Source organism: Drosophila albomicans, chromosome 3 (assembly GCF_009650485.2).
Source record: "Drosophila albomicans strain 15112-1751.03 chromosome 3, ASM965048v2, whole genome shotgun sequence".
NCBI classification, from domain to species: Eukaryota; Metazoa; Arthropoda; class Insecta; order Diptera; family Drosophilidae; genus Drosophila; species Drosophila albomicans.
In genome coordinates, this window is record NC_047629.2 from 19,843,000 (window position 1) to 20,698,474 (window position 855,475).

The 855,475-nt window shown below is 39.1% G+C and overlaps 91 protein-coding genes and 1 long non-coding RNA gene across 158 annotated transcripts; 47 read left to right on the forward strand and 45 right to left on the reverse strand.

Moving 5' to 3' along the window:
* Positions 1-1,114: 1,114 nt before the first annotated feature.
* Positions 1,115-3,601, forward strand: LOC117566609 (odorant receptor 67d-like). Its single transcript, XM_034246149.1, has 4 exons — positions 1,115-1,869; positions 3,070-3,259; positions 3,317-3,472; positions 3,542-3,601. The coding sequence occupies exons 1-4, from the start codon at positions 1,115-1,117 to the stop codon at positions 3,599-3,601; spliced, it is 1,161 nt and encodes a 386-aa protein (XP_034102040.1).
* Positions 3,602-16,471: 12,870 nt separating this feature from the next.
* On the forward strand, positions 16,472-79,996 carry LOC117568194 (protocadherin-like wing polarity protein stan). 3 transcript variants are annotated; one of them, XM_052003968.1, is made up of 10 exons: positions 16,472-16,682; positions 20,064-20,119; positions 43,737-43,782; positions 55,495-55,558; positions 63,793-65,501; positions 65,569-72,958; positions 73,396-75,300; positions 76,385-76,391; positions 76,963-77,027; positions 78,324-79,996. In XM_052003968.1, the coding sequence occupies exons 5-10, from the start codon at positions 63,977-63,979 to the stop codon at positions 78,355-78,357; spliced, it is 10,926 nt and encodes a 3,641-aa protein (XP_051859928.1). In that variant the 5' UTR covers positions 16,472-16,682; positions 20,064-20,119; positions 43,737-43,782; positions 55,495-55,558; positions 63,793-63,976; the 3' UTR covers positions 78,358-79,996. The 3 variants fall into 3 exon arrangements, 2 of the variants coding, with proteins under 2 accessions (XP_051859928.1, XP_034104544.1); XR_007954765.1 differs by lacking the exon at positions 76,963-77,027 and having other exon boundaries at positions 76,082-76,391; XM_034248653.2 differs by lacking the exons at positions 76,385-76,391; positions 76,963-77,027.
* Positions 79,997-81,734: 1,738 nt separating this feature from the next.
* On the reverse strand, positions 81,735-89,039 carry LOC117568856 (ras-related protein Rab-3). 2 transcript variants are annotated; one of them, XM_034249736.2, is made up of 5 exons: positions 88,696-89,039; positions 83,806-84,037; positions 83,106-83,224; positions 82,855-83,026; positions 81,735-82,794 (listed from the first exon to the last, which is right to left on the reverse strand). In XM_034249736.2, the coding sequence occupies exons 2-5, from the start codon at positions 84,028-84,030 to the stop codon at positions 82,648-82,650; spliced, it is 663 nt and encodes a 220-aa protein (XP_034105627.1). In that variant the 5' UTR covers positions 84,031-84,037; positions 88,696-89,039; the 3' UTR covers positions 81,735-82,647. The 2 variants fall into 2 exon arrangements, with proteins under 2 accessions (XP_034105627.1, XP_034105626.1); XM_034249735.2 differs by having other exon boundaries at positions 88,010-89,038.
* LOC117566607 (carbonic anhydrase 5A, mitochondrial) lies at positions 84,128-86,067 on the forward strand. The gene has a single exon (XM_034246148.2). The coding sequence runs from the start codon at positions 84,253-84,255 to the stop codon at positions 85,771-85,773; it is 1,521 nt and encodes a 506-aa protein (XP_034102039.1). The 5' UTR covers positions 84,128-84,252; the 3' UTR covers positions 85,774-86,067.
* Positions 89,040-89,341: 302 nt separating the features above from the next.
* Positions 89,342-90,779, reverse strand: LOC117568035 (D-aspartate oxidase). Its single transcript, XM_034248377.2, has 4 exons — positions 90,404-90,779; positions 90,220-90,343; positions 90,011-90,156; positions 89,342-89,956 (listed from the first exon to the last, which is right to left on the reverse strand). Exons 1-4 carry the CDS (start codon positions 90,589-90,591, stop codon positions 89,407-89,409), a joined length of 1,008 nt encoding a protein of 335 aa, XP_034104268.1. The 5' UTR covers positions 90,592-90,779; the 3' UTR covers positions 89,342-89,406.
* Positions 90,780-91,093: 314 nt separating this feature from the next.
* LOC117568036 (ubiquitin-conjugating enzyme E2 W) lies at positions 91,094-100,645 on the forward strand. 4 transcript variants are annotated; one of them, XM_052005631.1, is made up of 6 exons: positions 91,094-91,395; positions 97,188-97,413; positions 98,518-98,609; positions 98,802-98,904; positions 98,976-99,207; positions 99,310-100,645. In XM_052005631.1, exons 2-6 carry the CDS (start codon positions 97,282-97,284, stop codon positions 99,321-99,323), a joined length of 573 nt encoding a protein of 190 aa, XP_051861591.1. In that variant the 5' UTR covers positions 91,094-91,395; positions 97,188-97,281; the 3' UTR covers positions 99,324-100,645. The 4 variants fall into 4 exon arrangements, with proteins under 4 accessions (XP_051861591.1, XP_034104271.1, XP_034104270.1 ...); XM_034248379.2 differs by lacking the exon at positions 91,094-91,395 and adding an exon at positions 92,093-92,257; XM_034248380.2 differs by lacking the exon at positions 97,188-97,413 and having other exon boundaries at positions 91,097-91,395.
* A 1,224-nt stretch (positions 100,646-101,869) lies between these two features.
* Positions 101,870-103,084, reverse strand: LOC117570944 (CDK-activating kinase assembly factor MAT1). Its single transcript, XM_034252878.2, has one exon. It carries the CDS (start codon positions 102,971-102,973, stop codon positions 102,011-102,013), a length of 963 nt encoding a protein of 320 aa, XP_034108769.1. The 5' UTR covers positions 102,974-103,084; the 3' UTR covers positions 101,870-102,010.
* Positions 103,085-103,508: 424 nt separating this feature from the next.
* LOC117572229 (uncharacterized) lies at positions 103,509-185,575 on the reverse strand. Of its 2 annotated transcripts, none has more exons than XM_034254907.2 (8): positions 184,981-185,575; positions 137,516-137,571; positions 131,353-132,508; positions 128,423-130,084; positions 105,274-105,436; positions 104,874-105,187; positions 104,601-104,804; positions 103,509-104,533 (listed from the first exon to the last, which is right to left on the reverse strand). In XM_034254907.2, the coding sequence occupies exons 3-8, from the start codon at positions 132,400-132,402 to the stop codon at positions 104,276-104,278; spliced, it is 3,651 nt and encodes a 1,216-aa protein (XP_034110798.1). In that variant the 5' UTR covers positions 132,403-132,508; positions 137,516-137,571; positions 184,981-185,575; the 3' UTR covers positions 103,509-104,275. The 2 variants fall into 2 exon arrangements, with proteins under 2 accessions (XP_034110798.1, XP_034110799.1); XM_034254908.2 differs by lacking the exon at positions 184,981-185,575 and adding an exon at positions 163,205-163,906.
* Positions 185,576-197,368: 11,793 nt separating this feature from the next.
* Positions 197,369-207,400, reverse strand: LOC117571885 (activating transcription factor 7-interacting protein 1). 2 transcript variants are annotated; one of them, XM_034254344.2, is made up of 5 exons: positions 207,237-207,400; positions 203,500-203,658; positions 200,399-203,438; positions 199,945-200,336; positions 197,369-198,220 (listed from the first exon to the last, which is right to left on the reverse strand). In XM_034254344.2, the coding sequence occupies exons 2-5, from the start codon at positions 203,609-203,611 to the stop codon at positions 197,775-197,777; spliced, it is 3,990 nt and encodes a 1,329-aa protein (XP_034110235.1). In that variant the 5' UTR covers positions 203,612-203,658; positions 207,237-207,400; the 3' UTR covers positions 197,369-197,774. The 2 variants fall into 2 exon arrangements, with proteins under 2 accessions (XP_034110235.1, XP_034110237.1); XM_034254346.2 differs by lacking the exon at positions 207,237-207,400 and adding an exon at positions 204,577-204,653.
* A 380-nt stretch (positions 207,401-207,780) lies between these two features.
* Positions 207,781-209,001, forward strand: LOC117571889 (transmembrane protein 223). Its single transcript, XM_034254353.2, has 2 exons — positions 207,781-208,292; positions 208,348-209,001. The coding sequence occupies exons 1-2, from the start codon at positions 207,890-207,892 to the stop codon at positions 208,638-208,640; spliced, it is 696 nt and encodes a 231-aa protein (XP_034110244.1). The 5' UTR covers positions 207,781-207,889; the 3' UTR covers positions 208,641-209,001.
* LOC117571891 (H/ACA ribonucleoprotein complex subunit 3) lies at positions 208,623-209,055 on the reverse strand. Its single transcript, XM_034254356.1, has 2 exons — positions 208,915-209,055; positions 208,623-208,849 (listed from the first exon to the last, which is right to left on the reverse strand). The coding sequence occupies exons 1-2, from the start codon at positions 208,966-208,968 to the stop codon at positions 208,709-208,711; spliced, it is 195 nt and encodes a 64-aa protein (XP_034110247.1). The 5' UTR covers positions 208,969-209,055; the 3' UTR covers positions 208,623-208,708.
* A 150-nt stretch (positions 209,056-209,205) lies between these two features.
* On the forward strand, positions 209,206-210,366 carry LOC117571887 (crossover junction endonuclease EME1). Of its 2 annotated transcripts, none has more exons than XM_052005630.1 (2): positions 209,206-210,145; positions 210,268-210,366. In XM_052005630.1, the coding sequence occupies exon 1, from the start codon at positions 209,225-209,227 to the stop codon at positions 210,125-210,127; it is 903 nt and encodes a 300-aa protein (XP_051861590.1). In that variant the 5' UTR covers positions 209,206-209,224; the 3' UTR covers positions 210,128-210,145; positions 210,268-210,366. The 2 variants fall into 2 exon arrangements, with proteins under 2 accessions (XP_051861590.1, XP_034110241.1); XM_034254350.2 differs by having other exon boundaries at positions 210,205-210,301.
* Positions 210,367-210,398: 32 nt separating this feature from the next.
* Positions 210,399-216,215, reverse strand: LOC117566605 (fibrinogen C domain-containing protein 1-like). 6 transcript variants are annotated; one of them, XM_052005626.1, is made up of 3 exons: positions 216,088-216,215; positions 214,996-216,014; positions 210,399-210,611 (listed from the first exon to the last, which is right to left on the reverse strand). In XM_052005626.1, exons 1-3 carry the CDS (start codon positions 216,181-216,183, stop codon positions 210,503-210,505), a joined length of 1,224 nt encoding a protein of 407 aa, XP_051861586.1. In that variant the 5' UTR covers positions 216,184-216,215; the 3' UTR covers positions 210,399-210,502. The 6 variants fall into 6 exon arrangements, with proteins under 6 accessions (XP_051861586.1, XP_051861585.1, XP_034102037.2 ...); XM_052005625.1 differs by lacking the exons at positions 214,996-216,014; positions 216,088-216,215 and adding exons at positions 210,678-211,867; positions 211,936-212,108 and having other exon boundaries at positions 210,439-210,611; XM_052005628.1 differs by lacking the exon at positions 210,399-210,611 and adding an exon at positions 213,232-213,438.
* Positions 216,216-218,405: 2,190 nt separating this feature from the next.
* LOC117571890 (transmembrane protein 170A) lies at positions 218,406-372,352 on the reverse strand. Of its 2 annotated transcripts, none has more exons than XM_052005633.1 (2): positions 372,342-372,352; positions 218,406-219,301 (listed from the first exon to the last, which is right to left on the reverse strand). In XM_052005633.1, exon 2 carries the CDS (start codon positions 219,201-219,203, stop codon positions 218,811-218,813), a length of 393 nt encoding a protein of 130 aa, XP_051861593.1. In that variant the 5' UTR covers positions 219,204-219,301; positions 372,342-372,352; the 3' UTR covers positions 218,406-218,810. The 2 variants fall into 2 exon arrangements, with proteins under 2 accessions (XP_051861593.1, XP_034110246.1); XM_034254355.2 differs by lacking the exon at positions 372,342-372,352 and adding an exon at positions 219,439-219,817 and having other exon boundaries at positions 218,406-219,385.
* LOC117571888 (craniofacial development protein 1) lies at positions 220,162-221,411 on the forward strand. Its single transcript, XM_034254352.2, has 2 exons — positions 220,162-221,028; positions 221,091-221,411. The coding sequence occupies exons 1-2, from the start codon at positions 220,280-220,282 to the stop codon at positions 221,179-221,181; spliced, it is 840 nt and encodes a 279-aa protein (XP_034110243.1). The 5' UTR covers positions 220,162-220,279; the 3' UTR covers positions 221,182-221,411.
* On the reverse strand, positions 221,452-223,273 carry LOC117566604 (sensory neuron membrane protein 1-like). The gene is made up of 7 exons (XM_034246145.1): positions 223,172-223,273; positions 222,957-223,114; positions 222,762-222,903; positions 222,444-222,698; positions 222,077-222,385; positions 221,641-222,023; positions 221,452-221,584 (listed from the first exon to the last, which is right to left on the reverse strand). The coding sequence occupies exons 1-7, from the start codon at positions 223,271-223,273 to the stop codon at positions 221,452-221,454; spliced, it is 1,482 nt and encodes a 493-aa protein (XP_034102036.1).
* LOC117571886 (uncharacterized) lies at positions 224,178-234,722 on the reverse strand. 3 transcript variants are annotated; one of them, XM_034254347.2, is made up of 3 exons: positions 233,684-234,722; positions 224,851-225,477; positions 224,178-224,777 (listed from the first exon to the last, which is right to left on the reverse strand). In XM_034254347.2, exons 1-3 carry the CDS (start codon positions 234,445-234,447, stop codon positions 224,567-224,569), a joined length of 1,602 nt encoding a protein of 533 aa, XP_034110238.1. In that variant the 5' UTR covers positions 234,448-234,722; the 3' UTR covers positions 224,178-224,566. The 3 variants fall into 3 exon arrangements, with proteins under 3 accessions (XP_034110238.1, XP_034110239.1, XP_034110240.1); XM_034254348.2 differs by lacking the exon at positions 233,684-234,722 and adding an exon at positions 232,109-232,484; XM_034254349.2 differs by lacking the exon at positions 233,684-234,722 and adding an exon at positions 228,679-228,781 and having other exon boundaries at positions 224,179-224,777.
* LOC117567226 (inactive serine protease scarface) lies at positions 286,052-306,094 on the forward strand. Its single transcript, XM_034247057.2, has 7 exons — positions 286,052-286,141; positions 289,691-290,052; positions 295,066-295,254; positions 303,424-304,259; positions 304,324-304,476; positions 304,532-304,800; positions 304,867-306,094. Exons 2-7 carry the CDS (start codon positions 289,723-289,725, stop codon positions 305,157-305,159), a joined length of 2,070 nt encoding a protein of 689 aa, XP_034102948.1. The 5' UTR covers positions 286,052-286,141; positions 289,691-289,722; the 3' UTR covers positions 305,160-306,094.
* Positions 306,081-307,369, reverse strand: LOC117567229 (probable GDP-L-fucose synthase). The gene is made up of 4 exons (XM_034247059.2): positions 307,155-307,369; positions 306,981-307,095; positions 306,369-306,926; positions 306,081-306,309 (listed from the first exon to the last, which is right to left on the reverse strand). The coding sequence occupies exons 1-4, from the start codon at positions 307,277-307,279 to the stop codon at positions 306,142-306,144; spliced, it is 966 nt and encodes a 321-aa protein (XP_034102950.1). The 5' UTR covers positions 307,280-307,369; the 3' UTR covers positions 306,081-306,141.
* Positions 307,492-312,789, forward strand: LOC117567225 (mediator of RNA polymerase II transcription subunit 23). The gene is made up of 15 exons (XM_034247056.2): positions 307,492-307,623; positions 307,682-307,769; positions 307,825-307,966; positions 308,021-308,837; positions 308,898-308,984; positions 309,039-309,241; positions 309,299-309,675; positions 309,732-309,906; positions 309,959-310,447; positions 310,510-310,836; positions 310,898-311,121; positions 311,180-311,410; positions 311,468-312,125; positions 312,191-312,331; positions 312,404-312,789. The coding sequence occupies exons 1-15, from the start codon at positions 307,585-307,587 to the stop codon at positions 312,693-312,695; spliced, it is 4,290 nt and encodes a 1,429-aa protein (XP_034102947.1). The 5' UTR covers positions 307,492-307,584; the 3' UTR covers positions 312,696-312,789.
* LOC117567227 (serine protease snake) lies at positions 312,824-314,131 on the forward strand. The gene is made up of 2 exons (XM_034247058.2): positions 312,824-313,167; positions 313,217-314,131. Exons 1-2 carry the CDS (start codon positions 312,915-312,917, stop codon positions 314,038-314,040), a joined length of 1,077 nt encoding a protein of 358 aa, XP_034102949.1. The 5' UTR covers positions 312,824-312,914; the 3' UTR covers positions 314,041-314,131.
* LOC127565748 (uncharacterized) lies at positions 314,471-315,208 on the forward strand. Its single transcript, XM_052005894.1, has 4 exons — positions 314,471-314,542; positions 314,600-314,755; positions 314,829-314,999; positions 315,053-315,208. Exons 1-4 carry the CDS (start codon positions 314,471-314,473, stop codon positions 315,206-315,208), a joined length of 555 nt encoding a protein of 184 aa, XP_051861854.1.
* On the forward strand, positions 315,399-316,542 carry LOC117567230 (uncharacterized). The gene is made up of 4 exons (XM_034247060.2): positions 315,399-315,717; positions 315,776-315,931; positions 315,995-316,165; positions 316,223-316,542. The coding sequence occupies exons 1-4, from the start codon at positions 315,646-315,648 to the stop codon at positions 316,376-316,378; spliced, it is 555 nt and encodes a 184-aa protein (XP_034102951.1). The 5' UTR covers positions 315,399-315,645; the 3' UTR covers positions 316,379-316,542.
* Positions 317,861-318,582, forward strand: LOC117566603 (uncharacterized). Its single transcript, XM_052005897.1, has 4 exons — positions 317,861-317,929; positions 317,986-318,135; positions 318,202-318,369; positions 318,427-318,582. Exons 1-4 carry the CDS (start codon positions 317,861-317,863, stop codon positions 318,580-318,582), a joined length of 543 nt encoding a protein of 180 aa, XP_051861857.1.
* On the forward strand, positions 318,754-347,243 carry LOC117571005 (uncharacterized). 7 transcript variants are annotated; one of them, XM_052005624.1, is made up of 13 exons: positions 318,754-319,389; positions 329,641-330,102; positions 340,230-340,300; positions 340,769-340,866; positions 340,910-341,934; positions 342,173-342,502; positions 342,539-342,730; positions 342,881-343,321; positions 343,382-343,954; positions 344,009-344,225; positions 344,415-344,635; positions 344,695-344,864; positions 345,988-347,243. In XM_052005624.1, exons 2-13 carry the CDS (start codon positions 329,889-329,891, stop codon positions 346,636-346,638), a joined length of 4,203 nt encoding a protein of 1,400 aa, XP_051861584.1. In that variant the 5' UTR covers positions 318,754-319,389; positions 329,641-329,888; the 3' UTR covers positions 346,639-347,243. The 7 variants fall into 7 exon arrangements, with proteins under 7 accessions (XP_051861584.1, XP_034108846.1, XP_034108847.1 ...); XM_034252955.2 differs by having other exon boundaries at positions 342,173-342,730; XM_034252956.2 differs by having other exon boundaries at positions 340,928-341,934; positions 342,173-342,730.
* LOC117571004 (telomere-associated protein RIF1) lies at positions 347,479-353,424 on the forward strand. Its single transcript, XM_034252954.2, has 4 exons — positions 347,479-347,719; positions 347,818-350,341; positions 350,409-350,683; positions 351,819-353,424. Exons 1-4 carry the CDS (start codon positions 347,624-347,626, stop codon positions 353,208-353,210), a joined length of 4,287 nt encoding a protein of 1,428 aa, XP_034108845.1. The 5' UTR covers positions 347,479-347,623; the 3' UTR covers positions 353,211-353,424.
* LOC117571007 (glycerol-3-phosphate dehydrogenase, mitochondrial) lies at positions 355,893-359,836 on the forward strand. 3 transcript variants are annotated; one of them, XM_034252964.2, is made up of 8 exons: positions 355,893-356,112; positions 356,839-356,986; positions 357,055-357,211; positions 357,452-357,561; positions 357,642-357,754; positions 357,832-358,691; positions 358,756-359,459; positions 359,529-359,836. In XM_034252964.2, the coding sequence occupies exons 2-8, from the start codon at positions 356,885-356,887 to the stop codon at positions 359,661-359,663; spliced, it is 2,181 nt and encodes a 726-aa protein (XP_034108855.1). In that variant the 5' UTR covers positions 355,893-356,112; positions 356,839-356,884; the 3' UTR covers positions 359,664-359,836. The 3 variants fall into 3 exon arrangements, with proteins under 3 accessions (XP_034108855.1, XP_034108853.1, XP_034108854.1); XM_034252962.2 differs by having other exon boundaries at positions 355,895-356,112; positions 356,833-356,986; XM_034252963.2 differs by lacking the exon at positions 355,893-356,112 and adding an exon at positions 356,219-356,356 and having other exon boundaries at positions 356,833-356,986.
* LOC117571008 (cyclic GMP-AMP synthase-like receptor 1) lies at positions 359,785-362,155 on the reverse strand. The gene is made up of 4 exons (XM_034252966.2): positions 361,924-362,155; positions 360,319-361,052; positions 360,044-360,254; positions 359,785-359,981 (listed from the first exon to the last, which is right to left on the reverse strand). Exons 1-4 carry the CDS (start codon positions 362,090-362,092, stop codon positions 359,860-359,862), a joined length of 1,236 nt encoding a protein of 411 aa, XP_034108857.1. The 5' UTR covers positions 362,093-362,155; the 3' UTR covers positions 359,785-359,859.
* LOC117568641 (methyltransferase-like protein 25B) lies at positions 363,798-365,641 on the reverse strand. Of its 2 annotated transcripts, XM_034249432.2 has the most exons (6): positions 365,458-365,641; positions 365,193-365,402; positions 364,296-365,128; positions 364,095-364,237; positions 363,987-364,034; positions 363,798-363,931 (listed from the first exon to the last, which is right to left on the reverse strand). In XM_034249432.2, exons 1-6 carry the CDS (start codon positions 365,536-365,538, stop codon positions 363,852-363,854), a joined length of 1,395 nt encoding a protein of 464 aa, XP_034105323.1. In that variant the 5' UTR covers positions 365,539-365,641; the 3' UTR covers positions 363,798-363,851. The 2 variants fall into 2 exon arrangements, with proteins under 2 accessions (XP_034105323.1, XP_034105324.1); XM_034249433.2 differs by lacking the exon at positions 365,458-365,641 and having other exon boundaries at positions 365,189-365,335.
* LOC117568640 (PX domain-containing protein kinase-like protein) lies at positions 366,052-370,015 on the forward strand. 2 transcript variants are annotated; one of them, XM_034249429.2, is made up of 10 exons: positions 366,052-366,161; positions 366,257-366,459; positions 366,630-366,906; positions 366,968-367,376; positions 367,436-367,614; positions 367,682-367,921; positions 367,986-368,131; positions 368,191-368,340; positions 368,477-368,690; positions 368,795-370,015. In XM_034249429.2, exons 2-10 carry the CDS (start codon positions 366,358-366,360, stop codon positions 369,010-369,012), a joined length of 1,935 nt encoding a protein of 644 aa, XP_034105320.1. In that variant the 5' UTR covers positions 366,052-366,161; positions 366,257-366,357; the 3' UTR covers positions 369,013-370,015. The 2 variants fall into 2 exon arrangements, with proteins under 2 accessions (XP_034105320.1, XP_034105321.1); XM_034249430.2 differs by lacking the exon at positions 366,052-366,161 and adding an exon at positions 366,172-366,187.
* Positions 370,109-371,974, forward strand: LOC117568642 (dynein light chain Tctex-type 5-B). The gene is made up of 3 exons (XM_052005632.1): positions 370,109-371,288; positions 371,342-371,541; positions 371,608-371,974. The coding sequence occupies exons 1-3, from the start codon at positions 371,211-371,213 to the stop codon at positions 371,771-371,773; spliced, it is 444 nt and encodes a 147-aa protein (XP_051861592.1). The 5' UTR covers positions 370,109-371,210; the 3' UTR covers positions 371,774-371,974.
* An 88-nt stretch (positions 372,353-372,440) lies between the features above and the next one.
* On the reverse strand, positions 372,441-377,095 carry LOC117572385 (RNA-binding protein spenito). The gene is made up of 3 exons (XM_034255158.2): positions 376,931-377,095; positions 376,087-376,701; positions 372,441-376,024 (listed from the first exon to the last, which is right to left on the reverse strand). Exons 2-3 carry the CDS (start codon positions 376,635-376,637, stop codon positions 374,188-374,190), a joined length of 2,388 nt encoding a protein of 795 aa, XP_034111049.1. The 5' UTR covers positions 376,638-376,701; positions 376,931-377,095; the 3' UTR covers positions 372,441-374,187.
* A 776-nt stretch (positions 377,096-377,871) lies between these two features.
* Positions 377,872-379,395, forward strand: LOC117572386 (zinc carboxypeptidase). Its single transcript, XM_034255159.2, has 2 exons — positions 377,872-378,178; positions 378,239-379,395. Exons 1-2 carry the CDS (start codon positions 377,900-377,902, stop codon positions 379,229-379,231), a joined length of 1,272 nt encoding a protein of 423 aa, XP_034111050.1. The 5' UTR covers positions 377,872-377,899; the 3' UTR covers positions 379,232-379,395.
* Positions 379,396-380,361: 966 nt separating this feature from the next.
* LOC117572388 (polyadenylate-binding protein) lies at positions 380,362-384,208 on the forward strand. Its single transcript, XM_034255160.2, has 3 exons — positions 380,362-380,809; positions 380,949-381,961; positions 382,345-384,208. Exons 2-3 carry the CDS (start codon positions 381,251-381,253, stop codon positions 382,567-382,569), a joined length of 936 nt encoding a protein of 311 aa, XP_034111051.1. The 5' UTR covers positions 380,362-380,809; positions 380,949-381,250; the 3' UTR covers positions 382,570-384,208.
* A 1,102-nt stretch (positions 384,209-385,310) lies between these two features.
* Positions 385,311-387,603, reverse strand: LOC117569329 (kinesin-like protein subito). Its single transcript, XM_034250459.2, has 4 exons — positions 386,961-387,603; positions 385,877-386,894; positions 385,633-385,813; positions 385,311-385,569 (listed from the first exon to the last, which is right to left on the reverse strand). The coding sequence occupies exons 1-4, from the start codon at positions 387,490-387,492 to the stop codon at positions 385,444-385,446; spliced, it is 1,857 nt and encodes a 618-aa protein (XP_034106350.1). The 5' UTR covers positions 387,493-387,603; the 3' UTR covers positions 385,311-385,443.
* Positions 387,604-387,717: 114 nt separating this feature from the next.
* On the forward strand, positions 387,718-389,320 carry LOC117569332 (ribonuclease H2 subunit B). The gene has a single exon (XM_034250461.2). The coding sequence runs from the start codon at positions 387,813-387,815 to the stop codon at positions 388,833-388,835; it is 1,023 nt and encodes a 340-aa protein (XP_034106352.1). The 5' UTR covers positions 387,718-387,812; the 3' UTR covers positions 388,836-389,320.
* A 220-nt stretch (positions 389,321-389,540) lies between these two features.
* Positions 389,541-390,605, forward strand: LOC117569331 (WD repeat-containing protein 5). Its single transcript, XM_034250460.2, has one exon. It carries the CDS (start codon positions 389,541-389,543, stop codon positions 390,603-390,605), a length of 1,065 nt encoding a protein of 354 aa, XP_034106351.1.
* A 277-nt stretch (positions 390,606-390,882) lies between these two features.
* LOC117570793 (sodium-independent sulfate anion transporter) lies at positions 390,883-395,320 on the forward strand. Its single transcript, XM_034252648.2, has 9 exons — positions 390,883-391,085; positions 392,558-392,857; positions 392,923-393,147; positions 393,554-393,669; positions 393,731-394,034; positions 394,093-394,395; positions 394,450-394,595; positions 394,650-394,820; positions 394,878-395,320. Exons 1-9 carry the CDS (start codon positions 391,064-391,066, stop codon positions 395,109-395,111), a joined length of 1,821 nt encoding a protein of 606 aa, XP_034108539.1. The 5' UTR covers positions 390,883-391,063; the 3' UTR covers positions 395,112-395,320.
* Positions 395,321-395,904: 584 nt separating this feature from the next.
* On the forward strand, positions 395,905-399,746 carry LOC117569438 (uncharacterized). 2 transcript variants are annotated; one of them, XM_034250601.2, is made up of 3 exons: positions 395,905-396,888; positions 396,953-397,299; positions 399,235-399,746. In XM_034250601.2, the coding sequence occupies exons 1-3, from the start codon at positions 396,813-396,815 to the stop codon at positions 399,556-399,558; spliced, it is 747 nt and encodes a 248-aa protein (XP_034106492.1). In that variant the 5' UTR covers positions 395,905-396,812; the 3' UTR covers positions 399,559-399,746. The 2 variants fall into 2 exon arrangements, 1 of the variants encoding a protein (XP_034106492.1); XR_004572255.2 differs by lacking the exons at positions 395,905-396,888; positions 396,953-397,299 and adding an exon at positions 398,069-398,149 and having other exon boundaries at positions 399,235-399,333.
* A 128-nt stretch (positions 399,747-399,874) lies between these two features.
* LOC117567006 (probable peroxisomal acyl-coenzyme A oxidase 1) lies at positions 399,875-403,594 on the forward strand. The gene is made up of 7 exons (XM_034246691.2): positions 399,875-400,357; positions 401,212-401,371; positions 401,435-401,727; positions 401,867-402,779; positions 402,835-402,940; positions 402,999-403,151; positions 403,221-403,594. Exons 1-7 carry the CDS (start codon positions 400,234-400,236, stop codon positions 403,479-403,481), a joined length of 2,010 nt encoding a protein of 669 aa, XP_034102582.1. The 5' UTR covers positions 399,875-400,233; the 3' UTR covers positions 403,482-403,594.
* Positions 403,595-403,631: 37 nt separating this feature from the next.
* On the reverse strand, positions 403,632-406,311 carry LOC117567008 (dolichyl-diphosphooligosaccharide--protein glycosyltransferase subunit 2). The gene is made up of 4 exons (XM_034246693.2): positions 406,146-406,311; positions 405,677-405,915; positions 404,321-405,605; positions 403,632-404,259 (listed from the first exon to the last, which is right to left on the reverse strand). Exons 1-4 carry the CDS (start codon positions 406,156-406,158, stop codon positions 403,877-403,879), a joined length of 1,920 nt encoding a protein of 639 aa, XP_034102584.1. The 5' UTR covers positions 406,159-406,311; the 3' UTR covers positions 403,632-403,876.
* Positions 406,312-406,501: 190 nt separating this feature from the next.
* On the forward strand, positions 406,502-408,672 carry LOC117567009 (uncharacterized). 2 transcript variants are annotated; one of them, XM_034246695.2, is made up of 6 exons: positions 406,502-406,881; positions 406,937-407,100; positions 407,157-407,339; positions 407,400-407,605; positions 407,667-407,828; positions 407,884-408,672. In XM_034246695.2, exons 4-6 carry the CDS (start codon positions 407,465-407,467, stop codon positions 408,589-408,591), a joined length of 1,011 nt encoding a protein of 336 aa, XP_034102586.1. In that variant the 5' UTR covers positions 406,502-406,881; positions 406,937-407,100; positions 407,157-407,339; positions 407,400-407,464; the 3' UTR covers positions 408,592-408,672. The 2 variants fall into 2 exon arrangements, with proteins under 2 accessions (XP_034102586.1, XP_034102585.1); XM_034246694.2 differs by having other exon boundaries at positions 406,505-406,881; positions 407,396-407,605.
* A 132-nt stretch (positions 408,673-408,804) lies between these two features.
* On the reverse strand, positions 408,805-409,446 carry LOC117567010 (uncharacterized). Its single transcript, XM_034246696.2, has 2 exons — positions 409,306-409,446; positions 408,805-409,251 (listed from the first exon to the last, which is right to left on the reverse strand). The coding sequence occupies exons 1-2, from the start codon at positions 409,409-409,411 to the stop codon at positions 408,953-408,955; spliced, it is 405 nt and encodes a 134-aa protein (XP_034102587.1). The 5' UTR covers positions 409,412-409,446; the 3' UTR covers positions 408,805-408,952.
* Positions 409,447-409,517: 71 nt separating this feature from the next.
* On the reverse strand, positions 409,518-412,123 carry LOC117567007 (uncharacterized). The gene is made up of 3 exons (XM_034246692.2): positions 411,492-412,123; positions 410,999-411,204; positions 409,518-410,939 (listed from the first exon to the last, which is right to left on the reverse strand). Exons 1-3 carry the CDS (start codon positions 411,848-411,850, stop codon positions 409,531-409,533), a joined length of 1,974 nt encoding a protein of 657 aa, XP_034102583.1. The 5' UTR covers positions 411,851-412,123; the 3' UTR covers positions 409,518-409,530.
* A 605-nt stretch (positions 412,124-412,728) lies between these two features.
* LOC117566602 (uncharacterized) lies at positions 412,729-417,889 on the reverse strand. Its single transcript, XM_052003570.1, has 3 exons — positions 417,593-417,889; positions 414,262-414,648; positions 412,729-414,200 (listed from the first exon to the last, which is right to left on the reverse strand). Exons 1-3 carry the CDS (start codon positions 417,622-417,624, stop codon positions 412,772-412,774), a joined length of 1,848 nt encoding a protein of 615 aa, XP_051859530.1. The 5' UTR covers positions 417,625-417,889; the 3' UTR covers positions 412,729-412,771.
* A 419-nt stretch (positions 417,890-418,308) lies between these two features.
* LOC117567531 (putative 1-phosphatidylinositol 3-phosphate 5-kinase) lies at positions 418,309-426,063 on the reverse strand. The gene is made up of 7 exons (XM_034247577.2): positions 425,542-426,063; positions 423,245-425,483; positions 421,229-423,178; positions 420,990-421,155; positions 418,845-419,002; positions 418,617-418,778; positions 418,309-418,560 (listed from the first exon to the last, which is right to left on the reverse strand). The coding sequence occupies exons 1-7, from the start codon at positions 426,061-426,063 to the stop codon at positions 418,370-418,372; spliced, it is 5,388 nt and encodes a 1,795-aa protein (XP_034103468.1). The 3' UTR covers positions 418,309-418,369.
* A 38-nt stretch (positions 426,064-426,101) lies between these two features.
* LOC117567532 (anaphase-promoting complex subunit 13) lies at positions 426,102-426,886 on the reverse strand. Its single transcript, XM_034247578.2, has 3 exons — positions 426,771-426,886; positions 426,308-426,454; positions 426,102-426,226 (listed from the first exon to the last, which is right to left on the reverse strand). Exons 1-3 carry the CDS (start codon positions 426,780-426,782, stop codon positions 426,143-426,145), a joined length of 243 nt encoding a protein of 80 aa, XP_034103469.1. The 5' UTR covers positions 426,783-426,886; the 3' UTR covers positions 426,102-426,142.
* Positions 426,887-430,587: 3,701 nt separating this feature from the next.
* Positions 430,588-432,884, forward strand: LOC117566936 (cap-specific mRNA (nucleoside-2'-O-)-methyltransferase 2). Its single transcript, XM_034246564.2, has 3 exons — positions 430,588-430,970; positions 431,029-431,175; positions 431,232-432,884. The coding sequence occupies exons 1-3, from the start codon at positions 430,677-430,679 to the stop codon at positions 432,882-432,884; spliced, it is 2,094 nt and encodes a 697-aa protein (XP_034102455.1). The 5' UTR covers positions 430,588-430,676.
* LOC117566942 (ubiquitin-conjugating enzyme E2-18 kDa) lies at positions 432,870-433,960 on the reverse strand. Its single transcript, XM_034246574.2, has one exon. The coding sequence runs from the start codon at positions 433,681-433,683 to the stop codon at positions 433,219-433,221; it is 465 nt and encodes a 154-aa protein (XP_034102465.1). The 5' UTR covers positions 433,684-433,960; the 3' UTR covers positions 432,870-433,218.
* A 329-nt stretch (positions 433,961-434,289) lies between these two features.
* Positions 434,290-437,029, forward strand: LOC117566935 (ribosome biogenesis protein BOP1 homolog). Its single transcript, XM_034246563.2, has 5 exons — positions 434,290-434,464; positions 434,535-435,837; positions 435,894-436,381; positions 436,442-436,737; positions 436,801-437,029. The coding sequence occupies exons 1-5, from the start codon at positions 434,366-434,368 to the stop codon at positions 436,952-436,954; spliced, it is 2,340 nt and encodes a 779-aa protein (XP_034102454.1). The 5' UTR covers positions 434,290-434,365; the 3' UTR covers positions 436,955-437,029.
* A 442-nt stretch (positions 437,030-437,471) lies between these two features.
* Positions 437,472-442,889, forward strand: LOC117566939 (regulator of G-protein signaling 17). Its single transcript, XM_034246569.2, has 8 exons — positions 437,472-437,859; positions 439,165-439,678; positions 439,737-440,048; positions 440,185-440,193; positions 441,318-441,395; positions 441,461-441,522; positions 441,590-441,878; positions 441,950-442,889. Exons 3-8 carry the CDS (start codon positions 439,738-439,740, stop codon positions 442,032-442,034), a joined length of 834 nt encoding a protein of 277 aa, XP_034102460.1. The 5' UTR covers positions 437,472-437,859; positions 439,165-439,678; position 439,737; the 3' UTR covers positions 442,035-442,889.
* Positions 442,890-447,091: 4,202 nt separating this feature from the next.
* LOC117566934 (protein grainyhead) lies at positions 447,092-496,700 on the forward strand. Of its 7 annotated transcripts, XM_034246557.2 has the most exons (16): positions 447,093-448,586; positions 454,489-456,337; positions 472,506-472,950; positions 478,653-478,838; positions 478,899-479,459; positions 479,697-479,920; positions 480,025-480,187; positions 484,502-484,613; positions 485,122-485,216; positions 488,418-488,474; positions 489,764-489,862; positions 492,935-493,114; positions 493,205-493,329; positions 493,452-493,647; positions 494,934-494,998; positions 495,390-496,700. In XM_034246557.2, exons 2-16 carry the CDS (start codon positions 455,004-455,006, stop codon positions 495,514-495,516), a joined length of 3,969 nt encoding a protein of 1,322 aa, XP_034102448.1. In that variant the 5' UTR covers positions 447,093-448,586; positions 454,489-455,003; the 3' UTR covers positions 495,517-496,700. The 7 variants fall into 7 exon arrangements, with proteins under 7 accessions (XP_034102447.1, XP_034102448.1, XP_034102449.1 ...); XM_034246556.2 differs by having other exon boundaries at positions 447,092-448,586; positions 492,935-493,329; XM_034246558.2 differs by lacking the exon at positions 494,934-494,998.
* A 1,982-nt stretch (positions 496,701-498,682) lies between these two features.
* Positions 498,683-515,696, forward strand: LOC117566937 (calcium release-activated calcium channel protein 1). Of its 4 annotated transcripts, XM_034246566.2 has the most exons (4): positions 498,683-498,935; positions 507,772-508,317; positions 513,308-513,454; positions 514,899-515,696. In XM_034246566.2, exons 2-4 carry the CDS (start codon positions 507,826-507,828, stop codon positions 515,433-515,435), a joined length of 1,176 nt encoding a protein of 391 aa, XP_034102457.1. In that variant the 5' UTR covers positions 498,683-498,935; positions 507,772-507,825; the 3' UTR covers positions 515,436-515,696. The 4 variants fall into 4 exon arrangements, with proteins under 4 accessions (XP_034102457.1, XP_051861354.1, XP_051861353.1 ...); XM_052005393.1 differs by lacking the exon at positions 498,683-498,935 and having other exon boundaries at positions 507,476-508,317; XM_034246565.2 differs by lacking the exons at positions 498,683-498,935; positions 507,772-508,317 and adding an exon at positions 510,861-513,232.
* On the reverse strand, positions 501,308-501,539 carry LOC127565683 (uncharacterized). The gene is made up of 2 exons (XR_007955013.1): positions 501,414-501,539; positions 501,308-501,356 (listed from the first exon to the last, which is right to left on the reverse strand). It is a non-coding gene; the product is annotated as an uncharacterized LOC127565683 (long non-coding RNA).
* LOC117566940 (uncharacterized) lies at positions 502,902-504,928 on the forward strand. Its single transcript, XM_034246571.2, has one exon. The coding sequence runs from the start codon at positions 503,744-503,746 to the stop codon at positions 504,566-504,568; it is 825 nt and encodes a 274-aa protein (XP_034102462.1). The 5' UTR covers positions 502,902-503,743; the 3' UTR covers positions 504,569-504,928.
* Positions 515,697-516,511: 815 nt separating the features above from the next.
* Positions 516,512-517,238, forward strand: LOC117566941 (MORN repeat-containing protein 3). The gene is made up of 2 exons (XM_034246573.2): positions 516,512-517,017; positions 517,071-517,238. The coding sequence occupies exons 1-2, from the start codon at positions 516,615-516,617 to the stop codon at positions 517,229-517,231; spliced, it is 564 nt and encodes a 187-aa protein (XP_034102464.1). The 5' UTR covers positions 516,512-516,614; the 3' UTR covers positions 517,232-517,238.
* LOC117566601 (protein three rows) lies at positions 517,222-522,172 on the reverse strand. Its single transcript, XM_034246143.2, has 5 exons — positions 521,764-522,172; positions 520,695-521,705; positions 519,779-520,636; positions 518,265-519,275; positions 517,222-518,205 (listed from the first exon to the last, which is right to left on the reverse strand). Exons 1-5 carry the CDS (start codon positions 522,079-522,081, stop codon positions 517,333-517,335), a joined length of 4,071 nt encoding a protein of 1,356 aa, XP_034102034.1. The 5' UTR covers positions 522,082-522,172; the 3' UTR covers positions 517,222-517,332.
* A 7,783-nt stretch (positions 522,173-529,955) lies between these two features.
* LOC117570368 (neogenin) lies at positions 529,956-571,976 on the forward strand. 4 transcript variants are annotated; one of them, XM_034251958.2, is made up of 10 exons: positions 529,956-530,907; positions 564,721-565,908; positions 566,655-567,288; positions 567,353-567,635; positions 567,695-567,904; positions 567,963-569,293; positions 569,353-569,600; positions 569,663-569,846; positions 570,487-570,644; positions 570,713-571,976. In XM_034251958.2, exons 1-10 carry the CDS (start codon positions 530,802-530,804, stop codon positions 570,940-570,942), a joined length of 4,572 nt encoding a protein of 1,523 aa, XP_034107849.1. In that variant the 5' UTR covers positions 529,956-530,801; the 3' UTR covers positions 570,943-571,976. The 4 variants fall into 4 exon arrangements, with proteins under 4 accessions (XP_034107849.1, XP_034107851.1, XP_034107852.1 ...); XM_034251960.2 differs by having other exon boundaries at positions 569,666-569,846; XM_034251961.2 differs by having other exon boundaries at positions 567,087-567,288.
* LOC117570378 (uncharacterized) lies at positions 569,887-570,471 on the forward strand. Its single transcript, XM_034251973.2, has one exon. It carries the CDS (start codon positions 570,007-570,009, stop codon positions 570,379-570,381), a length of 375 nt encoding a protein of 124 aa, XP_034107864.1. The 5' UTR covers positions 569,887-570,006; the 3' UTR covers positions 570,382-570,471.
* Positions 571,977-573,948: 1,972 nt separating the features above from the next.
* On the reverse strand, positions 573,949-575,283 carry LOC117570376 (retinol dehydrogenase 14-like). Of its 2 annotated transcripts, XM_052005099.1 has the most exons (5): positions 575,170-575,283; positions 574,846-575,105; positions 574,624-574,780; positions 574,306-574,565; positions 573,949-574,248 (listed from the first exon to the last, which is right to left on the reverse strand). In XM_052005099.1, the coding sequence occupies exons 1-5, from the start codon at positions 575,248-575,250 to the stop codon at positions 574,035-574,037; spliced, it is 972 nt and encodes a 323-aa protein (XP_051861059.1). In that variant the 5' UTR covers positions 575,251-575,283; the 3' UTR covers positions 573,949-574,034. The 2 variants fall into 2 exon arrangements, with proteins under 2 accessions (XP_051861059.1, XP_034107861.2); XM_034251970.2 differs by lacking the exon at positions 575,170-575,283 and having other exon boundaries at positions 574,846-575,120.
* A 2,821-nt stretch (positions 575,284-578,104) lies between these two features.
* LOC117566600 (uncharacterized) lies at positions 578,105-578,711 on the reverse strand. The gene is made up of 3 exons (XM_034246141.1): positions 578,559-578,711; positions 578,328-578,495; positions 578,105-578,254 (listed from the first exon to the last, which is right to left on the reverse strand). The coding sequence occupies exons 1-3, from the start codon at positions 578,709-578,711 to the stop codon at positions 578,105-578,107; spliced, it is 471 nt and encodes a 156-aa protein (XP_034102032.1).
* A 1,214-nt stretch (positions 578,712-579,925) lies between these two features.
* Positions 579,926-585,928, reverse strand: LOC117570375 (retinol dehydrogenase 13-like). Of its 4 annotated transcripts, none has more exons than XM_052005095.1 (5): positions 585,814-585,928; positions 580,836-581,095; positions 580,614-580,770; positions 580,295-580,554; positions 579,926-580,237 (listed from the first exon to the last, which is right to left on the reverse strand). In XM_052005095.1, exons 1-5 carry the CDS (start codon positions 585,892-585,894, stop codon positions 580,024-580,026), a joined length of 972 nt encoding a protein of 323 aa, XP_051861055.1. In that variant the 5' UTR covers positions 585,895-585,928; the 3' UTR covers positions 579,926-580,023. The 4 variants fall into 4 exon arrangements, with proteins under 4 accessions (XP_051861055.1, XP_051861058.1, XP_034107859.2 ...); XM_052005098.1 differs by lacking the exon at positions 585,814-585,928 and adding an exon at positions 581,160-581,297; XM_052005096.1 differs by lacking the exons at positions 579,926-580,237; positions 580,295-580,554; positions 580,614-580,770; positions 580,836-581,095 and adding exons at positions 584,638-584,892; positions 584,949-585,208; positions 585,269-585,425; positions 585,490-585,749.
* Positions 581,761-583,343, reverse strand: LOC117566599 (retinol dehydrogenase 14-like; the record flags this gene model as incomplete). The annotated part of the gene is made up of 4 exons (XM_052005246.1): positions 581,761-582,612; positions 582,668-582,929; positions 583,029-583,155; positions 583,252-583,343. Coding segments are annotated over 4 exons (714 nt in total), but the record flags the coding sequence as incomplete, so codon positions are not given.
* On the reverse strand, positions 583,441-583,790 carry LOC117570380 (uncharacterized; the record flags this gene model as incomplete). Its single annotated transcript, XM_052005247.1, has 2 exons — positions 583,441-583,606; positions 583,680-583,790. Coding segments are annotated over 2 exons (261 nt in total), but the record flags the coding sequence as incomplete, so codon positions are not given.
* Positions 585,929-587,314: 1,386 nt separating the features above from the next.
* Positions 587,315-595,290, reverse strand: LOC117566598 (uncharacterized). The gene is made up of 10 exons (XM_052005905.1): positions 595,144-595,290; positions 589,684-589,947; positions 589,442-589,598; positions 589,110-589,369; positions 588,835-589,046; positions 588,490-588,622; positions 588,171-588,434; positions 587,949-588,105; positions 587,620-587,879; positions 587,315-587,552 (listed from the first exon to the last, which is right to left on the reverse strand). Exons 1-10 carry the CDS (start codon positions 595,221-595,223, stop codon positions 587,330-587,332), a joined length of 2,010 nt encoding a protein of 669 aa, XP_051861865.1. The 5' UTR covers positions 595,224-595,290; the 3' UTR covers positions 587,315-587,329.
* LOC117570372 (retinol dehydrogenase 13-like) lies at positions 591,428-593,636 on the reverse strand. Of its 2 annotated transcripts, none has more exons than XM_034251967.2 (5): positions 593,498-593,636; positions 592,380-592,643; positions 592,141-592,297; positions 591,816-592,075; positions 591,428-591,752 (listed from the first exon to the last, which is right to left on the reverse strand). In XM_034251967.2, exons 2-5 carry the CDS (start codon positions 592,634-592,636, stop codon positions 591,536-591,538), a joined length of 891 nt encoding a protein of 296 aa, XP_034107858.1. In that variant the 5' UTR covers positions 592,637-592,643; positions 593,498-593,636; the 3' UTR covers positions 591,428-591,535. The 2 variants fall into 2 exon arrangements, with proteins under 2 accessions (XP_034107858.1, XP_034107856.1); XM_034251965.2 differs by lacking the exon at positions 593,498-593,636 and adding an exon at positions 592,709-593,036.
* A 127-nt stretch (positions 595,291-595,417) lies between the features above and the next one.
* On the forward strand, positions 595,418-598,951 carry LOC117570377 (lysM and putative peptidoglycan-binding domain-containing protein 4). The gene is made up of 3 exons (XM_034251971.2): positions 595,418-595,520; positions 595,596-596,104; positions 598,315-598,951. The coding sequence occupies exons 1-3, from the start codon at positions 595,507-595,509 to the stop codon at positions 598,557-598,559; spliced, it is 768 nt and encodes a 255-aa protein (XP_034107862.1). The 5' UTR covers positions 595,418-595,506; the 3' UTR covers positions 598,560-598,951.
* On the forward strand, positions 596,282-597,855 carry LOC117570370 (26S proteasome regulatory subunit 7). Its single transcript, XM_034251964.2, has one exon. It carries the CDS (start codon positions 596,404-596,406, stop codon positions 597,706-597,708), a length of 1,305 nt encoding a protein of 434 aa, XP_034107855.1. The 5' UTR covers positions 596,282-596,403; the 3' UTR covers positions 597,709-597,855.
* Positions 598,952-598,967: 16 nt separating the features above from the next.
* LOC117570364 (titin homolog) lies at positions 598,968-636,688 on the reverse strand. Its single transcript, XM_052005094.1, has 37 exons — positions 636,596-636,688; positions 632,076-633,053; positions 620,205-620,303; positions 619,913-620,142; positions 619,694-619,852; positions 619,100-619,189; positions 615,652-615,974; positions 614,780-614,947; positions 614,579-614,708; positions 614,015-614,518; positions 612,135-613,771; positions 611,550-611,978; positions 611,277-611,315; positions 610,926-610,964; positions 610,029-610,301; positions 609,678-609,989; positions 608,976-609,131; positions 607,887-607,922; positions 607,575-607,850; positions 607,380-607,535; positions 607,107-607,262; positions 606,873-607,067; positions 606,600-606,755; positions 606,366-606,521; positions 606,210-606,326; positions 606,093-606,131; positions 605,862-605,978; positions 605,472-605,783; positions 605,238-605,393; positions 604,926-605,003; positions 603,926-604,847; positions 602,584-602,797; positions 602,376-602,514; positions 599,973-600,449; positions 599,782-599,916; positions 599,581-599,723; positions 598,968-599,523 (listed from the first exon to the last, which is right to left on the reverse strand). The coding sequence occupies exons 2-37, from the start codon at positions 632,366-632,368 to the stop codon at positions 599,394-599,396; spliced, it is 8,991 nt and encodes a 2,996-aa protein (XP_051861054.1). The 5' UTR covers positions 632,369-633,053; positions 636,596-636,688; the 3' UTR covers positions 598,968-599,393.
* On the reverse strand, positions 620,920-622,019 carry LOC117570379 (uncharacterized). Its single transcript, XM_034251974.2, has one exon. The coding sequence runs from the start codon at positions 621,727-621,729 to the stop codon at positions 621,418-621,420; it is 312 nt and encodes a 103-aa protein (XP_034107865.1). The 5' UTR covers positions 621,730-622,019; the 3' UTR covers positions 620,920-621,417.
* A 2,638-nt stretch (positions 636,689-639,326) lies between the features above and the next one.
* LOC117566875 (feline leukemia virus subgroup C receptor-related protein 2) lies at positions 639,327-665,355 on the forward strand. 2 transcript variants are annotated; one of them, XM_034246481.2, is made up of 11 exons: positions 639,327-639,738; positions 653,413-653,715; positions 654,862-654,973; positions 656,622-656,724; positions 656,868-656,996; positions 657,084-657,179; positions 662,705-662,846; positions 662,908-663,104; positions 663,177-663,301; positions 663,974-664,084; positions 664,153-665,355. In XM_034246481.2, the coding sequence occupies exons 2-11, from the start codon at positions 653,580-653,582 to the stop codon at positions 664,493-664,495; spliced, it is 1,494 nt and encodes a 497-aa protein (XP_034102372.1). In that variant the 5' UTR covers positions 639,327-639,738; positions 653,413-653,579; the 3' UTR covers positions 664,496-665,355. The 2 variants fall into 2 exon arrangements, with proteins under 2 accessions (XP_034102372.1, XP_034102373.1); XM_034246482.2 differs by lacking the exon at positions 639,327-639,738 and adding an exon at positions 651,279-651,437.
* Positions 665,356-666,791: 1,436 nt separating this feature from the next.
* Positions 666,792-671,862, reverse strand: LOC117566874 (anillin). Of its 2 annotated transcripts, XM_034246480.2 has the most exons (12): positions 671,607-671,862; positions 671,194-671,517; positions 670,529-671,035; positions 670,069-670,447; positions 669,628-669,999; positions 669,414-669,567; positions 669,000-669,141; positions 668,749-668,928; positions 668,457-668,687; positions 668,044-668,398; positions 667,684-667,982; positions 666,792-667,610 (listed from the first exon to the last, which is right to left on the reverse strand). In XM_034246480.2, exons 1-12 carry the CDS (start codon positions 671,622-671,624, stop codon positions 666,891-666,893), a joined length of 3,681 nt encoding a protein of 1,226 aa, XP_034102371.1. In that variant the 5' UTR covers positions 671,625-671,862; the 3' UTR covers positions 666,792-666,890. The 2 variants fall into 2 exon arrangements, with proteins under 2 accessions (XP_034102371.1, XP_034102370.1); XM_034246479.2 differs by having other exon boundaries at positions 670,069-671,035.
* A 361-nt stretch (positions 671,863-672,223) lies between these two features.
* Positions 672,224-673,857, forward strand: LOC117571296 (uncharacterized). Its single transcript, XM_034253367.2, has 4 exons — positions 672,224-672,336; positions 672,504-672,600; positions 672,663-672,936; positions 672,995-673,857. Exons 1-4 carry the CDS (start codon positions 672,228-672,230, stop codon positions 673,469-673,471), a joined length of 957 nt encoding a protein of 318 aa, XP_034109258.2. The 5' UTR covers positions 672,224-672,227; the 3' UTR covers positions 673,472-673,857.
* Positions 673,858-674,512: 655 nt separating this feature from the next.
* Positions 674,513-682,007, forward strand: LOC117570284 (uncharacterized). 3 transcript variants are annotated; one of them, XM_052003994.1, is made up of 4 exons: positions 674,513-674,778; positions 677,045-677,399; positions 679,820-680,152; positions 680,220-682,007. In XM_052003994.1, exons 2-4 carry the CDS (start codon positions 677,345-677,347, stop codon positions 681,851-681,853), a joined length of 2,022 nt encoding a protein of 673 aa, XP_051859954.1. In that variant the 5' UTR covers positions 674,513-674,778; positions 677,045-677,344; the 3' UTR covers positions 681,854-682,007. The 3 variants fall into 3 exon arrangements, with proteins under 3 accessions (XP_051859954.1, XP_034107695.1, XP_034107696.1); XM_034251804.2 differs by having other exon boundaries at positions 674,513-674,772; XM_034251805.2 differs by lacking the exons at positions 674,513-674,778; positions 677,045-677,399 and adding an exon at positions 678,873-678,982.
* Positions 682,008-682,102: 95 nt separating this feature from the next.
* Positions 682,103-696,954, reverse strand: LOC117570283 (intermembrane lipid transfer protein Vps13). 2 transcript variants are annotated; one of them, XM_034251803.2, is made up of 29 exons: positions 696,875-696,954; positions 696,154-696,477; positions 694,130-694,216; positions 693,868-694,065; positions 693,441-693,800; positions 693,160-693,381; positions 692,955-693,091; positions 692,667-692,895; positions 691,077-692,601; positions 690,381-691,014; positions 690,165-690,320; positions 689,755-690,106; positions 689,555-689,700; positions 688,978-689,491; positions 688,732-688,911; positions 688,564-688,670; positions 687,914-688,507; positions 687,296-687,856; positions 687,081-687,236; positions 686,408-687,016; positions 686,215-686,342; positions 685,314-686,153; positions 684,883-685,255; positions 684,005-684,826; positions 683,843-683,943; positions 683,636-683,774; positions 683,288-683,571; positions 682,429-682,567; positions 682,103-682,362 (listed from the first exon to the last, which is right to left on the reverse strand). In XM_034251803.2, exons 2-29 carry the CDS (start codon positions 696,251-696,253, stop codon positions 682,117-682,119), a joined length of 9,939 nt encoding a protein of 3,312 aa, XP_034107694.1. In that variant the 5' UTR covers positions 696,254-696,477; positions 696,875-696,954; the 3' UTR covers positions 682,103-682,116. The 2 variants fall into 2 exon arrangements, with proteins under 2 accessions (XP_034107694.1, XP_051859942.1); XM_052003982.1 differs by lacking the exons at positions 682,103-682,362; positions 682,429-682,567; positions 696,875-696,954 and adding an exon at positions 682,683-683,083 and having other exon boundaries at positions 696,154-696,612.
* Positions 696,955-697,315: 361 nt separating this feature from the next.
* Positions 697,316-698,120, forward strand: LOC117570287 (LDLR chaperone boca). The gene is made up of 2 exons (XM_034251807.2): positions 697,316-697,555; positions 697,613-698,120. The coding sequence occupies exons 1-2, from the start codon at positions 697,406-697,408 to the stop codon at positions 698,000-698,002; spliced, it is 540 nt and encodes a 179-aa protein (XP_034107698.1). The 5' UTR covers positions 697,316-697,405; the 3' UTR covers positions 698,003-698,120.
* Positions 698,116-699,224, forward strand: LOC117570286 (ribulose-phosphate 3-epimerase). Its single transcript, XM_034251806.2, has 3 exons — positions 698,116-698,499; positions 698,556-698,738; positions 698,793-699,224. The coding sequence occupies exons 1-3, from the start codon at positions 698,116-698,118 to the stop codon at positions 699,087-699,089; spliced, it is 864 nt and encodes a 287-aa protein (XP_034107697.1). The 3' UTR covers positions 699,090-699,224.
* A 3,445-nt stretch (positions 699,225-702,669) lies between these two features.
* On the reverse strand, positions 702,670-729,900 carry LOC117568813 (uncharacterized). Its single transcript, XM_034249677.2, has 14 exons — positions 728,578-729,900; positions 712,497-712,616; positions 712,213-712,420; positions 708,809-710,450; positions 707,729-707,901; positions 707,337-707,669; positions 707,187-707,284; positions 706,094-706,494; positions 705,705-706,031; positions 705,460-705,643; positions 704,961-705,120; positions 704,779-704,905; positions 704,573-704,718; positions 702,670-704,017 (listed from the first exon to the last, which is right to left on the reverse strand). The coding sequence occupies exons 2-14, from the start codon at positions 712,583-712,585 to the stop codon at positions 703,682-703,684; spliced, it is 4,224 nt and encodes a 1,407-aa protein (XP_034105568.1). The 5' UTR covers positions 712,586-712,616; positions 728,578-729,900; the 3' UTR covers positions 702,670-703,681.
* Positions 729,901-735,194: 5,294 nt separating this feature from the next.
* LOC117567701 (mitotic spindle assembly checkpoint protein MAD1) lies at positions 735,195-738,064 on the forward strand. Its single transcript, XM_034247832.2, has 3 exons — positions 735,195-735,421; positions 735,476-737,354; positions 737,433-738,064. Exons 1-3 carry the CDS (start codon positions 735,295-735,297, stop codon positions 737,638-737,640), a joined length of 2,214 nt encoding a protein of 737 aa, XP_034103723.1. The 5' UTR covers positions 735,195-735,294; the 3' UTR covers positions 737,641-738,064.
* Positions 738,065-739,465: 1,401 nt separating this feature from the next.
* Positions 739,466-741,738, reverse strand: LOC117566596 (conserved oligomeric Golgi complex subunit 6). The gene is made up of 2 exons (XM_052003995.1): positions 740,593-741,738; positions 739,466-740,540 (listed from the first exon to the last, which is right to left on the reverse strand). The coding sequence occupies exons 1-2, from the start codon at positions 741,554-741,556 to the stop codon at positions 739,597-739,599; spliced, it is 1,908 nt and encodes a 635-aa protein (XP_051859955.1). The 5' UTR covers positions 741,557-741,738; the 3' UTR covers positions 739,466-739,596.
* A 68-nt stretch (positions 741,739-741,806) lies between these two features.
* On the forward strand, positions 741,807-743,158 carry LOC117567702 (SAP30-binding protein). Its single transcript, XM_034247833.2, has 3 exons — positions 741,807-742,123; positions 742,183-742,922; positions 742,982-743,158. The coding sequence occupies exons 1-3, from the start codon at positions 742,025-742,027 to the stop codon at positions 743,103-743,105; spliced, it is 963 nt and encodes a 320-aa protein (XP_034103724.1). The 5' UTR covers positions 741,807-742,024; the 3' UTR covers positions 743,106-743,158.
* Positions 743,159-743,417: 259 nt separating this feature from the next.
* Positions 743,418-786,465, forward strand: LOC117572337 (serine/threonine-protein kinase N). Of its 15 annotated transcripts, none has more exons than XM_052003988.1 (12): positions 743,418-743,590; positions 744,813-745,254; positions 767,173-767,494; positions 770,388-770,932; positions 777,954-779,258; positions 780,765-781,400; positions 783,029-783,175; positions 783,319-783,930; positions 784,923-785,294; positions 785,367-785,474; positions 785,540-785,680; positions 785,743-786,465. In XM_052003988.1, the coding sequence occupies exons 2-12, from the start codon at positions 745,234-745,236 to the stop codon at positions 785,884-785,886; spliced, it is 4,353 nt and encodes a 1,450-aa protein (XP_051859948.1). In that variant the 5' UTR covers positions 743,418-743,590; positions 744,813-745,233; the 3' UTR covers positions 785,887-786,465. The 15 variants fall into 15 exon arrangements, with proteins under 15 accessions (XP_051859948.1, XP_051859949.1, XP_051859947.1 ...); XM_052003989.1 differs by having other exon boundaries at positions 744,826-745,254; XM_052003987.1 differs by lacking the exons at positions 743,418-743,590; positions 744,813-745,254 and adding exons at positions 756,734-757,068; positions 760,802-761,071.
* On the forward strand, positions 772,904-777,872 carry LOC117572339 (uncharacterized). Its single transcript, XM_034255086.2, has 4 exons — positions 772,904-773,117; positions 774,287-774,644; positions 774,702-775,133; positions 775,200-777,872. Exons 2-4 carry the CDS (start codon positions 774,459-774,461, stop codon positions 776,811-776,813), a joined length of 2,232 nt encoding a protein of 743 aa, XP_034110977.1. The 5' UTR covers positions 772,904-773,117; positions 774,287-774,458; the 3' UTR covers positions 776,814-777,872.
* Positions 786,466-787,578: 1,113 nt separating the features above from the next.
* Positions 787,579-788,152, reverse strand: LOC117572340 (uncharacterized). Its single transcript, XM_034255088.2, has 3 exons — positions 788,045-788,152; positions 787,915-787,993; positions 787,579-787,849 (listed from the first exon to the last, which is right to left on the reverse strand). Exons 1-3 carry the CDS (start codon positions 788,045-788,047, stop codon positions 787,602-787,604), a joined length of 330 nt encoding a protein of 109 aa, XP_034110979.1. The 5' UTR covers positions 788,048-788,152; the 3' UTR covers positions 787,579-787,601.
* A 10,064-nt stretch (positions 788,153-798,216) lies between these two features.
* On the forward strand, positions 798,217-831,847 carry LOC117572329 (locomotion-related protein Hikaru genki). Of its 2 annotated transcripts, XM_034255065.2 has the most exons (9): positions 798,217-799,005; positions 821,321-822,412; positions 824,011-824,235; positions 825,770-825,867; positions 826,506-826,580; positions 828,012-828,348; positions 828,411-828,899; positions 829,919-830,101; positions 830,453-831,847. In XM_034255065.2, exons 1-9 carry the CDS (start codon positions 798,870-798,872, stop codon positions 830,677-830,679), a joined length of 2,862 nt encoding a protein of 953 aa, XP_034110956.1. In that variant the 5' UTR covers positions 798,217-798,869; the 3' UTR covers positions 830,680-831,847. The 2 variants fall into 2 exon arrangements, with proteins under 2 accessions (XP_034110956.1, XP_034110957.1); XM_034255066.2 differs by lacking the exon at positions 826,506-826,580 and having other exon boundaries at positions 798,218-799,005.
* Positions 803,739-806,216, reverse strand: LOC117571299 (cytochrome P450 4p1-like). Its single transcript, XM_034253369.2, has 7 exons — positions 805,532-806,216; positions 805,272-805,472; positions 805,124-805,205; positions 804,945-805,045; positions 804,608-804,881; positions 804,330-804,550; positions 803,739-804,275 (listed from the first exon to the last, which is right to left on the reverse strand). The coding sequence occupies exons 1-7, from the start codon at positions 805,731-805,733 to the stop codon at positions 803,803-803,805; spliced, it is 1,554 nt and encodes a 517-aa protein (XP_034109260.1). The 5' UTR covers positions 805,734-806,216; the 3' UTR covers positions 803,739-803,802.
* LOC127565461 (cytochrome P450 4p1-like) lies at positions 806,908-808,968 on the reverse strand. The gene is made up of 7 exons (XM_052003999.1): positions 808,688-808,968; positions 808,418-808,618; positions 808,278-808,359; positions 808,106-808,206; positions 807,774-808,044; positions 807,496-807,716; positions 806,908-807,439 (listed from the first exon to the last, which is right to left on the reverse strand). Exons 1-7 carry the CDS (start codon positions 808,887-808,889, stop codon positions 806,964-806,966), a joined length of 1,554 nt encoding a protein of 517 aa, XP_051859959.1. The 5' UTR covers positions 808,890-808,968; the 3' UTR covers positions 806,908-806,963.
* LOC117571295 (cytochrome P450 4p1-like) lies at positions 809,707-811,645 on the reverse strand. Its single transcript, XM_034253366.2, has 7 exons — positions 811,444-811,645; positions 811,183-811,383; positions 811,044-811,125; positions 810,860-810,960; positions 810,527-810,797; positions 810,247-810,467; positions 809,707-810,188 (listed from the first exon to the last, which is right to left on the reverse strand). Exons 1-7 carry the CDS (start codon positions 811,643-811,645, stop codon positions 809,713-809,715), a joined length of 1,554 nt encoding a protein of 517 aa, XP_034109257.2. The 3' UTR covers positions 809,707-809,712.
* LOC117572330 (cytochrome P450 4p1-like) lies at positions 813,034-815,058 on the reverse strand. Its single transcript, XM_034255067.2, has 7 exons — positions 814,782-815,058; positions 814,520-814,720; positions 814,374-814,455; positions 814,215-814,315; positions 813,875-814,145; positions 813,596-813,816; positions 813,034-813,537 (listed from the first exon to the last, which is right to left on the reverse strand). Exons 1-7 carry the CDS (start codon positions 814,981-814,983, stop codon positions 813,062-813,064), a joined length of 1,554 nt encoding a protein of 517 aa, XP_034110958.1. The 5' UTR covers positions 814,984-815,058; the 3' UTR covers positions 813,034-813,061.
* LOC117571290 (cytochrome P450 4p1-like) lies at positions 815,685-820,224 on the reverse strand. The gene is made up of 10 exons (XM_052005250.1): positions 819,989-820,224; positions 819,725-819,925; positions 819,416-819,661; positions 819,080-819,350; positions 818,805-819,025; positions 818,272-818,749; positions 816,927-817,054; positions 816,590-816,863; positions 816,311-816,531; positions 815,685-816,248 (listed from the first exon to the last, which is right to left on the reverse strand). Exons 1-10 carry the CDS (start codon positions 820,188-820,190, stop codon positions 815,770-815,772), a joined length of 2,721 nt encoding a protein of 906 aa, XP_051861210.1. The 5' UTR covers positions 820,191-820,224; the 3' UTR covers positions 815,685-815,769.
* On the reverse strand, positions 817,120-817,766 carry LOC127565460 (cytochrome P450 4p1-like). The gene is made up of 3 exons (XM_052003997.1): positions 817,483-817,766; positions 817,222-817,422; positions 817,120-817,151 (listed from the first exon to the last, which is right to left on the reverse strand). The coding sequence occupies exons 1-3, from the start codon at positions 817,682-817,684 to the stop codon at positions 817,135-817,137; spliced, it is 420 nt and encodes a 139-aa protein (XP_051859957.1). The 5' UTR covers positions 817,685-817,766; the 3' UTR covers positions 817,120-817,134.
* Positions 831,848-846,752: 14,905 nt separating the features above from the next.
* Positions 846,753-847,392, reverse strand: LOC117566595 (uncharacterized). Its single transcript, XM_034246137.1, has 2 exons — positions 847,342-847,392; positions 846,753-847,259 (listed from the first exon to the last, which is right to left on the reverse strand). Exons 1-2 carry the CDS (start codon positions 847,390-847,392, stop codon positions 846,753-846,755), a joined length of 558 nt encoding a protein of 185 aa, XP_034102028.1.
* Between the last annotated feature and the right edge of the window lie 8,083 nt (positions 847,393-855,475).

The window sequence follows — 855,475 nt, forward strand, 5'->3', positions numbered from 1 at the left end:
ATAACTTTTCCCTCATGTGGCCCACACTCACTCATAATATCAATTATTCAATTAGAATTCCAAGGGCTGGGGTGAACTAGAGAGAGGTTGACTGGAGTGGGGCATGATGAGGAGACGGAGATGGAGAAGTAACCATGACAATAAACATAATTTTCATGTACTTAATTTTTAATTCGAAAAGCAGCTTTTTGTTGAGTTGCTTAACAAATACACTCGCTGAGTTCATTATCGAGAGCGATAGAGAGACGGAGAGAGAGAGAGAGAGAGAGAGAGAGAGAGAGAGAGAGAGAGAGAGAAGGATAGAGAAAGAAGGTGCTGTAGTGGAGAAGTTCATTTGAAGCCATTAAAAGTTAAAAGTTATTGCAAGTTATAACCAATTAAAGACCAAAAATAAACATCAATTATGTGGTAGTCATAAAGAAGGAAGCCTTGTGCATGTGGCACGTTACTTTGTGTTGGCAACTTTTTGTGGTAAGCATCAACTTGCAGTATATGAAAGTGCAAGCTGTAAGTAATATTGATGTATGCGCTTCCAACTTACTTGTATTGTTCTCGATACATAAGAGAAAATTGTAAGAAATGTTGAATCTTAGATGCTTGAAGTGTGTGACGATCTAATGAGATTAAAAATAATAACAACTAACATAATTGAAAAATGAAGCGAGGAACTTCTTCTGAGTCGTCTGCCCCTTGAAAGGCTTAGACATTTTTGAAAGATTACGAAAAACTTCAAAGACTCAATAATTACCAAACTAGAGCATATTGAATATCAAGTATACGTTGTATTACGTATTATAAAGTATACGTAGCTGGTATTAGGTACACATCTTGTAATTATTTAAGAGTAGTTATATGTATGTCATCTTGTAGCCTTCGCTAAAAAATTTATGCCAAGTGCCTCTTTTGAGGGTTATTATCAAGAACCAGGTGTCAGTTCAGTTCCTGCTTAAGCCAAGCAATTAGAATAAAGGTGACACAACGTAGAAAAAGAAGGCGACTAATTAAGTAATTTCAAGACTATCAAAGAAGCTGTCCAAAGCATATGTCATATATCCCATGTAGACCTCTATAAAACCCATTGTTCATATTACGACGCAAGTTATTAATTTGCAGAATGTCGATAAGACCAAGTGAAAACTTTTCGCGAATTATTCGCGTTGTGCGCAATGTTGCAGTATGTTTGGGCATGGACACCTATGATCCGAATTATCGCGTGAATAAAAAGACTGCAATGACTTTGTCTGCGATTATAATATATTCTGGGTTCACAATCACGACTGTGATCCGTCTGAAAAATTGGAAGTTCGCATTGCAAGCTTTGGTATTGGCCGGCTTTGTGATACAGAGCTTAAATAAGTTTTATGTTGGAGTCCGCCATTCACAAAAGATTTACCAAATCTATCATAGTGTAATTAAAATCTATAAGGAGTTTGAAAACTACCCGGATCCCAGATATGCAAGTGATTTACATCAGAGTTGTCGCAGATTACGAACTGCTTTGATTGTGGCCAGCATCATGTATGCGGTTGGAGTTGTGGGCATGATCATGTTGCCCATTTTCGTCTCTTTGTTTACGGACAAATTCACTTTCATGCACTTTCATATCCCGGGCATCGATGTGACAACTGAGATGGGAGCTTGGATCACCCAAGCAGTACATGCCGTCAGCATGGCTATCGCAGGACTTGGATTATTGGCTGGCGACTCGACTATCATTGTATTTCTGATGCAGCCGTTTGTATTCGTTGATATTTTGCGACTTAAAATTTACGTATTCAATCAGTTTGTGGACATACCTGGAACTCGATCCGAATCGGAGATTCAGCGAATGCTTGTCGATATTATGAAATTTCACCAGGAGTATTTGAGGTGAGAGTCTATACCAGAGAATGCTTTCCAATAACATACTCAATCACAATCAATAATCAAATGTACTCTATTATAAGATACCCGCAACTCATTTTCAACAAACGCAAAAAGCAGTGCTGTATGATTGTAAAACAAGTAAGAAAGTACAGTCGAGTGTGCTCGACTGTGAGATACCCGCTACCCACTTTTAATAAAGGCAAAATATTGCGGTATCATTTTCAAAATATACCGAAAATACTAAAAATATACCAAATGGTATGTTTGGTATATCGATATAGTACACCATTCAAAATATACCATAGACAGCACAATGTGCCAGATTGTCGGCCAAAGCAACTCAGACCCCTAGTACGTAAGCGTTTTTGCCCATACAAAAGTATTTCTTTAATACCTTCCACAATTTGTATCTGATTGCAAACAAATTTTCAGGAATCATAACTACTATAGTTATTATTATATATACCAAAATTCGCAGCTTTAAAATTACGCTTGTTATTTGATTTTTTTGATTTGAGGGGGCGGAAGTGAGCGTGGCAAATATTTGAAACAAACTTGATCTGCGTGCAAACATAACAAATGCTGTCGAAAAAAAATTATAGCTCTATCTCTCGAAGTCTCTGAGATCTAGGTGTTCATTCGGACAGACGGACAGACACACAGACGGACAAACGGACATGGCTATATCGTCTCGGCTGTTGACGTTGATCAAGAATATATATACTTTATAGGGTCGGAGATGCCTCCTTCTACCTGTTACATACATTTCCTGTCGGCACAAAGTTATAATACCCTTCTACCCGCTACCGGGTATAACAATACCATAGAGCACAAAATATACCGGATCGTCAATCAAAGCCTATTGGCTTTGCATTTAAAATAGTATTTTAATTATATTAGTAGTATTGAGCAGATTACAGTTGATAAAATCCGGATGCATTATATTCAAGGACAAATATTTCTGCTTGTAATCAAAGCTTAAGTTTTATCAATTGAATTATTTATATCCGTAAATTTAATATATTTTTATTTGTATTTGTATTAAATAGGTTTATCTTTCGGTGCAACGATTTATTGTCTTCGATTGTATCCACCCAAGTTTTTAGCGCAGGAGTTTGCTTGTCATCAAAGCTTAAGTTTTATCAATTGAATAATTTATATCCGTAAATTTAATATATTTTTATTTGTATTTGTATTAAATAGGTTTATCTTTCGGTGCAACGATTTGTTGTCTTCGATTGTATCCACCCAAGTTTCTAGCGCAGGAGTTTGCATTATAATGACTATATTCGTTCTGATGACCAGTGATTGGCTCGGTGGATATTGCTTTGCCATTGTTCTCATTCCAAACTTGTATATTTATTGCATCCTCGGCACATTTGTAGAGAATTGTGTAAGTAGCATGCTTCAAGCACATTTACTGGTATTTAAATTAAATGAATTTCTTCAGAGTGCTACCATCATGTATGAGGTCTACAATATCTCGTTTTACAATCTGAAAGCTCGCCACCAACGTCAAGTTTTATTTATGTTGAGCAAAACACAACGGACTGAAATGATGCAAGTACTTGGCGTAATGCCTTTGGATGTGAGCACAGCTCTGCAGGTGACTTATTCTTAATGTAGAGAAATAATTAATTAATAATTAATAAATTATTTTTCTCTAAAAACACAGGTTACAAAAAGTATTTATAGCGTTACTATGGTGATGATCAACTTCTTGATTATTAAATAAATTAATGTGCAAAACAAACATAATTTTTATAATTAATAAATATTCAACGTCAAGGATTTACGCTAAGGCTATATGCAGAATTGAATTAATTTCAAATTTATTGAAAACAATGACTGTAATACATCTTTGTAAGTATTGTTTATTAAATTTGAAATAAACACCAATTATGTGACAGCCATAAAGGAGGATGTTTGGAGTTGGTGGCAGGTTACTTTGAATTGGCAACTTTTTGTGGCAGGCATCTACTTGCAGTATATAAAAGTGCAAGTTACATGCCATATCGATATACTATATGCGCTTACAGTTTATTTAAATTGTTGTCGATATACAACCGAAAATTCTGAGAAATTTTGAATCACAGATGCATGAAATGCTTGACGATCAAATAAGGTTCAGGTTATAGAAAATAATAACTCTGAGCTAGTGAAAGTTATAAAATGAAGCAAGGAACTTTAGCTAAATTGTCTGCCCAATAAAAGGCTTATAAACTGAATGATAAACCTTGCTAAGACTTCGAAATATTACACATATTTTAATTATTTAAGAGTAGTTATAGGTATGCCTTGTTCAGTTTATTTTCGGTTCATACTGAGTTTCCTGAAGTCTTCTACTCCGCAATAGAATTAATGCCAAGTGCTTCTTTTGAGAGTTATTATCAACAAGTTCAAGGTATCAGTTCAGTTCCTGCTTAAGCCAAACAGGTGACACAACCTTGAGAAAGAAGGCGATTAATTAAGTCATGTCTGCAGTCTCAATGACACTGTCTAATGCAGATGTCGTATATCCCATAATGGTATCTATAAAACCCATTGTTCAGATTACTACTAGTCAGTCATTAATTTGCAGTATGTTGTTACGGCCAAGCGAAAACTTTACGGGAATTATCCGCGTTGTGCGCAATCTTACTTTAATGTTAGGCGTCGACGCCTATGATCCAAATTATCGAATCAACATGAAAACGGCAATGACTTTGGGTGCTATTGTTACTTATTCGGGGTTTACAATTACGACTGTGATCCGTCTGAGGCTTCGTTCTACAGAGTTTGAACAAGTTTTATGTTGGAGTCCGGCATTCACGAAGAATTTACCAGGTCTATTACAGTGAAGTTGAGATCTATGTAAGATTTGAAATCCATATCCCAGATATGCAAATAATTTGCATCAGAATTGTCGCAGATTACGAACTGCTTTGATTGTGGCCAGCATCATGTATGCGGTTGGAATTGTTGGCATGATCTTGTTGCCCATTTTCGTCTCGTTGTTTACGGACAAATTCATCCCGATCCTGCACTTTCATATCCCGGGCATCGATGTGACAACTGAGATGGGAACACTCGATCTCTCAAAAATACTGGTAGTGGAATCTTCGAAACTATTTGTGGAATGAATTAAATGCGGTCATTTCTAATTAGAAGTTTAAATTGAAGAGCGATTTGAGATATTGGTGAACTCAAGTGTTGTAGCTTGGCAGCAGCAATGTGATGCAATGTGTGGCTTAAAGACGGTCAACTTTTCTCAATGAATTTTCGTAGAAGAAGAACGTGCAGCATTTGCTGTGTGGCAGTTGCATAAGTAATCAGGCCGGCGGCCACAAAAAGTGGCAACTACAAACTGGCCATTCAGTGTGCAAGTGCCAATGTGCAACTGCCAAGTAAATGCAGGCAAATACATGCAAAATTGTTGCATAAATTGCTGCTGAATGTGTCTGTGTGTGTGTGTGTGTGGCACTGTGGCTTAAGTTGCAACAAGAAAGATGGCAGGATATGAACATGTGTTGGCTGTAAGTGCACTTTGTCTCTGCATGAATAGAAGCAGAACCAGCAGCTTGCCCCAATGTCTGTCCCTTTTGTCTCTGTGTGTGTATGTGTGTGTGTATTTTGTGGCACACACATTTTGCATAAGGCGCACCTTTGGGGGCAACTGCAACTAACAGCACTTTAATAAACAGGTATCTAATAGATGCTCGACAGTCTGAGACCGCCTTCGAGTGGATTGCTTCAAGTGCAGCAAGTGTTTAGTTCCATCTGCAACTTGGTGTTGCTTTAATTGTTCAACACAATGAGCATTGCTAGCACTTAACACACACATTCTCTCTTTCTCTCTCACTATTCATCTCTCTTTCTCTGTCTGTCTGTGAGTGACAAACTTTGTGCTGTGAAGCATTTGCAGTCCGGTTGATTCCTCATTGAATGGGACAAACAAACTTTTCCAGCAAGTTAAACACTTTCGGTGAGTGCAACAGACACATTTAATAAGTGAGCGAGCGTAAGGACACTGCTCAAAATTGTCAAGGTGCACACTGAAGTTGACTATCTTAACATCAACACAAGTGCTTGAGACATTTAACATTCATTGCAGCATATCTATTTTGAGAGCCTACGCAAACTTTGCAAGTTGCGCATACGCCGCATTGGCGCTAAGATTACAAGCAGTTATCCGCTTTGGCAGCCCAAACACGAAACTATCAGGGAGTGCTAATAATAATCTGCATTTTAATTAACTCTAAAGATTATCAAAAACTAGATACAAAGTAAAGTGAAGAGAGAGCGAAAAAGGTAAAAGCGTCGCTAGAGTCAATAGAAATTCAGAAGAAAGTATATTCAACTCTTTGTAAACCGGCTGTTAAGTAGTTGCGATATTTATTATATGAATTAATTATTGCGAGGAGCTAGCTCATAGTTTTCAAGAACATTTCTTAAGTCGAAATAATGAATTATGTTTATCTCTAACTACTAACTACTAAAGTTTAACTTTCAAGTATAGCAAAAACATACAGCCGTGAAAAACATCTTCGAACGACTTGTTTACAAAATTTGTTTAAAAATTACGAACAAAATCACAGTTATATCTGTTTGACTGGAATTCCTTTTCCTCTTTAAAAATACAAGAACGAGAAAATAAAATTTTTAATTCGTGAATTTCAACAAATGCCTTAATCACTAAGTAAATAGAAAATTGAAATAAATACATATTATTTTGAGTCACTTTTGTTTGTATTCTTTAATTAAAATTTTTTCATTGTTTGAAATAGCTTTATTATAAAAGCTTGAAATTGTTTAATTAAAGAATAAGAGGAATAAGAGAACAAATAAGAGGTTTTTGTAAATACTTTTTCCTTTGCATTATATTCAAAAATTTTTTATCAATGCTTGTTTTTATATATTTTCAAATGTTTAAATAGGAAACGACAAAATGACAGGGAATGCTTGTAAATAATAAAAAAGGCATCTTCGACCGATATAATTTGTATTTATATCAGCGTCTATAGTCGATACTTTATGGAAATGACCCTCCACTTGTCTGTCTTAAATTAGACAAAGGGCTAGAAGCTCATCTTCGATTTTTTAAAGTCCATTTTAAAGCTTGGGAATCGAATCTTAAATTTTATTACAATAAATAACTAAATAACAACAGTCTTTATGATTCATGAAGATTTTTTGTTGGGATCAAATAAAAAAGTTGGAAGTTATCCATATCAGTTAAAACCACAATAAAAACTCTTGTACTGACTATATGAAATGAAAATTTTCAATCACAAAATTGTAAAATTTTTTAGAGCTATATATAAATCAAATAAAAAACAACAATGTAGAAGAAAACGACCTGGTAAACTTAAAAGGGGTGAATATAACGACTATAATATGCCACATATGAACCTAAAATATGTTCGTAGGTAGATGTAAAAACTTTAGCAATTTAATGATAGGGAAAACTGTTGAGTTTTCCAATTTTATGCAAATCAGAAAAAAGATGAATATTTCAAGTCTTGTGACATTGAAGAGAGTTGTAAAAAGTGGAGCGTATTTTTTTTGGCATTTGAAATGTGAATTTATGAATAAATCTGACACGATAAATGTGCTTAATTTCGAACTTGTTAAAGTGGAAATTTAAGCGCAGAAACTGTCAGCTCAGCAGCTGGGCAAATAGAGGAAAAAACGGGTTGAAGTTCACATGTCAGAGCCAAGTCAAAATGAAAATGCAAATGTTGCCGCTGTGCGTGGGTGTGCGTCAGCATGTGTGTGTGTGTGCGTGGGTGTGTTGTATCTGTGTGTGTGTGGGGAATACTGGAAAATGTAGAAGCTGAAAACCTGAAAAGTCCAGCTACACAAAAAAAAAAATCTCCGAATGTAGAGGGAAAAATGTATATGCAGACAAGAGCTGGACGAATCCTGAACGTATCCTGATTTCTGTGGAGATTCAGGTGTCAGCATAATTGACGTCAAGCTGTCACTGCTTTTGTGGTTAATTAGTTGCAACACACCGAGTCCCAGATAGCAAGAGCTGAAATTGGTCAGCCAACCAAGCAAACGAGGCAATCAGCATGGTGCCACATCTTGGTGCATCCTTATCATTTGCCTTTTACACCCGCGCACACACACACACAATAAAAACCAAAAATTCAATTAATTTGTGAATAAACGCAAAATTGAATTGCGTTCACTGTTGACGGGGGCCATCGTCATCTGTGTGCCTCTTTAGGCTTCTTTTGTGTGTCCCCCGCCCCCCCGCTCTCTGCTGCTTGCCGCATAATTGCCAGTGACATGGCCGCACTTGTACTTGGGGGTTTTGCGGCACGCTGAAGCTGATGCTGAAGCTGAAGCTGAAGAGCATGCCGACGCCATGACGGCTTCTTAATTAAAAGACTGTCAATCTGTGTGTATGCATTGCATTGCCCGGCACAACAACAACAAGGGAACAGCGGCAACAACCAGAAGCTGCAACAACCAACGCAGCAACAGCAGCAACAGAATGCAGTCAGGCAAGCAGCAGCGACGAGGCAACGAGGCAACGAGCCTGTCATAGCCGTACTTGCACCAGCATCCGGGAGTGCTATTGTTAGCATCAAGTCATGCGCGTGGCAAGCAAAAATGGTTAAAAAAACACAAACACACAAACACACACATATACATTCAGGCACACAGTGCAGCTGCAGCGGTGGCAGCAACGGGAACTGTGTTGCAATGCAATCGCACTTCACTTATAAGCAGGAAAATGCTGAGAAAAACCGGGAAGCGAAGCATAAGCATGTAGCAAACTTTAACCATAACAGGACTTCAAAATACCCTAGAATCAGTTGGTTTGAAGATGGCTTAAAAAGTATACAAAGTGAATATAATGAACTCAGTTTCAGACTATGCAGAATAACTTTTCAAACGCTGCAGAAAATAGCTTTATGAAGTTTATGAACTCTTATATTTTATTATAATCCATACATATTGTTCTTTAAATTAATATGTTTAAGTAGCAAAGCTACAATTTGTGTGTAATTCAGACTCTATTAGGTTTCAAAATTAAAACACATTCTATTGTAAAATTTATTTTGCGATTGTAATTAAACAAATTATATATAAAATGCAGAATTTTGAATAAATTAGTTTGAATAAATAATTTAAAATTCAAAAAATGCAAATATTCAGATAAGTTTTTAACAAAAAAATTAAATAAATAACAAAATTTATAGAACGAAGTATTCAAATTTTGGTGTTAATTAAAGAATCTAAAAATTCGAAAGAAAATAATAACTATTTTGTTCTTTTATTGAAAAGTTGTTATATTTTAAAGTTAATTATGTTAGAGTTCTGCTACAAAATATGACAACTTAAGTGATTTACCATTTTAAGCTATTTACAAGATTTGTAGTAAAGACCGAAATTACCGAAAGCGATATTTGAATAATGAAATAAATAATAATACAGAAGTAATATTTGGAACAGGATTGTGAAACATATATTCTAGGTATAACGTATTAAATTACTATGAAATTGAGTTGAACTGAGTAAGCCAACTTCCGCAGTGAATTATTCAACTTTAGGTGCTATAATCTGTGAGATAATCGCACTTTAAGAGCAGCTTCTAGGTATCTGCCTGCTGCTTGGCTGTTGCAAAGCTGCTTTTAAGTCTGGCAAGCTCTGCTTAATTATTTTTATTTGTCGTGCAGGGCATGAAAATGCTGAAAAAATGACTTATAAAACATGTGAGCCAGAGGGTGGAGAGGGAGGCGCTGACGATACACATACACAATACAAGTGCCGCTCATTGACAGCGCGCTGACGTGATGCATTTTGCACCTCTCAATTTTTTCTTCTCTCCTGCGATGTTGTTCACTCAGTCTCAGTCTCAGTCTGAGTCAGGGGATGTTTGATGCTGCATGCTTTTAGGCGCTATGTGGCAGCCTCGCAGCCGTGACTGCAACGTCAACTTCAACTTCAACGTGCCACAAATATCAATATAAGCAGCGCCAAGCATCAGCCAAGGCAGCATCCGCAAACTGAAGCATGCCACAGCATTGCCGGCATCCGTCGCTGAGTTGGAAGCTGAAGTTGGAGTTTCGGCGTCTTGAACACGTTTCGCACGTATCTCAAGTGCTGTAGTTTCCCTCCCAGCAAACTCCTTTACCCCTCTCTGTCTCTCTGGCTCTCTTCGTGCACAACGAAATGCGAGCTGTCGTCAGCAACTTTGTTTTTTGCATGATTTACCGCACGGATACTCGTATATTTGTCGTTTTCAACGTAATTTGCATATTATTTACAACGGGCAAACTTTTAAAGCATATTTCACACCTGCTGGCCAAAACACACACACACACTCATACACACACAACCACAGAGAAACCTTTTAACGCTCTGCTGATGATGACTAGCGGCAACTTGGCTGCTTCTTTTGCCTCAGACTTGAGACTTCTTTTTCTCCTTCTTCTTCTTCTTCTTCTTCTGCCGCCGCGTGTTGCAAATATTTTTAAAGTTTTTGACATAGTTCTGTTCGCTTCGCTGTGCTGCGGCCATGTTTGTGTTTGTTGCCACGCCCACTTAAGCACGCCCCAACGCACAAACAGTTCGAAGTGCAGCGCTCGCAACGGTGGCTAATGAGCTGAATTTTAGCTGTAACTTGCAACTTGCAGCTGCTGCACACCACGACTTCTTCTTCTTCTACACCTTCGCCTTCTACTTCATCTTGTTATTGCCGTGTAACGGAAGTAGCGCGTAATGCACCCGCCCATGCATTTTTTATCAACTCAGCGCCACTTAAAGTGGCCAAAGCACAAAAAAAAAACCAACTAAAAAAGTGTTTGAAAACTTGGCCAAAGTTGCAATGAGCAGTAGCAGAGGGGCGGGGCAATATTTGAGTTAGAGTGGTTATGCTGCAATATGCATAATGAGGTGGCAAATAATTAATTTTAATTAATTACGTGTCGTGGCACAGATGAGCAGTGGGCGAAATGCGAAACGTATGGAAATGCCGTGCAATTGGAATACTGTAAGTGCATAAGCATAGAAATTAATTGCAGAGGAGAGTATAACAACTGGAACGAATGGAATTGAATCATATAATTCATGCAGTTGAGAAACTTACAACTGGATCGAATGGAAATGAATCAGCGAATTCATACAGTTGAGAAACTCACAACTGGAACGAGTGGAAGAAAAACAACAGAATGATGTGAAGTTGAAATACTGTGATAAGAAAATGTCAAATGGAATAGATGGAAGTGGAGCACTGGTATTTTATGGAACTGAAACACGATTCGAGCAAACAACAAATGAAGGGACATCTGTATGCATTTCAAAAACCGTGAATGAAAAAAGGAAGTGATATGTAGTTGAAAACTATGAATGAAAGTGAAACAGCGGAAAACCACTGCAGTGGAAATGGCATGCAATTGGAATACTGTAAGTGTACACAAACAAATTAATTGCAGAGGAGAGTATAACAACTGGAACGAATGGAAATGAATCAGCGAATTCATGCAGTTGCAAAACTTACAACTGAACGAATGGAAATGAATCAGCGAATTCATGCAATTAAGAAACTTACAACTGGAACGAATGGAAATGAATCATATAATTCATGCAGTTGTGAAACTTACAACTGGAACTAGTGGAAGTGAAACAACAGTATGATGTGCAGTTGAAATACTGTGAATACAAATAAGAAAATGTCAAATGGATAGAAGTAGAGCACTGAAATTTTATGGAAATGAAACACGATTCGACTAAACAATAAATGAAGGGACAGCTGTATGCATTGGAAAAACTGTGAATGAAAAAAAGAACTCATATGTCGCTAAAAATTACAAATGGAATGAATGAAAGTGAAACAGCGGAATTCAAAACATGTTGTGGGGATCTCGAAGTTAAGTGGAAGTGTGTGGTAATGGCACTAAATCAAATATCTGACTTAAAATATATCTTAACTTATTTGTCATTTAAATAATATGAAATGTAACTGTGAAAATTTAATCAGTTATGCGAGGAATAAGTAGAATTGAATCAAAGTGTGTTGGGATGTTAAAATAACTGAAACGAAACAGAGAAAATGGTCTGACAATTAAAATGTTAGACTTAAAATTGTTAAATTGTCTCTGGCAAACATGAAAGGGAACTGTGAAAATATCATGGAAAGTGTTGCGCGGGGAACTCATGGAATTGAAATATCGAATGTAGTGGAGGCAACAATAATTTAAAGGAGAAACAGTGAAAATGACACAGCGGAGTTTGGCAATAAAAATGTCTGACAGAAAAGTGTCTGCCTTGTTGGAAATTTAAATAAGATGAAAGAATTGTGCAAATAGAATATCTTGCATGCGGAACAAGTGGAAGTGAACCAACGAGTGTCGGGAGGATAAAGTAACTCAAAAGCGAAACAGTGGCAAAGGCACAGAAAAGTCTGGCAATAAAAATGTCTGACTTGCTGGCAATTTAAATAATAATTGTAATAATATTTAAGCTTCTTTCTGGATGCAATTCAAAGCATACTTTTAAGCGCTTCATTCATTTGACCAAACGCCTGAAATGAAAATTCGTTTTTTTTTTGCCGCGCAGTGAATATATTAGTTGATTTTACGACATTTTTTACTTTGACCAGGACAGCCAGTCATTTCCATATCAATAACAGCAGGAGGCTAAGGTCCAAAAATATAAGGGAGGAGAAGCTCGAGACGAGGAGCGCGAACAGAAGCTCCACTAAAATCGCATTTTGGCTCCAGGATTATTTGCTATAATTCATGCTGTCAATGCAAATTGAAATTGTGTCACGCAGTCAAGTCGGGCAACTGAGGCAGCTGGGCTAACTCCCCGCCACTCCTCTTTTCCCCCACCCCCCTCGTACTCAACTCCTCTTTTCGCCACATTTAGTCAACGTTCGCGCTCGCGCCAATTTCCATTTCTCGTTAGTTTTATTTTCCGTTCTATTTTTATTTTCATTTTTATTTTTTTTTTGGCTTCCTCTTTTTATTTATTTCATTTTTTTGTTTTTTTGGTGTCACCGCAATTGTTGCCCAGCGCCCAGACGTGGGACAATGGGACGGCGGCAACCTTCGTTGGCAAAATCTCAAAACACAAATGGATTTTTAAATTACCCTCGTGGCAGTTCACAAAAAAAAAAAGCAGCAACGAGAAATGGAGCAGCAGCTCCTACTCTTGTTCTCTTCTCATCTTGCTTTGTTTTAAGGATAGGTGCATTGCATTATCTGTCGTCGTTTCGGGCTGCAAGTTGAAGTTGGTTTAATTCGAGTTCCTCGATTGCTGTGTACAACTATTTATGCATATCCTGCGTATCCTTTGGAAACACTATTTGCATAGAAAGCAGAAGTTGCCTCCGTCGCTGTTGCTTTCCGCCTCTCTGCCTGCTTGCTTGCCTGCAACTATTCGTTTTGCCCCATCTCGTATTGAGTTATGTGTGCCAGGCCATTGAGCTGCACTCAAGCGGTTGCCAAGCTACTTTCCTCTTTCCTTTCTTCACCCTCCATCTCCTCTCCATCACACTCTCGTTTGCTCTCTGTGTCTTTCCCTATCTCTTTGTGTCTCAGTGTAGTCTCATGGAATTTATTTCGCCGCCAGTCACCGCTTGCATAAACCAAATGCAATGACAACCAATTCGGCTAGAGCTTTTGGCCAGAGCATTGATGTTTCATCTGCAATGACACTGGCTGAAAGCGTCGCCTTAGCTATAGGATTATTGGCAGCGAAAAGCTTTTAGTATATTGCTTCAAATATGCGCAGTCAAGTTTCTGTTTTGCCGGATTTTATTTAAATTGTAGTTGACTACAAAGCTTCAGGTGGCAAGCCTTTGAGTAAAGTCTTAATTCTTTTTAAAATACAATTTATAGAAAGATTCTGTGTTAGTTCTTACACTTCTTAAAAGAAACACATGTTCATTCATATTTATATAGCTTAAAGAAGCTTATAAAATGTAATTACCATTAACAGTTTTTATTGACTTAGCTTTTAGGTGCTTTTATTATGCACATTCAGTTTATGTAAACTTGAATTAAGCTTTAATATTGTTAAGTAATTCTAATATTCGTTTATTTAATTTATTAAATATTATTATTATAAAATATTTAATGAAAATATTAAAATTCACTTGAAAATATTATAATAATCATATTTAATATTTGAAATAAAAAGAATATTACAATTACTAAAAATACAAGAACATTTTAAGACTTACAATATTTAAATTTAAAAATATTAAAGTTTATAAAAATATTTGAATTTTAAATAAAACCTAAGAAATATATGGTTTTTAAAATGTTACTTAAGCTCTGGATAGTCTTAAGAATTATTATACATTGCTTGTAAAGTTTCTTGATGGTTGCAGCCGAAAGGTACTATATTAATTTAGTTTGCAGCTTTCATAAGCTTATGAAGTTTATTGTGCGACACTAAAAACTTTTGCTGCATATACACTTTATACTTAGACTCTTTCTCTTTCTTTATTTTAGAAGGTGACGATAGTTTGTAATTTGCAGTTGGACTTGGGGTGCAGTGTTGATATGTTACGTGGCTAAGCAGCTGATTTGTTGCATTTGTTTAATGTCAACGCTAAGTAATTGGAAAGCCATTTGGCATTTGATAAACAACATGACAAGGGGAAAGTCAATACACGAATTTATTAGCACAAAAAGACAAATGGCCGAAGCCGCCAAGTGAGAGGGGAGCTAAGGGCAAAGGGGAGGGGAGGGGAATGAGTGAAAAGAGGTAAAACACAAGAAGCTGTTAAATTATTCTAAATCAATGAGTTGGAAGCCGAAACTGAATGCAATTAATCAAACGTAAGAGGCCAATGTCAATTGCAAGCAGGCAGCGCAACCACACACAAACACACACACATACACTCTCTCACACACACACACATACACAATCGAGCACAACAAGGAACATAGATAAACCGCAAGGACAACAACTGAGCTAGCAACAACAACAACTGTTACCTATTTGGCTGCTACCTAAGCCAGCTTCATTCCCCCTTCTTGTTTCCTTCCCGCTTGTTGGCCAAACACTTTCTTGACCCGCACAACACAGCAGAGTAATCTATAAATTTAACACACGTGAGCGCATACATGTGTGTGTCTAAGTGTGTGTGTGTGTGTGTTTGTAATCCTTTAGGCCCTTGTGTTGTCCGTACGTGTTTACAGTAACACATGCAATTTGTTGGCCCTGTTTGCTGCCAAAATGTTGTATTTCTGGTCAGCAGGCAACTTGTGAGTGTGTGTATGTGTGTGTGTGTGTGTGTGTGCCACGTGCTGCACAATCATTGAGCTAGTTTGCATAGCCAACTAGGCTCAAACTAAAATAGCATTAGTTAATTTGAATAATTAGGCAAATTGAAATTTAATCAAACATCAATTCTCGTTTTGTGGGTTGACAGATGAGTCCCCAAATAGCTTCGCAATACATATTTCCCCAAAAGTAAATGCCTAATGTGGTTTTATAACTGTAATCAATACGAGTGATTATTATTAAATAATGCAACAATTGTTTGGGGACAAAATATTTTAAGTTTGATGAAACCCCAAAAATGTTGATAAGCCAGAATGTTGCTAGCAACAATGTTGCTAGACTTTGTTCAATTGTGTGATGTAGTGATGATTATTAAATAAATCAACAATTGTAAAAATTTGTTAAAAATTTATTAGATGAATTAATTAACTTAACTTAATTATACGAAATGTTGCTAAGCAATAATATTGCGCAACATAGCATCGTTAGCTTTTTTTTTGTTTAACTACATTAGCGAGTAACTTAGGCAGTTAACTTATATATATAACTATTAAGTATATTTTATGTTTGTACACAATTTAAACAGCCATTCAAAAACAATTGTAAACAATAAACACAGCCTGCTGAGCTGTGAGAGCGGTGCTGCTTAAGAGTACTTCGCTTACGTTGCTGCAACATTTAACGTTACGTTTTCACCATACGCCATACTCACCATGGTGCGTAATTTGTGGTGGTTGTCTTCAGCAGCTGTCTTACGTTTCGTTAGTTTACGTTGTGACTTCGAGCCGTTCGGATGTGCGAGCGCATAACAAAAGGCGCCACCTAACGACTGCATACGGTACGCGTGCGCGCGCTCTTAGCAAAGGCAGAAAACGAAAACAAAAGCAAAAACCAATTGCAAATGCAAAGCAAACACAACAACAACAGCAGACGCAGCAGCAGGCAGTAGCATTTCTTGGTCAGTGGCAGAGCGACAGGAGAGAAAAAAGAGCAGCGACGCCGACGTTCAAATTACCGGTTTCAGTGTCGGCGACGCTGTGAATTTTAGCGCGCTGCTGCGTCGCGTCGCAGCCTGCAAATAATTGCACGTTTTTGCCTTTGTCTTTGTGTTTGTCTTTTTTTGCTTTTGCATTTGGCTTTTACGACTTTGCTTTGTGTGGCGAACGTTAAAAATCAAGTTGGAAAAGTGCGTTGGCTTTTCGGCTTGGCAAAAACGCAACAAAAAAGAAATGATTGGAAAATGTAAAATAATTGCAGCGGCTTAAATGCAAAATATTTGTTGTGTGTTTATTTACAGCAAGAAATTAATAGTGCAAAGTGAAACGAATAAGAGAAAAGAGAGAAATATTACAAAATTATAATCATACATACAAATACGTAAATATTTGTGCTGTGTTCGCCGCAATTTAAATGCCATAAAAATCATAAATTTAATATGAAAAATGTTCGCAGTTTGCACAGTTTTAATGGCAGCAACCTATCGTTATTGTAGTTCTTCTTCTTATTGTCGTTGTTGATCTCTAAAGCGGATTATTCACAGCGGCGCGCGTTAAAATACAAACAAAAGCAAACAAAAGCTCGTAAGTTTCCACCATTAACCTGTCTGTGTATGTTTGTGTGTGTCTCTCTCCCTGTACGTGTTTGTGTTGGTGTGGGTGTATGTGTGTGTCTGAGTTTGTGGTTGTGGGCGCCATGTTGTTGCAGGCTCGACGCCGGCACATGACATTTTGTTGCTCAACGACAACAACAACAACAACAACAACAACGATTATTGTTAATAATTTCGGATGCTGCACATTTTGGCCTAGAAAAACAAACAGAGTTCAGACTCAAATTGGGAACGCATATTGTATGTGGAGCACAAACTAGAAATTCTGACAGTTTTATTATGCCACAGAATTGCAACAGTTTCAGTTGACGGCTGAAAGTGTGGCTGACAAAGGAAGCGGTGCAGCACTCTCTACTTTTGGGGGTTGATAGAGAAACCGCACAACTTTTCTACTAGATTGTAATTTAAAATGTCAAAAATTCATTCCAGCTGACTTTTGACATTATTCTGTTATGTATTGGTTCAAGTTTTTGTAGTTTACCCTTTCCTTAGCTTCTTATAAGGAATAAAATCATAATTATAACTATTTCTAGAATATTTAAAAAAGTTAAATAAGATTTAAAAGATAATTTCTTAGTTTTTATAGCTCTCATTTCTTTTGCTGCTTTGATTGTTATTAGTAAACTTTTAAATACTTTAAAGATTCATATATACATATGTCATATATACATATGTTAGCAGTGATAATCTCACCTTACAATCAGATTGCGCATCTTAATGTCAGGTAATGATTCAACAGTTTGGCGAATATTATCAATAATTCGTCATCAGATTCAATTCTGAGTATTATTAGAATACTTATGAAACGTTTTTGTAAAAATAAATAAGTAGATTAGCTAATGACAGAGACAATTTCTACCAGAGCAGATTAAGTTCTCAGTATTTCCGTCTTTCAAATCACCTTTAACAGTATTTCTTAGCTAAATCGTGCAAGTTTTGTGTCTTTCTTCAGTGTAAACACTTGGTGCTTTGGTCTAGATTTGGTCGGTTAAGCTAACTGTTGCTTCGATAGGGCTTCGAGAGGCTCTAATTAAATTTGACAACTAATCCTAAACACATAAAAGCCGAAGCCGAAGCTAAAGCTAAAGCCAAAAGACGCAGAGGCCAATTAGTTGTGGCCTAAACTTAAGAAACATTTAAGAGAGAAAAAAAAGAAATGAACATAAGAAAAAAAGTCGAGGGAAAAAAACTGAGAACTGAGAATTGTATCTTTGCTGGTTGTATTTACACTTTGGGTTAGCTAAAGTTCAGTTCGCCAGGTTCAAAGCGAAGGCAAACAGACAAACTTGAATACGAAATGAGACAACAAAGCAAGCAACACAATAAAAGTCACATTAAAACGTGTGGAAAACAACAACAGACACAGACAACAGCACATGTGTGTGAGAGAGTGTAAAGAGGAAGACAGAAGACGAAACAAAAAGACTCGAAATGAAAAGACAAAGCAAAATAAGTCCAATGTATCCCTACAAGATACAAATGTATCTCACAGTAAGCGCCATAGCTTATTGTGTGTGTGTGTGTGTTTTTGGCTGCGTTTTTGGCGTTTAGTGGCAAGTGTTGAGCGCATTTGCGGCATTTACACGCTATCTGCATAAATATTTCAGCGCCGCTTGTAGCTTGTATCTGTCAGATACATTATTCACAGAGCGTTTTAGTTAGTTGAAGCTGAGCTGCAGAAGCTGCTCATTTCATTTCATTTTATTTCACTTCATTTCATGTTTTATTTTTTTGGGGCCACATGCAATCATAAAACATAATTGCTTCAAACTGCCAGATACCAACTCCTGCTCTTCCTCTTCTTCGACAGTTTCTTCTGCGTCTTCTTCTTTCTTGTTTCTCTGCTTCTTGTTCTTCAGTCTGTGTATTTTTCTTCTAGTTGGAATGTCGCGCCAATCAGAAGGCAAGTCCAGTTTCTGGCTTTGTGAGAGTCTCCGACTGGAGTTGCTGTTGCTGCGGCTTGGAGTTTTGTGGCAAGTTGCCTGAGTTGATGTTGCTGCTGGCTTGGACTGCAAGTAGCAGCAGCAAATTTGTTGTAAAACGGGTTTTTTTTTGTTTCTTTTGTAGCTTCCCTAATGTTGTTTGCTACTTGTTGTGGCCTGCACTCTCTCTCTCTCTCTCTCTCTGAATCTCTTTCTCTTGTGCTCTCTCTCTCTCTCTCTCTTTCCACAACATGTTGGCCGGGAGCAACGTTTCTGTGCGTAGTTGGCCACCAAAATGAGTTGCTGCCGTTGCTGCTGCTCAAGTTGCAGCTGTCGCCTTGCCAGCTATCCTGGTCATAACCTGCCCCTGCAACAACAACGGCAACTGCTTGGACGCAGTGTTATGTGGCAAATACTTATTGTAAATTGCAGCGGCAACCTGTCGCCTAAGCCGGTTTTCACCTGGCACCAGCCACAATTTGGCAGACGAACTTTAAGATTTCCTGTGCTCTCAGCTCTCTTTTTTATTGTTCGACCCTGTACAAGTGGGAGTAAGCAGTTGAAAAGCAAGCAAACTATGCTAAAAAGTTTAAAATGCAACAGCAAACCAAAAATATAACAAGCATGATTCATAATCCAACTACCTTTAGTTGCTTTCTTTGCAAGCGAAATATATATATTTGCAGATAATAAGTATGCATCTGAAAGATACATATTTGCAGATAATAAGTATGCATCTCAAAGAGACATATTTGCAGATTATAAGTACAAATAATAATAAATAATAGGTGCAGGAAATCCTTGCTTAAAGGTTATTTTTTTCACAGAAATATTTCTGCTTAGATCATCTCTTGTTTTAAGTGCTGCTGCAGCATTTTCCGGTTTCTCAGGTTGCCTGTCAAAATGTTGTTTGATCGGCTGTTAGCATTTTTTTTGTTGTTTGATGCTGTTGTTACATTTTACAGCCAAGCAGGGTTGCCACATGACTTGCCGCATTGTGTGTATGTGTGTGGCAGAGAAATGGCAACTCACCTTAACTAACCTCAGTCAAGAAAAACGCAAGCCGGCCGGTTTCATTTTTTCATTCGCATTTTAATAACTTGTTTCTGTGCTCACACACACACGCACACTCACTGCTCATTAATTAACATTAAAATGCGACAAAGTTTGCTTTGTTGTTGTTTTTGTTCTCGTTCTGGTTGTCGTTGTCGTTGGCTCTCTGATTAGGCTCGTTGCGTGCCAGACACGCGCTGATTTATGCACAATTCTGTGAGCCCATAATATCAGCAACGGTCTTTGTTAAGTTAAATTTATTAAATTAGATATTGTATACTCTATATTGTATATGTATAGGCTAGATACAAGATACATTTGTTTAAGCCGGTTTCCCTATTGTTCTCACATCTCTTCTCTCCATTCTATTTACACAGCTGTTGGCCAATAGGACAACGTTTCGCCCATTCACATGGCAGCCTCTGCATAAATGGTAAGTCTGATATTTATGTTTACATACCTATAAATACAATATATACAGATATCGTATACAATAAAGTTTGATATTTGCTCGGCCCACATCGATGTCAATTGACCCAAGCAAACACTTCAGAGTGAGCCCTGTTTGTCTGTGAGTACGAGTACGAATACGAGTACGAGTGTATCTTTGAGATACTTCGTCGTAATTTGTGTAGGCTGCCGTTGGCTCTGAATGTCTTTCATAACATGCGACCCAAAACCGGTTCTCATTTTGGGCCAAACTCCAAATTGTTATGTTAGAATGAAAGCTTAATTGATGCATACCAACTTATACACTACTCAATCTTTGATTTTTTTGTTATTTTTTTGGTTATTTGATTGTTTGTGGCAGCAGCTCAGCAGCAGCTCTTGGCAGCCCGATTCGCAGCTGGATCAGTTATGTCATGCGGCGACTAGCATATGATTGATGAACTCTGCTTGTAGCTCTCTCTCCCTCCAAAAAATAAAACGAATTTCCAATAAGAAATTCGAGATTGCCTTCAATTTGTTTGTGAGAACCATCAAATTCTGATTTGTACCCGCTTTTTGCTTTTTGGCTGACGTAGAGTAACAGGTGCGGGATTTTGGGTGCGGACAAAGATTGCTAATCAATGACTACATCTGTTATTAGTTGGTTCTCTGATGGGATAAAATAGTAGAACTAATTGACAAACTTTATGCGGCACTATAAAGTTGATTATGGGAAAAGTTTGAAAGGTATTTATTTTCATATATCGAGTCTAAAATAGTTAGATTTATGTAGAACAGTTTAGTTAACTTTAAGTGAAGATTAAGCACATCTTTTACAATAACTAAGAGCTAAGAGTATTCCTTTAAAATTGTTAGATTTATGTGTGTTATATATAGCACAGTAAATTAAACTTTAATAAAGTCAAAAAGTACATATTTCAAAGCTAAATTTCAAATTATTCAGTTCACATAATTCGATTTGCATATTCTGTTTTATAGCTAATATAGCACAATAAAATTAACAATAAATAAGGTATAACAAAGTGTATCTTTCAATAACTGAAGTGTGTGTGAATTATTCGGCTGAAAAAGCTAGCTTTATATATTCTGTTTTATAGCTAATATTTCATAATAAAGTTAACTTTAAATGAAATATAAAAAAAAAGTGTATCTTTCAATAACTGAAGTGTGTGTTATTCGACTAATATAGCTGGATTTATGTATTCTGTTTTATAGCTAATCAATGTGCACTTAATTTGCAATGAGCTGCAATTCAGTTGTCAATAGCGGCAACATTGTATTTATTGTTATATATTATTAATTGTGTTCATAATATATAATAATTAAGCGGCTTTTTCTTGTATTGCATAGCAAAGTAGAACGGAAACTGGGAATGATTTCAGGCTACTATACTAAAGCATAAAATATGTATTTTTTTCTTTGTTAGTTTAATAAAATTATTAACAAAAGACTGAGCTATTGTTGACATAATTATGTTGTTAGTTATTGTATTTCTCGTTAATTAATTATGGAAATCTTGCAATATCCAATTATAGAATGTAATACATTTGAAAATATTGAAAATATGCACAAACAAGCGTGTGTATGTCATTTCAAAAAATATATTTGGGAAAAGTAGTTTAATGAATTTTTGAATTTATTTAGCTTTTCATTTGATATCCTTGTGAATTTCATGGTAAATTTCATCGTCATAAACCATTCTAAGCGGTATCATTTTAAACTATTTCAGCTAAATTTCAACTACAAGCTCTTTAGCAAACAGCACTGATTGCTATTTGTTAATGCTGGGATAACAGTGCACGTATTTCATTTTTGTGCTGATTATAGTTTAGCTCAATTAAATGTTGATTTAGAGTCGAGCTGCAGCATTTTTGGGTACTTGTAATTGTAAAGTTTAATTGGCTCGCTAATTGAAAGAGTCGCCGCAATCAAGAGAACGAATTGAACGAATGAAATTTGGCAGCTCTCTCTCTCTATCGAATAAATCATTGGACTGATTAGTATGCCATACGCATAGAGTAAGCGCTAATAACTGTATCGGTGGCAAGTGTGGCAACTGCAACGAACCAATGCAGCACGAATGTGATGGTCACTCAGTCAGTTAGCTATGTTATGGAGTAGGAGCTATAGAGCATGTATCTGTCAGTGTGAAATTGGTTAATTGGCGAGCACTTTGGGATATGTGAAACTGTTCGCTAATTCAACACCTGAACATGTAGCTCTAGCATTTATATCTGTATCTGTATCTGTCGCTATATATATAGATTTCTATATCTAAATGTATTCGTGTGCGAGTGCAAATTCTAAATGTTTTTGGCTTTTAGAGCTGCCTCTATCTGGGTCACAGCTTCGTTTTCATTTTTACTTCTCTCTCTCTACTGTTTTTTTTTTTCTTTTATTTTCCGGAAATTTATTGAGCTGTCAGTGCACGAACAGGATGTGTGGCAGACCAGATCAGGCCAGCCTAGCTATGGCAATGGGCTTTAACCTGAGAGCGTGTGTGTGTGTGTGTGTCTAGAACTGTGTCAGCAGTCAAGTGTTAACAATTTCAATGCAATAAAGATGCAATCCGAGATGCGGCACAAACTATGGCAGTAACTGTTTGCCCCATAGTTTAAGCTGCTGCTCATTAATCTTAATTCAATTAGGCAGCTGGCAGCTTGCGGCACTTCTGGCTAATGAGGCAGTCAACCAGTCAGATAGTCAGACAGTCAGACAACCCAGTGATTCGATTGCTCTCCTCGCTATTCGCTCAACGCAAACACAATTTGCATCAATTGCATTAATTAGACAGACACAACATACAACGTATACTACATTTGTGTGTGTGTGTGTGTCTGGCAGCTATACAATTTGCATATGGCTTTACTTTTTGTATTAAATTCTTTAATTTATTATTAACTTGGCAGCGGGAATGTGTTCGTATTGAACATATTAAATTTTTATCAAACAAATTATGTCAGCTGCATTTCTGAAGGGGATTAGAAGAAGTAATATTTTTTTATGACAATTTTTAAATGGAATTGAAAGTGAAACGAAAGCATTGATTGCATTAAAAACATAAATATTACTAATATAAAAAGCGACAGTTTGAATTTAACTACACTTATTATACGAGTATATTTAAAATAAGATACAGATTAAAAGAGTAAAAGGAATTTCCAAAATGAAATTGAATTTAAAAAGCATCAATTTTAATTAAAAATATACTTATGGCATTTTTTCAGTAATCTACTATATTATATACTCAAATTAAAAAGAAGAAAATTGAAAATAACGAGCTATAGCTTTTATACCGGCTACATAATCTGACAATATGATATATTTTGCACTCTATGGTATGTTTTCAATGTAGTACTATACCAAATAAGACAATATACCAAATATAGCCAATGGTATATTTTAGTATTTATGCGGTATATTAATTTAATCTATTTTAAAATACCACATTGTTTTGCTCTCATTAAATTTCATGCGAATTAAGCTTTTTTACTTTTTTCTATCTGAACTATTCTGCTAAAGAAAGTATTTTGAAATGTAATAACACCTTTAATAACACTAAAGGTATTTCCAAGACTAAATTGAAACAGTCAACTATAAAAACAATTATAAAAAGCTTAAATTTGAATCTTAACCATTTTTTTTAAATTAAAATTTTTAAAGTAAGATCTTAATTTGAAAAGTCAAATAGGTATTTCCGAAATTTAATAAAGAGCAACCAGTTGCATTTCACGTTTATGCAAATTGTAGAATAACTGCTAGTTGAGCAATAGCAGCTGTTTGACTTGCTGGCACTTGTTTAATTTCGTAGCTGCAACAAACGACACTTGCAACAGATTGCATAATTGAACGCACAACATGCTCGCCTCGCATTCATTTGATTAAAACTACAATTCCAGACAAATAAAACAGACAGAAACAGAAAGAGATAGACAAGGCAAGAGACGAGAGGCAGGAGGAGGTGGGGAGAAAGAGAGCTGCAATTATACTTAATTAGAGTATAAATTTAATAATTAAAGTGCACAGCTTGTTGTTGCGACTATTTATTGGCCTAATGAAGTTGACCGACCCAATGCCAGGCAATTTGCCATCTTAATGAGTCAATCGAGTGCACTGCCACGCCCACTTCACACACTGAGAGAGAGCAAGAGCTGAGCTCGACAGGTTATCAGACATGACAGGCGTCAAGTTGGCTGCCACTGCTTCAGCTGCTTATCAGACTTGGACGTCAGTTCGAGTTGCAACCCTTCGCTGCTAACATACTTGTATTGTATTTTACTATTTTGTAGTTTACAACCCTCGCTTTATTATTAAAAGTCCACCCCCAACGCATGGGCTAATTTATCACAATTTTGCATGTCAGTCACGCTTCTTTTGGCATATGAATTGCATGCAATTTATCAGCATTTGCATTTATCTAACTGCCACGCTTATCAGTTGACCCAATTCGTATCAAAGGTTTTTTTCTTCCTGTTTTGTGGCTTTTGCTTTCTGCGCTCGAAAGTATGCTATGATTTTTGTATGTGCCTCGCTTTCGTATTTGGGATTGGTATTCCTATTTCTTTTGTCGCCAACTGTGCTGACTCTCTGCCCTCTCAGCTTCCCCCTCTCCTTCCTCTACTCGTCTGCTGCCCCCTGAAGTCATTATCATAATGATGCCGATTGTTTGGCTGCCAGTCAGCGTTATCGCATGAAATGCACATCAAAGTGCTGCCGCTGCCTAGCTATGAAGGTGTGACTCACACACACACCAACACACATACATAGACACGCATTTGTAGAACTGTTTACATAGATTTCGCATTAATACGGCGAAAGGAATAAGGCAACGTAAGGGTTTCAGTTACAACAGGCAAAACTGGAATATCACAAGCTATAAAAGTCTCTGCGTTCGCTTTATTGCCAAACTATTTGTATGCTGCAGACACAACACAAGTGAGGAGGGGAAGAGGACATATAGTGGCTGTAAGTTGGCTGCTCATGTTACTTGGCCATTTATCCTGAGTGTGTAAGTGTGTGTGCGTGTGTGTGTTTCTCTATTTTTGTCTGCTGTTGCTTTGGGCGCTGGGCTTTTGCCATTGTTTTGTGTAGCGCGCTTTTTGGTTGCGTCTTTCAGTTTTGTCTCAGTGTATGTGTGTGGTTGTGTGTTGTGCAAAATAGTTTCATATTGCAATTTATTTTTATTAGATAACAGCGCGCTTTTCGCTTTTTATGCGCATTCCACAAAATGTTGCTCGATGAAACGATGCTCCACGATTTATATAGCAGACACTTTTGTGTATATATATAGAAAATGGTGTATGTAGTATACACATATATCTAAAATATCAAAGCAACAACTTGACGTCCGCTTCATTATAAATTCATTTGAGCTGCCCTAGAATATGATAAAGCCATAGATCCACACAACTTGAACAAACTGAACTCAACTCAACTCAACGCAACGCAACTCAGCGCGACTGAAATTGCGGCAAGAGCAGCGTTCTCGCTTGAAAAGCGGAATTAAATTTAAATGATATTTGACGAGCGCGCACAATGTGGCTGGGAAAAATCAACAAAAATTGCCGAACGTAAGAATCAACACTCAACCACCATCAGCAACAGCAGCAGCAGCAGAAATAACAAGAGCACCACCTTCAATTCAACCACCAGCAGCTGCCTCTGCCTCTGCTCCTGCCCCATCCTTCAACCTTTAGCCCTCAGCCTCCTACTCAGTGCTGAATCCGCAGGCAGACAACGCCGTGTCGCGGCCAAATGTAAGGTCGTCGTGTGCAAACAAGTAGGGACGCGTCAACAGAGATTTGTATGCGACTAGCAGATACCCTGCGCAAAAAGAAAGAAACCCAAGATGTACATACAAATTTATGAGCTTAAAGGGATTAAGAATAATAGTATTTTTCAGTATTTTTAAAAGTGAATGATCTGAAGACGTAAATTAATAAATTTCTGACTTACAAAATGGATAATATATAATTTTTCCCCCTTTTTTAGGGATCTAAAAGCGTTAATTAACAATAAATGTAGTAATATAGCAAGACGTTAAAAAGTAACACATATTTTTTCATGTTTTTTAATGGATTATAAAAAAAATTAATATATTGTCTTTAAAAATCGTATATTATATTCCTTAAGTTGGCTTTTTTTTTAATTTTATCAGGAAAAGCGAAATTTTCAATTTTGAAATACAAATTTAATTGTTGATCATTTTGTAATATAAATCAATCAATAAGTTATGCTGTGAACTAAATTTACTTTAAATCTTAAATACGATCTTAATCGTTGTATTTTTTCATTAATTTGGTCTAATTGTGTAGAAAGAAACAAATTTATCTTTACTTGCTTTTTCCCTTTTTTACTTTGATTTACAAAGCCAGTTTATATTATATATTATTCTGATAGTGTTCTAGTTATCAACAAATTTAAATATCGTTAAAAAAAACTTCATGCTAAGTTTGTTATAACCGCTTTTTCTTTCTAGAGGGTAAAAAAGGCAATAGCGACATCAGCAATGGCGTTGGGTAGCATAGCTAAGCATAAATAAGTTGTTAAGCCGTCAGCGAACGTGCTTTTCGCGCAGTTGGCAACACTGACAATTATGTGACTGTGTGTGTGTGTGTAGGAGTATGTGTGTGTGTGTGTGCGCGCAGCTGTGTATTGCGGCTGCTATCAATACGGAAGTTCGGCCGATGCAGTCGACTCCACATTTTCAATTTGGGTAAATTGAATTGAATTCTGAGCGAGTGTTGCCAAGCATGCAGCATCACGCACACATACATACATAAAAACACCCACACACACACACACACCCACATGCACACTAGTCGAATGTTTATTGCTTTCATGCGATTAGCCAAAGTTTAACTCGTTGATAAAAGTTGAGCATGTAAGCTCATCTAAATATTCAACTCGCATTTTATTGTCTGTTTCTTGCGATAAGCAGCAAAAAGTAAGCAGGCCTGCGGCATGTGGCATGTGGCAAGTGGCAAGTGGCACGCGGCAGTTGACAGACAGACAGATAGAGAGAGATAAATAGAGTTTAGTCCCTTTTGCGCCTGGAATTTATTGCCATTAACAATTATGAGCGATTTAGTGGGACATTTTGTGGCCTTTGCCGACGACACAAAATGTTTTTGTCTTTTTTTTTGGTATTTGGCTATGCGATTTGTCAGGCTTAAAGTTGATGATGATTTTTGATGGGCAGATTAAAATCGAATCGGCTGGGAATGCGAGGTACGAAAACTTTTGATGAGATTGCAGCTATAAACAGACAAACAAGTTAAACAGTTGGGTATGCAAAACGAGCAGATATGCTGTAAAAACTTGTCAGATATTTCATGAAAAAAGTAATGAATAAAGATCCGGGAATACCTTAAAAACGAAGATTAAAACTAACTCGATTGCAATTGAAAATTGCACCTTTAAACAGGCAAACAAGTTAGGCAGTTGGGTATGCAAGACGAGCAGATATGCTGTAGAAACTTGCCTGATATTTTTATAATGAATGAATGCAAAATGAAATCAAGAACAAAATCAACTCAACTCAATTTAAAACTGACTGTTTACAGGGTATTTTGAGGCGCCTTCAACTCTGTTCTTCAGTTGGCAAAAGAGACACGCAAAGTTTTGTCAGTTTTATGCTGAAACTTATAATTTAACAGATTACTTGAAAATTGTAGTGTCTTGTTGCTTGCTGCTGCCTTGGCACAACTTTTGCCCTTTCATTCACGTTCTTTTTGCTGCTGCTGCCTTGGCATCCTTTTAATGACAATCTCCTGACAATTGTCAGCTCCATTTCGTTTTTTGCCTTTGAACTGTTTGTTTTTCAGTTTTGTTTTTCCACTTTTTTTCAGTTTTTTTTTTGTTTGTCATCTCATATCTCGTGTCAACTGTATTTCCCTTTCAAATTGTGCTCTCTCTCTCTGGCAATTATGCTTTCCTTTCTGTCCGACAATTTCCTTTGCTGCTTTTCATGTAAATTTGTGCTGAAAATTCAGCAAAAGCTGCAAAAACTCATTGCAGTCAAATGCAGACAACGACTGACCAACGAACGGCAAAAGGATATGTCCATAAAGCAGACAAGCGACGGCGCCACATGGACTAGACATAATCAGACGAACTAGACGAACGGAGCACAATAATTATAACCCATTTGAACTCTGTCGGAAATATATGCGATTGCCGTTTTGGATAAGTAAAGAGGAATGTGCTTTATGAAAAAATTATAGAGTGTGTGTTGCATACTCAAGCAACTGCTTGTTTGCTGAAATATTTACTAAAGTTAAACCACTTGATTAGAGGAGACGACTCGATTCGATTCGAAATAGAGAAGCCATGACAACTGAGCCGACGACTTTCTGCAATTTAATGAATGGGAATGAGATTTTGCAATTCGTTTTGTGCTTGGCTAATGAGTTAAAACAGAACGTAACATATGTACATAGCATACGTACTGAGCACTCAAATATTGATTAAAGTTCGGACAAATTGAGAGAGTCTTATGCAGTTTTTGTTGCCTGTCGAATGAAAGGACAGACAGACAGAAAGACAGTCTGACAGACAGGCTGCTCTAGGCGTTTGTTGTTGGTTGTGTTTGGTGGTTGTTTTCCTAGTGCAACCCCACAGGGGTTGGTTTTTCTCAGTTAGGCTGACTCACGTGCTGCTTGCCACAGACTACAGCCTGCTGCTGGCTGCTGCCTTCTGACTGCCACTGGCTGCAAGGCTCTGCCGCACTGTTCATTATATTAAACAAGTTTGCGCCATAAACGACGCTGCCACAGGCACCAGACGTACAGACATCGAGACGGACGACAGAAGCCGGCTTGCGTGCAGCAAACACCAATACAAATACATACACACACACATACACATATGCTAAGAGGGTTGCTTCTGCTTGTCCTTCCTGCCAGGCTGCTTTTGGGCCATAATAAAGTCGAGCGAGCGCATGGAACTGAAAATGCGACAGGCAGCAGCAGCAGCAACAACAACAACAACAGCAGCAGCCTAGCCCGACTGACGCATGACTCATGCAAGGTGTGTTTAATGTGCATTTTAAGGGGGCGTGGCTTCCATTTGGCTTCCCCTTTTGGGGCTTAGTCGCTGCGACCGTCGAGACTGCAGCCTTTAAATGCTGCAGCCCAATGCTTTCTAATATCCTGTAAAAAAAACCATATAGAATGTGGGCAATTTTGACTGTACAGCTGTTGAATTAAAATAAGGAATAAATTTTTGACATAAGTATTTCAAAAATGTATTTTTTTTTTAAATTTAGTAGTGCCTTAATGTAATACAAGTTAAATTATCATGAGACGGAATAACTTTTGGGAGTTGTGTTCACTTTCACAGTTTAATTGTGGTTTTTGGCATATAGAGATAAATAGTAAATATAATATAATGCCGGTAATATAGTCTATAAGTCAGTGCGGTATTAAGTATACGTATAAGCAGTAAATTGGGATAGTTGATAGAGTAAATTTAAATGCTTTTAATATTCCATGAGCTTATTAAGTATACGCATCGCAAGCAAAGCAGTTTGTTAGTAAACTCAGTCTAAATGCTTGTACCATAAACTAAATCATAATTAATGCGAGGTATCTCTTATTCGTTCATTAAAAAGTCTTTTTTTTTGCAATTTTTGCTTGTTTTGTTTGTTCATTCATGTATGTGTAATGCAGGCAAGGCAAAGGCAAGGCAAGCAAAGCCAGCCAGAAAGCCTGGTTTGTGTTTTTTGTTCCCGTGTTGTTTGTAGTAATTTGCCGAGTTTCCTTTTTGACGTATACACACGCACACATAGAAACACACACAAGTACACACAGAAGTGTACAACAGAAGCAGACAGTCGCCTGTCTGCGGCAAAACACTTGTAGCCCCATTTGCCAAACGCTGTCGATGTCGATGGTTTGCTTTTTGTTGTTGTTGTTGTTGTTTCATTTGGCATGCGTACACTCTATGATTATGTGTGTGTGTTTTGCGGGGGGTGTGTGTGTGTGCCTCATTTGGAGTGACCAAATATTTGCATATCATAAGCAACCTCAATCGGATGGCAAAGGCGATCGTTGGTTTGCAATCCACAAGCGGTCCACATGCAATCCACAAAAACTCACATAAAGCGAAAAACAGCTGGTCACGGGTTGTGATTGTGTTTGTGCCACACGCAGATTGCATTTGCCGTTATGCTGTGTTGGAAAAACAACCCTCCCACCCCCCATAGAGTCAGGCACTGAGGGGCGCAACGGTGGTTGATGCGACCCTGACAAAAATCAATATGCGGCATGCGGCAAGCTCGACGGCAGCTCGTCCTTTTTTCGGGTGGCAAATGCCGGCAAATACACGATGTTCTTGCTGTTGACGCGCTTATGCTGCGCTTAGCACACACAAAAACAGAACGAGAGAGAGCTAACGAAAAAAAGACCGAGAGAGAGAGAAGGGAGAGCGAAGTTTGTGTTGGGCTTTGCTTGCCGCAAGAGTTGCATTTAAATTCTATTATAAAATAGGCAAAAGGGGTGCTGTGCCTTTTTGGTCTGCGAGGGTGTATAGCACTCTCTCTCTCTCGCTCTCTTCCTCTTCTTCACTCTCTATGTATGTGAATGGAAGCGTGTGTGTGTGTGTGTGTGTGTGTGTTAGTCCTTTGACAAACTGCATCAAAGGCAGGCAGGCTACAAACAAATGTTTACGTTGTGTGCACTCAGCTTAGCTTTACATTTTTTCTCAATTTCAGCTTTCGCTTTTTTTCTGTGTTTGGCGTTTTTATGTTTTGGAACTTCTTCCCCCTAAAAAAACAAAGTCAAATGAATCATTCGCCACCCCACAGATAGAGAGAAACTAATGCCAATAAATAAAAATGAACTGTGACATTTTCTTTATGAAGAAACCCCCAAAAAATAAAAGAAACACGCAACCCAACAACGACTAAGAGCTCAACCCCAAACCCGAAAGTCTCCATTATAATATGAAATTGTTTGCGTGCTAATGAAAAAATAATCAGCAGCTCATTTCGTATGTATTTTGATTGTGTGCTAAAATGCGCTTAGAACTTGGACTTCATTCATTTCCACTCTCCTTCTCTCTTGGGGCAAGAGTTATAAGTTGACGTTGGACGTCGGGGTTGGGGGCTGTTTTAATGATGATTCTATCAGGGGATGATTCATCGCTTTGCACGCGGCAAGCTGTCAGTCATTTGTCAGTTTGGCTGCTTCAAGAGTTTCCGGCACTTTCGCTGATTGGATCTAAGAGATTTTAGCGTCGGATTTGAATTCCTCTTAAAAAAAAAAAAACAAAGAAAGGAAAGAGAACAAATACTAAAAATTAAATAAATGTGTATAACTTTGTTGCAAAAAGTTGGCAACAATAATGCAATTGGAAATGTTTTATGCTTTACTACGCCGCAAAGTTTAACTGAAACTCTTTGGCACACACACATACATAGTGTTTTCCCCTTAACCCCTCGACTACCCCCGGTCGGTGTCTGTTATTGTTGCTGCTTAGACAGGCATGCAGAATTTATGGTATTGAAACACGCAAAAGTTCAGTTGGAGTCAAATCGAGAACTTGGGCGCATTCACAGAGTGCTTAGCACACACACACATGAGTGTGCATATATCTGTGTGTGTGTGTGTGTGCGCCATTTTGCAAAAAGCTTTGAGGGTTGGGCAAACCTGCACTCTTGGCTTCAGCCTTAGTCAGGGAGCTAGAACCAATGTTCTACACCGTCTGACAATTCTCCTCCTCTTAGGAGTGTGTGTGTGTGTTGGGGGTGATTAACCTTTGACTTGCAACCACTTGCTGCCAGTCGATTGCTATCGCGCTGACTGATCCCAACAACATATGCGACTCCCAACAACTCCCAACTCCCATTTCGCACTCGAACTTGGGGCCTCGTCGTTAGCTGCTTTTTCACTTTGGTTTCAACCTTTTTGCTGCTCTTTGCCTACGCTTTTTTTTCCATATACTCCTCGATATGTTATGTATAAATCTTTGCTGATTGCCCAGATTGTTGTTGTTCTCGGCTAGATAATGGCCCTGATTGATTTCCATTTAAGTGGATTTGACTAACGGTAATGCGATTATTGCCATTTTGTTGGTTCCCTCCACATAACATTCATACATATGTACATATGTATGTACATATATTCCCATACTCTGGCACTCGCATGATTATTCGCATTGTTTATCCGACAAATACTTTCGTCCATCTCATTGCACGTACTTATGTGGTCATGGATACCATGAGATGTAGCTCGATGTATCTCGATATTTCATCAGCTTAGTGATTGCGAATTGTGGCAGGAAAACCACACGAAAGAACGAGACAAACCCAGAGGTGGGGAATTAGTGTGAGTCGAAATCATGTGACGAACAAATAAGAGAAACAGCTGCAAGAGAGATCAGAAGATACGGCAGGTATAATGCGAGATTCGACGATAACAAAGTGTAAATACTAAGCAATAAAAATGAGAAAACATTTTCCAAACTCCAAAGAAATTGGCATTAAATGCAGGATAATAATTGATGAATTTTATAAATTCTTGAGCTGAAATAAAGTGATAAGAAAGTTAAAATTATAAAACAATAAAATAAGAAAAGATTTTATCAGATTAATGTCTACCAAAACTAAGTAAATTGGTATCAAATATATGATAACAAACGATTCATTTCATAGCACAAACAATTCAATAAAACGTTAAGAAAGTTGAAATATTAAAATAAGTTAAGAAAGTTGAAATATTAAAATAAGTTTATGACTAGAAATAAGAAAACACATATGTATAACAAATCACAAGATGATAGTCTCACAAACTTAGAGAAATTCGTATAAAATTTAAGAATACATAAGATAAAATAAAGTGTTAAGAAAGGAAACAAAAATTAAATTTATTAGCAATGCAAATATATCATAAATTTGATATTAAATGTATGATACTAAAATTCCCATATTAAAAGAAATTATTGTATAAAAGTAAAATTAATTTGACAGGCAAATCAAAGAAATAAATAAATTGGTATTAAATGCAGGATAAGACATTTGAAATTTCATAAAAAGCTAAGAATGTTTGAATATTAAAAAAGCTTATGACAATAAGTAAAACTACATTTATATAAAAAATTAAATACATTGCAATATAAATAAATTGGTATTAATTTTGAGATAATAAATTTAATAATTTATTAAATTCAGATTGAAATGTAAACTTTAAGAGTTTGTAACAATTTGTATAACTATAATTAAATTCATAAGCTAAGCATTCAATTATTAATCATTGATTTAAAGATAAACTGCAACGCGAAGTCAAATGAGCATGAAGGCAATTTAAATATAGCAAATGTAGGACGTCAGCATGACATTTGATTCGATGCCAATAAGTCAACATTTAACAGAAACTAAATATAAACACAAGTAATGTGGCAATCGATGAATGCAATAAACGCCAATTAAAGATGGAAAACAAATAATTTTGCAGAAAATTATAAACATTTCCCTTATGGCAATTGAAGCGTATTAAAATTGTGGAATAAATCATTTTAATGAACTTCCATTGAAGTGATGATTTACATCATAAGCATTAATTAATTGAAAAACAAAAGCAAAAGCAAAACCCAAAGCCAAATAGTAATGTGTGATAATAATTATGCACAAGCTGAGCTGATTTACATTTTGATATCGATATATAGTGCAGATATATAACTACAGACATCGATGCAATGTGATTTAATGGAAAACTGCTTACGATGTCAAAAGAGAGATCGAAAATATAAAAGAGAGAAATTTTGTGCTTGCCTTTTAATTGCAAATTAATTTGCATTTTAATTAATTTCATTGGAAAATATTTCAAAATTTTTGCATTGAGCATTTTCATTATGGAATCAATTGCTGAATAGATTGAACGCAATTATCAAACAATGAATCACTTCGAACGATAAAGACAGAGAGACAGAGAGAGAGAGGGAAGGGAAGCGACCCTCTCGATTGGGGGAGGCAGCTGTTGCTGGAAAATAAACAAGGAAGAGCCTTGGAAAATTGAAAAATTTACAATTGAATTCATTTCGAAGTGCTTGGGGAGAACGGAAGAGGGAGAGAGAGAGAGTTGAGGGACAAAGAAACTGGCCAAACAAATGAATATGTTAAAAATAAGAAAGAAAATAAGAAAGAGCAGCATAATGAGGGATGGCAGTCATCAGAGGCATAAGAAGGATATGCGTAGCACAAAAGATGGCTCAAGGGGGATGGAGTGAGGGGGGGAATTGAGGGGGGTTGCTTTCTGGATTGCGCTTGTAAGCAATTAATGTAATTTGTTTTTCTCTCCTGCTCCTTTTTGTTCTCCATCTCCATCTCCATTTGCTTCGCTTCGCTTTGTTGTTACTGCCTCAATGCGCTCGCTCTAATGGCATACAAATTGCGTATACGCAACGTGTGCGAGCACTCCTCCACTCAAGTAGGAGTATGTGTGGAGGGGGAGGGGGTGGAGTGTTACTTTCCGCACCATTTAATTTACGTTAAATATGCCAATAAAATTTGAAACATGATGCTGCCTAAACAAATTCCAAATGAATGTTTGCTTTTAGGCGCACAGTCAAAAAAACACAACAAGAGGCAAAAGATGAAAAAGTAAAGCAACTAAAAATAGCAAATGCCAAAGCTGTGGCAGATCAAGATACCCTAGAAGCAGGCAGCTACAATCTAGATAAAGTGTATTTACCACTTGTAGATAAGACAATCAGCTGACCCTTTTTGCGTTTAAGTGTGGTTACAGGGTATAGATACTCCAAAAAAAGGTCCTTTGGCATTTAAAATTGCTTCGGGCCCGAGGCTGATAACTGTCCCGGGCAAATGGCCGGACTGCACATTATGTTTAATTAAACCAACTTGAGGGCCCATCAGGTGTCCAGAATATTTGCTCAACAATTGTCCGCTAGCTGTGTGTGCGTTGGTGTGTGTGTGTGTGGAACACACACATTAACTATACAGGATGCTTGGTCGCATTAAAGTCAATTTTAATGTGATTCTCGTGTTGGCAAAAATCAAATAAATTTTCATTTCCATTTTTAGTCAGTCTCATTCATTTCAAACATTTGCGAGACGAGTAGCAACTTTATGCTGAAAAATATATAGTTTGACTGGACACATACATATAATTCTATATAGGGCTGCTCCTTTATTATAAATCCATTACACAAAGCATTTTGAGGCACTTTTTTTTGCTGTTGTTTAGTTTCAGTTTTGTGGCAGAGTTTTCTGCGGTTGCACTAAATTATTAACGCACTGGCAGGTAAAGTAACCCCAACCGTGTGTGGGAGCAAAAGAGAGGGAGAAAGAGTAAGAGGGAAAGCGAAAGCGAGAGAGAGAGATAATGAAAACCCCCATTCGGCTTAGGCATCATAATTAACTGCGACATTTTTGGCTGCTGCTTTTGCGGCACTTTTTTTCTTGCTTCTGCTGTCGTTTTGTGGGCTAAACCAATTTGCCAGGTCTTAGATTTTAAGCATTATTAATGGCCTTGTTGTTGCCAGTTACGAGTTGCGAGCTCCGAGTTCCGAGATGGCAGTTCTTTAGGCTTTTACTTTTTATTACATTTCATTACCTTGCATATTTAAATTTCATTTTTGGTCTGTGTGCGACGCAGCTGCAAAAAAAAACCAAAAAATAAAAGTAAGGTAAAGCCCGGCATGGCAGCTGTCACAACATAAATGTCTGACAGGATATTCAGTGAGGCGTGCAAAGCCAATGAGCTAAATATGCATACATTATAAGCTGCAGGATATAGACGAGGGTGGCACTATAAGAGTGCCATAAACCTATTAAATGTTTGCCCAGAATTGATTACATTATCTGCAAACTATTTGAAGAGTACTTAGCTACATATTAAGACTTACTTAAAAGTTGTTTTTATTCAACTTTGTTTTTTTATTGTTGGCTAGACATATTTAAGAAACTTTGTTTGCTATTCCACATGCTGAATTATAAACAACTTCCTCTTGAACCGAACGCAAAGCATCTCAATTAGCTGTTGAATTATGATGCTGAACCAATTTGAAGCCATTGACTTAACGACTTGAAAGTCATCTTGCATGAAACTTTATTGACAAGTTGCTTTTCCCTCTCCGCTGGCTGTTTCGATAAGTCATTGAACAACCCTCTGAACTATGACTTTGCACAGATTTGTTAAAACCCAAAGGGGAAACTACATACTCGTATTATATAGCTGTATGTGTATTGAGGTCTTTGAGCTCTTTGTGCTCACGCATTAGCATTTGTTGAGCTGGTGCCATTTATGGTGCTTTTGTATTTGTAGTAACTAAGTGCGAGTCTAAGTAATTGCCCTCGCAACCGAATCGAGTTGAGTTGGAGTCGCGTTATAAACGCAAACGCAAACCCCGAACTAAAACCGAGGGGCCTACAAACTTTGTTATTACATTTTTTCTATGTTTCGCTTTTACGAGGAGTTCAGCTGCCAGCCAGCTGGTAACTGCTTTTTCTCCCTCCTCTTCTCTGTAGCGTTGAATTTTGCAGTTGCCATTATCCTTTTTGCTTTTTTCGCGCGCTGCCCTTCCCGTTCTTTCCTTTTTTCGGGCAACATTTTATGGACGCCGTCACGTTTATAAATGCAAACATTTAACATTTGCGCTAGATGGCAATGGATGGAATGAGAATTTTTGGGCGGCGCTCTTAACTATTTAACAGTCGAGCAGCGTTTTTAGTTTCATTTTCATTTCGCAGTTTCCCATTTTGTGCTGCGACTGCAGCAAGTGAAAGCTATTTACACGCATTTGGAGCGAATGCGAAACGTGCCTTGGTCCTTAAATCTTTATGTGCGCGAATTGTGCCGCAGGACTAAGTATTGGGTTGGCTGCCAAATGAAATAGCGCAAAAGCACATAAACAGGCAACACAACAAAATCGCAAACCTAAACCCAAACATAGAGCACTAGAATGAATTCGTTTTGTTGTTGGTCAGCTGCAATTCGGTCAAGGGACCGCAGTGAGAGTGAGAGCGAGTGAGAGAGATCGAGAGTGTAAGCCGCAGTCCGAAAACGTTTCGGCTCTCGAAACTTGTATCATTCAGTTGCACTTTCACGCCTTCACACACACCAACACACAATAGTTCAGGCCACATCCAAGCTCAGCCCTTTGGGACTCAAGTCGTTGGATTAGTTTGTAGTCTGCTTAGATAATGTTGCAGTTGTTGCTGCTGTAGCTGCAGCTGCATTTGTGCAACATTTCTCAAGTGTTTTCATTGTTTGTGTTGCTGTTGGCCACTTAGTTGTTATGTTCATTGGGCTTTGCACTTAAATTGTTGCCTACTTATGCGGGCCGTGAGCTTGGACACAACTGAGCATTCTTCCCACTTACATAACTCTCAATGACACTGACTGCTGCCTCTTTCCACTTTCCACTTGCTGCTTGGCACTTCAATGCGCTTTGCTTGAGCTGCTAAATATGCAAGTGGTTTCGAATTCTGATTAAATGAGATGTGTAGAGCTTTGAAAGTTGCTGAAATAAATTTCATTTTAAATTACGACTATTTGAGAGGAGCTTACTACGATTATTGGGGAAGGTATAAAAGGCGAATTAAGTATTATATCAACTTTAAGCATTGATTTATATAATGCAACTTTCTGTAAAATATCTGCAATGTTCCAAAGTTTTAAATTTTAACAATATGAGATAAACTTACAGACATTATTAGAAAAGTTTAAAAGGGAACCTTATTTTATTAACATTTATCTCTCTTAATATTCTAAGTAAAAATCTGCAATATTCCATACATGTTTTTGAAATGACAGCTTCGAGAGCTGCTCAAATAGATTTCACAATAATAAATAAGGTTGAAAATAAGACTGAAATATTAACCGATATTGAGTATTGATCTTTGTTAATATTCTGTAAAAACATCTTCTGTTTCTTCTACATGTTTTTATGACAGCTTTGAAAGCTGCTTCACAATAAATTGGTATTTTTTGGGAAGAACTTACTAGCGATTAAAAAAGCGAAATAAATATTTTATTTACATCATTCACTCATATCTTTTAACATTTAAAGTAAAAGCTTAAGACAGCAGTAAAATAAAAACCCATTTTAAATTATATTCCTTTTATTATTAGAAAATGTTCTTTGGGGCGAATTAAATATTTTATTAACATTGATCTCCCCTAAGTAACAGTCCGTAAAAAAAGTAACTGCATTAGTTTATACATTTTTTAAGGTGCAACTCCAAGCTGGCACTTTCCGCTTGTGTTGTTGCTAGTTTCGGTAAAAATGCAGAGTAAATGGTTTTATGATTTTTTTATGATTCTGCCAATTGTTGAGCTGAAATCATTCATGCAAAATATGTAAATATGTGCACTGCAAATTGGGCAAGCTTCACGGCGGAGTGGAGTGTCAAAACACAGATACACGGACACTCATGGACTTCCAACATTCAGATTCATGAATGACTGCACATCGATATCATCGAGTAGAGGAAAAAGAGAGCGTGAAAAAAATGAGTACAACATATGTGCGAAATACAAGAAGAGAATACTCTGCATACTGTGAACAAATTGCAATTGCAAAAATGCTACATAAATTATATATTTAAATTGTATTTCAGTTGTTTTTTTGCTGTCGCAAAACTGTTGGGAGTATCACTTTTTTAATGCATTGGACGAGATAACAGCAGTTGGCAGCAGTCGAATGATACTTGAAATTGAATTACTTTTAAGAAGGCAAGTTTCTGGGAAACTTTAACGTTTGGCATTGACTTGAATGGATTGAAGTTTAGTTTCTCTCGCTCGCAACTGAAATCTTATTTACAATGTTTTCATCTTGGCCTTACAAATTGAAATACTTTTTCAATTGTTTGGCCCTCGCTTAACTTGCAGCTTTTGCAGATGTTTTCTTCGCGCAACTTTTGTGTCATGCAATGGATAAAGTTTTGGCACCGATGACATTAGTGACGTCATCTATTAAGTAACAAGTAACGAGAGATACAATTTTGCTTGTATCTTCTGCCACCCCGCTGTGTTGCAATTAATGGCAAGAATTTAATTTATGTCACGTCGCAGACATTGAAAAGCTGCCATTTTCCAGGCGCCGCACATTCTACACAGCCGTTAAAATGTTTGTCATTTCGCATTTCTCGGACCCGAGAGCGAGAACAGTTTTCAAAAGTGTTTGATGTGCCGTACGTGATGTTCGTCTTAAACTGCTGCATCCCGACGCGGTCACGTGGCTCCTTTTTTTTCGGCGAAACGGCTGCGGAGGAGGCCAAGGATAAAAACCACGCCAAGTGGCGGCAGTTAATCAAAGTTGATTTTTATACCCTTTTGACAGAATACGAGCATGCGAGACTTTATGCCTTTTGCCATATTAAAAAGTGCCTCCCAGAATCGCATGACTGACAGAGACAGAGACGGATATCTAGGGTTTCTATTGATATTGCGACAGCCGTAATAGAACTTCAATGTTTGATTAATTTTTATTGGCCCTTTCAAGTTATTGAATAAAAATACTATTTATGCAACTTATTGAGGATAATTCCACAAATACATATCACATATTTGAACTGGGACTTGAGAGTTATAATGGAAATAGTTCAGAAATAAACTATAATTCTAAGATAAGAAAACATGTAATAAAGGAAATAACTTTATAAAAATGTACAATTAAGAAGATCATAAGAGATCAGGAAACAACTATATAAATTAGATGACTTACAAAAAAGATTGAGTGTTGTCTACTGCATCAAAATATAAATAAATAAGGAAATTTACTAATAATTATGTTCACAAATAACTTCTAAATTCTAAAAGATTAAAGATTATATAAATAATGATTCTTGATACTAAAACAAGCTATGAAGATTGAGTCAATAACTATATCAAAAAGGTTATTGTTGTAAAATATTCATCTTCCATCTAGTGTTTGTGTATTTCTATCTGATTTGCGAGTTCAAAACTTTAGTATAATAAAATACCAAATATGAAATAACGAAAAAACAATAAAATGAAAAATTACCAAAAATATATGATGAATTGTTTTTAATGACAATATTAATATAATAATATATAACTTTTAGTTTATACTTCAGAATAATTTCTGTTCCTTTTATAATTCGTTGTTTTCACAAATATTGTAGCACAAAGAATTTAAACGTTTTTGCCGTAAATTTAATACTGCAGTAAATATATGTGTGTATATAGAATGTTTTCTATAAAAAAATCATTTTTTTTTTGTTGTTGAAATACTGTATGAGAATAGCTTGTATAGAAGCGAATGCTGTGCTGCGGCGATAAGTATCTTTGAGGGTATTAATGCCTTCAACTTTTCGCATTTCATGTGCTGTTTGCTTTGGGTTTCGCACATAATGAAGTGTCTCGTGTGTCCGTCTCCAGTGTCCAGTGTCCGATGTCTGTTGGCTGGCACTGTGTGTACAGATGCTCGCAGTTTGCTTGTTTTGCAGCAATTGAAACGAATTAAATTCGGAAGGTATTTAATTGCAAGTCATTATACACGAATGTGAAATGAAATATGCAGCTTAAATATAAATATTTATTTCAAGATTAAAATATTGTGCGAGTGTTCGGGTGTGTGTGTGGCGCATTTTAAACGTTTATTATCGCAGGCGGCAAATGTAAATAATATAAATAACATAAATAACTGGCTCAACATTGAAATTGTCTGTAAATATAATACGTTAAATCGAAATTGTAAATTGTGAATTTCCATTTATAGTGTATCCCATACCGCGGGCCAGTTTTTGGGGGCATGCAATCTATTAATACAAACACACGCACGCACACATACATCCAAATCATACACACACGCAGACAGCAGTCGCCTTGCAGCCAAAAAGGATTTCTAGGAAAAAAAAAGAAGAGAAGAGCGAAATTGTATTTCATGGAAAATTAAATTTTCGGTACACAAATTCAATGGTCAAGGCATAAACATTTTCCCGTTTTTACCCCCTTTCTTCTCCACACCCCTTTCTGCATCCCTCTTTGCATGTGTAATAAATGCCCCATAGGGTTTTTTTGCTTGGGTTTCAATGCTCGTTTTGATGGGTTTTGTGTGGCAGTCAGTAAATGTGTGTGGGAGTCTGTGTGTGTGTGTGTGTCAGACAGAGCTTCGACATGACCATAGCTACATGTTTTGCTGTTATTATTGTTGTTGTTGTAGTTGTAGCTGTAGCTACATGTTGTTCCCATTGATGGAAAATCAATTGAATTTTGTACTTGGTTCGCTTTTTGGGCTCTCTTCTGTCCAATCAATTCATGCTGCCGCAGCTTCATTTCAATCTTGCTGCTGCAGTTATAACTTTTGCCAACAATTACTTTACTTTACTTACTTTACTTCAGAGCGGAGCCAGAAGAGAGGAAATCTGCTCAGCAGTTGCAGTGAAGCTATTGTTGTTGATTCAACTGTGGCAACAACTGAGAGATTGCAACTTGCATTATGTGTGTGTGGCAAGCACGTCCTTCTTCGTTATGTCTGTTCCACTTATGGCAATAAAAATTCCAATATGTCTGCTACATCTCAGCTCAGATAATTGTCAGCAAGCTCTTGCCACGCTTGCCGGTAAAATTTGCTGAAACTATTTTTTTTGGGGTCCGTTTCAATCACTTTCTTAGAAGACTTTTGGCCAACCTTGACACATGTGTCAGGCCTACGCAACCTGTGTGTGTAAAATGTGTGCCTGTCTGCCTGTCTTTAATGCTGAACGCTTCGTTGCCTCTCAGCACAGCCCACAAAATTTTCTTATTACTTTACGCTTGAGGTGATATTCCCACACTTGCGTTTAATTTAATTTTGCTACCCACTTTTAGTTCTTTTCGCTTTTCAGTTGCAACTTTTCTCTGCTGCACACAGTTTGACGTGGCCACAAACGTTCGCTTCAACTAAAACTTTTACCTCAGCTGCTGCTGTTGCTGCAGTCGCTCGTAGTTTTAGTCATAGACTTGCTTTCGACTCTTTCCCATGCTTCCCCCACCAGTTTGTCAGACGCTGCGGCGGGTGCTTAATTAGCGCTTGATATATGGAGGTCTCGAGATACAAGCAAATTGTTGCCAGCATGCTTCTGCTGAAGATGCTGCTGCTGATCCACATGCAAAACCAAAGTTTGAATCAGCATTTTGTTTAAACAATTGCCGCTGCAAACTTTATACTTCATAGTAGATGCAGCACAGATATGTCGGCATTATAAAAGAACTACTGATTTCATTTCCCAAGACGCAGAGTGAGAGTTAAACTTTTAGAGAGAGTGTGCAGATTTTGCAGTTGATATGATGAAGATACAAATGTAAGCCACTGTTAGAGTAAAATTTAATCAACGTCATGCAAATGAGATCAATAGAAGGAGACGCATAAAAAGCAAAAGCATTAAAAACTAAAATATGAAGAATACAAACAAGTTCAGTTCGGAATGATCAATTATAGCTAAGAGACGAGACACTAAAAACTAATATATTCAGAGAATAACAAGTTTAGTTGAATGTGATTATGTTTTAGAAAAGAAGAACTAAAAGAAAACAGTAGCTAAAGAAATTCTTTTTAGAAAGATAATTATTTATACAAATATATCTAGAATAAAAGGCAATAAAAACTAAAATATACAGAGGATAAACAAGTTCAGTTCAAATTGATTATATATAGATATTTTAGAAAAAGCGAATAAAAATACAACGAACGACATTAAAATATGAAAGAAAACAGTAGATAAGGAAATTATTTTAAGAATGATAATTTTTTATGCAAAACAAATCAAAAGGCAATAAAACATAAAAGTTCAGTTCAAATTGATTAATTTTATAGAAGAATCAAATAAAAATACAATCATAAAATGGACAATGGTTTTAAATATAGTACTTGAAATATTTAGAAGTCTGTTCAGTCAAGAATGATAATTTTTTAGATTAAGTATAATGATAAAGCAAATAATTAAAACAAATTCCTTCAAAAATAAAATTTTTGGAGGATTAAATTAAGAACGATTAATTTTTAGTTTGCAATCTGAAATTGTATGAAGCTTAAATGTTAAAGACCCTTTAAGTGAAATTCATTCAGTTTTGTTATAAATAGCTTAAGCACCCTGCAAATATGAAGTAAAAGTGGACAATGCTGCTTCTTTTAATTTACGGCGGCTTGTAGAGTATCTGTTAGCTGTGCATCGATAGTTGAGTACTGAGCAGATTAACTATAAATCTTTCACAGCTGCCGAGGCACAAACATTTTCACATACTCGCATTTCTTTTTGGAATGCTCCTCTTTAGAACTTTTTCGACGCAACTCCCAAAACTTGTTTGGACTGATTGAGTTGAGTGCGTCTTTTCATTTCACTATTTTAAATTGAAGACATGAGACTCCTTCTCTACGTACGTGACTTGAGCAAAACATGTGCATATTTTTATTTCTGAGTATTTTCTCATTTTTCTTTTTTGTTAGTAACTGGAACAAGACTGTTAATGGATTGCTATTAAGATTGTGCTGCTGGCATTTTGGCTTATGAGCAATCATTAAATTCTCTTTTTTCTTTTAGTTGTACTCACAGTTTAATGGATTCTCACTGCGTATTTGTGTTAATTTCTTCATACTTTACACTCATTTCTGTTCTTTCGACTTTTTTCTCATTGCAGGCGGTTGGCTGGCATTAACATTGAGTGATTCTTTCGCTGCGGAAATGTGAGTACTTAATTAAATAATTTAGCCAAATGTGAGACAAGTTCCCTTTAAGTTTCACACGCATGCAAATCAAGAAACGGACATTCTAGTAGAGGTTGAATTAATTTCGATGTGAACGCACCTTCATTATGTAGTTTACTTACGCTCCGGTAGCATCCATTTGTGTCTTGTAATGAGGGACAGATTTCTCCAAACGAAACGAAACGAAAGACTGAAACAACGAACTTGCCGATCGCGTTTGTCTTGGCCGAACTTAATTACGCCCAATGGATGAAAATTATATGTAAGCGTATTTACCTGGTGCGTTCTATAAGTTCACCTCTTGTGCTTGTTCTTGTTCTGGTTATCCATCTTTGTGATGGCATTTAACACGCAAACTCGACACCGCTCTCTCTATCTCACTCACTCTCTGTTAACGAGCATTCATATTCATACGGTTAATGTCTTTTTGCTGGCACAGCTACCCCAACCTCTCATCTCGCAGTCGCAGCCCCAGCCCGAAGGCATTAAATTGTAGCAGGCCACATAGTTTAATAGCTTCTTCTCTTCTATGTTTCTCTCTCGTCTTGCGACGGGCTTTAAAACATGTTTGTTTTTTGTTTTCTATGTTTTTTTTTTCGCTTCATCTTAGAGTTCCGGAGGAATGGGGAATCGGTACTCTCTAGCCATTTGCCTGGGTCACTGACCACAGACAAATCCAAAACGGTTAAACAGCTGCCAACTAGCTGTATTAGCCATGGCTGAACACTTGAGATTCTCAAACTCAATGCTGATCAGTTGGCACTTTAAATTCCAGAAAAACTGCTGAAATTGAAGCTTTGACTAGTTGCAAAACTTGGCTCATTAATGTAGCTCATTCTAAAGCAGCTTATGGCTACAGCAAGGTGTAAACATAATGACTTTAAATTGAGCTTAAATCTAATAGAACTTAACTTAAGCGATCGCTGTAATAGGAGCTGAGCTCCGAGGATTACTTTTATTAGGAACATATCAATTAAGTTTTCACTTGTAAGCATTTTTTCGATGGGAAGCAAGTAATGCATGGCATTTTCTTTATACCCGCTACCCATAGGGTAGAAAGGTGTTATATCTTTGTGCATCCAGGAAATGTATGTAACAGGCAGAATGAGGCATCTTTGACCCTATAAAGTATATATTCTTGATCAGGGTCAAGAGCCTAATCGATAAATCCATCTGTCGAATGAACACATGGTTAAATAAGAGTTAGATATATAATTTGGTATATTTTCCACTCTATGGTATATTTAGCATGTAGTACTATACCAATATATAGTATATTTTGTATGCATCACAGTACCAATATACCAAGTATATTAGCATTTTTAAAATTGCCGCATAATTCACAATGCGTATCGGGTATCTTACAGTCGAGCACACTCGGCTGTAGTTTTCTTACTTGTTTTACCATATATTACATTTATATTCCATTTAAACAGCTGACCATTCTTTGTGGCTAGTGAGCTTATTATTTATTCGTTTCGCTGCAAATTGAATTAATTTAGATTTATTCTTTTACACCGAAATAGCGTGAATGAATATTAATTAGGATTTGAAAATTTACATTTTTCTATTTTTTTGTCATCGCTTTCAATATGATTAATTAGCATATGAAAATGCAGCCGATAATCAGCTTTAATGCTGCATAAGCTCTTTTCGTAATTTCTGATGCTATTTTTCGTTGATTGTTTTCTAAGCCCAACGCACAATTTGGTTAGCGATGGAAGAGAAATGGGAAAATGGGCAATCAGCAATTGATTAATTAAATGTGATTAATTTGAGACCATAAACAACGACGTCAGCAATACGCATTACAACAATAACTTTGGCAATTAATTGAGCCATCAGGAGTTGAGTGGAAACCCGAAATGGGCTGAATGTTTTCTTTTTTTGTGGCAAGCTGTTTTTGCTCGTTGCAAGTGGCATTAACTGCATTGCAAGAGCCGCAAACAGCACAATTCAGCTATGCATTTAATAACATTATTAGTGCGAAATGTTTTAATTTGTTTTGCGGACACAAAACCAACAACTGCAATAAGAATGCTCTTTAAAATTCGACGCTTGAGTCTCGGGTTTTGCGGTCGACATGAAGCAAAAAGCTGTGGAAAAGCATAGGGAAAATTGTGAGGAAAATGCACATAAAACAGCAAGATTTTGCTGCAGCTTTGCTGGCAATGAATAAGTAATTATGCCCAAAGAGTTTACGACTAGCAGATGGTCTATGGATATTTATAGTATAAAGTTAACGAAGGCCAGTAGAAGTTTTGTATATATCAAAAGCGACTTGCCTTTCTCCGTCTGCTGTATTTACAGGGTATGCACAATATGTGCTGGCAATTTAATAGAAATATTTGCAAGTCTGTTTTATCTATGGCGACCATCTGAGAGGCAATTGCAATTATAACATATATGGAAGAATGTGTGTGTGTTGAAAAAATGCTGAAACATTTAAATAAAGTTTACATGCTTCAGTAGCTGCGGCTTCTTTTTGTTGCTTTTCCCTCTTTCACTTTAGTTCTTAGTTTGTTTGCCACTCAATTTGCGGCACGTTTATGATGTTGCATGCAGCACATGTTAGGTACACATTTACATTTATACTTTTCTCTGCAGACATTCAAAATGTTTGTACAAAACTTTTTGCATTAAAATGTTTGACAACAAAACGCTTTGACAAAAATTGTGCAAAATCATTTCAGCGAACACGAGTCTAAACTAAAATATTCAAATGAATACATGAATGAATAGCAAAGCAAACTTTTCTCCACAACATTTACAACAATTTAATGAACAGCTGACAAACAATTTTAGTTCTATGACAAATCAAATTCCATTAAATTTGTTTTTTAGAAAGCGAAAAACTATATTTTTTGGCTGCTTCAGCTGGTCGTTATGATTGTGTTTTGTTTGGGTGTTGTGTCGTTTTTGTCGGCTCTTATATAAGAGTTTCATGTGTTCCATTCAATTACCTAATAACTGCTCTTTTGGGTGTGAACGTCACGAACACGCTGCTGCTGCTGTTGCTGTGGCTGCATGTAGATTGCATTTGGGGGGCCAGAAACTCGTATCTTTCCGATCGGGCAACATTCACGCCATGCAAAGCGAACAACGAGAAACGGCAACAAAACGCATAAAAGTCGCCATTCAACAAGAGCCAAACAACAACTGGACACTCCATAACAAAAAGGCGCACAGTTTTCGATGTTTTGGTCTTGCTTTTCAGCTGGTTTCGTTTTTGTGGCCAACGCTCTTGTTGGTCGATTAAACAAATAAGCATCGCTGGCAATTGGCAGCTCGACGCGCAGATACCAACCTCAAAAACAACAAATAGAACATTCTCTTCGGACAGCAGAAACATTTGCACACAGCTCACATAAAAACTTGTTGGTACTATGTGACTTTTCAAAGTCGGAAATTGGTAGCTTTAACTATAAATGCAATTAGTTGTTAGCTATGGCATTAAGTATATTATTTTAAATAGCCATATTCTTATACTTCTGAGTTATCCTGAAATTTAAATTATATTTTTAATATTGACTCCAATACTGGAAATCTAATTCGTTTGACTTAATATGTTTATCGTTCGAGCGTTCTTTTACAGTTTGCTTTCATTGATGACTTAATTTATCACATGTTAAGGGTTTTTCTTATTTAACTATTTTAGTTCATGTTGAGAAATATTCCATGTTCTTCTATTGAATCGATTGCGATTAATTTGAACACTTACATATATTATTTATATAAAATTTTTCTAAAAGTTAGACTCTTTTTTTTGATCTGATATTTGTCTAATATCTTTAATATTTGTTCTACTATTTAGAGAAGTTTCATTTGAGCAATCATCAGCTGTAAGTTGAGCTGCTTTTAATGATTTAATATTGCGTTTTAAATCTTGATTATATTACCGGAAATGCAATATGAGTTTATATATTTTTTCTACTATTTAGAAAAACTCTTTTAAAGATTGCTTTCGTCTTAAGTGTTAATAACATCAGTTATCAGTTGAGTTATCTTAAATGATTTGATATTAAATATTGTTTCTATAACTGGAAAACTAACTAATTTGTCTTATTACCTCCTCATTCTATTCAACTCTATAATTATTTACGAATTGTTGCTATTAAGAATTAATCCAATATTATAGCTGGCCATAGAATAAATCTATACTAAAGAGTTTTCTATCGCACACAATTTCAATACATTTAAAATTTATATCAATCATATAATATTTGCTATTCACCAAAATATTATACCCAACGTTTGGCAACAATGTTTTGGCTGGCTTTTGTATAACAATTGCTCCGTTCGCTGCACATTCAACACACAGTCTCCCATTCCCTGGGCACTGTCAGTAGTTGCAACTGTCCACGAGGCGAAGGCCTTCAAAAGTGCACATTATAAATTGGGCGCAGTTCACAAGGGGCGCATTTTTCTTCACTCAGCTGCAGTTGCTCTGGCTTTTGCTGTTGCTGTTGCTGTTGCTCTCTTTCAGTTGCAGTTGCAGTTTGCTGTTTGCTGTTGTAGCAAAACACAAATCGAAAACCAAAAGCCGACAAATGTTATAAATAGCATTGAGACTTGGATGCAGAGCAGCAGCAAAGCTGAGCTGAGTTTGAGCAGGAAAACTGGGCTCGGTTCGTGGCATGAATTGCAAAATTTTGTAACTGAAACGCGAAAACGGTAAAGTCCAAATAAAAGTTGACTGTCAAAAAGCGAGAGAGAGAGAGAGAAAGAGATAGAGAGAGACAAATAGCCCAAGAGAGGGAGAACGGAAGAGGTGGCGTGGGGAATAACAACTATTCCAATCAATTGAAGCCAGAGTCCAAGTCGAGGCTACTGAGGAGCAATCAACGTTTCGCCACAAAGGAGGCGACTCTGCAGCTCAGTCAACTGGTCCAACTGGTTGACACAGTTGGCCAAAGGCAAACAGTCGCGAGAGGAAAGAAAGAGAGAGGGGAAGCGCAAGAGAGAGAGAGAGAGAGACTAAAAGTAGTTTATAGACAACGACGATAGCGAGTTCTCTCCGTTTCTAGCAGCTCATAATGCAAAGGTGAGCATCAGCATGACAGAAAGAGTATAGAGAGGGAACGAAGAGGGGACTGAGTTAAAGAGAGAGGGGAGGGGTACTGACAGTGATGGGTAGCTAATGTGCAAAAAAGACAAAAGAAAAGTCACTGCCACGACGATGCAAATTGTCTTCAAAGCGAGCAGCAAACTAAGAAATGACAAACTGCAAAACGAAGAAACTAGAGATTGTCAGTGAACACTTCACCTTGCTAACGTTGTTGTTGTTGTTGTTGTTGTTGTTGTTGTCATTGTCACTTCATGTTGTTCCTGTTGTTGTTGTTCTTGACAACTGAGAGTGACCTGCGACATTTGAACTGTCGCTTTTCACTCTTTGGCATAGTTGCCTATTCATTTGAATCATCATCGTCAAAGCTGGCATTTGCCACCAAAGTTGAAAGACTAGACAACGCTTGCTGCTAAAAAACTTTTCCGTTTTTTGCAGCTGCCTTGTGGCATCATTTGCAATGCAATGCATTTTAAGTGACCGGTCATGGACACCACGCCCATTACGCCCATCGCCTAGTTTTCATCCACCTCCGCTATGCTCCTCCTTTTTGCAGCTTGTGTTTAATTTGTCCACCTTAATTATGTACATTTTCTTCCATGGGCTAATTGACAACTTGTTAATGCGACAAGCTCAAAAAACGTTAGTGGCAATAAGACGAAGCTCAAATACTCTACTAAACTTAAATTTCAGCAGATTGAGATTACAGATTTGAAGGAATAATAAATATTATATTATGTCTTCTTTCCTTAATTCAAGTTCATCATGAAATGATAACTTAAAAGACCAAAATTATGTTAAAATTCAATATATATGTTGGACGAAACTCAAATACTCTACCATAGGTAGATTAAAATCTTTTTAATAACTTTTTTAATTTCAGAAAATGTGAAGTCACATAATATGTTCGCTTTGACTTCCTTCGTCTTTAATTTAGGTTTTCATAAAAAAAAGAAAATCTTTTTGTTCGTTCTTCTTTCGGTTACCTATTTTAGAACTTAATTTTCTTACCCTCCCTCTCCCAGTTCCAAAAAATGAGTGGCAATTAGGCGAAACTCAAATACTCTACATATACATATATAGTCAAATTATCTCTAATTTAAGTTTGAGGAAATTGAGGTGACAGAATATGTTTTTGCTATAAATTTTAATCTTGCTTTTCCTTCCTCTTTTTAATTTCATTGTGATGAGAAAGGGAACTTAAAAAGCCAAAAACTTCGTACTCATGAGTTACCTACTTCAGAACTTCATTATCATACCCTCCCACAAAAGAAGAACGTTAATTTCATCAAAATTTTGCAGCTCCGAAAAATCTGTGCTAATTTTGGCCAACTTGTGATTTTCCATTTTCCATCGCTCTCTGTTTTAGTGTCCCACTTTAACATGGTCTGCTGCATTTTTAGTTTTCAGTTTGCTCATTTTTATTTTGACTGCTTCGTCAGCCAGCAGTTTTTCCAGCTGTGACGCGTCTAATTGGGCAGTAAAGTGTTTTGGCCACTAATAAATATAATAATAAATTTCGCTCGCTTTAAGCAGCAAGTTGCGAGTTGTGAGTTGCGAGTTGGAAGTGTATTAAGTTAAATTTTATTATCATTATTATTATTAATATTATTATATGGAATTATGTTGCAATTTGGCTCTCAACTTGGTAAATCCACTTGGACAACAGCACTTTGTGCCATAAATTGGCTGGGTTTTTGCAGTTTTTAACTGTTTTTCAACTCCATAAAGGACACTTGAAACGTTTTCCATTCGCAGTGGCAGCGAGGGTTGCTAAAGTGATGTATGCTTACTTTTTGAGGCAACCAAAATTGAGAAAACCAGCAAGAGATAATTGTAGAAATATTGCGAAAAATCAAGAGAAACGATGCTGACAACAAGAATTAGTTTCGGCTCTGAGTTTTCAGGCTTGTCGAATTTTGAAAAGATTTTTACTTCATGGTCAAATATTTTTGCTGAGCTGCACTTAATAATTCGTTAGCTCTTTGACAGTCTGAATTGATGAGGCATGTATAACAAGTTGCTTTATAGAGTATGCCATACTGAAGTTGATATCTATAATGCCACGCTTCGATTTGCACTAAGCCATCCATCATGTTGGCTATTGCATTTAATAGAAAAACAGTTTCAAGCATGGAGTCGAGTCGAGTTGAGTACAATCTGTATAAGGACTTGACTCTGTCAGAGTTATGGCTCATTGCGAATTGTGAATTGCAACTAAGAGAGAGAGAGAGAGTGCAGAAGAAAAAAACTCGTTTTGTCTGATTTTAGCTGGTTGGGTGCGCAGTTTATTGATCTACCCACGTATGAGTATCATGTTTATGCACGAGTTGAGTAATTGCAAAATAAATGCAATGCATGATGCACTCGCAATTCACAGATTCAGTTTATTCAGTTGTCGAGTGGAGTAAAGCGGAGGATGGGGAAGGGGAAGCGGAGCAACGGGGAGTCTTTTGCGGCTCTCTGAATGAGTTGGTTCTCAAAAGCATTCGCATGTGAATTGCGATGCACTTCAAATGCCAAAAGAGGCTGCAGCCAAATACCAGAGCAGCAGCAACAGCAGCAGCAGCAAACGTAGACTCGACTCCTGCCACCTGACCGTGCCACACACAGAGTCTCGTTTGGGTTGCCATTAATACAAATGCGTCACTTTTGCTTCCAGCGCTTTGACAGCTTCACATCAGGCAGAAGCTGAAGCAGAAGTAGAATCAAAAGCATAAACATAAGCATGAGCATAAGCATAAGCCAAGCAAGCAGAGGCAGCTCTTAAAGCCTCTCTGGTGATTATGTCTGAAGTGGCATGCGCCGCGGCATGTGGCAAATGAAAAGGCGCACAAAGAGTTCAACTTGAGGATATGAGGACAAAATGCTCAGTGCATTAATTAAATGCAATATACCCGGGATATTGTTGATGTTATTAATGCAGTCATAAAACTCTCACTGAACTTGAGAGTAATGCAATTTCCTGCTCAGTGTTTATTTTATGCAATGAAAATTACGAGCTCTTCTCCCTAGAAAATGCGTCGAATATGTTTCTAGCTTTCCATTTGCCATTTCGTGCTTGCATCTTACAGCAATTGCAACATTTGTGTTGGTGTTTGTGTTTGTATTTGCGTAAAATAACAGCACGCATCTTCTGGACTTTTGTTTTGCAGCAAAGCAGCTTATGGCTTTCATATTGTATGAATATGCTAAGCAGACTGAAATACTCGAAATGAATACGTCTACAAATTTGCATGAGCCTTCAATTTCTGCTTGATGGACTACGCAAAATTCGGTTAGCCTAATATTTGTATACCGCTCTCCAAAATTGAAATAGCTTAGAAAGTGAGCGGAGTAAGTGGAATGAGGAGTGTGGAAGGTGAAGGATTATGTGCATAGAAAATCTCTAAATCGAACATCATCATATTTTGCTTTCAATTTTCTAGCTGTTTGTTGGCAAAAGGCAGTTTCTGTTGGGGAGGGGGTGGATTGGTTTTAGTAGAAGGTGGCGCCATCTATCGACAACTGGCTGACAACTTTGCGAAGTGCAAGCAAATTGCAGAAACTGGGGAAAATTTTCATATTCATGGTTTTGCTCACTGCAAAGGCGAAATTCGCATACAAATTGTTTATTTCCACATGAAGCTCAAGGAAACCCTCAGAGAGAAAGAGAGAGAGAGAGAGAGAGGACGACAGGATGAGGTTGGGTGGGTGTAAGGGAGGATAACTGGGAGCTGGAGTTGGCGGTTGCAGCATCTGCATAAGCTGTGACGACTCAATTTACCCAAAAACCAGGCAGCCAAGTGTGGAGCCAGCGCCAAATTGAGACAATATTTGCACACACGTTACACATACGCCATGTTGCACATGTTGCAAGCCAGCTCCCAGCTTTCGCTCTATGTGTGGCGTCTATAAACGAACTTTTTGCATGTTATTGGATTACGAGGTGCAGCAGGGGGTGAGATACGAGACGGGGGGAGGAAGCGGGTTGGCAGCATGAAATGAAACCACGTAACAAAATGATTGCATTTGCCAACAACACAAAACGCGAATAAATTTCGGGCGTTGACATAGCCTGTCGACTTGCCATCTCACTCGCACTCGCTCTTTCTCTTTCTTGCTTTTAGTGTGGCGCTGTGTATGTGATTGTTTGCTGTGTGTATTTGCTCAATGATGACTCATTTGCTGCAACAGCGCGTAACGCTTTAATGAGTTTTTCGGGCAGCCTTTGGTGGCGACCCTGCCGCCTCTTTGGCCTACAGGATAAATGAAATTCATATTGATTTAAGACACATTTGCGCTCCTCCAGCTTGCCACATGCCGCGTGCCATATTGAGAGTCGTATTGACACTTTAATGCGACTCATTTACATTAATGGCAAACACACACAATTACAGTCACACACACACACACACTCACAGATGGAGAGCTGCTTTATATTCCATGGCATATCTATGGCTATGTGGCTTGCCTTTTGTCTTTGCTCCTTGTTGTTGTTGTCAGCGTCATTATTCGCGCCATTATTCCTTCTTGGAAAAGTTATCTCTCAGCGTGACTTAAAAGTTAAGCGTATTCATTATGTCCTTTGTGGCCGCTTTGCCACGTACAAACATCCTTTTGCTTGCTGGCTTGCTGCGCCTGTTGCCGCGCCTTTTGTTTTTATTTACTTTCGCAATTTGTTTCGACTCGCGAGTTGCGAATCGAGAAACGCGAGTGGAAACAGCCGCGACAAACAATAAAAATCCATTTGGCCTGCCTACGGCGAGGCGTGGTTAACTTACACTCCGTATACTCCTGTATTATACTGTATTCTGTATTCTTTATCCTTCATCCTTTATTTTTAACGTCTGTCGTCGACGTCGTCGTTGTCGCTGTTGCTGGCTCTTTGCACTTAATGCTGATTAAGTTGCTGTCAACGCGTTGCTTAATGCTGATTGCTTGAGCTCCGTGCTCTGGACTAGCTGAGGCATTCAGTTTGACAAATTTAAGCAGCACTTGCCACACCTCAAACGCTGTTGCAACGTTTCGCAATGCTCGTCGCATCGATTCGAGTTTGAAGTTGCAACTTCAACTCGCTGTCATAAACAGCTCGGCATTAGCTTGACAAACTTTCAACAACTGTCAATGCTGATTACCAGCAGCAAGAGCAGCAGCAACAGTGGCAGCTGTAACTATCCTCCACACACACCACACCACACCACACACATTCGCTCACACATTATACACGCACACACACTCTTGCCTTCAAGTGGCTGCCACTCGCATTAATAATGCCTGAAAGAGTTTGTTGCCTTTTGCCGGCGCACTAAAGTATGCACTCGAAAGCTGTAACTTATAACTGTCGCACACACACACACACACACTCGCACACACACACTTGCATAAAGTTGCCTAATGTGGTTGCTATCTTTACTGTTTTAGCAATTCATATGCCAGCTGTGCGCTTGTTTATGCTTGCAAGTTTTTCTGTATGCAATCAAGTAATACCTCATAACGAGCTGACAAGCAAAGCATATTACCTGCTACTGAATTTTAAAGCGTTTTTATTATTTGGTTGACAGAAATAAAAATAAATAAAAAGTTAAAGATGTCAGGTCGAAAAAAAGCTTAAAGTTTTAAAAAATATATTTCCTAGCGTTAAAACTTTATTAATTCAAATCCAAAATTCACAGCAAACAACGTACTTCGAAATTTATTAACTTATAGTATCAAAAATGATTGTCTGAACCAAATTACGACTTCTAAAGCAGTATTATTTTATTGAAAGAAGCAAAAATATATAAAAGAGTTAAAGCTATACCACACCAAAATCAATCAAATTTGACGATTTGATAGCCAACGAATTCGAAACAAATTCTTATAAAAAATATGTATAATTCAAATTACAATTTATTTTAGGATCTTCGTTAATTCAAATCAAAAACTCGATTCAAACAATATTACCTACTATAGTTCAGAATTTATAAACTTATTTGCACCAAAAGTGATCGTCTAGATCTAAGTGCAATTTCTGGAATAAATTACTACCATACATTCAATTGAGTAAAGAAATAAGTAAGCTTAACTCAGCTTTTACCTTCCATTCAGCTTTTCGTTTCAACCGAATAATTTCATTAAACTCATTTAATTTACTCCTCACTGTTTGTAGTGACAATATTTGAAAGAACAAGTTAAAAATCAAAGAGTATCTGTCGCACATCAGCAGCATCCTCTTTCTGCTGCTTGAAATGTGCTTATATTGTAGTTGATCTGGCAAAAGTTAATTTTCGAGGCAAGTCTTTGACATAGTAGTACCAAAAACAACTCCGCATGCTAGTCGTAAAAGTTGAAACCTTTTGTAGGTTTTTGTGTGCCTTTGACTTAGGACTACGACGACGACAGCAGTTGCCAAATATTACGAAAAAGTTGTGTAATTTGCGTTTGTTTAACCTGAGTTTTGGCTGACAAACATGTGTGCGGGTGTGTGTGTAGATAAACCAAGACAAACTGTGGCTGGAAAAAGAGGAAATAAATGAAATTGCTGCTAATTAGTGGCCATTAAATGTTGTTGGACTGCAGTCAATCATTCTCTCTCGGGAGACTCAATTAAATGATATGTGTACACTTGGTTTCTTACTAATTTCTTTTTTTGCTTTGTTTTGCAGCTTGCAACATGTGTGCTTTAAATAATAAACGCCAGTCTCTTAATTGCTGTAATTCTGCTAAAAGGTAAGCGAAACTTGTCATTCTTATGCAAGCAAACTAAGAACAACAACACAAGCAAACATTGCGCATACGCCCCGTTGCCGGACAAGACTTGTTGGCAGTTAGGATAACACACAATTCCAACTCTCTGATAATGGTTGCCATTGTTTTAGCTGTCATTGGAGCTGCTGCTGTTGTTCCACTTTTCGTTGATAGACACTCAACTGAGTTAGCTCTCTTTCTCTCTCTCTGGGAGTTCTTCTATTTCCAGCAGCAACAGCTTAAATCACATTTGTTGCTGTCGGTGCTGTCTGCAGTTGCTAATACCCTGTAATTAGTGGTGTGCGACAGCCAAAGGCTGCACTTATCTCTGCAGGGTAGCAAGCAGTTGTTTGTGCTCTCGCTTTCGGCTTGTTTGCTGGGCGTCATTAGCTAAACCGATGGCAGCTATTGCGATTGCTATGTATTCTCATTGCCATTGCCAGCCAGCAAAATAGCATTGCATGTGCCGAGAATGCTTTCGATTAATTGACAGCTCAACACGCCTCGACTTTGGCTTTCCTCTGTCTACATATATACCATGCTAACAAATATATACTATATACCATACTATATACTGACTGTATGCTTGGCTTTGCAGTCGATTTATTTAAATCACTTTTCAGTTTCGAACTAAATGCCGCACTTAAAGCCACAATATTTCATAGTGCTTCGTGCATAAATTTGCCATAAAACTGTGTTGAATGGTATTAAGAACGACGATGCATTAACATAAATGCGAGTAGACAAACTACATGCGTATAAATTTTCGATGCTTCGTCCGCCGTAAATAAATTCAATGGGATTTGCGCTTCACTGAGCTTCTACATCCCAAAAGATATTCCTACTAGCTGCCATACTCGTCGCTGGTTACAGTTACTTAGAGGAGTGCTTTTGTCAGGGCAACGCATGATGAGTGGCACGCACTTTGTGCCACAAGTTGCAGGCGCTGAGAAGGACGAGAGAGTGTCTGCATATATATTTCCGTCAGCCATTGTTTTCCTGATTAAGCGTTGGCATATGTTCTGAGTGCCTTTGCTGTCATGGAACTTAATTGCAGACAATGCCGCACAGCAGCAACAGCACCAACATAAAGCGTGGCGACTCCCACTGTCTGATGCTGTTGCTGCTACTGCTGCTGCTGGCAACATTTATCATTTGAGATTTAACAAAGCGCACGGCTGCATTTCCATTAACTTGAGGGCTCAGGCAAAAGTTAAACAGATATAGAAAGACACAGTTTCTGTTGCAGTTGCCATTGCAGATACAAAGATAAAAAAAGATACAAAGGACATAGAAATAGATGCGAATACAAAGCACTCATAGTTGACCTCATTTATTCAAGTACTCGTTCATTTCATTTACTTTTACGCAGTTTACTGGTCAGAAAAAGCAACAGAAGCAAAAACAGCAACAGAAGGCAGGGGACAGAGCAGCAGGAAACAAGAAGCGTGCTTACCTCGAGGCTTTTTGCTTTTTCATAGCACACTTTTCAGTGCTGCGTTTGTGTGACATTCTTCCAGTTGCGTTTGCAAGTCGCTTTAATTCAGGCATGGCAGCCTTGTAAAATGGAACGTATCGTCGGCAATTGAAAAGTTGCAAGTCTTTTAATTATGTTCTCATTGTGGCACATTAATTGCAACCGCTTATTGATTTTGTGTCACTGCGTTAAAACTTTCGGTATTTTATTCGCTCGCTCTCTTGATGTTTCTCCATCTCTTTTCCACTCTCTCTCTCTCGCTGTCTGTGTCGCTGGTTCGCCACTTTTCCCACGTAAAGGCACGCAATTAAATGAAAATGTCAGTCAGCTGACAGTGGCAAATAAATTCAACGATACGCGCCAATTGCCACAAGCCACTAATGAAGTGTTTTGTCGTTGTACCAACTTTATTTTAAAGCTATTTTCAAACCTCACTCTCTCTATCTCTCCTTGAACTGAGACATTTCTTCGTAAGTGCTGCCATCCTGATTTGCATTTAAATTTATATACATACACATACACACACACACATCTACACTCTGTGTGGATGTTCTCTTATAATATATGACTGCTTTGGGGCAACAACTTGCTGCTGTTGCGTCTTGTCTATTGCTTGGCACTTAAAGCCATAAATTTTGCATGCTGCTTGAAAATTATAGAATATACTTTTATAGATGCTCATGCGTCCACATAAATATCTACTTATTTTTCTTTAGTTTGCTTTTTTTGCTGCACATTTTAATCTCTGTAGTGCTTAAAACTGTAATCAAGACGATGCACTATATGCTAAGCTGATGCCAAAATTTATTGCAAACGTTTGAGCTTACATAAATGGCCTTGAGCCTTAAAGTCAGTTCAATGTTTAGCTACACGTAAAGTTGTTGTTTAATTGTGAGTTTGTAAATTTTATTTGCTCCATTTGCATTAGGCAAACATTAAAGTATCACATGCACTTTGCTTGTCTTTCTTTTATTTTATTTTACAACAAAGTATGTTCAAGTTTTAAAATCTCCGTTTTCTTTAATTTATGCTCAGATAAATTACAATATATCGATAACAAAAAGGTTATACTATAACCATGAATGTGGAGCATTGCTTTAATGTGCTTTTAGTGCAAAGAACTTACATAAATACTACATAAATTGTAAATCAAAGTAGGTTAAAGTTGTAGTATCCTCTGCATTTACAATTTATTCTCAGATTAACTATATCGATATTGCTTGAATGTGCTTTCGAAGCTAATCTTAGTACTTAATCTAGACTGCTCGCAAAAGTCAATCAAGTGATAGTTGACTTAATTCCTCGCTGGCAACTTTTGCAAGCTTTAAACTGAGCTTTTGCTCTTCTCCTTCGCTCAAATACAAATGAAGAGCCTTGTGCAACTGACATGTCTTTGATGTGCAATCGCAATCGCGCAATGAAAATGGATTCCCCCGTTTGCAGTTTAATAGCTTTCGGCTCTCGGTTGTTGGCTCTGTGTTTTGCAATATTGCTGCTTCATCGTTAGTGCGAGGATGAAGAACATCATGAGAACGAGAAGATCCTGTTACAAGTTTGCGTTTTTTGTCACGCCTCTGGCGCATTTTTAATTTGTACAGCATGTTGCAAGTCAACTTGGTTTGAGTTTGCGTTTGAGTTTGGTCTGGTAGCAATGCCAGTGCACAGACACTGACTGCAGTATCATATAATCGTATTCGTTGAATACTTTCGACTAGATTCTTCTATGCGAATTCTATGCAAACAAGCAGCTCGACTCGACAGAATTGTTGCCGTTTAAACTCAATTGCATTGCTGCGTGTGTGGCACGACGTGGGAGGCAGGCCACAAGCAGCAAGAGAGAAGGGAAGACTGAGGAAAAATGGACGCAAATAGCTCGAGACATGGTTGCTACTATTACTTTGCTCTCGTCTCAGCTCGGTTTAGCTTGGCTTGGCTTGTTTGGTTGGTTGGCTGCCTTTGCAGGGCTTTTCTTGTTGCATGTCCAACGAAAGTAGAGTAAAATTCTTCTCCGTTTCTCTGCACGTTCTCTTCGCCCAACAACCATTGTTGTTTGCTCGTGTACAGTTCATGTTTCGCAGCCTCTTCCGGCATGCTCTTGTCTGCTCCTTCATCTTTATCTTCGCCCTCTACGTGGGTTCCCATTGTGTGCTCTTGCTTTTGCTGTGGCTTTCGCTGTTGCTGCAGCTTCCGCTGCCTTGTCCCCGCTTCCTGTTGCCTTAATCAATTGTATTTATTTATTCAGCCTGCGCGTATACGTAATAATCCAGATTTAATACCGAATTAATTGTTATTTGAGCTCCGCTGTTGGCTCTGTCATTTCAGCCACAGCTCAAAATAACTTGCTGTCTGCGTCAAGTGTTTGCGAGGTCCCTCGACACACAGCACCTCCCACACACACACACACACCTTGGCATTTAATAGAGTGTGTGGCAGCGAGCACTCACTTTGCCACAGCTAAAAATCAGCTGGAGTGTGTGTGAGTGCCCCTAGAGTGAGCAACTGCTGCCGCATATTACGTATACGAAATGTTGGCGCTCAACTATTAAGTAAACGCAATGTGGTGGCACACAACTAATGCGCTTTTAATGCAGTTAAATGTCTGTCTGCAGTTTTCGTGTTTGCTATTATCATCGTCGTCGTCGTCATCATCATCATCATCATCGTTTTCATGGGGCTGCATGTAATATTATTTAGCAAGTAGTTATCCTTATTGTGTCTAGACCGGAATCGCATTTCCTGCACGCAAACCTGTCGAGTAAAACCGAATATTTTATTGCACAACATGTTTGTGTCATGTTCTGCTCGGAAGCGTAGAGGGGGCGTGGCACATAGCACGCGAAGCCATAATGTTTGCCGAAATTTATGGTAATTAAGTTTTATATGAGTCACGCCCCAGAAAAGTATGCTACAAATAAATATTTGACACCTTGTTGAGCCTCGCATTATTTATGATTATTATTATCATTAATATGGCTTCTGCTTCGCATTGTTGCTTTGGCACGCGATGGCATCCTTTGTTTAATTGATTTGCTTGCATCCTGAAAATTACCTTAAAGGGCCGAACAACAAAAGCAACAATTGAGGCGTCGCTCAAAGCTAATTAAAAAACAACAGCAAAGTCATCAAAGCAATTTGGCCAAGTGACAATAATGTCTCAGCCCACCATGTTGATCAATTTTCATTAGTGTGTCCGCCAATTTAACTACCCCTATCTCTACGCCCACTCTAAGGCAATTTTCATCAAAAAAATTCCAACTCCTGCCGAGAGAAGCTTTTGAGTTCAGATTACATAAAACAATGTTGAGGGCCAAGAACAACAACAAGAACTGAAAAAAATGATAGAAAAAGTTGTGTGCGCTCATTAGCTGCGCTAAGCGACAAAGCCAGCTGTCAGCCACGCCCACTTAGCGGGCTGTATTAAATTTATATCAAGCTTAACTTTGACTTTTCCGGCAATCTCCAGACTCTCTTTACCCAAATCTGTTTTGTTTGGTTTCCTTTCGCTCCGTTTCGTTTCGTTTCGTTTCCCTTTGCATCATTTCATTCTTTTTCTTCACTTTTTGCTGCTGCTGAAATGTTATCAGTTGCCTTGCTCAAACAACAGAAGGAGCAGCAGCTGAAAAAAAAGTTGCCAACAGCAGCGGGTGGTGCTTGGCCAAATTTGGGCGGTAGCGGTATTATATTTCAGGTAGCGTTAAGATGGCGCTACTTAAAAAAGTTTAGCGCCGCCAGGCGGTTGTCCCGTAAAATTCGCATGTTTATGTCAGTGAGGGAGAGTGGGAAACGAAACTGAAGCAACCCTTTCGCATGTCGAATAACCAAAGCAACAAACCACCCAAAGAAATTCCCACACCACACTCACACACACAGAGACAACCTCGTAGCTGGCTGGTTTGTGTTACATGTGGCAAATTTTGGCTGGCTTCCTGAATTTGACAGCCCATTTCAGCTGTTGTTGTGTGGCGTTTCACTGTATTGTGGGGTAGTATGTGTTAGTGTGTGTGCATATGTGTGTGGCACACACGTTGATAGGTTTTAGTAGGCTGCCAAGTGACGCCATTTTGTGGGGCGAGGACGCGGCAGAAGCCATATTTCAACTGCGGCGCATAACTTGAATTACAAACTGTCTTCAGGCAGCTTGTCATTGCCTGCCACACCTGCCACAATACTTACTCTACTCCGCGTCCCCCTCCCGCTTCTAATTGCAAAATTTGCAACTTGTAATTGCAGAGGAAGTCTTCTTACCTATTGTTAATTATCGCGTCTTAAGTTTCTACGCATTAATTATGCAGACTTCGCTTTCCGATTGTAACTTATCAGGAACGTTAGACAACTACTTTGCTATGTCATAAAACATTAATTAGTTGTGCAACTGTTGCGGTAAATTCACTCAAAATAGTGCAACAAAAAGTTGCTAAACCAAAAAGAGAATTTCAACTAAATGCAGTCGACACTGAAGGCAGCTTAACAAAATTTTAACATGTTCACACCTGGACGCATCAGACACATGTCTGCTGAGAGCATAGAGTATGCACAGCAGGGTAGCTCCAGAAAGTCATGCGATATGACATCAAGAGGGAGATTAAGTGCAACATTGTTGCAAGATATTTGTTTAAGAGGGAGCGAGGCAGCAGAGCGTGGACAAGTTTAAGGTCTTTTAATTTATTTAAAGCGTATGCCAACGTCGTCGTCAGCAACAGCTTTCAGCTCTACATTTTTTTTAATTGTTGCCGTCAGCGTGTGAAAATTTAATAATTTCATGTTGCTGACTTTAGCGTCGCATTGCGTTGCGTTGCCTCAACTCGGGTCGGTTTGGGTTGTGCTGTGCTGTGCTGGTTTATGTTTTGTTTTTCGTTTCAGGCTTGGCGTAGCATGAAAAGAGCTTGCATTTAGTTGAGCACATGCTTGTTGACTCCCAATCGCAGTTGCAGCCGCATGCCACACACAGCAACAACAGCAGCAGCAGCGCCAGAAACATCAACAACAGAAAGTCTCAGTCGACGTTGTTGTTGTTGTTGTCTGGCAGCCGTCTCGACTTTTGCATTTTTCATAGCGCCGCGTTTGGGCGCGTTCAAGCAGCAATTTTAATTAAACATGTTAACACTGCAATTAAAAGAGAACTTACAGGCTCTCGTTGCCCTCCCCTCGCCAGCTTTGCCTGGCTTAGCATACTCAACGCAGCGTTGCGTATGCGCAATGAGAATGTGTGGGAAAAGCCAACGTTGTGTGCATTGTAATTGAACACGTTGAGCCAAAATTCGCATGTGAATTAGTTGGTTGGCCCAAATGTCCTTTGGCCCTTTCTGTTAGCTCTTCTGCCTGCCTGCTACTGCCCACTTCAGCTCGAATTCTGCTAATTAGCTGCTAAACGAAACTATACTGAATCGAATTTCATTAAATTTGCAATAATGGCCTGACGGGGCATGCAACTCTGGCCCCGTCATGTGAGACAGGAGTTCTCTACGTGCGAATTTGTGGCATTTTGTTGGCTGCCTGCTACGCTCGTTATCAGATTAAGCTGTATTTCATTTTCGGACAATGTCAGCGAATGGCAAAAGGGGTGCACACAAATAGAAAACGAAAAAGAACAACAACAGTCCAAAAACAGCCAAAAATAAAAGCAAGTCGTTTGTTAGCAAAGTGATGCGATGAATGAAAAGTTTTGTGTTTCATCGTGCACGTTTTCACATGCACAACAAAAATTAAATTAAAAAACCGTCTCTCCGTTGTCTGCCGTCTGTGTTATCCGCTGCGCATTGCTGTCGACATAAATTTGCGAGAGCAAACAGCAGGACAGGACGCGTTTTTAATACTCTATAAACATGGAATGAATCGCAAGGGTCGCACATAGATTAAGATATTAAAGCGAAGCCGAAAGCCAAACACAGCTTCGAATTTTTTAGATTATGTTTACCAACCAGCCTTGTATTAAGCCATGTGTGAAGATCAACAATTAAACGGAAAATAGTAGTAATAAGGTGAAACATTATTAACAGATAAACAACAAAGTGAAAGTTTGATAAAAAAAATTAAAGTCTGCAATAACAGAATAATTATTACACATAAAACCTGCAGAGTCAGGCATTAAATGGTTGATTATGATGTGCTCATCAGTGTATAATTTTATATACGTAGAGTCTGCAAGTCGAGCATCTTTTGACGACTTGTGCAGCATGCAATGAAACCATAATTATTACTGACATAAAGTCAGGCACTGTTGCCTTTAAAGAGAACTTCTGGCATAATTTCGTTTTGTTTATCAGTGTAACTAATGAAATAGGCCAGACGAGCTACAGATTTAATACGAAAAGAAAATATAATTATTGGCAACGTAAACTACGGCCTAATTGAATTAACAAAGTCAAACAGAGCAGAGCAGAGGGAATAAGACAATTTTTTGTCAAGCTTCGACTTGCATAGAGTGTAAAGTAAAGAATTTATTTTGTTTGCGAGGTATCTGCACGTCGATCACATCAAGTGTTCATCTCAGTCTGGTTTAATTAAGCCAAAATGGCAGCAATGCCACTGTTGGCAGCTGTGACAGATTTGGTTCAGCACGAACAGCGGGGCGTATGCGTGATATGTGATGCGATGTTCAAGTAAAAAGTATTGCCTACTTTTCAGCGTACATTTAATATATACGATAAACAAGCATGACTCGCAAACACACGAGTGTGCAAGTCTGTGTGTATGTGTAAATCAATTGCTAACTTGTGTACACGTTAACTCTATTCCGCAGGCAATGCAGCGCACGAATGATAATTGAATAGAGGCATTAATTGCACTGTGGTTTGTTTGCCATCGCACACACACACAGAGCAAAATAGACAGCAACAAGCATAAAGAGAGATACACACACAACGGTGGAAGCAGTGGAGGAGATTTACTGCGTAACACAAGAAGCATAATCAAGTGCATTTGCAATGCAAACAAAGTCCAGTCTGCGGTCGCCGTTGCTGCTGCTGCTTCTGCTGCAGCTGGCAATCCAAATTGCACAGATCTCGGGCTATCTAATTATTGTGCACGAACAAACACCGCCGGGCGCTGTCATCTTTAATGCTTCCGTTTACAAATTGGGCTCGGAGCGTCATTACAAAATCAATGCGCATAAATCGGCCAACTTTGTGCATCATCTAGTCGCGGTCAGCCACAAGGATGGCCAGATACAGCTAAAGAAATCGCTTAAATGCGATGGCATCTACTATCCCAATCTGTTCACCTTCTACGTGGACTCAACATCAAATCGCCTGCGATCGATTGACTACTACAGTCTGCCCGTGCGCATCTTTATCTCGGGCCATAGTTGCAATGAGGACCGACGTATTGAGCAGGAGCTGCATCATCTGCATCACTTCGAGGAGGAGGACAACACGGGCTACTCGAAACGGAGACGACGACGTCGAGATTTGCGACAAGAATTCCTGCAACTCGATGGCAACCAGCTGGAGCAAGCGTACAGTGAGAACAGTACAGACTTTCGGGCGGGGGATCTTATTTTCGGCAACACTTTTGACAACGAGATGCGACATCGCATCCTTAGTCGTAAGCGTCGTGGCGTCTCCACGGATCCATTGCAGTTGCAGCCAGCATTACACAGACGCATCACAGATGCCAAGCAATGGATATCGGAGACCTATGCCTCGTATGCCATCCACACAACAGACAAATGGAATCAGATCTGTTTGCGGAAATCGCAGTTGATCAACAATCTAAGCGCCTTTCTGCCCAAGTCTGTGTGTCAACACTGCAAAGTGAATTTCCTCGACGTGAACGATGAGCGATTTGCCATTGAACACCAGAATCGTGATCTGGTGGCAAGTCGTGATGTCTGCATACACGAATCAATGTGGAAAGTGAGCATCACGTTCAACATACGGTGCAATCGCAACGATATTGTGGACTCAGATCATCGCCTAAAGATCGTTTACCATCATCAGGAGTTCAATGACACCGACATTGCGAAGCGAGTGCGTCGCGAGCTGCGCAATCAATCTCCTTACTTTGAACAGGCTTTGTATGTGGCCTCGGTGCTCGAGGAGCAGCCAGCTGGCGCTGCTGTGACCACAGTGCGTGCTCGTGATCCTGAGGATTCACCTGTGGTGTACTCCATGGTCTCGCTGTTGGATTCACGCTCGCAGTCGCTGTTCAAGGTAGATTCTCGCACTGGTGTGGTTACCACTTCGGCCAGTCTGGATCGCGAACTAATGGATGTGCATTACTTTCGAGTGGTGGCCACAGATGATAGCTTTCCGCCACGCAGTGGCACCACAACGCTGCAGGTGAATGTTCTTGACTGCAACGATCATAGTCCCACCTTCGAAGCCGAGCAGTTTGAGGCGAGTATACGCGAGGGCGCCACGGTGGGCTCGACGGTGATAACGCTGCGTGCCACGGATCAGGACATTGGCAAGAACTCAGAAATTGAGTACGGCATCGAAGGCGTGACAGGTAAGTGATAAGAAGACTCGTCTTTAAATTTTTATTGATTATTATTTCTGTGCTCTCTGTCTCCTAGATGGTGTTGGCAATGCGCAGGACCAGGAGATGCCCATCTTTCGCATCGATTCACGCTCTGGTGTCATCTCGACGAGAAGCAGCCTGGACCGCGAGACCTCGGACAGCTATCATCTGCTAGTAACCGCTTCAGACATGGCGGCAGCTCAAAGCGAACGCAAGACAGCCACAGCGAGCGTGCTCGTCAAGATTCTCGACGACAACGACAACTATCCGCAGTTCAGTGAACGCACCTACACGGTTCAGGTGCCGGAGGATCAGTGGGGTGACGATAACAATGTGGCACATATACGCGCCACAGATGCGGATCAGGGCAACAATGCGGCCATTCGGTATGCAATCATTGGTGGCAACACACAGTCGCAGTTCTCCATTGATTCCATGAGTGGAGATGTCAGTCTGGTTAAGCCTTTGGACTACGAGAGTGTTAGAAGCTATCGTCTCGTTATACGCGCGCAAGATGGCGGTAGTCCATCGAGAAGTAACACCACACAGCTACTGGTGAACGTGATCGATGCCAATGACAATGCGCCTCGTTTCTATACTTCGCAGTTCCAGGAAAGCGTGCTTGAGAATGTCCCGGTGGGCTACAACATCATTCGGGTGCAGGCCTACGACTCGGATGAGGGCGCCAATGCGGAGATTAGTTACAGCATCTCGGAGAGGGACGACAACTTTCCGCTTGCTGTTGATCCGCGCACTGGCTGGGTGCAGACCATCAAGCAACTGGATCGCGAGGAACAAAGTCGTTTTGCCTTTCAAGTTGTAGCAAAAGATGGTGGAGTGCCACCCAAGTCAGCCAGCTCCTCGGTAGTAATTACGGTGCAGGATGTGAATGACAACGATCCTACCTTTAATCCCAAATACTACGAGGCCAATGTGGGCGAGGATCAGCCGCCTGGCACGCCAGTAACTACAGTGACAGCCACCGATCCCGATGAGGACTCGCGACTGCACTACGAAATTAGCACCGGGAATACGCGAGGACGCTTTGCTATCACCTCGCAGAATGGCAGGGGTCTCATCACCATTGCTCAGCCATTGGACTACAAGCAAGAGAAAAGATTCCTGCTCACGGTGACGGCCACAGATTCAGGTGGACGTTCCGACACGGCTACTGTGCACATCAACATCACGGATGCGAATAACTTTGCGCCCATCTTTGAGAATGCTCCGTATAGCGCCTCGGTGTTTGAGGACGCTCCTGTAGGCACCACAGTGCTTGTAGTTTCGGCAACAGACAGTGATGTGGGCATCAATGCACAGATCACCTACTCGCTGAACGAGGAAAGCATCAATGGCTTGAGCAGTCCAGATCCATTTACAATTAATCCACAGACGGGTGCGATTATTACGAGTGCAGCGCTAGACAGAGAGACCACAAGTGGTTATCTTTTAACTGTGACAGCCAAGGATGGCGGCAATCCTTCTCTCAGTGACACCACCGATGTAGAGATCAGCGTAACGGACGTGAATGACAACGCTCCGGCTTTTAAAAATCCTCTCTATCAATCCTCTATACTGGAGGACGCACTGGTGGGCACCTCGGTGATACAGGTGTCTGCCAGTGATCCGGATATCGGTCTCAATGGACGCATCAAGTATCTGCTCAGCGATCGCGATGTCGAGGATGGTTCTTTTGTAATTGATCCAACTTCGGGCACCATCAGGACTAATAAGGGTTTGGATCGCGAGAGTGTTGCCGTCTATCATCTGACGGCCATTGCTGTAGATAAGGGATCCCCACCGCTTTCAAGCACTGTGGAGGTGCAGATACGCTTGGAAGATGTCAACGATTCCCCGCCCACATTCGCTTCTGACAAGATTACACTCTACGTGCCGGAGAACTCGCCAGTTGGATCTGTGGTGGGTGAGATACATGCTCATGATCCCGACGAGGGTGTCAATGCGGTGGTGCATTATTCCATCATCGGTGGCGATGATTCCAATTCATTCTCACTGGTCACACGTCCCGGTTCCGAGCGTGCCCAGCTGCTGACCATGACGGAATTGGACTATGAATCCTCCCGCAAACGCTTCGAGCTTGTGGTACGAGCAGCGAGTCCTCCGTTACGTAATGATGCGCACATCGAAATCCTTGTCACTGATGTTAATGACAATGCGCCCGAGTTGCGCGACTTTCAAGTGATCTTCAACAATTTCCGCGATCACTTTCCAAGTGGAGAAATCGGACGCATTCCTGCATTTGATGCTGACGTCAGCGATAAGCTCAACTATCGCATACTCTCGGGTAACAATGCGAATCTATTGCGCTTGAACAGCAGCTCGGGTGGCCTGATACTGAGTCCACAGCTGAATACGAATGTGCCCAAATTTGCCACCATGGAGGTGTCTGTATCCGATGGCATTAACGAGGCCAAGGCTATCATGCAGCTCTCCGTGCGTTTGATCACCGAAGACATGTTATTCAACTCGGTAACAGTGCGACTCAACGAGATGACCGAGGAGGCATTTCTCTCTCCGCTGCTGAACTTCTTCCTCGATGGTTTAGCTGCTATTATTCCCTGTCCCAAGGAGAACATCTTCATCTTTAGCATACAAGATGACACAGACGTCACGTCACGTATACTTAACGTCAGTTTCTCCGCCAAGCGACCAGATGTCTCTCATGAGGAATATTATACGCCACAGTATCTGCAGGAGCGAGTCTATCTCAATCGTGCAATCCTCGCTAGGTTGGCAACAGTCGAAGTGCTGCCATTTGATGACAATCTCTGCGTGCGTGAGCCTTGCTTGAACTTTGAGGAGTGCCTGACAGTGCTGAAATTCGGCAATGCCTCGGAGTTTATACACAGCGACACGGTGCTCTTCCGACCAATTTATCCAGTCAACACCTTTGCCTGCTCATGTCCCGAAGGCTTTACGGGAAGCAAAGAGCATTACCTGTGCGACACTGAAGTGGATCTCTGCTACTCCGATCCCTGCCAGAATGGCGGTAGTTGCGTCCGGCGGGAAGGTGGTTACACCTGCGTTTGTCCCGACACCCACACGGGACCAAATTGCGAGACGAGCATTAGCAAGCTGCGACCCTGCATGTCCGATGCCTGCGAGGGTGGATTGTCCTGCATGCAGAACTATCTGAGTTCTCAGCCGCCGCCTTATACTTCGACCTGTGAGCTCCGTTCTCGCTCCTTCTCGCGCAACTCTTTCCTTACTTTCGAGAGTCTCAAGCAGCGGCACCGCTTTAATCTCAAGCTGCGCTTTGCCACCGTTCAAGACAATGGACTTCTGCTCTACAACGGGCGCTACAATGAGCTGCATGACTACATAGCTCTGGAGTTGCTCGACGGACACATTGGCTTTTCCTTTTCCCTAGGCGACAGCAGCGAACGTGTGTCTCTGGTTCAACCCAGCAAGGTATCAGACGGCAAGTGGCATGAAGTGGAGATCATTTACTTCAATCGTACTGTCACCTTGGTTCTGGACAAGTGTGACACGGCAATCGCCCTGTCCGGACAGCTAAGCGCGCCTTGGAACTGTGCCAATCAGACCACACTGAAGCTGGACAAGCGTTGTGCGTTACTTACCGAAACCTGTCATCGTTTCCTTGATCTCACTGGACCACTGCAAGTGGGAGGTTTGCCTCGCATTCCTGCCCACTTTCCGGTGGCCAATCGTGACTTTGTGGGCTGCATTTCGGATCTGCGCATTGATGAGCGCTATGTTGATCTCAATTCGTATGTGGCGGATAATGGCACCATTTCGGGTTGTCCGCAAAAGTCTCCGCTTTGCTCCTCTGAGCCCTGCTTTAATGGAGGAACCTGTCACGAGGGCTGGAGCACCTACAGCTGCGAGTGTCCCGAAGGTTATGCGGGCAACAACTGCCAGGACAATATACCTGCCCCCTGGCGCTTCTCTGGCGATGGCAGCTTGAGCTTCAATCCGCTGCTGCGTCCCATTCAATTGCCCTGGCTTACATCGTTCTCGATACGCACGCGTCAGGAAGATGCATTCATCATGCAGATCCAGATAGGACAAAACAGCTCAACGGTCATATGCCTGAAGCACGGCATACTCTACTATATCTACGACAATGAACCCATGTATCTGGCGGGCGCTTATCTTTCCGATGGCGACTGGCATCGGGTAGAGATCAAATGGCAGCAGGGCTCGGAAATACAATTCTCCGTGGACTACGGCCAACGCACTGGCTCTGTACCCATGTCTCAGAAGGTGCAAGGACTCTACGTAGGCAAGATTGTGATGGGCAGCGTGGATGGTACCATTGGCACTGTACAAGATGCAGTGCCTTTTGAGGGTTGTCTTCAGGATGTGCGCATTGGCGCCAGTCAATCAGTGTTATCGCGTCCCACTATTCGCGAGAATGTTGAGGATGGCTGCGAGTCAAGGGCACAGTGTCCAAACAGTTGTCCTGCCCACTCGAGCTGTGTCAGCAGCTGGGATGAAGCGAAATGCGAATGCAGCTCTGGATATGTAGGAACAGACTGTGCGCCCATTTGCACTGTGAAACCTTGTGCTGCAGGTGTTTGTCGAGCTAATGTCAGCCTATCAAGAGGTTACAGCTGTGAATGCAACAGCAGCTATCAGCACGGAGATTACTGCGAACGCACCTTGCAACAACCTTGCCCAGGAGGATGGTGGGGCGAAAGGGTTTGCGGTCCCTGCAAATGCAACATCAAACAGGGTTATCATCCGGACTGCAACAAGACGACGGGGCAATGCTACTGCAAGACGAATCACTACCAGCCTCCCAATGAAACGGCTTGTTTGGCCTGTGATTGCTACTCCATTGGCAGCTTTAACAGTGCCTGCAATCGACTGACGGGACAATGTGAGTGCCGCGAGGGCGTCATTGGCAGGCGCTGTGATTCTTGCTCTAATCCCTATGCAGAGGTCACGCTCAATGGCTGCGAGGTAGTGTACGATGCCTGTCCGCGCTCCTTTGCCGCAGGCATTTGGTGGCCACGCACTCCGCTGGGCAGTGTAACTGTGGAAAATTGTCCGCTTCCTGCCCGTGGCAAAGGACAACGCAGCTGCGACAGTCAGACGGGCAGCTGGAGCACGCCAGACATGTACAACTGCACATCGGAGCCATTTGTAGAGCTGCGTCGACAACTTTCACAGCTGGAGAAACTGGAGCTGGAGCTGAATTCGTTTGTAGCCATCAAAATGGCCGAGCAACTGCAGCATGCCTGCGAGACTGTTGATCGTAGTGCAGTGAGTAAACCACCAGCCCCGAAACACAACCGAAGATACAAAATGGAGTCGTCGTTCCTGCAGAATGCTGGTGGCGCAGGCGGTGCCGTCTGGTCACATGAGCTGGAAATGGACTATCTGTCCGATGAACTGAAATTCTCACACGATCGACTCTACGGCGCTGATCTCCTCGTGACCGAGGGTATACTGCAGGAACTTATTAACTATGAGCTCATGCAGAGTGGTCTCAATCTGACGCATAGTCAAGACAAGTACTTCATCAAGAATCTGGTAGATGCTGCTAGCGTGATACTCGATCGTAAGTACGATGCAGAATGGAAGCGTGCCACAGAGTTGATACAGCGTGGGCCCGACGACCTCGTGGATGCTTTCAACAAGTACATGGTTGTCCTGGCACGTTCCCAGCACGACACCTACACCAATCCCTTTGAGATCGTACAGCGGAACATGGTCCTCGGGTTGGATATTGTCACCACCGAATCGCTGTTTGGCTATGAGCCAGAACAGCTCAGCGAGTACCACAAAGCCAAGTACCTGAAACCGAATGCCTTTACCACGGAGAGCGTCATACTGCCCGATACGAGCGGCTTTCTGCAGCACTCGGCGAAGCAGAAGCCTGTGATTAGCTTCCCCAAGTACAACAATTACATTCTCGATAAGCACAAGTTCGATAAATACACCAAAGTGCTTGTACCCCTCGAGATGCTGGGCATAACTCCACCCGAAAGCGATGAGGTGACTCAGGGCAGTCGAGGCAATGATTATCGCGCCATTGTAGCCTATGCTCAGTACAAGGATGTGGGACAATTGCTGCCGGATCTATATGATGAGACGATCACTAGGCGTTGGGGCGTAGACGTGGAGCTGGCCACGCCCATTCTTTCACTGCAAATACTCGTGCCATCGGCAGAGAGGGAACAGCAGCGACTGGAGATTCCCTCACGCAAAATATCCTCAGCGGGAGGCAGCTACTCTTCCGGAACTGGTTCCTCTTCCTCTTCTTCAACTTCATCCGCTACGGCTGGTTCCTCTTCCACTACAACTGGCAGCAGTCGGAACCCTTCCAGCACTTTTAACTCTGGCAGCTCGGAGCAACAGTTTGTGGAAGTCTTTGATGTGCCTAAGGCACCAACTAGCAGCAGCGAGCAACAAATCGAGGACATACGCATCACAGCACACGAGATTCCTCCGCCTGCCTCAGCAGAGCAGCAGGAAGCCAACAGCAATGAAGCCATCGAGGTGGGGGAACAACCGCATATACGTCTTAACCTGGAAGATATTGAGTTCCATGGCAACTCTGGAGAAGAGCTGAGTGGCGACAATTCCCCCGAGCAGCTAAATCCTAACTATGAAGGCAATACGGATAGCAGCGAGCAACCTAAGGGCGAGAACGATGCCATCTACAGGGATCGACGTCTGGTCAAGCGGCAAGTGGAAGTTATCTATCCCTCGGAGCAGCTGCTGAAGCCAGAGCACATGGTCTATCGCTCTCTTGGTTCTCCGCACCTTTCGCAACCGATCAAACTGCAAATGTGGCTAGACATGGATGCTGCCCGCTTTGGACCACGTTCGAATCCGCAGTGTGTTCGCTGGAATTCGTTCACCAATCAATGGACCCGCCTTGGGTGCCAGACGGAGATACCTGACTTTGATGGCGACTTTGCCACAGTCTCACAATTGCCTATTTTGATCAACTGCAGCTGCACACACATCTCCAACTATGCGGTCATTGTCGACATCATCGATCCCGAGGATATTCCCGAGCCATCGTTGTTGGTGCAGATTACCTCGTACTCGGCCTTCATGGTATCGCTGCCTCTGCTGCTGGGCGTGCTCTTGGCCTTGGCTTTGTTGCGTGGTCAGCAGACAAATTCGAATACGATTCACCAGAATATTGTTCTCTGCGTGTTTTGTGCCGAGCTGCTCTTCTTTGTGGGCATGCAGTCAAGGCGTCACCTGCTTGAGAATGAGTTTCCCTGCAAGCTGATTGCCATCTGTCTGCACTACTTCTGGTTGGCCGCATTCGCCTGGACTACCGTGGACTGTGTGCATCTCTATCGCATGCTTACGGAGATGCGGGACATCAACCACGGCCCCATGGGCTTCTACTTTGCCATGGGCTATGGCGCACCTGCCGTCGTCGTTGGACTTTCGGTTGGTGTTCGGGCCCACGAGTACGGCAACAGTTTGTTGTAAGTATAACGACGATTTTATTAGTCCCATTATTTTAGTTCTCAATGGTTAAACCAAAACACTTTTATTGAAAGTTAAAGCCTCAAGCAGATGGAGGCATCCTTCAGCATGCTAAGCTATAATTGAAGATAGAGCCGTTCTGTCTGCATTTATATTTCTGTCTGTCCGCGTTTTTTAATACCTCAAGCTCATCAATTAATATAATATTCAGGAATATTACCAACTTAATTGAAAACGTCAAATTCAGCTAGAAATCGGGTAATTTCTTATTTTATAATGTCGACAAGTGTAATTTACAATATTACCAAATTACTTTTTAAAGTTCAATAATACTTTTTCGTGCACTATAGTTAAACTTGGGTAATTATAAAACTCACTCCTTTTTCTGTCAATCAATCAGACTTAAATATAACTTCCTTACTTCTATCCTTTCTAGCTGTTGGCTGTCAGTCTACGAGCCCGTGGTTTGGTGGCTGGTCGGACCCATAGCCGGCATGTCTGTAGTCAATCTGCTGATACTCTTTGTCTCAGTGAAAGCCGCCTTTACGCTCAAGGACCACGTGCTGGGCTTTGGTAATCTGCGCACGCTGCTCTGGCTTTCGGTGGTTTCCTTGCCCCTCATGGGTGTAATGTGGGTGCTGGCCGTGTTAGCTGCCTCGGAGCACTCGCAGTTGTTGAGTCTGCTGCTCTCTGGTGTGGTGCTGTTGCATGCACTCTTTTGTCTCATTGGTTACTGCATCATCAACAAGCGAGTGCGCGAAAATCTGCAGAGAACATGCTTGCGTTGCATGGGCCGCAAGGTGCCGCTGCTGGACTCCTCCATGGTAGTCAGCAACAGTTCGCACAATGTGAACGGCGCAGCCAGACCAAACAACTTCCTGGCCGGCAACTACGACACAACACGGCGCAATATTGGAATCAGTGCTTCTAGCACCACTTCAAGAAGCACTGCCAAAACAAGCTCTAGTCCCTATAGCGATGGCCAGCTGCGTCAAACTTCCACCTCCACCTCGAACTACAATTCTGCTAGCGATGCGCCCAGTTTTCTGCGTGGCTTTGAATCCTCCACAACAGGTCGCAGTCGCGGCGAACGCGAGGAGAAGTCTCGGAGACAGCGCAAGGATTCCGATTCAGGTTCAGAGACCGATGGACGCTCGTTGGAATTAGCCTCGAGTCACTCCAGCGACGATGACGAGTCGAGAACCGCACGCTCCTCGGGCACACATCGCAGCACAGCAGCGAGTGCCACGCCCGCCTATTTGCCCAACATTACAGAGCATGTACAGGCCACAACGCCACCAGAATTGAATGTGGTGCAAAGTCCGCAGCTCTTCCCGAGCGTCAACAAGCCCGTCTATGCCCCTCGCTGGTCCAGTCAGCTGCCCGATGCCTATTTGCAGTCCCCACCAAATATTGGCCGCTGGTCACAGGACACGGGCTCTGACAATGAGCATGTGCACGGGCAGAAGATGACCATCTCACCGAATCCGTTGCCCAATCCCGATCTCACCGATACCAGCTACATGCAGCAGCATCACAACAAGATCAACATGACGCCCTCGATCCTGGAGAATATACGCGATGCACGCGATGGCTACGAGGACAGCTTGTACGGACGGCGCAATGATTATCCCGATAAATATGGCTCCTATAAGCCGCCCAGTCACTATGGCAGCGAGAAGGATTACCCAGGTGGCAATGGTGGTGCCAGTGGCTCGCAGACCATTGGACATCTACGTAGCTTCCACCCGGATGCAGCATACCTCAGCGACAACATCTACGACAAGCAACGCACTTTGGGTAGCGGCTATCTGGGGGCGAAGTCGGAGTCACCCTATCTGTCAAAGGATCGTATTACGCCCGACATCTATGGCTCACGCGATGGTCACTACAGCCTGAAACGGCAGCCAGCCTATGCCACAGATTCACTGCACTCGGTGCACTCGCTGCTGAAGAACGACTATCAACAGCAGCAGCAACAACAACAGCAGCAGGCACAGCATGCGGATCGCTTGTCGGAGGGATCGGACAAGAACGGGTATCACTTTCCCTACACCGCCGAGGAGGATCATCTTCAGCAACAGGCACGCAAACTGAGCGCCAGCCACCTGATGCCAATGCATCCGCATGCGGCACTTGTGAACGACATGAATAATCCTGGACTGCTTGCGAGGCACACACTCAATGGCCATGGCCTCGTCACGCCCAATGGTTTGGGAGTCAACGGAGTAGGAGGAGGAGGCGGCAGTTCAAGGCACAGTTCGCGTGCCTCGTCGCCACCCTCGAATATGGTGGCACCCATGCAACCGCTGGGTCCTTTGGCCAGCATCACGGACACAGAGTGAGTAATCCTGTCTTGCTTTTGCTTTCCACGGCATTTCATTTGGTTTGGTTTCCTTTACGGGTTTTTGTGTTTCGGTCTTTTTCTTTTTTTTTGGGTTCTCGTTTCCTTTGGTTTTCCTTTCAACTCTTTAACTTTTGACTCGATGTGTGTGTGTAGTATGGTCCTTGTATGAAGTGAGCTGCTCCTCATTCATTGTGGCTTCTGTTAGTCCACATTCGTAATTAGCCGGCAAATCGTATGCTGCTTTTGTACTTCCCAATTGTACAATGCAATCTTCAGTTCAAATTCCTACATGAATTCAATTTGATTTGCTCTCGTACTCATACCCATAACTATCCCCACATACCAAACACTCATACTCATACGCATTCTCATACTCATACATTCATTCTCATATTCGGTTCGTTTCATTTCGTTTAATTTAAACGTTGAGATTTCATTTCAGTCTTTTGCTTTGATTCCATTTTAATCTCGACTCTTTTGTTTCTAATTCTCTTTGCTTTATGGCATACTAACCACACACACATAGACACTTCCATACACACACATGACATTCTCACATAAAACATAAAACAAAATTGTCTAAAAAATTCTTCCTTGTTCTTTTATCCCGTCGCTCTCCTTTTTGGCCCCATACACCCGATGCGATATCCAAACAACAATGAAAACTACAAACAATGCAAATGAATATGATATGAACACACACACACACACACACACTCACACATCTTACACTCAAACACACACACATACACGCACATATGATTGAAACTTTCAGCTGGAACTGGGAACGTTTGAAGCAAATCTAATTTGACTATCTTTCACTTCTATTCTCCTCCCTCTCTCTTTGCTTTGCGCTTTGCTAACAACAACAACAACAATTGAATCAACAACAACATTCACAAAAACACTCATACACACACTCACACACTCATGTGCACGCAATGCAAAAACAATGGCGGGGCCAATTGCGTTTTCTTAACCCAAATACCCGACTCAAAACAACAAATACAAATAACACGAACAACAACAACACTGACAAACTCCCAACAACAACAACAAATCAATTGAACAACAACAGCTCTGAGGTAAACCACAACGAAAAGCATTTTCCATATTTTTCAACTTTATCATCGTATTGCATCATCACAAGATTTTCCTTTCCTTTGATTGTTGCTCTTCCGTTTTTCCAATCTTTCATTTTCATTTAGTTTTTTGTCCTCTAGCTTAAGTGTAAATACAATTGAAATTCTTTAACTAAACAAACGCACATTAAATTTTATTTACTTACCGAAAATGAAAACAAAAAAAAGGGCAAACGAGATTTTCGCTCAATTAAATGTAAATGAAATAATTGATTTCATTTGTTTGAGTTTTTGCATAAATAAATGTAAATGGTTTGCATTCGTTTTTATCGCAATTCGATTCAATTTGTTTAAATCAATATATAAATAGTTCTCTCATTTTAATTAAAACATTTGTTTATTTGATTTGTTGATTTGTCGCAAATTCGAATGCAATTTTCATGTTTTCTCTTGTTTTTTTTTGCTTATTTGCCCATTTGTTTGATTGTCTCACGCATTTTATCATTGTCATTGCAACGAGAAACAAGAACATTACACAACAAGAAAAAAACAACTATGCAAACATTTTCCACAGTTCGACATTATTTGGCTGCATCGCAGGCAACAGAGGCAACATTATCCCTGGTCGCTTACAATATGGTATCAGGATATGTACATACAACCAAATCAAATCCCCTCAAACCATAGAACTAGCAATTCAATCAATTCCTCCCCATAAATATTAGATCAACTTTGCACCAGATTCAAAATTGTCAAATAATTAATTCAACTTAAACTAAATTAAACCAATGGCTAGAGTTATGTATTTATTAACTAGGCGTATACGCAATAAACTTAATTAAATAATTTCGGCGCTGATAAATTGATTAAAGAGTTTGATGATTTTAAAATTTGTATTCTTTCTGTGTAATAAATTATGTAAAGAAATTTCTGTTTACTGGCAAATTTACAACGATTTCGCTCTACTTGACTCGTCATTTGTCATCAACTAAATTTACAACTTTACTTATTCAAATGTCACATTTGAAGCAGTCGAATTTTAGTGCCAGCTAAGATAGTATAATTCAACGGCTTTCATGGCAAATCAATAAATTTCATTATACCATCAATCTACAATGTCCTAAAAGCAGTGACTTAACTCCCTCCCTAAAATACATTTACTTAGACCCTCTTTGCTGAGTCATAATATTTCTCAAATTAATTTAAAATTCATATACTTTAAAAATAATTGAGTCATAAAATTGTTCAAATAAAGACAAAAAATGCTGCCCCAAGATTTAATAACAATTATATCAAACTATTTAATATTATATAAATAAGGCGAAGTGTAAAATTAACAAAACTCACATAATGCGGCCACTTAAATTTAAACAGATTTCACCATTGGGTGAATTAATGAAATTTGATTTATGTTAACCAAAATACATGCAAAATGCGCCTTAAGCCTAACAATTTACAAGCAAACTGACATAATAGGGTCACGAGATTCGCATTCTAAATTTATTTACGAGTATATGAAATTAACGAACATTTATCAGTAATTAATCTAATGCAGATTGAAGGCCGTCGATAAGCCTAGACACACACATTAACACGCCTAAACCCCACACAAATAATTTACACACATAATATCAAACATACACACAATCTCACTCACACACTTTGCATCCTTGCACATCGTACTTTTTTGCATATTATTGTATAAACAGATATTTTTCGCAATTTTTCACTACCATCATCAAAACGCATTTCAACTAAAAATAAAATAGATTAAATTGTATCAAAATTAGTTTGATTGGCATGCTTCTGATAACCGTATTGAATAAATGTAAATACTATAATAATCTAGTTATAAATCGCATGCATAAGTTGTGATCAACGCAGTAGTTAAATAATTAAAAGCAAATAATAAATATTGATGTGCAATTTTCGCAGGCGGAATATTGATGACGATGAGACCACAGTGTGACGACTGACGACTGCAAAGCGACAAGTGCAACATAAACTGCAGCTGCAGCAGCAACTGAGGCAACAACAGCTGGCAACAAATCAGTTTGCAACCATCAGACGCAAGCCGCAATACAAAAGGCAGCCAAATGTTTAAAATTATTATTTAGTGCTTAACACGCGCATTGAAATACTCACACAAAAAAAACGACACACGCACACACACACTCAACGTGTGTGGCATCATGTACATAAGAAAAGAGGAGGAGAGAAGAATAGAGAAGAGGAGTTAAAAACTTGGACCGTAATACGAAGCAGTATACATCAGAAACATACGAACTAATAAGTCTATAATATTTAACACATATACATACAAATATGAATATATATATATTTTTGAATAAGTATATTTAATTAATTTAAATGGCATTTAAATTAAAATAATAATTTTATTGAGAATACTACATAACGAAATCTTGCATTTACTTAGAGCTCTATGTACGATCATTTCTATGTATAATATGTATGTGCTACAATAAGTACATCAATCTAAACTAACTTCAAATTGTATTTGTATTAAATAAAACTCAGACTGATTTTATGCATTTTTTCGATTAAATTACAAATTACCATAAAAGTTAATTAAGCTCAAGACACAACATACTCACCCACACATCTCTATAGATATTGTATTTAAGTCTAGTTTAAATTCCCAGTGGATGGCGACGTTAAAACAAAAAAAAAATACATCCCCAAAATAACAAAAATTTAATGTTTTCCTTTGCAAATTTTAAACTATTAAACTTGCTACCCTCATTACGTATACGCAATGTATGTGCTGGGTAACAGTTCGTCTAACACATATATATTTTCGAGCTTATTCAATTTGCGTTGATTGAAATAACATAACATAACAAAAGTCATGTGTGCCTCATTATGACTCGTATCGCACGAGTAGAGCTTATTATTATGCCAAATTAGTTAAAGTTCAGTTGAGCCCGAAATGGAAATCGCCAAAAACTGCACAAAATGCTAAATGAAATGAAATGAAATTATAATTAATTTGCAAACGTTGCCATTTAATTAGATATACACACACAACGCAGTTGATGCCTGTCGAAAGTTGTACAATTGAAATATATGTGTGTGCAACTCGCATAAATACCGAACGAATGAATCAAAATCAATGCAAAAATTATAAATACAAATATTGCTATGAAACAACACGACACAACACATCACACAAATACACACACAGAACATATCCAAGCAGTAAATGTCTATGAAAATAATCGGATAACATATTTAATAGTTGTAGCTAGAACAGTTTTTGTGTTCGCAATGTGCAACAATTATAAATAATTTATTACTGGCCACAATGGATAACTTGGCCAACTTGTATTCGAAATAAACAAAATTTAAGCTGCTTACAATAAAGAAATAAATAAATCAAGTACATTCCAAAGGATTTGTGGCACTCTGCTCATGAGCTGGCAAACTAAAAGTAAAATTATTAATATTTAACTGTATGTGAATTGATAAATTTAAATGTAAATTACGCAAAATGCAAATGCAACAAATTTAAGCAAATATTTCGTTAGACAAATACAAAAAACGTATATGAATAAAATGTGTATATTATTAAATTAAACAAATGCAAAAAATAATCAAAACTTGTTTCATTTCCTAGCGATCGTTTCTCTTTCAGAGCAACTAAATGGAAAATCTTCGGTTATGGTTTTTTTATATTTAGAATTGTTACGTTTATTCATGTTAATAATTTCATATTATTGTTGTTGCTATTATAATTATTATTATTATTATATCTTTGCTATATTTTCTTTCTTCTTTTTTTGTTTTTGGTTTGGATTAAACTCAATACATTTGTATGTATGCGTGTGTGTCTGTTTAAATATAATAGAAGTAAGTATGTGTGTGTTCGTGTGTGTTAGTGTGTGTATATGCACTAAATATTGTTTTTACTTAATTACTTTAAAACGATTCATCCATAAATAATGCAATTTCTAATTGGGTTATTGTAATCTCCTGAATTATATTTCTATATATCTTCGCTCTATTATAATTTTTATTGAATTATTTTTTATTGAAATTGAATTTAGCTTGATTACACCACGGCTAAGTATAAATGATGCTTTTGAGTTTTTCATTTGCTTTCATAATAAGTATTTATTCAAATGACAACAATGTAGCGCAAATTCAGTTTTATTTATGAGATTCATTTTGTGTTTTAACAATGTTTGAAGCAAATCCATATACAATAATCGTATAAGAGATACACAGATATATATAAATATATATTCGATTTATATATATATATAAATCGTATAATGCAATTGTTATGCTTACATTACAAACAGTACGAAATGCCAAGCCGAGTTCTCTCTAAGGCATATTCCCTTTCTCTATATGTACTATATGTTATATATGTTATAATACTCCCAATTCGGAACAAACTTAATACACTCCAATCTTTAAATTCAATTTGTATCTTGTATCTCAAAACGTTGTATCTGTCAGATACGTTTGCTATGCTTCTGCTCGTTGTGCATAGGGGATTGCGGGGGTAGCGGGAATGGGAGGTATTTATAATACAGCGATATGCCTTTTAATTAATATTTTCAAGTGAAACTCTGCAAATCTTTCAAGTATATTTTTTCTTCAGCATTTTTGTTTAGCTATACAAAAAATACATGCTCATATAAGAGCATGTATCAATGTATGTATGTATGTTTGTGTATATATAATTATTATTAATAATTATCTCAAAGTCAGCTGGCATTTAGTTTATTATTTTGTAAATAAAATCGAAGTTGAACGAAACATTCATTTCTTGGTTGTGCATATCAAAAGATCGAGAAAGTTTAGTCAAATTAAATGCACCGATTTGTCATTGATTTTGTTGCACTGTGCAGTTAAGTATCGCACGGTGGGTTAAGTGTCAATTGTTTAGTAGCAAAAACAGCAAAACAAAAAGGAACATTGTGCGTTAAGTAAAGATGATCCAATTGCTCGATAGGAAACTAATGGAAATAATTTGTTAAATTTGATGCCATCTTTATACAAGGATTTCGAAAAAGGAATTTTGCTTAGCTGTGGATACGGTAATTGCCTTTATATATGTATGTATGTGGTATATGGTATTGGTATAATTTGTAATTTTAATATATGTATGTGTATATATATATATAATAGGTATATTTTATTCAATTATAATACGCAACACATTCAAATGTTCATTTTACTACATAAATACATACATACATGATAATCATAATCATAATTATAATAATAATGACTTTCTTTTTTCTTGACTATAACTCGCTGATGCATATACAACGCCTATGTATGTGTATGTGTGTCTCTTTGTTTAGATGTGTGTGTGTGTGTGTGTGCAGTTGATGGATAATCATAAATAGATCATTCATTAAAGTTATGTTTAAGTTAATTTCACCAATTCGCTAGCCTTTTGTGCGTTTTTGCCTTTTTTTGCAAATTTTCTTTTTCTTTTCATTTGAACGGGAAAAGGAAACTTTTCATTTCAATTTGTATCTTTCTGACTAGTAACTGTAAAAATTGCTGCCAGCATATGTACAATAAAAATAGCTAAAATCGCCAAGAGAGTCGCAACTCTCATGAATACTGTTCAGCGGAGCGAAGAAGAAGGAGTTAAGTTGAGTTGAGTTGGGAAATTGAGGAAAATAGCACAAAATATGTGCAGATTTAATAAGTGCCAAACTCAATTCAGCACATGTACATGAGTTATTGTTATCGTTTATCGTTTTTACTTTTATCGTAATCGTAATCGTTTATCAATATACACACAACACATTGACAAAATTAGCAATTGCCCAAAAGCACATTGAACAAACAAACAGCTTTGCGTTATCTCGTTATGTTTTGTTCATTATCATTTTTCATTTTTCATTTTGGTTTTTCGTTTTCTGAATATAAATCTCAACAAATGGAAACATTGATAATATTCATGCACATTAACATTGACATTTACACGGAGCGACCGACTAACGGAAATTAGTTGTATAAATACAATGTATACATGTATTCATATATAATAATAATAATAATACATATGTAAGTTCTATATACGGGTATTACTTATGTCTTTTCTCGAGCATCTTCTATCTTCATCTGTCGATGCCTTTCTCTAAACTTTGCTAACTTCAAAATTGTAACTGTGTGTGGAATGCGTGTATGCTTGTGTATACGTGTGTGTGTGTGTCTGGGTGTGGGTGTGTATGTTAGGCTAGTTAGTTGTCTACAACAACAGCTCTGTTTAACAATTACAATTGGCATTGGGCGTGCCCTGCGGCTGATCCGTCAAGCGTTGTCCCTTCTGTGAGCCACCAACTAACGTTGGATCCGCATCGAGACTCTCGGACATCTTGTCGCATATAATATCCACCAAGCGCTCAAAGACAGCCTGCAAAAATGAATCGAATTGAATCGCATTCTAATTACTGAGATTTCACTGTGAACTTACCTTAACATTCACATTCTCCTTGGCCGATGTCTCAAAGAATTCAACGCCCAGTTGATCGGCCAATTGGCGTCCACGCTCGAAGCTAATCACACGCTGATCCTCCATGTCGCATTTGTTGCCCACCAGTATGACTTGAGCGTTGTCCCACGAATACGTTTTAATCTGTGTCACCCTGTTCGAAAAATCAAATGACATAATTGGAAGTTAATCGGGCACGTAGACGAGACAGCAAGCACATCGATTACACTCACCAGTCTTGCACAGAGTTGAAGCTGTCCTCGTTGGTGACATCATACATCAGAATGAAACCCATGGCGCCGCGGTAGTAGGCTGTGGTAATGGTGCGGTAACGCTCTTGGCCAGCTGTATCCTGTTATTGGCAGACGGACAAACAGAGTGACAAGAAACGTTTGGTCAGTGACATGTCTAGTAGTGGCTTTTGTAGATGAGTGTGGGTGTGCTTGAGATATGTGCATAAAACGCAAACGCAATTAGTGCTGCCCACACACGCCGACCGACAGACGGACAGACATACAAACCCTTGCCTGCATAGCTGCGGCTGTTGTGTGGATGTGGGATGTGAGAACACTTCGGCGTGCGCTCACCTGTGAAACTTGTTGCCCCAGCATACATTCAAAATAGACACAGCTCACAGCTCAGCAATCAATATGCCTAAGCATGTGTGTGAGTCTGTGTATGTGTATGTGTGTGTGTGTATGTTAACTGGGCAAACTTGTCACATTGCCAAATTGCATGCAAATTCTGTTGGCACACAAAAGTATGCTACATATTTTTGCACTGCGGACAAACTGTGCTGCGCTTAAAAGTATGCTGCATTTTTTCACATGACTCAACTCTTTTATTAAGTAAACGACGCGTGGTGCAGTCACTTAATGAAATTTATGTGTTCACATTACAAATGAACTCAGCTTATGCAGTCATTGCACTTACCCAAATTTGCAGCTTCACACGCTTGTCGTGGCGAAATACAGTCTTGACCTTGAAGTCAATGCCCACGGTGGACACAAAGGCCGATGTGAAGCTATCGTCTGCGTAGCGAAAGAGGAAGCTAGTCTTGCCCACGCTCGAGTTGCCAATGATGAGCAGCTTGAACATGTAATCGAAATTCTGATCGGCCGCATCCTTTTGCCATTTGGGATCACCACCGCCAGCCATTGTTTTGCTGTAAAACGAGAGGGAGAGAGAAAAATATATTTTATAATCAGCGTAGTCATTGCTTCATACATTATTGAATTCAGTGTGAAAATAGATTGTCATTCACTACAATAGTTAGACACTGCTCGAATTCAGTTCTCAAAAAAAAAATAACCGTTCCAAATCAATTGAAATTTTTCGCATTTTTTTAAAAACTCAACCAACTTGCTGCTAACTGTTACGATGTTCGATACCACATTGGCTCTACTGGTCAGCTGGCTGGCCCAAGGCATTTGTCTCGTGCTGGGCCACGCTTGGCAGCATCCGCTGCTCACCACGGGATGCTGTCTGCTGCTCGGCTTCTTCACGCACGCCGACGAACAGCTGCGCGATGAGATTGGCCAACAAGTCGCCACACGCTGGCAGCGCATGAAAGAGCATTACTCGTTCTCGTTCCTTAAACGCAAATACAAACCCAATCCCATGCCCAACTACGACTACAGCTGGTCGCAGGGGCCACACACTTGGACACAGACCGGCAGCAATCAGAGCCCGGTGAACATCGATGAGCAGCTGGTCCAACGCCTGGCCATCCATGAGCTGCTCAACTGGAATCACTACGATGAGCTGCCCGCAAGCATTACGCTCGAGAATACCGGACAGACGCTGCTGCTTCGCGCCCAGTTTCGCAGCAATGTGCCGACCATCAGTGGCGCCGATCTGCTCACCAGCTATACATTTGTGGAGCTCTGCTTTCACTGGGGCTGGTCGAACAGCGAGGGCTCCGAGCACACGCTCAACAATCGCAAGTATCCACTGGAGATGCAGGTACTACATCGCACTGGAGCCTCGGTGCCGCGTCGCTGCACCAGCAGCTATGATCTACTGATGGTGGCCTACATCTTTGAGCTGTCCGCACACAACCCGCTGCTGGATCCGCTCATGCAAAACCTCAAGCTCGTACAGATGCCCGGCAAGCGTGTTCAGATTGCACCCTTTCCACTCTCCTATTTGGTCTATCCATTCCGTACGGGATTCTACAGCTATGGCGGTTCACTGACCCAACCACCTTGCTACCAGGGCACCGAATGGTTCATCTTTCCCGAATCGCTGGCCATCAGCGATTTTCAACTGCGTCACTTTCGCCAGCTGCTGAGCGGAGATTGCTTTACGCCCATTTCACGCAACTCGCGACCCGTGCAGCCTCTGGGCAACCGCATCGTCAACCTGAACTACTTCTGTCCCTATGACACGGCTCAGTTGGATCGTATGCGTCTCGAGCTGTTGCAGCAGCATCAGCAGGAGATCGAGGAGGAACCAGAACAGACACATGTCGAGGAGGAACAGGAGCGTCAGCAGATGAAACTGAAGACCATGAATAGCTCCGATGACGAGGGACAATTGATTGAATCGCTGGACACCACAACCACCATCACCACGAACTCTTGCACCAGCGTCTGTGCCACGGTGCTCAATCGTGAGGGCAACAATCTGGCACAGCAGCAGCAACATCAGCAGCAGCAGCTCAACTCTTGCTGTCCCAATTCTATCATCTTCTTTAGTTCGAACAACAATTACAGAAACAACAGCAACAGCCTGGGGAGCACGGCCAGCGACACCAGCCTGATGGACAAATGCAATGGCCATGGCCACTTTCAGCTGGATCAGACCGGTGAAATGATGATGAACCTGTCCAACGATGTGGGCATCTGTGGCATGGGCGATGGACTGGGCGTGGGCGCCCGCATTCAACTAATTGAATAGTCTATGAATGGGATCATTTAACTACCTAATTTTTTGATGACAATTGCTACATAAGTTTTTTTAAATTCCGCAATCGATGATGCCATAAAACAGAAACACAGAACACTCGCAATGGATGAAGGGCTGAGCTGGACAAAGGACAAGATTACGTTGCTATCTTAGGCAGAGAACATAGGAAGGGGGAAGATTGCAAGGCTTGCACTACAGATACCACGTATTAAATTGTTAAGTTTTAAACTGTATTTTACAACGCTTTAAAGTATCCTATGAATTATTGCATTTGCTTTAACAAGACTTCTGACGTCTTTCAAATAACGGCTCAACTGACAGCAAACGCAGCAAAATAAGTTGGCCTTGAAAACTTGTGTAAAGCGAAGGGAAAGAGTAGAGAGAGAGAGTAGATTACGTTGTAGCAACAATGTTCTTCTCTTTAGTTATTCCAACTTTGCGAGTTTGAAGAGTGACATTTTTTATGCACGCAGCGTACACAACATTGTGTCGATAATTTGTATGTATAGGCAACTAGGCAACATCCCATCTGAGTCCCACTCCCTTCTCTCCATTTCTCTTTGGCCATCAAGTCAAAAGTTACGCAGAGATTCGCGCGTCATCCTCGAGGCGCTCAAGGCAAAAAGACATGGCTTCGACTTAGGCTCAGGCTCTGGTTGAGGCTGCTGCTGCTGCTGCTTGTGAGAGGCACTTGAGGCAGAGACTGGCATAGACATGAACAGACATGCCATGCTTCAGTTGAACTGAATAAGGCACAGGCTGTGTTATCAAAGCATTGCTTTTATCTCTCTGCCCCCGACAAGCTGTAATTATCGATTTTTTTGCCTGTCGAGGGTTGACTGCTGTCATGCTGTTATTATTCCTGTTCTCATTGTCGTTGTTGTTGTTGTTTTGGATGTTGTTTCATGTTTCAAATTTGGAGCGAAGCAAACGCTGCGCTCATTAAGCAGCTGCTTGCCCCATTTGCCATTTGGTCGACAGGGTCGCTCAACCTGTGGGTTTACTTAATTATTGATAACCAAAACTTTGCATCAAATATCACAAAGCACAGTTACAGTTATTAGCTATATATACATACATCGAGAGTGTGTGTGTGTGTGTATTTGCTCGATTGCTTATGCACAGAACTTGTCAATTTCTCAATCAAAATTTTAGCTATTGAAAAGTTTCTGACATTTAGACAACAATTCAATATGCTGCCAGCTTTTGTGGGCTTAACAACTTTGACGGTTGCCCCCAAATGTGTGTGTGTGTGTGTGTGTGTGTGTCTGTGTGTGTATTTGTCGAGGCTTGAACTTTTCCGAATGGAAATGGAAATGCACTTAGTGCTAACAGCAAATATTTGCTCAACTTTTCCTAGGTACATATTTCCAAATCGGGGCCAACTGCGATAGCTGGACATCAATTATTTATCGATAGTCAAGCGATAGATTGCGCTCTGCGTTCAAGTGGAATTTAAAGAAGTTTTAAAGCGATGACAGCAACACCTAAGGGCAAATGAAAAGGTAACTTTGAGTACTTAATTTCTTGCTTCTTCTTTGGCAGTAAGGTTGTTACAATCATTTAAAGTATTACAAGTGCGATAGCTGGACATAAATTATTTATCGGTAGTCAAGTGATAGTTAAGCGATATTTTCCACTCCGAATGCAAGTGGAATTTAATGAAGTTTTAAGGCGAAAGGGATACTTTAAATGCTTCTCCTTTTGCAGTTGAAATCATTTAAGGTATTACATATAAAATTATCTGCTAGAATAATGCAGTCAAACAGCCGTTTTGCCGTCAACACCGTTCACCTTCAGCTGGTTGCACTCGCTATGGTTTGTGCTTCCTGCTGTTTGTTGTTGCAGCAATGCAACCAGGTGTGAAGCCACAACAATGAAATATTCATTTACTGCGTGTGCATTTGACATTGCCAACTTTCACTGTCGTCCAGCTTTCAGCAACAAGAAAAACACAAAAAAAAAACGATTCATCAAAAAAAAGCAAAACACGACGACAACAAACGAATGTGGTTGCTGTTGTTGTTGTTGTTGTTGTTGTTGTTGCTGCTGTTGTTGACATGCCCGGGGGCAGCTAATGAAGCTGAAAATGTAGCTGGACACGTCGAGCACGCACACATATGCATTCCCCCTCTCTCACACACACACACTTAACAGTACTGTGTGCATAAGTGATGAGGACCATGCGGCGTATACTTATTGTTATGGGTAATGCAAATGCACTTACTGTGACTTAGTCTTGAGGTTGCGTCGGTTCTTGCGTCTGTATTGTTGCTGCAACTACAGCACTGTATGTGTGTGTGTGTATGTGTGTAGGTATTTGTTGTTGTCTTCAAGCTTGAATTGCGCCGGAAGCTAGTAGAAGATCCTGGGGTAATTCCTTAAGTGCTGCTGCTGCTTCTCCTTGTGACCAACTGTCGTTGCTGCGGCTGCTGCTGCTGTTGTTTTTGTTGACGTATGCGGGCTCTGACTGTGTGTAGTTGTGTTCGAGTGTTTTGTTGGTGTGCGTGGGTGTAAGCGCTTTTCTGTTATTTTTCACACATATACACAAATCGATAATGTGACGCTGAGTTAGTTTTTTCTCGCTCGTTTCGCTCTTTTAACTGTTTTTCTTGTTTTTTTTTTTTTGCACTGACTTTTCGTTTTTATACTCGTTGTTTTTTTTGGACTGGTGGCGTGCAGAGCTCAGGGGAAGTTTTAGCCTTGGCACTGGGTTAGAGTCTCTGCTGACTGATTGAGTGAATGACTGACTGACTGACTGGCTGGCTGGCTGCTTCGCTCTGCTCTGCTCGTTGCCTGCTGTTTGCAAATTTGCGCTTCTTGTTTACGATTATTCAATCAATTATTCAGTTTAACGCGCGTTTCGTCTCGCCCGGAGTCGCAATTTATTCAATTATTCATTCAGCTACTCACGAGGAATGGGGGGACAATGTGTGTTTTACTCAGTTGTTGTTTTTTTTAGTTCCGTTCACCGTTTTCTTTTCGCAGTAAGAATTTTCTTTCGCTCTTGTGTGTTGTACACGTCGTCGTCGTCTTTCGCAGGACCACAAATGAGGCAAAAATTTTCCTGTCTCTGCCCCGTTAACTGGACTGTATGCGTATGTGTGTGTGTTGTTACTTGCGGCGAATTTAGTGGCGCGGCGAATATAAGCAAATGTATTCGTATTTTGTATACGTTTTCATCATTGAAAACTGTTTCAAAACGCGCAGCTGCTGTTACTTCTTTTGCTTCCTCTTCTGCTTCTTCTTACTCCTCTGCTGCTTCTTCCATGTCTAGTGGTGAAAATCGATGGGCCCATCCGTCAAGTGGGTTGTTTGTGTGGGCGCAGACGAAGCTTTGCGGCGACAAGCGTGCGAGCTTTCCATTCATGCCGCGCAGCTGCGCAGTGAGCATCAGTTTAAATGTTTAACAGCACTGCGGTTGAGTTATCGATAGGCAGACAGAGAGCGCGCAGTTTCGAAATGCAAGATAAATCTTATCTTTATGCTTGAATTGCACACCCGAATTGAATTGATTTATAGTGTATTGTGGGTCAAAGATTGCAAATAAAAGAACAGATTGCACATTATAAAACAGTTTAATTAACAACAGATTAACAATTGATGAAATACAATGGAATCACTCTACAACTTGCTGTTACCAGCAAGCATATCACGCACCACTTTCACCGCATACTTGGCGGTGCCTGGCGCCGTGGTAACGCCGTAGCCACCATGTCCATAGTTGTGCACCAACTTGAGGCGACGTCCCTGAGCATTCGTAATCAACTCCGGCTCCACACGCACCACAGAACGATGTGGACGCAGTCCAACGCATTCGCGTACAATTTCCGCCTTCTTTAAACTGGGCAGCAAGTCATAACAACGTTCCTTGATGGCCATGCTGTCATACTTGCACCATTCGGTGTTGTAGCTATCGTACTGCCTGCAACCTCCCAGTGTGACAGTCTCGAAGCCAGGCAGCACATAGGTATCGAGATCGCCATAGAAGGCAGTCTTAATCCAAGGTGCACGCACCTTCAGCACTTGGCCACGAATGGGCACGAGATGCTGATCATTGCACAGCTCCTTGGCACCCATGCCTGTGCAGTTGAGCAGCACATCAAAGTTCTGAGGCACATCGAAGAAATTGCTCACATGCTGTCGCAGCACCTGGCCACCATTCTCAAGGAATCTGCAAAGCAATCGAATTACTAGTAATACAATAAATCATCAGAGAGCGACATACTTCTTGGTGGCGTAGGGCAGGAAGAGGCGACTCTCAGTCAGACAAGTGGTGAAGAAGGAGCCGTACTTCCAGCCGCCATGGCACAGCTTCAGCTCATCCTCTGTAGCACGGCGATAAACGGGCAGCAACTGCTCTATGAAGTGATTCTATCCGAATCACAAAAGAACGAGATAAGCAACGCTGATTAGCTGATAATGTTGTCACCTTACCCGCACTATGGAGGGCGTGGTGCGTGAGAATATGTAGCCAGATAACTGACACACGCCAGCCAGAGCCGATTCTTTGGAGCGCCGCAGTTCATCCCAATAATTAAATGCATCTGTCATCCATTGTCTGCAATTGCAATTTCACATTAGAATGTGTTACGTCTTTTCAACTAATCCCATTACATACTGCGTAATTTCCTGTGTGGGGCCCATGAAGCTGGTGCCCGGCCGGAAGATACCAGCGGCCACATAGCTCACAGTATCCTCATTGAAACGATCGGCAATAATAGAAACCTGAGCAGTTGGAAACTGCTGCTGCAGCTCCAGAGCTGTGGTTAGTCCAATAATACCGCTTCCCAAGACGCCGAACTGCATGTTTGCATCGATGAACAGTAAACTTTTCACTGAACTGTCTTTCGCTGCAGCGTGTGTATTTAAGGCTCTCCGTTGGATGCTTATCAGTGTCCAATATCAATTAACAGCAACAAACTCCGATTACAGCCAATTAATTGCGCTGTGCCTACATTTTTGGACACCACTGTACAACAGTTTCATCGTAATTAACGAAAAACTTTAAATATTTCAACTAGCCTACAAATAACAAAGATTACACCAAGTGTCAATTATTTGCATTTCTTATCGCTTTAATTCATCTTTTAAACAATTATTATTTGTTTATGTTTATATTAAATATTTTGTGTTTGGACTCGTAACAGCTGATAGATCACCAAAGGGGCAGTTTGTAGTTTCACAACACCATTGATGGTCACACTGCACTACAGTCGATTTGAACTCTTTTCTGCAGTGTGGCCATTTATACTAAACGACATGGAAATTAACCATTTCAGTATATTTTAAAGTACGGCTTGCGGTCACGCTGTTATCTGCTAGTATGAAATAAAGCTTTTGACGAAACCAAATAAAAATTTTATGTGAAATATATATTATTCGTTGACAATGTAACTTAAAGCATATCTATCAACATTTGTAAATCCAAATTCTGCTCTTTATCATCGCAAAGATTGTAAAGCTCCAAGCTAGATTAAGCCAAACGGCAAGTGCACAGAAGTGAGTGCCACAGAGCAAACACTGCCAAGAAGTGGAAGCGGATCAACAAACGCAGAGCTACAGCGGACACCAAACAACATCGGGAATATGTCCTCAATGTCGCCCAGTGAGGTAAGTTATTACTCTCAATCTCTTCAAGACCTTGACTGCCGTCCACACTCAACCACAACAATTAAATTAAGCGTGAACGTACATCGAAAAAAACAGTTGTGTAAATGTTTGCAGTCAGCTGCTGCTGCCTCCGCCTTCGTAGCGTCGCCGTTGCGTCGCTGTCTCAGCTGCTGCCGGCAGCGTTTGTGTTGAGTTTTTGTGCGCATTGCAAAGGTTCAACGTCATCTTATCGATGCTGCACACTTATCACCTCCATAAGGAACAATTGTGTTATATAACAGTTTAAAATGTCGCTTCTTTGTCTCAACTGCTTTCAGTCACTTTCACCTTTTGCACCTGAAGGTCTTTAGCGGTTTCACTGGCTTTTTTAAGCCTGCAGTGACGCCCTCTCACATGTTAGTTATCGACCCATGCAACTTTTGTTTATGCAACCAATTGCAATGCCGCTGCCGCCGCCTCTAACTGTTTATTTGTCTGTTTGTTATTGTATTTTGCAGCAGCAATGCTTCTTGCTTGTCTCTGTTTTTGTTTACGCGGCATAAACAAGCCTTGGCACGCCAGCGCCATCTATCGATCCTGGGCTGCCAACCCATCTTGCCAATCTTCACTCCCCATATAACTGCCCGCTCTGCATACAGAGCGCTTCACTCAAGCCCAAAAGCTCAACGCGTACGCGCGGTTCGCTCTCGTTTTTTCGTGTGTTCTGTTTCGCCGTTGATTTCATTCAGTTCTCGTTGACACGCGGATTCGCACGCGCCGATTTTGCAATCGCTTCGTTCCGGCAAACGAGTGGCTAAAAACAGAGAATCCAAAATAAACAAACAATCCAATAACAACACAAAACCGTATTTACATAAAGAAGGTTTATACAATTCGCAGGCACTGTGCCGAAAGCTAAGCTTTAATTATCGATTTAATTATCGGTTTGTCTGTGAGCGATTCTTCTCAGACTAACCTAATTGGATAGACCGTTAATTGCCCGGGCGCACGCTCTGCCAATCAATGTCCAGTTTTTGAAAATTGCTTTTTATTTTTTTTTTTTTTATATAAATATTTGCTGACCGCACACATCGTTTTCGCACATCTTTTTCAATAAATAAATAGCTTTTGTGTATATGTATTCTGGATTTTGATGCTGGCGTGAACTGATTTTGGCACGCGTTCAAGTTACAATTTATGTGCTCGAAATGGAACAAGAGTCTGATTTCGACACTTGTTCTTATAGTCGAATATTAATTAATAAACTTTTTATAGCATGTCAAAAGCTGTTTTGCGTATATATACACAATACCACATTACGATATACACAATGTATATATAATTCTCCACTTGATTATGTGCATATCTTTAGATCCGAGTCCGAAAAGAACCAGTTTCTATATTTGGTATGCATACACTGTCGTTATTCTCGCGTATATAGGCAATTTTGGCATCAGTTTTACGTCGCGGTTCACGAAGTTTTGCATTCAAAATCAACTGATAGCGAGCCTCCCTCCGATCGTTGCCTATAACAACGAAGTATTATTCAGATTCACCCTTTTGTCTGATCTCTGTCATGAAATATGCATGTGATACGCTGCACACCCTCAACACAAAGCGTAGTATATCATAGAAGTCAGAACTTCCTTATGGGTAAATTGAAATAAACAATGGAGTGACGAGAGTTAATTAATACTTTTCCCTTGCTACAGATGCCATTCAATCCATTTGGGTAACTCATAAATTATTTATGAGGGCAATTCCACCTGATCTTCTCTTATCGACACTGCTAATAATCCCCCACCTGGTGTACAAATATATTATTTAACAGATAAGCCGATTTATTTGCCTGCGCAATTAAATTATTATTGAGAAAGCATTTTAATCTACTCATCAACTTATAGTGCTTGCCTCTGGCTTTAATCGTAAGCCGCTGTAGCGCTTGTTTACTGTACTTTTATCAAGAAAATGCAAATTAATCATTATAATTAAAATGCATTGTCGCCAATTGGCTGTGATTTCGCAACGGTGCATTTTAAAAGGTTGTCATTTTTAATAATATCAACATTTAATCTCAATTAAATTGTTGTCGCCAGTCTCGCATTTCACTCATGAATGTAACTGGAGCTGGAGAAGTGATTTGTCAACTAACTGAGCTACTTAAATTTGCTATTTACTACGACGCCTCGTCGGCAAATCATGCGCAGCCAACTTAATAAGCTTATTGCCATTTGCAGGGTTGCCAGATCGATCTGTTTTTATTGTAATTGCTGTATCAGCTACTGTCGTTTTCATTGCCAATTTCCATGCACAATTCACGTGCTGTTACTGAGGACACGTTCGATTAGTTTGCCAATTGAAAGCATTTGTCATTTACAATATTACGCATTGATTGATCATAAAGAATCAAAATTGAATTGAAAGATGAGCTGTGTATCACTTGGCGAGTACGTGATACAGGCCTACCTACCTGCTTCTCACTCTTTCTTTCAACTTGTGTGCTGAGTTTATTTGGAGTGGCTTAAAAAAAAAACAGAAAAAGAAACAGGCGCATCAGGTTTTTCGTTTATTTATACAAAGCCACAGTCAGCGGACAAAAATAAAAGAATAAAACCAAAATAAAGCGATTAACTATCAATCTCTGACGTCAGAGTGCTGCGCCACAATGACGTCGCAAAGGCGGCTCGTTTACATCCATTTAAACGAACACGAGTTTGCTGTGGGTATTAAGTGTAAGTGCATTCTTATCGATTGCACGAAAAGAGCGCGAGAGAGGAAGCGGCAGCCCTTGTATGAAGGTCGAAATTGTTGATTTAGCAACTGCAAGTTTAAGGTTATGCTGCACGCTTCCTCAATGCCATCGTCGCAACATGTAGTGGTGTCCACCACCCCGGGGGTACAGCTCGTTGCTATTTTTGTCGGCTCTCTCTTTTGCTCTGGTCTTGTAATGAGCTTAAGGTTCTCGGTAAACGGCAGCAGCAGCAACAGCAACCGAGGGGCAGAGAGTTGGGCAATCAGGAAATCATTTTGTATGGCTTTTGGCTTGTCGCGAGCAGCGCATCGCATGTGAAAGTTGCATAATTGGGCCCAGTGGGTCGGGTCGTGAATCAGTTGTGAAGGCTGGGCCCCTAAATTGGCCAAGTAAACAAGAAAAAGTATGGCAAAAACAAACAACATACAAATGCTGACCATGACTCAGAGCTGCTCCCCAGACACTCGGCAACACACTCACAGCTTTCGTCACACACCTGCCGCTATCTCTATCTCCCTTTCTACACCTATGTACGTCTCTATCTCTATCTCTATTGCTGTTGATGTTTCTCTGTGAATATGACTACTAAGGGGGCTTTTTGATGCGTTGTTGTTGTTGCTGCTATGGTCCACAGCGACCTTCATACCAGCAGCGGCAGACGACTCATTTTGGCCAGTGCCCACTGCCCACAGGCCACTTAGACCGCCCACTCTCTTGGTCGCAATTTTATCAGCTGTTGTCAAGTTTATCGGCCTTTTGATTTAATCTATTTCTTTCTTTTTGTTTACCCCGAAACGCAGGAAATTCTCTAGAAAAACAATCAGAAAAACAAAACGCGCAACAACAAGAAACTGCGAGTCAGATTGTTTATATCTTTGTTTTTTATTTATTTATGTTCGATGGTTCAACATTTTAAATACCATCTAAAAATGTGTTTTTATTTACTTTGGAAAATTTTGAAACGATTTTAAAACATTTTGTTGGAAAAAAAGGTGTTAACCACTGAGATGTTTCACATTAAATGGAATTAATTTTGAGCCTATTTTAATTATTTGTTATTGTTTAGTCTTGTTATAGGATAATTCTCAGTCACCCAACAATTTTCATATAGTTTTATATAGATTTCCCAGCAGGGGATATTCTCTTAGTGCTTGACAACAAGCGGGCAGACATTTGAAAATTAGAAAATACGTCGCATCTATCTTTAGACTGGCAATGCGTCTTCCCACATCAAATAAATTTGGGGCAGGCCTTATGAGGATGGCAACAGGAATTGTACAGAATTGTGTGCAAACTTATACAGCTGATTTAAGAGAAGTAGAAACTATACTATAAATCAATATTGTGCAGCTAACTGATGCAATTCGCTTGTTAACGAAAAGCAGATCCCACAACGGTTCCAATTACCCCTTATAACATATATATCATCGATTGCTGATTGATTTTTATTATTCTCGCACGTTTTCAATTCACAATTGCGAAAGTTTACTGCAGTTTCATCAAATGCTGCGGCCCATTGTACGCAATTGTAAATTGTAATTCGAAATGCATTTTTCCAATTGACGTCGTCTGTTGCAATCGTTTGGCGATATTGATGTCGATGACTGTGGCTCATTTATGGCCCTGTTTATTGTGCTTTCGGCCTTAATTCGCAAAAATTACTCGCACACATTCTTTTTTGTTTTTTGGGCCACTTGTGTTTCATGCTGACCTGTTTACAAATAAATGCTTTCGCATGTAGTATGTATTTTTGCATTCATTTTCCATATTCGAATCATTATCTTATCAGCTCAGCTGCTCTTATCAGGCGTGCCGAGCGTGCCATTTGCCACGCTGACAGCTCGGGAACGCTGCCAGAGTCGCCAAACCGTTGGACTGTGGCTGAGAAGGGCAAGCCGGGGGCCAATTGTTTCATCATCTTCTCAGAGCTGCAGCCGTCTGCAGATGCTGCACAGGTAGAGCCAAATTTGTAGAGTACATAGAAAGAAGACATCAGAGAGAACTCTTGTTTGTGTGTATATAGACATAAGAGCTATATCTTGCTAAGCGAGTGTATAAGCATGTTTGGGCACATAAACGAGTTTTCTAGTCTCGTCTGGCAGGCTACATGAAATGCCTATTTTGATAGTGCAAAACTGATAATGCAAAAAAGAAGAAATAAAACTGAGTGAGTCGAGTTATATCGACTTTGCAGTACGCTAACTCAAAATGTTACCAAGAAATGAACAATAATATTAGTCAGTCTTAAATCTTTAAATATTAGAAATCAGTGATAGTTTACTTTTTTTCATGGTAACAATAAAAATGAATTTTAGTAATAAAAATAAAAAGAATGTTATAAATCATATTTAAATAAATATACTGAAGGTTCTTTTGAGGTTTGATTTTATCAAACTCATTATTTTATTATTGTGGTCTCTGTTCGAAATACATTTATTTTTAGTAGAAATTTATTATAGACTTTTCTTTGTTAATAGTTAAGCTTAAAAATTGTATAGTCATCACGTTTTTCGACAAAATTTTTGAACTGATAAGACTTAGATTGCTTTTTCCTCTCATCCGCTTTTTTACAACCTAATAGCCAATAATCGTGCCAAGATCTTGATCGCTCGCTAAACGGTGTCTCGCATTGATAGTACACTCGGTGAGGGCATGAGAAAATACACTACGTACTCTGAGGCACGTTGACGCTGCCGACGATGACTCCCGACGTCGTCGTCGCCGTTGTCGTCGTCGCCTCGTCTCGAACGGCTGTTTGGGTTGAGGCAGCGTTGTTGGGTTGAAGGGGTTTTCGAGCAAAATTTCTCGACGCTATTGCCACAGTCGTTGGCCGAACGTTGAGGCACTTGGCTGTTTCGTTTTCAATCGTCTCGTTTATTCGCACTCGGCGCCAATCGCGTTGCTTATTGCAATTTACCATTTAGTTTTTGTGGCCAACGCGAAATGTGGCTAGTGCGTTAACACTTTGAACTGGGCCCTGGGCAAAAGTATCTCAACATAGTTGCCATTGATCGATGATAATGATTCAAAATAAAAACCACAATAATTTGTGACATTTTAGTTTCGAAACATCAAGGAAACTTACAAGAACTAAAGACGAAAAGTGTTTGAAAAGTACCCAATTAAAATAACGCGCCGAGACTCTAGTTAACAAAATGTTGAAACTATTCAAGAAAACTAAAGATAAAATACCCAAATCGGAAATCATAACCGAACCCAAAGAACCAAAAACTCCGCCGGTCTCCAAATGCGGCAAGCCGCTGCTGCTCGACAATACGCGATGGGAGGCAAGTATATAGACCTAATATATGTAGTATCAGCACACACATATTTATGCGTATTCCTAATCGAACTCTGAACCTTGGGCGACAACTTGGCCTTGGCCATTATAACGCGCCATATCTAAATGAGCTGGTACTTATCGCCTTACTGCGGGATTTACACTGCCATAAGACTTTTAGCGCCTCTGACAAATATCCAAGACAAAGTCATTTTCATAGCTGTAAATATAGCAACTGATAGATCATATATATAGTTGTGCTCTGTTTCTCCACTTCGCAAATTCAAAAATTGCGTCATTAAGTTGACGTTTCGGGGAACAAGTTATGAGTCTATCGCCTGAAATATCGCTGTGAAAATGGGCAAAGAAAAGGTTACTCGACTATGGCAAACAACTTGAGACATTATCAATAATTTTTCAATATCAGAAGGGCGCCTCAAGTATCCACCTTGTCTTGTGATTTTGTTAATTAATCTTCCTTGCCAAAAAGCACAGCACGACATGGCAAAAAACTTTAGTAGTACTTGTTTTTTTTAGCGCTTATCGAACAAACTGATAAAATTATGGCTTATAAAAGAACATACTTGACTTGTGTTTGTGTGTGGTGTGTGTGTTGAATTTAGGTTTATAAATGTATTTATGGCAGGCTGATAATAGCCAAAAAAAAGGAGGAACAGAATAACAAAACAATCAACACACACAGAGCATTGCACGAGCAATTTTATCTAATCTGTACAACGCCCGCCTCTATCGTAGGCCATATACCATATAACACACGGAGATTGACATTTGTAAGTCTGAAAGGAAATGTGTAGGCGATAAAAAAAGTAAAGTAAAGTATATAGCTGGAGAGTCATGTATACAATTGTAAATGCAAGTAAATAGTGAGGCCAACGGAACGAAACACGCGATCTTTGTGCAAGTCGTAAAGAAAATAGAAGATAGCTAAAACAACAGCACATAGAAGTAGAAGTTTAAGGTGTGCATCGAGTACATTTGAAATTGAGTTCTTGACTGCATTTTCAGTGCTAGATAAGATAAGCTGACTAACTGTGAAACTGTTTCTAATTACCCCACCCTCTTTTCTTTCTTTCTCTTTGTCTACTTACAGCGCCGTCTGCACAAAGAGTTGATGTCCCTGATCAAGGAGCCGCCACCAGGCGTGACCGTTGACACCGAAAGCGTGCAACAAAACTTATCAGAGTAAGTGTGGAAGCCCCTTCTCCATCTGTCTGTCTGTCTCTCTGTTTCGGGTGTGTGTGCCACATTTGCCACATGCTCGCGTCTCGCAACTAGGCCAAGTTCGCACAAAACTCGTTTAGCTTAATTTAGCAGATTTGTTTTTTTGTTTAATTGTTGACTCTGTGCAATAACAACACTGCGCTTTAATTACAGATGGAAAATAAATATTAAAGGTTTCGAGGGCACACTCTACGAGGGCGAAGACTTCCAACTGCTGTTCAAATTCAACAACAAATATCCCTTCGATTCGCCAGAGGTAAGCGAGTCTGCACTTTAGAATCTTACACGAGAGCAATTATTAACCTGATAACTATAATTTGTGACTAGGTAACGTTCATTGGCAGCAATATACCCGTGCATCCGCATGTGTACAGCAATGGACACATCTGCCTATCCATATTGACCGAGGACTGGTCGCCGGCGCTGTCGGTGCAATCGGTGTGCCTTAGCATAGCCTCCATGTTGAGCAGCTGTCGCGAGAAGAAGCGACCGCCAGACAATACACTCTACGTGAAGACCTGCAACAAGAATCCCAAAAAGACTAAATGGTGGTATCACGGTACGTATGCGTGATTTTCTCATTCGCACATGCAGTTGAAGCAGATGCACATCTGTTCAAATACTGACTCTGACTCTCTGTCTCTGTGTTTGTTTATTGCAGATGATTCTGTTTAGTTAGCGTTGCAATTTATGACTACTGCCTGCTGCTTGCGTTGCGCATACAACAACATCACAAGAAAATATAAAAACCGCATGGCCAATTGTTGCCCTGTCTGCAAGGACAACGCCTTATAGCGACCAACAAAAGCGCCAATAATAACTATTTCATATACCAGCCACAAAACAAGCTACCAGAGACAACAGTTCATTTCTAAATATTTAAATTACCTGTGACAGTTGAGAAGCGATGTCATTGTTAAACTAAACACACAAAAAATCACACACTCAACATCAAACAATGCACTTTGAGAGCAAAATGCAATTGAAAATTGGAAATGCGTCGCAATGGTTGAAAAATTAAAAAAAAAAAAAACAGTTAAATAATTATATATAAATATATATGTGAAAGGAGAAACTAAGCAAATGGCAAACAATCAACACCGACATGAGCAACAAACAACAACAATAACAGCAACTGTATAAAACAAACATGAAAACAATATAATTAAATGTTAACATTTTAAATTAGATTTATAAGGACCGAAATTAGCGTCTAAATTAAATGTTATAGACAACTTAACACAATAATCTTAATCTGTAAAATGTGAAAACCCAACCAACAACACAAAAACAATCAACAAAATCCCTTTCTGGTGTTGCAACCAGGCTGTGGCAGCAACATTCCACGTCAACATGCTGTTCGCTGACCCTTTTTGAAATAACCACAACAACAACCTATATAATTATAACATTTAAATTATATACAATATATAATGTGTGTCTGTAAGAAAAAGTGCATTGAGTTTCCAATTGATAAACGAAACTCAAGTGCAGTTGGCAACATTGCAGCGTTAGTCGGAAAACATTTCAAAAATGTATTCATTATGTATATGTATGTATGATGTACTATATTATTTGTATTACGTATTAAGATTCGTCCAAATCATCAAGCACATTTTGTAATTTTTCGGCCATTCACATCACATTCAATCGCACTGTAAACATCATTTCAATCCATCGAACATCGAAAATCCTAATTCAACATACATATATATTTGGCAAAAGGACGAGAATCCAAATGTGGCCAAAAGAAAACAACAAATCTCTCATGTGGCACGTTCGCAAAACATATTTACCTCTTATTGTGCAACTAGGTTACGAAATGTGGCGAGCAACTCGCTAAAATACTTATGTTTAATACCATGTATAAAATATTACTATATAAAATATATATCTATATATCTGTCTGCGACTATACTTAGCATATGTACTAGCTACGCCTATGAAGAATTATTGTTAAAACAAGTATTTAATAAAAACAAGATCCAAGTCTGTAATCGTGTAAAAATGTGCTCTCTCTTTTCTGATTTAAATTGGGGATACTAGCATCTAGTAAAATTGTGCAACAACATTAAACTTTTAAAAATATACTTTTAATTATCATCTGAGAATCCAAGACTTGTAAAATTTCAATTTCATGGCTAAGAGAAAATCAACAAAAATGTAAATACCTGTTCGATAGAGTTAACAAATACGAACACAACAACGTATATTTTTTCGAAATCCTTTCAGATCATGGCGTGTTACAGCTTTAATTAAGACAACAATTTACATCGATGTAGCCTCAAAGTATGCTACAAAAAATTATTTGCTACTTATTTGCAAATTAGGAAAAATGTCCTTGCTCGACCATTTCTTTACGCATTTTGACAGGACCTTTCACATTCGATTCATGGGCCCTAAATCTATCAGTTGGCATCAAAAAATTATGGTGTTATCTAAGAATCCAACACTTGAAAAATTTCGGCTTTAGGGCGAAGGCAAAATTATCAAAAACATAAAATCCTGTCTAGATCCGAAAGTAACAGGACGATTTGAATGTCCTTTGGCCAGTTAATAGTCCTTTCAAAATAATATTGTTTGACACTAATTTCAGCTTGATTCTTACAAGGATATAAAGGATATTGCGATTTTTCAGTGTACGAAAAAGTCTTTTTTCCTCGGATGTTTAAAGGATTTTTAAGGATATTCTTTCGTATTCTCTGTCCAGATGCTAATATCTATTGATCCTGAAAAGGACATCAAAATCGTCCTATAAATGGCGAAGTTGCGGCGGAAAACTTGATTTTTGACAAATTTTGCATGGCACCCCCTTAGAGAAATTTCCGGTGATATTTTTTGTCGGATTATGAAAATCCTTGAATGCCAATAGATAGTTTTCGTTTGTTTGATCACAAAAACACATGTCCTTTTGAAATCGGTTCAGATCCTGCCAAGTTATATCTATAATTAGATGCGAATTTGCATTTTGTACATCCTGAAAGTATGCTACAAAAATTATTTGCTGCTGCATTATCTACAAGTTCGTAAAATTATCCTAGTTCGGCCATATCCTCCCGCATTTGGACAGGATATATTGGAATCGATTCGAGGATATGAAATCCATCACATGACATCGATAATTATACAAAATTTTCTCTACATACATAAAATTCTTCTTAGCAACAGCAGCACGATTTAAACGTCCTTTAACCTGTTGCTAGTCCATTCATTTAGTGGGTGATCATTGTATATATATATTTATTAGTTTGCCTGTATAAATTAGATTATAGAGTATGGAAATAATGCATTTCTATAGGAGACACATTTGTTCAACAAAGGTTACTAAGCGTGCTGTGCTCTTACAAATCCTATGCTTAATGCTAAAGTCCCACGCCGAGGCCAGCTGTGGGCGTAAAATAGAGACACTGCAGCGCCTCCTCGAGAGCACGCTGGCAGGCCAATGTGGAGGTGAAGCCGCCGGCATTCTCCTGTGGCGTCTCGGTTCGTATGTGATGAATGTAGCCCATGGTCTCTATATCGATGGCATGCGGCGCCATCGGTCCCTCGGTGTATGGTAAGTAAGGTTCGTAGTTGAATAGAGGTCCTTCCTCAGACTTGGGCACTGGCAGCAGCGTTGGATCAGCCGATTGACCAAATTTGATGCCTGTGGAGAATTCTGTTGCTGCTTTTGGTGGCGGCAGCTGTTTCTCTTCCTCGCGCTGCTTTTCCGCCTTCTCGGCAAACTCGCTGACAATTTGGGCAGCATCTTTGCCGCTATACATGAGCTCTTCAATGAGCGCCTGCTTGTCGCGTGCCTTCTTCTTCTTGTGTTCCGTCTCCAGCTCATCCAATTCCTTCTTGCGTGATTCCTCCTGCGCCCGCTCTATCTCCAACAGTTCCTCCAGCGCGTATTCGTCGCGTCCAACACGTGTTTTGTTGCGCTGAATTACTTCTCGATTGTCACGCTTGTATGCTTCGATACGTTTGTTGGTCTCGATGACTTCGATGTTGTTGCACAGATTGTAAATGATATCCTCAATCTCCTCCAGATAATCGTTATACTCCTCCAGCGAGGCAAAGTCCTCTTCGCGCTTATTGTAGTCCCGCAATATTCGCCTCCGTATGTCCACCTCCTTCTCAACCATGGGATCCTCAAACAGCTGCTCACGAAAGTTGTTACGCCGCAACGGAACCATGCACTCAGGACAGGCGCCGGAGCCCTTGAGAAAGAGCATGTCCACGCATGATTCGCAAAGTGTGTGCCCGCAAACGTTCACCATCAACTTGAGAGATGGGTTGCGATACTTTGTGGTCTTGCATCGTGGGCAAGCCTGCTCCTCCATGGTTAAATAAATATGTTTATTAGCAGGCGGCACTTAGTTGAAAATGCCGACAGAGAACAACAAAATTGTATTACTCTTCCAAAATTAACAAAACCAGCGTGACCGCTGCTTGAATTGCAAAATATACGATTTTGCATGAGAAAATATACCAAAACAACTACCAGCTGGCTACACTGCAGAATCGATAACCGATTAGTGTTGTTAGTTTGCAACGTACGGTAACCTTAATTTATCGATACCGATAGAAGACAGCGGGCAATTCAAAAGCAAATAACATGTAACTGAATATTCATTTTAAACATTTTATTTCAAACAGCATACGCGTTAATTTTCACATTAAGAGTAGAATTTAAATATTGTTTTTAATATACACGCACATTAATATATTTAATATATATATTTTTTTAATATGATTATATGCATTAAATATTTAAATAATTTACATCGATCAAAACCTTTTCTTAGATGTACGTACATTTGTTTTCAGCAGTATTTTTTTTATTTGTTATGTATATATATTCTTGCAATAATTGCGTATTCATGTGTGTTGTGTCTGTGTATGTATATAAGTAGTTAAAAGCATTTCCAAGCAGTTGCACAAACATTTGAAATCATTTAACAGTTTAGTTGGATTCGTTAGTAGCAGTTGCATTCCGTAATACTTCAGAAAAAGGTGTGTGTATGTGTGGTTGTGGATGTGTTTTGATATTAAAGCAGCACATTTTGAATTATGAGAAATATATATTTAGTTATATACTTAAAATGCTAGAGTGGGCTAGTAAATTTAGGCTAACTTACTGGCTACAATGTTGCTTGGGCTTACATAATTTATACAATCTTGTTGAATGTGGAAAAGAAGAACATAAAACAATAAACATATATGTATGTATTATTGATTTTTACATATACAGATACAGATATAGATAGAGATACGAATACAGATACGGGTACAGATACGAATATACGTATATTAAAAAGAAGAAATCGACACGAAAACCTAAAAATTATAAAAGAATCAAAGGCGCGCTTTTTCTCTGTATAGGTTCAACAAATTTTCGATTCGATTTGTATATCGAATCACTGTAAATATCACAATTTAGTTAACACATACTATACAATGCATACAATTAAAATATATGTATAATCAATTTAAAACGGTTCGTCATTAACAATAGTTTTGCTGTCGTAGAGCAGATACAAACAAAACAAAAAAAAAACATTTCAAATAACTCGTCAGGGGAGCTGCGGCGATGTAGTCAAGTGAGGTGGATGAGGGACACAGTATTAAAATTGGTTAGCGAGCTAGCCCTGCAATGCGGTGACCTCCTCCTCCAGTTCGGCATCGACCTCATCAATCTTGGAGCCGCTGCAGCCGCGACACTTGCAGCAAATAATGCACGGCGCCGCAAGCAGCAGCAACGGTGATGCCACCAATAATAAAATGCCAAAGCCAGCAAATATGCCAATAACTTGAGCACGATGCCACACAACGGAGGCACGTGAATGACCCAATTTATTCTTGCATGGCCCCTTGTCGTAATGCCGCAGTAGAAAGTCATCCTGTGGATGGAAATACGAGAGAGATGGGATAAGTAAGTGGAAGAGTGGGTACAGAGAGCACACTCACATCGAGACTGGCCAGGCAATACCAGCAGAAGACGTGCTTGCAACGCTTGCACATCATCTGAGCGCAGCCCTCGTCCTTCTCAATGGGCACCGCGCACATGGGGCAGCATTTGATGAGCTCATTATCGAACGGTATGCCAATATCATCCTGTCCATCGGCAATCAGGCGTCGTCCGAATTCCTCGCAGCTAATGTTTGGATGATACTGCAAACGAGACGAGACCAGACGCGAATTCAATACATTTGTTGACTCACAAGCAAGGTTAAAACTTACCGCCTTCTTGCAGAGCGCACAGAACTCATCCTTACACGACGGACAGTGCACGGATATGGAGAGCAAGACGCTGGGCGTATTGACGCCCTCTAACTGCGGTGTATAGCTCTGCGATGTCGAGGGCGATTCATCCATTTGGCAAATCGAGCCAGTTCCATTGCCAACCATAGCAGCTGGCGCGGAAGCAGGAGAAGTAGCTGCTGCTGCGGCTGCTGCTGCGGTTGCAGCTGTAAATGGAGCTGGGGCACCCACCATGCAAATTGTCTCGCAGCCCGCACGTGGGCACCAGGTGCGCGTCTTGTCCAATTCGATTTCTGTGTGAGCGAACGAAAGGCAAACAAAGTGTGATAAATGTGATTCGATTAGGCGAGAGAGATTAGCAGGTGACGACAACACGTACCTCGATTCAAGCGATAACGATGATGCTTCTTCAGCAGATTCGTTGTGGTTAGATTCGCAATTTCGGGCAGCGAAATGGCGCCTTGGGCTGGACACTTGGCATCCGGGCAGGAGATCTCGTAGGCGCCTTCGGTTATCTCAAACTCCACATAGGCGCGCATGCACTGAAAGCGGAAAGGGGGAAATGTGAATACGAGTTAATACGTTTAGAGATAAGAGAGAAGGGAACGAGAGTGGAAGGACGGAAGGAAGGAAGGCAGATAGTTGGCGAGTAGAGGATGCAAAAGTTTTTAACAAAACAACTAAACAATTTGGCAAGTTGCGCCACATAATCCGCTTTGAGCTCGACTCAAGCAGAGTTTGGTGCTGGGTTTGCCTCTCAATTCCATTAGCTTGCCATGGCAACCAATAGAATGCTCCTCATCCCCTCCCCTTCCTATCACATCCCTTAATGCAGCATGGAGTGTGTGTGACGACCCTTGGGCAAAACTTTTGTCAAGGCATTTTGTAAATGCTGCAGCAGGAGTTGGAGCCAGAGCAGCAGCCACAGAAGTGTGGCTGTCAAAATTATTTCATTTTTAAGCACCCCCCACACACACTCGCACACACCGTATACACACACATTCGGTGACAACCACAAAGTTTCAGGCAAAGCGACAAAATGCTCTGCGGAAGCTGTATAAATAAAGATTTAAAAACTTTTGCCCCGGTCTTCTTCGTTCGGCCTGCTGCCATGTCCGATATGTATTTTTGCTCGGCCTCCGCTTTCACTTGGTGCGCATTAAAGTAATGAAATTGCAAGCGGAAACGGAAATGGAAATGGAAGCGGAAGAGCTGCCAAATGCTGCTGCTACCTACATACCTAGATATAGCATAAAGTGTTTTATACCTTAACATATTTTCAACTTTTTTTCTTTTTTGAAGCCACTTTTTCTCTATAGGTCAAGCTGCTGTTTTTAGTCTAATGAATTAAAGTCAGGGTCAGTCAAAATTGTAGCACAGTTTGTTGGGCAGGCACAAAGCAAAAAAGTTTTTGTTCAGTCGCCAAATTAATCCTTAATAGGCAGAGGAGCAAAGAAAAATACAATTTTTTGTTGTGGTTCGTGCTCTTTAAGCCGCTTTTGTCACTTTGCAAAGTTTTCAGTTTGGTCTTTAATAATTAATATTAAATGCAAAAATTGCGGCGACAATTTAATGTTCGGCAACTGCGTAATGATGGAAATCTTCCCGTTTGAATTTGCCGCATTGACATTTTGTTTCATTATGCAGGCAAAACGGCAGATTTACGAAAGCCCGCCTTTGCAATTTGTGTCTGCATCATATTTTTAATCGCGTCCATCAACTGCAATCCCGTTTGCTGCATATTTTACTTAATCCGCCGGCAGCTTGACGCTTGCAACGGGCTTACCTGGCCATCAGTCAGAGCGCACAGAGTGGCATTCATCTCCCCTCTCTCTCGCTCACTCATAGCCACAGCAACTGCAACAGCAGTGGCAGAGGCAGCCACAGCCGTGGTATAAGCTGCACAAAGCTTTCTTAAATGAATATGCAACGGCAAAGGCAGCGATAGGAACAGCAACAGCAACAAAGACTGCAGCCAGCAGCTGTTGCCACAATTTAGTGGCCTGCGGCCAGGAGCAGCTGCATCAGTGTCCTCCAATTTATATAGCGAATAATGGAGGTTAAGTTTTCACGTAGCTTTTCGACATTAAAACAATGCCAGGCAAGTGGAGCTGAATCAGCTTTGAAAAAGACTCAAAGTGGAGCTTAATTTAAGCAATAGCTGCTCGTAGAAAAGCAGATTTATTTTAATAAAATAAAGTGCTGAAGCTTAGCTTTTAGTGTGGAGGATTTGCGCATTGCGATGATAACTTTAAATATACATATATTGCATGTAAAAAATAAATATTGAGTTCGAAAGTTGGTTGAAAATTATGTTTAATATTATTTTTAAATATTTAACAATACAACCTTCGATTCGAACATTTCAATATATTTTCATTCTATCACATATATGCAATAATAACTTTAAGAGAAAAATATATAGAATTAGTTGGTGAAAAGTTTATTAAAACTTTGAAGATAAAATAAAAACAAAACATCTTCTATTGATATTCACATTCCGCACGTATTTTGAAATATTAAAATACCAACACAAATGAAAAATGTTTGATTAAATAAAGTATACAAAAAATAACAGTTTATTATTATTATACATTGAACAATTTAAGCAAATTTCCAGCATTGTATTTTAAGGGAATTCTTGCTATATGACAATGAATTTCTTTAGAGTACTAACTTAAAAGTCTTCAACTCAAAATATGCAGATTGAGTTATTATAAAGTTTGTTAAACTTTGAAAGTCAAGGCTAGGAACCACAAATAATATTCTATTTCTAATCATATTCCAAACATCTATAACTGCAATATTCAACACTAAAATTCTCAATGTATTTATTTTACAACATTACATTTAATTCAATATGCAATTAATATAATTGCCAATAGCAATAGCATTGAAGAGCATAAATAAAAGCATGATTTAAAATTTAATTAAATCAAAATTGCAGACGAGTTCAGAGCAAATTAGAAAAGTTTGAGGGAATTCATAAATTTAATTGGTGGCGTATTTTGTAACCGCAACTAGAACACAAATGAAATTCAGCTAAGCTCATTAGAGGTCGCACTCACACACATAGCGACTCACACACACACATACATACAGTGAAACAAAAGTCAAATTGTATTAATTTACAAAAGCTTTCGGCACTCGCTTGGCAACCTTTCGTCATGTCAACAGTTTTTCAGTTTTACGTTTTTAAGCGCTCAATTGTGTGGCCCATTAAAAGTCAAATGCCACAGAGCACACACACACACACGTAGGGGTAGGGACAAAGTGAGATATATAAAAATATTAGTATTAATAACGGCACTTGGTAAATTTCCGGCTGTGCCACATAAAGCACTTTACGGGGCAGGCAGCAAAAAATTGAAGGCGGAAAGTGCTCACAATATCTATAAAATGGCAACCAGAGGAAAGAGCGATGAAGTGGGAGAGAAAGCGAGAGAGAGCGAGAGAGAGATTGAGTAGCGACTGAACCAAGTGGGAGTTGCAAACGAAATAAACAAATAAAAATTGACAAAGTTGCCATTTACATACATGTTGAAACATTTTTTTATCAGCCTGAACAGCAGCAGACGAAATGTTTGAGTGTGTGTGTGTGTGTGAGTGTACGTGTGTAACTGTGACTATGAAACGCTGATATATGTGCTTTATTTAAGAGTCAACCTCGATGAACGCCCTGCCCCGCCCCCGCCCTCTTTGAAAGCTCTCGTATTGGGCTGTTTATCACTGTTGGTTGCGCTGTTTGCGCGTCTGTTCTGATGCCATTTTATGACACACGACATTGTTAGCAATAAAACAACATTTGTTAACGCTTTCATTCCATTTGCGCCACACCAGCAGCAACAGCAACAAACATTTAATATATTCTCGTACGCCATTTATTGCTATAGGCCAAAAAAAAAAAAAGACGAAAACGAAAAGTCCTAAGTGCCAATGACATTTGCTTAAAAAGCTGCTCAATAACACATCAATCATTAGAGCTGGAAAAAAACCCAATTTTAAAACAATATTTTCTTTACGATTACTAAGCGTGTAATTTACAAACATTACATGAAATGAAAGCACATTATAAACGTTCTTTGCTAAAAATCTGAGATCTAAAAGCTTATTTGTTAAGAAATTGTTCTATTTGAACAGTATATTAAGCTTTATAAATATGTATAAAGCATATAGACAATCTCTTGAAACCAAATAAAGCTCGTTTATTGCCAATGAATTCACATTGTATATAATTTTAAATATTGCAACATAAACATTGTTGCCTATGGATCTTTTACATATCGATCAAAGCATCGATTTTTGAGGATATTAAAACATCTGAGCTCTTTAAACCTCTCGAATTTCTTGCCAAATAAGTATTTAAATATATTAGAAATGCTTTAATTTAAACAGCAAGTCAGCTCTCAAATTAAATTCGTAACGTAAAATCCATAAACTCATGATATTTTTGTTAGATCAATATGAATAAATTTAGAAAATAACATATTATTCTGTAAGAATTTTAAGACAACTTTGTTCAGTGTTCAAAAGTGGTGTTAAAACATCTTTTGATTATCCGTCTAGATTTCATTACTTATCAGTATTTAAATGTATAGTAAATGAGTCAATGGCCTTAGTAGCTAGCACTCCCTTCTTTTAGTTATAATATTATTTTGTATAATAATTAACATGTAAATAAATAAATGTACAGTAAATTCAAATTAAATTCGACTGATATAATTCCCTTTAAGTTAATATATATGTATAAAATCGAAAATTACTACATATGCAAAATTCATTAAGTATTTAAAGTCACTTTTGTTCAGTGTTCAAAAGTAATGTTAAAGCATCGTTTGAATATCTGTTTAAGCAACTTCTTAAAATTCTTTACTCTTCAGTATTTAAATGTAAACGCAATGCTTCACATTAAACAGCACGTCTAGCTCTCAAATTAAATTCGTGGAATTCCCTTTAAGCCCAAAGCCTTCTCTTTAAATACTTGACACTCTTTCCCTAGCAGTTAGAAATGTTTTACAAAGCTGTTGCAAGTTGGCGTTTATGTGCTGATGTCTGCTAAGCCTGATTGACGCAGACATTTCGATCATAAAGTAAAAATGTGCAAATAAAAGTTGAAATTAGCCGCAATCATAAACAAATTTATTGTTGCATACTTTCCGGGGACAATTTGGACGCAGTTAACGAGTCAAATCGCAACTGAGCACAAACAAATGCTGCAGCTGTTGTTGTCTCTGTGCTCTGTGGCTGCTGCTAGTAATTGCAGGACATTAAGCTGGGCAGGTATTAAAGGACCTTGTCGTCGTCTGTCGTGCATAAAAAGCATAATGAATGCTGGCCCAATTTCGCGCACACGAGCACAAGCAGACATGTGTGTGTGCTTCGAGTCGATATTATCCTGCAGCCAATTACGCACACAGCACAACTCGACTATAGCTGGTCAGTGTCCTGTGCGCTGTGTGCCGTGCGCTTTAATCTAACTCATTAGCAACGACACTTTAATTAATAGACTCAACGCTCACTCTGCTGTTCTCTCAGCTGACAGGATGACAGGACATCGCAGTCGCAGTCACAGTCGCAGCATCAACAGAATCTTGCCACCTTGCCACCACCATCTTTATCCCCATGACGAGATCTCGTTGTATCCGTTGTTCTCTATGACCACGGCCACTAAATGAATTGCCTCGCCAACGCGCTATAAATGCAAATTTATGGCAATCATTACGTAAACGTCACGTTAACATTTCCCTTACGTTCGTTGGTTCATCATCCCCTCTGGTTCATCATAAACATTTAATGCGCATTAAAAATGCTGCAGTTTGATTTAATTAATGCAATTTGCAAGTGATTCGCAATTGCTTAATCGACTTTGATTTGACAGTCGCACTTTGTGTATATGTGTGTGTGTGCAAGCTTTACAAAATTTTGTTATTCTCTTTGGCAAGGATGATTTTACGACCACTGCTTATAACTTAATCCCAACTACACTTTATATTCTATTATAGTGCTATAACTATGTTATTATAAGATGTATGCTTACTTCAGAGTAATTATACCCGCTACCCATAGGGTAGAAGGGTATTATAACTTTGTGCCGGCAGGAAATGTAGAAGGAAGCATCTCCGACCCCATAAAGTATATATATTCTTGATCAGCATCAACAGCCGAGACGATATAGCCATGTCCGTCTGTCCGTCTGTATGTCTGTCCGTATGAACACCTAGATCTCAGAGACATTTGTTATGTTTGCACGCAGATCAAGTTTGTTTCAAATTTTTGCCACGCCCACTTCCGCCCCCGCAAATCAAAAAAATCGAATTACAAGCGTAATTGTAAAGCTAGAATTGGTATTTTTGGTATATACAATAATGACTATAGTATTTATGATTCCTGAAAATTTGCTTGCGATCAGATAAAAATTGTGTAAGTTATTAAAGAAATACTTTCGTATGGGCAAAAACGCCTACTTACTAGGGGTCTAATTTGCTTTGGCCGACAATCTGGTATATTGTGCCGTCTATGGTATATTTTGAATGCGGTACTATATCGATATACGAAATATACAATTTGGTATATTTTTAGTATTTTTAGCATATTTGGTATATTTTAATAATTAAACCCCAAAATATATTTTTAGTATTTTTGTAGTATAATTGATATGTTGTTTTGAGAATAATACCGCAAAATATATTGCTTTTATTCAAAATGGGTAGCGGGTATCTCACAGTCGAGCACACTCGACTGTAGCTTTCTTACTTGTTTTTCTACTGCTTGTATTAGTTTTATTACAGATATTCTTACAACAGTATCACTTTTCTGCTAGTGTTTCGAGTAGTTTAACTTCAATTTATTGTACTTATTAATAATAGTACTGATATAAACATTTTTACTTATCAGTATTTAAATATAGAAAAAATGCTTCAATTCTATATTATCTATGTATATTATGTTTTTTTTTTCGTCAAGTCAATCTGTTTTAAGTGGAAAAGATCGAATTGATATAAACTCTTTTTTGTTCTTCTTTTAAAACACGTTGAAGTAAAGCTCTGCCCATCTACTTAATTCTTCTTCTAGCTAATGCAACTTTATATTATCAATTTGTGCTGCTATTAGTTACTAATGCTTTCAATAGCTGTCTCAATTTACTCCTGTTTGGCTCTATTACAACTGCTTTTTACTCTTTCCAGTTGTCTGCTACTCGTTTACAGCCTCTTTGGCTCTCTATTGCATTCAACTCCTACTGCTAAGAGCCTCTCTTTCAATATCCTAGTTCATACTACAGTTATTACATTTTATTATTTGTATTTCTCACACAGAGTCCAGAGCTGTGTCTGCTCTTTACAACTCTCTGTCTCTCTCTCTCTCTCTCTCTCTCAATAGGTTCTTCTTTCTCGCTTTAGCTACGCCTTTTTTTGCTCACACTCTGCGGCTTTCTCCCGTTACTCCCATGCCTTTGGTGGGTTTAAGTCAATCCAATAAGCGACAGGAACAACAGGGATTCGGACTGACTTTGCGTCTGAAAGCGGGTGATGGACTTGTGGGAGACACAGGCTGCAACTGTCGGGACAACATTGTTCACTCCCTCGCAGGATATTAGATGGAATCCTCTTAGCTGTTCCCGTTGCCTTTCCCGTTGCTGTTGCTGTTCTCGTTGTCGTTGTCAACGTTGCAATTGTTGTGAAAGCTCTCTGATTGAAAGCGAGCAGCCATAACAAAAATAAAACAATGTTGTCACAAACTCGAGTCTTTCCTCATGTGTACCATAAAACAAAGCTCTACCTGATGCATGCCACATGCCACATGCCACATTCAACATGCCGCAAGCCGCAAACATTGCAAATTTAATGATGCCGCCGGCACAATTGAACAGCAACAACTTGCGAGATGGCCGTTTAAAATGCATTTCGAGCATCACACAAAAAACTTCAATTCACAACTCAACTCGACAGAGGGAAAAGGTGAAATATCATCATAAAGAGACGACGTTGAAAAGGATTCCTGCTTCCCCCCTCCCTTGCCACTCGAACGCATTTCCATTCGTTTGTTTATATTTGTGTAAAATTGAATTTAAATTGCAGCTCAAAGCTTCGAAACTCAATCGATTCGCATCGGATCTCATCGCGACTATTTGTCCAGCATCTATCTGGCTGAATAAATGTATCTGCCAGATACATTTTTAAGCGGCTTTCCCGCTCACTTCCTCTTGAATTCTTTGACTACAACACCGCCCCTCCCCCCGTCGAAGTTTCATTCAAATTATGCAGAAAATGTTCCGAGCTGATTTATTCTAAAGCACTCGAACTGAAATGAAAGAAATACAAGGAAACAAGATGAAAGCAATTCGCATACCCTGCACAAAAATGCAGAGCAAGAAGAAAAGGGTATATTTCTGAGTAGGTCTTAAAGTTCTGTCTCTGTGAGAGACTATTCGGAATATAGATTGACACATTGGCTTGAAGTGGACAATCGCTGAAGAGCTATTGTTGAAAATATTATTTTGAAAAAGTCGAGTGAAAATTAGAGTAACAAAATCAAAGCTGGAAGGTTGTTGAGAAGCTTAAAATTTGTTTCAAATTGAAATGTTGTAGAAATTCTAAAAGCCAAACTTGAGGAACAATTTGTTTCATAATCATAATTAATCAAACGGGGCTACAAAATAGTTTTAAGTTGAGATAATTTAGAAATACTCCAAAAGCATTTAAAGCAGTAAGTTGTTATTTATAACAATCTGAGTTTAAAAATTGTTTTAAATTGAGATGCTATAGACATTTATTAGGTACAATTTTACTCCTTACTTGTTATAATCGAAAAGTGCAACAATATTCGTTTTCAAACAAAGGGTATCTTCAGTTCCACCCCTGAACTAGCTTTCATTAAAAAGAGTCTAAGTAGAGAGTTTCCCCTACGTATCCTTTGCCCATTGTAAAAGACCGGACTAACTGGTCGTCAGGCAGAAATGTAGCTAGTTATTTGGAAAGCTTTCATTTCATTTAGCCTCGCTTGAGTGCGGACTGTTGGCAGTCATTAATTTCCGCTTGGAGGCTGCATCCTGTCTAGACGCTGCCCCCAATCGAAAGCTATGCCATAAAAATGTAAAACAAACAATTTGTAACAAATATTAAATAATTGCAATTGCAATTGTCAAATGCAAATTCAACCGAGAAAACTTGCAATTGAGTTGCAATTGTCCGAGGAGCAGCTGCTTTAGAATTATGCAATTGAGAAGATAAATGTTGCCCCCAAGTGCTCGCTGCCCTCAAAACACATGTTACGACAGCTTTATGCAAGATGAGAACTGGTGTGGAATGTGTGGGGGGTGTGTGGCAAGTGTGTCGACATATTGCTTGTGGCAATTGCACTTGCAACCAGCAGCACCAAAAAGTCAAAAGTCATCTAGTCAACGTCGTTGACGCGCTGCGTGTTGCCAAATGCTTGCTTCCGCCTTTGAATGTACACACACTCACACACATACTCTCACAGACACAAACACACCCACATTCTCACGCACACACACACACACACACGCTTTCGCAGTCTAACGCAATCTTCGTGACATCAAGGAAAATGCTTATGTTCACTTCACAAAGCAAGCAATTTAGCGCATGCGACTTGAAGATACTCTGCAAACGTCGTGCTTGAGTCGATTTAAGGCAGTTTCTTTTCACATTTTATGTGCTTTTTATATCTGCAGAACATTTTTAAAGTTGTTTGAAGGCCACGCTTAAACGACTTTAAAATAAACAACTTTTAAGTTCACTAAGTTGGTATTCGAAATACGTTTAAAGTTTAACACTTGGATTTGAATTTAATTTGTACCAATTTTAAATTTTATTTTTAGTAATTTAATTTAAACAATTGTTTTCTAGAATTTAGGAGTAATTTTTTATATGTGTAGAGTATTTACTTTTTAAGAATTCAAAATTAGACGCAACCTTTTTAAGTGAATTTATAAGTTAGTGACATTTAGATGGAATACGAACAACAATTTTTAATGAAGGATGAAACAAATTGTATAAAATTTACAACCCACTTATTTTATGACATATCCCAAAAGACTTTTCAAAAGTGATTAAATTAGTCAGTGGAAACTGCTTAAAGCACTTGAAAGTCAAGGAATTTCGTTTGCAACATTCTCAATTTGATATCGAGGCAGACAATTTAATATGCAACATAGCTTGGGAAGCTGAAGTCAAAAGTTGCACTGCGCAATTTAACTTTGCTGAGTGCAAAATTTAATTTAAGCTGCGCGCGTTTCGCGTTTTGCTTGCTAAATGAATTAACATTTTAAATGCGTTTTAATTGTGATGACACTGCACACACATATACACAAACACACACACCTGCTTCAGTATGTGAATGCATATTGCATTTTTCAAAAACTTTGCGCGAATTTAATAATAAAACTGAACTTTGTAGCTGGAATTGAAGCGTGAGTGAAATGCAGAATATCGCAAAAAGAAAAACCAAATAAAAATGAAATACACACACACTTGCAGGTGAAAAATAATACACAACAGCAGCAGCTGAAGTTGCCTGCAGCTACGTGTCTATGTGTAGAAGGTGTAAAGTGTGCAAAATGTGTGTAAATGCAATTTGGCAGCATTTTGCCCGCGTTTTTCCCTCTACAATTTTCCAAAGCGTTCGCTCGCAATGTTTGACATATTGTGCGAGCATGACGTAAATGCAATTGCTGCAAAATATCAAATAACCTTATTGAATAACGCCACCAGCTGACCTCTGCTCCCTCCTCCCTATGCTCCATCTCTCTCTACACACACACCCAAGTGCTTTGACGCGTGACATGCTGTGCGTCAAATGCCATTGCATACTTTTTGGCGCACCATTGTCAAAGTTCGTTCGTTCATTCGTTGGTGCTGCTGCTCTGGGAATTGTGTGCTAGGTTATGAAAGGGGAGTGGGGTGGGAGGGAATAGTATATATCTCGCAAAGTAGGGCTTTGAGCTCAGCCAGAGATAATGTGGCTTGGATGACAAAGCAATTTGCAATTGGCTGCAGCAGAAACTTTCACTACTTTTGTGGTTATGTAATTAAAAATTTTTAAATTGTAGAAGCGCATTTGCCTTAAGTTTATTAGAAAGCTAAGCTAAATTTCTACAATTTTATTGTTCCATTGATTGAGATTTAAATACTTTTTATAATTCTTAAGCGGTTGTTAAAGTTGTGGCGCGTCAAAACTTGTAAACTGTCTAATAAACTTTACTATTATTTTCGGAATTTATTTTACTTTCATTACATTGCTTTACTTTCATTTACTTTACATTTTCAGCACAACATAACATAGCTGTCCAAACTATATTAATATCTGCGTACATAACTGTCGAACTATTAAATAAGTTTTGCCCTAATGCAAAATTAATTTAATTCAACTTAAATATGTTCATGTGAGAATAGTCAAAATGAAATCAATTAAAATATAATATGATAAATTGTAACATAATTACTATAAAATATACTCGTATATATTTCATTATTTATATTGAAACATATTTATGATATATTTGCACCAATATAATATTATATTGAAGCTTCATTAAAATATACGTATATATTTCTTTACAATGTATTATTATTATGTATTATTTACATAACAACGTATTTCAAACATATTTTCTAATAATTTCAGCTACTCTTGATACTAAATTAGCTTTTAAAGCAGTTAGTTCTTCTAACAATTTGGAGCATTTGTGTAGTGATATGTCATAACTACCTAATTATGTCACGATTTGATTTTACAATATTATTAATTGCCTAAATATTTTAGCAATTTCATATAAAATGTCAAAATATTGCACACTTGCATAATAATTGCTTTCACGCAAAGTTTATTAATTTCAAAATAAATATGCTCATTTGGGAATAACGAATTGCTCTAATTAAAATATGATTCATATGGAAAACATAATAAAATATACATATTTCATTTCTATGAATCTATGCATATTGCAACTGCAAAGTTTAAAGCATATTTGCCGAGCCATAATATGATTTATATTGCAAGTTAATCAAAATACACATATTTTATTATTATATTATTTATATTGTAGCATTTTTGTTGCTCTTACTTTCACAACAAAAGTATAAAGGGGCACTTAGTACGTCAATCTAGTAGAGTATTTGTGTGTCGATATGTCAGACACACCTAAGCACTTCCTTCACGTTCTTCGTTGTGTTACTTTACAACAGACTGAAGTAAAAGTATATGGAGTACATATGTATACTATATATGAGCATGACAAATACTAGCAGCGGCAAGCAGTGTGTGAAACTTTTTCAATTTGTGGCAAGTTGAAAAAGTGTTGCAAGAGGAGCCAAAGTCAAATGTTTGACGTGCGTAAATGATACACACATAAATGCTTGTATCTATAACGCGATTGTTGTGCGGTCTGCAAAAGTAGATGAGTATTTGTGGTCGGATGTGTGGGAGTGTCGAGCTGTGTATGTGTGAGTTTGTTGTCTATTTGCACATGTCATTCCTCTCTCTAGCACCAACTTCCTCTGACTGCTGCTCTGCTGCGCCCCCGCGCTGATAACTCGCTCGTATTTTGCTTTTGTCGAAACTTTGCCGCGTTTTGGAACTAAAAACTTTTTCGGCTGTTGCAGCTATAAATACCAAAAATACCCAGTTGTGGCTGCCACCCCCGTTTTCCCCCTTCTCCCTTCTGCCATCCCACTCTCTATAGTCAGCCTAGCACTTTGGCAGCCAACTGCAAAGTTTATTGCGTTTCTGCTGCAATTCGCATTCACACAAAAATTTTGTTAAAGCAAAGTTTGTGCTTGTTTGCAACTTGTTTCGGTTTCTAGAATTCCCAAATGCCTTCCACTACCACTTCCACATCCACTTCCCCTAACTCGGCATGTCATCAAATATGAAAAGAATATGCATTTGCGAGCAAGTCTCAGACATGCCGCTAAAAAGTAGAAAAAGAAGTTCTACTTCAAGGATTTTGCTCTATGCCATTTGAAGTTGCAATTTATGAGTGGCATTCGCGTTGAGGCAGCAACAGCATCAACAACAACAATTGTGCCACTGTCTGCTGTTTTGAGTAGTGTTCGAGTTCGAGATAAAAAAAGAAGAAGACAACAACAAGTTGGACAGTTTAATTATTTGCTCAAAGAGCAAAAACTCGACAACTCTTTCAGCTGACAATAAGTACATGAAAACTTATTAAGCAGCAACAACTGTCAGCCGACCAACGAGGGCAGTTTTTAACTGCATACGAGAGTTGCGAACTTTTTTTTTTAAAGTTACTGACCGAGTAGCCAAGAGAAAAGTGTCTGATAGAAATAGAAAGAATAAATGGGACATGCAACTGCTGTTAAAGTTACTTACGAGTTTAATTTAAAGTAAGAACAAATGTTGCTTAAAAGGAAATTATATAATTAAATCAAAGAGTTATGTAAAAGCCTGTGATTTTAAGCAACTATATAAAAACTTGTGTGTATGTAACAGCGGAGGAGTCGATAGATCCTATTTGTTGGCATTACCAAGTCGATAGGTAATTAGCTATCGATATCATCAGAAAATAAATAATAAGTAAAAATAACATTAATGTAAATTTTAGTATTGTCAAAAGTAAGTCCTTGTCTTTAAAGTAATGGGAGCCGAAAAATAAATGTCTGACATTAACTGAAAGATGAAAAACTGTTCTTGCACATCAGTTTTTGTTGCTTGAGTTTAGTGAAAATAAGAATAAATGTTGCCTATGATCAAAATAATGATAGAATTAGAGCAATTTATATAAAAACGAATTCCTATTCTTTAAATCGTAGTTATTCGATAAGAAAATACAAATTTACATTTTAGCAAAATTTATTCCATTATTATTTCTTTGTATATCCAAAAAAGAAATATTTGACGCAAATTGATTCAATGCTGATACTAAAGATGCTTGGGAGATGCATTTAAGGCAAGACGCAAAAGATGGTCAATAGAATAAGTGAACATAGTTCTACACGAAGAAACAATTTAAGTAATGCAAAAATATAATAATATTCATGTATAAATTTAAGGAGTAAAGAAAGTATGTAATTCTAAACTTAATTTGTTAAGAATAAATACACATTAAGTAAAAACAAGATAAAGATAAAGTTCAATTTGGTCAAAAGTAAATCATGTTCTTTGCAGTACACTTTTGTTATTTCTTTGACTGCTGTTATCAATCAATAAAATCAACAAAGAGTTTACTAAATCAAATGCTCTTAGCGCTGCAATCTATGTTAATTGCAGTTCGAAACCCCGTTGCTAGCTCTGCGATTGTCTTTATGTAACATTTGGGGCAATTATGGACTGTTCTAAGCGAGCGATTACACACAAACAGCAAGGGAAAGAGATAGAAATGCAGAGGGAGAAAGAGAGTGAACCAGCCCCAATTGGTCCATCTAAGCTGACCGGCAATTACGAAAGGACCAAACTAACTGAGCCAGCGGCGGCACTCTGAGAATTCAGTTGCAATCGACTCCTGTGGTTGGTTGAGTGGTTGCTGTTGCCCCGTTTTGGCTGTTTAGACTGCCCCATGCAGCAGCAGCAGCAGCAGCAGTAGCATGTTCATGCGGCGCATCCGTTGCAATAACCAAATAGCACTTCCGATGTGGCAAGCCGCAGACAAGCAAACAAGCAGACCAAGCAGATACAATTCGAGTGCCATAGATGCAGAGATACATTTCTCTGCTAGTTGCTCGAATACCAACGAAACGAATTCAATTTGCTTAGGCAAATGGCAAATAAAAATAAAAACAATTCATTATGGCCAACAGATTTGCATACCAAATGAGCTGAGCTAAGGGTGAGCACAAACAAAGAGAGAACGAGAGGGGAAAAAGGGAGGAAGGGGTAGCTTGAAACAAGGCAAAACTCAAATCGGAATTGTCAATTTTCCACACGTTAAATTTGGCTCAAAATCACGTAACGCATTTAATTTGAATGGATGTTGTTTGCCGCCTGCCGTTGCTTTGCTTTTGTTTGCCAAATTGAAAGCGCCGCACAAAGGAATCGAGGGGAATGGGAAGGAGTGAAGTGGAGTGGAGAGGAGAGCTGCGGAAATGACGCGCAAACAGCAAATGGCCGCCAGCCGGAAATTGCTTTCGCTTGCAGCCCTTTCGAAGTGCTTTTCCATGTCCAGAGAGTTCCCAGTGCTCATCGTCAACAAGTTCATTTTTTCCCTCTCTTTTTCGTTAGAACGAAGGGCAGGGAATGGGCGGCAAAGTGTGGCTCTGCTGTTGGTCATTATATATGTACTTGACGCGCACGGCCATCTGAAGGCCATTTGGTGCCGCGACGACGCCGACGACGCTTCTCGCGCCTCGCACGGGCTGTAAACATTTGCATTTGATGCGCGACTGCAAAAGAAACCTCAACAAACCGTTGACGATGCCATTGCATGCGGTCACGTGCTTCAGTTTTTGCTGTTTGTTTTCGGGCGCCATTTAAAAAGTGAAAGAAACAAGAAACGAGTTCAGCTTAAAGGCAACGACTGGCGGATGCTCTGTAAGCGAATAGTGAACAGTATTCAAGACATCATGAAAAGTAAACAATATGAAACAGAAAGAAGTAAAAGAAATAACAATAACAAAAAAAGAATACTCCAAGGCAAGCATAGAGACTAGGGCTTACTATGCTGCAAGCAGACAGTGGCTTCCATATCAGTGAGCACACATTGACAATAACAATTACCATGACAGCCAAGCCTTCAACAAAGGCGAAGATGTGTGACTTCTAAATAAACGTGTGCACACATTCTAAACGAACAGTTGACATTATAAGGAATAAGTGCATAAGGAATACTGAATATATCATAAGCTAAAAAATAAACATAAATTTTTTGCGTCAACAAAGCTTTTCTGGCTGCAACTAGCATGACTTAAATGTTTCGACTATCAATCTGGTATATTTTGTAATATGTGGTATATTTTGAATGTAGTAGTATATTGAAATACGATATATATACGATAATTTTAATAAATTAAAATATAATTAAATTAAAATATAAATAAATCTCCCCTTAGGTAACCTTCAAAGTTTACAGGGTATATATCAAAGTAAAAAATGTTAAGAAAAAAAATTATTTGTTGACTACAATTACGAGAACTGCCAACGGGGGGCAAGGAACTGGGACTTAGACCGCGACTGTTACAGCGACTGCGACTGCGAGTGCTACTGAAATGTCTTGCTCTAAGCCAGTTCTGTGCGGCAATGTCGTAAATTGTCGCGGGCTTTTGGGGCCTTGGCATGGACTTGGCCACAGCGGGGGAGCAACGGAATGAGAAAAAAGAGAAGTCGGAGCATTGGGCGGCATTTAAATGCTTTGCCAAAGTAAATACAAATAAAATGCTTTCGGTTTGCTCATAAATTGCCCAGTCTAATGCCCAGGCGATTGTTTGTTTATGCTCACAGACTTAACTCTGAGATTGTCAAAAGTAAAATGAATACAATATAGCTGTGCATTGTTTGCAAACAGTTCTTGAACTTTTGCGCTTTGATTTCCCTGCCCCTCACTCACAAATTTTAAAGTGAGAAACTTTAAAGTGCGCAGATGAAAGGAATAAGAAAAAGAATTTGTACTTTGATGAGTTTAATTTGCATTTGCAAATTTAGTTATTTTCTTTGACAACTATTTGCTCTACGAAAAGAAAACTGCAATTAACATTCTGTGTATACGTAACTCGATTTTTTTCTATTTGCCAATTTGAAATAATTGTTTCTTCTTTTACTTTTGAGATACCCAGAGCAGGTTGCGGCAATTGAAGTGCCAAAGCTTTGACTTTGTGCTTGGACATTGCTGCTGCATTCCCTTCACATATTTCTTTTGCCTCTTTTTTTTTTCTTTATTTTGTACAGCATTCTATTTTAATTGCTCGCGTGTTTATTTCGCTTTGCATTTGGTTTGTTTTGCCTTCCACTCTCTCTTTCTCTCTCTGTCTGTCTTTGCAGCGCTGCTCATGTGTGAATTGCATTCACAGCGTCTCAATGCAAAGGAGAGAGAGTGAGAGAGAGAGAGAGAGAAAGGCGGTATTATTCTCTTGTGTTATTCCTGTGGCCAGCAGCTCAATTTACAAAAAAATTGCTGCAGCGCTTAATGAAAAGCGAACAAAACGCTGGCAACGAGCAGCGACAAACAAATTGCAAAATGAGAAAAAACACAAGAAAAATGCAAGCTAAACAAATGCATGAATGCAGTACTGAGTGTTTTGAGTGTGAGTGTGTGTGTGTGTGAGTGTTTTGTTTGGGTGTGCCACTGAGCTAAAATGTCAAAGGTTTAAAGCCAAGGCATTGTGTACACTTTGGGCATAAGAGAAAAAGCTGCGGCGGCGGCGTCGCATAAATTTCAATAAGTTGCCTACTTTGCGGCGTCGACTGCAACTTGCCCTAAGCAGCCGCAGATGACTCTCTATCCGAGTGAGTGTTAGTGAATGTGTGTGTGTGTGTGTGTGTGTGAGAGAGTGTGTTGTGTGTGCTCGCTTAGGTGTCAAATAAATTCAGGTCAGGCAGCCTCCTTTTATGTGCACTTTCAGTGGCCGTCCGCACGATATTCTATTACGTATACGTTATGTATGATATGACATTACGTATACGCAACAACTTTAGTGGCACACACACATAGACACACACAAGAGGTGAGCGCTAAGTGCGCGTGTGCATTGAATATGATTTGGCATTCACAACTTTAGAGAAAAAAAAGATGAATAAGTATAAATGGGAAAACTCGAAAACTAAAAGTTGTCAGGGCAAAGTTTAAAGCTCAACATGTTTTCGAGTGTCCTCTCGTTCTCTCTTTCTGTCTGTCTGCGTGTCCATTCGAGCATGTTTAATAAGCAGCGCCATTTTTCATGCGCAGTCAACAGAGCAGCAGCAACAGACCCTTAACTGTTGCCATCGTCCCAGCTGAAGAAGAACAGCTGGCAGACGATGATGACGAACAACTATGAGGAACACAGCGCATCAAGAGTTCTCTTACACGCCCTGCAAAATGTTGGCACACAACTCAAGCATCGTATTAAGCATTCGCATCCATTTACTCAATTGACAAGCCAATTTTAGCTCTGCGCTCTACTTGCCACATGATTCAGGCTACGCATTTTGTCAACCTTTTATGCCAAACTTTCAAGAGCTGCCTTTTCTACTTTTACATTTTCTAAATAATAACTTTCAATGGTAAGAAGAGCACAATAACTATAATTAATTAAACTTTAACCCAAATATGAAAAATGGAAAAATATATAGAAGAGAAAATACAAAAATGAAGATTAAATGAATTTGAAATAAATAAAGAAAATCAAAGCTGAAAAATATTTATCTCTTCTCTATCCAAGAAATTGAATGATATTCAATACAAATTAATAAATAGTATTCAGTGAAAGGATTGGAATATAAGCCAAATAAATGACAAATGAAAAAGTATTGAAATTTAAAAGAAAATGTCAAACGAATGTGATAAATTTTAATGGCAGATGACAAGAAATGATTGCCCAACATTTGAAGTAAAATGAAATCGAAGATTAAATGAATTTTCAATTACAAAAGTATGCAACAAAATGAAAATTTATGTAGAAAATATACACTCTTCTTAAAGACTACTTACTTTACTGAGTATGCACTGAAGTCATGCCATAATAATTATAATTAATTACTCTTGAAGTAAATTAAATAAATGTACGAAATATATATGGAAATGTATAGATATTCAAAAGTAAAAGTCAAACAAAAGATGCCGAAAAAGTTATTGCAGAATATTTTAAATTAAAATGAAACGTAGATTGAAAATCAATGTAAATCTTTTTAACAGCTAATATTTTATGTGAATAGTGGATTAATATTCCACATAAATATGATAATAATATGGTCAAAGCTTGTAAATATACTAATAAATTTATTGTAGTTTATTTAACTTAATAAATAAATATGCGTAACCAATCAGTCTTCAATCGCATAAATAAATATTCAATGCTACGCTTCATTTATTGCTACTGAATGCGTCGTTTAGTATTAAATTTGTAAACTAAACATAAATCTCTTGTTGCCCCTTGCTTGTGCTACATATTAAACGATGCTCCCCAAGTTTGTTATCCTCATTCATATTCCACAGTGTCTCGTTGTACGTATGAACATGCAACCCGAGGGCAAAACTGAGCTCTATCAACCATTTGCTTTGGCTGTACGAGGACGAATACGAACACGTATATGAGAGTTAGAGAGTATTGCTGTTGTTGCTGCTGCTGCTATGAATTATGATGATGCTGCATAAAAGTGGCATGCTATTCCATATCATATACGAGAATCTACACAGTTCTCTTATTTTTTTTTTTTTTGATTCTGCTGTTCTAGACGATTTTGTTGTCGTTGCTGCTGCTGTTGCTGTTTCGTTTTTTTTGATTTCATTATTTTGAGACTAGTTTTGGTTGAACTGGTTTCTGGTTGATGCTGATGTTGATGTTGATGTGAAGGCAGGGCGCTAGAGGGTGAAGCTTAACGAATTTGTCAACTCAGTGAATCATAAACAAGCGCAGTTATATGGAGCGCGACAATGTTCCAGACTATCAGACAAACAAACAACCAACAACAACAACAGTAATAATAATCCAGCAAGCGCAAGTGCAAATGAAAATTGTGTTTGCATTGGAATTTGCGCGTGTAGATTTTCAATTAAGCGCTGCTGCCAACGCTGCGTATGTGCAATGCCAGCAATTTGCTTCAACTTTAAGCAGTCGAAAGGGGGAACGAAGGATAACGTTGGCAAGGGGGAGAGGGGGACATAGACTGCATACTGTAAAGTGACTACTGAGCACCGTGAAGTGCGCATCATGCCCAACAGTTTAGAGTGACAAATGGCAGCGGAAAGCGACACCCTGGGAAATGAGAGGGGAGAGCGCAATGATGTGACTTGAGCGCGGGGGACATTTGTAAGCATTAGACACGTAGTCGGAACTGGGCAGAAACTGGAGATGGAGCTGACTCAACCAACTAACCAGACCAGTTCAGTAGAGTGAGAAGCTCGTCGGACGATGTGTCGGAAGCGGCACGTATTGCCAGCCAGGACACGTTTGGAGACTCTGAGTCAGCCAGCAACTGTAGACACTTTTTTTCGACTATCTATGGCACAGTATGGTTGTGTGTAATAAATTTTACCTGCACATAAACAACTAGAGCAGCAAGCAGAAGAAAAGCAACAACGACAACAAGCTCTACGCTTATTTAGTGCAGCTGCCAAACTAAACTTCTTCTTTTACTTTTTGCAATACTCTGCTGTGCCAAGGTGCTTGGAAATTGTTATTAGCCAATGCAACTGCTGACAGAAGTAGATACTAAAGGAGGAATAATACTTGATATTATGATGCTGCCCTTTTTATCTTGCTTGCATTTTCCAAATTAATCATTTTGAATTTATTTATTAATTTCTTTAGCAAAGCAAACTATATAAACAACTAAAAACAAGTAAGAAAGCTACAGTCGAGTGTACTCGACTGTGAGATACCCGCTACCCATTTTGAATAAAAGAAATATATTTTGCGATATTTTTCTCAATATATACCGAATATACTGCAAAAATACTAAAAATATACCAAATATAGTACCGCATTCAAAATATACCATAGGCGGCATATACCAGATTGTCAGCCAAAGCAACTAAGACCCCTAGTAAGTAGGCGTGTTTGCCCAAAAGTATTTCTTTAATAACTTCGACAATTTTTATCTGATCGCAACCAAATTTTCAGGAATCATAACTACTACAGTTATTCTTATATATACCAAAATTCGCAACTCTAGCTTTAAAATCACGCTTGTTATTCGATTTTTTTGATTTGCGGGGGCGGAAGTGGGCGTGGCAAAAATTTGAAACAAACTTGATCTGCGTGCAAACATAACAAATGCTGTTATAGCTCTATCTCTTATAGTCTCTGAGATCCAGTGTTTCATACGGACGGACGGACAGACACACAGACGGACAGACGGACATGGCTATATCGTCTCGGCTGTTGACGCTGATCAAGAATATATATACTTTATAGGGTCGGAGATGCCTCCTTCTACCTGTTACATACATTTCCTGCCGGCACAAAGTTATAATACCCTTCTACCCTATGGGTAGCGGGTATAATAATGCTGGGTTATTCACGATTTAGGGAGCTAAAATTAACTATTCATAAAAGTATTTTTCGTTTAGTTGACAAATTGTTTAAGTTCGTTGTTCTTCACATGTTCTATTTGTGATTTTTTAGCGAACGACATCGAACAATAAACAATGCAAGAACAAAATCGAAAGAACGAAACTAACGATTTAGTTCTTTGATAAAAAATGAACGAATTAACGTTTATATCACAACTCTGCCATATAGTAACTAAAGAAACAACTTAATGTTATGCTATTATGCAGCTCTCTCTTTTCTTTCCATTTTCATAAATTACATATTTTTATTTAAGTTATTCATTAATTATTCCTTTACAGCTTCTTAACGCTTGCAGTGTATTTATCTAGTCAACAAACTTCAACTATTTCTTGCTTAGTTTATCTGAACATCCTTCTCACTTTTCTTCCATTTTGTTGTCGCCGTCGTCGTCGTTGTTTTTGTGTCTTACGTGTGAATTACGTTTAATTTATTTATGTTGAGAAAAAGAATTACGTCGGGCATTAGACGTACACACACATGAAATTAGATTCAGATTCAAGAGAGCTGGAGAAAATGTTGCTGCATTGCTGCAGTTTTGTGGAAATCATTGCTAGCTTCACTTTTAGCGTCGATTCAATTATTTAAAATGCTGCATGCAACTCTGTTGTGCAACCCAAACTCGCACTCTTGCACTTATGGGGGCAATTTTTAGCTCTCAGACTGTTGCAAAATGCAATTTGTTGATTCAACATGCTGCATATTTCCATAAACTGAAGTAAACCGTTGCCCGAGGAAGCGAGACCCAGACCGAGACCGAAATTGCACAAAAAGATATAGATATACACACACATGCATACACATACTCGAAGTTACAGATACAGAGATACAGCACACAAAGGTAGAGAGAGAGTGAGGCAGAGAAATTGGGAGCAACTCAACTCTAGACAGCTGACGGTAGAACATTTTTACCTTGAATTACTTTAACCCAGCAGCAAGCAACAGACAACAAAAGCCGAAAGGGAGAGACAGTGAGTAACAACAAATGCAGTTGCATTAACCCTTTAATGGATTTTCATATTTAACAAGTTGCAAATTTCGTATGTAAATTGAAATTGCAGGCGAATATCCATTAATTGTTGATATCACAAATTAGTTCTAGCCAACACAAAGTTGTATATAATCAAGAAATGTGTTTGCCAAAGTGCATGGAAAATATATTGTAGAATAGAATATTCCTAATCTTAGCAGATTCCGAAATATGTATAAAAAATTTCAACATTGTGATGAAGCTTGAGGGAAATTACAAAAGACCAAATTCGAAAATATGCTTTATATTTTACCATTTAAATACATTTCTTTACATTTTAAGTATCAAATTGTATTTTATATATTCTACCAACAATACAACAAATATTATTCAGACTATTCTCAGTATTATTTACAGGTATTGAGGGGTTAAGCTGTGGCTAAAGCTGCCTTTTTGCTAGAGTAAAGCGTAAAGCGTTTTTCGTCTGCCAATTTTTCAATTTTTCAGCTTGGGCAGCTGTGCACATGTCGGCTACATAATAATAAGAAAGCTAACATATAGCTTTGCAGAATGCTTTTATGCTGAGTGTATTGGCGTGTGTATGTGTGTGAATATAAATAGAGATAGCTTAAAGTAAACTTGGGGCATATTTCACGTGAGTAGACAAACACAAAACACAAAAGATTCCCTAGTTTGTTGTGGGCGATAAATAAAGGCATATGCTATCAATGCTAACGATAGCACTTCAATCGATTGCTTTATTAACTGCAGATGCTTAGTAAAAGTGAAATAGTAATTAATTTAGTTGCAGAATAGGCAACAATTAAAAGAATTTCTTACATTAAAGAACCTTGAGTTTTACGCAAGATTATTTACGCATGGTCATTATGAACATTGTGTATGATAATTTAGTTTAGTATTGATTAATTTATCAAAAAAGAAACTCAAGCAGACAATTTGTAGTTTTAGCTAAATATTGTAATACAATCTCGGCCCACATCTTTTCCTTCCAAACCTTAAATATAGGTTAGGACCATGTGAACAGCCGACTGGCATTTTAAAAATATGTTTATAATAGCTAAATGGGTTGAGCCATAATATATAATAAATAATCATCATCAGGTTGCTTCATTCTATCGAACTGCATTTCCATTTCTTAAATATTTTGAACTAGAGAAGTCTTGATAGACAATGAACGTCTTGATAGAGAATGATTGCAAGTTATCTAAGTGTTTTAGAATGATGACATGCACCTTACTATGAATTAACAAAAGCAGAGTCAACCGCCTCATACTATCGATTAACAGAAGAAGAGAATATCGAACCTTCCTATCGATATCATCAGAAATTAAAGTGTGTGTTTATAAATAATTGTTGGTACTCACCTCTGTGCAGAACTGACAGCCGCATTGCACTAATGTCGTGGACTCGCCCAGAGTCTCCACATCGATGAGACACAGCTTGCAGGTGAATTGCTGGAAACTCGTGAGCATGGGCGTGGCCGGTGTGCCCGCCGAGGGCGTTGCCTCTGCCGAGGCGAGCATCTCGCGCCGCTTAAGCGTGATGCCATCGCGGACACAACAAGCCTGCGCCGCCTGATTGGCACTGGCCATCGACAGCAGCGAGCTGACCGTCAAGGGATATGCATGAGTTGTGCCAAAGGCGCCCATTTCGCCACTCGGCGTAGTCGTAGGCAGCGGCTCCTCAATGGATACACTATTGTTGTTGTTGTTGCTGTTGTTGGAGTTGGAGTGCAGCGTCGCTGTGGTCACATTGGACGGCGGACTCGGACTCACGCTGGGCAGACCAGCGGAACTTTTACGTGACCCGCAGCCAAGGGCATTCACGCTGCCACAGCCGCTGCCATTGCTCAGCCGTATCTGCGCATTCACATTGATGTGCGGCTCCGGCGTCGTCGAATCCTCACAACTGGTGCGCCGTGGTGGCATCATGCTCAGCGATTGCACCGACTCGGGCCGCGGGACAAAGCCATTGGCCAGTGAGTAACGCGATCCGGTGGCCGCCAGCGATAGCAGACTGGAGCAACGCGAACAGGTGGCATTGATGCTCGTCACACTGTTGCGCAGTCGATTCAACGGACGTATCTGCTCTACGCCGCCAGCGCTGAAGATGCCGCTGCCTCCGTGCCGTGCAGCCATCATCAAATTGGCCTCATGTTCGCTCGCTCCCATGGGATGCAGCGAGTGACTGTGACTCTGACTCTGTCGGGTCAGGGCCAAGACTGTCTCGCACTTGCGCAGACCCGTATACTGTACAATGGACTGTGACTTCTCCTGGTGCAGGCTGCTGGCGCTGCCCTCGCGACGCATCATGTGCCACAGCTTCTGTTGCACCACATTCAGCGAGCTGCTCGAGCCGCTGATGCTCAACCGACTGCCATAGTTGGTGGCATGGCCATTGGCTAGCTGCTGGCGACCGGAGGGATCACGCAGCACGACATCCTGTTCGGAGGGAGTGCGTGTGATGCGTATCTCTGGCGAGGCGGGACGCTGCTGTATCGATTCCCTATCCCGATCCCGTTCTCGATCTCGTTCCCGTTCGCTGCTGCGACTGCTGCTGCCCTTGAGGCCGACCAGCGATTTGAGAAAGTTCTCGAAGCGTCGTCGTCGCGGCAACTGTCCGCCCGATAAGCCAAGTGAGCTCTCCACATCGACAGCTCCGCCGCCGCCCGCCAAGGCTGCGCCACTTCCGGCTGCCAGGGCTGCAACGTTGCCGTTGCCCAGACTGCTGGTGGACAGCGCGTGCGAGTTGTGCGGGGCATGGGGCAGGGAGAGGGAGATGCGCGTCGGCTGCGACGCCTTGCGCTCAGCTCCAGCATCGCTTGCCGAAATGATGTTGATCTTGTTCCGCGTCTGCGTCTCCAGCAGCGCAACTGTCTCGTTTGTGTCCGAGTCCGAGTGCTGCAACGGCTGCTGCTGCTGCTGTGGCTGCTGCTGCGGCGCGGCATGCGAGGCAGTGGCACTTTGCTGGCTGCTGGCGCGTTGCTGATGCTTTGTATTGGCCAGATTGTGAATTGGCGAGGAATCCTGCAAAGACGAGTTGCACAAAATTAATAAGCTATGCAAATTGTTCTATTTATTATGCTAACTTTATGCTCAGTTGCTTCAAGAAGAGGTTCCCAATAGACGTTGCTTTTTAGCTGATTTCAACATTGAAATTTTAAATGTTTCAAAGTGCTAAAATCAACATTTACACTCTACGCAATGGTTACTATCTTCTATTATTGCCAATATTTTTATAAACTAAGAATTTAGTGTATACAGATCAGAATTATAAAAGTTTGATGTCTTACACAATACTGGTTGAGTAAGTTTATTAAAACTAGTTTTATTTAATTATTTATTACTTTAAATAGTATAAATTAAATACTTTCAAATTATTCTGGTCAACTTGGAAGAGTTTATTATTCATCGGATTAGTGTAATGCTGATCAATATTTACGCTTCATAGAACTTCACCGTTATACAACACCGATTTCCGTTAGCAGCTGCTTCTAATTCTATATCATTATGCAGTTGATAGTATTTGCGTAGCTACTTCGAGATTTGCTTGTTGCGTTGCACTATATAATTTAAATTTACCTACTTATTACTTTTTCAGCTCTTCTTATTTCCTCTTGCATTGTTTTTCTCCAAATACATTAATTTGTTTAAATAGAAAATGTCATAGAGAGATACACTTTTATATTGCTATAGTAATTTACGTTCACTTGTGAAATATTCAAAATGTTTAAATAAAGTGATCTAAAATTATAAAAAACTTTACTTATTCTGTTATATCAAGTAAGTTAACTTAGAGAGTTTAGAAATGATGTTAAGAATCATCAGTCAAAACCTCCATTATTTAAATACCTTTGGTAGATGACCGTGATTTATGTTTAGTAGATATTGTGAGTTGATAAATATATAAATAGGAATCTCGCTCTTTAGCAATATCTATTGCTTTGCTCTTTTTATTGATTCCTAAAGTACTCTAACGCTGCATTATATAGCACTCAAGTGTTGCAAACATTACACTTCATTATACAATACTAGTCGGTTGTCCTCGGATTTTGTATATTTTCATATTATTTTTCAATTGACACCAACATCATATTTGATCAATGTATTTATTTTTTCAAAATGTCATTATTAATATAAATCTATAAACATCTTTAATAAATATGCAAAATCCGATATGAGACAACTTCCAGTGTTGTGTAACGACAGGATGTTTAGTTTGTTTAAGTAAGACTTAAACTAACTAACTCTTAAAATCATTGCTTCAGCTTTCAAATTTCGACTGGTTTACTCACCCTCGAATCCTGCTCCAGCTCCTCCTCGAGCGCACTGTAGACTGGCGCGTACCAGGAGTAGGAGAGTTGCTTGCGCGCTGAGGCAGCGACGCCTGCAGCGCCGTTCGCAGCCGTTGGCGATGTCAAACCCACGCCGTGACCGTGACCGTGACTGTGACTGTGATTGTGGGCGTGACTGTGACTATGGGTGTGAGTGTGTGTGTGATGCTTGTGGGGTACAAGCTTGCCGCCGTTGGCGGCGTTATTGGGGCCAGCCGTGCTCGCGGCGGCGCAGGCAGCTGTGGTCACCAGATTGTTGTTGTTGTGATTGTTGTTGCTGTTCCTGTTGCTGTGATTGCTATTGTTGCCCTGGTTGTTACTGTAGTTAAGCTGCAGACTGCGTCGCTGCTGCTGGCCGCGTGTGGGCGGCAAATGTTTCGTCTGCTTCCGCTGACGTTCCCCCGAACCGTACAAACTGTGATGCTGTCGCCGCTGGCAATTGCTGGCAACGTTGCTGTTCAGCTCCTTGCGTGTGAAAATCAACGAGGCGCTGTTCTTATTCAAGCGTATGGAACGCTGCTTATCCACCACCGTCGCCTCGATATGGGTCAGCAGTGGCACCGTCTCGGACAGCGGCAACAGTTGCAATTGTTGCGACGATGATTCGGCCGGAAAATTGATAATGAAATTCTCGGCAGCGTCATCAAAGATCGAAGCACGCGCCGCTATCTGGCAATCCTCACTGGACGATGGGCTACTGATCGAGCTGCGCTTTAGCTGTGACTGGGTTCTGAGATCGTTTGACTGCCTGGAATCCTGTTGCTGTTGTTGTTGTTGCTGATATGTTGCTGCTGAACTATAGCTGAGCTTGTGCTCCACGAGCAGCTCCAGTGGCGGCAGTTTGGCCTTGTGCGTCGATTGTGCCGTCAATTCCAAGCCCAGTCCCAGCTGCGGCTGTGTGGCTGTGTGTGATGGCTGTAGCTGTAGCTGTTGTGTTGCTGGCGGCGATTGCTGAAATGCCTCATTCTGTTGCAACGCTGTTGCTGACTGCAACGGCATCGGTGGCCGCATTTTGGCACTGAATCTCGCTCTGCTGCTGCTGCTGCTGGAATGACGAACTCTGAACTGGGCACAGCTCAGCCGTGGCTGGCAACGACGACAACATCTTTAATATGGCCTGCAAGTAAAATTCCCAAAAATATGTCATTAGTAAACCATTAAGTATGCGTACTAAAAGTTCTCCTTTTCCTTCTCCAAACACACACACACAAAGTGAGCTGCTTCGATTAATCCCCCCCTTCGCCATTCCCCGTATTGTTCGCTTTACCGAGTTTTGGTTTTCAAATTGGTTTCAGCTTCAGCGTCTGCCCCAATCAGCTGACCTGCCAAATTCCTGTGGTGCTCGGCTTTCAGCACATTTCCAAACCTGACCCCGCATTGTTCAGTTCGGTCAGCTCCAGTTGCTTAGTTAGTTCAGAAAGCCATAAAGTAAAACAAATGGCCAAAGCTGAGATGCAAGTCGAACGACTGCAAAATACCCTAGACTGATGCAGTTGAAATTTTTAATAAATTAAAAGTAGAAAATTAAAATTTCGATTCACTATGTTGTGCATTTATAATTTATCAAACATTTAAATGTGCATTAAACAAACTACAAGTTATTAATACTTATCAAAGCCGAAGTCAAATTAATTAAAAAACATAATTTGTGTTTATAGCATGATATCGCCATAAACATTTTTCATAGCAAAATATAGATTTGCTCTTTTATTCAACTGACATTCATCTGCACTATATAAAATATAACAAACTTAAATTGCAATTCAAAATATTTGTATGTGAATATTTTAATTGAAGTTGATTTATATAGAAAAATTCTTAATGATGTTGAAGTCAAAGTCGGTATAACAAAAATACCATAATTAGTTGTAAAGATATAATTTTTGACAAATTTATACCAAAACAATTATTTGAAAATTAAACAAGAAAGCTGGAGACTAACTGAACTGTGAAATACCCGCAACCCATTTCCAATAAAAGCTGAACTGTGCTGGTAAAAGAATACCGCAAATATACTATTACATACATTACTATTACATATATTTCCTAAAAAATGAATAAAAATGTATTCAAAATTGAGAATGTTTTTAATAATGTGATTTACCACTGTTTTTTAAATGACCTCAAACGTTTACTGTATAGGTTATCCAATTAAGAATTAGCTACCCAAATAATGTTTTGAGATCCTTTTGAAAATTGATTGGCAAACTGGTATGTGTTTTATAAATACGATTAGAGCATTGTAGTTTTTTTATACAATTAGTTAATTAAGTGTTTGAAGTAATATATTTGTTTGATGACAGTCTGATTTTGAACTTTCCATTAGTTGCAGCTACCCACAAAAGTAGTCAAATTTTGTGGGTATTTGCTAAAATGCTACCTTTACGAGCTGCATTCGTTTTATGTGCACTCCATACTCGGTAGTCGGTAGTCGGCAGTCGGCATCCGTCAGCTGATTTGCATTTTTGCTTTGTCTGATTTATTGCAATTCCTGCTGTGCTGGAATTTATACAATTTTTTGGTTCGATCGAATTGAAAATGGAAATGTGAACTGCAGAGAGAAAGAGAAAGGCAGGCAAGCTGTGTATGTGTGTGTGTAGTATTTGATTAGAGGAGTCCCCAAAATTGATGGCATCGTCACGTGGCCAACGAAAATTCAATTTGTACGCGAATTTTTATGAGTTTCTCTTGCTCACTTTACGAGCTGACAACTTGCGGTGGAAAATACACAAAATAAATTCGACCAAAGTCCAATGTCAAGCGATGGCATTAACTATTCGCGTAATTCCCACAAGGATGTCTGAACAAGTTAATTAGATGATGAACTGTTATTGTAATTTCCGCCGTAAGTGGATGCTGAACTAATGGCATCAATGTCAAGGCTCATGTATAAATCAATGCGTCCGTCTGTTGGCTCTCACGCGATTGATTTGATTTGTTTGATTGGATTTGATGCGGATACAGCTACGGAAAGACATTCTTTGCACAGTTCATACGCTTCGTTTGATGCATTACACGTAAGCGAATTTCAATGTAGCTCTCTGTCTCGCATTCCACGTCATAATCAATCATGTTTATCCCCACGTGATGTGATTCGCTTTTGCTGCCGATGCCGCTGCTGCTGCCGTCAAATCATTCGCAAAATTTGTAATTCGATTTAATTCGCTAGGTTGCACAGTTGCACATTGCACAGACTGCATTATTGGGAGCACTAATAATCAAATTAGTCGACAACAATGCGTTGCCAATTTGCGTGCAATTAAATGAAAAATTTGTTGAAGCGACAGCCCGAAAGTATGCAACAACTTATGTAGCAGCAAAGCAACAGGACTCCAGGGAGAAAGAGTATGCGGCAAAAACTGTGTGGCAAACGCACGTGAAGTCAATTAAGCTATTTGCACACACACACACAACCATAGACAGTGTGACCAAATACTCCCAGAGGAGCAGGCAAATTAGCTGAAGTTGAAAACACGCTAGCGAAATTCCAATGCACTATGTTGAATTTGACCCGTTTTCGTGGCCAAAACTCATTTTTCGCAAGTATTCAAATTTCCGTGTTTTTAATGTTACCATGTTGAGAAATGATCAAATCGCGATATTGTATACCGAAAATGTTAAATTAACAGTTTAATGTTAAAATAACAGCTGTTAAAGTAAGCTGTTGCAAGCAGACAATACGTGCAGTGTTAAATGTTAAATTTGCGATGCAATTTCAAATTGGCATATCTCCCACAAAAAATCATTGAATAATAAAATTCAAAAGGAATATTACTTCTTCAAGTTATTACTATGTGTTGATACTAATATGTTCCGTGTTTTGTTCGTATTTTTCTAACAATTTGTATATTTAGCAAGTGTTGTCCCCTTGTCACTTTTCGAAAGAAAGTTGAACTTTCCAAAAGGTTTTAACTAAAATGTTCAAATTTGTTCAGTGAGTGTCCATATACATGTTGTAGATCTGTCAATTCTGAATTCATAACATGTAAGCTCATTATGCGTTTTTTGCGGTTTTTTGCGTAATTTGAATTATTAGGGAGCACCATTTGGCCAGAATGGCAGAACTGCTAAAGCCTTTGCGATTTTTTTTTTCTTGAATAACTTCCATATTTATTATCCGATCTGAACCAAATTTTCAGGAAGCATTTGAAATAGGACATTCATCATGTGTTCCAAAATTCGGGTCTCTAACTTGAAAATTGATTTATATATTCGCTTTTTTTCGATTTATGTGGGCGTTGACACGCCCACTTTTCTAAAATACCTTCGTATAGCAATAACCTTTATTATACAAGAAACCTGCATTCAAAAATCTTGTTAATTTAAAAAATTTTAATTTTGGCCACAAAAACGGGTCAAATTCAACATAGTGCAATGGGAAAAGCGCAACGTGAGCAACTTTTAGCAAAATCAACATGAATGTTATTTGCAGTTCAAACTTTAAGCTGGCCACACTGTTTACCCTCCTCTCTCACCGCTCTTCTACTTTCGGTAATTTGGACTTTATTACAAAGGCAGCCAAGCCGCATGCCAGGGCAGAGTCAAGGTATGCCAGTATATTAATTTTTGGTATGCTGAGAAAAAGACGAGCGCACAAAAGTATGCAGCAGAAAAATGCGCGACTCGCATAATTTGCGGAGCGCGAAATAAAGAGAGAGAGAATAGAGAACAGAGCACTGAGTAGACACTGTCGAAGAAGGAGAAGCCGCAAGGACAAACAGACAGAGTGCCAAAGATAAATTGCTTCTCAGTCGACGACTGAGCTCCATCGCCTAAATGCTGCCACATCTGCCACACATACACATACATTCGCAAATTAATCGCTTTTGCCAAGAGCGGCGCACATTGTGAACACGAAATTTGTCTTTTACTTTTCATTTAACGCCATTTAAGCCAAGGCTAAGCAGCAGTGCCAGAAGCAGTCGACTTGACAAACAAAACGAAGATTAATGCCCATCCGCTAATATGTCAACTCTCTATAGACAATTGTGCAAAACTTTTGCCAGCTCCAAAGTCAAAGTTAAAAGCCAAGCAAATTTACAATTGCTTGCAATTGATAATCTCTCTGAGAACTTATAATAATAAAACATTGTTTGCAAATAGTAAAACGGCATTTCATTGAAGCTATGTTGATTGATCATGTAACTGAAAGAGTCATTGATATAAAGGTAATTAAAAAATTCTACTTTTTATACCCGATATAGATTTTTTTTTAATTTTAGTATACTACAGTATACTTTCCATATATTCATTTGGTATATTTAAATGATAATACTGCAAAGTTTTGCCTTTTTTAAGAGCGATCTGCGGCTAGCTTTATTATACTCGATATAGAAATTTTTTTTTTTCAATTTCAGTATATTGAAATATAATTTTGGTATGCTAATTTGGTATATTTAAATGAAAATACCGTAAAGTTTCTTATGAAAACCAGTAAGCTGGTAGCTTTATACCTTGTTCTCATATAAAAACGTGATATATGCTATTATCCACACTTGAAATTTAAATTTATTTGCACTAATTGATTTTAATGACGGCTTTTAAGTGTATCTACAAGTCTGTCAACAAACCAAACAAGTACCGTCCGTAGCTGTCAATTAATCTTAATGCTATCTTTACTCACTGCTGTGTCATTAATTTGTTTTACTATTTCAATAAACTAAAGGTTACTTGGCTCTTATCGCATTGTTTGTAATTGCACATTTCTCCAATGAATTAGCATATTTCGGCCATAAATTACAGACATGTCAGTTGCATGCAACAAAAGCTCCTCATTAGCAAAAAAACAAAAACACAAATGTTTACTTTATGTATGTATATACAAATGATACATTGGATAATAGAATCAACAGCAACATCAATTGCAACTGTCTCTTTGGCTATTTAGATTATGGCTTAATTAACTGTAGAAATTTGTGCAATTCACATGTTGAACTCTAGAGTTCAACTAATTGACACACGTCAATTGGCAACGAAATTAATTAGTCAGTAAATGTCAGTATGCCACAACACAACAGACTAAAGGATGCAGCATTAGGATATAGCTAATAAGCATGGGAATAGACAGCAGACACATTTCAGCACAAAAACAATTGCTCAATTAGAGGCAACAACAAAAACTTACCATTATTCTGGCTGCGAGCAAGAAGCGATGTCAAATGCCACAAATTGTTGCTGCAACTGCAAATAAACAAAGTTAGACACACATTGATTAAACGATTTGAAATTGCATTTACAAATTATATTTTACGATGATTTGCATTAATCTATTGAGCATTGGCAAAACTCAAGTTGCAATTCAATAAGCTGCATGCCCTGAGCAACCAATTAGCGGAATGCTTCACACACAGCCAAAGCTGCTTATAATGACAACAATGCAGCAGCAGCAAGTGCCGCGTGCCACAAGTTGTTGAAGTAAAGGATATGCTACTTGACAATTAATTAGCTTCAGTGCAGAGTATTGTGTGTGTGAGTGTGTGTGTGAGAGCTGTGCCTTTGGCCAGGACTTGGCCTGAGCTGAGTTGTGCCAAAGGAATTTTAATTGCACAACTGTCATCTAAAGCCGCATGCCGCGCCCAATTATAGCGGCTAATTAGACGTGGCGACACTTGGCAACATACCGTTGGCCACAGGCCACGCCCACGCCCACACACACACACACACACCCAGCGAGCAAGGACTCTTCGTGTTGTATTTAATTTTTAAAGCGCCTGCGACCACAAACAGCTGCGGTAGAAATTGAAAGCGTAATTGCATTCTGCTGAAAGACTCCGTAATTGCATAGCTAATTATAAAATCATTTTCAGTTTATTCATTTTCTACCCATTTCCATTCTCGAGGCAATCGATTAGTCATACATTTTGCTCTGTCGAAAATTTATCTACGTTTATCGAGCACTAAATTGCAGCTCAGACTGCGACTGCAACTGCAACGGAGACAAACTGCTTATGTCACCTAAATTGCATAATAAACAATAACGATAATAACAACGACTGCGACTGCGACTTCGACTTCGATTCCAAGTGCGACTTTGACTACGATTGCAAAATCAGTAAACACGCAAAGTTAACTTGGCTTTGACGTCATTGCCGTATAGGCGTCATTTAGCTAAAGAGCCATCCATTAAACGGTTATCCAAATATATCTATTAAGCTCAGTTATGCATTGCTTGAACTCTATTATTTGCATTTGCATTTAGCAATCAATCAATACCTCTCTCAACCTTTCTCTTGATCTCTATAATGATTTAAATAATCTCTAAATCATTTTACCTGCCAATTTGTCCAACAAATAATCTATTAATAAATTATTATTATGTTCATACATACGCACATACCGATCATTTTACTGGCATAACAAACTATTTGTGCTAATCAATTTCTCACTTTGCCTTAACCAAGATTTTAAATACTCTTCTGCATTTTATGCTTGGCTTACTTTTTAATGTAACATGTTCTTACCATCAAACTGTTTTCTTATCTACATATATATTTTTAAGTTTACTAGCAACATAAATTATTTTTGTTTATCAGTCTTTTTTACTACATTTTATTCATAGCATATTTATCAAAGTATTCACTTATCTATATCTATAAATAAAACATTTTTATTATCCATAGTCGATAATTTGGCATAACAAACTTGTTAAGCTTGAAACTGGAAATTTTACTGACAACGAAAACTATTTTTGCTAATAAATTTCTCACTTTACTTTGAAATATTTGTAAAATATTTTTCCGTATTTTATTCTTAAAATTTGCTTCAATCTATTTACTCATCTGTAATCAATTTACTTCCTACATCAAGCCATAAATTCTAAGCAATCTTTTGGGGTATAGCAATCAATCAGCTTTTCTCGCTTCTTGCACACAATTCACTTATCGTTAAATCCATCAATCAATATATTTAACAATTTTCATCTGCCTGCAAGCTCTAGTTTAATCAATTGAAATACTTTAAACTTTACTTAATTATATTATCTGCAATTTAAAGCATTTGCTCGACTTGTGTAAGTTGCTGCAACTCAAGCAGCAGTTGTCCTTTCTGTAGCTGTAGCTGGTTTACTGCTGCCTAAGCTGCTTATGTGCTAAGTCCTGTCAATGCCAGGACAACGCATATTGCAGTCAAAGCCAGAGCAAAAGCAAAGCCCAAACCAAAACCAAATCCTAAACTCCCATGTACATTAGCATAATCGCCATGAGAGAACTACAAATTGAAGTTACGCAAAACTGTGCGAGAACCAGAGTATGTGTATTTGTGTGTGTGTGCACTTACATCTAAGAGCCACTGTCCGAGAAATGCTCTAATCCACACTGCCATTAAAAACAAGCAGAGAGAATTGCTTTAAAAATTGGGAAATATACTTTCAAAACATCAATCTATGAATTTACAGCTGTCAAGGTTCTATTGTACTGATTGTAATGAAGAGATAAGGGCAACATTGATTATATTTTTCCATTCCCATACGAATTTAATTACTACACACTTCAAGCAAGCTTGAAGCTAACAATCGTACATAGCCTGCAGAAGTTTCTTTTTATAAAAGTCCGAGTTTAAGTTGGTCGAGTAATCCTTTGCTACACACGCTATAATCAGGCTGTCACAGTGACCGTTGAATGTATGCCAACACACACACACGCAGACATACGAAATGTGACAGCTTGGGCACAGTAAAATAAAAATAGAATTCATCGACAAAATGTATATATAGCCAGCCCAGAGAGAAGAGCAAAGTTCAGTCAAACTGCCATCGTCATCGACGTTGACATCAATAATCAGATAGAATTTCAATCAAATACGTGACGTACTCGCATTGCAGCTGAGGGAAAAACGAGAAAAGCCACCTGGCAGGCAGGCTGCTCGGCAGAAAAAAATTAAACAGAGAAAATTGCATGAAATGACTGCAATTGAAGTTGGGCCTCTGGCTGCTTAAATGAGATTCTCAATGAGCGAACTGACTTCTTGCATTAAAGATAAAGTTACACACAAGTGTCGTATGTGTGGGTGTGTGTGTGTGTGAATGGATGTGAGTGTGACACTTGAATGTCTAGACTGTGAGTGGCTGCAGAGCTCATCATAGTATGGCAGTCCCCTCTTTTTGTGTCACATAATGAATAAATGCAGCATCCCTCCACATTAAGTATACGCCACCATGGCACTCCAACTTGTGCCTTGTTAACAAATCGCGTGTTTTTTTTTTTTCAGCCAACCCTTTTGTGGTCTTATCTGTCTAACAACGTTTGCCCGTTACACTTGCTTTTAATGAACGCGCCAAGCAAATGCCAAGGAACACAAGCAAAGCAAAACTCGTAACGAAATCAGCATTCAGCAATTTGTTTTTGCCTTTGCTTTGTGGCAATTATACATTTAAATTGGCATTAGGGCTTCCACTACGAGTATTTCAAGTGTGTGTGTGCAGCATTTTGGGGCAAGTACATTTACTATGCCGAAAATGGAATTCAGTTAGCCGCCGCCATCTTTGAGAGGCATACACTTGCAGCAGCTGCCGCCATTTTCATGTTGCATGTTGCAAGCGACCACAAAGCATACAAAGCAACCCTGTGCCATGACCATCATGCCATCGCACTCAAAATTGACTTGCAACAGCTGTTGCCTGCTGGCAAAACACATCGCTGCAATTGCAACTGAAGCAAAGGATGTCTTTAAAGTGTCAATAGCAGACTCTTAAAGATGCTGTGTTGCTGTTGCCTCATGTTGCATGTTGCTGCCTCCTTCGCTTATGTTGTGCACAAGGTTAAATGAAAAGCATTTTCCGCCTTGCTACCCGTGTGTAATTAAAAGGCAGCCAAAGTAAAGGCCAAAAGCAAAAGCAAATGTGCAAATTGCGTTGGATGTAAAACACAACAGAGAAAAAAAGTCAGCTCGTTCTGCAGCAATGTGCTGAGTTCCTGCAACTTTTTGTAGCAACGCTGTCAAAGACAACGGAAAATTGCGCACTGATGAACAATTTTTTGTAAGAATAATGAGTAACTAAGTATAGTAACTTCTTGTAATAACAAATAGAAAAGAAAAGTTAGGAAAATGGTGATTATAAACACATTTATAAAATAAATTTCCATATTAACAAGTAAAAAAGTCGAGTGTGCTTTATGCCCGCTACACATTTTCAATGAATCCATATTCTTTAAATACATTAAAAATATACTGCAAAAATACTATAATATACCGAAATTTTTATTTACAAATAAAAATGATGGTAATAATTAATAAATAAGTCTAATAAAAAATTTAAGATGCAATATTTTGATGTAGTTAAATATCAAAAGTATCATACTAATATGAAAGTTCAAAAATATATTTCAACTACGCTGATGATGATAACATTCAACTTTTTTGAAAATTCATTATTATAAATAGTTTCATTTTATTTGAAATTCCTAAATTTGTATTTAGGAATCTTTCTGATCTTAAAAGTTGTTTTATCAATTAAGGATACTCCAAACCTGCTATTCCTTGTAATGCAATATGAGTGATACTAATAAATAATATACATAATTGTAATACTTTTATTATCCCTAATAATAATAATGGTAACAGTTATTTTATAAAGATAAAACAACCCAAAACAAAAAATAGTTTCATTCCATTTAAATACCTACATTTTCATTATAATTTATTTTCTCTTCACAAAGCTTTGCATTGAGAACAACCCATTTTTGTTACAAATCATCGCACAATTTAAAGCTGTGCTTTGTGTTTCAGCTTGATTGAAGATGAAATTGTTGAACGCGCTTGCTAATTAAGGCGTTGTCGCCTTGTGACAAGTGGCAAAGCAGCAAAGTGGTGAAATGGGCGTGTGATGACTACAAAGTTGCCACGTTAAGCCGGTAAACTGTATGTGCAAGCTGAAAAGTAAATCGTGCTGAACATTTTCGGCTAGCACATTTTGCCCCATTGAGTTTGCTTGCGGCTTTAAGTTGGCAAAACGTGACAGTGCGAATATCAAGTGAACGACGCATCGAGAGAAAACAATGTGAAAAACAATGAGAAAAACAATGTGAAAAACTAACAAACATGTCAGCGTAGACATCGTTGTCGTTGTCGTAGTCTTTTGTCGTAACTTTAGTTGTTGTTATAGTTGTCGTTGTCGTTGTCGCTTGCGCATGATTTCCGTGCTTAAAATTTCCTGTTCGAAACTGACATAAAAGAAGGAAGTGCATGAGACAGAGCAGACAAGCAGATAGATAGACAGACAGCCAGACAGACGTGTGATACGAATGCAGATGCACAGATACTGTATACACTTGTACCCTGCTCTCTCTCCCCCTCGTTTCCACTTTTCACTCCATCAGCAAGAACATTGTGAGTGGAGAAAAAACATCAGTTGAGCCACCTTCAAAAGGGAGGTAAGGAAGGGCTTTTAGCCAGACAACCCAGTCGAGAACCTACACTACCCCAAAAAACACAGGCAACCAGTCAGGCATTTAATGACATTCATTCTGCATTCACTTTTTCAGTTCAACTTTCAAAAATATTTGCGTTGAGGTTTGTTTGACTCGCTGCAGAAACAAGAGAAATATTATTGCAATTCCTTTCATATGCAAAAGAATCAAAATAAAAAACGAAAACTGATAATAATAAAAATAAAAATAAAAATGGAAGGTTGTTAAACGAGAGCTTCAACGAATATTTTGTGCAATCGTTAAGTTTGGCTTTCATGGGTAGCTGCAACTTTAACCATTGCAGTTTAAATAATGTTTGAAAAGTTTTTATCACAATAATAAAACCCAAAACAGTTCTGCTGATTTATTGTATACTGAATGAATTCAGAGTTTTTTCGTGCAAATAATGAAAACAACATCAAAGAGAGTGCCACAAATTAATTACACTTTTGAACTTTTTGGTTGATGCTTATGGTACACAAAAAGGAAGAGCAAAAGTATTAAAAATGAGTATTATATTTATTATATAAATAGCAGAAGGGTTCAAAGTTGAATTTTAAAAATTTCAAACTAATAATTGCAAGTTTTTAATGTTCTACATTTTAGAGCATTTGCTCTTCGTCTTGATGCTTTCATGTTTTTCTTCTTCCGCACATTAAACGAATACAGTTTTTACTTTTTTTTAGCAACCATTTGTTACAGCACAGCAAATTCAATTAAACAATGCAATCGTATAAACAAATCTGCAACAAACACATAAACATTCCCATTTCTCTCTCTCGCATTCGAACATCTTCTTCACTCGCTCTCGTTTCCAACTGTTTTTTGTGGAAAGAGAACACCCTCAAAATTGTGGGGCATTTGTGTGTGTGTCTGTGTGTGTGCAGTTTTTTATAGTTTTTAATTGAAAAATGTGCAATTAAAAGTCGAATGCATTGCATATGAGAGGCAGTGGAACAAAATGTAATCAAACGGGGCGTATGCGCAATTTATAATAAACGCGAAACGGCAAAAACAACAGAAATGAAACAAATACTACAACGACTAAAAGTCAACGGCAAATTAATTTAAGCACTTAATTATGCCATAGGTTCAATTAAATTACATGGCATTTAATTAAGCGCATAAACTGTACAAAGTGGTCATTTCAAGAGAGTGGTTCGATAATTGATCGCAATGCAAGTGAGCTTTATAACACCAGCATTCAAATAGAAAATAGTCACTTAAATGAAAAACAAATGAAAAGTAATTTGGGAATGATTAAAGAAAGTATTTTCATTATAAAATAAAAGTAAATTAAAAATGAAAATGGAAAGTGTTTGAAGTTTGGTTGTGGGAAAAAAGCATACTTTAAATTGGTATTTAATGACTTTATTAGTTTTTCTTATTATAAACAAAACAAATAAATAAAATATCTATAAAGAAACACTTCATAGCCCTTTAATATTATTTATACTATGCGTACAATAATTCTTAAGTTCTCAAATTGCGAATTCAATTCCAATTTAAGTATTGCCAATGACACTCCTATTTTGATCTTCTCTTACTCATCAAACAACCCTCGCTTGCATACAAACGTAGTGTATTACCATATATTTCACATTTGTATATCCCTTGCAAATAAACAACAAGACTGCAGTTGGCCAACCAGAGTGATAAGCAAACAAAGGCGGTCAGAACAACGTTGCCCGCATGTCAGCTACAAACTGTTGCACACACACTCACATGGCACATACCACAAGCATCGCACACACACACACACAGTACATACACACACCATAATTTGGCACATGCCATTACAAAATATTGACAGCAAGGCAAACAAAAGTCATGGACACAGGGAACAAGTTCGCAGAACACTTGATGTTGCAAGCTGCACACACAGGATACATATTTGCCACAGCCCGAGCTTGACTCTCGTATCTCAGCCGCATATGTATGCATACTACATGCATTTGAATCTGCACGGCTATTATACTTATGTTTGGAGCCCCGAGGTTTGCCTAGAAAGTTACTAGTTGAGTTATGAATAGGTTTACCGTCGAATGTGATCGACTTTTAGATATCCGAAATAGAAGTAAAAAACGACGGTAATTTTAATTAAATATACCTAGGAAATACACCAAAAAATTCATAAATATACCGAATTCCATATTAATCCACAACAAATACAAATTAATATACTGGAAAATAACGAAATATACTAATAAAATATTCTATTCTATCCAAAAAAGTATAGCCTAAATATAGTATACTTAAATACACCAAATGCTATATTTGGTATATCGATAAATGAAAATACCAAATAAATATACCACCAAATATTTAAATACGCCAAATATATTTATTCAACTATACCAAAAATAAATATAGAAAAAGATTTAAACAAACCGAATACTATATTTGGTATATCAACATACAACAGCAAAATTATAATAACCTTATACCGTATGAGTAATGGGTATACAAATATTTAAAATGCCTGCAGAGCATGCACAATAAAAGCAAACTGAATTTTTTGTGTGATTGATCAATAAAACACTGAAAATAGGTTTTAAACTGGTCTGTTAACCCAAAGCTGCCCACGGCTTTAAGCAAAGCTAATTTCGTATAAAGCGGGTCAAAACTGCACTTAACCATATCTTAAATACCACATCAAAAACACACCCACTTTTTAACAACGCTTTTAAAGTGTTTAACAAAAACAGAAAGCGTGTAAATTTGTCGACCTCTTGTCAACTTTAAGAACCACCCCTGGCATTAAAAATATCTGCTGAAATTTGTCTTTGCTGCATGAGAGCATTTGTTGTGTCCCCCTTTTTGAAGAGCAACACAAGGGATTCCAGTGCAAAAGCCACAAGAGGTGTGGTCCAAGGCTGACCAAAGGACACACAAGTCCTGAGTGTGAGTGTGTGTGAGTAAGTGTGTGTTGACTATGCTAACAGATTTTAGTCAAATTGTTACATTTTGCAGAATGTTAAGGCATTTTGCGTGCAGAATTTTGAACAAATGTTTGCCCATCCAAACAAATAAGTAATTCAATTTGTGAACAAAACAATAAAGGTTTCAGTTTAAAGCCTCTCTTGTCTGAAGTTTGCGCTTAAACGGCAAATCCATTTTCTCTATCACTATATATGATTATAATTTAATTAAAGCTACGGCTCACATACACACACAAATGATCCATTGTAGTAATTAATACTTTTTTTTTGCCGGCGATGCGATAAAATATCAATTATGGTATTTTGCATTGTTTTGCCAGCAAGCAAAGCTTAACAATGGAGGCATTGTTTCTCGGCATTACTGTAAACCTATTTCATCAGACAGTGAGCATAAGCATGCAATGTCTGACACACAATGCCATTCAGTTTGTGCAGATAATTATAAGGTAAATACTCAAATACAAGCCTGATATTATTCACATGATACGAGCGCATTAATAAGAGTCTGATTAAGTTCACGTACCTGCAATGAGAGAAAGCAAAAAGAAAATGCATTTTATTAATTGAATTTGCAATAGAGTTAAAGCTGCCATTTATGGTATATGTAAGTATTGACAATTGAAAACAAAATGTATGATCAGTTAGCAATTTGTAAAGTTATGATTATTACATTTGCATCAGTCCTATGCAATCAACTAAATTGATTTGAAAAGAACAATATGTAATCAACATGCAAACGCAACAAAATTGAGCAGCATTCGTAGAATGCAGCAATAGTTTCATTTCATTTTCTATAAATCAATCAAATCAATCAAATATTTAGTTTGTCAGCTTATCAATTATAATTTTATTTCCGTGGAGGAAAAATCACATTTATTTTAAGGTAGATTACACATTTTATTTAATATCTCAAGAGATCTAATCATTTAGAGAAAATATAAATATTTTACAACAACTGCTTCGTAATTGTATGATTTAAATCCTCAAGAGAGCTATAAAAATATTTTATAATATTTAAGTCAACATATTTAAATTAAATTGTAATTCTTATATATTTTAAAAAAATTACTTTACTGTCATATTTAATTTTTTAAAAGCGTTAATTCTGAAATATTTTGTTATGAAATTCATGAATAATTGAATTTAACTGAATTTCCTAGTAACATAGAGCTATTTAATACATTCAGTTTATTAATATACATATATGCATTTATTAAACTTCAGAATAATATCTCACATATTTCTAATACTGCGTAGACAGAGCCACATTAGCACCCGCACATTTAGCATTCCAGTTCTAACCGATTGTTCAACTAATCCTCTATTAATCTTCCACACCGTCAATTCAAATCAAATATGCTTGACTTGCTCAAACGCTTGACGACCTAAGACACTCTGAACCAACATAAAACCGGTTCTGACCCAAACACAACACAAAGTCTAATTAGTGAACTATCGAGTGCAGTATGCACTAGTATACGATAAGTAATGTATAGTATATACCGTATACTTAAGTATATACCGTATACACGGCATAAGGCAAAAGCTGATTGCAAAGCTTCTGTAATAACAATATGATTTATCAGTCAGTTCACGTCGCATTTAATTGAATTACGAGAACGCGAGGAAGTCATTTCAACTCAACTCAACTCAACTCAACTCGACACGACTTGAGTCTTGAGTTGAGTCAACCAACGACAATTTGCAATTTGTTGGTTCAAAAGCCGGAGGAACACACGGAGGAGGCGTTATGTGGGCGTGCAATAACAAGGTGTCATGTCTTATCAGCAACTGGAACAGCAAATAGCAACTTGGCACAGCTTTGATTGATGCTGATGCGAATCGGCGACAAGACAAGACCAAGTAGAGCACTTGATTAACAATTCCTCAAGTTGTGCAAGCAATCACAAATGTTCTCGACTGATTGCACCTGACCCTCTGATTTATTGTATATACAATTGCATTGAAATACACCTTATACTTATATCTAATAATGCGATCGTAATCATTGAAGGCCTTTCCCCACATTAAGCATTTTGAATACACTTTTTATACCCGCTACCCTTAGAGCATGTAACACGCAGAGGGAAGGATCTCTGACCCTATAAAGTGTATAACTATAATCGTGATCAGCGTCAACAGCCGAGAAATGGGAATTACTACGGGTGTTAGTTGCTTTCGCTAACAATCTGGCACGCCCAGTTTTACTATATTCAAAATGTGTAGCGAGTATCTCACACTCGAGCATACTCAACTGTATCTTTCTTATTTTTTTATTACATTTTCGACTCTAATTAAAGTTGGGCTAAATATTTGTGTAGTTGTAAATTTTACTTGGGTTTTTGCCGTAGCGAAAAAACAAAAACTAATCGTAAACATGTGGGAGAAAACTCACAAATAAATTAATACCGAGCTGTTAATGGATTATAAACCGACTGAGCCGTAACTCAACTCGTTGATACCCTTTATTTTTACCCACACTTTGTTTTGTTTTGTTTACAGACATCCCACATAAAAAAGCGATAGCCTTGTTTAAGGCCTCACGAAAAGTCATTAAATAAACGTTTTTAGCTTTGACCAAGTTCCAATAAATACGGCTAACGAAAACTAATAATTGACGAGTCCCATTTTCCAATACATCGAGTACTCGCACTCATATTCACACTGACGCAACAATTGCATTCACTCCAAAACAGTTTTCGATTTGCAATTGCAGGCACGCAAAACATTGCACTTGGGAACAACGTCTATCTATGTATAATCAACTATATACTATGTACTATATAGCAGATATATAAACCAATAACTATACGACTATCGTTAAATTGGAGGCAGCATAAACTGATTCCAAATTGAGTGCGAAAATTGCGTCATAGACATTCATTGAATTTTCAATGCAATTTTTTCACAATATCATTTTTTTGTATTTTTTGTGTGATTTTGATTTTATGCATCGATTGGCAACTGATTGAGTTATTGTAAAGCTTCTACTTAGTCGGAGCTGAATGTGGCCATTGAATTTATAATATTCGAATAGTTATGAAGATTAATGCATTTGATTCATTTGACTGTGAATCATTATTCACAGCAACTCTGAAAAAAAGCACTCGCTGTCTCTGACAACAATTAAACTTTAATGCGCAATCATACGATTTGCTGAATTGGTACGTTATTAATTATAAATTATTTTTTATCGACAGCTTAGCATTTGCCATGAGATTCATCCATAAATATTCAGTTTGATTATCAACTTAAAAAGCAAAGCAAATGCTTCATTTGAAATTCATATTTTCACCTTTCGCAGATCAGCGACAAAATTATTCAAAGTTGATAAGAATTTTCCAGAATCAAAATTATTGCACGATCAACAAAGTCTATCAGAAACTGTGATTAAATTAAAAACAAATAGCGAGAGATAAATTATACCTGTAGCTGACTCATTTCATATATGTATGTATATTGTCAAGTGTCGACATTTACGCATCAGTTGCTGTTAATCAACGTTAATTTGAGATAGTGACCATGATTCAGTTTTTTTGATATTTTTAATTACACACACTTGTATCGAATGTGCTAAATCTTAAAGAGTTTCCTTTGTTTTGTTTATCACTCAAATCAGTTATCAGCAATCAGATAAGATCGCTAAAACATTGAGCAAATGTGCCAAATTAGATATTTTTGTGAAACCAGTTTCCAGCTTGAGCATGAGTCTGCACAAATATTTATCTTTGCTATTTATGTATACGATGAGAATGGTCTAGACGCTCGACTCTGAGTTGTCGGTCACACAGATAAACACCAATACATACAAAATAAGCGAAAAGCAGACATAGACAGTGATTATGCAATGTTGCAACCTTCGGTGGCTATTTGAAACGCTTCGGTGCCCCAAGTCTGTGGCATAAATTTGACTCAACACAATGAAAACAAAAGCCAAAGCTCTGAAAAATGGCACACACCAAATGAAAATCAACCGCAGACAAGTTCACTGTCAGGGGCTTTTGCAATAATAATAATAATTGAAATGCACAAATGAACCAGCTTCAATCTGATGCAGATTCAGATGCAGATACAGAATACTAGTCACAGATACAAATGTATCTCAACACTTTTTTTTTTGCATCGATATTCTGATACTCTGCAGACTTGAGCTTGTATAATTTGTCATTAAAGCTCGAATGACAGATTTAATAATCATATATTTCAAATATTTGTATTTTATTTATTTGTAGGGTATTTGTCACGTTGGTAAATCGCCTGCATATCTTGTTTTTTAATTAAAATTCTCAGCGGAAATGCAATTCAGTTAATTAGCTTTGATTTTGCATTCCTTTCTCTCTCTCTCAGGTCCGCTCTCCCACCCTTTTAACCTTTCCCCACACCGTAGAAAACACAAACAAAATTAAAACAAAAATAAATATATATGTAAAGAAAACAAGCTAAAGTAACAAACAAACATGAAAAGTGAAACAGGAAACTGAGAATTGAAAAACGAAAAAATTAAAAAATAAAACATGAAACATGAAAAACTCTGATTAAATGTAAACACAGCATAAAACTGGCAATTTAATTGGGTTAATTATTGCGGCTGGCTTCATTGCTGTGTTTTCTCGCTGTGTTGTCTTTTGTTGTATTGTGTTGGCGGATAATTATATGACGAGCATTTGTAAAAATGTAAAATGAAAATTAATGTCTTTCTCGCCGCTTTTCACATGATTTCTTTGTTGTACGCAGTGCAGTCAACCCAGCCGAACACTTGAAAGGTCAATAAAAATGTATCTGGGATCTTTATCGGCGGCATTGCGTGTCTCTCCCAAGTCGACGAAGTCAAGTGCATCCATCGAAGCGAAGCCACCAAGGAGAAAGGCATTTGTGATCGCAGCACTGATCGCAGTGAAACTCGTGAAAGTTGTATAGTACTTGCCCCAGACCAACGTTTGCCTGAGGGCAATACAATAAAGACCCCTCCCCTCGGTTTGTGCATAATAATAATGCTATTGCCAATGAAATAATGCTAATTTCAATGAAAAAAGTTGTAGTAAAAATATGATAATACTTGGGAAATTGTATATAATAATAATAATCCAAATGTAAATGATAATTTCAATGAAAATAAAAAAAAGACTTGGTAAAAATATGTGAATGCTTGGGAAAATGCTTGTATTAATAATGATAATTCCAATAGTAATAACAATATCAATAAAAATAGAAAACATTTGTAGAAAAAGTGCTTCAGAAAATGCTTTCATTAAGAATAATAATCCTAAAGTGAATAATATTTAGAATGTTTAGACAAGTATTCAAAGACTCAATGTCGAAACAATGCTAATGAGAATGCTAATATTAATCATAATGTTTGTGGTAATGTTATTACGAATACTAAACTCAATAAGTGAAACATTATTTGTGTCATCAAATACGAATGATAATGACTGTTCATTTGTGTAAGCCAAAGCACTTATGAATAATGAATATTAAAATTAGTAATAATACTTTTAAAATGAAGTGTCAATACTCAACATAAAGCTATTACTAATATTAAAATTATTAGTAATGCTAAATTTCTGAAATTTCTGATAACTGCAGAGCATTCAAAAAGTCGTTGAAATATTGGAACAATTAGTTATTCATTTTTAACTCGTCGCTGGCGATTTTTCTGCTGTTGCTTTGGGAATCGAAAAGCGCGCAAACAAAAGAAAAACTGTTGTGTTGGCCAACACAACGGACAAATGGATAACGCGGCGTATGCGCGTTATTGTTCAGCTGCAATTAGGCATTCCGACCACGCGTTTTCGCCTTTGTTTTCATGCCGTTCTCACTTATTGTAATTCAGTAATTTCTGGCAATTGCGTATCAACACACACACACACACACCCAAACACTCGCGCACACAACATCAGCATTTTTTGCATTTTTCATCATTTCATATGCAAATTTCAGCTCACGACAATTTAAATTTTTATTATTTATTTATTTGTATTTTTATTGCCAGCAGCGCATTATAGAGGTGAGAGGAGGGGCACAAGGCGGAGCAATGGGTGGGGTAGGCACTGAAGTTTTTGCGCAGCACCTCAAAAGTGTCAACAGATTTGTAAAGGCAAATGGAACTGAATAGCGCCCAACTTGCCATGGGCGGAAAGGTGCGGTGCATTGGGGTCAGCAAACAGTCGAGTCAGGCAATAACAGTAAGAGATTGTGGGCAAAATATGCCTCGTAAATAGTGTGCACTTCAATTGGGTAGTTTGTGAAGATAACTATACTTTCTGATAGGATGAAATACCGCATAAAAAGAAATGTTTTCAATAAGAAAAATTTAGTATTTTTAGAATACTGAATTGAATATTGTAGATATAAACGAATATATATTTTATAAGTACAACAAATATAATTTTTCATGCTATATATATCAAATTATATAGAAACTATTTAAAATAATCTTTTTAAATTGAACAAAGTAAATACATTAAAAGAAGTGTTGAATTAACATTTTCAAAACATACCACATAGTATCCTCCTCATCATACAATCAATCCCCTTCGTTTATCATATTCACCATATCTAATCACTAATGTAAGAAAACTTTCCCAGCTATCGTTGGTATATAATCAGACTTCCTACAGCGTATCTACGCGTTGTGCATTTATCTTGCGCCGCGTACATTTTCTTTGTTTTCATATATTTTAGATTACTTTTACGAGTAGCAGACACTAAAATATTTATGGCATTTTGTGTGGCACGTTGCGACGTCGAGTAATTATGCCAAAAAAAAAAACAGCAAAAATCGTTACAGTTCCGGTTGATTGGGGCACAAATTGCTGTTTGCGTCTTTTGCGTATTGCGAAAATGGTGAAAATGCGAAAAAGGCCGACAGCGATAAACGTTTACATTTTAGCGCAAACAAAAGCCGGAAGGTCAGCTGTGGTTGCAACTCGACCAACGCCCCCCACAACCGCTCCAAAAATGTTGTTGTTATAAAGATGCCCCTCATTTTGCCAACGGGTTATTAAGTTTATACATTTTTATGAGCGCATAACAAGGAAGAAGAAAGAGAAGGGCGATAGGGTTGCCACCACCTGCGCATTCATAAGTCAAAGCACGACGCTGACGTTGCGAGAGGGTTGCGTCAGCCTTAGGTTGCGGTCCTTTACATCAACACCGCAACAACAACAATAACAGCAACAACAGCAGAGTGCATTCACCCAGATCCCCAATACAACAGACTACAAAGGGGTGAGTGCGGTGGGGAGTGAAGTGGCAGCAGTCACTCACGTGCAGACAAACAAAAGCGTAGAATACAAAAACGCTTTTGTTAGCTGCGCTTCATTGCATTCACTCAAGAAACAGCGCACGAAAGAGAGCGCAAAAAAGTCAAAGAGCGAAAGAGTGAAAAAGACTGCTTTATGGCAAGAGAGTAAGACAACAAAATGTAGCAATAACATGTAGAATAAACTAAGCATAAGCGACTTAAAGATACCGCTTAAAATGTTTATAGCACTAAAGAATATTATTACATCAATAAATTGCCATCGATAGAGTTGTGTGTTGTCACAGCAATTGAGAACGTTTTAATGGGCGTATTCCGGCAATTGACACCAACAACTTAATCAAGCTACACTCTCTTCTCCCTTCTTTCTCTCTCTGTCTTTCTCCTGGCTTTTTATTAATAAATGCGCATAATTAAGAACAATTAATTGGCAAGCTGAGACTGCAAAAAAAAGAAGCTGAGACCTTTGGTTCACACGTGCAACATTAGAAATGTAAATCAACTATAATAAACTACACACTTACGTCATTTTTGTATAAATATGTTGTAATCGAATGTAATAAATTACTGATCAGCAATATATAATCTATTATAGTATAAAATTTAATGTGAATGGTGCAAAAATAGTTCACAGTTATCGTTTCATCTTTTTGGGGGGTGGAAAAGTTCCGCCAACACGACTTTGGACTTAAGTCAACGTCTGTGGCGTTTACATGGGGGCGTTTACACTAGAAGTGTGTATATGCCATGTGCCAGAGTTGCCAACTTTATGGGCAAACTTGTTAAGCAAACAGCGGCAACACACGGCAGCAGAGGCAGAGGCAGAGGCAGCGACCGAGGCAGCTGTAACTTCAGCTGGCCGAAAAGGATGCAGCAAATGGAGCCTTCAGATAAGCGCGTTAAAACTTGGCAACATCTGCGGTGGCGCAAGAGAGAAAGAGAGAGCGGAAGAGTGAAAGAGACAGAGAGAACCAGAGCGTGGCGAGTGGGCGTTGGGCTGTAAGTGTGTCTCGTAGTTTAATTAGTTGCAGTCCACATGCTGCAGGCAGCTCTCTTTTTCGCTCCTTTCCCTGCTCTCTCTCTATCTCTTTTTACTACTCCATCCCTTTCACTCCCAGTCTCTTATCGGCTGCCTAATAAACTTCAGGCTGCCTTGCACTTTATGGCGCGCATCATTAAATATTTAAAGAGCTTTTGTGTAACAAGATTTGTTAATGCCAACGCTTCTTCCCCCAACTTCCCCTCGTGTTCTCCACACTATTACGCTGCCTGCAGCGTCAAGCACAATGTTGTTCGACTCGAGCACATAATTGCATATTTATAAGTGCAGCGAACGCGGCGACAATGTACCAGCCTCTTTCCTCTGTCTCTGCCCCTGCCACGCCTTATTGTGGCGCCTGTCTTGGTTTTTCGGGAGGGGGGAGACGGACGCACTCAGCTCCATTGTGCTCAGCAATTAATGGAACAATTTTTGTTGCCAGCCTCTTGCTGAAAAACTTTGCGCTGCAATTGAATAACGTTGAGAGCCGTCAAAGTTGCCAGGAGCTAAGAGCTGAGACGCTTGTTTCCATAGCCGCAAATTGATTTAAGGGTTCTCATGTCAAGTTTGCTAAAAAGGAACTTTAGTTTGCCATCGATGCTTTGTCATGGTCATGGATAAGCCACAAGATGTGGGCCGAAGCGGGCACTAGACAAAACTTGTATTCCAGCGTAGATAAACTTTTGCAGCCATCGAAATTGATCTGGACAGGTCAATGGAAAAGCATTAAGAGCAATTGCTTAACAAATTGCTAACAACATTTTCACACAACTTTTCCTTTCAAATATGACGCATTACATACAGGAAATTAATATATTAAAAATTACCCAATAAAATTAAACAATTTACTCAATTTGTTTCGAGTAATTTAAGCTATTAGTTCAGGAAATTTCCATATAATAAAGTTACTAAATTAAGTAGAGTAAGGAGCAGCAAAAAACAATGAAGAATGGGTAACAATAAATCTTCAGAGTAGCTATAAAAAGCGTAATTAATATTAAAAATAACAATACTATACAACAAAGAAACGAACTCTTTGTTCAATATTATATTACACAACTGTGAACAAGCAACTATACAAAAAAAAAGAGACTGACACACAAAGACAAAGTATAAATATCACACCTTGACTTTGACCCAAAAATAAAATGTAATCTAAGTAGAATGATGAAAACAAACAGCGATAAAGTTAAAGTCAGAGAACTCCCATAGATCCATATTGTTAACAGTATATTTTATAGATTAAACGATTTATGTGCTATTGTTGAGTGTAATAACCAATATTAGCCTTGTGCCCATTAATTGTTAACATTTTTAATTGCGAACATTAAAAGTTTTTCTCTGTTAATTTTTCTGTGGAATATTTGATGCTCAACACTTTTTGCGGTCTAAATGGAAAGTTTATTTTGCATTTTACTGCATGCAAATTTAATAATAATATTTTTTGCACACTGTTTTAAATTGCACAGGATTATTATTATATATTAAAAACCATTCAACGCCCCACAAAAAAAAAAAAATAAAAATGAGAAAAACGAAAACAAAATAACACAAAACCGAAATGCAAATAAAAACAAAAATCGACCGCAAAAACTTGTAAAGTCCATAAACAAATGTTGATTTTGCACATTTGTTGTAATTTGCAGTGGCTAGAAAGCATTTAATGGGCACTTTTTACCGCATGCAATCATTTCGGTACCATGAAAATTCCACAGAGGGTTGGCTTAGTATGAAAAACACATGAAACAAATAATTGAAAAGCAAAAGAAAAAACACAAACGAGATGAAAAAAAAAAACAATCTGCAAATAACTAAACAATATTCAAATCAAATTAAACGAAAATGCAGCTTTACAATCGATTTGCAGATAAATCGAGAAAAAACAAGAAATGCAAATTGAAAATGGGAAATTTAAATACACAAACAGCCATTTAATTTAAATAGTTTACATACTACATGATTCACTCGACACAAGCCGAGAGTGCACTTTAACTTATTTTAAATAAATATTGTTTCACATTTATTATTTACTATTTTTATTATTCACGAGTTCTGTTCTCGCCCAGCTGTTGCGAACCTAATAACCTATTTACAGAGAATTACTCAGAAAGTATAAATACGTAGAAAATATCATCATGAATTAATATACTATACTGAATATTATAAAAAAAAGACAAGTGCTATCAGAAAAAGTTGATAGAAAAAAAATATTATAGATAATTTCCTAGAAGCGCTTTTGAAAGTTGCTCATTCAATTTGTAGTAAAATAAGAATCATATCTTATATTAATTTCAATATTCCTTTTCATATGAAGTTTGAAAACATCAAAAAGAATGAAAAAATCCACGATAAAAAAAAAGTTTTCTGCGCTGATTTCAATATAATATTTATATATGCAAACAAAACCTTTAAAAACTTGATAAATTGTACTACAAAAATAGAACTATACAATTTTAGAATAACAAACTTTTTTAGCTAAATTCTTAATATATTTCGGGTTAAGTATAAATAGATAGAACAAGCATTTACCTTATTAAATATGCCTGCCTCAGAAATCAAGCTGAGCTTTCCTGTTTCAGCACAAAGCAGAAAACACGTTCAGCGTGACGCATTTCAATAATATGAATGCCATAAATCTTGACAGTAAGCGGAGAGTGCCTATTTCTGCATTGATTGAAATATTGTATTGCAAAACACTTAATGAAAGTGTAGATTAAACATTTGCTCGACGTATGCAAATGCTGTTTTGTAGAGAGCTCGGGATCAGGAATACATCAAAGCATTTGAGTGGTGCTGTGATTTAGTTGGATTCTGAGGCAGAGGCAAAGCCTCGCGTTCGCGTGTTGGCAACTCGTTTTATATAATCGAAAAGAAGAAATAATGAATAAAATATTTATGTTTTTGATCAGAATATTTTGCATTTTATACATTAAGCACAACTGCCCCAGGCAATGGGAATGGGAATAAGAATGAGAATGCGAATCGCAATCGCAATTGGAATCGGAATGAAAATGGAACTGAAAATCTAATCAAGCAATTGCCACTTATTTAGAAGTCACAAGTTGATTTTAATGAAAATGAATTTCAAATCCAATAAATGAAATCACGAGCATGACAAGACAAAGGCGTAACTGGATGGGGGCGTGGCAATCATATGATGATATACATTCCATAAAGTCAAAACAAAACAGAAGAGGAAAAAACTAGAATGCAGCAAGAGATGAAATAACTCGTAGAATGGAATTTTCTGTTGGGGCGAAAAAGCATTTACTGTTAATAGAGGAGTGTATAGCTGGGTGTGTGGGTGAGTGTCGTGTATGTGTGTGAGTTTCTTTGTATCTGTCATATACTCAACGCGTACTTATGACCGCTACGAAAAATATTTACAGCATCTGTATAATGGCATGCGATGCAATAAAGTTCATACCTACCCGAACATTAAGAGTAATGGGCCAGGAGAGGCCTCAGGCAGGGGGGGAGAGAGGTGAGAGAGGAGTGGCTGGTAGTATGAGGCTGACAGCTGTGGGTTGTTTGGAAAAGTAGGAGACAGGCTGAGGCTGGGAGGCAAAAACGTGATTCGAGTGAAAGCCAAGTGCCAAGAGCGAATGGCGAGTGGCGAATGGCAAACGAACGAGCGGCTTTCTTTAGCCGTAACAGATACGAGACACAAACACAAATACACACATACACACACACACAGCGACAGACACATATGGCCAGCAGCTGTATATGCAGTTTTGGGCCAACTAAAGTTGGTCGAGAGAGCTGTAAAATGCATTTGTTTGAATTTGTGCCTGAGCCTGCTACGAGAAATGAGAAATGGTTTGGCAGTTGCCAAAAGTGGGTCGACTGCCGACCACAAGCAGCAGCAACAACAACAACTAAAACAACAACCAGAACAACTCGTAAGTGACACCAAAAACGGTCAGCAAACGACGACAACAACTGCTGCTGCTTTTGCTGCTGTTGGTGAAATGTGCGGTAAATGCAAGAAATATGATGATAAATGAAAGCACAGAGAGGTACGAGGAAGAACGCCCCAAAGTGGAGGCAATTGCAGAGAAAAACTGTCTGTGTATATGTGTGTGTGTTTGGAAATATGGCCAAGACGACTTTCGGTAACAGGGTCACATTTGGCCTCAGTTCGACTGGCAGCAATTGCCTTAATGATATACCAGCTACAACTACAGCTGTAGATACAGATACATTGATAAGATACATTATCTGTACAGTCATAAGAACTTAAGGAATAACACCTTATTATTCATATCTTGTTTATCTCTGCACAAAACTTTATTGCAAGTCGAAAACTATATATAGTATATTTTTTATTATTATCATTATTAGTATGTATTATTATTATTATTATTATTATTATTGGAAGAGAAGTAAAACAACCTTGTTGACGCGCGATAACACGGTTTGTTGTTTGAGCACAGCGAGCAATCTGATTCGACATTTAATTATACTAAATATAAATAGATTCGCGACTTTAAGTGCCTATCAATTTGCCTCCTAAGCTCAATTACATTTAATTATTGCAGTTGCCTTTGCATTTGATTAAAAGTTTGAGAAACCTGACAACAATAAGGAACTCAACTGCAAGTTCATATTAAACATTAAGATTCTAGCAACGACTTCGCTAATTGAGATCAAAAGAAACCAACAAACGATTCATTTTCATGGTTTTCAAGTTCTTGCACAATTTTCCTTATGTTGGCTTTAGTGTTTTTAATTCATCTTTAGTTGGCAGCTCGTTAAACAGCTTCTGAACTGGGCCAATACACAGTTTGCCAAGCTTGTTTGGACAGTTGCCTAGATGAGTTAACATTATTGTCATAATTGGCAGTATAAAAGACATTTAGAAATATTAATTCAAGTCTTTTAACTGCATATATCCAGAAAAAAAATTATATATATATAGTATATTTAAGATTGACGCAATAAATATTGAGCTTAAGCATGATGAAACAACAATATAAACAAACAAAAAATCTTTAACAAAAAGAGTTAATTCCTTAAACCAATAGAGCTTATACAATATTATTACGTTTTTAAAAAGGTGTTCTCAGAACGCCCACAACAAAATTCGATCGAGAGAATAAAACGATCGTACTGACAATTGAATATATTTGCAATAACATATTGTTTTTTAATGAAAATAATTAGAAATTTAAATTCTCCATGCGCTAATGGCAGAACAATAAATACACGCAAACGGTAAATACGACAAATAAATAATAATATAATCTACGTTTCTCTCTATCTCTTTTTCTCTGTCTCTCATGCATTAATTTTCGCATTGATTAAAACGTAGCAACAGCCCAAGAAGCAAATGGGAAAACGTTGAGAGAAAAAAACAAATAAATTACAGCAAAGTTAAAAGCAAATACTAGCAACAGTTGCTTAAAAACCCAAACACAAAAAAATAAGCAAATACATAGTATAAAATAAAAAGAAGAAACAGCTGTAAATAGTTTATGTGCCAACTTCCTCTCGACTAGGCTCTTGAGGCACAGCACAGGGTGCTGTTGGGGTGTACAGGGTGGTGCAGGGCTTGCGGCAACGCAATGTCTAAAAACCGATTGGCAACGCCATGCGGCTTTTATATTTCTTCAGTTTCTGTTGTTTTTGTTTTTTTTTTTGCTTTTTTGCTGTTTACTCGGTCGAAAACCCGTTTGTTGAAGCTGACGTACAAACGTTGAGACGGCCACAAGGCAGCAGCAATAACAACAACAACAACAACAGCAACAACAATAATGAAAACAACAACTTGCATGACCATTAAGCCGAAAAATAAGCAACAAATACAAATAGACAACAACTTTGAGGTTAAAATTTATAATTTTTGTCTTCGTCGTCGATTTTTTTTGTTTTGTTTTATCTTTTTTGCTTTTACAAAAAAGCCAGACGCATGCCGTCTCCCTTTCTCTCTCGCTCTTGGTCTCTTCAGCTCTGTCTCTCTTTCCTATTGCAAGAAAATTGCCGATTGACTAACCGGCTGACTGACTGACTGACTGACTGACTGACTGACTTCCATTTTTTGACTTTCTTATGAAGCATTATTCTGTCGGCGTTGACTGAGCAATTTTTATTACCAATTTTTAAGTTGCTGTACAAATTAAATTATCGTTGAACTCGTGTCACTTTGTTCTTTCCATGGAGTTAAATGTGTTCCCTAGAGATTAGTTTGCTCCCAGCTTTATTTTTAGCGTTCAAATATAAACAAAGTCGCGTCGCCATTTTAGATTATGTGTGTACACACATCTTTACTGTCAACATATTTATTTTGCACATTTCCATATGTACACACTGTTCACACACACCAACGTCTATTTTGCCGGCTTCAGCAGCAACACTAATAAACACTAATAAAACCACTAATAAAAATGTATTTAATATACTGATAAACAAAAGATTAATTAGAAAATCTTTACGCAGAAAATTCCACTCAATTAAGCGATTTTATCCTATTTTCAACTAGTCAACAGTTAATTGCCAGAGGTTTTTCAAGTTTTTTCGCTGTGATTTTATTTTAATTCTCGTATTATGGCAGTTCATGTTCGGTACTTTGGGCCCTTTCAATTTCAATTTCATTTTTATTTTTATTCCAATTACGAGCTTTGCTTGTATGCTGTTCATTTCCAATTACAATTAAAAGGTTTATCTGATTACCAGTATGACACATGTGATTGACCTTAGACAGTGGTTCGTAGAACCTATAATTTGGACTCAATCAGATTAAATTGTCGACAGAAAACTAATTGAAATTGTCTGTCTCCAATCAATCAATCAATATGCTAATTTCTATTAATAATTAAAATCGAAGAAACACATGTAAAAAGAATGAGTAAAATAAATGTTTTATAACGATGATTATAAAGGAATAAATAAAATAAAAAAGTTTCGGGAGAATATACATACATATGTATGTATGTATATGTAACACCGGATAAATAATATGCTTCGAAAAGAGATTGCCGTATTCCAATGTTAAATTCATTCAAAATATATAAAGAAATTTATAATAAAGGAATAAACAATATTCAAATAATACCTCATAGCTAACTAATGTCAATTAGAGCAGTCCGCAACTGACTCAATCCATTATTCTATGAATTTATTAATCGATTCTTAGTATTAACACAAACAGTTTTATCGAATTTGAATATTTATCATTTAGGATTTATAATGAAATCTCATCGTGCACTAAACAAAACATCTTTACGGAGGGGTTTTTGCCAGCAATACCCAAAAACACTTTGGCAAATTAATTACGATTATAATTGATTTTCTATATGTAGACACCAAATGAAAATCTTTAGAAATGACTTGAGGGTCATTTGAGGAGCGCCGCAAACACAGCTGTCGACACATGAAGATTCATCGAATACGAAAAACGAAATACGGAAAAAGGAAATACATACAATGAGTACACACTGGCCAATGTTTACGCACATACATGCATACATGTATTGTGTATATATGTAACTGTACGGTGCGTGAGTAAACTCAGTGTATCAACAAAACCAAAAATTCAATAACACAAGTGTAAAATTCACAGTGTAATCAGCAAATAAAATAGTAGCAACTGATTAACATGAACAATTATATTTAAAGAGAGCAGTAGCCGCGGCTGGCGCCAATGGCGACCAAGTGCAATTGGAGAAGGGGGCAAGAGGAGGGAGGTTAGTCCGACTACCGGCGTCAGCAAGCATTTCAAACTGGTCAGAGGGGGGGTTCATGAGCATTTATTGCACTTTGAGTGGCTCTTAAAAGCGGCAACAAGAGCATTAAATATGTAATTAAAAAAACATCCATATATAAACAACAAACAATATATACAAGTATTTATATATATGTATGTATGTATATGTACGTATGGTGTGTGTATAGACACACATTTAACGTTTTTTTTTTTGTTTGCAGTGTGTACACACACTATAAAGCAATTCAAATTCAATGTCAACAACTGACAACTAAACACAACTGAAGTCCAAGCGTAGCGTGCACCAAATTTGAAACTTTTAATACATGTTTGTGTCTATCTGAATGATTTACTTATATGTACATATACATATGAATCAGATGTGCAATTTATGCAGCTGAATCAGCAGTTTTATGTTGCTTTGATTAATGGACAATTATATTATTATGCTGTTGCAAAATTAATTTCGCACAATTGTCAACAATCTGGCAACTCTGTTCTCCTCAGAGAAAAAGAGCAGCAAGGTGAATTGTTGTTGTTGCTGTGTTTTTGCTACCAAAAGCATAATGAAAACTTATTGTATTATTGCAATTACTCGAAACTTGTGCCTTCATTTTAGTTGATTGTTATTGATGTTGTGCACTTTAGTTTACACTTGAGTTGCTTTTATTTGCGAATATTCTTCAAAACTGAAATTGTAAATTATTTTTCAATCTGTTTATTTGGCGCGCTGCTGTTAAAAACTTTACGGATACAAATGCAAAGTCAATTAACAGACTTTATTTAAACACCATGACGACTGTCGCACTCACTCCCATTCGCACTTTGCTTATTTATTTTTATTTTCGTTCAAAAAAACGTGCTAAATAAACCGCGCAACAGCAATAACAACCACAACAGCAACAACAATACGAAGAGGGCAGAACAGCACAGCTGACGCTTGTTTCTGAGAGCGAATCAGAGCCGCTCTCACAGTCACGTTCAACAGAGCTGCGCAAGTAAGTGAAACAGTGATTGCTAAACTGTAACTGATTTACACTCAGCCATATTAATCTTACATTTAAAGTTCTTTCGATGATTTCAGTTATTTTGTTATTACAAATTTTTTGCATTACAAATATAAATTTGCTGTATTTCTGTCGTCCGCATTGCAATAAGCAGTGACTGCGGTAATATAGTAACAACATCTGTCATCTCTAGCTGGCTCTCTCCGACGCGCTCGCGCTCTCCAATTGGAACCAGCTGAGAGCTGAGACTGCGTTTGTCTTCGTCGGCCATTGAGACAAAATGAAACACAACAAATAAAAAAAAAAAAAAATCAAACAACAAAAGTTTTGCAAGCGCAACGAGTATAAAGCTGGCAACGAACACAAACGTATTGGCCGATGACGACATTTGGCTATTATTTAGCAGTCTTTAATTCAAATATATTTACACAAAAAAAATTTATCAACTTACATTTCTCCCTGTTGTTGTTACAGGCTCCACTTAACACCTCTTGTTGTTGAAATGAAAACAAACACAAATGCAAACGAAAAATAGAGAGAGCGAGAAAGAGAAGACGCTGGCAAAATTTGCTTTTCACTGTATCTCTTTTCGAGCTATTTTCTCGCTCGCTGCTACTGCTTCAGCTGATGCACTTTCACCATATATTTACCACTGTGTTTTTCACAATTTTCACGTGTTTTCTCTATTCTGGCTTTGTATGAACTTATTTTTTGCTTGAAAATTTTACATGATTATTTTGCTGGGTTAAGCAATATTTCTGAGCACGCACACACGTATGCAAAGACCTCACACACAACAGAAGCACACACGCGCACACAAACACACGCACACAGGCAAGCAACACTCAAGTACGTGCTTTTTTTGTTGCTGTTGCTGCTGCTGCCTGCTGCTTCTTAATGCTTTTGCTGTTGTCTTTGACTTTTTCTTTGTTTTGGCACCAATTCATTCATCCATTTTCACTACACACGCCCACAAGCACAAGCGATGCCGTTACTTTAATAAGCCCTTGCTTTCTTTTAATGCGTACGCGTTTGCTGCACTTTCTGTGCGCAAAAAATAAGGCGAAAGATTATTATTTGTGTTTTATTTTGAACAACGCTTTGGTCGTGCACCGCGTCTTGCTCGCCCGTTCTTCCAATTGGAACTGAGCACTGCCAGTGGTCTGAGAGTGAGCGACGGCGACGGCGCAGTGTTAAATTGGCCACGACCAACCAGCAGTGTTGTCACTACAATTGTTTTCAAGCTAAATCTAGCAGTTTTGTAAATTCGGCTAATAAGAAAATATTGCAAACAAACAATTTGGATGTAGTATTTGTTAAAAATATTTTTCAAATACTTAAAAATATCGTAGACCTAAGTAACTTTACTTTAATTATTACTTTGCACTAAACAATGTTACCGTTTGACCTAAGAGTTTGGTGCATTTAGCCGTTTAGCTTGCGTAAAGGTGGCAACACTGTGAGAGCCATTACGATTTGAGAGTGTTGCTGGGTGCTATTGATGCACTCTGCTGCTCTCACTAATGTGCACATACCATTTTTTCACAACAAAAACTCAAACTATGCGTTTTTTATAGTCAATAGTGGAATTTGTTAATTTTATGAAAATTAATTTTGTAATAAGGTAAAGATCGATAGGCTAATGAGAGTAGGGCTGCAATTATCGATAAGTGCAGCGAGCTGATAACGTTCAGTGGTAGTAACAGTTGTGCAACTGTTCGCGTGACATTGGCCTTGGTTGTTGCATACTTTTAGGCTGGCCTTGAAAATGGTCAAGGCGACAGCTACCAAAGGACCGAGCGCCTAAATCGTTAAAATATTCAAGATGTGAACTTGCAGAATATTCAAGGAAATGCTTTTGATGTAGTTGAAGGCAGTTTGTGTGTTTAATTAGCTCCATAACGCTTTTTGCGAGTTGTGCAATAAAATCCATTAAAGCTCATTAAGTGCGCTCAACTGTAAATTTCAGATATGGACAGCAAAGTAATCCCTTTCGGCAGCTGTTCGTCGGCTTTCAAAGGAAACTTAATTTCACTCTCCGTTTGGCATTAAAGGCCCCTAAATACATATTTAAATAAATATTAACAAGCGTTGAATTTAATTACACAAATTAGAAGCAGACGGCGACAAAATCCATAAAAAGGGAAAACTGACAAAGTACCCTTTTCTTTTTTTGTATTGTTTTGAATAAATAAATTAACTGACAAGAGGAAAGAAATCAGAGCAACAATATCATCAGATGCTGACAGCGGCTCGCATAATTCCAGCAGTAAAATTGAAAGAAAAGTCGACAATGTGTAACGCTGAATGTTTTGCTGCCGTCAAGATTCATTTGTTGCTGCTGTCGCGCAGCACACTGATTACCAACCTTCTCCCTCTCTATCTGCCTCTCTCTCTATCTGGAGAAGAGTCTGTCAGGATACACAGCGGCAGGTCCTGCCAACTGCCAAGCGATAAAGTCAAGCGAAATAACGGCACCAACACTTGCCTCAACAGCAGCAACAGCATCGTCAGCGACAGCAGCGACAACAGCAACATCAGCGACAGCAACAGCAGCAGTTGATGCTCGGCTCCTGTTTTTGATGATGATGACAGCAACAGCAGCAGCAACGTGCAGCAATAATGATGATGCCTCCACCGACCATGCCCCCACAACTCCCACGCACAGTGGTGCAATTTTATGCAATTGCCAAGCACTTTTTTATTGCTGCAACATCAGCTTATGGGTTTGTCTTTAATTTTTTATCGATAATAATATTTGATTTGTGATGAAAAATACGAAGTTCATTCATACCATGAAAAATTTATATTTTCAGGTAAACTTTTTGAAAAAAAGGTGAAATAAAATATATTAAAAGCATGAACAAGCATAAAAGTAAATAAGAAATAGTGCAACAAAAAAAAAAATGAAACTAAGAAAGATTTAAAGGATTTGAGAAAAATAAATTATTAATAAAAACTCTTTTAGTTGGATACGGAAAAAGAAATCTTCAAAGAGGCGATATTTCTATGAAAGCTCTAAAATACAAAGAAAGTGCTGATAATGCTAATATACAGACCATGACATTTCCTCCTCAGTGTTTCGCAGTTTCTTGTACGTGGCCTATCTGCAACGACTCTTCTGGCTTGGGATAAAACTTGGGAACTGGACGACTGGAAAATAGTTATATGGTCTAATGAAACGAAATTGAATCGATTCCAGTCAGATGGTAAACAATATTGTTGGAAGAAGCCAGAAGAGTCGTTGCAGATAGGCCACGTACAAGAAACTGCGAAACACTGAGGAGGAAATGTCATGGTCTGGAGCTGTTCTACTTTGTGGAGCGTTGGACCAATTAAGAAAATAGATGATACTATGCAAAAGGAAGACTTTCTAGATATTTTGCAGACCATATTTGCGATTTTGTTGACAAATGTGCATATAAGGAGAGACATAACATTTCAACAAGATGGAGATCCAAAACCCACGTCCAAAATCTTCAAGGAATGGATCGCAAAACAAAATTTTTAGTTAAAGGAGTGGCCAGCACAGAGTCCTGATCTCAATCCGATCGAAAATTTGGGGTCGATAGTGAAAAGATGATTGGGACACTATGAATCAGTACCAGCAAGCTAGAGAGATGCAGCAACGAGTCCAGCAAGAATGGAGAGCTATTCTAAAATAAATAATACCTAATTTGGTAGAAAATATACCAGAATGAATAAATATCACAATTACAAATATCGTTCTTTGGACCAAGTATTAAAAAAAAAACGTTTGTTGAAAAGTGTTCAAAATGAGCATAACTGAGTACATGCGAGTTTTTTTTTTGTTTTTTATTTCTTAAATTAACCAATTAGATTTTTTTTGGTATATTTTGTATAAGATTTTGTTAATAAATATTCAAAGAATAAACACAAAAAATTTGGATTCATTTACTTTACTAATAACTTTTTTATGCGAACCCAAAGTCAGTAGTTGCAAACTTGCACGCCACTGTAGATGTCTGCTTAGAGAATGTTTATTGTAAAATTGGAGCCAATTCGATTTTAAAATAATTCAAATTTCAGAAAAAAAATAAATTTCTGGAGAATTATTATTAAACTTATACAAAATAGAGTAAACTTACTTTAAATAAATTTATTTTTATACTTTATATTCAGTAAATGAAACTAAACAGTTCAGTGGAAAATATAATATTATTATTATATTATATTATAAATATGTAAATAAAAAAATTCAATTTAATTTTTTCATGCTTTAAAATTTTAATATCTAAAAAATTCACATAGAATGTGAAATGGTAAGCTTTGCCTTCATAACTTAAATTTATTGTAGTAAATTTGCATAATGAATATAAAGCAGATATAAGTTATACATCGATACCATAACTGTTTGACCCACTGTACGCTCGTCAGGCTGTTCATTAAAGCAGGCAAAAGTGTTGCCGAGTTATAATGAGAGCAAAGCTTACACTGAAATTTACGACAAGCGCCACGCTAAGTGACAGCCAGAGACGTCGACAAAGATAGAGAAACCGATAAAGGAAAAGGGAGTGGAGGAGTGAAGGCGTGGCAGAGGGAGTTGTATTGCTGAGGGGTCAGTGAAATGGACTGCAGTCGCAAGAGGAGAGAATCTGTGAGAGCGAACTGTGTGATTATGTTTGAAACTTTTTCTATTTAAGCTCAATGACAAACAGCAAAGTTCGCCAAAGCAACAAAATCGAATTTCCAACTTGAACGAGGGGGAGTGCAACAAAAAAATCAAGAGAAAATCTCATAAAATATGCACATTTTAATTTGCAGCGAACTCTTTAAAGACGAGCAACACAGCATCGTCTCCCCCTGTATTTTGCTGCTGGCTAAGTAATTGGCTAGCAAAGCCAAGAAGCAACAGTATGAAAAACGCAGCCAGACAACAAACTGACGACGACTTCCAACTGGCAGCTGGCAACTGGCAACTGGCAACTGCCACCTGATAGATGACAAATCCTGCAGCCAGTTGTAGATAAAAGGCAACCCCAATTGCAACTTGCCTCCAAACTCTCATCATCATCCACATCTTTGGCTCCATCTTTAGCTCACATCGCTCGACATCGCATCAACACAACTAATCTCAGGCATTTTCTAAATGATGGACATGAAAGCGCACTTAATCCCTGACCAGTTCAGTTCAGTCGAGTTGAGTTCAGTTCAGTTGAGTTCAGTTCAGTTCTTTGCTTTTTGTTTGCTTTCTTTTGTATAGCGGCGCATTACTGGAGGCATCTGCAGATTTGTTGCAACTTTGGTGCCACGTCTGCCCCAATGATTGCAGTTTCTTCTATTGCTCAAGTCGTTGCTGTTCTGTTCTGTTTTGTTTTGTTTATTTTGCTACCTCTTGCAGCCCCTTTTTTTTTTGCAGCGGATTTCTGCTGATGTCTGCTCTACCTACTAATATGGTATAGTCTATGGCTTTGTCTATATCTGTGTGTGCTGACAAGCAATCAAAGCTCAGACAGTCAGCACAATTTTAACATTGAGTCCTCGTAGTTTTTGCTGAGTATCAACCAAGCAACTTAAATGTGTCAACTAATTTATTATATTAATGTTTTCAAATTTTAGTAATCTAAAAGAGTTGTTGAGAGGCTTCTTGAAAATTCGAAACAATTTATTAGTTTGAAATAACTATTATAAGGGGAATAATATTAATAAAGCAAAATAGCTCCTTCCATCTAGATTTACAAATTTGCTGGGGGCTATTCATATTTTCATATCTTAACTTGTTTGAAAAACGTGCTAAATAATAAATAGCTTATAAATCATTCAAATAATAAATAATCTAAATGAATACCGTAAGTGCCATAAGAATTATGATTATAAAGTTTGTTAGAAATATATACAAAACAAAATAAATCATGACAAAACTTTGTGTAATAATTTTGGCAGTTTCAAGTTGAATTAATCCTTGAAAATAATCGCTTACCTATGAAATAATTACATTGTACTTTTATCTAGTTCACATGTGTTCTAATTTTCGGTAATATTTGGCAGATTTATGGCTGCAATTCGATAAATTGAGTTGGATTTCGATTCAGCTTAAGGGCATGAACATGGATATAAATCAATGTATAATTAGATGGTTTATTTAATGCAATTACCAATTTGGAGGGCTTTCGTTTCGCAATGGAAAAGTTTTTGTCAATTTGCGAAATTCGTAATGATAATTTCCAGTGAATTACAGAGTTTACTCTTTGCATGCGAATGTGACACAATGCAAATCGGGTAACATGTGGCGTATGCGTAATAATTGCATTTAAGCTGTAAATCGCACAAATCACACAGTTCAATAGACGAGCATTACGTGTATTGCCCCGAATGACATGTCAGGGGAACAACAAATCCCACAATTTGTTGAACCAACAAGCGTGGCTTGTTGTAATGGGCGTGGCAGGCCTGAGGGGGCAATTGAAGGGTTAAAATGGGGGAAATAAATAGTATACAAATAAGTTTAACGTTGAAAAAAATAATTATAAAATCGGAAATAGTATTAAATGAAAAATAAATGTAGTTCTAAGAAACTTTTACTGAATATCAAAATTTAATCCTCATAAAAAGTTGAAATAATTTCTAAAAATTTAAATTAGTATATTAAATGAATAATAATAAATAAATGTATTATTAATTTATCCTTAATATTTAAAGGCAATTCTTACTTGAAGCTTTGAGAAATTACATTGCATACAATTCTGTACAAAATTCATAAACTTTTTGCCCATACAAAATTCTAAAATGTCTTCTACAATGTTTGTCTGATTATCAAATTTAAATTATCGTAAAAGTCGAAATAATTCCTAAGGGAATACACGTTGAATTCATTTATAATATATATATTTCAATGGTATGCCCGGAAAATTTAAAATTAACTCTCACTTGAGGTCTTGATAAAAGGACAAAGGTTCTCTGAAATGCCAATTGATAAACGGTAAATGCCAAAAGGAAAATGGTAAATGGCAAAAAGCAAAAATCCAAAATGGATTTACACACATAATTGGTAATACAGAACGCATTGAACTGAAATTCATTGAGGTTTTTCAATTGTTTGTGGTGTCGAATTCGAATTCGCATTGCTAATTGAACCGTCTGGCAATTTTGCAATATATGTATGTATGTAATTAACATGATTTTCGTTTTAATAATGAACAGATGAAATATTCAAGTAATTTATTGATTGCATTTCGCCCCGAGGCTATATAATCGCATGACCTCAAGGCTGCCCTCGTGACACATCGAAGTTTCGTAGGCCCTGAAGGGAATCAATATTATAATATTATAATACGGCAAATACGGCAGCGAGTGTGCCACGCTTTTGGCCTCCACAAGCAAAAAAGAGAAAATAAAAAACAAAACAAAACGTGGGCGAAATGGCGGGGTAGACAAAGACAATAAATCGATGCGGCAGCTCACGTAGAACACGGAATGAAGCCAGAAATCACGCTGAAAGCATGCAAATCCTCAAGATTTTCAACGGTATCAGGCGAAAAGGACCTTCAACAAAGCCCGGCAAAATTTCATTTTTCGTCGCGTAACAAAGTCAATTCAACGTAAGGGGAAAATGGGAAATGGCAATGGAAACAAGTCAACTAAAATGCGACTGTCCTCCCCGCTACCAAAAAATAAAATAAAGAAAAGCACACAAAATGCGAGGGGGTGAAAAATGGCGGAAAAGCAGTGCGATAAATTCATATAAATCGCGTTAATTTAACCGCAAGCGCAGTTTAAATAACTCAAATGGTTTGGAAGCTGCCAACCTCGTGTTCGGTGCCACAATTTAAGCTACTACAAAAAACCCACAAAATGACACGAGCTGAAAGTGACAGCCAAAAGCTTTGGCTTCGAGGTTTGCGCCAAATGGAAATGTGTCGCAATACAAAGTTGCCATTGAGCTTAGATAATATAGAATTTTCAAATAAATTACATTTTATGTAGCTGACTTGTGCTTTGATTGCCTAAGTGATTAAACATTCATTAAATTTTATGGTACATAATTTATATATACATATGTTATGCCTGATACCTGCTTACAGTATTTTTATACACTAAATACAGTGGAACATTTCATATAATCTTTTAGCATTTAAAAGTAAAGCTTTAATCATAAATTGAATAAAATTATGAATCATAAAATTTAAAAAAATGCTTAGTTTATGCATTGTTCTTCAACTGAAAATCTGATTTAAGAGTATTACCTGTTCACAGTATTTTTCTTTACTAAATACAGTTGAACATTTCTTATATTTTTTTATCATTTTAAAATAAGGGTTTATCGACTTAAGTATAAGTTCTTCTATACGTTTGTAAATTGTAATACTACAATTTTTAATATTATTAAGAAGTTTTAATCATAGAGTGAAGAAATAATAATATTTTGAAAAAGTTTTAATCATATATGGAATAAATACACTTTTAGTTGGTTATTTAATTGTAAATTGTAATACTAATATTATTACATATTTATAATCAGCTTCAGCTACAACTGACTGTTTAAAGTACACAATAACTTAATAAAAATGTTAAGTTTTATTCTTAAATTAAATTACAATATTTTAATGCTGTCAAATATGCTTTATTTTCCCTTTTATATCGACTTAAGTTTTAGTTTTTAGTTCTCTATTTTAATTTGCTTGCCTAGTGCTTTACTAGTTTTTTTACTAAAAGTTGCAAGCTCGAAAAAAAATTAATAATCTGCCTCAGCTAATTTTATAATAAATGCAGCTGGCTGCTAAAAATGCGGGCAACTCAATGAAGAGCTTTTAAGTGCTTTTAAAGCAGCTTAAAAGTTCCTCGTGAACCAACAAATAGCGTCAAGCAAAAGCATTTGCCTTAAAGTGAATTTCGCCAAGTGTCGTTTCAGTCTAGCTAAGCCTGATAAAATGTCGAAGTTACTTTGAGATAAACAGCAGAGCGTTAACTACCCATGGGCCGTGTCTCCGCTTGAGATGTGTGTGTTGGTGAGGGGAAGGTGAAGGGGAGAGGGGACGATGTTGTTGCTATCTGAGATGACGCTCTGAATTGTTAGCCACAATTTGTTTTGCTTTATAATGAGTTATTTTGTATGCGCAGACAGCAGAAGTAAATGCTGCTGAAGCCGCACGATGAGGAGGATGAGGAGGAGCCCTCGGGGGTGGGGGAGAGAGACTGAAATATGGCCGTCTCGCTGGGATTTGTATGGCATTTAAAGCCGTAAAATGTGTGCATAATCGTTAGCAGGAGTTTCGCTTGTACGAGCAACCGAAGTGGCAGCAACAGCAGCAGCAACCAGAGCAGAATGCAGGCATTTTGAATTCACTTGCCCCAAATAATAATGTGTTCATGTTAATTGTTTATAATTAATTTGTTGCTCGTCTGTGGCCTAAATGGCTTTTAATTGCTTTGCTTTGCTTTGCTTAAATGTTGAAAAAACACACACAAGTGCAAAATTTAATGCACAAATCAAATTAATTGGCGAAATTAATGCTAATTAATTGCGTTAACGAAAAACACAGTTTAAGAGTTGGTAATTATCTTCAATGCTCAAGCAAAAATAAATCACATTCGACAGAGGAGTTGAAAGCTTAAAATTAAGTATACGCAAGCAACCTTTTGTGTTTAAATAATAGCTATGATTTAATGCTGATGCTTATATGGATGTTATTGCTAACTGTTTAAATTAGAACGTGATAATTCTGAAATTATCATTGAACAGTTTATTTAATACAGAGCTCTTAGGGAACATAAATCTCATTTAGAAAGAAGGCTTTAATTATTTTATTTAATTACTAAATTTCTTATAGGTAAATGCCTTTGGCAGGTTAGAAGTGTTTAAATAATATATGTGATGAAATGAAGCAAAAATGGAATATTAATATTAATATTATAATAATACGTATACGTAATCAATGCTTTGTGTGTTAGAAGAGTTTAAATAACATGTTTATGTTAATGCATATTGATGAAGTTTGTAAATCCTAAAATACTTTTTTCGTTGATTTTTAGATGCCAGAAATGTTTAAAATCAATTAAAATCACAGAGTTGAGAGAAAATTCTGTTTAAAATCCAGTAGTAATTAAACTGATAAATTATTATCAAACTGCACTTTCCACTACAGTTATTAACGGCTTAAAATCTAAACTGCACTGGCAAATATTTGTGCAATCAAATGCAGTCTACTAATGCGCATTTTAATGCTTTGTTAAGCAATTTCTGTTATCGCTTAATTATCAAAAATGCGCATTAAACTCTTTGCAAAGCTTTAAATTGACGCACAATCAATGCATTTCGCATTTTGCAAATCGCAAATATGTTAGCTTTAATATTTAATTCGAATTAAAGATTCTAATCGGGTTTGCAGTTGGCTAAGGCAATTAGGTGGAGCTTAATCATGTTTTTACAAATTTCTATTGCACTTAATTCCATTTGGTGCATTATTAATTACGCTCGTTTTCCAGCTCACAAAATGCTCATTTATTTGCTTTACATGAAAAACTACTGTGCGCAAAACTAACTCACACACATACACACGCTCACACACTCATACGCACATGTCAGTGTGTAAGTGTAATGTCTTCATTAAGCGTTAGGACTCCATTTACACAACATACGAGAACAGAATTCCGGCCACGAGGAGAAAGGAAAGGGAAAAAACGAGCAGAAACCGACCGCAGTGAAGGCAAGGCAAAGCGCCTCATTGCGTTTCAATGGCAACCGCTGGACTGTAACGGGTTGCGGTGGGGCGGAGGTTAAGGGGGGGGGGGGGGGGTGGTCTAGCTTGGGCTGGGTCTGTGGCTCGACTCGGCTGTCATTTCCGTTTCCGTTTAGACTTTTCATTTGCGGCACAGCAGCTGAAAAGGGCAGCTGCAAAAACCAATCGAGGCCAAGCGTGAGGTTCGCTTTGAATACTCTACCTCAAAGCGAGCATATTCTTTTGGTCATTAGTTACTATTCTGGACAGAGTCATTTAGGGTATTGCAGAACTTATAGGGTTAATATTAGGGTTCGATTTTGAGCTGTTTAGTTTTTAATCTAGTTTTTAATAGATTACAGGTTAGATTGCTTTCTATGTGAATTAAAGTTAAACAGGAAAAATTACCTAGAATTTTTGTAGGCATATTTTAATAGAATTTAATTTAGTTGTATTAGATATATTACTTAAAAATATACTTACTAAAAAAATTCTTGATTTTATTATTGTAAAATTAATTTACTACATTTAAAAATGGGAAATACTTTAACCAGAAAAAAGGTCAATAAAATGCCTTTCAATTTTGGAGAATTTATGTCTTAGTTTAAATTACTTTATTAATTCAAATGATGATTATAAAAATTTAAAGATGATTAGTTGAGATATTACACAAAAATTTATATAAAACTCAAAAATTTATAATGAAGAGTTTACGTGCCGTGTTTTAAAATCCATGAAATATTCGAAGGAGAAAAATGCAATTTATATATAATATGATATGGAATTTATATGTATTACTTTCAAATATTTTAATCAAAAATTAATACTTAAAATTTTATAATATGTTTTAAGAATATATTCTCTTAAAATAGTTCATAGTTTAATGATAATTATGACAGGACTTTCAAAGATATTGCAATAAAATCTTTAAAATATTGAAACAACAAAATATGCATAATAATCAAAAATGTATGGTAAAGAATACAGATGAATTACTTTAAGATATTTTATTAAGTTTAATAATTATTGTAAGCAATTTGTATACTCCAATGAATTTAATTTAAATTTATAGTGTATTCAAGAAATTTGAAACTTTTGCCAAAAGATGCAGCCTAAATCCCTTTGTAGGGCATCCAAGTTGCTTGTAGGGCATTCAGGCACTTTTAAGCCATTGCCAACTACTCTTGCAGCTTGTTTTCATTTTACATTTTTTGGCCCAGACCGTTTGTGTTGACCTTTTGCCGCAGCACAGTAAAAGGAAAGCAAAGCCACGAATGGAAAAAGCAAAAAAAAAGAAACCGAAATACACAAAAAAAAAAAATAGAATGGAAAATGACAAAAAGACGGAAAGTGGAAAACAAAAAAGTGTTGCTGTCTATGGGGTCCATCAGGCTTAATAGCTCATTTGATGCTGGTCAGCTTAACACAAATGTCTCACAGTTGCCACTCTGCCACTTCATCTGGTTTTCTTTGGCTGCCCTTCGAAGGCAAAATAAAAGTTTAGATTATTATGTGCTTGTTAATTTATTTTCTTTTGCTTTTCTTTTGCTCGTTGTGCTTTTTACTTTAATGCGATTCTTCGCTTCATTTTGTTAATTTCCAGCCAACAGCCAAAAGAATAACGAAAGGGAAAAGTGCCCCAAATTTGCCTCATTTGCTTTTTGGCTCCTTTTCGTCCAGCACTTAATTTCTCCTCATTTACTTTCTCCTTCCCCTTCCACTCTTTATAATATCATGCACTAACTATACTATATAATAATCTTCCATTCTTTTACTCCTCTTCTGGGGTTTCAACCCTTGAGCAGAAATTCATGGCATACCTTGCAGCGTCACCAGGACGAAGCCTTAATTGCTGCTGGTCATGACAAGAACACACACACACACATACATTTAGACACACACACACTCGTAAGTCGAAAACTGACCTAAAGAGCCATGCAAATGACCACCAACAAGGACTTGTGTTGTCCTCTGTCTCGGAGTGGAAAATTGAAATTCGAATTTTGCCAAATGCACAACAAAAATGATTTTGGCATAAATTTGCTGGGACTGCCTTTTGCCTCTCAGCCGCACAAGTCGTTCAATGAGACCTCTTAATGAACTTACAAGCACATGCACTGAAGCTCACACACACTCGCACACTCGCACACACATCCGTATACTAACACATTTGCAAATAAGCTCGACCATAGCTATTCAAAGCTGGCACAACGGACAATTGCGAGGGCAGTTTTGAAAGTTCATTGCAAATAAAATACAAATATTTCTGGGGTTTATTATACCCGCTACCCCGCTATAGGGTAGAAGGTTATTATAACTTTGTGCCGGCAGGAAATGTATGTAACAGGTAGAAGGAGGCATCTCCGACCCTATAGTATATATATTCTTGATCAGCGTCAACAGCCGAGACGATATAGCCATGTCCGTCTGTCTGTCTGTCCGTCTGTCCGTCCGTCCGTACGTCCGTCCGTATGAAACACTGGATCTCAGAGACTATAAGAGATAGAGCTATAATTTTTTTCCGACAGCATTTGTTATGTTTGCACGCAGATCAAGTTTGTTATATAGAGTTATAGCTATAGAGTTATAGCTAGAGTATATACAATAATTACTACAGTAGTTATGATTCCTGAAAATTTGGTTGCGATCAGATCAAAATTGTGGAAGTTATTAAAGAAATATGTACTTTTGTATGGGCAAAAACGCCTACTTACTAGGGGTCTAATTTGCTTTGGCCGACAATCTGGTATATTGTGACGTCTACGGTATATTTTGAATGGTGTACTATATCGATATACCAAACATACCATATTTTTAGTATTTTTTTTTAGTATTTTCGGTATATTTTGAAAATGATACCGCAATATTTTGCCTTAATTAAAAGTGGGTAGCGGGTATCTCACAGTCGAGCACACTCGACTGTAACTTTCTTACTTGTTTCTGTTTTAAGGCAACATTACAAATTATTGTTGAATTGCAGTATTTGAAAACATAATTGCCTTGCATTAAGCTGAAACCTTTTATAACAAAAGGATAATATGATAAGTTGGTAATCTTAACAGTTGTTGTATGTTAAATTAAATATTTTTATGCTTTTAAAATCATGCAATAATCGGAAATGTGCAATTATAAGCAATTCATTCAAGCTTAGAGATTAAGAGCTAATAAACTGCTCTCTGTGCAATTCGATTAGATGTGCAATTTTAGTTTAATTTTAGAAGTGCAATTATCGAGATTATACTGAACACTACCTCTTCTCATTTTTTTTTCTATTTTTTGAGTCATTTATGATTTTAAATTTGAAAGTTTCCATTTATAAATTTCTTTAAGGAATCACACAATCTTAATTATTTGTAATATTTGACCAATTTTCCTATCTCATTGAATAATTGAGTCGGTATATTTATTTGAATATAGTTTTTATTTTAACCTTAAAATTTTTAGATAGTAAATCAGCTTACTTGAGTTTATATTAATTCGAAACTTAAAAATCTTTAGGAAGTAAATGAACTTCTATTATTCTCGCAACCTCGACTGCTGTTGTAAGGTCATAATTGCTTTGTTTGACAATCTGGTATATTTTGTGATCCATGGTATTTTGTAAATGGAGTAGTATATATTGGGTATATTATCAAGTATACTTTAGCTTTCCTTTAATTCATTTTAGTTTCAAGTTAAAGTATATTTTGTGTTGTATGGTATTTTTAAAATAGAATGGTATATATTCAGTATATTATTAAGCATACTTGACTGTAGTTTCCTCCAATTCAATTTATATTCAAGCTAACGTCTTCAACTCGTATAACAAAAAGTCTTCAAGAACTCATAAATATCTCGAGCACTTATTTTATAAATCTGTAACTATTATTTGAAATACCCTCGCTGGTTCGAACAACTGGAATTTAGCACAGGATCAAGCCAAGCGCAACGGTTTTGTGTTAAGGCCTAATGAAAGCGACAACTGTGACGTAAATGAAATGATTTCAATATAGCTTCGAGTCGCACATATATAGTATTTAGTGTACACTGTACAGTAGACACTCGCATGTGTGCACACACATGCTGCTGCTGCTGTCGAATGTTTCTCTTGTTGTTGCTGCTGTTGTATAGTAATAAAAAGAAGGTCAAACTGCAGCTTAGCATTACGAGCTAGATGTCAATGGATGAATATGGATGAATGGTTGGGTTGGCTCGATGGATGGATGAATGGTTGGTGGCTGTATGGATAAATGGATGAATGGATGGCTGCATGAAATGAATTGGATTTGTGGAAAGCGCATCAATTCAAATTCAATCAAATGAAAATAATCTACGTTTTACTGAAGTGGAAAATTAAATTTCACTTGCTCACATCTTGTTGCCTACCAAATGCAAACTGACAACATTTTTTTTGTCTCCTCCTTCTTGCTCTCTGTGTTTGTTTTTTTTCTTTTACTCTATTGCCATTTTGTTGATTTACAAATTATTTGCCATTTTCTGGATTTTGATAGGTTTTACATAAATGCAGATTAGTTGACAACGAGAAGACGAGTTGAGGAACTTTAGAAAATAAAGATATTTCTAGTTGTGATTGCTCGACTATGAAATACCCTGATATCAACTATAAGTTATCTTAAAACGTATTTGCTATAAATATACTAAGCTATCAAATTATTAGAAATTATTTATTAATATAAATATGAAGAATTATTCAGCAAAAAAATTTAAAATGATAGTTTCCGAATTTTAATTTTAAAAGAATTTATTATTACAATTATATAATTATAATCGAATTTTAAGCGATTAAAGTTATGGCATATTTTAAGTATTTTCAATCTTTAGTTGAATACTAAATTCAAATTTAACAATTTTAGTGATAGGCAACTATTCAAACAAGAATTTATATTTACAATGTTGTAATATTCTATAAATAGTTGTTCACATTTTTTTTTGTCAAGTCAAGTCAACCGTAAGTCATGCACATAATGATTCATAGTTTGCGTGTAGGTATTCATAGTGATTCATAAGCTACGCACTGCTATTCATAACTCAAGCACAAAATTTATTCATTTGATTTGTGTTTTCAGCATTTCGAAACATGCAAATCATGTTTGAAAAATCTTAAAAGTAAAAAACGAAAAAAAATAACAGAATTGTCAACGACTTCTGATTGACGTTTACACTGAATACATTCGAAATACGTGAGTTTGCATAATCACGCAATGCGTGTGCAAAAAACTGTAAAAAACAAAGGACAGCTAAGGGGTTGGAGCGGGGGTGGAGGGGCTGGAAAAGAGAGGGGAAAAAGGGCTCAAATCGAATCGATGACAAGAGTAAACAAACGTATTTCGAAGCCCCACACAAAGCCAATTAATCTCTGCTTTGTTGCACACACACATACACACACACAGACACACATCACGTACAATATTCACACACACACAATATCACACACATACACACACAGACAGTCAATAGTACGCAGCAACAAATACGTTAGCATCGTTGCCTGGAAAAGAGCCTAAGCCTGCGCCTGCTGCCAATGTCAATCATAATCCCCTCCCACTTTTTTCGTCCCCTCCCGCTGCTTTACCTTTCCCCTCTCTCGCTAACACTCTCTCTCTTTCTGGGACTGGGCGTAATGTGCTTATGTTCTGTTACAGTTACTAGGCGAGTGGGCGTGGCACTGGCCAAATCCTCCTCAATCGTTCGTCCTGCGTTTCATTTGACTGCTCAGATCTATCTATGTAAGTCGGCTTCTCTTCCCTACTCTTCTCTCTTGCCACATGTTGATTAGCCTCTTACATGGCTCGCATTTCGATGGGGATTAATTCCTGATCTGAAGTATCTGTAATTCTTTCCATGAGTTTCTCTCTACCTCGCTCTTTCTCTTTTCTTTTTTTTTTCTCATAATAAACTCCATCCTTTATTCTGTTATATTTATTTGTCAAGCTTAGCTTAGGTCTATCCATGAAATTTGATTGTTTTATTTTCGAGTATTTGTGGGCAAGGCTTTTTTATTGTGAGTTCCATTTGAGGCAATAATTTGATAACTTGAATATTATTATTATGGCGGATCTTTTGTAGTCGTAGACTAAATATAAATAAATATATTTATCTAGTTTTATATTCTTTTAACTATTTAAATGCTGTAAGGAATGTGAATTACATACTTAAATAGCTGATGAAGGTTTAATTATAAGGACGAATTCTTTTAAATATACATATATTATATTATATTAAATTCATACATTACAGTTAGTAATTACTGATGCTTTAGCTTAGGAGCTCTAATTTACAATTTATAACTATAAGATAATCAAAAGAGTTTATTCTCTATTTTAAATATATATTTAAGTTCACATTTAAAGCTTTGAAACCCTTTATTGATATTCTCTTTCATACAAAAGTTATTTTTTCTTTTCGTCAATTCTTATTCGATATCAAATAAATGAAGATATATTGTTACTTATTGTACTCTATATTTCTATAGTTTTATTATTAATCTAGTAAAGTAGGAAAGATCTAATTGTCTTTTAAAATATAAATATTTCTCAAACAATGGAGTCTTAACAGAAATGTATAGCTCTTAGTTACGTGATGTATTCTGAGCTATGAAATTTATATCTATTGAGCATATTTTCGTATTTTTTGTGTGCTCTTGAATAAATTTATATAAAAAACAACCTTTCTGTTGTCTTCTCTATTGATTCAATTCACTTCAAATTGTCACTAAATTAATTTATTACGATTGCATACAATTTAGATTGCTTCATTTAAGTTTGCATTGACTTAACGTCAATCAGTTTGCCATGTCTCAAACATTCATTTCCACAGTCAAGTATTCTTTCTTTTGTCTTCTATTCTGTCTGTGTTTCCATCTTCAGTACTCGTTTTTACACTTTCGCATTCACAATTAACCGTGTTTATTACTCATCATATAAGCAGGCCTCCTCCTTCCAGCAATCCTTTCCTTTCCTTTCCCTTTATCTGTTTTTTTTTTCTGCTGCGAATTCTCAATGGAACTTTTCCTTTTGTGCTTTTCACGCTGTGTGCGTGTAAGTGTGTGTGCGTTTTGTATTAGTGCCTGTCGCACATTAAGTGAAATTTAAAACTGCACACCTACGCTCTGTCTGGTGAATGTGTGCGTGTGTGTGTGGGTGTGTGTGTTGGGTGTGCGTGTGTTGTTGGCTTAGTGAAATGAAATTAATGACAAACAACTTTTCATTGTCTTTTTTTGCAGTTGATTGTTATTGCTCTGTCTTTTGGCTTGTTGCGTACTTTGCACGCGCAGGAAATGTATCCACATCCGTTTGAAATTTTTCCATTGTTTCCTTGCTAGCAAAGAAGGGGAAGGGGAGGAGGGCTTGAGTGAATGGGAATGCGAACTGCGAGTTGCGAATGTTAGGTCGTAATTACAGGCCGTATAAAAGGCGCCTTGAAGCCATATAACAGTCCGACTCAACCAAGTCTGAGCCTATTTCCACCTCTCCGCTCCTCTTCTCCCCTTGCCCACTTCTTGAACCTTGCAAATTGTCATGGCAGGCGGTCACAACTCGAACTGAATCCATAAAGCGACAGCTGTTAACTGCTGCCTGACTAAAAGCTCCTTGACTAAGCAAGGGGTTGACCAGCAGAGAGAGAGGGAGGGAGGGAGTTAAAGCAGCTACTACCGAGGGGAATCAGCTATTAGGAATCATAAAACTTATGGCCAGACATGGTCAACTCGGAGAATCCCAGACCCTATTAGACCCAATGGGCCGCCATAATTGACAGCTGTGCCAACAATTCACTTGACCTCACTCGCCATCTGCCTCCGTCTCCGCCCCTTGCATATTAAACGTTTAGTTGCAGCCACACCCAAACACACACTCACACTCACACACACACTGGCATAAACAATTGCAATTTGCAATTTGCCTGCGCTGCACTTTGGCCGTGAAATTGTTGGTAACAAGTCGGAAGTTGACCATGATTGAAGTGGCCATTGTTTGAGCTCAAGTTGCGCCATTAACATTTTTCTTTTCTTCTTTTTTTTCTTTTGTTGGCATAATTTTTCCTGCTTCTTGGCCATAAAATGCATGTAAAATTTACATTGTAAATACAGGGTATATGCTGAGAGCAAACTGCAATTCTTTTCTTATATATATTATATATATATGTCAACATTTTCAGTCATCGATTGCCATTTATTTTTCGCAATTTGCTTTTTTTTGATGATTTATGTTCATTAATTTTGGCAAGCTTTATAGGAAATTTGTTATTGCCAAGTCTTCAAAACAAATTCAAATAAAATACGTACTAAATAAAAATTCTTTAGTAGTGCTTTAATATTTCAAGAATATCCTTACTCTATATTAGAGCAGTTAAATTTTTTAATATCTGAAATTTATATCAATTTTAGTTAAGATCGTAAACTATTATTTAATGTCAAATTTATGCTAATATTTTTACATTTATAAGATTTCCTAGCTATAATCTACATTGACTTTTCATTAATGGCTTAATCTTTATTAGCTTGTCTTCGATATCTTCGATTTTATTTCTATAACAATGAATTCAAATTGAACTTTAAAATAATTCATTTGCTAACTTAATTTTAATGGTAAACCTTTAATTTACCTTTTAACCAACTCAATTTATAATTTAGTTAACATGGTAAACATTTATTTAATGTAAACTTTAAGTTTACACTTTAATTGTTATCTTATCTTTCATGCTTTGTAAATTTTAATCTACAATGACTTTTCACTAATCTCTTTTTCATAAAATCTATGATATAATTTTTACACTTAACGAAACAATAAAATTCGACATTAAACCTAATTTCAAGATTCCTTTCGTTTACTTCTTTTCTCAATTTATCGCTTAGGTGTTCGTTAGAATTTCATTCTTTACTCACAATTTTCACAGGGTATCTCAGCTATTGATATACTCGCCTACAGTGCCGTCCGTCATTAACGTTCCAACTTTGCACAATTCAATTGCAACGCATGCAAATACAGACAAATAACAATAAACAACACAATTGCTTTGCCGCAATTTTGTTTTCCAAGAATTTTCTCATTTTTCTCCCAGATTTCTGTCTCCTATCGGCTGTTGGAATCCTTTGTCGTGTTACCATGACGAATGTGTCATTGTTTTATGTTGACTTTGCTTTCAATTATTCACACTTTGCCGCAAATCAAACGAATTTACAAATTATGCAAGCTGCCTGCGGTCAACACACAGTCGGCAGTAAAAGGAAATGAAAAGCTCTGGTCCAAAGACTAGTCCAAGGAAACAAGCGACATGAGGTGACAGGATAATTCAAGGATTTGCTCAGCCTCAGCAATTGCAAATTCAGCCCAAAGTCTGCATCGTCGTCGTCGTTGTCCTTCCCTGGCAAATTAATCAGAGCTTTGCCCAAAAGCCTATGTTGTGGTTTGGCTTTGTCAGCTTAGAAGCTGCCACCGTTGCAGGTTTGCACGTTGCATGCTGATTGTTGCACACACACACACACACACCCACATACACACACATACTGCTTAAATGTAATTTGATTTGTGCTCAGCAATTTCAATATGTGCATTTCTCGGTTTTGTGCTCTGAGGTTGCCGAATCGAATCCAACCGCCTAAGCCCAGAAGAATTTTTGCATTTAATTAATAAATAACACACATGCACATGCCTTTGAGCCCGGCTCAAAGTGGCATTTGCGGTTAGCCCATATTGAAAACATGAATAGAACTTTTAACAGAATGCGAATTGAGAAATTAAATGAAAACATTCAAAAGAAAAACAGTTGAAAGCGTGCTGTGAAGATTATTATATTTTATGTTAAAATATATAGAATTGAAAAGGGAAAAACAAAAGAAAATTGAATGAATTGAACTGAGAAATATAAGTTTACAAGGAAGAAAACTGCATTCGAATGGGCTCGACTATGGGATACCCGCTACTCATTTTCAATAAAAGTAGTAAAAAATACTAAATATATAAATAAATTATATATTTAGTATGTCGATATACTTATACATTCAAAACATACCATAGAGTACAAAGTATACCAGTATGCGTTTTTCAATGCAAAAGTATTTTTTGAATACTAAAATTTGTATTCGATTGCAATCAAATTATCATTTCATTTACTGCAGACACAAAGTTTTAATACCCTTCCATCCTATAGATATCGGGTATAAAAATATCAACATATATATTAATGAGGATTTAAAATTATTAAAGAAAATTAAAGAAGAAATGCGTCCATAAATTAAAAAGCCAAAACTATTAAAATAAATGAAAAGCACAGATATAATATGAAAAGATGAGAAATCGGAGAGAGAAAATTGCGTGACAGTAAAAAAGAAATTAAAGTTAAAACTGTGCTGCCATAATGCACTTTCATCAATTGAGACATTTTTAAATTCGTGAAAGCATATTTCGATTTTTTTTAACTTCTGGAAATTTAAAAAACAGCTTCACGCATCAATGGAAAAGAAAAGCACTTGATTTATGTTGCGGTGTCTGCAATTTTTCTTATCACCCTAAAAATGTTGTTTAATTTCAAGGCGATAAATCTGAGTGCGAATCTGAATTTCACCTCATTCATTTTGCTTTGAACTTGCGCTTTGCAAGTTGCCTGTATTCAAGAGCAAATTTATCTATGGCCAACATTCAACATTCAAACATAACTTACATAGTCAGCATGATAAATGCGAGTTTGCGCCGCTTTGTTTGTCTTGTTTGTGTTGAAAATGCCTAAAAATGTTTGCGGTTTGCTTTGAGAACTCAACTGAAAACATTTGCCAGTCACTCTACTGCCGCCAGATACTCTAACTTTGATACTTATGTTTGTTTAGAGCAACGCAAAAACAGGGTTTTATTTTTAGCACTTTGAGTTATGGAATCCATATGAATTTTAAATATAATGTGGCAATATGTAGAATAATCAAAGTAATAATATGAATACGTTTTTTAAAATAAGAATTTATTTAACTATCTTATCAGTTAACTGATATTATAAAGTATTGCTATATTTTATGGCAAATAAATATATAATGAAACTAAAGTCTAATATATATGATAAGCATACAAGTAAGGCATTTTTTAAAGAAGTAAATAAAACATATAATAATATAGAAGCATTATTATCAAGTATTGCTATATTTTATGGCATTTAAATATACATATTTTCTATAAAGGATTGAAAGTTTATTATAGCATTAAAAGCTGTTCAATATTGAAAGATTTTCAGTCCAACATTTGACTATCGAAATTTGTTTAAAATGGCAAAATAAAATAAATAAATTGCATTGGATTATCAAAAAATATATTGGTCTGAAGTACAAATTATATTCCCATTCCTTGTTTTGAAAATCACTTAGATCACTCACTGAATCACTTTGAAGTTAATTTAAAATTCGCAGGGTATTAAACACATCGTTATTAGTCAACTTGGCACAGTTGTGACTTGTTTTCTTTTTATATGATTTGTGCCTTATATATTTATTTGCTTGTTGAGGGGCAGCGCAAAGCTATGCAAGTCGGGAGCTGGAGTCGGAGCGTTTAAGAAGTACCAGAAGCTGACTTACCGTGCCATGTTGATATCCCGCAGATGCTCAGGTTTTGTGCCTTGTGAAAATTGTTGATGCAAACGGAGGAGGAAACTTTCTCGGTGTGTGTGTGTAAGGGAAAGAGCAAGAGGCGCCGGGAGTTAGCCTAATTCTTGGCCTTCGTTTTGGATTTTGCCGTTGTGTTGTACGTCGTCCTTGAATCAAGCTCGAAATGTCATTGAGTGTCTGTTCCTGGGCTCGGTTGGCATGTTTACAATGCTCAGCTCCTGGCCGCAAACTAAATCAACATTTTTTGGAAGGCACTGTCAGAGGAGGGGAGCAGCAGCTCAACAGTCAGTTGAACCAGAGCGGAGTGAGGCGGCAGTCGAGAGAGATAAAGCTGATGATGCTCTGATGATGATTACAGGCAATGCTATCAGAGTCAGCCACTTGGGGCAGCTACACTACATCGTTTGTCTCTGTCTCTGTTTTCGGTATCCGTCTCCCCGAAAAAAAAAAAATTGTAACTGCTCGCAGTCTCTTTTTCGATCCCCTTCCTCAATCGAGGATGTGAATGTGAAGAGGCAGCTAGTAGCTACCTTGCTGCGTGATTGAGTTTAGATTTATGCCTTAAGTGTTGCTTGGGGATTTGTTGGTTGGCCCCATTTCCGTTGTCGTTGTCGTCGTCGGCCTATGCGGCGTATGCTCAACATCCACACGCACACGGACACACATACAAATATATGTATATACGTATGTTCTCAATATGTATCTGTATCTTTTGCTATTTGTTTGCCTTCGTCTTTTGCCAGTGTTTTGATTTCAGTTTCTATCTGCAAAAATGAATAAAAATAACAACAATTTTCTTTTAGTAGTTTGCAGACACTATGTGTGTGGGTGTATGGATGTGGGTGTGTGTGTATGTGTGTTGTCGATTATGTTTACTATATGTATGTGTATTTTTCTGCTTTATTTGATTTGCTGTTTTCGCTTCCATTTACATTTACATTTACATAAGCATCAACATCATTAATATTGCAAAAGTATATCAATGCGTAAGCATTTTATTTGCGCTCATGGTGAGTGTGTGTGTGAGTGTGCGTGTATGCACGTGTGTGCGGCTGTCATGCTGTCCAAATTAGACTCTGCACCACAGATGACATGAAACACATGCCAGTTCAGCAGTTACTTATGCCGAATAAAAAACACAGCTGGTATCCATGAGAAAATTCCGCAGTTGTTCATTAGAAAGTTCAGCACCGATTGCAACAATTGTTTTATTGGAGCTTTTTAGTGTCTGTCTTAACGTTAAATAATAAGTGAACGATTTCCGTGAATACTGCTGAATAGCTGCCTTCCCTTTTCCATTGCACATTCATGCTACAACTTTGCAACTGGGTTATTTTGTTTGTTTTCATTTTTTGTTTGTTTGTTTGCTTCCGGTATATTCGTTTTAAGCGCTTCCGTTATTCGATATCCGCTAACAAATTTGTATGCGGCTTACATTTATCATACGCCCCGTGTGCTGGCACTTCAAACTTTCCCTTCAACACACACCGTCTCCCTCTCTTCATGTCTGTCTCTTTTGCTCGCACACATGCCTAGAGTCATAAATCTCTCATCAGAAAATTGCCATTCAAATGGCAAATGCAATAATAATTCGCAGCTCACACAAACTTTCGTACCAACTGCCAACTTCCCCTGTACACATATATATGTATATATACAATGTATAGGGGTAAAAAAGTAGGATGAATTGGAGGCGCTGTGGGAGCCCCCTCGACAAGTTCATCCATTTTGATTATTTGTTGTTTTAGTTGTTTGCATTGTTGAAGCGTTTATCATGCTCAGGTTCATGATTGATTATAATGCGGGTATTGATTTCGCCTGACGTCGCGACGTCGCCTCCCTCTTACCCCACTCTCTCTCTCTCTCTCTCTCTCTCTCTCTCTCTCTCTCTCGCCTAATCGAGCTTGCTTGCAACTTGAGACCGCGTCTGGCAAAATTCTAAAGGGCGTCAAAACAATGCTTGTGCCCCCGTTTCCAGCAGGAACTCCCTCTAAGCAGCAGCGACAGCAACAGAAAAGCCCAACCCCACAAAAAAAAAAAAAAACACTCGTTGCACGCCCCAAAGCGTGAGGCAACACTTTTTTATAGCTTCCTCCCACTTCCGAACCTCTGGACAGTAGCCGGGCAACAACCTCCCCCTCAAGCTCAGCTCTAGCGTGTGTTATCAGCTGTTTGCTAGTTGTGTTATGACTGTAGCGGAAATGTACAAAACAACAACAAAACATTCAGGAAACTGGCAGGCAACACTAACACACTAACCGATAAAAATAGAACTAGAAATAGGCGCAGAACGGCGAACTACGAACGACGAACGAGAACGAGTAAGCGAAATAAAACTAAAACCAATAAAATAAAAAAACGCACCAACAACACTAGACGTATACGTAATACCAGAAGCAGGCCCAAAAAAAAAAAAACAATGGCAATGGTAACGGCAACGGCTGCAAATGTAAACAAAGGCAAAGTAAGTCAAGTGTCTAGACTTCTTGATACCCTACATAAAAAATTGAGTTAATAAAATCACAGCGTGATCAACTTCGAAGAGCAAAGATTGCATTGTCACAGTCTACAGTGGTGTCTGTATAAGTGAGCATGCAGTCAGTATTTTTAAACATATTTTGTATTTCATTTATTTAAGTAGCATTTATTAAGGGAAAACCTTTATATAGATATGTATATATTATTGTGCTCACATTTTTAGCATTTTAGGTAGTTATGTATTTCGAGTTTATTTAAATGCATATTAATCATTGTTGTAAATAAAATGTTTCCTTACTTAAACATTATTACAAATATATACCTTTCATTGTACAAATATATTTTTCTTCACATATTTTTTATTAATTTAAGAGTAGTAAATCATTTGCATTTATTTTTAATTGTTAAGTAGCTATTTTATATTTATATTTTATATTTTCCTTAAATTAGTTTTTCTATTTTTTCATTCATTATATACGTTATATATGTTGTTAGATGTTTCCTTATTTAGTCATAGCCATTTGCATCAGCTTTACTTAAACAATATTCTTCTCCTCAAATACACTTCTTAATATTATTTTGCTTACAGGGTATACGCATAAAAAGGGAATGGCTGCCGACGCCCCTCGTCAAACAATAGGCCAGAAAAAAGCCTTTGAGGCGCCGCCAAGCAAATCGAACAAAAAAAAAATAAAGCCGAGAAAAAACAATGGGCCTATGCTCGGTACTTGTAGCGAAAATAAAATACAGTAGGGGTATGCAGTGTGAATGAATATTGAAATCATAAATGAACGGAAATCAATTTCGATAAAGCGCAAATCATAGCAAGACGAAAACATGTCCTAAGTATTAATAACTATTTTACGATGCCATCCCGTATTTATCGCAGCGAGGAATACCCCTAATAAATCGAGCCCCACGTCCTTAGCGACTGCTGTGGGTCGCTCCCTGAGCAGCTGCCATGGCAAACAACAAATAGCAAGACAAACACACGCACAAAGACAGACAGATGGCACACCCATATAAACACACACACATTGACACACACACACACTTGGACAGGGAGTGACATTTACAGTCACATTTGTATGTGAATGTCCTGTGCTCTGCGTTCTGTGCTGTGTGTTGGGTCTCCACAATCATCGAAATAACAAAGCGCTCGCTTATTAGTATGCAAAACTGATAATCAATACTCAATACTCAGACTGTATAGCGAGTACTCACACACTCACACTCGCAGTAGTGAGTGCTCGATATGAGTATTCAATGCACAGCTCGCCGAGTGGCGGCTATTATGGCACATTTATGCTGGTCTTTGCACATTTGCATACGTGTATTGGGACACTTTACTTCCTCCTCATCTCTCTCTCTCTCTCTTCTTCCCTCTCTCTTTTACTTCATCACCGCTCTCGCTCTGTTCAACTGCAGAAACTTGTCTCCACAATTTCGTTGAAATATGCATGAAAAAATACAAAAACTATGCATTTTTCTAACTCACAATTTAATGCGCCTTTCCTCGCACTCTCCAACTCTCTATTTCTTAGTTTGTCTCTCTCTCTCTTTCTCTCTGCCTTGCTGTCTGCCCTCTCACCCTGCTACAACACCTCGACGCGTCGAGGGCAAACATATCCTGTGGCCAAACATGACATCGCCTTAAAGCCCAAAACATGCTGTCAGCCCTCAGCCAAATGGCAGCCAAGAAAAGTTAAGCTCATTTCTGACATTCTAAGCAAGCAATGTGCGAAACAAACAAAATTCTCAATTTAATTGAGTTTCAGTTTAGCAAAAGGGTTTTAAACTGTTATCCAGCTAAGTCTACAACAAATTGATTAACATAATAACAAAATTGAATGTTTTTGTGGTACAAAAAAAAATTCCAAATAATTGGTTCATTTTTTGAACTTGCATTTAGTTTGCAAATTCTGACAGAGTTTATCAAAGAATTATACTTGCATGGTCCATTAAAATGTTAAATACAAAATGAGAATACCAAACGAATTTGCCAGCGTTTAAAATATGCATAAAATTAATTTATTATTGCTAAGCAAAATGAAATTCTTTTTGAACGCAATATATATCGATTTTATTATAATAGCAACTTTATTTGTATAATAAACATTTTGTTTTTAATCAACAATTCATGAGATACAGGAATTTGTCAAACTTTGAACCACGCGAAATAAATTTCCTTAGAACTCAGACGAAGCATGAGCAAATTTAAAGAGGCATTGCTAACAATAGCAGCAGAAATCAAGCAATTTAATAAGAAACAGACATGTAATTTAATATACAAAATTCTTTTGATGAAATTATTTTGTTGTTGTTTTTTTTCTGTCCAAAAATAAACTTCTAAAGATAACGCTTAAGCTTTGCCATTTTATGGTTATAAACCTTTTCGATAAAAAGCTCTTGTTTTTATCCCTTATTCCTATCAAATAAATTGAAATGTCAAGTCGTATTAAAAATTTCAAAATCAGTATGAAATATTGTCTTTCTAAGTAGTTGACGAAGTTCAAGATTGAAATTAACTTATTTGGACCATCGAGACCATTCACATTTATGTTTTCATGCGTTGACCTTAACATATTTTTTGTGACAAAGTCCAAATTCTAGAGCTGAGTTAATTCAACTGCGAGATACCCGGAAGCCAGATCCTAAGATTATGAAGTTGTTGTATTAAAAGGAATTACAATTTTACTTATATTACTTGCAGTAATATTATATTAGATACAAAATTATATTATTTTATTTATATACTAATCATATAATAAGGGTGATATTTGATAAGCCAACGAATTTTGAATTTGTATCAAATATTTTTGATTGACCTTTGCTAACATTGCATAGATTAGAAAAAATACGTAAATTTCTTAATCAGTTCAGTTTTAATTCCGTTTTAATTGCGAGCGGTCGCAGCTAAGTTGTTGAATTATTTGAACACTTCCAAAATAAATATTTGCGTGATGAACTGGCTTCTGTTGCCATTTATGCTGGCTTTGACAATTCTGTGCCAGGCTTCTTATTCAACATCGTTGCCGAATTATGTGCACCTGAATTTTATAAATTCTACCAATGCGATTGTCTCATTTGTGCGCTTTGACATTCAAGAATTGGACAAGGAGATGGGTGAATTTAATGCAGCAAAGAAACGCGAAAATCAACGCAAGGTGGTTGAACATTTCATAAATGTGACTAAAATAGTTCATCGGATAGAGGAACTGCACTTAAAAATGTTCGAAAAGGGCTTATATTATTATTTGACTTATGGGCGTCACATAGAGTCAGCAATAGGCACGATATCTGATCACTTTGATCATATGAAACATATGAGAGAAATGGAGGAAGATACACTCTTCAATTTTACTGCGACAATAGCTCAGACAAAAGTGAAACCATTTCATACAAGATCTGTTCACTTGTTTTATATGCTACTCTTCGGCCTTGAATGTGATAAGTTCGATGAGGAATGCAGATTGTTCATAAAAGACATCAACGATTTACCGAATATTAATGAAGTATCTAATCAAATAAGTTGCAAGCAACAAAAATCGCCACAACAACTGTTCTACTCGTTGTATAAAGATCTCGCACTAACCAAACTGAAGGCATATCTTCTCATCGAGTATTCCATAATGATACAAAAGGTTTCTGGTAGTGGAGATTTGATCGAGAAACGAAATACTGTTCGCCGCAACTTCGATGATATTGCTGCAAAAGATCTCACTTCTCTGAGAAATGTGACAACAAAAGCCGATCGTTTTCTTTGGCGTTGTGAACACTCTGACTTCACTCACAAACTGAACGTTACCTACGACGAAGTGACACGACTTCTCCAAGGATATATTGAAAACGAAGTGGATCTCAACAACGATGAGTCCTGTACTCAGTCATGTCATAATTATTACGACACAACTCGCTCGGGTTGTTTTGATTCGAAGTTTTGTGCCCAACAACCTCAATGTTTGGGTCGCATTCACAACTGTCAATCTATCGACTCGCCTTTATGGATCTGCCAATCACCAGAGAACAGTAATCGTCGCTATGACTATATTGAAGATAGTAAAGGGGAGCGACAAGGATCGACCAAACAGTGTTGGCGCAATGTGAATAGTGCGGAGAGCTGGAGGAGATGGATTTTCATTGAATGCAGCTACTGCTTTTGTCTATGTGATGAGCCTGGTCCAAAGTCGGATCGCTATTTCAATTTGCGTGCAACTCTTTCGGATATTAAGGCCAACAAAGTGGTGACTGGCGTGCGATTTGTGAAGAAGAATCGTGTATTCCATTTGCAAATACAGCAGGCCAAATTCTTGCCCCATGGCGTCATCAATGAATCAACTGTGGAGTGGATACCAGTCGATGAATATGATATTAATGATCCGAGCGTTAAGGAGGGAATCGATTTCCACGCATTGAGTTACCAAAGCCGTGCTCTTGACCTCGACGAAGCATTGAAAACAACTGATAACACATTTGTGGTAACCGGCGTGCGTTTTAAGCTTTTGGATCATCTCAATCTCAAAGTGCACTTTAGTAAATTCGATTTTACAACGGGCAAATTAGTCAATCCGGAGCTGAATAGCATTTGGATATCAAAGGACAACATTTACAATAGGCAGCAAATATATCTCGACAATGTGGATGTCCAAACGCGATCTTACAACTATGCGGAGCCCTTATCAAAGGATGATCAATATGTTGAATTTACCAACACGGGAATGCTTGAGGATGCAGCACAAACAACGGTGCCATTTATTGATATACAAGATGTCGCCTGCATTCCGCCAGTTCCTTTGGCTGGTGTCGGCATCTCACTTGCAGGAAACAAAGGCTACGGTGGCTTTGTGGCACCCAAGGTCATTAGCTATGATTTAGCTACTCAACTTTAGTTGATTCCTAATTAAATACTTTTGTGTGCATTTCATCAATAATAATTTCATATAATTTTTTTAAAAAATTACTTTAAGACTAGAAATTTGATATTAACTAATAAAACTAAAGCGTTTCACATATGTTTTTTTGATTAGGCTAAATTGTTTCTTATCAATCTTGACCCCAATCGTATAAGTTGAGAAACACTCTGTTAAATAAAGCACATGTGTCAAAAGGTCTTTAATTGGCAATCTCAAAGCAAAGCCGTTGATTTAAAATTTTGTCCTCAAATTTATTGAATAAACAAAACACACATAAAACATATCAAAGTATCGTATTCGAAATTTTGTAGTATTTACACAAAAAGCATATATTTTGATGACACTTTATTAGACTTACTTAGATTTTCAATTAAATTTTGTTCACAGTGGCAAAGAGTAAATTCATTGGAATTAAATTTCAATGCATGCAATTGAAATTATTTTGCAAAAATGAAATAAAATCTAGTTATTAACTGGGACGATTGGCAGCTGTTTAAGGGGATTATTTCTATCGATGATTTGCATCGATTTGCAACGATTTGCGGTGCAAGCTGCTTTCAAGCTGTCTTCATAAGCTGTCAAGCAGCTTCAGAATACATGCGGTTGGCTAATGCCAGCTTATTGCACTCACAGAGACACCCAGTTTGGTTGTGTGTGTGCGTGTGAGTTAGTGTGCTAAGTTGAGCTACTGCTTGAGTCACAGAAAACGTAGCATACTTATGTGGGCTTGCTCTCATTGTGCAATAAGACGCTTAATAATAGTAAGGCGCTACGTGCAAATGGCTCAAACAAGTAATAGACATAGGCATAGCCCAGTTAACACACACACACACACACATACAAATAAACACACGTAAATGTGGCCCCAAGTGGCCAGGGCCAAGACAGAAAAGAGAGACGAAGTTGGAGACGGAGTCGTGAAAAATAAAAGGGGGAAAATGGGTTTTGAGTTGACGTACGCTAGTTCATGTGTTATTGTTGTATGTCCGTGTGTATGTGTATGTGTGTGTTAGTGAATAGTTGTTGTTTTTGTTTGTGTGCTGTTATTGTTGTTGTTGATGTGACTGTTGTTTTTTTATAATTACTGGCAATGGAGGTTACGCCTTATGTGTTTGCCTGTGCGTGTCACTAAGTTTCTATATTATATATGTGTGTCTCTGTGTGTGTGTGTGTGTGTTGTGGCATTGCTGTTAAGCACACATAACGGTAATTTAATTAACATACATAAACACACACACACACACAAAGGCGCATACACTGGGGACAAAATGTAGAACGCTTTGGGGCATTGTTACACTTACAAAGCGATTGACGCGATTCCGCTGCCCTTTTAATCGATATTTTAATTAAAGTTTATTTATAATTACACAATTAAATCGGCCAATATTTAAGCGGCATTTCAATTACACATATTTCTTGTATTCGTATTTATAATTTTTGATTATCGCTAGACATTTATTTAAAGTTATATCTGCACTTCACTCGTCATTTCATTTAAATAATAACAATAATTATTCATAATTACAGTTGTTCAACACACACGTCCAAAAATTTCGTCATGCCGCCGCAGGTTGCACGATTGCCGCGTTGCTCGTTGCGAGTTGCACGTTGCACGTTCCAACAAACGTTGTCAGTGTTGCCGAGCTGCTTTCCAGCAGAAAGTGTAACGCATGCGCAGTGCACACTGAGCGCAAATAGTAGTTGAACATCTGTGTTTTTGTTATGCTTTGCAAGTGACACTGGGAGGTGGCGGGAAGTCAAAGTATTTGACTGAGAAAGCGTTCGTTGTGGGGTGAGGAGGTGCAAAGACATTTCCCGGAACTGATGCAGCAACAACAATTTAATTGCGTCGCAACTGCAGCTGTTGTGTGTGCGATTGTATGCGTGTCTCAGTCTGTGTGTGTGTGTGTGCATGTTACTGTTATTTCATTTAAATGAGTTGCTGCCTTGACAATTGCCAAATAATTGGAGCGGCAATGACAACAACTAAACTGGACAGCTGAAAAGAACAAGCACGAACAGGATAGGACATGATGGAACATGTTCAGTTAAGTATATAGAATGTATGCAAACAATTTGCGCCCGCAAATGAATTAAAGCGACAAACAAAACTTATGTGCGCCGGATACGGATACAGGAAGCAGGATGCATGCCACACCACTCAATAATGCACTCAGCACACTGAGCACCAGAAGTCAACACACACACACACACATACACACATACAGTCAAACAGACAGAGTGACACTTGCAGGCTGCGCCTAATGTCAAGGTTTTTTGGCTGCTGCTCAAAATGCGGTGGCACGTGGCGCACGCGGCACGTTGCTAACTTGCCACCGAAAGTTGCATGGCGGCGCCTTGACAACGCTTCTAGTGCCACCAATCACGTAGCTCGCTGCCACTTGCAGCGCATGAATGGACACAGCAGCGGTAGCAGCCGCTGCCGCAGCAGCAGGCTAGGAAATGGCCAAGGAAAAGCATTGCGAAAATTACGAAGCAAATGGGCTGAGCACAAGTATGAAGGCAATAGTGAGAGCAAAGCGATGAAATTGGCGAGGCAAACGACAAGGAAAAATGCAAGGCAACAGCCAAGTGGAAAGGACACAGCAACGTGGCGAGGAAAGCGGGTCATCGAGGCAAAGGAAAATGGTGAGGAAAATTGCAAGCAACGGAACGCGACGCGATGCGATGCGACGCGACGCGACACGACGCTTAGCCAATGTCAAGTGCATGAGAGCAATTGGCCTGGCAATGGCGTCCAAAAGGGGCAATGGCAGGCGGGAGGGGAGAGAGGCACTTAACATGCAACGTTGCCATGTTCCATTTGAGGCCCCAATAGCCTCTTCTCCCCCGTCCCTTGGCAAATGGACGGCAATGGATAATGGGCGTATCTATATTTTATGTGTCATCGTTTTGCATTGCTCGTATGCCCTTGCCCCCTTCCCCTCCCCCTCTTGGCATACTCATGCCTTCTGCAATATCAATTTGTGCTAATTTGTAAAATCGTTCAACCTTTGCCTGAGGCCAGCCATCGTTATTGCCAGCCAATGGCTAATTGAGCCTTAAATTGCCATAATACTAGGCTTCAACTGACAAAGGTTTATCTGTAACCGGTCATTATCGTCATCGAACTTCGTTTCGTATTATAATTTGTAATGCTCTTGAGCAATTGAAAAAAGCTTTTGACAATTTTCTTTACCTCATTCTACTCTCTAATTTATTTGTCAATCATTTTCAAATGCATATCAAGTTTTAAGTTAAAATTAATTATAAGCATTAGAAAATACTCAAAATATAGCTGTTCTATTGTAAATAAAACTATATATTATTTCTTTTTACCTAATTAAAAAAATACTTTTGATTCATATAATTTGTGTTTCAGTTTTGTATAACAAAAAAAAATATTTTCCTTTTAATCATATAAATTTTCTTTGGTTCTTAATAATAAGAAACATTTTGTTGTTTCTTATTAAAATTGTTTTTAAGAAAATTACATAAAACATTGCACTTATCATGTTTTAATAATACTTTAACATTATTGTATATTTCAATATTTATATTTTTATGAGAAATTTGAATAAACCCGCAGATTATTTCTGGCCAATGATTTTGCAAAAATATAAAAAAAATTACTCATTCAACTATAACTATTCGTCAGTGCTGCGGGAATTCTGACTTTTTTAGAGATTGAGTTGGCTTTTTCCCAACTTTTTTTTGTGTTGTTAACACAAAAGTACAAAAAGTATAAAATATGGAAAAGTGGCAGCTTTACGATAGTCACTTTCAGAAAATGTGGTGGCGTATCGATTATTTTTCTCGAAATACGCTAATGTCATCACTCGCTTAGTGTTTCCATTTCAATTCGATCAAGTGGGCCAACATCAGCAACACAAACAAATTTTGGTTTGAGGTGCTATACTGTAAAGATTCTTGTGAAAACAGCAGATTTTTTGAGTTAGCAACTGTGGCCATCCAAATATTGTGCTTGCCTTGGTCATACGCGGTAATATCCAGCTTAACCTAATTAAATCTAAATTAAGGAATGCATTTTAAGCATAAGGTAAAATGTTAATTTCAAGCAAAAGATATACTCTATTCATTTTTATTTTAGTATAGAGAAACGGATTGCGAAGGATGGGAAAATGCTGCGTCGACTATGAAGTGCCTGTAAAATATCTGCAGATGATAGGTACTAATATGTCATACGCAAATGAGACAGACTAAGAAGATAACGATAAAATAATGGAAATCTGTATCTTCTAAACAAAAATGAACTTAATAAATTGTTATTTTTGTAGATATTTTTTCTCTTTTTTGATTCATTTGTTTTTAGCTTTGTTTTATAATTTTTTTAAGCTTTTTTCTCCATTCCTTCCGTCAAAAACAGCTTTTTTGCTTTTCAAAAGTTGGCAGCACTGCTATTCGTGCTCAACTCGTGCTAAAAATAAAATCAATCGTCGAGTGCTTAACAGAGCTGTCAGTTCAGCTATTTAGCTGGCGCTAGATCTAGCGGAAAATATATATATTAATATACATTAAAAGCAGTGCTGCCAACTTAGGTATTTTCTAGCCAGATTTGGCTAAAACGGGAAACCACTCAATTTGCAGGAGCCTGTTATTTTGGCTATTTCACAAAAATAATTTGCTATTTTTTAGATATTTTGAATAATTTGTAGTATATAATTATATTTATTTATTTAAAGGCGACTAGAAAACAGTCGACCTTAAAATTTAATTCTCTAACAATTTTCGGGAATCGTATGGCAATAGAGACATGGTGTGTAGCTATCGATACAAACGCACCAGGTCTACCGCTCAGCGTGACCGAATTGTGTATTTTAAATACTAAAATACTATTTACCCTTTGTAGTATTTGGGTATTTTCTCAACGTAGTTTCGCGATCGAAATGCTAGATAAGCTAATCCAAACTTTTAATGCAAGATATCTATCAAATTTGATTTATCCATTTGATATTTATTCAGTGTGAATTATTTATTTAAAATATAGAATTAAATTACAACTTATTAACATATTCGTGTTGTTGCGTTTAATGTCTATGAAGTCGAAGCGATAGCTAAAATTTGAGTACGATTGGCTCAACTTCCAAATGGCTAATATAGATCAACACTTGCCTTAGGACTAACTTAGGATTAAGGCGAATATTATAATTAACAGCTGCCCATGAGTGAGTGATCTTTAAGGAACAAATATGTTAATCTATGTATCTGTGATGGTTACTGGGAGTGGAAGTGGTTAATTGATGGGATACATAAATAAAATGATACATTATTAAAATAAATAAAAAAAAATAAAATATAAGATACTAGACAGCGTTGTAATACTTAAAATAAAACAGAATAACAGACAGTGGATTACCACGTCTTGGGCAGACTAAATACTCCATAACGATCGTGGGCATCGACACCGCGCACCGCAAAGAAATAACGTTGATTCTCCTGAAACTGATTCAGGGTTACGGCCATAGGCAGCAGCATGGCCTTCACATCGCCCACATGACGCCACGAATCGGTGCTTGGCTCATTGATCGTCTCCTGATAGGCGTAGATCTGATACGTGACACACTCGGCAAACCGACTGCCCGTATCCTCTAGCGTCCACGAAATGACGATGCCCGTATCGTGCAAACTGATGCGAATTACGGGACGAGATGGGGGCAACTTCCAGTCGGGATGGAAGGTTTGCGCAGGAGCCAGCGGCAGCGGTGCAGGATGCGAGAAGCGAAGGCGACTTGGATTTGGCGGCGTGTTCTCCGATCGAATCTGCATTGTGACATTAGCTCCAGCCGAGCTGCGTTGACCTGTAAAATAAATTAGAAATTACTTTAGTACTTTACAATCTGTTCGATGCACAACGAGCTCTTTTTATAAACATCAGGTCTGGGCGGTGACTAAATTCATTAATAAACAATTAATTATTGCTAAAAGCGACGACGTTTTGCTTTGGTTCAAGAGTTCAAGACTCAACTGACTTTTAGTAGAGCACATCGATAAACAACACGATAAACTTATGTACATAGATTCTTAAATGTAGTTAACATAATTATGTTAAATAACGTTAAATTATGTTACCGATACAAAATGATTTTGACAGAACACGATCCCAAATGAGCGAAATTTTTCACGTGCAGAAAACCTATATATTTCGCAAACCACACATATTAGTGTGACCATTTTTATCAACCGTTCTATGCCTACATTTGATATAAAAATCGTAAAAACAAAAAATACATGTCCACACCACTGAAACATTTGCCTTCATTACTTATTACTTATTGCTTATTACTTATTATTATGCATTCATTACTTATTTCTATGGCGAAGATATCCCAAGCATACGTTATTGCGACTTGGCTGCAATATTTTTTTGATTTTAAATTTTATATCCAGTCTTGCGAGTCCAAAATTTTAGTTAATGCTATTTCTCTTTAAGAGAAAATGCCTTACACGATTTTTTATTGCCGCCACCCATAGGCATCTCCGACCCTATAAAGCATATATATTCTTGATTAGCGCCAACAGCCGAGACGATCTAGCTATGTACGTCTAGAGGTGGGCACGGGCCGGGCTGGGCTTTTTTTCGTGGTCCGCGGGCTTACACAGGCTCGGAGCGGGCCCAGGCCTTAAAAGTTAAGATTCGTGCGGGCCCGGGCCTTAGCAAAAAGACCCGGGCCGTAAAAGCCCGAAATAGGCCTGAAAACAATTTTGATTTGATCACGCTATTTTTTTTTCTCGAATTAGAACCGCTATTTATCGCATTTTAATTGCTTATTGATACTACTATCGATTTGATAAATTTTTGAAATAGAAAATATGTTGCGACAAACCATTCATATATTCACATATTTATATATATTATATATATAAAATGCATGTCTTTTAAATTTCCTTATATGTATAAATAAGTTTCGTGCCGGGGGGCCTGGGCCTTGGTGAAAAAGTTTCGTGTTCGGCCGGGCCGGGCCTCTCAAAAAAAGAGTTTGTTTTCGTGCAGGCCCGTGCCTCAAAATACAGGTGAAAACCTAGATATTAGAGACTATAAGAGATGGAGCTATAAATTTTTTTCGACATCACTTGTTATGTTTGCAGGCCGATCAAGTTTGTTTCAAATTTTGCCACGCCCACTTCCGCCCCCACAAACTGACTAAACTCGAATAACCAGTGTTATTTTAAAACTAGAGTCGCGAATTTAGGTATATTTGTACAATAATAACTATAGTCTTTGTGATTCCGATTTGGTTGCGATCAGATAAAAATTGTCGAAGTTATTAAAGAAATCCTTTGCTATGGGCAAAAACGCCTACTTTCTAGGAGTCTTATAGGAGTCTCTATAGTATCTCTTGAATGTAGCCCCATATCAATATAACAGGTATACTATATTTTTAGTAAATTTGCACATTCGACTGCAGATTTCTTACTTCCTTTAATAAGCTGATACAACGCGCATAATACCCGTGATAACCAGAATTTTGTAAAAAGCCAGCACACGATCGCTTAAGCTTAATTAATGACTTGACAATTTTACCTGTTGAATTGTTGTTGAAAATCTGCCTGGTAACGACATTACCGCGCCCCACGTTCATCGGCGACACTCGCACCACGCTGCCCGCCACTGGACGTGCACTTCCTTGGCCACTTGCAGGTGACTGCGAGCTGCGTTTGATGCCCACATTTGGATTCTGACGCAGGCGAGCGGTGACCTCAGCTGCGGCCGCAGCAGCCGCATCATCCTCGTCGGTCAGATCGATGACAGCCTTTTCCTTGGGTCGAGCTGGCGCCAAACTGGGCTGACCGTAACTACCGCCAGCGCTGTCCGCCGCGGTATTTGACATGGGCACAGAGACCGTGCCGCCACCAATGGGCATCTGGCGGGACTTGACATTATTCTGTTTGCCAGGAGTGCGACCAATGCGTACGCTAAAAAAAAAGAGTTAAGGTTAAAGAGGTTTCCTTTCGGGGATGCATCGAGTTTTACTCACGGCAAAGGTGATTGTTGGTGCTGCTGTTGTTGTTGCTGCTGCTGTTGTTGTTGCTGTTGTACGAGCTGCTTGTTTGACATGTAGGTAGAACCGGGTTTGCCAACGACTCCACGGGGACGCGTAGTTGTCGGTGCGGCAGCCGAAGCAGTTGCGGCGGTGCCGGTGTGCTTCGTAGCATAAATGCGGGAAGAACTTCCTGGTGAGGTCTGCAGACGTTGCATGCCAGCTGGTCCGGGCGTAGACGGAGTTGAGTTGTTCACGGGGCGTTGGGGCGTCACTTTCTGCATGCAGCCGCGACGCACGGGCGGTGTGGCATTACCTCCAGTTTGGTTGTAGGTCAACGACGAGCGTTGTTGTTGTTGTTGGTGCTGCTGTTGATGTTGTTGCTGTAGGTGTTGTTGCTGCGGAGGCGGATGCTGCATAACGGGAGCCGCCCTGGTCATGCCACGCAGTGGCGACCGTTGTGCCGGCTTAGGCAACGTGGTTGCCTTTTGAGGCTGACTCGTTGAGGGCGCTGACGTTGCAGCTGCCGCGGTACTGGAAATTAATGTAGCTGGAGCTGACATACTGCCTGCAGTATGGTGGCTAGCCTGGTTGCGTGTCGCATCCTCGCTGGGCTTCTTCATCAGCGCCATACCCACCTGAAGACCGACGGCACGTGTGATGCGTACCGGTGCTGTAAACTGTGAGTTGCGTGTCTCCAGATCCTTGAGCACACGCTTGTGCACAGTTTCCAGATCGAGAAACTGTTTCGATACTTCGGCGATCTTGCGTCTGTAGCTGGCCAGGGTCACCTCCTGTTTGTCCACCTGACGCCGGATCTCAGCAAACTCGCTCTTCACCAGCATGCACTCGACGATCTTCTGGAGCACCAGTTCCTCGAGATCACAACGCGTCATTTTGTCGAAACTCTTGCCGAATTTCTGTACAAAATCCAATCGAAAAGGTTTCACATCGCTCTTGAGTTCCGGTGCGGGCTTCAGGTCGATGGGTGGCTCTTTAATCTTCTCTTTCGTGACGTCTGCTGGCGTATCTGATTCTTCGGTATTATCGTGTGCATCTAAATCGATTTGTAGATTGCCGTCGCAGGAACTGTTCGAATCGGTGTCATCCGTTTTGAGCTTTTTACTTGGTATATCCTCCTTTGGTTCTGAGGGGCTGTGATTCCGTTTGGCAACTAAGGGCTGAGCCTGATGTTCATTCTCGTCCGCTATGTTAGAGGTGCTTGTAATATTGCTAGTGGACGTTGTTGCCTCGGCTGTACAGCTGGAACTATTACTAGCCTCCGGCTTGTCATCGGTGCTCAGTCTTATACGCTTTACTGCCGGCACATATGGCTCCTCGGTTTCCTCTTCGGCTTCCACATCGCCCTCATCTCCCTCAACTGTAGTTTCAGCTTCTACTTCGGGTTCGGCTTCGACTTCAGTTACCATCTCATCGCTACTTTTCTGTGATGGTTGCAGCAGATTGCTAGAGTTGCTATTCTCGCCAGGTCCTACTTTCGGAGGTGTCTTCTCCTGTGCTCGTTGCTTCTCAAACTGATCGCAGGCATTGTCGGAGTTATCGACGAGTAAATTCGACTTGGATTTTACATCGATTTTGGGAAGTGTTTTTTCTGCTGTGTCGGTTTTTTTACTCGACTCCCCTTCAGCGAGTTGCTTCACTGGCGCCGACACTTCCTCCTCATCCTCTGACACAAGCACCACTTCAACATCTTTCTTAACCTCTTCCACATCTTCGTCGTCTGCTTTGGGGTTGTCCTTAGCAGTCTCTGTTGTAGCTGCAGTTTCATTTGTTGTCTTTTCAATGGACTCAAAAAATATGACTTCATCATCTTCTTCCTCATCTTTCTTTGAAACTTCGTTCAAGCTCTGCTCATCCACTTTATCGTCTGTTCCATTTATCTTGACTGTCTCATTCGGTCGCAGATCGTCCCCTTCTACTTTGACTAGATCTTCACCGTCCTTCGGCTTGGCATCTTCGGGTTTTGCCTCAATTTTGGCCTGCTCGTCTATGGCTTCACACATTTCAGCCGTCTCCACGAGCATGTCATCTATGGCATCATCTCGCAATTCTTCCGTTGCCGTCAATTCTACTGCATCAACCTTCTCCAGGTGCTCATTTACTTCCTCTGCATCCTCTTCGACATTCTCTTTGATTGCATCAACCTCCATAGCCTTCTTAGTATCTCCCGCAGTGTTTTCTTTGGCCTTTTCATCCAGTGTGTCTAGATCAATAATAGATGGTTCTTTAATAGGCTTTTCAGCAGGGGGATTATTTTTCTCAAGGCTATCGTCAGAGGTAATGTCTTCTAAACCGTTTGTTGTTTCCTTCATAGCACTGGATTTTGCTTCTGGAATTGCATCAAATTCATCAGAGCTGGATATGGTTTCCAATGCATCCATAAAGATCTCATCATTGGCGGTATTTAAATCTGTCTCACAAACATCTGAAGCTGCAGACGTATCTTCAGGATTATCTATTGCTTTCACTTGATTAGCTTCCTCTTTGCTATCCACAATATTTTCTTCTGCTTCCGTAGTCCCGTCTTCCACGGGATCTGCAATTATTCGCTTATCTTCTTTTTCTTCCAAATCCTTGACTTTTTCTTCATGAACTTCAGCATCCACGTTCTTTTCGTGCGCTTCTTCCTTTTGTTCTTCTTCAGTAGCGATAACTGCTGCATCTGTGTTATCGATAGCAAGTTCGCATTCTTTTTTGTTATCGATATCCCCAGCATGCTGTTCATTGCATCCAGCCTCCAAGGCTGCACAGCTTTCTTTAGTCTCCTCTTCCACCGACTCCTTTGGATCACAGTTCACAATAGAACTTATTTTATCCAATAAAGCATCCAGATCGCTGCCTGCATCACGCTCCTTGCTTAAACCCATGACAGCAGCAGCCTGATCCTCACAGTCCTTGGAAATACTTTCGGTACTTGTAGGTGTCGTCTCAATACCATTGTCCAACTCGTCGGTTTCCAAACCATTTTGCAGATCCACATCCACGGAGTTACGACTTCCCACTGGCGATGTAATGTCTGCAAAGGGATTTTTATTGTTCGCAGCATATTTATCGATTAATGCTTATTTGTCACATACCAGGGTTGGTTAGTTTGTCAACCTCCTCGTCGAGTTCTGCAGCAATGCTTCGCATTATTTCATCTTCGGTTGGCAACTCTTTTAATTCAACCTTTTGCGTTACTTCCATCATTTTTAGGCGATAACTTTAGATACAACGCTCACTTGTAACACATTGAACTGTGGGCGACAAGAGTATTGTATGTATGTTATATGTGACTCTATGGCAACACTAAGCACGAAAGTGGCAACCCTATGTGACCTTAACTATTAAGCTAAACCTTTCATTTTCTAAAATTCGCATTACTTTTAATTCAATTATTTTAAGCATTATATTCGTGCAAAAAGCTTTATATCAAAAGCTCAGCGAAAGCTTTTGTTGTCAATTTCATAGTGGAATAAATAATAACTATGAATGTTAATGGAAATGACATTTTTAAATTTTTTCATTTAGGTAAAATGTTTGTGGGTTAATCTTACTTGAACGGTACCCCCTAATGCACCCAACACCCCCTACTCCACTTTATTCAAAAGCTTTTGGTATTATAAAAAAAAAAAAAGTTAAATGCTAGCAATGAGTACGATGTGTTCGATGTTTTATCCAAAAACTCGAATAATCGGAAATATATAAAAACGACAACGACTTTTCGCCTGACGCTATTTCGGTTTCGGTATGTATCTATTGTGCCTACCTAACTAACCGGTGTGCTTGGCGCTCTACCAGACAGTGGGGCGGTCGGTCTGCTCTGTCTTTCGGTCGCTCGCTCGTTCGTTCGTACGCAACAACGCCACCAACAACAACAACAAGAAACAGCGGTCGCTACAGCAAGATGACTGCAGCAGAAAAGCAAACACAAAGCAAACGGGCAAGAGAAATAAGCGTGCATACAGCAAGAACTTGCGATAAACCAGAGAACATGAAGACGAAGCAACCTGGACAAATCGGACGAAATGTCGTACTATGTCGACATATGATATATAGCGTTTTTAAGGCTCAACGTCGATATGTGTTAACAAATGTGAGGTTATGTTGAAGCGAGTACCCTACAATTTTTACATAATTTGATAAATAGTGAAGAGATAAAGCTACATACGAACCATCAACGAACTGTTTAACATCTTACAGTGTGACTTAACTTTGTATACAATACGATTTATGTACACTCGAAGAAATCAAAAACAATTGTTGTAACTAGATTTCTTAGCGAGTTCAAGGCAACACTAAAACACTGCCCGAAGTGAACGCGAAACGCGAACGCAAAAAACCAGCTGACAGCGAGAGAGCAAGAGAAAAAGTACAACACAAGAGAGTACTACAGAGATTGAGAGCGAAGCGCTAGCGGGACAGAGAGGGAGAGAGAGTGTGAGGTTTGATTACTAGGCGGAACGGGCGCGGGTGTTGTAAATTGACTTGATAACGCTCGATAAGATTTTACTTTCCGAAATAGTAAACAAAAATTAACTTTCACATCTTTAAAATGTCAACAAAGCTTACCCCTAGCCACATTCGATGTGTTAATGTGTGAGTGTTTGTGTACCTATAGCCAAAACAAACTGTAACAATAATGCGAATTTCATTATTTTCATACATCGAGCGAAATAATCAAAGCGCATTTTAAACCGATTTTGAAAAACGGTCTGGCAACTCTGCAATATTAGGGGGTTCAATGGCAGGGGCAGGGGGTTGAAACAATCACACATCGCGGTTGCTACTGCAGGGGATCTTTGAACAGTTCTGTTTGAATAAAATGAACAACAGAAATCGGCAGAAAACGTAAAGCTGCCGTAAATTCGTTTTCAACAATTGAGCAACGCTGTACACAGTGCGAGCGAACAAGCGTGATGCATAACGCTATGTGTGGGAACGAGACAACGATACAGGCTACATTGTATGACCGACCATGGGAGCAAGGGGGGATGGCTATCTTAAATTATTATTTTCGAATGATATTAAAGAAAAAGTAGGCGAAGAACAAGCGACAGCAGCGGAATCACATAAAACACACAAAATGCTGCCAACTTGGCTTAGACGCATAAGAGCAACAACGTCGATAGAGGGGGGCCATGGGGAAGAGTAATGAAGTGACAAGGGCCTAAGATCTGCAACTGAGGACTTTTTTATTTCTTGGAGTATTTGCCTAGGACTTTCGACAGGATACCGGTTTGGTATCGGGAGAGTGTGTGAGAGAGAGAGAGAGGCAGCTACCAAGAGCGTAAGCTAATTGGGGTGGCGGAGAGGGGGGCACGCTGTTGGATGTTTACACGCGGTACAAAAAATATATGCACTTAAGCACAGATGTACATGTACTATAATAGATACTATATGTTCATACATACTTATATGTTTATGTGTGTATTAGATGTAAAAAAAGTGTTACCAGACCGCTCGTGAAAAGTCGCTGGTTGTCGGACAACAACGAGGCGTACCGAATGAATGGAATAATGATACAATACAGCAGCACACCGAGAAAGAAGCAACAACTAAAACAGACGCAAGCACACATACAGACGAATTGAGGCGTCGGCAGCCATATTGGCTGCTTTAAGTTTATAATATAGTCGTATAATTCTGAAGTATCGGATGAACAAGTCTTTGTACTTCGATTTCATTTCGGAACATCTAACATTATGTTTCAGTTTCTCTTATGCGCTCTACCAAAATTTTTCTCTCTCTCTTCCTCTCTCTCTGTTTGTCTTGTTCTCTCTTTTTTTAATTTATCTGTTTGGTTTTTTTTATTCATGCTCTGCAAGCATTATATAAAACAGAATTCCAATATAAAATGTCGCGTACAATTGCATTTAGCATAAAATATGTTCAGACCTGTTTTGGGAGTTATATGCCTATTATATCTGTTTCGCTCTCACACATACAAATACGCACACACAAGCTTGCGCTCGCTGAAGTGGCAATGTGTGTGTATAACAAGGTGTGTATGTATATATATTACGTGTGTATATAATTTTGCGGCGCATTCACATTCTTTTTAGGTTACGTATCGATTTTGATGTAAAGTTAGGTTAGGTTGAAAAACCCTATATACTCCATAGAGTATTACGGATCTATGGGTCGAAAGGTTTTAACTTTATCGATATGTTTGCTGACGCTAACGATCCTAGACATCACGTGCAGAGTGTGTCAAGCGCTAAAGTAAACAATATAAAGCGGGGCAACAAAGTAGTTTTGTGTTTGTTCATTTTAATGTTTGTAGGGCTGCCAAGTGGCTCCAATTGACATTATGTTGGATATAAATTGCATTCATACATATATGCAGGTAGATATATATGCATGCAATTATCGCCCACATGCCATTTTCATATACATATATATATATATATACATAATTAGAGTTGCCATCGCCAGCAAATTACTATACGCACAAATCAAAATATCAAAAAATATCTCAACAAGGTCAGGGCAGCAAACATAAAATACAAAAACTATCATTTAATGTTTGCATCGCAAAAGAAGCACGATAATGTTGGGACTGTTTGATGTTGTGGGTTGCTGCACTACCAGCGCTTGACAACCCTAAAAACGAAAACAAACAATATAGAGGACTCATTAAACATATTTATATATATATATATATCTATGTATCTGAAATATAAAACTAAATTCATTATGTCTAATATATCCCATTATGTAAAACTTGTTTATAGTTAGTCTATAAACGATAGTAATAACAATCTTCTTATACGACATTGATGGAAGTCATCGCACTGTATCTACATCTGAATTAATTTATCTATAGACTTACCGATTGGAATTCCTCTGGATTTTAGTCTTATTTCACGTAAAAGGCTTAAAATACAATACTTAAAACATGCTATATATATTTATAATTAAATATTCAACAATTTAAACGGTTTTTGTGGATTTGTTTACACCGAACTGTGGACTGCCGCCCTGAACAACTGGAATACCAAACGCAGACTAAAATCTGAACCGACAACAACAATTGTGGCGTCCCATGAACCACTTGAACAACTCTTGATTCCACAGAGCCACAACTAGTTCGCTACGGAACTTAACTGCTGCTAGCTAACAAAAACAAATGCAAACTGCAGGTATGGAGAAATAATATACACTTTTATTATATATACTATCGGATTGCTTTTGGCTAAGTAAAGGTTAATTTTTTTAATGAAATAACTAAAATATGAATTTTAAAATCTAAGAACATAAGTGATAGCAATTAATATTTAAAATTTGGATGACTGCTGCACCTCAAGCACGGATGTTCGCTGCTCTGCAATACTGGTTCACTACGTCACCAGCCCTGGCCTCAGTAAACAAAACCAGTTCGTTTGCAAGCGACCACGAGAAACAAAACAAAAACAGCTGTTTGGCTATTTGTTAGGTTAGTTTGGTTTTATAATAAATGCAGTAGAAACAAATTCATCAATCAAAATGAGCAATTTACTTAATTTTGCACTGCGACAAGGTGCCAATTTCCTTAAGCGCCACACCTTGCAAAACCTCAGGTGTACCGTGCCAGCGATAACACACAAATTGCCGGTTATTACGGCGCCCCTTCGAGCTCAATCAACTCGAGCTGCTTTTGATATGAGCACGAATGTGACGAAGGATGTGATGCTGTTCAAGTACGAAAATCCTCGTTTCTACAATATGCTAAACTTCTTCGGTGTTTGTCAGTTTGTGTTCTGGACATATTTATCGCATTTCGCCTTCACCACGCTAAAGGATGCCCCAGTTGTGGAGAAGCCAGGCGAGGAGTTGAAATGGTATCAGCGTATCAATCTGGGCGAGAACAAGTATAAGAATGGCATAACCATTTGCAGTTTTCTAATAGGTAAGTTATGAGTACTAAGTTCGCATTTAAATATCATTAAAATGAGCGTCTTTAGGCTATGGCATCTTGTTTGCTGTTTGGATGTTTACGCTGCGTTCTGTGAGATTTCTAATTCTACGAAAAGGCGGACAAAGTGTCTCTTTTGTCACCTATGGTCCGTTTAATCGCAATCGCATTATGACTGTGCCTCTCAAATGCATCTCGGCAGAGGAGTCCCGTGAGTTGGCACGCGTCCAGTTGCCGATCAAGGTGAAAAATAAGTCGCTTTATTATGTGCTGGACATGCGTGGCGAGTTCCGCAACCCCCAATTGTTTGATTACACTGCAGGCTTGAAGCGACGCATTTGATTATTGTTATTGATTATCTTATTATTTGTAAATACACATGTAAGCTAATTTAAAACTACTGCCTCAGCTTAATAGATGGGCTCGGGCTTCTGAGTGAGCAGCAGTCCAAAGCGCTTCTTGATGGTGATGCGTTGACGCGAGTACTTGTCCTCGGGCGAGAAACGCGCTGGGTGTGCCGACAAGGTGGGATGTCCATCTTCAGTGCGTTTCTACATTGAATTTAAACATATATTAATTAGAGTTGTTAATTGTTGTTCGGCAAGGTGCCACTTACTTTCAGCGTATAGACGCGTTCGCCATTTTCGTTAATTGTGTACATGAGATACATTTTGAATTAAATGAATTCTATAAAGCTGTGCGTCTTTTCTCTCTAAAAATATAAACACGTGTGGCGTGCATATAAACATGTGTGACCAATCTGCAAAAGAAAAACATTTGACAGACTATCGATAGCTAGCTACCTATCGTAAGTGGAACGCTGGAATCATTTGCTTGGAAAATGGAACTTTTTACGTAAGTTTGCAACACTGTTCCTATTGTTTTTGTCCAAGTTGGCGCTCGATTTTCGCGTTATTTAATTGAAAATGGCAAACAAGATGGATAAATTACAAAAACAAGCCATCAAGGAGCAGCAGAAACGTATCCGACCCGGCGAGTGCCTGAAATATGTGCGTCTCGTGTTGGACACCGGCCTGCAACAGCATTCCCTGGGCCAGGAATTAATTGCACTGCTGAATAGCACAGATTTAAAATATGAAATACGCAGTTTGCCGGCAAGGAATTGTATTCTCTGGGAACGTAATGTGGGCCAGCAGACCTTTGTGGCGGGCTCAGCTGCTTTGGACGATGCCTGGCAAATGGAGCCACAAGTTCTGAAAATCTTTAGTAAGCGGGAATTTCAGGAACAACAACTGGGCTGCCTTGGAGTCCAACTCCATGAAGCCTTCACCATATCCAACAGTAAGTTCACAGTGATTGTGCCGCGACTGCGTGGTAACGAGGCAAATGCATTGATTGAGCTGCAGTTGCTGCAACAGCTGCAAGTGGAGCAACTGCCTCCGCCCCATGCCCAGGAGCTGTTGGGGCTGCTTCAGCGCTACACTAAAGCGATTGCTGAGACGCCCTTCAAGCGGCAGCGTCAGGTGATACTCGGCAGCTTCAAAAAGTATCTGGCCAACGACAACAAACAATGTGTGCGCGTGGAGCAAGGACATGGCTTTGGTCGCCTCTGGCAGCAGCATCTAAATAGATTGCCACTCGTCACGCTGGAAGTAGCTGAATCTATCATAGCCCAGTACCCGTGTCCTAAGCGACTGCTGGAGCACTTTCATAACGATCCTAAAGATGCAATCCAGCTGCTGGCGGACATCAAGATCAAGCGAAGCAATGGACCTCAGCCATTGCAGTCGGAGAGGCGGATTGGCAATGTGCTCAGCACCAAGCTGCACACTTTGTACAACACCAGGGATCCGAACACTTTAATATAGTCTTCATCCTCGAATTCAGTAAGTACAAAATTGTAAAATAAAAGTTATTTATACATTTTTAAAGTCAACTAGTATAGTTTTTATTTACATAAATCAATCTGTGAAACAATTATGAACGCGAAAACACGAATCAAAATAAGAAGCAAGATTAATCTGATACTCAATGAAAATGAGCAGCATTTGCAGCTCTACCAAAAGTTAGGAATAGGAGAGCATGTATACATCTAAAGTTTACTAAGCTAAAGTTTTGAAATGACATTCCCAATACAATTTCACTCTTTTCGTTGGTTCATTCTAATGTAAATCTGTTTATCAAATATATTTAGTGAGAATTAAATGATATAAAAAAGACTACGATTTTGGATTTTCAGTTGTTCAATTGTTGATTTCTGCTTTGGGACGAATCAGCATCTTAGCTTCTTTAAGTAGATTTCTTATTTCAGTCCACCAATTTAGATACATGCCGTATAATGCATTTAAGTTACTGCATAGGAGAAAATTATTTAACATGTATACTTATACATAAAAAAAAAAAATATTAAATATTTACCAATTATAACAATTGTTGTACCACCAGCCACTATCATACACAACTGCACAGTTATTATCAGCAGAGTCGTTATCGCGATCGAATGTCGTGAATTTCTTGTTTTCTGTGGATCTCATCGCATCCCTAATATTTCCCTTGAATTTACCCAAGCTTAGTGCGTATCCATGGTCTTCATCAGATATTTTGAAGTCATCGTATCGGGCGTAGAAGATGCTCCCATTTAAGACAACCAAGTGTATGTAGAGTTCGTATTGCTGCAAGCTCGTTAGTCGATACATCTTTTCTAATCCAAGGAAAAAGTCACTATCCAATGAACCGAAACCTTTGCGATATGTGGCCCAATCCCTGGTAAAGTTTTCTTTTCCACCAATTCGTTGTTGTATTACTATCCAACCAGGCCCAGCTACCTGACTATCGCAAAGAACATCGAAGAAACCAATACCAGAAACTTTTATTTCATGCACACCAGAATGTTCTCCGAAAGGAAGACAACTTGAAGGAATATTTAGGTGTGATGTCCTATTTAATTTAGTAATTTCTGCATGGCATATTTCAATGTCTTTATCTTTTTTGATTAACTTGGTTTGACTCGATTCCAATTTCAACTCAACTGTATTCTGATGCTCTGTCAAGTTTTGAATTGTTACAGAGTGTCTAGAAATTTTCTTATCTTTTTCAATAATACTAGAATTAAGTTTTTTTAATTGATCTTCACATATTTCCAAATTGTCGGATTCATCTGATAATTCTTCTTTACATTTATCATAACTCGCAAGAAAATTTGCATGTAGTGTTAATTTGTTAATAGTTATTTTTTGTGAATTAACCTCAGATTCTAATTTATCAACTTTACTTTGACACAATTGCAAATCGTTTTCTTTTCTTAATATTTTGTTTTTATACTCATCTAATTGAAATGCCTCCTTCATCAGCTTTTCATGAATTCTTACAATTTCATGATACTTGTTCATAAGATCAGAATTAATCTCACTTATTTGCTTTTCATGAATTCTTACAATTTCATGATACTTGTTCATAAGATCACAATTTATCTCACTTATTTGCTTTTCCTTCATTTCACTTTGGTCTAACTCATTTCGAACTTGCCTAAAGTAATCTAGCAAAGGCTTCACACTTTTATAGGTATGACTGCGGCACAGTTCTTCCATTTGTCGATCGTGCTCACATGTCTGATAAGAAGAAAATACAATACATTTAGTACTCTCTTAAACATATATACATATGTCATTATTTTCACCTCTTCTCCTTTTGTTGTGCCCACCAAGAATAGTTCGAGGATCATTAACAAAACTACGTATATTTTTGTTCTACCCATTTCGAATGCATCGACCGGATTAACCCAAAGATGAATCTGAAACTAAATATTTCGTTGAAATCGATGAAAAGCTTAGCTCTGAATGGCTGATCTGTGGATATGTATATAAAGCAAATACGTATGCAAAGAATTTAGATTAAGCTCAAATTTTCTTAACGGGAGAGATTAATTTTTGATTGCATGTAAACGTTCTATAAGGTCGAGAAATAAGATTATGAAACTGTGATAAAGAACAATATTACATTATACAGGGTGCGCCATCTAGACAGGACCTAATGAAATGTTGAATAACTTCTCCATTTTTAGCCCATTTTGGAAAATAAACAAGATTCATTTAGGGTATAGAATGCCATTTATTGACAATTCACTCAGAATACAATATCGATCAAATGACCGCCTTCATTAGAAACTCAAAAAGCGGCCCTTTTTTGGGCATTTCGCATTGTATTTGACAACATTTCGGGCAATTTCGCAATTTCCGCTTTGATATTAGCTTTTAGTTGTTCAATAGGCTTCGGTTTGCTGACATACACCTTACTCTTCAAGTAGCCCCACAGAAAAAAGTCCGGTGCCGTCAAATCCGGCGAACGAGGAGGCCACTCCAGCCACTCCAAATCACCCTTTTTTGACACAACGCGTCCCGGGAACTTGCTCTGCAATTGAACGATTGCTTTCGATGTACAGCGCTACAATTTCAGCCCGATTTTTTGCTGTGAGTCGATCCATGTCTAAAATGGCATAGGCTGACGTTTCAGAATCTGGCTGGCTTGTCAAAATAGGCTGAAAAATGGCGGAATTATTAAACATTTCAATAGGCCCTGTCTAGATGGCGCACCCTGTATGTTTATATTCTTGTTTACATTATTTAATTCGACAGAAGGAAAATAAAAATAATTATAATTTTTTCATCAACTCAACTGGCAGCAGATTTTTTGCCTTACTAATCTTCAGATTGCACGCCAAAATCTTTTGTGGTTCCCCTCGACATGATGAACTCTGGCTACCATTCTTTAGTAAGAAAGGTACCACATATCCATTAATAAGAAAAATAATATACTGAGAAAATACTAAAATACATCAAAAGTCTACTACATTCAAAACAAACCATAACTTATAAAATTAACCAGATTGTTGACCATCTAAAGATGAAGCTACATACATAACATACAATACAATCTCACCTCTTTCCTTGAGACATTTCAAATATATCCAAATCTCGTTTTCAAATAGCTTTTCATATATTTATTGGGGAAGCATATAGTGCAGTGACAGTTATACCCAAATCTTTTAATTACATTTTGGCGCTTTTCAGTTGATCATTAAATAATTTTTTCTTTGGGGCGAATCAGCATCTTAGCTTCTTTGAGTTCATTTCTTATTTCAGTCCACCAAGATAGATACATGCCGTATAATGCATTTAAGTTACTGAATAGGAATGAATTATTAAACATGTGAACTAATACATCAAAAATAACAATTTGAAATATTTACCTATAAGAACAATTCTCGTACCACCAGCCACTATTATACTCAACTGCACAATTATTATCAGCAGGGTCGTTATCGCGATCGAATGTTGTAAATTTCATGTTTTCGTGGAATCTCATCGCATCCCTAATATTTCCCTTGAATTTACCCAAGCTTAGTGCGTATCCATGATCTTCATCAGTTGTTTTGAAGTCATCGTATCGGGCGTAAAAGATGCTCCCATTTAAGACAACCAAATGTATGTAGAGTTCGTATTGCTGCAAGCTCGTTAGTCGATACATCTTTTCTAATCCTAGGAAAAAGTCACTATTCAATGAACCGAAACCTTTGCGATATGTGGCCCAATCCCTGGTAAAGTTTTCTTTTTAGTGTTAATTTGTTAATAGTTATTTTTTGTGAATTAACCTCAGATTGTTGACCATCTCAAGATGAAGCTACATACATACAATACAATCTCACCTTTTTCCTTCAGGCATTCCAAATACATCAAAATCTCTCTTTCAAGAAGCTTTTCATATATTTATTGGGAAAGCATATAGTGCACTATAACAGTTATACCCAAATCTTTTAATTACATTTTGGATTTGAGCTTTTCAGTTGATCATTAGATAATTTTTTTTTTGGGGCGAATCAGCATCTTAGCTTCTTTTAGTTCATTTCTTATTTTAGTCCACCAATTTAGATACATGCCGTATAATGCATTTAAGTTACTGCATAGGAAACAAGTAAGAAAGTTACAGTTGAGTGTGCTCGACTGTGAGATACCCGCTACCCATTTTGAATAAAAGCAAAATATTGCGGTATTTTTTTCAAAATATACCAAAAATGCAAAAATACTAAAAATATACCAAATGGTATTTTTGTTATATCGATATAGTACCACATTCAAAATATACCATAGACGGCATAATATACCAGATTGTCCGCCAAAGCAACTAAGACCCCTAGTAAGTAGGCGTTTTTGCTCATACAAAAGTATTTTTTTAATAACTTCCACAATTTTTATCTGATCGCAACCAAATTTTCAGGAATCATAACTACTATAGTAGTTATTATATATACCAAAATTCGCAACTCTAGCTTTACGCTTGTTATTCGATTTTTTTGATTTGCGGGGGCGGAAGTGGGCGTGGCAAAAATTTGAAACAAACTTGATCTGCGTGCAAACATAACAAATGCTGTCGAAAAAAAATTATAGCTCTATCTCTTATAGTCTCTGAGATCTAGGTGTTCATACGGACGGACGGACAGACACACAGACACACAGACACACAGACGGACAGACGGACAGACGGACATGGCTATATCGTCTCGGCTGTTGACGCTGATCAAGAATATATATACTTTATAGGGTCGGAGATGCCTCCTTCTACCTGTTACATACATTTCCTGCCGGCACAAAGTTATAATACCCTTCTACCCTATGGGTAGCGGGTATAAAAATTAGTTAACATGTGCACTAATAAATCAAAAATAAGAAATTGAAATATTTACCAATCGTAACATTTGTTGTACCACCAGCCACTATTATACCCAACTGCACAATTACCATCAGCAGGGTCGTTATCGCGATCGAATGTTGTGAATTTCATGTTTTCGCTGACTCTCATCGCATCCTTAATATTTCCCTTGAATTTACCCAAGCGTAGTGCGTATCCATGGTCTTCATCAGATATTTTGAAGTCATCGTATCGAGCGTAGAAGATGCTCCCATTTAAGACAACCAAATGTATGTAGAGTTCGTATTGCTGCAAGCTCGTTAGTCGATACATCTTTTCTAATCCTAGGAAAAAGTCACTATCCAATGAACCGAAACCTTTGCGATATGTGGCCCAATCCCTGTTAAAGTTCTCTTTTCCACCAGTTCGCTGTTGTATTACTATCCAACCAGGCCCAGCTAACTGACTATTTAGGTGGGATGTCCTATTTAATTTAATATTTTCTGCATGACATATTTCAAAGTCTTTATCTTTTTTAATTAACTTGGTTTGACTCTCTTCCAATTTTAACTCAATTGTTTTCTGATGTTCTGTGATGTTTTGAATTGTTGCAGAGTATCTAGAAATTTTCTCATCTTTTTCAATAATACTAGAATTAAGTTTTTTTAATTGATCTTCACATATTTCCAAATTGTCGGATTCATCTGAAAATTTTTCTCTACTCTCTTCATAACTCGCAAAAATTAAGTTTCTTATAGTTGTTTTTTGTGAATTAATTTCAGATTCTAATTTATCAACTTTACTATGACACAATTGCAAATCGTTTTCTTTTCTTAATATTTTGTTTGAAAACTCATCTAATTGAAATGCCTCCTTCATGAGCTTTTCATGAATTCTTACAATTTCATGGTACTTGTTCATAAGATCAGAATTTATCTCACTTATTTGCTTTTCCTTAATTTCACTTTGGTCTAACTGATTTCGAACTTGCCTAAAGTAGTCTAGCAAAGGCTTCACACTTTTATAGATTTGACTGTGACACTGTTCTTCCGTTCGTCGATTGCACTCGGATGTCTGATAAGAAAAAAATACTATACATTTAGCACTCTCTTAATTGTACGTATATGTTGTATGTCATTATTTTTACCTTTTGTCCTGTGGCTGTGGTTACCAAGAATATTTTGAGGACTATTATTAACAGGACTACATTTGATTTTATTCTTCCCATATTGAATGTCTGCATTGAAACAAGATGAAAAAAGAACTAAATGTTTCGTATAATCGACAAAGAGCTTAGCTCCCAATTGCTGATCTGTGGTCTAAACGACAGATAAGGTCTATATATAATCTGACCCCTGACTGAAAGATGCTTATTGCTAATGAAATTGGAAGTTGTGATTGTTTCAATGCTGAAAATTGTCAAGAAATGTAAATTAAAAGTTAGTCCATATCTTTTTTTAATTATAAAACATTAACAAGAATAGGAAGAAAATAATTTTTCAAAAATTTGTTTTTTTAAAGGTTAAGTTTTTTTTTAATATAATAAAAATAAAATTAAGAGAAACATATGGGCATTTCCACAGAAAGGTCCACCGCGACCAAAAAATTAAAAGTTCTTGAAAATGATTTTTTCCAACATGGTTACATAAAGAAATATTAAAGTTTAATAAACTTGAAAGAATTTTGCATTTATCATTTATAGATTTCAAAATATTCGAATGCAAAGTCCCGCAAACGCACCTGTTGTGATTATGATGTTTGTAGGGCATATTTTGTTTTGATAACAACTTCTAAAATAAATGCATTATGCTTTGTCTTTTGCTTTGTAAAATCATTTGGAGATTGCAAGAAACGAAAGAGAACGCAAAAAGTAACATGCGATCACCAATAACGGTAAAAATTTTGATTTGGTTTATCACTTATTTTAATGTCCCGTGTGCGACCGAAAAACAACATTTCTTATCAGTAAATCCAAATCACTTGCTCGAATTGCATCAAATTTTTTTTGCAAACAGAGTTTATGCGTGCAGTAAATATATAAAAAAAAATTTGGAGAAAAAAAAAATATTTGTATTTTTGGTGATCATTTAAAGTTTGTCCCGTGCGCGACCGTAAGTACACAACATAAGTACCAACTTATTCCTCTCTCATATTTACACAATATGAATGATGAAGTAAGTTGGCAGCATTGCCGCAAAATTAACAAGTAAGAAAGCTACAGCCGAGTGTGCTCGACTGTGAGATACCCGCTACCCATTTTGAAAAAAAAAGCAATATATTCTCAAAATATACCAAATATACTGCAAAAATACTAAAAATATATACCAACTGGTATATATGGTATATCGATATGGTACCGCATTCAAAATATACCATAGACGGCACAATATACCAGATTGTCGACCAAAGCAACTCAGACCCCTAGTAAGTACATAGGTGTTTTTGCCCATACAAAAGTATTTCTTTAATAACTTCCACAATTTTAGTCTGATCGCAATCATAACTATTATAGTTATTATTCTATATACCAAAATACGCAACTCTAGCTATAAAATTACGATTGTTATTCAATTTTTTTGATTTGCGGGGGCGGAAGTGGGCGTGGCAAAAATTTGAAACAAACTTGATCTGCGTGCAAACATCACAAATGCTGTCGATGTTATAGCTCTATCTCTTATAGTCTCTGAGATCTAGGTGTTCATACGGACAGACACACAGACGGACATGGCTAGATCGTCTCGGCTGTTGACGCTGATCAAGAATATATATACTTTATAGGGTCGGAGATGCCTCCTTCTACCTGTTACATACATTTCCTGTCAGCACAAAGTTATAATACCCTTCTACCTTATGGGTAGCGGGTTTAAAAATAGTGGCGGTAAAAAATGTCCCGTGCGCGATGTCCCGTGCGAATTTACTTCAAATTGAATTTAAAAAAAAAATACAAGTCGTTTTTGAAAAAAATTATAACCTTCTTAAAGAGGCATCAATGCACAAAAATTTAAAATTAGTTGCATTAAAATATTGCCTCTGGATTCGCTGAAACTTGCGTTTGAATTGCTTGACCTCTTAAACCACTTCCGTTTTGTGTCCCGTGCGAATCACTTGACTTCTGCAATTATCTTCTAAATAAAAAAATACCCAATCTTTGCACCAATGAAAGAGCTAATAAAATGCTATACATTAAGCTTTTCAGTTGAAAAAAAACGTTTCCTTTTTACCGTGTTTTTACTTTGAACGTGTACGAATGTCCCGTGCGCGATGTTGGAAATGCCCATATTATATTATTGAATTCACAATTCAAGGAGTTAGATAATATATACATATGTACACATATATCGGTCGATGCACTATATATCATACTCATAAATTATAAATAAAAAAATATTTAAAAAAAATAAATAAAAATTGAAATTGTAATGTAAAAAATCAAAAATATCAGTTTTTAACCATTACTTGAAATCTCTGCTTGAGTTTAATTATTTATTACCATAAAAGAGCTAAACTATTGTACAGTATTTCATCCACTTGCATTTTGTAGTTGAAAGTTGTTTATATATTTAAAAATCACATAATTCTTTACAAATTTGCATAATTGTTGTAATTTGATTTCTACAATTAGTTGTTATTTGAAATGATGTTACACCTGAATAATTTGTTTGATAGATTTTGTCGAATGAATTCTAAGACTTAACTATCATATTTAAATATTTACATTATTTGGTTGATAATTAGCTTAAGCTAGATAATACGAATTAAATTAAGATTAAAGCAAAACGAAATTGCGATATTGTTTTTGGATGCTAAGAGAGAATTCAGTCCGTCAAGTGGCGTGTGGTGTGTCGCATGCAACATGTGGCACACGTGGGTCTAGAGCGTGGCTAGAATTCGCGTAAAGCCGAGACAGGCGGACACTATCGTCTGACCAAGGCCCCAGATCATGGCATAGATCGGTGACATGGGCAAACTGGAAGCACGATGCACAAACGCAATGACGGCGCTGCTGATGATGCCGCTTGCCGCCGGCGAAAGGAAACCCATCACCAGGATCAGTATGGAGAAGAAGCGACCGAATTTATGCTTGCGCAGCGTCACAAAAGCAACGAGGGCTGCGCAGGTGTGAATGAAGACGGAGGAGAAGAGTGCCCAGAGAAAGACATGGTACCACATCTCACGGAAGGTGTTGAGATGCGCTTGCGAACGCAATCCCAGCACATCGATGATGGCGTCCAGTTCATCGGCGTCGTTGGGTTCGGAGAACATGACGAGGGACGCAGGAGGAGGAGTAGTAGGAGTCGAGTTTTTGTTGTTGCTTTGCTATTTAATTACTAATTATTGCTTTGCGTTGCGCCAGCGCTTTTCTTGTTGCCTCTTTACTCATTTGTTGCTTTAGCTACTTTTCTGCTGCATTTGCTGTTGTTGTTGCTGGCTCATTTTTGTTGCACCTGTAATTTAACAGTTATGAGTTGACCTTTTGGCCTTTTTGAGCACTACTCACACAAGCACAACATCCACACAGTAGCCTTCTCGATGTTGCTATTTTAGACTGCCTTAAACAACACTCACTTAACAAAATGGGTTTTGTTTTTGTTGTTGCTTCTTCGATTGGCAGCCTAAATTGGGGGAATCGATTATAAAGGCCACACAAAGGCCAACTTGCAGTGGGCAGTGATTCACCGTATCCTAGCTCAGCATCTTGGTTTGTGTATTAACTGCACAGCGTGTCGCAATATATTCGATGTGACAATGCACAACTGATCTGAACTAAGCAATTTAGTGCTTGTATTTGCTTTTAATTATTATTGTTTTCGCGTCTGCGGTTTTATTTTTCATAGCAACGCAGCTGGAACGTTTTGGGAACTGAAACAGGCTTTGATAAGCAGAGCTCTCAGCTGTTTCATTTGTTTATCGATTACTTGCATCGATTACTAGGTGTGACCAGTATTACCATGTTCATGGATTGTTTTCTATTAAAATAATTCAATAACTGATAGTATCTTGGTGTAATAACTTTATACTCTTCGTTTGAAAACCTATTCCAATATTGTGAATTGTCAAATAAACTGTATATTAAGTAAAAAACAATATTTATTATTGTAGTTAATGTCATTACAAATTTTTTTAATAGAAAGTGAAAATTAATCTTTTTATTACATGTATTTAATAAGTATTTTTGTGATTGGAACTGTTTATAAATAGTATTTATTTTGACCGCTTGGTCACACTTTTCGTTGTGCTCGTTTTGTGTGGAGTGTTTTTTGTTGCGCCCGGAAAAAAGCCGGAGAAAAATTGCAACTTTTATATTGTGTTAAACCGAACAGAGAATAATTTCATTAATAATGAACAAGGAGCAAGATCATGCCTCAGATAGTGACGAGAGCGACGAAGACTTTTGTCCCGATAACGTAAACGAAGAAGACGTTTCCGTCGACGAGGAAGAAGACGACGACGAGAGCGAATTGGAGGAAGAGGACGAATCAAGTGAAAAAAAAGCCAAAGCAGCAGCGAAAAGCAAAGTGAAGAACAAAGTAAAGGACACTGAGTCTTCAACATCCTCCGCACGCAGCACACGGCAAACAGAAGCCAAACAGAATGGACGAACGACAGCCGAAAAAGACGAATTAGAATCAGATGAGGAGGCGGATAAATCCCGGTCCGATGCGTTGTGGGCAGATTTCCTGGGCGATATTGAAACTGAACCGAGCAAGTCCAGCCGCGACACAAAACCCAAAGAAAAGCCGCCATCGCCCGTCAAACGCACACCTCCAGCCACAAGTAAAGCGAGTGAGGTACTGGAATTTGCCGGCGAACCCGTGAAAAGTGTTCCCAGCTCCAGTTCCAGTGCCAAAGAGAATCAGGAGCAGCCGGCCACAGTCAGTGCCAAGGAGGCGACACCACGTCCGCCATTTGGAGTCGGCAAACGCCCAGCCAACGGAGGCGGAGGCGGCGGATTAGGTTCATTGCTCAATCAGCTGGGCAAGAAGAAAAAGCTGTCAGTACTGGAGAAGTCGCAGATGGATTGGAAGTCTTTCAAGAGCGACGAGGGCATCGATGAGGAGCTGCGCACCCACAACAAGGGCAAAGATGGGTGAGTTTCAATGAAAGTGAATTAAGAAATTACTTCTTACTTTAATGACTTTTTGCTTACAGGTACTTGGAGCGCCAGGACTTCTTGCAGCGCACGGATCTGCGCCAGTTTGAGATTGAGAAAGGCATGCGACAATCGCGTCGACAAAACTAAAGCTGCGCCCAGAACTGTATCCACTTCCAAGCACAAGCAACCGACAACACCCATTCACACTCACATTCACTGCACACATTCTCTCTCTGTAAGATTAAGATATGCTTAATACTTAAGTTCCAAGCTGCCGCCATCCTGCTGGATGTGGCCCAAGAAAAATAGAAACTACAAAGCGATAATCCAATACATTCAAATTAACTATAAACAAAATATATGGACATCGAAGAGCATTTGCAGAGTTATATTAATCATTGTTTAATAGCTAATCCTTTACTGCTCCTCGGAGGCGCCCACGCGCTTCGCATCGCCGCGCCGAAGATGCAGAAAAAGTCCCCCCAATGCACAGCCCAAGCTGCCCAATCCAATGGCCAGCCAGCGGAACAAATTATTGGCACTCAACACGCTGCAAAAGTTGTCATTAGTAAAAGTTCATTATTCTTTACCGTGAACTAATACTACCTAAATATCTTTTTGTGCAGCACTGCTGTGATAGTTTTATCCAGCTGCAGCGATTCTTCGATCCAGAAGAGCGGCATGGTGAGATTGCGCAGCTGACACATCACTGCTACTTGCGGCACTGACGATACCTTCAAGCTGAACTGCAGGCGATTGAACACGGAGAGCACAGTGCCGGATAACTGCTCAAAGATCAATGTACTCGCATGCTTGTCCTTTGATGGCCACAAACCTTCCACTTGTGTCACCAACTCTGGCTGTGCTTGAAAAAAATGCGGCAAAGAAGCAACCATGGGCAAACCACTGCATCGCACTAGATCCATGGTGCCATCAGCAGGACAATCATCCGGATAACTTGTGCAGTAACAGGACCAGTCTGGTTCCAGCTGGCAGAGAAATTATTAGTAAATTGAGCCAATTTATCAAGCTTGGTACTTACGCGCGATGCACCAAGGCTGAGCTCATAACGCTGCGCCGGCAGCTCATTGTAGCTGGTTTTGCCCAGCCACTTGGGCGACAGCGAGCGACACAATTGGGGAGAGTAGCTCCAGAGTCCTTGCTGGGGTCGCATAAAGGGCGCAAAGATGGTGCCATCGGTGCCGCGGAATCGATTGCAGCTGCTGCCATTGAACGTTTCCGTCCACACTTGCAACTGATCCGCGCCATTGAACTGCAGCACACGGCCCACTGTTGTGCCTTTGGAGCGACTACGAGCCACTTTAAAGCTGCCAGCATTTGTGTGATTTCCCTAAGAGTTAAACATAGCCTAAGTAAATGTAAGATTAGCTGTAGCTTAGTTAACGTACCGCTCCCATTAGCGAGAATTTAAAGTGCGTGGCATTCACTGGAACTGCACCAGGCACAGCGCCCGCATGGAACTGCTGACAGATGGCTTGTGCCGCAGGCTCCTCATGTGCGCAGTTGACATCGATGCCGTCAAAAAAGAGCTGCATCAAGGTGGCTGTGATGAAGGCGCTGCGTGGCTGGAAGATGAGTTCCAGACCCATGGCAACAGCTGCCTGCAGCTCCTCAGCTTGTCCCAAGGTGCCAATGGCCATGAACTGTGTGGCAATAGTGGAAGATTAGCAACAGTTGGATTAGCATATGAAATCAAAGGAGTGGACCTGCAACAGCGGATGCGGCATTGTTATTAACTGGTCACCGTTGAGACCCAAATCGGGACGCAGAATGAAAGTGTTGCGCATCTTGAAGCTAATCGCATTCTCCTCTTCTATGTCCAGCACATCAAACTTGTCCTTCCACTCCCTAAGAAAGAATGAAAGGTCAGCAAGCATTTCATTTGATCTATAAAGACTTACTCGAATACCAACGGTCCCACTTCTTGCAGCCTGGGTTTGCCTCCAGCCTCAATCTCCTGCGGATTGCTTACATTGAAGACGTAGAGCTTGAAGATCATGGGAAATGGCAACTTTTCCCACATCTGACGCGTTTCACTGCCAGGTTTTAAATTTACGCTCTGCATAATAAAAAGGAACTAAGAAATGTTTTTCTGTAATAGATTTCCAATGCTTACTCGCTTCACCAGTTCCTGAAATAGCATGGGAAATGCTAGGAAACCGATGAGTGCGCCCAAAAGCAACACGACAAACGATACTACAACCACCTTCAGATACATTTCAACCTGAACTGCTCAAGTGTTCCTTTTCTTTTGATTCCCTATTTTCTTGTTTGTCCTCATTTAAAACTTTTTATAGGTCTGTCGCATGTGGCATAATTTGTACATTTTAAATGGAAATCCCATAAAATTATAATCAACCGACAGGAAAGTGAGCTGAACCTGTCAAGGACACTCCCAAACTTGGTGCTGATTTGTATGATTTGACGCCCTACTTGCTGTAAACAATGTGCTTATAAATATTTACACATAGTAATTAACAGTTATTTTGATTTTTTTTCGGGCGATAATTAAGTAATTAGTATATCGATTTTAATTTAAAATTGGGTCAGTTTGTATTTAACTTGAATTATGAATTCATTCAGCCCACATTCAACAGGTGGATTCTATTTCAAGTGAACTATAGTTGGGACAACATCCATTGGTTCGTGTATCTGCTAAGCGCAGTGCTGAATATTTTCTTGGTCTTACAGTGGTGTCTAAAATAAGCAAGCCATTGAATCCAGTTACTTAAAATCGAGTTAACTATTTAAAATTCTAAAAGAACTGAATTAATCAATTTTTTTAATTTGTTTCAATAATTTATGTTTAATAATGAATAGTTCTCTTTCTCGAGACGAGAGTCTAAGTAGCAATAATTCTTCCTATTCTCTGTGTTTTTTTTTAATACAAGCCTACAGAATTCTCAACAAATACATAAATAAATACATTACAGACATACTAGACTTTCTCCTTATTGCAAATTTGGCTTCTTTTAATACTTTGAATTGGTTCTTTTGATGTTACAGAAGTTTTTCAGATTCAACTTTTGGCTATATAACAACTAAATCCAAAATCATTCAAGCAAAAACCCCTTGAAAACCCATATCCATAAAGAAAACTATATTGATTTCACATTTAGGCCACTTAAAGACATTTATTAATTTACGAGTAAATTTGGCATTTGGAATATGATCAACATAAACATAAAACTGAAAAACATCTGCAGTTAAACGCTACACTAAATATTAAATCGTATATCGATATATGTATATAATATGCATTGTATATGTATATTAATAGGATGTAAAGGATATATATATATATATATGTATAAATTATGTACACTTAAAATTCGCTAAATAATTTGTACAATTTTCTTGGATTTCCAAATGTTGAAGATACGCATCAAGTTTTGTATATAGTAAAAATCAGTCAAGAGTTGATGGGTTCGGGGAGGCGACAACAACTGTGAACTGGGAGCTGAGAACTGGGAACCAGGTGACAGAATTGAGATTCCTTTGGCAGCACAGTCTAGTCCAGTTCGACCTCCTTGAAGAGCGTTTGGCTTTCGGCCTCTCGTGTGGGCGGCTCCTCGTGATGCAACTCATCGATCTCCAGCTCCTTGAAGGACGTCTGGCTGATGGCTTCACGTGTGCAGAGCACCGTTAACTGCTCCTCTGCTGGCTGCTCACTGGTGGGCGGCAATGCCACGCCTCCGCCCAATACATGCGACGTGGAAGTGCTGAAGTAGACAGACGAAAATCAATTGATTAGTCAGGTGTGAAGTGGCAACAACAAAGATGTGGTCAACTTACTTCAGAGAGTAGGTGGAGCGATACAGCGGTGGCGGGGTGTTCATGCGAACTGTGGCATAAGCCGCCTGTTGTGGATGCGCACTGGGATGATACACAAAGGCGTATTCGTTCAACGAGGTCAGATAAGAAGGTGGCGGCGGACGATGCTGGAACTCGGGATACAGATAACTGCCCGGCAACAGGCGATTCGTGCAGTGCGGACTATTGCAGTTGCGACACGTCTCCATGCGCCGGAAGCACGGACAATCGTCAACATCATCGGGTAAACTCAGTCGCCAAATGGCGCCCGAGATGACGAGCAGCGAGACGCCAATGCCAATCATGAGCAGCGCTGCACTCAGATACTGTGTCGAGTGCTCGATCAATCCTGTCGAGCCAAGCACAATTCCGCCCAGTGTGCAGGCCACGCCGCCCAGCGCAAAGATGCCAATGACAAAGGGCAGCGAGGGTCGCGCAAACCATTTGCGAAAGCTGTAGCCGAGTGGCGCTGCACTCAGTTCGCTGCTGCCCAGCACGCCGTTAGCTGACGCCACGCCGGACATGTTGAGATTCACATTGGTGCTGGCCAGATTGGTGGCCACATCGCCGCTGCCTCCAGCGAGTGGTACGGCCACGTCCAAGAGGGTTCTGCAAGAGAGAGGAGGGAAGAAATTGCACGTTAGTTTACACTGTGAGAAGTCTTGTTGGGGACAAAGATTAAACATTGGATAAGCTTAAAGAGATGACAACTAAAACTATATTTTTTGCGGTTAAATGTACTACGATTTAAAAAAAAGAAAGGTTTGAGTTCTAGAATAAAACTGAGAAGACAATAATTATAATGGGAACCTTAGGCAGCGAATGAAGAAGCGATAATAATTAATAATAAATTTTATTATAACTATAACATTTCAACTATTCTTAATATTTCACCTAGAAACGTGAAACTATCAGGAGAGTATAAAAAAATAAATAACGTCAGAGAAATTCTTAAACGGTTATTATTATTTGTGAAAATATATATATAGAAAAGCAAACTAAGTGGATTAAACACAAACAATAATATTTTTATGAATAAAAAGAAACATGGAATCTAAAAGAAGATTGACAAGAATGTATCGATTATACATATTAAAATAAAGAAATAAAAAGCCTATACAAAAATGAGTAATAATGATGTTCTATGTATATATTCAAGCTGGAATCATGAAATTTTCAGGATAGCTTAGCAAATAAATATACTAAAGAAAACGCTTAGTATTTCCACTGAATGTCATGAAATATTGAGAATATCAAAATAAATAAATAAAGAATTTGCTTATAAAGAAAATCGAGCTGAGTGAAATAAATTCTATGAAGAATTCAGCTGCCTAAAATCCATAAATTTAATTGAATCTATTATTATTTGATTTCTTGCGTTCGTCCTCGCCTCTTTGTCTCAGTGTCTGATGCACGCGTTAAAGTGTCAGCAGCATTCCGAGTTGTTCTCGACTACCTGAAGCTGATGCAGAAGCAGGTAGCAAAGCGGAGTTGTGGAGTCGTGGCTGCTTAGTCTCACATTACATCACAGTGGATGATGATGGCAGACTTTGAATTGTTTGCCACATGTGGTGCTCCTTTTGCACTTATCCTGCACTCTCTCTTACTCTCTTAGTCTGTCCTTTGTCTGTCTATGATTTAGAACACACACGCACACACACATTTGTTGATAGTAGTTGTTGTTCTTCTCTCTGTCCAGTTGCAGACAGAGAGAGAGCCTGCATAAATTTAGAGAAAATCTTACGGCCTGACACATTGCACCTGCCTGTCTTGTCCCTTGATCCTGTGGCCCCGCCTCGAGACAATACTCCGTGTATCCTGCTGTGCGTGTGCGTGTCCCATTTGATTTTAGAAATAGGCAGCTGTTTCCCATTTGATTTGCTCTTTGCTTTTCTCTTCCCTCTCTGTCGCATTTATTATTATGCCTTATCTTTGTTTTGTATCTTTTCATCTGTTTCAACTGTTGTTAGTTGAGTTTCTTATTTTTTGCTCTGTGTGGCAAACAAAAGGCGACTTGCAACAGGTTTTTATATTGTAGAGTCATAAATCGCATTCGAAAATTGTTTAGTTTTTTTTTTTAAACAACGCACAATATTAAAACTCTATAAAAACTATGAAACTGCAGAACTTTCAGGTGTGAAAACAAATTTCTGTTACGCCATAAAAAACCAAAAATCTTTCGCATAAATCAATGCGTTGCCCCGCCCCCTTTTTTGGGACTGCCCAAAAAGGAAGCATAAAACCATAAAAAGCCCCGAGAAAGAAACGTTTGAAAACTCTTAAAAAATATCCACATGTAGCATAGATATTGGGGGAGGGAGGAGGAGTTGGGGATGGGACTGCGGCTAGCGGCAACTTGAGATTTCTGTTTAATTACAAAACAAGGCAACAGCTGCGGGCGAGGTTTGACTTCTGGGTGCAAACTCCAGCTAATTCAAACTTGACAGCGTCACACTCAATTGTCTGCAATTTGTCAACTAACAAAAAAGGAAAAGAAAGAACTTCCCCCTCAGAAAAGTAATTAGAAAAAATGACTGCGAGGGAAATCAATTAAGCAGCGAACAACGCAAAGAAAATACTCTATAAAGAATAGCTCATTTGATATATAATTCGAATTTGTAAATAAATAAAAGAAAGTCGAAAATATGTGCGGCACCTGTTTTTGTTATTTTTACTTAAAAGATTTAAGGCGCAACATTAAAACTAATAGTTTAGAGCGGTTTTTAAATTGACTTTTCCCCAGAGGAATATTATTAATATGCATTAAGTGATGTGTGCTCACTAAAAATAGTTCTCTTAAATTGCATCAGCTAAATTCCACATAGACACTCGTATTTTCATAGGGTAAATGATAATACCCTGCTGTTAGAGCATCGTAAAATCTGCTAAAATATAGGGGTATTCCCATCGTAAAATATATACAGAACACACACATCGGAATTGTGGTCGTAATTGGGGCGTGCACGGAGCCATCAATTTCAGATATATCAAAGTGTTGCAGCCCTTTTGGTACATTTAATAAAATGTAGGCATAGTTATTAATATTATTTTTAGCCACACATTGCCACACTTATTTATGACATTTCTGTAGATGTCATAAAAATGAATCATACATCAAACTGATGTTCGTTCAACGCACGGAAGACGAGTCATAAATTTTATAGAATAACTCAATCTGTGGACTTCATTAACAATTGGCAACACGTACGCTAGTTATTTTTTTTATTTTTTACATTTAACATTTTATTACAATGGAGTGCATTTAAGCAGGTTTACGCATCATTATATCAATAGCCATAGGAAGCAGTCTGAGTATCTGAAAGATACCTTATCAAGAGCCAAATTGAGCACAGCAGGAGCTGTGGCTTACAAATCTATATTATTAACCACAGCACTAATGATCTTGGCTTAGAATTTGTATCATTTGTTACCGAACATCGCAGTAGCATCCACAAGATACAATGCTACAAAAAGATACTTAGATACATATTTGTTTGGCCTCGCGGGCAAAGGCAAAGCTGAAGGCGTCTTCTAGTACTTTGATTTCAATGCCTTTGACAGTGCCACCATTTTTAATGACACCCAACACACAAACACACACTCACACACATACAGCTAATTTATGAGCTTTTGTAGTGTGCAACATTTATTGTTATTCGAAAATGTTTCGTTGCACTCGCGCAGCTCGTAAACATTTCTCGCCTCGGTTTCAGTTTCGGCTCTTAAGCTCAATCAGCGCGCATTGAAATTGAAATGGGGCAAGCATCGGGACAGCACACACATCTCACATCAACACACACGCATACTCACAGACACATCACAATTTTCTCGCGTTTCCAACGTGCAACATGGGGCAGGCAGCGAGCGCGACAGTTGTTGCACCATAAACATAAAATAACTTTAAAAGTGCAGAGCTACTTTCTGCTCGATAGCCTTTCTTTCAATTGACACACAAAAAGCTGTTATCGATAGTAGCGCTGCATTCACGGAGACTATCGATAGACTTTAATGGAGGCAGTAAAATGCAGAAATTGCCTAGAGGTTGTCATAAGTTTTGAGCTGAAGAAGCTATAAAAGAAGAAGTATTATAAAAGTGATCTATGGAGAGTAGCGCTGACTTAACTAAGACTATCGATAGTATTTGGATGCAATGACATCCATATAGAGACATTATCGATAGTAAAAGTTTGAGATATAAAAACATTCTTACCCATTGTAAATACTAGGAATGAGTAAGTGTTCCCAATATAACATTATAGCTAATTTCTTAGAGGTTTGGCTAATTTTCTGCTATATGCGCAGCAACCCCTTTAAATTTAATTACATAGGGTATTACATTGGCTAGATGTTATTACGTTGCATACAACAATCTCGGGCTCGACTTCCGTTGCAATTTAGCGGCCCATTGTCTGGCCGTAATAGACTAGACTTTCTTTGCCGCGTCATTAGCCATTAACCACAAGACAGAGAGAGAGAGAGAGGTAGATAGCGGGCAAGTGGAGAGAAGACATTAAGCCACTTGCTGACCCAGTTATAGGGCCACTCACTGCCTCACTGTGACTGAGCAACAGTTTGCTGTCATTAGGCATAATTACTTCCCTAATAACATTAACTTCGTCTTCTTTAGCTCATTTTTTGGCATTCATTTACATTGCGCATGCGTAACGCGGAGAGTTTGACCAATTCTCCCGAGTGGAGACTTCTTTAGCTGAGAGCTGAGAACAGCTGCGCATGTCTCTTAAGGCATAATTAAGTACGCCATTAGAGCGCAAATTGTTTGTCTACGTGCCGGAGACAATAGAACCCTAATTGGGTGCCAAAAAAAAAACGAAAAGAAAAAAGACGAAAAGAATCGAGAAAAACTTAGGTAGGAAGTGCGTAAAGGGAAATGGGAATAAAGGGAAGCGACTTGTATGTATGTAAATGCACTTAAAGTACTTAAAATAGTTTTCATTTGAAATTAGCCGCCTTTACATTCGAGGCGTGGCTGCAGCTTTCTAGCCAAACATAAAAATATGATTAAAAGTGAATTAGAATTATTTAAAATTATTTTCCCCATCAATTTGGTTTAGGTCGTCTTCGCCTTCGTGCTGCAAGCTCGAAATGGTTCTTAAATTGTAACGCCTAAGCCGCTTAGGCCATAAATTGCCCCTATACACAGCTCTTGCTATTGTTTACAGCTTAACTGGGCCTACGGCTTCGGACGAAGCACGGGCCCAAGCGTTTGCTCCGTTTGTGTGTTATGTGGAGCTACTGTTTCCACTTCGCGACGAGTCTTAAAAATAAGAAAAATTATGATGAGCCTGAGATGCCGCCTAAGCTGCCATCGCTGACCGGCGGCCTATCATTAAACCAAGCTGAGGCTCAAGTCGCATTCTGACGGCCCTCGGCTCGCTCGCTTTTCTTTTCGGGGTAGACCCGAAGCTTCTCCAACTCTCGAAGTATTCCCAATTCTCCTGCTCTTTTGTGGCGGGCCTTTTGTTAATGAATGCCCCCACATTAAGCTGCACTTAAGTTACTTAAGAGTCTCAGTCGTAACTGTACTACAACTAATGGATTTTTCTGCGTTTGATACTAGGCAGAGATACCTTAGAGTTTAAGCCGCTGTAACGGTAAACAGTAGTGTTGTAAAGTCAACAATAAATATTTTCAAGGCCTAGGGCTTAAAGGTGTCAAAAGTGCATTTAGTTATGGAGCTAATTATCAGTAATTATTGCAAAGGTTAAACCGTTTGACTGTAAACCATTTAACTGTAATTAAAAGTGTTGCAAAATAGTAAAGTCTCTTAACTGTGACTGAGAGTGTTGCAAAATGCTGTAAATCAAATTGATAATTTAAAATGTTGTATATTAAAGCCAATATGAAACTGTAATCTATTTACATTAAATTTCAACTTTGACTTACGACTTCTCAAAGGTTAACCCGGAAAAAGAAAAAATGAAAAAAGGTACAGCACTTGACAACCCCTAAGCTGAACACTTAAGAATTATTACTAGTAATATGCACTCAACTGGATTCAAATTTTAGCTTTCGCCTGTATTGAGCTGATAAAAAGTGCCAAAAAACCAAATTCAATTTTGTTCTAAAATCATGCGAGACTTCCACAAGGGTAGTTGCTACGACTCAAAGGGGGAGGGTGGCGACTGGGGCAGGATTGTGGACAACATTTGGATTTTGGGGTTGCTGACAAAAATGTTGAGATGAAGGTAACAGGCACACACACACATACACACAGCATTTATTATCAATAAACGCCAAAGGGGCGAATTTTTAGAAAATCATCTTGAGGATTTCAAACAACAAAATTAATGAGTATTTTATGGGTTGATGAGTTTAGAGCAGTGTGTGGCAGAGATTAGAAGGGATATATGATATACGATATGCAAGTGCTCAATTGAGGAGGAACTCTCATCAGGACATGCCGCAAGGACTTGTGCGTTTGAGCTGGCTATTTAAGTGCTCCGAGTAGAGGACGAGTCGAAGGCAAATAACCACAAGACTGAAACCCAAAACTGTCTATGGTTTCGACTTCCTCTCTCTCTCACTTTGTCATCCGTCGATGTGTCTGTCTCGCTCTGCTGGGTGTCAAATGACAGTGGTAAGCATGCCTTGAGGTGAGTTCAAGGAACCAAACTGAATTTCGTGTCTTGGCTATAAAATCGAAACGAACTCTACGTAGACCCAATTGTCAGATGCACTCGAGCGTTACAAAGTATCGATTTTATGTGCACAACAAATATACACACACACGAAACTATTGAAGTCTCTTTTGATTTGTTTAGGCATTTCTGAAGTTTACTTTCAGCGTTTTTCCATTGAATTCTGTTTCGATTTGAGCTTGTTTCATATTTTCGAAATTTGAAATTGATATTTTGTGACATGGCAACAGTCGAACAATAAACAAACAAACAAACAACAATAACAACAAACAGCAAACATTGCCTTTAATTAACCTCCAACTCAGACTTATTCCCATCTTATCAAACACTTTTCACTTTGACAGCAAATATTTATGACTGCGAGCCTGCGTTCGTGTCATAATAACTTTACATTCTTAATGATCTTTGGGGTTCTCTCCCGCAGAGAAAGTATTACACCCAACTTATCAGCCTCAGTAGACACCTCTTTAGTCCACTAATTGCACTGTCCATCAATTCGAGCTCTTCATGTCAATTTATCCATTTCTTTTTGATCTTTTGATTGGATCAAATGGATTTTATTTTTGTGATGGGGAGATTACCTTGATCCATTGCTGAGGTGTCGATCAAAAGTTTCGTAAAATTGCGTAACTAACAACATTAATATCTCATCTGCTTCCGTTTTGCTTTTCGCTTTTTTTTTCAGATTACAACAATACACAACACTCCATTAATCACTTTGATATACTATTTTAATTAATATTTTTACAGTTTCTGTTTCTGTTTCTTTTTGTTTGGAATTTTTAGTTAAAAATTCCCTTAAAATAACTCGGAAAATAAACTATGACAATTAATCAAAGGCACTTTTGGGCCATGTCTCGTGTTCTTGTCTGTCGGCCTGACAAAATTTATGCGCCACTATTAATTTTTATGCTTCTAGCACGAAGTTCCGAGAATTGATGAGTCTACCATGGGGTGGAGTAAACTGCGAGATACCTTATGACAATTTTTCGTAGGGTGTTTGAATGAATATTTAATTAAGTTATGAAAGTATAAACGTAAAATTTCAAAATTATTACAATTGTATTGCCGCTATTTGGTTGAAAAACGTGTAAAGATATCATATTTATGTTGATATTAGATTAACCTTATCGATGACTTTTTAAATATCGATAACAATCAATCGATATATGCAAACGTATAACTTTCTGCGTTTTTATATTCTTCGTTTGCTTGTAGAAATTTAATTTTCTATAACAGCAATTTTACATAATCTTATCGATAGTTATCGATAACATGAAAATGCATGCAGAGTTGATAAACTTTGCTTTCCTACACACTTCCGCTCTATTTAAACAATATACCCGACTGTTGCTGGATTACAGGGTATTTTATGTATGCCTACTCTACTACACAGTTTTGCGATAATCGCCGAGGCCGTACATGTGACATGTTAAACAGCAGCAACTTCCCTCCCGCGAACGTTCCCTCCTCCCCCCTCTCCACCAACCACAGCACGCGGTTCTGCAGTAAAGCCGTCAAGTACAAGAGAGTCTGGGGCGTATCTTTTTAGCTTTATGGAATTCTTCTGGCGTGCATATCAATGTCAGTTAATCTGCCCAATAAGGCATGAATTGCCCTCCATGGTGTGGTTGCTGTTATTGTTGTTGTTGTTGTAGGGGAAGTCTAGAGATTGAGAGAGACGAAGTGGCTGCCCTTGTATGCGTCTCGAGAGGCAACAAATCTGTGCTCCAGTTTTTTATTTTAAGTAGTACGGGGGCAATGGGGATTGGAGCACGCTGCGATGTTGCTGCTGCTCTTGCTGTTGTGCGTGACATGATTTTTGTTGAATGATAAAGTTTTATTTCTTGAACAGAAGCCAAACGAAAAGAAGAAGCACAAGCTGAAGCCTCATTCCGCCCGGGAGCATGCCAATTATAATTTTAAATGCGTCTGTCAAAACTTTCGGTTTCAAGCAGCCGCCACAGCCACAGCTACTGCTGCCTGTTGACCAGGCCAGACAGTGGCCATTTTTTTCGTTGTTGTTTTGGCTTTAATGGCCACTTCCTGAACAGCGGCGCGATTTGTGTGGCAGCCTCAATGGCCCCAAGGGCAAAACAGCAGCAAGACGCTTTAGCGTCATCTTTATGTCTGTTTTATGGCACTTTTAAGTTTACCTGCGCAGATGATGATGATGAGGATGCTGGTGAGGATGGCCCATGCCCATGGGACGTTGCTGATAGTACTGATGATATTGCAAATAGTTGGCTGCAGCCGCGTCTGCATTTGATGCACTCAGGAATGGCGATGCGGCTGCTGCGTTTGCTGCTGCTGCTGCCGCTGCTTGATGATGATCCAAAAAGATGGCCGTATATTGTGGCGGATAGCTGCCAACAGGTGGCGCCACCACAGTTGTTGTTGCTGTTGTGGCGCCAGCGCCAGCAACGACGGCAACATTGTTGCTGCATTTACTTTTGCTCTTGTGCAACTTGCGGCGCGTGCGCTTGCTCTGCCGCGAATCACTGCGAGAGCAGGCGCTCGTGTTGAGTGCAGCTGCCACAGATTGTGTTGCAGGTGGAGCTGGACTGTTGTTGCTGGTGGTAAACTGCAGCTCGCTGTAGATGCTTGACTCGAGCATGTTGCTTTCGGATGTGGTACGATTCAATATGAATTGGTCGAATTCGTTATCCTCCTCGGTGGCAGCTCCGGCTCCAGCATGTTGCAGTTGCTGCTCGAGCAGCGCCGTGCACTCCGCGGGCATTTCCTCGTGAGCAACGTCATTGCGACTCCGATTGAGGCTGTTGCTGCTTTGGCTGCCGCTAATCACAATTTCCGGTATGACAAATGCTGCGCTCGGTGGCTGCAGTTTCCTCTGCTCGCCGCTCATAGCACCCAGCATGGTGCCGTTCTCAAACACAATTGTAGGCGTGGCTGGCATCATCACTGAAATCACTTTATTTTCTTTTTGCTGTAATCACTTTAACACAATTTTGTGGTTGTCCCTAACTGCTTGAGTTGGCCAAGAGCTTAATTCATTTTGTAGCACTAAAAAACTTGTTATAGATTTATTTGCTGCGACTTTCGCCTGTACGCGCCAAAAAATTTTTACGCACACGAGTTTTGCAGCATTCAGCAATTTTCTATAATACGTTTTGCGATGCTGCGTTGCCGTCGTGATATGAACCTTCTCGGTGCGCGTACCGCCAAAAACTGATTTGTATTGTTGATGCGTTTGTTGTTTACGGCTTCTGGTTTTTCAACTTCAAATGCGCTCTCTCCTGCGAGTCGCTCTCTCGCTCAGTTTTGGCTTCGTGACGACGCGACGTTGCTAATGTGTTTCGGCGCAAAAACAACCACCAGCAGCAACACAGTAAGTTGAACTTCGTGCGCTGCATCTCATTGACGTCGCGACGTCACTCTTGCTGCTGCACTACGACGAGCAGCCCAAAACAACATGCACACCAACGCACACACACTCGCACGCACAAACACCAGCGCAGACAAGAAACTCCCTCGCGCTCACTCACGTTTAAAGATGTCCGACGAGTTTTTGGCTTCAACTCTCCTTCTCACTCTCTCTCTCTCGCTTCAATCTTTCTCTCTGTTTTCAATGTTTGTTGGTTGTTTACATCGTGCTCTCTGAATGGCTGCCAGCCAGGAGCGGAACAACCACTTGGGCCCTGCGCATGCTATGTCCATGTTCTAATGATGCCGCTCCTGCGCTCAATTTATCACACTTTTACTAAAAGAACATCACGAGCGGCTTTCCGTAGCGCCCCTGGTTGGGCCCGCATCTGATGCGTATCTGCCGCTCCCTCTCCGCCTCCTGTACTCTCTTTCGGCCAGAAACCAAAAGAAGAGAAATACAAATGAAGCCAAACAAGAACTGTGGCCAGGAAGGGACAGCACAGCTCAGCACTCGAAACTCAAACACCACAAAATCCCAGTATGCAACAGAAATCTATCTACAAGATACACTCACATACACATACACGCGCACTCACACACTTACTTAAAGTTGTGTTGTGTGTTGAATGCCTCATCATTTTTTGGCGAGGGTGAAATATTGTTATTGTGCTGCAGGACAGTTTCAATGAAATCTTCCCTTTGGACCTCGTCTCTCTCCATCTAATAATATGAAATAATTTCTAGTCTTTTTTTTTCTTTTACGTATTCTCTTCTATGCTTCAGTTTATTTGCAGTTGCCTTTTGAGGAATTTAATTAAAATGCAGCATTTGTGAAAGGAAAACAACAACAGAAAATAAAGATAGAAACAAAAAAAAATATATAAATAAAAAAATTGGAATTTACTCTTTAGATGCTGGCTCTTCAATTCTGGCCTTAACTTGTTGTGAATTGTAAGCGCTTTCTGCTGCAATTCAAGTGCCACTCCAGAAAAGCGACGAATGCAAATATTTGCCATTATTTTTAGTACTTCAGCAGCTCCAAAAGGGGGATGAAGGAAGAAGGAATGACAGACAAACAGAGCTAAAACTTTGAAATGTTGACACAAGACGCATCCTCAGCTCAGAGATGTAAGCTTATTAGCCTAATGGCTATTAGCCTAATAACACTTGTATCGGGCCACTCGGCCAAATTAGCGCCACTCGAAGAAGAATGAGGACCTGCGACTTGAGGCCAAGAGAAATTGTTGAGAGTCAGTCGCAAAGTCACGGCGACTGCACATTTTAGACAATTACCAATCTGTTCAGACACGCATATCGTTGCCATATAATTTCAACCTTTTTCTTAGCCTTCTGCAGTCTTTATTTTAGTATTTTTCTTCTTTTTTTTGGCAATTGGCCCGCAGACAAAATGTGGCTTAATCATAAGATACAGCGCTCTTGAGCAAATTAGGCGCGACTTCAAAATGCCAGGGCAACTGAGTCGCTGTGTTTTGGGACCTGACCCATACCCTTTTAATACCCTGTAGGTTAAGGTTAAGGGGTATGCTGAAGCAGAGTAAGAGTTCTTGCATAGTGAAGAAGATACAGTTATAAGATACTACTGCTAGATACTTAGAATAGCTAAAATTATATATTATATAAATTCAGAGATTACCCAAAATACATCTATCTATTATTCACACTTTTCTGTACATTTTCATACAGGGCACTTTCAAGTCGAGCAACATCAATTGGATCATTTTTATTTTATTTAAAATTGTTTTTTTCTGTGTTGTCTGCATGTTATGTTCTGTTTTTTGTTTTCTTCTTGTTTTGCTGTCTTTTTTTTTTGGGCAAGCACGCGCTCAGCTCATAATTACCAATTAGATGCTTTTCAATTTTTCGCTGCGGCCACCGCTCAACACGTCTTGGCCATGGCCAAGTTGATGGATGGTTAGCTGTGCTTCGTTGGTCGGTTGGTTGTTTGGTTGGATCGAGTCCTCAACTGGCGTTGCATGTTGTAGTAGTTAAGTTGCTGTCTCATGGCTTTTGTATTTCAGTTTTTCTGTGTTTTTTTTTTTGTGGTCACGTTGCATGCAACACTTGGGGTCCTACGATGTACCTGCCTGTTTCAGACTGTGGCTGCCACATGAGTCGGCATTTGTGCTTATCAAATTACGTAGGGTCGAGTAGAACAACCAAAAAAACCACAAACATTTCACTTTGATGGCGGAAATTTGAGGCTAGCTTATCGTCGACTGTCAGACTTGTTTTTAATTTCAAAACTTGTTATCAAATGTTCTACAGTTTCCGGATAACAACAAATGTGTACAAATGTTTCCGCTATTGTCAAAAGCCAAAACCGAAAAAGGAACGTAAAAAAAACGTCACCTATTTGCATTTGATTAATGCAGTTCGAAATTCGAATTCCGATTTTGAAATGGAAATTAATGCAAATCTGTTTCGAGAGAAGAAGAAGAAGCAAACTGAATGGTTTGTAATTGGCACAAATTGTATTATTAGCACCTTGATTAACTTGTTGGCAAGACGAGTAGCTGTGCCATTAGCATGGCATTTAGCTAAAGCAAACAAAAGATACTCGCGTATCACAAAGATACTTAAGTGCAGCGACAGCTCAAATAACTCACTCGCAGTCAGCCTGAACATCTATTGTTTGATTAGTCCAGCTCTCTCATCATTGAAATGGTCAATATTCATTTGGCTCATCAAGTAGAATCCGGCCAACTGAATATCTATCTATCTATCTATCTGTATTTCTATCTATCTATCTATGCATCTATATTTAGCAGCATGTCAAAGAGTTAGCGCGTCAATTTGTTTATTTTGTTGCCATTTGTTTGTTTACTGCTGCGAGACACAACATCATTCTGACACACACACACATGTGAGTGTTTGTGTGTGTGTGTGTTGTAAAAGGGCCACTCTAGCCTAAAATAACAATAGCAACAACAACAGCAAGTTATGTACATTTTTATGATGCTGCTAAAAAATGTTGAAAACTTTTCTGAACCTTTTGATCTTGCACAGTTTTGTCGTCGTCGTATCTGTTAGATCGTTTCAACAAAATGAACACAACAAAACAACACACACACACCCCGCCCCCAGGTTTTCGAGTCTACCTTCAGGTACTCCCCCACTTCCACTGCATTAGCATTAAATTGATTTTTCATTAGTTTGTGCCGGGCAAACGGCTAGTACCGCAGTCTCTCAGCTCTAAAGCTAGACATCTTCTGAGCTGTATCTGTATCGGTATCTCTATCTTTAGGATTGCTAGTCATAAAAAACGACAAGCTCTCTGTTTGATTTTTGTGGAGCTCTGAGCGCTGAACTTGAGCCACACTGTGCACAGCGTGTGCTGAAAACGCCATTAATAATATTGAGGGGAATTATTTCTGCTTAACGAGAAATGCCTATTAGTTCATAATACATAAGTGTTTATGTATTTGCGTGTGTGTTTGTGTGTGTGTGAGTGTGGGTTACATACGTTATTACATATTAGATTAGGCTATATTGATTATAAGGCAATGCCTTAATGAACTTGTTTTTTTCAAGAGCTCTTCAAGCGAGGGCAAGGTCAAATGTAATGGATTAAAAGCTTTGTTGAGGCGTGGTCAATACTTTTCTTTTGTGGATCAATATTTATGTGTATCTCATGGATAGTTTGCACATGTGGCTGATTGATTAATTAGCTGCTACAATTACGTTAATTTGAACAGCGATGCGAAGATCAAACAACAGCATTCTTTGCCAAATTACCATTCAGCTGAAAAGTAGCCCCGAAAATCTTTACAAAAATATTTAATTATTTTCGATTGATTCTGACGAAATACACACGCTTTGTATGAGCACAAATATTTAGTGAGAAATTAAAGTGGAAAAGTACTTAGTGAAAAGTTCAGGGGCAATTGCTAACATGTAGACTGACAAAAGCTACGTGCTATGAAGTTATTAATGAAGAGTAATTGGTGAAATATTTTAGATAGAATTAGATTAGATTTTTTTTGTAGTCGAAAAGTCTAAAAGTATTATTGAAGTCGAAAAGTTGCTGTTTATTTTTATTTTATTTTTTTTTGAATATCTGTAGTTTTTAAGATTGTTTAAGTTTAATGAGTTATATTATTTTTAAATTTTATTCGTTATGAATTTTAATCAAAATATATTTCAAAAATTCCATTATATTAACTCTTTCTATCAGCAAGATTATCTCGTTTTTGAGTCGCAATTGTTTTATAAGATATCTTCTGTTTTTGTTTTCTTTTATTTTTATTTTTTTGTAGTTTAGTCTCCTTTTTTTTACTGCATTTTGGTATAAACAAAGAGTCGTATAATTTTAGCATATTTAAAAATTAAAAAAGAAAGAACTTTTATTACAGTTTCTGAACTTATTTATTCGTATTAAATGAAAGACTGTAAACAAATAATATCAAGTTCAAGAATTCCACATTACTATCTAAGTTTTTACCATGGGATTATTAATCTTATGTGTTGTAATCTCTCTGCTCTACACATGAAAGTAAATCACTAATCAGTTTATAGTTATAGAGATCTTTAGCCATATTAGAGATTACATTGCGTTAAAGATCTTTGAAATCGTTAGGTAAACTGTTGCTTTGGCATGTCTGCTCTCTACTAACTGCATTCTTTAAGCACTCACTGTGCCCGACACGTAACACGTAGTACAGTGCTCGTCAAATGACAATTGATAATGTGCAAGTTTATGCTTGCAAACCAACGAATTCGAGATACTCGATTGTGAGTTGCAGATACTTTTGAGCAGACTGTTGGCAATTTGTCATGCTACTTTACAGTGCAGTACAGTAATGTCGTCGTTTGTGTAAACAGACGCCGCCCGCCGACGCCTTTTGTTTGCCGGGGCCGTACAAATTGAATTTACCTTGAGCAAATTACAATATGCCGACAGGACATTGACTGAGGATGCCGAGGATGCAAGCGGGTGGCCAAAGACCAGACACGACATGACCATAGCTAACGGGGCTTGGCAAATAATTTGCGACAACTCCGAGTCACGGAAGGAAGAAGGAACACCCATGGCTGGCTAGCTGGCTGGCCGGGCAGGATGTTTAGTAAGGACATTGACAGCATTGGGTTACACCTAAATTGCATCGGAAGTGTCAACAAAAAAAAATCATCTGCAAATTTGCAGCTGACAAATGCCAAGACAAGAAAAAAATTGGCTGCATTTTTGCATGCAAATTTTGTACCCAAAAAGAACGCAAAGATCACAACTGTTTTGCACTCTCTCTCTTTCCTCTGGGACTCAAATTTCATTGCAGCTGGTTTTGGTTTATGTGAAATGTGAAATATTCGTTTGGTTTTTATCAGCTGCTTCGCATTATTGTTGGATTGATTCGCTTCGTCTCACACGCGTTCGGCACGCGTTTCCTTCCGCCTTCCGCCTTCGACCGGAACTGCAACTGAATTTCCCAAATTCCCCTTTCGAATGTTATGTTTCAGTTTCATTTCACTGCACGCATTTGTTTAGTTTAATTGAAGTGTGTAAATGATTAAATGCTCTGCTTAGTAAAACCGCATGGTAAATGTCAGGAAGTTGAAGTTTTCCAAATTTGTTTTCGTTTTCGAAAATATTTGGAGTGCATTTGCAACTCGGGGACCTGCCCTCGATTCAATTCCCCAAGTGCCTTGGTCCATAATTTGAATGACAAATCCGGCACGCCCCGCATTTCTCTAGGCCCTTTCTTTTCATTCTCTTATCAAAGGCTTGGCATCAAAGGTTTGGCTCATTAGTTAGAGCCAAGCAAAGGTGAACGGTGTGAAAAGGATCTCGCTCTCAAACAAAAGGATCTGTTAAACAAAGGAAACTACAGAGACAGCGAGAGAAAAAGAGAGAGAGAGAGAGAGTGGCTAGGGGAAGCACACAATATGTATTATCATTATCATAATTTGGTGAACGGCTCGAAAAGATGTTCATATCAAGTAGAATGAGAATGAACCACAAGAGATCGCATCAGCGCCAGCCTTTGAGTGCAGCACAAAAATGCTGGCAAGATAAAAGCCGATATTCTCGTATAAATGAATAAAACATCTGCTGCCAAACATTTGAAATTTCTTGCCCCGACAGAGACGAGGAGTCGATGTGTAGATGTGTGGATGTGGATGAAGAAGAAGACCGAAAAAGAGAAGGAGGAGGAACATCAACAAAATGTGTGGCATAAAATGCAGCAAACTGAAATTGTACACGCCTGATTTAGCGGCATGGCAACTGTTTACACAGGCAACAAGATGAAGGCACCCAAAAACTGGACCCGATTCGTGGCAGACCCAGCCGGAAAGATGCTGAGGAATCGTCAGCTGAACAATGCATGCTCATTTTGTTGTGAAAGGGATTCTTGTTACAATGCAACTAACTACAAACTGAGTTGAAATACTGTTTTCAAATGCTTGCTTCATACATGAAAAAATCATTTGCCTATTCAGTCACTTTATAGAAAATAAAAAGAAAAGTTAATTAAATATTTAAGCATTTAAATTTTTTATATATTTTTTGTTTAAAATATTAAGAATTCAGAAAGTTTATTTTTTGAATAATTTAGTTTAGTTTTGTAATATAGTTAAATAATTACATCGGGGATTATACGAAACTTTATAAAAGATCAAAGATATCCCTGTGAATGAGATTTCTTTATCAAGGAGGCAATTGTAACTGATAAAATGAAAATGAATTAATGAAAATATTATTTTCCTTTTTATAATACTTTCTTGAAATGGAACTTTAAATGAAAAATATGATTTTATATATTTTTTATTTCTTTCATATATGTATATCGAATCCCGAACTTTTGTTGCTTACTTCGCTAAACTTAATTTAGAAGCTTTCGACTTGTTATTTAAAATGTTAAGAACTGACTTTATGACAGAGTTTTCTTAAGCAATTAGGTTCTCAAAAAGCCAGAATTTCTTTCTGAAAAGCCTTAGAAATCGAGATGTCTATTTAAAAATGCATGACATGTGTCTGCATCCTCTTCATGCTCTTTGCACTTAAAATTTTCAGCTGGGTCTTGAAACACACACGCATACACACACACACATTGGGTGTGCAGCCTCTTAAATTTGTTATTGGCGTCTGGCGACGTCGGGCAATTTGATTTTGCCGTCTTCTACTTAGCGTATGCCACATTGAGTCCTGTTTCAGGTCCTTGTCTGACTGACTGCGGCTGTCCCTGGGATGCGGCTGTCTGTCAGCCTGTTTCTAATTGTTTTTCTTGTCTGCTTGTGGATCTTTTTTCTCAACGTTTGCCCCTCAACTCGACGTTTGCCTCATTAAATACTGCAAAGTAGCTGGCAGACCGTTAAGTATTTATTTGCTCAAGACTCACGAGTGGCAACAAATAATGATTTTAGTTTAGCAGCCTCGATTTCGAATGTGGAATGAAGCTTTGTGTTTAATTGAATTTCGTCATCATCGTCGAACTCAGCGGGAGCCAAGGACAGAAGAGACACATCCTGTCAGTTAGTTGACAAAATACGCAACACATTTCCGTGTAAATAAAACGAGAAATGTGAGACGATTTTTCGAAAATGTGAACCAAATGAAAATTCGCCCTTTTGGTTTTTACTTGTATTAATTACATAAGATTTCTTTAGTTTTGTTTTCGTGTGAAAGATGGCAATCCGGACAAAAGGCGCTGCCAGGGTTGACACCCTCTGTCCAATGACATTTACCCCTCTATAGATATATCTATGACAAATGCTTTGCCTATTGTTTTGCATCGCATTGTTTCTCTTTTCTCGCTCTCTTGACGTAACCTTCCCCCCCGCTTCACCATCGAGCCCAATTTCATAGCATTTTATGGCATTCGGCGAGTGCGTGTGAAATTTGTCAACTCTCTGCATAACAGACTCACAATGCCAGCAGCTATATATTTTATCGTTTTACAGTTGAATGCCTTAACTTGTCGCTCTTTCCCTCTGATATTTCTATGCTAAAATCCTATAGTATTTTGCCAAAAATTAAGCCACTTTTTTCCAGCTGACAGCTGTCATAAATTGCATTCGTACTTTGAATAGATATTCGCCACAAAAACTACCAATAAATAATACTCTGTAAAGGCAAAGCAAGCTTAAAGGGTAGATTGGAGTTGGCAAGTAATGGGATAATTTTTACTTTCTTTGCGTATATCCAATAACTTTCTTAGCTTGTGGCTCGATATTTTCGGTATTGAAAATATTTTTGATAGATTCAGATAGTTGGTGAAGTTAAAAAATAATTTGTTGAACTCTTTTGTTACCTAAAAGATGCATATTTAAAGTTGTAACAGACTTAAGCAAAATAGTCATTGTCGTAGTCTTTTTCTCCCATACAAATTTTCAATAATTGGGCTTTTATTGTAGATTGATATTTTCGATTTTTAATTTATGATAAGCAAAAAATAATGGTTCAGCTCTCTTTTCAAAATTTAGTTACTTAAGAAATGTTTCCATTTTCATAATACATATTTTTCTTTGTTATATATTTTAGCAAAAAGGAAACTGAGAAGTTACTCATTCATAATCTTTTATCTTGCATACAAATTTTCAATTAGCTACTTAGGTCGGGTTATACAAAATAAGAGTTCTCTCATTTTTCAGTAAACAAAATGTGTTCCCTACTCTTGCCGTTTCATATTTCCACTTGTCACCTCAAAATCCCTATTATTTTGGAATAGTACTTGCGGAGACGACATTCATTAAAGTATCTTTTGTATAGACAAATCCTTTGCATCGGAGACTTCGTTTAGCGATATCAATCTGCAATTTCGACCCTCGACACTTTGTGTGTGCATATTTTAGCATATCATCTGCAAATCCCGATTATTTCAGAACAATTGCTAGAGAAACACAAAAGTTATACAAGAAGTTCTCTTTTTGGTTATTATTAGTTTTCATATCCTGTTCCACTTAGACGTACATGTTCAGAGATCATCTCACATTTCAATCAACAGCTACATTTTTGGCAAAGAATGGCAAAGGAATAAAGTTCTAACCCTCAGATAACCCTCAGATGCGGATTTGCCCAATGTACGAGTAGAAATTGACCATATGTTGGCTTATTTTGCCATTTCGGCGCCTTTGTACAAATTTTTGATGGATGGACTGTAAATAATTCGCTGTGTGGCCGACCGAGCTAACTAAATGAATTGTCTACCTGGCTGGCTGGCTGGCTGGAGGCCAAAGAACTGTCGGCACAAAAATAATGAAATAATGAAATTTTCGTATATTATCATGACGCAGGTAAATGAAATGAATGAAATTTCGCATTAGTCATATGCTTTAATTAAGCGCAGCTACTTTCGTTTCCAACTTTAAACATTTGCTACCCTCAAACACAACATTTAATTCTATTTCGATGCACCGGGGGGTGCATAACAATTAGTTGGATTTAATTGACTCGATGGCGTCGGCCAGGAATGTCCCATATGGTCACCCTGAAAACCCTTGGCGATTAGTCATAATTTGTGAGTGAATTTAGTTTGACTAGCATTCTAAATAATTTGTGCACAGTTGCCATTAGTGTTGTTATTTTTTACGGTTTTATGGTCATGTTTCCTGATAATATGCATAATTCAACTGGAATGAGTTCTAATTGAATTGCTCGCCTAAGGGATGGACTTCTGTTTAACCCTTAACTTTTAGAATACTACGAAATTTATGACGCAAGCTTGAGTTTTGGGTAAAGAAGCAAACAAAATAGAATTTCTTATAAATATACGATAATATTGTACTGTTATTATCCATTATCAATAAGCATTATTAGCTTGAAGCAGTTGACTTTTTTTTAGCAAGAATATTTATTAATTAAAATTCTGTTTTCATAATCGAAGTAGCTTTAAAAATGTCGAACCACATTTGAACTGTTTCTTTCTACTTTAAAATTGTCCGAAAAATCTCATTTTGCTACTCTGAAAAAAGATGAAAGAAATACCACAAATATTGCGTATACGTAGCATGGTCTGCTGCTCCATTAAATATTTATGTATTTACGTTATTAATGCCATATTTTCGTTAGGGTCAACCTGTTTACATTCATAAAAACCGAAATCAATGGCGTATAAAGTATAAAATTACATTGATTCGTAGTTTATGTATGCTTCAAGGGTACCTCAAAAAAAAAAAAAATAAATACGTATATATAAAATATAAAAAAAATTGAGAGAAAGAAAAACGAATGATAATAAACGAGAGGCAGGGTAGCGAGCGTTTCATTGATTGCCTTTTAAAGTGAAATACGAAACCACAAGTCATGCCCCAGAAAAAAAAGGATGCGACAGGATGTGTGTCGGCTACGACAGAGAACAGAGAACTCAGCACAGCTGTGAAAAGTGTGTGAGCGATGGACAGGAGAACAGGACAGCTGAGAGTGAGACTGTCTGGGACAATGACGTCTCTAATTAAACTGAAATATGCCCCCCTTCCATTACCTTCCCCTTACCCCACTTATACGCTCGTTGTTCCCTTCTTTTAATGAAGCTAATATTTCCGTTGCTCGCAAAAAATCCAGGCAAATCCTGGTTGTGCTTTAATCCCTTGAACGTGTGCAACACGTGTGCGCATGCAACGTGTTAAACTCGCATAATGAACTATGAAAACATGAACACAACAACGAGACGAGTAAAACGAGATCTTTCAGGGCGTTTGTTGTTTGCCCCTTTGCACACAGCTTCGAGCACAACAATAACAGCAGCAGACTTCAGTTTTGAAATACGAGTACAACAGCAATTTCAAAATACACTTTTTCTGTATGCGTATTTTTCTTATCTCGCCAACATAATCTATGGGCTAAACTAATCCGCAAGCAAAACATGTAGCACACACACATACACAAACACACACACACGCACGTAGAAAGAAAGAGACTGAGCCTAAGTAGATGCAAATCTAAGAAAACAATGAGTTATTTTCAGTTTCGGATTTTTTTTGTTATTTTTTTGCTGGCGTATCTTTAAGATACATTTGTATAGCTGCCCGACCGATGTGCCCTGGAGGCAGCGTCAGCGTCAGCGGCAGCGGCAACTTCGCTTGCTTATTTGCCTCATTTGAAATTCGTTGAACTGAAAACATTTGATTTTTGTACCGAATTGCAGATTTATCTTTAGCTGCCTCAACCTCTGCCTCTGTTTCTATTGAGGCTGCGCGTGGCTTCTCTTCGAGATGAACCTCAACTTGGGTTGGGCACGATTCAGCGATATCAATGACAATGATGAAAAGCCTTATGCAATGTTATGTTTTAATTACATCTGAAATTGTAACTTCTTATTGCATATTGTTTTCTTTATCAAAAAACTCTTATAGAAAATGTTGTTTTCATCATACATGTTTTTTAAGAAAGTGTTTACTTTTTTTATACTTTTACATTATTCAAACTCATATTGAAAATCTGATTTTTTATAATAATGAAATAATAATTATTAGTTCGGTTTTTCACTAAAATTTTAAATTTGAAGATTGGGCTATCTAGATTTTTTGTTGAATATTAATCTTCATTGCAGAATAAACCGTTTTGGTTCAATCTGGACATTATTCAAGATTTTATTCTTCATTTTATTTTTTGTGTAGTTATCTCAATAAAGGCTTGTATTTAAGTTTTTGTTTTCTATGTTGGAAAGTTGATCAACTTTCAAGATAACATGTAATTTTTCACAAATAAATATTTGTCTATTCACAGCATATTTTTCTTAATTAAAAGTCTTATTTGAAATGTTGTGAAAAACTATAATTTTATTTTAATTTTCATGTATAAATATTTGTTTATTTAGTTCTTCTTTAGTACCATTTTACACAGCAAATTAAATCGTCAATAAAACCCCATTACAGCTCATCAATATATGTTATATTTTTCTATGTTTTCTTGTTTTGTTATCATTCAAAGGCTTCTCTTATTGTATTTGCCATCATCAGCAGCAGTTCTGGATTCACTCACGCTTGGTTTCATCTCTAGTTTTAAGAAGCAGCGCAAAAAAAAGGGTTTTCATTTGGCACACTATTATGTTGGATTTAAGTTAACAATTTTTATTTTGCTTTCATTGCGGAGTCATCAAACTATGAGATACAATTTGAGTAAGAGATTGTGAGAGGCAGCGAGGAGCATAGACGAGCAAACAATTAGGCCTGTCTACTCTAAAGGTAAATGCGCTTTACAGTTACTGCTGGCAGTTCTTTGACAAGATTATGTTCGATATTACGGCCGCAATTGAAATTCGTCTTTTGTTTGCATAGGACTTAAAGAAGGGAGAGGGAGAGAGGAGAGAGAGCGACGAAGGACGAGTGTCGTACATATTGATGGGCCAGTTTTGCTTTGCTTGTTGACATTGTCTGGGAGCAGGGAGCAGATCAACCCCCAATGAAAGGAACACAGAAAGCGATTGAGTGGGGAAGGCAGGAATATACATAGGAACAGAGCTAGAACATATCCTTTTAATTCATGCCTAACGAAAACCCAAATGCAATTTGACCAAAAAAGATTTAGAGGACTTTATTATTGAGCTCCGAAACCCGAGCAAAATAAATTGCCACAGCGATGAGAATTCTACGAGTAAAGCGAGAGAGAGGGAAACAGAGAGTGAGAGAAAGAGAGGGAGAAGTGTAGAATGTCTGGCCGCAACCCGCTGTGTTGATGTCAATGCCGGGGGCGGTATTCTATGTCAAATACAACATTTTCGGGGGTGTTTTCCTTTTAGTAGAAAAATACAGAAATACCAAAAATAAGAAATAACGAAACAAAGTTGCATAAGGAGTGCTGTGAAAATCAATAAATATTGTGGCAAAAATGCCATGTCAAAGCAAAATCTGAATTCCAGGAATGCTAAATGAATTTGTTTTAATCGTTATCTCTCCATCTCCATTGCAGTTGATAGTTGTTATTACCTCCCGCATTTTAGTGCCCTCGAACATGTCTCATCCTGTCTGGGAAGCAAGAAATAAAAAATCATTTCAAGTGCATTTCGAAATACACTCGAGTTTTGCCTTTTTTCATGCACGAACTGCAAAACGCGCTCGAGTGCAGCGAAAAACAATTAAAAGCAAATCAATTTTCCAGCGACGACGCTCGTGAAAAGCAGGAAATGCCATCCTCTCTCACACACAGACACACACTCACTCACACATACCAATATTGATGGTAGTACATTTCAAAGTACTTGATGCCGTTAAGTTATCAGCACCCAAGCGGCAACCATAAATGCGGTAGGCACCACAGACGACTGCGGTGGAGGGGGAACGGGGAATGGGACACATGGGAGGGTCCTACGTTTTTGGTTTGAACATGAAACGTCCATAAGCCAAGCATAAAAACACTTGTGCGAGTGTGGTTGGTCTGAGATTTAGCCTCGACTTAAAATACCCTGTGATTGAGAGCAATGAGGGAATGACGAAATTTTAAAGGAAATTTTGAATGTTTCTTGTAGAAACTTTTTACTCAAGGTTTTTTATTGAATATGCATTTGAAATCCTCTTTAACTCTTAGAAAGTTGACTAAGTTAAATATAGTAGATTATTTTAATAGAAGTGTTTTGATAGAAATGTTTAGATAGAAGTGTTATAAATTTATAACTTATGAAAAAAGTAAACAAATATTGGGGAATTTTATATTAAAGATATAGATAAATTACAAGAGATTTATATATCTATATGTATTAGATATATTAGTAAAAATTTATTTTATTACAATTAGAAACATTATCAAATGTATACAGGAAATGTATGGAACTCTCCCATAAAATTCCTCTAGAAATATCAACTAAGGTGGTAATAAAGTAATGATAATAAAATGTATTTAAGAAATATATACCATAATATTTACTAGGATATCTCCTAGTCGAGACAACCCTGCCCAAAACTATTTACAGTTTGTTATCATTTAGCCAACGAAGCGTTTGAAAATGCGCATAATTAATTGAGCGGTTCCTCAGGCAAAGCGAACGCTAAAGCAACAGCAGCAGCAGTTGAAGGAGGAGGAGTAGCAGGAAAATGGGTATGAAAATGAGTGCCCAACTCGGAAAACTCAATTGCACACGAATCTGAACAGTTGTGTTGTAAGTGCAAGTGTGAGTGTGAGTGTTTTGTGTGTGTGTATGATAAGGGACAAGTTCAAGTGCATTCTGGGGTCGTTTTTCTACTTTTGAGGGGGAAGTTCAAATCGCTTAACAAATTCCATCTAATAGAAATGCATTTTTAAATCAATTTTAAAGCGCCGGCCGAGAGTCAACGCAGCTGGGTTCCAGTTTTCTTCGCTTTTCTTCGCAACACAATTTTCATTCCACAATTTTTCCCGTGTCTCTCAGAATTCTCAAATAATCCGCACAGCTTCGCATTTGTCACGTTTTATCACGTTGTCCGTGCAGGGGAGGGTTGACTGTGCATAGACGACCCCTTGAATATCCCGTGCACTGAATTTTATTGAAGATATTGCATTAGACTTTGGCCTAACTACACGCATCTGTATTTATATGTGTGTGTGTGCCGCATTCTGATTGTCTTGGGAGTTGTGGGAGTGTCTTCACATCATCATCATCCCCCTTTGCATGCAAATCCTTCCGCCTGCTTTTTGATCTAATGGAGCTATTTGGAAGGCGCATGCAAAACGCTACGCAATTGTTTCAATTGAACTCGAGTCCTGCCTAAGGGTATTGTTAGCTCCTTGATGTATATCTTAAAGCCTCTGGCGCTTAATAGTTGATCATCATTTATTGTATCGCATTTCAAATTGAAATCACGTTAGTTCTGAATTCCCAATTGGGTTAAGTACGTTTTTTGTAGAAATGTTTTATTCATATTATCTGACTTACATATTAGTTAATTATAATTTGGTGTTCCCCTAAGGGGTTTTCCAAAACACACGTGATTTTTTTATATTAACTTAATTAATTTAAATAACATTTCGACTCGTGTTATATAGAATTCACACAAATCATCAATTTTAATTGAGTGTCAAAGCCAAGAGCTTATGCGGTAATTACTTGTAACGTGAGTTACATAGCAGCCAGCTTTTGTTTCAATCACTTTCTACACTAAGCTCGCTTTTAAATCATGTGGAATTTATCAGTCTTAAAGTCTGAAAGGCATTTCTGCTCTACTGTCAACCGCAATTCATATTTCGCATGCACTCTGACCACATTTGAAGTTGACAGCTTCTGCTAACTTGTTGCACATGAAGCGTAAACCACAAGACAACGCATAAATGAAGCTCTACTCAAAATTCTCGACATCATTTGAAAGGTGTGAGTCGAAGCTAAAAAGCCAGTTTAACCGCAAGTTCGACATACATATATAAAGAGACGACTCAGAATTGTAACTTTAACCCTCAGCAACAACAGCAAAAAGAAAAACCCCACTGGTGTAATGTATGCAATGTGTGCTCTGGTGGCAAATGAAGTTGCAGCTCATATTCCTGGCCAAGGCGTCCTGTGGGGCAAGTTGAAAGCAAAAATTCGATTTATATTAGTGTCAATGCAGCAAATATAGCGCAGACCCAAAGGAGCTATTTTTATTGACCATATAACACACATGTACTGCCTGTAAATGTGTGAGTAGTGTGTGTATGTGTGTGTTTGCGGGGTGTGTGTGTTTAATACTTATATGTGTTGCAGTCTGTGATTCCCTGGATAGTTTTTGCTATTATTTTTCATGCGTATTGATAAAAGCCAACAGCAAACAAGAGAGAGCGTGAAAGACAAAGAGGAAGAGATAGAGGTAGAGAGAAGGAGAGAGACTCATCTATATCCATGTGGTCCTTTATTGCATTATTATGATGTGCTCTATACTCTTACCCCCTCTCGTACCCCGCATTGAATCTATACCCCCGCATAGAACAACAAAATAGTAAAAGTCAGCGAAGCGCGAATCTTACACAAACCCAAAAGGGGAGAGGAGCTGGCAATGAATCGGTTATCTAGGGGGTAAAGAAATCTCAGCCCACATGCTCTGTCTCTATATGAATTAGCAATTGAGAAAACAGCTCAACTTTAAATTAGTTTAAACTGTCTGCAAAGTTAGTTAAAGGAAATAAAAAACTCGCTGATGCTGAAAAGTTAGTTTTGCGCTTAAATCAAAGTCGCATCAATGCATAGCCAGCATCAATTTGCAATTTTCAACAGTTGTCGAAGCACGACAGAAACTCCCCTCGAACTGTGAGCGAGGGTTGCCATTGTCATGCGTGCTTGACTCTGGCAGATACTCTACAAAAGAGTTGCGAGTACATAGCTAATAATGTGCATTTGGTGTGTAAAGATATCAAACGACTTTTCCTTCCCAATTGTGTTTCGTGTCATGCCAAGACCGAGACTGCAAGAATTTTATGCAGATCGTTAGATGAATCGTCTTGTAGAATGCTTCTTGCATTGAGTCTGGTGTACGCGCCCTCTTAGCGCAACGCGTAATTTCCCTAACGCCTACTTTTCTCGAACATGTGCAAGAATTTTATGCAGATCGTTAGATGAATCGTCTTGTAGAATGCTTCTTGCATTGAGTCTGGTGTACGCGCCCTCTTAGCGCAACGCGTAATTTCCCTAACGCCTACTTTTCTCGAACATGTGCAATTTTGTGTATCATTTGTCATTTGTTTTGTGAGTGCTGTACGAGAAAGTTGATTTTTTCCTACGCGTCTTTTATAAAACAATCAGAGGTAAGTTGTTAATATTATTAAACTACTATTCTAATCTGTTTTAAATTAAAAAATATATTTGTATTTGTATTTATATTTACAGTTTTGAGGACCACGAAAGAGCTACGTTGGATGATAAAAATAGAAACTACAAGGCATTGTTCAGGGCGAAGAATATTGAAAACGGCGAAATAAATTAATTTTTTCTTTTAGCTATTATATTATTTAGTTATAAGTAAAACTGTTTAGATAATATTATATATAAATTTAAGTACTCATTGTATTAGTTTTAATAAATTTAATTTCAAGTATAATAAACATTTTATTTACTGCATATATTTTTGAGCGTATTTTTATTTTGCATATTCCGAACTACGCACTAGAATCTAAGCACAGATTTTCGGCAAGAGCTGCACCGCATATTTTCTACAAGAAACGTCGAGTACAAATTCCGCCAGCGCAGCCGAGGGAAATTTAAATTTCCCTTTGGCAAGAATTTATACTCGACGAGTCTTGTAGATAATCAGTTCCGCATATACGGCAAAACGAAGTGAGTAAGTCTTTTCGCATCTTGTGTCTACACATGACGGGACTGGAAGAAAACTTGTATATTGTCTACGAATAAAACACAATCGGGTTGTCTTAAAATCGACATAGTGGGAAACAGAAAGGGTGTACATAATTATCAGTGTTGTAATGTAATCATTATCTTGGGTAATTATAAACCTCATAAGATCTTACATTCGGGGCATAAACTTGGGTAATTATATAACTCACATGATCTTAAATTTTGGGTTTTAAATTGTGTAATTATATAACCCATACGATCTTCAATTTGAGATCAAGTCGGAAAGAAGTACATAAACAGATGTCAAGTATAATTAAATATTCTATGTAATTGCTGCTGCAATCTGAGATTATAATTACTTAACCCAACAAAACACTTAAGTGATTCAGAAAGATTTTTAACTAATTACTGATTATACAAAATCGAGAAAAATTTTATATATTCGCAGTGTCAATTTCTGGCACAATTTTTTGCTTAACATGCTAATCAAAAAAAACATTATTATTAAAAACTTAAATAAATTTCAGATGAAAATTTGATTACTGGAATTTATATTTGAGAACAGAAATAATTACAAAAATTTCGAAATTATAAATAATTCAACAACTTTCAGAGGCTTTCGAGTAAACAACCAAAATTCTGCCTATTACAAAATAAAAATAATAACAACAAATATATATACTCTAAATTTCTTATAAAAACTAAATAGTATCTCCAATTTTTAGGGTATCTGTAAGTTGTTGTGCTTCAACTTGAAATTTCTCGCATTTTTTATGCCCTGCACTTAACAATTTGGCACAGCAGCGACAACGACAAAGGCTAAAAGGGAAATTTCGCATTTGTGATTTTCTTTTGGTGCGTTTTTTCTTCTTTTTTTATAGCTACCCCCTTTTTGTTTGTGTTGTTGTTGCTGTTGTTGGGGGTAGCCCGTGTAATAGGCCTTTCGTCGCGTGCTAATGTGATTTGGCTATTAATTTTCCATAGTCTGGCGTTTCTAAGCCTTGGCAAATTGAATTGCGTATCGCAAGGACGAGCAGACGACGACGACGATGAGTGTGTGTCTAAGAGGATGTCTGGCAAGTGGCAGACAGACAGGATGCGGCGGCTTTGGTTTCCTTTATCAGTCGGTGTCTGTCTTCAGTGTTCACCTCAGTCGCGGTTCTTAAATTGTATTACACTAAAACTGATAAATTTCAAATCGATAGCGTGGAAAGGGACAGCGGATGATGGAGGTGTGGTGTCGTCTCAAGTGGGCGGGGACGTTGTGGGGACACTCGCTGTGCTATTTGTCTTAGCGTTTGCCTATTGGGTTAGAGGGAATTCCCCAAACGTTGCCTTACTAGACATTCGGGCTAATTTATTGTGTTATCTTTTCCAGCGGCTGCTCCTCTGGGTGCGTTTCGAATGCCTGTCCAAAAATAGCGCACACAAAAAGGCGATAAACGATAAAGGAATATAAATTGCTTTTCCCCAGCAAAGTGGCCCTCCTAATGGGAATAGAAAAGGCAGCAGAGGTGTATTATATCAATTAAATTTCGCTTTAAAGCGAATTTTTACCAAAAAACATAAAAAATGATGCAGTCAATAGCAGAATGCGGCCAAGACAGGTAGCAGTTTATTAGCAGTTGGCAGCGTGAGATGTGTGAATACCCTGCAAAGAAACAGGTAGCGAAGCATTATCCGATTGTGGAGATTTCTGATATACCCGAAAACAATATTTACCATTTTCTATAACTTACAATGCTTAACATTTGTAAAGATTTTGTTACTATAATAATAATTATCTTATAGTAAAATTGCTAATGGTTTTTAAAATTTATTTTTTGATATTACAAAGCAGGTTGAAAAAAGAGTTCGGCGTAAAAATTTATATGTACGTCGTAATCATACTTTTGTTAATCTTTTTGTGTGAAATCACTGATTTCAAATCAGACTACATTAAATATTATGAAATATTTTATTAGAAAATATGTATATTAATACATAATTAACTAATAAGCAAGTCTTATTCGAGTTGCTGTCTTCAATGTTAAATACAAGTAATAATGCTATACTAACATGTACAGGGTATGTAAATATACACAAAGTCTAAAAACTTCTTAATTTTACTGTCGGCAAAGTAGGAAAAACAAAAAAAAAAACAGAATTTACAAAAACACCTTAAGTAAAAAATGTGTTCCCATTGTTGCCATTCAAATCGATTTTCACAAAGTTCTGGCACTTCAAGCCACCTTTACCTAATTGTCCTGCTTGCAGGGTAGCGAAAACTATCCTTGGTTGAAAAACCCGTCCCTCTTTTTTTTGCCACATGACTCGACTGTTTGTCTGGCTCTGGCAAACATAATGGCAAATTGTAACAATTGAATTCGTTTGCTTTTGTGAAACTGCATTTAGAATTGATTTTTAACTCTATTGTAAAGTCTGGGCAAACAGTTTGATAAATGGACGAGGCCGAGAGCAGGTGAACCTGCATTTCCTGTGGTATCTCATGCTGTGCAACCGATTGTGGCAAGTTCGCCAAACCAACCGAGAGGCAGCTGGAAAACTGTCTCAGATGCGACACATTCACTTTTGATATATTAATTGCACAGTATTGAGTGCTAACTGCGTTGCGTTGCTCTGGGTATCAGTTGTCGCTTACAAATATAATCGAACAATTTCCTTTGATTATGCTCAGGATGTGTGGGAGTGTGGGAAACGGGGGAAAAGGTTGCAGAGGGTTGATGGGTGGACTTTGGGTTGGATGACTTTATCTGCCCCCTGAGCATAATTTGTGTTTGTTCAAGGCATTCGCTGTTAACGCCATGGCTGATAAGGTGGCGCCACGGCACGTGACCCCCTAATGAGCATTTGTTCAAACAGCAAATGGAGCAAAAAAAAGGGAGAGAAGCCAGAAAAGAGAGAGCAGCGGGGGGAAGCAATGCAAATATCACAGCGTTAGATTTTCGTGGAAGTAAAGTCGCTTGCTGTGTGTGGCAAGAACTAGATCATAAAAAAGTCATTTACTCTCCTTACCTTCGGTGACCATAAACTATAATCAACAAACAAAAATTGTGTAGAATTCTGCTTTGAGAGCTGTGCGTAAGAGAGACACCGTCAGGTAGCCGGGTATTTGAGTTTGTTGGCCGTAATTAGATGCCGCGAGCTGAGCCAAGATTTATATTGGCCCATTTGTTGCTGTGCCGCTTTGTGCGGTCACCGGAAATTGCCGCAACTTGGCCCATAAGTCAAAGACCAAGCCAAAGGCAAAGGGCTTGGCCAAATTTCGAATATTATCAATTTCAATTTCAGTTGCTGCACAATTTGTTAACAGATTTATGCCTGGGAACGGTTGACACCCTCTCTTCCTACTCTCTGTATCTATGTCTTGTATTTCCCCAACAACTTTTCTAATTAAAATACGTAAATCAGTTGTCGCTTAGCCTCAGTCCCCCCTTCAACTTCCCCATCTTGTAGTTGCTTGCACTGAGGGTTGCTTTCGCTTTGCCGCTTAATTAACAACCAATGTGACAATATCTGTACTTCGCCGCAGACAATGAAACAATGAATTTCAATTAAAAAAGTCGTTTCCTCTGGCAACAAAAATATTGCCATCAAAATTTTAATATTTCATCTTTTTTTATAGAGCATAAATGGCTTGGTCAATAACCCAACTCCCATTTGCATTTCCATTTCCCTTTCCCTTTCCTTTGCCACTCACATTCCCATGTACATTAAATTCCTTTTTGTTAAAAAAGGTTCACAATAAGTGCATAAAAAGTAAAAGTAAATAGCGAAATGATAATTATTGTGGGAAAGTCGACAATCTTAATACTCTGTTTGCTGTTAAAAGTGTTTACGGAAACCCGTTCATTTAGTTATCAATTAATGTAAGATTAACTCTATTAAAACTGAATAAATTTAGATTAGCGATTCAATAATTGAAGGAGAATATCTTGAATTGGTAAAGTAGTAAAGTAAATCCCCAATCTGTAAAAATATTTTCTTCTTCAGTCAGTTTTTTAGTTTCCTTTATCAATAATTTCTTAACATACAATTATTCAATTAATGTATGTCTCTTCATATTCATGCTCTACTTATATTTAAGTCGCTTCCAACAGCTAACTAAGCCTTTGCGAGTGCGAGTAGAGTATGTCAATATAACAAGGGAAAAAGTAATGCAAACAATTTTCACCCCACTTTTCTCCCTTTCGTTTACACGCTTCAGCGTCAACTCGAAATTGTACTTGAAGCGTTGGCCCCAGTGCAAAAAAAAAAAAAAACACAAAATAACACAAATATTTGTGCAAATAAGTATTGCCAAGTGGCTGGGGAAGAGGCAGGGGCATGGGCAGGAGCAGACATTACAGGAAGAGTGGGAGAACGGGGTGGAGATCCCCTCGTTTTTGGTCATACCTTAATGATTTGTCAATAGTCGCATGTGCCACTGGCGTTTATATTGCTTGAGTAACATGAGAGATGTTTATGAATGTGTAAGCGTATTATGAGCGACTTACACCCCAACTTCTTCACCTTCTTCCCTCGCAGTTACTCCCTCTTTCGGGTGAGCCCTTCCCTTTCGGTATTGCTTCAGACATCTTTCGGACATTGCCATCATATTTGCACATGTTGCCGAGTATTCGCACGTCTTATCGACATCTCTGGCTGCCATGTGGTATGACTTCCCCTTCGTTGGCATCCCCTTAGCGGGCCATCAAATTCCGCATTATGCCACATATGGACAGGCCTTCAAAAGTGTGCCAAATGTATCGATGCGATACGTGTGTTCTCTCGATGTATGCTCCTTGCCCTTTTGTTTATATTGCCACAACGAGAAAGAGAGAGAGACTCCTGCGGCGGCATTTGGTTCAGAAATTTTATGCCAAGCAACAGCAGATGCTCACTTGAAGCTGAGCCCTAAAATGCAGCATACAGCAACAGCAAAGAGTAACGACAACAGCAACAACCACATCGAGTATAATAACAACAGGCAGCAAAGGTAAACTACAATGTGTGTTTGTGTCCAGCTGACATGCTGCTGTTTGGCCAGTTATGATGTACCTTTCGGTATCTCCACTTACGCTGAGCTCCTTGCTGTGCGTAAGTATTCATGAGATGGCTTTGACAGCTGCCAAACAATTGCTGTTGTTGGCTTATTAGCAAAAGCTGATTAACATTCACTGGCATTTATCTCGTTACCATTATTGCGAAATGTTTGTGGGGGAAGATTGAAAATTGTACCAAGTAGTTGCACCCTTAATTGTAGTTACTTATTACTCAAAGTTACTGCTCTTCAAACACTGCTAATTAAAATGCAGCTATTGGTGAGTGGTTTTCCAATTTGAAGCATATTAAATAGTTGCATATTCAAGTTGCTTAATAAAAAGTGTTGCATACCTTCAGGCTGTGCGTGAAAAGTTCATGGAGATTATGCCGCAGCCTGAAAGTATGCAACATAGTTTTTGTAATGTTACATAGTTCAACAAAAAGTCAACTTTCGCTATAAATGTGTGTTTAAAGTGTGGCACTTAATATTTATAAATCTGTATTTAACTATTACAAAATATAATATAATATAAAATAATGTCATGCCAACCAAATTCTTGTTGCAGTTAAAGTATAAATGAAACTATATTCGAACTGAATATTCTTTGTCGTATCTGGCAATTTGGGGCGCTCTTAAATGACAATAAATTTTTATAATTGATGGCTGTTTTATTTGTGTGGCAAACTACGAGCGCAGCGCAGCTTTATTATGCTTACAACATTGTTACAAGAAGCTTAACACAAAAGCAGCTCAAAGCCAATTTCCGCCAAAAACTTGCAACTTGAACTGAAACAAAGCCAACAAAAACAACAAATTGGTTTGGGGAAAAGACGAAAAACTGATGAGTTGACTTGACTTGACTTGACCAACCACAACAATGACAACAACAGCAACAGCAACACATAGATAAAGACGATGAAGAAGAAGAAAAGTGTTCAAGTGGACGCAGACAAATGCGAGGTCAATTACACGCGCAATTGGTAGCGCCACAAAGAGAAGACAAGTGCGACTACAAGAAAAGGGCGCAACCGGCGCAACAAAACCACAAACACAAGCAGCGAGAGACAACCACATAAGTAACCAACACACAAGCAATTGCCATTAACATTAACATTCACATTAACATTAGCTCAGCGAGAGATCTGCCAAAGCAGATGCCTGAAGCTGTACGCATTTAGGCAGAGATTAACAGTTTTTGGTTTTGGACCCCTTGGAAAATAGCAATTAACACGATGAGGTCAAGTCGTGCCCGCCAACGGGGCTCATTACAATGGGCCAATGGACAAGAGTTCCATTGCGCGGCTAAAGACTTGTCGAAAAAATTATCATATTTGACTATTTCTTGTGCTTGGCTTTTGTCTCTCATGTGGTTAATGTTTTGGTTCCTGCTTCGCATCAGTTTCAGTTTCATCTTCATAGTTTTCAGTTCAGCTGCGCACTTGTTGTGTGTGCTCTGACACTGAGATTTGTCTCAGACCTTTTGTTCTGGTTTCAAAAAAACGCAAATAGCAATCGGAAGTATGCCGCACCAAGAATTTTGATGAAGTTGATGCCCACCAAGAAATGTGTACCGACAGCTAAAGGGAACTATCTATTTTTGGCATTCTCAAGTGCCCTAGAAGTCAACTTAACTCATTTTTTCTGTATCTGACATCGACTGTGGGAGCGAGCAAAGCCATTTGGCTGGCTCAGCTGTTAATGACACGAGCTGAAAGTTAAATTCGATAAATAGTCTTAAGTTTGTTGTATTCAATTTGTTCAGTTTGATATTGAATGTAAAATATATTAAATAAATGTGATGCTCTTCTCTTAGATATTTTCAGCCAGTGTCATTGATATTTAAGGTAAAATATATTAAATATCTTTGAGGCTTCTCTCATAGATATTTTCAGCCAGTGTCATTGGCATATTTAGTAATAATTTGTTCAGGTTTTTGACTAATTTGCTGACTAGCCATAGTTCAGCTTGTATGGCAATGCGATAATCGTCAGCCGTTTATCTAAATTAATTTGGCGACAGGTCGTAAGTTGAACTCGGCCCAAACTCATTTAAATTAATTCAATAAAAAAAATACATACTATAATTATGTACGTGTTTCTTGTTATATAATCACAGCCTGTCGGCGACTGAGTAGTCAAAACATGGACAACAACAAAAAATAAAATATACTTTCACCATAAATTAGATGGTCGGCACATTTGTGTCTTCAATTTGGGGCTAAATTTAATAAATATTTATAGTCGATTATGGTTATTTCATTGTCTATGTCGGTTGTTGTTGTCGCTTGTTATTGTTATGTGCTTTGACTTCTCAGATTGATGGATCTGTACATTGGAAATGCAATCAAACAAATGCCCAACTGTGAATGACTGATTTGATGAAACCCATACTTTGCCAATTTACACCTTAACCTGTTGCCCCGAGCTGAGATGTTTGCATTGTTCGCATTCCAGACTTTAGATATTTGCATACATGAGATTGAGTTGCGTTGAATTTTGTGTGGTTTTGTGCCCGCCAGGCTAAGGCTGAGACTGAGATTGAGACTGAGGCTGTCTGTCGCTCGTTCATTAGCTAAACAAACTTTCTAGATTATTCCTCGCAAGGGGATTTTCCTCTGTTGCCCAAAAAATACGAATCACATAGCATCTTAATTATTTCTAATACTTTGGCTGACTATTCAAACATCTCAATTTAAAGTAATTTGCGCATCTTAAAGCTATTTTTGGCACGCATCGCAATTCCAGCAATTGTAATCGCTTTTAATTGGTTGATGAACAATTTATTAATAACTCTAGAAATAGCCAAGACTTGTGTTGTCTAGTTTAGTGTTGAAGACGACGAGATACTCTATTAAAGTTTTAAAATAGTTTAGGTAGAACGTATATGAATAAAAAGTATATTAATGATAATCGATTGATGTTCAATTTAGATAGAAAGGATTAGCCCATTTATTTATTTAACATTTTAGATGATAATAATCAGAATCAATGGATTCAAATTTAAATATTTAAATATTTTAGATAGAAGAAGTTTTATAATAATGAAAATAATTATAATCAGTTTATGTTCAATTCATATTTAAAATTTTAGACAATAATAATCAGAATCAAGGGATTCAATGATAAATATTATATATAAAATAATGCTGATAATCATAATCGATTGATGATTAATTGAATAGTTAAAGATATAATTAAATTAATAATAAGAATAATAATCAAAATCAATGTTCAATTGATACTTCTACAATTCAAAATATTTTAAACAATTATTAAAACAAATGCGAATATAAAACTTCTTAACTTCTGCCTAGTTTAAAGAGTAAACCTCGCCTTAACAATCCGCGCAGATTTATCATAATTGAGCACATTTAGATGACTGCGTAGCAGACAGTCAAAACTAATGATGAAGAAGAAAAGAATTTACAATGAGTCAAAAAGCCGGTACTTAACATTGGCAAATGGATAATTGCTTGGCCTTTGCGGGGGGCAGTATAACTGCTGCTGGTCAAGAGAGGTGACTTTGCCACAGTCTAGACTCTAGAGGACTGTCGTAGACTTGAGAGAGTCTTAAGAACTGGAAAGGTCAGTTGCCATGCAAATAATACAATTAACAATTATAAACAAGCGCGCAAAGACAAAAACAAAAACAATAAAGAGTAGTTATTGAAATAAACGCTTGATTAAAGCAAAGTTCAAGTTCGGCAATTAGAAAACAATGCGTAACGTATAAAAAATAGTTGTTTTATGGCAATTGTGTTGTTTTAGCCGGAATTGCAGGTGGTGGGTGTTTTAGCCAAATTGCCAAATGATTGAAAACCGAATGATATTTGAAACTTGAGAGATTCGCAATACGAGATTTAAGATTCGAGAAAAAGACATCATTAATTTTAGTGGATTTCGTTTTTCGCTGTTGTGGTTGTGGTTTTGTTTTGCTTTTGTTGACGGTTTTGCTTAACGTGGCCATAACAACGGCTGCTGTTGCTTCTTCGGCTGTGAATGTGACTGTGACTGTGACTGCGGTGGCTTCTCAGTTTTAAATTGATTATTAACAACCTTAACGGTGCATGTTAATTGATGTTTTGGCGCCACCGAACTACTACTACATAGCAGCAACACCATCAACATTAGTGTTGAGCGTGCTGTAGATGTCCTTGCCATTTTGGCCAGGTTCATTAAACCGCCGACGAAATGAACTCATAACGCAAATCGAATCAAATTAAATGTTATCATTAAAATGCGTGCGCTTCACGGGGAGTCCATCAGCCGGAAATATTGCGCAAAGGAGAAGGAAAAAAACCGAAACAGAAAACGAAAACCAAGTCGTAGTCGAAGTCGAAGTCGGCGACCAAAACAAAAAAAATAAATAACCTAAAATATATATAAAATAAAATAAAAACAGGGAAAAAAAAAATTGACTGTTGAAACCATAAACTATTTTGAAATGTTTATAAATATACAACTGTAGTTAACTTTAATGCTGAGGGCGGCTCCGGCACACTTGGCGTATGCGCAATCTTGTAAATACGCTCAACTTGCCGCTGGCAAATTGTATTAAGGTCTGTTTAACCATTTGCTCAAAGGCCACTGCAAGCTGCGCTATTAAAATATATACAACCAAAACTCAATTCAAGTTTCGAATTTAAATTACACGCTCAATCTTTCAGTCTCAGTCGCTGTCTCAGTCGCAGTCGCAGTCGCAGTCTTAAAATATGTTGCAAATAATACGCATAATTAACAAATGATAGCATGCATGGGGCGCCTCAAATGTATGGGGCGTTACCGGCCAGTCAGCCAGACAGTCGACAAGTCAACCAATCAGCCAACAAATACCTCAACAAAGTCAGCGCTAAATCGAAATATCAAAAGTGGCGAATGCACGCGAAATGTTGCCAAAATTTATTGACGAGAATATACCTGCACCCAGATCAATACAAATTCAAGTGGCAGTGAGTGGAATAAATAGAAAAAGAATTTTTAACTAAACCTAGATTAACAAAAACAAAAGTGACAGTGAATGGAATAAATAGAAGAAATATTTTGTTATTTACTCAAAGTGTAAACGAAAATTTTAAACAGTAAACTTTAACTGCAAATTCTTTTTCAAAGATATTGTATAATATTTTATTTAATGAAACTTCGTAATACATTTGCTGACTAACCGGACGTCGTGCCAAATAACATTTTCATAATTTTGTTTAACTCTAACTGCGAATATAATAAAACACATGACACATAAAAAAATTTAATTACTCTCGAATTTTTTCATAATGAGTGGATGTGTAATATGTGCCTTTAGATATAAGTATTAAATTTTTTACTTAATTGTGGATTAAAATGAAATTTTAGAATGCAACATTATTGAAAGAGTTGTTATTATTTATTTTAGTATTGCTGCTCATTTAACTACTTTGTTGAATGTATAAAAAGAGTTGAATAAAGTGTTTATTAAAATTTGCATATTTTATAAATATACTTTCTTGATTTGATTTCTTTTTAAATACTGAATTTAACAAGCATATATTAGAAAGTAACTAAGTACTTTAGGATATTAATTACTATATATTTTGTAAAGCTACAAGAAATAAAACAATTTATTCTATTTAATTGTAAACTATATATTTTTACTCTTTAGTAAGGTATCACGCTAGAAAATAAGCAACTAAATAAATTATTTTACAAAGAAACTTAATTGAGTTTTTTACGGAACATTTTTGGTTTGACGTTGTGAATTAATGAGGTGTATGTTAGCATAGAATTAGTGCTCTTGAAAGATATTTTAACTAAGCTGTTGGATACAATTTTAAAAACAATATTTTGCTTTTTAGACTTTTAATCTAAAAGGTATAAAAGAATATCTTTACGTACCAAAAATCATCTTGATTTCTAGAACATTTCTTATTAATATGAAAAACATTTTCTTTCAAAGAAGTGTGTTATAAAAATGCAAAATATTAATTTTCTTATTTAGAGCAATCAAATAAGATATATAAGATATAAAAAATTGAAATTCTTTAATTCGTGATTGAGATGTAATGCAATGCTCGTTTTCTTAAATGAATTATAATTTAATTAGCTTTTATTACATAAGTTGTACTGCTTTGTTTAACACTACTATTGACAGTGGTCTAGTCCTAGTATCTGCTTAACAAGTTGACCCTTCTGTTGCACTTTGGCAAGGGTATTAATATTGAAATTGAAAAATCAAGTGCAGCGCGTTTCATACGCAGTCGAATACCCAAAAGCCAAAAACCAAATTCGAAGGTCAGCGCCGCGGCATGCAACAATTTGGTGGCGTCGCACTTCACTTCACCTCGCTTCGTCGCATTCGGTTCCATTCGATTGGATATGCTGCAGTGTGTAGCTGCTGCCGTTGCCAGTTGCTGCTCTTCATGATGTTGCTGCTGTGGCTGTGGCTGCTGCCTTGCGGCGCATTTTATTTCTTCATTATGTACGAAACAATAAAATTTAATTGAACGTTAAATTTAAAACGCAGCACGAGCGGCCGCAGCGACTAAAAAGGAGCAAATTAACTCATTGTTGCAAAAAGTTATGCAAATGGGGCGTAAGGTGCCGAGCAAATTAAAATGGCATTAAAATTTATATGCCAATAAAAATAAAATAAAAGAAAAATGCCACCAAAAAAAGCACACAAAAAAAGAGAGCAATGCGGTAAAAGTGTCGATTGGTTGTAAATAAAATGCTCGTTAATTTATGTGGGCGTATTTTATTTTATATCTTTCTTTTGCTGCCCTTTTTGCTGTCGTCAGACCGAACAGTTTCCCCTTTGCTCTTCCCCCCCTCAGCAGCCTATTTGTCATGCATATGGATGCGCAAGAGGCAAATGTAAACTGATGACGGTAAACATATTATATGCAAATTAATTGAACTGTGGGAAAATCCAATTGCGAGATAGGCTTTAAAAAAATGTTTTCAACACCTGAAGTTTGATACAGAAAAATCATTGTGGACAACAGCTGAAACTTCGTTTGGAAATCTATTGTAAATATATTTAATTTGAGATAAGAAATCAGTAATTTTGTAGAATAACAGTTTGTAACGGATAAAATTTATTGGTTTGTTTCCGGAATCTAATTATAATATACAATCTATTTTTTGATATGTAGCATCGGAAAATGTTGTTTAGGAAATAGTTATTAATCTAATAAACGCCTTAGTTGATTAACAAGATTTCAATGCCAGAAGAACTCTTTTATGATCTACATAATAAGAAAATACTTCAATAGATCTTTGGATAGCATAGTTTAATGTTTAGATTGATCAACAGCCGTGAAGATTTCACACTACAACACAAGCTTTGTTTATTTGCAATTGTTAAAAATACTATTGCTGTAATCCAGTAGCTGAAAATTTTTTACAATCATATCTTTCGTGAGCCACATCAATTAAAGATTATTTTGGAAAGAAGCAATGATCCATAACAAGATTACATAGCAAATATGTGAGCAGAAGTTTACCTCGATTACATAGATCAATTGATCTACAAGAAGTGAAGATGCCACAACATTCCATTCAAAAACCTTCGCTGATCTACAATTACCAAACAGAATCCGACCTTCTGGTGTAAGCATTAATTTTCCATAGACCTTAGAAGAGCCAAATTGTTTGGGATACGCCCCTAAAAAGTGCAGTCATAAGACAAAAGAAGAAAAGAATCGTTTGATCTATTATAATGTATGATATATGTGTTGTGATTATTGAGCATAAAACTAATATGCTGACAGTTAAGTTGAGAGATTAATGATGCCTGCGCTTTGCATTGGCATCGGCATCGGTATCGGCATACAATGCGCTTTTTGTTGCTTTTGTGGGCGATGATCATCGATGTTATGTTTATGTATTTATTAGTGTTCGATCACATTGTGTGTGGTTTCTTTGGTTGGTTGTTTTTTCTTTTTCTTCCAATTCATTTGACTCTTTCGGCGAGTCATCGAACCTGTGGAATTGTACGTTTATAATTTATGCAGACAGACAATAAACATCAAGAACTGATGACTTCAATCAACCGACAAAAGTCCATTTGTTGTATGTATTATATTTGTGCGGAGGTTGGGTGTAGCTTTTGTTTTGAGCTCTCCTCTTAGCGCTCTCAGCGCTGATTCATGTTGACCTTCTTTGGTCTGATCTTGGCTTAAAATGAAATACATTTTAAATACACACACATTCACACACATCGTGTAATAATTTGAGATCCAAAGTCACACAAATTAGCACAAAATTAGCTAAAAAGCATCTAATACTTAGTTGCTCGCTCATCCTAATTTCAATCTTCGTCACAGTTCGCGAGACTTCTGTCTCAATTTCAATCGCAATCTGAGTCTCTGTCGCAGTCTCAGTCACAGGCAATTTACATCGTCTAACGAAAGCCCCCCACAATCGGTCATAAATTCTAGTTTTAAGTTCCAACCGCAGCAACAAGTTTTTGTCGCTGTTGTCGTTTGCTCTCAGCTCTCAGTTGTTGTTGGTAAAAACCCGAAATTCACATCCGCCTACAGAAGCGTTGCCAGGGCGGATTTGGGTCTGACTCTGACTCTCTGACGCTTCGAATCGAGCTCACACAGCTCATCATCTAATGGCAAACGAATGCGAATTTAGGGCATTTATTATGGCGGGAATTTTCGATTTTTCATACTGCAACTGCATGCTTACAACTTCGTGATACCCTACAAAAAAGGTTGTTTAGTAATTTATGCTAGCAAACCATGTAAACTATTAAAATACATTTTTTTCTTCGAATATTCATACACAACATAGTTTATTTTAAATTTAAACATAAAGTATTTAGTATTGAACTACCTTGAAAAGCAAATAAAACTTAGCAATCGTTAGTTGAATGATTTATTATTTGGAATTTAATCAGTTTTCTATTCAAATTAAACGCAAATTTTGTTTTTGATACTAAGATAAAATATGGTGTGAAATGCAGTGATACCCTTTGATTTAGAATTAAATAAATTTAACCTGTTTTTTTGTTTTGGACACTAGGAGTATCGAATATTAAATGCTGCGATACCCTTTAAGTCAATTGAATTAGAGAATGAATTAAAAATAAATTAAATTTAAAATGTAATTTATTTAAATTATAAACAAATTTTGTTGTTCACTCTAAGAAAATGAAAAAGTCAATGCTGTTCACTCGAGTTAAATAAATAAATTGTGCACAGTTTTAAAAGACATTGGCACTCCGTTACGTATACGTAATATTAGCATGGCATTGCTGCTCGTGTGTTCTAGCTACAGTTATGCCCCCCTATGGGCATAATTGATGTGAAACTACCTCATTAGCTTGACTACGGCTGCTGCGGGGTATAATCAGTTATTTGCTTTGTTCAGCGGTTCAGCAGTTTCAGTTTTCTAATGACTTTTCACACACAAACGGATCGCACTACAAATGCTTGAATAAAGGGGAGTGAGGGGCAGCAGCAGCGGGGGGAGGAGACGGGCATTCATTGTATTAAAGTTGCACAGCTGCAATGCGCGTCTGCCTGTAATTATCAAGCAGCCGAATATCATTTTAATTGTCTAATGTCAGCCCCTGCCCCCGAGGCAGATAGTGAGGGGGGAATGAAGGTGAAGAGGGGGCGTGTCTCACGCTGACCATTTGCCATTTTTGCATCTGCAATTAACGCGCGGTAAATGCGTGCAATGTGCAAAAGACTTGAGCACTTGAGAGACGACGATGTTTAAGCCAAAAAGCCATTGACGTGACGAGCTGTCCGTTGACTGTCCGCTGGCACTGTAGTGCGGGGTCTGCAGATGTCTGTCAGTGGCTGTCAAAGTGGAAACTTCACTTGTAATACTTTAAGCTGGCGAGAGAGATCGTCGATCGTCTGGGCTGTTTGCCTTTTGTTCTACTACAACGAAAAACTCTTTCATAATGCTCCATTAAATTTTATGCTTTCATAGATCAAGATGAACAAATAAATTTGACTGCATGTGACGAGTTGTTGTTGTTGTTGCTGTTGTTGTTGTTGCCATTGTCGTTGTTGCAGTTGCTTTTGCTGTTGCTGTTGCTTTTGTTGTTTTTCGGGGTATAGTGGAAAAGGTCTGCGATCATTGCTGCCCAACCAGCCGTTGAAATGAACTTGAGCCCCAGCCCAAGCTAGCGGCTTGGGTGCTGACTGTTTGGTCCATGGTTTATATGGTTGGCCCAGTTTTTCGCAGACGGTTTAAGCCATTCTGAACGGAAGCGCTTTGTTTAACGCGCCTTCAGACATTTTGCAAAACTCTTCAGCCGAATTTTCAGCAAACGAAAACTGAGACCTCTGAGAGAGGTTTTGGCTTTTGGCTTTTAGCTTTTGCCTTTTATCGGAAGCAGTTGAGCAACTGTTACAAAATAACTGAATCATATGGATTTATGATAGAACCCATTGCATCTGCCTCGCTTGGTCATAAAGCTGCCAAAACCTTTCTAATTGGCAGACACAAAAACGACAGTCGAAGGACAGTTGAGAATTTGTTGCATTTGTTGTCTTCAATTAGCTCATCAGTTCTCTTAATTATGCCATAAAAGTGAATCATAAATATGATCACTTTTTGTGGGGTGTGTTTTTCAATTTGATTTAGTTGATTTTATTGGTTTGTTTTTGGTGTTTAATTAAAGTGCCACAGCCCAGACATTGAGTCAGAAAAAAATTGTTTAGCTTTTTAGCTTCCTCGACTTTGATTTAATGGTCAAGTGTGAATACATGTGAGAAGTATTATATTAACATATGCTGGCACTTGAGTTCATTCAATGTTGACGTCACGAGATGGCATTCCTGCTCTCAATGATTATGGCCATTGGCTTATGGCTTATGGCTTCATTTGCCTCACAGCTGCTGCTACACACAGATATAATCTTTGGCTCTGCTACATTTTTTGTGTTTCATTTCACTTTTGTTTGTTTATTCATTTGTTGTTTTCATTGCTGATGTTGCTGTTGTTGTTGTTGCTGGCCAGAAGGAGGCGTCAAGGTCAGACGTGACATGCACAGCAACTTGAGCGCCACTCAGCCAGCGGCTGCACATCAACATGGAGACAGACAACACGTCACATCATCAACAGAGGGCCAGCCAAGTCGAAGCCACGACACCGACTTCAACACACGTTGCTTGACCAGCTAGCAACCTAGCCAGCTCTCTTTCTTGACCGGATCACAACGCATTGCCTCGGAATCGGATCTGAAATTGTGACTACACTCATATGTATAAAAGAGCAGCGAAAATGCACGCGCTTTTGTCTCAAGTCATGAGTGAAACGGGACTTGCCACTTGCAACTTGAAATCTACTTATTTTGTCACGCCAATGTGCATGTTGCAACTAACTGATCGATGGCTATCAACAAATTGACCCTCACAAATGCACTCACATACCATACATATACGTATTCGTATCTCAAGCAATTCATTTCCATGCGAATGCAGACTAAGCTGCGAAAGCACATTAAAGCTTTATGCTGGCGCAACTTTGTGAACTGCATTTTATTGGAGCTTGCTTAATTGTTGACTTAAGTAACTTAACTTAAGTAAACTAAAATGACATTGTTTAAAAGCAAAATAATATTTAAAATTTAAACTTCAAATTATTTTAATTAAAAGTTTTACTATTAAATGATTGCACTGCAAAATATTACGAAAGGTTTCAAATATTAATTCAACGGTTTAGTATTTTAAATATAATTTAATTGCAGCTTGCTTAATGATGCAGCTGCACATATAAAGTAATTAACTAGACATATTGAACAAATGCTTGGAGCAAAGCTAAAGTAAATTAAAGCTTGAAATTGATTTGTTGAAACGGTATTCCAAAGCATTTAAAGTATATTAATAAAGTATGTATGCCAAGGGATTTTAAATATACTTGTAAAATATTCCAAATATTAATTATTTTAATATAGCTCTTAAAATTTTATTAATTGTAGCTTGCCTTATGGCTTAGATACATAAATTAAACATATGACTAAGTACTTTGAACATTAGTAAATTAGCCAAATTTATTGATATTATTAATGTCATGGAAACGTTTTTTAAACATAATGTTATTTATTAAAATATTGCATTGTAAAATAATATAAAATATGAAGTAAATTATATAGCTCTAATTCATTAACTGAATTATAGCTTGCTTTACACATACATATCAAGCATTCGTCTAGGTATTTTGAGCAAAGCAAGCGCTGAAGTAAATTTATGTTAAAAGTATAATTTAAATGACTAGAAATTTTACAAGTAATTAAAAAATAAACAAATTAATGAATATTATTACATAAATGCACTGCAAAATATTAGTGAATATTTCACATTAATTGAATTAAGAGAGCATTAAAAATATATTTTCATTAATTAATCTTAATCATAATCTTCATAAATTGACATATAAATTTATGTATATTTAAAAATTCAAACGAATTTCTTAACTTTATTTCGACACGTCTCTTAAATTTATCAAAAAATTAAATATTGTTCGGAATCGATATTTTTATCTCTTTATTATCACCCCACATAAAGTGCATTAAAAACACATTGCTTTAAGCAAACTGCATTGCAATTAAGTCCTATTAGGAACACTACAGCAAGCAATTGTGCAGCTTTGGATTTTTATCTTATCTGAGTATCTAAAATGTTAATTGTTGACTGATTACTATAAAATCGCATTTAAGCTGCAATTAAATTGCATCAATTGCAAGCTCGAACTTTGACTACAGTTAACACTAACTGGCTTTGGCTTCACGTATTAAGACATCATTTTGCGGTTGTTTGATTCGTTTCCAAATCACATGGAATTTTGATGGTTGAATGCAGAAATCTCCTCATAAAAAAAGGCACAACCAATTAAATTCTTATTATCGATATCAAATTTTTTTCGCAGTGAGCTTTAGCAACTTTATGGGCATTCTTTTAATAGTTGAATGTACGTTTTTTTTTTTGAGTTTTTTATTTATTTGGCGATTCTGAATGCTGTTCTCAGCAGCAGCAGCAGCAGTTTTTTATATTTTATCAATTGAATTACGCAAAGTTCAGAGTTCGAGACAGTAGCTGAAGCCATGCATGCTGTAAAATATATTGGCCAATGTCTTGTTGCCAAAACTGTTGAAATTCTCTAATAAGATAATTTGAAATGCGCCAAATTTGCGTTATTTATGAACTGCAACTGCAACTGCAGCACGCAGAGTGTTAAACGCTGCATGCAGCATGGGGCGTGGGGCGTGAGGCATGAGGCACATGCAAAGTTGTTTTGGAAAATTTGTTTGGGGCGCAGCTGGCGCCAAATGTGGCGCCAAATGAATATTTCAAAAATGTTTATTTGACACTTTAAACAAAAACAAGTTTCAGCTGCGCGATTCTGACGATTGCAAGCGTGTGTGTGTGTAGATGCTGTTTATGTGTGTGTGAAGTCTGTTTATGTGTTTTTGGAAACCAGTTCAGTGTTCATAGAAAACATAATGCGTGATTGATATGAAACTGATCTATTAGTTTTTCGACTCGCATCAATGCAAATTAGTCACAGAAAAAAGCAAACAAGCAAAGCAAAAGGTAAGCGAAGTCTAAATGCTCTTTTAAATTTGATAAAATATATAATATACAACAATTGTAGAGTATATAAAGAATTTATGTAGCATTACTTACATATATTTTCTAAATCAAATTTATGCAATGCAAACAACTAACTAACCTTGTAAATTTGTTAGAATAAAATATAGTACAATTTGGAAAAAATATTTAGATTGTACATAGATTCACTTAAATACTATACATATTTTTTACGATAATATAGAATATAATAATATAATAAATAATACTATTTACCTTTTTTATTTGGCAATTACTGAAACGCAAATTTATATATTTTGATTTTAAGTTCGCCATAAAATTGTGCATAACCATTATAATAAAAATAACAAGTTTTTAAATGACACCCGATTCTTAATGCGTTACACTTTTCCTCACAAACTAAGAACACCCAACTGCAAGGGCATTTAAAAAAACAAAACAGAAAAACAGACAGAAGAATTCAACAGGCAGCTAAGTAAGTAAATAAATATCGTTTCTCCTTGACGGCGTTATATTAATTAGTGGCTTCTTCTTCTAAGTATTTTAGCCAAGTTCGTTCTATGCAGATGCCAATTTGGCGTCGTCGTCGTCGTCGTCGTCGATGTGTTCTGCTGCGCCGAGTAAAGTGAGCAACTTTATGAGTATGTGGCTGACCGCCAGCCAGCAAAGCGGGCGGCAGTCAAGCGGACAGATACACAGACAGACTGACAACTCGAAACAGTCAGTCCAATGGGGCGTATGAGCGATGCTTGAGTTTATGTTCAACTGGCGACGCGTTGCTTTTAATGTCGCTCATTATTTACGCATAATAAACAAAAACAGGCGGCGGCATCGGCAGCAGCAGCTACAACATGCTGGCCAACAGGCAGGCCAAGTTGGTCAAAAGCCACACACATTGCTCACAGCGTGAAGCCTTTTGCCGCAATGTCGCTATGCATTGGCGTTTCCGTTTCACTGAACTGCCACTTGGCAATTGCCGCTTGCCACTCACCTCTTGCCACTTGCCCGCTTGGTTGCTGCCCACGACTTCTGCGTCTTGTGGCCGTAAAGTTGCGTCACGCATTCGCCGTAGAACATAATTCAATTGTGGACATTAAAGGCGTTACACTAGACTGACAACGCATTGACTCGACTCTGATTCTAAGCGATTAGATTTGAATACAATACATTCGCTGATGACACTTTTCGTGAAGATGGCGTTAAACTACTTTTGATAACAATTAAACATTTTAATGGTGACACATTTTCTACTAATTTCGTCTTGTGTGACTCTTAAATTCAAGGCGTCATTTAATTAGAAATTAGGTGGCTTTTTTTTTACTAATGAAAATTTAAATACTATGAATAGTTTTTTGAAACAACATTTTTGAGATGTCAGCTGTGTATCCTCTAAGTAAATTCAATTTATAGTTTACGAGTAAAACTTCTTTCTTCTAAACAATTTTTAGTGAATTTCATTGGCACTCGCAGTTTTATGCTAATGTCATCTGCATGTGCATTTAAAATATAATTGTAAAATAAAATTCACACGCACAAAGAAATACAAATAGGTGAATCAGTTTCGCATGAGTTGTCACAGTTTAGTGATCTTAAAATCGTTTGTTCTTAGTCTTCGTGACTTTTGACTTTATGTTTTGAATTTAAATAGAAATTAGGTATGGCTGCAGTAGTTTTCTATTCTCAGAGAGTTCTTAGTTTTATATTAAAAGTTCTATATAAAAAATGCAACTTTTATTCAGCTTCTTTTTATTAACTTGTATCGATTATTGCTGACACACATGTTAACCCATTAAGTATAAACCTAATTAGGCATACGACTACTGGAACAGTCATCTTTGGCAACGCCTTCTTAATTCCAGTATGCTGCTCGATCGAAGTACAGTTGCTGGCAACGGGAAGCACCAGCTGTCGTCAACGTTTCCCCACACATGGCTGACCAATTAAAAGTATAAGCAAATCAGAAATTTATATGCTTATAAAACAATTGAGTGCCTAACGTGAATTTGCAAATTTGACTCTTGATATTTGTCGGCGTTCTTGATTTCAAATAATCTCATTACGAGTCCCAATCGCAATCGCAGTCCCATTCGAACTGGCAAAGCAAATGCATTTAAATGCTGCCTACAAATGGTTTAATAAGCGATTCGATTGCTTTGACAGCTGCGGCAAACAAATTATGGGATCTACCTAATGGCATGTTTAAAACAACAGTTAATCGATAAATTTCCTAAGTGACAGACAGGTCTGGGCCTATAGGGCAATCACTTAGCTTCGATCAATGATCGCCGATCCGAGGAGACCTTCGTTGCTTGGAGCGTGAAAGGTTTTAGAGCCGATTAAAAGCTGATCGGACAATCCAAAAGTTTTTTGATTAATAATCCAAACTTCTTCCTATGGAAATCGCCTCGAACTATGCGACAAACTCTGGTCACTCTCAACTTTGAAGAGCTTAAATTGTCACTGCCTGAATTTCAATCGCAATCGCACTCAGAGTCGTATTACTCGCCTCGATTACGTGATTGGCTTTGGGCCAATATCAAAAAGCCATTGGCTGTTACACGCCCACAACAATCACAACAACCACAAGATGGATTTCCCTCCTCTCTACGTCTCGGGTCGACAACACTACACACACACACATTTGATGAGCTTCATTGCCTGCGGTTGATGTCATAAGCTATTTATTATTTGTGTTGTTCATGCGCTTTAATTCACTTTCAGTTTCAGTTTTATTTTCCTCGCGTTTTGTTATTGTTTGCTCATTTCATCAATCAAAGTCACTGCCACCGCCATCGCCACCGCCTCTGCTACCTTTTCTACCATTGCCACTGCCACTGACACTTCGCACTTGGCACTTGGCACTCTGCTTGGAGGTTTTTTTCGTTCGTTACGCTGCTGCTTGGCAAAGTGTCAATGTCCTTGCGCTGGCAAGTGTAACAAATTTGATTTTAAATTTGGATTTAATAGTTCATCGTTTATGGAATACAGCTACCGAATGCGACTCGAATTGAAGCAAGCCAGTCAAGCTTATAGAATAAGCTCTTGGCAGAGCTTTAAAACACTATATTTTCTTCTAAAAGCTTTCAAAGTTGGTAGAATCTTAGCTCAAATCTTTTTAAATAATTAAGAACTGAGCTATATTTATATTTCTAAGAGCTTTCAAAGTTTCTAGAATCTTCGCTCAAATCCTTTTAAATAACTAAGAACATTAGACATTTTTTATAATTTATAGCAAGATTGTATGTATTTATGTTTTTAATGACCATTATTAATAGGATTCCACTATTCAAATTGTATATTTCCTTCTAAGAGCTTTCAAAGTTGTTATAAATATATCTTAGCTAAAACTTCTTTAAGTTAATAAGAATATACATATTTATACCCGCTACCCATAGGGTAGAAGGGTATTATAACTTTGTGCCGGCAGGAAATGTATGTAACAGGTAGAAGGAGGCATCTCCGACCCTATAAAGTATATATATTCTTGATCAGCGTCAACAGCCGAGACGATATAGCCATGTCCGTCTGTCCGTCTGTCCGTCCGTCCGTCTGTCCGCCTGTCCGTATGAACACCTAGATCTCAGAGACTATAAGAGATAGAGCTATAATTTTTTTTCGACAGCATTTGTTATGTTTGCACGCAGATCAAGTTTGTTTCAAATTTTTGCCACGCCCACTTCCGCCCCTGCAAATCAAAAAAATCGAATAACAAGCGTAATTTTAAAGCTAGAGTTACGAATTTTGGTATATACAGTAATAACTATAGTAGTTATGATCCCTGAAAATTTGGTTGCGATCAGAAAATGTGGAAGCTATTAAAGAAATACTTTTGTATGGGCAAAAACGCCTACTTACTGGGGGTCTGAGTTGCTTTGGCTGACAATCTCTTATATTGTGCCATCTATGGTATATTTTGAATGCGGTACTATATCGATATACCACATATACCATTTGGTATATTTTTAGTATTTTTGCAGTATATTTGGTATATTTTGAGAATAATACCGCAAAATATATTGCTTTTATTTAAAATGGGTAGCGGGTATCTCACAGTCGAGTACACTCGACTGTAGCTTTCTCACTTGTTTTTTTATTCATCTTAATAAAGTTCATTATTTATTTAGATTGAATTTTAAGTTATTTATGTAGGCTTCAAAAATTATAGTTCTTTACTTCATAGAGCTTTAAAGTTGCTTAAGTTCAAGCCTCTTTTTGGGAAAATTTTAATAATTTATTGCAATTCTGCAAGCATTATGTTATTCTAATGGTCGTCTCTTAATATGCTTTAAAGATTTAAAACGTAATTTGAGCTCTTTATTGAGCTTTAATGTATACTTTTTGCTTTTAAGATCTTTTAAAGTCGCTGGTACTTTAGCTCAGTCAACTCTTAGGCTCTTTTATAGTATTTATTGCAAGTCTCCAAGTCTGTTTATCTCTTTTTAATGGATATTAATAATATGCTTTAATGATTTAAATTGTAATTTAAGTACCAAACACTCTAGCTAGATGCCAAACATTCACGGTCTATTAATGCTATTTTTAGATTTTACAGTTTCGAAGAACTTAGTGGCCACTAAAAGAGTTAATGTGCTTTTAAAGCAAAAATAAATCTGTGCTTTAATTATTGAATTTTACAATTATGCTTGAACCAAGCGTTGTCATTGTTTCAAAGTCACGAAATGTGTTTGGGTTAAAGGCATTCAGTTCATATCATTTATGTGCTTACAAAGCTGTTTGCACTGTGTGAGTGTGTGAGAAAAACTTGAGGATGCTCTAATACAATTTTAATAAAACTGTCACGCTCTTTTCCGGAGTGAATCAAGTGAGTGAGGAAAGGGCTGTTCGCGCTTTGCGAGTGGAGAGTTCCGCATTCGCAAACACAGACTTGGCGATTATTGCTTATTATGTGGCGGAATTAAATTGTGTTAGCGTGTGAAAAACGGAGGACACGAACGCACTTAAAGTAGCCCAGGTGTAGAATTATGAGCAATTTGTCGAAGCGTAAACACAGCAGCAGCAACAACCGCAACAGCAACAGCCAAGACAAATACCAATGGCCAAATGACATTGAGAATAGACATAAAAGTGGCCAAGAAGCATGTTCAGCTGATATTTCGCACCTTCTGTTTTTTTTTCGCTGCTGTTGTCTTTGACTGTTAATTATTGTGGAATCTAATGACAATGGGAATAGCTTTAAGCATGCATATAATTCTTTTGTGATGCCGCCTCAATCACAGGGAATCATCCCCGTTCAGCTGATCTCATTACGTGCTCTTCTAAATGCAAATTAAATCAATATGCAAATCGCCGACGTCGAAGTTAATTTCTTATTGAGCTTCTTTCCGATTTGATGTTCTTAAGAACAACACCTAAACATTTCAATACGATATGTATTTAAGTTATATTGATATGGTTATGGTAGATGTTCGCTGCATATTCAAAAAACAAAAGCCGACGAATTGAGGAAGACAAACGTATATCGATCAAGCTGAGCCTTAAGCAAGTTCTCTATGCAAAAAATACACGTTCATAAATATAAATTAATTTATGCTCAAAACCCAAAACAACAACAGAAATAAAAAATTAGCAAACTTCAATCGGTTAATTAATATGAAATGAATACAAATCAATTTTGTTCCCCCGCGTAAAGCAATGATCGCTGAACAACAATAAAAAGCGCATAAAAAACGCCAAAATGATCGAGTTATAAACATAAATATGCATATATCGTATATAGTTCAGAATAACTTTGTCGTTATCTGATTCTCAGTCTGTTTAGAATCTCAGTTCTCAGGCTGAGATAATGTTCAGTTTTGCAATCATTAATTTCGTTTTATTGCCGGCACACTTCAACACAAAAACCATTTCAGAAACTGAATGAAACCATAACAAACTCCTTAATAAAATCATTTCGATTAAGAATACCCAGTAGTTTAATGGCTATCGGAATGGGGTGTGATGAAGGTGCAGCCATTAAATAATGGCATAAAAGATTATGTTAAAAAAGATTATGAATATGATATTCTATTAAAGAGAAGATACTATTAAGAATATGATATTAACAGAATATTCTATTTTAAATGTCCTTGTATCACATTTTAATGGCAACACCTACATCACACCTCATTAACAGAATAACATATTGTTAATCTTTTTCTAGCATAATCTTTTCTGCCATCATTTAATGGCTAAATCTTAATCTTTAAAATATTTGTAATAAAGTAATAGCAATTAGCTAAAAGATTATGTTAGAAAGTGATTTAAAATAATATATATTAAATCTATCATATTTGTGATAAGCTGAAAACCATAAAAAATTAAAAATAATTTGTTAGAATGAAGTTAAAAATTGAAAAGATTTAAATGGAAAATATTCATTAATATAAAATACATAAGTTCTTAAACTCCCTTTTAAATACATTTTCGCAGCTATTAAAAATATTTCAGCCTAGTCCCATTATGAATTTAATTGCTTTACAATCAAAACAAATTCTCAGAACTTGTAGCGTATTTTCTCTTTTAGCACTATTCTTAGTTATTTTTCTTTGGAAACTAGTTGGTGGGTAAACTTTTACTTTTGTTTATTGCTTTTGTCGCCAGAGAAGGCAACATCTTTTATTCTCGTAGACACGCTCATTAATTCAGCTGTCTGCCCAAGTGTTTTTCAGCCATTGTGCAACGGGTTTTTTCTACTTTTTGGCCGCATAGAACATTCAACATTTAAACTTTTTGGAGGTGTGTGTGGGTCTTTTAAAGTTCTGTCTATCAGCTCCTTTGCCGCACAATGTTTATTGATGAGCGCACATTAAGTGACAATGTCTTGTTTTGACTAAATATTCCTGCTCCCAAGCTGTAATTAATTACGCCTAATTTGAATCTGAATGTGACTTCAACTTGTAGTTTTTCGCTATATTTGTCTCTCTCTCACACTTAGGCTTTGACTGTTTGCAATTGTCATGAAAATTGCATACAAAACTCGTCTATCTCCGACGGCGCATTTATAAGTGCCAGTTGAAAGGCTTCGAATGCAGCTCGAACTCAATTAAAAATCTTATAAATTGCTCTCTGCATCGCTTAACTATTAAAAATTGCGCATACGTCGTGTGGTGCGCACAGCATTTTAATTAAAATAAACACAAACAAAAAACAGAATAAACCACGAAGGCTGTTGGCCAAAAGGAAAATCAAAAGCAACTGTATTTAATTTATGCTTTCGACTGCAATCATCAATTTTATTCTCTGTGTTTTTCTACTTTTGAATAAATGCAACTAAAAATGCAAAAAAAACTGTTTTCGTTTCAATGTGCAGCAATGGAAATAAAAGTAAATATAAATGAGTCTACCAAATAAAATATTTTTTTATTTAATAAATTTCATATTAAATATTAAACTTAAATCACATATTATAGTGCCAATATTTTCATTGCAAGTCAATAAGATAAATGCTGTCTGAAAACATGTTTGAAATTATAAAAAAATAATTAAAATAAAAAGTTTCTTTGAAATATATTTTTTTCAACTAATATTTTGCTTGTTTTCGTTTTAATTAAAAATAGTTTAATCATTTTAAAATATGTGAATATCAATATAATTCAATTTGACAGCAACAAGATATCTTGTTCATTTATTAGCTAATTTCAGTTTATAGTTTTTTAATTATTGACAGACTCATCAAGTTTATAGCGTTACGAGTTGAAACGGCAAATTTAATATTGAAAAATATTCTTAATAATTAATTTTGTTCAGATCGTTAAATGTTTTGTATGGCTATGGAGGAGGGCTGGGTCCAAGTCAAATGGCTCGACACGGACAACTTACGCCCCATTCGAGTGGCATTTTGATCCAAGGCTTTGTCTTGGCAGATTGAATAATGATTCACCATTCACACCGACTGGACATGACTGACCTATGTTAATGCAACATATTAACGGTTATTTGTTATTTGTCAGAGTAATCAGAAAAAATGCAACAAGTGACAGCTGAATTTGCAGTCTCTGTCTGTCTGTCCCCCTCTTTTGCCCCTCCTTCGCTGACTGCCAGTTGCTTGTCAATTTTTCACAACTTAACATTATTTGTTGTGTTTATCAAATATTATTTTTATTCTTCTTCTACTTCTGCTGCTGCTTCTGCAGCCTTGTGGCCAAATGCTGTAAACTTCAATCTTTGGCTGCTTCAATAATTTGTATTTGATTTTTATCGATTCGTTCGTTTCCATTGCACTGCTTCTGCATTGGGTGTATTAGTTTTGAAAGTATGTTTGCCATGAATGAGAGAAATAAATACGAATTAAGATCAATTTCAACTTATGATCGTCATTTAACAAAGGGCATTCCGCGGTCTGCCTTCGTTTTAACTGCTGTTGTTGTGGCTTCCCTTTTGCTGATGTTTTCTTCTCTTTTACTATATTTTATAATCGCAATAATCTCATTGAAATCATTGAGCAAATGGACATTTTATGCGCATGCCTGATGAGATTAAAAACTTGAGAGCTACTGTGCAAAATTGTCCATTGTTGTTTAACGATTATTTCGAGCCATTGATTGATATGCGGCCATTATGATTTTTGCATATTAAGCAAATTTTTATGATCAAAATATGAAAATAAAATATTAACTTTTGCTATAAATGCTCAACTGTGTGTGCATTAGTGTGTTTTATTATTATGGTTGGAATCAGTTTCTGAGAGCCAACACGTGTTGCCAGAGAACTCAACTCGGGCTGCACATCAAGTTTTAAGTCAGAGTCTGGACATTAATCAAACGAAGCGAATCAATCGCAATATTGAGTTGACTATATGAATTTGCCATTGTTCTACGCTGTTTTGAATTAATTACAAAATATTATTTTACCATATCGGAAATACCAGAAATATATTCGTAAAAATCTAATAAATATCAATTATCAAAAAATAATAATAAAATTATAATATCAAAGGTACAATTTGTCATAAATATGCAAACATAATCGATGAGCAATGAGCGATTTTCGATATTCGATTTCAATTCGCGAATATTCGCGAAACTTGTTTGTTTGTCACTTCGAAAACGGAGAAAGAGAACATTTTTCTGTGTGTGGAGTCAACAGACCAAAAACAGTCATATAAACTTAATTGCGATCGTTAAGACACGTAAATTTTTCATTAATTGCGACTTTCACAATTAACTCAAACGCTGAAGATGGTCAACAGATTAATTTACAGAGATTCTAAAAACAGACTTGCCCCGGCCACATTCCACATTAAGAACCAAAGAGTTGAACCACTTAATGTTGCACTCTTGGGGATTTTCCTGCAGCGACATTCTTAGCCTCTCTGACTGTGACCTTGACTGTGGTCAAGTCTTGGGTAGCATCCACAGCAATGTGAAGATCTCACTTGCTGCCGCCTTCAAGGCCGTTTGTTGACGCTGCTGATGAAACTGAAGACGACGTCGACGACGACGACGATGAAGAAGACGATCCGACAAAATAGAAGAAATTGCTCTGCGCTGCGAGCGTATGTTGTTACAAAATGTGGTTTAGACCCACATAATTATGGCCCACAGAGCTACGTGTGTGATTACACACACATTTTGCTTTGTGACTTTGTCGGAACTACGCAACCAGATGACTGGCATCATCTCGTACAACACAACTCCCCATTCAAGTTCTCTTTTTTATTTTTTTGTTTTTTTTTTTGTTTGTGTAGCTCGCACTCTCTGCAGTCCAATTAAAATTTGGCTGTGGGTCAGCTGGCTATTAAACTGAATTTGTTGCGCCTTGATTTAGTGCGATAAAATGATATCGAAATGTGGTTCGACAGAAACCAGTTCAATCTGACTCTTCTCGATATCCAAGAAAATTTTTAAATAGTTCTAGTTCTCGCACAGCGATTCAGAAATTTTGAACGACTTGATTATGCCAAACTTATGTTAATCGCAAACGCCTTTTAGTGAGCCTTTGACGATGCGACGACAGCGCTCAATTACGTCAGCTTAGTGGCACGAGACCCATAACCTATAGAATCTATGGCCGCAGTCATTATCACGATTTTGGGGCCTCACAATCGGTAATCATATGCATATCCGCTTTTATGAGGGGAGCCATCACACCACGGGGTGCAATCACAACAAAGTTGCTCGATTTGGTTCATTGGGTTAACATACCCTGTATTGCTAGCTCTTGTTTACAGGGTATACTAAGCATTGGGCAAATAATTACTTGGATTATGGGCAAAACATTATATTATATACTGCACTATAGTATATACAACACAATACTAAATACTACACTTAAGTAAATACTGTGTAATATTATTTACTGCACAATACTAAATACTGCACTCATGTATATATTACATAATAGTATATACTAAATACTAGTATATACTGCACAATAGTAAATACTGCACTTATGTATAATGTACATAATAGTATAAACTTAATACTTGTATATACTGCACAATAGTAAATACTGCACACTGAACTACAGTAAATATTGTACTGTAAAATAGTAAATACTGCACTAAAATATATACTGTCACTATAGTATATCCTGTACAATAGTTTATACTGCACTATAGTCTAAACTGCACAATAATAAATACTGCACTAAAGTACAAGCTGTTCTGTAGTATACCATATATATTTTAAAGTGTGAAATTAAATAGAACTTCTTATAGAAAATGACAGAACTTTTGGGTCCGACATACCCTTGAAGTGGACCCAGTCAATTATAGGGCATGTACATATAAAGTGAAATTAAATGTCAGTAAATTTCACAGTATTCTAAAATTATTAAAAAATTCAATGATTCCGCTTAGACTTAAAAACCGATCAATGAATATTTAAAAACACTTCAAATTTAATTAAATTTCTTTTCTTTTTAATTTGCAAATTCCCGCTAAGTCAAGGAGAATCAAGAAAATTTTCTGGCTGTTTAATAATTTCAAATTTAAGTATTTAAAGAATCTGACACTAAATACTCAGAGACAATATGTGAATATCTGTGGGCAATTCATCAATATCGTATAGCTTTACATTTAATTGATTGCTTCTTCTTGCTAAACAATGTGGAGTATGTTGTAGTCGAAGCATCGCTCTGTCGTTCAGTGTCATTCTTAATGTGTGTGTTCTTGGTTTCTTAATTTTTTCTATTTTTTCTTTTTTTTTTTTTTGGTTGTCTCTCATGCGCATACGGTAGCTTAAAGACATTTGTCAGCTTCACTGATTAATAAAGCAGCATTGGAACTTGATCTGAGCATGTTTTAAGAATCCATTTACAACTTTTATAGATTTAATGGGCATTTTGGCACCACGACCACGAGCACAATCACAACCACGATCAATCGCAGACATTTTCAATTTTTCCGCTGCTGGCTGCTGGTTGTGGTGGCTTTTGGTATTTGCTTTTTCAATGATGAACTCGCGTATTCTAATTAATTTTAACCAAAAATGTAATTTAATTATCTAACATATTCGACAACAAAATACAGAAAGAAATACAAGTAAAAAACACAAGACAAGTTATATATATACAAAAATATTCCACTCGCAACGAAATAGTTCTGACAATGCCAAAGACTTTAGTTCCGTTTGTCATAAAACTGCCGGTAAAGATCAAATTTGATTTTATATTATGTTATTGGCTATTTAGTTTTATAGTTTTGTTGTCTCACCCACATTTCGGCTTTTCAGTGTGGAGATTTTAAATAAATTATCACATTTTTTAAATATTTCCCAAACAAATTCGAGCACCAAAAATAGTTCAACGCATTCGCATTATGCAGCTCTTCAATAAATTTAAATCGTTTTCATACTCTATTAGGTAAATGTAGTTTTGTGAATTGAGCTGCAGATTAAGTTTTTTGTTATACCCCCAAAAAGGAATGTAGAGTATTACTTCTTTCTATGCAAATTAGTCGCAGTCTTTCTATGGTCAGTCGAATAATATAAATACTATTGGTAACAACCTGCCAGGGTATTAACTCATAAATAAATATATTATTTTTAAAGACTTTTGAACTACTGTCTAAGCTTTATTAATTATTCTTTTGTTTGCTTTGAAACAGGATTCGAATAGGAACAGTTTACCATATCATTTAAAGTTCAATCAATCTTATATTATCTTGATGCCTTGATCTAGTGAAAGGAGCCTGACGTCAGCTCTAAGTATAGAGCTAATGCTGATTCACTCCCATTAGAAATATCCGTATCATAAATGCTGAACCACTACTCATAATCAATGCAGTGGAAAGACACATGAGTAAAGCCCCTTCTTGGCCTCCATGCATTCTCGAGCGAGAAGTCATAGCGCCAAAAAAAAAAAAAAACAATAAAATCAAATGACCTAGGCCTTTGTTTTGGTTAGTTCAATAACCCATGATGGATATTGTTATACTTCTAGCTAAATGCTAATAAATGAATATGAATCACAGGTGCAAAGTTGTGAAATGGTTTAAATTTAAACTATTAGTATTTAGTATCGTTAATCAATAACTATCGCTACGAATCTTTTAAGTATTTATAAGTTTTTTTTTTATTTATTTTATTTATATTAAATCTTAAAAGATGAATCCGAATTACAAATAGTTGTGTAAAATCTTTAACTACAATCAATTCAAAGTATTTTCAATCGTTCTCGTTAATCGATAACTCTCATTTCCATTATTATAAGTATTTATATGTATAACTAGAGAATATGTTTTAAGCTTACATAATTTAAGCAAAACTTGTTTATATTTCATATCGACATGAGATTATTTTTTATTTAAATACGTATTTTATTTTAATTCTGGAATTTCTAGCATTAATTTAGTTAAATGCCCAAAACCGGTAACGAGACAAATAACTTGTTCTGATTCTAGGGTCCATATATAGTATATGTGTTACCTGTACCATCCACCAAGCAGCTCGGGTCACTTTTTGATAAATTCAACCTTAATATTTTTTGGCTATTTTTGTTCCGAAAATGTTCAAAGAATTCGCGTGCCAATTGTTTATAGAATTATATTGTGGGGTTTACTCGCAGTTAAGATCGATAATTTAGACAAACTTGTTGCCATCATTTTCACAGCTCTGCGAATTATTGATTGTACATTATTAAAATCAATATTTTATTTCTGGAATTTCTAGCTTTTATTTTGGCCAAAATAAAAATGCCGCAAAACCTGTCTAAGGCGATGATACTCTAATAAATATTTATGTATACCTCTCAATAACATGTTATGACATGCTAAACATTTGGCTAGGAGGGACTTGGAGATTGCCCAAGTACAGACCAATCATTCAATCACATTGTTTAATCGAATTTCACTAAGTGAATGCACTCATTTGGCGTTTTGAACTCGACATAACAATAATGCTCCATTCCGAATGGCAGCCACACTCACAAAAAATAGGGAGACTGAAATGCGTTAATTATAATGTGCATTTGATTTGCGAATCAGTCTGCTATTGACCCGAAAGCTACTGTCCAACAGCTGTCCGGTAATTTCTCAATAATACCCCATGTCTATATATTGCTTTCATCAGTGGGCATTAGGGCGTCTCGGAGGCCTCAGGTCTTGACTGGCCCAATAAAAACAGACCGCAACCTCGGACAATAGAAAACTCGATCAGAGTTTGTTGCAATCTCTCTCTCACTCGCGTAAATTGGAAAAAAAGACTTTGAAAATTTCGGAGTATTCAACAAACAACCCACAAATGATAAGCTTTAACTATGACTTGCAGTTGAATTGGTTTGAATTGCTGAAACTTTTCGATGCTGCTGGCATTATCATCAAGCATACTATTATTGTACTCGCAATCGTGGTAAAGTGCGAAATGTCGATGCTACCTTGACCTGCTTCGCAAACTTGGTTGGCAAAAATCAAGCAGAACGCTCTATAAAACCCCCCTGAATGACCTCATTAAATTGTCATCAATTAACCATTTATTGTTAGCAAGTGATAAGCGTAGCGTATCAAAAAACTCATCTTTGCTTTTTGGCACATGCAAAAAGCCACCGATTTATAATTAGCGAGGCCTTAAAAACGTTACGAATCCAGTCGGAAGACAAATTGTATTAAATTTCGATTGCAACATAAATTGGTGTGTTACGGTTTTTCAGTTGATACCACATGGTTAACAATATATTTCAAGTTGGTAGCTTAATTTCTCCATGCTTCGTGTTGTTCAACTGGGTCTCTTGACTTGATTCCGACACTGTCTTTTATTTTTTGTGGCTATTATTTATTTTTTTGTTGCGAATGTCTTGGCCAGGCATCATGATCAATATTTAATTTTGTTAATTAATTGTTTTGTTTATCTTGTTTAAAGTATTCGCATTTCTGAGCATCATCAACAACTGGTGGCTGTCCAATGTTTGCCTATGATTCAGCCATGTCTCTCTCCGTCTCTCTGAATATCTGTTAAACAAATGTGGCAATGACTTTGCGATGTTGTCTGTGACGTTTCGGTTAGAACATCTACCCGGATTTTGTTAGCGGCATTAATTGCTAGCCTTTAATGCGTTGGAATTTAATTGTTTCCCAGCCAACAAACTTTTTTGCGTGTATAAAGTAAATAGTAGTATCGCAATAATAATAAAATCCCCCGCTAAAAAGGAAACTGCGGGCATAGACAAAAAGATTTGCAAAAATATTTTAGCTATTTGACAAATTGCCTGTTTGATTAAATTGAATTACCTACCGTATAGAATACGAATAATCATAATAAAACAAAAATACTACTACTTATATTTGCCTAATTCTTTCAACTGCAAAACCAACAACAAACAAACAAAAAATCAATTAGCTGCTGGTCTTAAAATTCCACTCGAAAATGCAAAATAGCCCACAGAATACACTAAAACAAAAGGCAACAACAAAGCGGAAAGACTTTCAGAATAGTCGTAAGACCAAGAAACGCTCACTCTGCTACGCCCCCTCTGCTGCCCATCAGACGTCAGTCGCTGCTCTGTTTAAGCTTGCACGCCCGCACTAGAGTCAACCATCGAGCCATCGAGTCACCAGCGTTGCCACTTGGCAAGAGATCTTGCTCTCTCGCACAGTTGCTCCTCAGCCGCTCTCTCGCTGAGAGCAGCAGCAGAGTGTGCGCGCTGCCAACGAAAGTGAGCAAGAAGCGCAGCAGCAGCAGCTTTGGCGTTGGCGTCAGCAGATGCTACGCTGCTTGTTGCTGCTGTTTTGTTATTGTCGTCTTCTGCTTAATTCCACTTGTTCGCATCTTACAGCAGCGCCAACGCCGGCGTCGACGTCGACGTCAAACTATTGTGTTTCGCTGTGTGGCTTGGGTGCTGCGCGTCAGAAGCTGCGACGTTGGCGGCGACGCTGGCGCTTCTGAACGTTTGCTGGGCCGCATATAAAAACGACGAACTTGGTAAAAATATTCACAATCATATTGAAGTATTGAAGTTGTACGTGCGTTCTCCAAATCGTTCAGTTTTTGTGCGAGTTACCCAAATAACACTAAATACAAAATACAAAAATATTTAAGTGAGTGCTCAGACATAACCTAATTTACCAAAAACAGAGACAATTTATAAAGAATAAAAATATTAAATATAAAAATTATATTAAAAACGAACTCTAAAGTTTAAAGACTTTGTGATGCAATTTTGTGAACAAGTGACAAGTGCCAGGCCCAAAGGATATTTAGTATAAAGCATAACTAACTATATTTTGAGCTTTGCTAAGGATATGGAAGATATCTTCTATCTATAAAAAGTCACACATACACACCCACACTCACATACACATAGACACATATTTTGTGCCCTCTCAGTGTTTGCAGTGTCATTGCAACCGAAATGAACCGTAAATTGTGCCGTGACTTTTGTTTTGTGGTTGAAAATTAAATTCATTTGCGGTTGATTGATTGATGGATGGTTTGATTGATTCAGCCAACCACACAGTTGCACTAGTAGTCACAATCCCTAGCTACCTAGCCAACGTCCGTCCGTCCGTCCGTCTGTCTGCCTGTCTTGGCTGTGCATTGTGTTTAACTCACTTGAAATTTATTTGCTAGAGATGCGATCTGAACTTTGCGCCGTTGTTGCAAAATTGCATGCAGCAGTAGCAGCATCAGAAGAAGAAGAAGAAGTAGACAAACATTTGCTGTTTCTTATTTTAATTTATGTGAAAAATCAGGCACAGAATCCAAACAGCTTAAGAGCTAACCAAACACACATAGACGGAAGTCACATACTTTCCAGCAGCAGCAGCAGCAGCTTAGTCAAACAAATTTGCATATGTATTTGTATGTCCAGGCAGAACCACTAGAACCACTGGAATCACCACTGGCCATTAGAACGTCCGCATTCATATGTCCGTGTAGTAGACAAGTCAAAACAAAGCACACTGAATTAATGTGCTGCATTTCATTAGCAATTCTGTAGTTAGTTTATTTGGTTGTTCTAACACCACAAAACAAAAAAAAAAATTAAATACTAAATTGATCAAAATAAGAGAAAAAAGCGCAAGCAAACAATCAAGTTCGTTGCCTAAGTCTTTTGTTTCGCCATGTCCATCAATTTTACCCCCGCCGCAGCGCCTCACATCGAAATGTGTGTCAATGAGACTTTTCATACGAAACGTCCGCCTCGAGGCGGGAGAATTCCCCAACCAATTATGAATCTGCGCATCAATCAGAGATTTTTGAAGCGAGAGCGAGGGAGAGCGCAAAGCAAAGCGTCAATTCTGAGCGCCTTATTATATTTTATACTAGAGAGAAAGTATTAGAAACTCGCCAAATTGCCAGCTTTTTAATGAGCGCAAAATCACACACACACACACAAAAAACAAACGAAAACAAAAAATCGCATAACATATTTTATGCAAATTGGCAGCAAACTGCGATTTGTTGTGGTAAAAACCAACAAATTGTGATTTGTTTTTATTTATATCCAAGCATATCCATATCGATATCTACATCTACATATATCTGTTTGTGTGCCATACACGCTGTCGTAGGGTGTTATTTATAGCATTGACTCATGTCGCACGCATCCCACCGAAAATCAAATGTGTTTGGTTTAGTTCTAAATCTTGTTTATGTTTTCAAATGTAAATCTACTCTTGTTTGTTTTCTTGAGTCAGCATTCAGGATTTAGCCAACTCTGTGTGTTCTAAACAGGTCTGCGACTACTTCGATGTCACTTGTCTGTTTATCTGTTGTCAGTTGTCTCTTGTCAGCACTTAGCTACTTATACGTCCTGTCCAAACAAATTGAAACTGCGCGTATCGACTAAACGCAAAATGCAAATGAATCAACATCAAGTTTGTCAATTTAGACGCTAACTTGTCAGCTGCCATCAATTATGAAATTGCCGCCGCAGCCGCCACGAAGAGGGAATCCGAGACGCTGAGAACTTTGACCAAACGTTGCGTCTCTTTTTTTGCGTAATCCAAGCGGCCAAACCGCTTGGCCAAATGCCTTAATGAATCGACAAAATAGACAAAGAGGCAGCCAGACAGTCAGACAAGCAGCTAGACGGATGAACAGACAGACAGACAGACACACAGACGGACAGTTAGTTAGACGTATCCAACAGATACATCAACTCCAACAGCAGTCGCTTGGCTTTGTAATTTATCTGACTTAGAATCTTTTGACAAATTGCACAGCAGCCGCTGCGCAGGGGGCGAACAATAATGTGATTAAACATATACTATCTATATATATATTTCGTAGACTTGTACATATCAAGTCTTGGGCATATCTTTGGCCAGTTTTCGGAAGTCTGTTTGGCCAAAACGAGTTGGACTTCTGAAATTCCTTTGCGCAAACAACTTGTAGACAAGCGCCCAAAAGGCTGGCTAACAGACACCCAAAGTAGACTCCGACTCCGACTGGCCACCAGTCAGACAGTCTGTCGAGCTGCAGCAGCAGCAAGTGCCATTTGCCGTGTTAACCAAGTTGTTGTTGCTGCCATAGCTGGCGATCTGCAGCAACAGTTGCAAGCACAGCGTGTAGGCTGTTTGCTGCTGCTGCTGCTGCCTCTTAACGTTGTCGTCTCATCGTCTTCGGGGCATCCGGCGCGTGCACTTTTATGGCATTTTCATACGTTCCTGTTGCGAAATTATGTCATCACGATATTTTGCATTTCATTGATGACGATCAACTTGAACAACAACAACAATCACAGCGACAAACTTTGATCGCCAGCTGTTATTATTGCTGACGGATTTAGTCAGCACATTCTCAAGCTTAACAAGTAGAAAAGCTAGTTCACAGTTCTATTTTTAGCTGTTGTTGGGAAAAATATTCAGGAATTTCAGCAATATACAAATTAATTTGACAGCTAGAAGATTCTCAAAATGTGCGACTCACTTCCTCAAATAAATAATTTATATATCCATATAACTTAATTTTAGCTGTGTTGTCAACAGTTTATATTCGAAAATTGTATAGAAATATTTTAATGTAATTTTAATATTTTGTGTATAATTTAACTGCCAATATACACAATTTCAAATCAGAATGGTTAAAAATATTTTACTGAAGTTTTCTCACTGTTGTCAACTGCGAATATATGCAAAAATTAATCAATTTAAAATTGGGAACAGAAAGTAATCTTTTTTCAATGATATAGCAAAAATTAAATCAACATGAATCGAATACTTTAATGTTATTTAAATATTTTAAATTATGCATTCCATTTCTTTATGTTGTCAACATTAAATACATTAAAATTAAATCAATTCAATGCCCGATTATTAAATATTTTTTCTAAATTTATTTCAACAATTTTAAACTATATTCAGACCATCTAATAATATTCAATAATTTTCATTATAAGGTTCTCATTTCAAGTTGTATTAAAAACAAACAGAATTAAATTTTTTAATTTTGTTATTATAAACTTTCCTATATTTATTTCTACTTATTTTTTTTTCATTCAACACTCAATTAGTTCACCTTTTTTCAAAATTTCTTTAAGCAAATTTAAACTAAGTTATGTTTAAATTACTCAATACTGTAATTGTGAATTTCCCTATGTTAATGTTTACTCATATTTTCTCTACAACTTTTGCCATTTGCAGAGTACAATCTTTAAATCAAATCATCAAACATTATGTCGCGGTTTCGAAACCTAATGCTGCCACTGGCCACGCTGCTGGTGCTGGGCATGCACGATGCCGTTAATGCCAACTACAATACGAACATGTTCCTCAATGGCCAATACCAGAACGAGATCAAAGAGCAACCCGAAACACATTACTCCGTGAATCCCGCATCGAATGTCTTCCTGCACCATGCGGTCATCAGTCGACAGGCATCGCCATTCCAGGCGCCGACATATCTGCCTCCGCTGGAGCAACTCAAGTGCGGCAACGGACAGCAATGTGTGCGCCAGGATCAGTGCATCAATGGCTACTACAGTCAGCAGCTGCCAAAGATTCAGGTAAGCTACTGAATGAAAGCGATGGGCAAGGGAAGGGGATGGGTAGAGGAAGGGGGATTGGCTAGTCAATTGCATAATGCGCATTGATTGTGTCTGTCTGTCTTGGTTTTACCCAGACATTCATGAAATATACGAGTAAATTGTGGCAGACGCTTGACAAGCTGCTGCTGCTGCTGTTGCTGCCGGCAAGCAGACAAAAGCAACAACAAAATAAAAATAAAACAATATTAAAAGCCTGTCTACGGCCGGATAATGTTGAAAATATGGCAATGCGCTTGATTAGCTCGATCTGATCAGCATTTCTGCTGCTGCATCGTTACCGTTATTTTCCGGTTTGTCAGCTGAGGGCTGAGGGCTGAGGGATGGCTTCATTTCGTAATATTCGCGCAGCCGAAATAAAAAGTGAAGTTCATGTTTAATTGCCGCGCCGCGAAAAAGAAATTTATGTAAATGCCGCAACAGTTGTGCTCAATTTTTTTTTTTTGGCCACATAAATAACATAACAGCAACAACAATTGATGCACCTGCCCCACAAAAAAAAAACAGCGAATCAGCGCGTCAGTGAAACCCTTTCAGTTTCGGTTTGCTTCCTGACTCGGCACAAAAAACCCCAAATAACAAAAGACTTAGGCAACAAACTTGATGCTATTTTGAAGTGCCTATCGAATGAGCTTGCACATAAACTATGCATTTTATTTTGCGCTTATATATTGCAAAACCAACTGAATTATGTTTTTTAATTAAAAATTATTGAAGACGATATGTTTGGCTGCAGCCGAGACTCTGCAACGATCGCCTCAAGTGCACATTTGACCCATTGACCAACGGCGACAAGTTTGGCAACTCGAAATAACAACAAATGCAATTTTATTGATGACAAACTTAATTACGGACGCGGCCTAAGAATGTGATAAGTAAACGGCAAAGAAATATGTTGTAGGAAGAGCAAAGGAAGATAAATAAGAATATATATCGGAGAATAGATTTTCTCGTTTAAAAAATTAATAGAATAAAACTATGCATTAATAATCTTTTCAAAAAGAAGTGATGATATAGATCTTCAATTTTCACAGTTTTTGAAATGTAGAATTGTACAAATTATTTCTGTTTGCAGAATTCTATAGGCCTAAGAATTTTTGCAGATAATTGATTGTCTTGACTAGGAAATACTCTATTAAATAACCTGTTCTATTATTCTTCTTAAAATTAACGCAAAAGAGTACGAATATTATTGTTCTCAATTATGTTGTCAGGTTAACCAGATGTTTTTAAACTTAACAGCTTTGTTAGCAAATTAAAAGAATGCAAGTTGCCAAAGAAAATCAGATTTCAATGAGATTTACTAACCATAAATCTTAAACACCGTCTCGCTTTTGACACTAGAAATACTGCAATAATAATTTATATAAACACCCAAGTGGAGACTTATCAAAACTGATCGTTGTTTTTATTTCAAATGAGCAGCCAAAAATGATATAATAAATTAAGCTTATAATCAATTAGCAGCAGTGTTTAACAAAATATAAAACGTAATTTAAGTAAAAGAAATCAAATGAAATGAACTCATAGAATATAAATATGTGCAAAGCAGACCAAAGGAGCGAGAGAGAGCGAGATGTTGATGAGCCGTAGCTAATAAGGCTTAATTTAGTGCGTGCCAAAATGGGCAGCTTATGTAGACAAGTTGAGGCAATTTGGAGTGAAGTGGAGTGGAGCTCAGAGCAATGAACCTGGAAATTGTGTGTGTGTGAGAACACAACGATTAATAGACATATTTAGAAATCGAACTGAGATATCGCGGATGATCGAAGCTGTTGAATGATTAAATTAATTGATTGCACGTTTGCTCACTGAGCTTGATTTGATTTGAGCTGAGCTGAGCTTCAATTAGCAATTAAATTAATTAAATGTTAATCAATCAAAACCATATCGGCAAACTAGCATCAAACTATTGGCTAAATATTTGCTGAGTCAACTTGTTGTCTGGCCATTCGAATAGACAAAAAAAAAACAAAAACTTAATCATAAGGCAAACACTGGTCGCGTGGGCGTCCCTCGCTGACTCTGACTCAGCTATCTGTTGGCCAAATTGGGTAAACGAGCTAACGAGCCAAACAACTACCAACCAGCTGCTGCTGGTGCTGCTGTCGCTGTCTGTTAACTTGACTTTGACATAGAGTCCAAACGGAGCAGGTTGACAAAAATTGAACTGACTAAACTGTTTGCATTTCCTCAACAATTCACAGGCAAATGCTAAACGGCAAAACAATTTTGGTCATCGGAATGCTTCAACGATCTTCATTGCGAATTCTTTTCATTATCGCATCGCGTGTTATTATTTGATTTGATTATTATTATTCTTATTGTTTTTGTGTTTTTGTTAGCACTCGGCGTGCCAAAGCTCTTAAATCAATAGTCAAACAAGCAATCAAATATTTGCTCGACAGACAAATTTTTGCGCACACTCGTAATTAAAATAAAATACGAAACAGCGAATAAAAAAAACAATAAACGAAAATAAATAATTCCCAGCACGATGATGATGTCAAATCGCGGCTGTGATTATTATTAAGCATTAGTTATTTTTATCTCATTTTTCGTGGATTGAGATTTACGTCTAGAACGTCGCATGTTCCGTTTGTTTAAGGGTTTAACAACCCAGACTCAAACTCCGAAAAATCCACATCCAGAACGCCAATGCGAATGCGAACGCGGTTTCTCATCCGGTTGGACGAGAATAGTTTTGAATACTCGTAACTCTCGCTTACACGTGCGCACTTGTCATGAATAGTTGACTTTTGTTGGCATAAACAAGTTATGCGTTCAGGCAAGTTCAAGTTGAAAAACTTATCATAAGAGCGACTGTGAAGTGTGACGCAATAAAAGAGCTCAATAATCAATTTATGTATAACATTGCATTTTATGTCTTGATCGTGTAAACTAGTTATGCTAACACTTAATTCGGATTATATTTCAATTCATAAAATGTATTATAATGAGAATACAAATTATAATTGTGCAAATTATATATAATACAAATTTATGTAATGTAAATTTTAAACAGTAACTTAACTCTTAAATGCGTAGTCAACATTATGTCGAACACTTCGAGTGTTGTGTTCTTCGTATAAACGAGTTCGATTTGCATACTGAGGCTGCGACTTACTTTCAATTAAAGCCAAGCTTATAAATAACAGAGTGCTTTACAGCCATTTGATTTGCCATTTCATATATATCATCATCATAAAGCTGTTCGTTGGCACGATTCAATGTTCGCATTGATTGTTACCATGCAAATGGGAATTTGGCCCTATCGAGAGTAGAACTTCGATGTTCTTGACAAGAAATTCTTGTTTTAACGTGCGTTAACTATTTCTGAGCGTGCCCAGTGAGTAGCTGTGATTTTTTCCATTTTTATTATTTAATTTTTATTAGTCAAGGCCGATCGGTTCGTTATATATATGTATATATAAAAAAAACTATGTGTTGGTTTTTGTGACTGTAAAATGTGAACATAAATTAGGCAGCCATCAATTTGGCTTAAATAGAGAGCGAGCGAGAAGCGACCAATAAGCAGCTTGATTGATATACTAAATAAAGAATATGAACTGGTTTTTTGCCTAGGAAATAAGCTCAATTAAGATTAATGGCTCAATTGATGGACTTAGCCATGATTATGTTGAATGCTGTATGCTGCAGCAGCATTTAAAAGAGTCGCACGGCCAAATTGACCAAGTTAATTGATTTGCAGCGACAACAGCTAGAACGCCTTTGGCTACTGTGAAGAACACCTTGGGCATACTTGAACTGTTGAACCTCAGCGCAGATAACATCATTATTATTATCGTTATTAATTTGCAATTGTTGCCAGTGTGGCAGCAACAGAGGCAAGCAAATTAGTTGGCCGAGGCGTTGCGAAGGTTCCATTAGAACATCGTAAAACCGTTGAACGAAGGCGGCAAAGTTCAATGCGAATGCAGCAATGCCACAAAACAGAAAGAAAAACGAATTAAAACTATGAAAATTAGCAAAGCACAAGAACATGTGAAGAGGGAGGCAGGGGGCAGTTGGGCAGCCATGTGAGGCATGCAGCATGTTTGGACATTATTTTAACACATCATTTATGCAACTGCAATGGCTGCTGACCTTTTGCCAGAGGCGGCAGCACTTGTTGACAACAACAACAGCAAACAAGAAGAGTCGCAATTGCAGTCGCAGTGGCAGCGACAGCGGCGTCAACGATCGTTTAGGCCGCTTAATTAATGCCGATGCCAACGAGTGGCAACTTTATGGCTAACAGTGTTGGTCAAGTACGTGGCTACTAAAACACATTGATTGATTATGCGACAAGGCAACTGGACACTAAGCTCGGCCACAAAGCTACACTTCGCATTTGTCAAGTTCGTTGCTGCAGTCATTTGTTTTTTTGCTCTATAAAACTAGATGTGTAGCGTAATATATAATATAAAGCGGATTAGTGTTGTAAGTAGAAACAAGTTTGTTGCCTCAGTCATTTGATTACATGTAGTGCAATAAAGGATTTAAAATCTACTTTGCAGATGCAGTCATTAGAAATTGATTAGATTTTAAACTTAAAAGGAATCAATAATTTTTCTTATATATTTAAAAATATATATTTGATTATATTTTAATCTTGTTGCAATTTAAATACAAGTTGAGCTGTAAAGTGATATCTTTTATTTATTACGAAGTATTTCTTGTAGTTCATAATGCAAGTAATAAATAAATATTTTAATCTAAAAGCTATTTCATTACAATCTGAACTTTAGAAGAATTAATACTTTTTATTTATAGAAAGTATTTCTAATAGTTCAAAATACACCAAATAGATGTATCTCACAATCTTGCAACTATTTGATTACAAATTGAACTTCTAAAGAATTAATATCTTCTACTTGAATTATTTCTTGTAGTTTAAAATACACCGTAAAAATTTTCCGTTTCATCTAGATTATTTATTAACTTGATGCAACTTGTATCTTCACTTTACAGAACTGCAGTCCCGAGTCGAACATTTGCTGCACCTACCGTCCAGCACCAACGACAACGACTACCAGAAGAACGACGACAACAACCACACCTACACCATTTGCCACCTGTCCACGTGACTCCGATTGTGTGGCTCCACAAGATTGTCGCAATGGCGAAATCAGCGCCATCAACTATGTGAAAAAGCAAGGGGTAAGTTGTCTCCCAAAAAAAAAAAATAAAACACACAAAAAATGAAGACAAATTTGTCAGCTTTAAACCGTTTAATTGGCTCACGTTGTGCAAGATACAAAAAGTCTGCCTAAAGAAAGAAATAATCATTAGCGTATCAAAAGCGATGCGAGACGTAGAAGAGGAAAAACCATTAGAAAAACAAACGTAGCAACTGCATAAAATCGCATTTTGATGTGCCAATGATGAGAGATGCCCCGAAAACAAAGCGTTCCACCGAACCACAGTCAGAGTCGGATTCAGATTCAGAGTCGAAGCTACCGTTGAACGGCAATCGTTGCACATTTCACAAGCAGCTATTAAGAAAACGAACAACAACAACGACGAGTTGCAGCTTATTAGCACACAATTAGTTTACATTTTGAGACGAAAAATATTCTTTTGTTGTCGATCTTGTTGTTGCCTAAGTAGATACAAATTGCATTCACGTTTTGATCTGCTTTTTCTTCGACTGCTGCTGCTGCTGAGAATGACGAATTGTTTGCGAGATTGAAATCAAATCCGACATGACAGCGCATAGAATTTGCTCAGACATGAGTCAACACTAAATATTTCATGTGGGAGTTGCGAGGAGCGGCAACTCAAATTTCCAACGCGAACAGCAGATTATTCCGGCTTCCATAAGCTTTGTCTCATTCCATTCAGTTTTGAAGTGTAGATTTTATTTTGCATTTATTGTAATGCTAGAAGTGAAAAAGTTTTATTATGTTTGTAATTTCTGATGTGGCAAATTGAATAGCAACAGTAAAGAGTATTTCTACTATTTCTGAAAATGTCTATTATATCTTATTATATCTTAAATTTTAACAAATTAGACGAGTTCGTAATTTTTTCTTCTTTTATCAATTTCAATCCGTAACAAAATATCAAATTTGTAATTTAACTGAATTCGGCATTTCGATCAAAAATCGATTTTCATTTGCTTTAAAAATGTATTTTGAAAATTTTATTATATTGTCAAAATTTATGCCACGTTGCTTTCAAGAGAAAACTTCAACTACGAACTTTTCATACAATAAATGCAAATAAATGCTGCTACCGCAAAAGACAATTGCATGCAGCGGTTGAATCTTGTATTCAGTTCAAAAATTTTAGAATAATTTCGTGCATGAAATAAGCAAGAAAGAAAAATTCGTGGTTGCCCGAAGCAACGATGCGATGTGATTAACATACAGTGCCATGCAAAAGTATCTGGTTTACTTGTACTCGTATTTGCAATGACATTGCCAGCGACAGAGAGAGAGATAGAGAGAGACGGCGACAGATGTAGTAAGAGCGGGCGTCGGGAGTCAGTGGCAATGTCAAAACGAAAGACTCAGGCAACGAACTTGATGCCGTCAAGTGGCAATCAAGCAATGGAATGCAGTTGAACTTACGAAGTAATGTGCATAAAATGCATTCAAGCCAAAAAAGTGTTAAATTACGGCCTACCAGAATAATCAGAGAGTGAGATGGCTATACAACCAGCAAGAAAGAGAGCGCGAGAGAGAAGGAAGAGAGCGAGATGGCGCGATGAGACTTGATACGGAGATGGCGCTGAACGTTGAACGTTGAATGCTGATCGCTGGCATTGCAATTGCATAATTTGTTTACATGCAACCGGCCAACAAAACGGGTCAGTTGCGTAGCAGTTGTTGCACGCAAAAAAGCAAGTGAATTATGTTGCAGCAGCAGCCAAGTTGCTGCTGCAGCCACGCACTTAAGTAAAACTGCAAACTGAAATCGTTTCACTTAGCTGATGTTTTTCTGTTTTCTGATTTCGGTGGGCCACAGCCTCATAATTTGCCCAGCACGGAGAAAGAGCCGAAGTCGAAGGGAATCGAAGGGAAGGAAAGGGAAGGGAAGGGAGCGACAATTACGCACCCAAAAAGAGTGCCTCGAACTCGTTAAGTTATGCAGGCATTGACGCCAATTGCGTGGCATGCTACAAAATGCACGCTGGGGACAACAACATCGCTGCTCGCTGAACCAGTTGGGGCAACGCAGTATTCCCCCTAATTTACAAGAGTGCGAAGAGGCAGAAATAACTTAAGTAGTTTAACAGTGAAAAATGCGCGGAATGCAACGTTGCAAGGTCGTTGTTGCCCCTCCACACAGTTGCCAGACAACATGTGCTACATTACTATATAAAGTCTACTCAATATGGGGCACTTGGAGAGTGGGCCTAGGCCAGACATCACTCGCTCACATCGCTCTCTTCGTCGCTCTTGTAATGCGCATATCTGATCAATTAATGTTTACATGCAACAGACATACCAGCGCATGCCACATGCCACACGGCTTTGCTCTCCATATCGGATATTGACCGAGTGTGCTGACCTTAAGCATCAGCATTTGCCAAGCTGATTGATAACACTTGCAGCAACCTTAATGGATGCGATTCGCCAGGCCAAAGGATGTCTGCTATAATTATGCTGATGATTATGGCGCATATTTTCATTATGGCCATTTATCATTTAAGCTGCTGTGCATGTTGCATGTTTTACATTTTGTAACATGCCGAACATTGCGTGAACTTCACTTCTTCTTAACCCCCTCCCCTTCCGCTTCCCCAATCTTAATCTCCATGCTTGTTTTTTTTTTCTTTTTAAGTTTAGTTCCAGTTCGAGCGTAATTTATGTAAAACGAAATGTTTTTCCCGAGCCGGTTTAACACTTGCAACTTTGACAAATTTTTAAGCTCTGTTTAAACCTTGTTTATTGACATTATACATAGTAAATTATGTACGAGGCAATTTATTGCAACCCCAACAGATATTTATAGAGAGACATCCAGCCAACCAGCCACGGCGATAAGTAGCTTAAAGCTTGCAGCAACTTTCGGAAAATTATCGGGCCTCATTTTAATGTTAAAGGTTTTCAATCAGCTTTTTGATTGCGTTCGAAAATGCATTTCAGTTGTAAGCGATTTTAGATTACTTTCAGTTTCACGTTGTTGCATTACTTTGATATTTATTTTTGAAATCGATTTAAAATATATTAAAACAGTAATTAAATATTTTAAGCTAAACCGTTTTAAAAGATAAGTTTATTAACCTAATTCTACAATTATTGATGTAGGCAATGAAGAAGAAATATTAAAAGCAGGAAAAATTAAAAAGCAATTAAATCAAGTACTAATTTTTCCTAGTGCCCTAAAAACAACTCTAGAAATTTAGGCTAATGACTGACCCTTACCTATAAATTGAGGATACAAAATAGACCTTAAGCATCATCATAATTTGCCTACAACATTCGACAGTAATAGGAAGCCGAGCTCATAATGAAATCTGTGCAAATCATGTCCATTAAGCAAAAGCCTGACCTAGCATTCCACTTGACATGCATTAGGCAGTGTTTTGGTTTTTTTTTTTTGTCTTTAAGACAGATTTGCCAGCTGTTAATGTTGCGTTATTTCAGCTTTTACTGGACAGTCAGCCAGCAAGCTGACAGTTTGAAGAGACAAAACAAAAACACAAAAAATTAACAAAAATAAACTGTGAGCTGTAAGACAAAACATGAGAAGAAGCAAACAAAAAACAACAAAAAAACAACAGCAACAAAAGGCTAACTCAGCAAACAGAGCATGTCGCCGACTGCATGCAGAGACAACAACGACAACGACAACGGCAAGAGCAATAATAATGTTAATAATAATAATGACGATGCTGACGACGATAATGATAATCGTAATGATTATGATGACGATGACGACGACTATAACAACATCCAAGGTCTAGGTCGTAGTCGTAGTCGGGCGACAGCCAAAGAAACAGAGTTGGAAGCGTAGACGAAGGCGGAGATGGAGATGGAGGAGGGAGTGGGAGCTGACAACGGGCCAGTCGTTGACAGCGTTTAACATTTGTTTGTTGTTGCTTTTGTTGTTCGTATTTTATTGTTTTGTAGCTGTTTTTGTTTCTTTTGGCTGTCTTTGACTTGGGCACAATCATAATTATTATTAACATTATTAATATTGTTATTGATCGTTGTGACTGCCAAATGCATGCATTTGATTATCTATGATTTTCTGTTTTATGTAAAATAAACATAGAATCAAACACCCTCACACACACTCACACACACATAGAGAGAGATAAACATAGCAAGCATAATTTATATGAGTCTTTAATGACACTTTGGCGTCGTCCATTGGACACATAATTAATAGCTCTTTGAGCTCGTCCAATTCGTTTGAATTTATTTGCCATCCACTTGGATCGCGCGATAAATTAACAAATTTTACAGGCGTTGTTGCATTATTTATGTATGCGTTAGAAGCCGTTGTGAGTTTTGCATGCATAAACAAAAGACTTAAGCGACAAACTTGCGCCATCAAATATGCACTTCAGGGCCGGACACAAAAGCAAAACTCTAAGCAAAAAGCACATAAAAGAAGCAAAGCAACAACAACAACAGAAAAAAAGAATCAACAAAAATTTGTTGTTTTTATAGGCGCATAAATTGTCGACGACTTCAGAAGAAGTTGCAACAAGAAGATGCAAGGAATTTATAACTGATGGTATTTGCCACATTAGCGCTGTCATAAAAAACAATTTCGTGTTGCCGCTGAAACATTTGTGTCATAAATTTCAATTTAACATAAGGTGCAAGCTGATCACTTGACATTTTCGCCAAAAAGTTTAACTGCAAGGTTTCAATTACAGATTACGCTAATGACACTAGCCACAAAAAGCCAAGATTAATCTGCAAACTATGTGCGGGTACAGAATTTACTTAGCGGTGATTTGCAGCACTCAAAAATTCATAAAAACTTTTGAAGAATATTTCAAATAAATTGTATAAGCTGCACAGAGCTGTTACAACAAAAATTAATCACATTAATTAAAAATTCCATTACAAATATGTAGAACATTAATTGTACTAAGTTAATTTTATTTGAGGCATAAGTATAAAGAATTTTAAATACACTTCTGATGCAGTTAAAGAAAATACGAAAGCAGCTATAAAATTGTGCATTAATCTGTCTTAGCTTAATCATTTGTCTATTATTATTATAATTCTTTAAAAAGTCTGAACCGAACCTATAAAATTTGACATTAATCTGACTTAGTTTCAACATTTGTCTCTTATTATTACAAATCTTATAAGTTTTTATCGAGCTCTCTTTTTAAGGGAATTATAAGCAATTATAAGAACTAAGCTATGAATTACCTTCTCAGTTTATCTTTAGGCAAGTGTCATTTAGTCTTGGTCAGTTCGTTACCTAAGTCATTTGTTTTATTTTTCATTCGTTCCTTTTGGGTACCTTGCTTACTGTGCTGAGCTGAGCTGGGCTCGCTGTCCGATGCTTAGCAATGACATTAAAATAAATTTCATAAAATTTCATATACTTATTGTAATTGCAACATTATTAACAAATTGCAGCGTACACAGAAAACAAGCCGCAACAACAACAACAACAGCAACAATCGTGGACAACGTACAAGTTGTATGGCCAACAAAATTTATTAAAAGCATTTTGGCGTCATTGTTGTTGCTGGCGATTACATATTTTAGCTGTCGCCTGTACAAGCAGTCGCTGTTGTTGTCGTTGTCATTGTTGTTGCTGTTGTTGTTGTCGCTGTTGTTATCTGGCTGCTGCAAAATGATTGATCATAAGCAAAGGCAGAGACAGGGACAGAGGAGGAGAGCGCATCAGGTGGAGGGCTGCTGGCTGCTACAGACTTGTCATTGATCGGCAACAAAAGCATAATAAAAAAAAAACAATATATATATGACCAGTTGTTGTTGTTGCTGTGGCAGACTTAATGATAACATGTATTACATAAAATTTAATGCGTGCGCCTCTCGATCAATGTGCAGTGAATGATGTCTACATTAAGATAACATTTGATTAGCGCCTTAATTGATGAAAATTATGCCAGAGGGTCAGGCTAATGATAATGATAAGAAATTAAGAGGGAAGAACTGCTAGCGCGGAAGGACAACCACAAGTCGCAATTGTTGTTGTTGTTGCCTTGGAACGGAAGCACATTCGCCATTTAATTATAATTATTAATTTGTCAGGTCAGGCAAATCTCGCCAGATGTCGCATTCGCTTTTCGCTTAATTTTTGACAAATGTGCACATTATTTGCTGTTGTTGCACGGTTCCCAGCAACAACACTTAACACGCCCCGCAGTAGCAAGATCAGCTGCTGCCGTCTGCTGCTGTTTGCTGTCTTCTCTCTTCTCTCGTCTGTCGGCTGCCTCTTGAATTATGAGTTACAAATTGCGCGAAACAATAAAACAGAAGGTCGCGCTCGTTGACAACTCGGCCGTGTGAAGAGCCTCAGCAAGCCACCGCCTGGGATCGGTTTCAATTTGTCTTCGTTTTCATTTTCGTTTGCTCATTTTCATTTTCATTTGCGTTATTTCTTCTTCTGAATTCGCATTGCGATTCTCTCAATTCTTTTGTCGTGGGTGTTGTTGCTGCTGCTGCTGCTGAGTAAACATTACGATTGCGTAAGCATTCAGATTCTACAACAAACTTTATTGCCCATATGCAAATGTGATGGCTACAAAAAAACACAACTAAATTACATGCTGCACGGATAAAAACTGCAGATAAATTGCATCTTTCAGAGGTGTTACTTAGAGTGCATCAAAATCAAGACCAACTCACAAAACTTTGCGAAACTTGGCCTCATAATACCGCATAGATTTCCTTTCAGATTTTAGTCTTAAAAAAAAAGAATGCGTTGAGTACAAGATGATGGATAATTTTCAATAATAGAAACATTGTAAAACTGTACCCGAAATATATAATAATTAGTTAAACAATTGTCAGCATCTTTTAGCGGGATCTACATAATAAATTAAAATAAATTTAAATTATCCATTGCTGACAAGATTTTTATCAAATCAAAACATATAAAAATTCTACAATATTTTTCTATTCTTTTGATTCTAAATAAGCTATTTATAAAAATTGTATAATTTTCTTTATAATTGAATATATAGAATATACATTCTTTCAATTCAAATCAAAGCATATTATAAATTCTACAAATTTGTTTAAGAATTGAATATCTAAAATTTGTATTATTTCAATTCTGAAAACAAACTCATTATAGAAGCATTTTTATTGAATCTAATTTAACTTGCATAAATCAACTGTGACTTATAGTATAGAGTAAAACGCATTAATTGGGCATTCGTAGTTTAGAAAACACATATAATTAAAATGTTGACGGAAATATTGTAAACAATTTAAGGAATGTTTAGTTAATTCTACGAATGATACAGCTACGCTCTTAAAAGCCCATTAAACTCAAATATATATTTAATTTCGTAAGCAAACCTGTCTGCGAATCGACTATAATAATTATAATTCTATTACTTAATCCAAAAAAGCCGCCATGACTAAGTCAGAAGGGTATTTGAGCATCAGCCAAGCGCTAACAAAACATTTTCTATTATTATGTTTGCTTATTAATTTCTATAATTTTGATATAGCGGCACTTTGATTTGCCAACTGACTAATTGCCCGTTGAACAAACCTGTTAATGCTCACACATATAGTATATAAATGTGTAGATGAATATATATTAATTCTATAAATGTGTCTAGACATTATTTATGCAGCTTTTCGTATGGATTTTCATAAATGAAATTCGGCAAAATTTATTTAGTCATCATTTATGCTTATTTTGCTTTTTTGTTTGTCACGCACCCACGGCGATGTGTGACTTGGAATTGTTTTCCGTTTGTCATAATTGTGAAGATAGATGTTGGCATATAAATACGCAAATTAATAGACACATCGAGTGTGGAGTGTGGGTCTATGAGTGTGAGTAGGTGTTGCCATTAAACAAAAGACTGAGGCGACAAACTTGGCGCAGCATGCAACATTTCCAAATGCTGTGCGATTGCAGCATGAAGAAGCATGCAATAAATAGGTGCTAAAAAAAAAAGAAGAGTGAGGCAGCAACTGACAGGCCACATTGGCGAGTTTAATGAGCGGGTAGCATGCCGCAAGTCAAGCTGTAATTTGATGCGCTGCCTCACGGACATTAACTGCAGCAACACGACTTTGCTTCGCTTCGCTGTGCTGTGCTGTATTGTGTTGTGTGTGGTGCAAGTGCTGTTAATTTGTGTGCAAAATCGATGCACTAACCTGATCTCTCTATCTCTCTCTCTTTCTCTTACAGTCCAATCGCTGCTATGCCCCTGAGGTCTGCTGCCGCATGCCATCGACCACGCTGACCGAGGATGGCTACATCTTCAACCTGCCCGACAAGACCTTCCCGCTGCCCACCAACCCCACCGTGCCCGCCGTGCGCACCACCCAGCCCGCCTACCGTCCACAACCCACCACAGCAGCGCCCGCTCCCCGCCCCACCAACGAGTATCTGCCACCAACAACCACACGTCGCCCTTCGGTCGATTATCTGCCACCCCAGACCACACGTCGTCCCACCTATCAGCCACAGCCGACGCAGACGCGCGCCACTCTGCCGCCACGCCCACAGACCACACAGCCACCCTACCGCCCACAGCCAACGCAGCCAGCGCCCACTCAGCCCGTCTACCGTCCACAGCCCACGCTGCCCACACGTCGCCCCACCAACGAGTATTTGCCTCCAGTGTCCTCTAACGAGATTCCCCATCGCGAGCCACGTCCCACGCAGCCACCACGCTACGAGCCCGACCGTGTGCCACAGCCCTCGAATGAGAAGCCTGTCTATCGCGGCGAGGATCAACTGTCGCCCCAGATCTTCCCCACTCCCCAGGCTGTAGAGGTTCCCAAACATTTTGCCAAGTGCGCTTCCGCTTTGGTCTGCACCCCGGAGAACTATTGCAATGCCATCGGTGTGCTGAGCGAGACGCCCCTGCAGCTGAGCGCCATGGAGGCAGCGTTCCGTGTGCCACTCACCGATTGTCTGGTGCCTGAGAGCGGTGCTCCCGGCAAGTGCTGTCGCGATCCCAACTATGTTGATCCCTGGCCCGTCAATCTCGCTGGAGTCTGTGCCACACGCAACAGGCGGTAAGTAGAAGGTCTCTAATTGATCCTTATACTTAAAGTTTAATCTTTCAACTCTCCCTTGCAGCACCAAGCCCACGGGTGTGAAGGACATTGATGCCAACTTTGCTGAGATCCCTTGGCAAGCAATGATTCTGCGTGAGTCGAGCAAGTCGCTGCTCTGCGGCGGTGCCATCATTGGCGATGAATTCGTGCTGACTTCCGCCAGCTGTGTGCAAGGGTAAGTTAACAATATCATAGAGATTGAAGTTTGCTAAGTTGTCTTTTGTCTTTAGAGTGCCAGTTAACGATGTGCGCATCAAGGCCGGCGAATGGGAGTTGGGCAGTACCAATGAACCTTTGCCCTTCCAGCTGTCGGGTGCCAAGACCATCGAGGTGCATCCCTCATACGATCCATCGAGCAACTCCAATGACATGGCCATCATCCGTCTGGACAAACGTTTCGAGTTCGCCACCCATGTGCAGCCCATTTGCATCAGCGACGAGGATCCAGGAGCATCTGAGCACTGTGTCACCACCGGCTGGGGCAAGCAGGCGCTGTCAAGTAAGTGCTTAGAATATATGATATATATCCAAATAGATGTCAAAGTAATCCCACTTTTCTTTGCAGTCCATGAGGAGGGCGCCATCATGCATGTGACTGAGACGTCGACGCAGGCGCGTAGCAATTGTGGAGCTGATGGAACTGGAGTCTGCAGCGCCACCAAGTTCGATGCCTGCGAATTTGATGTGGGCAGCGCGTTGGCTTGCGGCAGCGGTTCCAATGTGAAGCTCAAGGGCATCTACAGTGCAGAGTCCAACTGCGGCGAGAATCAATCAGTGCGCTTCTCCAAGCCCGATATCAAATGGATTAACCAACAGTTTGCCGATCGCAGCAAGCCGCTGCTGCTCAAGCGTTTCTAGAGCGTAACCAACGTAATAAGCAGACAATGAAGATTAGGATGAACGAAAGAATGACGCTGCGGAAATCCATGAAGCGACAGCTCAACTGTTGCGCACACGTTTTTATTAGTTGAACTATTTTTAATTTAGCCAACTTTTGCACACTGCTGTTGAAAAGTCTTCCACCACCAAACCCCACCCCACCACAACCACCTAAACACATACTACCACACTCGCACACACACTACCAACACACTTCACGCACATAAAATACTATATAAACTATGATCATAATCATTGACAGTCCCCACTTTCTAATTTATTCAAAAACAAGCTCTGCCCCCGTTTAGACTTCTCTCACTTCACACTTGTTTATTTTGTTTGCCAACTGCCAGCAAATTTCAATTCTATTTTTTGTTTCTATAAATATCGTAATAATGTAGTTCAAATAAGCGTCAACAATTTTCCACTGTTGTATTTCGAATGCTCACTGAAGTCCAGCAAAGTTGTAAAATATTTAATTTTAAGTCTTAGTTTCTACGGACAAGCCTCGATATAAAATGCCAATAATACACGGATGAACGACAACAATAACAACAAATCCAGAATACCCGAAAATATCCCCCCACATATAAGAAATTGAGATTATAAAAGTATAGAATTTTTTGTCGATTTTTTCTACTACATTTACTTACTACTCGTACCTAGGCTTAAGAATCTCCCCCTTAGCCGTGCACCCTTCACAAACACCCACACCCACACACCGTATCCCTGAATCGATCCCGAGATTTACAGTTATTTAAAAACAAAAACAAAGCTTTTTCCTATATCGTAAATCTCTAAATCGTAAATATATATAAAATATGTATATGTTAAACATGTTGTATAAAGTGTCTATGCATCTAAATTTAGCTTCTTATTTAATTTTTAAATAAAGAGAAATTATTTAGAATATATATGTATTTGTATATTTGTCTTTTCTTTTGTGTGAGTGTGTGTGTCATCAGTTTCTGGCCAGCTCATAGTTGTCTATATACCATCTAACAGAGGCATCAATGGCCTGCTTAAAGTCGGTAAACTGAAAATCGGGTAATAAGCTTCGCAATTTGGCATTAGATGCCGTCTTCTTGTACTGTCCATCAGCCTTGCTCGTATCACAGACGAGTTTACCCTGCAACGCGATTACAATTAACATAGTCACAGCTCTCACACATGTACGTTTTGGCCTACCTTAAAGTTAAACGCCTTGGCTATAGCCTCAGCCACCTCGTAGATGGTAACCTCCGACGACTCGTCAACGCTGAGCACAATGGGCTCCACACTGTTGTAGCTGCGCAGCACCCAAATCATCAGCTTGGCCAAGTCCAGTGAGTAGATAAACTGACGCAACGGTTTCCCACTACCATACACTGTAAAGATCTTATCGCTCTCCTCGATTTCCGGCTGCTCGGTACGCAGCTTGTGCATGCGATGAATCATGCCCGGTATAACATGGCTAACCTCGGGCTTATAGTTGTCATGTGGCCCAAATATGTTGCAAGGTATCACCGACGTATACAAATGCCCATGTTTATCATGATAGGCATGATTCTGTATGTCTATCAGACGCTTGGCATACGAATAACCGTAGTTGGATGGATGGGGTGGACCATTATGCACCATCGTTTCGTCGATGGGATAGCTGGTCTTGTCGGGAAATATACAGGTGGACAGGCAGGAGACAACCTTGGTGCAGCCTTTGGTGTGTGCGGTTTGCAAAACATTATCGTTTATCAGCAAATTATTGCGCTGCAATTTCATTGTATTTACTTGAAACTTGATAGCACTAAATTGATGACTTACCAAGAAATCCAGATTGTTGTTCATATTGTGAAACAGTCCACCGACCATAGCTGCTAAGTGTATCACATGCGTTGGTTGCACTTTATCGAACAGTGTCTGCGTGGCAGCCAGATTCCTAAATTGTTTACATTCCGCATACAGTTTGCTGTGTCATAAAAAGATCGTGCAACTCACGTTAGATCCGCATCTTTGGAGCCGGCAAAGTACCATTCCTCGTCGCTGGGGTGTTCCTCTTTGATAATAGCCTCAAGGGCTTTGCCCACAAGGCCTGTTCCGCCCGTTACCAGCACTTTTTTCATTATTATAATGCTACTCCACAACTTTTTCTTATCAACAAAATAAACCGCCTGATGGGCGAACTAGCAGCGTGACCAGATTACAATAAGCTTTCAATGTTTACATACTCCACGAATGGTCACACTTTTGTAATGTCAGCTGTGTATCAAGTCACAATAGTGTCGATGTGTCGCTATCGAAAATACCAAACACCAGGTTATCGATTACATTTCAAACGATATTTTAGTTGTTCGTCAACCAGCCAGCCGGCAGCTTGTAGTGAAAATTTGTTTATGCTCTGAAAATGCAAAATAAATAAATAAACAATATGGATACGCAAATTATTGATTCTGTTAATGATTTTTTGGTAAGCATCAGTGCAGTAGCAAATAAAATTTTGTAACACAACCAGCTAATTCAAACAGAAAGTGGACTCTATCGACGAGGCGTTTGTTAGCGTCATTGTTTTCAAACCGGAGGACGACAAAGCAAGCAATTTTACCAATAATTTGGGTAAGTACACAACTAAAATGCGTTTGATTTGGCATTAAATGTAATTTTGCTGTAGTTACTACATTTGCCAATGTTGAGAATCGCGAACAAGTGCTTCGAGCGTATTTACTACGCGCTGCAGAAGCCCCCAGCTATCATATGCAGGTGCTAATGGGGGCTCTGCCGAAACTAGTGGATGCACACCTCATCACAGCAAGGTAAGTAAACGTGGACGTAGATTAAGTATAAATTCTAATATTTTCATCTTCCAGAATGCTTTGCGATAAAGTGCTGTTCTGTGAGAAACTCGACTATGAGCGTAGAACATTTTGGATTGAGAGTTTTCGCCTCATTAAGAAGGTTATTGCCCAGGTAGACTACAAGGGTGTACGTGAGATTATGAAGGCTTGTCGCGACAAGGCACAATGGTTTCCACTCAACGTCAATGTCACATACCTGCCACAGCTGATGGCAGTCGAAGAGATCTTACGCTTCATTTTCGATCGAAACAATTGCCTGTTGCCTGCTTACTTCATAGCTAACGAGATAATGCGACCATTTCCCTATCACTGGAAACTCAACAAGGTGATGACAGACTTTGTGGAGGAATTTCGCACCACAGCACAAATGGTGTCGATTATTGGACATGCAAATATGCTACCCATTGTGGAGCACTTTGGCTATGCGGATCATTTGATGAACTCGTGGCGTCTAGATCACAGCACATTAAAGTTCAACTTCAAAGGCAGCCTACCATATGAACCAGAGTTGCTAGAGGATCAGACCCCGCTGTTACGTTACGTGTTGGAGCAGCCATATTCTCGTGAAATGGTTTCCGTTATGCTAAATTTACAGAAGCATCAGAAGCAACGTTACAATGCACTGGAGGAGCAGCTAGTCAATCTGATAATACACGCTATGGAAATGACTGAATCAAATGATGCCACTGCGGGCAGTGGCTTTAATGCTTCCGACGAGCAAATCACGCCCAATGAATGGGTGTGGCTACATTTGTCTTCGCAATTGATATACTTTGTGCTGTTCCAGTTCGTCAGCTTTATGCACATTGTGCTCGCACTGCACGAGAAGGTAGAATAGCCTAATTTAAAAATCACCGTTTCTTTACTAATATTTCATATTATATTGTAGCTGTCTAAACTGGAGCTTCGCAAGGGCCGCGACCAACTCATGTGGATACTTCTCCAGTTCATCTCGGGCAGCATTCAAAAGAATCCAGTAAGTCAGCTAACATACTACAAGACCAACTCACTAAAACTACTTTGTTTTTAGATAACCAACTTTTTGCCAGTATTTCGCCTATTTGATCTGCTGTATCCCGAGCAAGAGCCACTGAAGCTACCCGACTACAATAAGTCTTCCATGGTGCGTCACATGGCGCCAATTTGCATCTGGATTCACTTGATGAAAAAGGCTCGTGTGGAGAACATGAACATAACACGTCCACTGCCCATTGCCCTGAAGAATCATCACGAGTAAGTTTATACATTTTGTTTCTGAAAGAGTCTCTGGGTAATATTGCTTTCCTTCAGCTTTCTTCAACATCTGGTGGCCCCAAATAACATGATGAACGCCACACTGGGCAACGATTTTCGCATTATTCTCATCTGCAATGCCTACTCCACGAATCAAGAGTATTTCGCACGCCACATGAATATATTATTGGATGCCATGAATGGCAATGCCAAGACAGCTAATGGTACTCCAATTCCAGCTGTTACCTATTCCGTGGCAGTGCTCGACAGTCTGACTGTGCACAGCAAGATGTCTCTAATCCACAGTTTTGTCACACAAATGCTAAAGCAGGCGCAGAGCAAGACAATGGTGCCAGCACCTGCTTTAATTGAAACTTACGCACGATTATTGGTCTACACAGAGATCGAATCGCTGGGCATCAAAGGTTTTCTGAGTGAGTTTAGTTAAGATTTCCATTGTACATTTATTTTATGTGCTCTTGATTTGTAGCTCAATTGCTGCCAACGGTGTTTAAGAATCATGCTTGGGCCATGCTGCACACTTTGATGGAAATGTTTTCCTATAGACTACATCATGTGCCCACTCATTATCGCGTCCAGCTCTTGTCGCTGCTCTATTCTCTCTCCTCCGTGCCACAAACCAACAAAATGCAGCTTAATCTTTGGTAAGTTTTGCTATCGAGTCGATCGACCCAGCTAATAATTTAAATCTTGCAGCTTCGAATCGACAGCATTGCGCCTGATTACCAGTATTGGTTCCGCAGAATTTCAATCGCAATTTTCGCGTTACATGAATGACAAATCGCCCGGCACTGTGGCCTCCAATGAGAGCGAGGAGCTGAATCGTCTACTTATCCTAACATTAGCACGTTCAATGCATGTGCATGGCGGAGGCGATGAATTGGCTGGCTGGTGCAAGGATTTCTTGGGCAATATCATGCAACATACGCCGCATTCGTGGCCAGTTCAATCGTTAAATTGCTTCCCGCCAGCACTCAGCGAGTATTTCACACAGAATAATCATCTGGCAGAGAATAAACAACAGCTGAAGAAATCCGTGGAGGAAGAGTATCGCAATTGGACATCGATGTCCAATGAAAACGATATAATTGCTCACTTTATCAGACCCAATACAAATCCACTATTTCTGTGTCTGCTCTTCAAAATCATTTGGGAGACAGAGAGCATTAGTCCCGTGGCATACAAGTAAGTTATTTGTGGATAAATCTTATAATTCAAATTGACTTTAAATTGATATTTGCTTATAGAATTCTGGAAGGGATCAGCGCACGTGCTTTGTCCACGCACTTGCGCAAATTCTGCGATTATTTGGTCGCTGAAGTGGCCAGCTACTCAGATGGACGAGACTTTGTCCACAAGTGCGTGGATACCATTAATAACATGATCTGGAAGTTCAATGTGGTAACAATTGATCGCTTGGTCCTCTGCCTTGCCTTGCGCAGTCATGAGGGTAACGAGGCACAAGTTTGCTTAATCATTATCCAATTACTGCTATTGAAAGCGTCTGAGCTGCGGAATCGTGTGCTAGAGTTCTGTAAGGACAACAATCCCGATCACTGGAAGCAAAACAATTGGTTAGCAACGCTTTAGAAACATGTTTTAATCATATCTAATTGTGGTATCTTTTTTTTTTAGGCATGAGAAGCATCTGTCATTCCATCAGAATTACCCAGAGAAATTCGCTCCCGATGAATCTGCGTCACAAATTCCACTGCCCGTTTATTTTAGTAATGTTTGTCTACGTTTTCTACCTGTCCTCGATGTGGTTGTGCATCGTTTTATTGAACTGACAATACCGAATGTGCATCAAATTCTTGGCATCATTCTGGATCACTTAAATATACTTTACAAATTTCATGGTAAGTGATTTATATATTGCTTCGTAATTCATTTTATTAAATTCATTTTATTTCTCAGATCGTCCTATAACTTATTTGTACAATACCTTACATTATTATGAACGTATTCTTCGCGATCGCTTGCCGCTAAAGAAGAAGCTAGTCAGCATTATAACTAGCGCCTTCAGTGAAATCCGTCCTGCTAACTGGAGCGTAAGTGAGCCCTATAAAGTATATTTGCAAAGCCAGGATACCTTGTGGACCCCCGAATTAAGCTACTACATGAATCTCATTAGACGTTTGGCGGACAGTGAGTAAACTCTGCAATACGTTGCTATAGTTGTTCTCTAATTCATTCTCTCTTTAGCCATAAGCGGAAAGAACGTCTTCTACACAACGGACTGGCGTTTCAATGAGTTCCCCAATGCCCCAACTCATGCGCTCTATGTTACCTGCGTTGAGCTGCTGGGCTTGCCTTTGGCACCTTCAGTGGTCGCAGGCAACATCATCGATGTGATAGTCAATGGTTATGCGGTGATTCCTCAAAAGGAGATCCATAGTTACATCAATGCAGTGGGCATTGTGCTGGCCGCTTTACCAGAACCCTACTGGAGTGCCATCTACGATCGCCTACAAGACATGCTCAATACACCCAATATGCTCAACTGGACGTACCGCTTCAATGCCTTTGAATTATTCAATTTTAAGACTGTGCGTGAGGCAATGCTGGAGAAGAGCTATGCCGTTGTGCTGGCAGTGGCACATTCTGTCTTCCATCACATGGGCGCCTTCAAGCTGGCCACGATGACACTGTATATTAAGGAAAAGCTGAAGCCGTGTGTGCGCACCGAACAACAATTACTCTACCTTTGCCACGTCTTTGGACCTTTCCTGCAACGCATTGAACAAGAAAAACCGAATGCTGTGGCAGGCATTGCCATATTCCTATACGAAATGCTCGAGACTGTGGACAAACAGCATGGGCCGAAACCACTCGAGTATATGGATCAAATCTGCGACTTTCTGTAAGTCTATTGTATAGAACATTTTACGAAATTAATAATATTGGTTACATTTTATTCCTGTGCAGCTATCACATAAAGTACATACATGTGGGCAATATTATTAAGAATGAATCAGAGGCGATTATCAAGAGACTCCGACCTCTGCTCCAAATGCGTCTACGCTTTATAACCCATCTGAATCTAGAGGATATACATACCGAAAAGGGGTGAGCCGTAAATAAAACAATTTTATGAAATATTCGGAGTAGTATTTTTACATATTTCTTTAATAATTATAGTACTGATGGCAATGCGAATGCCAATGCCAATGCGACAACGAATGCAAATCAAATGACACGCTCGCCACTGCAACAAGTGCAGCAACAGCAACAACAACAGCAGCAGCAACAGGTACAACAACAGCAGCAAACAACAGGTGCTGGGTCAGGGAATGCAACAACGACAAGCGTGCCGCTGGGCAGCGGGGGCAATGCTCAGCAACAAATGTACTTGCAGCACATGCAACAACAGCAACAACAACAACAGCAGCAGCAACAACATATGCAAAATATGGGCATGCGTCACAACTAGACAAACTACCACTTTTACACCTAGCTTAAGTTTAGTTCTATGTATTTGTATTAGTATTTATTAGTGTATAAATGCAGTCTAGAATTCACAAACAAACGTAAACGTATATGTAATTCTTAATTAGCTTAGTCCGGAACTACTCGATGTTCTCAATCCGGTTTGAGCTATGCACGCCAGTTCACCTCGTGTCTCTCAGTTGTGCTGACGATACTGCTCGAGATGCACGCGCTTTACTCAGCTATTCTATTGATTTTTCTTATGCCAAGGAGCATAACGAGTGAACTGTGCGACCGAGGAACCGGTGAGTGCAAGGAATTGACGGACACAGAGTGTCCAGACATCTTCTACAACCAACATCTAATTGGTGCGAATGTCAAGTACTGCAATGAGTTCGAAGACATCGTCTGTTGCCCCTTGCCGCTGAATGTGCAGCAACGTTTGATGGTGGATGAGACGCGGCCGTATGAGAAACGTGAGTGAAAAGCGATTGCATTGCAGCTACTAATCCTTATTATTCGTAGAGTGCAAGCGCTTCAACGAAATGAGACCCACTTGCCGCAATGTACCTTTTATTATTGGCGGTACTAAGGCCGAGGCTCGTGAGTTTCCGTTTATGGCATTAGTGGGCAGCAAGGAGCGCAACAAAACCGAAGTTAGCTGGGATTGTGGAGGTACGTTGATACATCCCAGATTCGTGGTAACAGCAGCTCACTGTCTGGTGACAAATGAAAAGAAGGAGCAGCGTTTGGATCCCAATTTTGATTCACCCAAGTTTGTGGTGCGTCTTGGTGAATTGGATTACAACAGCACTACCGATGATGCGCAGCCGCAGGACTTTGGTATTGTAAACTATGTGGTGCATCCTTCCTATGATGATGATGAAGATGGCGCTTATAAGCACGACATTGCGATTATTGAACTCGATAAGAATGCAACCATCAATGAATATGTTGCGCCCGCTTGTTTGCCACCGAGTAGTGGAAATGATAATCTACAGCTTACTGCTGCCGGTTGGGGATTCACCAAAAACACCGGTAGCAAGTCATCTCACTTACGCAAGGTCACACTTGATCGCTTCGACGATGATCTGTGTATCTCGCGACTAGATCTCGAGATAGATAGGCGTACACAGTTCTGTGCAGGTTCAATCAACGGCAATGGGGACACCTGCAACGGCGACTCAGGTGGACCAATCTTTGTCCAGCATCCGAATTATAATTGCCTGAAAATACTCCTAGGGGTTACCTCTTATGGTCGTATTTGTGGTAAACAAGGTCTGCCTAGTGTCTATACCAAAGTACATCTCTACACAGAATGGATAGAGACCATTGTTTGGGCCGAGTGAATGAGGGAGAGATCCAAAATAGTTTCACTAATCGTTTTATTATACAATGAATTCTGCAAAATATACATTTTGTAAATAAATATGCTTAAACTTAAACTTTAAAAATTAATGTAAATCATTATTGCCTTTCTAGTATGTATGTATGTATGTAGATCATAAATATGTACATCTTAATTCAATTAGCATCTTTTATAACTTAATTATGTAGATTAGCAAATGTATTTTGAGTGAGGCTATCATCAGTCCATCAATATAAGAGGAGGGAATTCCTGATTAAACATCACCATGAAATCTGATTTGGGTAAACCGATTTAAACGTATACGTAATCATCATTATAAAACATTTAGACAATATCGCCTATGCCAAAACAATATTGCATTTTATATATTTTTACGGAATCAATCTACAACACAACAGCACATTAGCAAAATGGGTTCCTGCATTAAATTATACACCCAAATAATATTTGGAATAGGTCTTACATTTGGACATACAACTCAAGTAAATACATATTTAAATAAATTAATTCAAATACTTATTTTAATACAATTTTTTTAGATTTACGCTCGATTTGAATTTACCAACTTGGAATGTGTTGCAATAGATAAGGCGTTCGGTATATTCGACTATTGTTATCTAAAGTCCGTTAATCGTACTTATAAATACGCATCAGCGAAATATTTGCCCCTTCAAGTTCCCATCAATAACATCGTTGTATATATCAATCTTATTTATTTTTACTGTCTGCAAGCAACTTGCTAACTACGTGTTCTTTACACCATTTCAGTTAAAAATTGAACTCATGAAACGCTTGAATGGCTATAAACCATTTCTTTACAACATTTCTTTTGATTATTGTCGCTTCATGAGAAATCCCAATTCAGGAAATAAGGTAGAAACTTTCTTTTTAAGCCTTGTTCAACCTTATACTAATGTTAACCACACTTGCCCATACAGCGTAAGTATTGGAGAATCACTTAAAATTAATAATTACGAATTTAATTTTAATAGGAGTTTTTACTTGTGGATAAACTACCGATCAGCTTTCTCGACTACAAATTAACAAAAATCTTACCGCTTCCTGAGGGAGACTATCGCGTTCAAGGCATCGCGGTGGTCAGTGGCATTAAAAGAGCTTACGTCAATACCTATTTTAGGATATTTTAATGATTAACTTTTTAACTTGTTATCTGATTATTACAAGATTATTTATCAATATATTTGAAATCAATGTGACACCCGCAATATTGTCCAACTATTAAAATAATTCCTTGTCTGTCTGCTTCATTGAATAAACTATCAACTCACAGACCAAGAGATTTATACTACGAGGTTGAAATTTTTGTGTATCATAATACTATAGTTAACGATTCTTTATCATTTAATCGAACTGTGATAAATGCACATATGTACATACATACAAACTTCATACACTTATTCACAAACCATTACATAGAATTATCAATATACACATTTTCCAATTTTGTCTAATTGGACGATAATCTTCATCTATGTATTTTATGTTGTGCTTCAATAATTATCCATAGAGTTCGAAATAGTTTTTAGTGCAACAATTTCAATCAAGTACACTACATGGTGACATAATGGATGGTAGTCGTCAACTCGATACTAAAATAATAATTGTGCTAATCCTTATTTTGGGATTCATAACTAATGTAAATATATACATTTTTTTTTAAATTAAAAGGGTGTCTAATTTGTTTATGTTTTTAGATATATACGAAATTTGAATTCACTAACATGGAATGCATTGCAACAGATAAGGAATACGGAAAATTCGATTATTGTTATCTAAAGTCTAAGAATCGTACCTATAAGTACGCTTCAATGAAATACTCAACATCTGAGATACTTCCCAAAAACTTACTTGTACGTAAAAATTGTATAATTTATTCCACCAAAAGATCTGCTAGTGTTTCGTTATTATTTCAGATCGCATTAACAGTCGAGAAACGCTTGAATGGGTATAAACCATTTCTGTACAACATTTCCGTGGATTTCTGTCGCTACATAAGAAATCCCAATCCAGGAAATAAGGTAGCAAATTTCTTCTACAGCCTTATTAAACCATATACTAATATTAACCATTCTTGCGCGTACACTGTGAGTATTGAAAGCATCTTAATGGAAGTCACAATTTATAATATTTAATCTGAATAGGGTGATATAATTGTGGATAAGGTGCCAATCAGTTTTCTGAGCTACAAATTAACGGAACTTCTACATTTTCCTGATGGAGACTATCGCATTACAACGTACATGATTATAAAGGATATTAAAAGAACTAAGATCATGATTTATTTTAAGTTATTCTAATCTATTGTAATATTTACTTATAGCAACCGAATCAATAAATCAATTTTCTCCATCTGTAATGTATAAAAATCTCAAAACAATACACATAGCAATCGAATGTTGAATTGTTTACTAACTGATTCAACTATTAACTCACAGCCCTAACGGTAAATATAGATTTTTACTATCTAATTCAACTTTAATAGTTGACAATCTGAATCTATACTAAGTTATGCTTCAATAAATATTCGCAATACAGAGTTCGCAATAGTTTTGAGCGCATCAATTTGAATCAAGCACGGATCACGGTGACATAATGGGTGGCAGCAGTTCACTCCACATTAAAATATTAACTGTGTTAATCCTTATACTAGGATACATAACAAATGTAAATATTAATATTAAAATAAATAAAAATAATTTAATTTTTTATGTTTTTGTTTTCAGATATATTCGAAGTTTGAATTTACAAATATGGAATGCATTGCAACGGATAAAGAGTTTGGCAAATTCGAGTATTGTTATCTAAAGTCTGTAAATCGTACCTATAAGTACGCTTCAATGAAATACTCAACATCTGAGATACTTCTCAACAACATAGTTGTATTTATAAAACACAAAATATATACCAGCTACGAATCTGTAATTAAATATATATTTTTATTATTTCAGATAACAGTAGCAGTCGAGAAACGCTTGAATGGTTATAAGCCATTTCTTTACGACTTTTCCTTTGATTTTTGTCGCTTCATGCGAAATCCCAATCCAGGAAATAAAGTTGAAACCTTTTTCTACAGTCTTATTAAACCATATACTAATGTTAACCATACTTGCCCTTACACTGTAAGTATCACACCTATTTAAATTTTAGTCCAAATTTAAAATAATTTATCTATATAGGGCGATATAATTGTGGATAAAGTGACAATCAGTTTTCTGAATTACAAGCTAACGGAACTTCTACCACTTCCAGAAGGAGACTATCGCATTACAACTTATATGATTATAAAGGATATTAAAAGAACTAAGATCATGATTTATTTTAAGATATTCTAATCTATCGCCAAATTAGATATGTTATAAGTTGGAATTTTGTATTATTCATATTCATATTGCATAATAGCCGGATTCTTATAATTTAAATATAATAAATAGCATTTGTATTTTAATAATATAGTCAATTAAATCTCAATTAAAAACAAATAAACTTGGATGCAGCACCGTGAAATAATCAAAGAAATATCGATTGGATATTTAAATAAATATAGATATATAATATCATCACTTTATTTTGTTTTGTTAAAGTAAATATACACAAATAAATCTAATTAAGAACTGACCTAACTCGTCAAAATGTCAATATACTCATCAACCGATTTATTTGAAATGGACGACAATCTTCTATATCATGTTCTGCTTCAATAATTATCCGCAATAAAATACCAAATAACAAAATATCATAATAATAAATTCATATCGAGTTACCAAGTTGAACGCGACACAATGGCAAATCTTAATGGAGCTTTCGGGATCGTATTAAATATCATAATTATATGTTATATCTCAACTCAAGTAAGTATTAAAATAAGTTCAAAATTTATTAAGTGATATCTAATTATTGCTCCTAGGTAAACAGCGTTTTTGAATTCACAAATATAGAATGCAACGTTTCTGATGAATTTTGCAAAATCGAAACTTGTTTTTTGAAATCTATAAATCGCACATACAAATACGCTAGCCTAAAGATACAACTGTTGAAACCTATAAACAAATTTTGGGTACGATTTAACACATATCACTAAAATGTTAAATACTTAAGAAGTAAAATATTTGTAATATTTTAGGCTCACGTGACTTTCATGAAACGTTTAAGTGGATATAAGCCATTTCTTTATAATTACTCCGTTGATCTTTGCAAATTAATTCGGAATCCTAAATCAGCAAATAAAGTGGCGCTTTTCTTTTTTAGTCTTTTTAGTTCATATTCCAATTTAAATCACTCATGTCCTTATGTAAGTAATTGCAGTTGTTAAGTATTAACATTCATTAACAAATTGATTTCTTTTCAGAGTGGGTTTTTTATTGTGGAAAAGCTTCCCATTAGTCATCTCAATCATAAACTCACTAAAGTTCTACCTATACCTAGTGGTGATTATAAGATTGTCTCCCATTGGATAATGGACAATTTTCGTGCTATGGATCTCAATGTTTATTTTAGAATTTAAAATATGCTCAATGTTAATGCTGCCCCATCAATGAAAATATATTAACTGCTGTAAATGTAAAATATATGGCAACGCTTTAACATAGCTTTCGCTCTCTCATTCTCGCACTCTCAGTGGATGCCACTGCAGCTCAAGCTCAGCTTGAAACAAGAGCTGCCAGTTTAGAAAAAGTCGTGCTTCGAAACAGACGTGTGCTGTCCAACAGTTGTAGTGTGTGAGCTTTTTATTGCCGACGCTGTCTGTGTGCAAGGCACGTACGAATAATACTTTTGACTTGTGCCGCGTTGCATTGCAATAAATCAGGCGAAAAAGTATTTGATTAATAAACAAATGCAGCCAATCGAAATGTACATTGAATGCGCATTCGATTTTAGTTGATTAACACATCGACAGTGTGTGGGTGCAATCTTCTTTTGTGGAGTGCGCAACGTTCCGTTGCTTTAGATTTTTCGTATATTTGAAACTAACGCTCAAAAGTGCCGCGATTGCATTGTTTTTGTTGTGACTTTGATCGTGTGCTACACCTCGCGCGCGTTGTGCTCCCCTCTCTATCTCTGTCTCTGTGTCTCTCACCCATCTACTCTCATCAACTTCAACTACCTAACCGTAACTTGCAAGCGCGTGCGTGTCGTAACTTTTGATTAGCTGTCGTCTCATCGCAGTCGCAGCAAAGTCTTTCCACGTCGAGAAGCCTCAGTGCACCCTTTGGAACATTGCGCTTCGCGTCGTATATATTTTTGTTCGTTTTTCGTAAGTTATCGCCGCCTACATCGCATATCTTTTGCAGTTGCAGTTGCCGCATCGAAGGTGAGCATCAAAGGAATTCACGTTTCTTTTTGTTACTTCTTTTTCTGTTTGTTTTTGTTTTTGTCAGTTATTGTTCTTTGTGTTGTCAGGAGAAGCACACACTCACACATAGAGCTATAAATAAACGCAAAAAAGAACTGTCAGGGAGCTCAGGTGTTTTGGCATTTGGCCAAGTTGTTGCTTCAGGTATTGGGGAATCAGAAGCGAAACCTGCAATAATCATTTAGCATTCACAATTGGCACGAAAATATACTCATACTCATCATCATCATCATCATCATCCCCGGTCCCGGACAAGTATGGGATGCTGTCTCAATGATGATGACGATGATAATGCTGAGATGAGATCATTTCTAAAATCAAAGAGCAATTCTTTTCGAGCTCGAATTGGTGGCAACCGCAAGACAAAACAAAAGAATGGCCAACGACAACGACAGCAAACAAAACAAAAAACAATTCGACAAATTCCTGGTGTATTTGCTTGTAAATCATTAATCACTTAGGAAAGGTTTTCGACAGACTGACTCAGAGGTGCGCACTTAAAGACTTTCATTAAACAAATGAAGATTATTTTGTATGTTGTATTTTGACTGTTGCGTGCTGTAAGAACTTTTGTCTGGGGCCAAAGAATCTGCTGTTAATTAATTGTAGGTTTCCTTACCTTATAAAAATACTTCTCTCAGATGTTGAGCCGCTTAGCCAAAGCTGTTAAAAGGTTTGATTGTATCTACACTTGGCGTTTTGAAAGGTGGCTTTTAAGAATCCGAAATGACGGAGCTGTTTGTCAGTCAACATCAAATTGATTTCGGCCTATAGCACAAAGTGGGCTAACAAATTGCTAAAAACAAACAACAATAGCGAATCGAATTGAAAACAAATCTATATCACATAATCCGCAAGTCACTTGCCACTAGCTGAAAATGCGGCTAACACAAATGACCTTGAGGGTAATAACTCTTCGGAGCAGCTAAAGTCTGTGTTAGTCATGCCTGGAATGCGGTTCGGCTGCATTGCCAATTCGCTGGCTTTTTAGCCAGCTGCAAAGCACAAAACAGCTAACAAAACCGGATGCCATCTGCATGCATCTAACAGCAACTGAACATGGTTCGAACACAACACAACTGCCCCTGATCCGATTCAATATCGAACCCACACAACGAACTCTCTGAGTGCAAGAAGTATTCTATTATATTCTATTGAACAGTCACAGAACAGACACGCAGCAAACGGAATTATGAATCGTTGCTTATATTTATAGAGATTTTTATTAACATACTTATACAATATGCCACAAGGAATTTCAATAAGCGAAACGACAATAAAAAATCAAGAAGAATCAAGCAACAACACGACTAAGCGAAACCAGTCGGAAAGATTTGTCTAATGGTGCGCGGGGCTAAAAGCAAAACGGCTAAAAGCAAACTGGTTAGAAATATACACACACAGACGCACACATACACACACACACATACAGAGAGTGGCTGATACTCAATTAGAGATTTAACGTAGTATTCGTTGACTGTTGTTGTTGAATAAAAACCTTGGAGCGCATCTTGACTCTTCAAGATTGAGTGTATAAACGACGGCAAAACACAACATGTAATATTCGATTTATCCATCGATCTGACTAACTGCGCATCTTCTCCGATTCTCTGATTTACAATCTATAGATATACAAGTACAAGTACATGCACTTGTCTATGCCTGACTGACAAGGGAAGTGGCCGCAACGACTACAACTTCGATTAACATATCGCATTCCAATTCCAATGTTGAGTTTTGTCATTCGTTGCCGCTTGCGAAACAATTGCACACGAGTGTAATCAAAATTTTTATTTGGCCATGTTAATGCGTCAAGTTCGTTGCCTAAGTCTTTCGTTTCGTCTTAATTCCCCCTTAAGGTTAGCGTCACAGTGTGCCCGCACAGCCAAGACAGTAACCTGACCTTATCGAGCGCACAGTAATATCCGCTGGAAACTAAAAAAATCTTTGTCGGACAGTTGTCTGAACAGTTTGGGGTCATTTTTGAGAGCACTTCCACCCGCTGCTCACACAGCTGTGACCTTTGGCTATTACCCTTTCGAATTTGTCGCCCATTCAAGCTAGACTTTGTAATGTATATAGTGAACTAAATATTACACAAGTTCACAGAGTTGTTTATAGAAATGCATAGGCTTTCAAGGTGAAATTTTAGAAACATTTCAAAAGGCGAGATATGTGTTTTTCTTAGTTATTTATTTAAATTACATGAATATATAATGCATTTACTCTTTTTCTAAAATTATAATATGGCTTATGCAAGCTAAAGCAACTAGACTTTGTTATGATTATAACATAGTTCATTTTATATTGCACATATTTGCTACGTGTTCATAGAAATAAATAGTTGACTTTTTAGAGACTATCCAAGCACAAGTGTTGTATTTTGTAAACTTATTTATTTAAAGTATTATCATGCGCATTATTATCTTGCTAACATTATTATGTCGCCTATTTATCAACTCATTGCACAACTTAGCAGTGTGTTTATGGAAATGAATAGTTACGTTTTAGACAATTTATTTATCTAAATTATTATTATACATATTGATAATAATGTAAGGAAATAAATAGTTCGGGTTTCGTGAATTTATTTATTTAAAGTATTATTATATATGCCTATAATATAATGTACTTATCTCCCTTGCTAAAACTGTATCAATTATAGGGAATATGTTAAAATGAAAAGTAATTGTCAGACTTCACACACATTAAAAGATGAGCAACTCCCCATGTAGTTGTAGCGTATATCGAAAACAAAGTTAACTGCCTCGCTCGCACTTCAAATCCCAATATAGGGTATCTAATAGCCATGTGGCTTGCCATTTATAGCTATGCCAATTGCTTTGGCCGCATTCGGCAATTTATTTCAATGTCAGCACAGCAGCTGCATCCCAATTATCAGGGTTTGTCTGGCAATTGACAATAAATGCCGTAAACCGCACATATCATCAGCGATATGACGCAATGGTCTGGCAGTCAATCGGCTGGGCGCGTGTTAATCTATTACTGAGTATGTCTAAGTCAAATTATAAATCAAAGCACGGCCCATTTACGTATGGGTCAACAAAACACCAAAATAGAAAAGTAAAGAAGAAACACAAATAAAGTTTATAAAAGTCACGCAAAATTTCGCTGAAAATGACACAGAAAAACGCCATTTAAAATTAAAATTATTCAGCGAAATTTGTTATTGTTTTTATACTTATTTGTGTGTTTTTTTTTGTTTTTTTTTTTTGTATCTGCGAAAGTTAATGCAAATCATTTGGATGCGCCAAACAAAAGGCGCATCATTTATGCCGTTAATGAATTTTTTTTCATTTTTTAATATGTAAAAAATTAATAGAAGCGGCAAAAGTTGCAGAATGATGAGCATAAAAGGCCCGAAACGGGTTTTTAGCCAGGCCATCAATTTAACAGGTGTGTACAGGTGGTTGGCAACAGGTGAGCGGTGTCAATGTGAAAAATAAAACTGCTTTAAACAATGATTTAATGTTTATAAATACAATTTACGAGCCACAAATCAATTTGTACTAAACGCTGCTCCTCTCCATGAAACTCAGCAAACAAGTTCAGCAAATTAAACACCCAATAACACAACAATAACAAACAGGTTGATGCGACAAGTCTCAAGTGCGGGGCCTAAGTCAAGACTCCAGTTGTCTCCTCTGGCTGCCATCTAATACCAACAAACCACTGAGGCAAAACGGCCATCATTTCATGAGCACAATTGTTGTGTGCTTGCCATCTTGATGAAATATGATCTTATAGGCAATGTTTATGCTGTGTCTATAGTAACTGCAATAAAGACAACAGCAACAAATGTTTAGGGATCAAGTTTACCAGACAATAAACTCGACAAGTACTCGAATAACAAATAAACGCTTAACGCTCTCGCCTGAACCCTGACCTCGACTTTGACTAGCCATAACTATAGCTTTAACTTTAGCTATAGCATTTGTTTTAGCTTTAGTTATTGCTTTGGCTTTTGGCTATTAAAAAAACCTTAACACAAAAACTTGTGTAGCTCGTTAGGCTTGATTCTTGTGAAAGTTGATTGCTGTGACTTTCCATAATGCCATTCAAATTAAATAAATAAAACAAACCAGAACCGAAAATTCGCATAAATTCGCTTAGCAGTGATTATTGTACACTATATCGAAGCTTCGCTGTACCAAATTGCTGTCAACATATCTGTCGAGAGCTACCCATAACGATCGACAGCATTCAAGGCGTTGGACATTTTGTAACATAATTAAAATGGCCTTTGATAAGGTATTTAAAAACGAATGACTTAAGACACGAACTTGCTGCACCAGTTCGACTAGATTACAAAATTTAATTTTATGTTAATTTTGAAATCTAAATGCGCAAAAGTATTTGTAGCACATCAGCTCAAATTTGTTAATTTTTTACAAATTATAACTTTTTGAGTGGCGCATTCCAAGGCAAATCGAAATAGAAAACAAATTAATAGAAAAGTGGCAACTTTCACTGTAAATAAATAAATAAGCAACTGCTTTGTTGCTGAATGTTGCTGAATGTGTTTATTTTACTAATTAAATTGATTAACAAGCGACAGCAAGACATCAAGACAGACAGACAGAGCAGCTAACTGGGCCCCCAAATGCCAAATGTTGCACATTTGCACGAGCACAACCACGCATCAACGTCACTTGAGGACGCAACTTGGTCAACTTGTTAATCAACGAGGCAAACACACAGAGAGCCAAAGCCAAAGCTAGAGCTTAAGCTAGAGCTGGAGCCACAGTTACAACCACAATTTCGAGTTGGCCAAGTGGCGCTATTTATGTCACGAATAAAACTAAACCAAACAGTTGGACAGCTCAGATGGCAAATAGCCTGATAGCAATTATAGTAGGCCAAATTGGCATAAAATGTGGATTTGTCAATCGCTAACTCGTCGCGATTCAACTCGACGCAAAGCAACTCTCTTTCAATGCGTGACATTCCCCATTCCAAATCAAATTCCCAGTTACTCGCATGTTGAGAAATTTGTGCGCAAATTGAAACCGAATCACACACTCATAACACTCATCATACTCATCATAATGACGATGACTTTCGCAGCTTTTTGGCTCGCACAGCAGCAAACACTCAAGCAGCTCTGACACCGTTAATAGCCGTTGGCCATAACGCATACGCCATGTTTGCCCGTGTGTGTGTGTGTTTTGTGTGTTTCATGGTGCGTGAATCGAACTTATCAAACTCAAAATTCAACGTGCAGTTTATCAATAAAGCCTGATTAGAAAGTTTGTGTGCGCCTTGAATATCATTTATATATTTTATATTTTGTGTGTGCTATTAATTTTTTTTATTAGATAATAATAACAATAAATTTATGTGACATTTTCTGAGCAGCTTTGAGCGCACCCATAAAGTAATCCCCTATAAAGAAAATCTTATTGCTACGATAAAAATGTTTTATAAACAAATTATTACAGGAAAATTTGTTTTATTTATTACTACTACTATACTAAAATGTACTTAATAAATATATGAAGCCAATAATCTATTTTTAACGAGTCTATTCTACTAGAAACAAAATTATTATCCACTCTTAAAAGTAGAGTTAAATATTGGTTAGCAATAAAATATTTAAAAACGCCTTCAGTATTTTGTAACTTTATTTATATTACTATACAACACAATTAAATGGCAGATATATATTTAATTTAAAATAAGAAAATCAAATAATTAATTTGATTCCTTCAAAGCGGGCAAAATAAATTAAAAATGTAATGTTTGACCCGCATTTTGAGCTAACAATTTGTGTTTCAATCAGCCCAACTTCCCGTAACGCGCCCAACGTTTATTACACAATTTTTAAACAACAATTTAAAATCAATTTCAGCTCTATTACTTTGGCTGTAGTTTTGGCAAACTTTTTTTTCTAATTTTGGTAATTTCTCGTTAAAAATTGGAGCGCGCTTCCAAATTGTTTGCTTGTTTCTTTACCAATGGAAGCTGCCGCATTCGTTACAGTTACAGATACAGATACAAACACAAAGATACAGATACAACAAAAAGCTAAAACTAAAGCTAGAGAGAGATACAGAGATAGTTGGGAGCACTTGTTGCTGTGGTGGCAGATCGCATAGTGTGAGTATCTATCTATCGTAAAACCATTAATAGCTGACTATTTTGTTTTGGGCCAGCAACCGGTTTCTGGGCACACACACACTCGCACACACACACACTCTTCGCTGGCGGTACAAATTTGTGTACCTTTATTTAGCTGCCTGTGTATATTTTGTGTTGTGTTGTGTTTTTTTTTCTCTTTTCTTATTTTGAAAATTGTATCTCAAGCTGAACATGAATGAGCTTTTCGAATATTTCGTAACCAGTTGGACTGCATTTTTCCCGCAGCTTGTGCTCGGCTCTGCTCTGCTGTGCTGTGAATCGAACATGAGCAGCGTGGCCAAAATGTTTACGTCTTGGCCATAATCGATAGCCCACAGCAGCAGGCAAAGTCAAGTGTGTGTCTGTGTGCGTGTGTATCTCAAAGAACTTCAACGCACAAATTTCGACGCGGCTTTCAACAGCTTTAAATGTTTGACTTAATAGCATTTCAGCTTAATTAATAAAGCCAAGTTTCTAATTAATTAAGGGTCTCTTGAGCGCATAAGCGCAGCTTCACCTTTAAGCTTATGCAATGCCAGAAATTTTGCGCATTCATTGCGTGTGAGAGAAATGTATCTTGTATCTTTAAGATGTAATTGTTGTAGTTTCTTGTATTATTAGCTGTTTCTTTCGTTACGTTTACGTCGCTTTCCAGCTGTGTGCCAAATTGCTTAAGCTCTTGGAAACATGTGGAAATGCGAAAAGGTGGAAAATGTGGGCATATTGCATTATCAAAAAAAAAAAAAAAACAGACGAAAACAAAAAAAACCTTTTGAATTCGATGCGGGTCGCATACAATTTCGTAGCGGGAAACCGCTCCCAATCAGCAATCTACAATCGACAATTGAGAAATTGGCAATTGGTTCTAACCCAGTTGTGATCTATGCTCTAAATATTTTTTCAATTAATTTTCGAGTGCTGCGACAGCAGTTTCTTTATTATACTTTATGTTTACACTTCGCATAAACTTAATTAGCCTTTTTTTTACATATGCACTTGGCGCTTTCCGTCGTCGTCGTCGTTGTTGTTGTTGTTAACTAGCTTTTGATATGTATGTGGTTCAATGTCAAGCATTTTGTGGTCAACGTCTGTCATAGTTGTCGCTGGTGCGCGCTCTCAATGCCAGACAATTTCTAGAGTAACCAAACGAAAAAATAAAAATAAAGCGACTATAAAAAACATGATGAACAACCCAGACGAAACCGAAGCAAATGGCCAACAGTCAACAGCTGTTCGGAAGTTGTTGCTACCGTTACGGCTTATAAAAGATTGTAGATTTTTTGTTGTATATATATTTATATATATAGTAGAGTCGTTGCTCGGTCTGGCATTGGACAATGACTTGGTAGATTATTGCCTTGGGTGTCCAGGCGCAAACTTTAATTACACTCGGGCTCAAAAGAAACCAGAAGTGGAACGTGTCTTCTGACTACTGATTCCAGCACCTCTCTTCTTTATCTGCGTTCCAATTCGCAATTCTATTTTAAATTGTCGACATTTCTTCTGCCATCTTTTGCCAATCATTTCGACCAACTAACACCAATTGCCGTTCATTTATCTTAGCCACATGCAATTTGCCTGTCAAAAACAGAGCCACAATTTTGTAGCCATATCAAAACAATTCGTGGCGCGGCACACAAAACAAAAACAAAGCCAACAACAAAAAACGACCAACTTGTGCCACACATTTGAGCCGCCCATTTCGGTCGCCATTTGTTAGCCAGATTTGTTGAGATTTTCCACGCCCACCAGACAGCTTTCAGCTACGCTTGCAGGTAGCTGCCACAGTTTAGGTACAGTTTATTTATGAATTTTGCGAACAAATCAAGGCAGAATTCACCTGCAAATACCCTGTAAAATAAATTGATGGAATAAATGGTTAAAGATCTTGGCAATAATAAATATTTGTTTATATCCTTACTATAAATAGGAACACAATTGTGATTTATGTTTTACTGTTCTCAATCATTTATTAGAGATTCAATATGCTAGGCACTAAGATTTTATAAGGAACAGTGCGAAGTTGAGTATTCCCAAATAATGCATCCATAAATTTCTTAGTAATGATAATTTTGTCATTTGCAAATATGAGCACATTTAAAACAGCAATTGAAATGCAACTGCTGCACTATAGAAAGTTTTACCACTTTTTCATGTTAAAAATACAACATGCTGGTAGAATAAATTTTAAACGTTTTAAAGAACATCTACTCAGGTGAAAAGTTATTATAAAGCTTCATATAACTATTAATGTTTATTATTATGCATAAATATATTTAAGAAAGAGTGCAAGCTAACAAGACCTTCAACTCTATACATAGACTTCCTGCTGTTAATTATACGAGCATATACTTAAAACATTCTTGACTATTTTACTGAAAAGGAAACATATTAAAACTTATAGCAAAAATACATTAAATGAACATTTAGTCTTGGTAAAAATCAACTAGAATCGTATTATAATTATTAATTTGAATAGGACATTCAACCAAACATGAAACTATACTATAAATACATTCTGCTCATATTCTAAAACAATGTTTGCATACTAAATTAACACTTAACATTAGCAATAATAACTAAATACCATATTCTAATTAATCTTAAGATTTAGGATTTTAATCCGAAGGCAAAACTTCATTCTATATTTAGATCTCTTCATCTACCACTAAAAGATTCTTCCCATTTTTGCCTTCAAAGTTCCCTTGAAAGTCTTTGGCATTTACAGGGTACATTTGCTTCTTTTAGAGTCCAATGGCTGCATAATTCTTCGATGTTGTTGCTGTTGTTTCTCAAGCTGATTTGTGGCCCGTGTTAAGCACGTCATTTGCTTTGGCAGCTGTCATTGGCTTTGATTAGTTTGTTGAACGAATGCGGCACAAACAGAAAAAACCTTCGATTTCACTTCAAACTGAACCAGCTGAAGGAAGGCGTTGTAGTTGTCTGTAGTTGATATCGCATAGTCAAGTACTCTCTGCTCTGTACATTGAACTGCGTTTCACACGCAGCTTTTGGCTGCTTTTTTTTTTGCTTTGAGCTGTGTCCATAGCCAAATCTGTTGACGGCTTTTGATGTTTTGAGCTGGCTTTATGGCTTCATTACACGCCATGGAAAAGTCTGTCACCGGCTGCCCGAAAAATACAAATATAAAAATATATATACGTATATATCTTTCAACACATTTTGCTGGATTTTCCGCCTTGTCTCTTGTAGCTGTTATGAAAATCTATTTTAATGGTTTTTGCGGCTGGGAAAATGAGCAGGCATTGTATTTGCTTTTACGAAAAAAAGGCAATAAATAATCTTTTTAGAGCTCAACGAATTATGCAATTGAACCTTTGACAGGCACTAAAACAAAACTCATTTAAATACTAATAACTAAACTATGTGCATAACACAAGAAATAAACACTTTGCTGACTGACTGACACACTTAGTCATTGGCAATCAGTTTAACAATGGAAATTTAAAGTAATGGAATTTTTTGTAACTGCAATTTAAAATATGTAATGACGAGTGCAATTTTTTACATATTCTTATCGCTTAATTCAAAATCATTTAAAGACTTCAACAGCTGCTGCACTTAAAGAAAACAACTTCCACAATTTAAAAACTATTTTGTAAGTAGTAAAAAAACTCGAATTCCAAACTAGAAATCGTATCAAGCCTATATTAAAATCATAGCTGAAAATACTGGAAACACAAAGCTGTTAAAAATATCTTACATTATTTTTAACAATAATAAATTTCTTTACCACCTGCTTCAATCAAATCAGCAATTTAACAAAAGACATTTAGAAGACAGCTTATAATATGTTCTTGTGACTTAATTTAAAATCATTCAAATATTCAGCAGCTTTTGCGCTCAAAGTACAAAATTTGTATAATTTAAAAACTATTTATTGAGTAGTAGAGAAAATTCAAATTCCAACACAATATTTGATTACAAATCGTGTCAAGGCTACGCTTAAAATAGCAACCGGAAACACAAAGCTATTAAAAATATATAAAATTACAAACAAACATTCGATTAATAATAAATTTCTCCGCATGTTTCTTCTCTTTGCAGTGCCCCAGAAATTGTAAACAAGTGAATATAATAAATATAATGTGTCAATATTCGTAATTTGTCGGAATATTCGTGTAACGAAAGGTGTGCTCTAAGCTTTGGCTGATTGCTGTTGTTGTTGTCTGGCGGTTATATCATTCCGTCGACGGAGAGACGCGACAACAATACGCAATACATTTGCAATAACTAAGCAACAGAAATTACACAACAACAACAACAATAATAAAGACGACAACAACATCAAAAACATGAAACTGTCCATCGATAAAAGACCCAAAGGCGTGGCCTGCACCGCGCTCTTGCTGCCCTCGATTGTGTGTCTCTGCCTCGGCCTGTGTCTGTTGCAGCTGCAGCAACTGGGAGTCGAGGCACACGTGGCCCTCACGTATCCACCTGCACGAGCTTATGACTTGGATTTCTTGGATAATGCGCGCACAAAGGCGCCATGTGGTATGCCCAAAGGTAAGTTCCGAGTTTCCGAGTTTGGGGAAAGGCATCGCATCGCATCGAAAAGTAGGTCTGAGAAAATACTTTACTCCTGTGGTGGCCGGACAGGCAAAGATTTGACCTGCATTCAAGACAAGACACCAACCAACCAAGTAACCAACCAAGTAACCAGTCAGCCTCCAGCTTCCATTTCTAGCCTTCAGCCCAAGCATTTATTTGCCTACAATTTGCTGATGTTTTTTATATTTCTCTCTCTTTAAAAGTGTTGTTTTTTTTTTTTGTTTTTTTTGGCCAACAAAATATTTGGTTTTGCGGCTCGTGGGAATTATGGCCGGTTTTTTTTGAATGGTTTTTTGTTGCTTTTTTGGCCAGCACTTGCAGCTGGCGCCTGACTGTGCCACTTTGCCACCGGCAACTGTGACTGCAACTTCGACTGTGGCAACGAATGTGACTGTGAATGTGACTTTGACTAAGTCTATGTCCAGAAACACTCACATGATCGTAAAATGCTAGTGGCATGCTTAACCCTAATTCACAGTGAATCCTGCCACTTAAGTAAAGCCTAACTACGCTTGAACAGCCTTAAGCTTAATCCCTATCATAAAAGAATTTGATTTTTTATTTTTATGGTAAAAGGGGTAAAATTTCTGAGAGTGTATGTATATGAAAGTGCACTTTATTGTAGCCATACACATTAAATCAATTAAATTCAAGTTAAAGTTTATAGTTTTATCATCTAAAGCTAAACTACTTTACTGAGCTTATCATTTGACATAACAAGCTATTTCACTCTCGAACAAATTTGCTATTAAAACTTGAGTGTTAAAACCAAAATTCAAAATGAGTCCATATCAATATCAAATCATCAGCAGTGGTCTGCCTTTAAAGATAAGGAATTATTCTTATATAATAAAGTATATTTTTGTTCTATGTAGAAATATATCAATTAAATTCTAGTTAAAGTGTATAGTTTTATCATCTAAGGCTAAATTACTTTGCGCAACTTATCATTTGACATTAAAATCTAATTCATTCTCGATAAAAATTTGCTATTAGCAGATCTATGCCTTTTATAACAAAAAAAAGCCATAAATAAAGAATTATCAACAGCTACCTTTTATATTACCATAATATATATAATATACAATTGTTAAGGAAGTGTGGAATTATATTAAAATACACTTTAGCGATTATTAAAGTTAATCGCAACTATTCTAAATTTATCATTTAAAAAAAGTTCGCTTTTAGAACTTGTATTTTAGAACCATTATTCAAATTTCAGTAAAAGCACAATTCACTTAAAAACTTTATAAAGATGCTCTACATTAAATTTACCAGTTTTTAATTCCCCTGCGGCACATCCAAAATAGACAGGTTTTGCTCGACTTGTTTATTAATTATAATTTTAAATTGTTCTATAATTACTGCTTAAATGCTAGGTATTAAGTTCATAACTACTTTTTAAAGTTTCCCTCATTTTTATCTATACCCTGCGCTAATTAAATATACACAGAAGAGTAACTTCGTTAAATGATGATGAAGAACATACAAAAAAGTGACGATTACATATGATGAGAATAAAGAGAGTATAAATTTGATATGTGAGTAATAAAGGAAGGGTATTTCGTAGTTGTGCAATTGCGTCTAAAGTACTCTCACTTGTTTCAGCATTTTTTTGCTCTATCGTCATTTGCTGAAACCTGTAGAACTTTAGAATAAAACTGGCCAAAACGTAAAAAAAAAACATTTATCTTACGAAGCACGTATTTATACTTTAAACACATTCATTCAGCTCACTTTTAGTACAGTTCAGTTCATGAGGTTAGTCATCAAATAATCGGCATGCGAGTTGTTTATGTTTCGGGGCACGCTCCAGCATTCGGTATTTCGTATGATTTAGTTTAGGTTTCTTGCTAGTTTTTTGAGCAAACAAAATGTTGGCATAATCCCATTGGTAATTGTTTTGTTTGGGCAAGTATTTTAGCCACATTTAAATTGGCCATGCACGTTCGATTCACACAGAGCCCCATTTGTGAAATACATGTGCATACAGCGAGCATTCATGAGTGGTATTCAAGCATGATTATGATTAACATATACATACATACATACTATGAAGTATTCATATGTGCATTCGCGCTTGCATAACGATTTCAGTTTCAAACTCTGTATTTGAGTTGGAGTTGGAGATTGAGTTTTGTATTGTTGCGTCTTACTTAACTATGATTATTATTGTTGTAAGTGTATGTAGTGTTATAGTAATATTTGTATTGTTGTTGTTGCCGCAAAGTGTTACCAATTAATTTGCATATGTCGGAGAGGCAGCAAAACAGCCGCGATGCCATTCACTTGTGCGCATATTTTTTTTAAATTGGGTCATCATTTGTTTATTTAGATGGATACCCTGGAATAGTAACTGAAGCAAGGCCTTAACAAATGCTTTAACTTTTACTTAATTCAAGATATGTGTAGTATATTCATAATACGCTTTTTGAGTTCACTTTCTATGTTTATTTGGTGAACAAACTTACATGATATATAATAAATATATTACTATCTTGTACGCAAAGACTGTTTATCACCTTGCAGGGTATCTGGCAGCTGTGCTCCGCATTATGTCTGCTTATTATTAACAGTTTATCTTACAGCTTCGAATACTTTCAAAAATGTTGCCCACTTGTTGCTGAAGTTTTCTGACATTTGATGTGCGGCTTCATCTCACCTCATCTCGAACATGTGTGCACACAAACATAAATACATATATATGTATGTATATTTAGTAGATATCAGATATGTGTGTACATAAGTAATATTATAATTAAGCTAGCAGCTGGGCACATTCGGTTGCCTTCGGCTGAAAACACACACAACACGTGTGTGGCATCAAAATGCCAAATCAATTCAATAGCGCATAAATAATTACAAATTTTGTATATACGTATATTCGATTTTAAATATATAATACTCGCTCAACGGCATTTTTTTGCAATCTTTTATAATTTTTTTTTGTTGCGGTTTTTTTCACTTTTCTTAATTATACACAAGTGCTCATTGCGTATACGCAACGTGCGCCGCCTTGAGCATACTTTAAGGCCTGTGCCCCGTGCCGCATGCGCTCAATTTCTTGACTAGCCCGGCCAGGTTGGCTAGTCTGGCTTGGCTGGTCTGTCCCCCCTCTTCCTGGCTCCCTGTTTCCCTGTCTGCCTACCGGTTGCACGTTTAACCCATTTCGGGGCATGACAACTTTTGCCTTCGTTTGCTTTGGCAGCGACTTTGGCTTTTATATTTTTTTTTTTACTTTTCTTTGCACTGCAAATCTCGTACATTGGCCAGCAGGTTCATTCCTCATGATGAAGACGACGCGGCAATAATGATCGTAATAATAATGATGATGTATGTTGCCAAGGCAGCGAGCGCTGCAAGTGAAAAACTTTCACTTATGGCCATTACTTAGTTTATGGCCATTGCGCCACACACACAACACACAGCACACAACTTGCAACTGGCCAAGAGATGCCATGCGTTGCAATCTGATGCTGCAATGTGGCAAGCTTAACAACTGTATCAGGCAACTCCCAGTGACCGCATTTTCCAGTTTCCAGTACTCTCCGTATTGTAGTTGCCCTTTCTAAGTGAAGCGACTCCAACTGGCAACTGGCAACTGGCAACTGGGCCACAATGTGGCAGCCTCGTTGACCCCACGTTGCAACTTGTTTGCATTTGTAACTCAATTTGTTAACACTCGCTGCTATTGCTGTTGTTGTCGCTGCTTCAGTTAAGGGCCACAACGTTATTTTGTTTTGATTTGTCTCTGTTTTTTCTCATCTCGTCGCGTCGCGTCTCTCGACAACTGACAACTTGACGTTGTTGTAATTGTCTCGAAATGGAGGTCAAGTTGTGGTCTACAGCCGCATTGAGTCACACTTTACAATGCGGTTGCAGTCTAGCTTTAGGTTCAGGTTTAATTTCTGCTCTATGTTCGAAGCAACGGACAAATGATTGCACACACTAAAAAAAATAGTGGAATGAACTCGTTCCGTTGATGGTTTCTTAAGTAGATTCTAATTATCATTTATGGACTTGGCCATAAAGCCGTAAACTTCCGCGTGCTTCAGATAGAAACTGCTGCACCTTAATGAGTTCTAGACTAAAGACTTGCAACTTAAATGTACTTAAAAAAAATCATCAAATAATTTTATGATAAATTATCTTAAATGTTGTAAACTTTAATCATTAAGCAAAAGCAATTTTAGTAAGTTTTTATGCATCAGACATAGCTATAAAATAGCTATCTTTATGAAGCTTTTAATTACACATAGAGAGCTTCCATGTGCTTTAGATATAAATTAACGAAATTGGATGGTCAAATTAGCTTTTCATCAACTTTAGAGCTTCAATGCGCTTTAGCTATAAATTTTCGCGTTTTAATGAGCTTTAGCTATAAATTTGCGTGCTTTGATGCCATTTCGATATAAATTAGCTACAAGCTACTGCTGATAGCAATGTGATTAACTATACTCTACACTAGGCAAAATATTTTATCAGCTGCGTAACTTTGACATAAACATGCATCAGAAATGTGTATATTCAGATGACAGCTCTACTTATACAACAACTGTTAAATTTATCATCCTAAAAATTTGTTGAATATTTCTCAAGACCCATTTATCAACAACTGAAGCGAATTGTTTTGCCATTGTTGTTGTCGATGTCGATGTCGATGCTAAGGCTGTTTTTGTTGATCAAGTTTATTATTGTTGCTGCTGCTGTGAGTTGTATTTGTAAAACGAGCGCCATATGAATACACTCATATTTCAATTTCAATGGCCATTCATTTGTTGCTGAAATGTCGCAGTGGGATTATCATACGAATCTCGACAGCATTCACTTGCACTAGACCCATAAAAAAAATGCCACAGAATATCAATGAGAGCGCGTACTACAAAACGACACTTCAAATGGCATAAGTGTGATGTATACGGATTGCACTGCCAGAAAAGTATTGTGTAAAAGGAAATAATAAGAGAAGCGAAAAAGTTAACAAGAATTCGAGTTATCAAATGGAATATAATCATATATACAAATAATATAAACTAACGAAAGTTATGATTAAGCATCAAGATTTTTCTTATAAATAATCCCTTCCATAATACAAAGTAAGAGTATGTAAAATAAGTTTATCTCAAAGCTTTTAAATACAAATAGGAAAAGTGTGCATATATGTATTGTTATGCTATATACGAAATATTTACTATATAAATAGTATTATGTTTAATTGGAAATATATACTCAACACTTTTTCTTAGATTTGTAACACTAAAATCGTAAATTTTTTATTTTATATGTTTTACAATTTTTTTTAAACATTTAACTTATTTCATTTCAACTTATATCATCTTTTAAAGTAGAATATACATACATCTAATTTATCACAATTTCTCTCAGTGTATGTGCCACCGTGCGATACATATCGAGTGGCATGCCATAAATACCAACCACACAGGCGCTGCTGTTGTTGCTGCTGTTGTTGCTGCTGTTGTTGCTGCTGTTGTTGCTGCTGTTGTTGCTGCTGTTGCTGAAGCTGACGCTGGAGAGCCGTCTAACTGGCTAAGACAACGTCACGAGCAATTAACTAAAGCGAAAACTCCTTGACCACAAGCAGGCCATGCCAGTTACCAGATACCTGTTGCAGTTGCCAGTTGCAGTTGCCAATTGCTGTGGCAGTTGCAGTTGCAAATGCAAATGTTCAAAACTTGCTACGTAATTTGCGGCCAATGAAACGATGGCAACATTATGGCCCCATAGTTTTAGGGTTGCCAAAGTAAAATGAATTTTACAGCATGTTACACTCGCAATGCTCGTTGCCAATCGCCGCCACTGTCCAACAGTCACTGCTAAAATTTATTGCACACTGCGATGCTTCGTTAGCTGCCGACACTCAAGTTTATTTGTCAACCTTTTCACGTTGCCCCAATGTGAGTGTGTGTGTTGCGGAAGTCTTTGCAACGACACGCCATATTTGGCCTTACCCCACCCCCTCTCTTGGTAATTCCCTAGCTTCGCCATCGTTCCTCACCCCTGACCATTCACTCGCCTGGTGCTGCAAACACTGCAATTAGAATGCATGCAAGCACCACATTCTTCCACACATTCTACATTCTACTACAATACAGTGTTCAGCATTCAGTATCAGGCAGCAAATTGGCCCCAAGGTTCGTTGGTTTTGGCATACCATTAAGAAAATGATGCAAAGACCCCAAGTTCTTATAGAGTGAGTGGCCTCCCCACATATTCCATTCGCCCATTCCAACCATCGACTTTGCAGCGGACAGATCTTGCAAAAGTTGGCTCAGAATATGGGTAAAAGCAAACATTGAAAATAAATCTGTTAAGTTTGTTAACCTGGCTAAGCACCTTGGTTACGTCAACATACATTACGCAATTGATATATTGCGTTTATGGTTCTGTTAATAAATAACAAAAGTGTTGCCTAAAGAGCTTCTACTTGGCTGCAAAATATGAATGATTAAGTTTATCTTCAAATATTTTAAAATCTATATATATTATTTAGTTTATGACAGCATTCAGAACAGAATAACAAATCAAATAATTGCTTTTTATGAAAAACATATATTCATTAGATTCACACATTAATTCCAAAATCTATTAACTACTCTTTTAAATAATCGTTCAGCATAATGTCATTAAAAGCGTAATGCGGCAAATGGAATGCGGCTATAAGATCTCGCTTATTTGGTGATTGTTTAAAATGATAATTAATTATGGCAAATGAATGCTAATTGTTTATTTATTTAGTTATCACAATTTCCGCTTATTATTATTATTATTACTATTATTATTATGATGCCCGCAGTTCGAGGCAAATAGTCAACCCAATGATTACTTTTAATTTCTCTGCAGGTTTTCAGTAGCCCATCATCATTAGCAAGCATTTTGCGCTGAAATCAATCAATAGTTCATTAAAATGCTTTTCTTTAGCAAAAATTAATTGCATTTTAAATAACATAAATAAATTAGTCACTCGTTTTTTTCCCATCTCGTGTTTATGTTAATAAAAACTGAATAAGCTTTCATGCGAAAACTATGAAAATGAATCGAACTCGCGTTAAGTTTGGTGCTGAGAATCATTATCATTAACATTATCAATTTCATTTTGATGTCTGGACAAACGACGCATCAGGTTCGACTTTCGAAATGTGCGGCGAGTTCAAGCGCAACACTCAAACTCGAATCCGAGTCTGAATAACGAATAACGAATACAAATACGAATACGAACTCGATATTCATGCAACGCAGCCTCAAAAATCAAAGGTGAACAACTTTCGCGCTCGTGAGAAATATGACAAGAGTAAAATCGAAGCAAAATATGAAAAATAGCCGTAGAGAGGGACAGCAAAGGCGAGAGCGAGAGAGAGAGAGAGAGCGAGAAAGAGAGGCTGCATGTGAAATGAGAAATCACTACACCTGCCAATTTAGTCTCAGTCTGTGGCCCATTCCCCGTTCAGTTCCCATTTAACAACTGGTTCCGCCCAACCAAATTGCCTTGCTCCTGTTGTTGTTATTTATTAATGGCCACAATTGATTTATCGTTCGGCTATCAGCATATTTTTTTGTAATTTGGCGCTGTTTTTTTTACCTTTTTTTTGCCATAACTTAACCCATTTTTCTGGCGCTTTGGAATTATTTTTTCTTTTATATTATTTTTTTTTTTTTGGCTTGAAGTTGTCAAAACAACTTTGGCCAGATGTATGTGAAAAATGTATGTGCCACTTAAGTACAGGTGCAGAAAACTTCCATATACACTTGAATGATTCAATGATTCTGTTCGCATATCCACTTCAATTACGCCATTGAAATCAAAAGTCGCAAAAGTCGATTGGTGACCTACAAAAGCGGCAGCAACGTCTATAGATAGTGATCAGCATACCCTGTAAAAAAGCGAGCTTAAAGAGGGGTCGCATTAGTTGAGAATGCGAAAGATACTTTTAGAAGTATATTTAATATATTTTATTTATATATTATGTAGGTTTGAATATCTACATATCTATATCTACAAGTAAATGTTTTATCATCCTTAATTATCATATCCTTATATCATATCAAATTTAAAGCTTTAAGAAGAGTCGCATAAGTTGAGAATGCGAAAAATACTTTATGATCTTTATATGTTATTTGGATCTATTTAACTTTGTATTTATATTTTTTATTTATATTTATATTGTATCTTTCTTTACAAACATCAATCACATTAAGTGGTATCTATTAGTCTTACCTTTCAATTGTTCTATTGATTCTTTAGTGTTATTTTCTGCTCGTAATCAGCGACATCATCGACAACATCGCGACAAAAAACACTTCTGTCTATTGCTGTCTGACCATATTGGGAAAATTGTGCAAAAAGACTGCACAAGACTGAGGCAACTGAATGCATTCAAGTGGTCATTCAATGAGTGTACTCATAATATTTGGCCAGTCGCCAAGCCAAGCATTGAGGATGGCTAACAGTCTATTCAATCTGTTGTGCCACCAAAACAGCAGTCATCATAATTTTCCAACTTCCTTATTTGTCGACGCTAGACAGAGGGGCTAAAGAGTGGCCAAGTGGGGAAGTGGGGGAAGGTGTAGCTTAAAAGTGAGACTATTGCGCTCCTGCTTTCGCTTTCAGCATCTTGGAGTCTGGACATCGCTATAACCATTTAATGGCTTCAATTAGCGGCTCGATCCGTGTGTATTGGCTGACAACGATGTGCGATCTACGCTTTTGCTTGGGCATTGATTGGCCAGCTTCCCCTTCCCCACAGTTTGTTCCCCTCTCCTGAGCTGAGGTAAACTGCAATTTTTCACAGCTGCGACGAGGTTATCGCATTGCTCTTATGCAATAGTTGCGCGCATATGAAATTTGTCGACGAGCGCGGCAAGAAGAAAACAAGAAAACTTGTAATGCGAAGATGTGTGTGGCACTTGGCCACACTCGTTGGTGGCTCGTTGATTCGCTGCTTCAGTGGCTCAGTGGCTCAATTGCTTTTGGTGGTTCGCTAACTTCCTGTACTTAGGCGGCCTCGCATGGAGACTGGGCTCGGCAATTGCTGGAATTTGGTACGAAGGTGCGCAGAGGAGAGTTCACAAACACAAGTCTATTCATGAATATACCCACTCGAGTGCACTCAAAAGCGCAATGCTACGCAATGCAGAACCATAAAACCTGTTCAGCTCGACTGCTGGCAAAACATTTAATTATGCGATACATATTTCAGTTAAGCCAATTGCAATTGGTTCTCTCTCTCTCTCTCTATCTATGCAACTGTAATGCCTGATCAGCCAGGCCCAACTGCATGGCCTGTTAATCAGCAAAGACGATGACGAAGAATAATCATCGCGATTATCGTCATCATCATCATCATCATCACTGTTGTCTACATAATTGCATTGCCCCATTTGTTAGCTTTCTTTGAATAGACTGCAATTGACTTGTGACTCTTTGGCCCAGAGATTGTTTGCTTGTGCTTCCCAAAGCCATTGTGGCAATAAGATTGTTAGAATGCCTATTTACGGTCATCGATAATACATAATCTTGTAGAGCTTCTAAAGGTAGTAATAACATAATGAATGCTTTAGAAATTGAACGCATAATTAAATGCAGCTTTGACCATAGAGATTATTTTTGGGTCGTAAAACAATGTTTTAATAATTTGATCAGTATTAACGAATACAAAACTGGTTGTTAGTCCTCTCTGCACTAATGTCTCTAATCTAATATTATCTATTCCAGTTAAAATAAACTAATACTTTTTGAGTAGTAATAATGAAAAATACTAAAGATATATATCAATGATCGATTCATTAAAAGCAAAAGCAATAATTAATTCACAATTTTTTTTTGCTACCTTTTGAATTCTGAATAATTTTAGATCCTCTTTAATTAATTTCCGGAATCTAATGATGAACCTTTTTAATCTAATACCTGCAAAGTGCTTGGCATGTCAACAATAAATGTTTGTAGTTTAGTTAAAAGTATTTAAGCAATGTAAACAGTAAAACTAATTTGCTGGGAAATTACCGCAAGACATCTTGAATTAACGTTAATTAAAATTCTTATCATTTGTTTTCATTTGTTGTTTCAGGTTCCATACGCACCTCTTTGTTGTCTGGCACACAGTTTAATGTTACCTGGCATTTGGCCTATGCACACAGGGTAAGTTGAGGAGCCGACTGGGGAGCTGAGCTTGGGGCAATTAAGTTGCGCGCTAATCAAGATACCAGAGATGCTGCACAATGGCAGTCAGCGTTCTTATCTCGACTCTCGAGTGGAGCATAATTAGACAGACATGTGCATCATGCTGGGCATCGTAAATGATGTAATGATTGCCACACATGCACGACAACTGAAGCCTAGATATGTATAATACTCAGTATCAGACTCAGACCTAGCCTGAGTCAAAGTCAAAAACATTGCGTTAGAAGTTCTCATTGTTGAAAAGGCCAATGGGAATTACCTTTTGAAAGCAAGTCACAAGTTCTCAGTCATTGTTTTGCGCAATCTTCATTATATATAGCAGAGATTTGCCTTCCAAAGTCACGCCCACTCGCACCTCCCATAACCAAGTACATATTGGATTCAATGCGCAATTAAAAAGTTAATTTCATGCTTCAATTTTTCTAGGGCGGCTTCCGTTTGCAATTGCTGGATGCACTCGACAGACCCGTATTGGATCTAACACCTCACGTTAATGGCTCGGAATTTGTGCGCACAGATGCGACGTAAGTTTGCTGATAAGCTATGCTGTGATTCTACCTCTAACAGATCCCCCATCACCTACAGGGCTCAGTCGTATATGGTGAGCATTCCCAAGGATTTCGAATGCTTCAATTGTACGTTGCGTTTGCTGCGTCAGGCCGATGAATGGTCGACTGCCTATCGCTTCTGGTCCTGCGCTGATGTGGACATCAAGCAGCGCAAGGATTTCCGTGAAACCTGTTCAGGACATGGCAAAAACATTGCATCGCGCTGCAAGTGCGATAAGAACTTCTATGGTCCACAATGTCAGTATCACGATGAGTGCAGCAGCAATGCCGATTGCGGTGTCCAAGGCAAGTGCATTGATATCGACAGCACCTCGTTGCCCCGTCGTCAGTGCTACTGCAACTTTGGGTGGTACGGTATTGGTTGCAACAAGCGTTCTCCCTATAAGTCGACCAGCCTGGATCTTACTTCGTATACTATGAAGGAACTGTCGCCTGACTATCATATGTACTGGCGCCTGCTGGAGGAGCAAAAGGAGATTGAGGTGGTGCTCAAGGTTAACAGCACCTCTTGGGTAGGCTTGGGCTGGCGTCCACGTGGCATGACTCCGGAGTGTAAGAACTTCCCGTTGTTGCGTGATATGGGAGATTTGACAACAACCCTCGAGAGCTCGGCTCCCGAGCCAAAGAGCGAACCGGAGCCTAAGAGCGAACCAGAGCCCAAGAGCGAGCCAGAGCCAAAGAGCGAGCCGGAGCCAAAGAGCGAACCGGAGCCAAAGAGCGAACCAGAGCCCAAGAGCGAGCCAGAGCCAAAGAGCGAGCCGGAGCCAAAGAGCGAACCGGAGCCAAAGAGCGAACCCGAGCCCAAGAGCGAACCCGAGCCTAAGAGTGAACCAGAACCCAAGAGCGAACCTGAACCCACAAGTGAACCTCAAGCAGAGCCATCTGCCGAACCGAGTGCAAAGACAAAGCGCGTTGCCAAACACGATCCTGACTTCGGCAACATTGATGGCGTTACCTCAGTGGCCACCAGTGTCTCCTATCGCGTCAGCACAAAATCGGGACGTAGCCGCCGCCAAGCAACAGGTAAGAATTCTTGCACACATTGCATAGCTTTCGCACTTGCAATCAATTAGTTTAGCTTAATTTTTGAATTAATACAAGTAGTTGCAAAACACACAACAAATCCTGCAGATCCTGTAGAGAACTTACTGCATTCAATTATTACTATCCTTGTTGTGCTTCTACTACGAATACTTTCAATCCCGCACCTAACACTAAGCACGCAAATCTATTCTCTACGACAAATATTATATAACAACAGAGCCAAATAGCACAGCGGAACCAAAGAGCGAACCAGAGCCAACAAGCGAACCGGAACCAACGACAAGCGCACCGGAACCGAAGAGCGAACCTGAGCCGAAGAGCGAGCCGGAACCAAAGAGCGAACCTGAACCAAAAAGTGAGCCTGAGCCTAAAAGTGAACCAGAGGCCAAGAGTGAGCCGGAGCCTAAGAGCGAACCAGAGCCCAAGAGTGAACCGGAACCTAAGAGTGAACCGGAGCCCAAGAGTGAACCAGAGCCCAAGAGTGATCCGGAGCCTAAGAGCGAACCAGAGCCCAAGAGCGAACCAGAGCCCAAGAGTGAACCGGAGCCTAAGAGCGAACCGGAGCCCAAGAGTGAACCGGAGCCCAAGATTGAACCGGAGCCTAAGAGCGAACCGGAGCCCAAGAGTGAGCCCGAACCCAAAAGTGAACCAGAACCCAAGAGTGAACCGGAACCTAAGAGTGAACCAGAGCCTAAGAGTGAGCCAGAACCTAAGAGTGCACCCGAACCCAAGAGCGTGCAAGCTCCCAAAAAGTCCGCAAATCTTGAGTCAGCAGGTAAACCCACACGCCTTGGTAATGGTATTGCCTTTTCGATCCCTCGATTTTCACTGTATACTAACACAGTAGATCCCACAAGCCACACACAATTCACAACATTCCTATCTCAATGGAGTATCTATTATTGACATAGTTTTATTTCCCTAGAACCCAAGTACAAACTTAACCCGTATACACCTCGGCACGACTTCAATCCCATGGACTGCACGGATATTGTTATTGGCTCGGCACGTGGCATGGCCAGTCGCGTGGGAGATTACTACTCTCGGGATCGTTCCACACCCAAATTGGACGAGGTCTTTGGTGGTAAATCCGATTTGGCTTTGGGTACCGGTTTCGAGGAGAATGGTGTGACCACCATTATATTCCGCAAGAAACTGGTGGCAACAGAACCAACCGATCACACACTGGACGATGCGCTCACTCATGTTATCTGGGCAAGGGGTCAGGAACCACAGAAGTATGTGCATGTGCCAGCCTCCGGTTTAGAAACTGAGCCCTCATCCGTTAAGGACTTCTATCAACCGGATGAGCTGAAATACCACGGACATCAAATGCAACGCGGCGTCACCCAAATTAACTTCTTTGGTAAGTATAAAGAAAAAAGGAAAAGAAAAAAACATCTTATAACTTCACAATTCCCTATAGAAAAAGATAAGTCCGCTGCTGAAGTCGATCGCAATGATCTGAGCACAAATGTGCTTGATAATGATTGTTATGGTCACTGGAAATATCCCTCAAACTGCTCGCCCCAGGAACATACTTGCGAGTACTACGCTTCATGGGAAACCGCTGGACGTGGTGATGATATCCGCTGGCACATCGAGACAACAAACACACAAACCTGGACTGGCATTGGCTTCAGCGATGATCAGCGCATGTCACAAACTGATGCCATCATTGGCTGGGTTGATGGACGCAGTGGTCGTCCCTTCCTCATGGACACCTGGGTACTTGGCTACGCTCCACCCAAATTGGATGATCGCCAGGACATTACCAATGCATCCGGTCGCATTGAGAAGGGTGTGACCATCTTAGAGTTCAATCGCAAACGCATCAGCAACGATGAGCAAGATCTCTCCTTCACCGATGATCATTGTCTGTATCTGTTCTTCCCCGTGCTCGGTGGTGCCTTTAATGTTGTTAACAAGAAGACACGCAAGCACGAACAGGTGCCAGTAGTTTCGCCCCAACGCGTTTGCATCAAATCCTGCGGCAAAGGTATGAGAACTTTCTCACTTTCATCGGAGCGATATTAATAACTCTCTTTTGCAGAACTAGAGGCTGTTTTTGTGGGCACTAGCACACCAGCGCCAAGTCGCTTAGTGTATGCCGTAGGTGTGAAGTTGATGAACTTGGCCGAATCCTTTGAAGCACCCAAGCCTGGCACTGTAGACTTTAATAATCTGGCAGCCACCATTTCGGACTCCTTCAATGGCATACTCTCGCCAATTCCCGGTTACTACAAGACCGAAATTATTGGTTTCGAAAAGTAAGTTAATTCTGTTTATTGGAGATTCCAACGCAAAATTCTTATTATCATTACCCGAATGTTCGCAATAAGTTTGTAATTTAATGTAATCAAGCAAATATTCTTATTGAATAGTTAGCTATTCATTAGAGTCGCCAGATTGTATCCCTGACTTAAAAATTGCTGTTACATTTTAACTTCTTCTTGTAGAGAGGGCAGCTCCATGGTAGCCAAGGTACAGGCGCTATTCGACAAGTCCGATGTGGAGAAGAAGCACGCCCTGGATACGAATAACATTGAGAAGACAAGCGAGGCGGCCGTTGAGAAGAATGCGGAAGTTATCAAGACAGCGCTACAAGATCAATTGGCTACCGGCAAGGTGGGATCTCTAACAGTGGATCCACAGTATTTGGACTTTGAGGCTCTCGAATGTGAGCACCTAATAAAATGATAAAAATTTCATATTTTTTAACAAGAACTCTATTTACAGTTAAGAGTGCTCAAGAACCCAGTGCTAAAGACACATTGCTGTCCTTCTTCGATCTGTCGGAGACACGTTTGTATATTGTGCTAGGTTTGATTGCAGCCCTTGTCCTGATCGCCCTGATTCAAGCCTTCTGCACCATATTGAAAACGTCCCGCAAGAGCAAAAATACCAAGGTAAATGTTCAAATAATTCAATTTAATGTATTTAGTTGCAGCGTTTTTAGCATTAACTTGACTACTCGTTTTGTTTAGCTCTAAGCTTGGCGCACTTAATAAGAGTTCAATGCTGACACCGATTAATAATGTTTATTCAATTGTATAATGTTATTTTAAGCTGGTTTACGTAATACCCGATGAATGGCGCATATATCAACAGCGACAGCACCAGCGATACTATCAGCCCTCTAGCGATCTATAAATTCGAAAACAAAACCCACCAAAACTCTAAAAAAAAAAAACCGAAAAATTAAAAAAATATTTAAAAAAAAAAGTATATCTCACTGCCTGAACTGAACAAAATCGACAACTGCCCAAAGTACTTAAAGTATAACCCCAAAAATAGTTAGCCAAATACATATATCAGATCTGCGCGGATATCGTTAAACATGTACTATATACGCTCTATATGTGCTGAGTCGCGTTTATCAAAATTCTGTTACAAAAATGAATTCATTGGTAATTTAAATTCCTTTTTGTTAATTGTTTATTTGTTTTGTACTTATTAACAAATGACTTAATTTGTGACTACTACCAACAACTGCTAACATCTAATCAAAAACCCATAATACTGGAAGGTTTCTTTCTCTCTTACTTTCTTATTCACACTCTTCTCTTTCTTTCTCTTTCTTCATTCCTGAATACGATTTAACTAAATGTTGTTTTGTTTCTAATTAATTTCAATTTCATCTATTTACTTAATGTATTTCTTTTCTGTAGCCAAACCAGTTAGCATTTGATTTTCATACTAAAAACTATGGTCTCTTATCTTTCACTATAATATTTCCATTTACATATCTTCTATCTGTAGCCGATCTTTGCTTCTTTTTTGGCATAAACGCAAACACACAACAAAGCACATTCCAAAAAGCAATAATAGTACATAGTCCCTCAACGATGTCTGGCGCACTGTAATTCCCCAGAGTTCTGAGTTCCGTTTAGATTTTAGATCGTATTTGTTTCTCGAACTCGTAGCAAATGCTGACTGGTTATGCGCTAAGATCTGAGAATACCCCACAAACACCACCCCATATTCCAAGACTTGCATTGTAATTTTGGTGTAAATTCTATTTGCTTGCAGGAGAAACTCATACAGAACTCTCCCTGGAAAGAGTTTGCCTCCAACACGAACTATGCCTTTGATCCATATGGCGAAACCGAAGAGAAGCACATGACAAGCAGCACCACCGCAAAGGAGAAGGCACGCAATCGTTCCACGTCCAGCAGCCAACAGACCACGCTGCCCATGTCCCACTCACCCACAAGCAAATCCCAAATGTACTATGAAAACACCAATGGCAAGAGCAGCAGCAATGGCCATGGCAATGGCAACAGCCGCTCCAACGGTCGCCACATGACACAAGAGAGCAGCGCTGGCGGCAGTATGTCCACTGCTCCAGGACCTTATTCCCGAGGTAGCTATGCGGAGCGTGCTTATTCGCTGCCCCGCCAGAATCATCATTATCAACAGAGCTCGGCAAACATGCAGCCATCTGGATATTATACGCACGATCGTCGGGCTGCGCGACATGAGCGCGAGCGTGAGCGGGAACGAGGCGAGGAGCGACGTCATCGCCATGAGCGGGACTCCAGCTACGATAGATCCCGCGATGATCCGCGTTTGAATGGCGGCGCTGATACGCCAGACTTTTACTTTATGCCATCGCAACGCAAATACTCCGGCGAAGTAGTGCGCGTCTATGTGGACTACAACAAGGATCCGAAGAACTAGGAACAGACGCACACACGCACAGAACAAAAACATCCTCGATGAGAGTGCATGCACAACAAGAAAGTTACAATTTATTTAAAAAATCTTGATTTAAGCTTTTCTTCTATCATTCCGTCCTTCTTCCACAACCTCAATCTGTTGCTTCTCGTTTCGATTGCCATAAAGCAGTTTCACTGCATACGTTTCACAATGTTGGGGGACGAGGGATTCCCCCTTTTCACTTTGGGTGCGTAAGCTTTATAATGACGCACACACAAAAAAAACAAACAAACACACAGAGACAAACAAACACAAAGTTAATGATGCAGTTCAGGAAATGTTTAAACAAATGACAAAAAGAAATCCACAGTTTAGTAAATTGTAAATATTTTGCATAGAATATAATGGTCTGAACAAGTAAGTATTGATTCAGGACTTTTGCAATGTTTTCTCTTCAATGTGCAAAGAAAAATAGTCACTGTATTTAATCAAATTAAATATATGTATGTTAATCTAAAGTTTAATAATGTTGAGCGCATAATACGACGATAATACTCGTACAAAATGTTTAATTTTACATTACAATACATTAATTAAGTACATATTAATAAAGCTAGACATGTAATATACAGTAAATGCGTGCGTTTTATTTATTTACTTCTTTTTTTAAGTACGACCCTTTGGTAATATTTATGCATTTCAAAAATGACCGCCACGATAGCCTTTTCGATTGTCAGCAGTCGAATATAAGTGTTGCAAAGCAAGTCTATTATCGATAGTTGAGCTCGATAGCCCGTGTGACCATTCCCCTAGCGAAATATTCAATATGTAGCCACACTGAAAACAATCATATACCATCCCTATTGCTTGGAAATTCGCGCGCTTTTTTTTACTGAAAAAATCTGTATGCTCTGTAATTAGACGCATAATTATAAAACTTGTGTGTGTTGTGTGATAAAACAATTGAAAATAAACTATTAAAGCACTTCAAAACAATCGCAACACAATGGATGTTGATGCAGAAGAGGGTCAAGCGTACCACACGGTGCAGTTGTCTACAAAAGAAATGCTAAAAAACAATCGACGTCAACATTACTGCAAAGTGAGTGAAAAATCAACAATTATGATGCGTTTTCTGCTTACTTCAGCACTTTCCACGTACTTATATGGTCATATATTTACTGTTTTCAATTAAATTAGATGATTGACCTCCTCGCCAGCAGCTGCAAAGCTTCAGGTTTGGTAAACACCTCGTTCACTAACGAGGAGCTCGTTCAATTCTGGTTGGGCGACATTGCGCCTCTGATGTTTGATGATGATCGCAGTATACAGAATAGCGCTGTTGCTGCGCTAGCTGAGGCTCTGGTTGCCCTAGATGTGACTGTCATACATGAGGCCAAGTGCTGGCCACAATTGCGCAGCGAGTTTGTCACAAACTACACAAAGAACATTGGCGAGATGCGCGATGCCAAGAACAATAATTGGCACAAAATCTGGACCCTATTGGTGCAGATCATGGACAGCGAACTGCTTCGCGGCTGCACCTACATCAACAAATTCCTGGCAGTCGTCGAACTGGGCTTTCGCAATCCCGACAACGGTGTGCGCTCCGAGGCCTTCCTTTGCTGGCGTGTGCTCATCAAGATCTTTGCCGCCTACAATGAGCTGGCGGCGGGCAAACGATTGAGGCTTTTGCTTATACCCTTGCGCACATCGCAGTCGCGTTCAGCACACGTCAGCAGCATAAAGTTGCGTGTGTGGTGGTATCTGATCACTTGCCTGGAAGATGAGCTGCCAAAATTATTTGACAATGTGGTCGAATACTTCTTGAGCTTCCTCTTTGGTAGCGGCTCCAGCAAGGCACAAGCCACAGGCTTGGCGCACAGCTATCAGACAGCCCGTGAAATGGCCTTGCCCTGCCTCGTTGCACTGTGGAACATGGAGCCAGCGTCGGAGGGATTGCAACGCAGCTTACGCGAGCTACGCCTCGAGACGCTCTCACAACCATCGCCGCTGATGAACATCGAACACATGCAGGAGCACTGGCGTCCCATGCTGGCAGCCGTTATAGCGGCAATTAAATTGGTTTCCCAGCAGGATGAAAGCACCGAGGCTGAGCAGGAGCTGCTGCACCTGCTGCTGCGCAATCTGACGCTCGCGATGCACAAGCTGCGCGTCGCTCCGTTCATTGTAGCCAGCTGTGCGGAGCTGCAGAAGACACTGTCTGGAGATGGACGCATTGTGCGCTCCTTCTTCAACACATACGCTGGCGCCGCTGTGGTGTCGGAACGCGTCGACTCGTTGTCAGTGCTGGAAGCCTACATGAAGCTCTGCCTAAAAGCGCGCTCCGAAGTGCCGCCTGCCATACTGCAGCGTTGCATTACACTCATCTATGCGCCCGAGCAACTGGAGGCTCACAACACCAGCGAATTTCGGCTGCTCAACGACTTTGCCGTGCTGCTGATGCAAAGCAACGATGACGATGATTACGAAGCCTTTGGCGTCAAGTTGCACATTTGGCGACAGCTATCGCAATCGCTGCTTAGCTATCTGCGCGAGAATCCCCTCGAATATCGTGTGGCCCACAATGCCATGCTACTGGACAACTGGATTTTGTGGCCGCTGCAGTCGTGCGCCAGTTTTGCGGGACGTCGTGCGCACAGCGCCTTCGATGGTGTCTTCTGTGAGCAGTGGAAGCAACTCGTCAATGCCGGTCACAATGCCAACGAACGTAAAGAATTTGTCGGCCAACTGAAGACAGCTCTTGTTGATCTGCTGAAGAACAGCAGTAAAGAGGAGCCACATTTTGCGGAGCTCTTTGATATATATGTTGGCGCAGTGCTCAAGCTGGGCATCTGCAAGGATGCACCGCTCTACAAAGACGTTTTCGGCGTGCTACAGGCGCTCTTTGAGCGTCCAGCGTTGTCGCAGTCTCTTCTCGAGGGATGCCTCAACACGCTGCGCAATCTGCTGTTGGAGCTGCGACAGAACGAGCTGATGGTCATCTTTGATGCACTGAAACCAACGCTGGCCGCTGCTCTGCAATGCTGGAGCAAACGTAAGTGTGACGGTAGCTTCCTCAACGAGTGGAAACGCGCCATACAGGAGAAGTTCCGCAAGCTGGCGATGAAGAGCATGACCAATCAACTGAAGGAGCTGTTCAAGGGCGACGATCTGTTTGTTATCATTCCGTCCGTGTGGAGTCTGAATCCCGACAAGCTTACCGATCGTCAGAAGGAACGTTTCGCCGAAAAGTCCGACATACCAGCTCTCTACAACGACATGAGTCAGTCGCAGGACTCGTCCATCAAGCCCTGGACACCCAAGAAAGTGGTGATTGCCAAGAGCAAGCAGTCGGAACTGGCCATTGGCGGCGATAAGGAGGATGGCAACGAGGCTAACGATGACGTTGTGGTCATCGATGAATCGCCCCCAGAAGAGTTGCCAGTGGTGCCAGCCACGCCCACGCGTCGCCGTCAAACCATCGATGAAGTGCATAGCACTGAAAAGTACAATTTCCGCAAACCACGCACACCACCTGAAGAAGAGGAGCGGGCTACAAACAAATCCTCAACCGGCACCAATGAGGACACACCCATTCGGCAGACGCGCCAACGCGCTTCGCAAAAAGACAACAAAGCCGAGCAACCTGCAGCTGCGGCTGCTACCGAAAAATTGCGCTCACCTCGCAAACAATCGGCGCCAGCAACCCCGACGACAGCAGGTAACAAGGGATTATTGTGATCTGCTTCTAAGAACCTTTGTCTAATCTTTGTTCTATGTTTTTGCAGCTGTCAGCAAACCGGTTGTATCTCTTGCTAACAAGTCGAAAGATGCTGTTAAAGCCATTAACATGCAAAGCGAGGATTTATTTGCCGATTTGGCAACACCAACACCACTACAGCCAAGTGGACATCTGCCTTCCGAGCTGGCCAAGAAGGCATCAAGTGCGCCGGAAACCCAGCTGAGCTCCTCACCCGAACAGCTGCCAGCGGAGCTCATCACCGAACCCTTGCCCGCAGCAGAGATGTCGCCTAGGAAATGCACACCACGACTATGCAATCTGGTAAGATTTATATGTATTTGTAATATATGGGTAATCCTCTGGTGGAATTGTTGCGCGCGACATTATTTACAATGAAAAAAACTTAAACTGAAACCATTGTAAAAATAAGTAAAGGTTTTTCTTATAGCTATGGATTAGCATTATATTTAGAGCAAAGATCGATTTTACAAATTTTTTGTGTTTTACGATATATTATATAAATTCATTCATTATTTGGTTTGTGTACGAATTTTTACAAATATCTTAAAAATAAAAAATAATTCCGAAATCATTCTTAGCTCTAATTAATGTGCTAATCAAGAGCAATAAGATTCATTCTAGTTTTATATATGATAGTTTTAATAATTAATAATTGCATACATTTAAAACTATCCAAAAAATAGTTTACATTTTATATTCAATATTGCAGAAAATTTAACATTGTAAAATTATACTGATAGTTGCTTCGACATCTTTGAGCACAACCAAAATTATTTTACAAATTAATATAAAAATCGCTAAATGCAGCTTATTTGCTCTACATCTTTAAACGTAAATGCTTCGATCACTTCGGATTACTGCATAAGTTTTCAGATTTTCTGTACAGCTATGAAATTACTATCAAATGGTGCCACTTGTCGACCTAACAAATGTATTCGAGCAATTTTGTATGGAAAGTTTTAGTTTAACGCACATCTGCCGTCGAGTTGAACCATTTACCAGCTCAGAAAAAGTATTGTACGATTTGCAAGTGTCAAATATAATGGAGAACACATTAGTTTGAAATTATATATTTCTTATAGAACTTTTGTAAAATATGGTTTTGCAATTAGCGACATTATTCCAATAATTTCTCTTTCACTCTGGGTCATTATCTAGAATATGAAATTAGATGCAGCTGCAATATTAATTTAATTGTATATTGTTGCACATTTAAAAAGATCTTTACAATTTTAATTAGATGTATAATTCAATATATATATTAAGTTTATGGAGGAAAAATTCAATTAACTATTGAAAATAAATGTGTATACTTATTTTATTGCAACACATTTAAAGCCTTGGAAATCTATTACTAACAAAAGTGAAGAAAAGATTAAATCTCAATCAACGAACAATCTCAATTAACCAACTTTACTTACTGCTTTGCTTACAGAACTCTCCGCCGGATCGCAAGCAGACCAACAACTCGTCGAGTCCCACGCTGCGTCCCAAACCTTCAGCTCATCTGACAGGACGTGGCGCACAGCTGATCAATATGATAAGGAACAAGAAACTGGATACTGCAGCGCTCTCCTCTTCCTCCTCTACCTCCAGCTCCGCCTCGTCGTTAGCCGGACCCTCGACACGTAGCCAGTTGACGCCAGCGCGTCTCACAGAGCGCTCTGAGCTGGTGTCGACGCCCACCTGCGAGCTGAACGAACTGCCCGTGGAACACACATCGACGCCCATACTGCAGGCCAAAGAACTGTTGATCTTCTCGAAACGATTGCCCTCGCCATCGGCTAGTCCATCAGCATCCATACTGAAGCGCAAGTTGCGCTGCGAAAGCGTGGATGACTTTGAGTCGCCGGCAATGAAACGCAAGCGCGTCAGCTTCCACGATCCACCCGTTTCGGTGACCAAAGAGTATTTGCGAGATGCCGACGAGACGCGCAGCAACAAGTCAAAGCGTTGCCTGCTGCCGGACAAGACAGCAACAACAGCATCGCCATCGGAGGCACGACAGGCGTTGAAGCGACGCGGTCGCTTGGATAGCATCATTGAGATTGAGAAGTTTGCCCATGAACAGACGGCCAGAAGTGCGGACAAGTCGATGGACAAGAGTCAGGATGCCATTGAGGATGAGGCATTCGTCACGCTCAAGTGGAATGAAACCACAACAATGACAAACACCAGCCACGTTGCCGATAAGCCAGAAACAGATGGGGCAGCAACAACAAGCACAACAACAGTATTGCCCCGGCGTGACTTGGCCATTTTGGACACAGATGCCGCACTGGATCTGGTGGTGGAGCAATGCTCGCTGGACAATGTGCTGGAGCGCTACTTTGCCAAGGCCAGTGGCTCCAATCTCAAGAGCGCTCACACTCTGGCCAAATTCCTGTCGCATCAGATGAATAGCAACGACAAGTTGAAGACCAGCGTGCTGGAAACGCTCTCGGAGAATCATTCCAAGGAGTTTCTGGATCATGCCGTGCGCGAGAATCTCTCGTCCGTCGTGTGCGATCGTCTCAATCCCAACTCCGTGCTGGAGTACATCTGCGCCAAGTCCAAGATCAACAACAGCTGCCGCAGCAATCTGTTGGCCCAGGTGCCGGCCATGATACGCCTGGAAGCGGAGCGTATGTCGCTGCTCCAGCAACTGCTGCAGCAGTGCAGCCCCAGCGATGACCAGTTGCTCGATCTCATTGGCCAGCTGATGCAGTTGCGCGCCGACAAGACCGGCGAACGCAACAGCAACAGCGCCGGCAACAGCTGCGGGGGCATCGCCAACGACGACGACAATGTGGCCGAAACCGCTGCAGACTCATCCTCAAATTTGTGAGTCGCACACCTTAATTACTTTATTTGAACAAAGTATTTCGTATTTAATTCACTTGATTGCGGCCATTTGTCAACCGTCAACCGACCCTCCTCCATTATTATTTTTCCTTAGTTTAAGTTATATTTTTAAAGCTTTTTTCTCCCTGTTTTATGCCAGCTTTGTGGCTAATCTTCATTACAATTACATCAAATAAACACAAATATTTTAAACCCCAGTTGCTGGTACTTTTATTACTATATAAGTGAGTTATATGTATGTTTTGTGAAAGTTTAGAAATATTTCACAAACATTCCTTACTATGAAAGAAAGTATTACAAATTTGCTGCACATTGATGTAGGCTTCAATATAAAATCAGACTTTTAAGCAATTCGAAGTTCGAACTATTTAAAAATAACTTTCAACTTGAGTGTCCAATATTAAACCACCTTTGTACCTTATTCATTAGTGGTATGTAATAAATGCTGTGAAAACCACTTCTTGGCAATATTACATTGTTATTTAAGCGTAGTTAAATTTATTATTTTTCTTTGCTAAAATTTCATGATAGAATTGACCTATTTTTTAGGAACAGTGGTACATAATTTTTACTTGGAACATTATCATCAAATTTTGTGTGTCTAACTAGTATAATCACTGAGATCTAGTTATTTAAAGAGACGATCAGTTCGGCAATGAATAAACAGTTAGGGGTAAAACGAACAATTTATGGCTGGTCACAAATTGTATCTGATATCAACAGAGACTGTGAAGTGCGTACGCGCCTTGCCCTAGAGAAGGTGATTCGCTAATCCGAATAGCGTACAAAGTAAAATTCAAAGTCAAACACTCATATTTGTGTATTTCCATTTGCCCCTCTACGAGTAGAATGCCATTGATAAGGTTCACGTGCGCCCAAATCGTTTGCCGCTACAACTACATACATACTATATAGTTCTATACCGTATCTTGGCAAGCTTTATCAGTCTGCGTCGCGTCGCGTCACGTCGACGTCTATCCCGTTGCCTTGTCCATGTGTGTTTGTGTGTGTGTTTGCGCGAGCTTTAAGCTTCCGCGTGGGTGTCAAGCACGCAACAGATGCGTGCGATGCAAAATTCTTTAAAATATATATTTACCTGAACAATTCTATAGATACGATATCATTGTGATATGATACAATGATCGTATACGATACGATACAATGTGAGTTTTTATATTGTTTTAGTTTTGGTAAAACGAAAATAGAGGAAGTCGCGTCGCGAAGGTTATTTGTAGGTCTGATTGGCTTTGTATCTGTATCTGGGTCTGGGTCCAATTATAAAAATAGCAATGGAATATTTCAGTCTTTCAGTTTTTTTGTTTTTTTTACTCGACTGACTAGTCTACAAAGTACTGGGCACTGACCTAACCCACCAGCGCAATGACGTCATACACCATCATCATGATCATCGTCTAGTCTCTGTCTACGGGGCAAATGACATCCACGGCATCTTCACTTCCCCTTGCACACGGTATTCCGACGTCAGCTGACAATTAACACTGGACTTGGGACACGTTTTTTGCTTCTTTTTTTTTAGGGGGTTATTCAATTTGTTAGAGTCTCTCTACTAAATGATTCATTCATAAATTAAGTGAAATGCGTTAAGCACTTGACGAAATTGCGCTTATCTTTAGGAACCGTTGAAGAGTACACTAATCAGCATACAAGTGGAGCATTTTGGAAATTATGCTAATCCATTTCAAAGTCTTATCTGTTCCCAACTTGCTTGCATAGAAACTGATGGTCAGAGAAATAATATAAAATTCCATTTATTTCAATTCTATAGAAATATTTGAGTACTTCTGCTGAAGTAACATATAAGTTTATTTATTCAAAACAAATTCCAAATTCGAGTTTTATTTATATTGCGCGCAATTATCGTAAGCTTTGGCTAACAGATTCGACATTTGCTGAGCAGTGTGTTATTATTATTATATTTTTCGTTCTCATGTCGACGCGTCGTGTCACAATTTGCCGCTTTTATCAGCTTAGATATTTGAGCGTATAGTGTATAGATAGACCCTCAAATTGAATAATCACTAAGTAATGACGGAGTCGAAATTCCTGCTCGACTAAGAGATTCCGCGGAAACTGTATATTGTTTTTGTTAATTTGATTTCAAATTCACATTGAAAGCACAGAGAACTTGATTCAGTTGAGAAGCAAGTTAAATTTACTTGGGTGAAGCCTAGTAATAGTGTATGCAATCTACCGCAGTTTAAATCAAGTATACGCAGCGAATGCCAAGCAGAGACTCGCCGCATTACAGGGTAGAATCGAGCACAAATATGTACCCAAAGATATGAAATGAATATAGAATTCTGCTCGCTGTGTCGGCCAGTTACAAAAAGCAAAAAGCATAATATAAAACGACGCCGTGTTGTGTTCGGTTCATCCACAAGGTGAACTCATTCAACACACTCACGCTACACGATTCACACGACTGCGAATAGTTTTTAGTTTATTTCATTTTGGCGATTGCTTGCTATATAGAATTGTGCTATAGCCAATTAGCTGCTTGGAAGCGAGAGTGAGTGTGAATGAAACAGAGAGATAGGTACGTACGTACATATAACAGCTGTTTATTTTTGGGGGGTTGTGTCGTAAAGAAAGAGAGAGTGAGGAGCAGAGCACTGTAATTTGCAAAAGTTCTCTGAGCCAAAAAGCTGCACATGCAACAGCAACGACGACAACAACAACTGCATCCCCAGCCAACGAACCTGTCGTGCCATACAGCTGGGTCAGCCTACAGACCGACGACGACTATCAAGCGAATCAGAGCTACGCAGCGGCAACAGCAGCAGCGGCAGCAGCAGTTAGAAGTGTATTCCAGCTGAGACGACAACGACTGCTTCCAGCATCAGAACATCAACAACACGACTACGGTAAGCTTTAATACTCATTTTGACCTAACGCTAAGCGGACGCGGCAGCCACAGCGCCGCGAAGAAGAAGAAACTGAAAAAAGTGACTAAAACTCTGATGTAATCATTCGCTGTTACGCCCGCAAAATAGAAAAAAAATTTTCAAATTTCAATTCAGTTCCCAAAATCTTCTCGCTGCGTTGTCGTCGGGTTCGTCATTGTCATCGTTGTTTTAGTCGGCATTTTTGTGCCTGGAATCCTCCAAGGTAAACAATTCGTTTTCGTTCACGCTCTGGATGAAGAAGGCACGTTCTAGCGACGCAACTTAAAAATTGTGTGTGCCCATAATTCAGTTGCAATTCCCAAGTCAAAGCTCATGTTGAGTCGCAGTTCCTACATCCCCCCTCTCCCACGGCAAATTACTATGGAACACAACGCTCCGCGCCCATATCGATTTAACACACATATGTGAATGTGTGCATACCTAACGTATTATTTGTTCCACTCCCCGCAAACGAACGTTGGAATGAAACACACACTTCCAATGCTGCGTGCGCCGGCAGCGCTCATTAAAAAAAAAGTTCGCAACAAAAAGCTTTAGAGAGTACGCTCTCTCAGTTTGTAGTTCGAGAGAGAAAACAACACCTAGAGAGCGCGGGCATTTTAAAAGAGCAACAGTTAAAGCGGCGTTGATATGCCAATTAAATTTGTGTTTTAATTTGAAATTTGTCTTTTTAATTAGCAACAGCAAAAGCAAAGCAATAAGAGCGTGAGCGTCAGCGTGTTAAGAGAAGATGTCGTCGCGTATGTTTAAATTCGGCGTCACGGCGGCCAGCGCCTGTGTTGGCTCTGTGATAGCGTCGTGGAGCATCGATCGCTGGAACTCTCCACATGTGGTACGTGTTGCATGCCTTGCTTGACTTCCCTCCGGAATCAACTAAAAAGTGTGCTCCTTTATTTGTAGGTCAACAATGCCGTGCAACGTCCCCCTAAACGCAAGCGCACTCTGCCCATGCGCAGCGAACAAATCAAGTCTCTGATGAGCGGCGAGGAATTCGATGTGCTCATTATTGGCGGTGGCGCCACCGGAGCGGGTTGCGCCCTGGACTCTGTTACCAGAGGTATGTAGCATAGAAATCGAAAGTGCCATGGCAACTGAAAGTGGATATGCCACTACTATTGATGTCTATATTTCTGTCTGTCCGCCTACACCAACTTTAAGTCCTGCACCACGTTCTTTCTTAGTAACTGTCAACTGTCAAACAGATGAAGTCTGTTTTAAGAATAGGCAACCTAGGATCCTACTCAAATCTCTTATACACGTAACCAGTAATGAAATATTCCTCTCTCTTTTATGACAGGTCTGAAGACGGCACTCGTGGAGCTGGATGACTTTGCCAGCGGCACCTCATCGCGTTCCACCAAGCTGATCCATGGTGGCGTGCGTTATCTGCAGAAGGCCATTCTAGGCGTAAGTGCTTAACAATCATTGATGTAGTTCATCCCTTAGTGCTAGTCGTAATGCTTGTTCTCCTTATCGCTCCGCTACAGCTAGACTTGGAGCAGTACAGGATGGTGAAGGAGGCGCTGCAGGAGCGTGCCACAATGCTTGAGTCGGCGCCCCATTTGACGCATCCGCTGCCCATTATGCTGCCTGTTTACACGTAAATAGCAACCAATCCTAGCTGTGATTATGTTATGTTAATGTGCAATGCTAATCGTTATCTCTTCCTCTGTGCAGATGGTGGCAAGTGCCCTACTATTGGGTGGGCATTAAGGCCTACGATTTGGTGGCAGGTGATCGAAATGTGAAGAGCTCGTATCTGTTGTCGAAGAACGATGCTCTCGAGTTGTTCCCCATGCTCAAGAAGGACAAGCTGTGCGGTGCCATTGTCTACTACGATGGCCAGCAGGATGATGCTCGCATGTGCCTCGCCGTTGCACTGACTGCGGCCAGACACGGTGCCACCGTTTGCAATCATGTGGAGGTCAAGGAGCTGATCAAGAAGGACGACGGCACCGGCAAGAAGGTGCTGTGCGGCGCCAAGGTAAAGGATCATATTTCTGGCAAGGAGTTCACCGTGAAGGCCAAGTGCATCATCAATGCCACCGGCCCATTCACCGACTCCATTCGCAAAATGGACGAGCCAACGGTGAAGAGCATCTGCAGCCCCAGCTCGGGTGTGCATATTGTGCTGCCCGGCTACTACAGTCCCGATCAGATGGGTCTGCTGGATCCGTCCACCTCAGATGGTCGTGTCATCTTCTTCCTGCCGTGGCAACGTCAAACCATTGCCGGCACCACAGATCTGCCCTGCGAAATCACGCACAGTCCCCGCCCCACCGAGGATGAGATTCAATTCATTCTGAGCGAAATCAAGAACTATCTGAATGCCGATGTTGAGGTGCGTCGTGGCGATGTGCTCTCCGCCTGGAGCGGCATTCGTCCGCTCGTCTCCGATCCGAACAAGGACGACACACAGTCGCTGGCTCGTAATCACATTGTCCACGTCAGCCCCTCGAATTTAGTCACCATTGCCGGCGGCAAGTGGACCACCTACAGGGCCATGGCCGAGCACACAATCGATGCAGCCATTAAGGGTGAGTAAGCGTTAATATTTAAATTCTTCATCGATCTAATCCGTTCCCTTCATCTGCCGAACAGCTTGCAACCTGAAGCCTGAGCGCCCAGAGGCTGTGACATCTTATCTGAAGATTGAAGGCGGTCAGGGCTGGACACCAACCATGTACATCAGACTGGTGCAAGATTTCGGACTGGAGTGCGAGGTGGCACAGCATCTGGCCAAATCATATGGCGATCGCGCCTTTGCCGTCTCCAAGCTGGCAACACTGACTGGCAAACGTTGGCCCATCATTGGCAATCGCATCCATCCCGAGTTCCCCTACATCGACGCAGAGATTCGTTATGGTGTGCGTGAATACGCTTGCACTGCCGTCGATATGATTGCGCGTCGTCTGCGCTTGGCCTTCCTCAATGTGCAGGCCGCACAGGAGGCATTGCCTGTCATTGTGGACATTATGGGCGAGGAGTTGCAGTGGTCCAAGGATGAGAAGGAGCGTCAAATCAAGCATGCCACCGATTTCTTGGCCAACGAGATGGGACACTCGATCAATCGCACATCGAAGGAGAGAATACCGATTAAGCTGTCCAAGGAGGAGATTCAGACATATGTGAAACGCTTCCAGTTGATCGACAAGGACAAGAAGGGTTATGTCTCCATCAATGACATTAGGCGGGCACTCAAGAGCTTCGGCGATGGCGATGTGTCTGGCGAGCAGCTGCACGAGATTCTCAAGGAGATTGACACCAACATGAATGGCCAAGTGGAGCTCGACGAATATCTACAGGTAAATGGCATTTTATTTGGTAATCTATGAGCATTGCAAATTCAACTGTATGTATATCAAATTTATTAGATGATGTCGGCGATCAAGACTGGCGATGTGGCCTATTCCCGATTTGCGCGCATGGCCGAGCTGGAGGAGCAGAAGCACGAGGCGGCCAATCTCAAGCAAAAGATCAGTGTCGATCGCTCCGGTGGCGGCCTCTAAGCGACTTAATGATGTTAACGACGTCGATGGTTATGATTATGATGATGATGTTCATCTACAAATCATGCACATTTTCTATAGCATTAAGTTCCACAACGAGTATACAAACAAAACTATCCAATTATTTCTCTTCTCTTCATTTTATTTTATTGTTAATAAAGTCTTGAAACTTACTCTCCCTCCCTCTCTCTCTCTCTCAGCCAATTATACAAGTCGATTGTTCTGCCTGTGGTTTATTAGCAGAAGGTGGAGCTGGTGCTACAGCTGGCTGTCCATTCCGAGGCCTTCGCTGTGGCTCTCCACGCTCCTCGCGACTGCCTGTAAATTCCAAGAGTATATTTTAATTTCCATAAAAAGCTGCGATGCATTGCTGCACTTACTGTAGGAGGATCGCACAATTTGATTGATGTCACTGGTCAGATTGCCAGCGGCTCTCTTGAGGTTCGCATGCTCAGCTATAACACAGTTGAACATGTCCTGTCGTTGGGTCGGTGTGAAGGCAGCAAACATATCGAGATTGGGATCCCAGAAGAAGCGTAACTTGCCACGCCGCTGATTCACTGCCAAGCAACTGGCCAACTCATCGTACATCTACCACGAAAAGAGAGCAAACACTTTAATTGAGTTCGGAGCGATATCCCCAAACTTAACTTACATCGATTAATATCTCGTAGAGTCTCTTGTTGCTCCAATAGGACACGGGACGCACCTTCACCTGCCACAGCAGCACCGTCTTAATGTAATAGCTTCGAACATTTGCCATGTTTGTCTTAGAATCGCGGAATTTCTTCATCAGCTTGATGACATCCTTCAGCTTTTGTTTATTGTGCATCATTTCCTTTTCGGCATCATAGTAGGAGGCCCGGAATGAAATGTTGTTCGCTTGGAATGGCTTCATAGGTTTCGGTATTGCGTCCCAATACGGTATGTTCCGGAAGAATCTGAGCTCCTCGCCACCCAACACATTCTGCCGTTCACTTAGCCTTATTGCTGGCACAAAATCCACCGAATATTTGTAGGGTGAATTTATAAAAATTGTATGAGCTGGACCGCATCGTCGGTAAATTATTTGCGAGGTCATGCCGTCCACAATAATCCGTTTTTCCATTTTATTGAGAACTTTGGTAAATGCACCATTTATTAGATCCTGCAGCTTATCCTCCAGTAATAGATTTTGGGCCGTAACTATTTTCTTTAGGGCTGTAAATGAATCCTTTTGATGATCCTGTCTCTGCAGGATATTTAGCACCTCAGTCATGTCGAGTGTAACATTACCCGGTTTCCGTGGATCTCTCTTAACGATGATCCGATCGTTTTCGGGAAATTTCAGGTAGATTACCAAATCGAACTCATCGGGCTTTGTAATTTTAACTTTATCGCCATAGCTTCCTGTAATATAAGATTTCCCATAATGCTATTACCATTACTTTTCTACTCTGGTGATCTCATCTTATCGTAATGTGTAATAGATTATCTATTGCTAATAAAATTGACTAGTGATTGCCTTATCTTATCTTGAATAATTATTAAACTCAAAACCTAGTCACCTAAATTCATCGCGTTTTGCGGAAGTTGATAAACCAAAGGAAGCTTATGGACGAAAAGAAACAAAGAATTCAAACACATCGTATTTGATATGATCTTTTGGTATAGGTAATTGGTATTGGTAATATGCCACGATATTATAGAAGAAATTATATCTTATTTATTTCATTACGTATTTATTGCTTCCTCGTCATCAATTAAGGAAATAAATCTTTTAATTCATGTCTAATATTTTTATTGAAAAAAACAATGCAAAATTAAAGGAATATATATATTTTAAAACAATTTCACAACATCCGGTGTAGGAAATAAAATGTATCTTAAATTTGTTGTTAAAGTATCGCATAAACTTTATCAAATTTAATGCACATAATTATGTGTATGTACATATATATGTATACATAGTATGCATATTCAAATATTTTGAAGGGGGTTGGTCACGATCTCTTGAATTATATCTAAACACTTCAACGTATTCTAAATGCACTGCAAATTTAAAAATGCCCTTTACAAAAAGTACTCGTATCTAAGCAAACCGCATAAGGTGAAAATGACACTTGCACAAAGTATCTTTGAGATTCAATTAAATCAATCTGAACTCTGCCTTGCAATCTTGCAGTTGATAACGCCACGTAAGCAAAAGCTAGCAAATAATTAGCTCTCGCACTTTCTACACAGGCTACTAAGAATGTTCCGGACCATCCACTTAACTTACCGCCAAGTTTGTGTCCACACAACCATTTTCCCAGTGGCATCTCAGACTTAAGAGTGGAATAAATAGTATCTCGTAAGGCATTGTAATGGTTAGTGTATTTTTTTCTATGTGCATCGATATTAATAAAATCCGCAATATTTCTTTGCAATTGACTCTCCAACGACGCCATCCTTGGACACTACTTTCGCTGCTTTAGTTAATCTCAACTCGTTGAACGCGTACTGCAAACTGAAGTCAAGAAACACAAACACAAACGATGAAGACTATCGAGGCGCACTCGCAACACAGACCGAGACGCCGCGGCAGTGAGAGAGACAGAAAGTGAAAAAGATTCCCAGCGGCACAAAGCAGAGAGATCGGAACAGAGATCTGTTGGAATAATAGGTTACCAATGTGGAAACCGTAATGGATGGCTGGCTCTAGTTCTATGGAAAGAATGATGCAAGGATAACCAAATGGATTTGTAATAATAATACAAATAATGTTTTGGGCATAAGTTTTTTATGTACTCGTAAATTTTTAAATCGTAAATTTGAAAGTCCCAAAGCGTTGGGGTTTTCTGCTTCGGGTTTAGGCGAGAAAGAAGGTTTCATGTTCTCGCTGACTATGAGAGAGATAACGCTTATCTGCGAAAATATCAATATAAATAGCACTGGTCGCTTTACATCGGTTTTAATTTCACTACAATTATATTTAAAATTAAAAAACAATATGGATAAAATTCATCTGATTTGATCAAAATAAAAATGTAACTTCTGCTTGGACTTATTTTCAGTTCAGTGACGTCACTTATATAAAAGTCAAGTAACTCGCATTCTTACACCATGCGAGAACCTATGGAATGTTTGCGAGAGTCTTCAAATTCTATATATGTATGTATATGTACATACATATAATCTATGTATGTATGTACGCACAAGCTGGTCAGCATGTTAACTGAATTTACAACCATGTGAACAAATTTGAGGCCTTATCGCATGTCTTCGGGCTGTTTGCAATACTTAGGGGAATTCCGGAATTATTATGTTGGTTCTTTGGAAGCCAAAATAAAAAAGTGCGTTTCTCCCATGTGTACATTTTATGAAATTGACTAGATTCGTATTGTATTGACTGATTTTTTCGTGACTATAATATAAATTTCCCATCTATCCAAGTAAGGACGTGGATAGTCACACCTCAGCTTATTATCATGATATCTCTTTTGTAGTTTTGTATATTGTATACAAAATTTGGTGAACCTCGAAAACGGTGAGATATTGATTCTTATTATATTGACTGATTTTTTCGTGACTGTAATGGAAATCTCGCATTTATCCAAGTAAGGACGTGGATAGTAACACATCAGCTTATTATCATGATATCTCTCTTGTAGCTTAGTATACTGTATACAATATTTATATACGGTAGAACGGTAAGAGTTTGAGATTGTCTCACAAACATTATTTAATTAAAACATACTCTCTCGTATCTGTCTTACCTTTGGCGTTAGATTAGTTAGTTACATATACCGTATTTTTATCATCTACATAATTTTTCTAAAAAAAGTGAACAAATCAAAGTATTACATATTATTTAATTTAAATGTGATTATAATTAAAACAAAATGAGCTTGAAGATCAATAAAAAGAAAAATGTTTATTTATTGGAGATTAATGCGTTTGTTAGAGATGTTCTTGCACAAGATCCTAATTCCCAACTCCCATTAGCATGTCTCGGATTATGATCTTGAATTGCATTGTCATACAATAATGGAATATATGATATAATATCTTCAGCGAATGAAGTTAATTAACGTCGAATTATTATAGCATTTACTATGATTTACATTAACAACAAAAATGGTTAAATAAATATACATCTGTATTACATATATTGTCAATATATTTTATATAAAAAAATATATATAAAAAGAATCTACATGTCAAAAGTTAACTTTTAATGGCACTGGTTATGTGATTTCTTGGAGAAATTCGGGGATCAAAAATGGCTTCAATATTAACCTGGCAGCCTGAAAAATATGAATGCAAAATATACAAAAATAAGGTGTGAGCAAAATAACTTACCGCTTTCCAGCAGAAACAAAGCACGATCGTATAGAATAATGCTCTCCACTAAATAAATAAAAAAACACTTAAAATCAATATGGAAATTGTTTATAAATTATTTCTCACCGAGTGGTGCCAGCATAAGACGCAACGTATAGAAGCACACAATGCGTTCCCAGTGCAATAAATCACTCTCAATTTGTTTATTGTCAAGCTGCGTAGTCTTCAGCGCTTCGAATTTCGTACCATCGATTGCACGCCGAAAGTATCTGTCAAGAAAGAGTGCTCTACTTAAATATCAATTCAATACTTCAAATTGATACTTACTCATTAAAACTCATGCCAGGTGAATGCTTCACATTGCGGAGAGCAGAATGCCGTTGATCGGGAAAATTATGCACAATGATCCGCTCGGCTGCGGCACGAAGTGAGTGTATCTTTAGATATTCATATTGATCGGCAGTGAGGCGATCGTAATACACTTCAATCGCGTGACAAGCAATTTCCCGTGCCTCATAGCTAAGCTGGCAATCGTCGTGACAATGTAGTTGTCGCCGCAGTTGCGAACTGAGCGGATAACCATGTAACTCCATTTGAGGCTGTGTTTGTCGCGTGCTCATCTTTTGGTAACAACAGCCAACGAAATTAAGAAACTTCGCCTGCTCGCAGTTGAGAAACAAACGCATTAACGTCGCTCCCAGATCGCCACAGGGATGCAGGCCAATGATACCAAATTGAAAGTCTCCGGCTGGCAACTGGAAAGCCTCGCGAATGCTCTCGATGAACTCCGCGGGCTTTGTGCTGCTGCTCAGACGCTGGGTCAGATGTGCGGGCCGTTTAAAGTGCTCTATTTCATGGGCTTCAAGGAATTTATGAGCCATGCTCTCCAACTTGGCATCAATAGCTACGGCTTGTTGATTCAATGCCGGCTGCATTTCCAAGCAGCATACTTTAATGCCATAACCGTAGCCCAGTATGCGAGCCAAGTGTCCCACGCCGGCTCCAAAGTCAACCACGAAGTTAGTTGCAGTCTGTTGACAGCTTCGGGCACAAATTGCCGCCATTCTCTTGATTTCGTGTGACTTTTTTGGCTTCACGCACTTCATGAACATGAACTTCAGCTTGCGATGCTCCAGCAGTGGACAACTTGGCAATTCAATCTACAAATGGATGCACACCAGTTTAACGAAGCGTTCAGCATTTGCGTCGCATTTGTTTACCAACTTCTAGCTGCCGTTTTGGTGTCCTGCTAATATTCAAAGTTCGCAACACCTGACGCAGGGCCAGCAGTTCCAAGGGCCAGACAACACGTGAAGGCCGCAACTCATTGTCATCACTCTGCAGCAATTCAGCCAGCACCTCCACTGGTAACTTTTCTAATTGACTTTGCCAGCTCAAAGGAAGTTTGCTCCAATGATTGTCCACATAAAAGTCCTGCAAATCAATCAATTGTTAATTTCGCCGATGAGGCAACGTTCAACTTACTTACCGATACATAAGAATTAAGTAACCACTCATACTTTTTAACTACATTTAAACTTATAGCCAGTTTGTTGGGTAAATCGTGCATATTGACAGACCACTCACTCACTTAAACAGCTGATTCCAATTTGTTGTTTACAATAACAAGTTTTCTAATATTGCCAGTGCTGCCAATGTCCAATGAGTGTGACCTAAAATCCATTTTTAAAATACGATTTTACCGAAAAATACCATTGCATTAATGTATGGTAAACTCAATTCACTTTTATTGAGTGTAACTATTATTAAGAATAAAAATAAAATATTTTAATATTTTTTATTAAACATTCCTTTATAAATCTGTCCAACGACCGCTTTGAAAACCTAAAATATTATTAGAATATTAACATTGTTATATGATATGCTGTCTTCTAAACGTTCAAAAACAAAATTAAAAATATGCAAAAGCTAAAACAAATTAGACTAAGCTCGACTTAAATTAGACGCTTATACCAGGCATAATGCCATATTAATTTATTAACCAAAAAATAAATTGAAACCAATTTGAGATTTGAGGACTGGTATATTTCAATATATTTTCAGAGCTAAAACGGTATGTTTTTAAATTAACCTTGCGGTTACACTGTTAACGACACAAAATAATAAAAAGCCCGAAGTTTCGGGTCTAATTGGACCAACAGAAACGAATAGAAAACAATTCAAAAACAGTTTGTATGTGCTTTAAATAAAATTGTTGGGTACGAAGTGAATAAATAATTTAGTGTGTTTATTTTTTTATTGTGTATGTTTGAATGCTCCATTCTTAGGTGGAGACAAATACAGATACACACAGTCACGAAGAGCAAACACATACATACACACATATTTGGCAGCTAAAGCGAAGTGAAAATGCATCTGCAAGAAACAAATGGCAATATTTGCGAGCAGATATGAAAGAAAACTACCTATTGATGACACTGAGGCCATAAGCTGCGAGATCGCAACCGTCGAGGAGGTCGACGGACATACGGTAAGTGCATTGAGCGCATACATATGTAATTGCAATATTCCACAAAAGAAAAATCAATAATCTGCGACGACGCCGCCGCTGCCAACGATTTGTTGATGATGACGCCGATATCGTATGACTAACTGACTGTGTGTGTGTATATGCATTTGTGTGTGTGGTCCTTTTTTCAGGAGTATTTGCTGCGTGTGCAGAGGGGAAATAGCTGCTGGAATGTTCTACATCGATACAATGACTTCAATAAGCTGCATCAAAGTCTTCGTATCTCTGGCATCGATCTGCCGTTGCCTGGCAAGCGCATCTTTGGTAATATGCGACCGGACTTCATAGCTGAACGGAAAGAAGCACTGCAAGTTTACATAAACACAATACTAATGAATCCCATTTTGGCATCATCGCTGCCAGCCAAGCGTTTCGTTGATCCCGAAAGCTACTCTCAGTCATTCCACGGTAAGTTCAATTGGGTTATCATCATATTGACCGTCCACCTAATCCCGTTTCTTTCTTACAGATCATGCATTACAGAATGCGCTACTATGTCTGCGCAATGATACGGTTTGGGCTTTAGGCGCCACAATGGGCGCCATAGGCTGGCGACTGCGTAAGCATTACTTTAAGGTGACCACGAAGCCGCCAGAGAAGAGCAGCAACAAGTTGGTGAAGAGCGGTTCGCAGACGCAGCAAAGCAAACACTTTGCCTCGGGCAGCAATGGAGGTAGTCACTCCATCTCCATTGATGCGGGCAGTGTGGATCCCAATGCGGAAATGGTCGCTGAATGGTTGGAGTACGGTCCGGACAAGTATGTGGAGGAAAAGGAGATGAATGGTGTACTGAAGAGTTTGATGGGCTTGCAGCATCCGCACATTGAATCCATTGTGCTCGCTGCCAACACGGAAAATGGTTGCCTCTTTATCAGAAAGTGAGTTCCTCTACTCTCTTGTATTACCTATTACTTATATATGCTAAACAAATTTACAGATTCCATAAGCATGGTACTCTCAAGGATGTGCTTTGCATGGCCACGCCAAAGAATCCATTCCTGAGCAAATACGGCAATCCCAAAGGACGCACTGCACTCTCCATGAAACAAGTGGCCACCTACGGTAAACAGATATTAGATGCTTTGATCTTCTTGCACTCTAAAGGCTATGCTTATGGTAAGAATTTGTCGTTAAATCTTTTCGATTTAAACAAAAAACAAAACTCATTTTCTTATCTTTAAAGGTCACTTGCATTCAGGCAACATTGTTATTGTGGATGATTGTGTTAAGCTGTTGGATGTCGAGAATCATCTGCTGGGTGTGCCTGCTTTTTATCGACCATTCTTTGTGCAACACAGCAAGATTCATGCCATCGAGACAATCGATGTCTATTGCTTTGGTCATGTGCTCTTCGAAATGGCCATGGGGTATCCGCTGCAGGAGTCGGTTGTGCGGCAGATCACGGAGTGTCCCGAGGCATTAAGTATGACTTGATAACGAGATTACATTGCTTTGTATATTAAATCCACGTTTAATTAATCACACAGAATCACTATTGGAGAGCATACTGTCGAAGGAAGCCTGCAAGGCTGGTCTGCCCACATTGGATCAATTGATGGGTCACAGGTTTTTCACGCAGTATGCAACCGAGAGTGCATCCACCGCAGAAAAGCCACACTTTAAGCTTTCGTTGGTAAGAGTGTATTAATCTGTAATTTAATACAATTGCTGACTTGTTAATCCCTTTCACAGAATGCCAAGGAACTGCTTCGTCAGGCTGCTGTGAAGAGCGAGAATCGTTTGCGCGACGAACAAAAGTCGGTGAAGAACCAAAAGCGCATTGTACGCGTCCAGGAGCTCATGAGTTCCGAGGAGGAGAAGCGCAAGTCAAAGCAAAAAGCAGTTAGTATACACTTTTGAGATTATTACTTATACTTAGTTCAAGTAGAGTTGCATTATGCTTTGTATATACTCTGGTTATTTATTTATTTATGCGCTTACTGAGAAGTTATTTTTTTGATTTTGTGTACGAATTTAGAAATTAGAGCACAAACAGTCGAAGCTAAAGCAACAGGGGTCACTCCAAGCAAGCAATGGACGCTTGTCGCTGGTCGCTGCGACTGCTGTTGCCTCAACAAGCGCAGCTGCTGTTGGCGGCAGCGGTGGCGGGGGCGTGGGGCTAAGCACAGCAGACTCATTCAATCGCTCCGACAGCACACCCGAAGAACCACCCATACTGGCTGGCCACAAAAGTATAGCTACATATTTAATTTAACCTTCATTGTAGTTGCTCTTAGCAGTTGATGATGGCTTTCAACTATGCATTCAAACTAATGCGATTATTAACTCTTCACAGCGCACACAACTATTGGAGGTCAGACAGCGCGCCAGGAGTTGCCCAGCAGCAGCAGCGGTGCTGTGGGAGCATCCGTGGAGAGGCAAACATCGACACCGAATATGGCATCGGAGGACGCGGAAGCTGGCGAGGATGATGAACCCACACGCTCTGCGCTGCTCGAGTCAATTTGCAAGTTTAACCGCGGCTCGCTGCGCAAAGTGCGATCCAACGATTAGGATGCGAGTGTAGATGGAGGGGAGGGATGTTAGATGTGTCATGAATTTTTCATTAAATACATTTTGGACCAAATGTGGCGTTATGAAATAACGGTTCCATTAAATTAAAACAAAACCAAAAATAGCGAACAAAAGACGTTGAAAGGGACGCCTAAATCGGCTGCAGAAGAAATCAATTGAATAACCAGCAAATAGATAATTACAAAAACAAAACAAAAAAACACTTTGGTAAAACGAATGCATCTATTTATGGGCATCGACAACACAAATAACAATCCAGCATAAGTACTAAGTATAACTATATTTACTAACGAAACCCACTGAATCTGTGTCCACAAGCAACAAAAACAAAACGAATATTCGCAAAATGTTTTATGAACAACTCAATGATAAAAGATAAATAGTTAAATATGTACGTCTGTCTATACTCTCAATATATATACATATATATGATAAGTTATGAATCACACTCGGTCGAAGCGGCAAAAATGTACGCAACTAAAGCTTTACATATACATATACAAAACTACATATACATATATACAAAAAAACATGACCACTACACGACTGAGAATTAAACCTTTCGTACGAATATCTTAAAAATGGAAATGGAAACAAAACCACAAAAAACTTTAAAAACTTTCCAAAAAAAATCTTAACTTATAAGTCTGCACCAAAAAAAAAACATTAATCTAAAACTATATATGTATATGTAACAACCACAAAAGACGCATATGTATATGTAACTTAAGTACACACATTGTAATTTGTTCCTTGATGTCCAGCTCCAATCGCCATTGTCAAAGATTGAGGCCAAAAACAAAAAAGCAAAAAAAAATTATGCTGCACTTCCATTGTTATTTTGTTTACTTTTTATTTTGTTTTTATTATGTTTTGTTATAGACAATTTCTTATTGATTATGTGTGTAATGGAAATAAAATCTCTGTAAATCAATTGATATATACAATATACTTAAATTAAATGTTTTAAAATATGCATAAATGCGAAAGACATACATACATATAGAGCTACAGAGCGCATACACTCACACATACATATATATATATAGATATATATGTATTAAATGTAATATTATAATTGGGCCATAATGAGCACGTACCATAAGATTTAAGTGGAAATCGTAACAATTGTAATTTGATATATTTACTCGTACTCGTATGTGCATGTGTCTACTATGTGTTTTTTATGTAACTGACTGTGTATATGTTCGTATGTATGTGTGTGTATATGACATATACATACATACCTATACTGAAGCAAATTCAACGTCTAACGAAATACTATACATATATATTATATACATATATACTATATATGAGAAAGCATATTATACTATATGTAAACCGAATAAAGTGTAAAGTATTTATCGTTGTAATTGCAATCACTTTTTATGAGCCAACATTTATGTAATAGACATCCCTGACTCCTTAATATCTTTCTTAATTATTTAAGTCTATAGATTACAGACGTGAACTTTGGCATACTTAATGATGAACAGCTTGTCATTGATTCCCGAAACTTTCATTGCAATCAAAAGATCTTTTGAGATAATCATCTGGCACTAGCTCAAGCAAGACTGACTGATTGACTGTCAGTTGGCAGCATTATCAAAGCAAAGGGTCGCGTGGGCAAGGTCAGGTCAACTCGCATAATTGTGGGCCATTTATTGATTCAACATTTGGCCAGAGATTGTGGCATTGCCAGGACGACGACAACGACAAGCCAAGTCAGGCGGCAGGCAGCAAATGCCATCATAATAAATCTATATAATAATCATTTGCGGTTTTATGGCAAACCGCGACGCACTTAAGCAGTCAGTAAATTTGTGAGAACACGCCACATCGACATGGCCAGCGCAGCGAGAAATTGGTCGGGTTTGGTTACGCTTTGCCTGGGCCAGGAACGTGAGAAGGTACTGCGATTGATTTTGTGATTACCTACACCCGAAATTCGCGACATGAAAACATGGATACTTTATGTGTGTTTAATGAACAGATGCTTGTTACCAGCAATTTTCGTGGTGGGGGATTCCGTAGTTTAACCCAAAATTTGGCCAAGTCACGCATGCATATACATATGTACTATAGTTGTTGCTCCACGTGCAGTTCATCCAGCCAACCAGCACATGTAATGTAATCCGATTTTCCTTTTTATCCGACACTTTCGTTTTGTCACCATGCAGAGGCAGGTGAGCAGCCAGCGCGCATCCCTGACCAAGTCGAATGTGGCCGCCGCCTTGTGTGCTCCTCCAAAGGTAAGTGCTGGACAACAAAATCAAATAGGAGCTCTTATCTTGTTGCTTCCTAGGCTGCCATACGGTATCTGCCCACGTATCGGCTGGATCCGAAGAACCCCTTGAATAAGGAACGCTTGGAAATTGCCATGAAGGAAATCATGCATAGGAATTACAACGATGAGTACTTGTTTCATCCCAAACAATCGTATCACTTGGCTGCCCAGGTCAGCGAAGAGATCAAGAGCACCATCAAATTGTTCAATTTCGATAGGTAAATCTGATATTTTTCTCTAGCTGTAACTATATGTATTGTGCTGATTCTCTCGAATTCCCGCAGATATCGATATATTGTGTTAGTAACCGTTGGAGAGTTGATGACTCAGGGTCTTTGCTCCATGGTGAACTTCCTGTGGGATGCCGATAAAGATGGATATGTTTCATACGCCATCAAGACACCGAAATATTTTGCACTCTGCACCATATTTTACTTGTACTTAGATTGATAACTGAAAGTTTCATATGTATATTTGTATAAGAATGCAGGAAATGTGTAGTAACTCAATGTCGATAAGATTCTAAGAATAAAAGCATTACATTTGAAAAAATTGAGCTGAAAATTAATGAGATTACTATTTATATACACTTATATATAATTTATTTTGCTTTTTTTGTAATTAAGTGCTTTCTTCGCTAGAATCATTTTTTGGTAATTAAGTGCTTCATTTGCTAGAATCATATAATCTTATGAGCTGAATTTAATTCTTCCTATTTATTTCAAAACATTGGACTACATCTCCCATTAAGTAATAAGAACAATTTTGGCATTGCATGAAAAATTAAATTTGTAATTTCATTTATTTATAACCAAATTTCAAAATATTTTAATGTGTTTCAAAAAAATTAATGAACATTAATAGAGATGCTGAAAATTGCATGAATTGTTAAGAAAAATGAGAAAAAATGAAGAGAGTTCCTTACAAGACTTTTGGGTAGCACCTTCTATGGCTGCTTTGGAAACCTGTGAAGAGGAAACTTGGAATGCATTTTCGATTTTTCTGGGCACTTTTTCACTTTGTTGTTGCACAGTTGGAACACACAATAATCATCATTATTAATAAGCCACCACATCACTTGCCGATCGAGCAAAACAATATTAGAACACACACAGAATCGATTTCGGATTGTTCATATTTATTTGAATATTTATTTTAATATAATAGATATATAATATGGTGAAGCATAATTAAGATGCAGCATTATTCAGTTTTTTCAATCAACTCACAAATTCAATGTAATTACTTGCATTTCAGCATTTTCTACGATAAATAGTTGTTGTAACTTGTGTATACATCTTCATCTGTTATTAAGGGAGTTTCATAAATACAGTATAAATTTTATATATGTACTATATATGTGTATATATAGTGGCCACACACATGCACGCACAGGCACACACTCACACATTTTTCGGAACGAGAGAGTTTTGGGATCATCATGAGTAAATAAAGTATATAAATCAATTAAATTGTGACACTGTCGATATATTTGAATACACCACTATCGAGATTGACACAGAACTGAACTTGTTATTGATTAACTGATTGGATTGATCGTTGTTGTTTTTGAAGAGCAACCATAAGAAAACCAATGTAACATTTGCAAAACCCATTTAAACAATTCAAACATTTTGAAACAAATGCTACACGACGTTTTCTCTTCGGATGGAAAAATGAAAGAACATGACATAAGGAACAGGAACGGAACTACGGAGTACGCTCGAAACATTACAAAAAACTTTCTTTCGGATCGGATCAGGTCACTGCACAAAAATCATGATTGATTGATATATATATATAGGCAATCTACATATATGTATATAGTATAAGGATAAGAATAGAGTCAACCACTTTTGAATAATAAACACACATCATACCTAGGGATTTTGCAAGGGATCCTTAAGAAAACAGATTCACTTTATGAGACTCATATATCATGGTGGTGGTCACTTTTTCCACTTTATCTTTTTTTCTTTTTTCACAAAAACGAAAACTTTTTTTTTCCAAAACCAAACGATAACGCTCAAAACTGATTAAACTTATTAACACAATACAAAAGAAGGTAACACAAAACTTTTCTTTTTTTTCTTGTTTTTTTACATAATTTTTAACTGCTTTTGTTTTGAAACTTTTTGTTTTTGTTGTTGTTGTTGGTTTCAGGATTGATTTGTTGCTTATTTTTTAGATTGCACAAATTGTACATGGAGAAATTTGCAAAAAATTTATGATAAATACAAAGCAAAAATTATTACACTGTTTTTCTTTGTTGTATATAATAATAGTGAATACAAAAATAAATAATTAGAATTTGAATACTTTTGGCACAATCGTAATATATACAAAAAAAAAAAGAAACTGCAACTGTTAAACTGTATAAATTATTTAAACTGCAACAACTTTTACACTCTCACTACACAGAGAATAGTTAATAATCAGAATTATGCAAGATCATAACAATGATTCGATTGGTCTGCAAAAAGAACAATAATTAATATTGGATTAATAAAAAATAGAAAAACTCAGCTCGCATCGACTTCGACATCATTTGAAATCGAGTTGGTGTGTGTGTCTCTAAGTTGGTTAATTGCTTGCGTGTTTTCTGATCCAAGGGATCATAGGATGTTAATTGTAACTTGATTTGAATTATGCTTCTACCAATTACAGCAACATACATCTCTATGTATGCTGCGTATATTGTTGTTGTTGTGTAAGTCTACGACATCTAGTTATGCATCATATATATGTTATATATGTATATGCATATATATATATTACGTATCTGCAGAATCTTCCTGCAGTTCTCCTCTTTTCTCTTGCTGAGCACTGTGAGCAGCAATCTCTATGTAGCCCACAGTTTGTCTTTAGGCGGTGCCACCACGCACCACCACAATGACCAGATGATCCTCCTTCAGTCCCTCCTCGGTGAGGCTGTGGCAGGTGCGCTTCAGCAGATCTGTTGAGAAGTCACACGGCGGAAAAGCGTATAGCACGCCTGTGGCTTCCGTCTCCTTATTTAGCAGTGATATAACGCCAGCTGCTTCCTTTTGCTTCAGATACGAGACGAGGTTGCGCAATGGCCGCGTCTGTACGCTGGCATCATCACAATCCGTATCCACTGTGGAGCCAGCGAGGCCCATGAAAATGGCATGCGACGATGAGGAAGCAATACGCTTCTGCACATCCTCCAACTTGGGCGGATCAAGACGTAATCTCTGTGTAATGCGCAAATTATGCTTGCCCTCCTCGTCACGCATCAGCGACTCCACAATGTCCGTGTCGCCGTCGGTCAAATGGAACTTCGCCGGGAATAAGGAACTCTTTAGGATGAGCGCACCAGTCCAAATTGTGCTGCACTTGCGCGCCACCTCGGGCACCGTAGCTGCCGAACCTAGTGCATCGTTGCGGCGCGTCGACGTATCTGAATCGGAGCCGGGCGAACGTGCACGCTTTAATGGCGAACGGGAGCGGGAACGCTCGACGCCCGGCTCGCGAGAACTGGAGCGAGCACGATCGTATGACTCGCCGGGGGGACGACGCCATTCATCGTCTGCACCACCAGGTGGCGGCACCGATGATGACACACCACCCATGGCACTCGGATGCGGTGGCCTGTGCACATCGTTGTGATAATGATACATGCCACGTCCACGGCCACGATAACCACCACCACGACCACGGTAACCACCACGCGGCGGATATGGTGAGTAGCCACCGCGGGGCGCATACACCGTTTGCTCCTCGTAGTAGGGATCGTATTCGGGTCGTCTGTACTCGATGGCGCTCTCGTCGTATGCTGGCTTGGCAGTCTTAAAAGGAGCCGCTGGTGTTGCGCCCGGCAACTCGGCGAAATCTGTGCGCAGACGACGCTCCGGACCGCCCAAGGGGAAGCCACGCATCTCCTTCACAGCGGCGGTGGCAGCTTCAACTGTTTCGTACTGAATGTAGGCATAGGGTTCGCCCTTCTGATATTCAATCTTTTTGATGGCACCAAAACGATCGAACTCACGTTCCAGCTGTGTCACCGATGTCCAGGCACCCAGACCGCCAATCCACATGCGTGTGGCCGGCGTCACTTTGCCATAGCCAATTTTACACTGAAATTTGCCAATGTATTGGCCAGACAGCTCGATTTTGGCACGATGAGCCATGTCAAGATTCTGATAACGTACAAAGGCGAACGCATTGCCGGTGCCAGGTGGCGGTCGTTTAATGTCAATGTCATCGACCACACCATATTTGCCAAAGATGCGACGCAGCTCGTCATCGGCAATGGTAACCTCCAGATTTCCGGCGAAGAGCGTGCGCGTCGATAGTGGATCATCCTCGGGCTGTACGTGATGCAAATAGTTGGGAAACTTATCCTTTTTGCTCTCGGGTTTCTCGTAGGGTACATGCGGTCTTGGAGCCATCGGACGCATTGGTGCATACTGATGTGGCGGCGGATGTCCATGCAAATGATGGGGATGGGCATGTGGATGACCGCGATGACCCATCGGTGGGCCACGCGGTGGATGTGGATACTCATGGTGCATGGGACGATATTCACGTGGATGCACCGCATGCGGATGAATGGGTGGACCATAGCGATCATAAGGATCGATGGGTGGACGACGATGGTCCAAGGGAACTCCCGGTCCCATGGGCGAGCGGGAATAGTGATAGCGTTCATAATCCGGTGGCGACATCGAATGACGCGGTCTAATACATCGAAAGAAATATTGTAATAGAAGAGATCTTGGAGCTTAGCTAGCTTCTTTTACCTGTACTCCGGCCGCGTTGTCGACTTATAAACGGGTTCAACAATTGCCATCTTATCGTATATGATCAGTCGTGGCTTATGATGCTTTGCCTCGCGTGCATCTTCGGGCGTGCGAAAGCACACGTAGGCTACACGCTCGTCCAGATCGTGTGCCAGTCTAACGCTGAAATCACCAAACTTCTTATATTCGCGGTATAGTGTCTCCTCGATAAACTCATCCGGCGCCTTTGGAGGCAAAGCGCTAACGCACAACACCTTATAGCCAGCCGGGCGCTCGGCAGCTGGAGGACCACGCATATATGGCTCCCGATGCGGTGATCCGTAACGGCCGCGTGGACTTGGCGAACGCTCCAAGCGACGTCGCATGCGCTCAGGGGAAATGCGTTCGGGTGAATCCCCGGGAACACCACCGCCATTGTCATAGCCGCGACCCATGCTGCGTGAGTTACGAACGAGGTTGCCTCTACCTGGTGAGCGGGATGCGCTGCGCTTCATATTGTGGATTTTGACTGTAATTCGATCGAGATCAGCTCCTTCTCTATGAATACTCATGAGCAGGAGCGGATAATCGGATAATTACGCCAATTATGTGACTGCCTTTTGCTTGTGACAAAGTCTGTAAATATGCATATTTATTAGTAAAGGCATATTTACGAAACACACACATGCATATGTATGAAAATCAAATAGCCGCAAAGCAAACGAAAAAAAAAAATGGCGGCCCACGACTTTAGCGTCGACCCCGAAGTAGGTAAAAAAAAAAAAGAAATTACGACTATCATTTAATATACATCATACACGTTTCTAACTTAAATTTACTTTACGATTCTTCTCCCGTAACTTACCACCAACTTTTTATACGGCTTTTTAGTGTAGTGCACGTTTATTGACTAATTTTAATATTGGCACTGAAAATTCCGACTTTCTGCGGCTCGCAAATTCTTTCTGTATGTGTCGAAAAAATAATGCGCTGCAGCAAGACCAACAATTTCTCTTCTAAATATACTACATCGAAAAATATACTAATATACTAACAAAAAAAATGTAGAATTCCACGCACATATATCGCATTAGAAAAATATTGTGATGTTGCGTGCTTGAACAACACTGATATTTTCAGTTTTCTTAATTTTTCTGCAAATCATTATGAAAATAGCTCTCCAAATATACATATAGCTCTAGTTAGTTTGGTATTTTTAGTGTTGTAAATTTAATAACGGGGCACTCAGGGCACCATATCGATGACGACGCTGTTTTTCTGATGTATCCGATGAAAAAAATGCCAGGCCGGTCGGATATTTCAGAGGTTGTTTTATTGTAATAAACGGCCACTGCATTCAACATTGTTATTGTTTGTTAAAGATTATTAGTTACAACGGATTAGCCCATAAGGTCCATAATTTTGTAATTATTAACAGTTGCATTGGCACTGAAATATATGTAGATATATGTTTTTAATGTTACTAGTATAAACAAAAAAAATTTAAACATTCCCGGCCGCATTCAAGATATGCAAAACTTGCATATTTTAACAAACCCTTAAATGTTCGTATTGTTGCTGTAAAATGCACTTCCCAGCGAAACGTCCAACAGCTGTTTAGCGATTTGAAGTTCATATTACTTATCTAAATATACATACATACATACTCATATTGCTCTCTCGCTTGTTCTTGCTTGCGCTCTCACAGCATGTTTGTTGTTGTATGCCAAACAGATGATGACAACAACAATCACAAATGGAAAATTATAGAATTGAGCGGCGTACACTTAAAAGTAAAATATGCCAGCGTCTGCTAGTCATTCTACTTGTAACAATGTCTGCGAGCGGTTCTCAAATTGTAGATGGCGCCTCGTCTTCCGAGGTGTCCCCAAAAGATCAGGCGCGTTACGACCATTATCGCATCTATAATGTCCAGTTCGACAATGAGCAGCAGATTGAGTTGTTCCAGAAACTGGAGGCTGAGAGCGACAGCTTAACTTTTATCGGACATGCTCGCGAAGTTGGACAAAAACTTTCCATTCTGGTTGCTGCACATCGCGTTGCTGATTTTGCCGATTTGCTGGCAACGTACAAAGTGCAGCATCGTGTGTTGGTGAATATTTTATTTACTTGTTTGTTGGTTTCTTGATTATAAGTGGTGTGTGTCTTGCAGACGTATAATTTTCAGGAAAAGATCGATCGCAATATGCGCGAAGTGCTGCCAGAACATGTGGATGTCTCTAAATATGATTGGCAGCACTTTTTCCACCTCAAAACCATCTACGATTGGTTGGATCACATGGCCAGCAAATATCCTGAACAGATCAGCGTACTGGACATGGGCAGCAGCACCCAGGGGAACGCAATTAAAGGCCTTCAACTGGGCAAGAATCCGGCGAATAAAGCCATTTTCATTGAAAGCGGAATTCATGCCCGCGAATGGATTGCACCGGCCACAGCCACTTACATTATTAATGAGCTATTGACGTCGCAGGATGAGCGTGTGCAGCAGCTGGCAAATAACTATAATTGGATTATATTTCCATGCGTCAATCCTGATGGCTATCGTTACACCTTTGAGCATGATCGTATGTGGCGAAAGAATCGCCAGCTGTTTGGTACTTGCCGTGGCGTTGATCTTAATCGCAACTATCCTGATCACTGGAACACTACGGGATCGAGCAGTGACCCAACACGTTACGATTTTGCCGGTCCCAGCGCTGGCAGTGAGCTGGAGACACAACGCTTGATGAGCTTTATACGTGAACATGTGGAGAAGGATCAGATCAAAACATATATTGCCTTGCATTCGTATTCACAGATGCTCATGTTTCCCTATGGCTACACCAAGGAACATGTGGCCAACTACGATGATCTGCAGGAATTTGGCAAAAAGGCAGCGGCTGCTATTAAAGCTGAGAGTGGTCGTGACTACGTAAGTGGCAATCTCTACGAGACGATTTATCCATCAAGTGGCGGCAGCATGGACTGGGCCCATGCCGAGGCCGGCATACCCATTAGCTATACTTTTGAACTGCGCGGACCACCCGATAGTCAGGATCTGTTCATTCTGCCAGCTGTGGAGATTCAGCCAACCGCCAGCGAAGCCTTTACTGCCATTCGCACCATTGTTGAGGCTGCTGCCGAGAAGAATTATTACAAATGATTACAAATTATCATCAGGATGCCATTATCTTTTAGAAAACTTGACGTGCAACGCATTTAAATAACATCTACTCTTCTCTTTTTATTAGTGCTACTATCTGAAGTAAGCTCAGACTGTTTTTATTGCGAGCAAGATAAGAAATATATATGATCAGATAAAGACAAGATATCCGAGTTGAGTGGTTTTACTGTTTTGCTTGTTTACATTGTACAATATGTTGTTATTATGCTATCTTACATTTATTTATAACTGTCATATTGTATACATATGTACATCACATTTTCTAGAACTCTTTTGGTGAAAATCTATGGAAAACCTGAAAAAGATGTGCTTTTTCTGTCATTCTAAAGTTTAAATTCATAACGATTAGATTAACCTACATTATTTAATAAGGCGATTAGAGATTCAAAAATAACGGCTATTCCGCGATATCGATAGTTGAAGTGAATAAACATCGATGTATATAAACATCGTATTTCGATTTTGCATTTTTGCTTTTTTTTTGGCTTTTTTTATAGCACTCTGATTATTTGGAAGAGCTGCGTCTGGGAATTAAACAAAATCGAAATCAGGATGTTATACAATTTTCCTAAATATATCTCCACAATAAAACGTATATTTTGTAATATTACTATACGGTCATACTCAAACTACAATAAAGCTTTAAAAATTATTTTGTCTTAGGCAAAGGGTTCTGAATTAATCAAAACATGCAGTTATGTTTGCCTAAACCATTGGAACCATCAATGAAACATTTATATAAATACTTTTTGGTATAAGTTACTGAAAAATACTGGAAGAGCTTTTCAGAATTGTTAGTGCTTCGAAATGCTGTCACTTACTAATCTTCAAGCATTCGTATAAAAACCATGATTTAAGAGAATTTTACTCGAAAAAGAAAGACAATAAAATGTTTTGAACGGCTTCTAAATATATTATTTTTGTAACACAAGTGGCTGTTTAAAATAGCGCGCTACTTTATTGAAAATGTTGTGTAGTTCCTAGCAGGGTGTAACCAGGTGGCAATTATCGCAGCTTTGAATTTTGGTATATCTTGGTGATAAAACGTATATTTCCAATAACTAGGTTGCGGCCACATCTCGACAAATAAAACAGCTTTGAGAAAGCTCTTTTTTAAGAAACAAAACACCCATACATAGGTCTCTCTCTCGGCAGATAGATTTTTTTTATTAAACACTCTCACAATTTAACAAATAAAAAAGACGCCGAAGTAGTTACGTTTTTTTATTGCTATAACGTAGAATAAGAGACGCATCTTTTGTTTTGCAACGTGTACGTACGTGGTCTAATAACTAAGGTAAAAGCAAGCGAAGCGAATGCAAAAGTGAAAGTCCCAGAAAAAGTACAAAGAGAGATAGAGAGAGAAAGAAAGAGAGAGAGAACGGTGAAAAAGAGCCTGGGTGAGAGAAAAACGATTTTTTCAGAGAACAACGCGGATTTTCGTACATTTGCTGAGCGTGTGCGTGTGTATGAGTGAGTGAGTGTGTGGACTGGACAGACAGGGAAACGTGTGAGCTGAGCAAAGCAAAGCAGAGCAGAGTAGAAAAGAAGAACCTGGTGAGTACAATTTTCTTCACATGCCTGTTTGCAATTGGTATTTTTGTATTTGTTGTAATTGTACGTCTATCTGATTTGTTGTTGTATTTATATTTCTATTTTATGTGTTTTTTTCTTGTATTTGCATTTTCAATTGAAGCCGAAAATAATTTGAAAGCAGAAACGCAACGCAGCGCAAAGGCGACGGCGCCAAAGGCAATACAAGAAAAACGAGGAAACGAGCGAGCAGCAGCAACAACAATTGCAAAAACACCAGCATAATAGCAACAACAACAAGAACAACAACAACAACAATAACGAGCAAAAGAAGACAGCGCGCTGCCGAAGACCGTCAAAATTCTCAGCCACAGCCAGCACCACCACCACAACCACACACCACCTTACAGCACCTGCACCCTATTAGCTGCCACCACGCTCCACCACAAACAGCCAGCAGCCATTATGTTCGTCAATTCGATGACGTTCCGTGGAAATCCGGCTAACTACCATCAGCAGCAGCCGACGCTTAATCATCATACGCTCGCTGCTGCCGCCGCCCATCATCAGCAGCAGCTGCATCATCATGCCGCTGCCACCGCCGGCCATCTCGGTCACGGCATCTCTGGCGGCGGCCATGCCGCCAGTAATCATTTGGCGGCAGCCGCCGTGCTCGGACGCCATGGACATGGCTCGCTGAATGCAGCTGGCGGCGGTGGAGGCGGTCACACATCGGGCTCATCGCATTCGAGTGGCGCGTTGGCAGCGGCCAGCGGAAGCAGCGGCGGCAGCAGCAATAGTTCACCGGATAGCGGCAAGATTTACATCAAGAATCTGGAGCGTTCGATTGATAACAAGGCAGTGTATGAGACATTTTCGGTGTTTGGCAACATCCTCAACTGTAATGTGGCCAAGGATGAGGAGGGCAACTCTCGTGGATATGGCTTTGTACACTTCGATACGGAGGAGGCCGCTCGGGCGGCCATTGAGAAGGTCAATGGCATGCTATGCAATAATCAGAAGGTGCATGTGGTCAAGTTTATACCACGGCGGGATCGCGAACAGGAGAAGGCCACCCATTTCAAGAATCTGTATGTGAAGAATCTAAGCGAGGAGTTCACCGAGCAGCATTTGCGTGAAATGTTTGAGCCTTATGGTCGCATCACCAGTCACAAGGTGCGTATGCGTGTAATGATTCCACAAATCCATGGGCGGCAGCAGCAAGGAGGCGGTGTCAGTTGCGGTGCTATGTAGTAATCGCGATTCTTGGCTGTGGGGGGTGGTGCGCATATATATTGAGAGCCAATTGCAGATAATAAACCATGTGGCACAGTTAGCTCAACTCTTAAGTCAATAGCAAAAGCTGCTCTCTCAGCACTCTCGCTCAGCAATTGTCTCTTAGTATGCGCTCCGGCCCTGCACTGCGCATGCCCAGCCTCAACCTCACAGCACGAAGAGGGAGGAATCTCAACTGCCGCCCACTCGTGTGTCAATTGCAATTGGCATTTGCAATTCATTATCCATTATCATTATTTGTCTAACCAATTTGATCGTTGCAGCTCATGCTAGATGAGGAGGGACGCTCGCGCCGTTTTGGATTTGTGGCATTCGAGAATCCACAATCGGCGCTGGCCGCCGTCATTGGATTGCATGGCAAGCAGCTGGGTGACAACAAGTTCTTGTATGTGGCACGGGCACTCAGCAAGAACGAGCGACAGCAGGAGATCAATCGCAAGCTGGAGGAGCGTAAACGTCAAAAGGCCGGTCAAATATTCTACTATTAAACAAAAAACAAAAACAGCAACTATTGGCAACAATATAATATTGGGCTGCCCTTCGTCATGAAATCGTAGAGGAGCGCGCGATATAATGGAGAAAAAACAGAAGTTTATTTAGAGATACATCCCCCTTTAACACACACATACAGCCCCCCTCTAGATCCTTACATATATATATGCATCTAGCTATATATATTTATGAGTATATAATGTGTCTATATACTAAAATACAAATTATATTGTGCAACTAAACAGAGAACAAAACAAAAAAAAAACAGTTGAAGAAAAGGAAATAATGCAATACACAAGCACAGAAGAGACATGCAATTACATTTAGGCATAGGCAAACCCCCTTCCCACACACCACACACACACACACTTTCCCCCTTTAACAGAAAACATACTAGCAGCTGAATTCTGCAGCTGTGTAGAAAAGAATTGAGTGAAAACCAAAATCCGATTTCTATCGCATCGTAGAAATGGTATTATGCAAATTCGCTAGTTTTTCTTTAACTTCCCTTTTCGATTAGATGTTTGTCTCTTGTTGAATTTTGATGAGGAGATTAATGATGCTTCTAGACAACAAACAGAGTGCGTAAATGCAAAATACAATTCTAATCCATAAATATTACTTATAGAACACGCAATTAGCAAGTGAAATCTAAGATCGAGATCGATGAGAGACAGAAGCGTAGCTACACCATGTTCTGCATATGGTTGAAAATAATGAATATTTACACGTACTATATTAATGAAAAACAAAAAAGAAAAAAAACAAATAAATGAAAAAAAAATGCAAATTACACAATTGATGTAAAATTCTATAAACAATTAAAGCACCCACTTTACGTATATAAAGGAAACAAAAACAAAAAAAAAAATACAAAAAACATTACACGCTGTAGTTTAAAAGCGTTTATAATAATACTCACACATATACACATACACACACACACACACGAACACAATGTCTAATGCTAATTTTTTTAAAAGAGCAACAATTGAAAAAAAAAAACAAATAAAAACAGCAGCAACAACAATAACAACAAGGGAAACTCTTGTGGGCAGTTATTGTTGTTGCGGCAGTTAACACGACACTTGAAGAGTATTAAACATTTTTAGCAATTACAAAACATTTTTGTAATTTATTGTAAATTGTTTCAAGTAGCTAAAAAAACAAACAAAAACAAAAAATAAATAACAAAAACATTCAAAACAGCAGCAGGAGCAGACACAAAACCGAAACAATTCAAAAAGCAAAACATTAAGTAAATTACGAAACAATATGTAACACAATAAGGCAAATGTTTAAAAACAATTTTAGAAAAACATATACACATAACACACAAACACACACATAGGAATGAAACGACAAGAAAATGAAAAATGGCGATGAATAGCAAAGCGTGTAAACAAAGCTCAGCACATTTATAAATTAACCGGAAAAAGCAAATACTACATTAATAATTTAAGATTATTGAGCTTAATTTTTAAAACAAATGGCAAAAACAAAACCAAGAATATTTCAAAAAACTTAAAAAACAAAATGGAAATCCCCAAAATAATAATTAAACACTCGAACAAATTTGTATAGTTAAAAAAACAGAGAACACATAAACAGAGAAAAACAAAAAAAAAAAAACAATTGAAAAATATAGTAATTAAATAAATCACAAACCTTAAGCCCCCATAATTACACACACAGAGAGAGACACCTTAAAATATTTATTTTTATGAATTATTGAAATGATACCTTGTTTGATTCGAGTTTAAGAGCTGCTAAACAAAATATTCGTCAGCTAAAGTTATATATATAATTTACAGGAAATTTGGTAGTATTAATATACTCACATACACACACACACTGACACACGCAATATGAATTTAGAAAAATGGAAAAATATTTATGCAAAATGTACAAAAAAGTAAAAAAAAAAAAAAACAAGAAATCTTTTCGTTTGCAAAGCAAATGCGACATATGTGTATTTTTATCATTAATTGTAATAAAACGGAAACTTAATTGCTTTTGCAGAATTTAACTAAAAAAAAAAGAAAATGAAAAATCCGATAACTATGATTATGAATAGAATGAAAAAAAGAAAAACAAAAAGATAACCTTGAAATATAACCTTTTATAGTACTAAATTTTTAGCCAGTACGATTTAAACGAACGTAATGTAAACGTTAATGCAAAATTATACATGATATATATATGCATATTTACAAGGCGAAAACCCGAAAACAAAACCAAAATCGAATGAAAGAAAAACAAAAAACTTTAAAAACACAATTCCAAAATTTATAATAAATACTCTATTTTGCACATTTTGCTAAATGAGACATTAATTACAAAACATATAATACGGATTTTACTATTTGTTTTTTTTTCTTCTGTTTTTTTTGATAAAATATAATCTATTTAATTTTTTTGTGCAGTGAAATCTCACATTGAAGAAACAGTTACACACACTTGACACACATACACACACACAGTACGGACACACGCATACACATAGCGCAGACATATATGTATTTATATATATGTGTGTAATTCCATTAAAAGCGAAAACTCCTAATTATAAACATATTAAAGTGAAAAACCAAGTAAAAGAAAAAAGAAAATACCTACTTATTATAAAACAAGAAGATATGAAATTAATGATGAAAAATCCAGATGAAGTAATGCAGTAATATGAGAAATTTGAATAAAAATGCTTTTGCAAAAAGTGTTTAAAATTGACACAAATATTCTTATTTAATAATGATTTTTTTTTGCTTTTGTTTTTCAATAGCAGCTAATGCGATTAACAGAAATTTTAGAAATAATACATTAAAAGCAACTACGATCAGCAAAGGAAATGAAATGTTCAATGTAAAATGTTAATCATCTATGATTTCGATATCGCTATTTGGTGATTTCAGTTCCTCGATTTCATCTTTCAGTTCCTCGATTTTATCTTCCAAGTCCTCAACCTTTTCTGCGTGTTTGCGATTAACTGAAGCCATCTATATGAAAAACACCAATTAATATTACAATTAACGAAGTCTTTTCCATAGTACTATTATTACCTTTGCTTCAAATTCGCGAGACTGCATGTGCAGCATTTTCTGCAGCCGTTCCTCGCCCTGCTTTATATTCATCTCTAAGCTGGCCTGAAATCTGTCGGTCAGCTCCTTGCGCAACTTCTCCTCCAATAGCTGCATCTGCAGCACATGCTGGTAGTTCATTTGATCAATTTCAGCCTGCAGTCTGCAAACATAATTAAATTGATAAGTTTCAAATTGTTAGTAAACTCTAGAGGTATTCACTTACTTATAATTTTGTTCCTCCAATTCCTCGATGCGTTTCATATCTCTTATCGCTGAGGGTAGATTGCTCTCGGCGAAGCCCGAGTAACGTGTGTTGTGCTGTTTGATAATTGGCTTCTTAAAAATTATATCTTTCGCTATGGACGCAAAGCTCAGCACATTGAGATTCTCTTCGAAGTATTTGTCCAGGGGTGTTACCGTCACAATCATGGCCAATCGCTCCGTGCCCAGTAATGCCGGTTGTAATAACAATGTTAGCTTCGAGTCTCGATATGGTATAACGTCCGCATTATTCTTTTTTTTCGTCGAACTCGCTGCGTCTAGGCAGCGACCCAGCACCATCAGCGATGTGTTAATCCTTTGTGCTTCCCGCAGTCGAGAGCCAATCGTGCCCGTTTTATCCACACGCTCAGACCCGGCGAGATCGCAGAATTTGTATGAGCTACACGTTGTCATGCCCGATCGATGGTATTTTAAAACGTTCACAGTGAAGACACAATGTGATCGACTTGAATTGGCATTGACAGCTGTCGATGCATATGTGATACGCTGCTGACCTAAGCGAAGCAATTTGATTGCCTCTTCGCCGCTCTTTACAAATATGCTGGTTAAACCCTTGATGAATACTTGGCCCTTGTTGCACACTATCTTGAGATTCTTTCGACGCGGTTCGCTCATACTTGCCTGCTTTGGTGGCAGGGTCAGCAAATCGTAAACGAGCTCATTGTAGATCTCCACAAATGACACCCAGATCATGACGGACACATCCTCGGATTCCAATGGCACAAACTCATGATCGCCTTGGATGGCATGATGAAGTCGATTGTATTGGGCTGAGATATCTGGACAAAGCGCCAACAATTGGCGACGTGCTTGCAACTCTTCGAGAACAACATCATCCTCCAAAAGCAACATGTGTGCATTTACCAGCTTCACCTTAGGCGTTGTGTATAATTGATTCTTGTACATGGTGAAAATATTCTCCAGAGCACGCGGAATAACGCCAGCCATTGCATTGTCGCCTGCAACGCAAGAAAAAAGTCCATAAATATATTATGTGTAGTGATAGACTTAGAACCTGAACGTACCAAGCAGTGTGTAGGTTTTACCAGAACCAGATGTTCCATATGCCATTATTGTGACACATTCCTCCTCCATGATTTTGGGTCCCACACACTTATCATAGATATCACGTTGACCCACCGAGCTATCAAAGATGCTGGAGAAGCTGTAATGTTTCTCCATCCGATTCATGTTATTGCTGCTATTCTCGTTGGGTGCCGCACTGGTAATAAGCACATTTCCATCGTCAGAAACAACATACAATTTGGATGGAGACTCCACGGGTCGCAAGCGTAGAAACACCTGTGGCCCAGATTCCACTTCACTGTGCTCTGTCGACGAGCCCTCATCTTCGTAGTTTGTTGAAGCATACTCAGATTCTGTGTCCGAGGCATCTGTAGAACTGTTGTCGTCCGACTCCATAATCACCTCATCAAAGAGTCGTTGCTGTTTATTAGGACGTGGTCGAAATCTGCGATCTACGCTTGGATCGCGTGGCATTAAAAACGAACGCACTTCGCGGCTGTGTGGCACATGATGCACATCGTGTTTTTCCATATTTCATGCAATTATTTCGCGAACTTATGGGATTATAAAATATTGTGCGACGTTTTGGCGGTTTCACTTAAAAGACGCTTGCTTTCGATGCTAACTGTTTCAAAGCCAGGGTTGCTGAACAATAAAAATAATCGATATTCGTTAGTTTCCCTTTTAAAAAATGCGACCATGCTATGCAGTAAAATACATGCTTGTTGGTATAAAAATACCAAATTGCAATACAGTGGCAACATTGCCGATCAAAACAATAACAAACTGCAATAAAGGCGGGAGTTCTGTCTGCTAACAAGTCTCTGAGTTTCAACAAATTAACGGTCGATATGAGTAAAAAAGCGACGCGTTCCACCAAACCAAAGCCGGATCCAGATGCGGTACCCCAAAAGCCAACAGTGAGTGCTGCAAAGAAAGTATTTTACATCGCCGACAACTTGTTGCAAGCGGAAGATGGGGAACAACGAATGCGCCTGGAGCGGTTTTATCATCCAGGCAAAGGACAGCTTGCTTGGTTTATAACGCATCAAGATCGCCACATAATGGAGGTTCTGGAGTATGCGGAACCGCGACGCAGCTGGCTGCTAAATAATGAAGTCTGTTCAAATGGTCGCACATACATGACCACACCATTTGATGCCACGCTTTTGGCCTTGCATCATCTTCGCAAGCATTGCTCGCAACGCGCTATGTCGCTGGACAGCATTGGCGTTGATGAGTCCGATACCAGTGTCAACCGCCTACTTACGAAATTTACCAACGCCACCAGCCTAAAGTGTGTGTCCGATGTAAAAGTTTCCGGCGATTTGACCTTCTACAAATACAACGCGGAGCGAACGCTCGCCTGGTTGGCGTTAAAGACACGTGGAATAGTTGCAGTGCTGAAGGCAAAGCAAGTACATTGTGGTCTTGGCGCCAAGTCAGAGAATTATGTGCGCAGCGAAAAGTTGGTGACGGAGACCGATGTCAATGAAATGGATTACATGAGGATGGCCTGCGATTACGTTGGACGCTATCTGGATGCAGACTTGCACGAGGAACTTACACGCTATCTGCACATACCAAGTGAGATCCAGGCATTGGTCGAAGAGAAGAGCACCGCACAGAAGCGTAAGTCCCAGCAAGGCCAGCAAGGTGCTAACAGCAAGAAGATTAAACTTGCCAATGGTGAGGATGCAGCCAGCAAGCTTCGAAACAGCAGTCTGCTGGACAGTGACGACGCCAAAGAATCTGTTACGTCGCCACCAACGCCTGCACCACTCAAGGAGCGCACTATGACAGCCAAAGAGAAGGCGCTGGCCAAAGGTGCCAAGGGCAGCAAGAGTATTGCATCCTTTTTTAAAGCGAAATAAACAATCCAAGCCAATCGAAAATAGTATTGCAAACAAACTGATTTGCAGAGTTCGATGACTTGTTTTTCCCCAAAGAATGTGTCGCATTTGCCACAACTTTGTGTCAATGCGATTATTTAATCTTTGCTTAACATGTCTGGCCTGGCACGGTCAACAAGTTGTGTCAATAGGACGCCTCAACTACCCCAAGCAACAAATTAATTATCGCTGTTTGCATTATTAAGTACAAGTGTATACATTTTATGATTTACGTCTATCATTTTTGGACACACGGCATGCGCAAGGCACACGCTCCGAATACCCTGTAAAGTTGGGTGTAATTGTTATGAGATCATTGATAATTATACATTTTAGAATTAACTATTTTACAACTCCTAAACTAAGTCTATAGAATGGTTCGTTTTACAGAACATTTTTGCAGTTCTAGTTTTCCAATTTATTTTATATTAATTGTGTTGTACCACTTCTTTTATACAAATAAATTTAACTTTCAGCATGTTAAGATAATCATAAAAAGTTGCAAATTGATTTGCCTTAAACTCTGCTAATTGCTTACAGGGCAGCAGCTACTCGAGTTGAGTCTTTATCGATTATCAAGGCATCCATGTTGGCAGCTCCAACTCGATTGCAGATTGAAAGCTGTCACTTGTCAATTTGTATGCCTGCAAAAGTCACTTCTTTTATCTTCGTCATCCTTTCGGTGTAATGTCTGCAATTATGGAGCAGGAGGCTTCTACGGCTACTGTTGCCAGTGGCGCGCAGGAAGCATTCAAGCAGCCATTGCCCCTTAATGAGTCCAATCCCAACACTGAGTCGAAGAGCAGCAAGACGACGATTACTTCTCCTGGCTATTCATTGAAGCTCACACTAGAGGGACACAAGTGTTTCTTGAGTGCGTTGAAATTCAGTCCAATCGGGGATTGGCTAGCCAGTGCATCGTGCGATCGCCTGCTGAAGCTGTGGGACGTGAGAACGGGACAGACGACCAAGAGTTTTGAGGGACATATGATGGGCATTAATGATATCGCCTGGTCGCCCGATGGTGATTGCTTGATCAGCTGCAGCGATGACAAATGCATTAGGCTCTGGGATCCATTGAGTGGACAATGCGTGAGGACAATGCAAGGGCATGGGAAACAGGTGTTTGCCTGTAGTATGAATCCGCAGGGCAATCTGATTGCATCCAGCAGCTTGGATTGCACTGTTCGCCTGTGGGATGTGCGTAATGGCAAAACGCTTAAGATTGTGCCCGCCCACATGGATCCCATTACAACGCTGGACTTTAATCGTGACGGCAGTCTCTTTGTGACCGGCAGCTTTGATGGTCTGGTGCGCATTTGGGACACCATAAGTGGAGTGTTACAGAAAACGCTGATCGATGAGGATAATTCACCGGTGGGCTATGTGAAGTTTGCTCCCAATGGCCGCTATATACTCGCTGCCTATCTGAACAGTCAGATCAAATTGTGGAGCTTCCAGAAGCCGAAATGTCTCCGCGTCTACAAGGGTCACATCAATCTAAACTACTGCATCTCGGCGAACTTTTCGGTTACGGCGGGCATGTGGATTGTGTCGGGTAGCGAGGATCATTCTCTGCACATCTGGAGTCTGCAGCGCAAGGAGCTGGTTCAGAAGCTCGAAGCTCATTCGGAGGTGGTCATCTGTGTCGACTGCCATCCCAGCCAGAATCTAATTGCCACCGGTTCATTGGGTTGTAAGGAGAATCTGAAGCTCTGGCAGAGCAGCGAAAGCGACCCCACAGCCAAATAGTAAACAATTAGAATATATAGTATCATATGTATGAAGAGGCATTATTAATTAATTACAATTTTTATTTTTATTGGCGTTTAATTACAATCTGCATCTTTCCATTCGGCAAATTTGTTATCGCTGCCAAAGAGCGGCGTAATTGTAAATCGCCAGATAACGTGATGATAATCAAACTCGCAAATCATATATGGTTTGCTTGGAGAGCGTTGGAGAGTTGAGTGTTCGTTTGTGTGTGTGCGTTTGTGCTGGGTAATGTGACTGGGGAAGCGATTAGAGCGCCACATTCGAGTCTGGAGCGGCACACTGAGCGGACGTATTGTTCATTCAGCCGCGTGATTGTAATTTAACACGGAAAATAACTCGAACTTGAGCTCGAGCTCGATATCGAGAAAATTACAATAAAACACAGAGAGCTACAAAATAATAATAATACGTAACATTAAATAATAACAGACGCGATGAGAGCCGATTATATTAACGGTGAGTCTTTGAATTTTTAATTTAACGTTGCGGAGCTGCATTCGCTTCGAGTTTGCTGCTCGCCTCGACTGCGGGAGTTCCCGCTCGCTGTTGACAGCGATACCCCGTACTTAGCAGAGCAAACAGGTTGCTAAGCTTGATGCAACTTCACTTTATTAAAAATAGGTAGTTAATTTGGGATCTGCCCTTTGGGGTTGTAGCATTAGGAATCTTATTAAATTCAAAATTTTTGTATGCTTCATTTCTTAGATTTTTTGGCTTGAAAGTTTTTTAGTTCTTAAGATTGCACTATTATAAGTAAGTAATAAGAAATCTAAATGAATGTGTACATATGTACATTTATTGTTTGATAAAAACTACATCAGCTCTAATATTTTATAGCTCAAGATTACAATTAAAATCAACCATGAGATAATAATTGGATAAAAATTACTATTTATTTAACTAATTTGTAGACAGGTTTTCAATTAAATTCAACAGTTTGATCTTAATCATTTAAAATAATAAATAATAAAAAATATTTATATAACCTATGTTATATATGTATATACATATATTTTAAAAAATATATTTCAATAAAAGTTACATTAGGTCTATCAAAGTACTTGAGAAAGGAAAAAATGAAAAATTCTTACCTCGTTTTCGCTTACAATCATAAATGTTGTTACACATAATTCTTTTATTATAAGAAATGGAAATGCTATACAGCAAGTTTTCAAAGTGGAATTTTTCATTAGTAATATGATGCATAAACTTCCAAGTTGAAAGTGCAATTTAATACATAATATATTCAATGACGCATCTTTAAAGGTTTAATACACTTGCTGGATCTATCAAGCAACTATGTTACAGGGTGTCAGACAGTTTAGTACGCTCAAATCCCGTGCTCTCATTATTTCTTTTAGCTGCTGCATTGCCAGTTAGAAAGCGACTGGCCATTGATCAAACTTGTGAGATCAGTATAGTATATACTTATATACATACATATAAAATCATCATATAATCCAAGTAATTAAACAAAGTAGCAGATGTTGTTTGCGAACTCGAATAACTCGCCAAACTTGCGAGCTCATTGTGTGTGGTAAGGTCTTACAGAAATTTCAGATAATTAGGTAAACTTTATTGGGGAGCTTAAATTAAAATTCAGAAAGCTGAAAATTTCTTCTGGTTTTCCCAGCAATTACAGCAGCTTGATACGAACTACGTGCGGACAATAAACAAAGCAACAATCAAGTCCGCAAGCTCGCACTCGCACTATATATGGGTCTTATCTCAGGGTTATATAGCGTCCATATGCTTTAGAGTGTATGTTGTCTTAGCTCGTTGCTACCAGGCAATATTATTAAATTTATAATTCGGATTCGAACTTGACTGTGTGAATGAGTGTTTGGCAGGGGAGGTTATCAACAACATTAACGCATTTGACGCTGTAAACAAATTGAGAATGCATTTCACAATTTCGGATTTCGCAGATAATCTCTATCGAGAACAAATGCCCGATGTGGGCTCGTTGCTTCGCGATACAGAGCGCAAGCTGTGTCGTCCCTCGACCATAACGAACAAGTTTCCCATTCTAACGTGGCTGCCCCGCTATCGAGCCGCGTATCTGGTGCAGGATTTCATAGCTGGCTTTACTGTGGGACTCACAACGATACCACAGGCGATTGCCTATGGTGTTGTGGCTGGATTGGAGCCACAGTATGGCCTGTACTCCGCCTTCATGGGCTGCTTCATGTACATTGTGTTTGGTTCCTGCAAGGATGTCACCATAGGTAAGCCACTAACTAGCATATAGTATAATCATCTTGACACCATTTCTAATTGATTCTTTCGACAGCTACAACTGCCATCATGGCGCTGATGGTGAATCAGTATGCCACCATCAGTCCGGATTATGCTGTACTCGTCTGTTTTCTGGCCGGTTCCATCATCCTCTTGCTGGGATTACTCAATATGGGCGTGCTGGTGCGCTTCATATCGATACCGGTTATAACCGGCTTCACCATGGCGGCTGCCATAACAATTGGCAGTGCTCAGATAAACAATCTGTTTGGACTAACAAGTGAGTTTCTTCGCCCATCTCTACATATTTGTCGAAAGCTTATCAGCTAAGCCCCGTAAACCAGTTCATTATGGTCAATTATCTTGATTTACTAGTAGCAAATATTGTGGTCCGAGATCATAAAAGCTGAGATCCCTTAAAGTATGGTACTGACAATCAATAGAAATAAAATCCTGTGTCCTGATTCAGTGACTAACGGAATTATCAATCTTAAGTATGATGGCCAAAGCTACAATTAAAGCACAATAGATAATCCGTTAAGACTTCGTTTACATATATGTATATTTTTTTTAGAGACAAAACTTAAAGATTATCTTATTTTTTATTTTACTAATTTTATTTTTAATTGTGATTTAATTAAATTACTATTCCATGTGCTAAATTCAATCTTATCATTCTCCTACAGGTCCTTCGAATGATCTGTTGCCTGCATGGGAAAACTTTTTCACACACCTGCCCTCCATAAGAAAATGGGATGCCTTGCTGGGCGTCTGCACCTTGGTCTTCCTGCTGCTCATGAAGGTAACACACAAGCTGAAGAATCTCTGCTTATAATAATTTTATAATTTGCTATGCCTTGCAGCAAGTGACGAGGATCAAATTTGGTCATAGGCTCATTTGGAAGTATCTCTCGCTCTCCCGCAATGCGCTCGCCGTCATCTTTGGCACCTTCCTCGCTTACATTCTAAGTCGTGATGGCAATCAACCCTTCCGGGTCACGGGTAACATCACCGCCGGAGTGCCGCCATTCCGCCTGCCGCCCTTTAGCACCACTGTGGATGGAGAGTACGTCTCCTTTGGCGAAATGATTAGCACTGTGGGCGCTTCCTTGGGCTCCATTCCCATGATTGCCATACTCGAGATTGTGGCCATTTCTAAAGCATTTTGTGAGTACTCCTAGGACTACAATGATTACCATTTCTTAACACTTTATTTTATCGACAGCCAAGGGCAAGATTGTGGATGCTTCGCAGGAAATGATTGCGCTGGGCATGTGCAACATTATGGGCAGCTTTGTGCTCTCCATGCCAGTCACTGGTTCCTTTACACGAACCGCTGTCAATAACGCTAGTGGAGTGCAGACTCCTCTGGGTGGTGCTGTGACTGGCACCTTGGTACTGATGGCTTTGGCCTTTCTTACTCAGACCTTTTATTTCATTCCCAAAACTACGCTGGCTGCCCTGATTATAGCGGCTATGATCTCGCTTGTGGAGCTGGAAAAAGTACCGGACATGTGGCGATCGAAGAGTGAGTAGAAGCAGCTTAATTCAATTTATTTTTCATCGCAACTATTTCCTGTAGAACGCGATCTCTTCCCTTTCTTGGTAACGATTCTCACCTGTCTCTTTTGGAGTCTGGAGTATGGCATCCTTTGTGGCATTGGCGCCAATCTCATCTACATTCTCTATAGCAGCGCTCGTCCACAGATTGTCATTACTCTCGAGAAGGTAGCAAGACATTCGATTATCAAGCTGCAGCTTTTATAGCCAAGAATATTTCAGATCAATGGATATGAAGTTGCTCTAGTGGATGTCAAACAGAAACTGGATTATGCTTCAGCTGAATTCCTCAAGGAGAAGGTTGTGCGCTTCATCAATCAACAGCATACCAAGATACAGCTAGCTGTAATCAAGGGACAGGAGATCAACTCGATTGATTACACAGTTGCTATGGTAAGAGTAGAGAAGTCTCTTTATCGTCTAGAACTAAATTAAGCCCGTTGCAAACAGAATATCATCTCACTGCAAGGAGATCTCAAGGCTCTCAACTGTGATCTAATTTGCTGGAACTGGAACATTGCTTCTGCTGGCGTCGTTTGTCGCTTAAAGACTGAGTTGCGACGTGTATTCGTGTTTGATTTCAATTTCGAAGAACTGGTGATTTCGCACTTCCAAAGTCCATCTAATACAGCCTCCACGGTGACCATTGAGACGGCACAAGAGCAGGCAAATGCAACGTCCTAGGCTCGAACTAGCTCACACAAACACTATAAGTCTACAGTATTCACAAATATACAGAGGTTGTACTTACGTATTTAATGACAATGGAAATATAAACAAGAATGACGCATATTTTATAAAAATAACTTTAAGGTTTACTTGCTTCACTGATGATAAAAGCAATTAAGTTTCCTTATCAGCTTCGCTAGTTCACTTTCCCAACTACCAATACAATGAAAAAGTGTTCTCAACTCTCCCTATCAACTTAACGAAACTAAGACCCCTAGACTGTCCTGTCCATTCGGCGACAGCGTGTCTGGTGGATTTATCTGACAGATTGTATTACGAGTTCGCTTCGAGGAACCTCACGCATTATGTCATAATAGTTGCAGTCCGTAAATTAATTGATCTGTTAACCACAGCAGACATTGAGGCAGACAGTCTTCGCCTTTCTCCGAACAATTGAGCGCAGTGTAATTTATGGCTTTCCCCGAGGCACTTGAATAAGGCTGCCTGCTGGCTTGGGATGAGAGATATTAAAGGAGAGAGTCCCAATTTGAAGATGAGTACTTTAAGAAGATGATCGACCTTTCACCAGTTGGACGAGAAATGTTATTTTCTTGGAAGAACAAAGTTGGGGTTTTATTACGAAATAGCATTTGCTTAATATTAGTTGAAGGATTATTTAAGGACTCCTCACTGATATTTTATTTATGGTTTTCAGAATTTTACTTTTTTAAAATTTATCTTTTATAAATTTATGGATGTGCAATTTATGCTAGAGTTGTGAATACAAACATATATTAAATAATTTTCTACTACTAAAAACATAGTTTATACTTTACCTTCAAATATGTTACTTAACTGTATATCCGAGAGAAAGATAAATATCCTTTTACGATCTGAATAGTGTATTTTAGTCGATTTTTATAGCGAACTTAAATAAGAAAATGTACAATTTATGCTAGTCTAGGATTTGCTCAATATTAGTCGATGGTTTATCTCAATGTCAAAGCTGTCAGCTTGTCCTTAAGGATCCCTCGTTTTAAAGATGCTGTTGAACTTTGGAGGTTGGGTCAAGTTCAGCTCTTGTCAGTGGCGCGTGCATTTTGGGAGCCACATATTGTTGAGTATCCGGATGCGGTAGTGATTATGCTGGATTAAGCAACGATATCAAATTTAGGCACTATGTAGACACCAGGTGGTTACAGCTGCGTGTAGCACGCGTTTACGTTCGCGTTCGCACCGTGGACATCCTTAAGATTGAGATTCACACTCAGATTGTGTGAGGATCGCGTAAACAAGAGCGAAGCGGGGGCAGCCCAGCAGCTGGACCAATCTCGTGTGAGATCGCACCATGTGTTTGCCACTTCCACCAATTGTAGGCAGCCGCAGGCAGCGCAATATTACGGCGTACGCCAGACAAGGCACAAGGCACGCCTCCAAGTGCCAAAAATAGGCCATATGTTGAGAGCGAGAGAAAGAGAGGGACAAACAGTAAGAGAACAAGAGAGCTCGTCGAGGAGAATCTGGTAAAAAGGAAGAATCGCTTGTGAGAAATAGTCAGAAGTGTTTGATGTGTGCTCGGCAACGGTCATAGAAGCAACAGAAGCTACTACGGTTCAATCTCGACTGATACGTATATATACATACGAGCATTAGTAATATTCACTACTATTTATCGAAAAGTGAAAAAGTGTTCAAGTGAAGTGTAATAGTTAAAAAATGCCACGCAAAAAGCGATCTTCCAGCCCCTTGGATATGTTCGACGATGACTTCGATGAGGATGCTAGTTCACAAAGTAAGTATACGACGAGTAGTACAGCTTGGAACTGCGGCTAATTGAGCATCCATTAAAAAATTAGGCTCTCAGCCGCCGGTGCAACGAAATGCGGCAAACGCACGGGAACGCATGCGAATGCGTGTGCTGTCGAGTGCCTATGGAAGACTGAAGACAAAGCTGCCCAACATTCCGCCGGACACAAAGCTCTCCAAGTTGGACACCTTGCGGCTGGCCACGCTCTACATTAAACAGCTAATTAGTGCCGTCGAGACGGGCAATGGCAATTCGCATGGCGGTCATCCCATGGCTGAGTTGCTGGACTCGAGGCATTCAGCAACAACAACGACAGATTGCAGCGGCAGCAACAGCTCCGCCGTCGGAGGAACGGCGACATCTTTTAATTTCCACAATGCTGGACATCTCGGCATGGTAAGTGTCAAGCTGGAAGTGATGTCAGTGGCACCACTTAACATCGGCGGGAATTACTTATGTATTAATAGCTAGCCACCACCATGTTGCCAGTAGCATCAGCAGCAGCGGCAGCTGGACTGCGTCAATCTGTGGCAGGTGTCAGCGCAGATCTGCGCATGATAGGCACATCGTTGTTGATAGGCTCAAATCCATCCAGTTTGTGTCAGACGCGCGACAGTTAGCATTTAACCCAATTAAAATATCATTAGATCTGAGAAATGGAATACTAATTGAAATGCGAGTATTACACAGGGTTCATAAATATATGGGCTTCCTAATCTTTCGATAGCAAAGCTAATTAAATGTATGGACAAGCTGTATTTAAGACTGTGGAAAGGTTCAGATATAAGATGCTGTTTTTTTAGATACTCAATTTATATAGCATCCGAAAAATTCTTTACAGCTCGACCTTTCTTTTATATCAAGTATTATAAATAGTTCAAAAATCATCTCTGATTGATTTTAACAACATTTTTTTTTCATTTATTGAATTGTTTTTTATTTGAATTTTGATAAATATTATTCAAAATATTCGTTGAATCTTTTTACAAATATTTGATAATTGGGTCATGTATCATTTGAAAATTCCTTTTTGTTTTATGAAATTTTATAGTTTCAATAAGTAAATTTATACGCCTCACTGATAAATTGCAATATTAATTTCTTAATTAAAAGTTAATGATCTATTTTAATTGAATATTTTACTACTTACAATAAAAAGGAAATGAACAGTGAAAGGTGATGAAAATCGGAAATATGAATTTCCAACTTTTAAAAACAATATTCAATATTATTGTTATCTCCAGCTGTAAGTAAAATCGAATATAATCAATAGACTGAAATGTATTAACATATTCCAATATGTTGGGCAACATCTGCTCAAGTGTTTTGGTACCTTCCTTGGATACATACTCACAAGCATAGGTGTAGGGCCCCCCACTATACAGACAAGTACTAAAATGAGAATTTGTGATTTCAGTTTGTCTTTGCTTTCCTGTAATTAGATACTTTTGTGAATTTCGAAAAATACTAAATATGAGTGACAGACTCACACGGAGACGGGCAGCACAGGCAACGGGAGCGGGAGCGGTGAACATTGGTTATTCTTCATCATCGCCAGTTCTTCTTGTTCTTGTGATATTTTTAAAGATTGTCGACTTTGAAGCGAGCAAAGTGAATGACATCCAAGGGAAAAACTGTCGTCTTCGACTCTTTTCAATTTTTGATATTTAGTTGGTACTCGTAATTAAACGAAAAGTGTTCTCTTAGTCTTTACTTTAAAATGTATGATAGTCACATTCTCTTTAGCAAATGCAAATGAATCATAAGAACATGGAAAAGGAAATTCTCAACTAATAAACAAATTGTTTACCCATTCGAATTGAATGCGTGAAAAATAATTGAGCAAATATTTGTGGCCTGTGAACTGCGAACTGCGTCTTGTGCCCATATGGCGGTGGCTATGTTTTGTTTGCATTTGTCAGGCACATCCTAACACAGCCAACAGCAGCAGCACCCTAATTTTATCTCGAGTCGCACGCGCCGCCTTCACAGTTGATGGGCTGATGGTCTGAGAATGGGAATTGGTTGCAAGTTGCAACCCATTGCCCTACCAAACGGTTGAATCTGCCGATGAGTGTCTCTTGTCTCGTTTGAACTGTTTATGTTTTTATAGATATGTTAACGACGCTGTTATTGTTCAACTATGAAAACATTGCATCTCATTCTAAAGAGCCACTAAAAACAATCAAATCTGTGTAAACAAACAATGGCGCTGTCGCTTTTCCTTGGCTTGTCTTTATATTGTTCCATTTATAACCATGCGGTTGCCCCACAATTGCTTACGTTCATGGCAGCAATACATCACCATCATAATATCATTTACTTTTTCAGAGCTGGCCCTTTGAGTTTCATCAGCACTTGCAACAGCATGGTAACAATCGCACTTCGAACCAGACATTCAGCTCAACGCGCATGGATTGGCAAACTGCCCAGACGCAATCCTATCCTAAGGCGCCACGTAATGAACATCAGCTTGTGAGTGACGCCAGCTACACCCAATTACAGGATGCTCATTGGTATCCATCTGATATGGGTATGCAATTGGATCAATCGCGAAGTGGGAACGGCTGCTGCGCATATGAAACAGCCGGAGTTGGACAGCATCAGCATCAACGTGGCATTCCCATAGCCACCAGTCAGGCGCATAGCCTTTAGTTTAGCATTTAAATATCCTACTACTACTATAACGACTAACTAAAATTGTATTAAAATCGTGATTCGTATTCTACTCGCAGTTGTGTATGTATGTTATGTATTTTACTAAGCCAAAGATTAGATATATTTATAAACTCTTTTATATTATTGTACAAGAAAATAAACTATCCAAATGTATTTTGAATTTTACTTTGCGCGCCACTCATACTAAATGAGGTCTGGCAACGTTGTCAACAATAGGGCAACGTCTTCAGCCCTGGCACTCAGCTGACCATACACAACAAACAAAGAGAGAGAATGAAAATATCTACAATTCGAGTGACAATAAAACAGATTAGCGTTTTTATTTTCCAATGCATTGGAACAACAAAAGATTGATTAAAGCACACTATTGCAATTATCAACCGAGAAGCTGATTACACATGTATTTTCCTATCCGACTGAGCGTTTAAAGTTCACTGTGCCTGAGCAGATTAGATTTGCGCAACCAACGACGATGTGATCGTAGCTACATAGGCACCCAGTACGCATACTACTCCATGGATTTATTTCTATTTTCAATTTAGTTAGTACTCGCCAGTTGTCGAAGACGCACGCGTACGTATCAAGCAAATAAGACTTGGGCTTTGACGTGTGTAACTTATTAGAAGCAGCAACATCAACAACAGCAATAAAATGCCAGCACTCGAAGTAAATCCTGATTTGCAAAAAGAACGCAATACTGCAACCTTTGACCCCCATGAGTTTTCCGTCTATTGGGCTGGCGGCGAAGACAGATACAAAGAGAAGAAGGCCTTGGGTAAGTTAGCGCTCTCTCTCATAAATGCAATTAACTGGTTTGTTGTAAGCTCAGGTTAAAGAGCTGCGCCAAAAAGTGGCAAGAGCTTTTTAATAATTGCAGTAATAGCATGACACAGCACATAATATGGCGAGATACTAAAGCTCTGATTTGTCGCTCTTTTGTTCTCTCGCTGACCAGTCAGACTTAAACGGGATCAGGGATAAGCCAAGCTTTGGTTGTATTGAAAGTTATGTGGCAACTCCGCCTTACCTCTATCCCTCTCTCTCTCTCTCTCATACTATACGTTAATATGCGGCTTGTTAAATTTTATTGCTCTATTTTTTTGCAACCTATGACGTTTTATTGAGTTTTGTTTTGCTTTGCATTTTCTTCACTTTCCCATTCGCTAACAACTTTACAAAAACATTTAAAAGCATATTAGTGAAACATTATGAATTAATTGCTGTTGTTAGTTCAGCGCGACAGCTACCAGTTTTTTTACTCTTCCTCTTTTCAACTAGTTAACTAACTTATGACAGTTAAATGGCCGTTGAACTTTGAACATGAAACCGTATCGAAAATCTCCCAATTAATTAGTTGGCATTAATATGCAACGACTTATAGACTTTGATAGTACTCGCCTACACACTCATACGTATGTTTGTGAAATTCTTGAGAATGCCCACAATTTTCCGGCCTTCACCGATAAGGCTTGAGTTTATCTAGTGGATTACTTTAAATCTCGTCTGCTCAAAGGTTGATCAGTACCGGAAGAATAGATTGGATACGACCAAATTGTTTACGGGTCTCCTTCCTGTCTGATTAATGACATTAATGATTTATGATTAATGATTAATGACTCGCTTTTGCAGAAAAGCTTTTTCTGGAGGATCCGGCCCTGAAGGATGATCTGCCCACATCCTACATGTCGCACAAGGAGCTTTACGAGAATAGTCTGCGTAAGGCTTGCCTCATTGGCGAGAAGATACGCAAATTGCGAGCCGACGGCGAGGATGGCGTGGACACCTACAAGTATATAGCTTGCATTCCTTTCAGCTAATAGTTTGGTAATCTTTTGTTATCCTTTTTTTAAAGTGCTTTGCTGGGAGGATCTCTGGGCGCCGCCTTGCTCAAGGAGGGTAATCCTCTCTCGCTGCACTACGTGATGTTTGTGCCAACGATTATGGGTCAGGGCACCATGGATCAGCAGGTGGAGTGGCTGCCCAAGGCTTGGGATTGCGAGATTATTGGCACCTATGCCCAAACCGAGCTAGGACATGGTACCTTCCTGCGTGGTCTGGAGACGCGTGCCGATTACGATGCCAGCACACAGGAGTTTGTGATCAATACACCCTCGCGTAGCGCCTATAAATGGTGGCCAGGAGGCTGTAAGTAATTATTTATGATGTAGCTCTTAGCTCTTACCGTTAAGAGAAACTTATCCCCTTATAGCCACTTAGTAAGGACATACAGATTTTTTAGGAATATATACAAGATTCACAAGAATTGTTCATCCTTTCTTCACAGTGGGACATACCGCAAATCATGCTGTAGTTGTAGCACAACTATACACTAAGGGAGAATTCAGAGGATTGGCGCCGTTCATTGTTCAGCTGCGCGACTTGGAGACTCATCAACCAATGAAAGGCATTGACATTGGTGACATTGGCACCAAGCTCGGCATGAAGGGCGTCAACAATGGCTATCTGGGACTGAAGAATGTGCGTGTGCCACTTAACAATATGCTGATGAAGAATCAGCAGGTGCTGCCCGATGGCACCTACGTGGCACCTAAGAATAGTGTGCTGACCTACGGCACAATGATGTTTGTACGCTGTGCGCTCATTCGTGACACTGCCTACAGTTTGTCCAAGGCCTCGACAATTGCCACACGTTATTCGGCGGTGCGTCGCCAGAGTCCCATTGATCCCAATCAGCCGGAACCACAGATTATGGATCACACTACACAGCAGCTGAAGCTATTCCCGCAAATCGCCAAGGCTATTGTGTTTAAGACGACGGGAGATAGCATCTGGAGCATGTACAATGTGCTCTCTGGCGAAATCGAGTTGGGTAATCTGAATCGTTTGCCAGAGATGCATGCGTTGTCATGTTGCCTGAAAGCCATTTGCAGTGCCGACGCTACAGCTGGTGTGGAGACCTGCCGTCTATCCTGCGGCGGCCATGGCTACATGGATTGCTCCAACTTCCCAACCATTTACGGCATGACAACTGCCGTGTGCACCTACGAGGGAGAGAACACGGTTATGCTGCTCCAAACGGCACGCTATCTGGTCAAGGTCTATGGCCAGGCTCTGAATGGTGAACAGCTGGTGCCCACAGTCGCTTACATTAACGAGGCAATCAAGCTGCAGGAATTCGTTAATTTCGATGGCTCCTTGGAATCGATTGTCAAAGCATTCCAATTCGTGGCTGCCAAGTAAGTCAAAAGTGCTGCAATCCCAATTGAAATCTCTAATTTGATTAACTTACAGCAAAGTTCGCGTGGCTTACGAACAGCTCGAAGTGCGTCGCAAACAAGGACATGGTGTCGAAGTGTCGGCCAATCTTAGTGGACCCTTCTTAACATCAGCTGCAGATGTAAGCAAGGAATGATTATAATTACTCAATTGTACAGTTAAATAATTCTTTAATTTAGCTGCATGGTCGCGCCTTCTTGGCCCAATCCGCATACACAGAGCTGACGCAGGTTGCCAAACATGTGTCCCCCGCCTTGGCTGATGTGCTCAAGGTTGTGCTGGAACTCTATCTAGTCGATGCCTGCCTCAATCGTATTGGAGACTTCTTACGTGTTCGTATATAACAATTATATCTGAACTGATAACCCGCGATAACTTGCTGTATTCTCTTGTCTATGCAGTTCATTAACCTAACTGATAAGGATGTGACCAATTTGGAGACGCGACTAGAGAGCTGTTTGAATCGTTTGCGTCCAAATGCCGTGGCACTCGTCGACAGTTTCGATCTGCATGATCGCGTCTTGGACTCGGCTCTTGGTGCCTATGATGGCAATGTTTATGAGCGCATCTTTGAATCGACCAAGAAGAATCCGTTGAACAAGGAGCCGGTGAACGCTGCATTCCACAAATACCTTAAACCTTTCATGAAGGCCAATTTGTAATTGGTATTAGCAAATTCTTTTCAATTGAGTGCTATTCTGTTAAATAATTATTGCCTGTTATCGTCTGTATATACTTATCATAAAACCTTGTTCGTTAATTTTTATACTACGTATTTGCAATCTGTTTTCTTTTAATCGAAATCTCTCGAATTCTCCGTATCGACAGGCGTTTTAATCTACTAAAAAGTTGTGAGTCTTTTGAATTAAGACTATGGTGTATTACATAGACGAGACATTTATGTGTTGTGTGGTTTAATAGAGCTTACACTAAACGCTTTATTAAAGTTTTTACTTATAGTTTGTTTTAGATAGAGAGTAACAGTGACTCGTCGTGCATTTATGATCAGCTGAATCGTGTGCTGATGGGAGAACAGCCTTATGGGATGGGTCACTTATTATGATGTTCCCGCTGCATTTTTGATGTTGCTGGTGCGTTGTGCATAGAGGCGACGCAGAACGCGATTGCCACACAGGAATGTAAATACTGCGATTGGTATCAGCAGGCGCAGCGTTTGGAACATGTTCAGTTGCAGCCAGAAAACGAAGAACAGCGCCAAAATGCCACCGAAGCCAACATGGAAACCGATTGTGCTCGGCGACAATGACAAGTTTGAGACATTGATGCCCAATTTGCCCCAGAACACAAAGAGCAGCACCAGAGGCGTTATGCACAGACCAGTGAAGATATCGGATACAATGCGGGGCGGGCGCTTATCGGGTACACGGAATTGATGCACAATCTCTGGCAGAGCTCCTCGAACAACGCTTGGCTTAGGGTCTGTAAATTAGGAATGCCTTAAAATAAAGATCTTAACAAGTGCTTGCGCCTTGTGACTTACCCTTGTCAGGCTGGTTGAACTTCAGCTGAACATCGGCCAGCAGCCACTCGAAAGAGTTGGACAGGGAGGCATCGCCGACCGTGAGATAGATGTTGTAGACACCGCTTTGGTAATTGAAATTCTTGCCCTGATTGCCCACATCCATGTCAAACTTGTAGGCCTTGCTGCTGTCCTGCTCCGCCACAAAAATGATCTCCTTGTCTGTCTCTTTGTTGTACAGACGCACAAACGCCTGGTGCACTGTAATGGGTTTGCTGTTGCTCTCATCGATAAGCACAGCCTTGAGTAACAGCTTTTGTGTGCTGTCCGCAGACAGTGTGTCCTTCAATTTGCTGGGGAAGCTGACGCTTTGCTTGCGGGTGGCTGCGCTGGCATCGGATTCGGCAATACCCACCTCCAGAGACTGCACCTTAACGCGTCCGAGCACTTTCAGTTGCAGTTTCTGTGTGTAAACGCCATTGGCATTCAACTCCACCTGGTAGATGCCACGTGCTGGTTTCAGACTGCTCAGATCAGCAGCATAGGTGGTCTTGTCGGAAGACTTGGAAGCCAGCTGAACTTTCTCTGCCAACACTGAGTTATCCTTCTTCACAAGAATCTTGGCATTAATGCTCTGCACGGCTGGCGACAGTGGTTTGCCTAGCAAATCGACAACGGCCACATTCAGTGTTGGTGATTGAGCTTCTAGTTGTCCATTGCCAATCAGCTGAATGCAAATGGGAGCAATCTTTTCATTGCCACTAATCGTCTTGAGAGCTTCGATGAGCACATGCGCTCCCTTAGCGGTTTGCACCGAACGACGGCTTAACAAATAGTTGGCGAACTTAACAGCCTGTTCCGCTGTGACAGGAGCTGGCTTATTGTAAGTCTTTGCCACACCAAAGGCTCCGTTGAGTATCAAGGCCGTAATGCTAAGACCACCTTCGAACTGAAGCAGTTTACCATCGACTTCGTCGGCTTGCACAATGGCATCCTCTATGCGATTAGCAACAAAACTGCCACTTTGTCCCAGTTCGACGGCCGCATTAAATCCATAGCCTAGGCCACTGAGTGAATCATCCGTCTTCAACAGCTCCTGCAAACGCTTCGCCACCTTTGTCTGAGCCGCCTCACTGATCTGAACACCGAGAGCTTTGTGGGTGACGATGCGATAGTAAATCTCCTGCGTAGTTCCCAGCTGAGAGTCCAAAGAGCTGTAGATCTTTGAGAGCAAGGATTCGGGAAGTTTTGTTGTGCAGCGCAGATTTCTATTGGCACCAACTAGGTAATAGTCTTTTTCAAAGTTCTGCAAGTAAACAGCAGATGTTTCATTAGTAAAATGCGATAGTTTGGATAACTTGGATTTGGAGTACTTACGTTCAATTTGGATTCTTCGTGCAGCGTCAAAATCTTCTTGCATAGTGTTTCTTTTGTTGCCGCATCAGTGGTTTCAATGTTCTGGCTGGCAAAGAAGATCGCTTGCAAATCGTTTGAACTTAAGCCATCAACAAAGACTTTTTGTAGGCGGGTGAGATCCTTTGGCCCCAGGTGGCTGTCAACGGTGCGCGCACTCCATGTGCTTGCTAAAGCGCACAGGACGCACAGAAGCGTTAAGGCTGTTTTAGACAATAAAAGTGTGCAATTCATTAATGAAAGAAAGAAGAAAATGAAATGGTTTGTAAAGACAGCTCAGCCAGTCAGCAGCAGTCAACGCCAGCGTCGACGCCGGCAACTATCGTGAAGAGCGAGATAGCGAGAGCGACTTCTTAGCCGGCGTTTGACCGAACACTCGCATGAGGTTCTGAGCGACTTTTATATTACTTTAACACTCGATTCAATGACTCACCTAATTTGAACATTCTCCTATAAGATGTGGCGTTTTAAAACGCAGCTTATATGCTATAGGATAAATAAATAAAAAAAACACTTAATAGCCTGCACCGCCTGTTTTAGCTTCGATATTTTTTACAGACACGTCAGCGGCAGTGTTGTACTATAGCGTTAATGATAAGGGCTGGCAACTACACGGAGAACAGTGTGTACACACTTTTGAAACTATACATTTATCGATATGCATATTTGAGCGATTTCTGAAATTATATCGAAAATGTGAGCGACAATTCAAAAAGCTGCTCAGAGATCTCCTTGCAAAATATGTTTCATCACACTAAACCTCACACACAATACACATTACACTGTACACTCACACAGCTAAACCAAAAAAAAAAAAAAATATTAAAAACATTTTTTAAAAATTGATAGAAAAGCAATAAATATCACAAACCTACAAACGCTCCGCAAGGAATTGACAGTATATATAGACAGAGTTCACGAATTTAATTTAAAAATGGCTGTTCCGCATTGGATGAAAATCGGATGGAATGATGATATCCAACAAAAGATGTTTAGAGACTGGGGGATATATTATTCCTATCGTCGCTTGAATGATACAGCCAACTATTACTATGATAATTCCCTGCAAATTAGTCCGAATGATTATATGACACTCTATCGTCGGAGTCAGAGCCATCGAAAGGCTGCACTAATAGAAAGCGCATTAGTCGATGCAAGAAAAGCTGGACGTAAGACCTTTCATTTTAGTCTATAATGGATTTATCTAACTTATTTCCTAATCAGAAATGGCAATGAAATCTAGGGGACCCAATGTGAACATCAATCTGGAAATATGTTCTCAATTATTCGAGTTGAATCAATTTGAGGCTAGCAAGGTCGAACTGCAGAATAATTTGAAATTTTTCAAGGGAAACGAAGTACAGTCATTTCGAAAGCGACTTGTAGTAGTAAGTTTCTCGAATAAATCAAATTATAGGCTGATTCTATTGAATATTTGGGCTAGGTTAATGATGTTATTGAAGATGTGACTGGAAAAGCGATGTCCTTGCTTTTTTTGCGAAATCAGAAATTGATTCAACGTGTTGACGAAATCACCAAAGCGAAGGCAATAAGAGATGGACGTCCATTGTGGAGAAGATTAAGAGACCAGGGGAAATGCGATGTTGTTAGCATACCAGAAATAGAGGTAACACAACTAACTAATAACTATATAATTCTTACGTCCTTACATTTTTCGAATAGGAAGAAATCTTATCCCCACTAGAAATAGCGCGAATAAGGCTTGCTTTTAATGTAGTTCATCAGACCTATATGAATAACTCGTGGTATGATATTCTTTTCATGAAACTATTGCGCAAAAATCCAAGTTTGTTATTGGAACAGTGCAAACGTTCAAAAGAAATTATGGAAGATATATCAACGAAACAGTATGAGATAGTCAGACAGTTTATGGTGGGTAGTTTGCTTGAATCATATACCGGAAAGTAATTTAACAAAATTTTATTTTATAAAGAAAATGTTACAATCTCGAAGTCCACTTTACCTTGTGAAATACTTAAAGTCATTGGGGAAAAATAATGCGGCGTATTTCTTCCGTATACAGTCGCAAACACATCGGAATATGCTATCCGATCTGCGACAAATCCGTAAAATGCGTAAAGAGAAGAAGATTAAGGTAGATTCTGTTAGTATTGTATCATTTAATATTTTAATTTTGAGTATAATTTTAGAAACTCTCCGATTACGTTGAAAAAATCATGAGTCAATATTATGTAAAGAAAACAAATCGCGTAATGTGCTGGAAATTTGAATTTATCAATGAGGTATATAATATTCTGGCGCTGGCATTATCCGATCAATATTACGCTCCAAACAAATTCAACGTCGATGAGCCTTCAGCCTTACTCGATCTCTTAAAGTTACCCATAGATAAGACAAAGGATATTACACCATTTGTATTTGGGGATCGTTCTACCTACCAAGAGGGCACTGATCAGGATATCGAAGGAAGAAAATTCCGAAAACTTTTAACTCATTTTGAACTGCGCATTAGATTCGCAAAGTTTCATATCGAGAAATGTTATCTATATCATCAGGTTGCCAGTAAGCATTTATCACAAGGACACTATGATGAGTGTTGTTTTTATGCTCGTTTGTCTATTAAAGAAAGTCGCGAGTGTAACAATGCATTGTGGAACTTTCTGAGTATTATGCTTATTGTTAAGGCCAATGCGGTGCAGTATAAAGTAGAACGGACTAAGGAGGCTTTGGATATGGCTGTTGACATTTTAGAACATATTAATTCGCCGGAGCTTAACAAGTTCATAGACTTGTGCTTACATTGCAATGAGGAGGAATATTTACTCAGACTATTGGCAATTTCGAGTCGTATCTCAAAAACATCAAAAGCGAGTTCAGCGTATAAAAACGACGAGTGAAGAGTGATCTCTTATCCATATGTATCGATTATATAATTTTATTATATTGATAAGCTGCAATTAAATTTGTTTTTTGTTTAAGTGTAAGTGGATTATATTCATGGGATCGCTATTGCTTAAACGGCGAAACAATTCAATCATATTTACTTGCTTACGTGATAAATGACATTCTTCAATAAAAACGATAGACTTCAGTAAAGCAGTGCACTGCTTGCAGCTGACAAGCAACGCACTGCTTAGTGACCAAACTTTAATTGCAATTAATTACAATAGTAATTAGTTATTTAAATTATTTGTTGTTGGCCTTATGATACAACGACAAATGTAGTGAACTTAATTTATTAATTAATTAGTTAATTTACTATGGTCCAAACTTCTCGCTGCACTCGGCAAGAGGTCGAGTGATGGAATACTTTGTCTTAAAGGTTTTTGTAACGTCGCCGTCGTGATTCCACACGGTGATGGCCGAGGTGCAATACAATGGATACTTGTTGACACGAACTTCCATTCGCTCCTCATCCTCGACTGGCTTGTCCTTGCAGTATTGCACAAAATATTCGGTGTGATCAGGTCCCAAGTCGGGTTTAACGGAACTCTGACGCTTGTATTCGTCAAAAAATTCTTGCCAAAGAAACTGTTCCATTCGATTGGCACGAGTAACTGCAAGTTATATGTGATGTATATGAGTCATATAAGGTGGACTTGGAGTCTTACTTAGTTTCTTATTCCTGTAGGGTATACCAAAGCTACGTTGTGTCTCCGTTGTTTCGGCTGGACAAGGTCCTTTGCCTCTCAAGCGGAAATTCTCATTCTGATTCATTTTGGTACCGTGTTTCAACAAAAAATAATTTATTAATGCTGTTGTTGTTAAATAAATACTTATGACTAAAGGCGCCTGCTGTGCCGGGTAAACAAAATTGCTGCCAGGCAACTTAAAAGCTAGGCAACTGACTGCGATTGCGATGGGGATGGGGATTGAGCTGCGGGCTCGTCCTCGACAATCAAGGAGACATCCTTGGGCCGCAGCAAGCAATAGTAGACCACAATGGTAGCCAGAAAGAGTATGCCACTGTAGACAATCCATTCCCAGATGAAGCCAAACCACCAGGACTCGAACTCCTCATTTGCATACCAAATGGACGACATGGTAATGTTCTCCACCAGTATAAGCACCAAATACAATCCATACCAGACACGTATGCTCTTGAAGCACACCCGAAACTCGAGCAGCACAAATATGTAGATGTAGCCGAGCACTAGGTAAAAAAGTGTGCGATTCCAGCCGCCTCGACAACGTGTCTCCAGCGCCAAAGCAGCGAGCATGAGAGCATAGTGCACACCCACAATGATGAAGAAGGCGCGTGGATAGAAGAAACAAAAGGTGGCCAACGACAGCATACGCATAATGATGAAGGCAATCCAACCAAAGAAGGCAATGGTGCGACCCGCGAAATCATCCTGCTGTATGCCATTCACAATCTTCGTGCGTCGTGGGAAGTAAAAGTCAACCACATCCTCGGGTGTGAGTGGTGTGCCCTTTGGGGTCTGCGCCACAACCAGTGGTGTGCGCTCATTCTCCTCTGGCTCCTCGTCCAGGCGACCAACGAGCAGTTTCGGCGGACGCGGCACATGCTCCTTAATGTACAGCTGCGCATTGACCAGCAGCATGTCCTTGAATGTCTCCAGCTGTGAGAGGGGACGCGTTACCCGGCGACTGCGTCGATGCTCGTTGTCCGACATGGTGCGTCGCAGATCGGGCGTCTGCAGCTCGGGCGGACTATTCTCTGTGGGCAGCCGCAGCATGGGCAACGCTGGCGGCGCTGTGGCTGGTGGTGGGGGCGGCGCTGGCGTCTCTGGCACCGAGTCCAGCACATCGATGCGATCTAGGTTGGCCATCTGCTCGCGTTGTTGCAGCTGCAGCTTGGGCCGCACATGACGGTGCAGCTTATCATCGTCGGTGGCATTGCCGATGGGTGAATGCAGTAACGCTTGCGTCTGTAGCGTCTCCACCCCATCATTGTCCACTTCATCCATGCCGGTGACGTGCAGCACATGCGTGTCCACCTCGGGACTGTCTACTGCCTGCCTGGCATGAAAGTTCTCCATGATCTTGTCTGACTGCGGAAAACTGGTCGCCAGCGTTCGCTCCGATTCACGCTTACGTTGCTCCGCCTCGCCGCAGAGCCTTTGGTTCTGCTCCAGCTGACAGCGATGCGTCGCCACCTGCTGTGGCGTCGCCCAGGGATAATGGCGACCCACGCGACGTTGACTCTCCATGCGATGATAGCTGGTGGTAATCCCAGCCAGATCGATGGCCGAAAACACCAAGCACATGGCCTGCAATGTAGCTGCAATTGAAGTTCTCAGTTAATCTCACCAGGTACAAAAGTTCCTTATTGCTACTCACTTGTCTCGTAGTTGCGAAAGACGCCTTGCAGCAGCATGTGGTTAATCTGTAGAATAATCTGTGGAGCTGCTTGTGCGTATGCCTGGATCAACAGATACAGCTCGATGCTGGAGGTTTGCGTAGCCTTTGCCAAGCACTTCATGCGCTCCACGTCGTCTTCGTCATGGAATAGCGCCTCAATAGACCAAAAGAAGCGCATGGTGAATCTGTTAAGAGGAACGAAGTAAAACAACTGTAGTTGGGTTGAACTGTGTTTTTAGCTAATAATAATAATTCTCTTTTGAGAATGAATAAACGAATCTGATTATTCCCTTCCAGTTGGTTGGACAAGGATTGAGCGACTGTCCAATAAGATTTCACTGTAGTTTTAAAAAGAATTTCACCTCTTTAACGTTTTAATAAACACTTCCATTGGACGTCCAAAAATAACTGGTCAATGTCCGGCGAAGAGAGTTTTTAGTGCAATCTCTTAAGCAAAAACCCCTCAACTCACCTGTAAAGCACCGCGAATGGGAAAATCAGCAGCTGCAGTAATCCCAGGCAGAAGCTCTTCCATTTGCTGCGCTCGCCACAAGCGCTGCAACGTTGCTCACGCGATAACAGCACCAGGATAAACGTGAGCAGCGGTGGTATCAACACTAAGATAAGTGTTCCCACGCCATAGCCAATCTCTTGCACCCGGAAATACTGTGAGCTCAAGGCCAAGTCCGTCGCTGTTTGCACCATAAACACCAGCAAACCAAGGCAGCTGGGTATTATGTATGACACATAGATGCGGGTGCGACTTCGGATCGTATAGCCCATTATATGAGCTGGCGGATCGGCCGCATGACCCACCTCTGCTGTAGGCATTACCAAGTTCCTTTTTGTAAATTCCCTTTTTCAGTCCCTGCTGCAGCTACAGCCTTTGACATGCTTCTATTGCGAAATATTCGATCATACTACGCACGATACAATGAGTAAGCGCTGTTCTCACTCTTCTTCTCTCTCGGTTCCATTATCAATGGGTGTGTAGGGCACCGATTAGATAAACGACGCGAATTGCGTGCGAGGTCTCCGGAGAAACGCGGTTTGTTTATGTTTACTATACACTCTCGAATGAGTTTGTGCGCTGTGTTTTTGGTCAGTGCTGAGGAGCTTTAAGTTATGAAACTTTAAAGCTTTAGAGATTACCGATCCATTAAAAGATAAACCCTTACAAGCACCAATCCATTGAGCTCGCATTTTTAAGTATAAGATACATTTACTTTTTGATTATACAGATTTTACTAAAATTTTGCAGTTGGAGATGTTGCCATGGATTTAATTAATAAATTTTTTTTACATTAAAAGAATTTTTTGTCAATACATTTTCTGCTGAAAGCCTATTATATTTCCATTTTTTCTCTCTTTGTTAAAACTTTAAGTATAAATATAAATATTTGAAAAAAAAACTTTGAATTCTCATTAAAAAGCAATATGAATAAGTTCTTCAAGTTTTCACCCAGTTCCCTTAGAAAAAAATCGTCTGGAGGGAAGTGTATTATGACTCGAAAAACTTCCATAAGCTTAATTTGCTGTCCCGTTTCTACTATTCCAAGTAACATCTAACACTTCTTAAACAAACTTAATTAGCAAAGTCTTCACCTAATTACAATGCGACCCACATAGAACAGCGAACGAGGTCAATCAATAATCATACTCGTCGCGGACTTCCAAAGGTGAATACTCTGATTTGTTTGTAAATTGTTTATTGCTTATTGAATGGAGTGCTTAAATTATTTAAAGATGGAGCTAAGAATCATACCAGGTCTTTTTCATCCAATTGGAAGGCTTGCAGGGTTCATCAAGGACCACAAAGGATCCCTGTTGTTGTTGTTGTTGTTGATGATGATGTTGATGTTGATTCTCCGTATTCTGTTTGTCGCGTCGACAGCCGATGGCGTACTTGGGATTGCCCTCGATGATGGAGGACTTGTCGCGACAGTTGACCGCATTCTGCAGCACGGAAGCACGTCGTCCGTACTTGGGCGGTTTCTTGAATCCCGCTCCACCAGCTGCCACATCCTCGAAACTGGGCACTAACTGAGGCGTCGGTTCTTTCACAGTGCGCTGTCGTGATGGACGCCGTTTGGCTTGCGATTGAAGCTGGCAAGCGTCTAGCGAGGAATCGGAACTCTTGCGAAGATTACCACCTGCTGTCGCTTGCACTGGAGGCTGCAGTTCACGTGGACGCTCTCTCTCGCGCAGCTGGTAATTGTACTGGGCACGTCGGTACTCGGGAGTGGCAGTTAGCTCGGTGGAAGTCATGTGACTGGCAGCGGGTTCGCGTTCCAAGCGCGGACTGGATGTGGTGGTGGCGGTGGCGGTGGTATTGCTGGTGCTGTTGCTGGTGGGCAGCCGAAAGGAGGAGACGGGCTTGCGCACCACCGGACGGGAGCGTGGAAAGTCCAGGTAATTGTTGCGATACTCGGGATTAAATTCGATTTTGCCACGCAGCCGGAGATAAGGTTCGCGCACCTTACCCCGCTCGGGCATCTCGGTGATCTGGGGATCACGGAAGCTCTCATAGTACTCGGGTACCTCTTTAGTGAACTCGCCGCGCGGGCGCAAATGATCGTCCGTCTTCAGTGACTTCTCTTTGACCATGTGCTTGGGTGGGACATTGAACTTATCACGATACTCGGGCATATCCCCGCCACTTGGCTCCGTTGTGCTCTGCTGCTCGGCGCCTGAGATGCGCAGATTATCGTGCTTCTTGATCGGGGCACTCTTCGAGTAGTTGGCATACATCTTGAAGCTATCCTGATACTCGGGCACAGTTATAAAGTCGCCTTGCATCTTGATGCTACTCATCTGTGGTATCGAGTGCGCCTTCTCAATGGGGAATTGCTCCACAAATTGACGCTTGTACTCCGATGGCGATGCCTCGTAGTCTGTGCCTTGGGCACGCATCTGCAGATGACATCGCTGCTGCTCCTGGGCAGCCACATCGCGCTTGAACTTGTCACTGGACAGGTGAACCGGAGCTGGAGCTGGCACTGGAGCTTGACTGGACTTGCTCTGCGATTGCTCCTTCTCTTCGGTAAACATTTGACGTGGCAGTATTTGGGCACTGGCATCCAACATGGGATAGGTGAGATACGACGAGTTCTTCATCTTCTCCTGCTCGTTGCGGCCCAGCTGCAAGTTCTCCGGATTGCGCACGGGAAACGTACGAGAACTGTAAAAAAGAAAGAGTATCAAATGTGTATATGATTTCTTATGTAATCTTTTCCACTCACAACTGCAGATCCTCGGGCGTGAACCAATGATATTTCTCCTGATGCTCCGAAAGCAAATGCATGAAGCCCTCCAGACGCAGCGATGTCGCACGTCTCAGCAGCGAACGAGGACGTTGTCGTGGTCTACTTTGACCCTGGAAGCAATAGCGCTTACGATACTCCGTCTTCAAGGAGCCAAAGGACAACGCTGGCTCCTGGCTATCGTAGAGACAAACGTTGCTCTGCGTGTGCAACTGTACAGGCTGGCGACGGCGAAAGAACTTCAGATCATCGACAGCAATGTGTTCGTGGGGATGCTTGATGGTAAACCGATCCTTCTGTCCCTTTTGATTGGTGCTTAGATCCGGTTCCGAGAACGAACGACCCCAACTGAACTCCGCCTCGGCACTGTGCAGACACAATGGAATAGAAAACAGACAAAAGCCCCTTTTGTTAGCCAGATTATCCGTTGAGGTGCTTGGCTACTTTGGCAACTGAGCAACGTTGCTATTGGCATCAAATAACAGCGAATCGAATCGTTGCTAATAATGGCGAAAAATGTGCTATAACAACAAAGGAAGTGTGCAATAATAAAGTCTATGCGACCACATACCCTGTAAAAGTTGGGAAGTGGTTTAAATAAAACTATGCAGTTCTTGTTTTGGAACTTCTATATTAATTTTTTTGTTTTCTTTCGTTTTCGCTAAGATTAAGTATATATTTTAAAATTTCGAAAAAATGAGACAATCTATTTATCATCTTATAAGTTTGTGTTTTTTTTAACAGTTGGGGTAATATACCCGCCTCTAAATTGCAAATACAGGATATGAGGATAATAGAAAATAAACTGTGCCTTATGAATAATACTGCTAATGCGTCTCAAGTCTAGTTCTACAGCCGACAGTCTTGGCAGCTGCAAAGGAATGTTTCATAGCGTGTCAACACGCACACAACAAGTCCACTCACATACACACACACTTGCAGCTGTTGCTAGGCACAAAACACACACATATAGACATGTAAACAATAAACAAAATTGCAATAAATTGGAAAATTATCTGTTTGAATGGAATTGCAATTGGTTGCAGCTGCAGCCTAAAATCGATTGGGATTTTCCCCACCGCAATCACTCATCTCCATTTCTACTCTTCGTTAGCGTGTCCACTTTTAATAAGGAAATGTGCTTTTATGCAGGGCATGTCAAGGCCTCACTTAACTGTTCCTTAAGCCAACTATTAAAACTGGTTAATTGCAGTCATATTGTCTTGGACTAGGGGCAAGTCATAGAGTAAATGATATAGTACCACGTCTCGCATGCAAAAGAGAAAAATGTGAAAATATGGGAAAATGCACTGCCAGACTATTTCACCTGTTGCACTACATGTTGTTGTTAATTTTATTGCTTGTTGTTGGCCGGCAAAATTTGCATATTTAATGGTCAAAAAGGCTTTTGCAGTTATTTCTGAACTTCCGCTGTGTCAGGCAATCAATCTTAACTGGGTCGTGACTGTCTGAGAAGGCAATGCGCGAATGCCAAAGCAGCAGGCACACAAGTGTGGAATAAACAGCATTTCCACTAAAGGTTAACTTTTTATTAGATTAAGAAATTAATGCAAGCCAAGTTTAAAGGCTTTCAAAGTTATTTAAAGCGAAATTTTTGAATTTAATTAAATAAGAGTAACAGCTTGAAATTTATATTTCTAAATGTTAGAGTTTATTTGGAAATAATATTGGAAGTGAATATCAGTTTAAAACCTATTTTAATATATTCTGTAAGTTGTAAACTACAACTGAAGTTTGAGTGGTTCTCTTGTGAGATGTAATTATTTTGTCGAAATTTTATTAAAGACTATTAATAATTTTTGTAACCTGCTGATGAAAATGATAAATGGGTTAAAAGACACTCCCAACAATACTTGAATTCCTTTTCCACTTTGTCTTTTATTTGCGTGTTATTTTGTGAATCGGCAACGTTCGTCATGGCTATAACTCATATTTGCGCTGTCAGCGTCCGAATTCTATCATTCAAAGAATAAGGAGAAGCTCTTAAACTGTCTGTTGCAGCTGCAATTGAAATTACGTGCGTGACTGTACCCCGAAAACGGAAACAGACAGCAGCTGGGCGATTGCGAAAGCGAGCGCAAAAGGCGCCCAAATCATGTCGAGCTCAAGTTTTAATAGCAACAGTGCCAAAAGGTTGACCCAATTCAACGCCCACCTCAAGGCAATAAATGAAAGCAAACTGAAAATTGGTTAAGCAAGTTTTTAACGACGAACTACCAATACACTAGTCTGTTGAGCATTATCAAGTTGCTTAACACATTTATGAAGTTTGAAGCAAAGTAAAGCTAATAGTAGTAAGTAAAAGCTGCAAACATGAAATTCGCAATTAAAATATTCTAGATATTCTCAAATTCTTAATTGAAACTTTAAATTTTATTGCATAATCAATAAGAAAACATCAATGCCAATAAGTATGCTACATTTCTGAAGTTTTCAATAATTCAACATGGAGGCCGCTGACCCCAAAAAGTATGCTATGTTTTAGCATATTGTTATTTTTAAAGTTTTCGTAAGTAACATACTATAACTAGTTAAGCTGGCGAAAGTAATCCAGATTAAATGACTGTGTAAATAATAACAAGTTTTCTCAAAACAAGTTTTCAATCAGCTAACAAATAACAAAATATTTGGTAAGAGTAACTACAATTTTATTTTTTTTATTTTTGGTAAGTTTTACTTTTTAAATTAATATTAGAGTGGTTTTTTTTTACTACATAGTAAGGTTTAAGTAATACACAAATAATAACTCACTCATTTTCAAGTGAAAATGAATATCTAACTTAAAGTGTATTTAAAACTTCGTTCTATCGTCTTTAGTTGTTGCTTCCTGTTTTCAATTGGTTACGTTTTCTTTGGTTTTTAGTGCTAATCTTGACAATGCCAAATGACCTTTGGACAGTTTAGCATTGCCGCGAGTCTAGAGTGAGAGTCCTTTTATTTTTAGACGCCGCATTTGGCGGTCAGGCGTAACGCAGTCGCATTTAAATATGCTAATCAATTGGCAATTACAGCAAACGATAAGCAACAACAAGAACAATAACGAGAACAACAAATAATACAAGCACTCTTACACATTCCGGTAGACATAATTATACAGATTTATAGACGACATTTAGTTTTTTTTGTGCTTTTGATGTAGTGATTTGCATGTCACGCCACGGGGCGTATACGTCATGGCAGGATACATGAATGCAGCATTAAGTTATGTATGTTTAACATATCGCACCACACTTTTAATGGCCAAGGCCACGTGAAGTGATTGCAGACAATAGCTAAAGCAGTTGCTTACCCATCGTTGAATTTCCAGTCAACGGTATGCATGTTGTGGCTTTTTACTTTTTATTAGAGGTATGGAAGGTGAACTGCAACGGCAACTGGCGCATCACTGCCACCAATAAGGGCTGGCGGTCACTGTCCAAGTCCATGTCCGTTGAAGGCACGTGCGCAGTTTAAGCGCAAACAACAACTTGACCGCTCCGTTCGTAAATCCCAACTGAGCCACAAAAAACACTACCAAGTATTTCACACGCCACACTAGCATTCAGAAAGGGAGTCGCGTGAGAAAGAGCGAAAGTGTGTTTATGTGTGTGTGTGTGTGTGTATGGCCCTGACTGTGCGCGAATCGAGTTGGAGGTGTCACTTGGCGAAGCACTTTCACTGCTGACACAATCAACAAAACGGCAGCAGCTGTCAGAGAACAGCTGTGCCTAGCACCTGACGCCCGACGCCTGCAACATGCATCCTTTAATGCAGCCACATTCGCAGCACATCAATCCAAATCCAAATCAGCATAATAATAATTTCCGCACACCTGGCACGCAACTCCCACTCCCGATTTGATTGCTTTCAATTGTCCTGAGTGACTCAAGAGAGAGTGTGAGTGAGAACGAGACTAAGCTCAGAGCCGCATGGGCGCGTTTCCGGCAACGTCGCGAAAATGTGGGTCAAGGGCCAATCAATTTGCTGGCTGACTGACCGGAAATGTTGGCTAGCTTAATGCGAATGTGGTTTTAACAATGTGCGTTAGTCGCTTTATTAACTAATGTTAACTAAACTGGTAAGTGCTTCAAATCTTCGATAGTCCCTCCCAGCGGTCGGGCACCGTATTAAAATACCGATCCATTGCGTCCACAAAGCGTTGCTTATAGAGATGAGGCGCCACCACAGTAGGCTTTTTACCCATGCCGCCGCCCATTAAACCCGTTTGCTTAAATAGCGACTCTAACTTCTTATCAAACGTATAGGTGCGTATGTAATCTACAAGCAAAGATATTAATTTATCTGCTCAAATGAATAGTTAAGGAGTTGCTTACCTATAATGCCCAACACAAGCACGTTGCGTTTAGTATCAAGACCCACCAGCAGCGAATAGTCCATCACCCGATTACGTTCAAGAAATGAGGCATCTCGTTGAATAGCATCACGCAGCACAGCTTTGCTGTGCGACAGCACATACAACGGCTTTGACCAGGACACTGTTTTGAGAGAGAATAATATAATATTAATATTGTCATTCAATAGTTTTACAAACTCGCACTTACTTTGCACCAGATTCTCATCGAGCAGCACAATTTCGCCCTGCTGATTGCTGGGATCCACCAAGCGATTGCGTTCGGAGCCTTTTAGATCGAACTTGTTGGTGATGTCGCAGCCATAGAAGAGATTCTCCATGACCAGCAGTGATTTTTCTACAAAAGAGCTATGAATGAATAAAACGAGAATTAGCATGGGTTAAACAAGAAAACTATTGCCGAGTATCAGTTATGAGAGATAAGCATACAGCTGTGACCATTGAAATAGCAGTGCGACAGAGAAAAGACTATGTAACCGTTTTTTTTTGGTTATTCCTTTTTGTTAGTTGATCGCTAGCACATTGTTTTTGTAAAATGAAGCATAAAGATAAGAAAACAGCAAAAACCCCGTTAGTTTTGATCAGTTTTTCTGAAATTTTGATATTTTTACCCAAGTGCACCACTTTTGGGCTGACCATTAGAATAGCAGTTTTTTCTTTTCTTCCACTAAAAAAGCCGAAATTGTTTTTAATTTTATGAAAAGTGAGTTTAATCTGGTTTATTATTGTAGTTTATACGACAATACACTATAACTATAAAAAAAAAAATTAATTTTAGTGTGTAAAGGACCTAACTGGTCCAATGTAGAGAGGAGGTCCTTTCTTGAGCTTAGGAAGGAGCAAAATTGTATAAAAAAGTTCTGTGTCGCCTAAAATGTTTTACCAAAATGGTTTTCAATGACATAAATTATAAATCAAAGCCTGAAAACCGTAGTGTGATACAAAAAACCACAATTTTAGAGGACCGATGCATAGTGCTCTTCAGCTAAACTAATCCTTTTGCATCCTGTAGGGATATTAAAGCAGGGCTGAGTTGGGGAATTAGTGAAGTGGCTATTGGCCGAAGACTGGTGGATACAAATTTGAATACCCGAAGTCCAGAAAAGGTGCAATTACTTGGTTATAGACATCTCAAAGCGAGGTGGGAGTTTGCCAAGCGCCACTTGAACTGGCCACTTTCCAAATGGCGTAATATTCTTTGGACAAATGAGTCTAAACTGGTGTTAATTGTTAGAAAAGTTCAAGACAATATGTCCGTTGACCACCAATCACCGAAAATGACCTAAACCATACCCTTAAGACCGCTAACCATGGTGGTCTTCAAATCATGATCTGGGCATGTTTCTCATACAGTGGTGTGGGACCTATAAATATGATCGATGAGATCATAGACCAAGAAATCTTTGAAAATATATTAAGAAACATCATGCTGAAGTATTCTCAGGATGAAATGCCCCTTCAATATGGACTTTTCAGCAGAGTCACGAAACCTAAACACACCGGCCAACTGGTCACGGAGTGGTTTGGTCATGAAAAAACTGATGTAATGCCATGTCAGCAGAGTTCCCGGATTTAAATCCGATTGGGAACTGATGGAGGACTTCAAGCATTATGTTGCCAAGAAATCCCCGACATCTAAGCCACACCTTTGACAAGTTGTACAGGAGGTATAGGGCCAGAATCCCTGCAAGCGTTGCGAGGACGTGGTGGACTCCATGCCACGTAGCTGTGAGGCTCTAATAGCCAATAAAGGCTACACAACAAATTATAAGGTCGTATTCAACTCGAAATTTAAAAGGATTAAGTTATTTATAAGATTTTTTGAAATTTATTACATTTTTGTTTTTTCACTGCTATTTCAATGATCTTCATAATACGGACATTTTCATATGTTAATATCCACATTCGGAAAAATATTGAATTATCCAAAATGAAAAATATGTTTAATTATCGCAAATTAAATATATTAAGCTGTTATAAAAAAATTTTGTCTCGAAGTTGTGTTTATAATAATATTTTTCAACTTTAAATGTGTAGGTCGTCTGCACTGCTATTTCAATGGTCACAGCTGTATGTATACAAGATACAATCAAAGCTGCATTTCACCTTTGAAAAGTATCTTACTAGAGAGTAAGAAAATTTTCAGATAATTGCCATTGATAAATGATAAAAAAAATCAAGTACTGCACGCTGCTTTCAATCTGTATTATTTTGTTTTTTTTTTTTTTAATTTCTTCTTAGTTCATAAATAAATTTTGAGGAAGAATTGTAATGGAAGTTTCATTTTAGTCATTCGGTAACTTGTGACAACCAATCGATGATTAACTACACTTACTCCTTCTTCTTCACGCTCACTTTGAAGACACCAAAAATCTTCGTGAGGAGCGTGGGCTGATGCTCCTGCTGCTGGCACTTGCCAATGTACTCAAAGTACTCTGGCGCAAACTGCTCAATGAGGTTCATGTCTGTTTTATCCATCTCTTTGAGCACAAAGCGGTCATCTGTACATTTCGAATAGATCATATTAGTAAGACATTAAAAAATATTAGACAAACACCTTAACAGATTACTTACCCAAAGTCTTGCAGAATCTGGAGCCGGATTTACCGCCACGGGCCTCCCATTCGACGCTGCTGCACAAGCTGCGTGCCAGCGCTATACGCGACTCTTTCTCGGCATCCGGTTGCTCGTTGTCAGGAGCTGTAGCACTGCCCACTTCGCTGGGTTTGCGAATGAGCTCCACTTCGGAGCCGTTGCGATTCTGTGAGATTCTCAATTCCTCGCGCATTTTGCTCTTCTCGAGCCGGCGATACACCTGTCTGTCCTGCTTCGGTGGATTCAGACTCTTGGCACGCAACGCATCAAACTCGCGGGCAAAGTAAACAATGCACTGAAACTGTCCATTGCCAAAGGCCAGAGTGACGTGTGCGCTGGGAGGCTGAGGTTGCGCTTGGGCTTTCGCCTTGTTGCGCTCCTCGGACTCGCCAGCGGCACACGTCTCCTCGACATCGCTGTCCAGCTGCTGCTGCTTGTGCTTCGGCTGTGGACTAGAGTTAGAATCGCTCGAAGTCACCGCCTCCTCAGCGTTTAGGCCAGCAACAGCGCGTTGATACTCCGTCGAGGTGAGCGCATAGGCAATCACCGAACTGATGTCGTTCTCGTTCACATTCATGGGAATGCTGCCCAGTGGCAGCGTCAAATGATCCTGTGCCGAGAACGGCGATTGCAGCGTATTTAACTGGCTGTTGTTTGTATGTCGCAGTGTCAGCAAACGTGACTTGATGGATTTCTTGTCCGCATTCACATTGACTGTGGAGGCCAGCATTTGATCCACTGTTAGCTTGCGCTCCGCATCTCCGCTTGCATCCTCTGTGGCTCCTTCGCCTGTGCTGCTCTCTGGTTGACTAGTCGCCTTGCTTTTGGCTTGCTCCTGCGTAACTGACGTCGCATCGAGTTGTTCGGGTCGCAGCTCCTCGGTGCAAATGGTGCCGGCATCAATATGCGTTTGCAATTGCTTCTGATGCTTCTGTGTCAGCTGTTCGATCTCGTGCAGGCGCGGCGCCCACAGCTCAATGCTCTCGGCCAGCGCACGTTTGGCCATGAACAGCGCATCCCGAATATCGTACGAATTCACGTGCTGCTCCGTCAGCAACGTATGCACAATTTCCACCTTCTGCTTAAACGTGAATTGATCTTTGGTCAGCGTTGCCTTGAGCCGCGAAACCAGGGGAGAGTTCTCTTCCTCGGTGGCCAAATCGGCAATGCGTTCGTGAATGCGCGTATAAACCTCATGGCCACGTATCGAGAAACTTTTGATCTCCTCCTGCATTTGGACACCAACAAATGGCTTGGGCAGCTCCAACTGCAATTGCACCGATGGCAGCTCCGTTTCCCAGACCTCGACGGGCGTGTACTGGAACTTGGCGCCCACGCCACGGAAGCTGAAGTGATGCACATAATCACGATGCAGCGAATGCTCGCAGAGACTACTGCTCTGCTCCGGTAAGGCGGCATCTGTGGGTGGACGACGTCGATAGGCATGGCCATGGAATCGCATCTCCAGATACTTGGCCAGCGACAAACATTTGGCAGCCGCTGAGAGCGGAACCGTTGGCGTCGTGGCATTGCAAATGCTGCACCAGGATGTGAAGTAGATGCGCGTGGGATCCGAGCGTGTCAAATCCTCAGTGAGATAGACCTGAACACAGCCCAGGGAATGCACATAGCGACGCACATGGCCCAGCATGGGCAGACTGCACGAGGGACACATCGAGTTGAAGAGGCAACAGTAGCGTTGCAGGAACTGCTCCAGCATAATGTCGTGCTGGCCGTAGAACTTCATGTCCAGCAGCATGGGCAACTTGCAGAACGAGGACACGCCCTTGGGATTGTAGTGGAAGCTGCAGAAGAGCACGGGCAATCGCTGGTGATTCTGTGGATCAAGTGCATCCTTGTACAGCTGCTCTTCGGTGACCTTCTGTGGACGCTGTATTTGTTCCGACTGCTTCTTGCGCATCTTAACCACTACATAAGGAGGAAAATAGTTAAATAAGTCGCTCATGCCCATGTATATAGACTACTACTACTCACTTGGGGCCTTGCCCTTAGGAAAACGTCCGCCAAAAGAGCGAAACTCCGCCAGCTTAGTTTGTATTTCGCGACTCGTCGCCGCTGCCGTGATCTTCATCTTGACGAAAGCATGCGCCGGCAGCAGCTGCTGATCGTTCTCCTTGTTGGCCAGCTCGGCGTTGGACTTCACTGCGTCCGCCTCGAGACTTTCGGGGCGCTCTAAAGCTGACGATGTCGTAGACCACAGCTTGGAGAAGTAGAGCTCTGCTGGAAATAATTTACGCAACTTGCAATTGCGTCCCTGTTCCGTTTCTAAGTAAGGCAACGGAAACGTCAGAAACGGACTAACCGACAACAATGTCGAACTCAACGCATTGCGAAAGCGATTGTCGTAACGCATCTCCACGGCCAACGCTTCCACGCGTAGATTATCTGGCGAACTGGCGAGCATCTCCGCCTCCGAGGAACGCAAGGGATCCGTAAAGTCAGCCACATTCTCACTGACAACGCTCGTGATCTTGTCCTCGGATTTCCGCTCACAAAGTGGGCGCTTGTTTGCGGAACGCAGTTGCGTCGCCTCCGCCGCGGGCTGCCCCTCGATGGCATTCTCGGTGTTGGGACTCGACTCCTTCGAGTCAAAGATGGGCGGCTTGGGACTCAACGGTTGCGCATACTCATCCAGCAGAAACGACATCTCCAGTCGCCAATTGTAGCGGGCAAACAGCAGCGCCAAAGCGACTTTCTTGGCGCGTACTAGCTCCGCATTGCTGCCGCCACGCAGCAGGCAAGTGTAGCCACGTGGACCGTTTAGTTTCTCAAAGAACATGAGCGTCTTGCCACTTGAATAGGTATCGACGTAAAAGTTATTGCAGAGTCCCAGTTTCGGCATTGTAATATTCGATTCTATTGAGCTGACAATGTCGCATTGCAGCGTGCGTGACAAGCGTTCCATCACCGACATCTTGACGTCCAGCACCAAGGTAACGCCATAGGAACGCAGCAGATCCTGTGCAATACCGGCCACATTCTTGTGCACCAACACCACGTTCGGCTCAAAGTTCATGATGCGAGCACAGACATTACGCAGATATTCCTTCTCCTGCAGCAGCACCGCCTCAATGGTCACAAATTTGCCCTCGATGCGCTCGTAAACGATTGGACACTGCAGAAGCAGAATGCGTGGAAATGCCACACGTGTGGCCATATCCTTGTGCGCCACATTCTTGGAGAACGCAACGCCATGCACGATTTTCGAATCTTTCGGCGTGCCGCCTGGCACCTTTTTGAAGTTGACATAGTTGCGTATGTCCATGAGATCATTGGTGCAATACTCGGGCTTGAAATGATTCGCTGCCGTCGAGCAAAGGGATTGTAACACTTTACCCCACTCGGCATCCAAGTGATTGGCGCGCAACAGTTGCGCTAACAGCTGCTCCTCGTGATCACAATACGATTCCAGCATCTTGGTGGATATCGTTGTGAAGCACATATCATTCTCCATCTCCAGCTCTTGGGCAGATTGAAAACTCTGCGACACATCCATCGACTTCGGCGGCTGCGGCTCCAACTGGGGACTAATGGGATTCGAGCTCTCGGCACTAACATCGCGCGATTCATTAAGAGACGCACCCGCAAATCTATAGTGCAGTGTGGCATCGAATTCGATTTGCTCGGCATCCGGTACAATGGGCTCAAGGAAGCCAGCGGCTAGCATAGCACTAAGAATGGCCACCGCTTGCACTTCGTTGGCCGACTTGTTATTCTTGTTGAGAAACTCAATGAGCTGCTGGCCGCAGTTTTGCATGGGCAACTCGCGTTGCATTTCCTCATGCAGCGTAATCAATGAATTCGATTGTTGCAATATATTCTTGCGGTCATCCATGGACAGCGTGTTGTAATTGTTCTGCGAACTAAAACGCTCCTCCTGATAACCGAGCGAAGTCTTGCGCGACAGCTGTGGACGCTGCTTTTGGTCATTGGGCACCTCAAGTTTGCTGCTCAATTGTTGCTGCAGCGCCGGCTTATCGTCGCCATTGCCCTTGTAGCAATAATTGCAGACCTTGAGGTCGCCCTCGCAGTTTATTATGCTGCCAGGAACCACTTGATTGCAGCACTTTGAGCAAAAGATCTGGCCACAGAGACGACAATGATGCTTGCGTCGAAATGTGGAGAACTTTTGGGCGCAATCATAGCATTCCTTAGCCTTGGCGTCTGGCATCCACAGCTGTTGCAACTCTGTGTCTCTGTAATTGCGTAGCTCCTAAAATCATAAATTAATAATTAAATTTTAATAATTAAAAGAGAACTAGTCAACTTACATTGTTGTTCTTGGAGGCCACAATATTGCTGATGTGTTTGAGCACATTGGACACGGTGCGTCCCTGATTCGAATTGGCTTCGCTGGGCAACTCAGCGACACGCTCATTGGCCTCCGAGTCATCAGCTGTTGTGGTTGTATTGATGCTGCTGCTGCTGGGCAATTTGAGTGTTGTGGGTGGTTGTGGTCGCGTTGTGCTTAAACTGGAAGAGCTTGAGCTATTGTTTGTGGTTATGTTACTCGTTGTATCCTCATTATTGGGTGATTTCTTCTCTGCATAAAACTTGGATTTGCCAACTTGCACGCTGCTGTTGCTGCCACTGGATATGTCATTAACTGTGTTGTAGCTTTGATTGTAAACATTTTGTATCTTATTGACCATGCGATTGAGTATGGATTCGGGTTTATCCTCGAAGTTACGGGCGAATTCGGTGAGCTTATTGGGCGAATGTAGATGTTGATGTACGGCATTGTTATTGTTGTTGGTGGAGCTGCTGTTGCTGCTGCTGCTACTGCTACTCATTGTGTGGTGTTATTAATAATACTTGGGGTATCAGTAGCGTGGGAGATGTGCTACTGACACGTGGGCTGCTCGTCCTTGGTTAGATAGCTGTGATGTTGAGTTGATCGATTAAAGCAGCGTCCGGTGCCAATGAGCCCAATGCCAAATCCGTCCACTTTTGTTCCTGCAAAATGATTTTTGGATACACGTTACTCAAATACTTTTATTATGCTACTTTATCAGTTTTGGGGAATTCATTGCTCACCTGTTCGCTCAAAGTAAGGTGTGAATCACCACCATCCGCTTCGGGATCGGGTAACTTTTCAATGGGCACTAGTATCTGATCAAATGGCAGCACTTCCATGCGCCAAGCATTGTCCACAATGTCCAATAATAGATCATCAATTGGTGCCTAAGCAACAAAATATTGAAGAAGCAACGCCCCGAAAAAATATATGACTATTGTACACAATATTGATAACTGATTCGTGTGCGAACTGAGACGTGTTAATTACGTCACTGCCAACAAATTCTCGATTCACCTAATACCTATTGTTATGCCCTAATACTACATTGTGGGTAAATAGAAGATTTATCACAAAAGCCACTTTAAGATAACGAAAGTAGCGTAGCAAATTTGCGTGTAAAGCGATAATTTACTAGCAGTACCATGTCAATTGCACGTATTACATTATCGCATATCTGTGTTTGCTAAAAATTCAACTTACTTGGCTGTCCATTACTTAAGAAATGAATATAATTAGATTATCCAGCTTTACTTTGTTTTATTTCGCTAATTGTTTACTTTTTCCAGCAACAAGGTCTATCGGAATGCAACGCTGAACAAATTGTATATCGATTTTCAGCAATCCGCAAAAAGTGTTGCGAAATGATTTGTGCCATTTACCGCCAATTTCAAAAGCGCGCTGCCAACTTGTTTTTATGCATAACAGTCTGTAGATTTTAGGCAGTTACGTTTTTTAATTGTTTACGAGCGAAAAGCTCAAACAGAGATAAATAATGTATTGAAATATTTAAATTTAAAAGCAGTGGTACCAAATTGTTTTTAAAATGTTTTTATTTCTTATTAAGCTTATATGACAATGCATAAATATATATTAAATAAACGGACTTATTAATACTTTTTATTTAATTACAGTTAGGCTTGAATTTGTTCAACTGATTGAATTATTTAATATTAATAAATAATATGAATTAGACGTTTAGTTTTACAAAATAGGTACGTTAACATTGTAATTATTCAATCCATCGAAATCGTCTTGTTGGTATATCCTTGTTTATCCTTTCGTTGTACCATAGTCATTACTTTTATTGGAGCATTTTCTCTCTGTAAAGAAAATGAAATATTAATATTTCTAACAAAATATAAGAAATACAATCCGAAAATATTTTTCTGATCAGCTTTCTGTTTATTCCAAGAATGAAAATCGTAGTTTTTTTCATTGAATAGCGATTAATTTGTTGATTGTTCCATTGAATAACTGACTAGATGCAGCATAGCGCTATAAAGTGCGCTTTCAAACGTCAGCTATGCCGACATCTTGCCAATTCACCAACAGATGCGAACCGCGAGATAAACCAAAGTAAGTTAAATCACACAAAAATTCCGGAAATAATACGCAAAACACACATTTTGTTATTGTTGTGTGTTATGAACGAAATGTGTATATTTTTATCAATGAAATGCTTGTTGTTTATTCGATGTTTTTTCTTTGAGAGGCACTTAACAAGTTTTTGGCTTTATTTTTGTTTTTTGTTCATGACAAAATATTTGTTGTATTGGCGCGAACAACAAGAGGCAAAAGGCAATTGTAATCCGTCAACGATGGAGACTAATTGGCAACTGATTTTAAAGCCCCGAGTCGAGCTTAGCACCACACCTCGGCCCAGACTAAAAGTGAGCAAACAACGACGACGACGGCGGCGGCGACGACGTCGATGGAGACGACAGCGACGTCAACGGTTAGAAGCCCAAAAGCGACAATTGAAGAAGTTTCAATTTACGTGACGACTGTGCGTGTGTATGTGTGAGAGTGTGCGTGTGATGTGCAGCTCAGCACAAAATGTTAAACAATTCAAGTAAGAAGAAAAAACAATAAAATGTTGTCTAAAACGGGGATTGATACCCGTTGCCCGTAAATATCTATGCAAAGTGGGGGTGCATGTGCCACAGTGTGTGTGTGTGTGTGTTCGTGTATGCATGTACATACTGTACAGACTGCCACTGGCTGGGCAGGTAGCAGACGCTGACGCTGCCACTTCTGTGGCCGGTGCTGCCACTGCTGCTGCTGTTGCTGCTGCTGTCGATGTCGCTGTCGCTGTCGCTATCGCCGGCGCCTGCCCGGCATATTAATGAACTCCCTTTTTCGAGTAAAGAAATATGAAATTAAATAAAATTTAGTTGCCAACAAAAGCCGTGTCCACGTCCGCCGTAATGGAATTTTTGCCGCCACATCGCCAAGTAAGTCAAAACTCTTTTTACCCAATGCGTTTTACCCAACAATCCCACTGCGCCGCAATCGTGCTACTTCCGCTTTATGTTCGAGTGGAGGAGTGCTCATAGAAGAAGCCACCTGATTTCAATAGAACTCCGCCAAAGAAGTTGTCTTCAGACGACAGTTTTCTTCGGTCGCCGTCAGGTTTGTTTCTTCAGTTACATTTATGTATTGATGGTCAATTATACAAAACAGTCACGTGTCGCACTTCTGCTATATATGTATCTCTCTTATAACTTACACTTCTATATACCAGAGACCATTATGTAGATTCCAAACTTATGTGTGATCGTGTCTCGGTCTCAGTTGTGGTCTCGGTTTCGGTTTCGACTTCGGTCTCGGTCTCGCTATAAAAAATGGCATCTCGCTTGATTTGTCGATCCTAAGAGCGAACTGTGCAGCACATTTGGGACCCAGAGATCGGGACGTGTATGTGTAATAATTTGAATATTATTATTCATATACACACGTCGCACGTTTCGTTTCATTTCGTTAGCTATAAAGTCGCCAACTCACGCACCGATTTAGTGACCATATAGTCGAAAAAACGCAAGTTATAAAGCTATAGTAGACTATGCAACAGTGCCAAGATACCCGGTATTTACAACTCGAATATATGATACATATATATATATACATATATATGAAAAATAAACGAAAAGTACGAAAACATTAATACTTGCAAAAGTGAATTACGCTGATCATGCTGAAATTTTTAGAACAAATTAGACATTCTATGAATTATGTTGGTCATAAGTTAGTGAGAAAAATTATTATTAACTAACACGATGTTATCCTGTTTGGTTTATATATGTATATACATCCGACATGGGGTCGGTCTATATACCCTCATCTCTTCAGGGCCTAACGGGTATAAAAAACCATTTGAATTCCAATGTTCAAGACATCATCGCAATGATTCAAACAGTTTCGAAGCTATTTTCAATATCGTATATAGTACACATTAATGTCTATATAAATATGGGCTAAGCTTTACGAAAGTACCGTTCGCATGTGCCTCCCCCCCGAAAATATTTTCGATATTATCTATTTCCGTTTGCGGGCAATGCGATTCCCACTGCCTGTATGTTTTAATGGACAGTTTAATATGCATCGCTCGAGTCATCGATTTGGCCATAAATGTTTTGACGCTTGCCCAATTGTTTCATAATACCTTTTGTCTAAGCAATTTCTATTATTTTTTATTGTTTCCTTTTATGCACATACCGTTTTACACAACGCCAAGTGCAGCAATGAAATTACTTTTAATTATCAATTTCATATTTTAAGCACATATTTTAAAATGCCGACAGGAAAGCTATATTCCTCCGCTTTTTCACAGTCATTGGAAAAAGCGATATTATCTTAAGGAATTTTTAAGCGGAAATGAGCAGTTAACAATTTCTGAAAATAACATTATTATTTTTTTTGAGCCAAATCAAAAAATTAGTGTTCAATGAAACACACAAACAAAATGATTTTAAATTTGTAATTTTAGATGTAAAAAGTCTTAATTGTAACTAAATTAAGAAATAATTTCAGGAATGTGTACACAAACAAATATTTATAATAATCTTCATCTTCTTCATTGACAATTCACAAAATTATAACATAATTATAACATCAAACATAAAGTTTGATTTAATTTTTTTATTTTATTTTGATAATTCATTTTGTTAATTAAGAATCTCCTTCATCATCATTAGAAAAACTCTGTGCACATTTTCGTCAACAAATCGCAAACACTAATTTGAAAATGGCGCTTATCGTCAGGTCTGCCAATTTGTTGAAAAGCTCGCCAATAAATTATCGATAGGCAAACAGACAAAAATTAGATGGCAAGCACTTTGACTGTTAAATTTAAAATATACCAAACTTATTTAATTATTGAATCTAGTTACTATATTTAAGACTCAGCTGCAATAAATACTATAGGTAACTTAATTGGAAAGTAATGCTAGCTATTTTTTTTTTAAATAGCACAGTTAGCAATTTGCTGAACTGCTGTTAATAACAGATGTATTTATGTTAATTTGCTACTGTTATTAGCCGGCTGTTATTCTGTGCAAAAACAAACTTAAAATAAATTGGAAACAATTGTACTAAATTGAGATTAAAATGCGTCCCAAACTAAGCATAAGAGATGAGCTTGAGCAGTTGTTTGAAAAGAAGTTCAAATACCAGAAACCGGTGAACGGAACAGCTTGGACGTTGCCGACGGAGGAGGAGCCGCTGTTCAGTGAATTCTATCAGTACGAATCTCTGCAGAATCTCAAGGAACAGCTGAACACCGTGAAGAGCAAGCTCAATAATTATGGCGTTCAGGAGTGGAGCACACATACAAATCGACGTGATCCGTCTGGTGAGGTTTCGTGGCGTCTCAAAAACGAAACAAAAGCGGAGTTTGTTACCGTAAGTCAAATAAATGAATCGTTGTAGATTGTATTAATTTGTTGTTTTAACTTTCCAGGTGGCTTGGTGCAAGCTCTTTGAGTGTCTGCATCGTTTCCCGGTGGTCACCCAACCGAAGTTAAATAGTTTGCATCTTTGTGAGGCGCCCGGTGCGTTTATTGCATCTCTCAATCATTACTTGCACTCACAGCACAAACCCGATGAGGTAACTGACTATACGGCAAGTTGTATATTAAATATATTGACTATATTCGTTGACAGATTAAATGGAACTGGCGTTCGACTACCTTGAATCCCTATTACGAAGGCAACGCTCTCAATGAGATGATCACCGATGACCGCTTCATCTTTCACACGCTCGACAATTGGCTTTTCCACAAGGATTTCACGGGCAATCTGCTGAGCTTGGACAACATTGATCACATGACGCAATGTTGCACACAAGACTTCCCTGACGGTGTACAACTAATTACTGCAGATGGTTCCATTGATTGCTCCGCCCAGCCCGACTGCCAGGAGGAGATTGTGGCGCGTCTATTCTTCGCCGAGATTGTTAGTGCACTCAGAATTCTCAGCCAAGGCGGCAACTTTGTGATCAAAATGTTTACACTCTTCGAGGCGTGCAGCGTATCCGTTCTTTACATGCTAAACTGCATCTTCCAGCGCGTTCACATATACAAGCCTGCGACGTCCAAGCGCGGCAACTCCGAAGTCTATGTGATTTGCTTGAACTATCAGCGGCAAACAGCTGGACTGTCGCGTCTCCTGGAAGCGCTGCGCGAGAAGCTGGCACAGCCCAACGATGCCATGATTATGCCGTTGTTTAGCAAAGCCCAGATACCGAAGGACTTTCTGCTGCAGCACGAGATTGGTTGTCGTCTCTACCTCAAGCTGCAGGTGGATGCCATTGAAGGCAGCATCTATGCGTACGAATCCAAGGATCGTCAGTACTTGCGCCATTTGCATCAGCTACGTGGCGTTGTCTCTGCCATGTACTACAACCGTTATAAGGTGCGTCCACTTGCCCCGGAGTTGTGCATTGTCAAGCAGCAGAATATGTCCGAATCGTTGGGCTTTACAGTGCCCATCTATGGTGGTTCCTATACAGAGCGTGAGGTACTACGTCAAGGTGATCTGCTCAAGCAAATATATTGCCTCCGTCGCGAATTCAATCAGCTGGAAAAGTGTCCCACGGCCAAGCGAATCTACTCACACGTAAAAACCCTCGGTCAGCAGTTGCAACTACAACCGAATCGTGGTGCTCCAGTGCAGCAGCTGCAGAGCAGTCTGTTTGCCTCGGAGCCGGTGTTGTTGCTGCGTTTGCGCATATGCGACACCTTTGATCTGGATCCGTTGTGGCAAACGGCAGCCAAGTGTCGCTTCTACGATATCGAAGGCTGCCTAATAAACACATTGAACTACGCACCGTTGTGCGTTGATGATGACTCAGTCATAATGTTTCAGCAAGTTCAGCGGCGTTTTTTCGTTAAGCTGCTTGAGTCATTGCTGGCGTTGCGACCACACAAGGTTGTGTTCGATAATTGCCTAATCCTCAGTCATTTTGCGGCCTCGCTGCTTTTGTTCCTGGCCGAGTTTTGTTACCAAGCGATGGAAATGGATAATGTCATCACGTTGAACGGCATATTGCAAGCACAAGAGCAATTGGAGCAACTGCAGCAGCTGCTGCTTGAAGATGAACAACAGGAAAAGGAGCAACACCCGCTGGTGCTGCACAGTGTGCTCCATCTGCGGCAGCTGCAGAAGAATCCGTTTAGCAATGCGCTTATTTTGCACAACAACAGCGTACTTGTTGCCTGCTATCGTCGCATGCTGGGCGAGGATTCGTTTCCACGACGCATGGACGTGGAGCAGGATCTTGAGATGAAAGAGACTGATACATTGAGTGTTAATTAAATGTATATATAGTATATTATTATTACATACATATGTTTGCTTTGCCTAAATGATCCATGATCATTGCTGGCGACTTTCATATTTAAAAACAATTAATGCAAATTCATTTCTACTACAATTATTGAACGGGAGTTTTTCACTTTCATTTTCGTTTTCTTTACAATTTTGACAAGTTGCAAAGTTTTCTAACTGCAACGCTTACATCATTCATCAACATTCTAAGCAAAATTTTGTGGGGAGGATTACAATTCATGAAATGAGGAAGGAACAGGAAGGAGTAGGAAATTTAGTTTGGTTTTCTCTCGGCATCAGCTTCATCATCGTTGTAGTGGCACTAATCGGCTGGACGCTTTTCGCTGTGTTTCCTGGTGTAATCCTCGGCATTCTTCACAAACTTCTTCTTATCCTTGAGAAACTCCTCGGCCAATTCAGCGCGCAGCGGATGCTCTGGCTCCGGATCGTTGATGAGGGCTATCAGTGCTTGAACCACTTGATCGGTGCGAGTTGCCGGCTTCCAGTTTTCGGTGCTAATGATGGGCAAACACACCTGACCCTTCTCATCGATGTTGGGATGATAGATTTTCGTTTTGAAACTAATCTTTGGTGGCTTAAAGGGATATTCGGCCGGAAAGTTGATTTCGATGCGGAACGCTCCCTTGTTGTATGGTGGATTGTCGGGCACAATCAAGCCCGTCCAGCGTAGCAGATTATCATCGTCGGCCTTGATGTCACGAAATGATTTTAAGCTACTTTCCTGCAAATCCACAAGCTCCTTGCGCAGACGTCGCGGTGCAGTCATTTTTTAAATATATGTAAATGTGTGTGTGTGTTGTTTAACTTGGACCAAATCGATGGTGGAATACACCGCTCCAAATATGTCGTCGGGATGAAGTCTACAGATGATGCAATCGCTTTTACTTTGATATAGTTTTTTACGGCTATCGAGGATTCAGTGCTAATTTCGCACACTTTTTTCACATTTTATTGTGACAAGCTCTGTTAATTTTCTTTTACTCATCAGAGTTGTGCAGCTTTTCAATATCCGGCTTTTTTAGGCGATTATTGCAAATTGTATGGCAACTCAGGTGACAGCTCTATAATAAATGTTACTGTTGCTAGCTCTTTTTGACAAGCGACATTTGCTATGCTAACAGCAACATCTCTATAAATACGGTAAATTGTCATAAACTATATTTATACCATTTTATTCTTAATTTGCCTATCCGCTTATATTTATTCTTAATTTTTTTCTTTCTGCACACCAACAACTTTGAGCTTTATAGCAAATTTTAAAAACGCTGTGTAATCGAACGCAAAATGGAACAGGGAACGCAAAAACGGTCTACAAACGCAAAATGGAGCGATTAATTTGTATTAAAAAAAAATGTAAATAAACGTGTTTATCGATTAGTTATTGCAATCGAAATTTTGTGCCGCAACACGTGCGCCGCGTTAATTCGTTTTGTTTTCTCATAGAAAAAATGACTAAAAAACAAGCAACTAAACGTAAGGTAAAGGATGCTAAGCCCACAAAGGAGCAGGAATCAGTATCCGAACAGTCAGAGCAAGAAGAGGACGAAGTGAGTAGCCCAAGCATAAGCAAAAAATGCATATATGTCATTTAATGTTTCTGCTTCTTTCGCCCCCAAGGACTTGTTGCAAGCAGTCAAAGATCCGGGTGAGGATTCAACTGACGACGAGGGCATAGACCAGGAATACCAGTCAGACAGCAGCGAAGATCTTGAATTTGAAAGCGACGAAGAAGGAAATTACTTGGGGGTCAAAGAAAACAACGCGGAAGAGTCTGAAGAAGACGGTGAGGAAGAAGAAGATGAAGAGGGCGACAGTAGCGAGGAGGAAAGTGAAGACAATGCTGAGACTGCCAAAAGCGAGGAGAAGCCAAGTGGCAGCAAAGCGGTGCAGGAACCCAAAAAATTAATTGGTGAAATAACTCCACGTGATCCCTCAAAGCCCGAGTACGCAGATTCTGACACTTCCGATGAGGAGGACATACGGAACACGGTTGGCAACATACCTATGCATTGGTATGACGAATACAAACACATTGGCTATGACTGGGATGCCAAGAAGATTGTTAAACCGCCCAAGGGTGATCAAATCGATGATTTCTTGCGAAAGATCGAGGATCCGAACTTCTGGCGCACCGTCAAGGATCCACAAACTGGCCAGGAAGTGTTGCTCACCGACGAAGATATTGCGCTAATTAAACGTGTCAATTCTGCGCGCATTCCCAACCCAGAGCACAATGAATACGAACCCTGGATCGAATGGTTCACCTCGGAGGTTGAGCGTATGCCCATAAAGAATGTGCCCGATCACAAGCGCTCCTTCCTGCCCTCCGTGTCGGAGAAGAAGAAGGTGTCACGCATGGTGCATGCCCTGAAGATGGGCTGGATGAAGACCACTGAAGAAGTCGAACGCGCCAAGCAACAGAAACGCGGTCCCAAATTCTATATGTTGTGGGAGACGGACACAGGTCGTGAGCATATGCGTCGTATTCATGACCCCGTTTCAGCGCCCAAGCGTGATCTCCCCGGACACGCTGAATCCTACAATCCACCGCCGGAGTATCTGTTTGATGAGAAAGAGACGAAACAGTGGCTCAAACTCAAGGATGAGCCACACAAGCGCAAGCTGCACTTTATGCCACAGAAGTTCAAGTCACTGCGTGAAGTGCCCGCCTATTCACGTTATCTACGTGAGCGTTTCTTGCGCTGCCTCGATCTTTACTTGTGTCCGCGTGCCAAGCGCGTTAAGCTGAACATTGATGCCGAATACCTGATACCCAAACTGCCTTCACCACGCGATCTACAGCCATTCCCCACCGTGGAGAGTCTGGTGTACCGTGGACACACAGATCTGGTGCGTTCCGTTAGCGTGGAGCCCAAGGGCGAGTATATTGTCTCTGGCTCAGATGACAAGACCGTTAAAAGTAAGTTTTCAATTGAACCCATATTTTTCTGTTTATTAATTTATATTTCTGTGCAGTTTGGGAAATTGCTACAGGACGTTGCATACGCACCATTGAAACTGATGATGTGGTGCGTTGTGTGGCCTGGTGTCCGAATGCCAAATTATCCATCATTGCGGTAGCCACCGGCAGCCGTTTGTTGCTCGTCAATCCCAAGGTGGGAGACAAGTTGATTATCAAGAAAACCGACGATTTGCTAGCTGAAGCGCCTAGCCAGGATGTCATCGAGAATGAACGCATCAAGACAGCCGTGCAATGGTCCACAGCCGAGGCTGCGGAACAGGAGAAGGGCGTGCGTGTGGTCATCACGCACTTTAAGCCCATACGTCAGGTTACATGGCATGGACGTGGCGATTATCTGGCAACCGTGATGCCCGAGGGCGCTAATCGTTCGGCCTTGATTCATCAGCTGTCCAAGCGTCGCTCGCAAATACCATTCTCGAAGAGCAAGGGACTCATTCAATGTGTGCTCTTCCATCCCGTCAAACCTTGCTTCTTTGTGGCAGTAAGTAGCACTTTCATTTATTAATCTACTTTGTTAATACAACTGTTTCTTAATTTACAGACTCAACACAATATACGCATCTATGATCTGGTCAAACAGGAGCTGATTAAGAAACTGCTGACCAACTCCAAGTGGATATCAGGCATGTCTATACATCCCAAGGGCGACAATTTGCTCGTCTCCACCTACGACAAGAAAATGCTCTGGTTCGATCTGGATCTGTCCACCAAACCCTATCAAACAATGCGACTGCATCGCAACGCTGTGCGCAGCGTTGCTTTCCACTTGCGTTATCCGCTGTTTGCCTCTGGAAGCGATGATCAGGCGGTCATTGTCTCACATGGCATGGTTTATAAGTGAGTAGAGACAAATCCTTAAAAGTCGTAACATGCTCAACCTTGTTGTACTTTTGTTTTTAGTGATTTGCTGCAGAATCCTTTAATTGTGCCGCTCAAAAAATTGCAGACGCACGAGAAGCGCGACGAGTTTGGTGTGCTCGACGTAAATTGGCATCCCGTGCAGCCTTGGATATTCTCCACAGGCGCCGATTGCACCATCAGGCTGTACACATAAGGCGTGCTACATTTTTTTTAGTTCTAAGGCACTCATTTGTATGAAAACTTGCGATAGTAAACAATGTCTATTCTATTTGAATGCGAGTCCTAAAATTAAGGGAAAGCTCTTAAATGCAACCCTGGTGACAGGTTGCTTGCTCCCCGGGGGTCAGCGTCAAGTGAGGACTGCAGAGAGAGAGAGAGTGAAAGCTTTAAAGATTGCAATAGTCCAAAGTAAAAAGAAAATTGCTTGTGATCCCAAATAAATTGGCGAAAGCACAAGAAAGCATGTAAACGAAATTCCAGCCAGCAAGCGAGCGAGAGAGAGTGGCAAACAGCTATGCGGGAGCGAGCTTTTGTTCTCTTGCAAAAGCACTTGGCGCGCACATGTCGTTTGTGTACCAGGAATCTAATCGGTTCGCTGTTCGGCTACTCGACTCTCGGTTCGTCATCGTTGTCGTTGTCTAGCTGCCAACAGTCAGTGTATAGCTATTTTGGAGCTTTTCCTTTGCAATCAGCAAGCAGCAGTCAGTCGCCAGCCTTTGCCCCATGCGAAGAGAAACGTTAGCACTTGTGCTCGTGCCGTCGTTGTCGTTGTCGCTGCCATCGCAGTCGCTGTCGTCGCAGTCGTCGCTCGTCGATTGTCGATTGTCTCGGTCGTTGTCGTCGAGGATTTTGGGTTTTGGCTATCAGAGCGCGCACACACACACGTATACAACTACAATATACAAAAAAAAAATAGAGCCAAGAAGAAAATCACACACACGTATACAAAAAAAGCGCAGCAGTGAAAATGAAATGGCAATAATGTGGTAAAAAGAAAATATACAAAAAAATATGGCAAGTGTTTTGTTAAAAAGCCGTGGAAAAGCAGCAGCAACAATGTGAATCTAACGAAATATGCAAATCAAAAGGCCAACGAAAGTAATTATCATCATCATCATTGAAACGAAATGAAGAAGAAATACATATAACGAAAGTCTAGTTAAATTGCAGGCAGAACTCCATCCCCATCCCTCTATCTCTATCCCCACTCCTTTCCCTCGCGCTGACACACGCATACGCACAGAGGAACAGCCAGAATTTCGGGCAATTCCGCTCTGCCTCTCGCTCTTTCTCTGTGTAGAAGTTGAATCAAAGCAAAATCATTCAGAGCAAAAAAAAAAAACGAAAAAAATGAAAAAAAAATTACCTACACATATTTTTAGTGTGGCAGAAGTGGCAGGCAAAAATTTGTATATATTCGTTGCTCCTAAATACACACACAAATACACAACGAAATCAAAGTGCTGTTAATATACATACATATGTAAGTGTATATGTGTAAGCGGAAGCGCATACGATTGGAAAATGTTCGATATATTTTAGCAAATCTAACAAATGGCTGCAACGAACAAAACGATCCAGCAACAACAATAACTTAGCAGCATCAAGTGCAACAATGAAAAATTAGCAGTGCTCAAACAACAACAGCAACAATACGTATCTGAGGTAGTAGTAGAACAGGCAGAAACAGTGGCAAGTCAAATCACGCATACGCCCCATCTGCCTCGCAGCAAAACCAAAAATAATAGCAATCAAAAAAAAAAAAAAAGAAACGAATCGAAACGAAAACGAAACAAAAGCAAAGCAGCAAATAACGGTACGGTCGGTCAGGCGACCTCGCGACCTCGTCAACGCCATCGATGTTTATAAGTGTGTGTGTGAGAGTGTTTGTGTGTGCTGTGTATGTAATGACTAGCACAAGAAATAAATAAAAATTTCGAGCAGCAACAACAATGCTTACTTTTATTAGAACACACACAACTGCAACAACAACAACAAGCATCTCTCCAGCTGCTGCTGCTGAATAAAAATCAAGTGAAATCCCAACAAATTGCTCAACACTGGCTAGAAATTTCATTCTCCGCCTTCCTTTACATTACAAACTAATTTCGCTGTAAATGTGTAAATGCTCAAAGCAAGCGACCCAACAACAACAATAGCCTTTGCTCGCCCTCTTCTATCCCCCATTTCCTTTCCTCCCACTCCACATTCTGCCACCTGCCCACGCAAATAATGAAAACGAGAGCGCGCCTAGCGGATATGTTGTGTACTAGAGCGTCGCAGCAACAAATGCAACGCATAACAAAATCATAATAAAGCGAAAAAAATATACCAAATACTTAACGATAAACTTTATTTAAGATAATTACATTTTTTATTGTGCTCTCATTATTTTGTGAACAGATAACAAATCAAAGCTCGGCGCAAAGGAATAAAAGGAGAAGCAGCAGCAATTATTTCAAAATTATTTCAAAGGCAAAAGCACTCGATAAAAAGTTATTAGCAAAAACATAAATACGTAACTTGCTCTCACACTTACTCTCGCTCTCGTTCTTGTGCTCGTTGTCTCCCTCCCTCTCTCTCGCTCGCTTGCTCTCTCTGTCCGTGGAGAGCGCAGAAAAGGGGCGCCCAACACTAACGCCAACGCGCCTACCCTACACTAAGTGCTCTGTGTGCTGGGTGTGTGTGTGTGTGTGTAGGAGTGAGAGTGGGAGTGTGAGCTGAGGCTGAGCTGAGAGTGGGAGAGGCAAAACGAGACGGACGGATAGGCAGACAGACGGACAGAACGAGAGAGCAAAAGGGACGTAGGTAGATAGGTCAGTGGCTGAGGCTGTGGGCAGCCTAGCATCAGCAGCCAAAGCAGCTGTGGCAGCGACGCCAACGCCAAACAACATCAACAGTAACTTCAAAAGGGCAGGTAAGTGGCTAAATTGTCAATGTGTGTGTTCCGCTCCTTTCAATTTGTATATTTGCAGCATGTCCTGCACCGTGTCAGAGCTGCCCAGCGGCTGTCGTTTGCGCGGCATGACTGCCAACTCGTCTTCAAATAACGGCAATGGCAATGGCGATAGTGCTGGCTCCGTTAGCGCTCTGAGCTCAACAGCTGGTGGGGGCGGAGGGGGAGGTGGAGTCGTTGGTGTTAGTGGCACAGGATCGGGCAACACAACGTTACCGGTTAGCGGTAGCGCCACATCGAATGTGTTGCAGGAATCAAATGCGCCTCTGCAGCGACCGCAATCACAGAAGCCATGCTGCTTTTGTTGGTGTTGTTGTTGTTCCTGCTCCTGGTGAGTACAAATCCCGTTACAGGTTGCAATATTTTCTGTGCCCTTTTGCTAAACCGAATCTCATTTCATTGTCGCTGTTGCTGCCGCTGTTCTTGCTGTTGCTACTACGCCGCGGGATGCCTAACCACAACAACAGGGCTAAGTGGTAAGTTCCTAGGCACACACATACTACCACAAACACATATACACTCACACACCCACGCAGAGATTGGCGTTGCTGTCAAACATTTTCAATAACAGCTGGCAACGCTGTTCGCTAGGCGAATAGTAAAAGCTCTCTCCAGCTGCGTTCCCACTCTGTTCATATCTATCGCATTCTCTCTCTCGCTCTCTGGTTCTTGCACACTCTCCTCTTTGGCGCTGCTTATGTTATTCGAACGAAATGTTTCATTCACAATTTCGAGAGCGCCAATTTGGACAGCGAAAAGCTCTCTTATTTAGGCACTTTTCAAATCACATCAAGTGGCTGCTGCTTCGCTGCCGTTTCTGCGAAAAAATCTTGCAAGTTTTCGTGAATGAAAATGAAAGCTGTCCTTGGCTGTTTGCGGTTTGTTCGGTTGGGTGGCGAATAAATTCTCTCCCCGCACCTTTGTATGCTTAGTTGTTGTCCATTTCCCTCCGCACATTTAATCATCCGAGTACATTTAATTCACAAATAAGCACACATGCACACACTCACATTCACATACTCTCGCCCTCACACACACGCACTCACACTTGCGCATGTTATTGGCAAACAGATAAGGAACTTTGATGAGCTATAGCTCTCTACGTAGCGTTGCATGTAATACTTACCTGATACTAGGCAGGCCAAATCTATTCGTTGATAACGTGTGGACAGTCTAGAGTGAACCACAATTGTCATTCCACCTGCTGCCTAAGCTATAGAAATCCGCCAAATACGTAAACAAAGCAAACTTTGATTAGGGCAACGCATATGTAGCTTATCATGTTGAAGATTTAAATTAGCATTGCAATAGATTATATTCAATAGATGCTTACCTACCCACATACTTGAGGTTTAAAGCAGAAAGCTTTACCTTGGATTACTAACTCGATCAGTTGCTATAAAGCTCTTCGAAAGCTTAGCTGCATCACATACTTAACTAAAAAAGGATTTGTAGTTGTAAATTGTAATTGGTAAAAGTGATACATATAGATTACACATCAGTTCACACTAATTCTAATGTTTCATATTTACTCTTACACATTAAATGTATTCGAGAAAATGAAAGCTCTTGTTTAATCATATTCTCTTTATATTTCTAGTCTTGCCATAAAGAACGCTGATGAAAATGCGCCCACCAAACGTGATCTCGTTAGCGCCGAATTCCTAGATGGCGATCAGTAAGTCTACTTAAGGTTACACTAATCATGGCATACTTATCACTTATCTATCATAATCTCTACAGACCCACATTAGAAGAAATACGTAGTTGGGGCAAAAGCTTTGACAAGCTAATGAAGAATTCAAGTAAGTTTGCGGCAATCAATTAAAACACCTTTAATGACATGATTAATCATTGAATTTTTTTTTGAAGCTGGTCGCAAAGTATTTCGCGACTTTCTGCGTAGCGAATTCAGTGAGGAGAACATATTGTTTTGGCTTGCCTGCGAGGATCTGAAGAAGGAGAACAGTGCCGAAGTCGTGGAGGAGAAGGCGCGACTGATATACGAGGATTATATATCGATACTGTCGCCACGCGAAGTGTCGCTGGACTCACGAGTGCGCGAAATTGTTAATCGCAACATGATCGAGCCGACGACTCACACCTTCGACGAAGCTCAAATTCAGATCTACACGCTGATGCACAGAGACTCATATCCCAGGTGAGCATCGATATAGTGATACAGATAGAGGTTGAGAGATGGTTATATGGTATACATTATTCTTTCAACAGATTCCTAAACTCGCAAAAGTTCAAGACACTCGCTCAAATGCAAGACAATTCGAATGCCGGCTCCAAAGCGGATAGCCCCACTTAGATGTTATGTTATGTAATGTGCTGTGTTGATTCTGTTGTTGTTTTCTCGTTTAACTTTAGTATTCTTTGGTTGTCCTGAAATGGTGGCAATAACTGTTTGCTGCTGCTGCCACTGCCACAAAAAGCGCCGCTGCTGCAGTTAACAAAGCAATATGTCATACCAACTAAATAGATCTATTCCATTTGGCGTGTGCAGTACCAAAAAAAAAAAAACAAAATAAAAAACAAAAATGAAAAAGAGAACATAACCAACGACAGCAGGATCGCAATTTGTGGAGTGACAGAAGCAGCAGAAATCGCAACCAGCAGAGGATCCTTTCTTAAGGACGCAACCAACAATTTAGACGATATGATATATACACACATATATATTGCATTATGTGAAACCGATTCCTTCTTTACAATGTTCTAGTCGTTAACAAACCAAACAAAACTAGGCAATTTATAAAATTAGTTGTTAACAATACAAAACAAAACAAACAAAAGAAAGTGTGAGAGAAAAGTTTTAGCGCAATGTGCTATGCAGAATTGGGTGGATCTAGTTGATAATACAAATATTACAGAACCGCATTTCTAGGGACTCTAAAGTTTATATTGTATGGAGCATTATCCGAACTGCAAAGCCCCCCCCAAAAAAAAACATACAAAAAACCAAATAACAAAAATAAATGTGGTGCGAGAAGCGAAACAATTAGCATACATTGTAATAATTGTTATTACTAAGACGTATTAATCAAATTGAATGAAAGAAAAACCAACTTTAAAAACGCAAATACTTTTTCCAAAAACAAATTTAAAAATACAAAAAAAAAAAAAACAAAAACCAATATAAAATGAAAGCAAAAAAAAAAAGAAATGAAAAGAAAATAAGCAACATTTTTAAACGTATTACCTACATTTATACTTGTACTTGTATGTAACTTAATTAGTTTTGAAAACGTTTTAGATCATACAAATACAAATATGGATACATATATATATTAATATATATGGATAGCGACATCGAAGCATTCTGTAAATACAATTACAACAACAACAACAACAATAATAATAGCAAAAGAAATGAATGAATGATTGAATACAAGTTTAGCAATTTAGAAGCGATTGCGACGGTCAAGTTCGTTAGCTGAAACAAAACCAGATGATGAAAAATACCTAGGACGACGAACTCGAGAACAAGACAATTGTGGATTGTGTCGAATGTTTATAGAGTATATATATATATTTAATGCTACAAATAAACATTACTTATACATATATACATATATATATATATACATATATTTATTGTACATTTGTTTTAAAACTTGAAAATCATTTACAATAATAATGTCAAAACGGAAATGTTCTTAATAATCGATCTAAAAACGATACCAAAGCGTACCAAACTTACTAAGTATTTTATTTCGATAATCGCATTGATTTCGATAAATCGATCCAAAAGAAAAATGAAACAAAAAAAATTTATAAAAATAAAAAAAAGGAAAAAACAAATGATTGACAAAACTAAAAAAAAAAATGTTTCGCAATATCACTGCCAACTCCGCAAGAGATATATCATATATCTATATATAGCTATATATATATACTTATATGTATATGTATCACATACAAAAGCAGTTGCGTTTACTATCCGCACACACATTCACATTCACCCACGTACACAGACACAGACACACACCCACACACATACACATACACCTGCAACTGTGGGAATCCACCTACCCCTTCACTCGTCCCCCACTTGCTGAGGCGCGCTACCTTTTTCTGCATTCGAACAGTATTAACAATAAGAAGAAGACGCTGTGTTTCGGCACAAAGCCGACTTTTGAATACCCTTGCAGAAATATGTATGTATTTGTGCGTATGCCCTTAATTTGTGTTATTCTCTGCAAGCGTGTAAAAAGCGTCGATTTAAATTGAAAACATACAAAAATTATACATTTTTAGCAAAAGTTGTCGAATTAACTTAACTACAACAAAATAGAAGATGTAAAATGAAACATGGCAAAAGTTAACATGAGTTTTAACAGGGGGAAGTACGAGTATTGGACTTATTGACGTAGTATTGATGAGGCACAACATTTTAAAGCACAAATTTGAATTTTGAATTAGATTTGAATTTAAATTTGAATTTGCAGTTCGATCAGTTTGATGAAGCAGAGAATGTTTTTAGTAGCAATTAGCTAGTTGGTGTGCCTAGTTTTAATATGCATATGTACTTAATAATACTTAATAATACACACACACACAAAACACTCACACATACAAACACAAGCTGAATGAGCTAGAGAAAGAGAGCAAGAGAGATAAGCTTGTCCACTAGTCCGCCCCCTCTCCAAAATAAAAGCCTTAGCTTCAGTTCAAAATATATGCACTAGAAAATACCTAAAACGAAACCAAAGAAAAATACCAAAATACCATTGCAAATATGCCGCGATCATCATTGAATTTACGTCACTCAGGCTGCTACTTGGAATTGAAAATTCGACAACCTCTTGCATTAGAAAACGAATATCGATAAACGATAGCCAATAACGATGAAACGAGTTATCGTGTGTCATTTTCCATGGTTTGTTAACTTAATTTTAGGCAACAAATAATAAATACACAAGCAACCACAAAACAAACAAAAACGTTTGTGTCTGTTTGTTTTGTTTTTGTTTTTATTTTGTATATGTTTTAATTAATTTTTCTACTTTGCAAAAACTTTTTTATTAAATGTAAAACCAAAAAAACAAAAAAAATAACAAACAACAAAACAACACACAACTGAATATTTAAGTAAATTAAATAAAAAGTAATGTCTACATTTAAGTTTCTAGATACACTTAAAAACACACACGAACACTTACAAATACATACATATATGAATGTATATGTAATACATGCATACTTACATAAATGTAAATGTAATCGCAAAATAAAAAGAAAACTAAAAAAAAAAAAAAAAAAATACAAAAACCAATGAAATGAAAAGTATTAGTGAAAAGTTTCGACCAGTTAAAAACAAATAAAATTTATTATAAACAAATTTAAAACATACAAATTTCAAAATGGATACAACCAAAAACATAAACAAAAACAAAAAAGGACATGTTTAAACTAAGCATACATTTAGTTTTAAAAACAAATTTAATATATATTGCAACAATAAACCAAAAAAAAAAAAAAAAACATGAAAATAAAACTGAAATTATATGACAACAAATGGTAAACCAATTGAGTTATTTATTTATTTACATATATAATATACATATAGATATTTATGTTATTTGGGACAAGCAAAAATAATAGATTATAATTTTAATATATTTTTCTATACATCTAAATAGTTTAAATGTGAAATTAATGCAGTTTCATTATCATTTTTCTTTTTTTCTAAAACTAACGAATTAATTATATTATTTATTTATTTAAAAGGTTCAATATGATATAAACTATTAAATAGAAAACGAACAAAGAATTGAATATATTTTTTGTTTATCTTAATTGTAATTTGTATTACAACTGCTAAAATATAATTTGTCTTATTTAAAAGTATTTATTTATTTAAAAGTTACAATATGATATAAACAATTAAATAGAAAACGATAAATTAATTTAATATATTATTTGTTTATCTTAATTGTAATTTGTATTACAACTGCTAAAATATAATTTGATACAAATATTTGTTTCTTTGCTAAAATGTAAAATCAATGCAGCTGCATGCAAAATTTCAATTAAATCAGCAAGAGCACCCTGTATGCGGACTGGCAGAAAACACGGCAAAAAGCACACTGAGCAAACAAACAGTCGCAAAGCGTTGATTTCGCTGCCGTTGTCGCTACCTCGACGTTGTTGTTATTGTTGCTGTTGTCGTTGCTGTTGTTGTTGCTGTTGTCGTAAGGCGGCGTCGGAGTCTGTGCCGACGGCTACATGGCATTCATTTGTGGTACATGCATAACTATTTTCGTGTGTATGTCTGTCTATATGTGCATGTGCGAGTAAGCTAGTGTGTGTGTGTGTGTGTGCTTGACTCTCGCAGCTCTCGACGTCTGCCTCTTCTACCTGGTGTCCAACTGCACTACCACTTTCACAATGCGCTGTCGATGTCGTTGTCGCTGCCACAGTCGCAGTCTCAGTCGCAGCAGCAGCAGCAGCAACAAAAGCAAAACAAAAAATCCGAGTCACAATGTTTGAAAGTTCGAAAATGAATGCACGCCACACGAAATGAACATTGAAAGCTACAAAAGTGCAAAACGCCAGGGCCGCATTCAGTTAACTGTCGATGCTGCTGCGAAGTCAAAGCGCCTAAGTATTTGCTTCACATACACATATGTATGTATGTGACGTCACGCAGCTGGACCACAACGCGCAGAGAGCGCTGTTTTGGTTGTGTTATTGCCTAGGCGCACTTAGTTGGGTTTCAAACCGAATTTCGAAAGAGTTTGTTGCCTAAGTCTTTTGTGTAGTTGCACAAAATACGTACCTGCGAATGCTGCCACTGCCACTGCTGCTGCCACTGCTGTTGCTGCTGCGCACTAGAGTTATGCAGGTGCACGCACACACACTCAAGAGACACATGTTGTTGGCTTGCAGACAGTGCGGACAGACAGTGTCTACCTGTGTGTATGCGTGTCTGTGTGTCTGTGTGTTGCCAGTGTAGAGACACAACACCATCATCATCATCGATTCGATGAATTTCAGTTTCGCTCTGTCTCGCTGTCAGCGTCGACAGCGGCCGCGGCAGCAACTGCGACAGCAGCTCGCTCAATATCAGTTACGAAAGAGATGAAACCATAAAAAGCAATAATAATCGAGCAACGCTGAACGCTCTCTCTCTCTCCCTCGCTCTCTCTCTCTCTCTCATATACGCAGGCACACTCTCTCACCTGTGCGCTCGCCTGCACACACACACACACACACACGCACAGCACCTTGCCCACACACACTCGCACAAACTGCGGGCGCTGCGCTGACGCGAGCAGAGCAGCAGCCACAGCAGCGACGTCGACGGCGACGGCGACGGCGGCAACAACAGCAACACAGCCAAGCACATTCAACAGTTGAACAATCTCCAATTGACTCTTTGGGCATTATAGCCGAGCTCAACGTTCATCCGCGACAAGTTTGAGTTTTTCGTACCTTTCGTGCAGGCGAGTTACACATTTTTTTCGCTTTTCGCTATTCGCTGCTCCAACACACACGAAAAATTATTATTAATATTAACAAAACTACTGCAGAAAATTCAATGTGATTTAAGTGAACAACAGCAATAACAACAACAGCAACAACGCAAAAAGGTAAAATACAAAATACGACACACAAAACGAAAAAATAAAAACGAAACGAAAAAAAGAAAGAAAAAGAATTCGTTCGTTTCGCGTGTGCATACGTATGTGTGTGTGTGTGTGTGTATTTGTGTGAGACTCCATATGTGTGTGAGTGCGACTCAGTCGCTCGATGCGTATCTGTGTGTGTGAGTTTCGATGTGCGCTGCGCTTGTGTGCGTGAGCGCGCTGTATTTGTATTTGTGTGAGCCAAAACGAGACGCCATCACAAAGCTGAGAAATAAAATTCAAAATAAAAATAGTGATTAATAACAAAAAAGCGCAAAGCGAAGCGAAGAACAACAACAATAGCGACGACAGCAACAACACAAACAGTGCGAGAAAAAAGCGCGTAAAATTATAAAAAAAAATACTTAAAACAAGCAACAAAAGAAAAAAGGCGCGCAGCACAATGAAAAATGTATAAACTGTTAACTGAAGTGCAAAAGCAGAAACAGCAACAACAACAGCAACAACAAGAGTGCAAAGAAGAAGCAGCGCAGCAGCAGCAACAACAACAACAACAACAACAAAGAGACACAAATGAACCGCGCATCCGTCAGCGCCAGCCGCCCCCGCATTCCCCTCGCCGCGCAGCCCGCTTCACTCCAGTGTTTCTCTCGTGTTCGTCGTGGCAATTAAAAAGTTTTATGCAAAATACGCAAATCAAATGTTAATGCTGTGACTTGTCACTGTCTGCGTACGCGAGTGTCGACTGTGTATGTGTCTGTGTGTGTGTTCAAAATGCACAAGCAGCCGCCAGCAACAACAGCAACTCCAACAGCAACAACAACAACAACGCAGCAGGCAACAAGAGCTTCGCTCAGTCGACAAACAGGCCAAGGAGTCGCGCATTAGAAGCTCGAAAGCGCCCCCAAAGCACAAAGCCAGCAGCCACAAACGCATACCACAGCAGCAGCAACAGCAACAGCAACAGCAGCACAAAAGTGGCGAAAGGTGCACCCACCAGCAGCAACAGCAACAACAACAGCAACAGCAACAATCGCAGTCAACAAGTCAAAGCGACTGGCTTGCCTTACGTTCCACTTACGTGACGTTAACGTTTGTCTTACGTTAACGTAGTTAGTTGCCTTCCAGCCTAGCGTGCCATAGAGATCCTTACGAATTGTAGTGCCAATATACAACAACAACAACAGCAACAGCAACCAAGCAACCAACAACATACATTTTTACCTGGCCCAGGCATATATTATACATACATACACATACATAAATACGTAAGTACTACAGTAATTATAAATGCATAAAATGCACAGGGGCTCTTTAAGCCAGGCTTAAGACACGACAACGAACAAACGAACCAACGACATCAATAAAAGCCAAATATAAAGCACCCTGTAAGGTGCTGCGCAGACAGTTTTCTTGCTGTTTGCGTCGCAGTCGCAGCCGCGATGGTAACAACAGCCGCAGCCGCAGCAGCAGCAACAGCAGCCAACATACTTTGTTAGACAGAGAGAGAGAGCGCGCAGCTAAAAGAGCATAGCGCGGGAGCGAAAAGGGATCAAAAGGTGTTTGTCTGTGTATTGCGCGACGTCACGTCTGCGCACTGCCAACTCTCTCGCTCTCGCTCTCTCTCTCAGCGTGTTGCGCTGCTAGCGTCGCAGTCGACATGTTCGAAAATCGATGTTGTTGGCCATTTGTGTGAGTGTGTGTTTCTTTTTGATTACGTTTTCTCGTGGCTTCGACTTCGTTGACTTCGTCGTCGGCTTTAACTCTGCGCTGCGTGTTGCTGCTGCTGTTGCTGTTGTTGTTGTTGCCTCTTTTATATGATTTTTTTATTTTTGTATTATGTATTATTCTTGATACTTTTTGTTAGTGGTCCGCACATTGATGATGGCGATCAATTTGGGGCTGCGATTATGGTACAGTAAAATGAACAGCGTCGACTTCGTCGTCGTTAGCCACTACGCAGCACACACACACACTCACACACGCACGTACGCATACATGCATGCATACAATGGCACTCACATGTGCACGTCAGCTTACACACACACACACACATACCTGCACACGGTTGAGGCACACTTAACCCACACACAAAAAAGCAGCGCGCCAAAGGGGCGAGCAGACGATGGGGGAGGGGGGAAGAGTAGAGGTTCACTTCGTGAGAGAGTTATTTTATTTTCGTGTTCGTGTTAACGTTTATTGTTTTTCTTTTCTTTTTCTGCGTTTTCTTACCTTCTTGGCTCTCAGTCTCAGTCTCAATCGCAGTCTCAGTCTCAGTCTGTGTTTCTCCTCCACCTCCAACTTCTCTCCCCCGCTCCTCATCATCTGTGTTGCTCTATCTCCATCTCCGTTTGGGTTTTCGACTTTATGTGTAGTTATTGATGCCCGGCTTTGACCGATGGCTTAGGGTTAGCTTCGTACATTTCTTTCTTCTTTCTGTCCAGGGTGCTTACACACTCACACACACACACATATATGTATATATATTTATGTATATGTGATGGTGTGTGTGTGTATCAGTTCTATCAAATGACTGTCTGGAGCTAAATTATGTCGAATCTTGATGGCATTTCAAATGCTACGAATTGATTATTTCGTTTATGCTCCTCTAAAACTAAAGGGGAACTTCAGCTGATCAATTTTCCAGCATGAATAAATTAAGCAGGTGCATATAGATGGAAGAAAGCTTTAATTCATTCAATTTACCATTCTATATGTATTACATTTCATTTAAAAATATTGATTTTACAAATATTGTTCTATTCTATTAAAACCAAATAATAAAATCGCTTACTTGTATTTCCTATGCAATATAACGATTGTATTTTACATAATTAAACGATTTATTTTTATGACTTCAAGGTTTTAGAAATGCTCTATTTCCTAGTTTCAGCTAAAAGCAACTTTTAAAAGCGCCATCTGATCTGAATTAAAATTCATTTATCTACCATCATGAATAGAATATAGATAGCTATGTTTAATTATTATTAATTGTGTAATCATGAGTTTAAAGCTTTTGCTAATCCCCATATGTCGATTTATTATAAATGTTCTTGCCCAAAGCCTTGGCTTTCAAAAGTTTTTGATGTGAGTTGAGCTATTAAGTTTTACTCTTCTTTTAAATACTAAATTCTAAAGAAATTAATTGATATAATAAATGATACATTAGCTAAAAATGTAGTAATATTAATAAATATAACAATTAAAAATGAAATATTTGATATATGATATAAAAGAAACGATATAAAAGCTAAAAATCTAATAATTTTAATTAATATAACATTATAAATTGAATATTTAAAATATATTGAATCTTAAATATTATTTAAAATTCAATATTTAAGCTCTTCTGGCGTAATTTACTTTTATCTTTTATAACAGAATACCAATAAAGTCAACATACTGATTTTGTATTTTCATATTTAGTACCGTTGATAACAATAAATATTTCCACATATTTTTCAGTGGCCAATTGAGCATCTTAATCATAATTAATTAAACTCTCAATCATTCTAATCTCGTTGTAACCCAATTAAGTGCCAGAGCTAATCACTTGATAAATAGACAAAGCTTTTGTCTGGCATACAAGCTTTGGCATGGCGAAAGCTCTCGCGAATGTTCGCACACCTTCTTCGACACTCTCTTTTATACCGTGGCATAGCCTGAGGCGAGCTTTCAGTCAGGCGATGGAAACGAGCGAGAGGCGTCTTTACCTGTTACCTGTTACCTGGTTGGATTGACCCCATTTGTGGCAGTGTTTTGGCAATTTTTGGGCGCTAAATTGGCCAAAGTGCTGATATGAATTTAATTGTTTTCTAATTGCTCGCACTCACAGCTTTCTACGCTGCCCGATGATGATGATGATGATGATGGGCGTCAGCGTCTAATCGCATTACGAGCAGAATCGGGCCACGTGCCGCAGAAGCTAAGCGAGCTCATCAATCGACGATTGACCGGTTTTGTTGTTCCCCGCAATGTTGTGTGCGGTGCATTGTGTGTGCCAAAATAAAACCAAGAGCGAGCAAGAGAGACAGAGAGAGAGAGAGAGAGAAATGAAAAAAACTAGTCTATAAGCGCGCCACATGACACTGACCTCACCTACTAACGGAACCAGCATTGCCAACGCACGAGAGGAACAGGCAAAAAAAATAAAGTACAACCGGGAGGAGAGGAGGGCTGCTGCTGCTGTTGCTGCTGCTGCTGCTGCTGGTGGGAGAGTTGAGTTGAGACTCAGAGTCTCTGACACTCGACTCGAACTCGAGCCGGTTCACTGACAAAACACAAAACAAGTTTATCCATATCCCCAACAGACTTGACTCTCAGCCTCATGAACTTTGCAGCAGCAGCAGCAGCAACGGCAGCAGCAACAGTTTTTGGTGGCGTTTTATCAAACAATAACTGGCAGAGTGTGGACGTGCCACCTGAATGTGAACCTGGTTCGGGGGCAGCAGCCGAGCTGGAGAACCAGAAAGTCAGCATCAACATCTCGGCATCGGCAACTTCTGGATTAGGTCAAGGATTGGCGACTCGTTGTTGTTGTTTGGGCCTGGTACCGGACAGCCGCCGGTACCTGTTCTAAAAAAAAGCAGAAAAAAAACAAAACCAAACAACAACAACAACAAGTTGTTGCCACTTCTCGTTGTTTGTTTCGGTTCACTTAGCAAAATCCCTCGAACAACAACAAAATGTAAACATGTTTTGTTTGCTAAACTCAAAACTGGAAAATTGTTATTGAAACTGAAATTGGAAACTGGACTAAGTATTTCATCCAGCAGCTGATGGATTGGATCGCAATTGAGAGTGTGTGTGTGTGTGTGTGTGGAACACGGGAATGGCGCGCGCGAGCTTTTGTTTAATTTCCACGCAAACACTCACACACTCTTTTGTCTTTCTTTTTGCTGCTGTAAACAAAACAAAAAAAAACAACAAATCGTCGCAAAGCAAAACACAAATAAGGCACACCGTTGACGACGTCGACTGCGCTGCTCGCGTCGCATCAGCTGTCTGCTTTCGTCGCTTCTTTCCACCTGTTATTGCTCTGCCACCGTCGCTGCCGGCGTCGTCGTCGCTGGCGTTGATGTGATGAGTTATGCAGTTACACGTTTGACATTTGCGAAGGAGTCAAACTAGTTCGACGGGCACGTGTGGCTGCTTTTGTTGTTGTTTATGCCCCCTTCTGGCTGTCCGTCTGTCTTTCTGCCTGTCTTTCTGTCCCTCTTCTACTCCGCCCCGTCTCGCTCTGCCTACGTTTCGGTTTCTGTTTCTGTTTATGTTTGTTTGCATGTTTGTTCCGTTTGTCTGCCTCTGTGTTTGTGTGTGTGTGTGTGCTTGCACATCGTTCAACTCAACAACAATAACTCAGTGGCTCATCAACGTCGTCGGCTCATCGCAGGGGAAAAGCTGCCGAAACGTTTGAACTCGTTCCATGTTCCGCGTTCCTTTTTGCTGCTTAACACTTGTTTTTATTGGGGGGCGCGTCTCAGTCGAGTAGAACGACAAGAAAGAGCAAAGTGAAGAGTACAAAGCTTTTAGAGTTCGATTTTGCAAGGAGCTTTCTTTCCTTTAAGTTAGTGATAAAGAAATGGCACATCAAAAAGCTTTTACTGTCTGATCTCATCTGCAGCTTGGGTTGCGTAGTTTCTATATTAAGTATTTACTATAAAAATACTTCTGAATTAGAAGCTGTAGATAACTCATAACTCAAGTATTTTTATGTTCATTGTGTTTTATTAATGAGTATTAATCTTAGCTTAGCTAATTCAATAGGTAATAAACATAAACGTATTCGTTTATTTCATGTATACCAAGAATTCATTTGGATTTCGTGATTCGAAATATTTTCAAGAAACAATTTCAATGTATCTTCTGGCTAATTTTAACCAAATTTAAATTCTTTATCCTCGCATATTATCACAGCATCTTTTATTAATAGCAATTTGAAGCGAGTCATACTTTATTGATACTTAAAAAAAGAAAGACAAAAATAAAAAAATATTTACTTTCATTCTTTGGTAAATTGAAATTTATTCAAGTGACAATTTCTCTACTTCAAATTTAGCTTTTGAGTAATTTTAGTTAATTTTAAGATCTTTATCTTCTCATTGATATTTAAAAATGAAAGGAATATGAAAGTATTCAGTTTTGTTTATAAAGGGGGAGAATTCATTGCACTTTGGTTATTTTGAAGATTGTTTGTGAAACAAAATCAAGATTTAATTATTATTTTTTTTTTTTAATAATTAATATTTTTGTTTTGAGTTTAGTTAGCTACAATATAGAAAATTTTAATTCATACTCACAGATTAATTACAGTTTAACTTTTGTATAGTTCTATGGAATTAGATATATTTTATTATTATTTTCAATCTATGTTTATTGACAGGTATTATTATTTTTATAGCCGCTACTCATAGGGTAGAAGGGTATTATAACTTTGTGCCGGCAGTAAATGTATGTAACAGGTAGAAGGAGGCATCTCCGACCCTATAAAGTATATATATTCTTGATCAGCGTCAACAGCCGAGACGATATAGCCATGTCCGTCTGTCCGTCCGTCCGTATGAAACACTGGATCTCAGAGACTATAAGAGATAGAGCTATAATTTTTTTTGGACAGCATTTGTTATGTTTGCACGCAGATCAAGTTTGATTCAAATTTTTGCCACGCCCACTTCCGCCCCCGCAAATAAAAAATAATCTAATAACAAGCGTAATTTTAAAGCTAGAGTTGCGAAATAATAACGCAATATTTTGACTTTATTAAAAATGGGTATGCTCTCACAGTCGAGCACACTCGACTCTAACTTTCTTACTTGTTTGTTTATTAAATTTGATTGGTTACAAATTTGTACATCGTTTAATTGTGAACAGAATAAAACTCTGCCTCTTGATACTTTTCTGTTGGTATTTGGATTGCAATTACTTGAAGTTGACTATAATTTATCGACTATTTGCTTTTTTGCGCGTTGCTTCTGCGAATGCTTTCAATCATCACAATCTCTTGAGATCAGTGAAGAATTGAGTTTGTTTTTTTGTTGATTTGAAGAGTCATTCATATCAGTTGAAATTGATCGTTCGTCTGTTTAGAAAGAGCGTTTAACGGTTAGATTAGTGAAATGAGTGTAATTAAAATCGTATTAATCAATTTGTTTTGAAACTTGTTTATTGCAGCTAATTACAACGACTAAAGCAACAACAACAACAACAACGACGAGAACGACGACGACGAGAATAACACAGGGGCTACTTGTTGGGTTACCCAAGTTCCTTAGTGCCATACAAATGCAATATTGAAAACAACAACAACAACAACAACAACAACAACAGAAACAACGATTGAAACTACAAACAACAACAGCTACAATTGAATCTACAACAACAAGTGCCTTCATTGAGAACGTGATAGTGATATTTATAATGTTTATATACTCGTAACAACAACAACCACAACAGCAACCACAACAGCATCTTAAGCTTGCCAGCAACGATAACAGATAACAGAAACAACGATAACGATAACAACGATAGATGCTCATATGTTTTCGCCAAGCGACGCCAAGCTCAACACGCAACAAGTCTTCCAATTAGCTCGTTAAGCATACGCCCCACTGTACAACAAACGCATCCCTTGTCTTGCCATCGCGCTCATCGCTGGCAGAGACAGGTTAGCGTCATAGCATCATATAATGTCCACATCCACAGCGACAACCAGCGTGATCACGTCCAACGAACTATCGCTTGCCGGCCACGCCCACGCGCACACGCACACGCACACCCACGCCCACAATCATCCACATCTCCAGCAACAGCAGCAGCAACACTCACAACAACAGCAACATCGCCTTGGTGTTGGGGTCAACGTTGGCATCGGGGTTGGCATCGGAGGCGTTGCGGGCTTAGGCGGCATTGTTGGGGGTCATCTTAGCGACGCTTCACTGTCGCCCATCCAGCAGGGCGCAAACATCGTCGCCAGCAGCAACAGTTCCCCGTTGGGTCAAAACGGTGTTCCACTTTTGACCACAATGCATCGATCGCCGGACAGTCCGCAGCCCGAGTTGGCCACGATGACGAACGTGAATGTGCTTGATCTGCACACCGATTCCTCGAAGCTGTACGACAAGGAGGCGGTGTTCATCTACGAGACACCCAAGGTGGTGATGCCCCCGGATGGCGGTGGCAATCCTGGCGGTGGATCGAATGGCGGACACGATGATGGCGGTGGTCAGGTGATTGATGCTCGCATTGCGGCACAGTTGAGCACACAGCATTTGGCGCCGGCTCCGCAACAGACGGAACATCAGCCGCTGGCCAAGATCGAGTTCGATGAGAATCAAATCATACGCGTTGTGGGTCCCAATGGGGAGCAACAGCAGATCATTTCGCGGGAGATCATCAATGGGGAGCATCACATTCTGTCGCGCAACGAGGCGGGCGAACACATTCTGACCCGCATCGTCAGCGATCCCTCGAAGCTGATGCCGAATGATAATGCGGTGGCCACCGCCATGTACAATCAGGCCCAGAAGCTGAACAATGAGCATCAGGGCGTCTATCAGACGTCGCCGCTGCCTCTGGATGCCTCGGTGCTGCACTATGGCAACGATAATGTGATCAAGACGGAGGCCGAGATCTATGAGGATCACAAGAAACACGCTGCGGCCGCAGCGGCTGCTGCTGCTGGTGGCGGTGGCAATGGCGGTGGTGGCTCCATTATCTACACCACCTCCGATCCGAATGGGGTGAAGCAATTGCCACACTTGGCTGGTGTGCCACAGAAACTCGATCCGGAGTTGTATCAGCCGGACAAGCACATCGATCTGATCTACAACGATGGCAGCAAGACGGTCATCTATTCCACCAGCGATCAGAAGGGACTCGAGATCTATTCGGGTTCGGACATTAGCAGTCTCGTCTCCGACGGTCAGGTTGTCGTCCAGGCGGGATTGCCTTATGCCACCACAACGAGTGCTACGGGACAACCGGTCTACATCGTTGCCGACGTCGAGGAGCATCTGCAGGGGTAAGTCACAATCACTTGCAGTATTATTTATAGACTTAAGCATGAGGGGGATCTTTAGGAGAGTTATATGCTAGGTTTAAGAAAATTTAATAGAAATTATATTCAATTTTTGTGCATTGAAAATGTTTATTAAGGGTACATCTCTAAGATGCTTCAGATTAAAGTTTGGTCAAGCTTAAATTTATATTATAAAATCTCTTCCTACCTACTAGCATTCCTTTTACACAAAAATCCTCAAAATATAGACAGCTAAGATGCATCCATCTTAAGTGTTGTCGATTGATATTAATGCAAAATAACTTAAGATTAACGTTTGGTCAAGCTTTAATTTATATTATAAAATCTTCTCTGACTAGCATTATCCATACAGGAAGATGTCTACACTTTAGGCAGCTAAGATGCATTCATCTTAAGTGGTGTCGATTGATATTGTTACAAAATTGTTTAATCCTAATTCACTAAATTTAGTATCTGCAGACAGAAAACTTTGCTTGAAGTTGTCCATTATGTATTCTCAAGTTATTCAAAAGATTTTAATTACTATATAAGATCCTAAAGACTTTCTTCGTGAGTAAAGTCTGCAAAGCATCCTTAAGGCAATCTACTGATTTCCTTATCAAATAATTTATTTTCAAAAATACATCATTAGTTTTTGAAGACTTTTGTCATGCGCAAAGTCAATAAAATATTTCTATAGTTGTCTTTTGATATCCTTAAAACATAATTTATGTGTAAAATCAGAAATTATTTTTGTATAGCAAAGTTTTCCATTGAAATCTTTACTGTCCTTCATTATTGTGAAGTTTTTTATGTTTTGGATAGTTTTTTTAAGGATGGCAAAGCGCAGATGCGATTTATATTCTTTGTATAGTAAACTAGTCGATTGAACTATAAATTGTTTCAATTATTTTTGCCTACTTTTAAAAGAATTTTTTACTGTGATTAATGGGAATGTTATTTTCTAAAATGTGCCCTGAAATTTTTAGAATGAATTGCGAAATACTTTGTGTAACGAAATTTAAATAATAGGTTGTCATTCTTTTACTTATTATTTAAAAATAAGAATTGAATTCAAGGCAATAAATTTAAATGGTAAATCAGAGTGTGCGACAATGATTTTAAAATATAATATGTTGTATAAATATACAACAGTATATTCTGTTATATAATATATCACACTATTGTACAGCAGTATATACTTTTGTATATTCTTATATCATATTTTAAAATCTTGGTCAGTTTTACATCATATTTCCTATATCTTATTTTAAATTCTTGGTCTTTATATGCATTTCTAAAACAAAAGAAATCATAGGAGATGTTTTTATTACTTATGATGCTAATTTTAGCTAATTTTCGTTGCATACTTACTTCATTAGGATTGCCTTAATAAAGAATAATTAATATTTGCTCTAAAAGTAGAGTTGTGTTTGCAGTCTGCAAGTTTGCCACTTGATTGTTTTATCTGCTTGACTCGTTTCCACATTTTTATTTGGTACTTGAGAGACGCTGGCGTGCGTCGTCGCAATCGCTGTTTGCAACACACACAGAGAGACTTCATCTTATCTTGGATCTCAGCTAATTGTTGCACATCTGGGCCCACAGTTGATTTCAATGGCAATCGCATTGCATTCGAGTTGAGATTGTTGTTGTTGGGAGCATGTGGCCGTATCGCTCTAATATCTCCATTGGCCCGGTTAACAGTTGTGGACGCGTCCTTTTGGCTAAAATGTTTGGTCATTTGCATTTCTCATGCATTTGAATTAACCGCTGCCCGTTTTTTTACTGTTAATTATTGCGATAGGCAACACAACAACAACAACAACAGCATCACTAACAAGAGCAACCAAAGAGAGTTGCTGCAACGAGGAGGTGCAGCCACGACGAGGAGTTGCAACAACGCCAGCGCAACGTTTGCGCCTGCAACATTCGCAGACCAAGTTGCGATGCGCCTGGCAATCCTCAGTCCCCATTCCCAGGGGAATGACAGCTTCCGTTGTAACTGTTTCTACCATACGTTATTGCAACAACAGCAACAACAGCAGCATCAGCAACTGCAACACAGGCGAGCTTGCAACAAAACTCTGGCATTTGGCGTGCATCGAATCTGCAAGTAGGCGAGAAGGCTAATAATACCACAGCCATTGCCACAGCAACAGCAACAGCGAAAGCCAAAGTCGCTGCCAAAGTCGAAGCCAATGTCGATGCGATACACTCAAAGAAATTATCTATCGATTTTGTATTAAATCAACAAGATTAGATATTGAGATTCTGAAAATGACTAAGTGTAACCCAGCAAGCAAAGTTATCTCTCTTGTTATTATAGAATAGATTAACAACAGAGAAATAGATTATCAAAAAAAGATGTTCAATGTTGCTGTATTTGCATTTGAATTTTAACACTTTAAGACGAATTTTTTCTCGATAAAAATTGCGTGATTTTAAATTTGCTAAACTCTATTTTTTGGCAAAAAGAAAAATCTTGGTTCCAAAGGATATTTTCTTTACATTACTGTTGATCCTTAGATCAACAAAGTAAATTGAAAATTCTTTCTTTTTTTTGCAATAGAATCAACAACAAATAGTTGATGTAATATAGCACAATCTTTATTTAAGAATTTTAAACTGAAAGCCATAGAATAACAATGAAATTAATCAACAAAAGGCGCAGAAAAATCTATAAAATCATAACTAAATGCGTATATCTTATGAGTATTCTCTCTAAATAATAACTCTGAGATTTTAAAGTGATTTTGATTTGATCTTAATGCATTATAACCAAAAATACATAGATCTACCACAAATATCGAGAAATGTTGCATAACAATTATGTGATTAAAATTATAAATCCTTCCTTAGTATTACAATCAAATCAAAAATAAATCGATACATCAGAAATGTCAAAAACTCTTTATATAAAACCCATGGGATTTCAAATTGATAATTATATCATTACCTCTTAAATCGAATTTAAAATTGAAAATTATATCATTATCTTTTAAATCGAATTAATAGTTGTTGACCACTTTTCTTGTTAACATCTTGAAAGAACAAATTTTTTTAGAATCAATACTTTATTACTTTTCATTCAAAACTTCTTTCCGAAATCACAGATTGTAATTTGATATAACAATAATTCTTAAAATGAATTTTGTCCCCTTGACTTTGAGTTCACATTAATTTTTTCGCTGTGCAAAGCAAAGTCGCTGCAACACGAGAGTTTTGCTGTTGCAGCAGCCTCCACGCGGATGTGCCACAGCCGCCGCAATTCATTTTGGAGCAGCCGCCGCCATTCTCAATCCTCGTTACCCAACTCTGTCCCCAACTGTATCTCCATTCTCATCCTCATCGTCAGCTCCAACCTCCTTCCCATTCCCATTCCCATTCTCTGCCTCATCATCATCATCATCCACAGCATCGTCGTCGTCGTCGTCGTTGCTTTTGGTATGCGCAAGCAATAAAAATTTGAATATAAATTAATCTAATAGAGAACCGTTACGACGCCAATGCACCTCGAGCAAGGTGCTGCCAGTTGTAAGCTTGCCACATGCGGCAGGCGAAACACCAACTAAGTCATCGCCAGCTGAATCTGAATCTGCATGCCGCAGAGAAGCTAGAAGCTTCGTCAGCTTCATCTGCTGCTGCTGCGGCTGCAACGTCGATGGTCATCCTGTTATAGCGGAGGCAGCATCATCAACAGCAACAGTCGCTGCCACACAGCGGCCGCTGGATGCCGCTGCATGCTGCATGCATGTTGCATGCACGCCAAGGTCCATAAATAACGACAAAATTGCGTTTCCGCATATGGACGCCTTGGACGCCTCGCTCGGTTGCAAGTTGCAACCTCGGGGACACCGCGCCACATCCCGAGACGCCTCTGATGTTTGGCATGCTGTTTGACCAACGCGCTGAAGACACAAGAATCAGCAAGAAGAAGAAGAAGTGAGCAGCAGAGGAATCAAAAGAAGCTGCAACATCAGTTCAGTTGATGGCATTGCCCGCCGCCTGTTTTGTTGCCTCTTGTTTGCCTGTTGCGATTCTAACAAACGTGCCACATTGACCATTGGCTGCTGCCCCCTTGCAATCGGCTTTGCGTGTTGCACGTTGCTGTTGCTGTTGTTGTTACTGTTGTTGCATGTTGTACAGTTGCTTTTTGCCTTGTTTGATATATGGTCGAGGCGAATGGATTGAAGCTTCAGCTGCCGCTTTGTGACACTTCTGCCATTGTCTTTGCCTAATTCGGATACCCTGTAATTGACAGCAGGCCTAAATGGGTGTGTTGTTGTCACTCAAAATGCTGAGAACGTAGCTGGGTATGCTGTTGCAGTAGATACCTTGTAATGCGCATTTTATTCGCTTAGACAATACTAATTATCTAATTTCGATACCCTGCAATGAACTATCAGATACCCTGTAAAGCAGATAAATTTTTTCAAACTCCACATTACACTTTGATTGATAATTTGAGAATGTTTTTCATCATATTTAAAAAGTTTAGCATGTTATTCAAAATTTAAAATAACTTATAATAAATTAAACAAATACATTTAAATTAAAAAGGTAGAATAAATAAAATAACATACTATATAATATATTTAATTCAATTTAAAACAAAGCAGAAGTAAAACTGATTTCAGAAATTACAAAATTAGCATAAATAAAAAAGCTATTCACAAAACGAAGTCCAAAAAGCTATAAAAAAATGAACAAGCTGCAATAAAATTAACTGATTACTGTAAATAATGTAAGGGCAAAATAATGTGAGGGTTTTTAAACAACTGAAATAATGTACGATAAATAAAATCAAGTTTAGTTTAAGGTTCGCTGGTATTATATTTATTTGTTCTTAATAATCAGAACTCTTAAATAAATGAAATTATAATTATTATAATAAATAATGTTTAATTAAAAAATTAAAATAGAATAATAATAATTAAATACTAATAATACTTAACATATTGCAATTTCCTACACATACGGTCAACAAATTAGAATTGCCAAACTAAGTAATGGTAAATTACAGAGTAAGTGGCAGTCGGTCAGTTTTCTGTTACAACTTTAAGCTCACTTTAAGCTACATGTTGCACGCAGTATCAGCTGTCCATCTGCGTGCATCACTCAGCTCCGACCTTTCATTGCAGTTGTTGTTGTTGGCGTTGTCGTTGTTTTAAAGTTTTAAGGTTGACTGCGACTGTGACTGTGACTGAGACTCTGAACATCCTTTCGCGAGTGGCTGTCACCACATGTCCCCTTGATCCCTTAAGCAGCTTACGGCCAACAACTACACTACACAACATGATTAAAGCTCTTTCGATCTATCTGTTGCGCTGAGCTTTTTGACAAGCTTTTGATGAAATGTCAAGGCATCATGACGAAAGCTTGTGACGTTCGTTGGCCGCCTCAAGCGTCGACAGTGTTTTTTTTTACAACCGTTTATTGCCCACATTATTCGGTTAAGTGCAATGCAATGTACATTCACACACACACACACACTCTTACACATACACACACTTACACACTCACACAAAGGTGTATTTATTGCTTAGGTGCCATAAAACGACTTTACGATTCATGCATTCGCTGTTTGAAATCGCAATTGTGCAATACTCAAATGTGGGAATATATATCTTAATATCCATCATTAGGCTATCTTTAGGCTGCATTTTATGAGAGCTCAGCTCAAGTGGAGAATTAACCCAAAACTAAATGAAAGTCTTGTACGGACAAAAGTAATTATATGCGATTAGCATATGGACGAAAGCTTCTGAAATTTATGTTACGCTTGAATTGACTTTCTACCATATTTGGCACATCTGCAAATGGCATGGAAGATGAATTTTAGACTATCTAACTACCAAATTTAATAACTGTTAGCAAAGTGCATTGAAAGAAAAAGCTTTAAGCTTCATTTACAGAACTCTGCAAGGAATAGAAAGTATTGTTTTACTTTCCTGACATTAAACGGGAAGAGAGTTAAGACATTTGCTTATATTTCATTTTAGATAAACGAAAGATATATTATTATATATATTTTACTCTATCCTATATAAAAAGCTTTTGTAATTGTGAACTATTTAAACACATCTATCCAAGACGAAGCTTTTATTTATATTCTCTTGAATATTTCAAAACTTAACTGTAAAGGACAAAAAAAATAATACAAACACATACATACTGAACTTTTTCTTGTTAATCACATTAAAAACAAAAGTTTTATGATCTGTTTTATTCCGAATCGCGCTTTTATTGCATACTTACTCTTCAATATCTTAAAATCCCCTTAAAACAATCGATTATTCAACTCTAGACGCAACCATGCAGCGCAGTGTGTTTTTATTATGCGGAAACCACAGAAAAATGTGCTTAAAATGAATTGCATTTTATGAAATTTCCATACATAAGGATGCCCTTCATGATAGCCTTCCTTGTGGGGCGTTCGCGGTCACGCACACACACACACACACACATAGGAATACAACTGGACAGAGCTTCGGAGTGGTGCAGAGACTGACACAACACACTGTCAGGCTGGCACACCTCATTTATTTAGTTACTTTCACTTTAGTGATCATATTAAATTTCCGAGCTGCAAAACATATTTTTGCTTGGTATTTTTTTTTCGTTCGTTTTTTCCCCCCATTTTTATTCAATTTTTATTTTTATTTTATTTTAATATGACATTTTAGTCACGATAAAAAAAATCGAATGAGTGTCTCAGTGTGTGTGTGTGTGTGAACGATGCACAGTGCTGGTCAGCAGATTGTTGACACCTTTTTATGGCCGCCTGCAAATGTTGTTAAATGTAAACAGTGACTGTCTCAAATCATCAAGTTAAGAGCATTTCATTTGTTTTATTATCGTTTTTCTCTTATTTCTCTTGTTATTGCATTTGTTTTGTCCCTAACTACCCCGATTGACAATATTTCAGTGGGTTTATTGGTGTCACCTTTGCGCACACTCACACACTCGCACAATCATCGGAAATGGAGCATTTCGATTTAAATATTCAAGCTTGGAGCATATCAGCTGTGTCAAACGCTTTGTTGGCGGAGACTACATTAAATGAGCTTTTAGACTGCTTTTAAGCGGCTTTTGGAAGCTGCGCTTAAAGTATTTGAAGCTTCCGCTGAAAGCAAATCGTTTAATTGACAATAAAAAATAAAACTTCAAATTAAGACACATATTATGGACATAAATAAATAATAATATTATTCTAATAAGAACACTTCTTCATTATAGTTGTATTTTGTGATTCTTTCTACTTCTGTTCTTGTCTCTTGTATTTTTAGATTTTAGATTGTTAATCGAAAGTATTTGAGTATAAAAAGAAGAAGCTTAGTGGCGAAGGACATTCTGCAGGGTTGATTAACTATCAAATGTTCACAAAGCTTATAAGTTCATTGTTTATGAAAGCTTTTTCGTAAGAAACTTTACAAACTAACATCATTGATTGCCTGGAAAATGTTCGTAGAGCTTTTAAGCTCCACTTTGCAGCTTTCTCAGCTCTTTCGAATCCTTTAGTTCAACTCATTGGCACGATCATTTTTAAGGGCGACTGCACTTCGTTGTGCAGCACTTGTCATTGTTGCTCTTATTGTTGTTGTTATTGCTTTGCTTTGTTTTGTTTTGCTTTTTTCCCCCTCTCGCGTCTCATTTTTATTATTATTAATATTAAAGGTGCAACAGCGTTTGGACATTTTGATACAAAAACAAACCTGTTCACCTGCGCAGTCTACCTGCAGCAACAACAACAACAACGTCAACGATGTTGAGCGAGACAAGAAAGAAACATGTTAACACAATTCAACGTCGTACGCTTTCGACTGTTTGTCGTCAGTCGCTGTTGCTCTTGCTGTTGTCTGTCTCTCTCCTCTCTTCACTCTGCTCTGTTTCTACTCCACATCTCGACATCCACACACATCAACACACACACACGCACACTTGTATACACTGTGAATTGGCGCTACAAGTTTATCGAACGCTCAAAGTGGTTTTCAGTTGATATCGAAAAGCCACAAGGTCGACAACAGCATCAAGTTTATATTTTTATTCTTTGCCGACTTCTTTCAATAACCGAATTCGTATCAGTGCCTGCGCCGTCGCGTCAACTCGTTGATCGTACACCGTAACAGCAGCAGCAACAGCGACGAACACCTAAAAAACCGAGTCAACAAAATGTGCTTCAATTACAATTTACAATGGGCGGCATGAAGGAAATGGAGCACATAATGCAGGATGCCAGCAGCAGTAGCTATGCCATATCCTACACCGACTGGATAGCTGCTGAGTCACGGTAGACAAACAAAACACAAAATAGAAAAAAAAACGCGCGCATTGTGGACGGCATTCAAGTGCGCCCCTTTAGCATCCACATGGATTCCCAACCCACCAACCCACCACGTTGTGTATGTGCGCCCCTCTCTCTCTCGCTCTCTCTCCCATTCTGTATGAGTGTGTGAAATGCAATGTAATGTAACATTGTTGCTATTGTCAAAGCTTTTAAGCTGCTGAGCTTTACGCCATACAGTCTCCCTCCCAGCCTCTCTGCGTCTCTTTCTTGCTTGCTTCGTCTGTCTGTCAACTCACTTGATCTCTGCATTTTTTCAATATGGCCGCTGCGCTATGCGTTCGCTGTCGCAGCCTCTGCTGCTGCTGTTGTTGTTGTTGTTGCTGTTTCGTTTTTATGTTATTTTTTTTGTTTTTTCTGTTTGCTGTTGATAATATTGTAGTAATTAATGCGATACGAATGAGAAATTTATAGCCCCCACGCCCGAAAAAAAAAACCAAAAACCAAAAAAAAAAAAAACGCTGGCGGCTTCGCTTTTGCTTTTGGCTCATGTTAAACCGTTTCGACAGTTGTTGTTGTTGTTGGAGTCTGCAGCCCCATCCCTCTCTCTCTCTTCCTCTCCATCGCGCTCGCTGTCTTTGTCTATATTACAGAAATCCATTTGCATAAAAAATGAGCATGTAAATGCCACAAAACGCACACAAAAATAACAACGCGCTGCGCATTTTCCAAATGGAATCGCAGCTGCGCGCTTTCCAATCAGACGTCAAACGTTTCTCACGACGCCGGCAGAGCGACGTCAACTGCGTCAACTGCGCGTCGCCGGCTGCGCCGTGGTCAGACAAAAAGGATGCGCGCAGCGTGCATTGTGGACAAATTAATGGACCTCGCGCTTCGTTCACCGTTGTTCTTGTTGTTTGTGTAGCCCAAGATCAGCGAGCTGGGCAAAAGCAAGAAAAGGGGTTGGGGGGAGGGTGTTGCGGACAACAACAGTAAAAAGGATTTGTGATTTCGATGTCTCTCTGGTCTTTCTGTTGTTTTGTATTAATAGCATCAAGAGCCGGGGGGTTGATTGCACTCTACGCTACGCTTCGCTTTACCTGGTCTACAAATATCATCGCTCAATGTGTCTGTGTGTGTATGCTTGAGTATTTATGCAAATTGACTGCCCAGAGGAAGGGGTTGGTTGCTATCCGTTCCAAGGCGAATGTCCTATGCGCCGGACACGGATCGAGAAGAGAATTGAGGTGCGATGTCCAACGTTGAGAAACAATGACAAACAACAATTGCGCCCCGAGCAGCTTCATTCGACCGTATCAAATGCTTAAGACATTGCCCCGTCTCAACCGTGCAGACCATGTGAAAACTGCAGGCGCATCCCGAAACCGTCGTCGATAGTGAATCCTTTTCGTAATGTTAGGCTAGCTGAAAGCATTATGCAAATCAGTGCTTTGTATTGAAAGAAAAGAGGGTCGTCCTTTAGCATTGGACGCTGTCCGAGCTGCCGCTTTATTGTCTCCGCTCCTTGGTCCTGCCGCAGATATCAATTATGATCTCTAACGGTTGCGTCTTCGCCGTCGCCGTCCAGCAAACAACAAAAATAGCAGCTGCCATCGAAAGTTACCGGTTTTTTACGCTTACGCTTTTCACCTTACCCGCCACTTCCCAGGCTCGATACCACAGCGGCCAGCCTCCCGATACAGCCTTCTCTCTCGGTACAGCTCCTTGAACTTCTTAGCTTCGAGTCCAGATCTCTCAGGTGTTAATGCGCTGCATGTGCCAAATATCCACAGGGTAGCAACGCCTCTAAGGGTTGTTTGCAAAAAAATGTTACAAATCAATAGAACAAAAGCGAAATGCAAAGAAAATTGCGCTACTTGTTGCACAGCCTCCCAGCCTTGCAACCTTCCAGCCTTACCACATCCTGGGCCAGGACGCTGGCTTGCTAATGAAGTGCTCTTGCACTGATTTCGCCTAATCACAGGCTCACTGTTTGGCACAATACATGCACTTAATAGTTGTAAAACGCCAACAATAGCATGGGAAATGTATAATTAGTGGATATTTCATTTGTGGACCACTTGCAGTGTTGGCAGTAACGCCAATATAGCTTGCCGTATTGCCGGGAAGCGCACGCCGGCATGACCAAAGTGTTAACTTAGTAAACTGAACAGGCTGCAGTCGACTTGTAAATACCCGAAAGCTACTTTTTAAGAGGAATGCACGTTGAATAACTTAAAGGAAAATAAAGAAGTTATTTGCCTAGATTGCTTTCATTTACACAGAAAAAAGGAAAACATTATGGAATCAAAAACAAACATTCTTAATTTAGAATTAAAAATAACCCGAATTTTTTTAATTTCAAATTAAGAGTGTTTGCTTTTGATTCCAAAAATGTTCAGTCTAAGCTAAGTAGCTTAAATGTATTTCTTCGTTTTAATCGTGAAACAGGATTGATTTAGCCAGTTAAATCTCAATGAACTCAGAATGAAATATTTCATCATATCATAAATATCTTTTTCTGTGTTAGAGAATGTATGTGATGTGTTCACATTTTAAATAAAACATATTCTAAGGAGAGTTTTCTGTTGAAAAAGTGTTGCTCTAGCTTTTCAAGCTTCTTAGATATAGTTAATAACATCAACGGACAGACAGAACGCCGGAAAAACTTATCTGCATAGAATCCCACATATTTGCTGTAAAATTGAAAAAGCTTTATTCCTGCTTAATATACCCTTTGCAAAACTAAGCTTACCGGGTATAGCAATTTGAAGCTCTGCGTTTTGGGTTTTTTGTTTCTTTTTTGTTGTTGCTTTATTGTTGCTGGGAATTTTAACAGCACTCATCTAATGGCGCTAATAAGGCTAAACGAATCAATTTCGCTGCCGTCGAATGCTGTTCACTGATTGAGCCCAAAAACAAAAAACTAAAGCTCAAAAGCTGCCGCAAGAGTTACAGCACAGAGCGAGAGAGAGAGAATGGGAGTGAGACATAGAGAGAGAGAGAGAGAGAGACACACTCAGCGGGCTGGCCAAATTTGTTATGTAAATAAATGCTAATGGGAATCGCTCGACTGGCAAAATGCACGCACTTGAACGCCGTCTCCTTGCCTTTGACTGCCTTGGCAGCCTCCCTCCAACGATCGATCTGTCTCCCGCTGACCTTACCTTGCCTTTGTCCCCCCCTCCACACACTTCAATCGTCAGACGCGGCGCCAGCAGCTACAATCTGGACACAGAGCAGCATCATCATCATCTTCATCCACAGCAGCAACACGAGCAGCTTCATCATCAGCAGCAACTTCATCAGCAGCAGCAACAGCCACAACATCATCATCATCATCATTATTACGAGGCAGCCAAGGACGACCCAGCACAGCTGCAACACCTGCCACTGACTGCCGCAGGCATCGAGCTGCAACTAAACGAACAGCAGCAGCAACCTTCACATCCGCCGCCCCCAACACTGCCGCAGCCAGCGCCAACGGATGATGTTGTTGCCGTGCCGCCCACCTCGAGTGCCTCCTCCTCCTCGTTTGCCGTCTACAACTATTACAGGCATGAAGAACACGAGGAGGATCATCAACAGCAACAACAGCAGCAGCAGCAGCAACAACAGTTGGTGTGGAGGTAAGTGGAGGCTGATGCCTCGACTTGACCTGGCTTAAACGTATTTGGAATTGGGTTGTCTTCCTTTTGCATGGCTTCGTGGAAATCTGCGGCAATGCCGCACTGTGGCACGTAGCCCGCAGCGGCGCTTCCGAAAAATGGTGTTATGAAATAACTTCTGTGCTGCTTTTCCACTCACACACACACACACATGCTGCGGCCTTTCGCTTTGACTGCCCAGCACAGTGACAGTGGCCGTTCTGTTTTCATTATGCCCTTACTTCATTACTGGGGTACTTCAGCTATGTGCAACAATTTGCAACATAACAAAGTTACGAACTTTAAAAATATCTTTTGAGCTACATACTTTGGAATAAACTTTTCGGGTATCCAATATTATTATTATTATCATCATTCGATGAAAGCTCTTCTTTCTGATTGATTTTTCATATTTTCAGATCTGTTTTCCATATTATCATATTAATTGCTTCATTTACTTGTTAAGGTCTACAATTTTCTTTATAAAATGTTCTTATTATCAGTTGCTATATTTCTGCAGACATTTTAAAATGTCTTAAGTGTTTTTTATTAATTTGAATTCGATATGATCATCCTAATACTATTCTAAAAGTTTTGTGCTTTTAAATTATATATAATATTTATATTTATTTGTCATCAGATTTTTTCAGGCATCACATTTTTAATTTGAATTCGATATGATCATCCTAATACTATTCTAAAAGTTTTGTGCTTTTAAATTATATATAATATTTATTTTTATTTGTCATCAGATTTTTTCAGGCATCACATTTTTTTCACATCAGATTATTTCGAAGCGTTTATTCTTATTTTTAGTGATCGCTGCGAATTGTTCTTAGAGTTTTGTATTTTTAAAGTACATAATTACCTTTATTGATTGATCATATTTCTTCTGAGATAACTTGGAAGCGATGTTCATTATTTTTTTAAGAAAATGATTGATTTTCTCAAAGTTTTGCATATTTAATGACAAAAAATTATTGCTTCAAGTTGTTGGATATTTTATATTTCTTAAAATTATGATTCTACCAAAATTTTATTTACAATAGTACTGAATTTACATTCACTAATAATAATAATTTATATTACTTCACCAGAATTTTGTTTTATTTGTATCACTCACAACTCATAGAGTATTCAAACTTCGTTGTTGCTCAACATGTTTCACGCAGTTTCTTGTTTTCTCGTTTTTGACTTTTTTTGTGTATTTTTATTATTATTTATACTTTTGTGTTGTGTTGTCGTTTATGCCAAGTTCAGGTTGAGGCTGTCGAAACTGTAACGGGAGGCAAACGGTGTGGCACCGCTAAGGGGGCATGGAAAAGGTCGTCTTCGGATAGCACTTGGCTTAGAAACACAATTAAAAGACAGTTTTACCGAGTTCGCTACTGTGTGGCATCTAAGTGTGTGTGTGTGTGTGTCTGTTCTGTGTGTGTAAAATGTCTGTCGTATCTAATAAATGTTTTTGTTCTACGTGATTTACACGAGCTGACCCTAAAAACGGGCGGTTAGAGGCCCCAGCTAGAAAGAAACAGCACACATCGCACATATCGCATTACGAAAAATGTTTTTTAATAGCGAAAATGTTCTGCAGAACATAAAAACCAAAACGTAGCATGTTCCATGTCCGAATCGGAGTACGAATCCGACATAAAATCCAACAAAAAACAAAAAACCCAAACCAAGTGCGATGTCAACCTTAACATTAAGTCGGCGCGCAATTCGGGTGAAATCGGGCACGACGCGTCGGGCGCTCTTAAAGTTTTGGACAATGTGTGTTACTCAATACACAAACACACACACACACACACACACTCAGTCAGAGAGATGGACACTCACATGTGTGTGCATTTAGATACAAATGTATCTCGCAATCGCAGAAAACTAAAAAAAAAAGAGCAGCTGCTCGCTAAAGAAATTGCGACATTTGTTCTCATTTTGTGCTTCTTTATTTTTGCGGTTCCGTTGCCAAACAACAACAGCAAAACAACAAAAAACTTTACGAGACCCTCTCAAAGACGTTAGTTAAATTCTTACGCTATAAACGCAGCTGTCATATAAAAGTAAATTCATTGATAAACGTCTGGCTTTCTATTATGAAACAATAATGTTTAATAACTTGGACATAATAAAAACTTAATTTGACTAGCTAATTACAAACAGGATATAGAAAATAACTTATTGTGGGCGACCTTCCTAAATAAAAAGTACGATCTTTTGGATTATGATTAATGCAAAATGCTTGAAACTTATTCAAATTAAAATGCTAATTGTTATGAACTGAATAAGTTGTAAGCAGTTCTTCGCGACTATTCCCTGAAGTGTTAGCTTAGTTTAAGCACTACAGTCTCCTGGTAAAGCAGCTACTACCACTCAGAAGGAGTGGAAGGAATATAGCTTATTGTGAGCGACCTTCCTAAATAAAAAGTACGATCTTTTGGATGATGATTAATTCAAAATGCTTGAAACTAATTAAAATTAAAAAATCTTATTGTTATGAACTAAGAATGTAGTACTTTTAGACTATTCCCTGAAATATTAGCTTAGTTTAAGTATTACAACCTCCCGGTAAAGCAACTACTACCACTCAAAAGGATATAGAAAATTACTTATTGTGAGCGACCTTCCTAAATAAAAAGTACGATCTTTTGTGTTTTGATTAATTCAAAATGCTTGAAATTAATTTAGATTAAAAGTTGTAAGTATATCTAGACTATTCCCTGAAATGTTGTCTACGCTTAACCATTACAGCCTCCCGGTAAAGCAGATACTACCACTCAAAAGGATATAGAATATAACTTATTGTGAGCGATCTTACTAAATAAAAAGTACGAACTTTTGCATTTTGTTTAAGGTACAATGCTTGGAACTAATTTAGATTAAAGATTGTAAGTAGTATATCTAGACTATTCCCTGAAATGTTGTCTAAGCTTAAGCATTACAGCCTCCCGGTAAAGCTAAAACTACTACCACTCAGAAGTACAGCCACAGAAAAGTGTTTAACTGATGTTTCATCACCATTTAAAGTGCTAACTAGCGAATGACTAATCGGCTTTTGTGTTTCTAATATTTATGAATGCTTTTTTAGCATCTTTTGAATGGAAATTATTAAAGTCTTATCGTTAGTCGCCCACTCGATATCGCTTGTGTTAAAGGCATAACTTTTAATGCTTATAATTAGAAGCAAAATCGTAAGATTTGACGTCAGAGCGGGTTTCATTTCATTTCGTTTCGTTTTATACTTATGTATGTATATATTTTTTTTTTTTGGTATTAATTCACGCGCTGTATATTCTTAATATATGCCTTTTTGATACGCTTTAAGACATGACTCAAGAAATTCATCCAAATTTGGTATGCCACTTGTACTTGCGACCTTGAAAGTGTAGCACTCTTTTGTTGTTGTTAATTTTGTTGTTGTTGTGGTTGATGCGGCGGAGGGGGAAATACCAAATAGCCGTAAGACATTAAGCTTAAAGTTATCGATATGCGATTAACTGTCACGAGCAGAAGAAGAAGACGGCGAAGACGAATAAGAAGAAACAACCAAGTTGCGTTGATGCGCGATTCGCTTTTGCTTGATTTTCATTGAATGCAATTTGTTTTTATTGTGCAGATATTGTTGCCGTTGTTGCTGCAACTTATTGTAGTTGTTATCGTAGTTGTTGCTGTTGTTGTTTGTGTTTGTTTGTGTTGTGTCTTTGACTGGCCAAAAGACGTCGACGCTGCGGCTGCGGCTGCTTTCGGCCTGCAGCTGGAATCTGGTTTGGTTTTCAGTTGTTGCTCCTATTCGGGTGTGTGTGTATGTGTGTGTGTGTCGTGTGTTTGTGTGTATGGCGAGTCGATTGGCCAGTTGGTAACAGGTCCAGCTGCAACTACAGGTGTAGTTGCTGCTGTTGTTGTTTTGTTGTTGGCAAATTAGGCGCAGCCAACGGATTAGCTATTGAAAATTGCAATTGCTGCATATTTTGCGCTCTTGATTGTCAGATCTCTGATTGGCAAACACTATGATAACGATAAAGATATATAGCGATTTACAGCTAGAATTTAAGACACACTTCTGTTTTTTTCTTTTTTTTTTGTGGGTGGCAATTAAGTTAATTGTTTTGTAATCATCATATTGCAATTGAAACTAACCGAGCGTTCTCTTTCTCTCTTTTATGCTCTTGCTCTCTCTCTCTTTTCTCCCTCTCTCTCTCTCTCTCTTTTGTTGTTGTTTTCTTGTTTTTTGCAGCAATGCGAGCAGCGCCGGCAAATTAAATGGCCAGACCACACCTATCGATGTCTCTGGCCTATCGCAAAATGAAATTCAAGGCTTTCTGCTTGGTTCACACCCCTCATCGTCGGCGACCACAACCGGCGTGGTGTCCACCACAACCATCTCGAATCAGCAGCAGCAGCAGCAACAGCAGCAACATCAACAACAGCAGCAGCAACAACAACAGCAACAGCACCAACAACAGCATCCCAGCGATATTGTAACCATCACCACGGCGGGTGTGGGGAGTGCGGGCTCAATTGTCTCCGCTGCCGTTCAACAGCAGCAGCAACAGCAACAACAACAACAGCAGCAGCAGCTGCTGAGCATCAAACGAGAACCCGAAGACTTGAGCAAGGATCCCAAGAATGGCAACATTGGCGCCGTCGCAGCCAATGGCGGCACCGTGATAACGCAGAAGGTAGGAAAGCTCCCTAAAAAAGCTTGCAAAAGCTTTTAACTATTTAAACGCTTTAATGGACACGCACGCAATATCGAAATCGAAATTGAAATCGTTATCGACTAAATTAGTTTTGCATTTTGGCAATTAGGTTTTGTTTTTTCCCTACACACACACACAAAACTCTCCATTCACATTTAGCGGCAGCGCAGCGACTGCGCAGCGGACAATAGCAAAAAGCTACAAAATACAAGAGAAGAGCGAAGAGCGCACATCCTGCGCTCTATTTTGTCTGCCTTAATTAACATGCTGTGATTGCTGCGGTTTATGTGGCGTTGTTGTTGTTGTTGTCGTCGTTTGTTTGCTTTTGTCGTCGCTGCTTCTCTAAGACCTGCAATTGGTCTGTCAACTGCGTGTGTGAGTGTGAGCAATGAGTATTAGTGGCTGCAGCCAATACGAATCAGCGTCGTTGTTGTCGCTACTCGTCGTGGTTCTATTGACGCAAAAGCAATGAGACAACAACAACAACAACGACAACACAGCTCTCAACTCAATTCAACTCAGCAGGCAGGCAAGCAGGCAGGCAAGCGAAGAGCAGCAGCAACAACAACAACAGCGACAGCCGGAGCAGTTTGCATTCGAAACTGTTATACACTCAACTTGTTATACACGATCGTGTCGTCGTCGTCGTCGTAGTCGTTGCCTCTGCCGCAGTCGCGCCGTCGTAAGCTGTGTGTGTGTGTTTGCGTTTGCGCCTTTGCGTGAATGTGTGTGCCTGTGTGATTTGTATATTGCGCTCGCTCGCACTCAAGGCTCACGCGCATTAAACTAGCTCGCTTGTGCACACGATGGTAGGCGCTGGAATCGGTTCGAGTTGCAAGTTGCATGTTCGATGGCCTGCCTGCTGCTTTATCAATTTGCAGGCGCATGCAAAAACAAAAAAAGCAAAACCAAAACTATAATTAAAGAGTTTTGCAACAAAAACAACAAGTATGTGAAATGGTGGGAAATTGCGCGGCTCACAATGTTCGTATGCGCACATACAATAACCGAAGGCGACAAAAGTTAAGTGCGCACTTCCGGCGCACTGTGTTACGTTCTTCCTTCGATCTGCTACGAATCAATGAAACAATTTTTTAATGCCGCGCTCGTTTGTATATCGAACAGCAACGGCGACGTCGAGCCGCGACGTTGTCGCTTGTAACGCCCTGTCCGGCCGCTGCGCATGTCAGAATATGCGACAGCCACAGAGATTCCAACCATTTTGAACTGATATGCGTGCGCATGTGTGTGTGTGTGTGTGCGATCGAGCAAATCTGTGTGAGTGTGTGTGTTTGAGCTCACTGGTCCAACTGGCCGACGCAACGCTGACGTCTGTCGGCATGTCCATGCGTGTAAGCCTGTGTGTGTATGTGTGTGTGTGTGTGAATGTGCTGAGGTAGCGCCGTCGTCGTCGTCGCCGCCGCCGCCGTCGCCGTCGTTGTCATACGTGAATCGCTCAGTCAGTCGTATCACGCTGTCGGAGTAGGATCGTTTTGCGATTCGTCTGATTTCTGAGCAGTCCGCGCAGATCGCGAATGCTTCCTGCGCGTAAATCTTGTAACGCGACGCGCAACAAACGACAACAACAATAATAATCATAATCAACTACAATACATAGTGTGTTAAACAGTGTTGTACAGTTCAGTGAGCAGTGCCAATAACCTAAAGCCTCACAATCAACTCCCCCCTAAACCCCCCAAAACACAATTGGTACATAATTAATACTAAGAAATGTAAGTGGATTTGTCTGTGTGCGTGTGTGTGTGTGTGAGTGTTGTGCCCGAAATTGATATGCTGGCAATTTGCATATTAGGTTTATATACCTATACGATATATGATATAGTGCCGCTTGATTGGAATGTGGGCGCCCAGTTGCCCAGTTAGCTAATGCAACAGTCAACAACAGCAGCAACAGCAACAGCAACAACAACAACAAGAAAGCAACCAAAAACAACGGCAACAGCAATCGAACCAAATAAACACCTGCAAACAAAATGCAAACGCGCGCCGAAAACGTATCAAACTCCCAGTAAAAGAAAAATGAAGAAAAAAAAAACAAAAGTCAAACGCAACAACAAAAACTACACCGAACACAAATTGAGCGAACATGCGCAAAGACAAATAACAACAACAACAGCAACTACAACTACAACGAACAACAACCTGTGTGTGGGCGTCCAGCCAGCTGAGCCGCAACGCGTTGCCTTTCAACACCCACACAGAGCGAACAAGTTTGAGCTCTAAGCAACACGAAGTCTTTTGTTTGGCGCGCGAGAACCCAACCGCAGCAGCACCCAGCACCTAGCAATAACAACAACAACAACAAGAGCAAGAGCAACACAGATAATAGCCACAGTAACAGTTACAGTTGTCTTGTAGTTGTTGCTTTTTACCGCTTCGATTTGCAGATGAGAGTGTGGGCAACACACAAATGTGCGTGTGTGTGTGTGTTATGTGTGTGCCGTGTGGATTGAAAAATATAGAAAAATTCATTGAGTAAATTTTTTAGTTAAATTTAATTGCCTTGTTTTCTTGCTGTCCCGCTGGCTTAGCTCTTGTTGTTGTGCTGCGTTGCGTTGTTGTTTTTGTTTTTGTATTTATCTGCAATTTGCATTGCACTCTAATTTATTGTACGTTCGTATTATAAATACGTTTTTCTCGCATTGACAGTTAATTATTCGCAATATTTGTCTTATTCATTTGCATACACGCGGCGACATAGCCATAACTAATATATATATAGATTTATATCTACTAAGCATCTATATCTCTAAACACATACATACATATCATGTATGTATATTAAGTCTAAAGGTTCCGTAACATATTGCCTAACTAATTTATGGCACAGAATTCGCATTCAAATACACAAACACACAACACAAATTCTATAAATGAGAAATGAAAAATTGATATTGCAATTTGTTGCAATTTTAGACCGGAAAGTCCAATCATTAGACCCAAAGAAGTGGACACAGACTAGTGCTTACTCTTTGCTAATTGTTGCAACATTGAATAATCATTAATTTAGCAAGAAAACCGATTAAGAATGCGCTCAATCAGTTGTGAAGGATTTTGTGTGAATTTTTCCACAACGAAATCAAAATTTGTTAAAATAGTTTCTTATTCAAATTCAATTTTGAAGTATCCTTTTTATAATGCATCAGTATTAAAATTGTAGTATTGAAGTTTTTAGTTGTCTCATCTCTTTTTGCTCTTTAGTTCTAAATTATTTTTATAAAAATGAATGAGATTTTCCTTTTTCAATTAGTTTTCCATCACAAGTTTCAATTGAAACTAAATATTATCTTTCGATATGATAAATTCTGTAAAAAGAAGCAATTTTATAAAACCAAAATTAAATTTGACAATCAATATTCCTTCAATGCTTAAGTTATACAATTTTGTTTAAACTTGTGCCGATTATTTAATATTCAGAATATGTTAATCTTTAACTTTGCTGTGCCTACTTAAATCAAATGAATTGCAAAATGAACACACAAAAAAAATCCTCATTCCAAGATTAATTTTTTGTGTTGGAATGTTTATTAAAATCAATCTCAATTCACAAAATGAAAAGAGTTGGAAAATTACCAAAAGTTTCGACTTATGGTAAATGCTATATACATATTATATAGATAAATGTATGCAAGTAACGCTCCTCATTAAAAAGCAAAATGAAGTTAAAAGCGCCAAAAATTAAAGAGACACTTTAGAGAAAAAACAAAACTATAAAAAACAGAGTTGGAAACAGAAACAAAAATATATAATAAGAATAAGAATAATAATAATAATTTTGTTGTATAGTATTCATTCTACTGTATTAGATTATTGCTTTGCCTTGGTTTATTTCCGAGAATTAACGATATGCATAAAAATGCCAGCTAAACAGAATATCTCAAAAGTAGACAAAATACATACGGCAACAACAACAATAACAACAACAACAGCTATAGCATTAGCAACAAACAGAAGAAGAAAAAAAAGTTTCACTTTTTATCATCCAAAGGCATTAAAATAGTTAATTGGCTTTATTTAAATTTTTATTTCTTCCTCATACATAAATATGTGCCAGAGACAGGGACAGAGAGTGTACGAGTGATGAAGAGAGAGAGCGAGGGGGACAGCAGATCGCTTAGCATAATTCTAGCTGCCAATAGCTCAGTTTAGTCGACTCGATAGACTATAGACTATACTTATATATGGCATATATGCTAAAGATTCAAACGCGACACGCACAAAAATGAAAAAAAAAAAAAAACCAAAAACCTAAAAGCGATGAAAAAATTGAAACAACAACAACAAAGACGCGTCGATCGTTGGCTTAGAGACTCACTAGCCAAGGCCTTTTCTGACGTTGCACGTTGATGCTGAAGCTGAAGTCGAAGCTGAAGCTGAAACTGAAGCTGAAAATAAAACACACACAAAATGCAAATTGATTTTTATGAACAAATTTAATTAGCTCGCAGCTAGAATCTTTGGGGCGATGCGAGACAAAACCCCCAAAAAAAGAAGCAACACAAAAATATATTTCAAGAAAACAAAAATCAACAACAAAACGAAAAAAAACAAGGCTGCTAAATTATACAACAGTTGAATTTCGTATAAATAACAATTGGAAAGACTAAAATTATAATATTGTTAATTCTTATTGTTTTGTCAACTTATTGTATACGATCTTTGATGATCTTTGTTGCTTAATGAAACATATTTAGAACCGATGGTCAAGTTATTGCCTCAAAATCGGAATCTTAATCCGTGACGTCTGTTGATCGACATCGACTGGGTTTCACTTTCTTTCGGAGTTTTAACTTAATTTTTTGTTGTTGATTTTGATTTTTTGGTGTTTGGCGCGTGAAAAAGTCATCAAGTAAATGTTAATTTTGCGCCTAGACGCTCGGTTGGCTATTAAAACAGGGCGTGGCATGCATATATCTAAATGTATCTTGTATCTCGTGGCTGTATCTGTATCTCTTTGCCGTATTACCTCATTTAGCGCGCGCGTCAACCAAAAAAAAAACATATATAATATATATGTATATGCATAAGAAATAAAAAAAAAAAGAGTCGAAAAACGTTTGACATTTTGGTGCGATCAATAAAAAAAAGCAATGCTAATTAACATATGCACATACATATACATATACAAATACATATAATTATATACCATATACTATATAGCTATGTATATATAGATGTGTGTGTGTGTGTGTGTGTGTCTCCCTCTCTGCTGCTGTGGACAACGCATTTTAATTGGTTTCTTTCCACTCGACGACTGTTGCGACTCTGTGACTGTGTTTTTTCTTATTTCTTATTATTATAAACTGTACTTATTGGCCCGCTTGTTGGCTTGGCTTATGAATCAGCTACAACAGCAGCCAAGAACTTGGAAGGGAAGAGAGAGAAGACTGCGAGGTAGACGCACTCTTTTGTCAACTTTTGTGGTCAGCTAGGTTTTGACCTTCCGCCGTCGCAAAGCCGTCATCAATCAACAAACGACAATTAATAAATACACGTGCTTAATGTTATTGTTGTTGCCAATGTTGTGCGAGTATGTGTGTGCGTGTACTAGTGTGTGTGTGTGCAGATCAATCAATGTAATAGGCTGAACCAATTGTTGGACAGTCGTAGCTTTAAGTTCAAGTCCAAGTCACCAACCCAACAACAACAAAATTTCACAGATATTGCGCGTGGATGCCAACCAAACAGAGGCACAACAACAACAAGAAACTAACCTTAAATCAGCTGCAACAAGTGCAACAGCAACCGAAGCAGCTACAACAACAACAGCATCTAGTCCCGCCAGATCATCGACAGCAGATCTAGAGATGTATGCTTCCACGGGCGGCACACAGATTTATCTACAGGTGAGTGAGAGCGAGCGAGAGCAACTGAGTGAGAGAGAGATTGATCCCGAACTCCTGCAGACCTCACACCAGAGCACAACTGGCCCCACACAGCAGCAGAGCTCGTTGCAAGCCCAAAGTCCCAGCCCCGGACCGTACATAACAACCGATAGCTATGGCATGTATACGGCCACCCGACTGCCGCCCGGTCCCCCGCCCACAACGACCTTCATAACGGAGCCCTACTATCGGGAATACTTTGCCCCCGATGGCCAAGGTGGCTACGTTCCCGCCGGCTCAGCGCGCAGTCTCTACGGCGAGGATGTTTCCGTCTCGGCGGCCACACAGGCGCAGCCCGTGGGCGGGGTTTATGAGGCGCGTTTCACCAGCAATGCACCGACCACAACCACAGTGCTTACCAGCAGTAATGCACACCATCACAGTCAGCAACAGCAGCAACAGCAGCAGCAACAACAACAACAGCAGCAGCAACAACAGCAACAGGATACGGGCAAAAATGGCAGCACGCCGTTGTATGCCAAGGCCATAACGGCAGCGGGTCTAACGGTGGATTTGCCGAGTCCCGATTCGGGAATTGGCACGGATGCCATAACGCCGAGGGATCAGAATCACATACAGCAGGTATAAAACCGTACTCAAAGTACTTCACTCATTCTTAGCGTTAAGCTCCACACAGCGTTTTGCAAATGTAGCGAGTAGCGAGTAAAATGTAACGAGTAGCGAGTAGCGAGTAACGTATAACGAGTAGCCAACAAATGCGTGACGTGTCCATTAAAGCCTTAACCATTTTTTTTAATCATAATTAATATGTATTTATTGACAACTTGTTAACATGTAATATTCTAAACTCCTTTTTAGTCCTTTGACTACACGGAACTCTGCCAGCCGGGCACGCTGATCGATGCCAATGGCAGCATACCCGTCTCGGTGAACAGCATCCAGCAGCGGACTGTGGTCCACGGCAGTCAGAATAGTCCAACCACATCGCTGGTGGATACCAGCACAAATGGCTCAACACGCTCGAGGCCCTGGCACGATTTCGGACGTCAAAACGATGCTGATAAAATTCAAATACCAAAAATGTAAGTGTCCCACATTGATTTCACCTTATGATTAACATCGAAGTGAGTTTAAACTCTAACTTAACTTTCATGCTACTTTGTATTCCGTGTTTTTCTTTCATTAGCTTCACAAATGTCGGCTTTCGATATCATCTGGAGAGCCCGATTAGTTCGTCGCAGAGGCGTGAGGACGATCGCATCACCTACATCAATAAGGGACAGTTCTATGGCATCACCTTGGAGTATGTGCACGATGCGGAAAAGCCAATCAAGAATACAACAGTTAAGGTAGGAGTTCGAACTCTGCTTTATTATAAACCCTTGCACTGAGAGAAAATTCATTTAGAATTCTAATAATAGGGATTTAAAGTATTTACTTTATTATAAACTGCACTAAGAGAAAATTCATTTAGAATTCTAATAATAGGGATTTAAAATCTTTACTTCATTATAAACTACACTAAGAGAAAATATATTTAGAATTCTAATAATAGGAGTCTAAAATCTTTAGTTCATTATAAACTGCATTAAAATCTTTACTTCATTACAAACTCTTCTAAGAAAAAATACATTTAGAATTTAAAATCATGAGATATAACTATAATATACCAAAAAACAAATACTAAGTTGAAAACAGCTTAAATCTTTACACTTCTAGCACAAACTTTTTACTTATTAAAAACTAATCCATTAAGAAAAATACCATTTTAAATTATAATAACACAATATCTTTAAAAAAGAAGATATTTGACTGAATATCTTAAAACTTAGGAAGTTTCAAGTCATAACTATGTAATTACAAACAGAGCCACTAGGAAAAAAAAACATTTAGAACTCCGCAAACATAATTTTTTAGTAAAACAAATTATGAAATGCTAAAAATATTGAGGTTAATCCACGAATTTTATTACTAATTCTCTCTATATCTTCAAACTTGAGTCAAAGTAGTGTAAAAAAACGAAGTTATTCGAAAAAATACTAAGATAATAACCATCCTAATACTAGGATAATTTCGAAAGATTTATAATCTTAATATTATTATAGTTATAATGAAAACATGCTTAAATTGACAAATATTGTTAAATTGTTGATGTTGTGTTTTCCTTCTTCATTTTGATATTGTTCTTTTCGAATTATTTTTATTTACATCAAAATAGTCAAATTTGTTGAACTAAAATATCGACAAAAACTACGTTAACCGAAAAATACTAAGATAATAATCTTAATCTTAATCTTCATCTCAATACTAGGATTTTTTTCTCAAGATTTCTAGTCAAAATTTTACATTTTTACATCAGAATTCATCTAGATTTAAGACAAACTCAAAGACAGCTTGTTTATTTTAACCTGGTTATAATAATTAATGATGTTTGAGGTACCAAAATATTCAAATTTTGTATTATGTGTATGGTATCCATAGAGTCTTATACTAGTATTGTTATTGCCATCAACACCCAATGTTTAGGGTAGGGGCTTAATGCCCAAACCCCTAACATCGGTTTCAGCCTTAGGATCTATTTGTCATTGCCTCAGCTGAAGTTGAAGTTGAGGATGAAGTTGAATCTGAATCGGAATCTGAATCTGAATTTGATGCCCCGAGCTAGGCGAGCAGTTTGTCAGTTTGCCTGAGCGCTAATCAAGTTTGTCAGCTCTCGGCACCCTTTGCTCAATTACACAACACGTACATACTCGTATATCCGTCCTATCCTGTGTCTTCAATCCTTTCTTAACATACATACGCATGTATGTATATCCTGACGCTCGATGATAAATGATAAATGATACTCCGGGGCGGCTTTATGAGAATTTGAATATCACGCTCAATGCAAATTGTGAGCCTTTCAACACACACTCGCTCTCTTAAGAAATGTCCATGTGTGTGAATGTGTGTGTGTAGTGTTTGTTCAGGACTTTCGTTACGGAATTGGGCTGAGGCTCAGGACATGCCGAGGACAATACACATCAACATCATCAATCAGATAAGCTTAAATGACGTCTGCTACTGGCAAATGCAAATGCAAATTGTTAACTCAACCCGTTGAGATCCGTTCAAGAATCACAATCAAAGTAACAGTTGAAATTGAAATGAAACTCGATTTGAGGAAGTGGAAATGGAAGTGGAAGTGGAAATAGAAGTGCCAACCATGGGCTAAGTAAACAACAATTGAGTGTGTACCACTTCTCTTATAGCTCTTATTTCAGTCTAGGGCTCGCAATTTGCATATTTAGCAAAAAAAAAAAAAAAACTGGTGACAAATTCAAGAAAAAAACGTGAAAAAAGATCTTGAAGATTTGCTAGATTTGACAGTTGAGTTTGCTGCGGTTCTCTTTGAGTAAATAATGCAGTAGCTAAGAAATAGAATAGTAAAGATTTAAAAGATAAAACTTAAACTGAATTTATCTTGATGATCTATTTACTTTTTCTCATGAAGTTGTTTCCTTTAAATTGAAGACGATTTTAAATCTGAACTGTAAACTAAATTTTCTGTTCTATTATGTTTAGGACATCACCTTATTATAGATGTAACTAATTTGATATTCTTCTTTGATACTTAAATGTCTCTTAGAAATCACAATGTACAATGATCTATGATCTATGATCTATGATCTATGATCTATGATTTCATTGTAATGCAATTTTGAAACTGATTGAAAAATTTCAACATATTTAAGTTTAATACCCAATAGAAAATTATTATGCTGTACCTAAAGATCGTAATATTTTATATGGAAATTCTTTCTTAAGTGAAAACGACAACTTTGAAAATGAAAGTCACTTTGAGCAGCTCATAAATCTGAAACTTTACCGTTTATCACTATCCTGGGAGCCCTTAATGCATTATGATCTCGTATTACCATAAAACGGCAATATATTTTTGCGCTTCGAGAAAAAAGTGTCAAAATTAATTTACGAGTTTATTTGTTTAACCCTCTAGCCCCTTTTTTGGTCGATCACGGCCCCCTGTGCTGAATGGGTTAACAAAACGTAAAGACGAAACTTAAGAATCTTAAAGTAAATTGAAGTAAAAATCAAGCAACGAGCATTTGCATTTGCATTTCACTGCATTACGATACGGTTTTCATTTCCATTTCCCAGCTAGTAACGGTGAAAAACTGACAAAAATGAAAAAAAAAGAGCGAGTATAATTTACGAGCTGATTAGCCCATGAATATTTACGAGAACGCAAAGAGAAAATACCCCAGAAAGCAGCTAAAGGAAAAAAGGCGCATAAAATACACAAAAATATTTATGCCAAGTAATCAGTTAGAGCGTTGCGAAAGACTTGAAGGAAAACAGAAAAATAAAAAGGGAGGGAGATGAAATGAAAACAAAAGGGTTGCAATTTCATGAAGAAGAACTCCGGACAACACGGGATCGTCTTCGCTATCTCTTAAGGATCTCTGTATCTATCTCTGCGCTTCCTTTGCCTGTCGCCATAATTATTCAAAATGTTTCAGAATTTATGTATAAATAATGCACAGAAAATGCAAATGCGCTGGGAAACACAGATCAGTCTCTTGATCTCTGGCAGGACAAATGTGCTAGATATTTTTCTGCTAAATCGAATTCGTCCTTTTGTCTGCTAGCGCCTAATCCTTTTGACTTTTGTAAGGGTGCGAGTAAGGCAACCAACAGCAAGCAGAAAGCAGAAAGCAGCCTGGCAGCAAATGTCACAACTCGTATACGTCAAGAGCAATGCAGCAGCGTTGTAAGCGAGGGCGACTACGGGATACCCTAGCAAACAAAAGAACAGTGAGAAGCACTGAATTTATTGCTGCATAAATTGCATTCTATTATTTTGGAATACATCTTTTGTGACTGGAAATAACCATAATAATTTCTAAAGCAGTGAATTTATTAAAAATCATTTTTTAGTATTTTTGGGAACTTTTGCTTGACTAGAAACGATTCTAATAATAATAGAAAATGTATATAAATAGGTGGAATTGTATTCTTTTAAGACTTTAAAGAAAGATAATCATTTTTAAAGCAGCAAATTTATTACAAATCATTTTTTAGAATTTTGGGTAACTTTTTCTTGATTAGAATCGATTTAAATAGTAACGAAACTTAATATAAATGGGTAAATTTTTTTTTTGCTGTGAAATATAGTAATTTCTAAAACTGCAAACTAATATAAAATCATTTTTTAGTTTTTTTAGAAAACATTCTACAGATAAGAAATTCAAAAAATTTCGAAAATTTATATTAATATAGAAATAATATTAATTTAATACATTTTGAACTACTTTTCCTAATTTACCATCTTATACATTAACGAATAACTAATTTTAAAAATAATTTATTATCCATCTTAAGTTTTGTAAGGTTATTTTATAATCGATTAGAATGCAAATTTATAAGACTTAAGATTTATGCAGAATTTTGAATTTGAATTTGATTATAGATAAAAAATCAACTAATGGTGTTTATAAATATGTGGAAAAGTCAAAGGCATAGCTAATTTAGATAAAAGGCCAAATAGTTTGATTGCATTTTCGAGATAAGCTTAAACATCACTTTATTTTAAACATCACTCTGTTTACACGGTATTGAGAAAACAAAGCTAATTAATATGTATTTTATATTTTGCTTCACAGAGTGTGATCATGTTAATGTTTCGCGAGGAGAAGAGCCCCGAAGATGAGATAAAGGCCTGGCAATTCTGGCACAGTCGTCAGCATTCCGTGAAGCAAAGAATCTTGGATGCAGGTGCGTAAATCCAACGAACTCCAACAGCGAGTTTGTCTATCTGTCTCTTCGATTGCATATGTGTATGTGTGTGAACAGTGGCCATTGTATAAGATTTCTAGCCGTAAATTGTTGGTTTTTATTGAGTGAGGAGGCAGCGGATCGACTGCGCGGGTAACCAGAGACACCGAACCGAGTTATGACATTGATAAACGCGCAATGCGTTCGGGTTTGTTTGATTGCAGATAATCTGGCTAGTTTGTCTGTCTCTGTCTCTTTCGCTGTCTCTGTCTCTGTCTGTGTTGCAGCTGCCGCTGTTGCAGCATCCTGTTGCGTTTGCCTGCCCCATCAGCAGGCATAACTCATTAGGCACTTGTCACAGAAGTTTGCCTTAATTGTTAAATACAAACGAAACGAAACGCAACGCAACGACTGCAATGCGTTCCACTACGATCCACATGCGTTCCACTGCCGTTGATCACTTACTTATGCTTCTTCTTCTTCTTCTTGTTTTCATCTATGCTTGCAGACACAAAGAACTCGGTTGGTCTCGTTGGCTGCATTGAGGAAGTGTCGCACAATGCCATCGCCGTCTATTGGAATCCGCTCGAGAGCTCTGCCAAGGTAAGTTCTAAGTTATTACCCCTCCACCTCCACCTTCACCTTCGCCTCCTCTTTCGCACTCGCACTCGCACTCAGTGTAGAGACGACGCCATTTTGTTTGTGTTGAGCGCCGCCTTAATTTAAAAAGAAATATACAGCGAACAGAGAAAAACACACAAAACAAACAAAACAACAACAAAAATAAAGTGAGACGGCAAATCGTTCTTTTCCCCCCTCTCCACACTCTCCACTCCTCCTAATCCTCTCCCATTTGTGTGTGCGCTTGTGTGTGTGCAAGAATTAATTTGTGATTTATTTTCAATTGCAAGTACAACGCAAATTATTCAACGCGCGTCGCAGCAGTCGCCTCTATTGCCATCTCTCTCTCTCGCACGCTTGACCACAACGCTAGCCGTCTCGCTTCGTTGTTGTTGTTGTAGTTGTGCTTTATTCAAAAGAATAATTTATGCATTTATTTATTTATGACACTTGGTTTTAATCACCTGCCTCGACAATTTTCTGTCTCTCCATCTGTCTATCTGTCTCTGTGTGTGTATGTGTGTGTGTGTGTGTGTGTTTTATGACGCTGTATTATTGCCACAGCCACAGCCAAAAGCAACAACTACAACTATGGCTAATACAGCTACTAGTCGGAGTTTGAGTCTGAGCTCCCAGCGCGTTTAATTTAGCAATTATCAGCAATTTTAATCGCCTCAAATATTTGCAATTCTATCGAGCGTTGAAGCGGCTAGCGCCGTCAGATTACGTATACGCCCCGCACGCTCACTTGCTCGCTGTAAACACCACCGCAATCACCACAGAGCGCCTTTTACAATATTGCCATGCAGATGCTTAGTTTTGTGCATAGATTAAAGCTCCGCCCAAGAAAACAACAACTACGAATGAAAACAATTGCAATTGCGACGGCAAAATATCAAATTTCAATAGGCAAAAAGGTTCGTAGTAAAGTGCAAGGCTATTAGATACCCTAGGAGTAGCTTAAGTGTAACAATTCTGCCCTACATCAATATTTGATGTTAATAGAAAAGTCTTAAAACTCTTGAAAAGTATAAATAGCAATATCAGATTTTTGAGTAATAAATCTTAGAAAATAATAAAATGCTAAAAATACCAAAATAAAAGTCTGATATACTAAAAAAGTATGGGATTAACCTTAAGTAATGTAAAGTTCAGAAATAAAATGTTTTTAACCAACAAAAAAAAAAAACAATTTATCTTAGAGAATCTTTCAAAGCATGTGTTAAATACCCTAAAATGAGTATTCACTTTTTACTGCAAAAACATTCCTAATAACTTTTGGTCCTTTTAATTAAAAAATCAGTACTTAAGATACCCCTTTTACAGAGTAGACAATATAATTATCATAAACTTTTCGAACGATGTTTTTTGTACCCCATAAAGTACATTATTTTACATGAATATGTTATTCCTAAGGACATCTCTTCTTTCATATTATCTAAAGCTTCAAGATCCTCGCCTGGCATGCCTCTTTGTGCCCGTAATTTACAGGGTATGTGCATTATTGCAATAGAAATGCAATTGCGTTGATTTTTACATTTATTACCATTTTCCGAATGCCATTTTATTGCACATGTTTATTTTTTTTTTTTGCTGCTTTTTGTCAAATGGCAAGTTCAGTGACTTGTGTCAAATTGGTAAGCAGTTATTAAATTGGCCAAGAGGCTGTCAGGTTGGCCAATTGGCTCGATGTCTAGCTGGCTAGCTGGCTGGCCATAAGCGCAATCTTGACTGCATTTTCGATACGCGCTTTTTATTTACAAATTGTTTACGCGCTGAGATTTTAATCCCAAAAACAAAATGCACAAAATACAAAATCGCCAGAGACATTGAGAGAGAGTCGCGACGTTGCACGTTGCACGCTGCAGACACTGCGGCCGCATAATGTCGATTTCGTTTTATGCCGTTAGGCAGCTAGCTCAACATCCCCCCCTTTCCACTCCTTCTCCTCTGTCTTGACTCTCGCACGCATCTGTTATTGCCTTTCCCAGCGGTGGCGGCGGCGGCAGCAAAAAAAAAAAAAAACAGATATACACTTACATACAATATATATAAAACTTTCGTACGCACTGACACGCAGGTGCTGTCCCCCCCTCTGTCTCCCCTCTACACTCCCTTGCAGCTTGCAGTCAGCAGTCTGCAGTCTGTGTCTCCTCTTATATGGTACGCGCCCGCTAATTATTCACATTAAATACTGCTCCACGTCCAGCAGCCAAAGCAGCAGCAAAAGAGTCACATCCACATACACGAAGTTGTTGTTGCGTTGACTGCGACGCTGACTGCGACAGCGACTGCGACTGCGCGTTGCACTTTTACCATTAAGATTGTTTCCTTTGGTATTTTTGCGTTGATGGATTTTCTACTCTTTTTTTGTGTTGTTTGTCTTTGGCTCGTCGCATCTGGCTTGGACATGCTTAAAATGCCTTTAAACACACACACATATATGAACTCGCACACACACACACACACACACATACACACTGCGACTTGAAGTCTGTCGCTGAGCAACTGAATCCAAGTCGACAACAACAACAACAACGCAGCAAAGAAAAATATATATAAAACGCAGAGAGAGAAGCAACAACAGCAGCAGCAGAAAAAAAAAATGAATTGGATGCCTTGCAAAAGTCAACTGGCCGCAGCAGCCCCTCCCCCCCCCCCCCCCCCCCCCCCCCCCCCCTCTGCTGCCCACTCAGTTATTGCCACAGTTCGGGCTGGTCCTCTGTGTATTGCCTTGTTATTGTCTCCAGCTTCCATTGGCATTGCCATTGCCATATCCAAACTGTATCCCCCCTCCCCTTTCCCCTCTCTTTAGTTGGGTGTGTGTGTGCGTGTGTTGGAATGTTTTAAACTGTCGTGGGCATAAAGAGGACATCGACTTAATAGAGAGAAAACAATTGGCTTCTAATAACAGTCCCAGTCCCAATCCAACTGCAACTTCAAGTCGCCATCGCATTCATGCGTCTGTCAATTTGCACTGTTTTTATATATAATAGTTTTTTTTTATATCGTTGGTTTTTCTCTCCTGTTGCTCGCTTTAATTTCTTTTTTATTTCAATTCATGATTAAGCATTTGATTTTTCTTTAATTGTTTACATTTGTCACAACTTTTATACAACAACTGTTTTCATGCATTTTTCTTTGCTTTGCTCTTTTTTTCTCCCCCCCTTCCCGTTTTTACAGATCAACATTGCCGTACAGTGTCTCAGCACGGACTTTAGCAGTCAAAAAGGTGTCAAGGTGAGTGCAACTTTCATTTGGCTTTTAAAATCATCATAAATTATAAAGAAAATATGGTTTAGCTTTACTCTAGAAAGCGCAAAGCAGACAAATTTCACTAGTTTTTTAAAATAATTAAAGTTAAAGCTAGATAAAAAAAACATTATTCAGTTGCTAAAGCAATTAATATAATTTCTTAGCAAAAATTGACTTCAAGATCTAAACTTAGAATAGTTAAAATAACTATTCCAATAATAAAAGAGCTTTAAGTCTTACTTACTTAAATAGCTACAAAATTTGAAGTCTCTGTTTGAATTATAACTTAATTTTGAACTTAAATAGCCATAAAATCTATAATTAATAGTTTATGTAATTAAAGTAAATTATTTTTTTATTGTTTCCTAATTGTTTCGTATGTCAAAAGCATTCAATATTTAGCAAAATGTTAGTTCAGGCATCAATTATACCGTTTTAATGATTAGTCCGCTTTATAGCTTCTTTTTTGCTTACAAATTGAAACGAAGATGCGCAAGAAATAGACACAAAAGAAATGGCATAAAACAAAGCAAATGCAAAGTGCAATAAATCTTGCTCAATTGCCAACTGAAGATGGCTAATAATTTGCCTATTAGAAGTTAAGTACAGTCAGCGGTTAAGCGCAGCCAACTTAACACGCCCCACAAATACCGCCAGTGTTGCCAGATCGCCGCAAGCCGCACATCAGCTGCATCAGCATCAGCATCGAGTTGAATCTGTTGCAATGCATTGCGCTACATAAACACCTGTGCCTACAAATTGCGGGGTCTGTGCAAAAGGAGGCGTTACCCCTAGGATCTAACCGTGTTACACACTTAATCACATAGTCATAATACCCGTATGGCAAGGCCAGCGTCATAAAAAGAGCAAGAAGGGGCAGGGGGAAGCAGCAAGAACAGCCAGCGGCGATTGTCATTTGTGAGTTTTGCTACAGTTCTCTGACTTTTTACGTAGGTAGAAAGATGGTTGCTTCGTTGTTTGTTTGCCTGCTTCGCCTGCTTGTTGTGGCAGGTTGCTGTTGCTGTTGCTGTTGCACGCTGGGCTGTTGCAGCATCCTTTGTGTGTTGTAATGCGTACCATTAAGTTGATATTTCATTGACAGAAACACAGGCGACTGCAACTGCAACGTCGACAGCGACTGCGACTGCAAATTGTGACAGCTACAGTGAAGCCTGCCTCAAGTGGCAGGCGCAGTTAGTTAGTTAGCCTTACTTAAAGCTTGATTATGATTTCATTATAATATTTAACAACTCTTACTTCCATTTCTTGTGCAGGGTCTGCCGCTGCACGTTCAGATCGATACGTTCGAGGATCCACGAGATGCGACAGTCTTCCATCGGGGCTACTGTCAGATAAAGGTCTTCTGCGATAAGGTAAGTGATTTCAATTTCACAATGTTGCAACATGGGGATCTCAGTAGCTAGAGACACACACACACACACTTACATGGATAAGGGGAGGGAGCACACATAATTACGCAGCTGCCACGTGCAACAGGTTGAATGAGTTGAGCCAGCTAACTAAAAGACGCTCAAGACGTGACTTGCGGCAGCGTTGTGTCTCTGTTGTTGTTGTTGTTGTTGCCACTTGTCGCTGACTGCTTTTATCGAATTGGGGGCAACTGCCTGTTGCCTGTTGCCTGATGCCTGTTGCTTGTTGCACGTCTGTCCCTACATCATGAGATGCTCAGGGCTCAGGTGGAAAGCGTAACGCGTACAAAAGTAAATGGACAAAGTCGGCTCCTCTTCAGCTCCCCCTTCGTTCTCCCCCCCTTTACCTGTCCTCCACTGGACACTGATTCCCGACATCATCCATCCATCCTTTCGCCTTGTGCCCATTGCCCTTGTTTTCAGCATCGTTTCGCCTTGGTCTCTTCCTCTTGTTTTATGCTTTATGCGAACTGTTTCGATGCCTGGAACCCTTCACTTTTTCTTCTCCAGCTCTTTCGATTTTTATTTTGTATTTCATTTTTTTGGTTTTTTTTTTGTTTCGTTGCGTTTTTTGAGCTTGATGTGCTTTATTAATAAATCATTTCGTGGATTTCCAATTTAATTTTCTCATATCATTACACTTCTTCGCGAATGCAAGCTCCCTCATCCCGACTTCCCTTCCACCCCGACTACATTTTTATTGTGCTCTCCCAGTACTTCGATACACGCAACACCCTACAGCTTCAGCTACAGCTTTACACACTTTACACACTCGGCCCTCCAGGCGGCCAAGACTACTACCAAAGTACTGTGTGCTGTAGCCCTGTGTGAGTACCGGGCGTGTATTTATCGGTAAATGTATCAATTAAATTTCGCGGTACCAGCTTATTTTATGGCTATATACCGCATATGGACTCCTCCCTCTTCTTTTATTTACCACACATTTCTCGGTCTTCTTTTGCTGATTTCTCTGCATTTGCAATCGACTTGCAATTACCGCCTTTTGCCACCTTTTTTTTTGTTTTTTGTTTTGAGTTGTTTTTTATGAAGGGGAACCCTACATAAAAAATTCACATTGCAAAACGTTTAAAAAGTGCTTCCAGAATTACATTTTATTGCAGTTCACGAAATTTACGATCATCTTGGGTAAATTTGGGATGTTGCAAAAACCATAATATTAATAATGTAATAATTAGGACTTTAGCTTTTCACTTGACAGATATTGAATTATAGAAGAAAGAGTTTCACTAAGCTGACATAAAAAATAGTTTCTTTGCAGCACTTTTTGCTTCTCAGCAATATTAATTCCCTGAGGCAAAAATTGTTATAGTTAAATATTATTATTGACAAATTCCATTTTGTGAAATTCCTTCGCTGAACACCAAAAACAAAAAAAAACGTCTCTGTCTGTCAGAACGCTTTTGGGTGTTTCCTTTTCGTAACTGTAAACAGCATGGAGAAAGTTAATATCTATGGGAGCTACGCAGTTTGGAATTTATCGATACAAACACAGAAGAAGATGGAGACGACTGCAAAAAAAAAAATAAAAAAATACCAAATTGGCATATCGAAAATTGCGCTTAGTAATCGATGTGGCTATCGCAGCGCCAAATGTGCATGGCGAGTTCCCCTCCCTGCTCCCCTTCCACACTCTCACGAACACACACACACACACACATCTTAGTCAGCGGCTCGCTGAGCGAAAAGAAGAAGATGGAGAGACAGAGGATGCAGAAGCAAAAGAAGAAGAAGAAGCAGAAGCAAAGATGGAGTTGTGCAGGCGACGTCGACGTGCATTGACCGCGATTGGCGTCGATTCGCGTCGCTGTCTGCCGCAACTTTGGCGATATTTTTGCCAAGATAAAATAAAAGTATGTAATAAAATACAGTTATTTACATGCAGACAAACACACACACACACGCAGCGTGCAGAGTGAGCGGGAGAGGCTTGATATGATGTACAGCAAATGCGCTCTAGGCAAAAAAATTTGTAGTTGTGATAAGCGAAGCGAGAGCAGCTTCATTCAGTGCAGCGCGCAGTGGTGTGAGGGAGAGAGCAGCGCAGAGTGGAGACTGCAGTGTGTGGAGAGTGGAGAGCTACACGAGATGTAGGCAGATAGGCACATCCTCAGCCTTGCATAACTCTAAGCACATAAAAAAATGACTAACAGAGCAGCAGAAGATGTAGAAGCAGTGCATGGAGAGGGGGGAGGGAAGCACAGGAGCGCAGCGCGGGTATATATAGCACTTCCTGCGCCTCAATTGCTGGATTTTTAATTACAAATGCAAAGTGCAGCAGCAACAGCAGAATCTGTTTACACGCAAACCAGCAATCAGCAGCTGTATGCAAGTGTGTGTGTGTGTGTGTGTGCCGCTCACTCAGTCACAGGCAATCAAGCGGCAAAGCAACAACAGCAATAACAACAACAACAAATGGGCAGCTGGTCAGGTGGGCAATTGAGCCGGAGCTTGCAACAACTGCAACTGCAATGGTTTGGGGCGCCGCCGCCGCCGTGTGTATTATTTATGATGTATGCATATTTATGCGGCATCTCCTAACTATTTTATAATAATATCTGCCGCTAGTCCCCCCTCTTGCCCCCTTTCCCCTCTCCCCATTTCCTCTCCTGCTTTTTGGGCGCTGACCCTAACGGTGCTAAAGCCTGGCAAATGCAACAAGTGGCTGCCGCGTTGGTGGCAAAGCAACAAAAACGTGTTTTCTCTCTGTATGTGTGTCTCTACACATTTTGCACTCCAGTGTTGTCTGCCACAGGCTGTGGCAGGCTTATGCCACTTGAAGCACGATACACGAATTTAATTAATAAAACAAAAACCAAAAAAAAAACGAGAAACAAGCAAATGTGCAATAAGTAAAATGTGTGCATCCCCATGCATTTTGATTGATTGCTAATTACAGCTGGGCATTGCTTGCCACCTGGTTGCAAGCTTTGCAAGCCTTGCGCAAAACTCCCGCTAATACTCAACTCTCTACATCTCTCTTTCTCTTTCTTGCAGGGTGCGGAACGCAAGACGCGCGATGAGGAGCGACGTGCCGCAAAGCGCAAGATGACAGCAACTGGACGCAAGAAGCTGGATGAGCTCTATCATCCGGTGACGGATCGCTCCGAGTTCTATGGCATGCAGGATCTGGCCAAGCCCCCGGTGCTCTTCTCGCCCGCCGAGGACATTGAGAAGGTAACAACAACAACAACAACAACTAGCGCTAGCTCTAGCATGCCACCAGTTGAAGAACAAACGTTACACTCAATTGCTTATGCTCCACAGAGCTTCTATGGCCACGAGACTGACTCGCCGGAACTGAAAGGCGCCTCACCGTTCTTGTTGCACGGCCAAAAGGTTGCCACGCCCACGCTCAAATTCCACAATCATTTTCCGCCCGACATGCAGACGTGAGTAAAAATCGTCATCCTTTCACTAGCCCCCAAAACGGACTAGTTACGTAATGAGAGCCTGACTAAAGCGACCTTTCTTTTTTTTGCATTTCATCTTCCTTCCCCATCGCATAATTTAGTGACAAGAAGGATCACATATTGGATCAGAGCATGTTAACCAGCACTCCCATGTCCGACTTTGGGCCACCGATGAAACGGGGACGAATGACGCCGCCAACCACGGAGCGTGTCATGCTCTATGTGCGGCAGGAGAACGAGGAGGTCTACACGCCCCTTCATGTGGTGCCGCCCACCACAATTGGCCTGCTCAATGCGGTAAGCAAAAAAAAAAAAAAAACAAACGAATGCTTGCAACTGTAATGTTGAATTAAGAGACCCAGCATGTGTTTCTTCCTCTCTCCTGTTCCCTCTATCCCAAAGTAATATTCCCCCCAAAAAAAGAACTCACTCTAAAAATCTCTAATACTTGTAACGTCTGTAATTTTGTTCATTTTGGCCCAATTGGTTGTTAAATTCAAATATATATATCTATATAATATGAATTCATGAAAAATTCACGATCCAAAATGTTCAAAGCCTCAAGATGGGAGGTCTCTAAACAATCAAATAAAAACCAAACCAAAAACAAGTTCTTAAGCATAATCCAAATAATAATAATTCATAATTCTTAAACCAACAACAACAACAAAAACCAAACTCCATATCAATCGTAATATTCATATTAAAACCAAATGGAAATTAAATTATAATACCAATCAATAATAAACAAGGCTGCAAAACTGATTACGTCAATGCTAAAACCGGTTTAATTTTTTAATAATTCCACAAATTTCAATTAAATGAAGTAAAATCAATGCACTTTTTCATATTTTGTTAAAAGAAACCATTTTTAAAACAAAATGCTATTTTTAACCCAAAATCAAACTGTTTGTCTATAGCTTAATATTATTTATTTCTTTGTAAAAAGTCAAATTTACATTTCAAATCCAATTAAATTTTATTTTGTTTACGCATTCAAAGCATACAAACCGATTAACCCAAAATTGATATTTAAAAAAGATTTGTAATAATTTAAAACAAATATTCAATCTTAAAGAGAAACCAGGCTTGCAGCCTTGAAAAAAAATATATATATGTGAAAGGATCGTATTGTAGTTGAAACTAATTGAAGCGTCGTAACCATGTCTCATAAAAACAGCTGTCAACCTCATCAAATCAAAACAACCAAAACACATCAGTAGATGATCCAACCAATTAAAATTTATAAATATATTTTATACACTTAACACACAATGCAATGTGGCACAAAAACAAAAAAGTTGGGAACGAACGACTTAAAGATTGGCTAAGAGCAGAAAACAAAAGAAACGAAAAATAAAAAATCAAATTGAAAATTGAAGAAAGACAAAAGAGAAATCGCAAAAACAAATGAACAAAATCACAAACACACACAAGAGTTATAAGAGAAATATTTTAGTTTTCTAGTTAGTTTTTGAACCACTGTCTCGTTACTCGTTACTCGCTACTCGTTACTCGTTACTCGTTACTCGTGCAAAACACAACAGACAAAACATCATATTTCTCTCGTTTCTCAATTGCAGATTGAAAACAAATACAAAATCTCAACAACGAGCATAAATAACATTTATCGCACAAATAAGAAGGGGTAAGTAAGGCGGCAATTCTTTTTTGCCCAGTGCTAAACACTACACTACACTATACTATACTACACCAAAGTGACACTACACTACACACACGACACAACATCACGAACCACCAGCAACCACCACCATCACCCACCGCACCACCAAACACCATCATAATAAAAAAAAAACGAAGAAGAAAAGAAATTACAAAATTTTATCACACGTTCATCCTGTAGTTAAGTCTAAGACTAATTTCTGGCATGAGGCATGGGGTGCTAAAAAAAAAACAAAAAAAGAAAAATAAATAAAATGGTTGCGAACCGACGAAATAATACGCTCTCTATTGACTTTCCTCTCCTTCACAATCTCGCAATCTATTTAATAACACGAGTTGTCTTTAATCTATTGCAGGATTACGGCGAAAATTGATGATGATATGATATCTTTCTACTGCAACGAGGACATCTTCTTGCTGGAGGTGCAACAAATCGAGGATGACCTGTACGATGTGACGCTCACGGAGCTGCCCAATCAGTAGTCGCGTGCTCTCAAAATCAACACTTTCCCCTCCCCCCAAACACACACACACACGCACACATACACACTCAAAAATGTGGACACAATTTTGCTAACAAAAAAGTTGTTTCAATAAGCCATTTATATACATATATAGAAATGTTAAGTTTAGTCCTTAGAGCAGCGTAATATGTCTATCGATAACGATAACGATAACTGAAAACTGAACAAAAATCGAGAACAAATTCGGCGGCGATAACAAAATGTTTAGCTGTACTTATTATGTATATGCATGATATTTGTTTTTTTTATACATATATATCTGTTATTTTAGTAACAATGAGATTACAACAATTCTTTAACAAATTTCAATGCTGTAATTAAGTGAAATTATTCAGATACATCAGATAGATATATCTATACCCATATATATATATATATATATACAATACATATACACGTATCTATGCGTATGTCTTAAGTAAATTTACAAAACAAGAATAGAGTGCAAAATGTCTGTCCAGTAAAACGTAAGTTCGCTCTTCCCCCCGCTCCCTTTAGCTAGACCATAGGTCCCGCCCTCCCCCTCAAAAAAAAAGAACTCCCCTTACTTTGCTCCCCATACTCTATTAAAATATATATGTTTATCTTTATCTATATGCTAACTGATAAATCAAGCTAATGAATTGTACTCGTCTTAAGTCAACATTTTTATTATTGTTAAATATACAAAACAACACAACAATTTGTAATATTTTTTTTCAAAAAAAACTAAAACCTTCCTCCCCCCTCCCCTTGATCGTTTGTTCTACGCCCATGCCCTATTGCCCTTTGACCTTGTTATTTGTGGCTATACATATATATAATGTTGAAATATCTAGGATCTCTGCTTAATGAAAACAAAAAAGAAGCAAGTTAATTAATTAATTCGTTAATTAATGTCGAATGTTTGCCTCCCAAATGCCTAGAACAAAACGAGAAGAATGAAAAGATAACAAAATAAGAATTGTTAACGAAATGGTAAAAAAACAAAACAAAAAACCACACTTTAAAGTAATTAAATTGTAGTTAATTAAGTCGCTCTGCAATAAAACATGTTGATACAAATCTTAATTAAGTCCAAGTTAAGGCAAGAAACAAAAAAACGAAAAACAAAAAACAAAAAAAAAACATAAACTAAAAATGGAAAAAAGAAACAAAAAACAATTGTGTGCATTTGTTGTAAAACAAAAAAAATCTACAAAATAATCAACAAAACGTTAAAAGTTGATACAAAACTAAAAAAGAAGATAATATAGAAAGAACGAAGAGTAAGAGAAGCGAGACAAAATCTGAGAAATGCAGAAAAAAGAAATAAGAAAAAGAGTTTAATTATAATATGATATCATGCATATATAATAATAATTATAACGATGAGAAATGAAATGAAATGAAATGAGATAATTTTATACTTACACACACACATACAGATACACAGTTACACATACAATGACATTTGTGCGTTTACAATCTTTGTTTGCCATAATTAACAGCTTACTTAATTTAATTAACAATTGTTTTACTCGTATTCATTTACCAATTATTACTCGTACATTTAGAAAAGCTGGAAAATTCTTTTGCAGTCCATCTCTTCTGCTTTCCACACACAAATACTCCGCATCAATTGCTCCAATCTTGAACAGTACACAGTTCAATGCTCAATACTATTATTACAATTTACAATTTGTTTATAAACATTGTCCCCCCACTTTTCATCCCGCCCCTCTTTTCTACATTTGTAAGCAATAATTCTTTTCAATTTGTCATCTTTTCGGTGTTGTACATCACAATTTGTTTTTAGTTATAGTTTAAAATGCAACAAGAAAAAAAACACACATAATATTTTATAAATAATTATTATACTTATTATAAATGAGAGAAGTTATTGGCGAATGTGAAGAGTTGAGAGATAGAAGATAGAAGAAGCAGAAAGAACAACAAAAAGATGAGAGAATCGAATATCTTGCCGAAATGTTATAAATCTTTATATTTAGTTATTAGTTGATAAGTTTTATGCTCTTTCTATCATAAACAAATACATATATGCGTATATACATATACACCTATATGTATACCTATATATATATTTAAAAAGCCAATAATTTATTTTTTGTTACCTGTTGGAAAAGATTCCGCGAAAAATAGTAAAAGTTAAAACTGAGAAACAAGTGAAGAACAACACATACAGATTACACTCATGTATGCATGTACGAACTTGACAAATTTTCTAAAACAAATTGTACAATATTATCATAATGAATACACAAAATTTAAATAAAGAACAAAAAATAAATGTGTTTATGCTCTCTGCTCCTTATTGTTGTGCAAATCGTTTACAGCTCGCTGTTAAAACATGTTCGATGCAACCAGATTACACCACATGCGTATCATACAACACCCCTGTTAGTTAACAGTGCGACAACATCGCCGCTGATTAGCATACGACTGTTAATCAATTTCGGAGAAAGCTGCTGTTGCTCAACAAACCTGACCTCCCACATGTGTTATGCTGTGTTAACAGTGTTGGAGCGCACATTGTTTTGTTTTTGTCGGCGTTGCACTTGAGACTTGTTGCTATAGCAACCGTAACGTTTCGCTCTCGCTCTCTTGCTGACTGTCTGCTGTTGAACATGTCTGTTTGGACTTTTCGTAGTTCAGTTTAAGTTTTTCTTTTTGGCTGTGTTGTTGTTGAAGCAGCGAGCAGACCGAGTGTTTTGCCAATAGTTCGCTACATTAGCTTACAAAAAATTAAATGGCAATTATATGAAAGCGTAAATATTTTTATTGCTGTTGGCACTAATATAATTCTAAGAACACACAACTGTGCCTATGATTACCCTTGTTTTCGTTCTAACGAGGCCTGATTTTTTTTGTTTGCCGTCAGTTTGTGTATGTGTGTGCGAGATAAGATCCCCGATGATCTTTGGTGTCAGTGTGAATGATAAAACTGATTATAATTAGGGGCACGACGCATCCCGCAAACAAAACTTAACATTTTTGTGTAGCTAGCGGTCTAGTGAAAAGCCCGACGAGTCGCATTTCCACTTCTCAGTTCTCTTCTGCGTGTCTTTCGTGCCGGTTGTGAGTTGCCACTCAGTCGCTGTCCTTCTCTCGCACATCTCCCACTCGACCCCCACACACACACACACATACAGTTGCACTCGTTACGCTGCACTTTCAAGCTGTGGAATTTGGAATGCCTTAGAAAGCGACAACAGTTGTTGTTAGTTGTTAAAACCGTTATACAAACGACGCTTATCGATCCATTTGTAACGGTTAACCAAAGCAAATGCCAACTAATTGCGTGAGCGAAACATAACGGTACGCCCAAAAAGGATACAAAGAGAGGGACAAGAACAACAGCGACAGCATCATCAACAGCAGCAACAACAACATCAACAGGTAAGCTGCCATTCTGTGTATTTCATTGTGTAACTGTACTAACACTTTCATTTGTATACCCTGTAATTTGTTGTGTATTGTGGTGGCTTAGATTTTTAAGCGATTTATGGTTTATTTATTCAAACAGTCTAATTTGAGCAGCTGTCTAGCCTTATTTGACAATATAATAATAATAATCCTAATTATTTAAATTACTTTTAATCTAAAAAATATTCTACGAAAATTATTATTATTATTATGTGTCAAGTTTGGCACATTATAATAATTTCAAAATTTGACATTGTTCAATTGTAATTACATTGTTCAGCTAATTAGTTTTATATTGTCAAAACTGTAACGATTTTTGTTAATGATTTACGATAGTCTAATAATAGAAGGTAGATTTAAATAACCCACAAAATTTTATATTTTCATCAATGTAATCATAGTACAATAAGCGAGATAACACAGTTTAATGAGCTCACTAATTTAAATTAAAAACAAGTAAGAAAGTTACAGTCGAGTGTGCTCGACTGTGAGATACCCGCTACCCATTTTCAATAAAGGCAAAATATTGCGGTATCATTTTGAAAATATACCGAAAATACTTTTAAAAAAATACTAAAAATATACCAAATGATATGTTTGGTATATCAATATAGTACCGCATTCAAAATATACCATAGACGGCTCAATATACCAGATTGTCAGCCAAAGTAACTAAGACCCCTAGTAAGTAGGCGTTTTTCCCATACAAAAGTATTTCCTAAATAACTTCGACAATTTTTATCTGATCGCAACCAAATTTTCAGGAATCATAACTACTACAGTAATTATTGTATATACCAAAATTCGTAGCTTTAAAATTACACTTGTTATTCGATTTTTTTGATTTGCGGGGGCGGAAGTGGGCGTGGCAAAAATTTGAAACAAACTTGATCTGCGTGCAAACATAACAAATGCTGTCGAAAAAAAATTATAGCTCTATCTCTTATAGTCTCTGAGATCCAGTGTTTCATACGGACAGACGGACAGACGGACAGACACACAGACATACAGACACACAGACACACAGACACACAGACGGACAGACGGACATGGCTAGATCGTCTCGGCTATTGATGCTGATCAAGAATATATATACTTTATAGGGTCGGAGATGCCTCCTTCTACCTGTTACATACATTTCCTGCCGGCACAAAGTTATAATACCCTTCTACCCTATGGGTAGCGGGTATAAAAACTATAATTTAAATAATTATAATACAAATTTCAATTTGTAAATGCAATATTTTTTCGTGGCATTATAAAAAGTTTGAAAAGTGGTATCCTTTAGTGCAGTTTAAGCCATTAAAAACGCTAAAATATAATATATTGCAGTGCAGCTCATTGAATATTTTGAATGATCATAGATGCTGGAATTGTAAAAAAAGTGTTTATTTATTTAAATGAATTTAAGTAAATAGAATATAACAGTTTATGCGGTAGATAACCAAATTATACTGTCTTGCAAACTAGAAAAATTTCAAATTGTTAACGCAAGCATTGTAAAATTGTAAAATTCCTTATGGGGTAACTCAGACTTAAAGTGGCGTTTATAATAATTGATACTTTTAAGAAAATCGTCAATTATTTATTTTCAGTTTTTTCTATAATTTTGCAAACTTCTTTTTTTCTTACATTCATTACCATTACAGGGTATTTGCTCATTGAATATTTCACTTCCCTACTCAAATTCTGTTTTGCGTATACAAAGATTGAAGTTTTCTTAGCGTAGTTTGGTAGTCTATCATATCTGCTATTCGATCATTGTCCAGTTGTGAAAATGCATTTTAATTGGCTGCCAATTAGACTCAATAAAAAGGGCGCGAGCCAAGTGCACACAACAAAGCGGACTGCAGAGCAGTGTGACATTTCGATTCCTGATTCAATTGTGGCACGCGATTGTCAAGTGAATGGAAAGGTTTTTCCAGTAATAACAGTTATTTGCTCATTTCTATTCTGTTGTGTTGTGTTGATGTTGACCATCTCGTGTGTCGCAACAGTTTGTTTGTTTAGTCTGGCAGCAACTATTCATCTTCTGTGTGAACAAAAAATGCAACAATCTTATTTATTTAACAATTAGTGAGGGCATTAATTGCTAATCTGTGTGATTAAAGTGCTTGCGCATGTCTCATTTTTTTAGTATACTCGTATTTATCATTTATCAACATTGATAATTACTCTCGGTAATATGCAGATAGAGTACTTCTGAGATACATGCATAGATGATTAAGTTACAAAGTTCAAATCATGCTCACATCGAATTCCATTCAATAGAAAGAATGATTTGAGTCACATTTCCATTTGCAGCTTCCAATTTCCAGTCGCTAGTAACCTTTTTGCCAATAGAACTTTTGCAACTTCCCGGTTTCCAGTTACAGTCACGGTCTGTTTGCATAACTATAAATTATAAATTATAAATTACGGATAGATTATTTCTATGAAAATTTTGATTACTCAATTCAAATTGGCAATGGAGCGAATTAATTGCACAATACTTGATTATGGCATATTTTAGAGTTATTTCGTTTGAAAAACGTCTGGAATATAATTTATTAACCAACTGGCTGGAAATTGTATTCCGAGAGCTGAGATCCAATAAATCATCTTATATGGCTTCTTTCTCACAATGCTGAAGAGATACCAAAGACAATTTCGATGACTTGTGTAAATTGACTTTGGCTTTTATCTTGGCACACATTTCCCAATGTAATCAATAAACGAAACCCAAACAAGCTGAAAATGTCTTGTTGCCTCGTTTAACGTTTATGAACTGTTAACAAGGCCTTTAAACAATATTTCGTTGATCTTGTTTTCGTTATTCGCTTTCGATTTCGGTTCCGATCGCAATTGTTTTGCTTTGTTGTCGGCAATGATGATACACATCTATTTACAATTGAGAGTGAACGAATAACGCTGTTAAATGTGTCGCAAGTTATTCTTGTTTTATGATTTATTCATAACAAATTTTTATGGGAAGTGGGTGTGACTTAAAATTATGATGCATGACACCAATTAAATCATTTCTACTGGAAGAACCTATTATAAAAACCCAGGAATTAATAACTTGAAGTTTATTCGATAAAGTTCCTTAAGAAATTTAACTTTCTTGAACCAAAAGGGTATTCAATATTCGTTGTGTGTTTACTTAATCTGTCAGAGCGACTTCAATGCACTTAAAGCTTGCAATTGGCTGCCGATAAAGCTTCGTCATGCGATCAGCTGCTCTAAAAGCTTTTGCACTGTTTACTGTGGAACGCATTTACATACATGTATGCTACATTGATTGTCGTGTGGAACACGTTCGCTTAGGAATTTACTGTAATAACTCCGAGCTTGAGAAATTCATAAACCCGTTAGATACGTGAATTTGCATTCCATGCTATCTTGACAATTCGTGTCAACTAATAAACATTTATTATCGTAAATTAAAAATGCATTAGACAATACAGTTAAGGAGTGCATTACAAAACCATTAAAAATAGACGTGCAAATAATGCAAAGAATGCAAGATGTGCTTATCGTTGTCTTTAAATACACATAAAAAAAAAAGTTCAACCTTTTTCCCCCATTCAAACAACAGCTGCCCATGCTGCTGCTCTTTGTGACAAGCGGGTCGCAGAGAGCGAAGTTAACCGCAAAACGTTGTGCTTTTAATCAAAAGTTTTTATAGATTGGCGTCGCGCTTGAGGAAATTGTTAAATGCGCGCAAAGTAATTTCAATTTTTCAATGCGCTCCCCAAAGTCGGAGCAAAGTGAAGAGCGCAACTCTACACGCGTGCTCTCCAATCTCACTCACACACACGCACACTCGCGCCCATGCACGTACAGAGTTTACTTGTTCGCTCTCGCTATCTTTGTCTCGCTAACTTTACGAGCTTTGGCTGCGGCTTTCGCGTGCCTTGCTTGCGGTTGGGCGCTTCTCGTTTTCGTTATTGTTTTCGTGATTTCAGTTTTGAAGATCACTTTGCGCCGAACGGTTCAACAGCGCTCTGTGTGTGCGTGAAACCGAAGCGTGTGCAAGAGAGAGAAAGAGAGAGAGGGAGCCTATAATTAATTTGTGTACTTAAGGCATTAATAAATACAATACGAAACAATAAAAACAAAATCAAGCTGTGCAAACCAAACAACAACAGCATCAGCAACATAAACTTCCTCTTCGATAACGATTGCGATTTGTGTGACTTCTTCAATCGCGGGTCAAACCGATCAACGATATCAATGTCAAGCGATCAAGCAACGATCGATTGACAAGTGCGGCGGGGTCAGAAGTGCGCTGATTAAACACCGTTCAATAGAAGCACGAAACGAAACAGAGAAAAAAGAAACGACAAAAAAACAAGGTGGAAACGGCGCGAAACACGTTTTGGTTGTGTGTTTTCCAGAAAGCAACTACAACGAACAACGCACAAATCAAATAACAACAAAATAACTGAAATTATTGTCGCTGAAAACAGGCCCCAAAAAAAAAAGTGAATACGAAAAAAACAAAACAATAACAGCGCAGCGCAGCGCAGCCGGCTGTTGTGCTCAGGGCCAGGCTAGATCGTTTTAGACCAGATCGGAGTGATCGCAGTGAACTTGCCAGCTGAAGTCGAAGCTCAAAGCTCGAACTCGAGCTCGATCTCAATCTCGGAAGCGTGTCGAGTGCTCTGGCCAAATATGAGCATAAGCCACTAGCCTACAGAGACAGACACGTAATCCAAGCAGCCGTGACTTGCACACACACATACCTACACACTTACTATATAATAGATATATCGACCTCTCACTCGCACTTGAAGAAGATGGAACGCTCGCATAGTTGCAGCAATTTCGCTGCGCAAACGATTGCGCAACTGCAAGCGGAGCCGCCACTTGCCACCAGCAGCGACAACTTGCCACAGAGCTGCCACAACAGCCACTTTCCGCCCAACAAGCCGCTGCGCAAGCGTCGCAAGCTGCAGCGCCAACAATCGGTGCATGTAGACGATGCGTCCATGGACTGTGAATGCGCCTATGCCGCCGATCTCGAGGAGAATGTGGATGCGGATGCCGATGATGATAATGTGCCGCATCTGCTGCCTAGCAAACATGCCACACAGCTGCTGCAGCGTCACATCTCGTGCAGCAGCCAAAGCAGCGGTGGCCACAGTCGCTGTCTGCGGCACGAGGATTCCTTCGATTCGTGCAGCACGGCCCCCGACATGAGTCCCCAAGCGGTGCGGCAACATCGCTTTAGCAGTCTCCTGCTGCGCGACAGTTCCGTCTCCATGCAATCCGACTCGAGTCGCTACTCGAGTGTGGACAGTCTGCTGGAGTCACGCAAACCTGATCCCGAGGCCATACTCATCAATCTGGGCTTCGGACCCGTCGGTACCGAGGACATGTTGTCACGCATTCCCAAGCGTTTCCTCAAACCCTCCAAGGTGCCGGGCATCGACACGGAGGCGTTCGTCAAGCGTCTGCAGTTGGCCAGTTCGTTGGCCGATTCGAGTGCGCTTGGTTATCGGGGACTCACGTCCAGTTCGGATCAGCCGCCGTCGTCGATTGTGGCAAAGATTATGCAACGCTTCGAGGTTAACAATCAGCGCAAAAAGTCCATGGGCAACATTGGCCACACGATACGCTGATCACTTGTCAGCGGGGAATTCCCACATTCCTCTTGTATCTTGTATTTTTAGTTGTTAAAATCCCTCATGTCAATTGCAATCCCATTTTATTTTTTGTTTTTAAGTTTTATTCGTAAGTCAGCCAAGCCAAGCCAGCCAAAGGGGGATTTTCCCCCGTTTTGTGATGTTCATCTTGTCCATTAGCTGTTAGTTTTGTGCCGCGTACTTAGCTCTATATTATCATATATGTTTTGTATTACTGTACCATTCAGAACCCACACGTTTGCCCATCTATTGTATTTACCATTGTTTAGCATTACGACAAACATTGTTAGAACTTAAGTTTTTAAGCATTAAAAATACGCAAATTTACAAATTGAAGTGATGGAAATTTTATTTATTTATTTTTGCTTAGAATGTAGGTTTCTATACGCAACAATAGTAGTTCTAGGTCAACAAATCGAGTATCTGTTTAAATATTTGCCACGCTCTAAGCAACCGTTAACAGCTGTGTTAGCATAGCAGACACTGTTAAGCTAACAGAGAGCTTAAGCCAACGTCCTGGAAACGTCTGTTAACAGTGCATGTTTTACTCTCTTAACTTAGCAGAGTTGTTGACATATGTTAAGAGTGCTTGCTTTACAGTGTAAAGTTTACACTTTTAACTTAGCAGAGCTGTTGACGTACACTGTTCAGCTAACAGAGCGATTGTCCTATCTGTTAAGAGTGCTTGCTTGACACTTTTAAGTTAACAGCGATCGTTCTATCACTTAACAGCGCTGTTGCTTTATCTTTAAACTTAGCGCAGATCATTCTATCACTTAACAGCGCTGTTGGTTAACACTTTAAGCTTAACAGAGCTGTCAAGTGCATATTTATGAAGCTTCAACAAATGGCGTATTTTTTATTGATTAGAATTATGTATGCTGTGCTGTTAAATTTAGCAACCTTCGTCATAAGCCAGACAAACAAAACGTCAACACCAAGCAAAAAATAATAATAACAAAAAAAAGTACAAAGTATAAGAAGCAGAAGGAAAATAACAAACAAATTCATTTGCAAACTTGAAGATATCTACACAAATACATTTTCAAGGGCCCGTGACTGTAGTTGGGCATATCTAGAAAAAATACTTAATATATTATAAATATTTGTTATTGTCGTTGTTGTTGTCGACTGTTGTTGCTATTGTTGTTGTCGTTACTTTGTTATCGAAAGGCAATTTTCGTTCTGAGAATTATGGTTTATTATTAGCTCGATGACTTGACGAAAAAATGTAAACGAGGCTCTGAAAGAGGTGAGCTGAGCAAGTAGAGTGCTGCTTGGAGGGCGATTTTGTGAGTACTACAAGTATTTATTTGTTGTACTTGAGTTTATTGATTTTAATTGGCATTAATTGTGCTGGGCCCAAACGTGTGCCGAGAGCAGAGAGCAGAGAAGTCGAAGCAAGTTCCTGGTCCACAATCCACAATCATCATCACGATCATGGCGTATGCAATTGAAATGAGACTCCCAGTTGAACCGTGTGACTCTTTGTCTATTTTGAATTGTCTATTTGCCGTTTGCCGTTTGCCATTTGCAAAAGCAAACAAAGCGTCGCAGTTTGCTGATAGTCTGATAAGAATTGTATTTACGCATATTTGTGTTTGCGACACCTTCAAAGGTGGCGCAGGGCAGGCAAAAGAAGAAGCAGAAGAAGAAGAAGAACCCCCACCCAGGAAATCCATTAACAAAAAAAAAAACCCAAAAGCAAAATAAATAATATAAAACGATACTGTTGCGGCACATGACTCGACCCAGGCACTAACTGTAGCTGTTGCTGTAGCTGTAGCTGTATCTATTTGCCAAATTAATTCACAAGCAAAACCAAAAGCAGAATCCGATAAAAGAAACTATAGGTAAAAGAGATTTACATACCGATTTATTTACATATCAATCTGTATCTGTATCTTTGTTGAGGCTGCAACTGTATCTCGCAGATACAAGTACTCAAGTACAATTACTATGTGTCGCTCAGGTAACTGATTGACAGAGCGCTTTCTTCGGCGACTTGTGGCAAGTTGCTAAGCTGGCAAGTTCAAGGCATAGACAGGCAAACATATACACACATGTATGTATGTGTGTTTGGTTGACAAAAATAAAAGCAGCTCGTCGAACGCCCACGCCGGAAGCGAAAAAAGCAAAACAGCAATATCAACAAAGGCAAAAACTGCGAAAGCGTAGCGAGACAACAAATATAACAACAGCAGCATATGCAAAATTAAAATGTATGTCACTGCTAGCGGAGAAGAATGCATTTCATTTATTTGCGTTCAAAATAATTTAATTAGCTCACAATTCGTGGGCGTTTGATTAATGGGCCTAACGGCATTTGCTCTTTTTTTATTCATTTTATTCTCAATATATTTAGCTTTTTGGCAACATTGGCATTCAAATTACCACACGAACATAATTTATGGCCAGTGTTTAAATTTTAGCATTTAAACATTTGTTTAAGCTTATTTGATTATTTTATTTAGATGTGCCATATTTAAAGATGGCGCGCAAAATGGCAGCGCTGCCAACTGCAGTTGCAGTGCAGTGTAGCGTTGCCACCGTACATAATAAACGACAGTGAGTTTCTCAGTTGAGCAACGCTTTTCACATAATATTTTGAAATGCAATAAAATGGCTAAAAGCAAATGAGGAAAATAGAAAAATTATTCTATAGCCAATACATATATTATTTGAATGCTAAATACAAACAAAAAAGATTTTGTCCTCTTCTAATGATGTTGCAACTTGCAAGACAGTAAAAACAACCAAGAAACTGAAAATAAATTCGATAAATTATAAATGGTATATTTTACGGCTGGAGTAGTATTCATTTGATATATTGGGTATTTCTTAAAGCGTTTGGCGCGGTCACACTGCCTGTTGATTATTAGTCTGATTTTGTTGTCTCAGTTGTTCGCACTGTTGACGCTAGAAAAAAGCGCGTACTTAATATGTGAACATAAGCAATACGTCTTAATAATAATTAATATGTAAATTACTGTCGTATACAGATGTTTTAATTTTAATTTACCCACTGTTCCTAACGTACTTAATCCACCAACACAACTTGTCTCTTGTCGCGCCGTCTCTGTCTGTCTCGTTCGTCTTGTGTATTGTGTGTGCTTGTTTTCTTATTCTTCTGGCGTCTTTATTGGAATACATACAAACAAAATGGGTGCTTTCTCAAGGAATTTGGACGCCGCTTTCGCCGCAACTGAGAAGACACCCCAGTACTGCTCAAGATGTCTGTGTGGCACACAACAAGCTCAGCTGGTGTTGGCCTAGAGACGCTCAACGCAACCTCAGCATCCAATCAATTGCAACAACTGCAACAGCAGCCACAACAACAGCAACAACAACAATCGACGACGCCAGCGTCAATCAAAGCCCTACGCCATTCTGCCGGCAATTTGAACTTGAGTACATTCGTACACCCAATTGGCAGTGAGATTAACACGTCAGCGAGTGCTCAACATTTTCAGCACGTCGTCGCCGCTGCTGTCGCAGCAGCAACAACAATAGCAACTGGTCAACAGCACCAAAATCAGCAGTTGCATTTCCATCCATACAACAATAACAATAACAATCACAGCAACAATAATAATAATCACTTTGGCAGTAGTTCGGGCAGCAGCAATAACGGTAACGGCAACGGCGGCGCTTTCGCCTTCAAACGTTCCAGCTTTAGCAACTCGGCATCACAGCTGCCAACATCCAGTCAGAATCTCTCAAAGGTAAGTTCAAAAATATATTTACAAATCAATCATATTTGCACACTTTTTTTCCTCATTATTCATTCCTCCTCCCACTCACTCATTCTCTCTCGCCTTCATCTAATACGCGATATTTATTTGGTGGAAAGTTTAAGCCGCTAACGCGCTGCTGGCAATTCTCCAAAGCGAAAACAACAACAAATTGCGGCGAATTCGTCGCGTTTCACGGGCAACGAATTCTCGCCTTAAACTTGGCCTCCATTTCAAGTGGAACCAGATCCCACTCGCTTTGCGTGTATTAGGAGAGTGTCTCTCGCTCTATGCTTATGTTTGTGTGTGCGTGTGTAATATTTAAAAAATATTTTTACCTGCGACTTATTTTTGTTGCTTTTTCACATCGTACAATCGATCTTGCCGCTGACGTCATGTGAGGCTCTCTCTATTGCTGTTCTTTTTTGGATAACTCAGAACTCAAAATGTTTTCGCCCCATCCTTAAATTCAAATAAATTGGCCTCGTGCTGCGTTTATTGTTGTGCACACCCTTGGTAGGGTTTTTATCACATGTTGGCATGCGATAAACAAAAATTTGGCGACTTTAATGATGCCCCCTCCTTGTTTGCTTAATCTGTTTGTATTCCAATATCAATTTTGCTTTCAATTCCAACGGCAACGAAGCGAATTCGAGTTGTGATAACGTTGTAAAGAACTTAACGCAACATATGTAAATACACACAACGCGTAAACTTCGATTAAACATAAAATAAAAGCAAATTCCGCTAAACCGACATAAGCTTTTTAGGAGAATAAGTAGGTTAAATTTGATAAAGACATTAAGGTCGTTACTTGCTATTCACAATTGCAAACTTCAATCAACTTTAAAAACAAGCACTTGTTTGACAGAATTGTAATTTAAAAATACGATAATGATTTCATAGTGTAGATGCAGCCTATTGTTAATTATTATTAGGTGAAAGTCAAGTATAAAGTTCAGTATTAATAGTAAGTTTATTTATGCGGTTAATTTGTTTTCTCTAGATTACGAAACCTTTCGGACTTATAAAAAATAAATAAATAATAAAGTCTACAATAGAAAAATAAATAAATAATAAAGTCTACAATAGAACTAGCACTTTCCGAAGTATATAATTATAATTTACATGCTCTTATAATTCTTATTAAAACAACAAACTAAATGTTGTTATTTATAATAGTTAGTTTTCATAATAGTTATTTCAATTTGAAGAGATATCGTTGCTTATCAATTGTAACCTGGCAAAACTTGTACACCTCTCATTGGTTGAGGTATGATTTGATTATTCTTTAAATAGATTTGGTAGTTACGTTATCAGATGTCTGTTTCAGATAGTTAAGAATATATCAGACTGGAATTACATAAGATTACTTCATTTTATAACAAGTGAAAGTAAAAAATAATACTCTGAAATATATGTATTTCCCAAAGACTCACTGTAAATTGTACTTATTAAATTTCAATTCTTATTTCTGCAAATATTCCAATATTATAAATTTTAATGTATTTAAATGTTTTATATTTGCTGAATTCGTTAGTAATACATAAACGTTTTATAAAAATGAAAGCAAGCTCAATGTGTTTCAAATATTCTTCTCTATTTTTTAGTTTAGGTTTCAAATCAATGTATTTTCCTTTAAGAGAATTAAAGTTGAAAATGTATAGTATAGGAAGATTCAAAATCTGTGGTTGAAGTACTGAATTAAAGGAACGCGGTTTATTGATATTTATTTGTTTTGTGGTTGGGCATTAATCACACTCCGTTGACTGTTAACCGTTCTCCATTATCATCATTACTGTGATATATATAATATATTTAAGGAGAAAACCATCAATACTGGAAATTGCAATCGGATCGTTAGCTTCGAACGACAGTTCTTTCCAGAAGTTATTCGTGGAACGGGGTTCGACACCTGTGTATGAGTATAAGCACATTAATTGGCCATTTGTATTACATTCCAGTCGCTTTCTGTCGATGCTTTCCCTTCATTTTGTTAATTGATTGGTGTCAACTGAATGGTCAGCGTTGTCATCTATAAAAATCTAATTGAATGTACATTCAATCACTGCATAGTTCAGGGTTATGACCGACCAACAAATAATATGCCAACTGCCAATTGTGCCAAGTGGCGAACAAGCAGCATTTTGTATCATTTTATTTCCCCATTGATGAGCATCAGATGGGCGACAGGTAGAAAATACGCTGATTGATCGCTGCCAAGAGAGTGTGGGAGAGAGTGAGACAGTGGGAGAGAGCGAGAGCGAGAGTGGGAGCAAAGACTGTCCACACCGACGCGTCGCACTTCTGTCTCGTTTTTGCATTTTGTAATTTTGGTTGTTTTCCGCTTTCCGTTCTGTTTCTGTTTCTGTTCACATGTGCTGCCCCTCGAGCCGCCAATGTTTTTTTAGTTTCTTTTCTATTCGGTTTAATTCAAATGGCACTTTGTAATTCGATTTTCTATTGTTATATTGTAGTTGTTGTTATTGTTGTTGTTTCTGTCGTCGCAGGCTGCCGTTGTTGTCGTCGCCGTCGTCGCCAAATTGATTGTCGAATTTGAATATCACGCGCGCCGCCGCCGACAGTTCAGCAACCAACGCCAACGTCGTCGCATCGACATCGCCATCGCCGTATCAGTATCAGTTAGTTGTTAACTAGACGTTGTCGCGCGTTCGCACCTTCAACCAACCGCCCACCACCCACTACTTACCGATTCACGCAGCAATCGACCGACCACAACAGCAACGAATCTCACCGGCGCGTTTGTGTATGTGTGTGTGTGTCTGGCAAGGAATACGGAGAGTGCACAAGACCAAAGGAGAGAGTGAGGAGCAAATACTGTGGCTAAATAGTTGAAATTTGTCGAAATCGAGCCGCATTGCAATTCAATTTAATTAAAATTAATTCATTTGTCTTCGTCGCTTCGTTCCGTTGCCGTGAACTTGTCCCCGTGATCGTGATTAAGGCCTTTTGTTTTTGTTGAGCGCACAAAAGGAAACGATAAAAGTTAAGTGCGCCTAAAACGCGTCTCCATAATCGCAGTTCTAATGATCGGTAATCGTTTATCGATTCGGAAAGCTTAGCTCACGTACGATACCAATACACGCATACATGGCAGACGTGCTCATAAATATGTGCTAAATTGTGTTATTGTGCTTTATTGACACATTCATTTTACATTTTTATATGCTATAAAATGTTTATAAATAAAAAGTAAATATTTAAATACGCTAGACTAGCCACAAACATACACATTCGCACACACACACACAAGCTAATGCCAAAACACGCAAAGAGCTGCAAGAAGAAAGAGAGAGAGAGAGAGAGCACTAACAAGCTGCTAAACAGTTTGTTGCCAAGAAGCCGACCGACAATTAAACCAAGCAAACGATTATTGTGTGTGCGTGTCGCAGTGTGAGTGCAATTGCCTTCCAATCAATACGCGAAGACGTCGGGCAAACAGAAAACAAGCAAACAATAATAATTAATAAGAACAAACTGGAAACTGCAAAAACAACAAGAAACAGCAAAGTGAGCGCTATCAGCAATAGCCATCTATTAAAATGAATGGCAAGAACGCAGCCAAGTGAAGCGAGCTTTTTTTGTGTCGTGTATTGAGAGCAGCTTAGACTGTTCACTGCTCAGAGAGCGAAAGTTTAAATTGATAGTGCAAAGGAATTGCCAAAGTGTTAAGCTCTCTTTTACTCTCACTTCGACTTACACTTAAAGTTTGAGCGTTTTAACAAAAAAAAAAGAACTTTGAAATTCAAAATAAATTCTAATACACAACATGCAAATAAAGAACCGTGTGTGTGTGTTTGTGTAAGTGTTAAGTCTGATAAGCAGTATGTACGCATAAACAGAAGGGAGAGAGTAGTGAATAAGTGAGAGCAAGAAAGTGAAGTGCAGCAAAGCAGCCTAATTAAATTGACAATACAAACAACAACTGCACATGCGTTCCAATTGCTTTGAGGTGCCGCTTAAACCGCCGCGACGCCAAAAGCTTTCGCAATCAACAGACAACCAAAGGGAGAAGGGCGAACTGCAAGGAGCGACAAAGAAGGAGAGAGAACAACTGTTGACACAGAATCTATCCGGCAGCAAAAGTAGCACCAACATAATGTACTCAAATCTACGCTACGCTCGCACAAATCTCAGCCACAGCAGCCTGCTGCTGAATCAACAGCAGAGCTCATTCGATGGCAGCGAGCATCCCACATCGACAACGGAGCGAACTGAGAGCAGCGAGACGCTCGACACGCCGCTATCAACAACAACCCGGGAGCTACCCAACGAGAGGGAGCGCGAACGCGAGCGAGAGAGCGAGAAGGAAGTGCTCTCTCAACAAGCGTTGCCACTGTCACTGCCATTGGCTGCCGCCAACCGCCCGCTGCTGCCCCCTGCGGCAAGCAGACGCTATGCGCTAGCAAGTGCGCTGCATGCCACAGCGAAGCTAGCGGCCAGCGTGGATGCCTATACAGCAGCGGCCACTGCCAATGCGGCGAACAACTCAGCGAGTGCTGCTGGGCATTGCTATGGCGACTACAGTCTCTGTGATTCGTATCGCCCCTCGAGACTGAGTCAGTACCAACAACAGCAGCAGCAGCTACAGCAACAGCAATTGGGATTCAGTCGTTACACCCACTCGGTGCCGAGCAGCATTGTCGGTTCGACGCGATATTTAAACTACAGCAATTTGCATTCGAATTCGCCGCACGCGAGCTCGCGTCGCTTCAACGCGCAGCAACAAGCATCGCCGCCACCTCCGCTGTCGTCGTCGTCTGCTTCAGCGTCAGCTTCAGCGACTTCGCCACCGTTGTTCCCATTGCCAGGGTCAGGGACAGGGACAGGGTTAGGGCCAGCAGCAGCAGCAGCCGCAGCAGCTGTAGCACCACCACCCCCTATAGTACAGTCATACTCCAGTGCATGCCCTCCTATTAAGTTGCGCACATATCAAGAGCATCAACTCTCTCGTTTTCAGCCACGCCGCACCGCCCGCAGCAGCATGTCGCAGTCTGGCGAGGATCTACACTCGCCCACCTATTTGTCCTGGCGCAAGTTGCAGCTCAGCCGAGCCAAGCTGAAAGCGTCCAGCAAGACATCAGCTCTTCTATCTGGATTCGCCATGGTGAGTGTACTTCTTATATTTTCCTTCTTTTTTTTACTAAAGTTATCGCATTAAGTACGTAATTAGTTGGGCTGATTTGTAGCAGCATAACTGTATAAATATAAATATAATTTAATTAAAAGTTCAAATATTTTTAAATGCCCTGTAAACATCAAATAGTTGCATAGGTCATGCTAGACGTTTTACTACACGCAAAATAAATAGGATAGAGTATTTAGTATCCAATGAAAACTTAAATTCGATTTATACATTTATTAATGATATTTGCCTAAATTATTTCTATATTATTTATTTATTTTACCAAAAGGTACACTGAAATTCGATTTATATGGTACATTTAGTAGTTTGTTTGTCTTCATTATTTGTATTTTATTTATTTTCATTAATATCCAATGAAAACTTCAATTTGATTTATACATTTATTATAAATAATTTGTCTCAATTATTTATATTTTATTTATTTTTCCTTATCATACATTCACTTAGGCTTATGATACATCACTTAGTCATCCAAATTTGTATTATTTTCTTCTACAAACATTGTTAACAATATTATAATTAACAAGATAAAGTGTGGGAAGGAAAAACTAACTTCGTTATAAAGAGTTAATCTTGCTTATCTATATAAAAACATGTTTTATGGTTAATACACGTTAAACTTAACTTACTATACATGCAATACTTCAGTTCTTTAAACAATAGAGTAATTTTACCATTGTTAAATATTCAAAAGCTTGCTTTAATATAGAGTGAATTTAACAAACACATTATTTATTTTAGTCGGGGAAAAAGTTTAGTTAGCTGACGTGATTTCAAGTTTATAACAAACACGTATGTTTTTGATTAACATTTTAAACATCTAATTTGCTCTCATCAATCATGTATGTATATGATGCATGTTCGAACATATTATATAAAGGGTATTTAACAGTAAATCGCCAAGAAATAGTTTTTATTTAGTTAACTTTAATTTCTATTTTTTACCATACATACTATATTTTTAATATTAATATGCTCAACATGTCGAGCATGTTCAATACAATTTAGTCATACATTATGTAAAAATTAATAGGATGTGTAAACAGGGTATTCAGCATTCGATCAGTCTGTGTAGGCGCTTAATTGTTGGCATACCACTGTGAAATATATAGCGGACAAACAAACAGGCGAGGATAATCGCATAAATATGCATGAATATCTATCGAATATATTCGCACTGCTTCTGCTTCGGTTGCTGCCAAAAAGGCCGCAACAAGAATTGGCTAATAATATAATTAAAGCACACACAGATATACACTCATATCTATCATACACTACATAATGAAAGGCGACAAGTTTGCTAGCAGAGTGCTTCCGCTCTCGGTCTCGCTCTCTCCTGCTCAGTCTTCCGTTTCGGTTTCTCTCATTCCAATTCTAATTGCTCTACTCTCGCTTTTCGTCGCAGGTGGCCATGGTGGAGGTGCAGCTGGATAAGGAGACACTTGTGCCACCCTCGATGCTGGTGGCCTTCGCCATTTGCACCACGCTGCTGGTGGCCGTTCACATGCTGGCGCTGATGATCAGCACCTGTATTCTGCCCAACATCGAGACGGTCTGCAATCTGCACAGCATCTCGTTGGTCCATGAGTCGCCGCATGAGCGTTTGCATTGGTACATTGAGACGGCCTGGGCATTCTCAACGCTGCTGGGACTGATACTCTTTCTGGTGGAGATTGCGATATTGTGCTGGGTGAAGTTCTACGATCTGAGCAAGGAAGCCGCCTGGTCGGCGGTGGTTGTTCTCATACCCGTCATGGTCGTGTTTCTTGCCTTTGCCGTGCACTTTTATCGCTCGCTGGTAACGCACAAATATGAGGTGACCGTGTCGGGTATACGGGAGCTGGAGATGCTCAAGGAGCAGATGGAGCAGGATCACCTCGAGGTACACAACAATGCACGCAACAATGGATTTAACTATGGCGCTTCCGGCGATATTGTTTAGCCGGCGAAAGACGAACTCTGGCACCCGAGTAATCGAGTAATCGTTAACATAGAAAAGACATAAATAAGGCCACGGCCAAGAGACGTTAACATTAAATTTTAGACTACAAATCGGTTCAGATGTGGAATTTGTAGCAAATGCAAATTGTGATACGCATAAGGCAATATACTATACTTTATATATAAACATACAATTAAATGAAAAGAAAAGAAAATGAGAAACTACTTTACATACACTTATTAAACGAATAATGTAAGACGATATACGATGTGTATTTACGTTCGATATTCGATCCGTTTGTTTTGTGTGCACGGATCCGAGTCCTTACTGTATATTTATTGGTAGTCCCTATGTGTAAGCGATATCTCGCTCGTAATTTATATACTTAATTAAAGAGAATGTTTTATTTTCCTAGACATAAGCAAAGATGTCGCAATTTCTAACTCCTTTGCTAAGTCCCCCAACTCCTAAGCAGCAGGTTGGTTGCGTGTCAGGCATTGGCCTCCATTCAGCGGGTTAACCTATTGTGGCACAGACAAGACATGTTAGCAGCTTGATTAGAAAAGCAGAGCCAGCCCCCGTCCACGCGACACCCGATTGTGACTGGCACGGTGCAGATGGCAGATGACAAACAACTCGGCGAAGAGTGCACTCGACTGCGGGATACCTGCTACCTAATTTGGGATACTATTGACATTGATTGTACTTACGAGTAATTTGATACTCACTGGGTATAAGATCTTTTTTAAAGAGCGTGGCTCAATCCTAAAATAAACTATCAACTTGAGTGTCTTTAGCTCTTATGAACTCCGAGATCTAGATGTTTTTGCAGACGGACAGACAGAACGCAGGATAAAGCAGATACCTGCTATCTAATTTAAGACACTATTTACATTGATTAAACTTAATTAATTGTACTTAAATTTAGGGAGTAATTTGATACTCACTGGGTATAAGCTCTTTTTCATGGAATGTATCTAAATCCTAAAATAAACTACCATCTTAGAAGTCTCTAGGTCTTATGAACTCCGAGATATAGTTGTGTTTACAGTCGGATAGACAGAAAGCAGGATAAATGAGCTTTAGCTTGCCACAAACTTATTATACCCTGTTACCACACTGAAGCACTCCGTGAAGACTGCGGCGCTTTCCCATTCCTGGGCCTCAGTTGACGACAATATGTCGCGGCGAGCAAGTGGCGTGCGCTGCCAACGCTATACCGCCGATGGTGGCCACTATGAGGGCAGGTGGCAGCAGGGACAACATCATGGCTATGGCGTGAAAGACAACGGACGTGGCCTCATCTACGAGGGTCAGTGGCGTCTTGGCCAGCGTCACGGCAACGGCACGCTGCGTAGGCAGTGCGGGAATGGACATGCGGAGCGTGTCTATGTGGGTCAGTGGGTGCAGAATGTTCGCTGCGGAGAGGGGAAGCAGTACTACAAGGATGGCACCGTCTACTATGGCCAGTGGCAGGCGAATGGACGTCATGGCCATGGCATTCAGTGGCATGCGGATGGACGCATCTACATTGGCGAGTGGCAAAACGATGCCATGCACGGCAAAGGCGTGCTCTACGCAGGTGAGTCCAGAATATGAGGGAATAAATTGTATAATTATGGAAGTAATTCGCAGCCAATGGCAACCGCTATGTGGGCGAGTTTGAGCGCGGCTGCAAGTCCGGTTTGGGTGTCTACTACCATGAGAAGAACGGCGAGCAGCTGCTGCAGCATGGCATCTGGAGTCAGGACAACTGCCAGAGCTCTTTGCTGTCCATGACGAGTCACATTGCTTAAGAGGTTGCAACGTTTATTTTACTTTTTGTAGAAAATTCAATATAAATATCAATGCGTAATAATTAATTGTGCTAAAACATATATTAAAATTAGTTTAAAAATCAGTTCCTTTGGCGCCGTCGACTGCTCACCGTGGTGGGCACTATCACTGGCTCGACAATCTCCTCTCGCTTGGCGCGTCCTCTGGTCCGAATCGTTGTCGTCTTGGGTGTCACCTCGGGCAAGTCATGGCGTTGCTTGCTGCTGCTGCGGATGGGCACTTCGAGTTTCTTTGAAGCGGACGCATTGCGTCGAGTTGTTGTCGCGGGCTTCAGGCTAACTGTTGGCTCGTCGTCGCTTAGGTCAATGGTTTCGATCAGCTGACAGGCATTGAGATCTAAGCACTCCGGGCTGCTGCTGCTCTCCACGCTGTTTGTGGCGTCGCTCAATGGGCTCACATCATCTGTGTATATCACAATTTTCAGCGGCTTCTTGCTGGAAGCACTTGCTTTGACCTTCTTCTCTGGCGAAATGTTGAAATCGAGTGCCCGCTGCTTTGGCCTTGGTAGCTTTGGTGTCGGATGCAACTGCAACTGTGCTGTGCGCAGCTGCAACAGCAGATTGCTGCGATAGTTGACATCGATGCGATGCTGCGCCGGCTCGCTATTGGCCAGCTGCAGTGCAGGCTCCGTGATGTCAATGGCACCGCGATACTTCTGCTTATCACGCAAATAGTTGGCCTGATAGATTTGCAGCACAAACAGCATGGGACCCAAGGCAGCGCCGCGCTGTTTATCGCCCAGCAACCAATCATTGGCCATGGCATAGAAAGTGTCCAGCTGGTCATGCTCCCGATTGAGGAAGTAGAGATGTGCATGCAAGCATCCCACGGTAAAATAGACGCACTGCAGCTTGAGGCTCTTAAGCGGAGCAGGCAGCGCATGTTCCATGTAGCGTTGCAAGGTCAAACGGCTGTCGACTGCAGCTTGCATATCCTGTTAAGTGAGAACAGGAATTACTCAACAATCGATAGAGAAAACCATAAGTTACTTACAAGTCGAGGCGCAAACCCTGTGGCGGACTGTGGCAGCTGCTTGCGTATGGGTTCCACAAACTGCTCCAATTGCAATTGACTCATCAGCTCCTCCATGGGCTTCGACTTGCCATCCAGCGGCGCATCAACCAAGTCTCTAGCTTTCTTTTGTGACGGACGCGATTCGGACGGTTGTATGCAGAGAAAATGCTCGATGAGCCGCAGCTTGGAGAGCGCCTTCTCCAGGCACTCCATGCGCACATTGGTCCACATCCACGAGATGAGCACCTCGACGACACGCAGCACCATGCCACCTTGGAGCAGCACCTGCAGCAGACTGCTGCCGAAATTGGGCAGCTCACTCAGACGATTCGCTGTGCACTCCGTGGAGTCGCGCACCAGATCGCCCAGCAGCAGCACAAGTGCACCGTGATCCACGGATGAAATGCTGGTAAAATTGCGCACACTATCCGCCAGGGTGTCCAGCTGCTGCAGTGCCGTGGGCATCTTGGCGACCAAGCTGCAGTGACGCTGCTGATAGCAGATGCGAAAACGGACCGATTGCAGCGTCAGCTGAATAATGTCGCATTTGCCCACACGCTCCACAAACTGATCGCGCACTCGCTCAGCCTGCAACAGCAGCAACTGGAAATGACTCATGCTGCCCAGGCGGGCATAGTACAACGCCATGTGGCAGAGGCACAGCATCAATATGCTGTGCTCACGTTTGTAGTAGGTAGCGATGTGCAGCTGCGGCCAGAGCTCGTCCAGCAGCAGTTGAGCATGTGTCACCTCACTTGCCAGATCAACGAGTGGATGTTGTGCATAATTTGAGGTAAAATGGCTGAGCGCACGCAGATAGTTGAAACGATCACCGAGAAGGCGTGCGATTCGTAGAAGCAGCAGCCAAGCTGCATCCGCCTGCTGGGTGTAGCCCATGGTGGAGAGAGACATGGCGACCACAAGGATATCCTCGATCAGCGCCTCCCAGTCAATGAGCGCCTCTTCACTGCTCAGCGGCTCGGCGTCAGCCTGTAAGCAAAGTCAAGAAATATAATAAGTAAACAACATTTTGAGAAAAGCAATAAGAGTTTAGGTTTGGTGTTGTTAACATCTTTAAAACAAGTCAAATATTAATAGAACATTAATATTACAGTCGTATTATCGAAGTCTGGTCATCAACCTAATGATTACGTTTTTATAATGCTGTTGTTAAATTTAACAAAGCAACTGTAAATGATCTTAAATTATTTCAGAGTTAAATAAAATTTAAATTATAAATTATTTATATTATCATTATTAATGTCATACTAAAGTTGAAGATTATAGCACTGATTTTATTCCGCTTTGTGGGTGCGAAGGGAAGCGTGTCCAAATTTTAAAGCAAACTTGATTTGCTGTCTGTTTTTTATAGTAGCTTTGGGTGTCGATGCTGATCAAGAATGTAAGCTAAGAGATCTCTATTCACATATTTAATTAGATAAGTATTCCACTTAAGGTTAGCTAGCACAAAAAGTATTACTACAATATCTTACCTCATTAAAGAAGACTGCGAAGGCATCTATGGCCGCTGTGGCCAGCTTCAGCAGCGGCATCTCGGCCATAATATTGATGCTCTGCATATTGCTTTTGTTGAGCAGCTCCTCCAGCACTTTCTCCGCCGTCTCCTTAATGGATACCGTGATCTTTTGCCCCTCAAGCATTTCCAGCAGTTTGCCCACACTCACATGGCCCAGCACCAATTGTTCTAGTCGCGTCAGTCGCTGACTTTGTGCCTTATTCTGGAGCCGCATCCGCAATACCTCCAACTTCTTATGTGTTTTGGAATCTGTGCGCAAGTGACGTCCTAGCAGAGCCATATGATAGTCGGTGTGATGATGAAGTAACAGCGACTGCAGCATTGCTGGCGTCTTTCTGCTGCTGAGGACTGTCAGCATATCCAGTTCATAGAACTTGCGCTTCTTTGCTGCGTTCATCTCAATGGCCAAAGGACTCTGCTCATGCAGCTCATAGATGCTGATGGACAAGGGGCTGGTGCGATAATAGAGGCACAGCTGCTGAAACTGACGCGCTGGGCAGTTGATGGCCGCAATGTAGGAGCTCTGTAACTGTGCCACAAGCATTGGCTGCTTAGTGCAGTTGGCGCTACCCTTGTAAATGCGACGCAAGAGTTGCCGCATCGCATTCGCTTCGAGAAGCGGGAACAGTTTCTGCAGCGGTTTAAACAAACGCTGCATCAGCTCCAATTGTGCGTCAGTTGTTATCTTGTCTGCTATGTTGGTCAGATGCCACGTTAAGTTGACCAGTTCGACGCTGTTGGGCTTCATGCACGCTGTAACCTTAAGCACATCCACGGCGTAGTTGAAAATGTTTCCAATACCTTTTTGTGCTGTCTGCAAGACAAGAGTTCTTTAAGCTGGACTGGGAAGAATTAAGCACTCTCTTACTTACCTTGGACAATTTGGCCTGATCTGTGGGTTGCCAAGTGCTGTATGCGGCAATAGCACAGCAGCCTAGGCTAAAGACGCAGTGCTTCCGCATGCTCTGGCAACTAATGTCATTACTGCAGCTGGCGGCCAACGAACTCTTGCCGCTAATGCTTCTCGAGCTGTTAATCAAGCTTTGTAGTAGTTCAAAATGTGCGGCATTAGCTTCAGCCGTATTTTGGCCATCCAATGAACGCCAGAAGTGTTCAAAGCAGTTTGTCCTGCCCTCTGGTTGATGTATTTGCCGTTGTAACCGCACAAACAGCACTAGAAGATCAATGAACCATTGCTCTTGCGTCTGCGCAGCGCATTGGGTGCCTAAAAAGTGCTGCCAATTTTTGACTAAATCAATATAGGTCTTCTTCGCATCGACATCCGTTTCTCGTTTGAGCAGCAACTTCATGTGATAGTAGAGCAGTTGCAGAGCATGCCCCTCCAGCTGCAACTCTTTGTACAACAAGCGCAGGCTACGCAGCAGACGGACAGCAAGTGGTTTCTGCAAAGCAGCCGCCTTTTGCTGCCACGCAAAACCGTCGATCTGGATGAGCGCCTGCAGCGCACTCAAATACTCCGGCAGTTGTTTACTCAGTGATTCAGTGCTGCCGACATTACTCGCAATTAACTTGAAAAGCGGCTCAAACATTTTGTTGGATTCAGCTACAGGCAGCGAGCCAAGGACTTTGAGAAAAGTGCCGCTTCTTTTGCCAAGAATCTGATTTAGTTCCCCAATCAGTTCGCTGTAGCCCACATGATAATGTTGCATGGTTTCAAAAAGGGTTCCCATGGCCAGCATTGCAGAGCAAAGCTGCTCCACAGCATCCTTCGTGGCTGTTGAGGGTTTCTGCATTTGTTGGCCATAAAAATAGAAGTGCTTGATGTGGATGTTGATATAGAATTTGTAGTCAGTCTTTTGCTGCAATTGCACTCGCTGTGCATTGACCAAGCTGTAGAATCTTTTGCATTCCGCATTTGTTTGCTGCAATCAAAATTTGTTAGTTTTCTATCTTAAATCCTTCCATATTATATCGCATTACCTGCTGACAAAGCGCATGGTGAATGTATTGCAAGCTAGTTAAATGATTTACCCAATACTCCGGTTTAGCTGCAACGGGCTCAACGTGTGGCATCAAGCACGCCACAATGTTGCAATATATGTCCGCATATTTATGGTAATTGTCTTGAAGCGCACAGCATAATTGTCTTAATATTCGTAGAGCTGCTGAAGCGACGCTTGACGTCCCGCCCTTTCTAATTAGTTTAAATTGCTGTTGAATTGCCTCTGCGGCATTCTCAGCGTCTTTTCGTGTGCCGCGCAATTGTTTTGTCACATTTTCAAGTGACATTTTGACCATATAGTTCTTAAAATATATTTAAAATTGAAAACAAATTCACTCTCACATAAACCAAATTACTTTTCAAATCGACGCGATCTGTTTTGTGCTGAAGTATTTTTCGCCGATAACTTATGATAATCATCGAAAGCAACCATGTAACCAGCACTATCGGAACTGATGCAATGCATCGACAGCTCGGCGTGCATTTTAAATGGCAGTACTATTTAGAATATATATAGTTAAAAAAATAAAACAAGCAAATATTTGAAAAGTTCAAATAGAGATGAATCAGCAGTTATGCGAAAATCAGAATTTCTTAGTAATTTTATACCACAATGTATTTATGGTCACACTGGGGTTGCTCAGCTGAAAGCTGTGAGAAAACCCGCAACACTATCCAACACTTAGAGCATATGTTTTCATATGGCGGGTTTTTTGTTATTGTTTCGTTATTATTACTCCATTTTGTGGAGTCCGCATTATTGTTTAAATAATAGTGCACGTAATTTAAAAACTTGATACAAATTATAGTGATTATAATGAATTTAATATGAAACGATGAATTATAGTCCACATGATCGGCTATCAAAGGCAAAGTATAGATAATCATGTTGTAATGGGTTGCTTAATACGAAAACGTGTGAAAGGTCAAACGAAAAGGTCAGCCATGTTAAATTGAATTGCGCAAAGCATTGAAAGGGTTCGCTTAATTTATGAGTGCTGAATGCTGCTGCAACGAAAGCGTGTAATGAATGTGGCCGAATACGACTACAATGATTTATGCAGCATACTACAGCGATTCTTGCAAAGCTAAAACCGGAACAGGTTGGTATGCAACATGCAGTTATGCGCATTATTGGCCCACGCTTATCCACACTTTTTGGGCCAACTGAGCGTGTGTGTGTGAGTGCTTGTGGCTTACTCTTAGATGGAGACATATTGCTGTAATAAATACTTCTGTATGCTTACACATTCACATGCTTAAGGGAAGACGACACGTTGAAACTGTGGAAACTCTCCAAAGTCGGAAGTCACGTTTAAACGTTTTCGTTAAAAGTTTCACACACACAATTCCCATCTTGATGATTGATGAGACAGCTCACCGCACACATTTATGTTTGTGTAGAATTGTCTGTGCGGCAAGCGGCATGCGGCATGCGGCATGTGGCACTATGTATCAGACAATTGTGTTTAATTTGGGCATCACTTTGGCTTAATTGAGATTGAGATGAACTAAACACACATGTGAAAGTGTCATTTGTGGGTCATTCAGTGTATTAAGATTATTCTAGAGTATTATTTTCTATTTGGCTTATAATTTATGGCCCGTCATGCTGGCTTGGCCAAGTTTACTCTCATTTTCAGATTGGGTTTCCAGGTCTACAGTTGATTTACTTGACCAAATATTTGTGCAAGATTTATGGGGTTTTGTTTTTGGCTCGCGATACTTGAAGGCTGAAAATGTGCCATTTCATTTGAAAATACTAGAAATAGAAACCACAAATCGCAATACGTAATCAACTGTCATTCAGCTGTCAATATTTGTTAAAAATCAAATACTTGTTTACACAGCGAGTGCGCGAAAAATACTTGTGTGATGAATACATTTTGGGGAATTTGCAAAAGTTTGCCCATTTGCTGCCAAAATCAACAAAACTCCCAAATGCATTTCAGTTGACTCTTCCTATCATTGTCTGTGTCTATTTCGAATTACGTTTTAATTGTGTGCAAACAGACGAACCAAATAGACACACAGACAGACGGACGGGCAGACAGACAGACAGATGACAGTTGGATTTGGCAGTTCATTAAAATGATTTGAGTGTGAAAATTTATGCGATTTCTCACTGCGTTGTAATTAAATTAGTCGCTTGGCTTAATTTAAAATGCACTAATTTGTCCACATCCCAGAGATAAACAATGTGCTCTTCCCAATCTGTGGCTCCCCACTCATATAATATACTACTCTATATATTCTCTCTTTTTTTTTTTTTTGCGCTGTGTGACAGCCAACAAGGATTTATTGGCTTAGCCTGGCGCTTCACAATTGCCTAACAACAACAACAACAACAACAACAGCGAGGAACTGCTCTTAATTAATTTCCCAGCAGTAAGTGAAAAGTTGTCAGCCGAAGACAAGACAAAGATACAAGCGCAAAGTAAATGTTGAAAAGCTCTCTTGGGCGTGTGTAAAGTGGAGGATTACGCAGCGGGGAAAATTGCACAAGGATGTCTCAAATATTCCTACGAGTTACACGTGCTCATCTCATCTCAGCTTTCGTTGTGTGTTGTATTCTGAATTCAACTTAATTGGATATAATGTGTATAGGTTGCCTCTTCAAATGTATCTTATTAAGCTTACTTTGTGTAACAAATTTCTATGGAATGGTCTTCAACTTGAGAGTATATATTTTTTGGCAATTCAATTACATATATAAATAATAATAATTTATAAGGATAATTTTGCAAAATGTTTCCTTGATATTTATAAATAAATAAAATATAAACATTTTGTAAACATAAAAATATTATTCAATTATAATCGATTTGAAAAAATGGATTTGAATAGATATTTTGAAAACTATAAAGTAAAGATTTATTCTTTTGTTGTGGATAAAAATCTTCAAAAAGTTGAAGATAAATATTATTCATTTAATTTGTTCACTTTGAAGTGCGAAACTTATCCCCAAATTCATGTAGAAATCATAGATTTTTTGTGATATATATAAATTAATAAAATATATACTTTTTGTATAAAAATATTATTAACTTATATTCGATTTGAAAACTTGGATTTGAATAAATATTTTGAAAACTATAAAGTAAAGATTTACTCTTTTGTTGTGGATAAAAATCTTCAAAAAGTTGGAGATAAATATTATTCATTTAATTTGTTCACTTTGAAGTGCGAAACTTATCCCCAAATTCATGTAGAAATCATAGATTTTTTGTGATATATATAAATTAATAAAATATATACTTTTTGTATAAAAATATTATTAACTTATACTCGATTTGAAAACTTGGATTTGAATAGATATTTTGAAAACTATAAAGTAAAGATTTACTCTTTTGTAAAAAATCTTCAAAAAGTTGGAGATAAATATTATTCATTTAATTTGTTCACTTGGAAGTGTGAAACTTATCCCTAAACTCACATAGAAATCATAGATTTTTTTTGATATTTTTAAATAAATAAAATATATATATACATTTTGTATAAAAATATTATTAAATTGTATTCTATTTATTATTAAGAAAAGATTTACGCTTTTCTTTTGAAAAGAATCGTAAATAAGTTAGAGATGGATATTATTCATTTAATTTCTTCACTTCGAAGTGAAAAACTTATCCCCAAACTCATATATAAATCATTGATTTTTTTCTTACACTATCTTTTTAACTTTTCCATAATCCATCAATAAGTTCAACATGTTTCCATGTATGCTTTGCTGCACAATAATCTCCGAGCTATTCTCACTTCATCTCAGTTCCTTGTTTTTTGCTCGTAGCTCATCTTTCAAGTGAAAAGATTTGCTGGCACGTCGCTTTTAACGTCCTGTTAGCTGTCATCTTTCAGTAGAGCCGAGAATCCACTCTGATGTGCTGCATCCCTTCACTGGAATCGACCCCTTTCACCCTCTCCTCAACCCCCCTGTGGCACACTCCATTGGAGCAGCTGTCGCTTGCATCTTTTGACAGATTTCAATTTGGTCGCTCCACGTTTTTCCTAGCCTTGACACAAACTTGACCATTGCTACGGATATCCGACGCCAAGTTGCTCGCAGGCTGTCAACGCTTTTGGGCGCCAGTGGCTGTGACTGTGGCTGTGGCAGTTGCAATGCAGCATGCCCCATCGCTGAGATCCGTTGCAGCCACTCGACATGTGCGCAAAATTCACGCTTGAGAAGCATGTGGAAAATGCTGTTGCTTGTAAATTTCTTTTTTTTGGCATGCGACATGCGGCATGCAGCGTGGGGCATGGTGTGGGCAAAAAAAGGGGTGACTGTGTGTGTGTGGGGGGCAACTGCATTAATTTATGGGCTGCAGCATTGCACATGGATGCAACTGCAACAGCTGACTGCGAGGAGTTGCAACCCAGCCAAGGGACTGTCAGTGGCGTTAACGAGTCCATTAGAGAGGCAACCACAGGGATGAAGGAGAGAGTGAGGAGAGACACAACACTAAGCCCACTGTGGATGGCACCCTCCCTAAAAAGATGAGAAGTTCTTCTTTGCGATTAATTAAAATAGTTTCGCTTTGGAGCTGACTAAGTTCTTTTTATTGCCACATTTAACGGTTCGAATGCATTCATAAAACTTTGTCGAGTGTCGAGTGAAATTATGTTTGGCGTCTTGACTGCCATGCGTCATGTTTGCTTGGGGTCTAATAACCTTACGTAAGCTTGAGGCCAGAACTCCACCCAGTTGTCTTGATTTCTGACTCACTCCAAAGACTCGAAGTTGCGGCTGCTGCTGCCGATTTAACTGATTAAGCCAAATGTCAATGGCCAAAACTTTAGACATGGCCATAAAGAAAGAAAAGCCTCCGCTGTCACAGTAGCGAACAGTATAAATATCATAATTATGCTCCATCCACGTACCAAATGTATTAATTTATGCAGATCATCTACATATATATGTATACATATGTTATATGGGTAAGCATTTCCTGTTTTTGGCCACTTTCTGAGCCGCTTTCGAATTGCATTTAAAAGCAATTATCAAATCATGTCGCTGCCGCCTGACAAACTCATTTATTTAGCTCAAAACTCGAGACATGTGGCATGCAACAAACACTTACTCACTCACACACACACACACATACACACACACAACTTTGTAGACCAAGTCCAAGTGCAAGTCAAGTCCTAATTTTGCTTTCGTTTCACACCAACTAGACACATGTATAGCGATACACTAACCTAAAGGCGCATTGACTTTCTCAAGTGATTTGTAACATGAGATTATTTAAAGGATTGTTCTAGTTTTTAATTTACTGTTCTGAGTTCTTATTGGCACAAAGACAATCTATTGAATGCTATTTTTATTTTTTCTTCACATATGTATTGTATTTAGACCCTCTTAGTAATAAAAATCAATAAAGTTTGAATATTGTTAAGTTAACTACTTTTCAGAATATTTTAATGAATTATAAATTGTAATTTACAATATAAACAAAATCAGAGTGTGCACAAAAGTTGTTCCTATATATTAAAAAACGATTTTAATGAATAGAATAGGTTTTTATTTTGTAAATCATTTTAATAAATCGTTATATGCTTATGAATAACATAATCAAAGAATGTAAGTACTATATACATTAATAAAGCAAAATAAATAATCAATATAGCATTAATTTTACAAAATGTGTTTTAGAAATGCTATCGAAATAATCCATAAGAGTATTTGATCATCAATAAAACAAGCCTATAATTGTTCATTTCTGTTTTTCTATGAAGCAAAGAGAGCCGGAGATCCACAAGCTGTCAAACTGTCGCCAGCGCCTGAAATTGTCATTATTCAATGTCTTGAGGGGAGCACTAAGTAGGGGAGAAGGGGCAAGTTATAGGGGCACAGGTTGAGGTTCGGTTTGAGTTTGAGTTTGGGGCTTTTGGAATGGGGGCGTTTTCCAACTAATTTTAATGTGTGAAAATTCCGTTTGGTTTTGGGGGAGAATAAAACTGGAGCGAACTGATGTGCCTACCAATTGGTTTATTGTTGTCTCTGGTGAGAACCTGTCGAATGTTAAGTGCAATTCCTTCGTTTCCCCCTCGATTCCTCGATGCAATATCTCGTTTATTTTTTGTTTTCCTCATTTTAAGCTCGCCAATTCGAAAAATCCATCGGCATAAATCATGTGGCAAGCGCCACAAACACGGCGACATATTAAATTTACAAGTTGATTTTGATTTATGCCCGTATGCATATGAATATAAGTATTTATTATTTTCGTTGTTGTTGTTGTTGCTGTTGTTGTTATTGCTGTCAAGTCGTCTCGTCGCTAACTTAATTTAACTCTCGTTGTAGTCTCCATCTCCTTCTCTCTCACTCAGTCTGCATCTCATCGCAGTCTATCTCATTTTCGCACAGCCAACGCAATTTTCGGTTTGCGTCGAAGTCACTTGCAATTAAGGTACAAAAACACTGGGTATAACCTCCGAAACCGGGTATGCTATGTAAGTGTGTCAACATGTACGTGACGTTTAAAAGAATGCATTTTAAATTACATCTAACTAATTGATTAAACCACTTAACAAAGAACGATTGAGGTTATGTTTATGTTTGGTATAGCAAAAAGATTAATAATAATGTGTACCCAAGTCTTTACTATAAATAATAAATATTTTAATTACAGTTTAATACAGTTGCTTCAATTAACATTATTCATTCGCATTAGCTGTGCATTCATGCAGCATTGCAGCAAGTACTCAGCTTCATGCTGTTTGTGGGCGGCTTTAAAGCCCGTGGAAGTAACTTTCTTCGCCTTCGCCCGTCATTTCAAATGACAAACTAACAGACAGACACCGACAGCTCCATTAATTAAAATGAAAATTAGTGGTTTCGAATTGCGCCGGAACAGGATGGATGCAATGGGATGGGATGGGATGGGATGGGATGAAGGCAGTGAGCAGTCAGCTGGCAGCCCAGCATCATTCCAGGAAAGCCATTGAAACGCTGCAATTAGCGGCGAGCTTGTAAATCTTTTGCCTGGCAATTTGATAAATCCACATAACTTGACCCACTTTCGAGTTTCACTGATGAAGCCTCCACCATCCTCCTCCATCTACCCTCCTCCATCTACCATCCTTCATTTCCTCTCGCTCTTCCTTTCACGTTCTTGCCAAAATGCACAGAGTAAATTCATTTTTTAAACATGCTCCTCCCACTCGACTCTCCACTCTCCACTTCTTCTGACCATTTTCGGGCAATTTGCGCAAATGTCTGTGCATTTAATTTTAAATTTATCATTTTACTGGGTTCTTTTTCTTTTTTTTTTTTTTTTGTGCTGCTAGTGCCGCTTTTGACCACTTAAAGGCAAATTTAAAGCCTAACTGAGCTGAACTTTTTCATTTTTATGCATAGAACGAGTTGGCTGAGAGCTTTTCTTTTGCTATGGAAATTTGCGGCTACAACTTTGAACCACAACCTGGCAACTGGGCGCTGTTAAGGGGTGGCAATCAAACGAATTGTGACCGCGACACTCGGCGGAAAATTAAAACATATATGTATGAATGTAAAAAGTTGTGCATTTTTTATTTTATGCATATGAATGCAAAAAAAAAGTTAGACGTACTTTGTGTTAAAACAAATTGCAAAAACGTAAAGTCAAAAGGGCATATGGAAATAAATGAATAAATACTTGTACAGATGACAGTTGCAGTTAATTGAATCAGTCGACATTTTGCTAGACATGCGTCGCGACATTGCTGTTAAATCAATTTGCATGGTAAACATATAAAGCAATGCAATAGAAATCAATTAAATCAATTTAAATCCAAATGGGTTAATTTGTCCCGTCAATTCAAATTGTCGTCGACTGGCGCCAGCCAGTGCTGGAAAGTGTAGCTGCCGATTAATATGGAGCAAAACTAGCAAGGTGCCAATATCTATAAATGTTACAAATCGATTGACTAGAAAATAATCTAATCTCCCACAATTTATAATTATTTTGACTCCGCTCACCAAATAACTGTGTATATCGAAGTCTTTCTCATAGTGGTATTTGTCTTCGATAGTGTGTATCGATATATGGCTTTGTGGCGATGAATTTCTCTCTCACAACACTGAGGGTTAAATTGTGGCGCTCATTTTCGTATGCTCTCTCGCTCTCTCGCATGCAGTTTGAATGTCTGCATTTTTGCTTCTTGTTCAGGCGCCTTTCGTCAGTCTCTTTTTAATTGTGGTCGCGTGAGGTTGTTTGCGCGCGTATTTCGCTTCTTTTTTGATGTATTAAAACCGCGTTTTAATCAAACAAAATGTTAAACATATACATTTAACTAAAAGTAAAGTGCAATAACATATATAAATATAATACGTGCAACATTTCTAATACACAATATAAGCAAAAATCATTCCATTGAGAAAATACAATTCGCGACGCTTGCCTGCGACGAAAGGACAGTTACGTAGGTTAGAGTGAGATAACGCTACTGTGTGCGCAATTTGTTGATGTCGCTGTTGTTGTTGGTAGTGCCTGGCGCTTGTGCTCATAGTAATTGTTGTTGGATGCGCCACGGTAAAAGTGTTTTGTTTGTAAAAGAACAACAAATGCACCGAAAATCGATCTAATTAGTTGTTGCTCTTCCGGCTAGTGTTGTTTATTATTGCAGCCGGCAAAACAAAATCAACAGCTAGAGTTCAATGGATATATTCCTCAAGTAGCCGTCGCAGGTTTCCAACGAAAACGCAAGCAAGAACATCGACACGCCAAAATTCGGCGAATACACAACAAAAGTGGAGTGAGCGACAAAAAAGAAAAAATACAAAAAGCTAAAGAAAGAAATAAGTGTATAAAATGTGGGGAATGTGTAGAATGTGTGTGCGAAAGTGAAGACAAGAAAGAAAACGAAACCAAAGCAGAATTTGAGGCCGTCAAAATGCAGCGCAGTGGAAACAAAAACAAAGACACAACAAACATAGCTTAAACGGCAAAGCAAAATCGTTACTATTCAAATAAGAGCGCAAATAGCGCAAACAACGGTTTCACAGTTTTCGTAGCAGAAACAACAACTCACAATGGCAAATAACGGAAGTAGCCGCAGGACTAACAAATGGCTGTGGATGTGGATTGCAATTTCGATTGGCCAATTACAACTGGCGACAGTTTCGCATGCGAGTCAAGGTAAGAATAAGAGTGTGAATGGAATGCAATCCAAATACGAATATAACAAACTATCTATCGCCACATTGCCATATGTTTGGTTGGTTGGTGACAACCTGTCTGGTTGACGTGCAAAAAAGCAGGTTTAGTTGCAGTTTCTAACTAATCATTATTCCTAAATTAGTTTATTACTGATAAGGACAGATTGCGAGTTCGTAGCGCATACATGTGAAAGAGCTTTGACAATCACACACAATCATGCGACCCTATCCATAATAAACTAGTCATTCGATAATTGACAGAGTGTAGTTTACTTTGCCCATAAGATAAGACAAGGCCGTTGCCAATATTCATTTATCAGCAATTCGTTATCTTTATTTTTTTTTGGATGGTTAACAGTCCTAATGAGTTGAGTTCGACTCATACTCGGGTTCTCGACTCATTCGTTAGCAAGAATTTGCGACATGATGAAATGTGTCGCATTTGTTTACCAGCTATCAAACTTGAAACCCGTCGAATTTCTTGAATATTCAGTAAACATTGAAACGATTGGGAATAATCGATTTGAAGTTTAACTTGTCTCCTATGATCTGCACTGACTGACAGCAAAAAATGCGAAACGAAAATCGATATTGTATATCGGTAACAGTAAATATTTAGCCGATACCCTGCAGTGTAATTATGTTTGACTCGTTACTGCACTTGTTGTAACTGCTCGAGTATAAATATTTACGTGTATTCGATGCCAAACAACAAGTGTCTCAACTGTACAGGTAGATAAAGAAAATCCCTTGGAAACAGGTCAGATATCACGACTCTGGCAGCTGTAACGCATTAGTTGATTAATTTTCTGCAGGCAAGCGCGCAAAACGTCTTTCAATTTCTCAGTTTTCTATCTAAAAATAAACCGTAGGAAAGGAAAAGAAAATCCTCACAAAATGCGCAAATAATGCAAACAAATTAAATGCCTTTCGCATGGCGATAGGGGAAAGAAAATGCCGTCAAGGCAACCAAAACACCCTCAGCTCTGAGCTCGTGGGGTGCCTCAAATTTATCACTGCCACAGCCAGGACAGCGCAGAAAGAAAAAAAAATATGAACATCCCCGGGAAAGTGGGAAAAAGTCAAACAAAAAATAATGATAAGCTCTCGCCTTGCTATGGCATGGCATGTGCTTTATCATAACAACTTTTGGGCTATTATACATACATACTACTACACATGGATATATGCAAATTGCGTGTAACAAACAGTATGTCAAAATATATGGGTCAGAGACCGGCTTTATCTAACTAACCAACGCATCAATCGCAAACAGCATGTCATGCTGATTTCAGCTTTAGGTTGCGTAGTTGCCATGACGGGCTTTTTGGGTTTAGCGTTATGACAGAAAGCGTCACCTCTTTATAATATATATTCTGGAAAGTAATTGACATAATATGAAAAAGTACCAAGGGAAAATATAGTACATATCCTATTAAATCTGTAGAATATTTCATTCTAAGTATTATTACGGTCTAACATTATATTTTTACATACTATTTGTGAATACTTACTTCAGATATATCTTAAAACAGACTAAAGAATATTTAATTTTGAATATTTTTTGGTTTAAAAGATTTTTTTATGCTTTATACTTCAGATATAAGCCAAGACAGAGTCTTGAATATTTCAAGCTCAATATTGTGGTCTTCAAAATTATTTTTAAATACTTTTTAAATGTTCTTAGGTAGTTAAGAAGTATATTTTTTGATAATAACTTTAGCTATATCCTAAAACAGTCTTGCACACTCAAATAACTTCTCGAAAAAGTCATTAGAAATTTTATGTTGAATTTAAAAAACAACTTTACACACCTGCATTTGATATAAATGATTCTTAAGAATTCTGTCTTATCGTAGCCAACCATTTTGTGCTTAGCGAAAGTACTTTGCTCTCTTATACGATTCTTAAACTCCGGCAGAGTAATTATAATAATCCTGCGAGTACTTTCACTATATACGACTGCCTACAAAAGAATTGCTCTTCTACTGCTTGAAAGACACATTTCACTTGCTTGCAAAGTGCTTTAAAAAGGCAATTTATGGCTTGAACATTCACCTACACAGCAGTGAGAGGGAGAGAGAGTGGCCTTAATTAATGACCAAGCAGTAATTAAAAAATCTTAGTGCCGCACACAGGAGCAGCGAGAACAACGCCAACAACAATAACAATAAAAATAATGAACTGGGTGTAGCCTGAAAGCAAAGTCCTGCTGCTGCTGTTGCTGTTGCTGTGGCTTGCTCCATTCTCTCCCATCCATAAATACAAGTAATACCTGCTTCCTTTTCACTTTTTGCTTTTTTAATGGCCATAATTCACTGCTTACTGCTTTGGCCAAGTCCCTTCTGTGAACTGTGACAATTGTTTCGTTATGTGTTTCGTGCTCGTGTGCTCATGTTACTCCTGGATACCAAAGCGAATCCTGCAGAGCTTATGAAGAACACAGGCTAACTGTCAGCCAGCATATTTGGCCGCATTACGTGATATACGGAATATGAGTGACATGTTATTCTAATTTCACACCCCTTTTTGAAGGGTGCGCTCGCTCGCTCGTCGGCCATAAACATTTCCATATGGTCCGCTTTGGCCTCAGGGCGACAGACTCTGTCGCAATGTGTACACAATGTACTACACACACATAAAAATGTATGCGATTGTGATGTGAGGAGGACGTGGTGGAGTGAATGTGCCCAGAAATGAGGTCATTTCTTTGCTTGAGTTCGGTTCAGTTTCATTTTCTGTTTCTCACTCATTTTGCCTGCTGCCTGCTGCCAACTAATTACAGTCCATTGCCGTGTCTCTTTCTCTCTCTCATTTGCCACAAAACGGAAATTGCCTCAGCTCTGTGACTAAGTGTAAGGGCAGGTCTGCCAAAGGATCTATCCTTATACCTTCCGCCATCATTGTAGGGATTGGCGGTGCAACACAGAAGAGAACAGAGCAGAACAACTGTGAATTCTCTCAACATTCTGTCAATTTTCAATCAGTGCAAACAAAATAACAACGGCACGGCAAAAGGAATTGTCGTTCTTCTGCAACCAGCCAAGTCCAAGTCTTTGTGCCAACTTGGCTCCTTTTTAAGTCTATTTGTGTTTGGCTGTGTTGTGTGTTTAGTTTGCCGGTGGCTTTGACATTGTTCAAGGTTGCAATTGCTATGGCAACTCCAACAACTATTTTCCCTAGACAAATGCAATTCTAAACAAATATTGCAACTACTTACGGAGCTAGCAAATACACTTGGAAGTATAAGAATAGGATTTAATATCAATATTGAGTGCGGGTTTCGAAATCCAACACAATGGAATGCTGAAGAATAGAAGAGAAACTCTAATATTAGTTAAATATTTATTTTTAAATCTTGTTAGATTAAAAGATGAAAAAGATATCTCTTAGATTTAACAGATTTAAGTAGATTTTGTTGAAGCTTGAGGGTGATAAATATCTCTGCATTCCTTAAAGTTGTTAACCATTTTTATGCTAAATTCCTCAGTTGGCAATCTATTTATTTGCATACACTTTCTTAGGGGGCTTCGGCCACTTTCATTATTTACAATTCCCAGTTCAACTCAACAACGCAGCAAATTTTATTCCTTTTAATTCCCAGTCAAATCATCCATTTCGTAAACCTCTCACATTTTTCCCCTGTGTGAAATGTTAACGCATTTAATTCACACTTTTTATTGCCGCTGCTGTTGTTTTGCCTTTTTATTAACAGTTTGTGCCGTTATATTCGCTGCTATCAGGCGTGCATTAAATTACGAAACTAAATGAAGAAAAAATAAGGAAATTTAAGAGCAAAAATTAATTTTAATTTGCGCGCACATAAATTTACGCACGAATTAAACAATGAATTGCATTTTTGGCATGTCGTGTTTTCCTTGTTTCCCTTTTTTTCACTGTTATTTTTATGTGTGTTTTATGGTCTGACCACAAGCATAACAAGAGCAGCAACAGCAGCAGCAACAGCAGGGGGAACATGCATGTTGCAAACATTTTTCAAAAGCATCGAAGAGCAAACTTGCCACAAACTTTGCATCACGCTCTCGCTCCTTTTTGCTGCAATTTCGGGCCGAGTTCTTCTGCCTTTTTAACCAATTCGAAAAGACAACATGAATAATTCAAAACAGCAAAAACAACAAGGGAATGAGGAGGAGAAGGACTGCAGGGAGAAATCCCAAAACACAGCTCCAAAAGCGAGACGAATGTTGTCGTTGCTTCGGGTTGTTGTTGCTGCCGCAATTGTAGTTGTGTGTTGTCGTTGTTGTTGCTGTTGCAGCTGCAGTTCAACGCACCCAACGCTCTGGTCAGAGATCTGTCCCAACTTCATGTGCTGATCTCCACAGCAGAGCATCATCCACAATTCGCATGAATATGGCAGCAGGAAATGCCATAAAATTCACTTTTTCTCTGTCTCTTTTCTTGCTCTCCCTTCCTCTGCTCTGGTTTCTTAGTTATTTATTTTATTTTGCATTGCAATTACTCGTAACATTGGAAATGGGCCCAAGCGTAGGGCTGTAGAGTGTGGGCGTGGCTGCCAATTTGCATAGCAGTGTGGGAGTCGGAGTCGAAGTCGAAGCTGAAGCTGGAGTAGAGCAAGCCAATCAGCCACAACAATTGCAGCTGAAGCCTTTTAAATTCTAGCCACAACAATGCCAAGAAAGTGTGAACTTGCCAACAGACAACAGACAGATCGACTAAAGGCAGCAATTGTACTTAACCTTGTCTCTTCAAGCCGCAGGTAATTTAAGCGTGCTTTGTTAACGGCACTTTAACAACTGCAATAAGTGCAAGACACCTCAGATACCGATACCGAAATCAAGTCCAAGTCGATGCCAAGCGAAGCGAAGGCGAGGCGAGAAACTGGCTCATAAAATTACACTCGGCTTCTGCACAGAGGCTTCTCGACCATTAAACGCCCCAAACATTATTAACTCTGACTGCGGACTAGGACTTCAACTAGACTTGGCTGGCCAATTCGCTTAATCACAGGAAGCACAGGCAACACCTCTCAGCAGCAGCAACCAACAACAAGCAACAACCTTGCAACCTGAAGATCAGCTTGCAGCTGTGTTCACAAACAAACTCAATTAAAAGTTGACGTTGTTGCTCTTTCCCCTGGGCCATGAGTCAGAGAGACTGAAAAGCGAAATGAAACTCGTTTCATAATTATTTTATTTTTTTTTGGGAGAGAACAACAGTTGTTGTCGCCGCCTTGGGGGCAGCATTAATTGAAAATGCGGCGGCAGCCAAATTGAGTTGGTCATTTTGGTGGCACGTCCGTGAGTCGCCACACTTATCAGACGCTTATCGGTTAAACGTTTCTCTCGTGCTCTTCGTCTAACCCAATGCTGGCCATGGGGCTGCATTAAAGTCGATCGATCGTTCAAATCCCTCACAAAGTCCCCTCACTACTTCACTGTTTCAGTCTCTATCGACTACTCGTATCTCTCAGTCTGTTCGCTGGCTGTATCTGTATCTGCTGTTTTAATCTAGCGACTGCAATTGCCACACAAAATAGAACATGAAAAACGAGCAACGCTTACAACGGCGACGACAAACGACGCGTCGTGAACTCAAGAAAGAGAGAGAGAGGAACGTGGCGGGGAGTAAGGGGGTCTGGGGTGTTGCCAACCCAAGTAATTTGTTACAAACAGCACAAGACAAAAGCAACAACAACAACATCGACTACAGCAGCCGATCCCAAGTCGACTCTGTCTTCGTTTTTGTAGCTTTGGCTCTGACTCGAATGCTCAGTCTTTGCTATTATTTTAATATTATCTACAAAATGCACGTACTTCATACCACTTACCAGCGGCAGCGGCAGCGGCAGCGTCTGTGCCACTGTTATTGTCCTCCTCCCAGCGCACAGTGGTGTGATGTCGATGGTTTTGGGGAAGCGGAGATTTAGGGATTATTTATTTTTGAAGTTGAGATCACAAAAAAAGTAAAGTGTTACAAAAATAGTTCAAGATATTTCTACCCTAGCGACAGTCCAATATTAAATAAAGAAAAGAAAAGAAACGGGATCTTAACTTTGCACAGATTTATAGACAATAGACATATTGAAAGGGAAAATATTGAAATATAATAGAAAACTCAGGTAGATGGCTCAAAAGGATTAACAAAAACATTAGACACTTTGCTGTTTTCGAATTCAGACCTTAGGGAGCAAGAGAGTTGAAAATAATACAATAAACAGCTGGTCTACATTTGTGTATTGAGTTTCCTCTCTTATTGTTCCCTCACATTTAATCCCCTAGAACCTATAGACAACATTTAAGCAGTAATTTGCAAAGCCAGCAATTACTCTAATGATGATCTAGCAAATTGTGAATAATTTTACCAAATATTATACACTTTGCAATAATACTCATGACACTGTGCCACATCTGTATTTGCGGGCAGCATGACAAGCCCCCCACTTCGCCCCTAACCGATGTGGGGAACAGATGGTAGCTGTAAGCAGGGGCACACTGGCAGCGATCTTTGTTGGCAGTTGCCGTGAAGCCGTGATCTTATCTCAAACGCTGTTCGTCGGAGCTCGCGTTCGCGCAACTTAAGTAGGTACTAAGTGCTGCATATATCATAGCCATGGTGCGATCTGGTGATCTGAGAAAGAGGGAGAGAGAGAGAGAGAGACTGGTCGCGATCTGTTGAGCTGTTGAACCCGCGCTGTCCGTCTTTGTCTGAGCTCTGTTGGCATTTGCAGCGATTGCAATGCCAAAAAGTCGATTATTTTGTGCAGTTTATGACGCGCCCGCGACTCGATTTCTGATTAATGGCAATTATCTGTTGGCCAACAGAGAGAGAGAAAGATAGAGAGCGAAAGAGAGTCAACGAAAGAGTTGGAAGGAAGTCAGAGAGATCTTCATCTCACTGGGGTGGCATCCTCAATTGAGCTGTCAAGTTTAGTTTGTTGCCGTTGCTATTGCAACTTGGCCACAATCGAGTTGCGCTTAAGAGTTGCTTTGCGCTAATTTACGTGTCGCTGCGGACATTTGCATAAAATGCTTAAAATGCGACTGGTCTTAGTCGAGCAATCGGCTCCAGTTGTTGCTCCATTGGCTTGGCCCATTAGACTCCACACTTTATGTGCCACAGGCAAACACTTGACTTGACGTCGTCGTCTCCTTCAGTCAACGCTGTCCACTGCAGACCATGCTAAGCACATTCACTCGACTTCCAGTTTCAGTTTGCCTCGGAAAAACTGCGTAAGTCTGCAGCCGAAACGCTGTCAGCGTTAGTTTTTCCGACCAGGCCAACTTCTCATTCACAGACTTTTGAGTGCAGTGTTGACATGAGGTGATGTTATTTTTGTCTTTTGGTAGCTAATGACTTCCAACTGATTAACCAACTGAGCTCGCTGCATTAAAGCTTGCTGTTTACGAATGGGATGCCTAGAAGTAGTGTGGAATTTAACACTAAAGTATAGAAATTGTAGACGCCGATAACTCAGATTCCAAAGCTTTATAGAGTGTCTAAATTCCATTCTGCGAATAAATGCCAATGAACGTTAGTCCGTATCTTTCATTAGATACTCAAGTTCATCAAATGTAAATCTTTAACAAATTAATCATCACACTTTGTTATGCAGTTGAAAGTCTCTGACAACTTCTCATTCAAGTCGATTTATTAAATGTTTTGAGGACTGATTTATCTCTGTCAAACCAAGGGAAAAAGTTCTATTCTAATTAGTGGCATTGCAGTTTATCATTTGCTGCTCCGCTTGTCTTTCAACTGGAACTAAACTGCGCTTAGGTTATTTATGAAGCCTATTCCCACTTTAAATGCATTCATCAGCTGCTGCTGGCGTTGGAATTCAATTACGTACTTGCTGCCACATTAGGGCATAGCTAAACAATGTTGTACTCGACTCGTAATGTGTGTGTAGATGGCATGTTGTGTTGTCATAGATAGTTACGCTCTCAGCACTTCACTCAGCACTCTTAATGATGGTCGCAAGACAACAGCAAATTTGTGTCATTGCCAGCGCACAGAACAGAACAGAACAGAACGTGAACGTGAAAAGTGCAGTGGAGTCTACTATTTTACCACCTATATATTTGCATATCTGCCGAGACAATGTGGAAGGAAGGAGAAGCCAGAACAATGACAGCGGCGAGACAATGTACAATATACGATACGATGCGATATGATATGGACTATGCTGGTAGTTGGTAGTTGGTAGTAGTTGATGACTACTTAGCATATATATTACGCTTTTATACTTGAGACCGAGTCTCAATCAATGAATACAAATAATTGCGAGGATATTAAATTGTTTTGTTCTGTTTTATGCAGTGGTTTTGTTTGAATTGATATTCTTAAGCTTTGCGGCAACTTTAATCTCACTTCACCAATAAAGTTTTTTTGATTACTTTTATGCGTTTCTTTTCAATCCATTTGACCATACAATTTTAGTTTGTACACACTTTTTTAAGCAATACTTCTAAGTTATCGATAGTTCAGGGTTTCCTTAATCCCAGTGAACTATTTGTTCAAAGTGAGAATAGCTATAAAACAGTTTTGATTCAGACTGTCATTTCCTTCTCAACCACCTACAGGAGTCAACGAGAAATTGAGACTAAAGTTTGTTTTCTCATTCTTGGCAAATAATAATTATATCTACGCCGCGACTTTAGAGCCGCACAAATGAACAACAAGAAGTTTAAGGGTCATTGGGCTTCCCTCTTTAAGTGCATCCAGAGTCGCAGCATCAAACTTCGTCAGCCATATCAGAAGCGTGTCCTGGACTTACTCAAGATGTCCAAGCAAAAGCGTGCTCTCCAGTTCCTGAAGCGTCATCTGCTCACTCAAATAAGGAAGAGCCATAAGTATTTCCAACATTCTTACCAAAATTCGCAAACGAATGGCTCAATGCAAACAGTTGCTGAAAGAATTTGATCTGAATGCAGATCAAAAGCCGAATTAAATTGTGTATAATTTTCAATTGCGTATTCAGCAAGTATTAAATACAACACATTATATATCTCCATATGTATAGGTAAATGTGTGCTGGAATATTCACACACGTGTCGAACATGACTCGAGGCGGCACAAAGCAAAATAAATTTTGCATCAATTAAGTATGGATTACGACCACACTTGTCCATGCTTAATATATTTATGCCATTAATGCATTTAGTGTACAGAAAATATAACATTGAAATTTATATTAGCTTAGGGGTAAAAATCCAATTCGCTAATTTCAACTTATTTATATTGATTTACTGGCAAAAGATTTGCATTTTCTGCCACAATTGATTTACAAGTAGGGATGCAAAAAGATCTGGGATGTAATAACGATAACTAACGAATATAGTACTTTCAGGGATGCAATAAATATATCGTGTAGAGCTAAAATCGGTATCAAAGCATGTTTATAGTTTACATAGAATCTGAGATAATAGAAGAAACATTTAAATTTGTACAATATTAGTAATCAATGCGGAAATCCCATTCGCTGAGGAGTTTGTAAAATTGGCTTGTTATGCAAGAGGGTTAAACTTTGCTTTCGATTAGCCGAAAAGTCAGTACCAAGAGCCAAAGGGAATCGGCTGACTGCCTCACGCTGTGGCAAGTTGTGTTGCGCTGACAGGCGTGAAATTACGCGTTAGAATAACAACAAACAAAGGGAGCAGGAACAAGAACATGCACAACAAACACGACCAAGTCAAGGAAGCACAATTCGAAGAGACACACGCACTTGAACTTTTGCAGCAAAGTGTTTGACACGACAGCTCAGCTCAGTACAAGAAAACAGAGCAGAACACAGCGCAGCTCAGCAGTTGCAGGAACAGTTTCAGAATATGCCACTAGAGGCATGTCTGAGCGTAGATAGACTGCAACAAAGTGTGCGGGGGCAAGTGACGAGGCTGCTGCTGCTGCCTGCCAAGAGATCTAAGTTGCCACCCAGCGGAAGTCACGTCGCATACGCAGGAGCTGCTGCAGGAGCGGAGTGAGGGCATAGATGAGGCCCAGTGGCTGCCAAAATGTGATTGATGTGCTGTTAAGTCGAAGTTGAATGCTTCCCTCTGCCTTCGCATTCAATTAAAACTTTGGCCAGATCAACGCATGCTTTATATGCAAAAGTCGTCGCAACTCAAGCGAGTACTCACTGAATACTATTCGGCGTTTGGCTTTGGATTTGCCATTGCCTTTGCCATATGCAAATTATCGGGCATTTGTAGCATTTGTGTGGTGTGCGTTATAAACTCGACTCGACTCTCTCAAACCTGCAACAAGTTCAGGGCCACACACACACACCTCAAATATCACATTCATCGTTAGGATTGGGTGTTTTTTTTGTGTTGTGTAAATATTTTGATATCAAATATTTGACCTGACAGCCAAGCCAAAGCCTCTTTCCAACGCCAAACCCGTCTCAATGTGCGACTCTCTGTCGAGGCGAGTGTCGAGACCTACCTGTAAATATTTGCCACATTATCGTCTGACAATGTACAAACAAAAGCCTTTAATACCTTTGACTAGCAATAAGACTACTATTCGGGAGTTCCCGCTCTCCTCCTCTCTTCTCTCTCTCGCCCACTCAAAAGACACCACATTAATCTTAGTTGAGCAAGAAATTAACATTTGGCAGCTATACACAAGCATGGAAATATTCTCTTCCCCCAGTCTCCCCACAATGTAGGCACTTAATTGCCTTCTCTGACCCGCCGTTGGTTCAATAAACTGTGCTATTTGTTTTATTGATTGCCTTATCAGCACAACAAAATATATGCTTTTTCTTATACCCTGTACAACTTCTTCGTTTGGGGAAGAAAGATTTAATGTTTGATCTCAATATGTCATCTATATTTCTGGGGATTAAATAAGTGAATGTTTTATTGCAAAATGTCATCTTATTTTCTTTTACTCTTATTTGCGCTATTAATACAGAATCTTTGTTTTATCGTCTTATAATAAATCTCAAAACTGTTCTTCCCATTTAAGTATTTTTTTTAATGTACAAAGTATCTTTTAAAAATGCAACCCATTAAATCATTTTTTAATCTATGCACTCCCTGCACTTTTGCTTTCTACACTTGCTATAATTGCCTCATCAATTACAGAGTATCTGTTAGTCTCGCAACCTTAATTAGTTACACTTATTTACTTATTTTCTCTGCATATCTGTGTACAAACAAAACACCATGATAACTGAGCTCCGACCATCGATCTATAGATAACTTTTTCTGGTGTTGCGTCGAGGGTCAATTTTATAGTTTTTTTCTTTTCTTTAAATTGGAAAATTTGTTTTGGAGTTGTGCGTGCTTAGGAGTTGTAGAGTGGAGTGTGAGGGAACGAGTGTAGGGCCGGTAATAAATAAATGCGTTGTGAGTACACTCATATGCACTCACAATTTATGACCGAGTCGATATCATGCCACTGCCACTGGGCATTAGCCACATCCACAACGCATTATGTACGGCAACGCTTTCTACTATTTATGAAAGTTGTTCCCGAAACAGCTTTGGAAGTGCTCAGGTTAGAGTTCAGGTCTCGACACTCACCTCCTTATTAGACCTGCATTGAAGAGAACTAACATACAGCGTTACCTTTTGGCCAATCGGACACTTTGCACAACAGTCACGTATATTGTAATCGAAAAGATCTACTATGGTAGCATAAAGAAGAATTTAAATATATTTTAAACGAATAGTTGTTACACCTTTTGGATTTATAGCTTTATGTTGATGCAGATTACTGACAGAACTTTGTATACAGATGTGACTTTCAAATTATATTTATAGAATATAAAGTATTATATACTTGAACTAAGTTATTCAACATAATATGATCAAATATTTGTCATATAGTTATATCATTAATATCTAAAAATTCGAGACTTTAAAAATAGTTGTGTTCTATTTTGAATTTTTTTATATTTTTTTTTTCGACTGCTAGTTCATTATGAGCATCATAATGATTTCTTTCTTAGATTATCAATTTTTGCAAAAATATTGAATTGTGCAAAATGAAAAAATGTTTGAATTATTTAAAAGTAAATACGTCTTAAAGTTGTCTTAAAGTTGTGTTTATAATAGTATTTTTAATTTTCAAACGCAAAGGTCGTAAGCACTGCTATTTCAAGGAGCACAGCTGTAACTTAACTCTTGCCATCAAATTATTCAATATTTTTATGAGAAGTGTGATTTTACATGTTTAATCTGTAGACCTAGATTTGTGTATATTTTTTAGTCAGTTCTTATGGATATATTATATGCAAATTTCCTTATTTTGTGGACCCAATTGATGCTCTATTTGTCAGTTCTCTTTTCCCAATTTCTGCACTTGCCTCAGTTGTGGTTTCGCTTTTACATTGATTTGGCAACATAGTTGCTCGACTTTGGTTAACCAACTTGCGGCACCACAACACATATTTTTGCCAGAGTTGCCCCCGAAAACAATTTAACAACTGCAACTGCTGCGGCAACTGGAAAACTGCAAAACTGGGCGCCTATCAAATGCGGTCACAGTGGCGACTCGCTGTGGGCAGTGGCTACATCAGAAGCGTGTGTGGGCTGGCTGTAAAAATCATACAAAAAACATAATACAAAAACAAGTCAAACTCTAATGCGTCTGCAAAAATTAAATGCTGAATTGACGCCGAGTCATAAAAAACAAACAACCGAGATGGGTGATAAGCAAGGGAGAGGGAGAGAGGAGAGACTAAGAAGGAGTGTTTGGCAGGGCGCAGTGAGTGGCAGTTGAACTTTTAGCCGGGGCAGAAGCTGTTAAGCAAGTGCTGCGATTGTTTGTGTATGTATGTGTGTTTGTCCCTAGTCAGACACATACAGCATTCATTCAGCATTTATCGATTTTCTCTTAGCTAAAGCCTCAGCTGTTGGCTGTGCTGGAAACTTCGCTTGTCCACAGTCAACTTTAGTTCGCTTTCAGCCCTTGAATGCTCGCAATATTTTCACGATTTGCAACAGACGTTTCGCTCGGTCTCAGCTAATGCGACTTTCAACAGCCTCACTTTATTATATATCTACAGTTAGAGCCACAGATACAGATACACACACACACAGTTGCAGCTACAGATAGACATACATACATATATATACAGACAAGAATCTTTGTTGTCGTTGTGGTTGGCCCCAACACGACAAATGTTTTGACGCACACTCAAAGTAGACGCTGAGGGGGTGACTGAGGGAGAGGGGTCGAGAGTGTGTGAGTGAGAGAGAGTGAGGGTCTGGGTCATGCCATTAAATACACAGCGAACGAAAACGGGAAGCCGCCACACATAAAAGTCATGGCAAATGATTCTCAGTTTGCAGATGATTCAGACAAGCGAATTCTTGCACTTTTTATGCTTTTGATTTGAGCAAGTCCTGTGCTGAGGACACTAACGGTACCCAGGTTTTTGGCACCTAACCGAACCGAACCGAACAACCTTTTGTTTTTAATGGCTTTTGAGTGTTGTTGAACCCGCCCATAAATAAGAAGGCCCCATGACAAAATCAGATGATTTACAGCGCTTTGATGGCACTTTTCATGGCCATAATTTGTTGCCAACCGGCTGCGCGCTCACAAATTTTACGCGTTGAATATTATCAGTTTGCTCCCACTCCCCCTTTTTTGTTTTTGTCTATGCGTGGGCGTGGCTGCAACACTAAAGAGATTTTTGTTCAAAACTTTTATGCTTGACGTCAGAGAAATCATTAAATCAAATTGTAGTTGCACCCAAGCTCCGAACGTCTTTCTTATCTTATAATTTTGTGTTACAAATTGTATATGCACAAATTAGCTGTAAATTATGTCAACATTAATTATAGAATATTATTTAATTTGAGAATCTCTTTTCGTGTCTTTTCAGGTAAGCAAAGTTCTACAAAGTGAAATATCTGTGAGGAAATACTTTAGCTGCAGATAAGTGTGAGATAAATACTTTCTATATATTAATGGGTATCTTTTAATTATTCTCGCTTGTTGTCTCCTGATTTCAATGCCCTCATAAGTAGGCACTTTGTGCTGCCAAAGCGAACGTCAGGTGCAATTGAACACACAAAGTTTCGAATGCAACTTCAGTGAAAAAAATGATTTTTAAAAAGAGAGGAAAATTATTGACACGATTTTGATAAAATGGCAAAAAATGAAAACTCGTTTTGATTGCCTGCCGTCAGCAATTGCAGCTCTTATTACGCTTTTGCGACTCTGTTAAGTCTTTTATTATTTGTAGTTGAAAAATTCAATTAACGTGGCATGCAACGTGTGGGCAGGCGCCACATACAAGCGTGTGGCAAGCTGACGGGCGTGGGATGCGACTGCAACGGCAGCTTCAAGTGCTCCAAAGGGGAGTGTTGGGTTGCAAGTTGGAGTTTTGCAAACGTTGCGTAAGCCGACAGCCTGGCACCCAATACCTGGGGCGTGGCCCACTTTTTTTTTTTTTTGTGGCCAGACAAACCGATCAAAAAAATATTATGACGAGCAAACAGCGTAAAAAACAAGTTAAATATTGTAATTGCATAATTGCATTCGAATAATATTAATTCAATTAATTTAAATTATATTACAATTCACATACAAAATTCGATTAAATGCAAAAGGCCAATTTAAAGCCTAGTCTCAGTGGTCATGAGTCATGGGATTTGGGGCGCCACCCAAGTGGTGGATGCATCCACTTGTCAACCATTCACACTCTGTTCACGTAGCCAACGGAGACGTCTGACAAGTTGGCAATATTAAACGCTTCAATGGATTTTATGGAGCATAAACAGGAAATTTGCCAAAGAATGCGCAATTTGCGAGTGGACAACAAAGGCGACGAGGCCCAAAGGGATAGCAAGACCAAAGAGACTGAGGGTGAAAGAGAGAGATAGAGAGAGAGAGAGGAAAGACAGCTGACCAAGGCAGGAAGACAGCGACAGGATGAGGTCAGTTGAATGAGAAGCGCGTTTCCTGCAAACCAATTCAGTTACAATTTTCACATTCGTTTTCATTTCAAGCATTAGAAGTTAGCTTAGAATTGATCGATAAAAGAAAAGGGTAAACGACTGAGAAATACGCTGAAAGCAGCAATTTCTAAACTTAACTATAAAATTAATTTGAAAACGGAAATTGCTTTGCTCTTTGATTGTTGTGAAATTTTCAGGACAGCAAGATAACTTACTAAATTAATAATTACGCATTCCAATCCAACGTTATTTAAGTGAAATATTTGTAATGTGAAAGTTTTTCCCCAGACTCTTATCATAAAACTGTGCTGAAATATTCATGATAGTAAGTAAACTGCATAAATTAATAATTGAGCACTCCAATGCAACATTATCTTAGAAAAATGGTTTACATACGAAAGTTGTTTCCCAAACTCTTATGATTATTATGAGATAGTCATACAATTTTCAGAACAGCCAGTTGATTTCATAAACTAGGATTCTAATTCTGATTTACTTAAATACGAAAGGTGTTTCTCAAACTCTTTTATCATAAGATTGTTCTGAAATTTTGAGGATAGCGAGTTGACTTCCTGAATTAATAATTAAGCTTTCCAATTCAACGTTCTTTCACTTTACTCTTTTCATGTTTAAAATATCATGGTAGAATGAAAGACAAAGTTTAACTTCTTTTTCAATTCAACTATAGTCGTATATCTCACTCATTTCCACATTTTATCTATAATGCTCTTTGCTGCTGTCTATTTTCCCTGGGCATATGGTATTCAAAGACGTAGCAAAATGGTCATTATCTGTCTGTCTGTGTGTGTGAGTGTGAGCGTGTGTGTTTGACTGTGTGGTCGCCATGAAACCATAAAACATTAATTTCAATTGAAGGAATTACACAATGAAGAAAGCAAGAAAAGCAGTCACGGTATTCGATATCCCCCAACAACTGAACTTAACTATTCGTCGGGCCCATTGAAAGAAGGAACCGCACGTAACTCGAATCCAAAAAAAATAAAGGGGCAGGAGTATAGAAATAATGCCGCTTTTCTATGGCTAAACGTTGCAAGAGTGTGAGTATGCGTGTGTGTGAGTGTGTGTGTGCTGTGTGGAGGTAATTAATTTGTGTAGCATAGCCAACGAGTTGTTGGCAAGTTGTTGCAACGATGTTTTCGACTCGGAAGTTTGTCCAGACAGAGCAGCTGTTGCCAACCTAAACAGACAGCGAGGAAATACTAGAAACAGCAACTAACAAAGGCAACAACAACAACGAAGAAAACAACAACAACATATGTTAATTAGCAAAGGACTTGAAATTCAGTTGATTACAGCTGAGCGTTGAAATTTTCAGCATTTTCGACTTTCACATTTCACAGCCAGCAGATCAACAATGATGCAACAGAAATTGAAAATTGAATCGAGTGTCTGGCTGTCTCTCTCTTTCTCTTTCTCTCTGTCGCTGTCGCTGTCTCTTTCGGTTGCTGCCTCATGTGTCAAAATCTGTCAGCGACACTTAACCTTAGGCATAATTCAGTGTTCGCTGCTGAGAAAGTTGCCATAAATTTTGATATTTTCTCAGCTATTTTTAGAGTAGTTCTTCATTGTTGTTGCAACGCGGTGCTGCTTGCGTCTGCTGCTGCTTGTGGCAACTTCCGCTTGGGTGCTTTAATTTGTTTTAATGCTGTTAAATTATAATTCCCCATATATACATATACATATATAGACACAACCTTCCCGTGGAGCGTTGTTAATATTTTGAGTGCTTCTTAAGAGTGCTTCACTGTAGTCTAACAGACGTTGTGTGTGTGTGCTTGTCTAGTTTAGCAATTGTCTCATTCTAGTTTCAATTAGTTGCTGCTCAATTCGTAGTCGAAACCTTTTGACTCCTTTTCCTGTGCTTGCCACAAATTTGTTGCGTGCTCTGTGGCAACATGCGGAAGCTAAAATGCTTAAAGGTCATAAATTTCAATGTGCGCCATGATTTGACTCGAAAGTTTCCCCAAGGACCCAGCGAACTCGATATTGCAAACAGCTGCCATGGGAAGCTAGGGAACCCGAGACATCTGTCTCTGTCGATGGCATAGAGGAGGTCGGAGGAGGAGGCGGGGTCGAGGGGTGTTTTTGTGTTCAATGTCATCTGTCATTAGTCGCAGCAGAGACAACAATATGTATACAATAGGGGAAAATGGGAAAACTAACATTAGAGATCAATCGAATGCACATCTTTAAACTATAAATGGGAATGGAAACACAGAAACAAAATATTTGCCAGCTCAGAGCCAAAGCTAACTCGCATCGAAGTGCTTTCAAATGCGACGATTATTTGTAATAGGCCTATAATAATAATTCTGTGGAAATTGCGTAAATAATGCACTTTCAAATGAGCAGCAGCAATTCATTGAACTTCCCGAAGAAAACTAAATAAAAAAAATGAATGAAGAGCATGCGAGGGAGGCCTAAAGAAAGCATATGCTTTCGATAAATCATAAATTTATATTTTGTTTGCTGGCGCGCTCTTTGACACAGCAACAGCCACATGCAGCAATGGGGCACGGAAAGGCAGACATCAAACGAATCGGATGGGGAAGTGAAAGAAACTGGGAGAGGGAAGGGGAAGGGAAAGGGGAGGAAAATGCAGTCGCAGCCAACTGTGAAATGCATAGATCAATTTGAAACTTTAACAACTGGCCATTAATTCTGGAAATATGAATTTCCCTTCGCTTTTTTTCTCATTTTTTTTTTTTATAACTCTCGAAGCAGAACGAAACTCGAAACTCGGAGCAAATGCAACAAAATCCGTATTTTTATGGCACGCCGGGATTAGAGTTTGTCAAACCAAACTGGGGGAGAAATGCTGCCGCACTCATCCCTTATTTATAACAACAATTTATGCAACACACGCCTGCCACACGTCCTGCCACCTGACCCAATACCAAATACTCAATACCACTGGCCAACTTAACAAACTTAACCCAAAAGCGGGCTTTGGGGGTTGAGGCGAGGGTAGAGCCGTGATTGGGCTGCTGAAAATCTCATCAGATCAATAACAAACCTAATAAAATCAATAACAAAGAATTCAGTTCCCACATTCGAAGGGGAAACCTTCGACATCGACATTGCCACCCCGTTGAACCACCCTCAAAGTGACCTCGGTTAAGTTTGCAGCGAGGTATAACTTCATTTGCAATATTTATGTACCTGACCCAGTGAAGAAGAAAGAATAAATTTTGGGATAGGTGTAGAATTCATTTGAGAGTAGCTGAATTGTTGATAGATAATCGAGGGGGGAACGTAGACAACATTTTAGATATTGAGAAAGAGAGACTAAAAGATATTTGTTTTGTTTGTAGACAAAGAGAGACATTTTAATTGCGAAAAGAAGTAACAAAGGAAAAATGAAACAGATTATATAGATTATTAAACTATACTAACAATTAAACATATAAAATAATTAAAGAAATTCCTTCAAGTCAACTTGCAGTAAAAAGAAAAGTATTCATTTTAGAACACATTTGAGAATAGCTTAATTATAAATGAATATTTGAGGAGAAAAAGTCGAAACATTTTAGATTTTAGATCCATATGTATATAAAAAAGATGTAGGTTTAGTAGAAGATAAACAATTCAATAAGAAATTTGTGTGTGGAGAAAGAGCTACAATTTAATCGAGAAATGGGGTATGAGAAATTAAAAGATCATAACTGAAAAGAAATTTCTTCAATAGAGCAGAATTTAAATTTTAGTAAAAAGAAATGAATTCATTTTGGAATAGAAGTGAAATCATTTTAGAGTAGCGAAATTATTGATGAATAGCAGAGAAAAAAAGCTTAAGATATGTTATTATAAGACAAAAAGAGGAAGAGTTTTAAACATAAGATCAAAGAAATGTTGGTAAAATGTTTGGTTATAGATAAAGAGATGCATTTTAATTAGGCAAAGAGTCAAGAAAAATAAGATAGATTAAAAAGATTACAAAAATTGAATGCAAACTTCTTTTCAAATAAATTTATTCAATAGAACAGCATTGAAATTGTACAAATTTAATTGGCGGCAAGTTGAAAGCGCTGCCAACCAACTGATAAGATATTCAAGTTGGCTCTATCAGCAGCTTACGAACTTGGGGAGCTAATGTTCGCCTTACAAACATATATAATTTGTATGTATGTCGTATATTCTTAAGCTTATACAAATCTTTTGCGTTAAAAACAATAAGTTTCCTTTTGCAGCGTTTGCAAAATGAGGGGGACAAACTGAAGATGAAGTTGTCTGCGTTGATAAGAATTTAATTCCTCATGCCACACAGCGCAATGCAATCAAAATCGAAGAAACAAAACGAAAACAAGATGCGAGAGCGAGAGAGCAGAGCGTTAAATTGCTTTGGGGGGAAAAACTTTAGCTTTGGCTTCGACTGCGACTTCTTCGACTTCGACTTTGGCTTCAGCTTCAGTTTCAGTCGTAGTTTTAGCTGGTGGCCATCTGTGAAGGCATTTTCTAAACCTTTTTGTCGACTGCCAGCGAAAGCAACACTAGACAGCAAAAGAAATTGACACTGAGCAAAACTTGGCAGATTCTTTGAGCGCAACACAAGAAACGAAAACTATTTAGGAGGAGACAAAGCAATAACTTGCAACAAATTTGTGTGGAATGCATCAAAGACAACATAAGCAAAGTTCCATTGATGCTGAAATGCTTTTAGAATATTTTGTGTGTTGCACAGTTTAAGTTGTGTATGTGGCGGCAACATTTACAATTTCATAATGCAAAATTGCGCTGTGTGCAACAAGCGGCGCCACAGGATGCCACAAAAGGACACAATGCGCACAGACACAGCGGAAAAGTGAAAAAAAGCGGAAAAGTGGAAAAGCGACGCTGAGGAAGAGCAGAGCTTAGCCAGCAGCCATAAGCAGTGGCAATGGCAGCAGCAGCTGCATGGAATTGTGTGGCGTCTCCGCATGTGGCCAAAGTCGTCATTTGCAGTTTGGCCAGGAAAATGCACGTTAAGGAAGCATTGAACCCGTGCGCTGGTGGAGGTGGGCGTGGTCGATTGCGGGGGCGTCGTATTAAAGAAAATTATATAGCAGGTGGCTGTGTGCAACAGCGACCGCGCCTAGAAGCTGCTCCACATACTGATGTGGCATGTACTTCAGGAGCGTCATGCAACTGCCCCATTTTGGTGGCTCAATCGCAATGAATGATTAAGCGACCTGGTTGAGTGAGTGAGCGCATGCATAAGTGAATGAATGATTGGACGGGCAGTGAGACTGGCAACTTAATTGGTTGCATGCCGCACCGCGGGGAGCAACCGAAATAAGCGCTGACAGCGTCTCATAGCTTGGACAACTAAATGCCACACACACACAGACAGAGCGAGACACACACGTTGAGCACGTGGCTGGAGCTGGCCACGAAGCCAATGTCCGATATGCCACACGACGCACGACGCGCCGCATTGACGCCAGCTGACCCCCCACCTCCCCTCCCCCCGACTGCTCCGTTGACCAGCGATTGAGCAGCTGGCCGACAGACGTCTACTCGACGTCGCCACCTTTTGATTATACCCTGTGCCGCTTAGGCGAGAGCTTGGGGCCTATTGGACTTGTCAGCAAGTCGAACGAAGTCTTTTCAACTAACTCTGTTAATTAATACATCGGACAAAGAAGCACATTTAAGGGCTTAAACACACACGCTCTCACACACACACACACACACACACACACGTAAGCCGCTTAGGTGCCGCTCTCCAGTTTGCCTTTGATCTTGTAATTATTTGAAGCTTTTCGCTGGGGCAGCTGCAAATTGATTTACAACTTGTGGCAGCTTGCGACACAGTTTCAGTTTCACTTTAATTTCGATAAGACTTATCATCGAACTTATGGCGGCAGCTGCCATTGGCTGCGGTGTTTGTAAGCATATCTTATCGCCTTATCAATTGGCTGTCATCGATAACGATAGCTGGTTTCGATTACCCACATTGATGACCCCCATTGTTACAACGGGCTGCGTTGTAAACATTTCCATTTATCAAACTCATATCTCGATTCCTAGTAAAAGCACTTTGGGCGGCCCTTAAGATGCCCCACAGACGCACCACAAAAAGTTGCTACAGGGTATCACAACGTATGCTTAGCTAATCGGCAAGTGCTGTCGCCTTTGTCCCAACATATTTTCCAAGCAATTTTCCATTTAATCTGCACTCAGCATCAGCTACAACATCAACATCAGCATCAGCATCATGATGAAGTTGCACTCGTGTCATAAACTGTTTGAAAAGGCTTAACACTCGATGCGCAAAATACAAAAAAGGGGGGAAGAAGATTTTCTTTCCTTGAGCCAGTTGCAAAACAAAAGCTGAGCAAGAACTCAATAAGCTGTCCAATCGATTCACATTGAAAAGGAGCAGCAGGCTGACAATGCTGTGCAGATGATTAACGAGGCAGAGACTGAGAGGAAAGAGTGTGTTTTTGCAGTTAGTGATGCAACTTATGCAATCTGTGTGCTGCAAGTTAACAAAAACCTGCAGCAGATGAATAATACATGCATTGAAGAACGTAAACTTCGAGAACTGTTGCAGCCTCGTCCGTTGGCCTTTTGTTGCACGAGGCAACTTGAGTGACGCAACAATGCAGTCTTCTCAATGGCTGCCTGCCTCCTGGCTGATAAAACTTTAATCAGGCTTCGCCTCGCACGCATTGCGGAGGCAAGTTGGGGATGTGTTTTAAATTAAGTAGAACTCGCTGACTGCCTCCCCCCTGCATCTGCGTCTGTTAAGTAAATGGAAGTCTTGATTTCGCGTCAAGCGTTTATTACTTGTGCGCCTTTGACGTGGCTTTATTACAGCCAGCAGCTATTTGAGTGCTTCTCCTGCTGCTGACGCTGTTGCTTCTTGGCCATGTTGCCGCATTAGCAATGTCTCAACGTCATCTTTGTCTCTTGCGCATTTCTTGGGAAATTGCAGCTCACTGCCATTTGCCAATTTGTATGCAAGGCCCAAGCCCAGTTGGCTTATGATAACAAGCTCGTTTCTCTCTCTTTCTATTTCTCTCTCTCTGTCTCTCTGGCTGCAGCCACCTTTATTTATGTGGCCGACAGTCGACAGTTCAGGGCCAAGAGCGAAGAAGGGGGAAAGGAAAAGAGTCGTCGGAGTGGCGCTCCGTTTGCCTCAAACAATGCCCAAGCTCTTTGCATTGTGCATGCTTTATTATATTGCCTGCTCATATATACCATTTGGATAGCAATCTCATCCTTCTCCAGCTCCAGCTCCTGCCACTTCTTATTGTTCCCTCTGGGTTTCACAGCTGAGAAAACTATACGCAATATTCGTATCTTTTGGCGATAAACTTGTCGCCGTGCATAATAAAATTTGTTGTACTCAAATTATGTGCCATAGATGACAATCGTAGACAACTTTCAGCTCCATCTCTCTCTCATTCCATCGCCAGCTGCGACTCGATCTATTCTCCTTGCTGTTGTTCCTGGTTCTCCTTGCGTAATTTGAGCTTACTTTGTGTATTTGCCATTGTCAGAGTACGACGAGTAAGTAAGTACAAAGACAGCTTGCTCCTCCTGTTGCTCCGCCTTCAGCTTTCAGTTTCCCATGCTGCGAACTTCATTTACGCCATTTGCTTCAATTTCATGGCCCAGCTCAATATACACGTACATAAAAGCATTCTACGGAGCCATCCTTTCGGCTAGTGCCTCAAATGAACCCTTAAAAACAACTTGCTAAACTATGCGAGACATTGCTCGACTAGCGGATGCTCTTTCAAAGAGAATGCAAAAGATGAGAAAATAATTTTTGGGGCATGTAAAAGAATTTTGCTCAAGAAATTCATAAAGAAAGCGAGGAAGTTTAAATTGATTTGAAATGGATTAGGATGGATTAGGAACATAATATATAATATTATTAATGTATTAATTTATAACATATAATATGTTAATTTTAAACTTAAGGTTATTACTTATATTCATGTAGATCATAAGAATTGAATTTAACAGTTTTTGAATATAAAATTGTTCAAAGTATTAATGAGGCTATGGAATAATATAAAAGTATTGTATGTAGTGAAAGGATTTTAATCAACAATACGGATAATTCATTAACATTATCGAAAGAATCTTGAATAAAGTCAATTCCATTTCAAGATGTACTGAAAGGTTAAAAAATTAAACTTGAAATTGTCATGCATCAATATTACCCGATATATTAAAGATTTCTTAAATTTATTCGAAATCCCTGCGACTATATTCTTTAAGTACAACTATTTCCTATTAAGATACTAGTCTGATGTACCCCATTCCTGTTGTATTGAAAGCTCACTGCGGAAAACGCCTGCTTGCTCGAGTGAAGTCCTTTCGCATTCATTTTTGGTGGTGCGGCACGGCATATAAAAACTAGAGCCACAATTTTATTTATGCGCAGTCGGGAATCCACAACAAGCGTCGGCGTTCAAGAACAAGAAGAAGAATGTCTTGGCTAGGAAGAGGGGCAAATAAGACAGGAGTAAGATAGGAATTGGGAGTTGGGGAATTGGCGTTGGCAAGCTCATAAATTAGCTGCAAACCGCAATTGCTCAATGACAAAATGAAGGAAGCGACAGGCAGACAGACAGTTCAACATGAAGAGTTGCATGGCGAGGAGGCGTGTCAGGCAACACAGTTGGGGGCGTCACATAAATCCTGTTCAAGAGCCATTAGGTGTTTGATGGCTGCTTGTAATTAGCATAATTGAAATGTTATAAAAGAGGAGTCAAAGCTGATTGAAAGCAGCTGCTGCAGCAGAAGAGAAGAGAAGAGGGAGAAATATGAAGGGATTGGTCATCAAATCGATTGCATGTTGACTTTAAAGCCAACTGGCAAATGTCAAATTCAGTTGAAAGAGATATACATATATATAGAGAGGGAGAGAGAGAGAGTAGAAAGCTAAAGGGAAATCAAACGACAAAGCGTAACTGCCCTTTGGTCAGGCCTCTGTGTCTGCTGCCCATTTCTCTCTCCCACTTTCCCATCCACGCTGTGCATGTCCATTCATGTTTTCACTTGATACGACAATTTCGCATGATGGGAGGGCAGCCAGACGGAGCGCAGGAAATGCGTTGGGGGTTGTGGGGCTGGGGGAAACTGGCAAGGGCGGCGTCTGGGTCCGTCTAATGGTAGGCAGACGTTTATAATTATATTTGTGCAGCTTTTCGTGTCGCCCGGGCAAGCGCAGACAGCAAAAGTGCCCTGTCTACGAGTAGGAGGGGGACAGAGGGGAGCTGCTGTTGTGGCATCATGATGCCGCATGCGGCTTCGCTTATCCTGCCGCCTTTTCACTTTAAATCTCTGCACACAGCACCCTCTTCTCACTCTTGCTCTTTCTCTGACTGCTGTCTCGCATTTGTTGGCGCTGTTTTTGTCACCCGCAGGGCATCCAGCATTTTGCCTTTTTTCAAACGTTTTATCATCTTTTTTTAGCTTGGGTGTTATTGCTATTCTTCTTCTTTTAGTCCTATGACTGTGACCATTTTGTGGCTTCAACAAGGCGCCGCTTTAAAGCGCAAAGTGTCGCTCCAAGTGTTAATCAAAGGAAGCCAAAGGTGACGCGTCTGCGTCTATTAGCCCAAAAGTGAAAAGCAATCTAGCAAAACACCTTTTGGGCAATGTGCTAACTTTGGGTGTTACACTCTCTCTTAGACTCTCTTTTTCATTCGCTCTTCTGGCTGCATAAGTTCTTAAATCTGTTTACTAAGCTTTTCTTAGCTTTAAGGCAGTTTCCATTTAATTGTATCATCTTAAATGGGAGTTCATATTTTATTTGTTTTATTGGCGTTTGTGTTGTATTCTTAAATATTTCGCTGTCTCTTCATATCTCTCTCTCTCTCGTTCTCCGTCTCACTCTCTCTCTCTGTCTGCGTTTTACTCTTTTCTTGTTATATAATTTCATAAATATGTTTTCTAAGCTTTAAGTCAGTTTCTAAAAGCGTTGTCTTCAGGATTCCCATAATTCGAGTACTTTATTTGTTGAATTCCTTTTTGTGCTGCATCCTTAAACACCTGGCTCTCTCTGTCTCTCATTCTTTCTTGCACTCTGCTTCTTAATCGTAAGGCAACTTCTAAATTGCATACTTAGAGTATTTCAATTGTCATTCCTCTTTGTGCCGCTTCCTTAAACGATGAATACACTTTCCGTTTATATCTGTTCTCATTCGAAGCTCTCTTTTTCATTCATCTCCTCTTTCTTCGGACTGACTCTTATACTGTCCGTCGCTCTTTGCTGCTCTTACACACACAATCCCATTATCGTAATTGACATTTTCAAGTGTTTATTCCCGCTCTCTCCGCACGTTTACTCAATTGCACTTTATGTGCCACATTCTGCAACGTTACACAGTCGTCGTTATATATTCAAAACTGTAATCGATATAATCCAGAGATTTCCATTTATTTCCATAATGTTAAACATTCAACTTCATTAAGTGATTGCTGTGCAGAGCGGAGCACAGCGAGTTCATTCAAGTCCCAGACGCACATACTTCGAAAACCCTTTCCACGCTCCTCCCTCCACCCTCCGCATTAATTAAATAAGTGGGAGAGGGAAGGGTATAGACTGCTGTGCACTTGGCAATGCAATTTGAATTGCAGCTGCCTTTGGCTTTTGCTGCATTTCACACGCCGCTGCCCATTTGGAGTCATCGAATCGAATTCACACGCACAACACAGTTTGGCCAAAGAAGAAGGGGAGAAGGATTGGGGGGAGTAGTTGGCGGGGATTAACGATGCAACATTTCCGCCAACAACTTTTTGCGCTGTGTTTTTCGCCGTTGCCAGTTGCCAGTTGCTGTGGCCGTTGCTGTGGCCGTTGCTTTGGCTAACCAAATGGAATATCAACAAGCCAGGCCAAAATCGTTGGCCAGGCAGTAGAAGTTGAGGCTGGAGTGGAAGCCATTGGACTCTCTACCTTTGCTTCAGCCCCTGCCTCTGCCTCTGTGTTTGCGGCCATAGTTATATCCGTCTTTTGGGCACAGTTCGCTGTTAGCCCCCAAGGCTCTGGGTCGCGTTGCGAGCGTGCGATGCACATTTCCCGATAGCCAACAGCTGAAGTTGCAGTTAGAGTTGGAGTTGGGACACGGGAGTCCAAGTTGGCGTCGGGGCAGCGCTCTCCCTAGCCAAATGCAAATGCAATTGAGTGCAGCGAGTGCCTTAGCTTGGCATTAACTACAGCCATGCACGGAAAGAAAAATTGGCAACCTTAGATATTTTATAGACAATTTAACCAACAATATTCCGAGAATTCTTGTAAGTTGAGCAAAATAAAATTCACTTTCGATTGATCTTGGGTCTCGTCATTCAATTTGATTAAACGTTTAATGTTGTCTTTTAATTGAATTTGAATTTGTGTTTCTGTTAACTCAATTTGAATAAATGTTCAATGTTGTCTTATTATTCAATTTGAATAAACGTTTAAAGTTTGAAAATCAAACAGTTAAATTTTGAATAATTTGAGTAATTTTATAAAAATGCTGAACAGCTTATATATCAAATTAATAGTGCTATATCTGCATCTACAGATCAACATAATATTATAAAGATTAATCCATATTAGTTTATTTATTTTGTATAAAACGAAATCGTATTCAGATTTCAATAAAAAGAAGATTTTCAGGATCAGCAAATCAAAATTTAATCTAATTTCTTTCTGTGTAGCTGTCTATGTCTATGTAGATTTGGCCAAGACGATTTAAGCATTTGGCCCGCATTTTGGCCTGGCTTATTGGCACATTTTAACCCTTAGCCAGCGCGAATACGGCGGCTGCTGCGCATAAATTTCGCTGGCGATAAGACGCAGCCTTTATTTATTTTTTGCAAGCTGGACTCGACACATGCACTTCGATCTGCCCCGCCTCCCCTCTGTCTCCATCGCAGGCTGTTGTTGCTGCATTTTGGCTGCCCAATTTAACCTTAAAAGGTGCTACCATTAGCCCGCTCTAATGGCCTTTTCTCTCGTTCGCTCTCTTGGCTTAGCGATCTTGGCCTCGCGATAGCCACATTTGTTGTTGGCTGCTTCTTTAAATATTTGCCAACAGTTGTTGTTGCTGGCGTTGCAGCTACTGCAGCGATTGCTGTTGTTGTTGTTGTTGTTGCTGCTGTTGCAGTTGCAGCTTGCTCATACATACTATTTTGGCTAATTGCGCGCGGCTCTTGCGTGTTTGCATTTTGCAATTTTCTTTCTTTGTTTTCTCTTTTACCTAAAATGCAAATTTGATTGGTTTTCCTGGCCGCTGCCGTTGGCGAGGGCGAACCCTGCACGAGTGGGCGCGGTCAATAGGCCAAGCAATTAGCCAATTGATTTAAGCCTAGAAAAAATAAATCGTAGCTCCTGCAGTTCCAGTTGAAAGAAGAAAAAATCTCACTTTGGCCATCAATTTTGTTTGTGCCTAGCAAAAAAAAAAAGGAAAATCGACAGCTGAGAAGAAAAGTTGACAGTGTTTTTCTTACGAACTGCTAATTTTTTATCGTTTACTTTTTGTTGCTGTTGCTTTTACTGCTGCTGCTGCTGTTGACACAAACATTTGCATATTGTGAGGTGGATCTGGACCTCAACCTGGACATGAGATGCAGATGGATGTGAGGATGGAGCTGTTGCTCTGACTTTGACTCCAACTGTAGCGTCTGCTTAGCATGTCGATGCGGTTGTTGTTCATTTTTATCGCTTGCAAATGAAAAATCGTAAAATATGCAAATTCATTGGAAAATCATAAATATTCATGCTGCTCTCTGTTCGCCACTGAAAACTGGAACTGGCCTATACTGACTAGTTGACTCCGACTCTGACTCTGGTGCACGGCTTTCACAGTCAAAGTTGCTGCCTCTCGTCTCTCCAAGTGGTTGCCGCCATCTTTGGCACTTTCAGAATAACTAATGCTTTAAATGCTATGCTTATAACACAGGAGTCTGCAGGCATCTCTTGCAGTTCTGTTTTGTGCAAGATTCTTAAACGTTGCGATATCTACGTTCTCTAGGGAAAGATGCTTGTGAGTAGTGTTGGTATTTTGTACGAAGCACACAACTTATCAATTGCTGTTTAGATATTATTGAACATTGCCTTTCATTTATATTTGGCATATTAACAACACTATTTTGTATTACGTCTCCTTTTTATTTGAAGAGAACATACAATATTTAATATTCTTAACATTCTTAAATGTTTTGATGGCTGCACAGCTCTAGTTGAACATACTTGCGAATAGTGTTGTTATTTTTCAAGGAAACAGCTCTGTCTAGAAAAAAACCAACAATCCGGATATCTTACTATACAACAATATTATTTATATAATTAAAAAAAATAATTAGGATATGCTTTCTTATAGATGGTAACAATTTAATCAATGGGAACAACATTATTCTAAAAACAATTGGAATATTTTGCAAAATTAAAATAATGTGTCAATTAATGCTGGCTAAGATATTACTGAAAATTTAACATTTTTGAATTTTTCATATCATCAATCCACTTCTTCGTAACATCTCTTGACATCGTTTAATGTCAAATATTTCTGTTTGTGCGGTATCCTTAACTATTTTGTTTGCAGCAATTCCAGTATTGATTTACTTCTTTTACTTATCTCACTCTCCGATTTTATACAATCTTAAATGCTTTATTAGGTTTCGACTTTTCAAATCGAGTTAAGCGTCGCTGAACTTTGTAACGTATAAGCTGCCCTCGATGCAGACGCTTTACTGCTCCTCCTCCTCCTCCGCCTTCTCCTCTTCCCTTTCTCCTCGACCATTTCTCGCTCTACGTTTTTCAGCTGCGTCTGCTGCACTTTGGCTGGCATTTCCATTCGAATCGATTGGCCGTATCTAGAGATTATTCAATCTTATGTAAATTTCAAGCCGTGCGTGACTGGCACATTTGTGTGTCTGTGTGTTGTCTGTGTTTGCTGTTTGTTGAAGTTGCAACAGTTTCAACAATTAAAGTCAATTAAGTTGAGCACATATTTAATAGTAATAATAAAAAATCTACATTGCTTTTCCTTCCCAAAAAATTTCAATTCAATTCAATTTCTTTGGCTGCAATTTAAAGTGGACTTTTTTTCTAGGGAACAGCTACGCACAAATCTCTCTCTCAAATTATAATTGTTTAATTTGATTCAATGAGCAGCAAACGACTTCCAGCACTCATAATTAAAGCAAACTCAAAAGTCGCAAAGGGGCGAGAAGAGTGAAACGGAAAACGAAGGGATAGAAGGAGGAATTGCTGGCAACTCAATTAAGCGACAACGAGGCATTATAATTTTTCGTTTTTTTTTCTCTTTTACGTAAAAATATTTATGCTTTTATTTCGTTAATTAAAGTAAATATTGCTGCCATTTCATTTGGCGTTGCCTTTTTTTCACACGATATACGAGAACCCACATATTCAAAATTTCTGCTTAGTCGTCTTTAATAAAACTCTCGGGGTTTGCATATTAGTTATAGAAATTAGAGTACTTTTTCAGTGCGCATTTCGCATGCAAATCGCTTGACAAATTTTAAAGATTTCACATAGCATTTACATTTCTATTTGCCAAAGGGAGTGCAAAAGAGGGAGAGAGAGGGAGCGGGGGAGAAATGGAGGGGTGCATAGGATATTTGTGTAGCCGGCAGTCCATTATACATTTACATATTTTACAGCCTACTCCTACGCTTCGATGAATATACAAAAAAATCTTTTCAAGCGCAAAAAATGCGAAATAAAAAAGTCGCTAAATTCGCCATTGCAGCGAGGAAGGTTTTGCGGTCTGGCGGGAGTCGGGGAGGTGGAGAGTTGGGGGTAGGTAGCGGTAAGCTACGATAATAAAAGTAATGCAACATTCCCCCGCTTTGACTCTCCCTTCAATTTTATTGTTTCCGTTGAAACAAAGGCCAAGCAAGAGTTTGGTAAAATGCATAAAATGTAAAAACTTGCGCAATGTTCTATTGAAGTGTTCCGGGTTGCATTTTCTGCACGAATTCCAGCAAAATTAAAGTACTTTAAAAACTCAAACTTATCCAACTGCTTTTGTTAATTAAGTTTGTTTAGCTTTGACATTTCTAATTTAATTATGCTGAGTCAATTCGTCAATTTGACTGTGGAAGTTATGTTCATCATAATTTAATTTCACGAGACATTTAGTGCGTAATTTTGGGAGTTTTTGCACGGCAGAATGTCGTTTGCTTTGACTAATGTGCTTAAATGGATTGCGGAACAACTTGGACACATGGAAATGTGCTAGTCTAGTGCCTCACAGGAAGCTAAACAGACAGCCATGGAGACGGGCGACTGATGAACGTTGCCACATGACGAAGCGTGTGGCATATTAGCCCAACAGCAATGTGGCAACGTCAATGGAAGCAGAAGCAGCTGTAACTTTTGCCTCATTTAATTGCCAACGACACAAGCTGCAGCCGGACAAAGTTTCCATATGTCTGTGGTTTCCCATGTGGCAAGGGAGCGAGGCAGCACAGCAGACAGTGAGGATGGGGGCAAGGGCGAAGGGGAAACTAAGTGAAAGGCCCTGCTAATGGCGGCGATACGAAAATTTAGCCGAAATTTACGAAATTTGATTATGATGCTGAATTATCTGTTGTGCGGGAGACAGAGCAACTTTCCACATGCTGCAACTTCAATTTGTGGCAAGCAGAAAAAAAAGGAAAAATGAAAAATGAGATGTTGAAAAACATCCTTGAAGAGTTTGAGTCTCTCCTTCGCTTTCCTTGCACATTTAATTGATTATTTCAATTAGCATTTAATTAATTCTCATTTGATTATTCGGTTGTTGTTTATTTTTGACATGTGAATATAATTGATAATTGATTTAATTTGTGACAGTCGGCCCCAAAAGTCTCCACCCTCTCTCTTTTATTTTTCTGTGTTGTCTTTTATGACTGGCGACAGTTGCATGCTTTTTGATAAGAGACTTTCACGAAAGCAAACGAATCGAACACTAAAACCAATTGACATATATTCGGGACCGACAGTCAAAAAGATAGAAAGAGAGGCGAGATAACCTCAATTTGCGTCTTTTGAAATGTATCTATGGGCTGTCTCTGTGTATCTATGACTGTATCTGCAGATAGAATGTAGAAACAATAAAAATCAATTCGAGCAATAAAAACAATTTTAATTGAACGCGCGCGCCCCGTTGCGTTTTACGTATTTCTGTTTTTTTTTGTCTCATTTTTGATTGTGTGCGATGTCTTCATTTGATTTAGAGAACCATTATGTTTTTATGATTTTGGCATATTTTGGAAATTATTCAAAAATGCAGCTGCCTTTAGAGTTTATGCATACAAATATTATTTATGCGGGCGTGGCACATAATTGAGACGTGCCACAAAAGTGCAGGTAGCACGAAATGTGAGCTCAATTCGATGCATGATGAAATCCAATACCACAACACAGACCAGAGACCTCTGAAAGAGCAAATGTCAATCAAAATGCAGCTGCAAATAGGCGACAGACAACCAGACAGCAAGGGGCAAGAGATTGGCAGCGAAAGAGTGAGAGTGAGAGTAAAGTGCCTGGGAGGAGGCAAGGTAGACCAATCAGTTATATGCCACATTCAGTGTGCTTAGTCTAATGGAACAGCGCCTAAAAGGTGACATTAAGAGCTAGTGACAGTTGTTGTTGAGAAGTGAAAGGCCATGAGGATATCCTGCAGAAAGTACGGAAATAACAGACAGTTAAATTGGAAATAGATGAGCTTTCATTTAAGCTAAAAAAAAATTTGACTTCTTATTTCCATTATTTAATTTCATAAATTAAACGCTATACAGTTTTGTAATATTCAAGCAAAACCATAAACTCTTCGTCGTGAAATTTAAATATGAATTTCTCAATCTGAAAAAACACTAAAAACTTTTAAATTCTAAACTTTTTCAAATGTTAGCTAAAAAAGTATATTAGTGTATTTGAAATATTTATATACGAAGGAATGGAAAATAAAAGAATTGACATATAAAACTCATTTACCCTTTATGGCAAATATGTTAAGTCGAGGGTATATTTTATACGCAACTTAGAGTCATGTGTCTGGAGTGAACTGCGAATAGAATTACTTAGCGACGAGTGAAATGTGACAGCCAATGAGTCGCGGCGTTCAAGAAGAACCTTTCCCACTTTTCTGGGGACAGGGAACGATGCAGAGAGCGGGGGCAGTAACCGTAAAAACCACACGAAGGGACTTTAAATGCATGACTTAACCAGAGAACAAAAATGGCATGGGGGCAATATGAAACCGAGCTTACCCGAAATGGAATAGAAACTGAAATTGAAATTGAACGGAGCAGAGAACATAGAGTGAAAAAGAGAGAGTAAGTCAATTGACTTGTGCTCAGTTTCAGGTTGCCGAATGCATTAGCTGCAGATCCATCCAGAGGTACTTAGCTGCTTTTTGCTGCTGTTGTTTCCTGGTTCTGTGTGCAGCGCATAAATTTGTTACCCTAATGAAGTCGAGGAGCAGCACCCAGGGAGACGAGACTTTTCTTGCCCGGCACGCTTCGCAAACTTGGAAAACTTCAGAGCAGAGCAGAGCTGCGAAGAGAGAGAGAGAGAGAAAGAGGCTGAAACGTGGCGGAAGCAAAACAAAAGCAAGCAAGCAAATTGCCAGCATACTTGGCTCAAGTCAAACTCAAAGGTTGTAAACTCGTTGAGGTCAACATACTGGTGGCATGTGAAGGGGGGCAGCGAAGGGAGGCGGACATGGCTCTTAAATTAACCCCAACTGGGTGGATGCCAGTCCGCTTCTTCCTCTTCTTCTGCCCGCCCGCACCTGCAACCCATTTGCCTCATTTACTCAGCTGGATAAATTTTGCAAATTACAGTATGAAAGACCAGGATCTCGAGTCCTTATGGATGCCTAATTAATGCTGTACAAATATAACATTAATGCAACAACCGGCAGCTGCCGGAAAATGGCAAGATAAAGCCAAGCGTTAATAAGCTGCTGGTTCGCAAGTGGTTCACAGGTGGTTCACAGACATAATGCACAAAGCTATAGAGCTACAATAATGAAAATTGGCATGCAAACAGAGTGAATAACAATAAAAAAGTGTGCATTTGAATGACTAATTTCGATTGGCATTTAAGAGTTCTAGGGATTCTTAAAAAAATAGGGAAACAAAAACTGGAAACTGGTTCACAGGTGGTTCACAGCCATAACTATAAATCTATAGAGCTATACTAATGAAATTTGGAATGCACAAAAAGTGAATAACAATAAATAAATATGTGTTTGAATGACTTCTTGGTATTTAAGAAATAAAGAAATTTAAAAAAAAAAAAAAAGAAAATAAATTTAATCTTTCTCATTTCTCAACCGAGCTTAATAATCAACTTACAACTGGTTCAAGAACGGCATCAAAGAAAGTTCCAAGGTACACGACTCGGAGGCTGAAGGCGACAGCTGAATGAGTCATTAAATCACCCTGCTTAGGCTCGAGGGATATTCGTTGGCTTTGGTTGTTGCTTAGGGGAAGGCTGAGCACACAATTGTTAGCTGCTGGGGGTAGGATTCGATTCTTGGGCTGTTGCCATTAAGGCATGTTAGGATATTCATTGGCAGCCTCATCGTCATCGTCCTCAGTCAGACATCAGAGACTGAAGCCAAAGTGGAAATGCAAATATTTGTCTGGCCTAAGGACGACTTAAGAGCAAGAGACTCGGGTAGGCTTTTGTAGCGTGAATTATTCAGGCATGTTTACAAGTTGACAGATTGCAGCTGCCAGCCGACTAAAGGCTACCCATCCATTCATCTATCCATCCAGCCATCAAGTGGAGGCGCGTGCTCCATACGGGTCAACCTCATTTGGGGGGTTGACTGTTCCACTTGACAGCCACATTCGACAGCAACTGGAACAACATCAACTTAACCACTTGTCCTCCTTCTGCTTCGCTTTACTTGCAGCACTCACGTTCACACTGGAGCCCCAGGACTCGGTGGTGCCCGAAGGCCACTCTGTGCTGTTGCAGTGCGCCGGCAAAGCCGCTGGCAAGGGCAAGGCCACGCCCACCACGACAAGCATACGCTGGCGCGGACCCGATGGACAGGATCTGGGCGTTGTCGGCGACACCTTTCGCACCCAGCTCAAGAATGGTTCGCTGTACATTAGCTCCGTGGAGGAGAATCGCGGACTCACCGGCGCCTATCAGTGTCTGCTCAGTGCAGATGGCGTGGGCAGCGTGTTGAGTCGCCCAGCTTTGGTAGCGATAGCTCGCCAGCCGGAGCTCAATCAGGACTTTATCGAGACGTATCTGCTGCCCGGCCAGACGGCCTACTTCCGCTGCATGGTCGGTGACCATGTGTGGCAGCCAGGACTGAAGCATACGGTGCAATGGTATAAGGACGATATGCCGCTGCCGCTGGACAAGCTGCGCATGGTGGTGCTGCCCAACGGTGCCTTAGAGATCGATGAGGTGGGACCCAGTGATCGAGGTGCTTATCAGTGCAACGTCACCTCGGGCAGCGCCTTTCGGTTGAGCAGCAAAACCAATCTGAACATCAAGAAGGGCGCCGAGTCCGGCATGGATCAGACGATGGCACCCTCGTTCCTCGTGGGACCTTCCCCGAAAACAGTCAGCGAAGGCGATACTGTTACCCTGGATTGTGTAGCCAATGGCGTGCCCAAGCCGCAGATCAAATGGTTGCGCAATGGCGAAGAACTCGATCTCAATCATCTGGACTCCCGTTTCTCCATCACGGGGACCGGCTCACTACAGATCTCCAGCGCCGAGGACATTGATTCGGGCAACTATCAGTGCCGTGCCAGCAACACTGTGGACTCTCTGGATGCCCAGGCAACTGTGCAGGTTCAAGTGCCGCCCAAGTTCATTCAGGCGCCGCGTGACAAGACCGCTTCCGAGAAGGAGGTGCTCAACCTGGAATGTTCCATTCACGGCAAACCGAAGCCAAGCATCCGCTGGCTGAAGAACGGAGACGTCATCACGCCCAACGAGTACATGCAGTTCGTCAATGGACACAACTTGCGCATCCATGGACTGCTCTACTCTGATGCTGGCATGTTCCAATGCATAGGCACAAATCCCGCCGGAAGTGTTCAAGCTTCGGCTCGTCTGCGGGTTGTTGCACCTGGAGGTAAGTGCTTTAGTTGAATCTGTAGATACGTAGACGTCGTAGTGTCTATCTCTCTGTACCTAGCTTGGTGTTCAGTTTTACTCCAGCTTAATCAATTGGCGCCTCTTTCAACTGGGGTCTCCTAACTGTATTATAATGCCGAGAAAATGAGACCAAAATTTCGCCTACTCCTTTTCCTCATTTTCCCCCTCTCAGCTGTTGTAACATAATTTCATATGTGTGTGTCTGTATGTTATGTATGTGTGTTTGCTATGGTTTATGTACTATATTTTATTACTTTGTTTAATCGCTTTTGCCCTTAAATTTTGATATCAACTTCGGCAAGCTGAAGATACCAGAATATTTACGTTTTGTTGAATAACATTAAAGATTGAATCAAAGGCACTTAATTTTATAGCTTTATAAATATTGCGTTAGAAAGATCGAATCTCTGTCTTATATTTTACTTCTATAATATTTAAATACCAATTATAAAAACTTACAAACTTGTATTATTTGTCGGTCTGTCAGAAGTATACTCAATTATCCTTTAAAATCCCTGTGATATAATACCCACTTTTAATTTAAGTATTTACAATGAAAAGCGATTTTAAGTTAAGTTTTGCTTACATTTATTATTAGTTAATTTCTTTACTTTGTGTTTATTTAATATTTTTTGTATTTTTTCTTCATCCATCTTCAACCTCATTATTTCCACATCGCAACCACATCCCAATCCCATTCCCAACCAAATTCCTAACCCAAAGCTAAACTCAAGCAACGCAAATCGCAGGGACAGACAACGAAATCGCTGCAGAGTTTCGACTCAAGCACAAAACGACGACGACCTTCGAATTCCGGGGAACTGCGCACCAAATCGGGTGGCAGCAGATTCCCCGACCGTGACACGGACGAGGACGATTACAACTACGCCAACGACAAATCCGCCGAGTTGCCACAGCGGAATCTGCGCAATATGCTGCGTCCCGTTGTGCAGCAGGCGGATGAGGCGGGCGCATTGCGGCGTCAGGGTCAGAGCAACGATGCGGACGAGGACGCCGACGATGACGCAGACGACGATGACGATGACTATGACGAGACTGGCACCAAACTGCCCTCTTGGTCCAATAAGAACAGGAAATCCCAACAACAGCAACAACAACAACAAATGCCCCCCACATCCAATTTTGCCTCAACAGATTTAACAGCAGGCGACGACCATACCGGAGATGCAAAACCCCTGAGCAGTGGTCTGTTGGCTCGCCTGCCAAGTGCACCTCGGAACCTTGTGGCGCAGATTGTGAAGCCACGCTTCGTCACACTTAGCTGGCAGGAGCCACAGCTAAATGCCAACGAAGTGGTATCCTACACCGTCTACTATCGCGTCACCAACAGCGAGCGGTGAGTCTAGTATCCATTCAATCCCTTTAGTTCCAAAACTGACGCATCTTATATTCCACCACAGCGAGCAGAAGATTGTCACGCAGTCGCATGAGGATCAACAGGTTAGCATACAATCGCTATTCCCGGGACGCACTTATCAGTTTCGAGTCGTGGCCAACACAAACTTTGGCATTGGCGAATCTTCGCAAGCACTAGAAGCCAGCACACAACCTGAGGTTAACATTGCGGGTCCGCCACGCAATATCGATGCCTATGCGCGCAACCATAAAGAGATCTTTGTGCACTGGAGTCCTCCCAGCGTGACCAATGGAGAAATTAACAAGTATCGCGTTTACTATACCGAGGTAAGACATAATCTACTGTAACTGGAGTTTCTAATCCTCGAATTTGTCCACAACAACAGAACGACAGCGGCGCTGAGCTATATAACGACAGCAAATCGCTGGAATTAACATTGACGGATCTGCGACCTTACACCGACTATGTGATCTCTGTGGTGCCTTTTAATCACAATGGCATGGGCGATCCCTCCGCCGAACTGAAGGTGAAAACCTTCTCTTCGACGCCCTCGGAGCCACCCAATAATGTCACACTCGAGGTGACCAGCTCCAGCGTAAGTAACTGCATAACAACTCCATCAAAAGAGTCTATCTAACTTTGTTTTGCTTTAGTCTATAACGGTGCACTGGGAGCCACCAGCAGAAGAAGATCGCAATGGACAGATTACTGGCTACAAGATACGCTATCGCAAGTTAAAGGATGCGCCGCAGGTGAAGAGCACGCCGGCCAACATACGCTACTTTGAGCTAAACGCGCTGGAACGCAATGCCGAATACCAGGTGAAGATTGCAGCGATGACTGTGAACGGTTCTGGACCATTCACCGAATGGTATCGCGCCAATACGCTGGAGAATGATCTCGACGAGACACAGGTGCCAGGCAAACCGATTTGGATTAACATTCAGCCAGGAGCGAGCAAGATTGAACTGCACTGGGGTCCGCCACAGCAGCCGGAGATCAAGATACGCAACTATGTGCTGGGCTGGGGACGCGGCATACCCGATGAGAACATGCTCGAGCTGAAGGAGACGGAACGCTATCATGTGCTCAAGGGACTCGAGTCCAATACCGAGTATGTGGTGTCGCTACGGGCACGCAACGTTAAGGGCGAGGGACAACCGATTTACGATAATATCAAGACCCGCGAGGAGGAGCCAATGGATGTGCCAGTGCCGCTAGAGGTGCCAGTCGGGTTGCGTGCCATTACCATGTCCAGTTCGTCGATTGTTGTTTACTGGACGGACACTATGCTCAACAAGAATCAGCATGTCACGGACAATCGTCATTACACTGTCAGCTATGGCATCACCGGATCGAATCGCTATCGCTATCACAACACCAGCGAGCTCAATTGCATGATCAACGAGCTCCGACCCAATACACAATACGAATTCGCCGTCAAGGTGGTGAAGGGACGTCGCGAGTCCGCCTGGTCGATGTCCGTGTTGAACAGCACGCATCAAAATGTGCCTGTGACGCCTCCCAGAGATCTTAATGTGCGCCTGGACGAACTGAATCCACAGAATGTGATCATAAGGTGGCTGCCACCAAAGCATACGGTGGGTCAAATCACTGGCTACAATGTATACTACACGTCGGACATGTCGAAGCGGGACAGGGACTGGATGATCGAGGCCTTCAATGGCGAGGAGACAATGCTGCTGCTGTCCACTCTGAAGCCACACACCACCTACTACTTCAAGGTGCAAGCACGCACCAACAAGGGCAGCAGCAATGCACCTTTCTCAGCGCTGGCCACATTCACCACGAGTGCAGGGGTTATTATGCAGCCACCGGACACCATTGCGAAAGGAATTGATAATCAGAATCTGCTGTACATCATCATTGGGGGCACGGCGCTAGTGCTGCTCTTGCTGCTGCTGGGCCTGCTGTTGCTCTGTCGCCGGAAGCCGCAATCCTCGCCAGAGCATACCAAGAAGAGGTACGTTTAACTGACGTTAATTTCCTGTTTATTTTAATTGACATTTCCCCGTTCTATAGCTATCAGAAAAACAATGTCGGCGTGCCAAAGCCGCCGGATCTATGGATACATCACGATCAAATGGAGCTGAAGAACATTGACAAGGGCTTGCACACCGCCACGCCTGTGTGCAGCGACAACGCTTCCAGCAGCGGCGCCCTTACGCTACCGCGCTCCGTTGTGCATAGCGAGTACGAAGTGGAGACGCCAGTGCCAGCCCATGTGACCAACTCGCTGGACAAGCGCTCCTATGTCGCGGGCTATATGAGTGAGTGCACGACTTCAAAGAGTTTACAATAGTTCCTGTTAAATTATGCGTCTTCCTTCCAGCAGCTACCTCGATGAACTCGACCATGGAGCGTCCGCAATATCCACGCACTCAGTATAACCATCAGAATCGCTCGCACATGAACATGGAGGCAGGCCTATCGCAACAGAGTCTCACACAGCCGCAGAACAACTCAATGGCCCAGACGCCCGAGCATCCTTACGGCGGCTATGACGCCAATTTCTGGTGAGTATCTTTGTTTGGCATCAAAGTATCCCCATTTTTTATTTTCAAATTTCCACAAACATTTTACATTTTATTTTAACAAAATTCCCTTGCAAATTGAGCAATCTTTTTGGCCTGTTGGCATTCAGAGAGAGATAGTCAGTCGAAATTCGAAAGCAGTATGTGCAGTCGAACACGTTGGGGCCGCATCGATCCCACCGTACAGGTGAATGTGGTGCAAGGACCCGCCAAGCGTGTGCTACAGTTGGACAAGCGAACGCTGCCGCGATTCGTGCAGCAGCAGCTGCTGCTGATGGCATCGCCGTCGCCGTTCCTCAATTTCCTAAACAAGTTTCGTCTGGATAAGATACTGATCAATCATGAATTCAGGGGCGTCTACACGATGCGCACATCGGCGACTGTCACCGAGCTGGCGGCGCACGCGTGGCGCATCATGAGCACCTCGGATCGTCAGCCGTACATTAAGTTGGCCCGCAAGGCTCAGAAGATACAACAGTCGCGCCTGCTGCACTTCTTCTCCCATGACGCCACTTGAATCAGCTCAATTTCTCGTTGTCTGCCCTTATTCATACATCGTTTATCCTTAGATTAAATTGTTTATACTTGACACTAAACAAATGTTTTTCATTCAATTTTGCAGCAATGCTGGTTACACTGGCGGTCAGGCAGGTGGCAATGGAGCTGCTGGCGCTGGCTGTGTGTCCACCATTGAGAGCGCTAAGCGGGGACATCCGCTCAAGAGTTTCAGCGTGCCTGGTCCGCCGCCCACAGGCGCAGCCACGCCCGTCAATAAGCACAGTAAGTGAACCTCGATCTACATCTTAGCGCACCTGTATTTAACCTCATATTCTGCCTTGGCTTTCTAGCTCCTGCTGTTACAATACGTCCACAGAATCAATCACCATACAAGAAGCCATCATTCTCGGCCGCCACGCCAAATAGGTTGCAAGGCGGCAGCTCCGTGGCGCATTCCACCGATGAGATACAAAGACTGGCGCCCAGCACTTCCACCGAGGAGCTCAACCAAGAGATGGCCAATCTGGAGGGGCTGATGAAGGATTTAAGTGCCATAACGGCCAACGAGTTCGAGTGTTAACACGGCTAACAAGTATTAGACGACGATTAGGCAGCGCATGCGATAAACATTTTTATAATGTTCATTGTTTTAATTTGTAATTATAATTTGTGCGATTCATGTTTTTAAGTTACAATACTTGCATTCGTCATTAATTTAAAAATTAGAACTTAAATTACATTAAATTAAATTTAGTTGAAATGTGCGAATTGAACTGTAAATACGAGATACGAACGAAGCCATATAAATATAAATACGAGTAGTTACATATAATTAACTATAATTAGCACATAGCATAGTTAATTTTAACAATATCAAAATAAGCCATAAATTACCAATAAGTCAAGCATCTGAAAGCATCTCTCTCAGCCAGTGGCATCACATGAATTGAATTGAATTGTTCTGAATGGAACTTCCACTTTATCTCCATAACTACGTAACTAATCATGCATCATCTAAGCTAAGTCTCATCGTACACTTTATAATCTAACTAACGAAAATCAAAAACACAACAAACTTAACATTCGACTTATCTATTATAGTATATACAAATGTATGTGTATCTTGACTGTATTCTCGTTTGGTTTTGAGTTTGAAACGTGCCATTTTGTTTAAGTTACAAAACTCTTAACTACTTAAGCCTATTAAATGTCAACATTCTAGACTTAGTGACGCCAGTAAAGCTACCAGCAGCGCATTTAAAACTTAAAAGACGAGTTTAATCCAATACTTGCATACACACTTATGTATGTGAGTAATACAACTCTTTTATGAATATTTTGAGCTCATCAAAATTCAATAACTAAAAGTGTTTTTCGTTTCCAATTGATTACTTTTATTGTACGGCAGCTGAACAAATTGAAATTTATACAATTTTTATCATATTGCTATGCACAATAATCTCAATTCAAATCTACCCAAAAACAATGCACAACATAACAAAACGAAAGCGTACATTTAAATCGAGTACATTGCAAATTTGTGAAACTATTTTATTTGATACAATTTTGTAAGCAAATTGTCAAGTTTTGCCAAATAAATTTGAAACACACATTGTATACATACAAATGTATTTTTACTTTTCATATCAAGGGAATAATTTATAAGACAATATATATATATGTACATATATATTATATATATATATATATATATATATATATATATATATCAATTGAAAAATTATTTATAAGTAAAAACAGGAACTGCATTTTTATATTGAAAGCAGAGTTTCTTTGTCTCTATTAGACAATTGCACCTTATAATCGCCTTGAGGTATTCCCAGAATTTGAAGGAAATCATTGAGGAATGTTAAATCCTTAACTATGACGTCTAAATTTAAATTAAAGTTAGTGTGAACAAATAAGATACTCACTCAAATAGGACAAGTGGTATTCAGATTAGCACCAAGGATTGGAAAGATATTCTGAGGGGATGGGCGAGTCTTCTGACAAAAATCGTTTAATAGAAATGGTTTGTACATACTATACGGCTCCACATGCTCCAGTTAATCTAAATGTATTAAAACGAAATAAACTTTATAAATCGAATACAATATTTACGTATACGTCGGTGACTGGTAATTTTAGCACGTTGATGTTCACATTGACCCGGACTATTGCCCTGCTGAGCATATGTATTGAACCTTATATAGTCGAGATCGTAGAATTCACACTTCAGATTGGTAAGCCTTGAGCCAGATTTTGTACAAATGCCTATTGAAAACAACGAAATGACAAAAATTAAAAAGCACCAAGCTGTTGCGTTCTTTGATATTCCATGAATGATTTAAAACTGTTTAGTTATTAAATCTATTGACTATCAGGCATGCTCCGGTATTCACTTTATCTTTTATTCGGCTCAACAATTTCCAAAATATCACTAAATTTTGTATATTAATTTCCAATAATTGTATTAATTGATGACCATTTAAAGTTATATTAGTAATAAGTAGTTTTCTCTTATCAAAAATAAATCTTTTAAAATTAATTTGTCTCTTATAGCCTGAAGCAACGACTACTATGAATTATCCATTATAAATCCGATGATTCGACTAGATTCACTCCTCTCTTAAAATGACGATATCGACTTGAACTCTCCAAATGTTGTCGGAGCCAAATAACATTGGAATCTTGTATTCACATAAATATACCAAATGGTATATTTAGTATATAGGTATAGTACCGCATTCAAAATATACCATAGACGGCACAATATACCAGATTGTCTGCCAAAGCAACTAAGAGCCCTAGTAAGTAGGCGTTTTTGCCCATACCAAATTATTTCTTTAATAACTTCGACAATTTTTATCTGATCGCAACCAAATTAGGAATCATAACTACTATAGTAATTATTGCATATACCAAAATTCGCAACTCTAGCTTTAAAATCACGCTTGTTATTCGATTTTTTTGATTTGCGGGCGCGGAAGTGGGCGTGGCTAAAATTTGAAACAAACTTGATCTGCGTGTAAACATAACAAATGCTGTCGAAAAAAAATTATAGCTCTAACTCTTATAGTCTCTGAGATCCAGTGTTTCATACGGACAGACGGACAGACACACAGACGGACAGACGGACATGGCTAGATCGTCTCGGCTGTTGACGCTGATCAAGAATATATATACTTTATAGGGTCGGAGATGCCTCGTGCTACCTGTTACATACATTTCCTGCCGGCACAAAGTTATAATACCCCTCTACCCTATGGGTAGCGGGTATAAAAATCATTTCAAAATGAAATCATAGACCATTTGGATGCCAAAAACAGAGACTCATCGACAAAAGAGACGAAATTCCGAAAGAGTGACCAACTAATAATGGATTTGCGATGAAAACTCATCATAAATTAAAATCAGACAGTAAAGCAAATTATCAATTTACGGATTCCATTCATAGATTAACATGAGTAATTTCATTTCTTTTTTATTCTAGTAATTATTAAGTGATACTTATTATCAGACACTGACCACAAATAAAGAATCTCGAACTACGAAACATAATGCAAATTTTAAAAATTTACTTTTGGTATATACAAGAAATAAATACATTTATTTAAATAATAAGTCAAAGTTTGTAGAACATTTTCTTAAAAATAAGACAGTTTTATTGCTCTATTTAGCTTTGGTCCACTTCTCGCTCTCCTCCCACAATCGCTTGGCGGAGTTCGCATCCTTCGCAGCAGCAGATACTTCCTTGGGCTTGCAGTCGCTGAAGTACAATCCAGTTACACCATTCAAATCAGGATCAAGAGCTGCATACAAAGTGGTTTGTGCGCCATTCTTGGGAGTCTTGAAGATCAGCCAGATTAATGGGCTTATAAGGAAGCTGTAAGCAATGTATTAATCAATCATTGTCTAACAATAGTCACTTAATGTTACTTACCCAAAAATGGGGTTATTGAATATCGGCACATGCCTACTCAGTTCTGTTTCAACAACACCAGGATGCAGAGCATTAACAGTCACATTAGTTCCCTCCAAGCGTTTGGCCAACTCCCGAGTAAAGAGTATGTTGGCCAATTTGCTCTGGCCGTAGGCCTTGCGTGGCGAGTAGGATTTCTCACTGTTCAAATCATCGAAGTTGATGGATCCATCAACGTGCGCCAAGGCAGAAACGTTCACAATGCGGCTAGGTGAAGATTTCTATGGTAAAATAAAAAAATGTAAAAAACGCATATCATCTAGTCATTAACTAATTTACCTTTAGTAGATCGAGCAGCAAATTGGTTAGCAAAAAGTGACCCATATGGTTGACTCCCAGCTGCATTTCGAACCCTTCCTTCGTCAACATGTGGGGACAAAGCATTATTCCTGCATTGTTAATGAGAATATCCAGTTTGCTTTGCTCCTTCTTGAACCTAATATAATATAATATCATTGCCAATAACTGAAACCAATTCTTACTAATTCAAATTTGACTTACCCATCGATAAACTTGCGAACGGAATCCAAAGAAGCCAAGTCAAGTTCGCGGAAGAAAATATTCTGGTTCTTGGTTTCCCTAATAACCTCCAATCTAGCCTGTTCTGCTCTCGACTTATCACGACATGCCATATAGACAGTGGCTCCCCGGCGAGCCAATTCCAGGACCGTCTCCTTGCCAATGCCGGTGTTCGAACCGGTTACAATCACAACCTTGCCGGTTTCATCAGTTTGTTTCTCGAACTTTCCACCTTGCATGTACTGCCTAATAAATTCAGTATGCATTAAATTAGAATTGAATTATAAATGACTTTTAACTTTTCACTTTCCTGATAAAATAGGCAGCAATTCCTATCAAAGCTGGCCAAACAAAACACGAACACAGACAATCTGTTAAACAGCACATTTTGTGATTTTTTTGAGGTGTTGACTATTCCAAATTCAAGTAAAGACTGTTCAAATACCGAGCAGCGATTCGCTTTTTATAGCAAGCGGCAACTGATAAAAGTTTATAGTCATGCTGACGATATTGGCACGCGTGGGAATTGGAAGAAGAAGCTGACAAAAAAGTATTTCGCATTGGTGCTTGATATAGTATAATTAATACATATTTGACAATACATAATTATATAGATACTTAACGCAGTACATTCTGGAACTTAATTGACTAAATATAGTAGATACTTTGTGAAACTACTAATCGAAGTATTCCAATATCAGTAATATACGGTTAACTGGAGTAACTTCTCATAAACATATATCTGCTATTATTACCCTTAACGGCGCCTCTACCTCTCTCTGTCTCTTTATCTTATAAAGAGCGTAAAAAACTAATCTATAAATAGAGAACAAGTTATTAAAATTTTATGGCTGGCGCTTTGGGTCAGTAGTAAACGCAAGATTATTCCCATTCATAGATATCAATATACTATATATTTATCAAGTTCGTATTTTCGAATATTATCAATCAAATGTAAGCAAATTTGTTCTTTGATGATACTATAGAAAGTAAATACATATATTAAATAAATAATATATTGAGTACATATATAAATAAGTGAATGCAATACGTTAAAGAAATAAATATTAAGTAACAGAATAATAATTTAGTAATAAAATGGGATTCCTCTGCTTGGCAGTCACTTCAGTCATTTCTCGCCCTCTTCCTATGGATTTCGCATCCTTTGCAGCTATTGAAACATCCATTGACTTGTATCTAATAAAGCCAGACAACTCAGGAAAATAATTTAGAGTTGAGTTCCATTCAAATTTAAATAACAGAAGCAAAAATACTGGTTATTGGTCCCTGAAAAATGATTAACATAAGCCTGTTCCATTCTTGTCGTAGTTCATATTTGTTCTATCTTTTAATAGGCTCCCCTATCAAAGCTCTTCAAACACTCACTGGACAACGCAGATAATTTTCGGGAAACGACTTGCAAATATCGAGCAACAATTTATGAGTCAAACGGCAGCAGATAGAAGTGCATAGTCATTGAGCTGGTTTCGATACATACCACGTAATAAGTTTAGAACATATTTAACTAAAGTTTCAATGGTTTATTAGAATCAGTTCATATATAATAATATATGTTTGACAATATATAGATAACTTATACAGTGCTTTCTTGAATTAAATTCTCTGTGAAACTATGAAGCAACTAATACAGTTTAGGTGCTTTAGTCCATTTCTCGCAGTTCAAATCAGGATCCAGAGCAGCATACAAAGTGGTTTGGCCACCACTCTTTGGTGATTTGACATACAGCTATATTAAAATGTTAGTAAAATGCTGAAATCATTAAAAAGTTAATGTCAGAATAAATACATTAACCTACATATAACTTTATTTCACTTACCGTCCAATAAATGTTTGGAAAAATGTCATATGTCTACTGATTTCTGTGTTGACTTGACCAGGATGCAGGCAGTTGAGAGTCATACCAGCAGCGCATTTAAAACTTAAAAGACGAGTTTAATCCAATACTTGCATACACACTTATGTATGTGAGTAATACAACTCTTTTATGAATATTTTGAGCTCATCAAAATTCAATAACTAAAAGTGTTTTTCGTTTCCAATTGATTACTTTTATTGTACGGCAGCTGAACAAATTGAAATTTATACAATTTTTATCATATTGCTATGCACAATAATCTCAATTCAAATCTACCCAAAAACAATGCACAACATAACAAAACGAAAGCGTAAATTTAAATCGATTACATCGCAAATTTGTGAAACTATTTTATTTGATACAATTTTGTAAGCAAATTTTGCCAAATAAATTTGAAAACACATGTATACATATAAGTGTTTTTTTACTTTTCATATTAAGGGAATATTTAAATAATTGACAGTACATTATATAAATTGAAAAATTATTAATGGGCAAAAACAGGAATCAGCTACATTTTTATATTGATAACAGAGTTTCCCCGTCTGTCTCAAAGAAATAGTAAACACGAACAATCTTTTATTTTGAAGATAAGATTCTGTAACATTATGAACTTTGACAATTATCAACTCAATTGTTCTGTAAATTTCATAAGAATTGTAATAAGAAGAGTGGAGCGTAAATTCTATTGAATTCCATTTGTAAGTTGGCATTTCAATTTATTCTGCGTATTCTTGCTTGTAGCAAATCGCAATTGCACCTCGTAATCGCCTTGAGGCATATATGTAGAAATGGTTTGTACCCACTATACGGCTCCACAATCTCCAGTTGATCTAAATGAAATTGTATTAAAATGAAATATATTTTATAACTCGACATCAATATTTACGTATATGTATGTCGTTGGTAATTTTAGCAAATGGATGTTCACATGAACACGAACCACGCCCCTACTGAGCACATTAAGACTTCATGTATTGAAGTCGAGATCTTAAGGTTCACATGTCAGATTGGTAAACATGGAACAAGATTTTGTACAAATGCCTATTGAAAACAACGAAATGACAAAAATTAAAAGCTCCAAGCTGTCGCGTCCATTCCATGAGTGATTTAAAACTGTTTAGTTATTAGATCTATTGACTTATCTTTTATTCGGCTCAGTAATTTCCAAAATATCACTAAATTTTTTATATTAATTTCCAATAATTGTATTAATGCGTGACCATTTAAAGTTATATTAGTAATAAGTAGTTTTCTCTTATCAAAAATAAATCTTTTAAAATTAATTTGTATCTTATAGCCTGAAGCAACGCAATGACTACTATAATGAATTATCCATTATAAATCCGATGATTCGACTAGATTCACTCCTCTCTTAAGATGACGATGTCCACTTGCACTCTCCAGATGTTGTCGGAGCCAAATAACATTTGTATCTTGTATTCACCTTGTGGCAGTGGCAACGACTGCAGGAAGTTGTCGTTAAACACCAGATTATTCACAATGATATCATGCTGAAATTGGAAATATAAGACACACAATGAAAATACTCCACTAATATATATCGATGCAATATACAATTCTCACTGTATAGGGGCAAGTGTGATTCAGATTAGATTTCGTGGCAATAGCGTCGAGAACAAGTTTCTCGAAGGACAATTTCTTCGATTGCTTTGCAAACTTGCAGAAGTCAAGTGTGGTGTTGTACATAAATGGCTTGAATCCATTGTATCGACGTAGTACACTCAAGTTGGACTAAGGAAAAGTACATATCAATATTAGAACAAAATATTTAAACACTCTTTGTATGTTACTAACGGATACCGTGTTGATCGGTACTATATATAACTTGAGATGCAGTTGAACACCGATGACGCCTCTGCCGAGCACATTTAGTTTACAGGTTTCGAATTCGCCAAAGGTTTTGTTGTACGACTTGCAAATAATATTGGTAAATCGTGATTTCGGCATTTTTCCATCACAAATTACTATTATCACAATAAGAACTGCTACCAAGCTCAATACTCGACAAGATGCTCCAACCATCGTTATTCCAATAATAGGTCGCTAAGCATTTTCCATTAATCCATAAAAAGCACTTAGTACTATATGTATGTATGTATGTGCTACGTCAAACCCCGTTGATTTAGGCTATTGACCGACACGTCAATTTGAATATTAAATTGCAATTATTTACAAAAAAAAAACATTTCAAAATGAAATCATAGACCTTTGGTTAAATGCCAAAAGCAGAGACGAAATTGATTTGGACAATGGCTATATAAAACAAGTAAGAAAGTTACAGTCGAGTGTGCTCGACTGTGAGATACCCGCTACCCATTTTTAATAAAGGCAAAATATTTCGGTATCATTTCAAAATATACCGAAAATACTCAAAATATACCAAATGGTATGTTTGGTATATCGATATAGTACACCATTCAAAATATACCATAGACGGCACAATGTGCCAGATTGTCGCCCAAAGCAACTCAGACCCCTAGTAAGTAGGCGTTTTTGCCCATACAAAAGTATTTCTTTAATAAACTTCCACAATTCCACAATTTCCGTATGAAACACTGGATCTCAGAGACTATAAGAGATAGAGCTATAATTTTTTTTCGACATTTGTTATGTTTGCACGCAGATCAAGTTTGTTTCAAATTTTTGCCACGCCCACTTCCGCCCCCGAAAATCAAAAAAATCGAATAACAAGCGTAATTTTAAAGCGAGAGTTATGAATTTGTGGTATATACAATAATTACTATAGTAGTTATGATTCCTGAAAAATTGGTTGCGATCAGATAAAAATTGTCAAAGTTATTAAAGAAATACTTTTGTATGGGCAAAAACGCATACTTACTAGGGGTCTTAGTTGCTTTGGATGACAATCTGGTATATTGAGCCGTCTATGGTATATTTTCAACGCGGTACTATATCGATATACCACATATATCATTTGGTATATTTTTAGTATTTTTGCAGTATATTCGGTATAATTTGAGAATAATACCGCAAAATATATTGCTTTTATTCAAAATGGGTAGCGGGTATCTCACAGTCGAGTACACTCGCCTGTAGCTTTCTTACTTGTTTTATTCTCGTATTTATTAAGTGATACTTATTATCACCCACTGACCACAAATAAAGAATCACAAATTATGACACATAATGCAAATTTTCAAAATTTACTTTTGGTATATACAAGAAATAAATACATTTATTTAAATAATAAGTCAAAGTTTGTGGAACATTTTCTTAAAAATAAGACAGTTCTATTGCTCTATTTAGCTTTGGTCCACTTCTCGCTCTCCTCCCACAATCGCTTGGCGGCGTTCGCATCCTTCGCAGCAGCAGATACTTCCTTGGGCTTGCAGTCGCTGAAGTACAATCCAGTTACACCATTCAAATCAGGATCCAGTGCAGCATACAAAGTGGTTTGTGCGCCATTCTTGGGAGTCTTGAAGATCAGCCAGATTAATGGGCTTATCAGGAAGCTGTAAGCAATGTATCAATCAATCATTGTCTAACAATAGCTACTTAATGTTACTTACCTAAAAATGGGGTTGTTAAATATCGTCACATGCCTACTCAGTTCTGTTTCAACAACACCAGGATGCAGAGCATTCACAGTCACATTAGTTCCCTCCAAGCGTTTGGCCAACTCCCGAGTAAAGAGTATGTTGGCCAATTTGCTCTGGCCGTAGGCCTTGCGTGGCGAGTAAGATTTCTCACTGTTCAAATCATCGAAGTTGATGGATCCGTCAACGTGCGCCAAGGCAGAAACGTTCACAATGCGGCTAGGTGAAGATTTCTATGGTAAAATAAAAAAATGTAAAAAACGCATATCATCATAGTCATTAACTAATTTACCTTTAGTAGATCGAGCAGCAAAATGGTTAGCAAAAAGTGACCCATATGGTTGACTCCCAGCTGCATTTCGAACCCTTCCTTCGTCAACATGTGGGGACAAAGCATTATTCCTGCATTGTTAATGAGAATATCCAGTTTGCTTTGCTCCTTCTTGAACCTAACATAATATGATATCATTGCCAATAACTGAAACCAATTCTTACTAATTCAATTTTGACTTACTCATCGACAAACTTGCGAACGGAATCCAAAGAAGCCAAATCAAGTTCGCGGAAGAAAATGTTCTGGTTGTTGGTTTCCCTAATAACCTCCAATCTAGCCTGTTCTGCTCTCGACTTATCCCGACATGCCATATAGACAGTGGCTCCACGGCGAGCCAATTCCAGGACCGTCTCCTTGCCAATGCCGGTGTTCGAACCGGTTACAATCACAACCTTGCCGGTTTCATCAGTTTGTTTCTCGAACTTTCCACCTTGCATGTACTGCCTAATAAATTCAGTACGCATTAAATTATAATTGAATTATAAATGACTTTTAACTTTTCACTTTCCTGATCAAATAGGCAGCTACTCCTATCAAAGCTGGCCAAACAACAAAACACGAACACAGACAATCAGTTAAACAGCACATTTTGTGATTTTTTTGAGGTGTTGACTATTCCAAATTCAAGTAAAGACTGTTCAAATACAGAGTAGCGTTCTGGCTTTTATACCAATTTGTGAGGCAAACGGCAGCTGATAAAAGTTTATAGTCATGCTGGCGATATTGGCACGCGTGGGAATTGGAAGAAGAAGCTGACAAAAAAGCATTTCGCATTGCTGCTTGAAATGGTGTAATCAATACATATTTGGCAGTACATTCTAGAACTTAATTGACTAAATATAGTAGATACTTTGTGTCCAGTATCAGTATTATACGGTTAACTGGAGTAACTTCTATTATATCTGCTATCATTAGCCTTAACGGCGCCTCTACCTCTCTTTATCTTATCGAGAGCGTAAAACGCTAATCTAAAAATAGAGAACAAGTTATCAAGTTATTATGACTGGCGCTGTAGGTCAGTAGTATTCGCAAGATTATTCCCATTCATTAATGTGAATGTTGAATATTCAGTATACTATATATTTATTAAGTTCGTATATTATCAATCAAATGACAACAAATTTATACAAACTTATTTATGTTGAATATTGAATATCTGCATATAAATAAAATACCTTAACGAAATAAATATTAAGTACCAAAATAATAATTTAGACATCAAATGATATATCACTGCTTGGCAATCATATATTTCTCGCTCTCTTCCTACGGATTTCCCATCCTTTGCAGCAATTGACACATCCATTAGGTTGTATCTAGTAACGACAGTAAAATCAGAAACAAACTTGAGAGTTGAGTTCCATTCAAATGAAAAGTGCAGATGAAAATATACTGATTGTTCGTCGTAGATTATATTTGTTCTATCTTTTAATAGGCTCCCTATCAAAGCTCTTCAAACAACCGCCGGGCAATACAGATAATTTGTTCAGATTTCAGGGAACGACTTTCAAACATCGAGCAACAATTTATGAGTCAAACGGCAGTAGATAGAAGTGCATAGTCATTGAGCTGGTTTCGATACATACCACGTAATAAGTTTAGAACATATTCAATTAATGTTTCAATAGTTTATTAGAATCAGTTCATATACAATATATGTTTGACAATATATAGATAACTTATTCAATGCTTTCTTGAATTCTTTTAAGAAAACTATGAAGCAACTAATACAGTTTAGGTGCTTTAGTCCATTTCTCGCTCTCCTTCCAAAGAAATTTGGCAGTATTCGCATCTAGAGCGGCGGGTGCCACCTGCTTCGGTTTGCAATCACTAAAGTACAGTCCAGTTACGCCATTCAAATCTGGATCCAGAGCAGCATACAAAGTAGTTTGGGCGCCACTCTTTGGTGTCTTGACATACAACCATATCAAAAGGCTTAACACAATGCCAAAAACATTCAAATATAAAGTCAAATGTAGTCCTTGAGCTTACAAATTATTAATATTTAACTTACCGTCCAAAAAATGTTTGGAAAAATGGCATATGTCTACTGATTTCTGTGTTGACTTGACCTGGATGCAGGCAGTTGACAGTCACACCCGTTCCCTCCAAGCGTCTGGCCAATTCACGGGTATACAACACGTTGGCCAACTTGCTTTGATTGTAGGCGCTCTTTTCATCGTAGGATTTCTCGCTGTTCAAATCATCCACATTGATTGTGCCTCGAGTGTGTGCTCTGCTGGACACGATGACCACGCGACTAGACGACGATTTCTGTTGGAGAATTTTATTGAATATAATATTTGACGTTTAAACTTAAAGCTACGCTAAATATGGGCTTATCTTAAGCAAGTCTAGTAGAGAGTTGGTTAACAAAAAGTGGCCCATATGATTGACGCCCAATTGTAGTTCAAACCCATCCTTAGTCAGTGAGCGTTGACAACGCATTACTCCTGCATTGTTAATGAGAATATCCAGTCTGTTCTGTTCAGCTTTGAACCTAATTACGTAGGAAGATTCTTATAGTATCTGCTGTTCATTGAAATTTATTAATTCGACTTACCCAGTCACAAAGTCGCGGAGCTACTGTTAGTACTGTACCATATAGACAGTAGCTCCGCGACGTGCCAGTTCAAGGACAGTCTCCTTACCAATTCCCATATTCGAGCCGGTTACAATCACGGCTATCTGTTTTCTTTCTAAACTGACCACCCTGGATGTATTTTCTAAAGTATAAATACATTTTTTTAAATTAATTTATCTTTTTATTATCCATTATAAATACGAAGCTTCGACTAGATTCACTCCTCTATTAAGATGACGATATCGACTTGTACTCTCCAGATGTTGTCGGAGCCAAATAACATTTGTATCATGTATTCACCTTGTGGCAGTGGCAAGGACTGCAGGAAGTTGTCGTTAAACACCAGATTATTCACAATGATATCATGCTGAAATTGGAAATATATGATATACAATGAAAATACTCCATTAATATATATCCATGCGATATACAAGTCTCACTGTATAGGGGCAAGTGTGATTCAGATTAGATTTCGTGGCAATAGCGTCGAAAACAAGTTTCTCGAAGGACAATTTCTTCGACTGTTTTGCAAACTTGCAGAAGTCAAGTGTGGTGTTTTACATAAATGGCGTGAATCCATTGTATCGACGTAGTACACTCAAGTTGGACTAAGGAAAAGTACATTCAATATTAGAACAAAACATTTAAACACTCTTTGTATTTTACTAACGGATACAGTGTTGATCGGTACTATATATAACTTGAGATACAGCTGAACACCGATGACGCCTCTGCCGAGCACATTTAGTTTACAGGCTTCAAATTCGCCAAAGGTTTTGTTGTACGACTTGCACATAATATTGGTAAATCGTGATTTCGGCATTTGTCCATCACAAATTACTATTACCACAATAAGAACTGCTACCAAGCTCAACACTCGACAAGCTCCTCCGACCATCGTTATTCCAATAATAGGTCGCTAAGCATTTTCCATTAAGCCTTAAAAAGCATATAGTACTAACAACGTTAAGCCCGTTGATTTTGGCTCGGCACGTTATGTCGATTTGAATATCAAATTGCAATTATTTACAAACAAAAAAAATCATTTGAAAATGAAATCATAGACCATTTGGATGCCAAAAACAGAGACTCATCGACAAAAGAGACGAAATTCCGAAAGAGTGACCAACTAATAATGGATTTGCGATCATCATAAATTAAAATCGGACTGTAAAGCAAATTATCAATTTGCGGATTCTATGGTTAGGTTATTGCCATTCATAGATTAACATGAGTAATTTCATGTTTTTTTATTCTCGTATTTATTTAGTAATACTTATTATCAGCTATTGACCACAAATTAAGACTCACAAACTATGACACATAATGTAAATTTTTACAATTTACTTTTGGTATACACAAGAAATAAATACATTTATTTAGATAATTAGTCCAAAGTTTGTAGAACATTTTCTTAAAAATAAGACAGTTCTATTGCTCTATTTAGCTTTGGTCCACTTCTCGCTCTCCTCCCACAACCGATTGGCGGAGTTCGCATCCTTCGCAGCAGCAGATACTTCCTTAGGCTTGCAGTCGCTGAAGTACAATCCAGTTACACCATTCAAATCAGGATCCAAAGCAGCATACAACGTGGTTTGTGCGCCTTGCTTGGCAGTCTTGAAGATCAGCCAGACTAATGGGCTCACCAAGAAGCTGTAAGCAATGTATAATCAATAATTGCCTAACAATAGCCACTTAATGTAACTTACCCAATAATGGGGTTATTGAATATTGCCACATGCCTCATCAGTTCTGTTTCAACAACACCAGGATGCAGAGCATTAACAGTCACATTAGTTCCCTCCAAGCGTTTGGCCAACTCCCGAGTAAAGAGTATGTTGGCCAATTTGCTCTGGCTGTAGGCAGTGTCTGGCTTGTAGGACTTCTCACTATTCAAATCATCAAAGTTGATGGTTCCGTAAGAGTGTATCATGCTAGAAACGTTCACAATGCGGCTAGGTGAAGATTTCTATGGTAAAATACAAAAATGTAAAAAAACGCATATCATCATAGTTTTTAACTAGCTTACCTTTAGTAGATCGAGCAGCAAATTGGTTAGCAAAAAGTGACCCATATGGTTGACTCCCAGTTGCATTTCGAAACCCTCCTTTGTCAACATGCGGGGACAATGCGCTATTCCTGCATTGTTAATGAGAATATCCAGTTTGCTTTGTTCCTTCTTGAACCTAACATAATATTAGATCATTACCAATAACTGACACCAATTCTTACTAATTCACTTTGACTTACTCATCGACAAACTTGCGAACGGAATCCAAAGAAGCCAAATCAAGTTCGCGGAAGAAAATGTTCTGGTTGTTGGTTTCCCTAATAACCTCCAATCTAGCCTGTTCTGCTCTCGACTTATCCCGACATGCCATATAGACAGTGGCTCCACGGCGAGCCAATTCCAGGACCGTCTCCTTGCCAATGCCGGTGTTCGAACCGGTTACAATCACAACCTTGCCGGTTTCATCAGTTTGTTTCTCGAACTTTCCACCTTGCATGTACTGCCTAATAAATTCAGTATGCATTAAATTAGAATTGAATTATAAATGACTTTTAACTTTTCACTTTCCTGATAAAATAGGCAGCAATTCCTATCAAAGCTGGCCAAACAAAACACGAACACAGACAATCTGTTAAACAGCACATTTTGTGATTTTTTTGAGGTGTTGACTATTCCAAATTCAAGTAAAGACTGTTCAAATACCGAGCAGCGATTCGCTTTTTATAGCAAGCGGCAACTGATAAAAGTTTATAGTCATGCTGACTATATTGTCACGCGTGGAAATCAGAAGAAGAAGCTGACAAAAAAACATTTCGCATTGCTGCTTGAATTGGAGTATATCGATATAGTACCGCCGTCAAAATATACCATAAACGGCACAATATACCAGATTGTCAGCCAAAGCAACTAAGACCCCTAGTAAGTAGGCGTTTTTGCCCATACAAAAGTATTTCTTTAATAACTTCGACAATTTTTATCTGATCGTTACCAAATTTTCAGCAATCATAACTACTTTAGTAGTTATTGAATATAGTTTTAAAATTACGCTTGTTATTCGATTTTTTTTAATTGCGGGGCGGAAGTGGGCGTGGCAAAAAAATATAGCTCTATCGCTTATAGTCTCTGAGATCTAGGTGTTCATACGGACAGACGGACATGGCTAGATCGTCTCGGCTGTTGACGCTGATCAAGAATATATATACTTTATAGGGTCGGAGATTCCTCCTTCTACCTGTTACATACTTTTCCGATCGGCACAAAATTATAATACCCTTCTACCCTATGGGTAGCGGGTATAAAAATAGAGAACAAGTTATCAAATTATTATGACTGGCGCTGTAGGTCAGTAGTATTCTCAAGATTATTTCCATTCATAGATTCAGATGTGTGAATGTTGAATATTCAATATACTATATATTTATCAAGTTCGTATATTATCAATCAAATGTCAACAAATTTATACAAATGTATTTATATTGAATATTGAATATCTGCATATAATTAAATACCTTAACGATATAAAAATTAAGTACCAAAATAATAATTTGGAAATAAAATGATATATCACTGCTTGGCAGTCATATATTTCTCGCTCTCTTCCTACGGATTACCCATCCTTTGCAGCAATTGACACATCCATTAGGTTGTATCTAGTAACGACAGTAAAATCAGCAACAAACTTGACAGTTGAGTTTCATTCAAATGAAAAGTGCAGATGAAAATATACTAATTGTTCGTCTCCTCAAAAATTATTAATAAATGCCTGTTCCATTCTTGTCGTAGATTATTTTTGTTCTATCTTTTAATAGGCTCCCCTATCAAAGCTCTTCAAACACCCACTGGACAACGCAGATAATTTTCGGGAAACGACTCGCAAACATCGAGCAACAATTTATGAGTCAAACGGCAGTGCACAGTCATGGTGATGGTTTCGATACATAACACTTAATAAGTTTAGAACATATTCAATTAATGTTTCAATAGTTTATTAGAATCAGTTCATATACAATATATGTTTGACAATATATAGATAACTTATTCAATGCTTTCTTGAATTCTTTTAAGAAAACTATGAAGCAACTAATACAGTTTAGGTGCTTTAGTCCATTTCTCGCTCTCCTTCCAAAGAAATTTGGCAGTATTCGCATCTAGAGCGGCGGGTGCCACCTGCTTCGGTTTGCAATCACTAAAGTACAGTCCAGTTACGCCATTCAAATCAGGATCGAGAGCAGCATACAAAGTGGTTTGGGCGCCACTCTTTGGTGACTTGACATACAACCATATCAAAAGGCTTAACACAATGCTACAAACATTTAAATATAAAGTCAGAGGTAATCCTTGAGCTTACAAATGACTAATGTTTAACTTACCGTCCAAAAAATGTTTGGAAAAATGGCATATGTCTACTGATTTCTGTGTTGACTTGACCTGGATGCAGGCAGTTGACAGTCACACCCGTTCCCTCCAAGCGTCTGGCCAATTCACGGGTATACAACACGTTGGCCAACTTGCTTTGATTGTAGGCGCTCTTTTCATCGTAGGATTTCTCGCTGTTTAAATCATCCACATTGATTGTGCCTCGAGTGTGTGCTCTGCTGGACACGATGACCACGCGACTAGGCGACGATTTCTGTTGGAGAATTTTATTGAATATAATATTTGACGTTTAAACTTAAAGCTATGCCAAGGATGGTTTTACCTTAAGCAAGTCCAGTAGAGAGTTGGTTAACAAAAAGTGGCCCATATGATTGACGCCCAATTGTAGTTCAAACCCATCCTTAGTCAGTGAGCGTGGACAACGCATTACTCCTGCATTGTTAATGAGAATATCCAGTCTGTTCTGTTCAGCCTTAAACCTAATTACGTTGGATAATTCTTTTTACATCTGCTTTTCATTGAAATTTATTAAGATTCGACTTACCCAGTCACAAAGTTTCGAACGGAATCAAGAGATGACAAGTCCAATTCACGGAAGAAAACATTTTGATTATTGGTTTCTCTAATAATCTCCAATCGAGCTTGCTCTGTTCTCTTCTTATCTCTGCATGCCATATAGACAGTAGCACCTCGACGTGCCAGTTCAAGGACTGTCTCCTTGCCAATTCCCGTATTCGAACCGGTTACAATCACAACCTTCCCCGTTTCATCTGTTTTCTTTGTAAACTGACCACCTTGGGTGTATTTTCTAAAGTATACAACTGAATTATATTTCGATATTTATAGAGATCTCATATTCTTACCTCAAAAAGTAAATTCCAAGGGCAAGCATTACCGGCCAAACAATTAATGAACTCAATAAGCAATCAATGGAGCACATGTTTGTGCTGGTCGAGTTGTCGTCATAAACTGTGGCAATAAAGAAACACTTCGAGCCTTATAACCAATTTCAAATGCACTTGTTTAACTAAAATTCGACGTCATGATGATAAATCAGCACAATCAGCATTCTCACAGCGAAATGAGTAATCTACAAATAAGTATCTTTGCGGTGTGTATATTTTTGGAATACAGTAAAGTTTTGTACAATATGTGCGTATTTCTAAGATGATATACATTATTTAATAACCATAAATTCTTAATCTAAAATTTGGTACGGGTCCACTTCTCACTCTCCTCCCAGAGGAGCTTTCCAGTCTCCTCATCGAAGGCAGCGGGCGCCACTTTCTTCGGTTTGCAATCGCTAAAGTACAGTCCAGATACTCCATTCAATTCTGGATCGAGAGAGGCATACAAAGTAGTTTGGGCGCCACTTTTAGGTGTCTTCAGTATTGGCCACAACAAACATGTTATAACCAAGCTAAATACAATAGATACTCTTAAGTTATTGGATTAATAAGAGTGAATTTATAATACAACTAACCGTCCGATAAAGTTTTTGAGGATCTTCATGTGTCTGCCAAGCTCAGTGTTGACCACACCAGGATGAATAGCGTTGACAGTCACGCCTGTTCCTTCCAAGCGTTTGGCCAACTCGCGAGTGAAAAATATGTTGGCCAACTTGCTCTGGCAGTAAGCTTTTCCTTCATCATAGGATTTCTCGCTGTTTAAGTCATTAATATTAATTGTGCCATGATTGTGAGCCAAGCTGGATACGTTGACAATTCGACTGGGTGTCGATTTCTGTAAATATACTGGAATTAATTAAGACATCACAATGTATGCACATATATAGTATCTGTGTTAAGGGCTAACCTTCAGCACATCCAGCAATAAGTTTGTCAGGAGGAAGTGACCAATGTGGTTGACGCCCAGCTGCATTTCGAAGCCATCTTTGGTTAGCATTCGGGGACAACGCATCACACCAGCATTGTTGATGAGAATGTGTAGTTTGTCCTGTTCGCCCTTGAAGCTGAATAATAAAGAAATTATAGTTTGTTTATACAAATTAGATAGTTTGGAAGACTAAAAAGAAAAAGAAAAAAAAAGACGCTCACCCCGTGACAAATTTGCGAATGGAATCCAGAGAAGCCAAGTCGAGTTCACGGAAGAAAATGTTTTGGTTGTTGGTTTCCCTAATTATTTCCAGACGAGCTTGATCCGTTCTCTTTTTATCCCTGCAAGCCATATAAACAGTGGCCCCTCGACGTGCCAGCTCCAAGACAGTCTCCTTGCCAATGCCAGTATTCGAACCGGTTACAATTACAACTTTTCCCGTTTCATCGGTTTGCTTTTCGAATTGTCCGCCTTGCATGTATTGCCTGAAATATAAATTACAAAAATCGATTAGTAGAGCCACAGTTGGTTGTAAATTTAGTTGTTGTACCTGAGAAAATAAATTACAGCGGCACCAAGTGCAGGCCATAGAACACAAGGAGACAACAAACAGTTGATAAAGGTGCACATTTTGGATAAGTTGCACTTTATTTAAATATAACTTGTATAAATACAACGGTGGTGTTAATTATGTTTAGAGTCACGCAAATAGTAAATGATGAAATCACGATGACCAAACAATTGCCAGTGAAACGCCCAATAACGGACTGATAAGTCGACCGAATATTGTGTACTGATTGTCGCCGGTAGAATATAAGTAACGAAACATCGTTGGGAACTATCGATATTAGTTTAAAATACAAACAAGAGATTTCTTAAATAAAACTGTTATATATTTAACACCTATGGCATTGGGGTGTAACCCCACGCCAAAATTCTGAAAAATACGTTTTTACAGAATAATTTAATACAAAAATGCCAATAAGTGATATCTGGTTACACTTAACAATATATACGTGTTCATTTACAAACAATTAAAAAAAACGCGACATTTTAAAATCCAAGATTATTTTGCATGTTTTTCACAAAATATCTGCCAGTGAAGTGATTCCTGTAAGAGAGAAACTCGAATTATTAAAGATCGTAAAACTTGTAACGGCTTTTTCGTGTGCATGTAATGGGGAAGCTAGAAAATACTGAAATAATATGCATAGTACTTTTCAGTGTTTTTATACCAATGTTACCACAACACCTGTTGAGCTATAAAGCTTTGTGTATCGATATTAATAGCAAATAAAACACATATCGCTGAACAATCTCTTTAAATTTATATTTGTCATTGTTCTTTTGGCGGCTACTTCTTAACCAAACAACACCCTTCAGCGAAAACGAAATAGTTTGAAGGTGTTAAGATGCGAACTGTTTATTACGTTGTCTTTGAGGAAGAATTAGAATCCTTAACAAGCTTTGTTAAGGAATTGTTAAATATGTATGTGTTTACCTTAAGTAAGTCCAGTACAGAGTTGGTTAATTAAAAGTCACTTAGAGAACTGTTGATGAGAATATCCTGTCTGTTCCGATCTGCCTTGATTCTAATTATATTGCATGGTTTATTAAGCCATAGTTTTATTACAATCACAAATTTTCCAACGGAATACAAGGAAACCAAATCGAGTTCGCGAAAGAATTCATTCTCTGGTTTCTTTGAGAATCTTCCATAGATCTTGCTCTAATCTGTTTTTATCCCTGAATGCCACGTAGGCAGTAGCTTCACGACGTGCCAGTTCGATGTTGGTCTCCTTGCCAATTCGCTCATTTGAACCAGTTACAATCACAATCTTATCGGTTGCATCTGTTTTCTTTGTAAACTTACCACCTTGGGTGTATTTCCAAGAGTAAACTCCAAGGGCTTGCATTATCGGCCAAACAATTAATGGACTCAATTAGTAAATGAGTAATCAACAAAAAAGTATGTTTGCGGTGCGTATAATTTGGAATACAATAATGATGTGCATAATATACATATATACATAAGTCGATATAAATTATAATTGCATTTAATAAAACATTAAACTAGAATTTAGAATGGGTCCACTTCTCACTCTCCTCCCAGAGGAGTTTGCCAGTCTTTTCATCGAAGGCAGAAGGCGCCATTTTCTTTGGTTTGCAATCGCTAAAGTACAGTCCAGATACTCCGTTCAATTCTGGATCGATAGCCGCATACAAAGTGGTTTGAGCGCCACTCTTGGGTGTCTTCAGTAGTGGCCACAGCAAACCTTTGAGAATAAAGCTAAATGCAGGAAATACTATTAAGTAATTGGACTAATATAAATCATTTTATAATACAACTAACCGGCCGAAAAAGGTATTGAAGATCTTCATGTGTCTGCCAAGTTCAGTGTTGACCACACCAGGATGCAGAGCATTGACAGTCACGCCTGTTCCTTCCAAGCGTTTGGCCAGCTCGCGAGTGAACAATACGTTGGCCAGTTTGCTCTGGCTGTAGGCACTTCCCTCATCATAAGACTTCTCGCTGTTTAAGTCATTAATATTAATTGTGCCGCGAGTGTGAGCCAAGCTGGACACATTGACAATTCGACTGGGTGCCGATTTCTGTAAATAAATTGGAATGAATTATGATATCACAATATATGCACATATATCTGTTAAGTGCTAACCTTCAGCACATCGAGCAATAAGTTTGTCAGGAGGAAGTGACCAATGTGGTTGACGCCCAGCTGCATTTCGAAGCCATCTTTGGTTAGCATTCGGGGACAACGCATCACACCAGCATTGTTGATGAGAATGTGTAGTTTGTCCTGTTCGCCCTTGAAGCTGAATAGTAAAGAAATTATAGTTTGTTTATACAAGTTAGATAGTTTGGAAGACTAAAAAGAAAAAGAAAAAAGATGCTCACCCCGTGACAAATTTGCGAATGGAATCCAGAGAAGCCAAGTCGAGTTCACGGAAGAATATGTTCTGGTTGTTGGTTTCCCTAATTATTTCCAGACGAGCTTGATCCGTTCTCTTCTTATCCCTGCAAGCCATATAAACAGTGGCCCCTCGACGTGCCAGTTCCAAGACAGTCTCCTTGCCAATGCCAGTATTCGAACCGGTTACAATTACAACTTTTCCCGTTTCATCGGTTTGCTTTTCGAATTGTCCGCCTTGCATGTATTGCCTGAAATATAAATTATAAAACTAGATTAGCTGAACCACAGTTGGTTTTAAATTTAGCTGTTGCACCTGAGAAAATAAATTGCAGCGGCACCAAGTACAGGCCATAGAACACAAGGACACAACAAACAGTTAATAAAAGTGCACATTTTGCAAAACTTTTTTAAGTTATTCAAATATGACTTGTATAAATAAAACGGTGCTAATTATGTTGAGAGTCACGAAAATAGTAAGTGATGAAATCACAATGACCAAACAATTGCCGGCAGAACGATCCAGAACGAACTGATAACTGTCTGTCTGTATTCTCTCTATCACCGGTAGAATAAAAGTATTAAAACATCGATGGCTAACTAACTATCGATGTCTGTTTTAAATACAATCAAGAGCTTTCTTAACAAAAGCTACTTTACATTTAACACTTGCGATATCGGTGTGTAACCACACATCAAACTTCTGAAAAATACGTTTTACAGAGCAATTTAATACAGAAATCCCAAGATAGTGCTATCTGGTTACACTTAATGCTGGCACGTTTCCAAGCAACTAATAAAAAGTGCGACATTATACATAAATGGCATCTCTTTTGCATGTTTTGATAAAATATCTGCAAGTGAACGGATTTCTGTTAAAGAGAAACCAGCATATGTTGAATTCAAGATCGTAAAACACGTAACGGTTCTTTTGTCTGTGTATAAATGTGAACTCGAATATACCAAAATAATGTTCATAGTACTTTTCAGTATTTTTACACCAATGTTACCACAACACCATTTAACAAAAAAATGCAGTAGTTTCGAAGTTTTAAAATGCGAATTGTTTATTACGTTGTCTTCGAGGAGGAATTTGAATCCTTACCATCTGAGGACGAAATTGAATCCTTATTTATATCTATCACTTCAGATCGCGTCCACTTTTCGCTGACAGCCCACAGCCATTTGGCAATGGTGACATCCTGTGCCGCAGGAGCTGCTTCCGTAATTTGGCAATCGCTGAAATATTTGCCAGATACGGATGCTAACTCAGGATCAAGTGCAACATACAAACTTGTTTGTGCTCCACTCTTTGGCGTTTTTACGAACGGCCAAAACAAAGGCTTAACAAATAAGCTGCAATAGAAAAAAATGTAATAGATTGTATAATCGCATATCCTCAGAATTAAGCACAAACCCTGCAAAGAAATTGGTAAAGAATCCCATGTGCCTAAAGAGCTCCGTGTCAACGATGCCCGGGTGCAAGGCATTCACAGTCACGCCTGTTCCATCCAAGCGTTTGGCCAATTCTTGTGTAAACAATACATTGGCTAACTTGCTCTGACTGTAAGCTTTGCCCTCGTCATAGGACAGTTCACTGTTCAAATCGCCTATATTTATTTCTCCTCGCGTATGCGCTAAGCTGGAAACAACGACGATTCTGCTGGGTCTCGATTTCTAAAAGGTTGCAAGAGGTTACACCGAATAGTCTATATATTCAATAATCATCACGAACCTTTAGCAGATCCAGCATCAAGTTGGTGAGTAAAAAGTGACCTAAATGATTAACTCCTATCTGCATTTCGAAGCCATCTTTGGTAAGAGATCGTGGACAACGCATTACGCCCGCATTGTTGATAAGTATGTCCAGTTTCTTCTGTTCTCGTTTAAACCTATCAATAGCAATTGTCACATAAATAAATACAACTATGTAATTTAACTGATCAATCAACTTACGCGGCCACAAAATTCCTAATCGAGTCCATTGAAGCCAAATCACATTGCCGGCAATAAATATATTTGTTTTGCGTCTCCAGCACGATCTCCTGCCGTGCCTCCTCGCACTTTTCCATATCCCGACATGCCATATAAACAGTGGCTCCTCTTCGTGCCAGCTCCCGCACCGTCTCCTTGCCTATTCCCGTATTTGAACCAGTTACAATTACAATTTTGCACGTTTCATCTGTGTTTTTTGTGAACTGGCCGCCTTGCATAAGATCTCTGCAGAACACAATCACCTTTGTTATTTTCATCAATTATAATGATAAGAAAATATATTGTAACTTACTTTACAAAGCAAGCACCGCCCACCGCAGTACCCGTGACACTTAGCCAAAATAATGGGCGGCTTTTGAGGAACGCGAATACCGTCATTACTATGCACTTGCCAAATAAAAGTAAACTCCAAAACTACGCGCAGTAGCGAACGAATGTAGATCACGTTAATCTAGGGTAGTCGTGTTGCAAATACCCTGTACAACTCGAACCCGATGCATTTGGTGTTCACATCAAAATATCCAGGTCGCAGGCTCATTGCTTAACAGTTATGTGAATATAAGGAACTAAAGCGTATGTTACAAAGTTATGTTTGTGTTTAATTATACTATACAGTTATTTTCTAAATTTGAAATATATATTGTGGGAAATATACTGTTAACTGTGTGTACTCTGTCTACAATCAAAATACTGGGCATTGCAGCCAGGGTTGTTTAACTGTCAAGAATGCAATTTAATTCCATTCAATTTACTTACTTTAACAAATAGACTGCTATTCCCATAACCAGAGGGCAATCTAAAAGTGAACCTATGAATCCGTTTGTATTTATACACATTTTAAACGCGAGTTTTGCAATAATTTTAATAACAAAATTTTAAGCTGTGCTTCTTTGTACAAGCAGAGCACAGGGCGATTGTGGTAAGTAAAAATAAATTCAATCAGCTTTAGACGTGGGTTTGTTATGTTTGTTTTGCTCCAAAAATTCACGTTGTAAATATCGAGTGTGTGTGTGTCGCCCATGAATATCAGATCACTGTCAAGGAGGTGACATTAAGTGCAGAGCCAACGAAGACGATTACCGAATAAATATCAGAGGCATAGCAAAATCTATGTAAATAATGCGTCGCAATGTGTAAGTCAACGCCAACTCGACTGTTGCTTCACAGACTCTGTAATGTAATCGTGTTTCGTGTGTTTCCCATTTCAGGCGCCAGCAACAACAGTACAACTGGGATGATGGCATCATGGATGATGACAACGAATTTGTGGACATGCAACAGTTGCCCAATAGAATGGTCAATGGCCACGCAAGACTGCCACGCTTCGAGAACACGCTCGAGGTGAAAGTACAGGAAGATGATACGTTGCAAGCGCTTGCTTTGCGCTTCCATTGCTCAGTGGCTGACATTAAGCGATTGAATAAGATTGACCGCGAGAACGAGATACATGCCCGTCGTATTATTCGCATTCCGGTCACCGTGCACAATGTCCTTCTGGGATCGCACGATCCGGATGCACTGCCCGCTGTACATCGCAGTGGCAACAACAGCCCAAGGCACATTTTGGAAAAGGAACTTGCGATTGAACGCAATCCGTTGGAGGATGCTCGCTTAATGTTGGACGAGCGACTGCTGGTAGCTGCTGTGAACGCTGCTGAAGGACAGCCTTCACCTCGAAGGGATGTCAATAAGTTCTATGATGGCTCGGATGATAACGGTGAGTCCAAATAAATCTTAGTTGCCTAGCATAGAGTTTTCATGTTAACAGCTGGCATTTAGCTGGCCAATCAGATAGTGTTTTGTGTGCGTGACTCACCCTGTACGACGGCAGGAGGAGCAATTCTGTTAAAGTGCTGTTAAGTACTACGTTAAGTTAGGCGCAACAACCAATTTGTTTAGTCATTGCGCGAACGGTCACACTCGCCATTACAATTGCTTTAAGAAATCGGCAAGCGTTGTTGGCGAAAAAAACAATAAATTTAGTTAATATTTCGCTGTTTAAATAATAAAAACAAAATGCCGGACTATCTGGGAGATGATCAACGCAAGGTGAAGCATGAAGAGAAGGGCGAGGACAAAGAAATCAAGTCTCTCGACGAAGGCGACATCGAGCTTCTGAAGACTTATGGCCAAAGTCAATATCACAAGTCCATAAAAAGTATCGAGGAGGACATACAAAAGGCTGTTAAACAGGTCAACGAGCTGACGGGCATTAAGGAGAGCGACACAGGTCTGGCACCGCCCGCTTTGTGGGATCTGGCTGCCGATAAGCAAATCCTGCAGAACGAGCAACCGCTGCAGGTAGCGCGTTGCACAAAGATTATCAATGCAGACTCTGATGATCCCAAGTACATCATCAACGTGAAGCAGTTTGCAAAGTTTGTGGTGGACCTAGCTGATTCCGTGGCACCTACGGATATTGAGGAGGGCATGCGTGTGGGCGTCGATCGCAACAAGTACCAAATCCACATTCCTTTGCCACCCAAAATTGATCCCACGGTGACTATGATGCAGGTGGAGGATAAACCAGATGTCACCTACAGCGATGTCGGCGGCTGCAAGGAACAGATTGAGAAGTTGCGTGAGGTCGTCGAGACGCCCCTCCTGCATCCCGAGAAGTTCGTCAATCTGGGTATTGAGCCACCTAAGGGTGTGCTGCTCTTCGGTCCTCCTGGCACGGGCAAAACGTTGTGCGCTCGTGCCGTGGCCAATCGTACAGATGCCTGCTTTATTCGTGTCATCGGCTCGGAGCTTGTGCAGAAGTATGTGGGCGAGGGAGCGCGCATGGTTCGTGAACTGTTCGAGATGGCGCGCTCCAAGAAGGCGTGTCTCATTTTCTTCGATGAAATCGATGCCATTGGCGGCGCACGTTTCGATGATGGCGCTGGAGGCGACAATGAAGTGCAGCGTACAATGTTGGAGTTGATTAATCAACTGGATGGCTTCGATCCCCGAGGTAATATCAAGGTTTTGATGGCCACCAATCGCCCCGACACGCTGGACCCTGCGCTTATGCGTCCTGGACGTTTGGATCGTAAAGTGGAATTCGGACTGCCCGATCAGGATGGACGCTCGCATATCTTCAAGATCCACGCTCGCTCGATGTCCGTAGAGCGTGACATTCGCTTCGATCTGTTGGCGCGTCTCTGTCCCAATTCGACTGGTGCCGAGATTCGTTCGGTATGCACGGAAGCTGGCATGTTTGCCATTCGCGCCCGTCGCAAGGTTGCTACTGAGAAGGATTTCCTGGAGGCTGTCAACAAGGTTATCAAGAGCTATGCCAAGTTCAGCGCCACTCCTCGCTATATGACCTACAATTAAGTTATGATTTATACGCCTTTTTCATCCATGCAACGGGCTTTGGCCTAATCTGTAACATCTTCTGGAGCCTGAGCATTTAAGTAAAATAAAATAAACGATATACAATAAACAATATAAATATCTGTTTATGCTGAGTCAATACGTCAATTACCTTTGTTTTTAAATGAAGACTAAAAATAAATGGGACCTGGTCTGTAAGGTAAACTTACATGACTTCAGTTCATGGTTGGTTCGCATTGAGAAAACACTACAACAAAATGAATATACACGCACATAACTTTATTGACTACATGTTATTTGAAACTTAAAGGTCTTTAAAGACCTTTATTATCAAAAACCCATATTTGTTCCGTTGCTATGCCTCTCATTAGTTTCCATTAGTTGCTGAGAAATCATCGTTAGTTGGTCTTAGGTCTTAGTCAAGCGTTTGTGACGTGGCATTTCTTTGGTGCATAGTCGGGGTTATCAAGTCCCAATATTGCTTAAAAACTATTTTTCCACAGAAAGCCCTTTTTGTCCATTCTTGTTTGAAATTTGTATATTTAATTCAATTGATGTTTTCAAAATAAGTTGATTAACGTTATTGATGACATTCCTTATATACAGGCAACAGGGAGCAGACTTTGGATGACAGTACAGCCTTGCTGGACGACATGCTAGTGGACAGACATGCGCCCCGTTTGCGTCCGATACCGGGTCCATCGTTGCGGGCCATCGACTGGTCTGGCTCGGATTGCGACATGTCCTGGATATGCCTGCTAATATTTATTCTCGCACTATGTTTCGTCATCCCTCTGGTGTATGTCATCTATCTGGCGGAGCATCCACATCACACCCACAGCACACCATAGTTGGCAGTGGGAAAAATGAAACGAAGTGATCATCATTCCAAATGTGCTAATTGAAATGATATGATAGGAAATCACAAAACTCCAAAATAATACGAAAACACCCTCAATCACTCTCTTGGCTCTGGAGGATCGCATTTTGAATGTAATTGGGAGCAATAGAATTTATTTTTTATATAAATATACGCGCATAGAAATAAAATACCAATTGTGACTTGTACAAATCGTATAATATTAGACATGATACCATATTGAATTAATTAATTTATATTCCCATTGCCCAAATTATTTTAAATTGTGAATCATTTGAAATTACGTATTTATAAATCTCAACTGGCAGCCGGTAGATAGAATCGATGTAATAAAGCTGTGAACAGGTAAACAATAAATAGTAACACTCAATTTGTTTTTCTGTAATTTTAATGTAATATGTAAATGATGATACATCGACAATTTTATGTTTATATCGAGGTACAGGTCCGATAAATAACAAATTCAAATGATGTTTGCATAGCTTAAAGCTAAGAACATTTCTTATAAATAGATAAAATATGTAATAAATAGTATCCATGGATAGTTAATTAATTAGTAAAGTATCAACTAGAATTAACATTAGATAACGCACACTGGGCGACAATTGTTTAAGTACTTCTTATCATCATCTGAATACTTTTGAATGTGTGTCTGGCCATGGCACATGATTATTTGGTTGTGAATTGATATATTGATTTGGTATCCAGGTGCATGATGCTCTGCTCCCATTGTTGTGCATATTCCGGGCGTGGAATAGGCAACCAAGGGCCGCGCGCATCTCAAAAAGGGATCTTGGCGGCATATTCACTTGAACTTTAAATTCTCAAAGAAAGCAATATTACTCCTAAGGAAGCCACGACGCACGGGCACTGGACTCGCCTGTGCGGCAACGGGAATGGGACTGGGTTGGCTCTCCGAATGTATGGATGGATCGCTGTGTTAGGAAATATGTCAATTAATAAATGTAAAATATAATAGATAACTAACTGACGTTTCGAGTGATGACAAATCGGAGGCAATTGTGGATTCATCGGCCACCTCAGCCATGGAGACGGCATGTTGCAGCATATGCCTACGTGACACTGGCGTGGATGGTTTCTCTGGTGTCTCGGGTGGCGCAATCAGTCGCACAGTCTGCAATGACGTAACCCGTCAATAATTAAACTTTTACTCTCTCGATTAATTAAACTACCTTTCGCCAGCGTCGTTCGGGCTGCGTTCGTTTGCTGGTTAGCAGAAAGGCTTGAGCCAGCGCCTTCACTGAGGGCATCGCATGTGCCACTTCATCTTCGATTGGCGGTTTTTCCACCGGCGTGCTTGGTTCAGGCTGCTCAAAAGGAAATATTAAACACCCTCATCACTCGTAAAATTGCAATTACCTACCACTTCATCTTCGTCTATGGACAAAACTTGGCTTGGTTCGATTAGGCGTCGCTTCGGTTGCAGAAATCTAAAAGCTGGCGGCGTGGAACCGCGTGTCGGAGTCATTGTGGGTGACGAACAGACTGTGGGCACCGCATCAGCGGGTCCAAATTGAAGCACGACGGGTCTTTCACGTTTGCGAGACGCATCTATGGAGGAGGAGGAGGCGGAGGGTGCACTAAGAGCCGACTCCATAGATAATGTGCTCGATGTGCTGGGCTGTTCGCCCACAGTTTCCGACTTGCTGATGACTCGTGTCTCCTGGTTATTGAAGTCGTAGACACGCACCGTATCCGAGTCATCGCTGGTCGTGTGCTGCGATTGCATCGATGGATTCGATTGCGTCTCCAGACTTGCATTGCCCTCATCGATCACCTGGACGGGCATTGCTGTATAAACACAGGACGCGTCGGCTGCATTTTTGTTTGCATTTGAAGCCTTTCGAGAAAACATTTGAGGCGTGTGTACAAGTTGTGTGTGTTGTTGTTTTGTTGTAGTTTTGTAGTTTGTTAGTTTAGGTAGAAGTTAAACATTGATATGAAAAGAAGAATTGTTGAGTGTTTAGTATAAGATATTGCTGGTAGCAAAAGCCATAGCAGTCGCACATGTAGAATGCAGAATCCTTGGTGATTGACAATCATATGTGTGGGATGTACAAATGCGTGTATGTGTTGTGATTCATGTATATACTTTTGTATGTGTGTGTGAGTGGTTGGTGGCAGCATGCAAATCATTCCGCTTAGTTACAGCTACAGCAAGGCAGAGAGACTTCAAATTAAGTAGCAAATACGTGAGTTTAGCATCAAAGTGAAACAAATGTTGTTAGTAAAATTCACTTAATAATAATCCGATTAAATAAAATTAATTGTCTGCTGCAGGTACTCACCATTTCAATAGATTTACTATACAAAGTATTTACTAAAAACATTTGTTTCATTCATTATTTGGTGGTTTGGTTGTTTGTTTAACTTTTGGCTTTATTTCTATGATATTGGTTTGTTGTTTATAATAGAAGTTAGCAATATGAATTAACTAGTGTGTGCATACAAAAGATTACAATGTTTACATTAAAAGAATTAACAGCGCAAAATCATAATTAATCAATAAAATAATAATAAAAAAAGAGACATACAAAATGCTGCATACTTTCGGGCGCATTAGCATTAGGCAATTATTATTAGCATTTAGAATAATTATTATTATTATGATAATTGTTTTTGTATTATTATTTAGTTTGTTGGCTTTGATAGATAGCAGATACGAGTACATTTATGATAGGTTTATATGTATGTAGATAGATATAGAACACTAGCTCTGGTGCATCGTTGTGCGTCTACTTGAGCAGATGGCACTGCCAGCTTAAAGCCTAACCGTGCTTGCAGTTGGAGATTCTAGTATTTCGATTCTTTTTTCCTCTTTTAAAGTTCTTTATCTTGGAATCGATTTCATAATTGTGTTTATTTTTTTTCTCTTGCGCAAAGTACCGTGAAATTGCTTTTTGTGTTGCGTTTACTGACTAGTGTGTGTACTATATATTGTATATGTGTAAGTGTGTATGTGTGTGTTCTTTAACTTGACTATCTTTTTCAGCTATGCAGATTTTGGCAGATGTGAATCGTACCTCTAAGAGCTACAACTACAAACAACTCACCCCAGTGACCCCATTAAAACCCATATACCCGCCCTCTAACTACGTTTGTGCTAGAAGAGTAGACTATTGTTGCTGTGCTTGGCATCGGCACCGCTGAAGCCATTCAGACAGCTATCGACACCCGAGTCCTGATCGTCTATGCAGGGCTTCACCTGCAGTTCGCTCTCGAACAGAGGATTCATAACGAAATCCTTTGAGGTGGCGGACACAGCACGAAAACTGTTGCGCTTGAGGTCTTTGTGCAACAGCTGCTTCTCGAACTGCGTGAGCACAGCTGGCGAGGGACCCCCGGACCCCGAACCCTGTCGCCTCTTGGAAGCGGACGAACCAAAGGACATCCCGCTGCCATTGCTGTGCAGACTTAGCGAGGATTGCGTATGGCGTTTGGGCAGCGTGCTGCCAAAATAGCTGGGCGCATGCCCCAGGCTGCTGCGCCACGATCGATGCGAGCGTACGTCAAAGTCATCTATGTCGGGATCTATGCCCAGGCTGGAATCGCGATAATGCGATGCCGATGTGGATGGACGCTCAATGGCGGGGTGTGCACGCTCATGACCGAAGGCAGAGCTGTGGGCGTGAGCGTGGGCGGTTAATGTGGGGGAATTACGTTTGTTAATGAATTTGAGCGAGCTGCTGCGTCGCACGGGCGTCGACAGCGTCCAATGCGTGAGGTCAGCAAGGTTACTTTGAGCGCTACCATGCGGTTGATTTACCTCATTGATGACAATATCCTCATCGGTTGGCGCTGTTGTTGGCTCCATGCTGCAGGCGCTAGCACTGACGCTGCCAGCCAAAGACTGCGCTTTGCTGCTCTCGCTGGGCGCATCGTTGATGTAATAGTCCCGACTATAACTGCTCGAAATAATGAAGGCGAGTTCAGTTATCCAGTTTCATTGCTCCTTTTGAGTAGACCTAACTTACCGCTTGTAGTCCTCGGCACGACTGGCAGGCTCCACGATTTCGGTGGTCATCTGAGCCAACGCCTTTTGCTCCACACTAGGACTGATGTTGGGCACGTCCATGAAGCGCTCCTGGGTGCCGCTTATGCGTTGCTTGAGCGCCTCGGGGGCATAGGGATTGTTGGGCATTTCGACAGCATTGTACCACTTTTTGACTTCGCGTTCCGCAATTGAGCCTACAATGGAATCAACATTTAGTTAGGTAAGCAGTTATACAAATCAAACGATAGCAGAAGCAACATGTTAGCCGGTCTAGGAACAGAAACATAACAGAACAGAAGCATTTACGAAAGGAGACAACAAACACCGAGTGATGAGAGTGTTGGCCATAGAGTGCGTGTTACCTGGGGCAAAGCGCCGCAACAGAACTACATCATCTTCATTATTATTAACATCATTCACATGATCATCATCATCTTTCTTTTGAACGCCATTTTGCGGGCCAATATCGGGCAACGCGATGGCCGTTTTATTAGACCATCTTAGTGAACCATTTGTTAGTTTACCACTCAGCCGAGTTCGGTGTATTGTTGTGTTAGTATTGTTGTTGTTAGTATTTTGGGTGTGATTAGTAAGAGTTCTTGTTGTTGTGGTGGCATTTGTTAGCGTACTACTAGAGACTGCCTCGTCCACAAATTCAGTTCTGTAACTACTCGTATCATAATCGTAAACTGTGTCAGCGTCGCCGTTAAAAGTCTCATGCGAGGTGGACGGCTCGCTTTCATTGCTGTCGCTTGAGTTTGAGCTTAATTGATCTGAGAAAAGAATATGGTTAATAAAATTATACCCGATTTCAGTGAAACTACCAATGATGAAGAACTCATCATCGATATCTATACCGATATCATCGGCAAGATCAACTGATGTTTGACTGGCGATATCTGAAAAATGCGAAACTAATTCTACATCAGCCTCTTCTTGAGTCTCATGAGTTTTGAATTCTTCAGCTGAATTGCCATCAGTCTCTAACCTAACTAAATGTGAATCTATATTTTCTGCACTCACATTATTATCTAAACTAAAATGCTGATACGTATTTAATTCATCAAACAGACTTGGATTCGTCTCATACTCTACATCATCTATACTATCATCATCAAAGGAATCAAAGGAACTCAGGTATTTGTGCATTATAAGAGCGCGTCGTCGTCGTCTTTCAATTGTCGCCAAAAGTCGTTTGTCTTTAATATAAACCTTGCAAATGGTCCCCAAGAGATTTATTGGTCTCGTCGTTGCGTCTCCGTCGCTCGGTGTTGTGTCTAGGATATTTGGCTGTCTTCGCAAGCACTTTTGAGGCGTTTTACCTAGATTCAATTCACTCTGCATTGTATCTGCTGTCATTTGCAGAAGATCCATCTCAACCTGCGTCTCTGCCGGAATTTCTAAATCAATTTCTCCCACATTTTCAATATGTGAGTCAATTATCACGTTCTGAGGAAAACACATTTTTGTATTTGCCTTCGTTGAAAGCATATTTTTATCTACATTTGTTTTCTCATATGCTGACGCAGGGATCTCTGATGCAGCAACCTCCTGACCTGTTGGTGCAGGAATCTCTGTAGCAGAGATCTCCTCTATTGCCGGTGAACTAGTTTGCGCAGCAGCAACTTGCCCTATTGGTGGTGCAGGAATCTCTGCAGCAGCAACCTTCTCTATTGCTGGTGAAATAGCTTCCGCTGAGGCAACCTCCTCTGTTGCTGGCGCAGGAGTTGCTGTCACAGCAACTTTATTTATAGCTGGTGAAGTAGTTTGTGCTGCTGCAACCTCCGGCGTTGCTGACGTAGGAGTTTCTGTCACAGAAACCTCCTCTATGGCTGATGCTCGAATTTCTGGTAGAGGAATCTCTATTGCTGGTGAAGTACTTTCCGTTGCTGCAATCTCCACTGTTGCAGGCGTAGAAGTTTCAGTCATAGCAACCATGTCTGTTGCCGGCGTAGAAGTTTCAGTCATAGCAACCATATCTGTTGCCGGCGTAGAAGTTTCAGTCATAGCAACTACTATTGCTGGTGCTGGAGTTTCTATTCCAGCAACCTCTTTTATTTCTGGTGCAGGCATCTTTGTCACAGCAACCTCCTCTATTGCTGGTGAAGTAGTTTGCGTTGCTGCAACCTCTTCTGTTACTGGCGCGAGAGTTTCTGTCACAGCAACCTTCTCAATTTCTGGCGCAGGAGTTTCTGTCACAGCAACTTCCTCTGTTGCTGGCGCAGGAATTTCTGTCACAGCAACCTCCTCTATTGCTGGTGTTGGAATATCTGTAGCAGCAACCTCCTCAATTGCTGGCGCAGGAATTTCTGTCACAGCAACCTCCTCTATTGCTGGCGCAAGAATATCTGTAGTAGAAACCTCCTCTGTTGCTGGCGCAGGTGTTTCTGTCACAGCAACCTTCTCTATTTCTGGCGCAGGAGTTTCTGTCACTGCAACTTCCTCTGTTGCTGGCGCAGGAATTTCTGTCACAGCAACCTTCTCTGTTGCTGGCGATGGAGTTTCTATCATAGCAACCTCTTCTATTGCTGGTGCTGGAGTTTCTATCATAGCAACCTCTTCTATTGCTGGTGCTGCAGTTTCTGTCACAGCAACCTTCTCTATTGATGGCGCAGGAATTTCTGTCACAGCAACCTTCTCAATTTCTGGCGCAGGAGTTTCTGTCACAGCAACTTCCTCTGTTGCTGGCGCAGGAATTTCTGTCACAGCAACCTCCTCTATTGCTGGTGTAGGAATATCTGTAGCAGCAACCTCCTCAATTGCTGGCGCAGGAATTTCTGTCACAGCAACCTCCTCTATTGCTGGCGCAAGAATATCTGTAGTAGAAACCTCCTCTGTTGCTGTCGCAGGTGTTTCTGTCACAGCAACCTTCTCTATTTCTGGCGCAGGAGTTTCTGTCACAGCAACTTCCTCTGTTGCTGGCGCAGGAATTTCTGTCACAGCAACCTTCTCTGTTGCTGGCGCTGGAGTTTCTGTCACAGCAACCTCCTCAATTGCTGGCGCAGGAGTTTCTTTCACAGCAACCTCCTCAATTGCTGGCGCGGAAGTTTCTGTCACAGCAACCTCCTCTGTTGCTGGCGCAAAAATTTCTGTCACAGCAACCTCCTCTGTTGCTGGTGATGGAGTTTCTGTCACAGCAACCTCTTCTATTGTTGGTGCAAGAATATCTGTAGCAGCAACCTCCTCTATTGCTGGCGCAGGAGTTTCTGTCACAGCAACCTCTTCTATTGTTGGTGCAAGAATATCTGAAGCAGTAACCTCTTCTGTTGCTGGCGCAGAAATTTCTGTCACAGCAACATCCTCTATTGCTGTCGCAGGAGTTTCTGTCACAGCAACCTCTTCTATTGTTGGTGCAAGAATATCTGTAGCAGCAACCTCTTTTGCTGGCGCAGGTGTTTCTGTCACAGCATCATCCTCTGTTGCTGGTGCAGGAGTTGCTGTCACAGCAACCTCCTCAATTGCTGATGTAGGAATATCCGTAGCAGCAACCTCCTCAATTGCTGGCGCAGGAATTTCTGTCACAGCAACCTCCTCTATTGCTGTCGCAAGAATATCTGTAGTAGAAACCTCCTCTGTTGCTGGCGCAGGTGTTTCTGTCACAGCAACCTTCTCTATTTCTGGCGCAGGAGTTTCTGTCACAGCAACTTCCTCTGTTGCTGGCGCAGGAATTTCTGTCACAGCAACCTTCTCTGTTGCTGGCGCTGGAGTTTCTGTCACAGCAACCTCCTCAATTGCTGGCGCAGGAGCTTCTTTCACAGCAACCTCCTCAATTGCTGGCGCGGAAGTTTCTGTCACAGCAACCTCCTCTGTTGCTGGCGCAAAAATTTCTGTCACAGCAACCTCCTCTGTTGCTGGTGATGGAGTTTCTGTCACAGCAACCTCTTCTATTGTTGGTGCAAGAATATCTGTAGCAGCAACCTCCTCTATTGCTGGCGCAGGAGTTTCTGTCACAGCAACCTCTTCTATTGTTGGTGCAAGAATATCTGAAGCAGTAACCTCTTCTGTTGCTGGCGCAGAAATTTCTGTCACAGCAACATCCTCTATTGCTGTCGCAGGAGTTTCTGTCACAGCAACCTCTTCTATTGTTGGTGCAAGAATATCTGTAGCAGCAACCTCCTCTATTGCTGGCGCAGGAGTTTCTGTCACAGCAACCTCTTCTATTGTTGGTGCAAGAATATCTGAAGCAGTAACCTCTTCTGTTGCTGGCGCAGAAATTTCTGTCACAGCAACATCCTCTATTGCTGTCGCAGGAGTTTCTGTCACAGCAACCTCCTCTATTGCTGTCGCAAGAATATCTGTAGTAGAAACCTCCTCTGTTGCTGGCGCAGGTGTTTCTGTCACAGCAACCTTCTCTATTTCTGGCGCAGGAGTTTCTGTCACAGCAACTTCCTCTGTTGCTGGCGCAGGAATTTCTGTCACAGCAACCTTCTCTGTTGCTGGTGCTGGAGTTTCTGTCACAGCAACCTCCTTAATTGGTGGCGCAGGAGTTTCTTTCACAGCAACCTCCTCAATTGCTGGCGCGGAAGTTTCTGTCACAGCAACCTCCTCTGTTGCTGGTGCTGGAGTTTCTGTCACAGCAACCTCTTCTATTGTTGGTGCAAGAATATCTGTAGAAGCAACCTCCTCTATTGCTGGCGCAGGAGTTTCTGTCACAGCAACCTCTTCTATTGTTGGTGCAAGAATATCTGTAGCAGTAACCTCTTCTGTTGCTGGCGCAAAAATTTCTGTCACAGCAACATCCTCTATTGCTGTCGCAGGAGTTTCTGTCACAGCAACCTCTTCTATTGTTGGTGCAAGAATATCTGTAGCAGCAACCTCCTCAATTGCTGGCGCAGGAGTTTCCGTCACAGCAACCTCCTCTGTTGCTGGCGCAGGTGTTTCTGTCACATCAACCTCCTCTGCTGCTGGCGCAGGAATTGCTGTCACAGCAACCTCCTCTGTTGCTGGTGCAGGAATTGCTGTCACAGCAACCTCCTCTGTTGCTGGTGCTGGAGTTTCTGTCACAGCAACCTCTTCTATTGCTGGTGCTGAAGATTCTGTCACAGCAACCTCTTCTATTGCTTGTGCTGGAGTTTCTGTCACAGCAACCTCCTCTGTTGCTGGTGCAGGAGTTTCCGTCACAGCAACCTCTTCTATTACTGGTGCTGGAGTTTCTGTCACAGCAACCTCCTCTGTTGTTGGCGCAGGAGTTTCCGTCACAGCAACTTCCTCTGTTGCTGGCGCAGGTGTTTCTGTCACAGCAACCTCCTCTGTTGCTGGCGCAGGTGTTTCTGTCACAGCAACCTCTGTTGCTGGCGCAGGAGTTGCTGTCACAGCAACCTCCTCAATTGCTGATGTAGGAATATCTGTAGCAGCAACCTCCTCAATTGCTGGCGCAGGAATTTCTGTCACAGCAACCTCCTTTATTGCTGGCGCAAGAATATCTGTAGCAGCAACTTCCTCTGTTGCTGGTGCTGGAGTTTCTGTCACAGCAACCTCTTCTATTGGTGGTGCTGGAGTTTCTGCCACAGCAACCTCCTCTGTTGCTGGCGCAAGTGTTTCTGTCACAGCAACCTTCTCTGTTGCTGGTGTTGGAGTTTCTGTCACAGCAACCTCTTCTATTGCTGGTGCTGAAGTTTCTGTCACAGCAACCTCCTCTGTTGCTGGCGCAGGTGTTTCCGTCACAGCAACCTCCTCTGTTGCTGGCGCAGGAATTTCTGTCACAGCAACCTCCTTTATTGCTGGCGCAAGAATATCTGTAGCAGCAACTTCCTCTGTTGCTGGTGCTGGAGTTTCTGTCACAGCAACCTCTTCTATTGGTGGTGCTGGAGTTTCTGCCACAGCAACCTCCTCTGTTGCTGGCGCAAGTGTTTCTGTCACAGCAACCTTCTCTGTTGCTGGTGTTGGAGTTTCTGTCACAGCAACCTCTTCTATTGCTGGTGCTGAAGTTTCTGTCACAGCAACCTCCTCTATTGCTGACGCAGGAGTTTCTGTCACAGCTACCTCCTCAATTGTTGATGCAACAATATCTGTAACAGCAACTTCCTCTGTTGCTGGTGCTGGAGTTTCTGTCACAGCAACCTCCTCTATTGCTGGCGCAGGAATTTCTGCCACAGCAACCTCCTCTGTTGCTGGCGCAGGAATTTCTGTCACAGCAACCTCTTCTATGGCTGGTGTAGGAATATCTATAGTGGCAACTTCCTCTATTGCTGGCGCAGGAGTTTCCGTCACAGCAACCTCCTCTGTTGCTGGCGTAGGTGTTTCTGTCACAGCAACCTCCTCTGTTGCTGGCGCAGGAATTTCTGTCACAGCAACCTCCTCAATTGCTGATGTAGGAATATCTGTAGCAGCAACCTCCTCAATTGCTGGCGCAGGAATTTCTGTCACAGCAACCTCCTTTATTGCTGGCGCAAGAATATCTGTAGCAGCAACTTCCTCTGTTGCTGGTGCTGGAGTTTCTGTCACAGCAACGTCTTCTATTGGTGGTGCTGGAGTTTCTGCCACAGCAACCTCCTCTGTTGCTGGCGCAAGTGTTTCTGTCACAGCAACCTTCTCTGTTGCTGGTGTTGGAGTTTCTGTCACAGCAACCTCTTCTATTGCTGGTGCTGAAGTTTCCGTCACAGCAACCTCCTCTGTTGCTGGCGCAGGTGTTTCCGTCACAGCAACCTCCTCTGTTGCTGGCGCAGGAATTTCTGTTACAGCAACCTCCTCTATTGCTGGTGCAGGAATATCAGTAGCAGCAACTTCCTCTGTTGCTGGTGTTGGAGTTTCTGTCATAGCAACCTCTTCTATTGCTGGTGCTGAAGTCTCTGTCACAGCAACCTCCTCTATTGCTGACGCAGGAGTTTCTGTCACAGCTACCTCCTCAATTGTTGATGCAACAATATCTGTAACAGCAACTTCCTCTGTTGCTGGTGCTGGAGTTTCTGTCACGGCAACCTCCTCTATTGCTGGCGCAGGAATTTCTGCCACAGCAACCTCCTCTGTTGCTGGCGCAGGAATTTCTGTCACAGCAACCTCTTCTATGGCTGGTGTAGGAATATCTATAGTGGCAACTTCCTCTATTGCTGGCGCAGGAGTTTCCGTCACAGCAACCTCCTCTGTTGCTGGCGCAGGTGTTTCTGTCACAGCAACCTCCTCTGTTGCTGGCGCAGGAATTTCTGTCACAGCAACCTCCTCTATTGCTGGTGCAGGAATATCAGTAGCAGCAACTTCCTCTGTTGCTGGTGCTGGAGTTTCTCTCACAGCAACCTCTTCTATTGCTGGTGCTGGAGTTTCTGCCACAGCAACCTCCTCTGTTGCTGGCGCAGGAGTTTCCGTCACAGCAACCTCTTCTATTGCTGGTGTAGGAATATCTGTAGCAGCAACTTCCTCTGTTGCTGGTGCTGGAGTTTCTGTCACAGCAACCTCTTCTATTGCTTGTGCTGGAGTTTCTGTCACAGCAACCTCCTCTGTTGCTGGTGCGGGATTTTCCGTCACAGCAACCTCTTCTATTACTGGTGCTGGAGTTTCTGTCACAGCAACATCCTCTGTTGCTGGCGCAGGAGTTTCCGTCACAGCAACCTCTTCTATGGCTGGTGTAGGAATATCTGTAGCAGCAACTTCCTCTGTTGCTGGCGCAAAAATTTCTGTCACAGCAACCTCTTCTATTGCTGGTGCTGGAGTTTCTGTCCCAGCATCCTCTTCTATTGATGGTGCTGGAGTTTCTGCCACACCAACCTCCTCTGTTGCAGGCGCAGGAATTTCTGTCACAGCAACCTCCTCTATGGCTGGTGCAGGAATATCAGTAGCAGCAACTTCCTCTGTTGCTGGTGCTGGAGTTTCTGTCACAGCAACCTCTTCTATTGCTGGTGCTGGAGTTTCTGCCACAGCAACCTCCTCTGTTGCTGGCGCAGGAGTATCCGTCACAGCAACCTCTTCTATGGCTGGCGCAAAAATTTCTGTCACAGCAACCTCTTCTATTGCTGGTGCTGGAGTTTCTGTCCCAGCATCCACTTCTATTGCTGATGCTGGAGTTTCTGCCACAGCAACCTCCTCTCTTGCTGGCGCAGGAATTTCTGTCACAGCAACCTTCTCTGTTGCTGGTGCAGGAGTTTCTGCCACAGCAACTTCCTCTATTGGTGGTGTAGAAATATCAGTAGCAGCAACTTCCTCTGTTGCTGGTGCTGGAGTTTCTGTAACAGCAACCTCTTCTATTACTTGTGCTGGAGTTTCTGTCACAGCAACCTCCTTTGTTGCTGGCGCAGTAGTTTCTGTCACAGCAACCTCCTCTGTTGCTGGTGCTGGAGTTTCTGTCACAGCAACCTCCTCTATTGCTGGCGCAGGAATTTCTGCCACAGCAACCTCCTCTGTTGCTGGCGCAGGAATTTCTGTCACAGCAACCTCTTCTATGGCTGGTGTAGGAATATCTATAGTGGCAACTTCCTCTATTGCTGGCGCAGGAGTTTCCGTCACAGCAACCTCCTCTGTTGCTGGCGCAGGTATTCCTGTCACAGCAACCTCCTCTGTTGCTGGCGCAGGAATTTCTGTCACAGCAACCTCCTCTATTGCTGGTGCAGGAATATCAGTAGCAGCAACTTCCTCTGTTGCTGGTGCTGGAGTTTCTGTAGCAACAACCTCTTTTATAGCTGGTGCTGGAGTTTCCGTCACAGCAACTTCCTCTGTTGCTGGCGCAGGAATTTTTGTCACAGCAACCTCCTCTGTTGCTGGTGCTGGAGTTTCTGTAGCAGCAACCTCCTCTGTTGCTGGCGCAGGAATTTCTGTCACAGCAACCTCTTCTATTGCTGGTGCTGGAGTTTCTGCCATAGCAACCTCCTCTGTTGCTGGCGCAGAAATTTCTGTCACAGCAACCTCCTCAATTTCTGGTGTAGGAATATCTGTAGCAGCAACCTCTTCTATTGCTGGTGCTGGAGTTTCTGCCATAGCAACCTCCACTGTTGCTGGCGTAGAAATTTCTGTTACAGCAACCTCCTCTGTTTCTGGCTCAGGAATGTCTGTAGCAGCAACGTTCTCTATTGGTGGTGCTGGAATGTTCGCAGCAGCAACCTCCTCTATTGATGATGCAGGAGTTTCTGTAGCAGCAACCTCCTCTGTCGCTGGGGCAGGAGTTTCTGTCACAGCAACCTCCTCTGTTGCTAGCGCAGCAATTTCTGTCACAGCAACCTCATCTATTGCTGGCGCCGGAATTTCTGTCACAGCAACTTCTTCTATTGTTGGCGCGGTAGTTTCTGTGACAGCAGCCTCCTCTGTTGCTGGTGCAAGAATCTCTGTAGCAGCAACTTCCTCTCTTGCTGTCGGAGGAGGTTCTGTAACAGCAACTTTTTTTATTGTTGGCGCAGGAGTTTCTGTGACAGCAGCCTCCTCTATTGCTGGCGCAGGAATTTCTGTAGCAGCATCCTCCACTATTACTGGCGCAAGAATCTCTGTAGCAGCAGCCTTCTCTGTTGCTGGTGCAGGAGTTTCTGTAACAGCAACCTCCTCAGTTGCTGGTGCAAGAATATCTGTAGCAGCAACCTCCTCTATAGCTGGCGCAAGAATCTCTGTAGCAGCAGCCTCCTCTGTTGCTGGTGCAGGAGTTTCTGTCACAGCAACCTCATCTACTGCTGGTGAAGTAGTTTCTGCTGCAGGAATTTGTGTAGTAGCAACCTCTTCTATTACCGGGGCAGGAATTTCTGCCATAGGGAACGCCTCTGGTGGTACAGGGAATTCTAGAGCAGCAACTTCTTCAATTATAGGTGCAGGATTCTCTGTTGCGGCAATCTCTTCTATTACTGGAGCAGGAATTTCAACCACAGCATCCTCCTCTATTTCTTTTGTAGGAATCGTTTTTGGAGTAATGTCATCTATTATAGGTGCAGGGACTTTTAATGCTGGAGCTTCTTCAATTACAGGTGAAGGAATCTCTGTTGTAGCAAACTCTTCGATTACTGGTGCAGGGATTTCGTGTGCATCAATCTCTTCAACTGCTGGCACAGGAATTTCCGCCACAGCAACCTCCTCTGGTGGTGCAGGGATTTCTGGGGCAGCTGCCTCTTCAATTACAAGTTCTGGAATCTCTGTGGCAACAATGTCTTCTATTACTGGGGCAGGAATTACTGGTGTAGAAATCTCCTCTGGTGGTACAGGGACTTCTAGTGCAGCAACTTCTTCAATTATAGGTGCAGGTATCTCTGTTGCGGCAACCTCTTCTATTACCTGGGCAGGAATTTCCGGCACCGCAACCTCCTCAATTTCTGCTGCAGTAACGTTATCTATTACAGGTGCAGGAATTTCTGCCACTGCAATCTCCTCTGGTGGTGCAGGAATTTTTAATGCAGGAGCTTCTTCAATAACAGAAGTAGGAATCTCAGTTGTAGCAAGCTCTTCTTCTTTTGGTGCAGGTGTTTCTGTTGCAGACATAGCCACCTCTTTTGGTGGCGCGGGAATTTCCGCCACAGTAATCTCCTCTATTGATGGAGCTGAAATCTCTTTGGCAGCCACCTCTTCTAATGCATGTGCAGGAATTTCTAATGTTGGTGAGGGATTCTCCACTACTGAAACGTTTTCTATTACCGGTGTAGAGATTTCTGTTATAGGTGTAGGAAGAACCTCCGTTGATGGACAGATGAATGCTGTCGTGTCTAGAACTGATGTTAAATCTGTTTGTTCTGGTGCAGAAAATTCCGTAGGAGAAAGCAGTGGCGTGGGTAAAATATCCGCAAAAGCAACAATTGTAAGAGGTGCTACAGGTGTTTCATCTGGAGTGAGCATAATTTCCGAAATCTCGATTGCTTGTGCATTTATTACCGCCGTATCTTCGGGAACTTTTTCTGCTAACTCTGCGCATTCAACGGCAGCAACAAAGGGGTTTGAAGCTTCATCATGTGGAGTTAAAATTTGTACAGGTTGTGCATCCGCATACTCCTCTTCGATGATATCCAGTGAATGGTGAGTTAGGTCCATTGTGCGCGCGTTAATTTCAGCTAGAGCTAAATCGCTTAATTCCTTGAGTGTATGAATTTCGGTGGCCGTCATAATCGGGGGCTGCTCAGATGCTGGAACTGCTAGCATGGGTCCCAGCGCCATGGCAGCTAATATTTCGATGACAGATGGTGTATTTTCAACTTCTTGATTATCATCAAAATATTCAACGTCCCCAAAGCCCGTACAACCCTCGAGATCGGCAAGATCATCTGTTTCGTGTAAGCTGGCTGTAACACAAATGCCGCTGCTTCAAAACAATGCACAAATACACCAAGGTATTTTGAAGGATGTTCCGGAGTTACTACAGTTTAAATTTAACAACTTTCAAATTCTAAGGGGCTACATACTCTAATTCGCATAAGCTAATCAAACTTCAGACAGGATATTTTCCGAATAAATGTTTGTTTTGTTAGCAATAAGAATGAAATATGGGAAAGATGTCTAGATAAGAAAAGCAACAATGCAATTACCTGCTATTAGAGTTTGGGCAGGATCTTCGTTTTCCTGGTCATCTTGAAAACTCATTGGTGGCGGTGGAGCCATTTGTTCTTTTGGCACTGAAATTGTCGAGGGCTGTGTGACAAATGTATTTGTGGTCTCAGTAATGGCTGGTTCGTGCTCTTCTGGCAAAGTGTTTGAGGTTAAGCTCGTGCGATCCACTAGCTCATCCAGCACTAGCTTTGTGTTTTGGCCGCCAATCAGATGCTTGCTCAACAGTCGATCGTTTAAATCATTGCATCGCAATAAATCCAGAGATGACTCTTCGGCATCTGAGCCTATCTCGGACAGATCGCTAACCTCATCGGCGGTTCTATCGCCAATCTGGGCACGCACATTCTCCTTGGGTGCCGGCACCAGCATTCCAATGCTGCTCGGTGTTGCCGAACTTTGCAAGGTGCTGCGCTTCTTTTTGAATAGCCAGTTGTCTTCCCAGGTGGCATCACCGACCATACTCGATGACATGGAGGTAATATCTAAGATGGGAATACAAAATTGCAATAAAGTTTAGCAAGTGGAATTAGTCGCTGACATACCATCTTCTGATTCGGTAACAGACGCTGAGAAGTCAGGCAGCGGCACCATGTGAGCAGCAATATAGTCACTCAAAACCGATTCGCGTTCTAAATCAGCTTTCAAACCAGCATGCGATTCGGTTTTGCCAGCCTACAAATAGATAAAGCAAGAAATTGAAAAATTGATTATAAAAAATAATATTTCAGGGAGGGTGGACGCACATTGAGTAGCAGTTCATTGTCGGTTAGGCTGCAGTCGCTGCGCGGTTCTATGGAGCTACCGGACGTAGTGCTCAACGCTTCGGCATTGTAATTCTCATCAATGTTGTGACCACTCAGGTCCGGTGTGCTCTCCGATATAAGTCTGGCATTGCCTTCCTTATCCGCAATCTGTAAGTAAAAAAGAAGGTAACAACTGTAGCGTGACCTTGATTTGATTGTAGACCGTTGAACCGAAGGCTGACTTTGCTGACTTTGCAACCGGCTAAATGTGTTGAATATCTATTATGTTGTGGTTGGTGACTTCAACCATTGTTTAGTTTGTGACGTCATGGCTGTACTCAGATTTAGATCGATGGTAGCGTGACGCAGCGTGAAAATTGTCTGAGATTTTGCTGCCAATGGCAACTAATCAATAAGTTAAGCAACTTATGTTAAGTCAGGATGATATGTGTACTCCGCTGATAAGATACTTGTTTTGAGGAACTTACGAGAACAAGTCGTAATTGGTTGGTTAATTTATGAAATGTTTTATAATATTTACATGCTGCGCAGGCTCTGCCATGGCCAAGACAAAGCAATTATCTATGAGAAAACTCTAGAATTTGATCCAATTAACGCTGTAGTTGAATTCGTTGTCAGATGGTCCGTTGAATGCGTCTGCACGCTTGTAACAATGGTCAGCAACTAATTAGCGGAACTTGCGACTGTGGCACTAGTTTTTGTGCCACACGCGAAGCCCAACAAGTGCCCAACTAACTGGCGGAAATTTGCCAGAAGGGATTGAAGGGATTAAATACAAGCGAGGTCAGCGTGTCAGCCATGCGCAGAAGATGTGCAACAGTTGCCACACACACACTTTACTTGATTCTTACCTTATTGAGCACCGCTGTGGCCAACAGATCCTGATAGATCTTTGGCTCGAAATAGTGCTCGGTGCGATGGCGCCGCTTGTTGCCATTGCTGAGCTGCCCAGTCGAGCGGGTGTCCAGACTTATCTCCGAAACAGCTGCGCTGGGACCCAAGGTGTTTGCCCCAGTGCGCAGCGTCTCCGCAATGATGCTCTCAATAAGATTGCGCAGTCGCGTCTGCGAAATGTCCGACAGCTCATTGTTGTTGCCACTGTTGTTGTTGCTGCTGTTGGTGTTGTTATTATTGTTGTTATTGTTGCTGTTGCCGTTGACAATGGCGGGCAAATCTGTAAGCATGCGAAATGGTCAACAAAGCTTCGAGTCTTAGAATGCTCTACGACTAAAATAAACTCAATAATGTTAGCACGAAAGTCAGTTAGGTTAACAAAACGTACAACGAACAACGGAATGCATAATGGAAAAGTGAAAAGTCGCAATTATCTGGCGAGTGTGAGTGTAGAAAGTGATTGAGTATTTGAGTGAGAGAGATGATTGAGTGTGTTTGAGTGTTTATCATAGGTTACGAGTATTTTTAGTTGAAAGGCATACCTAATTTCACCTCAATGACGTAAACCACGTAGAATATAATTACGGCCAAAACGGCATACATGCCCGTTACGAGGCCCAACGTAAAGTCCATGCTGCATGCACGCTCCACACACACACACACGCACTCACAATATTCAATTGAGTTACATATGAATCACTTGGCTTATTCGCTTATTTGCTTAGTTGTATTTGCTTTTGGCCTGTGCATAAATATTTATATCTATCTTTAGTTTAATTAATAAGCTTTACGCTTCGCAACTGCATAAGTCAAATTACGCATACGCGGCGTTGTCGCACAGCAAAATACCAAAACATTAATACAATTTTGTTCGCTTGAGCAGTCAAGAGTCCCCAGGTATTGGCTTACTCAGCCAGCAAATCGTATTCACACACACACACACACACACTGACAACAACAACACATTTGCAAATCCCATTGTGGGCTCATCATTCGGCTAATGTTTGGTTGCGGTAAACATAATTAATAACCTGAACCTGAACCCAAACTTATCTATTTTGTTTTACAAAAGGCCCCGTAAATTTCTTTATCGTTGTTTCGACGCCTTTCTGACATATTCCTACTTGTAATTCCATCTATCTATTTCGCATTTCGTTATTATGTTTATTTCTTTTTTTTTGTGTGTGTGTTATTGTCTAACGCTTCGTTGCCGTTACTCATTCATTGGGTTTTGCTGCTTGTCAAAAGATTGAAATGTATCTCACTTAGCATACTACGACTGGCATTAATGAAGCACAGCCATTAAACCGGACTAACCGACCTATTAGATCATGTAAATATTCTGTATTCTGTATTCTCTGTGTACAAGGTACAAAACAAGTCAAGTTCAGGTTCAGCTTTTGTTTTTATTTTTTTAGTTCACAGTTCAGTTCACAGTTCAATTCGGGATCAGATAATTACGAAAGTTACATATATTAAAACTCTGCGATTAACTTTTGTTCTAGCATTTTCACATTTTATAGCGTAAACGTTAGTAGTTTCTTTTTAATTTTTATTAAAGTTCGTGCTTGAGGCTCACGATTTGCATAATCTGTGCGCATAATTTGTTGCTGGGGATTAGCCGATGGGCTGTCATTAATATTTATTAACGTTGTTTAAACATTTTCCCCTGCTTTCTGCCTTTTTGTGACACGTTTGAAGCTCTGCAAAAATTTGTTGTACTTATTTTTTAATTTGGGGGTCAAGGTTGGCGATAACTTATGAACTGCCTTTTCAAATTTTGTATATCTCTAAGAATGTCTCAGTGTGTGTGTTATCTGTTATCTGCATGCGCAAAGCAAGCATATAACAGCGATCTCAAAAGCTGATTTACGAGTGTCTTTTTTTTTCTTTTTGGAGGGGACTTCTTAATTTTTATGTTATCATTATCACTTTTATGATTTCGGTTTTTGGCTTTTACTTTGCTCTACGCGTTAATAACGTTTTTTCCTTCTTTCTTTTTATAATTTTGTTGATTACTATTTTATATTTTTTTTAGCCGGCGACGCGTTTTGCTGCCAAAAACGTTGCGATCGGAGCGCGTTGCGTCGAGCAACTGCCATCAACACACAACAATCTCCGTGTGAGCACCAAAGCAACTCTCTCGCACACAACTGCAAAGTGCTCACCTAAACACCTAACGAAGTCTCACACATACTTGGACAGCGGCATATCTCTGTAATGCCATACAAACAGTTCGCTTTTCGATGATGAGCATTTCGATATTTGTGGTCTACAGACACCTTTGCGAATGTTTTGTAAAAGTATCGAAAATTATAATTCATAAATATGTTAAAAAATATACATTAGTATTCATAAATAAAACCTAGTCTCTATAATTTTGTATTTTTATAATATTTCTAATTATATTTATGACATAAGCCACTTCAATATTATTTATGTTGCTCATGCAAAAAAAAACTTTAACTTTAAAGTCGGCTAAATTCCAGTTTTCGAATTGTTTTGTTTCCTTGGTCTAAAAGTTATTTTTATGCAATCTTCTTTAACTGATTGACATGTTTATTTGCAATCAGCGTGTTAGCGTGCCTTTGGGATTGTTGCTATTAGTGTTTGTTGTTGTGCCTGCGAGGCACTTACATGTTTGAGTTTGTAATTTGAATGATGAGGCCAAGTAAAAAACTAATAACTTGAAAACTCTTGGCAAACTCGTCAATTTGTTCGGAATTGTTTCGAGCAGCCGTGTAAATCGTCAATTTACACCTGCTGCGAACATATTGGAACCAGTTGGTCGCTTGGGCGCACGTTGCGTATGATTAATGCGCGTATCTCAGTTTGTCATCTGGTTAAGGCCAACTGTGGCTACAAATGCTCAACTGCGATTACCAACTGCGCGCTGTATTGTGTATTGTCGGTACTTCAAAACTGTCAGAGAGACGCTTATCAGGCCTTATTACGGCTGTCTAGAGTCTGTTTGGGTGTGTGTGTGTGTGTGTGTGCGTGTGTTGCTGTTATCAACGAGAATTGACCGCGATTTTAGTTTGTGTTGTGTTGTGCTTTGCTGTGCGTTTTTGTACTTGCTCTTTATTTTTTTATTACTGAATGATAGTCAATGATTTCGGTAGTATTATCGCAGATTTCTACATTCTTTCAAATATTACGTATACGCCAACGATAACAAGTATATAGAGAAAAAGAAAAGAGAACGAACTACGTGCGTTATTTTTAGATATACAATTTTTACGGTCATGATTCATGCCGGATGCGAGCTAGTTAACATTGAATTATACTACCAGTCAGGCTACAACAACAACAACAACAACAACGAAAATACTGGTTAGCTGTGGTAGGTGATTCAACATGCCGGGGCAAACTCGAAGGACATGCCTTGCCTTCTTGCACACTTACCTCCTTTGAGCGCACGAGCGCACAAAGCGTTCTCCACATTGATAAGCAGGTTGCTCAGTTTCGCATGGTATCTATCAAACAGCTGCATGTCTGTGTGCAGTTCAATTACATTCAGATTTGAGTATGTTCAATGAGTTGTTGTTGTGATGAGAAATTTTAACCAAAGTATGCAATGAACTTTTGCCCACCAAAAGCTGCAGCTTTCGCCAAGCAACACAAAGTATGCAATGAACTTTTTCGAAAGCTTGAAGCTTTTGATTTCCAAAATTATCATTGTTGATTGCCTAACTAATACTTAGTATAGATCTGGATGATCTTTTAGGTGTATTTAACCTAGACACTTCTGTTCAATTAATTAGCATTTTATGCGATAATCGCTTTTAATTTGAATAAGTATATATGGGTTGACATAAACAACATTGTTGCTGAACAGTGTAGACAAATGATGAATAATGCCGTAAGCGGCTCTTTCAATTCGCAACAATTGAACAAATTGTCGCGCTTTGCACTTTTCGAGTACTCGTTGACGGACAATTGCATTTGCACTAATCAAATCTATAGCAATAATCTCAGTCTGAGAATTTGCGTACTTACAGTTCTCGCTCTTAGACAATTGACCGACTTTGATGTGATCCAGATTACTGCCAAGCATTTCGGCAACAATTTCCTCGACATATTCACGTATCCTGTTGCGTTCCTCGCCAGTCATGTTGGTCATACTATTCGCTCCCGCTTGACTGACGCTCTCAAACTCTGTAAATACGGTAAACATTTAGTAGAATTCCAGGGTATCTTTAGTATGTCAACACTTACGCATTGAGCTGTCTGTGATGGGTATGTAGACTTCGCTGCGTGCCCGCAGGGGATAGACGAACTTTTGCTGATTGAAGCACATTTGCTCGGCAACCCACGAGGAGGTGTGGGCCAGCGATTGCTTCGAGCTGTGGCACAGCTCGCACTCCCATTGGGCATCCTTTGGCCGCCAGTCGGCGCACTTGATGCCACGGCACACGAATTTGCCACATGTGCAACACGTGACATAGCTGCCAAAATGGTTCTTTAAATTAGTTCAGTGACGCGGACAAAAACACAAGATAACACCTACTTTTTGGCACTGCTTGTATCGAGGTCCGCACCGCAGACATTGCAGCTTTGCAGCTCCTCGCCATTCTCCTTCTTCTCCTTCTTTTTATCGACTATTTTGCTGTAAGAAAGAGAATTTCGAATTTAATTTAAGCAAACAAGAAAGCATTATTAGTTGTGACGTTTTATGGGGAATAACGAAAACAAGAACTTATGCAAATTTTGCAAGAATTGACACAATTCCAGTCGATTGCTTTTGTCTACTTTCATTTTTAATATATTCTGATTTTGATTCTGTTGCTGTATGTGATGATTATTGGCTTCGACTTCTGACGCAGAACATTTTGCAGTTAGTTAAGCCTTAGCTTTGATAACCGTTAATGTTAAATTCATAATTAAAAGGTGAAACATAGAGTTGAAGGTTGTCGTTTTTTGCGAATGCTTCTTATTTTATTCTGATTAATTTATAATTTTTGTGTTTTGAAATATTTATAATTAGTCGAGCGAAAAACAAAAGATATTAATTGGTTTCCATGTTTCCAAAACAAGTTTAGCAATCTACTTATTAGTTTTACGTATCGATTTTCACATAAACACACTTTTCCTCTGGCTCTTGTTGCGTAAGTGAAAATGTGAAAATGCGGAAGACAAAACCAGTTAAGCAGCTCGCTTGGCAACTGAAGAGTTAAAAAAGTAAAGTAAAGAAAAAGGGGATGATTGGCAGTAATTTGTTTGTTTGTTTGTAACATACAATTCCACTTTTATTCAATGAATTAAACATGTTGCTCTTATAGGAAAAACACAATTATGTATCACACTTATAGAACCCTATAACTAATTTTTATTGATTAACGATAAATTGTGTAATGTGCGCACACACACACACACATGATTATGTCAGTCATTTACAATTTATGCAAATTTCTTTCCATTCGAAAAACAAATACAAGTACTCACAAATATATACACATACATGTACTTTTATATCTACTTATATAAAACTTTTGAGTTGACGGTTGACAACGTGCTTAAAATATCAACATTTCATTTCATTTCATTTTTGGTTGCAATGAATTGCCAGAAAATTTCGCAAGACATAAAATTCGTTGTCTTTAATCAAAAGATTATTTCCATTCTGCTTTTTACGTATTTTTGCGCGTATTTCAAATTTAGATCTATTGGTGAAAACTCAGTCAAAAACTTATACAAATAATATCTATCTATCTATCAAGTAATTATTGTTGTTGCTGTTGCTGCCGCTGCGCAATGCGAAGTTGTTGTTGTTGCTGATGAAATCTTCTGCGTCTGCGCGCCCAATGCTCATAGTTGTTCTCGAGATTCTCATAGTAAATATCCTCCTCGTACTCGCTGCCATCGTCTCCATCCTCGTGGTTCGGCGGCCGTCCAAAGATGTGAGGATTCGTGGTCATCTTTAGAAGCACCACTTCCATGGTGCAGGCCATGAAAAGAAAGGCAAACACCGCAAAGCTGATGGGTGTGCACAAAAATTTCTCCACTTGGCACACCAACACCGATGCGAACACCATGCTGAGTAATCTTTTGTCTGTCTTCTTTTGTTCAAGAGTGTTTTGTATGTTTAACTGTGTTTATGTGTTTGTGTTATTTTGGCACTTGTTGATGTCTTGTTGTGTGTTTATAGTTTTAATGTTTTTATGCTGTTTACTGTTTGATTGTGAACACAGTGTTTGCTGTTGCTTTTGTTTTGCATCGCAATTTCAGTTTTCAGCTTTGTTTTTGGTATTGGAATTTAAATTGGATTTCAATGCGCGCGTTTACCATGCGAACCGACAACTTTCTCGCACCAGCTTTGGCTTTGTTATGAGCGCTGTTTACGCCAAGCATCAAGCGCCAAGCGCCCCGCGACCAACAGCTGAGCGATGCCCAGCGACGGAGACAGCGACGCTAGCAGCGACTGCGACTGCGACAGCGACTGCGAATTGCTCATACGACGCGTGTTCGCAGCTCATGCCGGTTTTTGCATGAGAGAGAGAGCGAGTCTCACTCTGAGAGCGTGTCTGTCAAACAAACAATTTGCCAGACAAGCTGCTAGACAGGCAGACAGAACTCGTTGATGACGTAAGAGTTGCTGTTGAGACTCGCTCGCTCCCTCAACTGACAACAACTTTCAGCTGGTTAATTGTAAAAAATGAAGAAGAAGTGGCCAAGCTCACTGGAGTCTCAGCTGGACACGCTGAGCTGAGCTGAGCAGCTGATGCAGCTACTACTTTTGCTGCTGATGTTGATTAATTAATTAGCTAGAATCTTGTTTAATGATTCCTCGCCGACTTCATTATTCATTGCGAATTGAAATTGCTCAGAAGGAAAAAAAAAAACAAAAATAGATAACGCAAATAACGAATATAGACAAAAATTCCGCAAACGGGTTTTGCCAAAAATAAATTTAATGCATAATTCTTTAGAATTAAGCGATTGGAATTATAATTAATTTGTCTAATGATGCGATACTCAAATTCCCTTTTCTGGTAGCTATTGATTAATAAATGGCGCCTCAAATTACACGCAATATGCGATGCAAAAACGAGTTTTAGCGACCAACAAAAACAATAAACAAGCAATCCTATTCATGAGAGATTTTTATCAAAAAGCCGCTAAATGCTACGTTAATTGTTTGTTTCATGTACTCGTACTTGAATTGTTCGCCAGCCATTGCCAGTGTCATTGCCTTGTTTTGCTAATCTCAGACGATGTATAATTGCTCAATTGTGACTTTGCTCGTTTGATTCGTGTACGTGTAATTCACGATTTACAGCTAGCACTTAGAGTGTCGCATTCACAGCATTCATTTGTTAATGCTAACTGCAAATACGGCAAAAAATATAGTTACAACAAATTTGCAAGCGTTTGCAATTCACAAGATAGTTTTTCTGACCTTCAATTAAACGCAGCCTAAAACTAGGCAACACAAAATTTCAATGGCGCCTGTTGGGTATGCAACAAATTTCGGTAGATTTCGTAGTGGAGAGAAATACTTAGATAACTTGAATTACTTTGTTGATAAAACGTAGCGATAAATATGTCAACGAAATGTTTATTTTAATTGATTGATATATTCATTTATTACGCATTTGACTGCTGCATATAAATCTTATTTTCACTTTAACCAACAGCTATGTAAATCATTTTAAAAGTCTAGCAAATACCCTACTCCTCATTAAATCAACTTACACTTTAACGTATCTAGTTTACTTTTTTCACCATGGCTAATAGCGTTAACTTGTCATAAAAATCTAGCTTAAAATGTTGCCAGCATAATTGCATTTGTGTCTCCTTTGGCACATCATCGTCCACAGTCTTTATTATCCCCATTTTGATTTGAGGTTAATCTGTGTGAAATTTGTTAGTCGTTGCAGTCGACTGCAAACTCGCTTTTTAATATAACCACTTTCATAAGTCACACAGCAAATTCTCAGACACACATACACACACACATACAGTTACACTTTTTTGTGGCACTTTTAAGTGCGTCGTGACTTGAATCGTAATTCAACCTGTTTGATACGCGCATCAAGAATTTGATGTACATCATTTGGTAAAGCAGGTTAAGAATCAGATAAATATGAAATTTGTTTAAATTTTAATTGAAGAGAGCATTTAATGTAGAACAAGCTAATTAAATGAGCTTCACCGCTTTCAAAGCTGTTTTCAAATAGGTCACACTTCTCATTAGTTTCTCTCAGTGTACAAGTGCATAATGAGTGCGAGTATTTACATGCGTTGACAGGCGTCAATTGTAATTATTAAGCCATAAGTTAACTTTCCATTTATGCACATCGCGTCTCTCACTCTCCCCACAAATCGTGTCATATCTGTGTCAGTCACAGCTCCAATTGAGTTGAAAGCGTTGCTTGTTAGTTCGCGTTAAGCGTCTCAGCTGATTGTTGATTGAACAATTGGAATATATATTAACATAGGTGTGTATGTGTGCTGCCATTACAATAATATAATAAACAATAAACAATCTAATAATTAAGTTTGCTGTTTACCACTCGTTTCTTCCCTCTTTTGTTTTGTTTTTTGCATAAAAGGAAAGCCGCACAATTGGGTTCTAAGTTGGCCAATTGTTATGGCCACTTTGTGCTGTTATTTCTTTAGCTTGGCTTAAACACAAATTGACCGTTAGCTCCAGACTTGTGGTTCTTAACGATTTCCGCTTTGGCCACTTGCCAAATTCGTACAACAACATCAGAGTTGACATAATTGTTATGAAATATTCGTGTCGATAGACAATTGGTAAACAAATCAAATTGCTTGTTGGCCAATTGCAGCCACGCGAATTGGCGAATCAATGTTTGTATTACACAAGCTTCAATACTGCAGAGAGTGGCTGAGGAAATATCAAATTGGGAGCCAGTTACCAAGTTACCTGCTGCCAGCTGCCAAATAAGACAAATGCAACTCACACATAACAACAGCATCAGCAACAACGACGACAATAACAACCTCAATAGAGGCAACAACAAACAACAACAACAAAAAAATACAATATATAAGCATTAAAATGCGGCATCAATTATGTCAAATCGCATTTTATGTGCAATTTTTTAAATACTCTCGAGATAGTTTTGCACTTTTTTCCCACACGCAAACGTAATCAAGCCGAGCGAAACGCGCCACACGTAACTGCAAATGATAACGCGTTAAAGTATCCGACTGACACGATACCCTGTACAGCACAGCATCTAAATTTTGTTGTACACTCAAACAGAAGTTATGCTAGCAGAAAAATTCTGATACTGAGCAAAGATATCTTAATTCAAGTAGACTTTTTTAGTCTTACAAATCGTGATTTTAAATTATTTCTTGACTTGATGTCAAATTATATTTAAGAATTCATTCTCATACTATTTTATATATATATATGTTATATCTTTCTATATAATGCTGTATACAATATGTTATATTTATTAGTAAGTGAAATTCGTAGCAATGTTTATTTATTCTATTATCACTTCTGTTGCTATTCTTGATACAATCTGTATTGTGTACTTAACAAACAGAATACTACAACAGTATTTACTTTCTTTTTTTCAAGGTGAAGCTTAGAAGGTGACCAATCAAGCGTACTTTTGACAACATTGAAAGTCAACATTTAAATTATTTCGATTTGAATTAATGCCAATTAAAATTTCTAGTATTCTAGATATTTTTGGTAATCTAAATACTAAACAATGTGTATTCTTTTCTTCAAGGTAAAGCTAAGAAGTAAACAAGTCTTAATTCAACAATACTTTTGTCATCATTGTATGTCAACATTTGAATAATTTCAATCTCGGGATGGGTTTAATTTTTATAAAAAGTGTTATTTGTTTATTGTTATGCATTTCAATAAATTTGGGATACTACATTTAGTATCAATTTATTATGGTTATTTCTATTCTATTATTTATATTTTTGAGGCACTTTAATTCGAGCTGAGAACCGTTTAAATACTACAAAGCAAATTGTAATGCAAGCATACTTTTGTTCTTTTTGGAATTAGTAACTCAAATAATTAATTCAATTCGAGTTCTGAAATGTTTAAATTGTAGTACTTAAAAGTACAAGTATTCCTCAAAGCCAGAGCTAGAAACCTAAAGAGCTCGCGTTGTTTTCTAATGTTTTTTTATAAATTCATATGTATTTTATATTTGTCTATAAAAGAAATTAAATATTTGATATTTTTTAGAAAGAAAGACATTGAAAAAATGTTTGTTTTAGATTTTTTCGATCTTAAAAAGAACAATCTTGAAATAAGATTTTTTGGTTTGAAACATCTAAGATTAAAAACATCTTATTTGAAGATTAAAATCTTGATTCAAGATTATTTTATTCTAGATTGAAAAGAAGTTTGCAAATCTTGATTAATGAACTTTTCGATTAAAAAAGAATTTAGTTCTTGTTTCTTAAAATGGAATGTATGTTGCATCTCAATCTGAATTCTGTTCCCAGCATTTGAAATACCACGAAATTTGCATACTTTTCTTGCAGTTCATACCCCACCCTTCCTCTGACCCTTACTCTAGGGTATCGTGAAAATCGAATTGAATCTGTAAAGCTGCTCACTCTCGCAGCAAATGCCGAAGTGGTGCCATCACCCGACACACGACACCAAGTTTGACTTCAACTTCAGTTTCAGCTTCAGCTTCAGCTCTGTGAAGTTATCTAACTATGCGATTCGCTGCACGTGCGTCTAGCTTTGGGCTTTAATCGTGCGTCTCACGTAGCAAGTTCAGTTGGTTGGTGGCCCAGCATATCGCAACGCTGGCAAAGAAACGTTTGCCACAACTCACCTGAGCAGACGCTGGGCGCCACACTGCAGCAGATAGGCGCCTCCAATGAGACCCAGCACACTGGACAGGCCCAGGAACAGGTTGTGGTTGCTCTGATACATTGGTAACTCCAAGAGGCGGATGTATGGTCGCATGCAACGTTTCCAGCACTGTGAATGTGATGGTGTCATTGTCGTTTATGGTTTACGGTTTATGGTTTATTTCAGCATTGAAGCACACAACTATATTTATGCGACAGCTCCCAACCAACTAACAAATTAGGCCCACTAAAGAGCCACTAAAGACAAACCCGAATATTTTGTGGGATTATCAGTTGAATGCCAGCGTAGTTATCACGCAGCCATTGACTTTGCTTGAGGCTTATCTAACAAACACTAGAGTTGAGTAATAAATTTAAAACATTGAATACTCTATAGTACTTAAGGTATTTCAGTTTCATTATAGAATCGAAAAGGGAAAGTGATGGAGAGCTTTTTTTTACAGCTAGAGAAAAGCTGCTTAAAGCTACTGCTAATTGTATGACTGATGTTTTCATCATCTAAGCAGCTTTCGGCTTGACTAATCAATTATAACATTAAGCCCAAAGCTTGAACTACTAATTGCATTTGCTATGATTAATCGTTGATTTTAGTGTCACTCTCGACGGCAATTTTAAGCACAGGTTTTGTCGTAAAAAAACTATTATCTCTAAACAAGTATCTCAACGTGTGTTCACAGTAATTGAATTTAATTTTTGGACTAACCAAAAACTCGTGTTTATAGCTGCTGCTTATCAAGCGAACCAAAGAAAAACACACACACGCAAACACACATAATTATATTGTTTATGTTCTTGAGAGTTTAATAAAAACTGTTTCGGTTGTTCAACATTATCAATCACGAATGCATTTGTTTCTCCTCCTCAACTGCTTTGTTTGTCGATTCCAGATTAAGTGTTCCAGATTATTACTGAATACTGAATTTCCTGTGTTTATCACACTCTTGAGTAAAGTCTGGCTAGCTGACTAGTTGAGTTATCTAACATTTGGCATCGTACTGGCAGGTTATGTGCTTCAATGCAGTAAAATAAAGAGCTCATCATTAAAGCAGATGACAATTCACTTGGCACTACGAGTATATAAAGTTATTTGCTTTTGTATTATTTTTCGTTCCGTTCAACTTCAACTTCACTGGGCAAACTTTGCATAAATAATTGCCAAAGTCGAGAATTTCTGTTGGCAATTAAATATTTTTACACCGATTATCAATCACTTTGTTTTCATGCTGGAATTTTTTACTTAATTTTATTTTCAACGGCCAACGGCCGAAACACACAAACGCTAATTGCCAGTTGATTGGCCAGGCACACTCCAACACTTTGCCAATGCCACATCGACATCGACATCGTCGTCCACTTGGATATGCGATATCATATAGTTGATTAAGATCACGCGACTTTGCTGTCCATTTTTTTTCATGCTTTTGTCTTCTATCATCGCCAATGGGCCACACACAAAACACTCACTCACATACACTCACACACTCACAGTGTTTTCCCAGTTTTTCCCTGGACACGATCTCAGAGATCTCCCAACGAATGGAGCTCAACTTTGCGACTGCGACTTCGACTGCGAATGCGTTATTAACGTTTTTTCCTTTATTATTTTTTCATTTTGCAGTTTCGCGCGATTTGTTTAACTGTTTTTACTCTGCTTCTTCTAGTTATTGTTACTCCGCTTATTGTTGTTGTCGTCGTCGTTGTCGTTGTATATAGCTGGGTATTATATAGTCTTGTGTTTTGTTTGTTTTAGCAACAACAACAACAACAATAAAAAGTCAGCTATTCGCCTTGCGGCTTTTGATTTGATAACAACGCGCCTCGAGTACAATGATAAATAAATAATCATAAAAAAATAAAGCAAAAAAAATGTATATAATACGAAGAAAAAAAAAAACAACGCAACGAAATTTCACAGATAAGTGTTAAGATTTTTATTTAGAGGTTATATCACAATCGCCTTATAATTATTCCAATTTTGTTCAAGAGCAATATATATATTTTCTGTTTGGTGGAAAATTATAACTTATAGGCGGGTTTATTTATTTGGCTATTGATCAAATTTCAGGTATATTTTTTTTTGGGAGGGGAATTTGTTGTTTTTGTGTGCGTTGTGGCGAGTATCCAAAGTGGAACTGGAACTACTTAGTCATACTCATTTGTTAGTCAGTCCAAAAGTCGCCATAGAAATGTGACAAAAATAAATCGCGTTTGTCGCTCAGATAACGCGACCCAAAGACCCGAAGACAGAGAGAAGAGGGGGAAAAGGGGGACGAAGGAAGAATAAAGGGCAGCTCAATGACTTTGGCTTGTTACGCGCTTGTGGCAGGTTGCATTATGCAAATGTGTGGCTGCCACACAAAGTGCCACCTGAACTTGGACAACTAAATCTGAAAATCGATGGCACTTTGAAATGGGTTTTGCTTCAGGCGGTGCTTGAAAGGGAATTCGTTTTGCATGAGGCCAATTAATTGGCATTAATCAAATTAATTATGAATGGAACTGATAAGATATCTGCCCTAAATTAAGCCAAATAATCAGTGAGATAGTGTTGAAGGTAAAGTACTTATTCGAATAGTGCGAAGTGTATTGCAAGTGGATAGTTTGTTTATTTTGATAAGCTTTTGAAAGTGCTGAAGAACTGGACATCAGTCTAAACTATATTTAGAAATCAGACTAAAGAATTTAATAACAATAATCAGCAATAAAAAAAGAGATTAACAATCGAATGTATAACAAAAGAAATAACTAAGCTATGATATTCTGATTATCATAAATTGATTATATTTACAATATCAAAAAGATGCTTTGAAGTTGGGTTAAAAATTCCAAAGCGAAACTTAAACTAGATCTTATGAATATATCTATAAATATTTACAACTTCTTTGGCACTCACAAAATGACAACATAGATTTCTGTGGGAAAGGAATCTGGAAAGAAAGTACCTTATGCTTTAGTTCGTAGTTCTTTTTTTACGAATTCTATGTGCTTAGTTAACCAAGAAAACAAGCACAAAGTTCGGAAACTCCGAGATGTTTGGATGTTGCGACTTTAACGATGTGTTCACGTTAGAGTGCCTGACTTGGCAATAAAAGCGATTGGGCTGAAGATGAGTAATGAGTTGAGGTTGTTCTTTAGTTTTTTTTTTTTATTTTTGCCTTTTTTATGCCTCACTCAAGCGCGTGTGTGGCAAACGCTTGATAGTGGGAAAGATAGAGACTCGGTCTCACATTCGTTTGTATTCCCAGAATAAAATACTCTTAAGATGCGCATCGCATTATTTTATTGTCGACTGCACCTGTGATTTTTGTCATTTTCGGGCAATTTCCTCTTTGCATTGGGGTCGACAATTTACATAAATAATTGAAAAAAACTGCAGGCGAATGCAACAATAACAATGACAATACTCGTAATAATGCAGTTCTTGCACTTTGTCTTGCGGTAATAAAAAAAGACGCATTCATAGCGCTCCCAAACAAAATGCTAATCAAATAGACAACAAAACGAAAAAACGGCAGCTGCAAGTGCGTTGCTGTTGTTGTTGTCGTCGATCTTAAGAGATCCGACAAAGATGTTTGCCAAGCCCATCAACAACATCCGTCAGCGTCAGATGCTTCAAGCTCATGAATATTTTTCATATTCCCTGCCCTGAGCGTAACATCATAAATTTGTAATTATACGAGCATCGCGCACATTCGATCAACTATTTGGTAAACTTGAAAAATATGCGTTAAAAATATTTGTCTATAATGGCGTTGCCGAAAGAGAAAACTTTTTTCTTTCTTTGGATATGGGCTTGGCTAGGAAAACTAGCAAAAAGCGTAAAAAGAAAGCGAAAATTTGGAAATAAAAACTTGACGCAATCAATTTATAGGCGCATTAAAAATATTGGAATATTTGACACTTCAGAAATATAAATAAGGTTTCATTGCGGAAAATGCCACACGATTTAACTATAAAACTTAAATTTACAACTTTGAAGTAATTGCTTTTATCCATCGGAATATACTAACAAAGGTGTTGTAAGACAGATATAGTGTATCATATGGAAAACTGTAAAATTTAGAGAACAAACATTTTTAAAGATTCTTTCGCTAAAACAGTTTCATTACAAAAACGGCTTAGCAGCAAATTAGAAGGCAGAAGAAGGTACCCTCGATCCCATAAAAAATATAAATATGGGTAATTCTCTGAGGGATGTCGCGTGCGACCAGCTTTTCAGTTACAAAAAAAAACATATTCTGAAACAATTTTAAAAATAAGTAAAGGTTATTTTTATAGCTCTAGATTAGTACTTTAATTAGAGCTAAGAATGGTTTTGGAATTTTTATTCTGTTTTGTTTTCAGTTCTGATAATTGCAAAAATTAACAAATTCGTACGCAAAACCAAAAAATGAACGAATTTATATATTTTATCGTAAAACAGAATAAGTTACTAAAATCAATCTCAGCTCTAAAAATAGTGCTAATCCAAAGCTTTAAGAAAAACCTTCACTTAATTTTAAAATTGTTTTAGTTTATGTTCTTTTTTGTCACTGTAAAACTGTTCGCACGCGACATTTACCAGAGAATTACCCATATATCAAGCAAGGAGCTTCTTAACTTCCAATTAATTTACAAATTCATATTATCCTATACATATATATATTCTTCTCTATTCGTATGAACACCAACATATTTTTTAGAGACTACAAGCAATAGAGTTACTATGACAGCAATTATTATGTCAATATACCAAATATAATATATTTCAGTATTTTCAGTATATGAATCTGATATATTTAAATAATAATACTCCACTGTTGTATCAAATTTACATGTTGGTATATATTAATACTTTTTCGGTATGTAAATCTGGTATATTTAAATAATAATATCGCACTGCAAGCGATAGAGCTACTATGGTAGCAAATGTTATATCAATATACCAAATATTCATTTAGATATATTTTAGTATTTTTAGTATATGAATTTTATATATTTAAATAATAATACTGCACTGTTCCACCAAATGTACCTTTTGGTATATTTTAATACTTTTTCGGTATATGAATCTGGTATATTTAAATTATAATATCGCACTGCAAGAGCGATACAGAAAATATTATATGAATATATCAAATATTCATTTAGGTATATTTCAGTATTTTTTCGGAACATGAATCTGGTATATTTAAATAATACCGCACTGTTTCGCTTTTCTTGAGAAGGTGTATAAGGTATCTCACAGTCGAGCACACTCGATGTATCAAAACGTGCAGTTTCTATATTAAACATTTATGCAAATTTTTTGTGTACAATTTATAAAATACACTTTAGCAGTTGCTATCACTATAAGTGTGAATCATAAAACAGAATTAACTTCACTTATACAGCAAAATCAATAGAGAACTCTGTTAATAAATAAACCAAGGTGAATCTCAGCATGAATTTCTTTCACTCTATCATCAGTAGTTGCACAATAATGATGACTAATTATTGGAATATTTGTTAAAAAACGTTGTCTTCAGATTAGATAGCAGTAAATGTAGAGATTGCAACTCACCTTAATCTATCGCGCAGCAGCTGATACGTAGTGTGATCCCGCTGCAGCACCTGAAGAATGCGCTGACATTGCTGCAACCGCTGACGCAGCTTGAGGCTTTGTGCCTCCATCTCCGTGTCGAGGACTGCGATGCCACTGTCCACGCTACTGTTGAGCTGATGGACAGGACTGTTCTCCGTGCTGCTGTCGCTGTTGTTGATGTTGTTGCTACTGCTGTTTGTTGTGGTTGCTGCTACTTCCGCTGCAAGCGATGTTGCAACTGCTGTTGCCGCTGATGTTGCGTCGACTGTCATCGTTGCTGTCGTTGCTGGCTGTTGCTGTTTGCTGTGGTTGTGATTGCTGTTACTGGCTTTAGGTATTTGGCGAATTTCGCGCTTTCGTTCGCTTGTTCGTTTGAGGCACGCTAGTTTGACGTTGACCCCCTCTTGACACACAAACGTAACGTTCACTTTTAATCACAACATTTTTGCCAACGCGCTAAGCCATTTCCGCACACACACACACACACACACACGCGAAGAGGGATTTACGCACACACACTGATACCGATCTTATGCAAGTGGATGTTGCATATAAAAGTCGAGTGCGACCTGCCTGGGAACCAGCCGGAGGCGCCTCAGCTTCACGCTTCCAAGTTCACTACTCAATGGAATTCTCGCTCACACACACAATTTTCAGTTCACTTCACTTCAGTTTGCTTAGCTATTTTTATTTCTCTTACTTTTTCTTCATTCAGTTGTCGCTCGACGCGCATTTTTGTTAATTACTCGACCGTTATTGCCATTGTTTTGCCTTGTCTTGCCATGGCTTTCGGCTGAGGAGGCGCTGCTGTGCTTCTTTTTTTTTTATTTTGCGTGTGTTCGTATTTTCGTTTTGCTTATCAGCCACTGCGATATACAAATTTAAACGAGTGGCGAAGGAGGAGGCGCAGCGACAGCGTTTACTTTACTCGTGTTTATATGAAATTTTTGTTTCGTGCTGCAAGCGAAAAAAAAATATATATATATACATTTTGAGGTTTACTTTATGGCCACAATAAACAAGTCGCGTTTATTGTTCTTAAAGATAACGATATGCCCAAAAACTGCGAGAGAGAATGAGGAGAAGCCAGCAGCCGGTTCCTCACACACGGAAACTGTTGCGACTCTCGAGTCGAGTTGCGTTGGTCTCCCAAATACTGTTGCTGCTGCTGCACCCAAGAGCAATGTGGCAATAGCAATAGCAACAGCAAGAGCAGACGCGGCATGTCTCAGAAGCTCAAGTTGTAGACTATTTTGAGAGTGATATGCGAGCACATTTTGCCGCTACGCCTAAATATGTAAATTGCTGAGACCTAGAAAGGCACGTAGTACCGCATTTGGTAATTTCGTTTAATGCACTGCCATCGATTTGCATGCGGGTTGTCGTAGGGGGGTCAGTGGGACAGCAACAGCAGAAGCAGGTGTACTACGAATATGTATGACAACGACAACGACAACATCAACTGACAACAAGCCCTCAGCGTCGCATTTGCGAGAAAGCTGCTCGGCTGCTCAGCTAATCTCCTCAAGCGCTGCTCATCAAGCCAAGACACACACACACACGCAGAACACTTTAGTCGCATGTGGCAAGACATTCTCAGCCCCAGGGCAGAGAACAGTCAACATCAAGTTGGCATTTACAAAGATTTGCAAATCAAAATCCGCCGAAAGAAGTGAAATTCTAAAGCAACGCATACGAGGGCAGCTTAACAAATTAGTTGTAATTGGGTAAAGCAAAACAATTAAATATGCAATTGAGGTTATCACGCTTTCAAACTTAACTGTTATTGGAATTTTAAGAACCACTTTTGTTTTGTGTATTTGACGAAAAAACACGAAATTGTGCTGCATAAATTTTGTGTTAAATTTAGAATGTTTTTCAAGTGAATTGTCATTAAAACACAAATCCGATAATTATTAAACCTGTCAAATCTACATAAATTGCTTAAAACAGGTTTCGAAAATTCCAGCTAAAAAAAAACAATAGCTATTAAGTTCCTACAGAACTTCAAGAGTGCACCTCGCTCAGTTGCATATGTGGCAGCTAGATGCGGAGTTGGGGCAGTTAAATAGATGACATGAAATGCCGCAGACTCAGTCAAGAGTCTCACTTGATGATGGGAATGAGGATGACGATGACGATGATGATGACGATGATGATGATGATGATGTTTGCCGCTTGGCCATTTGCTCAGTTGCAGATACATTTGCTGGTACAAGATACACATGTATCTTTGTATCTTTTTGTATCTCTGTGACTGGCGAAGCATTAAACAAGCGACTGAAAAAGACGATTTTGTATCGCATTTGGACAAGCGGACAAACAGACAGACGGACATTGAAGACGCACTTGTTGATTGTTTTTCTATTGTTGTTTTGCGTCTCGAACATTTCGAATGCTCAACTAAAAAGTTCACTTGTCTTCTTTTTTTTTTGTTTTTTTGGGGAGGCAGCTGGAAGATTGAAAGACTGGCCCCTGGTCAAGACAACAATAGAAATTTAGTTGTCTGTCAGGTGAAAATGCTGTCGGTGTGTTTTTTTTTTTTTTTTTTTGTTATTTTGGTGAGATGGGGGCATCTTTTTTTAGGCGCATTTGGGACTCACATAGTCGTAAGTGGAAAATTCAGCAAAGCCAAAATGATGATGTGCGGTTTATGCAGCCGAGCATAATTAAAAATGCATTTCCGAATGCAGTTGGGATGGCGGCATCGTCGTTGCCATTGGGGTCATAGGCATTTTGCATATCATTTGGCAACTGAATTTTCGTTTACATTTTACAAATGCGATATGCAAATGGCCAAGTGGAGAGTTGTCTAATCTCCACTCGAGACGGCCTTTGTGGGCATCAAATTGATTTAAAATCCAGATCTCTGTCTCATTGCCCAATGCCAGGTTGTAAGTTGTTTGCTGTGTGTTACGTGTTGGGGATTTGTGCAATTTTCACACAATTGTTTCGCATTGCATGTCGCATTAAGTGGTTACAGTAACTAATTTGATAATTAATTAAACAATGACAGCAATTCTGCATGCAATTGGGTCACATTTTCAAATGGGTCGGACGGATGTATTATAAATAGTATAGTATGATGCTATATGATGGGTCATACTTGATGTATGCACATATAAAATACAAAACACAACAATTTGCAATTAGTTAATCAGCCGGCTAAGTACAGAAATCCACATCAGCTGACGATCTCTTCACAGCGGGCAAAAAGCACTTCATTAACATTTGTTGGCTGTTGGTTTGTTGGCAAATATATTTTGCATGCCGGCGCAAAGATGATTGATGTTGCTGCTAGCTGCTATTTGCTTGTTTATTGTGGTGTCTGTTTGGCCAAAAAAGGGAAATTTGGTATTAATTACGCGCAACGCTTTGCCAGATGTATCAATATTGCTTTTACTAACGGTTTCACACATTTTTCACCCGCTTAACACAGCAGAGGGAGGGTTGCGAGGAGGGAGGAGGGAGTTTGGAGAGACGAACTGTCGATTCATTGAGAAATTAAACAACTTGGCTACAACCGCAACTGCTGAACTGAAGCTGCTTAGACGCCAAAACGCGCCTGATGAACGGAAGTTGGTAAGTAATTTAAACGCTGCCACAACGGCTGCGTTAATATTGTTAACTGATGCTGGCCGATTGGTTTTGCTTTCAGCTTGCTGCAGCAGCTTTTCTTTGCTGCTGCTGATGTTACTGCTGCTGTTCGTTACCTAAGTAATTGTCTTTCTTCCATGCGAGTACGAAAAAGTTGTTTCTTAAAAATTGGCGGCTGCTGTTAATGAAAAACCAATCGATCCACACTCTACTTAATACAGCGTTAACACTCTCCTCTGTATGGAGTCTACTACACTCGAACAGTCTGACGGAAGCAATTTGCAGCTCTTTCCGCCGTTGCTTTTATTTCTCACAGTCGGCTTCGAAAGTTAGATTCGCAGGGTTGCATTTGATTTCAATGCTAAGCCAGTGACATTGACACTTGTCCGCTGCCCCCTGCACTCCGCCCCCCTTACTGACCATTGTGACTCTTACACTGTTTGTCCCTGTCCACTTGTCACTACTTTTCGTCATTTTATTATGCACTCATTTTTCGTTTGTTTGCTGTTGTTGTCGTCGTCTGTCTGCTTTGCGCATGAGTCGCTTGTTTTACTCGCAGCTTAACACTGACATATCGCACGCTCCAGTGACCCACTAGGAGTGCACACAATTACACTCGCTCTTTCACACACGCACACAATTAGAAAAAATAACTGCAGAGTCCCCAAGGGTTGCCTGTTGATCGCGCTCTCTTTCTCTTCCATTCGCATTCGAACTGTCCATGAGCCCTTTTTTATCACAAGTTTCGGCGTTGCGCTTCAACGATTTTAGTTTTCAGTTTGTAGGCTAAGGTTCACTTATCATTGCTTATTGCACGACACGTTTTGTTGGTTTTTTGTATGAAACACACAATACGTTAAGCGAAATATACTAAATTAATAATAACAACTCTCTTAGCGTACATTTACTTCAAATCCCGTTGATGCTAACTCCGCTCTGACGTTGCGTGAGAGTCGCGCAAAGGTTGAAACGCGAATGAGCCGTCGACGTCGACGCTCTGGAGTCGAGCTTCGAGCTGCCTGCGCTCAACTCAACTTATCGCAGCTGTTTGTGATTGTTGTTGTTGAGCTTGCGTTTTGCTCTCTCGCGTGTTCGCTCTCTTTGTAATTTACCTCACTCTCAGCTGCTACTTGTTGTTCTTGTTTCACTGCCGCTTGCTGTTGTTATTATTGGCTGTTTTGTTCTGATCAACAGCTGGCGGTGCCATTTGGCAATTTTTAACTGGATTTTGGGAATAAACTAGTTTCTGGCCGAGGGGTTGGAGTAAATAGGGTTGTTTATTTGGTCGCCAAGGGCAACTTCATTCACAAGTTCTTTTCGTCTTTTTGCCATTCATTCTTTTCTTCCATTTACGCCTTAGCAATGCCTGCTGCCAAAGCTTTTCTCTCTTTTTGTGTCACACGACTAAACTTTGGTACTTTGCACAAGACGCAGCCCATTAATTTGTATGCATAAGGAAGCGACGCGAACGAAGATGGGAAGTGCAAAAAGCGAACCGTAAAAGCACTTAGAGATCCCAACGAACGAAGCCAACACAAGTTCGTATTCGGTATTCGGTTACACAAGTTCAGTTAGAAAGAAGTTGAGCTATAAATACACCCAGTTTATGGGTCGGTCAAGTGATTCGGGAAATGCCCTACGCCAAAACTGTCTAACTGACCAACTGACTAGTTGAGTGCTGCTTGTCCAACTTGTCCATGCAAAACGATGCGGCAACATCGCAGTATAGCATAGCTTAGTATACTGACTGCAATGGCAGCGACATGCACGGAATAGGAAGCGTTTAACTACCTATGAAAGACATTTGATACGTCAGGCGGACCAACAATAGTGACAGCGATATCCACAGTTCGACATACACACACACTCTTACACATTTACGCTTATAAGCTCAGACTGAAAGAGTGAAAAATACCCTGGAATGTTAAAAAAGGGAGTGCGACACATGAGTCGTGGCAACTCTCAAATTAAATATAAAAGTCAAGCAGACTAAATAAATAAAACAAAGCTCTTTAAGTCTTTTAAATATCATATTACAACTAATTTATGGACTTTATTTTATTATAAATATATTGATGATATAATAGAATTTAAAGACATTGAATCTTTTGTCTGTTTAGTTTATTACAGGGTATCTCTCAGTCGCTGTCCGTTAGCTGCTGCGTTCTCAGTTGTGTATTTTTTTAGCTTTTTGTTTTGTTTTTTGTATTTTTTATAAACTTTTTGCGTCTGGCTGGCGCAGCTGCTGCTGTTGGTGCCTCTGCTGGTCAACAGCACCGGCACATTGCACCTGACACGAGGCAGCGACGTAGCCAAGAGAAGAGGCAAGGCGAGATGGAGGCGCTTCAGTTTTGACCATTTTTCAAACATTTTGCCACTCACTTTTTTTGCGCACATCGTATTGATATGAGGTGTTCGAAGCATATGTTATGTATGTGTGTGTATTAAAGCTTGCCTTTTACCCCCACCTCAACAACAACAACAACGACATCGACAACAACAATGTAAGCAGCAACAATCACCGTTGCTTAAAGCCTGTCTAATGGCACACAAAGTTGCCCATCATCCTGTTGGAATTCCGCCCAAGTCATCATCAGTCAACACTGTCACCCGAACTGAAGCCGAGCTGAGGAATGCACAGAACATGATTGACCGTTAAGATAGGCATCAATGGAAGCGTGTGCAAAGCACGAATGATGAATGAAAGAGGGAAACGAAACGAAACGAAAAAGAAAAACAATAACAAACACAGCATTGAAATCCCATGGAGACGCATTCCACAAAAGGCAGCAACAACAACAGCAGCTGGCAAATCGTGAGCTAGATCTTTACATCAGAGACATAATTCAGTTGCCAATCAAATTTATTCGCTAGTTAGCGTCCAACCTGGTGAAAGTAATTCAACAAAACCACTTTCGATGCTTGGACAATGTACAATACTTGGCGTTCTTTTTGTATTTATAAGCTAATAGCCATGACTAAACTTAATGTATGAGAACTTGGTCAGCAGAAGAAGTAGCTGTGGCCTCCAAATATTAATCATTTATTGTTCAAGGTATTTTTAGCTGAACACTCTCTTTTATTTATTATCTCGAAACTGTCCTTTCCGTAGAGGGTATATTTTTAACAAGAGGAAGTAATCAGTGAGTATAAATAAAAACAACAGCAGCAACAAGTGGGAGTTGTCACGAATCACCCTGTTCTCTAACTGATAGCAGCACACGAAAAATTCATTGCATACTTTTAGGCAGCACGAGTTAAACTTGTTGCCAACAGTAAAAGCTCGCTACAAATACATTCTAATGAGGGCACAAAACTCATTTAAATACCAAACAGCGACTATTTATAAATATTGCTGATAACAATGATTTATCTCTGCATTTTCAGGCGGTCTGGCCCGCTTGTTTGTACCTGCGCAGCACGTAAAATGAGAGCACGCCAGAGTGAGAGAGCGAAAAAGGGAGAGATGTGAGAGCGTAGCATCCACAGCATCCAACAGCTGTTGTGGAACGTGACGAGAGTCCTATAAAACGACCAATGGCAATAGAATTTGCAGTAGTCCTGTTCAGTGATTCCTACCAAGGTGTTGGCAGAAGCAGCCTCAACAGCAGCAAACCCCACAAAAAGGGACATTTTATAGAGCGTTTTCTGCAGTTCCTGAGACTTGTGCAAACAAAAACACACAACGAAGACACACGGGCGTGAATGTGAATTTCATTTTAATTGTGAATGTGCTCAATGCGAAACGAGTAACGAGTGGCAAGTGGCAAGTGGCAAGAAGCAAGTTGCAAGTGCCAAGGTGGCAAATGAATAAATAGACCTTTGCATTGCGCTCGTTTGACTGTCGCTTTAATAAATAAATTCCATTTCCATTCAAAAGTGGCGCGACTGCCTGCAAAACTTACGCACGCTTTCACACACACGCACACAGACGCAAACGTTCACACTCACACGCACGCACGCACACACACAGATGCCAAGGCATTTTAGCGCGCTTTTGTGTTCTTCGACGTGGCTGCAGCGATAGCTACAAAAGCAAAACGGGGTAAGTTTCATTCCAAATAAAAAAGGTAAAAGTAAAGAGTACGAAAAAAACACAAGAGTAAATGAAATGTTGAGTGCTTTACGTTTCATTTGATTGCAATTAAGCGCAATTGCATTAATTGCGCCCGCACAACGTGTGAAAGGTGTCGAATGCCAACAAACCTTGGCTAACGAAAGAGTACGAGAAAGAAGAAGAATGCCAGATCTTAAGACTGACTGCAGCAGCATCAAGCAAATGAAACACGTGTTGTTGTGAGCCTAAAACTAAAATCCATAAATTGATTTTTCCGCATGCATCACTTTTTTTTGTACACACACACATAAATAAATATAGCACAAGATTAAGCAGCAGAACAGAATAGAAGAAGAAGCATCAGCAATGCAGTTTAGTTCCAGGTGTTCAACGCTAGCCAAGCAAGCAAGCAAGCAAATAAAGCAAAGCCCACTTAAAGGCGACGCTAGACAATTGCAAAAGCACAGACCCCAACCGGTTGACTGTGACGAGCCCTCTCTTCATCTTCACCTTCATCTTCCTCTATCCCTGTTTCGCTCTCGCCTTTGCACTCTTGCTCTCTCACTGTGCTGTGCCTCTCTTTACGTGTCTCAGCTGCCTGTTAGCAACTGGCGAGTTTCAGCTTTGCAAAGCTTCACACTCGGACGACAAATTCTATGTTGTCTGCGTCTGTGTTAGTGTGTAAGCGCTCGCAGCAATGTTTTTTTTTTCTTTGCATATGTGTGTGTGTGTGTATGTTTTGTCTGTGGTGAGAATATTGTGACGCAATGCTTGGAGGTTTTTGAACTGAAGCACTCTCATACTTACACTCGCTCCATCTCGCTCACACGCATGCTACTGCTGAAGAGCTTAGACATTGAATAAATAGTTAAGCATATTAAAGCTTTAAATAATAAGATGGTCAGAAGTGGGGGACGTAGGATCAACAGGAAGGAAATAAATTGAAGGGTCACACAAGCTCATGAAAAGGAAAAGTTTTCAACACGTCGCTGTTGCTGCCACTGCTGCCTGCCACATGCAACATCATAGAACTGCACAATTGCAGAGCCCGATTATTGATTGGACTTTTGAAAGTAGAGCACTTGCACTTGCACTTCCGTTTTCCACTTGCACTTGCACTTCCACTTCCGGCTAACCCTACAAGTAAGCACGCGCAGCATGACCAGGCTCAACTTTGGTTGAGCGTTAAAGAAAGGTCTCATTGTTGATACACTCGACTGCAGGAATGTGCAAAGAATTGACAGATAACAACAAATCTGCAGCTAAATGCGACCTTGCCACAACAGCAGCAGCAGCAGTGGCAGCAAGAAGTAGCAACTACAATGAATAGGAAACCACCAAAAAGCTAACGACTAGCACATAAATAACAACAACAACAAGAACAGTAACATGAAAAAAGGACAATGAGAAAACAGTTACTAGGACCCAAAGGATTCGCTACCGCATCGCATCGCGTCACATTTTCCCTCCCGACCCACGAAAAAAAAAGCGAAATGAAAGTCCAGTGCACAATGTGAAAAATGAGCCAAGCGGAAGTTGATAACGGAAAAACAAGAAAAACTCAACTGAACTGTACTAAATGGCGGCAGCAGCAGCAGAAGTGGCATCGCATTGAAGTTAATTACAAATGTCCAATTAAGAAACTGACAACGGCAGCAAAGTGCCAACCATCAAATGCAAAGACCAAGCTCAAGTCCAACTTGCTGCAATTAAAAATGCATCTGGATTGCGAACAAAGCCGCAAAAATGAAAAACTGCACAACTGAAAAACTGAGAAACTGCTAAACTGTAAAAGTGCTAACTAATCGAGAAGCACGCATATGAAATGAATGCCCCAAAAATGCTGCCGCAGTAGCAGCAGATGCAGCAACCGCTAAAGCACCACCAACAATAACAACAACAACATCAACGGCGGCTGCAGAAATTGCATAATGGGCCATCCGCCATCCGTTGGCCACCAAAACCAAATGGCTTAAATTGCTCGACGGCAAAGTGTCCTCCTCTCTAACACATGAATAACGAGCTTCGTTAACTAACAAAAGCTTCTATAACCGCTGCGCCTAAGAGTATGCTTCATTTAATTTTATGGTCATCTAAGCGATCCAGTTTATAGTTGTGGCCCACTTTCGTCGTTAGTTTCTTTTGTATTTAATATAGCACTTCTGCTTTTTAATGATTCTGACTTTAAATCATATAAATTTAAAGTTTAATAAACGGAGATAGAATACAAATTTTTTGAATTTGCTATTAAAACAATTTGAAAATGCTACCATAAATATAAATGAAAGTTTTGCTATAATACAGTTCGAAAATTAATATCGCATTCAAAGGTATTTATTTGCTTACTAGAATGAATTTAATGCATAACAATAAAGTGGAATGAATAACGATCTTTGATAACTAGCTCCTTTAACCATTTCACCTAGAATAATTCTGCTTTTTTTTTTAGGGCCATCTAAGCAATACAGTTTATAGTTGTGGCCTACTTTTGCAGTCAGTTCCTTTACTATTTAAAAAAGCCCTTACACTTTGTAATCATAAAATAAGAGAATTGAATAAAGTGGAGGTGGAATAAAAATTTTTAAATAGGTATTTATTAAATCTAAAAATGCTACTCTAATTAAAAATAGCAAGTTTTTGTTCGAAAATTGCATTCATAGCTATTTATTTTCTTACTTATAAGAATTAAATACATTACGGCAGAATTTGTAGAATAAGGAGTTTCGATAACTAACAAATGCTCCTTTAACCGCTGCGCCTAAGAGTATGATTCATTTAATTTTATAATTATCCAACGATCCAATTGCAGCATGTTTTAGTTTATAGTTGTGGCCCTCTTCTGACATAAGTTACTTTTGACTTTAATAAAGCAGTATACATATTCCATAATTAGTTTCGTATTAATCATTATTTATGTCTCTATTATCCTCTGCTATTATTTCATTGAAATATATTACCGAAGAGTGTCCTCTGATAGCTTTGCCAACAAACGAAACTTTAAACTTTGCGCGTAAGAGTATGCTTTATTTAATTTTTCAGCTTTGCAGATTCAATTGCAGCGTGTTCCAGTTTATAGTTTAAAGTTTATAGTTTATAGTATAAGGAGGCACTTCTGGCAAAAGTTTCTTTTGTATTTACGTGAGCATTCCCGCATTGTTTTATTGTTTTCCCTTTTCTATTTATTTTACTAGCGGACAACAAACTTGGATTTAATATTTTCGCTCGTATTTGTATTTACATTCATTAAACAATTGCTCCCTTTAAACAAATAATTTAACATTCACATTTATAATATTATACATTTTTATATTTATTTACTTTGTGTTTAATTGTTTCTATAAAATACATTCTTTTTATGTCGATTCATCTGAAGCAAGAAATATATTTCGTTATTGTATGAAGTTTGTTAAGACTTAACTTATTTATTAAATATACATTAAGTAAGGAATACTAATAAGAAATAAGCCAAGGCCAAAGCAGCCAGCGTTAGGTTATAAATTAATTTATAATCCAAGTCTTAAATTAAATAAATAAATAAGGAATAAAAAATATAGCAATAGCTACAAATCCTGTATTTTAAGTTTAATTCTTTATTTGTAATTAAACGTTGAATCAATTCGACACATATATATATATAAATAAATCTTTTAGCATATCCTTTTCGTATTTTAGAAGTTTCTAATTTATTTAAAGTAATTATTTTCTGAAATTAAATTGTATTATTTAAATTATATATGTATTCAAATAAATAATTTTATCTGCATAATTGTTAATCATTTATTTTATATAATATTTTATACTTCTGTCATATATCATATTTAGATTAATATATCATTTTTAGCCAGTTACTCTGGTTATATATTGTACTGTCGAATTAATTCTAAACTACAATTAATAACTAATAAATAAATAATATCTTTTCATTCGTATTTCAATTATATTGTTAGTTAGCTCCATATCAGCATTTAAAGCTGGATTTACTCAAAAGATCGCCAACATTATTGACAGTTAAACCCCTTTTGCGGCTATTTTTTAAAGTACTGGGTATTTGCAGCCCGGAGAACAACAACAGCCGGAACAACAATAACAATGATAATAGCATTAAGGGAGAAGTGAAGTGGGGGCAGGAAGAGAGTGGAAGACAACGTAACGGCTGCTGCGTCGGAAACTTGTCTGATAATTGGAGAGTTTTGAAAATTGCGCTGCGCACAAAAGTATGCTACGCTTTTTGTTCGAAGCATAAAAAGTTTTTTCGGGCAAATAAAATAAGATTTATGGTAATTAATCTAGCTTACCTACTGGAGTCCAAATTGAGCCTTGGCGGCTGCCACACAGCCGCAGCACTGATAAAATGCCTGTGGCATCGCAGTGTCGCCCCTTTTTGTGGCAGCCCAAGTTGCACAAATTTTTTAATTAATAAATAAATGTTGCGGAAATTATGTGGCATTCAAGAGAGGCGCCCCATAATTACACGATTTGCTGAGGCTTAAGAGGCGCTTGACAAATGCGTGCAGCGAGCGGTAATCGCAACAGGAATTACCCAGTCTCCTCTCTCCCTCTCTCCCTCTCTCTCTCTCTCTCTCTCCTCTCGCTCGTTTAGTCAATCCATGGCGCCCCCTCCTCTTCGCCTACTCTTAGGAGCCATTAATGAGGCGACTCAAAGAAAACTGCGCACAAGAGCGAAACGCATATAAATACTATATATAAGAAAATATAATATGCGAGTACATGTATTTGCTTGGCATGTTTGTATTTTACGCGGGTGTGAGTGTGTGACTGTTGGTATATGTGTGTGTATGTGTTTGTTTGTTAGGCTCGCTGTTGATTCCTCATTGCTTGCATTTGATGGCGGCCCATGAAAAATTCATTCAACTTATAGCCCTAGGAGGTGTGTCGTTTCCTCAAGCAGAAGCAGGCGACGAAGTGTAATTGACAGAGAGAGAGAGAGAGGGAGGGGAGCGAGGTTGGAGAAATGAGAGCAACAGACGCTCGACCATTTGATTTAATGCCCTGCTAACTGTAATATCTTTGATGAGGTTTTTGCCAAATGGTTAAAACGGCCGCAAGTAGCAAAAAAAAAGCCAAGTAATAAAACTAACGCTCAACTGTGAGATATCCGGTAACCAATTTGAATTAAAGCAAAGTACGGTATTCATTTTTTAAATATATCGAATAATATACCACAAAAATACTTAAGTATACCGAAGGTTATATTTCGTATATCGTTGGAGCACTAGATTAGAAAAATATCATTGAGTTAAAAATATACTAAATTGTCAGCCAAAGCAACTAAACCTAGATTGCAGTAGTATTTTTTTTTTAATAACCTCAACAATTTTTGTACGATTGCACTCAAATTCTCAGGAATCATAAATACTATAGTTATTATTATCTGTGCCAAAATTAGATTTTGACTTAAAAATTTCTCTTGTTATTTGAATTTTGACTACGTGCGGGGGTGGAAATGGGTGTGGCAAATATTTGAAACAAACTTGATCTGCGTGCAAACATTGTCGAAAAATTATAGCTTCTATCTCTTGTTGTCTATGAGATCTAGGTACTCATACGGAGAGTCAGTTAGACGGACATTTTGAGTAAAAGCAACACAATGCGGTATTATTTTTTTAATATACCAAATAATATACCACAAAAATACTAAAATATACTGCTTATCGTATTTGGTATATCGTTAAAGTACGACAATCGAAATATATCTTAGATGTCAAAATATACCAGATAGTCTCTGAGATCTTGATGTTCATACGGACAGGCAGACAGACGGACCTGACTATATCGTAGCGGATGTTTACGCAGATCAAGAATATGTATACTTTATTCTGTCCTACTTTTTTTTTGCCTGTTACATTAATTTTCTGCCGACACAAAGTTAGAATACCCTTTTATCCTAAGAGTAGCGGGTATAAAAATATGTGTAGATATAAAACGTGATAAAAAGGCACCAAGAGCTGTTTAAGTAAATTGTTTGCATTAATATTTTAGCTTCAATTTAAGCCTAAAGCCTTTAGGCCATCATCCAGTCGCTCTCGCCTAATTGGCTCGACTGTGAGTTGCTCAGCTGCCGAGTTGGCCAGTTGGCCAGCGACTTGGCCACTTGCAGCGACAAATTGCATTTGGAATTCATGTGAGATTGAAATGAAGACAAAGCGTTTGTTGCAACACTCAACACTCAACAGCGCCGGGGCAGTGGCAGTGGCAAGCTGCAACTTGCAAGAAGAGGCATGTGGAAAGCGCATGAGAAATGTGGCAATCAGTGGAATGGCTTTGTTCCTTATATGCCTAATGAGTGGCTGGCTGCCTCTGAGCCTTTTGTTGCACATTTAACAACTGTTGCCGCACACCGAGAATTCATTAGAGAAAGCCAGAGAAATAAAGAGAGAGATGCATAGAGAAATAGAGACTTTAAAACAATAACTGAAGTGAATGCAATTTATGAAGCAACTCTCGACTGAAAATTTGCTGCAAATAGTTCTCAAATCTATTTACACAGCAGCGAAGCGAATTTAAACTACTTTTTGCTACATTCAAAACAGTTTTATACTGAGATGCAGCAAAGGAAAATCGAAAAAACTTTGCATTGACAATAGAGAAAAAAAGAATTGATGCCATTATTTGCTTAACATCCACCAAAAGCAAGCGATTCGTGGAGTAAAAATATAAATATGCAAATTGAAAATGCAGAAATGAAAAATAAATATGTTCTCAATAATATTCTGAATTATAGAATATGAATAAAATTTACTCGCTTTTATACTTGAAATTTAAAATTGTTTTTGTTTTATTTGAGAAAATGATTTATTGTCTTTCAGAAACTTAAATACTTTAAAAATGCTTAACCACATAGTCGTATACGTAATATATGTATAGTACGAAAAGTTGAAATTGTTGATCAATTCTCTACAATAAAATTCATAGTTAGGACATTCGAAAATACTTCGAATTGTTCAATTATAAAATGTAAATAAAATTGTCTGGCATTTATATTTTAAAATTCAAATCAAATTTGCATCTAAAGCCATAAAATAGTGTAGAATATTTTTAAATCTCAACTTTTTACAAATGATTTATCGACTTACGGTCAAATAAATAATTAAAAATTTATAGCCATTCAGTCTAGTCGCATTTAGATTTCAATAAGAGGCTTAAACTGATTGCGTTAAAATGAATTTAAATAAAGAGAGTAATAAAAACTTATTTCGCAGCTGAATAGATGAGTAATTTAGTAAAAATGTCAGTCTAAGATCTAATAAAAAGCATCTATTTTTATACTTTATACTTCACGTAGCTGAGACGTCGCTTGTCTGTGGTTTATCCAGACTTATGGGATTCCCCATAAATACCTGTTCCACAACAATTGACCTTCAAAAAGTGTGGGCTTAAAGGGTTTTACTTGTTGGTTTGGGTTTCGCAGTGCAGCAATGCAAAAGGTCAGCAAGTGAACGTGACCAATAATACTCGTAAGCGTATAATAAATCTTATCCGCAGTTACCTGTGATTTGCATGCAAAGTGGTTAGATTGTTCGGGATAGTTATGGGGTTTACAGAAGACCAGTTAATCAGGTATTAGTTTATTCTGATAAATATTCAAAACTAGTTAGATACGGGAATCATTACTATCATTACCCACATTACAAGGCCATACTATGTTAGTGAATTGTGATTAAGTACTCACATTAAACACATTCTAAAGTCAAACTGCAATTAAGCGAACCTCATGTGAGTTTACTACGGTGGGAATTCATCTAAAGAATATTTTATTTATTTTCCAAACTTATATTAATCTGGTTATATAAGTTGTGATTATTGTTAATTATTATTTACTTTTAAGTTACAATTTAAGTAATCAATGATAAACTTTAATGTCGCTAAAAAGAAGTTGTACCTTTTAATTGATTTTACTAATAAATATTCTCAACTATTAATAAGTTAATGGGATGTTATTGCTCATTTTAAAAATAGTTTAATGTAATCCTTTATTTAGTTTTTTTTTTTAGTTGGCAAGTTATTAAGAAGCCGCCTAAAGAACTAAGTTGATATGACTTTATTATTGTACAGTCAAATTTCATTCAAAGTAAATAAATTAAATTGGATTATAAGTAAATAAATAAAAAACTATTTTTCTTTAAATTTTTTAACTTACATTCTTTTTATTTTTAATTTTGCTTTAAACAAAACTCTATTAATTAAATTATTGAAAATAATATGGCAAACTAAGAAAAGACAAAATGAGTCCTATAAACTATTTTTTAATATAATGAAAATAGATCTTTTAAAATTTCGAAATTTTGTAGACATTATAGAAATATTGATATTTTTTAATAAGAAATTTTAAATTCTAAGACAAAAAAAAAATTATTACCAAAAAATCATGACCGACTTCGAATACATAGATTCAAAGAGTATTTTTACTTCTTCATTATTAATACACAAATTAATTCGAGTTTCGCACTTAGCGAATCTCTACTGTATTGCACACACGTGACGTGTAGAATATGGAACTCATCCGGGGGAGTTACGTTAGCTCCATAGCTAAGCGGGTTGCCAACAGATGCCGTCAGAATTAATAATATTAGCTATAGTTAATAATGATTTGGCACAATTTGCTGTCGAACAAACAATTATATGTAGTACGTGTATCTGGCATATCTGGCGTATGGCATGTTAAGCCCTTATCGACACTCGACTTCGCATTATCTTTGGCGGCGGAATCGCGCGAACAATTCGCACACAAAGTATTCGTCGATTAGATGAGTATACTCATGAGTGTGTGTGCTTCACGAGAGATAACCATGGTTTGACAATGGATCTGTTGCGATTATTTACCCTCCTTTCCTTCCCTCCCCCCTCCATCCGAACACGTTCCAAGTGCCACTTGTATTTGAAATATGAAGACACATAGAACAACAACAAAAAGAGAAAAAGAATTATAATCATTTGGCTTAATCGAATAATGACCCCCAACCACTTGGACGACGCCAACGACGACGAGCTATATGTCTGAGATTGGGCTTGGAACTAAAACTGGGACTTGGACCTTGTCTCGGTGATTTGACAACGAGGAAGTTCCCGCAGGCAAATTATTCAATAAAAAAATCACGAGAAAACAAGTCCAAAATGCAAATAAATTATGAGCACAACACAAAATATTTGACAGCACGAAACGGGGGGAAAGGGGAAGACGAGCGACAAGATTGAGTGAAGCGAACTGCAAGAAGAGCGCGAGAGAAAGAGAGAGGAAGCGAACGAAAGGGTGGGAGAAATGCACGTGGAAGTGGAATTTGTATGACGAAGTTCGAGAGCAAAAGAAAGAACAATATAACGGGGCAAATATCGCAGCAAAAAAAAAAAAGCAAGCGAATTTTCAAGTGCTTTACTATTGCAATTATCGTTTATTGTATCGTGAATCAGCTAAAGTGTGCTACAGTATGCACTCAATAAAAGCAAATCAATCGATTGCAACTAAAGTGCGAGTCATGTCAGCTGCACTTCTTATATAATTCGCAATTTAAAACTGATTAATATTTGTATCAGTCTATATATTTATTTACATTGTCACAACTGGTTGCTCAAGTGTGCTATCAATGTCAAGTCCCTTCTACTTGCTACAGTGAACACACGCTATGTTAAAGTTAAAATGATTTATTTGTAATGGCTTTTTCAATAACTTGTTGTAAAGCAACTCAAGTGTTGGGCAGTCAACACTTGCAGTGTTACACATCAATCCACACACTCAAGTTTGCACTAGTTATATCGAGTATTCGATACTTTGCACCACTGTGCAGCAAGCAGCAGGGAGTTTCAAGCACGGACAACGACAGACAATAATGGACATGTCCGACTTTGAGCGGCGTTGCTACGGTTAATCTACATACATAAGTCGACATGTGCATTTCTAGTTCATGTCTCTCACATACATAGTTGCACAGTTCGTGCAAAAAGTATACTTTCAAAACTTGACAGCTGTTCTGCCAAACAAAAGCTCTGGCAAAATTCGTGCTATACAAATCTCAAGTTTTTTTTATGATCGTCTGATTGAAGTGCAACAAATTATTTTTAATGAAGTGCAATTTAGCGGATTTTTTAGATAACACAAATCACAATTTGCTGAATAGCTATTTATTCAATAGCGTGTTGATTATAAAAGCTTAACGCTTAAGGCTTAACTAATCTCATGCTACTTAATTCAGGTGTGGTCATTTAATTGCACTTATGTTAATTACTAGTTAGGAATTGCTAAAAAAAAATTAATAAGTGGTTTGTGCAAGCTTTAATGTAAGCTATAAAAATAATCTAATGAAATAAAAATGGTGTAATATTTTAATTGAGCATCAATTTCATTATTTCACATACAAGCATAAAGATAAACAAACTTAATTGTACATAAAAGCTTATTAAAGCCTTATGAGCTTTATGAGCCTTATAATAATAAACTGTGTATTTTATTGTCTATAAAGCTACTAAAAATAAAAGCTATTATTGTTATTCCATTATATTAAATATAAGCTTTACAAGTTGTTAAATTATCTTACATGAAAGCTTGTGAAATCACAAGATTCAAATAAAAGCTATTATTGCAAAGTTTTATGTTTTTATTGAATTTCAAAATAAAAGCTTTTTGATAAGAAAAATAATGCTACTCAAAAGCATAATAAAGCTTTATTAGTAAGGTTAATCGTTTAAACTTATGGAAAGTTTTTAGGTTTTTTTTTTCATTATTTAAACCAAAAGTTTTTTATATATTTGTTTTTTATTAAAGCTTATTACAGATATCTAATTAATAATATATTAATCTCATTAATTTTATGTGTACTTCTACTTAATTTTTTTAAGAAAAGCTTATTAAAGCTCAATGAATAATGAAAGACGACAGCTGGCTGTAAATTTGCATGATTAATCATTTATGTAAGTTTGTTTTTGCAATTACTTTAAAGTGCTGTCATTCCTAGTAGTCTTAATCACAGCTGAGCTTTGGCACGGCTTTACTCACATCTCTTATCAGCACATTTGAGTTGAGCAGAGATCATTTAGGTGACGGAAGTGAACGTAAAAAGATCTCTTGAAATAGAGTCCCCAGCAATGAGACTTATTGGCGTGTTAATTATAAATAATAAAGTAATTTACGTAAATTCAATAATGCATAATGTAAATACTTGTACTTAGAGTTGTATTTACTTGGTGTAATTACAAAGCCATTGAATTTTGTTTTCTTTTTTTACGACTTTGTAATTGTTTTGTTTAGTTGTTTTTAACAAGGTGAACACAGCAGAAGCACGCTCACTGTAAACTTAACGGTGTGCGCGGTGTGTGTGTGTGTGTGTGTGTGTGTGCGTATTACTAATATTTAGCATGTTCAAAGAATCAGCTGTTTACAACAAATAACAGCAAGAGCAAAAGCAGCAGCAATATAACGACAACAACATTTTGCAAATCAACTTTATGACGACGAGGCGACTGAGCGACTTTTCGGATTTAGTTTCAGTTTCAATTTGCCCGTTCGCCCATTCGCGCTCTCTCTCCCGCCACCGTCGTCGCGTCGCGTTGTGTTGAGTTCGGTTCGCTTTCACGTTCGATGCGTGTTTTAGAACCTACCACAAAAAAATAAGAAAACAAACAACAACAGATAAAACAACAACAGTTGTAATATTTTATTAATTGAAGCTACAATTAATGTACGTGTTAAGTGTGTGTTTAAAATGTCATCAACGAGCAGCAACAAAAAAAAAAAAGAAAACAACAATTCCCACATATCTTTGATATACCATCAACAATATAATGCTTAATACGTATTCTTATGCTTGTGCAAGACCAAGTTTATGAACTTGTCGCATATATAAATACGCTAGCAGTTCTCCGTCTCTCTCTCTCTTTCTCTCTCTGTCTCTTGCTCGTGGTCACTCTTATCATCTATTTCCACTCATCGAAGTTGTTGTTTCTGTTTCTGTATCTGGTTGTGTTTTATTTTCAAGTATTTTGAGTATTTATCATGTTTTTTTTTCGGTATCACCTCAAATCGTTTAAGGCAGCTGTGAGCTTCTCGCATGCGACAATTTTGAGTGTCGCATGAGATAGAATCAGTTTTCGATCAGCTGGAAAACATTAGCAAAATGATGGCAATTTCACAGTTCGAAATGCAAATCCAAATACAAAACGTAATTTAAATTCAAATCCAAATGACAATCGAATTACGCTGCACAAAACACACACACACACAATGAGAGAGTGAAACATGTGCAACCGCCACGTACATCATTAGGGGCAATTTACGCAGTCTCCCCCCGAAATAAAAAATTATATGAAAACCTGAAACATGTCACTTGATAACGTTGATGTTGTTTGCCTGCTTGTTGCTATTATTATTGCTGTTGTTGCTTGTCGCATTTTTAATGCAAGCAAATTGATTTAAGTGCCGTCGTTAACAAAGTTAAATCAATTAGGGAACCTGCAACGTTTCCACAATTTTATTTTTGTGGCACATGCAAAGGGCGAAAAGTCAAAAGTGAGGCTGCAAAACTGTGCCACCACTCGAGTGCCACAATTCAGTTGCAGTTGCAGTTGCAGTTGCAATCGCTGTTGCAGCTCCATTAATGATGCCGAATATCGATGTTGAGCTCATGAATTTTGTTGGACTTTGATTGCATTTTTGCCAGTTGAGAGCACGCAACAAGTCCTCTTCATTTTCTGTGATTTTCTCCACACACACATTTCCAATTTCACATTCGCTTTTGGTAAATTCCCAGTTAAATCCCTCGTAGAACCCCAAAGACTTGATTCAATGAGTGCTCATTTATGTTGCGAGCGCAATTTTCAATGTCAGCGATTGAATGCTTGAATAACTGTGAACTGTGAATTTAAAAAGGTGAATGCTGCGAATAGTTTATTGAGTTAATGAATATGCATAAATAATACTCACTTAATAATGTTTTTAAATCATTTCGCATGCGAAAGCAATTTGTCTAATGGCAAACAAAATACTAGCGCAAAAAAAAAAAAACATTGTGACCACGCTTTTAAGCTCAGCATGAAACCACTTAAAAAAACGGTTATAAATTGAGTTATTTCGACTAGCAGATACCCTGTAAAGAGTGATAGGAATGTGGACTCATGAAATTGTGTCAAGTGTGCGTCAGAAGTACTTTAAACACTGATCAGTTTTGACAAGTCGATTGCTTTATCTTTTTATAAAGATTATTTTTATTATCTTTAAGTTATACCCTACAACCTTGGTGGAGTCTAGGGCACAGGTAACCAAACAATAATATTGCATATGAGCAATAAAAAAAAGCACTCACGTGGCTAGAAAGAAAGCAAGAGTAAGACAGAGAGATAGAGAGAGAGATAGCGAAGGGAAGTGCCGCATTATGTGCTGTAATATGTTGCCTTTTGTGGCCACAGGAAATGTTTATGCCAGTTGTTAAAGCTGCCACATACACGCTCACACATGTGTACACACCTGTCTCTCTGCATGTGTGTGTGTGTGTGTTTGAGTAATGCTGTTAAAAAGTTTTAACAATTTCTAGCCACAAAGACCGCATCAAATGCGCATCAGTTGCGGCTTATAAAAAATGCTGCAAATTTATTTTGTTGCCTACTTTCAGGCGTCGCTTTAATTCACTTGCACTAAAATCTACCCAATTTACTTTACAGCAATTTTAAAGCCAATCAAACTGCCCTAGTATATACACATCTATATAGAGAGAGAAACAACGACACCACCGATATCACAGCAATCTAAAAGTGAAAAAAGACCGCCCAAGCATATATTAAAATTTAGTTAAAAATCAAAGGAAAGAGACACAAAAAGGGTTTTGTTAATGGATCTGAAACACAGCGCCAGTGGCGCAGCTGAGAGCACCGATTCCTATATAGCGACGAGCAAATCAACAGACATGATCACGCCCAAGGAGAAGGAGAGCAAAGCCACCAAGGCAGCCAATGCGTCAGGCGAAGGTAAGTTATTCAACTTGGCAAATCGCTCATAGAATACCAAATGCGTAGTTAACATGGCTGACGAGTCGCAAATCTAACAGGCATTAGCTACCTTTCAATGGGGGTGTGTGCCTGTGGCAACTATGTGTGCAAGTGTGTGTGTGTGTGTGTGGTAACTAAACATTTGTATGCAAAACATTTTAGACAAACAGACAAAACGAACATTCTGACTTAACTGCACCTCAAGGTATGCAATAGTTTTGTTTGCAGTTTGTGTATGTGCGTTGTCGACTAAAAATAACAAACATCAAAAGCTCTTTTTGCATTTTCAATGTCACGTAACTGGGAAAAAAAGAAACTAGTTAAAGGACATTCAATTCGCAAGTAATCGACTGGAAGATGCCCTGCAAGCGATACTCAAAAGTATAGTATATTTCGGGTATATATACAGTATTTTAGTATTTTATCGTTCAAGCGAGTGTGCAGCAAGTCCTTGGGGCATAATTTGTATGCAGCTGCAGCGGTCAAAGATATTTCGTTGATAACAATGAAGCATTGAAGCTATTTAAATGAGAAAGTGCTGCATTTGTTTGCTAATGCGATAAATAGCAATGCTCCAATGTAATAAATAAAGCAGACTCCCATATGCATACGAGTACGTTAAACAAAAGTCCGGTGCAATAAAGTCATTCCGCAACTGAACACAGGATGCGTTTATATGAGCTTGTCGTTGCTTTTATGACGTCGTTTTCAATTGCCGCAAAAGTTGTAATGGAAATTGAAAAATATAAAAAGAGATGAGCGAGCGAGAGAGATAAAAGTTACCGTGTTGCAAGCACACATGCCACATGCCACATGCCACCTGTCAGGCTGGGCGAGCATTGAGGCGCCACATCATTCACATGGCGTGGATTACATATGGCATATAATTTATACTATATATTCCACGTAGTATCTGACAGTTGGGTCTATAAGCAACGCGCCAGCTAATCCAGTTAATCTTATGTGGGGTGTCGTCTGCCATGCAGCCTTGACAATAACAACAACAACAACAACAACAACGACGTCAAGGAGAATGAAATCCTTTCGAGGCAAAACTCAAGTAGCTTTTACCTGTGCATGTGTATTTCTATTTAGAATTTTTGCGTATTATTCCGTATTTTGCAGGCTACAAAGTGTATGCAAGACGCTGGGCGGTGCTTATACTCTTTGTATTCTATTCAGCCTCGAATGCCATGCAATGGATACAGTACACCATCATCAACAACATAATCACACGGTAAGCACCTCATAGACAACACGGCGTATGCTTAACATTAAGCCAGCTGAGATTTTGGGACTCATTTGCAAGGCTTATAATGCAAATTAAAAGTTTCTCTCTTTCTCTCTGCAAACAAAGTCCAATAAAGCTTATTAAACGAGTTTTGGTAAATGCTGCAAGGACTTTACTTTAAACTCATTTGCATGCAATTTAATGACAAACACTTTATACATGTTTATGGTAGGATTTTCTTTAAAAATGTACATACAATGAAAAATATTATTCAAATGCATTTATAGATGATTGAGCTAACAAAAAGTTACTATCGATAAAGCTCTTAAAAATCTAGAAAATCTACTTTTGAATTTCTACAACATAATTTTATAAGTAAATAATGTTATATAATTACTTTTAATACTTAATAGAAACAAGTCCTAGAGCGATTTCACAACAATTTAAAATGCTATAATTTTGTAATTTAAACTTAAGATACATTAAGCATATATAATACACTTAAATTTTAGCAAATTATTTTCCTCATCTGCATTAATTTAAGCCCTATTGAACTTTAAAGAATTCTATAAAGTCGTTCATGCATATTAAAATCCTTTCAAAGCTCATTATTATATGAAAATCCCTATTAAAAATTAAAGCTATCATTTTTTCAGTTCAACTTATATTAAAAACCTTTTTAAAGTTCATTAGTGTATGAAATACCGTATAATACTATCATAATAATTTAAAGTGGTATAGTTACTTTAGTTCAACTTATATTAAAAACGTTTTTAAAACTCTTTACCATATGGAAAGTCCTATAAAAATATCAAATTAATTTAAAGTGCTAGAATTTTTTCAGTTCAACTAAAGCAACATTAGGAATATAAAGGCAGTCTCGATTGTCCAAAATAACTAAGTATCTTAAAATATTTTCAGCAATGCTAATTACTTAAACAATCCACAAATGGGCTTTGATAATTATATCGTACTTTTAAACTCAATTATGCTAGGATAGAAAAGATCGATGTACATATTTCATGCCAAATTAATGTTTCCCGCTGAGTTAATATTACATAAATGTACTTATCTGTATTATATACATAATTATATAGTCCAATTCTAATTATTTGATTTCAATCAACTTTATACCACTTTAAAGAAAGCTCAAGAATATTTTATTACTTTTTAGTTTTATAATTTAAATCAAAGTTACATTAAGAAAATAAAGTCGTCTTCGATTCTCCGATACAATTAACTATCTTTTAAATAAAAATGTCTTGAGATACAAATCGGAAAAGCTAATTAATGTTTTCCTCTGCGTTAACTGTCAGTTGAAACCATAAAATGTACTTTTGATTATCTGCATTCTATATATATTAATACTATTCTAATTATTTTATTTCCATCAACTTTTTACCGCTTTAAAGAAAGCTCATTAAAGCTCAAGAATATTTTATTTCTATTTAGTTTTATAATTTAAATTAAAGTTACATTAAGTACGTTAAGTCAGCCTCGATTGTCGGACACAATCAAGCATCTTACAAATGGGAATGACTTGAAATGCAAATTGGCAAAGCTAATTAATGTTTGCCACAGCGTTAACTGTCAGCTCGGGCCCAGATAAATGTACGTTTGATAATCAGCGAAATGTTTGTAATGGCTTTTGCAGTTACTATGGCATCAGCGACAAATGGGTGGACTGGACGTCCATGATATATATGATATTGTACATACCACTCATATTTCCAGGCAGTTGGTTTCTGGACAAAGTGGTGAGTGTCTATCTCTCTCTCTCTCTCTTGTTTGCTCTAGTTACAAATGACCCGCGATTGTTGTTTGTTTGATTGCATGGGGATTTGTATTTGTTTTTAACGTTTTCTCTTTTTTGTTGTATCATTTTTTGTATTTGATGTAGGGTTTGCGCATCACGGCATTGGTCGGCATTGTGGGCACTTGTTTGGGCGCCTGGATCAAAGTGTTTTCGGTGGATCCATCGCTGTTCTACGTCAGCTTCATAGGACAGGCAATTGTCGCTCTGGCTCAGGTAACAATCCACTCAACAGACACACACACAGTTCTATTGGCTTTGCACTGAGTTGTTTTGTTTTGCCACTTTTTCGTCGTTTCACAGGTTTGCATATTGTCACTGCCAGCGAGATTGGCTGCAGTTTGGTTTGGACTCGATCAAGTATCATCAGCCACCAGCGTGGGCGTCTTTGGCAATCAGGTAAGAGTAGTCAGGCGTAAATTACGCATACGCACCATGTTCTCTAAAGATTTCACTCGCATTTTCATTACATTTTTTGGAAGGGGGCTAAGTCGTTGTGAAATTTGCATGAACACGAAAAAGGCAGCACTCTCAGTAGCAGCAGCATTTTTGGCCAGATTGATGTCAAAGAGCGCTGCACTGACATTTCGCTTTTACTCTCTCTCTCTCTTTCAATCTCAATCTCTATTTCTTGCTGGCATTTGGGGTTTCCGGCCACCGGAAGTGGCTGCTAGATGGAGCTCTATGCTTGCTTATATGATGTGTGCAATCATGAAATTGCCAAAAAGAAAGAAAGACTCAAACAAGATGATGATGATGATGGAAAAGGGAGAAAATAGGTAAAGTTAAATAGAACCAGTTGGAGGCAGCTGCAACAACAATAACGATTGCATTCTATGTCCACACAGTTACAGTTTATTCAACTGTGAAAACAAAATGAATTGACCTATTCGAAATGCACACTCGCATTCGCTCTTGCATTCGCATTTGCAATGCATATGTAAGTGAATTGTGGCTAAAGTGGGCGTCGCATAGAAATGTCACTTTGAGGTCAACTCAACCACATAACTTGCGTCTCCAGCATGACCACAAGGCATGGCCCACAAATTTACTCTGCTGCTGCGCGAACAATGTAATTAAAATGTGGCCTAAATAACTAAGCCCTTTTGCTGCAAACAAAGCAAATGTCGGCGACATCGCTGCCGTCGTCGTCGTTCGCATACGTTGCGTATGCGTAATTGGCTGAATAATTAATGCTAAAAAGAGACTAATTAATGCAATTCAAAACTTATGTGGCATTCGCAAATTCAATTTGGCAACTTGTGAGAAAAATTAGATTAACAAAAAGTGTGCTATAATTGTATGAAGAAATCTCGGATCTTAGCTGCTTTCGCTTACAATTTGGCATATTTCGAATCATTGATACCAAATTGTCATATTACAGTATATTTTTAGTCTTTTTATGGTATGTAATTTGGTACATTTTAAAATTAATACCACACTGTTTTACTTTTATTTAAAATGGGTACCGTATATCTTACAGTCGAGCACTCTCGACTGTAGCTGTCCTACTTGTTGTTTTTTTTAAATTTTTTTAAACAAAAGCAACTAGAAACTTATGAACATAAAAATCTTTGTGATAGTTTGTACTGTATTCAACACACACAATTAATTTTAATTGAAAATAAAATAACATTAGGTTAAATTGGAGAATTTGAAGAGCAGCTTAAAGCTCATAAAAAAAGAGAATATATTTTTTACTTATGCTAGAACGTAAAACATAATTTCTAGCTTAATTAATTTTTTTATACATGTGAAACTTTCTTCACACTCAAGTTTTAAAAATGTATTTCATTAAATTTGCGTCATTATTTATAATTAGTTTTATTCTCTCTCCAGTTATTATTTTACTTTGTGCCGAATGACTTTTTTGTACTCGCATTTTTTAGAACTCTGTTAATATATTTCAGCCAAATGCTATTTACCATAAATTCTAGTTTAGTTCTGAAACTTCTTAACTTATTTCCCTTTAAAATCTTTAAAATATTTTCCATTAAAAATATGCACATTTATGTTTGTTTTTAAATTGAGCTACCAACCATCAATTTCATAAATAAACGTTGCAACTTTTTCAAAAAAGTTAAATTTTAATTTTTTACAAAATACATTTTTTTTGTTTAATTCAAGCTGTTTGCTTTAAATTAGTATTTCAGTTTTATCAATTTCTTAAAATAAACATTGAAATGGTATATTTCGATTCATTTATCAGATATCTTATTCATTCTCGATTTGCTTTTATATTTTCATAGCTGTGTAAATTAAGTTATTTGTTTTAAATTATCATTTTGCATTTTTGCATGTCTTAAACAAACATTGCAACTTCTCTTTCCATAACGTGTTGCAAACTAATCTTGAACAAAGTGCAAAATAAATCGCAATAAATGCAAATAAATGGAGTTTAACTATTGGACATAAGACCAAAAGTTTGCCATTTTAATTGGTGTGCAAACAAAACAAAAGTTTTGCATGCATCGCGGGGGAGGAGGAAAGCAAAGAAACGTGTGTGTGTGTGTGTGTGTGTGTGTGTGTGTGTGTGTGTGTGTGAAACTTTCTTTATGGGAGAGTGCGAGAATATGATTTGTGGCAGTTTCAGTTAGTTGGTAACTTTTTCACACACTTTTCCCCATATGAACTATGACATTTGATAATTAACAATTGGCGCAGTCTCGCTGTTAATGGACGCAGAACAAAGCAAAGCAATTAGTTTGCTTGCACTGCCATTAGAGCTGATAAGCCAAAGAGAGGGAGGGGAAGAGAGAGGAGGAGGGAGGTACATCTCTTAATGCTGATTTACGAGCGCATAATGTACTCACGTGCAACGTGTTGCAGCTCAGCCAAAATGGGGGCAACATCATCAACTCACCTGCATGACTGAAAGTGCAAATATGCACACACACATGTATGTGTGTGTCAGTCAGTGTATTGGTGTGTGTGTGTCAGTCTGTGTGTGTGTATGTGCTGTCATATTTACCATACGCTCGAGTGCCGCTGAAAAGGCTTATAATTTCCGCTTGTTGTGCTGCCAGGATACCGCTTCCCCCCCTTGTCTCTCGCTCGGCAGGAAGTCTCAATGGGATGTGCATGTCACAAATACATAGTATGAGGCATGCCCCCACGCTGCGCCACCTGCTGTCTGTCTGTCTGTCATTGTATGCGCTACAATACAGTGCCGTCGAATAGTCAGTGGACGCTGCAGTCGGAGAGACTGAGGTCAAGTTGCTGCCGCTGCAGCTCAATGGACAAAATGCAAATGTTTGGCATTAAAGAGTTTTGCCACTTGCCACTTGCCACACACACTTTTGGCAACACAGTTGCCCGTGACTCTCGGTGGAAATGTCAGCACCGAAGTTGGCCAAAAATAAAGCAAGCGACAGCAAAAGAAAAACTAAACTAAACTGAACTGAAAACGCAGCAGGCGATGGCTATAGCTTTTGACATTGAACACAACGAACATGCCCCATGCCACAGCGCACGCCAGGGCTGCCGATGCCCCTGTCTCTGCCTCCGCCTCTACCTCCGCCTTATCTGGCAAGGACAACGCCACAGGCACAGCCACTTGCCACTGAATCCCAACATGCGGATTTGCTAGAGAAACAGCTTTGAGCACACGGGTTTTGGCTTTGCCGCTGCCTCGATGTTGCCTCGAAATGTTGCCTTTGCCACACGACGTCGTTGTTGCCAAAGTGCTGAACAAACATGCTTTCTTTTTCTTGGCTTTCTTTTTTTATGCTTTTTTTAGGTATTTTTGTAACTAGTTGCAACAACAACAAATGCAATCGAGCGAAAGCAAGAAAGAGAGCGAGAGCAAAGCATATGTAAACAAGCCGAGGAAATGCCTCTCCACCTCTCTCATCCTGCTTGATGCTCCTCTAGCTAGATCCTCTAGATTCTCCTCCTCCCCTTTCATACATATGCCGTTGAACAACATCCTGTGTTTGTCTTTTATTGCGGTTCCATAGCTGTTAAATTTCTCTAGTGGGCATTACATTGCTTCTCCCTTCCCCTTTCCCTCTCCCTCCATCTACCATCTGCCATCTTCCATTTTCCATTGCCAACGCAAAGCCTCAAGTTGACTATATTATTTCGACGTCGCTTTTGAATTTAATTTATGCAAATTGATGCATTGACAATTCCGCGAAATTGAGAATTCCCATCTCAAAAAGCAAATATACGTAGACCAAAATACCAAGTTGGGTTGCATCTTCACGAAACATCTTGAGTCATCTCATAAATCTGAAATTAGAGCTCTACGAGTATCACTTCAACGGTAGCGCAGACGGATTGCAATTATAACTAACTTAGGAGCTCAGAAGCGTCAATTAGCAAAGCTTTAAGCTGACTTTCATTAAAAGTTTCAATTGCAAAAGCTTTCCACATAAATTATGTGCAATGAAAGAGCCTTGAAAATAATGTACTTGGAAGCGAAAAAACTACTTTGAAAGCACTTTAAAAAAGCATAAAAATTATAAATACCAATTATAAATGTAATATAAAGAAATAAACAAATATAATATTGATACATATACGAATATATAAATTATAAATTAAAAATAAATCTATAAATATTGTAAACATAAATATATTTTAAAGTTCAGAGTCTGGAAAGCTATGCCTTAAGAAAAGCTTTCACAGAGAAGTTTTGTGTTTTATATAAAACTATCTAAATCACATTAATTTTTCAAAATAGAACTAACACAATCTATGAAAACGCTTTAAATATTTTTGGGAATCTAAAATATCAGATAGATGTTTGAAAAAGAAAATTATAAATACACATTTCGAATTGGAAAGATAATAAAAAAATTTTAATTATAAAATATACAGAGTTTTATAAAAGTTCAAATTATAAATTATAAAAGTACAAACAAAATATTACAAAAATGAAAATTCTCATAACTAACTTCCCAAAACTTATTGTTTAATCCCTCAGTATTTAAAGCAAATTAAAAAAGGAAAAGCATTCAATAACATTTCTACTATCACTAAAAAAAGAATTGGAGCAATACTTTTTAATACTCTAACAACAATTTTTATAGATTCATAATATACCATATTTTATATTCAAGCAAACAAATTGAAATTGTAATTTGACAAGTTACGGTTTCCTCCCTTTCCGTTAACCATTAATAATTTTAAATACCAATATTAAACATTGCTGCTGTCAAATAAATTTTCGAAAGCATATAAATTATGACAAACATATGTATAAATATATATATTCAAATACATAGTCATGTACCATAAAATTGGGATTATCTAGGCGATTTATGTCTGAATGAATTCAATTGCAAGAGTGCACTCAACTTTAAATGCACTTTGCAAAGCGCTGTCAAAAGTTGTTTGCGGGCGTTTCACTAACTACGATTTATAGGCCAAACAATATTGCCCATAAACAAAATCAAGCTGAAAAACGAGTTGAGCAGACAAAGGTGAATAAATAAACGACTTTGCAGATACCCTGTAAAAAGGATTATGTTAGATTCTAAAGCAGTTTCTAAACTGTCAGAATTTAGATGAGAATCCTTAATAGTCGTACGCTCTTAACTTTCACTTTAAGTACAGGGTATGTGGTCCGACGAAAAAAACATCACACAAGTTGCAACACAACAACAGCTGGGCATGCAACGTGTTTTTTGTTTCTCTGCTAGCCATGAAAATGGCGCGCAAAACTTTTGACGAAAACAACAAAATTCAGCAACTGTCACTGCAACTGTGGGGCATCAACAATGGGGCACGACACACACATAAATCAATTTCATTGCAAGCACCGACATCAACATAAATAAAACTAAACCCTGAACGCAAAAACCAGAAACGACAAGCGAGAAGCGAGCTTAGCAAACCGGAACGGAAACTCGAAACGGAAGCGGAAGCGACCAAGTTTTTCAGTCCTGACTTGTAATCTTCATATCAAATTGTTACAGCTGGGCGTGGCCGTAGGATTTGTGCTGCCTCCCATGCTGGTGCCCAACTCGGAGAACCTCGAAACTGTGGGCAAGGATCTGCAGATGATGTTCTATCTGGTGGCCGGACTCACCAGCATCCTCTTGGTGCTCATGATATTCTGTAAGTGTTGATAATGCCAACAAATTAAGGGATTACTTGAGGGTTCCTCGATGCTCTGCAGTCTTTCAGGATAAGCCGCCCACACCGCCATCTGCAGCCCAGGAGGCGGCACAGCGACTGGAAGGCATGGGAGAGCAGCAGGTTAGCTTTGCACTGTCGCTTAAGAATCTGCTGACCAATCGTAACTTCATCTTTCTGCTGCTCTCCTATGGCATCAATGTGGGCGTCTTTTACGCCATCTCCACGCTGCTCAATCCGGTAAAGTCCACGCATATTTTCACTTAATTGTGTTGACAAAAGAGTTGGATTTATTCTTGAACATTCTTTCAGGTGGTGCTGAAGTATTATCCAGGTCATGAGGTCGACACTGGTCGCATTGGACTCAGCATTGTGCTGGCTGGCATGTTGGGTTCGGTTGTTTCTGGCATTGTGCTGGATAAGACGCACAAATTCAAGTAAGTACCGTGCAATTAATTTCAACAGCTTGCTCATTACGCATACGCCGCGTGCATCCAGCGAAACTTTGTATACACGATACCCGGAGGGTAGATGGGTATTATAACTTTGTGCTGTGAGGAAATACATGTAACAGGCAGAAGAAATCTGCTTTCATAAAGTATAATATATGTATATATTCTTAATCAGTTCGTCTGTCAGTTTGTTGGCTGTTTGTCTTTCCGTCTATTTGTCTATCTGTCTGTCGAGTGAAACAGAAACTATGTATAAAGTAAATATATATCATTTAGTTGTCATTTGATAAAAATGTGAGAAGTTATTTAAGAAACAATTTATTGGCAAAAATGGCATCCATAATTGGTTTGTTTTTGGTTGTCAATCTGGTATAGTTTATAGTATATAGGAAGTTTTGAGTGTAATATACCAAAATATAACAACCTGGTATATTTTATACTTTATAGTATATTTTTAATACGGTACTATATAAATATACCAACTAAAGCCATTCGTATAATTTTTGTATTTTTTGGTATATTATATAGAGTATATTTCAAGAATAATGCCGCACTGCTTTGCTTTTATTTAAAATGGGTAACGGGTATTTCGCAGCCTTCTTACATTTTTCTTTCCTAAATTTTTCTGCATGCGAAACTTTAATGACTTTCTCGCAGGGAAACTACTTTGGCGGTTTATGCACTCTCCATGGTGGGCATGTGGATCTTCACATTCACTCTGGACACCGGACACATTGCTGTGGTCTATTTGACCGCCTCGCTGTTGGGGTAAGTCGGCAAGCATTACGTTTTATAATTACCAGCGCACTTAACTGACCCTGACTGATAATGTGCAGCTTCTTTATGACCGGCTATCTCCCCGTGGGCTTTGAGTTTGGTGCCGAGCTAACGTTTCCCGAGCCGGAGGGCACTTCATCGGGGCTGCTCAATGCCTCGGCCCAGACGTTTGGCATCATCTTTACGCTCTTCTACTCGGAGCTGTTGGACACGTATGGCGATGTGCCGGCCAACATGGCCATGGCCGTTATGCTCATTGTGGGCTCGCTCATCACGGCGGCCACAGGTTCCGATTTGCGGCGACAGAATGCCCAAGTGGCAACCGGCGGCGGTGGCAGTGGCCGGGGAAGTGTTGCCGCTGCCGGTGGCGGTGTTGTCAACGCTGCTGCCATCAATCCGTAAACACAATCCACATCCACCTCCCAACACACCTCACACTCCACTCTCCACTTTGTTGCATAGTTCGAGCAACTCGAGCTTCGCATTGTCTCCCGTTTTTACGTTTGTGTTAAATGCATATCATTTTTGCAAAATCTGTTTTTAATTTAATTTATTACATTGTTTACTCAATTCTTGTTATGTGCTTTTGTTGTAGCTTTAAGTGCAAAATGTGTTAAATTTAAAATACATACACACATACAAACCAAAACACACACACACACTCACACGCATACATTTAACTACACATAAATTTAGCTTAAGCAGTTATTTTTGCAATTTTATAGATTGGCCTGAACAAAATTCTAGATTTTAGCTTGTAAGTTCAATAATTGCATAAGACTTGGATCGAAAAATTAGCTTTATCATTATTCTTTTGCCACATCAACGACAACAACAACAACAACAGCTACAAAACAATACAACAATAACACCAAACACTTGTTAACAAAGAACTTGCTAAAAAAAATGAAAAAAAGAAAAACGAAAAATCGAAAAAGTAGTTGAAAATTGTTCAAGTCCCTTGAGGACAATACTACCTATTATACTATACATAATCCTCCAGTATTATAGCCAACCATATGATAAGTATATTTACTATATTATGTAGAGCAAATGTTATTTAGCACAACGCGTTTTCATTTCTCTATGAAATCTCTCTTAATTTTCTTGTTGAGTTCCACACAAGTGTCGAATCTTTGTAGAACATTAAAGAAACCACAACAAAACTAACAAACAAACAAACATTCCAACAATAGTTTAACAATATAAAGTGATTCAGGGGGGGAAAACAGTTGGACGCTTTACAAAGTTTTGGAAATCACTTTAATAATCAGCAGCGAAATTTTTGCCGAAAGCTCTCGCAATACGAAAAGTTATCTTGAAATCCAATTAAATTGGAAAATTTCAAAAAGCAAAATAATCAAGCAGACCGAAGATTAAATACCCTTGCAGCTATAACCACAAATTATACACATTTTAATCCAGTTCCGAACTTTAATTCAAAAGTACCTTCAATAACTAAAATACAGATCTATAGCCAAATTTATTGGGATAGCTTTAAAGGCGGATGAACAAACGAAGAGAAAAGATATGTTAACATCACAAAATGTGAAATTAAATTATTAAATGTAAGCGTATAAAAACTGTCAAAGTTTGATTTCGTAATAAAAAAAAAACATGGAATCTTTTGGGAATTGGAATTACGCTAAACACTCTATTCCACATTATGTATATATTTCTGAAAAAAAAAATAATAATCTGCTGTTCCATTATGTATATACAGTTATACAACACACACCTACACACTCACACACACATGAGCCACACTCAAATCAATTAAATTACTGCAATCATATCTGAGGCAAGTTGTCGTTATTTTGAAATATTTACAATTTAACTGAAATATATAAACTATATACATAATGAAAAGAATATATATACATATATATTTGCGTCTATAATACGTACAATTGTTGTGAAATAGATGAATTAACATTATATAAATGAAATGCAAGTAAATAAATTGCACACTTTTAACAAACACACACAAAAAGATAAAAAAAAACACACAAAAGATAAGTACTTGAATCGTATTGAATTTTTGTAGATAGCCTTTAGGCCAATTGCCACAGCATTGCATTATTGTATGTATATCAACCTATACTATATACTATATATAGAGTCAATTTGTAAAAGGCGCTGCATAACACTACCAGAGACTACCTGACAAGAGAGCGAAAGCTACTTGTACAACCTACAACAACCACCTGAAAGACAAAAACAAGAAAACATCCAGCAACGAAATGGGAGATAAACATACTCCTATACTATATGCCATAGTATATATAGTACTATATATACTTATGGTATGCACCTACATGACAAGCAGAAACATAGCCAAAAGTTATTATATGTATGTGTATGTGTATAGTGAAAAGTATTTAATAAAACTTAATCCGAATGTATAGAACAATTCGTTTGGGTTTCGTTTCCAACATCTTCAAAAAAGTTCTGCGATTTACAGATTTACTTATCCTAGCTTCCAAAAGAAAGTCTCAGCTTACGTTTCGATATCTTTTTACATATAATTTGCGAATACTTTCATCTTGCTGCACATTCAAGTCGATGGCGACTTCATCTTATTGTATACGATTACGATATTTTTTTATATAGTTTTACAGATAATTTAAATTGACAACACAAGACGCACGCATAAAAAGAGGCGAATTGATGAAACAAAAAAAACATGGTTATAAAAATAAACTAAAAATAAAACTGAAAACATAAAAACGTTGCGATGCCCCCCGCCCACAAAAGGTGCTGCTTCTCTCCGTCTGTTGTCTCCTTCTCCACTTGCTCAATGGGTTGTTCCCCAGGCGCGCAACAACGTGAGAGCCTTGTTCAGATAGGCAGACCACTCCTCGCGCTCCTCTTTTGTGTCAGCGGACAGCAGATGACGTATGGTCGTTGTGCGTCCGTTGGGCACTATAATCAACGATTCCTTGTCGGACTCCAATGCCGGACGCTCGCACTCCAGCAGCATTGTATTGAGACGCGCACAAATGTCACGTGGCGCAAGGCTCACCTTTTGCGAGGTGCATGCATTTAAATCGATGCTGCCCATGGGTGCCTTCTTCTTCTCATCGTCTGGATACTTCCAGTAGTTGATCGCCGAGCCATTCAGATAGCACCAGCGACGATGCCAGGCGCCAAAGCCGGATATGTCCTCGAACATGGTCAGGAATCCCTTGTACTCGACACTCACCGACAGCTCACAGTTGACTTTCATGTGGACGGCGCCATCGAGTGGACTTACTCCCAGCACTTGCGTCAGTGTCCAACTGGTGCGCTGGATCTCACGCAGCGAGAAGATGGCGAAACCATATTGCACCAGCTGCGGTGTGCGCACCACATGCGGACCTGCTGGACTCTGCACCGGTGGCATGACCAAACGATTCTCGCCGCCCTTCTTTTTCGGTGTTTTATTGCCGCCCTTTTTGTTCACATTAATGTGATACTTGAGCTCATGTGGCAGCTGATCCCGCTGCGCCACCATGCCGTAAATCTCCAGCGTAATCTGTGCAGCAATTCGAGAAGAAATTACAAATTGAAATTAGTTACTTCTATTTAAGTGAAGACTGAGGACATACCCGGAAATCAGCGTAGACATTGTTCAACTGCAGCACATCGGGAAATTTGACAGAGAGCAATCCGGGCATAGTTGGCACCGTTTTGGTGGCCAGCACGTGCTCATTGTATTTGAGCAAGCAGACCAAATGATGTCCATTGTTGTTGCCCGTGGCCATTTTACGCACGTATTCCTGTCTGAGTGGTATTGTGATATCCTTGACGGTCAGCAAACCCTTCTCCTTGGGCGCACCCACGGAACGTATGCTGTTCTCCACACGCAAACGCTGCACCTCATCCAAGCAGGACTGTCGACGATGGGCTGTGAACAGGGAATAATTGCTTAGCATTGATCAAAATTAAATGGTCGAAGGGAAACTCACTTGCTAGCAGCAAATAGCGTTCGCCTTCCACAGACTCAGTGGAGCCGGAGAATTCCACGGTGGCAGCGCACAGATTGAGCGCCTGACTCGCTTGGCCAATGACCTGCTGCTGTTTGCACACTTCGCTGAGCAGCTTCTTGATCTTCTCCTGCGCCTGTGCAGCCTCATTCAATTCCCGAGCGCTCTGCAGCTCTTCATCCTCCTCGCTGCCATAATCATTGGCGGTGGCAGCTGCCTCGCCATGCTGTGGTGAATCATACTCCAACTTGTGCTTGGCATGACAATCGGCAGCGAGCGCTGAGCGCACCACCTGCTGCTCCCTGCAGATCTTCCGCATGGGCGTTGAGTTGGAGCTCTGTTGAGGTGTATAAAATGAGTTTGCTATTGGATAATATATATTTGTGATTACATACATTAGCGGACTGCTGTTTGCGGTAGAAGCTGACGGTGTGCACCAGTGTGACCAAATTATCGTTGTCCTGATTCACGCTCAGCTCCGACTTAACGGGCTGTGCTCCATTCAGCAGCGGTGTCTGCACATCCATCGCCTCGTGCTGCTCCTCAATAGCCTGGCAAGCATTGCTCAAGCCAGCACCCGATATGCGACGAAACGAGAAGCTATTGGAGGCTGTGGTACCTTTGCTCTGCTTACGAAAAGAAAGGAAAGTTAGCGGAAAGATAAGATGCGTCGTCGCAGTTACTTACGCCTAGGGACAAGTGGCTGGCATTGTGTTGATCATCGTCGCTGTCATCCTCTTCGTCCTGTGTGCTGCCATATTCATTGCCAAGCGCCTCGTCCAAATAGTCATCAATGCCACCCGAGACTTGCGACGAATTCATTGAGCTATCATGACTGTAGTAATGATCCTGCTCAGCATAGCGTACCTGAAGAGAGAGTGTGAAGAGAGAATTATCACCACCCGCTGCGATTCGAGTTTTCTACCTGCGACACTTACCTTTTTCCCCTGCTGCTGCGCTGCCTCATTGCGTTGCACAGTGTGCAGTATGGCTCGGCCAAGGCTGCCGTTGCACATGCCTGCGCTGCTGTCCTCAGTCTGCGACTGATCCGCGTCCTCAACCGACTCATCATCCATGCAACTACAAGACAAAATGAAAGAGCAACATAGATTAGAGATTAGCTTAAACAGCGGCATATATTTTATGGTTTATATTTTTGTTTTGCTTGGGCCTTTAGAATGCTAAAGCTACGAGTCTTATACTGCGATTAGATTATGGTTAACGATTTACGGTTCTAAAGTCAGTCTCTTGGCTAAATGGAGAAGCAGTGCTATGGATATGTGTGTGAAGAGATGAGAATCTATTCTATGCAGAGCAGAAATAGCAGGCAGGAGTAGAATTTATCGGCGCACCTTTCGAGCTCCTCCTCGGTGTCATCGTTAACAGACGCTGTTGCCGTCGCACAGCAATTGTCGTCGCTGGAGTCCAGATCGGATAAGGCGGGATAAAGGCGATCCGTGTGCGATTTGCGTGCACGCTTTGACTCCTCGTCAATGACATCGCCAGCTGCAAAGATTGCAACACATTTTAGTAGCTAATAGTAGATGCTTTACTGACTGATCTTACGTGATCGCCGCTTGCTGCTGGCGGCGCTGGCCATGGGCGGTGGTGGCGGCGGTGGCATGGGACGCACCACACGACTAGCTGCGGCAGCTGCAGCTGGAGCTGGAGCAGGCGGTGCAGTTGGTGCCACAACTATTGGCTCAACATTGAAGATCTCTTTCTGCTTATTGAAGCGATTCGCTATGATTTGCATATCCTCTTGTCGTTGCCTGTCAATGTCCTTGATGCGATTCTCAGCGCTGGATTGCGCCGAGGCCACCAAGGCGGCCACTTTGTCACGTAGTTTGCTCTCTGGCTTGGGCTGTGGCTTCGCTGCAGGCTGACTGACATTGATTTGCGCTGCAGCGGTAACTGGATGCACTGCGGCAACATGTACTACAAGAAGATGAAAAAGGGAGAAAGTTCGACAACTAAACTAAGTTTATGGCCTCCGCTGCTGCTTACCCTTGGGCTCCTCGACTGCTGCACGTATCTGACTTATACTGGGCGCTTGGCCAATGGGCGCCTTGGGCAACATGGCCTTGGCATTGCTGGTCTCAAACAGTTTCATGCGCTCCTTCAGCGACAGCTCGCAGGGATCCTTTTGATTGCGTTGCGCTGCCTGCGACTGGCTGCCACCGGCCTTGTTCTCGAATATGGCAGCACGTCCTGAAACCAAGCCGGACTTGACGTTGGCAACGGGCGCTGGAGCTGGCTTGTTGACGGGAGGCGCCACTTTGGCTGCGTTGCCAAACACCTTGGCCACTTGGCTGACTGTCGTGGATTTCTCTGGCACTGGCGGCTTGGGCGCTGTGGTTGCTGCTGGTGCTGAAGTAACTTCTTCCTGCTTGGCATAATCATAGGTATGTTTAATCGTTGACGACTCTCGACGCTGAAAACCTTGTGCCTCCAATGAGCTCAATACCTTTGGATCCCATTTCAATTGCTTCGTTTTGGTGGCGTTACTGGCATCAACTGCATCCGCTGTCGTTTTCTTGGGCTCTGCCACCGGTCGACTAGGCAAGTCGGGTTTGGGCGGTGGCACTGCATCCAGCAGCGGACGCTGCACATCATGATGCGCCGTATCATCCTCCCATTGATTGATAGTGTTTGCCAGCGCCGCCAGTTTGCCAAAACGTTGTTTGCCTTTACGTGGACTGCGCGCTGTTAGCTCCTCATCATCGTCGCCAGCATGGAACTGCGCCTCAGTGCGATGAATGGGTGAGCTCAAATCGTCCGTGTTGGAGTACAAAGCGCCCATGCGTTGCAGACGATTGCGTGAAGTGTCTCGAAGACGCGCCAGCGGTTGATTCACTGGAACCGACTGAGTCTCACTGTTGGAGGTGAGGGCTTGCTTCTCCTGTGCTTCCACATCGTCGTCCTGGTCGTCATCCTCATCGGTCATGTCCTGCTCTTGTATCTCAACTTGTACCTAAAAAGAAGAAGCGACGCAGCGCGCGTAAAATGTAGACAGACATGTGAGACAACGAAATAAAGCGAAAACAAAGACGTGGAAAAAACACCACCGAAAATGCAAAAACGGAAAAGAGGAAGGGAGAAGAGCGGGTGCTGCTTGCAACAAAAACTTACCCCAATTGGCTGCGCCGTGGTTATGTTTATCTCAATTCCCATTTCCATATTCTCCTTGTTGACAGCAGCATAATGACGAAGGGGCTTCGATGGCGATGCCTCCAGTGTTGCCTTCTCTAGGATAACAATTTTGTTGTTGCCGCTGTTATTGCTGCTACCGCTGTTAACAGACATTGGCGCTGTCGCCGTCGCTGATGACGCTGGCTTTGCTACTACCGTCGAAGCTGGCGTCGGCGTCGTCAAGCTGCATTCCGACAGCGGAAATTTGCTGGCATTGCTGATGCCCAGGGCGCGACTGCGCTGTTCGGCCTTCTCGAGCATGCGCTGCAAATAATGAAAATGCAATATGTTTTTCATTGCATTCGAACAATGAATTTCATTGTTTCACACAATTATTGCGCGCTGTACTTTACCTGAGTGAAGGGATCCATTGTTGTTGTTGTGGCTCTCGACTGTTCTTGCAAATACTTGTGAAAATGCTAATTGAGCGCGCACTTCTTACAAATAATAATAAACACACTTGCACTTTCACTAATACACTATTGAGTCGTCTATTTTCTATTTAAATTCACTTTACCAACGATTATTTAGCACTTTTCACGAATCCTTTGTCATTCGAAATTGTGCGCGTCTCTTCTTTTTCGCTCATTCGCGACGTTGAAATTTTAAATGATGAAGCGTCGGTATGCATTCGATATTGCGACAGAGTTACCATTGCACCCCAAACAGCAACTATCGATAAGCCGCTGTTAGACGATATAAATTCACATTTAACATTAATGTTATTAACAGCGAAATGAAAAATTCTTAGCTATTTGTGCAATTTAGATCAATTTAATTAAGATTTATTATTAAAATAAATGGTAAATGTTATAATTTATAATATAACTCTAATTATATTTTTTGTAGTTAAACTAAAATAAAATCAATGAATAATGCACTAATTCAAATGTAACAGCCAGTTCAGGCAGCAAACTGTGAATGCTAGCCTTAACAGCGCTTTACCATCGATAATAATGCCGATTGCTAGTGCAATGTTATCCAGTGGCAACGCTAAAGTGGCAGCACGTAAACAAAGTGTTTTAACATCAAATCAGATCGTAGTTGATAATTGTGTATTTTATGAGTTAAACCAGCAATATAGTAAGTTAATCAAGTTTTAAGATACTTTCTGAATAGAAATGATTACGTTTACGGTTTTTGTGGATTCGTAGTTTGTACTGTCATTCATTAAAGCTGTTGACATGGTCGACCATGTGGCGCGTTATTTAGTGCATAATATTATTGCTCTTTACATTAATTATTTGCAGGAATGGTTGAGGAAAAGTCCATAAATCTACTATGGAACTGCGCCAAAGAGCTGACAACGGCGACACACGCCGAGCGATTGCTCAAATCCTACTACACGTGAGCTACAATTTCTTCTCTCTGTTGTTCTATAATCGAAATATTCGCATTTCTCTATATAGGAATACATGTCGCAAGCTGGCCAAACACAGCATTCAGTTGCCCGCTGACTGCGTGGGCGCAGCAAGGATGTGCAAGCGTTGTGGCAACCAGTGGGCCGATGGCAATTATGAGCTGCAGTTGCAACCACAACGCTTGGCAAACAATGCAAAAAGAAGGCGGTTAATCGCTCGCCTGGATGTGGAAAAGGAAAAAGCCAAAGCGAAGCAGGGCAAGTTGAGCATTGGGGCGAGGAAGCGCGCCAAATGGCTGAAGAAGCGCATGGCCAGTAATATTGTAAGCCATCTTTTTGTTTGCCATATTTATGCCACCTTTGTAACCATTCATTTTGCAGGCTGTTGACTGCTCGCTCTGTGGACACAACACAATGTTGCCGCTTGAAAAGCCTAAAAAACGCTCGAAAGCTGCCGAAACAATTGCACCGCCAACAGCAACAACAAAAACAACTGAAGTGGCGAGCAAAAAGAAAAAGAAGAAAAACAAAAATCAAGATGTCAATGCTGGGCTGAAGCTTCCCCCGCCCCAAACACAATCACAACAGCAGCAGCAACAACTACAAAAGACGCCGACAGCGCAGAAAGCAGCGCCCACAACAACAAAAACTACAAGTACACCCAAGGCAGCAGGGCAAAACAGCAAACAAAAGAAGAAAACGAAAACAACGCCCGCAGTCAGCAGCGCAGCACCGAAAGTGCAATCGAAAACACAAAAACAAAATGCATTGCTACAATTGGCAGCGCAGCTAAAATCGCACGCGTTTAAAACCGCCAGCAAAACGCCACAAGATCGCTTGCAAGCGTTGCTCAAGTAACGACGTTTGCAAATGGATTTAAAGTACAAAAGTTTGTTGTTTTTTAGTTCGAATTAAGAAAAGACTTGTTATTGCATATAATTAAAAGTTAGCATAAAAGCACAGACAACAACAACATGAATCAGCAGGCATTGTTGCAACTGGCAGCAACTCGTGGAGCGAGTGAATCACTGCAACTGTTTGCCACTTCTCTGATAACCTGTTATCCCAACAGCAGCAACAGCCACATAAAGTCACGCAATAAGTCGAGGCAAGTCGAGTTATCAGTGCCCAGCATTATTGGCCAGTCAAGGTTGCGAACCAAGTTTCCCAGAGAATTCTTAATTTATTTCGCAGCAAACATTTCATTAAAATTGAGTTGTTGTGCAGCAAAGATGCCAGCACGTCCTTTCTGCCAAAAAAGGCAACATCTCAAACTACAACAACAGCTTCAACTTCAGCTTATCTGCCGCCAAAAACAACATAAAGAGTAAGTGTGGAGCGGAAGCGGGGGCAATCCTGTAGATTGGCTTTTAAACAAGGATCGAATTTCTAAGTTGCCCCGGCATCGGCAACAACATCTGCCACAGTTGCTGCTCTTCTTCTCTTTACTTGCTGCGCACATTAGAAGAAGATTTCTGGTTTTTATTTCTGTTTTGGTTTTGGTTTTAACTTTTTTCTCTTCTTTTTCGGGTTGGCGAGCCTGTTTTCGTTTTTTGGCCATGTTGGGGAACGATGCTTCAAATTGTGCTGTGTGGCAAAATGGAGCATGCAGTCGAAATTAACATTTTCATATTTTCGGCTTTATGCAATGCATGAATAATAACAACAAATGATATTACTTAGTCGTTTCGTTATTGTTGTTGTTCCGCTTTGCGTTCTACAAAGCAAAAGAACAACAACAACAAGCAAAACGATTCGTATTGCTGCCTGGGCGCCTCGTCGTGCGTGTTCGTCTTCGGCCACGGCTTCGGCTCCCCCACGAACAGCAGCAGACAACAACGGCGGCAGCGACAGTTCTAGTATCTGGCCTCTGGCTGAGCTGCAGCCAGCAGTCAACAGTCAGTTGCGTTCGTGTGTTTCACGGTCGCGCACACACAAGTCGCGCTTAAAAGCTCTTAGAGAGAGCGCGTTCGCGCTCGCTTGCACCCCCCACACACCGTTCGGTTAGCCCGTTCACACACATACAACTAAAGTGCGGCTACTCGGATTCGCAATGAAAAGCGCGTCTGTGTTCGCATTGGTTCTTCGGAGAGCGTAGAAAAGCTGTTGTTAAGCTTAAGCAGAAAAGGTGTCAACGTCAACGCAAACAAGCGCAAAGTGTATGGGTAAAAACAAAGAAAGAAATACAAGAAATGAATAAACCGGATGCTAAATTCAAGGCATACTATATCAAAATATATCGAATGCCCTCGCAGGAAATCGCTGTGGCATTTGAAAATGACCGGAAATGCACACGAAAGACAGACAGACGTTAAGATTGCAAGACACGCCTGCGCTTTAGCTAACGGTTTAAATGCCGGAAAATGGTGTCGCTAGAAATAACTATGTATATATATGTGTATGTGCTATATATGGAATATACTCTTAGAATCGAAAATACCTGAAAACAGAACCCAGTCTCAAGTGCAATAAACAGAGTAATTCGATATGTTAAAATGCAGCAAGTGTTAATTATCCATATCGTACAGTATATTGTTTATGGCTGCCTTTTATTATTGTTATTTGTTATTGTTATTGTTAGAGACAGTTGCAGAAGCGCTACGAATTACATTTCATTTTCTTTCTCTATTTTATGTGCTGTCAGCAACAGCAATAAAAAAAAAGTAAAAGTCGCTAATAGAATCCCAAAGAGTCTATAGAGTCGGGAAGTGTCAAGGGCCAATTGGCATTCATTCACTTGTTCATTTGCATTCGTAAAGGAGACGTCACGATGTCGCCAAAAAAACATTTTTAATGGGCAACGACACGCGTCGCCTTTTTTGGGATGAGTCACAACAAAGTGACAAAAGGCTTGGCCAAGTCCAGTCATCAGAGACATCGCAGCAGGCAGCATAAATAAAACATTGATAGGGCTTTGCCTCTAAGCCTCTAGACCTCACATCACACTCCATGCTTGACTTGGCCACAAAAGCGTCACAAGCAAACACAAATAAACCGCAGTTAAATCGACAGACTGACTTTACAGCTCAGAGGCTGTTCCCCCTCCCTCCCCCATCCCCTCTTGTACCCCCTGCACAGACCCTGGAGTTAGATACTAGCAAAGTTGTGTAGTGCTGCATAAACTAAGTATCGCATTATGAAAATCGGCCCAAAGCCATTTCGTAATAACATTTAATGACACATACTATGACTGCCAATATACAAGCATATGTGCATGTGTATTATTGGTGTGTGTGTATATATGTATATGGTAACTGCAATCAGATATATACACAAATTGTATATAGCAAATGAGTGATGAACAACAAAGAAACATAACGTCATCAGCGCCGCCGGCTGAGTTGATTTTCCATGAGCGCCAAACGAAGCGTGCAACAAAAAGAAAATTACAACAAAACAAAAAAAAACTACCAAAACAGACAATGAAAAACTTAAATAAAATATCAAAAATTTCAGAATGCTGGTAGCTAGTATGCTCGGATAAACATACTCTATAATGGAAAACTTCTGGAAAACTTCTTAAAAAGTCTTTAAGTTCTTCTTTACTTTAAAAGCAAATTCATCCTATAAATAATCGAAATATTATAAAAAAAATAAACGAATTTTTTTCAAAGAATCCTTTCTTTTTATTAACGAACTTTAATCAGATTCTTTTTCAAATAAAAAAAAAACAGAGTTGATTAAATATACTTTTATTATAGGACTATCAACAGTTCTCTCTTTTTTTTTTAAGTAATATTTCTCATGTTTTTATATTGTACTCTATCTTTAAGCCCTCTCTCATAAATTGACTCAATCAATTTCAATAATCCGCAATAATTGCATTAAAGTCATTGAACTCTTTCGATTTTGATCGTACGAAATTTACTTAACAATCAGTTAGCATAGCACTTCCAAATATGGCAGCTATTGTCTGGCAAAATGCTCATTACATCAACATTAACATACTAAGTGGATACACCCCATTTGCAGACGGGCAGGGTATTATTTAAAGCGAGAATTGAGCACAATACTCGAATAGAGACTTGTATAGAATTTCGACAGAGTTGCCGCCTTCGATGCGTATCTGTTAGAATCAACAGCAACAAACAATAGTCACAGTCGACAAATACTGAATCTATTAATAATCGCAAACATTTCGTGGTTCGTTTTACTTTAAACACAACGCTGATGAAGATAAAGACTAAAGACACCACGGCGCGGATTGATTTTGGTGCGGTTTCGTTTTGATTTCGCTGTGGGGGAGATTTCTTAAACGGTTTCTCATTATTTATGGAGCTCGAAGAGGAGACAACAACAACCAGACAGTTGTTGTGCGAGGCTACCTGAGTGTAATCGTGTGTGTTTATCTGTCCCTCGATACAGTGCGATACAGAGTGTCGTGTATCTGTGAAATTTTCGCCAAATTGTTACTATTTATTGCATTTACAGGCTGTGCTCCCGGTTAACGCTGATCCGAGTGAGTGCATGTGATTTTTAATAGAATGTGCTATTTAATTTTGACAGTAAACTGTTAATTGTTAACAAAATCTCAGTGTGCATATGTCTCTCTGGTTGTTGTTGTTGCACAACAAAAGGCCAACAACAACAAAAACAGCATAATAATAACAAGAGCAAATCGTAAATCAAACATCAACAATAACAACAACTACAACAAAAAAAAAAACCGAAAACGCCATATAAAAAAAAAAAATAGAAATAAACATTTCAAATTAACGCTAACTCTTTATCATGGATATGGACATAAAGGCGTCTAAACGCGCCGAAATTGAACAGTTTTTATTAGGTAAGTTAATAGCAACTACACAAAAACATAAAAAAAAACTATTGTAGTAATAGTAGTTCAACTTGCGATGACGAGGCAAAAATACTCTATGTGAGAGTTGTGTGATTCTTAAGCCACGAAAATGTTTTCGTTTTTTCTGTGATGTATTCTTATTGTGTAGTGTAAAAAAATATAAATAAATGAGGTATTTTAAAAATCTAAAATTCGAAAGATTAAATTCTGCTTACTCTGATTCCTACGAAATTAATATTTTTTGTCATACTTTATTTTCCCCTATAATACATATTTGATATATCATCCTTGCAAAATTGAATAAAACGTTTATTTTCCTATGCTATAGAATCACTTCTGGATTCCAATAAATCTTGACAATCTTGTTATCTTTCCGCAATGCTCGGTCATTATTAATGCATTACTAATTCCATCATTAATTTAATTACCCCCATTGAGAGCGTATTTAAATGCGTTGATAATCGTTTACCACACATACAACAAACCAAGCACATCAACTATAAAAACAATTTACTTACGAACATCTACGCATTTAGTTATTATGTATCTAGTTAATGTATAAAATGTTATTAATTTAGCAAAACATGGAAATTTGAAAGATGTTTGCGGCACAAGTAACTCATAATCATCTAAGACACAGTCGATGTCTGAGTCTCGTCTGGCCCCCGGGGCATATAATTTTCTTGTATGGCAGAACACAAACATTAATAACCCGCAAGAATATGAGAACACCAGTTTACTCGTATTCCAACTCTTATTCGCACTCGTATTCGTTTACATACACATATAGTATATTGACTCATGGCTGACCGCCTCGTATCTGGAACTGAAGCTAAGGCTGAAGCTGTAGCTGAAGCTGAAACAACTTTAATTGCGCTTTGTTCTTTTCATTCTTGTGCACATTTTATTGAAAGCATTTTGGGTTTGGTTTTGACTTTCGGTTTGTGTCTTTTGCGTGCTTCATTCGCTCTCTGTTACATAGTATACTATACTATATGCAAAAGATTGGACATGCAGCGAAACTATGCCCAAAGCGCTTGGTTTAAGCCCTTCTCTTAACGTGCCGCCATAGAGTATCTCTTCGGAACTAGCGAGTATTTTGAATTGGTCAAGTAACTTGTAACACGTCTGAGAAAGAATTGTTGATGATTTAAAGAGTTGGGTTAGGTGTTATTATTACTTCTTACTTAAAATAAAAATTCAGACTAAAGAATTCCAGGTTGAACTTTTCTATTCATCCCCATTGTGTAAACTCCTTTTTAACAAAAAAAGCTATTGTATTCAATAAATTCTTATAACTTTAGTTTTCATATATATTAGGAGATCTTTATCTGAAAGAAAATTTAATGCAGTTGACAAAGTGTGACGTAATATGCAAATTAAAGGGAAGTTATTCCAAATACGTCATGCTGAGACCTTAGAATGTATTTTAACTTTTATAGAATAATTTATTTAAATTATTATTACATTTTTCTAAGCTGGCTCTGCCGGCATCTCCAAAATTTAAAGTCTTTTAAATGTTTTCTAAATTTGCAAAATGGTCAAGTTTGTGAATAAATTGTGGAAGAAATGTAATTTGATTTAAGAGCAAACAAATCAAGCTTTTTAGCGCTCTTTCAGCCTGTGACTCATCTACAAACAAGCTTCGTAGACCTTTCATGTTTATTGTGGGGAGTTAAAAACTTTCTTTCGTTTACGGCAGTTAGGAAACTGTATTTCATATTCGCTAGCGTTAAGATTCGCTTGTTTCTTAATACTAATTACGTATGGACTATACGTTTATTTCTGTCTGTCTGGAGCTCTGCGTGTTTAAATTTTAACAAGATTTCTTGCAAATTCCCAAAGTCTTTTTGTCTGACTTCAGTTGTTGTTATTGTTTTTTGTCGTTGTTCGTCTTTACCGTTAAACCTACATAAAAGTCGGAAGATTGGACAGTACTAAGGGGGCGGGGTGGGAATTGGGGATAGAGGGTCTTCAACTTAAGTGGAAACTGGACTGAACTGAACTGCTGTCTGCTCGGTGCGCAGTGAAATTGCTTTTAATTGCTGCGGTCAATTCGCAGTTGACTCCGTTGGGGGGTTTTATGAGGTCATAAGTAGCTGGGGAGACTTGTTGCTGCTATTGTTGCTTAAGTTTCTGTTTCTGAGTCATCTCAAGACTTGAAGACACATGGCTAATTGCCACAGCCCAGTCCCAGTCTCAGTCCCAGTTACAGTTCCACTAACCCGTCGTAGTTATGGAAATTGCTCAACAAACAGCAATGCTCTCGATGTCTGCCATTAAGTTCAATGAGGCGTTTCAGAATTAATAGCCAATGAAGCAATCGTTCTCCATATTTAGCTTTACAGGGGGAACATTAGAATTATAATCGAAACCGATGATGATCGATCTTCATTCCACATTTGCAGATGTGCGTGCGCACTTTCGAGCCTCGCTGGAGACATCCGAGTATGAGAACACCTCGAATCTGTTTCATGTCACGGCCTCGGAACAAACACAGGAGCTGCTGGACAGATGCGAGCAACTGCTCTCGGGTTATGGAGCAGACGAGCAGGCGGCAACAAATGCTGCTCAAGTGCCAACGACGGTCATTAAATCGAATGGCCACGATGCGGATGGCAAAGTGGGCGCCGAGACCGGTTGCTATCTCGAAATGTTGTCAACCAGCTCCACCGCCTCCTCCTCCTTAGTAGCGGCAGCACCAGCCAAAGCCACAACATCTTCCTCATCGAGGAACTCACGTGAGTGTCTCATCCAACCGATGAATGTAGTTATCTTGTGGCATGCAGTAATTGACTTTAATTGCAGTCTCCGCCTCGCGCGAGTACATCGATCTGAGCAGCAATCCCTCGCTCAACAGTGATAAGACCTTTCGCTGCTCCAGCATACAGGCGCTGGCTGCCGATGAGCTCCAGCCACAACAGGACCAGCAGCTCTACGACATCTGCCAGCATCAGGGCGAAGAGGAGGCCGAAGCGGAGACACAACAGGTCTTTGCCCACGAGCTGTTCATCAATTGCCCCTATGCCGATCTGCCCGCCGGCCACTTGGCACTGCAGCGATCCACCAAATACGGCCAATTGCAGCGGATCGAGAAGCGACTGTTCTTCGACCAGAGCAAGAAGTATTACTGTGGCATACTGAACGATTGGATGTTGTGCTATGCGGATGGTCCGACCGCCTGTCGGCCCAGCAGCAGCCTCTACCTAAAGAGCTCAGCGATTGAGATCGAGCACTTCGGTGAGGGCAAACGGCGTGAGATTTGCTTTCAAATCACCACAGCCGATCCGAGCAAGAAGTTTGTGTATCAGGCAAACAACGAGGTCGATGCCAAAGAGTGGATCCATGCCATTGAGGCGGCCATACGTGGCGATGCCATTGCCCAGGCATCGCTCAAAATGCTACGCAAACTGCCCACGCCGCCGACGATGAAGAAGCTTAGCTATTCCCCTCCAGCAGCGGCGATAGCAGCAACAGCAACAGCTGCAGTCACATCGCCAACCGACAGCATTTATGAGGAGCCATCGCCGTTGTACAACTTTGGCGATGCATCGACGCCACCACGGCTGCCGGAAAAATGCAACAGTCCGAGTGCATTGGCCAAACGTTTCGAATATGATATACCAAAGTGTCCACCACAGCCGCTGGTTGTGGCGAATGAATCGACTGGCGGTGCCGAAGTGGAGACCACCGAGCTGCTTAATGGCGGCGAACTGAAACCGTTGCCAATACCATCGAGTCTGCACGGCAGTTTGGCTCTAGACTTTCAAGCCAAGGTGAAGACGGTGCACAGTGAGTTGTCTAGTCAACTGACCAGTCCGGAGCGACTCAAGAAAGCGGTGAAGAAGAGCTACTCCAGCGGCAATAGTGACACCGAAATGCTATCGCTAACGAATCCAAATCCCCAAACGAATCTCACCCCAAAGGAGCAGAAGAAACAACGCAAATCGCAAAGTCCTCAGGCGAGTCCGCAGAAAACGCCCGCAAAGGAATCCGATAAGGCGGCCAAAAATTGGTTTCTCAGTCGCCTCAATAAGTCCGCCACCGGTCTGAGCACACGCTGCTCCTCCAACTCCAGCAGTAGTGTCAGCAGTAATACAACCAGCACGCCACCAAATGCCAAGTGCAAACAGAGCGAAAAGGAGAATCTGCTCAATAGCCTCGATCTCTGCGATGGCAGTTATGATGGGGCGCCCAACGATCAGCAGCCGAGCAGCAATCCCACATCCCCATGTTTGAAGGCCGAAGCCAAGAGCAAGGTGAACATGATCATCAATCAGTTCGAGAGCAGTGGACATCTGTCGACTATGTTCAGCGTGGAGGCATTGGCGGCCAATGCGTTGGCCTCGCTCACCTCCTTCTGCGAGAGCGACAACTGCAACAACTACGAGCCAATTATGCCGCTCTCCACGCCGCCCAGCAGCTTTCTCAAGAAGGTGTAGCGTCCACCTGGGCACCCTGTGAAGCGATAGCACTTTATCGATTATGATTATTTAGGCTAGTGACAAGTCCACACATTTTTTCATGTTTATCCTCAACATTGACATAAAATTTTTTAATATCAAAACATAATCTGTTAATATACATAAGGTTCTATGTAGTGTGTTGCTATTTCTCTCGATCCAATGATGCCGGTGAGTTGAAGCGTGGCGTGTGTTATCATACATAAATAATGTAGTAAAAGCAATCAAATTGTAAAAAAAATTCAATTGGTCGGATAGCGAGAGCTGGGTAAATGGCTGTACTTGCTATCCTTATGTTGAGATTCGATAATGCCAAATAGAGTCTCCCGTTTGCGTGGATCCGTCACCAATATGAGTTTATTAGGTGATTCACCCGATGAGAAGAGTCCGCCCAGCAAGCGTTTGCCTTCACGCTGCACCGTAAACTGGACACCGCGCCCCGTGCTTGTCACAGCACTGATCTCCTCCCACTGATAGGACCACATTGACTAGGCAAAGAGAATTATATAGATTAGCAAGAGTGAAGTGAAATTATCCTTTATGTGTTTACTTACCACCCAGACGCCAAACATTTCGTTGCGTTGTGTGTAGATCAGTCGATAGTTGGTGACCAGCAAATACTCCTTCTTCTGCACGATCTCCTCGCAGTGTATAAAACTGTCGGTGGTCGCAAATTTACCCTTGTCCAGCTCCCTGCGCGAAGAGCAAGCAGTCAGCAAACAAAAGGGTTGAGGTATTGCAATTTATCATGCAAAAGAGTTTATTTCTTTTTTTTGTTAGGATTGCTCTAATTGTGTACATTCTGAAGTACGCTACGAATGAGGCATTCTAACTACAAGATCAACAACTCTTTATTTATTCAGTAACCATTACAAGTGTAAAAAAATAGCGTAGACATCTGAGACTGTTAATCGGCATAGAGTGTATAACCGGTCTCGGAATATTCATGATTAGATAATTAACATAGATATTATGTAGGAACTTATTCTACTATAGTGAAAAACAGTAAGAAGTGCTAGTTTCTTAAGCGAAATTTGTACATTGAATTTAGTGTAGTTTCATGCTATCTATTTTAGTATGAAAATATATAGCTACAAAGTTGATAGTTTATTAGTAGAGTTAAAATCAATATTCATTGCGATTGCGATTGCAGTGTGTAGTGTTTTCTGTGGTTCTAGTATTGTTTTTAGTTATGATTTATCTGGGTATCTGTGGAGCCAAAAATTTGATGTGTGTCAGTGGTTAGCTTGTTAAAGAGGAACGTGACAAAATTTTAGCAATAATGGGAACATATTAGACGGACAAATGCAAATGAGATTGGCATGACTAATTTAGACTATACGTTAAGCGAAGATGAGTGGATTATAGCAGGTACAAATCTAAACAAATAAATAAACAACAAATAGTACTTACTTAAGCATGATGTTGCCCAGAGCTTCGCCATGGCAATAGGGACGTAACACATTATCGTAGTGCTGGAAGCGAGGTGGTCGCAGTCGTTTCACCTCATCGGTGCTTTCGGTGGCGCGTTTAACAGCCTCAAAGCTGCCGCTGGCAAAGTCAACAACGCCAGCGGTGGGTCGAGCTACTAGACCAATGGCGCCCTTACCCAGACCCTTGAAGAAACCTTCGACACCCTGTTCGCGTGCTCCACTCACTGGTTTGGTGACCACTCCTGTGACACCATCCACAAAGCCCTAAGAGCAATGAAAAAGCGATGATTAAATGCTTGATTATGCCAATTGAGCTATGTGAGCTCACCATCACCAGACCCTTGCCGCTGCGTGCCAGACCCTCATGGAAATTCTTTGGCTTGTTATGCATGCCCTGGCGACGTTTGCGTTGATAGTCATCGTCAAAGGTCAGGGCAGCCAAGCCCTTACCCATGGCACCTGTAATCCTAGAGGTGGATAACAAAAATAAGCAATTTAATTCTGTTTTATAGTGCCACACATGTTGTGAACTTACTTCGACACCGCTCCAGCTGCGCCACCCACTGTGTGGCCGAAGAGCGACTTGACGCCCAGCATCAAACCCTCGGCGAACTCGCCGGGTCCTTGAATGGCGCCCTGACAAAAGAAATAGTGAATTACAGCACAGTCCTTGAGGCTATCATAAAGTTCAACTTACATGGAATGGCTCGTAAAACAGATCTTCGACGCCCTTCTTGATGCCCACCACAAGGCCATAAGGATTGCCCAACACATCCAAGCCCAGCGCCAGCACATATAGTTGCTTCAGCGCCTGGCCAGTGTAATGAGAGCTGACCTCAGAAACGAGCTGCGACTGGCTGAAGAACTGATATTCACGCTCGAAGAACGCCAGACGGAAGACGACATCATTGATGTCGGTCAACGTAACGCCAACGCCTTGAACCAACGGTCCAAGGAATCCAGGCAACGCTGTGGTATCGGAGCCAGCCATCGAGAAGCTAACGTGTATTTTCAATGGACCCAAATGCAGATTATCATAAAAGTTCTTTTGCTCCTGCTGCGAATGCTGCTCAAAGTGAGCCGTCAACGGCAGCTCAATGGACTCTACATCAGTGCGGAACAGTTTGGCAGCCTGTTCGTCCGTCACATCCGCGGCAAACATCTCAGCAATGGCAGTTAGGAAAAGTATGTCCACCTTGAAGTGGAACTCCTGTATAAGAATGGAGGCATACTTGAACTGCTTGATCTGTGAGTTGGGTATAACTCGCTCGATCATGCTGCATTCGATGAAGGGTTTCATTGTCGTGCTGCTGGCGACGCTCTTGGGCGGTGCAATGGGCGCCAATACTACTGGGAATACGGGATCAATGAACTGATTGTCCATCTGTATGCGATTGATCTTCAGATGCAATTGCTTCTGGAACGGCGATGATTTCATTGACATCCAAATGGCTGGGTAGAAACTGCGCTTAAGACGTCGATCGCATTGCTTTGTCAGCGTCATTGAATCGAAGTTAATCTGCAAGAGATTCGCATTAGTAAAAAGCAAATAATTGAAATAATAATGTAGTCTACCAGGTATTTGTTGTCCAACTTGTAGGTCTTCACATCATTGACCGACTTGTGAACGAGGTAGCGCTGGTACTCGGCTTCCATGAGCTCCGTGTCCTGTATTGTCATTTCCTTGAAACGCTTCTTGTTCGGTTTCCTTGATTCCCAAACAATGCCCGAGCTGGTGACGCCTAGATAAAGTATATCCAGTCCCGACTCGTTGTTAACCACAGAGATACCAATGCCATGAATATGCAGATCAATGTTCTGTGTGATTGTTTGCAAAGTACCGCTCGTCTCTGTGCGCTTGGCAATCTCCTCGAGTTCAGTAAAGAGCAGCACACGCTGCATGCCATCGAGGAAGGACACCATAAACGCTTTGCGGCCATCTGGTAAACTGCAAGTGAAATGTTTATAGAATTCAAAGAATTCCCTTCAAAGTAAAATAAACTCACGCTATGTTCTCGATGTGATCGCGTCTCAGATCAGTTTCATGTTTGTCCTTGCCAAACACAAGAGTCTTGGGACCTGTAGGATCGGCCCATGCGTACATCGTATTATGCTTGGACTTTAAGACATGCTCCTGCTTGACGTTCTTCTCGTAGTACACGATATCCTGGCTGGTGTGATTGATGATCAGGCCAGGCGCCAGGCTTGGCTGGTATTCGGTAAAGGTTATATACACACCACCCTCTGTGGTTTGCACATCCACATGGATGCCACCATGCTTGCTGTCGTCGAGCTTCAGCAATGTGCACGTTACTTCGGTGTAGTCAAAAGAGGGCGTTATTTTGTCATCAACGCGCACAATCAATTTGTGATTTGAATCAGTTTTGGGCCACAGCGGTTCCACTTGGTTAGGCTGGAGCACCGTCCAGGGATCACCGGGTCGCAAAAGCTCTTGAAGATCGATGGTAAAGCGACATTTGTTGCGCATGATGTAGAAGGGTATAAAGGTGATCTGCTTGGTCAGGGAGTTCTGTGTCAAATGATTGTGCACACCAATCTGATAGGTCTGCTCATTGGCATTGCACGTGACACCGCCAATGGAACCAGCAACATCCAGTGGGATCTTCTCACTCCACTCGCCATTATCAATGCGTATCGATGCGCGCTTCTTGTCGAACAGTTTCTCGCGAGCGGTGAACAAAATTGGGCCAGAGTACTCGGGAGGATGGTAAAGCACTTCAACCGAAGCAATCTCTGTTTTGTAAGTGAGCATCATGCCCGTCTTGTTGATCATCCAGAAGGGACTGTAAATGGTTAGCATGACGCTGCCATGACGATTGGTTGTGCTGCAAATACAAGTTAATAAGTTACTTCAGCAATTCAATAGAATAAGCTCTGCTGACTCACCGCACATTCAGATCCATTTCCATTTTAACGTCCGAATCGTAGGAAGCGAATGTCCAGACAGCTACTTCGGGGTTATTTTCCGATATTTCCGTGGTATAGGACCAGTCCTTCTCCAGGTAACCTATCAACTAGTTGCATGCCAAGAAAATTCATGTAAAATTTTGTTTTTTTTTTTAAATTAATGCCTACTTACGCGCACTACGAGAACACTCTTTGATTCCTTGCCCTTTTGGAACATGCGCACGGTGGGCAAGTGCAGCACATGACCAGGATTCACTTCCTTCTCGCCATAATCAAGGAAATCTTCACCCTGATACTGATCAAGGTCCGTGTACCGGCTCAGCTGCGTTCCACGCTCGTTTTCATCATTAGCCGGCGATTTGCGCACCGAACAACCAAGCACAGATACCTTGATGTCAATGGGCAGCGAATTGCGGAGGTAGAGCGGAGGACGCAAGTGGAGCGTATAGGTAACGCTCATAATGCGATACTTGTCGGATGTGCCGAAATAAATATCTCGCTTTTCACGTTTCACATTGATGTACAGCGCCTCATAAGTATCGATGGGATCGCATTGCAGCTGCTGGTCATAGTCGAGTTCCGAGGGTTTGTTGTTCCAGACAATGCCCTGCACCGAAGTGCGGTAGCCACTGAGCGAAAAGTACAGTTCCTTGCTATCGGAATAGATGGCGTGCAAGGGTACATTCAATACTTTTCCAGGCTTCGCTTGGCCAACGAGTATATACTCCAGATCTGACTTGCGACGAAATACGCTGATTGTGGTCGTAAAATGATTGTGTATCTACAAGAAGAGAGAATCGACGTTAAACAGGAATGAAGGTATGGATTGTATAGGGGATACATACGCTGACAACGCCATGAATGTTGACTTTGGTGGTGCCATACTCAAGTGTGACTTCAGATACGATAGCCCAGTGGTCTTTGCCGAAACCCGTTAAGGGGAAATAGCGTGTGTCAGCCTTGGACACAGGCAGGACGACTTCCAAAGGTAGATCACTAATCTGTAAGCGCACAAAATTAAATTAAACAAAGCTACAGCAAAGTTGCCAGTTATGCTAACCGTCACATAGAGATTGTAGTCCTCATGCATATCCTCGGGAATGGTGCTCAAGTCCTTGGTTTGCAAGTAGACACGTCCGCCGGCTGATACCTTGCATACTTGTATATCTTCCGGCTTAACTAGATGATCCTCCTTGTCGCTTTGCAGCACCAACGAGTTGTTAATCGAATGTCCACCGCGATGCACTTCGTGCAGCGTGAATATGCCCTGCGATAGATCCAGTGTAATATCAACGCCCGTATCGTTCTCCACAATATACGGGGCAACCACATCAGGTTTACTCAAACCCTTCTCGTGTATAGCTTGCGAGAAAGCGTCACCCAGTTCACTCAGCAAGCCCAGGCACGTTTTGCTCAAGGTAACCTCGAGAGTTTCCTTGGAATGTATGCGAATGTTGGTCGTCTGGTTGTCGTCTGTTTCATCGAATTCGTTTGTGACCTTCTCGATCTTCAAATCAAACTGCAATTCCCAAGGTATATACTCGCTCACACCGTTGCGACCGACGACCTCGTTCAGCTCAATGATGGGCTCCCATTCTGCCAAGATTTGATTGTAATAGTTCTGCAATCGAATAATGAATTTAGTTAAATTATTTGCTACAAGCCTTCGGTAACTTACCATATTCAGCGTTAGAGAACCGTGTGCTGTTAAATTGCGACTCCAGTTGTTAAAGACCGCCGTCATGCGTGTGTCCAGTGATATGAGTGGCTTCGTGTAGTAGCCCATGCCGGATTCAATGACAACAGTTATGCTCGGCATCTCGATCACACATTTCTCCGTCTTTCCTTTGTCGCTTGCTGCGACAACATTGTCCTGCTCTTGAGCCTCAGTGGCACTTTCAACCTTGGTGAACCAGTACGATCGCGAACTGAATGGTTTTGGATACCAGAGCTGGGAGAAATCGTTGCTTTGCTGCTCAATAGCTGCCTTCTCTGCCGTGCCCACGGTTATGCTCATCATTGCCTTGTTTAGTAGTTCAATTGTTGCTGGCGACACATTGATGATAATATCACTCAGCTTCAAGCTGATGTGCATGCCCTCCTCCTCGGGAGTTGAGCCCTGCAGACTAATCACACATGGATGTAGTATATAGTGACGAGTTAGCTCGCGACGCTCGGGCAGAAAAGCGCACATAAATATCTTGAGCGCATCGATTTGACCATTGATGATCTGCTTGTCGTTGATTGAGCGATAATTCAGATGAGCTTGTGCCTGGAAAATTTGAGACAATTGATTAATACTGTGAATTAAATGATTCAATTACTCACATTGAAGATAATTGCATTGGTGTTCAAATCATCGAGATTCTCCACCAAGATCACATCGGGCTGATCAACGTGTAGTATCAGATGCATTGTTTTCTTTGGACCTTGTTCTGCAATTTTCAAGTTATTATTAAAACTTTTGTCATAATGCATTTCATCAATGGAACATACGTGCTTCAAGGCTTAGTTTTGTGGTACGTGCACTGTCCCTTGCCACTGTTTCCAGTTGCGCTGGGTTGATCACAGCTGGAGCTTCTTTCGTTGTATCCGTTGGCAACGCGAGGAATTTTGTCAGCTCCAGTAGGAAATCAATGCAGACAATCAAATCGAAGCCACGCACACGAACCTCAGCTGAAATTATAAGAATTGAGAGTATGCTAAGAATTATACAAACACAAATGAATTATATGTGCTTACCAAAAGTATCGTTTTCTTTGATGATGGCTGTCACGTCTACCATGTAGGTGGGATCCTTTTTGCATGCCTCAATTATTTCATTCTTGTCGGAAATATTCCAATTCTTGCAGCTCAAATACTGGCGAATTTTGCCCTTGTTGCCTGGTCGCGTATCATCCAATTGAATGTTGCAGAGCACAATCGAAGTACTCAGCGTATTGTTGTTCAACTGGGTGCCCTTCACAGACAAGAAGTAAATGCCAAAACAGGCCAAGCCACGATCTTCGGCCTCCATCAAATTGATAGTGACACCATCGAATTGGAAGTTGAATTTCAGTTTCTCGTACACCTTTTCAACCACAGGCGTGATGAGGGATTGAATACGATCCTCTGTTGTCCTTGTACGCCTTGCCTCTGCTGGTAATGGCTTCTCCGGAGCCTTAACCTCTTCTGGAGGGAACTCTGCGTTGCCCTCGCTTAGATTATGATTTAAAATTGACATAACCAATGCGTAGTCATCCATGAATAGAGTAAGCTACAAAAAAAATGCTGAAGTCGTTAGACAGTTGAAATTCTAGATCGATTTGCAAGACCTTACTTCAACGGACTTCAGGTGACCCGATAGATTGAGTTCTGGCACATCCTTGTACCAAGTGCTCGACAGATTGCGGGTAACGGATAACGTGAAACTCATGGGATTCATCATAACCTGCGAGGATCTAAGGCCAAATGCAGCATCCACATCTAAAGAGGATTTCTTGATCAATAATGGTTTGTTTTAATGCTGCAGCAACTTACCGTCGTAATCCTCCTCAATAGGAGTATCGGAGTCCATAATGATTACTTTGGTTACCTTGACATCGTTGAGCTGCAGCTTGATCTCATCGATGACACCTCGTTCCTCCATGTCCGGCACACGCACCTCGCTGGTGTTGTTCGTCAACTCCAGCAGACCCAAATCAAGTGAGAGCGCATTGTTGCTCTTCGAATCCTCAGGTATGATAATAATTGGCGCCTTGATGCGCACATTCAGCTTCATGCGGGTCGCCTTCTCATAGGCATCCATTGCATTCTGACGCGCACTTTCAGCAGCTGCAGCGCTGGCATCCGACAGCGCCTGTTGTGCAACTTGGAAGTTGTTTAGGAAGTTCTAAAAAGCGAAGGTGGAGTTCAGTTAATTAAAACAAAAGTAAATACGATGAACTTACCAATACACCAGCCACAAACCAATTGAGGAATATAATCTTCATGCAGCCAATATCCACAGTGATTTTCATATCGTCCGAATTGTAATCCTTGGTGTACTCCTTGTTGAAAAGCACCACCTGGCAATTAAACGCATCCTGACCCACAATACTCAAGATCTGCATAAGAGGAAATTAATTAGTAAATAAATAATTTAGTTCATTTTTAAAATTTCTTACATTCTTGTGTATTGTGTGTGGATTCAGATCCTCGACCATAATATCCTTGAGACCCAAATTCACTTCTGTGTATGAATTTTTCAACGTGACATTTGATACAAACTGTTTGACATGCATCCAGGCTAAGGGACGATTGCGCGAGGTGAGCTTGAGGCTAACCTCATTCAGATTGGCCACAATACGCATCTTAATGCTCTCCACACGGGCAGCACGTCGCTCTGGAGTGCGTCGCACTGCATGTTGGGCTGTGGTCAGAATGGTTTCTGTATCCTCCATAATGACATGCAACTTGTGCCGAATGCCATCGCCATCACCAGCCGAAGCATAACGATCTTTTGGCCCCGTGGAAACCATAATTTTTTCCAGTCGCTTCTGGAAATTGTCGACGAGCGCCAACAGACGCTGTAGACACTCCTGATGCAACACAATGTTCAGCACCTCAAAGTTCGCCACAACGAGCTGCTCGGTGGAATTGTACTTGGTGCTAAACTCTGGCGATATTTTATCGGCCATGGTGTAGGAAACTGTGAGCAGACACATCATATCCTCAGCGAAGCGTGGGGTGTCAATAATGTCCAGCACTTGCTCCTTATCGCCGATGCAATCGAACTGTTTAATATTGATGCCGCCCAATCTGTAAAAGAAATGTAATTTAATTAGTCCCAAATTTTATTAAAAAATAAAGTTAACACTCACTTTAAGGTGGCCACCGTCTCGTAGGTGCGTTGCGCGAGACTCGCCTCCAGCTGAAGCACCTGGACAGAGAGTATATGCCGCGAAGATAGTGATGTGCGACGCAGCAGCATGTCGCTGTCAACGCCCGCCAATGAATTTACTGATAAATTGGCGCTGCGTTCTTCATCGGGCGTTACGAATGGTGTCGTTGGGTCTGATAGGTTGATCAATTCACTGGGCTGATACGATTGGTAGAGCGTGAGCGAGACCTCTCTGAGCGAGAAGTTGACCTCAACATTGGTATACTGTATGATCTCATCCACGGTCTCCACGGGCTTTGGCACCGACGTGGTGCTGCGCTTCTTGAGCTCACGATTAATGAAATTCGATATGGAACTGCGAGAGCGTGTCAAGATGGGTTGCACAACGGTATCCTCGTTCTTGGGCAGCGGTATGCTGGTGGCAACGCCAATGGCTTCAAAGACACGATCCTCGGTGATATTCAACAGCACCGATGGCACCACAATATCCACCTTGATCTTGGGCAAACGTGGATCATCGTCGACCACGCACAGTGCAGCGGTTATCTCCAGCGATGTGGGCTGCAGCACATGCAAATCCGTGGATACAGCGAGACTGAGCACATGTTGCCAGTTCTCAGTTGGTCGCGCCACCAGCAATTGTATATCATTGAGCTTTACTATGAATCTGTCGTACGCATTATCCATGACATTCTGCATTATTTCGGCCTTTTCGCTGCCTAGACTGTGCAGCGCTTGAACCGAGTTTGCTATGCGATGATGCGGCGCTGTGGTGACATGCACTTGACCCAAACTGACCACAATCAGTGACTTTTCGTGCTCCACATAACGACCGCCATGTGGGACTACAATCACATTCGGCATTAGCAATATGTCCGCATCCAGCACAGATTTCTGATCGATAATATACTGCATGCCTGTGGCCGAGCGCTCCTTGATGCCCACAAGTTGTGAGGCAGCCGATTGCTCTAGTTGGGAAAGATTCACATTCTGAGGCGGCTTAAAGACTTCGAGCAGACTCAGTATCGTCTCTGCATCGTAGATAATTTGCAGTGGACGTGCGACGACTTTAACGCGCTGATTGCACTTCTGGTCAATGGGATTTGTTTCGAAGAATATGTCCAGCAAATTGAATTCATCGGTTACCATTGACTTGACCATCATTGGCGTGTAATTCTCACGCGTCAAGCCCATCAGCTTTAATTCCTTCATGCCGGCAGTCACACTAATTGCCTCCGCCGAGGGACGCTGCGTAATTGAAGCTGTGGCCATGGAGAACTGCAGCAGCATGATGCTTGGCATCTGATGGTAGTCGAATGAGGAGTCGGCTTGTGCAATGCGCGGTTCCTGATACAATCCAATATCCAGCGCAATCAGCTTGAAATTCATAACAATTGCCACATATTCGATGGGCGCATCCTGCGGCTTTACGTTTTCCTCATAGCCAATGGCCTTGAACATCTTTGCCTTCTCCTCTGGCGTCATCGCAGCCTCAAATTTACTAACTGTAAGCGTAGTAAATAATCAGAATTATACATAAACATTTATCCTGCATAAGTTTAGAATTTACCAATATTTTCATTCCCGTCGTTTTGCTCTTTCTTAGCACCTCCGCCCCACCAGCCACCGAACCATCCTGTGTTCTCTGGCGGCGCCGCTTCGCGTTGCTTGGCGATCTCAATGTTGACGCGCTGTCGTATCAGCAGAAGATTAAACACATCTAACTCCTGTTCCAGCAAATTGCAGGCCTCCAACAGCATCGCAGGTGGTTTCTTGCTGAGCTCACGTTCTTTGTATTTCTGCAAATCAAATGGGCATTAGATTTTATTAATGTGGCAGCATTGGCAAGATGACAGACCTCTCCATAGGTATTGCAGCGTTCGCGATGCTCCTGCATATACTTCCAGCTCCAGGTGCGTCTTACTCGACGCACATCATGCTCCAGCACAGCGGTTATCGCAAATTGCCACCACTCTCGGTAGTGACCCTTGTAGGCTACAGACGAGAAAGATTGTGTTAGTGGAAACTGATTCATCGTCGCGTTGATAAGCTGACACACTTACGTATGTCGTAGGGGCGATACTTTCGATAAGGCACGCCGAGCTGCATCCGATTCATTGAATCGCCCAGTTGCATGATGTTGTGAAACTGCGTGTCCGTCAGTCCAACATTCAGCGTTTCCATTTCCATGCTCAAGTCAATCTTTGGATTCTCATAAGCTGGAACATCCAGCTCTGGATTCATGTTCAACTTTAGCTTGGCATTGCAGGAAAGTGGACCCAAAACTACAATGAATTTTTGCTATAAATTAAATGCTTCATTCAGCTTAAACTTTGGGAATTACCATAACAAAAGTTTGCCGGCTTAAAATCTTTTTTGGCAATATCTTTTTCGAATGTGTTTGACAACGTCGTCTTCTCCTGTTTACCATAGAGATTGCCATGACAGTTCATGTATACCGACAGGCAAGAGAGATTCGCAATTTTAAACACCTGCGGCGCACGCTCTGTCATATAGCATTTGTCCCAGTTTTTATCCGTTGTATACAACTCCAGTTCATGCAGTGTAATACCAAACGAGAAGGGATTCCCTGTGGTTGTGGTATCTTCGTAGCGCACGTGCACATTGTTGATCGTCACCTGCAAGTTATTGACTATCTGTACAGTCAACTTCTCAGCGAAGCCCGCATCAGCCTTGGCCTGGACTGTAAATCAAATAGAGTGAGTTTAGAAACACATTCAATTTTAATTATAATCTGCATTTGTTTTTACCCTTCTCCAGCTCTTTTTTGCGTGCTGCTTCCAAGGCGTCGAGTGCCGCCTTTTTGGCTGCCAACTCGTACTTGGCCTCTTTTTCGGCATTGTATCGCACATTGTTGTTGGGCGAGACGAGCGCATAGAGATTCTCAATATCAACAATAACTGGCTGGCTGTACAGATTTTTCCAGGGTATTTTCAGCACCAATTTACCTAACACAAATAAACAATTTCAATGAGTATTATATCTATACATTTTACTATACATTTAACTCACCTAAATAGCCGTAGATTAATTGAACAGGCAAGTCCAAGTCATCGAGCGCATTCTCACGTATCTTGAGGTTCGTTAAAACCACATCACCTGCAAAAAATCAAAAATAAAACTTTTAGTAATTAAATAATTATAAATTGATTCATTGCTGCAAATGCGTGGAATTGTGCAAATAAACAAAACAGTAGCGGTAAAAATACCCCAAAAACATTATCTCTATCTAGCTCGTGATGTGTGTGTTGCTTCTATGACTATATACTTTCGCTTCCTTATATCGAGTCCAATTAAGCGTGTCTGGCATTCAAAATACTTGGACAAGCGGCACTTCAGCTATGTCTGGAATGCCAAAAACAAAAATACACATACGCACCTCAAGCTCAGCGAATACTTATTCGATTACGTATACGCAATATATGCATACCAATGTGGGTCAATTTATTTAACTAGCCAACCCCTATAAATCTTTTCGTAACTTGAGAAGTCATATGGAAGTAACAACTGTTGCATGATAATCAATTCATTGGCATTATCAATATTTCTATTGATAAGCAATATAGTTTGAACACTGAACTACTTTAGTTGTTAAGTAGGGGGGGATATATAGGTAATCTCGTCTAATAAAGTTACCAATCTCAAATCAATTTTCTGTAATAAATCATCGGGTAATATGTAATAGTTGATACGATCATTTCGAACAGTGTTAACAATCTAAAAACAATATTTTGTAATACATAAATAAGTAATAGGTAATAGCTGATAAGATATGTTCTAGTAATGTTTTAAAGGTGAAACAGTTTCCCTTTAATACAAATGGTAAAATGCAATTGCAGAAACAATTCTCTTCAGCACATAAATAAAGAAATTTTCAATTTGAATTTGCAAAACAATAAACAAAACACTTTTGTTGTATGCGGGTTTTGCAATGTGGGCTCTATCAAAAGGTATTGAAATAAAAAATTTCGCAACTTAATGATTCCACACGATAAAAAAAAGTCTTACGTTGTAAATTCAATATCGATCACTGACTTACGTAAAAACAATACTATAAATAAATAAAAAAAGAGTTGGTACTAGGGGAACTTTCTCACTTGTGTTTCGAATTCAGTCCCCTAAAAGCAAAACTGGCAGCTGTAGCTTATCAATCGATGGACTAATTCAATATTGGGTTAATAGTCTGAGTAATTATGTATACGCAAAGTTTTTTCATTCAACTGCCAAAAATATTCAAGAACTCGAAACGAGTTATAAATAGTGTTGCTTTCAAACAATGAAATTTATTCATGAGATGCAAATTATGTCATCAGGTTCAAGTTCAAATTAGGCTCGACGGCAGTCTTGATGTCATTGACAGTGGAAACAAACCAGTTTAAGCACATTTTGTTTCTTTATATACATTCTTTTTGGTTAATCAACATTTTGAATGGCATTAGTTGCTTGACAAAGGTGTAAGGTTATGTCAACTGGAGCTGAGCACATTACACGTCAACTGAAGTAGTCTGAGAAGCCATTGATGCATCATGCAAAGCGTCGCATTCCTTAGGGGCAACGATTCCCATTATTCTTTCACAGAAAGTAATACTAGAATGGCAGATTGTAACAGACAACAGAATTGAGAGAGATAAGAAGGAATAAACAGAAACCGCAAGCGAAAACAATAACACAAAAACTTGATGATGTGACGAGAGCTGGGGTGGGGCTCTCTCTGTTTCGCTCTCTTGCGAGCATAACGGAAGCGCAACAGGCGGACGAGAGAGAGGAACGTTCTAATCGCACATGCATGCCAAATTTGCAGACTCTCTATTTTTGTTGAAATTGTGTCACTGCTCGCGGCATGAAGGATAAGGTCATTGTATTGGGGTGGCAAATAACCAACTGTGCGTGACAGATAACGCAAAAAAAAAACAGAAACGTGGGTGAGAAATTAATTAAGTCAGCTAACTGAGTCAACGAGTCAGTTGCGTGCTTGGGGGTCATCTAATTGGAGGAATGTGCTGGGAGATCATTTGGTGGATGGAACTAAAACTCACCTCCCCAGATGCCGATTTTCAATTGTTTATGATCCAAATTCTCAATGTAGTCGCCCAGCACCTTGTTGAGAACATCGGCAACCACGGCCTCGAATACCATCCTGTTGCCGTCGCCGTTTCCCTCTCCTCCTCGTCTTCCAACTTCGGTTAATCCAAAAAGCAGCTGTTTCGCAGCCCAAAAAGCTGCTGCTTATTGATTTTTCGTAGTATTTGTAATTACTTGTGTTTACAGCTTGTACATGTGTTTGAGTGTGCGTGCGTAGCTTTTTTTTGATGGTCGTTTTGTTTTAGTTCACTCGATGTATGATTTTTTTTTTAGCTTTTCTAAACATTAAAACAAAACAGAATGAAAATGGTATTGAGAGACAACGAAATATAACACAGTGATGATGTCATCATCATCATCAACCATCAGTTGCCGAGAACAACCAAAAGAAAAAACATGCAAACAAATAGGCACACACAATATCTAAATGTTTCGTGAAGCATTACACAAAAAACAAAGCGTAACATTTGACATTGTTTGCAAATATTATTCACTCATTTCACACACAAAATTGCTACCATATGTGGGTATTTTTTCTAGCTTGCTTGTTTTGCAAATTAATTTTTACACTTTTCTTCACGCGGTTTCAATGCATATGCATTGGTTTATCTTTAATTGCTAAGTGGTTCGGCACAACAACAATAACATCAATAAGAACGTCGCCGCAAAATTTACCTATTTGACTAAAAAACAATGCGCAATAATAATAACACGCGCGCTGCGGAGCAGCTCTCAGTTGAAACTGAACTCTCACAGCGACAACAGCTGTAGTGTTCGCGCTGCGGGTGAGTGGTGGTTCCGAGGGAGGTTTGTCAGCTAACTGTCATACAATAATCCGACATATATAATAATTTCTAATCTATGGGTTCTTGTTTTATTTACAAGCATAGAAATAACAAAATAAAAAGTGACAAAATTGTAAGAGAACGCCTGATTAAATTGTTGTTAATCTAATGTAAATATTAAAAATAATAAATTTAAATAAATATATATTAATTAATTCAAATATAAAACTGAATACTGAGAGCAAAAAGGTCGTTCGGAACGACTCGTTCCATGAACATGACAGCAATCATTGTGAATGGCAAATACACAAAACAGCTGGGCGAGTTCTTCTTCATTGTCTATATAAAAGGTGGTAGTAAAATAAGAAGCTGACGTGTGAACCAGCATAAACGCATTTAATTTAGAATTAAATCAATTAAAATGAAAACAAAGTTTATACTGATTTTCTTGGCGCTTGTGCCCATTGTATTATCGAAGAAGTTTAAGGATGGGGAAAAACCAGAATGGGCAAAAAAGGACATTCGCGACTACAGCGAAGCGGATTTGGAGAGACTGCTGGATCAGTGGGAGGTTTGTTGAAAAGCAATTGTTTTGGAACCTTTCAATAAGCAGAAAATACGATTGCAGGAAGATGAAGAGCCGCTAGAAGCCGATGAGTTGCCCGAGCACTTAAGACCTCAGCCAAAGCTAGACTTTTCTAATTTGGAAAGCAAAAATCCCGAAGATTTGCTGAAGGTGTCCAAAAAGGGTCGCACACTGATGACATTTGTGTCAGTCAATGGAAACCCCACCCGCGATGAAGCCGATGAGATCACCAAGCTATGGCAGACGAGCCTATGGAATAATCATATTCAAGCCGAACGCTATATGGTCGACGATAATCGCGCAATATTCCTATTCAAGGATGGAGCGCAAGCTTGGGAGGCAAAAGACTTTTTGGTGGATCAAGAGCGTTGCAAAGGTGTCACCATCGAAAATAAGGAATATCCCGGCAAACATGTAAAGGACGAACTGTAAATATAGTATTTGTGACTTATCTAAGTACTCCGAACTCTATACATTCTCATGTAAAAAACAGTAATTTTAAGCGCACAATGAACAAACTGAAATAAACAAACAGAAAATTGGAAATGTACCCGGCCTCTTTTGCCATTCGCATGTTTTCGTTGTGTTTGCGCTGCCCTGGTTCGCATTGTTTACGTTATAAGACGTCAAAACTTCGAGCCCCAGCTCCCCTTAGTTTGACCTTAACACGCACAACGGCTTCACCGCACCGACCAGTTTCGTCACAGACCAACTGTTGTGGCTGCCAAAAGAATTCCAAAAAGATGTCGATTCAAGCGAAAATTGGACCCTCTATTCTAAATGCCGATCTTGCCAATTTGGCGGCGGAATCACAGAAGCTTTTGGACAATGGAGCGGACTATTTGCATCTGGATGTGATGGATGGTAACTTTGTGCCTAATCTAACATTCGGTCATCCCATGGTCAAGTGTTTGCGCAACAAAATCAAGGTAAGACTTCAAAGTGACTAATTGATTTCAAACTAAAGCAGTTGATCTAACTTTAGGACGCCTTCTTTGAAACGCACATGATGGTGGATAATCCCGAACAGTGGATTGCGCCAATGGCAGATGCGGGCGTCAATCTCTATACTTTTCACATAGAGCCCGTCGAGGATGTGGCCAAGGTCAGCCGAAAGATACAAGAGGCAGGCATGAAAGTTGGCTTGGCTCTTAAACCCGGCACCAAGGTAAGTTGAGGTTATGTCTTCAAGCGAAGTAAAACACATGTTGCCTTTCTTTAGGTGGAGGAAGTACAAAAGTATATCGATATTGCCGATCTGGTGTTGGTCATGACAGTAGAGCCTGGCTTTGGTGGCCAATCATTTATGGCCGACATGATGCCCAAGGTGGAGTGGCTACGCAACAATTACCCCAATCTAGACATCGAAGTGGACGGAGGCGTTGGACCCAAAACCATTGACTGCTGTGCCAAGTCGGGGGCCAATTGGATTGTCTCCGGCACTGCGGTGGTCGGTGCCAGCGATCAGCGTAAGGTCATCAGCGATATGCGTGGCGTGGTGCAGAGCTATATAAAATAGAACCATGCAGTGCATTTCCAATGAAATTATCTTTAGCTATTGTAAGTCCAAAGTTCTTGTCCTGCATTTAGAACAACAAAATTCCCTGTATAAGACGATATTAAAAGACAACCGTTGTATTAGATTTCCAATGAATTTACTATCTTTAGCTATTATATGTTCAAAGTTGTAAATTTTGTCAAACAATTCCAGCACTAAGAACTACAAAATTCCCTGTATATGAAGACGATATTAAAAGATAACCGCATTTTATAGTTTTATACATTTATTTTTCAACATTTATATATAATATATATATATTAGTATATAGTATGTATATATGTGTGTTTGTATGCGTGTATGATATTTTTGCTTATAGCATTTAGTTAGTTATAAGTGTGTCTGTGTGGGTGTAGTGTCTTTGTGATGCACTTTTTATTTGTCTTAGTTATTGTGTGGCAAATGTCAATGTTTGCCCCTATATTCCATATTCTGCTTCGATTCAAAAAATTCAGTGTAAAACGTCTCATATCATAAATTCTCCAATGCCATTACAGCAATGCTTGCATTTTAGCAAATAAAGAGAAAAATCAGTTTCCATTTTATTGTCAATATTTCAATATGTAAATTCTTACGATGTTTTCTTTTATTTTAATTTTTTGTTTAAGTTAAGTTATTTCATCGTTCATTCTGTGCATAATTAACAAGTGCTTTTCACCAAGTGATCATCGTCTAGAAACATGTATTTCCGTTTACATATGTTTTTTCTTTTTCTTTGTATGTAAATTCAACTAGTTTTTAATCAGCTTTTATTTATTTATTTCATGCTTTTAATTTTTAGTTTTTCATTTTTTAGCTTTTCGTCTTTTGCAATTTTGCTACATTTACATTTAACATTTTGCTACATTTATTATATTGTCTCGGTTTTTTGCATTTGCCTTTTTATTATTAAGTAGTATAGTATGTTACGATCTCAAGCACATTGAAATTGAACAGTTTTTGAGCGCATCTGGTAATTCATAAGACAAATATGGTTGTAACAAAAACACGCATAGGCCCATTTCATTTGAAGCATAGCAATTTCAACTAATTTGTGTATGTTTGTTTGTTTGTATTTTATAATCTCGATCTGGGTGTGTGTTTTCTTGTGGATCTTAAGTATGAAGGGTGTTGATTGTGTTTATCTCATACTCCTTTTGCCCGAGTCTTACATACATGTATCTCTATATATATCTATATATGTATATATGTGTTGTATTCATGTATATAGTATATATGTATATATAACTTATTCCACTTGCCAATGCTAAGCATTATTACATCTATATATGTGTATATATATGTATTTGATATAGACTAAATATACATAAAGCTAAGCGTTGGTTTTGTTTGATAGTAGCCTGGAGCATAGGTATAAAAATAGCTCACCCTTAATATGATCCATAAATGCGCAAAGTAAGGAAAATGTTCGGAAACTAAGAAACGGAACACAAAACTAGTGAAATTCATTGAAGACTTGTCGAAAGGCAACAGGAAATGAAAAATCGGTGTTAGAAATAACTACGAATTATGCGTTTATATATTATGCATGTAAGTATGTATGGCGTTGCACGATATTGAACATTATCTTTAATCTTGTTTTTTTTTTGTTTCATTTAAATAAGCAAAAGGTTTTGCTGATATACATATGTAATTGTATTGTCCTGCCCAGTCTAACAGCTAAGCGCCCATGAGGGTCTGTTTATGAACCGATTTTATGCATGTACTTTGTATGTAAGTAAGTATATACTTATAAAGGATGCTCGTTTTACAACAGCCCACTGTTTTACATATATATGTATGTACTATATGTATAGTATTTATTTTATTTTATTGTATTGTATAATTATTTGTTTTTGTCACTTTAATATGCATGTATAAATTTTAGACACCATCACATCTGCTTAAAGCTACAGCTACATGATATATACCCCATATATATAGTGTGTATATAATATGTATGGTTTTTTCTTATTTTTTTTTCGTTACCATTATGTTTTATTGTATATATCTTTGTATATTTCACGTACATCATATTTTTCTTCATTTCGTTTTTTTTTTGGGGGGTTTGCTAAAAAAGTTTTCGTGTGCCTTGTGTAATATGCGCTTCATTTGCCGCTTATAAATAATCTCTATGTATATATACGATATATGTATTTCATTAAATTACTACTAATACCATACGTTAATCCTTTGTTTTTGTAAACTGATTGTACAAAACATGCATATATACGAGTATATGTAATTTAGTATTTACTAATGGATTATACATTTGCAATACACGTACACACACCTTTAAATTTCTTTTTGGTTTTTGTGTCATTTTTATATAATTCTTATAAGTACTCATCTAAAGCATTTTCCAACAAGTTTAGCTAGAAATCATAAGGAATTGAAATCATATTTAAGCCTGCACGTTCTTCTATGTGATGATCGTGTGTGTGTGTGTGTGTGTTCATTTCTTGCAGAAACAACCAATTTTGAGTCTTTAGTTACGCATTTACTTCATTTTAATAGTACACATTTGTTTTCATTTATTTTATTGTTTAGCAAAATAGTTGTAAAAATCGTAGCACTCCACAGCAAGAGACAGCCCTAGATACTAGATACATTGAGTACTCCTAGATGGCATAGGCATAGGTTATTTAGTGTGGTATCGTATGTACTGGACCAGCGCCTAAGCAGAACTATATATCGAACTATAAATAATATATTTAATACTCTAGATTTATGGCTTGCTTTGTTGCGTGTCTTGACAACTTAAAATTTATTTATTTCATATTTTACCCATGCAGAGCGTATGATAATCAACTGGCACTCTTGAATAGTGGCCCACTGTGCGTATGGAAGAAGTTCTTCAAGCTAACAAATTTAAAGCTAATTTAATGAAACTTTGATTCATCTTTTGTTGCTGTTTACCTATTGTTCTTTAAATACTGCGTAGTGTTACACTCTGCTTGGGTATTTCAACTTCGGTGTGCCGAATATTCAGTTTCATTACAGTTATTTCAATTTGTTGTGGCGGCCAGTCTAATGCGCATGCTAAACAAGTACATAAGTTTAGTTGTATATAGCTATAAACGTTAGTTAGACTATTAATTATCATTTGTTTACTCCACGTTTTTGGTTTGTTGTAAATAGTACATCAATATATATGCATGTATAATACATATAACTAAGATATTCTGTACTCTTTCATTTTCAATTTATTTAAAGCTGAAACCCACGCATTGTAGTTAGTATTTTCATGTATTTTTCACTTTGCTATAACTAGATATACATATGCCTAAAAAAGACTTGTTTTTTTTTATTTAGCTTCTTTTTTAAACAACAGCTATAATTTATTTTTATTTTCATTTATTTATTTTCTTTTTTTGTTGGAAAAGTATCGTGCAGATTTCATTTATTGTCAATTGCACATCTCACTGGGGTTTCGAAAATCAGTTGGGTATTCATAACATATAATAGGTATAAGCTTTTTATTCCATTTAACCGCAGCAATACTCATCAAATGCTTAAGATCAGCAATATTTTCCGTTTTAGATTTTTTCTGAGTGTGTATTTTTTTTTTTTAACGTTTATTTATTGTCTATAATTGTCATCTAAGTTCTATGTATATAATTGCATACATTTGTTTTTAACACACAATAGTTTATATCTGCGAAATATTTATTGTCTTTACGAACTATTTTATTATCATCATATATTGGATCGATTGACTTTAAACGATCTGTTATTATTTAATGGCGGCAATCATACATTTTTGTTTGATATATAATCAGATATACAGATTGATTCCTTCATACACTATTCTTTAACTTAACTGCTATGTGTGGGGTTCTTATGAGAGGTACAGACAAGCCTATATATCTTTGATCTCTACAACTAAATGGTATATATATGTATAACACAATTATTTCTCTACAACTCAATCGAATGGTTATTTTATTGTCCACGATTTCACGATATTTAGACACATTGATACACAGGGATTATGTATTTGTATTTCTTTTTGGTTTCGCTTCTTTGTTTTTGATTTTTTTTTTTTGGGTAATATGTAGGTCAATTTTTAGCTCCATATATTGGATATATATATTTATTCTTGGGGATACATATGTATGTATACTATTCACGTATGTAAATTGATTATGTTTTTGGTATTGACATTGGATTTTTTCTCTGATTTTTGCTTTTTGTTCGGCTCATAGAAATCTCTTTGTAAAAAAATTGACAAATAAATTCGGCAAATTGACACACGATTATGTTGCCCAGATTTACATTTTTCTTTTGATTTTCATTGTTTTGGCTGGATCAGCGCAAATTCAGTAGCAAAATATATATTTATATATACTCGTATATGTATATCAAGTGGATGTGCGTGTATGGTTGTGGTTGTGTATGCGTGTGTGTATTGAGCACAACAACAGTATTGTTTTGTACTTTGTGCAAACGTTTCAAAGATATGCTGTATTCATTATATCGTATTTCATTTATCGTCACTATATATATGTGTGTATGTAGTCTAGGTATTCATTATGTAGGGTTATATTATTATATTTATTGGGGGGGAACTCTTACTTACGCTCCTCGCTATCGTAAAAGTCAATGCCCTTGGGCTTGCCATTGTGATAGTTGTAGGGCTTTCGTTTTCTCACCGGACCCGTCGACAGTTTCGATAGTATATCTGGTCCGCCCGGATGTAGATCGTATTTCTGTATGGGCTCCTCGTTGATCGGACGGGAATGCTTTTGTATCTGTTCGTGTATCCAGGGCACATACTTGATGACATTGGCATAGACGCCAGGCAGCTTGGGATGTGCACACATAATGCCCCACGAAACGATGCCACCGACAAACCAACGATCCTTTTCTCCGGGATATGGACAGAGCAGCGGACCGCCCGAATCACCCTAAGAAAGGAATAAATATAGCAATAAATGTAGTAAATTGTAGTAATATATAATATATCTGAGCAAATATATAAATGAAAAAAAATTCGTTAAAATAAAGCAATTGAATATTAAAAAAAAAAACAAATGTATACCACAATTCTTATTTAGTATATCAATATACTACTACAAAAAATGCTAATGTATACCCCAATTCTTATTTAGTATATCAATATACTATTACAAAAAATACTAATACCAAAATTTTCATTTAGTATATCAATACTACAATAAAAATATACCGTGTAGTACAAAATATACGAGATTGTCAATAAAAGCAATTTAGACCCGACAGCAATAAATGCTTGTGCCATATAATATTATTTATACTTCAAAAAATCATTAAATCTGTAGTTATTATTATAAGACTGTGTCAAAATCGAATGTAAACTTAAGCTGCATACAACAAAAACAAGTGTTTTCGAAAAATGTGTGGTTCTATTAAGAAAATATATACTTTATGAGATCGGAGATGGAAATAAACATTACTAATATCAAATATATGCAGACTCTTACCTGACACGCATCTTTGCCTCCATCATCGTAGCCTGCACACACCATGCCATCGGAGACAGTCAAGTTGTCGAGCCATTCGTCGCATTGACTCCTTGTGATCACCGGCACTTGTACCTCATTGATGATGTACTCATAGGTAGATTTTGCTACAGAAATAGCATGTCATATAATCTCTATGAATTCAAAACATTTCAATGGCTACTTACGATCCTTGTCATCGCGTTTTCCCCAACCGATGACTGTGCAAAGTTGCTCGGGACGCAGCATTTTAACATTGGGTGGCGGCAAACAGACAGGCAGCAAATGTTCATGGAAGGCGACCCGAGTAGCCAACTGGAAAGCACAATTGTATATATAAATATGACTTAACATTAACTTTGAGTCTTACCTGGAAGAGAGCTATGTCATTGTCGTGGGCAATGGCCATGTTGTACTGCGGATGTGGTATAACCGTCTTAACCTTCACTTTTTGAGCCGTGTACGTAAAAGAATTGCGACGTGTCACGCCCAGTTGAATGGTCCAATCCTCCAGATCTATGACAGTATGACTGAAAAAGAAAAAAATTAAGCGTATTTATTAAAGAAGCTGCGACTGTGAAGTATCCTTTTTTATTGGATTGAATTAATTCACAAAATAAAACTATTTCAATAAGTAATACAATAATAAAATTGTCTAAAAAAAATAAAAAAAATTAAAGTTCTTTATATTCTTTATAATTCTTTTCACATTTGTTAAATAAATCAAGTAACTGCCAATAATATTCTTCGATAGTTATCAAATTGGAAATACTATTTTGACTACCCAACTTAACAAATAAATATTTGATGGATTGTAGATCGTGATCACTCTTTACTTGAGTAGAAAATTAAAGGAACACAATACTCACTTGCCCACACAGTGGGAAGCCGTAAGCACCCACTGATCGGAGATAAGGACGCCAGCGCAGTAGAAAACCTTCTCGGGTCCACCCAAAATGGCAGCCAGGAATGGCCAATTGCCGGGATTTGCTTTGTCTCCGCCAATAATGCGCCTCGAGGGTCGTTGCCTGCCACGTTTGACCTTGCCGCACTCTATAGTTAACAACAAACAGATTACATTTTAACCCAAGTGCTAAACATTTGTCAAACTTGCCAAAATTGGAGCATGTTAGCTCTGCTATGGGATAATCCTCAGTTTGTCGGCAATTGGCAAACTCCTGCATCAACGTCGAGCGTCGCTTGGCATATAGCTTCCAGATATCGGTGGACACATTCACAGAGGCCAAGAGCGGACGATGCGTGCGTTGGGTGACCACGCTGGTGGCATTCACCGAGGAGTAACCCAGAATGGAGCAGACCGCACTGGGCGAGACGGCACGATCCCAATTCTTGACACAAGCCGGCATCCACTGACGCTTCTTCATGCGATACACCTCCAAGACACCAGATCCAACGTCGCCATTCCGTTCACTAAGACGCACTGAGAGTAAATCAAGAGATGAGGAGATGGCAATCAAATGGTCAATTTATTGTCCAACTTACAACAATTCCGCTCATCCTGGGCGTAAGGACAATCGTTGATTCCATCGCATATGTGATTGGTGGTTATGCAACGATCGTCGCCACAGTAAATCTCGCCCTCTTGGCATCGAGAACAGCTGCTCTCGTCCTTCTGATCCATGCAGTCCAAGTGGCCATCGCAGACATACTCGTTGGGTAGACAACGATTCTGATCGCAGAGGAAGCCATCGCATTGCGGATTTGCCGACGATGTCATCACATCACGCACCTCATCCAAGCCTACGCAATCCTCGGCACTCGAGAAGTCCTTGAACAGCTTGCAGTTCAAATATTCCGGCAAACTCAATCCAAACACATCGAAAAAGAAGCCACAACGTCGCATCGTCTCCGTGCAAAGTGTTTTACAGGGCGGCACAGTGGCACTGCATTAAGAGAATTATTTATGAAATATGTATATAATTGGTGAGTAAGAATTGATTGAGAAGAAGTAAGAATTAAAACTTTCAAAATTAACATAAAGAAAAATTCTCAAATATACAAAAGACTCTATTTTGTATGTAGACAAACTACTCTATTCAAAATATACCATAGATCACAAAACATACAATATTATCAATCAAGGTGAATGCATTACATACTTCATTTATTTCACTCTTTTAATCACTACTAAGTGCATAAGAAGTAAAGAAGTATTTAGTTGACATAAACCTCTAAATGGTTCAGCCTGAAGTCTATTTTAACATAACTAAAACATTGCAAAATACAAGCCGTAAATTGAATATTCTTCATTATATTTCAACTATTTTTACTTCTTCCAAATTGCTTGAAATATTTTTCTAACTATATCTATTGACAGATTATGAGGTAATACGAGTTCTTTCTATCATTAATTTCTTAATTTTCAATAGGGTAATGAAACTATTTGTTGTTGATTCCGATTCAACTTCCTTTTAAATAAAAAAGAAAATTCTATTGTTACACTAAATAAAGTCATATAATAGAATTAAATTATTCTATTCGAGTTTTAACAATATCTATGATAATATAATAACATTTAGCTATTCCATATATAAAATGATAATGGAATATAATCACTTGGTGCACATTTACTCACCCATTTTGTCCACACTTGGGCACAAAGAGCGTGCAGAGAAATAGGGACACGAGCTCATAGCAGCGAACATCGACCAAAGCCTCATAGGACTCCAGATCCTGTGGGTGAGATTGATTAATGGACTAGGCGAGCAAGTGGAGTCATAATTACCACTTGAGTCTCTATCTGACCAAAATGCCCAATGTAATTGGGAAACACGGTGTAGTTGTAGGGTATCTGCGGTCCCTGGCAGAACTTGACAATGATGGGCAGACAAGTTCCTGGAGCCGGATTCTTGCCAAAACTGCGCCAAGTGTCTTCCACATGGATGGTGTTGATGATAGTCTTGTTGACAAACTTGATGGTCGGATAGGCATTGAAGTAGGCAGCCAGTCCGCCGGCAATGGCGAGCAGAGCAAAGGCATTGATGAGGATCTGGAACAGGCGGAACTTCAGCCTTCCATTGGTAATATACGGATTGGAGCTCTTGCGCCGATTGATGATCTGCAAGAGTAAAGAATTCAATGATTGTTCAGAGTGAAGATATTAAAGTATTAACCGACCTGATGCTGCAAGGACATGGTGTGTGGAGCGCCGTTCTGGAAGCGCACAATCGTCTGCAGGCTGCTGGGCGTGGCATTGTTGCACTTGTTCAGCGGCGACAGCGTCTGCGGCGGCTCCAGCTCCTCGATGGGCTCGTGCTGCACGCCCTGGCGACACACAATAGGCGCAGGAGCTAAAGGAATGAAACATTAATCAATTATTTTTAATTTATAAATTATTTTGCTATGTATTATTATTTGCTATTGAAGTAATATGATTTAATTGTTAGTTATTTATATTTAAATTATAAAATATATGTATTGAAATTATAATTATTATATCAATATTGACAATTGATATTTTAGAATTTGTTAGAAATTGCATTAAAAATTCAGTTATGGTAGTCTACATTAAAATATTAAAATTAAATATAATTATATTGTTAAACAATTATAAAAGAAACAACTATTTATAAATAAACAAATCCAGATACAAATAAATTGCTATTTAAATTCAAATTATTTAGTGCATCAATAACTAAACAAATAATAAAATAAATTTAATGTAATATGAAAACTAACATAAATGGGAATTTATGTTATATGAATAGCTTAATATTTAAATCCAATATATTATTAGTGATTAAGTAATAAATACAAAAATTCCAATATTTAATAAATAATTAAAGTATGCTGGACTCTAAGACCCGTTATAAAGTTTCAATAAAAACAAAACATTGCGGTATTATAATCAGAATATACCAAATTAATATACCGAAAAAGTAATTAAATATAGCATATGCTATAATACTTATATCAATATACTAACATATTCAAAATATATCATAGATCTAGGATCTCGTTACCCATTTTCAATTAAAGCAAGACATGGCAGTATTATCATCAGAATATATCAAATAATATACCGAACAATTACTAAAATATACTATTTTCAAAAAAGGCAAAATAATTTTGTATTATAATCAAAATATACCAAATTAAGAAGTACTTATATATACCAAAAGCTACATATTGATATACTACTACATTCAAAATATGCCATAGAATGCAAACTAAATATTTCAAAGTCTCTAGACTTACCACTGCAGAGGCGCTTGGCGGAGAGCGAGGGCAGCAGCGGCGCCTCCATGAGCTTGGGATTGTAGCCCGGACTGGATGTCTGACTGAAGCTGTCGCTCGATATGGTCGAGTCCTGTCGAAAGTTCAGCTTGCCACGCGTGGGCGTCGACGACGACGTCGCCGTTGACTGAGAGCCAATGCCAAAGCGAGATGGCGCCAGATCCATCAGAGGTTGACGTTGCACCTGGACGCCTGGGGCTGGACTCTTGCGTGAACTCTGCGCGGCAGCAAGTAGTGGCGTCTCCATTAGCTTGGAGCTATAGCCCGGACTCGAGCTGATGGAGTAACTGTCGCTGGAGAGCGTCGAGTCCTGGCGCTGCTGCAGCTTGGGATAGACAATGGGCGGCGGCTTGTTGCGATTGAGTTTGTTGCGCACCGTCAGCGGCGGCTGGGCGTGCACCTTGGGCATCGTGTCCATCGACTCGAACGAATTGAGATTGCGCAACGGTGGCTCCGGTGGCCCTGGACGTTTCGTGTTGGCAGCTGGCGCGCCAGCGTTCAGCGATACCGAAGTGGATGACATGGTGGCACTCGAGATGGTGCTGGAGCCGCTGCCGGCAGATGATGTGGATGCCGAGGCGGGAACGCTGCTGCCGCTGCTGCTGCTGCTGCTGATCGTCGCATCCTTGCCACAGTCGCTGGACGAGTTGCAGCTGCTGCTGCTGTTGCATGACTTCGCTGGCGGTGGCGGCGGCAATTTTGTCGGCAACTGTGGCAACTTGCGCGCTGGCACCGTGGGCAACTTGTTGTTGCTGCTGTTGCTGCTGTGGCTGTTGTTGTTCAGGTTCGTCGTGTTGTTGCTGCTGATGTTCGTGGCATAGAGATTGTTGTTGAGCTTATGCATCACATCGTTAAGAGCGGCACGTTCCAGACGGCACGTATCCTTGGCCAGCGGCGAATCAATTGAGCCGCCCATGGGCTTCTCATCCAGCGAGGATTGCGTGTCGACCGATGAGAAGCGACTGCGAAAATCAACGCTCGTTGAGCTTGATGCAAAGCGTTCGCTGTGCGCACCGGACGAGGAGCCGTAGGCGGAGTCCACGGTGCTGCTGGAGGAGCGTTGAGCGCGCTTGGCCACGTGACCGGACATCGCGTAGCGAGTGCTGCTGCTGCTGCTGCTGCTGTTGTTGTGATAGCCGGCGACCTTGACAGGTGTCGAGGTGAGTGACTCATCGAATACGGAATTCTCCAGACTCATGCGGTCGTCATCGGAAATGCCATCGGCATCCGCGTATGCCGGACGTGCGGCAATGTCAACAAGCAGTGCTGATTGCCCACCTGCGCCACTCCCACACCCAATCCCTACGCCCAGTCCGACATGCCCATGACTGTCCATGGCCACATTTGTTGGCTGTGGATAAACAAACACATTGCTGCTAGCCACATCCTGCTGGCACGAAGAAACATCGTTCATCGGCTGCGTCTGCCAGCCGCATTTGGTGGCGCGCATCAGGCGACGTGGAATGGGCGGCGGTGGCGTCACCGGTGTGTCCACACGCACCAGCTGCTGATGATGCTTGCTGGCAGCCAAAGGAGCTCCTACCGCTGCCGCTGCTACTGCTGCTGCTGCTGACTTGCAATATTTCGCATCCGACATGTTTACCTGTGGCAAAAGCAAAAAGAAAGGAGAGTACAAATAAATAAAATGGAAAGTAGAAAGTCAAATGGCAATACTCTCGGCCAATGAGTCAGTCTAAGCCGACGGCTAAGCTAGCAGACGAGTAAAAGCCTGACACAGCTCAAAGTGCAAGAACTCAGCTTGGGGTAAGCAACAGGAGAGACGGGGCAAGTGGCCAGAGGAAGGGGGCAGGTTGAACTTTGTTTGCCCCACAGATTTGTGCGCGTGGCACACAAAACATTTTTTTGACGCTGTCGCTGTCGCTGCTGCTGCTGCTGGAGGATGACGAGCCAAGTGGCAAGTGGGAAGTGGCATGTGGCAAGGGCAGCAGACGTTCATGTTGATGTTGCTGATGATGATGAGCATGATATTGCGATTCAGCTGCACGAGGCTAAGCATGACATGCTGCAGTGTGTGTGCATAGCTCTGGGGGTAAAACGGTAAACTGCAAACTACAAACTGCATTCATCGATCCCATAAATTATGCAGCGCCAGCGAAAAATAGCCATAAAGTGCTGAGCTATTTAGCGGGTTTATAGTCAACTTCTAAATGTGACATTATATGCACATTTTTACTGTATTACATTGAAGTTTTGTTCATGATGCGAGTCTCTTACACTTAAAAACTTTGCTAGTTTCTAAAATTGTATTCAAAATAATCTCTTTTGTGACCTTCTAAAAGTTTATTTAACTTGATCCCCTACTTTTTCAGAATTAAATTTATTTTAAACTTTAACAACACCAACTGAAATCGATCTTATAAATAACCTTCACTTACACCCTATTTTAGATTGGATTACAATTATTGAATATATTTTTTTAGTACTATATATATATTTTATTAAATAAATTGGGAAAAAAATTCAAAATTATTTCCAAACTTATTCCGACAAAATATAGCATAAGATAGGGACACGAAATTGGGGTCAAAAGAATCAAAAGAATATTGTAAAATTATATATAATTAAACTGCATTTCAAAGTTTAAAAATATTTACTAGAATGAAGCTGAATCCTTAAATGAATCATTGTTTTAATTGGGTAATTCTAAAGTTTTCCTTTGAATACTCTTTAATATAATATATTGCATATATTATATATTATTAACGTATTATATAGCCTGAAGTTTCATTTCGATTAAATAATAATGTAGTTTTTAAGGCTTTTCTTCATCCAATCATATTCCTATGTGTATTTCAGTCATTAGTTATATATGTGATAAATAGACTATTCTTAAGCTTAAGTTTCAGCTTTGTTTCGATGAAATAGTAAACTTTTTCTTTTCTTATATACTTTCTAATAGATATTCAAATTATATTATACAAAATAATCTTCAATTAATGTTAAAGCTTTGATTCGACTTGACTTATACATAAATTTAAGTTGTTCTCTATAATTAAATCGTTAGCTAAAGTTTCGGCTATGTTTTGACTAAATAATTCAGCTTTAAATTTAAAGTTTTCATCACTCAATCGTATTCTAATTTATATTGGAATTACTGACTATTTCTGTACTACACAAAATATTCTCAATTTGAAGTTTAAACTTGGTTTCGATTCGATTTGACTATGAAGTTTTTAAGGCTAAGGTTTCAGTTATGTTTTGGCTAAATAATTTAGCTTTAAATTTAAGATTTGCTCCATCTCCGGCAAGCACACACTGTGTGCTTACTCTAGCGACTAGACAATTAATCAATGTGGAATTTGTTGCATGCCAAGGTATGGCCAAGGATTTCATCAAGTGCTTACCAGCAGTTCCGCGTTGGCTTGTGGCAACTGCGTCGCCTTCTGCTTATCCTCGAGCATCGGATAGTAGTGGGAGGAATGGCGACGGACGATGCTGCTGCCAGTGCTGGGCAACGGCAGAAGGGTAACCGATTTGCATTGCTCCTGTTGCTTGTCATAAAAATCCAGCAGCGAGTTGAGTGGCAGGGCCAAACTTGAGGCACGCTCCGAGCTGCAAGGAGGGAAGAGCGAAGAGATGAGTTGAGTTGAGTAAAGAAGTGGTTGGGGTAATGTGAGCTGAAACTTACCGAGTGCGATTGCGTTGGGCATCGCTTGAGTGCGAGTGCGGATCCTGCGTCACGCTTAGAAATTGTTTATTCATATCGAGTGCGTTCATGTTTTAATCAGCGTCATTAAGCGAAATCAAACTGCAAAAGCGGAAACAAAGTTCAACAGCATTAACACATATGTGGCAAACTTTGAGTAACTTTGAACCAAATAATGTCAGACACACACTCACACTTTCATGCCTGTGTGTGTGTGCATGCTGTGCATAACAAATTCGTACTACGAGAAGTGAACAGTAAATGCAAATCGCCAGGGGGCAAAAGTGTTCACATGAATAAAAATCAATTATGCAATGGCCCAATGGCTCACACTTTGTCCAGTACGTGACAATAAAGCTTCGTTGCCTCCGGTCCCCCCTCCCCACTCCAAATGCAGCAATCACACACACACACACTCAGCTAGAGAGATGGAAGTGTGTAAGGATGCCGAGGAACGGCAACGGAAACGTTACCATGCCACGCAATTTGGCCTTTTGTGTCTAATGGATATGCCATTAGCCGGGGCCACATAACAAAACACCGCACAGACAATGACATTGGCCTCTGGGTGAGAGCACATAGAGAACGAGAGAGAGAGAGAGAGAGCGAGCACCAATATTTTCATATTGACATTGGTATTGTGAAAGACTTTAACTTAGAGATGAGCGCGTGTCGTCGACTTGCTTCAGTAGCACATCCGGTTAAGTAGAACTCTTAAGAGATTAAACAATAAGTAACTTGCTTAAGTTTCTTAACTGATTCGATAAATGAAAGATATTCTTCGATTTTATAGAGTATAGATTTCATTGGTGGATTTTATAAGTAAAATTTAGTTTATAACAAATAATACTACCCAATACAATATGAATGAAATAATAAGAATGAAAGCTACACTCGAAAGCGGTATTATCGTTAAAAAAAATACGAAAGTAATACCAAATACGTAAAAATATGAAACAATATCAAAAGTTATATTTGGTATATACGTTTTTATTTTTATTTTATCCAAATTATCTAATATAATTTAATACCAAAGAGATTCACCAAAAATAATAAAATATATCAAAAGTTATACATGTTATATAAATTAACTTTTATATGCAACATAGATATAGGTAATTTATTAAGTACACGGAAAGAAATAAAAAATATACTTATGCGAATAATACTTGGTATAAAATATAGTTTAAAATATATGTAATTTTTGTAAGACAACAGAAAAGTGTTTAGCATTACAAGGGGTGCTATTTAAGTACTATGGATTCCTCTTGGAACACACTTTTTCAAATGTAAAATTCCTTTTTATAAAACAGAAAAAATAAACAAAATAAACAGTAAAAAGAAATATAATGTTAAACTTCAGACTTAAAAAAAAACAAACTTAAAAAAATGTTAGTATCCTTGGGAAATATATACTAATTAGTATCAAAATATACTCATCATTAGATTCATGCAACTTTCACTTTCACTTAGCCGTGAGGATCACGAGCACATCACAGACATGAAATTCGCTTTGTCATAGTTCTAGTTCATTATCACACTAGTGTCATATTTGTAACGTCTATATCTCAGTATATATACGAGTATAAGGACCCACATTCATATAGTGGTATTATATAAGTGTGTGGGCATTATTGTGAGCCACTTTCATATTGCCGAATATTCATTTGTTGACACTCCTCCCGCTCCTCCTGCTGCTGCTTGTGGAGAGAGAACTGTGTCAGCAGATGGGCCTTAAAGCTGTCAGCATATAATACACAATATTGCCTTTGACAGTGGTAAATAAAGGCGCTTTTAAGTTGATGCTGTTGTTATTGCTTGTTCTTGCTTTTTGGGTAGCAAAACTGGGAATAATTGAACGATTTATGAGCCGCATGCTGCTCAATTGTGATTGAGTTGTGGCAGCCACAGTTGAAGGCTAAATACTCTCTGGAATGAGAGAATGAAGAGAAAAGACACCAGCAGCAAGCAGCAGCAGCCACTGCCAATGGCACATCAATAAAAAGTCGAGTCAATAAATCTGATAATTTATTGGGTCGTGGTGTAATTAACTTTTAAGCCGCACTTTGATTGCTGGGGCACAAGCACAAGGCGAAAATTCGATTGTCAAGAGAGAGATGGAAAGAGAAGGCGAAAGAAAGCGAGAGTGGAGAGTGTAGAGTGAAAGCCACAGGTAAGAGTTGCTCTGGCATATGGTAATACATCAATGCGACCTAAATTGCGTACTGTGTACACACAATTTTCCAGTTTTCACAATTCCACTGAGCAGCTGCCAGAGCGAGACAGGTGCAACAGGTGAAAGTACAATGTGCATGCTCAATGGCAGAGGGAGAAACAGAAACAGAGACAGAGACAGAAACAGAAACGAGCAAGAGCAAGCATACAATGCATACACACGGGTCTCCGACCTGTGAGCTGCCAGAGTGCGATGCCATTCCTCCTCCTTTTTGCTCCCAGCTCTGCCCTTCTCTGCTTTATAATATGTCAAGGACAATAATTGACACTAATAGGATTCACTCAACTCTGACAAGTGAGTCAACAACAACAACAACAACAACAAGCTGTCCTTATGTCTTGCTTCTGCTCGAATTCCGAGGAATTTTGTGCTGCAAATGCCAATTATTTGCGACATTAATTAATGCGATTTTCAACAAATTGCAGAATTGCAAGCTTTGCATATACTATACTATAATAAAATATATATAATATAGTATAATGACACAAGTAGCTTATGCAATTCAATTGCAATTTACTTGGCTTGTTTGCCAGGTGAATCAATTTGTAAATATTTGACAATGAATCAAACTGCTATCAAAAGTCAACAACTTGACTTTTGAATATAAATAATATTTTATTCAACTTAAGCCTAGAAAAGTGAAGCTTGTGCTTAAGTAAGTTAAGCTGAAGGAAAACATCAAACATCATGAAGTATAGAAGTATTGACATCAAAAAACTTTTTTTTAATAAAATTAAATCTGATGTAGTGGAATCTATGAAGCTTACTTAAAGCTTTTCAAGTACATTTGTTGAATGCAACTAAAAGGTGAAGTAAAGAAACACTACTCAAGGTTTACTTTAAGTATTATCTTTTTTCATTTAATATACATTTGTTGCATTTTAAACTAACTAAACATGAATTGTTGAAGCCGCATAAGCTTTGTAGCTATATATAGCTAGATAAATGCTTGTTTAATCTCATTTAATCTCTTAGTAAAGCAAAATTTACAGAATTGTTAAAAATATTTTATAATGCAGATGAATATTTATTATACTTAAAGTTTTTTATTTATGTTATTTGATTAATTTATTAAGTAATTGAAGCAGTACACCAACTAAATACCATAAAAACTCATTTAGGAATTATTTATTCGGGCCAAACTTCATACTCATATCATAAGCACAAATAAACTAAATTTGTCCGCTATTAGATTTTTCTATTTAAGAATATTCTATGTATAACTTGTGAAACCATTAAATATGCAGCAGTTAACCAGATAAACAAAAAACTTTGTTTAACCCGCAACTATTTAAACTTCTAACCAAAGCAAACTTTGCAATGCATCCTTTTTTTTCTATTTTGCTGCCCCTGAAAGTATGCAGCACATTTAAAATTCAACATTAATTCAACAATTTGCGTTGTTATGAAAATTAACTAAATGCGCATTGTCTGTAAAAATATTTAGCAACTCAACGCAACTTAACTAAGCAAAAGCCCTCATTCAAATGCCTTTCTTTCTGTTGTTGTTGCTATTGTTGTTGCTGCAGAAGTAACTCGCTGATTAACTTGGAATTCCGTTTGCCATTTCCATATACCGAATGTAATTTACTGCGTTAACTTTGTGCAAATATTTTCTCAGAACAACAACAACACAAACGCAGACTTTGCTACTGACGGCACTGCGGCAGCTGTACAACTAGAGGTATACTTAATATTGTTTGCGAAAGCAATCAGCCACAACAACAACAGCGACAACAACAATAATGAAAGAAAATTTTCATTTGTTTGGAATTTAAACCTTTTCAATCTGAAGCTCGCAATGATTTGCCTCTGCAGCAGCAACAAAAAGAACGACATCTTGGCCAGAAGAACTTTGTTTGGCAGTGTGATTTGTGATTTGCGATTTGTTTGGCATTTGAGAAATTTTTGAAAAATTGACACTTGGCACATGCTAGACGACAAAACGATAACGACAACGACAGCGACGGACATGAATGAGTAGAAGAGGATGACGATGACCCCGACTGAACATCATTAAAAGTAGATCTTGAACGCCCAACGCGGGACAAGCACTTGACATCTGTTTATCTTGGACTGATGAGTCCAAAGAGGCGGCAGCTGCTCCTCCATTCCTATTTCCATATCCATTCGAGGGGGTTGCCAGGACTACTGTCCAGAGCCAGAAAAGGCTCACCTCACCCTCAATCTCGGTTACCTCTCTACCATTGCCATTGGCTTTGATTTTTTTTTGCGTTGCGTTGCGTTGCGTCGCAAATTCGTATTTGGCCACATGCGAGTGCTCTTGAGGCTCTCGGCTAACAAAAGCAAACAGTTTATGGTTCATATGAGTTTGGAATTGGCGTTAAGCATACAAATGCCAGGCAAATATAATTTCTGTGTGTATGTACACATATATTTGTGCGCGTGTGTTTGTGTGTGTGTGTGTGGAACGTGCATACACATTCATAAAGAAATTTTCTATGCATTTTTAATATTTATTTGCCGACGGGACGGCAAATGCGAATGCCACTCCAACAGCCAAATTGAATTATTTTCAAGTAAATTGCCAACCCGAGTCCTTCTGCAGCTTATTTCTATATTATTTGCTCGAGTCTTTGTTGCTTGTCCCCAATAAGTATGCTACAATATTTTTTGATGCTTGTGCAATTTCCTATTAAACATTAATAATAAGCAAATGCATCAAAATTTAAGTACTGAAATTTTAAATCATTAAAATGCCAACACATGAGTTAGTTATGCAAGACAGCGGAGGTGTGGGCGTGGCAAAGCAAGCAAGTCTTGTTGCTTACCCGAATAAGTATGCTACTTTTTTTTGAATATCCTATTAGACAATAAACAAATGCAAGGTAACTTAAGGGTTTTGAAATGGAAGATGGTTCGCATCATTAAAACGCTAACGCATGGGCAAGTTATGCAAGGCTGCAAAAGCGTGGGCGTGGCAAGATAAGCCAGACTTGTTGCCTGCCCCAATAAGTATCCTATATTTTTAGCAATGTTCTCTTCGACAATAATAAGCAAATGCAACTTAACTTAAGGGTTTAGAATGAAAGAAGTTTCGCATCATTAAAATGCCAACACTTGGTCGAGTTATGCAAGAGATGGTGGGTAGGCTGGACGCCTGGGGGGCGTGGCAAGCCAATTACGCAAACAGCTCGAGCTCATACCCAAAATCCTCGAGCAAGTCCGAGTCCATCAAATTGCCTGAGGGCCATTGCTTAATTTGTCTTGGCAGCATCCTGACGCTGCTTGGACAACTGGTTAGCTGGACACTCTAGCTATGGGCGAGGCAGAGGCGGAGGCGGAGGCCAAGGCCAAGACGGCATCCACCAATCATGAATGACATGGGTGCGATTTGAACGGACGTGTGTCCTAATAATGTTACCCATATGGGATGCTATCTCTCCCTGTCTCTCTCTCTCTTTCTATGTCGTGCTCTCCATATTCTAGAGTTCTCCTCTTTTAGCTCCCTCCTCGTCGCAGTTACTCCTTTCATTCGCATATTTTCTCATCCGCTTGTGGTCCGAGGCTTCTTGGAATTTCATTACTATGCCCTGTCAGAGCCCTCTGTGGGTCGCTGAGCCCAGCACGTCGCAGGCCAAGTTAAAAAAATAATAAAAAATATACACAAAAAAAATCATGAAAAATTTCAACGACGTGTGTGAGTGCCAGTCGTAGTTTGAGAGTGTCTCTCCCTCTCCCTCTCTCTCTCTCTCTCTGCCTCTCCCTCTCTTTCCCTCTGTCTCAGTATGTGAGTGCCCAGCTATGCGTAAAATTTCTAACTCACAATATTCCAACGTTGTTTTTTACGCTTTGCACTCACTTCTCTCTTTTTTGTTTGCTTTGCGTGTCGGCCTTTGGAGGATGGAGCATAATTCAAATTTATTACCCTGCTGCTAGTTATTTTCCTTTCATTTGCGTTGCTCATAAATTATGTGTGCGCATTTAATTAGTTTGTGCAACAGCCGACGTCAGGTGCTCCTTCGTCGTTACTTGCAACTTCCACTTTGTCCACAGAGTTTCAGATTTCAGCTTTGAAGCTTTGAAGCTGTAGACTCCTTTTGCAACGAATTTTGCGAGTAAAAAGTACAAGAAATAGTAGCGAGGCAGCTTGAAATAGGTCGAAAGCTGAGGTTGTTGCAGTGCGGGTAACTATGAGGCCTAAAGCATCAATCTCTATCGAGAAACTTTACAATTTTCTACCAAACTAAAAGACTTGAAGTCAAAAGCATTTCTTAAGAGATCAATCAATGGGAAATTGATTCTGGTATTCAAGTTTAGTTTAAATTTAATGCATTACTTTCCATAAATCAATTTTAAAGCACATAAAACATTACTAAAAATAAATTATTGCGAATATTAAAATTCAAAATGAAAAAAATATTTAAATACAATGAATTCAAAGGGCTTCCCTTTGTTTTCATAAAATAAATTAAGATTAAATTTAATAAAAGGAATTCTTTGTAATTTTTAGATATTTACTTCAACCGAAAGTCTTTTTAGCAGATGAATATAAATGTTTTTATAAAAATTTAAAACAATTCCAAGATTATTTAAAGATTTAATTAAGTTTCAACCAATTATTGAGCATCATCATCTCAACATCTCTATAGAAAATTTTCTGAATTTTACAATGTTTAATCTTTATTTAAGTTCAGGATTTATCCATTCTTGAAATAAGATGAAAAGTTTGAGTTATAACATAATTTATTTAGATTTTTTATATAATTTGAAGGAAAAACCTTCTTAATTAAAATTTGGCATCATTTAATCTTGATTGAAGATTTTATTCATGACTCAAACACTTTTTTCTATCTGTGTAATTGATATATTTTATATTTTATGATATTTATTATTTCGAATTGAAATTGTTGAAATTTTAAGAACGCTTGCAAGTCCATCATAACCTCTTGCAATACGAATTAAACTGTTAGCAGAGAAAGTTATATAGCAAAAGACAATTTCCAGCGAATTTCGTACTGATAATTAGCGTTGTTTCGAAAAGAACTTTTGAACGGTGAAAAATGGAAAAAGCAAACTTATATAAAAGAGTCTAGTTGGTGGAAAACAAATCAGCTTATGCGATTGTTGTTACCGTTATTCAGGAGCTTTGCTTACCGCAGAAAGCATAGAGCAGAAAGATAGATAGAAGATGGAAGGGGAAGGAAGGAAGCGGTAAATCAGTTTATATGCAGAATCCTTTAACTAAATGAGATAGAAGCGACAACAACAACAATAATAATAATGGTATTAAGAACAACAACAATCGCGACTCGGTTGCACTTCAAAGGTGGATGTAATGCGAGAGCAAGTATTACAGCTCAAATTACACACACAAACACACACACACTTACACCAAAATACAAACACACACACACACACACAAAGAAGAGTATAGGAATGTTGTCTGCTGCGAGCTTTACGTAACGCAAGAATGACAAGCAGAATTCGTTGCGTTTTACTCAGACAGACACACACACAAACACAGGCACGCCCATACAATTAGCAAACAAAATATTATAGACACTCACACTTACACACACAATGCGACAAATACACACACACACACATAGAAAGAGCAGACGCATTGAAAGCGAACAAAATGCGAACCATTGTAAGTAATTGTGCAATCAGAATTGCGCTGGTGTGGGACATAATGTGATTGTGCGATTGTGTCGACCTGCATAAGTCTGAGTGTGTGTGTGTGTGTGTGTGTGTGCGCCTCTCCCCCTCTCCCTCACCCTCTATTCTATTGTATTGTTATGCGCGTGCTACAAATGGCGGCAATGAAAATCCAACTATGCTCTCAAGTGTGCGGCTTTCAAGTCGCAAGTCGCAACGGGCAAGGGAAAATTGTTAAAAATTGCAAAATTCTCTATGTGTGCGACTTCTCTCCCTCTCTTTTGCTTTCTCTATATCTATCTCTTTCTCTGCTCATTCCCTAGGTAAGGGTGACCTCTGCAGCTGGCCACTATTAGACGCCTTCTATGCTCACTGAATTCTATGTTGCCTACATCCGCTGCCTGATTTGATTATACCTTGCATAAGAGACAGCTCTAATGTGGGTCGTATTAGTTGTTTGCCATTGCTAAACGCTATATCCGTTTGCTCATAATTATGTTATATCACTGTCTATCAAAATCAAGAATACTTATTTTTGGGAATTGGGGAGGTGCAGGAAATAAACACAGAGAGACAGAGAGAAGTGTAGAAATTGCGATGATTGGAGTTAATACTTCACTGAGTTCACTGAGTGTCTGACTATCTTAGGACCTAACGCAACTGCAAAAAAATGACTACAACTTACTTCACTTGTTTTTAAGTAAAGGATTTAATTGCAAAATATCTGGCAAAACAAATTGTTTGATAGTTTAAGCTTTAAGATTCAAACTAGAAGAACTGAAAAGAACGCTTATCCTAGATAATTAATATTGAAAAACTTATATAACTTGGAATGAAATATAATAGTAAGTTGTGCTCACACCTCACATCTAAAAAGGTTTGTACCTAAGGAAAAACCTTCTTAGTTAAAATTTGGCATCATATAATCTTGATTCAAGATTTTATTCATGACTCAAACACTTTTCTGTCTCTCTGTGTTTATTTGCTGCACCTCCCCAATTCCAAATATAATATAATTTATATAACCGGCAGCTTTATAGATCTTAGATTAGTAGAAGATAGTACAACATTTGTATCTACAAACAGAAGAAAATTCTAGATTGAAAAGTAGAATTCAAATCTTGATTTTAAGTACTTTTCCATCTTACAAAAAAAATCTTTAATCCAGAATTCTAGGTTAAAAAAAAGCTGAAACAAGATTTCGATGTTAAATTTGCATATGAAAACTTGATTAAGATTTTTCTTAATTTTAACACTTTTTTCTGTAGGAACCCAAAATCCATTTTTATACATTTTAAATAAATAAAGGTCAATTTTAACAAAATACATTTTCCTCACTGTTTAGCTCTCAATTCGCATAAAGTTCGATGAATTAATTTCAAACTACTTTTGACAGCAACAATTGGTTTAATTCCTATTAAATAAGTCAAGGGAAAAGGGTTAAAAACTTAAAAGTAAAGAGAACTAATAATATAAAATGAATATATTCTTCTTGATTTAGGTCACTAAGAGGTATCTTTTAGTCGTCAAATACAATGAGTTTTAGCGGCAGCAATTCAACTTGTTTTCATTTTCGTTTTACATTCAATAGGCGTGTCAACGAGTGACAGTCATCATCATCATCAGCATTATGCGAGTGTAGAACGTACATACTATATAGCATATATAGCTATTCCCTCTTCTCATTCTCTTCCTCTTCCCCTTCCTACCCATTCGTCTGCTTCCCAATCGCAGTTCACAGTTCCTGCTTTGGTGTTACTTCGATTTTTGGGCCTTCCAATTTGATTTCGTCTCATTTCCGTCGACTGCGATCGGTTCACAGAGATGTGAGAGTGAGAGAATATATGAAATTGAATGTCATTAAATGATGTGGTCTGAGTCTAACTGTCTACTATAGTATATACTAGGTATATGTATGTGTATGTTATACATATATGCTGTCTATGCTTTTGGGGCTGGCGGGAATGTTTGCCTGCCACTCAGCTGTCATGTTTGATTTGCACATGAGTGAAATGCAGAAAATTGTGCTCGCTCGCAAATGGGCGGCAATTGGGCGTCACTGAATGGATATGCACACACAAGCCATTCCTCCCCCATCCCTCTCTCCTGTCCGTAGTACTTTTCTCCGCACTTCTTACTATATATTTCGCTAACTTTTATACGCTTGTGATTGTCGTTGTGAATGTGAAGCGAGTTTACTTCGAGCAAATAGTGGCCGTTGTTTAAATCCGCAAGGATTTTGCATTGTCATGTCCTGTTTACATGTGAACACACACATACATACATATGCGTTATTGGGGCAACTTTAGAGCACAAAGTTGTAGGCAGGCTTCGCTTTGGCTGCCCCAAGGATTATGCCATCAATACGCTTTGCCATCGCTCAACTAGACTAAGCACGTGTTGCCTACGCCAAGACACGCCCCCTTCACTTACATACACACACATAAATACAGTCAATACACTCAACACACATATGAATAGCAGTTCCTGGAAACATCCTTCAGGTTAACTCGCTTCACATACGCACAATTTGATACGCACACGGAAATGTGATTAATTTCAATACCAATCAAGCTCAAATTTCGCTTAAATTTCGGAGTGTTAAATGGCAAATTAAACTCAGCTTTACCTTGGCGTAATTAACTTTCTCCAGAGTCAACAACAACAAATTTCCAATGAAATATGCAAGAGCAAAAGTTACTGCAATTGATGGACGCAATGTATGAACAGCTCTCGACTTGCAAACTTTTTAGTTCGCTTAACAAAATTCAATTATTTATTGAGGCTTAACTTGCTGTTCAATAACGCTTTGCTTCTCATTCAAGCTAAATATGAAATAACTTTTTCGGTGCGGGAGTTGCAGCACTTTTTAATCGATTCGCAAAGTTGCATCGGACTTAAACAGAGAACTTTTTGGCTTCATCAAATTTAATCACTTGCAATTAAATTGCGCTTAACTCGAGTGAGAGTTCAAGTTTCCGTTAAGTGCAAAGTAATTTAATAAACTGTATATTGCAATTGATTTTAATTAAATTACATACTTTTTGCTATGAAATAGATTTGCTTGTTGAGTTAAAGTTTTTTTTAAGTGAAAATGATTTAAAAATAATTCAATAATTCAAATAAATAAAATGTAAAATGTATTTTTGCTCTAAAGTAGAACAACTTTCTAAAGAAAACTTTTTGTCTTCGAAAGATTGAATCACTTGCAATTAAATTGAATGTCGCCTAAAGTATGAATGAATTTAATTTAAATTGCTATTGATTTAATTTTAATTGATTTCCAAAGTACAACCTTTTGAATTAATGTAATTTATTCACTAGCAATAAAAAGTGCACTTAAATTGAGTGAAAGTTGAAACTGTAATTTACTTAAATTAAATAACAAATTTTTGCTTTAAAGTAGAGTTACTTAAAGACCTGAAGTTGTCATTAAATAAGTGAATAATTGTGTTTGAAATTCAGTTAAATTAAATTAAATATTTTTGCTCTAAAATAGAGTTTGCTTCAAAGGCCGAAGTTCAACTTTGAGCTGGTCAAACAGTCGTTGAACAGCGTCTTAATAAGTTTACGATTTATATACAAGTTTGCTTTTAAAATTTAGATAAAAGTCGAGCCAATTTGCTGCAACACAAGCAATGCGTATTTACTGTCAACAGTCAACATCAGCAACATCAACATCATCATGAACATCATCATGAACATGAGGAACATCATCATCATCATTGCTTTGTACTCATTATCATTTCGCTCGTTTGCTGTGTCGTTTTTAGTTTACATTTTGATCAGCAGCCAACAAGCTTGATGATGACAATGACAGCGTTGGCAGCTTTACTTTCATTAGTCAAGGCGCCAATGGTAATATTGACTAACTGACGAACTGACTGACTGCAGCATTGACGAACTGACTGTGGCTGCTGCTTTGTTTTTGACGTCGTCTTTTCGAGCGCACGTGGCAGCGGTTTATGATGCCTGGGCGAGCAATGAATCTATCTATCTTTGTGGGATGTGAGGGTTGTGTGTGTGTGTGCGGGGTGTGTGTGCGATAGCAACGAGGCACAAGACACAGGATGTCGAAATGTACTGATAGATGTCGCTCTGGGCAAGTTGCGTGCAGGATGCCGCTCACTGTCACTCAGATACTTTTGAGCGACCAACGTTAACGTTGTGTGTGCACTGAACCAAAGACATTCAGTCAGTCAGTCACTCAGTCAGTCATTGAATCTATTGTGTGGTTGGTCACATGCTAGCTACCCAGTTACCCAGTTACATTTATCAGTTAGTCAGCCAGACATTAAGCGCTTGTATTTCAATTTCATTCGCAGTTTACAACTGCGATGTTTGCCCAGTGTCTGTTTTGAACGGAAATTGATTTTTGTACTCGAACGCTTTCGGTTGGCACTTTGGTACGTACCACGGGGCGTATGACTCTCTAGCATGCAATAATTTATATATTAGCAGCCAGTTGGCCAAGTTGTTTCACATCAATTCTATTGCGGAATTGCATTCATTATGCGCACCTCAGATTTTAATTAGATTTCCATCGCAATTGCAGTGCACGATTTGGCATTGAAAGCGACTTATGCAGAGACGCTTCACTGCAATTCTGTGTGTCTGTGTGTGTGGGCAAAACTTGACTGGTTTATGGCCAGGATAAAAGGCTGCTACCACTGCATCAAGGACACACACACACACAAACGCAGAGAGATACGCTGCTGCAACAGTTTGTTGTTGCTTCGCTCATCCTGTGGCGCAGTTTACTGGCATTAAATTTTTCTCCCTCTCCTCACATTTTACGTATATTGTAGTTCCATTATCGCCTCTTTTGCAGCCGTAGTAAATGTGTTGTAGTTGTTGTTGCCCTGGGTTGCTGCGAGCACATTTCATTAAAAATTATTGTGTATATCAAACGAATTTTCCAACTTAATTAAATTGCAAAAAGACATCTAAATACTCGGTTGCCAGGCAACAACTAATGAGCAGCATCGACTTCTTCTAACTATCATTTGCATTCCAAAGAAGCCCAAAAACTGAAGTCTACCTCAAATTTTCGCAACTGTTTTCTTCTTTAGTGCTTCATATTTTTTCAGTTTTCAGTTTCTATCAAGGTTCTTAAGTACTTAACTTAAGTGCATTTTTAAGCCGATTAAATTAATAGCTTAAAATGTGTCACAGGCCTTATGAGCATTGCTTTTTATTGTGACAAATTGCCAAGCGTTCGTTCGTTTTTCATTTCTCTCTCCCTTCCTCTCTCTCTCTCTCTCTCTCTCGCTTAATTCTGCGCAAAACAATTGCACAAATTGGAATTTTTGGCAGTTTTTCAATTCGATTTATCGAAGAAGAAAAAAAACAAAACACAGCACTTAAAATACGGGCAAAGAGTTGGGCATTTGTTTGATATGTTGGAGTTTAAAAATATACTTTCAAGGAATATTGTAGGACTTAATGTTTAAAGTGAGAGTTTAATTTTTATTACTTATTTGTGACTTTATAAATTATTTCTTTCTTAATATTGAAGAAATATTCATTGAAGCGTTCAAGTTTAAAGCAAAAAAAAAACTATTCCTATTTCTATTTATTCCTTGAATTTATTATTGAATAGAAAATGCAAAAGATTCCTTGAATTTTCTTTTCAAGCTTTCTGTTTATTCCTTGAATTAATTATTCAATAGAAAATGCAAAAAAGTTTCCTTCTATTTTATTGAAAAACTATTCCTACTTCTATTTATTCCTTGAATTTATTATTCAATAGAAAATGCGTAAGATTTCATAGTATTTTATTATATATAAAAAAGACGTTCGGAGAATATTTTATGAGGCTTAACTTTGATGTGAGAACTTATTTTTGTTCTACGTTCATTTTTAACTTTGTTTAATATTATATTACTGAATTTATAATTAATTTGAAAATGCAAAAGATATAATATTGATATTGATACTGTTTGTTACTAATTTCTAAATTTCTTGAATTTGTCTTTAATCAATTTATTAGTCATGAGAAAATGCGAAAATGTATAATCTCTTTTGAAAATAAATTACAAGTCTTAAGCTTTTAAATTGGAAAATAGTTTAAATCGACATTGTTAGAACCAATTTTGGTAAATTTTATAATACATTTTAAACTGCAAAATATTTTTAAATTTAAACAAAACAACTATTTTTAAATTATCCATAACGATTTTCAAAATATTTGCTTTGTATGTTTAACTACCAACCAATTTAATTCAAAATTATGCCCTAACATTATTTCTAACAATCAACAGAAGAATTTACATTAAAAATGTCGAAACATATTTCTTTATTACATTTATTATTAATATATGGATGCGAGGCTTTCACTATTATTTAATAATAACACATAATACTTGAACATGTAAGAAGAAATATATGAAAAGAAATAAATATATATGCAATCTATTTATTTAAAACGAAAGGAATTTTTATAAAAGAAAATGTCGATTTGGTGAACTATTTTAATTGAGGGAAGAGTAAAGTTTAAGAGGAAAGTATAATGTTAAGAGCTGTCTTTGAGATAACAACATAAGACGATGACCCTCAACTGAGTTAATTAATAATATATAATAGTTGAACATGAAAGAAGAGGTATATAATTGAAAATCTATTTATTTAAAACAAGAGGAATTTCCACTACAAAAATTTCGAGTTCACGAACTATTTTAATTGAGCGTAGAGTAAAGTTAAAGAGGAAAGTATTAAGAGCTGTCTTTGAGATAACAACAAAAGACGATGACCCTCAACTAAAGTTAATTCCTCGCTACAGCGAAATTCACAAGAGTTGCACAAACTCTGGTTGAACTTGTGATTTACCCCAAAGATAATACCTTTAGACGGTCGAGACTTTCAAGTTAAAATGCCAGTGCAAACATCCATGCAATCTCAGTGAACTTGAGTTTTTTAATTGAATCGCAAGTTCATGGACTTCAAAAAGAGTAGAGGATTCAATAGAATCAGACGCCTGCAGCGACTGTCTGGGTCACAACAGACTTGGTTAATTGATTTTGCATTAAAATTTGAGTATGGCAAATTCCTGATAATTAGGTGTATGTATGCCGAAGATGTCCAGACTGCAATAGGGTTAATAAAGAAGGAGGAGGAGAAGCAAAGTTGGGAGCGTGGGTAAATATCTAACCCAAATTATATTTCAGTGGGGCGGGTCATGCAGTAAATGCAGAAAGCGGCTTACAAACTCGTTGCTCGCTGCCTGATTGAGCATTGAGTTGCTTCAGCACACACACACACACACAAATTCACATTGGTTTTTTCTTTTTGTTGTTGTTTTTGTTATTTGCAGAGTGGGCTTTGTGGAGCAGTTATTTTGTTTTTGCTTCAGCATCACAATCGATTTTCGGCTTGGCTAGCTGCTGTGTGTATCTCTCCTGCTGTAGCTATAGGTGTGTGTGTGTGTGTAAGTGTATGTGTGTGTGTGTATTTGTTGTGCTTTTGCCAGCCTAAATGCCAAATTGAGTTTGCAGCGTCCAAGCAGCAGCCCGCACAAGTTGATAAAACTTGCGACCGTTCCACGTTCAACGTGGCGTATAAGTGTTTTTTCTTGTAAGTCACACGTACAGCTCCAGCTGCTGTGTGCGTGTGTGTGTATCTGTATTTCTATTTGTATTTGTATTTGTATTTTTAGGTTTTTTTTTTTGTTGTATGCTCTCCCGCCTGCTTTTTGTGTGTGTGTATCTGGCCTGTTTGTTTGCCACTTCAACTCTGTCAGGGTTTACAGCTTCGCTGTTGTCTTCGTCTGCGCGCGTGTGTGTGTGTGTGTGTGTGTGTGTAAGTTGTGGTCTTGGCATTTTTCATGCCTAAGTCAAATAATGCGCTAACACATCATTTCACACTTAAATGCTGTAAAAATATGCATAAAGCTCTTTCGCTTACGAACACCGCATTTCTCGCTAACATTTTTCATTTGCCACACACACACACACACACACAGAAGCACACATACGCACAGCTCAGTCAACTGTCAGGTTCCACATGCCAATACTAAAAATAAATATAGCATACTTTGCTGCGCATTCGAAAATGCCAGTGCATGCCTGTAGGCTAACCCTAAAAGTATGCTACATCAAAATGATACGCAGTCGATTTGCTGCTAAGTCCCTAAACATGTCTGTATATGTTTTTCTTTCTCCCTTTTTTTTCGTTTTCGTTTTCGTTGTTGTTGTTGTTGTTACTTACATATCTCAATTGCTGTTTGAATGGCGCACGGCGGTTGTCGGTTGTTCTTCTTCGTGTTGTTGTTGTTATTGTCGTTGTTGTTTGTGCTTTGACTGGCAGCATCAATCTCTGTTCAGATGTTCAGAAGCAAGCATTTGGCATCTTACACACACACACACAGACACACACACAGGAGGCGACGTCTGTTTCGGTTTTGGTTGCCAGCCTCTGTGTTTTTGTGTTTTTCCTTTTGCTGTGTTTGCTTTGCGCCTGTCGCGCCGCGGGCTCAAAATACACCTCAATAGCAGCAGCCAGTTGTTGTTGTTGTTGTTGCTGTTGGTGTTGGTGTTGTGGCTTTTTTATGCTTCTTCTGCTGTTGGTGTTGTTTATGTATGTATATTTATTTCGTGCTCTGCTTACCAAAAATTCACGCAGCAGCTCTGGCAAACAACGTTGCAAATGGCCAAGTTCAAAAATATGAAGCGCACAATATATTTTTAGTTGATGTGCACACGCATCTACACACACACACACACACACACACACTCCAGTGTTTGTATACGTGTGTGTTGTGTGGCTGTGTGTATTTATTTGCCTTGATATTTTAAGTATCCTGTTTGCGTTTTGTGGGCTTCGTTACTGTTACTGTTGCCTACTTTTTGGCGCTGCGCTGTTATTCTTCTTTGTTTAGCATTATTTGGGTAAATGGCATCGCTCTCACATCGCCTTTTTGCTCGACACGTTGTTGGCTTTACCCTCAATTCAATTCAATTTCAATTCATCTCAAATGTCTACTACATACACACATAAGTATATATATGTAATTATTAAGCTTGTAAATAAATTGGCTTTGGTTTCCTCTTAAATATATTATTATTGTCAGGTGCAAATAACAGTGTGCCAAAAATGTGTGTGTTTGTTACCTAAAATTAAATTATTGTCACACTCACATTCATTTTTTTTTTTATGATAAACACTTTCACATTTTTTGTGGGTTTTTAAATTGGATTATTGAAATTGTCTTTGGGGTTTAAATGACAAGGCAGCAACTTTTTAGCCAGATTCGAGCAAACGCTTTATTTAATAGCCATTTTCTTTGTATCCTTTGCTGGTGCTTTTGCTTTTATTGTTGTTATTTCAGCTTGAGCTTCAGCTTCAGCTTTAGATGCTGTGGTCGTTTGTCTGTGTTGTTGCTTTAGTAGTAATTGTTGTTGTTGTTGTTACAGTAACTGCTGCTGCTGCTGATGATGATGGTGGTGGTATTTGGTGTTGGTTGGTGGTGGTAACCGTTGCACGCGCCGCACTCGTAGCACGTGCTATGGGCCACGACGTCAGTCTACGACAACCGCCTACGCACTGCAAGCACTTCGTCGCGTCGCGGCCATTTCAATTACAAAAATTCTTCTACCATCCAAGAAGAGAGCACACACGACAGTCAAGTGAATTCTAAAACAACATCGATTGCAGTCAGTGAAAATAATCGAAGCAACCAAAAAACCGATAGGCAGCTAACATTTAAAACGTCCATAAACAAACATTTACTTTGGCGTGAATTATTTATAAATATGCGCAACAACATTTTATAATTCATAATTGCCTTAAAATTCGCATATTTTAAAGATATTCATTAAAAATGAGCAACATTCTATGTAACTCAAATAGCCGCCATTGCCAGCAGCAACATATCGATTAATATGCCAGCTATCGATACGTTTGCTTTGCGCTCTCTTAAGTGGTGAATTTTCGCTTGGCGCCTGTTGGCATGCATTGCTTATTACACAGCAGCTGCTGCCGGGGCCGGCTATGCCAACTTGCCTTGAACACGAACCAACAAGCTGCCCACTCTCTCTCTCTCTTCCATTCTTGCTCTCACGTTCGTGCTCACTCTCATTGTAAAGTGAAACTCACCACTTTGGCGCTGCTCTTTAGCCTAGCTGCAGCCTTTGGCCGCTGCTGCTAGTGTGAAAGTGAAAGCCTAGAATCGATGAGCCCTTCTCCGCATGCGAGTTTTATGTTTTGTAGGGTATATAAATTTGAGCATTCAATGAAATATATATAAATATTTTATAGTTACTTTACCTATTATAACAGGCAATATAAAATTTAGCACAATTCAAGCTGGCTTTAAAATGTTGCTGTCACTTTTTATGCTATAATTTCAAGTGTCATTGACCCCGCGACATTTTACGCTGCAGCAATCGGATAAGCTAAGTTTGTTTGTTTTTGGTTTGTGATTTTGATTTTATAGGGTATTCAAGTTGCACCATTTGAACCTTTGTTGTCATAGGTTGTAAGGTTATGGAATTTGCATAATGCGCTTTGTCTATGTGCATAGAACGAAGCGTGCTTGCAATTAGCCATTGTTGAATTTATTTATTGCTTGTTCACACACACGAACACACACACATATAGTATAAGAACACACGCGTTTTATTGTTATTGCCTGCATGTGCATGTCCTTGCACTTGGCAGCTTAACACCTCGACGACATGGCGAGCATCTCGAGAGCGGATATCCACAGTTATCCACATCTAAGCAAAAACAATAGCAGACAAAGTGAATATGTGTGTGTGTGTGAGGGAGGGAGAGAGGGAAAGAGAAAGAGCGCTGTTCCGTGACTCGCAGCAACAAGGAAGTCATAAATTTTCCAAATGGTTAACAGGTGCATTTGAAATGCTGCCCCTTTGTGAGTGTGAGTGTGTGCGATAGTTTTAGCCATTTAAAACGAACGCTCAGAATTTAAGTTATCCACTTAGCTGCTGCACTGGGTTAACACTTTCTCTCTTGGTTCGCAAAACAACAAAAAAAATGGTGAAATGGAAATCAATCATGACAACGGCTGCTGCGGCCATTTGTCAAGGATGAAAAGGATGAGCCAAAAGGATATGTTGAGCTGCACTTACCCGCTACGAATTAAGTAGGAGAATGCTGCTGCGACTATCAACGAATTGCACTGCAAACTGACTGACAGACAGTTGAAAGCGTGATGCCTTGAAGCCTCTGTGGCACGCTCAAGTGGCAAGCCACCACTTTGCGACATGTCTCATGGAAATTTCACAAACTTGAGGGCTAACATTTATGCAGATTCGTCTGTGAGTCAGCGGAAATTCAATGAAAAGCTTTGCCTCTAAAAACATACCCAGAAAACAAAAACCAAATAGGAAAATAACGTTCAACGTTGCGTGCTGCCTGTTGCATGTTCAATTGTATGTGTGTGTGTGGGTGTGACTTTTGGCTGTGCTGCATTGCAATTTATGTGGAAAAATCCGACACAGAAAAATGAAAAATTTATATCAGCATGGTATTTCCATTAGTATGACATTTGTCATGAAATTATTTACAAAACAAGTAAGAAAGCTTTAGTCGAGTGTGCTCGACTGTGAGATACCCATTCTTAATGAAAGAGAAATAATCAGATATTACATTTAACATAAAATAAAGAAAATTAATCTACCATCAAAATACTAAAACAAGTAAGAAAGCTTTAGTCTAGCGTGCTCGACTGTGAGATACCCATCCTTAATGAAAGAAAAATAATCAGATATTACATTTAAAATAAAGTAAATTAAAATACCATCAAAATACTAAAACAAGTAAGAAAGCTTAAGTCGAGTGTGCTCGACTGTGAGATACCCATTTTTAATGAAAGATAAATAATCAGATATTACATTTAAAATAAAGTAAATTAAAATACGATCAAAATACTAAAACAAGTAAGAAAGCTTTAGTCGAGTGTGCTCGACTGTGAGATACCCATTCTTAATGAAAGAGAAATATTCAGATAATACATTTAAAATAAAATAAAGAAAATTAATCTACCATCAAAATACTAAAACAAGTAAGAAAGCTTTAGTCGAGCGTGCTCGACTGTGAGATACCCATTCTTAATGAAAGAGAAATAATCAGATATTACATTTAAAATAAAGTAAATTAAAATACCATAAAAATACTAAAACAAGTAAGAAAGCTTAAGTCTAGCGTGCTCGACTGTGAGATACCCATTTTTAATGAAAGAGAAATATTCAGATAATACATTTAAAATAAAGTAAATTAAAATACGATCAAAATACTAAAACAAGTAAGAAAGCTTTAGTCGAGTGTGCTCGACTGTGAGATACCCATTCTTAATGAAAGAAAAATATTCAGATATTACATTTAAAATAAAGCAAATTAAAATACCATATAAAATACTAAAACCAGTAAGAAAGCTTCAGTGGAGCGTGCTCGACTGTGAAATACGCGCTACACATATTTAACGAAAGAAAAACAGGGAGCTATTACATTTCAAATTCAGCAAATTAAAATACCACAAAAATACTACAAATATACCATATTTTTGGTATATTATTAAAGTACTACATTTGCTTACCGGAACAATCTTTAATTGCTCCAAAAATTGTTAATTTTATTAAACCACTTTGAGAAATTAAACTTTAATTAAACTTCAACCTAAGTTTTATTCAAAATTAATAAAAAATTTAATGTGAGTTATAAGTATAGAAAACTTTATATCAAATTTTGAGTATATAAGACAGCTTTTATGATAGTTTTTGAATGAAGGACGAACCGTCGTGAAAATCTAAGTTACATTTTATTATTATGGTGTTTAAAATGTGTACTTTATGGGCTCGGTAACAACTTCTTTGTCTTATTCAATCAATTTTTCCTTTACACAAGTCCAATATACCCCATTTTTCTATTTTTAAAGGGAAGATGGTATGAAAACCGTATCTAATAATAAGAAAAGAACTTAGTATTGCTTTAATTTCGTTTGTATGCATAGAATTTATAATTTCTGATTGAATATTTTAAATATTTAATAATATTTTACTAAAAACAAATTCAACTGTACATGGAATTCTTTAAGGGAAACGTATTGCAGTTGTAATGTGGGCGTAATAAGTAATAAACGACCATTTAAATAAAATGTAATGAAAATGTGAGAAGTTGATCTGCCAAATGTGCCAACTGTGATTGCATATGAAGGAAATTGCGCTTAAAGTGTTAATGAGCAATTAACAATTAGCTGAATGCGAAATATGTTAACTAACACTGGCGCGTAGTGTGGGAAAATGCGGGCAGCTTTAAGTGAACTGCCGCGTCGGCAGTCGGCGGAAGTTGAAGAAGAGGAAGAGAAAGAAGTAGGAAGGAAATGAAACGAAAGGAAAGGAGCGAGCTTAGCTGCGATAAGGATATGCTTCAAGTTTTGCCACACAAAGTGACGGCTAATCGGCTTTAATTTAATTAGTTTGCCCGACTCAAAGGCGCAAAGCATTTACCGGCCCAAGAACACTACATACAATAAAACACAAGAAGAGCTGCAACAACAACAACAACAACAACAACAGAAGCAGCAGCAGCAGCAACAAGAAGAACAAAAGAGACAACAGCAACAGCTGACAGCATTCGCACCTGTGTGTGTGAGTGTGGGCAAAAAAGAAAACAAAGCGAATGCTGAGAATGAAAAGCACTTGATAGCATTTTCATTACAATTTGCAGCACCCTCGCACACACAAACACACACTCACAAAGACACTCGCACATAAATACATATCCAAGTATGTGAAGAGAGCGCTCGAGCGAGTGAGCGAGAGAGACAGCAATGGCCGCATGTTTCATGGCAAATTGTCAGGTGCTAAGCTAAGCTTTGATAAAGTGCTCAACGGGCAAAAAGTTGAGCCCACGCACCACTCACACACACACCACACCACATGCATGCATACACAAACACAACACTCTTACACACACACACATAAGCGCGCCATAAACTGCGCACCAAATTGCTCGAACAAAACGCAGACAGCGAGAAGCGACACACACACACACTCACACGTTCACAGTTCTTGAAGTTCCTTTTGTTTACATTGCCTTGGTACAGGTCAATTTCGTATTTCTCCCCCCAACTTCAATATGGAAAATTTTTGGGGCCAAGTTTAGCACACAGGTAGCTTACTTGGCTGCCAAAAGAAAAGTCCCGCGTCGATTTCAGCCAATTCATATGACCAGCCATGTATGTGTGTCTGCATGTGTGTTTGTACGTTGACTTTTGGTTCTTTTTTTTTTTTTGTTTATGGAAAGTGTTATTGTTTGACTTTGAACTTTGGCACTTGTTTGTCGTCCGTGCGTACGAAAGTGAGAGGGAAAGAGAGGGCAGGGATTCTTGTGTGTGCTTTGGACCAAAGTTGATGACAGGCCCAAACAATATCATAAAATTTAATGCGCTCATTTTTCATGAGCTAACAGAGGCAAAAAAGGACCTCTCCCTCTCGGTTTCGCACGTCCACACACATAGGCCCAACTCAAATAAATCATAAGCGCAAATTTTATCACTTTATTTTCTGTGCCCATGAAATGATTGAATTGTTAGAGCAGCAGCATTTTATGCAACGCAACTAGAACGTTTTTAATAATAAGTTACTCAAGAGCAGATAAAATAAAGCACAAAAAATGATTTTTAAAAATTTTTAAAGTTTTCTTTCACATTGCCGTCGTTAATTTCTTTTGAATAGCCGCCAATTTTATGAGCTGTGCTGCCAACTTGCTGACGCACGATTTCTTTCTCTTATCGATTACTGTATAAATATATCGATAATATTTTTTCGATGTTTCACGAGGAAGCATTTTGGGAAATTCAACGTGCGGTCACACTAGCCGACAGCTCTTTTCGAGGTTTCGCATTTTTGTGGCACGCTTCAAAAACAAAAGAAAATACGTCAGCGATTAAATTAATTTGACAAAATGGATGAAATACGAAGCAGCTTGGACAACATAATGGCGCGTTTCAACGACAGCATCACACACTCCGCGCCCAAGAAGCTTGTTTTCGACCGGCTTTCGATGTCGTTCAACGATGACTCTGTGACAGGTAAGAAGAAGACTCGCTATGAGAAGCAATATTAAAAGTTTGTTTCGCGTACAGTGCCAAAGAAGCGCCGCTTAAACGATAATGATTCATTGAACGGCAGTCTAAACATCAGTCTCAATGCCAGCAACACATCGCTGAACAACTCCTTCAACGATCCAGCGGGTCCATGGCAAACTCGCAAATTACGCGCAGATTTAATTGAAACCAAGGCGATCGTAACACAACTGCAGGAACAACTGGCAGTGCAGGCCAAGGATCACGCCGCTGCAGTGGCACACGCCGAGGCCAAAGCCGATGCACTGAAAGAGCAATGCGACTATACGAGCGCCAAGTTGCTGGAGATGGAGAAGCATCTCCAAGTGACGCGCAAGCGAGAGCATAATGCGCGTCAAGAAGTCAATCGTGTGCTGGCCGAAGTCGAGGAGCAAAAACTTAAATACGAAACTGCGCTCGGTGCGGCCGAGCAGGAGAAGTCGCAGCTGGAGGACGATGCACGTGAAGTGCAGCATTGCATCAGCAACGAGCTCAGCGAATACAAGCGACAAAGTGAACGCTTGCAGTTGGAGCTGGAGGCCACCAAGAACGAGTTGGCACGCATACGTCGACGACATGACGAATATAAAGCTAATTCCGCCAGCTATGACAAGCTGCAGATGGACTTCGAGTTGCAGCAACAGACACTGGATACGGCGAATGCGCGCATCAAGGAGCTGGAATTTGAAATAGAATCGTACAGCGATTGGAAGGAGGTCACGAAGACATCGCAGGCCCGGCTGTTGAGTGTGCCAGAGCTGCAGGCGGAAGTAGTTCGTTTGCGTGCGCACAACAAGCATCTGAACACGCTGATTGGCGACAAGTTGCTGCTCGAAGAAAAGGTGCATGACTACAAGACGCGTCTGGATCGCGAGGAAGGCGCTCGCGCCGAAGCCGCCGCGCTGCAAGTGAAGCTCACTCATGTGGAGCTGGAGCTGAAGGAGTGGATCAAGGTGGCGCAGGATCATTGTCTGGCCAACACACTTGTCAGCCCCTTGGCATTGCGCACACGCATCGAGCAGCTGCTGCAGGACGACATTGTGCGCGTGGCCGAGAAGGGAAACTCTGATGCGGAGACCAAGAAGTTGCAATCGGCGCTGCTGGAGTTGCAGCAACAGTGCGCCGTCTATTTGAAGAACATCGAGGACATGAATGTGGTGCTGAAGCGACACAAGAGCTTCCGCGAACGTTTGCAACGCAAGCTGTTGATTGTGTGCAAGGAGCGTGACTTTTACAAGCAGCTGCTAGAGAACTTTGACAAGGACATGACAATGACGAATGCCAGCACCGCTGAGATGACCAACGACATGCAGGTGCGCTGTCGTGTCGAGGTGCTGGAACGCACTTTGACCGGCTACAAGGAGATGTGCTCGACGCTGGAGCGGGAGATGCAAAATATGCGCCAGCAGGAATCTCTTAGTGAGCTGCCCGTCAACGAGAATGGCTACGATGGCGTCAAGAAGGAGCTGGACACGCTGCGCTTGGAGAACGATCGTTTGCGTCGCCGCAAGGATGAGCTCGAACTGGAGCTGGAGCATCGTTGTTTGCGTGGCGATTTCAACATGGGCAACTACAAGGTGCTGCACATGAGCGAGAATCCGGCGAACGAGGCTTACGAGGCCACCAAGAATGTGATGGAAAAGCTGCAGGCGGAGATTGAGCGTCTAAAGCGACGCAACAAGAAGCTGGAGGATGAGAGCGAACAGACGCAGACAAACAGCGGTGGCCTCACCATGAACTTTAAGGAGTTGAATCAACTGCGTGCCGAACTCGAGTCGGCCAATGGCCGATTGAAGAAGGCAAAGGATTGCTTCAAGGCGGCAAGGAATGAATTCCGCGATGTTTGCTACATGCTGCTGGGCTATAGAATTGATCGCGTCGGATCCAACAGTCACTATCGGTGGGTTTTGCTTATTTGTTTTTTTTTTGCTCGAGTAATCATTCAAACTAAATTGCGCACTCTGTTTTGTTGAAACAGCATTTCCAGCATGTATGCCGAGAGTCCCGATGATTATCTCTCGATTAGCGTGAACGAATCCAACTGCTTGGCACTGCTGGAGTCGCCGTATTCACAGACCTTAAAACCGGCCATCGATCAACAGTTGGCAGCCAATAACTCATTTCCCGCATTCTTTGCCGGTCTCACACTGGAGCTGTTTCAACGTGCCACCGTCACAATTACTTAGAGTGGACAGCCAACATATATTAGAGCATATTTTTAGTTAGGCTTACACTTAGTTTAAATATTAATACACTGAATAGTTTATTAAGCACAGAGCAGACTTTGTAAATTGTGGCACTTACGAAGCGATCGCAGCTTCCGTTTGCGATAAGCGAAGAACAGAGAGCGAGAGCGAATCACAGTTGTGGAGAAGACCGTCGGAGTCTCAAGAGTTAACAGTGGCAACAATTTTTGGCCGCAACAAGTCTAATCACCACTGTCGAAATTCTCGAACTAATGACGCGTGCTCAAAAGATTTGCCATTTATTTGGAAGTCATTGCGATAAAACAAAAAACACTTTGTGGGCTCGCCAAAAACAACAAAAAAAAAATATAGTTCAACTTCTTAATGTATACACTCGAGTATTAAATTCTAACTATTTTTAGCATTTCGCTTTGGTTAATTGTTAAGTAGAGTATATCTGTTATTTTTTTTTTGTTTTTACTGATAAGCACGCGATTTGCACTACGAAGAAGTGAAGCGATGTCGTCGCATCCGCATCGTCGCATATTCCCGAGTATTATGTGGCTATTGTGCATTTTTAATAGACGCGAATCAAAATAAGAGCATGCAAAGAAAAGCATCTGGAAAGAAGTCGAAGGTCTAACGAACTCTGGATACTCTGAGACGATTAAATTGCGGCACATTCATTAATCTTGCAGCTGCTTAAAGTGATTTGCAGACAATGCCTAAAATTCCTAGTTAAGCAGCTTTGATTAATTGGCAAATTCCATGAAATTTGCATAGGTCTCATTAACGGATGTTTACGCCTAGCTGATCGAACTTTTTGTTAGGGTATTCAAGAGTGTAGCGCGTGAATTGCCGACCTACAACACTCGACTGTAAGATACTCGCATATAATTTATAGTTCTTGAGTAACTTTTCATTTTATTATATAGTTGGGATTATCATTATAAACCTAATTGTCTCTAGAAAAGATTTATCTTAAGAAATACTGCCTTCAAACTTTCTACTTACTCATTTAGTTGGTTTGTGTCATTATCTGCCTATTACAACTTTTCCATTGCTCACAAAGCTGTACAACCTCTGAAGACAAAGTTTACCGGGTATCACAACTAAAGATCAACAACAAACAATAACAATTGGATGCAGTGTTGTGATAGCTTATGCATAAACTACAGCTACAGATACAATCTGTCTGTACTATATATAGTATATTTAGATTCATTGTCCTGACTGAATGACTGACTCAAACATCAACGCTCAATCATAAACGGTACGAGCTACGAGGCTGTAGATTTGATATAACATTAAGTCGTGCAATAAGAAAGGGTTTTGCAAGATTTATTCTACTACTGTTTTGAATCAATACTCAATAGTAAAATATACGAGCTAAGACGCTGTAGATTTTATATAACATTATGAAAGGGTTTTGCAAGATTTCCTCTAATACTGTTTGGAATCAACGAACAATCATAAATGGTAAGACCTACGAGGCTGTAGATTTTACAAAACATTTAGTCGTCCAAAAAGAAAGGGTTTTGCAAGATTTCTTCTTCGACTGCTTTGAATCAACCTTCAATCATAAGCGGTATCAACTGCGAGGCTGTAGATTTTATACATTTGGTCGTACAATAAGAAAGGGTTTTGCAAGATTTATCTACTACTGTTTTGAATCAACAATCAATCAGAAACGGTATCAGCTACGAGGTTTTACTTTTAACACACGTTAGTCACAGCATTTAGTTGAGCAATAAGAAAGGATTTCCTGGTTCTAATACTTGTTTAAAATATACAGTAAAACGAAGAGATACTTGAACAAAGTAAAAGCGCTTATATCCAAATATAAAGCAAGCGAAGCTTCAGTTTAAGCTGGCTATTATACATATATTATTTTATAGATATACTTTATAGTAATGCACATATGAAATAATTTAATAAACCTCCTCAGAAAGCTCTCTAGGCGGCCAGAATGTGAGCGACTTGGTCGGGTGTCTTGTGCAGCAGCGCTTCGGGCTGTTCGAAGCCATTGGCGGGATCGTGGACACGTTCGTAGATCTGCTTGTAGATGGCCACGATGACGTTGAAGGCGCGTCGCTGAACGGTGTTGCGATGCGAGCTGGACATGATGAGCTGCACCTGGGGCAGCAACAGCACATCGGGCAGCTCGAGGAATGCATCCATCTTGGACATGAATATCTTGAGCAGATTCGTTTCGATTTTCGTCTGATTACTCTGCAAGATGGTGTAGATGGGACCCAGATTCAGATTGGCCACCAATGACGACGCCTGCTCCGATGTTAGCGTGTCCAGCTGAGCATCCGATTGCGCCTGCAGACGCTCCACGCGCTCATCCATGTACTCGAACACCGCCAGCGTGCTTTGCATGTGATACAAACAGTTGAGCAAGTAGACAGCCATGTCCACGGTGGGCAAATGGGCGGCGCTCTCCTGCACCGATTGCAACAACGGATCGATGACACAGGTCACAATCTTTGTAATGTCTGCCTGTCGTCCATCCACCATGGTGGCCACCGATAGAATCTCCTTCAGTATGTTGAGAAGACGCGCCACGCTTGCGGGCGGCACAAGATCGCGTTGTGGTGGCTCCAGAGCCAAGCTGGTGCCCGCTGGACGTTGGAGTACGCTGCGCACTTGGGCAGCCAAGGCATTCAAATAGATCTGCTCGCTGCTCAGCTGCAGATCAATGAGACATTGCTCCAGAGTGCCACCTTGGACCACTTGCTTCATGATCTGCTGATAGAAGCGCAGCAGATTCGAGATGGTAAATAAGATGATGGTGTCCTGCTCCGAGCTGAGTATGGTCTCCACGCGCACTTTGAGCGGATGACAGACGCCATCGGCAATGTAGCCTAAAGCCTTTTGCATCTGTTCCGAAATGTCTATGAAGGAAAGATTAATAAATGCTATAGGAGATGGGAGTATTTTAGTTACCATGCTTGTCACACTTCTTGAAAAGCAGTGTCAAGTTCTCCTTCTCGTTGGGTATGCTCTGATGCAGCCAGGCAAACATGTCGCCAATGTAGCGCTTGGGATCATGAGCATGCAGCTCAATGGGCTTCGGATTTCCACCTGGTCCGCCTTCGGTCAACGCCTCAATGAACTGACGCACCAAGACAGCACGTCGTGCAATCGCATACTCATCGATTACATACTTAAATAGCACTGGTCTATCCTGGAGGCGACTCATGGCCTCCACAATCAGTGGACCGATTTCATTGTTCTCCAGATTGCGACAATGATTCTGCGTCCAACGATAGAGACGTTCCAGAGCGCCCTCCTGATGCAGCGTCATCTCCTCCATGATGTCCAGCGCAGCTGTTTGGTAGCCACACTGCATCAGCAGCCGACAATCGGAATGTATGGACTGCACTCGGTCCAGCACCTTGAAGAACTCGGGCACAATGGGCGCATCCTTGGCGTTGCCATAGAGCAGCTGATGCTCTGGCACGCTGAGTTGGAAGCGGGCAAGAAACGCTTGAGCTATTTGCTGATGGATTTCCAAACGTTCGCGTTCCTGTTGCATTTTGTTGGTCTGCTCGATGAGATCTTTGGTCAGCGCCTTGGATGTCTCCAGATCCGTTTTCATTGTCTGCACCGAGCTGGCCATCGTATCAAGATCTGTGCAGACGGCATCGAGTGTTAGTTTCACCTCCCGGAATGCTTTCAGAAAGTTCTCATTGATGCCAACCGAGCGATGTTCGATTTGGCTGCGCAAATTCCGGCGATTTTGCAGCGTATTCTCAGTGAAAAAGGTCGAGAGTCCATTGAGGGCATCGAGAGTGTCCTTATCCGTCTCCAGGCGTGTCTCCAATATCTTGTTGACACGCTTTTGAATGCGATCCTGTTCCTCTAGTGCTGTGCTCATGTTTTTTCCATCAACTGACGACGTCAACATCAACAATAAGAGAAGCGTAAGGTTTACACGACTGTTACTAACACGAATTGCGTGTCGTGAGGAGCCGAAGCATAAACATAAGTTTAATAATCAATAAACCATTTGCCAAATGATTAATAACTAACAGTTCTACTGCGTTCGCTGCTCAAAGCAGCCGTTAAAACACCTTTATTTAAATTTCACTTATTTAATGTCACTTAACTAATCACAATAACGTATTCAGCGCATAAACTCTACAACAGCTGGTAAATGAAATACTGGTGTTGCCAACTTGGCGAAAGCCCTGCAGCAGCTGTTTATTTACATGAAAATACTGCCAACTTGTAAAGAAAATCAAGCAATACACGCGTTACGTTGTGAGTGGCTAAGAAGAAGCAGCTAAATGTGCAAAACACTAAACTTGCAATATATCTAAATTTTTTAACAAACTTCAATTTTAACGCGTAACAAAAATATAATAACACAAAAATGAGCCACTCCGCTTTGGCCAGTTTAACGGCGCAATACACAGACTCTGAGAACGAGGGAGATGCCAGTCCAGACTCACAAAATTCAACAGCGTCACAGGTGAAAAAAACAAATTACATTTTAAGGCTGTTTTATAATATGAATGAAATAATTTGTAGGTAATTATACCGAAGCAACCCACGCCACAGCCTGCAACGCCAGTGAAGCAGGACACCGAGCCTGCCAAAAAATCCAAGAAGAGCAAACGTGCGAAGAAAGTGCGACGTCTGGTCAGCTACCAAGATGACACGCTAATCTCAGATGAGGAGGAGGATCGTGCACATGAGTCCAGCGAGGAAGAGGAGACCTCGAGCGATAGTGACAATTCAGCAGAGGACAATGAGCACAGTGAGAATGGCAAGGAGAAAGTGGAAGCAACTAGCGATGGAGCAGCTGCAATGCAAGTGGATGGCGATGATTCCAGCAACTACAATAACAGTGACGAACGATCCGCAGAGAGTTATGAAAAAGATCCCAAATATGCCAAGTACAAGTTCCAATTGCCGCCCGAACCCAAAGGGAATCCGCCACCGGAGCTGGTGGCAAAGATCACAAAGATGTATACAAAGATGAGACAGACAAATATGGATATGAATCGTGTGATTCAGGATCGCAAGGAATTTCGCAATCCGAGTATCTATGAAAAGCTAATCAGTTTCTGTGACATCAACGAGTTTGGCACAAATTATCCGCCGGAAATCTATGATCCGCTGCAGTGGGGCGAGGAAAGTTATTACGAATCGTTATCGGCGGTGCAGAAAACGGAGCTTGTGAAGTTGCAGAAGGATCGCAAGGAAATGGACAAGGTGGAGCAGGTGACGGCGCTGGCACGCAAAGTGGAGGAAGAGGCCAAGAAGCGGTAATGATGTATAACATTGTGTATAAGGGGATTCCTAAATTTTTTGTTTTTATTTGTAGCAAATCAAAATGGGACCAGCCGGCTGCAAAGCAAACGTTACCAGCTCTGACCACAACAGTGACTGGCACGAAGGGCACTGTTATTTCGGCCTTTGGATCGTTGCCCAAGAAACCAGCAGTTTAGTTAGTAAACAAAAAAAAAAAAAAAAATAAATAAATGCAAACATTCGCAAAACATTTGTTTCAAACCAAAATGGTTCAAATGCATCCCTATTTATCGATAACTTTATGCATTTCAGAGTTGCGCTGACCATTGCATTTATACGTTCAAAAAAGAAGTAAATAAATAATAACATATTAAATAAATAGTATCAATATTTAAAAATTATAATTTTAATAAATTTATTTATTGTAAAAGCCATTTATTGTTGGCATGGTATTTTTGCCGTATTCTTGGCAAAGAACTTGTTGAATATTTTAGTGCTTTGAGTCTGCGGTCACACTCGTCATATGCTCGAACGTCGTGTCGTCGCCGTTTTCTGTTTTTTTACAATTTTCACATTTTTTCGTTTAAAAAAACAAACTACAATAAAAAGTGTCTATTTTATTGCATGCAACAATTTACAAGTACAACATATAAACACAATCGTTATGATTTGAATACAAAGTGTATGTGATTAATATTAGTTTTGTTGTTTTTTGCGTTCATCCATAATAAAATACACAACAAGCTACGAAAACGAAGCGAAATGTCGACAACGCAGCAGCAACAGCAGCAAGCGCAGACGGCAAAGAATTTGATCTGTGTAGCGCTATTTGTATGCATGTGTGTGTGTGTGTTGTGAGTGAGCGAGTGAGAGAGAGATTACAATTAAAAATGTACGAATACGAGTGAAATTTTTGTATAAGATAAAGAAGATGAGGAAGATACCAAACACATATCGACACATGTACAACTGTATGTGTGTGTATCTTTGGCAAGATAATATATGTGTATGTATGGGTGCGATTTTGAGTTGCGAATTTTGTTTAAACAATCTTGGCCGTGTTATTATTTCAAGGTGGCTCATTATTTAGACGCCATTTACAATGCAACCGGTATTGTGGACCTGCGTGCCTCTGCTCGGTTCTTCCTACCTATCTGCCTTCTCTGTCCGACTGTCCGTCTACGTATGTGTCTGTGTGAGTGAGAGAGCCACAGTGAGAGCGCAAGAGCGAAAGAGAAGGGCGAAGCAGGCATTTCCATTTAGCTGCGCGAGCAGCTTTATTTTTTTCTTTTTTTTTTGCCGCCACTTGCGTTTTTTCTTGCTGTGTTGCAGCTCCTCTTTGCTTGTTGTTGCTTTGTGCTGATTACGGCGCTGTCTACTTCCCCTCTGCTCCCTGCTTCCCCCCGCAAACGCCCATCAGCTGATGCTTATTTATAAAGCGATTGCCGCTGGTTGTTATGTGACTAGCAGCAGCAGAAGAAGAAGCAGCTTCAATCAAAAGCTGCAGTGGAAAACACAATTTCCAATTAAATCCGCAAAACGCTCAATTGAAGCTAATTTCTATACAAGACCCCCCCACCGACAACCGACAACAGTTCTTCAACTGTAGTGTTTATCGCCCGCTGTTATTGTTATTGTTGTCCCGGCGTGGGCAGGTTGTGGTTGTGTGAATTTTCCGTGGAAAACGCATAATATTTGCAAATAATAATAACAATATTTATTAACAATAGAAGACCTAAACAAAAAAAATATTTCTTTTTGTTTTCACATCCTCTGCAGCATTGAAAGCAACTATCTCACTCTCGCACTTCCTTTTTCATTCCGCCCTGCCACCTGTTTGCTGCTGTTTTGTGTCGTCACATTTCCAACGTTCCAACATAATTTACAACAACAACTAGTTCTAGTTCTATTCAATAGCGATAGCAAATAGCCAATAACAGAAAGAGAGCACAGTTATTTTTTTGGCATCAGGTGTTAAAGTGTGAACAGTCTACACATACACATAAACAACTACAACGGTTTTTTGGAGCAAAAGTAAACAAACTAAAAGCGAAACGAAACGTAACGAAACGAACGAGAAAGGAACGCGACGTGCGTTGGTCGTCAGTCGACAGTCGTCAGTTTGTGTGCGTGCGTATACGTATGCGTGCGTGCAAGTGTATGTGTGTGTGTATCTCAACTCTGACGGGCGACACAAAAAGTAAAAAACAACTGAAGAACGAAGCAAAAACAACAAAAATACGCAAAACTGTAATAATAAAAGTCAACAGCGGACAACGAGTGATTCAACAGAGACAACAGCAACCCAACAACAACATTTAAAACATGTCGGATTCGTATTATCAGGTGAGTCGACACACAACACACACGATACTGATACTGAGGATATTACAAGACCCGTTCTTGTTGTTGTCGTTATTCGATTTTTTAGTTTGATTTTAGCTTTTTTTATCAGTCGGGCACACACCTGTTGCCATGCACACACAACTATGCGTGCATATTGCTTTGTTTGTGTGTAAGCACGGAAGCCAGGAGTTTCCGGTTCAGCTGACGCCGAGACTTCAGGCTCATCCTTAATATGCCACTTCAGTTAACATTTCCCCCGGACGCTTCCTGTGCGCAACAAACTAAAAACAAGCAAATTAAAAAGAAGAAAGAAGAAAAAAACTGCTTGCTTTATGACTAACATTCCACAAACTAACGGGGCAAATTGAAAGCAGTAAAAGTTGCGCCGCCCACGCCTCAAAATGTTAAGTAATTACAGAAAGCTGTTATCTAAATGGGCAGCGCTGTTAAAATTCGAATTGGTGGACAAGTTAACAGTGTAATTATTTGTAAAAACTGTTATGTTATGTTAGAAGAAATGTAACATTTGAATGTTAAATGCTAGCGCAAGGATTTATTAGCTTTACAATAGAAATGGTAATCAATGGAGATACTCCCAAAAAGTTTGAATAATTTACTATAAATAGTTGTACTAAATATAGAATCTATTGTTAAGTTTTAGTTGCCGCTTACCTCATTTGAATTTGACTTGGTTTAGATTAGGAGTGCCTCACACTCCCGTATTATTCTCGAATTTAGCTCTATATCTCGTGAACTGTAGTGTTATTTATAGCAATAACAAATAACAAACCACAAAAAAAAGCCAAAATGACATCATTGGAATTTCTCGCGTGCTCAAACACAACAAATTCAAATTGTTTATTGTGAGTGTGCACAAAATGTCAATTGGTTTAAGTGCGTGGCCCACTGAATAAACAAGCAACAAAACCGAGCTATAACTAAAGCAAATTAACCGACTTGTTTATTAATAGTAACAGTATTTACGACTGCCTATCCCCTCACATACAAAGTATCTCATCTCATTCTGTGTGTGTGTGTGTGCGTATGTGTGGGAGTGCAATTATAATTAGACTGCCGCCAATTAAAGAGACTGTTTGCCTTATCAAAGTCAAATGAGCTTATCAGCTTACAGTCGTCTCGTTGCAGCATTAAGCACGCAATCAGCAGCAACAGCAACAGCAACAGCAAAATGCAATTGCAACTGCAAAGTGGATTATCGTCACGTACTCAACGTTAATTACACAAAATCGGAACAGCAATTGAAATGGAATGAATCAAAGCTCGTTTATTCATAGGCACAACATTAGAGCTTAGAGCCGATGAGAGAAGGGAGGGGAGGATAAGTGGATACCCCGCCTTATGTCATTGACCATGAATTTGAAGGTGAAAAGCATAAGTCACATATGTACAAATATATCCAATGTGGCCTCATTTTAGTTTCTGGCTTCGCTTGGAATGCAAATCGCAGAGCAAAGAATCCACAACAAAATCAACAGTGGAAACACTGAAACACTGAAACCAGATTGAAGTTGCAGTTGCTGGGAGTATCGCATCTCTCCAGGCGAATGTCATTTGAAGTAGCTGCTCTTCAGCTTTTCTACCTTGGTGCATCGTTCACCTGAAATCCAACAGCCACTGCAACTTTAGTTGTAGCTAGTTGTAGCAGTTGTTGCATCGGGAGCTGCCTCTTGCAGATTGCCTGCAGGTTTTTTTTTTCTTTCGATCATTCGTTTGTTTGTTTCTTGTTGTTGTTGTGCCTGTGTGTGTGTGTTCTGGTTGCATCCAGTAACCGGTTCTGTTGTCTCGCACTTTTTTGTGGTGCACCAGAACAGGGTCAGGCCAGTTTTGAATGGATGCCATATCCATTTCGCTAAGTCGCTGCGACTCTCTGCTGCAGCAAATGGGCCCAAGCTACTTAGCCAGCGAATGCCATTTTTAATACCCTTGCTGAGCGTTTAATAACTTGTGCCATCATCTCGGCAGCCTCTAAATGTAAATGTAATACACGAACTTCGCATAAAAAAGAGTTCTAAAAGAGAATTTGACATTTATGACAATACTAGAAGATGTAGTTAACACTTTTGCCTTGCTTTCAATATGAAACGATCGAAATGTTAAAGCAAATATAGGAAGATGAGCATTGGGTCGATAAAATAACTTGGGATGCATAAGGTTTTCAAAGCTAAGACTTAACATAAGAATTTTGAAACTATTTCGGAACATTTCCAGTTAACATAATGTTAGTAAAGTTAAGATATGTAAAGTTATGTTATTAACATATTGCTGTTTTCATAAAATTTTTACCTATCATAAAACATAATGTTAGTGAAGTTAACATATGTAAAGTTATGTTATTAACACATGGCTCTATTTTTCAAGATTTCAACCTTTCATAAAACATTATGTTATTTAAGTTAATTTATACTATTAATGTTTTGCTATTAACATATTGCTCTACTTTTTAACATTCCTATCCAATATAATGTTATTTCTATTTTCTTAACATTTTTAGCTAACATAATGTTATAAATAGCACCAAAAAGCTGTTAGCGATTTAAACTTAGGTGAATTGCTAGATCGTTGACTGTTCCTTCGAAATGCTTGGCAATGTTAATTTGTTTAGCAAATTTGCAAATGGGAAATGCCTGGCCAAGCACTTGAGCACATTGCTGTGGAAATGTTGTTCAACAAACACAAACCAAACGCATACACACACACACACTCGGACACACAAACAGAATGTGCAGCGTGACAACTGGCTTCAAGTGTCGCGTGTCCTACCGCCTTCTGTCCATCTCACAGTGTGCATCTGTCCATCCATCTCTTGGTCTGTCGTCTCTCCATCCCATCTCCGTCTGTCTGGCTGTCTGTGTGTCTGTCTGTCTGTCTGTGTGCCTACGTCTTGGCCACTGACAGGCCGTCAGCTCAAACAAAGGGCTTTGGCTGTCAGAGAGAGACAATGTCGCTGTTGTGTTTACTTTTGGTCAAGAATGCATCCAGCAAGTGGCTTAATGTGTTGTTCTTACTGCCCCTTCCCTCCTCTCTTCAGATGCGAGTAAACAGTTTTGGCCACAACAGCAAACGTTCTCGACTCCATGTGTGGTGGCAGTCAAAGTGTATCAATTAAAGATTCATTTCCACTGCGTAGATACATAGATAGATAGTATGTATCTATGAGATGCATCCACAAAGAGAGCGTATCTTTTACATCACTGCTGCAGTTTGTGTCTTGTTTCTTGTTTGTTTCCCCAGTTTATTTGATTTGCGCGCATTACTTGCACTTCGGACAGCGAACAGGCTTTAATCAAATTCAATTGTATCTATTAGTTATGTTGTTGTCTTGCCCTCGCTGATAAGGTAATCACAATAATAACAATAACAATCGCCATAACAATTCACAAATTGTTTTTGTATATGGAAATTTTTAGTTGCGCTGCGCAAAATAAACAAATTATACAAGGCATTTTTGTTGATTATATTTTTTGTTGTTGTTTCGTACACTTTGTTGCCTTTATTGCTCAGCATAAGTACGTAAGATGATTGGTGCATAAATTCAGCAGCCGCGATGATCAATGCGATACGGATTTGTGCATCCTGAAGATAAAAAGTCGCATCGTTTGCTCTGCTCCCTCTGCGGAAACTCATTTCCAATGCAATAGATTTGATTTTTCCCAGCTTGCCAATACACACGCCTCTTGCCCCCTCAACTTGCCGCATCGTGCAGCCATTGTTCCACTGTGTTTTTTGCCTGGAGGCCAAAGAAAGTAACGCGGGGTCGTCAGACATTGAAAATCATTTAATTAACTTGCTGTTGCTATTGTTGTTGTTGTCGGAGTCGTGTCGGTGTTATATCACATTCATCTCGAGAGCTGCCGTGTCGCCTCGCTTTCTGTGAGTTGGTTAATTCATAGCTCAACTGACTCGACTCAACTCGACTTGGGTTGCTTTGGCTTGGCTTGGCTTGGCTTGGCCCGCCTGCCTTGGGCACATTTAATTGCTGCAATTGATGAGTTCAATTGCGCAAATTGCTGCGCTGACTTTTGCCGCTGAGCTCGCTCGCTCAGCCACTGGACAATGGACAAAATGGACACTAAATGTAGAGCTTGTGGGTGTTCAGGTAGTGACTGTCGACTGTTAACTGTCGACTCTGCTTGACAGCTCTCCAGTTGCCAAATTGGACTGCAAATGACTAAGTGCAGCTGAATTTGCGCTAAATAAGCCACAAATCGATGTAGAAAACTCAAAAAAAAAGGGAAATCGCAGCTATAGCAGTAAAATATGTCAAAGTGCTGCTACCAAAAGGAGTTGAAAGTGTTGGTAACAAAATATGGTGGACAAGCTATTAGTTGTAGACTGTCACTTTAAGTGTGTTAACTATACAAAATGTCTTACTGAGAAAAGAGGCTATAGTAAATTGCTGTTAATACTGTTAGGAGATAATAACATCTGTAAAGTTAACAGTGTAAAATGTAGCATAACATTTGTAAAGTTTGCGATGTAAACTTTGCTAACATCTGTTAAGTTAACAGTGTAAATATCTATACTTTACTGTGTAAACCATAACATCTGCCTAAAAGTGTAAATATAGTATTTATATTCTACTGTGTCAACTTCATCAATTTTAAATACTGCGTTTTTTAATGTATGTGCTATAAATGTTAGTTAACTGCTAATATGCCAGCAATGCTATCGATTAATTCTTATCTTCTTCTAAAGAAGATTACGAGTATTTGAAGTAATGATTAACAGCCAATTAGCGAATGTATACAAAAGATTATTAAGATTGGAAATTATGTAATAATAATTAAAACATTAGGTCAAAATAATATGAGAATATATATTAAAAGTAAACGTTAAAAGACAAAATTCAGCATTTTCTATATAATTAGATTAATTTAGATAAACAATATAAATAACAATAAGAGATAAGGAGATTTTTTTATAGTAAAATCCTCAGCGATTTAAACTAAACCTTCACATTTTCTAAGAATGTTCTGTAAATACTTAACATAATAGTTGTTTACATTGCTAGCATGTAAATAGCTGTTAACTCGCTGTCTACATGCTTCTTCTTCTTTTGCGTTAACCAGCTGTTGATTTGCGGCATGCGTTCAACATAACTAATCGTTAACAGCGCCACTTTGGCATCAGATGATCATTGCTGCTCACCTTCTAATTGCGTGTGTGGCTGGAAAATTGCGTTCCATTTCTATTGGCCATTCTTTTTCGCATTCCCATTTTCCAGAGTTGATGGCAACTTTTCTACGGGTGCGCTTTCGCATCGCAGTGTTTTGTTTGCTCGTGGTGCTGTTGCTGTTACTGTTGCTGTTGCAACTAGTTTTGTTGAATTTGGCACATGCAGGTGTCCCCAATTATGCCAGGCAGCTAGTCAGCGATGAAAATTGGGACACAACGTTAGAAGTTGACTTGCAAATTGAATATGGGGAGCTGGAAGTTGGGTGCACAAACAAGTTGCGAAAGTAGAACTTTGGTTAGTGTTGAACGTGGAAGTGGAATGTGGCAAGAGTGGAGTTGAATGTGGCTTGTTGGTGGCATTTTGGTTAGTTGCCCAAAGTCAAGTGCAGGGACAATTGCAGTGACTGGAACAGCAACAGCAACAGCAAGAGCAAGATCAGCAGCAAATTGTGGCATGTCATGAACTTGCAACAGTTGCGCACGTGTTTTTGTTTTTTGCCCAGCTGTTATGGCTTGTTGTTTGCGCTGTTTGTTTGCCTGTCACTTGTTTGTTTGTTTGTTTTGTTTTGCGTTTTGTTTGTTGCACAGCAGTTGGCTAATAAAGTCGAGCGAGCGCTGGCCACCTTTCGCAGTGTCCACCTTTCCGTTAGCGGCTGCTGCTGCCCCTGCTGCTGTTGCAACATTGATTTCTGTATAATTTTGTAATTTTCACTTTCACTCGTGCAAAACGCCAAATGGCGAGTTCAAAGCGGCCAAATGACGATTGTTGTTATTGCTCTTGTCGTTGTTGTTGCTATTGTTATTGTTATTGTTGCTGCATTCAAGTGCATAACAAAACGCAACAGCAACAACAACCATAATAAACGGCAACAACATTGCGGACAGCGGCCATAAAACATTTTTCAATCAAGCTAACAGAATGTTAATAGCATAGTCAGAGAGTGTTAATGACGAACACAGAGAGAGAGAACGCAAGAGAGAGGGAAGCAAGCACAGCAACAACAACAACAATAACAATGCGAACAGCTTCCGTTGCGCTCTCTCTCTATCTTATTCTCTCTCTTTGCGCTGCTTCCTCGAACATCAGCAGCAGCAGCAGCAAGTGTTGTTGACCGCTGTTCGCTGCTCTCAAAATGCCGTTGCACATTGATGATTGAATGGCAGTAAAAACAACAACAACATCATTGCATGTGTGTGAGTGTGTGTTTGTCTATGTTTAATCACATTTGGTGTGCATGTTGCTGTGTGTGTGTGTGTGTGAGTGCGCTTGTTGGTTCTGTGGGAATTGCTCTGATTTTGTTTTATTGCGCTTTTGTTTTGACTGCCTTTTAGTCTGGCTTCGAGCTTTTACAGCTCTTAATGCAATTAGTTTTTTGCAGCCAAAGCAACAACAGCAGCAGCAGGCAAAGCCAAAGCCAAAGCAGCAACAGCAGCAGCAGCAGCAGCAATTCCCACCTCAACTTGATTGCATTAACAGCGTCTGCTGTTGCAGCTGCATCTTCTTTCCCATAGCAGAACCTATTTAACTGTAATTGTATGCGATGCTATATACTATATGCCATGGTACCGCTAACTTTTATAAATTAATTAATCAACGCTTTGGCCATGCCAACAGGGCGTGCTACGTCTGCGTTCTCTACTTTCTATTCCTCCCTCTTCATGTTCTTCCTTAGCCAAGTGTTTAATAAGAAGTACTTTAAGTATAACTTGAAGATACTCTAACTGACGGTTAGCTATGTCATAGATAACCTCACAGTTTACAAAGCAAAGCTTTAGTTGTTATTATGTATTTTATTTCTTATATACATATATATCGTAATCTATTATAGTTTCAGCTTTACTTTGCTTTACTTTATCATGCTATGGTATAACTAGAAGATGCACTATCTGACAGTCACACATTATTTCACATCAGCACAACGCTTTGGCCATGCCATATGTCTGCGTTCTCTACTTTCTACCACCTTCTCGAAATATTCCTCCTTCATGTTCTTCTTTTGCCAATTGTCTAATGAGAAGTACTCTAAGTATAACTCTAAGATACCCTAACTGTCGATTAGCTATGTCATTGATAAACTTACAGATTAAAAAGTTAAAAAACTTTACATATACAAAGCTTTATTTTGTGTTATGTATTTTAATATGATTTCGCAATATAATAAAGTTTCAGCCTTACTTTCCTTTACTTTTCTATGGTTCTCTTTAGGGAAGAAGTTTTGGTATAACTAGAAGATATCCTATCTGACAGTTAACTATGTCACACATACAATTCGATTTAATTCCTATTTAGTATTTTCCTTTTTAAATTCATCTATCTGCCTCTTTTAGTCTCCAGTTACATCACAAAGTCAGGATTAAATTGCTTTATTTACTGACCCAACGCAGATGTCTTTTTGATGTCCGTTGCATTTGCCTACAGCAATTATACCCATTTTTTGTGCACTTTTTTAATGGGCGCTGGGTATGAAAATATATCTGAAAATGCAGAGGCAGCCAATTGGAACTGTATGTTGGCTGTTGTGGGGGCAACTTCTATGTTATTCTGCTGCCTGTGGCAGCCATTGTTGCCTGTGGCAGTTGCTTTGGCAGTTTGCTGTTTGCCTTTACGTTTGCCGCCTTGTCATTGTTGCAAGACGATGACTTCCCACAGATTCACAAACAACGCGACAGAGTTTTCCCTTTCGTTACGTGACAGCGCGCCCAACTGCACAGAAAAAAAAGAAGTAAACGAGAATGTTGCACGACTAAAAGATACTCTTGGTTTTCTAGTAATTACAATTTCCTCAGCTTGGCTAAAAAGTCTTACTTGTGCAGAGTATCTCACATTGCATGAAGTGACAGAGAGTGAGATGGGTAGAGAGTGAGAGAGAAGGGCATCCTCTTGATGCAGACACCCAGACTAAGTACAGCGAGAGAGCGACACCCAACCCAAAAAAAAAAAAACAAAAAAAAAAACAAGCCAAGTAATCTGCATATCGCCGGCAGGCAGATCTTAACTTTTGTTTCGCTGCATTGTTCTTGGCTCGTTGCTATAATCATCATGATATATGTATTGTATATGAGTGGTATGAGTGTACTCCGCCTATATAGTATGAGTACTTATTCATTTTGCAGATATATCTACTTATACTCTCGTGTATAATTGACAGGCGCTCATTTTCCGCGCGAATGCGGCGGCTTTCCCAAAGATCGTTTTGTCTTTTTTTTTTTTTATGCAACATTTTCGTGGTTTTTTTCTCGTTTCTCGTATTGCTTTATGTATTTGCACTTTTCCTTTTTGCCGTAATTATCATGAAACTGGTACTCTAAGCCTTTTTCTTACGTTACGTTATATTATTTTATTTATTTTTTATCTGTCTGCTTCTTTTTTTTTTTTGGGCGCATTGCGTGGCGAGTTTGTCAACCTCAGATGCGTGGGTTTGTTGCGATATGACGCATCTGACTGAAGAAACTGTAAACTGTATAGACTTGGCCAATTGCAATAAAAAAATATGAAAAACTTGATGTGATTTTCTTTTGGCTTTTAGCTTATCAGCTGCTGTTGGTGCTGCTGCTGCACTTGGCATTGTAGCCCCTCTTCGTATTGCGTGTGTCTTGTGGCACATTCAACATCCGGTTTGCTGGCTCGTTTTGGGTTGTTGTTAGCCATTTGCTGCTGACTCGTTGCCGAGTTGCCGTTGTCGGTGCTAGCTGCTTGGCAATTTCCGTTTATTGACTCGTAAAAGACGCAACAATATCGTAAAATGTCACAGTTGTGTCTGCTTGCGTCTTGTTGCAATTCAGTTTTTGACTTTATGAAGCCTTCTTCGCCGTTGTCGCCGCTTCGAGCTTTCATTGCCCCACAGCTTTTCTTTGGGGTCAGGAAGTGTGGCGACAAAGAAGGCGAAAAAAAGCTGCGGAAAAATGTAGAAGGAGACACATCCGACACATATTCAAGGTTGCGGCTATATTTAACTCAACTTGCGGTTTAATTACAGAAATTATTGCTGAAATGCGGTGCAAACTAGTCGAGCATTTAGTACTGGACATCCCCCTTTTTTTTTGTATCTACAGATGTATCATTAAATCTTGCAGTTTCATTTTCGAAATTATAGTAGTTGTTTGGTTATACGATAGTAAATTCTACGATATACGATAGTCAAGCATTTAGAATAGGGAATTCTATTTATTTTTGTAACTACAGACGAATCTGAAATGCTTGTCCCGGTATTTGTTAGTCGAGCCATGCCGTATTGAGCTTTTCTGCTTTAGCATGTTCGCGTTTACGATAGTAAAGTCTTCGATAGTATTCGATATACGATTATCAACCATTTAGAATAGGGAATTCTATTTGTTTTTGTAACTACAGACGAAGCTTAAATACTTGAGCGGGTATTTGCTAGTCGAGCATAGCCTTATTGAGCTTTTCTGCTTTTGCATGTTCGCGTATACGATAGTAAAGTCTACGATAGTATTCGATATACGCTTATCAACCATTTAGAATAGGAAATTCTACTTGTTTTTGTAGTTACAGACGAAGCTGAAATGCTAGTTCGGGTATTTGTAGGTGAAGCAAGCTTATCTGTTTTTGCCTGTTCGGGTATACGATAGTAAACTCTTCGATAGTATAGTGAATTTTACTTCTTTTTGTAACTACACACTTAGTTAAAATACTTGTCCGGATATTTGCTAGTCGAGCATTGTTTGGGTATACGATAGTTAAAGATACAATAGTATACCTGTTCGGGTATACGATAGTAAACTCTTCGATAGTATTCGAAATAGGATAGGATGTTGAATAGTGAATTCTACTTATTTTTGTAACTACACGCGAAGCTGAAATATTAGTTCGGGTATTCATTAGTCGAGCATTGCCTTCTTGAGCTTCTCTGCTTTTGCATGTTTAGTCATGTCGCAAGATAAGACTTTCGGAATAGTTGCAGCTGTTGGCGCAAGATAATGTATCTTTTTATTGTGTATCTATAAAGTAAACTATGCTCGTCCCGAATGATTAATAATAGACAGTTAGATTAGATAGTCATCTTACTTGGCATGCAGATTTCAAGCCACAACTGTACTTGATGCACACAAAAAAAAACCCCCCTTCTCACCTACGCAAGTATTTAGCAAACGTTTTAGCCAACAAAACCCTTGAGGGCGTCAGGGTTGCAGATTGCTGATTGCATTTGGGGGTAAATAGCGACGAGTATCTAATTAGTCGGTTCAGCAGTCGTCATTGGTATTTGTGAGGCTTCAGTTTGAAATGTGGCTGTCTGGCTGTATGACAACCCTTCTTGTTAATGAGGGTTGTCAACGGTGATTGGGGAAATTCTTTTGTGCTTTGTTCTCCATCTGCTGCAGCTCTTGTTTTGTGGGTTCGTCTGGTCGTCGGGTCGTCGTCAGGTGGCACATGGAGAAAGTCACGCTCTGTCAGATAGCTTCTAAGTGAAGCGGCGCCATGCTGTGCCTTTGGCATTTCTTTAATACCTCGTTTCACAGCTTTTTCGACTTATGCAAATGACACTTGGCCAGCACTTGGCTTATCTCATAGAAATGGATGTAATAATAAACAACGGCCGTAAGCTGGCTAAAATGTGTGACAGTTTCATAATAGGGCCCCAACCAACAACAACAACAACAATAATAAAGCTATTGCAGTGAAAAATGTTAACCCAAAAAACAAAAACAAAAATAAAAAAGGCGAAGACTAAGATGAAGACGAAGAGTTGCCTTAACAGCGGCCGAGAAATGTTAATCAAACATAGCTGTACAATTCTAAGAACTGGCACAATAAAAGCCACTCCACAACAAGAACAACAATCACAACAACAACAGTAAAGCGCAGCTTAGAAGCAGCACACAGAAAACCCAAAACGAAAAGAAGAGAGAAGCAGCGAACAGCATAAAAATAATAACAACACTTGTGCGCGTATAGAAGCTGGCGCACGCGCAGGCCAATTAAGAAGCACGGCTCTGCTCTGCCAGCGACGACTGCAACGTAGACGTCAACGTCAACGTCCAGTCATTCATTGAAGCATGCAGCGAGAGCTTTGACTTTGCTTTCTTTGCTGCAGTTTTGTGCTCGCTCCACTTTCGCTGTGTTTGTGTGTGCAAGCCGCGCTCTCTTGTTGAGTTACTCTCTCGCTCGTTCTCTCTGTGAATGGCTCCCACTCTCGCGCATGCTCAGCGCGCTCTGCTGCTGCTGCGGGCTTTGGGTTTTTGGGTTTATGTCTTTGGCGCTCAGTTTGCTTTTAGTCGCGCTTGAAGCCGGTTGTTGTCGTCGCTTTACATACGCTTTGTGCGCCTTACGCTCGCGTTGTCAACATTTTGTTATTATTTTTGTTTTTTACGCGTTTCGTTGCGTTGCGTCGCGTCGCGTAGCGTGAAAGTCTGGCAACAAATGCATAAATCGCACAGTGTCTCCTGAGGAAGGCGCGCGCGCCTCTTTTTCGTGTGCATTTTTCTCGATGACGCATCAATGCGCTTTGAGCCAAGTTTTGTGTATTGACAGTGGCAGTGACAATAACATTGACAAGCACTCACACACAAAGTCAATGTCCTTTTTCGCGAAACAACGCCCCAACTCTTTACGTTGCGGTTGTGTGCCAACTTTTGGATTAGCCGCACTTTTTGAATAACGTAAGTTGCTAAATGCTTCAACGCGACGCAAAGCGACTCGATTCGAGTTTTGAGCTCGAGTTGATTTGGGCCATTTATTTTACAGCTTCAGCTGCTTCTTCTAATAATAATTAAGACAAAAGCGTACAGAAACAACAACACCAGCAGCGAACAGTAAAAAAAATCAAAAAATACCGCTTGGGTGAAATTCCATTTCTCTTTTAGTTTTTTAGTTGTTTTTTTGTTTTTTGTTTTTGGTTCCCCGTTTGTTCGTTTACCATCTTTGAACGTTTATAAAAAGTGAAAATCAAGTGACAATCAATTAAAATTCGAGACCAGGCAGCAGTCGAAAAAAAAATCGAAACCAAACCAAAGCATAGCAAAAGCCAAAAGCAAAAGAAAGAGGAGAAAAAAATCGATTTTCAATTTCAAGTGACGGCGAGTTTTTGTTCTAATTTTGTCACACAATTTTATTTATGTGTGTGTGTTTTTTTTTTTCTCTGTTGATACATTTTGAGTGTCTTCCTCTTCTACGTGGTTCTCCGTGCTGCGTTGGCTCGTTTTATTTTCGTTTCTTTACGTATTTTTCACAGTACTTATTCGATGCGAGGCTTAACCCAAATTCACTTGTTGCATGCGCTGAATAAGCAAAAAAATACTAAAAAATTTACAAAACACAGAAAAGTGAAAAAAAAGAAGAAAAAAAAAACAACAAACCTTGCACAGAATCGAAGAAAACTTTTGTCGCTGCCTTTCTATGGCTTTGCATTAATGCAATCTACACACTTACACTTACACTTACAACTATCGACTGGGTCAGACCCAAGGCGGTTGCCCGACCCACTTTCAACACATCGAGCTCATCCCCTTACCCCTCAACCCCAATCGCAATCCCAATCCGGAGGTAACCCCTTAGTTGGATCCCCGCTCAAATTACAAAAACGTTGACAGCTCGCCTGTCACTAACTAAAAACTAAACGAATTCATCAGCAATAATAACAACAACAACAACAATGAGTGTGTGTTGGATGAGTGTTGCCCATACTCGTATTATAGTAAATTGATTATAAACACATGAAAAGCTCATTCTCTCACTCTATTGAATTGTGCTGTTGTAATGCAAAATTCACATTTGGTTAACATCAAAAGCGGCAACAAGAATTCAAACAACATTTCGCATAATAAATAATGCGTCGCATTGGGAATAAGGGGGGAAATAGTTTTTAATGGGATTAAATTCACTTGCCTCTTTATTTACTATGTATATGTATTTGTAACTATAACAATTAAGGCAAAGCCATTAACAGTATCGAAATCGATTTAAATGCTCACCTGTCTTTCGTTACAAAGAAAACAACACATTGTATCTTAACAAATTGCAGCCGAAATCAACAAAAAGATTGTTTAGGCGGTTTTTAGCGCTGACCAAAAATCAAAACAACAACAACAATAATTTGTGTGTTGTTGTTTTGTGTGCTGTTCATAAATGGTCAGTTTGTTGTTTGTTTTTTTTTTTTTTTAAGCAATTGCGTGTAGATGTTTAAGTCTTTTTTGTTGTTGTTGTTGTTGTTATGTATATACAACACATAGATGAGATTTAGTGTGTGTTGTTGCTCGAGTGCGAAAATCGAATCGCTTCCCCCACAATCCACACATCCACTTGATATGCTGCGGTCTCCGTCTCCGAAATGCGTGGGCTGCCTGCTCAAGGGTAGCCTCGTCTTGTTATACTTACTTGTTGATAGCTGATATTATTTTTATTCACAAAAAGCAACAAAAAAAAAAACTAACATCAACATCGACCTTGTTTAGATTTGAGTTTCATGTGCGTGTTTGGACTACACTAAACCAAATGTATAAATGTCCATATGTTGTGCCCCCTTCCCCCCTCCCCGCATCCGTGCGTATTACTCGATGTACAAAGTGTGGGCACTTTCGGGCAAATGACCGATTAGAAATCGCATCAGTTTCATGTGTTTGTCTCTTTTATTTTCCTGTTTTGTTGTTGCATGGGTAACATCAAAGCGGGGCGCCAACAATTTCAAATTGCCAGTTATTAATTGCCCCAGCACTCTGAAATCTCAAAAAAAAAATAAATAAAATACAACACACAAAATGCCGAAAGCCAAGTAGCCAAGTAGCCAGCCGGGTTGCCAAGCGTTTAAAAATTACACATCATTTCGCAAATTGTTTAAATGGGCGAGAGAAGAGGACGGAGTGCCGGTAACAGCGTCATACTTTCTGTCTAATAACATGGATTAACATAATGCACAACTGCTGTTAATGAAGGCCACACTTACTGCGTGAGCTTAACAGCGGGTGCATGTTAATAACATGTCAACACACTGTTAGCGGCTTAAAAGCATAAGGATGAATGTCAATGCACTGTTAACGGTTGAATAGCAAAAAGGATTGCAGTATTATACTAGAATTTTCTTTTTTGTATTTTTTGCTGTTAATAACATGTCAACACAACGGTTTAATAGTAAAAGGATGGAAGTCAATGCACTGTTAACGGTTTAGAAACCAAAAGGGTTTCGGATTTCAACTAGAAAACTGGAAATTTAAATTAATCTGTGTTCTTAATATGTCTATATTGACAATATTATTATTATTTATGTAAATGTACATAAGTAAAATGCACAGTAAAAATATTGTCATAGAATAATTTATCTTAGAAACGATGCAGAACATCTAGATCATCAATATCTAGATAGATATGAGCTAATTTTTGTCTTTTTAAACTTACTGAATTTAGTTTTATTCAACTTTTTCTTTCATCAATCTCTTTGTTATGAAATACACTATTTTTTTGTATTCTCCTCTTACAAATCCAAGAGGCAATTGAATATTCGACATTATCTTAATTTGCCAAAGCAAAATAAATAAATATTTGAATAATTGCAGTTCGTTAAGCATGCATTCAAATTATTGAAATACTTTTATCGCTACGCTAGATTGCATATAATATTAAAAATACTTAATATAAGCTGCAAATTGTTGTGGCCACCCTCGCTATATATCTATCTCTGACGCACTTGACTAATGCATATTCTTTTTCTCTTTTGCTTGCAGGTAAATGACAAGAAGTGCAAAAACAACATTAAAACATTTTCCAAAACGAATTTGAAATTTTGCGACAAGAATAACAAATGTTTCCAGTTCCAAATTGCAAACCGAAGAGATACATATAGAAAGACACACACACACACACACAATTATGTATATTTAGATGGCAATAAAATAAACACTGAGGTTTGCGTATCTGTGTTTATGGCATTTGTATTGTGTGCTGTATCTCTAGATGTATCTGTATCTGTATCTGTAACTGCGAATGTATCTGCAGTTGTTGTAGCGCTTTGCTCTCGCTGCATACCGAAAGCAAAACATGCAAGAAAAATGATTTGTTTTTCCGTAAATTTTGCGCATGAAATGAAAAGCTTTCTAATCGCTTGACTGCCTCAGCTTCATTGCAGTTTGCGCCCTCGTAGCGCCTTGACATTTTCCGAATTCAATTTCGCTCGCAGCGTGTCGCGATTTTTCCAACACACACATACATACATACATATAGATTCAAACTGAAACCAATTATATACTATAGATACGGTATACTCAAATATACTCTTAGTATGTATATACTTATATAGTATATATAATATCACACATTTGGCAGTTTGTCGCCATCATTTTTGCGTCGCGCGTTCGCTTTGGAAAATGTATATAGAGAGAAAAGATTCGCATATTTTGTCGAAAGTGCTCGCCAAAGAAAAGCCAAACACACTCAAACGAGAGAAAATACAAAACCCATAGAAAAGCGTCGCCAATATTGAGCAATGCGATTATTATACTAGCTGCTCACATGTCTAAACCATATCACTAAACTCCAACAACAACAACAAAAAGAGCAACTATAAGAATAACAAAGAACGTCGACGAACATCAATAACAATAGCTTAGCATGGCACTGACAATGAATATGGTCTTTTTAAAGGATTTACGTTCACGTCTCAAAGGATATCTACACGTATGTATATCATCAATGTATATAATCTCTTATCGTTGTGTGAGTGCGCATCGCATTCCACACAGAAATTGCAATTGAATATGAATATGAATGTGAATGTGAATGTGAATGGTCTGGCATGAATGTGTCTGAATACAAGTCGAATGATAGCACGCGCGCAATTTGCTTACTTGACTCATGTAGTCAATATGGAATACCCCGCAATTAAAGTGCTACTGTGGGGTTAATGGGTGGGGAAGATAATAAAAGACTGCACTTGAATGTAAATAAATAATGCTACAGAGAATGGAATATTGGATTGTTGTAAAATAAATAAGGAATATTACAGCTTAGTGTATGAAATGTATGTAACAGGCAAAAGGAAGCAACTCTGACCCTATATAGTATAAATATTCTGTCTGTCTGTCTGTCCATCTGTATGAGCACCTAGAACTCGGAGACTGTAAGAGATAGCACTTGTTATGTTTGCTGTCGATCAAGTTTGTTTCAAATTTTTGTCACACCCACTTCCGCCTCTGCAAATCGATAAAAGTCGAATAGCAAGCAATACCAATACTAACTATAGTATATAACTATAGTATTACCAGAATTTGGCTGACAATCTAGTATACTTTGCACTGAAGTACTTTAGAAATATACCAAATATAGCATTCGGTACATTCCAGTATTTTTATGGTATATTTTTTTAAAATGAATACCGCACTGAAAATAAGAATTCCTTCTTCGAGCAAATAAATTTGTAATTGGCAGCAGATCGTTAGGTTATAATACGTTTGAGAAAACCGATATTGTTTTTTTGTGTGTTCGAAAAATGTTAATTAGAAATGTAAAGAATGTTCTGCTCACATTTTATTATTGAATAATTGAAAAGGGTATTTAATATGTCGTGCATTTTATTATTTGCCAGCATATTTGATATTATTAATTGAACGTGGGTAGACTCTCTTCTCTTTTTCTGTCTCTTTTCTCTCTCCTCGCTAGCATATCTTTTTCGCTCTATAAAACATCACTCTTGCTCCATTCCCCGTAAACTCTCCTGTTGCGCTCTCTCTCTCGCTCATTGTCAGCCCACACAGAAGACTGCGTCAAAAGAAAGCCACAAAATTTAGCCATTTACTGTTTACTGACGTCGCCTTAACCCAGTGCTGTCTGCTGTCCCTCCCCCTCTTCCTCCCCTTCTCTCATCGTGCGTTTCTTCACTTTTCTCCCACTAGCTTCACCATTTCCGTTTCTTCCCACTCGCTCCCTCTCTCCTTGCCATCCTTCCGCTGTCAGTTCTGCAAATGCGACTGCAACTTTTGCAACTTTCTCAGACAGCTGGCTGTCATCATCATGACCGCCCTACAGACTGGATACCCATTGCTTATTAAGACTATACGAATACTAGCACTCACACACACACTCACACTTGTATTTGTATCTTGTATCTTTGTCTCTGCTGCAGCGCATTTCACATATCGTTGTATCGCATATTATGCTGATTATTCAAGTATTCGTAAGTGTGTTGTGTCAGTTTTTCTTCAAGTAACAACTTTGGCTTTCTGCAATTGCATTATGCAATTCACCCCCTCGCTGCTGCCCTCTCTCCACTCTCTTTCTCTCTCTCTCTCTCTCTCTCTCCCTTTGGCACATTATCACCGAGATGGGTTTTTTTTTCTTGTATTAAAGAATGCGCCGTGTCGTTGTTGAGCCGCTATAATTTCACATACTTACGACAATGTACGACTCGTAAAACATTTCCCAGGAGCTTTTTTTTTATTTATTTTTCCTCTTTTTTTACGCTGCCAACTGAAAAACTCTTCATAAAAAAATGCAAAAAAGAAGCGAGACAACCTAAGCCATGGGGAGTCGGAAAAGTCAATGATGTTATTAGAGTGGAGTTATGTGCTTGGGATTAATGTGTTAATCTATGAATAATGTGGATGCTATGCAATCCATAGATGCATAGAAAGTGGAGCTTAGGTTTGGCACATCAACTGATTAAGATATGTATTTTAATTGAGGAAGCTAAGTATTGAGTTCGGTTATTACTTTGGTATTTTGAAAAGAATTGATTGATCTTATAAATCTATGATTCTCACTTTTACTTATGTTGAAACTTTTTGTTTCAAAAAAGAAATAGTTTTCGTTTTTATATTTTTATTTTATTTGATGTACAAAACATATATTTTGCAATCTGGTATAAATTTATTATGCAAAATAAGCTGTAAAGGCCAACTTAAACTTTTGTACTTAAATAGAAAAATAATAAAAGATAAGAAATACAATGTAATGAACGTAATATAATACATTGTTGGGGGAAAGGATTTTACAAATAAAAGTGAATTACATTTAAAGAAAGTTTCAACTTTGAATATTTCTTTAATATTATTTTCTTTAATTTAAAATCAAAATTTGTAGCTGAAATTTATTTGTACCGACGAAAGATTTTATTGACAAAATGAAAGTATTTTGTTTATTGATTAGTTCTATAAGCAACTTAAAATCAAAGAAAATCTGTAGTTTATAAATGACAATTTCGATCTTAAACTGCTGATGACAATTTTATTTTGATTTCAAGAAATAATAAAATTTGATTTTAAGAATGAAATAGTTTTCGTTGCTGTTGGTTATTTTTATAGTAACTTTATATCGACTTAAATCTATAGTTGATAGTTTAGGTCTATGACTTCTATAGAGACTTTTATATCAACTTCGAGAGAGAGAAAGAAGGTAAAAAATAGTTCTTTTGTTGTAATGTTAGTTATGAATGAGTGTAGTGTTTGCATGTAGTTTCACAACTGAAGCGAAGATACGATGACTAAACTGTTCGAATGCCATAAAACTATCTACGCCATAACCTCTATTCTTATCAGAGTGAAACAGTGCGTATTAGTAATATGCTTTGCTAATCAAGCCATGTGCTTAACTCATCCATTCCCAAGGTAGTGTTTACGTCGCGACGTTTGTAACCGTCACAGGGCTTTGGCCCAATGATAGTCAACGAGGGGAAAAAAGTATCTCACTGTAATTCCGAATGCAATCAAATGTCTGTCGATGCGGTCAGTCGTTCGGTTCGTCTGTCGGTTGGTGGAAGCGTCGTGTCAGCTGCGTTCTGTTATCAACAACTGGGCCGAAACCAGTTGGCCTGGATGGCTGGCTAACTGGCCAGCTTCGTGAGTCAGTTAGCGCGTTCGTTTGTTGCCGAGGTTCGTGACAAATCGACATCGTTTTGCCTTCGTTTTGCCCACCCACGAGCTGTGCAGCTCGGCTTGTTCAACGCATTTATTAGCACCGAATATGACATTAATTTCACTCGAAGTTCGATTGTTGAGGTTGACGGGACGCGTGCGGTTTGCGGTGTGACAAGTGTGTGACAGGCTCGCAGTGTGTGTTTGCAACAAGTGGCAGGCAGCTCTAGAATTTGCGTGTGTGTGTGCTTTATGTAATTCACCTAATGGCCAAGGCCCAAGCAAAATCTATTGAAAATTTCATCATATCTTTCAACAGCATATAAAACCCTATATACAAAGTGTATCAGTGTGTGTGTGCGAGTGTGCCAGTGTGTGTGTGGATAAACAAACGAGCTGCTTGAATAATTTGCCAGCTAAGTTTGTTGGCCAGGCTTATCGCTCTTCACGGGCCGGGCAAAGAGTCTCGCGATAAGAACACGCGTTGCGCAGTATTTCCGTCCCTGGCAATCGGAAGGGCATTAAAATTCTCATATTATTTATAAGAGAGTATTTTCGACTGTTCTGCTCGCATTGTGCAATCGATCAATTAAATGTGGCGAGCCCTACATTCGAAGCCATTAAAGTCGCATAAAGACGTCGTCGTCGTCGTCAGAGCAATTGTTAAGAGTGATAATTCATTTTTGTGTTTTTGGAAACTGGAGAAATTCTTATAAATATTCAACGCGTTGTGCGTCGAGTCGCAAACATGGCCAACTGACAGCTGCTGTGCTGACCATATTCAGGCTAATTGGCAATGAGTCAAGTTCAGTTTACAGACACTCACAGTTCACAGTTGCCAATAATTAATGCAAATTTTGCAGTCAATTGGCAACGCTCTCTAAAGTAGAAATACAAACTACGCGTGTTTTCGAACTTTATCAATTCTTAATTGTGGGATAAAAAGAAAAGAGCAAAAAACGAAGAAAATCAATTCGATCTCCAGCTGTGTCGACTTACAAAGTAAACTACTGAAAAATACAAAACAATCGCACAATATATAAATATAAATGCCAGGGGTTCGTGACAAGCTAACAATGCGATCTCTGTCCGGGTTTAATAATAATATTTATATGGAAAAAGGTTCGAGTAATAACAACAAATTGCCAGCTGAGACTTGTCGCCTTACTATGTAAGAGTTTTGCCTCAAAAAATTGCAACGTAAACAAAGACTGTTGCTTATGTTTTTATTTTTTATTTTTCTTCAAGTCATGCGGAATATAAACTTCTCTTATCTGGCATTAACAGACGTATTTATAGTGCCATGTTGTGCTATGTGTCTATGGCCCCCTTTTTATTATGATATAAACATAATAGTTTCCATTTTACTAAGCTTCTGATAAAAATTGTAAGCATTACATTCTTGTATTATCATTAGCAAATATTTTGCTTAATGGAATTTAATCTAAACCCTAAATGATTAGGTTGTTTACTTCTGGTTTGCATTTCAAAATATTTCGAAATAAACTTTGTATTTACATAAAATACTTATGGCTTAATTACAGCTTCATTTTAGTGATTTTAATTTTACTAAGCTATAAAACACCTAAGAAAGTTGCAGTTGAGTGTGCTTGACTTTGAAATACCCGCTACCCACTTTGAATAAAAGCAAAACATTGCGGTATTATTCTTAAAATATTTCAAAAATATACCGAAGGCTATATTTGGTATATAGTTAAAGAACTACATTTGAAATATACAGAATTATATCTTAAATAACTTCTACAATTTGTATCCCATCGTAATAAAATTGTCAGGAATTATAAGCATTACTTTGCTTACCCCCCTTAAAATTCTTGTATTATCATTGGCAAACACTTGCTTTAATGAATTCAATGTAAAGTCTTGCTGATTAGTTTTATTTACTTATGGTTTCCATTTCAAAATAAACGTAAAAAATAAAGAAAACTTTCGTTTCAAATAAAATAACTCTGCTATAATTATGTGTTAGCTTCAGTTTGGGTTTTACCCAACTTTCTGTTTCATGTCGTTGTTCTATGACAATTGAAGAAAGTTTTTAACGATTCTCAGAATTGTGAGTGGCGTGAAAGTTTTGTGACAAGAATTGATTTGTACATTGCAATTGAACTTGATTAGAAGCCTCGTTTTTTTTATTCTCTGTTTGTAATTTGCATCATAATTGCTGACGCGCCGGGTGAATGATTCAGTGAATGAATGACTGTGGTTTGATATCAGATCGGAAAAAAGAGAACTGAGAATTTATCAGCTTCATTTAACTTTCTCGTGTTGTCGCCGCTCTGATGATATGATGATGATATGACAATCTAGAACCAGTCCAAAGAAGCTTCAAGCACTCCTTGTCAGAGTTGTTGTTATTTCCTCTCTCTCTCTTTTTCGCTTTTCAACTCTTGTACATTTTCTTGATAACTGACAGCTCTTGTGGAGTCGTGTGAAAAGTCGACGCAAGTCGTCTAATTACCATGAACTGGTCACAAGAAAATAACAACAACACAGACTGCGACCACAACAACAACTAAAACATAAACCCAATCAAAATTCTAACGAAACGAAATAAAACAGAAACAAAAATGTCGAATCTGGTTAAGCGAATACGCAGCATGTTAAACGCGCAGCCAAAAACCGAGGCAACAAACATCTCCGATGAGGAGTTCAGGCCACGCAAATGCAACTCATTGCCACGGGGTCGCCGTGCAACATCGACAACAACCTCGATAAGACGGCGAGCGAGTGCCTCGCGTTTGTGGCAACGCATTGTTTCGAATTTCGAGTCATCCAACGGTGGCATCTTCTACACCGACACCTTGATAACCGACTCGGGCGAAGCAATCAACGAGGCAGGCTACTAAACTAAAATCCTTTTGTTAATTCTGCTTTACAATTAATTTAATATGGTTGCATTTTCTTTTGCAGGGCGAATACATAAAGCATCCCGTTCTGTACGAGCTTAGTCATAAGTATGGCTTCACAGAGAATCTGCCCGAGAGCTGTATGTCCATACGGCTGGAGGAGATCAAAGAGGCCATCAGACGCGAGATACGCAAGGAGCTGAAGATCAAGGAGGGCGCCGAGAAGCTGCGCGAAGTCGCCAAGGATCGTCGCTCGCTCAGCGATGTCGCCGTGCTCGTGAAGAAGAGCAAAAGCAAATTGGCCGAACTAAAGTCCGAGCTGCAGGAGCTCGAAAGTCAAATACTGCTAACCTCTGCCAACACGGCGGTCAATAGCAATGGTCAAGGTAAGTTATGCCACGTATTTGAAGCCACCTTTTGGTGCCATTAACAACCAACACTTGATTGCCTACTCCCCTCAAAAACACAAAAAAAAGAAGCAAAGCAAACAATAAAAAAGCTAACCGTTTAGTCGTCATATCTTAACGGGTATTTGTCACGCAAACTGCCATCTGTCTGTCTGTCTGCCTGCTTATGCATCCATCCATCCATCCATCTATTTATTTTATCTGCTAGATACATTTGTATCTATGGCAAACGCTTTGCGTGTTCACTTACATTACCTGGCGCGAAGTACTTGTGCGTTTATCGTTCGCTTGCTCTCCTATCGCGTATCTATAGCAAAACACTTGGCGAGTGTCAAGTTTTTTGTGTGCTCCCATATACCCTGTAATTAAAACGAAGAGGCAGAGAGTTGTAATAGTTATGGGAGAAAGATAAGTTAAAGAAATGTTTCTAGATGCTGATAACTATAATTAAACAAGCTATTAAAGTGTAGTTTTGTAAACTGAAATGCTTCCCAGTTATAGCTGTAGGGTATGTCTTAGTCATGTGCACTATCTTGGGTTCTTTTTTGTTTAGTTTCTTTTTCTTTCAACTATTGACACAAGTGGCATGAAATGTGACTGTTCAACGTTTCGGTTTGTTCGACTGTCTCGCGTTGTTCTATCTGCTTCCGTGTTTGGCCAACAGCAGCAACAACACACAGCAACAACAACAACAACAAAAGAAGCTGCTACCATCAACAGTAGATTCCATCAGCATCAGCCTCATCATCAGCTTCATCATCAACATCATCTCGTTGTGTGTGGCGTTGAAAGCTTCATGTGCTGAATTGATTGATATGTTTGGCAGCAGCTGCCAGTCAGTCAGCCAGTCAGTCAGTTCACTTGCTCTACTACAACAAACAACAACTGCAGCTATAGCTAAATGACATTCCAAAGCAGCAGACGGAAATTTCGTAGAGAATTTTCATGAAAAATGCCTCTTGATAAATAGATCAACTTGCCAGCGCCAGGCATAAAACGCTGAGCTCAGCGAGTACTTCGTCCCGTAAGCACATTCTTTGCCTCAGATAAACATTTATGCAATGATTCAGGAAGCGCAAATACTAAATGTTAAAGAAGTTGTCGAGTTGCCAGCGCAATTGCTATTTATAACCATTTTTATCAGAATTAATTTCTTTGCTGCTTTCCTCATTAATAAAGCCAATTAGTTGCATAGCCTTCGAAGCCTTTTTACTCTCATTACATTTTTTCGTTGGCATCTGCCCAATTAATTATTAAAATACTGTATGAATTCCATGTCTTTTTTATTAAAAATCTTTAAAATACACTTTCTTCGAATCTGGTATAATACATACTCTAGGTATATTTTGAATGATAGTATATCGATATGCCAGTTAGATCTATTGGTACATTTTTAGTTTATAAGCGTGACACAGTTGCCAACTTCTCAAAGAAATAAACAATTTAACTTGTTAAAATATCATCACAATTCATTAAAGACTTTTCTTTACTTCCTAACTTTGCAATAAACAATTTAACTTGCTTAAATATCATCACAATCCATTAAGGTGCCACACAATCCTTCAACTAGCTCCGCCTCGAACTTCGTGAAGTCCATTAGTGGCTGTTGCATGATGCGTTTGCTGTGTGGCAGCCACAACCACACACACACACACACCGTCACAAGTTGCAACTTAATTGACGTCTATGCAACCATATTAAACTGTTAACTGCAAACTGTAAACAAAACGGTGGCTGGCGCTGACTGATGGCAGCAGCTGTTGATTTGAGATGAAATGGGTTGGGATGCAGTGAGAAATGGGCAATGGCTAATGGGTGATGGGTAATGGGTGATGGGTTGGGTGTGTGTCATCCAGTCAGCTGGCGGTCAAGTGAAGCGACCTGTGTGAAGCGTTTAAGCCATGTTAATCACAGTTGACCCTTGACATTTGCCAGCATGCGGTTAAACGCTCTGACACCCTTTACACAGTAATCAGCGTGTGGTCGAGTGGCCAAGGTCAGTGTCAGAGTGAAGCGATTACAGCTAATTAGAATAGAATTACGACGGCAATTAGACTACAAGATGCGCAGCAATGAAAACTGAATGGAATGGATACAGAGAATTTTCTATTTTTATACCCGTTATTCGTAGGGTAGAAGGGTATTTCAGCTTTGTGGCACTTTGCGATTGGTTGCGATCAGATAACAATCTCAGAATTTACTCAAGAAGAAATTCAAAAATATTTGACAATCTGGTATATTTTGAGTGCAGTAGTATATAAACATACCAATTGCTGTTGTTGGTATATTTTTTCAGTATTTTTTCGGTATATTTTATCACTGTTCAGCATTTATTGAAATTGGGCAGCGAGTCGAACAGACTTTCTCAATTGTTTATTCAATTATTGTGCACTTAAATTCACCCTGATTTTATAGAATATACAATAACGAATATTTGTTTACGATATCGATTTGCCAATACAATTTTTTCCCTTTTTTTGATGCTACTTCAGTCTTTACTGTTGGTTGCAATCGGATTAAAATCTTAGAAATATGTAACTGATGAAATTATCGAAATATTGCCAATCTGGTATATTGTCTATTTTGTGGTATATCTTTATTTAAAAATATATCGATAGCTTTTATTATATTGGTAGAATTTTGTCAGTATATTATTGGAATATAATTTACCAATAATACTGTATTGTTTAGCTTTTTTTTAAATTATTTAGCGGGTATCTCACAGTCAAGCAGACTTTCTCACTAGTTTGTTGAACTATTGTGTACTTAAACTCTCCCAGATCGTATACAATATCCAATAACGAACATTTGTTTACGCTATCGAAATACCAATAAAAATTTCCCCTTTGTTTCATCCTTCGTGTGTTTACAGAAGCAATCGCATTTAGTGGCATTGATGGCAGCGGTGCTGCACAGTTTGGCGGTTTGGGTGGCAACAATGCGATGGCCGCAGGTGCAGGCGGTGCACCGGCAACGCCCAATGACAAAGTGCTGGCCTCGCTGGAGAAGCAGCTGCAGATCGAGATGAAGGTGAAAACGGGCGCCGAGAATATGATTCAATCGCTGGGCATCGGATGCGACAAGAAGCTGCTGGCGGAGGCGCATCAAATGCTCGACGATTCAAAGGCCAAGATTGAGTTTCTACGCTTGCGCATCATCAAAGTCAAACAGAATCGCGAGCAGGCGGATCGCATGAAAGCCGCGCGCCAGCAAAACGAAGAGCATGGCGGTGGCGGAATTCTTGGCACTGGCAGCGGATTAACGCAACTGCAGAGCCTGGAGACGACGCTGGAGGAGCGCATCGAGGAGCTGCGTCATCGTTTGCGCATCGAGGCCGCCGTCGTCGATGGAGCCAAGAATGTCATACGCACGTTGCAGACGGCGAATCGTGCGCCAGACAAGAAGGCATTGCAAGAGGTGAGTGTGCTCTAGTTAATGCTACTTACCTGCTAGCCACCGCGACTTATTTTCTAATTAGATTAACCCAAATAGCATTTGTAGATCTGGCCGTTGGCCAGGTAAGTTCGCGAACCGCGGGGGCGGGCCAATCGCAAGGCCTGCCCAGCATTAAAACGTGCGAGTGAGAATGCCTGAGAGAGAGAGAGAGGCTAAGCAGCTGCCAGTTGTGTGTGGCGTGTGCCACACGGCGTATGATTCATGTGCGCATTGCGTATACGTGTCGTATGCCGTATGCCGATTGCCTTAAGGCGAAACAAAAAAAAAACCACTCAACAACGAGGCGAACAAAAAAACGAGGCTAATTACGCGGCTGTTGAAAATATTTCAATTTTTTCCTCGTCTTTAAGTTTTCTTATGTGCTAACTGTCGCCTCATTAATTTACTTGCGCGGCATTTTGAAGAATGCCAGCCAGGCTCCTCTTCTCTGGGTCTTGGCTGGCCCTACAGACATTGTGTCGACATGCTCGCAGATTTAGGAACTATTTAGCGAGCGGTATGTTGAGTTAAAGCGGCGGCATTAAAGTGAAATTGCACAGCTTATAGAGAATTTGGCATTCTTATTGTTAAAAAGTGCTTAAAATATTGTGATCTAAAATGTATTTATTTTAAGTGGCAGCATTTCGCAGAACTTTGAAGTTTATTTGAGCCAAATTGTCGAGTTTTCTTTGAATTTAAATAGTGTAAGATGACTTAAGCAAGTCTGGAAATTCTAGTTGAAATATTTGAGATTACAATTAGAGTTTTAATATTAAAGATTTCTATTTAAATTTGAAATATTTTCGATTAATATCTATATATATTTCAAGATATATATTTTACATTTAAATTATAGGAGTTTAATATTTTAATTCTAATGTTGAAGCTTTAAATTTTACATATTAAATTTGCTAGGCAAAGTCGTTGCTTTTCTGTATTAGATATGTATTTATTTAGACCACATTGCGCTGCATATTTTATGCCAAAGGAAATTGAGTTCACATTCTCGTATTTACTGCTGATGATGACCGACAAATTCCTTGCAGCCTGAATGATCTGTATAAATATTTAAATGCACTTCCTTTATGTGCGACAGATTCTCTAACTAACTGCATTTTACCCAGTTGAATTAACTCAGTTACTCGCTCTTTATTTATACTTAAGCTCTTGTAATCCATGGTCACTAAAATACATTTAAATAGTGTGTAATCCATGGGCTGTCCCCCAGAGAGTATACGCTTGTCGATGTGCCACAATTTGTGTGCCCCTGCTGCTGTGGTGCTTCGTCTTCGCAGCAGGTTGCACAATATTTCCGACTTCCTGTCGCGTGGACAGATGATTGCTTTGTGTCCACGCTACTCTGATTTATTTGTGTTGACTGATGCTGTTTTGTGGCTTTGTTGTTATTCGACTCTTTGCGCGCCCCATTGGCATTTCTTGTGCTCAACATTACAAATTACATATTTACCAAGAGTCTCTCTTCTCTCTGTCCGTCCATGCGTGGCCTATATTCTGTAGAGGAATCTTTATTCCTCCGTTTGTTGGCTGGCCACAGCTTATTTATTTGTGCAACGGAAAGGGGTGGAAATTCTTCTGTTGATGGGAGTGCAGTTTTTGACATAAACACATGCAACAACAGCAACCAGCAGCCAGCAACAGATGTTTTTCTTGGATATTTTCATGCCTGCCTTCAACGTCTTGCTCCCCGCTTCCATCGGAGGAGATAAACAAAAACGGTCAGCCAAATGCCCTTTGCTCATGTTGTGTGTTTGCTAAACATTAATAGAACTATGCTGAATAGATATATATGCACATATATAAATCTATCTATATAGAGTTTCTACGATCTGTGCATATATCACAGAGAGAGAGAGCGAGAGAGAAAGAGAGCGAGTGAGACACATGAAACACACACAATTTGTTCTCTAGCAAATTTTCACGCATTTTCAGTTTCAGTTGAGTTCAGTTGCCGTTTGGGCTGCGTGCGCGTTTTGCGTGTTTTTCGTTCGCCGTTTTTCCGTTATTTTCCTTTTTGTTTTTGCCTCGTGACGTTTCGGTTTTGGTTTCTTTTCTTTTCATTTATTTTTTGGTATAATTTTTTAAAAAAGTTTTTTAATTACTTTTCGGTTTGCAACGCATTTTTTTCGGTTGAAAACTTTATGCAGATGTAATTAAATGCGACAGTCACATACGCAAAAATAAAAGATATACATACGTATATATAGTACATCAAACACAAACGCACTCTCACTTTGATTCCAGGCATAAACATTACGCATACGCAGCGTGTGCTCAAAAGTTTAATTTCATTTTCTGTACAAATTGCGTAATTTTTTTTTTTATTTTCATGTATTTTATTATTACATTTTTCCGCCTTTGTTGTTGTTGTTGAGCGCTGCATTTTTATTTTCGTGCGTGCTTTGACCCAAATAGGCTTTTGAGGTCATCTTGCGATTTTTAGTATTTTACAACAACGAACTCAACGAACTTATAAATAAATGCACATAAAATTAGAAACGAAAATTTTACAAGCCGCGTGAAAAAAAAAACAAAACTAAAATAAAAACTGAAAGTGTTTCGCTTGTTTTGTGCGTCGTTGAATGAAGCTAAAAATAATATTTAATTTAAAGAAAAATCCACGCAAGAATAACGAAAGAAAAATTAATAAAGAGATGCAAGAATAACAATAAAACCGCCCACTGTGCGAGGGTGGCTCAAAAAGTGATTGAAACTGTTTCGGCCAAACTCATGAAGTCATTTCCAATTTGTGCTCAATAAAGATATATGCAAAAGTCGTGATGAATCAGTTGTTATATATGGCTATTCGTATGGCACATTTATCAAATTATCTGTGCTGCGATATTTCACGTCTGATTTGTCTGTGACGCTTATTTTTAGCTTTTCAATTTGCATTAAGCAATAAATTTTAATTAAAGTTGAGTTATTAGTGCTTTTTTGATCAGTGCAACAAATGGAACAAACATTTTCCCTGTGATCTTTGGCAAATTCAATTAAGTTTTATAGATTGATTCAGTTGATGAATTCATTTCAGAGAGCATAGTTTTTGCTGGTAAAATTTTCATGAATTTGCTTTAAATTATTAAAAGATTTGAAATTTTATACATTGATTTATTTGATTGAGCATTGCAATAGATTTTGCTGGTGAAATTGTTTGTGTTACAATCAATTTTCAACTAATGAATTGAAATGATTGAATTGTGTCAGTATTTTAGCATTTTCTCGATCACTTTTTGAGCTGCCCTCGCATGTGGATTAGTTCGCAGTTTGTTTGTTTGTCGAACTATCAAGAGCAACGTTTTCGCGTTATATTTTTAGCATAATCTATAAGAATATCAAGACTATATGCCGCATATCTGTGCCGATCTCAAAGCGTGTTCTCATCGAGTAGTAACCAAATTGGAGGCGCACCTTGAACAACGTTAGCAACATGTGTGTCTAACGAGTGTGTCCCGAACATTGTGTGTGTGTGTGTGTGTGAGTGTGGATAATGAGTGAAAAGCGCGTGGAGAATCCTCCGCTGCCACATGAACTCACCGCAGAGTGGACTGTGCGAGCACAGTTGACATTCGCTCGGGGCGGGGAGCCAGTGCAGCAGGAATACAATGCACAGGATCCGTTGCATCCGGTGCGAGTTGTCTACAAGTGGTGCACGCCCGAGGTGGAGCAGGAGAAGGTAAGCAAGCCGCTTGCTGACTGTTCAAGTGTGGAAATTAATCAGCGATCATTGTAGGCAACGGCTGCCACAAGCTTTCGCAGCACCAACTCATCGGCCACGTATGCGGACTCGGCTTTTGGCAGTCCGCAGGCATCGCGAGTGACGCAGGCGCCGCAAGTGGCGACTCCAGCCGGTGGCGTTACGGCTCAGGTGTGTGGCACACGTTGTCGCAGCACCTGCAACATTGTCGTCTCGGCCGTGGCAGACTTTCTGCCCGAACAGCTGGAGACGTTGAACGAGCCGTTTGTCTATCACAGCAAAGTGCGAGCACAGCAGCTGCGCGATGCCTATTCACAGACCAGCGACACGGAGGAGCAACGACTGCAGCAACAGCAGCAGCAACAGTTGAAGCGTCGGCCCGCCGCCTACGATCAGCGACGTGCCACAACCGAGTCGCTGATGAACTTCTCGAGTCGGCGACATGCGGAGGAGGCGAACACCTTTGTGGTGAGATAGTCTGAGCAACAACAGCAGTAGCAGCATCAGCTTTATGTTGTCTTTCATTCTTTGTAGCCAACCTACTCGCCCACGCCAACCACGCCCTCGTCCACATTCAAGTCAACGTCACTGCCACGTATACCACAGTTGCCGGCAACGCCGTCGCCTCGTCTGCCCAATCTGGGAGAGAAGAAGCCACGCACTGTGCACATCGATGTCTACTGCACTGGGTCCGAGGAGGATGAGGATGAGTTGCAGGCGGATGCCGACGCGTCTAGCTCCGATTCGGAGGCGGACAGCAAGCAGCATCTGTACGAGTTGGACTCGAATTCCACGCCACAAACGGTGCTCGACAATGAGCAGATGCTGCTGCGTCATCAGCGCATTTCCAGCGGCGCTTTGCCGCGTCGCCTTGCACAAAAGTCACCTCAACCAGGAGGAGGAGCTGCCAAGCAGCAGCAACAGCAACAACCACAACAATTGAATCTCGGTCATGGCATCACGAAGTGCAGCACAGCCGAGGAGATCATCGAGTCTAAACAGATGCTCTTTCGCCAGCACATTGGCGATCAGCGTGCTGTCAAGCTGTCCAACCTTCGCCAGAAATACCAGCGTCAACCGAGCGACGAGACACAGAGCAGCTCGTATCCCAATTCCTCACGTTCCACGATGCCCAGGGATGCCACCTGCAGCAGCGTGTCGAGTGTTCTCGCTGGCGACTGTGTAGACTCCTCCTGGAAGGAGACAGATGAACTGGACACGCCCAGTTTGCCAGCGTTTGCTGCACTCACCAAATCCGATAGCTTTGAATATGAGAACTCGCTTGATCGTGTGCGCATCAGGCAAATGGAACGCCTTTGGTCGCGTCAACACTTCTTGGAGCAGCCGCCAACACAACCGACAACAGCGATGCCTTTGTCGACGTCGCCGCATCCACAGCTGACGACCATCACGGAGGTTCAGTCACAGCGCGGTCTGTTCCAGCGCAGCGATACGTTGCCTTCGGAATCGGATGCCTTCTCCGAGTCCAACATGGGCTTCAGCACGTATCCCGGTCGGCAGGTGCATCAGATGTTGCATCTGCAACGCAATCGTCCCGGATTCCTGCAGTTCTTTGGTCCGCCTGCCAGTCCCGAGCCAACGCCGTTACAAACGCCGCCACAGACGGCGCCAGTGACGAGTGTAACGGGCGCTGCTGCCGCTGGCATCGATCCCTTCAAGCGACTGCATCCGGGCTATCGCTGGAAGAGCGAGGCACGTGACAATCTCAGCGTGCAAGCGGCACCCGGTTCACCTTCGTCGGAACGCAGTTCTCCACAGCTGCTCTCGGCAGCCAGCACAGTGCTGAGATGCGGCAGTGAGGCACCGCCCAGCACTACATCAGCCACTACCTTTGGCACTGTAATGCCATCTCCATTGTTGCCGCGACGCTTTGACATCTCACGCGACAGTCCGAGCTTGGCCAGCGAGACGTCCGTGGTCTCGGGCTACACTCAGGAGCATTTGGAGAAAACGCGTCGCTTTGGCAATGTGGTTGCAATGCGCAAGCCGGGACATCATGTCGGTCCCACCAAGAATCCCAATTGCCACTGCGAGAGCTGCCAGCGCTGGCTCGCCGAACGTTTCCAGCTGCGCGGTCGCGCCTTTTCCCTCGGCGAGCGACCGTTGCTTCGACGACCGCAGCCCTAACTGGAGTAGTGCTTAGGAAACAATTAGATAGACACTAAACCAAAAAAAAATAATAATTTTGTCATTGCAGAGTTGTAGAAATAGGATAATGAAGTGAGTGGAAGCAGTGTCCGTCTGATAAGGAGTGGAAAAATAATGAAATTAAGGAAGAAGTTAAAGTCCGAAGGAAAAGAGAAATAATGGGGAAGAATATGAAGAAGTTAAAATAATTATCTATTTTAAACACACTCTAAGATAAGAAATAACTAATATAGGTACTCGGAAATTAGAGAGGAAGAGCAAGAATTTTTTGGGAGAGCTTAGATATGTGTACTTAAGTCTCCTGTGAAGGTAGATGAATTATTTGTTTAGGAATTTCTTAAGTACATATAAGTAGAGTTTTTTTTCTAAATTCTCTACTAAAGATTCATTAATTCTTAAGAATTTCGCTACTTCTGATACAGATATAATAGAAAATATAAGAATTCTTAAGGAGTAAATGTACGTAAGAAATTTTGGTAAAGTCTCCTTTAAAGATTAATTATTTGGTAGGAATATCTTTACGTCCGTTTCAGATCTCTTAAATTAGGGTGTCAAACTTCAAATGGTTCATTTTATGTTTATGTTTTAGCCTAAATATACAATTAAAATTGATCTTTTGGAAGGTATCGAAATTGTTTGCAACGCTTAGAAGCTTTCTTTTTAGCTAAACAAAGTGTTTCTCAAAGTTTAAATTTGACTTCTGTTCGATTTCCAACTCTGCATTGGCAATTCAATTTCGGTACGCATCGATGTTAACAATTTCTTGTTGCTTTAGCTTGCATTTAACACTCTGCATAAGTTGCCAACCACCTATTAACCACAGAACCCAATCCCAACCCGAAATCCAATCCAATTCACAGCCAAACCAAAACCCAAAAACCGATCGATCCATGCCACAGCTGTGCCTTACTTTAGTGACTTAAGTTTAAATATTGTTCAGAATGTTCCTCACATACACACACGAAATGTGCGCTGAATCAGTTCTTAATTGTTGGTAATGTAATAAACAATAAATAAATAAATTAGTGTTAAAAAAAAAGAACTTGTTGTTTATATTCCGCAACTTAGCATTGATTATTTCTTTATACTCATCATATTCTATTCAATTCCCTTTTACAGGCACATGGCCGTCTGTCGGAGTCGTCGCGTAAACTTGATCTCTTGCGGTACTCCCTGGAGCTGCGACGCCAGGAGTTGCCCAGCGACTCGCCCACCGCTCAGCTGCTCAAGCAGGAGCTGCAGATTGTCCAGCAATCGACGTCGCCGGCGCCCGTGCACTACACATCGCTGCAATCGGGTCCCGGGGGATTGTTGGGCGGCAAGTCGTATCAATCAGTATCGTCGTTGGGCCGTTGTGCCAGCGTCACGGGCAAACTGGAGGTCCGTCTGATGGGCTGTCAGGATCTGTTGGAGGATGTGCCCGGACGTTCGCGACGCGACAAGGACAACAACTCAAGTCCGGGGGATCTGCGCAGCTTTGTCAAGGGCGTCACGTCGCGCAGCAGCTCCAAGAGCTACTCGGTGAAGGACGAGACCTCGTTCGAGATCATGGCGGCCATCAAGCTGGACAACATCACGGTAGGACAGACGTCGTGGAAGCCCTGCTCGCAGCAGGCTTGGGATCAGCGTTTCTCCATCGATCTAGACCGCTCCAGGGAGCTTGAGATTGGCGTTTATTGGAGGGATTGGCGTTCGCTGTGCGCTGTGAAGGTGTTGCGCTTGGAGGAGTTCATTGACGATGTGCGCCATGGCATGGCACTGCAGCTGGAGCCGCAGGGTCTGCTCTTTGCCGAGATCAAGTTTCTCAATCCAATGATCTCGCAGAAACCGAAACTGCGCCGTCAACGCATGATCTTCAATCGCCAGCAGGCCAAGAACATACCGCGTGCCAAGCAAATGAACATCAATGTGGCCACCTGGGGCCGATTGCTCAAGCGCAATCCACCGAGTCACGGACACCTCACCTCCGCTGGCTCTACCGTCTCGGTGGGTCGTGCCTCGCCTCCGTTGGCCAGCAACAACGCGTCACGCGACTCCGAGTCTCCGATTTCACGCACGCCTTCCTCCGATGCCCTTGCCATCGAACCCGAACCGTATTCACCCGGCGAACAGGCCCAGAACATGGAGTTCGACCCGGATGCAGGACTGCACGAGCACGTGGAGACCCCAGGCGAGTATCCAGATCCCGCTGCCAGCGGCTTGAGCGGCATGCGTCCACTGTCCATGCATATGCAGGGCATCAGTGTGTTGCCCCCGGAGACGCCGCCGCCAGCGGCTGCCAACAATGCCTCGAATGCGGGCAGACCAAATACGCTCAGCCTGCAGATGCCTGGCAAGACGCCGCCCACCCGCACTGCCGCGCCCACTACCGCACCGCCACCGCCGCCCGTGCTCAAGTCTGTGACGCCTGTGTTGGATCAAGAGGTAAGCTTGCGTTTCACTTATTTCTGTTTGTGAATTGTGTATGGCAATTGCCTTTCACTTCTACACCAAACTCTATTCGCACTTGTATATATATCTACCTATATTCTATATAGTATCTACATATACAGATACGATTTGTATAAACTGATTAGCTGTAAAGTATCTGTAGCTGATTGATCGTTGATCGTTGTGCCTCTGCCAGCTGTGCTCCATTCATTATGTACAAATGCAATCAATCCATCAATCATCAGACTGTATAGCTCCATTTTTGCTTTGGTGTTGGCTCTCTAACTGTACATACCTATATATAGAATTATATTATTATCGGTATATATCTTTAGTCATTTGAATAGCAACCAAAACTCCATACAGAACTACTATGCTCAAGGTTGAGCTTCATTTGGTCATCACTTTTTGTATCTGCCTGCATTATACATATTATTCTTCGACATCAAAATATTTAAGAATAACTATATAATAGAATGATAGAATTTGAATTCATTAGTATTTTTTCGAACAGTTATTTTGAACTACATCCTTTCATTTCATTTATAAATAGACGCGATATTTGGTTACTTTATAAAAGAAGAAGATAAATTGCATGATATTATTTTTATGAAATTAGCTTGGAAAAAATATACTACATAGTATAAATACATACTATAAAATATAGTATAGTATTTGATGGAGCACTATTTCATATAGTCTTATGCTTGAAGTCAATAGTTTCAAATGGATTTAGATGACAGCTATTTTCATTTCATTTCTTTCAAGGTATTAGATTTAGTTTTAAGTTATGCTTTCAGCTATGGAACATATTTAGAATATTGTTCATTTCACATGCAAGGTTCAAAGGTGGCTATTAATAGGTTGAGGTGGTCTTAAGCCTTTTCTTTTTTATGAGCTGGTTCCGTTACACTGCATGATATCAGGGTGATAATTGCATTCAAAGTCGCTATCTCAGTCAAATTCATGCTACTCTACTGAACTAGTTCCGCGAAATGGAATAAGCTCTTCTGAACTAGTTCCGCCATATGGGACAAGCAATATCAGGAACTTCATCTTTCTGCATACAGCTTCTGCTTAGCTCTCTCTCTCTATTCTCTTTCTTCCTTTGACTATCTTTCACTATATTTCACTTCCATCTCTTCTACTATTTCATTCTTCATTTTCTATCTTTCTCTACTTTTCTGTCTCATTCTGTGGGTCGTACTCGCTGCCTATCCGGTGTCTCTTGTCCTTTTTGTTGCACGTTCAAACGTTCTTATCAACAGTCGTGTTATTTATCTTTCTCTCTCTTTTATGTACTCCTTGACATCACTTCGTTTTGCTCTCTTCCCACTCTTCTTGCCTGCTGTTTGCTTCATGCTTTGCGCCTGTCTGTCTGTTTATGTCTGTGTGTCTGATTGTGTGTGGTTGTGTGTGTCTGCTCTGCGTTTGTGTGGGTGTGCGTGTGTTTGTGTGTGTAAACGTCCATGCTGTCATGATGCCGTTAATCGCCGACAGTTGCAGGATGCGTTGCACGAATTTGACTTCCTCGCCGAGCTGGAGTCGTATCCCAACACCCTGCGTCGCCCGCTGCGACCACCAACGGAGCAGCCACAGCTCGAGTTGTTGGAGCAACAGCAACAATTGGAGCGCATGGCTGAAGCTGTTATGCCCCTGCAAGAGTCGCCACCCGTGCTCGCTGAACCACTAACCAGCATTCTGCCGCTCGCCAATCGCCACACTCACCAACCACACCACCACAACCAACAACAACACCACAACAGCAGCAGCCACAGCAACAGCAACCAGTTCCACAAAGATCGCAGTCAAAGCGCTAGCGAGCTCTCCTTACCAATAAGCAACCAATTTCAGTTCCAGCAGCAACCAACAATGCATCATCACCAAATCAATGCTTCCCTGGTGCCCAACCTCTTGTCCAAGGAGTCGCCATCGGCGGTGGAGCAGCAACTGCATCGTCCAGTGCTGACACTGCCGCCGGTGGTGCTCCTGAGTGGCGGACGTCGTGCGGACGACGAGGAGCCAATTCCCGCATCCCCGTTGGTTGAGTATCCCGAGGACGATGATGAGTATTTGTACAATGGGGGGCTGCAGTCCAGCCACAGTTCCAGTGCCGGCGATCGTTTCTGTGTGGAGGTTAGGAGGTTTTATTTCATTTGATACCCTTTTTGATTTTGTTACTTTGGCTATGGTTTTGGTTATTTGGTTTTTGTCCATGTTTTTTTGTATGTGTTTCCCTGTTTTATTGTTGTTACTGTTATCTTGTTCGATTTACAGTTGCTTTACGTGTTTTTCAAATTTATCATTAACAGCGCACTCTCACACACACGCACGCACATGTAGCGTACAGTAACAGTAAACAGTTAACATAACATAATGCACACGAAGTAACAGCTAACAGCAAAATGTTAAGCGCACGTAGTTAACAGTTAACAGTAGATTGCTATGTAAATAACATTAGTTGCACACGTAGTTGAACTAACAGCAAGCTGTTATGTAAATTGCAATGCATGCACTAGTAGAAGAGATAACAGTAAAATGTTATTGTAAAGAAAAAAAGTATTGCAGCTAATTAGGCGCAGCCTTTGAATGTAATAATGTTGTAAACTCATTTAGTTTTAGCGTTATTTAAATCTAACTACAAAAAGCTCTGAATAATTAAGATTGTTAATATGTAAATGCGTTCTACAGAGGTTCTACTGTATTGAACAGGTGCCATATTTTGACCATAACAAGATTAATTATTAAATAAGTTGAATAAGAACGACCCAATACTCTACCCAAGAAAAGTAAATAGTCTACACTTAATTTATTGTGTAGCAAGTGAAATCAGTTAGCTAAAGTGCCAGAAAATATAGACAACACTCATCACATTTAAAATTTGACAATTTAAAAGCAACAACCGCGACATTCGAAAGGTAAATAATGTGTGCAAGATGAAATGTTAAGCGAGGCGATTTAAGTGCTTAAAATATACACCTAAATATAATTTAATATTAAATTATACTAGATGCGATCTGTTCACGTGCCAGCAAACCAGAAGAAAAAAAGGGATGGTTTCTTTCATGTTATTCTCTGTGTACATTTGTATGTGTTGCAGTCAGTCATCACCCTGTATATGTATTTGTGTTTGTGTCTTTGTCCCCCCCTTTTCACACGTTGCACGTAACCAGAACGTCAGCGTTTGCTTATTATTTTCCCATTTTTTCCATTTTCACGTTGCTCTATATATATATATATATTTAAATATATATAGACATATACAATTTGTACTGCGACTAAGCACATTTGCCCGCCTTTACGCTGTCAATTTTTAGAGCAGAGAATTTCACTGGCCTCTCTCTCGCAGTGGTCATGACACTGGCCACTGGCCGCCACATTCAGTTGTTGACAAATCGATCTATAGGTTAAATCGCGTATGTGGAATAGCGCCATCATGATATTGCCAACATTTCAGGCTCTGGCACAGCTTGTGAGACAAATCTGTGCGCAGGAAAAGCACCAACAGCAACAACAACAACAGCAGCAACAACAAACGCATCATCTTCATCATCAGTTGGCCTTAGTCAGGCCTCTGCATCATTTGTTGCTGACAACAGCAACAACATCCACATCAAGCACTGCACCTGTATGTGTTGTTCAAAGCACTCGTTTTTTTTTTGTGTGTTTGTGTGATTTAAAGTAAATAAGAAAAACAGCCAGACGCTGCCAATAGTTCAAACAATCGAAAAACCGAAAAAAACAAACCCAACTGACTCTTGCAGGCAAAGATCAATCTTGTACATATTACCATTGAACCCCTTGAGGCGTCTCCCACAACGAGCTTCATCATTGACGATTCCCTCGCGGAGACGGTGGCCATTGAAAGTGTTTTAATAGAATCGGTTGAGTCAGTGCAGCCCATCGATGAGGTATATCGCACTACAATTGCAAACAAAATGATAATTATTCAGAGCTTTTTCAAGAAGTTAACTAACCCAAAACAGAATGAATCTTAAGTGAATGTTTCCTAAATCATTTTCAACTGCAACATTTTGGTTTTATTCTCCACCAGGTTATACCACAGATGGGTAAGCTCTATTTGGGCACACAACAGCAGCAACAACAACAACAGCAGCAATTGGCCTATGTGCAGTCATCGCCCATAATACAGGAGCCACCCACGCCAACAATCTATGGCAACAGTTCGACGAGTGCTCCGCAATTCCCGCAGCCAGCGCAGCGTCAGGACAAACAGCAGCAACAACAACAACAGCAACCCATCTATGCCAATCAATACGAGTTGAATGTGGCCAAGGCCGCAGCTGGCGCCTCAACCAGCGGCAGCAGCAGCGGCGGACGTCGCAATGTGGCACGTGGTCTGCAGTATCGTGAACCAGCTGGCTACGAGGCGTTGCGTGCCGGCGGCCAGCCACCGAATGCTGGCATGTTGTCGATGGAGAACTTCCGGCTGCTGAGCGTGCTGGGACGCGGACACTTTGGCAAGGTGATATTGTCGCAGCTGCGCAGCAACAATCAGTACTATGCCATCAAGGCGCTGAAGAAGGGCGACATCATCGCTAGAGACGAGGTCGAGTCGCTGCTCAGCGAGAAGCGCATCTTCGAGGTGGCCAACGCCATGCGCCATCCGTTCTTAGTCAATTTGTATTCGTGTTTCCAAACCGAGGTGAGTTTGACAATTATTCATATATAATTAATATACAGTTAAATTATAGTGTTTCGTTCTTCTATAAAAGTAAAAAATAAGTTCACCAATAATTAAAATTCTTAATTCGCCTGACCTACAACACTTTTCCTTAATCGCTCAGATAATTTGCTAATAGTTTTTTAATTGTTTTTATAATTTTTTGAAAAAGAACAATTTGGTCAAATCTGTTTAATGCGCATTTAAACATTTTACTGATTTAGATTAATTAAGTAATTGAACCAGAACAAGCAACACTATTTATTATCATAACACATTATAGGGTAACATATTCAGGTCAAACCTTACGCTCATAAGAAAAACGAACTTAAATATTTATTAACAATTGTATGAATGAAATAATTGTTATTTTAATTTAAATTGAAGTTTGTTTGGGTCTCAAGATATTACTAGTATAAAATCCAGTTACTTTTCAACAAATTCTTGTTACTAACTAGAAATAATTTAGTACATTATCAAATCTCATCCAACTTCAAGTTCTCTTGCAGTTGTTAAAATAGTTTAATTCTAATGAAATTTTATTTTGTTTAATGACAAATGTGTTTAGGTCTTTAACTAATGTCAGTATAAAACTGAATTTGGTAAAAATTCTTGTAACTAAAGTGCTTAAATCTACAATTAATTTGGATCTTCAATGAACCTGTTCGAACTTAAAGTTCTCTTTAAATTTTATTAAATTAAATGTGTTTAAGTTAGAATTACTTGTCAACAAATTCTATTTACCAAACTGATAACTCATAAATGCTGATACGATAATTGGAAATATTTTCAACAGTTGCTTAAGTACTTAGAAGTTTTATACTTTATACTTTCTTTTTAAAGTAATTAGCAGTTTAAGTATTTCATTTCCAAGATCTTAAATGCCTTCATTTAGTTGCTTAACTGTTCTAATTGATAGAGTAATTTAATTACTTAAACAGCATAATGATTAATAACTTGTTTTGACTTTGCAGCAACATGTGTGCTTTGTGATGGAATACGCCGCCGGCGGTGATCTGATGATGCACATCCACACGGACGTCTTCTTGGAGCCGCGTGCTGTGTTCTACGCAGCTTGCGTGGTGCTGGGACTTCAGTATTTGCATGAGAATAAGATCATCTATCGTGATCTGAAGCTGGATAACTTGCTGCTCGATACGGATGGCTATGTGAAGATTGCCGACTTTGGTTTGTGCAAGGAGGGAATGGGCTTTGGGGATCGCACTGGCACCTTCTGTGGCACACCCGAGTTCCTTGCACCTGAGGTGCTAACGGAAACATCGTACACACGTGCTGTGGACTGGTGGGGATTGGGTGTACTCATCTTTGAGATGCTGGTGGGAGAGGTAAGTGTCGGCATTGAAAACATTAAGATTGATTGAAGAGGTGGCTTATTGAATTGCTGCTTTTTATTACAGTCACCATTCCCGGGCGACGATGAGGAGGAAGTCTTTGACTCGATTGTTAACGATGAGGTGCGCTATCCGCGCTTCCTCTCACTGGAGGCCATTGCCGTGATGCGTCGGGTAAGAAGTGCATTCGTTGTCTATCAAGTGTCAATTAACTTATGGCTTTTTATTATTATCAACAGCTGCTGCGCAAGAATCCAGAGCGGCGACTGGGCTCATCGGAGCGTGATGCGGAGGATGTCAAGAAGCAGGCGTTCTTCCGCTCCATCGTTTGGGATGATTTGCTGCTGCGCAAGGTGAAGCCACCATTTGTACCCACCATTGTAAGTATTCAATCGATACATCACAATACTTGAATGTGTTTTTAACTGAGTTGTGTTTGTAGAACCATTTGGAGGATGTCTCGAACTTTGATGAGGAATTCACGTCGGAGAAGGCGCAACTGACGCCGCCAAAGGAGCCGCGACACTTGTCCGATGACGAGCAGCTGCTCTTCCAGGACTTTTCATATACGGCCGAATGGTGTTAATCGGCCTTCAGCAGCTCACAGAGCTGAGCGTAGCTCAGTCGATAAATAAGTTATAACTAATGCTTTTACACATGTGCAGCATTGTTGCCACATTAATCTGAGGAGAAACTATATATATATATAATAATAATAATATATTGTATTGTATTGTATTTGTAAACCTTGTGCGTGTTGCTCAGAAGCATTAACCAAATTGCCTATAATTCTACATTCATGTGTAACCTGTGCATCATAATCATCATCATTATCGTCATTATCAATCAATCAATCATGCAATTGCCAGAGTTCCCCATTAAATTAATATTTAGCATGTCATAACAATCATTATACAAGGGTTAACATATTATGTGAGTTGTATATTTTTCGGTTTTGTTTTATCCTAAACGAATGAAAACATTGAAAATGCATTGAATAGTCTGACGAACCTTTGGAAAAAAGAACGCCTTATGCGCATTGTTGTAGATTTTTTGAAAAGATTTTCGGAGGCCAGGTTCTATATATTTATATAAAAAAAAAAAAAAACTGAGAATGTGAGAGAAAAGTTAAGCATATTTATACACAGCTATTTTACAAGCGCCAGTAGATGAGTTATATGAACATCAAGTAAACCTACACAAACACACAACACACACACATATATGTATTTTCATAATAATCATACAGAAGAAAATCACATTGAAAATGTTGGGAGAACAAATGAAAAAACACAAGTCATAATATTGTATGCACTACAATTAATTATATACATACACATACACATCAGATAATAATAATAATAATAATAATATGAAGAAGAAGAAGAAACAGAGCTCATCTCTATATACTATATATACATATACACTTATAAACAAAAATATTTACAATTTTTAAAACTGTATATTTTCTTGCGTTTTTATCAACTCCTCAGCCCATTGCCCGAGTTGAAAATTATTTTAATTATTTTTTAAATTATACACATACATGCTTATACATTTGTTATTTATTATTGTACTTTAAAACCAACCAACAAAACAAACATAAAAACTGTATTGCTTTGAGCATTTTTTTTAAAACATGTAATTCATTTTCTTAACGAACATAATTTGTTTGTATGCGGTGCACGCTTTAAATAACAAAACAACAACAACAAAAAACAAATTATTAATATAATAGAAATGAAACCGCAAAACATTAAAAATTGCAATTTATGCAGAATTTTGTGAATTTTTCAATTGCATGCAATCAGATTGTTGTACGTTTAAGGACATATATGCTATATAAATAATGTAATTTTTAATTTGTATCTAAGTTGTAGTATTCGATAATTGAAATTAGTTTAAGTTACACTTATGTCAAGATAATTATATTACGATTATTAATTACAATTACAACTACGATTACGTTTATGAATATTGATTGATTGTGCATAATCCAAAATGCAGCGAGATCTATTGTCATTTATTTATGTGCATAGCCCAAGGGACTCAATCTGGATCTGGATTATCAACGGAGACAGCTTAAGAATAAATACATATATAGATTACGGCAGCACTTGGGGCTATGCATATAATTGTTATTTATGCAACTATGATATGATTTTGAATAAATGTATCTATCGCTATTAAATAAACAACGAGTGAAGTTTTATTTAGTATTAAATATTTTATTCAATATTATAGTACATATATGTATGTATATTTATTATGGTATTACAAAAAGTTTTCTTAGCTTAATATTTACTTTTCGTTGAAACCTTCTGTGATTTGGTAATACAATATATTGCCTGTATTGTCTGCAATGGCCATAAAGATTAGACTGTTTGGCAGCAACTTTTGTAGACCGTTAATTTGTTTAAAGTCTATGTCCTTGGAGTGTGGTAGGGGAATATAGGCAACCTGTTGATTGTCCTCCTCCTTTTGTGCGCTCAAATAAAACAAATTGAGACTGCGCTCAAATTGTGGTTGAATGTCGATCAACCGTTCATCTGAATATAGAAAGTTGTATTGATTAAGAACATATAATATACAATATACTACATGTTATATTTACCATTTAGTAAATCCGCATAAACTAACTTTGCCAAGGCGCGTGTTACTGCATTTAAATCGGTGCAAACTGAATCCAAGTCCTGCAAAGTTAATTGCTAATCGGGTTTTTTAAATACTGATTGTTAACTCACCATAATTACCAGATTGTTTAGTTTAATTCATTATGTTTGTTTATTAATGAACAACAAAAATCATTTGTGAAGTTGGAGAAACATTTCTCGGTGTTCATCCACGATTTGTTAAAATACAAATACGACAAGCGAACAGCTGTTTTTAATGCGCTGCTGACGTCACAATTGTCCGCTGTTGCAGTGTTGTTAAGTGTTGATAAATGTAGCAAAAGGCGGCAATTTCAAATGGCATTTACAAACGTTAAAAACTTGTATGCAATGATTTTCAACGGCTAAAATAACATTTCCTTTTTGTAGGAGCGCTAAGTAATAAGTTTATTGCGGAAATTATAAAATAGGACTAGTTTTAATTATATTAAAGGAATATTATTGCTTATTATAAAATTTATTTCAAATATTAAATGGATAGTAACTTTTTATTTTCTAAACAGAGAAAGATATTGCATATAAATAATATTGTTTGCGATTATTGCTTATTCAATAAAATCTGATTACAATTTCGTGATTATAAATTTTTATCATTTATATGCCAATTGTATAATTTAGTTCGTATAAATTTGCAAATTTTATTTTATTTATTGAATACATTTCAGAATACTAATTAACTAGAAAATATGAAATTCTAATATTTATTTCAACTTAATTTATTATATTAAATTCCAGCTACATTTATGCAGTGAAACTCGACATTATGATGCAAATAATATTCGATTGGCACTCGAATCGTCTATAAAACAGAATTGCACACTACTTGGGTTGAACGGCAGTCCAGACATTGTCTTTGCCTCCGTAAACTGCGCAACTTGGGCCCTTGACACTTAATACTTGCCGCTTGCCACTTGCTTCGGCAGCCAAGTTGCACGCCCACAACGCAGACGCTGCAAACAAAAACAAAACTCATACACAGAGAGAGAGAGAGAGATAGATGTGGGGGAAAAAACACAAGACAAGAAATTATGCTAAATAGATGCAGTTAGCCAGAGAATGGCCCAGGATATGCATGCAAAGCAGTCTTGAGCTACTCGAAATATGGATGTCTATATTATTGTGTGTGTGTGTGTGTGTGATAAGGGTTTTGCCAGGCAGTTCTGCATGTGTGTGCCACCAGCATATTAATGTGTGTGGGAAAGGGGAGAGGGGAACGGGGATGTGAGTGTCGTAGTGCTATCTGCGCTGAGATAAGTAAGTTTTTGTTGCTGCGGGCAAGTGAAAAAAGAGTGAGAGAGAAACGAGACTGTATGCAGATGAGTGCTGTGGACTCAGCTGTCGGTTAATGTCATGCTTCACTGTAGCAGTCATGCTCCGAGAGAGGCTATTCAATTAGGCGCTCGGTTAACAGTTTGTGTGTGCGTGTGTTTGTACCTGAAACCGTTGCTAACTGCTAGAGAGATGCTGGCAAGCCTCGGCTAACTAAACCAGATGTTGTGGTCGATGGCCATTATTGAAGTTGTCAATACCAGGAGATGGAATGGAAGGAGCAGCAACAACAACAGCAGCAACGACAGCAATATCAGGAGCAACAGTCAGGGCAATTACAGTGGCAAACAAGGCAGCTTACGACAACGATACGGAACAACAGTTATTACAATTACACACACACACACACACACAGAGAGACTGAGCTCTGCTATCTATACATATATACAGACGTGTAGGTGTGTTTGTGCGTCGCTCTGTGTGCGTACGTGCGGTTACTTAATGCTGTTTGACCAAGCAAAGTTGTGCGTGTTGTCCTTTGCTCCTTCCGGTGCCATGCACAGCACAGCACAGCGACTCCCAGACCCAGCTACAACTTCGGACTATGTCTACTTTCCAGTCCAGCTTGGCAGTCAGTTCAGTCCTTATTCCTTCGGCTCGAGCTTGGACATGTGCGTGGGTGCAGTTAAGCATAATATTATTTGCACTTGCCGCCCGCTTATCCAGCCACGCAGACAAACACACAAAATGGCAAATTCCTGCTGGTCAGTTGGATCTACTGCGAGTCTACTCCCCTCCTTTTGTAGTCGCTGTAGTCGTTGTCGTAGTCATAACCATTGCCAGCAGCCAACACCACAGCCAAATGTGAGCGTTTATGGCTGTTACCTAAATATAGCTCTGTTTACGTGCGACTTGTCGGTGACTTGGCTTCAATTACAATTCGCAATGACACTAGCTGAAAGCATGAATGCAAAGCAGATTAAAGTTTTCTTAAGTGGTGAAAAATAAGCAAAGCTAAGTAAGCTTTAATAATTGCTTGACTGAGATTAGTTAAAAGTGTAACTAAGATCAATTGGAATGGAAAACATTTCAAAATTAAAATGCGTTTAAGAAAAGGACAAATGATGAATGAAGCTTTGAAACGAGCTTTAAGAATAGCAACAAACATTTGGCATTAGTAATATGGAATTAAGCAAACTCTTAACGAACTCAAATTAAGCGAGGAAGCTCACGTTAAAGCTTTCAGTGAAAATAACAATAAAAAAGTAATAGATAAAAAAGAAATAATATTGAAAAACTGTGCATTCTGTATGTATGAAGAATATAAACATCTCCATTTTATGTTGTACATTGTAGCTTAAACTCTAATTAATTGAATTCATAGCTACAAATCATAATCAATAAATGTGCATATATATCGCCAATGTTGAGTTAGTAGTCAAACTGTTAAACAATTTTAAGGCAGCGCAAATGAAATCGTTGAACGAAACGGAAGAAAGTGCTAAATAATTTAAGTACACATATTGAAAACTGTATGTTTTACGTACATATGTAATATAATATATATTATGAAAGAATAACAATCAATAGTAAGAAACAATCAAACTGAAGACCTCAGTTGCTATAAATTTGTACCATAGCTATAAACGTTATTATTTATTGAAAGCAAAAGAATGAACAAACAAAAAGCTCTGTTGGTGGTATTCATTTATTATACTACATGCACTTGAAATATAAATAATTAATCGCTTGAAAAGCATTGACAAGTTTTGACAACATGTTTAATGATAATATTATAAGTGATTGCAATACACATAAACAAGCTTCAAATTGAATCTTTCCACAATAATTCCCGCATACATAAATTCACCGAAAATTAAATGATTTTTAATAACTATATCAAAATTGTACAAATATTCCATTTTCTTCGAGTATTTAGTAGACTAATTTTAGTATTTTGGGTATATTTTTTAGTATATTATGAATCCTCAAACAATCTTCAAATATCTTTATTTTTATTAGTGCTTATTTAATTTAATTTATTTAATCTTAATTTTTTATTTACATTTTTTAGTTATTTTAAGACTTTGTTACCTTAACTCCCACATTCAACTCGTGTCATTGCTCAGCGCTTTCAATTGACTTAATGCAGTGTTTTTCAGTGCCTCAACTTTAATTAAAACTGCAAGCGAACTAATAAACTTCAATGGTGCGCTAATAAGTGTGCTACACTTTTTTTTGGCGAACGAATCGTTTGCTTTGAGGGAGGCACAGATGTGGGACAATGTTGTGGCATGTAGCATGTGGCATGTGGCACACACGTATGCGAACTGTCTGTGTGGCTCTGGCTTCATGTTCGTGCGACACGTGGGACACAGTGCATGCAAATTTGTGTGCACACTCGGCCACTTAGCATATTTGCAACTGGCATTTGGCAACAGTTGTCTCTGTGTATTCTCCATGTGTGTGTGTGTGTGTATGTGGGTGTGTGTTGCAAACTGACACGATGAGGCAGTCGAAATGCCACTGGCCACTTTGAGGCATGCCGCCGGGAGACTTTTAATTGAACTTTCGCAACAATACCGCGGGGATCAATTGAGATTTATTGGCTGAACGTGTCGCTGTGGTTGCTTTTCCTCTTATTTCATTTTGCTTTCTTTCTGTTGCTTTTTTTTACGTTCCGACTGGATAAGGATAGAGGGGCTTTTATTGCTGTGGGAAGTGACTGACTGACTGACTGCGAGTGTGCGTGGATACGATTGTGATTGTGGTGCGGCATCAACTGTGGCATTACGTGACGTAAGCAAGCAATTAATGTTTTATTTAATTTACACGGCATGCGGCAAAAGTTGACTGCGACTTTGGCTGAAAACTCGTTAGGCATTTGCCCAACAAATACTCACAAATACACTGTTAAAAAAATGAGAATAATATCTGCAATCATCACAGAAGGTAAATACTAAAATCAATATCAAAAGTCTAAAGTCTGGAATCATCATGAAATACAGAAGTTAAATTCTAAAATCAATATCAAAAGCATAAAAAAATTCTAAAGTTGTCATTCTTATAACACTCTTATTATATATGGTGATAAACTTTTTTTTTAATTTAAAGTTTAACAGACTAGAGCTTAAACCTATAACCAATAACAAAAAGAACTATAATTCACAGCAACTGCGAAAACATCAGATTTTAGGATCTCATTTTAGAGTAAGGGAACTTCAGCATTCACTAAGCTAAATTTCAAATTCTTGTTTTATGAGAAAAGAATAAAAAATCCTAAAATTGATAGGTTTTCGTTCTTAAAAAAAAGATTTTTTATTTTCAATACAAAGAAGAACTACTCCTTGTTTTAAAATTATTTCAATATAACGCTCTGTTTAGCTTCTTAAGAATTTTTTTAAGATCCAAAGTTTTTACCTCAAGATTCTTTTTAACATACAGTTTATAGAAGACCTTTTTTTTCTTAGAGAATAATACATTCTCGAAGAAAGTGTTTAATCTTAAATATTGAAATCTAGTTTTAAAATTTTTCAACATAAAATTCTTATTTTCCTTTTAAGGTCCAAAAGTTCATAACTCAAGACTTGCATTCTTGTTTTTAGATGGTTATTTTTTCTCTAAGTAAGATTTTAAACCTATAATTAAATTTTTTAAATCTTAAAGTGAAAGTGAACCCTCGAAATCTTGTTTTAAGATTATTTTCAACCTAAAGTTTATAATCTTAAAATTTCCTTGTAATCAACATTTTTTCTGTGTGTACTTTCTCACACACACACACACACACATACACCCACTCAGAAGCACACACACCTACTTAGACACACTCAAGTGAGTTAAGTGCAAACTTTTACTTGCAAAATTTCTAATGTCATTTGCAATTCAATGCAAATATGGCCTAATTACGAGAGAAGTTGAGACTTTTAAGCAGGCAACTTTTGGCCTCCTTACTCCTTAAACAATGTATGTTGTATTCAATTTGTGTGTTTGTGCTGGTCGCTTGTGGTAAGTTATTAAACTACAATGCGAGGCAGCTCATGAAATGCGATTTGAAGCAACTTTAATGACAATTTAAGCGTCCTAATGACTTAATGGCTTTTGGCTTCGCATTTGGCTTTCGCTTTTGGCATTGGCGTTGGCGTTGACGTTGGCTTTGGTTGCTTGTCGTTGTCGAGCGTCAAAACGATTTTGCCGCATCATTGGCAATGCAATTAGCTCGAGTCCTGGCCCCGAATGTCCTGGGTAATTAGAAGCCAGTCAGATACTTGGCTTACGCATTAGTTTCGCCCCTTTTTTTCCGTGCGTTAGAGACAAAAAAGCGTTTAATGGATTTGTATGACTGTGCGCGAACTTTCATTAAAACTCGATAATTGCATGACACGACAAGATTTTTGGGGTTGCCACCAATGCAAGCTTGAACTCTTGTCCCACAGACAATGTCTCACATTGTCTCTCCTTCTCTCGCTTCACTCTCTCCCCAATTCTCAAGATAAGTTTTGCTCGCAGACAGTCTGCAATTGATTTAATTATACGATTGCTTGCATTGCAAGTGATTCGATTCCATTTCGATGCGATTCGATTCGATTCGATTCCGTTTCGACCCCAAAGCAATTCACTTGACTTGCCACGCCCTCCCGCCTTCGTGTTGCCAGCACCTTCAAGTGCAAGAGGCATTGGCATTTTAATTACTTGGGAAATGCGCATCATACGCTGCAGCTGAAGCGCAGTTGAAAATCAAGCACTTCAAATCATTTAATTATTTAATTACTTAGCTGCACTAAAAACGACATTCTGTCACTAAACAGAATTAGTAACTAATATAGATTTTAAAATACATTTATATCGAAACTTATATGAAATTATGGCAAAATGTTGAGCTGAGTGAAACTTAGTGAATTAAATATTATAGAAACTAATTACTAATATAAATTCTAATATACAATTGTGTTATTAAATGGAATGGCAAAATATCTTATTCGCTTTTGAGTCGAGTAAAACTTAGTAAAGAATAGATAGAACGCTAATATTTAATATAAATTCTAAATATGTTGTTTATAATAAAAAGCTTTGAATGCTTTCGAGTATGCAAAATTTTCAATTATAAAAACTATAGTTGTTATGTATAAACAAAAGATCAAGACTCTAGCTTCAAAATTACACTTGTTTTTTGATTTTTATTGATCTACGTGGCCAAATAACAAGTGTCGGAAAAAATGATATCTCTATCTCTTATTGTCTCCGAGGTCTAGGTATTCATAAAGGTGGATGAACAGATAGGGAGACGAGCGTCTCGGCTGCTGATCAAGAATTAAAAATACTTTATAGGGCCCTCCTTCTATAATATCTTTCTACCCTATGGGTAGCGCGTGTAATAATGAGTTGCTACGATAAGTAATTAATAAGATTAATTAGAAACGAGAATGTGTACTTAAAAAAATTAGAAAAAATTTAATACTTAAAATGTTATTAAAATTAAACAAAAGATATATATTTTCAATAGTATGATTAGTAACTACTATAAATTGTAATTGTTGAGTATGTTACTAAATTTTAGCTAGGAATCTTAAGTTTAGTGAAACTTACAAGTTTTTTTAAGCAGTTAATATTTAATGATTGTGTTAAATGATTGACTGACAGATTGAGTGATTGATTGACAGTATTCAACGAAAAATTGCGAGCAGTTAATTGAAATTTTAAATTGTGCTTCAATTGCTGATTTTATTTTCATAGACTGATTTATTTATAGCACAATTAATGTGTTTTATTCTTTGCCATGAGTTCAGCATGCTTATTTTCTTTTTATTTTATTTAAACTGCTCTATTATTTTCCATAGCAATTCATATTCCATTTTCCAGCTGAGAAGAAACTACGTTAAGTAATTACATTGATTGCCACTTGAATTATATAGTATGGAAAAGATGCATCAATGTCGACAATAAACAACATTTGCCATGCAAAAATTGATCCAATTTTATGCAGATACAATTTGGAACTGTTGCAAATTTGTGTGGCAAATTGCATTAGATGCAATGACAACATCAATTATTAGCTTGGATTTTAATTTCGTTTATGGAGGAAGGGCAAAAACTTTGTTGCCAACTTGCAGCTGTGGTTAGTGGCAAGTTGCAACTGGCAACTAGCAACTTGCAACTCGCTTGCTGCCAGTTAATTGAATTTATTTGTTTGCCAAACATGCACAAACATGTCAGATAAGCATCTGTATGTGTCTATGTGTGTGTGTGTGAATATGTCTTGAATGCAGTGAGAAGAATGCAACGAAGCAGCTGGCTGACAACAAATACGTGTGGCATGCAACAAATTATACAGATAATGCAGCACAATTGAATTTACAGTTTTCCAGCAATGCACAAGCAACAACAGCAGCAACAACAACAAATGCAACAACAATGAAAGCAGAAAGCAGGAAGATTGTGATACAATTGCAAATAGCAGCAACATCAGTTTCATTTTCCACTTGACTTGAGCTGAGCGCCTCTGTTTGAGTTGCGCGTTTCGCATTTCAGCAAATTTTCAATGCGACAGACGACTGAGCAGCAAGTAGCAAGTGGCAAGCGGTAAGCGGCAAGTGGCAAGTGGCAAGTAGTGTGTGGGGCAAGGACTCGGCCAGACAGCTTTTGTGCTCGGCTTGCATTCAATTGTTGTTCCAAAGCACGACGATGAGCAGCTCGACTATGACGATGACGATGACGATGACAACGATGAGGCAACATTTATCAGTGTGAGGCACCGGAAATGTTTCACTGAGCACAAGGCATGCGGCATGCGACGAGTGGCAAGTGGCAAGTGGCAAGTGGCCTCGCTTGCTTGCCACAGAATTCATTTACGTAATTAGTGGCCAAGGTTGTCAATGCTGGAGGGACATTTGCTGTGTGTTGACCGCAGTGTAAGTGCTCAAATCACCGCAATGCCCAGGCTCCACTTGACGAATCGTCGTTATCCTGTTCAGCACAATTCATTGCCTACTTTTCGGGGTGCCGTCTGTGCTCTGCTCATCTCTGCTCTGCAATATGCCAGATAGACAGACGTGGCAGCATGCTACGTTCCCGTTGCAATGACAGCACTTCAAACGGACAAGGATTAAGCTTGCGGCATAATAATGGGGTGTGCTTAAAGTGAGGAGGCAGTCCTTTAACTGATTGCTAACTCAGCCAATGCAAAAAGCTTGTTGGCTAAATTATAGAGAGAAATTAATCAATATGAAGGTAGTGTGCTTTAATTGTGTTATTTCTTGAGATGGACCATGAAAAGTCAAATCTGCTTCTTGAATTCCGATTTACAAAGCTTTCTAATGAGCTTTAAATTATGTTACTTTAAGTGTTCTTAACTTTAAGATTTCCTAAGATTTTAAAAGTTTTATTTTACTGTCTTCTGATTAAATTGAACTTAAATAAATAAAATAGAAATAAAAATTTAATTCATTTTCAAAATATTTATATTTAAATGAAGTCGATAACATTGGTGAGATTGCCAATGGAAAGTGAAATCGGATTGTTTGGTATATAGTATATGTTATGAGCATGTTTAAAGGCTTAGCTGGGAACATATAAATGTATAACATATTATTTTTAAAAAGATATATTTCCACGACTGGCTTCTAAGTTTAAAAATCTTAAGGCAACGCATAATACTGCAGAAATATATTTTTCTAAATTTGTTGTAAAATAATATAGACATCAATTTATTTTAATTATTAACTTAGTGATCGTCTACTAAAAACTGTTCTCCTTACTTTATTTGTGTTGTTCCGAAAGAAAGTTTTTAGATGTGGTTTAAGCTATAAATAAATAAATAAATAAATAATAATAAAGACTGACATTCAAATATATATATTCTGCTATATTTTGATCTCTATGGTATATTTCTAATATGACCAAATATGACATTTGGTATATTTTAGTATTTTGTGGTATTTTACTTGGTATATTTTTATAACGTGCTGCTTTGCTTTTATTCAAAATGGGTAGTGGGTATCTCACAGTCGAGCATACTCGGCTGTAGCCTTCTTAATTGTAAATTATGATCGTCAACCAAAAATGTCTGTACTTTTGCTTAAACTCTTATTTTAATTATGTTTTGTTATTATTATTATTGTTATTATTAGACTCTTTGTTTAAGCTTAAAACTTTCACTCATATACAATAATATAAAATGAAAGTTTACAGCTGTCAAATATAAAGCATAAACTTTTGGTAAATATAAAGCAAACTTTTGCTGCCACTTTAATGAGCTGTAATTGAATACGTTTCACTTTTACATCCATGACATTTATCTAAAAATAAATGTACTTTATGGAATTGCAAAGCTGATGCTGAACTTAATCTGTCAAAATGCGGCCAATGTCGTTTTGATTCAAGGGATTTGAGATGCAAGTCTCGTACATAATTGAGGTTTAGATTTATTGATTAGTTTATCGAATGCACTTTCAAATTGTTTGTTGTTGCTTTACCCAAGGATACATTAGCAGTGCAACTCTGTTGCATTTCAATTGATAGTTCAGAGTGTGTGTGTGTATGTGTGTGTGTATTGTAAGTAAGTGTGCTAAACTAATCAAATGCGGCAGCCAGAAGTAATGTAAACTTCATTTGTAGCTAATGCCGAGGGGAGCAACAAAGCAACGCGTCATTTTGAACGCTGCGACGTGCAGATTTACAAGGACACGCACACACACACACAGACACACACACACACTGACGAAGTTGGCGCCTAAAATGCGGCAAGTGGAAAGCGAAAGCCAAGCAACATTTGGGGGGAAAACACACACAGAAGACGAAAAATCAAAACAAAAACACACGAGTTACCGGCAAAATACACGTGTAATCGCATCGTGTCCTTTGCGTTCGTGTCCTGGCATCGTTCAGTGCCGAACTTAAGCTGAACGAATCCTCGCAGCAACTGCGTCGAATCCAACGACGCGGTGTAAGGACTATAAAAGGATGAAACGTTGGCAAAATTCACACATTTTGTCATCGTCCGTTGAAGGCAGCAGTTGAAAATTGGAGAAAACTTTTGGAGCAACTAAAACTGGTTAAGAAAGTGAAAACAAAAGTGAAAATCTACAGGCCAAAAAAGTGACTTGGAATATTGCCAAAATTAAACAATACACACACGAGGCACGAGTGTGTAGGTGTGTGCGACTGTGTGTGAGTGTGAGTGTGTGAGTACATATGTGAGTGTTTTGTTGCAGTTTTGAGCCATAGTGAAATTCTATTTTGGCGAAGAGAGACTGTTTTATTGTTGTTGTTGTTGTCGCTGTAAGTGCTGTAACTGGCATTGAGCGACGGCAACTGGAAAGTGCAACTTGTAAGCGGTTTAAAGACGCAGTCCAAGTATAAAGCTGAAAATAAATTACAAAAGAATAAAAAAGAAAAACAAAACAAATATTTTATTTAATGCTTGTTCAATGGCAAAACAATTTACTGGCGTGCTGTGAAGTGAGCTCAGCATAAGTTTTTCAAGTGTTTTATTCCACTGGCTCGGCTCAATGTCAGCCAATTGATTGACGCATTTGCTCGTCTCGTGTGCAACCGACAACAACTACAATAACAGCAAAAAACCACAACAAGAACAACCGCAACGGGAAAAACAGTTATCAACTTTTTGGCCAACATGTGGAGTTGGCAACGTATGCGCCATAAGCCACTCTGGGCTCTCATATCCTTGACCATTCTTCTTCTGGTGCTAGACAAGAGTCAGGCGAACACGGAGGCGCCACCCGTTGAGGCCACGACCACAATGGAGCCAGGTGAGTGTGCTTCTCTTCTCTATTCGTTTCGATTCTTTATTTTTTCAATTTACCGAAAAGCAAGCAAGTCATTCAATGCGATGCGATGCGATGCGATGACCTTCATTTGGTCAGCGACAAAAAGAAATAACGAAAATAAAAAAATAAAAATTATGGCCTGTCGACTGTCGACTGGACATGCAGGACATTTGCAGGACACGCTGCGCCTACAGGCAGCCAACGATTGTAGGCTGCTTCTCAGTTATTGATGCTGAAGCGAGCAGCCACTTTGTTAAATGACTTTCGTGCCCGAAAACGATAATCACACTGACTGCCCCCTCACACACCTCCTTTCGCCTCCTTCTGTATCCTTCCACTCACACACACGTACACAACGTGAAAGCTACACCAAAAAATAAAACAACTGCAAAAAATATGGATTGGTTTAGCAATGAACGAAGTGTGCATACTCTAGGTATTTCTAAATATGGGTTTGGTATTTCATTTATTTACTAGAGAAGTGTATTTAATTCTGAAAAGTTTTCAATGAATTGGAATTGATTATGCACTGAAGAATGTGTGTCTACACTAAATGAGTTTTTGTAATTTGATTTATTTTCTAGAGAACTATATGTTAGAAATTCATTTTGGTCCGAAAAGTTTTTAATGGATTTGTTAAGCTGGACTTATTAAATGAATTGATTTGAATCAATGGACGTGTGTCTAAGTGGGTCTTTGGTATTTCATTTATTTTCTAGAGCTTAATTTGTTAGAAATATATTTCATTCTGAAAAGTTTTTATAAATTTGATAGAATTAATTTTATATTATAAAAACATTTATTGCTGAACTTTAGAGAATTTGCTAAACAAGAAGTTTGAAAGCAAAAGTATAAAGCTATGCAAGCATTATTAAATTTCGAAAGCAATTTAAGTTCGATAAATGAATACATTTTGAGTTACTAGATGTACTACAATTCAAATTCCAATTTCGGAAAATAATACTTGATTTTTTTTTTGTGATATTAATGACTATAACATATGTACATCATAGAAAATCAATTTAAAGTAGAATTCAGAATTTATTCATTTTATTTGTTATTTACTAATTATCTAATACTTATATTAAATAGCAAACCAATTTTGAGTATAATTTGGAATATGTTAATATTTTTTATTATATTTAATTCCTATTTAGGAATATAATACTTGAGGTATACTTTATTATTAAGCCTTTAACTATATCATAAAGCAAACAAATTTTAAGTAGTAAACTAAAAATATTTGCCGTCGGCCCTATTCATTCATAATATTTTTATAAATAATTATAATTGCAATAGCTTACTTAATATTACTGCAAACAAAATATTATAATATTTAAACTAATTATAAGTGAGTGCGCAATATGTTTAATAGAGTAACTTTTTATTAATAAAATATCGTATGTGTTTTAGTTTTGCGTATGTAAAAAAAAATATTTTCAACCAATTTTCATAGTTTAGTGCCCAAAGTTTCTTAAAAAGTATTCAATTAATTCATAGAAGACTTTTCTGAAGTGCATTTCCTTGAAGACTTTCAACAATTGCACAAAGTTGTGGTTGCTCTATTATTAAAACTGTATGGCAAAGTTAACTTAATTAATATTTAGCTTGCATATCTTGTTTGTTGTACTTTTGAAGTGGTTAGAAAAATACATAAAGAAAGTAAAATTTTCGAACAATATTTTATAATAAATTCGTTGCAAAAAGTGAAGAAAGTTCCGTTTAACAATATTCTACAGCAAAGTCAGCTGAATAAATGAAATAAGAAATACAGTGATATATTTTTATATTTCTGCGTAATTTATATATTTATTTTCACATTTTCCATGTTGATTTTGCGTTTTTATTTCGAGCTGCGTGTGTTACAAATATGCTGGCATAGTTGCAGTGCCTGCGATTCTGACATTTTTATCGAGTTATTCGAGAAAACAAAAAAAAAAAAAACAAAAAAACCAAAGCAAAGCAAAGCCAATGGAAATGGAAAGCAAAGGCAAAGCGCAGAGTAAATAACTCGCAGCAAATGAAATATTTCACGTTCACAACGCTGAAGCCCTCTGACCCCCCGCTGCCTTCTCTTCCAGTCCATTCTTCGACACTTCCTAGCCTCGTTCCCCTTCCATCCCCCTCCGCTGGCAATCTCAGCAACGGGCCTCAGCCTGGCCTGGCACAGAGGCAATCAAAACGAGGCCTGTTGGCCAAACCTTAATCCCAATCAGAGTCAACACACACACACACACACACACACACACGCTTACACAAATACACATACAAATGGAAAAAATAAAAGTGAAAGGTAGACGAGGCAAAGTGAGATTGCATGAAAGCATTTAATGAAGTATGGCAGCTACCGAGGGCTGCTTAATAGAAATTAATAGCCATACATTGGGGGGAGATGGATGCCAGAAGAGGGGGGAAATGAGAGGTGGTTATTTTGAGTGCTTGTGAAAAGTGTTCGATGATGCGGCTGCTGTCGTACGCAATTTGTTACGCAAAAGCAGATGCGCATAAAGTAATTAATTTTCCCTCTCGTTCTCGTTCTCGTTCACGTTCTCATTGTTGCCCTTAACGTGTAGCCCTTTCACAACTGATGATCTCATCAGTCGTTGAGGGGAGTGGGATGCAGAGAGTAAGCAACATTTTGTTGCAAAAACTGTGACGCAGTTGATTTTATTTACTGCGCGCGCCGAAAAGTGCGCAGTTTTTCTCGTGAAGCGTGCCACAGAAATGAAGTTGGTTTGTTGACTTTGCGGCAGGGTCAGAGATGTGGCATCAACTCAGCAGCAGTTGCAGCCAGCAACCAGCAACCAGCAGCCAGCAGTCCTCACTTTCCATTTTGCCAACTAAAATATTTGACCAGTAAAAGCACAAACACACAAACAGAGAGTGACATAGACGCCGCCGCCCACTTGGAATTTAATTTGCATGACATAGAAGTGAAATCGCATTGGCAAGCAAATGGAATGCTGCCACAAAGCGTGGCGAGCAAATGAAAAGCACAGCTTGTCGCTTGGAATCTGCAATAAGCCACCGAAAATGGCTGCGCTGCTAAAATGTTCGCTCTTAGTCTGCGCAATTGTCCTTATCCATAAATCTTCGAGCATTTTTTCTCTTCTTTTCCGCTGTTTCCGCTGCTGATGACTAAGATGAGTTGCACTAGATCATTGTACTTGTGTAACCATAATGATCATGCTGAGCATGATAATGATGATGATAATGTCCTTGCATATGTGACAACAACTGACTGCAAAGTGGCGCCTGGCAAACGTTCTGGCCTGGTTCTGTTTGCTGGCTTTAGGGGCTTGACTTGGCTCCAGTTTGCCGTGTGCATTATGCATGCAAATGGTATAACCGAGTAACGAACTGTCAAAATCAAAAGCGACAACTGCGAGAAAAAAAACTAGTAAGAAAATTACAGGCGAGTGTGCTCGACTATGAGATACCCGGTATCCATTGTGAATAGAAGCAAAAGAGTGAGGAATACATTTTAAATATCAAGTGAATACCCTTAAAAATATTAAAAATATACCAATTGCTATATTTGGTATATTGATAAAGTACTACATTCAAAATATACCATAGAGTGAAAAATATACCAGATTGTCAAAGCAACTAAGATAGTCAGCGTGGAAAAACTATGAATATATATATATATCTAAGTGTTCATACGGACATACAGACAGACAGACAGACAGACGGAAAGACGGACATGGCTAGATCGTCTTGGTTGTTAACGCCGATTATGAATATATGTATATACTTTATGGAGTCGGAGATGCCTCCGTCTGCCTCTTACATACATTTCCTTCAAGCATAAAGCTATAATACCCTTCTACTCTATGGGTTACGGGTATAAACAGTAACAGTAAAGAGTCGCTCAAGAAACCAACCCGAAACCCTATTCCTATCCCTGTCCCAATCTACAATCCCTATTCTCAGTCTGTGCCTGGCACATTATGTGCAATGTATGCGCTAAAAGATAAGGATGACTCGACGCCAAGGCAATGCCAAGTCTTGGCTGCAGTTGCGTCTCCATTTCTCCGTCTCTGACACAGGGGGCGTATGCGTGTTTTGCATAAATGCAGTGGAAAGAGAGTGAAGGAGACAGAGAGACAACTGTAGACTTGTTCATTGTGGCAAAACTGCTTTTGCTTGGCTGTGCATGAATGATTTATGGCGCAGTTGCAGCATCACTGCAGCCAGCAGCCAACAGGCTGCCCGTTGCCAGCGATTATCAGCCGAAAGCTAGTCAAGACTAAGCGCAGATTAAAGAACTCTTTCGCTGTGTTGCCAACTTCCCAACTATTTGATAATGTTACAGCTCGGCACAATTACTAAAAGGGTGCTTTGCACTCAGCTCATAAGTAGACTATAGTCTTTTAATTAGCGAGAGCTTTGCATTCGAAAGCACCGCAATCTAATCGCTTTTTAAAAGCTTACCGCAATAGTAGATTAATCTAAAAAGCGAACATTACTTTCGCAATAATTTTACCTTGAGGTTGGTCAGTTACTTAAAATTGCTTTGTCATCGTTAGTTGACTTTGTTATGATCGCAAAGTCAGCATTAGTTGCGACTAATCAAATATATTAATCATGTTGATAGGCGCTTTTTTATTTAGCTTCATCATTCTGAGTTTCACTAATTTCACTCGACATTATTAGATATTATTATCTAAGCTTTCTTTTACAAACAAAAAGATATTAAGTGCATTTTTGTTAATTGGTATAAACATTTTTATCATCGTATAAATAATCGATTTATGAACTAAGATCAGAACATGCTCATCGCCTCACAAGTTTTACTTTAATATTATTGTTGGTGCGCAGTGTGATGCCACTATTAAAAACGAAATGTTTCGGATTCACAAGTGGCAGAATCTTGAACTGCTTGAGCACAACGATCAGCAGCGTCTTCATTTCTAGCAGTGCATATTTTTGACCTATGCAATTCCTCTGCCCCGCACTAAACGGAATGTAGGAGTATATATGGCGATTCGCAGAGTTTTCGGGGAAAAATCTCTCGGGACGGAACTCATTTGGGGAATCCCAATGCTTGGGATTGCGGTGGAGATCAAACACATGCAGCATAATCTGTGTGTCAGCAGGAAGGATGAGACCATTGGCCAGCTCTGTCTTTCGCTGCACTTGACGACCCATAAAAGGCACCGAGGGAAACATGCGCATTGTCTCCTTGACAAAGCAATCCAAGTACTTCAGTTTAGCTATTTGATTGATGTCCAGGTTGCTAAAGTCATCTATAGAATACAAATAATTAGGATGTAACTTCAACGCAATTGAATGAAACTCACCATCGATGAACTCGTTGACTTCTTGGTAACACAGTTCTTGCTTATCAGCATAAAGCGACATATTCATCAGTCCAAATATGAGACCCATTGAAGTGGTATCGAAGCCCTCGAACATGAGTGTATCCACTTCTTCGCAAATTCCTTGGTGGTCAATGAGTCCATCTTTCTCAGCAAATATCAAGGTGTCCAGCATGGCAAAGCGTTGCTTTTTGTTGATGTAACTAAATGAAAATATGGAAATTAATTTCAAAATCTATCTACGATTTATCAATGCTCACATATCATCATCGGCATCTGCGTGAGCATTCTGACGATTCTTCAGAGCATCCTGCAGAAGAATGCGTCGCTTGGCAATAATTTCACTAGAGAAATCATGAATTGTCTTTAGCATGGGTTTATCCTCCTTGGCGCCAAAGAGATTATAAGTTGTATTATTCCAATAAAAGGGATTGCTTATTCGCCTTAAGAAACGTTTTTCTATCAAAGCAAAGTTTTTGCGATAATTGTCGCCCTTCTCAGCCATATCATCGAGTTTAACACCCATAGCAGTCTCTATGGAATATATTGTTAATTATAAATTTCTGTTTCTTAGCTTTTCAAGTTTAAAATATTTACCACAAATACTGTTGAGAGTGAAGCGGGGTATCAGCTCACTAACAGAAATTGAAATCTCGGATGCGCCACGAAATTGTTCAACGAACTTCAGACTCTCGGCTCTATCGAAAAATAATAGAAAAATAAATCAATAAATAACTAAATGAAACCTGAATTGTTTCCGCTATACGATTACTCACTTGAAAATCTCCTCAAATTGTGCCAATATATTGAAATGAAACGTTGGTGTTAATATCTTGCGTCGACTGTGCCACTTTTTGTCTGTATTTAAAATAATTACGGTAAATTAAACATCGCTTATGATAAGTTCACGTTATTGTACTTTACCTGTTGAGGTCAAGAGTCCAGTGCGTAGCGCAGGATGCAGGAAATCGTATATCACACTTTTGGTTATCAGATTCTGATCATTCAGTACCAGTTCGACAACCTCAGGATCAATGACGTTGTAAAGTGCCATGCCCATTCCATATTCAATATAACTGCTTCGAATTTTCTTAGCATGTCCGCGTGAATGTTGAAATATCTCAGCTATAAAAACAACAAGTTCACAGTTGATCACAACAAATTAATTCGAATGTTAAATTCACCGTCACTTTTGCCGTACAGGTCGAAGCCATTACCAAAAATTGTCTTGCCCTTGGCCACAGGAGCAATGCTCTCTACAGGACGACCGTCCTTGGTTTTCACACGAGGCGCAAAAAAGGAGAGTACAAAGTAGTCTTTATTCATTTCCTTGAGCCAAAGGTAAAGGCTAAGAACTGCAAGCAGCACCCACAAGAATAAGTCCATTTTAATTGAAGAACAATTTTGTTACTGTTCGCTTCTAGCTAAATTCGGGAACTAAATACTATTCGAATACCCGAGCAATTCATATAATTCGCATTCGCACTCACAGACACTTTCTCATGCCCAGTAAACATCGCTAAAGATAAGATTGTGTTTGGACAGCAGTACCAACTGATCAATTGTATTAATAAACATAAAGAAATTATTGACTAATTGAGGGATTGACAGGGCTTTGGCTCAACGATTGCGGCTAAAATTGTTGCTTTATCTAAGCTTCTAAAATTTCATTGATAATGCCAACTCATGCTTGACATGCTAAAATAAGTTGATAGACTCAACTACCAAATACCTTGTCGTGGACAGCGAAGCGCAACAGGGCGAATGCTTGATTTATGCGATTTACTAAAAGCGTCAACGATGCGGCCTTGTAAACTATCTAATTACATGTAGTTCTATTATATGCATACGTATTTATTTTATTTTTTGACATATAGTTCATTTGAAAAAGATTACATGAACGAAAATTTAAAATAAAATTGATTACGGAAATTAACGTTAATGTAAATTACATTACATCCAAATAATGCTTTTGTTGTCATTACCAAATCGAGTCTTGTAAAACTCAATATAAATCAAATGACCAGTTTTGAATTGCTTAATATTTAAATAATTATTACTATTAAGCTTATAGTTACTTTAAATCAATCCCTTTTGTGAATTTGATTGATTACTATTAAGCTTATAGTTACTTTAAATAAACTCTTATTAAATATTACCCTTTTAAGATTTTGATAGTCAATCATCATGTTAATCTTGAAACGATTTTTATTCATTCATAAAGGAGAATATGGCATTTTAAGTCTTGGCACAAATACGAGTATGGCATCATATTTCTTGAACATAATGTGGCACATTATCAGTATTGCTTCTCTTAAGGAAAGCTAAAGCTACTTGAACTTTTCTCTTACAAAGATCTTTAGCTTTGACATACTTTCATAGTCAACAAAAACACAAGAGTGTGGGCTCTCTTAGGTTTTTCGAATTGTCTGATATCAACGCTATGGCAATCCGAATGTGTACGTTATATATTCTCTACTGTCAATCTCTTAAATGAAGCTCACAAATGTCCCTTAAATTAAAAAATCTTTCTTTTTATTTGAAGAATAATTTGTATTATTTTATACATATTTTTAGAATTTGGCACTTTTTATTTTTACTTAAAACAATTTTAGTCTATTGCCGCTTCACAAGCTTTACTTTAATATTATTGTCTGTTCGCAGGGTAATTCCTGTACTGAAAACCAAATCTTTGGTATCAATTAGAGGTAGAATTTTGTATTGTTTTAAAACAACAATGAGGAGAGTCTTCATTTCCAGCATTGCATATTTTTGACCAATGCAATTCCTCTGTCCGGCACTGAATGGAATATAGGCGTAAGTATGGCGATCTCTACAGTTTTCAGGCAGAAATCGTTCGGGTTGGAACTTATCCGGTGAATCCCAGTATTTGGGACTTCGATGAATATCAAATATATGCAGAGAGATCTGTGTGCCGGCTGGAAGAATGAGACCATTGGCCAGTTCTGTTTCTCGCACTGCTTGTCGTCCAGTAACAGGTACCGAAGGGAACATTCGCATTGTTTCTTTTATAAAGCAATCCAAGTATTTTAGTTTACCTATTTGATTAATGTCCAGGTTGCTGAGGTCATCTATGGGATAAATACAGTTATACAATGCATACTTTGTGTTACAGAATTTTACTAACCAGCTATGTACTCATTGATTTCCTGATAGCAAAGCTCCTGTTTGTCACCATAGAGAGACATATTCATCAATCCAAATGTGAGACCTATTGATGTACCATCGAAGCCCTCGAACATGAGAGTATCCACTTCCTCGCAGATTCCTTTATGATCGATAAGACCATCCGTCTCAGCAAATATTAAAGTATCCAGCATGGCAAAGCGTGGCTTATTGTTCACATAGCTAAATAAATAAATGAATAAGTAATGTACATTTTAATTTCACATTATTTGTACTCACATATCTTCGTCTGCATCTTGTGTTGTTTTGCGATGTTGTAGATCCGCCTCGAGAAGTATACGACGCTTGGCAATGATTTCGTTGGAGAAATCATGAACAACTTTTAGTGAACTTGCGTCCGCCTTTGGTCTGAAGTATTCATATAAAGTTTTGTTCCAGAAAAATGGATTACTCAAACGTCTTACGAAAGACTTGTCGATCATAGTAAAGTTCTCACGGTAAAGATCACCCTTTTCGGCCATATCATCGAGCTTAACCCCCATGGCAGTCTCTGCGAAAGAGAAATATAATCTCAAAAGAGTGACTCAGCATTAAATGATAAGCATACTCACCACAAATACAATTCAAAGTGAATCTGGGTATCAGCTCACTTACAGAAATTGAAATCTCCGACGCTCCATTAAATTGTTCAACAAATTTAAAACTTTCAGCTCTATATTTGTAGATAGCAAATACAAATTAGTAAAATGTATTCAAAAGTGAAGATGTTCTTTAAATACTTGCTTGAATATCTCTTCAAACTGTCCCAAAATATTAAAGTGAAAAGTGGGTGTTACCAGCCTCCTTCGACTGTGCCATTTCTTATCTGCAAAGCAATTAAATAAGTTAATCGTAAAGTTATCGTAATGTTATGGTTAATTTACCTGTAGAAGTCAAGAGTCCAGTGCACAGTGCTGGATGTAGAAAATCGTATATAATGCTTTTGGTTATCAAATTCTGATCGTTCAATACTAGGTCAGCACTTTCCGCGTCAGTTATATTGTATATTGCTATACCGAACCCATATTCTATGAAGCTAGATGGGAATGTTTCTGCCCTAATGCGCAATCGTTGAAATACCTGCTCTGCAAAAAAAGATTCGGATAAACAAAGATTATAATGAATGTTTTTAATCTACACACGAAACAACTTACGTTCCGTTAAACCGTACAAGTCAAAACCATTGGCAAAAATTGTTCTGCCTTTGGGCACAGGTGCAATTGTCCATTCGGGGCGTCCATCTTTGGTCTTCACACGAGGCGCAAAGAAGGCGAGCACATAATAATCTTTATTGATTTGGTAGAGCCAAAATAATAGGCTAACAACTGCAAGCAGCACCCACAAAATTAAGTCCATTTCAAACTAAGAACAAATCTATTACTCTTCACTTGTAACTTCGTTTGGCAACTAAAGATTGTTTGCCTACGCGGCGTGATGGTACGATTTATCATATGATGCTCAGTAATCGATTATTTTGTTTAAAATTAACATTAATCGAGTATACGATAAGTAATCGATTTACGCGCAAAAAAGAATTTTCAAATTCTGTAGTTACTGAGTATATTATGTATTTTTTTATTTTTGTTGGTAACATTCATATTTGATTTATATTAAAAAATATATACAATTCCTGTATAATTCAAATTCATTTTAATATTCGATTATTTAGTATCTCTTCAAATAATTGTGAACTATAATCGCACGGTTTTAATGAATTACATGACTTAAAAATCGTTTTATTGTCATCACTACGCACGCCTTTTAAACATCATTACTCATAAGATAAGACTGTTAGACAGAAGTAGAGTAAAGACATAAGCAAGCAAAGATTAAAGCCAAATTTCGAGTGGTTGCTTTGGAACTATCATAAGATATTAAAATCTTGTAAATTGTTTTCTTTCATTTCAATCTTCAAATTTAATTTCTTCATAATGTTTCATGTACATAGAACATGTTAGGCAGTCTTAGCAGCTGTGCTTCTCTTAAAATATAATTCAATTAGTGCTTTTACTGGAGCTTTTTCCTTATAAACAAATATATACATCAAATACATTCATATTTCATACTTCAAAATTAAATCAATAATTTATCTATAAGAATATAATAATATTTGTTTTATTTTTAAAATTACTATTTAAGCATTTTTAATTTACTACATATGTACATATAAAAATTTAGTCTATTGACGCTTCACAAGCTTTACTTTAATATTATTATTGGTTCGCAGCGTTATACCAGTATTGAAAACAAAATCCTTGGGATCAACGAGTGGTAGAATTTTGTATTTTTTTAAAACCACAATGAGCAGAGTCTTCATTTCCAGCTTTGCAAACTTTTGACCCATGCAATTCCTCTGTCCGGCACTGAATGGAATATAGGCATAATTGTGACGATCTTTACTGTTTTCCGGCAGGAATCGTTCAGGCTGGAACTCATCTGGCGAATCCCAATACTTGGTATTACGATGAATGTCAAAAATATGCAGAATAATCTGAGTGCCAGCTGGAAGAATCAGACCATTGGCTAGTTCCGTTTCTCGTACTGCTTGACGACCCATTAGAGGAACTGCTGGGAACATGCGTAATGATTCCTTTAAAAAGCAATCCAAGTACTTGAGTTTACCAATTTGATTAACATCCAGGTTGCTGAAGTCATCTATAAGATATTGAAGGTTAGACAAGGGACAAGTTTAGTTAAAGAGAAGAACACTCACCATCAATATACTCGTTGATTTCTTGGTAGCAAAGTTCCTGCTTATCGGCATAGAGAGACATATTCATCAATGCAAATATGAGACCCGTTGAGGTTGTATCGAACCCAGCGAAAATGAGGGTATCCACTTCCTCGCAAATTCCCTGATGATCAATGAGACCATCTTTCTCAGCAAATATCAATGTATCCAACATGGCGAAGCGTTGCTTCTTGTTGATATAGCTAGATATGAATAAAAGATTCATAATAACAAATTTCCCATTCATCTTATTTATACTCACATATCATCATCCGGATCTTGTGAGCTCTTGCGACGTACAAGTTCTTCCTCGAGAAGTATGCGACGCTTGGCAATAATTTCGTTGGAGAAGTCGTGAACGACTTTTAGAGCAATTGCATCTTCCTTGCCTCCAAAGAGTTCATAAACTTTTGTATTCCAGTAAAAAGGATTGCTTAAACGCTTTATAAAAGCTTTTTCGATCATTGCAAAGCTCTGACGATAAAGATCACCCTTCTCGGCCATATCATCGAGCTTAACTGCCATGGCAGTCTCTGGAAAAGAGAAATGTTATATCAAAAGTATATGTATGGCATTCAATAATATACAAACTCACCGCAAATACTATTTAAAGTGAATCTGGGTATCAGCTCACTCGCCGAAATTGAGATATCAGACGCCTGATGAAATTGTTCAACAAATTTCAAACTTTCAGCTCTGCACTTAAAACAATTTATTATAAAAATAAATTAAGAGCAAGAGAGATGAGTAAGAGAACCACAAATTTTCAGAGTACCCACTTGAAAATCTCCTCAAATTGCCCCAAGATATTGAAGTGATATGTGGGAGTTAAGAGCTTCCTTCGAGTGTGCCACTTTTTGCCTTAAAATTAATGAAATAAGTCAATCGTAAAGTTATCATAATGAAATGGTAGTTAACCTGTAGATGTCAAGAGTCCAGTGTGTAGTGCTGGATGTAGAAAATCGTATATAACACTTTTGGTCATTAGATTTGGATCGTTCAATATCAGCTCGGCATTCTCCGCGTCAATTATATTATAAAGGGCTCCACCGGAGCCGTATTCTATGTAGCTAGCTTTCAATGTTTTGGCTCGAATGCGTGAGTGCTGAAACACCTCATCTGCAAACAAATAAAGATTAGACTAATACGCCGGCAGTACAACAAACGTTTTTAACTTACGGTCTGTTAGGCCATACAAATCAAAGCCATTACCAAAAATCGTCTTCCCCTTGGCCACAGGTGCAATTGTGTATTCGGGGCGACCATCTTTGGTCTTAACACGTGGACAGAAAAATGCAAGTACATAATAGGTCTTGTTAATTTGATACAGCCAATAGATAAGGCTACCGGCGGCAATAAGCACCAATAAACACAAAGTCATTTAACAAAAAAAATAATAATACGGAGAACCTGTCGTTACAAATTCTCATCGACGACTAATCGCGCTTGCGCTATATTATTGTTATGTATTTGTTGTCAGAAGCGAATGTCTGGCAAACGCCGGTAGAGATAAGATTATGATTGTTGCGTTATCAATAGTGTTCGCCCCATGTGTGTTCATGAATATGCGTGTAAACAAATGTGAAGAACCAAACATTTTAATCAGTGAATATTATTATAGCTTTTAGTAAGCTTCAAACATTTTATTCTAGTTGCTTACTCATGCTGAACGTGCAGATACCCAGTACTGAAAACATATGCAAATTATATGGACAGTTATTTTTAGGCAAATTATATTATCGGTAGTTAAGTGGAACCATACACTTTTTAATCGGTGATTGTTTTTGTAGATTTTACTATACATCAAAGGTTTCATTCATGTTGCTTACTCACGCTTATTATGTTATAAATAATATGAAATTAATTCATGAGGCGCTGGTACTAAATTGATTAAGAATTGTGCATCTACATATTTACCTATTACTATTTATTAATTATTTTTGTGAGGTAAAATTACAATAAAAGTACTGCTCAGGGATTTGAATGAAAGGATTACGACATGTGCACCTAAAAAAATTTGTAAAATTCTACCATATACTTTTCTTGAATTGGATTCTTATGTCTAACTCACTCTTTTGTATTTTTATTTTGTCAACTTTCCCTTTGGTTATCAAGTGACTTTTTTTAATGTAACGCCATAAAACTACGTTTGTCTTAATAATTCAGTTTTTTATTCACCCATTCAAACATTTTAATCAGTGATTGTTGTTGTAGATGTTACTACGCATCAAGATTTCATTCATGTTGCTTACTCACGCTTATTATACAAAAATAAATAAAAATGTACTGCACGGTTAGATACCCTGTGTGAATTATACTAAATGTATGTATTTTTCTATGAAAATTCTTATATTTCAATCAGTAATTATTTACTATGATTACTATAAGGTTACTATATCAATATATCATTCATGTTGCTAACTCACACTTATTATACAATGAGAAATGCAAATGGAAATGCTCAGCGAGAAAAGCACACTTGGAGGTCAAGTGTAGTATAGTCGAAATTCTAATATTTTAATAAGTAGATGTTTACTTTTAAGTTTTTAGATTAAAATCTCATCCATGTTGCCCACTCACGCTAACTTTACTAAAATTAGTTGATAATATACCGAGCTAATAAATACCCATTACTCAACTTTTGGAAGACAAATATTTATTGATTTATTTACATGTTAATTATTATACAAAATATTATACAAAATAATATAATAACTAATAGAAGAGAGTGCTAGCTACTAAGGCCATCGACTAGCGGAAGACAAAAAATTATTGTTCAAAGGTTTTATTTAATAACTTATTTACGTCTCACAAGCTTAACTTTAACATTGTTATTTGTACGCAAAGTGATGCCAGTATTAAATACAAAATCTTTTGGCTCGACAAGAGGTAGAATTTTAAATGTTTTCACCATGGCGATGAGCAGAGTCTTCATTTCCAGCTGGGCGTACTTTTGACCTATGCAATTACGCTGACCAGCACTGAAGGGAATATAGGAGTATATATGACGATCCTTGGTGTTTTCGGGCAAAAAACGCTCAGGCCGGAACTCATATGGCGAGTCCCAATACTTTGCATTGTGATGAATGTCATACACGTGAATTGTGATCTGGGTTCCGGCAGGAAGTATCAGACCATTGGCCAAAGCCGTCTCCCGCACTGCTTTCCGGCCCATAATTGGCACCGAGGGGAACATGCGCATTGTTTCCTTGACAAAGCAATCCAAGTACTTCAGTTTAGCTATTTGATTGACATCCAAATTGCTGAAGTCATCTAAGAGATATTAAAGGTTAAACAATGGATATATTTAGTTAGAGAGATGAACACTCACCATCGATGAACTCGTTGATTTCTTGGTAACAAAGTTCCTGCTTATCAGCATAAAGCGACATATTCATCAATCCAAATATGAGACCCATTGAAGTGGTATCGTAGCCCTCGAACATGAGTGTGTCCACTTCTTCGCAAATTCCATTATGATCAATGAGACCATCTTTCTCAGCAAATATCAGTGTATCCAGCATGGCATAACGTTGCTTCTTGTTAATGTAACTGTTAATAAAAAAGAAGATTAAGAAATAATTCATTTTTTATACCATTCTACACTTACATATCATCTGCATCCGCCTGAGTATTTTTGCGTTGTTCAAGATCCTCCTTAAGTAGTATGCGACGCTTGGCAATAATTTCACTAGAAAAATCGTGAACCACCTTTAGGGCCGGTGCCTCTTTCTTTGCGCCAAATAGCTCATAAATTGTTTGGTTCCAAAAGAATGGATTGCCCAGACGCTCCATGAAGTACTTTTCGATCAAACCAAAGTTTTTGCGATAAAGATCTCCCTGTTCTGCCATATCATCAAGTTTAACCCCCATGGCGGTTTCTGTTGAATAAAAATAAAAGCTATAATCTTGAGCAGCTGGTTATCTTAGAGTTTTATAAAAGAACGCACCACAAACACTGTTGAGAGTGAATCGGGGTATCAGCTCGCTGAGAGAGACATCAGTCTCTGTTTTACCATCAAACTGTTTGATAAACTTTTGGCTTTCAGCTCTAAAAGAATCGAATATTAAAAATATATTACGATAAGTTTATTCAACTTTTGACTCACTTGAATATCTCCTCGAATTGTCCCAAAATGTTAAAGTGGAATGTGGGCGTTAACATCTTGCGGCGACTGTGCCACTTCTTATCTGCAAATAACATATTTATTATGGTATAAACCCTACACTGACGGCATAGTTTGTTCAACTTTACCTGTGGATGTCAGAAGTCCAGTTTGCAAGGCTGGATGTAGGAACTCATACACAATACTCTTTGATATAAGACTTTGGTCGTTCAATATTAGCTCGGCATTCTCTGCATCGATTATATTGTAAAGCGGCACGCCCAGTCCATATTCAATGTAACTAGATTTCAAATCTCTCGCGCGTTTACGTGAATGCTGAAACACATCAGCTGTGAAAGGTCGCGATAATTAATATCAAATTCATCTATTTTTACGCGCAATTCAACTCACATTCCTTAAGGCCATACATATCAAAGCAATTGCCAAAGATTGTTTTGCCTTTGGCTACTGGAGCAATGCTATCCAAAGGACGACCATCCTTGGTCCTAACACGAGGCGCAAAGAATGAGAGCACATAATACTCCTTGTTCATTGTGTAGAGCCAATAGATTAGGCTGCCAATGGCAATAAGCACTAACAAACACAAACCCATTGCGAGAGTTTTTTTTTTAAATTAATTAATAGCAAGTATTACATTTCGGTTTCACCAACGTTTGGCAACTGAATCGTGCTGCACTCAAACTTGAACCATTCATACCTTCCCACAATCTACTAATAGACACTTGGCAGACCGGGTAAGTGCGGTTAATGATAAGATAATGTTTTTATAGTAGCAGCAAATACGTTGTTGCGATCAACAGGTTATTAATGTATTCATGAACACAAACAGATGTTAATATATTATTGAATAACTGATGGATGCATTGATATATTGACATCCGCTGTGGGTCAACTAATTGCTGCAACAACTGTAATTAAAGCTTTATCAAAGCTTCTAACATTTCATTCTAAATGCTTCGTCATGGTGAACATGCAATAATTTGTTTGTAGTGTCAACCAGCTGATACCCTGTACTTTGTATTTTCGTGTTTAATCTTTTGTAAATAAAATTTTAAACTATGGTACTTACTATACTTACTTCTTACTGTTGTAATCGTGACATTTTACAATTTTTTGATAATTTTTAATTAAACCCAATCATGATGATTTTGCTAAAATTTTCTCATATATTGAATCAGAGCTCGACTTCTGATTTTTTAAGGCTTCTCTAACTATTTACTGCTTGTAGTTCCAATATCTAATTTCTTCTACATTTTGTAACGAAATTTAAAGTTTAATAAAATGCTGTTCTCATAGAGTAAACAACTGGTTCCATATTTATTGTTAATTAACACCTTATCTTTAAGTTAATTACAACAGGTAAAAAACAATTTATAATTTACGAACTTCTCTTCACCAGCTTGACTTTAATATTATTGTTGGTTCGTAGTGTAATTCCAGTATTAAAAACAAAATCCTTGGGATCCATGAGAGGTAAAACTTTGAATTTCTTGAGCACCACGATGAAGAAAGTCTTCAACTCAAGCTGAGCATACTTTTGTCCAATGCAATTACGTTGTCCAGCACTAAAGGGCATATAAGCATATATGTGACGATCTCTTGAATTTTCGGGCAAGAAACGCTCGGGTCGGAACTCATTGGGTGAATCCCAATATTTGGGATTACGATGGATGTCAAACACGTGCAAAACAGCCTGAGCTCCAGCGGGAAGTATGACACCATTGGCCAGTTCTGTTCGCTTTTTAACATCACGTCCAATGACTGGGGCAGAGGGAAACATTCGCAATGTTTCTTTGATGACACAATCCAAATATTGTAGCTTAGATATTTGATTTATGTCCAGTTTACTTAGGTCATCTAGGTGATATAATCGGAAATGTCTTAACAATTCAACGGAAAAGAAAGGGATAGAAACTCACCATCAATGTAGTCATTAATTTCCTGATAACAAAGTTCCTGTTTATCAGCGCAAAGAGACAAATTCATGAGACCAAATATGATGGCCAAGGATGTGGTATCGAAGCCTGCGAACATGAGTGTGTCCACTTCCTCGCAGATTCCATCGTGATCAATTAGACCATCTTTCTCAGCAAATATCAAAGTATCCAGCATGGCGAAGCGTTGTTTCTTGTTGATGTAACTAATTGGAAATATAATAGTAATATACAAATTTCCACTTTTAAATCTTTTACGCTCACATATCATTATCAGCTTCAGCCTGAACATTCTTCCGTTGCTCCAGCTCTTCCTTGAGAAGTATGCGACGCTTGGCAATGATTTCACTCGAGAAATCATGAACAGCTTTAACGGCTAGTGCATCATTCTTATCGCCAAAGTACTTATAAATTATATCACTCCAATAAAATGGGTTGTTCAAACGTTTGATAAAAGTTTGTTCAATCATAGCAAAATTCTTACGATATCGATCGCCTTTCTCGGCCATATCATCAAGTTTGACTCCCATTGCAGTCTCTGTTGAAGACAAAAGAATATAATATAATTTCTTTTGCAAATTTGCTTTATGTCTAAACTTACCACAAATGGCGTTTAATGTGAATCTAGGTATCAGTTCACTGAGTGAGATGTCAATATCTGATTTACCTTCAAACTGTTTCACGAACTTGAAGCTTTCAGCTCTAGAGGAATGTAAGTTATTTAATATACTAGATAGACGTGATCTGACATGAAACTCACTTAAAAATCTCCTCGAATTGTCCCAAAATATTGAAGTGAAATGTGGGTGTTAGCATCTTGCGGCGACTGTGCCATTTTTTATCTAATATCTTTTTGATAGTATAAAAGTCAAAACACTTAATCCATTATGATTTACCTGTAGATATCAGCAATCCAGTTCTCAGAGCTGGTTGTAGAAAGTCGTATGTGAAGCTTTTAGTAATCAGACTCTGATCGTTCAATACCAACTCGGCAACCTCTGCGTCAATTATATTGTAAACGGGCAAAGTCATATTATATTCAATATAACTTTTCTTTGTTTCGTTGGCTTTTTGGCGAGCATTTTCAAACGCTTCCGCTGAGAAGAAGATGAAAAGATAGTGGTAAAGTTTTTAGAGAATAAAACCTTTCTACGCACCATCAGTTAAACCAAACAAGTCAAAGCAATTGCCAAAGATTGTTCTGCCTTTAGCCACTGGAGCAATGCTCTCTAAAGGACGACCATCCTTGGTCTTTACACGAGGCGAAAAGAATGCGAGCACATAATAATCCTTGTTCAGTTGATAGAGCCAAAAGAGAAAGCTCCCAATGGCAATGAGCACCAACAAAAACCCAGCCATTTTAACTAACGTGTACTTCCACTCGGTTCTAGCTCAACGCAATGACTAAATGTGGGAACTGAACCAGACAGGTATCCGACCATAATACTTGTTTTTGCACAGTAGACTGCATCTGAGAATAGGTGAACACCGCCTACGATTATATAGTTAGTTGGGCAATAAAGATACACGTAATTAGTCAGAATATATATTCTACTCATGTATCTTAAAATAAAAGTAATATAATACCGGTATCTAAACAGCATCTAGTTTTGCACTTTGGTTAAGTTCAGATACATTTGATTAGCCTCGATTTGCAATTCAATTACTTGTATTACGAGAGGTTAATGTAAATACAATTTATTTTGTATACAATGTATTATCATAAAACTTAGAAACCTGAATATATGAATGAAGCTTGAGTGGTTGCGAATATCTCAGAGTCAAGCACTTTCCATACTAATTATTTTTGCGTCACACTAATTTATTTCGAGAATGATCAAGCAATATTAAACTTTTGTTATTTACTTATAATATTTATTTCACACCACGTTTGAGTTATATCTAATAGATATTAAATATTATTCAAACAAAATATAGCTTACAATTAATTCGAACGCCTCACGAGCTTCACTTTAATATTGTTGCTTGTTCGCAGTGTAATTCCTCTATTGAAAACAAGATCCTTGGGATCAAAGAGAGGAAGAATTTTGAAGTGTTTCAAAACAACAATAAGCAGAGTTTTCATTTCCAGCATTGCAAACTTTTGACCAATGCAATTCCTCTGTCCAGCACTGAATGGAATAAAGGCATAAGTGTGACGATCTTTAGAGTTTTCCGGTAGGAATCTTTCGGGTTGAAACTCATCTGGCGAATCCCAGAGTTTGCTATTACGGTGAATATCATAAACGTGCAGAGTAACCTGGGTGCGAGCAGGAAGTATGAGGCCATTCGCAAGTTCCGTTTCTTGAACTGTCTGTCGACCCATGGAAGGTACCGATGGGAACATTCGCATTGTTTCTTTCATAAAGCAATCCAAGTACTTAAGCTTGGATATTTGATTGATGTCCAGATTGCTGAGGTCGTCTAGAAGTGATAAATGATTGTAATTGATTGGGAGCTGAAATTTAATCTAATTTACCTTTAATATACTCGTTAATTTCCTGATAACAAAGTTCCTGTTTGTCTGCATAGAGAGACATATTCATCAAAGCAAATGTGAGACCAATTGATGTGGTATCGAAGCCCTCGAACATCAAAGTGTCTACTTCCTCGCAAATTCCTTGGTGATCAATGAGACCATCTTTCTCAGCAAGGATCAGAGTATCCAGCATGGCAAAGCGTTGCTTCTTTTTGAAGTGACTAAAATAACAGGAGGTTAATAAATAATTTAGATTTAATCTAATCTACACTCACAAGTCATCATCTTCATTTTCAATATTTGTTCGTTGTTGTAGCTCCTCCTCAAGAAGTAGGCGACGTTTGGCAATGATTTCGTTGGAGAAATCATGAATGACTTTTAGGGCAGCTGCATCCTTCTTGGAGCCAAAGTATTTATAGAATGTTTTGCTCCTATTTAATGGATTACTCAAAGTCTTTATGAACCACTTTTCTATCAAAGCAAAGTTCTGACGATAAAGATCCCCCTTCTCGGCCATATCATCAAGTTTAACTCCCATCGCAGTCTCTGTTAAATATAATAAAAGCCACAATCTTGAGCTGCTTATCAGGGAATTTTATAAGAGAACGCACCACAAACACTGTTGAGTGTGAATCTGGGAATCAGTTCACTAACAGATATGGAAATCTCAGATGATCCATGAAATTGGTTTACGAACTTTAGACTTTCAGCTCTGAAAATATTGAAACCATTTAGAGAAACTTTGTAGCTATTTCTTGATTTAATAACAACATTCTTGAATATGTCCTCAAATTGGTTCAAAATATTGAAATGAAACGTGGGTGTCAACAGCTTGCGACGACTATGCCATTTTTTACCTTTAAAGATTTGGGATATCATTTAATATTATATTAATTATTATTATTTAATATTTAATTTACCTGTGGATGTCAACAGTCCAGTTTGAAGTGCTGGTTTCAGGAACTCATAGCCTGTACCTTTAGTTATCAGTCTCTGATCGTTCAATACTAGCTCAGCACTTTCAGCATCAATTATATTGTAAATGGGTAGGCCAAATCTGTATGAAATATAACTTGATCCTATTTCCCTGTTACGCTTGCGAAAAGTTTCAAACATTTTTGCTTAAATAAGAAAAGGAAATAAATGACGTCTTCAGGTTTTTAAAATATTATGCTTGAACTCACCTTCGGGTATGTCATAAAAGTCAAAAGAATTGCCAAAGATTGTCCTGGCCTTGGCCACTGAGGCAATGCTCTCCAAAGGACTTCCGTCCTTGGTTTTCACTCGAGGCGAAAAGAACGCGAGCACATAATAGTCCTTGTTTAGTTGGTAAAGCCAAAAGAGAAGACTTCCAATTGCAATCAGCACCAGCAAACACAGATCCATTTCTACTTCCACTCGGTTATACCTCAACTTGATGACTAAATGTTAAATCTGAACAAAAAAAGGTTTCTAGACATCTGGGTCTAGCAAACAGCCAACGATTAGATTATAAGTTGAGTTAAGCAATAAAGATACTCGTCCTAATTTATCTTAAAATAAAATATGAACTGCTGCTCGCAATCACAGATTTCAAATGTCCATAAAATACTGACTAATATTTTTAATAGCTTCTTTGATTTGGGTCTCTTAATGTTAGTGATAAGATTGTGAGTTAAGTTATGCAGTAAAAATACACAAAATTAAATTAAATATGCTTTTAGTATCGCGATTTAAAAGCAAATCCAAGCTTCATCTGGTGCGGTGCAACTGTAAATTGAATTGCGTTTTACAAGTGGAAAGCTTTTCGCACTTCGAGATGCATTTCATTGGTTAGGTTGGAGATACATTTAGTTAGCCTCGCTTTGCTTTGCTAATTGGCAATTGAATTACATAAATTACGAGAGTGTAATACAATTTAGTAGTTGCTTTGCATTGCATTTGACCTACTTTTGGTGGCTTGCACACACACAAGCTCACTTCTAGAGACACGGATACAGTTACAGATACATATGTATCTGCAACAGCGAGCAATGAAAAATGTTGCTTACACACACAAAAAAAAAAGGGAAAAATAGAAGTGGAGAAGAAAGTTTAATGTAGCCGGCGGGTCGACAAGTCGTCGTCATTTGTTGCAGTTGTCCCTGGGAAAAGTCTGCAACTCGAACTAAAGTCAAGTGAAATAAGGAAAATGGAAAATGACGACGCAGCTCGGACGGAAAATGTTTGCATGACTTTCCTTCATTGCAAATTGAAACTGGCTAGTGTATATGCGAGTGTGTGTGTGTATGAGCAGGAAATGCCAAATGCCAATGCCACACACACACACACACATTTGCTCACACACACATGCATGCATGCATTCGCTTATTGGAAATTTGCAATTTCGATTGCACTTCAAAGTCAGTCAAAGTTGCCAAGTTATTAAATTAGATCATATATGAAATATTTATGGTAAAAGTTCAGCTATGCTTCAGCTCCTGCTCTATCCCTTTTTAACCTCCCTTTCTCTCTCTGTCTCTCTCTCTGTTTTGCAGATGCCTCGCCGGGTTGCAGAGCGCCGGATGTGCGCTTCACGATTGTCAAACCGGAAATCACAACGGAGCAGCCGTATGCGAAGTTCGAGACAACACAGGTCTATCTGCCGGAGGACTTTACCACCGCCGATGTGGAGTTTGTGGATAAACAGCATGCGGCCAAAGAGAATCATGCGGCCTTTGTCAATCCCTATGCGGTGGACTTTGCCGATGATGCACATCAGCATCACCATGGTGGCATGCTGCATGCCAGCGATGCGGCCGCCAGTCTTGTGGATGACACCGATATGGCCGACGCTGAGGATGAGCTGCATGGCGCCGAGCTCGAGGAGGGCGCCTACAAGCGACTCAATGCGAACAATGCCGGCAATCGCAGGCAGGGAAAAAAGCGACGTTCCGGCTCCGGACGTCGACGTCGACTGGAGAATGACAATGGACAGACCGGACGTGTGCGTGGCGGAGGCAGTCGCTATAAGCGCCATGCCATACTCCATGATGAGGAGGCCTCAGCGGACACGGATCGTTGGGCCGGCAGCAAGCTGGCAGCCGATGGTGATGTCTACTATGTGCACATTGCTGATATACTCAAGTCTAGGGAACCGAACCGTCAGCTGCGTGCCAAGCTGCACAAACTGAAAATGAAGTCGCGCCTGAACAAATGCTTGGCCGGCAATGCCAGCGAGAAGTGCAAGAAGCTGTTGCAGAAGCTGCAGAAGCAAAAGCAATCGAATGCTGTGGAACCCGAAGAACAACAGCAGCAGCAACCAATGGAAAGGGAAGAAACAGAGACGGAGACGAAGATGGGAAAGGAGAGAGAGAAGGAGCATCATCGTCGACGCGGTGACAGTCACGCTGCAGAGCTCGACCAGCGTGACATGGAACCGCGTTGGCGTCGCCGTCGCCGCAATGCAGCCAAGGGCGATGAGGGCGCATTGCCGGAGGAGCCGCTGGAGGAGATTGGAAATCAGTCGAGCAGTGCAGCAGTGGCCCTGCAACGTGTAAAGCGCAAGTCGGGCAAGACCACGGGTGCACTGAGCCGTCCGAAAGGTGGTAGCGATTCCAGCTCAAAGACCACCAGCCGCAAGGACAAGGGTAAGAAGAAAGCGGGGCTCAAAAAAAAAAGAATAGATACAAGTACAGAAAAACCGTGGCCCTGAAATACAGCATTTGCATAGCGGCCAGACACTGGCAATGCCACAGTGCCCATGACAAAATTGAATTGCATTTGAAAGCCGCTGTCGCTGTCTCGTTGTCTGTCTGTCCGTCTGTGTTATGCTTACACACACACACACACATACACAAAGATACAAACAGTACACAGTTACACGCACACATACACACACACACCAGGAGTATGGAGAGTGGAGTACACACAGCGAAACATAGTTACATACATAGTTACATACTCTCGTACTTTAAAACTAATCGCAGTCGCCTCCTGGAGCCTCCAGAGTCGCCTCAATTCGACCTCATTAACATGCCTCATGCCAGCACCACGCCACACACACGAGTCGTGCCACCGCCACCGTCACCGTCACCGCCTCCGCCACCGTCACCTCTCGCTTGCTCACCTCTCTTGCTTGTAACTCTGCAACCATTCAACTCTACTTCTTCTTCTCATGCTTTTGTCGTGGTTAGGTCCGTCATCCTGCTTGCGGCTTCCTTTTGCCCTTTGCTCTCGAAATTTCCTCATTTTCTCCCTCTTTGCTTTTGTATTATTTTGGGGGGTTCGCTTTGTGCTTAGCTTTTGTTTACTTTGATTCTCCGGCCGCCGCTTCTGGTCCAGCGCCATTCACTTGGGACCCTCGCGTTGTACGCTGTTCGCTGTTGGCAGTTGGTCAGGGTTCTGTGTCTCATGCTGGGGAATAATATTATCTTTCATGTTATCTTTTGCCTTTTCACTCTTCGTTTCGTTTCTTTTATTTTCGTTGCTTTCTTTTCTTTTCCATTTTTTTTTGACGCCTCGTTCAGCAATGAAGTTGTATCCTGTTAAGTGGCTGCTTCATCCTAACCCCCAAACCCTCGCGCTTTTCGACCCTTTCCATCTATCTATTGCTATTACTTGTCCCACTCCATTTCCGTGCCACTTTTAATGCATATCTAACAACCTTAAGTTGCCCCATTGAAGTTCAGTTTCGCAGCGCCTTTTTCGCACGTTTCGTGCGGCTTAATGTGTGTGCTCAAGAGTTGCTTCTCTTTCCCTTTCCTCCCCACACTCTTCTGGCCGCACTTTAGCTTCTTAGCCGGCTTTTCACACGCTTTGCAAAAAGCAAAAAAAAAAAAAATACGAAAAAGACTTTGCCAAGTCAGTGGCCACTTCAGCGCATTGAAAGCCCTCAGCATCTCTGATAACACGCTTCAAAAAAGAGCCAAGCCATGGAAATGCGAAGCCAACTCGTTGACTCTTTGACTCGCATTGCGCATTCAAAGATCATTCAACGATTCATTCACTCAGCCATTCATTCGTGGGTGGTCTATCTGTCTGTCTCTAGTATTCATTCACCTGTCGCTTAACATACAACTCGTACATACATATATCAGGCACAACAACAGCTCATTAGTTGCTTGCTCTACTTGCTCTACTCTCTCCTCCCTCTGGTCGTATTCCCCCACTCCCGTTTCTTAGCATGGTACATTGCCCATTTCATAACGCCCTCACCTATTCTGTTCCGATTTCGCCCCAACTTTAGGCATCTACGATGAGGAGACCGGCTATTCGCCCGTGCACACCGAAGACTCTGAAGACGATGAGGAAGACGATGAGGAGGAAGAGATCGATATATTGCAACAGTTCACCGAAGTGTCCGAGATACGTTTCCCTGGCGAAATTGGGCCCATGGGCGATCGACGCTTGTGCAAGATACGTTGTGTCAAGGGCAAGTGGGTGGGACCATTGTGTGCCACCAACGAGGAGGGTAAGTGAGCTACCCTCAACACATACAGAAGCATTAATACAAATACGCACAACAGACACACACATACACAAACACACAGTTACATTAATATACACTTTGATATATGATGATGCACTCAGAATGGAATGTTAATTAAACTTAAACACAATATATAGCAATACGAAACATGTCATTACAGTAGAGACTCGTACAATAAAGACAACACAATCAAGCACACTAAATAGCAGCACCAGCAACAATCCAAGTTGTTTCATTTCACCATCTAACCAACTAAGTAAAAGCCGCCTTCCACTCAGCTAAAGTTTCAATTTAAACTCTGACAAAAATATATATATTTATATTTGAATTAAATAACATCTTTAAACAATTGTTTGACGCTTGGGTAAATAAATATTATTCAAATCATTTCAATAAAAAATCTATAAAATAAATTTTAATAAAAGCCCAATTATGCAGAGTGGAAAGTGGCTATTAGAGAGTAACTAAATGTCAATATGCAGCAGTTGATCACAAATTACAAGTGATAATAGTTGGCTTTGTGTACCAACTAAAATTGCCCCATTTGAATGCAATTAGATTCACAAATCAATAAATAAATTGAATTAACTAATTACTTAATGAAAGAATCCTTTACCAATGTCAACACATTCAAAAATAAGTAAGAAAGCAATGGTCGAGTTTGCTCGAATTTGAAATACCCGGTACGGATTTTCAATAAAATTATATTCCTAAATTGTACCAAATTAATATACCGCAAAAATACTATAGCTATATTTGGTATATATTAAAAATATACCATAATAAATATACCGGCTACCCATTTTCAATATAACTATATTCTAAAATTATATTAAATTAATATACCCCAAAAATACTAAAGTATACGGAAAGCCATATTTGGTATATTAATATAGTACTACATTCCCAATTTCATTAGCCATTTGTCGTCTTACAAAAGTTTTGCTCAAATACAATTTTTATATTTTTTTCCCAATTGTGAAACCAATGATTGAATATGAAAATTTGTAATAGTAATTTTATTTCATTGTACAATTTTATTGTAATTTGAAACTAATTTAATGTAATAAATAATGTATTATGGTAATTATGAAACCAATGATTAAATTTCAAAATACATAATTAATTTAATTTCCCTACCTTTCAATCTAATAATAGATCATCAGATATAATATTGTCATAGGGTCAATTTGTAAAATATAAAATTACTAAATTTTAGTTATTATGATACATAAACAAATTTAATTTCCTTTATTTACACAATTTACAATCACATTAATTTTAACAAAGTATTGTACATTTGCGATACTGCTGCATATACATAGTATAGAATTTCTTTGACAGCATTCAAGCGTGTTGCCATTTTGTCTGCCTTGTCATATCAGATTTGAAATCGCGTGAATTGTTTCGCGTGTGGCAGTGTTGAAAGAAGTGGCAGCACGCTGTTAATGTTGTCGTTGCATGTATCTTGAACTGTGCGTGTATCTGCTGATCTAACTGACATCTTTATCTGTAGATGACAACGGCAACGTGAAGTTTCAGCCGCTGTATAAGAGCTGCCATGTAAATCGCATTCCGACTCATCTGCTGCTCAGCTATCGCAACATCTCCGTGGTAAGTGATGACGGCCAGACGCTGCCGTCAGCCGTGCCAGGAGCTGCCCCCACTCAAACCAAAACAAAAAAAGAAAAAAAAATGAAAAGATAAACACCCACCAACCACCCACAAGCAAAACCACGACCACAGGCACTTGCAGAAACGACAGCACACATATGCACGCACTCTCACACATACACATGCGAAGGCACCACCCACCACCCACACACTCTCACAGACACAAACACACACACAGAAGCTAGCGGAGGCTAAATGTGAGTGCAACTCAAATTCGACTGCGTCTCTTTGACTCTCTCTCTCTGTCTCTCTCGCTCTATCTATCTGTGTATTATTATCTCTCTGTCTCTGTCACTTACTGTAAATCGCTCTCGCTCGCTCTCTATATATGTATATATATGTATCTCTGTCTCGCTCAATTTCTTCATCATCTCTCTTGAATCAACAACAACAACAAATAACAAGTACAATTATTTGCCCAGCGTCATCTTAGAAAAAATAATTATAAAAAATCTAAACAAAAAAAATATCAATTAAATAAAAATAAAATAATTCAATCCTGCATCCGCATCTGCTCTGCTCTGCTCAGCAACTCAGACTCTGTATTTTTGGTACTCTTTGATCTCTCTCTCTTGCAGACACCGATACCACCAAATCGCGGCTGGCGTAAAACGCGCTTATCCAAATCGACACTTGTCTCAAACACAGAAATTGTGAGTGGCTATCATTGTCGTCGTCGTCCTCGTTGTCGTCGTCGTCGCACCTCGTATCCGTATCTATGCATTTAGCTGACACTGTACAACTACTACCGTAGATTTCTCACACAGAAAACACAACAATTTTGCACACTAACCCACACTCTACACTGAGAGAAACGATTGGTTTGTTGTGGGGTTAAATAAGAATTTAGATATTATATATAGATTATTCGGAGACTTTCAATCTTACCATTTTAAGTCAAGGCAATTAGTACATACACACTTTGTACACTGAGAGAAAATGTGGGGCTAATTGAGAGCTCAGGAAAATAAAGTTAGGATGTCATATACTTGCTATTTATTCTTAGAGTTTCCAAATAATAGGGTAAATTGTATATATAATATATATATTTAATATATATATCAATTGCATTAACAACAGATTTAATGCGTTAAGTTCAATACGTTTACACTAAATGACGCTGCGTCAATTGTTTACATGAAGTGTGTCAATACTAGTGTAAACAGTTATCTACTATCAACGCTTAAGCCTGTTAGAACTACGGCTTTAAAATGAATTACATTTAAGGGCTTCTTCCTTCATAGACAAATTTTTGTTAACTTTTTAGATATAAGCTACGTTTCTGGGGAGTAATGTTGTTAGGAAAACATTAACAAAACGAATATACGATATAATTAACAAAGTTTATTTATATTATATATCAAGCCTTAGTTGTGAAAGAAAGCCGACATGATTTTTAGAAAATATTTTTTCAAACCCACTAATTACAATTATAATTATAAGTTTTGAAGGCCTTTATTCAGGTGTTAGAAATAAGTTTAGAAATACACACACTGATCAAAGACAATCCTTTAGAGCACAAACCTCACAGAGAAACACACTCACGATATTAGTGTCTGCCCAAGTAGTGGGTCTTGTTATGGTTTTTGACAATAAACAATTTTTTATGCACGGCTTTAGCATTGGCCTTCGGGTCATTGGGCATCGTAAAGCACACATGGATACAAACACACACACACACGCACACCTACTATCACTATTACACAATTACATTTGCAGCAAAACAGTTACAGACAACACTGTGGAATATTGCACGCCAGCACGCCCTAATAAAAAATGTCACGCCCACGCCCAAGAGAGTGCGCCTCTAAGAATGTGTTAACAGCTTGTAAAAAGTCTAAAAACAATTCTTCTTTATTTTTGTCTCTCTCCATATCTCTCTCTCTCTCGCTCTCGCTCTCGCTATAATACTATCACGCACTGCACGTTCTATCGCTTCATTTAACAAAAAAAAACAAAAAACAAAAAACGAATGCCTGAAATCTCTGCTCTACTCTGCTCTGCTCTGCTCTGCCTGCATCTCGCCTGTTGTCCTCCCACATTGAACCACCCAACCAACATTTGTCGTGCCTCATACTCTGCAGAACGTTGGCTGGGATCTGCCACATGGCCACTCGCTGCAGGCACGCTGCCAGGAGCTGGGCATCTACAAGCTGCTGGGCGAGTCGCGTGTGCTCTGCTCGAATGGATTATGGGCGCCACGCATGCCCAGCTGTGTGCCGACCACCGTGCTGACCAACTACTCTGAAGACAGTGCTCCCTCCATCCGTGTCAAGGTCTTCAATGGCTCCTACTCCTTTGAGCCCTCCGGTGTGATGGCCGTGCCCCCGCACAGCACTGTGCAAATGGATTGCATGTATCCACGTGTGCGGGGCACCCCTGAATGGAGCTGGACCAGCTGGTATATGCAGTACAGCACAGGTGAGTTTAAGCGAGCAGCAGCATCACCTCAAGATTTGTGCTATTATATTGTATGATTGCAGGCTGGTCGCCGGCTGGGGAAGAGAAGGCAGTGCGTTATCGGTTGAGCATCAAGAATATCGAGAATAATGATTCGGGCACGTTTACATGCACCTCGCCGCGCGGTTTGACCAACAGCATTGCCGTGGTGGTGGCCACTTCGACATGCCCGCAGCTAATGGAACCCATGGCGCCGCTCAGGCTGAGACTCGAGGGCAATAAGTTGGGCCAGCGAGCGCACTATGAGTGCCCCGAGGGCTTTAGGCTGGATGGCGCATGGAATGCCACCTGCCTGGCCTCGGGCAATTGGTCATCGCCATCGCCGACATGCCATCCCATTCAATGTCCCCGTCTCGTCCTTGACGATCCGCATCTCAGTCTCATTGAGCTCAATACATCGGCATGGGGGCGGGCGGTGTTCAAATGCCAATGGGGATTCAAGCTGACCGGACCGGCGCTGCTGGACTGTGAGCCGACGGGTATCTGGAGTGGCCCAGTGCCACGCTGCAAAGGTGAGTGACTGTCTCTCTCTCTCTCACTCTCTCTCTCTGTCTGTTTTTCTCCTTACTTATTCGTTTTGCCGCTTAAGTAAGCCAATTGTCCGGCTAATTATTTAGTAAAGCGCTCTAATTGCGACCAATTGAAGTGCAGACGCTCTTGACAATCGATAAGATTTCAGCTTTCATTCAAAGTTATTACACTCAAGTGGACGCTAGACATCATCCAATTACAAACGGGGATAATTCATTCTTAGTGTGATTAATAAGTCTAATTAATTTGATTAGTGCAGTTTCTTTTGTTTTCCTTTTTTCGTTACAAACATTCCTCGCTCAACACTTAACATGAAAGCGATACAATTCAATAATTGTCTTACGAAAGAATCGATTTAAAGTAGGGTATAAAGACACTGAAACGTTTAAGAGCTAATTGATTGATATCTGAGCTGATAAACTATTATATTAAGTAATAAGGCATCAAGTTATTATTGTTTCTTGAAGAGTGTTATACAAGATATATATTGTTGAGTCGATAAATTATTATGTTGTGCTTCTAGAAAGTTTATCTGGTAAGATGTTAATTAAGTATTTGCTATTTTCAATAATAGGCATTGTTAGAAATAAATTTTGAAAATATTATACCATATTAAAATTCCTATTTACCATAGTAGAATTGAACTTAATTATAGTAACATATGTTGATAAAAAAACATATTAGGGACTTTTTCCTTATTTTAATATATCAATATTTCGTGTGTTTTTCTGCTACTCGTACCTTTCTGGCTGCTTATAAAAATATGAATACATACTTGATAAGCATATAATTGGTTTTTAAGTAAGATAGTAAGATTATATTAGGAGAGAATTCCCATGATGAAATGATGAAATGTAATATTGATATTTCAACAAATCAGAAAACAACTCCGATGCAAGTTGGAAAACTTTCACACACACAGATTAATGCTCGTCTTCTTTCTCTCTCTCTTCCATACACTATTGTTTTCTCTTTTTCCCACTCTTCTCCCCTCTCGCAGTCATCCAGTGCGTGATGCCAGTTGCGCCGCTCAATGGACGCATTGGGGGCACGAGCCTGAGCCAACGGCGTCTGACTGTTGGCGCTCTGGTCACATTCAGCTGCAACGATGGCCACACTCTGGTCGGCGAGTCGAGCATCATATGCACGGAGAACGGGTTCTGGTCGCACTCGCCACCATTTTGTAAGTAGACAACTGATAATGCAAACACATAATGCACATATACGCTGCGAAACCTTGCGTAAATCTCTCTCCAAAGTGGGCCCCACTCACAAACCAAATCAATTAATGAAACTTGTGTTGTATTTCCGCTGTGTAACAAACAATCGATTACCGATCTCAAACCGAAACCGAAACTGATACCGATACCGATACCGATACTGATACTGCTCTCAATCACCACGAATTCACAATCATGTAACATCAACGCGCAACAACTTGTTTGCTACCACCACTACTACATCAACCACCATGCATGCATGCCCAATATATGACCATCCATGCCATCCATGCCAAATCTCGCTCTCCGCTCAGGCAAATCGCAATGCCCCTATCCGGGCGATCCGCCCAATGGCCTGATCGCTCCACTCAAGTTCAACTACGATGCGGGCGATTACCTGAGCGTCCAATGCCGGCCCGGCTTCATCCAGATCCAGACGAACGAAGATCACACCACGGGGCCACCCGAACGGCCAAAATGTCAGGCAGATGGCAAGTGGTCAGGCCCATTACCCAAATGTCGCAGCTATGAGGAAGTGTAGCTTGTCAGCCACAGTACCAAGAATGTCAAGCAACGACTGCACGGCTCAAGGAAGAACAAGGATTTCTTAAGGCCTGACCCGGAGCTGGAGCTGGAGCTGGAGCTGATGTCCATGTTCACTTTCCCTCGAGTTGGCAGTCCCAAATGTGTAGTATTATGCCAACCATTATGTGTATACAATTTTGTGCTAGGACAAATTCCAAATTCAACACGAAACATGCAAATTGAAAATAAAAGAAAACCCCGAGTGATATTTAGATTAACTTAGTGAGAGGTATCAAAATTAATGAATTAATTATTAAATAAACACAAGATATATGATCAAATCTTTTTATTGGCTCTAATTAAACGTCGTAAAATCACTCGCAGATCGAACCTAACTTGCTTTTATATCATAACTATCCTATAAACTCAATCTTCAAAAACTACTTACTTATTGTAAAGCTCTTCTCTAGGCCCACTGAATATTTCATGAGAGAGGTTCTTAAGTGCTAGATGATATGATGAGAACATGACAAACCTGAGCAAAATGTAACATAAAATATAAATGTTAAATGTTGATAAACAAAGTAAAACAAAACTTTCAATTTATTTGTGTACTTTTTGTGAGTTTCCTTATGAACTTTTCCAATAATAATATTCGAATCTTTCGCTTGCATTTTATAAAGAAAAATAAGAAAATCAAAGAATGCTAATATATATATATATATACACTTATAATCGACAGTTAATTACAGGTATTCAAAGTGAATGTGTAAGCGCAGACGAATTCGTAGTTAATACTCTTATAATATACTCTTATACTTATACTCATCTGTACTTATGTAAAGTTCAAAACTGATGTAAGAGTCGCAGAGTTAAAAGTTGATTGATTGATTGATTGATTGGTTAGTTAGTTAGGTGCAGAGCAGTTCCAAAAATGCAAACGAATGTCATATCTCCCACTACGATAAGTAATACTTCTATATAAATATATATTTACCTAAAAGAAAAAAACCCGATACTACAAATATATGTGTATGTATAACGAGCATGTGTATGTAAGAGTCAAGTCGAGTCGAGTCGAGTCTGTAAGCAGCTGCAAACAGTTGAGAATGAACTAACTTTTAAATAAAAATCGTATAAATTATATATACACACATTCCGTGTGTGTAAATTGCAATTTGAAATGCCAATGCGTTTATGATTCAAGTGGATGGGTGGGTTTCCTTTGCCTCCTTTCAACATTCTCTGGGTCTCTGCTGACATAACAGTAACAGTTATGGCTACAGTTACAGCTGTACTTAACCGGGGCAGAAAAGAAAGCGTCGCTCGACGCCGGTTTAATATCCGCCAGAATGCCAGCACATATTTCGCAATTGTGGAACAAAAGCAATTTTGGCCAAAGCGTAAATGTGTGCCAAGGAAATACATATTTCATTTGGCAAAGCCAACAACTGCAGGGCCTAAACATAGCTCTGCTAATGCGAAAGGAAATGGCACAACGTACTCGAGCTCAAAGCAAAGCTAAAACGCTGTGAAATGCAGAAGGACCAGCACGAAGTAGAGATACCCTGGAATAGTTGCTGTTGAATACCAGGTTAAGTATACGTACGTATAAGTAATTTTTTATCGCTCATGGGGAAATGTTTAATTTCCGCATTCAATTCAATTGATTAAAAGTTTAAGCTTAAACAAATAAATTGAATATTGACATTTGCTTTTTTATTTACAATAATTGAATATCATTATTTCATTACAAATATATTTCATAATATCATAGACCACACATTATTTTGTTTAATTTAAGCATTAGCTATGCAGCAGAAATGTTTGCTTGTGAGCAATACAAATTTCGAAGAAAACTGAGTATAAACTGAGCCCTGCAGGGTTTGCATAAACCATTTGCTTACACACAGCTGTGCACTGAGCTGCGAATGCGAGTGTGTCTGTCCTCGGGCTATGCTACTACTTACACTTCTACATGGCCATAACAACACACACACCCACACACACGAGCACACACACGAGCACACCCACTTATGCTTATAGAAGTACTATATAGTACTATAAGCAGACACACAGAAATATTTCTACATAGACCTGGCCACACATGGCCAAAATTAATTTGTTTTGTTCTTTTACCTTTGGCCGCCTGAAGCGTAACGCTTTAAATGAAACGATTGACGCTGTATGCTATATGTTATATGCACACACACACATACATACAAAACATACACACACACTAACACACACATTGGCAGACTTGTCCACAAAAGCCATTGTCGTTTATTCATTTTGGCAATGGCGGCGCCCAATGCCACCCACATTCAACGCATTTAATGGCAATTTGTGTGTGTGTGTATGAGTGTGTGTAGGGTTTAAGAGCGGAAAGTGGAAAGGCGGGAGGCAGCGGTGGGTGCTACACAAAAAGGTGTCTAAATTGAGACGCCATGTCGCAACATTAACTGCCATGTGCGTAATTAAAATTAACTGCCAGCCCCACAGAGCTACAGTTGCTGGCACCGCTTTGGCTGCTGCTGCTGCTGCCACTGCCACTGCCACTGCTGTTGCAAATTGGTTTTGCTTGTACCCCACGACACAATTAATACAGCAGCGCGTTGGCAACATAAAAAACACATTTAGTCGCTTCAATTTCGAGCCATGCACTTTAATTGCTCTTAAAGCGTGTGCACAACACCATTTTTTGGCCAACTAATTAGCGGCTTTTGTTCAAGTTGCCTTAAGAAATGGCACACATTCACACACACACACACATTCATATGCACACCTGCGTGTGTGTGTTGCAGTGCAGCGTAAGGCAATTAGCTGTCTAGCCGGATGCGTTGCCATTTCCGTTTTGGCAGTTCAAGCTGTGATTGTGATTTTGCGCAAAGTTGCGCAATTTTCATTAGCACCTCGGAAAAACTTGGCACAACAGCGCGCACCGCGTTAAAGAGTCAGGATATGCCAACTGCAGTCGCTACTGCTGCTGCGGCTGCTGCTTAAACATATCACAACTGCAATATTTTCTCTTGACTATGCTCGTCGTCGGGGCCAAAAACCCAATGAGCTATGCATGTCACGTAGAGCTGCGAATGCCGTTCAAAGCAGCGTCACCCACACTCACACACACACATAGATAAAAAACCAAAAAAAAAAGAAGAAGAAAAAAGAAAAATAGAAGCTGCAATGGCATCACGAGTTTGGCCTCTGACACCCGCTGCCCGCCCGCCTCAGCTAACCCAGCTGCACCTCGATCCTTTTCACCCGCTTCTGCTGCTGCTGCTGCTGTTGCTGATGTTAAATGCATGCCAAAGCCGAAGGCTAACTACACTCCCAGCTGTATGTGTGTGTGTGTGTGTGTGTGTAAGTTTGTGTGCTATGTGTGCGTGTCATGCCCGGTTGACGGGTTAGACAAAGTGCAGTGGTGGCCATAAAGTTATCTATGCCATTTATTCGCACAATTCGCTTGTTTTAAAGTTGTGCTCCGCATGCCAGAGTCCCAGAGTCCACAGTCCACCGCATAGCTGACAAATTTCCACTGGCAACTTTATTGGAGCTGACTGACATAATGCCATACGAAAGCCATATACGTGCCATATATGAAATTTAATATAACTGCAAAATATAGTATAAAGAAGTAATATTAGACTGAACAATAGTCAGAGTTGAAGTGACAATTTGTTTGTTTTATGTGCCGAGTTGTGTATAGCATAAATATTGCAATACAAGTTACTTTGCAATTTCAATGCCAGCATGGAATACAATGGCTAATTGGAAGTTCTAAACAAACAATTCTATTTGTAGTACGAAATATTAAACTGGGTCAGAACTGAATTGTTTGTATTTCATTTTATTTGTTACTTCAGATGTGAAAGTTTCTTCCAAGATGTAATTAAACAATTCATTGCATTGTCTAATAATGTTTGAAATAATATAGTATTCTACTTTCAACTAATTTTAATTGCTTTTGATTGATAAACTGAGTCACAATTGAAATCTCTCAGCGCTCTTCAACTTAGCACACAAATTCATATTTATTTTATTACTTTAAGAGATGCAATAGTTTCTTACAAAATGTAAAAAAAAAATCAATACGTTGTTTCATACTGTCTGAAATATCATTTTATATAATATAGTTTTCACATCTCATTTGGTTTTTTTTTTTTGCTTTTGTTGAGTCATAATTTAATTTCATGTATTTCATATTGTTGCCTGCTCTTAAACTTGTTAGTTTGAACTTGCAGTAGTTGCACAATTCATTACATTATCCTTTTAAATATATTAGTTAAAAACGAAAATAGTATTCTGAGTCACAATTGCTAACATTTCATTTCAATTTGTTACATTAAGATCTGCGATAGTTTCTTCCAAAATACAATTATATCATTACTAATAAATATTGTATTATAATTTCAACTAACTGTATTCAATTTTGGTTGACAAGCTTTTATTGCCTGCTCTTTAATTTGTAACTTTTTGCGGTAGTTTCTGTAATGAAATTAGTTAATCTGTAATTACATTACAATTTCTGACACTGTCTGAAATAATAAATGCAGTATTCTAATTTCACTCAATTTTAGTCAATAGCTATCCGAATTAAAATGTCATGAAAATTTTGATCGAAAACACGAAATCCAATTACTCATTGTAATAGTGACATCTCTTTATGTTTTTCATCAGCAATGGCTCAGCAATTTGTTAGGCAAGCCATAATACATCAATCAAGAAGAACTGTGGCACATTCGCACCTTGACAATGTCGAATTTCTATCAATAGTTTAGTCTGGGGTTAAGCAACATGACAGCTGAGGCCAGTTATTAATGATGCGCAGCTAAACATCTTTTTGATTAATGCTCACATCCCAAAAGAACGCCAGACAGTATTCTAATACCCATTCAAGCTGAACAAGAGAAGCAGTCGCTGAGCTGACAGACCTTAAAAGCATGCAAATAAAGTGCGCAACATGTCGATGGCTACACTTTATCGTTTATCCTGGCAAAGTCCTTGCTCGTCTATATATCTGTCTGTTCGTCGTCTTTTGGTCTGCGGCAGCTTGTTAGCGCAGCTGCATATGAAATTCGAAGCGGGCTTTTGGCAATTTATTTCAATTTGTTGCATCAAAGGGCGGCACTGGGGGTCAAAAGTGGAAACGCATTGCGCATGCCGGCCTTAATTACGAGATAAATCAAGCGGCTGGTCGAGGGGAGAGAAAGGAGAGAGGGAGGAAGAGAGGTCAGCTCATAGTGCTGCATTTGGCTGGCCATTCATAATTGTTAGGCTGATTGGCAGCTCGTTTTGCAAAATGTTGGCTCTTGACTCTTGGCTGTGCAACGCTGCGTATGCGTTATGCCAGCGAACTTCGGTCTATTGGAAATTGTGAGTCTACACACTCTGCAGTTTATTTGTCACGTAATTAACCTCCGGTTGTGGTTCAGCCAAAGTCTCTCTGCCGTTGTAGCTTTAATTAAAAATCTCACACCTGCTTTCTCTCGCCTTTTTCATCTGTTGCAGCTGGCAGCAGCAGTGTCTAAATATTTGATATTTTTCAAGCTGAAGCTCGAGTTTGGCCAGCTCAAGTTGCAGAAGAAGTTCCCTCTTGGCAACCGCAACCACTTGAACTTCGCCCGGCAATTGCTCCCCAAGGAGCATTTTGTTACGTACCGCGCTCCAATTAATTCTCATACACAAACACAAGAGCAAACAAACGCACACACACACACACACACACATACTCATACGCACAAAGAGAGCGAAGCGCAGCACATTACGCATACGTCGCGTTGCCTTTGACTTTCCCTTTGCAGCTTAACTGATTCATTTCAAGCGAATTAACATTTAGATTAAAAGGCAACACGCGCGCACACACACAAAAAATGCAAAATTACAGAAAATACACATACACAGAAACAAATATAAAGAATGAAATGAAAACTTGTGGAGGGGAAACGAAAAATATTAACATTTTTCATAAATATTTATTGAAAGCGGCGACTTGGCGACTTTCAGCCAAAACTGTTTCGACTGCACAGCAATCTAACTTCTTACAATATCAGACTGTGACCAGTACTGAACTTCCTTCGCCCCAGTCTCATTGCAAAGTACTTTGCATTCTGCACAATGTAATAAGAGATGAAAGCCAAACAACAGAAGCATCAGAACCAACAGCTGGAGCAAGAGAAAGAGAAAGAAGCAGAAGCAGAAACAGAAGCAGAAGCCGACCAACTGGCAACCGGACACATTTCTTGCTCTGCACTGAATTCAAATCGAAAATAAGTATGAGAGAAAGCGCAGAAAGAAAGAAAAAAAGTAGCAGCTGCTTGAAGAAACACATTGTTATTATTGATATTACGCTGATTGCAATTTCAGCAATTCACTGGATACTTAAGGAACTGACTGCGAGAACAGTTCCATTTAATGCTGATGCGACAATCAATTTAAGATATTCAATTATGAATACTAAAAGTAGTTAAAGAAGATTTCGCTAGTAAGATGTTAGTGAACCGAAAAGTTTATTTTCTTTTTCCTACATTTGTAATTTTGCAAATTTCTGGCATGAAGCTAAATTTAACTCTAATATCTCATGCGTTGCTGTTGAATATATGAATGAATAACACAAAAATATTAAACTCATTGAAATGCAAATTGTTTGAGCCAGTGGCTGGCTTTAAGCTGTCAACTCTCACACTCTACATTCGACTACAACGTTTTATTTATGTTATTCAATTTCACAAAATGTGCAGTCTGATAAAATGTGATGCGAGTCTCGCGCACTCGCATGCGATAAGTATTATATTTTAATGTTTTCGTATCTATGAACGAATGCTACTTCTGTTTGCAGTGAATTGAACTTCCGTTTGTCGCTCACAGCTCACTGAGTTTTAATATAAAAAAACACACACATCAACAGCAGCAACAACAACAACAAATTGAGTCACACGCTGCGTTCACTTCATAAAATGGCGCAGAGGCAAATCAAATTTCTTAACACCTACACAAAAAAATAAAAAGCAAGTAGTGGCAGAGCATGTTCTTCGTGCTCTGTTCGCTCTTTCTCTCTCTCTGTGTTCAGTCTCTGTGTGTTTGCTCCTGCTGTGCCCGAGTAATATAAATAATAAGCATAACAGCAGGCGCGGCAACAACAATAGCAATAAAAGCGTAACAACTGCAAAGAGCAAAGACAAAAGCTGCTGATGCTAGCAGTTGAGTCTGCTGCTGTTGCTGCTGGGAGGCAGAAGAAAAGTACAAGCACAAATGACAATTGACACGAGTTGGCAGCTTGCTGCGTTGCACAAGAAGGAGGGGAAAAGGAGAAAAGTGGAGGATACTAGGTGGAGTCTACAACTTTCTGTTTGCACTTTGCGCAATTTATTTTATTGTTGTTTGGCAAACAACTTTCATAAGTTTCCAGCTGGTTCGCAAAACGCCACTCAATTTCGGTCGCCATTTGAAAGAAAGTTGTCAACTTGCGTTTTGGATTATTAGTTGCCATGGCGCAGAGAAGTGCGGGGGAGGAGTGAAGAGGGTAGCTGGTGTGCCACGGTGGCAGTGCGTTTTGTGGCATTCATTACCATAAGCAGTTTGCCAGGTGGCATGCAAATTGGTCACGCAACGCAGCTGTGAATGCCATGCAAATTTTCATGACAAATCAGCAACAGAAAATTGCATTAATTGAGCGAGTTTCTCTTCCATTTTCCCCCTCTTTCTCTCTCTCTCTCTATCTATTGCTGTCTCGTTGTGTGTGTGTGGCAAAAGGATTTGCATACACAAAGTGAATCAATTCAAAGCCAAAAAGTCAATCAAACTGTAAAAATAAATGTAAATATAACAAATACAAACACAAACAGAACAGAGTACAGGAGAGGAGAGGAGAGAGAAAACGAGATAAAGAGAAAAGCTGTTCAATTGCATATGGTGAACTGTGTGTTGGTCAGCTCTGCGTCTAAAATCCACACTCGAAAATAGTCTCTAAACCGCTGTCCATTTGCCCCAAACAGTGAGTGTTTATATTCGTATCTGTGTGTGTCTGTGTCGGTGTTTGCATGTGTGAGAACAATAAATAAAGTCTAGCCGGCGAACACTTCAAAAAACAATTATGGCTGCCAGCGGGATACGCATGACTGCAACAGGAGCAACAGCAACAGCAGCAGCAGCCGCAGCAAGATTCATTCAACCGGGTTTGGGATTTGGGGTAACACTGCAGTTTTTGGGTTTTCTCTATGGATTCGCCATTGGTTCACTGGCCGCAAAAAGTTTATGCGCTTGTTTATACAATACAAATATAGTTTGCTATACGAGAATATGGCGAAAAGTCTTGCTAACATAAATAATATGCAAGAATGCAATAAAAGCGTCTGCTCGACGATACGAATACCAACTAAAAAGAAGAATATGCTGACCATGAAAGGGAAAAGAATGAGGATTGATAGCAGCTAAGGACGAAAGTAATAGATAGAGTAACAGCTGAAGACAGTGTTTATGATTAGTCAATAACTTAGCATTAGGCAAAATAAAGTTTGTAATAAATTGTCAACAATATGAGTATTAAGAAATATTGATATGAGTGACTCAACATAGAACCAAAGGTATAAAGAATGCGCACTTAGAATTAGAAAAGAATACTAAAATGCGCTCTTAATATAAGTATAATTTAAAATAGTATAACATATAGATTGCTTTCAATTTTCAAGAAGAGTAAAGAATATATTATGAAATGCGGTCTTAAAATAAGTCTAATTTGTGATTAGAAAATTTAAGTTTAAAAAGATAAAAACAAATTTTTGATTGTATTCAATTTCAACAATTATAAGAGATGTTTATATAAGCGAATTGTAAATAAAGCTATTTAGAATGTGCACTTATTTTAGAGTTAAACTATTTTAGCATTGGGGGAAATTAAGTCAATCATTAAGACCACATTAAAGTATATATTTAATAGTCTACAATATACTAAGAAAAAATTGAGATTAAAGTTTAAAAAACCATTTAGAAAGTACCTTTAGAATTAGATAAATTTAATTTAGAGAAATTTAAAAATTAAAAATAAGTGCAAATTAAAGTATGCTCTTTAATATAAGCAAAAATATGATATGGGAAGGTAGACATTATAGAAAGTGACATTAGAATTATATAAATTGATTTTAGGAAACTCAAGCAAATAAAAATGAGATCAAATGAAAGTAAGTATTAAATTCACAGCAATATTATGTAATGAAATACCATTTCAGAGAATCAAGTTATGTGCTTAAAATAAATTCCAAGTAAAAGATGTATTTCTAATACCAAAATAACTGAGCTGTGCTGCCAAAATATAATTGCAAAAGTCACTGATTGCCTACAGGGTATTTTATTCGGAAGCAAAACAAGTCGGATCAAATGCATGGCGTGAGTTGCTGCCAAACGGAAACGGAAGTGGAAGTGGCTGTGTAGTTGTTATATGTGTTTCTGAGCATGTGAATATTTTTGTGTGTGTGAGTGTGTCTGTGTGTGTTGATAAAACAATAGCGCACAGTTCGATGGTCTACATAATTGTTTACAACTGTTGGCATTGTTTTGTTATTGACAAGAAGTGGCAGTCAGCTAGCGAAAATGCCAGAGGTTGAGCCGATGAACGGTTGAGAGACTGAAAGGGCAATGGGTAAAAGGTCAGTGAACAAACAGCTAATTTTAGCCATGTCATCTCGCAACTCGTTCGCACCAAATTAAAGCTGCTAATGTTATTACCCGGAATTTGTAGCACGACGACGACGTATAGAGGGAGAGGGAGAGAGACAGAGCAAGAGCTATGTAGCGAGGTGTCAATGGATGATGGCAGGAAAAGCGCGAATTTGCCATCATCAAGTGAAATGCTTCCATATGCGAAATCAGATTTGGAATACATTCGCCTCAAAGCCAATTAAGGTTGCCAACCGTGGTTGTTGGCCAAAAAGGTTTCCCTTCGTTTGCTGCTGCGAACGAAAAGCAAGAGCAACAGCAACGTCAACAGACACTCGCAGTTGGGGTTGCCATCGGAGTTCAAGTTGAGCGAAGCTGATGATGGCAATAGCAACAGCAACAGCAACAGGAATGGCAACAGGAGTGGCAATGGCAACAAGCTGTCATAGGGCAATCAAGCAAGCGAAGAGGGAAAGCAAAGGACTGAGAACAGTTTGCGTATGTATGTATAAAAAAAAAACATATGCAACGCTGTCTAGCAAGCAATTTTTCTGTTCCTGTCTGTCTGGCTTTGCCTTCTGCCTCTGCTTTCGGTCTTAAAGTGCTTGGCTGAAACTTTAATTCTATTGCCAATTGCAACCGCACACGACAGATGCAATTACATCTCTCTCACTCTCGCTCTGTCTCTGTCTCTCTACACACTCTCAGACTCTCTCTAGGTCGTAAATTGGCAGCGTGATATTAAATTACGTGTGACTTTCTACTCCCGCTGGCTGCAACGTAATCCATTTCCGGTTCGTTGGCTGGTTTACATTTACCGTTAATCTCGTGCTAAGCGCCTCAAATAAATTATTCGCAGACCTTTTTTACCTATGCACCTTTCCTTCCGTCTCTCTCTCTAGTTCTGCTGCTGAAATTTGCAATTAAAATGCATGCCTCGCTGACGCTGACGCCGGTGTTGCCAGTTGCCCGTTGCCATTTGGCATTTGCTTGCAACGTTTTGTGGCAGCCGCTTGACCCAATTCCCAACACAAAAGTCAGACAGCATTTGGTCAGCTTCGGTAGCGGTAGCTCCTGCTATTTTTTTTTATTTTGGGTTTGCTGCAACCAACGCTAATGTGTGGCGAACGCGAATGCCATACGAAATATAAAAAGTATTCGACTGATGCGAATTCTGTTGGCTTTTGTGGCGCTCGTTCCGCTGTTGCCGCTGCGGTTCTTAGCTGTTTATCAGGCTAAACGCGGCTAATGGATTAGAGAGCAACACTCTCCAACTCTTTCACTCTCTTTCTCTCTCTCTGTATTTACTGACTAACTGCATTTGCATTTCCCATTTAACTGCTGATGCACTCTCGCTAGGCAAAAGCAATTCGCATTCCCGCAGTCCACTTGATTATGCGCTCGAATGTATGCTATAAAAACAAGAACACGCTCCGCAAATGCTGCGACACATGTGTGCTCCATTTAATGGATCGATTGATAGTTAACTGCCAGTATTAATTAATTAACTTTACGATTATTTCTGCTTGCCGTGCAAATGTGTGGCCTTAAAAATATATTTGCTTCTGACACTGTTTAAATGGGGTACGACTTTTTATGCATTTTTGCAGCTCTTTGAACTTGTTCTTTGAAATCCAATTTTTATGCAATTCATTTAAGTACTATACAGATGTTTGCTTTTAAAATGAATTCAAGCTATTATATGGGAAATTCTCTGAAATTGCTTCCGCTTCTATTCAAATATTGTTCAACAAATATATCAATATAACAAGTAAAATAGCTACAAGTGTGCTCGATTTTGAGATACCCGCTACGTATTGTGAATAAATGCACAATGCGGCATTAATCTTAAAATATACTAAAAACCGAAGACTAAATTTGGTATATAAATATACCAGATTGTTACCAAAAGCAACTAAGACCCGTAGTAAGTATTCATTTTATTTTTTCTTCCATTTAAATATTATGTAATAAATTTATCAAAACGCTACCAATTTTATTTGCACCTTTCACTTTATTTCAAAATACTTTCTGCGCATCAAATCAAACAAGCTGTGCATTCTTTATGAGTTGATTGCAACAAGCTGATTGCGAGTCTTCACAATAGAATTGGAATGGAGCCTAACTGTTTTTGTCTGCCTGCAATTGAAGCCTGATTCAGCAGTCAGAAGAGACTTTTTGAATTGGCTAGACTTCGGAAAATGCAATTACAACACCGAGGCAAAATTCATCTACTGCGCTCAGCAACAGATTCCCTTTTTCGACTCCCTGCAAAGCCGCGAGAGGCAGTTGCGTTGTGGTGCATCAAAACCAAATGCACTTAATTGAGTGAAGTGAAGTAGAGTGGAGTGTATAGAAAATGAGAGAGGGAGTAGAGTGGAGTGTAGAGAGAATGAGAGAGGGAGTCTCTCGCTATGGAGAGACAAAGAGCTGGAGACACTGCCTGTGGACTGTGCACTCGAAGCGGCTGAAAAATGACTGGTCCATTAGCTCAATCAGGCATCGTTTTACCTGGCAGCGGTCAGTCAATTAAATGACTTTAAATTGGCTCGCAAATTTAAGGTCTATTTTGAGAACGGATGCCGGATTCTGTTTTGCCCGTCTGTCGCTTTCCGTTTGCTGTTTTTTTGAGTGGCATACATTAAGCGTTAACGTCAACCAGGCAGTCGGGCAGCCGGGCAACCAGCTATGGGAAATGTGTGTCATCATCATCATGTGGCTGCCGTTTGGTTGCACTCCGTACCCAAGTGCGCTCATTACAAGCTCCGAGGCTTTCAAGTGCCTTTAAATTGCCATTCAGCGTCAGTTTCAGTTGCAGTCGCAGCTGCATGGTGCATGCTGCATGCTGCATGCCTCATGCTTCATGCTTATATCCACATCTATGTGGCTGTCGCCTTGCTGCTGATTAACGCTGCTGAATTGTGACCATTTTGCGCTTTTATCGCTTTAATTGTTGTTCTACCCGTTTGCACTGGCATCGCCTATCCTGCTTCTGTTTCTGCCTCTGGCTGTTGATGTTGCTCTTGCTGTGGCTGTGGCTGTTTCAGTCCGACGACTATGCTTCCTGTTGCCACAGTTTTGCATCCGTTTCCTGTTGCCTGAGCAACGCCAATGGCAGTTCTCGCAGCCAGCAAAACTGACAGGCAATGCAGGTCACACCGCCATATCCCTCTTTGTTGCTCATCAATAGCATTACGTATACGCACAAAAGATGTTGATTTTTAGCAGTAGTTACTTATCAGCGCAAACAACAAAAGGTGCACAATGAAATTTCATTACGGTTAGTGAAAAGCATCACCTGGCAATCAGCCAGGCGAAGTCAAACAACAACAGCATCAACAATCGAGCAACGGCAGCTGCGTGGCCCGAAGGCGTCTCATTAAAAATGCCCCCATTCTGTTGGCTGTCGACTTGCTTTAAACAATATAATTATTAACGCATAATATGCTCATTAAGCGATTAAATAAACATGCGAAATACGCATGGGTGATAAATATCGTCGTCTACTACGTGATATGTTTAAATCATTTGGCATCAGGCATCGGAAACATTGTTTGCCACCATATTTGCACAGTTGATTCGCTTTGATAAATGTGCATATTGAATATATCGTACATATATGCAGCGCTATAAATTATATGCCGTAGTTTGTATAAGCTCAACTCGCTATAAAACATAGAGCATAGCAAGCGTTAATACTATTATAACGTGGATGATGCTCATTATTGTAGTCTCAGCTTTAACCGCATTCATTAGCTGTGCAGAGAGATAGAGAGCTGGAGATAGAGATGAAGAGCGATGGCATGTAAATCCATTTAAATGATTGCGCTTTGACGTTAATTAGCCAAAGCACAAGCGCAGACTACAAGCATAATCAAATCCTTTTGGACCTCCATCTCTGCATCCCTTCAACCTTTTGCACTTTATCTTGTTGTCTAGCTGGTTATGCATCTCAGGGATTTCATGTTGAATATGGCTGCGATGCGTTGCGATGCGATGCGATGCAATGCAATGAGTATTTGCAATTGGGCTTCAGATGTGCTCAATGGCTTCGCAGTTGGCAGTTCACAGTTTGCAGCTTACAGTTTGCAGTTGCTTGTTAAATACTGTTGTGGTCATAAAGCCGCACATTAAATGCGCAGTCGAGTAGTTTGGATTGTAAATCACATTACACATACGCCTCGTTGTCTAGCAGCAGCAGCAGCAGCAAATTTGTGTGCGAGCATGCATTAGCTTGAGCTGCATTTTAATACACATAGCGCTAATAATTCACACAATAAGCTCGAAGGCAGGCCAGGCAAATGCCATTGCCATTATTCATAGGGCAACCAAATACTCGTAGTCGCAGTCGCACTCACAATCGAGGGTGGGAAAGTTGGGAATGGAAACCCCCGAAAACATGTGTCTGTGCGATACAAAACAGGTAAGCAACGTCATATGCTCTGCAGCCCTTCGTATGGCAACTAAAATATGGCAAACTTTAGTGCCACCGAATGCTATATGGATGCGTCGAGTTGGAAGATATTGTGGGAGGGAAGGGTGGCAGAAGGGAGGATGCCAGTTGAGTCAGCTTCGCATCGCACAAAGGCAGACAGACTGTGGGAGCGACACGTTTATAGCATTTGCCAATGCCCAGAGTGTGCTTTTCACTTTTATTGTTGCTATTGCTGTATTACTCTTACCTCAATGCTGGCAAAGTGTTTTGTATCTGCTGAGTCTGAGGCCGACTATATAACTGTCTGCTGTTGCCTCTGTTGCTGCTGCTCCTTGTCTCTTTTTATCTCTTTGCCCCACGTCGCTTGACTCTGTCGGTGGCAGAAACATGAGCTGCAGCAGCTGCACCTGCTACAACATACTTTCATGCATTTATGCGATTTGGTTTTACCAAGTTTACCTTTTGTTCTTACTGCTACTTCTTCTACACAGCATTTTTTCCAACTGTGTTTTTTATGACAGCTTGCAACATGTGTTACTCGAATTTCCACAAATGTTTGTTGTCCCTCTACTTGTTACGTTAGTGGCTTAACAGACTAGCACTGCATGTGGTACTCCACTGCACTCCACGGCTGTCAAATCAATTAATTATGAGCTATTGCGTTATGTTTTCAGCCTGTCTAACTCATTCTCTGAATTCTTTTGGGTCGCCCAATTGGCTGACCGCACACACACACACACAAACACATGCAAGCGAAATAAAATGCCAATGAAATTTGCGTCTGACAAATTTGTTCGTCTGTGCAAAAATGGTTTGTTTGTTTGCCACAACCCAAAACACACACACACACACACTCTCACATAAGTCTATATATAAATGGAATTTTTCGATTTTATTGCTCAATGAATACAGCAGCAACAGCAGGAGAGCAGCGGGTGGTGGTGACAGTATCCACAGAAATCCGGCCTGGATTGCATTAATGTGCGGCATTTAAATGCCTTGCGACCGCAAAACAAAACACCAAGCAACGTCCAAAGCCAAAGCCAATGCCAGCCAACAAAAAAAGGGACATTCTGCATTTGCATGTTTACAAAATGGCCCAGGCAACAACACTACAGACGACCAAACATAAAATACAGATGCTCGACTTAAGATTACCCGTATTTTTGAAATAACTAAGTGTTTTGCTGTTTAGTCATTAGTCATTAGTCATTAGTTTAGTCTGCTTGCTAATTGAGAAGCCACTGTAAATACCACTGCTTGCCGTGTTTTTTACACTGCTTGCTTCAGCTATTACATGATTTTCTCTGCTTGTTTAATTGATGTACTCTAAAAATTAAGAAATTAAATTGAAATTGATATTTTATACAAATATTTCAAAATGCATATTTCATAAAATATTTGCCATACAATAATATCAGTTTAAAAGTGCGACTACAAAGCTAAATAAATACACAAGCGTACATCAAATACTCGTTAGTTGCGCTTTCAGCCATTGAGTGCGGGTATTTTCAGACAGGTTTGGGTCAGCAATTGCAGACGAGACGGAGTAAGAAGGGTAGCGAAGCAGATACATATTGTTCACATGGCTGTTGTTGGATTCAGGCCCAAAAACTGGCGACACACAACACACAACACACAACGCACAATTCGCATTGTTTGGCTTTTGTCAGTAGCAACTAAGCTCCCAGCTTCCTTTTTGCTCTTTTGTGTATGTGTGTGTGTTTGTGTGTTTGTGCTTGTGTGTTTGCTCGCCTAATGCATGTGCTGTGAAATTCGGTGATTTATGACATTAAATGCACAAAAATAGGATTTTATTTGAATTTAATGGGTTTTTAGTGTGTTTTAATGTGATCCATTTGCGGAAATTTGCAGATTTGCAGGCATTCAACAACCGAATTTATTTTACAGCTCGACAAATTTGCTGATTTAAAGTGCGCAACTCGAATCTAATTTAATTGCATTGCTTTAAAAGCATTTAGGTAAAGTTTTCTTGTTATTCTTTATAGCATTAATATGCTTTGACTGATCTCGGTCAAACACTTAACACCTCCAATTAGTTTGCCACGTTTTAAGAAGCGAAAATTCCCATTCAAATATCCGATGGGCATTATTTCCGGCCAAGTATCACTGTTCATTAGCAAATCCTTAATGTAATATGTGCCCTTAGGCAAAGGACAATGCTTGCCATCGAAGGGCAGATTCGTGTGTTGACTGCGTTGCAGCGTCGATTTGCCATAAGTGCCAATATACATGCGCATGGCGCGACAAATGTTCATCTGCGGCACCGAGAAGATCATGTTTCGCCACTCGCCATTGCGCAGCGGATCAGTTTGAAAGTCCACCGACATCTGAAAGTTGGTCGCATCCATGTCCTCGTTGATGCGAACAGTTCCATTGAGCGCACGCTCGCGACCCATTAAACGAATGTCAGTGAAATCAATAATGGGTTCGCCCTCCACTTCCAAGGCTTCGAATAGTATAATTTCCACGCTGTACAGTTTGCTGGCCTTGCGGCGAGAGATTAATGCATAATTAGTTGGGGGTGGGGGGCGTGTGCATTCAAAAGTTCAATTCAAAGAGCTCACTTACCCAGCACGTTGCCAGCGATGTCAAAAGAACAATTTGAGCAGAAGACTTCATATTGCGTTGTGGTAATTGCATTTCAGATGCCAACCGACCACATTTATATATGGCTCTCAATTAAACAGTTTGCCATGTTTTTGCCCATCTAATCGCATTAATTTGTGCAATTTTGTATGCGCACACACACGAATTAATTGGAATTCATTGTGTTGCCGCTGCCGCTGTTCTATCTCAATATATCAATTAAAATTATGTGCTGTCTGTCTGTCTCGTATCGTCTCGTATCGTATCGAGAGAAAGCAAATCATCAAATCATGCCAGTCATGTTTCGGCACTGTATACGCTGCGTATATGTAATATTACGTATACGTATATGATGGCGCGTCGATAGAGAACAAGAGCGAGAGCGAGTGAGAGCAAACAAGGGCCATATGCACTACCAATTTATGGCTTCAATAAACATAAAGTTCATAAACTCCCAAGGCATCGTTGCTCATCATTTGCAGCGGATTGTCAAGGGGTAACAGCAGCAACAGCAGCAGCAGCAGCAACAGCAAACTCTAGCGGCAGCAACAGCAACGACAGCAGCAGCAACGTTGTTCGGTCAAATAAATAATGAAAAAGAAAAGTGATGTCATAAAAATTTTATCTCTTAACTGGAATTGAGCAGCACGAACAAGCAACAACAGGAGCAGAAGCAGAAGCAGCAGCAGTAAATGTGGCTGCAGTAACAACAACAATGCAAGCACACACACACACACACATGCTTATACACAGATATGATGCTTGGTCATTTTCATATAAAAATTGACAATGGCGTTGGCTCTTTTACCTATGTGTGAGAGTGTTTTGTGTGTGTGTGAGTGTGAAAGCAAGTGGAAAATGCGACAAAAGTAAGGCAGACACGGAGCGAGTTCGAGCAGAGCAAATGCACACGGCATGAGCTCTGGCAACCAGAGCAGTATAATAGCACAGCACAACAACAACAACAACAAGAACAATAACAATAGCTGCAACAACAACAACAATAAAGAAAAATATAATAATAATAACAACTGCTGAAGCTCAACTACAAAGCTGACAAGGCTGCTGAGCTGATACTGCTTCATATAAAAGCGAGTATTCATATAAATAGTACGAACAGATACGCTACTGTACACACACACATATACACATATATATAGCGTGGAATATACACAGATATATTCATACAAAGTGCTGCTGCACTTACAATAAACTACTGCAAAATGCTCAGCTGCAAAGCGTCTTTAAAGCCCAAACACTTGTACCACTAAATGCTCAACTCCAGACGTTCAGTAGCTGTAGCTAACGGCTAAATGGACTGTTAAGATCCAAGTTATTCAAAAATGAACGTAGTTAGAAAGTGTATTTATGGAGTTGTCGAGTCTAACACTGCATTTGCTCATGCTCTTGAGCATAAGCTCTTTGGCTTATAAATTAACGATAAATAAACTACAAATAATCATTTGAATTTAAAACTATAGAAGTTTTTGCTGCAATTTTTGCTTTGTTCTCAGCTTATAAATAATCCTATTATTCATACTTGTGTGATTGCAATAGCTATTGAAAGATATCATATGCAAATACCCTGTCATAATTGTGTGTTATCTAACTCTGGCTTTGATTAAGAAAAACATGGAGAAAATTGCTTCATTTGATAGTTTTATTTATTTGTTGAATTTGTCGCCACAGAAAAGTGTTTAACTTTAACTTTTTGATTGGAATTGTTAGTAGAAAAATAACTAATAGTCTCCAAGTGGGTAGTAAGAGAGAAAGGAAAAGCTTGGTGGCATAAGAATGAGCATACATATTTTTATAAATTCCATATGAATTATTTGCGGGCTATTTTCAAATTGCAATGCTATGCTATATGTTTTGTGTATTGCTGGCCATAAATATTTTGAATCAGTCGCATTAAGCGGTAGTATATACTTTTTTTGATTGTCATTTATTTTTTGTATTTCCAATAAATTTGATTTCGAATTGAGTAACTAAATAAATATATTATTAATATCATAGAATTTAAATATCCTAATAATTATTTTACTTAGAACGTTTTGATTTATAACTTATCATAGTAATAATACAATAATATTGAAGATTTTTCTGTGGAATCCAATTATTTATTGTCATAGATTTGCTATTGAATTCGCGATGCTCTGCTTTTTGTAGTGTATCGAGCAATCACTCGCAGCCTATTTCTAAAGAGTGTCTTCATCAGTTTTATGCGCAATTTGACCGCATTTGTTTGGCCGGAGTTTATCCTTTCAATACGCTAACAGCACGACTGTGAAATGGCTTTTCCGGCTTGGCTCATAAATATGAAAATGGCCGAGCAAACTGGCAAACTGGCAACTGACAAGGCAATGCTCTCTGATTTAGCACCGTCGACATGCGAAATGTGGTAAACTTGAGGAGCAAATGTTATGAAATTTTTGGTTATATTTCAATTTGAATGAGATATAAAAATAAGAAAAGTTGCAAGGAAAAGGCCACGCCCCCTAGGTTGGCAACTTTCGCTTTTGACTTTCACCTTACGCGGCGGGAAATGGAACACTGAACAGAAGAACAAGAAGGAGAGAATGTACTTTCTGCAAGTGTAAGAAAATGCGTTGGAGGTAAACTCATTTCGCAATTTGCCGGCATGAAATGCTTTTAATGTGAAAACTTTGCCAACAATATTTGGGTGCAGGAAGGTGCAGGCTGCCAGTTTTCGCCCAAAAACAGATGGCACTGGCACGTGGCATGTGGCAGGGAGTTGGGCATCTGCTCGTACTCCTCTCTCGCTCACTCGGCACGCTCCCCTTGCATCATGATTAAGTTGCAAAAGTTGGGCCAACATTTTCGGCAAACAACGGCGCTTCGCCCCAAAAGTTCAAGTTGTTGGGGCAAATGCAATCAAATGTAAGTACAACAATTGCAACATGCCAAAACGAGGCAAGTGCTGGCAAAGAGGTAGCGGAGTAGAAAGGGAGCATTAGCCAAGGGGTAAGCAGTCACTTGGTTTTAGGAGGGAGGAGGGACTGTAACAGAGAGCAAACAAAATATTGAATATGATTTGCAAACACATGTGCCTCCTGTGTCTGTCCGTGAGCCTCCATTGCCGATGTTGTCGTTGTTGTTACTGTTGTTGTTGCCATTTGCTTGTTTCGGGCTCAATCTCAATCAATAACACGTGGCTGAGAGAAGGGTGGCGAGGAAAGGCGGTAGAGGAAGCCGAGTTACAAGCATGTTTTGGTTTTCGGGCGTTACCATCGACGTGACTTGATGTCTCCATCTGCCGTGCCTGACGAGCCGTAAATAGAAAATGAAAACGAAAATGAAAACGTAAACGCAAACGCAAACGTAGAAAGATGGAAAGCCAAATGTCTGTCGCTTTTCGGAAATCGAAAGCCAAGTCGAGCTCTTTAAATGGCATTCAGCAGCAGCAGCAGCAGCAACATCGACCATCAGCTCAGCTTCAGTTGGAGCAGCAAGTTCCGCCTAAAAGCAGGCTATGCAAATATGCTTGGTGTCGCCTTTTTACGCATTTTCACTTGGCACACAACATGTTACACTCTCGCACACACACGCACACACACATGGACTCTCACCCGCATCCGCACACACTTCTCTATTTACATAAAAATGCACTCGATCTGTCGGCAACTCAGGCAGCTTGTGCCCACATCTGTGTCAATATAAATATATGTATATATTTACACACACAACCACAGAGAGAGAGAGAGAGAGAGAGAGAGAGAGAGAGAGAGAGAGAGAGAGAGGGAGAAGTAAACTCACACTCATGTACACTGAGGGCGCAAATATCTCTATTGAAGCTCGCTGGCAATGCGATTTATTTGCGCACTCTGATGACAATGTCTTCACTCTTTTTCCTCTTTCCTTCTCCTGCTCCTGCTCAGTTGAGTCTTGTCTCGTCGTCGTGTCGTGTCGTGTCTTTTCTTGTCTTACATGCTAAGTAGCTAATCGGCTTTGGCTTTAGCTTGTGCGCCTGGGCTTTCTTTACTTTTCTGCTGGCCCAAAATCCAACTTGCCAAAATCAAATACAATAAGCACTCACCTACAGTCTATGTTATGTAGATGCTTCTCTTGCTCACACATTCAATTATCAATGGCAGCTGTGAAATGCTGTGCATTTGCATTAATATTACCCACACCTGTTCTCCTGTTCGCTATTCATGCTGTTAACTAATTGGCACGCAGTGCTGGCTGGTCATTAAATGCTTGAGCTTCAGCTTAGAGCAGCTGTTGTTAATCTTACACTTTGCTTACAGAAGTGAAATGCGTTGCTTAGCAATGGCAGCATTGCAATGCTTACGGAATTACTTGCATATCTCTATTATGTTTTTCGTGTGTTTGTGTTTTGTTGTTGTCAGCATTTCCATTACATCTACATCACCTTGATTTATATCTGGTATTCGCTGCAGAATTCCGTCCTCACTAACAAAAGCTGCAGCAAGGAAATCCTTGAAAAACATCACACAAAGCGGAAATGAATGCACAAAAGAAAGCGAGGAAATCCCAAAGACAAACCAGAGTATGTAGGATGTGAAGTTGGGGATAGTGAGAATAGAATGGAGGGAGAAATAATAATATATTTATCCAATTATGGTTGCATGCAACAAAGCACACACACACACACCCGCAATTCTAAGCGGATAATAGACCGCAGGGCAAATTAAAATCAACCACTAATACTCTTTATTCACTATTTATGTACATTCATTATTTTTTAGGCAATTGAAGCATTAACTAATGTAATGTAATTGAGTCCGTGGAAATAAATTAAAATCGCATTTAAAGTAAATTCAGGCGCGGTTCACTGCTTGCTGAATTTCCATGTAATCGCAAGCAGTGCAGTGCAGGATCGTAGATCAAAGCAGTTGAAAGCCACTGCTTGCAGTTCATTTATTAGCAGTAGAGAATTAAGTTCGCATTCAAATTGATTTTTATTTGTCCAACTTAACACATTTTAGTTTGTTTAAATTGTACTAATTTAATAGTTTGCAGTTTTGTAATCAACTGATTTGGGATTTTGTATATTATATAGAGATTGAAAGCAGATTAAGTAAAATGTGATGCGGTGTCAGCAGCAGCTTTGCAAGTGGAAATGAAATTTAAATACGAGTGGAAACACAGTTGCAATGTTGTTGGATAGCTTGCGGCGGCAACGTTATCTCTCGTTGCATGTCATTAAAGTGTGCGAGTGTGAGAGGACTTACTGCCGAAAGTGGGTCTGAGGTGTCGTATACGCAATGCGCCTAATTGCTGGGTAGTTTGAAACTTTTGACACAACTTTCATTTGTACATATTTAGCTGTAGGCAGAAAAGGGGTAAACGAAGTGAGAAGTGAGCGGAGAGGGTAGAGGGGGGCAAGCAGTGGAAAGGACTGGCACGACATCAATAATAAATGGCATTTGGCAAAAGTTGTAAACCTTTTTCGGCACTTATCTGTCACACGTCACACAGCGGCAACATCATTTGTCAAGAGTACTGCTGCTGCCCCATCCACAAGCTTAACTCTTCCTACAAAGTGTGGATGGGGGAGGGGTAGTGACAAGTCCGAACTGGTGGCAACTTGCTGTGCCCCCGCACTTTTGCCATGTCAGGCTCAATTGTTAAAAATGACAACTAATTAATTTCTGTCTGCCCTGAGCTGACCAACGTACAGAGAGGAAGAGAACGAGGGCCAACCACTTGGATTTGCGATGGCTTCTGTGCTGGCTTTGTGGTTGCAGCTGCCTTTCGAGCTGGGTTTACACAAGTTTACGGGCTTGCCGATAACAAGCAAGCAAGACTGCTTAGAATGGCGCTTTCAGCTTTAGGCTCGCGCCACAAATGACTTCATTAGCCAGCCCATTTTATAGCCATGGAGATCTCGCTCGAAAAGCCAAAGCCAAACTGGGTGTATTAGTTAAACATGCCCCATTGCCACACAGCTATGCACAATGCCAGGCCGCAAGCACTTAGCGCAGATAAGCAGCTCAGTGCAGTGCAGTTTTGGATTAGGCTTAAACCCCGAAGTAGATGGATGGAGAGAGGGAGTGAAAAAGTCGAATTGGGGCTGTTGACTCCACACACACACACATACATAGAAACACACACAAATGCCATCATTAACTGAAGCTGCTTGCCTGCTGGCAATTTTATTGTTTGGCTCCGGCTTTAGCTGCGCTAATGATTTGCACTTGCCACCCTAGTTGCCTCCCTAGTTCGAGCAACTTGTCCATGTGGTCAACTTAATGACAATTTGCAGCTTGCAAAAAGTTTTGTAACTGCATTTAGGTGCATTAAGCGGGCAGCCCCAAAACAAAACACATGTTCCGAGCTGTTGACTGCACCGCCGCCAGATCTCGCCCGTCCCTTTGCTTCCCTAGTTTCTAATGCTGCAATTTGTTGCCCCACTGTGTTTATTACAGGCTGCGGCTCTGGCACACAGCGTGTCGGCATTTGGCTTCAAAGTCAGCAGCTCCCAACGGTTTCTCTGGTTACTTATGCGGCACACACATACACTCACACCTACATAGTTGCCAGTTGGCTAGTCCCAAAAAGTTTTGAGGCAAGTTTTTTGGATGATGGCGATGGCAATGGCGATGGCGACTCGACGACTCTCTGCAGTTGGTGACATTTTCGGCAGCCAAAAACTTTTGAACTTGGCGCGTAATGAAGGAAGAAGGCGACACCAAAGCAGATGAGGGATTCAACTGCAGGGCGGCATGTATAATGTAAAATTTCGGGCTCGGGGAATGAAGTGGAAATGAAGTGGCAAGGGCCAGCGAGGAAGTGGCAAAGTGCTCGTTTGGCTTTGAGTAGAGTTCATTACGAATGCCGCCACGCTGCGCCGCGTGTTGACTTATGCATAATTACTGTTTTTCATTGCCCTAGCTCCGCCAGCTGAATAGCGTGTGGACCAAGGCGGCGATGAAATGGGGTCGACAGGGGACCTTCACTTTATTTGGCATCGTCGCCAGCAGTAGTTTTGCCTAGCGTAAGTTTTTGGCAGCAGACGCGCAGGAAAGAGCGAGGGTCATATGCTCATTTGGGGTGCATGACGCACTGACCTGTTTCAAATGCAACAAAAAGTGGAAAACAAAATAAAAGAAAAAAAACAAAAAAAACAGTAAACAACAAGAAATGAAAAAGAAAATGTTAAGCGCTTGGCACTCGGTGCAGTCAACAGCGTGCTTCAGCCGGACGAGCTAACGCAGCTCAGCTATAGCATACTTTTCAGCGCCCACGGCGGAAGTGACGAATCAACGATACCCTATGTACATAAATGAAGTTTAAGGAGAGTTAACAACTTATTTAAGTGTATAGAAGAACTAAGTGAACATTAGAGATAACTGCCAAAGCATACTTATTTTAGGCAAATCAAAATTCTTTAATCTCTGTACTACATTCATTTACTGGACTGCGATTTAGGTCAAATTCAGAATAAATGAATTTCCTTGCGAGATTTGCTTGCAAAATCTAAAGCCCACTTATATGTTTTGGATAATGAATACACTAAGCTACCCTTACAAATAAAAATGAACACAAACTTGGATTTAAGCTAATTGCATCTTACGTAAAACATTTCATTAATTCTGACCCCCATTATTACACAATACTCTCTCTACAGAAAGTACTCACAGCTTGCAAAATACTCCCTCCTCATCGAGCATTTACAGGGTATCTTTGCAGTTCATATACCAACCAGCAGACAGCGGCTGTTTTGAGGCACAACACAAGCCTTGACCAGTGGGTGGCGTGGCGTGGCAGGCACTCGGCTGACACTGGGAAAGTCAAGCGGATAAACAAGAGATTAAAATGTCATAAACAATGCTTTTTGAGCATCCTCTGCTAAGCAACTTAATGAAAGTTTCAGGTCAAAATGCGACGGGCAGAAAGGGAGGCGTAAAGTGTTGCGTCAAACTATTTTCAGAGTTGAAAGTTTGGCTGGGGAAAAAAACAATCAACTTGCCGCATACGATACGTGTTGTATATAAAAGTATATCCACATTCCATCCTTATACCATCCGTATACAATGTGTTATGTCCTTACGTCTGTGTAGCAGCGGCTTCGGCTGCGGCAGTAGCAACAGCAGCATGTGGCAAGAGGCAAGTCAATAAATTTTCA

Bases quoted from the DNA above. Each gene is read 5' to 3' on its own strand.
- LOC117566609 (XM_034246149.1), top strand. From the start codon at position 1,115: ATGTCGATAAGACCAAGTGAAAACTTTTCGCGAATTATTCGCGTTGTG. The intron at 1,870-3,069 runs GTGAGAGTCTAT...TGTATTAAATAG, and splicing joins TTTCACCAGGAGTATTTGAG to GTTTATCTTTCGGTGCAACG. The intron at 3,473-3,541 runs GTGACTTATTCT...CTAAAAACACAG, and splicing joins ATGTGAGCACAGCTCTGCAG to GTTACAAAAAGTATTTATAG.
- LOC117568194 (XM_052003968.1), top strand. From the start codon at position 63,977: ATGCAAACAAAGTCCAGTCTGCGGTCGCCGTTGCTGCTGCTGCTTCTG. The intron at 72,959-73,395 runs GTAAGTATAACG...TATCCTTTCTAG, and splicing joins GAGTACGGCAACAGTTTGTT to CTGTTGGCTGTCAGTCTACG. The intron at 77,028-78,323 runs GTATCAGGATAT...CAATTTTCGCAG, and splicing joins CCCTGGTCGCTTACAATATG to GCGGAATATTGATGACGATG.
- LOC117568856 (XM_034249736.2), bottom strand. From the start codon at position 84,030: ATGGCTGGCGGTGGTGATCCCAAATGGCAAAAGGATGCGGCCGATCAG. The intron at 83,225-83,805 runs GTAAGTGCAATG...TGCCAATAACAG, and splicing joins GTGTGAAGCTGCAAATTTGG to GATACAGCTGGCCAAGAGCG. The intron at 83,027-83,105 runs GTGAGTGTAATC...TTTTTCGAACAG, and splicing joins TTCAACTCTGTGCAAGACTG to GGTGACACAGATTAAAACGT.
- LOC117566607 (XM_034246148.2), top strand. From the start codon at position 84,253: ATGTTCGATACCACATTGGCTCTACTGGTCAGCTGGCTGGCCCAAGGC.
- LOC117568035 (XM_034248377.2), bottom strand. From the start codon at position 90,591: ATGCAGTTCGGCGTCTTGGGAAGCGGTATTATTGGACTAACCACAGCT. The intron at 90,344-90,403 runs GTATGTAATGGG...TTGCAATTGCAG, and splicing joins CCCACACAGGAAATTACGCA to ACAATGGATGACAGATGCAT. The intron at 90,157-90,219 runs GTAAGGTGACAA...TGATTCGGATAG, and splicing joins CCACGCCCTCCATAGTGCGG to AATCACTTCATAGAGCAGTT.
- LOC117568036 (XM_052005631.1), top strand. From the start codon at position 97,282: ATGTTGAAACTATTCAAGAAAACTAAAGATAAAATACCCAAATCGGAA. The intron at 98,610-98,801 runs GTAAGTGTGGAA...CTTTAATTACAG, and splicing joins GTGCAACAAAACTTATCAGA to ATGGAAAATAAATATTAAAG. The intron at 98,905-98,975 runs GTAAGCGAGTCT...ATTTGTGACTAG, and splicing joins ATCCCTTCGATTCGCCAGAG to GTAACGTTCATTGGCAGCAA.
- LOC117570944 (XM_034252878.2), bottom strand. From the start codon at position 102,973: ATGGAGGAGCAGGCTTGCCCACGATGCAAGACCACAAAGTATCGCAAC.
- LOC117572229 (XM_034254907.2), bottom strand. From the start codon at position 132,402: ATGCGGCCACCGATGCCGTTGCAGTCAGCAACAGCGTTGCAACAGAAT. The intron at 130,085-131,352 runs GTGAGTAAACCA...TCGTCTTTGCAG, and splicing joins AGCTGGAGCAGGATTCGAGG to GATTCCTCGCCAATTCACAA. The intron at 104,534-104,600 runs GTGAGTGTGCTC...TTCCATCCACAG, and splicing joins ATTGCCTGGCCAGTCTCGAT to GATGACTTTCTACTGCGGCA.
- LOC117571885 (XM_034254344.2), bottom strand. From the start codon at position 203,611: ATGATGGAAGTAACGCAAAAGGTTGAATTAAAAGAGTTGCCAACCGAA. The intron at 200,337-200,398 runs GTGAGTAAAACT...CTTTTTTTTTAG, and splicing joins CACCAACAATCACCTTTGCC to CGTACGCATTGGTCGCACTC. The intron at 198,221-199,944 runs GTAAAATTGTCA...TTTATTTTACAG, and splicing joins TTTCAACAACAATTCAACAG to GTCAACGCAGCTCGGCTGGA.
- LOC117571889 (XM_034254353.2), top strand. From the start codon at position 207,890: ATGAGCAATTTACTTAATTTTGCACTGCGACAAGGTGCCAATTTCCTT. The intron at 208,293-208,347 runs GTAAGTTATGAG...GAGCGTCTTTAG, and splicing joins CATTTGCAGTTTTCTAATAG to GCTATGGCATCTTGTTTGCT.
- LOC117571891 (XM_034254356.1), bottom strand. From the start codon at position 208,968: ATGTATCTCATGTACACAATTAACGAAAATGGCGAACGCGTCTATACG. The intron at 208,850-208,914 runs GTAAGTGGCACC...AATTCAATGTAG, and splicing joins AACGCGTCTATACGCTGAAA to AAACGCACTGAAGATGGACA.
- LOC117571887 (XM_052005630.1), top strand. From the start codon at position 209,225: ATGGCAAACAAGATGGATAAATTACAAAAACAAGCCATCAAGGAGCAG.
- LOC117566605 (XM_052005625.1), bottom strand. From the start codon at position 212,013: ATGGGTAGAACAAAAATATACGTAGTTTTGTTAATGATCCTCGAACTA. The intron at 211,868-211,935 runs GTGAAAATAATG...TCTTCTTATCAG, and splicing joins GCACAACAAAAGGAGAAGAG to ACATGTGAGCACGATCGACA. The intron at 210,612-210,677 runs GTAAATATTTAA...TCTCCTATGCAG, and splicing joins TACAACAATTGTTATAATTG to TAACTTAAATGCATTATACG.
- LOC117571890 (XM_052005633.1), bottom strand. From the start codon at position 219,203: ATGTTCTCCGAACCCAACGACGCCGATGAACTGGACGCCATCATCGAT.
- LOC117571888 (XM_034254352.2), top strand. From the start codon at position 220,280: ATGAACAAGGAGCAAGATCATGCCTCAGATAGTGACGAGAGCGACGAA. The intron at 221,029-221,090 runs GTGAGTTTCAAT...TTTTGCTTACAG, and splicing joins CACAACAAGGGCAAAGATGG to GTACTTGGAGCGCCAGGACT.
- LOC117566604 (XM_034246145.1), bottom strand. From the start codon at position 223,273: ATGTATCTGAAGGTGGTTGTAGTATCGTTTGTCGTGTTGCTTTTGGGC. The intron at 222,386-222,443 runs GTACGTTAACTA...TTTAACTCTTAG, and splicing joins AATTCTCGCTAATGGGAGCG to GGAAATCACACAAATGCTGG. The intron at 222,024-222,076 runs GTAAGTACCAAG...TTTCTCTGCCAG, and splicing joins TCAGCCTTGGTGCATCGCGC to CTGGAACCAGACTGGTCCTG.
- LOC117571886 (XM_034254347.2), bottom strand. From the start codon at position 234,447: ATGATGCCAGCCACGCCTACAATTGTGTTTGAGAACGGCACCATGCTG. The intron at 225,478-233,683 runs GTAAACTTAAAA...TCTCTCTTGCAG, and splicing joins CATCATCATCATCTGCGCAG to AACCCTCTTGGACGTGGCCG. The intron at 224,778-224,850 runs GTAAGTTGACCA...TGTCTACTTCAG, and splicing joins CGCTCCACCTACTCTCTGAA to CACTTCCACGTCGCATGTAT.
- LOC117567226 (XM_034247057.2), top strand. From the start codon at position 289,723: ATGTCGCGGTTTCGAAACCTAATGCTGCCACTGGCCACGCTGCTGGTG. The intron at 304,260-304,323 runs GTAAGTAGAAGG...TCTCCCTTGCAG, and splicing joins TGTGCCACACGCAACAGGCG to CACCAAGCCCACGGGTGTGA. The intron at 304,801-304,866 runs GTAAGTGCTTAG...TTTTCTTTGCAG, and splicing joins GGGCAAGCAGGCGCTGTCAA to TCCATGAGGAGGGCGCCATC.
- LOC117567229 (XM_034247059.2), bottom strand. From the start codon at position 307,279: ATGAAAAAAGTGCTGGTAACGGGCGGAACAGGCCTTGTGGGCAAAGCC. The intron at 306,927-306,980 runs GTAAGTCATCAA...ATGAAATTGCAG, and splicing joins ACAACAATCTGGATTTCTTG to CGCAATAATTTGCTGATAAA. The intron at 306,310-306,368 runs GTAGGCCAAAAC...ATCGCGTTGCAG, and splicing joins CCAAGGCGTTTAACTTTAAG to GGTAAACTCGTCTGTGATAC.
- LOC117567225 (XM_034247056.2), top strand. From the start codon at position 307,585: ATGGATACGCAAATTATTGATTCTGTTAATGATTTTTTG. The intron at 307,967-308,020 runs GTAAGTAAACGT...TTCATCTTCCAG, and splicing joins GCACACCTCATCACAGCAAG to AATGCTTTGCGATAAAGTGC. The intron at 309,907-309,958 runs GTAAGTTTTGCT...TAAATCTTGCAG, and splicing joins AAAATGCAGCTTAATCTTTG to CTTCGAATCGACAGCATTGC.
- LOC117567227 (XM_034247058.2), top strand. From the start codon at position 312,915: ATGCACGCGCTTTACTCAGCTATTCTATTGATTTTTCTTATGCCAAGG. The intron at 313,168-313,216 runs GTGAGTGAAAAG...TATTATTCGTAG, and splicing joins GACGCGGCCGTATGAGAAAC to AGTGCAAGCGCTTCAACGAA.
- LOC127565748 (XM_052005894.1), top strand. From the start codon at position 314,471: ATGGGTTCCTGCATTAAATTATACACCCAAATAATATTTGGAATAGGT. The intron at 314,543-314,599 runs GTAAATACATAT...CAATTTTTTTAG, and splicing joins CATTTGGACATACAACTCAA to ATTTACGCTCGATTTGAATT. The intron at 314,756-314,828 runs GTATATATCAAT...ACACCATTTCAG, and splicing joins TTCCCATCAATAACATCGTT to TTAAAAATTGAACTCATGAA.
- LOC117567230 (XM_034247060.2), top strand. From the start codon at position 315,646: ATGGATGGTAGTCGTCAACTCGATACTAAAATAATAATTGTGCTAATC. The intron at 315,718-315,775 runs GTAAATATATAC...TTATGTTTTTAG, and splicing joins TTTTGGGATTCATAACTAAT to ATATATACGAAATTTGAATT. The intron at 316,166-316,222 runs GTGAGTATTGAA...TAATCTGAATAG, and splicing joins ACCATTCTTGCGCGTACACT to GGTGATATAATTGTGGATAA.
- LOC117566603 (XM_052005897.1), top strand. From the start codon at position 317,861: ATGGCAAATCTTAATGGAGCTTTCGGGATCGTATTAAATATCATAATT. The intron at 318,136-318,201 runs GTACGATTTAAC...GTAATATTTTAG, and splicing joins AACCTATAAACAAATTTTGG to GCTCACGTGACTTTCATGAA. The intron at 318,370-318,426 runs GTAAGTAATTGC...ATTTCTTTTCAG, and splicing joins TAAATCACTCATGTCCTTAT to AGTGGGTTTTTTATTGTGGA.
- LOC117571005 (XM_034252955.2), top strand. From the start codon at position 329,889: ATGAAACTGTCCATCGATAAAAGACCCAAAGGCGTGGCCTGCACCGCG. The intron at 340,867-340,909 runs GTAAGTTTGCTG...TACCTCTAACAG, and splicing joins TTTGTGCGCACAGATGCGAC to ATCCCCCATCACCTACAGGG. The intron at 344,636-344,694 runs GTGAGCACCTAA...CTCTATTTACAG, and splicing joins GGACTTTGAGGCTCTCGAAT to TTAAGAGTGCTCAAGAACCC.
- LOC117571004 (XM_034252954.2), top strand. From the start codon at position 347,624: ATGGATGTTGATGCAGAAGAGGGTCAAGCGTACCACACGGTGCAGTTG. The intron at 347,720-347,817 runs GTGAGTGAAAAA...CAATTAAATTAG, and splicing joins GACGTCAACATTACTGCAAA to ATGATTGACCTCCTCGCCAG. The intron at 350,342-350,408 runs GTAACAAGGGAT...ATGTTTTTGCAG, and splicing joins AGCAACCCCGACGACAGCAG to CTGTCAGCAAACCGGTTGTA.
- LOC117571007 (XM_034252964.2), top strand. From the start codon at position 356,885: ATGTCGTCGCGTATGTTTAAATTCGGCGTCACGGCGGCCAGCGCCTGT. The intron at 357,562-357,641 runs GTAAGTGCTTAA...GCTCCGCTACAG, and splicing joins TGCAGAAGGCCATTCTAGGC to CTAGACTTGGAGCAGTACAG. The intron at 357,755-357,831 runs GTAAATAGCAAC...TCCTCTGTGCAG, and splicing joins ATTATGCTGCCTGTTTACAC to ATGGTGGCAAGTGCCCTACT.
- LOC117571008 (XM_034252966.2), bottom strand. From the start codon at position 362,092: ATGGCGTCGTTGGAGAGTCAATTGCAAAGAAATATTGCGGATTTTATT. The intron at 361,053-361,923 runs GTAAGTTAAGTG...CTTATATTACAG, and splicing joins GTGTGGACACAAACTTGGCG to GAAGCTATGGCGATAAAGTT. The intron at 360,255-360,318 runs GTAAGTTAAGTT...TTTTCGTGGTAG, and splicing joins TCTACGAGATATTAATCGAT to ATGTACGATGAGTTGGCCAG.
- LOC117568641 (XM_034249432.2), bottom strand. From the start codon at position 365,538: ATGCACGATTTACCCAACAAACTGGCTATAAGTTTAAATGTAGTTAAA. The intron at 364,238-364,295 runs GTAAGTATCAAT...CTTTCTTGACAG, and splicing joins CCTGGCATGAGTTTTAATGA to ATACTTTCGGCGTGCAATCG. The intron at 364,035-364,094 runs GTGAGAAATAAT...TTATTTATTTAG, and splicing joins TCTTATGCTGGCACCACTCG to TGGAGAGCATTATTCTATAC.
- LOC117568640 (XM_034249429.2), top strand. From the start codon at position 366,358: ATGGCAATATTTGCGAGCAGATATGAAAGAAAACTACCTATTGATGAC. The intron at 367,377-367,435 runs GTGAGTTCCTCT...ACAAATTTACAG, and splicing joins GGTTGCCTCTTTATCAGAAA to ATTCCATAAGCATGGTACTC. The intron at 367,922-367,985 runs GTATGACTTGAT...TTAATCACACAG, and splicing joins GGAGTGTCCCGAGGCATTAA to AATCACTATTGGAGAGCATA.
- LOC117568642 (XM_052005632.1), top strand. From the start codon at position 371,211: ATGCAGAGGCAGGTGAGCAGCCAGCGCGCATCCCTGACCAAGTCGAAT. The intron at 371,289-371,341 runs GTAAGTGCTGGA...GTTGCTTCCTAG, and splicing joins CCTTGTGTGCTCCTCCAAAG to GCTGCCATACGGTATCTGCC. The intron at 371,542-371,607 runs GTAAATCTGATA...GAATTCCCGCAG, and splicing joins AAATTGTTCAATTTCGATAG to ATATCGATATATTGTGTTAG.
- LOC117572385 (XM_034255158.2), bottom strand. From the start codon at position 376,637: ATGAGTATTCATAGAGAAGGAGCTGATCTCGATCGAATTACAGTCAAA. The intron at 376,025-376,086 runs GTAAAAGAAGCT...TCGATGTATTAG, and splicing joins ACAACGCGGCCGGAGTACAG to ACCGCGTCATTCGATGTCGC.
- LOC117572386 (XM_034255159.2), top strand. From the start codon at position 377,900: ATGTCTGCGAGCGGTTCTCAAATTGTAGATGGCGCCTCGTCTTCCGAG. The intron at 378,179-378,238 runs GTGAATATTTTA...TGTGTCTTGCAG, and splicing joins AAGTGCAGCATCGTGTGTTG to ACGTATAATTTTCAGGAAAA.
- LOC117572388 (XM_034255160.2), top strand. From the start codon at position 381,251: ATGTTCGTCAATTCGATGACGTTCCGTGGAAATCCGGCTAACTACCAT. The intron at 381,962-382,344 runs GTGCGTATGCGT...TGATCGTTGCAG, and splicing joins GTCGCATCACCAGTCACAAG to CTCATGCTAGATGAGGAGGG.
- LOC117569329 (XM_034250459.2), bottom strand. From the start codon at position 387,492: ATGGAAAAACACGATGTGCATCATGTGCCACACAGCCGCGAAGTGCGT. The intron at 386,895-386,960 runs GTACGTTCAGGT...CTTGCGTTGCAG, and splicing joins TAAAACCTACACACTGCTTG to GCGACAATGCAATGGCTGGC. The intron at 385,570-385,632 runs GTAATAATAGTA...TTTTTCATATAG, and splicing joins CTCGCGAATTTGAAGCAAAG to ATGGCTTCAGTTAATCGCAA.
- LOC117569332 (XM_034250461.2), top strand. From the start codon at position 387,813: ATGAGTAAAAAAGCGACGCGTTCCACCAAACCAAAGCCGGATCCAGAT.
- LOC117569331 (XM_034250460.2), top strand. From the start codon at position 389,541: ATGTCTGCAATTATGGAGCAGGAGGCTTCTACGGCTACTGTTGCCAGT.
- LOC117570793 (XM_034252648.2), top strand. From the start codon at position 391,064: ATGAGAGCCGATTATATTAACG. The intron at 391,086-392,557 runs GTGAGTCTTTGA...CGGATTTCGCAG, and splicing joins GAGAGCCGATTATATTAACG to ATAATCTCTATCGAGAACAA. The intron at 393,670-393,730 runs GTAACACACAAG...TATGCCTTGCAG, and splicing joins TCTTCCTGCTGCTCATGAAG to CAAGTGACGAGGATCAAATT.
- LOC117569438 (XM_034250601.2), top strand. From the start codon at position 396,813: ATGCCACGCAAAAAGCGATCTTCCAGCCCCTTGGATATGTTCGACGAT. The intron at 396,889-396,952 runs GTAAGTATACGA...TTAAAAAATTAG, and splicing joins TGAGGATGCTAGTTCACAAA to GCTCTCAGCCGCCGGTGCAA. The intron at 397,300-399,234 runs GTAAGTGTCAAG...TTACTTTTTCAG, and splicing joins ATGCTGGACATCTCGGCATG to AGCTGGCCCTTTGAGTTTCA.
- LOC117567006 (XM_034246691.2), top strand. From the start codon at position 400,234: ATGCCAGCACTCGAAGTAAATCCTGATTTGCAAAAAGAACGCAATACT. The intron at 400,358-401,211 runs GTAAGTTAGCGC...TCGCTTTTGCAG, and splicing joins CAAAGAGAAGAAGGCCTTGG to AAAAGCTTTTTCTGGAGGAT. The intron at 402,780-402,834 runs GTAAGTCAAAAG...ATTAACTTACAG, and splicing joins TTCCAATTCGTGGCTGCCAA to CAAAGTTCGCGTGGCTTACG.
- LOC117567008 (XM_034246693.2), bottom strand. The intron at 405,606-405,676 runs GTAAGTACTCCA...GTTTACTTGCAG, and splicing joins ACGAAGAATCCAAATTGAAC to AACTTTGAAAAAGACTATTA. The intron at 404,260-404,320 runs GTAAGTCACAAG...CCTAATTTACAG, and splicing joins GTTCAACCAGCCTGACAAGG to ACCCTAAGCCAAGCGTTGTT.
- LOC117567009 (XM_034246694.2), top strand. From the start codon at position 406,647: ATGGCTGTTCCGCATTGGATGAAAATCGGATGGAATGATGATATCCAA. The intron at 407,101-407,156 runs GTAAGTTTCTCG...TATTTGGGCTAG, and splicing joins TTCGAAAGCGACTTGTAGTA to GTTAATGATGTTATTGAAGA. The intron at 407,340-407,395 runs GTAACACAACTA...TTTTTCGAATAG, and splicing joins TTAGCATACCAGAAATAGAG to GAAGAAATCTTATCCCCACT.
- LOC117567010 (XM_034246696.2), bottom strand. From the start codon at position 409,411: ATGAATCAGAATGAGAATTTCCGCTTGAGAGGCAAAGGACCTTGTCCA. The intron at 409,252-409,305 runs GTAAGACTCCAA...TATAACTTGCAG, and splicing joins CTACAGGAATAAGAAACTAA to TTACTCGTGCCAATCGAATG.
- LOC117567007 (XM_034246692.2), bottom strand. From the start codon at position 411,850: ATGCCTACAGCAGAGGTGGGTCATGCGGCCGATCCGCCAGCTCATATA. The intron at 411,205-411,491 runs GTGAGTTGAGGG...TCCTCTTAACAG, and splicing joins CCATTCGCGGTGCTTTACAG to ATTCACCATGCGCTTCTTTT. The intron at 410,940-410,998 runs GTGAGTAGCAAT...CTTCAATTGCAG, and splicing joins CTTTCGCAACTACGAGACAA to CTACATTGCAGGCCATGTGC.
- LOC117566602 (XM_052003570.1), bottom strand. From the start codon at position 417,624: ATGCATACCGTTGACTGGAAATTCAACGATGG. The intron at 414,649-417,592 runs GTAAGCAACTGC...GTGTCTGCACAG, and splicing joins GACTGGAAATTCAACGATGG to TGCCGAGGCGGAGTTCAGTT. The intron at 414,201-414,261 runs GTGAGTGGAAAA...TCTTTTTTACAG, and splicing joins ACGCCCGAGGATCTGCAGTT to TTCTCGTACGTTTCCCGTGC.
- LOC117567531 (XM_034247577.2), bottom strand. From the start codon at position 426,063: ATGAGTAGCAGTAGCAGCAGCAGCAACAGCAGCTCCACCAACAACAAT. The intron at 423,179-423,244 runs GTGAGTAGTAGT...CTCCTTATGTAG, and splicing joins TCCTAAGGGCAAGGCCCCAA to TGGTTAAGATGCGCAAGAAG. The intron at 418,779-418,844 runs GTAAGTGCGAGT...CTCTCAAAACAG, and splicing joins CGATGAGAATCTGGTGCAAA to TGTCCTGGTCAAAGCCGTTG.
- LOC117567532 (XM_034247578.2), bottom strand. The intron at 426,227-426,307 runs GTGAGCAATGAA...ATCATTTTGCAG, and splicing joins ACCTTACTTTGAGCGAACAG to GAACAAAAGTGGACGGATTT.
- LOC117566936 (XM_034246564.2), top strand. From the start codon at position 430,677: ATGCGTCCCAAACTAAGCATAAGAGATGAGCTTGAGCAGTTGTTTGAA. The intron at 430,971-431,028 runs GTAAGTCAAATA...TTAACTTTCCAG, and splicing joins CAAAAGCGGAGTTTGTTACC to GTGGCTTGGTGCAAGCTCTT. The intron at 431,176-431,231 runs GTAACTGACTAT...ATTCGTTGACAG, and splicing joins CACAGCACAAACCCGATGAG to ATTAAATGGAACTGGCGTTC.
- LOC117566942 (XM_034246574.2), bottom strand. From the start codon at position 433,683: ATGACTGCACCGCGACGTCTGCGCAAGGAGCTTGTGGATTTGCAGGAA.
- LOC117566935 (XM_034246563.2), top strand. From the start codon at position 434,366: ATGACTAAAAAACAAGCAACTAAACGTAAGGTAAAGGATGCTAAGCCC. The intron at 436,382-436,441 runs GTAAGTAGCACT...CTTAATTTACAG, and splicing joins AACCTTGCTTCTTTGTGGCA to ACTCAACACAATATACGCAT. The intron at 436,738-436,800 runs GTGAGTAGAGAC...TTTTGTTTTTAG, and splicing joins TCACATGGCATGGTTTATAA to TGATTTGCTGCAGAATCCTT.
- LOC117566939 (XM_034246569.2), top strand. From the start codon at position 439,738: ATGTCCTGCACCGTGTCAGAGCTGCCCAGCGGCTGTCGTTTGCGCGGC. The intron at 441,396-441,460 runs GTAAGTCTACTT...TAATCTCTACAG, and splicing joins GAATTCCTAGATGGCGATCA to ACCCACATTAGAAGAAATAC. The intron at 441,879-441,949 runs GTGAGCATCGAT...TTCTTTCAACAG, and splicing joins CACAGAGACTCATATCCCAG to ATTCCTAAACTCGCAAAAGT.
- LOC117566934 (XM_034246556.2), top strand. From the start codon at position 455,004: ATGTCCACATCCACAGCGACAACCAGCGTGATCACGTCCAACGAACTA. The intron at 493,648-494,933 runs GTAAGCAAAAAA...TCTCAATTGCAG, and splicing joins CAATTGGCCTGCTCAATGCG to ATTGAAAACAAATACAAAAT. The intron at 494,999-495,389 runs GTAAGTAAGGCG...AATCTATTGCAG, and splicing joins TATCGCACAAATAAGAAGGG to GATTACGGCGAAAATTGATG.
- LOC117566940 (XM_034246571.2), top strand. From the start codon at position 503,744: ATGGAACGCTCGCATAGTTGCAGCAATTTCGCTGCGCAAACGATTGCG.
- LOC117566937 (XM_034246565.2), top strand. From the start codon at position 512,279: ATGCGTTCCAATTGCTTTGAGGTGCCGCTTAAACCGCCGCGACGCCAA. The intron at 513,233-513,307 runs GTACAGTCATAC...TCTCGTTTTCAG, and splicing joins TAGCACCACCACCCCCTATA to CCACGCCGCACCGCCCGCAG. The intron at 513,455-514,898 runs GTGAGTGTACTT...TTTTCGTCGCAG, and splicing joins TTCTATCTGGATTCGCCATG to GTGGCCATGGTGGAGGTGCA.
- LOC117566941 (XM_034246573.2), top strand. From the start codon at position 516,615: ATGTCGCGGCGAGCAAGTGGCGTGCGCTGCCAACGCTATACCGCCGAT. The intron at 517,018-517,070 runs GTGAGTCCAGAA...AGTAATTCGCAG, and splicing joins CAAAGGCGTGCTCTACGCAG to CCAATGGCAACCGCTATGTG.
- LOC117566601 (XM_034246143.2), bottom strand. From the start codon at position 522,081: ATGGTCAAAATGTCACTTGAAAATGTGACAAAACAATTGCGCGGCACA. The intron at 520,637-520,694 runs GTAAGTAAGAGA...CTTGTCTTGCAG, and splicing joins ATCAGGCCAAATTGTCCAAG to ACAGCACAAAAAGGTATTGG. The intron at 519,276-519,778 runs GTAAGATATTGT...CTTTGCTTACAG, and splicing joins TCGCAGTCTTCTTTAATGAG to GCTGACGCCGAGCCGCTGAG.
- LOC117570368 (XM_034251958.2), top strand. From the start codon at position 530,802: ATGGCAAATAACGGAAGTAGCCGCAGGACTAACAAATGGCTGTGGATG. The intron at 569,847-570,486 runs GTGAGTATCTTT...TCAATTTTGCAG, and splicing joins GGCTATGACGCCAATTTCTG to CAATGCTGGTTACACTGGCG. The intron at 570,645-570,712 runs GTAAGTGAACCT...TTGGCTTTCTAG, and splicing joins CACGCCCGTCAATAAGCACA to CTCCTGCTGTTACAATACGT.
- LOC117570378 (XM_034251973.2), top strand. From the start codon at position 570,007: ATGTGCAGTCGAACACGTTGGGGCCGCATCGATCCCACCGTACAGGTG.
- LOC117570376 (XM_052005099.1), bottom strand. From the start codon at position 575,250: ATGTGCTGTTTAACAGATTGTCTGTGTTCGTGTTTTGTTTGGCCAGCT. The intron at 574,781-574,845 runs GTAAGTCAAATT...ATATTATATTAG, and splicing joins GTTCGCAAGTTTATCGATGG to GTTCAAGAAGGAGCAAAGCA. The intron at 574,566-574,623 runs GTAAATTAGTTA...ATTTTACCATAG, and splicing joins TGCTGCTCGATCTACTAAAG to AAATCTTCACCTAGCCGCAT.
- LOC117566600 (XM_034246141.1), bottom strand. From the start codon at position 578,711: ATGCCGAAATCACGATTTACCAATATTATTTGCAAGTCGTACAACAAA. The intron at 578,496-578,558 runs GTTAGTAACATA...ACTTTTCCTTAG, and splicing joins TACCGATCAACACGGTATCC to TCCAACTTGAGTGTACTACG. The intron at 578,255-578,327 runs GTGAGAATTGTA...TTCCAATTTCAG, and splicing joins ATCACACTTGCCCCTATACA to CATGATATCATTGTGAATAA.
- LOC117570375 (XM_052005098.1), bottom strand. From the start codon at position 581,243: ATGTGCTGTTTAACTGATTGTCTGTGTTCGTGTTTTGTTGTTTGGCCA. The intron at 580,771-580,835 runs GTAAGTCAAAAT...ATATTATGTTAG, and splicing joins GTTCGCAAGTTTGTCGATGA to GTTCAAGAAGGAGCAAAGCA. The intron at 580,238-580,294 runs GTAAGTAACATT...CATTGCTTACAG, and splicing joins TTTAACAACCCCATTTTTAG to CTTCCTGATAAGCCCATTAA.
- LOC117570372 (XM_034251965.2), bottom strand. From the start codon at position 592,788: ATGTGCACTTTTATTAACTGTTTGTTGTGTCCTTGTGTTCTATGGCCT. The intron at 592,644-592,708 runs GTGCAACAGCTA...TTTATATTTCAG, and splicing joins GCTGCAATTTATTTTCTCAG to GCAATACATGCAAGGCGGAC. The intron at 591,753-591,815 runs GTTAGTTGTATT...TCCTGCATTTAG, and splicing joins TTCAATACCTTTTTCGGCCG to CTTTATTCTCAAAGGTTTGC.
- LOC117566598 (XM_052005905.1), bottom strand. From the start codon at position 595,223: ATGTGTATAAATACAAACGGATTCATAGGTTCACTTTTAGATTGCCCT. The intron at 589,370-589,441 runs GTTAGCCCTTAA...GTATATTTACAG, and splicing joins TATTGCTGGATGTGCTGAAG to AAATCGACACCCAGTCGAAT. The intron at 588,623-588,834 runs TTTAGATTAAGA...ATTGGTTATAAG, and splicing joins GAAGTGGACCCGTACCAAAT to GCTCGAAGTGTTTCTTTATT.
- LOC117570377 (XM_034251971.2), top strand. The intron at 596,105-598,314 runs GTGAGTCCAAAT...CCTTATATACAG, and splicing joins TGATGGCTCGGATGATAACG to GCAACAGGGAGCAGACTTTG.
- LOC117570370 (XM_034251964.2), top strand. From the start codon at position 596,404: ATGCCGGACTATCTGGGAGATGATCAACGCAAGGTGAAGCATGAAGAG.
- LOC117570379 (XM_034251974.2), bottom strand. From the start codon at position 621,729: ATGGTGTTCGCATCGGTGTTGGTGTGCCAAGTGGAGAAATTTTTGTGC.
- LOC117570364 (XM_052005094.1), bottom strand. From the start codon at position 632,368: ATGACAGTCGACGCAACATCAGCGGCAACAGCAGTTGCAACATCGCTT. The intron at 609,990-610,028 runs GTTGCTGTGACA...GCAATAGAAGAG, and splicing joins CCGCACCAGCAACAGAGGAG to GTTGCTGTGACAGAAACTCC. The intron at 602,515-602,583 runs GTAAGTTAGGTC...TATTTCGAGCAG, and splicing joins CGTGCCGAGGACTACAAGCG to TTATAGTCGGGACTATTACA.
- LOC117566875 (XM_034246481.2), top strand. From the start codon at position 653,580: ATGGATCTGAAACACAGCGCCAGTGGCGCAGCTGAGAGCACCGATTCC. The intron at 663,105-663,176 runs GTAAAGTCCACG...ACATTCTTTCAG, and splicing joins TCTCCACGCTGCTCAATCCG to GTGGTGCTGAAGTATTATCC. The intron at 664,085-664,152 runs GTAAGTCGGCAA...GATAATGTGCAG, and splicing joins TTGACCGCCTCGCTGTTGGG to CTTCTTTATGACCGGCTATC.
- LOC117566874 (XM_034246479.2), bottom strand. The intron at 668,688-668,748 runs GTAAGTAACTGC...TTTCGTAAGCAG, and splicing joins CCAGCCACTTGTCCCTAGGC to AGCAAAGGTACCACAGCCTC. The intron at 667,611-667,683 runs GTATGTCCTCAG...ATTGCTGCACAG, and splicing joins ATGTCTACGCTGATTTCCGG to ATTACGCTGGAGATTTACGG.
- LOC117571296 (XM_034253367.2), top strand. From the start codon at position 672,228: ATGTTATCCAGTGGCAACGCTAAAGTGGCAGCACGTAAACAAAGTGTT. The intron at 672,337-672,503 runs GTAAGTTAATCA...AATTATTTGCAG, and splicing joins TGAGTTAAACCAGCAATATA to GAATGGTTGAGGAAAAGTCC. The intron at 672,601-672,662 runs GTGAGCTACAAT...TTCTCTATATAG, and splicing joins TTGCTCAAATCCTACTACAC to GAATACATGTCGCAAGCTGG.
- LOC117570284 (XM_052003994.1), top strand. From the start codon at position 677,345: ATGGATATGGACATAAAGGCGTCTAAACGCGCCGAAATTGAACAGTTT. The intron at 677,400-679,819 runs GTAAGTTAATAG...CCACATTTGCAG, and splicing joins AATTGAACAGTTTTTATTAG to ATGTGCGTGCGCACTTTCGA. The intron at 680,153-680,219 runs GTGAGTGTCTCA...CTTTAATTGCAG, and splicing joins TTCCTCATCGAGGAACTCAC to TCTCCGCCTCGCGCGAGTAC.
- LOC117570283 (XM_034251803.2), bottom strand. From the start codon at position 696,253: ATGGTATTCGAGGCCGTGGTTGCCGATGTTCTCAACAAGGTGCTGGGC. The intron at 692,602-692,666 runs GTAAATTCTAAA...CTACGCTTACAG, and splicing joins CGACGGGAATGAAAATATTG to TTAGTAAATTTGAGGCTGCG. The intron at 687,857-687,913 runs GTAAGTTACCGA...ATTCGATTGCAG, and splicing joins GTTCTCTAACGCTGAATATG to AACTATTACAATCAAATCTT.
- LOC117570287 (XM_034251807.2), top strand. From the start codon at position 697,406: ATGAAAACAAAGTTTATACTGATTTTCTTGGCGCTTGTGCCCATTGTA. The intron at 697,556-697,612 runs GTTTGTTGAAAA...ATACGATTGCAG, and splicing joins GACTGCTGGATCAGTGGGAG to GAAGATGAAGAGCCGCTAGA.
- LOC117570286 (XM_034251806.2), top strand. From the start codon at position 698,116: ATGTACCCGGCCTCTTTTGCCATTCGCATGTTTTCGTTGTGTTTGCGC. The intron at 698,500-698,555 runs GTAAGACTTCAA...ATCTAACTTTAG, and splicing joins GTTTGCGCAACAAAATCAAG to GACGCCTTCTTTGAAACGCA. The intron at 698,739-698,792 runs GTAAGTTGAGGT...GCCTTTCTTTAG, and splicing joins CTCTTAAACCCGGCACCAAG to GTGGAGGAAGTACAAAAGTA.
- LOC117568813 (XM_034249677.2), bottom strand. From the start codon at position 712,585: ATGAACGCACTCGATATGAATAAACAATTTCTAAGCGTGACGCAGGAT. The intron at 707,285-707,336 runs GTAATTATGACT...TCTCACCCACAG, and splicing joins GTCAGATAGAGACTCAAGTG to GATCTGGAGTCCTATGAGGC. The intron at 706,495-707,186 runs GTGAGTAAATGT...CTCTTAATGCAG, and splicing joins CCCAAGTGTGGACAAAATGG to TGCCACTGTGCCGCCCTGTA.
- LOC117567701 (XM_034247832.2), top strand. From the start codon at position 735,295: ATGGATGAAATACGAAGCAGCTTGGACAACATAATGGCGCGTTTCAAC. The intron at 735,422-735,475 runs GTAAGAAGAAGA...TTTCGCGTACAG, and splicing joins CAACGATGACTCTGTGACAG to TGCCAAAGAAGCGCCGCTTA. The intron at 737,355-737,432 runs GTGGGTTTTGCT...TTGTTGAAACAG, and splicing joins GGATCCAACAGTCACTATCG to CATTTCCAGCATGTATGCCG.
- LOC117566596 (XM_052003995.1), bottom strand. From the start codon at position 741,556: ATGTTGACGTCGTCAGTTGATGGAAAAAACATGAGCACAGCACTAGAG. The intron at 740,541-740,592 runs GTAACTAAAATA...TTTCCTTCATAG, and splicing joins CAAGAAGTGTGACAAGCATG to ACATTTCGGAACAGATGCAA.
- LOC117567702 (XM_034247833.2), top strand. From the start codon at position 742,025: ATGAGCCACTCCGCTTTGGCCAGTTTAACGGCGCAATACACAGACTCT. The intron at 742,124-742,182 runs GTGAAAAAAACA...AATAATTTGTAG, and splicing joins AAAATTCAACAGCGTCACAG to GTAATTATACCGAAGCAACC. The intron at 742,923-742,981 runs GTAATGATGTAT...TTTTATTTGTAG, and splicing joins GAGGAAGAGGCCAAGAAGCG to CAAATCAAAATGGGACCAGC.
- LOC117572337 (XM_052003983.1), top strand. From the start codon at position 766,830: ATGTCGAATCTGGTTAAGCGAATACGCAGCATGTTAAACGCGCAGCCA. The intron at 767,495-770,387 runs GTAAGTTATGCC...GTGTGTTTACAG, and splicing joins GGTCAATAGCAATGGTCAAG to AAGCAATCGCATTTAGTGGC. The intron at 779,259-780,764 runs GTAAGCTTGCGT...AATCGCCGACAG, and splicing joins CGCCTGTGTTGGATCAAGAG to TTGCAGGATGCGTTGCACGA.
- LOC117572339 (XM_034255086.2), top strand. From the start codon at position 774,459: ATGAGTGAAAAGCGCGTGGAGAATCCTCCGCTGCCACATGAACTCACC. The intron at 774,645-774,701 runs GTAAGCAAGCCG...CGATCATTGTAG, and splicing joins CCGAGGTGGAGCAGGAGAAG to GCAACGGCTGCCACAAGCTT. The intron at 775,134-775,199 runs GTGAGATAGTCT...CATTCTTTGTAG, and splicing joins AGGAGGCGAACACCTTTGTG to CCAACCTACTCGCCCACGCC.
- LOC117572340 (XM_034255088.2), bottom strand. The intron at 787,850-787,914 runs GTAAATATAACA...TTCTATATTCAG, and splicing joins TTATGCGGATTTACTAAATG to ATGAACGGTTGATCGACATT.
- LOC117572329 (XM_034255065.2), top strand. From the start codon at position 798,870: ATGTGGAGTTGGCAACGTATGCGCCATAAGCCACTCTGGGCTCTCATA. The intron at 824,236-825,769 runs GTAAGTGAGCTA...CTTTATCTGTAG, and splicing joins GTGTGCCACCAACGAGGAGG to ATGACAACGGCAACGTGAAG. The intron at 826,581-828,011 runs GTGAGTGGCTAT...CATACTCTGCAG, and splicing joins TTGTCTCAAACACAGAAATT to AACGTTGGCTGGGATCTGCC.
- LOC117571299 (XM_034253369.2), bottom strand. From the start codon at position 805,733: ATGGACTTATTCTTGTGGGTGCTGCTTGCAGTTCTTAGCCTTTACCTT. The intron at 805,473-805,531 runs GTGAATTTAACA...TTGTTTTTATAG, and splicing joins CCTGTACGGCAAAAGTGACG to CTGAGATATTTCAACATTCA. The intron at 804,551-804,607 runs GTGAGCATTGAT...ATTTTCATTTAG, and splicing joins GCAGATGCCGATGATGATAT to TTACATCAACAAAAAGCAAC.
- LOC127565461 (XM_052003999.1), bottom strand. From the start codon at position 808,889: ATGGACTTAATTTTGTGGGTGCTGCTTGCAGTTGTTAGCCTATTATTT. The intron at 808,045-808,105 runs GTGAGTATGCTT...TCTCTTTCGCAG, and splicing joins CACTTTGAATTGTATTTGTG to AGACTGCCATGGGGGTTAAG. The intron at 807,717-807,773 runs GTGAGTACAAAT...TTATTTATTTAG, and splicing joins CAAGATGCAGACGAAGATAT to CTATGTGAACAATAAGCCAC.
- LOC117571295 (XM_034253366.2), bottom strand. From the start codon at position 811,645: ATGACTTTGTGTTTATTGGTGCTTATTGCCGCCGGTAGCCTTATCTAT. The intron at 810,798-810,859 runs GTGAGTTTGTAT...TCTCTTTTCCAG, and splicing joins CACTTTAAATAGTATTTGCG to AGACTGCCATGGCAGTTAAG. The intron at 810,189-810,246 runs GTGAGTGTTCTT...AATATCTTATAG, and splicing joins AATCAACGAGTATATTGATG to ATGACTTCAGCAACCTGGAT.
- LOC117572330 (XM_034255067.2), bottom strand. From the start codon at position 814,983: ATGGGTTTGTGTTTGTTAGTGCTTATTGCCATTGGCAGCCTAATCTAT. The intron at 814,721-814,781 runs GTGAGTTGAATT...GACCTTTCACAG, and splicing joins TATGTATGGCCTTAAGGAAT to CTGATGTGTTTCAGCATTCA. The intron at 814,316-814,373 runs GTGAGTCAAAAG...CGATTCTTTTAG, and splicing joins CAATTCGAGGAGATATTCAA to AGCTGAAAGCCAAAAGTTTA.
- LOC127565460 (XM_052003997.1), bottom strand. From the start codon at position 817,684: ATGGCTGGGTTTTTGTTGGTGCTCATTGCCATTGGGAGCTTTCTCTTT. The intron at 817,423-817,482 runs GTGCGTAGAAAG...TCTTCTTCTCAG, and splicing joins CTTGTTTGGTTTAACTGATG to CGGAAGCGTTTGAAAATGCT.
- LOC117571290 (XM_052005250.1), bottom strand. From the start codon at position 820,190: ATGGATCTGTGTTTGCTGGTGCTGATTGCAATTGGAAGTCTTCTCTTT. The intron at 816,532-816,589 runs GTGAGCGTAAAA...ATTTCCAATTAG, and splicing joins GCTGAAGCTGATAATGATAT to TTACATCAACAAGAAACAAC. The intron at 816,249-816,310 runs GTGAGTTTCTAT...TATATCACCTAG, and splicing joins AATTAATGACTACATTGATG to ATGACCTAAGTAAACTGGAC.
- LOC117566595 (XM_034246137.1), bottom strand. From the start codon at position 847,392: ATGAAGTCTTCTGCTCAAATTGTTCTTTTGACATCGCTGGCAACGTGC. The intron at 847,260-847,341 runs GTAAGTGAGCTC...TCTCGCCGCAAG, and splicing joins CATCGCTGGCAACGTGCTGG to GCCAGCAAACTGTACAGCGT.